At 38.0% G+C, this 909,650-nt stretch overlaps 31 protein-coding genes, 1 long non-coding RNA gene and 1 pseudogene across 63 annotated transcripts; 14 read left to right on the forward strand and 19 right to left on the reverse strand.

The window, feature by feature from the left end:
* Window positions 1-90: 90 nt before the first annotated feature.
* LOC132118678 (kinesin-like protein KIF1B) lies at window positions 91-36,723 on the reverse strand. The gene is made up of 15 exons (XM_059528641.1): window positions 36,453-36,723; window positions 34,097-34,241; window positions 11,257-11,333; window positions 10,912-11,091; window positions 10,615-10,680; window positions 10,284-10,462; window positions 7,916-8,027; window positions 7,183-7,260; window positions 6,854-6,919; window positions 6,724-6,741; window positions 6,437-6,512; window positions 5,835-5,913; window positions 5,570-5,712; window positions 5,153-5,194; window positions 91-353 (listed from the first exon to the last, which is right to left on the reverse strand). Exons 2-15 carry the CDS (start codon window positions 34,200-34,202, stop codon window positions 91-93), a joined length of 1,485 nt encoding a protein of 494 aa, XP_059384624.1. The 5' UTR covers window positions 34,203-34,241; window positions 36,453-36,723.
* Window positions 36,724-40,424: 3,701 nt separating this feature from the next.
* Window positions 40,425-68,937, reverse strand: LOC132118301 (ubiquitin conjugation factor E4 B-like). Its single transcript, XM_059528052.1, is given in 29 exon segments — window positions 40,425-40,674; window positions 40,805-40,951; window positions 41,215-41,389; window positions 41,474-41,665; window positions 42,210-42,344; window positions 42,589-42,733; window positions 43,000-43,126; window positions 43,209-43,444; window positions 43,540-43,638; window positions 43,737-43,864; window positions 44,758-44,857; window positions 45,749-45,887; window positions 45,983-46,181; window positions 46,337-46,450; window positions 47,879-47,977; window positions 48,086-48,202; window positions 48,286-48,342; window positions 48,547-48,630; window positions 50,029-50,143; window positions 50,664-50,764; window positions 51,434-51,575; window positions 60,338-60,540; window positions 60,542-60,935; window positions 61,649-61,874; window positions 61,956-62,100; window positions 62,398-62,485; window positions 62,858-62,993; window positions 66,348-66,567; window positions 68,615-68,937. Coding segments are annotated over 29 exon segments (4,149 nt in total). The 5' UTR covers window positions 68,639-68,937; the 3' UTR covers window positions 40,425-40,612.
* A 1,098-nt stretch (window positions 68,938-70,035) lies between these two features.
* Window positions 70,036-70,991, reverse strand: LOC132118305 (retinoid-binding protein 7-like). The gene is made up of 4 exons (XM_059528058.1): window positions 70,838-70,991; window positions 70,558-70,736; window positions 70,195-70,296; window positions 70,036-70,102 (listed from the first exon to the last, which is right to left on the reverse strand). The coding sequence occupies exons 1-4, from the start codon at window positions 70,908-70,910 to the stop codon at window positions 70,049-70,051; spliced, it is 408 nt and encodes a 135-aa protein (XP_059384041.1). The 5' UTR covers window positions 70,911-70,991; the 3' UTR covers window positions 70,036-70,048.
* Window positions 70,992-72,663: 1,672 nt separating this feature from the next.
* On the reverse strand, window positions 72,664-75,741 carry nmnat1 (nicotinamide nucleotide adenylyltransferase 1). Its single transcript, XM_059528053.1, has 5 exons — window positions 75,695-75,741; window positions 75,064-75,199; window positions 74,497-74,680; window positions 74,148-74,278; window positions 72,664-73,291 (listed from the first exon to the last, which is right to left on the reverse strand). Exons 2-5 carry the CDS (start codon window positions 75,176-75,178, stop codon window positions 72,897-72,899), a joined length of 825 nt encoding a protein of 274 aa, XP_059384036.1. The 5' UTR covers window positions 75,179-75,199; window positions 75,695-75,741; the 3' UTR covers window positions 72,664-72,896.
* Window positions 75,742-82,766: 7,025 nt separating this feature from the next.
* LOC132118304 (protein LZIC) lies at window positions 82,767-85,916 on the forward strand. 3 transcript variants are annotated; one of them, XM_059528054.1, is made up of 7 exons: window positions 82,767-82,920; window positions 83,304-83,411; window positions 83,493-83,628; window positions 84,228-84,326; window positions 84,412-84,507; window positions 85,127-85,208; window positions 85,299-85,916. In XM_059528054.1, the coding sequence occupies exons 2-7, from the start codon at window positions 83,311-83,313 to the stop codon at window positions 85,355-85,357; spliced, it is 573 nt and encodes a 190-aa protein (XP_059384037.1). In that variant the 5' UTR covers window positions 82,767-82,920; window positions 83,304-83,310; the 3' UTR covers window positions 85,358-85,916. The 3 variants fall into 3 exon arrangements, with proteins under 3 accessions (XP_059384037.1, XP_059384038.1, XP_059384039.1); XM_059528055.1 differs by having other exon boundaries at window positions 82,770-82,926; XM_059528056.1 differs by having other exon boundaries at window positions 82,774-82,983.
* Window positions 85,917-86,570: 654 nt separating this feature from the next.
* Window positions 86,571-89,473, reverse strand: LOC132118309 (uncharacterized). Its single transcript, XR_009425887.1, has 2 exons — window positions 88,562-89,473; window positions 86,571-88,469 (listed from the first exon to the last, which is right to left on the reverse strand). It is a non-coding gene; the product is annotated as an uncharacterized LOC132118309 (long non-coding RNA).
* Window positions 89,474-89,479: 6 nt separating this feature from the next.
* On the reverse strand, window positions 89,480-126,814 carry LOC132118306 (calsyntenin-1). Of its 4 annotated transcripts, XM_059528059.1 has the most exons (19): window positions 126,513-126,813; window positions 110,141-110,263; window positions 103,914-103,943; window positions 102,345-102,540; window positions 100,949-101,157; window positions 100,556-100,705; window positions 99,183-99,368; window positions 98,742-98,990; window positions 97,523-97,644; window positions 96,951-97,113; window positions 96,005-96,055; window positions 94,039-94,196; window positions 93,124-93,272; window positions 92,702-92,934; window positions 92,143-92,313; window positions 91,821-91,966; window positions 90,910-91,045; window positions 90,346-90,530; window positions 89,480-89,808 (listed from the first exon to the last, which is right to left on the reverse strand). In XM_059528059.1, the coding sequence occupies exons 1-19, from the start codon at window positions 126,592-126,594 to the stop codon at window positions 89,620-89,622; spliced, it is 2,928 nt and encodes a 975-aa protein (XP_059384042.1). In that variant the 5' UTR covers window positions 126,595-126,813; the 3' UTR covers window positions 89,480-89,619. The 4 variants fall into 4 exon arrangements, with proteins under 4 accessions (XP_059384042.1, XP_059384044.1, XP_059384043.1 ...); XM_059528061.1 differs by lacking the exon at window positions 96,005-96,055 and having other exon boundaries at window positions 126,513-126,814; XM_059528060.1 differs by lacking the exon at window positions 103,914-103,943 and having other exon boundaries at window positions 126,513-126,812.
* A 16,446-nt stretch (window positions 126,815-143,260) lies between these two features.
* On the reverse strand, window positions 143,261-162,193 carry LOC132118307 (beta-catenin-interacting protein 1). Of its 4 annotated transcripts, none has more exons than XM_059528065.1 (4): window positions 162,029-162,193; window positions 155,477-155,591; window positions 155,028-155,118; window positions 143,261-145,084 (listed from the first exon to the last, which is right to left on the reverse strand). In XM_059528065.1, the coding sequence occupies exons 2-4, from the start codon at window positions 155,570-155,572 to the stop codon at window positions 145,026-145,028; spliced, it is 246 nt and encodes an 81-aa protein (XP_059384048.1). In that variant the 5' UTR covers window positions 155,573-155,591; window positions 162,029-162,193; the 3' UTR covers window positions 143,261-145,025. The 4 variants fall into 4 exon arrangements, with proteins under 4 accessions (XP_059384048.1, XP_059384047.1, XP_059384046.1 ...); XM_059528064.1 differs by having other exon boundaries at window positions 155,477-155,594; window positions 161,922-162,193; XM_059528063.1 differs by having other exon boundaries at window positions 155,477-155,594; window positions 162,029-162,189.
* Window positions 162,194-164,356: 2,163 nt separating this feature from the next.
* On the reverse strand, window positions 164,357-188,428 carry LOC132118310 (phosphatidylinositol 4,5-bisphosphate 3-kinase catalytic subunit delta isoform-like). Of its 2 annotated transcripts, none has more exons than XM_059528067.1 (23): window positions 188,169-188,428; window positions 186,792-186,963; window positions 185,983-186,211; window positions 185,115-185,341; window positions 182,769-182,948; window positions 178,817-178,972; window positions 177,308-177,397; window positions 175,561-175,779; window positions 173,988-174,084; window positions 173,659-173,789; window positions 173,513-173,563; window positions 173,116-173,283; window positions 172,290-172,411; window positions 171,822-171,965; window positions 171,633-171,732; window positions 170,875-171,053; window positions 170,324-170,424; window positions 170,122-170,200; window positions 169,728-169,895; window positions 168,128-168,251; window positions 167,789-167,934; window positions 167,302-167,434; window positions 164,357-166,117 (listed from the first exon to the last, which is right to left on the reverse strand). In XM_059528067.1, the coding sequence occupies exons 2-23, from the start codon at window positions 186,930-186,932 to the stop codon at window positions 165,983-165,985; spliced, it is 3,120 nt and encodes a 1,039-aa protein (XP_059384050.1). In that variant the 5' UTR covers window positions 186,933-186,963; window positions 188,169-188,428; the 3' UTR covers window positions 164,357-165,982. The 2 variants fall into 2 exon arrangements, with proteins under 2 accessions (XP_059384050.1, XP_059384051.1); XM_059528068.1 differs by having other exon boundaries at window positions 186,792-186,966.
* Window positions 188,429-191,925: 3,497 nt separating this feature from the next.
* LOC132117737 (forkhead box protein L2-like) lies at window positions 191,926-193,069 on the reverse strand. The gene has a single exon (XM_059527050.1). It carries the CDS (start codon window positions 192,952-192,954, stop codon window positions 192,172-192,174), a length of 783 nt encoding a protein of 260 aa, XP_059383033.1. The 5' UTR covers window positions 192,955-193,069; the 3' UTR covers window positions 191,926-192,171.
* A 2,294-nt stretch (window positions 193,070-195,363) lies between these two features.
* Window positions 195,364-209,060, reverse strand: LOC132118311 (transmembrane protein 201-like). Of its 2 annotated transcripts, none has more exons than XM_059528069.1 (11): window positions 208,837-209,060; window positions 207,586-207,706; window positions 207,045-207,233; window positions 205,602-205,781; window positions 204,754-205,106; window positions 203,601-203,804; window positions 200,625-200,851; window positions 198,015-198,077; window positions 197,592-197,876; window positions 196,290-196,418; window positions 195,364-196,188 (listed from the first exon to the last, which is right to left on the reverse strand). In XM_059528069.1, exons 1-11 carry the CDS (start codon window positions 208,959-208,961, stop codon window positions 196,091-196,093), a joined length of 1,974 nt encoding a protein of 657 aa, XP_059384052.1. In that variant the 5' UTR covers window positions 208,962-209,060; the 3' UTR covers window positions 195,364-196,090. The 2 variants fall into 2 exon arrangements, with proteins under 2 accessions (XP_059384052.1, XP_059384054.1); XM_059528071.1 differs by having other exon boundaries at window positions 197,592-197,873; window positions 208,837-209,059.
* Window positions 209,061-209,933: 873 nt separating this feature from the next.
* On the reverse strand, window positions 209,934-218,385 carry LOC132118312 (solute carrier family 25 member 33-like). The gene is made up of 7 exons (XM_059528072.1): window positions 218,222-218,385; window positions 215,442-215,615; window positions 213,500-213,577; window positions 212,636-212,736; window positions 212,446-212,512; window positions 211,563-211,843; window positions 209,934-210,774 (listed from the first exon to the last, which is right to left on the reverse strand). The coding sequence occupies exons 1-7, from the start codon at window positions 218,260-218,262 to the stop codon at window positions 210,572-210,574; spliced, it is 945 nt and encodes a 314-aa protein (XP_059384055.1). The 5' UTR covers window positions 218,263-218,385; the 3' UTR covers window positions 209,934-210,571.
* Window positions 218,386-221,475: 3,090 nt separating this feature from the next.
* Window positions 221,476-223,885, forward strand: aurkaip1 (aurora kinase A interacting protein 1). 2 transcript variants are annotated; one of them, XM_059527052.1, is made up of 5 exons: window positions 221,476-221,607; window positions 222,239-222,334; window positions 222,423-222,686; window positions 222,788-222,889; window positions 223,617-223,653. In XM_059527052.1, the coding sequence occupies exons 2-5, from the start codon at window positions 222,283-222,285 to the stop codon at window positions 223,619-223,621; spliced, it is 423 nt and encodes a 140-aa protein (XP_059383035.1). In that variant the 5' UTR covers window positions 221,476-221,607; window positions 222,239-222,282; the 3' UTR covers window positions 223,622-223,653. The 2 variants fall into 2 exon arrangements, with proteins under 2 accessions (XP_059383035.1, XP_059383034.1); XM_059527051.1 differs by having other exon boundaries at window positions 221,488-221,607; window positions 222,423-222,889; window positions 223,617-223,885.
* A 1,140-nt stretch (window positions 223,886-225,025) lies between these two features.
* On the forward strand, window positions 225,026-232,651 carry mxra8b (matrix-remodelling associated 8b). The gene is made up of 10 exons (XM_059528073.1): window positions 225,026-225,165; window positions 226,806-226,832; window positions 226,936-227,238; window positions 227,338-227,439; window positions 228,403-228,894; window positions 230,865-231,023; window positions 231,144-231,174; window positions 231,327-231,397; window positions 231,693-231,770; window positions 231,870-232,651. The coding sequence occupies exons 1-10, from the start codon at window positions 225,147-225,149 to the stop codon at window positions 231,893-231,895; spliced, it is 1,308 nt and encodes a 435-aa protein (XP_059384056.1). The 5' UTR covers window positions 225,026-225,146; the 3' UTR covers window positions 231,896-232,651.
* A 3,575-nt stretch (window positions 232,652-236,226) lies between these two features.
* On the forward strand, window positions 236,227-271,668 carry LOC132118314 (segment polarity protein dishevelled homolog DVL-1-like). 2 transcript variants are annotated; one of them, XM_059528075.1, is made up of 15 exons: window positions 236,227-236,669; window positions 249,146-249,215; window positions 251,147-251,268; window positions 254,676-254,788; window positions 260,524-260,662; window positions 261,255-261,348; window positions 261,429-261,498; window positions 261,683-261,822; window positions 263,355-263,431; window positions 263,526-263,593; window positions 263,721-263,798; window positions 263,890-264,024; window positions 264,165-264,332; window positions 266,185-266,403; window positions 270,923-271,668. In XM_059528075.1, the coding sequence occupies exons 1-15, from the start codon at window positions 236,500-236,502 to the stop codon at window positions 271,456-271,458; spliced, it is 2,199 nt and encodes a 732-aa protein (XP_059384058.1). In that variant the 5' UTR covers window positions 236,227-236,499; the 3' UTR covers window positions 271,459-271,668. The 2 variants fall into 2 exon arrangements, with proteins under 2 accessions (XP_059384058.1, XP_059384057.1); XM_059528074.1 differs by having other exon boundaries at window positions 236,228-236,669; window positions 261,249-261,348.
* A 6,003-nt stretch (window positions 271,669-277,671) lies between these two features.
* LOC132117740 (tumor necrosis factor receptor superfamily member 9-like) lies at window positions 277,672-280,808 on the forward strand (annotated as a pseudogene).
* Window positions 280,809-283,039: 2,231 nt separating this feature from the next.
* On the reverse strand, window positions 283,040-300,815 carry ccdc187 (coiled-coil domain containing 187). 6 transcript variants are annotated; one of them, XM_059528076.1, is made up of 13 exons: window positions 300,550-300,806; window positions 299,526-299,616; window positions 294,410-294,472; window positions 293,304-293,433; window positions 292,971-293,061; window positions 289,103-289,181; window positions 286,592-287,713; window positions 285,795-285,910; window positions 285,087-285,164; window positions 284,904-285,014; window positions 284,418-284,506; window positions 284,256-284,329; window positions 283,040-284,156 (listed from the first exon to the last, which is right to left on the reverse strand). In XM_059528076.1, exons 2-13 carry the CDS (start codon window positions 299,572-299,574, stop codon window positions 283,996-283,998), a joined length of 2,163 nt encoding a protein of 720 aa, XP_059384059.1. In that variant the 5' UTR covers window positions 299,575-299,616; window positions 300,550-300,806; the 3' UTR covers window positions 283,040-283,995. The 6 variants fall into 6 exon arrangements, 5 of the variants coding, with proteins under 5 accessions (XP_059384059.1, XP_059384064.1, XP_059384060.1 ...); XM_059528081.1 differs by lacking the exon at window positions 286,592-287,713 and having other exon boundaries at window positions 300,550-300,797; XM_059528077.1 differs by lacking the exons at window positions 299,526-299,616; window positions 300,550-300,806 and adding an exon at window positions 298,090-298,277.
* An 833-nt stretch (window positions 300,816-301,648) lies between these two features.
* uts2a (urotensin 2, alpha) lies at window positions 301,649-303,561 on the forward strand. The gene is made up of 4 exons (XM_059527053.1): window positions 301,649-302,423; window positions 302,698-302,811; window positions 302,945-302,988; window positions 303,087-303,561. The coding sequence occupies exons 1-4, from the start codon at window positions 302,318-302,320 to the stop codon at window positions 303,198-303,200; spliced, it is 378 nt and encodes a 125-aa protein (XP_059383036.1). The 5' UTR covers window positions 301,649-302,317; the 3' UTR covers window positions 303,201-303,561.
* Window positions 303,562-305,387: 1,826 nt separating this feature from the next.
* Window positions 305,388-686,669, reverse strand: camta1a (calmodulin binding transcription activator 1a). Of its 13 annotated transcripts, none has more exons than XM_059528085.1 (24): window positions 686,387-686,462; window positions 682,626-682,727; window positions 652,417-652,520; window positions 506,573-506,640; window positions 450,149-450,284; window positions 376,324-376,395; window positions 345,581-345,734; window positions 340,757-340,897; window positions 337,316-339,552; window positions 336,752-336,878; window positions 334,735-334,869; window positions 318,836-318,993; window positions 318,237-318,427; window positions 318,052-318,130; window positions 317,602-317,956; window positions 315,837-316,321; window positions 315,195-315,373; window positions 314,062-314,305; window positions 313,526-313,597; window positions 313,323-313,343; window positions 311,989-312,188; window positions 311,696-311,767; window positions 311,429-311,459; window positions 305,388-309,864 (listed from the first exon to the last, which is right to left on the reverse strand). In XM_059528085.1, exons 1-24 carry the CDS (start codon window positions 686,409-686,411, stop codon window positions 309,832-309,834), a joined length of 5,421 nt encoding a protein of 1,806 aa, XP_059384068.1. In that variant the 5' UTR covers window positions 686,412-686,462; the 3' UTR covers window positions 305,388-309,831. The 13 variants fall into 13 exon arrangements, with proteins under 13 accessions (XP_059384068.1, XP_059384065.1, XP_059384076.1 ...); XM_059528082.1 differs by having other exon boundaries at window positions 311,696-311,770; XM_059528093.1 differs by having other exon boundaries at window positions 311,406-311,459; window positions 311,696-311,770.
* A 2,356-nt stretch (window positions 686,670-689,025) lies between these two features.
* LOC132118318 (dnaJ homolog subfamily C member 11-like) lies at window positions 689,026-701,288 on the forward strand. Its single transcript, XM_059528096.1, has 16 exons — window positions 689,026-689,179; window positions 689,992-690,121; window positions 690,878-690,951; window positions 691,084-691,185; window positions 691,265-691,399; window positions 695,647-695,769; window positions 695,866-695,939; window positions 696,011-696,200; window positions 696,305-696,390; window positions 698,527-698,643; window positions 698,730-698,885; window positions 699,050-699,119; window positions 699,342-699,399; window positions 699,499-699,641; window positions 700,691-700,820; window positions 700,997-701,288. Exons 1-16 carry the CDS (start codon window positions 689,108-689,110, stop codon window positions 701,020-701,022), a joined length of 1,686 nt encoding a protein of 561 aa, XP_059384079.1. The 5' UTR covers window positions 689,026-689,107; the 3' UTR covers window positions 701,023-701,288.
* A 1,249-nt stretch (window positions 701,289-702,537) lies between these two features.
* thap3 (THAP domain containing, apoptosis associated protein 3) lies at window positions 702,538-703,933 on the reverse strand. The gene is made up of 4 exons (XM_059527054.1): window positions 703,554-703,933; window positions 703,270-703,465; window positions 703,014-703,187; window positions 702,538-702,916 (listed from the first exon to the last, which is right to left on the reverse strand). Exons 1-4 carry the CDS (start codon window positions 703,625-703,627, stop codon window positions 702,650-702,652), a joined length of 711 nt encoding a protein of 236 aa, XP_059383037.1. The 5' UTR covers window positions 703,628-703,933; the 3' UTR covers window positions 702,538-702,649.
* Window positions 703,934-706,048: 2,115 nt separating this feature from the next.
* LOC132118319 (polycomb group protein ASXL1-like) lies at window positions 706,049-725,544 on the forward strand. 2 transcript variants are annotated; one of them, XM_059528097.1, is made up of 13 exons: window positions 706,049-706,568; window positions 712,280-712,362; window positions 712,540-712,542; window positions 712,660-712,777; window positions 712,917-713,070; window positions 715,042-715,115; window positions 718,540-718,624; window positions 719,234-719,353; window positions 720,088-720,254; window positions 720,341-720,437; window positions 720,561-720,666; window positions 720,766-721,681; window positions 721,813-725,544. In XM_059528097.1, the coding sequence occupies exons 1-13, from the start codon at window positions 706,512-706,514 to the stop codon at window positions 724,834-724,836; spliced, it is 5,004 nt and encodes a 1,667-aa protein (XP_059384080.1). In that variant the 5' UTR covers window positions 706,049-706,511; the 3' UTR covers window positions 724,837-725,544. The 2 variants fall into 2 exon arrangements, with proteins under 2 accessions (XP_059384080.1, XP_059384081.1); XM_059528098.1 differs by lacking the exon at window positions 719,234-719,353 and having other exon boundaries at window positions 706,426-706,568.
* Window positions 725,545-726,779: 1,235 nt separating this feature from the next.
* Window positions 726,780-731,069, reverse strand: LOC132117743 (protein-L-isoaspartate O-methyltransferase domain-containing protein 2-like). Its single transcript, XM_059527056.1, has 6 exons — window positions 730,732-731,069; window positions 728,902-729,215; window positions 728,509-728,611; window positions 728,238-728,409; window positions 728,005-728,128; window positions 726,780-727,409 (listed from the first exon to the last, which is right to left on the reverse strand). The coding sequence occupies exons 2-6, from the start codon at window positions 729,206-729,208 to the stop codon at window positions 726,991-726,993; spliced, it is 1,125 nt and encodes a 374-aa protein (XP_059383039.1). The 5' UTR covers window positions 729,209-729,215; window positions 730,732-731,069; the 3' UTR covers window positions 726,780-726,990.
* Window positions 731,070-731,764: 695 nt separating this feature from the next.
* LOC132118320 (myelin transcription factor 1-like) lies at window positions 731,765-748,434 on the reverse strand. The gene is made up of 23 exons (XM_059528099.1): window positions 748,368-748,434; window positions 741,363-741,454; window positions 740,869-740,923; window positions 740,747-740,777; window positions 740,584-740,646; window positions 740,246-740,481; window positions 739,115-740,080; window positions 738,863-738,997; window positions 737,703-737,793; window positions 737,485-737,604; window positions 737,161-737,375; window positions 736,821-737,029; window positions 736,502-736,726; window positions 736,205-736,359; window positions 735,991-736,053; window positions 735,662-735,730; window positions 735,271-735,333; window positions 735,046-735,129; window positions 734,669-734,890; window positions 734,300-734,391; window positions 734,102-734,205; window positions 733,176-733,319; window positions 731,765-733,068 (listed from the first exon to the last, which is right to left on the reverse strand). The coding sequence occupies exons 1-23, from the start codon at window positions 748,390-748,392 to the stop codon at window positions 732,925-732,927; spliced, it is 3,603 nt and encodes a 1,200-aa protein (XP_059384082.1). The 5' UTR covers window positions 748,393-748,434; the 3' UTR covers window positions 731,765-732,924.
* A 19,268-nt stretch (window positions 748,435-767,702) lies between these two features.
* On the forward strand, window positions 767,703-769,173 carry LOC132117744 (neuropeptides B/W receptor type 2-like). Its single transcript, XM_059527057.1, has 2 exons — window positions 767,703-767,836; window positions 768,132-769,173. Exon 2 carries the CDS (start codon window positions 768,146-768,148, stop codon window positions 769,121-769,123), a length of 978 nt encoding a protein of 325 aa, XP_059383040.1. The 5' UTR covers window positions 767,703-767,836; window positions 768,132-768,145; the 3' UTR covers window positions 769,124-769,173.
* A 5,408-nt stretch (window positions 769,174-774,581) lies between these two features.
* Window positions 774,582-781,404, forward strand: LOC132118679 (nociceptin receptor). The gene is made up of 3 exons (XM_059528642.1): window positions 774,582-774,777; window positions 779,407-779,768; window positions 780,854-781,404. Exons 1-3 carry the CDS (start codon window positions 774,587-774,589, stop codon window positions 781,402-781,404), a joined length of 1,104 nt encoding a protein of 367 aa, XP_059384625.1. The 5' UTR covers window positions 774,582-774,586.
* A 4,181-nt stretch (window positions 781,405-785,585) lies between these two features.
* On the forward strand, window positions 785,586-808,495 carry LOC132118321 (XK-related protein 7-like). The gene is made up of 3 exons (XM_059528100.1): window positions 785,586-786,113; window positions 803,345-803,544; window positions 806,894-808,495. Exons 1-3 carry the CDS (start codon window positions 785,596-785,598, stop codon window positions 807,859-807,861), a joined length of 1,686 nt encoding a protein of 561 aa, XP_059384083.1. The 5' UTR covers window positions 785,586-785,595; the 3' UTR covers window positions 807,862-808,495.
* A 2,581-nt stretch (window positions 808,496-811,076) lies between these two features.
* On the forward strand, window positions 811,077-822,143 carry cables2a (Cdk5 and Abl enzyme substrate 2a). Of its 2 annotated transcripts, none has more exons than XM_059528102.1 (9): window positions 811,077-811,649; window positions 814,482-814,574; window positions 816,876-816,953; window positions 817,926-818,022; window positions 818,188-818,356; window positions 818,796-818,893; window positions 819,251-819,357; window positions 820,968-821,172; window positions 821,327-822,143. In XM_059528102.1, the coding sequence occupies exons 1-9, from the start codon at window positions 811,120-811,122 to the stop codon at window positions 821,465-821,467; spliced, it is 1,518 nt and encodes a 505-aa protein (XP_059384085.1). In that variant the 5' UTR covers window positions 811,077-811,119; the 3' UTR covers window positions 821,468-822,143. The 2 variants fall into 2 exon arrangements, with proteins under 2 accessions (XP_059384085.1, XP_059384084.1); XM_059528101.1 differs by having other exon boundaries at window positions 811,078-811,649; window positions 818,188-818,368.
* A 2,077-nt stretch (window positions 822,144-824,220) lies between these two features.
* Window positions 824,221-829,199, reverse strand: LOC132118336 (proteasomal ubiquitin receptor ADRM1-like). Its single transcript, XM_059528117.1, has 10 exons — window positions 829,048-829,199; window positions 827,978-828,187; window positions 827,762-827,878; window positions 827,531-827,654; window positions 827,241-827,318; window positions 826,321-826,402; window positions 825,994-826,241; window positions 825,762-825,919; window positions 824,747-824,849; window positions 824,221-824,459 (listed from the first exon to the last, which is right to left on the reverse strand). Exons 2-10 carry the CDS (start codon window positions 828,185-828,187, stop codon window positions 824,365-824,367), a joined length of 1,215 nt encoding a protein of 404 aa, XP_059384100.1. The 5' UTR covers window positions 829,048-829,199; the 3' UTR covers window positions 824,221-824,364.
* Window positions 829,200-831,499: 2,300 nt separating this feature from the next.
* osbpl2a (oxysterol binding protein-like 2a) lies at window positions 831,500-843,234 on the reverse strand. The gene is made up of 14 exons (XM_059528116.1): window positions 843,102-843,234; window positions 840,097-840,194; window positions 839,906-840,017; window positions 839,736-839,811; window positions 839,439-839,573; window positions 838,635-838,732; window positions 838,345-838,527; window positions 837,960-838,067; window positions 837,697-837,786; window positions 837,228-837,354; window positions 833,450-833,569; window positions 833,229-833,352; window positions 833,019-833,109; window positions 831,500-832,452 (listed from the first exon to the last, which is right to left on the reverse strand). Exons 2-14 carry the CDS (start codon window positions 840,131-840,133, stop codon window positions 832,350-832,352), a joined length of 1,404 nt encoding a protein of 467 aa, XP_059384099.1. The 5' UTR covers window positions 840,134-840,194; window positions 843,102-843,234; the 3' UTR covers window positions 831,500-832,349.
* Window positions 843,235-844,842: 1,608 nt separating this feature from the next.
* Window positions 844,843-859,392, forward strand: LOC132118324 (protein SOGA1-like). The gene is made up of 11 exons (XM_059528103.1): window positions 844,843-845,810; window positions 846,710-846,934; window positions 848,519-848,674; window positions 851,858-851,923; window positions 852,076-853,221; window positions 853,749-853,835; window positions 854,062-854,223; window positions 854,387-854,638; window positions 856,290-856,333; window positions 856,418-857,789; window positions 858,407-859,392. Exons 1-11 carry the CDS (start codon window positions 845,028-845,030, stop codon window positions 858,551-858,553), a joined length of 4,440 nt encoding a protein of 1,479 aa, XP_059384086.1. The 5' UTR covers window positions 844,843-845,027; the 3' UTR covers window positions 858,554-859,392.
* Window positions 859,393-860,552: 1,160 nt separating this feature from the next.
* Window positions 860,553-870,989, forward strand: selenoi (selenoprotein I). Its single transcript, XM_059528110.1, has 10 exons — window positions 860,553-860,886; window positions 863,337-863,405; window positions 864,077-864,185; window positions 864,923-864,997; window positions 865,525-865,787; window positions 866,301-866,409; window positions 866,537-866,585; window positions 866,724-866,904; window positions 867,066-867,248; window positions 868,981-870,989. Exons 1-10 carry the CDS (start codon window positions 860,704-860,706, stop codon window positions 869,086-869,088), a joined length of 1,329 nt encoding a protein of 442 aa, XP_059384093.1. The 5' UTR covers window positions 860,553-860,703; the 3' UTR covers window positions 869,089-870,989.
* A 4,224-nt stretch (window positions 870,990-875,213) lies between these two features.
* On the reverse strand, window positions 875,214-885,892 carry LOC132118328 (hormonally up-regulated neu tumor-associated kinase homolog A-like). The gene is made up of 10 exons (XM_059528107.1): window positions 885,376-885,892; window positions 883,595-883,887; window positions 881,224-881,279; window positions 880,594-880,732; window positions 880,328-880,455; window positions 879,484-879,619; window positions 879,194-879,371; window positions 878,400-878,483; window positions 878,070-878,292; window positions 875,214-877,349 (listed from the first exon to the last, which is right to left on the reverse strand). The coding sequence occupies exons 1-10, from the start codon at window positions 885,589-885,591 to the stop codon at window positions 876,595-876,597; spliced, it is 2,208 nt and encodes a 735-aa protein (XP_059384090.1). The 5' UTR covers window positions 885,592-885,892; the 3' UTR covers window positions 875,214-876,594.
* Between the last annotated feature and the right edge of the window lie 23,758 nt (window positions 885,893-909,650).

The raw sequence follows: 909,650 nt of genomic DNA on the forward strand, positions 1-909,650 counted from the left end.
AAGCACCTCCATTATCTTATTACACATTGTTAGCTAATTAGTTTCGATTAATTCAAGAGGAAACCTCTGAGACAACCCGGAAATGGTAATTCACTTAAGCCCTTGACACTTCTTTTGTTTGGAAAATGCTTGTCTGTGTACCTTCAGCCTCTCGATGGCCTCTTCTCCGCCCGGCGTGGACATGATGCGCTCCTGGATGCTTGAGACAGACTGGAGCCCTGCCTGGCTGCACAGAGAGCCTGAGGACGGAGAGGCTGTCAGGCAGCCCATAGGTGCTGTGGAGAAATGGCCAGGCCGTTGGTTCTCTGAGGCAAGCAAGTATCTATGCTTACTGTTGTGTATATCTTTCAGGTCTGAGCCACAGAGGAGAGACAGGCGACGCAAAGAGGAAGAAGCGAAAGTGGTGGAGACAGAAATGTGAGAGAGTACGGGAGACAGAAAGAAAGAAAGAAAGAAAGAAAGAAAGAAAGAAAGAAAGAAAGAAAAAGGACAAAGAGGAGGAAAGACCAATGTAAGACACACAGTTCACATTAAAGGATTACAACAAACACGCCAGTCAGAGAGTCAGAGACAGTTTTCACCTCCGGTCCATCTATAGAAAAACCTTTCTATCCCCATTCTTTAAAAAATCCTATTCTGTCATATTTAAAACTAGCTATTAAAGGGTTAGTTCGCCCAATCTGCAAAATTATGCCATTAATAACTCACCCTCATGTTGTTCCAAACCCGTGAGACCTCCGTTTATTTTTGGAACACAGTTTAAGATATTTTAGATTTAGTCCGAGAGCTTTCTGTCCCTCCATTGAAAACATATGTATGGTACACTGTCCATGTCCAGAAAGGTAAGAAAAACATCATCAAAGTAGTCGAAGCATCGAAAATACATTTTGGTCCAAAAATAGCAAAAACTACGACTTTATTCAGCATTTTCTTCTTTTCAGTGTCTGTTGTAAGACAGTTCAAAACAAAGCAGTTTGTCATATCCGGTTCGCGAACGAATCATTCGATGTAACCGGATCTTTTTGAAACAGTTCACCAAATCAAACTGAATCGTTTTAAACGGTTCGCTTCTCCAATACGCATTAATCCGCAAATGACTTAAGCTGTTAACTTTTTTAACGTGGCTGACACTCCCTCTGAGTTAAAACAAACCAATATCCCGGAGTAATTCATTTACTCAAACAGTACACTGACTGAACTGATGTGAAGAGAGAGATGAACACCGAGCCGAGCCAGATAATGACTCGTTCACGAGTCAAGAACCGTTTCTGTCAGACGTGTCCGATTCGAGAACCGAGGAGCTGATGATCATGCACATGTGTGATTCAGCGTGAAGCAAACCGACACACAGAGCGTCTGAAAAGAACTGATTCTTTTGGTGATTGATTCTGAACTGATTCTGTGCTAATGTTATGAGCCCAGGTAAACCGAAGGCTTGCAGTCATAGCCAATGACGCCATTGCGTTGAGCGCAAAAGAACCGGTGAACCATTTTCTTCAACCGGTTTATTGAATCGAACTGTCAAAGAACTACTGGTGATCAGAAAACCGATGCAACCGGTTCTTGACTTTTGAACGAGTCATTATCTGGCTCGGCTCAGTGTTCATCTCTCTCTTCACATCAGTTCAGTCAGTGTACTGTTTGAGTAAATGAATTACTCCGGGATATTGGTTTGTTTTAACTCAGAGGGAGTGTCAGCCACGTTAAAAAAGTTAACAGCTTAAGTCATTTGTGGATTAATGCGTATTGGAGACGCGAACAGTTTAAAACGATTCAGTTCGATTTGGTGAACTGGTCCAAAAAGATCCGGTTACATCAAATGATTCGTTCGCGAACCGGATATGACAAACTGCTTTGTTTTGAACTGTCTTACAACAGACACGGAAGAGAAGACAATGCTGAATAAAGTCGTAGTTTTTGCTATTTTTAGACCAAAATGTTATTTTCGATGCTTCAAAAAATTCTAACTTACCTTCTGATGTCACATGGACTACTTTGATGATGTTTTTCTTACCTTTCTGGACATGGACAGTATACTGTACACACAGCTTCAATGGAGGGACTGAGAGCTCTCGGACTAAATCTAAAATATCTTAAACTGTGTTCTGAAGATAAATGGAGCTCTTACTGGTTTGGAACAACATGAGGGTTATTAATAACATAATTTTCATTTTTGGGTGAAATATCCCTTTAAGACTTGTTTCAGGGAATGTATCTTAAATTTAGCAGCATTTTGTCTTGTTCCTGTGGCAATTCTTTAGTTGTAAACCTCATTAAACATAGCTTAAATGAACAAACGAAAAAAATGAAGAAACAAGACAAATACACTTAAACATTTATCATTCATTGTTGTCTTGTTAAATATATTTTATTTGGAAATGTATCAGATTATGGAAATAAACTTATGTAGTTTCATGTTGATTTTCAGTTCAAGATACATTCTCAGAAAATAAGTCTTAATATATACAATTTTGCTTCTTAGGTCATTTTTTCTTGTTTAAAGAATATTAATTTTTACTACAGCATATAGTATTTTACATTTTTGAAAAATTTTATTATATGTATTTAATATTCTATAAAATAGAGCATTTTAGGGAAATTTGACAAAAGTATATAATATTTTTGAAAACTGTAATTTTTAGAACACAGAATTAAAAATGTTAATATCTGGATTGTAATATTTTATAAAACTTTCCTTCTTAGGTCAATTTAAAAAGAATATTACATTTTAAGAATATAAAATATTAACAATTTTTTTTATAAGTTTTTACTTGAAAATCTTTCACTAACTCTCTTTTTCTATTCTATCTACTGGTTTTCTTTTTATTTATTAAGAAACAAACAAAAAAGAAATCCTCTAACACTAGTGCTCTATTCTTTTTCAATTTTCTAGAGAGTGCTTTTAACACTAGCGCTCTCTATTCATTTTCTTTTGAATTATTATAAAAACATAACAACTTGACCCCATCTACTTTTGTTATTTTTATTTATTACTATTATTATTTATGAAAACTTGTGTTAGACTAAACAGGACTTGTCACAACACTTCTATTACCCTCTTTTTTTGAGTCGCTTTGGATAAGAGTGTCTGCTAAATGGTAAATAGTTTACTTAAAAAAATTACTTAAGAATAGGACTTAAGGTATGCACTTATTTTAAGCATTATGACAATAAATGGCATCAGTTTTTTAACAGCAGCATGCTAAAAAAATTCATAATATTTAAATCAATTATGTAATATTCAGCAACATGTGACCTGCATACAGTGCAGTCTATTATGGTGATTCTGACCCTGGTGAAAACTGACATCACTTCTTAGATGTGAGAGAAGAGATGGGGGTGGAAGGACTGCATAAAGGTCAGAAACCAGGAGAGGGAGGCTTAGGGGGCTGGAAGAGCAGTATGATAACATGCTGCAGATACAAGCTATAAAACCTCTTTTCTATAAAACCTCTTTTCCATGCGGCACATCGCTCTTAAAGTCATGAAAAGCTCTTCAAAACATTTTTTTGGCAGAGCTATGGTGACTAGGAGGGGACTGTGCTAACGAAACCTCTCCAAGGGAGCTTTATTGTGGTTCAGTCAAGCTTTCTGCTGCTTATTCGGATTTTCCCCCACTTCATTTAACTGAAAAAACTCTCCTGAAGCAACTAGGCCAACATGGCGGTGTAACAGCACTGCATTACATTCCTGTTCATGCATTCAGATGATGCGATTGACGCCGCTAGCACACAGACCATGAGAAGCATTTTGGTCAAGCGAAAATGTTCATTTTCTCAGCGCCATATGGTTGTAGCGGTAGAAAGCACAGTGTGCGTTCATCTCTCTGCGCATATCAAGAACTCCCAGACAGATAGAAAACCAAATAGCCACCTGAGCTTTGATTCGGTTCTGCAGCTTTTGAAAATGTACACTGAGCTTGCAGGGAAGGACTTGGACTAAAGCAGCTACGTGTTCTTACACTACCACTGCAACTCCTAATTTGCAATTGTAAGATGATGAAAACATGCACCTGTTCTCTGATAGATCATGGTTTTAACATCGTTAATATCGTGACCTGCAATGAACAGTTAAATGACAGAATAAAACCTCACTATGCAGAAATAAAGAGGAAGTTTACAATAAACGACAATTACAATTAAACAGCAAAATACAAGATTAAAGTAGATTTGATTTGAAAGGGATAGTTCACCTAAAAATGAACATCTTGTTATCATTTATTCACCCATGTCATTCCAAACCATACAACTTTTTGCATTGATGTTGAGCAGAACTTCATACAACAGATTATTTCAACTGTATTTTTTTCTTATTCTATTTGTTTGAAGCATAAAATATAATACATTTAGTTTAAAACAAGTGCAAAACCACATGGAATGAGACAAATTCTATTTAAATTGAACATTCATCATTCATTATTGTTTGCTTTTTTTTTTTTCATTTGAAAATTTGTCCGATTATGGAGATAAAAGGGGTTTGAATGATTTTTAATGTTGATTTTTCATTCAAGACACATTCGCTTAAAATGCATGTTAATATTAAACTATTAAACTACCATCAATTTTTCCTGTTTATGCCTGTGTATATCAATATTATATTAAAAAAAATCTACATTTAAATTCAGCAGAATGTCACAAAACTTTTTTTGAGGAAGCCCAAAATGGATTTTCTTCCTTTAATGGCAAATGATCCATTTGGTTTGTTCATTACACAAAATATAAATGACCTTTCCTTGTTTGGAACTGAAGTTAGAACATTCTTGGGCTTCACAAAAGAATACAATAAAGATTTAATGACAACAAAATGTTCATTTTGGGGTGAACGACCACCCCTTTAAGTGCTTCCAGATGCAGTCTATCTGATCTATCGTGCTGTAGCATGGGGTTGGACTTATTTGGAGAAAAGCCTGCCATTAAAACTGCACCATGCCAGACAGTCAATCAAATTAGGGTAAGAGCAAGCATAAAGCCTTCCAGTGGCAAGCTAACCCATCCAATCCATTGCATATTTATCTGTCGCATGTCTGGGATTCCTTGCAGTCAAACAAAAAAAAAAACTGAGGCATGCAAAGCCAACACATTTGTATTCCAGAAGCAATGAATAAGCTACTGGTAACAAAAGGGAAGAGCAGCCCAGTCAAGCTTATACACACATTTGCTTCCACTTCCAAGGTAATCATCCCCCATTGGCTCGACTGAAGGGAAGCAGGAAGAACAGGAGAAGGTCAGAGTTGAGAGGACTAGTAGAGGAATGACTGACAGAGGCAGTTAGATTTGACTAGACAAAATATAGCAAAGACAAACATGAGACTGGATTTTGCTCATGGATTTTGGAAAACAGTATTGTCATTTCTAACCATCATATCCATAATCTCCATCACATGTTGATGAAATGGTTAAATGAAGATGTAGAAGGAACAAGATGAAGACAATGCAGACTGGGCGAGACTGCAGCGTTAGATCAGAGCTGAAGAATTTGCCACTTATGAGCACAGTAAGTGACCTCCTATTTTGCCTGGCAATTGGGCATGTATAGAAGTAGCCATTGGGGGCGCTGTGCCTCGACTTACTGTCCAGAATGTCCCCAAGGCCCTGGGCACGGAGCAGCTCCTTTAGACGCGTCACCTCGTCCTTCAGCTCCCGCACCAGTCTGTTGTTGGGGTCTTCGTTGATGACAGCGTTGCACTTGATCTGCTTGGCTCTGTCTGCATATCTGTGTATGAGCAAACAATGACAATGATCCAAACAGCCACTGATATCTCAAGAGTCCCCTTATCAAAATCAAGACCATCTAAGAATGGAAGACACACTGTTTAATAGGAAGTAAATTCTCACCGGAGTGTGCTGAGAGTTTCATCATAGTTAATGTCAGCAGGACTCAGGGCGGCCACCATAGCTGTCCTTGAGTTCCCTCCTGGTGAACAAACACAATTACGCAAACAATTAGAAACACCAAGTAATGCCGTTTCTTTCCACTGGAGTACTGATCTAAGACAGGACAATCAGTTTAAAGGATGCACCTTCCACAGACCATTAAAGAAAGCACAAGTGTAATTTTTTTTTTATGGTTAAAATTCATTTGAAATGCTTAACCTCTGCAATATTTTCATTTAATAGCTATTGGTTTGCACTGTATGAGAACATTGTAATTCACTCTTTTAAATATAGATCATATTTAGAGAAACAGTTCACCCAAAAATAAAAATAGGCTTGTGTTTGTCGAGAAGAGAAGAGAAGAGAAGAGAAGAGAAGAGAAGAGAAGAGATAAGAGGGTGAACTACTCCTTTTAGAGTCCTATACATAGGATCATATTACATAGAGAACTGTTGAATTATTTTGAAATACAGTCAGTTCTATTTTTAAATGCTGGTTTTTAATACCCATGCAGCATAGTAGATACAATCATTTATAATCATTATGGATCATCGTGTCCATACCTAAATTCTCTCTTAGGAGCCATGTCAACACTGAGTCTCGGTAAGGAATGAAGTCTGTCTTCTTTTTCTTCTTGCTCTATTTCAAAACAGCCGGTAAAACATGTTGAAATATAGAATGTAAAAATAGCCACTGCGGTAATAATGAAGGGGGTGCAGGAAATGAATTGATGCATGAGACATCAAGACTGGAATAGACACTTTTAAGACAAAAGGTTACGTGGATAAAGGTTGATAGGTTTAGATAAAGACAGTTCAGTGGTTAGTGACCATACACCGGGAAAGATTACCTTGCTGGTACAGTTATCCTGGGAAGGGAAGCGTTGCCAGGAGAGAGACAGACCGCACACAGAATTATAGTACTGAAGACATGCAAGCAAACAGGCAGAGAGAGAGAGACAGGTATAGAACAATACTCACCACCTCAGCTAGCGCTGAAATAACCTTTCCTAGTGTAGTTAAAGATTTATTGATGTTTGCTCCCTCCTAAGAAGCACAAACAGGTGAAAAGTCAGTTTTATGATTACATCGAATTGAATACATTTTAGCTTAAAATCTGTTTGCAATTAAAACACACAAAACCTTTAAAGGAATAAAAATAGCTGTGATGAATATATTTTTGTTTTGAGTGTTTTCTGTTCTGTCATGCACGTTACTTTCCCAGAATATTTGCGGCATGTGGAGGAGAGTCACTTTTACATATGGCAGGTGGTGGTGGAGTTGAGAGAGGCTGTAAAATTAGTCTGTACCTTCAGTCTGGTTCCTTTGGCCCCTGTTGAGTCAGCACGCTCACTTCCTGCCAGATCCACCAGGCTGATTTTGCTGACCTGAAACCAGACAGCAGAGACACATTTAGACTGATCAACACACTAAAATAAGACACAAAAGGAAATCTCTTCGGTATGGCATACTATGTATGTGGGAGTCTTTTGTTTCCCATAAGTCTATTAGCAATAGAATCATATACTCCGTAGGTATTTCTGATATAGTGACTTGTGATATACTGTATCATTCTGATGATTCAATCAAACTGATTCAGAAAGCACTTAATACTTTAACTAAATAATTAAATCATCCAATCATTTTAGGGTACTTGTAAAATCATTGGTGCATGCATGCATAACTAATTTAGCTAAAGGATGCTTGGGTTATCTTTTTATTTTGTCGTGCTTGAGTTTTGGCCAGCGATTCCACTGCCAAACTGGATGAGTAATATTAGAGCAAGGACTGAGGCGAGACCTGTGTAGTGAATCTAATGTAGGAGCTCTGTACAATAGACATTGTGCCTATGGACCACATAGAGTGGTCTTTGTGTCCGCAGGGATTACACAATGAGCCCCACAAACACAGGATGAGTGGGACGGGTCTCTTTCTCTCCGTTTTCCTTTCTACTTGATACAGGATTTGCTGACATTGGGTTGTTGGACGAATCTGAGCTTGGTAAAATGTCGTAATGGCTGTGGACAGTGTAAAATATCCAACCTTCTCTGTGGACAGGTCTGTCTCGCTGTCATACTTCCTCTGGGTGAAAACGATAGTGAAGACTGCATGAGAGCGGCTGCTCGTCTCATTCATGTTGGTGGCGGCAACAGTTCTGCAAATAAAGAGCGCGAAATGAGTGTCATAGGTGTCAGAAACATATCATTATTTGAGTAAAACAAATTATATACAATGCATATTACCGGATATTACATATTCACAATTGAATAGTATTTTCTTACATTTCTTGACCTTATTTTTAATATCTGTGTAAAGCCGAATACTATAAAACTGGGGTTTCTAATGGGGGTCAATGCTGAACTCAAAGTAATTTTGTGAAGAATAAATTAATAAAATAAAGAATAAATAAAAAGATTCATAACAAAAATACAAGAATAAAGAATATTAAAGGAGCATTGCGTAGGTTCTGAAATTTCTAACCGTTACTGACACCAGTGGCCGTTAGAGGAACTGCAGCCAGTCTCATGCTCGTTCTCAGTGCGCACGCTCTTTTTTTTTTTTTTTTTTTTACTTACGAGGAGTGTCCGTGGGTGTCTGAATTGTGCTGGAGGCTGGTCGCTTCTTTCCATCCGCAGAGTCCATTTGAAAACACTATTGCCGCTGCTTACTATAATGGCTGACGTGCCATACGGTTGTAAGCCCAAGTAGAAGAGAACGCGCATGACATCACATTTTGTGAATTTTTGCGCCAATTCGGGCCCAACTCCTCCACACACAATTGAGCCTACAGGCTGATAGAGGCAACCGTGGTGGACAGTCGAGGTGTCATTCTTTTTTTACATCATGGTTGGCTCATACATGTACAAATGAAAACTCTATCTTAAAGATTTTTTTTAAGTAAAAACCTCCACATAGCTCCTTTAAACTAATAGAAAAAAAATGAATTCAAATAACAAATAAAAAATTAATAATGCATTAAACAAAAATGTTTAAAAAGACGACAAATAAATTAAATAAATAATAATAATAATAATAATAATAATAATAATAAATGAAAATACACATTAAACAAAAGTATAATTATAGTTAAAAGCTTGAATTCAGTAAAATCTTCGATTGGCCGTCTCATGTTAAAAGTACAATTAAAATATCAAGAACGATTATTTGAGTAGATTTGCAACATAAGAACCATAGCACAAACATTTATACAAATACATTAATATGGTATTATATGCTACTTTATCCAGCAATAATCTCTTTATTGGCCTGGAAAAGGTTGAAAGGCTGCTTTGGAAGTTCATAGACGGTTCTAGATGCTTATCACCAGAGTGTGAGAGAATAATCCTGGAAAGTGCTAGTAAGTGCAGGAACAAGACATCAACGCAGCTCATGTGCCGGATATGGCACTGGGTGGGATGCTCTCGAGAGAAACAGGCTTTACACGTCACATTCTCCACAAATAAACCCTGGGATTCAGCACGGGAGGATTAGAAGCGTTAAGGTCCTTTCACACTGGACGCGATTTTGACGCGCGAATAATTCGCGCGATGGTTTTATTTTTTGATCAGCTGTTTGTGTAATGAGTGCTTTCACACCGAACGCGAATGTGCTGAGGCGAAAAAACGACTTCTATTTTTTTCGCTTCGATGTCGATTTTTTTTTACTTTTGAGGCGACAAAAAGGCTTCAGCCAATCACATACAAGGAAACAAAGGTCACGTCACAGCAAAAATGACGGATCTTCTGATTACTTGTGTGTGTGTTCTATGGGCTGATGTTTTTAAGAGGACAGCTCACCTTAAGCAGACTGCCAGACGCTGCTCCGGATCAATTGGTTCCCTGAAGTTTGTGGTTTGTCTCGTCAGATGCGGTGCCACTATTTGAAGGAGCTCCTCGAATTGTCCCACAGACATCCGAAAGTAAGTGCGGAACCGGCCATGATAAAGTTTTAGCTCCTGTACAAGATTGGCATACTCCCCTTCAGACTCTCTGTTCTTTAGGGTGCACCCAAAACCTTCTTTTCTGTCTTTTAAAGAAAATGAAAAGCTCGTCTTCACTGGATGATGATGTTGAAGTGTCCATTTTCTCAACTGTCGGCGCGAAAGTTTTGGAATGTTGAAGCTCTCTGAACGTCACAGACATCGCAAATTCGCGTCGCGGCTGATGTGAATGGTTTTGACGCGAACTATTCGCTTTTTCGTTTCGCTTTTCCGTTACGCATCCGGTGTGAAAGGGCCTTTACTCCTTCCCAAAAGTCACATTTACACATGACTATCAGTCAGAGTATCACTGGATGAAACATAACACTTTTCCATTTCTCCCTTGCCAAAAAGAATCTAACCACTACCCTTCAACAGCAGTACCCAAAGTGGAAAAAAACACCTTATAAATACAGTTTTCTTCTCTCTCACCTAGCTTTGTTACCAGCATCCATGAGGTCAGCTATGTCTGTGTAAGAGGTGACAGCCAGTTTTGAGAGGTCTTCAACATACGGCCCAAGTAGAGGATGTTCCCTGACACGCAGGTTCCCTTTATTCTTAGGGTTTAGCAGGTCCCTCACCCGCTCACAGTATATCTCCATATAAGCCACCTACAATGAGCACATAAAAATGAGATCAAACCTGCTCTTGATTATTGAACACCCCCTAGTTAGTAAGCAGTGAGGTAACATAACAGAAACAGCATTTCAACAGATGGAGAGCATGTGAAGTGAGTCACAGTCATGATGTGTTTGTTGCTCACCTCCACCGAGTACGAGATCTCCTCATTGTTATTGTCACTGATTTTCTCAAAGAGTTCTTCACAGAGCTGGGAGCGGGACAAAAAGAGCACATTAAGGAGGAGAGAGAGGGCGATCGATACAGAGCACAAATAACTCTACCCCTGCCAGACGTGCTAGACAGAGCGTTAATGTTTTAATGTCTTCTGGCAATGTCTGCTTTGAGATCAGAAACATCTCAGTCGCTGCTGAGCTCTTAAGCATGTCTTTTACTTTGGATCCATTAAGGTGATACATGTGCTGCGATATTACATCCATACCTGAGGAATAATGCCTTCCTGTCCTTCCTCTTGCTTTCCCATCATGGTGTAGGACTTGCCAGCTCCAGTCTGGCCGTAGGCGAAAATACAGACGTTATAGCCCTCAAAAGCATGCTGCAACATCTCCTTCCCGATGTCATTGTACACAAGGCTTTGTGACGCAAAGCTGGGGTCGTCCGGCTAGCAGAGAAATGAGGAAAAGAGACACAAAACACGTTAATACAGACCTTATTTTAGGGGGTGATTAATTACAGCTGTAAATCTGACCACATGCACATTTTTTGTTCACTGAGCCAGCTCAGCGAAAAAAAAAGTAGAAAGAGAAAAAGAGAAAAAGAGACTTACTGAGGTGTGAGACCAGTACGAGTAGTCGAAGCTGAAGGATTTGGGTGGTTCCTTTGGGTTCTTGGGGTTCAAAATAGCTGCAAAAGACAAGGAAAATCAGTGTGATTTTTTTTTTTCTCACAAAAAACAGCATGTCAGTTTTTGGAAATGATATCCAGAAGGGCTACATACTATTGCACAGCAAGTGCAAGGTGGCAAGATGGCTGATATACTTTTCATTAATTAGACAGTTATGGTGATAGATTTGTAATATATACAAATAATAATATTATATATATTTGTGTGTGTGTGTGTGTGTGTGTGTTTATTTTGATTATAAATAAAACAATTCAACAACAGTTCTGTTTAATGAATGAAAATAATTCAAATCTAATTATTGAAGATAATGAAAAAACTGAATTAAATAAAACAATGTGTACCCAAAATTCAAAGTGAAGAAAAAAGCTTAGTGTAAGCATTCAAATCTGCTATGAAACAAACACACAACAGTTAAACCAATTGTAACAGAGTGCACAATAATAGAGCATTAAGTAGCACTGTGATAGTGTTTTATGCACAGTGAACTGCTCACCTGCACACAATTATTCATGAATCTAAACGGTTACCAAATATCAACATCATACATGATCAAACGACAGAGATTGACTCAGCCCCCAAAAAGCCACAAATCACCACTGTAGCTAAACCAACATTTAAAATGTCCAACATGAATGAAAGTCACATGTGCATAACTGCTCCACAACCACTGTAAAACACTTGTTTGTGGGCTATTTTTGTTTTCAACAATTGAGAGAGTAGACACATTCACCTCAGCAGGGCCTGTGTAAAAAACAAAAAAACAACTGATGACTCAAATGTCTTTGTGTGGGATCAGCGGGTCCACCTGTTACATGTGACTACCCATAATTCATCCCTGTTTCTGTTCACTCAAAGCTTAAATCCGATTGAACCCCGTTTTCACTGACAGATTACACACATGCTGTCCACCCAGCAGGTTACTACATATCCCTGAAGTCTTAATAAACAGGAATCTAAAGGCTTGTCTGGTATTTGGCGTGTCCCAAACATTCAGCCCGACTTTGTCTCAACACCACCACACCATCAGAATGATAAGCCTGGGAGTGAGCGGCCCGAAAGGCTGTGGGGCTGCAGGAATCTACTGTAGGATATTTATAGGTATCAGAAAGCCAGCTGCTGCTGCAGTCCCCTCAACTGACTCAGAGTTGGCCAGCAGGGCCCCCGAGCGTGTTCAGGCCTTGATTCGATCCAGACGAACACATTCCACCGGCAGAGCGCAGGGTGGCGAGGTCAGTTGGCTGGGTGGGCGGAAAAAAAGAGAAAGAGACTGATGAATGGGATATGCACACTGCCGTCTTAGCAACAATCCAAACAACAACAGAACAACCTTTCCTGTTCCCACTGCAACAAAAATGACCCATCAGCCCAGAAATAGAGAAATGTGGTGTTTTTTTCCTCTTTAATGCATGGGTGGATGGATGAAAGAAGGGAAAGAGTTGTGGATTATACATAAAAGTCAACAGTCCAATTAAACACGAGGCAGTCGAGGATGGTTGAGCACCCTGCAATGAGTAAATCCCCCCCGCAGCACCTCTGGGACGTGGGCTAATCTCACAGAATTCATCTATTATTCAGTGGAAATGAGAGGGGAGGGCTGGGTACTCTGCCACTTCTTTCTGAGAGATACAAGTCAAATATGAGACTAGAAAGTATATAAGATATATTCAATATACAGAACTATTTGAAATTATTTTGGTGGTGAGTAACTTAACGTCACAACTTCATGTGTCCAATATCACATCCTGTCAGAGCAGGTAGTACATCTGATGAAGAACTTGCTAAAAGACTTAAAAAAATTAATTAATTAATAAAAAAAAAGTAAGTTCTGTACAGCAGCATGTGTGTTTGTAGTATGAATGCAATTAATTTGCATGGTCATTTGACTTTTGACAACACCACTCATGACTCTTGTGGCCTCATGGGATAGTGTTCCTCAGGTGAACACTATGAATATCATACTTTTGACCTACCATTTGCCTTCTATACTGGATACTGGGGATGAACGATATTTTTGGAATGTTATCGGAATTGGCCGATAAAGGCTTAAAATGTAAACATTACCATTTACTTAAGGGGCACTGTTGGCCTACTTGTAATAAAATGACAAATAAAATACACAAAAAACATTAAGTTTTGTGTTTCTCAATTAATAAAGCATTAATGGTTATCATAAAATCACTATAGCTTCCATGAATAAAAATGACATGACAAACATGACACTTGTAAATTACGTAAATAATTTCAAATATATCCAGATTTATTCAGTAATATGTAATATATTTTTTTCAAATTGATTATGAAAACTGAAATACAGGGACCTTTAAAAGATTTTTTAAAATTTTAACAGCTTTTTTGCTTCAGACCATCTATTAATGTTAATCAACATTAATCATGTTTATTACTTCTTAGTTAATAACTGTTTAATAGTTATTAGTTTTAAATTTTTGCTCAAAACTAACCAAAAATCTTTTTTGCTTTAATAATTTCTGCACAAAAGAGACTGTGTTGTTTCAAAACAAAATAAATATATCGGCATCGGTTAACAGCCAAAATGATTTGAAAAATATCAGGATATCGGCAAATGTATAAAAAAAAAAAAAAAAAAAAAAACCTTTGTAAGTTGGGTAAATTCAGAGTTTAATTCAAGAGTATTTTTTGAAGTCAAGTTCAAAGCTAGCAGTTAACATCAAAGCTAGTATAAGCCATTTCGGAGGGAAAACATAAATTGAGATTTCAATATTATCAATTTCAATTTTGCTCTATGCTATATAATCTAGCTTTACTAGTAAAGGGGTAGGACAAATCTGCAGGACCATCCAAAGACTATCTTTCTCAGAAGGCTGGTTAGTTGTGTGTCTGTTTGGAAAGTTCCCAGGTTGGTGAAAGCAGGTCCTTTCCTCAAGCCCTGCATCCTCACATGGTCAATGTGACAGAGGACAGGCCTGTGTCATTAAGGAGAAAGAGAGGCTAAATAAAGAGCGCTTACACCTCTGACCTAAGGCCAAATGGAAACTGTAGCAGTCATACATTACTGCAGTCATTCTGCCCCTCTTTCCTGGAACAAAATGCACAGAGGAACTATAAATGCCTCTCCCATCATGCACTGTGTTCAAAAGAAATATCAGAACACTAATGAGATGGGAAGATCAACACGGGGGCCGAAAGACAGGTGGACACCCAGCAAGCCTGGCCTTGATCACTCACATAAGCACGTGTGGGTCACTCTCGTCGGTTTTTCTGTATCAGATTTTGCAAAGGATTTTGCATTCAAAGTGCAGTTATGCACCCTTGCATTAAAAGAAAACACAGAGTTCTAATGCTCTTATGTTGCCGTTCTATCAAGGTCTCCTGCATCAGCACTGCTCAAGCAAGCCATAGCAAAAGTTCAATCTGTTACCATGACGACCACCACACTGAACAGTGGGAAACAGAAATAAGAACCATCATCTGCGTTATTCAATTTAATTTTGTACTGTTCACTCAAAGACATGTGTCTTGTTTTCATTTTCAGTCTTGAAATATAAAACCAAATTATAGGACAATAATCAACCCTCTACATTGCGAGTAAATCACTCGCATATGCGACTAAATCTTCCTTCTGGCGACTAAATGATGTCTAATATTAGCCAATGTCTAATAAATTCTCTGATTTTACTCTCCAGTGTGTTAGTTGGAGGCTAAGTACAAGTTTAGCACAGATATATTTTCACTCGCGAGTCGCGAACACTCTCTGACTGAGCGCTTCAGAGTTGGACTCTTCGTCAGGTGATCTGTACTTTTTTTTTTTTTCTTTTTCAGTTCATCTGAATGGATATGCAGCAAAAACACAAAAACGCACATGGTGGTTTTCCAGCTAGGATGCCTGGGTACAGATGCACAAAGACTAATGGCTTCATCACTGTAGGAAACTCAAGCAGGAGGGATTTTAAATGAGTTCGCAGACTGCACAACCTGACCTGCGTGTGCAAAGGAAAAGCTTAAGAGGAAAGAATGAAAAACCCATCTGGCTGCTCAAAGCATATCAATTTTCAGACTGTGATGTTAAACCTGGGCTTATTTCAGATAGTGTGAGATGACCTGAGAATAGCAGGCATGCCTGGCCTAATGTGGTGGAATATGTGTCTCCAGCTTCAGACCCTGTGAAGCTTAGCTCTTTAGACCACAGGCAAATCAGTATTCACCATTAACAGCCTAAAGTGGTTTTAAAAAGCCAGAATTTTAATACGGACAAAAGAAACAGGCATTAAACTGTTATTAAACTGTCTCATATTAGTACCATATGAGAAAAAGCTGTATCGCTGCAGGAAAAGGACATTTTAGCAGCCTGCGGAGAACTTTCAATTCAGCCTTGTTTCAGAAAAGTTTGTTTTACAGTTTGATTAGAAATGGGTTTTTAGAAATTTAGAAAAAAAAAAATTCATCCTGGTTTCGGTTTTCAAAACACAAAACAAAAACAAAAATTTAATAAAAATGTTTAAATAAAAAATATAAAACAAAAAGACAAAATAATAAACCAGAAAAAAAATACAAATATAAAAGTAAAAATAAAACTTAAAAATAAAAATAAAAATAAAACTTAAAAATACAAATAAAACTTAAAAATAAAGTAAAATACATAAAAATACAACTAAAATAATTGTAAAAATTAAGAAAATAAAAATAAAACCACAAAACAATACCATGAAACAAAAGGGAAAAAAACGTCTTCACTTCAGAAACTTCACTTCCCTGCAAATGTGACCTGAAATAGAGCTGACAGATTCTGAACAGATTCTAAATAATATATTTTTCTCATAAGACCCAATTTTTTTTCAATAAATACAAATTACAAATCCAAGACCAACACTGAGATAACAAAACAAATTTCCAACTGCTAAGATTTACATCCAGAATGGCATCTGTGGACACCAATCTGGCCTGCTGTATCCTAAAGAGGAAAGCTTAAAGAGGACAGTGTGTTCCCCCATCTGGAATGATCTTTGAAAAGCACACCCATCTGCCTGTAGAGGCAGTAGAGAGAAAAACACAGGCTCCACATTCCTCTCACAGGTGCTGAAGATCACACGCTACCACAAATCATCCCAAAACTAGCAAATGCTAAGGCTGTACAGCAGACTGAACCACACTGGCTGTGCCCACAAACCCTTGAGTAGTGTGTCACTCTTCTCTTTCGACATTTCAAAGGGGAAGGATACAATAATACATTTACCTACATGCCAACAGTGAAGTGTTCTGAAAGTTTGGAACTCAAATTATGCATTTTCACAATCACTAACAAAGTGATACTCTTGTTATATACCACAATATGTGAATTAGAAAATTTAATCAAGGACTCTCCTTATAGAATTCGAGAACAAAGTGTTAGAATATCAGTGCAATATTACACAAAGTGATGAAAAAAACATGGACACAGAGATGTTGTGGTAAAAAAAAAAACTGTGATTTCCTTATATCACTGCAAGTTCCTCATAAACAGCATTCGATTGTGTGAGAGCACTGTGCAATCTGAAAATGGTTTTGATTTGAACAAGGGCATTTGAGGATACAGACAGAGCCTGTAACGTGCATTAAGCTCATCTTCTCGTTTCTGAGCACTACTGGGCTCAGTACTGCATTTGAGAAGTCTCAGCATGCCGTCCACGCAGTTTTCATGTCGCCTGGTGAAAGAGAATGAAAACAGGAAGGCCGAGAACAATACTGAGCTCAAGCACTGCAGCCAGAGAATACCAGGCTCTCTACAAAACATGAGGTCATCTGTTATGACTGTATAGAGGCCCATGCCATTTTCAGAGACCTACCACAATGAAGGAAACGATGGTTTGAATAGGGGTGGATGGTATGCCTCTATATACACAGTGCTACAAGAAGTATAATTATCACTAGTCTATACTGTTGTAATTTCTACATATAATTATGAAATAAAAAATATATAATAATAATATATTAACTATTTAATTAAAAACAGATTTCCTTTGGTCTCATAATGTTTGTTTATGTTCCATCAACGCAGACATGGAGAAGGTGCTCAGAAGAGGATTGAATGATTATCATCATCCAGCACTGGAGAGTACGAGTACGAGACAGATAAGAAAGGGAGTAGAGCTGAAACAACGAATCGATTTAATCTATTAAAATCGATTATTAAAATAGTTGTCAACTAATTTAGTCATCGATTCGTTGCTAAATAACTTTTATTTGCCGTAAGCGGCTCATTTCGTGCATATTTCAAATCTGCGGTGACCAAAGTGTGGCAGGAATGAGCCACCGGAGGTTTTACTCAGCCAGTACAACAGGAGAAGTAGCGAATAGCCAATAGCTGGCCTTGTTTTATGTCACGTGCTTCCCGAACAGCGTCTCTGCAGCCATAGACATCATATGATGTCTATGTCTGCAGCATTCAGCGTGATGTGGGAGTACTTTACATTGAGCCTTTAAAAAAGAAGAGTAACCTGTAAACTCTGCACTACTGCACTGTTTAAGGGGACACATATCGCGTCTTTTGCGCGCTCAAGTTCGTTATTTCCAACACCGCACCGCATCGAGTTAAAAACATTTAAACTTTTCAGAATGCCGCAACCGCACCGCGGGTCATGTGACAAGAACTAACCAATCAGCTTCATCCTTTCCCATAACGACGTTAAAAGCTCAGTCAAGATGAAAGGAACAGCTGATCATAGTTGTATATGGATTTCCATTTTGAAATAAATTTAGTAGCAGAGCTACTGCAAGCGATTTTTTGAGCTGCAAATCCATTTATCCTTTGCTGAAATTCCCGCGTCTTCAAGGAGAGAGCACGTCATGGTTGCTTAGCAAAGGCAGACGCCTCAGGGGCGCTTCTGCGCGAGCGCTTTGGAAAGAAGGAGAAAGCGGTGCGCCTAGAGTTTTCCACGCGTTTTTAGGCGCGATTTGTGAACGGCCCCTAAGACTTTCATTTGTGCAGATTCTCCAGTACAATGTTTGCAAATGTTTAGTCGTAAAAGCTGATAACATTGCTTTTTAACAGTTAACATTTAAAGCTTTACAAACATGTTCTGTGATCAGTTTGTCGTTTACCAGTTCAAAATTCCGTCGTGCAGCCTAATTATGACTGAATGAGAGAGGTAAATGTAGATATTTGAAATGCACTTTTTTTCTAAGTATTATTCACTGCTCTTTTTCACACAGCAGGTTTTTTGTGTGTGTCCTATTTTTTTTTCTGGACAACCTTCTGATGGATTTTACTTTAAATTGTGAGTTCCATTCAGGTTTCATGCCATTGGCACTTTTTTTGAAGGATTGTTTACAATTTCACAGCAAAAGCTATAAAGCTTTTTCCCAGTAAATAATAAAATACAATGCACTGCAATTTTATTCTGTTTTATCCTTATTAGGGCTGGGATAAACGATTATTTTTTAAACGATTAATCTAGCGATTATTTTTTTTCGATGCATCGATTAATCTAGCGATTAATTTTTCAACCCGATTTGATTTCGATTATCTCGCCATTAATTGACTACTAACAATTTATACATGTTGATTTACATATCTGAATGAAAAAAACATAAATTCCTTAACATTGCAATATGTTTATTGCTCTTGAAATTACAAAATAAAAGACTGACTAAGAATGCATTACTTTGCACTTGTATAGAGACAGCATTCAATAAAACCTTGAAACCTTGAAAACACATAGCTTACTGAAACAAGCTTACTGAACACATAGGGCCTAGCTTACTGGAAAAATAAGTTCTTTCAGATGAAAATAACAACAACTTGATGTCTAGTATTCAATAAAAAAGGTCACCCAAAATACTTGTTTAGAGCAATTGAAAGAATACAGTATGTAAATGTAAACTTGAGGGCTTTAAGCTAATACAGAGAGTGCTTTTACGAAGAAAAAAAAATTAACAGTGGGAGCCAGCAGCCTGTCATGGAGAAAACAAATCTCTGAATGCTCCACGTGAAACTTTGGCGTTCTGCCCTTTTTCTATCGTGTCTAATGATTTTGGTTAATATGCACAAGGAAGGGAGAGAGCAAGAAGCGCTCGTGTAGTTTGAAGACTGTGAGTGCGCGAGCGCGCGTGAAACTTTGGTGTTTCGCCCTTTTTCTATCTTGTTTAATGATTTTTATTAATATGCACAAGGGAGGGAGAGAGCAAGAAGCGCTCGTGTTGTTTGAAGACTGTGAGTGCGCGCGCAGCCGGGGCTCTCTCTCGTACGCGCCCTGTCACTGTCACTCACCGTCAAATAAGGCTTTGACAGCCGCCAAAAAAAAGATCAATGCAGAAAAACCCCTGGATTGGTTATATAACGTTGGACAGAATGTTGATCCGGCCATCGCGTATATTCAGCGCACATAAGGTAAACGTTTTGCAAACGTTTTTTAGAGAAATAAAAACAGGTCGACGAATCGATGCGCATATTTTGCGTCGACGTATTTTTTGCGTCGACGTCATCGATGACCTCGACGCGTTGTCCCAGCCCTAATCCTTATTCTTCGTGAAAATATGTTCTGAAAGATTCCTTAATAAGCTTCGTTCAGGATGTTAAACTACTTTAGGAGCTCTAAGGACTGCCATGGTGAAAACATTATTTGAAATCTCCTTGTGAAATTTGCTAGAGTATGGGTCAGTGTTCTGATTGCAGAAGAGTTGGACAAAGGATTACTAACACAATAAAACAACTCCAGGTATATTTTTGATGAGGATATGACAGTGCAAAATGTTTAAAATCTCTTAAATCTATGCTGAATGATAAAGACCATTTATTAATAATTTACTTGGGGAAAAAATGGAAAAAACTAAAATATAAGTACATAAACCGATTAATCTATTAATCGTAAAAATAATCGACAGATTAATCGATTATCAAAATAATCGTTAGTTGCAGCCCTAAAAGGGAGAAATTACTAGAAAAGTGAAGCTCTGTCCAGCTGCCAACAAGATGTGCAGAGTGCCCTGTCTATTTCTGAAGCAGCAGAAGACAGGTGCTGCCTCACATACTGACAGCTCCTCAACGAAAGGAAGGAATGGGCAGATTTCTGATCTTAGAGCGTCACACTACATTCTGCAAAACAGCATGGGACACGTGCTGTGTACATACAAACACACACTTATAAATGTGGACTATGAACTATTTCTGTGATTTTCAAACTTATTCTGATCCTTGAAACAGAGCCAAGTATTTGTCAGCACTGTACATACAGTGTGACAATAACGTGCTTGCAAGCATACACAAACATACTGTACACAGGAGAAAACAGCATCAGGTTCAGAGCAGCATATTATTAGTCAGTGTGTGAGAGTGTGAGTGAGTGTATGACACCTCTTCAGTTTCACTCAGGCCCGCAGACATGTTCCACTCCTTCTAAATCACCACACACACCAGTGGAAACGGGAAAGTCCAGGAAGCTGAACTAATCTTACAGATCACCAGCTAAACATAGGCCAATGAATAAAGACTGCAGGTATTCTTGAATGGCCCAACAATTGTTAGGCATATATAAAATTATGAAATAATCTAAATACAAAAAAATTAACACGTATAAAAATTTATAAATGTGTTGTTCTCATTACTATTACTAGCATTAATTAAAATTAATTCCTGTCAGTATTACTTAGAGATGATTTATAAAAAAGAGATGCAATAACTAAGCTGTGAGAAGGCATTATTATGAATCGTTTTAACCACTAACATTGTACATAAGGCCCTATGATATTATGGAATTTCAAAACATAAATTCCACTCATAGCACAATAATTTTCAATATTTAGTCCAAGACAGCACAACAAGGGAAGACAGAAAACAATTACTCCGAGCCCACAAAACTTGTGTTTATTAGGCCTTGGATAGGCTCGTTTCTTTGTGTCTCCACCAACACCATAATGACTTGGGCCTAGTATGAACAGAGAGATCATTAAACTCCTCCAACCACAGGCCCAAGACCTACAGAACAATAAAGAGAACATTTAAAGCGCTGTTCACCATCCTGCCCACTATAAACAGCCTCAGAGTTTGGACGACAACACTGTTAGATGCAGTGGTTTTTGGTCTGTGGGATTCAATGGACTGAAATGGGCAACGGGTTTGAGTCAGCATTCTACACAGCATGAGTTACTGCATCCAAAAAACTGTTCTGACAGACGCCTAATCCTAGATGACTAATAACACCAATCTAAATTCGAAGAAACAGAGGAAGTGATTGATTGAACCCATATCTTTGTCTACACGCTCATGCGTTTGTGTATAATAGAGGTTAGCTGAAGGGCATTAGCATGGCATGTGATACCGCAGTTTTCAATGTAGGCCTCCAACTCCAGACTACAGGTACACAGACTCAATGTTTTTCTTCTAAATTCTGCTTTTCATTGCCATGAATAATACAGAAAGAATAAAAGTAGTGGCCATGACTAGCCGTGCCTGGACTACAAAGCTCTATCTGCTCCCACTCTCACATTCAGTTCACGGTTCACTTGGGACAGAAACCAGCACTGGGGGGTAGTGAGAAATAGCTGAGAGAACGGGTAAAGCATAAGTAACAATGAAAACATATTAGACAACTTTGACCCCTTTAAACCCCTAGGACCTAAAATATACTAGAATTACCCCCTGAGATTTTAAGTTAATATAATAAAAATTAACAACACATTTGCATGTTCATGGCGAATGGCAATATGGCATGCAAATGTACAAATAAGCATTTTATAAAGCATTTTTTTACATTTTAAATTTAAATATGAGTTTATCCAATTTGATCTAATTTTATTCAAAAAGTCACATTACACAAGTAAAAAAAAAAAAAAGTATTAGTAAAAAGTAGTCATTTTACATCATAGGTAGATTTATTCTAAGCGTAAGATGATAGAACAGCTTGCCCTTATCATCCACAAGGAGGAGGTGCAAACATGACTCTCAGTCATGTGATGTGGATAGAGAACTGTTTTTGTGTCCTAATTTCTTCCTCTTTGCAGCTGTCTGTGCATCCATATCTTTATAGCAGGAGAAAGTTCCAAGCACAAGGCTCTCTCACGCTCTTCTGCATGTGACTGAAGCTGTTGCCAGTCTCACCGCTGGATCTCTCACCCACCCCCCGGCTCATCTCATCCCTGCTCCACTACACTATAGGTAATTACAGACCAGAATGACATGGAAAACAGCCGACTTCCTGTACAAGCAAATCTCCCCAGTGTTATTAGATTATATCTGGATGACAAGATCACTGCATTTACATAGAAATTCATCTGTGAATTGTGAAATCTTAACAGTTTTTTTATTAACAGTCTCTGCTAAAATACCATTGATGCTAATGCAACCTTCATGGTAAAGACAATCCCAGAATACACAGGGTAGGGAAATTGTTATAAATAAACTTGCCTTCGCTGAAACAACTGATATAAAATAGTTAGGTAATCTAAAAGTGGCATTTTACTCAATATTTGTGTGTGTGTGTGCTGTGTAAGTATTTCAGCAGTAGAAGTAACATGTTAATGTCAAAATCTTTACCTATCTATGACCCTATGATTTCCTCAGACAGAATTGCAGAATCCAGTCATAAAATTTAATTTGCCAATATTTGGAAAAATAAATCAAAAGTAGGTCTGTAATCTTGAATTAAACAATGATATGGACTAGTGTCTGTGAATATTAAACTGCAAATATGAATACTGCATGTTCTGCGTGTCTGTCTGAATGTGTAAATGGGTGGCTCAAACGCGCAGTTTCAGCCTTTGCCACCTCAATATATGATGAACAAAGTCACAGGACCTGCCCTGGGAGTCGCTTCATTGGGCATTTGACCTTTTCTTTTGAGAAAAATATATCAAATACAAACAGAAGCGTAAAATGTCTTTACGGTCACTTGTCAAACTAAAAGTCTTAGTTTAACTTGAAGAAATTGTGACTGAAATATGTTACTTAATGACTGTACTAGTACTAAAAATTATTTTTACAACACATCTTCATAGGCACTAGGTTAGCCAATCATAACAGTGTCCGATTACTGACAAGCCTTAAAGGATGTTTCTGAGAGAGTTTGTGAAAAAATAAAACTGATTTCATAGGGCCCTACAAATCATTTGCAAGTCAATTTACTTTATAAATACAAGAGCTTAGAAGAACCAATAAACCTGTGATGACAGTTATGTGAGTGTTTCAAATGTTATAAATGTGAGGCACTCACATTTCAGACATCCATGCTGCTGTGGTCTTAAAGTGTTTATGAGCCTGTTAGTTTCTACAGCTGGTCAGAAAGTCCCAGCTTATGCAATCACAAACATTTGCTTCTCAAAAAACCTAAAATGTGAAAATGAAAATGTGGTGGAACAAACATTACAAAATCAGATCACAGTACATCAGTAGAAAACTTGAGGGTATATCACAGGACCTACACTCTTCCACATTAATCCTAATTCAAACACCCAGCATATTTTTGACTAGGGATGGGCATTTTGGGAAATTTCTCATTTCGATCATCGATAGGTTTAAAAAACGATTAATCGATAAATGGGGGATGGGGCTTGTGGGGGGGGGCTTGTTTGGGGGGTTATGGCCATAATGTATATAATGAAAAAATCTGAAGATTGTTATGAAAATGAAAAAAAAAAAAAAAAAAAATCTGACATCAAAATCTGTCTATGAAAACATGAACACATGATTAGGACAGGTTAGATTATGATTATGATCAAGCAATGTTATTAATAAAGGAGCAAGAAATATCTGCCTGAGGTGAAGAGTATACCAATAAACGGAAGCTAATTCTATGACACATCCTATGATAAAACAGATAACTGAGATACATATCAGACGTAACATTAGAACTTGTATCAGCACAATAGGATGCTAAGTTATGCGTTAGACAGAGAGAGAGAGAGAGAGACAGCGTGCTGAAAGATGAGCAAGGACAGATTTAACTATAGATTCCTATAAAGTTCTCATTATAAATGTATGGCAGATTTGTGCTATATTTTCATCTACGTTATTAAATGTAATAGTTGTAATTAAGTTTTATTTTTAAGTTAAGTTTTATTTTCCATAAACCACCTGCGCGTTTTCGAAGCCATATATGAATTGAATTATGCCCACAAATATGACAAAAAAGCTCGGCTGCATTATTATAACATCAGTAATAAAATAATTACAATAATAATAGAAAAATAAAACATTTAAGAGCAATATCATTATCGGGCATTGCTTATAGGAGCATGAAACGAATCACTGATATGCAGTGATTTCAGCATAGTTGTTCATGTTAATTAATCAGACGTAGACTAGCTCTTGCAACTTTTATCTGAAAAGAATTAACCGATGCAGATATGAACTTGACCGAAAGTGTAACTCTGATTGCGCTTTACAAACACGAAAGTACAATAAATTCACATTAGTGTCACTATCGTTATTTTTTTTATGTATTCCAATATTTAATTAATATTTTGTATTCAATTTTCACTTTCTGATCAACCAAAATATTATTTAAATATTATTTAACAGCATGGAAATCACTGATTATTGCTAAATAATTGAATAAAATGTAAAATATATTTAAGATAAAAACTGTGACAAACAAATAATTTTGATTTTCGTCATCTCTACGAATATGTTTAATGTAATTAGGCTACAAATATATCCAATGCATTTTTATTTTATAAAGACCATTTCATTATTTGTCTGTGATTTAAAAATTAACACACAAAGATACTTTTTCTTTTTTTGCTACTTTATTCAACTGAATTGTTTTTTAACAAAACATTGTCTTCCAGTATAACTTTAGCAGCATATTTTGATCCAGCGGTGAAACTTAGTTTTTAAAAGATAAAGAAAAAAAGTTCACCAAAGTTTAACAAAACAACTATTATAAGGTATAAAACAGAGACCAAATAGCCTAGATATTTTAACTATGCCTAAAACTCAAAACTAAAATAATAATATTATTAAAAAAAAATGGATATTATATTTACCACGACCAGTGAAACATTCAAATGTCTATTCAAAAAGATAAGTCGGTCTACGTGCTCAGATGAGAGCCGAGTGCGCAGCCTGTTCACATTTAGTGGAATAAATTCACTCCGCTGGAACAGATGTTGCAGGAACAGCCAGGTACCACTGGACAAGTATGCTTAGCTTTGTAAACTGATTCACATTTACCTTCCACCACAGTTAAGGAAAACTTTAAACCTTCTCTGTCCCTGAAACTAATGGGCAGCAATTCTTTCACCACCATTTCAGCGAATAGCTTTGTCGTCTTCTCGGTTCTGCCTGCGTTGCATTTAGGTCTTACGGCAAGTGATTCAATGTTCTTCTATGTTGCCGCACTGTTATCGCCAGATATTTTATGTACAAATTTTAGATGATAGCACATTGTATTTGTTGTAGATTTGTGTGACAGCTTGGCGCTGCACAGCTTACCCTGAACTGTATTTTCATCATTCTTCTCAAAGGGAAGCCAGCCATCACTACGTGACTTTGAGGCCATGATTATCGGTCTTCTTACGTCTTTTGAGTCATCAAGTGGGAAGCTAACCAATCAGAGCTGCTGCCATAACCAATAAAAAAAATTTAAATAAAAAAGTTCGATCATCGTTTATGTGATCGATCATCGTTGTCGCGGTCGAGTACTTGAGTACTCGATCACTGTTGCACATCCCTATTTTTGACCCCATGAATACAAAGATTACTTCAACAATAATCATTGTATACATGAGGTCAAAAATGGGGACAAAGGAAAAGCCATAAATGTATTTAGAAGTATTGTGACTTTCCTGAAAAAAAATATTTCATTCTCTAAAATATACTTTGTGTGCTACATTTGGGATTACTTCATCATTAGCTTAGCTACATGCTAACATTAGAAGCAACTTAGCTTTAGCTGTCTTGTCTTTCAAATCAAAAACATTTGTTCTCAGTTTTTTTTTTTTTTTTTTTATTCTCAGGTGTTCACTATTAATTCTTCATATACAGACAGCTGCCCTGATAAGAAGCAGACAGCAAGAAACCTCACTATGTCTTGAGATACAGCCAGTATTTAAGAGTTACAGATGGTGAATGATAAAGAAGACAAATGTAATAAGACATCAGTCAGCTACTTGACGGCTGGTAAAAGACTGCGGTGTACCAGTGATGGTTTGCAACAGCTGTTCTACATCTAACCTTTTCTCCGTTGCAAGCATCAGTGTGAGGTACCAAAAACAGAAGCTAAATGGGAAACAGCTGACAAGAAGGGCAGAAATGAGACCATACAAAAAGAGCAGAACTGTCAAGTAAAAAGATAAGAAAACCTGAAGCCACATTCCTGGATGAAACCACTTAATCATTACAAAAAAAACAATCATGACATAATAGATTACCATAAATAAAACATTTTAAATATTAATATGTTTACAACAATACTCCAGCCAATGTATATAATTAGACAGAACTATAGAGACCAAATAATAATATCTATTATTATTATTATTATTATAATTATAATTAGTACTAGTAGTAGTAGTAGTAGTTTGTTGTTTTTTTATTGTAAAAGTACATTTTCATTTTTTACTTTTAATGGAAAAATAATTGTACATTATTCCAATATAAAAATAGAAAGCTAAATGCTATGCATTCACAATATATGTTGAAGCCTTTTTATACATTCACGTGGCTATGATGCTTTGCACGTTTTTCACATTTCCACCACACAGATACACCAGACTGGAAATATAAAAGGATTATATGAAATCATGACTATTAGAAGGGTTGAGGGGGCAATTATGTAATAATGGCGACAGGCCTACCTTACATAGTTACACATTCATTAGCAGCACTATACTGTACTTGGATTATATAACTCCATAAGTAGATCCACACATAAATCAAGGTCTCTAGAACTATAGACATGCAAACTTTAAAAAGAGCAGCTAGAAATGTGCTATAAGCAAAAAGCTACATGCAAAGACACAAAAAAGAATGGCAGAAGAAATCAGAAATGTCTGGAAAGCCGATCAATGAATATTTTATGACAATATCTTAAAATAAAATGAAAGTAGATCTCGAATAGAAAATTTCATTAGAATCACTCCGTTTCTTTATCTACCAAATTTAGTGGCAGGTGTAGTTGCAAGCTGCATGGTGCATGGAGAAGTGACATTTTGAGTTGACACCCCATGCACCTGCAAGGGTCACTGGGATTAACGGAGCAGTGAGGTGACCTAAGGCACACTCACAGGATTACATCTGTAATCAGGTCAATCGTTTCTGTCTGCACTTAAAGCCCAATGGCAAGATGACCTTCCCAGAGTTAGAAGAACCACAGCAATCTATGAATTCCTCTCACTCTTCTCTCTCTCTCTCTCTCAATCGATCAAAGCTCTTCTGTCTCTCAATTTCAGAGTGCAAAGCTTTTACAGACAACTCTTCCCCTCCCATGTCTGCACTGACGGTCCCAAAGGGTCTGTTGTCAGGATGACTCCATCTACATGCACAGCAGAGCTGAAATGGTCTAAAATAATAGGCCAGAGTAGCATTAGCTACCATTTCTTTATACTAACAGCAATTCCATATGTAGTTTAAAGCTGTTGTGAAGGTCTTCTATTTGGTTGTTAGACCACTGTGGTTTCTAATTGGTCAAATGATCCCATCCTGCAGCCTCTATGATATTCTAGTGTCTAGTTTTAGCTTGGGCCCCATTTCACTGTTGGCCTGTCTGATTTATTTGCTCGTTTTATCATCAGCCGGGGAAATCCCAAGCTTTAAAAAGCATCAGCACACCTCTCTTCAACAAGATGGTTGAGCTGCTCTGTCATATGGTTTGAGATGTTAAGAGTGGGTTGTATGAACAAAATCGTACGTATTTTTATAATACTTTTATAATCACAGTAACAGTATCATAATAGTAAATTTTGGTACCAATTCAACCCAAAAATTATTTATATTGAATGATTCTGAGTCTACTCTAAGAGAGATTCTTTTAACTCAAAACAGTAAAACAATTACATATTTTTTACATTAAAAAAACATAATAATTTAGAGGTAAAAGTCTATTTTCTGTCTTGTTTTTAACCCCGCTCATTGGAATGATCTGTTTGAATAGGCGTGGCGGACTGTAGACTCGGACGTAAACGCCCACTGCTATGATTAGCTAATAGTTGAGTATGTTTGACAGCCTATGTCCTTCATAAACGGACGCTGCAGTGATTTAGGGCAAAAAAACGCATAATCATTTGTCTTATTTGGATATTCAGAGGCTCCGTAGTGTACATGATTACATCATCACATTTTGACAAAACTGACTCGTCAGAACAAACCAATGCATTTTGTTCCTCTGAGCGAAACAGGAACGATTGTTGATGCTTTGTCCCATCACCGTGCCCAGATTAGTTCAAACGGTCCAATATTCAAGCAATAAACATAGGTTATGACCTTTTGAACCACCAATTAGGATTTTCATAGGAAATTTGAACAAATGCAAAGTGAAAGTAAAGTCTGTGGTGCATGCATGCATGAACAAAATAACACATTTGCATGAGAGAACTCTCTGAAAAACTAAACCAAAAATCAATCATTTATATTATGTTTATTGTGTAAATAAGATAAAGTAAGATAATTTGCACTATTTTTTTTGTTGCACTTTTTCTGTATTTTTGTTGCAGAAGACAATTTGTGCAATCGTTTTCACTAAATAGCTACATGGTTTTTGTTTGTTGTTGAAACTCAGATTGAAAATATATTTCTCTGAAAAAAAAAAGTCACTTTTTTATTGTTTTGTTATTTTATAACACTGATTGCTTTTTCTTTATTCCCTAGATGTTTTTGGACACATCTATATTATTAGCAAACTAAATAGACCTGTTTTTCACTGAAAAGCGCTTATAACAATATTGTAATAAATGGCTATAACTTGCTTAGGTAATGTTGTATATAGACAAAACTTTATTTTGAAGTGTAAAACACCTAGATAAAACTTTCTAAAGAAAAAAAATCCCAATGTCAGGAGTTTCTGTTTGAGTACACACTAAGAAACACCTAAATGATAGTTTTCACACTCATAGGAACATCCACATGGGAGACAAAACGAAGCTCTGCTCCACTGACCGCCAGTTATTTTTACGCAGTTTGCATTAAAAAGTAATGAAATTCACTATACACCTTATTATGTATATTTTGTACAGGCAACCATATGAACCCAGAATATAAACACAATGTGCAAAGTTTCACGTTAAATGTTTTCCCATAGAAAACCATTATAAGGAAAACACTGAACCATTAAGCAGATTGCGTTTATATTCCGGCCTCATCTGCTTGCAAATGTAAACTATGCATCATTAATATAGTGATTACTGAATTTGATCTTTTATTATTACTGTTTTAAATATATTAAGGCACTTTAAGTGCCTTTAAAATGTTTGTCGCACTGTTTAATGATTGAAATATTGCTGCGGGTGCTTAATATGGACTGCAAATGGCCAAAACTTGTATTTTGTTCACATAGCTTTGTTTTATTCTTTTGAGAGGTGATCTAAATATTTGCAGCTGTGAAACAGATGGAAAATTGATAGTTTTGTGCTGCAGAGTCTTTTGAGCCGGTCACTTGACTGAAAGCTATCAATTGTTGCTTGAGTTTTTCTTAAAATTCTGGAAATTCATTAATTCTTAGAGAAACCAAAAAGGAGTTAAAATTTCTTTTGCAATAATTAAAGGCATCCTCCATATAAAAATGAAAATCCTGCCATCATTTACTCAGCCTCATATTGTTCCACACCGGTAAGAATTTCATCTGTGGAACAGGAAAGAAAATATTTTCAAGAACGGTGGGAACAAAACAACATTAAATGGGTCATATAATACAATTTCAAGTTTTCCTTTCTCTTTGGAGTGTTACAAGCTGTTCGTGCATAGATGCGATCCCTGAAGTTGCAAAGACTAAATTCACAAACCCAAAGAGATATTCTTTATAAAAGTTCCACTCATCCACGCCTTCCTAAAAGCATCTTCAGTAGGAAGAAGAAAAACAAAGAGTTCAGGTGTTCATCTTAAACACTGCAGTCTAAGCAGTTGACATCACCTTGATTACCACGACCCAGAGCAAATGAAACACTTCTGGGACCAAACATTAAGGTCATGTACTTGTCATGAGCATCCCTGACAGCTCAACATTGTAATAAGACAACATCCCCAGCATACCATCTGCAGTAGTGTCCTAATGAAGGTGGTGGGCTGAATGCCAACCTCACACTCCGGTTTCAGTACGCAGTCTGCGCATGTGTGCCAGAGGGCTGTGTGACTGCAGTTTCTGAGCTCTACTTCCTGTGAAACCCCCTGTGTGCTCTGGCTTTCTCTCAGATAACCTTGTATGCCCTACGTTCCCTTTGTTTATCACTGGTTTTAGGCCAGCTATTGATAAATAATGAGTATGTAAATGAAGATGTGTTTGGTATGACAAAAGCATCGCTCTCACAGACTAACCATTCAGGGGGAGATAATACCACTATTAAAAAAATGAATGTGTTAAGGCTCTGGAACTTAGCAGAGTTTTGGTTTTTGACTGCCCCAAAAACCAACTAACACACCACACTATTAAAACTTTCAGCTAAACACGATTTGAAAAGAATGTCCAATGCCTCATCTTTCATAAGATTTTCTAGCTTCAGAATGTTGCAACTGGGTATAAAATATTGATTTTCCAATTAATCAAAATCTTTGTTTGAGCATTTTTTTTAATTCATTCTTCAAAACCAAAATTGATCTTTTACTCTATGTCGGGGTTTACTGTACAGTAGCAAATAAATGAATCATGAACTAGTTTATTTATATGATTAAAAACAAACATATCAGGCAAATAGCGTAGTCTGATTAAAAAATGTAGTGAATAAAAAAAAACTGGTGTAATCTGATTGTTACAAATAGGTGTGTGCTAAACGAAAGACTAAAGAGCTTGAGGAGGATGGTGATCAAAATGAGGAGTTTACTAGAAAACGAAGGAGAATAAAAGACAATATACTATATTACATTAACTTCACAATACAATAAATAACAGCATTGACATAGACATTCACACTAGGTTAAGTTACATTCAGATGCACATTCTCATTCAATCATGGACGAGGGAGAACTGAACAGACCGGGTATTTAAACACACAGAAGGTAATGAGGGAACTGCACAGCTGCAGTTCAACTGTACATTTTATAATGTACACTACTGTTTAAAAGTCTGGAATCAGTAAGATTTATTAAAAGAAATTAATACTTTTATTCGGTAATGAAACGTCAAATTGATCAAATATACAAATGCTCTTCTTTAAAACTTTAGATAATAATAATAATAATGGTTTCTTGAACACCAAATCAGCATATAGAATGATTTCTAAAGGATCATTTGTCACTTTAAAGACTTTAGTAATGATGCTGAAAAACAAAAACAAAAAAAACTAAATTTTCAAATATATTAAATTCAAATTGTAATGATATTTCACAGTATTACTGTTTTTACTAGATATTATCTTACCGATATCGGAATCGGCCGATAATGGCTTAAAATGCAAGTATCGGCATTGGCCCAATTTGAAAAATTATGCAGATATGTTTTGCAACTAAGAGGTCATTCTTGAAATAACTTTCACTGTTTTGGATTGCTGCATTTAATTTGAGAATGCACATGCAAGATGATGCCTTCGGTGTGTGACTGTCAACAGTCACTACTTCCTGCAGTAGCAGCAGTGGCCGGTCTCCCCCGGGTGCTAATGTTAGTCCAGTAAGGCATTCTACTTACATGGGGGTGCTCTTGGCCTACTTTTAACAAAATGAAAGTAAAATAAACATATCACTAAGAAACTTGTGTTTCTAAATAAAGCAGTATCAATGACATAAAATCATGAGTGTGTTTTGATTTAAAGGTCAGAAACTATAGCTTACACGTGAATCCGAAAAAAAAAAAATGACACTTGTGGATTAAATAATTTTATATATGCAGATTTATTTTATTTTTTTAAATGAATTATGAGCTTTTTTTTTAATTAACCTAAATATTTATATATTTATAATTTCTGCAAAAGTGAGAGTTGAGCCCCTTTCACACTGAGATTCCAGATTATGCACGGGTAATGTGTCCCGGCAATTGTTCCAGGATCATTAGATTTTGGTTAATCCACACTGCCAGTGATTTCCCAGAATCTGTGTGTTCACACACATCCCGTAAAGATCCCATAAACACATGTGACATTACAATGTGACGTGTTCTGTTTCACTTAAGCTAACGAATGATCTCAGCTTCTGCGTGGATAATGAAGAGCTAACTGATCTCTGCTTCATTACAGTTTGCAAATATTTTTTCGTTGCAAACGTCGATCTACCTTCAAAACACCTGGTAAAAGAGTCGCACGATAACATGCGTCATCATCACTACGACAAACCCTTTATTACATTGGTTCTGGCTTCTGTTCACGCAGAGCTTGTTCCGGGAATGAACCCGGCAATGTTATTAAGTCTCATACCCAGAATCAATCTTGGGATGTGTTTGCCTTCACACAGAAGGCACTCCAGCAATTTTCCGGGACCAACTTGCAGTTTGAAAGGGGCTTTGGTGTTGTTTCCAAACAGAAGAAAATATATCGGTATTGACATCGGCTATCAGTCAAAATGAGTTGAAAAACATCGGCATATCGGATATCTGCAAAAATTGTGCATCCCTAGTTTTTACTGCATTTTTGACCAAATGCAGCTTTGTTGAGCATAAGATACTCCTTACAAAACATTTTAAAAAATATTTCCAAATCCCAAACGTTTGAACAGCAGAGTATGTTAGAATTATCTCATCAAAATCAGAACAAAAATAAAAGCTTGTGAAATTAATCGAATCAGGAAATGTGCATTGATACCCAGCTCTAATTAAAACCAAAACAGGTTTAAAGTTTAATTAAAATCCAAACATAAGCTCCAACTCTTACATTTAATTAATATACATCTTTCCTTAGATATAAAACCCCTAGACATAAGGTTTATCACTAACAGGCTGTCATTCCAATTTAAAAGGAGACATAGGTCCAGATTCTTTCCCAATGCATCTCAAGAATTAGCACACCACTATTTTTATGCTCAATCGGCTAATGTTACCTTGTTCAGGAAAAGCTCGATGAATCACGATGACTCACTGCTTGCAAATGGACATTAACAACCCATATGCTGTCCAAAATACATCTGATACACTACGCAAAGTTAGGCCTACACTCAGGGAACCTATTTGTTTATTCCTTTATTTCCATCAAATGTGTCAAATGGTATCATCATAATGATATGTAGCCTAAACCTCTTAGGACAGAGTTTCAACTATTTTATTCAAAGGTTTCATGATTTTTTGATGTGTGGTCACATGTTCTTTTTTATTAGGCTGCAATAATGATAACACCTAAAATATGGGCGATAACATCAACTCATTTCCTTTCACTGGCTCTCTCTTACTCTTCCACTAAACTAATGCTGAGCTGAAGAACAAGAGACCTGAGCTGAAGACACACAGTATCTTCTTACTCAGCAACTCATCACACTAAAGTCCCTCAGGTAGAAATTCTCTCTCATGTTTCTAAAAGAAGGGGATTTCACACAGAGAAGCTCTTCTTTCCTTTTAGTTTCAAACAGAATATCAATTCCACTTCTATTCTTCCTTTTGGTCACTCATGGTGCAGATATCCAATAAACTACAACACTATTTCTCTCTGAGCATCTCATTTCCTTAAGCCACCTTGGCTGGAGACAGGTGACCAAATAGGAGAAGCTTGCAAATCAAACAAAGTATAAGAGTCACAGATACAAGTATATACTTACTGGTGGAGTTCCCTTGCATCTGTATTATGCATTTTGATTCTTTGCTGGTCTCTCTTGAGTTGAAGGGCCGCACTCTGACAGCCACTTTCACGGAGGCGCCAGACATGGTTGAAGCTGTTGTGATTCAAACCCACAGAATGTTCTCCTACAAAAAGAAACAGAATGTTTTTCAGTGCCACAGCTATTAGGCTAAAGGTAAAAGAACACATTTGACTGAAGTTATCCAGAAATATCTAATCTGATTCCATTGAGTAAATAAGACCTCCAAAGAGATCTGAATGCACCATAACATCATTTATGCAAAGACGCTAGAAGTTACGTGGTATTTGAGAAAATTTTCTTAAATTACAGCATGCCAAAAATAAACAAAAAAGAAAAGCATGATACAGGGTTCCCACAGCTTTCAACCAATGATATTTAACGACTTTTCAATTTGCTTGCAATTACTGGATATTACATTTGAATCATTATTTTCAATTGTTATAATTGATTAATCTTTTTTTCAATTAATTCATCTTACATTTAGGCCATATACCATCTGCAACAAACTGCATATTTTACTAAGGTTTGGCTTTTTTTTTGTAAATTTCAGGGATGGGGGGGGGGGTTCCCTCCTTGAGTTTGAGCTCTATATATTCACTATATCATACTATATGGGCCATAAAAGCCTGATGGATCAAATATGTTACAGAACAGAAAACACATATGCTATTTATTTATTTTTTGGAACACAGGTAATATTTGGGCAGGTGACTTAACATTTCAAGCGGTTTCAAAAAATATTTTTTTAGCAAAATCATGTACAATATAGAATATTATATGCTTCAAAGGGGCATTTAAAGTGTATAGTATAGCAGTCGTATAACAGAATGTTTAACAAAAGTAAAATATATATTGAGAAAAAAAATAAAGAAAGAAATGTTTTCACAGAACCAGGATATACACTTTCTCTTGTATGCAAAATGTAAGAAAAATTTTAATATCTATCATAAAAATGTCCAGAACTTCTCTGTTATATGTCAACAACCCATTTACGATATCAATTGTCTGGTGGTTATAAGCAATTCCATAAGGTTAATAAATATCCAGCACACAGACACAGATTATCAGGAATATTTGATGGTTCCTTCACGGACTCATAAACATGGCTGCTGTTCGCCTGCAGCAGCAGAGCTGGGCCTATTCACACACTCACTATGTTACACTAGTAAACACACATCTGACTAAATAACACACAACCGTCAGGACATATCAAAGCCCATGCACTGACACATAACGCCTGTCTGTTTCCTTTAAAAATGCATACATCACTTATGGGCGTGACATATGTTATTAAGTATTGGTTTTAGCGACCGGTTGTCGATTACAATGAATCGGACAATGCAGATATTATTTTTGAAGCTCAAATCTCTTGATTGTGACAGAACAATGAACAGTCCGCTATTCAATCACATGACACCTAAAACAAGATGATTTTTCAATCCTTGGCCTTCTAGTCATTCACTGAATTAAAGGCATACGCCCATGAAATTCAATCTGCTTGAGAAAACATAAGTATGTCTACTTCAGGGAGGAGAAAGAACAAACAATTATTCTTCCATCTATTTTCATAGAAGCGAATGATACGAAAACAATAAAACAACATAGCAAAACGTTTACGTTATCTAGATCGTTATCTAGATATTGACAACATATCCGGCGTTGCCATAGCTGAACTTATATCCGCTACAGAGATAGAAAACTAATCAAGACGTTTATTTAATCTAAAAATCACTGATTTAACGGTTATATTGTAATCTTATGATGCCGCCTCCTTTATTGGTCTCGCGAAACGATATCCGATTTGAGAACAAATCGTTCTTTTGAATCGGATCTCTGCAGGGAACCGGTTCTCCAAACGACTCGGTCACGAATACAATAGGTCCGTGCGGTTCTGGAATCAAAATTCACACTCTGACTGGATCAACCGAGAATCGTTTTCGTAATCAGTTATCAGCCGAAAACGATAAGTGAGATGACAGAACGAAAATGTGGAGTAAATGTCTGAGCCGGTACTGTTCAAAAGAACCGATTCGTGGAATTGTACGAACTTCCCATCACTAATTCGGAGGACTTTCTTTGCATAACCCTCCTATGGTTTTGTCATTTTAAACATTTTTTTTTAATTATCAGTAAAAAGATAATAATATTAAGTGTATAACAGCATAATTAAGTATCGCTGAAGCGGTCAGCTGCAAAAACAAGCAAAACATTTCGGTAAACATCCATTCGCATTCCCAAACGCGACTCGGGCGATATATGCCCAAACGCAAATGTACAATTATTACAATCATATTTAAGAAAAGACGGCACTTACAGCTATATATCAACACGTAGACGGCTAAAACAGCATAGAAATCCTGCACGATGCCAATTCTCCAATGACGTCTACAACCAGCAGCAAAAATCAAAAAAGACTGACGGTTAAGTTTTTAATAGTTCCTTTTTTGTTATATACACCCATTATAGCTGCGTTTCATTCCTCAGCGCCGCGCAAGATGCTTGCGTTTCTGATGTTTTTAGTTTAGGCTGATGCTAGTGTCGTTGGATGGTAGTCTCGCAGGTTTAGGTTATGGATGAATGCCTTGATTTACTGAAATGATTACGTCAACTGGCCTGTCAACAACGTGAATGACGGGCCGTCTGGCCAATAAGAATGAAGTATTGTGTGAACGATGAGTCGTGTAACCAATAAGAATGGTCTAAAAACTAACGTGGCCTAGGTAGCTGTGACGCAATACTGCAGGGTCGCTTACAATCCGCTGTGGCGTGGCATCGGACTACAAAAAGGTGAAGGGCGCCGCCTAGCAGAAACATGGATATAACAGGGCTAGCCTATAATTGAAGAATAAAAAATAAAAAACACTTTAGAATTCTAAATTGCTGCCGTATAATTAAATGAGATCGTCACAGTGTTCATTCTAAATAGGATTACACTATTAATGTTCTAAAATAGTCATGATCAGATCTCTCAAAACAATCTCTCAAAGGGCAAATAGAAGCTGCTTCAAAATATGCCACATTTAAAATGCCTTCACGCATTACAGGTGCAGCTCAGTAAATTAGAATGTCGTGGAAAAGTTAATTTCAGTAATTCAACTCAAATTGTGAAACTCGTGTATTAAATAAGTTCAATGCACACAGACTGAAGTAGTTTAAGTTTTTGGTTCTTTTAATTGTGATGATTTTGGCATACATTTAACAAAAACCCACCGATTTACGATCTCAAATTAGAATACTTCATAAGAACAATAAAAAAAAATTGTTGTGAATTGTTGGCCTTCTGGAAATTATGTTCATGATGTACTCAATACTTGGTAGGGGCTCCTTTTACTTTAATTACTGTCTCAATTCGGTGTGGCATGGAGGTGATCAGTTTGTGGCACTGCTGAGATGATATGGAAGCCCAGGTTTCTTTGACAGTGGCCTTCAGCTCATCTGCATTTTTTGGTCCTTTTTCTCTTCTTCCTCTTGACAATAGCCCATGGATTCTCTCTGGGGTTCAGGTCTGGTGAGTTTGCTGGCCAGTCAAGCACACAAACACAATGGTCATTTAACCAACTTTTGGTGCTTTTGGCAGTGTGGGCAGGTGCCAAATCCTGCTGGAAAATGAAATCAGCATCTTCAAAAAGCTGGAAGGAAGCATGAAGTGCTCCAAAATTTCTTGGTAAACGGGTGCAGTGACTTTGGTTTACAAAAAACACAATGGACCAACCCCAGCAGATGACATTGCACCCCAAATCATCACAGACTGTGGAAACTTAACACTGGACTTCAAGCAACTATGAGCTTCGCACCCTTCCTCCGGACTCTGGACCTTGGTTTCCAAATGAAATATAAAACTTGCTCTCATCTGAAAAGAGGACTTTGGACCACTGGGCAGCAGTCCAGTTCTTCTTAGCCCAGGTAAGACGCCTCTGACATTGTCTGTGGTTCAGCAAACTTCTTGACGTGTGTAGTGGCTCTTGAAGCATTGACCCCAGCCTCAGTCCATTCCTTGAAGTTCGCTCAAATTCTTGAATCGATTTTGCTTGACAATCCTCATAAGGCTGTGGTTCTCTAGGTTGGTTGTGCATCTTTTTCCTTCCACTCAACTTTTTTTGTTAACATGCTTGGATACAGCACTCTGTGAACAGCCAGCTTCTTTGGCAATGAATGGCTTACCCTCCAAGTGAAGAGTGTCATTGATGTCTTCTGGACAACTGTCAGATCAGCAGTCTTCCCCATGATTGTGTAGCCTAGTGAACCAAACTGAGAGACCATTTTGAAGGCTAAGGAAACCTTTGCAGGTGTTTTGAGTTGATTAGCTGATTGGCATGTCACCATGTTCTAATTTGCTGAGAGTGAATTGGTGGGTTTTTGTTAAATGCAAGCCAAAATCATCACAATTAAAAGAACCAAAGACTTAAACTACTTCAGTCTGTGTGCACTGAATTGATCTAATACACGAGTTTCACAATTGGTGTTGAATTACTGAAATAAATGAACTTTTCCACAAGATTCTAATTTATTTTATAATGTGGCTAGATTAAATTGTGCTCCGGGGTATTATAGATAACTACTACTTAAAAACAATATTTTTACTTGAAATCAATTTTTAACAAAAATAAATAAACTTTCAGATAGATTTAAGTAACAATAGTTTTTTCAGCATCTCATTTTCATTTAACTGAATTTTTTTAGAAATATAAACATTTTAAAATAAAATTACTAACACACACACACATACATACATACATATATATATATATATATATATATACACACACAAACTAGAATTACACAAAAAACACACTGACATCTATAAAATCATTGAATTATATTTAATAAACTTAAATATTACAATCTCCCTACTAGCCAATGTTTTGCAAAACGTGTATTATGAATTTAACAAAACTAATCAAGGAAGAGTGAAAAGAAGTGCAACAGTTGTGATTGTGTGTGCATTACCATTTATTACAGTTCAAAGAGCTGGGTCCAAAAGAAGTTTGGTAGCAAAGGAAGCAAATTCCTGTACAGAGAAACCCTTTAAGTCACTGGAAAAACTCTTCATTAACGCTTAAGTCCAACAAATGGGGTTAATAGTAATAACAAGAGATGCTAAACCTTTATGACCCAAAAAATGTTGGAGAACAGAACAAAAAACATGATGTACTGGCATTCTTATGACGATCATGCTACAACACAGCTTCACATTCTTTGATTTTGTTCCTGGATTTGAGCTCCGATTCAGATTTTAGTCAAAACGGTGTACATATGAGATTTTTTTATGCAAACCAACAAAATTCTAATACAGAGTCAATCACCATCTAATGCTCCACTGGTATGTTTCCATCAATTTACACCAACATCTATTGAATTTTCTACAAGACAGTCTAGAGCATTTTAATTTGATTATTTAAAATATGTTGTATTCCTCGTATAAAATAAACAGCAGGTTTGTGACTCAACTGTAAACTGCATGTCTACAGCCAATGTTTTGTCATTCTACTGAGTGTAAAAATGGAAATACTGGTGTGACTCAACAACATTCTTCACAAACATGAAATGGATCCCCTTTCCTCAATGTTTTCCCTTACCATCAGAACCATTAAAATGCATTCATGAGGACAACGAAAACAAAACAGGAAACAATTTCTTTATATCAAAATTTGTTAAAGGGATATTTATCTGCTTACCCGCAGGGCATCCAAGATGTACTGTAGGTGACTTTGTTTCTTCAGTAGAACACAAACTGAGATTTTTTACTGAAACCGTTGCAGTCTGTCAGTCTTATAATGGATGTGAAGGGAAATCACTTCTAAAATATACAATAAAACAAACAAAAAAAAAAACACACACAAACAAAACCAAAGTAAACCCTGTTGCTCGTGACAATACATTGATGTGTAAAGACACAAGACGATCGATCTATGCAAGAAACGGAACAGTATTTATATTGTTATTTAACTGTAAAGCGTTTAGACGCCTCACACGCCTGCTTGAGAATGTGCATAGGAGGACGTGTTCAGGAGAGTTCTAACAGTTTGGACATTGCGTGAATCAGAGGGGGAAAAAAATGTGATTCCCTTTCACATCCATTATAAGATTACAGACTTCAATGATTTCGGTTAAAAATCTCAGTTTGCACTGCAGAAACAAAATCACCTACATCTTGGATGCCCTGCGGGTAAGCAGATAAACATCAGATTTTCATTTTTGGGTGGACTATCCCTTTAACTTTTATGGTGTGAGACTGCGTACCCTTTCAGACTGGTATGTTTGCAGACATACAAATGCAAAATCAAAATGTTTCAAAAGTCTAAACTTTATTATGTTTCAATTTTGAATCTTGAGCCTTTCAAGTCAGTGGCTCGATAAAGGTGGGGGGAACCATTTAGGTACGGTCATATTTTTTTCTCTTTCTCTCTCTTCATTTCACTTCCAGCGTGGTGAAAACATTTAAACTGCGGGGCAAGCTTGGCTCACTGAGAACACTCAAACACGGCCACTCTGCTTCTCTCTCATCCAGGCCTGGATGCGCTTCTTCAGCTCTGGGACTGTGGAGAGAGAGACAAGCATGGAGTCAGCATTACACAGTCTAAAAAAAGGGAAGTCATAGAGTGCATTTGCCAGCAGTGCTGAAAGAGGCAGCTCATGCAGTCTTTGTAAAGCTGTGTGTGTGGGTACCTGGTTCCAGCATGCTCTCGGTGAGAGGCTGTCTGTTGAAGGGGTCAGTGGGAGAGTTCAGGAGGTGTCGCAGAATGATGGCTCGGTCCATGATGTTACCAGAGGGAAGTTGCACGGGATCACTCATGAGTGTGTCCATCAGTGGGTCTGTGTAGATGGGGTGTCAATGTTACTTACTCCAATCAACTATTAAAACTATTCAATTTGTAGCAATTTGCTGTAGACCGAAAAATACTTCCTGCAAGGATGCATTGCATCTGATCTAAATACCTTTATAATGCTACAGAAAAATTATATTTCAAATGAAAATGCTATTGAACTTTCTTTTAACCCTATGTTTCCCCAAAAATATTAAGCAGCACAATTGTTTGTCAATGTTGAGCACCAAATAAAAACTTGATGACTCTCACCTTTAAACTCATCTGGGGCATCACTGTAATCCATCTCAGACTGAGAATTGCGGGCTACTATCTCCTCCACCTTCTCCAACAGCAGTTTGAATTTCTCAACAGCAATAGTGGATTTTATGCCCGCTTTTCTCATTTTTGAAATAACCTCCTCAAACAGCTCCCTGCTGTATGATCGCTAAAAGTGAGAGAGAGAGAAAAAAATTGACCCCATGTTTTTCTTGCGAAGCACCAAACAGCATGAACTTGAGCAAATACAGACCTGATCATCTGCGATGGCTTTAGCAAATCGGGCACAGTCCAGCTGCAGATAAATGTCAGTGAGCTGATCCAGGAGCTTCTTTGGCTCAAAACCATATTTTTCTGGGTTTTCCACCTTCAAGTCTCGACATTTAGGCCCACATAGCTGCTGCAGGTTATAATTTAACATGGCAGCCAGACGAGGACCCAGTTCCTGTTCAGTATGACAGAAAATAAATGAGTCATCATAACAAGGAACGTTATCATTTTTGTGCATCTTCAACAACCTACAAATAGACTATTTGCTCTGTTAGTGTCATTAAAAGTGCACTCTCACAAAGCTCAATTTTCCCTGAAGACTAAATACCTGCAGAGAGCAGAGCGTGGGAGATTCATTTACAGGCAAGCAGCAGATTACAATCCTCATGCTTTTTCCCATTAACCAAACCTAAATAACCTTTTTTTGTAGGCACTTCCTTAAAAGTGGATTTCTTTGTTGTCTGTTTAAATGTTCCTTAAGTTATATTTCTACAACTGTCTGTTTGTATAGGTTTATTAAAGGCTTCTATTAATATAACAACCTGTTCATTTGCTCATACGTTACTGTTCAAAAGTCTGGGGTCATTAAAGAGTTAAAACAAAAATTAAGCCTCGTTAAGCTTGAAATACTTTTTTTCAAAAGTATTTTTTAAAACCTAACCGTCCTTAAACTTCTGAACGTCACGATAATGTCAATGTGTTTTTTTTTCTGTACTCACAGGCCTGAGGAAGGGCTTCTGGACCTGTTTGGTGAGGATATGGAACATATCCACTGTCTCTGTTGCTAAAGCCAGATACGATCGTGATACTCTCTCATCCTGAGTCAGCTGGGACTGTCGGCTCTGCTGCTGCTCCTGAGGATCAGAACATTTCACATGAAATTAGATCTGATTGGAACTGGAGAACACAAAAAGTGTTAATGCAAGTAGAAACACTCCAGCACAACCATTCCCTTTAAAAGTCACTCCCCTTCATTTTAGCCTTAATGCTAATGCTTTTTCCCCTTGCACAACAACGCATTATATCCATTACACACAATGCAGTTAAAAGGGTAGGTAAGGGAATTATTGGTAAAGTTGTGATACAGTATGTGCTGACCCTGGGGAGCTGGTCCCACTGCTCTTTATTCTTCATCTCCTCCTGGATCTCATGGATGCGTTTCAGAGACTCCAAACTCTCGTCCAGCAGAAAAGTTGTATCGTTAATTAGCATGTTGATGTAGCGCACAAACTGTTTGCCAGAGCTGCAAAGAGAGAAAAAAAAAGGTATGATTAACTTACACGTATAAAATAAATACATAAACATTTCACTAAACAATAAAAATGTAAAATAAATTAGACAAATTAAATCTTAAAGTTTTATTTTTCATATATATATATATATACACATTTTTGTATTTTTTAAATTGGTGTTCAATAAATATAGTTTTCTCGGTAGCTGATATCATTGAATTTAAACATACACAAATGCCGAATTCAATTTACACAGTATTATCTTTGGTGAACTCACTTGAACTCCTCCAGGAAGGTGCCTTGGTGGTTAATGTTTTGCCAAAGGCTTTTGAATATGGTGCTGATGTGGTAACGGATTGTGAACTTGTCATAGAACTCGCTTGTGGCTCCAGTGTGCTCCACATCTAAGAAAACGCACCCATTTAGTACAAAAAAATCTAAATGCATAGAACAGACTTTGAAAAAATGTTTTAGACCCCCTTTTACCGGTGTAAAACTTCATGAGGGCTGGCACAAGCTGATTGACAGACAGTGGGTGGTTCTCCATCACCTCAAAGAAGCGCTGAGTGCGCGGCTGCACCGCAGGGTTGGTGACGAACAGCACTTCCACCAGCTTGGCAATCAAGTATGGGTTCTTAATGTAATTCTGATTGCAAATGAAGACCACCAGGAAGGTCACAATGTCTTCAGTGCATGGCTCATAAAGAGCCTGTGGAAAGTACCTAAAAAAACATGAGAAAAAGAGTCACATTTCACTAAAACTAAATTTGGATTCTAACACTACAATGCACCTATTTCAGCACTATCATAAACTTACTGCACAATAAAAAGCAAGAACTCGGCCACATCTTCAATGTAAAACTCCGGCAGTGCTGCAAAGCTTTTGGGGATTTCTGGGTTCAGAGGCAGGGTTACGCTGAAAGGTGATAAAAGACAAGAAATCAGAACAGAACAATCTTGACTACTAACCTGACTAAAAGGATGTAAGGTCAGGTGTATCTTAAGTGAACTGACTGTGGGTAGGCAGGCTCCACCATACGCAAGATGAGCTGGATGACCATACTGAAGAACTGCAGACATCTGCGCAGCAGGTTCTCGTCCAGGAGCCCTGCGTCTGCGCAGGCTTTAGAGCGCACCAGTTTCTGTCCACACAGACATTTACTTAATACCCATGTCCTTTACTCTAAAATATATTCTATATTTACACACAAAGTATTCATTCAGGGTCTGTGCATGTTCTATTTAAATATTCAAAGTTTAGCAATGACAGAGGCTGAATTTATTTGATTAAAAAATATAGTAACAAATAGAAATATTATAACAAAACAAATTAAAATATTTCTAATTCAATATATTTTAAAATGTATTTTTTTTCTTGTGATGGCAAATCTGAATTTTTTGAGTGTGACATGAGAAGATAAATCAACAGAAATCATGACAAGAGATTTCTAGGACAAATCATTGTAATATGCTGATTTTGTGCTCAAGAAACATTTATTATTACCATGTTGAAAACAGCTGTGCTGCTTAATATTTTTGTGGAAACCATGATACATCATATCTCAGGATATTTTGCTGAATAGAAAGTTCAAAGGTAAAGCATTTATTTGAAAAAGAGATATTCTTAACTAACATTTTTGTAAGTAAGACAGTAATGTCTTTACCATCACTTTTGATCATTTAAAAATATTGATTTCTTTTAAAAACAAATCTTATGGAGTCCAAGCTTTTGAACAATAGTGTAAGTAAATGCACTGTTCAGTACTTTAAAGCTAATAGAGCCTCTTTTTGCACAGGGCAAAGATCTGACTAATAATCATTACTGGAATCATTGGTTACTTTCATTATCTGTTAAATCAATTAGCTGTTGCTGCCCTAATCTCAACAATAGAAAGTTATTTCTCAAGCATAGTAATAGATAGTTGCTATTTTAAGAAATCAAAGCTGGCACACTTTCCATGTTCTTTTTTTCATAAGCATTTAAAAACTTTTATAAACAAGTATTTTTTTATTAATAAAGGATAACAGCATTCACCTTCAGCTGTGTTTTACATCTCTTCAGCATCTCTCGATGACGACTTGCCAACGGGGAATCCTTCCACTGGTTCTCACTGTTCTTCAGCTCTTCCACAGTTCTGTAACACACACACACACACACACACACACACATTCAGCTTGTGCAAATTACCTCTTCTAACAGCTTACATAAAAAAATAAACATCTCCCAATAGTATAATTGGCCCATCTAAATGTTATACATGCTGCAGACAGCAGGGGTCCCTGTGGTGATCTGTCAGGCATCATGAGGCCAATAAACAATGTGAGCTGCCTTCTATCTGAATGTGTAGGACTTGAATCATTGCCACTGATGTAGCACTAACACATGCACTGATAATTCTGGCATTATGGACTCAGATGACTGCTCTACAGTTCTACAAGAGGCACTGGGACAGGAGAGGATTAGCCTGTCTCATCAATTCAATTCCAAGTTTATTTGTATAGCGCTTTTTACGATACAATTCATTGCAAAGCAACTTTACAGAAAATTAAGTTTCTACAATATTTAGTAGTAGCTTATAAGTGGTGATCAGTTTATGTGCAAATGACAGTAATTTTCAGAAAAAGTTATACAAGACATAGTCAACCAGACGATGAACGCTATTAAAAGCAATTATAATGTGATTGCATAGTAAGTAGCAATATTTGTTAGTTCTGTATGTTGTTTCAGTGTTAGCATCATCTGAGGTCATCATCTGAGACTGGAGATTGTGTAAATTCTCTTTCATCAGAAAGAGAATAAGAGCTTTTTCACAAAGCATGACAAAGAACATCATATCTATGATGGGCTATCTGACATCAGCGATGAGTAATGCAAGATGTTCCACTTTGAGGATCACCTTAACTAGTTAATCTTCATACTTCATTCCCTTTTCATACTAGTGCAGACTTCACAGTAGACCGTTACTCAACATGGTTTTGGTAACAAATTGTTTATTTGTTTTTACGGCTGAATCTGTGCAAAGCACCTGTTCAGATCCCTGATGGCCTTCAGCCTCCTTATGTAGCGCCGACAGCACGGGAGGATGGACAGATGATGTGCGTGTAGCGTTAAGAAGAAGCACTCTGTAGGGAACTTGGGCTCTGAGAACTTGGACGGGTCTTCATCTGAGGAGGAATGGAAGGAACAGTAAATGGCTTGTCTGAAGTCAAACAGAGCGTCTAAAGTGAATTGTTCTTCCCAGAAGAGAGCCCACACTCACGCAGCTCAGAGAGCCAGCTCTTCAGGTCCTCCATCGTGGCATTGAGCCTGGTCTCTTCTGTGCTGATATTCAGCCGACACTTGGGGTGGAAGATGTAGAGAGGATCCACTGTGTCCAGCTTGATCTTCATACTGAGTTGCTGCAGCACCCACAGAAAGTTCATCATGAATCCGTCTGTGGACACCAGCTTATCATCGGTCTAAGAAAAAAGGAGGAGAAAATAATCAAACTGCACTTACAAACTGTATTTTTTAATAATTTGACATTTTTTTTTTTTACATTCACAAAGAAATGGTCAATATTAATACCTCGATAAGATAAAAAAGAATGAAGCACATACTTGAGCAAACATACCTGCATTTGAGCCTTCTTCACATTACGATTCACCAGAGCTGCCATGTAGCTCAGAGCTGCTTCCCTTGTCTCTCCGTTTAACAAGATGTTGTGCAGGATTTTAAACAGATCTCCCTGAAAATCAGCACACACTTGGAATTACAAAATACTTCACCAAATCTAATTTCAGCATTCTATCCATTTATTTTGGATGTTTATTTATGCTGAATGTTTTTATGTCTATTTATTATTATTTGGAGTAATTGGAATAATGACTGGAATAATTTAATGTATCACATTTTTTAGGACTCTGACGGTTTTATGGTTCATCATGTTCAGAACCACTGTATAATGATCCTAACAAACATGCTATATGTAGCATGAGCAGTTTTTGATGTAAATTGGATTGTATAATTTCAAAAGTCTGAAGCCAAAACAGAATGAACATCTCTACACAGGCTGAATGAGAATACAAATTCACTCTCTCGACAGCAGATGGCGCTTATGGAACAGTAGCAATACAGTGTTTCCTCTGGTTACTGCTGTAAATAAAGCAGAGCTGTGCTTTTAAATACTACATTAAAATGCTTTATATGAAGGTAAGAAGAAAAGAAAGTACCATTTAAATTTTCCTGAAGACATTCGGGTCCCCATTGGGGTCACTTAATCCCCCAAATCAGTATTTAGAATTTTTCATCCAATATTTTGAGCATGGTGAAGAGAGTTTGCTCTGCCTGCTCCTGTATTTTCTCCTCTTTGTGTTCATCTTCAGCGTCTCTGTCCTCTGTTAACGTCCCTTTTTACAGATGGTTTATTTGCCAAGTTTAGGAATTGCTTGTGTGTTATTAATAGTTCTAAATATTCTCCACCTATTAATCAGAAGTGTTTGCAGCTAATAGGGATTCCCTCAAAATTCACGACGGGTGTCTATGTTGCTTAGCCACATGTGCGTATGCAGTTTTTTTCAAATTTATACAGTGTAATTAAAACTGGTTTACCGTTTGAACCAGTATATCACTCAGCATTGTAATATTATACTTGGATAAGAATAATATTTATAATCTGATTACCAAGCATAAAGAAATATCCACAAAACTCACACATCTGAATTTTAGCTGAATGAGAGAGTTATGTGAGGGGAAGTTTGCTTGTATATTTATTTTGGACAATAACGCTCAACAATAAATTTGTGTATAAGCATTTTCCACAACACAGTGCATTTCTGAACTCTTTTCCCCACAAAATATGGTATTTAATTTAAAATATTCAAATTTAATTTCAATTATTTTATTATTAATTCTGTGAAAAACTTATGACAACTGGGAAAAGGGAGCTTTTTTCTCTATTAGAGAAGACATTCTTATGTAAAGTTGCAACTTAACAATGAATGCACATTCTTAGTCTTTCCGCAATCACATGAAATTATACTTTTATAATCATTTGAGAGAAACCAAAAACTGAAGCCTCCACTTGCACCCACCCCTGCTCTATAAAAAGAAAATTCCCTCAATATTGAAGCAGCTCATAAAAAATCTATGATTTTTAGGTATGATGGGTGCTCACCCTCGCAGACTCCAGATAATGTTGCAGTGACTGGCTGACCACTCGGGTGTTCTCCATTGTGATGGCAGGGCCTGAGAAGTACTTGTCTCCCACTTTAGCCTACAGAACAGCAAAACGGATGTAAAAATACACCACTTTCCTGTCATCATTCATCAATGCATCAATTTTTGTATTAGTCTTATTTGTTTAAGGAGTAAAATGACTTGCATCATCCTCAGCAAACACTGAAAGACTAAAGAACGCTCCAAGGAAGGAAAGTCTTTGAATTTCTCTTCCTGTCCCCGGACTGAGAGGGTCAGGACACCACAATGGCAGAGAGGTGATCTAAAAATACACGCAGACAGACAATATTAACAGTGGACTGCATAACCTGACTGACTTGAATTCGTAAGCTCCTAAAAACCTACCAAACTGCATACAGGGTGAGTCTTCCCAAACTTGATTTCACAGAGCTCAGCCAAAGCCTGTAAAACAATAAAATCAGTCATTGACAAAACAAAAGCCTACAAAGTCTTTCACTGATTCAGAGGAGCAATCCATGTGAAACATGTCGGGAATACCAGAAATATCTAACGGTGTTCATATATAAATCAATGGAGCTTGTTTGGTACTAACATGCCTTATAATGCAGTCTTATGCTATTTAAGGTAGAATAAACAGTCTCTTACCATCAGAGGGAACTTGAAGTTGTCACTGTCAAAAGAACATTCTTTTACAGCTAAAGCAAGCCCTTGAAGAATGGGAACAAAGATCTGAAAGAAAAACAAAACTGATCAAATAAGGACAAAAGTTCCATACCTTTTCCATGAACTAACTTGACTTTTGCCCTTTTGGAAAGACATTCAAACATCTGACCCGAAGGCAATTTTTAGTTGATGCATTAAAATTTAACAACTTGAAAAAAATAGTTTGAATTTATATTCAAAAGTATTTTATTCCCTGTGATGGCAAAGCTGAACTTTCAGCTATTATTCCAGTCTTCAGTGTCACATGATCCGTCAGGAATTCTTTGGTGCACTGCAGTGTTGTGAACACGGTCACAACAGACACTGAAGAGAAGACAATGCTGAATAAAGTTGTAATTTTTTATTATTTTTGGACCCAAATATATTTCGATGCTTCAATAAATTCTAACTGACTCTCTGATGTCACATGGACTACTCTTATGATGTTTTTCTTACCTTTCTGGACATGGACAGTATACCATACATACAGTTTCAATGGAAGGACAGAAAGCTCTCGGACTAAATCTAAAATATCTTAAACTGTGTTCCGAAGATGAACAAAGGTCTTATGGGTTTGGAACGACATGAGGGTGAGTCAATGACATAATTTTCAGTTTTGAATGAACTAACCCTTTAATATTTCTGTGCAATTTTTGCTTATAAAGTGTGCTTGTGCCAGTTTTCTTTATGAAATGCTGATATTTTTAATGTCTAATGCAATGCAATGTCTAAGGCCCAGTACCAATTGCAACACTTCATGTGCACTTTCGGTCTTGCGGACTTATAATGGCCGCTGCGTGTGTGTGACCGTTAAGTCCACGAGACCGTAGGGTGTTCCATTCATAATTTTAGCGTTCAAAGGGGTGCTCACGAGCGCCCCCGTTTGCAGCCGTTATGTGCCCTCGATACGCACTTCTGCTGAGCCCGCACTTCTACCCGACAGTCAATGTGGCATTACGTCACAAAAGTGAGGACTCTGAGGAAGACCGCAAGGGTTTAGGGTGCCATTTGGGACAGGGCCTAAAGCAGTAGTTCCCAACACTGGTCCTGGAGGCACCCCAACACTATACATTTTGCATGTCTCCTTTCTCTGACACACAAATTTCAAGTCTTGAAGTCTCTACTAATGAACTGATGACCTGAATCCGGTGTGTCGGATTAGGAAAACAGGCAAAAGGTGCAATGTCGGGCTACCTCCAGGACCAGGCTTGGGAACCACTGGTCGAAAGTGTCCAAACTGGAACCAAAAAACCTAATGTATGATAAATAATCCTGAGCCACTCTTACTAAAAACAAACAAACAAACCACTTATAAATATGTTTAATACCACTAGGAGTTTAACATCAATAGTAAAGACCCCTTGAACTTCAAAAGTAATATGACGCAGCATGCAGCCTGTCTCTGTAATCTGCTGCAACTCCCACCTGTTTAAACACCTCCCCCTCCTGGTGAGTCATGCGCACCAACTCCTGGATGAAGCCATATGGAAGATTTCGGCACAGCATGTAGGGAACCAGCAGGGAGGGCTGTAGAGGGGGCCTATTTAAGGGCAAAGAGAAAGAAAGGGGGCAATCTCATTCATAATTGTATTACACTTGTATGCATTCAAACTGACAGACAAAACGTGCATCAAACTAGGTCGGTATTCACACTATGGAGCTTGATTCTTGCTCTCCTTCATCGGAGGCTTCTTTTCACATTGTTTGTCTGCATCGCCAATGCTATATTAGCAGCAGATCATGTTTAATGTTTTGTAGCCAAGCAACGAATGTAGAGGAGAAAGCTTAACACATACAGAATGAAGCTGCTTCCTGAAATCAATTTCTGGATAAACAGGCAGCTATCAAAAATGCTTATACTTTAAGAGACATATTACAGCGTTTCATTTGTACAAACGGTGTAGCACTGCAAAAAATTAAAAAATAAATTTGGTGAGCACTTGAGTTTGGACCGAAACAAACTATTGTTTGTACTATACTATAGGAAAAAAACGTCAAACACTTAAGAGTTCTAATGTGAAAATGCCTTCAAAAAACCTTCAGAATGCATTGTGACTGACCTGGCCTGTGTGAGGGCACCTTGAAGTACTAGAGCAGCATGGGAAATGCACTGGGAACGAATGTTGCTAAGCAGCTGACTGACAGCTGGCTGGCTGCACATCTGAAAAAGAAAAGCATGTAAATAACACTGTGTCTGAACATAGACCAAACTCCCAGAGCTTGAAGCAAAATGGCTGAATAATGAGAAAATATTTATTTTCTATGCAATTATAATTATATTGTTTATATTTTCATATAAAATGCCATAGTAGCACAGACCAGAAACACCACACAATCTGGCTTTACATGCAGCCTTATTAAAATTAATTGCAAAATAAAATAATAAAAAAATAAATAAAAAAAAGTTAGTTAACTTCGTTTTCACTTAAGTAACTTGTTTATTTTGGACAGACAGATAATAGTGTTGAAACTGTGCTAGAAACTGAAACAGGCCTTTCATGAAGCAACATACTCAAGCAAACTCTTCTGGTCGCTTAGTTGATTATAATAAGAGCATCATGTCTACTGTAGACAGGGTGATAAATGAGAACAACATGAAAGACTCATACCAAAGTGGGAATTACCCAAGGCTTGACAAGACATGTCTTTCACTTTCACCTGCTCAACACGTCCACCTCTGTTCTGACCTACTGACAAATGTCTCCTCATGAAAGGCTAAAGTAAGCAATTACTTTCTTGTAATGCTTGTTATACCAGAAAATATAATTATATTGCCTGAGTACAGAATAAATATTGTAGAAATGCATCTACAGTGTTCATCCACAGCTACCTTTGGGGCCTTCCTCTCTTCCATTCCTACACTGTCAAAACGCTCGATGAGGTAGTTGAGCATCTCGGTCTCTTTACAGGACTCAATGGTAAAGCGGTCACTACCTGAGTCACCAGCCATCCCCCCTCCGGATGCGCCCAGGCTAAAGAGAGAAAGAGAGAATTATGAGAGATAAATACTGCCTTCGATAAAACGGTTTTACCTTCTGGGGAAAAACCCAAACTGAGAAAATAATTAAAACCACATAGCTTTAGCCACCAAGGAGATGTCTTTCATAATTAAATGTTTCCCTTTTCTCTAGCCACCAAGCTTTCAAAACAACAATCTTTAGAACTGCTATAACATCAGATATAAATGAAGGTTTATCTCCATTTCATGCAATGGTTAGAACAAGCCAGCCTCACAACGCAAGCTGTGTTTTTGTTGATCAGACACCTTGATAAATCATATCTCGCCCATTTTGAATTACTGTTCAAAGGTTTGAGGTCAGTTTTTAAAAAATGTCTTTTATTCAACAGAGACACATTAAATTGATCAAAAGTCAATGCATCATGGTTTCCAAAAAAAAAAAAAAATTATAATAAAAAATGTATATATATATATATACATGTTTATTACTATTAACTTTTTTTTAACAATTTGTATATACTTTTTAATAAAATATATATAAAATAAAAAAAGAATAAGAAATAAAATACTGCTGCAAAGTTCTCCACTAAATAAAATACTCTCAGTCTCAAACCAATATCATATAATAAAATATAAAGAAAAATATAAATAAATAACTGATTACAGTGCAGCATTACCAATCCCAGTTTGTAGGCCTGCTCATATTTAAAATATATATATATATATATATATATATATATATATATATATATATATATATATATATATATATATATATATATATATATATATATATATATATATATTTATATATATATATATATATATATATATATATATATATATATATATATATATATATATATTTATATATATATATAACTTTTCCAAAGTGTAAAATGCAGCATCAACAGTTTAAGTTTTTAGACCTGCTCAGATTTCGTTATTGCGTAAAGGTCAGTGTGTCACCGGACTTAGAATCAGCTGCAGGGCGGGATTTGCGCTGAACGCGGAGACTTCCGCTACTTAATATGTTCGTTTGGAAACACGAAAATGTACCTATGTTCCGCACACAAAATATTGCATTCGTTCATTCGGTACACACATGCACCGTACCGAAAGCCCTGTACCGAAACGGTCCGGTACGAATAGACGTACCGTTACACCCCTAATATATATATATATTAGTAGTGGGCATAGATTAATTTTTTTAATATAGATTAATCTCACTGTGATCTTGAAATTAATCTAGATTAATCTAGATTAAAATGGCTCATTCGAATTCTGCCGAAGGCATTCAGAATATGTGTGTTACACAAATAAAATTGACAAACAGTAAGTCTTTGAAAAGGGGTTTATCAAGCTAGGTGGTGCATTAGAAAAGGGGCTCATCTCCTGTTTCCAAAATGCATCACAAAGTGCTTGAAAAAGTGGGCCCTGTTTGAAATTGTTTAATTTGTATGTTAGTTTATTTTTATTTATTTGTGCCATTTACACAATGTTTAAGATTTTTTCAAGTTTGTAGGTGTCAAGGTACAGAAACCAAATAATTAAATGTAAAATAGCACTGGATAGTCTTCAATGTAAAAATGAAATATACAATCAAACCTACATTTATTCAGACACCTTCAACATTTCTCACATTGTGTTTTTCACAGTTTTGCTATATACTGTATATCAAAAATTATATCTAGTGTCTGAATAATTTTTGGTTTGACTGTAAAAACTACAAAGTAATTCAGTCAAGAGCAGTGAGTGATTTTCATTTTCTTGGATTAACATTACAGCAGCCAGTAGCTAAATTAGGCGCGGTCACTTTAAGAGACATTGAACCCATCCAATATAATACGCATCCCATTTTTTTCCTCAACTGTTTACTTTCACTTAAGAAATAACTGAAAGTTTTTTTCGAGCATAATTTCCAAGGTGGATATTTTGACATATGTTGTATGTATTTGTTGGTACAAGAGCAAAAATAAGCAAATTCGATGTTCAAGTATTTTGAGACGCCTTTCTCCGCGTGAGCCCTGAACTCCAGAACACCGTGAGTACTGAATTGGTCTCTTTCACATCTTTTTGTTTGTTCAAACTGCGATTTGTATTTGTTCGTTCAGGTGCAGGAGGGACTTCGAGGAGAACTTCGCAGAAGAGAGCTCGGTTCAGTGTCGCTGTCCGTGATACGCTGCTCTCAATATCTCTCGTGAGCACCGAACAGCACGCGAGTAACCGGCTACTCTGTTCAGCTTTTCCGCGTCTTGTTTTTGGATGCTTTAAATGTTTAAATCGACAAGCGGTAAGGCTTAAAAACACGTGAAAAAGATAAGCTTTCGTGACGATGCGCAGCAGTGGCCCGTCAACTGTCCTAAGGATCTTTTTAGGCTGGCCTCAGCCAGTCGCAGTGGCGGACTGGGACAGTAAATCAGGCCGGGAATTTGACTCCACCCCAGGCCACCTCTGTTGCTTGCAGTCACCACCACCCAATTCATGTGTCCACCAGACTGCTAAACTCTTTGGCTCTTTCAGTTGTTTTAATTGGGTTATACTTAAAAAATAAATCAAGAAGTATCAAGGCATTCACTGTCTCTTTCATCTTTCCCTTAATCCCCCTCTCTCTCACTATAGTATAGCCATGTTTAGTTTTGCTTATAGCTTAAACTTTACCTGAAGGTTCCTGCTCTGACTCAAAAGCTGAACTGTCCACCCTCTCTTGTTCAAAGCAGGAGAACTAGTGCTACTGTTGCTTCCTTCGTCACCTTCAAAATAAATAAGCATTGTACACTAGGCTACATAATTGGAAAATCCATTTCTGGTCAATTAATTTTCTTTGGCACTAAAAATATACTGTATCTTCATATGTAAAACAATGTGCTAGTTTGTCATTAGGATGCTCTTTTAAAACATTTCTCTATATATATATATATAATTTGTTTTTTAATAGATTTTTATCTATTCTAAGTCGCTTTAAATGAAAGCGTCCATCTACCAAATGATTATGTAAATATTAGGGTGGAACAGTTCAACTTTTTCACAGTTCGGTTTGTTTCACTGTTTTAGAGTGACAGTTTCGGTATAGTTGTATGTGCTATGTTTATGGAAAAACTATACTTTCAAAAAATATATATATTATCATATTATTAAGAATATTCTATCTACAAGCAACAGCACAAATAAATACAATAGAGTAAAGATACAAATAAAATAAACTGCCTTCCAGGTTTTTTTATTAGGTAGGTCTTGCATTAGTTTTTAGGTACAGAAATTAGAGTAATCAAATGTAAAACAGCATTGCATTTTGGACTATAAATTAAAAATTATTCTTTATTAAAGTAAAAAAGCTTTTTAATCAAGAGCAGTGAGTGATTTCTCGGTTGTTGCTGTTCGATTAATATAAAGACTGTCACTTTAAGAGAATGCACTGATCCAGTGTTTGTATTAGTATTGAACAAGAGTGAATGATTTGTAGAGGTATTTTTCATCGCTGTTGTTGTAATGTCTGGGAATCCAGAATGCCCATGAATCAACAGAAACGTATATTAGCTGAACCCTGTTTGTTTTACGTGTTATTTATAGTAAACCATATTACAGATGCTTTGTCAGATTTAAGTTGAACAGCGGTCCCAGCGCGTGGCGAACCGTGTGTGGTGAACAGAACAGTTTGTTTTTTTCAGTGAACCATAGTAAATATAAATGTAATTCTGACCGACCTGCTCCCTTACTGGCGAACATGGCTGGGATTTTGCAGCAACTTGCTGTGTCTGTGGCCAGGGCTTTTCTCCTTTTTATACGTTCCGTCTCTGCTCCTCCTTTGCGTTTACGCTCCATTTTTTTTGCGCGATTTTCTAAGATAAAGCCTGCCTCTGGATATAGCCAATTGGGCAGTGTTTCGCTGATGTTTGGTCAAGTGATGGTGTCATTTTTACTCCACGATTGCCTGATTTGTACATTCATAAGACTGTCAATTATTTCGCAGTTACATACCAGCCTATTGCACGTCACCCTGATCGACTGCACAGCGGCAGCCGGCAGGCCAGAATGACCGTCAGGCCACCGGGAAATGTCCCGGTGCTCCCGATGGCCAGTCCGCGTCAGTTATATAAAATATCAAGGTGAAAGTCATCATAGCTTGCTGAGTATAGACCCAGCTCCCAACCCAACTTTGAGAATTGATTAACGGCGATATTTTTTTAATCGCACGATAAGAGTACGCAGCATGTTAACGCCGATAACATATATATATATATATTAAGCAGCATAACCATTTTCAAAATTGGTTATGTTTCTTGAGCACCAAATTATCATATTAGAATGATTTTTGAAGGATCATGAGACACTAGAGGGCTGCTGAAAATAAATGCATCACAGGAATAAATTACATTTTACAACATATCAAAATATAAAGCATTTACTTTAAATTAGGGCTGGTAATTTAACGCAAGAAAAATATGAAAAAAATAACGTATAAAAATTATTAACGCATTTGACGCACTTGTCCTGCCCCAGACCTGTGTGGATCATCTGCCATTTCACACAGTCGATTGATGACTAATATGAGGCAGAGCAACAACTTACTAAGTGATGGGGCCAAGAAAATGTCCCTAAAATTCAAGATATGGAGCAAAATTCCCTTGTCTGAAATTTTGTCTCATATTTACATCACATAGTTAAGGAATATCACACGAGTGTGAATGTGATATTCATCTTATACAACAGTTCATTAAGAAGTTAATATTGTGTTATTTTAGAAAATGTTGTTTGGCTCAATTTTGCCAACCAAAATATAAAGACAAATCAGAACTGTTCATCCCCAAGCAACCCACAGCGAAATTTCATTTCTTAATCCATGTTTTGAATGAATTTAGTGAACCATTTGGCACATTGAACCATTGGCCATAGTCGCGTTGGCTTTGAAGTGGTGCTTCACTGACAGATCGATGTATGACATCAAAGTACTGCGGTTCTTTACTTCACTTCTGAATGAATCAGCCATTTGAACGAATCGAATGAATGAATAAATAACTCTATGAATTAATCATTAAGACATTTACCACCACCTACTGGCAGTTTTAGTTTATTATATAGAGTATCATTTCATTAAATAAATAATTTAATATTTTCACAGTAATAACAATAAAATTAAGGAAATAAATTATTAAAGTTATAGTTCACCCAACTAAAAATGACAATTCTGTCATCATTTACTCACATGGTCCAAAAGAGTACATGTAAAAAAAAAAATGATCAAACAAAATATTTCTTGCTGAAACTACTTTTTGTAATCTCTGTTTGACGCTTTGCACAACAATGACTTTAAATTATCTTTTCAGAGTAATTTCTCCAAAATTTGATGTGCGATTATTTCGATTAATTAATCACCACATCATGTAATTAATTCGATTAAATATTTTAATCGCTTACCAGCCCTACTTTAAATAATATCTCACAATATTCAGAGGTGGGTAGTAACGAGTTACATTTACTTCGTTACATTTACTTGAGTAATTTTTTGGGGTAACGAATACTTTTCGGAGTATATTTAAAGATGGGTACTTTATACTCTTACTTGAGTAAATTTTGGGGGGAAAATCTGTACTTTTACTTCGTTACTGTGGGCGACGCTCCTCTCGTTACTTTATCTTAATGCAATAAATGTTATAATGCTTCAGTTTATTCCAAACGCGCCGTCTACTTTTCTCTGGGCAATGAGCGATGCCCATTCGCTAATGATTCATTCTTTTGAGTCAATTCTGTTCAAAGGCTTGATCAAACCAATTGGCAAACGAGTGAATTGGTTCATGAATCAGTTTGAATGAGTCGTTCAGTTCCTTGCCGCACGCGCTGAGCGTCTGAAGTGGTTCACTCTGAGTTGTAACGTTTAAGAACAGAAAGAGCGTTGAAAACGTGGCTGGAACTGCACTGAATTGAAATCTGCAAAGGTTATTATTTGCAAGCGATGAAGATCCTTATTAGATGAACACCGCGTGTGCTGTCTACTGTTTAACAGGTAATAACTTGGGCTACATTCGATTACAGTACACGATACCACTGTGACATTAGTTTGTTGTACGTGTGTGGCTTATAACAGAGGGGAGTCAAGTTGAATGCAGCTTCCAAAAGACAAAAAATAGCCGATTAAGATTTTATTAATTTTAATACAATCACACTGGTGCAAGTACGTTCAGCGAGTCATATTATCAGCTGCTAAATTCAGATCTGTGATTGCTTGCTGGCGCTAGCCAGAGATAGATGCGTTTATACAGCGCTGCGCATTATAACAAATCACACATGATTCTTTTGAGCTTATTAAAGCATTGGCCAATCAGAGGCGTTCAGATGAGTCATCGCTAAAATGCCGGTGCTTCCTTCACTCGCTCACTGACTGAATACCTCTTTCTGGCGAATTCTCTCGCAGAAACAACAAAGTGCAGATGTGTGTACGAATCTTTAATTAAGATATTGATTTCACAGTGTTAACAGTTTCAGTGATTTTAATGGGAGTTTCTGAGAGTGATTGAAATCTAGACTGTCAGTGAAAATTATCTTTAATAATGTAAATGTTATTTGCTCTCTTTCTGAACAATGAAAGATTAGTAGAAATATTTATATCACATTAACTTTCAATGTTAAATTCACATTTAATATAAAGTCAGTCGTATTAAAAATATGTTATGGCATGACACCTATATCTGTTACTTAAGTAAACAGACAGGGTTTTATAATAAATTACATAAATTGGATTAAAGGCTGATGAAATATATACATTTATACACGCACACATACATTACATACATTTTATCTATAAATCTAAATAAAAATAGGCTCAGTATATATGACCCAAAGTAACTAGTAACTAACTACTTGAGTAGATTTTTTATCCAATACTCTTTTACTCTTATTTAAGTAACTATTCAAGACTAGTACTTTTACTTTTACTTGAGTAAATATTTCTAGAAGTACTTTTACTTTTACTTGAGTACAGTTTTTGGGTAATCTACCCACCTCTGACAATATTATAGTTTACTATGGGAGCCCATTTCCGCCACTAAATTCAAAATAAAAAAAAAAAAGGTAATTGCAACTTCTTATCTCACAATTTGAATTTATTTTTTTTTAGCAATTGTGAGTCTACTTGGAAATCTGACTTTATAACTCACAATTCTGTGTTATAAAGTCAGAACTGCTAGATATCAACTACCAATTCTGAAGGAAGTCACAATTGTGAAATATAAATTCAATTCTGAGAAATTTGCTACCTGAGTTTTCTCCGAATTTTGAGACACAATCGTAAGGATGTAATGATTCACTCAAGTCACGATTCGATTCACGATTTTGATTTCATGATTCGATTCATGATGAAATGAGATTTAAGACAAATTATAAATTAAATTTGTCCTTTTATTAATGCTTGGACAAAATGCTGAACGTTTCTTTGTGAAATTTAAATATAATACTATAATAATATACTAATATAGCACTTGCATATAAATGCTAACAGCATATGAGCTGAACACGATGCAGAATCACTCTCTGCCAGTAGGTGGTGATAAAAGCATTTCCTTGGTTCCCACTCTAAACAAAGAAGCGCAGCACTTATGAACTTTAATATGCATAATACAGAGGCAAGATGAAAATAAAAAAAATACTATCTAAACTATCTAAAAGACAGAAAGTTTACCTCAGACATACATTTATATAAATTACTACGCCTAACTGAATCGCGATTTGTTTAGCATCTCAACCGATTTGAATCATCACATATTTAAATCGATTTTCAACCGGCTTGCGGTTAATCCTTACATCCCTACACAACTGTGCGAAAAAAGTCAGAATTGTGAGATAAAAAGCCTGTTGCAATGCCCTTTTCAGTGGCGGAAACAGGCCTCCATAGTTTACTATATTTCGATTGAATAAATGCAGTCTGGGTGAGCATTAAAAACTTTTTAAAACATCTTATCGACCCCCAAAAAATTTAATGGCAGTTAAGATGTACAAAAGTCTCCAACAGGACAAATTTTGCATTTTAACTTTACTATACAAATTTTTATATTATATTATTTTCTCATGATTTTTTTTTTCTAGCTTGAGAAAAAAAAAAGACGATATTTCCAGGTTTTCACATGAATGCATAAATATACAAAATATGATAGGATGACATGCAATTCTTCCTACTACTGTGATTCGAGTGAGTGAAACACAAAACGTCTTGGAATCAGTTTACACCTGTATTCAGCACCGATAATTTGTCATTAGATCCCTTGAGGCGGAAGTTAATACCATGAGTAAATGATGGCCAAACGTATGACTAGAGGACAACAAAAGCAGGCCTCTAATACTTGCATCCCCCTGCAGGTTTTTGGTCATGAGACGGCATGAATTAGTGAACTCTAGGGTGAGACAACACTCCACAGTAGGCTTCTGGCTCTCATTAGTTCTGTTACACAGTCAGCTAGCATTAACCGGTCGCCCAACAATCAGTCCTCCACCAACACTGTTATCCAGCACACACGTCCTGTGTGGGAGTTTAAAGTCTGCTGGCTCACATTTCTGCCGTGAGCTGAATGGGTCTAAAAAAAACTTTGTGCAATGAACAAAATTTGAGCTGACAGCAAAGCTCTGTCCACAGAAAAGCTAAATTTGTCAATCTGATGAGATCACATGATCAAACTCCACTATTTGGTGTCATTCATTGCCCATTGCGGTGCCAACATTGGGCACCGTGGGCTTTTGTTAGTGGCCAGGCAGCACGCTGAAGCATGCAACACACGTTGGCACTGATACCTGGACCCAAACTGAACCCTTGAAAAATCCTCCTCTTCCTCCTCCAGCTCTTCATCACTGCTGTCTTGAGGCAAGTTGGACAGGGCGAAGAAGAGGGAGAAAGGGCTGGTGTGGCCACGGTGTGTGAATGGAAGCAGACAGATAGACTGAATAAAAACACAAAGACTACAAATATACAACTTCACATCTAACAGGGTGTAAAAGGTACCTAGAGGGCATCCGGGCGGCTAGCGCAGTCCTTCTGGCCATAGTACTGGGAGAGCTGGGGAGGATGGGGAAAGACATGGAGGTTTGGGTGCTATGGTGTCTGGGGGAAGGGCTGGAGGGTATAGCTGAAGTTGTAGGGGGCGTAAGCATACCAGATGGAGTAGATCTGGGGCTTGGGCTTATGGGGATGGATGAGCTAAGGGAGTAGGGCCTGTATCTCTGGGAGATGGGCAGAGGGGCGGATGGAGAGGGAGGTGGAAGGCTGGTAGGAGGGCGAGAGACAGGAGGACTTGGGGGAACCGGGAGGGCGGTGGCAGAAGCCAGTGGGACAGATGGAGCACTCATTCTGGCAGAGCTCAGAGCGAGTGGGTTAGGGCTACAACCGTAAAGACTGAAAACAACAAAGACATTGAAGAAAATGAAGGCGGAAACACAGAAGGAGGGGGAAATTTAAAGAAATCAAGAATGTGAAACAAAGGGGTGTAGGTGGATGTGTGCACTGGCTGCCAAAAGTTTAAAATCATGTTTTTTTTTTTTTCTTCGAAAGAAGTCTCTTCTGTTTGCCAAGGCTGCATTTCTTGTTACAAATACAGCAAAAATTGTAATATTACAACAATTTAAAATAACTGTTTTGAATATATTCAGGTATATATTCATGAATATATATCTAGCTCATTTGCATTTAAAGTGATACACTCCAGAACAGTTCTTTTTTAGACACCCCAAAAATGACATTTTCCAGCTGTTATAATAAATGATCTGTTGGGTATTTTGGGCTGAGACTTCACAGACACATTCTGGACACACCCAAGACCAATTTTATATCTTGTAAACAGGTGCATAATAGGTGCACTTTAAAAAGAGTTTTTGCTGAACAATAATAACTGAGACCCAAATCAACATATTATAATAATTTCTGAAGGATCATGTGACGATGAAGAGTGGAGTAACAGCCTCTGAATTCTGTTTCCCATCACTGGAATAAATTACATTTAAAAAAAACATTCAGTTAAAAACATTTAAAGTCTTAATTAGTTTTGGCCACCAATGTAGTTGGATTCATAACTCCCTTTAAAAGGAGAGTTTATCAGCTATCACACTTGCCTGGAAAGAGAGCTGGCACCGAATGAACCAGCGCAGGGCATCATGGGACTGCCGCTCTGGCTGGAGGGTGGAATGAGAGTCAGGTGACGGTCCGGGGATCTGGCAGCTGTAATTGGCTGAGATGTGGCGGTCAAGCTGGCGAATGGGTTACAGTCACGTGATCGGGTGGACATCATTAGAGCCTCCATTAAAATCTGTCCGATCAGGTCTTTGAAGTCAGAGTAAACTAGAAGAAAGCACAATGCAATTCAATTCCAGAGAAATCTGAATTCTCTGTCTTACACCCTCTATTGCTTTCTGTTCATACCATCCCTAGGGTTCTTCTGGAATTCAGCAGCAAGTGAGGGGAGGAAGATGACATCATGGTCCTGCTCCTTCCAAGAGACACGCAAGATCTTACAGATGAGGTGCAAAGCCTGATCTTCAGAGACGGCTGAACTGGATAAGGAATCCTGCAAGTATCAATTCAGCGTGTCACTTATCAATACTTTAGATTGGTGGTTCTCAAACTTTGTGACCCCATTGTCCAACACACTGTTTATTGGATATTGCAAAAATACAGAACATTATCATGCACTTTTAGATTACTTTTGCTATCATCTAAGACTCAAAGTCCATTATCAAAAACCCCAATACCCTGTTAAAAGTATATTTTTTATTTAGACAGAGTATAACAATTTATTATGCCTCTTATCCATTATTGGCCATTAAACTAAAATAATTATCTTTTTGTTAGTGCATCTTGTCACCTTTTCAGCCGGGTTCCTTTTCTCTCTGCGATCACTGTCTTCCACCTCCATATTCTCAATTCCTGAGTCCACATCTACTTGGGACATGCTGAAGACCACAGAGATGAGATCTAGCTCAAGTAGCAGTTCAACTCTTTAATTGTCAAACAATATAACTTTAGCACTGCATATTATAAAGGTACAATAGAACATACGATGACTACGTAGCTTATGATAGAGAAGGTTTACTTAATATATAAATTTCATCTGTATGTATTCATTTTTATATGCACTTTAGAAATTATGTGGCTGGAGTCCAAAAGCATTTGCAATCCAACAGTAGAGATATTCAGATTAAAGAGACTACTTAAAGTGAGATACTATAATTCATCTACAGCACAATCTCAGTTTGAGCTCTTATGTCATGCTCCATCTTTGATTAAGAGTACAGAGAGGACAGAGGTCCACAGCTGTCTCTCACCTCTTCTCGCAGGAGGCTGTGTCAATGTCCATGCTTTGGGAGCGGGACAGGTATTGGGACTGCGTCTCCAGACTGTTAGATGGAGAGCTGGAGAGAGAGCTGACCCCTTCGCTGCTCTGGCTGCGGTAAGCGACCCCTACGGTAATGGAAAGCACAAAAGGAAGCTCTGTGTTTGAGAACGAACCTGCTGATTGTGTCATGGAAAGAATTGGCTAAGCTGTAATCAAGCTCAAGAAAAACTTTCTAAAACGTTCATGGCTGGAATACAAACCACAGTTCAAGAACATTAATTTTGAACAATCGAAACAAGCAATCAATGTGGCTCACTAAATCTCACTAAATCTTCCAAGGTTTGCAAACACTTGTCTCAAAACTGGAAATCTGGACCTCTTTTACCCAGAAAACAAGCAAAGTGTAGAGGGGGGGAAACTAAAACTACATCAGCAATTTTTGAAGCATATTTCATTGCAGAACAGTGAATCAATGTAAATTTTAATTTTTAAATTTAAATTTGTGTCGTTGTTAGGATCATTGTTGTGTTCATTAAGAATTTTAATGATGTATAATCACAATATTTTGGCCTAGTTACGCAGCCCTAAAACAAGCACAGCAAACCTGTATTTTTTTTTTTTCAAATCAAATTTTAAATTGTATAAATACAAAAACAAAACATGCAATTCAATTTTTCCCCAACTTATGCAGCCCTAGTCCACAAACAAAATCCAGTCACTTCCAGTCAACTACAAATCACACTTTAAAGAATTTTATGTCAGGACAAAAGACTTCCTCATTTAGCCTTTGCATCACCTTCGGATTGGTCAAGTGATTTTGCCATGTTGACCAACAGAAAGTTGCTTGTTTTGAAAGTGACTTCGGTGTCAGCTGTGCTTCACACATAGCTACACTATTAACAATGGACCTTTTGCAGATCTTTTCTGGTCTGCAAATATTCTCTAAAATTTTGCTAAATGTGACTACCACTTTAAGGCTTCAATGCAAAAACGTGGTTAAAGAAATATAGAAAGGCACGATTAATCCTCATTTGATAAGCAAATCTATGTTATAAAGATGACCAATTACAATTAAGAATGCAATAACTGCATTAACATCATTATTAATGTTGGTTACATTTATAATGCTAGAAATTCTGTCAATATAAGGCAATGGGAGATTTTCAAAATGGCATTTGACATTTCTTTAGAGATATAATATTTAAACATTACATTACAACATTAAAAATTGGCCAAGACTCAAATAATTAACAAAAAAAGCTATTTGGGATGGATTAATTGCAATCGTTTATTACCTGGGGTTAGAGGTCAACAGCAAACCTAACCTGAATGTTTAAAGGATATTAATTGAGGAGAGAATGCACTGGACCTGGTTTCTGTCTTATGATTGATTACATCTCAATGCTGTACGTTCCAGAGAGAAGCTACAACAAAGAGCAGACTTGTGCTAGAACAGCTTTTTATGTTACTGTGGATTTTATGTGCTCAAAGACCTAAAATAATGCATAGTAGTGGGCACAGGACAACACACACCAGCTCAAAACACTTATTCAATCCCCATTTCAGTTTAGCAAGGCTTCAAGGTAATTAAGCATGCAATCATCAAGACTTAAACTGAAATGCTTTTTAAATGAACAGTAGATCAGTGCCAAACACAAAAAAAAAAAAAAAAAAAAAAAAAACAAGCAAAACTTGTTCTGAATGGGTGATACAAACTAAAATGAATATGAGAGAATAAGAAATAAATTAGCATCATCCAAAATCAACCAATACAGCTTAATTTGGATGTGATGATTTCTGTCTCTCTCTCTATATATCTATATATATATATAATACAGTATGAAATAACAGAAGTTTTACAGCTTGTCTACAAGACAATAAAAGACCAACTGTCCTTAGACTGTAAAAATGAAACTAAAGAGGAATCACATGGCACACTGACATTAAAAATAAAGGGCTACGGCACAGCAAGAAAAAACCCTCAATCTTGCCTGTCTATGTGTCCTTATTTAAACCCTGGCCAAGGCTGTGCAACCCCTATGACAGTGCAATTTCTCCACGGCATGACGCAACAAGCCAAAAATCATTTACCTTGATTAACACTAATCAAAAAAATCTTTAAAACAAGGCCATTGATTCAATCACTACAGTGAAGTACAAACAACTAATGCTATACAGCTTGAGTATTAAAGCTTCATCCACACAAGATTAGAAAAGGGCCACTTAGACCTTCAATATTATATCCAATACTACTCGCATCTGTCAGCTCAAATGCACTGTGTGTCCATAAAATACCCAATATATACAGTTAATAACACGGAATAGAATAAATTGGGACACTGCAGGAGAGCTGCCTGCAACATAGTGGATAACTCTGTATAAAACAGCATTTATTGATCTAGTCAGGTTCAAAATAAAAAAATCATGTTTCATGCCTTTATGAATTCCCCTAAACACAAAGGCTGTATCTGAAAGCAAACAATCTGCTTTGCATTTGTAAAAATAAAAATAAGGGAAATTCCCATGTTCCGAAAGTAAGACTATAACATTTTATTCTCTCAAATAAACGTTATCATTATCAAGTTTAACAAGTTTGGGTTCAATAATAATTATGCTTTTGTGTTATTAATAATGCAATTTTTCATACATTTAAAACAGTAAAATTGTTCCATGTTATTACATTTAAAAATTGCTTTCTATTTTAAAATGTGATTTATTCCTGCAATGGTAAAGTTTTTTTTTTCAGCATCCATTACTCGCATCCAATCCATAATCGCATCCAAAATAAAAGTTTTTGTACATGATGTGTGTGTATATTTTTTATGTATATATAAATACAAACACATACATGTATATATTTAAGAATTTTTTTTATATTTTAAATGTATTTATATATAGTATAAAATATGAGAATGTAAATATATTAATGTGAGTGTGTATATATATAAATAAATAAATAAATAAATAAATAAATAAATAAATAAATAAATAATCATTTAGCAGACGCTTTTATCCAAAGTGACTTACAGTGCATTCAGGCTATCAATTTTTACTCAAAATATATACTTTGTGTGTGTGTGTATTTATATATGCATATTAAATATAAACAATACACATGTATTATGCAAACTAAAACTTTTATTTTGGATGCAAATAATCATTTGACAGCACTACATTACTCCAGTCATTGATTCACATGATCCTTCAGAAATCATTCTAAAATTATGATTTGCTGCTCTGGAAACATTTCTTATTATCGGTGTTAAAAAAAAAAAAAAAAGTGTTGTGCTGCTTAATATTTTTTTGGAAACTGATACATTTATTCCAGAATCCTTTGATGCATATATAGTTCAAAAGAACAGCACTTATTTGAAATTAATATATTCTGCAACATTCTAATCTCCTTTGCTGTCACTTTTAATCAATTCAATGCATCCTCACTGATTGTTTTTGAATGATAAACTCAGCACAGCACTTACCCGAGGCCCCCATAGGAGAGGTGGCAGGGGTGACATTTTGGGCATTTAGGCCCAGAGTGTGAGATGGAGCTGGTGGGACAGGCTGTGTTGAGGCCCCGGAGGGCCCGGGCAAGGGCCCTGGAGGAGTCTCTCTCTGTGGGGATGTCAAAGGGGTGCTGAGGGGGGTGCTGGGCTGTGACGTCTGCCCTCCAGCTAACCGGGCCAGTCGCCTTCTACGGATCTAAACAGGGCAGATTAATTACAATTTAATCTAATTACAAATCAATAATGAGCAATAGTTACAATCTGATGACATTAACTGCTCTTAATTAACAAAAACAAGAGCAGACCTTTAAAAGCAAAGAGGGAATTTCTATGTATCAATTGAGACGTTTTTAAGGCAAACAGTAGAATCTATTTAAAGTCCTAAAGCATCATTATTTTCAGCAGTGACAAATCAGCTCTACACAGCTGAGTGAGTCATTTCACTGAGATGGAGAAAGCCTCAGATTCCACAGCAAATACTGTTAGTGAAATGACAAGGATTTTAATGCATGACTGAATGAATCAAAATTGCCAAAAAAACAAAGGTAAAAACCCAGTTAAAATAATTTTCTCATATTTTACATTATCACAACACCTCTCTCCCCAGTCTGGCATGAATGGCTCGAATAGTTCCTGTATCACATGAATGCCCGCCTTCTGAAATACAAAATGTGCTGTGATTGGTTAGCTGGGCCAGTGTGTGTTGTGATTGGCCTCACTCTGCGTCTGGTCAGGAAACGTCATGTCCCTTACCATAGCCGTCTGCCAGTTTCAATCTAAATATTGCATCAAAATTAAATCAATTTGAGCATGATTTAAAGCCGAATGATTGTAACAACTCTTAAGTTTGTCCGCCTTAAGTAGGGAAGTATTGTGATAAAACACTCGTTGCCTTTTTTTGTGCAGCTCGATCAGGTCTTGTCCCATTCGTCGATCTTTTTGACATCACAAATCCCGGAAAATATGCATTGTAGTTCAAACAAGTCGTTCGCTGTAGTTTTTGAAAAGTGATTCCTGTTCAATAAAATATCTCCTTTTAAAGTGTACTTTGAGATTTGTAATTTTGCAGAAGTTTTTTTCTGCTCCAACAGCAACATTACAGACTACCTAAAGTTGAAAAAGTGAACAAGCATAATAGGACCCTTTTAAAACACAAAATTGCTTTACTTATCTATTCTGTATATATATTTTGATCAATAAATTATCGATTATTAGTTTTGATGAATATAAGACGGCTGATGAAAAACAGTTTGAACCAGCTTAAGATGGTTTGCTGGTCTTAACTGTTCTCCAAGCCTGACCAGCTCAAAAGTGAGACCAGCAAACCTGCATAGACTGGTTTAAGCTGTTTATCAGGTCAGAGCTGGGAAGAGTTTGGTCTTAATTTACAGCAGAACAACTAAACACAAAGCCCTGACTCTAAATACACACCAGTGCCAAATAACAATATCCAAAACCTGAAACCAAGAGCTTTATGGGATAAATTGCACTTGCAATAAATTTTACCGTAAAATACTACGTTTTTTCCAGTTAATCCAAAGATTTTAAGCGTCAACAGCTAACCCCATGATAAATACACTGACCTGACGCCTGACAAAAGCTTGTTGCGCATGATGTCAGTTTCTAAACCTGATGCAATTTGGTCAAATGCATACCCTTGTCAAAGGTAACCTAGATAATTGTATATTTTATCACGACTGTAAGTTAAATTGAGCAAACATCTGGTCCAAAATGATTTTTACTTCTTGACACGACAGTCTTTCAGCCATTTTGGATTCCCAGTGAAGAAAATCTAAACAAAATAAATGTTAACTTGTCCACTGGTTACATGCTCCCCAGCGACTAAAAACGACAAGGATGTTGTTTTAATTGTGGAAATAAAGAATGAGAAAGAAGGAGATGATCGAGGCTTGTGGCAGATGCAGTTTGTCAAACGTATCACTTGCTAACGAGCTGACTGGAAAATAACCTCCATATTTTCATTTAATTCTTCTATATCGGCGCTTAAGTGGCACAAAATGAGATTCTTCACATAGCCTCATATTTCCAAGCGAAATTAATTTAATCTGGATATGCTGAGCTGTTAAATCGCCGGTGTCCTGTTAGCTTATCCCATCATTACTGCGATTGAAAAAGAAGGTGACAATGACAAGCCAATAAGCCTTTAACAAAACACACCAGTCATGCCATAACAGAAGCAGTTTCGACTAGAAATACATTAAACTGTGTGAAAATAGCCTCACCTCTTCAGGACTGAGCTGCTCCATTGCCTTTCTTTTAATTTTCAGCTTAATTATGTTGCTAGCCAGTCAGCTAGCTTCCTTATAAACACCAAAAGTGCATAGTCTGAACCATAAAACAAATATAAACGGGCTTGTGATTGTCTAATTTGAATCTTTATATTAAAACATCAAACGTGCGTGGCTGTTTTTTTCCTATCGGGGAGGGTTATCTTCGCTTTCAGTTAAGAATGAAACAAACACAAAAGTATTATTCGTCAAAACACCGACGCGGCCATTTTGGATCTGGGGTCACGTGACGCGAGATCGACACATTCCAGGCTGCGGCAGTTCTGGAAACTGATTTCACTGCTGAGGCGACCTCAAGAGACTTGTTTTCTCCACAACCAACTCTTATTAGGTTGAATAAAAGCCTACTCATACACCCAAATACAGCCATTATATAGCTTACAAAGGACTAATGATGACAGCAATTCTATTCACGCTTGAATAAATAAATAATAAATAAAATATATTGCATAATTTGGACTCAAAAAGTGATGTAGTAAGCATTATTCGATCCATATCTTTATCTATTTCTTTATCGGCTAATTTTATTTCTTTATAAAGTTGATCATCTTTCTGCTTCATTTGTAATTTAATAATCCCCAGGATAAAGACGCCACAAACCAGTGATTGACAATAAGAAAACAAGTCTTTTGACGGGCTTTTTTTCATATTTTTTACAGACTACTCTTTTTTTCAAAGTATATTAATAATTTATTTTGTAAACTGGCTAAATGACTGTATTTGTTGCTGTTTTTAAAAAAAAGAGATGATGATGATGGTTTGTTTCAAATAAAGTTTCATGTTTCAAAGTTTATTGCACAATAAGGGACATTCAAGTAATTGAACAAGGTGTAGAATTCAAGTAATTGAATGAAGTGAAGTGAAGTGTGCATATTTAGCTATCACATACATAAACAAAAAACTTTAAATCTTAACACGATTATGAAAAATAAACAAAAAATAAAACTAAACCAGTTACAAAATGTTTAAGTATTTAAAAAGAGGCAATAATATTTAAATAATGATTCTGGCTTGCCATTACATATAGCTACATTTCTGTGAATGTGGTTCTTGTATTAGAAACATGATTATGCAATCGTGGCACAACCACTGACAACATTCAATGTTTCCAGTGAGGAAGCTGCTGTTGTCTTGATTTCTGTTTGTTCGCGGTCTTAAGGCGCCCTCTAGTGCCAATATACACCATGCTCCTAGACACTGGCTCAGTCTGCAAGCCTCTCACTGAATGTGATTGATTAGTCAGGCTTGGAAGCAGAAGCTGAAACTCATAGTTCTTCTTCTTTCTTCACATTCCTCTGACTTAGAAGTGTAAGCCAATTTGTTTACATCAATAAACTTTTTTTTCACAGCAAGCGCCACAGCAGGACCTCAAATGACCCGTTTGAAAACTTGCTTGCAGACTTGATCTTCACAGTGCAACTCCTATAAAAGTGTTGAGAGGTATGAGTGTTAGTGTATTACATCGATGTGTATTACAGATATTTTTAGTGTAAGATGCTTAATTCCACATTTACCAAATGGAGTTTGTCGTCCTCTATCCAGTGTGCCCAACCTCTGTTCTTCTTCTCGCCCTTTTGAATGCACACCAGTTTGTTCCCCTCCCATGTCACCAGAGACTAGACAAATAGATTTAAGTTTTTAATTTAAGTGCATTCTCCATATCACCTTTCCAGCAAACATTTGTATTCAAACTGCCTAAAGGGCTATGTCTGACCATCAGTTTTCTACTATGAAATATGTTCTATCGAATGTCATGAAAATAAATTATATATATAAATAATTTAACACTTCATTTTACCATGTTGTTGTTACATGTATTTACTATAGTAATAACAGTAAATTATGTGTTGCAATATAATGATAAAACTCTGTAATACCTTGCAGCGTCTGACATCCAGCCCCTTGGTGAACTCTTCGAACTCCTCATTGACTCTGAAGGAGAAAGTGTAGTTTCTGAAGGTGCTGAGAGTCTTGACGACATATTGATCCCCCACCTGCTCGATCACTTTACGATGTTTTAGCTTCAGGGCAATCTTGCGGGTGTACAGACTGATCCCTGTGACAAGAAAGTTTAGGATCTATTATTGCTGACAACAATAAAATGCAAGAGAATTGTAAGCAATAATTAATTTCACAGGAAGAAGAATGCACTCTTACCTAAAGCAATCATGTATCCCTCAAAGTTGACATTGCTCACCACTTCCCAAGTACCACAGAGGCTTACAGGCATATTGTTAACCGTCTGCAAAATATTCCAGTAGTAAACAATGTTTAAGGTATGACAGACAGAAGGATTCCAGCGCTTATATGTGTTGTTACCTGAGTGGGCGGTGCTTAGTAGTCTACGTATTATAATTTGCACGTCGTCAACTCTTTTAAAGGTCATATCTTATGTAAAGTTAAACGTGTCTGGTAAGTTTTTGTGTGGAAATAATTCGACAAAACACACCCGTAAACACAATAGCACCTGTTCAGATGCTAAGTAAAAAAAAAAAAAAAGCGGTATATTACAAAAGATAAGATATTCACACTCATTTTACTTTCGTTTACTTCGTTTGCATGCCTTCCATTTTTTTGTTCTTCCTTGTAACTTGAATGAAGGTTTCTTGCCAGCAAAAAAAAAAAAAAAGTCCCATGACTGTCAAGGGATCCCGCATACGACATCACCATCATCTTCATCATCATCATCTTCATCATCACATGAGCGCCACAAAGAAAAACAATCACGCACGTGAAATTACTGTGAATTTCTTAACAGATGATAAATATAGAGACCGAAACTTACTATTTTGAGCATGTGAGGATGAATAGGTGTAGCTACAATTGAATTAAGTGGCATTATAGCCTCTGGATAAAATAAATCTGCTTAAAATGTAGGTTATTGTGGATCATCTGTTAAAGCTTAAGACATCATTTGTAAATCGCATGACTGATTAATCAAATCAGATCACAATAAACACAACTACAAGGTGTCAAATGGGTCTTGGAAGTTCATATTACACCTGCTAAGATGGTTTTATTATATGCAAATGCCATCAACCAAAGTGACACAATAAATGCAAAATAAATATTTTAGTCATATTAGTTTAGTGAGTCAGGGAAGCTATGTCCTGTCACTATGTAATGTCCTTTTCATGTTTAGTATTTCTACATTTTACCAGGTCACAAGGACATGCCTGAGGGAGAATAGAGATGACAATGGATATGTTTAAGTGTGAACTTCACAGGAAACAAACTGTTTCACTATATGCAAGGAAGACAGAAAGTTTCTGTTGTTGTAATCATGTTATTCCTGGGAATTCCCACTTTTAGTCTGTGCGTGCTAAAACAAAAGGCCTCTTAACTTAGCACTGATCTTACAGGTCTTCAGATTAAGATCATGTTCTGTAACTATGAAAATGCTCGAAAGAGCTTCAATGTCAAATTGCTGTTCTCCACATGCCAAGATGTCAGCACTAAAACACACAGATAATATATATATATATACATATATGTGTGTGTGTGTGTGTGTTTAAATGTCACTGAGCAAATATCATAGCTTGAATTCTAGAGCAACCTTCACAATGACCCTTAACACTTGTTATATTAGCATTTTTTAAAAAAGATTACAGATACGAATTAGAATAAAATAACTTTACTTTAAGGGACATGTAAGTACTGAGTAATATTAATCAAATACATGTACTTATTATATGTTAAGGGTTAGGATTAGGGTTACTGCATGTAATCATGCATGTAATTAGGCATGATGTATTGTTATTATAATCATAAGGACATGTAACGTGTAACAAGAACACCTTAAAATAAAGTGTTGACAAAAGAGAAAAGGATGATTGTAAACAGATTTTTCAATTATTAGCACCCAAAAATGGAAGAACATTTATTGGAGGCAAACAGTGAGCTTAAAACTCAGAAATAACTGACCAAAATTCCTCTTCTAAAAGTGATTTTCTACATTTGGTAGTAAACTACAATAAACGTAATTATATGAATGCATCAATCTTTATTACAACGGAGTCAAAAAATATTAAAAAAATTTTTTTATCATATATTATTTATCATACTGAATCATTCATCATACAATGCAAAGCAATCACTCAAAACCAAAATTAACTATGAATCAAGTGTCAGTCAAGTTCTGTGGGTGACAGACCAGCCCTCCATCAAGGACCACAAACAGAACAAGAAACCAGCTCAAAAGCAGCAGAACATCAGTCTAGTTGCTGCTGGTGTATCTCTGAAAAGGGGCAAGGATAGCATTAGCATTCTTCTGCTCGCTCTCAACGCTATACAGACTGTGTTCTTGAATGTAGCGCACCACAGGGTCAGGCAGCAGGTAGCGGACACTCTGTCCCCTGCGTAGGGCACGGCGCACATGGGTGGCTGAGATCTCATTGGTCACCCATTCCCGAACCATATGGATGTTCTTACGGTGTTTGTATAGCACATCAGACTGATTGATAAACTTCTCAGGGTCACTGCCACATCTGGTGATGCACGCCACACCGTAGCGACCCACTATCTCCTCAATGTCCTCTGGCTTCCAAAGGTCTTTGACACCAAATGACTCCAGCACATCAGCACCACACAGGAGGTTCAGGTGAGGGCTGTCTAAAATATAGATTAATGACAATGATACACATCATATTAGTGATACTGACTTATTTAATCATGGACCTTTTTATGAAAGTCATGAGTCTTGACTTGAAAAATGTGCTCCTTTTCAAAATCATTTGGGCAATTATATTATAATTATATTTTAGCTTATTTAAAAAAAAATTAATTTATAAGTTGCACTACGTTTAAAAGTTTGGAGTCATTTATTAAAAATAAATAAATAATATTTAATCAGCAAGAATACACTGAATCAAAAGTGACAGGAAAAAATATTTATAATATTACAAAAGATTTTTATTTCAACTGAATTCTATCCTTTTGAACTTTATATTCATCAAATAATCATAAAAAAAATGTTTCCACAAACATTTTACAGCACAACAGTTTTCAACATGGATATTAAGATATATTTCTCGCACATTAAATCATCATATTAGAATGATTTCTGAAGGATCATGTGACCCTGAAACATCAAAGAGATTAATTAATGTTAGGATTTAATCATTGTTAAAATCCCATAGGAAACACAGGTCTGTTCTCATAAAGCATTTCTCCCTTTTCTCTTCATTAGTTGCTTCAATTCTCACTTGTTACACTTATACATTTGCTTCAAAGTGTTCCACTTGCAGAGGAATGCTGTCAGACAGTGCTGAGAGATGCAGATCGTGCTGAACTGTGTAAACACTCATAAATATAACTCACTGTACATTGTTTCTCTGCTGTCCCAAAGGCTCAACAGCCATTAATTGTATTGAATGTTGTGAGGTATTGTGACATTCTAAGTTAAACACCCTTTTAGCCGCCCTGAGCAGTAGGAACAGTTATCCTTTGAAGGATTATTTTATCATACCTTCTTTTGTGTTAATATTAGAAGAGCTCTGACAGATGATTGTATTTTGCTCTAGCTTTCTCCTCTTCCCACACACCACTGTATCCACATCATCACTGTTGTTCTCGCTGGAAATAAGGTCTGCATGGTGCCTAGTAAAGATCAGACAGATCTGATTAAATGTCAATTTGGCATAAAACGTGACATAGTAGCGCATCAAACATGACGTCCAAAGACACAAGATCAGATGTGACGTGGAACTCATGCCAAAAAAAGAAAACACGACAATACTTGCAAAACAAAATGGGTGTGTCAGATTTATCTTTCACTTTCCTCAAAATAGAATCACATGATATTAAGATGTTCCCACCGAACTACTTTGGCTGTCTCCACCCACTCTGGCTGCTGGCTCTCCCAGTCATCCACTGTGATCCAATCAGAGTTCAGCGTGGCTAGTCTAGCCATCTCTAACCGATGACGGACTTCTATCAGACCTTTCTTTTTATAGCTATCTCCGACTGGAGAGATTATGCCTTTCACCACTCTGTATCTTCCTAAATCCACAGAAAAGTTATGTATTTTAAATATGTATTTTAGATACGTGATAACACAATAAGGCATAGTTAACCCCCCAAAAAAACATTTTATCATCATCACTTACTCGTCCTCGTGACATGTTGTTCCAAATGTGTATGAATTTCTTTCTTCTGTTGAACACAAAATAATATATTGCAAAGAATGTTGATAACCATACAGTTGCTGGTAGCCATTAACATCAATAGAATTGTATCCCATACTATGGAGGTCTGTTTTGTTGTTCTTTTGTTTTCAACTGGAGAAAAACTCAAAACAGGTTTGGAACAACTTGTGGGGTGAGTAAATGACGACAACATTTTACCAGCCTATACCTTTAACACATCATTAATTTAAAACCTACCAGTGTCTTCAAGGTGATCCCGAGCCAGCTCGAACATCCGCAGGTGCATGTTTGTGATGGGGTTGAAGGACCCACATGCCAGCAGCACCACTCTGGTTTTCTCTTGTAATGACATTGATCATATACAAAATGCTGTCTGCAGAAAAAAAGATATTTTATATATAAAACACATATACAAATTATTATTAATAATAAAGGTTTGTTTCTGGAGGTATTTTAGTTCTAATTAAATATAAACTTATATATAAATTGAATGGATATCGCAACTAAATCTCGTTTCAAGTCTCGAAAGTGTAGGTATCTTAGTAATATAGCAGCATTACTACTATAGTTCATGAGAAAACCATGTAATAAATAACTACTCTTAAAGATTCAAACGGGTTTAGGGATGATATTATATAAAATAAAACGCCATTTCACAAATATGCGCAATAATATGTAATGAAAGCTGGACTAATGTTAAACGTGTTTACTTCTTACCAATGCAACACACTTGTCTCGTGCTTCCTATTTATCTGACTGCCGTGTGTTTCAGTAAAACTTCACCGACTTTATTAAAACAACGGATGAAGCGAATTATTGCTCTTTAGTAAACAAACAGCAAGACCGACAAAATGTGAAGTTTTGATACCTTGTCGTGATACCAATGCTGTGGAACAAATCCGGAATACGCTTGTGATCAGGGTTCTTCTTCTTCTTCTTCTTCTTACTTTTTTACGGCGGATCGCAGACAGATACGTGCATTACCGCCACCTATCTTGGAAATGGACCATTAACACTTCCTATACTATAACCTCTCACCAACATAACACCCTTTATTTACCCGCACAGAGGCTTCATAGAGTTTCATCCGGCGCTGCGTGTTCAGCTCCTCCGTCCACTCTCAGCCCCCATGACAGAGGAGAAAAAAAAAAAAAAAAAAAAAAAACACACCCTAATTTAAATGCGCTTATTTAACCCAGTATTTCCCAAATATTCTACCATTAGATTTATTATACTCCTATCTGACTTTAATACATTTTGAATTGTAAACTTAACTCCTATATTATTTAATTCCTCCTTCAACTCTTTCCTTTCAACATTATATCTCCTACAGTGAATTACTACATGCTCAACTGTTTCACTAACTTCACATGCCTCACATAAATCTGTTGGACTCTTACCTATTAAATGCAATGTACTATTCAATCTTGTATGCCCCAATCTTAATCTTGTAATCATATTCTCCTCATACCTACGCCTACCTGATACTCTTCCTTTACCCACTATTGGCTCTATTTGATGCATATGTCTACCTTTTATTTCATTATCCCAATATTGCTGCCATATTTTCAGAATATTCTTTTTAATAATTGACTTAATTTCTGACCTACTAAATAAAATCGGTATATCTACTATATCTCTTTCTATTGCCTTTTTTGCTAATGCATCAGCCTCCTCATTACCTCTCAACCCAATATGTGCTGGAACCCACAAAAACTGTACTTCTAAACTAGCTTGTTTGATTGAATATAATTCTTGAATTATCTCTATTACCATATCCTGTCTGGTTTCTGACTTCATCTCCTTCAAACTTATTAGACCTGAACTACAATCTGAACATATTACTGCCTTGGATATTTTAACTTCCCTAATCCACCTTATTGCCATAATTATTGCAAACATCTCTCCAGTATACACCGATAAACAATCTGATATCCTTTTATTCTTATACACTTTAACCTTTGGAATAATGAATGCTGAACCCACATGATCAGTTTTTGGATCCTTTGAAGCATCTGTAAAAATGTGCATATATTCCCCATATCTTGACCCAATATACTCCCTTACATTATATACTTCTATTTCATATGAACCTTCCTTTTGTCTTTTTCCTAATAAACTTAAATCTACTTCTGGTTGGGGCATAACCCATAATGGTACTGGAGATAAAGGAATTATTGGAGCATATCCAACCTCCTCCAATCTCATATCTCGAACTAATTTCCCCACACTCCATCCAAAACTATTACACTCTCTCTTCTCATGTTCCCAACTAGGACTCATTACTTTCCTTGTTGGATGATCTTCTCTCTGTCCTCTCAAATTTGCCCAATAAGATGCCATTAATTGCTGTCTTCTTATCTGCAAAGGCATTTCACCCATCTCCACCTGAAGAGCCGAAACTGGAGAAGTTGGATATGCTCCGCAACAAATTCTTAATGCTTGAGATTGAATTCTTTCTATTTTAACTAAATGAGATTTATTTGCAGAACCATATACAATACAACCATAATCCATTATAGATCTTATCATAGATATATATATAGTTTTTAAAGCCAATCTATCTGCTCCCCATTCCTGACCTGAAATACATCTCATTACATTCACAACTCGCTTACATCTTCCAACCATTTTCTCAATATGCTCTTTCCAAGTTAATCTAGTATCAAACCAAACTCCTAGAAATCTTACTGTACTTACACGCTCTAACTCTTTTTTGTATAATTTTAACTTAACATCCATATTCCTCCTCATTTTAGTAAAAACTATTATTTTTGTCTTTTCCACTGAAAACTTAAAACCATTTTCCCCTGACCACTTTTCTACTCCATTTAGCGCACATTGCATTTTCTTTATGTTATACTCTATATTCTTTCCTCTAAACCAGATAGCCCCATCATCAGCAAACAATGATTTCCCCATACTTCTATCAATCCTTGAAAAAACATCATTTATCATAATAATAAATAAAAGTGGACTTATTACACTGCCCTGAGGTGTACCATTATCAATTATTCCACTTGAAGATATAGCTCCACCCACCTTTACTCTAATACTTCTTCCAATTAAAAACTCTTTAATCCAATTATACATTCTTCCTTTTATACTCATCTTCTGTAACTTTATTAGTAACCCCTCTTTCCACAACATATCATAGGCCTTTTCTATATCAAAGAAAACTGCAATTACACTTTCCTTATTTATAAATGCCTTTCTTATTTCATCTTCTAATAATACTATTGGATCCATAGTCCCTCTACCACACCTAAACCCACTTTGATAAGAAGAAAACCAGTTCATTTTTTCCAAATGATAAGTCAATCTATCTGTTACCATTCTCTCCATTACCTTACATAAATGAGAAGTTAAAGCTATTGGACGATAATTTATAGGATTACTTGGATCTTTCCCAGGCTTTTTAATAGGTATAATTAATGCTTCCTTCCAACTTTGGGGAATTATACCTTCCATCCATACTCTATTATAAAATGTTAAAATCACTTCCAAAGAAATTTCACTAAAATGCTTCATCATACAGTAACTAATTCCATCCCCTCCTGTAGTAGATTGTTTCATTCTTCTTACTGCATTCTTTAATTCACTCATAGAAAATGATACATCTAACAAATTATCTTCAGCCTCCTTTTTCTTCTTTATTTCAGAATATTCCTTCATCACACAGTCTCTCATTTTCTTACTCTGTTCTGTCAAATTCTCTGAGCTATTCACTTTAATAAATGCCTTTAAAAACATTTCCACTTTATCCTCATCCTCCACAGCTATTTCTCCCTCCATACTTAAAACTGGATATCCATTACTCTTTTGAATCCCTTTCATTTTCTTAATCATGCCCCATACCTCCTCCACTGGTGTATTCTTCCCTATTTCATCACAATAAGCCATCCAATACTCTTTCTTAGTTTTCCTTACAATCTTCCTTACCTCAGCTTGTGCTTTTTTATACTCTATTAAATCTTGAAAATTATGTGTTTTCTTAACTATCCTAAATGCTTTTCTTTTCCTTCTTATTGCACTTGCACACTCTTCATTCCACCACGGAACTATCTTATTCTTCCTACCTCCTTTCCCTTTTGGTATATATTTATTTGCTGCTCCTTGAATGGCATTAACAATATCATCACTTATCACTTCTACAGATCTATCTGATTCTATTATAATATTCTTTAATCCCTCTTCACTCAGACTCATGAATTCTTCCCACTTTGCTTTATCAAACCTCCATCTACCAATATTTCCTTGACTCACCTTACCTCCTCTCACATTTACACTAACATATATCATTATTGGATAGTGATCACTTCCAATAGTATCTTGTCGCAATATTTCCCACTCAGCACTCCCTGCAATTGAATCAGACACCATTGTTAGATCTAGTACAGACTCTTTACCTGTAGCCACATCTACTCTAGTACTACCCCCATCATTCAGACATACCAAATTCCTCCGATCTATCACATCTTCCAGCACCACTCCATTACAATCTGTCACTAAACCTCCCCATAACATACTCTGTGCATTAAAATCCCCACACCAAATTACCCTTTCTTCATTAAGACCCTCTATTTGTTCTAACTCACTCAACACTAATTTCTTACAAGGATTATAAAAGTTTATTATTACATACTTTTTTCCATTCACCCATACCTCCACTACAACATATTCTTGTGCTACACCTTTGCCTAATGATCTATATTGCATTCCTTCCTTAATCAGAGTAATACACCCTCCACCATTACCCTCCTCTCGATCTCTCCTCTCACTCACATATCCTTTAATAACAAAATCAAATCTAGGTTTAAGCCATGACTCTTGTATACATATCAGATCCGGTTTAACTTCCATCTCATTAATAACACTTTTAAACTCCAATCCATTAGCCACAAGACTTCTCGCATTCCATTGTAAAATTAAAATCATCCTATCCAAACCATGCTTCCTGACTTGACTGTGTCTCATTAATCAGCCCATCCCTAACCATTACCCATGTTATGTCCTTAACTCCCAAAAATCTCTCTGCTGCCTTGACTATAATTTGAATCTTAGCTGTCTTCTTTTCAGTTTGTGCAGTACAATTAATTACTTCAGCTATGAACAACAAGAAACTAACTTTACTTACAATCATTGTCTCTTCTGTAATCCTATCTTCCACCTCTGATGGTTCCTCACTTCTCCTCTCTTTTTGCACATCCCTCTCTCTTTCCTTCTCTTTATTCCTTGTATCAACCACTTTAACAGCTTCTGCATATGTTATATTTCTCTTAGCTCTCTCATTCTGTACCTCAATTACTCTCTTTCTCACCTCACATCCTCCATACGCAACACTATGATCCCCTCCACAGTTACAGCATTTTGGTCCTGCTCCTTCACATTTGCCATAATCATGCTCCCCCCCACATCTTGCACATCGTTTCTTAGCCTTACACACCATAGCCACATGCCCGTATTTTTGACAATTATAACATCTTAAAGGAGGGGGCACAAAAGGCCTTACTGAGTAACTGATAAATCCAAGCTTGACCTTATCCGGCAAAATTACTCCATCAAACCTAAGCTCCACTGAAAGGCTCTCCACTCTATTCCCCTCTCTGTTCATAAACAATCGCCTAGCACCCACTACTTTCCCTCCGTTGATATTACTTTTAAGTTCTTCCATAGATACTCCTAATGGCACTCCAGATATTACTCCACTTACCCACTGCCTCTGTCCTACAATCTTACTACTCACCACTTCCTGCTTACACATCACTTTAACTTTCAACATTTTCTTTCTTTGCTCTTCACTATTACAAACTATCATCAAATCTCCATTGCTTAACACTTTTGCAATCTTAATTTCTCCTACTACCTTCCTCAACTCTTTCGTTAATGCAATTGGACTTACCTTTTGTATTCCACCACCCTCTTTAAATTTCAATATTACCTTCAACTCATCCAAATTAACATTCCTCACCTCCTGTTCATTTCCACTCTCACCTGAACTACTTACCTCTATCTGATGTTTTTTCTTTCTTTTCTTTGTACCCACATCTTCCCTTAAGTCTATATTCCTCTCTTCTCCTGTCTTTCCTAACTCCATCTGATCATCTTCCACATCCGTATCATCAACACTAACTAGTGTCTCTGGTCCATTACCATTATAATTTTTCTTATATTTTGACATAATCGATTTCGCTGCGTTTGCCGCCATCCATCAAACAAAAATCTCCCCACGCTGTTTCCGGTGTGTCCGATCACCAGGGGATTGCACACTTCCGCTCTCACCCTTGCCAGACAACTGGGGTTCTTCTTCTTCTTCTTCTTGGATTTTATTGGCGGTTGACACAGAACACAATGGTGTATTTCCGCCACCAACTGGTATGGAGTGTGGATCAAGATGACTTTTTTTTTTTTTTTAATTCTCTCCCACAGATTAGATTCCACAAGAAACTGAAGAATAAAATTATAACACTCATTTCTCGAGTTATTTTGCAGAATATACTTTGGTATAAATTGCATTTTTATTTTTTTTAAATTATGAATTAACAACCTTCTTTCATTCTCATATTTCTGACAATGCATTAAAACATGCTCTACTGTTTCCTCTTGCCCACAATAATCACATCTTCCCGTATCATGTTTACCCATTTTATAAAGTGTACTATTTAATCTTGTGTGTCCAAATCTCATCCTTGATATTACAATTTCTTCTCTCCTGTTTTTCCCTGCAATTCTCATCTCTCCCACTTTCCTTTGAATTCTATAGAACCACCGACCTTTTTTCTCCTTGCCCCACTGTTTTTGCCACCTTTCCTTTAGTCTCTTCTTGATAATACTCTTTATTTCATTCTTACTTAAATTAACAATTAAATTAATGTCATTGTTTTTAACTGCTTCTTTTGCTTCTTTATCTGCAATTTCATTTCCTTGGAAACCAACATGTGCAGGCACCCACAAAAATACTACTGTAATCCCCATCATTTGAATTCTGTATATTGTTTGCATTATCTCCATTAAAATATCTGGTCTACTTTCTGAATGACTGTATTGTAAACTAGCCAATGATGAACATGAGTCTGAACATATAACTGATTTCACAGGTCTTATTTCTTCTATCCACTGTATTGCTAATAATAATGCAACCATTTCCCCTGTATAAACAGATAGCTCATCACTGATCCTTTTCCTTATTGATAAATGAAACTCTGGGACAGTAAATGCTACTCCTATCTTGTTGTCTGAACTCTTTGATGCATCTGTGTATATCTGAACATAACTGTAGTACTCATTAATATATGTCTGTACATTATATGAATATACATTCCTCACCCTTGTTTCCTCTGTTCTAACAATGTAAAATCAACTATAGCATCTGGAAGTACCCAAGGTTTTATTACTGGTAATGGAACAGTAGGACTAACATTTAATTGATTAATTTTAAGTTCTGTGGCTTTCTGTATCACAGACCATCCAAAACTTTTAGTTTTCCTCCTCTCTTTCTCCCAACATGGCTTTAACGTGTCTAGTGTAGGATGCTCTTGACTATGGCCTTGTAAATTAACCCAGTAATTCAATGATAGCTGTACCCTTCTCATTTCCAAAGACATTTCCCCCATTTCTTGTGATCAGGGTTGCCAGGTTTTCACAACAAAACCCGCAATATTGCTACTCAAAATTGCTACTTTCGATGGGGTCCCCGGCTAAAAATTGCGTTCCGAGGATAAAAGACACGTTTTTAGGCGGCGCGGTTTCACTTTTAATTTGGCATCTTATGGGACAAATATCACGTTATTGCGGTAGCTTCAACCCGCGGACATAAAAACAACTGGCAACAGTGGGGTTAAAGTAGCCCCATTCCGCGGGAAACCCGCTGACATGGCAACACTGCTTGTGACCCATACAGTCTATAGTGTGATCATGCGCGATTCAGACGTGATCAGAGTGTGTTCATGATAATCAACTCTGCGCGGTTTACGCAGAAAAGCCATTGGATTTCTATTGAAGATAAACAGTGCTAGCAGACCACGCCTTAGCAACTGGATTTAGGAGCTTAAATCTTATTGTAATTTTGCCTTTATTAGTTGGACGTTTTTGGAGGTAAAAGTACGGGTGATAGTTACAACTTGATTCTCGTAAATCCACGTCGTTTAGGACTCTACAGTTCGTACATTTGTATGTTTTTATATATTTTAGAACAAGCTAAGCTAACTGCGCAGTGAGAGAGAATAAAGCAGGGTGACAAAAGAATGTGATTTATTTAATGTATTCATGGATGTGATACCAGGCATGTCATGGTTCACCAATATTAAATACCAGTATTTACCTTGATACAACCAACAATGCATAATAATTCTGATCAGTTCAGTTCAAATACCTGTGTGGATATCAGCTGTGACATTCACATATGTAGTAGGAACAGTAGGAATGTCTTGTTTTGTATGAAAAGATGTGTGATTTATGCCTGTTATTTATTTAAAAAGATAAAGAATGGCTTCTAGAGGGACATCAGAAACAAGCAAACTGAGACAAAACATGGAAGAACAGCTGGACCGGTTAATGCAGCAGCTGCAGGATTTAGAGGAGTGCAGGTAATGGCATCCCACCAGTTCTCTGTAACACATCTCCACATTCAGTTACTTGCACAAATCTGATTATTTTTCCTATTGCAGAGAAGAACTTGAAGAGGAGGAATATGAAGAAACCAAAAAAGAGACACTAGAACAGTTGAGCGAGTTCAATGAGTCATTAAAGAAGTTGATGTCTGGGAATATGACACTAGTTGATGAACTGGGGGGAATGCAGCTGGTAAAAATGTAGATTTTATTGCATTTAAGTTCGTATGTTACCCCGGACCACAAAACCAGTCATAAGAGTCACATTTTTTTTTAATTCAGATTTTTACATTGTCTGAAAGCTGAATAAATAAGATTTGCATTTATTTATATAGATTGTTAGGATAGGACAATATTTGGCTGAGATGCAACTATTTCAAAATATGGAATCTGAGGGTGCAAAAAATTCTAAATATTGAGAAAATCACCTTTAAAGTTGTCCAGATAAAGTTTTTAGCAATGCATGTTACTAATCAAAAATTAAGTTTTTATATATTTACGGTAGGAAATTTACAAAATATCTTCATGGAACATGATCTTTACTTAATATCCTGATGATTTTTGTCATTAAAGAAAAATCAAAAGATTTTGTCCCATACAATGTTGGCTATTGCTACAATTACTTATGACTGGTTTTGTGGTCCAGGGTCACATAAATGTGTGTGTGTCAGAATTTAAAGGTATGTTTGCTTGTTTGTTTGTTTTTTTGTAAAAAGACATCTAGACTTCTGTATGCTGGTATAATTAATTCTGCATGCTGAGAGATCATTTATGACTGCAAATATTTATCAGGCGATCCAAGCTGCCATCAGCCAGGCATTCAAGACGCCAGAAGTCATTCGGCTGTTTGCTAAAAAGCAGCCAGGGCAATTGAGGACAAGACTGGCTGAGGTGACAAGCACATGTTAACATTTTTAAATATGCAAATATATATGCAAAGACTTAAATATGTTCACATGATACTGTATGAATTCAGATGGACCGTGATGTGATGGTTGGAAAGCTCCCTCGTGATGTGTTCACTCAGCAGAAAGTGGAGATCCTCACGGCTCTGAGAAAACTTGGCGAGAAGGTGAGAGGGCTATTACTGACACCAATACTCAGATCTATTTCAAGACTCACATGTTAAACTATTTGTGACCCTGGACCACAAAACCATTCTTAAAGGAAGACAACCCGTTTTTACATATTCCACTATGTTCTTCCCATAAATTAGACAAGTTGATGCGTACCTCTCCCGTCTCAGAACGTGCAAGTCTGGGGTATATTTTTAGCAATAGCCAAAAAAACATAGTATGGGTCAAAATGATAGATTTTTCTTTTATGCCAAAAATCATTAGGATAAATGATAGGTAAAGATCATGTTCCATGATGATATTTTTTAAATTTCATAACTTAAATATAGCAAAAAGTAATTTTTGATTAGTAATATGCAGTGCTAAGAATTTGGACAATTTTAAAGGTGACTTTCTCAGTATTTAGATTTTTTTTGCACCCTCAGATTCCAGATTTTAAAATAGTTGTATAACGGCCAAATATTGTCAGATCCTAACAAACCATACATCAATGGAAAGATTAGTTATTCAGTTTTCAGATGATGTATACATCTCAATTTAAAAAAATTGACACTAAAGACTAGTTTTGTGGTCCAGGGACAGATTTCTGATATCTGTAATTGTTTGAATGTACAGCTGACAACAGAAGATGAAGCGTTTCTTGCTGCAAATGCTAGTGCCACTCTGAGCCACTTTGAGAAGGTGACTGCGAGTCTGGGTAAGATGCAAAGCAGCTAATTATGACTATTGAAGCATATTTTGCTTAATAAATACCGCTTTAATAATCAAATGTATCTGACCTTTTTAGGATCTGAAGATAAGATACTGGCACTGGCCAGTTCTGGAGTTGGGAAGTCCCCGACATAAAGGTTTACTAGGATTGATATTTAATGTGAGTGTGGCCTAAATGCTGTCCGTGCATTTTAAAGTATTTAGTCTTTTTTTGTTTTTAAACAATGGTTGCAATTTGTACATTTAGGAACAGAACTGTCTGATGACATCATGTGCTCACTCAACCTAAAGTATGTGCATTAGGACTCATCAGACAGTTATTTGTATTGTGTACTTCCTATACATTTTATGTTTGATTGTACATTTTGATTTGGGTACAGTGAAAGAAAAGTCTTTACATTTTCAGTGAAACGTCTTAAACATTTATAAAAGCTCATTTTAGAATAGTTAGAACTTATTTTCTGAATACAGAGAGGTAAGATTGTCAAAAAAGTCCTGATTCTTTTTTTTTAACCCTCTGTTTGTAATGTGATTTATTAACCTTATCATCAAGCTGTTGCCAATAAGCCTTTCGTACTAGTATTTGATAGTAAAATAGACTGACTTTTAATTTGGTTTGTCATAACTTTTTTAACCAGTGTGATATTTGTAAATACTTTGTATTTGAATATATTTGGGGATCAATATCTTAAAAGGTGTCAGTGTTTTGTCTTTTCTCGTTTTTTTTTTTGGTGTGCTTTTTTGCAATGCATTTGATTGAAAAAGATAAAAAAAAAAACGGGTTTAATCTCTGCAAATTCTTTTACAGTCTGGATTGGGATCTTTGAAAACTCATATGTTAAGATTTATAAACCTTATAAACAATTCCTAGTTCCACACTATCATTCTAATCATTTTAGAATGGGACGTTTTATAGCTATGAATTAGATATGAATATTTTTCAGTTTTCAAGCACTAGGTGGCACTAAAGTCCTGGCAACATTACTGTGGTCTGTAATTCACCTTCATCAAAGATGAAATACATAAAAGATCAAGAGATGAATTATACATTTTTCAGATGTAGGATTATTTTTTTCTTCAAGCTTTAAAGAAACGAGGATGGTAGACACTTATAAACTGTTACACTACTATTGACTATTTGAATGTATATATATTTTACTTTGTGTGTATGTGCTGTGAATACATGTACATATAATAATGAAAATAATAAAAAAAAATTAAATATACACATTTATATTACAGTAAGTATAATATTCCAACACATTCATTCATAAACAAAATTGTGCTAATGTAAAGGTAAACATAGACATATAATTATCAAGCGAAATAATTGAAAAACCAAGACAAATTTATTCCCATCTCATCCTTTATTTTGTTCATGAGCAAGCATCGACTTCACTATAATTATTCCTCTGAATAACAGAAAAGTGAATGAGCCTGAAGGCAGCATCCAACAGTTCTACAACATCCCCAGTTTTCATTTCTAGAGCAAAAAAATAAAAGTTATTCAAAACGTGAACAATGACCACTGAAGGCTGCAAATCTGAGACCGATAATCTTTTGATTCAGTAGTATCCTATCCCATCTACTCCACTCCAAAACCACAGTACCATGTGCCAGTTACAGGAAATATTTATATCTTGTGTTATACATGCAAAGAAAATGCCCCATTACAAACCCACCATCTGCAGCCGTTCACACTCAGCACAGACTGCTTATTTATTATGGAAAGTTTCTCCGCCAGTGTCTTAAAATCACATTGTTTGAAATACAATTCACATGATGAGAACCTGCAGATGAATATTTGTATCGGGGAAAGGAGGGAAGATACAAACAACTGTGAGATTTTCAGTACAAACATTGATTATACTAAATTTGGTCTCAAGGAATGGTTTACATCGATCAAACGGTTTTTAAAACGATTGCAAGTTGAGAATACACTGTGAGAGACTATTACATCTGTGTGAGTTTCATGCTGCCCTCTCCAGCATTATCAGAAGATACACCTTTCACTGTACACATATTGTTAAACTCATACCCACGTATGCTGCCTATGATAATGTACATCTTTTCGAAGTGGATTTCCTCAAACATGAATTAGTACAATATTCATTGATGATACAGTATGGACCTATTATTTTCTCTAAACATCGACATGAACACAAGACATCTACTGTATGCAGGACAATTAAAACGTCCATTTTTGAAAAAACTAGCTGTTGATCCCTAACAGAAAATGAAATCAAATTAAAATCACTGCCCTATACCTGGTAGAAATCGAACGTGAAATTATTATAAAATGCAAAAACTAAAATGTCATGGATGAGTGTTTGGTTAGTTGTGTTATTAATGCGCTGTGACAGGTAAAAGGCACTCCCAACTCCACCAGCTGAATTCTGGACCTCTTTTTAAAAGTCCTGTCAATTTTGAAGGGGAACCCGATGACCAAAACATGTAACAAAAACTAAAACCTACAAGAAAAATCTCCCGTCGCCCTTACATGGGTCACAAAAATAGACCTTTTCCACAACTTGTACCTTTCCTGGCATTAAAATAATATTCATACCACCAGCTTAAGCCTTAAACTGAGAATATTCACGCATGTACATTTGAAGTACCCTAAAGCTTCACGTCCGTCTTTACTAAACAATCAAACAATGTACAATCTCCAAAATGATTAACATTCTTTTTCAAGCCCGACGGGAACGGAATATTATTTTCCTCAATAGTTAACCGTTTTTTTTTTTTTTGAGGGAGGGTGTATCCCGAAATTTCCAATCGTAGTAAGAAAATGAAACAATGACATGATTCTGAGAGCAACTACGAAGAGAAATGACCTGCAAATCTGTAGTAGATTGATAGCGTCACCAAAAAGGAATAAAAGTTTACCAAATGTAAACAAATATCTTCACACAACTCTACAGTACAGTTCCATGTACAATAAAATCCAACGGCCACACTGCAAAAATATTTTATGCTTTAAAAGTTGAAATTCATTTATTTTAATGCGCTGTGACAGGCAATCAGCCCTTGTAATGCTTTTTAGGGGCCTTGAAATGACAAGAACACAGGTTAACCCCGAAAAAAAAAAAAAAAAAACTTTAAAAATACAAAATTAGGTATATATAAAATAAAAATAACCCAGCCTCCATAATTTTGTTCAGTAAAGTTCATATAACTGACCATCTCAAGCCAGTATTTTAGCAGAAGAGGTCTGTCGAAACCGTACACAACAGACCTTTCGATGCTCACATTGTGGCTAAATCACCAGCGCACCCCTTTTCATGTGGTTTCAGTCGTAAATCTTATTCAGACTGGGTTATGTATGAGAGCGCATACTGTGATTCCAATTGGTCTCTATTTATTACAGAGAATACGAGCACTATCACTTAAGAATGGCTTAAATAACTGCGGTGTGCCTAAACTGTACAACATACAGTACCACGTGAAAGAAAACAACAACTGTATATTCATCACCTGAATGTGATTATTAGTCCCCAAAACGTCACTGAATTAAAAACACCGAAGCCTTGGTTTAGCATTTGTGCCATTGCAAGCCCAGCTAGAATTAGCATATGTAAAGCCAAAGCACTGAACCAACTCTACGAAACAAAAAAGATGCACACCCACCTCCAAGAGAAAAGACAAAATGAACGACACTTTGCCACAGAAACCTCAGCCTCTGTCATGGGTTCCTCTCTGTGAAGCGGACGTTTTTTTAGTACGAGCATGAGATTCACTGAAACATGCTAAGAGCATCTGACATAAATATCCTACAGCAGGTACTGTGTCTTTTTAGACACCGGCAACCGTTGGTTAGGCTTTCACTAACACATTGACTAATTACACGGTTTTGTCTTATTTACAAAATATCAAAAAGCAGTTGTTTTCTTCCATACCCAAGACTGCAAATCTTGCCATGCAATATAAAGTGATCGGAAAGAGTTTTCCTCAAAATTCCTGTAGCAAATCAACCTAAAACGTCATGTGCAGGGAATATACATGAAGCTCAACTTGAAGGGACAACTGCAGGGATGTGTCTGTACAGAGCTGAAAGAAAATGCAAACTTAGGCCAGGATTCCCTCAGATAGGACAGAAAAAGATTCAATAAATTAGGAACTTGTATTGAGATACTGTACTTAACTGAATACCACCACGATAAGTTGTGGAAAGGGAAGCCTCGGCGGGTGGAAATAAATCGGACTGCAACACCTGTCACAACAGACACATGATATTCGCATCTATATTGTACATATGCATTTTTACACATGGCTCCTTGGGTAGTGGGAACATGGGTGTCCCTATTGGCAGAGGGATGTGACGGTGCGTGGGTGGATTTGTCGTTTTGTGAGTGTGTGTGTGTTGGTAAGTAATGTGTACTGTGTGCTCAGGAGGATCAGTAGGTGGAGTCGTCCCACTCCAGCTGCTGCTGTCTGCTCGAACCCTGCTGGTCTTCCTGTTCGCCGCCCTCATCCTCACTGCTGTCTGACTCTGCACTGGTGATGTCGTCTTCCTCCTCTCCGTCCTCGCTCTCTTCCTCTTCCTCGTCTCCTTCCTCTTCACTGCTGTGCTGATCCTCATAAGTCTAAGAGGAAGAGAAAACTGAACATTCTTTATACTGCATATGTCTGTGTATTTATGTGCAATCAAATTCTCATTTAAAAAAAAAACAAACGGGTACCCCCAACTGAACCCCTAATGTAAAGCACTGAAGCACCTTGTGAGATTTTCTGTAAATATTTCAATCATTTAACAATAATTTTAGGTTCACGTTTACTGATGTTGATTAATGTCACGTGATATGTAAGTAAAGAGATAAAATATTTATTATTGTGTAGTAAGTGTTTTATTTTGATTGTTTTTTTTTTATTTTGTTTTTTTTTTAATTTGATTACTTCTTACAGCAAACTAATAATAATGCAATAATGCAAAACAAAAATAGCTGTTTAGTATATCGAAAATCCATATTAGCAGACAAATGAATAGGAGGAAGAGGGATGGTAATAAAGGGGAATTCTTAAAAAGGTACATTGAGTTTTTAATGGGTTTAGACCTCTGCTGCATTAACTATGTATGAGTGCTCTAAGAGCACTGAGAGAACAAGCTCTGTTTTAAGACACACCTCCATTGGGTTGACTGTAATGGTGAGAGCAGAGTCATCCCAGTCCATCTCGTTCTCTTTGCCGTTTTCCTGGTCCCTCATGGTGCGCTGGTGGGCAGCACGGATACGGAAGACGCCCAGGATGATCATAAACACCAGGAAGCTCACACACACAACGATAACGACGGTGGCAGCACTGGGGACAACTGTGAAGAGTCGATGGACACATTAGCATTTGGTATTTAGAGTGAAAAAAAAAACTAAAAGAGGTGTCCCTCACTGACTGTCCAGATGCTGTAGACTGCACGTATATAAATCCCTAAAAGTGCGCCATTAAAAACAGGCTAAGTACACGGCGCTCCATAACTGCCCTACTTTTTAAATTGACTTTAAGCTGCAGAAAAACTCATGGAAAGGAACTGAATTCAGTTTATTCGTTTGATTACAAAGTCTGGATTATCTTTAATGAGAGATTAGTGCAATAATCTAGGAGCGATACTGTGAGAGATGAAGCAGCCAATGAAATGCCATTATCTCCAAGAGAAGCTGAACAGATGGATCAGAGGAGGGGAGGAGAAGAAATACCTGAGGCCTGATGGGTGTTGGCCAGGTTGTGTCCAGACAGGTCCACTGAAGCATGCTGTACTTGATTAATGAACTGAGGCTCGACCATAGCATTGTTTGCATGGTCCATGGGGTTGGCTGTATGGATCACATTGACCTGATAACATAAACAATAAAGACGGTCACGTCTGTGTAATACAATACAATCCCATTTCTCTCTTCATATCCTTTGACTTACTTCGATGTAGACTTGTATATAGCATTTTTATATTAACAGAACCCTTAAACAAATAACAATTGATTTTTATCTAAGTATTTATATTAGTATATACATAATGATAAAATATATATTTTTTTTTTTGCATAAGACCATATATAAGATAAAGGTTGCATTTTTCTTTTTTTTTACCAAAATACAGGAAAAACTGTTTTCCATCTGAACATATTTTAAAATGTTAGTTTTTTTCCTTGTGATGGCTTCAGTGTCACATCATCCTTCAGATCATTCTAATATGCTGATCTGGTGCTTAATAAAACATATCGTTATCAATGTTGAAAAATTCAGGATTCTTTGATGAATAAAAAGTTCAAAAGGACAGCATTTATTTCAAAATAAAACTACTTTTTTAAAAGTATAAATGTCTTTACTGTGACTTTTGAGTTATTCTAATTATTCTAATTCATAATTATTATTACAATTTAATACAGTATTACCAAATAAAACTATTAATGTCTTTAAAAAAAATCTTACTGGAAGTGTGTGTATATATATATATATATATATATATATATATATATATATATATATATATACACCGTGAACTATAGTAAACATTACTTGGTTACCATGGTATTTTAGTGAAATATTTTAGTGAAGTTAATAAATTATTGTTTTCATTGAGGACATTGTGTTGAGTTTTGACATTGTGTACCTCGACCTTGAATTCATTGCTAATGTAGCGGCCATTGAGTTCAGAGCAGACGAGTTTAAACTTCCTGTCAAACAGTGCCTCTGTGTGCCAGTTCCTGTAGCGGATCAGATGCAGGACCTGTTCGTAGTTCGCCATGGTGTTAACCCCTGAGGACAGAGACAAGCTTTAAGTATTTGTCAAAATTACAGCACTGATGCTTTTTTTTATTACTATTTGATCAACTGTTCAGCATATAAACTACCCTTAACAAATCACACAAATATAATCCACCAGATGTGTGCAAATATACAGCAGTAGTTTGTTGATGTAGATGGATGAGTACCTGTGATGACCATGCCCACGTTAGAAGAGCTCATCTCCAGAGCTCTCTGCTGGATCTGGACCAGATCCACGTCCAAACTCTCATGATCTCCATTCAGTTCATCTCCCACCACAGTCACCTCACACGTGTCCAAGTTATGCATGATCTCCTCAGATACCACCGTCTCTTGCACTGCCAAAAAACAAAAAGCATTCGTCAGTAAGTTAGAGCAGAACTTCTCCATTTGATTCAGTTTTATCTTGGAAAGACGTGAATGTTCAGAAACAGTCCACCGTGCAATTTTATGGCAAATATCGATTGCGAGGAGTAAAGTAATCTGTAAAAAACACTTACAATGCACTAAAATTAAAAAAAACTTTAGCTAAGACAAAAACCTTTCAGACTTTCTTTCATCCCAGAATCCATTATACAGACAACATTAATATTTCTACCACTTATTGGAATATAAACATTCCAAATATCGCTCAAAGAAAACGTTAAATCATTTGAATTTTTTCATCTTTCATGATCCATTTCCCCTCTGTCAGCAAAGTTTGTGATTCTCACATTCCCAGCGTACCTGTGGGATCATCCTCGGCTTCGGTCTCAGCCTCCACCTCCACCTCACGGGTGATGGTGCTGACGATGCGCAGCTCAGGGAAGAGCGTAACGCCCTCCGTACTCTCAAATTCAGCTGCTCCACGGGCAAAATGGTCAATTCCACTGAGGCTGATCTTTGGCTCCTCTGGCTGGAGAACCATCACGTAGCCTTCAGAGTCAGGCACGGAGATGCACGTCTCCTCATTGAAGCATCTGAACAATTACAAAAGAGAACTTTTTTTATAAACATTCATCATTATGAGTGGGCTAAAAGTATGTAAAAGTATCATTCGGTTTCATTATTAGCTTTGCCATACACTGAGTTATTCTGGAGCAATAATATTTCAAAGTGGGCGGGGCTAGCTAATGTGAAGCAGCTGTAGTGAAATGATGGAAACTAACTTGACAGTGGTGGAGACACGCAGATGGCGGATTCCTGGGGTGGGGAACTGCCGGGAGTTCAGGTAGGAGATGTGCTGCATCACTTTCTCAAAGCTCTCAATGTCATCTCCCTCCAGACTCAGAGAAGACTGGTTGGGGTTAAACTCCACCTAGAGAGAGACAGAAACATACATCCATTTGGTTAAAACACAAATTAAGATGTTTAATGAAATCCGCTCTATGTATGTGTATCTATCATTGTTCAGATGTTAAATTAATAGTGTTTAGAATATAAAGCGATCACATCTCTTCACAAGACCGCGCAATTCATATCGATTAATTTGACTTTGCCTTTGTGAACTTTTTGGATCTTCTAAATTTTGGTCACTTGGATTTTCAATGGATGGACAACAACCTTGTTTGATTAAAAATACTTTAATTTGTGCTTTAAATAGTAAACAAAGTCTTATGGGTTTAGAATGACACGAGGGTGAGAAAGTCTTCAGAATCTTCATTTCTGGGTGAACTATCCTTCTGACAAAAATTGTAAATATATAAGATAATTTTTGTTTGGGAATTAAAATGAGGCTGAAATAAATCAAATAAAAAAATATTAGATGGAAAAAAATGTGAAAAAAATTCAAGTACTGAAAAAATAAATTAAAGCTGTGATAATAAATAATTAATTAAAATAAATAATAATAATAAAAACTAAAATAACAAAAATACTATATATATATAAATAATAAAAAATATTAATAAACAGTATAATAGTATATAAACAGTACTAAAATAACACTGTAGGACACCCATGACTCATTTCACAAAGCTCGCATATGTTTTGACAGTTATGCAAGGTGATCATCAGTTTTCAAAACTTCACCTACATAGCCCAGAAGAATCCAAGCAGTGTTTTACAACATTCACATCACTCACCTTCACAGCAGAGGCTACCTCCTCTGGAAGCTGCACATCAAGACCTTCCTTGCAGGTGTAGAGGCAGTCGATAACTTTCTTGTTCTCCAGTTTGCCGGAGCGGATCATGAGTCCAGCTAAGTTGCCCCTGAAATACTGAGTCATGCGAGCGCTGCCACCTACACAAACCCAGAGGGGGACAGAACCTGTTAGATACCAAACGTTTGCTCTGCTGTGCTCAAGCATGCACAGTGTGCACAGGCCGTGTGACTGATGCTCATGCATGTTAAGTGTTCAATGTTGGTGCAGGCTGCTGCGTCACACAGGATGATGGATAACCTGATTCAGGCCTGCGGCCTCATGCAGTTTTTGCTAGGAGAAAAAAAAGCAAATAAATGGGAATGAACACAAAGTGGCACATAAAAAATGAGGCAATATGACTGAATAAATCTACACATATTTGCATATTTCTAAATGGTTAATGCTATGTGTTTTTGAACTGTCTTGTTATCAACATTCAAGGAATAGGTGACCCAAAAAGGAAAATCTGGTCATTATTTATGTTGTTCCAAATGCTGTATGCTCTTATTATTTCATAAAACGTACAAATAGAGATTTTTTGAGAACCTTACGCTGCTTGCCTGCTCCTAACAGTTACCGCATCTGTCAAGCTCCAAAAAGACATAAAAACTCACTGAAAAGCATCATAAATGCAGTCTGAAAAATGCTTTACACAACCTTTCAAAAGTTCAGTCAGCAAGATTTATTTATGTTTATGAAAGATTTATCCACATTTATTAGATCAAAAATACTACAAATAATACTAGAATTTAAAATATCCGTCTTTTATTATTTATACATTTGAAAATGTACTTTATCCCTGTTATGGCAAAGCTGAATTTTATTTTATTTTAATTTTTTGATGAACAGAAATTTTGAAAGAAAACCAGTGATGTGGAATATAATTAAATATTTGTATCACTTTCATTTGTCTGAGCTGAATAAACATTTTAAACTGAATATATAAAAAAATCTTACTGGCCCCAATGTGTGGAACAGCAAAGCATATTTATTATTTTTATATAAATAATTTATTATCTAACATATTAATAAAAAAAATCATATTTTAATATTCATATTTTTTTAATATAATTTTAATATTATGATGTAATCTTTCCCTTCAGCAAAGTTCACAATTAGCTCTCAATTCACTTCCAAAATCCTAAATGCTGAAATGACGAGCTTGCTTAGTTACTACCCAACGCAAAAAAAAAAAAAAAAAAGAAAAACCTTGCACAAATTAGTCAGGATGGATTATTTTATCATGTTTGTTTGACAGTTTGACAGAAGTTGCTGTATGGAAAATTTTGAAACAATAATTTTCATTTTTGGGTGAACAGTCCCTGTAAGATGAAAATGAAAGCGTAACACTGTATGTAAAGCAATGTCCTCTATAGTGTGACTGTGTGAAGGACACAGAGATGCTGGAGCGGTCAGAATGACCTCAGCAGTAATGTGACACTGAGTGATGCTGTAAAGGCAGCAAGGTCACAGAGTCAGAAATGAGACACTGTCTGCTGCACTGATACCACTGGCATAAATAATCCTGCAAACCGCAACAAGGAATGCAGCCAAACCCTCTGATTTATCATAAAAACATGCAGATCCCTAAGGTCAGTTGGACTTGTTTTGCTTGTAATATACTGTCTGCTGTGTACTTCTCCAGATCTGGAAGCAAACTGAAATTAGATGGAGCTGGACTGATGAATTAAGAAAACAGAATGAAGAACAAGACAGGCAGGGTTTATGACATGGCATCTCTCGACTCAATTGCATCATGCTACAAATGTTATGCCATTGTAGACAAGCTGTGCATGAATGGTCTTCCTGTAGCTGAATGACATGCTGCAGAAGAACCACATATGTGCAGGGCATTAACAGACGTGCGTTTGGAAATATTAGTGTCATCGGGAAAGACAAGGGCAACCTGTCAAAGACTCTGAGAGAGTCTCAGTATCATTGTCATGTCCTGAGAGGTCTGTGGAGGTAAGACAGAAGAGCAGGGAAAGACCAGGGCTCAGTATAGTCAAGGAAAGAAAGTCACTTGATACATGTTGTCATGCGTTAAAGACACCCAAGAAATACTTCTAATACTAGAGAGCATTTTATACACTTTATAAATATGTAAAACACTATATAAATATTTTGTAATTGATTAAATGCAATTTATTTAAGAAATATTGAATTAAAGCTAACTATTCTTATTATTGGTTTTGTTTAGGAAAGTTTAAAAGTAATGCATTACAATATTGCGCTATTATGTTACTTTTGCATTACTTTTTGTCACCTGAACTGGGTTGGCTTATTAATTTTTAATAAAAAATAAATAATTATATTTTGGGTAACTGAAAAAATGTTTTAAAATGAATGCATTACTTTTCGTTACTTGGAAAAACAAAGTAATCTGATTACTTAACTTGCATTACTTGTATTGTGTTACCCCACTGGTTATAATAATAATAATATATAATAATAATAGAAAAAAACAACAACAGAGTTTTGGTTCTTTGTGCTTTTACCCCCCCCCCACACACACACACACACACAAAAAAAAACAATAATAATAGTATTTATTAAACTTTTGAAAGTACACTTGTATAAATAATGACATGCAATAAAAGCCACAAATCGTTTTTAGATTAAATGAGGTCTTTAAGATTATCTAAGATCATCTGACATGCATCAATAGATTTCATCTTACATCTATGACTGGGGTTATGAAATAGGCATCTCTACAAACTGCAAAGACAAACTACTTACTAATAAAGAGAATGTTTAAATTCCAACTGCAGCTGGTGACAAAAAGGTTTGAAGTCTAAACCTGAGGTTGCATCACTGTGCGTTGAGAATCAATAGATCATTAATGAGAGTACCTTGCCAGCAGGCGCCGATGGTGAGCTGGGTTTCGATCTTGGAGGCATGCAGAGGGTAATCCTCCGTAACCAGGAAGGGCTCGAAGTTGGAACCATCCACAAACAAAGTCACTGCTGGGAACTCAATGTTTAACACGTAGTGATGCCATTCTTTATCACACACCTGGGAGGAGAGATACTAGATCAGGGCCTGTTTAACTACAGACTGCATCAGCTAAAGCATTCAGAAAAACCTAAATGGTCTTTCAGATTTCGAGGACAGTATGTACCTACCTAAATGTACAGTTAGGTTTGTTTAAAGCAAGTCTTTTAAGGTTTTTAATGCTAAGGATCCTCAGTTATGATGATGCTCTAGCAAGGAACCCCCTTCCTAAAATATAACTTTTCAGGCATATATTTTCATGCATTTTTACTGGGTCAGAAAGGTAGAAAGTGTAATATTGGCCATTTGGAGAGAGAATGTTATGGACAGCTTTAAGTATGAGGTGACCTATTCATCACTGGCGAGCTAAACATAACACAAGGGCGTCTTTCAAAACGGAGTGCTTCTGAAGGGGCTCAAGTTGACTCACTTGATCGAGTTTCCAGTGGAATTCAGCTGGTTTGTAGTTCTCAGATTCGGTAGGCTCCTGACGCAGCAGCAGCACAAGACGACAGTTGTGTACATACAGAGAGTAGTGGTGCCTGTTCATCTCTGCAGAAAATACATAGACAGGAATAAAAATTCACACTTGTGTCAATGAGAATTCATGTAAATATGCTTGATTATCACACGACTGATGTATGTTACAATTTTGTGGTGCACTGAACATCATGTCTCAGTATGCATGGATTGCCACAGCCGCACTATCCTAGAAAACAATGAGCAACTTTCCATAAACGGGGGCATAACTGTGACATAATCAGCCTTACATAAGGGCTAGCAGATGAGCTTTTTGTAGCGCAGGGAATTTTGCTTCAATGACCAGAGAGTGAGATCATAGTGTGAGATTCAATTTCACACAACTACCATAAGCAACCCTTTCGTAACCTTCAAAATGTCATGAGACGCCACTCCAGTAAAATTTTTACAGCGCATATATATATATATATATATATATACATACACAAACAATTTTTTATTTTTTTTTCTAATATGTTTTTTTTGTAGTTAATGCATTCAATTCCTTTTAAAGGAAACAAAACAAAACAATTCAGAAATTTGCAATGGAATTTATTTCAGATTATGTGTGTGTGCGTAACACTGGATAAGGGGAATACTGGGGATTTTTATTTGTAAATAATTGGTATATGTTACCGCATATAAACAATATAAACAAAACAAAACAAAACAAAACACAAAACAGATATTACTGACCCCACAATTTTGAACAGTTGTGTATATTTATGTATATACATTTACATAAAACCAACAAAAAGGTGATTACTAAAGTGATTATTTTTATGTAATACTACACAGAAAATGCCTGATAGATATCATGCGATTAAACTTTAACACAACAACAATAATAATAACAGAAACTAAACAATATATAAAATATATTAATAAAAAATATAATAAAAAGCTGCAATAAAACAGTGCAGTCAAGTGCATTACTTATTATCAATTTTACAGTGTCATACTAAATAAATGTGTTAACAGCTTTAATAACACATTAAATTTAGCAGATGAAATAACAAGATGACTTTGACAGCCCTACTGAAGTAAAACGATGAAGAGGATATGCAAACATTGAAGCCATCATCACCCTCTCAGACCTGTCAGTGTGTTTTGTGTGTGAATGTCTTTACCAGTCTTGTCAGAGTTGCAGAGTATGGTCTCCTTCTCCCTGCCTCCAGGTCCGTGTCTCATCCACACCGAGATGGTGAAGGGCTCTTTCAGGGTGGTGCTCACCACACCCTCAGGGACCTTGATGGCCTGGGTGCCGTTGAACTCAAACACCTGGTCGCTGTCGTGCCCGTTGTCAGTGGGCAAGCCGACAGTCCAATTGGCAGAGTTGCTGGGAGCAGGCAACAGCTCCACAGTACCAGCACTGGCACCTGGATGGGCACACAAACAGTTATTCATCACAGTATCCCAAAATATTGGTTGCATTATGGTTCAGCATGTGCCTGTGGGATTCTGCAGGTATTACGATTATATAAATTAGTCTAAAATAGTTTAATGTAATCAGCATTTAATGATCTTGATGTTAAATGTAACTCTATTATAATAAGGAAGTCGGGACTCACCGCACAGCTTGTGCAGGAATTTTTCGGAGTAGGTGTCGCGGTCACAGCCCTTGCCGATGTGATTAGTCTCCAGCATGATGCTGGCCTGAATGGAGGTGATTGGCTCCTCGCAGGTCTCCAGGTGCATGCTGGGGAACAGGGCTAGACTGCCTGTACCAGGCTCATATTCAATCCTTTTATTAAATCCTATTATCAGAGAGAAAATGTGTCATTCAAAAAACAGATTATTCTGTAACAAACTGACATTAGTTAACATGACATAACAATGAAAAATACCTGATATGATTTTTTGTTTTTACATACACTACCATTCAAAAGTTTGGGATGGGTACAATTTTGAAAGATAGCATTATTCTGAAATATTGTTATATAATAACAGCTTTCTATGAAGCCAAAGCTGAATTTGTATTATCTTTAGTCTTCAGTGACACAAGATAACTCAGAAATCATTCTAATTTCATTCAGAAATCATTCTAAGAAGAAAAATAATCATATTTATAAAATGTAAAAATCACTTTCATCTAAATTGCGCTCCTGGTAGTAAATGGAAGCAGTTCCGGAAGGATGACATATGAGGACGGCTTTGCACATGTGCCGCTCAGAAGTGACAAACCACCGGTCACTATGTTTTTAAGCTCAAAGTGAGCGGAGCGGGACATCGTTATCTTGGCAGCGCGTCACCGCAAGTCACTCCCTGTTAATCGAAAATGGGCAAAAAGGCGGGACCTGGTTACTGAAGACCTAGCTCACGTCGGCAGCAGCAATCCACTCAAGTGGCCACGCCCTTAATTCTGCAGAAATTTAAGGTTAATATAATTTAAATGGATGAGTTATGAGAAAAATTCACCCCCTCACAGTTGTCATGAAGGGGAAAATTAGCTATATAGACCAAAATAATTTTTTGTCCCAGGCTATAAACATGTTTTTTTTTTTAAAAAGTTGGGCATTTTAACATTGGGGAATCTATGGGATTGACTCCCTTTTGGAGCCAGCCTCAAGCGGCCAGTTGATTAATTGCAGTTTTAGTCACTTCCTTGTTGGCTTCACGAGAGAGAGCAGGAGGTTGCCGCTTGGCACAACTGTAGGGGCAAACTAGATTAAAGTGATTATTACGTTTTATATATGGATATTCTTCTTACAAAAATAGATCAATTCGCTACAGGAGGCCTTTGTTTACCCCGCCTAATTTTAATTTTTGGGTGAACTTACCCTTTAACTACAATCTTTCGCTATAATGGTGGATTTGTCTTTTAAACTTCTTTGTCCATGTACACAACTTAGCTGAGCTTTCCCGCCTTAAAAACAACAAAATAATACAGCTGTGTTTTTGTCTAAATCTATGAGATACAAAAAAATCCAGAGGTCTTTGATACCTTGCCAGCTTGGTTTGCATGTGGGCTTAATGTTGATTTTTACAAGAACATCCTCAGATGCGCGGTTTTTACCGCAGTCATATGCAGTCACGGTGAGTTTGTACATGCGTTCCTTGCTGTAGTTCAGCTTCTCGGAGTTCTTGATGTTGCCTGTTCATATAGAGAACGAACAAGCAATAACCTCAAGCCAAATTGAATACTTAAATTCAGGCCACAACTCAAGGTGACAGTTTGCTAACGTTACTGTTAGGTATGCTACAGATCCTAAAATGGCAGCTTGTTTCCACAAATCAATTTTTATCGGCACATGAATAACAATGACATAGAAGTCAATATCACTCTAAGGGATATAACTTGGGGTTTTGGCAGGAGATCTGAATTGGCAGCACTTACCATCCTTGTCAATGGTAAAGGGCACATCGGGGGTGACAATCTCATAGCTGCAGATCTGACTGAACTGGAAAGAGCAGTCAGCGTCCACGGCCTCCACCTTCAGGATGCTGTCATACTTTTTGCCCTCTATCACTGTGGCTTTGTAGGACTTCTCTTTGAACACCGGTGAATACTCGTTCATGTCATTCACTTGGATGTGGATGGTAGCCCTGGGTGACATCAAAACGTCATTAATAAACTAGAATTGGACAAGTGGGAATAAGCATGCCAGTGACGCAAGTCTTGTTTGATAACAGATGGATGATTAATTTAGGCATGCTCTGATGAGGCGCAGTCATTCACAGGAGTGAACAGGAGTGTTCTAATATCTCATTATGTGATATCATAAGAATGGGATGTTTCAAATGGGGTCTAGGGTTTCTTAATGCCACAAATTTTATTTAGAAATAAGAGATAAAAAAGCATGTCTTAGATTTGCTAGATCTAAAAAAAAAAAAGAAAAAAAAGACCTTTAATTAATTTTAAATTTAACAACCAGGGTGAAAGTAAGAATAGAAGCAAATCGGTTTACTAAATTATTACATTTTTCTGTGCTGGATTTTATTATCACGTTGTTGTGTAAGGAAAATCTAATGTAAACCTTTATTTACAGCTGACTTGCCCATAGTGTTTTTATTTATGGAAAATCATGAATTATTTTTTAGACTAAAAACTAAATTTGTGTAGAAAAACTTTTCACTCAGAAAAAGAAAGTAATGCCCTGAATTAAATGTGAAATTTTGAAGTAGAAACAATGGAATGGTATTTTCTTGTAAAATATACTTCAATAATGTTTGTTTTATTTGCAATTAAAAAAATGCATACGTACGTTTTTTTGTTTTTTTTATGTTTTTAAGAAATTAATAATTTTATTCCCCAAGGATGCCATGAAGTTTATCAAAAGTGACAATAAAGACATTTATAATGTTGCAAAAGATAAAATAAAGCAGCACTGTTCTCAACATTAAGAATAATAATAAGAAATGCTTCTAAGGCACCAAATCAGTATATTAGAATGATTTCTGAAGGATCATGTGAGACTGAAGACTGGAATAATGGCTGCTGAAAATTCAGTTTTATCTTCATAGGAATAAATTACATTTCATAATATATTCAAATAGAAACAGTTATTTTAAATTATAATAATATTTCTAAAAAATTACAGTATTTTTTATCAAATAAACACAGCCTTATATGTATATAGAACAAGATATGTTTATCCAAAACTCTTTTAAATACATTTTGACACAACCAGGATGCTTACGTGTACAATTCTGGCTCAATTCTAGTGCCACTGCAACTATTCATTCCATTTCTTTTTAATTTATCAATAAAAACTCCCAAACAAGATACGCACTTGTGAGATTTCTTCATGTTGCTGCCATCAGGTCCCTCTCCACAGTCGTAGGCCTGGATGGTGAAGGTGTGTTCCTTTTGCAGCTCACAATCCAGTTTATCCTTGGCCCGGATCACGCCCTCGCCAGTGGATTTATCCAACACCACCGCCTCGAACGGCACATTCTGCCCATGAATCCTGAAGCCGCAGATCTCCCCTGCAAACGGCACACGTGTGTTTAGTCAAGCCCACCCGTGAGCCAAAGCGCCAGCTGCTGTTCATGAGATAAAAGAAACCCACAATGAAATTATAACACATCACACTCAAATAAGAACAGCCAAAGTTGGTTTGGCAGCCAAAGGGATCGAAACACTGAGGGGAGGTGGGAGGTGAAGGTGTCTGTGGAGGAAGCCAGAAGCACTGTGGGATGGGGGTGAGTATTTGGGAGGTGGAAGGGAGGGTTAAAAAGGGGATACCGAGTGTCTGGTCCAAGCCATTTGATCACATTGCATCCATTCATGCAGTAAGAAACCCAGAATGTGGACAGGCATTTCACAGGAATACTTAATATAGAAGGACAGGAAGGAAATGATATGAACCAATGAACAGATATCTGTTGTGTTTAATAGCATAGCATATCTAAAGAAGTACTTAAGGTGTTTTAATGCAGATTTTTGGTTAAAAGGAACACATTTTAACAAGAAAGAAAGGTTCAAATGTTAATCATGGGGCGAATGAAAAGGAGTTATGACAGAGATCTAGCGTCCTTTCAGAAGTTCACAAATCAAAGCAAATATACAAAAAAAAAAAAAACTCATTTGGAGCTTAAAGTTAGATTTAGGCGTGAAGGAAGTCTTCCTGTGCAATGTTGTCTCTCTCAAACCTTTAAAAAAACTGAAAGAATGAACCAAAGTAAAAACTGAGGAGCAGAGGCAGTAAACTGAAAGGCTGGATGAGAGCTGGGGTTAGAAATATCCATTTGCCTGACATCCACATCAACCAGCAGTAGTCATGCCGTGTATTTAACATTAGTGGAGGAGAGGGTGAAGAGGCTCAAACTACAGATCAAACCACACCACAGACCGGACAGCAGAGAGTTTGCATCATTTAACAATCTCAGCAATGGCGTTTTTGAGCAGGAACTGAACTCTGGAGTGTCAGAGTCTCACAGATTTAAGATCTGTCGTGTTCAAAGCGAACCCCTAAAAGAGACTTTACAGGGAGGATGTCTCTGAAATCAAACTTTTTAGGCGTTCAGCTTGACACCCCCCCCCCCCTCAGATAACTAGTGTACGTTCATTATTTCCCTTCATTTCTTCAGTTTTGGAGCTGAAGTACTGTTAGCATCTGCAAACTTCAATGGATGTCTCATGCATAGATATTTCTAGATACTGTTATCCCCGCATCACACTTGTCATCCAGTAGCTAAATTTTAATTTCCAACAAATTCAAAGCAAACCAAAAGGAAGAAGAACTGGGAAGAGATTAAAAAGAGCATGACAGGAGTTTCCGTGTGAAGTGCCGATTTCTTTTGTATTTGCGTTAGTGGTTAATAAAATGGTAAAAAAGGCAGTAGAAAGAGCCCATCACCTTCTTTGGTGAAGGTCACCTCAAAACTCTCTACAAGAAGGGAGAAAAGATGAACCCAGGTCAGTCAGAGAAGGAATGAGATGCAGAGAAACACAGACAAGAAAGAGAAGACAGATGTCACAGAAGCAGCCGAGGACTCAAAATACCTCATTTGACTTTTCACATTGTTCAGATTAGGGTTGGGCGATATATATTCAATAATTATGATCACTTTGGTACAATATAAAATTAAACAACACCGTGAATATATGAATAATTGTAATGCACTTTTAACTTGGCCATTAAAGTTCTTGAAGAGCATGTCACAACCTCTTTATGAGAGCATAGGGACAGTCTGAATAGGGCCTATGACTTAAAAAAAAAAAAAACTAAAAGGCATTAAATATTGGTATTCATTTCCATGAATAGGTTATTACTGTAAGAGCTCCAATTCATCAGTACATTTGTGTCATCACTAAAACACAATTATATTTTTCATATATTAAAATGTTAAAAAGAGATATGTAGGTAAATAATATACTCCTACTTGATTATTTATTTTATTATTATTTCTAACCAAATAAATGAAAATGTTTAATCCAAGAGGTATAAAATACAGAAACAGCAAATTAGATATTTAAAAAATAATTAATTAATAATAATAAAAAATTTAAGAAATTAAATAAATGACAATAAATGTTTATTTATAAAAGATATTTCTGAGCAAATGCATATTTTGTACTATATTGCCCAGCCCTAGTACAGATCGCTTTCATCTTCCTTTACTGCAAGGACAATATCTCACAGACACTTTCAATTGTAGCAATCTGCATCATGCTAATTCTGAGGGTATTCTGGCCCTAATATGACTTTACAGCACAAAACATTATACTTTGATGAGTCCACATTAACAGTCACAGAAACACAAAAAACAGCCTTGAGCACAGGAGGAAATTGCCATAGAGTTCCTGTTAAAGGGGTAGTTCACCCAAATATTAAAATTATGTCATTAATGACTCTCGTGTCTGTGTTCCGAAGATGAACGGAGGTCTTACGGGTTTGGAACGACATGAGGGTGAGTCATTAATGACATAATTTTTATATTTGGGTGAACTAACCCTTTAAGGTTAACAATTAATAAATGGTGCAACCATAGGAAACAATAAGGGTTAAAGCCAAAAATAATTTGATAGTAGTATCAGCACTAAATAAAATTAGCCAACTTATATATATATATATATATATATTGTTTTTTTTTGTTTTTTGTTTTTTTATAAAAGTTTATCATATTTTTTCTGCTTGGCTGTCTGCTAAAGGGTTCTGTTTGACCCTATCTGTGGCTTCGCTGGTGGACCTGTCCACCTCGTTTTTACCCTTACAATTAGAGATGGATTTTCCATTAGGATCTGCTGTTCAGAGCAAGTCATGCGGTGGAAGCTTTGTGCCTCATCAGTGCATTCTTGAGCTTTAATGACTGAACATCCCCACACTTCCCCTAAAACCCAGACTGACGCTTCAGTCTGCATGCCAAGAGCCAACTTATATAGTCCTCCAGTTCCCATCAGGCAAAAACACAATGAATATTGATTCATTCCCTCAGACTGCTATATTGCACAGAGGAATCGATGAAGATAAAAAGACAACAGCTAAAAAGTGAGAGAAAAAAACTAGTGGAGGGACTTTGATTTGATTTGACTTCTGCTTCATTACTGCCTAAGGATTGAAGTTTTAGAGGTCTGAAGTTTAACGTTTAAGGACTTGCTCAGAGGAAATATTGAAATTGACAGCGAGCTGGTACTGAATAGTCCACTGAAAGGAATGTAAGAGCTCTCTATAGAGTACATCATTTCTGCAGTGAAAATCGATGCTTGGAGCTGGTTTAGAAAAGGCCAGCAGAACATCAATCATGATGCTGCATGTCGGCCCCTAATGGGACACTGCATCCTTTGAAGCAACCTGTCATATACACTAAATAAATCTACATGTTCTACTAAAACTCTATAGAGATTTACAACCCGAATTCCGGAAAAGTTGGGACGTTTTTTAAATTTTAATAAAATGAAAACTAAAAGACTTTCAAATCACATGAGCCAATATTTTATTCACAATAGAACATAGATAACATAGCAAATGTTTAAACTGAGAAAGTTTACAATTTTATGCACAAAATGAGCTCATTTCAATTTTGATTTCTGCTACAGGTCTCAAAATAGTTGGGACGGGGCATGTTTACCATGGTGTAGCATCTCCTTTTCTTTTCAAAACAGTTTGAAGACGTCTGGGCATTGAGGCTATGAGTTGCTGGAGTTTTGCTGTTGGAATTTGGTCCCATTCTTGCCTCATATAGATTTCCAGCTGCTGAAGAGTTTGTGGTCGTCTTTGACGTATTTTTCGTTTAATGATGCGCCAAATGTTCTCTATAGGTGAAAGATCTGGACTGCAGGCAGGCCAGGTTAGCACCCGGACTCTTCTACGACGAAGCAATGCTGTTGTTATAGCTGCAGTATGTGGTTTTGCATTGTCCTGCTGAAATAAACAAGGCCTTCCCTGAAATAGACGTTGTTTGGAGGGAAGCATATGTTGCTCTAAAACCTTTATATACCTTTCAGCATTCACAGAGCCTTCCAAAACATGCAAGCTGCCCATACCGTATGCACTTATGCACCCCCATACCATCAGAGATGCTGGCTTTTGAACTGAACGCTGATAACATGCTGGAAGGTCTCCCTCCTCTTTAGCCCGGAGGACACGGCGTCCGTGATTTCCAACAAGAATGTCAAATTTGGACTCGTCTGACCATAAAACACTATTCCACTTTGAAATAGTCCATTTTAAATGAGCCTTGGCCCACAGGACACGACGGCGCTTCTGGACCATGTTCACATATGGCTTCCTTTTTGCATGATAGAGCTTTAGTTGGCATCTGCTGATGGCACGGCGGATTGTGTTTACCGACAGTGGTTTCTGAAAGTATTCCTGGGCCCATTTAGTAATGTCATTGACACAATCATGCCGATGAGTGATGCAGTGTCGTCTGAGAGCCCGAAGACCACGGGCATCCAATAAAGGTCTCCGGCCTTGTCCCTTACGCACAGAGATTTCTCCAGTTTCTCTGAATCTTTTGATGATGTTATGCACTGTAGATGATGAGATTTGCAAAGCCTTTGCAATTTGACATTGAGGAACATTGTTTTTAAAGTTTTCCACAATTTTTTTACGCAGTCTTTCACAGATTGGAGAGCCTCTGCCCATCTTTACTTCTGAGAGACTCTGCTTCTCTAAGACAAAGCTTTTATAGCTAATCATGTTACAGACCTGATATCAATTAACTTAATTAATCACTAGATGTTCTCTCAGCTGAATCTTTTAAAAACTGCTTGCTTTTTTAGCCATTTGTTGCCCCCGTGCCAACTTTTTTGAGACCTGTTGCAGGCATTAAATTTTAAATGAGCTAATTAAGTGGATAAAAGTGTAAAATTTCTCAGTTTAAACATTTGCTACGTTATCTATGTTCTATTGTGAATAAAATATTGGCTCATGTGATTTGAAATTCCTTTAGTTTTCATTTTATTAAAATTTAAAAAACGTCCCAACTTTTCCGGAATTCGGGTTGTACAATGCTTGGAGCAAAAGTCTTTGCTTTGAATTCAATCAGTAACCTAACATTTAATACATTTCACAATATTTTATTGTAGGCCTAACACATTATATTTTACACAAAATGTTTTACACACATATATATATAATAACCATTCAATTAATACAATATAAAGTATATAAATAATACAATTGAATGAATGATAAATTCATTTCAGTACAATGTGATGTATTTTGTGATAAATAAAAAATTTATCTATCTATCTATCTATCTATCTATCTATCTATCTATCTATCTATCTATCTATCTATCTATCTATCTATCTATACATTTAAATAAATACAATATAAAAGCAATATATAAATAAATAGTTAATAATTCAAATAAATTCCTATTCGGTATAACGTTAATATATTTCATTAATTGTCAGAAATGTATTATATTTCATCAATTGTCTAGCATGGTCTGGTTTAAATGAATCTAAATGGCACAGCAGTTCTCTCACTGATCAGAGTAAAGTGAGTTCGTCAGCATGGCACTATGTCCTGAGCGGCCCGGCACTGGCAGAGACGCTAAGAATGCGACAGTCACCCACACAGCCATGTGATATTTCAAAGTGAATTTAAGAAAGCTTGTTAATACAATCAGTGTGCCAAATGTCTGCACTCTCACAAAACAAAGCTTACTTTAATGATTGCTTATGAACTATCAGATGAATTATACATTTATGATGAGATTATCAGTGAAAAATGATCTAAATCCGTTGATATTTATACAAATAACTCAAAGTAAACCACATTAATGCACGTGGACCAATCTTTCTCCCAAATGTTTGCCACTACTTTGATAGCAGTGTCCCATATTCAGGGTGCACCGGGAGAATAACGAGGACTGCTACTAAAACCGTGAGAAAGGAGCGAGTGCACTGACAATGGACCACTGCATAAAGAGATTTGAAACGAGGTCAAAATAAATCTCAAAGTGATTAAAAAATGGCTAGAGCCAATGCTAGGGCTGCACATTCCCTCTCACAGGAAACAAGCCGAGTAAGGAGAAATTTCATTGATCTTGATATCAGAAGAGCTCTAGAAGTCTGGCGACCAGCTGCTTGGCCAACGAGAGAGGCAATTTAAAAAAGTGACGGGTTTATAGACTGCCTATCTTCTACTGTACTGATTAAATATGAGCTTATTAATGCAACATGCTTAAAAATACCTCAGTTGGATCTGCTAACTTATTATCTCCAATATGTGGAGAAAAGATAAGGGAGAAGCACACCACCAACATCCATCATAGCTCGCACCTGGACTTCGTAGGAATCGGTGGAACTCAGTGTTTTACATATTCAGTTTTGCACTACATTTACTGCTAAATGTCTAGGGACGCAAGCAAAAGTAAACTCAAGAAGCATAAAGCAGTAAATGTAGAAACAAACAGCTCCATTAACCTAGAGCATTAGAGACTCCAAGAATATCTACAAACCTAATTACCAACAAGAGCGGACTTCACCAAGTTCAACTGCAGGCTGATGATATCAGGTCTTTTATTCAAAATGTAATTATGGTTTGTTATAGATCTATTTTAAGGTTTAATTTACAAAATGCGAGTAGGAAAGCTTTTTCATAGCATCAATACATTATCAAACTAAAGAACCAAGAGTCCAGGGCAAAAGAAAAACCATTCAAAACAAGTTCACAAAGGACTTTTATTATGACTCCTACCTGACTAAATGAAAACCAACTGATTTTCAAAAAGATAAAGGTGACCTTTAGAAATATTGTGCTGACTTTTCACTGAAAACATGAATAACAGTATTTTATTATAATACGCCCTTCAATTTGACAGCTTTAATAACTGGAAACAAATCAGGTGCATATACTCCAGTCATCAATGCAACAAACTTCTAATGATAAAAATGAAAATTCTGTCAATATTTGTCACCCTCATGTTGTTCCAAACTTGTAAAGCTTCTGATGTGTAAAAGGTGAATTTTTAAAGATTATGATCATATGATCAATGATGTCAAAAATCGACTAATTCCCTGGTATTTTGATTGATTATTATTAGTGATTAGTATCATTGATATACTATTAAAGATTTTGTTAATATTTTAAACAAGACTTTATTTTTATAATTGTTTACATTTTAATTTTAGGAATTATGTTATGCATTTTATAAATGTCTATATTATTCTATATTATTTTTATGAAGCTTCTTATTAGTTTTAGTCATTTTAGTATTTTAACATAAACATTGCACTGCTGAAATGAACATTTTTATTTTGTATTTAATTTCAGTTAATGCTTATTATATATAATGGAAATGTTTTTTGTTACTGTGTTTTGTTATTGAAATTTTCCATAAATAATGATTGAAATTTTTCTGATCATCTCACAAAGCTAATTTGAAAAGTGGAATAAAACACTTAAACAATATTAACTACTTTTATGGTGCTTTCTGTTAATTCCCCATTCACTTTGATTACATAGAAAACCACCCCTAGGTGGTAAGAAATCCCCTTTTTATGGAAGAAATTATGACAGAACTTTCATTTTTAGGCGGATTATCTCTTTATGGTTTGGAAAGCATGAGGAAGCAAAATGGCTGGCAGCCTCATCTGATTCTGAGACCAGAAGATGGAGGATCTTACCTGCATAGCGCAACGGGGCATCTTTATCCAAGGCTATCAGCGGAGGGTCCAGGAGAACTTTGTCATCATTTTCCGTTACGATACCATGATACGTGGTCTCAATCCATGGCTTGTGCTTATTTACTGTTGGGGAAAAAAACAGGAAAAAGTAGTTTATTTTTTTGCTGAATAAAACCAAGCACAGACAACAACAACCAATTATTTGGGTTTTCTGTGAGGATGTGTCAGCACAACTGTACGCCAGCTTAAAGCCAGAGCGCAAGATCACACACTGACTAGTGCGCAGTGGCATTTGCCGCCTCTGTTCGAGCTGAGAGCACGCCGAAGCTCAGCAGCTCATTAGTGTTGACTGAAGGCTTTGAGCTCTGAAAGCGAGAGGACAGATGCACTGTGCTTCAGCTTCAGACTGCAGAAACACTGCAGCAGCAGCAGAGGTTGACGTGAAGGGCAGATTGCTCTCTTCAACGGCTGATCAGTGCCTGTACACAAAATGTGAGTACATCAGCAGTTGCTGAGCGAAAAGCATACTCCTGCAGTGCTGATCTCATTGTGTGCAGACCTGATAGCGCAGGGAAACTAATTGAGCTCAGCAGACTGATGTCGTAAACTGCAGGGTCAATCACGAAGCTGTCAGTCTGACCGAATCAACCTTTCAAAACATAGCTCTTCAGCGAGCACTTATAAAACAGTTATGGAATTGCATACTAATTGAACAATACAGCTTCCAAGTACATAATTTAGTATGAGCTATGATGCAAAATATTGCTTATTTTTCATGTCAGAGACTAGATCTATTTACTGTACGAAAGTATAGAATTTGAGTAAAATACATAAATTAAATGTATTACATAATAAAAATAGTAGTACATAATTCTCATGAAAATCATAATGTATGAATATAGAATAATCTTAATTAAATAAATAATTATTTATATTTTATATTTATATTTTTAAATAGTTTTTTTTAATATTAATACGTCTCTTTGTTTTGTCATATATTGTAATGTCATTTTACTGCATACCTAAAAAAATATATTTGCAAAATAACATACAACATGTCATGAGGGTAAGAAAATGATTTTGAAAATGAATTTTCACTGATATGAACTGATAATATCAACTCAAAAGTAAAGAGATTCACCCAAAAAGATGACAGTTTTGTAATTTTCTATTTCGTAACTACATTTTTAGGTATTCATTAAAATTAAAGACATAAAATATAACAACAAAAAGACAAAAATGTAAAAACATAAATCTATTAAATATAAAGAATATATATTTTTAAATTAAATAATTAAGATTTAATATATATATTTTTTATTATATTTTTATTATGTGATAAATGTATACATTTACTTGTATACACTTATTCTGTACTTTGGTACTGCTAATATTGGTAGCTACTTAATGAAAAATGTGTTTTACATCATTTATAAAGTCACTTTAGATAAAAAAAACACCTGATAAATGAATAAATGTAAATGTCTGTAGTTATATGAAAATATACATTGACTGAAAAATCTCTTATGCCAGCTCATCACTCAAGCCAAACACTAAATCTATGACTCTTGTGCACATAAATTCTTCAACATCCTCTGTGCTAACAGTTCCCATCCCTTATACTGCTCAGAAAATTGCTGTCTGGAAATATCTGCGTGGTGTGCAGCAGAAGGATGATTTATTGGCTTCAGCGTGGTTTCTGTGCACCGGTGTCTTACGACTCGCCCCTCAGGCAGAAGCCTGATCAGTGACACTAATTGAAGGATATAACCTCCACAGCAATAATGCCATAATGCTCACCTCCGTTCATATTACACGCCAGATCCGATTTCACACCTTCTGGAAAAATGTATGCTTGACAGAACTGTCGCTTCATTTTCATGTTTCGTCACGCTGTTAATTTTCAGCTGCAATACATTTGAGATTCAAGAACTGACAATTGTACATGTCTACCAATGCTACAAACACATGATGCATGATTCTAACGCTCTACCCAGTAGAAAACAGAGCTGGGAGGGAGTCTAGGACTTGGTATTGTTGGTGAAATTTTTGATCTGGCTCATAAATCGTCTTAAAGTAGGTTCACGTGACCCTAAGTGTACTGCTGCTGCTGGTGGCTGTATGTGGACAGACTGTCAGACCAGACTACCCTGATCATAATCTGCTTTAAAATCCTAGGTTTATAAAACCTTAAGAGCTGAGGTAAGTCACATGCTTAAAGGGCAAACTGGGACATAATGCTACTAAGAAAGAGAACAAGACTAGAACATAACACATTGTTTTCCTCACACACACACACACACACACACACACATATATAATAAAAAAAAGTTTCATTACCAAGTTAGCCTACTTTACATCAATTTAACTAACTAGATTGAGTGTGGTTTTTGCCTATGCAAAACTTGACACCAAGATGGGACAAAACCTTTTAACCTTTCAAATATTCAAACATTCTTCTCCTAGCAGCATAACTGTTTTCAGCACTGATAATAATAAGAAATGTTTCTTAAGCACCAAATCAGCATATAAAAATCATTTCTGAAGGATCATGTGACACTGACTGGAGTAATGATGCTGAACATTCGGGAATAAACAAATAAATATGTTGCATTTTAAAATATATTACAATGGAAAACAGTTATTTTAATTTGCAATAATATTTCACAATATTACGGTTTTATTGTATTTCTGAACAAATAAATCCTGCTTTGGTAAGCATAAGAGACTTCTTTCAAAAAATGTAAAACATCTCATCAACCTCCATTTGAACAGTAAAGTCATCACCAAAATATTAATTTAATATACCAAAATAAGCATTTTGTATTTACACTCAAAAGCCATAAACAAAAAGAGTAAAAAATATATTTTGGTCATTCTGAAATGCAGAAGCCAAAACCTGTCATCTGCCAACTATAAGCAAACAAAGCACACTCTTAAATGTTTGGAATTTATTATATTTACATTTACATTTATGCGTTTAGCAGACGCTTTTATCCAAAGTGACTTACAGTGCATTCAGGCTATACATTTATTTATTTTAACCAGTATGTGCATTCCTGTATTTGAAAATGCCTTAAGCCTCACTAAGTAATAGAAAGTAAATCAAAGCAGCAACAAGGGATATTTGCATCAGAGTGGTCAAACACTCGAGGTTAATCTGGCTTTACACCGACAAAGAACTGTTTGTCCTCTCAAACCCTTCTGCTGTAGAACAAATATACTGATAACACGGTTATCATCACATATTAACATACAAAGAGATACACAAAAACCTGTTTACAAACAGAAAACAAAGTGTAAATTATAGGGACGACCCATGGACAACCAGACATTTTAATGAACGAGTCTTTTTTCTGAAGTGTTTTGGTACATCTCAATAAGGGTCCTTGAGACCTCTTGGAGTGCGTTCAGCCATGGCATTGATCCCAGCAAGAGAAAACCACTAAACACATCAGCAAAACACCTGCTAAACACTGCTCTCTCTCCCACACACACTCATATAACATATGGCACACACATCACTCCTTCTCTTACTAAAAACACATTTACCAATCAAACGGCAATTATTTTCTTCTTTAAACTTCATTGAAGCCCTTAATGAACCATTAAAAACAGCTTATGTTTGAAAAGCCCACACTGATGTCTGGTGTGCATCATTATAAACTAAACAAGTGGGGTTTCAAAGAGGAAGGGCTGCTTACCAGACTGGCGGAGAATGAATCTGATTACTGAAGGAACTCTGATGTGGGTGATATCATTTCTGAGTGCCCTGCAGCTCTGGCACAAGGTGAGCGTTTTGGACGGCAGGCAGCCAGTTAGCTGTTTTTACATGCATTTTGCCTAGAAGCACTTTAGATCCTTGCACATCAGCAACACAATGCAACTGTTGCGACAAAAGTAACGGCTAGAACTGTTTGATACATGGGCTAATATGATGACAACACACCAAACATACGATTTCATAATGTCAGCAGTCAAATAGGGTAGTGTCGAGAAAATTGGATAAAGGCTACAGGCTGCTTTATGGAAACAATGTTATGTAACTGGTGCATTAGAGCAATAGACACTTGAGCACAGTGTGGAGTAAATATGTACTCCGAGTTCACCGTTCAATCCATTTTCATTCAGAATGGTTCATCAACCACATGCTAAAAGGGTAGTAAAATGTTTATTTGCAGTCTACAGCATTTATCTGAATTTTTTTTTGAAAGCCGAAGCAGACTGGAACAGAAAAGTAAGAATAGAATAGAATAGAATAGAATTATTATATTTTTCAAAGTGATTAAAGTTCATTTTTAATTGTTAAAGTAAATAATAATATAAGTATTTACAAGTAAATGGGGTCGAAAGAATATTATACTCTTAACATGTTTAACATTCATAAATATAATATAAAATAATAGAACAGAATAGAATAGAATAGTTATATTTGTCAGAGTGGTTAAAGTTCATTTTTGGATGTTAACGTTAATATTATTATTGTACATCCTTGCTTATTAATATAATAATAATTATTATTATTATTAAAATAATAATAGTAATAAATGGTGTTGAAAGAACATAAGATTCATACTATTATATTTAACATTAATAATATAATAATATAATTAATAATATAATATAAAAAATAGGGCTGGTAAGCGATTACAATTTTATTACACAATGTGGTGATTCATTAATCGAGAAATTACTCCCAAAAGATAATTTAAAGTCATTGTTGTGTAAAGCATAAAACAGGCATTACAAAAATTAGGTTCAGCAAGAAATATTTTGGAAATACTCTTTTGGACCATGTGAGTAAATGATGACAGAATTGTCATTTTTGGTTGGGTGAACTATAACTTTAATAATTTATTTTCTTAATTTTATTATAATTACTATGAAAATATGAAATTATTTCTTTAAAGAAATGATACTCTATATAATAAACTAAAACTGCCAGTAGGTCGTGGTAAATGTCTTAATGATTAAGTCATCGAGTCATTTATTCATTCATTTGATTTGTTCAAATGGCTGATTCATTCAGAAGTGAAGTAAAGGGTTCTTTATGAATGGTTCATTGAATCATTAGGCTTGTTCGACTTGAAGCGGATCATCACCATCAGACCGATCGGTGTGTGACATCAAAGAACCGCTGATGTCATACACCGATTGGTCTGTGCAGCGCCACTTCAAAGCCAACACGACCATAGCCAATGGTTCAACGTGCCAAATGGTTCACTAAATTCATTCAAAACATGGATTAAGAAATGAAATGCCGCTGTGGGTTGCTCGGGGATGAACAGTTCTGCTTTGTCTTTATCTTCTGGTTGGCAAAATTGAGCAGAACAGACAACATTGTCTAAAATAACACAATATTAACTTCTTAATGAACTGTTGTATAAGATGAATATCACATTACATGTGATATTGCACTTAGCCTACAGCTCGTGTGATATTCCTTAACTATGTGATGTAATATGAGACACAATCTCAAACAGGCGTTTGCCCCATATCTTGAATTTTAGGGACATTTTCTAGGCTCCATCATGCAGTAAGCTGTTGCTCTGCCTCATATTAGTCATCAATCGACTGTGAAATGGCAGATGATCCACATAGGTCTGGGGCGGGGCAGGTGCGTTGTTTTTCTCCATAATTAATTAATCAAATTAACGCATTAAATTACCAGCCCTAATAAAAAAAACATTTGTTTATATTATATATTTATATTAATATAAGTTATTTTTGTCAGTTGAATCAGTTGTTTTAAAATTCCATTGGGTGACATCAGAATTCTAGCACATAAATTACACCCTATACCTTCACCAATCTACAGAACATGATCATTAGAGCAAGAACACCTAGTCTTAACAATTGCAGACAATAATATTTGTATTTGACACGCACAGACTGTTTTCCACCATCCATTTTCCAGATTACAGTCATTTGGACAATATCCGCAAATTAAGCCATTTATCCGTAATCAAATCTTTTGGATGCTAGCAGGCACAAATTAGAGTCTAATGATGCAGCAGAGTGAGGAAACACAGCTGGCCTGGAGCTGCCTCCATCTCAGCAGCACCCAAGATAAGGAGATCTTTGACGAATACTAAAGATCCTCCGACTAACCGGGTCCTGTGTGTGTTTTTTGCATGTATGTCTAAAGAGATTAATAAACCCTGTATGTCACACTAAAGCAGAGGCATCCGGAACAGGCCAGAGGCTTTATATCCAAACACATTCCAAGCTACATATTGGAGTTGGCAACCAGAGAATCGCCTAGTCAGTCTTTTACATGCCTTATCCAGCACAGCCATCCAGTCAGATTGCATCACAGTGACTGGATAGGATGCAGACCATGTGCAGCTATCGCTACATTATCCGATCAATGACAAATATTATTACAGGTGCTTTGGTCAGACAGCATGTGCTAAGAGCAGATGGGGGGTCTGGGTCAGGCACTATTGTGCTATGCCTGACATGCAATCCTGTTAGCCATCATGTAAACCCACTGACACCTAATCCCATAATGAGATGCTCCCGTTTCATTTACTTACAAGGTCACAGACTTGTATGACTTTACAAAGTACTGTGGTGTGTCACATATGCTCGAGCCAAAATGTTACAGTAAGACATCTATAAGAACACACCGCTGACTTACGCACACACACACACAGTAGATCATTGTAATTTAATACTTTTTTGGAAAAAGATTCACATTGTTATTGAGACATATTTCAACGTATTTGAAGATTTTCTGGGGAAAGTCCAGCTGTCATTACATAAATACAATTTAAAATGCATCAAAATAGAAAATAGTTATTTTAAATTGTAATAAAATTATTTAATTACATTTTTTATTTTTACTGTATTTTTGAATAAACAATTGTTGAATGGGAGTGTACAATTAGAAAATACTTATGAAAAATGTAAACAAGTTTAACTTTTTTTATTATTTGATTAAAGCTTAAATCAAATTACATACAACTGGCCAACTAATTAAAACCAATTAATTGCATTTATCAATATTTGTCAAGAAAACTCTGTATGTAACACTTTATTTTAAAGGTTCAGTTCTTGCTATTAAATCATTATAGTGCAAACTGTGCCTCAAACTCCTCATTTGTTGCTTATTAATATTTAGTAGTTTTAGTTGTAATAGGTAGTTGTTAACTTGACTTTTTGAATTTTGACTATGATTATGACTTGTTATACATTAGGTTGGATTAGGGATGTAGAATATGTGCTTTATAAGTACTAACAAACAGCCAATATGTTATTTATTGGCATGCTAATAAGCAACTAGTTAATTGTGAGAATGGGTCCCTTTTCTAAAGTGTTTACCAAAAACTCTTCAAATGTAGATAATTCAAAGACATTATCATGACTGACTGATTGTTCACATCCATATCATTAAACACAAGCCCATCAATCGTCCTTTGCAATGGCTAAAATGTAATACACATATTGTTGCAGATTTGAGAATATGACTTGTTGGGTGGTGGCACTCCAAAGGAAATTCTTCACACACAAATTGCTCTACAGGGCTAACAACAGTCTTCAGTAATGGCCAAACGGAAGCAATTAATTGGCTGTTGGCTCAGTAACCCATAAGACATTGTTTCTATTGCAGTCGAGCATAAAGCAATCAAGCAACATAATTTGTTCAGCCTAATTTTAAACCATTATTTGACACAGGGTGTGTGTGTGTGGGGGGGGGAGCACTGGTTAATGGGCATCTAAAATGGGGGAGCGATATTCTTGGAGATCTGCATTAAACCGTCAGACCTCTGAAACAAAAGCAGAGTTTGAATGTGTGTTTTGATTGATGAGGTGAGGCCAAAGGTTATGGTTTCAGCCAGGCTTGTTCATCCATCTGCTTGAATCCCTCAAGATCTGTAAAGAGAGAACTGTCTGAACGCTGAATGTGGCAACTGGGAAACAAAACCACATTCAAGCCAAAATGAAATCCACACAACACAGTAAGAAATTTCAATTTCCAAATTGTTCCTCAATTCATCTGAAAGATCTTCAACAAGTGCTTCCACCTGAGTCCTTTATACTTGCAAGATGTTTAAATGGTTTAACAAGGGATGGCTATTTCCGGTCAACATGGCCCAGAACCCTTTTCATGACAGTGATCACACCCATAGAGCAATCTACCACAGCCTTTGTCAATTAACACCATAGACGCCTCTGTTCCCACCTCGAGTGTGAGCGAGCTGCGAGTTATCACAGAGCACACAGCTGCTTCACAATTCAAGGTCTATCGGTGGTAATACAAGATAACTACTGATCTACACCTCAGCAGACTTCAAAATAGATTGGCTTTCACACCAGATGGATTTGCAGTTACTTCTGAAAGAGACTTAAAAACAGCTTTCTTTTTGAAGCATCATCTGAAATTTGCTGCCAGGGTTTGACGTCTTTGCCGAGCAGACCCCATTCTCGTGTGAATAATGCAGGACAATGGGCCATCCGAAAGATCTCAATACAATGGCCTGCTTGGATACAAATCACTCAACAGCGTTTTGCAACATGAATACACAAATCATGAAGGCAGAATCCTAAAATTCAAAGCAAGGCTCCAGAGTCCAGACTAAAAATAAAACGAATCCTAAAATGATACATTTAGGACCCAAATTCTTTTTAGCTGAAAAATTTGACAATTTTATTAAATTATAAAATAAATTGCATAAATCAAACTGCATTATACTACTACATTGTATAAATGTTAATATATAATATTTTAAAATATACATTTACCAGATTTTTTTTAAATCTTAAAACAAAATATGAATGCGTTTACAACAAAGGCAAATCACTGACCGAGTAAATCTGATACAAACAATCAAGTGTGAGTCAAGTTCTGTGAATCTTTTTGAATGACTCGTCAACAGAACTGGTTCATACGAACCATTTGTTCTTGAATCAGACATCACAGCTGCACTGTGTTTATCATTGCATGCTAGAAACATCTTTAACAATACAATATCTGATACATTTTCAGACAGGTGCACAAAACTTTCCCTACGGTCACTAATATAGAACAATTTTAAATCATTGTCACATATTTTCACATTTTATCACATTTGTCTAGCACTTTAAACTCATAAGTCATACAATGAAAACGGGTTGAAAAATGCCAATACTTTTTGTTTGCCACTGAATTTCCTCATGACCAAAACACATAATGACCAGATATAACCATTAAGCTCATCTATCTTAATGACTTACCCAACAAATATTCATAAGGATCATCATTGTGATCTTCTGAAGGGAGAATGAAGTGCCTAATTCCCTTTACTACTTGAAAATCATTGGTACCTGCTTGGACTTAAAGGGATAGTTCACCCCAAAATTACAATTCTGTCATTGATTACTCACTGTCATGTCGTTCCAAACCCATATAAATGTAATAATAAATTTCATTATAAATATAATGTATAAATATAGCAATGACAGAACTTTCATTTTTGGGTTAGCTATCCCTGAAACAAATTTCAAGTTGGTGTGAAATTGACAGCCACGCTTAAATGTTTGCACACAAATTATAAAATGGCACCACTACCTGTTAAAACGGGCCTCATCAGGCCGGGAATCGATAGTTCATTGAGGTTTAAGACCCTGTAGAGAAACATAAGGGAAATCTCCAGGCTCTACTGCCCAATAAATCTCTCAGTATGAAGGGTTCATATCCAAACCAAAGCAGGGGGTCAGTGTGTACTCAAGGAAGTATCTGTTTGTCCACCAGAGCAGTCGCAACAGAACAACAAGGCCCAGGCGTTTTCAGTGAAGGTGGGGGCAGGGTGTGTGAATGGTGCTCAATCACAGCTCAGTATGGAGCGCACAAAGCCCCAGTGAGAGGGAAAGTGAGCCATAGCTGCTTGTCATATCCACAGGTAACTCCTACTCTCTAGTTACCTGTTCCCATGGAGCCATGCTGCTGACGTGATGAGGCACAGAATAGCAGAGGGATGCATTTATCATGCTAAACAAAGAGCACAAGCCCTGACAGACACTGAATGGATGGGCTCAACTGACTCTCAGAGCACTCAGCGTGTGGACTGGGTTGACCTGAAATGGAAGCAGGTAATATTGTTATGTATTGGGCTACTGTCCAAATAGGTTTAAACAGGGTCTACATCAAGGTCTCAGTTTTAGGGCACTGAGGAATACTCCTTAAACCTTGAATAGTAACCATATACAGTTGAAGAAGTTATCCGTTGGTTATACTGAGCATCGATAGTAAACTTTTCATCCAGTTACAATGGTTAACTTAACTAGTTGTCAAAGAACTAGTTTATTATTATTATTTATTAATATATAATAATAATATAATACAAAAATATATTAAATACTATATTTGATATTTCATAATCTATCATGTACATACACTAATTTCAATTTAAGATTTATTTATTCAGTCTGTCATTTTTTAATTACATTTTTATTCAGACCACCAAAAGTGGTTTTTTGAATAAACACTGTTCTTATAAACTTTCTATTTATTAAGTAATCCTGAGAAAATGTATCACGTTCTCCACAAATAGAAAGAATGAGTAAAAATGCAGCTTGCGTACAGATGTAAATTGCATTTTAAAATATTAAAACAGCAATAAAGAATACTGCATTTTAATCTAATAAAATTCAGCCTTGGTGAGGATGAGAGACTTGTTTCAAAACTAAAAAAAAAATTTTTTTACCAACCCCAGACCTTTGTATGGTAGTGTAATACTACAATCCAACAAATTATTTTAAAAAATATGATTTTTTTAGCACTTTAAGTTAACATCCCCACAGTCAAGCAGCTACCATACGAGTCAAAGAGACAGACCTAATATTCATTACATAATGAATATTCTTGACATATCACCTATTCTTGACATATCACAGACTCAATTCTGCTCGCAAAGAGGCCAATGAAATTACCTCTTACTGCCCAGCTGCCACGATGACTAAGGGCTGATTGTCTAAGATCATTTTTGCCACACTGCCTGCACTAAAAGTCAAAATTAAAAAAAAACAGATTAACAATGCATCATTATCTGTTATGCTTACAAAGTCCTTGGAATTCAAGATTGCTACATAAGTCAAATAATTCAGTTGCATCTTACAGTGGGCGCATTGTGACGTGCTTATTGCGGCTCTCGCCCAAGAGACCCTTTGTTTCCCAGAGTACAAATTCCATGAACAAACAGCAAAACATATGACACTTTCAGTTCTCAGTCATTAAACAACTGCAATTCACAGGGCAAAGAATATGAAAGAGAAACTAAAATGTCCAAAAAACACCCAAGTTTCCAACAGAAAACAAAAGCATGATAATAAATACATAAATGAATGAGCCAAAGGCTTTCAAAACACTTCAAAGAAATGCAAAAAGCCTAAAAGTAATTAAGTTCTAGCAGCGTGCATCAACAGTGTTGGGGAGTAACTAGTTACATGTAACGGCGTTACGTAATTTAATTACAAAATTATTGTAACTGTAATTAGTTACAGTTACTAAGAAAAAATGAGTAATTAAATTACAGTTACTTATGAATTTTTTTACGATTACAAAGGGGATTACATTTGAATATTTACACACATCCACATTTAACTGATTTCTTTCCCAAATTGCACTGACTATCCTGAGACATACCGCCCTAATAATTTCCGGGATGCGGAAATACAGTCTGGTTCGTAGAATCCAGTCATAAAAACGAAATGCCTAACGCGGACGGAATATGCCACATTTTGGATGACTAAATCAAAAGTAGGTCAGTACACTTGAATCAAAACATGACATGGACTAGTGTCTGTGAATATTAAGCCCCAAAAATGCAATATATGACTTGCACATTCTGCGTGTCTGTGGTAATCCGGCGCGGACTGGACACCGGGAGAACCGGGACAATTCACAGTGGCCTGGCAGCCGATTTTGCCCCACTATTTAATATCATTATTGTATAATTGCCTGCCGAATGTACTAAAGCGATCATTTGCAAATCCGCCATTTGATAATTAAATCTCTAATAAATCATGAATTGTTAGTCATGACTCGCGTGCTCTCCGTGCCTCCGCCAAACGGTTTGGATCAGACTCAGAGTAATCAATGCGAGAAAGAGAGAGAGAGAGAGAGAGAGAGAGATAGAGAGAGAGAGAGAGTGAGAGTGTGTGAGAGAGAGAGAGAGAGAGAGAGAGAGGGATAGAGAGAGAGAGAGAGAGAATAGAGTGGACTGCTGGAGCAGAGAAGCAGAACTCCTGTTCAGGGTTTTAGGTCAGTTTCATCTGTAAAGATGCTTTTTTGTCTTTGTTTTTTTATTTATTTAATCAAGCAGCAGCATGTTGCTCATCAGTCATCACTCAAAATACTATATAAAGGACATAATTATTATCTGTTGTAATGTTACAGTAGTAATTTAGCTGAAAATAAAAATCAGATTTTTTTTTTTTATAGGTTTAGGGGGAGCTACAACAGACAACAACACAACCCTTACGAAAATTAACATTTTAATATTTAACTATAAATCCAGAGAAAATAGTTACTATTGTTTAACTGTGATAACCAAAAATTTAAAATTATTTTACAAATGTATTTATTTAAAAATAAATACAAATCCATTTGCAAAAAAAACAAGGTTATTTTACTTTTATATAGGCTAATAAAAGCAAGGTTAATTTTTGTAAGGGAAAAACATGACTCGTGTACAGTATTAGGATTTTTCTATAAAGATATTGTAGTATTGTAGAGTATTGTATTATAAAGTATAGTTTTGTTCAATCTTGAGTATTAAAGTCATGAGAGAGATGCATAACAGGGCAAAATAAAGAGACTGAAGAGAAAAATGGAAGTGAAGGTGCAGTTCAGGAGAGAACTTTTAATTATTTTGCATGTACCCAAATTAAAGATTTAAACCTTTTTTATGTCAGGTCCATACAAAAAATAGTTTTGTCCATGAATTTGTTTGTATGAGTTTGAATTTTCCAGTCTGAATTTTTTTCCCAGTCCGCCCCTCCTGTAAATTTAATGGCAAAGACATGGTTTCATTTACTACACATAGGCCTACTGAAGCTCGCAGTGTTGTCAACCTCTGCTGCCTCAATATAGGAGTACACGAGCACATAAACATAATTTCTAGAACTGCTCTGTGTCACTTCATGTGCATTTTACTTATTTTGAGAAAACTATCATCATATACAGAGACAACAGTTTCAAAAAAACACCAATGTTTCAGGAGTTTATTACACAGAATACGTCACATGCTTATTAGATAACTGTATTTAAGTTGATGTTTATGCTTTTATTTATTATTCTTTAATTTTCATAAATTTAGAAAAGTAATCAAAAAGTACTCAAAAGTAATTAGTTACATTACTTTAATAAATAATTGAAAAAGTTACACTACTATTACATTTTAAACAGGGTAACTTGTAATCTGTAACCTATTACATTTCCAAAGTAACCTTCCCAACACTGTGCATCAACAACAGTCCCTGTGTGTTCCCTGCTTCACCGTGAGGAACAATGAGTCCAATACCTCCTCCCGAGAGAAAGTCTGCTCAGCTTATTTTATACAACCTCAATACTGCGTTTATTCTCTTCCCACTGTTCCCTGAATTAATGGGCCATCTAAAGTCTACACTGAAGCAGAGAGCTGCTAATAGACGTCTAGCTATCTGCAAAACCAACACATCAAAAGTGATCGAGCTCCTATGGGGAGACTCCTAAAAGAGATTATCCATCAAGCCATCTGTAAATTAAGACATTTTTGCAACAGGATTCACTTTGCTGAAACAGGCAAAACATTTGACCGGGGGCCACTGGAGCTGAACAAGCAGCTGTTTATACAAAATCTCCTTAAATAAATCACTGTTGTAAGCTGCAGGAGAAAGTAAGATTCTCTGGTAACTTTCCAAAGATTTCTTCCTGAATCTTTATTATTACCTCAATTAAATAAAAGAAAACGTGCAGAAGGAGTGCAAGTGTGTTTAAACAAAGCTAGTCAAACTCAAAAGAGATTCTGTCAAATGGTGATGAAGTTATCCAAGGCTAAAAAAACACTAAAAAAGTGAGGCAAGGTAATAATCTGTGGAGGTGTGAATGCATAGACTCTGTAAAAGAGAGAAAATGGAGGACTTTACTCACCTGTGAATTTTAGACAAATCACAAGTGCTACTCTAAATAGTGACACATTTATTGGCTGTCAAGCGATCATAATTTTCCAGTGATCAAAAGCTAGCAAAATTCACAAATCCAAAGAGTACTTTAGTACAGTAATCAAAATCACAAGGTATAAATTGTTATTAGGGACTGTACAAAATGATTTCACTTTTGACTCCAACTTAAAAAAACAAACCAATTTGGAGACATTTTTGGTAAAGCGTAGGTGGCGTGCAACCCAAAGAATGGTTTGCAGGTCTCTTCTGAAAAAGTTATGGATGAATATGCTTTTTTTTTTAAAAGAGAAGAAAATGTCTCAAATTATTTGTTGTTGACTTCAGTACCTCTGTGCCCAATTAAACTCAACTGTATTTTAAAGCAGTCTCTCTAGTCCCTGGTATGGATAATACAAATGCAATATTTGTCCCAATGTCTGGTAAACCACTCTTTGATTGTTGTTTATGAATTTGCATAGTTTTACTAATCAGCTAACATCATGTTAATAACTTTTCCTATTGTTGTGTCTATGAAGGTCATGTTAATACATGCATTCAATGTTTGATTTCAATGACTGTGGTACTTGGGTTGGTTCATTACTTAAATGTAGAATATTTGAAAGCCACAGATGTAAACTATTAAAAAAGGTTACACAAAATGGTCACATGCACACCAAAAGTTAAGTTATAAATTAAGACTCAACCCATGAATTGCACCGAAGATCATAAAACAATTAGTTAATTATTTTATATGTTAATGGCCTCAGGCCATGCATTCCCAGCTGCCTCACATGGCAACAACATAATGACTGACAATTATTAGCACCCTATTAATGAATGAAGATATCCAAGATTTGACTTTATATGGATCAATGACCAACAAGGATGGGATGTTCAAGATAAAAAAAGGAACATTATTTTAAATTATGTTTCAAGCCCTTAGAAATGTAATTACTGTGTTCATGTTTGTTTCATTTTTTTTTCCGATTCCAACAAACAAATTAACCTATTGACTCCAAAAATGTCAACTGGTATAACAATCTAACAATTTTAGCACTCAAACTGTTACCTTAAACACTCAATGTACAAAACAATTGACAATTCTGACTTTGCCTCAAAAAAATAAAACATAAAAATTACTTTTAAATTAGGAAACTGAAAAAAAAGTCATTCTGCGTTGTGTTTTTGTATATAATATATAGGCTATATGATAACTAGACAACAAAAAAGTACACTTCACTTCATTAAATACACTTCATTATTTATCATGTAAATAAATAAACAATGTAAATATTTGTTCAATGGCAAATTCCTTTCATAATCTCCACATATTAAGTTTTAACTTCAGAACAAATTCACACTTGTACCCTTAAGAGTAATAAACAAGGTAACCGTAGGATATTTCTGGAAAGGCAGCGTTTCACAAGCAAATGTTTGCTACATCAAGCCGCGCGCGCGCGTGTGTGTGTGTGTGTGTGTGTGTGTGTGTGTGTGTGTGTGTGACATTGCTGTGATGTCTGCGCGTGCACCTGCAGCGATGTCCTTCGGTCATATTTAGCTGCGTGTGAGACATTTCAAAGATGAATTTCTAAAACCAGACCACACAGCTTTCCCAGAGGATCTGCAATGCGGTCTGCACATCGGTATATATACAAGATAAAACAACTTACAAATCGACAAAAACGCCACAACCTCCCGGAGAGAATAGAGTAGAAATCAAACACACGGGTTTGATTCCCAAGCACTGTAGCGTTACTGTGTTGTACAAATAGCTGTAGGCTAAAGTCTTGGCCACGGGGTGTTGGCACAGAAAACTGTTGTGTTAAAGGATTGACACGAAAAAATAGCTGTCAAGCGAAGCGGAACCGTAAGGGAGACTGGACATTTCACAGCTGACAGGCCACGGCAATTATTTCAGGACATCTTTCAGTATGAGACGGGAAATTAGAGCAGAGATTGATTTTGAATGAGTTTAGATGTACGGCGATAGCGCTGGACGCAACATCCTCACTTTGAGATTGAGTGATTATTTCAATTCATGTCAAGAAACCGTGACCGAGGGAACATTGATATCCTTTAATATATATATATATATATATATATATATATATATATATATATATATATATATATATATATGTATAATATATATATTTTTTAATTATAATAATATCATCTTATGCCAAATAATATACACATTTACATATGAACATTTTCATTGTAAATAACACTAGGTCTTGAATCTTACCTTTGGCTGCCTCCACCGCGCATAATAGTCCTAAGAGCAGACCGACTGCAGAAGCGAAAGGTTTCACCCCGCGGATCCGCATCCCGTCTTCAGTTTAAAAACAGCGAACGAATTAAGAAATGGTATTCTGTCTCCTCTCGCCCGGTAAAATCTGATTTAGCTCGGTGTTGCAGAAATATCCAGAGGATGTATATCTCGGATTAGTGCGGTAGTTTTAAGATGGCTGCCGCCACCGCCGTTCAGCTCTCTTCTCTTTCAATCACCGTTCAGTCTCTCTCTCGCCGCTCCGTAGCTGCATCCAACGGGAGCGGTGACGGGCTGACGTCACGACTGTTATCGTGGGAGCGCGAGCCGCCCGCTTTGCCCTTTGCATAGTCCAGCTCAGAAAGAGACAGAGAGAGGGTGTGGATTGAGAAGATGCGATGTGTAAAACAGTGTGTTCTCCAATCCTTTACTGCTTAATCCACCGTGATTATTATGGTTTACTGTCAACTATCGAGTAAGCTTGTATGAGTGTCAGCTTTACAACCATCTTTAGCCATTTTAATATTAGTCATTTAGCCTACTACAACTAGTGTGAGTCAAGCTACTACCACAAAACATCCCAAAATGAATCAAATCAGTAATACTTGCTCATGTCTGTGGAGTTTTTTTCCTTAAAGATGATTTAGCTTCCTGTTAATTGATGTCATTGATGCATCAGGGTTAACATAAATAGTTGTCAAATGGGACGCTGCACTTCAGATATCATAATCTAGTTTCATTTAGTTTCCATAAACCTGCAGTTAGGACTAGTAAATTCAGTATTACGACCTGGTTTAATGAATAATATGCAAAATTAACACAGAAGTTGAAGCACATGAAGCCTGTAAAATATTACAAATTAAATCTGCAGACAAACATGTTTAGTTAGAAACAATTTGGGAATCAGCATGCTAACACCTGGGGATGTAACAAAAATGACAACGTCTACTCCACCCAAAGTAGTAAAATGATTTATTCACCTGCCATGCTGACTTATGGTGATGTTGTGATAAAAGAAAGCTAAATAATATGATTGTCAGTAGCTATTGTATAACAGGAATGATCCAGCCTGTTTGTTGAATGTGCCATTCAGAAGACATAGAAGAAGCATGATAAAATATAATGTTTAAGGCTGATTTTTAAAGGCTGAATTTCATCCAGTTTGTTGTAATCTTTGCTGCAAGTCATGGCTAAATCTCACATTCATCTGTGGGCCAAGATACAGCATGTTTTTATTTTTTTTATTCAGCTAATTTCTGTATAAAAATTAGCAATGCGTTCAATTTTGTTGCATTTTGAAGATGTTTTCAGCAGTAGCATATGATTAGATGTTTTGAGCTGCTTTTTGATTTATTCTGAAGGACATTTCAAAAAAACATTGAATCTCTGCACACACCGAAAATCATAGGGTGGAAAAGTAAAGGCGGAGGGTGGGGGATGGAGAGGTCGGTTCTGGAGATGCATTTTCTCAAATGAGAGGCGAAAGGTTAGACATCTTTGAGGTAGTTATGACCATTGACATTTCCTTTCAGAATCTGCTGGCTAACTGTGTCAATTACGTCTCTGGACAGCCAATGATTTTAATATTTTATAACTACCAACCTTCTTATTATTATTTTTGTGATATTATGTTAACTGTGGCTGTATAAATAGCAGTGGCCCACCAGTCCCCTATTGATACTTTTTTTATTTATGAGCATTTCAGGATATACCCAGCATCCCCCATTTCACACTGACAGTTGTAACATAAATTATTTCATTTCTAAATTAAACTTGTTCCTCTACATTCTCAAATATGTATGCTTTCCTGCATTCAACACATTCTAAACAGAATCAAGTGTAAGATCATTTCATGTTTATCAATGCAAAACAAGACAGGGAACAAAGGGCACAGGGCTTGACAGCTCATACTTCCTGAAACACATTCTGATGAAGGCGCCGAAATTGATGTCTTTCATTTCTCATCTCTCTCTGCCATTTCATGAGTGAGTCATCACACACGAGAGTACAAGGAATATAAGCACTTCTCAAGCAACATCTCAAGATATCAAAAAACATCAAAGATACCATTGTCTGACTGAAATCGTTCAATTCTCCCTACTTGATTCCGCATCCCTGTCTCAAAGCCAGAGAGAATTTGAGGTTTCTACCTCCTCGTGTTAAGCCTTCCCTTCAGAGGCAATGGGATTTAGGACTTGAGTTTATCACTTCAGAAGAGTGATGATACACCACTGTTCTTCTTTTATACTAAGCTTCAGCCACTATCTTTTTCCCCCTGTTTCCAATAGTAACAGACTGCAGGCAGTCATGGTGATCTGAGCTCTTTTGTGATGGAGGACGTTTGGAAAAAAAAAACATGTGTATTAGATAGAGTACAGGAATGTGCAATTTTATGTTAACACGATAATGGCAAGATGCATTTACTGATTTAAAGTGAGTAGAACATATTGTCTTATTTGACCTATTATCAGTCTTGCTCTGGTGAGAAAAATAAACTGAGCATTGCTATCAGTTGACCTTTTTATAAGAAGGATAACTGACAGCACCATATCCAGCCCTTCAGTATTTTTTCTCAAATACACCAGGTAAAAAAACCCATGAGGACCTGTGGAGAAAACCTGAAGTCTTCTTACTGTACATCTCAAATGTAATGCTACTTGTCATCTCCTTGGTTTGACAATGACAGGATTTCAGTCCTTGTATGTCCAGACAGTTCCTCACTCCCTCAATCTCTTTCAACCACAATTTCTGGCTCCCATGCATGAAAAGCCTGGCGAACGTCCTGCAACACAAACTAACCTCCAAGCCATTTTAGCTACAGTATAAGCCTTTATATCACCACAGTTGCAAGCCTAACTTTGTATGATTCATCACACATTTTTCTACAGATAATGTTTTTGTCTTTACAATCTTTTATTAAATGCGCACTGAAAATACTTTCCTATACAACTGATATCATAAATCTCTCTTATTTTGTACCCCTCCCCTCCAAGCAGCTGACTCTTTCTGACATGTAACAATAAAATCAAGTCCTGTCTCAGTGAATATCCTGTTTCACATATGAATAGTAATTCATGTTGACTTGTGAAATATTAACATAATAATGACTACATGTGGTTTATGTGTAAATTGCTAAAACTCTTTTTTTTTAATTATTATAATATTTCACACTATTACTGTTTACATAAGCAGCCGTTATTATGAAAGTTCATTTGGATTCATTGGAAATAGTTGTTTCCTCTCTTTGGACATAGTAGGGAAACTACTTAGTTTTGTCAGTGCATTCTCATCTTCTGTGCTGTTTCCTAATTCTCCTTTGTGCAGTAATTCTGTTTGGATTATAATAGAGGCCCAATTTTCCTCTCTAACTCTTTGTAAGCCATAGACTTTCTTTGTTTTGGAAATTCAGTGTGAGAATTTGTTTGTTCTTGAATCTGCCCTGATTCTGAATCCACAAAAGAGGAGAAGCATTCAGTTGTGGGTGTCGTTAAAACTAGCTTTGAGACATGAAAACAGATAACAGTACCCCGCAGAAAGTGTACGTAGATAGGCTTTCAGCTCTCTGGCTCTTGTGTGTGATCCTGTGAGAGGCGCGAACAAAAGAGAGGGGAAGAACTGGAGTGAGACATCTCAGATGACACATTAAAAAAGATTGATGCACTGGTTCGGTCATATAATGGGGGCAGACAACTTTTCACACTGCTAAACTCTAACAATAACCTTCTGATTCCATTTTATATTTTAGCTGCAGTGTGACATTTTGTTCTTTTTTTATTCTATAGTTACACTAACAGTATGATTCTTTAATCCAAAGGAAATGTATTATAATTTGTGTTAAGATGTTGGTGCTTAAAATGAGTGTGGATGATCATCCTATTAGCTTTGCCACTAGTTTATTTCATGCATATTGAACAGAGGGTATTCAAAGCATTAATATTATGATTCGTTAATTCCAATCTTCACACCGAATGCAAATTAGCTGGCTGTACTACTGCTCAAGGTCATTTACCTATTAAACCCATGTCTCCTTTACGAAACAGATCATTCGAAAGTGAAACTTCTGTCACAAATAGCAATGTCCTAGAACTTGTCATTGAATTGGTTGAGGTAGTTCATTATACTGGTCTAAATGATTCGTTCACAGTCCGAAATTGAGGTTTATTGGATCAATCCAAAGCTTAGAGTTGATCAAGTTGATCCCTTACTCAATGATTAAAAGAAGTCAGTGACTCAATGATTCGTTTTCATCACACATGCGTCGTGGTACTCTCGTGAAGTGCGTCGAAGACTGACACGGAAGAGAAGAAATTGTTGAATAAAGTTGTTGTTTTTGTTTTCTTTGTGCACAAAAAGTATTCTCGTAGCTTCATAACATTATAGTTGTACAACTGATGTCACATGGACTATTTTAATGATGTCCTTGCTAAACTTCTTGGCCTTGAACAGAATTTAAATTTTTGGGGTGAACTATCACTTTTGAGAGAGAGCATTAACCTTAGGATGTATCTTCTTTTTCAGGAAGCTTCCCTGACATTGAGAAAGGAGACAACAGATATTAAAACTTTATATATATAATTGATTGCTGATTTATACTCTCATGCTCAAATAATAAGCCTGTATAGATATTTTAGATTAGCATTTCAAAGGTTGTGTTGCAGCTGAAGAGATCTTGTACAAAAATGTCACACAGCCGCAAAGTGTGTGAAACAGAGCTGTCAGAAGCCTGTCAATTATTGAGATTTGCTCTTCTGAGGTGTTGCTGCTCTGCTGTGGAGAACATTTTCATCTGTTGCCTGGCAGAGGTGTCCTCAGAGACGAGACTGAGTGCGTCAGAGTCAAACAGAACTGAAGACAGGAGCTGTATTCTTTAAAACCACAAGGTCTTTTTAGGATGAAGCTCAGTGTCTGGTGCTTAAATCTGGAAGGAAAAAAATATCGCTTCCCCTGGAGAAAAGAATAACTGGAATATGACCTACATTAGACCTGCCCTAATATCTTGTAATGTGCTCTGACTTGTTTATTATGTGAAGATCATCTACCACAGACAGTCTCACATAACATGACAACACTCAGTCTATTCAACCAGTATGGTGTGGAGAGCTTCAAATCTCATAGCTCTCTATTAAACATACCCGTATTTTACATTATCATCATAACATTTTGAGTGAAAGGGATAGTTCACTCAAAACATGAAAATTCTGTTATTACTCAGCCTCATGTCGTTTCAAACCTGTAAGACTTTCATTCATCCTCGGAACACAAATTAAGATATTTTTGATGAAATCCAAGAGCTCTCTGACCTGCCACAGACAGCAGGGTACTACCATGATCAAGGCACAGAAACGTAGTAAGGACATCATTAAAATAGTTGATGTGACATCAGTGGTTCAAATGTAGTTTTACGTAGCTACAAGAATACTTTTTGAGTGCAAAGAAAATCAAAATAATGAGTTTATTCAACAATTCATCTCCTCCATGTCACCGTAGTACCATTTTAGAGAGTATATTTAGGTTTTCATATTGAGCACAAAAAGTATTTTTGAAGCTTTGTAAAATGACGGTTTAATCATTGATGTCACATAGATTGTTTTAATGATTACCTTACAACATTTATGTGCTTTACTGTGGTAACATTGCTGTCTATGGGAGGGTCAGAGAGCTCTCAGATTTCATCAAAAATATCTGTGTTCTGAATTCTAATTTTTGGGGGAACTATCCCTAACATGAATTTCTTCACTACATTAAAAAAAAGGAGGCTAGCAGATTTGTTTTGAAATCTGAATGCTCCATGTGGATGTAATTTAGGATTGTGAACTGAGAAACTTTAAAAATACTTAATGATTTCATGATGTTTCATTCCTTTAACGGAGGAAATTTTAGCATGTGCAAACAGAACACAGTACTGAAATACTGCAATTTGGTGTTAAACACAGAATGACCAGCAAAGTTAAGATTCTCGAATGACTCTGAGATTGTGGTCAAATTTTCTTATGCAAAATCTAGGGAATAAGTATCCACACAATCGTGAATCAGTGAAGTACGGTTTTCAAACGAAGGACTCTTTTGATCCAGTTCTTTTTAAGTAATAGAACTAAAAAATTACTGTAAACATTCATGAGGAATTAGAATCTGAACCTGAATATTCAAATTCCTTATAGTTCCCATCTTTAATTAATTAATTTTTTTTGCATACCGTAATTGGGAAGTTGGCTGTATGGGAAGCATTTAATGAGTGCAGTCTGCTTATGAAGAGGACTGACGGTTGAGTTTAACAGACAGTGATCTCTGACCCCCACAAAAGCGATATGTTGACATGCTGTATCATGGCCTTGAAGTAAAAGCCCCTTCACGCCCTTCTGCCTCACAACACAAGAGTGATCAGGGGCATACTCACTCACACACACACACACAAACCCCATCACTCACCTGCAGACAACTGTCCCGAGAGACACTGAGGTTAGGCCCTTAACGGCTTACAGCCCATTACTGCAACTGCAGCTCTGCAAGGGTCACGGCAACTCTGGAATGAAACCTGCACTAACCAGAAACACTCAGAATGGTATCAGAACTACTCAGAACTACACACTTACAGACTTAAACTCTTAAGTGGATTTTTAATGCAACTTTCAAAAAAAATGTAAATGTTGATAATTGAGTTTAAGCAATTGTTGAGTTGAACCAAGGTCCCTAGTAAGCTGAATAAAAACTGTACAAATGATCAGGATTTCCTTTGTTATAAAACGTTATATGAAATATATGAGAAAACCTGCCGTCCAGACACAGGAAGCTGTGGATATACACCTCTGTCATACTCCAGCCATACTTGGGGGTGGATGGATTTGTTACAGTTTCCTGTGGAAGCAATATAGGGCTTCTCCCCTGACGCCGAGGAGATGGTAATATGACTGAAGTAAGATTTATCCAGAGTTTTATCAGTGAAGATGGTCAAGATATAATGAGGTGAGACACTCAGCCTCTAGATATATCAGCTGCAAGTCTAAACACACTCACACTGAAAGGTTTGGCTCCGTTAAAAAGCTCCAGTGATGCAGAAGACTGGTTTCTTCTTCAAAGGCTTTCATGAAGAGTCTGGTGAAAACATGCTGCTTTGAAGAGGACGACTACAATGAATATCACTATAACTTGGGTGGAGAGCTGAAAATAGTGAGTTTGAGAAAGTGAACGCACTGAGGAGACGCAAACCAATGTACAAAAACAATACACAACCGTTCAGAAGTTTGGGGTTGGTAAGATCTTTCAATGTTTTTGAAAGAAGTCTTTTAAGCTCACCAAGACTGCATTTATTTGATCAATCTGTGAAATACTACTACAATTAAATTCTATTAAAATGTGTTTATTTCTGTCACGGTAAAGCTGAATTTTCAGCAGTCAATACTCCAGTCTTTAGTGTCACAATGATTTTAAAAAATGCTGACACATTTTTGTGGATACCATTTTAATGAAAGTTCAAAGGAACAGCATTTATTTGCAACAGACATATTTTGTAACACTATGAATATCTTTAATATCACTTTTGATCAAATTAATGCATCCTTGCTGAATAAAATTTTCTTTATTTTGTATGTACTGTCCTCAAACCTTTGAACTGTAGTGTATGAAATCTCTTCAGTGTCACAATTGCTTCTTCAGTTTTTCAGAAATCCACTGCTATTCAGATTTTTTTTAAAGCAGTAATGAACCTCATTTTGTGTTTTAGAAGAGAACTGTTTCAGCTGTGCCAAGTCTGAAATCTAAAGTCAGACATCAAGAAGTTCTTCCAGTCAAACTCTTCCAGGACCAAAAGATCTGAGCATCACTGAGCAATACATTTTTCCTCTGTAAGAGAATAAGGAAAAAATTCACTATATCTGCAGAGATTACATCAGATTGAATTGTTTGTTTATTTGATTACTAGATTGTTAAATCTTACCTTCTGTCATATAGTATATAGCAATTTACGCTGAATAATGTGGCAGAGCAAATAAGATCATTGCGTTACACGTGTCACAATCCACACATGCCTAATAAACCTCATCTTATCTGAGTCCCCATGCATGCAGCAAGAAACCACACACACACACAAACACACAATGAGCTCCTCATATAGCTCACGTATAGCAGTTCAGCCACTCTGTGTGACCTTTCAATTATTGATCCTCTCCAGCCCCCGTAGCTCTTCTCTCCCACAGCCGCATATTAAATTCCTGGCTCTTGTATACCTGCAGCATCAGCAGAATAAAGGAGGGTGATTCATCTGAGTCTGTCAGCACAGCGTGCTGTGAGAGAATATTTCCCTGAAAAACAGAGAAACATTAAGCTCACACTGAAGAGCAGCAGATATGTGCACATATTTCATAGTCATTCTCTCTTAATCATATCCAGACAGCTCAAACTACTTCCTATGCTACATCAGCTTGCATATTGCAGGTGTTGATTTTTATCAAAACTAACACATTTCATTTTTTTTTTCACATGGAGGCATGAAGATTATGAAGACATTTTATAGTGTCTTCATAATTTTTTTTTTACCACTTTAAAAATGCTTTCTATGAGACAGATTAATTTTTTTTTTATTCTAGTTCCAGACCCAGGCATTACATTTTAAATATATGACATCCATTAGAATATAAATTTCTGCATTTTTAAAAACTATGATAATGTAAGCAGAGTGACATAAACAAATAATGACAGGGTTTATTATCGCTAACTAATAATAAAAGCATTAAAAATATATATTTCTTGAAATTAAATGAACATTAGCAGAAATTTAAGAAATTTCCGAGTATGTAAATATGAGACAAACTTCAAGGTAAATATTACTACTGAGTGAATGACAAAAAAAAAGTGATTTGGTCGAATAATGCAAAAGTCTGAAAATATATTTTTATAATTTGTGTACTATTATAAAACTGCACAAAAGGCTTCTTTATATTATATCATAATCTGTATAAACACTATACATAAAATTACCTAATCTGCAGATTCATACAGCCTTGTAATGTTGACATCACTGAGTTCTGATGTCACTCCCACACCCACAGGAAACTATTAGTGCACTTCCTATTTGGATCTTCCAATAAATAGTCCACTCCATTAAAGAGGTCATCATTTCCAATCCCCTTAGATCCACAGACGGACAGTCCTGTCCAGAATAGCCCAGTCTCGAAAAGTCTCCAGTTGCACTCTTGAACAGAAGTATTTTGGGAATCTGTATCTGTAGGATAAGATAGAGTGAGAGCAGCTGCTGGTTAATTTTAAGTTTAGTGTCTGTGGATCTGGGTACTATGAAAACGATCCACAATCCAGAGGTGGTGCACAGTACTGAAATAGAGTAGAATAGCATAGCATAACATACCAGGTTCAAAATTATCCCAGAGTTATTCACTAGCAGGTGTCAGACTACAGGAAGTGGAAAACAGTTGATTAACTGTGTGAACTATGTGATTACATCTTTTGAAATGTAGATTTCAATTAAAGGGATAGTTCACCCACATATTTTTCTTTCTTTGGAATAACATTTAAAATCTTAATTGTTCACAAATAAATGTGCAAAAAAAAAAAGGTCAATAGTTAACCTTAAAAAATGTTTCTTATAAAAGGATTCTCAATAAACACATGTAAGAATCCTGGATTATAAAATGTATCAATGTTTCCAAAAATATTAAGCATCCTAACTGTTTGCAACACTGATATTAATAAGAAATTGTTTCTTGAGCATCAAATCAGCATATTAAAATGATTTCTGAAGGATCATGTGACATGAAGCCTGGAGTAATGGCTTATTTCAAACAGTGTTTAATAACCTTATACAAAGAACAAGATTTATATAAGGTTTATATCATAATGGAAAAAAAGCCCCATCATCATGAGCATATTTTTGCTTGGCACAACTATAAAAAAAGAAAAATGACATAGCCAGGAAGGACACAAATAACCACCGCTGAGATGCTGTACCTATTTACTTCTAAGCAACAGTGTAGTGCACACTGGGACATATTAAAAACATAATGAACCCTCCAAAACCCGAAGGTAATACAGTAAAAATAAAAATAAATCTGGTTGCTTCACTTCTTCAACACAAACTCTCTGAACTTTGACTCATAAAGCTATAGGCTAAGAAAACACACCACTAATGGTCGGCAGGCAGAGCTGCACTCTTATTTACTCATGAGAGGGCACACGTGGCTGGATCAATTATTTACCCATCTCTTCCAGCTCCTGATTCAAAAGACACGCTACGAGGATTCAAAGAGAATGTGTTCAGCTTAGGCCAAAAACATTTCTGGCACAGGAATGCAACAAGAACGCGATTTGGAGGAAGCTGTCAGATTGAGTTCAGTGCCCGGCAGGAGATCATCAGCCAAGAGTCAAAAGAACAGCAGGTTCCTCAGCGCTGGCTGCCTGTGGAGTGATGGATGCTTTGCCAGGCTATGCTGAGTCTGCTGAGTCACCGCATGCCCATCCTGCCCTCACCAGAACCACCTAATTAACTGTCTCGCACAACAGCATCAGCTGATCTAGGGCCAGGTCTACCTCTTAGACAAATGTGATGTATACCAGATTGAGAACAGAGTTGCTGATTCTAGTTCAGTCGACTGAAATCCATGTCGCAATCAATCTTTGAGATGCGAGCAGACGCGTTCTTGAATTCCAGCGTTTTTATTTGTTAGTCTGTGTACAAATGCGTCAGCGATTTTTAAGATGCTCTGAAAATTAAAAGCATAGTTGAAGGTAGAAATACACATTTTGACAATCCGACAGAATATAGTGTTTGCACTAAATCAGGGGTTCCCAAACTCGGTGTCCTGCAGAGTTTAGATCCAACCCCAATTAGACACACCTGAACCAGCTAATCAAGCTCTTACTTGTCATACTAGAAACCTCCATGAGGTGTGTTGAGGCAGGTTGGAGCTAAACTCTCCAGGACATCGGAGTTTGGGCCCCACTGCACTAAATCAAAAAGAAACTCCAGCACTATCGGCATATTCTGAAATGCTTGCAAAAGAGTTCACTGTCTGTGCCTCAGTGTGATTGGCTGCTGGCAGCAGTGTTTAAAATCTGCCCAATGAAGTACAATGAAAAACAGAAACAATTTTCACTACAGTAAATTTGCTAATTTTTTTATTATAATTAAAATTGCTAGCAAAATTCACAAATAATTACAAAGAAACAGCAATGCTATATGCGTTACTTGCTGTTTGTTTGTAATTATTTGTGAAGTTTTTGTATCTTTAAATATTTGACATTTACATTTAATCTTTTATGACAATTATATAGCACAATTAATTAAAAACTTAGTTGACCAATGAGCTTTCCAGCAAGCCATCAACTTGCTGAAAACAGAAAATCACAAAAGTTATAAAATCATACAAATATCCAATCAGTCATTGGCTTTGAAGAATAAAAAAGTTTTAGTATTTTATAGTATTTTATGCAAATATTATTTTCTTGTAAAATGCACTCCTATATAATCTTTATATGTCTAATAATCTTTCTATAAAAATACATTTATTTGTTTTTATATTTTGAAAATAATACACCGTACTCAATTAAACCTGGTATATTTAATAAAGTGAAAAAGAAGATCGTTTTTAGTACTATTTTATTATTAACCTTTTAAAACTATGTTACTTTTATTTTTGCTTTGTTATTTTATTCATAATTTTTATTTTATTTTTTAGTATGAAACAAATGCTGGACTCTGCTATAAAGCCAAATAGAAGATAGTAATATTACTTTATCATTAACTTAGTTTTAAGGTACTTCACTTTTTTATTTTGATTTACTTTGATTAGATTTAAAAAAAGAAAAGAAATGCTATGTGTACAAATAAAAACATTAAGTGCATATATAAAATAAACCTAATGCAGATACCCTTAAACTGCATTTAATAAAGCCAACAAGAAGATATAAATTATTTTAGCAAAGTAAATATGACTTTCCATCATGGATTCAATTTAATTTTGCTTTTGTATTTACCTCTTGTCTAATATGAATAAACAAACACAAAAAGTGTGTATTATAATAAACATAAATGTAGTATTAGCCTACAATAAATAATGTTCATTTCTGCTAGACTGCCACATAAACTGCCTATTCAACATTTTGTCTTCTTGCAAGGATTAAGATTTTTAAATGCTGATGTGGTTGTCATGTCTGAGCATTAACATCCTTAAAAAAATATATATTTTAGTCATCTTGACAGACACTGATGGCATAACACGATCTTCTTATGTGGCTGAAGCTCCAAATGTTCAAGGCTATATAGAGATTGCCTAGTAACGCACACACTGGATCTTAAAATAGCAGTAAATATGTGTGATCTAACATAAACATATCAGCCCATATTAAGGAGCATATCTCATGCCATCCTGCTCCGTCAACACACAACTGATCGTGCAGAAGTGTGTCTCTGTGGAGTTCCAGAAACAAAAATTCAGGTTAATAAAAGACTCAAACCTTTAGCTGCTGCCTGACCGCTGCATAATTAGAATGCAATGTGCTGTATCTATGGCAATCGCAGAGACAAGCTAAATGAGATGTTACTGGCCCTGACAATATCAACACATTCTTTTCAATTAATGCTCACATAAGCGATAGAACTGATACTGGTGAAAAGCTTTCAAAGGAAGCTTTGTATTATATGGCCAATAACCTCAACTATATATCTCATATCCACAGTTTTTCCTATTTTTCTATGCTTATTTTCCCATACACTTTTCAAACCTCCAGTCAAGGTGGGAGGACATCCTGATTGAAAAAGCAGACAGGAGAAGGCCAGAGGTGGACAGGACCCATTATAAAAAACACCACGGATGTTAGACGCCCTCCTGAATTCTTCACATTAATGCTTGTAATATAGTCTGTATATAAATAGGAATGTGCATCAGCTCATGTGCATCGCTTCTGTGACAATTTCTAAAACGGTCACTGTCAAAAAAATAATTGGAAAGCTGGAAAAGCATGTCTTTACATCATGTGCACATACCTGCTGAATGATGATCAATGAACTACATAATTTAACTAATTACATATAATGAAAGATATATTAACATATAAATTATATTATATAAATGTAAAAAAACACAAAAAAAAACACATAGGCTATTCCTGAAAATCCCCTTAGATTTCATGATATTTTACTATTTCAGGCAGAAAAACATGTTAAAAGGGTAAAATAACAATAAAAATGATATTATAGATACCACCATATTTCCCCAGTTCGTTAAACAAGTTTTCTGAAATTTTAAGCAAATATTATATTGTCAAAGAGGCATTGTCTTATTAAATATGTACTGATTTGCATCAATTTCCAAAACAGAAATCTGAACAACTAAATCCAACATAGTTTTTATGTAAAAGCGGTCAAGTTATAATTTTAATTATTGAAGAAAAGAACTTATGCAACAGATGGTCAGACTAATGTGCTCCTTGTGATCCGGACGACATCTCTGGTTGAGTGAGATGAGACACACACAGGATTAATCAGTATGGCTTGAATTCTGGCTACTCATTTAAACAGAGAGCAGTTTGAGGACTGGAGACTTGGAGTGAAAAAAAAACCCAGTGGCTCTCCACCCACATATGACTCATTAATATCAGCCAAATCCATAATGTATAAGGCTGAATACAATGAAGAGGCGTGAAGGAGGATGGAGTGAAAGAAGCAATGTTTTACTCATCACAGAAAGCTTCAGATGTGATTTACCTTGCAGATTTACAACTGTGAGCATGATATTGCTTGAATATTATTACTGGATATGAGTGGTAACATATGAGCTGAGGTGTGGAGTAGTCTGAGCATGTCAGCGTTTTCAACTCGTTTCAAAGTGTCTTTGAATTGAGTGGTGAAGTTGTTGCCAGAAGGAGATAGTTCTGCTAACATGTTGAATTCTGCTCTGCATGCAAGCTTATTAAAATAAGCTCAAACAGTGGGTAGATATTCACATAACAATATACGATTTTGCAAACGTATATAGGCTACCTTATTTATGACCCTGTGAGACAAAACCAGTCAAATAGAGTATTATTTGTACAGTCAACATTGTATGGGTCAAAATTATCGATTATCATTTTATGCCAATAATAATTAGTAAAGATCACCTTCCATTAAGATATTTTGTAAATTTCCTACTGTAAATATATTAAAACTTAATTTTTGATTAGTAATATGCATTGCAAAGAATTTCATTTAGGTTTTATGTTCCAGATTTTCAAATAGGCCTAGTTGTATCTCAGCCAAATATTGTCCTGTCCTAACCAACCATACATCAATGACTTGTTTTGTTGTCCAGGGTCAGATTTTGCAACGTGCAAGTAAACTTCATTTTTTTTTCTGCTTCATTTAGATGCCAACAAAAAAATAAAAAAAAATAACAAGGAGCACCAAACGGTTTTTGCGCTACAAACCGGTGTGTTTATGATTATGATGATAGATTAAAGTTATATGATAAAATGCAGCATACTGTTGTATACAGGTAAAGTAACTTTAGGCAAACAGAACACCTTTCTTAATAAGGTGGATTTGTTTTCATAATAATGCTTTTCAGAAGATGAATACTTTTTATTTAGGCTCATGCAATTTGGCAGTTTAATTGTAATATAGCACTTACCTGAAAAAACCATGACTGTAGAGTTCTTTCGACAGATTATTTTTTAACTTCGTAACAGTAACTAGTGTAGGAGATTTTTCATTTATTTTACACCATTACTAGCCTACATTAAATCGTTCTCAGTTCTTTGATTTTTAGTAGAGAAGAACCCGACGAGAAAGCTGTCTGACAGGGTTGCCAGGTTTTCACAACAACACCCACCCAATTGCTACTCAAAACCATCCCAAAAAAGCCCAATCACGAGGAGGATCACCGGGAAAAAAAACAAAACAAAATAAAAATCGCATCCCGGTGGGGTTCCCCTAGTAAAATGTGCATTTTAGGGGCTATGTCGCTTTAGGGGCTTAAACCCTTGGACATGGAAACCAACCCGCGGCAACAGCGTCCAATTAGCCAAATTCCGTGGGGAAACCGCGGACTTGGCAGCGAATTGTTCTTTTGAACAGACTCCTTTCAATGTGTCGAGTGAACCGGTTCACGAATCAATTTAGGATATTTGTGAATTCGACTCATCCAATTTATTTGATCATCCATCCAATCGAAGCGAGTCTCAAGTTAACTATTCGCTGAGTTTGGTATTGTCCGACTCTAATAAGCGGTGGTTATTGATATCCAAACACTTTCAAAAATAAATAGCCCAGCTTTGTAACCTAACATTATAAGAATCTAAAATAAACAGTTTTACTGGATAAATATTTCATTAGGATATCTGTACTTTAACTTCATCCAACTCTGCTTATGAGTCTCATTTTGTTTGTTTGACAAAGAGCTGCTCCTTTTAAAGTTTCTTAAGAGGTTCAGAGATGGTTCTAGACTCTATTGTGCTGCTGTAACACATCATGGGCTTCATTTTGCACTCATATCTCCCCAGACAGTATCAGCACAGCTTTTTAAGTCAGCCAAAAGACTGGGCTCCATTCCGAGCCTATAATATGCCTTCAAACCATTAACCAGCTTTCTCTAAACAGACATCATGAATATTCAAGTTATGTTTTAGGGCAAGAGGCTTTATATTGCACAGATCTGAGATGAACATAAGGTTTCAGGAAGTAGGAAAGGGACGGAGGGGTAAAACACTTTGCATTAGTCAGGTGACAGAGCTGTGTCAGTGTCATGCAATGAAAATGGTGATCCAATTGAGGATGATGCATACCCATTTAAATTCCACAGCAGCTGGCGCTTCCCACAGCCAGCCTCACTAAATCACAGGATTTGACCATCTGTGGAAGATGGCGGGAGAGGCACTGAACAGATGTTGGTTATTATAAGGGGAATTCATGTAATCAGAATGGGGAAACAGAACGCAGTCTGCGGTTAGCAGAAGCCTGTATACTGTACCCTCACTTTTTGGCATCAGAACACTATACAGTTCCGTATACTCAAGGACAAAATCACTGCTGGTATTATTGTCAATGATAGTGATTAAGAGAAATTGCAAATGCTATGTTTAACTTTGAAACAAGATTCGCAATCTCTTCCCCCCCCCCCACAAATGATGTTTTTTGAGTTACAAATTCGTTTACCAAAATAAAAATGAATATATACAATGCAACAATGCATTGTTCCTGTAAAATTAAAAAATTTAATTAATGAATATTTAAATATTGCCAATATTGATATGAAAAGGCAAATGGTAAAATGAAATTGAACATATTCAATGATAATTTAATTGAGCATAAACTACTTTTCAGTAACTGCTGGTCCATAAACAGGTTTTGGATGTAACATGGCCCTATAAATAGTAAAAAAAAAAAAAAGGCACATATTTAGTTGTTTGGCTTATTTGCTTGTTTTAAAACCCAAACAGAAAACATTCAATATGACCTATTAAATTGCATTATGATCTGCACGTGTATTGAAGTTTAACTTTTTTTTGCACATCCATAAGCTATTGAGTCTTTCTTCTGTTTTTCTTGTGCTGGTATCTTATCAGAACCTAGAGCAAATTCCAGAGACTCCCATAAAGAGAAGAAAAATATGCCCTTATTATGAGATCTTCCTCCAGCTCAGTTCTTATCTCACAGACAGAAGGTTCAAGAAACACTGCAGTACTTTATCCTTTACGATTTCAAAATAAATGGCAAATGAAATAAATACATTCAATACAACAGGCAGTTTTCAACTCCTTTAATGGTTCAGTTGGTATAGATTTTGGATGCATTTAAGTCAAGGGACGAGGTCAACCATTCAATTGAATTTTTAAACAATAAAAAAAAAAAAAGAAATTCACATTAAATAGTTTAACAGCTCAAGCGAGTATGAATGACATGCAGTTAAGTCAATGAATTAAACAAGAATCCAGAGTGATATTCAATGGATGCAAAGCTCAAAGGCCACAAACCCAACCTGAAATGAGTGCATGTAAGACACGACTGTTTGCTTCTGATGTTAAAAAAACAAAAACAATGCATAGACAAAATAAAGATTTACAGTTAAAAAGAAATCAGATGCTTGTTCTGTCAAAATGCAGCTGTCACATGGATAAGTAATCTTGATGACTGAAAACATTCAATCAAATACGACTTATTGCTGATATTAGCGAGAACTATAAGCATTTTCAAAAGATTTGCATCCACAGATTAAAAAGAGGTGTACACTGATGTTTAATGCAGCAAGGCTCTTGTGACCATTAGAGAGCTACTTGAACATACACCACAGACCACAATGCAGGCATGCATCATTTCAAAACACTAAGATACGATAATTATGTCAAAACATGAATACACATTAAATACTGAACATCAAATAATGTTACCAAAAAGGTCAGAGGCCAAAACACAAAACTGATTTAATTGAATTCCTAATAGAAAAAAGGTTTGGTTTTCATTATGTTGTCGCAGGACGTTTAGTATCCTCTGAATTCACACAAACTTATATTCGACTTCAGTTAGAATAACTAAATACTTGTGTTTCACTAGCACCACTGAATCAGACGGTCAAATATATGCTGAAACATACCCACGCCAGAGTATGGCACGTCCTGTTACAACGCTTAAGGCTAAGGCTTTCCATTTGATGTGTAAATTTGTCATTATTTCGGTTCCTAAAATCATTTGTATTAAAACGTGGTTAAATGTCAGAATTGAAGTTGAAAAGGGGTCTGTGTTTGTCTACATTTAAAGAGACTGAAAAAATAAATAAGGACCTAAGACATTCATTAGATACCTTTAGAAATATTTTACATAAAAACATAGTTGGCACAACTCGATCCCTTTTCTACTTTTTTGTCACGTTCTGTACAAAAAAGACTATGAAATTTCACATTAATCCAAACATTGAAAAAAGAGATCATGAAATGTCAGGTCATTTGTGTACATCGTTCTGTGAGTGTGAGCTTGTGTACGGGCCTCGTCCATTTTGACAATCCTCCACAACAACATTAATGTAATTTTGATGAAACTGCGATGCGAATGACTACTAAACAATCGAAACCCCTGAAAATAATAAAGTAAACAAACAAAAAAATAGTCTACCTGCAGGATCCTGTGGACAATTAAAACAAGAAACTAAATGCACAGAAAAAAAATTGGCTGTAATAACATAACCCATAAGGCGATTTATATTCTTTCGTAGTTTGACCAGACAAATGAAGCTCTTGGTCCATTAAGTCTCTCATGGGAACAAATATAAAACGGCATTTTACGGAAGGGTGATGCAAAAATTAAACTTAAAAACCCTTTCAGACTTGTTTGCTATAAGTCATCAGATCAGTGCGGCCGCAGGGCCCGATAGTGTAACAGTTAGTGTGAGGAAGAAGAGGGGAATGGAGAAGTGGGGCAACTGGCATGCAGCAGAGCCCCGCCCCTCTCTCGTCTCAGGCTCCGCCCTCTCCATCAGTCAGCTGTGTTCAGCTGTAGTGACTCGACATGGCGAGAGGTCACTGTCTCCTGTCCTCGGTCTCTGATCTCGAAAAGGCCATCACCACATCCTCAGCTCCTGGGAAAAGGACAAAAAATTTTTTTTAGATTGGCATCGGATATATTCACAGATTATATGGAATAAATAAATATTGTTTATGATTATTATTTTACACTTTTTTACAATCATATACAGAATTGTACAGATAAATATTTTATCACACATTTCCAAGTAACTATATATAGATATTTTCAGTATGAAATAATGAAAATGATAAATAAATCTGCGAAGACTTATTTCAAGACTGCACAAAAGACTGCATGTAAGAAAATAAACGCAGCCACTCTCCAAGCTATTATCCTTAACGGCTTTATTAGGTCAGGAAAATGTAATCTTCACAACAGACCAAATTACGAGGGCTCGTTCAGTGGCACTGAACATTATTATAATGGCTGAAGAGCAAACAGGCTGTGTGGTGTGTAATTAAACTCAGACAATGCCTTACAAGTGTCTGCCTTTCAGACGCTCCAGATTTTTGTAAAAATTACAGTAACACTGGGGAAAATAAAAACAATCATCTAGGGCTATGTTCTGAATGGAGGCATAATGCATACTGTACAGTATACACGGAATACTTCATTATTATTATTATTTTGTAGTATGCAAAACATGCACACAATATGCAATGGTAAATATTTAGAACAGCACAATGTAGTACATCTAAAATTTCTCCAACTGGTTTCTTTTGTATTTTTTACTCATAGTAAAAATTTCTTAATTACTGAGATTTGGATGAAATAAGGAGAAAAGGAAGTCAAGCGCATAAGTCTAACTGTATGCATGGACAGCTGAAATGCATCAATTCAGATGTATGTAAGAGTATTATGAAAACTGTTGCTCAATGCAGTGGGTCATCTGGGTATTCAAACTATACATCACCAAAGTATCTAAAGTCTGTTGTAAAGATGAGCTTTCTTTAAATATCACTGACTCTGATGACCCCTCAAATCAATATTTCACACATTCATACTCCTGCTGCCCTGATCTCTGACCTGGAGAACTGGATGGATTCATGAGTCCACTCATTAGAGTCAAACAAGACCATATTAATAATGAACACAGAGCGGGTACCTATAGCCCTCAGTTTGTTCACATAAACATCTTAACGTCAGGGTCAAATCAGCTTCTGCTTTTGTAGCATGCGGCATGAGGCACAACTCCTGCAGTAACAAACACAGCTTGGGGTTTTCTGTACCACACTGATAAGAAAAGCATCTAAAAGCCTCTATAAACCAAGTCTACTAGTGTCCATATCTGAAATACAGACTCTGGGAAAACAAACACTGTGAGAGATGTCCTCTAAAGACATGAAAATGTCACCGGTGGATTGTGGGAAGTCTGTGGGCGTTTGTGATTTCAGTCAGGTTCGAGGCAGATTCTAAGCGAGGGAAGGCACTAATCAATTGCAATCCTGAATTAACGATCCTGCCAGGGGAAGGAAAACAAGGTAAACAGGATTTGTAGGTCCAGCTGTCCCAACCTGAACACGGATTAATAACAATACCACAAGTGTGTAAACACACCATAAACAGCAATATCTTGAGCTCTGGCTGGATTATTTTGAAGGTCATAGAGGAATTGCTGCACAGGAAGTGCTGAAGTAGCCGAATAGCTTATAATATGTTTGGCAATCCAGTGTTTTATCTATGGAGCTAATTTTATTCTAAACAGGTCTGAAGTAGGGATGGGTAGCGAAACCCGGTATTAAACTGGCCCCGGGGCTAAATTATGAAAGTTATTTATGTGCGATCATATTAAGACGTTTGTCTGTGAGATCTGCGAGATCTCTCATGCACGCTGCGGAGGCTGTCTGTCAGTCACACACACACACCACAACGAGCGCAGCGCACGCACACAGTACGAAAACTCCTGCTTAATAATAAAGAGTGACGATGGCGAAGAGATTTGCTTAATAATGTTATCGTGCACATTTTATCTTTCAAAACATTTCTAATTTGCAATATTATTAAGACGTTTGTCTGTGAGATCTGCGAGATCTCTCATGCGCGCCGCGGAGACTGTCTGTCAGTAACACACACACGACAAGAACGAGCGCGGCACACACACACGCATAAGTGGGCGTCCACATATCGCGTCTTTTGCGCACTCAAGTTCTTTATTTCAAATGTAGGCGCACGGTATGTGCGCTCATAATGGAAGCGACGCGCTCGTTTTTTTCCAGGCGCGTCCGCACCGCATCGAGTTAAAAACATCTCAACTTTTCAGAATGCCGCAAGCGCACCACAGTTCATGTAGCTTCCTCACCTTTTCTGTAACAACGTTGAAATCTCAGCCAAGATGAAGGAGCGGATCATAGCTGTATGTAGATTTTTAAATTAATTTATTAGCATAGCTACTGCAAGCAATTTTTAGTGCTGCAAATCCATTTATCCATTGCTGAAATTTACGCGTCTTCATGGAGAGAGCAGGTCATGGTTGCTTAGCAATGGCAGAAGCCTCAGGAGCGCAAATGCCCAAAGGATTTGGGGGAAAAAAATAAGAAAGCGGCGCGCCTAGCGTTTTCCATGCGTTTTTATACGCGATATGTGAAAGGCCCCATACAATACGAAAACTCCTGCTTAATACAAAGAGTGACAATGGCGGAGAGAGCAAAACGTTCCAAAGTGTGGTTATACTTCACTAGAGTTGATGCAGACAACGCTGGTTGTCATAAGTGCAACAAAATTTTTGCATGTAAGGGCGGAAACACAAGCAATATGTCGAAGCATCTTTCAAAAGTGCATTATGTGCAGACAGAGAAGTGCAAAGTTTTCGAATGCCTAACACAACACAAAGTAACACAACACAAAGTACCGATAAGAAAACCGTTAAAGTACCGGACCGTTAAGCAGTATCGGTAAGAGTAGTAATACCGTTAAAACCTTAATGATACCCATCCCTAGTCTGAAGGAAAGTAGTGGTTTGACTGTCCTGGTCAAATCTTAATAAGCAGAATGCTGGCATGTTAATTTCCTCTGCCTTTCATGTACCCTACCCATACCACTTCCTCTACATAAAACGACCAGTTTAATTCTCCAGGAGTTTAAGATACTCTGTCTAACCATTAAAATGTAAAAGACATGCACGAAACATCAAAGGTGTCCTTTGTACTTTACTGAAGGCTAGAGTATTTTAATGATGCTCTTTACTTTCCTGCAGAGTTTTGCAATATTAGGATATTATATAACTGAATCATAAAATATAAAATAAAAAAGTACTGAACTGAAAACCACAAACCACTCAAATTTTAAACAAATTCAGTACAGGTCAAGAAGAATCTTTTTATAATATCACCGCCCTTTAATCTACAAGTTTCCACTAACAGGGCCGACAACGGTGTACCACGGTGAAAGATCGAGCAAAGGAAGCTAACTGTTCGGTCTTTGGCTGCATCATTAAACACATTACACTGTTTAGAGTCGCAGTAATATCATCACTCCTGAAAACTCCCCCTCTCCCTCTAACCTCCGTAATTACTACCAACTTGAGGAGCTTTCAGGTACGTAAATAAACAAACAAATAACTAAAAGGCTAATCTTTTTATGGTAATGGCCTCTAACATTGAAAGGAATTGATATTTAATGAACAGTCTTCTTAATGCTTTCACCACCACACACAGAATTTTCCATTATTCGTGAGACAGCGCTTCCCTGCCGAACACAGAATTTTTCAGGTTTCCACGTTTTCACTGTTATACACTAAGTAGAGCAATTACACATCCCCTGAATGAGTGTAGAAAGGGCCGATCAAAAACACAGACCAGGAAGACGCAGAAACCAGCGATCTCATATGTAAGCATATGCATTTGAAAAATAATTTGATCATCAACACTAACCACATTTAAATGAAAACTATCTAATGTTACAGAGGGGAATGTAACGTTGATTGACGTACTGCATGTTAAGATATTCATACAACAAAATATTCTTGGGGCCATGAAATTTTTGTGAAAATCGATGAAATTGCAAAAACACTTGAGGTTGCAAGCTACTTTATTCAAAAATACTGGTGGGGAAAGAGTTAACCATGGAAGATAAGAACAGTGATTTTTCATCTTTCTGGTAAAAAACAAAAAAGTTTTATCATAGAGAGACAGCTTTAGACAAGAGTGTTAGCACCTTACTGAAACACTGAAGGTTCACACCCTGTTCACAAGCTGATTCTACTGAAAATCTGTCTAATTTCAGTCTTTCTGATGCTTTATGTTATAGCAAAATAAAAAGCCCCACAGACTAAAACTTTTATACTTTTTAGGAAATGTCTCTGCATAAGCTGAAATAAAAATAAAAATACACCCAGTTTACATGTTAAAAGTGTAAAAGACAATAAACATGACGCAAACACAAATAAAACCAAACTGTGAGGTTGAAAATGAGACTGCAGCTACTAAACCATCACCAGCATGTCTTTGATCCTGTATCATCTTTTAAGGTTGCATAATGCTTGCGTAACAGCCTGATCATGGTGAGGAGGGGTCAAAGACAAAGACGAGACTTCAGAACCACTGACAGGCTGCTCTCCGAATCCTCACAGTTAAACTGAATGTGTGTTTAAATGGAAGGGAGGATGGAGAGAACGTGGATGAAAATGTTGCTCTCCATCTTCCGGCTGCCGTCTTTCTGGTGCCGTAGACGTCAGAGCCCCCATGAGCCGTCGCCTAGCAACAGCTCAGAATCAGATCTTCATCACATCTATGAACAAACAGCAGCTGTCTGCATCTCCAATACTGCCCTGTTCAACCTCTAACAACAACACTCATCGCAATCCATAATCATATGACAAATCACCTGTGCTCTATGATACTGAAGTGACAGCAGTTTTAATCGTGACGGTGAGATCTCTGATACACTAAATGATTGCATGTACATGCCATTTTATTAGATGATTAAATGCCAAAAGCACAATCAGTAAGTTCTGCATTACTAAAAAAGTTGTACAAAGTAATTAGATAATAACTACATGGTGTAGGTTGCCTCTCCATAAAAAAGGCAGCGGCTATTTGAGCGCAAATAGCAATAGATGCTATTTACACTGCGAAAATAGCAATGGTTTATTTATTAGTTATTACACTAAGTAAAAAAAATTTTTTTTTTACCAATATGTTATTTAAATTAAGTGCAAAAAGCAGATTCTATTTACATTGTTAAAATAGCAGGATTTTCTGCTATATGCTATTTATTGCAAATAACGGCAATTATCTGCACCTCAGTATAGTAGTATATTATAAAACAGTATGCAATAATAACGTATTGAGTGTAAATTATAATTTAAATTCAGATTATTAAATGGATGCCAACTTATTGGGACAATATAAGCCCTCCCCACACCTACCCTAACCCTATTTGATACTTTATTTTCAACTTTTCAATTATTTCCTTTATTTTTATTGAAATTTCTGGTGTGATATGAGATTTGAATATATTCTAAAACTAAACCATACATTTAACTCAATTTTACAAAAAATTATTAAATAAACAAAAATTACTCAGGAAATATTAAACGAAAAGAAAACTGAAAAGACAAAAACACGTAATAAATATTTATAATATATAATTTATTTCTACAGTGGCATAAATCACTGCCATTAAAAAAAAGAGCACCTTTAAATAAATAAATGAAAAGTTCTGTTTAACAGCTGTAGTAAAACAGACCGTTTAACCCAGACGTACGTTTCATATAATAATAGCAATAAAATACTGTAATAATATACCAGACGTGGGACACATTAAAAAGATAATTGCAAGCAGATCACGGCTGAGGAGTTGAGATAGCAGATATGGTATTAGTGGGCCATTTCAGGAAGTGTGGTTTAAACATGGCCAGCAGTGATGGATCATGAACAGTGAGTGTGTGGGATTGACACACAACCACACATACACCGCCACACACAAGACACTTCTACATCTACAAATATGACTCACAATCCCAGATATTTCTTTCATAATCATCTAAATATACGATACAAGTTTAATAACTTCTATTTTAAATATAAATAAAAGATTATATCTAGCATGAGCAAGCATCAGGCCCTCAGTGTACTTTCCCCCTTCAGCATTGAAATTTCTTTAAAGCCGGCTCTGTGGCTCATTAGTTTGCTTATCGGTGGAAGTAGACTTTAGACCATTATTACTGCAATTAGAAATGGGTCACAATCTGCTCCAGCAGAAGAGGATAACGATGAACAGCAGGACGGTGTTTAATAACTTCTGCATTATTATACTGTGCCAGCGGACCACCTAAAAACAAACCGTTCACAGCTGGCAAACAAAACCATTGTAGTCATAATGAACAAAAACTGGACATATTTGAGCTAGGCTTAAAATACCAGAGCCTGAGAGGAAATTCATAATGTAAACGATTACATGGGTTTTTATGCTCTTTAATTTTAACAAGTTAGCAAAAGTAATTCATTCAAGCCAACATGAAGACTGTTTATAGAAGTAAAAAAAATGGCTTCCAGTTATGAGAAATGAGTGTTTTGGGCAAGGAGTCACTGTTTTAGTGATGAAGGGTCTTAAATGTGCTTTCTGTGTCACATCAGTCCACTGATGGAGTGCAGTCTGGGATTATACCGTTTGAGGATTATACTAGCAGACACAAGACCAGACTGTTGACTCGGCCACGTCAGTCTAAAAGATGGATAATGAACAGCCTTGAACTCTTAAAAAAAACACTTACACAACAAAGACAATAAAAGCTTGTAAGGGGGGATGTAAAAGAGCAGCATCCTTTTAAACACGGTCACACCAAATGAGCGAGTGCGATGTTCTCACACCATCCGTCTGCAATTAATAATCCGGTTTGACTGAGGGTCCTCTAATGAGACTTGTTCCTCTCCTTCATTCACACCACCACAAAGCCCTTGTCCACCCTGTTTGCCACCCATTCCATTGCCATGGAAACTGTCTACTGTACTTGCTCTGTTGTTCAGTCCCCAAGGCCTCAACAAAAGGGGCGGCAAGCTCTCTCACAGCCTCATTGTCGGTTTTCAGCCAATGATGATCAGAGTCCAGCCAGAGAACAGCCCGCCATTCACACTCCTTTTGGATCCAAAATTTTTTTATTTTAATGTATACGTATTATGCTATGGTAGATAACCAGTGATTATGATCCTATAATTTTCTGTCAGATGCTTTAAAAAACAATCCACAATGAAGCTGCATTCAAGAATTTTACATGTGACCTAAATTATTTAACCTGAGTACAATATAAAATGTTTAAAAGTACATTGCATTTTACAACATCTTTGCATGTTGAATATATCTAATTTTATTTTTACATCTTAATAAACATATAAATGAAAAAAATAAAATAAATAAATAAATATATATATATCTCACAGTATTTCAAACCAGCATATTACCATTTCAAAATATTTATTATTATGGTTGTTAACTTAGAAGTAAAATGTAAAGATAATTATAATGTAATGCATATAGATGCATACATTTCTGGTGAAAATAATAATAATAAAAATTATTATTATTATTATTAATATTAATGTTATTGGCTTTATATTTGTTATTTATAATCATTTTTTATAAAATTATTTATTTTTTCTCAGAAACATTAACCTAATTACTGTATAAATAAGTCGCCTGATTATTTTATTTTAGCTGCAGTTATTTCTTCAGGCCTGTTAATGAGTTTGCTTGGCTTGGTATGAAGCTTTGAGCTGCCTGAACTCTCAAAGCTCTCTTACACCCACCGTCCTCCCACAAACAACACCATCCAGATTCATCCTCTAAACTTCAAGGCCTTAGATTTGATTAAAATTGCGTTACAAAATTGAGAATGTGTGTCTATGCTAATTAACCAATTAGATGGTGCCGAATGCAAATTTGTTAAATCCATAGACAAGTAAACAGGGAAAGTAGCAGGTTTGGAGCTTCAGAAGGAGTAAACATACCAGATTTGAACACTTATGAAAGAAAAAGTAGTGGTGGTTGCATGTGCAAAACTCACTGTTGCAATGCTTGGATGTTCTGAATAGTCAAAAGATCCCATCGACAACCTTCAGTGTCAGAAATCAATCAAACCTGTCCAGCCTGGGAAAAATACTAAGATCAAAACTGACCACATTCACAACCGATCATTCCTAAACATTTCTTTCTCAAGAAAAATAATAAAATAATAATAAACGGTTAAACACGAGAAATGGTCAGCCTCAATGGTCCTAGTCTATTTTACACACAAACGTCCTCAACACAAACAAGCTCTTGTCATTAGATGGTTCTTGTTAACTGTACAGACAGCAACTGTTTAATTTACCCCAGAAATCTGAGAGGCCTACAGATCATTCATACCTTTAAATATAAAACCATACAGCATGAATCTTTTTTTGCAAGCATTACTGGAAACAGATATAGGCATGTCTGGAGATATACTAGTCACTTGGTGACTCATTTTCCAAGGAGTTGGATGCAAACACAGGCAGCCCTCTGAGACGGTTTGATACGTAAATAATTAATCCAACTGCAGTATAGTCCCCTGAGATGTGCCACTATTTTGCCTGATGTGAGAGAGAAAGCATTAGCATGTGTAGATCTGAAGTGCATTTGCTCCAATATTACATTAGTTCAATCCTCAGATAGCTGTGTCATGATCATAAATTATCCGTTTAATTTGAAGTAAAATAAGCGACTACTACTAAACACATTTCCAACTCACCTCAGCAGACCTCAGCGTTTTTAGCACAAGCTTTATTTAAGGGTTCACACAGATTGTATGCCTGGGAATGAGATGTCAGAGTTTGTACTAATAGAAACAGACTAATCTTGATGATCCTCTTCGAGCATATTCCTGACAGCCCTCCTCGTCTGTGCTTTAAACAAAGGTTATTGTACTTCATCGTGTGTGGTTCATTAAGTGTGTTCTCCCTTTCATCTCACCCTCATTATATTGCAGGAGACCACAAGCGTCTACTGATCCAGAGCTGCTATTTACATTTATTATTCTAGAAGCATAACAACGTCTTAAGAATCAGAATGTTTGGCTCATCGACGATGGAATATTTTCTAACGCTGGAGCAAACAAACACACAGATGTTCACAAAAAAGCTAGAGCTAGAAAAATCCCAGAAGCACAACATATTGACATCTACATCCATCTTTCCTCTGCTACTGCATTATTTATGTAGATCCTTCCAAAACGAGCACAGCACTGGGATCCTTGCCTAACAGCCAGGCTCATATGCATATTTAATGAAAACAAAATGTGTGCTCCATTCTTCTATACACCTAGAGATATTCACAACATTAAGACTTGTTTTTCCCCCGTCGGAAAAAAAGAAATCAAATTTCACAGAGCATGCAATCTCTATGACAGTTAATGCATCTTAATAAGACAGAACATTATAGTTTCATTCTTACTATGGCATATATGAAGCAACTAATAGAAGTTCTTTTCACACTGAACCTATAGATTTAGCTGATCATCTAAGTTAAAAAACTGAGGAAATTATCCTACTATATATAGCATTTCAACTGTCTACCTGAAACATTTATGTTGTGCTAGCGCCCCCTTGTGGAACGAGCTACTGCACATTGTCCAAAAAATGCAAAAATACTATTTTTCCAATACACACACACACACACACAAATATTCTCTCTCTCTCTTTCTCTTCAAATAGAATTTTAAAAAATTATATAAATATTTTATATTGTTTATATACACATCTTAACATAGTTTCAATGTGCTAATATTTTTATAAAAAGTTGATTGCTTTTTTACAAAATCCCTATTTCACCTTTGTTCAAATCCAATTTATGCATGATCTAGAGTCCACTTACTCTATCATGCATGACATTTTAATGACACCATTTCCAAATATAATCTAATCAATCAAGAAAGACAATAATCCTTAGTGTGATAAGAAGTGCAGTACCTACGTAAATAAGAGTGTTGGTGGTAAAGGGTGGAGGTTTGGCCTGCGGTGTTCAGGCTGTAAATGTTGACTTACCCTGGTCAATAGGGTGCTGTGGCAACTGACTCATCTGGCTGTGCACCACGCCTGCATAATTCCGCAGAAACGCTTCCTCGTTTGGTGTCAGCTGTAAGGGTGGGGACAAAAAAAATAACTTTACAGTGTCCAGTTGTCAAATACCAGATCAGTTTCAAAGAACAATAAATCGGTCACCCATTTCAATACAATAACTGGTTTCTAAATTTGAGGGAAAATAAAGAAGTGTGAGCAATGAAAAATGTAACTAAGGTTGTGAAGCTGGGGGAAAATATTATTAACCAATCACATCTAATTTAATCCTGACAGAAAAATTCATGTCCTCCTCGCATTATTTCTCACAAAACAGTCAAAAATGTGTCACATTAGTTATGTTAAAAGTTAAGCTATCTCATGTCGTCTTTAAAGCACATCAGAAGATGTCTTATTCTCACTGGTCTGACACTTACATTTGATCCCATTTTCTTGAGCATGAGCAGCACCCGCACCTTCTGCTGGATGTACATCTCCTCAGGAGACTTGCCAGGGGCGTCCTCTCGGTTCATCCCCCCTGCTCCTGACGCACTGCTGAGCAACCGCACACAGAGCAAGAGAGTAGTCAATTATTCATATCCCAAATCTTATTTTCAGAACTCGTGAGTTGAATACATTCCTGCTTGGGTCTCCTACAAAAAAAATGATGCATGAGGGCCTAAAAATGTGAAACAGACCAACATTTAACTGCAGTTCACATTTCCATTAGATTTATAGAATCTAAACAATATTATAATAAAGAAAAACCCTTGAGAGCTAGCTGTTCGCAATCAGGCAACGTATTGGCTTAGAAGAAAAAAAAATCTAACTCATCGTAACCTTTGCCGAATGCAGAAAGCTTCTAATTAAGCAGCGTGTGAAGTCTGAACACACTTCAGATCATGGAGCAGGTTGACAGCATCATAAATGGCCATCATGCATATTTAATGGAGGATCTAACCATGCTCCCTGATTTCCCTCATCTTCCTCACTTCCTAATGACCTATTTTTAAACTTACACTCAGCGTGAAACATTTTTAAGGACCTTGAGGAGCAAAAAAAGAAGTAATCACAGAAGCCAGTGAATTTGCAAAACGATCTGATGCCTCAAATGTTATTTTCCAGAAATAGAAAACACAAACAGCGACAGACTGCAGTAATACCATCTAATCCATAATCAATGCAATAATGCATCTCAGACCAATGTCAGGTGGAGAAAAAAAAAAGAAAAAGGAATTTGACAAGTACATCAAATACAGTACGAAGGACTGATAATCGAGAAACGAATGGCAACAAGTACAGCCTATTCTGAAGGTTTTGTGAATGTCTCAGAGTGAATCCTTTGCCGACATCCAGCTTTTGATGTCTCTCACCCTCTTATCTGCACAAAGAGCCTCTAATACATGTTGATAGCTTGTTTGATGTGGGGTTAGCCTATAGTTAATTGAAAAGCTGGTTCAACCTTTCATTTCACGATGGATACGTTTGTCTGGCCTTGACTTTAAGAATGACAGTACCTTCCCATGGCATATCCGGCGTGTTGACAGCTTAAATTTCTGAAGGCTACTTAATGTAAGCCGGGAAGGCATTTAAGACAGAAAGCGGTTTAAAAACGGGCAACGCTGGAAAAATAACTAACACAGATTTCCTCTAAAGTCACAGACTCATCAGTCACCAAAGGGCTGTGGCATCAAAAGGGCTTCATATTTAATAAAGCATGCACTTTATTCTGCTGCGTCTCTCTGGCAGCCGTGGGGGGATGAAGAGTGCTCGCAGATGAAAGACACAAGAGGGACCGGAGCGTCAGCTCGGCAGCTCTGTGACACCAGGCACACCTTCAGGGGGGAGACAGCTCGCCCCCCCCTTTCTCGCTTTTGATCATGACTGTCCTTCCTGCTGGAGACGAGACAGGCCAGACAGCAGGCAGAATCACTGCAGCTCATCTCTCCGCAAACACTCCTGAAAGCCAGTGCATAACACACCTAATTCATCCTTCTAAGACAGTGGGTATGAATCTCTGAAAAATGCCCCATAATCTTTCAGGGCTTTAGATGTGTAGCACACCGCAGCTCAGAAGCAGGTGTTCTGTTTGAGCATGTCTGCATATTTCCTAAAATATGTGGATGATAGACTTTAAATTATTAAAATAATTTGTTATTTTCAGTCTATATCGCGGCGCGAGGACTGTAATTGAGAACCACTGGTGTAGAGTAGTGCTTGCTGTTTGCATGTTTATGCAGCGCGATGCAACACAACGTGTAAAAACACAGTTTAAGTCAATATAATCTGTAAATATGTCCCCACTAAATGCAACAAATGCCTGGTTTGTAATGGGTTTTATTGTTTTTGTCTTGTCTCGCTTGTGTTCTGACTGGGACACGCATCACAGTATAGTGAGGGGCGTAACATTTCCAACATTTCAACATTTCCAAGGCATTTGGCCAATCACAAAGCACTGGATAGCTGGCCAATCAGAGCAAACCTCGCTTTTCAGACCGACAAGCTTTGTAAAAAATTATGCATTTAAGAATGGTGGGGCATAAAGGAATATGATATAAAAATATTGTGGAAAATATATATATTTTTTTTTTCCTTAAACCGCATAAACCTTTCATTTAACTTCATTTTTAACTATTCCTGATTTAACGGTGGAAGATGTCAATTCATGTGGCAATGGGCTAAATATAGAGCACCTATCCTCTGGTTCAGTCATGACCCAGCCTGCACTGAGGCTCAAGTTAGTGTTATTTGGTTTCCCAGAGTTTATTTGAAGATTAATACAAATTTGTGTTATAAAAGCAGATAAAGCCTAAGTGTTTTAGTCTTGGTTTGGTCACGGTGACTGGATGTTATTTCAGTGCTGCACGGTCATAACACTGAGCCAAAGCAACGATACTGCAAAAGATCAGTTTATCAGTGACTCCTGCCACTATCCATGTAGGGAAGGTGCAGAAGCTTTGGAAGGAGATCCACAATCCAGATAGCAGTGCTATTTATAGACTCATCAAGTCATTTGAATCCTCACAAACAGCTTGCTGAGAAAGATTCCTCAATTGTTTGAACATGTGACAGAGAACATGCTTAAGAAAGAATTTATCTTAAATTCAAGAAACAACTTTTGCATTAGTTCAGTAAGAAACATCCTGAATATGTGCACTTTGATTCTATTTAGTATGCAGAAAGCAGTATGGCAGACATCCCTGATGCTTGTGTTGGAATGGGAGCAAATCCCTGCAGCCATGTTCCAACATCTAGTGAAAAGCCTCCAGAGAAGAGTGGAAGAAACTCCTTTAGAAATGCACATGGTTTAGAAATTAAGATGTGTTATTTGGGCATTTTTTAAGCCATGTAATTTATGCAAAGCAATCAAAAACTGTCTGTTGACCAGAACTTATTCAGCTCATCAAAAAAGATGCCCTCGAAAGACATATAATTCAACTCGAGACTTGCTTCAATATGAGAATAAACAAGCAACCTACTGTATTTGCAGCCAGAATGTTAACCAATCACCATCTAAAACATAATTGGCACAAATGGTTTTCCATGGTATAACAAATTTCCAAGACACAGTGGATTCTCTTTGGATCATAGGATGTTACACAACCTTTGCCTGTCAGTGGAAACAGATGACGCTGACTTGAAGAATTATTGGATAAGACTAACTACCAAACCCCAAAACTAACTGTACGGCCAGAATAATTCTGTCAGCGACAGCAGAACACCATCACGTCCCCTTCATGAGCAGCTGGACTGAATGAGTAAAAAATTAACTAATACTAAAGGGGATGAGGAGGTTTTTTTCCATTTAACCTGAGGGAATGGTGATTCAGCAGAGGGCGCCAACCCTTGACCAAACTGAAATCCATTTACATGATCAAAAACGAACTGGACCAGTTGACATCCAGTGGGTTATAATCAGATTATAATTACAACCAGAAACCACCTACAATAAACAACAAACTGGGTTGACTGTCCTTACCTTTCTTCCCCTTCTCTCTGCCTCCACATTCCTGTCTACTTTGGACAAAAAAATAAAATAAAATATGGTTTAATTGCGTTGTTTAGCCACTAGAAAGTCCAAGTATGGATATGACTGAATCACCTGCTAGCAGATTGTATGGTAAACTAGCCATAATACAGTGAGGAAACAATAGTTAGTGTATTAGACAACAATAGAGATGAGGCAGCCAGAGCTGGTATGACTGATAACTAGGTCATGACTCGTTAGCAATGCATGAAGCATGATCCAGCAATGCAATCCCTGTACATTCAAAAACAGTTCATATAAAAATAAGTTGATTTTAATTAACCATAAAAACTATTTAAAAAAAAGTCTACTTGGAATGTTATACTTGGAATTTCAGCTTAGTACACATTCAGTTTAAATTAAAGAAATTCATTCACCTTAAGTTTAATTGCAACAAACTTTATGACAGGGTGTAAAGGGGTTCAAATATTAGTGAAAGTTTCCTAAGGCTTATTTTGTTTATGCATCGCCTCTGTATTCAAATCCATCTAGTATAAGCGTTTCACAAGATGGTTGTCATGCACCAGAGCGCTTGTCATGAATCACAATACAAAACCCACTGCAGTGGGAAGCTCCTTTGGGATCACTGCTGCACCGGCTGTCAGAGATATACAGCTATATGAAACTATGACAAGACAATTCTCTCCATAATATGATTTAAGAAAACTAAACAGGCTTAAACACTATATTTCAAGGCAGGAAGTCAGGCCTTTCCTCATAAATTGTGGCTAGTTCACATAACACACCTGCAGCATTTCTGTGAACAGAGAAAAGGGAATTAAACTATATAGGCTACAGAAAAAAGAATATATAGGCCTACACACAAAATTCTATTTCACTTAAATTATTAACAGATTAACAAAATGAACGAAAAAGGTAATGGAAAGGAAAGCTGTTTTCTTTATTTTTACTTTTGAATTGCATCAGCTACTCACACGCACATACAACATATTTTTTTGCTAACTTGACATCGCAGGCTTTTCATTATCAAAATAAAATACACTTAAAGATACATAAGTTACTCTGTTCAATTTAAGTAATACAGTCTGTGCCATTCAGCGTAACCACCGCCTCACTGTGCTGTTATAGCCTGTGTAAAGGTTGATGTTTTATGTCACAAATGCAAGTAAAGAACAAAGCCTATAGTTTACATAAATATTTTAGCACCCAGATACGTCCTGAATATGGAAAAATTTAGATTTGTGCAGAACGAGAGAGGTAGGCTTCAGTTTTGCTTTTAAGTTAATTTATTTTGGCTTTAATTTAGAGGATTTGTTGTGGAGAGAAGAACTAAAATAGCCTAATTTTGTTTGTAATGTTAGTGAATATTTTGCTTTATTTACCGGTTTAAGTCTACATTATTTCTGAATGATAATAATAGAATAATAATATATTAATTATATAATATAATACAATATATGTAAACAAAAACTTTTATTTTGGATGTGATTTATCACAAATTAATAATTTGACAGCACTAACATACATACACATAATATATATGTGCGCATACATATATATATATATACACACACACACACACACACACTTTTTACATTTTGTATAATGTTAAAATGCAAGAAAAAGATTGAGATCACTAATAGTGTGCAATCTAAACTCTTTAAAGTCAAAGGAAGCCGACCACTGAAAATTTAAGCAAGCCAAAGAGGATTTCGCCCATTGCCACAGAAAGAAGCCACATTTGCAGCCAGCCAGTTTGATTCAAGCCTGGATCCCAGCCTTGATCATGTAGGAGCAGGCCTTAAAGGCATAAATCCGGCCTGCGTTGTGTCTGATGGAGAGAAAAAAAGAGGGGCCGGAGGCTGGGCACCCCACAACACCAACAACCAAATGAGATGAAGCTTGGCTTGGCAGGAGGTCTGAGTCCCTGCCTAAGCTTGTAGCTCAAAGGCAGCTGAGGATCTCGGGACGCAGAGGTTGAGTGGTCCATGAGCCGCACCTGCCCCTCTGTCATAAAGGAGGAGAACCGTCTTTCTTGGATTCAAAGAGTCAGAATCCCTCAAGAGAATGTGAAGACTGAAGCAAATACAGTTTGACTTCCAAGTTCACAATTAGCTGGCCCTGCCCTGTCCAGTCAGCTCTCAAACCCAGCGCAGTTCAAGTGCCCACTACAGGCAGACTGCCAGTTTCATAGCCGAATGTAAGCCAGGCAGATGTATTCTGTATTCACAAAGAGTTTAGGGTGTGGAGAGACTAAAAATAGCCTATCATTGCCACTAAGACATGATAATGTGGCACAAGTGACAGAGATTCTTTCTGAACAGAGTCTAGGATTAACAAATAAACCTATAAATGTTAAATTGATCCAACCAAACACAAAAACTCATCATAAAGGTGATGCATTTATGGAATCGGGTGTGAAAGATTGTTTCATTAAAAGCATTAATGCAACCACAATGAGCATTTAAACACATCTGTGCATTCACAGCAGCAGATTCATGTGCTGAAAGAGGGCTAAAAACAATGAAGGTAAACAGTACAACGTGTATAGAACATAAAACGATGTCATTAATATTCCAATTGAGATTAGAATTACATTTTGGCGTACAAAGTATCTGTTTAACACTGAACTAGTAACGTTACAGCAGTCAGTTAGCGGACTGGATTGACTCCAGTCCTCTTCTCTCTTTCTGTGTCGAAACGCGCGCATATATTTCTTATTTATCTTTAAAATGAAGACTGTCCAGTAAAACAAACTGTCTTTTATCTACGACTATAGTGTTTAAAGGAGAAAAGTTTTTGTGCGTAAGATACAGGGTGTTTTAACAGACAAACTGGATAGAGGGTCTGTAACAAAGCCCTGAATGAAGTTCCCACAATTCCCATTCACTCACATTAGCTCGCTAGCAACAGAAAAACAACCAAACCGCTTCGAATCGCGCCTCGTTTCGGGGCGTAATTTTCAGATGCTGCCTCAAACACCTCCGCTTTGACGTCTTACCTCTCCTGGTCCAGGATTCTGTCGTTTTTGTTGTATTTGAGAGCTGTGTTGTGTATGAGGAGGCGTCCTGTTCCGGGGTCACATCCCGACAGTCGGCAGCGCTGGAGTGACTCGAGAGCGTAAACGCGCCGCTGCTGAATCAGTTCCTGCCGGTGCGCCGCGCAATCGTCGCCAGCAGAGGGCGCTGTGACGCTGCCGGACACTGCTCGTTTATTGCGTATATCTTAGTGATCAGTGAGCACGCAAAGTGATGGGTTTGATTGATATATATGTTTATTATATATTTTAGTATATTATAACAAGAGGAATGAAAAGTCATAACATTCTGAAATTAAATGTAAACACTGATCTAATATTTATCTGATATTTCTTTAAAAAAAAAGTTTAATTGTTTATCATTATAGTATATTATGAAATATTTGTAATGTATTATTAGAGGAATGAAAAGTCTACATAACAGTCTAAAAACTACCTAAGCATTAAACTGACAGATTAGAAGGCCTAACAATAAATGTAAAGAAACGTTTTTGGAGCACTGAATACCATCATATACACCACATTGTTTTAATTAGTCACGATATTTTCTGTGGTTCCATTCATAAATAGGCCAATGTAATAGGTCACATACATTTTTTGTTTGTTTGTTTCAGTAGCCTATAGCTACTTTGTCTAAAAAGCACTTTGGTGTACTCTTAAGTGCTTTTGATTACATTCTATTTTGTGACGTAACATTATCAATTATATCTTTTTCTCTCTATAAACACTGTAGCAAAAGAGACATTTAATGGGATTTTACAGTTTCATGATTGACACACAAACATTACACAGCATTACAACAACATTACTCACCTCCTTAATGGCTTATCTATAAAGTACCGCTATTCAATAATTTGTAGTTTGCAGTTGTATAGACAGTGTGATCATGACAGATATTATGAACCCATTGCAAATCCAGAGAGTATAGAAACTGTATTAAAGAGCTTTGTTAAAATATAATAAGCTTTTAAAATAAGCCCGACTTGGATTCCTGTTTCTCGGGATTAAATACTGATTGCCGTATTACAGAAAATCCTTCAACTGAACTAAAATGGAATTCATTGTTCTTACTGTTATCACCAGTTTCTATGCCCTAGTCTCAGAGCATATGTTACTGAGAGTTTCCCAGCAGTCTCACACTGGGAAAGCCTCGTTTATCATTCATTACACAATAAATATTGAAGTCCCATGCAGCTTCCACTTCCCCTTTTATCTCAGTCTTATTTTCACTGTGTATATTTCTCCAACACACACAATAATAACATTCAAATGCTGATCAGACGTATTTAACTTCCTGTCCCACACTAGTCTGAATTCTGGAAATTAAGTAGGGTCAATTTGGGTAAATCATCCACATTGTGAAAGTCACCTTAAAGTAACAGTTCATCCAAAAATGAAAATTTGCTAAAAACGTAGCCAACTTCAAGCCATCCAAGATATGCGTTTGTTTCCTCATCAGAACAGATTTGGAGAAATTTAGCATTACATCACTTGCTCACCAGTCGATCCTCTTGTAGTGAATGGGTGCTGTCAGAATAAAAGTCCTATCAGCTGATAAAAACATCAAAATAATCCACATAACTCCTGTGTTTCAATGAATTTCTTGTGATGTAAACAACAAAAATAAGTTTCAAAAACAAAATAAATCCATTTATAAGGCTTTTTTTGTTAAACCATCTCTTTTGGCTAAAATATGAGTCTGTAATCCATAAGAAAAAGTCCATCGCCTGCTGTTCTCTCACATTAAAATCCCCTAACATATATGTTTTGAACTGTTTTGAACTATTTTCTCTTATAAACGGTGCTTGATCTGTGCACATCTCTCTCTTGATTCAGATGAAACTATTTTTCCAGAGCGCAATATTATAGAGGAAGCATAGTTAAACACTTTGGATTTGTTTCTTACAAACAAACAGCTTTTCGCTTCACAAGATGTTAACTGATTTACTTGAGTAATGTGGATTATTGTGTTTTTTATCAGCTGTTTGGACTCTCATTCTGACGGCACCCATTGACTTCAGAAGATCCATTGGTGAGCAATTGAAATAATGCTATGATGAAATAATGTCTCCAAATCTGTTCAGATGAATACACAAACTACATCTACATTCAAAGATGGCCTGGGGTGAGCTATTCTTTTAAATGTCAAAAAAAAAAAAAGCATCATTTTATTATTTTCCTCCTTCAGATGCCAGCTACATAGACAGCTAAAGGTCTGGCTCCTTTCGTTGCATTTGTGCATCTATCAAAAACACTTATTTAACAAAAACAAATAAATAATCCACAAATCGATTTCATAATCAATAATTTATGGCAAAAATGAGAATGAATAACACACTTCCATAACTCATAACACCTCTGAAAACTTCATAACAAAGCAGTAATGTTTAAAAACCGAAACAATACATTAGTAAACCGAGAAATTCAAGATCCTGGCGTTTCATACTGTGAAATGACTAAAGCTCATAGTACACAGTCAAAAACAAAATGAAGGCTTGGACAAGACCATAGCACGAGAGGTACTCGGTTAGTAGTCATCAATACCTACACCAATGCTAAAATCCATTCATTATGTCAAAGTTATACCTCTGTGCACTAATCTTTCTTACATTATTAAAATTATATGCATTGGGTGTTAGTAGAACTTTCATATATATATATATATATATATATATATATAAAGATGAGATGGTTTTAGCTTTAAATATCTTTTAAAAATTCACATTCTAGGGGACATTTAAAGATTCAAAATAAACAACACTTTGAGAAAAAGCATCTTCATGAATCAGGTAGCAGTGGATTCAGTTGGAGAACACTGTGGTGATACATTCTGGAGTTAATTAAGGTTTACTGGAAGAGAAAACACAAGCTTGACTGACTCTATATTCAAAATAGGCACACGATTAACAGCGCATTGTTCTACGGAGCAATAATATTCCACTTTTGCCCTGATTTATAGTACAGTAGTACTAGGCATACTGTACATCCTTTGCACACATTTCACTGAACATAAAGCAAACTCTTTGGACACGACTTCAAGATGGCTTGTGTCTTATCCCGAAGGCACAGAGAACACCCCACAAATACAAAATATTTAAGGCTCATTTCTACAATTGACATACAAAATGTCTTTTTGTGTACACCACTATTCAAAGGCTTTCATGATGAACAATTTTCCTATTACACAAATCATTCAAATAAAAAAAATACTGTTTTAAGGAATGTAAATGTATGTATGATACACTAAAGAATATGTACAACCAAACACCTTCATGTAAACAGAGGAACAAAAATCTTGAAACAAAAATGTAAACCGTATGAAAACACATTAAGCGCTTTCTTCTCCAGAACAGAAGTCAATTATGCTGTACAGTTAGAAATGATAAATACATTAATCTCACTCACTCTGAGCTTTTCTCTGTGCAGGTATACACAAGTGTGACAGAAACAAACCAGTGATGCTAGTTAAATTAGTGGCACGCCAGCAGTTTGTTAAATTAGTAGCTTCGATTCCCAGTGCATTGTGTTGCAAATACAACATGTATCTGAAATGACTCTCATTTAAAGCAGTATGTTACACTAAGACAAATGTATAGAATTATTTACTATTACGTCACAGATGTAAACATTCGCTGAACAGCTGTTGATATATACTGCCCTGCAAAGGCAAAATGCAATAACTTTTTGGACCGAATTTCTGGATTTCAAACACAAAATCTAGTCGCATTTGACCTATGATATTAGTCCTAACTCCGTTTTAACAAACCGTTTAGTTGCAGCATTTTGCCTTTGCAAGGAAGTATAATGCCATAAATGCTAGTCAGCAGTGCAACATATATTGTGTTCAAAGCTGCATTGGTTTAAATCAAAACTCAGCATCAAGAGGGTTTCAGTGGGTCTCCTGTGATCGAGTGCCATTTATCTGTTATCTTTGGCAAAAGTGTGCATCATCCAGTTCACCTTGGTCTTCCAGCTCTCTCTAAGAGCTTCATTAAATTTTACTTTAAAGTTCTTCAGTGCTTCCTCCTCAGATTTCCCCAGTGCCAAAGAGTCCTGTGAGAAAAAGGACAATCCATCATGATGGAGGTGAAATGTCACCACTGAACATATTCTGTAGTTATGACATTCATTATTCCTCTAACGAATGAGACTCTTCAAGGAATAGTTAACCCAAAAATGAAAATGTGCTTAATTTTCTCACCACCAGGCCACCCAACAAGTAGATGAGTTTGTTTCTACATCATGACGTATTTAGAAAAATTTAGCATTACATCACTTCTTTAATAATGGATAATCTGCAGTGAATGGGTGCCGTCAGAATAAGAGTCCAAACATCTTATAAAAACATCCCAATAATCCACACAGTAGTTTGTGGATCACAGTATTTCACAGTAATTCACACCACTCCTACCCATCAATTAGCATCTTGCAAATCTAAAAACAGCATTTTGTAAGAAACAAAACCATCATTAAGGGGTTTAACAAAACACCTGTCCATGATAACACTTCCTCCAGTGAAAAATCCCATCCACTGTTGTCCTCTCACATCAAAATCCACTAATATATTAGTTTAGGACTGTTTACATGGTACTTGTAAATAGTGTTTGATCCATGCATATTTCTCTCCTGATTCAGAAAAGACAATATTATGGAAAGAGGACGGTTTTAGAGGATTTTAGCCAGGAGTTAAAAACATCTCGATGAATTTGTTTCTTACGAACACACAGCTCATGTTTTTATCAGCTGTCTTTACTCTCATTCTGACGGCACCCATTCACTGAAGAGGAACCATAGGAGAGCAAATGATGCAATGCTAAATTTCTCAAATCTGTTAAGATGAAGAAAATGTTCAGCAAATGTTCATTTTTGGGTGAATCTTCCTTTTAAAGTGACAATTCAACTAAAAAAAAAAAAGTCATCATTTTGTCTCTCTCTTTTTTTGTCCATACTATATTTACTATATCATACAATATAATTTAATACAAGACAAAACTCTTCAAATTACCCTTTCCTGTGTTCCAAAAAAAGAGAAAGTAATAGAGGTTTGACAAAGTGATGACAATCATTGGGTGAACTCTATTTGAAATATTATAAGTAGCGTTTTGTTTTAGCCTTGCTCTAAAAACAAATCTCATGCACAACAGTGTCTTCAGATGTCCTCCATGTGGATTTGATATTTCAAGCTGGTAAGCACTAGAGAAACTGCAAATATCACCCATCTAATGGGCAATTCTTACCTTGAGATACTGGATGTCTTTGGAAGAACTGAGCTCAGGGAGTCCTGCGGCTTTCATCAAGGCAAAAAGATTCACAAAAAGAGTGCCATTCCGGCAAAGGATTTTATAGGCTTGTTCGCAGCACTCACGAAACCTGGCAAAGATAAGAACCCATGAACTCTTTCCTTGTTCAGTTATGCGTTTCACATTTCCTCACAAAACCTTCCTTCCATTTATTAGCAGGTTACATATAAATGTAGTCTGTCAAGGTTATAAGCAGTCAGCAGTTTCCATACATTACAGAGGAACGTAAAAAATGCTTTCTTCTGGAAGCCTTCTTAATACTACTTTTTGTGTGACAGTTTTACACCGCTGTTTAACTTTTGATAAATGCAGCTGATAAAAATGCAAGTATACTATAAAAAATGGTTAACTAAATGACTAAATGAAAGTCAGAACTAGCTAAAATAGCTTTGTGGCATTAAAGTTAAAAAACATATGTACTAACCGCTCAAATTTCTCGCTGTTGTTGGTCCGTCCCTCCTGGATTACATGGACAAAGTCATATGTCAGAATGAAAGGCACACGTTCTCTGTTGATCCCAAATTTGCTCTTAAAGTTCCCCAAAAAGTGCCCGAAGTCTATATGGAATAACTGCAAACAATACAGAGAAAATCTCAAGCATTACTTACTAAATTCAAACCTAAAAAACTATGACAAAATGGCACAAGTATGTGAAATAGGAGTGCAACCCATTCTCATATAGCACTCATATGAATGGCTGGTGCCATCTTGTGATACAATTCATGATTACACAGCACTGCTAGGGCACTGAGTTCACTCTCACCTGACCCGTTTCCCTGATCATTATATTATCACTGTGACGGTCCCCTATTCCCAGAACATATGTGGCTACACAGTAGCCAGCGCAGGAGAGGGTGAATTCCTCAATGGCTTGATCCAGTTTATCCCTGGAAAAATAAAATAAATCATGTTTCAATTCATAACCCATTGCCAACCCTATTTTCCTATTTGCTAACTCATTAACACACACATGTACTGTATGTGTGGATTTAAAGATATAATGTATATTACATGTTAAACATTTTCTGTCTGATCATTTTAAGTCACTCAATAACTCACCCGAGACATTCAGCATTAATATTGCCAGGTGAATGTGTAATGTGTCTGTGTTTTAAGCCTCTTTCCACATTAGCTCAGATAAAGTAAATGCTAAATGAGGGTAAAAACTTTATCGAGTCCAAAAAAAACAAACAAACAAACCTCAATTTAACCTATAAAAAATTTTGACATTTGCAGTGAAATCTTTTCCTGTGTATTATGGGTTGTTTAACGCAATGTGCAAGAAAACAATGCAGTTAATAATGATACAAAAAAAAAAAAAAAATAAAATAAAATTATATATATATATATATATATATATATATATATATATATATATATATATATATATATATATATATATATATATATATATATATATATATATATATATATGCATACTGGCAAGCTGGGCAAAAAGATACATATGCACCTCAGACACAGACACAGTAAACTGCTCAGCAAATAATGCACTTATGCACTTATGTATCCTGTCATTCCTTACAATATAGTATAACATTTACAGTAAGTGGACAACCAGCGAACAGAACTGGATATGTCCACAGGGGGCATATATCTGTTTCCGACAAGCCATCAGCCTTTTCAGTTTATTGCAAACTAGTTTCAAGAGTTCAAGGGGTCATGTATAAACAGGATACTTGAAGAAAATCATGCATGCATCATAGTGAGTAGCTGGTTAGCCACATACGCTTAACCAAAAGTAGTTTTGTTAGTTACCTAAAAAGGTCACACAGAAGTGAAATAAAGATCAGTCATGTCCGCAAGTACACTATGAATAAGTGCTGATGCTGAAGGTTAGTTTGACCCCAAAAAGACCCCAACACTCAGACTTCTCTAAACCAGTGCATTTCTGAAAAGGTCATTTTTTCCCATTCTGACAGGATCGACAACTTGCAAAAGGAAATTGTTACACAATGCAACACGCGTTGTGGTTTCTTCTTAGTGCTCAGTTTGTATACTTAGCTGTTATCACAAAAAACAACATGCACATCAAGCCACTTTGGAAGAAATCACCTGCCAAGAACAAATGAAATGCAAATGCATGTAAATGCAGCATAACGTGGGGTAAATTTACTCCACTGCTGCAACTTCTGCAAACAAAGTGCATTTGATGTTACCCTATAGTTTCATATAAACCAAAAGGTCAAACGAGCCAAAAGAACTTTAACCCTAAGAGTAGAAAACAGCATGCAAAATCATCAAATGATGCCAGATTGGTTGGCTACACTACACTGGCACTACACTAGCGTTCACACCACAAGGGCTGTGCTGCAGTGAAAGTTAATAGAGAGTGTGCTGCTCACCCTGGGTTTTTAGATTTGAGCCAGTTGAGAAGAGCGTCCTTGTTGAAGGCAGCGGTGGCTGCACTGTTGCTGTTGTTTCTCTGGATGTTGGCGATAGTGTCTGAGTTTTTCACCACCTCGATGAGACCCGTTTTGTTCCCGGTTGACAGGCATCCGTAGGGCAGCATTCTGGGACCCAACAAATAAACATTAGCAGTTATTTATTAATGTATTTTTTACAGAATCTCTCTCTGTCTCTAAAATAAAATAAAAAAAATGGATTTATATTTATTCATTTATTTTAAATATAATTTTACATGCACACACACACACACACACACACACAGGTGCTTATTCACTGCACACATTTTCTGCTAATTGATCATCTGGGTGGAACAAAGTTAACTATACAAACCTGAGGTCAAGACCTTCTGTTTTCCACAAAACATCCATTAGCTGAATCATCTGAAGGGTTAGCATATCCTGCCGCAGATCTAATAAAAGATATAATGGGCAAAGTCTTTTTTTCCAGTCACTAATTTATAAAAGTAAAAAATGAGGGGGGATCTTCAATGCAAGCAACAACAAAAAGTGGAAGCACGACTTTGTGTCCATACCATCTCCATTTTTGAAGATAATGCCCACATGATCATATTTGTTCTTATACATCAGCCACAGAGGTTTCATTTTGGAGTCCATGAACTTACACTTGTCTGCACTGAAACAAAAAAGATTAGCATCAAGAAACGACACACGTACACAATCGGTTGCAAAACAAGCTTTGTTTTTGCTTTCTGGTAACTGCTTTTACGTGACTTGTATGCAATGCACCAGATCATTTAGCGGGATTACTAAATTCAAATGATTGCATCATGTCATAGATTCAGTTACAGCTTAAAAACCTAAAACGGCCAATGAAACCTTAAAAAAAAGGCATAATGAGAGGTTATTCAAAAAGTGTTTTGCACAATCATTCCAGTTATCACAAAATCTACATTGCTAAATAACACCATCTGTAGGATGTTAACCAAAGAAATATCATTTGTTAACAAGAGCTGATGCAACAACCTCTAAAATCACTCAAGATATGTTATTTTATATTAAATATGAACTGCATTTAAGAGACTGCATTATAAATCTACTTTATTAACATGCATGTGAATGGTACCATAGTTCACATAGCACGATGCTTGGATTGAGAGGAGAAACGACATCCGAAAGCGCTTCCATGTACGTGTCCTGTTTGATGCACACTTTCATGTCCTCTGTAGTCTGGACCCTGGTAGCCTTCTGACTGCCTGATTTCACAAAGTCATTGAGAGCCTTCATTTTATTCAGAGCCTCATTCTGTAGGAGACAGAGATAACAAGTATATACTGTGTGTAAGTACATTCAAATCCATGTGCACACACATTAAATTTGAAGATAAAACCGAACTGAATTAAAGCAGTATGCTTGGTGTGATAATCAATATTTGAGAAGGCATGTAAAAACAGCAGCAAACTTTGAGCAGCGTAGAGCAGTTCCCTTTCCTTCCAGTGGTCTGGTTATTATTAAAAATTCAAAAGAAGATGAGTTATAAGCACAGTCACTGTTGCTGCAAAGAAAAACGTATTCCAGCACCCTTTGTGCTTACTTGCTATATTTATACACGTACATTTATGTGGCTGAACAAACTGGCGTTTCTTACAAGAAGACACACAACACAATGTGACAATTACCAGAACGAGTAACTGAGAAAACAAGTCAAGTGCTAAATTTGGGCCTTAAGTGTCAAAAAAGGGCCCCGGAAAACAAAATGCAAGAAAAAACAAGTAGTTTTACGTTAGGTTAATAAAGATGCATCACAGTACATATGCATAAAAAAAATAAAAAGGTGCTAGAAAAATGTATTTGCTTTTCACATAAGGAATAAATGCAACAAACCTGCTTCATCAAGCTCTTGATGTGAAAGATGCTCCCACGACAGTACGCCTCCAGAATAAGTCCAAATCTCAAGCTGACTGAGGGCACATGCATTTCTGACCTTTAGAGAAAGCAAAAACAAAGCCTAAATTACATTGAAAGGAATGGGGGTGCATTGCTGTAGAGCACTATAAGAAGATGGCTTTATACCTGAGGTGCCAAAACAAGAAGTGACCTATTTTCTTGTTGGCCAGGGCTCTCTTTAGCAAGAAACAGGTCAAGTCACAATCCAGGTAGGATTCATACTTCAGAACCTGCACCAGTTGCAAGAGATACTGAAAAAGCTCATCATCACTGTTGAGAAAAAAAAAACTGTTAGAGGAGTAATTACATATGAGCAGTTTTTAATAAAGATGAATTTGAATATAAACCCCCTAGTAAATATTCAGAAGGTTTTCTTGACATGCAAATTAAATATTAATTATTGAAATTATTAATAAAATACCTGGAAGCACTTTTTAGAATATCTCTATAAATGTTAATTGTTAAATGTTTTTTTTTCCCCTCTGATTTTGACACATATGCATGACAGTGCCTGTGCAGACATCCCTGCTACTTTTTTATTTTTATTTTTTACTCTCAAGAGCAGGTGTTGATTATAGAGGCAGTGCCACCCACCGCAAGTTGCTGAGGCAGCGGATGGTGAAGGAGCGGACATGAGGGTCAGGGAAACTGTAGTCCAGAAGTTCTAGAGCATGTATAGCAGGCAATTCTGGCCATTTCCGTAACAAACCAACCATCTGAAAAAAGAAAAAAATACACTGAAAGGGAGTGTACAACAGCCTCACAAGCCATAAAGTTTATAAGAAAAGCACTCAGTGGTGGTAAAGATGTGTGAAAGATGTGGTACAATGAGCAAAAACAATCATGAAGAAGGAAACTGAAAAAATGTTATCAGTGTTGTCAGTTATTTCATTCAATTTAGAAGTACTTTTACATTTTTATTAAAAAAAAGGATATATAATCAATTATTTATTTTGTTTTGCTTTTTTGACACTTGCTTGATTCTCCACTTACACATTCAAAAACAAGTCAAATAAATTCATATAAAAATGTAAATGTCAAAAGGAGTACATTAGATATAGGCTACAAGGAATTATTCAATTATTTTAAATGTGCCTTTTAAAAAGTATTTTCCTTGAATAATTAACCCCTTGTGTCATGTTCCGGTCAATTTGAACAAGAAAGGATCTTTATTTGCCCGAAAATGATCACATTGGATATCAGCTTTTGCGTAAATGTTACCAAAATTGCCATTGACAAACACAATTTAATCCAGGATTTGGGGATTATATAGCATAATTACAAGCAATTTTAAAAAGGCTGGTCATTTTTGACACAGGAGTACCAGAGTAGGTACAATTGTTTTTTGGAAAAGCAAAAGGGTTACATTTTTCAATGTCTAAAAATAATCATATCCCGAGGAACTAGTGGTTCAACATACCTGAGCCACGTCTTCGTGTTTGTTCCACTTAGTGATGAGGAGGAGTTTGGGGAGGCTCTCTGGGTATCGCTTCCTCACCTCTACACGTAACTTCCACAGAAGCTCCTTCTCATCCTCAAAGAACTCGGTGTAGTTCTTATTGTCCACAATCTCCCTCAGTTTCAGGTTCTGAAAGAAGACGATCACATTTGTAAGAGATTAAAGTTTAATAAAGTCGTTTAATGCTTTCAGTTCTAGTGATATGAATCAATCACTGGAAAACATTCAATGCTTCAGCAAACCACAACTCTTAACAGTGCTTTAGAAGTACAGGCCCTAATGTAGCAACCATTTCCATTTCATAACTGACATATATGCATGGTTCTGGTCTAACAGACCAATACATTTGATTTCTTACCTCTTCTTTTGTAGCAACAACTTTTTCACCATTCATACCCAGCTCATTTAGCTGAAAACAATAGAAGATAATGACTGAGCATTTCCATAAAACGTACAGACATTACAAGAAGTGTGCAAGCATTAAGGAGAACCACAAAAATTCACCTTTTCAATTGGAGGATAATACAGGGGGTGTGGTCTGATGTTGGGAAACCGAATCAGGAGACCAGCCGTGCTGTCAATGTTTGGATTTTTCTCCACAGTGCCCATAGGATTCAACAAATCCCCTTTATCATCTAAAAATAAAACAACTGAGCTGTTAAAACCTTAACTGAGGTCCCTGATATGAAATAACCAAAAATAACTCAAAATAAGACTTAAGGATACTATAAAATCACTCCTGTGATTTGCAGAATTCCTAAAATAACTCAACCAAAGGTCATGCTAAAAGAAGCAGCTGTAAATAGCACAAGCTACTGTTCATTTTAAAGTACCTGGGACTGATGGCCATGTGGAAAGGGAAAATTCTCCAGTTTTTAGCTGGTCCTTGTAGTCAAATACCATCGTGTTAACCCAGGCCAATGGGCAATCCTGTGGAAGGAGCGATCATTTGGAGGTTTATTAACCATATTGGCATTACACAATAGTCATTTAACGTGGGAGAGGTGATAACTGTCATCTAAACAGCGCTGTACACTAATGCCCCTGTTGTGGGAGGTGACAATTCAACTGACTAACCAAATATTCCAGCCACAACAGCAGTGATTTCCAACATACCCATAAAACAGATACTTCCTGTGTATGATTGAAAATGTAGTCCAGTTGTCAAGTTAAGTGCTTCTATTTGTAGACAGACATTACTGCAATCAATCATATTTTTAGAAGGGCTGTTTGTGAAAATTGTGCTGTTTGTTAAGAGATTCAAAACTAATCAAACAAAAGGTCAAAGTAATGCATTAAAAAATAAATGTTGGTTGCAAATAGCTGCCCATTTTAACAATATTTAACTAAAAATGGTTTAAAATTGAACCCAGTTCAATTCCACATATCAATTTAATGTTGCCTAAATCAACATAGTAACAGTAAATATAAATACATGTTTTTACATTTTAAATACGATTCAGAAGAAATTATTTTAATTTATTTTAATAAATTAAAGGATTATTATAAATAAAAGTTTATAAAATAATGTATAATTCATAATCAATTATAAAACAGTTTACAAAAAATATTTAGATATATTTTAAAATCTTAAAAAGTTATTAACAAAAATTATCAATTTATAATGAATTGAAATTAACATTTAATTTATAATTAATTATACATATTTCAAATACAATTTCATAAAAAACTAAAATTCATTAAGAATAAAGACTACAGAATAATTTACATAATTAAAAATATAATTTTATAGTTGTTTTTCTATTAACCTGCATCAAGAGAATATTTAATCAGAATCTAGAGATAAACAATACATTTAAATTTCACGGCGGTCAAATTTGGGTTTCCAGCAGAACTAGTACAATGAAAGTATAACAGTAGGAGACCCTTTTTTCTCTCTTTATGTCTCACACCCATGTGGACTTCTTCTCTAGTTCGCTGAAAGAGAAGTAACACTGAAAGCAGAAGTGGATGCGTTGGTGTTGCTAACATCAGCCCACCATACACACACACACACTGACACCTGGGAATTTCAACACGGCACCTTCAATTGACACCGCACACTATATGACAGAGACTGGGCCACGAAAAGGCATGCTGGTGAGTTCTGATTTGACAAAGTAGCTGCTCTGTCCTAACATTTAACTTGGGTTACTCGCATTAAGCAGGCAAGGGACCACAACATCCTGTTATGAGGGTTTAAATATTATTGCATCATGCTGATTATACTTTCAATAGTGCGTTTTGTGTTTTTGACTTGGAAACAACATTCACTGTGAATGTGTTCACAGCAGCCATGCATGTCAAACCCTCCAAGTATAGCATCTGTTAGGTGTCTCATCTCTCTTCAGTCAGTGTGTTGGTTGCTAAGTGACTTGTTTGCTGTTGAAATGAACTGAAACATACCGCTCTTTTGTTTTTCTTCTTGGTAGGACGCTTTTTGGTCTTCTCGATGACGCCGTAGAGGGCAAAGCAGAGGCGGCTCATTCGAGGCAGGTCACTCACGCTGATGTCAAACACTAGTTTCTGGTCCCATACGGGTTCAGAGCAAACACCGACCTCATTACTGATCACCACTTTGCACAGGAGCTCACTGCCATGGAAGAGGCCAGCCTGAACCACCAGCTGAGAGAAAGAGAATGATGGCAGAGCTGAAAATTTGTCCCAAAACTGCCTTAAGAAGAAGGAACTTACTTTAATTTTTTTGAAAATAAAAGAATGAATGAATGAATAAATGAATGAAGTGAGTAAAGTATGAGGAAGTAAATGAGTGTCTGGAATAAAAAGCATGTTGAGTAACTTGTTACTAGGGACAGTTGTCACAAGAAATAAATTTTTTTCTCTAGAAGTGGTTTCTTCTGAAAAAAAAAACAATATATATATATATATTCAAAAACTTCTTACATTAACTATATTCTAGAATTTATAATTATAAAAATGTAATGTTTGTGAATTCTATCCTCTGAACTTACTATATACTCATTTTTAATATTCTTAAAATATTAGAGATAGATTTCAAATGAAAGTTTGAACTGTGTGTCCTCAGGACAAGTGCATTTTTCATAAACACACGTTTTAAATGTTTTCATTTCATACAGTTGCTTGAGCAACATTTTATACATCATTTCTTTCATAATTGTTTTACTATTTAAAGGCATTCCCTTTGTTACAACTTTCACGATATAATATGACAAAAAAAATAAACATATTAAAGAACCTGTATATTTTTTTTGTGAACAATAACGGAGACATTTAATAGAAATTAAGTGTGTGAAAAAAGTAAACCAGAACTTAAGCTTTATCCATTTAGCTCAGTCATAACTGGTTTTAAAACTCGCAGTTTCACTTACTAGAGCACAAATAAACGTGTAAAAGCTTCCTTAAAGACTAAAACAGAGAATCTGGCAAAGAACAAGACTGATAAACCCATTAAAACAAATCAGAGCTCTGTGGCAAGAGACAGGCTAAAATTGCAGAACCATCAACATTTAGAATAAAGTGAACAGAATAATACGAACAATGAAATGAAAATGTGTTTAGAGCATTGTTCACATGAATCATGTCAAACTCATGTCAAAATAGCTTTCTAACATTGTGAGTTCCTTTTCGAAAGCCTGAAATTATTTATTTTTTAAAACAACTTGCTGCGAGGAAAAATGACATGAACGTTTTGCATGATAAAATGCTTTGTCATGCAAACATATTTAACACTGTTCACCACTGCAATAATTGTTCCTCAGGCTAAATGAGAAAAAAAAAATCTACGTGTGTTTCTCATGAATTTTTTAAAATAGAAACAACTGTTCAATGACTGTTGACTTCTCCGACAAGCAAAAAAGGAGATGCAAGCAGTGAACATAAGCAACAGTGCTGGCCTTTTCTAAGAATCTAGGCCCAAGAGAGAGCCGTAAAGCCAGATAGACACTCCCCACTTCCTGTTTTGATGTTTCACTTAACCGCTTCTGATGAATTATGGGAAATATGTGGTCAGGGTCACATGACCACAGTGTTCATGATTTCACCCCTCACTACCTGCCACAGTTGAAAGACTAAACAACATGGCACTCACATCCTACTAACAATATAAAAATGCAGATAAACAAACAAACAAACAAACAAACAAAGAAACAAGTAAACAAAAAAAGCAGTTTACCTTCATGCCTTCATCTGCATTCACTCGGCTGCCCTGTAGGAGGTATATATAGAAAGGCTCATGGATAGACCACAGCGAAGATGTGTTTTGCTGTTGAGAAATAAAAAAAAGAAGTCATTTAACATTTGAAACATTTTCTTCATCATATGTTTCTATTTTCATTGCATGCTAACAAACAAATGTGCCAGCATGCTTGACAGTTACAGAGAAACCAAAACCAACCAGCAGAATGAGGAACTAACACGAGTTTGAATCTAATGTTGTCAAGGTATACCAAGCAGTTCGCTTGGTTCAGTAACATCTTTCATCAAATGGTATATCACGTACATCAACCACAGGAGTAATGTAGTTGATTTGAAACAGCTACCGGATTAAAATTGCAGTTAGCTACACTACAAGCAGCTAATCAAATAGATACAACTGATTTTTTACAACATTTTCTCTGCAACAAAAACATTGAGGATCTGAAATAAAAGGGCTGCATTAAATCCGTCCGTTTCAGTGGATCATTTCTTAACCAGTCTATTTAAATAAACTCTCTTATTGAACAAATTCACTACAAAAGAAACATATTTCCCAAAACAACATGGCAAACATTAGCAATGAAGCGTTTTATCACTATATAACTGTTTGTTGGAAAATGTCAAACCAGTCTCACAAAAAATTAAAAAAAGACATTATTTGTACAAAAACTTATGATTTAAGAAAAAATGTACAAGCAAGAAAGCTCACCCCTAAACTTAATTTTTGGTATGGCATAAGTAGATTATACAAAAACTTGTGCTATCAAACGATTAATCGCATCCAAATTAAACTTTTTTGTGTTTAAATATTAAATATACACAGTGCACGCACATATATTATGTATATATAAATACAGATACATACAGTATATATTTCGAAAATATTTACATGTATATATTCATATTCATATAATTTTTTATATATATATAAATATATAAAAATATAAACATAACTTATTTTTCTTAAATATATAAATGCATGTCTATTTATATATATATATATAATAAATATAAACAGTACACACACATTTATTATGTAAACAAAGACTTTTATTTTGGATGTGATTAATCGTTTGAAAGCACTAGATCGTAAAATATTATATCATACAAACTAGCCACCAAAGTTTAAAATAGTTACAAAGTGCCATGACAGTGTGTTCGAAAATGTAGCTTGTCAAATGTAACTACTGACAAGTTAATTAAAACTAGCTTGTAGAGTTGCTATAATTAATTATTTAAATTTTTCACATTCCGGAAGGATATACAACTAGCAAAGGAAGAAACTCTTTATGCTCCATCTCATTCATTCAAAGCACTTTCATGAAGGGGGTCACAGATGATCAGAAAGTCACCATGGGTAAATGATTGCGCATTGCAAATCGAGTTCACAGAGGTTGAAGTCTACAACACAGGCTACAAGAGAAACATGACAAGTAGTTCCCCTGTTAATAACAGATCGTGTTCCGGTGTAAAAGTGTCTTCTCACCCTTTTCAGAGGCAGTGGGGGCGGTTTGGACTGAGCACGAGTCCTGGACACCTGGTTACTGAGGCCACCCTGTTCCTCCTGGTACTTGATGATGACAGAATGATGAACCATGGTCAGGTGTGGGGTAAGGCCTCCATGCAAACATGAAAAAATATACTGCAAGAGAGGGAAAAAAGAAAAAAATGAGCTCATATGTTCGAGATACATTGAGTTATGGTGCTTTTATGGGAGACACAAGTTCATATCTGTCTTTCTTCCCTTTATTCTTGTCATTTCTCTATAGCTGGGCGGTATATCAAGTTTGTATTAGGGTTGGGCGATATCTTAAAATTTGATCTTAAAATTTATTCTGAGGTCACCATAGCCACCAAATCCAGACCGTGTCCGGGTCAGATGGTGGTCCAGCATCTAGAGACCAGGACAACTAGATAAGTCCCAGAGACAGTTCCCCAGTGAAGACCTTGTCTCCTAGACGGCCATCGGGACAAGACCACAGAACCAGATATGTCCTCTGCACAATCTAACTTTGCTGCAGGATGGATCAACCTGCTGGTTCATCTGGTCAAAGGGAGAACTGCCCCCTGACTGAGTTTTTTTTCTCCATTCTATCACTGATAGAGTTTTGGTTCCTTGCCGCTGTCGCCTTTGGCATGCTTAATTGGGAACACTTAATTTCCAGTGATATCGTCATTGCACCGATACTATTTAAAGTGAACTGAGCTGGATGATGACATCACTGAATTCCAATGATGAACTGCCTTTAGCTGAAATTTTTTTTCTTTTTTATTTAGTTTTCATCCATCCATCCATCCATCTTCTTCCGCTTATCCGGGGCCGGGTCGCGGGGGCAGCAGTTTAAGCAGAGAACCCCAGACTTCCCTCTCCCTAGACACTTCCTCCAGCTCTTCTGGGGGGACACCGAGGCGTTCCCAGGCCAGCCGGGAGACATAGTCTCTCCAGCGTGTCCTAGGTCTTCCCCGGGGTCTCCTCCCAGTGGGATGCGCCCGGAACACCTTCCCGGGAAGGCGTCCAGGAGGCACCCGGAACAGATGCCCGAGCCACCTCAGCTGACCCCTCTCGATGTGGAGGAGCAGCGGCTCTACTCTGAGCTCCTCCCGGGTGACTGAGCTTCTCACCCTATCTCTAAGGGATCACCCAGCCACCCTGCGGAGAAAGCTCATTTCGGCCGCCTGTATCCGGGATCTTGTCCTTTCGGTCATGACCCAAAGCTCATGACCATAGGTGAGAGTAGGAACGTAGATTGACCGGTAAATCGAGAGCTTCGCCTTGCGGCTCAGCTCTTTCTTCACGACAGACCGGTACATCGACCGCATTACTGCAGAAGCTGCACCGATCCGTCTGTCAATCTCCCGTTCCATCCTTCCCTCATTTGTAAACAAGACCCCAAGATACTTAAACTCCTCCACTTGAGGAAGGAACTCTCCACCAACCTGAAGTGGGCAAGCCACCCTTTTCCAACTGAGGACCATGGCCTCGGATTTGGAGGTGCTGATTCTCATCCCAGCCGCTTCACACTCGGCTGCAAACCGTCCCAGTGCATGCTGAAGGTCCTGGCTTGATGAGGCCAACACGACAACATCATCCGCAAAGAGCAGAGACGAAATCGTGTTGTCACCAAACCTGACCCCCTCCGGCCCCTGGCTGCGCCTCGAAATTCTGTCCATAAAAATCATGAACAGAACCGGCGACAAAGGGCAGCCCTGCCGGAGTCCAACACGCACCAGGAACAAGTCTGACTTACTGCTGGCAATTCGAACCAAGCTCCTGCTCCGGTCGTACAGGGACCGGATAGCCCTTAGCAAAGGGCCCCGGACCCCATACTCCCGGAGCACCCTCCACAGGCCGCTGCGAGGGACACAGTCGAATGCCTTCTCCAAATCCACAAAGCACATGTGGACTGGTTGGGCAAACTCCCATGAACCCTCCAGCACCCTGTAGAGGGTATAGAGCTGGTCCAGTGTTCCACGGCCTGGACGAATACCACACTGTTCCTCCTGAATCCGATGTTCTACTATCGGCCGGATTCTCCTCTCCAGTACCCTGGCATAGACTTTCCCAGGGAGGCTGAGAAGTGTGATCCCCCTGTAGTTGGAACACACCCTCCGGTCCCCCTTCTTAAAAAGGGGGACCACCACCCCGGTCTGCCATCCCAGAGGCACCGTCCCCGACTGCCACGCGATGCTGCAGAGGCGTGTCAGCCAAGACAGCCCCACAACATCCAGAGACTTGAGGTACTCAGGGCGGATCTCATCCACCCCCGGTGCCTTGCCACCGAGAAGTTTCTTGACTACCTCGGTGACTTCAGCTTGGGTGATGGACGAGTCCACATCTGAGCCCTCAGCCTCTGCTTCCTCAATGGAAGACGTGACAGCGGGATTGAGGAGATCCTCGAAGTATTCCTTCCACCGTCCAACGACATCCCCAGTTGAGGTCAACAGCTCCCCACCTCTACTGTAAACAGCGTTGGTAGGGCACTGCTTCCCTCTCCTGAGGCGCCGGACGGTTTGCCAGAATCTCTTCGAGGCTGACCGATAGTCCTTCTCCATGGCCTCACCGAACTCCTCCCAGGCCCGAGTTTTTGCCTCCACAACCACCCGGGCTGTAGTCCGCTTGGCCTATATTTAGTTTTCTTTTATCCTTTTGCACTGACACACTATTTTCCCATTTGATACTGTAAAGCTGCTTTGACACAATCTGTATTGTTAAAAGTGCTATATAAATAAGGGTGACTTGACTTGACAGTAGTTTGATACGAGTGCATCTGTATAATAGCAGTAAACAGAGTGAGCTGCCGCTGGGAAAGTGCATTATCCAATTTTTTACTAAACATTAGACAAGCTTTATATTAAGGGCTTTTAAAATAACTGTTAAGATATAGTTAACACATATAGTTAAAAAGCGGCTCACCCCATCAGATGCTCTGACAGACTCATGTGCTGCTGACAGATAAGATACTCACGCTGTTTAATGCATTTGAGATTTGCTCTTTTCCTCATAACTTACATTTCACAAGTTTTACAGGTATTCTCTATCTGTGAATGTTAGAAAATATTGCCATTTTGCTGTCAAGAGCCTTTTGCATGCGATTCTCCACTAAACTTCACAGACTTCAGTGAACGAGTGCCACTATGCACCATGCATGTGCACCAAACAGAGGGTGCACATTAGATTAGGAGTGCAATAATTGTGCCATATGTAGAATTTTAAACCTACAAGTGTATTCATGATAGCAGATGGCTGTAATGGGGTAATCAAAAATAAAATGCAATTAATCTGTGCTCTTGCTTATTTACTTTCATTTTTAGTTTAGGTAATTGAACTGATGCCTTAAAAAGTTTTATTTTTGTGATTTTAAATTGTAATGTTACAATGTTAGAATGTAATGTGCATTTAGCCCCTTCTTTGCAGATAATGGATAGCATAGCCAACTTTCACTATAATGGTTTTCATAGCCTTTAATATAAACATTATTTTAATGGACAAAATTGGGTTGGATGTAAAAAAAATAAAAATAAATTGTAATAAATAAATAAATAAAATTAAAAATATATATTTTAATCAAAATAGAAAATGTAGAGAATATAGAGATATATACTATATATCGCATGTCATCCAAAAAATACAGAGATGTGATTTTTTGGCCATATCGCCCAGCCCTACATTTCTCCACCATCCAAAAAAAAGGACAAAAGCCCTAAAAACTCTTAAATAAAAAGTGAATTAGATCAGAGACAGACAGCGAGGGATGGAAATTGTAGCCGATGTACAGATGGTTTTATCAGTTCCTGTTTTCCAAAATGTACACTATGAAGACCGGACCAGATCCAGTACTCCTTGACTAATCATCAGTCTGAAAGTGAGGTGCTTTCATATCAATTTGAAAGAAAATGTAGCTGTGAAGTCGAGATGATATTGTGACTTTCAGACTTACTTTAAACTGGCAGAGTGGATATTCTCCATAAATGAACTCCAATCTCCCATTAACCTGAAGGGTGTAGTCCTCTGGCTTCTCCTGCCTGGCTGCTCGGAACACGGTGGACTTCTTTCTCAAGGCGCTTCGTTTCAGAGCGATCGGCAGGTCATGTGGATCTTGCTGGAGAACGAAGGTCTCCTACAAAGTTAAAATGTGAAACGCATAACCAAGGGGTCCAAAACATTGATATTATTTCATTAGAAAAAGAGTAAAACTCCACAAAATACACTGAAACTATAGAATAAGTCATTACTATAATAGAAAAACAAAATATAGATACATTTAAGGTCAGTAGATTTGTGTTTCAGTAGGGATTAATTAAATTAATATAACATGACAGTAAAGACTTATACATTGTAGATTTCTATTTTGCATAAATGCTTTTACCAAAACATTTATTGAGCAAATAATCACCCCCCAAAAAACACATCAGAGTTACCATACAAATATTAAGCAGCACAACAAAATATGACATAACAAGAAATGTTTCTTGAGCAGCAAATATGCATATTTCTGAAGGGCCATTTGACACTGTGGGCCCTATTTTAAAGATCTAAGCGCATGGTTTTAAAGCGCACAGCGCAGGTGCACTTAGGGTGGGTCCGAATCCACTTTTGCTAGTTTAATCTCTGGAAAACGGTAAGCGTGCCCGGGTGCATGGTCTAAATAGGTTGTCCCTATTCTCCTAATGAGTAATGGGTAATTTTTGGGCGTAACGTACAATAAACCAATCAGAGTCTCATCTCCCATCCCCTTTAAAAGCCAGATGTGCTCGCGCCATGGCAGATTCATTATTTACATGGAGGAATGTAATTTTTAATTTGTAAAAATGTTTCTGTGATGCTGTGTGTCCCTGTGTGTGTAATAAGCAAAGAAAGTATATGCGCATTGTGCACCCGCCTATAGGCGCATATTACTAACGCGCACTTTAAATAACTAAGAAAAAAATATTGCGACAGACTTTAGACCAGGTTTTAGTTATGTGATGCAGTCAAGTCAAGTCACCTTTATTTATATAGCGCTTTAAACAAAATACATTGCGTCAAAGCAACTGAACAACATTCATTAGGAAAACAGTGTGTCAATAATGCAAAATGACACTTCACTGACAAGGCAGTTCATCATTGAATTCAGTGATGTCTATTTTCAGTTCCTCAAAATAGCAACGCACCAACAATGTGCCTGAACACACCTCTATTTCAGACCAGCACGCCCGTGGGCGCAAATCCATTTGATATTTAAACAACGCGGCGCAGGATGGGAAAATGGGAACTGCGTCGGGCTGAAACTAGCAATAACACTTGCGCAGCGCCTTGTGTATGATAAGGCCCTGTATCTGTAATGATGCTGAAAACTCAACTTTGCAAGCACAGGACTAAATTACATATCAGACTATATTCGAATAGAAAACTGTTTTAAGAGACTTCTCTCAAAAATATAAAGAAAAATATTTACCCCAAACATTTGAATGTTACTGCATAATAAAACATATAGAAATTTTGCATCTAAATACATTCAATAACTGAAAATGCAGGACTGCCAAGTTGATTGAGAGTGTGTGGAGACTATGCTTTATGGTATCGGCTGATCATGGTTGCCATGATTATCATTTCCATGGTAACAGCGACTTCTCTGGGGTCTTTGAACAGTTTGTTATGAAAGGGGTCCTTGGTTCAAGAAAGTTTGAGAAAACATGCTCTAGTTATAGTAAAAAAGCTGAAAACTCCCTCATAATCACTGATGCGCATAGGATCAGGGTTCACTCACTATAGTATGATTAATTACTCATAATGTGATTGTTTTTCTCTGCAAATGTGGTGTCGAAACAGTCTGGCTTTTGATCCATGTCATGCATTATAAAAACAAGTGTTGCTGGAGTTTTTTTTTTTTGCACGCTTCAGACTCATTACAAGGTTAAAGATCATAGGTAAATAACATTTGTGTTGAGTGGGTGGGGGATTGACAGGCAACACAGCACATATAAATACTATCAAAGGCTTCACTCTGGAAAACTGGGTCAGTCTGAGAGCCATGTGTGCCTGCAGATGCTGCAGTGACATCATCACCGTGTAAACGTCTCCTGACTGTTACGATTTGTGATATCAAAGGCAGAAAATGTCAGTCTAAAATTAGACTTTTGCATGAGGATTAAATAGTCAATGACTATATAACATGCTGCTCATTTCACATTATCAGCACAAACAGAAAGCAGATACATAGTATTTAACCAAAGAAATGCATTCCCAGAAAGCATAACAGAATGATATATTAACATGAACTCATGTAAAATTTGACTTCACTCACCTCACTGCCCTCAAACTTCACATTGACCAAAATCTTTTTGACGCTGCGTGATTTCCCAGATTGCGCCACTACAGAGCACGGCTCCAAGTCACACGGGAAGTTGAACTCCATCCATGGTTCCCAAGGCAGCATCTGACGCACCTGAGCATGCTCTTCACAAAATGTCCGCATTTTTGTTCGGAATTCGTTCATCTCATGGTTCTTTTGGGAGTCAAATTCATGATGACCTGTGGAGAAGGTTTTTGGTCATTTAGAACTAAGTCAGAACGGTAAAACTGCACTGTCAACATTCATTCCGAAAATACTACCAATAATAAAACTCTCCGAGACACAAAAAATGGAGCTGTTCTAATAATTTCGATATATTAGCAGGGAGGAAGAACAACACTAAAAGCGAGTAATAAAATCTGATGAATCATATAATCATGCGTTTTAAAGACAGCTAAATAAAAAGGCTTAAATTGACTTTTAAAAGAGAGAAGAAAATACCTCCCATATCTTTAGTTGGCCAACATCTAGGCTATTTTGGTGCAAATTCATCTAGATGCGAGTCGAATTATGCAGAAGGCAACATGAACAGATTGCATGACCATCCTCAAAAACCATTAACAAAACTACCCAAGATAATAAAAGACTATCTCAAAAAGGGGAAATGATCAAAACCAAGAGACATTTAGAAACTAGACTTTCCGAATCAGGCCGTCATGTTCATCTTTTTTATGTGTTTAAATAAACAAATTCTTCTTTAGTGCTGAACAGCTGCCAAAACCGTATAATTCTGCTGCAGCGGTGAGAAAGTGCTAAGCTGCTTCCATTGTGAGCCGCCCAAACAGCTCTGAGCTCAGCTGATGACCGGTGTGACACAAACCTTTTCCTATAAGCAGATTGATCTGGGTGGTGATGAGCTTCTCGACTCGGTCACCTTCCCGGGCCACCAGCCTGAGAATTGGCAAGAATGGCTGAACATCACAAAGGCGGCGCTGCTCGTCTTCCAGCTCCTCCCGCTCTGCGGTCATGCTGATGCAGGTGAAGACATAGGCGTCCGGGTCACTCAGGGCACTGAACAGAGGCTCGTTCCTGGCATTCTTCCACACCATCTAACGCACATGCCACAAATTAAGACTTTAATGTGGCCAGTGGATTTGATTGCAGTTGATTCCTATAATTCTATTGCAGAGAATCTAATACCAATATATGCTGTTACCCAGCATATGGTACAGGCAGGTTCCCTGAATAACACAACCAGTAAGACTTCCTTAGTTAACCAGCTTCACTAGAAAAACCATGCATTTAGTGATGGTGAACATCATGCCTATAGTGGTCTACCAGCACAGAAATAGTCTTCTAAGCAGGGAAGTCTTTAATCTGTCCATCATCAGTAGCGTGACAGATGTTTTACTAAGCATATTGATTGTATTATTGTGTGCTAATTCATCCGTTCAGTCAAGTACTTTTTTTTTATTGAGAACCAAGCATTGCATACAAACAAGTGTACATAAAACAAAACACGTCAGCGGTATATAGAAAGTAACAAGCAGGGGGGAAAGGTATAAAAACATCTTAAACAATTGCATTCCTTTCAGTTTCTCATTCCAAACAGTCCATATTATTTTTCAATTACACATGTCTGCAAATTAGCATGTTTGGTGTTTGCATGTGTTCAGAGGGTCTCCTCACCTTCTTGATGGTACTAATGGTGTCACTGGCTGAAACGGGAAATTTGAGGTAGATCCCCGTGGGGAGGAGGAACTCCATGTCGATCTGTTGCCGACCCTCCCTCTCCCACACATCCTGCATGCCGTAGACCCCCGGCGGCATGGTGCAGGAAGCTCATCTACAGCTGACTCCACTGCTGAACATAGATAGATGTTTACAATGGATCAAGTCATACAATACTGAACATGCATGAAGTGCTTACTAGCTGTTACAACCCACTGAACCAATTACAGAGGAAGGGAGTGAGCTCAAGACACTCAATTAATATTCAGCGAGAAGAGAGAGAGTGTGAAACATATGCTGCATAATAAATAATTTTTAAGACACTTTGTAAATGTGCAGCAAATGCTCTTTAAAAATATATCATTTATATTATGATTAATATTACTTTATAATGAATACAGAATACTTGTTTCTATCATCACAACGATATCACAACATATCATAATACTAAACCTCAAGAAGTACAATTAAGAAATATACATAGAAATATACTACATGTTATTTTGCAAATGATTATAGAAAATATTTTAAATGCCATTTTTTAATATAGATTATATTTATTTTTTAATGTGTTAAATATTTAACATTTTGAATGTCCTATGCAGTGTATTCATACTTCATCTCTTCTCACAATGTATATTTTATTTTATAAAATATTTATGTGCAATATAACATTGCACAATGGTTTGTATCAACCCAGTGACCTGCAAAAAAAATGAAAGCTGTGCATACTAGGGTATATAATAAATACAGTCAAAACAAACTAAAATCAATCTCTAGTATAGGCAGACAGGTCATTGAATTGCATGAATTTGTATATATGCACTATACAATACTTTACGTTATCAATTAAAAAATGACAACTAAAAAATCAATTTAAAGCAGATTTCAATTGCAATTGATCATGAACAGAAAGTATTTTGTTCCCGAGATGAGATTTTGCATTATATCGTATTAATCAATATCTTGTATCATATATGCTATGCATGTGTCTGAAGCACACACTGCAGCTCTTGTGATGAATTGTCGGACTGTCTAGGGTTACAAAACCGGCCGGAGGGCCAATATCCGAGAAACGTGGCGCACATAATCTCACATCAACCTGACATTTTCTCAAATGTTATATTATATTTTAAACTATGCGTCTGTCGAAAATATATAGTGTATATAAAGTCGTAGCGATTAAAAATAGCACATTATTTATGATGCATTTTTAAAATGGCAGGTGTCAACATATTTTTGCCTAAGCCACCATGAATAAACATCTGCTCGTTTCATATTCTCGTGATTGGGGAACATGAAACAAAATGTGACAATGTGACAGCGCGAACTTACCTTCAAGACTCGCTGATAGTTCATTTCTCCATCTTCAGAATCATCGATGCTCCTTTACTTTGACACTGAAAATTGATATCTTCCTGGCGCGTGAATTTCGGTCAGCGATCAAGACGCCAGTATTTGAACGGTCTGAAATGACAGCAGAAGTGTTAATAATCCTTTAGTGATTGGAGGTGTTAAAGTGACCGTCTGCACTGCACGTTCAGCACCGCGGTCCTAACTCGTAGGGATCATCGACATAATTGTGTAGTGTCTCTCTCTCTTCCTTTCTCGCGCTCACTTGCTTCCTCCTCCTTTCTCTCTCTCGTTCTTTCCCTTGTTGTCATTCATGCACAATGCTGACAATAAAAATGTGTGTCATGAAATCTTTCATTCAGAGAGAAATTGAATGAATATATTTGGATAAAACGTTGCAGTTTTACGATTTACGACCTTAAATTATTTGGCACCCTTTTATTCATTACATATTTTTTTATGATTTTAACTTTCATACACATGTAATAAAAGTCTGCACTTTTCAGAACGGTTCGAAACAATATTAACGGTCCCTAACTCTTCCTCGGCACATCACCGTCTGGCTTCCTCTGCTTCTGAGGTCTGTTTCCACTCGCGTGACATGCTGCATTCATTTAAAAACAGTCTCTGTGATTACTTAACTCTCCTCATTCATGTTTATGCATTATGATATATAAATTCGCGGTAATAAATAAGATACAATCCACATATGTGGTTTTTTGTTTCATCCCAGTGACTCGAATCTTTTGAATATGTTTTCCAAGAACCTATTTACGCTTGTTACGGTTACGAGTGAGTCACTGAATCATTCACTCAACCGATTCGCCAAAGACTCCAAGTTGGTCACATTTCAATTAATGTGAATAGCGTCGATCATAGTTCTTCAGCCGCTTTCTCTAATTGTTGCGAATGAGACTGACTTAAATTACCAGTTTCATTCAGTCGCTCAAAATATCATCTCATATGTTTCAGGGAAGTCGTGGCCTAATGGTTAGAGAGTCGGACTCCCAATCGAAAGGTTGTGAGTTCGAGTCCCGGGCCGGCAGGAATTGTGGGTGGGGGGAGTGCATGTACAGTTCTCTCTCCAGCTTCAATACCACGACTTAGGTGCCCTTGAGCAAGGCATCGAACCCCCAACTGCTCCCCGGGCGCCGCAGCATAAATGACTGCCCACTGCTCCGGGTGTGTGCTCACAGTGTGTGTGTGTTCACTGCTCTGTGTGTGTGCATATCGGATGGGTTAAATGCAGAGCACAAATTCTGAGTATGGGTCACCATACTTGGCTGAATGTCACTTCACTTTCAATGCCAAGTCTTGTTTAGACCAGGTTTAGACGACTGGTTCACTCTAGGGGGCGTATTCGTTAGTAAGTACAACCAATGAGATGCTCCCTTAAAGCCCTACTCGAATGCTATTGGCTCATGTTATAGTCAGTTTTCGAAGGTGGGCGGTATCATGCTAGAATTATCTTAATGTAAAACTGTAGGAAGGAGTCAATTAAATTATATTTTTAAAAACATGTTCAAAAACGATTAGTTAGTTCACAACGGAACTGTAGCTCGGAGCATATTTGCTACTATTATCCGACACCAGATATCACATTATATCTGTATGCTTAAATACTGTACATAACACGCTGAATAACTGAACTTATTATTTCCTCATTCTTAAATAAAACCGGTCAGACGTGTCTTCCTGTGAGAGAGTAAGGAAGCTCTAATTCTGAATGATGATTATGGGTCCATGGGGAAGTCACTTAAAAGCACCAGTCATTCAGTCAAATAAAGCTGTCTGCTTTCAGCAAGGAGACGTCTAGTAAAAGGCTATTATTTTATTCCTGAGAACAAATTATAAAGCTTTACAATGCACTAATATATAAAAAATACATATCCTGTAAACCAAATAGAGTAAAATCTCTGGCCCATTTGTGAAACCACCATTGAACCCAAGACCTGGAACTGCATGTAATTAGCCACATACTGTTTAATCATCTGCATAGACATTTTAAGGTCTTCTTTTCAGCCATCTGAAAGATTATAGTGGTGCTGTGATGATAACAAGTTTTTAAAATGCATTGCAGCATTGAAAGCTTGCAGCTTGTGAAAACAGGAAGTGTATGTGCAGAACAGAAACTCAAAGTGAAATAAAGCCAAAGACCCCTATGCCCACATCCGCCCACCTTCAGCCCCTGCCCACCAGTCACTGCAGGCCCAAGTGCATGCTGCCAGACAGCCGATCACCGCAGGGAAGTTACTGGAGGTGATGGGGAAAACCAAACACATGCAATGTCATTACAGCCCCTGAAATAATCAAATCAAGCTGTAGAAAGAGGCCTCGGATGCCTTTAAGGGAAATTATGGATGGACATACAGCCCTGCATCTGAGACCATGGTCTAATATTCATATTGCACTTACAATGCATCAAACAATTCTTTAAAATGTAACTGTTAACAGTTTTTCCTCACCATGGCAACAGTTTCATAGCCTTGTGTAGCTTTGGGATTCTTATTACTCTGTCTTTCCTTACAAATGATCTCTTGTTTGTTCATCCAGCAGCTTGTATTTGAGTATGGGCCTGTTCTTATGTCAGGATAAAACTATGATATTATATTTCTATTTTAAAAGGCACTTTAGGTCAGGGAATGACAAGTTTTAGGCTGAAGTGAGTGTTTTGCTCATCACACGTCTAACCTAAATGGAGGTAAGTGGACTAAGATTTTCACAATCACAAGGAATAGACACATCTCATGTCAACTTTTACACTAGCTCATTCCTTTTTCTGTAAACCCAATAAATGGATTCAGAGAAACATGTTAAGAGAAGGTGGCCGCCACATATCAATATATATAAACTTTTTATATAATAAAATATGTTCAGATTAATTATATAAGCAGTGGTCAATCAACATAATCTATTTTATACACAGTCTGAAAAATTAAGTATTAGCTGTTACATATTTTTATAGATAATAGGTCAAAAGGCCACAAGGGGGCGCCATTTAGCTACACAGTGTATTATGGAATTAGAATTACACATAACCATGATCTTGCTCCATATTTTGGAATAATCATTTCATAATTTTAATCACCATTAATCATGAACATTCATTATAATTAAGTATTTTCACGGCACTTAGCATTTACACATACACTGGTAAGATTAGATACTGAAACTGTGATTTCCGTGTCATTGTGTGCGTTTTTCAAAAATAAAACAATTGGTAATCAGCAATACTTTTTACTCTACAAATATATTTAAAAATATATATTTTAAATTTTACTTTAATATTATAATTTTTTCGTTAAGTTTGATAAAATGTAATTAGCCTAGTAATATATAATAAATAGACAAATAAATGAGACTTGTATGAGTCATCAGAAATTTATAAAAGAACATTTTATATGTTCGAACAGGTTATGAACATTTACATATAAAAAAATATTTTCAAACTCCAGAAATGCAGATACTGAACATGTCTATTCAATATACATTTTTTTTAAGAAAATACACCTTTGCATATATAAAGAACTCTTGTAAACAACTTGTTCCATGAGTTTCCACTAAATAAAATATAAACATTTTTAAACGGTATGCAAATCGTACATCAATTTTAAGATCTCAATACATGGTAAAAATAAATATGCTTATGTATCTTGATGCTTTCTAAACATTTGCTGAAATTTATGGAAACTGACAACCTGCCAACAACCAAGTGCGTTTTGAACAGCTCTTCGTTTAACAATGTAACAATATATAATTTGTGAAAATCCACAAAACACAACTGTAAACCCATTAGTTAGGCTATACAGTAAACAAACTAATGCAGCGACTGCAACATTTCGACCTAATCTTAACCAGCCATTCAGCCATTCTGACTTGAAACAGCACGTTTAACATTTCTAAAGATTAACGTAACAAAAACAGCAAATCTAGATCCAAATGAATTTTTTAGCCTACTTATGTTCAGTTTTCACGTGTCTGTCCGTCAGTTAAACGGATGATGCACCTGTTCGGGAAGGCCGTTGTGCGGCGGGTAGCTGCAGGCGGAGATGGAGCTTCCTCCAGGGCTCACCGGCGGAGTCATGCCGCTCAGAGGCACCAGAGCGTTCGGATGCCGGTGGTACGGTCTGTAGGATGGATGAAGGTGATGGTGTTGACCGTGGTAATAATTCACGGGGGAGTTGGCGTAATCGTTTGGAGACAGGGGGCGCGCGTTACCAAGCATGGGCTGCAGGTAGCCGTGCGTCGGAGAGCAGGACTGGTGGCTCCAGGAGCTGGTGCTGACGAACGGGCTTTGCCAGTAAACGGGCTCCTGTTGCAGGCAGTACGAGTCGGTGAAGTTAAATCCAGACGGTAAGGGTGGTGGTCGGAAGGGTCTCTTGACGCGCCTCCTGCGCCTGTAATTACCTTTCTCAAACATATCGCTAAACGCTGGGTCTAGCGTCCAGAAGTTCCCCTTCCTCTCCCCGCCACTCTCCCGGGGAATCTTCAAGAAGCACTCGTTGAGGCTCAGATTGTGCCTGATGCTGTTCTGCCATCCTTTTTTATTCTTCTCGTAGTATGGAAACTTGGATACGATAAAGCTGTAGATGTCATTCAGGGTCAGCTTCTTCTCCTCGCTTTCTCTGATGGCCATTGCAATGAGAGCCACGTACGAATAAGGAGGTTTTTCTGTTGCTGGAGCGGCTCCTCCATCCCCCGCGGTACCCTGGCCGTCCTCTGCGGTATCGCGGGATTGCAGGTTATCAGACCCCGCGCTAGGATCCATGAGACGGGCTTGAGCTGGATGGATGAACGGCGAGATTCTCAGTAGCGAACAGCACAGGTGTAAAGTTAAAAGTGTCCAGGTGTGCTTCGGATTTGTTTTAGTCTCCACCTACCTGCCATGCCTCCTGTCGGTATCCTGAGGTCAAAAGTTCGCGAATTCAACATGAAAGAGGGTCGCAGATGTATTTTGACTGCTTGGTAAATGTTACAGTAAACATCTGTTTGATGTCGCCGGCATTAAAAACACTGCGTTAAGCCAACGTTAATGTTTTATTTTTTATTCTTATTATTTATGTTGTGAACTGATTGTGCAATTGATTTTCAAATATTAGATTAAATATTAAAACTGCAGGCTAAAGTTTGCAATGTCAAAAAGCAAATCATTCTATCCTTTATCGTATTTAAAAGGTCTGTGCGCATATTTTTAATCCGCAGGCCTCAATAATCATGCTATAAATAATATTAGACACATATATAACATTTAACTAACGCATTTGGGGATTTTGTGGACTGCGCTCAAGAACAAAGAGCTTCTGATTTGTAAACTTCATCCTCTGCACAGTCTTTCCCACAACAGCTCCGTCCAATCAAATAAATGAAACATGTCATCAAAGGTGCCGCCTTGTTAAGACCTTATTTGATAAGCCTTTATTCTCAGCATAATATGATATACTGCCTACGTCTATATGCAAAACATATCTTATTTTATAACTTTATATTTGTTGATATGATTTTTTCTTTATTTCTTGAAAAATGGGCTGTAAAAGGAAGACTATTAAACTAATTAAAAAATAGGATTTTTTTTAAAAGTATTTTTTTTTCTTCTGATAGTGATTGGACTGGAATTAATTACCTGAAAATGAAATTATAGCAATATTTAGGCTGAAAATGAAAGTCTTTTGGACTAACGTTGTGTGAATCTGCCTTTAAGATTGACTTGCATAATGATATTACAATGAGCCAGAATTACTCATTAGTTAAGGTTAGTTAAGGCATACATGAAAATGTACTAATAATTAGTAATACATTTATTACAGTATTTATTTTTTTTAATGTCAGTTCATTGTTAGTTCATATTAGATCAGGTCCATTAAATACTATTAACAGATACAACTTTGGTTTAATGAATACATGTATATAATATAAATAAGGTTAATACATGCTTTTCAGTATTTTTTTTATATAATTCTTTATAACTGCATGCATAGTTATTTATTTCTATATATAACTAATAACTAATGTTAACAAATATAACCAGTATTGTAGTGTTACCTATCATTTTAATAACTTCAGTGTGAATAGTTTTGCTTATTGTCACTGAATGAATCTTGAGTTTAGAGACATTGTTTACAATAAACAAATAAAAAAAATTACAAATTGTAAAATAATTATCTAATGAACATGCTCTTTTGCAGGTTAAGTGCAAAAATATATGTCTCAAAAAAATCATTGTATTGTAATATCAAAGTGATTTATGGATTGTGCAGTATAATTGACCACAGGCTGTAATGTCCTTAATCTGAATGTGTCTAACAATAACATGAAACATTCTTACAGAAAGATGCATGTATTAACTTGCCTCTTTTATTTTTATTTTTTGGAATTTCCCACTCAGCCAGTTTCATCTTTATGTGCACCGACAAATATGCTGCTAACTACAGTGCCTTAGATCTTCAGTTACATGAATGCATCAGAAATCCATTTTCAAAACCATTTCCAAAACACATTAATGGGTTCTAATTAAAATTAATTTGCATTCTGTTCTTTGTTTTTTGGAAAAGGGACATTGACCTAATCCTAATCATCTCTCAAATAACCACCCACTCTGAGCTGTATAACATCCTATACTGAGAGAATCCAGATTGTTATCATTCTTTCAGGAGACAGACTGTCTACACCCAGCCAGTGATGGAGAAAGATAAACTCTGGAGAACTTATTTTTTTACTTTCAGTTGCCATTGTATATTTTTCCTTACACTTTTTGAAAATGTAAATGATTGCATAGTTCTCTAACACAATTCAAAAGGGTAACATGCAAAAACAACTGAATGTTTCAAATACATCATGATATGGGAACTACAGCACAAAATTTTACTTATCAAGAAGATCAAGGAAAACCCTTCACAACTACCTGTTCAGTGAGCAACTGACTTTACAAATACATGCTCAGAATTTCTGAAGGTTGAAAGAGAAAGCTTTACATTTACATGTATGCACTTAGTAGACCCTTAAGCGACTTACAAAACAGGAGCATAAAAAATTCATCAAGGAGCCAGCAATATTTGTAATATACAATGCCAGAGATTAGGGAGCAATCTAGAGAAAAATAGAAATTCAGAGAAGATATTTAAATATTATTATTTTTTAACACAAGTGTGGAAAAACTACAGAAGACACCAAAACCAACGTATAACTATTACAATGGAGATTTATTTCAATCTGGTAACTGAAACACCTTTATTTTATGTACAAAATATTAAATTATCCTGTTTTTCCTTGACATTATGAGTTAAATCATAAAACAGAGTCAAAGGCTCAATGGACATAGTAACAGACATTAGCTAAACCAAATCCTCCAGTGTCACATTGACAAAAAGTAGATCAACACACATTGCACTTCATAATATCACATCATTACGATAATGACATGACATGGAATTCTTCTTTTAGGATGTAGGATAAATAGAAACACTTAAAATGTACAGCAATACGGCAAAATAGTCAAATAATTTTTTTATAAAGATGCAACATATGCCTAACTGATATCATTCTGTTAAACTAAACAGCACAAGCATTCAGTCTGAAACACATTCAGTGTTTAAAAACATGGCACATGAATGAACATGCACAAAAACATGTTTTACAAAGCTCACATCATACTTTGCGGCATAATGTAGAATCTCAGCTGTATTTAACAGAGCTCAAGTTAAGAGGATATGGACTTCTCATTTATTTGTTTCTTCTCCATTATTATATCCACAACTGTTAAGCAGCAAGAATAAAGTTGTAGTCGTCACCCAAAGGAAATGCCATCCATGTATTTCCTGTAAAGATCCCAGATTTACTGAGCACTCAGGTGACAAAGACCAGTGGACATCCCAGTTTGACTTTGAACCCCTGAGGTCTTTTCTATTTGCTCATCTCCAATTGTAATAAAGATAGGAACCGATGAAGGTTAAGTTAATGGACAGGCTGGCAAACAGAAGACCAGGCCAAAGCATCAAGCCCAAAAATCCTGTGAACAAGACAAAAACATTCAAACAATAAGTAATTATGCAGAACAAATTAACCCAGTTAGTTTAAACACTGCTACCCTAATGAACTTCCTATTCGCACCTTTCCATCCAGGCTCGCTTTCAGTTCCATTTCCTGTGGTCGTGTCAACATGGCAGTCTGAAGAACTGGAGGAGCTGCCCATTCGCTTCTCCACATGCTCAAACACACTGCCCTCATCTATCAGTGAACCTGAATCTCAAACAAATCATATCTATATCAATCATAAAAAAAGTTCAAGAATACTGAAAACTGAACATATAAATAACATATGTGACCCTGGACCACAAAATCAGTCATAAGTAGCACAATACATTGTATGGGTCAAAATGATACATTTTTATTTTATGCCAAAAATTGTTAGGATATTGAGTGAAGATCATGTTCCTTAAAGATATTTTGTAAATGTCCTACCATAAATATCCCAAAACTTAATTTTTGATTAGTAATATGCATGGCTAAGAACTTCATTTGGGCAAATCTTTAAGTCGTGGCCTAATGGTTAGAGAGTCGGACTCACAATCGAAGGGTTGTGAGTTTGAGTCCTGGGCCGGCAGGAATTGTAGATGGGGGGAGTGCATGTACAGTGCTCTCTCCACCCTCAATACCACGACTTAGGTGCCCTTGAGCAAGGCATCAAACCCCCAACTGCTCCCCGGGCGCCGCAGCATAAATGGCTGCCCATTCCTCCGGGTGTGTGTTCACAGTGTGTGTGTGTGTTCACTGCTCTGTGTGTGTGCACCTCGGATAGGTTAAATGCAGAGCACGAATTCTGAGTATGGGTCACCATACTTGGCTGAATGTCATATCGTCACTTTAAAGGCGATGTTCACCCTCAGATTCCAGATTTTCAAACAGTTGTATCTCAGTCAAATAGTGTCCTATCCTAACAAACCATACATCAATGGAAAGCTTATTTACTCTTATGGCGTATATATATCAATTAAAAAAAATTTACCCTTATGACTGGTTTTGTGGTCCAGGGTCACATTTGCTCATAAAACCAACATACTTGAATGATGTGAGGTTTTTAAAATGTAATTTGTAATTTTTAAAATGTTTTTAAAAAGTTTCTAAACTTCAGTTATTAGTAGAACAATATAATTTTCAAGTAATACTAGCAAATAAATAAAAAGATTGCACCTTAAAAATAGCATTAGTATGTTGTCCTCAGAAAAGCATTTAGACACTTAAGATAAAGGTTAGCTGACAAAAAAAAAATTCTCTTTTCAAAAGCAAAATAAAGCAATAAAAAAATGAGGTAAGATTTTAGGGCCACTCTATACGATTAATCAAGCTCAAATGGTTGACAGAAACTTCATGACATTCATGCAGATAAAAAATACATCCAAAAGTGTCCTATACCATGATTATGTGAATGGAAGTGTGGAGCATCAGGCAAGAATCCGCTGCTGTTCACGTGGCTTTGCTCTGAAAGAAACGGAGGCGGTGGGGCCAAACTTAAAGGCTCCAGAGGAGAGGAAAAGAGCCGCAGTTTTTGCCCACAGATGTTGAGTCTGGCCGGACTGATGAGTGGCCGGCGCTGCCTGGCGGAGCTGGAGGTGGAAGTTACAGATCCTGCCACAGAAGGGGTTGGAGATGGTCCAGGAGAGGAGGGTCGACTTCCAGATTTAAGAGAGTAGTAATCTATTGAAAAATGAAGAAATTAGTTTAACTGTGTTTATCAAATGGCGATGTGACTGATAAGTAGACAATTATCATATACAATTTATCTGGTGTGAGTTCACAAAGATATATACAACAATTCCTTCACTTCTTCAGAGTTACCTGAAGGTGGAGAGTCTTTACACTGTGAAGATGGTCTACTCCCACTGAATAGGAAACCTGAATCTACAAGTAAAAGAAAAAATAAGCACAATACCTTGGAGATCATTTTTGTTTTATTTTATCAAAAAATAATGTCAAAGTGGTAATGTCAAATAACTGCTTTCTATTTTTTAAATGCATTTTATTCCTATGATGCATAGCTGACTTTTTTTTAGTCACATAATCTTTCAAAAAAAAACATTCTAAAATGATTCCGTGCTCATTATCAATATTAAGAACAGTTTTGCTGCTTAATATTTCTGTGGAAACTTTTTTTTTTTCAAGATTCTTTGAAAAACAAAGTTCTTATTACGTTCAGCACTTATTTGAAACAGAAATGTTTTGCAACGATGTAAATATATTTACGGTCACTTCTGATCAATTTAAAGCTTCCTTCCTGAATAAAACCCAATTTCTTAAAATTGTAATTTTCTGGACAGTAGTTCAACTGCAGTTTGTTATTTGAAACATTTCCATGGCTGCTTTCTCAAAAAGCGAAAGATAGCAATCCCACAAAAGACTGATAGAAATTCCTAGCAATTTTCATGATACAACACAAGCATCCAACTGCGAAGTAGAGACATTTAACTCTCATTCTGTCATTCCAGGAATGTCTCCATATGTGGAGCCAACACAGCTGCAGCTGTAGAGGAGCAGCACCATTACTGAGCATTACAGAGCAGATGGGTGAAGGTACATGATGGAGCAGGTACAGACCCTGCTCACACAAAAAAAAAGCCTTTTCAAGACCTCCTGTAGAAGTGTGACGGAGAGATGAGTGATACTGCTTCTGTAAAAACGAGCTGTGAGAGATCTCACTGGACTCTTGAAGATCACCATTACGTATCCATCTCTATATAACGCAATGAGGTGGAAATGACTCAAATGCTGAGATCTCTCAGACAAGTGCGTGTGATTAAATCAAGAGCGTAAAGATCAAGTTCTGGCCCTTTTCATCACCACTGCATCTGATTACAGGAGGTTGACGTTTGCCGTCGCATCTGGATTTGTCTGAAGATCCACACATGAAACGAACCATGATTCTTCTACGGTCTCACAACAGTCATTTAAACACCACTCCCGACATCACCCTGATCCCAGGATTTAAAAGCCTGTGTATTTAAAAGTCCCATTTACTGACAGGTCAAAGTTAAAAGCTATGGCAAACCAAGCTGTTGCCCCACCATTCCTTTTGATATACAGTATCAACAATATGTTGGTAGGTTATGCAGAGTTAAAACTGTGAGTCAATTAGGTAACTTTTTTTTTTTAAATGCATTAACATTAATTAAAACATTATTTGAAAAAGCAAAAGTTCATAGAAAAATTACATTTCTGTTATTTATTTATTTTGCTCCAAAATTCTACACTGATATGTAGGGCATAATCTGTGAACAATGTTTTTCGCACAACTCCACTTTTGGAGTTTGATAGCCTGTGGTCGATATATGTCACTGGACAGAGAAAAATAGTTTGGAAGGATAACAGCATACAGCTTTTGAACAGCATGAGGGTGAGTAAATAATGACACATTCTATTTATAGATTTACCTTTCTTTTAAATTCAAAGATAAACAGAGACGTCAAGGAATAAAATAATGTAAATTAGTCCCTTCCTGTAATTCAAAACTTGTCAGCAGTGGGAAAATCCCTTTAGCATGCAGGTAGCTGGAGATACTGAACAGACTATTTCTCAATCACACTTCGCAGTTTTCTTTGGCAGGTGGCAAAATTCCCCTGCTAGGTGCGGCACCGTCTGGGGTGAAGAGCGAGCTGAGTTCCTTGTACCATGCATTCAGTCAGTCAGTGACCCACATCTTTCCCATCATGCACTTCTGCATCGGTTCCACAAAACAGCACCTGGGGCCTCTCACTATAGCAGCACTTCTCACTTCTTCACAAACAAAGTGAAGGTTTTTCTACATTATATGACTATTACAACTATGCTACAAAAAGCCAAATTTATTGCACAGCCAATTAAGTTTTATTGCAATATTTATTTAATTATAATTATAGTTAATATAGTTTTATTTAAAATATTTTTAATGTTTATATCAGCAAGTTATATGCATGGTTAAAAAAAGTTTATTTGATTAAATATACTGTAAAATTGCAGATTAAAATAAATGTTCTCTATTTTAATACTTCTTAAAATGTAATTATTTCTGTGATGGCAAAGCTGAATTTTCAGTAGCCATTACTCCATTTTTCAGTGTCGACTTTAGAAATACTAATATGCTGATTTGGTGCTCAGTTATTATTGGTGGTAAATTTTTAATAACACTAAAAACTGCCCAATATTTTTGTGGAAACCACAATACAAAGTTGCCCCAAAGTTTTGAATGGTAGTTTACCACGGTTTCCACACAAACGTTAAGTAGAAAAAAATGGTTTTAAATATTTTTTAAGCACCAAATCAGCATATTAGAATGCTTTCTGGAGGAACATGTGGCACTGAAGACTGGAGTAATGATGCTGAGAATTCATACATACATACATACATACATATACACAAACACACACATATACATATTTATTTTTGCAGTGTGCATCTATCTATCTTATGCTTTACCTGCTCGTGCGAGGGAGGGGATAGTTCCCAGAGAGAGGGCCCTGTTGAGTCGCCCAGGCAGTGAGGAGGGTGAGACTTTGCGTGTTCTGTGGATTTGCTGGCGGATGAGCAGCTGTGACAGGTTGGGGGGAGGCGTTGGGATGAAGGTAGAGGATGCAGACACAGGTGCAGACAGCGAGGGACAGTGATTACTGTTGTATGGCCCAGGAGAACTGCCAGACAGATACCTGCAACAGACAGAAGACAATCGGTCCACTGCTGAGTTTCATGGAGCAAATATCTCTTCAGTTACTGCTATGGAGGAAAACTGTAAAACTGCAGACTTCCACAGAATTCAAAAGCCTGATAATGGCTCCTCATTTGAATGTAGTAGATGACAGTGTTGTAAAGATTTAATTTCAGACAATACATATAATTTAAACTATCATATCTGTAAATGTATGAAATTATACATTAGTAATAGCTCAGCTCGATATACACTTGCTCAGTTCAAACATTCAGTCACGCTAATTTCTTGGTTACATTTCTCTAATTTAAAAAAGCACAGCAAGCTTCCATCTCAAACAACCATTAAAAGAAATGGCAAACACGCAATTCGCATTTTAATCAGCGTTTTATTTTGATTTCATAATAGGGTTAAATAATACAAGTATAAAAAGATGCAATACAAACCAAGTTTAATACAGCTCCAACATGCTGCTTTACTCAATCTGATCTTATGTTTCTGGACGGAAACCATTTCACACTATTCAACAATGCAGTTGCTCATTTCACATTATATCTTTGGGGTCATTCCATGTCAAAAGCACTAGAAGCCACTGATCAGGTGTTGATGATATAACAGAAAAAGCACAGCAATGCCACAAACTGATTACTCCAGTTTCTCAAAATCAGACAACTATTTCCAGCCTCTGGGCAAAAAAGTATTAAAAAGCTACAAACTGATTTTTAGATTTGTAATGGTCAGAGGCCACAAAACGTTCAGATGCATTTGAAATTCTAGTTTATTGTTTTATGGAAACTGAATTGCTTATAATTCCTAAACTGGTCCAAATGAAAGTCTTAACTTAGTAAGAAACTGGATTTGACAAGATATAATACCAATATCGAAATTGGCAATATTCCTTAAACCTAATGACTTTCCTTCCAATCAATCTCTGGCATCACCATGAGCCTTCTGATACAACATGCACAGATCTGTGATTTCATGATGACAGTTCCTACCACATTATATCCTCAGTGCTAAATTCAGTGACGTATTCACTCATATGATAACTGGGGATGCAGCATACTTCCGGACAATCTAAATGTATCTGAAAAAATGAAATAGTCAATAAAGGATCAACTATACTCACAGAAATACAATGCTGTTCCAAATAAATGTTATATATCATAAATATATACTTTTTTCAATGCCAAGTCTCAATGCATACTATTATTTGTATTTACCAACCATCAGCCTTTGGCAAAAAAAAAAAATGAGGATACGAAATATGAAATATTCAACGATATTGATGTCTACAGTTAAATACTCAAATAAGTGAAATGTGCCACAAGTCATCATAAAAAAGTTAATGAAACTTTATATTTGGCATGTTTCACCATTTGGTAATACAAAATAATAAATATTAAAGCTTGTTGGAAGTGGACAGGAACCATATGATCTGTATAAGTTAATACACATCTAATGGAAATTAACAGAATTTATTTAAATAACAAAACAGTTGCAGACAGTAAGTGTCTAAGTCACATTAGTACTTTGATCACAGCAAAAAACTAACTTCACAGCATATGCCACATGCATACAGTAACTTGGGAAATACAGTGATGCAAAACCTACAAAACATACAATCTATAGTCGTAGTGTCACAAATTACAATGCTTAGTTTTCCATTCAATCCCTAAAAAGCTTTATTTGTAGAAGTTTTGAAAATGTGTCTCTTTTTGTTAGGCACTTTAAAGATAGCTACGTGTTATAGAGCTTTAGTGTGGTTAGTATGCAAACTAAATGTCACGTAATACAATGTAGTGCATCTGTAACACTTTACAATATAGTAAATATAATGCTAGTAACATAATAAGCATAGGGCTAATTTTCTGTACTGAGGTAACGATGATAAAATCAACCCGGTGGTGGAGACGGACTTGAAATTCAAGTTAAAAATCAAAACAAAGAGACAAATATTTCGAGACTCTCTCAAACCCTGTAGCTTAACCTCAAAAGTGAATGCTGAATACTTGAGCTAATATATAGCACAAGTCTAACATATCTTTATGTTGTTAGCAACTAAACAGTGATAATTTCACTTTTGTTATGAGATTGCAAATATGAGATCGGCGCAGTATTGGCATAATACAGAATTGTTATTAAAGTTTAATATAATGGGAATAGTATTAGGTGGTTTAAGTTGCACATGTTGTGAAAATGTTAAGCTTAAATTCGATGATGGAAAAAAATATCCCCAAATCCCTAAGCACCATTGCAATTTCTTGTTGGACAATGCATTTTCTATTTCAATGCAAAAACAGCATTATACACCATGAGATGCATTAAAAAAAAAAAAAATTCACTCATGAACTAGTCTGTATCTTTACAAGCTACCCCCAAACCTGTGAATTCAACCTGCACCCCAACAAATGTTTTTTTTTTTTGTCAAATTAGGGGCATGGTGCTAATGTCAAGCACTACAAAAAAAAGGCAATAAACAATCTTTTCTTAGTACTTTGAGAAAGCTCTTCCACACAGACTACTTTTTTATATATCAGCATGGTATTTAAAAGGCCTATATAGCAACATCTTGGCCATGGAGGATTATAATGAGAGCATTAGTTAGTTAGTGTAAACTGAATACATTTGGAAGGAAAATGTTCTGACAAAAAAACAAATCTAACCCTTGATTCTACATGTCCCAAAAGTGTCCGCAAATACAGATCTCATAAAATATCTTATCTTAGTGTCACTGCTCAGATTCTGACCTGTGACCTCTGGCTCTTCTCTGACTCGGGGATTTGCTTGTTGCCACAGCAGCAGCGAATCCCACCAGACAACACACAGAAGTGATGCCCAACTTGACCGATTCCAACCAATCAGTGATGTCTGTCTTGAGGTAACACTCGGCCAGGTAAAAACATATCACCAGGAGCCAAAGCACAGCGGCCACAGCATCAATCCTCCTCAACCTTGAAGAGAAGAGAAATATATTTAATTCATAACTAAAATTAATTTACATATGTGTGTAAATTCACTTACACACATATTGAATTGAACTTATTTAGTAATTACACATACATATATACATATACATATACATACATATACATATACATACATATATATATATATATATATATATATACACAGTACAGACCAAAAGTTTGGACACACCTTCTCATTCAAAGAGATTTCTTTATTTTCATGACTATGAAAATTGTAGATTCACACTGAAGGCATCAAGGGCTATTTGACCAAGAAGGAGAGTGATGGGGTGCTGCGCCAGATGACCTGGCTTCCACAGTCACCAGACCTGAACCCAATCGAGATGGTTTAGGGGTGAGCTGGACCGCAGACTGAAGGCAAAAGGGCCAACAAGTGCTAAGCATCTCTCGGGGAACTCCTTCAAGACTGTTGGAAGACCATTTCAGGTGACTACCTCTTGAAGCTCATCAAGAGCATGCCAAGAGTGTGCAAAGCAGTAATCAAAGCAAAAGGTGGCTACTTTGAAGAACCTAGAATATGACATATTTTCAGTTGTTTCACACTTTTTTGTTATGTATATAATTCCATATATAATTCCACATGTTAATTCATAGTTTTGATGCCTTCAGTCATGAAAATAAAGAAAACTCTTTGAATGAGAAGGTGTGTCCAAACTTTTGGTCTGTACTGTATATATATATATATATATATATATATATATATATATATATATATATATATATATATATATATAAATAATATTTGTATGTATAATAATAATATACACATACACACATATTTATTCATAAATTAATCAGAAAATATATTTACCCAAAAATATGTTTACATAATAGGTCAAATAAATGTAAAAATATGTACAATTTGGTAAATAAATTTTTTCATGAAATAAACTTTATCATTTATTTGGTTCACCTGACAGGTCCTGCCATTAAGACACCTGTGATGCAAGTTAGGAGCCCAAAGGAAGCCACGGCCATCTGATGGTCACTTCCACACTGCCAGACGAGTCGAGCGTTCTCCACAGCCTTTTCGGGCAGAAGAGCCACCAGGTCATCCCACATCATGCTGCCCTCCTCAGCCTTGCTTTCACTGTCATTTTGGAGGGGGCGTTTAGGTGGGTTGACTCCTCCGCTTAATGTCTGCGAGATGGAGGAGGCCACGTCTCCAGATCCAGACAAAACCACAGCTACAAGGAAGGTACAGGCGAGGAACGCAAGGACTCTGAGCAAGATCAACCAGGCTGGTGTGGTGAGTGAGTACGTGTTCTGAAGAAAAGGATAGAAAAGGATTTTTTTTAAATGATAAAATAAAGATCACTTGATATGGGAACAGTATTTGATACTTGCATGCCAAGCTTGATTAAAAACTAAACTTGAATCAACAGTAGCTGCACAGTAAAATACTCAGGACACAAAAGAAGCAAGAGAGAACAGGTCTTTCCTTATCTCTGGCAATCAATTCCACACATTTATCTGCGGTTTAAGAAAGCACTAGTAACAGACTAGTCATTAATCACACTTGATACAAGTAACAAACGATACCTAGGTTGTAGTAAAATTGCAGTTTTATCTGGGCAACATATAAATTTAATGCAATTTTTCCATGTCAAGCCCTTGACACTCAAATATCTTAGATTTCTAGAACATACACTTCAGAGTGCTACAAAAGTGGAATCTTCTGCATTTTTCATGTCAAGTCTTATGGCTTGATTTGAAACCATATATATATATATATATATATATATATATAGAGGTCCCCACCTTAATTAAGGCTTTATCAGCATCCCGACTGCGTCTGAGCTGGTGGTTGAAGAGCAGAGCCCGCAGCTGTCGGTTCTGGTGTTTGATGTAGTACTCCACCGCCGTCTGGCACGGCCGGCACAACTTGTAGGTCTGCTCAAGGTGGTGCTTATACACCTCAATCTCTTCATCATAGTTTTCCTGCCATTATGGTGAACACAGTGCATTAACATTGGAAGTGTTGATTATATAATTATTTTTTTCGATCTTTTCCCATTACATGAAAGGCTGCAGTGATGAGCATTGAGTAGACAGAGTCTGTTTATCGCGTGAATGCAGTGATCTCGTCATTATTGCAACACGTTTTCTCTCACAAAATGCTTTCACCAAAACTAACAGCAAACACATGAATACACCACATGAATACAGTAAGAGCTTTGTTGTGCAGCATAACAGCGTCATTCAGTTTAGGCAAGTGTGCAGATATACTCGCGATGTGTGACAGCTCCGAAAAAAATAAAAGGAGCGTTCTTTGATCGCTCTTTGTAGTTAAATCACAATTTAAATAACAGATTTGTTTCATGCTACTAAGAGAAACAACGTGAAGTTGATCGTTTAGTCACTGGCTTGATTCACTGATGCATAAACAGTATTTAACGATTTAGAAAGAAAGTCTGTGTGAACTTCAATTAGCTACACATCAGAAATCACTGATCACAGATCAGACAATAATGAACACTGTTACTCACTGTTTGTGGCGGTGCTGTCGAATACATATCATAAAAGTCTCTTTGTAACGCCTGTGCTGACATTGCAACTGAATTGTATGTAAATATTTGGGCGGGCAAAGCAGAAAAAGGGGAGGTTACATTTCTCCTTATAACGTCACAAGGAGGAGATTCAAGGTCAGCCCGGTTGAGCTTCCATTTTCTCAAAGGCAGAGAAAGATAGCAAAATCTCGATTTACACCGATTAAAATTTCTAGAAACTTGGGGACCATATACAGGCTAGGGGAACTCATATTAATGTTAAAAAACCTCACAAAGTGAAAATTTCATGTCATGGGACCTTTAATATATGACATTTTGCCTAAATTTTTTTATAAAAAGTAGTGCTGTCAAAAGATTAATCGCGATTAATTGCATCCAAAATAGGTTTTTGTTTACATAATATATGTGTGAGTACTGTGTATATTAATTATGTATATATAAATACATATGTAATTTTTATATATGTTAAATATATTTATATATGTAAATATTTTCGAAATATATGCTGCATGTGTGTGTGTGTGTATTTACATAAACATAACAAATATATACAGTACACACACACATATATTATGCGTTTGGATGTGATTAATTGTTTGACAGCACTAATAAAAAGCATAAAAGCAAATCTTATTCAGAACTGAGCTTGGATGCCTTGAAATTAAGAGATGAAATGAGTGAATTATAAACCTACATTATCCCTGGGGATGAACGAGGCCAGCTTTTTAATCTTCAGAGTCTGGTTGTTGTTGCACTTCTTGCACAGAAGCATTTGACAGTTGACCCACTGCAGGGTCTTCGGTGACTCCGGGACACCGGCTGAAATGCCATGGTTAAGATGCTCCATGTATTGAGCAGGAATTGGTTTGTTGTAGTCCCCGTTCTATGAAAACAAGCACAAAACAAAAACTCAATTGCTTGACTGACACTGACTAAATGTACATTTATAACATATCCAAAAGCTGCACCAGCAGCACAGTATTAAAACATTAGAAAATGTGTTGTTCTTAAGAACTTTATATCTTAAAGTAATAATATTTCACAATATAACAGTTTTTACTGTATTTTCTTTGCAAGCATGAGACGTCTTAAAAAAAAACATAAAAAAACATCTTACCTACCACAAACTTTGAAAGGTAGTGTATAAATAAACACATGTAACATGATAGTTTTGTCTTTTCAAACCCTTTACGTTGAGACACAACAAACAAATTTTATAAACATAAAATCAATACCTCCTGAAAGCCATTATACTGTTCACAGTATGGACAATCCCAGCAGTTTCTATTCCCATAGGGGACAACTGTGTCCTGATTGCAGAACCAACAATTCACTTTGACATGAGTTGGTTTTTTCCTGTCGAATAAAAAGGGTTGGATTTAGGAGCACAGCTGCAATTTACCATGCATTAATAACAGAAAACAACTGTAATACCATACTCCTATTAACACTGAGCTGACAGAGCACCACACTGGTTCTCAATTAACAAGTCACAGGCCTGTTCTGCAGACAGACAATAATCCTGCCCTCTAATAACTAGGACAATGTTTTTGGATGTATTCATTTCCATGGAACTTGCAAGATAATCAGTGGAAATTAATGTATAGCTTGAGCACTGACTCTAATGTAAAACTGAGATTTTGTTTTTCCAGGCAGGATGTCTTGGGTCCTGAGACTGATTACCTAACAGTAGCATGAATAGAGTTTCTATTTAGAGGCTATAAAATTTATTATAATAAATAAATAGTTATAAATCTCTTTTTTTAAATAGAGAAGACAGAGGCTTGATTACACTAACAAACTCAGCCTGTGACGTTATAAAAGATGATAACGTCATCCACATTAAGAAAAAAGCTGGCATGTTTAATATTACTTAAAAATGTAAAAGAATTAAAATCCTGGGAATTAATTTATTTTGCTACTCCAAAGCCTACTAAATGGTGTAACTGAATACCTTGTACTAGACTAAATATGACCGATTCATTTAATATTAGAGCACAGCTTTTGTGTAACATCAATAAAAGTATTTGTGAAGTTAAGTCTAGCATTATACGCTTAATTTTGATAGAAATTAGTTGCTCTTTTACCACGGTAATAACAATTACTTGGAGTCATTAACTAAACCACCACTGCTATCAACAAAATAAAATAAATACAAATAAATTAATGAAGACACTGAAGGAATTTGTACATTAATCATTGATTTACAGAAATAACAATAACTGAAGAAAAATACTCATACTAATATAACTGAATTTTGGTTTGTTTTAAATACCACACAGACATGCCTAAGCCATTTTATGAATTCTCTCGCGCTTGTTCAACAGCTCCACGCGTGCACAAGCATTTTTTCATGGCCGAACTGTTGAAAATACTACTGCCAATTCATGTTAATTATATAGAAAACCGTGAAAAAGTGCAGTGTATTTTTTCCCGTAACCCGTTATACAAGGCCCAGCGACATCTTATGGGCAGGGACACAATACCTGGTTGCAATTCTGTAGATCAGCGCCCCTCCTGCAGCGACCGCCGTAGCTCCGACACCTCCAACTACAAATGGCGGGTACTGTAGTAAAATTTGGTTAAACGCCTCCATTGCGAAACGGGACATTGACTGTAGTGTTATTCACAAGGAGCCCCACGCTGGAGTGTGCATGCGGCAACAGAAGCGCGAATCTACAACATGGCCATATCCAGGTCATGAGAGCAATGTCAAGAGCTGTCAAAATAAAAGTTCTACTTCTAAACGGAAAATAATAATAATTTGCTTATTATATACATCAAATAGTAAAATATAAAACATTATTATAATTAAACATTACAATCCATCAATGTTATAACAGATATGAGTTATCTGTTCTTAAATAAAAAATATTTTTGTGCAAATTATTTTTTACATTGAGCCATTAGCTTTATCTGTGTTCTATCTCTGTTTAATCTCAAATCTGCAGATAATTCTTTGCTGTAATTGCTGCTACACGTCTTGCCTTCAATAAATGAAATCTTGCCTTTTCGAGAAAGTGAACTGAAGCAGGTTTATATGGTATACACCTGCCCTCTTGAGGCAACTTATGTAACAGGCATTCGCAAGCTTCACGAAGACATTACAACATACATACATACATACATACATATATATATATATATACACACACACACACAAATAAAATTCTCCCTGAACAGATCTTTCAGTCACCTTAAAATTTTGTGTACAAAATAGTATCAGTAATCACAAGTTGAATCATAATTAACATAAGATAACGCTTAAAAACAAGTATGTTGACATTACTTAATCATTATCTTCAACATAACTGATTCATGCATGCCTCTCACTTTTTACAGAACTGTGGCACAAGAGATAATACATCATCTACTAGAAGGCTCAAAGATCATGTTCTTTGTTCATGTTTTGGAACTTTGACGTAAACAGCTGGGATCCTGGGATTATTGACTCCTACCTTTTTTTTTTTTTTTTTTTCTCAAAGTCTTGCTAACAATCATAAATTCATCCAAACTGACTTCAAAGGGTATATTTATTAATGTGGCTCATTTTATTGGTGCATTTCCAACAACAACAAAAGAATAACTTCCATAGTTTATTTTATTAAACCAACAGCAGCATTTGCATCAAGGCCCTCATTGTCTGTAAAAGATGAACAACTTAACATAGTTAACAGATGTTAGGTTTATAGTAAAGAGGTGAATGGAATTGTCTGGTCAATTTCCAGTGCTACTAGTTGTCATGAAGCAGGAAAATGTTACAAATATTGCAACATGAGCTTATCGGCTCCTAACAAGCTATCCTATGCCCTCATTACAGTATCATTTGCATTTCTTCCAAGAACTTCATAATAAACCCAGATCCACTAATGATTAACTCCAGAAATCTTCCACATACCAGACCATAGGTCCAAGGATTTCAAAAAAAAAAAGCTGCTACTAATAATAAGAATAATTTAGTTAACTTAAAAGCACTATTTGTATATTCAGATGACTTTTTGCTATACACTGATACAGTATACACAAACATCTTGGAGTAGCTATGCAATATGTTCATTTATATAACACAAACAAGCAAAACAGTTCTGATAACATATGCAGTCAACGCAAAATAAAAAAGCTCTTTAAAGTCTGTGGGTAACTCAAATAAACATCCCTGTTCACAATGGATTCTTTTCTGTCCACTGGTCAAAAGTATCTTTGTGCTTGTAGTGTTCAGCTTCATTTGGAGGGTTCACCCAGCAGATGGACAATGAGCTCATAGGTGGACAGCACTATAGCTGTGTTAGGGATCTGTCTGATGAGCTGTGGAATGAGTCCTCTGTAAAAAGCTGCGTATCCCTCTTCCACCGCCACAAGGCGCGCCGTCTGAAAGAAGTACTTGTATTTGCTTCCCTCTTCTCTTAGTCTTGTCCGAATTACCTCTGGAAAACACACAAAGAAAAGTTGGTCTTTAAAAATAAGGAGACGTAGAAGTTTCTGCAGATCCTTTTTCTTAACTAAATAAAATTGTATTTATTAATTTTGTAAATAGAAGCTTTTGTAAATATTTTTTTCCCATCCATTTCGATCAATTTCATGAATCCTTGCTGAATAAATCATGATTTTTTTCAATATTACTGACCCCCAACTTTTGAATGGTAGTGTATAAATATCTACATGTAATTTTTACGTTTTTTTGTTTTGTTTTATGTATTCACTACCCTTCAAATTTTTTAAGTTTTTTTGGAATTAAGTCTCTTACGCTCACCAAAGACTGCATTTATTTGATAAAAATATACACATCACTATTATTATAATAGTGATATATTGCCATTTGAAATAACGGTTTTCTAATGGAATATATTTTAACATTTAATTTATTCCTGTAAATTCCTATAATGACAAAGCTAAATTTGCCATCACTCTAGTCTGGTCAACATGAGATTTCAGAAATCGTGTTATGCTGATTTAGTGTGGAAGAAAGATTTCTTATTATCAGTATTCCTTTGGATGAACAGTTCATCCCATTATGAATAACTGCATGTTGTTGCAATAACTTGCAAAACTTATTTTTTTGGACTATAAAAATATTGTTTTACTGTATTTCTCATGCACTCCAAGTCTTGTCATAAAAGTGCAGGTCTTAGTGCTAAAGAGGAAGCAACCTGTTTATCTTTAGACATACTGGCTGATGCTGGTTTACACTGGCTGACAGGTAATAACAACCTACCATGTGGATAAGCGATGCAGGAGGCGCAACCCTTGGCAAATGCAGCAGCTACCATGAGTCCCAGGAAATCTGAAGCGCCTTTTTCTGTGTCTGTGTCAGGTGTGGTGAATCGACTCTGCGCTAGGTGCTTCTTCAGAGTCTCATAAATAAGGAAGCAGATCATGGTCTCTGAAATGCCAGCGTACGACGCTGTCAGGCCCCGGTAAAAACCTCGCATACCTTCCGTCTTATACACATGCCGCACACATTGTAATGTGTTCATTTTCTTCTCCCCAAGTGCCCTGGAGGACAAAGAGACAGTCGGTCAGGTGATCAGGAAGAAATGGATTACAAAAGGTCAAGAATTTAACACAATTAACTCTGGGGTAACAGTTCTGCTTTCAAAACCTAGTTTAGGCACCGAATAGCGACTAAAATCAAGGTCAAAGACTTCGAAAGGTTCATCTGCAACTTTAATTTGCATTGCACCATGTGGTTTGTGTGTGGAGTGGGAGGGAGAATTAAATGCCAGACTATTTTTAGACTGAACCATCTGACATTCTTCTCTCATCTGACTCTAGCAGTTTACTGTTGGCGCTTTTTATAGCGCAAATATAGAACATGCCTACTAAGCCCCGACGGCTGCGTCAAGGTGGATATTTGCACTGCAGCAGATTGGATCACATGCTAATCATCATGACATCTGCATAACAGAGAGACAGTGCAAATAGTTTGTACACCCCCCATCCAAGAAAACTCATTACCCTAATGGTATCTAGGGATGTGTTACTCTCACACGCAAAAGAGCCACAACTCAAGGGTCTGATACAGATATGGTGTCATGCCCTCATGCAAAATCCCTATTGAGAGTAAAACAGGGTGAAAGTCTACAGCATTAACATACTTCCTCTCAAGCTGCATTCTTGTTTTGACCATCCAGATGGGATTCATCAGGGAGTTTGTGACGAATGCTGTAAGAAAAACAATGTAATTAGTGATTCAAACACCCACTTTCTTTCAAAGCATCAAATAGTTCTGAGAAATGTTATATGCAATGTTGCATAAAAGTTCTTTTAAAAACCTTAAGGCATCACCTGCAAAGCCAGCTGAGGATATGTGCACAATTCCACTGTTTGGCACAAAGATGCCATTGAAAGTCTCTTTCGACTTTGAATAAGCTGCAAAATAGATGGCTCTGAAAAAGAACACAAGGAGAACAGAATTTCAGTGACTTTACTCGGTTGAACTCGACACCCCCTGCTTCCTCTTTCTACGCATGACAGTGCAGTTCATTATAATATGAAAAAGGGCCATTCACACTGAAAGGCTGCCAATGTTTTATCAAGCAAAACAGCATGCAGTGAGAGTTCCTGACAGTGCAGTCCGTTCTCTGTGCTGAATGTCTGGAACAAACTGCACAAAGAGCTGAATAAGCACCCAGATCTAATGCCATGATGACTGTGGGAAACAATGACTGCATTTTCACAGATTAAGTACATCCGAGAGGAGTGAAGAACAAAATTCTGGCTTGCTTAAGTAATTTTAATTTAAATGTAATTTAGCAAGCTAGCTTGAGAAATATATGGCTATTGTTGCTAAGAAGAAAAAAAAACTCAATAAGAAATACATTTACAATACTTTATTGTAAATGTATACAATATTTTTTACTAAGAATTTTGTCACTTTTTTACCTTATCTATCTAAACATCAACTACTTTTCCTAATTCAAACTAAAGTTATAGGGAAAGGTACAGTTATTGTTATGGAGAAATTTAGTATACAATTACATTGCAGTATCTTTATTGTATATTACAGTATTATTATTGTGAATATGGACAAAAAAAAAAACAAACTCCAACTTATTTTTTCCTTAATTCAAAAATATAAGGAAAGGCACTGTTATTGTTAGATTGAAAACAAAAATATTAACAAGTTTTTGAAACCAACTGAACCAGTACCTTGAGGGAGCAACACCAACCAGATTTGGGCCCAATCCTCTGAATAGAGATTTTGGTCCCTCTTTCTCTAGAATCGACCTGATGAGGACAGAGAGATGAGATTTAGACCGATGTAACAATACGGTGTGGCATTTCAGTCAAGACTGCATGAGACCAGTTTAAAATCCACCTACACAGCTTGTTTTGAACACTGCAATTATGCTGCACAACTTTACACATATTACGTGACACCTTTACACATATTCATTTCCTTTACAAGCCACCCATATGAAACAACTCTTCTTTATCAGATAAATACTGTATGTTGACAGATGAATCATGCTTCTCACAAAGTGACTTTCCAGAAGTTCTTTTTGTCATTACGGCTTGATAATACATCACATATCACTTCCATTCAAATATCTACTTCAATACATTTCCCTTAAACTAGAAACTATTAAAAAATGAGTCACAAGGTAAAAGCTTCCTCGTGAAGAATAAAGGCTAAACATGGTGTCCTTTTTTTAAGATAGATATTGACCATTTCAACTAAATTGAAATGTCTCTCTTGAAGTTTCGGAAGTCACGTAGACTCACACTCCCTCAGTGACACCTCATATTTGTGGCTAGTAACCCAAGCACAGCAAGGCGGCATCATGTGACAGTGCCGGTTCCTAAGAGCAATGCCATGCTGGGCCCAATTACCCAAAATAGACATTGACAGGGAACACTTGCAATCCCTTTTGCCTTTACATAAGACAAACCCTGCCCCTTATCATCATCAACTGCAGCAACAGCAGGATAAGAGCTGCTTTAATCTGCTTTCATCCAGAAGATCAAATCCAGTTTCTAAATGCATCCACATAACAGACTTTAGAAGTCAAGCAGTGCCGCCCCACAGAAGCCCGTTTCACACTGCCATTCCGGCAAATACACGGGTAAAGTGTTCCGGCAATTTTTTTGCACTTTCACACTGCCAGTGATTACCCGGGATATGCGCGTGCTTTCACACACAACCCGTTATAATGTTAGGCACGTTATACTTTCACTGAAGCAAGCGAACGATCTCGGCATCAGCGCGGAAAGTGAGGAACTAACTGATCTCTGCTTCATTACAGTTTGCACATATTTTTTTGTCGCGAACGTTGATCTTCCTTCAAAACAGCCGTTAAAAGAGTCGCGCGATAACGTGCGTCATCACGGCATTAGATCTGGCTTTTGTTCACACAGCGCTCGTCCCGGGTTGAACCCGGCAATGTTACTAGAGCCCCTTTCACACTGCACGTCAGACCCGGCATATTGCCGGAACATTGCCGGGTTGTCTTCTGTGTAAAAGCAAACACGTCCCGGGATTGATTCCGAACATTGAACATTTTTAGTAACAAAAGCCAGATCTAATGCTGTGTCGAAGTGATGGCGCACATTATCGCACGACTCTTTTACCGGCTGTTTTGAAGGAAGATCAATGCTCGCGACGAAAAAATATGTGCAAACTGTAATGAAGCAGAGATCAGCTAGTTCCTCACTTTCCGTGCTGACGCCGAGATCATTCACCTGCTTCAGTGAAAGTATAACGTGCCTAACGTTTTCGACTCGTACATTACACGTCACGCCCTGATGTCACGTGTCGTTACGGGATCTTTACAGGTTGTGTGTGAAAGCGCGCACATACCCCGGGTAATCACTGGCAGTATGAAAGTGCAAAATCTAGCGACCTGGAAACAATTGCCGGAACACTTTACCCATGTATTTGCCGGAATGGCAGTGTGAAAGGGGCTTAGGTCCCCAACCCGGGTTCAATGCCAGAATCAATCCCGGGACGTGGTTGCTTTCACACAGAGGGCGACTCGGCAATGTTCCGGTAATATGCCGGGTCCAACGTGCAGTGTGAAAGGGGCTAGAGGTTCCGGATCTACATTCAGGGTGGATGACAGTGTCATATCGTTTGGTTTTACTTGCTTACCGTAACACCTGTAGCAGGCCAGGGGTGACAGGTCCCGGTCTAATGACACCAGCACCGTTGAATGTGCCCAGCTGCACCTGGAAAACAGGTCTGAGGGTGAGGCCAGATGACTGTAGTCTGGTTTTTAACACCTCCAGGGGGCAGGTCATGATGGCACCCACGGTTCCACCACATCTGTGGAGAAAATTACTTTTATTAAGCAACTAAATTAGTCACATGTAACAGAAAAGATTATTTCAAATAAATGCTGTTCTTCTGAACTTTCAATTCATCAAAAAATCATGACAAAAAAAAGAACATTTAAATTGCACAACAGTTTCAACATTGATAAGAATTGTTTCTTGAGCTCCAAATCATTTTTGAAAGATCATGTGACACTGAAGTAATGACTGCTAAAAATTAAACCTTGCCATAAATAATATAAATTCTAACGAATTTTGCAACTTTAAACTTGTGCTGTGTCCAAAAAAGGTTGAGGACCTCTAGATTAGATAAACAGACAGAATTTGATAAAGGTTGCGGTTACATTTGCGGTTTGAGGTCACATTAAAATCCAAACTAAACTTTAGACGCAAATATATGTGCAAGTGTCAGCAACGCTTGAGGACAACCTTCCTGACTGTTTTAAGAGTCAAGAGTATGAGAGTGAGGTCAAGGAAAATAAACTGAACTTCATTAAAATGACACAACGTGACGTATGTGAAATTGATCGGGATTCAAGTTACAAAATAAAAGGATTAAAGTCCTCATTGGCTCTAAATCAAATGTTAAAAGAACATGACCATGTAAACAAATGAAAAATGAAAACAAAGCTAACTAAACAAAAATCCAGTCCAACTTAAGACATTTTTATAACCAAAGTACATAGCAATTAGACGATCACCTGTTATGCATCTTTATTTCTAGTGAGACTTGAGGCAAATAAATTTGGAGATGTTAAATCACAGATCATGTTTCACAGGAGTCAAAACAGGTTGACACAGGTCACAGGACGTGTTAGAGAAGTACAAGACATGTGAAGAACACAGTGCCTCTAACCTCAGGACAGCAAAATAAAAGACAGATTAATCACAAATCTGTCTGAGAGGCACATTCAGTTACGAGGGCAGACGTCCTCAACAAAAGCCTTAAGCCCAACACTGATGCAAGTCTCCTCTTGACTTACTTCGCACAGCTTGCCTTCTCATCCAGCTCACAGAGCACCAAGGGGAATATTTTTTATAATAGACCGTTTTGTAACACAAACAAAGCTTGGGGCATGATTATATAATGGCCATGTTTGAAACCTGAAATTATTCACATAGAACTTCAGTTATATAACTGGAAAATAGCTGCTAACATTCTCCTATGCCTATCCAGCTTTCAGCATATATGAAAACAGTTTTTTCTGACTTCATTTGAGGACATCATTTCTGCCTTCAACAAGTGTATTTTAACCCATTAAAATTGTGTGTGTATATATATATATATATATATAGCTACTGTATTCACAAATTATATCTAATATGAGCACTATACAATACATTTGAATCACATGTTTTTATTATATACTAATATTAAGAACAAAAAAGAATACACTCCAAATGATATAAACTAAAATACTGAAATAAATTAAATAAAAATCAGTCAAATGTTTTGCCAACAGTACAATAACTAAAAGTCTATAATTATTGTGCAATAATTCGACTTTACCAAATTACTTTATAATTTTACAAATTGTATTAAGGGGTCTGTATACATGAAAAAAGGACTAAATTACTTTTTATTTCAACATTATTTCAAACACTTATGAAAACGCATGTGAAATCTTAAGCTAACACGTGCACTTCAATTGTGCTTTTTTAAAAAGTACACGTTCACCTTCATTCATTACTCTTTAGTCTAGCACACATGCTTCTGCATTCTTGACACGAGTATGAAGCTCTCTGTCCTTGAAAGAAGCAAGCACTTTTACAGCTGCATTTTACTAAGAGCAGGTGGCACTGAGCAGCCTGGGAAAAGCTAAGGCATTGAAATGCGCACAAAACACAGGCGCGTTCTCGAGAAAGTATGACATTAGTGAATGCAAATAGACATCAATAATCAATCGCAGTCTTTAATGAGTAGTAGATAAGTACCGATATTAAATACGGGTCGCAAATAATTGCGGAATGACCTTGGATGCATGTAAAGACCATAGACTGTATAAAGACGCTTCTATTTAAATATACAAAGCTCTGCGTAGACGACTATTTAGTCATTTCATAAATCAACATTTTACATGCATATGCATATATTTCAATTTTAGAAGGAGAACATGAAGAGCTCGCGAGAGATGGACCTCGTCTCGTCTCGTCTTTCGTGGCTCATAACATAATTACGTAATGCAACACACTGCTCGGCGTCTTTGACAGGCTAGACCTAAATAAAGTCTTTACTCTCCAGGCAACATTTTACAACAGTTAATAAAAGTATTATCAACTTATCTATATAATAATGTCACCTGAGCACCAAACACGCTCGCGTATTTAAACAATCTAAACCGCTTCGGTCGCGTGACTGGTTGCTGCGCTGGCTAGTTTCATCGCTAACTAAAAACTAAAAATAGCATTTGAACTCATCTTCAAAATATCAAAGAAGATATATTAATAACAGAAAAACAGTCTTAAAATTGATTACTCTTCTGAGATGAGTGTGACATTAAGGCCAATCGCCGCATTGCGTTTAAACTGCTGTCGACATTCCAGTCTGAAGACCGTCATCCTTAGTTTCATACGAATATAAGAGTCATTTTCACTCACCCCCCTGCGAAAAGATGTAACAGCGTGTCTTTCTGCGCCATTTCAAAGAGCCATTGTACCTAAAAAAAACAACAACGTTAGACTTAAAATAAAAACTAAACGTAGTCGCTTGGGCCAGCGGCCTGACGTTGCTCGACAACCGGCTTCTTTCGCTTTAAACCCGGATAAGTACCATGGACACACGTCATAGAGGCAGGCCGGGGGTGTTGTCCATGACGTCACGCCATCAGTTTATGCACAAACAAAACTGTAAAATCAAACGGCTGCAGAATATTAGGTGTGACATTCTGCAATATATAAAAGGTAATAATCAATCATTTTTACTGATTGCATTTATTTAATCTGCATAGCTCCTTAAAGTTCTACAGTTCTTTAATCCAGAAAATACTTAAAAATGCAAATTTAATCAATATTTTCCTATATTTTATAGCCTATTTCCTATTTTTCCTGTATTCATGAACATGAAACTTGGGAAGTCAATTAACCAATTTTTTTATTTTAATTTTTATTAATACCTATTGTGGTTTTTATAAAGCTAGAGGTACATGTAGCTTAAGTATGTTTTACTATTTAATATATGTAACAATTTACAGTGTATAAAAGGTTAAATGCATAAAAAACACTGTCAGTCATTTTTATGTAGTAATTTATTTTTCATTATTTTATGAATTATGAAAATATTCATTTCTGCAGTGCCACGTACTTAATTCTTTAATGTAAATATAATTCATTATTTTGCAAATGCAAAATGTATATTATTTCCTATAGAGCACCCTAATGAATAATTTGCCAAATTAGACAAACTTAAATGGTGGCGACTCCTGCAGAATATCTGTTGTTAATAGTGGAGTGAATATGATACCATTTCCAGACCTCTGGCATGTGAAAAACATAATTGGACAGACAAGCTGCTATGAGCGAAGCAGCCTATGAGAAGAGGGGGTGTGTGAGGGGAGGGAGGTACAAAAATATAACAGCACACCTATTAACTATGTACTGATAAGTAGGCAACATTATTATGCAACTATGCTGCACAACTAGTGACACCTTTACACATATTAATTTCCTTATAAGCCACCCACACACAACCAACTCTTCTTTATCAGATAAATACTGAATGTTGACTAGAATAGGGGCGGCAGTGGCTCAGTGGTTCATGTAGGTTGTCTACAAACCGGGAGGTTGGTGGTTCAATCCCTGGCTCCACCTGACCAAGTGTCGAGGTGTCCTTGAGCAAGACACCTAACCCCACCTGCTCCCGATGAGCTGGATGGCGCCTTGAATGGCAGACACCGCAGTCGGTGTGTGAATGTGTGTGTGAATGGGTGAATGTGAGGCAAATTGTAAAGCGCTTTGGATGGCCATGTGGTCTGTTGAAAGCGCTATATAAATGCAGTCCATTTACTAATGAATCATTCATGCTTCTCACAAAGTGACTTTCCAGAAGTTCTTTTTGTCATTATGGGTTGATAATACATGATATCACTTCCATTCAAACATCTACTTCAACACTTTTCCCTTAAACTAGAAACTATTCAAAAATGAGGTAAATGCTTCCTCATGAAGAATAAAGGCTAAACATTGTGTCCTTTTCCTTTTTCAAAAACATAAGTGGAAAAGCGAGCAAAGCAGCCTATGAGAAGAGGGGTGTGTGAGGGGAGGGAGGTACAAAAATCTAACAGCACACCTATTAACTATGTACTGATAAGAGGGTCATTGAGAGTTGTTGACACTGCACTGTGTTTGCTAATTATGCTGCACCAAAAAAAAAAAAAAGAAAGAAAGAAAAGATTAAGAAACGTAAACACATCATCTTGTTGAAGATATCCATTGGTTAATAATAAACCCCCTACAGAAAAAAACACCTAAAGTTCTCTATTGTTTTTATTTTAAGGCTGCAGTAAATATTTATGGTTGATAGAAATCCTGTAGAACTAGTTATTCCACATATATTTACATTGCCTTGCAGATAGTGAAACTATCACCACAACTTCTACTCTGTTTTTGTTTAACTGTTTTGTTTAAATATTATTATTTTTTTCAGTTCTAATTGTGTTCACAACACATTTAATGTACTAATTTAAAATTCCTAAATATAAGACTTATTAAAAACAATAAGACTCAATTCTAGTTACTTTACAATTTCTGTTCACATGCCTTTTTTTGACTACATGAGTTTTGATGACAGACTTGGCAAGACCCTTGACTTACGTAACATGTCTTGGCAAGTGATATTACTGTCACATATGAATTCTATTTTTGGAAAACCTCAGATGAGAGTGCATGGATCTAATATTAGCTTTATTTATCTGCGTCTCTCTCCAAGGGAATATCAAATCTAAAATGACTGAGATGTCCTGGGGTTTGATTCTGTTCCAAATTCCTGCAGATTTATGGTACTGAGTTCAGATATGTCATGACCTTCGTGGTCAGAGTTTTACGTTTTGGATCCACCAGGTACACAACAGGCAACAGACCACTTTTATTAAGCAGGGGATGTGCAATGGTGCTGCCAGCTAAAGCAAAACAGGATATGAATTTCTTGGTTATAATGACACAAGTGCCAATATTTATTCAAGACACATACATGTAATTAAGTGGAATATTCACTGATATGTTCTTGAATATATTTTAACAAATATTGTATACATCATTTTAAATACATTGAAATATTCTATAAATAAATGTATTTCTATATCTATCTATCTACAGTATCTATCTATCTATCTATCTATCTATCTATCTATCTATCTATCTATCTATCTATCTATCTATCTATCATAATTTCTGTTTTAATCATTTATTTTCTTCTGTAAACTATCTGGTATATTATTATTATTATTTATTTATTTTAATTAACCCTTCTTTTATATTTGTTGTAAATAGTATTTGTCCCTTAAATAAATAAATACATAAATATCAGTAGCACGGTTTTATTTTCTGGGAAATCTGCAACACAGGAGAAACATGATATAGCAAGACGTGAGAAAGACACTCGTTCTCTGTTTTGATAATGTTAGACTTAAAAAAAAACACAAGATTGATTTATAACACATTTCCATTATTCTATTTTTTTACGTTTTTAGAATATCGGGATATTTCATTCGTTTTTATCCACAAAGACAATGATAATTTTCCGTTCATGTTTGACCATATTTTGGTGATATTTACACTTCCCAAAACAACCGGGATGATCCGTTCAGTCTGATCTGACACAGGCAAAAGATTCGTCTCTGACATATTCTACAGAACAACAGCTATTTGTACCAGAACCATAACATATCTGGCTCGGAACCTTTGAAGGTTAAATCCGTTCTAAGGGGAACCTCCACACTCATGCACCGGAAATAGACAGAGTCACATTGAACATTTTTTAAACTGGCAAGGTATGTAATCTGATTGGTATTTTTAAAAAGAGCATAACAGTTGCCTGCTTGTTTACAGATGTAATAATGTCTATATATTTATCACCCAATACTAACGTATATATATATATATATATATATATATATATATATATATATATAGTGATTTTATTAGATGTACCTTGATAACAGTGTTGCTAAGGCTAACGTTATAGCAATTTTCTTATATAAATCTTAAATACATAATATTTTCACGCTTTTTCTAATTTTGACCTTTTCTTTAAACGTATCGTATTTCATCTAAAGCCTGTTGTTTATTTACTGACCATATTTACTTTAACCAAGTCTTTTTGGTTAAAAATACACTAACTTATGAATACTTAAAGGCAAAGTTGTTGGCTGTGATGGAAACCACATCTGAGGGATACTAGAAGTAAAATATATACATTTAAAGGTATTTTATGTGTTTATGCTTAAAAAGATACATCCATTGCTTTGCAAATATTTTGTTTCCAAGGCAGCTTTATCGTGACTTTTATATATTACAAAGAAAATCTGTAAAAATCATCCCCAGGACATAAAATTGCTTGTGGTTAAAGAAACAACCATTTGGAAGCTACACAACTGTATATTTTGTATATTATATTTTCAGTCCATGATGCTCTTGAGGGTGCAACGGCCATAGGACTGTAAAGCATGTTTCTTTCAAGGGTGGTTTCACGGCTGAACCTGCTTTCCAAAGTGTCTGGTAAAGCTTATTACATTTTGCATCAATAACACATTTTATTTTTCTAGATAGTTTTACAATGTCCCATACTTTTTCTTTTGTTTTCCAGGTTCATTGCAGAACCAGAGCCAGGCGTTATGCAGTGTTGTGCAACACTGTCATTCTACTCATTTCAGTGCTCTTAAATATTCAAAGAGATGCTTCACTTCAGCTGCTGACAACAAACTTCCACCCGAACTATGGACACCTCTTGAGCCAGAGTTAGAAGAGGTCCTTGTGCCCCGTAAACTATCAGTTTCCCCCTTGGAAAGCTGGCTTTCACTGCGCTACTCTCTCCCCCCACTGCTGGAGGCTTCACCGCCTCTGGATGAAGGTGAGATTGTGGGTAAATCCACGGTGCTGCCTCCCTTTGCGGTGCCTTTACTCGAGGATGGAGAAAGCTCAACACCACTGAACTGCAAGAATGTGCTGCAGATCCGACGAAGGAAGATGAACAGGCACAAATACAAGAAGCTGCTAAAACGGACCAAGTTCCTGAGGAGGAGGGTGAAAGATGTCAGGAGGAAGAAAAAACAGGTCAGTTATGTTAGTCATCTAGACACCAAGAGTAAATAGTGGGTTTTTTTTGTGTGTGTGTGTGTGTGTTATGTGATTTTAAATATAACTAAGTATATTCAGGCTTTCTGAGGTGTTAAATATGTTGTAAAAAGTCAAAATTTACCTGAATGAGTTTTTTTTTTATGGAAATATATGGAAAAATATGGAAAAATACTTAAATAAAGGTACATTTACTGATATGCTAATTTTAATATAGGAAGGCATGCTTTCTGAGAAATCTGACTAAATTAAGCTATCTTAATTGGGGTATGAAAAGTTGTTTTTGTAATAAATAGAGATTTTCTAAGCCTGCTGGCAAATTTGTTCTTGTTTTAATCATTACCTCACAAGCTCAGTTTCTCAAAAAACATGCTTCTGAAGTAAATGTATATTGATTTAAGATTCTTAAGACATTTGCACTGAAAACAATACAGGAATACTGAGGAAGAACATCACTTTCTTTGCAGTGTGATCAGAAGGTGCCGTAAAAGTGATTTCCTTATTCTAGTGATTCGGTGCAGAGGTATTCAAGTCATAAGCTGTGTGTGTATTTTGTTTTTTAGGTTGCATCAATTAAAAAGAATTGGGAATCTGTTGGAAGTTGTATTTTCAAGCACTGAAGTGTTTTGCGAATACAAGACATTCATATTTAGAGGCCATACTGAAGATTTGTGTTCCATTTCAATTAGTTTTCTTAAATTTACAGGCTAAGTTTGAGAGAGATCTTGCCCGAATCGTAAGGCGAGCTGGACTGAAGAGAGCCCCAGATGGATGGACGGCGCCACAAGTTTATGTCAGAACAAGTCAGAATAAAAGAGATTAATTAACATCTGTGCTATTTAAATATTTGTAGACTTGTGTTTGTTCATAATACCATTCACTCTACTGTTACTGCATCTGGAACAAAACAGTGACCTGAAATCCATATGTACTGTATATGTACTCATTACGGCAATAAAAAGCCCTCATCTCCCACCTCTTAGTTGTGCAATGTTTTAACAACCCATATCACCTACACCTGATATGAATGACACAAACAAAAGCCATCTCCTTTTTTTTTTTTTTTTTGAAACTATATTCTCTAGTCACCACTAGGGTGAAGCAAATCATCTCCATGCCTACTGTAGTGTAGTCTAATAAGTGTATCTTATGAGTCCTGAGACTCACAGGCCTCTTTCCAATGCAATAAATAAAGTGCAAGTATTCCATGTAATTAAGTTTAAGTTTAATATTTGTTGTAGATATATATATATATATATACATACATACATTTTTTGATATGAACGCTATTTTAAACAATTATACACGCAGTATTCTATATGTGTGTGTTTATATATATATATACAGTACAGACCAAAAGTTTGGACACACCTTCTCATTCAAAGAGATTTCTTTATTTTCATGACTATGAAAATTGTAGATTCACACTGAAGGCATCAAGGGCTATTTGACCAAGAAGGAGAGTGATGGGGTGCTGCGCCAGATGACCTGACCTCCACAGTCACCAGACCTGAACCCAATCGAGATGGTTTAGGGGTGAGCTGGACCGCAGACAGAAGGCAAAAGGGCCAACAAGTGCTAAGCATCTCTCGGGGAACTCCTTCAAGACTGTTGGAAGACCATTTCAGGTGACTACCTCTTGAAGCTCATCAAGAGAATGCCAAGAGTGTGCAAAGCAGTAATCAAAGCAAAAGGTGGCTACTTTGAAGAACCTACAATATGACATATTTTCAGTTGTTTCACACTTTTTTTGTTATGTATATAATTCCATATATAATTCCACATGTTAATTTCATAGTTTTGATGCCTTCAGTGTGAATCTACAATTTTCATAGTCATGAAAATAAAGAAAACTCTTTGAATGAGAAGGTGTGTCCAAACTTTTGGTCTGTACTTTATATATATATATATATATATATATATATATATATAAGGCTATATTGTTTAGTTTCTTATTTTGGTCAAATCCCCAAATACGTTTTTATTGTGAGATATGATATTGCGTTGCTGTTGAAACCCGGTTTAAATTCTGAAATATTTGCAGTTAATGTGAGAGAGTTTAGTATTTCATGATGTTAAATATTCTGGAGGAGGAGCATTTTCGTGGTCCAGACAAGCAGACAGCAAAGATTTAGTTTTCTGTCGCTGGTCGACGAAGCTCCTGAGGTGAGGTAACAGTCCTTTGAAAAACATTTTCATCTCGCACCAGAAATAATCTCTTCACCACTTATCGGACATGTTTCTTGCGCCATACAGTAAGTAGCCAAATATATATATATATTTTTACTAATTCCCATACTTATTTAATATTATTTTTTACTGCTTTTACTTTTTTTTTTAACCTACACAACACTGTGTTGGATCCTTCACAGTAAATGTGGAATTGTGCATTAATGTGCATTCAATTTTGTCTTTAGTAAATTTTGTCTTTAGTAGGCTAAGTCTCGTGCTGATGTTCTGCCAAACTCTCCTTCCCTTTGTTTATCAGTTTTCTGTGTCAAAATTTGCTAATTTGCTAATTTGTCTATATATTTGGCAGAACGGTTTAGATTAAACGTTACTCCAGCTGCTTTGTTTTTCTTTCTATTAACCTACAGAACTCCTCCCGCCTCCGTCTCTTTAAATTGTCTAGCTTTGTCTGATTAAAAGAGTGTGTTGTTGTGCTTCACTCAATTATGACTTAACTCTGACTAAAGTCAGTTCTGTTTATTAGTTATGTACGTCAGCGAGTCACCGTCTTCATTCTGCATCATCAGCAGTAGTAAACGATGTGTTTTCCTCCACATGTGCTACTTCTCATGCAGGTTTGTCAGGGAAATATAGCAATGTTTTCTTCATGAATTCTCTTTCATTTCTGTTAAGAGTGTAAAACCTGGTCTGAGAATATAAATCAAATTGAATTACAGATGGGGAAAACCAAAAGTTATTTTTGCTCTCCTTGCATTAAGTTTATTTTTTTATTTTTATTATTATTATTTATATAGCCGTCATTTGTGTGGAAAGACATGTCAATGTTTAATAGTCTTCTTGTTTAAACACTCATGCATGTAAAGACAATTACAGGGTTTGGGGTTTAGAATTTTTTTTCTTTGTGGCCATACTTTGCTTTCCATCTCAGTGTTTAGGCTCTTATAGAGCACTATACCTCCTAAATATAATCTCTTTTTCATTCATATCAAGTTAAGTTTTTACTTTACTTTTAATGGGATTTTTTGCATTTCTTTCTTTGCATTATGTCATTTACCTGTTTTGTAATATATTTCATTGTATTACAGAGGCAGTAATTTTTTGCTTGTCTTGCATTCTGTTTTTATTAATGTATTGGTTAAATGATAATAATTTTGAAATAATTTTATTATTTCATTTTATAGATTTAGTTTAATTTGGCAAGACACGTCAATGTTTAATGCTGATAAAATCTTCTTGTTTAGACAAGAAAAAAAATGAACAAGCAAATCACAAATTCCCCCTTTGCATTCCTCACATTAATACACAGCTGGTGTTAGATGATGGCAGTTGTACTGTGACCTTGACCATTTCTGTTTCGTGACCATAGATAGATTTTTTTCTGATTAGATGAAATTTTCTGTAGTTTTCGTGGTGGTTCTGGAGAGGCCTTCAGAAAGTTAGTATTTCTCTTCTGGATAACAGTTCTGACTGCTGAGAGGGAATGAATGGATCCTCTGTGCTGTTCCTCTTTGTGTTGGCATAGCAGCAAATGCAGAATTTAGTAATAAGTCTTATGCAGTTCTGAATGTTTTAATGTGTCTACATTTACAATATGAACACTGATTGATGCAAACAGTGATTTGGGGGGCAGAGCTTGGCGTTTGAAACATTTACAGGGCAGATGCCAAATTTACATATTCAGATGATGTTCTTGTTCTCATTTCAGTCTGGACTGCCTTGATCTTACCATGTGGTAAGTGAACAACAAAACACTTGTTTGGTCGCAGTTTCCCTATTTTTTTATACTGCATAAACCCAGATTAATATATAACGTAATGTACGTTCATGTATTTTAGCCTGGGCACAAAACAGCATGCCAAGTGTGGTTGTGGAGGCAAGGAACATTACTGTTCCAGCCGGGTCTGATGTTCTACTGCCATGTCATAACCAGCGGATGGTTTGGAGACAGGATCGCCTGCGGGACCGTCAGCGCGTCGTGCATTGGGACCTGATCCGGAACCAACCCGATTACACTGTGGAGCGCATTTTAGATATGTTCTCAGGGGGAAGAGAGCGCTTGTACAACGACTACAACAAGGGCCGAATTACTATTTCAAAAGACGCCTTCAGTGATGGAAATTTCTCACTAGTTATTAATAGTAGGTTCATCCTTTTAGACCATTACACGTCACTCTTTTGATTCTTTTCTTGTGATATTTAATACCTGCCATTCTTCTGTTGCTGTTTTGTTTGCACAGATGTGGACGTGAATGATAAAGGTATCTATACCTGCAACCTACATCACCACTATTGCAAGGTCCACCAGTCCATTCCAATCCAGCTCAACGTCACTAAATCACGTAAGAGAATAAGCTTCACATCTATTGTTTGTTTCTAAACTGAAAAACACAAGAAAGGAAGCCTTTTTCCACCTCAGAATTAAAAATTAGAAAAAAAAGGTGATTGCAACTATTTATTTTGCAACTGTGACTTTATTTTACACATTTGTGAATGTTTATTTCTCACTCATGACAAAATAAGATTTATCAAACAAATCCTAGTGTAAGATTATTATTAGTAATACTATTATTTTTACTAGTTTTAAATCTAGGTATGAACATGTTGTTTTAAAAAGTGTCTTTAAGGTCATACAATATTTACACATGGATATTTATTAAAAGGTGAAGAACCACCATCATGGCTTACTTGCCAAAGTAAAAAGACTGTGAAGCATATTTTATTTGATTGAACTGTTTTTAATGTAAATAGACCATGGTTTTAAATACGGAATAAACAAATTAATAAGTTCTCAGTCATGACTTTATATCTAAAAACTGTGACTTTATACCTTTCACAAAATGACTTTCTATTCCTATCATGACTTTTTATTTTGCAATAGTACTTTTTATCTCACAATATGGCTTTATATGGCACAATTTTGACTTTTTGTCATGCAATTTGTCTTTATATTACTCAAAATGACTTTATCTCACAATTATTAATATTTTATCTTGCAATATGACTTATATTATACTCATATTTGTGTCTTTATATCTAACAGTGTGACTTTTTATCACACAATGTGGCTTTATTTGAGTATAAATTTTTTTAGACTTCTTAATGAGCTTCTGTACTTCCAGGCTTCCATAGTTTTGGGCATGTTTACGTTAAGATAAAGTGTGTCATTTCTGTGTTTATAATTCAACCAAGTTGAGGATAAAAAAAATTATGATCTTCAAATGTATTTTTTTTTTATAATAGGTTTAATTTAAAATTATATCAATGAAACATTATTATTATAAAAAATAATTAAATCTCTGCAGCTCGAAAGGAAAAACGTGTCTGGGATGGTGAAAAATTTGTTTTTGTGGTTCTGGTGGGGAAGAGTGTGGTGCTTCCCTGTGTGAACCGCAGGCAATTATGGACAGAAAGTCAGAGGGACGAGGGCCAGCAGCAGGTGGTCCACTGGGACTGGCAGGCACCTGGGGTCACCCGTGACCGAGCAGACCGCCTCATTGATATGTACGCCTCTGGAGAGAACCGCCTATACGGGCCGCTCTTCCTCCGGAATAAGATGAACATCTCAACCGATTCCTTCTCCATGGGGGATTTCTCCCTGAGTGTCCACAACATTCAGCCCTCTGATAAAGGCCTGTATTCCTGCCACCTTCACCATCACTACTGTGGCCTACATGAAAGACGAATCTTCAGGGTGATCGTCGGCCCTTCTGTCCAGCCTTTGCCTCCAGTGCGGGCCTCTACTGATGCACCAAAAACTCGTTCTTCTTATCCTGTCCCACCTGCTGATGACCCAAGTAAGAGAATACTTTTTAATGTGATTTAGTTCTTTTATTTGTTGCATTTTTTAGCAATAGTGCAGAAGTTGTATGGATTACTTTTATGGTGCTTTTTTTCTTTTTAGTCATTATGACCGGAAGTTGTATGGCAGAATCTGTCTTAATGATTCTCCCAAAAATTCTGCATCTTTTCCTTTTTTGTTGCATGACAGACAAGACTTAAAGAAAGCTCTTAAACATATATTTCTGCTCCTTTGCTCCTCCTTTTACATGTATATTTGGGTTTGTGGGAGGAATGTTGTCTGAGAACTACATTTACTTCCTGACTTTTTTTCTCTGTTTTCTTTTCTGCCCTGTCCTCTCCATTATGCAGTGGGAATTTTACAGTAATCTTTCCATGTCACTCTGTTTTTTTGTTCTGTTTTTTTTTGAGCGGTCTAAAATGCCTAAAAGGTCTTTTGTCCTTGTTGGGATTGACTCACTCCAGTCATTTAGGCTTTGTCATTGCCTTCTTTGTATTACAAAACACTTGTAAAGATGAGTTTGTACGAGTAAATGTTTTCAACAGAAATGCAGGTCATAAAGGAGGTGGGGGAGGTTTTATTGGAAGAGTGCTTCATATTTCCCCTGCTTAGCAATGGCTGAGCTCACTTTATAAACTATAACAGCCCCAGAAAAGGTCACAGCAACGTTTTGCTTTCTTCTGGGCTTTGCAGATTTTACCATCATTGCTCAGACAATATTCCCCATCTTGCATTGGCAATGGGCTGATTTTTGACATGGAAAGCCACATCTGTACAACATCTGGCCCACTGTAACATGAAAGCTCAAAGCGGGTATGGTCTGTGTAAGATTCACATCTTCACATGTCTGTAAACATTTTGCCCCACTCTGCTAGAAGTAGAAAAAGATGTGGTGTCAGTCAGCTATCCTTATAGATTTAGTGCATTGTCTGAATGTGACCTTGTATTTTTAAATGGGAAGAAAACTAAAATATTATAAATATATTTAATTGTAATCATTTTTTTATTTATACATTTTTTAGTTAAAAAAAGTTATATATTTACATAATATTTCTTGAAATTTTTTAAATAATGTTAATTTTTTAAAAATTAAATATTGCTATTTTTTAATGGATATTAAATCATAGATTTTTTAACCTTACTGTAATTTTTTTTAATGCTATCTTGAATGTGAGGTAAATGCATAGTCAACAATTTAACTTGGATGAGTTGAAATCCGTGTTTATCCCAATCCCACTTCTTCCCTCTTTTGTTCTCTCCGGCTGTCCTCTAAACAACTGAACAAAAATGGCATTATAAATAATACACAAAATTTTTATATGTGTTGTGTTCCAAATACAATTTGCGTTGCTAAATACTTCAATATTATACAAATATGAACGCTTACCATGTGCAATTAATTTGATTCTTCATTGCGATGAGACATAATGACTCATGAAGTAATCATAATGTCTGTTAGTTTTAGGAGGAAGAAGTCATTTTTTGTGTTGTTGAGCCAAGAACAAGATTAGACAAACAGAAGCATTCAGTGAGTTTGATTGGTTTATTTGGTCGTATAAGCACTACTGACATATGCGATCCCTGAACATTTAGCAGATTAAATCGAAATTCTCCCTGTTATTGTGTGGCACTAAATAAGTGGAAAATGTCTCCAGACAGACGGACCATGAAGTGGTGGTATTTTTCTCCGCCTGCACTATCGCTTCCCGTTCTTGTGGTTTGTGTTTTTTTTCTCCATTGCTGCGGCATGACATCAGGTCTGGAACTCATTACGCCTGTTTTTTAACCATTCTCGTCTGCCAGGCCTGGATGAAATGGGAAAAACTAACTAGTAATCAGGGCTTTTCAGCTTTCTTTCTTGCCTTTTAGCACAGCATAAAGTAGTTAAATGTTTATATAAAATCAGATATTTAAGATTTCTCATTCATCTGGTCTTCTCGTTTTCTTTTCCTTCTTGATGAGCAGATACAAACATGGTCGAAGCGCCTCATGTCCTCAATGTAATTCTGCCTGAGAATCAAACTCACCTCTTGCACCAAGTGGGCTACATCCTGGCAATCTTCCTGCTGCTTCTGTTAATGCTCATTGGCATCATTGCGACTACGAGGCACTGCAGAAAAAAAAGTAGGATCATGAGGATGACTGGTGAACTGAAACATTTAAACATATAATTAACACCTGTGAGATTATAGGCTTGAATCTTACTGAACCTTCATTTGACATTTCGTATTATATCTGTTTCAGAGCCTGAGTTTGAGGTTCGATGGTCTGAACGGTAAGGATTCAAATGGACTGATAAAGTTCTCCAGTTTTGTAAATTCAGCTTCACAGTATTTGATTCAGTGTTTTTGAGTCAAGTCAAAATCCACAATAATCATTTTACACTCACTAATACATAAAAAGCATAACTTTGGCTTTACTTGGCAGGGGTCGGAGGACATCCATTGAGCTTGATGCCACAGAACTGCAAGCCTACAATCAGGAGGACTTACGACTGGGTTAGTCCAAGCACATTTTCCATGATTTCTCTTAAAGCTGAAGTAGGCCATTTAAAAATCAAGACTTTATGAAAATAACCAGAAAAGACTGGTGATGCTGTAACTAGTGCTCTGGGAAGTCTAAAGAAGTGTGATTTGGTTTGCAAGAATCTTTTTTTTTTTTTTATTATTTCCCTTCAGTATTCACAAGAACAAGACTTTTTTTCAGTGAAATCTGATGAATATTAATAGATGATGATCATGTTTTCATATTTATATCAGCATATATTGAAGAAATCCCTGTATTTTTATTTAGACTACAAGAACAACATAATGAAAGAAAGGGCTGCGGCAAACAACTATACCTCTCCAAAAGTTATTGATCTAAACAGAGGTAATGTGTTCTCAATTAGTGAAGCTCGTTCCGGACAAGCAGAAGCATTGTGATGTATTTACACACTCTTCCTCTTGTCTTCCTCTTTCTCAACCGAAGAAATGGAGAGAATGTCATGGAAGTGATTCATAGTGAGCTGCTGGCTGGTCCAGGGCGTGCTGCATGAGAAGAGATTCAAGGACTTTACATTTACATTGAGAAAAGGAACAGGATTAGTCTTTCTACAGCAGAATTACTGCTTAGATGATCTTATAATACTCAAATTCTGTTGATATTGGTAAGTCAATGTATTTGATATAGTTTTCTTATCGTAATCGCTGTGTACCGTTATGGTAATCTATTGAATTCAAGTTAAACATATGTAAATTGTGGTGTAGAGCAATTTGCTGAATTCAGCATTAGGTACTCTTCTGTTACATTCCTACATTTAAAAAGTCAAATAGCTCAAATTCTGTGTGGTAGAAACCACTGTAAGTGTCTGAATCTGAATGGAAATTTCTTATAAAACTCAGGAAGCAAACAAATAGCTGTGGCTTCTGGTCTAAATCGTAAAAGATGGTACAAAGGTGAACCTCAAAGGCAATTAAATGTGCTGTTTTTGTTATTCTGATGTATGTGTATCTACATGTTACTTCTCGTATGAATTTTGAGCCCTGTTGACCCGGACTTCTTTGGTCCATTGGCTTTTCCCATTTATCTTTTTCCATCATAAGTTTTTCAGCAGTTTCCTTGGTCAGTGATGTTCATTTACATATGTTATGAAGCATTTATGCAGTAGGTTTTATTTGATCTAGAATGTGCTTTTATCTTTAAAATGGCAATAAATGATCATCTTGGTATAGATCACCAATGTACAAATATAATAAAGTTTATTCTGAAATATTTTGTGTAATTAAGATTCATTGTTTTCATATGTTAGACATTGTCTCTATTATCAGCTCTATTATCTACATTCTTTACTTGACAAAGTGCCCAGTAACAAATGTTGAGCCCTACTGTTAGCAGATTCTTAATTGATATCATACGTCCCGCAGGAATTGGGTACTAGCTGTGTCGCTGTGCAATATTTAAAGCAAGCAATGTTTTGTAGAAAAATATTTGGTTATACAATAAGTTATGTAACTTCGGTAACATGTAAAATAAAAATACAAAATTATTAAATAATCTAGAAATCCAGTATTTTATGCCATCGGCTAAAATGTTTGCTGTAACCTGAAACTGTATAGCAATAATTCATTTGACTGCATTAGGAAGTTCATTAAACTCACAAGTTCATCCAACTCAGTTATTTCATTGTAACTTTTGAGCAGGGCATTTCAGGAGACAAATTAATGCTTTCAGTACAAACTAAACAAAGAAAAAGAATGTTCTTTGCAAAAAGTTTAAGTTGAGCCAGTGGAATCCTTCAGAATACTGAACTCCAGTAAGTTTAATACATAATAAAGGAAGTTCACTTTAACTGTCGTGTGCAGTGACACCGAGTGTGAAATGTAGAAAGTGAGCACTGAGTTTGATTGACTCTGATTGGGACATGGAGTTTGTGCGTTACTTTTGGCATAGACATGTATAGAAAGGCTAGATGGCTCAAGGCGGAGTCAGCTGTGTCGTCACTTGGCGGCCATCTTAGGTCAGGAGACTGCGCTGCTGCTCCCTGCTGCTGTGGACGGAAGGTGAGTGACATACGCCAACTAAAATGCTCGTAACTTGCTAAATTCTTGACGGATTTACAAACGGTTTGGTTTATTACAAATCTTATTAACGTGGCTATGATTTGTGCTGATGCCGATGTTTAAATTGTAGCTTCACGTTTTGAGAAACGCTTAACATTGCAGCGTAGCTGTGTGTTTCATGGCTGCCCTCTACTCTAAAGTGATACCACAGTCGACATTTTCAATTATTAACAGGTTTCCTGAGACCAACAACGTTTCTTGACAACCTAATCTTTTGTCTAAATGTCATTTTGTGGATGTGGTTGTATTTATTTGCTGGCTAGCAGTGAAGAGGTCGTAAGTGAGTCACCAAGCAATTGTAAATTGGTGGGAGAGGCAGGGTTAGTCTTTCGTTTCAACATAGCTTTGAGTTACACATGATTTCCAAGTGGTTTGGTTTCTTAAAAACATCTTTACATTTGGATTACTTCGTTGGTTTTTTGTTTACAGAACTTCTGATTACGCTTGTGGAAAATGAGAGGAGGAGAGGGAGGGAGCTGTATTGATTATATTGTATTGATGGAAAGAGTTTTGTGTCCAATTGTGTCTTAATGTTTTTATTTTTTTGTATATTTTGTATATTTTTTTTGTAAGTTTTTTCTAATTGTGTGCCTTTGGACCTAAGTAAAAAAAAACAAAAAACAAAGACCCATTTCTTTTCTCTTTATTTTACAGAATGGCAACTTGAGACAGATTTATATTATACATCAATTTACACATGTATTTAATAATGTAAATATTAGTAATAAACTAAATTGCACTATTTCATGTTTCATGTACCTTATAAATATTGACATCATTACTGTGTGTGTGTATGGGTATACCTAGTACTTTACCTGTCTAGTCTACTTAATATACTATTTTCTTAATAAACTCCGTGGCTATAATTTTTCACAAGTATGCAGTTAAATAGCCGCATCCCTGAAGTTTATGACACACCAAGCCGTTTGAAAATCGGTTGAAAATTGAGCAAAATATAGTTATTTCAGCACTACATGCACAATAGACTTTAATGTTATAACTGGACGAGCGGTCCTGTCCTAAGATGGCCGCCGTGTGACGTCGTCGGGTCCCATTGGCTCTCAGCGCCGGTAAGCTATCTAGCCTTTCTATACATGTCTATGACTTTTGGTAGCTGTACGTGTTTCCTAAAAACTTAAGGAGTACAGGAAATATAGAGAAGAACAGAGCTGCCCCCTGCTGTTAGAACATATACAGTGACATAAATCTATCTATCATCTAAATTTATGAAGTTTATAATAGTTAAACATTTAATATTTTTCATTCATGTTATTGTCCATGTTCTATTCAAATACAGAATTGAAAAACTGATTTGTAGAATTTTGCAATATAACAATACAATTAAATATAAAAGTTAATGTTATTTGTGAAAAAAAAAAGATTGTTTTGGGAATGTTCTAATCTAAGGTACATGGTTGTTGTTAAGATGATGTGATGATGTGTTTCTCACTGAATTGTGAGACAAATCTAATATGTTTGTATATTCATACAATACGTACAATTATATATTCAATATGTTTGTTTATATATGTTCATAAAGGCAAATGGAATGGAAAAATATGTTTAAAAACTGACATTAAAAAGATATTTGAAAACGTCTAACAGTAAAGCGTCTAAAAGTAAACCCCTGAAAGCAATACAAATAATTTAATTTGTAACAATTGCATAGTTCTGTATATTTTCCTATATATCTCTGACATGTTTTATAATAATAATTCATTACATTTATATAGCGCTTTTCTAGGCACTCAAAGCGCTTTACATTGTCAGGGGGTATCTCCTCATCCACCACCAGTGTGCAGCATCCACCTGGATGGTGCAACGGCAGCCATAGTGCGCCAGAACACCCACCACACACCAGCTTACTGGTGGAGAGGAGACAGAGTGATGAAGCCAATCAGTGGATATGGGGATTGTTAGGAGGCCATGATGGTCCGAGGCCAATGGGCAAATTTAGCCAGGATGCCGAGGTCACACCTCTACTCTTTTCGAAAGACATCCTGGAATATTTACTGACCACTGAGAGTCAGGACCTCGGTTTAACGTCTCATCCGAAGGACGGTGCTTGTTGACAGTATAGTGTCCCCATCACTACACTGGGGCGCTAGGACCCACACAGACCACAGGGTGAGCACCCCCTGCTGGCCTTACTAGCACCTCTTCCAGCAGCAACCTAGTTTTCTCAGTAGGTCTCCCATCCAGGTACTGACCAGGCTCAGCCCTGCTTAGCTTCAGTGGGAAACCGGTCTTGGGCTCCAGGGTGATATGGCTGCCGATGTTTGATTATATAATTAATTCTCGTTTGTATAATTTGTTCTGTTCTAAATGAACAAACAAATAAAATTACATTTAGATTTTGATGCCTCTAGTGCAAGACAAATTGTTTTTGTGATATGCAAATCTATAACATCATTGACAGTAGTTCTTCGTTTTGTTAATGTATACAGACAACAATTCCATGTTATGCCTGTTTTTATTTATTTATTTTTATGTGAACTTTTGAAATCTATTGTTTGATACCCCTTAATAAATAAACAGCCTCGAATAAATAAAAAACTTAACTTTTGCAAAGGTTAATCTTTCAAGGACATGAAGTACAGTTTTTAACAGAGTTGGCTTAGCGGAGCCACTGCAGTTCAGTCGCGGTCTGTGTTTACCGCTAGAGGGCAGCCTACCTCTACGAGAAACCTGTAATGATAAAATATCCTGAACTTCAGCTCATAGGGATATGAACCGTCCCTTCCTGTTTTACTGGCGACCAGAGAGAAACATTGACGCGGTGATAGAAACGCGCAAGCTCCGATCATGTCTGGAACCGCGCGCTCCGTCCAATACCAGGATTTTTGTTTGCCTACGTGAAACCGGCAACCAGTATTTTCGCCTTATAGCGCATATATGGCACTTGACGAGTTTTAGTCTACAAATATATTTTTAATCGCGCTGCTGCAACCCTTGCTCCTTCTTCTGTCAATAATTCTCCTACCCATATAAGCCTACTCATGGCGGAGACCAAAATAATATACCATATCGACGAAGAAGAAACCCCTTATTTAGTGAAACTGACGATTTCTCCGGAAAAAGCCACGTTGGCGGATTTTAAACATGTCCTCAACAACCGTCCGGTCCACAGTTATAAATTCTTTTTCAAATCTATGGATCAGGATTTCGGGTAAGTATGGAGAAATATGATTTGCTTATATTATAGTGTGGTTTGGTATTCAATAAACACGATCACACCCGCTATCAACTCAGCATTATGGCAGTCACATGTCTTCTAGACGCTGTCAAACCTGGAAAGCGTTTAGAACGTTTAGTTGTTCGCCACATTGTTGCTGCTGGCACCTGCTTTGAACCCGTTTTCTAAAGTGCGCGTTCTTCCGCGGGTGCGCGTGCTCGACTCAGAACCCTCCACCACTGTGGCAAGCCGCTTTAACATTTATTTTTTCCTTTAAAGTGAAAGACGGAAGTATCAAATTATCCTTATTATCAGTTTAGAGCACATGGATAACCAATAATTCTCAATGATAATCGACTTGCCGACTTTTCACCGTGGAAGGGTCGTGTCGATTGAAACATGGATGAAAAACTCATTTATATTATATATTCTTGGACTTTACAGGAGTTATGTGAATGCAAAAACCTGCTTCTTTTCATTTTTAATGTATTGTTTTCGTTATAATGTACTGATTCAAATTAGTAATAATTATTAGTTATTATTTACCTGACTTGCTGTCTGTAGTCTAAGTGTTTCCCAGGTGCACTTGAAGGCCTTACTACTAAGACTTTACATCGTTACATTTTGTAATTACTAGTAAGTAACTTAGTACTGGCTAGTATCCTTTCCATTTCAAGTTTAATTTTAAACTTTTTGTACATACTGCTACTAATTTTTTTACAAAAAAAAGTGACTAGTAACAATCATACTGAATAAGAAGAAACTCTAAAGTACTGGTGACTAAGGGTGCTTTCACACCTGTAGATCAATTGCTTTGTTCTGTTACCCGTCAGGATGGACCGACAACAGCTTATTGTGGGTTTATTGTTGTTGTTTTTTTATAGCTGTCCTTATATTCATTTGTCGTTTTGAGCAGGAGTCCAGGATTCATCAGGATTTTTTTTTTAAATGCACATACAAGGAAGAACAGCAGTAAGACGGCATAAAATGAAAGAGTGCGCTTTTATTAGCAAAACAACAAAGCTCATGGTTTTCATGGAACTTGCATATTTACTCAATACACATTATAATATAGCCTGGTTCGCTGGTTCGTTAGATTGGATTGCTTTCTCACTACAACTAAACCTCTCCAGAGTTTGTTTTAAATCAAGCCGAGACCACCTCGTTCAGGCGATCTCGGACCGATTGTTTTGGTGCAGATCTGAGCGCGATTGCCATGTTCACATATGCCCAAACTAATCGAGCTAAGGGGGGAAATAAACCAGGTTCCGAAACAATGGGCCAGGTGTGAAAACACCCTAATTGAACTATGTTGAATTACACAAATGAAGTAAGTACTAGTAGTTAGTAAAATCGAGAAAGATACCAGTCACATCATGTCACTAGTGACATCATTTTGATTTCGCAAGCAACATAGGTGTACCAGTTCTAATGCCATGAAGAAAGTTGGCGCAAAGCATTTAAATCATTTGCATTTAAAGAGACAGACATGAATAACAATGTGTTTCTGCTTCCACTCAAAATAGAGATTTTCATAATTGTATAATAAATTATCTGTGGGTTATTTTGAGCTGAAACGTCCCAAACACTTTCTGGGGACACCATAGACTTACTTTACATATTGTAAAAAGGGGCATATGAATGGCATATAAATGTATATAAATGTCTCCTTTAATGAAAAATGTTAAATAGCTTGCCACAGCACCACATATGCACTGCAACAGAGCTAATTTTGTCAACTCCAGTGGCATGCTTCAGTTGTCCACATGGTGCAAATATATCATGGTTGTTTCCTTATACAGTGTCTTGTGTTGTAACTCCATTTGACAGTGACTTGTGCTCTGGTTTCCCTTGATTTGAAACTTTTGAAGTTTAGGCCAGGCCTTCAGAGGCATCGTAATGGGAAATCTGAAAATGACATGACAAAGTCAGCCTGCTCTTTGAAAGTTTCAGCACCTTTCATAACTATAAAACTACAGCACTCTCAATTACGCTAATTAAAATTGTTCAGAATTACTTCCCAGTTAGACTGATGGGTCAGATGTAGTGACCAGTGCTGACCAGAAGAAAACATTAAACGTAATCTTTACATCTCACAGTTCCTAATTTGTTTAGACAGCAAACTCATTAGTATAGCAGATTTTCAGTCATTTTTTATCACTTCAAAATAGGACTGTAGCTATCGAATATTTTAATAATCGAGTATTCTACCAAAAATTCCATCGATTAATCGAGTAATCGGATAAAATGTGTTTTTGCTTAATTAAAGTGCAATATTAATTATGCAAGAGAAAATAAGACTCCTGGGTCTCTTAAAATGAACAACTAAGTTTCCTTTTGTAGAAATTTTTATTTTATTTTTTAAATGCATAGAATGCAATGCATACATCAAAAATAAACATTTAATTATTACCCATTGTTTCTCTGTCTGTACTTGTACTGTGAACAATGACAATAAAGTTGACAGATGAATTAAGTGCATTTAAGTGCCATTCTGGGGTTTTAAATAAAGCATTTTCTGAGATGCACATTAATCATTAAACACATAAAACATTAATTAAATTTATCTTTTAATTATTGAAAATTAAGCAAACGTAACTTTTTGGTAAACAAAGGGTATGTAATATTAAGAAATTATGTGTGATTAAACCTTAAAAAATTTTTTTGTAGTAGGCTGACATTCTGCTGATAGTAATAATAGTAATACATATCTGGCAAATACTTGTTTTTAAACTAAACCGGACTTTTATTTTGACGGGTTGACCAACCTTTACAGTTGTGTGTATGGAGATGTTGTTCATGTGTTCATGTCTTATTTAGTGAGACAGCAGACACTGAAATCACCGGAGCGTCACGCGTGCTTCAGTGTGTGTGATAAAGGAAGACGCGCTTCTGCTCCATTCATTAACAGAGACACGCAGAACATGCAGGATTCATATTTAAATAGACTGTTCCGGGCTTAATATTTACAGATATTAGTCCATATCGTGATTTGATGTAAGCGCAATGACCTATTTTTTATTAATTCATTCAACATTTGGCAAATTCTGTGCCATTCCACGTTAAAATGTAAATTTCGTTTTTATGACTGGATTCCGAGATTCCCTCCGCGTTTTCTGCATTGCGGAAATCATAGGGCCCTAGTTGAGGTATGCCAGCTCTATCTTGCAATGGACACACGCCACAACGTTCTCTTTATGTTTGCCCGCGCCCTCAAATCAAAACACTGCTGACTCCTTGCAGTATGCGATTTCGGACGCAGCGCTTGTGTCTCCTTCCACTTTGTGGGTGACGTAAGCTCGTTGTGTCACATTAAAAAAAAATAATTGCGAAAGAACCTGACGTGAGATTTAAAATAAATTAAAAGAGGCTTCAAGGCAGAGGAATTTGCCTCAATAATTTTTTGTAATCGAGTTACTCGAGGAATCGTTTCAGCCCTACTTCAAAATTATGAGCAATAGACTGAGGTTAGTTGAGGGGAATGTGAACCAGCAAGGACTCCTGTTCAAGACCAAGAAAGATAATAATAGCTATAATGATAACTATATTAGTGTTCCCGCCTTCCACAACTTCACACAGCAACATTGTTGACTGTCAGTGTTTTTATCATTCGTCAAAGAATGTGTTTCCAACAATATTGTTTATCTCTTTTGTAATCTGTCTCTATAATGTGATTTGTGAATGGTAAGTCACAGTGATGGTAAAGTGACAGTGTTCGGCCGTAATATCTTCTGTGTAATGTCATGGATGGATAAATAGATCAATTTGATCTAGGCTTCTCATGTTAACTTCTAAGGAGTCTCTGGATTGTTTATGTTCAGAGATGACTGTCTCATTTAATCTGAAAAAAGACACAGCAGGCAGAGATGTTTAGTGATATGTCTAGGATAGGAATGCTTCTCTGCAGTAGGAAATGTGGTTATTTCTCAACATTTTCATTTGTAGGCCTCTTGAATCCCACAAGGCTATTAAACTGCCATTCATCAGACCCTTTTAAACTCGCATATGCAACACAATACATGTTTGTGTTTTTTTAGCACAATCTTTCAAAAAACTAGCTTTTCCTGTTAACATAGGTTAGTTTACTAACAGCATAGCTTTCCTGTCACACCTAACACTGGGTGCACAGTTGGCCCTGGTGACCGTGAAGTAGATTGCATGAACAAACAAAGCTTGACCTTCAATGCTAGACTGCTATGGTAGGTTCTCCTTGGCTACTTTGTTGTGCTGAGTAGCAACTTGGGCCGAGCCTTATGGGTCTACATATGTTTGAGGTTAGGCTATGCGATTAATTCAGTTTTAGTTTCAATTTTGACTTTAGCTTCCAATGATTATGAAATAATCAATATAACATCAAGATCAAACTATTATTTTTATTTAATTTACAATTATGCTTTCTACCTTCCTTAAAAGCCCAAACTTAAAGCTTTCCCCCCTGATTGTTATCATTTCTCTATTTTTTTTTCATATTGTTTATAATTTTGTTTTTATTTTATTGTGGACTACTTCTCTTCAAAAATGTTTCTTAACTTACATTGATTAGTGTAGTATTTTTCTTCTGTGGTATCGAAATCATATCCAAGAATTGTGAAATTTCATTGGTATGTAAAATTGTGTTGTTATTGTCACAGTGTCTGGGTTGTGTTCCCTGGGTTTCCACTAGGTGTCCTCCTTTCTCACGGTGTCTGTCACCTTATCACTTCCTGTTCCCTTATCTGGTCACCTTCCTCCTGTTGAGTATTGATTGTTCCCCACCTGTCTCCTGTTCCCTCATTATCCTTCTGTGTATTTATACCCAGTCTGTCTGAGTCTGTGTTACGGAGTCCTTGTTTAATGTTTATAGTTATTCATGTCCGTCGCTTCTTGCCTTGCCTTGCCTTACCTTGTCTTCGTGTCTTGTTTATGTTATGTTTGGATATTCTGGTTTTGACCCTGCCTGGACTGTTTACCCCTTTGGATTACCCCTTAAATAAATGACTTACCTGCAATTGGTTCCCTCTCCTGTGTTTCCTGTATCACCGAACGTGTCATTTTTCCGTTCCCCAGCCAAGATGGCGGAGCGGCGAACCAAGTACCTTCGGTTGACCGCCCTCCGCCAAGAGGGCAATGAAGTGGGTGCCCTGGCTCAGGTGTTCTGGTCCCTGGCCGATGGCATGGGCTACAACGATGCGGCCCTCAAGGACTATTTCAATGGCGGGCTGGATGATCCAGTGTCTCAGGAGGAGATGGCGCAGTTAGAGACACTGGAATTCTGGGAATTCGTGCGCTACCTGCAGCATCGGCTTCGGTGGGATGCCCCAGCCACTTCTGTCTCTTCCGGCAGGGTGGTCGTCAGCCCAGCACCACTGCCCAGGAGGGCAACCAGCCAAGCGCCACAACCCAAGATGGCCGCCAGTCCAGCACCACTGCCCAGGATGGCTACCAGCCAAGCGCCCCAACCCAAGATGGCCGCCAGTCCAGCACCACTGCCCAGGATGGCTACCAGCCAAGCGCCACAGCACAAGATGGCCGCTAACCCAGCGCCAATGCCCAAATTGGCCACCGTTCCAGCGCCACAGCCCAAGATGGCCACCAGCCCAGCGCCAATGCCCAAATTGGCCACCGGTTCAGCGCCACAGCCCAAGATGGCCGTCAGCCTAGCGCCACAGCACAAGATGGCCGTCAGTCCAGCGCCACAGCACAAGATGGCCGTCAGTCCAGCGCCACAGCACAAGATGGCCGCTAACACAGCGCCAATGCCCAAATTGGCCACCGGTCCAGCACCACAGTACAAGATGGCCGCCAGCCCAGCGCCAATGCCCAAATTGGCCACCGGTCCAGCGCCACAGTACAAGATGGCCGCCAGCCCAGCGCCAATGCCCAAATTGGCCACCGGTTCAGCACCACAGCCCAAGATGGCCGTCAGCCTAGTGCCACAGCACAAGATGGCCGCTAACCCAGCGCCAATGCCCAAATTGGCTACCGGTCCAGCGCCACAGTACAAGATGGCCGCCAGTCCAGCGCAACAACCCCAGATGGCCGCCAGCCCAGCACCACAGTACAAGATTGCCGCCTGTCCAGAGTCATGGCCCAAGATGGCTGCTTGCCCAGCGCCGCTGCACAGGATGAGAGTCTCAGCTGACCCTCCGGAGTCGAGTGATCTTCAAGGACTGAGTCAAGTCACCGGTGATCTTCATGAACAAGGGCAAGTCACCATTGATCTTCATGAGCAAATACAAGTCACCATTGATCTTCATGAGCAAATACAAGTCACCATTGATCTTCATGAGCAAATACAAGTCACCAATGATCTTCATGAGCAGTGTCAAGCCAGCACCAATCTTCTGGAGTCCAGTAAGGACACCAGGGGATTACCAGAGTTTCGTCGTCCCATTGGTCCAGCCGCACGGAGGTCTGCTCCGCCTTGGGGGGCTCTGATCCTGACCACATGGCTGTGGTGGTCTTCTGTTCCGCCCGGGGGGCCTTCCGCCCTGACCACACGGTTGTGGGGGTCTTCCGCTCCGCCCTGGAGGACTCTGGCTTCGTCCACAAGGACGTGGTGGTCTTCTGCTCTGCCCTGGGGGGCTTCTGTCCTGACCACACGGTTGTGGTGGTCTTCTGCTCCACCCTGGGGGGCTTCCGCCTTGACCACACGGCTATGGTGGTCTTCTGCTCCGCCCTGGGGGGCGCCACATGATGTCCTTCATGGATTTCTGTTTTGTGTTTCTTGGTTTTTGTTATGTTTCTGTCTGTTCCCCTCAGTGAGTCTGGCCCTCCATCCCTCCCCCTGAACCTCCTCCGGTCCTCCTCTCTCCTGGTCTCCCTGTTTTGTGTTTTCAATTCTGGTGCCTGTTCCCCATGTTTTTTGTTTTTTTTTTGTTTCTGGCCCTCCGTCCCTCCCCCTGAGCCTCCACCTGTCCGCCTCCCTCCTGGTCTCTGTTTTGTGTCTGTCGTGGAGCGTCTGGGAGCCGCTCCGTAGAGGTGGGGTACTGTCACAGTGTCTGGGTTGTGTTCCCTGGGTTTCCACTAGGTGTCCTCCTTTCTCACGGTGTCTGTCACCTTTTCACTTCCTGTTCCCTTATTTGGTCACCTTCCTCCTGTTGAGTATTGATTGTTCCCCACCTGTCTCCTGTTCCCTCATTATCCTTCTGTGTATTTATACCCGGTCTGTCTGAGTCTGTGTTACGGAGTCCTTGTTTAATGTTGATAGTTATTCATGTCCGTCGCTTCTTGCCTTGCCTTGCCTTACCTTGTCTTCGTGTCTTGTTTATGTTATGTTTGGATATTCTGGTTTTGACCCTGCCTGGATTGTTTACCCCTTTGGATTTCCCCTTAAATAAATGACTTACCTGCAATTGGTTCCCTCTCCTGTGTTTCCTGTATCACCGAACGTGACAGTTACAGCAATCTTTTGTCCATCAAAATATACTTGCTATATATCACTATTATGAAAATTAAAGAGCACTCATAAGATTTAGGTCTCCTAATCATGTTTTTAAAAAATCATGATTGCGATATTGAGCAAAGTAATCCTGATTGTGATTTTTGCCCTAACCAAGCAGCCCTGCTTTGAGGTTCAGTATGCTGACTACTAAACCATGAGTCCCAACTTGGATCTGGACACATTTCAGAACCATAAATGCATCCCAGGGGGAGTTGATTTATTTTGTCTGCAGCTAAATGTGGCGAACATTATTTTTAGACAGCCTCGCATTGTTCATTCTTCAACCATTCATAAAGCAGGAAGAAATCCAACCAGCACACCTCTTTTGAGATTTCAAATGCACAAAAATGGGGCTCTGTATTGCTGGTTAGTTAACATTTACATTTACAGATCAGCAATAAGATGATCCTATGAACTCTGGGATAGCGTAGAGAAAGACCACTTATTATCACATCATAACTAGCCCTACAGTGTCCAACATAAACATTGCTTATAGCCCTATTACTGCCATAGATCCCTACTGTGTGTGTCCTCCATAACGATCAACAACATTCTGCTGCTTCTGATAATATTTTTCTGATATTATCCACTGCAGTCTGTTAACTGCCTTTGAGGAGAGACAGCAGTGCAGACACCCAAACATCATCTCTCAGAGGGCTGATGCATTCCAGTTACCTCCATTTCACTGCTTCCGCTGCATGTGAATGTTGGAAAACATAATCTTAAATAAATCTGATGTGTTTAACAAGATATCAGTGGAGCGAATGAATGAAGCGTATGAATAATGATCCAGATGGATTTCATTGGCTTTTAAGAAGCCTTTGTTCAGTACATGTTGTGTACAGAGCGCTTGTGTTTTAACTAATGGTTACGCTGTAATGAATTCCTCAGTGTCAGGCCAAGTTGATGTATTTTTTATTAGAGCCCCATTGACTTCACAGAAAGATTTCAGTTGTGTTTAATTTTTAAAGTGCTGCTGTCACGTGTTGTGGTTGGCATTTGACTGGAAGTGATATGGAAGTGCCTCTCTTTTCTTTACAGCTTGTAGGTGAAATAAAAAGCATTTAGTGAAATAATTTCATGATCTCATTTGCTGACTGATTATCAGGCATTAATTGGACTGGATTGGCCCACATTATTTGTTATAGGATCGTGCTGAGCTCTGCTGCAGCTCACATAAGGAAAGGTCTCGCATCACAGGAAATCCCTGAAGTAGATAAATGATATCATGACCATGTGGTTGCTAGTCAGAAAAACCCTATACATTTCAGAAGAAAGGCATGTGCATGGTTATATATTGATTTTCATCTGTTAGAGCTCAGTGTGAATGTCATCACTGGTGCTTGCATCACTATTTACTGTTTCAACTAACCATAATTATTAAACTCAGACTGTTTGGGCTACAAATATCAATTGTACATTAAATTGTGGGGCTTTTTGAGAAGTTTGCTTTTTTTTAGTGCTGTCAAACAATTAATCATTATTAATCACATTCAAAATAAAAGTTATGCTGTTTATATTATGTATATATTTATATATATAAATATATATATATATATATATATATATATATATATATATATATATATATATATATATATATATATATTTTTTTTTTTAATATTTATTTCAGTTTTAGTCCTTGTTCATTAAATGTATTTCAGATAGTTGCCAAGGCAGCATTTGTACTTTTATTTTTGAAGTTAGTTTTTCTTTTAATAATCATATTTTACAGCAACAATTTGGCAACCATCCCTAGCATGCTAGCATCATCCTGGGTAGTTTAGCACAGGCTAGAACTGCTCCAACTGTAAATATAGTTTTGCTTGTATATACACCCAAAAATGTTGTTTTCTTTCATGTTGTTCCAAAAACATTGGACCACATTGACTTTAATTGCAGTATTTTTCTAAATATCTTTTGTGTCACACAGAAGTTGGAATGACAAGTAAATGACGACAAAACTTTAATTGGGTGAACTATCCTTTTAAGAAAGCTTGTTAGCTAGTTTCAAGACATCTTTAAGCTTAAAGCTGATATTATTACCCAGAAGAACAGATTTATAGTCCAGTGTATAACCAAAGGGCGTTACCTCACAGGTTTGGACAAACCACACTTCCTTATGGCCACCCCCACACTTCTAGCTGTATGTTGCTGTATATTGTAAAGATCTCTTGAGAGGACACAAACACTTCCTACTCATGACTAGAGTTACACCCTGGTTTCCTGTGCTGGGCTCAGGGCCCTCGAACAGACTGTGGCAGCTCTCCTTGTTTTGTTACTCTTCCGACAAGCCCGTGTTATCGTCATCCTTCAGTCCCACTCAACTCACCTCCTCGGTCTCACAGCTGTGTGGGTGATGTGACCTGGCAGTTCTGGAGGAGTGGAGAGGAAGACGTTATAATTACGACTTATGGAGTTCTGCCAACACATTTTAGCACTGTACAATATTGATTTTTGTTATGGTCAAAATATGATTAGAGATATTACATAATTTTGTTTTATTTATTCATTTAGCAGATGCGTTAATCCAGTGGGGATTTGGAGGAAATCTGCAACTCAGGCATTTAATCTTAAAGAGACAGCAACACAAGAACTTAACAGGTTTAAAATTGTTAAAAAATTAGTTAATGTATAAAGTAGTTACAAAAAACGGAGAGGATGCTGCTGCAAAGAGCAAGTTTGATGTAGGCAAACCTGGAGGTCTAATTAGCGCTGTGTTCCCTCGGGAACTTCTAATGGGTTTTTAGAGTGGCTGTGTTCGATTTATGATTGAAATAAGATCTGTGGTTACACTACTTAAAGACATTGTTCCTTTAATAATCTATAACATCAGTTGCACACTGTCATACCTTAGATGTGAACTTTGTAACCTTTCCAGGATGTTTCTTCTGACAATTGTTAATGCATTTGTTATTTGAAGAATTTGAGAAATGTTTGAATTCATGTTGATCCGTCACTTTTGATTGTTGGTGCTAAGCTTTGGGATCTTTCTGAAAACTAGGTTGGGAACAGAGGAAATATACAGGTTTATATGCAGCCTGACCAGTGTTGTCCGATTCCCAAACAAATGACTGATAAAAAAAATTGATCATTTTTTATGTGTTATTTTGTGAATCAAACAAAAACAGCACAGTAGTGCAATTCTTAAATAAATGTCTTTTTAAGGACTCTTTTAAGTGAAATCTGAAACATATAGCACAACCGGGATAGTAAGATTCCCAAACAGTTTCTCTCACAAAGCAGTGAATCGAGTAAATACAGAGCATTCAGTATAGCCTGACTCATGAACAAATGAATCTAATGAACCGGTTCTTTTTAGCAAATCAGGCAACATAACCATCGTAATCTGATTCTTTAACAAATTACTCTCATGATCTGGCTCTTTTTTTTGTGAATCATTAACGTACAGTATGGCCAGTGTATATAGATTCCCAAACAAATAACTCTTTTTAATGAATCAATGATAATTATATCAGTCAGATGGGTTGGTGAACACACAGTTTAAGACTCACTATGCAAATATGTTCTATTTAATAATTTTATCAGGTCAGTTATTAGATTGCATTTAGACAGTATTGAAGTTATGTAAAATAAGTTAATATGTAAAAAAAGAAAAGAAAAAAGCCTTTTAAAATATTTTTCTGATTTGTCATACCATCCATCCATCCATCCATCCATCCATCTTCTTCCGCTTATCCGGGGCCGGGTCGCGGGGGCAGCAGTCTAAGCAGAGAACCCCAGACTTCCCTCTCCCTAGACACTTCCTCCAGCTCTTCTGGGGGGACACCGAGGCGTTCCCAGGCCAGCCGGGAGACATAGTCTCTCCAGCGTGTCCTAGGTCTTCCCCGGGGTCTCCTCCCAGTGGGATGCGCCCGGAACACCTTCCCGGGAAGGCGTCCAGGAGGCACCCGGAACAGATGCCCGAGCCACCTCAGCTGACCCCTCTCTATGTGGAGGAGCAGCGGCTCTACTCTGAGCTCCTCCCGGGTGACTGAGCTTCTCACCCTATCTCTAAGGGATCGACCAGCCGCCCTGCGGAGAAAGCTCATTTCGGCCACCTGTATCCGGGATCTTGTCCTTTCGGTCATGACCCAAAGCTCATGACCATAGGTGAGAGTAGGAACGTAGATTGACCGGTAAATCGAGAGCTTCGCCTTGCGGCTCAGCTCTTTCTTCACCACGACAGACCGGTACATCGACCGCATTACTGCAGAAGCTGCACCGATCCGTCTGTCAATCTCCCGTTCCATCCTTCCCTCACTCGTGAACAAGACCCCAAGATACTTAATCTCCTCCACTTGAGGCAGGAACTCTTGTCATACCATCAGTTGAAATCTAAATGATCTGATTTTAATAGTTCAGTTACGGATACATTGTGCATCCCCAGTAATCCTGTTTTGTCAGGCTACAAATGGAGCCTTAAGGGATTTTGTGAGTCTCATGTGGTTTGTATGTGTGTGTATGGACTAGGCCTGTGCACAGTGACAGGAGACCAGCAGGTGTGTGACTGCTGAACCTCGACTGGGAGGGTTAAAGGGTAACTGTGTGGTATTTATGTAGGGAATTTACAGCCTGGGATGGACACTCTGCTAACACACTCACTCTATTAATAACCTCCTGAGACCTGACACCCTTGCTGCATCTTTCACACATATACATGTACCCACACTTGAGTGTATATATGTACAGTCCCTCAATACTCATAAACACTCACACACTTAGAGAAACTTTAGATCTACATTTATATTAAGCCACTGTATCAGTGCAGCAGCAGCAGTTTTAGTAGGTAATCTGGAATGTGCATGGGGTACTAATGAGGCCCGTTGTAAAACAGAGTAGTTTTCAGCAGAGAAGTCGGTCAACAGGGGCATTCAGCATTCTCATCATGAGTAGCCAGCAGTTGAGAGCTAAGTGGAAAATTCCGCTGTTTGAGCGTGACATGCTTTCAGTATAGCTCAGCTTTTGCAAATAGACGGGAAAAATCCCGTGCAATCCTGGGTGCTGCTCTCACAGAGTCCCTAACAGTTTGTGTTCTTTCCCGCAGAGTCGTCAAAGAAGAAATCTCTGATGATAACGCCAAACTGCCCTGCTTCAACGGCAGAGTGGTCTCCTGGGTAAGTGAGATGGATGGTGCCCTCCTCTCTGTATTGGACAGATTGTGACATCATGAAATATCAGACTATCAACCCTGCTGAAAAAAACCCTTCTTAAAACAGCCTAAGCTTATTTGATGGTCTCTCAGGCCAGTCTGTCGGCTAGTTTTAGAGGAACAAGCAGAGAGAATAAATTCCTGAATGAATGATTCTTATGAACTGGTTCTTTTTAGTGAATCAGAGAAATAGAATGGGACCAGTGTAGTCTGATTCCTGAACAAATTAAATTTATGAACCACTTCTTTTTATTAAAACAAACGAATGCAGTGCTATCAGTGTAGTCCGATTACGAACAAGTGACTCTTGTGAACTAGGACTTTTTAGTGAATAAACCAATAAAGCGCAACTAATGTTGTCCGATTATTGAATTAATGTCTTTTATGAACTGGTTTATTTTAGTGAATCAAACTAATTCAGTGCGACCAGTGTAGTCTGATTCTTGAACAAGTGACTCTAATGGACTATTTATTTTAAGCGAATAAACCAATACAGCATGACCAGTGTAGTCCAGTTTCCTGAACATTTGACTCCTTTGAGCTGGTTCTTTTCAGTGAATAAATCAATACAGCGTGACTGACCAGTGTAGTCCGATTCCTCAGTGACTTTTATGAACCAGCTCTTTTTAGTGAATTAAATACATTCAGGCATTTTTTAGTTGGCCAACCAGGTAAATAGATAAATACAGGCTTGGTTAGGCTGGGAGACCATCTCAAACCAGTTTAAACCAGAAAACCAGCATTCTTAATACATACTCCTGGTTTTATTGTAAACAGTTGATGTTGTATATACAAATTATGTTTATATTTATAATCTTTGATTAAAATGTTAGACTTGCTTTGTCTCTGAAACTTTTTGTTTTGTGTGATGACACTGAAGCCTTTTAATTATTTCCCTTTTCAAGATCTAATCACTACTCAATGGATTAAAATCAAGTCCGCTCTGACATTTTTGTTGTTGAATATGTCACGTTACAAAAGTAAATGGGACGGCAGTCTGAATTAAACTCTGTGACCTAATTTGTAGAGTAAACTTCATACAAACACAGGACTGTTTAAATATTTACACATGATAGTGGCAGCAAAAGCAAAGCATAATAATTAATCTGATAACTGCCTAATACACATCTACACTCCTACAAGCAGGTGTTATTCCCATAGTGTTGTGTAGAGTTGATGTGAGGTGCAAAGTACAGATTAGTGGACTCCAGCGAGCCTCCAGCTGCAGAGAGCTGCACAGACATGCTGAGATACATGACATTGAGCTGTGCTGCACTAAAATATGTGCTTCACTGCCTGCTGTCCAAACATGGAGACCTTCAGTATACCATAACAGGATCACTGCTTTATCATAGTGCATTGGATTTCTGCCTTACTTCAAAGTTTTATCATTGGCTTGTGCAGAGAAAATGAACAACAGTGTTTAGAGCTATATCCTCAGGTATCCACATCTACCAGCCATTATTTGGATCATGAAAGCACTTAAGCACATCATAAGGCCCCTTTTTTGTCCCTGATAGAATGAGGTGGAGGAGTCGGACTACTCATAGAAATATTTGCTATTCTATTGCATGAAATTTAACTGGATCAACATGATTTGTGTGTGTGTGATTTGAGCAAAGTATGCATCAATAATGACTCCATTGTGGTCATATTTTATTGCTGATTTGAAATATGCTGAAATAGCGGCTCAGGGCTTTTATAGAGAAGCCTGCCAAGTGAACTGACTTGCTTAAAAGTGTCCATGTTTCACACTCCTGTCTGCTCTAACAAATGCACTCTCTTCTCTTCCATCTGCTGGTCTACTTATTTATGCAGGGCTAGTAGTTAGTCTGGAGTTTCTTCCTGAAGCCTTTGTGGGTAATTGTATGTATGTCTGTGTGTGTTTGGCTGTAGTTGGTGTTAGCTGAAGGCACACACTCGGATGGGGGATCTCAGTGCACAGAGATCCACAAAGAGCTGCCACCACCCTTGGAGCGAACTGGAGGGATCGGAGATTCCAGACCCCCCTCTTTCCAGTGAGTAATGCCATGCAAATAATTTATCTGACATCTATTACTCACTTTTTTAGGCCCGTAGTAAACCAGTGAAGTCAGAGAAGGACACTTATCCAATAATAACTGGATATATGACAAATAAAGATTTAATGTAATGTATGTATAAATTTAAGTCGGTAAATGTAATGTATAAATTTAAGTCGGAGGGTCAAGTTATTCATGTTGTTTTCATGTATTTTGTATAACCATTTGAATATGCATGAGACCCATGTACACATCTTAAAAGTTTTCAAACATACACTGTTGTTCAAAAGCATCCTCAATTTACAGCATTTTTGCACAAGTGCCTAAAACTTTTAACAGTTCTTACAATATGCATATGCATTGGATTGCATATATGCATATGCATTGCTGTTTTGAATAACCAGACAAATACATCTGCAAATGTATGCATGAATTCATGAAAACACACACACACACACACACACACACACACACATACACATTTTTGACAAGCATTAAAAAACCCACTGATTTGATTATGAGTTTTTGAGCACCGTCACAGCAGTAGCAGATGTCTGTTATCCAGCTGGAGGGAAAATATCATTCTTGTCCTTCCGGGAGCTACACGTGTGAATCCCAGTCAAATTCCAGCGCCTGTCTCTTGAGCTGCATTCTAACAGAACACATGTTTGCCTCACAAAGTTCAGTGTGTTTTTTGTTTTGCCAGCATTCATGTGCTTAGGTCTTTAACCAGTCATGTAGCAATGCCTTCATCCACTCATACACAGCTGCCCACATAATAATTCATATTCTTGGGCAAATAGCAGTTATATCTTTCATAACATCAATATTTGTTTTAGCGATAGTCGTGTCGGATTCATGAACGAATCATTCTTGAACCAATTTTTTCGAATGATTTTCTTAAATGGACTGTTTCTTTTGTATCTCTTTGCAAACACACTGATTAAATATTCTCTTTGTTCATACTGAATATGTTGAAGGCTAAATTTAGATCAACCAGCTCAAGGGAAATTTTACAACAGCCTTTCTTTGTGAATCTGTTGCACCGGTTTCACTTTTGTGAAAGTCCTGCGATTTATTTATCTAATGTTTGACTTTCAGACTGTTTTTGTGTGTGTGTGTAACCTTCTCACCTCTCTCCAAAATTCTCACCACTTGTTTTCTTAAGTGTCTAGTGCCATCTAGTGCCAGAACATGTGAAGGTGAACCACAGAACACTTCCTTTCTTGTCTCCAACAGACTACCAGCCAATTTTACTTGAAATTAATATGTATGTTTCTCCCACAAGAAATCTTCCTCATTTCCATTATAAAAGCTTCACTGTAAGCATTAGTAAGTAACCAAATGTTATCCTCCGCCTGCTCTCTTAGTGCTGTGCATTATTTGTTGGTCCTGCTGAATACATTTGGTAGGGTGAGGAGAGTATGTTTTTGGCTGTCCCTTGAGCAGCTAATCCGGATTAGTGGACATTAAAAGCACCCGTCTCTGTTGCCCCGCGGGCTCTGTGGGGTGATACAGCTGCCTCGGTCTCCCCCCAGGACTGAACTGTCCGTCTGCCTGCAGCCCCCTGTAAATGAAATGTGCAATAAATGCATCAGTTGGTATTTAATATCATTGTAAGATAAAAATGTATTTTACAGTGATTTCAGAATTTTGTTCATTATTTCTTTCTTGTTTTTTTTAAATTACACAAGAATTTGTATTTTGCTGTGCTAATTATTCATGATTATATAAAGGCATCATTACACAGCTGAGTTAAGACTGCTCAGTGCCTGCTCAAAATTCAGTGTAAAAACACAAAGCCAGACTAAATAATGCCTTTTCTGTGTTCAGTTTGAATTGCTGTGTAAATTGCAGTGTCTAAGCAGCATTAAAAAGCCTCTGTGCCACCTTTGCCATTAGAAGCTTTTTATTATTTAGCTTTGTTTCTCTCTTCAGTTTGGTCTCACATTTACATTACATTTATTCATTTAGCTGACGTTTTTTTATCCAAAGCGACTTACAATTGCTATATATGTCAGAGGTCGCACGCCTCTGGAGCAACTAGGGTTAAGTGTGTTGCTCAGGGACACATTGGTGTCTCACAGTGGATTTGAACCCGGGTCTCTCACACCAAAGGCATGTGTCTTATCCACTGCACCAACACCACCCCTCTCAACACAGACCTGTGTCACAGTCTTAATCGTTGATTATATGCATGGATACTGGTGTATTAGTTGATGTGCTTTAGGTAAATTATCACCATACTGCTGAAGTAACAGGCATATCCAGCAGAGAGAGACATAAGCACACTGTGTTTCATTTGAGCTACTTGTGCTTGAGGGGTGGGACTTTCCTTTTTGGTATGTGGATGCAAGTTAAGATACAATTTTCTGGCTCGAAATCATTCAAGCATTATCTGTTTGTTTTGTTTAAATGATAATTTCCCCTTAATAGTATCCTAACATTACAAAAGTTTTTCAAGTTTCTTATCCATGAGCCGGTTGAATTGATTATTATTTTGCAGAGCTCAGTGGATATTCACAAGCCTTGTAATGTAACTACATACGTAACTACATTTTTCTGTATATTTGTTCTCTTTGGGCTCATATATATATATATATTATAGAAAACAAATTTGAAATACAGAGAATAATGGGAGCACCTAAACTGAGGATTTGTGAATTAAGATGTGAATACATGTCAGTTGTTATACACTGCTTTCAAATGAAATTCTAATTTAGATGGGTGAATCTATTTCTGTAAATATCCTGGAAATTGAACCAGTGATCCTGGATGCATGTTTTTATGCTAAAATACACACATACTTTCTCAGCCTCAAAGTCATTATGCTATCTGTTTTTATCATTTTTTTTCCAGAGTACTCTTACGAACATAACAACTTTTTTCTCACGTGTTATCATATGTGAGCATCTTTGCATGTGTCACAGAGAGCTGTTCTCACCAACCTCATGTTTCTTTTCTGCCCTGAGCATTCTAAGAACTCTGCTAGAATAACTAGCCTTTGGCATCTTCGTATATACTTATTCAATCCCACACTGCACAACGGCCCCATTTACCCCCAACCTGCTCTTCTGGGGCCCAACCGCAGCCCTGCAGGATTTGAAACTCCTAGCCTGCAGTTAATCTCAGATGCTCCTAAACAATTTTTTATCATACATTCTCAGCTTTGAATAACTAGTGACAGCTGCTGAAAATGCTCGGCTGTAAATCATGTACTCCTACACAATAAAATATCTGTTGGCGATGAAATTGAATGTAGGTAATCATAATTTCCAAAGATTTCCCTGAACAATTTCCCTACTTTGGCGGCCAAGTGTATTATGATTCAGCATAATAGAGATGGTTTTGATACTGTATAATAAAGACTTCTCTCTTTTTGTGTGTGCGTATGTGTGTACTAGTGCCAATGCAGTGAGCATTCGGGATGGATTGGACACAGAGACGGGGACGGAGTCTCTCCAGAGCCAGCGGAGAGAGCGTGAGAGGGAGCGAGCTCACAGGAGGGCACGAGATAGTGAGTGACTTTGAAAAACACTCAGCAAAACAGACCTGTTCTCACACTATACACATCAGATTTCGTGTGAAAGGGATCAGGAAACATATGATACATATGACATTATTTGTAAAGAGAGTTCTTGCCCCAGGTGTCTTCCCCCGGCGTTGAGTGTCTAGCAGGAGAATGAAATATTCCAACCCTAGACACGTGAGACAAAAAAACTGCTTTTTAGTTGGTAAATGTGATGTTTTAGGACTGCTACTGCTAAGGTAACAATTTATAGATGGGCCAATAAAAAACTTTTCACATGATGCTTCAGAAATCATTCAGAATTAATGTTTTGATGGTTTGGTGCTCAAAAACAATATGTCTTATTATCAGTGTTAAAAACAGACATTTTGTGATGTGATTTGTAATGTGATAATGTTTTTTCAGAATTCTTTGAATAAATAGTTCAAAAGAAGAGCATTTATGTGAAATAGAAATCTGGTGCAAAATGATATGGCTTTACTGTCCCTTTCGATCAGTTTTAATAATTATTTGCTGAATAAGATCTTGTTCTTAAAAAATACAAAACCCTTTGAATGGTAGTGTATGACAGTTTTCCCAAAAAGTTAATAAATAATGACATTTTTCTCTAATACTCCTTTAATGTCATCACTTCAACTCTCCAAGCTCTAAAGTTTGCTGCAGTGTGTTGCAGGACGTGGTTGATTACCCCCCCAGCGTGTCCCCATTCTGTGGTTGTTTGCTGGAAGTTTGCTTGTTTTAAACCAGAACATAAAGTTTGTTTTTGTTGGTGTGCATGCTGACTTGAGCTCTGGGTAAAGAGAGGTCACTTGGAAGTATAAAAGCTTCCTTTTGCATGGAAAAGTGTTCTGTCATCTGCAAAGAATGTTCTTGGCTCATTGTTTCTATTGCCTGCAGTGAGGAAAGATTAAAGATGTGTGTGTTGTAAGTAGAATTTAAGGTGATTGAGAAAGTCCCAGATATGTCTAGAAAATCTACATTGCTGAAGCTGATTATCAAAGTTGTATTTCCTCCGTCTCTGTCAGTTTAGGAAAGTACAAGATTGCTTCCTTCTCATACTATCTGATGTATGTATTTGTGGAAGCCCCGCTGTTTCTCCAGTTCTGTCCACTGGAATAATTTTATGCGCTTCCTCTCTATTTCTCCTGCTGTTTGCACCTCATTAGTGCCAGGCGCATTAATTAGTGCAGCTTCATTAGCAGCAACACCGTCAGACACAAAAGACCGATGGAGGTATTTGTGTGTGTGCTCGCTAAAGATACTGATTTATAGATATTGGTTGAACCTCTGTTTCTGACTGTCTGTTAAATACATCAGACCCCATGGAGTGCTTCTGTATTGTCAGTACTTTCAGTTAGTTGCTCCCCAACACTTGATGGTTTAATGGTTCTGATCCACACTGTATTCAGGTTTTTTGAGTCTGTCTCTGAAGGAAAGCATCTATTCATTTAGTGTCTGTATGTCTGGAGCAGTCGTGTAGCTGTGCTGTGTGTCTCTGGAGGTTTTGGATGTAGAGCATGTGAGAAATGTGTCAGGTCAGCTCCCCTTTTCTTCTCCAGAAATAGTCTTGCATAGTAGAGCAGTTAAGCCCAGAAAGTTATCATGATAGAGCATTCAGTCATTGTAAAGACTAACACTTATGTTTTCTGATGATCAATGTTTTAAAATCTATATTAATAACACACAGGCATGTATTTATGTATGAATGTATATATATATATATATATATATATATATATATATATACAGTATATATACAGTCGTGGCCAAAGGTTTCGAGAATTACATAAATATTGGAAATTGGAAAAGTTGCTGCTTAAGTTTTTATAATAGCAATTTGCATATACTCCAGAATGTTATGAAGAGTGATCAGATGAATTGCATAGTCCTTCTTTGCCATGAAAATGAACTTAATCCCAAAAAAACCTTTCCACTGCATTTCATTGCTGTCATTAAAGGACCTGCTGAGATCATTTCAGTAATCGTCTTGTTAACTCAGGTGAGAATGTTGACGAGCACAAGGCTGGAGATCATTATGTCAGGCTGATTGGGTTAGAATGGCAGACTTGACATGTTAAAAGGAGGGTGATGCTTGAAATCATTGTTCTTCCATTGTTAACCATGGTGACCTGCAAAGAAACGCATGCAGCCATCATTGCGTTGCATAAAAATGGCTTCACAGGCAAGGATATTGTGGCTACTAAGATTGCACCTAAATCAACAATTTATAGGATCATCAAGAACTTCAAGGAAAGAGGTTCAATTCTTGTAAAGAAGGCTTCAGGGCGTCCAAGAAAGTCCAGCAAGCGCCAGGATCGTCTCCTAAAGAGGATTCAGCTGCAGGATCGGAGTGCCACAGTGCAGAGCTTGCTCAGGAATGGCAGCAGGCAGGTGTGAGCGCATCTGCACACACAGTGAGGCCAAGACTTCTGGAAGATGGCCTGGTGTCAAGAAGGGCAGCAAAGAAACCACTTCTCTCCAAAAAAAACATCAGGGACAGATTGATCTTCTGCAGAAAGTATAGTAAATGGACTGCTGAGGACTGGGGCAAAGTCATATTCTCTGATGAAGCCCCTTTCCGATTGTTTGGGGCATCTGGAAAAAGGCTTGTCTGGAGAAGAAAAGGTGAGCGCTACCATCAGTCCTGTGTCATGCCAACAGTAAAGCATCCTGACACCATTCATGTGTGGGGTTGCTTCTCATCCAAGGGAGTGGGCTCACTCACTATTCTGCCCAAAAACACAGCCATGAATAAAGAATGGTACCAAAACACCCTCCAACAGCAACTTCTTCCAACAATCCAACAACAGTTTGGTGAAGAACAATGCAACAATGCAATACTTCATAAACCCGATTGAGCACCGTGCCATAAGGCAAAAGTGATAACTAAGTGGCTCGGGGACCAGAATGTTGAAATTTTGGGTCCATGGCCTGGAAACTCCCCAGATCTTAATCCCATTGAGAACTTGTGGTCATTCCTCAAGAGGCGGGTGGACAAACAAAAACCCACTAATTCTGACAAACTCCAAGAAGTGATTATGAAAGAATGGGTTGCTATCAGTCAGGATTTGGCCCAGAAGTTGATTGAGAGCATGCCCAGTCGAATTACATTTAGTTATTTATATATATATATATATATATATATATATATATATAGATATAGATATATATATATATATATATATGTGTGTGTGTGTGTGTGTGTGTGTGTGTAAAATTGTTATTATTGTTTGATATGTACAAATCCACACATTATTTTCTCTGATGATAATAACAGACCTAATTATGTTTCATTATTGATTTGTTTTAAGTATAATTTGTCATAAAGTTTTATTAAGCTCTTAGTTTAAAAAGCAGATCCACCTTTTTCATTACAACAGCAACAAATGTGAAATTCATAAGGCTTTTGCACTCACCTTCTGTCAATCCTTTGGAGTCAGAGGGAGATTTGTCGAGGTTGTCCCAGTGCTGACCTCCGCTGGGTGTGATTCGATGAAAAATGTGTGTTTGCTTATTAAAGACAGGTGTGTGCCCTAGAGGCAGAAGGAGTGAGAGAGGAGATCTCTTTTCTACCCTCAGGCACTTATCTGTTAACCATGCTGAGCCACCGATATTCAGTTTCCATTTTGCTGTTTGGTGTATTTGTAGGTGTTGATTTGTTTTGGGTTTGGCTCATCTGTAGGTTAAGCAGGAATTTATGTGTGGGGTTTTGCTGCCATCATGACTGCACAACAAAATGAAGTTTTTCTTTTTATTCACAGCTTTACTATTAAAGTCATCAGTTATCAGTGGCAGATTGCCCAGGGGCTTATATGCGAGTAGCTTAGACTTCTCCCTCGCTCAGAGCTTGTTCATTGTCTTACACACTCCTGTGCCGTTAAAGTGGAAACTGATGCGGGGCATATTTGATAGACAGTCGAGTTCCCACGTGAAGGAGGTTAGGTTTCATTGAGCCCTTGAAATGTTGCAAGCTAACGAAAGGTGCAGCACTGTAATGAGAACTGTGAAGCAGCGGAGGTAAGACAAATGCATCTCTCTAATAAAAAGAGTATTCTGCGAAGATATTTAAGTTTAAGGTAAATTGCATGATTTTATCTTAAATGTTAGTATTTCTTTTTACTCTTTGTACACCACCCCCAGTAATTAATTTTAACTAGTGTTTAGTGTTTAATGTTGTTAAAATCTCTAAGTTGTATGTTGATAGAAATACAGTTTATACGTAGTTGGAATGAATTACTGCTAAAGTAAAATACATTCAGTGAAGTTATAGAAAAAATTAAAATATTATGAGAATTATATATATATATATATATATATATATATATATATATATATATATATATATATATATATATATATATATATATATATATATAATATTCTCATAATATTTTTTTTTTATAACTTTACTTATTTTTTCTATAACTTTATATATATATATATATATATATATATATATATATATATATATATATATATATATATATTAGTTTTTATATAATATAAGCTTTGCAATAAAGCTTGTATAATAAATATAATATAATGTATATAAGATTATTTCAGCTCATATTCACTTATTATTATTATCATTATTATTATTATTTCTAAATTATATTAAAATGTTATAAATTAAATGGTAATCATAAACTATATATTTATGATATACTAGCCTATATAATGTTACATCTGTTATATATATATATATTTATAAAACATTTATTTAAGATTTATAATAATCCCTTAATCAGTATTCAGTATTATTTCAGCCACTTTTGTGGGTGAATTAACTGGACTAGCAAACATTAGAAATAGTTCAGCAGATATAAAAGGATTTAGGGCTTTTATAAAAAAGCATTTTAGTTTTTTTATAGCCTGTTTCGATTTTAGTATGAATTAATCTGTCATTTACATTAATATTGAACTTCACACTTAATACTGCACTTAATATTGGGCTTCTTCTGTTATTTCTCTTCCCTGACATCTAAAGCATACTGAAGTGAGCCTAAAGGGACTCTGGAGAGGCTATAAATGCATTACCCACTTGTGGACCATCCTTTCTGTAAAAGAGGGCTACTGATAGGCTGCAAGCGTACAGTTCTTCTTGCCACAGGCCTCTGCTTGTACCCCTGATTGTTAAGGTGATACCATTGTCCTGTGAACTCAGATGTGGCAGAGGAATGATAGAGCTTCCTCAGTTTGTGAAGAGTCAAATATGGTTGGCTGAAATAGCTGCGATTGATTTGTACATATGAGTTGCTTTGTGGGAGGTAATGGTCTGAAATGGGCACTCCTGCAGTACTGGAATGTTTCGGTCGCTCTCGGGGTCCACAGCGCTCTTATCGTTTGGTCAGACCATTTCAGCGCATCCAGTGCCACCCAGAGACGCAGCTTCGTCCTTGTGTCTGTATGTATACCCCAGCATGTTTTTGACTGATGTGATGGTTTCTAGAAGAAAATAACTTCATAAACCCTCAGTTCTTCAGCATGAAGCCCATTTGAGTTTTGTGACTGCACACTTTCATCTGTAGATGGTTTGAAACGTTTAATTGGACAAGAGTTCAATTCCTCTTAAACAAAAGACTGTCATTATAAGTTCACTATCAAGAAATGACTCATATTTGTGATTCAGGGCTATTATGCCTTTCTCAGAATTATGTACTGTTTTCTGTCTTCGAAGTGTTGTTTTTCTTCAGCTTCTCGATTTTTGTTTTTTTTTGTCTCAGTCCCTCACGTGAACGGTCTCTCGAAATCAGAGCATGTGAATCGTGACTCAGCTGTTGGCTGTGACAGCACATCATTGATGAGCAGTGAGCTAGAATCCAGCTCTTTTATTGACAGCGAGGAGGATGAGGATGCCAGCAGGTCAGACATTACTCAGTTTTCCTGGAACACTTAAATGTAAAGTTGTTTGGCTTAGAGCGCTGGATTCTTTTTCTTTCAAACAATGACTGTACTTATTTCCCAACTGGAATGACAGCACTTCACTCTAATTTAATTTGTAAGGCTTGCCAAAAAATAGTGAATTAAGTAATATGGATTTCTCTTTTAGTGCATTTTTACTAAAAAGTCATTGTTGCCATTTACTGTAAAACTTGTCAAGATTACCCATAACTCCATACCGAACTCTTTACATGTGTCTGACATTGTCTGATTTCCACAGCCTTAGAATGACATTCTTAGCAATAATCATTCTGTAAATTTTGGTACCTTGTACAACCTTTTTAGATTTTTTTGTGTGTAAATGCTTTAGTAAGAGTCAGAATAAAACAGTTATTGTCAAAATAAATATTAACATTAGTTTTTAATTAAGAACCTAACTTGAAATGACCTCAGAACTGAACTCATATTGGAGATCATGCTTGGCCACTAAAATAGAGCACTTCATAATAACATGCTGCTTCATTAGTGTAGCGCTGATCTCTGCTGTGACCTCTCATTTTTTCTGAAGCCACAGACGTAGCAGTTCAGTCGAGCAGAGCTCTTCTTCACACCTCATGCGTAGACACAAACGCCGCCGACGGAGGCAGAAAGTCACAAAAATGGACAGGGTGAGAATGTGGAGGAAAAGTTCACATCTCTACACAGTTGTGTTCGAGCTGTACTAATCTTTTTTATGTTCTTTTGACAGTCCTCATCCTTCAGTAGTATTACAGACTCCACAATGAGCCTCAACATTATCACCGTCACTCTCAATATGGGTAAGAACTTATTCACTAGATCACCCTGTTCTTTTTCCCATCATCCATCCCTGTGCTTCCTCCCTCTTATTTCTTATCTTTCCACTCCACCTGCTTAATAAACCGAACCTCCTGTATTTCAAGGTCTACTGTGCACAATGTGGTCTAAATATAGATGAACACATCATATCTCTCCTTCTCACAGAGAAGTACAACTTCTTGGGCATCAGTATAGTGGGTCAGAGTAATGACAGAGGAGATGGAGGCATCTATATTGGCTCTATTATGAAAGGTGGAGCGGTGGCAGCTGACGGCAGGATTGAGCCTGGAGACATGCTGTTACAGGTGAAATGATCAGCAGTCTGAAACCACTTAGACACTGGTCTAATGCACTTTTAGAAAGATTAAAAATGATAAAATGTGCTTCCAAATTATTGCCAGTACACAATGTTACTTCAAGGGAAATTCTGTTATGGTTTACTCACCCCTATATCATTCTATTGGGTAAATACCACTTAAATGTTGAAACCAGGAAAATCATCTTGAATATATCCTTGGATTGCGACATTGTCAAATTTAAATGGATAATTTACACTTACCTTGAACAGAACTGAAACTGGCCTGTTATTGTAAGACTCTTCTCTTTTCAGTCTCTAAATGCACTTGTGGAATTGTCAAGGTTTGGGTCACCTCCTTGTGTTGTTGACTTATGCGCTCCATTCCCTTTCCTTCCTGCTAAAGGACTTTTTGGTGTCATTGACCACAAGGGACAAGAGTCTTTTGTCATTTATTTAAGGGGTTTTCCTCACCCTGGTAAACTGATTTAGAAACCATAAGGGTTAGATGACCCAGTGTTATTAGGTGAATTTTGAGAAATGATGTCCAAGTCGTCATAAACCATCACATATGTGAACAAACAGGTAGTTTGGTAGACCACGAAACTGTGGCTTTTTTTAAAGCCATTCTTTTGAAGAATTAATTCACCTCATAGTCATTATTTACTCACCAAACTCATTTGAATTTATTTCTATTGTTATACATAAAAATAGACATCCTGTTAATTATTTTTATGCAATTTTCAGTAAAAGAAGTCCATATTACTTAATTCACTATTTTATGAGTCTTAATAGCTTTATGCGAGGAACAAGTTAACTTACATTTTAGTCTGTTTGTTACGCAAAGCTATCAGATTTAAGAATATCTGTCTGGACTATAGTCCATATAAACATTTGTTCCACTTGTATAATACCTTTATGGAGCATCTAAGTCACACCTAGTTTCCATTCACCTTCTTTTTATTGAAAACAGTGGCCAGGATTCTCTTCATTCAGCTTTTATGTTCCATAGAAGAAAATAACTCATAAGAGTTTTGTAGTAATTTTTGACTATTTTTTTATTTATTTATAATCATTTTATTATTGGTTATTGTATCTATTTAATGTATTATTTTATTCATAATTAAGAATTTTTTTTTTACTATTTAAAGTCAGTAAATAATAATAAAAAAAAAAAAATATATATATTTTTAGGTGTATTGTCCTTCCTCAAATATGAAAATATATATATATCAAAGCCCGGCTCGAGGGGGGTAAAAAAAAAAAAGGGCTGAAATGAAGGGCATCTTATGTCTGTTGTTGAACCACAGGGAGACTTTCAGAGTCGCAGAGACTTTTTTTTCCCCCTCGAACAGCTGGTCGCACCGGTACGACGTCAAAAAAAAATTTGTCGCATCATTGAGAAATTTGGTCGCACTCTAGAGCCCTGACAATAGTTCCATTTAAACACATAGGGACTATTATTGAGAACTTTCAGCAATTTTCAAGTAAAATGTAACGCATCAAATAATTGAATGTTTCATGGAAATATAATTTTCTCAGGTCAATGATGTGAACTTTGAGAACATGAGTAATGATGATGCTGTCAGGATTCTGCGGGAGATTGTCTCCAAACCTGGGTGAGATTGGATGTTACACCTCTATATTGATACATTTTCAGTGAATCTGAATGATCTCTTTAACATGGTTTCTTGTTCCATTTGTCCTCTACAGGCCAATAGGCCTAACCGTGGCAAAATGTTGGGACCCCTCTCCTAGAAGCTACTTCACCATCCCTAGAGGTACCTGCCGCCTGTCATTATTGCAGCTAAATTACAGACATGAAGCCCCATGCTGCATTCATCCACTTCATTTTTTGGATCAGTTTTATTGAATTGTACTTAAATTCTGCAATCCGTCTGTCCTCAGCTGAGCCGGTGAGACCCATTGACCCTGCTGCCTGGATCTCACACACTACTGCACTTTCTGGGCCATACCCCCATTATGGTATGATTAAAGTCACTGTCCTAGAGACCATCTGTTAATAGAATGGCAGATTTATGATGCTCAACACTGTCATTTCTCTCTTATTTCACAGAGTTTGATGACGTCCCCCTTTCAGTGTCAAAGACAGACATGGCAACTTTAGTAAAGGTTATGCAGCTACCAGATTCAGGCCTGGAGATAAGAGACCGAATGTGGTTAAAGATCACTATAGCCAACGCTGTCATCGGTTTGTGCCTTTCTTTGCTGAGGTTTGAATTTGTTGGGTGGGAGGTACTTTCCTTGTGCCTTGTTTATTGCAAGCATCTAGTTTTTGGTATAATCAGTGTAATCAGTGTTATTTTTCTCATTGCTCAATCTCTGTTCCAGGGGCTGATGTTGTCGACTGGTTGTTCTCACGGGTCGAGGGCTTCAAGGACCGGCGGGATGCTAGAAAATATGCCAGCAGTTTGTTGAAACATGGCTACCTGAGACACACAGTCAATAAAATCACCTTCTCAGAGCAGTGCTACTACACCTTTGGAGACCTGTGCCAAAGTACAGTCAACACACACTTGAGTTGATAAAGATCCTCTTATTAACTTTTATATCACCAATATATTACATTTATTAATCAAAAATATAGTAATATTGTGAAATATTCTTAGAATTTAAAATGTAATTTATTCATGTGATGGCAAAGCTGAATTTTCAGCAGCCATTACTCCAGTTTTTAGTGTTGCATGATTCTTTAGAAATCATTCTAATATGATGATTTTGTGCTTAAGAAACATTTCTGATTATTATCAGCATTAAAAACTGTGATTATGTCTTTAATCTCACTTTTGATCTATTTAATGTATCTTTGCTGAATAATTTCTGTCAAAAAGAAAAAAGAAATGACCAACCCCACAAATTTATTAAGAATAGTTTACTTTCAGAATGACAATTCTGTCACCATTTACTCACCCCCAAATTGTTGAGTTTCTTTCTTCTGTTGAACACAAAAGAAGATATTTTGAAAAATGTTGGGATCCAAACAGTTGTTGAGCACCATTGACTTCCAATTTAGGGGAAAAAAATACTATGGAAGTCAATGGTGCTCAACAATTGTTTGGATCCCAACATTTTTCAAAATATCTTCTTTTGTGTTCAACAGAAGAAAGAAACTCATACAGATCTGGAACAAGTTGGGGGTGAGTAAATGGTCACAGAATTTTCATTCTGAAAGTGAACTATTCCTTTGAAGGGGTCATATGGTGCTGCTAAAAAGAACATTATTTTGTGTAATGCAGTTAAGGTAAAAAAAATAAAATAATTTCATATAATGTAGATTATTGTTTCTCCTCTATGCCCGCCTTCTAAAGCGCTTTCGATTTTACAAGGCTCATCGCTCTGAAAAAAGGCAAGTTGTGCTCTGATTGGCCAGCTATCCAGTGCATTGTGATTGGCCGAATTCCTCAAGCCTGTGACAGGAAATGTTACGCCCCTTAACATACTTTAATGCCGTCTCCCAGGCCAGCAGCACCAGACTCATGCTGCTTTCCAGCAGGTTTTGAGCCCGTAAGTCACAACTTCAAACCACGACTCACGACTTCGTAGTGTTCCAGGCCAAGTCACGCTAAACTTCCTGAGAGTAAGGAACTGTAGCTTGATTATTTATTTTATTGCAACGTTATATTGTCCTAAAATCTATTTTTCAACATCTACCACTTGAATAATCACCGCATCCGTAGGCAATATTATCTGTAGGTGCTATGTGACGTCAGAGCTCGGAACTGGGAGTACATCGGTCTAGTACGAGTTCACGGGTGGGAAGCGAGCACCAACCTCCTGCTCTCTCTCGTGAAGCCAAAAAGGAAGTGACTAAACCTGTAATTCATCGACTGGCCGCTTGAGGCTGGCTCCAAAAGGGAGTCAATCCCATAGATTTCCCATGTTAAAATGCCCAACTTTACAGCAGAAAAAAACATGTTTACAGCCTGGTTCAAAAAATTATTTTGGTCTATATAGATATTTTTGCCCTTCATGACAAATGTGAGGGGGTGAATTTTTTTTATAACTCATCCGTTTAAGCCTTATAGTTCTGCATAATTAAGGGTGTGGCCACTTGAGTGACAGGTGGATTGCCGCTGCTGACAATGATGTCACGCTAGGAAGGCGTGGCTTTGCACTTTACAGATCTTCTTTATGCAACAAGAGCTTGTTACACTCCAAAGAGAAAGGAAAAATTGAAATCGCATCATATGACCCCTTTAACAATAGTGTACCTTTAATACATTAATATAAGATCTGGCTTAAAGGTTAAAGTCAAAGATTTGGTTCTTAGAGTCATAAACCGTCATTAATAATACTACAACTACGTGAAATATAGATAATTGTAATGATATTGAAATTCTTCTGTTTGCAGATATGGCTTCTCTCAATCTGAACGAGGGATCTAGTGGTGGGGGCTCTGATCATGATGGTCTCGCTCCTCTTCCTCCGCCAGGAACCAACCCCTGGCCCCTGGGCAGTCAGCCCTACCCTTACCCAGGTTACCCCACTCCTCCACCGGGCTTCCCTCCTGGATACTCAGACCCTTGCCACAGTTTTCACAGTGGCAGTGGAGGCAGCCAACAGAGCGAAGGTGGGTGTTGTTTGTATGTAAGACAATAAATGATGCACTGGTGGATAAAAGGGAAAACCCCTTCCCACATTTTGTTTCCACGCACAATCCCGTGAGCTTCCTGTGAGGCTTTTTCTTTCGGTTTCAGGTGTGCCTACTGATGTTAAGTAACATCATTACACTATTACGTTAGTTACTATTACGTTAGTAACTGCAATGGAATTTACTACAGTAAAATGGAAACCATCAGTGGGTTTGTTGTACATCTGCATGTAGGACGATTAGGTACAATACTACAATATATTCATGCAGACTGAGTTTTGCTTTCAGTACCTGAATGAACACTGCACCCAGACAGAATGACATCATTGACACAAGGCTAGTAAATCATGTGCACATATTTGCATGATTAGACCACTTTACTGTTTGTCTATTCATTCAGAAAGTATTTAAAAATTAAGTTTTAAAAATCAACTATTTTGACATATTAGCAGTTGATACTCATGTTAATCAAATGCATAGTAATTAGTCAGATACAGTTAAACTAGAAGTAAACAAGAGCATGAAAGTGATGAAATCATCATGAAAATGATCTATAATGTGAATGATTATAATTGATGTGTAATTTAATTCAAGGTACTAGACATATTATGAGTTAAAGGACAGACTTCAATATTGAAACCTGACTATATGTAACCAAACAGCATTATACACTGCTCAAAAAATTAAAGGGAACACTTTAGCAACACATCCTAGATCTGAATGAATGAAATAGTCTTATTAAATACTTTGTTCTTTACATAGTTGAATGCGCTGACAACAAAATAACACAAAAATGATCAATGAAAATCAAATTTATTAACCCATGGCGGTCTGGATTTGGAGTCACACTCAAAATGAGGCTCAGTAGTGTGTGTGGTCTCCACGTGCCTGTATGTCCTCCCTACAATGCCTGGGCATGCTCCTGATGAGGTGGCGGATGATCTCCTGAGGGATCTCCTCCCAGACCTGGACTAAAGCATCCACCAACTCCTGGACAGTCTGTGGTGCAACGTGGCGTTGGTGGATGGAGCGAAACATGATGTCCCAGATGTGCTCAATTGGATTCAGGTCTGGGGAACGGGTGGGCCAGTCCATAGCATCAATGCCTTCATCTTGCAGGAACTGCTGACACACTCCAGCCACATGAGGTCTAGCATTAGGAGCAACCCAGGGCCAACCGCACCGGCATATGGTCTCACAAGGGGTCTGAGGATCTCATCTCGGTACCTAATGGCAGTCAGGCTACCTCTAGCGAGCACATGGAGGGCTGTGCGGCCCTCCAAAGAAATGCCACCCCACACCATTACTGACCCACTGCCAAACCATCTGTGAAGAGCACAAGGCACCAGTGGCGAATATGCCAATCTTGGTGTTCTCTGGCAAATGCCAAACGTCATGCCCGGTGTTGGACTGTAAGCACAACCCCCACCTGTGGACGTCGGCCCTAATACCACCCTCATGGAGTCTGTTTCTGACCGTTTGAGCAGACACATGCACATTTGTGGCCAGCTGGAGTTAATTTTGCAGGCCTCTGGCAGTGCTCCTCCTGTTCCTCCTTGCACCAAGGCGGAGGTAGCGGTCCTGCTGCTCTGTTGTTGCCCTCCTGCAGCCTCCTCCACGGCTCCTGATGTACTGGCCTGTCTCCTGGTAGCGCCTCCATGCTCTGGACACTACACCGACAGACACAGCAAACCTTCTTGCCACAGCTCACATTGATGTGCCATCCTGGATGAGCTGTACTACCTGAGCCACTTGTGTGGGTTGTAGACGCCGTCTTATGCTACCACTATAGTGAAAGCACCCCCAGCATTCAAAAGTGACCAAAACTTCAGCCAGAAAGCATAGGAAGAGGAGAGAAGTGGTCTGTGGTCACCACCTGCAGAACCACTGTTTTATTGGGGGTGTTTTGCTAATTGCCCCACCTGTTGTCTATTCCATTTTCACAACAGCATGTGAAATTGATTGTCAATCAGTGTTGCTTCCTATGCGGGCAGTTTGATTTCACAGAAGTGTGATTGACTTGGAGTTACATTGTGTTGTTTAAGTGTTCCCTTTATTTTTTTTTATACTTTTTTTATATATTACAATATGTTTATATATGTGAGAATACATTTTTTATCCTTATCATGGTTTCATTTATTGAGTGTTACAATGATACTTTAAATTAAATTTATTTTTTGACTTTATTTATTGAATAAAAAAAAATTAAATCAGTTTAACAGTAAGATTAAATAAAGATCTCGAATCCCAACTATTTTCTTTACAATCATTCCATTTCCAGAGCATCATCATTGTTGCTGTATTCACATGGATATTCCATATATGTGGTATTTCCAGACTTTCACTTACACTGCTTGTGCCACCCTTTGCATAAATGTGCATGGTGAGTTGGTACAGAGTTGGGATTGTGAATCAGTAATAATGCAAAGGTCATTTATCGTAATTACTTTTGAACACCGATCCAACATACTCAAGTTTGGTCGCTTCTGGGAGCATAACATATGGTGGCATCACAGAAACTGGGGTGCAGCGTTTTTTTTTTTTGAAGAGCTTGTTGTTATATTCGGTGTGGGAGTGTGAGATGGAAGATCTGGTTTGGCAACATGTGGTAATTCTGATATTCCCTCTGTTTTTGCTGGCCGTCTATAGACTGATGGAATTTTCTTCTATTCACGGGGTATCCGGTAAGATCAGCACTCTCATTTAAACGTCCTCCCTCCCCACCTTTTCTCCTTGACATCTTGTTATTCCAGTGGTTTGTCATCATATGGCATATGAATCATTGGGGTTGCCATTGTGACTCCCCAGCTGTGTTGCTTGTTTGTGTTTCTTGTGTGGGAATGTGGAGTTTTACTGTCATAGTGCATGAGAATCTAACTGATTCTCATCCTTTGAAAAGTTGTTATGCAATACACCTACACCTTTTTTGCCAATCCGAATCAACTTGGAAAAGTTAAAGTGAATATTTCCATGATACTGTATGATGTGAGTTGAAGCTAATTCCATTCCCAAGAACTGTATTATCACAAAAATGTAGGACATCCATGCCATTTTGACCTACTCTCAATGCTGACGTTGGTTAAAACGCATAACCACCACAAAATGTTCATATTTGTACCATATTGTTTCTGTTGATGTATTGATGTTAATTACCCTCATGTTATTGCTGGCCTCCACACCGTGTCCTGACCAGGTGCGACATTACAGCCAATCAGAGCACAGGTGAAGAGCGTAAAACTAAACATGGACCTTCCATATGCTTCTCCAGACAGCTTTTTTTTTTACTTTTTGGTTGTTTCTAGTATTACATACTGAATATATGATAATATTTTGGACATTTTTGCATTTTATTTTAATGAGACCGTTTCAGTAGAGAACAAAAACGTTGCTGCACAACATGAGGGATTTGTTAGATCTTTGTCAGCTTCCACAATCATTCTGCCCTTTTATATATTTGATGTTTAATATACATTACTGTTCTAAAGGTATAGTTTGGTTAAGATTTTTCAACATTTTTGAAAAGTCTCTTACGCTCACCGAGGCTGCAATTTTTCGATCAAAAACACTGTAAAAATAGTATGAAATATCACAATTAAAATGAATTGTTTTTTCTTTTTAATATATTTAGAAATTTAATTTATTCCCGTGACGACAAAGTTGAATTTTTTGCTATTAATCCAGTCTTTAGTGTCACATGATCCATCAGAAATCTTTCTAATATGCTGATTTGTTGCTCACGTAACATTTCTTCTAGTGCTGTGAAACGATTTAATGGAATTAATCGTATCCAAAATAAAGGTTTTTGTTTACATATGTGTGTACTGGGTATATTTATTATGTGTATATTAATATATTAATATTAATGTTTAATATATAAATATATATTTTTTTATAAAATATAAACATGCATGCGTGTATCTAAATATACATAATAAATATATCCAGTACACACACATATATTATGTAATCAAACTTTTATTTTAGATGCGATTAATCACGATTAATCGTTTGACAGCACTAATTTCTTCTTCTTATCAAAGGTGAAAACAGTTCTGCTGCCAACCTTGATACATACATTTTTTTTTAAAGTTCATAAAAATAAGATTTATTTAAAACAAAGTAAAAGTCATTCTACTGTCATTTTTGATCACTTTAAAGGTACTCATTTGACCTCAGACCCATAAGCTGGGTTTTGATGGGATTTTGCGTGGGTTGAAGCTGCAGAACTACAAATCAAGCAACTAACCAAATGAAGATGTGCTTGTCACAGCTGTAATTCAAAATGTGGGTAAAATGGAAAGAATGGCTGTCATTGCATTTACATTTACATTTAGTCATTTAGTAGAGGCTTTTAAAAAGTGACTTACAACTGAGGACAATAAAAGCAATCAAAACTAACAAAAGTCTTGGTTATTGCTTAAGTCATTGCTTGTCAAGTCTGGTTTTGTGAGGGAAAATAATTCTACTTTTGTCCAAATACGTTTATCTCTTACCACAGGCAGCAGAAGCAGTGGCTCCAACCCCAGTGCTGGAAAAGGCCGCAGACCCTCCCCTCGAGAGAAGGACCATAAGACACCATGCTGTGGGGGCAGTGAATCAGAAATGGGAGCGTGGGTAGTAAGGAGGGGTGAGAGAGCATCCAGTCAGCTGAGTCAACAAAGCCACAGCCGCTCTGCCAGTCAGGCCCACTCCAGCTACAGCTACACTCACTCTGGGTACAGCCACGGCCAGTGTCACAGCATCTCGCAGCAAAGCCACAACTTCATCTACAGCCATGCTTCTTTCATTCAGCCCAGTCATCTGTCATCCTGTGCCCACAGTGAGAGAAGTCACGGTTCTTCGTACGGCCCGCCGGGTCTGCCCCCTCCGTACTGCCTCGCTCACCTCGCACCCAAAGCGACAGCAAGCAACAGCCCACCTGGGGCTCCCCCCATCCGGGAGCTAGGAAACGTCCCCCCGGAACTCACCGCTAGTCGGCAGTCATTTCAACATGCTATGGGCAATCCTTGTGAATTTTTTGTTGATATTATGTGACAGGAGAGTGCCTTTAACCCTTTCAGAGCACAAGGCCTACTTCCGCAGTTTGCTTCATCAAATTTTGCTACTGATGATCCCTGCACTGAGAATGTACAAACTGACAGCCCCGATTGAAAGAATTTAAAGGGACAGTTCACCCGATAATGGAAGTTCTGTAACTTGCTCATTTATACTGTTTCTTTCTTTTGTGGAACAGAAAATTACTGTTGTAATCTAAAAAACGACTATTAAAAAAAGTCATTGAAATAAACAAATATAAATATTAGATGATTGGCAACTAACAGAAATAGATTTATGTTGAAGTCCTAATATGTTTTTATTTTTTCTTTATTTTTATACATTAAAGCAATTTGCAAACAATGAACTAAACATTTCTTGACAACAGCAGTGGTCCTAAAATGATTTAAACTAAATAAAATATAGAAATGTCGTATAGAAATGTATATAACAAATTATAAATTCACATAAATAACTAAAAATTTCAAATCAAGCTAACTAAAAATAGTAATATAATAATATAATAGCATATAGCATACTTAACTGCCATTTTTTAAACATATTTTAAAATGAATATTCTGACAACTCTTTTCTATATAATGAGAGTGAGTAGGGAGGGAAAAGGGCTTTCAAGCTACAAAATGAGAAAAAACACAAAAAAAGGAGGGAAGGGGAAAAGTAAAGATTATCATCATTAGTTACCAGCTCAGCTTTCTGTGACCAAAGTTTATTCAGAAGACTTGAAATAAAGTCCACTTTTGTTGCATTTTTTGTCATTTTGGAGCATTTCAGGACAGCCCCAGCCCCCTTTTACTTCTATTATTTGGAAAGGAATGAAAAGGATATATATATATTTTTATTAACTTTTTGTGTTCCACAGAAGAGCGAAAGTATTTGGGGAAAAAAAAACGTAAAGAGTGAGCTAACGTTGACAGATTTTTCATTTTTAGGTCAACTCTTTCTTTAATGTCCATTCAATGTTATTTAGATCACGGAAGGACACTTAAAAAAAAGCACAACTGCAGAGTTCATTTAAACTGACACGAAAAATACATTACTGCAGTAGCAGCACAAGATAACACAACTAATAAGCTTTTAACAGGAAAGTCATTGTATCAGACTGTCTGCTTCTTATACTCAGCTGCTCTGCACTTTGTACAACTTACAATTCAGACAACAGGACTCTTTACACAGTCCATACTTTCAAATGTATTCACTCTCTGGATAATTTCTTTCCTTACAAAGTTGCATCTGATTGTATATTCACAAAGTCATAACCCTGTTGACAATCAGACATCATAATAATGACAATTGATGTACTAAACATTGCTGAATGTATTGTCTTGTGAGGCTACAACTCAGAATTCCCTCATTAACTTGATAGCATGTTATCACAAAATAAATGCTCAGATGTTAATTTTAGACTCATGGTTGCCAAATGTCCATCATGAACTCTAAATGAACATGATACATTTTTAACAATAACAAACAGGTGCTTTTCATAGATTCTGTGAACTGACTGTTCAGATGTCACCAGTTGTCTTAGTATTCACCACTGTGTTACAAATGTCACTGTACAGTTAATGCAGTAGAATGGTAGTAGGCCTTGTAAGTTATAACAGATATTAAAGCAGACAGATAGGCTAACCAAAGTCCCTTGACAATAACTGAATCAATCAATTTTTTTGTTCTAAGAAAAGTTGTTTTTGGAGAAAGGTTATGATATTTGTTATGGTCTAAAGCAGTGAGGTGTTGTTTTTGTTTGTAATGTTCCGTTCCATGAACAGGAAAGAGTAAGTGTTTGTCAAGCACTTTTGCAATGTAACTTGAGGGGCCTTTAGAATGAACAGCTGATTGCAGTGAGAGAGGTTTACTTCAGAAAAGAGGAATAATAAATTGTAAATATGATAACATATATATATATATATATATATATATATATATATATATATATATATATATATATATATATATATATATATATATATATATATATATTTAAAAACTGAGAAAATAAAACGTATGTATTAAGAAGTGTCCAGCCATAGTCTTTTTTCAAAGACATAACTCGTTACAAATGTAGCTTATTTACTCTTTGACACCATCAGGTCTCTATTTTCTATTTGGTGGACAACATTGGAGTCTCTGGTAAAAGCTTACGGCAGTCCTGCCTTCTCATTTTTGACATGTATGTGACAAGATTATAAAATTTATAAGACAATCTCTGTGTTGTGTGTGCATCTATTGTGAAACTTGTGAGAAGGTATCATTTTTACATCTCCAAACCATAGTTTCTGATAGGGGTCTTATCTCCAGAGATTTGTTGTAGTGGTAAAGCAACATATTTTCCACACTGAACCATTGATCAGAAAGTTGATCTCAAAACTAAAGTTCAAACCAAAACTTGAAACAGAAATGAAACAAAAATCTGGGAATATTGTAGGTTTTGAACACATTCTTGATGTAATTTATCATAATAGTTTCCAAAACAACTAATATTAATTATAAACAATCTAATATTAATTATAAACATAAACTGTGTAATTAGTGATACGACCATACATTATTATATGTGTCTAAAATATTTTAACTCCCATATTTCTATATAATGAATGACTTATGTGGCAAGTTAATGGGATAATGTACAGCCAGCCATAAGTTATCGTAGAATTAACACACATTGTTGTATAAAAAATTATATATGTTCAATGTATGACTTTAGGTATTTTATACTGCTCAGGTTTTTTTTTTTTATCCACACTTAATAAATTACATTTCTGAGGAACTGTTCTAAATGTGCTGCATGTGTTAAACGTCAGATACACCTCATAAATGATTTATGTCTATTACATCATTATAAAGAGAATAGTTGATGGTAAGCCTGAAACACTTACTGGCATACGTACAAAAGTATTTTCCCTGCTACTTGTAAGACATTTACATAAGTGTGCCCTGCTTTGGCTGTGACACACTACTGCTGCTTCTCAGTATGAGGAAGTGAGCTTAGGCTCCTTGACAAAGTGTTTTTTATTTGACAAGCAACCAAAATGCTTATCATTTAAAGGGAGGGAAAGTGTCAACTGGAAAGAACAGATGTCTAAATGATACTTAGCCTTGGTGTGATACACTGATGTTTATCTTGAAGTCTTCAGCAACGTGTGTGCAATATATGTTGAGTCTGATGCATAGACCATTTTTTCTCTTTTCTGGACACTTCAAATGACGTTTAGACAAAAGGTTCTTGAGTGAGTCGAGCTGCAAATTACGTGTTTGGTGTGGTCTGACGATTACATTTAACCTTCCAATGAAAAGGTTAGCGTGGGTGTGTGTGATGTGGTAAAAATGTAGGTGTATGTGTCAGAAGCTTTCTAGATTTCTTTTTTAGTTAATTAAATGATGAAATAATGTTTTAGAAGAGCACTACTGAATTGAGTCTAATTTTTGTAAATGATGAGACCATGTAGACAAAACTAATGTGGAAAAAACTGTGAGACACTGTCTGGAAGTATTAGCACTTTCATTGGATATGAAAAATAGTGGCTGTTTAAAAGTTGCAACTATGGGCTATGTTTAAAGAGCAAAGCTGTAAAGAATTGTGACATTAGTGCAACTAACAGGCTGATGTGATAGATGGGATAGAGCTGTTTAGCCACATCACAATGGCATTCCTCTCAAGTTAACTGCGACTCTGGCCCAGTACCTAAAACTTATATCTGTGTTATAAGGAACTGTTATTTCATTTATTCAATTATTTTAATTTGTCTGTATGTATGATGAGATCTTTAATGCAGGTCTGGAGGGTATAGTTTCCCTATATATCAAGTTTAAGATATTTCCATGTTTTATTTATAGCATGAAAAAAAAAAAGATTGTTGCTAACAAGTGGCTAAATGGGACTACAGAGGTTGTCAGGGGCATTACACATCATCACACTGAAAAGGAAAACGCCTTTATTTGCTTTAGTCCACTTCCAGAGAACTGGGTATGTAAATAATTTATTACTTCATAAGATATCTGTAATGGATATGGAAGGTGAGTGTGTCTGCTGCATAATGCAATTGATCGAACACAAAATATGATTCGTATTTACAAGATTGTAAAAAGTGTTCAGGTCTTCATAGAACTCGTAATAACAGCTTGTACAGTATCTGACCTAGCTCTGTCCCGTTTAGAGCTGTATTTGTTGTTTTCTGTCTTCTGTTTGTGTTTTTATATACATATAAATGTATATAAAAACAGGGTACAGTGGGTACAGTGCTCTCTCCACCCTCAACACCACGACTTAGGTGCCCTTGAGGGCATCGAACCCCCAACTGCTCCCCGGGCACCGCAGCATAAATAGCTGCAATCTGCTCCGGGTGTGTGTTCACAGTGTGTGTGTGTGTTCACTGCTGTGTGTGTGCACTTCGGATGGGTTAAATGCAGAGCACGAATTCTGAGTATGGGTCACCATACTTGGCTGAATGTCACGTCACTTTCACTGTCACTTTCACTTTCATATATATTAGTGCTGTCAAACGATTAATTGCGATCAATCACATCCAAAAATATATATTTATACACACATATTAAAATATTAACATGTATATATTTATATAATTAATATTAGATAATATAAAATATATTTAATATAGAAATATATATAATATTTTTCTTAAATATATACATGCATTTGTGTGTATTTATATATACATAATAAATATACACTACACACACACGCCTATATTATATAAACAATTTTTTTATTTTGGATGCGATTAATCGTTCGACACCACTAATATATAATAATATATATTATATATAATAAATATAATAAATAATATATGGTTTATTCTGAAGCAATATTCTTATCAGTTTTCTTATCTGTGACATATAATTATAAAAAAAATTATTTTAATTTTTTTTATGCTTAATCCAAGGGCATTTTTTACTTTTATAGAGGGAATTTTCCCACAACCCCTTTAATACTTTTCATTTAAAATTCTTACATTTAATCTATAAATTCAATTATTATGTGATTATTGTTATCTCTACGTTATCAAATTAAATAATTTCGGCTGCTTTCTGTGAGATGCTGTGGTTGCGCCAAAAAAATGTAGTGACCTAATGTTATTGTACTTTGTTATTGTACTGTTTATTGAACTATTAAACATTCGTAAAAATGTGGTGAAAACGTTGTGTGATTTTGCCTTACTAACTGTATTTTGAAACTTTTCATTTAGATTTTTACCTCTGTAGGCTTACTCGCTGATAGTGTTGCCTTAATACAGAGTCCGAGGACAGCTCATGGCAGACGATACGTCAAGTGCTGTCACCTAGAAATGACGTCAATCATGACCGCGAGAACGCAGCATGATACTACAGTTCAGTCTCTGGAGTATGGTTGTAATGTAATGACAATGACTGTTGTTAATGTTTTTGTGTGTTTTTTGTGTATGTTTTGCTGTTAACTTCTACAAGCATTTAATAAATAAATGAAAAATGATACTACAGTTCAGGCTGGATTATTTGTGTAGTGTGGCTTTCATGGCCTTTTGCATTGCTCAAGACTGTATTACAAAAAGTGTTTATACAAATTCATTTATCTGCATCTTATTGTGCATTAAAACGCGTTAATGACCACAGAACACGCATGTTTTGTTTTGTATTATGGGTTTTTTTCTCTTTGTGTTGCATTAAAAAAAACTTAACTGTTTCTTGAAAGTATATGGAATTTAGGTTAATACCATGCCTATTTCATGCTGCATTTCAAAGGCAGGAGTAACCTAATAAGGAAATAATTAAAATATAGCCGTTTGAGGAACTCGAAACTGCAGTTACGCAGAGTCTCTAATGTGGATGACACGGCAGGTGATGTCTATGAGTTCTTCGGATGTGTCATGGTGTGTCATTCGCCAGCTGTTAATCAGCGTCTCATTTAGAACGCTGCACGTCATCGGAGAAGTCTCATTTACGAAAAGTAACGTTAAATTGAAAGGTAAAAAATAAATTATAGTATTGTATACCTCACAGGGAATAACAGTCAATTTGATTATGGTTAGTTTTCTTAAATAAGACATCCTTAATAACGTATGCAGCCTTCAAATGCGACCTCAGGAGGACGCAGCCTCTGAAATGAGACGCATGTCTGCGTCCTTCAAAGGCTGCAACCTCTCTCTCTCTCTCTCTCTCTCTCTCTCTCTCTCTCTCTCTCGCTCTCTCTCTCTCTGTTTTGCTGTGACATTTGACAAACCTTTAAGACGATGAAGTGAAAGTCATACTGACATAAATGAGAGAGCTACCGTGTGTGTGTGTGGGACGACGTGGGAGAAGACCCGCCCGTAAATGTGATCTTTAAATGATGAGCCAGTGGAAATTCTCATTTTAGTGCGCGTTTGCTTCGAGTCAGGACCACTACACAGAAAACAGTAAGAGAATATTATTTACATGCGACTGATTTGTGAATATTAATCATATATACATAATTGTAACTATGCTACATTTCTATGCTACATTTTAAATATTTAATCATTTGGTCATTTTAGAAGTTGCTTGTGACTATTTTACTTCACTGTTCACTGCTGACTGTTGAATGGATTAATGAATGAATTATACTTATTAATAATAATATTTTGATTATCTATTGTTTTAGTGTTTTATACAGTAGAGATAGTTTCAAAGCAGCTTCACATGATTAAACAGGAAAGTAACAATAAAATATGCAAACTCAAATTCTGCTATAAAGCAGCTGTAGCAAGACAATAGTGTCTGCGCAATAGTTGGCTCCAGTCAGTTCAGTGTAAGTTTAGTTCAGTTCAATAACTGTAAATTTCATTCTTTATTAAAGTTCAATCCAGCTCTACTGAAGACAATAGTGTCAGTGTTATTAAACAGTTATATTGTATTATATCACAGTTAATTAATAATTTCTTAACAGTTGTTAAATTGTTTTATTTGTTATGGAGGAAGAAATGTTGGCTGCTTTCAGAGGACTTCCAAGGATTCTGCTAATATTCAGTCTAGTACTGAACTCCACTTTAGGTGCAGACACTGGATGTGAGGACTGGAGGCTTAAAGGAAAGATTGATGTCTGCTGCAATAAATGCAAGCCAGGTACAGAGACATTTACTGGCAGCAATGTACTGCGTTATGCATTCTAATAATATTTTTGCAATACTGATATATTCTTGTGAAAATGTATCTTAATTTTAAGAAGGTGCAATTTAATCCTTTTCCTTTTTAAAAATAATTTATTGGAATTTCGAAGACGCCAAAAAGCGGATTACAGATTATCACTGAAATTACACATTAGTGAAGGAAGTTTCAGATCATTTTGAAAGTGTCACATGAAAAGGATGTGGTTTAGCACGCAAAAGGAAATCCATGAATTCCTCTGTCATTGCGTAAAGATGACTAGATCATCATTAGAGAACCCAATGGGTTGTCCTAGAAATCGAACTATAAATAAGGAGCTCTGTAAAGCTTACTCGAAATTACCATTTTCATACCTTCCAAGACTGGGATTCTCTATAAGCAGTAACCATCCCTATGTTTGTGTCATTCCAGATATCAGACGTTATATTGTATGACATCAGTTAAACATACAGTGAAACTAAAATGTTAATATATTATCAGAATAAAAAAAGGTTGAACTTTATATTTTTCAAAACTTTTTTATTGCTGGATTTTAATGAGATGGGGGAAAAAAAAAACTTCCATAAGACCTTTGGACACCTTTTAGTGATTAGAGTGCTGAAGTCATACGTCTATAAGTGTTGAATGTGTATGAGATTCAATGGCTGTGCTGAAAGCAGCTGCTTGTGATTACAGGGAACCGCCTGGTGGAAAATTGTGGAACAGACCCAGAAAAGCTCTGTACCCCCTGTGAACCTGGAACTTACGTTACCGGTCTTACATTGTTTTGTTTGAGATGTACCCAGTGCATAGGTATGCTCCAGTTTTACATCTTCACTTCCATTTTGGTTAGCAAAAGATAATTAACGGCTATGAGAGAAATTTTTTTATTTATCTGCATCATCATAAGCTTTGAGCTTTATGCCGAGTACATAACATCATACTTAGTAAGCATTAATCTTTCTGTTACATGTTTACAGGAAATCAATTTCCACTTAAACCTTGTACTATCAGCAGCGATACAGTATGTGGATGCAAGGAAGGATATCGGTGTGGAAACGACAAATGTTCCTTCTGTGTTGAGGAATGCAAGGTTGGAGAGGAGCCCACCACAGAACGTAAGACTTGAATTTAACTCCTATTCTTGACCTTCTCAGATTTAGAAGCTCTCAGGCTGTTTAATATCAAATTGCTTGCTGTTATGCTGTATTATTTTTAATTAAATTCTGTAAACTGATGCTTACAGGATCTTGTAGAAAATGTCCAGAGGGAAAATTCAATGATAAAATCCACAGTATGTGCAAAAAATGGAGAGACAGGTAGTGTAAAATTGGCTGTTTAAAATTTTGTATATTTTTTCTCTGAAATGCATTTGCCATAAAAGTCAGTCAAACTTTCTTATTTATTCTCTAGATGTCCTGATGGAGAGACTTTGGTCAAAGGAAATGTTACCAGTGACAGTACATGCACATATTTAGGTAAGAAGGGAATACAGGAGAAAATAACTTGGATGGCAAGCAACATGCCGCATCATCTAATGTTTTTGTGTCTGTTACAGGACCTTTACTTGCTGTGAAAAAAAATAAAAATGGTAAGTGAAAATATCTAATGGAAAAAAACTAAAAACATTACCACCATTGCAGAGCTGTGCTCAAGTTAATTGAACTTATATTTTGATATGAATTTTATCAATATCAAATATCAAATATTAAATATCAAATTCTAACCTCAATGACATTTTTGTTTCCTCTAGAACAGACAAACTGGCTTCCAGTTTTCATTGCTGCAGGGATGGCTGTCCTTTTTATCATAGGATCCGTGGTTGCATATGTAAATGCACAAAACAAAACAGAGAAGAAGCCAAAAACCGATACCCCTGACCAAGGTACCGTTTAAACCTCATTTTGTCTTTCCTATTTCTTAGAATAAAACTACATGTCTTGATATTGTCTGATTTTACATTATTGTCATTCCTTTCTTTTAGACCACTCAGACTTGTCCAGCGTAATGGTTGTTGAGCAGGAAGACTGTAGTTTTCGTCATCCTGAGCAGGAACAGGGTAGCAGCTCAGAGTCCATCAACACGCAAGACTCCGAGTCTAAACTCATAGTGTGAGTTTACTGGACAGTATTTTCTTTTCATCTGACTTTAGCATTGCTACAGGAACAAGAGGACAAAATCTCTGAGCATCTACTAGACTGTGAAATACATACTTGACTGGGTGTTGATAAGCCTTTCCAGTTGGTGTATCAGTGATTCGTTTGAACAAAATGAGTTACATTTGTTCTGAAGAACAAAATTAACTTTCACCTCTGAGTTTTTAACTTCTGAAACCTGGTGCACCTTCATAACACAAAGATGAGAGGTTGGTAATGTAGGTGTGCAGTAGCAGACAGTATTTCAACACTTTTATGAGAGTAGGTGTCATCTACTGGTGCTTGCGTCACATTTTCAGGTCAAAGACCTCTTGAAATACCCTGGTGGGCTTCCCCACTTTTTCTAAAAGAGCAGCATTTTAAAAAATTATCTTTGGATGAGGAACAAAGATAATAACATGAGCACAGTGAGACATGTTCGCTTTAACCATTTTTATTCAATAATAGTTATTTTTTCCAGTTGTTTTTAATACTATGGTTTATGGTCTGGAAATCAGCAGAGTGCAGAGTAGTTTTTAGGTAGTTAAATGTGGTTGACTATGTCACCACCATGGGTGGTGTTAGCGCAGTTGATAAGACACATGCCCTTGGTGTGAGAGACCCGGGTTCAAATCCACTGTGAGGCACCAATGTGTCCCTGAGCAAGACACTTAACCCCTAGTTGCTCCAGAGGCGTGCGACCTCTGACATATATAGCAATTGTAAGTTGCTTTGGATAAAAGCGTCAGATAAATGTAAATGTAGGAAGATAACTGCTGAAACTAAACATGACCTCAGGATTTTTTAGTGCATTTTAAGTTTCTGTACATTAGGAATTAAAAATAGTAAAAGTAATATTGTCAACTCTCACATTTCTAAGCCCATAACAAAATTATGATTTACTGTTCATTCATTCACAATTTTGACAAGTTGACCTTGACAATATGGCGGATGTCTTACATATATAGAGGCCCATAGAAACTGTCACTAATGAGACATCTATGTATATCTATGGTTGCGATAACTCTACAAACCGCATGAGTAATTCATGAGGTGAGCACTAAATCAAGTCTATGATTGGTTGTTGGTCGTTATGTTCTGACGTCGCATCATTTCACAAACAAAGATAACAACTTGGTGTCAAGGTCAGTGTGAAAAGCAGTGTTGCCAAGTCCACAGTTTTCTTGCAAAATTGGGCTAATTGAACTGATGCTGTTGTTTTTTATGCTAGCAGGTTTAAGCAACCCCAAAAGCATGACATTTAGCCCCTAAAATGCGAATTTTACCAGGGGAACCCCATTAAAAACATGTATTTTACCTCACCAGAATGTGATTTTTATGGGGATCCCCCTCGAAACGTGATTGGGCTAGTTTTGGGCAGGTTTTTAGCAATTGGGCAGGTTTCGTTGTGAAAACCTGGCAACCCTGGTGAAAAGCCCAATAAAAGCATTTAGAATGCAAAAACTACATTGTAGCCCTATAGTATACTGTACAGCTTGTTCACCCCAGGGCTCTGAGTATTCATATGTTTGGGAATTTCCTGTAGTTAAATACCATGAGTTCATGGAGTACATCCTTACTTCATTAAACTTTAAAAGGTATTGGGTACAAAATCCTCTGAAATTGCAAGAATATGGAAGATTTCCTTTAAGTTTATTCTCACTGAGAATGGAGGTCAATAAACCAGTTCAAGTGGCAAGCTTCTGACATGGTTTTACATATCTAAACTAAAAGGATTCTTCAGTGGACTGTATATCCTGTATATCCTGCTGACTCAGTGGGAGTTCCCTGATGAACAGAGTTGAAAAATATTTACTGTATCTGTTATGTTATTAATATAGGAATCACGATGAATCATTTTGCATTCCAGTTTCATTTTACTCCCACATACGTGTACCAACGTGCCGAGCTCCGCATCCACAAAAAATGAAACACACTATTTGGCTCCAAGGAGCTTTTTTCTTAGGGCGTTATAAGCAAAACAGTAATGAAACGAGAGTGGAACAACTGGTGGGTGAGCAATGTGATAATGGTGCTAATCTTTAACAATCAAAAAAGGGTCACCCTGTTTGTCACCTTGTGCGTCACCATGGGTTTACTATGTAAAACCTTATACCGGGTAATCCTTTAATAAAACAGCTTTACCTCTTGTATATATTAAAAAAAAAAAAAAAAAACTTTTTTTTTTTTTTTTACACGTTTCATTTTGTAGGAAGAGAAGGTCTCACTGGAAATTTAAGTTTGAGGTGCTTTTTGCAGAGATTTGCATGAATTTGTTGGTAATTAGGGAAGGTCTTAACCTTTACATACAGTTCAAACTAAATTCCACACAATTTCTGCTGTAAATGTAAAATGTGTTTATTGATTTTATGTGTGTTTGTCTTCTTTACAAAGTATTCATTAAACTTTATATAAGCAATGAAGGCCTAATGATTGATGACAACACATTACACATTTACATTGTTGTCATACTATACAATGAAAACATATACAGTATAATGTTAGCATTCAGCATCGGTACATAAATACATGGAAGTTTCATATCCTCCAGCCTTGCAAAACTACTGCATTTATATATATAGACTATGCTGATGTACACTACAAAGAAGGAAGACAGCTCAAGCCAAAATAGTGTAAACCACTAAATATTATTAAAATAATATTAGAAACAGTAAATGTTTGATTTCTGCAATGTGAATGCATGACCAGGTTCTGCAAAAAAGTTCATAACTTCTTACATAAGGCAACCATTAGAAATGAAAAGAACACTTTGGACGAATAAAGATTAGTGTATTTCCTGGAATAGAGGGGAAAAAAAGTACATGCAATTTATAAAGAATTCCTGCTTGAATATCTTAAGAGATCAAAGGTCATGCAGAAAAACTCCAAAGACGTTCACTCAACCATGTGCCAACTTCCTTTATCAAAGCATAGTATCGTTTCAGGTTTTCCCAGAAGTCAAATGTGTAATGCCAAGTACTGCTAGTGGTGGCTTTCCCTCTGTGGTCACATACCAGCCACTAACTAGCTGTTAAACAAAAATGAAAGAAACCAAAAGAGCATGACATGACTTAAACAGATGTTGACTTGTAATAGCAGCATTATCTGGATGGAGTGTCCCTGTTTTGCACGTTTAAGTTGATTTGTTGATTACAAAATTATGCCAAGTCTTGGAGAAAGCAGAAGACTAGAAAAGCCCCAAACTGCAAGCACATGCATGCATTTCTTTAAACCAATTTGGTTATTAATTCAATATTGTGGTTGATTTCACACTTTTGTATGTCCAGCATCACTGCTGTTTGCAGTTCTCTTTCTGTTTTGTATTTTCCTTTTTCTCCTTGGGCTTTACTCGTCCCAGTTTGTCACTCTGTCGTTTCGTCGGGGGCACAAAAGTAGGTTCCTCCAAGGGGCTGTACAAACCTACTTGTGAAGTTTGATTTTGACAGGAATCTATAAGTTAATATTTGTATAATTATTATTCATACCATTCATAAATGTTTTAAAAGTGGTTTGCGTTATGTGAATGAATGAAGGCATCATGACTTCGACCTGATTCAGCTGCATCCTTCCTTTGAAAGGTGGGGTCCAGCTCTTCTGCAATATTCCTGATGGCTTGCGCTTGCCTGTGTGGTGACAAAAATTGAAGTTAAAGAATATTTTCTGAAAATTAAGCATAGTTTTCATAGTTCATATGAGAAAATTGTGATTTACATAGTCATGGAAATGTGACTAGGGTGCTGATTGTCTGGGGTGAAGTCATCAACTGGGGATTGAAGACCTTTGGAATCCAGTCTCTGCCTCTGTATAACAAACAGCAAAGTTCATAATTGAATTTCTTTGTACTACTAAAAAAAGGCAACTAAAGGTCAGTTCACTCTGGTCCAACAAACACAAACAGGGTTTTAGAATTTGTAAGAAAAAAAAAAAAAATCGGTGTTTGCTTGACTCAGTGTGAATCATTCTTAAATTTCCAAAGAACACATGTGGCAATACTGATGAATCATATGATCAAAAGTAAGGATTAACCAGGTCATCAGTACTAATATCTTAAGGAATGTGCCCAAGGCATGCAAGGACAGGATAATTCTGCAGAGCTGTCATTTGATATATTTAGATAGTTGGAATTTTTGGTTAGTTAGTAACAAGTACATGGTTGCGCAATAACAAAATATAGTTCCAGTCTAAAAATATGGCTACCTGTCTGTCACATGCTGTTCTATCATTCTCTCCATATTCTTGAACAGGTTCCAGCTCATGAGACATCCGTTTAGCCTTTATCTCCTGTTTCTGCATGAAACGTGCAATTTCCTGCCACAAATTTGACAATTTATACACCCATTTATACATTGGAAAAGTAGCTCTCATTCGAACTCTGCTTACCTCATCTTGTGCAACCTGTGCTGCTCTGAAGTCTCCAATAGGACAGTCCCTTCTAAGAGGAGAGGAACCTTGTGGAGTCTGAGAGAAGAGAACACACTTCCTGTTACTGATGGCAATATTAAAAAATCTTCGTGGAAGAGCACTAATAGGGCTGGCCGGTATGATGGTATATACCAGGGGTAGGCAAGTTCGGTCCTAGAGAGCCGCAGTCCTGCAGAGTTTTGCTCCAAGAACTCACCTGCCTATAAACTTCGTAATGTCGAAGACATTGATGAGCTTGTTCAGGTGTGTTTGATTATGGTTGAAGCTGAACTCTGCAGGACTGCGGCTCTCTAGGACCGAACTTGCCTACCCCAGGTATATACCAAGGGTGTTCAGTCCTGCTCCTGGAGGGCCACCTTCCAGCAGAGTTTATCACTAGCCCTAATTAAACACACCTGAAAACCTACAGACATGCCTGTTAGAGCTAAACTTGGCAGGAAAGTTGCCCTCTAGCAGCAGGATAGCATAGTATATAATATACCAGTGATATTCAATCGCGTTCCTGGAGGCCCTCAAAACCAAACATTTTGAATGTCTCCTTCAACGTCTGACACTCCAATTTCTAAAACATCTAATGATTTGATGACCTGAATCAAGTGTTTTTGATTAAGGAGTGAGTGTCATATACCAAAAACTGTGGTAGATATATTTGGTCTTGTAGTTCACCTCTTCGGCCAATCTCTCCTCCTCTTCCTGAAGCCTGCGGGCAAGCTCCTCATCCAGCAGCACTTGCTCCAAATTTCCCAAGTCAAGTGCATCCCTTCCATTCCTAAGAGCAGGTCCTGTCGGGTAATACAGGCAAAATCACAACCAGATAATGTGGAGAGGAGACAGGGTTTTCAGGCCACCATCACCTTCAGCCAGCTGAGCCACAATCAGAGGTGTCCAATCCTGCTCCTTGAGGGCAACTGTCCCGCAGAGTTTAGCTCCAACACACTTACCTGGAAGGTTCTAATAATCCCGAAGACCTTAATAAGATGGTTAAGGGGTGTAATTAGGGCTGGAGCTTTTTTCTCCTGGATTGTTAGCCCTTCAGGACCAGAATTGGACACTTCTAGCTGAGGCCGTTGAATGTGGATTTCTATTTGATTGAACGCATTGGGAATTTTACTGGGTAGATTATAGCCCTGAAAACACACCTAAAGGATACACAAAGTAATAGCCAAATCAAAAAGTAATTACAAGGCCAAGTCAAGAAGAACCAAGAATATTTAACTGCTCTAAGAGAAAGAGAAGCAGATTAGATTGAGTTTTTTGAGAAACAAGGATGAGATCTAGTCTGACTGGAGAAGAGATCAAGCTTATGTAAAAGCAGATGACACCAAAATAATGGTCTCAACTCCCAAGATGTACACCGGAAGCACACAGGAATGGACAGGAGTTCTTGATCACTGATTGGGGATGATTGGAAAGCAATGATCAGATGTAGGGACAGCCTCAGTCACACTGCAGAGAGGGGTTACCTGCTCCAGAAGATTGCCCACTGCAAGACTGGAGTCTTTGTATCCGTCTTTCCTCCCTCCTGCGCTCCCTCTCCAACTCTTCTTCTGTGCTCAATCTCTCTTCCTCGAAGGTCTGACAGCGCTCACTTTGACTTCGCCTCACTCTATGCTCTCCATGCTTGTGCTCAAGGTCTGGGCTCCTTTCATCCTCTGTTAATGATCGAGGTCTCTGCCGTGCATTACTGCCTCTCGCCATCTCCCAACTTCTCGTATCTCTCACACGGTCCTCCACTTCCAATTGTGACACTCTCGGCAGCAGTGAGGGGGCATTATTGGAGGCTCTTGATCTAGCCAAGTTAGAATCATCTATGCCGCATGTTCTGCTTCCTTCACGAACAGATGTCCGCCTGACATTACCATGATAACTACGTCGCATTGAAATGTTCCGTCGAAAGCCCTGAGCTTGAGTGTGTAGACCTTGAGTTTCTCTGAGGTGTGTGAGATCATCTCTTGGCATACTTTTTAAACACTGAACTCTTTCCCTAGCATCCCTGTGACCATTTTCATAGGTCCTACAACCGTTGGCAAGATAACTGTTAGAGCGCTTCCGTTCATCCGGGAAATGAACATGTCTTTCCCTAAAACTCTCTCTATGGCCACAACCGTCTCCCTGCAACATTCTGTTACGATCCTCCCTCATGCTGCTGTGTCGACTCAGCCCTGTTCCCGAGACCTGCTGCTTCTGTCGCAATATTTTCTCAAGTTTATAGACCGGTTCAAAGAGATCATCATCAGAGCTGTTGCTAAGGTAGCCTTGCTCACTCATATCGGTCTTTATGAGCTTAATGACATCACCCCATCCACCTGACAGGTGTGAAGATCTGTTACTGCTGCTTTGGCTGGTCATGCTTTTATCGTCCTGCTCTAAATGAGCTTCGCAAGGTCTGCCGATCAGCCTCCTCTGCCCTACAGGGGGCTTGCTGTCCTGTCCTATGACTGTGTGCCTACTGTACTCAATCAGGTCCTCCTCAGAGTCTGAGTAGGTGGGCGAGGAAGAGTGCTGCCATCTTCTGGTTGGAGACCGGTTGTGTGGTACATGAACAGGCCGGGGTAAGTATGGACGAGCAGGAATACTTGTGGACTCTTTAGTAAAGCCAACCATGCAAACATAAAGCAGGGGATTTGAGAAATGGTTAGCGATCAAGTGTAGCAGAGTAAAAAAGTTAACATATGATGCTCTTTTTAAAAGCAAAAATAACAAAAATAAAATAAAACATGCATTACATGAGAAAAAAAACATGGAGTTTCAAATTAATTCAGGGTAATTTAGGACTGGTTAGTAGTGGCATCATTTATTCACTCATGTCATTCCAAATGAATTTTCACCTTTACGTGAACTATACTTTGAGCTTGTTTTGCAAAACAAAGAGGTGGTAATGCATCAATTTTGCAGGCATGTATGAAGACGATGTACTTAAAGCAAAACATTTTCTTTTGACATTTTCTTTTTATGCCATTAAAGGATTTCAAGTTTAAATGTCAGACACAAAAGATGTGGTGAAACCACAGAACATTTCAAACAGGAAACAAACTGGACTTTAGGATCTTATCCCAGATGATGTCATGTCCTGTTGGGATTACAAAGCTGGCTATCATACGTGTCATACGTATGATGGATGCATTAACAGTACACTGCATGTTAAAACAAAGAATGTGTGTATTATTTCAGTAGATTTAATATTCCAAGTTTGCTTAAAGATGATGGAGTATTCAGTGTAAGAAATAGTCATCTGTGGTGTCACGTTATTTTTTACAGAAAATCAGATGCTTATACAGGAAACCATTTGACTAGACAGAAAACACATGTGACAAGACATTGAGACATACATTCTTACTATGAACATGTTTACTACTCATTTCTCCGAGAAAGCTACTAAGTAAACAAGGGAGACAAACAGAAATACTGTTATACAGCAAAATAACTGCTTTAATCATGTGTAAGTCGGGTTTCTCACATTGTGCCCTCAGAATATGAATGGCACCCATATTAACAGTATACAGCATTTATAATGTATGTGAAAATGTCGCTGATTCCCAGAAGTTCTACTGAAAGTATTATAGCAGTTAAGCACATTTTCGCTGGGCCTCACGTAGCAAACTAAATGAAACTGCACTATAAACCTATTTATCAACATGATCTTTCACAAATCAAACTCAAAATCGGACTCAGTTCAGATGATTTAAACAGTTTATAGCTATACTATGGGTTTTGGGTTCAGTGTCAATGTAAATGTGGCCCCCCTGACTTGATTTCACACTTCTAATAATCTATAAAAAACATGGCCATTATGAAAGAAAATATAAAATGCAGTAATCTAGAAATTTTACTTTATTTTCTATACAGAAGTGTCGCTTTATCATGCAACTGTCAGTGTGAATACAACGTGAGCCTGCTGTCACAAAAAAACGGTCTTCCTAATAACTGTTATACCACTTCATAAAAACTGTTCAATAATGTCATGAGTATTTTACCTCTACCATCTTTATGTTGGTAACTGCTCCTGTGTCTCAAATAAAGGTCTTCCTCTTCCTGTATCCTTTTTGCTATTTCCTAAAAAAACAACAACAAAAATAGACTTTACAGATCACAATGGTCATTTTGGGGAAGTGAGGATTTGTGTTTTTTAATTTTTTTTTTACAAATTTTAAAGGAATATAAAAAAGTATATAAAATATAGCTGTGAATTGTATTTGAAAGAAAAAAAAACTACTATAAGCATTTCAGAAAGAAATAGATTGCCAGTTATTCTGTTATGACACACCGAGGTGAAACCCTCATACCTAAGCGTGGGCTTTGTGACTAGAAATATATCTGCTCATACACTCCACCACAGACGCTAGTGATAGTCGGCATACGTCAACAGAGGGGAATTTCCACGCTGACGTATCAAAGGCCTTCAGACCTGCCTGCTCTTACTGCAAAAAGCCCACCATGTCGAATCTTCAAACAGCTATGTGCTAGGTTTGCAACTAAACTGGCAAACAGGGGACACAATTTATCACACAGCTGACCACAATGACTCACAAGTTTCCTCAGACAAAGTATGGTTGAAACATATCTTAACTGAATCAACTACAGTACGATTACCACAGTGACCATTTCTTTTCTTTTAATTACATGCCTACCAACCTTTTGTGCCATGTAAGTAAAGATGAAATGTATGCATATTCCATTAAGTTAAAAAATGATTTCTGTGAAAGCATTACTTGAACCCCTACAATTTTATATATGCTTGTAAGTCACTAGTGTCTCGCTTGGTTACTCTTTGAAAGATTTCTTATTTTATATTTCTACCTTCTTTTAACGGTGTTATTAAATACTGTCCTTTAAAGTCTTGACAAGCAGCCATAAATGTGACAACACAGTCTGTATATGAGAGAATTTACAGCACTGTGCCAGAAGATGGCAGAGTTCTGTCTCTATGACAAAAGTTATTTCCAACAATCATAAAACTTTGACTTCTACTAAAATCTAAAATTTTAATGTGGTTTACCTACTTCAACATGAAGGACTTAAAGAGCTGGGCTAAATATTTATAAAAAGGTTTTTGAAATGGGAGTTAGCGTTAGAGTCCGTTAATGGGTCACAAGGGGGTGCTAAGGTTCCTGTGTAAAATTTGAAAGAAAATAAAAAAATATATTTGAACACTATCCTTTTGAATTGGTGTTCATTATTTAACTTAAATATGTTTCTCCAATGTTCTAATAGTAGAAATAAAACTAACACTAAAGCAAGACATGATGTTGACTTTGCTGTTAACTACAAAAACAAAAAAAAAAACATACTGTATAAAATTAATAAGTGTTTTGGCTTTAGCCAATGACAAAAAGCTAGTTTTTTTAAATTTGGAAAATTTTGAATGATACCATGCCTAATATTTTCCACACTCAGCATAAAAGGATCTGCATACATAAAAGAAAAAAAAAAAGTCTCTGCATTAAGTAAGAGGGTCCCTCATCTCATGTCATGTTTACCTCCTCAGCAGTGTCTCTCTATGTCTCTTGCCATATGGTCCTAATTAACCTGTTATGTTGACCTTTCTTACTTCACAGCACCAACAGAATTAAATCCATCATCCTGCGCCATTTATCATCCTGCTCAAGGGGTCTGATTCTGAGATTATCTGGCACCTGGACTCACCCCTCCAGATGAGGTTTGTTTGTGTACACAACTATTAGAACGACTGGGTGAGAATGATGTTCAGCATTACTCTTCCCTGCTCCTGTAGGAGCTCGATAGGACAGCAGGCTTCAGAGCCATGTGTGGAGATGATATTTAGATGCGACCTGCTGCTTTAATTAACACTGGGCTGCAGGGTGTAAATATGTATAATTAATGCAGCGGAATGACATTTTACACAATATGCAAGGCCCGTCAGTGCAAAATATGCCATACAGGTTTGAAAACATAGCAGTAAATATGAATAAGCAAACTGATATTTTAGAATGTCCATTTTAAAGCTTAATTTAATAAAATTTTGATTGAATGTTTTGTTAATTTGATTTTTAATTCAATTCAACATTTCAAAATTGCAATGAGCACTTTTGGTGCTTTCCGATTACATCTTTAAAATAAAATAAATATACTTGAGAAGCAGAACTGTAATGATTTGTTTTCAGAGAATATCTGGAATGCTTTAAAAACAAACTTTTTATTCTAGTTTATTCTAAAACAAAAAAACTGATACAAAAAAATCAAGTGAGGTAATAAAAACGTAATTCAAGATATATTCTATAAAAATAATGATTTGTCTTGCAAAACAAGACAAAAATGTTTGTCATGTCAAGTCATGATTCTTTCATGAGTCAGAAATACCTGCAGAAACAGAGATCATGTTCACTATACAACTCTGAATCATAAAATGTCCCAAATGTCAAAATTCAGAATTAGTAAAATACTGTAATTTAAAAAATGCCTCACAGGGATGTTGACTCAGAACCTACATTTCTGAGATCACCTGCATGATAATAGGTGGTCAGGATCTAATAACTTGATATGCCAATGTTCTCTGACTCAGTTTTTCTACTTGCTGAGCCAACAATTTCCAGCTTTGCCACCTGAATCACCCTCAAAACTCTCCCAAAAACACTTAGGCATGATTTCCACAATAAGCCCCACAGGCAGTCTTGTCTTCAAACAATTCTGAACAAAAGACTCCTTAATTAAGGTTCGCTGCAATGTCATCAAAGTGAAAAATAAAAGTTAATTATTTTTCTTGGCAGACTCAGAAACCTTGTTGCTACCTGTTTAAAATTTCTCAGAGACTGTCCTGGAGCATTAAAATAATAACTCAACAAATGCAATCAGGAGGTCTTACATGCAGAAATGTTTATCTCTTGCTTTTGCTAAAATATTATTTAATATAAAAATGCGTTAATTGAACTAAAAAGTGTAAATCATTTTATCAGGACAACTACTATTCTAGGCAAATGAATTGTCTGGTTAAAGAAGCAACCACTCTCAGGAGCAAGACACTACAGGAATTGTTCAAACAGAAAAATAAAATTTTGTAATTATTTGCCGACTCTCATGTCGTTCCAAACCTGTATGAGCTTCTTTCTTTTGTTGAACAAAAAAAGAAAATATTTGTAATAATTTTAAAGAACCGAACAGATGTTGGTTCCGATTGACTTCCATAGTAGGGAAAGAAAAACTATGGAAGTCAATGGGGACCAACAACTGTTTGATTACAACTATTCTTCAAAATATCTTCATGTTCAACATTAGAAAGAAACTCATACAGGTTTTTAATGACATGAGGGTCAGTAAATGATGACAAAATTCAAATTTTTGGGTGAACTTTCCCTTTAAGATTTCCCTAACAATGCTACTTGGACTGAACTTTTATGGATTATCACTTGCAGCTTTTAAACCACTATGCCACACCACCTCTAACACAAATAACTGCTATAACATTTATGCGACCCCCAATACAAAGCCCTCACTAAAGAATAGCTGCAGATCCATAGAGATTTCCTTTTATTTTTGGAGGAGAACATTTCCACACTCAGCTTTTCTGCTTGTAAATCACTGAACTCGAAGACTAGAAGTGCGCCTGAGGAGGTTATTTAAGGTCAGCTGGAGTTAAATGCATCTGAAGTTGATTAATGCACAGTATGAGCGTGATTTTTGCTTTATAGTAGCTTGATGCTCATTCTACCGTGTGGTCTTTGCCAGCACTTACACTCCACAGGAGACTAGCTGAATACATCATCTCACTGGTGTCCCACAGTGACTCATTAATTATTGATCCATTTGATCCCTCAGACAAAGTGCTCCAGAGGTGTAAATGAAAAACAGAACAGGTGACGTTTACTGAGCCTGGAGTGTGTTACACACCTCGTCCTCCAGCTCCCTCCTCCGAGCTTCATCCGAACGCCGCTGGATCTCCTCCTGAATCATGCGTGCATATTCTGAGTCTCGCTCCTCCCTTCACAGAAAAAAACACTTTTGATATAATGAAAACAACTAAAAAACACATCCGTTTCCTTTAGTGTAAGGAGGAAATCCTGAGACTGTTGCACTATTGGACAATAGTGGACTATGGACATGTTATCAGCTGAACTGAACTACTGAACTGCTGATAAACAGTGTACAACCATGAACAGACAATGTCATACCTGATAGCGGTGTGACTAGTCTTTGACTGTGTGTGTGTGTGTGTGATCTTACAGCTGGCGAGTGGCCTGGTGCTGCAGCATCTGAACCCTCTGCTCCTCTTCATCCTGGAGTCTCTTGGCTACTCTGATGTCTCTTTGAACCAGGTGACTCCTCTGCACATTTGAGTTGTAGTACTGCTCAACTGTTGAAGAAAGCATGCAAGGTTACAGAAGAGCACATGGAAGACACACTACGGTTTAAAATTTATTTAAAAAAAAAGAAATTAATGTCTATTCAGCAAGGATGCATTAAATTGATCAAAAGTGACAATAAAGATATTGATAATGATATAAAAAAATTCAATTTGAATTTGACATAACAGGTCCAAAAAAATATTAAGCTGAGCAATTGTTTCCTAAATTAATATAGTAATAGTTTTTCTTGAGCAGCAAATAAGCATATTACAAATAATTTCTGAAGGATAATGTGATACTGAAGCATGGGGTAATGGCTGCTGAAAATTCAGCTTTGGTATCACAGGAATAAATTACATTTTGAATAAATTGTATTTATTTATTTTACAATATTACAGTTATTATTGTTATTGCTGCATTTTTATTTGCATAAACATAGGAGTAAATCTTACTGACACTAAAATCATGAACTGTAGTTTATATCAGAATATTTAAACCTTGAAAATGATTTCTAAACATACAATGTATTTGTTTCAGTAAATAATGTAATTAGACCTCCTGTAGCCTTACTGTGAAAAGGAAGTGCACATTTGCACAGAGAGATGGTCCGATTTTACATGTAAATCAACCTAATTTGTTTTGTTTTCATATGCCATTTAGGGGTAAAAAGGCAGAAATGAAAAACATTAACTTAAATATAGACACAGCGATCTCTGTGGATGGCTGTTCAGAAAACAGACTAAAACTAAACTCAACTCTACCTTATTTGACCAAGCAGGACATGTGAGTTAACCAGGCAGACTGACTCACATGAGAGCTCTTGTTACCTTCTGTACTGAAACACCCTTGTATTTCTAGGTGTGTGAACACCACTTTAGAAGTTTACAAAGGACGGGTGTAAATGTCAAGGCTGAGAAAACAGATTTTAAGCTTGCATTAAAATGCTTTAGGTGTGGCAGATGAAATTAGAGTAATGGGACTTACTTTCCTGTTCCTGCAGGTTATGAGCTAGAGCTCCATCCTCCAGTACAGCAAAACACTGGCACACTGCAGAGGAAAAACAGCACTCAATACAACTGCAAAACATTTAACAGCTGCTGAGCTTTTATCAGTGGTCTACGATCATTTCAGATTATAAAAGTATAGTATCTATAGTAGTTTAACCATAAATTACTATTACTATTATAATACTGGCAGACATTTGAACTGTGTTCAGAGACATGCCGCGTTTGTCATGTCTTTAGAAACCACTTCAGGTAATTTTAGAAAAGCTCATTTAAAAATATAAACACATATTATCCCTTTAAAAAAAAAAATTCTTAAATTCTTTATATACTAACTTTAAAAATGAGACACTCAAATTTCATAAAGCCATAATAACAGTCTACATGACAATAACTGACCCAGGAAAGTTAAAAACAAAACACACTTGTGGTTTTGGTCCCGTAAGTGTCACATTTCATTTTAAACCCTATTTTAATATAATTAAAATCCTGAAAGGCTCTCGCTGCTTTAAGGAAAATCTTAAAAGAAATCTGTATCATGCTATTGAAAATAATTTGTCTCTCAATTTGTAAAAGCAAACTAAATTAAAGTTATGTCTATGGGGGAGGCATTTCAGAGGATTTAAAGCAGAAATACGAAGATTGCATTTTTTTTCTGTACTAAAGTGTTACTTAGCAATCAGACTAAAATTGTCTAAATTGTTCTTTTAATGAAAGGATTATTATTACGCATTATTTTCTGTGATAATCAGCAGCATTTTGATGCCATTGATAGAACTAAACTTTATTTAACCCAGAACATTCCTTTAACAAGAAGCAAAAACACAGTGTATCAGGTCAGTGAACTCTGAATTTAACAAATGGGCATGTGAACCGAAAAGTACAGTTCTTGAGAGTCTTTTAAGCTGAGATACAGCCACATAAAATACAGATGTGTAACAAAGTTACTGCTTATATGAGAGCGGCGCGCAGATCTTTTGGAGGACTAAAGCATCCCAGAAAAAAGTTAAACAAACACCTTTAAATAAACACTACTCAAATGGACAGTATACAGTAAACCTAAAAAAGCTCAGTATAGTGTTCCGTACACTGCAGAATCCCTCAAAGAGTTAAAGTAAAGAACTTTGGTGCTACATGTTGTGGTGAATGTTGAGTAGTGTTGATTGAAGCAGTGTTACTGGTGTTACCAAACAAACATATACAGCTCTCACAAACACGCTCATGGCAACAAAACTTCAACGATCCCGTGGTGCCGCCCCTCAGGATATCCACAAAGTGTACACCAAATTCAAATTTAGCAAAAAGCAACCTCAAATTCAGCGATTTCCAGGGTGGCTGAGTCGCAGAGGGTTTCTGAAAGGAATACGGCCTGTAATTGACACAACAGCTGGCGTCTGAGGCTTCAGCGCTGGTGCTGGACCTGCGGTCGGGACAGAGAACATTACAGACCCTGAGAGCCGTAACAGTTAGCGTTTTACTAAATCAAGAGCCACCCCATCAGAAACTGTTGGATTCACACTCAAAAAGACGGAAACTTGAAAAACAAATGACCTCTAGCTACATCTGCTTTACTTCAGGATGGCCTGAGCAATTATGTTGAATTAGAGTAGAATGACCATAATATCCTAATGCAGACTTCAGCACAACCTCTGACCTGAGCAGCTGGTGGGAATCTATGTATAGCTGTGAGGCCCAGCCACCCTGTCTGGTGGGGTGAAACTACCGACCCCTTAAAAATGCCAGCAGAGAGAAATAATCCTTCTATGGGGTATCCCAGGTTTAAATGCAACCGTTTCAGTTTCTGAAAAGACAAATGCATTTTCTGCTTGAGCCCACCTACTGCATATTGCGATAACCCACATCAGATTACACAAGCACCTCCCAACAATGCCCTCACGCATCCACAGCCACCCAGAGCGCACACACATACGCCTGCACACAGGAGGAATGGTTTCCAGATGTGTCAGCACCAGGAAAAAGACACAAGCTGAGTAGAAGGATAGTGTGATTGGTGGCGTTTACCTTGGAAAGGCATACAGATAAGGGCAAAAAAATAATGGTCAGTGTCTTTGTCCTCTTTTGAGACATCCAGCGGCTCTGTAGACTCAGTAGCTGGTTTGTTTTGTCCAGCAGCCAACATACTCTCTGCCTGGGGACAGGCCATGACAAGAACGCTAACATCAACAGAAATACACTATAGAAGTATTTGTGGACCCTATACAGTCTATTCCTCGCCAATATCTAAAAATATGCCAGAAAAAGCATTTTGATGCTGTATTACAAATGACATGCAAACCTATTCATCAAATGTCAGGATAACTAGATTTAAAGGTTTAGACTACTGTTCAAAAGTTTGGGGCCAGGAAGATTTTTTATTTAATTAAAAAAAAAGAAATTAATACTTTTATTCAGCAAGGATGCATTAAATTTATTAAAAGTGACAGTAAAGACATTTATAATGTTACAAAAGATTTCTATTTCAAATAATTGCCGTTTCTTTCTATACATCAAATAATTCTGTAATCAATTTATCAGAGTTTCCACAAAAAATATTAGGCAGCATGACCTTTTTAGTTGATAATAATAAGAACATAGAGAAGATTTTTTCAGCACTAAATCAGCATTAAAAGGATTTCTTAAGGATCACGTGACTGAAAACTGAGCTTTGCTATCACAGAAGTAAATTACTTTGTAAAGATATGATAAAAATAGAAAATATACACAATATTACTGTCTTAATGCATTTTGTCCAAACAAATGCAACCTTGGCGTGCTGTTTAATCCTTTAAAAACCTTAAACAATCTTACAGTGCTGTAGTAGAGTACATGACAATAAGGTAACACTTTAGGGATCAATTCTCACTATTTACTAGTTGCTTATTAGAATGCATATTAATGCACATTAGTTATTTATTAGTACTTATAAAAGCACATATTAATGCCTTATTCTCCATGACCATATTCTAGATCCCTTAATCCACACCATACCAAAACTTAACAGCTACCTTAACTAATAAGCAGCAAATTAGTTTATTTGAGCAAAAGTCATAGTTAATAGTTAGTTTATAGTGAGAATTGGTCCCCAAACTAAAGTGACCGACAATTATTCTCAAACTTAAGATTCAGTTTCAATCGATTTCTTTTGTATCTAGGTGTTTATATGCAATATAAAGCTAAAATATAAGATTCACAACTGGGCTAGCAGTTGGATCATACAATTATCTGTTTAATTATCATTTAATCAGAGCTACTGTTCTCAGGAAGCATAACACAGCAAAAGACATGTGAAGCCATATGCTAGCATGCAAGCCAAGCACATACGCCAACAGCCAACTATTAAAAACATCTGGTCTGATTCTTTTAGTCAAAACAATCCTAATAACACAAGAACAACAGAATGAACTACTGACAGTTGAATTTAGTATGTTGATAAGGTTTGGCCAGGAAAACACATTAGTCTTCTTTCCAAACACTGATCTGTCCTTCAACCTACACCTAAACTGATAAGATTCCTGACAGCAGTGTCCACCCCCATAACAGTTCAGTTAAGTCAGTGCTGGGATTTCTGCTCATCTTCATCTACAGACGAGGAACTCCAGAACCCCTAAAAGCAGGAGGCTCATGTCTCTAAATCTGCAGTCAACAAAAAACAACACTCACAGATTCACGCGCTGAAAGAATCGTCCATTTTATCCAGTCAATGAGGGAGAAGCTGTACATCTGTGTAACTTTAAAATTCACTTTCGACGGTCTAAACACCTGTAAATATCATACACTGCTCTCATTGTAGGAGGAGGGATTTGAGCCTGGAGAGCCGGTTCTAGAGGCGATGTGGTTTAGTGGCCCTGATCTCAGCATTCAGGTGTCTGATTGGGGCGTTGAATGCATTGGCAGACAAGAGGGTGTGGACAAAGTTGTCAAACTAGTTTTGTAGAAGCCAAGCCAAAAAGACATGCTCATATTACAAAAACAGGCAAAACATATGTTTGAAAGCATATATGCATACTTTAAACACATGAAAAGCCCATTTAAAAAATAAGACAGAGCAGTCACAGCATGCAAAACAGACGAAGACACTGAGATGAAACAAAACAAACAAGTGGTTGACAAACTACTGAGCTGAGATAGGAAGTCTGAAATGGATCTGCCAATCTCACCAAGGCTTCATGTATGTACTTGATAAAAAAAAAAAAAAAACGTCAAATCACGATATTGCTCAATTAAATGTGCCCTTGCTGATGAAGAACTTCTTTCAGAAAGAAAATAATAATCTTACTGACCCCAAATACTTATAGGCCTAAATATCTATCTGGGCAGAGGTTTCATGACATAAATATGAAAAAGGGTCAGTGAAGGCACGGAGTAAAGGATGCAAAGGGGTTAAAGTTCAGAGAGGAAAGAGGCTGCTTTTTCTCAAGGGAACTGGGATATAGAGACAGCATTCCCAAGACTACAGCAAAAGAACTACCAGAGAAAAAAAACATCCACGGGAACTGATAACACAAGAGTGAAGACAAAGGGAGCTCACTAAGATATATTTATTACACAATGCTTTGGGGAACTAGTATTGAAAACAAATTGAGGAAATGAAAACAGTGTTGCTCTCAGGCCAAGTTTAAAGGATAAAAAAACAATGGCAAAAACATGGCATAGTAATGCATAGACATTGGTTAATTGGGTGATCTAATGGAGTCTTTGTTCTATAGCCGGTGCTTGTTTAAGCGTAAAAATACAAAGGAAAACAATGAAAGCATTATGTACAGAAAGAGAATGGAAGGGAAAGCATCATTAAGATTTCCCCTTTCAAAAGAAACATGAGAGACAATACTGGAGCAAACTGAGCCATGTAGTAAGGCTCTTTCACCAATGGAAAAAAAAGACAGCTCTTTTGCTTCAGACATATACAGCAGACGTCTGGAATGTTAATCAGATCTCAGACTTATGAGTAAAAGCTTGCAGCACATGAGACATCAGAATGGGAATCAACAATCAGTCCCATAGTGATGTGACAAATTCTGGAATCTTATGCATCATACAGAATAACAGCACAAATCACCCAAAATGAAATGGTCTGAAATGTGTCATGCAGGTCTTACCCTCCTGGACTCTGGGCAGGTTGGACTGATCCACCTCCAGCTCTGCCATGACTTCTGGTACTGCTCAACAACTCATGCCATTCAGCAACACCTACTCATGAGAGAGAGACTCTGGTTAGTGCTAGACCGACTGGGCCAAAGTGACTTATTTGGTCACGGTGAGTGTCCCAACAGATACACAGTTCACCACCGTCTCATTAAATATATATTACTTATGAGACCATAATGCACAAATCTTTTGACAAACCACTGCTAGAATACTTGGATGTTACAACACATTATATATATATATATATATATATATATATATATATGTGTGTGTGTGTGTGTGTGTATCTATCTATCTACATATTTACTTAAAACACAAATAAAAAAAATAAAGAATAGATTATCTTCTTAAGAATTTATCTGTAAAATAAAAAAAGATATAACAGGAATAAGGAGTTGTTGTATAAGACGTGTAAAAAAGAAATATCCAAAAACAAAACGTCAAAAAGAAATAATCAATAAAGTAAAACAAAGTCAAATTAAATAAGTCATTCTTTTAAACCATTTGCAAAATAAAATAAAACAATACAAATACAAAATAAAATCAAAATAAAGAAATTTCTTTAAGAAGTAATCTTTTAATAACGCAAACAGCCATAATAAATAAATATTTTAAACATTAAATTCATTACTGGTTTAAAAGTAATTTTAATTTAGACGTAAATTGCAAAAATATCGACTCAACCAAGCATAAATTGTGTTTTACCATAATACACTTTGTCAGAAAGCATAAACAAACACAGTGTGAAGACAAAATATATGACAAAGCAGCTAATGCAAAAGATCCCCTAAACAAAACAAAACAAAATGAAACTAAACCAACCAAAAGACAAACAAACCAACTAAAGTTAAATGAATGGGCACAGTGCAGTAACTGGATCTTCACATTCCTCACGATTTTCACCGCAATGAATCATCACAAAAACATCAAACACTGAAAACATGACTGGCTACAGACACCAAACACAGTCCTTACCTGCTCCACGCTTCTCTTCTCTAGAAATGCTCTTTTCTGCCTTCAACTACTTGTTGCGTACTAGGGTTACTCAAAAAACTCTCACTTCTCATAAGCTCATACTTGGATCTGGCGGTGTCTGAAACTAGCCTGAACTATAATTACCCAGTTTCAAAGTTTCCGACTACACAGACTGTTTTTGACAACGAGACAATGGCATGAAGCTTCCACAGGGATGGGAAGCCAGCGCGGACAAACTTCACGCTCCCTCCCTTGACCAGCGCGCTCATTACATCACACTGTTGCGTCCAATCACATCAAACATTAACACAAATATCACATTAACACAGGGGGGGGGACTTTGATGCACTGATTCGCTCTTTAAATATATACCTAGATCTAAAGTATTTTATTCAGTGTAATTATTGAAATGTACATTAAATTAACAAAACATAATTAAAAATAATAGCAAATTATTATTTTAATTATTTGTAAGTTTAATTAGGCTAAATGAATAGTGGATAATAAATGCATAGTATTTTACTCTGTTACAAAGTGTTCCCATAGACAGTAAAAGAAGGAGTGTTCCTCAGAGGTGTGGGATGATATTCTGCCCTCTACTGGTGACTGAGTCTTAAAATCCATGCATTCTGAAGGAAACTTTTCTCTTCGTTATGACACACCTGCTGTTTAGCACACGTAAACATGATATCGTGTTCTGTCTGTTGTATTACTGTAATGTGTATACAGTGAAACATAAACTAAATATTGAAAGATAATCTTTCTTGTTTATCTTGTCCTAGGAGACAAGGTTGGCCGTTTCCTTACATCTTTTTCGAAGGAGAATAAGTAGGCTATTAAATAATACTTAAAATACATATTTAAGAAAAGTAGTAAGAATCTGTCATTGCTACTTGTTAAACTTTAGTAACTAAGGTCTACTGATCAACTACAAATCTGAATGGGGGTTATGACCTGATATTGCAAATTGTAGCAAACATTTCTGTATTGCATTATTTTTTAATGTACATTGAACATTTGATTTTAATGTGCATTTGAGTGTTGTGATTTTGTGATCTTACATAGCCTATTTAATTAACAGATGTAGCCAGACTGAGAGTGACGTACATCCTTCATTTCTCAGGTCTGCTGTCTCTGATTAAACTCCAAGCTTTGTAAATGTCAAATGTGCATCACTAATACATCTTTGTCAGCGGGTGATAAACAAATGTCATGCTCTCCTCAGCAGACGGGTAATCTGGACTTTATACCCCTGAGCTTCATTTTTATTACCTTCATTGACATATATGTTGTTGGAATCAGTGTGGCTGCCTGAATTCCCAATAAAATATTTTTACCTGCATCAGTTAAACAGCCTTTCCTATGAATTTAAAGAGATATATTTTCATGTTCAACATAAAAGGACTAGACTCATGGGCTAAATAAATCACCTGATATATTCATAAAATAATCTCTTTATGTGTTCTGCTGTCTAAAGAGCTGATAGATGAACATTTGCACACCTGTGTCCCCAGTTGTCAAATCCAGTAAAACAGGTCAATGAGATTCAAAGGTGATAAAGCCACTGTGGACCTGCTACAACACCCATCCTGATTTATTCATGGATATTAACTCAGGATCCACATTTTAAAATAGAACTCTCAATAAAAACACTGCATTGATTATGATTCACTCAGCTTTGGTAGAGTGGTGTATATAAGAAAAGAAAGCTTCCATCCACCTCATTCACCAAAGCCTGACCTGATAGGACCTTCAGCCTGCTGCAGAGATGAACTGTAACCTGCTCCTGTCCTGCTCTGTCCTCCTGCTCTCCTGCAGTCATCTCTTAGCACATCCTGTTTCTGACACTGCTGACATGACTTACAGCGGCCCTGGTGAGTGCATTCAGACATAATGTTTCAGATGTTATTATTTATTGTAATATATATTATAATATAAATTGCTTATATATTGGAGTATTTTTTCCAAGGAGACATTCTGAGAACAGTCTCTATCTCTCTCTTTCTTTTCCACTGACAACTGGCTTAAATTAGTAGCCTACACAGGGTGCAAAAATGCTAAATTAATTTTGTAATACTGGTGCCAGATAGCAATGCATGCAAATCTGCCATAGCCGATGAAATAAGGACTGTCTGATTGCTGCTTTAGATTCAGTGGAAGAGGCTGGAGGCGTCAGACCAGATGATTTCTCTGTCTCTGATCTCAATGATCTCCTGCAGAGGGCGGCAGTCCTAGAATATTCCCCGCTGCTCAGCCGAGAGAGTGAGACTCATTTATCTTACACAGACATTTAATCTCAAAAGATACAAGTGCACCATCTTTCAGTGTTACTGAAAGTACTTCTGCAGACGAAAATAAATCACTCTTTTGTATGCTCGTACTGTTTCTTTCACAGATATCAAAGTGCCTGGGCAGATTCCTAAAGAGGCTCTTAGAGAGGTAAATGAAATAATCTCTAAGCATGTAAATAATGCTGTGTTCATGTGTCTACATTTTCATGCAAATATGTGAGCAACAGCCTCTCTTTCTCTTTAAAGTTACTGTTAGAAAAACCGTATCGCCTCATTCCTCCCAGCGGCCTGTGGGGCGGCAGGAGACAGTTCAGGAAGAGAAGCGGCGGTGCAGATTGCTTCTGGAAATACTGTGTTTGAGGCATTCGTGACATACTGAACTGAGTCACAGGGCTTTTATAGCTATTCCTAACAGTATGGACTCTCTCTTTCACACACACCCACACAAAAATATACATAATACAAAAGCAAAAATATACAGGACACAGTTATAAAACTTTTGTGCAAAACAGTTGCTTCACAGAGAGACTGATGTAAACCACTAACCTAAAGTATCTGGGATTTTTTTTCAACATATCTTCAGCTTTTATGTGTCTGTAAATTTTGAATAACATATAATTCTGGAATATTTGAAAAAATTCTTTATAGAAGAGACCACAATAGCTGTACTGTATAAGACATATAACTGTAAACTATAAATAAATGCAAAAATAAAATAATAAAATAAAAAAAATGCCTCCATTGTTTGTCAATAATGTTGTAACCCCCCCACCCCCCGCCTGCCTCTTTGTAAAATGAAATACAGAATTTGTATTTGTATATTTTATAACTCCTTTTATTTCATGTTTTACAATGAGTTCTTCACAGAGAGAGCATGCAGATTGATTGGTTCAAGCTATTTTGAGACTGATGAATCAAACAGTGGCTATTCTTCAACCTCGGAGGCTGGACATCCACTTAGCTGGAGATGACAAACGGTATCTAGATGCATCTACGGACTTACTGAACACACACAAAAAGAAAAATACAGGCCAAAGTCACGCTATGATACGTGTTCAACACCACTTGCCACCTTTACTCTATTTCTATAAAATATAAAGAATATATATTAAATAATAAACACTTTTTTGGTCATATGGCACCAAGTCTTCTATGGTTCCATTAATAACCTTTAACATCCACAGAACTTTCCATTGCATAAAATGTTCTTTATAGTGGAAAAGGTTCCTGGGAAAATTTAAATATTCACTACAGTAAGAAAAAAAAAAAAAAAAAAAAAGCTGATCTCTTAAAAAACTTCGGGGAGTCCAAAATGTTTTTTTTATTTTTTATTTTTTTTATGGCCATTAAAAATCATGCTGTTGCTGTTTTACAAGAACAGCAGTTCAGTGGTTGTTTGATTACCTGCTGTGGACTCTTGAGGGCAAGGCTCTGTGTATTATTACTCCTAAACGTGGCAGGTCTCTCTTCTCCAGATCCTCAGTATTAGGCCACAGAACCTCAGGAGAGTCCATCAGATCTGTGTCCTGTCCCTTCTGCTCAGTTACTGGAGTCATCGCTCTCAGGAGCTCTATCATCTAACAGCACACACACACACACACACACACACACACACACACACACACACACACACACACACACACACACACACACACAGTAGTTAAGAGTAGTTCAATATTCCATAAACAAAAACAGCTGAATGAACCATTTCTAATTTTTATGACTACATTAAAGTGTCTTCACCTCTCTGACAGTGTGAGCAGCAGTGTGTACAGGCTGACTGTCGCCCCACGACACACACAGCAGCAACAGACAGACAGACATGCCAAACATCCCCTTCATTATATCTGTAAAGCAGAACACAGTCATAATGATGCACTTATAATTTAGGTCTCAAAAAACGTCATTGTTTCATAAATAAATACATAATACATGATAAAAGAAAATAACCAACAAATTAGCTTTTAGGCATTAAACATATATATATACACACAAGTTGAAAGAAAAATCATTTTCAGTTGTTCATATAATGATCTGTTTTTTAGACATGCACTATATGTACATGTACAACTGAATTTTTTTTCTACAAAACATATGACATAATGATTAGCACAAAGAAGCAAATCAGAACTGAAATACAGTGAATGATACATAGCCTCACTGTTGAAAAAATAACGAACACTTTGTTCCTTACCTGAACAGCCTCCAGCAATTCCCAGGTGGTCGTTGTTGTACAGAACACAGCGCTACACTGAGGTTAAAGTCTTGTCTTCACAGTTTATATCCTTAGAGGAGTATGACCAATAACCACGTGTTTAGAGTCTAGAGGGCAGTTACCTGGCCCATAAACCCTGCCAGTAACTGACCCCATAACTGTACCCTAATAATAAAGCAAAAAATGCCTCTTCAGCACAAGCACAAGCACAAATGCACACACAGCAGTCTTTTCCTGTTATCATAAGCTATTATTCCCATAATTCTCACAGTTTAAAACATTTTCTTTTAGTTTAGTTTTAAAAATACACTAAAATAACTTGAAAAAGAGACTTATCTTAAGTTTTCCCCTTTTATTATTTTACAGCAGAGAGAATATAAAGCATTCAGAAAACATCTTTCATATTTTAAGGGCAATTCAAAACATTTTGCATGGCTTCAGCAGCTGAATTCTCTTTTTTAACATATCCATCGATTCAGTGACTCTTTAACATGCACAATTACAAAAATAAATTGCTCAAACCAGGGGGAAGGAAGAAAAACAAAGACATTTAAGAAAAGGGAAACAAAAAACAAACAAAACAAAAAACAGGGGTCATCAGGAAAGGAGAGGGCTACATAATTGGGAAAGACACAGAGAAAGACAGCTAGAGAGGAGAGGAAAAATAGATCTAACACTAGTTTAACATGCAAAGTGTAGAGAGCCCCAAGTGTAGCTTGTAATAAAGGCAGGGCCACTATTTTCTGGGTTTGAAAGGGATGAAAACGTGCAGCTCCATGAAGGGTGTCATATAAGCACTGTCCTTAAACTACTGCATTCTAATCTCACAATACTGCCATTTGCATAAGAGTAAGTCAGCTACGTGTGTCCAACATATCGCTCTCCCCATTAGGTCTACAGGTCTCCACTTCAGAAATTGCTTATTGCTCTGTGTCCATGAGTGGTGGGATGTTTCCTAGGGCCCTGTCCTCCCTTTTCTAAAGAATGGATGCGCAGGCAAGGCAGTCTCTGTTCGAAGCCATTGATGCGACAAACAAAACTAATGAGGTATCTTCTGAGGGCTGAGCTGTGATACCGTTAAAGCTGAAGCAGAATTGTCAAAATGAACCCGTATGCGACCAGATGAGGTTATTGTCTGGCGTTTATAATCTACAGCTATTCTTTTAAATGTTTTGAAATGTCTGTCTATGACTAGAATAAAGTGATGATGATGATGATGATGATGAATCGATCTGAGCAGCACTTTTTCATTATTGTGATACAGTATATCCACGGCAGTGTGTTTATACAGTGACTACAGGATCCGGTGAAGCTGCACTAAACCGAAACATCCATGCGTATTTACACAAGCATCAGACGCATTTGGATTCATAGATCTGCACCATTGCAACGGGCTTAATCACTCTTATCAACACCAGGCAGTTGTTTGAGAGTTTGTCAAACCAGTCTTTAGGGACCCTAGGCGACGCTAACTCAGCTCACATAGTTGATTAAAAAAAGGTGAACAGCATGACATGTTCAGAATCACAGTAATTTGATCAGGACAGTCTGGCTCGTTTCCCAATAAGCAGCAACTAATTCTCAAGTGACCTGCTCTATCTCCTCCTTTTCTCCAGTTTGGCACCTGAGTTAAGATACAAAAGTGAACCCCGTCAGATTTACACCCGAGGTTTCAACTGCACTAGTGCCTTGGACACTTTAACGCTGATATGGACACAGTTCTGTGGCGCGTGTTTTCGTATGAGGTACACGTTTTTTTTTTTTTTACCTGTTTTTGTGGTGTAGTAGTTGAAAACAATTGGAATGTAAATGGAAAGTGGAGTGAAACTGAATTCGAAAACGAAACAGGAAGCCAAATTCTATAAAAAAAAGATTCATGCTGCCCCTGTAAATATGAGTAGTACTGACAAATTGCCAGATGTTTTGACTCTTTGTATTGTAAAGTTACGTTTCGAAGCCCTCTGTCTGTTTCAAGTTCTGCAACCCATAACACCAGCTGCTTTACTGAACAGTATTTCTTCGACAAGTCTACCTGACTACCAAATCTACAAAAATAAGCATGCTTTGGGTGCTCTTTCAGCCACCCAGTTATCTATGTTACCCATGCAAGCATAATAAGACTCGAGTTGCCACCGCAGTGCATCAGCTGACAACCTATACTGCTACCGGAATGATGAATGCAAGGCAAGAACCAGCCGGACAGAATCTGCAGTCCTCGCCGGTTCATCTGGCAGTTCCAATAGAGGACGTGAGTTATGACAAAGCCATAAATTCCTGGTGCGCTAAAATGAGATACACGGAGAAAGCACGGACAAAGAAACAAGTTACATAACGGTAAATAAAAACGGACAGACTATAATTCACTTCTCGCTAATGCCAGTCCATCGCAAACCTCACATGCAGACTGACACGGCTCGCTGGATTTAGAATACGATCAGGCACTTCCAACATAAGCACTCTGAAGAAAACATTTACATTTCATTCTGACGCAAATAGTAAATATGACAAAAAGCAATTTAACATGAGGGGAAACTGAAATCTACACATTTTTTCAGTGCATTAGAACTCATTCTCAAGAGCGCTTTCACATACTTTCTCCTATTCAAAAGCCACAGCGACACCTGCTGTTAAAAGTAACGTCACTGCAACACCGGTGAAACGGATTGGGATCTTTGGAGGTCTATCTGGCCCTTGTCGCCAACGTTTTAGCACCAAAAGAATCCCGTTTAAATGCATAACAGGGAACCCAGTCTTTCAATCAGTGTAGCAGTGTGGATCTGTCATTATTTCAGGCAGCTTCTTTACTGTCAACTCACAGGTTTTTTTGCACATCTTGTTGAATTAGACTGTCAGAATGTTACACTTAAAGCTGCATAACGCCGCTGTAAGCTCCACTACCTGCATAACAGAAAAACATACTTTACATCATTTCATTGACATAATAAGTATTCAGACTTATGAAACACAAAACAAACAAATATACAGTACAAAGACACCAAATGAGATATGTGATCCACTTAAAGATCCTTCCTGAATACACCATCATCCTTGACCGACTGTGTTGCTGCTAATGCAAGTGAATCTGATCATGTTTTACCAGGTGATTATCTGTTCAGCAATGATTAACTTCCTTTAAGCAGTAGCATTCACATTACTTGGCACCATTGGCAAAAAGATTCTTGGTAGCCCAGAAAAAACAAACAAACAGATGTAAACATAACCTAATGATCATTTTGCCTTTTCTCCTACCTCTTAAATACAGTATTTTTCATAATTGCAGGAAAGTCATGCTTTAGCAAAATGCTCTTCTCAAGAACATTCAAAGTAAAATAAAATACTCTTATAGTGAAATAATTTTAGAGAGCATAGCCACTAATGCTTTTGAACTCTTTTTTTGTATCTTTGTTCATTTTTGTCATGCACATACAATAGCTTGACTTTATCCCAGGTATTTACACTATGTACAAACGATACAACCATACTTCTTAGGCATTCAAACAAAACTATACAAATATTCAGATTTTGATGCTAATTTCTTTTGATCCCTTTCAATGAGTAAAATAATATATTTCTAAAATACAATCCCGCTTAGATAAATGTTTTACTTTGCGTACCGGCAACCCTCTTTATGTACAGGAACCGCTCAATTGTCAAAAATATGGATTTGTCTAACCCCAGGTGTGGAGACTCTTTAAAGTATGTCTAAGATATCAAGGCAATGCATGTAATTTTCCTTTAAAGAGCTTAGAAAACCTCTGAAGTTGATTTTTTTAACTGACAAAGTGACCGTTTAACATTGGATTAACAAAAGAAAACTTTACAAACTTGCCAATAGTAATTGATGGGCATAGGCGACGACATTTGGTGTCTCCAGTACATTCATGGAGTTAAAAACAAACCAATGAAAAGACTGTGGCCTAGTTTCAAGCATGCATAAGACAAGCTCTGTCCGGAGCGATCCACTGCACTGTGATGCCTCACTAACTATGAACTGGCAGAAAATCATCAATTTGAAAACAGTTGTTGGTTGAAATTGTATGTATACCTGTGTTTTTCACACATCTTATTAGCAGATACACATTAGCATTTGATACGTCACCCAAGCCTGCTCGTTTCCCTCTTACATTCATTAGCTACCCAGTCCTCTTGTAGCTAGGAAAGACTGGTGAGCATAAGGGACAGACTGGAAGAAGTTTCTGATGAATTTGTCTGGTTGTGGAGTAAAGCATATACAAAAACTAATTCATGAATTATTCATCATTTTCGGTAACAATTTTACCCACTAAACACTTCTTTTGAAAACTATGAAATACAATCGGAACAGGTCCGGCCATGTTTCTGTGTCGACTCCATATTAAGTCAACATCATTTATCTTCTCTTTACAAGCCACTGAAGAGCAGGACTTCCGTCTATCCTTTTTTTATTCTTTTTCAAACAAAACATCTAAATGCTCATCCAAAATGACTAATCAATCCATTAAAAAGTGCAAAAAATGCCATGAAGCAAATGTTCCTCCTCAAACGACATCCTTAGAGTTTTTGATCCACAGCAGTTGGTTCTTTCCTTCATAAAAGAAACATAGAAGGAATAAAGAGATATGAAAAAACGCAGTTGTTTAGTAGCCGAAGTATCAGTCATACAGTAGTAGTAAGAGTTGCAGTGTTCTTGCTATTTTTTTTTTTCCTCTTGTAAAACATCTCTGGTTGAAACAGAAAAACTGAAAGGAAGAGTCTGGAGAATAATGTCACATTGTGAGGGGGCTCTTCTGGACGCTCTCATGTTCCCTGGCCTTTCTCAATTCTCTCACTCTGAAAAACAACAGGCAGATATATAAGGAACACAGGTTGAATATCTCACATCTCAAGTCATTTTAGCATTTATTTCAGAAGGCAGAGAAGGTCAGATCAAGTCCTGGTTAAAAGGGTAGTTTCTTTCTTGTGTCGAACACAAAAGCAGATTTTCAGCAGAATGTCCAAGCCGCTCATTTCCACACAATGAACCTGAATGGCTGTCCCTGTCATACATTGTATAGAAATAACATAACCTTGACATTCTTCTAAACATCTCTTTTATGTTCCAAAGAATAAAAAAAAAGTAATGGAACAACTTTTCAAAGTATCATTTCTGGGCAAATTATCCCTTTTTAACAGAAAAGAACAATGGTGTGCTTTAAGAAAACCCTTTAAAATCTTTAAATATCCAGCGCAGTGTAAAATGTATTCATTGATTGTTATGAGATTGCGTGGTTCATGTGGAACACCAGTTAAAAGCTACATTTGTTTAATATTCGAATATATTTTAAAATGTTATTTGTTCCTGTGACCAAATCTGAATTTTCAGCAGCCATTACTCCAGTCTTCAGTGTCACATGATCTTTGAGTAATCATTCTAATATACTAATTTAGTGCTCAAGATACATTTCTTCTTGAAAACAGTTGTGCTGCTTAAAATATTTGTCGAAACTGGTAGCATATATAATTGAATATAATAATTTTTAGAGAACTAAAGAACTGAACTGAAGTTCTTCACTGATGTTTGCCCCATTTTCTTCATTGCCTCACCCTGTAAGTTTCTGCACTAAGTAGATATATAGGACAAAAAGCTTAAAATAGTCTGCATTTCATTTAATACAAAATCAGTTTAAACTTTCTCATCTCGTCACAAGAAACTAAAGATATAGGCTGATTTTTCTGTTAATGTCCTTTTGAAACATGATGCTAAAACATCTGATGAAATACAGCTGACATTTGCACAGGGTAATGCAACCAACTTAGCTTTTATACTATGTTTTTTTTGTATACAGATATATCTACAACCAAACAGATAAAAAGGATAGACAGTCAGTTCCCACTGCAGCATGTGCAAGAAAACTGGCTTTAGCTGAACTAGTCAGAACCAAACACATAAGCCAGAGAGGCATCAAGTTTTCTCTGGGTCACATATTTCCCAGCATGCCTCATAGTCAAAGAGCAAGACTCATTATCATTTATTCATGCAACATCGCTTAGACCAAACAACCTTCTGTTCTTCCGTCTATTTTATCTTTTCCTCTTTACACATACAGTAAATAAAGGAAATGTAAATAATCAAGACAGGAGACAAAGGTGCTTGTTTAATGTAGTGTCTCAGTGGTTAGTGTATAGATCGACACAACCGATATCCTGAGGCCGAACATTTGCTGAGGCCCTTGATCTCAGTCATCTGTGCATCCAGTTGGTAGCTGTCATGCAAGCAGGCATCAAGCAGTGGTGATAAGAGAGGGCAAGAAGGAGCAAGAGGGGATGAGAAGGGGGTCTTTGTGTGCGTGTGACGAGCCAGAGGGGGAGAGATGGAAAAAAGGGAGACATACTGAATCGCTGAGGCTGCACTCACCCGCTTGAATAGTCTATGGTCCATCAAGGGGCTTTGCATTAACAGCAAAACAACACCAGACAGCTATTAGCACACAGCAGATATCATGATGGAGAAGGAGGGCGAGGAAAAAGAGCCAAGGGAAGGGAGGAGAACCTTTCTCTAAACCACTCACGATTAATGAATCAATATGGGAAAGTGTCACATTTGTATTTGTATCAGCAGTGTTTCAGGTAGAGGATGAATAGAATGGCCAGTAGTGGGAGCGATGTGGCGGTGGGAGAATACCTGTGGCGGCAGCGGCGGAGGAACCTCATGATCTTGCGGGCGGCCTGATCCTGTCTCTTAGTGAGAAGACTGCTTCTGAAACAGAAACATCGCTCTTAAACATTTAATTTTGCACATTACATCTAGTATATGAATAAAATATCTCACAGGGCAAAACTCAGAGCAGTATGCCACTTGGAACAGATTCATAAGAGCTATTGGCTGAGCACAGAAGATCAAACGGCAATTGGAATCAGATTTGGACTGAATTTACGAGGCAGTGATTTATCACAGGGCAGACTAGTGAGTGCTACCTGCGTTTGTGCTGGACCAGTGCTCTGGTGGCCGCTCTGCGGTGAGGCCTCAGCCGGCCGAACTCTCTGTAGCTGCGGTAGCACTGCTGGATCAGCACGGCCGCCCGCCGGCTCTGCTGGAACTTCTTTTGCTCATGGTAGCTGCGGAACTTACTCTGGATAAGGATGGCGGCCTGCGTCATCTTCTTATAAAGTGCATACTGATACATAAACACATTAATGAAGACATTAATGACAAAAATGTAATTGCTCCCTATTCAACTCACATGGGCCACATACACACTACACACTTTAGAGAGTGAAAACCACATTTAAACAACAGGAGGGTAAGTAAATGAATTTAATTTTTTGGGTGTATTATCAATTTAAGTATACATCAGTAAATTCTCACACGTTTATGAGTTACTCTCAGAACTGCAATGATTGACAGAGTGAAAATCATAGCAAAGTTGTTGCTATAAAGGTGTTTGAAGTTCTAAATAAGTAACATTTAAAGACATTACATCTATCAATATTGCCGTGATCACTTACTATAAGTGTCTTGAGGCAGAGTTGCTTATAATAGGCAGTAGCAGATTGCAATTTTTAAATCTTGTTTCTAGAATACAGTTTTGTATTTTAGCTTATGTAACTGAGGCACACTGCTTGTTTTTGGGCTTCTTTTACTTCTTCTTCAACACTTAATTACTGATTATCTAGAAGAGGGGTTTGCAAACCTTTTAAAGCCAACAACCACTCAAAGATATTTTGCCCTCAGGGAACATTTCCTAAAATATAAAAGCAACTATATATTTTTATTCATAAAGAGCTGTTTATACTGTGTGAGACAAAAAGCTTTATACAGGCAACATTTTTCCAAAATTAAATTATTGACTTCTGCATTGTTACTCTATTGAAGCCAATGCAAATTACTTAAATATGATCTAGAAAATATTGACTTTGTATTAAGTTCAACCCATTATTATGTAATATTAGATGCAAAAACCTGAAAAGAAACAATTAAATTGTATTTTTACAATGAATATTGTTCTAGAGAATTTAAAGTTTTCTATTGTACAGTTAACTGTGACAGCTCTGAAATGCATTTTGTAGATTTTCTGTGGAGCCTCTAAAACACTTTTGCAGCCATCTGCAGGTCTCCAGAAACAATCCCCGTGACCTAGCGAGATCGGTCTCTTTAGTCAGTATATGGAGCGTCCTTTGCAACTACTTCCGTCAAAATATGCGAATGAAACAATGTGTACATGGTCATTGCTATTAAATCAGTTTTACTATTCATGCAGACAAAACAAAATCTGCTTTAAAAAATGCATGAACAATAAAAAAAAAATTACCTTCAAGGCTATCCATGTTAGCTTGCAAAAAAAAAAAAAAGATTTGTCAGGAATGGGAAACCGTGTGACCTTACACTTAGAGCTCTTCAAAGCTTTTAAACAATTCCCACAACAGCAGGCCCTATAATTGACTCAAGTGCATTTGCTGGAGCTTGACGTATTAACCAGACACCCAGCAAAGGTTGGAAAAGTTAAAGGATTACCTGCTTGTACTTCCTGTAACAGCGCTGAATGACAGCAGTGGCTACTTCCTGTTGCTCGCGCAGTGGGCGTCCCTGCAAAGAGAGAGGGAAATGGGTGGGTCTGAGGAGTGGACAACAGTTGGGAGATGCCCACTAGGCTCTTCACTTACAGGACAATGAAAGTGATAGAGAAAAGATGACCTTCTCACTTAACCGCAGCTGGTGCTGAGAGAGCAGACGCCTCTGAGCACAAGCCGTCAGTCTGGCCAGCTGGTGAGTCTTTGTGGAAACTCATTACAGGCAGCCACAGGAGGCAACAAACGCTCTTTATAATAAGCCAGGCCATGCGCTTGTTAAGCCACCTTACCCATGCTGAAGCTGTGGGGACTGACTACTCTGTGTCTGTTTGTCTACGAACTCATAATGAAGGACAATGCAGGAAGGAGACAAAGGGTGTCCTGTGTTTGTTCCTACCAATACCTGCGCACAGACGTTTACATCCTGTCTCTATTCACACATCAACACAAGCGCGTGGCACCCGAGCCTCTGGCCTGTACCTTGTACTTGCGGAAAGCGGTCTGCACCAGCCGTGCGGCTTCGTAGAGCTCCCTCTGCTCTGGGTCGGACAGCGTGAGCTGGGCTAGCTCTCTCTCCACTTTGCTGTTGGAGGCTCTGAGAAACTCACTCCATTCGGATGGAGCAGGCAAGGTTGGCTTCTCAAACTGACCCTCACGCATGGGCGAGTTACCTGGGCTCAGGCTAGGGTTGGAGGGAGGGGTCAGGGGTTCACTGTATATGGGACTGCTCAAAGAAACAAAACACACACACACACACATACATACATGGAGTTAACAGGCTCCAGGCATACATTTAGTTTTTCTTTAAGCACATCCTAACCAGGGTGGGAAATTAAAAGCGCAGCAGGTTGACTTTACTTTGACATTTGGGTAATTACAAATATTTTCGGCTGCTGTTCAAAAATTATTTTGACGATGAATTCAGTATATAAAAACACCTGAATGTTCGTATAAATTTACTATTATAGTTTAGAAAAAAAAAGTCATATGTTGTTTAAATGTTTTAGGCCTGGTAGGCTTTTTTACGTTTTTTAAAGAAGTATCTTATGCTTACCAGGGCAGAAAGAATTCATTTGATAAAAAAATAAAGAATAAATAAATAAATAAATTAATTAATTAAAACCAATTTGAACTTTTTTTTTTCTATTTTACTGTATTTTCAAATGTAATTCCTGAATTTTCAGCAGTCATGACTACAGTCTTAAGTATCACGTGGGATTCAAAAATACCTAAAAGATATTAATATGCTGATTTGGAGTTCATTAAACAGTTCTTAAAATTATAAATGCAGAAAACATATTAGCATTAACTGCACTGCTTAATATTTTTGTGAAAATCGTGATTCGTTTTTAGTGCTCTTTGATGAAGAGAGTTGAAAAAGATTTAAAAGATTATAATATTTGTATGTATTTATTATTGAAGATTATTTTGTTCTGTTCATTAATTTTTTAAAAGTTCTTTTTTTCTTTTTAGATTTTTCAAAAAGAGTTAGAACCACATCTACATTGTTCACTTTTTGGTTAATGCTTAATATTAATGCCTCATGTATTTGTTCACAAAAATATTCAAAAAACTTTAAATTTTTTTTTTTTTAAGTTATGACATCCACTAACCTCAAGTGGATGATGCTGGGCAAGTGTTCCACGTCTCCCAGGTAACTGGCTAACCAGCTCATGGTGTTGGTGAGCCCACTGTTGTCCAGAGGAACTGACTCCAAGGTTGGAAAATGTTCCTGCTTGATACGCTCCGGAGTGGCCTCAATGATGTGCTCTGCCAGGCTCATCATATTCGCCTGCGAGGTGCACAAACACATGCATTCAGTGTTAAACAAGCACAAGTGACAAAATGCACACATACACATGCTAACCCGACAGATCAATCAAGTGCTGGGGTGTTTACTTTTGGAGGAACACACTGCTACAGCCCCTCGATCCCCATTGATTGACAGAGATGAATGAGGCTGAACTAACTCCTGGCGATGGGAGCAAATCAATGACAAAAGTGTATTATGTGGTGACGAAAGTCTGGACAGAGAGTCGGGCCGCAACCGCCGCTCTCTAACAGTGATTTCACATCTCAGCAGGACGGATGGTGCTCTGTATCTCCCTTGGCCTCTCTATGCTTGTAACTGTGTTTGTTTGCAGAGTCTTTTACAACAGACAAATGAATCAGTACAGGTGTAAATGAGGCTGGCTGACTGCGAGCGAATGCCAGTTAGGGCACCGTGTGAGTTTGTTTATGTGCACTTCTCTTACCTGCAGGTCTTCCATGTGTGAGAGGCAGTCCTGATTCTCTAGATCCTCCTTGTAAGAAAGTATCTCAGTGTCTACCATCTCTCTCTCCACCATTCCCAGCATGCTGAGGGATCTGCCACGCTGTCGCAACCGGCTGGCCAACTTCTCCTTCCCTACTCCACTGATGCCTCCCTTCCTGAGCACTTCTCTAGGGCCCCATTTATGCCCTCCGCGGTAAGAGGCCATCTTGGCTTGCGGAATTCCCACTGTCCCCAAACCCTCCTCTGAGACGCTCTTATCCGGGCTGGATGGGGTGGAAGGAAGGGTCTTAGGGCTGGTTGACAGTTTATGTGTCTGCTGCTCCATGTTCAAGGGAACCGACATGGGCTTATCCAGCTGTGCTTGCACGAGCTCGGGGTTGGGCTTGTGTTTTTTGGCGAGGGGGAGGTCCTGCTGGCACTCGTTGCTGTAATAGCTGGAGGGCTCTGATCTCGGTCTTCTCAAATCTAGGCGCAAATGAGAAAGAGAGAGTGAGTTGCACTCAGAGCAGAGGATGGATATGATATGATATTTCCATTACATTTGCTCTGTCTCTTAGGTGCTATTAGTGTTAATCTAAAAGAATAAGACTGTTGGAATTAGATTGTGCAGCAAGTACTGCTCATTGAAGCAAATATAATAAGGTATCACATTAAGCAAGCAAATCTGCTTTAATCTTTTTAGTAAAGCAATAGTAGTTCATCTGTTTTCTAAATAGCGTAGCTTTTCCGGTAATGAGCAACAAGCAGCAGCTTTTCAACATTCAGCCTAAGTGAGCTCTCCTAAAATGCCCCCCATCTGTCTCATATGTAGTACTGGAAAGTCTGATTCGTTGTAGCAAATTAGTTCTTTCAGATGATGTGTAAATGAACTAGTTCGAAAAAATATGTACAAACATACCAGAAGTTTCTCATTTTTTAATACATAGCAAAGTATTAGTTAAATGCTGTTTTTCACTAATGTTTTGTTTCTGATAGATGACTTTTATTGTTGAATTTAGAGTAAATGTATCTGTTAACGTTTAATGTTGTCAAGATTCATTCATTCTCAGTAAAGACATTTATAATGTCACAGAAGACTTCAAATAAATATTAAAAATGTGCATCATGTTTTCTAAAGAGATATTAAGCAGCAAAAGTTGTTTGCAAAAATCACAATATGAAATGTTTCTTGAGTTCCAAATCAGCATATTAGAATGATTTCTCACAGTTATTTTAAATTGTAATAATATTTCACAATATTGATGTTTTCCTTTACTTTACTTTCTCTTTACTTTAAAATAAACAATAAAAAATCTCACTGACACCAAACTTTTGAATGGTAGCATATATATTATACATATAGGATGTATATGTGTATGTACAGTATGTGTAGTAGTATATATAAGACAATGCCCCCTTAAAGTGATGGTTTACCTAAAACTGATAATACTATCATCATTTACTCAATCTCAAGTTGTTCCATACTTGTATGAGTTGACGGTAGCCATTGATTTCCATAATACTTTTTTTTCTATACTATTGATGTCAATGGCTAAAGTCAAACATTTGGTTACCAACATTCTGTAAAATTTCTTCTTTTTGTGCTAACAGAAGAACCAAAACTACAGGTTTGGAACAACTTGAGGGTGAGTAAATGATGACAGAATTGTAATTTTTGGATGAACTATCCCTTTAAATAGCTTTCATGTATTTTAGACTTTTTGTTAGCAGCTTGTAGAGTAGCTAACTACTTAAGAGGTTTTCACCAGGGTTCTGGTTGGTGCAAGGGCTTGTAGTAGTGGTGGCTGTACCAGTGTTCTGACCGCTGGGGGCCACCATACTGTCACTGCTCCAGCTGACCATCCAGCTGTTGGAGGTGGGGATGTCGGGGTTGGGAGAGAAAGACATGCTAGAGGTGGGAGGTAAAGAGGATGGGGTCTGCTGCTGTTGCTGTTCCTCCCTCTCGAGCTGCTCCAGACACTCTGCCAGCTTGGTGTGTCCACGGGAGCGGGCGATGGAGAGGGGCAGGCGCCCTAGAGAGTCTGGGATGGCCAGTGCTCTCCGGTCCCATTTGTACAAGGCCACAGCTGCCTCTAGGTGACCCAATGCACAAGCCCACATCTAAAACAAAGAAACAAAGAAAAATTGGTGTGGGAAAAGCAAGAAAGGTACTGTTTATTTGACAAAGTTAAATTAGAATTGATTAAGCAACACACCAGAGGAGTACAAGAGAAGTGATCTACGTTGAGAGGGTCCACCTCAAGTTCCAGATCAATGCTGTCTGCATGCTTTGTGCTGGATAAGACAACAAATACCATTTCTCACAGTTAGCAATCAGCACAAAGTCAGCTTAAACATATTAACACATAGATGTAGACAGATCTAAATGCTCTTAACCTACCGCCATTTGATGAGAGTCTGGATGAGGGTGGCGTAGCCTTGGCCTGCAGCAAGGTGTAGCAAGGTCATGCCCCGGAAGGTCTTGGAGTGAATCAGATGTTTAGATTTTGCCCAGCAGGCTCTGTTCATCATCTTCTCACAAACAACCACGACACGACTCTCAAAAGAGCTTCCTGCTTGTCCCGAGATACACTGCAGAAGAAAATGGAGGGCCCGACATCTTCACAAACTCAATGAACTGTCACAATCCACCGCTTTCTGCAATAATCATTATGGCTCAAATTGAAAGCTATAACTCATGAGTAGAAAAGCTGCAGCAATATACAATTTGTGAACAAACTGTCTCAATGAATTGGTTCAACTGGCTCACAAAAGCAGTGTTAATAAACACCATGTTTTTAAAATAAGTAAACCTTTCATCTAAGTGATGTAACTGAATTTTAGTATTGTTTATTGTAAATGCAATTTACCTTTAGGTTCTTAATGACTATGTTTTTGTATTATTTCTGAAGGATCATGTGACACTAAAGATAGGAGCAAAAACTGTTTTTAAAATGCATTTTTATCTCACACATAACAATTACTGATGTGCTGCTGTACCTGAGACTGGCTATTGGAGCCTCCGTTTCCTCCACCTCCACCTCCCCCTCCAGTCCCTGCTGTTCCTCCGCTGCCCTGCTGCTGCTGACCGGCCATCTCAGCCATCCTGCGCTCCATCTGTTCCAGCCGCTCCAGGATGGACATTCTGAACTGGTTATCTGCAAAGGAACATTATCAAGTTCACAAAACTTGGGTTTCAACTTAAGTTTAAAACTCAAATTAGCTACTAAATGTACAACTAAAAGATGGTTGCTGAAAATTGCACTATATCTCACTGAGGTCTGAAATAAATTCTTCTTTGGTTTAGCTCACATCCCCAAGCAAAATTCTATATTGGATGTTTAATTAAACTCAGTCATTACCCTTATGGTATCCAATCAAGACTCAGAGACTGATGTTATCAATCACCACTTCCGTAATTGCAGTCATTATTATAAATTAATGGAATTAGTAATGAGGCACATCAACACATTCAGCTTTGGAAACAGTGGTGAACATACACATACAATAAACTATTTTGCATTTGCATTTCAGAACTAGATTTTTACATTTTCCACAAGTGCAAAACTCACTACCAAGAGTAGTGAGTGCCCACTGCTATATGGCAAGTGTGCCCATTGCTATATGGTTGCTATGGTGTTCTAAACGGCTGCTAGGTTGCAGGATGAGCTAAATGCTTACAAAGTGACTTTTGTAACCCAAATCCAGACAGAGACAGAAATATCAAGCTGGCTCCCTAACTGGACTTTTGACACTAAACATATAGTAAAGTACTGGGACCAGCACAGGTGAGCTATAGCACCGGTACTCACAACTGTGTGTGCCTCGCATTGATAAGCCTGTTTCTGTGGCAACCTGCTGCTGCACGGTAACCAAGCGACAGGGGCATGCTGGGCTGCGGTTTGCTCTGGTGTCAGTTTATCGATGAATGGAAAAATACATTGAGAGATGGCAAAAGTGCAAGGAGGTAAAAATCAAATCTGAATTGCCTGTGCTCCCTAGAAAAAAGTAGTGTATTTAAAATACATTTATTTTTACTTAGTATAGTTCAAATCGATTAACATATTTATTGACATATCGCTTGAGATACACTCAGATATATCGCTTGTATACACTTGTACTACTTGTGCACAACACACATTTTTTAATATTAAGCCTAAAGTTTGTTTTAAGGCCGGTTCACACCAAGAATGATAACTATAAACATATATACTATATACATATACATGTACATATAACTATATTAGCGTCCACACCAGCGGACAATATAGTCTTTTTATTCGAAGTGCACCTGTGTCTGCCGCTTTAAATTTGCAAGCTTGTTTTGGATTTTTGAATAATATCGTTCTTTAAAGGCATCATATGATGCTGCTAAAAATAACATTATTTGGTGTATTTGGTGTAATGGAATGTGTTTATGTGGATTAAGGTTAAAAAACACATTATTTTTCACATACTGTACATTATTGTTGCTGTTCTATGCCCCATTTTTCCGAAACGTGTCGATTTGTACAAAGCTCATAGTTTTGAAAAATGAGGTGTGCTCTGATTGGCCAACTATCCAGTGCGTTGTTATTGGCCTCAAGCGTGTGAAGGAAATGTTACACACCTTAACATATTGTGATGTCGCGTCCCAGTACGACGAGACAAAAACAATAAAACCCATTAAAACCAGGCATTTGTTGCATCCAGTGGGGACATAAATATGAATTATAATGACTTATAGTGTCTTTTTATGGTGTATCACATCGCATAAACATAAACACAAACACATTTGTCTGCATTTGTAATCAGAGAAACGACAAACAAGCGCTATTCTACACAAATTTGTGTTTGAATCATCAGTGGCAAATTCTTAAAATATGAAAACAAACTTTAATGCACACACAAATATTTGGTTCGAACTGTTCTGGAACAGTGTTGTAAATACAACTTAATCAATGATTTCTAGTTGTGTCCTCTTTCGGAAGGCCAAACAAAGTAGTTTTGCTTTCACAACGAAAAACACAGTGTCTTCCCGACATGATGGTGGCTGCAACAATACTACAGTTTCTCCTTCTTTCTTGGTGTGAACATTTGGGCGGTGTTATGCAAATCTTCCCACACATTGATGTATACATGTGGGGGCGTGTTTAAACGAGGCATTTTAAGAGGGCGTGAACGAGTCTTAACTTTTATAAAGAACATCTCTTGGGTTGGCGTCTTGCCAACTTTAGTGATCTTATCTATGCACGGACAGCTTGTAACACTCCAAAGAGAAAGGAAAACGTGAAATCGCATCATATGTCTCAAATGCAAGATACCCATACGCATCAAATGCAAGATATTTAAAGTGTACCTGAAGCTGACTTGCAATAGTACAATCAAACATACGTCTGTATATCTTTAGCTGGACTTCAAAATTACTTCCACACAATTACAGTGTATTAAGTACAAATTTAGTTGTTCCAATTTAACAGACTTCAGGCCAGATTTACTATCAGCTTGTGCTAGCGCAAACCCTCATGTGGTGTTAAATAAAATTACTGTCAGCTTTTACTAAAGACACGCAGTGGGAAATGAGTGCTAAAAAGGCATGGACAGTTATTTTTGAGACCTTAATGAATATGCATTTGTAGGAGTTTATCTTTCGCTCGTCAATTTACTGGTATTTGCGGCATTATTTAACGGACAAAAAAACACTGCTTAAAGCAGGCGGTAATTTACGCTGCTCTTGGAAGATTGCACTGGTCATTATGGAAATTAGATGTTGTGTCTTTCTTTTTTAATGTGCACCTTGTCAGTAAATCACCCGCTGAATTTTTCCCTCCTATTGGCGCTTTCATGGAATTGTGCTAAATTGCGCTAATTTGCACTGTTTAGTAAATCTGGCCCCAAAAGTACAAATGCAGGGTATTTTTATTAAGTACATAAATATGTAAGTGAAAGTGACATACAGCCAAGTACGGTGACCCATACTCAGATTCGTGCTCTGCATTTAACCCATCCAAAGTGCACACGCACACACACCGTGAACACACACCCGGAGCAGTGGGCAGCCATTTATGCTGCAGTGCCCAGGGAGCAGTTGGGGGTTCGGTGCCGTGCTCAAGGGCACCTCAGTTGTTGTAATGCCAGCCGGAGACTCGAACCCACAACCTTAGGGTTAGGAGTCAAACTCTCTAACAACTAGGCTATGACTTCCCACATATAAAGGTATTTGTAGTTTATTTTTCACTAGGGCTAACGTACTAGTAAGCAACATTTGTGTCTTTTGCACTAAAATATATATATTTGTTTAATCCAGAGGGCTATGAATGTCACAAAGCAGGCAGGTATTGTTAGGTGAAAATGTCAGGAGTGGTGTTCAGAGGTCATGTACATAAACTGACACTGTTTGACAACTCAGTAAGAGTGTGGCTGCCTAAAGGACACCAGTCATTGACAGCAATAGGTCACAGAGTTTTATACTGAACATTAAACTCAAACAACATATGGTCTAGAGTCAACAACCCTGAGTCTGTTCATACCAGTGCTTATGTTTTTAACTAAAACTATTTAAAATGTGTGATTTCTACGGTGTTTCTACGAGGGGTTTAGCATGTTACTAAGTAGTTTCCAGGGGTTATTTCTGAGTTATTATTCAAAGTTTAATACTTGAGGTTAAGGATTTGTTTAAATCTCTTAAACCAGTCTCAAAGCCTTAACAACTACCATAAATAAACCTTGGTGGGTGAGGACTTTTGTTATTATTTTTCATTTAAACGATGACTTATTGAATTAGTGGGCTTCAGTCTGCCAGCACATAGTGTTAAAACTATTCAGCCACCATGCCAGAGAGAGAGAGCCAGAAGGAAAGTAAGCTACCTAGAGACTAAAGATGCCAAGAGAGCGGCTGTGTGGCAGCACCAGTTAGCAGCAGCATTGACATGTCTTTGTTCAGACACAGTGCTGCAGTCTGCTGCAGTGCAGATGATGTCATCTCCACCTGCTGCCACGAGTGTGCTCAGAATGCCACACACGTACACTGCAGAGGGAGAGGGGGTTAAGAGGAGGAGCCACATTGCAGGGGGCGGGGAAAAAGAAGGGACCACCAGTCAGAGCTGAAGCAACACGGTGACACTTGCAACACTTTCCCATTTCTACATAAACTACAAACATGGCAGCCTATTGTATAGAGAGCAGATATTTAATGATGTGAACTGAAACAAAAAATTGCAAGTTTCTCATGTTTCTCAATATTTGTATTTTTTTTAATAAATAATCCATTATAATTTTCTCTTTTCTCTTGCTGATCTATTAACACACACTACTTTCTTTAATAATGTCCATAAAGTGTAAAATAGTTATCCGAAGAATTCAGGCTACATGATAATCATTAAACTGTTATATTGCAGACGATTATGCCTAATCAAGACCACACTTAAAATATGATTAATTCTGGATTCTGACAGATTTACTGAACAGATTTTATTGTTTTATCAAATAATTGGTAAGAAGAGTCTGTTGCTTCCAAAAGCCTATATTTCAAAACATAGTGTTTACTGTGCATTACAACGTGTTTTCTGCTGGGTTCAGCATGGGCCAGTATAATACAGAAACTCTACTTTCAGCATCATGTCTGAGATACTTCTAAGGGTGCTACTCACAGTATGTGTGAAACAGGCCTAAGTCAATGTCACCATGTCTGTCTCTCCAGAGACTGCCTTCTTGTGTGAGCTGGCCTAAACTGCCTCTAACATTGCCTCCAACTCCTGTTTAAGCTTATCAACATCTGCCTCTGCCTCAATGCAACCTTCAACCACAACATTCTCTCGTCCTCTTTTCATCCCTGCTCTTAAAATGACTCATGGGCACTGAGTCACATTCATGGACGTCAGGCATACATTGTGGATGTGAGCTGCGAGATCCTGGGGAGTAATGGCTGAGAAATGGAGAGCGCTGATAGACAGCTCAATGAGACGAGAACTTTATTAAGGGTCTATTCACTATTTATTCCTGTGGGAGACTTAATGAGTCAGGAGCTGAATACTCTGAGTGTGTGTTTATTTTCAGCTCAGGAACTTCTATATCTTTGAGGATTCTGTTTATAGTGTCGCATATACACAAACAAACACCTGGAATTATCACAGAGATATTAATGATCTGTCTTTCAGCAAAATAGGCTAGCGGAGTCTCACTTTGTCTACTTCACTCTTCCATGCATCATATAATGCTGAAAGTGTAGTTATGGGAGCAAACACCTGGACTGCACTCATTTGTTGCACTAAACCCCTGCAATAATGTACTGCATTAACATATAATTTTGTGCAAGAGGATATAAGTTATATGTGGGTGTACCTGTTATCATCTTTCTGTTATACTAATGTTAACAGTGTCCACTTGTATGAGATTAAGCTTGCTTTCATATATACATATATCTTCCAAACTGCATTTGAAAAAATAAATGAATAAATAAATAAATAAATAACACAGTCACAGTAGTACCCATTACTCAATGATAAACATTTCAAATAGTAGTTTGGAACAATCTTGTCACACATGACCAAATTATATGCATGTCCAATTCATCAAGTGGCATCCTGTCAAGTGGCATTGCACTGTGGGATACAGTATTCCAGGCAGTGTGTCCTGTTTTTTACTGTGCATTTTGGCAAATGTATGTAGTTGATAATCTGAGTACTCAATGCTTACAGAAAACTGTATACTGAAGGCTCATAGAGCAGTATGGTAGCATGCTGCTATTCTTAACTATTCATCCATCACAAAATCCCATGCATGGCCATCAGGTGGTGGATAATACCCCAGCTCTCAAGAATGATGGTGTTCTGGAGAACCCCCTTCCTGAGTTAAGCTCCGCTGGTTGACGTAGGCTGGTATTTAGTGAAGGAGAGGGGGAGTGATTCTGGCATAGTCTCCCAGCTGAGCCCACCATCTGCATTCACCCTCACATGACAAGAACAGATGACATGAATGTACAGTAGTATCATACACTTCATGAGGATGAACTATGAACCAGGGTAATTCATCATCTCCAATACTGCTCTGTCACATTACACATTACCAACCCTTAATGCAAGTACTGACAATGTTAAATAGATAGCTAATATAATAACAGTATTCAGAATGAAAGAAAGACTGACTTTTTGATATATTATTAGAAAGACTAAAATACAAAACATCTACTTAAAATTAACAACAGACAAAAGCAACAGGTGATCACAAGTGTGAGGATCACTAATGATTAATTGTATCACTTTAAAAGACATGAAGATTTGTATTCATAAAGCTATACAATATCTTGTTCATTATCGCAGATGATTCGATCTGTGATAATGAACGCGATATTGCTTAATTGTCAGTGAATTAAGCTCCATCTGAAAGCAGATAAAGTAGATATACTACTAATCACGGAACTGACTTTACTTAACAGAAAAAAAAACTGCAAATGGACTGGAATGATTATAGATTTCTTTCTCATACTCAGTACGATAAAACGTATAACAACAAAGAACAAATCTTGCAGCTGCATTTGCAGTGAAAATGTTTAAAAGTCCATTCCTTATTTAACAAATTTCTCATAAGAAGTGTAGATATAGATAATTTCAAATACTGAAACAACTCTACTGTCAAGACTGAGAAGAGTCTACAGTATTTAAAGTTTAAACATATAAGCCTTGGTGGACATTATAGGTCAAAGTGTCAATACTGATTGTGGTAAGTTAAACTGAAATCTCTTCCATCTGCACAGTATGTACTAGATATTTATGCCACAAGGACACATTCATACTTTGCCATGCTGTAGTAAGATGTACGCATTCTAAGCATTTGGAAAGATAATAGGTTTATCTATAATAGCTATCTTAGAGTTGATAAATAGATCCAGTTTAGCTATATCTAAATATACACAGCTAGAAAGATGAGCAGTTTTATATTTCTACCAATGTTTGTTGCTGGAATATTACCTCAGGCAGCAGCACTATTTCCAAAGACTGAGGCCTCTGCAAGTGTCCTGTCTCATAACAGGAATGCTTACACAGATCAAGTTTTTTTCAGTCTAGACTCCAAAAGTGCCATGAGCTAGGACTGACTGTCAGTGCTGCAGAGACCTATGCTATCACTGCATGCACACAAAACAAAACTCCTCTTTTCCCAGGTGTTACAACAAGAAGAGTGTTTAAAACACAGGCTGAGTTCTTCTGCCCTAGTTTTGAGATCTGAACTTTGGCTCCCACTGACCTGCTGTTTACATACATGTTGCTTTGCCATCAAGGATACTACTGATTAAATGGGTTAACATGTGCATGAGCCTTTTGGAAACACTCCAGTCCTGAAGGAAACGGATAAAGGGATGAAGCCTTTCCATGACTGACTCATGACATTATAGGTTTCTGTCTTTATCAGTGAGTAACCAAACAACAAGCATAATATTGCTTTTATTCAACAGTTCATTCAGCAATGTGTTGATAATGAGGAACTTACATTTGAAGGCTGTTACTTTTTCTGTTTTTGTGATGAACATAATATTACTTTTAAACAACAGTTCAATAAGCAAAATGTTGATATTGAGGAACTTAATAGAAAAAAACTAAAACAAAGTAAGAGCCTTCGAATGTAAGTTCCTCAATATTAACACATGATTCACTCATAGACATGTTTCTTCATAGACTCACTCAAAAAGACTACAATCTTCTACACATTATATTGCTTTCTCCAGTGAAAGTCATCTTATCTGAATCAGGAGAGAAATATACATAGATCAAATACTGTTTATATACAGTCCAAAACTGTTTTAAACATGGTTTTTGACGTGAGAGAACAACAAGCAACATACTTTTTTTTTTACTGGAAAAAGCATTATTATGGATTATAGGCTCACATGGAAGCAGTGCTTTAAAGTTAAAACACATTAATGATAGATTTGTGTCTTACAAACACAGACATTAATAGAAGGACTGGAGTTGTGTATATTGCTGGTGGATTATTGTTATGTTTTTATCAGTTGTTCAGACACTCATTCTGAATGCAGAGGCAGAGGATTCATTGATAAGCAAGTGATATGATGCTAAATTGTTCCAAATCTGTTCTGATGAAGAAACAAACTTATCTATATATTGGACAGCCTGAAGGCGAGTACATTTTCAGCAGGGTGAACTAATCTTTATCAAGATAAATTAAATTCTATAAAAGCACTTTTTATCTATATGTATATTTCATGCTAAAAATTATATAATTATAGTTTCTGAATACTTCTAAATCTTGGTTAATGCTAATCTTTACTAATACATTGCTATGATAAAAATATAATGCATTACCTAGAACTGACAATTAACATTAATTTAAGAGTTATACTTGATATGCATGTCTTCCTCTCATGATATCAATATCAACATATAGAACCTTCTTGTAAAGTAATAAAATTTAATTTGACTAATGCATATTATTCTTGTATGCACACGGCACAAAATTCTGTTGCATATACTTTATTCTTCTTTCACCAGCTTCCAAAATTACACCATGGTTTTGAGCAAACTAGAATGCCGTCTCTTTCTGGATGAATGGAGCCCTCCAATTTAATATACATACAAACCAGCAGCAAATCAAATTAAATCTGAAACAGGCATCTACATGAGCTAACTGCTTTACCCATCCTCCAAGACATGCCCTGGTTTTATCTCCTACTTCATGTGGCAATGTGTGACACATTTATTCATGCACTAACAAAATTCTTTATCATGCTTGGCAATAGTTCCAGACTAATACACCATCATACTCAATCTTGTTGTATTGTGAATAATCTTTTATACAAACTTTTATATGTATCAGTCCACAAAAATCTCACTAAAGACTCATTCATACAGTTATTAATGACTTTACTGTTCATGTGAGTCAGCTAGATTTTGCTCAGCTCTCCCTGTCATCATTCAAACAAAGCATACAAAACAACCAAGCAACAATGCTGAGTACAGTGTACAATGTCATATATTTCAGTGATAAAACTAACAGTGGAAATGCTTTCATCAGCAGTTTGATTTGTATCAGCATATCTTCCCTTCCGTCATTTACTCATATAGTATATTTCACTTTAACTGGCTTATCACACTTTAAAAAAAATACAAAAGCCATAACTCAAACTCAAGCCTTAACAAATCTAATTTTCAATCAATTTCAGTGTTCTTCTAACAGTCTACGAGCCGCTGTTCCAATCTCCCTAACTGCTGTCTGATTTAACACTAATTAACGATTGTGCCCTTGAGGCACATTGTGTTAGATAGAAGCCACTACAGCAGAATGTACTTTGCACTGGTCTGGGGTGTTAAAATATGATCTGGATCTTGACCAATCCCTGCTAGAAACTAGCTGAATCAACAGCAGGAGAATGCATCTGCAAGGAATTTTTCATTTGAAAACTTCTTCAAATTAATCTTAAAAGCAACTTAAAAGAAAAAAAAAACTGGGCACACTAAACCAAACATCAAGCAATGTCTATAACTATGAATCAACATGTTTCAGTGCATGACGATATGTGCAGAAACACTGTACAGGAATGACTCCCTTTCCTTAACAAGATGACTGTCATGACCTTAACTTTCTATGAAATAACCTGACCAGTGGTCCTCTGAAGCTCAGGTGTTCTGACATGTCCTGCACTACTCTAAATGAGGTACAAGTCAATAAAAGTTTCCAATAAGACAAACTGAATGAAAACTGAACAACTATTAAATAAAATGCACATATTAGCATTTTTTAAAAAGGATATCAATTGTAAAGAAATGACAGTGTAATAGAAGGAAAGTAAATCCATAAATCAATCAATATTTAGCATTGGCAATGTCCAGCAATAAAAAACAAATTACAGCCCATTTTTTGAGCTCCTGGATGGAACATGGTAGGGAATATTAATTCAGGGGTAATAAAATCTAAAGAGTTCATTAACTCTGTTGCACTATGTTGCCTCAGGATAACAAAGCAATTTTCTACACTGTGCAAGTACTTATGATAAACGGGTGATTGATTTTTCACCAATCAAAAACAAATTCCATTTGTTATTCAGTAAACTTAATTTCCTAAAATTAATTGCTTATATGTGTCCTCCAGAATCAACCCTATATGACCGTATTTTTTTTATTTTTTTTACATTATTAGAGTAACTATAATGTAAAACTAAAATCTCTTATTTTTATTTATTAACAATTAAGTTAAGCTTAGGTAATAAATCTAGAAACCAACTACCAGATTCTGTCATGCAGCACTTAATGTAAAGTATGTTGCACTAATATTTATAATATAATATTTATATATCTTCAGCACTGTTCTTAAAAAATATTAAGGTAAAACTTAGGTTTTTAAATTAACTTCCTTAAGACATCATACACGAAAGTGACCCCCTTTTAATTTTTAAGTTAATTGTATGCAACAAATGCGGAGGAAACTTTAACACTGATTTCATAATGCATACAATATAGGCTTGCGAGAAGTCATCCCTACAGAATTTCCATTCAGCATATCATTATCAACAGGTTGTCGAGGAGGACATTGTTGGAGAACCACGAGTCTAACGATTGCTGAACTCTATTTTCCCGCCACAAACCATAACCATTGCCACTAAACAATTCGTTCGTCTGACTAGGAGTCGTATTTTTGAATGTTTCACGAGCTCACTTGCGCGTGCCTGGTGCGTCGCTGTCCTCGGTTCTGAAAACAAGAGCGTAGATCACAGGACTGCTGTGTGTTACACATATACTCACACACACTCCGGTCACGACTACAGCTAACAGACCAACTAAATGACAAGACTGACGCACAAATGAGCTGTTTTCCTACTTTTTCCGTGTGATGCTTTGCTGCAACGAAGTATCAGACAGGTGGATCTCAGTCATTTCCTGGATAAAATGATCGAAATGAAAAGACGGCCAGCACATTCAGCTTAGAGAACCTTTTTTCAAATGATAAAAGGGAAATATATATATTAAGAATAATAAATAAAAACGCCTCAAAGCCGAAACAATCTGGTGTTCTGTTCAAGTTCTGTTTAGGTGGTCTGGTCCAGCATTTATTCAATACCGCCTCCTACCTCATGTATGTTTGAAGATCAGAGTCTTGTGTCTATTTTGGAAGTTGACATTTAGTTCAGGAAACTACGAAAGGCAGCCCTTCAGTAGAGACTAAATTCAGTCAGAACGGAAAAACTTGAGCCTCAACGGACTTATTTTTTAGAAACACATTATAGCATTTAAAGAAAACGTAGGAAAACGCACAGAACGTAACATTTCTCTATAGCTGAAGTAAAGCACTATGTTCACTTGGTCTTCCACAGATGGAAATGATAAGGGTTTAAAGTGGGCTAAGCACATGTAGTAACTTTAGAGACAAGACTACACACACACAGACACAAGGTTCATTTTAACATGTCCAACCTTCTATTTCACTGTCCATCGAGAGTCGCTATGCAAAGCAAACGGTCCCTTGTCTTTAGGAAATGCAGATGTCATTCATCGGCATCCTGACCACAATGTCCCAAATGGCCGTGTCTGACACACGCAGTTTGCTCCTATATTTACTAAAACTGGGCAAAATAAATATCCTTTATATACTGTGGAAATGTATACTAAAAGGTCTCATCAACAACAGAAGAAAGTGTAGAAGCGACGTGCAGGAGCAGAGAGAAATGTAAAGCCCGCTCACTTACTCTCGTACTCGCCCCCGCCCCTCTTTACTCCAGCACTACGGCCGGTGTTGCCAAGTCCGCTTATGGTAATCCACTTCGGCTTTGTTATTTCATAAAGTATTTGGGGGGTGGGGGCAGGGGGGCTGTTGCGTGTTTTGGGATCCATTAAATACATTTTAATCGTTTTTTTAATTTCATTTAAAGACACAATTTTACAAATAAATCTTGCTAAAACACAACGCCTCTTTATCTCTATGAATTATGAAAAACCATCAGCAGGAACAAAACAAAACGGAACCTCTTTTTTAGTCATAAGCTTATTCGATTAAAATTATAACGAGATTTGGCAACATAAACTACAGCTCCCCCCTGCGTGCGCGTGCGTGAATCTCGGCGCAAGGAGACGCTGCGCACGTGCCGCAGGTAAACAGACGCCCTATTTTTTCCGCGATACATGAAGACAAAACGAAAAAACAAACAAAAACGAATTTTATATATATGTTTATATTATATATATATAAATGTTTATGTTATATATATATATATATATATATATATATATATATATATATATATATATATATAAACAGCACACGCAGAACTCATTAATGGGAAAGAAATAAATACTTACAGTTCCACTTTTTCCTCAATGTTTCAAACCAAATTAGTACATCTCTCCATAAACATTTAACGTTGATTTGCGTTACAGTGGTACAGTACAGTAGTTGTACGCAGCCAGTAAAATAATTTTGGATATATGTTTTTCATATCTATAAATTGCAGGCATTGTGAGAAACCGATGTTAAAATGCTGGTACATCTCGGTAATGTTCAAAGAGCTGCATCGATTAACCACTGAATAACTACTCAGTAATTTGGACGCACACTTAAATCGGTGGACAATATGAACTGACATGAAGCCTGTGGCTTCGTACCTGCAATGCTGCAGAGAGAAGCAAAGCTCCGCCCCCATTCTGCATTATGACAAATCAAGGCAGGCAGCTGTGTGCCATTAGAGCATCAGAGCACACAGCTGAAAAGAAACGATGAATGCAGTGTCAAACAGCAGACGCTGAGGTTTGTCTCGAAATAGTTTTTATTGGACAGTAGTGCTCGATATAGAAACCAGGCTGTGGTTTAATGGCCAGGAGTGAAGAGTCAGTGCAGAGGCAAGCGTATAAAACCCAAAATCCAGTAACTGGATTGAGTATGATTATAGTTATGGCCCTCTTCTGAAAAACAACATCTGCCACATCCCAACTGTACTGCTTATAGCCTGTGCACAATGTATTTTTTATATACTTGTAGGGAAACTCTTAACATGCCAAATAAACAAGATACTTCCTTTGTAAAACTCACTTATTGTTTTTTCTAATTGCATGGTCTTACTGAATGTGCTAAGTCCATTGATATTCTACCCAGCTTCACCTTTTAAGTAAGTGCAAATTCACTTCCGAATATCACACACGCTTTAACCACCCATTATTTCATGAGTCAGAGCAGGAGTCGGGAATAACTTATAAAATGGCCTTGTGATTTCCTTGTATACTTCAACACCCTCATTTCCAGGCAGCCATGTGTTTCATGGCGTGCTTAAAGTCAAACCAACTTATGAATCAACCTAATTCAGTTCAATATCTAATTCAATATCCACTAAACCTACCTTTTGCTACTTAAGTTTATAAAACACTGAGCTAAATGAAAATACATTAAGAAACAATTCTTGAGAACTCATAAATGCTGAATAACCACAACAATGTTGTATACTGTAGACAGTAGTCTAAGTGTTCATACAAACAAATGCAATGTATTTTGAACTACATGTGTAAAATTTACTGTAAAATATATTATCAATAAGCCACAACGTCTTTCTATTATGTTAACTCATCAAAATTACTTATTTCAACTTAACAAATTAGTTGAAATGACTTGTATATCCAATTTGATTAAACGTAAAAATTTAAGGCAGCAACTGAACTTAGACAAGTGTGTTTAGTTCAGTTGCTGCCTTAAAATTTTTGTTATATATATATATATATATATATATATATATATATATATATATATATATATAATGCAAAAGACATTTTATTTATTTGCATGTCTATATATTGCAAAGCAGAAGACGTGTGTGTGTATGTGTGTGTATGTGTGTGTATATATATATATGTATGTGTATATGTGCGTGTGTTTGATACACAGTTTAAGTTTAGATTCACAAGTCCATGGTTGCCGGTGCTGTCTGAGATGTCAATGGACTGGTTTGGTGCTGAATGGAAACGGGGGTTCTAAGAAGGGCATTGGTCCTCTGTTGCTCCCTTTCTCTGCTTTCAGGGCTGTCTGCATTGCAGCTGTCCCTTTCCACAGGCTCCTCCACCATGCCCTACTTTACCCTGTCAATGCACACTGCAGTAACAACACTCACCCCCCACCTCCACAGACAAACAGCACCACACACAGGCACTGGTACTCTCTTTACTCAGACTCATAGGAGAAAGAGCACTTAGCCTGTCCTTATAACATGCGCACACACCTCCCAGATTAAAAACACACAGAAATCAGCCGTTTAGTAGATATGTGCAATGATATACAGTATGTGCATTTTTTGGTGTAAGTGCATGTGTCCCTCTTACTGTAATGTATGATTATTTCTACTGGTTTGGCTTAGGTTTCTGCTCTCCGAACATCAGGCTTGTCAAACACATGCTGTATCTGAACGCTGGCCACCACTCTTCGCTGTCCAACCATTCATCAGGATTGTTTGTCTTGGCTAAATCTCCTATCACCTAATCTGAGCAAGCAGATTAGAGCTTCGGACATCAAATTGGCAGGCATGTCGCTTTGCCCATATGCTCCAATATTTTCATGAGCTCTTTGACGCCACAGCCTCAGTTTGAGGCAGCCTGGGATGCGCTGAAGCATGTGTGTGGGTTTGTTTTTGGTTTGCCAGGCTTTAAAGAGGGCAAATCCCCCACAGCGATGGTATGATTAGATTTAAACCTTTGCATTTAAGTTAACACTAACAGACTGGGACAGCTTAAGGACATTTTGTAAAGTTCACCGATCTGTGCGTAAAGCACGTTGAAACAGTACAGTAGAAGTGTTTAATGGTGGATCTTGGTAACATGTCTTTCTTTTTGTCCCATCTTCTCACAAATAGCTTCCAAATTGGTTAACATGGTAAAACTTTTTATTTGTTGATGAAGGGATGATGAAAATTGCATATTATTATTATTATTATTATTTTGTACTGTCCTAAATAAGATATTTCACATAACATAAGTTTACATACACTCCACAAGACAGAATAATAACCAAATTTATAAAAATGACCCGTTCACCTGGATGATCCATGAGTTATGAGCTGTCTTATTTAAAAAAAAAAAAGTACATAAAATATTATGTAAACTCAAAAGCAGGACTGTGTTTTATTTTACTTAGGTTTTTTTAAATTTATCATTTACATTGGGCTTCAGATTTATGTAAATTAATGATTGTAATAGTCTTAGTTAATAACAGCACTGAGAAGAATAAACACTGAACAATAGTATACTTTTAAATTAAATAAAAGTTCATGATATATTTTTTTACATTTTAAGCAACCTTATTGCAAGGTTAATGTTGATACAATCAAAGAATAAAATTATGCATTTTTGTGCAAAAAACACCCCAAACCACTGTATAAAAACAAAGATACAAAAGTCAAGCCAGATGTGAAGAAGCAATCAGTTTGTGTTATGTCACAAAAAGCTCATCAAAGTAGTCACTGTACTATATCCAGACTGCCCATCCCCTTGACCCCAAAGTATTAACCACTTATATAAATTACTGCCCAATCTCTCCTTGTCCCTCCCATGCCTCAGATTAAAGCACAAATAAATAAATAAAAAAAGGTATCAAAAGCTCCTCCTATTGTTCTTAAAGCCCTTAAACTGATATTCTACCTTATAACAGGGTGGTCTGCACTCCCTTTGCTTGTTGTTGATCTCAAATGCATATTCAGCACTGGTATTGATTGCTCAGATTTATACCAACTCTGCTTTCTTTACTAAACATACCCTCTATCCCCATCTAGAGGTCAACTGTTAAAGCAAACCTTGAACATGGACATTTAAACTGCATTTTACCCTTCCTCAATCCAAATTTGTTATTAAACACTCACTCTATATATCTCTGTCTCTGGCTTCATGACATACTCTTCTTTTTTTCATATCAGATGAAAAATGCAGAAAAAGACAGAAAGGAAGACCTACCATCAAGTGACAGCCAGTCATGCTGTGATGAAGGTAGGGAGGGCAGTGCACGGGCTTTATACTCAAACACAACCGAGTTAGAGATGATATGATTACTGACAGCCACCTGCAGAGTCACCAAGCCTGTGTCATGGGCTGCAGACACACACAAGCCCATAATTAGAGAAGATCAGAGCAAATCACACTGACATCTATGAGAGTTCATGCAGTTCTTCGCCTTATCAGGGGTGACGTCTGAAGGTTTACAGAAAATCATTGCAATCTAGGAAAATATTTACTTTTTAATTTTTATTTGAAGTATTGAACACATTTTTCTTTTTTCTTTACAGTCACATAAAAAATATGTACCTCCTAAAGTATGTGTAAAGTCAATATTAAATGTGTGTTCTAGTTTATCACACCACAGAAAATTTTTATTTGAAAATTGAATAAAATGAATAAAATATGCGAGATTTAGGTCTCTGTAGAGCAAAAGTGGGCGTTTATGACCTTGTGGGTGTTCTCAAACTGCTGGGTGTTTTTAAGTCATGCAATCAAAATGATCCCACTTACCCAACCCCACTCCTAAACCTAACATCACTATGACGTCAGCCAATCAGGTATCATGGTCTAAAAACACCCTGATCTGATAACTCCCATTACTTTCCTGCAGAGACCTATACTTGAAATAAGCTATCAATATCTTGAAAAAATAAGTAGTATTATTCTCTGCTCTCAAATGCTGGGGGTGTGTCCGCTGGCGGCACTGAAACCACGCCCACTCGCGGAAAAGCTGCCATCTCTCAATTGTCTTCCTCTGTAGCTTATTTAAATGAGGAGACAGAGCTGTTTTGTAAATTATTGCAACCAGGTATTATGCATTTACGTGACGAAGGCATAGCTAGCTAGCAACCTCTAGGCTGTAGTAATGAACATCAGCAACTCGCAATTGAGCGGGCAAACCACTACACTGTATTTGTTAGATGTGTTCGACTTGAAACAGGGCTCTGCAGAATGATCATTAGCAGCATTTACATGGACCCTACTAATCCGATTGTAATAGGACTAGAAGCACAATCAGAATAAAAATGTCACATGTAAACAAATCAGTTGGATTAAATTGGTCAGATCCGACTAAAATTTTGATCGATTTGTAAGGGATGGTTTATTACTTTGGTAATCCGAGCGAGAGGACATGTAAACATTTGATCGGATTGAAAACCGAAACATACTGCGCATGCGAGAAAAACAAGGTTTTCTTCCAGGTGATTAAAGTGTCATAAATATGTAGTGTCCTGTCATTATAAAACTCCCCTTTCATTCAGCGTACGTGAAGTGGACCATGACCACGTCCCACCAGTCCTTGATTAAGACTCTCATCAACAGACGACTAGTTTTGGGTGTGGTAAGGGGCACTTTTACACCTTTTTTTTTTTTTTAAGTAATGTTAAGCAGCACAACAGTTCATGTGCTGGTCATCGCCTTATTAGGCACAGAAGTAGATAAATATCACGTGGGCTTTTAAAAAAAGTATGCGACAGCAGCTGGAAACTCTGCATATTCATGCAGTGTGCGCATGTCAAAAGAGTAGATCTGACCAGAAGCTTGTGACATATAAACGCGCATATAAACCCGATCACTTTATTTAGCGTTCATGTAAACACTACGTTCGGATTTTTCAATCAGAATGAATTCATTCCGATGGAAGCAAAAAGTGTCCATGTAAACACACCTAGTGTATGACATGAATACGATTGGGAAGCATGAGGAGTCGTCTGCTGTCTATAGGTCTATACTTTGATGTCAAACACCGAGCGATCTGCGCAGTGCTGCTATAAGTCGAACACACATCTTATAGTGTTAGGGGAGGGGCCATGCTCAGTGACTCATCGTTTCGTCATCGAGTCATGATTTTAGCCCCACTCAGAAAATCCTGAACACGAAAATGGTGAGAACCTGTTTAACTGTTTTACTCCACAATTAAGATTATATTATATTTATTAGTCAGTCACTTCTATATGTATAAATGTGGAATTACCGGGACAGTAGCAACGTAAAACTCCGGGCTGGATGAGGGAGGCAGGGACAGAGATCTGATCAAACAGGCAAGTGTAGATGCTGCTGTCTTCTTGCCATGGCCCTGTGATTAAGACCTTCACACCACCCTGAAATATGGAGGAAAGATTCCCCACATAACATATGCATACTCAAAGAAAATTCCCTCAGCAGGACATCATCATCATGTTTATCACATCATAATCATTAAAACGTTTTGGTATAAATGTAGCATTTGAAAAGAAAATAAAGACATGCTGAAAAGAAAATAAAGACTTCAACATCAATTGCGTTTTAAGTGTGTTTCCAAGGGTATTCTGCCATCTTGTGGTGTAATAATGCAACAGCACTGGAGATGTTTGGAACTTTGGATATCAAACATGGCATACATACAGTAAGATATTATTTTAAATAAGTAAAAATGTATAAATAATAGTATTAAAAATAATTAGTAGTAATAGTAGTAGCCTATTTGAGTATGTGTTTGTAATGGAGGAAAACTTGTACAACATATACAATGTACAGCATTTAATTTAAACAGACATACCTCTGGGTAGGACCACTCTGGAGAGTAGTCAGTGACCATGAAAAGTCGCCCAGTGGCCTGCAACATTCCCAGAGTGCCCTGGGCCACTGCTGCTGACACCACTTCAGCGACATGCATGTAAGCCAGTGAGCCTGTGTCTCCTGACCCTCCGCCAGCACCAGCACCTCCACCTAAAGACTGGGGGCTGCAGCACGACTGGAGACAAAGCTCAGAGGGGCTATATCCTGCCGCTCTGTTGGCTACATCCTCATGATTTTGCTGTTGGTTCCCTCCTGAGGTGGCAGTTCCTTCCGACCCAAGCGGGGCCACCAACTGGTGGGTGTATAATGTCCCTGCAGCCCCTACCGCTGTGGCTCCGCTGTCCACTGAGATGAAATCGTTGATGAGGTCAGAAAACTGGTTTCCAAAAGAGATGTCAAAATGATCCAAGCTGATTTCCATGCCCGTGCCTCCTCCGCCATTGGATCCGGCTCCACTAAGACCGTGGTGAGTGTTGTAGAGCCCCTGAACCAAATTAGCTCCCTGAAGCAATGGCTGTAGTTGCTGTTGTGAACCGCTGTTGGGCCCACTCGTGGTGTTTCCATTCCTCAAAGCCACGGCCTCAGCTCTGGCTCCATTCTCTGAGCTCTGCTGCATGAAGTGATCTGCTCCTCCGCTCTCTCCGCTTCCTCCTCCGCAGGCTTGTAGATGATCCCCAGACTTTAGCAAACCATCTGTCCCATTTTCAGTGGCCCCAGACTGGCCGGCCCCAACATTGTGGTTCTGATCCATGCCGACCACTTCCTCGTGCTCTGGACCAAGGCCTGGGAAACCTCCTTGGTATTGAAGGAGTTGCAGTGAGCCAGTCTGTCCCTGTCCCTCGGTGGGTGAGCCTCCATTGCAGTTGGGTCTGTGTTGGCCCTGGTGGGTGTGATGGTGGTGGAGATGGCCATTACTGCCAGGAGATTCCGTCTTTACAACCTGCAGACCCATGTAGGCCCCGTCAGCGGTGTTATGTTCCAGAAGGTGGCCCTTCTGGCTGGAGCTCTGCCGGCCTTGCTGGTTCTGGGCTGTCTGTGGTGCTTCTTGAAGAAAAAAACTTGGAGATCGGTTTTGCTGAGTTAAGTTGTTCATTGCCTGGCTATAACTAACTGCTGTGGCACCGGCGGAGTAGTCCTGCTTTGCATCAATGGCACTGAAATCCATCTGCTCCAGTGTGGTGCTTGGACTCAGGCCCCCTCCAGAGGGAAGCAGAGAGGCAGCAGGGGTCAAGGTGAGTGAGTTCTGGGAGCTTGAACAGCTTGAAACGCTACAGCTTACAACTGGCCCCACTTGGTAGCTCCCTTCTTCGGCTAGCTGTTGCTCGAAGGAGGTGTCCTCAGTCTTGATGTTCTTCACCAGTGCAGAACTGAATCCGTAGTTCGAATCGGATATAGGTGGTGAGCGTTGCAAACCATTGGTGCTAGCTGTTGAGGAGGATGAGGCACTGGATGTGCCATTCTCCTGCTTTAAACCACTTCCCCCATATGTCTGGCCCTGCTTCGGGTTGTTCAGGAAGCAGTCAGGGTCGAAGTTCATGGTGGCTTCTGGGATTTTGATGCCGCTGGAGTCTAGACTGTTGGAGAGGACAAGCTCCTCAGAGACGCCAGAGGCAGAGAGCATGGACAGCCTGTCTGCTCCTGGACCACCTGTATCTGCACTGCTGCTTCCTGGAAAGGCAAACTTGTGACTGTCAGAGGTGACTCCTAATACCAGATTATGAGAGGTGGCGTCGGGGCCCATAATATGGGTATTGTGGCCTCCAGTGGGGGACATGCTGTAGACGGGATCCCCAGTCACCTCAGACATGAAGACACTCTGGGATAGGCTGCCCATAACAGAGGCAACATGGCCCATGCCTGTGACCGCTGGGCTGTCAGCCATGTCAGGGTCAGAATTCAGCCCGCTGCTGATGGACACAGGGGAATTCTGGGTCGTGTCTGGCACTTCCACCTGATTGGTAGAGGAGACCTCAGTGCTGTTCTGGTGGAGCAGCGCAGGTTTATGGACCTTGCCATTTCGTTTTTCACGTACGCTTCCTCCTCCTGTTCCTCCGCTGTTTTTGCTGCTGTGGCTGTGTTCTGTCTTGCCCTCAGACACATCATTATTCTGGAGCTCAGAGTGGGTGCTGCTGTAACCACCTGAACGAGGGTCCACTTTGGGAGAGATAATGCGGTGTTTGGCGCTGTTACACTTATGATGCACACTGCTCCCAGCGCCTGCAGTAGAAAACAGAAAACAGCTAATAATTTTCCAAACTAAAAATTATTACTAGACTATTTTATTAACAATTAAACAATGTATTATTATCATTATCCATACTATTTTATTAGAATAATGAATATATCTGACCCCTTAATGGCATTATCCCCTTTAAAATGAGCATTATAACAATCATCAGCAGAATCACTAGTGTCATCACCAATATTTATCCTTATCAATATTATTAGTATTGAATACACAAAGCAAATGTGGACATTAACCATTCTATTGCATTCAGAATGATTCATATTTAAATTTTCATATTTCATTCCACACATTTAACATTATTCCATTATTATAAGTATTGTCAATATTTACTTTTTCCTCTTAACTTTCTTGTCCATGACAGTATCTAAATTAACACATTCAGCAATAACCCCCCTTTCCTATTATTTATTCCATTGAAACTATTTTTGAATAATACAAAGCACATGATAATAACTACAATACTGTTTTATATATGACACCACTATAAGAGACTGTTTGCTTTGTACATCAGAAGAAGAGCATTTCAAAGAATGAGCCACATAATGTCTTTGAAATGGAATAAAATGCTTTGATGCTGATGCTTTGAATGAACATTGAGATTAATTTACGTCTTTATAGAGACCATCAATCATCAATATTAATCATTTCACAAGAAGCCAACACATAGCTTTCCCGTTTTTTTAATAAATGGCTGATGTGTCACATTAGTCATTTTACTGCATACTTGGCAATTGAACTTTATATGAACATACAACAAATGGCAATCCATCTACCCCACGATCATTTGTTTTAAACACGCAATTCAATTTGCTTCACAGTAACGACACCCTATAGGAGCAACACCATGGGATTGTAAAGTGCTGTGCTGGATATTTGTGATGAAGTATAACTTGAAATTTAATTTGTTGTATGCTTGAGTAAAAAAGACTGCACTGATGCACAGGAACATTACGCCCCCCAGTGGTGTCATTGCAACAGACAGCTCAATAAATCAGCACATCTGTGAAATGTTCAGCTTGGACGCTACTCTAATTAGGCTTTCAGCCTGCTCTACACTCACCTCATTTTTTACAGTTCTTGCAGACATATTTAAAGCACTACACCCTCCGTTCTACCTGTCTCTTTCTGACGGCCTCTCTCTCCGACACCCCAGCCCTCCTTTCTGTCCCTTACCCAGAGTGCCAGTGCAGAGGCAGTTGTGAGTCCGGGGAGGAGGCTTGGTCTGGTGGCTGTCCAGTATCTGCTGTACCAGCTGCTCCACAGAGAAGCCAGAGCTGCTGTTCCCATTGCTGCAAGTCCACTTGATGCCATGAACTGCCAAGGGAGAGAGGAGACACAGTTGTCAGCCCACCAGCCGAGCCTCCCAGCCCTCCCCCACCCCACCTGAGCACTACATCCCTGACCTTACCTCAGAGCCAGACTCCATATCAAAACCACTTTGTCCAGAAAAAGAGTACAACGAGAAAAAGAGTCATTATTTTTGGTCTACTTTCGTTCTGACCTCGAACATGAACACGGAAAGTTCAAGAACAGATTTGGGCCTGTTAAGACTGAATTTTCAGCTAACGTGGGAGGAAAAACACAGAGCAAAAGTCTTCCTTCTCTCACTTCAGCTGAAGTAAAAGCCCCAGCCCTTTGACAATGGTGCTTTATGCAGTTTGCACCCTCTGTTGCCATCACCGTTTCCAAGCTCAGCCTCTCTCCTCTGAGAAAAAGAACAATAACAACAACTGTACTGTAAAATGGCAAAAGGAAAAAGAAAAGCAACAAAGGAAATGTGCTGATCTCTGGAGAGGAACAGTATTTAGAATATCAAACAGCATCAAGATACCTTAATACGGCTTGTGCATGCTTTGCTACTTCAGTGAGCGTAACAAGCTGAGGTGAGATTGCATGTGAAAGCGAGGGGAAGAAAAGGGAGGCGAAGGGAGAAACAGACACAGAGACAAAAATAGATAAAAGAGACAAAAGCGTTTGGCTTGAACTCGCAAACAGTGCTGCGTCACCAGCCGGAGCAGGCACAACAGTTGTCACATACACAGCAGGTTTCTCTGCTCTGCTGAGCTCTGCCATTCCGTGCTTGGCCAGAGAATCGCAGCGGCGTTCCATAAGCCATTACACCAGCATGACCATGCTCGAACAGACAAATCAATCTCACAGCGTGAGCCTGAACCAGAGTCGCAGCACAAGGCAGGTCATGTAATGAAAGGCCAAGCTGGTTTGGTGGATATGCCGTGACACCGGCGGGAGGCGTTGGCTGCGAGGATCTGAAGAAGAATCTTCTGATTTAGACTTGCAGGAATTCTCCCGCACTTCAGTCCAAAGTGGCCTGACGTTACTAATTCAGTTCTTCAAACTGTCGGCCCTTTGCTCAAACAGCCCATCTGGCAATGTTTCTTGTGTCTGCTCCACCACACACAGACGCAGAGTCTGAGTATCTCCGAATGTTGTTGAGGAATGAAATTCATATTTCCTTAGTGCAGCCGTGCCTAAACTGGGGTGCACACAGAGTGTCCTCTGGGGTACTCAAGAAAATATCTGGGCAGTTGACATTGAATTTCATGTCGATTTTCATCTTAAAGTATTTTTTAAAAATGCAATTGTTAAGGGAAATGGTAATTAATACATATTAAGATAAAATATTAATATGAATGTTAATATAAAAGTCTATCAATTCAAATAATATTATAATGAAATGTACACAAAAACAAAAAATGTAATAAAATATTTGTAACAATAATAAAACTGATTTACCACACCACATGGTCACTTAAAATGAGTAATTAAGATTAGTAAAATATCTGTATAATTGAAAATATAAACGATATTAAAAGAGGGAGACAAATTTAATAGATGGCATATTAAATTACAAAAGAAACTTCTTTTTTACATTTAACTTTTATATTTCTTTAATATTAAATTTATTCTTAATTGTACTTACATTTACAAGGACAATTGTGAATATATTATTCATTTTAGTGCTTTGGAAGACTTTGAAACTACTGGATTAAATGCTGCTGACAAATCAAATCAAACATTCTCTCCGCCAGCCACATCCATTTCCACAAGCTCAAAGCACTTCATAACCACACCCATCAACTTGTATCTTTAATCACAGCCTATCTCCAGGAAACATAAATCACATCAGATATCTCGCACCCTGCTGTGCGTGTGTGTGTATGTTTATAACCACTGTCTGATCATCTGCTCATGCAGCAGTGAGGGGGCTTCAGGCATGGCTGGTCCTCAGTCTCTTAAATTACATCAGCAGAGAGGAATGAATCAGGCTGGTGCGTTCTTCTCTCCAGCTGTAGTGTGACTAAGCAACCATTGCCTTCCATGACCTGCCATTTGACCTCTGCTGCAAACGCCTACTTCAACATGAAACCCCGTTTGCAATCTATTTCACTAGAGTAATATGATGTATTTCTGAGTGATAATAGATATCTTACAACTACCAATCTAGAGCCTTGATCCTATTCAAAAAAATTCATTAGGTTGCGAAAAGTGCTCTCTATATGAAGTTGGTTGAACTAAATAAGAGTTATTGGTGAAAAAAGGAATTATTTAGCTTTAAGTACAATAACGAGATAACCGTCAGAAAAAAATCTGGATTTTATTAGATGTTTCTTATAATGTAATAAGGTAGACTGATGATGAATTAAAATACATCTCAGAAGCTTTGTAAAAACTTCAAAATCACCCTGCATAACAGAGCCTGAAGGCAAAAATAACTAATCTATATTTCACACTACAATGATGCTCATTTTGTGCAAAGCAGGTGATGACGCAACCTCATCACTGATTCATTTCTATGATATCTGATGCGAATGCATTAAAAATGTTTAAAGTGGAGAAAAAGAAACTTCTCTGCAACCTATCAACAGTTACAGAAGTCTTTCTCTAAGGACTGTCAGTCGAGGAATGCACCGCTCCTAAAGCATTCAATCCCAACTGCACACCTCGTCCTGTTAATGAATGCAAGCTGTTTGCGTATGATATGGGTTACTCAAGGGAACACATTGGGTTCGTAGAGCCGATGTATAATACATCCATGAATTATGCATGGCTAATATGGTTTACAATGAATCTCTGACTATCAACAGGCTGCATGTCTGCAGCGCCACCACTAGGTGATACTGTTGCTCTTCAGATGAGCTCAAATAACGGATGGTTGTTTGAAAATTATGAGGGTGAATCTTGTGGCCCTATTAGCCTAGTCTCAGTACACCAGGCCTGACCGGTGGAAGACATCTCACACCTTTGCCATCATCCACACTATTTGCAACATTAATGACTTGTATGCATTACGGCAAATGCTTTTGGGGTAGATCAGGCATGGAGTGTAATGAACACAGTTTACTGCACGTGTCTTAAAGTCAATGTGAAAGGGAGCTCTTAAGTGATTGCCATGAGAGCTCTTAAGGGGATCGTAACACACGGCAGCGATTACAATGTCAGCTGAGCTCGTCTGTATTCCCTCGCCGACATCCTGTGTCTGAAAGTGCTGACACGAGGGATCCGACTTCATATAATCATTACCTTGACAGCCCTGTCCTAGTTCAAATGATCAATGCTAGGCATCACATAAGAGACGTGTCCTCGTAAGACTCTGGGTAAACATGATTATATGCATGCAGTCATCCCCTTTTTTACAACATCCTCATTAGACAGGTTTCCTCTGGTCATTTCTGTGACCTAGACCTGTCGTAGATGAAAACATAAACACAGTGTAAGCATAAAGCACGGGCAAAGCGGTGCTGGACGTGTGAAGGGATTTCTGGCGAGTCAGACACTCTTCCGCCCACTCATTGGCATCAATCAATACATAACTGCTCTCCTCCACTGACTGACTGGAAACCAACTTGCTTTATCATTCTGGACAGTGAGACACAGACAAGAGGCTCCACTGACCCTGGGACACCGGGGCGCCTCAGAGTGGGTGAGGTAATAATCATGTCAAGGCTTCCACATGGAGACTCCTGCTATGAACAAGGGCACAAGTTGCAGCAGGTAACATTGGCCTGGAGTAGGCTGAGCTGGGAGAGACTAACTTGTCTTGAAACACTGCATAACTAAAACAGCACTAGGCTTGCATAAATAATACACAAATTACAAAAGACAGTGTCAAGTATTGTTAGGCTAGTTTACACTGCCCTAACCAGCACCAACAGCTGTTGGGTTTTGTTGGAACAGAATTGCAGTCCTATTGGTGTTTATTGGGGCAGTGTGAACCACAACGGAGAATGATTTCTCACAAAGGCATTTTTTACAGTATCTTTGTTCTGTTTTACAGATTTTTTTTATTTTTGTATTTTTTTTATTAAATTTACCTGAGATGCAATTTTGCTACATCTAACATTATACTGTAAAATGTAATACAATTATTAACATATTAAAAATTTAAAAATTGATTTCAAGATAGGTAATATGGAGATATGAAGTGCATTTTATTTATTTATTTATGTAAGCATAAAACGAATTAATTGTAATTATAATTTTTTCCTATACATTACCTTATATATTTTAATAATTATAATTTTTTTTACATAAATACTTCTATTCACCAAGGATTATTAAATGAATCAGAAATTATAGGAAAGACTTTTACATTTTATAAAAAAATCTATTTCAAATAAATGCTGTTCATTTGATCTTTCTATTCATCAAAGAATCCTGAAAAAAAAATATTTCATGGTTTTCACAAAAAAAGTGTTTTTAAGGAAAACTAATCAAATGAGAAAAGAGTTATTTTAAGTTGTATTACACATTTCACGATATCACTGTGTTTTATAATGAATTTTTGATTAAATAAAAGCAACATCTAAGTAAAAAAAGAAAGAAAATATCAATAAATTAAATTATACTGACCACAAACCTTTGAATGGCAGTTTGGTAATGGTATTTGTTTAGACACTGTCTGCAGTGATCACTTAAAACATGCATAAGAAGAGGCAGGCTATGCATTCAGTTAATGGAATGTGATTGGACACTCACACATGGGTTTCAGCTGGCCAATGAGTTCCTCTTTTGTCCATTTGGCCCATTCTTTCTTGTCTGTATTGATGGAGCACAGGATGGGCCCACATGGTTTCCCACAATCCTCGATAGCTGGCACATTCAGGTAGTGGACCAGGACAATGTCTGGGTTCTGGGGAAAGGACAGGACCAAGAGACAGAATGAGGAAAAGAAAAAAAGAAGACAAGGTGTGGTGAGTAGAAAGATCTGACTGAAGAAGCAGTAGTACCCTGGAAACAGATTGGGCAACAACACATATATACATACAAATAATGAATACAAATTGTGTTAATGCATGTTTATCACTAGTTAGCATATTTGGCAGCTAGCCACTTGACCACATTTATAGAGTGACCGAGATAGAGAATTTAGTGAAATATGTCATTCACTGCCTGTTCTTCTCTATAATTTTAAGAATTATTGCTATAAAACACACAAACGTCTATTATTCAGTATAAAATTGCTTAGAGTCTGCTTTCCACAGGCAGTACTAGCGCAACATTAATTGCACAGGCAAATAGCGCTGAGTCTTGTGAAAAAGGTGTAATCTATAATAAGCCTAATTTACATAGAAAGGAGGCGTGTTTGTGCTGAAAAGAATGACAATGATTTAATTTAAATACACACAGCGGCACCTGGTTAAGCCAAGAGCGGTTAGTGAATAAAACCGGTTGTGCACAAAAGTTGTGCTACTGTTTACTGATGGTACATAGTGATGGTACAAGTTATTCACAGAGAAGATAAAACCAGGGACAAATCATCCCAAACAGGGATCTTCATGTGAACACAGGACTTGTGTGAGGCTTATAAATCACTTAAAAATCATTTTTTTTTGTAACATTACGGTTGTCAACTCAAAGTAAGGGCTTAGTGTATTTATATATATATATATATATATATATATATATATATATATATATATAAACAAATTCTATCAATTTGAAGTCAGCAACTGTTTGCTGGATACATTTTGACAGCTTATGAATAAAAGCGTTGTTTAAAGCATATCTAGCCAGAGTGAATAACATCAATTCTGTTCTGTAATCATAAATAGCGATGATTACAAAGCGTTGTAAACAGTCACAGAACAAGCTGTCCCGTCACCACAGAGATTACACACACACACACACACACACACTCACAAAATCTCACTCGTTCCAGCACACCAACATTTGAATGTCATGTGAAACACAGATACATAACACATACACAAAAACCAAATCCATACACCGAAACACTGAAGAAAACTGTCCCTTTCATTAGCATTTTTATTAGTTTTATGAGTATTACGTGCTGAGTGAATTGGGGGCTGCAGTTCTGCGCTGCCTCCCGGCCTGCAGCATTACTCTTCCACGTACATGCGCAAAATCTATGCGTACTGCATGCTCAATGGGGTAATACACACAAAGAAAGACATTCATACAGCCACTGGCACTTTTACAGAAAGCACCATGCTAACCACACCTGATCATGGCCATGTCCAAAAGCAAATAAATGCTGCCTTGGCAGGCAGTATATACAAAGGTAAGAGAAAACATTTGCAAATCATTCTCTCTTTACCACTTAAATATGTTCACCTGGTGAGAAGATAACATAAACTGATGAAATATACACTCCGCTGCCTACTGTATGATATCTCACAATCTCAAAATTAGATGAAAGTAGTACATTTATTTAAACAATTTTTTTATTATTTATATTTTCAATAATGATTTGTATGTATTATTTATTATTTTTGTAATAATCAATTATATAATTTAGTAATACATGTATTATTAAATAACTTTATTTTAATAAATACATTTATACATTTATAATTTATTTTGATTAACTGACTAACAAATAAGCATCTTAGTCAAATATACACATATAATATAATATAATATAATATAATATAATATAATATAATATAATATAATATAATATAATATAATATAATATAATATAATATAATATAATATAATATAATATAATATAATATAATATAATATAATAATGGCCTCAAAAAAAGATTTTATTTTCATATAAATGTTTTTGATTTTGATTTTGGGGTGAACTGTGACCAAGACATTTTTTGGGAAATTCACCCATATAAGAGAAACCCAAGCTAAACATTTTCAGAGGGATAGATAACCCACAGATGAGCCTAGACATCACAATGCATTGGAAATCTAGTCTAAAACCAGTATCCTTAGAAGGTACTGTACCTTCATACTAAATGCTGTCTGTTTAGCCATTGATGGAAGCCTCTTTAGTTTCAGACAAGGCTTGTGTCATACTAGACATCTCTGAACCCCTCTATTACAGTGCTGCTGACCAGGCAGGTTCAGACTGACATTTCCTCTCTCAAACAGTCTTCTGACTATAACTGAATGGACTGCAAATCACAATTAGAAAGAGCATTGACAATCTCTGCGTGGGACTAACAAGCCTTGAACAGTGACCACAGAGAGAGGGGACAAAATCTGCAGGATGGAAAAGGGCGACAGAACAAATCAAAAGCTAAATTCAGAATGCTGAAAATCAAACAGCCCTGTAATTCACAGCGAGAACTTTTGATTGAACTCTTCAACCAGCACACTTGATATTCAAAGTGAATGTGTCAAGGTGTTTGAACAGCACCTTTGATGGATTAAAAGGAAAAGATTTGATTTAAAATTTAAATCCATAGGAAGTCTGTCTTTCATGAGAGGATTTTAAGAGTAAGTTCTGGTGTACTATTCTCTTTCAAATGGATGGAGGGAGCATGCTGGACTGGTGTTAGGTTGGTGAGGGCGAGCTGAGGACACGCTCCTGCTGTGGCCGTGAGCTTGTAGAAGCACACACCAGCACTACATCTCCATATGGCACAAGCAGCTGTGGTGAGCACCAGGACTTGCCCTCAATACTTAACCAGCAAGAGGGGTAAGTAAAAACCAGACAAACATAAAAACATTCTCAAGCCCTTACGAGTGAAGCTGTCTGGTTGTATATATATATATATATATACAGTACAGACCAAAAGTTTGGAAACATTACTATTTTTTATGTTTTTGAAAGAATTTCTTCTGTTCATCAAGCCTGCATTTATTTGATCAAAAATACAGAAAAAAACAGTAATATTGTGAAATATTACTACAACTTAAAAAAATAGATTTCTATTTGAATATACTTTAAAAAAAATAATTTATTCCTGTGATGCAAATCTGAATTTTCAGCATCATTACTCCAGCCTTCAGTGTCACATGTAACATCCAGTCTATCACATGATCATTTAGAAATCATTCTAATATTCTGATTTATTATGAGTGTTGGAAACAGTTCTGCTGTCTAATATATTTGATGAATAAAAGGTTAAAAAGAACTGCATTTATTCAAAATAAAATAAAATTTGTAATAATATATATTCTAATAATATATTTTCTTTACTATCACTTTTTATCAATTTAACACATCCTTGCTGAATAAAAGTATTGATTTTATAAAAAAAAAGAAGAAAAAAAAATACTGACCCCAAATTACTGACCAGTAGTGTATATTGTTATTACAAAATATTTATATTTTAAAAACATAGCTTTTTTTTTTTTTTTTTTTAACTTTTTATTCATCAAAGTATCCTAAAACGTATCACATGTTCTGAAAAAATATTAAGCAGCAGAACTGTTTCCAACTTTGATAATGAATCATCATATTAGAATGATTTCTAAAGGATCATGTGATAATGATCCTAAAAATTCAGCTTTGCATCACAGAAATAAATGATAATTTAAAGTATAATAAATTTAAAAACAATTATTTTAAATTGTAATAATATATCACAATATTTCATTTTTTTCTGTATTTTCGATCAAATAAATGCAGGCTTGATGAGCAGAAGAAACTTCTTTCAAAAACATTAAAAATAGTAATGTTTCCAAACTTTCCAAACTACAATTTTCATAGTCATGAAAATAAAGAAAACTCTTTGAATGAGAAGGTGTGTCCAAACTTTTGGTCTGTACTGTATATATATATATATATATATATATATATATATATAATATATATAAATATATTCATTTTGCTTAAATAAAAGAAGTTTTTTTTAATTATAATTAGTTTGGTGTTTTATTTTCATGATAATGAAACACATTTATACCTCCATCTCTATACTATATATTTTTATATTGTATATAATATATATAATATTCATAATGTAAATGCATATGCATTTTGTTTAAAGCGCTATATAATGTATACATTCTGTGTAAATAATCTATGAATATATATTATATTTTGTAAAGAGAAATTCTAATATATATTATTATTATAGAAGTAATAATTGTGTGTGTGTGTGTGTGTGTGTGTTTAAATAAAATAGTCACAAATCAAAAATTTTAATGGTCCTAAAATATGGTTGATTTTCTTTTGCAAAAAATAATTTATTTTATTTTTCCAATTGATTTTGGGGTGAATTATGACACTGATATTTCATGAAATTCATATCAGAGTAAAAAAGACATCCAACTCCCATATTCACCCTTTCAAAACAAACAACAACAACAACAAAAAACCCCACATACATACCAACAGAAGCCAATACATCCATGACAATCACGCACACACACACACACACACACACACACACACACACACACACACACACACACACACACACACACACACACACACACACACACACACACACACACACACACACACACACACACACACACACACACACATGCACACACACACACACACACACACGCACATTCCTTTTTTCGGTCCCTCCAACGCCGACACATTCGTCCCTGTTTTACAATGCACGTTTGGCAGACTTACAACCCATCCAAATACAAGTAATCTGTGAAGCTGTGCTTCAGTCGTAAATTCAAGAGTGAGCCAGAAGAGTATGACATCTACGGCTCACTCCTTTCTCGCTCTATCTCTTCAGAGAGCTTTTATGCACCCACACAATCACGCTCGCACCCCCTCAAGACCCCTCGCTCTCTTTCCGATGGCACAACAACACAAAGAAAATGTGGAATGTCTAATAAATCTATCAGGATGCAAACTTAATTTAATTTCCTGCTGGCTGCTCTCTTTTAATAACGTAAATTTTTATCCAACAAACTAAAGACTTTCGGCCTGGATACTATTTGGAGGAGAAAATGGGATCTCATTAAGGTATTGATTAATTGTGCAATGTAATCTTTAGGCCATGTTTGTGGTACACCTCCATGGAGAACCAGGGCTTGCTTCCAGGTTTGTTGATGTGGGAGAAGGGAGTCGAAGCTTGGATAGAGTTGCAGCGTGTGCAGGGCTTGTGGTATTGCGCAAACTGCATTTTTCATTATTAAAGGCATTTATTAGACCTCAGCACCTTTACGCTAGGCTCATCCCCGGAGTGCAGAGGCGTGTGGAACTTGTACATCCGGTTCACAGAACCTGTGTTTATCCCTTGACTTCACTATTTGAGAGCGTTAAATGCTAAACGAAGGAAAAAAAAAACTTCATTAGGAAGTGTTCTGTGCTTGAATTCACAGAAATTGTTTTCTTACTCGTGTCTTTTTCATTGGTAAGCAAGAAAAACAATTAAAGCTTTTTTTTGCTTTAAGCCTGCAGAAAGAAAGCAGATCTCAATTCTGAAGGTATTTCTCTGTGTGTATGTGTGTGTATGCATGTCTGGGGAACACACAGGTACCTGGAAGCACTGAGGTAACCTGGCAACTAGTAGCTGGACGCCCACATGCATGAAGCCAATGTGGTCATGAGTGCTGCCCCTTAGCTGGCCCTGAGTGCTATAAATATCCACTAGTAATAGCTTCAGGGTCATTACTGCTACTCGGGCCTGCCTCCAGCCAGCATCAACTCCAACCTGAAGGGCTGGGAAGAAGGACAGGGTTTCAAATAGGTATCTGCATATTACGGATGATTTATTGCGGCATGGGGGTGGGCCGGCATGTTCTGGCAGATAAGTGCCTGTGCGTATGAGATTGTCTTTGAGTTGGACTTGTTTGAAAGCAGGTCATTTGGGCTTCATATTTAGCTGGCGCTGGTTCAGATCTAGAAACATGAGGACTTTATGTTGCTTGTTTTGAAGCAGGATTGCAGCTTCTGGTCATGTGTATGAGTCACTCCTATTCCCATTAAATATGTTTAAATAAACTGGATAAAATATTACACACACATTTTGTGACATACAGTACATGACATCATCCTGCAGGAAGTGATGCTTTTGGTGTGTAAATAGCAGCACAAAAATGAGCAAGTAATTATACTGTATATATATATTAGTAAAGCACATATTAATACCTTATTCTGCAAAACCATATTTTAGATACCTTAATCTTACCCTGTAACCAAATTTAACTACTACCCTATTAACTATTAATAAGCAGCAAATTAGGAGTTTATTGAGGCAAAAGTCCTAGTTAATAGTAAGTTAATGTTACAGCACTGTAAAATTAGTGTCATGGAACATACTTGTCATGATATTTAGTTATGAGACACTAGAGAAGCAAAGTCCCCATATTTGTCTTATGAGATGCATACCAGTTTAATGCCTGGCATAAAATCTGATTTATCTTCTTAATCTCAATCATTGCTGCCAGGAGTAGCTATTTGAACAACAACAGACAGTGAGAGCGTTTGGAAAATTATGGCACAACGTAACCAGCATGAATGCTAAAAACTTAAAAGCTGAAAGAGAAAGACTTGGCACTGGAACAACAAGAACCTCACTGAGGTTAAATATCTTAATTAAGCTAAAAAGCACACAAGCGAGTCCAAGAGAAGAAAGAACCAGTGCTCATGTAGTTCTGAGAGGAAAAAAACGTCAGCGAGGAGTCCAAAGCCGCAGCACAAAAAGACACGGCCAAGCACTGTGTTTGGTTGACAGGAAACCCCTAGAGGATTGTGGGAAAAAGGCATGGGAGAGACAGATCCTCTGACTCATTTCTTGTGAGCGTGGTGAGGAACATACCCACTGGGTGTACAAGCAGAGCCATTTCACTAACCCATGTTACATAAAACACAGCACTTCTGATATGCCGCAACAAATATTTAACTTTTTGTCTCCATCTGTCTCACTATTTTTAACTTGATAGAAGTGTTGTGCTCTCAGAGTACCGCTGGGCTCAGTTCTGGAGGAATATGATGTACTCCAGACATGATTTAGAGGTCAGAGTCACAGTGGAGTGTCAAGAATGTTCTCTCTCCAAAAAATAAACACCCCAGCAACCTTCAAAAGAGTGGAGCGTCTAACAGGTTGTAGCTAAATTTCACTGGAGTGAAATGGAAAAAGTTGAAAATATAAGGATGTGGGTGAAGTTCAGAATTTCGAGTGTGTGAAAGCAAGAGAGAGTATACAGTATGCTAAAGTGAGTGTGTGATACAATGTGGGCACATATAATGACCAATCCAGATGTCCAAATGTGTTTTAGGTGCTGCTGTAAGTAGAAGAAAGAAAGTCATGCCAATGCTATTTTAGTATATATGTATACTACTATACAATGAAAACATATAGTGTAGAAACAATTTCACTCAGAAATTGTTAGAAAATTTCACAATTACTTATATTAAAAATATGTAATTTTTAATAGAAAGGTAGAAAAAAAACTAGAATAGTATTGTCTTGTGAAACAGATTTAAAAAATCATTCTTGCAGCATTTTTATTCATATTTAGTTCATATTTGCAAAAAAAAAAATTCTGTGTTCATTTTAATAATGTTTAATTTTTTTTTTTTTTTTATTCATTATTGTTTAATAAAAATGAGAAATGTTGACTTAGCAATTAGCTGAAATAAAGTAACTTTAATATAGTGTTTTTTTTAATTCCCTAGTTTGAGGCTAAATTTCTATCACATCAAACAATTTTGCCTTAATAATAAATTAAAGATTAATTAATACTATGTTTATTTCCTAAATCTTAAAATGGTAAAATCCATCAAAATATGAATAATTAGTAAAATATGAGGCGCGTTTGACTTGAAGCAGCGCTGCACAGAATGATCATTGTATGACATAAAAGTACTGCGAAAACGATAAGACAGCACAAAGATCCTGTGCAGCACTGCTTTAGGTCGAACGCGCCTAATAATATAGCAATTCATATCTATTTTGTTTGGTTTTAGTTAACAAAAATAACCAGGAGTGTGAACAAATCATGTCAGTCTGTTCAGTTCAACTAAAATGTCTCTTTAAAGGGATATTTAACCCACAAATGTGTCAGTATTTTCTCACCCTCATGGAATTTTAAACCTGCATGATTTATATGCAGAACAAAATGGGTCGTATAAAAAAGTCAAAACAGTGGACCCCACTGACCTTCAATGTATGAATACATTTTTCAAAATATGTTCTTTTTTGTTCCAGTACCATTTTGGAACAACATAAGGATAAACCGTCCCTTTAAGAGTGCGTGTGCCACACTCATTTGTGAAAAAGAGTGTGTGTGTGTGTGTGTTTATGAGCGAGAGAGGTGATTAAAGCCTTGCCCTGGTGGGTGCCCTGGCTGTGGCATGGTGATGGATGAAGCAGTGTGTCCATCATTAGGCAGTAGGCTGGCCCCTGGCACCCACACCCAGCTTTTAAATGTATCCATACCTTGCTGTCCCCCAGTGCTGCTGTTCATTTCAAGGTCAATTGACTCAGTGCTGCGCCGGGAACAAAACATCCCCCTTTCTTCATAGTTTTATTTCCCATTACTGACTGGTTTGCTTGTGTGTGTGTGTTTGTACATAAGCGCTTGCGTGAGTGGGTGTATATGACACGTCAAAGCCGATGGTGTGCAGCAAATCCCCTACAGCTTGTGTCTAGTACAGAGGAAGACCCTTCTATGAACCCTTTAATGTTTATGAGCCTGTATATGCAGAACACTTTAAAGTGCAAGTTGGAAAAAGTCAGTCACTTTGCACACAGTTATAAAAGCGATGATGTCACTTCCTCCCAGTGCCACCTGTTTGGCCTGGCTTGTTTTTCTTATAGCTGAGCCAGCAACAGGCAGCAACATCAGTCTCACAAATGGGAATTTCCATATACAAGGTTCAAAATGAATGTTTTGCCAACAGCAAGTGGATTAAGAAAGCTTACCAGCCATGAGTATTTCTTTTCTTGCATATTTGCAGAAAACAATCGAGGTCAGTGTGTCTATCGAGGCAGAAGTCTTAATGTGAAATGCTATCTTTAATATCATACTTATATTTTTGTAGCTAAAGGGAAGTAAAATATGGGTGTTTCTTTAACTATATGCATATTTGGCCCAGTGGGCTTTATGTCCATATATATAGTACACTGAGTTCTGTCTTTTTCCCCCAAAAATTAATAAACAAAAATTCCCATTTTGATTGTATTTTCCAAGTTTAAGGTTTAGGAAAAATAAAATGAATAAAGAAAGTGTTTATTATTAGGGGAAAAATAGTTTGATGCAATGAAAGTTATGCCACAGCTAAAGTAATAAAAAACAGGTATTAGTCACTATATTATTATTTTACTAGTAATTTATATTTTTAATGGATGGACCAAGTTTAAAATTTACTGAATGAATGAATACAGTACAATACAATATGTATTATTATCGACAAAGTTGTTGATGAAAAATTGATGAATCTTAGGTTTAAATAATTATATCACTATTTTACTAATAATTCATAATTTTCATAGACTGGCCAAGTTTTAATCAAATTATTAAATAACATATTTTATAAAACATTTGTTATTAATTTGTATTATTTATTTTTTTGTTCTCCTCATCCAAGTTGATTTGGATAAATGCTTTCTGGTAAATGAATAAATAAAAATGTAAAATCTATACATAAAAAGCATTTTAAAAATATAAAAAATGATCTTCATACACAGTAACAAAAATAAAAGAGAAAGTTGAAATCTGTTTTGATAAAAAGCAGTCCCTGGGACATACAAGTGCAGAAATATGTTTAGATGACCTTCTGTTGGTAAGCAGCAACTCAGTCAACAGCAACATCAATACTAAAAATCGTATACTGTGTTATATACACACATTCAAACATTGATTAAATACCAACCCCGGCACCCACCAAATTCTGCCTATGCAGTCTCAGGCTACTGCTGTGAGATGGCTAGCTGATCTAACGCCCACAATGCAAACACACAAACACACACATTCCATGCACAACTCCCCAGAAAGCTGAACGCACCGCAGGAGGTGCATGTAAATCCCAGTCCTATGGGACGCACAGTAAGAAATGGGTGAGGAATGCAGCCTGGCTAATTGACAACTCCTCACTTCATGCTTGAGCACGTTAAACGACCTCAGCCAGTACACATCATCCTCTGCTTCTCAAGGACTGTGATGTGCTGTTCTCTCTCAGTTAGGTCTCAGTTTGGCTCCTCTCGACAGACATGAGAGAGTAAAGCGCGTCGAGTGGTGTTAGAGAATGTAACTTTTGAGGAAGAGGACGGAGCCGGTGCAAAGCGCGGCAGAGCGCTTCTGCAGGAGCCAGAGGCTGAGGCCTGTGATGTTTAATTCAGCAGCCTATAATGACTCAGATGAAGTCAAGAGCCAGCTTTAAATAACTTAGCTTCTAGGGCCAGAACTACTCAGCTCACAAGAGTGTGTCCAATGAACATGCGGTTACATGTTTGCCCAGGTGTCAACGTGTAGTTCTGCAAAAAAAAAAAAAAATTTCCAAAGATATTCTGTATTTTCCTGTCTCTTTGGAGTACATGTTCACTGCAGATCAAATTGGAGTTTGCATGGAGCACAGAGGACAAAATGTAGGTGTTACTGTAAAAGTACAGATTCCACCTTGGCTGCCACTAGAGTTTTAGTTATTCATCTGGCAGCTGCTTTAACACCGGTGGGCTACCTCTCCATTAGCTCTGCCCTGAGCAGACCAGGAGCAAGCCGTCTGGGAGCCATCAGTCTGCTGTGATGGGCTCAGTGGAGCTTGGTGACTATGGTCCTAATGCCCAAAGTCTCTCATAGGAAGTGCATGTGTCAGTGAAGAACACAGCAAAGTCAGCCAGCCCTTGCACTCGCTCTAACCTTGCGGGTTAACCAGCTTATGTTGGGTTTTTAGAAGATGGTGCCCCAAGCAGGCTTCTCATTCAGATTCAGCAATAATCTTTTTGGTGAAGCTGGTTAACCAGCCAGCACAAATCTTGCACTACCATAAATTACAATGAGAAAACCATGTGTCTAGATCAGTATTTCTGTGTTTTTAGTTGAGATTTGAAGGAGGAGATGGTAGAGATACAGATTCTCTGTCACATCTGTTCCTTTAAACCTCAACTAAGAAACATATTTTCTCAGTTGTTTTCAGCTCATCTCTGTAGTCTTTTTTATTTAGTTGGGTATTATTTATCATTTTGTTTGCTTATAGCTTACATATGCATGAATGTTTATAACTGTTGTTAGATCTTCAAAACATTTTGTTTTAGTTCAGTGACCTTGACCTTGGGAGTTTTTATTATTTTAGTTTTATTATTATTTTTTTTGTTTCAGTGAAGTTGAAAATCCTTAAAAAGACTTAAGGAAAACTTCCTAAAATATTAACACTTGTCTTCAGAGAATATATGTACAATTAAGTTATTTTTCCCTCACTTCATTGCCAGACTGTTGTTGTTGTTGCAAAGACCTCACTAAAGGTTGTGCTTTAAAGACAGATTTATACTTAAAGAAACGAAAAGAAAAAAAGAATATTAATTCTAGGTTTATTTACATTACGCACACTATATATATATATATTATATATATATATTATATATATATACACACACTCTGTAGTCAGATTAAGAAATTCATAGTTGTCTAAGCTATTTTTGTTTATGCAGGGAAGTTTTAGCTCTGATTCTAATACTAAATGTGATCTAAGCCAGAGTCTGAACCTTGTATACCAGAATCATAATGTGCACATGATGCTGAGTCCATCAATGATTTATATTTTGGGGAGAAGGCTCTGTATGGCAAACTGTTCCCTGAGTGCTAGGACTCCTGGTTCCTGATTGAATCATGGATAAGCCGATAGGATCAGGGACAGCAGATAAAAGATGATAGCATCTATAGTCTTAAAATGCTGTGGCACTAGCCTCGGTGCAATCTGGAAATGGCCTAGTGGGAGAATTTCTGGACCCAAAGCAGTTAAACAAAACCTTTTCCATGGCAATGATCTATCAAAAACATGAAATCAGAATACAAAATCAGAATGCTGCAATATTAAGTTCAGCTCTGAGAGGTCCAAGAGCACACTGACCACTCCAGCTGGAAAGCCCTAGGGTGCAGGCGCTCAGGAGACACCCCCGGATGCCTACACACATAAACTCTCACCCTCTGGGACACCGAACCAGCCAGTAGTTGCCTAGCGACCGGCAGAATGAGTTAAGCCATTTAAAGAGAGAGGTTTTGGACAGAGGGCAGAGCTGAGGGTCTGATATTGGTATGATGGCAGGTGAAACGAGTGAGGAAAAAGAGAAGAGAGAAAGGAGTAAATTGACAAAAATTGCTAAAACAATGCAAGAAAATACATTTTCTGTAGCACTAAAATGAGAATCCAAAAGAAACGAGATCTAAACAATTAAATTACTCTCTGTGTGTGTGAGTGCCTGAGGAATATTTTGACCACATGTGTATCTTTAGTGATGTCAATAATCTTATAAAATGTATTATTATAATCTTAAGCAGCACAACGGTTTTTAACATTTATAATAATAAGAAATGTTTCTCGAGCACCAAATAAGAATATTAGAATGATTTCTAAAGAATCATGTAACACTGAAGACTGGAGTAATGACTGCTGAAAATTCTGCTTTGCATCACAGGAAAAATACATTTTAAAATATATTCAAATGGAAAATAATTATTTTTAACTGCAATAATTTTTCAAAATATGAGTATTTTTGAAGAATATTTTTTCTTATTTAAAAAATATTACTGATCCCAAACATTCCAATGGTAGTGTACACACTATAGGACATTCATGTTATTTTAAATACATATAATTTAAATTACTTTCTCTACCACTTACACATATTTATTGTCTGCTGATGTAACCAAAGTATGTGTTAGTGGGGAAAAATTATATTAACCAACAATATAATAGTCAAAATTTTCAACATACAGATGAATAAACTCAAGCCCTCTACATTATTCTGTTTCACATTTAACTTTGTCCCATTACTGTATATGCACTGCAAATGCCTTTTCATGTGGCCTTTAAGAAAAAACTCTTGCTCCCTATTGGATGACAAATATGCAGTGAAGGTCAGTCACCATTATGCAGAACATACTCTCCCTAGTGTGCAAGCAACCCGAAATCTCCCACTATCAATGAGAGCCAGCTGCCCTCTGAGATCTCCCCCGGTCCAAACGCAGGGCCGTGACAGAAACCGAGCAGCACGGACCTGCTGCAGCGTAATAGGAAATTAATTGAGATCATCAATATGGTATTAATCATTAAGGCACAGGTGCTGAGATGGCACTTCTGCCTGAGTGAGCCTGTTAGCGATTCACACGTTTGACCTGCTGTTCAGTTAAAGTGTGTGTGAGAGCAAGGGCAAGAGGGAATGATAAAGATAGAGAAGAGTGAGTCTGTCCTGTGCTTATTAAGTCTGTTGACCAACATGCGGGGAAGGTGTCACAGCAAAATGCATCACCGTGAACGTCGATGCCATTCCGGTGAGCAAACATAAAATCCATCGGCTGCGTCCCTCCCTCGGCAAGGTGGGGTGTGGACAAACGTCACTCAACACTAATCAGGCAAACACAGCACAAATTGCAGTAAAATACATTAAGCAGTTAGGCATGGCACATCTCCAAACAGTTGAGGGTGTCTAACTGTGCACACATTCCACTACATAAATTAAACGTGGCACAGCTAGATAGGGCTCACGCTCTGATGATGTACGGCAGCTGGGATCGATGCTGAGACAGGAGCGGCTCACCAAGCGGTAGAGAGGAGACACGTGGTGCGACTGAACGTGGCCCTGCGTGGGGTCCGGCACCGCACTTAAGTACGCCGAATATTAAACAAGCAGCAGGACAGGCAGAGGAGTCTTGACGAGCTCACTCACATGGGTGTAAGGGTTGAGCTTATGAAAAGTTTATGAGTTCTGCTCAAAACAGATTGATTCGGCGTTAAAGCAAATACCAAGCCAGAAAAGCCCTGAAGCTGAGAACAGAGAGTGGGTAAAGACAAAAGCAAAGAGAGGGAGCAAGGAAGAGTCACAGAGAAACACTGAGAAAGAGGACAGTGTGACAGAGGCTTGGTACAAAAAAAAACTGATATATACATACAGTATATTTATTATGGCCAGGTCAAATAAAAAAAAAATGTTCACTTGAAAATGTAAATTCTGTCATTAGTCAATATTAATGGAACTACTGGAATAAAATAAGATAATTTTTTTCTTCTATAGAGTTACATCGTAAAAAGCTCGTGCACTATATTTCCTAAAAAAGTACCATCAACATGATCTATAGATCTTTCCTTTAAGGGCCAGATTTACTAAAAGCTTGCGCCAGCACAAACCCTCTTTTGGCATTATAAAAATTACTGTCAGGTTTTACATAAAGTATTTCTTTATATAAATGTCTGTAAGAATATACAGATTGCATTGCTTGTTCACATTATTCATTTAATAAGCTACTGTAATCTTCCATATAAATTTTTTAGAATGGCTGTACTCTGGCTCAGAGAACATATAATTGAATCAATTAATTGGACCATTAAATAACAATATTTTTTGAACTGGTTCTTTTAAATGAGTTTGTTGATCTGGTTCACAATTTGAACTGAATTATTTGTTTGTGAGTCAGACTGATTTGTTTATGAGTTCAATTAATCGATTTTATTCTGCCAGGTCAACAGTTTATTGGTTGAGAAGATTATCAATGAATAACGACTTAAATTTGTAGCTTTTCCTATTCCTCCCACAATGCTATAATTTTACTTTCTATAATGCCACTTAGAGCATTTTATGGTTATTCTTAAAACATAAATTGCATGGAAAATAGCAGAGTGAGCTTCAGAATATTCATTTTTAGTTTTTCTTTTTTTTTTTGGGGGTGGGGGGGGGGGGGGGTCATATACAGTAGGTTTGAAATGATAAGCATATCACTAAATAATGACAGGTCTATCATGACTTCTCTCTGAAGATTTTAGCATGGTGATGGATGACAATGTTAATGTATTTGGTATTGGCGGAATAGACCTGCTACGCTCCTGCTGAATTGCTGCTGCTGTTGGTTATTGATGGAGTTGTAGATTATTACTGCTGCTGCAAGCAAGTGCAGGAACTTGCTACTGCCAATGCATATGGCTATACGGTACTGTGAGTATTTAAGACATACTGCTGCTGCACAAATACAAAATAATCTGTAGCAGATCTATACTGGTGGAGCTGGGGAAGGTGGAGGGTTTCAGAAAAACTCTGAAAGCACGCTACAGGAACCTCAAGTGAATGCTAGCCAGCCATATAAATGCAAGGCAGTAAGCTCATTGGCTGCATATGCAGCATGAACCAATCAGCTTGTGCCAAGTTGTTTAACTCTCTGAATCAGTTATGTTAAAAGCCCGTCAGCCTACTCGATTAGAGTTTCATGACTGAACAATAAATCATTTTCATTTCTGGGTGAACTATCTCTTTAAACACTATGCCTTATCAGGAAAGAGTCACTTGAATGTGACTCTAGCTGGGAAACTGTGGCTAGTGTGTCAGTAGTCAGCATGAGGGTGTTTAACATGCTTGGCCATATGTTTGACCTCTCTACGATCGGTAGCTTCAGGCCTTGAGGTCTGCATGAGGTCACTGCAGGTGTGAAGCAGATGTGGAGAACAACACTGGTTCAGGTGTCCTAAAAGGCAACAAACACTGGCCTGTCAGTAATCATCAGCCTGCATTCTGTTTGTTGATGGCTTACTGCAGGTACAGTATAAAGAATCCATCTTCAATGCAATAGGTGTCATTTTTCAGTGTTTTAACCCTTTCTCCTCCATCTATACATCATTATACTCATCATATGGATGGGTGCCATTTCAGTCTTATAGCAAAGTGTAGTGTATTTATTTAGAAACATACTAAATAACATACCCCAATAACATACCCCAAGTGAACATGTGCAAAGATATATTAGGATGCAGAGCAGTATTCAAATATCTAGATAAACAGAAACCCAACATTCCTATATTACTCAATGTGAATTTTGATTGTGTTGTTGGATAACAGAGATAAAAAGATTCAATAGATTCTTTCTCAGTCTAATGTTCTCCACATATTGAGGTATTGTGCTCCACATGAGACACAAAGTCCAACTGTGAAATAATAAGGGAAGTGATGTCATCAAACGCTGCTGTCTTCAAAAGACAAGGGTGGCTGGAAAGCAGGACTCTTTGATGTGGCCCCCGGAGGGGTCTCTAGCCAGCCTGCTATAGAGAACAGAGCTGGAGTCTTCAGAGAGATGGGCCCTGGGCTCTGCTGATCCCCATACACTCATCCACACCCATGTGCTCCGTCATCAATAGAGTCTTAATCATACTCAACAATGCCTCACCCACTCCCCTCTTCCTTACCCTCTGCCTCGCCACAGACAGACAGAGCAGTTTAAAAGAGTGTGTGATGTGCATGCTTGCAAGCATTCACACAAAACAAAAAAAATACAGATTTTTACTGTTGCTTGCCAGTGCAAAACCCTCTATCATGAAGCTTAGGTTTTCTACAGTAAGTGGTTATAAGGGCATTTGTAGGGTGCTCTGGTGCTTGGGTATTGCTCAAATTCCAATCAAAGGATGTTTGACTTTTTTTTCTTTCAATCATCACTGGACCCCATTGACATTCAATGTATGGACAAAAATCACAAAAGAATTTCAACAAATATTTTTGCATGTTTCACAGGCGAAAGAAAGTCACTCAGGTTTGAAACAACACGAGTTAATGACTTGTGAACTATCACTTTAAAATGAGATAAAAACAAATAATTAAGCCTCTTAGTGGTCTGTAGTTGCCTTAACAAGCACCACTAATCCTAATGAGAAACAATAAATTAGCTAATAAAGTAACACAGTGGTAAAAGAAACAAAATGAATCAACAACTTCAATTTGACCACAAACATTGCTGTGGATAAACAGGTTCAGCACGACTCTGCTCCTCGCGCCCCTCTCCAATCCGTTTTAATTGGCTGAGTGCTCTTGTTATGAATTGATGAGGAGAGAAAGGACTCGGCAGGGAGCGTTACAGAGGTAGCATTAAAGAGCATTACTTTAACAACACACCTGCCTCCTACCGAGAGAATCAGTTCATACTGAAATAATTAAGGCAGTAGAAAAGGCATCAATCAAGCTACTGAGCATGTGCAGGAAACCACCACAGGAAGAGACCTCCGCTCCATTTGGTATCGTCTGGGGCCTATGGGCTAATTTGTTTACATCCATAATACATTCAAAGGATTTATCTAACTTGCAGATGAGCTTTAATTCACTGGTCCGAGAGCTACTGTGGAGTGCAGGGAGCAGTGGAGGACAGGTGTGAAGTAGGAACAGCTGGCAGGGCAGGCAAAGGAGAAGGGTGGAGACAGGTTTAACCCTTCGTCGCCCTGGCAAGAGCTTTCTAGGTCATCAGCGCTTTGCGCAGGCATATGAGTGTTTTAACAAACACGCATCGCATTTGGTTGGATCAGGCTTGGATGGTGGCCATACATGAGCGCTGTCCACTGAAGTCAAAGGTCAAATGGACAATCCCTGGACAACTTTCAAGGACACTGTCTAAAAGTGACAACTCCATAACAGATTGTCTTGTGTCCAAACACACTCTGATCACATGCCAAATGCCAGAATGACAAAAGGTATGTATGTGTGTGTGTGTGAGGATGGGCTGCTCCCCAAAGAGAAGTGTAAATGGCTGGTAAAAGGTCTTCTCAACACTGCTGCAGGGGCTGTTGAGTCAGTGCGCTCTCTGTAATAATATGGTCAGGAAGTGTTTTCTGTGGACGGCTGCTAGAGACAGCTTAGTGACCTGAAAGCAGATCTCCATGTCTGTTGAAGGAAATCCAATTACATTAGATATGACAGAAGTATGTACTGGTTTCAAATTTAAAAAAGGATGCAAAAACACCATACAAGCAGTCTTGTGTGCTATACAATACAATAGGATTGTGTGCAAAAATTGTGCAAAAGAGAAGCCTGATGTCCGTTTCATGAACTAGTCATTTTTTTGAGTCATAGATCAGTCAATCACAAAAACAGACCTGTAGGATTTGTTGGTGAATTAGACTCTCAAGTTGAACTCACAGACTCAATCTGGCTGTGGTGGTTCCATCAGATGGGAAGATTATCAGCAAATTATAACAATGTTAGTCTGTTCCATACACAAATCAGTTGTAATACTTCAAGAATATCTCACCAGTCACATGGACCACTTTTTGAGACTTTTATGCTGTTTTTGAAACTGAAAATTGTCATAATATGCTGTTCCTAACCTGTATGACATTCTTTCTTCTGCAGAAAAAAAAAAAGAATGTTTTTGTCCATACAATGCAGAAACAACATTGGATGTAAGACATTTTTCAGAACTGTTGTGTTCCTGAAAAGAATGTAAACACAGGTTTAGAAGATGAACAATTGATGACCATACTTTGTTTTTTCAGGAAACCTATCCCTTTACTATATTTGAAATGAAAGAGAAAATAAACGGCTAATGGCTGAGAGAGTGATGGAGTCGAGAGGTTCATGAAAGGATAGAGGGAAGGTAGCTGGTGTGAAGTTTTCATGTGTGTGAGCATGTGTATGAAAAAGGGTCAGAGAGCCAGAGAGAGAGAGTGTTTTGTGGGAAGAGGACAGCAGATCTGAGGATCCTCAGAACTGCAGTGAAGACGAACTCATGCTGAGATTCAGTCCTAGAAATGGAGAGGCTTCGGGCTAAACTTTCACACTGCTGCTAAACCACCAACACATACACAAACTGTGATCTCAATCTGAACCTGCTCTCTTATACCTTTTTGACCGCTTGCAGAACCAAATGCACCCAAACACAGCACATACGCTAAGCATACGTAATGACTGTGTTCTCCCAGATGTCTGTGTCTCCACCCACCTCAGTCTTCTCCATCTGAACGGATGGGGTCAGTGTCGCCCTACGAACACACACGCTCCTGTGTGTGGCTCAGCAAATGCTGAGCCAGTATCTTACATAGATATGGCAAGGGCACTGATGAGAGAGCGCAAGAGGGACAGAGAAAGAGAGAGAGAAAGAGAGACAGAGAGGATAAAGGAGAAAAAAAAATCAATACCATATCTCAACACTAAGCACAAACCAAGCCAAAGCAGCAGGAGTGTGCAGCTTGCTACATAAACTGGACAGCTTCATCAGGCTTCTTCAGCACACCAAACACACAGTATTTCCTTTCATTTCAGGCAGGCTTAGGATAGAGTGTGCATGTGCCTGCTGGGAAAGCGGTGCTGGGTGTTGGTTGGCACGCGGAATGGACGATCTAATGCCGCACCTCCATTTCCCCTGCCCAAGCACTCTTTTTTCTCCCTCTCTCGTACGCGCGCACACACACACACACACACACACAAACACAAACACACATATACTGGTCGAGCCCTCTAAAATCCCCGGTCTAAAAATAGCCTGCAGGGAGGCGTCTGCCTGGCTATTATTATTACGTGCACGTCCCGCCCGCCCCTACCAAGGAAGGGGACCAGACTAATGCTTTTTCTGGTGCAGGCTATTAAAAAACTATTTGTCACCTGCCTAGCTCTGATGTTCGGGCCCCTGGCGCAAGATTACAGGGGCCCCCTGATCAGACTGGCCCAGAGTTGAGATGGACAAATGAGAGGGCTGATAGAAGGATGGGAAAGCAGAGAGCAGGCCTGGGAGGGTTCCTGATTTATACAGACAGGTTAATACCAGAGCAGCCAAGCCTCTGACTGCCACCGCCATCAGGAAGTCATGAAATATTTAAAGCCTGCCGAATTAAAGATGCTCGGCTTCAGGGGCCATGGCAAAAAATAGGAATGTATATGTTTGCAAGCCTCTGACGTTTTTGTAGTTTACTCACATGTACATGTAGGGGCGTAGAAAAGTTTGTAAACCCACATTTTAGGAAATATAACTTTTATAGTCATTATAAGCCACAGGGTAAAACGTTTTTTAAATATTTAATTATTTTGTAAAATATTTTCAAAAGTATGGTTATTACATTTAATCATTCAAATTGTCAATTCGATATAATCGTTCCTCTACAATTTAATCATAATAAAAACAAACAGAAATTATGCTATTTTACTTGTTAAGTTTTCAGTTTGGTATGAATAAATAAAAAGGTAGAAAAAGTTTGCACCATATGAAGAAAAAATTCTGGGTAAACTTTATATAATTATTATTTATGAGTCAAGCTTAAATCTTAAAATGTTACTATTTTCAAATAATATACATGCTTGTTCAATATTTTACATTGATTAATATTTACAAAAAATATTAAATATGATCATTATAAAGTAATTGCTTTTTAAACAAACAATAGTTTAGGTGCTTTGATTTGCTATGTATAAATAAAAAATATTTTCGAAATACTGTAATCATTATATTGCAAAGGTTTGGAATTGCTTGGTATAAAGAGAGAAGTTATTGTTTTGTTTCTTAATATATATATATAAGTCACATAAAACAATGTAAGACCTTTCAGCAAACCCAGCTAGATACTGGGAGAATGTCGCATTGTTAATATTCATGAGTCAAGCTGACTTTTTTTTTGGAAAGTTCCTACAGTATGTCTCTTCATACCTGGGCTCCCGGCTTCATGGTTATTGGAAGCAGTATTCGTTGCGCACACATTTGAGACACGCACACAGAGATACTAAGCCATTGTCGCCTGTGGGATCAATACCCTGACTTCAACAGAAAGTAAAGTGTCGACAGATTCAAAGATGCACAAAAGAATGACGGAAAGATTCTTTTAAAGGCCTGGCTCCCCCACCAGCCGCTCAGAACAGAAACCTGGCACGTGTTTGATTGTTCCATTCATGCTATTGATTTGGCCACAATACAATTAACATTGCAAAGCATCAATGTTTCCCAGAAACCGCATACTGAGAGACAGCAGGTGCTATCTTGACACAATTCTGGATGTTATGGCAGCTGGCGGGACTCATAACCCAAACATTCCCGACTGACTGAGGACATCCTCTTCCTCTTTATCATCATTAACGAGATGAAGACACATAAAAAAGAACTGTTGGAGAATAAGAATAGAAAAAGGATTTTAAAATGATTTTTAGTGGAAAATCAGCTCAGTTCTGCAAAATTAATTTAAATATGGTAATATTTCTTAAACAGCAAGATAAAAACATATTGTAGGACCTGTAAGATATGTAGGACTTTGTGAATGTTGATCGTTCCAAAGCTTGGTTATGGGTCTTGGAAAGCAACACCAAAGGCCCAAAGCCTTCTGTTTTATCATCCTCCATCATTTGTGAGGGTGCAAAGAGCACAGACAGTCCCCCAGGCCTTCTACCGAGCGATGGAGATGGACCAGTGAAAAAGGCCATCAAAGCTCTCTGGGCGTAGGGCTGTGTGCCAGACTCAGGTTCTGAGTACAGTTATGGTGGCAGTAAATAGCCCAGTGGAGGTAGTTTATGTGTCCCCGTGTGGCAAACCCCCCTCCCCATTCCAGCTCTGACACAACCTGCATTGCTAATTTACAAGGCAGCTCGTTAATGGTGTGTGATTTACATTGCTCATTTAAATCTCTGATCTCTGCCTGATGAAATCATTGCCTTTCAGCAGCTATATACACACACGCAGAACCTCAAGCACCACCCAGACAGATTCCTTTCCTCACGCCACCTTCTCAGTGGTAGAGTTTGAGACAAATAAATAAAACCATTATAAATAAAACAAACAAAAAATCATGTTTAGGTCCTAAAATAACCGAATAAACTAAAAAGAAAATATTACATTATCTTTTTTAACCATATTAAAAAAGTAAAATAAAATAATATAAAATATGTAACAGTGGTGCTTATTTAGTGCGGATGGAATTGATGCTTTACATGCTTTACCTTACAAACTGTCTAAAAGTCTAAAAATTAGCTACTGAAAATATACAGTAACCCCCTCCCACAATACTTAAAAATATTTAATAATATCTAATAATATTCTTACAAAAAAAGGACACGCCCTGAGTGCACATGCGCAGTGCACTTTAGAACATGTGCTTAGATCATTAAAATAGGGCCCTAAGTCTAAAAGAACTAGAAAAATATTTTAAAGAAATGTAGATATTTTACAATATTTATTAAAAAAATATATATATTAAAATTAAATAAGAGAAAGGAAGAAATAAAGAATGAAAGAAAGAAATACATTTGGATCTCATCCAAAATCAAACCTACAGATTTCAAATTAGACCTACACATCACCTCAAAGAATGAAATCAGGCCTACACAACATTTTCCAATCAGATTACATTTCCATATCACCTTCCATCAAATTAAAATTAGACCTACACAACACCATCACATTACACAAGCAGACCTACAGAGGATTTCACTAAAATGGGTGTAAATGAGCTGAAATTAGAGGCGTAAATCAGAAGCTATAGAGGCAGAGGTGTGCACATCTCTCCGTTCTTGTGTCCAGAGCTGTTTGTTTATGTAGTCACATCATAAAATCAGACCTTACAAGAACCTTCTGCAGTCAAATAAGGCCAAAACACATCTCCTTATTATCCTTATAGTCACATAACAGAGCAGTCACTGATCTCTCCACTTCTTTCTCCATCAAACAGAGCTGTTCACCCCCCTTAGGGACGGGCCAAATTCCTGAACTGATGAAACAGATCTCCACGATGAAATTGCCAATTACAGAAATTGGATTCAGAGCACTGCTTTGTATGTTGATGAGCCTGGGCTTGTACAATGGGCTCGAGATCGATATGACAGTGAATAGACTGGAATTTGGGGCGGAAAAAGGGGGAAAACATCACCTTCACATCATTCCCTTCCCTTTCTCTCCCTCTCCCCCACTCTTTCCGTCTTCTCTGTCTGGCATTTCTCTCAGTGATGAGGAAATCAGAATGTCAGACTTCACCAGAGCTAATTGGGCCTCTGATGTGTAATCAGTGCTGGACAAATGCGACAGTTCTGGTCATTAGCTACAGCAATGCAAGTTATATGTTGAAACGTTACAGCGCACTCCTGAATAACACCCAGCGAATGGCTGGCTGTGCACACGCTCGTAAAAGCGGCTGTCTGCCAACTGGCCATACTCTGTCCTATTGATCTGCCTTTGCTCACAGCCTGCTGTCATTTGACACTTGCAAGCACACACACACACACACACACACACACACACACACACACACACACACACACACACACACACACACACACACACGACATAGAAATTAGAGGCAGCACGTCAAAAAGGCCCAGAGTCTGGGCCCAATCACACAGGCCTGTCCCTGGCTTTAGAAAACATGAATCTAAAGCAGGGAAGGTCTGAGCTGTGCAAACCCGCCTCTGAGGTTTAGATATATCACAGGGGATCTGATCAGTAGTGGTCAGCTGAGACACATGGTAGGAAAAAAACACATCGCCTGAATTTTTGTGAATGGATTTTGAGGGAAGCATCTCTAATTTTGGTAATACATACAATTTATCACAACATCTGTTTGTTATTATTAATAATGTCTTGAAAAAAAAAGAAACTAAACAAAACAAAACAAAACAAAAAATGTACATTCACTGATTTTGTACTTTTATTTTTTTATGCATGCAGATTAAAATCTTTGGTTGTGGTTGTAAATTCTGCTGATATGTCAAGGTAATGTTGTCTAACTAGTTCACATAGATTTAGTTTAGTTACAAGTACTTATGCACAGATTAAAACTACAAAGAAATCAGTAATGTTCCATATCTGAATTTATAATGGCCACTACAATTTAATTTCTGTGTAACTATTGCTTATATATAGACAGTATAATATAAATATTTTAATGATTTTTTTTTATATTTACGAAAAATACATTGTTCTAGCAAATATGAAAACTTATTTATTTTTAAATGTTATTTTTTCATTTAATGTTTAAAATATAATGAAATCTTAAAGTACAAAATATTATTTTGCAAATAATAAAACTTTTTATGTTAAGTATTTTTCTTCTTTAGGGACAAAAAAAATTTTTGTTTATTGATCATTAATTGAAAGTGTTGTTGGCAAAAATGTTGGCAGGGCAAGTGGTAATCGAAACTTTTGAGCCAGCAGAAAAAAAAAATCTTTGTCCTGATTTAGTGCCATCCTGTTTCAAACAGATTGTCTAAAACTGTCGTTAATACCAGGTGAACTCGGTCAACACAAAAACAAGTTAACCAGCCAACAGAGCGTACCACTCCCAGGCTTTCAAGACAGTGTCCTAATAGAAAAGCAGTGATCACGTTCAGACGCCCGTGTTACCTGCGGCCCATGAAGCACCATTGGTGCCGTGTGATGCGGGCTGCTGAGTCTATAGGTAAGAGTTGGATTAACACAATAAGGCAGTTCAATCTCCCGCTCTAATGTCCCAGACGCACAGAGGGAAACGGCTGGACACACACGGCTGCCAGCGGCCGACGCTCAATAACTGGCTGAATGTCAGTTTGGCTCACCGGCAGAGTCCTGCCCTTTCACAGAGCTCTGAATTATTAAGCAGCCATCTCACATCCTGGCTCTCTCTCTCTTTCTGCTTGGTGTCCACGTGAACAGCTTCTGTATGGGGGAGAGGTAGTAACATGGCGGATCTATCGAGAAGATGAGCGATAATGGAGAAAGTGATATGCAAAAGTCTTAAAGGAAGTTTAGAGAGGGGACGATCAGAGACAGCCCCAGATACACACTGGCCCACAGTAGCAAGACACATAGACAGAGACAGAGAGAAGGAAAAGTTCATTTTCATTCACTTTGCTGCTGGTCAGTGACCCTTAATATGAAGGAAGTCTCTCTCAATGGGAGAGCAACGTCCTGACCTGACTGAAGAGCTGATGGGGTCAGAAGGAGACGAGTGTGTGATGAGTGAAGGAAAGAGAGTGAGAAAAGTTTAAAAGGTGGGTGATGGAGGACTAAATGTTATTTCTGTATATACAGTACACTCTCTCAAAAATCACATATTTACAGTCGTTCTTTATCCTACATATAACTATCCTTAAAGTCTCATTTATGCACCCTTTAACCTTTGGAAAGACTTTGGCTAACATTTGAAACACAAATTAAGTTTTAATCTTCCAAGTTTACAGTATGTGATGTGCCTTACATATGTGGTTTTATATGTTAATAAAAGCCTACATGAAATCTGTTCATCATATTAAGTTATTGTCTCTCTTCACAATATTTCACATGATTGATTGTTTTAGGTCACCTTTTGGATCTTCTAAGTTTTGGTTATCTGGAATTCAAAACACAAATTAAGCTATTTTTAAAGAAACCTAAGTCTTACGGCTTTGGAACAACAAGAGGGTGAATAAATGATAATGCTAAAGCTTACAGAAATATTTGTTTGATCAATATCTGTACTTAAAGGGATAATTCACTCAAAGATTCATATTCTGTAATTTACTCATTTACTCATGTCCTTCCAAACCTGTATACCATTCTTTCTTCAAGAGAACAGAAATTAAAGTTTATTTCTGTTACAAATGTTTTTGACTACACAATGAAAACCAAAGGAGATAAATGTAACATTGGACCCCACTCACTTTCATTGTATGGACCAAAAACACAAATACATTTCTCAAAATATCTTTTGATGTTCCATGGAAGAAAAATACTTTTAGGTTTGGATTAACTTAAGTCAGTAAATGATAACAGTACAGGTACTGTACTTTTGTAACATGCATTTTTTTTGCTGTTTCCTATAAACTAACAACTGCTAGCTCTGTCATATCAGAAGCTGACATAAGAGTCAGTTAACCATAGGTTAAGATTTAATGCCTTTAGCACCCCTTGTGATGACAAAGTAACACTTGCGACTTTTTTTCAGAATGCAACAGCGCATGAAATAGTGCTTGCATTGCAGGAACTGTTTGTAAGAATTTGGGCCTAAACATAACTCTAAAAACAGACTGATTGAGGAATATGTCCTACTACGCTAAATCATTTTAAGCATCATGAATTGAATGTTTAATAGGCTAATTGTGTCAGAAGGGCTACACAATACACGTGCACTGTGTGTAAGATGGGTGTGAGTCAGAGAGTGTATAAGACAGAAGCTGTGGGGCGAGATGGATGGAGATGAGAGTGCGGGCTACTGGGACAGCTGATGCACAATGACGGGAAATTGGACCGCTGCTATGATGAAGAGCAGGTGGAGGCAGGTGTGGGAGAGGGAGATGCTGATGTTTACGGATGAGGGGATCGTTATAGAGGAGGTCCCACGTGCTCTACTCTGATGTGGCCTTATGTAGCACTGACACAGCAGCTCTGCGGTAGCCTGAGAGCTTGTGCCAAAACACAAATAATGGTGAGAAGCTGAGAGAAAACCTGAAAAAAAGAGCAACAGAGAACTCTTAAAGTCTGATCACGGTGAAGATTTATGTCATGAGAAAGTTTCAGAAGTCTTTGCTTTTGTTTTGTCTTTATGTATTGAGTCGTTCAAAATAAACCTGCAGTGTATACAAATAATGACTTATTTGACTTATTTTTTTTGTAATGAACAAACAATTTAAAAAAAAAAGCTATTTTGATATGTTCTGAAGGGCTTAAAGTGAAAATTGTCTGGATGGAGATTGTAGATGAAAATTGTATACATATAAAGTTTTTCATAAGCTTTTGAATAAGCACTAATAAAATAGTAAAACGTATTAAATTATTAAACAATACTTAATCATATCTGCAGAGGGCAGTACGTTTTTAAAAATACTACATTTTCATATTTTTCATATAAATGCACATTTTGCTCTGGTATGATGAAGTAGCTGAAATGGCAAGAAACAACAATAAGACAACGTTTACCCTACCAAGATCAAATAATTCATTGGCAGCTAGCCATATAGGTGGACAAACCACAAAATCACCTACAAACTAATTTCCAGAATAGTTTAACATTTACATTTTATATGTTTCAAGATGTTCACTTTCAGCAGGCTGAAGGGACGTACACAACATTTGTTGTTTTGTATAGGGCTTCTGCAGCATGTATGACCTGAATCAGTGCAGAAATCTGGATGAGTCAAAAGGGCGTGTGAACGAACAGTGTCTGAATATTAATGCACAGTCCTGGACTGAGATCTATGTGTACGTGTGCGTTTTAAAGCAAGACACACTCTTGCCCTTCACACTTTAATGCCACTGTTTGTAAATACTCCTCCATGTGCCATTGTTTGGACAAATTCAAATTAACTTGAAATAAAAGGATATATTCTAACCAAGAAGAAAACACACCCATCAGCTTTTATAAAGCTCAAAACCAGCATCCAAATATTCCTATACTATATAATTCACACATCCAGGGCCAGCGACCAGACATAAAGAGTCAAACTCCTATTCACCCGTTCTCTTACAGTAGCCGCAAGCCACGAGTCCTAAGACTTCTCAATCAATACTCAGCCGCTGATCCATGCGACAGCATAAACTTTCAACTTACCACATCGGCACCTCATAACAGACATTAATCCCACGGCCCTGAAATCAATATGCCATCATTTCTCTTTTGTGTATTCAGCACCCTAAACAATCCGGCAATAACAAACACAAGCAAACACGGGCTGTATTAATGTCCCCATCCTTTAAAACAGTCTAATGAAGCTTCGTCTCATAAATGACTCAGTCTGGGAGTGTAAGCAATGTTAAATATACATTACTCTGGGCCCTGGAAGTGTGCGGTCAGGGGCGCACTGAGCACACATTTAGTGTGGCTACACAAACAACCGCCTATGAATAAATAAATGCAGAGCAGTGCCTGTCCGGACAAAAAGGAAGAGTCTGCCTCACGCCTCGGGCTAATTTACATCAGCCTAGCGGCCACAAACGAATGAAAGGAAGATGACGAGGTGAGGGGGTTCAGCTCATCAGATAGGTCAGAAAATGGAAATTTAATATTGATCTTTAAAGCATGATGCGTGCGTGCCAGGGTCGACATTTAGGTAACAGTGTGATTTTAAAGCACGCCATAAAAGATTTGAAATGAAAGCAAGTCTGTAAAGTGTGCTTCTTGTGGACCACCTGAATAACTGATCACAGTTTAACAAGTTTTCAGCATCACGAACAGCTCCTGAGTCCTGACACACTGGCGCTCTATGCCAAATTTAGTGGGTCTGACAGGCGGTATAAGACGGATCGTGAAGAGAAAAAGATAGCATTCTATATGAGTATGTTTGTTTATTTTAATAAGCATGTATGTGAAGTGGGACAGGGAAATGTATTCTGGAATACATGGCCCAACTCATCTGGATCCTCAACGGAGAAGCCATACCTTGCCATCAATCATGGGGAGAAGGCTCGGGGGGGAAGGAAGAAGACAGAAACAGGAAGAGATATAAACAGAGAGAGAGACATGGGGGTGGAGGCGGTTGCAGGTTTGCTGCCAGTTTCTTGATTAATCTGGACAATATTCTGTCTTATGAGTCATTTCATTCCCTAACATAGCAGAGCTCTCCTCTTGCACAATAAAGAGGTCTCGGCAAAGGCTATTGACCACTTTCTAAAGATCTGCCAGCCTGGAAGACAAATGAAGCGTGGCCTAACATTCAGTCGTATTAATATAATAATGATATCCGGGTCTGTGTCCCCGGCCGCCACACCTCTGCCCCGTAATGTAGGATCAGATGAAGAAGGAGAGCTGAGGAATTACATTCGATTAGCACTAAACAAGAGAATGAGACGTGGAGCGATTAAATCAATCAAGTGCAGGACCGGGACAGTCACAGAGGGAGTGTGTGAGTGTGTGAGAGAGAGATAATATGCCCTTAACACCTCAAATCTCTAAACAGCCATTCCCTCTCCCAGACAGCCTATTCTGCATTAGTGAGAACTTTTCAGAAGGGCCAACGGGGTGCTAAGCATTCTGGGTAAACGGCAATAATACGTCCCCTCAGCAGATCTCTGACGTTATGCAGATCGAGAAGAGCAGAGCGGTGCAATACTACCGAGACATGCCTGGAAGAATGAGGCACTATCTGAGGGAAAAGTGTTTTAGATGGAAGGAGTGCCGAGATTCCTCATAGGCTTCTATTCTCATTACCTCCTCTCCTCCCCTGTCTTATTACTGAGACTTTTCTCAATAAAGAAGATCTGGACTGGATAAAAAGACAGCCACACTTGCAGTCTCTTTGCTTTCTGTACATTTCCATCTTCTTTCGCTCTCTCTCTGTGATCACATTCCCTGAAAATTTAGTTTTGTGTCATCTATTGAGGCTTGACTGTACTTGGATTGGGTTATGTGCATTTTTAGCGGCCATGCATTTGTGAATCTGCACTCTGGGACGAAAGTGTTGCATAGACATAATTCTGACAAAAACAAAAGGTCTGGTCCACATTTGCATCTTAATCTGGTTTAGGTGCCAGAATAGAGGCCCACTCACATGTAAAATGATCAACATGAGTTCTATATTTACACTTATGCTCAAACGTTTGGGGTTGGTAGGATTTTTCAATATTTTTTTAAAATAATTACCTATATGCTCACCAAAGATGTATTTATTGGATCAAATAACAGTAATATTGTGAAACATGTCACAATTTAAAATAAAATTTCTATTTGAATATACATATTTTAAAAGGTAATTTATCCCTGTGATGGCAAAGCTGAATTTTCAGCAGCCATTACTTCAGTATTCAGTGTCAAATGATCCTTCAGAAATATTTTAAACATGCTTATTCGGTGCTCAAGAATTTATTATTAAGAAACTATAAAAAGTCCATCTGAAGCTGAGACTACTGGGACACAGTGAGGGTGCTGCCAAGCCCCGTAGACTGATACCATATGTGTAAGACAAAGTCATGCTGGAACAACCTGCTCTATCCTGGTCACAGAAACTGAGCACCTGAAGCAGCAGTGAAGCAGAACATGAGTCAGCTCAGAGGATACTGAGAAAACACGGGGAGAGTCTGAGAATAATATTTCTGAGAAAATGGAAATGTTGCTTCACAAGCTTTTAATTTCCTCTTTTCAAAGCCTGTAATAAGATTCTGCCGAATCACTAATGTTCTTCCAATTAAGAACATTTTGTACCACAGTAACCCCTAGAAAACAGTGTTTTTAACATTAATGAGTGACTGCTAAGTAAAATTGTTTGAATTTATTGTTTGAAATCTTTAGCTAGTAATTTGACACATATAGTTTCTGCTTGGTTTTTAATTAAAAATGTAATACTAATCCAGATTATTGAATCAAATTGCTTTCTGATCAGTGTGAAATGTTTTTAGTTTGAAAAAAAGTTGTGAAATCATTGCGTTTCATGATTGATGGTTGCTGTCACTTCTGAGTCCATCCCTAGTATATGTCCTAAAAGCATGAATATCTATCTTCTGTGCACTTCTAAAGGCTTCATCTGCATGCTATTCCTCCCTGGACCTCTCCATGAGCTTGGCTGTAGTTTCGAGGTTAGCTTTGATCAGTCGGTGAGCTCAGGCTTCAGCAGGCTGAGGGGTTACATTTAATCTCCCTGCCTGTCTCTATTACAGCTGAATAACACTTGAAGGTGTGCTGCTTAACTCCAAATGAAGAGGGGAAGAATAAAATATATGATGGCTCCAGAAAAACAACAATAGGTAACTTAGTTCCCAATAGGTGTCCAAGTCTCTGGCAGTCTTACCTGTAAAAGCCAGTAGCACCTGCGGTGGAAGGTAGGGATGATGGAGGAGTGGACGTAACAGCCATACAGACACTGGGGAAAGAAGCACACAGAAACACATGGTTAGCAGAGAACACAAATGGCTAAGTTTAAAAAGCAAGTTTATGGAAGGGTGTATGAGGGTCTGTCTCTCTGACAGTGTTAGACGTGAATAGAAAATGTCTTACTACTCTAAATACAACAACAACAATAAAAACCTAGAAAATACCTATCTATATATTTATTATTTATACAAAAGTATCAGAAATGAACAGCAACATTGCTGGCATTAGTGACCCATACAGGTTAAGGAACAACACTCGCCCATGTGGGAGTAGACAGGACACTCAGAGGTCTGCCAGGGCTGGAATGAGGCATGTGATTTTGAGAAGATGTCTGTGATGCTGTCCTATTGCTGGGTGCCGGCTTTCCACCCAAACATATTGTTTGCAAGCACTCAAGCCAAAGAGCTTGGCTCTTTCTGGAATAAATCATATATCAATTTCTATGGTTGCGGCTCCTCTACAGTGCACACAGGGAATATTTATTTACCTGCGGAGAATTGGAAAACAAAGCAGTCTTGGTGCATTCACACACACACACACACACACACACACACACACACACACACACACACACACACACACACACACACACACACACACACACACACACACACACACACACACACACACACACACACACTAACCCTAACCCTCACAGGAAACTTTCTGCATTGACAAGCTAATATGGAATATGATTAGGAATGTGTTCATTGTTGGCTGTGCAAGACTAAACCAAAGTTCAAATCACAAAGATTGCAAATAAAAACTACTGTATAGTTCAATTCATGGTACATGTATTTCTGTAGCACTCTTCACAATACAGTTTTAAAAGAGTTCTACAAAACATCAGTGCCTTGACAGTTTCTAACATGGTATAGATAGGAGGAGGATAAAACCTTGAGAGAAAACAAATAGGCAGGAGAAACTCACTCTCATCTGGTCAGTGAGAGAATCAGAATCAGAAAGAGCTTTATTGTCAAGTATGCTTGTGCATACAAGGAATTTGTTTTAGTGACATAAGCTTCCAGTACACAGAGACAACAACACACAGACAAAAAATAAATAAATAAAAAAAATTAGGCAAATAAATAAGTTTATAAACAATTGTGCTATAAATGATAATGGAATAGGATTGAGTAAGATGCAGGGATGTATTAGGATGGAGGGGTAACAAATAAATATAAGGATATAGCACATTTTTATTGCATAGGTTGGGAACATTTAACTGTTCATGAGGTAGATTGCCTGGGGGAAGAAACTGTCCTTGTGCCTGACTGTTCTGGTATTTGCGGCTCTGAGGCGTCGGCCAGATGACAGTTCTTGAAGGGTGGGCAGGGGAGCACGAATAATCCTTTCAGTAGTCCGAACCGCTGTCTGTAGTATTCTGATGTCTGATTTTGTAGCTGAACCAAACCAGTCAGTTATTGAAGTGCACAGTACAGACTCAATGATGGCAGAGTAGAACTGTTTCAGCAGCTCCTGTGCCAGGTTAAAACTTCCTCAGCTGGCGAAGGAAGTACAACCTTTGTTGGGCCTTTTCTACAATGGAGTCAATGTGATTGTCCCACTTCAGTTCCTGAGAGATGGTGGTTCCCAGGAATCTGAATGACTCCACTGCAGCCACAGTGCTGTTCATGATGGTGAGTGGGGGAAGTGCAGGGGGTTTCCCCTAAAGTCCACGATCATCTAAGATTGTTTCTACAAAACAATTTTTTACATAGTATCACTGCTTTTAAGCATAAAAAACTGTTTGCAACTATACTTAAGATTTTAACATCAATATATTACATGCAATGGGTCCATACTAACCAATAATATCGATGTCTATTACCCGGTGTATACTGTTTCCCTTCAGAAACTCGACCCCGTACTGTAACGTGTGAAATCAGTCCAATAGAGAAGCGAGACATCACGAGCGGGGTGATGTGAGCAACAAGGAAGCATAAAGGCACATCCGGCAAATGCACATTAGCTTATGCTCTTCAACGAGCACGTCTGTGTATGTGTGTCTGTTTATGCAAAAAGCACTCAGTCAGTCAGGAATTACTCTGTATAGAAAGGTTCAAAATGTTGTGTGTTCCTTCCTGCACCATCTCTTTGGTGGGGATACTGTATACACGATTTGTGCATCATCTGTTTGGGAGCGAAGCATGCAAGGGTAACTCTCGAGGGGGCTGCCTATCATGACTGTGAACTTCTGTGCTCCGCTCCAAGTTTGTGATCCTGCTTGGTCCGGCTATGCTCTTGCTGAGGCACAGTGGTGGCTGTTATTGTGGGGATCCCAAGTGAATTTAGTGGAGGGATCAGAGATGGGCTCATCCTTATATCGGTCCTCACCCGCTAGATCCATGGCCCCCTCTCAGGGATCGAAAGCCTGCCCCACAGTTTCTTCCCCCTGGAGAGAGGGCAAGATGCCTCATCTATCTTCCTCCAAGGAGGTTGATGTGATGAGTGTCTACACAGAGGAGACTGCGGACTCACCACCGCAGTCCATCACTCCAGGAGCTTGTGGAGGTTGTGACTCGTGCTGTAGCCAAACTGAACATCGAATTTCCAGCCTAAAAACAGGATGTCATCCCAAGAGCAAGCTGTATGAGTGCTTCCTTTAAGCTACATCACAGCCTTCATGAAGGGGCCTTCCATTTTTCCCTGATCTCCATTCTGAAGTCACGAGATGGTGGGATAAACCATATTCATCCCGACTCTTCAGCCCTAAAGTATCCAATTAATCTGACATTGCAGGGCTGAATGAGAAGGGATATGGGGTGATGCCGGCAGTGGAGCAGACACTTGCAAGCTATCTCTCCCCCATCCTCAGCACCATCTGTGAAGGACCCAAATCTTACTACTAAGCGAGTAAAACTGACATCCAGCCTGGCTGGGAAAGCTTATATGGCAGCAGGTCAGACACACTATTGTTTTGTTGCAGGCTTACCTGGCCGACCTGCTAAAAGACCTGGACTATAGAACTACGACAGGCCACACACCTGTTGCTTCGAGCCACCAAGGAAACGGCCAGAGCCATCAGACGTTCCATGGCAGCACTGACTTCCCTCAGATGCCCCACTATCGCCTTCTGGCCTCTTTGGTGGCGCAGTCTATGCTGCCGTCGAGAGGAATCAGGAGGCAAAAGAGCAAGCTACAGCATTTCCTCCCTTGCCGCCCCCAGGTCTTTGGGGCTGCTAAGTGGGAACAGTCCCAGCTGTCTAGCTCATACCACTAGACCCGCTAGAGTGTCGTGACCTGTACCCCCCGGCAGAAAAATCAGGGGAGTGGGTGGCAGTCTTGGTTGGGGTACTTTAAACATAAAATGGTCCTTAAAACTATTATTATGTCCAGGAGGACCTCGGCCAAGTGGTCCTGACAATTCAACTGATAGGACCCTGAGGGCAGCCCACCCTGGGGAGGAGAGGTACACACCTCAGTATACAGTGCCCGATTCTCCTCAGTGTCCTCAGGGAGCTTCACTGTTACTTCAGAGTTCAGTGGGTTCCCATGAGCAAATTTCCCAGATTTCGACCTAGTTAAGGTACGGCACAGGAAAGCTCGACTCCTCAGATAAGGATGCTAGAGCAGTCCGGTCAATTGTTTCCTGCATGTCAACCACTTAAGGGCACCAAAGTGACTCCTCTAGTGACACCAGAGGCTATTCTCAAGAGACTGGTTCCCTTAGTAGACTTTCTGACAGCGTGAAAGCTTCTGCCAAATGTCTTACAATGGGTCCTACACACTGTAGAAACAGGTGCAGAGTTCAGTTTGTTTCTCTTCCACCTCACTTCAACAGGGTTATTCCTACATTAGTGGGCCCCCGAGCAGACTCCGATATTGGAACAAGAAGTAGGAACTCTCTTTAGGGAGGAGGCCATAGAACTCTCTCCTCTCTAGAGAGTATCAGGGTTTTACAGCCATTACTTCATCATTACGAAGAAGGATGGCGTTTGCGTCAGATCATAGATCACTATCAAACAGATTGTGTCTCAAATTAGGTCAGAGGACTGATTTGTCACAATAGATGTCAAGGATGCATACTTCCATGTATCCATCCTTCTTAAATACAGGAGGTCTCTGAGGTTTCCTTTCGGGGGCGAAGCATACCAATATCTGGGTCTTCCATTCGACCTGTCACTCTCACCCTGCACTTTCACAAATTGTATGAATGCTGCCCTGGCTCTGTTGCGACTCCTGGGCATCCACATACTCAATCGATGATTGGTTGATATTAGCTAAGGCAGGGCAGATGGTGGCTTGGCATCGAGATGTCGTTTTCTCCCATATGAAGGAGCTGGGGTTATGGCTAAACGTCAAGAAAAGTGTGATTTGTCCACTACAGAGAACCACTTATCTGGGCGTGGTGTGGGTTTTTACAGCAATGCAGGCAAAGTTGTCTCCTGCTCATATTGAAGCAATTCTTACAGACATGAGGGGAGTGAGGGAAGGCCAGTCACTCACTGTCAAACAGTTTCAGAGACTGATGGATCTGATGGAAGCTGCGTCAAATGTGACACCTTTTGGCCTGCCGTATATGAGACCCTTGCAGTAGTGGTTCAGAACCAAGGGGTTTTCCCTGAGGGGGAACCCGCTTCGCACGATCAAGGTCATGCGGTGATGCTTATGTGCCTTAGATATGTGGAAGAAACCTTGGCTCCTGTCTCAAGGTCTGTCGCTGGGTGCTCCTCTTCACCATGTAATGCTAATGACAGACGCCTCCTTCACAGGCTGGGGAGTGGTCATGATGTGTCTGTGGGAAGGTCATCATCTCATGTGGCACATCAACTGCTTGGAGATGATGGCTGAGTTTCGAGCTCTAAAACACTTCCTTCCAGACCTAAGGGGACATCATTTGCTTGTCTGGACAGACAACACATCGCGCCCCCTTTACAGACTGGTGCACCAGATCCTCCTTTGAGCTCAGTGAAAGTTCCTCTAATTAAGAGCGTCTACATCCCTGGGCATCTCAATCAGGGAGCAGACATCCAGTTGAGGCAGGGGCTTAAGCCAGTGGAATGGAGTCTCCACCCAGAAGTGGTACACCATTCTTCATCCCTGGCCAGAGTTATGGAAGTTGTGGGTGTGGCAAAGCTCATATCATCCGGTCTCTCAACTGAGATTGTTGAGACCATACTCAAGTCCAGAGCTCCTTCCCTTCGGGGAACTATGGTTACATATGTGACCTTGAGACATTTACAGTGTGCCAATTTTCTATATGCACAGAATCTCCAGATGACCTACAACATTTACCAAATGGAACAGTACACACAGAGCATACTGCACAGAACAGTGTACCCTAAAATACAAAGCTTCCAATTAACCTTCCATGTCTTGTGTGATGATTGATGAATGAACTATAAACCGATTAATATCTGTCACAATTTTTACATATTTTTAGTGACTTGTTTGATTAGATTGCCAAGTTAAGACACATTACCATTCAAAAGTTAGGGGTCAGGAAGATTATGATCAAGGCAACTGTTTTCAACATTTATAAAAATTAGAAATGAGCAACAAATCAGCATATTAGAATGATTTCTGAAGGATCATGTGACACTGAAATCTGGAGTAATTGCTGCTGAAAATTTGTTTTGCAATAGGAATAAATTACATTTTAAAATACATAGTAATATAAAACAGCTATTTTATATTGTACTAATTTTGTATAATATTCCTGTTTTTACTGTATTTTTTAATTAAATAAATAATCATGAGTGACTTCTTTCAAAAACATCTTATCAAACCATATTTTTGAATGGTAGTGTATATAGTGCTTATATTTTTCCCCACAAAAATGGATTTTAAAAATCTATTTAAAATATTACCATTTTTATTTGATGATAACATTATACAAATTGCTGAATTAAACATTCAGTATAGTGAGGTCATGTGACAGCCATGTACTGTAGCAGGTAAAAATACATTTTATACAGTATTAATTTAGCAGTAAAACAGTATTCCATTCAGACTAAGTCTGTCTTTCTCTGTCTTTCTATAACCAGCAGCAGCATAAAACAAACAAGCGTGTGTGTTTTTGTGCTGACAGATTCCCTGGCCGTGTCAATGCACTCAGACACTCATGAGCAAACAAACACTGTAGTCAGCAGAGCATTGAGGTCCAGAGTCTCTTACCGGTTCCATCTTACTCTTGTGCTAATCTGATAGGGGCAGACAGACAGAGGAGATATCTGCAAAGCTTTCTACCAAAGGTGGTTTCTCAGAGTAGGCAAGAGAACCATTTCAAAACATCCATCAATCGCCACTACTTTTCTATGCAGGGCATCTATCCAGCTCTGGATCCAAACATACAAGAACAAATTTCTCCATCTCCATCTGACAGATAACGTCTGTATGTGGATGTCTGCTATATGTACCAGGCAGAGCACTGCGAGCGTCTGTTCCGCAGTATTGACAGGTGCGGTTCCTTACTGTTCATCCCACTGTGCGGACTGGAGAGTGAATAAATTAGCCCCAGGCAGCTTCTGTTTACTCAGTTTAAGAAATACACAAAGTGTTCAGCAGGCATAAACAAGATGCCTGGGCCGTGTCAGACTGTAGCACCTGTCAGAGCTGATACGGAAATCAATGTAAACCGTCCATTGGCTACACACATACTGTCAGAGCTTACACACATACACAACAATATAGCTTTGTTACAAAATTGAGTTGGCTGTCTGTTGCCTACATAGGCAGCTGCTTTCTGACATTGACTGAACCTCAAATCTAAATGATTTGGAGTGATTTAGATCGGCAGCAACTTTTTGTTCCATGCAAAACAGGAAGGCTCAACTCTTGAATTAATTTTGTTGTTAGCATGATGCAAAGCTAATGATTTGATACTAGAAGCAAAAACAAACAAATAAATAACTAAATATTTTTGCAACTATTTTCCAGACACATTATATTTTTTCAATTTTTCTATTATATTTATTTATTAATTTACTCTTCTTCCTACTCAAATTGCTCTCCTCCCACTGTGTGGACTAGAGAGCAAATATATCAGCCCCAGGCAGACTCTATTTATTGGTCTTCTGTCAGTAGGTTTCTGAACAGGCATATTTGTAAATTATTAAATACATTCACACACAAACTAACCAGAAAAAGGTAGGCTGACCATTTCGCATCCTCCCGAAACATTTGATATAATACACACAACAAAGCAAATGAGAAAACCATAAACCTTTAATGGAAACTAGCTTATCAGTAATTCAGGACAAATATCATTCAGCTCTTTGCTGATTCTCTCTCAATGCTGTGTGGCAATGTGACAAACTGACAATGACAGAAGCCATTATTTGCTGTCTGTGGGCTGTGACAAATGACAGCACATCAAATGGCAAGCAATTAAGGCATAATTATATTCCCACAATCATGCAGGACTTCTCTCCATTTCTCAATCTGACTTACTCATCATTTGAAGCAAAAGCAAGACTGCAAATTACAAACTGTTCTCAATGCACATATAAAACAGACCATACATTAGATTTTGTTGTGAAATAGGCCATTTGAGATAAAAAATAGTAAGGTCAGTCAATGTCAATTGGTCTAAAAATTATAAAGATAGTTGCTTAATTAAGTGATCTCTATGTAGTGATATTGCAAAAACAAGGTTTTTTTATTTTTAAAATAAAAATGTTCAACAACCTTCACTGGACCACTTAAGATGAAATGACCACAGTGAAAAATGTGTATAAACATCCTGATCAGAATTCCTATCTTCAAATGTCATGATTACTGATATTAAGCAGAATATATGGTTCTGCTGAAGGACATTTAGTTTATTTGCTACTAAATGCCAGAAAAACTAAAAAAACTTAAAACTTCATTAAAAAAACAGAACCTTCCTAAAATGACTTTGTTTCCAGGCAGACTGCATAAACAGATTGTAACTAGTGATTTCTTATAATACTTGCCATTTTTGTAAGACTAGGGTCTATGTGCCCATGGGGTCAGCAAAGGTCAACAGAGGGAATGAACACTTTGGTCAGATGTTACATGGTCAGACAGTGGAGCTGCGATTAGGACACCCTAATTGTACATGTCGTCATAGCACTTGCGCCATGCCATCAATCAGGGCAGCTGGGCAGGCAATGAATGCAAGGTGTCCAACCTGTCAAAGATGTGAGACTCTCTCATTAGGCCATAATGATGTGTTAAGGCACTCTAAATCAGACCATCTTAAGTATGTTTTAAGCGGTTTTATGATGTGACGGTGTGTGTGGTTGTGATACTGGATGCTCTCAATGAACTTCATCAGGGTAGATGCCGTTTAATGTGATGCGAATGACAATTAGCCTGCAAGGAAAAAACATACAGTCCATTCAATACAGTGCACAGTATTCAAGAGTGCAATCTCAGAAAAGACAATACAGGTGAATAGGGTAAACATTTTAACCAACAGAAATTGCATTAAGACACTTCTTTTGTAGTCTTGTGAAATGTTATGCTTAAATATGAAATTGAGCCACTATTTTTCATATATTTCCAGACGTGAAATGTGATAATTGGATAAAACCAGGTTCAAAACTTATTTTTCATTTTTTTTTAACATTAGAGTTGAAGTTTTCTATATTGTGGATTTCAGAAATCTCTTTATACTGCCTAATACATTAGAAAATACTGGCAACATTTTGTCTGTAGTATCTTGCCTTATTAATCAGACTCATATTCTATACCTCACAGCCTCATTTTCATTTGTGTCAAATTAAATATCATGCCTACCCTGATTGAGGCCCATAAGCCTCTGGGGGAAACCAGACACTGCACAGTGTTTGTCTAGTCTGGTATAGCAGCTATACCGAATCCCATGCTAACCTTGATAGAGTTTTGTCTTACCACTCGCTACACAAGGAATAATTTATCAGACAGTGAACCAGTTGGGAATACTCAATCATACAATTTGAGAGCGCATTGGCGACAACTTGATGAATTACCTCGTAGAGTGATATAGTGAGCCGAGACCTTGTAGATAATCAAGACAAATCTATTACCAATCACTTGAACATGCACATTTGTCATGCCTTACTCTTCTTTCAGCAAATCTGAACAGATATGGATAACTATGTGTTTGTGCATACATGACATGCAAACCCTCACAAGTATGTCCTGTGCCAGCAGATCTACTACAGAGTCACCATTTCATTTAGAAGATCAAGCTTATATATATATATATATATATATATAATATCTTAATATTAATTAACACTATACATTGAGCACAATACATTTTTATGGATCTTTCTGTAAGGCCATGTCCCAAATTGTGCCCTATGGAAATTAAATATAAAGAGTTATACTGTATATAAATTATAAACTCTACCTGTCGTGCCTATAAAACTTTTTTTTTAATCTATACTTTTACACATTTTTTTTGTCAAGCTATCATTCAAATTATGTTTTGACAAATCCTGTATTTATATAAATTATGCTACCTTGCTAAAGGGATGTAAATAAATATAGATTGAGATCTGAGTTTGAATTTTCTGATTGAACTGAATTTAAATGAAATAATTCTAAATTCAGTTCTGAATGATGCACAGTCCTAGTATCATACTAGTACATTAGCAATATCATCTCTAGTAAACAGTATCATCTTATTGAGTTTAGCCAGCTCAGCCGCGGCATCTCAAACTTCAGCTGTGTGAAACAAAAAGAAGCTAAGGAGTCCATGATCATCACCGAACAATATCGCTCACACATAAAAAGAATGCCTTATGGTAATTTGGTTTCTAAAAATACCTTGCACATTGTAAATAAACAAAAACAATTTATACACAGACCCGAAACGGAGAATTAATTACTCGAGCTGGACAAGTAAACAGAGCCATACATCAATATCACAAACAAAACAATAACACAGAGGAAATATTGTACAACTAAGGCTGTCCAATATCATTGCATGCAGTGAGAGAGAGTGAAAGAGAGATAAGGAGGAGGAATAGTGTGCGTACTACCCACACTCATGACAGTACAACAAATGTGCGTGCGTGTGTGCGTGTGCACATCTCTAAGGCAGAAGACACAGTGTCTGTTGATGTTAATGCCAGGCCTCTGGGCTCAGGGCCAAAGGCATTAAGTGGAATCGAATTCCACAAAACTAGCTTTAATCAGCAGGTTTTTAAGGTTAGAATTACCCTCTCTCCTCCAGCCTGCCTGCCAAGGTTAAAGCCCTGCCAGAGCAGGCTGAGGTAATGGGATGGTGGGGTCGCAAAGGCCTCATGCTCCTCTGCTCCTCTACACACTAAAACCCCGGTATACTCTCACATATGACGAGCATATACTGAACAACCCAGTGCTCTAGATTCATCAAGGACAACAGCAACCAACTGAAGTATGTGTATGGTTAGTGGTTAAACGGGTAGTTTAAATAAAAATTCCCAGAATTTCAATTATGTGCTCATTTGCGCACCCTCATGCTTTTCCAAACCTGTTTGAATTTGTATTTTTTTCTGGGGAACATGAAGGAGATATATTGCATATTTACAGTGGGGACTAGTGATGTTCAAAACAACAACAAAAAAACATTATAACGTTATTCAATAAAACCCCTCCCTTTCTCTGTAACTCACAGTTCTGAATCAATTTAATGACAGATTTGACAGGCTTCCCACAAGAACCTATGACATCAAACCTGGAGCGAACAGAAAGAGAGTATGAGATTTAAAATCAGCAGATGATCTATTCCTTTTATACATTCAAATTTTTTAGGTGACTGCAAGTTTAAGCGTTCTAAACCCCAAATCTGATCCATGAACTACCACTGTGTCTACAAGTAAGATACTTTACTCCAGGTTAATCCAAGGCGACTGACTACTTACCTACTTGTGTGCAAGACAGGTAGAGAGAGAGAGTGACTGTTGATTGCTGATCTATTACATCATTAGCAGACAGAAAGCGAAGGTGGTATCCAGAAAAGACGAACATACGCTGTCTTAAAGTGCTTTTACACATCCAAACCCCAATCAGCCCTCAGGCTGAGCAGGCTCAGAGCGTATAGAGCCATCATTACTAAGAGTCTCTCTGTGTCACAATGTAAGGGTACCGTAATAGCCCATTAAGTCCAGCTGTCTGACAAAGTGACTTCAGGCCGGAAGCCTGGCCAGAGTTCTGCGGACAGAATCATGATTCATGAACGACCATGTGCATCAGGCAGTTCTTTCCCTTTGTTCTTCTGCTCTGTGTCTTCCTTTATCAGGGTGAAACAAAAATAAATGGCATATTTCTCTCTGTCAGAGAGGGCTGGTGATGCATGAGCTGCTAACACAAGGAACGCGGGCCTCTGGGACTCCACATAGCTCGGTTATTTGCGTCTATGAAGGATAGTAGATGACTCTCAAACAGTGAGGCCAAATTGAGGAGAGACTCTTACATGCTGGAGTCAAAAGGATAGAAAGTTTAAATGAGAGATTAGCTGCCTGAAGGGAGGGATTGTTGATGTATAATATAACAATTACAGAAACTTTCATGAAAGCTTTGAAGCGAGTTTATCTCTTAAAAATGAAGAGAAAAGGGCTTCGGCATGCCGTTCCTTGTCAAAAATATCACGGGTATTGAGAGATAATTCCCCTTCAACCCACTGAAAAAAAACAAACAAACTTTGAAGTACGGGGGAATTGTCTGTCCTCTTTCTCCATTCACACCCTCACCCTGTCTGAGATCCCATTCTCTCCTCTACCTCCTCCTGATCCCTGCCTGTGGCGGGCCGAACCCTACTGGCGTGCTAAATAATGAATCTATGTCTCCATCAGCCATAGTAGCCCATTATTCATGGAGTTCTGGGTTTCATTGTGGAAGCTAATAAAAAGGCAAAAGGACGGTCAATCTCTCCTGTGGGGGATAAAGGCCAGGGGTTATCTGAAAACAGCTGATGTTTTTCAGCGTGCTGAAGTTTCTGGATCTATCAGAATTCGAGATCTGAGAGCGCAAGTGATTCGTAAACACGACGCAGTAATATTAGACTTCTGAATGTGAATCAGAGGCTGGTTTGCATGAATAGCATTATAAGACGTGTGCCGCTTTGTTTTATTTCCATTTGTGCTAAATATTTATGCACAAAGCTTTGCTCCCTGGGGAAACGGCTCGCATGCTTTTTGAACAGCTTCAAATGCTCACAACAAACGCTGAGCAGACAAACACAATGAGTCGACTGTGTCAAAATATGGAAAGTGGGTTAAACCATTTAACCCATGCTACAAGAAACTTAAAGGAATAATTCACCCGCATCCATATGGCTTTCCTTAATCTTTAGAATAATAGGTAAGCCGGTATGGCTTCTGGGTAGCCTTTTTTTACAGGAACTTGTTGTATACTGTGAAATAAACTGTGAACATTTGAATATGTCTGAATATATATGATTGGTTTCAGTGAAGTTACACAAGGTGGCTTTAAAATTTGAACAAAATACATAGACATATTTTAAGCATATTTTCAAACACAAAAAAGCCACATAAAATAGCTCATTCAAGTTTTTAAATAAAAGAGAACAACGACTTAAGGGTCTGCATACTGTAGGTTTTCATCAGATGAATTTGAGGAAATATTTAGAAAGTTAACATATGGATTCAGAAAATAGAAACCAGGGGAATCTGTGAAAGTCACATGGGTTTATAGCAATCCATATTTTATTCCCACAAAAATGAGAATTCTGTCATCATTTACTTTCTTTCTTTTGAGGAACATCAAAGAAAATATTTTCTGAGATATTTTTAAATCAATGATTACCAAAACTAATTGGTTACCAACACTCTTCAAAATATTTCTTCCGTGTCCCACAGAAAACTCATACAGATTTGAAATGACATGAGGGTGAATACATGATGATAGAATTTTTGGGTGGACAATCCCTTTAGGTTTTGAAAAATGCAAGCCATTACCAGGGCATGTGAAACACACAAATGGAACTTTGGAGTGTGACTGTATCCACCTTTTTCTCCAACACTGAAGTAAGCCTATGGGCAAGACTTCGGTTCATTAGCTGCTATAGGGAAATAACAAGAAGAATAACAACGTGCAGTAAACAGCAAAACTGTTTGCATTATAAACCAGTGTGTTCATAATTAATACATTCTAATAATATGATAAGACTCACCAATTTTCAATATCAAGCAGCAAAAAACAAACTGTTTTGTACAGCTAAAAATAGCTGAATTTGACCAGAAATGAGAGCAGAAGCCAGACTCTTTTATTTACAAATGGCCACACCCATTTTTACGGGAAGAAAAATATGGATAAACCAGGGATAATCTGTAGCTCTGCATAACTGTGTTAGCAGTGATTATCACACTTTTATAGATCTCCCAGCTTGATGTATATGCTCTCTTCATTTCAGCCAGCTCCTGCACGAGCAGACAGCCGCTCACAGAGAGTGTTAATCATAAAGAGTCTCTTCAAAAAAGAGAGAAAAGAGAGAGACAGAGTCAGCGAGACATCAGAGGAGAGCGGAGAGACTACTTGATTACCAGCGAAACAGACAGAAAATCAGACCCTGGGATGAAGGAGGAGAAGAGAACAGGAGGTACAGAGAGAGAGAGAGAGAGAGAGAGAGAGCATGAATGCTAACCAGCACCCAAACAGAGCAGAGGCTTTATCCTTCACAGGCAGAGGAACACCAATCGCAAACGCATTTTCTCAAGCCCAGGCCCTGAGAGAGATAAAAAAAGCAATTTGTATTCTATTCCTCCTCAGCGTTGCTTGCCCTGTTCCTCTGCCTGCATATTTGTAAACACGGCTTCGTCAGAGCAGCTTAATCTTCCTTGCACAAACGCAGGCTGGAGGCGGCGGAGGGCTGATGGGATGGGGAGGTTGGGACAGAGGGGTCAGGCGAGGTCAGTACAGGCCAAACCACATTTCCTGCTCTGGAACTGGAGGTACGCTGCTTTATACACAAGCTAGAGTGGCAAACACTCGTCTAAATTCTTTCTGATATAACATTTGTTATGTTTGTGTTCTAGTTATAGGCAAACAATAAAGAGCATGGGAACATATTTGTTTTGCTTACTTTTGATTATATAAAATGTAAATTATACAAATAAATAAATAAATAAATAAATAAATGTGAATGTAAAATGTTATATTGCCATTACAATAAATCTAACTTTAAATCTAGCATTTATTTTATGGCTATATATCACACTTGATCAGAGCTCCAATGGGCCAGAGAGGAGCTGCTATATTTTGGAGCATGGTGGAAAGTCAGGATCCAGATGGGATGGAACAGTTTGGGACAGCTTGATATTATCGCAGTGTGACAGACAGCATGATCAGTACACCATTAACTAGCAGCACAGATACAGGCCTTACTAACCCGAGCAACATGTCCAAATTTACTCCCAAAACACAAGCCTAATTAACACTGAAGCAGCTCAAGAACAAAACGATGAATGGGCCTGATCTCAATTCAAATAAGAATCTGTGCAATTATTAGAAAATTGTGGTGCACAAGACAGGTCAAGAAAATGTAATAATAATAAACACTCAAATGTTCACTTATTGTAGAACTCCATGGGGGGGGGGGGGTGTTGGTGATGTTAACAATACTAACAGTGGTTAGTATTCTACAGACTGAATTTCATTTTTTATTCAGATAAAAGAAAACCCGAGAAGACTTGAGGAGTTTGTGATCTTTTGTTGAAACACACACACACACACACAGAGGCGGACAGTGGAGCCAAGATACAAGGAGACAGATTCAGTGTTATGAGAAAGAAAGAGGGAGACATAAGAGAGACAAAAACGAAAGGAGCGAGTGTAAGATAGAAGGCAAGGAGAATGAGAAGTGACACTTCATTTCTGAGGCCCATGTCTGACTGACTTATATGAGATGTTTTTTAAGCTGGCTTGGTGGTGCATCTGTTCTGGACCAGAGCCTGTTCTCTCTCTCACAGAGACTGGTGGCTGGAACCTGTGTTTATCTGCCCTGGGCAGCAGCCCCCTCTGTCCTCCTAAATTTACAGCCTGGCTCTCTGTCTCACTTCCTTACACTATCATTGCTACCCTATTCTCATTACAAACTTTCACCTGGCCATAAGCCTGCAACCTTCTCTAATATAAAATAATATAATAATCAAATGGTTACTCATTATTTATAACTGGATAATGTATAACTGTCCATAGCTTTTGTAGGCTGGATGAAACAAAATTCTTTTCAGCTTTTCACTGGTTTCTCAGGGAATTCAGTCAATCAAGAATTTAAACACCCTAAAAGTTTACTGCCGTTTTCCCACTTTTCAACATTTACACTTGCCTTCAGCTATACTGAAAAATATTTGATAGAACATCAATGTATAAACAATAAAAATGAAGCTATCACATCCGTATGTAGCCAGACATATAGACAAAATACTGTATTTGAATATAATAAATGTAAAACATATATTTAAAATAATATATAAAATATACAAAACATAAAATTATATAAATAAAAAGAAGAAATCATAAATAGAAGAAACAATAACTTCAACATCTAGACAGGCCCATGGACAAGAAAATGGATTTGAACATGAATTTTGAAATCTAAATAAATTAATATATAAATAGTAAATGAAAACAACACAAATAGAAGAACCCAGAATATCCAGATTTAGTCAGGTCTATGGACAAGACACTGCATTTTAAACATGAAATTTTAAAAATTTAATACATTTTTTTAAAATAAATAAATATTTTTCTAATCTTAATAGTTGCTTTTAATGGATTTTCAAGGCTTTAAATGAATACCCATTTAACAGAACCTATAATTTGGTGTGCTTTGAGCTTAAACCTCGACTGTGATTATTAAAAAAGAAAATATTCCATCGATCAGCTCAGTGACAACTGAAATTCACAGACATTCAGACATCGATAAAAAATGTAAGAAAGACAGTAGCAAAGTTAGGTACAGAGGTACAGAGAAGAGGTGGAGTGGAGGGAGTGAGTGAGTTATGTGACATTCAGTATCTCTGGAGCTCAATCCCCTCAACAGTTTACTTTCCCCAATTACAGATATGGGCTGCCCCGCTTTATCCTTGCTCATGAGTGATATGACGCCTCCGTCCTTCAGTGCGCTTCCCGCACTCCAGATGATCTAATGTGACAGAGTGCAGGTGTTAGTTATCAGAGCTTTGCTTCATTTGAAAACGGCAGGCTTTATTTGTGTCTGGTAGCACGCTTACTGTCCCGTCTCAAGGTTAGGAATGCTCGCTCAGAGAATGAATGTGGACGCTAATGTCTTTTCCACAAGCGTCATTCCTGTTTCCTCTCTCCTGAAGTGGTTCAAGACTGCTGCTTGATTTATACGCCACACGCACCATTAATCCTGCAACCATGCATGGCTCCACTGAATAATTGATCTCGGTGCTTCTGTAACTAAATCTGTCAAAACAATGACGGTGGCCCCCCCACCAATCGCTGGCCCCCACCAACGGCTTATGGTCTGCTAAAAGTCAAAGCAAAACAAATACTAAAATGCAAGCAAAAACAGTCATACCCAATGAAAAGGAAGGCTGCAACTTGCATTGGAAATTGTGTGTTAATTGAGTGTGTCGGTGACTATTCCTGACCACAAGAGGGAGTTTTACATGGTATGGTCTATTCTGGCAAAATTTATGTGTGAGTATGAAACTCCTGTAAAACAAAAAAATGAAATGACATCAAGGAAATCAGAAAGAAATCCTTCTTCTTAAGCATTTCCCTTTTCAGACAAGTTCTCAATAACTTTAGATGCAAAGATCGCCAGTGGCCCCTGATTGTTGTTTACATTCACTGTGACTTTCAAATTAAATCCTGAAAAATGTATAATAATGGCATAAAGTATCAATAGAAAGATTCAGGATGCTAGTTTTGATATTGCAATACTATTTATGCTTAAAAAAACTTTTAAAGTGACAATAAATTCTTACTATCTGATATGAGAGCAAAATAAACATGACAAATTATTATAGGTATTATTGATATTTTAAATTGAATAGGGAAATTACATATTCAGTTGCTTCTGGCCTGGTTTAGCTGTGATAACAGGGCTTTGCTAAACAACATTCATTGAAGTTTTTAGTTATTTTTTTTAGACTGAATCATTAAATTTATTTATTTCCCACTAAATTATGCAATTATCTGGAATGTTGAATAAAATGTCTGAATTAGTTAAAAGATACCCCTGAAGAAGGTGAAACACAAAACAGTCTCTGTAATGCAATAGTCTCTGTACACAGCACAGATAAGTCAAGCAATGGAAACACCTTTTTTCCAGTCAAAAATAATCACAAAAGATTAAATTGTAAAAAAAAAAATCACATTATTATTATATTGATATCTAAATTCACTTGTAATACATACATTATAATATATATATTTTTTAATTTAAATCTTTTTAAACATAGTAAGTAGTATAGACTTATATTAAACTTATATTTATTGGTTATTAGCTGAAACAGTGGTGAATATTGGCCAGAACAAAAGGTCAAGTTAAAGTATATTGCATCTAAATAAGAGAGAATATACTGTAGCTAGAGATACTGAAACAAAGTTTCTTTGTCAACATGGCTAGCAAAACATTCTCAGTATCCGTCCTCTCTAAGCTGGCCTGATGTTGGCAGTCATAGGCCTCCAGAGGCTGTAAATAATGCCCAATGGGCTGTACGGAGCAATACACACATATCACCAACGGCCATCCGGTGCCAATTTACTGTTTCTGTGTCTAAGTCTCTGCCTGAAAGGCATCTGTATGCGTTGCCATTCCAGCCCATTTACATGCAGTGCCCTCTGAACAGAGATGAGCTTCTGCTTCTCTCTTAGCCTGTCTAGCGGGGCGAATGGGGCGAGATGACCCTGGCAGTGACTGCGTCCACAGAGATGGGGATTTCTGCTAATGACCACAGAGCAGGTCAAGAAATCAGACAGCAACACGACACGACACGAGCTGACGGCGAGAGCTGCATCAAAGAACAGAATGTACCATGCTAATATCTCTGGCATGAAGCGACTCATATTGCCTGATGTATTAATTAAACAACGGTTTCCGACTAATTACCATTTTGCCCCATTTGCAAGAGATCCAGCCAGGGAAGGTGGAGCCACATTAGTGAAGAGCCAATCCAGAAGCCTGGAAGGACTGTAACAGGAAGTGTCCTACGTGGAGCTCAGTTTTATACTAGCAACATGACGCAGCTGATTAATTAACAAGGTCAAGTGGATATTGCTTTGTGGTGTTTTCTAATGAGTCCCCAAACACAGACCGAGAACTAAAAGGAGGAGGAGTGTGAGTATACTGATGGGAGTATGAGTGGAGGGAAGAACGCAAAACAGAGAGAGAGATAGTTTTCCCATCAGTGTAATGTGCTGTTCCATATCAGTCCCAGCGGGATAGAGAGCTCCGCCATCATTAGCGTCCACCCACCACTGAATCTAATTGGCAGTCCTTTTGCTCTTACATACACACATACACAAATACACACTGCCACATGTGTGTGATTAGTAGATAGGCTGTCACGAATGCCAGTGACCCTTCGGTTTCATTCTGCTGTTACAGAGTGACAGTATGATGAGTATAGCTTGAACACCCCGCTTTCCTGCTGAGTCCGTTTGGGGCCGACTGCACCCTCTAGCTCATTACTGTGGTGAGATTGTTAAGATATCTGCCATTACAGTCACAATGACTTCAGGGGCCACTGAGAAACATGTGTGCATGTCCATCTCCGTGTTCATCTCTGAGCACCTCTCCCAGCCCATATGGGAGCCTCTTTACACTTTTATAATGCTATGTAGGAGGCCTGTTTCACAGTGAAGTCTATCCTAGCAAATGCCTGCCTAAAATGCCACTCATGGTGAAATGACCATCTCCTGTACATTACTTCTGCAGCTCCACTCTGTTTGTGCCATTCTGCCCTCTGTAAAGTCTAATTGAAGTGTGAGATTTATGTAGGCAGTTGATAGTCTAGGGGGAGCGCAGTGAGAGCAGACGTAACCAAGACGGCATGTAAATTAAACTCAGTGCAAGCCCAGCAGAATAGCAAATAGGACAAAACAGACAGAGCCAAAACAAAACAAAACAAAACAAAACAAAACAAAACAAAACAAAACAAAACAAAACAAAACAAAACAAAACAGCTTTGATATTTTTGAAACAAGAATTATTATTATTATTTATTAAGAATAATGTAAGCTGAAAAGCTCTGATGCTCTTGGGAGAAAAATCTAAAGAAAAAAAGAAATCACACAAAAGCTTAGCGGACCTGAGCTGAATTATAAAGTCAGTAAATTCTACAAATCCCCTGCGCCTTTTGCTTGTTTGTTTATTAAATATTTGGATACATTTTATTTTGCTTTCAGCTACAAATTAGAATGTATTCAGGGTCAAATATAATGCGCTTTGACAAGAAAATAAAATGGTTCTGGCCGGTGGCTGCAGTTTTGTAAGTAGTTCCAACTTGTACCTCGGTGGAAATTTACCATCATACATTAACCTAAATCTAAAGTACATTTTTCTAGGAATCTATGTGGTGAATATGTGTGAAAAATTCCTCATATTAAACAACCAAAATGAATATATGCTAGGAATAAAATGTTTCTAACAGGTGCAGTTTTGCCAAGAGACTGCGAGTAACACAATTACATGCTATGCTTGTCTACACAATGCCAATTTCATAAGGACAAATATAATGTGATATTAGGCAATATTATTCAAACAAGTGTGCTAATAATTCAGATACTCAAAAAGGCAGGTGATCACAGCCCTGCCCAATTAGCCTTTCGCCGAGCCCCGCCCCCCTTAGTTACTGTTGCTACTTCCGACAAACAAATGGTCAAACATGACCAGCGCGACAGATTGCCATGACGGGAAGAGGTATACCCGTGCGTGTCAGTGACCTTTTTTGGAGTAATACCTCCGTGATATCCTCCAGATCGAGGCAAAAGGGGTTACAGTATGCTGTGGAGGGAAAAAAGCGAAATCTGAGAAACCCCATGACCTGTACCTCAAATGCAACCAGCACAGCCTTGTGTACCAGTCATGCTCTTGCACTGCCGGGAAAGTTCTCTTTCATATGTTATGGTCTATTATTGTCTATTGCGAGTAGCTATTATTATTATTATCTTGGTGAGTAAAGGTTTTAAAAATGATAACTAAATACTAATTGAGTCTTAAATGCATAATGTAGACATATAGGCTAGCCTATATAGGCTAATGTTGGCATTATTCTTTTATTAAATTTCAGCTGCTATGGTGAAGCAAATAAGGCAGAGTCTTTATCTTAATTAATTTCGTTATTGCCAAATACCCATCTTAATTTAGAACTTATCTTAATTAAAATTTTTAAGAAAGACTTGTTTTTATTGGTGCGTTGGCCAATTTATAGGCTAAATGAGTCTATACCTAGGGCTATTTAGAGTTCTGAGATGTTACGATGTCACAGAGGACTTATTTTATTTCTTTGTTCAAACTTCCAAGTGGCCTATTACGTTAGTCATGTATAAATTATGTTAAAACATGTATAAATGACAAAAGGCAAAAGAGCTGTGTGCGTGCGTACATTTGAATAATGTCGGGCTGTAAACGGGTTCGGGCTTTTAAAAAGCTGTCAATCAAAATGTACTTGTCGGGTTCGGGCCGAAATCTGTCGGGCTCGGGTCCTGTCGGGCCTAACTTTTAAGGCCCGATTACAGCTCTATTCTAGTGTCCGATTTACAAATGCCGTGGGCGCACCGCTTCACCATCTTGCTTGGAGTCAAAGTTTGTCGGAACTGCCTCACATAGTAACGGTTGCTATGATGTGTGATTGGACAATGACCGTTTTGGGGGAGGGGCCGGGCCGGCGATTTCGAACAAATTAGTTGAGTGACTGATTCAGTGACTCATTCATAACTTAGTTTCTTCTAAAGACTTTTTTTTTTTAAGGAATCGGCTAACTGAATGATTTAATGACTCACACTCATTTAGTTTCTAAACTAGTCAGTGTGTTGAACGAATGATCCAATAACTCATTTAAAGGCAGTCACTTGTCGCCACCTACTGGCCAAACTATGTAACCTCCAGAAAGAACCTCTTAAAAATCCCCACTGCTGATACACTCTCACAGCCTATAGAACACAAACACAGCATATTCATAGCTGGTAAATCCATTTAAATATTTTACAATATTTAAATTCCACAGATGCTCAGTGTAGAAAACATGAACACTCTGATACTTTTTGACCTTGCGATCACCTGAAGTATGTTTATGTAAACAGATGCATTGCCTACAAAGAACCAGCTAAACCTCAAAACAACAACCTAAGAACGGGGAAGAAGAAACAAGCTCAGATTCTTAAAAATAAGTTAAAGGCAGCTGAGACATTATCGCAAACAGTGAAACAGCCTGAATGTGTTTGTTGGGAAACAAAAGTATGAGCCGCGCAGCTCACCTACCACAGGTGGGCAAGTGGGAATAATAATTACATCAAAAGTGTTCACAAGGACGAAAGCATGAATCAGCCCTGAGACAAACACACACACATATGCAGCAGCTCTCAGCACCTGCAAGTCCTGATCACTCTCCCCATACATAACGACCAGTAAAGCCACTGCTGACTCCTACTGAAACACAGCCAACAGGGAAGAGAGAGCGAGAGGGAGAAGGAGAGGACTCGCATGATAGCACCCACTGAAACTGGCTTCACAAGCCAGCGGCTCCTCATTTAATGTGTGACCCGTCTCATCCCTTCGCCCACGGTGTGTGTGTATGTGTGTGTAAGATACTGGTGTGGGATGCCCTGTGAGCAGAGGGCTCTAGGAAGCAGCCTGCTTGACTGTGACTGAGGGTGTTAATTAAAAGCCATGGTGAAGCCAACCAGAAGAGTAGGGAGAGCGCCACAGTGGGTGAGCATAGACTCCAGGAACAAAAAAAGCCAGAGAAATGAGAAGCACAAAAAGAAATAAAATGAAAAAAAGTAGAGAGAGAAGAAGTGGGTGAATGGATGGGGACAGCATGGGATGAGAGCCGGGGATAATTACTGCTAATAAAAGCTAATGGAATTTATCCCTCTTGTCAGGTGTAAGATGATGTGATTATGGGCGAGCTGGCTGAGGGGAAATTGGGAACTGATCCGTTAATCCCCCATCCTCTTGCACCACAGAGGACTGGAGGACCAAGGGGGCTATTGGAGGAGTGGAAACATAAGAACAAAGGAACAAGAATGAAGCTAATGGAAAATGGCTTGAAAATAAGTGACATCTTGAAAGGTCCTGTGGGGTCAATGAGTGTATGTTCAGCTTATATAGTACTTGAACCTGTATATGGAATTAAGAAATCAGATTACTAAAGCCTTTCACGGTTTAATGTTAAAGCCAGCATCAAAAAGCTGTGTCTCTGTCAGAGGTCATGGGTCTTTCATTTCTAAAAGCAATGGGAAGCAATAAAAAATACAGATTTAGACCATCTGAAAACATCTGAGGAGATAATATTTAATAATATTGCTATTTCATTCTATTTCATTAAATTTTGAGATATACTGCTATTACATTACTGACAAAAATATATTTAATAAATGCACATTTAATATTATTATTATTATATATTATTATAATATTATCATTTTTTTTATATATAAATACATTTATTTATTATCTGGAAGGACAGTGGAGAGATAACAGAAAATTATTTGAAAGTATCTACCTTTTAGTTTTCTTTTAGGTTTTTAAAATACTACTGATATTTTAAAAAATTGCTTTAAAATGACAATATAAAAGCCCATTATTTTGTATAGTTTCAGCTCTACTGGGTGATGGCTATATTATGCATCTTTGAGTCTTTTGAAAATAAAAGAAATATATACTAATATGTTTTACTTTCATTAAATTTGCATTATATGAAAAAAAAAATAATAATAACAAAGTAAGGCAATATTTGAAAGTGTTTAATTAAAAGTAATAAAGTGTGATTTCCACTAACATGCTATTTGTATGAAGATGAGACTATTTTTCTCACTGTTACCATTTGATCTTCTTTTGGACTTTCATCCAGTCTACCATAGCTTTCTGGCCTGCTGACCTTGTTTGAATATCACAGCACAGCAGACGAATTTGTCTGAAAGAGCTGTGTGTGAAAGATTGTGTGTGTGTGTATTGTCACACAGTGGAAGCTGAAAGGACACACTCCACCCTGTGATTCTCACCATTTTACAGTATGTGCATATCAGCTTCTGTGTGTATATGTGTGTGAGTGAGCTACATCTGCAGATGCAGAGATGATCAGTGCTGTAGTTATTGGACTGTAAGGCCTGATCTCAGTCTTCTCTATCTCCAGGCAGCACATGCTCCAGGTCTCGATCAGATCAGGGGGTGCTGGCTGGAGGTGAGCTGAGCAAGGGAATGAGAAATGATGAAACAGGTGTTTGCCTTGCTAGAGAGAAATAGGAGAGTCGAGCAAACGGATGGAGATAAGCCAGTTAATGACAACCTGTATCCTCAAAATCCAACACAACCTGAATCATAAAAAGGAAACAGAGTACCACAGCAGCAATTCCCAATGAAATTCAGATGCATCCAACAGTTGAATGAATAACGATAATCTATTCCCACAAGAAGGCTCTCCACATTCTCTTGGATAACATAAGCCTTCTCATGAGCCAAAAAGGTTCCTTTACTATGTGTTTAGCACATAGAGCCAAACCTCCACCTTTACCGATGCTCAATGAGTTTGTTTAGTGTGTGTAAAGGCTTTTTATGGGTCTGTGTGTGTTAGTATGAGGATGGGTGGGATTTATGATAGTGGAAGTCTATGCCGATGCATCTCTGCAGCAGTAAAGATGCACCTGAGTACAGATGGACCACATAGAGGTACAATATGTTTATTTTCGTATTTGAAAAGAACAATCTACCTGTCAATATCTATTTATATCTGTATATATTCAGCAGGGCTATTATTGTTAACTAAATCTAAAAATTAAATAAATGCAAAACTAAAACCAAACTTACACTAAAACTGGAATAAAATAAAATAAACCCGAAATATGAATATAAAAACACTAATAAAAGGATAAAAAGCACAATAAAAATGACTAAAATTAAACTTAAATGACAATAAAAGCTGAAAATATGATAACAAAAGCAAATCTAAACGCTTAAAAACCACTATAATAGTATATAGATAATAGTAAAATAACAATGTAATTATGAAGTAGTAAATAAAACAAAGATTATAGGAATACGTTTTACAACAAAATACTATTTAGAATTTCTACCTATAAATGTTGTTTAATTAAATGTACTTGTAATCGTTTGTAGTCAAAATAGTTTCTACACCAAAAGTTTTCAGTTTGGTGTATGCGGCTATATATGAAATACTTTTGAATGGTGTTGTATGTGTGGTATTGGTGTTCAGACAGGCAGACGGCAACAAAAAAAAGAATGTGAGAACAAAAACACAGCTTTACATTCCACACACACATATACCCACAAGCTTTTGTGCTTTGCACCTCCTCCACTGTCCAGGTTCTGAGATTTTCAACTCTAAACTTACTGTCGGTTATTTTTAATATCTCAGACTTCATTTCTGAAGCGTTCTTTCACTCTCCAGTGGCAGAGGAGATGGTCCTTGGCTAGCATAAGTTATCCAACACTGTACTGAAGTAGTACGCTGCGTTCTGTACCTCTAGCAATCTTTCTGTACTTACAACCATGCTTATGCTTTGTATCTTATACGCTGCTTCTACTCCATATTGATCTTTCCATCGGCCCATTTAGCCTCACATCCAAAGCAGAACCTTCATAGGAGCTGTTCCCAGGACCTAAAGAGGGCAGGGGGGCGGGGGGCAGGGTGAGAAGAAGTGAAGCGACTCCAATTCAGGTTGGTCTCTGGGGCAGACGGGTGCTATTCTGTACATCGGAGAGCAGCCGAAAGGCTTTATTGAGCTTTAATCAGGTTGGGCGACGCGCAGTGGAGATCAATGCTTCATGCACAAGGTGCATCGACTGGGTCCTGCAGGGCCTGTCGACAGCCTCTCTCCCTCCTAATGTTTCTCTTAATGAGCCAATTAGCTGACAATGATGCGGTCAGCATCTTAAACTGTTGTTTACTGATGATTAATAATTAATTTCTCATGTTAAGGTATGAATGAAATTAAAAGAGCAAGAGGGAGCCATTAGTTCCCTATAGTAGAGGCTTATTAGGAGGAGGCACTTATTTATCTGATGGTGGGAGGAGAGGTAATTGTTCATAGAGTCAGGATATTATAGTTCAGTGACCAACATAGGATTTGCAATTTAAATAGCCAGTAACGGGCAGCTCTTTGTGAAGTGAACACATGCATCATCTCTAATGCCTAGTAAGCTAGTCTGGACCACTGCCGACCATCCATCCATCTATCTATCTAGATAGATAGATAAAGTATGCAAATTCTGTCTAGTCCATGTTCATTCTGTTTGAATAATTTACAGCATGCTGTTTTTTCCGGACATTAATTTTGGATCTGCTGTAGAGAGAAAAACAGATTTCTCTAAAATAAATAGAGAAAGCTGCATCAAACTGATGGGGAGATACAGATTGTTTTATAATTATTAGCAATGGCCAACATGGTCCAAGATTACTTGTATTGACACATTTATGTAGATTTTTTTTTTTTTTTTTTTTTTTTGTGGTGGTGCTTTGAAGCAAACGAATTAAGAGATACAACTTCCCTGAGAGAGTTTTAGCGTGCTGACAGAGTGTTGTGCTTAAAATTGCTGGAACTTTCTCTGAAAAGATGCATCTGTAAATTAATCAATTTTACAACCCTGCTGCTACAGTCATCAAAGCACTGCTTGTGAAAAAACACCATATTTCTACAATAAATTTCTTTCTATTGACTAATATTTTCTATTCTGTAACCCTAAGCATAACCCTCAAAGAAACCTTTTTCCAGTTTCCACATGGAAACCAACGTCTGGTTCTCTCACTGCATATAATTTCAGATGTTACTATCCATCCGGGGAACATTTGGTAGGCAAAAACTGACCCCAAACCCACCCTGTCTGCAAGCAGAATTCCTAAAACCCACAAACTCTCTGAAAAAAAAATCATAATCTCAAACACGAACCTACCTAAGAGCCAAAAATCATCAGCCTTTGCATGTGCGCGCACACACACACACACACACACACACACACACACACACACACACACACACACACACACACACACACACACACACACACACACACACACACACACACACAGTATCCTTCAAATCGCACACAGATTTCAATACCTAAAGCTTACACTTTAAATAGTCCCCATGACAAGCCTGCTGCTTTAAATAAGCACCTCTGCCAGTCTGGAGAAAATGCCTAATCCCACCCAGCAGAACACACACACATGCACACACTTTCACTCTCACACACCAATATCTGGGTAGAAAGAGATTGTGGAAATTTACTGGAGGGGATTCTGGGAGAATTCTAAAGCCTGATGATTTTAGCCACAAGAGAAAAAAACCTGAGAAAAATCTTGGAGATTGTTTGAGATTTCTTTCCTAGTATGAATAAATTTTAGAATGACATGCTCAATAGTGACTGTTTAACTGACTTTGTGATGAATCTTAGCTTCCAACAAAGTTTTGACGGTGTCCTAAAGAAAGGCATTTGATAATGTTGGTAATAGCTTGTCTACGTGATTATTTATTTAGTATTTAACCTTACTATTCAGCATTCATGTCATGATCGTACTAACAAGATTACCTGAAGTTCGCTCAGAAGAATGAGAAACTTATTACATATTTTGCCAAGACACAACTGACTCCAGTCAAAACAACACTGACATTAACGGAAGGACTTGCTTAGGTTTGTGTTGTATCATGTCAATTTTGTGTGCAAATGATGATGCCAGAAAGAAAAGGTAACACTTTCAAGCATGACAAAAAGTCTTAGCTGAGTTGTACAATTTGACAAACAACAAATGTAAATCACATAATAAAAGTAATCATAATATGTATTCCAAAAATAAAATACAATTATTTTATACTGATCAAAAGTGACAATAAAGACTTCTGAAGGATCACACGTCACTGAAATCAGGAATAATTATCTTCACAGGAATAAAATTGATTTCAACATATAACATTTCATATTTAATTTTTTTACAGTATTTTTGATCAACCTCGATGAGCATAAAACACTTTTTCACAAACATTAGTATATACACACTGGTAGTGTATATATATACAAATATGTAAGGAATAATTGACGACGGGCCGTTGAATTATTAGAAAAATGATGCACACCCGAGGTGGTGATGCGGACACGACACAAAGTTGTTTACCAACTCGGGTGCGCATTATTCTTCTAATAATTCAATGGCCCGGAGTCAATTATTCTGCTTATACTACGGTTACCACACCTCAAGACATTAATCCGATGATATATTGAAAGGAATTTGTCCAGTTTTGTACTTAAATCGCTATCGTGAGTAGGATTATTTCTTCCACATCTCATCCAATGCCTCTTTTGCTAGTTCCAAAGCGTCATTTTAAAGCTGATAATTGAGGCTTGAACCGTTGATAGCATTCTAATGCAGTTATTAATTAATTTATTAGAAAGAGAGTGAGAGAGAGAGAGAGTGAGAGAGAGAGAGAGAGAGAGAGAGAGAGAGAGAGAAATGTCATGTGTAGCCTTTAAGTTGCTATACTATATATGCTAACGGATAAAATCGTTAGGGCAGTGCTGACAACACCTATTTGTGCAAACTGCGAGACCGTTATTACTGTTAACTATGCGAAGTGATATGGAACTGTAATGCGGTAAAGAGAGGTGCCTGGAACTACATTTGCCGTGCGTTTCCCAGAAAATAATCTCACACCTCAGAATGTTCGGCAGCCAATCAGATTCAAGGAACCAGTGTGATATGATTTGGGCTTTGTGACATGGTGCATTATCAGAAGATGGGTACACTGTAGTCATGAAAAGATGTACATGGTCAGCAACAATACTCAGGTAGGCTGTGACGTTTAAATGACGCTCAACTGGTACTAAGGGGCCCAAAGTGTGCCAAGGAAATATCCCCCACACCATAACATCACCACCACCAGCCTGAAACGTTGAGACAAGGCAGGATGGATCCATGCTTCCATGTTCTTTACGCCAAATTCTGACCCTACCATCTGAATGTTACAGCAAAAATCAAGACTCATCAGACCAGGCAACATTTTTTCAATCTTCTATTGTCCAATTTTGGTGAGCCTGTGCAAATTGTAGCCACCATTTCCTGTTCTATGCTGACAGGAGCGGCATGTTGTGTGGTCTTATGCTGCTGTAGCCCATCTGCTTCAGGGTTTGAGGTGTTGTGTGTTCAGAGATGGTATTCTGCATACCTTGGTTGTAACGAGTGGTTATTTGAGTTAATGTTGCCTTTCTATCATCTCTAACCAGTCTGCCTATCAGAATCAGAATCAGAATCAGAATGAGCTTTATTGCCAGGTATGTTCACACATACGAGGAATTTGTTTTCGTGACAGAGCTCCGCAGTGCAACATAACAGCGACAGAACAAAAAACACAATAAGGAATAAAAAATACAAAAAAATAAAAATAGGTGGGTAAGGATTGACAATATACAAATTGACAATGTATGGCAGGTATATTAAAATGAGCATTTATGTATGTACATGTATATTATGTGGAAAAATTTTAACTGTACGCTAAGTATGTGTGTTGGATAAATAAGTGTATGTGTATATAAATATAAATACAAGTAGTGTAGTGTGTTCCATTTATGTACATGTATATTATGTGCAAAAGATTTACGTGTACGCTAAGTATGTGTGTTGGATAAAAAGTGTAGTGTATATAAATATAAATAGTGTAGTGTGTCCCACAGTTATTATCAGCTGTTCATAAGATGGATTGCCTGAGGGAAGAAACTGTTCCTGTGTCTGGTCGTTCTGGTGCTCAGTGCTCTGTAGCGTCGACCAGATGGCAACAGTTCAAAGAGGGAGTGTGCTGGATGTGAGGGGTCCAGAGTGATTTTAACAGCCCTTTTGCTCACTCTGGATAAGTACAGTATTCTCCTCTGACCTCAACAATGCATTTTCATCTACACAACTGCCGCTCACTGGATATTTTCTCTTTTTCTGACCATTCTCTGTAAACCATAGAGATGGTTGTGTGTGAAAATCCCAGTAGATCAGCAGTTGAAATTTTCAACCCATCTGGCACCAACAAGCATTCCACATTCAAAGTCACTTAAATCGCCTTTCTTCTCCATTCTGATGCTTGGTCTGAACTTCAGCAAGTCATCTTTACCACATCTAGATGTGCCACTGTTTTTGCACTTTGCACTAGTAATTTGTTGCTTGTCAGATCGAACACTGCACTAGAGATCAAAATTAAAATATGGAAGACTATTTGCACCTGTATGCACACATACAGCACACAGACTTCTTTTAGTTTAGAAGTATGTGCAGACAGACCTGTGTGTGACCAGGGAATTAAAAGTACCACTGCAGACTTCGCATGGTGACAGTTTGACAAGACAATTAGCGAATGATCACTCTTTGTGAATCCAATTCATAAGTGCATTTGTTTCGCTGTGTGGTGATAACACACAGACTCCAGCATTCTTCTCTCTCAAAGTGTGATCCTGGGTTTTTTGGCTACTTCTGACAAGATGAGCTGTTTCCCAAAAGAAAAGAAAATAAAATAAAATAACCTCACTCTGGACTCACATTCTCCTCACAGTCCCTGCCACAGTCCAGTGTCATTGAACGCTGATGTAATGTGGGCTGGCACAGGAGCCATTGGCCTGAAACTCTTCTGACGTCAGTGAGCACTGGCGCCCGCCCTCACCCTAAACTCTCTCTCAACTCCCCAATGAGAACAGCCTGTCCAGAACACACCAAACAGCCAAGATATGGCTCGTCCTCCACCTTCCTCTCTCTGTACCTGCAGCTCTTGTTCTTTTATAGCAAATTGAACCTTTCACTCCGAAAGAAATAATTACTCTCAAGAGAAAAGGGGACTGCCATGGAATGCTGATATGACATGCAATGTCACCTTGCCACTCAAGACTGAAGAAGTGAACACACTGCCGGCACAGAGCCTGGCGAGAAACACTGAGTGAAAGAGAGAGAGAGGGAGAGTATGTATGTTTGTGAGCGTGTGGTGGCAGTAGTACTGATATAGGTGACAGTCAATGCATAAAGGACATAGCAGCATTCCGATGAGAGGGACCGGGGGGTGTCAAGAGACAAGGAAAACAGAACGTGGGTGTGTGAGGGACAGGTCAGACTGTAGAGGTCACCTCCTATCTGCTGGATCTGCTGGAGATGAGGAAGGCGCATCATTACAGGTCTTAGCTTTTAGCACGCCGCCTGGCTGAGGGGTCACGCTCCAGCTCCCAGCCAGTTAAGTGGCGTTTGAGAGAGTGTGCGTCTGTGTGAGTGAGAGAGAGAGAGAAAGGAGGGAAGAGCCCAGGGCCGGAGAACTCACAGTCTGACACCTGAGACTGTGAGCTCAACAAATAACCCCACAGCTCCATAACACACACACACAGAGCCTCCCTCCTAACTCCATCCTAATTCAGCTCACAGCCAAGAGCTCCTGCTGATATTCCATCAGGAACAATGTCTTCATTTCTGATAGAGGTGGAGGAGGTGGGCAGGCCAGAAATCACTGACACACCTGAGCACACATCTACTTACATCTGTTATGAGCATTCTAAGGCATCATGAGTGGAAAACATCCCTGACAACCTTTGTAGTCCCATGTGGTCACTTGTCAGTAACCAACTATTTAAAAAAGCATTTAAAAAAAAAAATCCCAAAAAGTTGTATTTTTAATGTGGTAGAATAAATATATCTTGAGCTTGTTCAGGTATTTAAAAATATAAATAAATAAACCCAAACCAGAACTGCAAAAATGCTAATTCCTGAAGCATTCTATAAAGTGTGTCAAAGCATTAGTATGTTGAAACCATAGACTGTATAAAAACATGGACGTAGTGTCCGTGACATCACCCATAGGTTTCCGAAGAGAGCTTTTGAAACCAAAAGTGGGCAGAGCCAGCCGTCGCCATCTTGGCAGCGCGTCACCGCGCGGTAGTCAAAAATAGGCAAAAAGGCGGGAGCTGGTTGCTGAAGCCATGCCCACCTAGCGCAACGGCGGTGACAGCAGCAGCAATCCAACTGTCACTCTAGTGGCCTTACCCTTAATTATACAGAACTTTAAGGCTTAATATAATTTAAACGGATGAGTTATAAAAAAAATTCACCCCCCTCACAGTTGTCATGAAGGGCAAAATTAGCTATTTAGACCAAACTCATTTTTTGCACCAGGCTGTAAATTTTAACATTTTAACATGGGGAGTCTATGGGATTGACTCCCTTTTGCAGCCAGCCTCAAGCGGCCAGTCGATTAATTGCAGTTTTGGTCACTTCCGTATGGGCTTCACGAGAGAGAGTGGGAGGCTGCCGCTCGGTTGAAACATGTAGTTTTCTTAAAACACTTAACAAAAATACCTGGATAACCTACTACTTTTGATAGAGCTTTTGAAATGTGCACCCACTTTCATTGTCACATGACAATTCCAACAAATATGAAATATAATCATACTTGCATACTTAAAGAACATGTTTAATTTAAGATAGAGAACTTAGTTCCTTATTAAAAATGGAACATATGCTGACATGACATTATTTTGGACACAGCCGTACTCTTACATGTGCTTCACAAGAGGAGTGAAGCATGCAGAGATTATGTCTATAAAGAGCATTCTAAATGAGTCAGTAACAAGATTTATGCTTAAATTAGGATGTTATGTTTATGTAGGCAGTAGACAACAAGGAAGCTCACTAGGTATAGTACAGGGGTTATGAAATGACAAAATTGCTAAACAAATGCAACAGAAATTCTAACAGATGAACAGAATCATGCATGCTACACAAACAAATCTAATGTTGGAACCAGAATGAAAGCTATTTTTAACATTAGCTTGAGTGTTTTCAGAGTAAAGAACAAATATTCATAACTTGTGTCTCACTGTAAGCTTTAAACTTCAGAATAGTGTGCTTACAATAATATTTAGCTTTTATTGTACCAATAACATCTGCTGTGCTTTTTGAGGATAATCAGATAAGACAGGAAGAAGACACACAACATATGAGTGTGAGTGCATCTCTTGTGTTATGGGGATAGTATGGAAAAGATGTTGTTGGCTACTGGCACAAGGCTGGTGAGTGGGCATGGTGTGTATAACTGAGAAAACGAGAGAAACAGAGCAGGTATAGTAGACGTGCTTCATAAAAGCGTGAGTCTATAGTCCCACTGCAAGCTCTTTCCAGCCCGAATTTCCCACCCAGTGACTGATTCCCTGTGGTCAAAACCAAAATATTGTGTTTCCAGATACAAACTATTTATACTGTAAACAAGTCCATGAATCCTTTGTGGCTGAACCAGTAAAAGATCCATGACGCCAACTGAGAGAAAACCACATCTCCCAGGATGCACTGGTGAAAGGCCAGATTACTCTCTCCCTCTAGGCTGAGGCTTCATCTTCCTCCTAGGCTGAGGAACGACACTGCCATCATGCTCTCAATTTTCTACCCTGTGCCTCTGTGTTTTATGGGTCTAATGCAACTACTCCCAACCTGGGCCAATGAGAAGATAACTGACCACACCGTACTCATCCTTCAATTCCTCCACACTCCAATTCTACAACCGGTTAGTATACTGTACTTCACTTTACAGTACAGCATATACGGCATAAAACGATGGTAGCTTTCACATTAAAACCATCTTGTAACATGTAAACAATGCTAACACCTACAGTATACCAGGAATACGTGCCATTGAGAACTGAATTCAGAATGCCTTTTAAATCACAACTCAGTTTATGAATTAGGATACACAATTGTACATTTGAATTTCAAGGAAGAAGAATTAAAATTAATAGAAATTAATTCACTTTATGCCATTCCAATTCAAATTCTAATTCACTGTGGTGCCAGTTTCACCTCATGAATTGCACCATTCAGTTTTTTTTTGCAGAAAACCTGATTTGTATTGAATTGAGCACAGCAGAGCTCCTGAAAAATCCGGGCCTCAGAAGCGTGTGCGGAAACCCTTAATGTATGAAGAGGGCAATTGATGTGGTGCTTACAAATGTTAGCGATGCTGGTGGCATTGATAGAGGTGTGAGGAACACACCACCTGGACTCCAGACAGGAGATAAACAGTGCCATCACTCATCAAGCCGCTAGGCCTTTATTTATTCAGGAGTGTGTCGGAGAAGGGTGGCCCTCTGATCCGTAATTAATTAATTAGTTAATTCATTAAGAGCGCTGTTCATGGCATGCCGGCTTTTTGTGTTCATATGGCTGATGATCAGGTCTTAATAATACCTTGTTTATATCCAGGCATAAATGTCAGAAAAATGTGATGGACGACAAGAGCGTTTTATCCAGGGTGAGAGCGAGATTTATCCTCCAGCTGCAGTCTGGGTAAGAGGCTTTTTGCAAAGAGTGGATCATAAATTACGCTATGTCTGTCTGTGAAGCAGCGAGAGATGGCGGAGAGGAAGAACGAGAGAGACGGTTGGCGTTTAAAGGCACAGTGGATCTTTTGCACAAAGGAACATTTTTCAACTTCCAAAAACCCACAGGCATGTCCTCAAACAAACGCTACCGTGAACACAAGCGATTGTGGCCATACCATCTCACGGAGGAGCGTAAATAATATGCACATACGTACACAACACACAACGTTCCTGTAGGCATTCTATTGTCTTGCAGAATCGCGTGGGCCCGGCCGTAATAAGCAGGAGTCCCAGGGTGCGACGGAAGAGGAGCAGAGCCAGCTATCAGAGGCAGCTTCCAGCAATGCACACTATGTGTTACATTACATCGCAATCCAGCACACGGTGCCCACCGCTTAGCCATACTTTGAAAGATATTGCTTATAAAAGAGATGACTCCTGGCGACGGCTAAGTCCTGTAGTTTTATTACACCTCAGGGCTACAGTGGCCTGTCTTTGGAGAGATAAGGTTGTACCCTTTTCATTTCCTATCCACCGGCCGATATTTTAAGTCGGCTTGTTAAGGGGCATGAGAGGAGAGAGGGGAAAGGCGAGTTTGATGCATGGCTTTACTACAGGAGCCGGGCCCATAACGCTCAAAGGCCGATCATTACTGACCTTAATAGCCCAGTCTACATCTGGGCTTGATTGATCGTGCCTAGCAGGTTGTGAAATGCACCATCTGGAAGGAAGGAAGTAAGGAAGGAAGGTGAGTAGGAACCAGAGAGGTAGGCAGCAAAAGCTGAGCGCTGAGCATTAGCCCAAGCCAACGGGGGGATAGATGGAGAGAGAGGGGGGATTGATGGCTGGAGTGGGATGCTGTGGAAACTTAACTGCGCTAAGAGGCCTTGCTAGTGCCATAAACACCATCACTGACATAAACAACAACACTTAGCTGAGCTATGTGTATACAATATTCATTTCAGGGGCGGCTTGCTAACTCTTGTTTACTCGCCGAGCACTGGTTTATGTGAGCAAAGTGCAGCCAGCTGGGGTTAAGCGCCACTTTCTGCCTCATCTGAGGTGCAAAGTGTGTGTGTGTGTTTACAGGATAAATCACCTCACAGGTGTCTGGACTGAGAGAGAGAGAAAATGGGAAGGCTTTTTTTCGAATCAATGAAGAGGAAATCAAGAGACCGGCTCAGTTAGTGCAAACACTCATTATCATGATTACATGAACTCTGACATCACTTTTATCAAAAGATGTTCTGCTTGATTTAATTAGCGACTGAGCTCAATATATGAAAGGAAAAGGGGAACAGTCTTGATTCCTGAAACAGATTAAATTACACCCGTTTCCATTAAAGTTGGACAATTTAATAATCATGATTATATTATTTACGTTCTTGACAATATGAAGCAAATAAAATGTATGTATACTTATGTGTATATACACATGCTTGCACTACCTTTCAAAAGTTTGGAGTTGGTAGAATTTTTTTTTATTGTTTTTGGATGAATTTTTTTTATACTCACCAAGGCTGCAATTAACTTGTTCAAAATACTGTAATACTGTAAATTATTATTACAATTATTCCTGTAATTGTAAGGCTAAATTGTCAGCATCATTACTCCAGTCTTCAGTGTCACATGACACTTTAGAAATCATTCTAATATGTTGATTTGGTGCACTTATTATCCAACAGCATTTATTTGAAATAAGAATCTTTTGTAACATTCTAAATGTTTTTATTGTCTCTTTTGATCAGTCTATGGTGTCCTTGGTAAATATAAGCATTGATTTAATAAATTATTAATTTAACTTGCTGAATAAAAGTATTAATGATTTCCTGTAGCTCACAGAGTAGAGCATGGCGTTAGAAACACCAAGGTTGTGGTTTCAATTCCCAGGGAAAGCAAGAACTGATAAAATTTTACCTTGAAAGCAATGTAAGTCACTTTGGATAAAAGCATTAGCCAAAATGCATAAAAATGTAATTTCTTTCAATAAAATAAAATTAAATTGTACAGATCCCAAATCTGTGTTAATCAATACATTTGTTCTTTTTGCACACAGAAAAATTATTCAACTTCCTTCTTTCAGCTTATGTGAAAAACACACCTAAATTATTTCAGTGCCACATTTTTATGTACTTCACAATAATGTTTAATCAAAGCATGCTCAGATCATAGCCATTTTTATTGTTGAATAGTAGAAAATAGAAAACTCATGAATCCTGTTATTCTGTATGGTGAGCTCAAAGTAAACACTGATATAAACAACCACAACCTTGCAGTCTCAGAAACCCGGACAGTAACAGCACATCTGGCGTATGTGTGTCTGGGGTGACAGAGAAGCAGGTGGAACGGGAGCATTGTAGCTGACTCAACAGCGTTCTCATTTTATTACCAAATAAGTCATGACAAACCCCCTGCTCTGTACATGGAGGGGAGGGGACAATGTGCACAGTTTCTATAGTGCACAGATTATCTGCTAACGCAATATGACCTTCTCAATGTACAGTAGTGGTCCCCTCTATAGACTTCACGTGGTGAGTCAGACAGTCAACTCTGAAAAGTCAATATTTTACATACAATATCCATTTCTATCAATATGGTAATATAATCATTGTAATTGGTCCGAGAATCCATCTGCAGAGAAATTATTTTCATGTTACATTAAATCAACAGGAACTCTTTATTCTGGATTTTGTATTAGTTCCATTCCAAATTATATTTTCTGTACCCAAAATCAGATGGCTATTGACAGGAGGCTGAAGAGCTTGTGCGATAGGCGGGTGTGAATGGACATGTAGAGAGAGAAAGGCTGATTGATGGCAGGGAGATGTGCGGGATTGTGCAGGACTCTGAGTGAGTGTAATGGAGTTCATTCATGAGTTACGAGTGCACTCCTCACCGTTGTAAAAGAGGGATAAATCTCCTCACAACTGCCAGTGAAAAAGATACAAGCCAGTGCCATGATGGGACACAAAACAGACACTGGAAGACATCACACACACACACACACACACACACAAGCACAAACACAGACATATTATATCAGCAGTTCTCGAATAGTTTTGTCTTAGGACCCAGAAACTGTATTTTTGTTTATTGTTTTTATTATCTAATTGTTTATCTTATAAAAGTGAACATAGGTATGTAAAACCAAACCTGGAAATGTTTTAACAAGCCAGAAAGCTGCATAAACTCAGTGGAACAGATTCAATTGACAAACTGGGTTTGTAAAGGCTGGATTTTGTTGGTTTAAGCTTTTTGTAGCTGCACCAAATAAACTATTTATCCTCTCTCCAAGTGAATCTATATTTAATGTAGTCTGGGTCATTTTTTTTCACACCGTTTTCAAGAATGAAGCCATGTCACACAACCTTTGTGTTTGGGTCTAAATTATTGGCTAGTTTCGACCAGAGTCCTGCTCTCCTCCTTTAGAAAAAACCTATTTGTTTTGCTATCCAAACTATGCACTATTATATGGCTAGTTTCATTTTATTATTCACATTTACCATTGTTTTATCCTCCATGTCCATGAACCTATAAGAACAGACCTGCAACTCAGTTGAGAACCACTGCTCTATATGATGTGCATTAATTTTCTCCTCTCTTTATTGGCTGGGCTATAGAGGAGGCTAATGGGCCTTCAAATAATTACTGAGAGTCTAAGTCTCACACAAAGCAAGGCCAGTCCTCTGCCTCACTGGAGCCCTGATAATGAGAACATAGACCTCTATGATCGTTCACAGTGAGAAGATGACAGCAAAGTTCATCATATCCTCCATTTAATTTACAGTATATACATACAGACACACACACACACACACACACACACACAACATTTAATATACTGTATAATGCACAGTACTTTTAATCATTTTGGATTAAAATTGCAAAATTTTACAAAAAAATATTAAAAAAGTGAAAAATTGGCACTGCTCTCTCTCCCTCTCTCTGTGTGTGTTTTGAGCTTGGCATACTCTTTCTGCAATATAGCATCATCCCATGTATATCGTACGCTATTAATCAGAGTCTATTATGGGTATAAAAGAGTGTACTATAATGGGAAGTCGACTCAGACAGAACTAAGACAACACACACACAAAAAGGGCAATAGTGAATATACCAAGACATAAGGCACAGCTTCTACTGTAATAAATAGCAACATCAGACTCCATATGACACAGAGATGCCATGATATCAGACTCCCTCTATAGATGTCTTGAGCTGAATCAAACTGTCCAGATAATAAAAACTAAACATTATTAATTACCTGATAAAATGTGTACCCTAAATGCAATGTAAGTTGCTTTGAATAAAAAAAAGTGTCTGCCAAATGTATAAACGTAAATGTTAAAATGTACTTTCAACCTAACTTCTGCACAAACATGCACACACAAACATATTTTAATACATCTGGACTTATTGGCTTGTAGAGACAAAAAGAGAGAGAATAAGCAATTTGTTGGGTTTAGGTCATTTTTTGACAGCACTGGTTTGGGTCACAGGGTCACATTTACAGGCAGAGTTCTTGTGTCAACTAGCTTGAACTAACAGGAATAAATCCCACCTTCCCTGTGTGGGAGGAGATCAGCACTAATACACACTCATTATGGTACAGTGCCAGTCAAACTCTGAGAATATCTGGAAGGTCTTAAAATAACTGTTGCTCATCATTTTTCACTGGTGCAAGATTGCGTTACTCTGACAAATCTATTCAGTGTCACAAGAAAGCTAATAACGAAAGTGTGTGTGTGCTTGTCCGTGACAGATGCGAGAGGTGGTGGCACTAAGTGTGTGTGGCAAACGAAGAGAAGAGGAGATGTCAGGAACCAAAGGTGCTACAAAAAGCACAGTGCTGCTGGATTACCCAACATACGTGTCACTTAAAAACTCCCCCATCACTCCCGATTATTAGCTATTCCCACTGTCACCCTGATGCCCTCTAGGAGACCTTGTGTTGGCCTGCGTGGGAGCAGGTAATGGAGGCACTGATGGATATTTCCCCTCAGCCTCTGCGGTGTGACGCCTGCTTGCTTTCCCGCTTGCCCGACCTGCCGCCCGCCCGGCCATGCTCGGCAGAGCTCCGGTGTCAAGGTAACAATGATTCATGGTGTGACCTTACCAGTAATGCCAGCCTTAATCTACGCAAGTGGAATAAATGAAGTGGTTCCGCAGCCGACGTGTCAAAGAGTTTTTATAAAGACAAATCCACAGCTGTGTACATATATTCATAACAGTCAGTGTGACGCAAAAAAGGGTCTCTCTCTCTTTCTCTCTCTCTCACACACAGCCTCTGATGCTCCTAACACCTTCATAGTCACACTTCCACATAAGTTGACTGCAGCAAAATGATACAAAAACTGAGGGAATATTCATTCAGATTTTCTTATCCTACAATTTAGGCCACTTATAAAACTATGCAAACTGATTAATCAACTGATAAATTTGATTAGCACAGATAAATCTGGAAAAGTTGAGCAAGGTCTATCCATGTTGTCATTTTTTAAACCAACTGGACTTGCCAAAATGGCACTCTCACTAATCACAATGTTGCTATATTTACAAATAGGTAAACTGAAAACATCATACATTTTATAGAACTGTATATTGTATACACATATAAATGTACAAATAAGCTGTAACGACAGTGTACTGTATTCACTTTCTCTTTGGTCTAGCTGTTAATTAAAACATATAAATCAGAGATGGCAACTTATTCAAGAAGTGAGTCTAATTACTACACAAGTTGACATATAGCTCATATTTCACTGTTGGAAAAAAAAGTTGTCCTGTGAATTTCCATTCATACAGCACAGATTGATCAAACTCTCTCAAAATTTGACTGCAAGTTCAGCTAAGTTCAGGGCCAAACATTATTTACTTAGATTGTCGTTCCAAACCTGTATGACTTTCTCTCTTCAAAAGAACAATGGGGTCCAATGTTGTTCAGATCCCTTTGACTTTTTAAATATCATATTTTGTGCTTGGATCAACATGGGGGTGAGTAAAATACTTTTTTTTTGTCTTTCTGGAAATAGAGAAACAGAGTATGTGGTGACCACTCTTATTTGTAACATAACTGTGTGTGCATGGAAGTCTATTTGGCAGTCTAAAACAAGACTGACAACCATATTCTGCTACTGTGTGAATGCAGCCTGTGTAGAATGAAATTATTTAAACATTTTAGGTTGAGGCAAAAATATCCAGTCAAAATAAATTGCGGAGTGCCAAACATGTACTTCTTAGAGTACAAAATAAATCCATGTCACCCTATAGCATGCACCGCGCTTTAAACACTGGTCCAGCACATTGCAAGTCAGATCCTCTCCTGTTCTTCTGACAAGACGGAGCTGGATCTATCACTGGGGGGCGGCTGTCATGAGGAGGTGTATTAAATCAAATACAATAAAAACTGACAACCATTCGACAGGCTACAAGTCCTGCACACCGGACCCTCCCCCACCCCCCTCTCCCACAGCCACACTGACATCTGGCTGATTTATGCTCCCGCTAAGGATGATGATGATGACGATAATAATTAATCAAGGGCTCTTCCTGCACCTCAAGGAGCTTTTCGGAGTGACCTGAAAAAAAAAAAATACATGGCCTGCTTTTCCCTCCGTCTCCCTGCCAGTCCTGAGCTGTGGCGAGGAGAAAGCTCCATGCATTATCCTGCCATCATTGAAGCTATTTATATAACCCAGTCTATCACTGACACTTACGATTCTCTGCCTGCTGTACAGCAGGGGCCCCGTGCCAAAGCGCAATTTCCTTAAAGCTGCCCCATATATCGTCGGGCAACAACACAGCCTATGCAATTCGGGAGCAGTCAAAGGACAGCGAAGTGACAACAGCAAACCGACATCATCATTTCTCACGCAGGAAGGGAGGTGAAACTAGAGCAAAAGTGCCGCCCGGTCCAGAGGGAGAAGTCCTCAGAGTGCGTGCCATGTGCGTTTTGCGGGTGTTTTGAAGGCTATAAAAGGGAAAGAGGGAGCAGAGGGGGGTGGAGGAATAGATGCTCTTGGAGTAGAATGATATTTTGAATTCCTGTGTGGCTGCTTCAACTGTAGTCTGGAGCCATGGGGAAGCTTTTTTGTCTCACCTCCTCTTTATTTCCTCTGCTGGACTGAAGCTGGCCGGACGTGCTTAGTTTAAAACTAAGCCTGTCCCTCTGCACTCCAGCGCTGAATTTAAAGGTGCACGCACACACACACACACACACACACACACACACACACACACACAATCACACACACACACACACACACACACACACACACACACACACACACACACACACACACACACACACACACACACACACACACACACACACACACCATTGAAACAGTGGCAGCATACACAGCCGCTGTGACTGATTAAGGAGACACAAATTGAGTACTGTACCATAAAAGACTCCTGAGAGGAAAAAACGGCTGTAATCCATATAGCCGAAAACAGAACTTTACAGCAAAACACATAAAACACAGGGCCTGCTAGGAAAAGTTTATCTTGTTCACAATCACTCGCTCTCTCTGTACAACTCCCACTGTTTCACTCCTTCGTCTTTGATTTTAAAAAGAAACTTTTCCTCTTCTATCCATCCCATCACTTTTAACAAAAAGTATCAACTATTTCTAAGATTCTTCTACGCAGGGTACAAATTTAGTTTTTGCCTAACCGTTCAACGACTTAAAAAAACGTTTTTGCCCATGAAAATATAATTAGCATTTATTTTTGTTTAAAATTTAGATTTTTGTATTTTACAGTAAAACATAAGTAAACCTGTCAGAAAAAATGAGGACATATTATGACTTGCTCTTCTTACATGTCTTATAAAGTTTATGTATCGTTACTTTCATGGCCAATGTGTTTACGGTGTCGACATGCCTACTGTAAATGATAGATTTAGACTTCATCTGTGCCTGACAACATCACAACATGAATTTACTATCACTGTGTCTGGCTGCGAGTCATCATGCTTTATGATCTGCAGCCTATTTATACATCCACACCATCAAATGAAGTAACGGAAATGCCCACGGCAGGATGCATATTCTCAAACTTCCCACCAGTTGGTTGATTTCCCTGGGCATTGGCACGCAGTATGCCATTATGTGCCCACCTACGCTGTCAGGACCCAGTGGTGACACTGAGAATCTGAGAATCTCACCACAGTCTCCTCAATATACACCACCCATGCTGCTTCTCCTACAATGACGAATGAGTTTATTTCTATTTCTACACCAAGATCCGGGAGTGGAAAAGTAAACCTTGTGAAAAGAAAGACAGTCCAACTTAAGCTAGTTTGTTATTGTGTTCTGTTGGCAAGGGCGGAGGGTTAGTTTGTTGCTCACTGTGGCCATTTCATTGCTAGCAGTGAAGCCAAGAGCAATGGAAGAATGCCTGACTGAACTGAGAATGAGTGAGATTTAACAGAGAGATTCAGGCCCTGGAGCCAGGAAGATGGGTGAGCTGGTCAGTTTGCCAGAGGAGTCCTCATCCCCACCCTGGAGCGGTCTATGAAAGGGCCAAGGCAGGAGGCCTACAGGCAATGTCTGCAAATCAGTACTGCCAAGATGCATGAGTGAAAGAGCCTGATCTCCCATTGTTCCAAAAACAAAGAAACACAACAAAAGATTTAACACTCATAACGTGGACAACACAACCAGATTTAGTTGGACCATTGTGGTTGTTTTGCTGTAGTACTAACAACTTACAGAAACACAAGTAATGAATGTCAAGCAGCTTTTGTATCATACACAATATTTTTTTTTTTTTGGTTTGATCAAAAATGATGTGAGTTGGATTAATACAAGGCCAATCTTAGATGTTGGCCAATTTACAGTCATTCATTAATCTAGTACATGAAATACTTGTTTTGTTTTTTTGTTCTGGCACCACTAGATTTAATTAACCTTTTTTTGTCTCATGAGTGTTTTCATGTGATTCTTGCGTTCTTTTGTTGTTGTCAATTGTTTGAGCAGCACTTTTCTCATGACATTTTTTTTTCAGAAAACGTGAGATATCAATAATATTGATCTATATAAAAACCATGTAAACAAGGTGAATAATTTGCACAGAAAAAAAAAACCTTCCATAGATTATTGTTACAATTATATCCGATTTCAAGTCATGAATCATTTTCATTAAGTATATGCATGAATTCAAACCAGAAAAAAATAAGAAAAATCCATGCACACTGTTACCTTCATTTTATGTCCTAGAAGAATTTTTTTCCCCAACCAAATAAACAGTAAACAGTTTTCTTGGTGAGTGAAAAAGGTTGAAAGGTTCAAAATGAGTGTCTGGTAATGATATAGATTCACCAACGAAACCTTTAAAAGATTATCTGCATTACCGCCTACATGACAAAGGCATCAAAGAACAAGACAGCGCTGGGTTGGGGAGAGAGTGGGTCATTTTACTGACATTAAACTTGCAGCTGAAATCATAAAACAGGAAATAATGAATTCAATTAGATTTTTTACTAGGGAAAGTAGGGCTGTGGATGTGCTGAGTGTGCAGAGGAAGAGCATGGCAGTAATGTTGGGTTTAGCTGAGCTACGCTGAGTTAGTGCTGTGCTAAGATTTGTGTGCTGTCTGTCAGCGGGCTAGCCTTTAGGAGCAGTTTAGACCTCTACAGGGCCACCATTAGCAAATGAATGACTCTTAATTGGCCTGCTGAACACTAGGTGCTTGTTGATTTAAAGAGGGCATCGTGCCTCTATCAACGCAGAATATCCGACAAACCGACACACAAACACATACCTTCTCATGCAGGCTGTACTGTCAGTGACGAACAATTTAGGGAACAAATGTGATTTGCACGTAAACTGTGAGACATTAGCACTCTGTGGGAGAGAAGGAAAGGCAAGTGAAGAAAAAAGGGAGATAAAAAAGAGAGAGCACGGCTAGTCATGAGCGAAAGAAACAATCTTTCAAACAGTGTTGACACAGTTAACACTTCCTGGTAATAAGCAGGTGGATTCAGTTCAACCAGCAGCCTCCCTTCCTGTTAGTAAAGTGCAGCCCATCCATTCACAGAATTCAATACGATGAGATAAAAAAGACCATGAAAATAGATGGGCACTCCAAAACAACACAAAACAAAATAAAAATTAAATTAAATTAAATAATTGCAGATTGATTCATGACCAAAAGACTCACCGGTTCTTTTAATGAATCACACAAAAGACTCATTAGTTGTAAGTTTGTTATCAGTTTTCAGAATCAAGTCACTGAATAATTCTCACTAAAAACTTTTCCTAAAAAGCAAGTCTTTACATTCAATCATGACCAAATCAAAATGTAAACATTTATTTATTTAGTTTTAAATAAAGGATATTTTAATTTCACTACAACAAATGTAATACACTATAACATTAAGTTAAGAACTCTTAAAACACGTGAAAAAAACATATTACCAAAATATTATAAAAGAAAATAATAATATATAAAAAAACAGCATTATAGAGACCACTAATACGTCTAATATGAACAAAATTATGAAGTCCATTGGCTGAACAGTTAGTATACGTTGACATCAGTTGTACCACACATGTGAGTTCAAGTCTGGTTCATGTCATTTCCCAATTTCATTTCCCTTTTTATCACTATTACTCTTATGGTAATTTTTCCCCATCAGTGAAATTGTAACTGTCCTGAGATATTACATATCTCTCACCGTTGGCTCTATGTGATTCCATGGAGAGACTGGGCCAGCTATCATTTACAGACAGAAAATCCATATTTTTGTGTTCTGCTGCTATTTAAAGCAGTTTCAGGATTCTCTCAGGAAATGATCTCTTAAATGGGATCCCTGCTTCTGCCTGTTATTACTTACATGAGCTACACATAATTTCTCAAACTGTGTGAAGCAGAGGGCAGAGACATGCATCTGCTGCTGTTGACACTAATCAGGTTGCAAATATGGGAAATAAGATGTTCATATATTTCATTTCTGAGTTATTGCATTTACCAGGGTAATATTCCTGAAACCCTGACTCTCCATGTCTTATTGGATTCATTTCTGTTGGAATCGTCTAATTTTCCCCTTCTACAGTTACTCTTGTGCTTTGTGTATCAGAATAAGTAGGTTTTTGAATGTAAAGGTGTCCTCTTTCATAACTATCTGTCTGTTAAATGAACAGATTGCTCAAAAATTATTATTCTGTAATCATTAACTTGCTGTTTGAATTTAAGTAATGATAATAATTTTAGAAATTGAAATGGATCAAATTATAAATGCATTTCTTGTGTAAAACAGCATATAGTGTGCATACAGTGCACACTGCACAGCATATAGACGGATTCTTTAAACTGATTCAATAGCAGCTAGTGAGTCTTTTAGAATGATTCATTAAAAGAGTCATTTGTTTATGAATCGGACTACACTATTTTCTCTTTATTTTTCATAAGAGTCATTTGTTGGTGATTAAATTACAACTTTTGTGAAATGCTGGGGGCTTGAAATGCACTCGAGTCATATAAAGTACATAGACTACATTTATGTTACTTTCATGACTATTTTGAAACATTTTCAAAGCTAGAAGAAACCCTCAGTCTCATTCACTGTACGTGTAGGCATTTTATTTGTCCTTTTATGTTCAATGAAAAAAGTACGTCATACAGGTTTGGAACGATATGAGGGTGAGTAAACGACAGGATTTTCTTTTTCCTTTTTTTGGCGGAGCTAATCCTGTAGATTCAGGAACACTGTGTTTCAATGATGGTTTGTTTCTTGAGTCACTACCTGGAAGGATGATGACAATAAATCTAGCCAGCACTAAAATAGGAAGGCAGCTGGCCAAACCAAACTGGTATTAACAATTTAATAGAGCAAACCTTGCCAAAAGCCCCGAGAGGTGGGCCCAAAAGTCTACTTTCAGACTTCGGTGCAGGTTGCCAGATCTTTACCTAATCTAGCAGCTGACAAACACTTCCATTCTATCACAACCCATCCCCGGGGCTAAGATTCAGACGTACAAAGCAATACTGCATCTCTTCCCTGTCTTTCCACTGCCATTCATCCCCATTCCACTGCCAATTAAAGGCATGATTAAAACAGACAAAGTGCCTGGCAAATGAACAGAGACGCCTCGGCCACTCTGGCTTGTCAATTATTCCATTGGCACAGTGGGGAACAGTCAAAAACAGAGATGAGAGTGAACATGAACTGAGTAAAAAAAGATCACAGGAAAAAATTCATCATTTACTCACTTTCATGTCATGTAAACCCTTTTTGACTCATTTTCTCCTGTTTTTTCTTAAATGATCATTGTTTTTTTTATCTCTACTATGAAACTATGTAGTTAGTTGTTGATTTAAAATATTTTCTTTTATGTTTCAAAGAAGAAACAAAGTCATACAGTTGTGGAACAACATGAGGCAGAATAAATGATGACAGCAATTTTATTTTGGAATTTTCTGCTCTTTAAGCCAATGAATCATTGTTTCCATCCATCAGTGCATTTATAAAAGCCACACAATAATTGTTGCAATACGAATGCAGCATATAAAATAGACACTGCGAGTGAAAGTCTATAACCAGTGACAGTTTGACTATTAGAGGCCTGGTCCACGGCCACACATTGCATGTCAGTAAGTCACAAAAGGCCTCAAGTGATAGGCTCAACAGAAAAGCCCTCAAGCCCTCATAAACCACCCACAGCGTGCACTGACGGCTAAAATATGATGGGCTCCCGAAGCCCATAAATCTTCTTTTTGAGTCCCAGCCTCTCTAGCATCATTACTGCATCCCACCGGCCCATTTGGGCTCCATTTCACTTAAATGTCAACTTTTCTGCCTTTTTCTGGGTCCTCTCTGTTGCCATTTGTTTTAGCACCAATGGAGGAAAAACAAGAAAATAAGACAGCCGTGAGTGAAGAGGTTATGTGTGTATGTGTGTATAAATGCGTTTTTGACAGCTTCTTGAATAGAGTAGGTGGAAAGGGTTATCATTTAGCAGTAGGGTGAAAAATGAGAAATAAAATTGGTGATGTTGTGCTACTTTGATGTGCTGATGCAGAGCTGCTGTGATTGCGCTAAGAAAAAAAGTCATCTCGCTTGCAGAAACGCACGTAAAAGGACAATTTCACATTCAGGTGCCTGAGGCCTAATTGTTTGATATTTCCTAAATGTTACTGTTATTTATACATCAATCATCATTAAGAAGTTAATGATATTCTTTTAATTTAACTAAACTGAAACGATTTTCTCCGTCGCAGATTAAAGTAGAAATAGAGGCAACTTGATAAGGTGCTCAGTCAATTAAAGGCAGATGGTCCAGGCCTGCTGAAGTGCTGAACCAGAGGCGGATTTAGGTACCAAAGAGTCTTGCTGCTGGGATTCCCTGTGAAATGCTGTGCTGCTCCAAGATAGGCCTCTAATCACTGTGATGAAGCCATACCACAAAGTGTAGGGGTTTGAAATCAGCACTTTTGAGTCCAATCCTATCACAGAGGAGCAGCCTGGACCGCCTCGCAAGCCAATAAAATGTAGCCTCTGCATCTGTTTTATTCATTTGTGCTTTTTCGCTAGCCTTTAAATGCATTTTTATGCTCTTATTCCCCAGCGTATTCACTTTGAGGCATTTTGAGGTGGAGGTAAAGTTAAATGTGATAGGATAGATTGGATGCAAACAGCTCATGGATAAAACAGCAGCTCTGTACAGCTCATAAAGCTCTACGCTGATTGTGGAGAACACAGCTAGAGGACAGGAGGAACAGGCTGAGGTGTTGGAGCTAATGCACCAGCCATCTGGCTTTAGCCAAAACACAGTGCGCTGATCCAAGCTCTCTCCTTCCCGCTTTCATTCTGCTCTCTCTATATTTCTCTCTCTACCCCTCTTGACAGGGCCTTCTGCTTCTGCATATGGGTAGTTTCACCAGTTTACGAGCACACCCAAACAGAAGGACAAAACCCTAAAGTTCTGCCAATACTAAACAAGTAATCATGTGTGGCGGCTGTATGTGATGTACTCTACTATTTTGAGTCATTTGTGTTGATTATAAGCAAAACAATTACAATTTTGATTGCTTTATGTAAGCTTTTTGATTGCTTTATGTTAAACTCAAAATGACATAGCAGGTCACATATGTACTGTACATGCAAAGAAATGCATCAAGTTCTGAAGCTCTGAGAATACCTGCCTCCACTGGTGAACACTTTTTTTATTCTCGAGGTCATGCATGGAAAAGTAAGGCCGGGCTTTATTCCCTGCTCCTTCCATGGTGTTGCTTATTGTGAAGAGCCTACTGTGAATATTTCACAACAGAGGTTCAAAACCTCTTCTTCCAAGAGCAGTAAAATGCTAGCTTTGGTGAAGCACAGTCTGTGTGAAAAGACAGAGGTGAGGTAACTGGACACATGCATTTCCATTCACTTGATTAGTCTGAGCGTCTGCCTGGCTGCCATTCCCGAGGCTTGTTGGAGGGGGACGGGAGAGGAAGTCTGATTTATCAAAGCCCGGGCTGCCACGAAGTGCTGCTTAGCCCTCTGCCACGCAGAACGACATTAGCGTAATGCAGCCCAAATCTCATTCTCCCTTTACATGCTTTATGATCTGCCAGCGCAACACCTCACACGTTATTGAATTAGCTATAGTATGAGAATGCCATTAAACAATGCTTGTATGAGACCCAAACTTCAAGGTAAGACTGGTGAGTCTTACGGAAAACATACCTCAGTGCAGCTACTAACACTTTCATTTCCAAAGAATGGTAGCAGCGTTATCATCCATTGTTATAGACGCACACAGGCTAACATGTTCTACCCAGCTGTATTAGGAAGACAGAACTAGGTACGGTGAGATTCACAATGGAGCCACCAGAGAGGGAGCAACGCTCCTTTGTGTTGGTGAATTCTTGAGCCATGTGGATGAATTTCCTTGCTTCAGCACTTTCTTCACTAAGGACAGCTCCCATGGGCCTGTCAATCATCCCCTGGGCCCCTCCTACCACTTTAACTGACGTTCACCTTCTGTTCACTTCTGGAGTAGTAGGGGGAAAATGGGCCATCGGATGACCTATTTCAACAGGGCCGAGACTCAAGTCTAAAGTCTGAAATACATTTAGGAAAGGGTTAACTGGTATTACAATCTATTTTAGGTATCAAAACGATGCTTTGAGCATACTATATAAACAGATTTTTTTAAGCCAAAAAACATGTAAAATATTCCAAGAATCAGCTAATTCATGAACGGGTCTATGTAGTTGTATGTTTGTTGCATGTTGGCCAAATGGCTTTGAAAAGCACAAAGTTGAACATCTAAAACCTCTCTGAAAAAGTCTCAGAGAGAAGCAGAATGAGAAGGAATTTTAAAAGTACTTCCTCACACTCCCGTGGGGAGACAGTGGTGGGAGTTTCCCACCAAAACCATATTAATAGTCGGCTGAGAGAGTTTTCATAAGCCTCCAAAATTCATCAGGGAATTTTTAAAGGTCTCATAAAAAGGCTGTAATAAATACAGCATCTGAGGTACGGAGCTGTAAAGAGGTGAGGAGGATTCTTTCACCTGAAGCTGGGCTTAAGCAGACAGCTGACTGGACAAGTCTGGCTAATGCGAGACAGTCGAGGAGACGTGGGTGGAAGTGTCTTGTGTCATGAAGTTTTTTCAATATGACTGCCATTAAGACACTGAAAACTGGGAACTTAGGATGGAACAAGTGCAAGTGCTATGAGGGCATTCGAAACCAGTGCTGTGACTGTTAACTAGATTTTCAGTAATTAAAATAAATAACAGATACATAAAACATAAATATTACTATGAAAAACTTAAACTTATTTATTTCAGTTTTTTTTTTGCCAAGGCAAAATTCCTTTTCAAGTAGTAAAATTACTACAACCAGTAAACAAAAAATTAATTTATAATAGAAATGTAATAATAATAATAATAATAATAATAATAATAATAATAATAAAGATAACACACAACACTATTACTAACACTTAAATTAAAATGCAAACTGAAACTATGAACATAACAGTGAATTAAAAATATCAGTATTATAATGCCATACTATAACATATCTGTTAGGTAGTACAATGAAATTTTTTTTAACATACTGTACAAACTAAATAAAAAAAACAACAACAAATACAATCAAAATTTATTTTATGTTAAATATATAAATAAATATTTATAAACATGAAATGCTTAAAAACATAAAAAAAAATAATAAATAAAATAAAATATAGTTTTAATGTGGTATCAAAATTAGTATTGAGAAACATGAAATATTGTTTGACTAATGATTTTTATTTTTTTATTTTTATGACAACCATAGCTGGAAGAGTGCAGGTTCTGCCCATAATATCACTGCAAATTTAATGAACACCTCACCTCCAGTGTTCAACCTGTTCACCCTGCTTTCCTTTGACCTTTCCAAAAAAGTGAGGGGAAGGTTTGTAAGCAGAGTTGCCATCCCAACTGATGAGGTGCTGCCACAGGACCGCTCCAGGCTGGCTGGGTGACTGGAGATATGGTCTCCTCTTTACAGAGCCGTGACACTACAGTCCTGCACAAAGACAGCACTCAAGAGTGTGGCCATGCTACTGGCACATCCAGACAGAGAGAGATGATGGCAGAGATATGTGACTCTACTGCAAACAGTCCAGATAGAAGCTCATTACATGGCAGAGCTCACTATGCAAAAAAGATGATTAAAAGCTAACTGCCATGATTGAACACGACCCTGCTTTCCCTTCTGTTTTAAGTGAGCTAATTTGAGAGGAATCTACGGTAAATCAGAGAAGACAAAAACATCCATTGGAGCCAACAATAATACTGATGCGCATTTACTCTATTAAAGTTGATTAATCGAACGCTACGGCCCTCAGTTAGCACATACCGCAGAGAGAGAAGTATGAGAACAACACAAAAGACTTTAGCCATGGCGAGAAAGACAAAGACAGAGCAAAAGCTGGGATTGTTTCAAGAAAAGGTCAGCCTGATTTTCTCTTCCCAAATATGCTGGCCTTTACAAATTAACTTGGCAAAGGCGATATTTCCACAAAGCCTAGACTATGAATCAAAGCTGCGTCCAAAGTTCAAACACCCAGCCTGCCTCTATCCCTCCCTTTCCCCCCCACTTCACCTCCCGCCGACCGATTGAGTCGCCGTTGTCAGTAATTGTGTAATTAATGCTATGGCAGGCCTAATTTCAGAGTTACTGCTCTCTAATTACATTCAAACGTTCATTAGCCAAGCCGAGAGCGTGATGGTCGCCCGGCAGGTGGGGCTTGCCGGCCGAAGGCCACTTGTTGTTGAAACAAAATTGTTGTGTCGATCTCTTGATTAATGTGCATGAATCTGCTGACAGGACGGTTTACTGTATTCCCCTGATAATTACCCCTCGCTTTTTACAGTAAGATGACTGATCACATTCCAAGTCTGTCGATGTCCTGTCTTTAATTCTCTCTCTCTCTCTCTCTCCATCTCAGACTTGCATGGTGACGGAAGAAAAAATCCTGTCTCTGCTTACTTTTTAAGGTTATCTGCTAAGGACACATATTTTGATTACGCAGACAAGAAAACAGTTGTACTGTTTTACAGCACATACACAAATCATGATATATACGAACCGTCAGACGCCTGAGTTTCACATACTAAAAAAAAAAAAATTATAATAAAAAAATATTTATTTATGTGAATTTAACCATTACAATATTATAATACAACACATGAAAAATATAATTATTTAAAGATTTTATAAAGACTACATTAAACATTATTATTTAATTATTAGTGTTATTAAAAACTAGATTTAAATTAGCATCGGATGACTGCAAAATAAATCTAAACCCTGAAAAAATAAAGGAAAATGAGCATGCATAATTAAATATCCAAAATCAACTAATACCAACAAATTAAAACACCCCAATACTGATATATTGTGCTTACCTGTAATCTGTTGTGAAATGGATTTTCCTGCTGGAAATTAAAAATATACTCATTGTATGAACATACAAATATATACACTATAGTTTAATACCACAGTTCACTATAACTCCCATCTCTATGAGAAACTCTACCAGCTTCCTGTCACCAGTTATAAAATTTCTTTTTATGACAATTTACATTCAATTCCCTTCACAACTCCACTTCTTTTAGAACTTTTAAACTTCCTACATGCCAGGAAAGTCTAGTTGATTCAATACCACATTTGATTCAGCCTGAACCCAATTTGGGAATAGACTTCATCACACTCTGTGGCTTTGGGAGGTCTGTTTGAACTTCAGCACAACAGTGATTTAACTGTTGGGATTCAAAGTTAGATTATGCTGGTCTAATATGAGTCAAGGTGTTTGTTGTGAGTGTATATGTGAAGCAAGGTATGAAAGACATGAAGAGAGCTATACAAGCCATACCTGTGTCCTTTCGCTTTCAATCTCTCCTCCTTCCTTTCTCCCTTATCAGAGTATTTTCTGTGCCCATTTCCACCAGCAGGTGCTGCTGTGAAATAAGCATAGAGCTTCCAGCAGCAGGAAGTAGCCATGTGCTCAGGTTGACATTTTGGCCTGGTCCCTACGGACTACGTGTGAATTTATGTGTGCGAGCGAGAGGAAGCAGAAGTGAGAGAGAAACAGAGAGAGTTCATGAATCTATGTTTGCATGCACATGTTTGTAGGGGTGCTGCTTGACTGCACATTCGGACAAGGTACATTCTGACCTTGTGCAACTGAAGACAAACAGAAGCCCTCGGTTCGATGTCCATCACTTCACGCTGTAATTTCTATGCTATGTGACAGACCACTGAAACAAACAAGCCCTCCACCTGCCACCCAAACAAACACTGTTGTCTTTCAAAGAAACAACAAATAATAAGAAAGAAGCAAATTGCTTGTGCATAAGAAGGCATGTTTTGCATAATCAGTACTACAAAAATGATTAACTGTTCAAGCACTGGTCAGCCAGTATTTTATGTCTTTTTAACGTGTTATGGACTCAGTGTCTTCTAGTGCATTAGAGAAGCATAGATAGTTATCAGTTGTCAGTTCAGAACTATAAAAGGGTCCTGGGTCTTTGGTAATTAAAAATGCTTTAGATGCACGATGTTTAATATTTAAAGACATTGAATATGCTAATCTAATGGATGAGGTGACCTTGAGAAAATGAGGTAGTGTGTGTAGTTGTTGCCTCGATTAAAAACACTACATTGGCTGATCTTCCAGCACTACACAACCACACATACTAAGAAAGACACTGCCTCTGAACATACAGCGTCAAAGCATATAACAAAATCAATGTCATCACAATCATAAATTTACATGAGATGGGCCGTTTCTGCAGGCTGATCAGCAGATCAAACACGTTCACCCTTTTAAAGACATCACCGGATTAGCGCTGGAGCAAATCTCACCATCTAATGCACTATAGGGAAATAATGGATGCAAATGAGTTGCACATGAATGTCACAAGTGATCATTAGGATCGATTTTACATCTCTCTTACAGGTCTCCTTCAAAGCCCTCACACTGAAACACGACTGCCGCCTCCATGGGCTCCTCCTCATCTTTTCATCACATGCAAACATATCCACTTTGTAGCAGTAGATTAAAGGTTATCTGATGTAAATGGAGTGTATTTGCAAAGATCTGGAAGATGGGTAAGGTCACAGCAGTTGTTCTATAGCTCATATTGGTGATTATAGTGGCAGCGAGAGGTGAAAGAATCTGTAAACATCATTTATGGACAGCTGAGAGATAAACTCACCTCCGGCCTACACTAGGGCATCTCTGCAGGTGCCATGAGATCATCAGGGACCATGCTGAGGTTGTGGGGTGACATCCTGAATCGTACACTTGCCCATCAATCATGCCATCACTTGCCCTGCTCAGTCAGAGGCCAAGGCAGTGGAAATCAAATTATTTCTTTTAATTGAAAAAAGCTGAGCCTGTGATTGGGGACTTGGTGTTGCGCTATTGGCAGAGACGCACAGGTGAAGTCAATACTGCTCAATGGGTGTCGATTCATCAGCGGCGCTTAATGTCGTTAGCCCTGAGAGGCCTCTCTCTCCCCCTCCACCACTCACACGCTCCTTCTAGCTATCCATTTTCCTCTCTCATTACCGGCCTCTCATTGGCAACTCTGTCCGACTGACCACAGGGAAGCTTTTGCATAAAACACCATTTCAGTGAAGAGCGAGTTTTAGAGCTTCTTCCTTCACCTTTATGCTGCCTTCAAACCCTCTTGGGAAGTTCGCAAATCTTAAACATGGGGTGATGATAATTATGTGTACAATAATTTCTGATTTCTTTCTCTCATTTTTACTTCCTGACATAGCTTTTTAGCACTAATGCAACAAAATAAAGAGCAAAAGATTTATATTAGGTGTTGTAATTGATGCTGTATTAAAGTATTTTATCATCTTCATGCAATCACGATTTGTTGAAGAGTGACAAAAATGCAGACTCAAAATCTGCTAAATCAATAGTATTTTTTCAGATAACCAATAGTACATAAAATGTTTGCAAACTGAATTGTAAATTACAGTAAATTAATTCTTAATTTTCTATCAAATAACTGGCATATTCTAAACCCAGAAAAAAATGCTGGTTCATCGTATAAAAAAGATAATTACACCATTGAAACTCAATTTACTTCCATATGACAAATATCCAATTAAAAATGCATAAAAGTAGGAGGAATTGACTAGATGGTGAAATATGGGCGTTTCTGTTCATAAAGGAATGAAGCATGATTAAATGCTAAATCAATGGCTAAAATCAATTTGGGTATTGGTTATTGTTATCCAATGACCTGAATGACCTAATGGATGTCAGCGAAAAAGGAAAGTCATTTGATTAGAGAAGAAGCAAAAAACATTATTTGAATAATATGCACTGATGAATCATTCGCAATAAGACCACAAATGTGAGTAAAAAGTAAAAAGTGTCAATTTTGCGTTGATGTTGAAGGCAGTATTTCACTTCAACACTCTTTCATTCCCTCGAGCCTTTACTACAGCTCTCGATGACACGTTGCAAAAACGAAACTCCAGCTGCTGAATATCAGCAGCTCTCGAGTGAAACAGGTGATGAAATCATTTACGGCACTATTATCGGACTAATTACACAGAGAAGAGTGGAGGAGGAGAGGGAGGCATTGGCAGAAGAAAACAGTACTGTTGGGCATCAGTATGTGTATAACAGCGGCAGTGAAGGTTCTGCCATTGGGTATAAAGTGGCACCGTATCTGTCAAACAAGCACTCGGATACGCAGAGGAACTGCACTTGCTGAAGTCACCTCTAAACAATGCAGAAACCTCTCTGCTTTCACTGACTCTCTCTCTAGGGCCGAAGTGTTCGTCTAAGTTTAGTGCTGTGCTGGGCCTGTCTAACTCCCCAGACAATTACTGTGTGTATGTTAGCCCAGGGCAGTCAGAGGAGACACATTAGTGTTGGTCAGTATCCCAGCATACTCAGCTCACCTGGGCAATGCCCCCATGGGCTTGGACTGCTGATAGTCTGCTCTCCTGGGCTGGTGCCAATCAGCAGCACATTCACTCACAAAAGCGCAATCAAAACAGAGAGAAAAAACACACTGGCTTGCGATAGTCTTGGGTGATCTGTGTCTGTAAATCAAACAATATGTTCTTCGGAAGAGTCACTTTCTCAGCTTTGGCCTGCAAAATCCCTAGCCCACATCTATCTATCTATCCATCTATCTGTCTGTCTATCTGCATTACATGTAGACTATAATCTTCAAACTTATCGCTTGTAAAACTAATTTGAACTTTAAAATATACTGTAGGTTTGTCAAGCCAAAAAAGTGCACCTTTCCTTCAACTCTAGTTTAAAAATATCTTCTTTCATAAAGGTAATGCATTTAAGAAACCTCATCACTTCAGATTACTTATCCTAAATGCTGTGAATTCTAACGTAATTGAATGGAAAAACCCTGCTGAATAAAATAAAAACATAGATCTAGATTGAACTGTCAAACTGCACTGAATCTGCAGGCAAAGTACAGACAGAGAAAAATATACTGGAAAGAGAGACTTCAGAGAATTACTTTTGAACCAGGAAATTCACCTTGTTGAACAAATTTGAACAAATACAATTGGTTAGAAGTTTTTCATATAAACTGATAAGATATTCCTTTTTGTAGCACAGCTATCTCTTGCTAGAATCTTCCAGTTCTTTCACTGTCTCTTTAAAGGCTGAATCACATTGCAGCAAAAACTTCATTTCAAATATCCTAAAGTTGGGTGCTGGATTTCAAATACTGGGAAACAAAATTGTCAAGATCACACAGCTCCAACAAACACCAAAAAACCTTAAAAGAAGGTATTGAAATGGAAAAGGCTGTGGACAGAGACTTTACAAGGGGAGTATTTGGACTTAAGAAAATGAAAGAAATGCTAAAGCGTAATATGGAGGTTATAGAGCTCATTTAAAGAGCTAATTATTATGAATTATGCATTTCAATATGGCCATAGTAGGAATCCAGAGTAACAGTGCCTTTAATATGAGTGAGAAGCAATGTCAAGTTGAACAGTTGAATTTCTCGAGACATCCTTGTTTCGTTCCATATTGTTTTGCGACGTAAATCTATTTTGAATGCAAGAATATGTCCTGTGTGAACAGCCTCTTGGTATGTGTGAGAGGAGCAAATCACACAATCCAGTCAGTGTATGTGTGTGTGTTGTATTGTAGAAGGTTCAGTGAGATGATCAGGGTTGAATTATCTCAACCCTGTGGATGTGAAATCTTGGGATTAAGCTCCATTAAACACAGAGAGCCATGGAGCTTTATCTCAGGATTTCACTCTTACAGCCGGCTCAGTCACCATGCACACACACTCACACACACAAAAGAAAATCACCATGACACGTCCTTCACCTTTATCGACCAAATTATCAAAGAAAAAGGAGGAATAATGCTCCTTTCTTCTCTTTTCCCTGTTTCTTTTTCTACTCCTTCACTCCCTCTTGCTGAGAGGAGTCTTTGGAATCATTAAACTCTATAGCACATGTCTTTTTTAAAGGCAGCAGTGTCCAGAGCAGTGCTGTCGTGACTCCTACAGATCACAGTTGCAACGGTCTCTGCGACTCCATTCCCTAGTGGTTATCTCTGTGTTAATGGGAACTGACCAGTGTTGTGTCCCTACTCCCACTTCGGAGACGGCCCATTCTCCCCGATGGCTACGGACCAGTGAGCCCTTCACACCCGCCAGCCTCTGGCTGTGGTACAAGGCTGATGAGGTCACAGAGCAAAGAGAGAAAAGGGGGAAAAACAGCTATAGAGATTTCAGTTCTGTGGAATCCAGCCAAACAAAATTTTACCAAGTACAATCCTAATGCACGATAATTGTACAAAAAAGTGGAGAGATTTTGTGTGCATTCATGGCATAATAAATTGGGCAGATTTTCCCCATTATGTGATTAAAGAGCCCAAAAATACAAAGTCCACTTAAAACGTTAGGGAAAGTTTTGTTTTCTTGCACTATAACAGCTGTATTTTTATTTTACAGTCCACTCTGTGACATTTTAATTTACAATTAAACAGACTGTTTATGCTACTATAGTAAACTATTTGCTTGGCTGATAAAAATTCTGTCTTTTTTTTTTTTTGTAAAGTGTGTTTAACCTCAAGAGGATTTACTGGTAAGCAAGTGATGTAATACAAAATTTCTCAAAATGTGTTCTGATGAGGAAACAAACCCGTCAAAATGATTTTCAGTGGTATAGCAGAGTAACTGGTGCAGTTCATCACATTAACTACAGTCCAGTCAGATTCAAATGATCATGCACTCCCTTTATCTGTTGTTGTTTTGAGAGACACGAGGGTGCACGCTCATTGATTTAGTGAAGTTCAAAAGAGATTTGTTTATGGTAAACACTAACTTTTCACTGCACTGGCTGCTCACTCCAAACACTACGAAAACCAAACACTCTGCTTGTATGATACATTTTTTTTTAGAAATTCTCAATGATATATTTTGGAAAAACAGTCTGCCAACACAAATATTTTTCCAAACTAATCTAGACCTAGAAACTGAAACCTTTGAAAATCATATTGCATACTTTTCCACCACAGTAAAAACCCTGGAGGTACGTATCAAGGTAGAGGTGTCTATAGATAGGACTGTTTTTAAATAGTGTGCTATAGATGAGTCAGCTTATACCTGCTCTGGACTAAAAAGAGAGACCTTTCATCAAACATTTATAGACATATGACATGCACACAGGCAAGGGCAAACCTGCAAGAACTGACACACACAAGCATCTAACATACAAGACACACACACACACACACACACACACACACGCACACACACACACACAGTGTGTGGGCTTGAGTGTGTCCTCGCTCCACTGTGGGCTGTATTGATCTGTGCTGGGCTCTTTATTGAAGTCATGATTCATGCTCTTGCTGTCTCTCCTTCACTCCTCACAGCCACACTTCTCTCTCTCTCTCTCTCTCTCTCCTGACATAACCACCAGGCAGGTCTATTTACTTGCTTTGTAACTTTATCCCTTGACCCCTAATTAAATGACTGGCTGATCGGTGTCTAGAGTTTTTACATGATTAAAAAAAAGAAAATAAGAAATGATTAAGCAGTTCTAGCATAGAAATTACTCAAATAAGTAATTAACTAACAAAATAAAAATAATTATAAGGAAAAACTATTTCAGGTATATCATAAAGTACTCAAATATTCAAAAAAGTTAATCAAGAAAAAAATTATTAAATCTGAAATGTTACCACATTGTTGGAATAGTCTTCATTGCATAATACTACATATAATGCATTAATAAATTTATATTAATATATACATAATATTTTTTAATTAACTGAGGTCCTACCTTTATGTTTTTTAAAGAAATTATTTAATTAAACTATCAGCAACAAAATAAAGAAACAAAGAAAATAAAAAGCAATAAAACAAATAAGAACAATAAGTCAAAGATATAAATAACAGAGTGCTTTCGGGTATCTAACAGCTGTATCATAAAGTACTGTATTCAAACATTCAAAAATGATATGAAATATAAAATAAATCTATTTAATATAATACATTAATACAGATTTTGTTCTGTTGAAGTTATTCTGCTTAATATTATCTGAGAGTATGATTAATATTAACAACATAATATGCATAAGCCTGACATTTGGATGGGCCGTGTTCGTCAAGTATGACTGTTTTTATATATTAAAACATAATCAACTGCCTACATTGCAAGTCTACATTAACACCACCAAGATAGTTGTTTTGGTAATTCTTTATATTGGCCTAAAGGAAATCAGCAGCCATGGTGTCTAAAGCTTATTAAGAATGAAAGAAGACCCACAAGTACTGGTCTCACTCTATAGATAGAGTTTGATTCATATAGTGCTGTGGGACTGATGAATCACAGCCTGTCTGCTATGCAACACGGCGAGACATATACAATACGCACCCACACGCACACTATTGAGAAGAGAAAATCATTTGAAACAATCTCACAACCTGAAACACTTTCAAAAGCCATTTAATATTACAGTGGAGTGTTGATATTGCATTATAGGAAAGTGTTATGCTTTGTGTATTTGATAATGCTTCTGTTGATGATTCTGTGCTCAGCGTCATCGAGAAAAAGCTCTGTATTGCTGACTAATGCCCTTCAGTGCAGTGAGACATATAAAGCCCCCTGAGTGAGCGTTCCATCTCCAACCAGCAGAAATTAATTGACTGAAAAATTTTTGCTGTTTAAGGTTCCAGCAGGTTACATGAGGCAGAGTAGCAATTGTTCACTGTTTGCCTGAGGCTATATTGCGTTTATTCTGTCTCTCTCTCTCTCTGTGCCCGATATGCGTGATATTCCTCCTTGATTCTGTTCTGCTTCTCTCTGCCACCCCTCCTCTCCTGACCACTTTTTAGAGGCATTTCTAATATATCCATCTTTCTCCTACAGGGGATTCCTTAATCCAAAATCCTTGAAGAAAGAGAGTGAATTTGGCATTGGATTTGGTGAGTGACTGTGTGTACGTTCTCTCAAGTAGTGGGGGGATATATACCAAGGGCCCCATGTGAGGCAAACACATTCAGTGCTGTGCGGAAGGGCCCTTAAGTGTTTCAGCTCACTCAGAGTGAGGATCATTCATAGATTGAGAGACCTGTTTTCACACATTCATAGAAAACCTGAATATTCTAAGAAATGCTTGACAGCACTTTGATATGATGCAACGTAATACAACCCCCCCCCCTCTTCTGTATTGGCTAAGCTGTATTGGCTATGATAAAGACAGCATGAAATCTAACTGTTTCCAGGACATTTATTTATTTAGTTTTTTTTTTTATCATATTATTTATTTATTTTTTATATATATAAATGGCCCTGGTCTTATGGTCTTGTCAATGTGTGCCAATTCATCAGAACACATTTTAATGTACTGTAATTCTTTTTTTTATTCTATCTTTAACCATAAATGCAATACCTTTTTTAGACTCTGAAATATATTTTCTACTGATGCAACTAATAACTGGGCAACTGGGTAATATTAACAGATTTATTCAAAAGTTGCAATTTTTCTATTCAATCATATTGTAATGGATGAAATTCTGTACATATTTTTCATTAAATACTGTTCTTGTCTGAAACCATTAGTGATAATGTTTGTATTTTGCATTTTTGCTTTAATGAAAACAAGATCATCTGACCATCTGTACAACGGAGTCACATGATCAGTCTCACAAATTTGATTAGTACAGAATCTTAACCATGTCTCATGTATTTTACATCATAAGGTTTATTTGTTATACATTTTTCAAATTCCTGAAATCTTGTTTATTTCAGCACATTTTCATCTTGGTTTTAGACTTCTGGAGCCCACTGAATTTTTAACTGAAACGGTTAATTGCATTGCGAATGCCGTTTCATGTTGGCTCGATTAAGGATGAATTTCTGTATGAGCTTCAGGCTTTTGACTGTGTCAAAGTCCCTTTCTGTGAAAGAGATGGTGAAAGAAGGCCAAAAACGTCTCTTAAAGGGGTCATACCATTTTTTATTATTTAATTATTTTTCCTTGACATTCACCAAGACATTCCCCACCTCCCCCCTTTTTTCAAAGCTTGGAATTGATTTTCACATCTTCATGACTAACTGTCCACACTGTCAGTTTGCAAATGCAATCAATATCCAGTGGATCTATATTGGTTGCTATAGTAGTCATATAAGTGTCAGTATAATGCCATGAGACTTTCTCAAAGTACAGTAGCTGTCAGTGTGGAAATAGAGGATGGAAACTAGAAATTTTGCCATGGCTCATGTCTATAATGACATCTCGCTGCAGTGCTGAACTCGTGAGGTACTTGAAAGAACAAAAAGCGAGAATCTTTTACGCATTTACATTGTGTCCAAGTCATTCACTCATGCACTTTTCACTACATATACAATGTCACATACAGTACTTCGCTACAGTATATGAGGAGAGAGTAAGAAAAAAATGTCCTCATTCGTTTGTGAAGTATCATCTAAATTTTTCACATAAGGATGTCAAAACGGTTGCAAACTGGAAACTTAAAAGGCACAGATCAGTTGTGACCAAATCATAGTCTTATGAGACACATGAAATAAAGTCCAAAATCTTTCTGGACTTTAAAACATTGATAACACTGCAAAACAAGGTTCAATATTTTAACATTAATTAAAGCACTTATTAATCTTACTTTTAATTTCTACATATACTAATACACATTTAACATTTCAAGTAGTCCAAATTAACAATGAACAGTGGTATATTTATAAAATGAACATTAACCTAGACTAATAAATGCTTTAAAAATATGTTGTTCACTGTTAGCTCATGATACCTAATGCAAATGAATAGACCCATATTGTAAAATGTTACCAACAGCTTAACGGCAATATCAATAGTTCTTATTTATTGTCAAATCTATAAGAGACATTAGCATAGCCTCTAAACCACCAAGAAAAATAATTCAAACAAGTGAATTGATTAATAAAACAAGACCGAAACCACAGTTAAAAAACGGCCAAACAATCTAATTGTGAAAACGAAAGAGTGAGAGAGACAGAGGGAAAGGCAGGACTAAATGGGAAGAGTGCTTAACTGTTTCCCCTGTTGCCCGGAGCAGAAGGCTTTAACCTGTTTTTTCTGTTAAACTCCTCTTAAGGAGTCCTTTCATGTTAAATATCAACTCCCTCCAAATCAGCAGTAAAATAAGCAGCTCTGTGGACGTTATATTGCTCTATATAAACACTGTAGCATTCCCTTTGAACTCCTCTCGCTGCTCATTACGCCGCCTTTGAAGACGGGATGTTGGAACATTGCTACATTTTGATTCTACAGTTATTAAGCATACGCTGCAGCAAATTCCTGCTTGTACACCACGTGTCAATAATGCATGACTTAGCGGTCAGCTTTTTTTAGTCAACACCTTTTGGTGCACACTGCACACAGAGATCTTGAGCAGGTATGGGTAAACCATTGTTTCGGGGAGATTTCTGCTGACTGCGCAGAAAACATGCAATCATAAACACGCAGTAATAACATCACCCAGGGTTAACGTCAAACCCTAATGACGTCACGAAGAGACTCCAGAAACACCTGCCTCCGTTTTCACCAATCCAACCGCAGACACTCACAGAAGTCAGATCGGGGCACTGAAAGACAGTTTAACACTGATCTGAGAGCGAATGAATGAACATAGCCACGAAAAACAGAGGTTGACAGCCGGTTCTATGAACATCCTTCTGAAGAAAAGCCTCCTGGGAACTCCCTCCTTGGATCTGACAGCGCGATACATCTCTCACCTCTTCTCTCGGCACAATTATGCTGCGGCTAACTTTTACATTACACATATCACTCTGAAACTGGAGCATCTGTCGACTACAAAGTGAAGCTAATCCACTCTTTTCTTAGATGAAGAGGTGGAAAGCGAGTCCGTTACAGTGTCCAGGCCCTGATGTAGGTAATTAAAAAGGAATTTCAGATGACCTAAGAGAGAGAAAACATAAATCTTTATGAAAGCACTCGCTAGTCAGTTTAAAGCTGCATGCTTAGTGTCGTCGCTTTGAACTCGCTCGGTTCTGATTTGTGTGCTGAATGCTGAAATTCCACCATCAGCCGAGCTGACAAATGAGCTGTGAGCTGCACGTTCCCAGAGAAGAGACTTGAGCGCTGAACACAGAATCATACATCAAAACAAAGACATCTCTCCTTCATTACGCTCTCTCTACACCGGCGCACAGATTTTAGCGCTGAAGGTGTTATCGCCCATAAAAATAATCAGCGATCTCTGTCTGCTTTTACAGTGGAGTGAAGGCAAGGGATGTAAGGTCACAGCAGAGCTAATAATTAGAGGCAGAACAAGGGACGAGATGTTGATGATGGAGAGCGATGTGTTCCTCAGTCTGTAGCCTTGTCTCTGACTTTACCTTGAAGTAATGTCTCTTTCTGTTCCAATGGCTTTGAAAAGCAAACCTTGAATGTCTTTTGTACAGCTCCACTGATCAGGTACATAATAATAGTGAGAAGGCCGGATGGCCACCAAATTGCATTTTTAAAAGCTCATGCAATCAGTGGCATGCATACGACCACTCAATTTTACAAGTCATCTAACTAAAAGCCTTTATGTTCATCATTAAAAATGTATTTATGTTGGTAACACTTTACTTGAAGCTTGTGTAGGTAATGTATTATAAATTATAATGCATTAAGAACAAGATAAAATACATTATAATACTTACCTATTCATAGTTACACTGGAAAGACCCAATGTAATGTGTTATGTTTTAATGCATTACCCTCTTTAAATGTATAACCATGAATATGTAAGCAATACAATGCATCATAGGTGGTTTAAAATTGAAGTGTGTAATTTCATTAGCATCACAAATTAAACTAAAATAATTACTTTTTAGTGCACTATTCACAAGAGTTCACCAAGTGAGAATGGCTTTTAACAGGAAAAAATATATAGGAGGTAGAATTCAAATGTATTCAAATTGCTGGCTTGGCAGCCTTGTTTAAACGTACAACCCGTAATTCCGGAAAAGTTGGGACGTTTTTTTAATTTTAATAAAATGAAAACTAAAGGAATTTCAAATCACATGAGCCAATATTTTATTCACAATAGAACATAGATAACGTAGCAAATGTTTAAACTGAGAAATTTTACACTTTTATCCACTTAATTAGCTCATTTAAAATTTAATGCCTGCTACAGGTCTCAAAAAAGTTGGCACGGGGGCAACAAATGGCTAAAAAAGCAAGCAGTTTTGAAAAGATTCAGCTGGGAGAACATCTAGTGATTAATTAAGTTAATTGATATCAGGTCTGTAACATGATTAGCTATAAAAGCTTTGTCTTAGAGAAGCAGAGTCTCTCAGAAGTAAAGATGGGCAGAGGCTCTCCAATCTGTGAAAGACTGCGTAAAAAAATTGTGGAAAACTTTAAAAACAATGTTCCTCAACGTCAAATTGCAAAGGCTTTGCAAATCTTATCATCTACAGTGCATAACATCATCAAAAGATTCAGAGAAACTGGAGAAATCTCTGTGCGTAAGGGACAAGGCCGGAGACCTTTATTGGATGCCCGTGGTCTTCGGGCTCTCAGACGACACTGCATCACTCATCGGCATGATTGTGTCAATGACATTACTAAATGGGCCCAGGAATACTTTCAGAAACCACTGTCGGTAAACACAATCCGCCATGCCATCAGCAGATGCCAACTAAAGCTCTATCATGCAAAAAGGAAGCCATATGTGAACATGGTCCAGAAGCGCCGTCGTGTCCTGTGGGCCAAGGCTCATTTAAAATGGACTATTTCAAAGTGGAATAGTGTTTTATGGTCAGACGAGTCCAAATTTGACATTCTTGTTGGAAATCACGGACGCCGTGTCCTCCGGGCTAAAGAGGAGGGAGACCTTCCAGCATGTTATCAGCGTTCAGTTCAAAAGCCAGCATCTCTGATGGTATGGGGGTGCATAAGTGCATACGGTATGGGCAGCTTGCATGTTTTGGAAGGCTCTGTGAATGCTGAAAGGTATATAAAGGTTTTAGAGCAACATATGCTTCCCTCCAAACAATGTCTATTTCAGGGAAGGCCTTGTTTATTTCAGCAGGACAATGCAAAACCACATACTGCAGCTATAACAACAGCATTGCTTCGTCGTAGAAGAGTCCGGGTGCTAACCTGGCCTGCCTGCAGTCCAGATCTTTCACCTATAGAGAACATTTGGCGCATCATTAAACGAAAAATATGTCAAAGACGACCACGAACTCTTCAGCAGCTGGAAATCTATATAAGGCAAGAATGGGACCAAATTCCAACAGCAAAACTCCAGCAACTCATAGCCTCAATGCCCAGACGTCTTCAAACTGTTTTGAAAAGAAAAGGAGATGCTACACCATGGTAAACATGCCCCGTCCCAACTATTTTGAGACCTGTAGCAGAAATCAAAATTGAAATGAGCTCATTTTGTGCATAAAATTGTAAACTTTCTCAGTTTAAACATTTGCTATGTTATCTATGTTCTATTGTGAATAAAATATTGGCTCATGTGATTTGAAAGTCTTTTAGTTTTCATTTTATTAAAATTTAAAAAACGTCCCAACTTTTCCGGAATTCGAGTTGTAAAAAATAATACATAAAAAAAAAAAAAAAAAAAAATCCCTTGGCCTACAGATCCTTCAAACTCCATTTGAATTAAATTACTAAAAACTGTAGATAATACATATCATCTTATTCTGTCATTATGTCAAATTTCCCTACACATCTTTATAGTGACGGGCCAAGAATCTCACTGTCATTTTCACAGGGTTGTTTTTATAGCAGCTGATAACTAATTACACCGGGTTCAAAAGACATGATTAGGTGACTTTCTACACTGACTACAACATACACGCAGCCTTTCAATTAGCTATAGAAAGTCCGGCCCTCGCCAGAATTATAAAAACAGATCAAAGGCATAAGATGGATGGAGGGACAAACCACTTTGTGAATTAGTTGTACAGCACTCTCGTGAAATGTGTTATTGGAAGACTAACATTGATCTTCATTCCACAGTCATAGTGGCATAGTGATGCTTCATTCTACGTCAGAAACCATCGAAAATTTTACATTTTGCACTTCCTTTTCTGCTGCCCTTTTTTTTGCACATTCTTCTTATTGACAACATTTGAAGAGACAGCAAGTCATCATGGGAAAACAGTCTTTCTGCACCTTTGGAGCTAAAACTTCAACAAATCTCGAGTTTGGAGCTGCAAAACCATGGCAACGGCACACTCTAGAAACATCATAACCGGATTAATCGTCTGCCTTTCACACACATGATATACAGTGATTGCAGGAGTGAGCAGTCACAGAAAGAAATATAGCAGAAACCTTGAGAACAAACAGAGAGGGAAGGAAGGTTTAGAAAGAGGGCAAGTAAAAGAAGGACACTACATTTTACATTTTAAAAAGTGTCTTACATTCATGCATTTAGCAGACACTTTTATCCAAAGCGACTTACAGTGCATTCAGGCTTTCATACGTTTCATACATTTTTTTTTTACAGTATGACTAAGCAAATCAATTAGCTGTCTATGCATCCCAGACAGCTTAGGAAAAGGTTAGATGTTTTGGAGTACCAGGCAACCTCAAACTCTCCCTTTGTACTTCCATCAGTTTCTATATATCTGCTAATTTCACACAAGAGCTGGAAGCAGCGGTTTGTTAAGAGAGAGTCTGTTATGTCACTTGCTCCTCCTTGTCTGACATCTGGCTTCGCAAGCTGCTGCTATCGGCGACCGCATCTGCACGTGGACACACCCTGCTCGAAACAGCATGTGGCGTATCGCAAAATAATAGCCATTTTCTGAACAATTACAGACGAAACGTCCCCCTGGAGAAAAGAGATGCTGATAATTGGAACCCGAGAGCGGCCTCCGTTAACACAAATAAACACGGCTGCGTATCGCTGATCCTGCAAAGTAGCTGTTGCTTTCAATCTGGACGCAGAGTGGTGATAACTTTGACATACTGCAACCTTCCTTGCTGCTGTCCGCTGCAAAGGTGCCCACTTGATTATGGCATTACAAACGGCAGTTTTGACATTTGTCTTCATTATTATCAATGGAGAGAGGTGATTGAGCTACAGGCATGCTCCATTAGCCTTGCTCATCGCGTACTCGCACGGATGATATCACGCATTATATGGAGTCAACATGAAATAACGTGTTGGGACCGAGGGGGTCTGGATGGGGCTCTCTCGGCTGGTGGAGGTTAAGAGAGCGGGAGCTGCATCTAAATAAGAAAGCTTATTTCAATCTGTATAATTACCACTGGGTAATGAAAATCTCGCCCACCCTGCCACCTTCACTTAAGAGAAATCAATATGTATTTGGGAGTTTATTAGAATGCCGAATCATGAGTTGGGTCTTGGGGAGGGCAATATGTGTTTCAACAGCGCAAGTCGAATTAACAGCTAATCAAGGAGGTGCTTGAGTCCTCTACTCTTAGTGGCACGGATGCTGCTAGGGGCAATTTCACAAGTTTGAAAACACAATTCATTTTTTTTTTTTTTTTTTTTACAAATATTTATGGTATGACCAGGAATTGCTACTGGTAATGATGGGGCATTTACTTGCTAAAACATTCCTAAGCAATGTTAATCTTGTCAAAATTACCGACAGGAATGTTCATTAACATATCCTTTTTTTTCATACACTTTTAGAAATATGGTTTCAAATGGGGGATTTTACAATGATGCCATAGAAGAACCATTTTTGATTCTGCACATAACCTTTCAGTGAACTACTCTTAAAAGAAACATTAAAACATTAAAATAAATTTATGAAGAGCCTTTTAACATTCTAAAGATCCAATTTCAAATATATACAGTGCAAGGTATAAGGGTATACATTTTTCGGTCTGGTTCTCATGAGAGCACCAGTAGATTTGGTTTGGTGTTCACACTGCACATAGTGAGACTCTTTTAATATAACTATAAAAATAAAATAATTAATAATAGTGATAATATGTATAATTGCATTTATTTATTTCATATTTTAATAAAATAAATAAAATTATCAGTGTGATAATACTAGTATATTTTAAAATAAATATTAAATTATTTATTATTCCATAAAGTATTAAATAAAAATACAAATATTTTATAGTACAATTATTTTATAGTACAATTTCTGTATGAATTTTCATTATTTCAAACCTAAAATCAGCAAGCTTTTATTTTGCCAGGTTTCTGAAAAGCAAGTGCATGTGATACCTGTTTTAGCGCTGCAGAGTGAAGTGTGTCAATCTAAAATGTTGATTGTGCATTAACAGCGTTTTTTTTTTTTTGTCATTCATGCGCACATGTGCACCACTTATGTGAACCTCTGACTATAAAGATCCTTTTGTGCAATGGTAAGGCACTTTAATGTCAAGCTTGTAATATGCATAATAATCTTTAAAACTATAACAAAAACTTTGTAAAACACCAAATCAAAGCCTTCAAAAATGTATACTAAACTGTCTGTTTTAGTGCTTTGTCCTGAGAAATTACTTAACTGAACTAAGTAGCACATCCATTCAATTACCCTCAGATACATAAAAATGTGTCTTGAATGTTTAAAACACAAGGGCAGTTACAGAAGATTATTCAAGAGAAAATTCAAGTCCAACACTCTTTGTTCTAAATAAAACGTTTGCGTGGCTAATCAATATAAATCAATAATGCAACTAATCAATGTGCTACTATATAATTAAAATACTCTGCAATAGTAAACTGCTGCTCCTGCCCTAACTTTTCTACCTAGTGGATATATTTTATGTTAATTAACAACTTATTTATTTAGGGCTAAGCTAAAATATGTTTATACTGAGACTGAATTCTTTAACAGATATTGTCTTCCTTTCATCAGGCCCTTAGTGATTAAAGTTAAGTCATATCCAGGATTTTTTAAGGTCAAACAAGGCCATAGAACATTAGAAAATAAACATTTTTGCACTGGAAAGAAACTGAAAGCTTAGTCCATAATTCATGGAGGTCCAGCTTTAAAGCCCTTGATTCTACTTTGTACTTGCCCTTAAGAAAACTTATAGATCCTTCACAGCATCAACGGTTATATAGAATACAAATTATTATTTTTGATTCAGTCATTGCAGTCTCTCAGCCATACAATGCATTTGAAATGGTAACAATAAACAACATGCACAGACAAATCCATATTAAACCCTGCGGCTTGTGACAATACATTGATGTGTAAAGACACAAAACTGAACAGTATTTATATAGTTTTTCTTAACTCTGATTCATGCAATCTTCGAACTGTTAGGACTCACCTGTGAACGTGCCTCACAGCAGCAAGTGCATGAGGCATTCTTCTCCTTCTGCTTTATGATGGATTGTAGACTTACAAGTGCATTACCACCACCTATCTCTCAAATGGACCATTGACACTCTATCTACAATCTCAATTAGGAGTGTCAATGGTCCACTTGAGAGTAATGCACTTATAAGTCTGCCATCCGCCATAATGCAAGAATGCAAAAATTATATAAATACTGTTCAGTTTCTTGCACAGACCAATCGTTTTGTGTCTTTATACATCAATGTATCATCACAATATAGATTCACAAATATAGATTCTGTTACCATTTGCCATGCATTGTACGACTGAGAAACTGCAACGACTGAATCAAAAATCATAATTTGTGTTCTACTGAAGAAATAAAGTCACCTACATCTTGGATGCCCCCGGGGTAAGCAGATGAACATCAAATTTTCATTTTTGGGTGAACTATCCCTTTAATATCATGCAGTGTTTTAAGAAGGTCAACATTGGAAATTTGTAATTTGAGTTTTTCAAATAGTTTATCAAAATTACTATGGTTTACCTTGACAATACTGAATTGCTTAAAAATACTAATAAGCACAGTATAAGGTCCAGAAGAGAAGCACTGGCTGAACAGAGAGAGAAAGAGAAAGAGAGAGCAAATTAAGAATTAGATATAGACACTAGTAAGCATCCTTCCTCAACCACCTCTATGTTAAATGTTAATGTATTTTGTTAATAAAGAATTAGACCAGAGATTGATAGGGTCTCAACTCTGATATCAAAACTTTAAAAAAATATAAGCTTGACAAATGTATAATAAATGACTTTCAATCTAGGATAACCCCTTTACACCCTTACAAGATGTCTGAGGTTTTAACTTAAGCCCAAATGTCAAATCCCAAAAGTAAATAATAAAATAAAATAAAATAAAATCCTAGGGAGTTTTCCTTATCACTGAGGGTTTATAAAACACTATTTTATTTTCCTCTCTATTTATCAATTTTCTTTAAAGCTGCTTTGGAACAATACATTGTAAAAGGCACCACACAAATACAAACTGAACTCTGATGATCCCTCAAGTCAGCCAGAATTTACAGCACAGACAGAAAAAGTTGAGATCAGCTACCTGTGTATGTCACACTTAACTTTTCGACTTTTCAGCACTTTTCCTGCAACATTATTCATCAGATTCACCCCTTGAATTGATGGTGTTAAAAAGCCATGTAATAGAAAGACAAAACAGCTATCCTTGAAAGCGGTTAGGTAGCCAGGAATTATTAGGAATATAGATGAGTCCGCTGAGCACTGGGATCATGGGTGGTTGACTTTCTGATTAGGCCTTTGCAGCTTATGGTCAGAGGAGGAAGACGTCAGCAACAACCAGGAAAGAAACTAGATAGACAGTAATGGACATGCCTTTTTCAGGTGGCCCTGTTGCATTGTGGGAACGAGTAAGAAGGAGAAGGAGGGATGCTCATCTATCTCACCATCTACACTCTTACCTGAAGTGATGGGGAGACGTCAGGAAGCCAGGCTGCTATTTCACGCCCTGTTAAGTACTAATGCTGTAACACACGTCTTGCTCCAATTTAAGGGAACAAGGAGTTTTACTGTGAACTCAAGGTTCATCTGTTCTATAGAAAGAGAGAGAGGGAGAGTGAAGGAGGCTGGGTAGCCACCACAGTTGCCACTTAAAGGAATAGTCAAGTAGCCCAGAGTTTTACCAGCATTTGTTTCAAACACACACAGACAACACAATATGACACCTCTCGTTCACACACCCCTCCTGGAGAAAAAGCCCTCAGTGAAACGGCTCTGAAGGTGAAGGTCACGTCATTTATTTGCGTTTGCAGTAAACAGGTCTGAGGCAGACTGATAGGGCAAGGTTATTATCCTGAAGAGCACAGCTCTGATTGATCGCTCTGCACTCGGTCTGGGGTGCGCTGGGAGGATGTACTGAGTGGCCACTCCCCTATTATACTGCTGCTCATAGCAGGAGGAGAGAAACACAGGACCGTCGGAGTCCACTCACTGCTGGAGCCATCTGATCAGAGGCCTCATTATACTTCACCTATGGAGAGGCGGTCATTTGACTGTAGTCTCTTCACAAACACAGAGGGGGATTTCTTAAAATGACAGTTTACTTAAAAACAGGGCTGTAACTAAAATCATTTTGATAATTAATCTATTGATTATTTCTTCAGTTATTCAAATAAAAATGCCAATTGTTTATATTTTACTGAAAAAAACAAAACAATATTTTACTTGCTACCCATTGTTCTTCAAATAAGGAGCAAATTTAAAATAAATACAGTATCTATTTACATGATTAAATATACAGTAAAAACAGTAATATTGTGAAATACTACAACAATTTAAAATACCACTTTTCTATTTTACGACATTTTAAAATGTAATTTATTTCTGTGATGGCAAAGATGAATTTTCAGCAGCAATCAGAAATAATTCTAATATGCTGATTATTAATATGGAAAACAGTTGTGCTGCTATTCTTTTAAGGATGAATAGAAAATTTAAAAGAGTTATTTTGTTATTTGAAACAATTTTAATCAATTGAATTCTTGCTTATTAAAAAGAATTCATTTCTTTAATAAAAAAAAATAATAATAATTGTACTGGCCCCAAACTTCTGAATGGTAGTCCATGTAGGCTATGTAGTGCATTTTTTTTTTTAATGCAAACATTTAAAAAAAATTACTTTGCTGACATGAAAATATTTTTTTTTTCAATTATTAGAATTATTATTATTACTTATTTTAGCATTAACCCCACCATTTAAATTATGTCATTTGGTCACCCATTTGCCATTTCAAACCATTAGACTTTAATTCTTGTGTGAAACACCAAAGGAAATGTTCCTGTATCCTCTCTTAGAATGTCAAGCTGGTTTTATCCAGTGAAAGCTGCGGTTACATTTTACTGTGAGAAAAAGAACAACTTGGACCTTCTTCTAAACATCTCCTTCTGTCTTATCCCTTTAAGCCTGCAGTGAGCTAGGACGTGTTCTCAGTGTGCACTCTTTTTTTCTCTGTTTGCCAGATATGCAATTTTCTGCTGAGTCCACCTTAGTACCCAAAGCCTTCTTGCCACCCTTCTGAAATTAGCCCACTGTAAGCCACAGCCATTTACACAGGAAAAAACATATGGAGGCATGTTAGAGGATAAGCCTGCCAGATGACAGCAGGCAGTGCTGGCTGAGAGATATAAAAGAAAGAGAGAGGGAGAAAGGAAGAGAGAGATTGGTTTATTTGAGTGTTTCTTCAGCTCACTGAGTGAGTTCAACTCTGAGTTACCTCAGCTCAAACAAGATCTTTTAGGATAATTCAGTATGTGTGTGGGTCAGAGGACACCTCAGAGATGACAGAAGCCTATAAAGATCTTTGAAGCATTTCTCACATATATCTGAACTTTACAAGACCACTGGCTGATGTGTTGAGAAACTTTTATCACTGTAAATGTCCTTTAAGGAACAGTTAACACAAAAATGAAGATTCTGTCATCATTTATTGACTGACATTCATTCTTCTGTTGAACACAAAAAGAGATAATCTGCAAAATCATCCAAGCCACAAAAATCTGCCAGGGGCTGTCAAAAAACGTACTACAAAAGCACACCATAAGTAGTTCAAATTGACTTTGTGTGCTACATTTCAAGTCGTCTTTAGTGATTAAGCTGCTTTCTGTGTGGAATGTACAAAAATTTATGTCATTAGCCAAACTCTCTCAAATAATGGCAAATTTCATTGGTTGTTGCATGTCCTGTAAATGTGTGTGAATATGCAAATATGTGAATAAGCTTCAGGATTATAAATGAATTACTCTAAAATATTGGTGTAAGGATTTACTTTGAATAAATTTTTGCAAATAATTAAGAGGAAAGTAACGCAGTGAATTAAACATTTTGAAGTGGAAAGACTGAAATAGCATTGTCTTTTAAAACACACTTAAATAATTTTTGTTTTATATACAACTTTATAAAAAACATACATTTTGGTCTTTTCCTATAGTCCAAATGATATGAAATACAGAGCACAAGTTATAGACTTTTATGATGAATTTCTACTATTTTTGCAGTTTGAAAATCTGTTTCCAATATTGTATGGAAAACAGAAGCGCAAACATTCTGTTAAGCATCTGGCTTGATGCTAAATCATAATGATTTGAACAGCACGAGTAAAAAGCCATTTTTGGGAACTATACCTTTAAGAGGTAAAGCTAGTGAATTTAATGGATAATCGGCAGAAACTCCAAACTTCCTCTGAAACATCTGCTGTGAGGAAACACACTGCCAAAAATGATAGGCAGAGATTCGGTTGTTAGTTGAGGCCTGTTCACTGTCTAATGAGAGCTCCATGAAGAGAGAGCAAGCAGAGAATAATACACGTCTTGGCAAGTGTATCAAATATTCTGTGTGTGTGTTTTGTCAATTATATGACTGTATAATATGGGTTTGGGCTTGCATCACATGACCTCAGCATGCTCAACTATCCAGAGGACACCATACAAAATGATAGATATTCAGTTCAAACACCTAAAAACAAAAGAGTAAAACTCTGGATCCAGCACCCATACTGTTTGGTGAGCATGTACATGTGTGTATGAGTGGAGATAAATCAAAGCACGCTCTCTCACACACACACACAGCGGGGCCGTGCCAGGGCGGGAAAAAGCAGAAAAGGGCCCTGCAGTCTACCTGTGATGGCAGTGGTTCCCAGCATGGGGGAAGATTAATGCCGGCACTCTGGAGCAGAGCAAACAACCCGAGCTTAATAAGGTACAAACAATTGCTTCCATTTTGTTTGCTATCAAGGGAAAACTAAACTCGGGCTGCTGAGGTGTATTTTTTCATTCTCAAATGTGGACTAGAAAAAGTTGGAGCTAACTTGGGGACTTGCCGAGCTAAATTACGGGCTTCTTTTCTTAAGTGTGCCCATTATTTGCACCCCAACGATCTCAAAGCGGGTTGATGGGTTTGTGTGTGCTACGGTCCAAGGACAAACAGCCTCACCTCCACTCCTTGTACTTTGAGCTTCATGTGATCCTCCCGCGTGGTCTTCCCATCTTTCCTTTTTTTCCAGCAGTAGCCATCCTTTCTGTATTTCACCTTCTTCCTATTGTAGAGGATCATCGACCCATTCTGTGGCCTAGATCCAGAAGTGAGGGAAAAGGAAAGAAAAGGGTTGGATGGAAGAAAGAAAGAAAGAAAGAAAGAAAGAAAGAAAGAAAGAAAGAAAGAAAGAAAGAAAGAAAGAAAGAAAGAAAGAGGATGGGGTGGGGAGGGAGAGGAAGAGAAATTTTAGTGCTGTGGGACTCATTCGGGAGAAGTACAAAGAAGGCTGACTCAAGGCAGAGAAAGAGAGAAGCAGCGATGCACCAGTGTATACCAGTGTCACACACTTGTACCCACACACCTCATACACTTCTATATGGTCGTTTATGGCCTTACAGAATTATAGAAGAAGGCTTGAAGTTGCCATGAAATGGAATTTGAAGCCCATATTACCTCTGTAATGTGACTTCTGCTTCATGAATTTACAAATCCCTTGAAGATGTTTAGCATTTTTTAAACAAGAATCATACAGTGAGCTTTTCAGGATTTACTTAACATGCAACTTCTACACTATCGTTCAAAAGTTTGGGACCACTAATGAATATTATTATTAAAATTTACAAGGGTAAATTTATCAAAATGAAATGTTATATTTAAGATAGTAAACAGTAATTTTAAATTGCAATAATAATTCACAATATTACTTAAAAAAAAAACTGTTCTTTGATTAACTAAATGCAACACTGATGACCAAAAATGACTTCTTACTGACCCCAAACTGTGGTGTAATAATTTAATGACCATTCCTTATAATTTGTTTTGCATTTAAAAAGAATACTACCATTTCTGCAATTGAACTTTTTTAAGATTATTGTATTTCTAAGTAAAAAAGGATATTTATCCCAATTGACTGGCTCATTAAAGGTCCCATGGCATGACAATTCCCCTTTATGAGGTTTTTTAACATTAATATGAGTTCCCTTAGCCTGTTTATGGTCCCCCAGTGGCTAGAAATGTTGATAGGTGTAAACCAAGCCCTGGGTGTCCTGCTCTGCCTTTCAGAAAACGAGAGCTCAGACTGATCTGGAGTCTTCCCCTTATGTTGTCATACGATATGGATTCGACAGCACCACCACAAACAGTGTTCATAACAGTGTTCATCGGGGGAGGTCGTGGCCTAGTGGTTAGAGAGTTTGACTCCTAACCCTAGGGTAGTTGGTTTGAGTCTTGGGCCGGCAATACTATGACTTAGGTGCCCTTGAGCAATCCCCAACTGCAGCCCCGGGCACCGCAGCATAAATTGCTGCCTACTGCTCCGGGTGTATGTTCACGGTTTGTGTGTGTTCACTGCTGTGTGTGTGCACTTTGGATGGGTTAAATGCAGAGCACGAATTCTGAGTATGGGTCACCATACTTGGCTGTATGTCACTTCACTTTTTAATGCCTGATTTCTGATGTGTAGCTAATTATTCAAGTTCACACAGACTTTCTTTCTAAATCATTTAATTCTGTTTATGCATCGGTGACTCAAGCCAGTGACTAAACGATCAACTTCACATTGTTTCTCTTAGTAGCATGAAAAGAACCATTAAAGATATACATACATTAAAGATTTTAGTACTTTCTTAATATATGTTCCTGTTCTTACTATATATATATATATATATATATATATATATATATATATAAACATCTAGCAATGAATCATATGTTGAGACATAATAAAAGTGTATTAAGGAAATGCTGTTACCAGTAGCCAAATAGCTATTTAGCATCTTTTATTCTCCAGTTGTACCGTATGTAGCCTTTCTAAAACGTGTTCAAATAGGGTCAATTTTATATTCAAGTCAACTTTAAATATACTAAAACTCTGCTTTGTTTGTCAAGGAAGAGAGAGAAATCCGTATATTTCATATAGAATTTGCTGATGCAAATGAGCGGTGGAGCACGTCCTGTGGGGAAAACATGTGCGAGAACATCCTCAACTTTCCATTTATAATTCATTCTCACTTTACCATCCCACTGCCCTCTGGTTGATAATGATACCGTGTACGCATCTGAAGAGCTCTCAGCTCGCTTCTCTTTATGACAGTACACATGTTTCTCAACAACTAATAACTGCAGAGCAAGAAGGCATAGCAAGAACACACATTCGCACTCGACCATGTGTTCACACACACACTGTCTAAGAGGGCATGCACGCTCAGTGAAAAGCTACAGGCGCACACATTAAGGTGCATCTATGGCTGGCTGGGTCTCAGGAGGCTGCAGTTTTGTTGTGTGCGAGTTGGGAATGTGGGAGTTCAGGCGCTTCAGCAAAGTCTCAGCCATGAAACCAGCTGCTGTTAGCGTCTGTTAGCCAGCCATCACTTTAGCCCAGCATGGCAGCAAACATATTATAAATCTCACACACACACAACTCATACTCCCCACATACCCAAACAGCCCCGCCTCTCTGGAAACGGCAAGTTATTGTCTGCCTGCATTGTCTTGTTTATTTTATCATTTCTTTTTGGTGCAGATTTATTTATAATACTGCATACATCAGTTTGCAGCTCAGCTCATGGGGCGTCTTGTTTATCTTGCACTTTCTCATCAATCATTTCCGGGGATGATTCTCAGGGGCTGATGGGGCCCCTCTCTCCCCGCACTGTGGCCCCTGACAGCACCTTTTAATTAGAGATGCCAGTCAAAATGTGTCATGCACAATCCTCTCTCGTTCTCCCTCAACCGATTTGTCAAGTGCCATGGGTAGTTGCTATGTCTGTTTGCCCATCTCGCTTTCATTCATGCTTTTTATAAAACCCCAATTTGTCATGTGCTGACCTTAACACTAATTAATTCTGCTTCTAATCCCATCTCCTATCTCTGTCTCTTTGTTTCCCATTCTATCATGTCATCTTCATCCTGATGCTGCTTTCATTCAACTCGCTGAGCTCTTCTGTGTGAATGCCATTCTGAAAGACTTCCTGCTGCACCGTATTCATTCTCTCTCTCTCTTTTGGTTTCTTGGTGAGCCTGGGACCATGTCGGTACTGTTTAAGTCATTAATCTGCTCGTTGTGATGCCTGCTGTGGGATTGAGCATGAGATACAAGGATAGGAAGCGGAATGGAAGACACTGGAGGAAAGAGTTACAATAACCCTAATCATATTTTAACCACATCATTCCAAAAACAAAAACACACATTACCACATAGCACAGTTACATTTTGTCCACTTATTTACAGGAATATTCATTTTATTCCATCTACATTATTTACAAATTGTTCATCTATGTGCACATGGCTGGTTAGCATGGCTCCCAGTTGCCCCTGCTGGTAGATTTTGTAATTACATCATCCTGTTCTAAAAAAAAAAACAAATCTTTTTTAGTGATGGCTGTCTATTCTGACTAAACAGATCATGTGATGTTGCTGTGCTACGAGGACATGAAAATTTATAGTTTGCAGAAACAAGTGATTTTAAGCTGTTGAAATTTAATCAGCAGCAAAAGAGAACTCATTTAGCTATATGTGTGAGTTGTCTGAAAGATTGTTTCTGAGCGCTGACAGAGACGCGTGTGCGCACATGATTTCTGCTGCTTTATAGGCCTTGAATGGTAAATACACACACACACTTGTATGTGTCAAAATACTCATCTTTGCAGGTGTCTAAACACAGTAATTTAAATCTTAAGTGAAAGCAAACAGTTAAAAAAGAAAAAATATCTCTTATAGTGATAGCAGTTGTTAATCAAACAAAAAAAGAGAGAAAATCTATCACTGCTTTTGACTAAATAACTTTTGTAAATTTAATAAGAAGAATACAGGTATTTAATTTATACAGTGAATAATATGTTTAATACATTTGATTACTTTATATAGCATATATATATATATATATATATATATATATATAGAGAGAGAGAGAGAGAGAGAGAGAGAGAGAGAGCACTCCTTATTCACTTGTTTTTGTGTCCTATTGCTTTTAATTAGTTTCTTATTCTTACTTTATCGCTGACTGTGATACTGACACTGGTGAAAAGAAATTGTGACATTTTTATATCATAATTTTCATATATATTGTTCATGTGAAATAAAATTACTCATATCGTGACATAAGATTTTGGTTATATCGCCCATCCCTGGTGATTAGTCACATGGCATTTATTTCAAATGGTGTCGAAGAGATGAATGGGAATGCTAATAGATACTTCATCTTCTGCTATGCAGTATTACACATTAATGTCAGTAAAAACTGATGAACAAATCAGAAAAGGATGTTTAGTGGTAACATGTGGGAAAAACTTCTTTACTGTATAGTAACTAGCCACAGGCCTGTGCATAAAAATGTCTTTAAACACCAAAAACACATTCTGTTCCTATGCCAGTTTACTTATTGTTTGCTGATACCATGGCCAACCTAAATGTACCTACAGAGCGAAACATAAAACAACAAACAAAAACATCTTATAATGGATCCTTGTCTTACACAAGGATGAGTAAAGATTCGTGAGTTGAAAATTCATAGGGTTCAGGGCCATCTCTAGCTTGGAAAAAACTTGTGGAATTGGGGTGAAGCTTATAGGTCAAAGGTCTCTGTACCTTACTTATCAGTGGTAAGCAAAAGTTATCCGATGTTGCTTTAATCCACTCAAAGACCTTCCTAATGCACCACTTTTCAATTTAAGGCAGTTGAAGGAGTGCATGGCCATCTTCTGGAGTGTAAGACAGACTGCTGGTCCAGCCTGTGAGACTTCTGTCTCACTCTCTTTGTACATAAGCCATTCAATTATATTTATCAAAATTATACATAATTATATATATAAGGAAAATGCCAACTACTCTGTTATCAAAAAATAATGACAGGAGGCCATGTGTCTCAGAGGCCTAAACGTGACAGATTAATATGGAAATGCAGAAGGCCTTTATTCAGAACAACTTACTGTGAGTCAGCCTCAACAAGTTACCTTCAATCTGCACATGGGCTCATTCAGAACCTCAAGAGATCCTTAATTTACCAAAGCTGATTTCATCCAGGTATTTAGTTTACAGTGGTCATGTACATTTTGTGTGTGTGTGTGTTGCCGTTTTCTCATTATATTCCAAATGAGTTTGTGAAAATCAAATAAATGCAGGAAAAAGAACAGTGTGAAAACAATTTAACCATAGAGTAAACTCTTTCATTTTGTAAACATAAAATGTAACCTATCCACAGACAGTGCTGCTCAGAAAAAATTCCATTGGCAGTATGTAGGAAGTTTCTTGACTAGACTGTCCAAAAGCCCTAAAATCGGTATATGAACATCACTTAAAAATGTATGTATTTCACTGCAAAAGTCTGTCTAAACTCAGAACAGTGTATCTATTGTTTCTTTTTGTGAAATGTTTGGCTTGAAAAGTGTGCTTGTGCAATATTGGTGTAAAATAAATGCCACTTGGCTTGATATTTTCTTCTATAATGCAATAACATTCATACACTTTTAAGTGTGGCTTAAGTGTCCGAAAACGTTTAGAGATTGCTGTATAGCTCTGAGCGTGATGCTTCCAAAAGCGAAGCATCTGAATTATAATTGCTGTAATTCCTGCTAAAGAAAAGTCATCAAAATGCATTAGAGAGGGTGAAATGTTTGGCTGGGTGATCTAGTGCTACTAAAGCAGCAGACCAGGCAGCTTCTCTAAAGTGCTACAATTCCCTTGGAAAGAAGAGGCTGTTTGATTAATGCAACACTTGTTGTTTTTCTCTGCTCTCAACCTGTGAGTATATGTGTGTGTGAGCGAGAGAGAAAGCGAGTGAGCTTTTGAAGATCAGGGAGGTAAGCAGGCTGAAGCCAAGCTCCACAGGAGGGAGTGGGCATGTGCTGTCATCAATTACCCATCAGGCTTTCAGAAACCACTTCTAACGGCCAGCTACCACCATCTGACATTTCTACAAACATGGAAACCGATACTCACACACAGAGTCATGCATGCAAACACATAATGTGCACCATAAGACCTGATATAAAATAAATAGTAATGCATACCTAGATACTCAAAGGTGCTTACTCACAAAAAAAAACACACACTGAAACCCTGAGAGAAACCAGATGCACACACACACACACACACACACACACACACGCGCGCGCGGCCTGTCAATCTCTACTGAATCAGCATTCAGCATAACATACCCCCAAGTCATAATGACAGCCTCAGGAAGAGTGATGCATCACAACATTCCATGATGCCATGTACTGGTGCTAGAGGTCTGGGACCTGGGTTTAGGTCAGTTTGGCTATATGCAGTATAACTTCAGGTTTGAGATAATTATAATGAAAAAAAAATGCCTTCAATGTAAAGCATGGGCAAATCTATTCAGTTTTTAAATTATGACTTTTCAGGTGGTTTTCTTAAATACATTATTACAGGAGATTTTGAGGGTTGAATCAAAAGTCTAAGCTATTTTAATGATATTTCAAACAAAAACTAGGGGCCCTATCATACACCTGGTGCAATGCGGCGCCATGCACAACGCAGTTGTTTTTTTAGTTTCAGCCCGATGCAGTTATCATCTTCCTATCCTGTTCAGGGGCATTGTTGGAACTTTGCTATTTTGAGGCAACTGAAATAGACTACGCCATTGACCAACTTAAACCTGGACTAAAGTCAATGGCGCAGTCGTTTTTTTGTTATTTAAAGAGTGCGTTACTAATATATGTCTATAGGCTGGTCAACAACGCGTGTATACTCTGCTTATCACACACACAGGGATGCGCAGCAGCACACATACATGGCAAAAATTAAGAAATAAAGGATTTCAATGTAAAATATTTATTATTAATTAATTATTCTGTAGGCTACATACATTTAAAAATGCCTACATATCATAATGGATAGTCACTGAATGTCTCAAGATTAAGGCTACCTATTTGCTAGCGCTTAAGCAGCTCCATTTCGTCTCTGGAGACGTGTTCAGTCTTTAATTCCGCTGTGAATAGCGAATCCGCCATGACGCAAGCGCAACAGGCTCTTAAAGGGAATCGGAAATGAGACAGTTTATTGCACATTATGCCCAAAACACACCTATTACTCATTAAAAGAATGGGGACAACCCTTTTAGACCATGCGTTAAACCGTTTAGACCATTTCCCCATTGTTAAACTAGCAAAATTGGTTTCATGCCCTAAGTGCACCTGCGCTGTTTGCTTTAGACTATGCATTAAGTTTGTTAAAATAGGGACCTAGGGTTTATAATACACTATATATAATATAAAACATACAATCTAAAACAATCTATCTAGTATTTATATATTTTATATATATATATATATATATATATATATATATATATATATATATATATATATATATATATATAAAATACATATAAATATATTTATAAAACATATATATATATATACACACACACACACACACATATAAATAAACATACATATATACATATAAATATATATAAACATAAATAAATAAATATATATATATAAATTTCATAAACAATCTGCACAGTTTCTGTTCTAGTGTTTATATATATTATATATATATATATATATATATATATATATATATATATATATATATATATATATATATATATATATATATATATATAATATATATATATTATATATATATATAAAAACACTAGAGCAGAAACTGTGCAGCTTGTTTATGAAATTTTGCCACATTCACAGCTACATTCCCTCAAAATCATACCAAGAAATGCTGCGAAGGCAATGTTACACAATGAAGGTTAAGTCTGACCTCCCTGTCAGGTGAGTTTAAAAATCCTCCCTTTCTCTCTTTCATATCTGATTTCCTGTAAACCAACGCTTGTCCCTTTCTGCACAAAACAGATGCTCTAGTCATGGTTATCACAATGGGAGAACGCAGAGACAATTCAAAAAGAACATAAATTACAATGATTCACACAATGTCTCGACACTTCTAGACCTAAGGGGTAGGATAAGAGATGGTGGAGGGAGGAGCCTTTGCAGAAGGGACATTTAGTGATGTCATTAAGTGAAGTGACGTGACATTCAGCCAAATATGGTGAACCATACTTGTGCTCTGCATTTAACCCATCCAAAGTGCACACACACAGCAGTGAACACACACCCAGAGCAGTGGGCAGCCATTTATGCTGCGGTGCCCAGGGAGCAGTTAGGGGTTCGGTGCCTTGCTCACCCACAACCCTAGGGTTAGGAGTCAAACTCTCTAACCACTAGGCCACAACTTCCCGATGTGACATCACATTAATGATAAACAATTGAATTCCAAAGTAAAAATCTTATTCACTTTCTCCACAGGGAAAATTATTTTCAACAATAATCTACACATTTCTGAGGTCAGATTTAGAAGTTTGTATAGGGACGATGTCAATCTGATTTTAACTTTCAGGCAATTCATTAATCTGAACTACACTACCTGTAATCCTGTGGTGGGAGCAAAATAGATTCATCAATCAGAAATGTTTTTAAATATTGTTTTATGCATAAAAACAGAGCCAAAATAAAATTTCAACAGCAAATCAGAAAAAAAGAAAGATTTAAAATAAGTAAACAATACTTTATTTATCAAGGATGCATTAAATTGATCAAAAGTGGCATTACAAAAATAATAATAATATTGATAAAAAAACAATGCCACAAAAACATAAAATAGATTCCATTTTAATTTTGATCAAATAAATTCAGCCTTGGTAAGCATATTATCATAAATAATTTTAAATAAGTATTTTTTTACATTTTATTTTTTATCTATATGCTAAAAATCAATGGTTTAAAAATCTGCAAAACAGTATTTAAATCTGTCTTATTCTCAGATTTTTATAATTTTACTTCAAATCATATTTTAATGCTGTCAGTTATTGATTAATTTTTTTAATTAATTTTTTATCTCTAATAAGGAAATGAATGGGAAATATCCATCTAGATCCAAGGCCACTAAAAATGTATCCAGTCACTGTTGCGCTCTATCGGTGATAGGACTACATGGTACGTTCAGCGGTGCACAGTGTTAGCAAGCAGGCCTGCTGGGCTGTTCTCTCTGTTGAGGAATGACACTGCTGTAGCCAGCTTTAATTAAAGCTTTTGAAGAGCAGGCAGGCGTGCATGAATAAATCACAGAATAGGCTGGCATCAAAGTGTTGGTCGATGTGGCTCGGGAAGCTGTGTCTGTGTGGGGTGGGCGCTACATTGGCCTCATTCTTCAAACTTGCCTCTCTCACCCTGTCCAGGACCTCCCACTGGGAACCAAATTCATTTCTCTCAACTGTTTCACAAAATGCTCTCCGAGTCCTCTTGATCTCAGAGGACCAGTGACGTTACACTGGGAAATGCATACAAATATGTATATATGTATATATGTTTATGTGTAGCAGGTTACACATTTGATTTTATCTCAAAATTAATCTAGAAATTTGTGCTTTTCAAGTTAACATTTTTTTTGCTTTGTTTATATTTCAATAACTGCTGATTGGAAAAATTGGTGCTTTTGATAACATAAAAAAAATCCATCCTGCGAAATTTCCATACAAGCCATAAGACGATAAATAGCATAACTTTTGTAACACATAACTTCTTTATAATTAATCACCCTAAATTAATAAATTAAACTGACAGCCCTAAACCTGATTTCTTCTTGTTATACTGTTTTTCTGACCCAAAAATTCACTGTACGTACATTCTTAGTGTTATTTGTTAATTTTAATGAACTGCGACTGCGTTTTTTGGTTTTAGTACTTATAGCTAGTGGGATTTTTTGTAAATGAGATCTATCTACTCCTCTCTTCTGCTCGAAGCATGCTGTTTTCTGTCTGATTTCCTGCAGCCGGTACTTATTATGACATTTGGTGAAGAGGATACTTTGTACTATCAATAAAACATGGGTGTGCGGGAATTGCTTACTGCCTAATTTCGTGTAGCAGCTCGCAAATATCTAAACCCTCCAGAGCTTTTTCTGCGCTCTTGCTAAGAATAGCCTTGCAATTAAATCTAAAACTGCCAAGGCAGTGGAAACCTCACAGAACTGGGATAGACAAGAATTTTACCAACATTTCTGTGGTGCTGATTTGATTATACATAAGACTGCTTAGTAAAGAGCAACATACACATTCACATAGGCTTCTGCTCCATGTTCATTCTCTACTGCTTTACTGGTGGACATGTTATACATTAGCACCAAATGCACAAATACCAAGCTTTCCTACATGAATATTTACAACAGGAAGTAGAGCGGTCTGTGAGTCAATGTGCCAGCTGCCTATCCTTAAATGACATCAGGGACGTACAGATTAAAAAAAAAAAAAAAAAAAAGTTTATGTATATATATATGTATATATACAGGTGCATCTCAATAAATAAGACATGGAAAAGTTCATTTATTTCCGTAATTGAACTCAAATTATGAAACTTGTGTATTAAATAAATTCAATGCACACTGAAATTAGAACAATCTAGAAAAGAATCACAAAATGAAGAAGATAAAAACTATAGGAGATAAAAAACTGGAAAAAAGTAACAATGGAAGAAGATGAATGAAAATAAGTAAAAAAAAAAACAATTAGGAGGGAAGGCAGAGGAAGAATCAGAAGAAGACTAGAACCAAATGTTTGAGGAATATACTGTTCTGTCATGCAAGCACTACAAATATATAAAGTGAAGGTAATCCACTGTTGTATAGAATCAGAATCAGAATGAGCTTTATTGCCAGGTTTGTTTACACATACGAGGAATTTGTTTTTGTGACAGAAGCTTCCACAGTACAACAGAATGACAGTGACAGGACAAAAACACAGATAATAATAGAATAAAAATAGAACAAGTAAGAGATGGATCTTAACAGGAGACATAGAATTGCAGCCATGACTGGAGAAATTTTTCTCAGCATTACTGATGACAGAACAGACAGTTCTTTGGCCTCCAGTTAGAGCAGGTGTCAAACTAGGCTTTATGAATCACCAGGGCATGGCCTTCACTCACCCACCTAGAGCTGTGTCCATTCCACACTGCTGACCAGAGCCATCGATCCCTCACCCTACACATTCAGACAGCCAACTGCTGATGGCCTTATGATTCATCTGTAATGCAATGCTGCATGAAAAGTGCAGTAACGAAAGAAAGAAAGAAAGAAAGAAAGAAAGAAAGAAAGAAAGAAAGAAAGAAAGAAAGAAAGAAAGAAAGAAAGAAAGAAAGAAAGAAAGAAAAAACGCTTGCCAGCTAGGTTCAGATGCATAAAGCTCTAGTGAGTGTAGTGGTCTATAGGAGACTGTAAGATATGGTGCATTTCTGCCAGGGGTCTAAGGTGATCTGGAGAAGCTTCAGATGAGTTGTATCTCTGTCTGGCTCATACAGCAAATCAAAGAGTCTATCTCACCTTTCACCTATCAATCACGCCCTCCTGCACGCCCCACAAGAGATGCACACTTAATTGGAGATCAGGGATCAGTGCTCAGTCAGTGGTGTCTCAGAATTCACATGTGCACAAACAAACAGACACACATACACACTCATGAGAACACAATGGGATTGTTCTATATAAGAACAAAAGCCGTTTTTTCAAGGATGAACTGATATAAATCGCTGTGAGATCTACAGGGAGAGAGAGGGGGAGACATAAACCTAGTGATTTATCAACAAACTACACAGAGCATGCAACAACTGTCATAACTGTAAGAGCATGATATAATAATTATCACAATTATGGATTCTTGATGCCTTCATGACTATTTCTATTTAATTTTCAATGCTTTTTTGGATATTGCATAATGTATATAATGTAACAAACAGCAATGGCGTATTCAACGTCAGTTACACATTCTAATGACCTAAAATAGTTCAAATTCATCTGTGCATTTGCTTTACTATGCAAATATACATTTATGTTTAAGTTGTGGATATAGCTTGCATTATATTAATATTAATCTCAAATAAATACATTTATATTTAATTATTTGTATACACTACATTTGAGACAGGAACAGTCACACCCCTCAGTCACCCCACAGAGTGTTCTCTAACCAAACTCATGTGTGACCTTGGACCACAAAACCAGTCTTAATAAATAAGGTTTCCATTGATGTTTGGTTTATTAGGATCTAGGACAGGGATAGGCAACTCCGGTCCTGGAGGGCCACTATCCTGCAGAGTTTAGCTCCAACCCTAATTAAACACACCTAAACAAGGCAATTAGTGTTTTCGGGATTACTAGATAGATACAGGCAGGTGAGTTTTTATGAGGGCTGAAGCTAAACTCTGCAGGATAGTGGCCCTCCAGGACCGGAGTTGCCTATCCCTGATCTAGGATCTTTATTAGGATATTTGGCCGAGATACAACTATTAGAAAATCTGGAATCTGAGGTTGTAAAAAAAAAATCTAAATACTAAAGAAAATTGCCTTTAAAGTTGTCCAAATGAATTCATATTACTAATCAAAAATTACTTTTTATATATTTACGGTAGGAAATTTACAAAAAATCTTGATGGAACATGATCTGACTATAAGAGAGAACAAAACATAACTCCAGACATTTGACTGAATAAACTTTGCACATATACCTCCTCGCCTCACCCTTTAACTTTCAACGGATGAGTTAAAAGGACTGAGAAGCCCTCAACTTTGAATCTTAGGTCTCCTTGGTGGAGGAGAATCACACAGGCAGTGGGCTCCCTACTGGAGCTGCATGGAGATGCCTCCTCCAGCTTGTTAAAGTGATAGATCACCCAAAAACTAAAATTCTGTTATCATTTACTCAACCTCACAAAAAGTTATAATAATGTACTGATGGCTCTTTTGCATGCAATGATTGCATAATTAAAGGGGTCTGAAGCTTTAAGCTTCAAAAACAACAAAATCTATCATAGGCTTCTGATGGCTTAAAGCATACAAGTTTTATTAATTATGTTATTATTACTACAATTAAAGAAACTAAAAATCACTGTCGCTAAGTGAAATAAAGCTGAAATAAAATAAGAAAAACAAAAGATAGAAAAACTCAAAAATCAGAAATGTTGCTTTGGGAATAAACTGTAATAAAATAGGTTTAAGGTCAATTACTAAAAATACTAAACATAAAAGAAAAATAAAGCTATATAAAATTATTATTATTATTATTATTATTAAAAGCACAAAATTACTAAAACAAACTAAATGTAAAATGAAAAATAAAGCAAATAAAAAATAATAATAAATACTATAATAGTATATAAATAATACAAATATTTCTCCTTTTGTGTTTCAAAAAGAAGAAAAAGTTCTACAGGTTTGGAATGACAATTGGGTGAGTAAATAAAGAATATATTTAATTTTGGGTGAACTATCCCTTTAAATAAAACAACATGTGAGCTGGAAGAGAAAGCCAGTACACGTGAGCGATAAACAAGGATGTGCCCTGCGTCAGAAGCACAAGCTCAGCAGTTGGACGGCCTTATACAGCCTTTGGTCTTGGTATCTTCACCTCTGGCCTGGGAGTGAGAAAGGTTGGCTTCCTCCAGCCTGGGCTGAAGTCTCAGCCCTGAAAACTGAGCAGCTGAATGATGGAAATTGCCTGCTTTTAGATGAAATCACGGGCTGTGGAATTAAACATCCTTCTTTGACATTTAGCCCTGCGCTCCACATGCCATCAAGTGCCTTCGCTGAGGCATTGTGGGAATGCCAATTCTCGCTCCCGCCACGAATTAGTTTAGTGCGAGAGATGTGTGTGCATGTCTGTCAGTAGTGCAATGCACAGTTTAAGGGGGAAACCTGTCACTCACTTGTCTCCGGAGGGAGAACAGACAAGAACGGGAGATTGAGAGAAGGAAAGAGTTGACTAATGAGGCTGAGTAGAGAGCAAAGAGAATGCTGTTCCCATTGTCATGTAGAGGGAAGACAGTGAAAGTGACAAAGGGGGACAGACACTTTAAGACTGTCATTAAACTTTCCCCTGGCTGCATTTTACGACTACCTTTGTGTGTTGGAGGAGAGGGGCATAGTAAAGCAACACTTTTGTCTGGTTGCAATCGATTTATTTTCTTCGTTAAGGCCGTGACATTGCTTGCTTATGATGTCCTCATGCACACTGTGATTATACAACTGTTCCTGGACAGAACTTTGTTATTTTAATTAGGCTTTATTGGTTGCAAGAGCAAGCAAACAGTGTGATCGGGGATGACAGGGATGATCAATGGATATATTTTGGGAAACAATGAGAACCGGTTATGAACCTGAATTGCTGTGAGGGGCGGAACACAGCATTAAAGGGACAGTCAACTAAAAATTTTAATTCTGTTTCTGTTCCTAATGATTTTCATTATATTTTTGACCATGCAATGGAAGTCATTTGGAACAGAACCTGTTTGGTTACTATACAGGTTTGAAATGACATAAGGGTGTGGGAATGATGACATAATTTTATTTTTGGGTGCACTGTCGCTTTAACACTCAGTGTTTATTCACAAAAGGCCCCTGAAACTCCAAGTCTTAATAACGGTGTGTTAGTGTGAGTTTGTTAGTGGTATTGCAAGGAGGTTTCACACTGCTGTGTGTGAAGGTGACCTCCAGGGGGGAAGAGGCCACCTGCTTGCTGGGACGGGGTGACAGCGGCCCACCTGTCCTGACGGTGAGCCACAGAACCCCCATCTGCCCCCCGCAGGACGTCTTCTCCCCCAGGGCTCGCTGACTGCCACTGTCAGCCACTCCAGCAGGCCAGCCGCCTGTCCTCCACCTGACGCCCAGTAGAGCGAGGAGCAGCGGGACTCCTGATGCGCTGGTTGGCGGCAGCCTTGTACCACATTGCATTGAACTCTCTGAGCCTTTAAGTACACAGTAATGATGAGTCACTCATAAGGTAGGAGCTAGGATTTGATGGAGCGGTCTGAGCATACACAACGTGGTAGGAGGTTTGTCTGAGGCCAGCCATCAGATACAGCACTGCAGGTGTCTGGTGTAGCTATTTCTCTACTTTCAATAAAAACGGAGCAAACTTTACTGCAGTCAAACTGGATAGCTATTTTCCCCATTATTTCTTCATCTCATGTCCTTTTGGCTCATGCACACAGAGCACATGTACTGCTGCCATCTTGACCTCTCTGTCTCATTGTGGGTCTCTATGCCTGTTTTGGCTTCTTTGCCTGCAATTTACAGTCTGTCAAGTTTTTTCCTAGTCAGAAACAAGAAACAACACCCCTCCAACATTATAATCCGTTAGTCTATATCTATGAATGCTAATCAGCATTTTTGGCACATAAAGCTGATGAATAATGAAAAAAAAAAAAATGGATTAAATGTTGGCACATTAAACTAGTGAATAATGGATAAAACATGTTAAGCGTTCCTATTGAAAAACCACTGTGGAGAAAAAAAACATAAACCGTATTCATTCAGGTTTTTAGCACAGAATTGTTGAATAGTAAAACGTTGTTATTGAACAAAACAATGAAAACCTGCTCTTCCAGTTTTCAGTTGTTCATGGAATAATGAAAAAAGTTACATGCTTCAATAAATAAAATTAAACTGTCACAAGTCATATTTTTAGCAGTTATGGTAAGGAAAGATGATCTGATATAGTTGTGTTTTTTTGTTTTTGGTAAATGAATGAATGAATACTGTACCATCCATCTCAGCAAAAGAGAGGGAGGGAGGAAGAGACAAGAAAGTTGTAGACAGACGGAGAGAGACTGGAGCAGAAAAGCACTTTGTTACACATATTAGGGAAAATGTTCAATGTTTTTGTCTTAATCTGCTAAATCACTATGTATAAACAAGTCTAACATTTAAATATTTACCTTCACTAATTTATCCCTGGCTCTGCTGCAAGCTGATCCCTATAACATAGTTTTTCGGTAATCAATCAGGCTGAGCTCAGGCTCGACTTCTGCTGTTGGCTGTGGAGGGAATCATTGGCTGTCTGAAGCCCTAGACTACAGGTTCTCAACTGGGGGTCATGACCCTAAAAAGGAGGCATTTAAAATCTAAAATGGTCAATTATTCCAACTCTGTTTATTAATTTAGCATTTTGTTGGACCTACAATAGTCATTTGAACAAGTTTGTATAAAATTTTTACAATTATGTATTTTAAAAAAATAAATAAATACTTTCATACCATAAACAATTTTGTTACTTTGTTGGCTCAAATTTTTTTGTTAAAATTTTGGTCCTAAAAGCAAAAAAAAAAAAAAAAAATCTGAGAAAACCACAGCCTACCATCATCTTTTCTTCCCACTGTTCTGTATGATTGCCTGTTGAATCTGTGTGAACCAGTGTTAGCCTGGCTGGCTCTTTCTAAAAGACATGATGATATCTTTACCCATGCAGCAAAGACGTCACAGGGAGAAGCTGATTAACTGCTCTAGTGCCCAAGAAGCTCAACTTTAGCAAAGCTCTTTCAGGGATCTGAGAAGTGGGAAGTTAACCCCTGAGAGAGTGGTTTCTCTATCTTTGAGAATACAACTAGGCTTCTTCAAGGACCTAAGAATTCACAGCTGATCAAGGATGAATTACATTAAAAACAGATTTCTACATTTTCTGATTTCTGAGAATTTGTGAGCAGGTTTTTTTTTTTTTTTTTTTTTTTTTGTAAAACCACATTGTCCCAATGCAAAGAAGGTTATGGGTGTTTGCCTGGTTATTACTATGCAGTTACTAAAGTTTTCTGAGCAAATATGATATTGACAAAAATCTATGGAATTTTGCTTGTGTTTTCTATGGACTTTGCTGAAAGCCCAAACCTTATGAACAAACAATAGTAGTTGTAATGCTTGCCTTCATCATATGTACAACAGAAATTTCAGTGATTGACTGTAATGATACTGAGCTACTAGGCTTGCTGCCATAGTCAGTGGTGACGGTGATACCTGTGTTAAGCTAGTTACGTCACTTGCCCATTGGGGCACTGACCCACACTGTCGTTTTGATAGTAATATATAGTAATATTATAGTAATAAAAATCATTTAGTTCAGTAAAAGAACAGACACTACAATTAAAAACTGAACGCAGCTGCTCAATGCAGCATGCCGAATGACAGTCAAATCACAGATCAGATTTAATTTATCCAGTGAGGAGAGTGAGTCGAGCTGACTGACAAGAAGAGTAAGGTGAGACAGACACAGATGATTTAGTTTCGAAACTAACAATATTTTGGATTTTGAAAACCCTGTTGACTTTTGCCGTAGTGATTTTGTAGTTTATTAAACATTTGTTTCTTATTTAATTGGTTCCACATTGTTTGCTGATTTTTACTTTATTTAAACTTTGTGTCATTTATTTATTTTATTTGACATCAAGGTGTATGCCGTGCCTCCAAGCTTTCTTATTCGTTTTGCTAATAAACTTTCTACTTTAATTATTTATTTGGTTATATATATCATACATGTTTACTTAAACTATTTCCAGTTTTTTATAACTATTTAAACTTTATGTAAGTTGTTGTTTTTTTTTTTTATATTAGGCATAGCCTGCCCTATAGAATGGTGTACTTTTAGGCGGTTTGTTCATAAAAGTTCTATGTTTTATATATAGGCTAAAGTGAGTTGTATTTTGTTGTTGCATTCAAGCAATTGATGCCGAACTGCTGCTAATTCAAACAAACTAAAAATCAATAATTGCTTTACGCCGAATTGCCGCTATTTGAAAGTGAAAGTTAAATGCGCACGCCGCTTTTACAAGCTATTTAAAAGCGAAGGAAAGTGAGGAAGAGAAGAAATGCCCCCTCCCCCGCTGTGATACCGATATTATTGGTGTTGTCACACGTCAATTAACCGGTGGGAAAATTTCCTCACCGTTACAACCCTATGAGCTACTAGTACTCTTCATAGAAATGCTCATTGCTCTGAGGACTCTACAGGTAGCCCATCTTTGTCAAGAGGAACATAATGAAAGCAAAGTGATAAAGAAAGAAATGGGGACTCAAGTGCAGGGCCTTTGGGATGGAGCTGTCCCCTCAGGACTGCTTGAATGGCAGGCTGCACTCAGTCCTTCCCATGCTGCTCCATTTGTTAGGGTATACTCTGATTTTCCATCTGAGTCCCCATGAGCAGCAGACATCTAAAAGAGCTCGCCCTGTTCGAGTTAGCATAGTGCTTTTGCCACTAATGACCACCCTCGGCCCTCAGACCCTCCACAAAGGCAGGCACAACACCACATCAGCAACTTTCACTCAAAGCCATTTCTCACACGGGGCCAATGAGGGGTCCTCTCCAGTTCTTTGTGGCGGGCTACTGCTGTTATTTTCCTGTCCACTGTGAATTGTTACAGCTTCCTTCCTGTCTGCAATATTAATGACCGATTTGCATGAGTTTAGCCGCTGTACTTATTGTCTACAGTATATTCAACTGTTGTTTTAGTGAGGGATGTATACTGTGACACCACACTCTTAGTTTCCCTGCTCTACAATACTGGAGAGCAACTAACTACAAGTAAAAACACTGCTACCTAATCAACATTTTTTGTAGCATTACCAAATACAGTTTTTAATATATGAACTGAGGGAATGAAACTTGAATGAAACTGATGAAACTTGAAACTAATCTCACCCTGACTTAGATTTACTAATTTGGACATTTAATGTAAATTATTTTTAAATGTTTTTTTTTTTTAAGTCTCTTATGATCCCCAATCCTGCTTTTACAGTATATAATCCAAGATGCAGTAAAAACAGTAATATTGTGAAATATTATTACAATTTAAAATAATCTTTTTACAGCCATCAATTCAGTCTTCAGTGTCACACGACCCTATAGAAATCAAGCGTAAAGTTAGTTCTGGAAGGTCACATCAACTGACTCTCAGCTTAACCACGTCTACCAATAGGAATGCAACACCTATCTCAGCATTCATATATAAGGTCCTTCAGTATTATCAGCAGCTTACACGTTGCTTTGTAACTAAATTACCCTCCTCCATCCCCAGCTCATCCAGTCAGGATTCCGCCTTCTGATTCTATCATTGAAGATAGTGGTCCTGACAGATGCACACACCCACACACACAATTAATACATTTATCACTGAATCATTAAAATTATTATGATTTCCACAAAAATATTAAGCAGCTCAGCTGTTTTAAAGACAATGGTTTTAATAAGAACCATTATTAATAACTGACCATCAATAATAATTCAGCACCAATTGTGAAAATTAGAATGATTTCTAAAGAACCATGTGACACTGAAGACTTATGTAATGGCTACTATTTATAATATAATTAGTACTACTACTAATAATTTTAACAGTAGTTTTATCAAATAAATGCAGACTTGGTATCTTAATTATTCCAAACCTTTATGTTGCTTTTTTTGTAGCCAGCTGATTAGCTTGTGCAGCTGCCTACATGGCTTTTCCTGTATTGTACTGCAAGTAGAGAATTTTGACAGTGGTGAAACAGTATGACTATCCCTTCCATGTCAAAGCCTAAGATTGTTTAATAGGTGCCAGAATGAAAAGAAATTAAAAGGAAACTTATCACATATGGACAAATGGTGAGGTGCAGAGACAAAGTTAGCCATTTAGAGCTATTGGAGCTCCAATGAGGAGTTGAGCAGACCTGATCTCATTACTGTCAGACACACTTTGTCCCTTTAGGGTGCAGGTGACCCCCGTCACCGCACTCACGGTGCGTACGGACTGGGCTAGTCATTCAGTTTTAATCACCAGGATATTCGCTCTCATCCTCTTCTCTCACCCATCAGCCCCTGCCTGGCTTGGCCTCTGCCAAGGTCCAGCTCATTTTATTCTAATTGCCTGCGCCCTCAGCTGAGACTGATTTGCCTCATTGTCCTCATTCTTTCTCCATATTTTTTCCTCCCTCTGTCACTTTCCTACCCTTCCTCCTTCTCTGGTATCTGTCAGTCTCTACCCCTTCACCAGGCATTGTCGTCCCTCTTTATCTTCTCTGGCCTCCCGTCTCTCTCTAGCGATCTCGTCGTTTGCTGTCATTGTGATTGTTCCTGTGTTTCCAATTTTCTCTGCTCTCCCTCCTCTGCTGACCCTTCATTCTGGCGAACAGAACAAATAGCCTCCACGCTGCCTGACCACAAAAGCGCACACAATGATGTGAGAAAGAAAGGCAGTCTGGTTCTATTAGGTAAACCTGACGCGTTAAGCCAGAGGCTTGTTTGAACCGGTCACGTACAGCGACAAAAAGAAGGCTGCACAAAGGCACTAAGAGACTCAGGACGCTGTGGAGGAAAGACTGTCAGGAAAGGTGGGGGCTCACTGATGGCACTAATGTTATCAGCACACACCTGCATCCATCCCAACAATCACTTAAACAGCAGAGCTTAAACTCAGCCATCACACTCTAATGCAGGTTGAGGTTGGCAGATCGAGACCTGTTTAATGTATGATTTCTCTGATGTCTGGCTCTAGCTGTTCCCATAACCACATGCTAAGAAGTTCACCCAAGGGGTCAAGTTTTGGCTGGTTACAATGACCCTGTGTGCCCCTGCTGGTAAATACTTTAACTGCACACTACACATGGGCAAAATGTTGGGGACTCAGGATGGTTGCAACACTTTTTGCTTTAATATATATATATATATATATATATATATATATATATATATATATATATATATATATATATATATATACTTTGATAAAATTTACCCATGTTTACAAATTACAGTTGTTTTGAAATGTACAGCATATCCCTAAATATTTTTAAATAATGAGTACTATTGCAACATACCCCACAACCAGATGGTAACAGTGTGGGTTGTAACAGTATTAAATGAAATTTAAATTTAAGTTTAAATTTTGTGTTAATGTTTTATTCAATAATAAAAATCTATGTGATACTACCCCCTTTAACAACCAACCCCCCTACCTGCCTGCAGTTTTTCAAATACTTCAATTTAAAAAGTAGAAAATAAATAAATTAATAATAATAATAAAATATATTAAAATCACAAGTGAAAGTGAAAGAAAGTGAAGTGACATTCAGCCAAGTATGGTGACCCATACTCAGAATTTGTGCTCTGCATTTAACCCATCCAAAGTGCACACACACAGAGCAGTGAACACACACACACACTGTGAGCACACACCCGGAGCAGTGGGCAGCCATTTATGCTGCGGCGCCCGGGGAGCAGTTGGAGGTTCGATGCCTTGCTCAAGGGCACCTCAGTCGTGGTATTGAAGGTGGAGAGAGAACTGTACATGCACTCCCCCCACCCACCCACAATTCCTGCCGGCCCGGGACTCAAACTCACAACCTTTCGATTGGGAGTCCGACTCTCTAACCATTAGGCCACGACTTTCCCCCTACAACTACAAGAATGAATTGTAACAATTAGTGTGTCCCTTATATAGTTCTCCATTCAAAAGCAGTTCTTTCTAAATGTTTTGCTTGCAAATAATATACTGATAATATTTCATTATAGTATAAAGTAGTTGCAGTTTTAGAAGTGTCCAATTTTGTTTTGATAGACTCTTAAAAGCATGAAATGCACTTGGATTTCCCCCTGTCTTATCAATAGCCTTGTATTATTATTAAATCCATTAGGAAAACTTTTAGTGCTACTGATGAAAGACAACTGCTGTTGATATGGAGAAGTGGTAGATTTGGCCTGTTGAGTATCTGAGTGCTTTCTTCGGTTTGATTAGCACTGATTATAAATGAAATGCTAACTGGAGTGTGATTGAAAGGTCAGCATGGGGCAAAAGACCAAGTTCTCATCATCACCCTTTGTTTGACCATTCCACTTACCAAACAACACTTCAAGAAATGTTAAAATAGTGCTCTGCACTAATTATTTACCACTGACAGAAAATAACTACATATGGTGTGACACTGAATACCTCTCAGTTGAATATTATAACAATATCATCAACCTTCTGTACAAATAACTACCTCTTCTGGTAATCAAGCTTGTGGCATTTACAAGATCTAGATAGTCCACCATGTGAGATCTGGGGTCAAAATTCATCTTTGAAACCTTTCTCATCCTCCTAATCAACAGCGCGATACATTTTCATTACACCTGAGCATAACTCTTCAAATAAAGCACAGAAGCAGAAACTAATTAGTTTTTAATTTATTGACTAATGGCTTTAGTCCTCGTGCAAGTGCTATGTTTAGCTTCGCCTTGGATTCATAACCAAAATAATTCATCATTCCAAGCAGATTAAACTGAAGCATATAGACCATAACCACAGCAATTTATAACATTTTGTATCCGTTGATCCCACCCCCCAAGCAAACTCCCACTTTACAACTGTTCTTCCAGATTCCAGATAGATATCCCCCTTTTATCAAGTAGATGCACTTTCATTTTTGCTGTTTAATCATTAATATTCAAACTAAACACACATGATATAAAATATGCTCACTGCACAATATCATGGCAGCACGTGAAGCTGCTGGACCTCATCAATCAGAGTTCAAGGTTCAAGCCCCTCTGCTCGGTTCGAGACGCATTCCACCGCACTTTCCGTGTAGTATGTGGCAGAATACAGCTCATAGGTCTCTATTTTTTATAGTCTGAGCTGTGCTTTGGTCATGAGGGACACTCAACACTACTCTTCTCTCCCTGAGGGAGTAAACCTTTTTCATCTTTTTCATACATCTCATCATTTTTCAGCCTCTTTGCAGTGGCTTCCAGCACCCAGAAGCCTGCATCTTACCTTCTAGTTTTAAAACAAACGCTGTTGGGAGACATTATGAATCATTTTAATGAATAAAGGTCACCTCTTTTGACCTTGGAATGTCACATATCGTTATCTATAGATGCGTTTTGAGATCTGATGAAGAAGCTAAAACATCTACTATACTGCTCTTGAACTCAAACTTTCTAATGAGTTTGATTTGAGTCCCTCATACAATGGCAAGGCACACAAAAGCATTCTAGGATGGGACAGCATCCCTGCTCAGGAACAGCACAGTCCCAGTGGTGTCCAAGGGAATGTGAGACAGTGATGAATTAAACAAACTCATCTAAGCTCTCCTCTAATGGCAGGACAAAAAAGCCAGGTCGGCTTTATTCTCCCTTACTTTTCTGTTGCTTTTTCCCCTTTTTTTCTTTTCTCTTCTGCCCCATTTCTCTCTTTATGTCTATCTGTTTTTTTTGGTTTTTTTGCTCTCTGTCGTTACTCGCACTCTCTTTCTCTCTCTGTTGGCAGAACTCACAGCCTGATCAATAGACTCCAGCCTGTCTATGCTGAGTAGCTGAGAGAGCCCCTCCCTTGTGACCCAAAATAAGGACATAAGGAATAAAACACACACCCGCTCACTTTCCCTCTCTTCCTTGCTGGTGACTTCGGTCCTTGTATACAAGAGCGGGGGAGATGATGGACCACTGCCAGACACAGAGTATCAATGCTGGAGAAAAGGCCGTACTGTGAGAAGGATGTAACAACATAACAGAACACACTAGTCACATTCAGACCACCACAATGAAATGCCCCCACGCCCGGCTTGTTCTCCTCCTCTCGCTATCCATCTTTCTCTTTTACTTTGACTTTGATGTCATGGAGGTCACTATCGATTTCATCTTTTGGCTCTGAAACAGTAAACAACATAAAACCACAGTTAAACATCCACAACAAGAAGATTCCGAGGCGGGCTTCAGAAACAAACATTTATCGTGAAGAAAGAGATGATCCTCTTTGGTCATTATCAAACCATTTGGTTCAGGCAAATGCCACGCCAGATTTTTAAAGAGTTTATCACTAATACATTTCTGAGGCATTAAAAATCGGACTATTATGAAGGACACAATGAAAGTCAGTGCCTTATCCCTTTCTTCACAGTTTCTTATGTTCTGCGAGTGTGTAGTGAACTGCATCTTTAAAAAATACTGCACTGATAATGGCACCATAAAACAGATCATTTTACAGCTAGGTGATCTCAGTCTTGAATGCACTTGAAAACCATTTTCAAGTGACATAAAGTTTAACATAGCGCTACATCTGCCGAGCCAATGGCTTCCATACTACATGGAGCTGACTATTTAATTATGGAGAGGTAATGAATGGAGATATAGAGCAGGCAGGTTTTGTCTATTCTCTATCACTCCATCATACAAAGAGAGATCTAAATCGTTTGGTATGTAACACATAGAGTTGAAAGCTAAACTTGATTTACAGAATGTGAGATACTTGCTCTGTGATTCTAAGGTATCATAAGTGGTTGCCAGGGTGTTTCTAAGCAATTACTAAGGCATTCAGGCCAAAAGACTTTGTAAATCCTATACAAAGTACACACATTAATGCATGAAGAGGACATACTGTATTCATATTTGCTCTTATTCCTCATATGGCAAATGTTGTGACATTCATTATGTAGTGCCTGAGTGAAGTACTACAGAAAAAAAAAAAAAGTTCTGAAAAACAAAGAAATTGTTTTGCTTTCACTGAGCTCCACTTCACTTAGGTTACTGTTGCAAACTCAGGCAAGTTTCACAGAATGTCGAGCTGGAGAATGAGATTTCTTAGAACAGCGTGATTTTTAGTAAAATGTGCTTATTAAGTGTTAAATGATTGGATTTTATTCTGATGTGAGCTGTGACAGTGCAAAGCATTTTATCTCTTTTTTTTCATGGAAAAAATGGAAATAGGGAAAAATCCTCTCTGGGTACCTTGTGTCACTTTTAAGTCACCTGACAACATTAAAAAACATTAAGCATTAAACATAAATATATATATCTATATCTATATATATATATATATATTTATATATATAAATATAGATATAGATATAGATATATATTAGTGGATGGCAAAAGTCACTAAAGTAGTATTGGTCAGTATTAACTCCTATCTTGGTCTATCCACTTGGCTGAGATTTACCAGAATTGGAAAATTGCCTTAATTAGCCAGCTAATTAGTTTAAGTATTGGGGTAGTTCACACAAAAATGACAATTTTGGCATAATTTACTGATCCTCATGTTGTCCATACTAGTCAATGGCTACCACCAACATTCTTCAAAATATTCATTCTTCAAGGAAACTCATACAGGTTTTGGAACAATGTGAGGGTGTGTAAATGATGACAGAATTAACATTTTTCGGTGAACTATCCCTTTAAGACAGAACCTAGCAAAGGGGCAAATGGATGCAATTTTGGTCTGATTCCTTAGAAAATGAATAGCTTGTGTATCCTAAATAAGCCACATGATCTGATGATGATCATACTGTAGGCCAGCGTTTAATACTTAGGGAAAGCACAACGGAGGCAGATAAAATGTTTGATACTGAAAATCTGTTTCACTGAAGAAAATGTATAGCTGCTGTACTGTTGAATGTGTATGATCCAACTTAAAACTTGGCAAAATAAACACTAGCATCTTCTCTGTTTCCTGAATCAGTTCTCTCATATATTGAAGACTAGTGGGTCATAGTGACAGACCTTGGCCACATTGGGAATTCTCTGCCTAGGAGTTTTATTGCCTTTTTTTATAAAGCAGCCATAAGAAAGAGACTCTCGAGGTTCCCCATGGCTGGTGCAGCCTTGCAAACCAATCATTTCAGTTGCAAACAGAAGTGCTATGCTAATGGAGTCTCATTTAGGGGGTATAGATTACTAATGCTCGTCTCTTCCCAGCCAACTTGATTTCAGAGCAAGACACTTGAAAGCACACAACATAAACTTAATAGATCAATGCGTATAGAGCCCTGCAAATGGAGGGAAAGTCTTTGCTACTTTTAGTCACTAAATTATAATGCAGCTGGGAACATTTTGGTCATCAGACCTTTAGAAAGTGCCAAGTGATATATGAGCAGTCAGGGACTTCTAGAGGGAAGGTATTCAATGCCTCAAAAAAAAGCTGTACTGCCTAAAGCGAACACACACATATACCAAATCCATTTCGTGTCACCATTAACATGGAGGAAGGACATTTTAAGCGTTCTCAAATGCCACGGTGATGAATAAATGTCAGTCCATACTTTGTTATGCTAAATCAATTAGCCACTGGAGGGAAAACGCCAAGCACAGCCCTGCAGTTAACTTCACTTATAGCCAATCTCTGAGCTATCTATCCACTTGGCTGAGATTTACATTTCAAGTCACCCAAATTTCTCCCAGAATTGGAAAATTGCCTTAATTAGCCAGCTAATTAGTTTAAGTATTGGCTTGCTGAGGCCCAAACATTCAATGTCAACACGTCTGTGAAGTCAAGGGAAAGTGCAGAGAAAATACAAACTAACTGTGGTGATTTGGACAGCTTTCAGTAAACAGATCTGCTCTGGCCCTCTGCATGCGCAACTATCCATCTTTCCATCTCTGGCGGAGTCAGGCGTCTTTCCTAACAAGGACCTCCTGTTGTGTCTGGCCCCTGCCTGCTGCTCGGAATGAGTGCAGCATGGCAGCTTTGACACCCTGATAGATAAGAGTTGCAGGAAGCATATGGGCCAAGAAGCTGGTTTTCCTTCGCATACTAAAGTACGGCGTACAGCTGCTTAATGACTCGCATTGATCTGCAGCACGGAAATTATTTCTCCATCCCAGATACGTGATTCACCTGCCTCCACCTTGCATCCTGTTGATGCGCTAGAGATGACGGGAGATGCCCAACCCATGCCCTCCTCCAGCTGTGCTCCAGATGTGTCGAGGAGAGAAGGGAGTCCGGAACCTGGCCCATGCTGAGCGGAGGGGATTCTTGGACAGAGAGGGGGCAGTGTGGTGCAGTGTAAACTTCCAATGAACCTCGGGGACTCAGGCTCCCAGTGGTAAAGAGCTATAGAAAAAATGTTTTATGATTTCAATAAAAAAAAAAAACGGTTTTCAACATTGATAATAGTAAGAACCATTACCAATAAGTACCAATAACAACTGAGCCCCTAAGTAGCTTATTAATATAATTTCACAAGTATGAAGTGTCACTAATTATCATGTGGCACTAGCTCTTTATTAAATATAAGACCCCCGCTTGTGACATGATAGGGACCCATGGCATAATATAATTATATCTTAAAACATAAAATACTACCACCCTTATAACACGATTGCACATGTTAGGAGAGAAGTAATTAAAATTGAACAAGGTCCAAGTTTCCAACTAGAGGGAATACTAATCACCATAAAGGTGACTGCAAATGAAAGACTATTTACAACACAACAACACTAAATAAGAGCTAAAACCTCTATTAATTACATGTCCCCATACATCCTCATGCTTTGCTCAAGCATACATAATTGAATTATTCAAGCGCATGCGTTTATGGGTACCCATAGTGGGATCCATCAATGTTGGGAAGTTTTGTTACTTATTTATTTCAGTAATTTAAAGTGTCATGAGACAAAATAACCTAGCCTGTATGGTGTTCACAGTAGAAAATGTCTTGTAAATCTTTTAAAATCCCGACAATATTTTACAGGCTGTCTAAGACAACTGCACAAAGGCCCTCATGATGGAGCCTCCAGCAGTCCCCTGTCACCTTTCCTCAGCTCTGCTGCGTCCAGTCTGCACGCAATCCTCCTACCACAAGGCCTGGGACACTTATGCATGCATGAATGACTGTGAGAATTCTTTCTCTTTCTCTCCAATTCCTCCCTGAGTAGGTTGTGACCCAGGTTAACAGTCGACATGAAAAAAGGACTCGTAATCTAATTTACATACAAGCCTTTCTCAGAGTATATTTAATCAATTGTTCAATATTTCATCACATATGGATATCCATATACAAAACCATTTAAATCTATATTAAGAATGCCTGCTAAATAATTAATTATTGTAATGCAAGCACAAAGAATTGGTCACTCACAAACAATGCACAATGTCACAAAAAATCTAAATTAGACAGGCAACCAGAAATGGTCTGTGTGTGTGTCTTACAGCTCTGAAGATATCAGAATCAGACCTGTGATTGTATGTCATGATGGCCTTGTGCTGGAGTGGAAAGAAAGTGGATAACATAGACAAATAACACTGGTTCAAGTATACTATACTTTGTAGAATCTAGTCTTCAAATTCCTCCATCCTATATTCTTCTGATACTTCCTGTCTAGTTTCTGCTGCTCTCCCTGTCATTTCTTTTTTGTGGTCTCTCCTCACTTTTTGAGTTTTACTCTGACAGTCATCTTCCCGCTGATGTTTACAAGATTCAACCTCTGAACAGCCGTTGCCTTGCATGCCGTCCATGATTCAATTAGTGCGATTGAATCACAGATCCTTAATTAAGCCTTTTAAAGGAATCATGTGGTGTGCTGGAATCCTGAGGAGGGGCCAGATTAGATAAAAACAGTGAGAACATATGAGGTGGAATTGGTTTAGTGCCATCCAGCCGTGTCCTGTGAGGACTGCCAAAGTAAGACTCAGTGTGGGTCAGGACTCTCAGGAAAAAACAGACCTCACCTCTGTATGGGGCTGCATTTGAGACTAAAAAATGAACTGGTTTGAGATCAGTGTTTGAGCAGAGAACAGCTCAATAGAATAACAAAGAGGTGAGCCAGATCAGAGAGCACCAAACTATCCTAGATTTTTCATCTTGACAGAACAGTTAAAATCAAAGATTTAAGAATAAGGTTCAGGGTGAAAATAAGAGAGAATGAGCTTCAAAACTCAAATCACTGATTTCCTCATTTTAAAGTTTTGAAATAAAAGAGAAATACCTAATTTAAATACAGGTTGGTGCTCCAGCACATATTCAGCACTTGGCTAAACTGGATTGTATGTTGTGAGTGAATAAGAGCAGGTTTTGGTGTTGAAACATTGTGCACAAAGGTTTTGAACAATGATTTCTTGAATTAACTTTACTCCTTAATGTTGTTAATGAAGGGTTTTTAATTTGGTCAATGATAGCGAAGATGAGATGAAAAATATTAATCATAACGATAATTTGATAATGTGATTATCCATCAATAATCCAAAGAAATCTTAATTAATATGAGTTTAAAAGAATTAAAATGTCTAAAACTAATTAGCTGCCATGTAAAACTGACTAACACTATAGAACATAATGAAATAGACTGAATTTGTAACAAATGTAATTTAAATAGTATTTAATAAATTGTTAATAAATTTACTAAAATGCATATATGTACTGCACAAAATAAATACAAAAACTTTCTTTAAACTGCAAGCTTAAATCTAATTGTCCGGCCCTACACAATTTTGAAAATCAAAGTCATGGTTTTCAAGTTCCTGAATACTTCAAAGGAACAAGTAGGTGCCGGATTTCCAGAGAAACCCATTCAGAAGCTGAATCTTTGAAGGATATTCAAAGAGTTGTTTGAGACATTTAGCATCAAGTAAACAAGATTTCCTTGAATATACCTGTATATTTTGCTTTGATTTTAGATGTGCTTGGTTGCTTAGTGGGCAGTTCTTGTTTGGATAAAAATTCATGCATATGGGAAAAAGTTTGCAAGACGACTCATGAGTAACTTATTATAAGAGTCTAAATACAATGAATGCTCAGTAATCAGACTGTACCTGAGAGACAGAGCAAACATCATTTCAACTAATCAGATTTCAAAAGCTCAGGTAAAGATGTCATCGAAATCTATCACAGAGGGACAATGCACCGATATCAAATCAGGTGTATACTTTATTTAATCAGCATTTAGGCATCTTTAGCCCGCGGTAGACACTCAAACTAACACATGCTCATTTTATTCAACTGATCCTTTACTCTAGATGGAAGCATTAGTGTGTCATGCTATTTGCAAATGTTTAAAAGGATTCTGATGTGTCACATTCATACATAATAAATAATAAATACCTTAAACCTGCACCAGGCTCAGCAGTAATCCTGCACTGCTCTGATTGTGGCGTGACATCACATGCTTTTCTTTTGCTTTGACAGAACGAGGCAGGAAAGAGGAAGCACACCAAACCAAATCTGATGCCCCTCTGTGAATTACCATCAGACATTGGAACACTAGGTACAGTCCTCATTTTCTTTCCGTTTTTCATTCTCTTTGTCACCAAGATAATCACAAATAAAGAATAAGAGGGAAAACTTATTCTCTTCTGTGTTTCCGTAAATAACATCAGAGAGCAGATTTCAGGAGCTGGAGGGATGTGGGGAAAGGAACTGATGTTATTGTGTGTGAATCAGGGTAAACAGGAGGTCAGGGAGAGGGGGTCTGATGCGACTAAACCCCTTTGAAAGAGAAAACGATACAGCCTTTACTGCGCACACACACACACAAAGGATCACAAGAATAAAGGCAATATTCTGAAAATAGCTCAGTCTGTGCGCAGATTTCTTGACATAAACACAAAGATCTCTTTATGGGGTTGTACTGATATATGTTATGATATAGGCACATTCAGATGCAGACTGCCCTTTTCATTTGCTCTGTGTAACAAAAGGCTGACGTTAACATTGAGAGACACAATGTTGGACCAGCACCAAATCACTTCCTGTTACCCGAGACAACCTCATAAAAGAGGGTACCAAGCGGACCAGAAATAATTCCTTAAAATTAAATTTGCACTAGTTAATTCAAATGAGCCCTTGCCCATCATCCTCCAAAAACTCACATTGGGAGCCCCTGGCAGACAGACAGGGCCCTCGGCCCTGCCAATTACTAGCCAGTGTGAGAAGAAAAGTCTAGATCATGGGTTCTGATTAAAGGAACAGTTCACCTCAAAATAAATATTATCACTTACCCACTGTCATGTTACTCTAAGATATAAACACTGAAAAGCAAAGGCAAAAAAATACATAAATACTAATAATAAAATACGTTTTTATATGTTTCATTGAGTCTATTTCTACAGATAAATATACTGAACAAAATTATAAATGCAACACTTTTGTTTTTGCCCCCATTTTACATGAGCAGAACTCAAAGATCTAAGACTATTTCTATGTACACAAAAGGCCTATTTCTCTCAAATATTGTTCACAAATCTGTCTAAATCTGTGTTAGTGAGCACTTCTCCTTAGCCAAGATAATCCATCCACCTCACAGGTGTGGAATATATTATATGATTAGATAGCTTGATTATTGCACAGGTGTCCCTTAGGCTAGCCCCAATAAAATGCCACTCTAAAATGTGCAGTTTTACTGTGTTGGGGGTGTCCGTGGGGGTCTGAAAACCAGTCAGCATCTGGTGTGACCACCATTTGTCTCACACAGTGAAAAACATCTCCTTTGCAAAGAGATGATCAGGTTTTTGATTGTGGCCTTTGGAATGTTGGTCCACTCCTCTTCAATGGCTGTGTGAAGATGCTGGATATTGACAGGAACTGGAACACGCTGTCGTATACGCTGATCCAGAGCATCCCAAACATGCTCAGTGAGTGACATTTCTGGTGAGTATGCTGGCCATGCAAGAACTGGGATGCTTCCAGGAATTTTGTACAGATCCCTGCAACATGGGGCCATGCATTATCATGCTGCAACATGAGGTGATGGTCGTGGATGAATGGCACAACAATGGGCCTCAGGATCTCGTCACGTACATCTCTGTGCATTCAAAATGCCATTAATAAAATGCACCTCTGTTTATTGTACATTACATACACCTGCCCATACCATAACCCCACCGCCACCATGGGCCATTCGATCCACAACATTGACATCAGCAAACCGATCACACACACAACGCCCTACACTCTGTCTGCTATCTGCCCTGTACAGTGAAAACCGGGATTCATCCGGGGAAGAGAACACCTCTCCAAGGTTCCAGACGCCATAGAATGTGAGAATTTGCCCACTCAATTTGGTTACGATGATGAACTGCAGTCAGGTCGAGACCCCGATGAGGACGACAAGCATGCAGATGAGCTTCCCTGAGACAGTTCCTGACAGTTTGTGCATAAATTCTGTGGTTATGCAAACGTTGCAGCAGCTGTCCGGGTGGCAGGTCTCAGACGATCTTGGAGGTGAAGATGCTGGATATGGAGGTCCTGGGCTGGTGTGGTTACACATGGTCTGCGGTTGTGAGGTCATCTGGATGTTCTGACAAATTCTATGAAATGCCTTTGGAGACGGCTTATGGTAGAGAAATGAACATTCAATTCACAGGCAACAGCTCTGGTGGACATTCTTGCAGTCAGCATGCCAATTGCATGCTATCTCAAAACTGGCAATATCTGTGGCATTGTGCTGTGTGATAGAACTACACATTTTAGAGTGGCCTTTTATTGTGGCCAGCCTAAGGCACACCTGTGCAATAATCATGCTGTCTAATCAGCATCTTGATATGCCACACCTGTGAAGTGGATGTATTATCTCGGCAAAGGAGAAGTGCTCATTAACACAGATATAGACAGATTTGTGAACAATATTTGAGAGAAATATGCCTTTTGTGTACATAGAATAAGTCTTAGACCTTTGAGATCAGCTCATGAAAAATGGGGGCAAACACAAGTGTTGCGTTTATAAATATAAATTTATAAGTTTATAAATACACCCCCCCCCCCACCACCACCACCACACAAAAAAGGTGAAAACAAGTGTTATGCAGGGAAATATTTTGTGCAGGCAAACACTTTTGGCTTTTCTGTATACTAAACATAAATGCCATTTTGTTTCTCTTGATCTCGAATGGAAAATTTTGAAGAATCAATGCAAACATAGCAGGGTCATTATAGTTAACAAAAATTAATTTTCATTACTTAAAGTTAACATTTATGTAAACTATTTATAATTATATATAAACTATTTATATTATTATATTTGAGCTAATTTCCAAGGCAACTTCTCTCATTTACATTAAGTTTAACTTAAAACTAAAACTCCAATAAGAATGATTAAAAACTATATATATATATATATATATATATATATATATATATATATATATATATATATATATATATATATATATATATAAATGCTAATAAAAATAATAATAAAAAGTTAGTAAAAGTATACTTAAAATTAAAATGTAAATAAAAATATAAAAATTTAAATAAATTTACTATATATATATATATATATATATATATATAAAACTATAATAGTGTCAGAATGATACTAAAGTTAAGTTACTATGACTGCAAGATAGAAGAAAAACAAAACATAGCTCAAGTGCTATATTCCAAGTCCAATTCAAAAGATTTTTTCCATGCAACAACAAACGAACGAACAAATTAATGCATAAATAAATAAATTAATTAATTAAATCTTATTAATTAATTAATTAATTAATTAATTAATTACAGCAGTGCACATTAAATGTGATCACCGCAAATATGCTGTCTGAACTATATGGTCCTTTGTTATGGACATAAATTACGGACTGTTCCTCACAGCAGGAGGATTTAGAGACATTTTAGCAGGGCAATTTTCTAACCATCCAATGTCATTTTAAAAGTTAGCACATTTCAAAAATCACCTAGTCAAACAGGCTTTGCTGAACAGCTCCCTTGCTCCTGCAGCAGTTATTTCATTATTTTCCCTGAGGGGTTGATTACAGAGGGAGGTAATTTATGGGCCACTTCATTGTCAATTCAATGGGCACATCACCTGTAAATAATTGACACTCTTCATGTCCATTCCAACATCATCATATCCAAATCATATTGATGCATCTCTCTCTCCTCAGAGAGGTCAGCAGCAAATCCTGCTCTAAATCTACAGCGCGCACACACACAGACACACAGCTCAATTATGCTCCTGGAAAATTCATTCATATTGTATGTTGAGCCATCCATTCCCAAATAAGAAAAACTACATTTGCATTTCATGAGAGAAACACCAGTGCTTGCAAGGCAGAATAGTATTAAAGTTTAAGATAAGCTCAAGTTTTAGGCTTTGATGCTACGTAAATGAAATGCACACATCTTTTTTTTTTTTTGTCTTAGCACAAGAAACACTTAATGCGACCCCGTCTTTGCAGCATACATGCTTAAACAGCAAAAAAAGGATTAAATCATTAATGCAAATAATGAATAGCATCTTTATAATAAAAAACACATTCAAAAATTTCAGCTGCAATTCAGTATATAAATATTACAATGATTATTATTGCTGTTGGCTTGATTTTGAATGGCAAATATTCTAATAATGTAAGCCAAGTGGAGTATAGAGTTTAATCTTGATAAAAAAAAAATAATAATAAAAAATAAATAAATAAATAAATAAATAAATAAATAGATTAAAAAATAAAATAAATAAATAAAATAAATAAATAAAAAAGTATACAATTGTAAAACTGCCATCCTTACATCTTAGAGCTGCAGCTGGGCTGGCAGAAAACTGAAGAACAGAATTATTAAGGAATATCAATTCACTCCTGCCTTGCAAGCACTGTAATAAGGGATTTAGTGAGTTGTCATTAGATTTAAACAGCTTGATTTAATCGAATAATGTTTTAAGATCACAAGTAAACGTTCACTAAACTAAACATGATCTATTAAATGAAAATGAAAAGAAAGTAGCTCAAAAATAGCTTTCATCAGATGTCCAATAGATAAGATCAACCGAACTGCTAGAATTTTCTATAATTAGTGTAAGGGAGAGAACACACATCTTACACTTTCAGAGGTTTGATCAAATTCTGACCCATTTTAGCGAATTAAATCCACATTCAACACTGAGATCCCATGTCTCAACGCACCCGAATAATTATGTATGAATCAGAGATCCGGTTTGTCTGAATTATCCCAGACCTCCAACAGAAATGGCCTGTATCTGAGGCAGTTCACCAAGTTGCCTCTAAACCTTGAATTGATAGCCATTTTTAACTTCATAAAAAAGTTATGAATATTAATTTTCCAATTTGAAATGGCTCTTACCTCTCCTTTCCCATCTTCCCTTCAAACACACATACTAAAAATGGCTGAATAATTTATCAATTGGCTTCCTACACTTTAGACAATTAATTCAATGATGCAAAATTAATTATGGGTAGTCCCTTTCCAAGCTCATCCTTTCACAGATTGTAATGGAGCATTTGAAGGGAAAAGCTTTATGGCCTGCAGTCAGAACTCAAGGCGGCTGAATACATTAAAGTCCTCAACGTTTCATGTAACAGAATGACAGTAATGTAAAGCAACACTTATATCACAAGAGGTGAGCCTCTATGCCTATGTGTGCGTGTCTGCTAAAGACACACGTGGTGGTGGAAGGAGATAAAGTGAATGAGAAAGAGAGAGGGAGAGCGCACGCAATGGGTAGAACACTGGCCCGGGTGCTGTCGTGCCCTAAATCAATGGCATCCACTCCTGGAGCATGCTGTCCTGCTGCCGGTGACTTGTGACTGGTAGGAGAGCCTTGGCCTGTCATGAGGGTTATATATAAGCTATTGATTCCAGGAGCTCTCCGGCACGTCTGTCCGGCTGTGTCTGTACACACAGCATCGCTCCTCTCTGACTCACTGACTGACAGCACACTGTTCACAGCGTGGCCAGACTGATATGTTCTGGATTTGGATTAATGACCTGTAACAGGGAGCCCAGTGGGTTGCATGTGTGTGTTTGCGCCACACACACAGAAATGCTGACATGCACTAGTGTGGCACATTTTTCACTGGGAATCTAATAAGCACACATACATTTTATAATAAAAAAAAATTACAGAAAGAAAGAATCCATTAATGGCAGGTGTGACAAAAATTCTGCACCCTGCACATACATGTATAAACACGTATGCCAAGGATATGGGGATTGATGCGTAATGATAACATCATTGCTCTGTGTACTGTATATACAGGGTCACACGCATAGGCACGCTGTGTTCTTCCTGTGCCACTCCACCCTGCTGGAGACCTGCAGATGGAACAGGACTGGTGTCTGTGTGTGGAGGGGCAGGTTACTCACAAAGCTCACTGGAACTTACCCAGGTCCTATTTTTCTATCCTTCTCCTTATATAACACCAAGACAACCCCCTCAGTCTGGCTTCCCGTCCATTCTGCTTTCAGATGGAGCAGGACTGATCATTTCCAGCTCCACCGTGCCAGGAGAGAACCTGCTGGGGCCTCTACACCATCCACAAAAACGACACCTTTCATCCAGCATGGTTCCATAAGGGCCCCATAATCTAAAAATAACTATATTGCATATATAGAAATAATTTCAAGGAGTACTCTATGTCCAGTATGAGTTAAGCTCAATCAACAGCATTTATGGTATGATTACCCAAATAATAATATTTTCCAATTGTCCCTTCTTATAAAATAAAATAATAATAAATTAATAATTAAATAAAAAAAACTATAAAGAAAATATTAAATAAGATAGAATTAAAAAAAAAATTATATATATATATATATATATATATATATTATATATATATATATATATATATATATATATATATATATATATATATATATATATATATATATATATATATATATATATATATATATATATATTTCACACTGAAGGCATCAAAACTATGAATTAACACATGTGGAATTATATATGGAATTATATACATAACAAAAAAGTGTGAAACAACTGACTTTTCTTTTGCAAAACAAGTACAGAAAGTGCATTCTGTCAACTTTTTAGAGCATGCAATTCACAATTTAAACTATGCAACTGGGAAAAGTATTTTATTTTATTTTTTTTAGCTAAGAACACAAGTCTGTCAACTGTCTGCGGTTTTAAGAGAAGCTCTGTGAAGCATGAAACTATGTTCCCACTGACACTAAAAACCCTCTTAGATGGGGAGCTACTTGCTGAAGCACATAGCTATTTCTTATATATAAATATATATAATTAAATACCAGAGACTTTTGCACTCTCTCTGTCTATATTATAAAAAATGGTAAATATAACTGTGAAATTCCCTAATAGTAATTCCCAATGGCCATACACTCTGTTTCTCTATTCAAACATCAGTGGTCAAGTTAGTGCATTTATTCAGCAATCACAATCGAAAACAATACAGTCGAGAACGACGCTTTCATTAGATCGTTAAACTCCAGCTTGTTAGTGTTTCAGATCTTTGTCGGAGGAGTAAGCACGTGCCATGGTTGCCAGATTGCTTACAATAAGCAAACACACCAGGCAAAAAAAAATATTCTTGTAACAGCAAAGCTCTGATTCAGGGATTTAAATTCTTGTTATCTGGCAACTGCTCTCAAGAAAACTCTCATAGTGGAGTCGCGTAGAGCAGTAGTTCTTTTGGGAAATTATGCTTTGATTTGAAATATTCTATATTCCCGAAATTTTCAAATTTTACAACGTCGTCAAAATTATTCCGATATTATCGCTAATATTCGATATATCGCCCAGCCCTAAACTGAAATACTTCTTTATTAATAATAATAATAATGCTCAATCTCAGGAGAATACTCTAGAGCATTTAATCTCATTGCTGTAAAGGAGAACCGAGATTATCAAATTTGTGGCACCTTTCACGTGATGATGCCCAGCACAACACACACAACACAACACAACACAAAGAGAGAATGATAAAACAGACGTGGTGGGCAGAGGTAGCTAAGACAGTGGCATGTGAAACCAGGAGGAGCAGAGGATTGAGAGATACAGCATATGAGGATTCTGGAGGAGTATAATCATTTAGCTATGCTATTGTGTATGTGCATGTGCTTCCACCTCTGAAGAACAGTACAGTGGCTGTTTGGAGCTGACAGGCCGCCAGTGTGCTGTGCACCGGTGAAGAAGCACTAATTGAATTAAGTCTTTATTATTACACTGCAGTGGCAGCACTTCTCCCCATTTCGGCCCGCTTGGCTGACACTTTCTCCTTGAACACCTGCTTGACATCAACTTTTCTTTTCAGCTTAATTATTCAACCATCCCCTCATTCAGTGGGCCTCCTCCTGCAGTCTCCCCTTACACTGCCAGCATTAGTGTTTACACTTGGTCACGCTCCTTTAATTGTGCCCGAATTTCTTCAGGTTAACCTTTTTGCTCTCTGCCCATTGGCACATGGACAAATGGCATGCAGAGGCATTTCCTGTGGCTGCTATGTGGGCAACAGTTTGATCTCTCTGCAACAGAGACTATACCGATCTTTACTGAAGCCGACTGGAAAAGCTTGATTCCACTCTGTGATTAGCTCACAAGCAACATTTTAAAGGGAAAGTGTAGCAATAAATAAAAATTCTCTAATTATTTGCACAACCTCATGTTGTTCCAAACCTGTAGGACTTTCTTTCTTCTCCAGAATACAAAACAAGATATTCTGAAAACTATTTTTCTCCATACAATCAAAGTCAGTGGGGTCCAAAAAGAACACTGGACACCACTGCCTTACAATAAATGGACAAAACACACGTGCCACAGAAGAAAAAAAAAGTCATACAGGTTTGGAACGACTTGAGGAATTAAAATTTTTTTGGGGGGTCCTATACCTTTAAGAGATCAAATAAACTGAGCATGAAGCTTGAGATTGCGCCCATGCTCATTTCTGGCCAGGATATGTTTCCATAAACAGGCCCTAAACCATTTAACTGACTCAAGTCTGTCAGTCTCCATCTCAATCCATTCTGACATTCTGCATTTTTTCTGCACTCTCTCTCTCACTCTCCCTTTTTACTCTGTGTGTAATGTCCCCTCCCTTCTTTAAACCACATCCATCATAACTCAGCCCATCTCCATTTGACTCACACGCTTTCTTCTTATCGACATGTTTCCATTTTCCTCTGCTTTATCCCTCCATCATCTTCACTCTCTGTCCCCTTTCCATTTTTCATCCACTCTCTTTCTCCTCCAATTGACTTGTCTGTCTTCCTCTCTGTCCTCGTTCTCTGTACCCTTCTCTCTCGCGCTCTCTATTTTCCCATCTTCCTCCAGGGTGTGAGTGGCTCTTGCCCAGGGGGCCAGTGGGTGGCAAGGTTGCCCTTGGTCAGGCCCCAGGCTTGGCAGCTCTTTTGTGGGGCATTGTGTCCTCTCAGGTCATGTGGATGGATGGGGGGCGTTGACGTCAGTCTGGATAAACTTCAATCACTCTACCTAGGGAAGGTTACAGAGGTTTTGGCTAATAGGCAGAGCAAACATTCAGTATATGTGGCCTTCAGACTCAAAAACCTTCCCGCATTATGGCTTTCATCCTCTGCTGCTCTCTTTAATTTTGGTTCAATGATGAACACAAATGCTTTAGAGATAGCAACAAAAATGGGCACACTCTTACAAATAAAAAAAATCCAACTGACAGAGCACTAATTTAAGTGTTGCTGTGGAGTGCATGTTCATTTACTTGAGTTGTTGCAAATGCAACTTGCTGTTAGTGTGGCTGGGACTGTGTGCCCATTTGTGTTGTCATAGCTTGGGTCCTTATTCTGCGCTGGCGGTGCTTCTGTAGGTTTTAATCAAAGCTGTGTTTTTGGAGTGCTCTGCTGTGAGCTGTGCTGGAGTGGATGCTGGGACAAGGAGCAGGGAGGAGCAGGAAAACAGTAAGAAATAAGAGTGAAATAGAAAAAGAGAGGTGTATTGCATAAAGCCATGAGGATGGCAAACAACAATGTCATTGAAGGTCCTCAGAAAAGAGCCACTTATTGTTTTATAGCTTCAGCGTAGGAAGCTCGAGCAAGCTGTACCCAACTTCTCTCTTGTTTCATCATCCACTACAGAGCCATAAGACATTCAAACACAAGCACAGACTAACCAATATGAGATTAAAGCCCAAGACTAGACTAGCTTCCCCTGAGAAGGTCAGGTAAATTGGTGTTTCACAGACATACTTTGTGATTTTAATCCCATCTGAATCAAATGCAGTCTGAGTTTTTCTTACACAACTCCCAGTAAAATTACAGAGCAAATTACCTGATATTTTTGGCTAACTCAGAAGTCCTCTGAGAAATCTAATCCTTTTTTTTTTTTCCTTCATTGAACACCATTTTGCTAAGTATTTTAGATAAAATGACAGTTGGTGATTCAAGCATTGCTGGCATCCCATCTGAAGTATAAAGAGAATAAAATAATTAGAGAGTCAATCATATATATAACATTTATGAATAAATAAATTTAATAATTAAATAACATTTTAAAATATATAAAAATCACAAATAATTATTTTAAATCGTCATAATTTTCAAAATCATAAACAAATCTCACCAAAACCAAACTTTTGAATGGTAGTGTATATAAAAAATATGCTACATATACAGTATAAGTTTTTATTTTAAGGTTTTATTTTACTGGGTTTCATGATGTACGCACTCTCAGAAAAAAAGGTACAAAAGCGGTCACTGGGGCAGAACCTTTTCAAAAGGTACACTTTTGTACATTTTAGGTACTAATGTGTACCTAATATGGACTCTTCAAGTACAAAGGTGGACCTTTTGAAAAGGAACAGTCCCAGTGACAACTTTTGTACCTTTTTTTCTGACAGTGTGCAACAACAACAACTAAAACACACACTGTAATCTTAATAATAATAACAGATATCCCGATCCTGTTCAGACCAGCATATTAAATCAAAAATGCTCTATTTTAATAATTCAGGTCTTGTTCTGAAAACGAGTCTTGTCCGTTTAGTGCTTAATATGACAGTTGAGGTTACTGGCATCTCTTTAAATTAGCATTAAAAGAATAGTTCATTCAAAATGAAAATTCTGCCAGTATTTAATCACCCTAACGGTCTTCCAGACTCATATAACTTTTTTTTTTTTTGGGACAAAAAAGGAAATGGATAAATTACACCAAACACAAACCCCAGCAGATATTTTAAAGATGTAGAGTAACTCAAAACAAAACCGAGCTGGATATAAAATAATGCCCATGGATATATAGCTTGCTTTCTTCTAAACTCCTCAAACAAAAAAGATCTGATGCCATGAACTCTGCAAATCCAGTGATTAGTTCTTCCTCAAAAGCGTTAACTGTATTCACTGGGTATCTTGTAAACAATATATTTCTAGGAGGACTGGTACCTTTGTCCTATTTTCAGTCAAGGACTAAGGTGTGGGGTGGCAATAATGAGAGAACAGCATTGCTGGATCCCTTCCAGAGACATATGACGTAAACCTGAGGCCAGCCAGCATAATGCATAAAGGATAGGTGCTTCAGCTCACCCTTAAACATGATTGAGACTAGATGAACTAGATCTTGAAAGCAAGTTTGTCTATAAATCATCCAGGACCTCCATCTGACATTAGCTTATGAACAAAGAAGCTTGAAGGGAGCTACCTGACAAACTAGCATCTGTTTACTTAGAACGAACTAAATGATACCTACTGTGAACTTAAATATAGTTCAAAAGAAACAACTCCTTAAGATGTTTGTAGAGACTGTCCACTGACACTCAGAACACAAGAATTAGCATGTTCAGTCTTCTGATGTTCAGTGCTAATAATCGTATTTCTCCAGTCTAGACTAAAGAGTTTCTCATTAAAGGAAGTGTGTATGTGATTTTGTGTGTGTGTGTTTTGAAAAAGCAGTGAATCCCGGATCTTTTTATGCAGTCAGCGCTGCGGGGCTTCAGCCGAGCTCACCTAAATCACAAGGCAGCTCCAGCTTTCATTAACACTTAATGCAGAGCTCTCCTTTTAATAGAAATGGAAAAGGAGGTGGCCGACAGTGTAAATTAAAGTGCGGTGTGCTGGAGTTTTCTGGGCTTTGACAGGTATGGCCTGAATTAGCTGTAGTGTTGTTCAAGTGGCCAGTGTGCAAGCGGTCTTATTGATTTTAACCATTGTTGCACTTCCTGTCTGAAAGGGAATGTTCATTACAGCAACCAAATGCATCAATCACGGCCCTCTGGCCTTGGATTATTTAAAGACACAGCACTGAACCTAAGCAAACCATAATAATCATGAAGAAGTTATTTTATACACTACTGGTTGAACTTTTATCAGCCATAACTCGAGTCTTCAGTTTCACATGATCCTTCAGAAATCATAACATGCTTTTGGTGCTTAAGAAACATTTTCAATTATCAGTGTTGAAAATGGTTGTGCTTCTTCATATCTACATTTATTATTCAGCAACGATGCATTACATTGACCAAAAGTGATAGTACAGACATACAGTACAGACCAAAAGTTTGGACACACCTTCTCATTCAAAGAGTTTTCTTTATTTTCATGACTATGAAATACTATGACTAATACTATGACTATGATTTACACTGAAGGCATCAAAACTATGAATTAACACATGTGGAATTATATATGGAATTATATACCTAACAAAAAAGTGTGAAACAACTGAAAATATGTCATATTCTAGGTTCTTCAAAGTAGCCACCTTTTGCTTTGATTACTGCTTTGCACACTCTTGGCATTCTCTTGATGAGCTTCAAGAGGTAGTCACCTGAAATGGTCTTCCAACAGTCTTGAAGGAGTTCCCCGAGAGATGCTTAGCACTTGTTGGCCCTTTTGCCTTCTGTCTGCGGTCCAGCTCACCCCTAAACCATCTCGACTGGGTTCAGGTCCGGTGACTGTGGAGGCCAGGTCATCTGGCGCAGCACCCCATCACTCTCCTTCTTGGTCAAATAGCCCTTGATGCTTTCAGTGTGACTCTACAATTTTCATAGTCATGAAAATAAAGAAAACTCTTTGAATGAGAAGGTGTGTCCAAACTTTTGGTCTGTACTGTAAATGTTACGAAAGATCTGCATTTCTAGGTTATTTTAAATAAATGTTGTTTATTGAACCTTCTATTCATCAGTGAATAATAATAATAAAAAAGGATCTTGGTTTGCACAAAAATATTGAGCAGCAAAAACTGTTTTCAACATTGATAATAAGAATCAGATGTCATTAGTAATTGAGCACCAAATCACATTATTCAAATCATTTCTGAATGTGACACTGAAGTCTGGAATTAATATATAATACAAATATCATAAAATAAATTACATTTTAAAATATATTTAATTTTTTTTTAATTATTTAAAATTTTAATATCCACAATATTACTCTTTTTAATGTATTTTTAATCATGTACAGCCTTGGTAAGCCTAAGACACTTCTTCAAAAACATATATATTATATTATTATATTATATATATATATATATATATATATATATTATATATATATATATATATATATTCCAAACTTTACACCGGTAGTGTGTATATATAGGTTAATCAAAGTTTATTCCTGTGTTTGTATTGACTTCATCATGCACAAATATTTTCTTTCAGTGCATTTGTTGTGGTTCTCTCTAGTGCCTGATCTCTTGGTAATATGAATAGAATATTCCTTCTGTCTTATCACAAGTTTGGCTCGATCTTTACATGTTTTTTCTGTATGTACTGTATGTGCCTGAGTGTGTGTGCCTGTGTATATGTGTGTGTGTGTGTGTGTTCAGAGCCCCAGGCTATGCCTCCATACATTTATGGCCTACTGCTTAGCTATTACACTCTCCATGGCCCATTGACCTCTGCCTCCCTTGTCTCACAAGCCTGGTCTGCCCAGAGGCTGAGTCAGTTCCTGTAGACTGGTGCCTCTGAGCTGTTGGCTTCCACCGGGAAGGAGGAGGAGCAAATGACATACTGCAAGAAAATCACTTAACCACATACCCCCTCTCATAACCCTTGAACCTTAACCTTCACTCTGCTATGACCACAAGAAAAAAGTGTGGCTTTTAGTCAAAGCACAGCTGTCATTTGCCTCTCTCTTTCTGCCTCCCTTTTAAAAATATCCATGCTAAATGAAAACCACCACATGCTGATAAAAAAAAATATTAATCAAACAATTTCATCCCTCCTTATGTTCACTGTTGAAAATAATGCAATGCTTCTTATAGATATCTATGAACCCTAAACTTGCAAAAGACCACATTAAATAGCTTAACATGCCATTTCTTTCTTGTGTTTATGTCACACCCAGGGGCTGGCTATGCTTTAACTAAGCCACACCCCTTCTCAACTTCCACCTCGAGGAGGTCCCCAAACCCGACCCAATGGCCAAGCAACACGAGAACAAGTAAGTGATAAAACAATCTTTATTTAAATATTTAAAAATAGCTTAGGGAATAGGGAAAGGGCAATTAAAACTAAACTCTGACTCGGCCCTCCAGATGGGCTATGGCCGGGAAGAGGTCAGGGAGCAAGGGGGCCACGGGGATCCGGGGCGTGGGGCTCGGGCCCCGGCCTGAGTCTTAGGTATCCGTAGCGCCCTCCTTCTTCCTCCTCTTCGCTGAATACAGCTCACGGTAAGTACTGGTTCACTCAGTTCGTTCTCGAGGTGCCCACTCTCTTTCTCTTCCTCCACAGGCAACAGCTCTTCGCTGATTCCAGCTCACAGTAAGTACTGATTCACCCAGTTCGTTCCTTGGGTGCTCACGCTCTTTCTCTTTCTCCACAGGCAACGGCTGGGACACACAGGCACAGTTAGTTCAGCTTGGTTTTGCTCTCACCTCTTCGCTGATTACAGCTCACAGTAAGTACTGGTTCACACAGTTCGTTCCTTGGGTGCTCACTCGCTTTCTCTTTCTCCACAGGCAGCGGCTGGGACACACAGGCACAGTTAGTTCAGCTTGGTTTTGCTCTCACCTCTTCGCTGATTACAGCTCACAGTAAGTACTGGTTCACTCAGTTCGTTCTCGAGGTGCCCACTCTCTTTCTCTTTCTCCACAGGCAGCGGCGTAAGTACAGGTTCCCTCAGTCTCTCCTCGTGTTACCCACTCTCTCTCCTTTTCTCTCCACAGGTATCAACTTGGGCACAATAGCACAGTTAGTTTGCTTTGAATAGCTCTCACCTCTGGGCTGGACACAGCGTACTGTAAGTACAGGGTTCGCTCTATTCCTCCTCGTGTTATTCACTCTCTCTCTCCTTTCCTCTCCACAGGTATCAACTTGGGCACAATAGCACAGTTAGTTTGCTTTGAATGGCTCTCACCTCTGGGCTGGACACAGCGTACTGTAAGTACAGGGTTCGCTCTATTCCTCCTCGTGTTATTCACTCTCTCTCCTTTTCTCTCCACAGGTATCAACTTGGGCACAATAGCACAGTTAGTTTGCTTTGAATGGCTCTCACCTCTGGGCTGGACACAGCGTACTGTAAGTACAGGGTTCGCTCTATTCCTCCTCGTGTTATTCCCTCTCTCTCCTTTTCTCTCCACAGATATCAACTTGGGCACAATAGCACCGTTAGTTTGCTTTGAATGGCTCTCACCTCTGGGCTGAACACAGCGCACTGTAAGTACAGGTTTCCTCTGTTTCTCCTTGTGTTACTCACTCTCTTTCCTTTCCTCTCCACAGGTATCAACTTAGACACAAAACACAGTTACTCTGCTTTGGATGGCTTTCACCTCTGGGCTGGACACAGCGTACCGTGCTATCTCCGGAGATCTGAAGCACGCTCACAACATATACTGTACTGAACTAGGCCAGGACCAGCAATCTCCTTGTCCTCCCACGCCGAAGTGCGTGAAGGCGGGGGTTTATCTGACAGGACACACGGCAATACACAGCAGCCCACAGCAATATACAACACCACGTCAAAATTATAGGTTTTCACAGCACGAAGACTCACCCACCACACTCAGTGTACGGAAAGGACACCCGTCTTCCTTCACTTCGCTTGGTTCGGATCTGGCGATGGAATATGCGGCCTAGCTAGTGATGTCGTCGTTGCGACTACTTCAATAAGTATTCCTTCGGCTCTCCCACCACACTATATTAGGGGTAGGGCCACCCTCCTCCTCCTGGAGAGATCTACACAACGCCAGGTCAATATACAGGGCACTTTCGACTGGCTCTTAGTACTCACATCAATGCCACTTCCAATCCCCTTTTTCACGTCGTCTCAGTTCGCCGTATAATCTGTTCACTTCTCAACCTTTAAGGTTCGCGATGTCTTCACAATCATACAATTCCAGCCTGAGGGAGAGAGAGAGTTAGACAGCTACCAGCAGCGTACCAAGACGGGCACAACCCAGTGCTTCACACACACCAAAGAGAGCTTCCTAGACTGTGAAATAACTTGGCCTTAAGTACTGCCTTGTCCAGCGTATCCTCCAATCACCAACCGCTGTCCCTAACTAGGCACAGGTGCATCGAATTCCCTGATTTTCCTTCTTACGGCGCTACCGGAAGTTCCGGTGTTCTGTTTTTCCGGTCCGGGCGGAAACACTTCCGGGCGGAACCAAACTTCCCGAATTTTGGTTCCGCCCCTAAAGATCGTCACCTTGTGACATCCTCCCCCGCCAATCCGTTCTAGTCCCTAGAACGTCCTCGGGCTGTCCACTCCCCATAGCGGGCAGGGGGTCGGCCTCGGTTCTCTCGCTGGGATCGTCTCACTGGTGAATCGGGCTCAGCTTGTTCAGGGGCTGCTTCTGGTTCTCTCGGGGCGATCGGGGGTGGTGCCACCACGGGTCTCCCTGGTACCACAGCCCAACCTTCAATCCAGGGGGCCGCTGGTACAGGTTCCGTGGGGACTTCTTCCACGGCTTCAGGGTAGTTAGGGCATGGGCGAATCATGTTCCGGTGCACCACACGGTCGGGGCCTGACTTCCCTTCTGGCCGGATGGTATAGACCGGCTGCCCCGGCCTCTGCTGCCGGCAGACTACATAAGGGGTGGCCTCCCAACGGTCACTCAGTTTCCCCTTCCCCTGCCGCCGATTATCTCTCACCAACACCCTCTCTCCTGGCAGTAGAGGGGCTTCTCTAGCAGTCCGATCATACAACCGCTTACTTTTCTCTCCTGCCGTCTGTATCCTTTTCGACACCTGCTCGTAGGCGAAATGCAAGCGCTGGTGATGGCGCCCCACCCACTCCGTTACACTTGCTTCCTCTTGGTCGGCTATCACTCCTAGGACCAGGTCAGTAGGCATTCGTATGTGTCTGCCAAACATCAGGTAAGTGGGAGCGTAACCCGTAGTACTATGTATACTGTTGTTATAGGCCTGTAGGAGGTTTGGCAAGGCACTCACCCAATCGTCCTGCCGTTGTTGGTCCAAGGTCCCCAGCAGCCCCAATAGGGTCTGATTGAATCTCTCACAGCCGCCGTTCCCCTGAGGATGATACGAAGTGGTGTGAGTTTTCGTGCAACCGTACAACTGGCATAGTTCTCTAATTACCCTGGACTCAAAGTTGGCTCCTTGATCGGAGTGCAGAAACTCCGGACATCCGAACGTCTGGAAGACGGCCCGCCATAAAACTGTAGCGGTGGTGGTTGCAGTCTGGTCGAGGGTGGGGACAGCCCAAGCGTACTTTGTGAACAAATCCGTTATTACCAAGATGTTCTGGTAGCGATCTCGTGGTCGGCCCAGTGTCAAGAAGTCCATAGCCATGATATGAAGGGGGGCCTTCGCATGGATGGGTACCATTGGCGCTCGGACCTCCCGCCTGGACTTAAACAATATGCATCTCGGGCAAGCTTGAATTAGGGCGTGCACCGATGCCTCTAGCCCGGGCCAAAAGAAGAATCTCCTAAGCAGGGACACGGTCCTCTCCTGTCCCTGATGCCCCAACTGGTTGTGGTACGCCGAAACTAAAGCCGTTACCTCATCTGCGGGTACCACGATCTGGCGTACTTCTTCGCCCAACTTCGGGTCACTGACCCTTCTGCACAAAACGCCATCTCTCAGCTCCAGCCTGTCCCATTGCCCCAGCAGCCTCCTCCCAGTATCCGTCTGGGCTAACCTCTCCGCTGGCGTCAGCCGTCGGCCCTGTTCCAGCCATTCTCTTACCAGCCGCACATCTTGATCCCTGGCCTGTCTCTCCCTCCACCGACGGGGATCCCATCCCCAGTTCTCAGGCACGGCCTCTTGTCTGCTGCCTGGTGCCTCTACTGCTCCTACCATATAGCCCTCCTCCGGGCTGGCCCCTCCGGGGCTTTCCGCTTCGGGCAGCCTTGAGAGGACGTCCGCGTTCATGTGTTCACGCCCTGGTCGGTACTGTAGTTGATAGTCAAAGTTGGCCAGTTGGGCCACCCACCGCTGCTCCACGGCTCCCAGCTTCGCCGTCTGTAAGTGTACTAATGGGTTATTGTCTGTAATGATCGTCACCTTGGCACCCCAGAGGTAGTCTTTAAATTTCTCACTTAGGGCCCACTTCAACGCCAGCAGCTCCAATTTGAAAGAACTATAGTTCGCATCGTTCCTCTCGGCTGGGTGGAGGCTCCGGCTGGCGTACGCGATGACCCTCTCAACTCCGTCCTGCCGTTGAGCCAACACCGCTCCCAGCCCGAGATTGCTGGCATCTGTATACAAAAGGAATGGTTTTGTGAAATCTGCGTATGCCAAGATAGGGGCCTGTAGCAGCTCCTGCTTCAATGTCTGGAACGCCGACTCACAATTTGCATCCCAGTCTACGTTGGGCGACCCCCGGCCCCGGTTACGACCTGTGCCAACCAGCAACTGATTAAGGGGTTTAGCAATTTTTGAAAAGTCCTTTATGAAACGCCTATAGTATCCCACAAATCCTAAAAAGGATCGCACTTGCCTCACTGTCCTCGGGGCCTTCCAGTCCTTCACGGCCGATACCTTTCCAGGATCTACGGACACTCCAGCCGCACTGACCACGTGGCCCAGAAAGTTGACTTCTCTCCGTAGTAAGTGACACTTATTGGGCTGTAGTTTCAATCCGTACTTCTCCATGGCCCGAAAGACTTCCTCGAGGTGCCTCAGGTGTGAATCAAAATCTGGGGAGTAGACAATCACATCATCCAGGTAAACTAATACTGACTCCATTAACTGACCTCCCAAGCACCGCTGCATCAGCCGCTGGAAGGTGGCCGGAGCGTTACAGAGCCCGAAAGGCATCCGGTCCCATTCAAATAGTCCAAACGGGGTTGTAAAGGCAGTCTTCTCCCGGTCTGCTTCGGCCACCTGCACCTGCCAGTAGCCACTGGCCAAATCTAGGGTAGAGTACCATGCCGACTGCGTGAGGCTGGCAAGCGAATCTTCGATCCGTGGCAAAGGGAAAGCGTCTTTCTTAGTCACGAGGTTCAGCTTACGGTAGTCCACGCAGAATCTCCAAGCCCCCGTCTTCTTTTGCACCAGCACTATGGGGGCCGCCCACGGGCTGCTGCTTTCCCTAACAACTCCTTGCTTCAGCATGCCTTGCAGGAGTGTACGTACCTCGGTATACAAAGTGGGCGGAATTGGGCGATACCTCTCCCGGCTGGGCCCTGCATCCCCGGTAGGTATATGATGTTGTACCACCTGGGTGCATCCGTAGTCTTCATCGTGGGTGGCGAACACATGCTGCCATCTCCGAAGGAGGGCCTGTAACTTCTGTGTCTGTGCCTGCTCTAAATCCTCCCCTTGTAACGACTCACCCGCCAGGTGGCTCGGCACACTCCTCTCCATACCACCCCATGGGGTGTCTACTTGTGTCAGGGCCACCTCGATGACAGTGGGGCACACCTGACGAAAACTAATATCCCTCTCTTCCCTTACTTGGTGGGATGTAACCGTTGTCAGACGGGCTAATCGTTGGTGCCGATGTAGTTGCACCGCGTATGGATGTACATTCCGTATCCTCACGGGGACTCTCCCCCGCCGGACCGTCGATAGTCCTCGTGCCACTTCCACTTGTGGACAATCCACATGGGGCTCCACCAGCACCCACTCTTCTGGGCCCGCTCTTCGGGGCGGTACTCGCGCCCACACAACAGCCTCACTTTTTGCGGGGACAGACAAAACAAAACGACACATCACTCTTCCTACCTCTTCCTGTTCCCTGCGGACTTGGCTCATTTGCACCCTTCGACAGTCAGCTACCACACACTCCCACTTGGGCCTCTCTGCAGGTGGTATCTTCGATACGGGCCTAGCCCGAAATAGCTCTTCCCAGCAATCAGCGAGGACATTCATGCCCAACAGGGCTCGATGTGCACCCAGACAATGGTCTTGCACGATAATCACACCTTTCTGGGGGACCATCACTCCGTGAACCTCTAGGTCCGTCAATCGGTAGCCAATATATGGGATGTCGAGGCCGTTTGCGCCCTTCAGAGTAAGCCAGGGGGCCTCCGCCCCTGGTGCCCCTTGTTTCCCAAACACTTCTTCGGATAAACTCTCAGCAAACAACGTCACTTGGGAGCCTGTGTCTACCAGGCATTGAATCTCCTTGCCGCACACTCTCACCTTCGCCACGGGGCTACGCCCAATCATCTGGCTCCTAGAGCCATATCCTCTTCCAGGGTCTTCTCGAGGGGTCCCGGCCACACGACCCACAGTGGCCGGCCGACCTAAAAACCCCCTTCTGACGCCCTGCGGGGCCCACACTGGCGGCTATAGTGACCTGGTTTGCCACAGCGGTTGCAGATGGGTCGCCCTTGCTCGTCCCATTCGAAACGGGGCCGGTTAAAGTGGTTCGGGCGCCTGAACGGCTCTCGGCCTCCCTCTGAGTACACTCGGTCTCGGGGCGCCGGCCGTGGTTCCTCCCGCGCCCGTCCTTGGCGCAATTCTCCTACGAGGGCTTTAGACAGTTCAGACATCTGATCGCGGACATCTTTCAAAAGTTCAGCCTTCAGTGCTTGCTTCCAGTCAGGGCCTCCGGGTTGTGCTGGTGCTACTTCACTGACAACCGCACACACTGGGGAACCACTCACCTCAGTCTCATCACCTTCCAGGGCCAGTGCCTCTTTCTTCAGATCTTCGAACGTAAGACCCGGGTCCCTTCGAAACTGGATACGTAGGCTCTGTCTCACCGGACCCTCCTTCAACCCCAGAAGAAACTGGTCCCGCAATAGAGTCTCTCCATCTCCCAACCCGTGGTCCCGACGGGTCTGTAGTCGGGCGAATTGCTCTCGCAACCTCAGGGCGAAAGCTCTAATCGGTTGGCGGGGGCCCTGCTTACAATTGAAGAACTGGGAGCGAAGGACAGCTACGGGGGTGTGGTCACCATACTGTTCAGTGAGGAACTGGAACACGGTTTGGGCGTTGGCTCTAACGGCTTCGGGGGCGGCATGCACCTCTCGCCGCGCTTCTCCATCCAGGGAGTTTAACACAAATTGAAGCCGCTGGGCTGCACTAAGGCCCTGTAGGTCGGCCAAGTACTCTAGTTGAGCCTTCCATTCAGACAATCGTACCTCGGATTCTGTCCCCCCATATTTTTGAATCCAGGGGCTCCCCATAAAAACGGGCATGGCACGGGGTTGGGCTGAAAGCCCCGCGTTGTCGGTCATTGGACGACCTTGGTTACTCAACTCGAGGTGGAAACCCTGCCGACTACGCCAAATCTGTCACACCCAGGGGCTGGCTATGCTTTAACTAAGCCACACCCCTTCTCAACTTCCACCTCGAGGAGGTCCCCAAACCCGACCCAATGGCCAAGCAACACGAGAACAAGTAAGTGATAAAACAATCTTTATTTAAATATTTAAAAATAGCTTAGGGAATAGGGAAAGGGCAATTAAAACTAAACTCTGACTCGGCCCTCCAGATGGGCTATGGCCGGGAAGAGGTCAGGGAGCAAGGGGGCCACGGGGATCCGGGGCGTGGGGCTCGGGCCCCGGCCTGAGTCTTAGGTATCCGTAGCGCCCTCCTTCTTCCTCCTCTTCGCTGAATACAGCTCACGGTAAGTACTGGTTCACTCAGTTCGTTCTCGAGGTGCCCACTCTCTTTCTCTTCCTCCACAGGCAACAGCTCTTCGCTGATTCCAGCTCACAGTAAGTACTGATTCACCCAGTTCGTTCCTTGGGTGCTCACGCTCTTTCTCTTTCTCCACAGGCAACGGCTGGGACACACAGGCACAGTTAGTTCAGCTTGGTTTTGCTCTCACCTCTTCGCTGATTACAGCTCACAGTAAGTACTGGTTCACACAGTTCGTTCCTTGGGTGCTCACTCGCTTTCTCTTTCTCCACAGGCAGCGGCTGGGACACACAGGCACAGTTAGTTCAGCTTGGTTTTGCTCTCACCTCTTCGCTGATTACAGCTCACAGTAAGTACTGGTTCACTCAGTTCGTTCTCGAGGTGCCCACTCTCTTTCTCTTTCTCCACAGGCAGCGGCGTAAGTACAGGTTCCCTCAGTCTCTCCTCGTGTTACCCACTCTCTCTCCTTTTCTCTCCACAGGTATCAACTTGGGCACAATAGCACAGTTAGTTTGCTTTGAATAGCTCTCACCTCTGGGCTGGACACAGCGTACTGTAAGTACAGGGTTCGCTCTATTCCTCCTCGTGTTATTCACTCTCTCTCTCCTTTCCTCTCCACAGGTATCAACTTGGGCACAATAGCACAGTTAGTTTGCTTTGAATGGCTCTCACCTCTGGGCTGGACACAGCGTACTGTAAGTACAGGGTTCGCTCTATTCCTCCTCGTGTTATTCACTCTCTCTCCTTTTCTCTCCACAGGTATCAACTTGGGCACAATAGCACAGTTAGTTTGCTTTGAATGGCTCTCACCTCTGGGCTGGACACAGCGTACTGTAAGTACAGGGTTCGCTCTATTCCTCCTCGTGTTATTCCCTCTCTCTCCTTTTCTCTCCACAGATATCAACTTGGGCACAATAGCACCGTTAGTTTGCTTTGAATGGCTCTCACCTCTGGGCTGAACACAGCGCACTGTAAGTACAGGTTTCCTCTGTTTCTCCTTGTGTTACTCACTCTCTTTCCTTTCCTCTCCACAGGTATCAACTTAGACACAAAACACAGTTACTCTGCTTTGGATGGCTTTCACCTCTGGGCTGGACACAGCGTACCGTGCTATCTCCGGAGATCTGAAGCACGCTCACAACATATACTGTACTGAACTAGGCCAGGACCAGCAATCTCCTTGTCCTCCCACGCCGAAGTGCGTGAAGGCGGGGGTTTATCTGACAGGACACACGGCAATACACAGCAGCCCACAGCAATATACAACACCACGTCAAAATTATAGGTTTTCACAGCACGAAGACTCACCCACCACACTCAGTGTACGGAAAGGACACCCGTCTTCCTTCACTTCGCTTGGTTCGGATCTGGCGATGGAATATGCGGCCTAGCTAGTGATGTCGTCGTTGCGACTACTTCAATAAGTATTCCTTCGGCTCTCCCACCACACTATATTAGGGGTAGGGCCACCCTCCTCCTCCTGGAGAGATCTACACAACGCCAGGTCAATATACAGGGCACTTTCGACTGGCTCTTAGTACTCACATCAATGCCACTTCCAATCCCCTTTTTCACGTCGTCTCAGTTCGCCGTATAATCTGTTCACTTCTCAACCTTTAAGGTTCGCGATGTCTTCACAATCATACAATTCCAGCCTGAGGGAGAGAGAGAGTTAGACAGCTACCAGCAGCGTACCAAGACGGGCACAACCCAGTGCTTCACACACACCAAAGAGAGCTTCCTAGACTGTGAAATAACTTGGCCTTAAGTACTGCCTTGTCCAGCGTATCCTCCAATCACCAACCGCTGTCCCTAACTAGGCACAGGTGCATCGAATTCCCTGATTTTCCTTCTTACGGCGCTACCGGAAGTTCCGGTGTTCTGTTTTTCCGGTCCGGGCGGAAACACTTCCGGGCGGAACCAAACTTCCCGAATTTTGGTTCCGCCCCTAAAGATCGTCACCTTGTGACATCTACTGAATAGTCTTGGATTGCATGGATAGTTTTCTCAAGGTATTAATGTATAAATGTCTTAATGTGGTTTACTACACTATGTGCTATTGCTGGTAGACTCTATTACCCTGTAGAAAACTAAAATGTAAATTGACATAAGAAAATGTACATTTAAATAAAATGTTAACTAGGGAACTAAACTAACTTACATTAAACTGCAATACATTTTTAATACCACTCCAAAACAAACCAAAAACTAATTTAGCTTTGGGTACTTGGTATATTATCAACTAAAATCACTCTTCATGTTTTAATAGTAGCAGTGTGTGCATTATTTCTGTGAGCCCTGGAGTACTTAAACTAAACTAAATAATAATAATAACAATAATAATAATAATAATAATAATAATAATTTTAATGTGGGCACACTCTTGTGTATCTGGTAAATCTGGTAAAAGTTTTTTTTTTTTTCCTAAAAAGTTCTTTCAAAAGTGCACAAGATCGCTTTAAAGTTGCGAGACAGACTATAAGCCACAAAATCTTATTCTGATTTTATGGAGTCTTTAAAGGACCCCTGTCTGGTCACCATTCTGGAATCAAAAAGCCCTGAGCGTGTGCCATAACTGCCGTTATAACAATCCACTGCATACAGTGTGCACTAGAGCTCCTCCCAATCTCCTTTTAGCCAGTGATAATACACATTACTGAGCGCGGAGCCTGTAATGAGTGAGCGCAGAGAAGTACACTTTATTCATGGGCTCATTTTTTTGTGTTGGAGATAAAAAGCCGACGGGGTGCTCTTCAACTCAACTCTAGCAATTACACAAGGAAATGTCTTATAATTGGCTTTTGCTTTATGTCCAGCCATTATCAATGTCCCTTACAGGCAGAGAGAAAAATTGGGAGGAAGTTGGAGTACTCAAAGTCCATTTACACATGAATTAGGATTGTTAATAGCGATGTGCAAAAAAATCTTTTCAAAATCAAGTAGTCTGTTGTCTGCCTGACTAATTTTTCTTATATGGACCATATATAAATATAGGCTGGATTTGGGGTCATCTGACCTCGATTGTCCCATTCTTATGGGGCGTTTATATAAGATATACTATTGTTTTCTTTTTTTTTTTAAATCTGGGCAGTTTTTAAGTTTACACTCAGTATTAAAAACGTGATCACGACTAACTGCTAAAACAATAATGCAATGATTAAAGACCTTGCAATGGCCATTAGATTGTCGATAACAAAGTAAGTGTCGACAAATTTAAAACTTTGACAGGGATATATCATGCAAACATCCCCGTCACAAATTACCTCACAAACTGACTAGTCAGTTGTGGGATGGAAGACAGAAATTAAGATATATACATAGAGAGAGAAAGAGATGACACTGTGTTTAATATACTATGAACAAGCATGAAAGATGGTGGGATCCCTCGTCAGCTTTGGTTTTGCTCTCTGCCGATGACACCCAGCAATTCCTATGTGCAGACTGTTGGAAAGCATGAGAGTGAGCAGTTTCCAGTGTCTGGCACTGAAGAGAAGGGACTCTGAGCTGTCTAATAGTATAAGATCGTCTCTCTAATTGGGAGAGAAGTGGGACTTCCTTCTGGAAGCAGGCGGGAGATGGAGAAAGCACTGTTCTGTTTCGACAAACTGGATAGAACAGGAGACTGGAGGGCTTAACCTGAGGCTAGGAAAACAGACTAAAGAAACACACAGACTTAAACCCTGTCACGTACACACACTGATACACAGTGTATGTGTGTCCACACTATAAGCTTCTTAAAATATTACACCATAAGAGACCTGACATTGTGCATCGGAGGATAAATTCAATGTAGATATTCCCAAAAATCTCCCCCACCTTCAAGTAACCTTCCTATTCTTATCTCTTTTTAATGATTGGTTGCATCTACTGTCTGTGCGGAGGGAGTTTTACTCTTGGTAATTGAAGACACTCTTACACTCTGTCCTAACCGGATGGGATACAACAAATTTACAGAGTACAGTATTTCTTTCCTGTTTGCACTGAAAGTGAACTAATCCAAAATACACAATCTGTTATATTTAATATGTAACAACTATGTGGAACAGAATTTTCAACCAATGAGATCACTGTGGATGGGGCCACATTCATTCATGTATGTATGTATATATTTATTGAACTGTGCAATTTATTTATTTTTAAATGTTTAACCCTTTTTTTCTACATTTCTAATTAGATTATGTAATTGTAAGAAAAAAAAATATTACTGGAGTTATTTAAAAAACAAAACTAATGAATACTACCATGATGTAAAAATACTACAAATACAGAACTAGACATTTTGTTGTTTTCTTCACATTACAGTAATTTGTTTAATCAAAAATGTATCAATTTATTTCGATTTTATGATCAAACACATCTTAGACATGCTCTTGACAGGTTTGATTATTTATGAAGTAGTCCCCCAAATCCTACTATCCCAGATAGGCTAAACAGTCAGTGTAGCCACAGCGGCAACCACTGTCCCCGTCTAACTCTGAGCCATCTGCATCAGCAGCGTCATTGATGCTGGATAAGTGACACTCCATTACACATCAAATCCACCACTGCTGACCTGGCTTACAGCCAATCCAGTGTATAGTCAGTCTATTTAAAAATACACAAATCCTACTCTTGTGAGGCTCGGGAACATGTAAATTCACCAGTGCTGCTTCAGAACCCAGGGTGAGTTATCAGCCATAAAACAAGATGACAGATTGATTCAAGTGCATGCGCATATAGATAAGGCTTCTCAATTTTGCCTCTTCAACGTCAGTCAACACCTACCATCTACTTCTGAGCAGCTAGACAGCTTTCAACTCACACCTTCATTTATTAGAGGACGTTTAATTTGCTGTTAGATATGAACACATTACCATCGCGCTCACAGAAGAAATGAGAGCAGAGCATTGAGCTAAGAGCTCTGCTAATAGGCTATTTGCAGTTATTAGTCCACATTAATAATCCATTACCTGTCAGGCTAACTCTTAAAAGAAGTAAAACCTTTTGAAACAGCCATCAATGTCCCCCAATATCAAACACCCAAATTTTAAGATAGCGGAGATCCTCGAGTAGGTTGTCGGGGAAACTCCAGCTAATGGCTTCATCTGAACATCACGGTGATAAAACCTGGAATTCTGGGGGGAAAGAGATTTTTTGATGGTCAGCTGACAAGATGGATGTTTTTACCTTGTTTTAGGGGATGTTGTCAACCATTCTTCATGCTTTTCGAATGTTATCAAGTATGCTGCAATTTCCTGTCAAACAGAAGACAGAAAGACAGGTAGGCGTTAAGGTTAGAGAATATCAACAGCCTTTTAACATGTGTGCATTAATAAACTGAAATAAATAAATTGTCAAGTGCACTCAGAATTAAATATACATTAAAATAAGTTTAAAAATGTCTATCTAAGACCATGTTGCATTCTAAACCGACTCGCGGGTTCAGGAACAGCACTGTGGAAATTGAATTCAGAGGATTTTGTGGACATAGTTGCTCATTCATAGTCTGAAGCTCACATTATATTAGATGAAGACGTGAATGAGATGAAAACCTCCTTACAGTGGCTGTTTGATTGCTATAACAAAAGAGAAATCATTTCTTGGGATGCATAACAAGCATGACAGCAGATGATGCGATTTCTTTTACCAATGTTAACCCAGTCATCACTGTCACCCAACAAAAGAGACAAGTGGATGAGTGAAACGTATCCCATCATTCCTTCACAAAGCTAATCATGGGAAATGAAAGCAGACCGGATACTGACAAGGAACCTCATGATTACCTGTGACAGCCAGCCATTCATTTCACACTGAGGGCATTTGTCAAACAAAGACAGCAGGAAATGTGGAGGGACACAAATGATGTTATCAAAAAGGAGTCCAATTGTTACTGATCTTAGCACATTGTTCTGGGTAAATTAAGATGAAATGGAATAAACAGCTTTAAGAAAAGATTTGTAAAGACTTGCCACAACACAGAGTTCAAGAGTGTTTGTGGTTAAAAAAAACCTTACTATTTATGTATTAGTTTCTGAGAGTTTTACATTAATGCTACATGCAGATCCAAAAGATTAATCACAGGTACATACTGTAGCAGCATAAAAGTGATCTACTTTCATTTCATTACTGTTTTAAAATTAATACGGCTTTACTTTGAAATCACTTAAATAGTGGTTCACCAAAAATGGTCAATCAATAAGCTAACATTCTAGAACATTATGTCAAGCAGTCTACACAATGTAAATCCATCAAACTACAATCAATTTCAATATTCTGAGCTTGACAAGATTTTATTTACTAACCTAATTAAACACTGTAAGCCTATCAATAATAGCCCAAGTTCTACTCAATTCCAAAAAACCAATGGTATTCAGTTGCCCTTAGGAGGTGTAGTTTATATTTATAGTCAGTAACTCTGTTTTAATCCTGTCACAGTTGGCAGAAGAGCCATCCTTCGAGGTACCAGGGTGCCAAGACTGGCAGTGCCCACACAGAGAACGCTGGAGCTGGTGATGGCCTGCAGGCGCTGTCTGAGAGATAGCACTCTTCTGATTAACGTTCTACCCTCCTGTCATCAAGGCCAGAGGGAAAGAGACAAGGACGAGAGGAAGATGCTGTGGAATATGACCATGGAGAAGAGGAAGAGAACCTCTCCATAAAAAAAAATAAAAAAAAGCACACACACACTTCCCATACAGATGAGATACTCTATTTTATTTTTCATAAGCTGCAAGCAGGATCTTCACAAATATAAACCAAGTTTTGCAGTAACTACACTTGCACTTAACTTGTTTTGCTAATTAAAAAAGAGAAAACTTGATCTTACTAAATGCTCATTTAAAACAGTTTGACCTTGAGGCTCATTTGAGATTCTTCTTCTTTATCGTTTTCCCATTAAAAGTCAACATGCCTATCTCAGAGCTAGGGGGATGAGCCGAGACGCTTGGTCCAGTAAATAAAAGGCAAACGTCGGCATCCCCCACCCACTCCCCAAACAGATGTCGAGGATTATTCCAACCCCTGATCAGCCATAAAGGTGCAATAACCTTACGGCGAAAAAAAAACCACAAACAAAACCAGAGAAGCCATTAAACAGCTGCGAGAAACAAAGTTTGTGCTATGTTATAATGAGTGGCTAGTTCTCTGTTGAGTTGATTTGGTGCAGATGCCAAGTTGTCAGTTTGTGAGTTGTGAGATGTCAGTTTTCCAATATGTTCAAAAGATTTTATATGTACACATATATGATATTTTGAAAATACTGAAAAACTTAAAGTATTTACTCACCACCATGCCATCCAAGATGTATATTATTTTTCTTCAGCTAAACAAAAATGTAAGTTTTGGAGGAAAAAAATTTAGGAATTTTCTCCATCGAATGCAAGTAAACAAGTCTCAATGTAGACCATTTTTTACAGTCCAAAATCTATATTTAGGCTGCTTCAAAGTAATCCACACAACTCCAGCCAACAAATATGGTTCTTTTCTAGTGAAACAATTAGTCATCTTTAAAAGAAATTAATAAAAAATAAATAATTAAATAAATAAATAAACAAACTATATAATACAAATGTTTGCCTTGGTCCATCTCAGTTTAGTTCACAACCTCTTGCGTGAAATATGCACGTTGCATGTCGAGAGTGACTAACATGACATTGTTTACAAGCAGAACATTTGTCAACTAGAACGATTATAACATTGAATTAAAATTAAATTAGAAAAGTTTCTTTGAGCCATTAAAAATATTTTTTTTTCTGCAGTTCTCTTGTTCACTTGAATTACATGGAGACAAAACCTAGAATGCTCTCCTCCAAAACTATAATGTCTCTTCGACTGAAGAAAGAAAGTCATATACATCTTGGCTGGCCTGGGGGTGAGTAAATAATAAGGAAATTCTCATTTTTGGAAAAACTATTTTGTGTGTTGACATGATATTTATAATATAAAAAAATAATGTATATATTATATAAATATCATGTCACTGCACCACATGAGATTTATAGTTTCAAGAATTTCCTTCTTTTGAGTTTTTTTATTTATTTATAATATAATTAAGATTTTATGATTCATTATAATACCATGTTTCTTAATGTTAAGACATTAAATCATAGAGGTGGCATGGTATTTTTGAAAGAAAAAAAAATCACATTGTTGTTCTACCTACCACATACAGGTTTGATTAAGTTAAAATGTTGCAAATAACCTTTATAAACCAAAAACAGTGTGCCACAAAGCTGCATGTACATGTGCCTGACATCTCTGTACTGCACTCCAGCTACAAAGGAGAAGAGGACCTTGACATTGGAGAGTCTGTAAAACCCATGTATCAGGAACTTACATCAGAAAAGCTGATTACTGAGAACCGTGTCTACCTGCACCTGTTTAAAACGCTCTTAATATGCTAAATGGTGTCACCTCTACAAGGTGAACTAGCACACATTAAACACTGCCACCTTTTTTCCCATGTCCTCTCCTGTTTCTGTCTCCATCTAAGGGCAACGCGTAAATGAGAACCTCTGATAGGCACCTCTCTGATTCAATTTTAAAAACGCTTCCCTGACAGGATACCAGACAACAGCGGCCTCAATTTTCACTCAAACTGTCATCCTCGACAGCAGCTAAAGCAAGAGGGTCTTTTGTGAATATAAGGAAACGTCTGGCAATTTAAAATAAAATATGACACACTTCCTTTGTTTCTGGTGTGGAAAATTGACACAATAACAGCATAATGCAAGCAAACACAATTTCGCCCAATCCTTCCATCCTTTTTAAATCAAGAGGAGACAGAGAAGCAGCTCTGATAAATGCAATTCCCATCCCATTTCTCTTGCGCACAAGACGCTGCTTGTATTGGCAGACATTTGATGAGGCGTTTGTTCCACCGGTAGTATCCGTGTCTCTGGATGACCCTCTGTGTGTGTGTTTATCATCTCTACCTTTTGCTTTTGAGTCTTAGATTGATGTTGGTTAGGAGAGGCATCGAAAGCATCAAAATTCACAGTTTGAAGTGACAGGGCTGATCACCTGAAACAACGACAGATATTCCATTAAAAGCGGAGATCGGCATCTCTCTGGCATTATCCCAGCATCCATCAGACACTTGCCTCTAAACACCATCCATACCGCATCTCCCTGTTCCCATGAGCCATTGAGCAATTGAGACTAAAAAGCTCATAGACAATCTCAGGGGAACGAACTCCTCTGAATACTAATACTCTATAAAATCTAACTGTCTTTGGGACTGTTTAATTTAAAGGTCCCGATGTCTCTTTTGAGTCTGAAACAAAAAAGTGACTTGATCAAATGGATTTATCATTCACAGCGTGACTTTTCATGGGTTGCGCATATGTCAACCTCATTCTTTCAGCCCACACTGTTTTCAACTAGCACTCCCAGACTTCAGTGTACTTCTCTGAAAAGAGTCTTAAACTAAAACACACTTTCAAGCTTTCTGCAGAATTCTACTCTGTTATAAAGGCACAAATAAGTCCTAGATATAGTGGAGTAAGTAAATGGGTTACAGAAGGCCTTTACAGTATAAGATAAATGTTCTTGAGAAACAGATGCGAGCACACAGGATATTTGCTTACTTTATATAGAACTGTATAAAATGATGATGCTTTCATTAGATTGAATAGTGAATAAACTGAATTCATGTACAATGGGGTCCAAACTTCTGAGACTAAATTGAAAATCTGGGATTCAAAATGTCATTTAAATCTGGAAGTAAACAAAGGATGCTGAAAATAAAATAAGATGACTTCATGTTGCACTATCTGGTGGACTTTTTGACACTTTACATGTTACAATTCTCAAACTTTTGTTGGAGTGCTTGGTGTCACACAGTATATGATTCTGACCTTGTTCTCCACTTGAGAGCAGGAAGTCTGTGCAGGAGGAGAAGATGGATACGAGGGATTGGGGGGCAGTATGAGCCTCTCAACCGATTCTATTCCCCATGATACCTTGTTCTCACTGGAAAGTGAGGTCATCTGATATTTCCTGCAGGGCAACCCATGTAACTGACCTGGCCAGGGCATGGTGCAAATGGATTTGAGGGAAACCGGGGGAGAGGATTGAACTACCCAGGCATCCCTTAGGGCGAATTGAAATGCAATTAGACATAGAAGAGAGTGATATGCAGGGAGTGACAGGAGGGAACAGGGAGATGATAGGATAAATGAACGAGTGTAGGAGAGGTGTGAGGGTATAACAGACGAACGAGAGTCAGCGGGGATGAGAAAAGGTCAAGGACTTGAGAAAAAGCTGTGGACCTCTGCATCTCTCACACAGCTCATTAAAAACAAGCACATCATTGTAAGGCGGTTTACACACTCCAGAAGATTGTGCATTAAGTGGATAAAATGGATAGGGTTCATCCTGACCTGTTATCAGACAACTCCTTTTATATCTAATAGCTACAGTTCACACTGCCCCAACCAACTCCCGAAAAAATAAATAAATAAATAAAAAATAGCACTGAAAGTTGTTGAATTTTCTTGGATCAACAAGTTTAGCCAGTTGGTGTTTGTTGAAAATCTCTGCATTCACATCATGTTGAAATTATCATAATAATCAGTTTCTGATTAATAAAAACCACTCACAACTTCAAACTCACACTATAAGAAAAACTCAGTTTATGCATGGAAATGAGTCACTTTATGTATTACATTCTGATGATTATTTTTCTACTCCAAATATTGCTGAGAATTTAAATGTAGGCTAAAAAAACGTACTTAAAATAAAATAAAATTCTGGATGAGATCATTTTATTAAACACGGCAGCTACAGTATAGTACTGCTGTTAAAGCATAACAAGCATAAGCACAAAACAAAATTCATCGTAATTTTACAATTGTACAACCTGTTATTATTGAAAACATTGTATAAAATAAGAAAAATCCAAAATAGGTTTTCACTTGTAAACTACAGATTTTTGAAAAAATAATAAATAAAAAGATATATTATATAAATAATTCACTGTACACTAAAAAGAGTTGCCATCACAACAATTTAACTCTAACAGCCAACTGTACAATTTTTGAAATGTTGTTTTTCGTTTAGATAACCTAAAAAGAATATTCTGTGTGCTTAAATAAAAATGTTTTCAAAATATAAGAAATATAATTTATAAAGATACCTTATAACATTCATTAAACCTACGGATACTTTTAAAAGCAAAAAAACAAAAAAAAAAACAACAACAACTGGAGTAAGTAAGAGTAAGTTTGAAAATATTCAAGAGGAATGTGAGTTCAGCCAGAAAGCCACAGAGGAGGAAAGAGAGAGCAAACAACAAAAGCACTCTGACTCCTGAAAGCTGCACTTGGCATCTGCTGGCATGGTGTGGTGCTGTTCTACGAGTCCCTGAGCAGGGTTAAAAAGCTTTGCTTTCCAGTCAACCACCTATTAATCCCTGCATGCAGCCTCCTTGAACAGCCCAAATGTGCAGCAGGAATGGCACTCACAGCTGACTCGGAGTTATAGCCCCTCTGCGCACGCCCCGCCACGGCCATTCAATACTCATGATGCTCTGTGCTGCGCCCCCTTCCAATGCTTTTGGCCGTCAACATGCCGACTCAACAGAAAGCAATGGGATGTGGCGTACCCTGTAAACAGGTCTGTAGGATGCGCAGAACCCTGTCAGCACGCTCTGAATACATCTGGTCTGTAACTGGGCAGGATGGAATCCATTTACTGCACACTGGCAACCTCTGCTCATTTGAAAGTATCTTCAAGGCCCTTTGCCCTTTCCCATAACATGCTTTTAAAGGGTGTGGGCAGATCATATCTCTTTCCCAGCACTGGTCGGACAGCCAGCCAGTCTTAACCGCCCAACAGCCTACATTATACATACAGTTGGGCCGAGATCAATTCTGAATTGATCCAGAATAGCTTAGATATTTTCCAGCTGGTGGTCAGTGTTTGGCTTGGCATGCTGATTTGCCTGCGGTGCACCTCCCAGGTCCCAGACACTTCGAGGCCTCTCGAAACAAATTATCCCCATCTCACAGCACTGAATCCTCCCCATCAAGGGCTGAGTGAGTGACTGAGCTCCAGTCGTTCTGTCTAGGCCTTCTGTTTCCATAGCTTCTCTGAGTGGAGGAGGAGGATGTATTGTGGGAGGGAAGTGTTCGCACTTAGCGAGATTGTTTGGCTGCTAGTGCCAGGTCCCACTGCACGGATAGAAATGAAACTGCTCTTTGAAGGGATGTCATCATTTTAGAGAAGAAAAAAAGTGGAGATGGTAAGCTTCACCTCCTCTCGTAACAACTCCGCTCTGAGCATGACAGCTCAGCCTTGGCTACGCATCCCAAGGTCTGTGTATTAAAAGTATGTGACGGGACAAGCAATGCTTTCGTCTGCCACAACAATATGTCGTCTTTGAATGGTCTTTCTCAGCAATTATGCAAATATGTGATTGAGATTAATTTGATTACATGCTATGCTCTTTTGCTTCAATGTGTAAATAAATCCACAACTGTCAGAAGTAAATAAAGCAAACTACATGGTTATACATCATTCAGAATAGAAAGGATGATAGAATGATAGAAAAAACATAATATCCAATGACAGAAAGGACAAAGATAGAAACGAAAAAAGACAGAACGGCAGAAAGGACAGACAGAATGATAGAATGATAGACAGACAGAACAATATAATAATAGATAGATAGTAGGATAGATAAAACAACAGATAGAACAAAAGAACGATAGAATGATAGACAGACAGACAGACAGACAGACAGACAGACAGACAGATAGATAGATAGATAGATAGATAGATAGATAGATAGATAGATAGAACAATATAATAATAGATAGAATTATAGTAGGATAGATAAAGCAACAGACAGAACAAAAGAACAATAGATACAGACCTGCCAACCTTGGATTTTTTTTTTGAGTACCATGTGCGGGTGGGGGTGGGTTACACAGTTTACTGTTTTTTATTATTTAGGATTTTTTTTATATTTAGTTTAAAATAAATAAATAATAATAATCCGAGTTCAGTTTAATTATACTCCAGCACACTTCTGTATAGGGCTGGGCGATATAAGCAGAAATTCATATCTTGGTATTTTTTGGCTGATTTGCGGTATACGGTAGCATATATATCTCGGTATTTTATATTTGGATTAAACAAATAAAGTGAATGTAAGCATGTAGGCATATATTATGTGCAAAAAAGTGTTAAAATCACATTACATTGTAACATTGCAACCTAAAAACAAAATTTTTAAAGCAGAAGTTATTACTAAACTAGAAATGAAAATAATAAAAAGCATAAACTAATTGAGAAAAATGGTTATTTTGATTACCCCATTACACTTTACAGTTAGTGCTATCAAACAAGTACACTTACTTGTAGGTTAAAAATGTTGTCACATTTATGTCACATTTATTGTCCAACTACAAATATTTCAGCAAAATTTATATTTTAGTCAGAGTTATTGTGCTCATATTTCATTGCGCTCAGTCTGTTTGGCACACATGCGTGTGGCGGTGCTCATTCTAAATGAAGTATGTGGAGTTTAGCGGATAACTGCAAAGCAAAAGCTTATGCACTTCTGACAGCAAAATGGAAATATTTGCATGGCTTTTTTAACATTTACAGATGGAGAATATACCTGTGAAATGTAAGTCATGCATTAAGGAAAACAGCATATCTCAAACATATTAAACAGCGCGTCTCTCTAAGCCTCAAATGCAGCCTTTCTGTCAGAGCATCTGACGGGTCGAGCGCGAGACACTTTGAACAGAAACTATACTAGGAGAGAAATAAAATGCAGAAATTGTTTAAATGCAAAAAACAAAACAAAAATGCTCTGATTGGTTGACCTCTTCTTCTTTTTCTGTTGCTTGTTTTGAATACTGAACGTGGACAGAGGCGTCACTAGATTTTTGCGTAGTTTAGAGTGGAAAATCGTACCAGCGTACTCTGAGGTCAGAATGCGTAGCCTCTACACAAAAAGCGTACAGGTTGGCAGGTCTGTAGATAAATAGATAGATAGACAGACAGACTACCTGTAGGACATGGAAAAATCTAACTCATGAATTCAAAATGAGCACAACCCTGTATGGAACTATAACTAGAGTTGAATGTTCTGGCATCACACACTTCAGGGTCTGCATGATAAATCCTTCCAATTCAAATTTTATGTGGTCGGAATGAAGGAAGAGGGGAAGTTAAGTATGCCCTCTGCCATTTGCCTTAGGCACCTAAGCTCAGGCGCACATCCTCTGCCTTATCCTGCTTTTTTATGGATGTGGGGGAGGATTGGGCAGTTCTTCAGTTAGGACACAATAGGATACTCTATTCCCTCATGTGGCAATGAAGAGGCTCATTTGTAAATGTCGGCCATTCGCTCCCACTCTCACTAGCTCCATGGGGAGCAGCCAGGTTCACTTCCCAGAGTCCTGCGGCGCTCTCCTTCAATCTGCCCTCTCGTGTCCGTGCTTGGAGTCTTCTTCATCATCTATACAGCAGGACACCTCCCCTCTCCAGATTCCCATAAGCCACCATCCACCCCAGCAAGGGAAGAAGAGTGATGCCTTCATTACCACATGCAGGATGGCCCTTCTGCCATGGCAAAAACAGGGAAGTACTGGGATCTTTCTCTGGACAGCTGTTTTTTTTTTTTAGCTTTTTTCCCAGAATTGTCAATAAAATAAAAATTCTCATCAAATTAATCCAACTACAGGCCAATTAATTAACCAAATGCACTGCATTTAAAAATGATCAATAGAGTATGTATTGAGAAAAAAGCTGATGAATAAATATATGCTGAATAATACACACACACACACACACACACACATATATATATACACAATATATATATATATATATATATATATATATATATATATATATATATATATATATACAGACACACAAATCGATTTTTTTTCTTTCTTTTTATATATTTACTACACAATATCATCCTTATGTTTTGGCACTTATCAAATGATATTTTAGTCCTTCCAGTGTCCTTTTGAGATGTTACAACTAAAACTGCCAATCAAACCTTGAGTGATTTAATAGTGGTGTCAGTGCCGTTCCAAGTGTGAGACAGACTCATTTTGGGGGGGATCATGAGTGGAGTGGGAGTTAGAGTAAGAAGTGAGTCTAATGCAGTGTCACTGAGTCTTATTGACAAGAGTCCCTATGGCGCACCTGAAGTGTGAGAAAATAGGGCGAGAGACACAGACACCACAGAGCCCTGGCAGACCTGATCATTCACACAAATCTCACAAAGCCCTGCTTAAACCACTGACAGACTCAAGACTTGAACTACTGCTTGACTTGACACATAATCATGAGGATTTCTGATGACTTGACCAAGTAAAGGGGTAATTGAGACTTAAATCAGTCGCAAAATAACAAATATTCCAACAACAGCTTTAGTGATTTATCAAAAAGACAGGTAAGCAATTAGCCTAGACCTACACAACCAGCTAAATAATGCTATCTGTCATATTCCAAATATTTAATGCTATTCACTGTGGCGTAGCAAGTTACCTATCTTGGATGGTTCATTATTTTACAAATCTGCAGGTATAGCCTTAAATCGATGGATATTCAGAAATGCATATTTGTATGGTGGTTGGTAATTGCTTGCCTCTAAACCACCGTACTGTCACTCTGTGTTCAGTAAAGAAAGTAAGAACTGTATAATGTAAGGCTGAACATTTTTGGTGTATGGTTACATTTGCAAAATGTGAGGTTGCTTGCTGTGAGCAGACCCCTAACCCTAAGCATTAAACTTACTTTAAATCATGTGACTTACTGAGGAGATGCTGTGCTATTTCTTATGACAAAATGGGCCAAAAATATCATTAGTTTCATTTAAAACAATTGCATGGACTCAAGTCTGGTCTCAGCAACTACTCTCCTCTTCTGGACAAAGGAGCAGGTCTATCAGGCTGTGCCTCTACTTTTGTGCACTTTGCCAGCCTGTTTATTTCAGAGCCCAGAATCAATTAATGCTGGAATTATCCAGTGAATTCCACTATTCAGCACAGCAAATGACTGGGGCACCCTTGCGTGAAACCAATTTCGAACTTTTAATTCGAGCCGTGCCCACAACCACCTACTGGGCTCTGTGCTAAAATGCGCTTCACTTCAACTGTCCTGCAAGCGCCGGTCACCCATGCAGCCCAGCACATGGTTTGTGCACTGCTCCACTCTATAAAGAAACAACACAAGAATAAGAAACAGTGCAGACAGAGGGAAAACTAAAGTTTCTAGTGTTCAAACAAAAATCAATCCATTAGCATTGGGAGAAGAAATGTCTTTCTCAACAGAAAGACATGTCTAAAATGGCACTGACATGAAAAACATGTAATTTCAGCTCAACAAATGTTGTGCTCTACAGAACAGGGAAACAACATGCAGAACTAGACATTTTTAAAATTGACTAGTCGTGGGTTAGCTGTACCTGATTGTATGGAAGTCCTGTATAATTATGTTGGTTTTGAGTTCACCAGGCACACTTTTTAAGGGAACCTTTACATAACAAGCTCTAGTGTTCAAAAATGGTGCAACAGCACAATTAAATGGAACATATCGCAAGATTTTTAAACTTAAGTTGAACTAAAAAGTCTTAACAGTGCAAGTTTTACTTCTCTACGGTTTTGCCAAGCAAAACAGTATGAAACTACTGATAAATTAAACTGAATAGTAAAAATGACTATAATAATAATGTTGCTCATTGTTTTTCTTTAAAAAATGGTAAAGAACAGCCATACACACACAATCACAAAAATACTAGAAAGAAGCCTGCAGGCAGGTAAACTTTCCGTTTAAATTAGCTGATCCACCAAAAGTGAGCTTTAATGGAGCACTGAACTGAGTCCTACTCATCACTCAGAGGGGCTCGTCGTTACTCTCTCTTCCCCTCCATTCTCTCCCAGTGTTGATCCTGCCATTGTACTGCTGGGTTTGATTTCTCTTTGAGAGGGAAGGCTTTAATTGAAGTGTGTTTGTGCTGTGTAGTGCATCGGTCAGGCTGCCTTTGTTTGGCTATCAGAGTGCCAGACAAGCAGCCCACTGCCTCTGCCCTCTGTCGCCGCTTTGTGCTGAGATTACAATAAAGAGACAGTGCGACTGTGAAGGTCAAATAAATCTAAATCTCTCCTTAACGGCATTTACCTTTCAAATAGCATCAAGGCAGGGCGATGGCCTGCCCAGGGCCATTAACGTCACCTCACTACAGTTCAGAAGTGTACTGTTAGATTTTCAAACAGCTTTCATCGAAATGGCAAAAGGTTAATTTGAACGGTTTAAAATGTTATCACAATTCCTAATAGCTAATAGTTCCTGTACTTGTTGATACAAAAAATCAAGACTTTTAGACATTTTTGATGACAGGATAAACTAAACGTACATAATTTAATAGAAAGCTTATCATAGATACAAAAAATACAAAGAAGGTTTGGTACTTTTAAGGGTACAAAAGCTTGTCATTTGGATCAGTGCTCTTAAAAAGCACACCTTGGTTCCTTGTACATTCATTATGAATGCATATCAGTATGTGAAAGATCCATTTTAGCACTTTAAGGTATTAATATGCATTCTTTCAAGTGTATATAATGTATTAAATTGTACCTTTGAGGGTCCAGCCTAAGTGGCTAATGCTATAAACTTTTTGCAAGTCCACAAATTTCTCAAATTGAATTGCCATGTTAAATTCCCTCATATTTCCAGGTTTTCCATTACCATGTGACACACAAACTATCTATTAGTCTCTAAAATCTGTGAATACCAGCATATTAAATCAGTGAAGTGACAGATGGAAAGATAGGATGACGACCTCTTCCTCTGTGAGTTTGCATTCTCTTTTTGAAGTCATCCCCCTTATTTGTTTACTGACCCTCGGCTGCTACGATCTTCATTAGACATGCTGCTATTAATTGTCACCTTCTTCAATTTTCTCCCTAGCGGAGACTTCAATGGGCCTCACCATGGTGAAAAAAGGAGCCATGTTCAGGTGTTAATAAGAAGCCATGTCAGACTCGAACAAAGCCACCTCATGTCACAGCTATCTGCAGGAGCAGAGATGTAAGGTAAAAACCAGATCTCCTTAGGCTGGCGGAAGGGGGACAAAAAAAAAGGAATATCCTTCTAATACATCATCTGATCTCATTTACAGATCATTTACCTGCACTGGGTTTCAGCCATGTATTTCATCATAAACCAAAGGACATGGTGGTGGCTACACCTGCTCGGATCCAGCAATGCGCACAGGCAATGTTGCAAAACCTTATCATATTCCCTTTCTTTCATTTTTCTTTCAGCATTCCTTTTGCCAGGCTAAAAAGGATGACAAATAGTCTAAATAAACCAGATTTTTCATTTCCTGAAAGAAATACCTGTGCATGCAAAGTAGCACAAGAATAGTGTTGAAGTTTTAGCTAAGCTTAGGTTTTAGTCTTTAATAAATGGTTGTAAGATAATATATGCAAGAAAGAAGGAAGGTTTTTAACTAATCTCCATTTAAATTAATGTGAGATTTTCAAACATTAGTCTTAACGTGATAATTCAAGCAGAAATTAAACTTCTGTCATCATTTACTTTCCCGGTTTGTATGACTTTCTTAATTCTGAGTAACACAAAATGAAATATTTTTAAGGACCTTAAGGTTCAAATAACTTTGACTTTGACTTTCATAAGGTCCAAAACACTGAGCAATTTGTCAAAATGTAATCTTTTAGGAGAAATAAATTCATGACTTTTAACTTAATGTTAAAATAATTTTCATTATTGGGTGAACTAACCCTTTTATTTTTAAATAACCCATTAAAATGACACAAACCAAAAATACATAGGACAACCAAGACTGAAACTATCATCACATGAAGGCTGGATTAAGGTCTGTGCTTTAGGCAGTGCAGGTGAAATTCTTAGGGTTAGAGGTTTAGAACAAACCTAACCAAAATGTTTGAGCAGTATCAATACAGGGCTCCTTTGCAAGCACTGTAATAAATAAATCATTGAGTACAAAGATGAATTTAGGAGTGAGCAGCTGCCAAGGCATAATATAATTCATGGCCATGCATCAATGTTACTGGCAACTGCTCCGGCACTATAAGGCAAAACTCACAGTGCCAGGTGCAAGCACATCAATCCCCCTCATCACAGAACAGCACAAAGGAATAAAAGAGAGAGAATTCTCCTTTTATTTACCAGTGATTAAATTAAAAGGGATTTGCTAACTGTTTCAACACATAGAGAAAGAGAGCGACTTCAACTTCTCTCTAATCTTGGGCAACAAACACTAAAGCTCTTATGCCAGGTAATGTTACTGTAATCAAAAACCCTTTCAGTAAACAGGTCATGTTCCTCGATGTAATAAGGTCCTCAACTGGTGGTTCACAGGTCTGTTCTGATAGAATTGCCTTTTGCCCCTAATGTTCTTGACTTTTAATGAAGACCAAATAATTTAAATGTGAGCATACAAACTTTGAAAGACATTTATAAACCAAATCTGCAAGAGCTGACTGAAATGCTTGGAAATGGTTTAAAATAGCTAAAGATGTATTACAATGGTCACTATGGTTACAGACATTACTTACAGACAAGCTGAGATAAGTGGACTGACTTCAGTTACCTGCCCATGGAGACATCATTCAATGCAATTCTGCTTCCTGTTGTAAAGTATGTTAAGGAAATCTTGAGAGTCACACCTGTTACTAAATTAATTTGTCCATACCAAACACTGACTGAACAGTCACAGAAATGTCTACTACAAAATTCATTGTTCAGTTAAGACAAATGGCTAATACATGTGTTAATAATGGTATACAAATACAAAGCTTGTAAACATCCACTGTGAAAATAAAGCTCTCGCTGAATATCTTCCCTCTAAAATATTCTCCTCATGTTAGTCAGATGCTCAACTCTGAAGATCTGATCAAACGCTTAAGGAAATGTTGAGGGGAAAACAATTATATTAAGTTTTATTCTCAAACCGTTTGTGTACATACCAAGTGTATGCATTATCTGAATTCAGACTAAATTGAAGAGGGAGGTGCAAAAAGTGTTAGAGTGGCAGTTTTTTTCTTCTTCATGTTTCTTCCATGTCTGCCTTTTCAGCAAACCCAATATTTTGCTGCTGGCAAACTCACTGAATTACTTATTTAACAGATAGCATTTCTTCTGTTGTCAGCAAAAAAAAAGCAAAAAAGAAGAAGAAGAAAAAGGTTCTTGTCCATATAACAGGGAAAACCAATGCAGTGTGAAATCAGAGGTCATTTGGAGACAAACAGCGTTAACAGGAGTGAGCAGGAGTTAGGACTTGTCCTCCTCTTCTCCCAGCATTAATTAGCGACTAAACACAACACGACATTACAAACATCCACTACGGCATTTCTTTGATTTGGTGGACTTTTTCAGGAGGCAATAAATCACTTTTCTCTCGTTACCAGCAAAGGTTTTGCTGAACTTATTCATAACTGTTTCATAGAGGTTTAAAACATCATTGATCTTAATCGTGGTTTGTGATGTCTTCCTGATCATTGTGTCATATCCCCTCCAAGGCCAGTAATAAATGTAGAACCCCAGGCAGAGCGGTAATCCACGTGTTCTGGCTACGGACATGAGATAAGCCTTCCCCCCATAGGGAGGAAGAAGGAAAGAACAAGAAAGAAAAATGCACGCCTCCACACTCATACTCTTATGTCTGCCTCGGTTTCCTAAAAAGACAGGGGCCCAAATGTGCAGGAGAGATAGCGACATGTCTGAACAGGGGAGGTGGGGGGATAATAAATAAGAAAAACATCTGCATTCGCCTTATCGGGTGGCACTGCTATTTAAATGGCATGCCCATCATTTTCTGCATCACAGTTGTTATTCACGGCTTAGAGCGGTGGAAATTCTTTGAGCCAAGAGGATCACACCTCAGTCGGAAGGACACAGATAAGGACGAGCCTCCGGCACTTAGACACCTCACCACAATGCTGTAACACGGAGTGACATTCTTGTCGGAAGATGGTGGAATGACAAGCAAGACAAATCTTGCCTCGTTTAATATTCCCCTAACTGACATTTTTACATCTCAAGGTTTACTACAGGGTTCGTACAGGTTTTAAAGAGTTCATTTAAGCACATTTCCAGTATTTTCAGTGTGGATTCCCTTCAACAACGATATCTCATTTGCATAATGAGCAGTGCCTTTTATGAATTTTATTTTCCTTCACTATATTTTACTATTCTGCTCTTCCAACCAGCTTTTTATTAAAATGACAACTTGGCCTGACAATGTAGACAAGACATGTGGATACGATTTCTTTGGCCACAAATCTACCTTGTTGTTGTGAGATATACAGACAGGATGCAAAATTAACTTTTTGTCATAATCCCCAAATGGTGAGTAAATTAAGAATAACTGCAATAAAACTCTATTGTGCATTTTTTAAAGAAAAAATATTTTGAGTAACAGTTTAGGTATCCTTGCTAAACTTACTATAGCAAATATGCACTAAAAGGTAAAACTTACATACATACATGGTTGGATCTGAATCACATTCTTACAATTTTATTATGTTTACCATATATTTATTTTGCTTAGTAAAGCACATTTCACTTACATATACTGCATGACAAGTGTTCATTTTGGATCCTGCATGCAGAACTTCAGTGCATGTGACAAGACAAGACAGTTGCGCTCACTATATATACACCAATCATTTTTGGTAAATCATCAAATTCAAGCGTATTTCCATATTTCTTGAAAGTTAAGTTAAAATCAACTATCCAAACTCTGTATGAAGCCTGTATTAATGACATTTTGCACGTTCCTCCCCAGACACAAACCTACATTGAGAGGCATGTTATCTTCAAAAATCATTAAAAAGTTAATAATTACATTAAGCTTTTAAAGTATGTAAATGCCCAGGGTTTCAACAGAGAGGCTGAGCATCAGAAAGAAACCCACTGAGATGCAGGAGACTGCATGAAGCCAGCGCTCAGAACCAGGTGTGTAGCTCCCATCTCAGCCGGGAGCGAGCACTGCAGTCCTGCACCCCCTGCCAGCGAGGAGCCCTGCCATCAAAACCCCCCCAAAGCGCCACACACCCATCCATCGCTCCACTTGTCTAATTAAACATAGTTAACATTCATCCCAAGGTCTTATGCAGATGAGCAGAGAGGGAGATGAGGTGCATGGCGCATTAAGAAAAACAACATGGTGGTGGGTGTTGGGGCAAATTGAGACTCTGCGAGATATCTTCAATTTGACCTCATTCATCAATTAATTAGAGCTATTAGGAGGTGGTGGGCTGGAACAAGAGCAGAAGTCATTGCTGTGTCACTCCTGGAAGCTAGTAAATGGCTTCTGCCACTCCTCCTGTGCCTCTGAGCTGACATATGTCAGTCAGCCTGTCACTTTTAGTGATGTGGACACACGAATAAACAATGCTTTGACGAAGACGCTAGAAGAATCTTCATCTCCACTGGCTATTGTCCTAGAGAAACTCCCCACACCTCTTACAGAAAAAAGTGGCTCTTGAACACATCAGTTGGAGTTTTAGTGTGGGTGTCTCACTATTATACAGCAATGTCCTGGACCACCAAGGTGAAACCTGAATGCTTCAACCAGTGGGACAGAATGACAGATTTGCAGACAGCTCAAGCCTGATTTAACTGCAATAATACCACTCATTCATTCATTTTTACATTTCACACAATTCCCCTATTTGGACCATGCAAGCAAGCCCAAAAATTCTGAACCCAGAAACTAAAAGCTTGTAACAGGTAAAACATACCCAGGTCACTGCATCCCAAAATAATATTAATAATAATAATAATAAAAATATATATATATATTTTCCTGAAAAAAATTAAATACATATATATGTGGCACATTGGTGAGCAGTGCCATGGTTGACTATGGGTGGGGGATGCTGGTGGGATTGTGCCAGGGAGACGATGGGGTTCTGGGTTGCTGAGTTATGGCAACTCATAATGGATTCATATTTTTCGATGCAGGCTCTACAGCCAGCAATGCGGAGCAGCATGGCGCTCCCCGGAATCCTGTTTGTAACTGTCTGCACGACAAGATCCCCAGGGGGCCGGCACTTAAATTCACTCACCTTCACCAGATACCACAGATCTGTTTCCAAACACAGGTAGGTGGAGTATGGCCCAAGCCCCTAATCTCTTGTCTCAAACACCCTCACAAGCACACACACACACACACACACACACACACACACGCATATGGACACATTCGGTCCTCTGTGGGCACTATATGTGATCTACACGTCTAAACACCATCTGCCCAAAGACAAAGCTCACATGGCAGGAACAGCATCTACCTCAAAATGTCCTCATATACCAGAGTATTGTCTTTTTCTGTCTTACTTTCTCACACCTCCTTTCTCTCTAAGTAACTATGTGAATAGATAGTCGCCCAGGTAGCAGTATTTGGGCAGGAATGGGGCCGTAATCCTGGGGTTTTAATGCAGGATTCAGGCAGGGGGCACGTGAAGAGTTGCATCTGTGCCGGAGAGTGACATAAGTGTGTGGAAATGGCCGAGCGAAACTGAGCTCAGTGGCATCGAGGAAAACGATGATGAAGTACGACATTAGCGCAGTGATTAACTCCTCTTCTGCTCTTCCTCCTCTCTGTTCGGTCCCATTTCCTCCAGCATGTCAAGCTGTTTTGATCATTCCATGCGAGATTCCCTCGGCTCGTCGTCCATCTGTGTGAGAGAGAGCTAAACCAGTGTGCGGTCCAATGGAAGTCTCAACAAGATGACTCCTTAGAATCCCCCCATTACAGCATGCAATCCACAAAAAAGGCTGAAATTTTCATGAGACCGAATCCCATATGGTGAGCCTGGCTTACTTATAAAAAACAATGCTGTTTGTGGAATATTTCTACAAAAACGTTGTTACGTAAGGTAAAAAGGTTACGGATCTGACTCATGTCTAGCAGTGGATTTCTCAAACACACAAACACCTCCATGAGTACACAGTCACCTTCAGGCTGCCATATTCTGTAGATAATATTACATTAAAAGGACAGTGGAAAGTCTAAATAAGAATAATCAGGGTGCACTGTAGACTATTTTAATACAAATTTCAATTATTTACATTTATATTTTGTTTCATAAGTTTTATTTATTTTTAAATAAAAAATTCTTATTATTAAAATCATTTAAATGCACACACACACGTGTACATATAGATTATCACAACTTCCATTTCATGTTCACTTGAAAACTCTAAATCTATATTGCCCAGCCCTACCACTGACTGGCATTAATGGCTTTGGGATCAGCAAGGTGCATACTTGTTAATCAGAAGAGCAGGTGGCATGTGACATTTTACGTGGAATTGCTGCCGCAGAGCAACAGTCTGACCGACTCATACAGCGAGCCCTCATGCTGATGCTTGCTGCAACATCACAACTCACAAATCTACTGTAGCTAAAACTCGTAAAAAGAACAAAAGCTGAAAAAGATGAACTTGTGACAGTGTCTCAAAGGCAATGCTATAGAGAGTTCTGGGTTGCAAACATGTCTGGCTCATGTTCAGGACGCATCCTGCGCTGCTGCCCGAAGCCTACAGGGAGGTGAGAGTAGTGTCGAACACATTTCTCAGAGTGTGCCTTCTCACAGGGACCTCTTTGATATGCAGATTCTTGTGCCCCGTGGACGTTTCGTCACCAGCACCCAGCACTGCTCGTTAGCATTCTTCATCATTATGGCTAAAAATGCAAAACAAGAATAAATGGTCTCTTTCATTCGCAAAGACAGATGAAAAATTGAATCATTACTACAATAACTATTGTTTGCCAGGAAAAAGACGAAGGACTGCAGGCTGTTATTACAAGAGAATATGGATGAACGAAAACTCACAGCGAGAAAGAACTGATTTCATCAACAGTAATTCACTCTCTCTGTTCAAATCATCCAAGGATGTTTGCTAACACATATGTGCTGACAGCAAGCGACAGCATTAAGGATGGCAGAAAGCAGAGCATCATGTAAACTTCAAACAGCCGGCGTGACAGCAAGTTGGCCTCGCAATAACAACAACCTTTCCTCAGCCATCATGCTCACCCAAATACACAAGCGTTGGCTCTCATTCCAGTGGCTAATTTCATTAAAATAGTGTCATTCTGCATTTAAATCATTTCACATAAGGACAGCGGTTTGACTTTACTCAACCAACCACAAGGACACAATGAAAAAGTCATGGTGTATATCACCTACCTCTCATCACTCCAGTCTGCAACATAAGGACCCACATTACAAGAGAAGCTCCACTTTCCACAGGCAAATAATGACAACACTTTCTCTTCCTGATCGCATCCCAGTGTCTCTCATTTATTATTTAGTTTTTAATTTGGCAATTTGAGTTTTGCTCTCATTTGAGCCCAAGTAAGCCACCTGCTATATGGCTTTTCATCAATTAAAGTAAATCCAACACAAGTCAACAGACACCCCTGCTGAGATTGACCATTAAACGGGTTATTGATATAACACACGCTCCCTGGTCATTATCCCCCTAATTCATGTGTAATTGTGTATGTCAGAGCTTTGAACTTTTCTTCCCATTTGTGCGAGGAACCAAGGATGTGCGCACACCCATTTTAAACACGTCCAGCATTGTTGCGTCGCTTGCCTCTGATCTCTCTCGCATTATCGATTGTTTTTAAATCTTTGTGGGTGAGATGATTAAAAGTGCCTTTGAGCACATTACAAATGGTCACCGATTCAAGCTTGTGCTTTACAAATTTTCCCTCCCAAAACTATGAAAGACCAGCTGGCCAATCTATCAGAGAAATTCTCTAAGGCCATAATAATATGCAATTGGTGCAAAACTAAAAGAGAAGAGTGCTTTTCAGCGAGGTCTATTGCTCATTGTATCTTGTGTGTCATGCGAGCTGGAGATCAATACTCATCAATAGTCTATTAATAGCCAGTTCGGGTTCAGGCTGCAACACAAACTTCTAGTGAATAGAAGGGAGCTCAATAAAACTTGATATTCTCCTCTGTTAACACAGAATGCCTCTTAATCATCTCCCTTTCCCATTGACTCAGTTCTTTTTTGTAACGGGCCTGCTTAGTGCAATGTGAAGCGATTCTCTGGTGGATAGAGGTGGCAGGATCACTTTTTTGGGTGGAGTTGAAATGAGATGCTGTAATATTTAACTGTGACACTCTTCATCCGGTGGACTGACCTAATGTGGTTGCCCCTAGACGCTCTCCAGGCATCTAACCTTACCATGTACTGATAGCAATGAGAACACATCAGATTCAGTCTGTCTGCATTCCAGCTGAGCAGGGATAACTATCTGATGCCTGTGGGATGGTCTCAAGGCGCCTAACCCGACCAAACACTAATGACGACCCATGAAGGACAAATCCAGTGAGCTGATGGTTATCCGGACTAGAGCAGCCCCATTCCTATCACTTTGCTCTGTGTGAGAGATGGCCATCTGGGACACTTACTTTGAGGCAGAAGGTCATTGTGGAGCCTAACAGACAGGTTATGGTTTCTTGTCTTCTTTCTAAGCCACAGTCTGATTGGAGAATGGGGTTTGGTCACGTGATCGTTCTGCAGGGACCCGCCCGCTCCAATAGCACGGGGCCGTCACATTCGTCTCTGTCAGAATGCGGTGTGCCATCCATTCATCAGCTCTGCCAGCCACTGCCACCCCTCCGCCCTGAGATTGTGCACATCCAGGCCTCACTGCATTCCAGTCATATGCTGGAGCTGCTCACTGCAACACTGATGTTTTTATTTATTAGGACTTTCATTACCCTGGAGGTAAAAATCCATATGCACAACCATCGCTTATATGATAACCCATTTCCCACTCTGAAAGGAAAAAAAATCTGGGGAAAAAAGGCACATGGAATTGCGCTGGCCTATTTTTATTTGTTTATGCAGGGTTAGCTGGGTCTAAATGCCAATTCAGCAGCATTACCCTTTACTGTACCAAAAAATTTGGTCATTACTCATAACCATCACCCAAAGCAGAATTTAAGTATTACACCCAAAAGTGATGATTCCCTTGCGAGAGACCCCTTCTTAAAATATAAAGGACTTTTCGTTTCATTTTGTGAGAAAAGTAATAAAAGTAATTATGTGCAATTATAAGAGATTAAATGCAAAACTGGCTAAATTTAATAACTGGTTTTTATATTGTTACTGCAATTAAGCCACAGGACACTTTTAAAATGATCTGTAAATTACTAACTTTGTATGAAGTAAAACTTTCCTCTACCCATTAGAGTGAGATGTTTTAACTTAAATAATTAAATTCTGATGTATTTGCATAGTGTTTTTCACAATTACATACATACAAATAAATTATCTCAAATTTTCAGTGGACTCCCTACTGCAGAACCCTACTGAAAACCCATGGCCTAAAGCATGGATCCTTTTCAATATTTATGTGAATACTCGAGGGAGAACCTGACTTCCCATGCAGTTTCTCAAATAAATAGATATGCTTATCATTTTAAACAATGACTGTGCCTAATGCCCTTATCTACTGTAGTTGTGACCGGCAGATTCAAAAAGCAATCTGGAGATGTGGTGTGAACCCCTGGTTCAATATTGTCCACACACACAAAAAAAAAAGAAAACTATTATTGATCCCTAGGCTGGTAAATTCAATATGGTCTAAAGAAGTTAAAATTGTGGATCTACAAGCCAAGCAATTCAATAGTGTTCAACTCATGCAGTGGAGAGGATCTGGGCACTGTCTGATTCAATACAACAAACTGAGAAAAGGGGCTAGGAGGGCTGGAGAAACCAACAAATGCAATACTGAGCTGCCTGAGAGGAGATCTAAGAGTCAACAAATTTAATACAACCTCTTTATCCCCCTCATATGTTCTGGCAACTAGATTTAGTGCAAGGAGGTCCCCCAAGTCCCCCGAGGCACCAGAGAGTATTCTAAATAAACCGGAGACTTTATTGCGTGTCTCCCTCAGAAGCTGTGCCAAGTCTTTCTTTAATTATGACAAATCCACGCCATGTGCTTCTCATGTCTGCCAGTAATGGGAAATGCTTAATACACAAAAAGAACAAAACAACACACAAAACTAGATTTTTACATTCTCTGATGAAAATATAACTGGTGCTTGCCCTTGCAAAGCTCACTGTCACGAGGCAAGGGTGGTTTTTAGCATGTTGCACTGGGGTTTCTAGGGTGTTCTGGGAGGTTGCTTGGTAGATGATTAGTTGCTTTGAAGCCCAACATAAAGCCATAAATGATATTTGTAGTCAAAGTCTCACCTTTAATGAAAGTCAGTGCCATTTTTTCATCCATCACACCTCTTCTCAAAATGGCACACATATGAGGGACATAAGGAAACACATCTGTGTGGCTTTAAACTGATTATAACTAGTTAAATGCAAACGCAATGCAGGGACAATCTGCGGGAGTATACAGTAGGTAGAGCGAGCCAGGGCCTCTCATTTCATGAAGATGATTTTCTCTTATCTAGCACGAGACATTTATCACTGTGTCCAAATTACTGCATGAATTAAGAAACGATATCGCAGACTGGTGTTCAGCAGAAACAAGATGAATGTGATATACGCCACTCATGAGGATAGAATTAATTTTAAGGAATGTGAAAGCACAGCATCACCGTCGCCAATAACAAAGTAACTCATTTGAATGTATGCTGCATTCTCTCAGGACATTAGGATGAGAGAGTTCTAGCTAAAACCAAGGAGCCTCAAATGTGCATAATAAACTTTTTTAATTGCTAGCTTTCTTTCTAAATTTGTGGCCAGTGACATTAAAATTACCCATTAAGTACAAACTAGTGAATGCGTTGTTCTGACAGGGCGGGCAGACTGTGCATGAGGGAAATTTTCTAACTAAAAGTTATGCTTTAAACATAAAAAAGATGGCTCAAAATTGATGCCATGGTTGTAATCCTGCACAAAGAGGCAGCTAATAAAAATCAGCTCAAGGCAGATGAAGCACCCGTACTTCAAATGCATTCAAGGCACCCATAAATTAACTCTGCAGAAACGGCTATTTTTGTCACTATTCTTCCTCTTATAACTCCCTGTTTCTGCCTCAGAGTATCACTGCATCTATTTAGGAATGCTGCTAGGAGGCATTGAGTAAAAACAGCTATGTGAACCTATCATAAAAAAAATCTGAAGGTTGTGTATGGTGCACAGGTATGTTGACCTGGGGAAACACATGTATGAGGTTGATGGGTAAATCCTACAGTGAGGAAATAAAGCTTCTTTTTACACAATGACACTTTAATCACATGTGCTGTTTGACTCAGTTTAGTTCAGCTCAATCTATAGTCTTAAGGACAGAAGTTTGTAGAAAACAAATCATTACAAAACCATTCAGGACCTCACTGCTCTAGAAATGCTTAAAAAACACAAAATAATAAAAGCTATGAAAAAACAGATGTTCAGTACATCTTAGAAAAATACAGCATGACAATGCTAAATAAATAAATAAAAGTTACAAAAAAGAATGGAATTGTCTCATTAATATGTATAACTTTTATAATATAAAAGACACAATATAGCCTTTAAGGAAAATCAGTCCACTTCAGAGTCATCTTTGTGCAGCTATATTCTATGTAGGCAATAACATTTCAAATCAGCAATAAATTCTGACAGAAATTATATAACAGAGTTGCTTAGCTCAAATCACGCGCAATCTAGAATAAACATAATCCATCAAAAGGGTGAACGCCTCCTCCTATCTCCTCCTCAAAATGCATCACAAAGATCAAGATTTTAGATCGATGTTATTTTGAATAACACCAATGATTCACCAACATTCCATCTAATTTCATTTCAAAGCAGCAAATCGGAGGAAAGCTGAAGTTTAAATCAATGTTCCCAATGACCCTTACTGTACACCTCTAAGCAAAATTTCAAGCATTCAAATTGCCTTTTGAATTGATTTCATCAGCTCAACAGTAATGAAACTGACAATATAGGCGGAATGAAAAAACCTGTCAATCAAGCCATCTAACCATGAGCATCTCAGTCAGTAATTAAACATCTGATACAGCTCTGATCAATGCTTTCATAAAGTGGCTCCGAAAGACGACGGCAACACCGTCCAACCCTGTATTTAAAAATGACACAGTGTGACACTGCCTCGACCCGTGTTTTGTCAAAGGCAGATCATTTGAGTTCACTATGAGCCTCTTGAACCTCAAAGAACATGTTCATTTCCATGACTTTGATTTCATTATGCATCAAAGATAAGTGTCTCTCTCTCTCTGTCCCAGAACTCTATTTGTCAATGTCACCGAACAAAGGCAAGGGGCAACTTATTCATGCCAAACATGCCTCCAGTCTCAACTTTTGGTTCCCCCTTTGAGCGCTCTTTTTTTAATTAAAAGAGGTCTCCTTTCTTCTCCTTTAGCGGAAGAGTGCTTCTGATACCTCCCCTTCTCGCTCTGTCTCTGAACACAGTGCCAACTCCCGAGAAAAGTCGGGCATGATAACATATCTTTCAATTACAGTTTTAATGTGACTACCATTCTTCTACCATTCAGTGCCATCCCCTCTCAGCAGAGCATACCTGCAAATGGAGGAGTGACACATGGGCCTGCATAGAAACGGCTTCAATTACACCTCACATGCTCTGGTGGCGAGCAGGAACTCTCACTGTGTTATCAGTGAGCTGCTGTAGAGTTGTAAGTATGTGTGTTTTGGTGGGATGGAGTGCACAGTGAGAGGGAAAATACTCCCCCCACAATCCTACCAATGCAAACCTTCTCCACACCCTTCAAAAATAGACAGGAGGGCAGACTGAGGCCTGAGATTAGCAGACGTGTGCTCACAGAAGGCCAGAGAGATACAGTATTGAGAATGAATGGCCATGTCATGTTGTCAATGTTGTAACCTTGGCAACAGAAGGAATACTATTTTTGTCCCCCGCTTGGCCACTAGGGTGGTGGATGTGTGTAGCAAATGTGGCAGGGGCGTCATCAAACATCAAACACAGAGGCCACTACTATCAGTGGTCTAAAATGAAATTATTTGCAAAGTGCCATAGGTAGATAATACTGCATTTTAATAAAAGGGTGTTTGCCAACGATCTGTTTTTGGTTCTACACAAAAAGGTAGAAATAACAAAATGACACCTGTCAAGGATTTTACTATTTCTACCTTTTGTTTTAGAACCAAAAGGATTGTCAAATCTGGCATAGAAATTTTTTTTCTTCTCAAAACTGTCATAAAGACACAAAGTACCAGGGTGAAATACAGGCATCATTACCATATCATCATTACGACTGTCAAGACCACCCCTTCCTACACCAGTTTAAAAGTATGAAACCTTCAAATACTCAATTTCAATAACTGGCTAGATGTGACCCACCCCTAGCCAGAAAAAAAGAAACAAACAAAACAAAAAAACATGATTTTTAAAAGCAAAACAAGCACATCTACTCTAAATCGAAGGAGTTACGAATCCAAAGCGATCAAGTCTCAAGTAGTCAACAAAATATATTACATTCCATCTAAATGGATGGTAGCGAAATGTCTACAGTGACCACCACATTTAAAGAAATGCCTAAATGGAATAAAGTCAAACCTAGTATTTTAAAAACAGCCATCTATCAATAGGTTTAATGGAAAAACAATTCATCCAGCTGAAACAAATAAGTACTTAAGTACTGATGTTTCTGCCTGTCAGAGTTCTCTCTGTGATGAACTAATGTATCATTTATAGCTTAAAGGGCTCTTGTTCAAGGGCAGATTCTCACATTTGATACATTTTTGATCAAAACAACTCTTAATTTGGAGGTTCTATGATTATTTGCTACTGGTGGAAAATCAAAGCACTGTATTAAAATCTAATCTTTGCACACCAACCTGGCGAACACTGATGAACCACGGGCCATTCATCATTGCCATTACTCCACCCCCAACCTTCATCCTTCAGCTGATGCTGGCCAGTTCTCCACCCCGAGCCCCCATCTCCTCTTCTCTCAGACTCTACAGCCATTTATTTCCCTTCCTTCTCTCCATTTCTGTCTTTTTGCTCTCCATCCTCTGTTGGTCTTTCTAATCTTTGTTTCTCTGTCGCCTGTTGCAACCATGTACTTTCTAGTCACAAGGGCCTTCTGTGATCTGAAACACACTTTATACTGACTACTGGCCATAAATAGGAGTGCAAAAAAAAAAAAAAAAAAATCTAAATAGATGCTCAATGCTACAGTGTAGCTTATATCTTAATAATTTGAATATAATTGCAAATAAAGTATAATATATAAAAATTATACTTAAAAATTTTTTTTTTATATATATATATATATATATATATCTCATTACATTATTCATTTAGCTGACGCTTTTATCCAAAGCGACTTACAATTGCTATATATATATATATATATATATATATATATATACTTATATACTTATAACCTATCTTTAACCATGACACAATAAACAATAAAAAAGGAATAATAATTAAAAATAAATAAATAATTTCAAGCTACCAATGAAGAAGTTACAAATCAGAAGAGTTCTAGATAGTAAATTGTTATGCTCCATTAAGGTCGTATTAGGGTTGTAAGGTAACAAGGGCAATGTGATCTATGGCAGATACTGAACGCAGCAAGATTTAAAGGGGATGTTAGCAACATGCGAGGCATGTGCAATAAACCTGGTGCATTTCCCTAATGTTCATGGCAAAAACAATTAAGCCCAGACAATCAGAGCTGTTAACTCTTCTTGCATTCTGTCGTACATATGTGCAAGCACTGCTTCACCAAATGTAAACAAACCTATTTATATTTTAATGAGCCATGAAGCACACATACATAACAGTGAGAAAAGAGAGGGTGGGAGTAAAGTCATCTTGCATGTTATTTTATGAGCCAAGGTCTCTCAGACCTGTAACCATAGCTAGGCAGTGTGTGGCATAATAAAAAGGTCCGTATAGAGGCACAGCACAATCCTATAACTCTATATGAGAGCAGTGACTTTGATGACTTAACTTCTGTGGACTTTGATCATTGCCTCACAATTCAGTTAATAAAAAATGACACCTACCCATCAGATTGGTGAAGTGGCTCTCTCTATTCTTCTGAGATAAATTATAATCGAGTCTCTGAGATGGGTGCACAAAGACAGTCTATCAATACAAGCATCAAAATTACACTTTAACGACAGTAACATAATGCCACGGGATACGTGGAAACTAAAACCTAAAATCAACCATTTAAAAATATTTGTAAAGATTAAGAAATTTATTCTAAATAATAATAAATAAAAAAAATTAAAAACACGAAAAATGAGTAAAATAAGTTTTTCTGTGTGAATTTTAATTAATGTAAGAAATTTACTAATTTGCATATATCAGCCGATAATAATTAAATATCCAATATTAGCTAGAACATTTCAAAGATAACAGATATGATATCAGTATATTGCACATCCCTACTTATTTTGCACAATATTCAATTAAAATTCAACCACATAAGGCATAAAGGCAGAGATCAATCACGGCACATTTTCTTTTTATGAAATATTAATGGGTGGGTTTATCTGAAATCGTAGATAGAACATTATCAGGTTGGCATGCATCAAACTGATCAGTAAACAGACCGTGGACAGTAGAGTTATCAGTAGATGCGGACAAGAGTGAGAAACTGTTAAGGGGGCAAGTGAACAGTGTTACTGGTAATAAACACAACATAACCAAATCAGAAGACTAATCATTAAATCACTACTCTATACACAACACATGGTCATCTAAATGCAAACACATTATCATCATACACACTTCGCATTCCCTGATGCTTTGTTCTTTCAACAAGGGTTCCCTTTTCTATTGTGCTATGATGAAGAGTAAAAATAGCAGCAGTACTTTAGGGCAGTTTGGCTGGCAGTGTTTTTGGGGAAGGCAGCTGAGTGTGGTGGATTAAAGCAGGAGCTTCTTTGATCAGAGTTGTATTTTTTAGAACTAAACCAGCACTCAGATTCAACAAATCCCTGTTGCCTCCCTGCCCAGGGCTCCCAGACAGGAGATGGCACACTTACGGGATTGCATAAGTACAGTTAATGCCTAGACACAAAACATATTCTAGAAGTATTCTGTTGCTTGTAGAAAGTTCTGGTCAAGAACGTCTGAAAAGAACAGTTGCAGCTTATAAAAAAGGCAAAAGTGCAAAAGTGGAGATATGAGCTCGGAATGGAGTTCAGATCTCATCGGACGGATGCAAACATCCTCCCAGCCCCACAGACATGTTGTACTGTGATTGAGAAATGAGAGTTCAGACAAGCCTAGCATTGTCTCCGCCTTAAGAATGGGTGCCGTTGAGGGCAGTGGATCATTGTTCATGAGTCTCTTACAGAGCAGGGCTGAGGGGCCAGGATCGGTTCTACAGACATCAGCAGCACATCTGTGAGCCAATGAAATATTCAACAGAAGGTCTGCTCACCGAAGGAAGGCACAATCCGATTCCTCATAGCTTCTGCAGCCGTTAATCATTTATCAATAAGTATCCTGCCCACCAGGCAGGGGAGTCAGGCTTGTTAAAAACAATCATATGACACAGGGAAAAGGCAATCATGAAAAATATATTTATTCAGGGTGGTGCATCTCCATCCTCCTGCTGAAATACAATTTTTTTCTTCTTTTCTGGGAAAGAACTGTAACTCTATCCGAACACCTTTAGACCCTTAGGGCAGCAGAGGTATCAGACAGAAACAGAAACATGACTAACACCTCTGATACACAGCTCAGCAATACGAACGTTAGCCATAGATCTGCATCCAAACCGGCAGAACAAAAAGGACTGGGATCCAGCGTGATGTACACACTCCAACTACGTCATTTTTCCTAAACCTTCGACCTAAAGTTATAAACACAATTTAGCACAAGAACAAAATTTTAGACGAAAAAAACAAAAGAGGACTGTTTCATCAAGCATACGTTTTCTATCTTTGATGACCTTTACAAAGACTTTCGCATCTGTGTCCCGTGAAGCATAACTTTATAATAAAAACCACTCCTACATTCAAAAGCACACGAGAGGGATGGAGTTCAAAAGATGGGGGAGCACATATTAACCTTGGACATGGTGTTAAATGTCATTATTTTCAGCTGACACTAAAGAAGGACCTGGGAAAAGCTTCTCTCCGGGCGATACTGCATGTAAATCACTCGCTCTGAAGGAAATGACTTCCCGGGGCTGAGCGTTATTAATCTAAATTCTCTGTAAGTCAAATTGTTGCACATAATAAATATGGAGCAGCTTGTGATGCTTATCCGCTGTGACATTCTATTCTTGCTAAACATTTTTTCCTAGTTTGCGCTCCGTTCATGTGTAGATGGAGCTTTTCAAAAAGACAGCTCTGCTGAGCGGTTCATGCCCGCGCCATGTGGTGCAGAGACCGGACACGGCAGGGCGCCTCTGGCCTGGTGAGGTGGAAACAGGGCTGGGAACCAGGGCTTCTGCTCTGCACTCTGAAACTGTAAATATAAAGCCTAGCTGTCCGAATGGCATACTCCAGTGTGTTCATCTCAGAACATCTCTGTCTACCCCCTCCACCATCATCGCACTCCCTTAATGTATTTTTAATGGATGTAAGTAAAACACTTCTCACCCACACAGCATACATGATTGAGTTTGCAGATTTGAGGATAAACCGCATGCTTTGGTGTGTGAATAGAGAGTAAATATATATATATATATATATATATATATATATATATATATATATATATATATATATATTAGGGGTGTAACGGTACGCAAAAATCACGGTTCGGTACGTACCTCGGTTTTAAAGTCACGGTTCGGTTCATTTTCGGTACAGTAAGGGAAAGAAATGCAAACATTAAAATGCAGGTTGTTTATTACTATACACTTTTTTTTAAAATACTTTTTAATAAAATATATATAAAATAAAAAAAGAATAAGAAATAAAATACTGCTGCAAAGTTCTCCACTAAATAAAATACTCTCCGTCTCAAACCAATATCATATAATAAAATATAATGAAAAATATAATAAATAACTATGATTACAGTCAGTGGCGGTTCAACACGGAGGCCTAGGGAGGCCCGTGCCTCTGTAGACATGTCCCTGGCCACCCCTGTGGTCACCCCCGTGCTAAAAAAAAAAAAGTAATATGATTTTACACGCGAGCGCCAAAAGCGGAACTAATGTGACGCAACGTTCTACACGGGTAAATTAGTGCAGCGCACCCAAACACTTAGGAACTTAATCACATTCAGGGATGCAAACATCGTGCTTTTCGGCGCCTCCCGTTTTTTTCACATCAGTTTGGGTGACTTGGGTCTGATTATAATTTCTCAAAGTCATCTGAAGCAATTCCATAGCTTAATGTTATGGACAGAAGACTATTTACATCATTAAATTAAAGTTTACGGAAACCTTGTTTTCCCTCCTCTGCGGCTGTCAATCATTCTCCATTCAGTATTCAAATAGCACGCACCTCGTCCATTTACAGCAGGATGCATGGTAAAACTCTCTCCTTTTTAAACTTTTAAAATCACATTGTGAGCTCAGTTTTGAAGTGTTTCATATTATCATGGTTTTGTGCACTGAAAGATTATTAAAAGCTTATTATATTTTTAGCCTGCACAATACATTTAAAATAAGCATAATTTAATTGTATATTATTTCTGTGTAGTGTAGTGTAAGCATTATAAATATATACACTTCTGAATTCTTGACATTCATATATAAATATAAAATTGTGAAATGTATGATTGCCTGATTGAATTTTATAAGAGTACTAATAGTAATTCGTTTTTATTAACATGTTTAGATTGTGTAAAATTACTGTGTAGATTTTTTCAAGAATTACTTTTTGTATTTATTTGCGTTACATTTAAATAAAATATGTTGCCATTTTTAATGTGCCCCTCTGGTTAAACACTGGCCCCCTCCTTGGCCCCCCTAGTAAAATTTGTCTAGAGCCGCCACTGATTACAGTGCAGCATTACCAATCCCAGCCTGTAGGCCTGCTTCACCAGAATCGTGCCTGACACGGCGCTGGCACGCTGCTGCTGCTGTAGGTGACATAGAGGGAGACCGCCGACAGACCAGGCTCTTGTCTTCATGACAACAATATCTATACTTCATGTTGAGCATAAATATAAAGCCTACTGATAAAGAACACCGTCAACAGTATTGACGGCAAAATAGACTATGCTTGACAGGTGCAATATTTGAAAATCGATAATTACTTTATTTTTTAAATTACATTTATATCTGAATTTATTCAACCTATAGAGTTTCAAACATCAAAGTGTCATGAATTAATATGTGTTTGTGTACAAAATGACACATAAACATATTTTCCAATTCTATTTTGCCTGGAAACGCTTCCAACACGCTTGCCTGTCGCGTGAAAAATAGGCGTCGGTTCTATTTCTAGCATGCACGCGTTTTCCGCGTGCCTCGAGCCGCGCCTGAGATGCGCGTCTCACGCAGGCATTCTGCAAGCTCTAACCTGTTAACATGGGAGCCGAATTAAAAACGGACATGCCACGCAGCTGAGACGCTTGCGCCACGCATCCAGTGTGTCGCCGGCCTTAGAATCAGCTGCAGGGCAAGATTTGCGCTGAACGCGGAGACTTCCGCCACTTAATATGTTCGTTTGGAAACACGAAAATGTACTTATATTCCGCGCACAAAATATTGCATTCCGTCATTCGGTACACACGTGCACCGTACCGAAAGCCCTGTACCGAAACGGTCCGGTACGAATACACGTACCGTTACACCCCTAATATATATATATATATATATATATATATATATATGTCTATCCTTACATATGACAACATGCATTCATGATGCTAGATTTAGTGGACACCTGGGGATACATGCGCGCACCAGTCCATTGTAATCCCAGCAGCTGTGTGGCTTCAAACTGCAGCCAATAGAAAGCAAGCCTTATAAATTCCCAGCCTGATATATTAAAATAAGCAACCTTGATAGAGGGATCATTTGCATTTGTTTTCACACCAAACACTCTGTCATCACCCACTCTGAAGAGTGACTCAAGCTAGCCACATGGTTGGATGAGCACCAGAACAATCACGCTAGGATTTAGTCATTAAAGCACTTATCGTAGCACATTTAAGAAAAGCTGATAATTTGCAATACTGTGTACTGTTACTAATCGATATAGTCCTCCAACAACAAACTCCAGTTACTGTTTCAGCTGTAAAATAGCTGCATGATGCATGGTGAAACCCTTTCAGAAAGTTACATTTTGAAATTCTTCCCCTTTGATATACCACTACTATAGCCAAACACATTCAAATCGATTATTTGGCCCAGGGTGTTGCATCTTTCAAGTTTTTTTTAGTGTTTATAAGATGGTGTCAGGTTCACCTCAAAGATCCCTGCACTGTATTCCATTCTGTCGAACCCAAGGATGCCCAGTAAAAAAACTAAACAAGAAACCTGTCAAACTACACAGAACTTCCTTAAAACCAGTCAACTTGTTGGTCAGGCAATGCAACAATTAGTTCATTTTTTTAAATATCTCAGATGTATGAAATGTATGTTTCATATCCATTATGGGACAGTATTAGAAATGTTATCACAGATATTGGTTGATAAAATATTGAATATTGAATATTTATCTTGAAAGTGACGTGTAGCCAAGTATGGTGACCAATACTCGAAAATTTGTGCTCTGCACACACACAGCAATGAATAGTGGACAAAAAACACAAACACACACACACACACACGCACACAGTAAACAAACACCCGGAGCAGTGGGCAGCCATTTTTACTGCAGCACCTGGGAAGCAGTTGGGGGGCACTGAAGGTGAAAGAGAGCGATGGTCATTTGTGACAAATTTGTTGGCTTACTATATTTACCACAATACCATACTATTATTTTGATGACTATATTCAATAGTAGTATTCAAAATGATTTATTTGAATTGGTTAAAGCCATAAAACTTTTGCAAGAAACTCACATAAGCTGAATATTTCAATATTATAGAATCCCTTTTGCACATCCTTACTAATAGAGTCTTTACCAGGGTTCCTCAAATCTTGCCCTGGAAGGCCAATGCGTTGCAGAGTTTAGCTACAACCCTGATCAAAAAAGCTAAACTCTGCAGGAAAGTGGATCTCGTGGGCCAGATTTGAGGATCCCTGGTCTACACAATGTTGGCGTTGGAGGGGGAGTCTGGTGGCCATGTGGTGGCAAAATAGAGGAGAGGGAGGGGCAGGGGGAGTGGGTGCTGCTGGCAGGCCTTATTATGCAGGTGTAATTGCACACACATAGGGGGAGTGCAACCTCAAGGTCAAAGTAGGGTGGCTCATCAGCTTCAGCTAGTAGCAGTTTAATTAACTCCTCTGAGGCACCCCTCCAAAAAGTTCTCATTTAATATGCAGGAGCATAGACACACATACCTAGGCACCTTTAGGAAAACCACACTTATGAATGTTTACACATACTATATATAATATAAATTAATGCCTTGCATGTTCCTCTGTGAAAAAAAATGGCCACATTATATCCAATCACTGATGTCAGTGCATCTCATTTTGAAACAGGGATTCAGTCCATTTGGAAATATTTTGCTGATACATCACTAATGCACCATTTTGCAATTAATGTTTTAGTCAATAAATAAAATAAAAAGGGTCAATCCGCTTGAGGACTAGAAAGGCATATGGATATTAACTTTGATATAGTTCATTTGCAGAAGGAAACTGAGGAAGCAAATATGGATGTAACAATATTAAAAACCTGCTTGATAAGCTAACAATTGTATATTATTATTATTATTATTATTTTATTATCACAGTATTTTACAATTACATGCCATGGACCCCAAATATGATCATTCTACCGTGAAGGATTTGTGCAAATAAATAAATTTTTTACTTTAAACCGTGACAAAGTATATTATTAATATGCACAAAATATTTTGTTCAATATTGTTACCTTCATTTTTTTCTACTGCAGTTTTTTTTGTCCTGCAATGGTAAATGTTGAAATACATTTTAAATATTCAGTTTAATTTATTTATTCATTAATTACTTTTACACCTTGTAACGGATTAAACCTTCATAATCATCGGGAAGAAGGAGGCGGGAACCGGCGGACAATCAAATGATATTTTAATAACAAAATAAACACAAAACAGCGCGTCAGCCCCTCATGGACGACTGACGCGCACAAATAAAAACCAAACACAACTAAAATCCAGGCCTGGTCCTCTCTCGTCCTTCACTGTCGTCGCTCCTGTTTTATATCCCTCCATCTCCTCCGTGGGACTCGAGACCAGTGGGTCGAGCAGGTGTCGCTCGGCCTCGCTCCTGTTCCCACGTCTCTCAGCCCCGCACCACTCGTCACACACCTTTTCTCTAAACTTTTCCACAAACCCCCAGTACTCACCAGCTTTAAAACCGTTTAAGTTAAAATTAATCTACAAGGTGAAAATGAGAAAAGAACATAAAAAGCCAAAGCACAAAGCACCATAGTTGGAACATCCAAGAAAGTTTGACCTGAAACACAAAGTCAGAGAGTGTGACTATGCAATTGACTGGTTTGGACGATACACACCTTAACTCACAGAAAGGACACTCTCAAAATTTAGAGGACAGCCAAACACAGCAATCCAAACAGACATACACAGTGTGTTATGCCACCTCTAAGGTGCAGAATAAGCAAACAAGCCTTAAGAGTGTGATCTGACAGGGCTCTGCCCAGAAAGTGCCATTAGCAGTTGCTTTATTAGCCTATTATCAAGATGTTGTCCGGGAAAATGTGCTTGTTGGGGTTGTGGAGGACAGATTGGTATCACATTGTTTGCAGATCAATCCAGAACTTTAATTAGCACGGGGTCGAGCTGGGCAGACCCCCAGCGTCAGGTATGACCCATCCAAAAGAAGCTTACAGGTACCTATAGCCCTAATCTCTCCACACATCATGCACAAATTAAAGCAGCAAATGGGAAATTGATTTCTGGGCCCCTGTCTGCTGCAATATCTCCCTTTGTCTTAAGGACATTAGGCGGGTTTGCTCCTTGCCTAAGCTGTTCTTTAAAATGTTCATTATTGATACAGAGAAGTGATTGGCACAAGGCCAAAACAAGCCTTCCACCTCCGGTATCTGCAGTACAGTTTTTCACACCTGACTGCCAGGGGGAGGAGGGAAGGAACCCTGTGTCTCCAGCCAATCACAGATCCTGACAGCCCCACTCCACTAGCAGCTGATAATTGGACTATCTGGTGTTTGCTTCAGAGCTTCTCCACCTATCACTCGCTTTAAGAGGAAGACTGCGACAGCTCTCCAAAAAGTATGAGTGAGTCAGCAAAACCGCCGAGACAGACGTGAAAAGGAGTCCTCCCGCTTCCTCAAGAAATCATATAGAACTAATGGGGTATAATCCATTTCCCTTCCAATATGTCACCTCTTCCAGATCTCTCTTTGGCTGCCACTCTGTTGATGCCTCCACTTATGGAAGCATACTATTTTTCATTTGAATGAAGCTTTCAGGGGGGGAAATTCCCCTCACAAAACATATCTCACAAAGTCAGCAGGTGGGAACGTAAAGTATGCTATGTCATCTGAAGCACGTGTGGATTTCAACCAAATTCAACCCAGGATCACAGGAGTAAGTTGTGATGTCCAAAACTAATGTTTCAAATAGCCAGCCGAGTGTGTCACATGTGCATGAAGAGTGGAAAAATGCAGGGCTTATTTTTTTTTTAAAACAATTATTTATTTATTTTTAAACAATGTAATGCTTATTTATATAGCCTTGAATGAAAATGGAAATTATTGTTTTATATATATATATATATATATATATATATATATATATATATATATATATAAACTACTATTTCTTTAACAAAAAATAAACAATAAAAAAAGGCAAGCAATGCATTATTTATCACATAAAAAAAAGAATTGAAAAATAGTTATTTTTACATTTTGCTTTCAGTTTTTTTCTGAAAACTAAAATTGCTACCTAAGTAACATCAAAATTCAAGTTTAAATTATGAGTAATTTCTGATACTTTACCAAAACATTACATACACTGCAAAAAAATAAAATAAAATAAATAAATAAATAAAACCGCATTGAGGTATGTTTTACAAGAAGATACTATTTTATTTTCTCTACTTTAAAATGTCACATTTAATTATTTTTATGCTGTTTCTTTTGTAATGGTTTGTAAAATGTAGTTAATTTTCAACTTTGGGTAAATTATCCCTTTAACACTTAAATTTAAAACACAAAAATAGATGTCCTGTATCAAAACAGCGAATGTAAGATTTTCAGTAGCAACGAAACACTGGCCTGTAAGGGCAAGCAACTGTTCTGTGAGCTGGCCTGAAACTCTCTTGCACTGTCCCTGGGTCAGTGGTTCATTCTTATTGTTGACCCCTGAAATGAGAAAGATAGTTTGACGGTGACAAAAAAAGCTTAGCTTTAGAGGCTGGTCTGTGGTTTCAAATCCTCTGCCTCTACATATGCGGGTTCAGTTCTACTCTTGGCTGAAAAGGTGACGAGTGAGCCTTTGGGTGGGCAGGCCCAGGCCTGATGGAAAGAGCCCGATAAATCTGCCTGTATGGTGGGGCGCTTTTCTCATTTGTTAAGCAGCCATGTGTGAAAATGTTAATGAAGTCCTCTATAATCTAGAAAATTCTTACTATTAAAATTTTGTTCACGTCCCTGGCTTTCTGCTTACACACTGACTATTGTGTACATCAATCCTTCCACTGTCGGACTAATAATAGATCTAATTGCCTCCGTCAGCCTGGTAGCTCTGCATCTCATTCTCTCACTCTCTCTTTTACACAAACACACATACACAGTAAGTACACACACTGTCTTCCGCCCCCTCTCATTCTCCTTGCATCTTAAAAAATTGTTGAGGCCACAAAGGTACTGGATGGGTAAACTTCTACATTAAAACGTCACCTAACCAGCCCCCATCTACCATGAAATATTAAGTGCGCATATGCCAAAATATTTACCAGGCCAGACCCTTGCACAGCAACCCTTTCCGTTTCATTCATAATAGATGAGCCACAATAAAAAATAAACCTTATCACGTGATGTTTCCAGTGACCCCGAGATTGGCTTTCATTTATCTTGCATATTTACTAACTAGTTCTATATGTGAACACAAAGATGGAAAATCTAAAGCCACTGGTGGAAAGGAAATACTCAAAATTCTCTAAAAACACAGATGTTCGTGTTTCTTAATTTATTCATGCATTTGGATTATGTCTTCTTATATTGTATATCTCAAATTAGCTCAGTTTACAGGCCATAATGCAACATGTCTACAATAGCACAGAGATTAAAATATAACAGTTGTACATTTTACACAACTCTCTTGACTTTTTTGGCTCTCTCTTCTCCCCCAGAATGAGAGGAGCAGGTGGGCCGATCCCAGGGTCCGGAGTCCATCCAATTAAGACACATAGAGAAGAGCACATTCCTCTATGCTAGTGCAGCTTCCGCATGTCAAACCCACACACACAGAGCCACACACCGATACACATTCATTTGGACGGAAACACACAGGCTGCTAGCATAGGCTCCCTTCCCAAATCAAGCTGTTTCCACTTCAGGATACTGCATGGATAACTAGTGACTCTTGTGCACCCAGCTTTCAGTGTTGCTGAGACTTGACTGGCTGCACTGACCACGGTTCACACTGATGCTCAGACAAGCCACCTCAACCTTGATGGAAACAGACAGCTGAAGAAGAGAGAGTGAGTGAATGCCCTCAAAAATAAACTCATCAACAAATTGGCAGCATAAACCAAAAAAGCATTGCATGAGCCAATACAAATGTTTGCCCCAATATCCCCCAACAAGGACCAGCTATGCTAATTTACTTTAACCTTTTTTTTCAGTATCCAAGTCGTTTATACAGCATGTGAAAATTTAACACATTTACATATTTCAGAGAGATAAAGCACTTTGCACAAAAAGAGCTATAAGCAAACAAGATTTAAGCAATAGTCCCAAAGTACTCTGTAAATGATATTTTTCATTTGCTGTGCAGTTGCACTGGGAATAATAATCAAATATAATTCAGGCTTTCCTTAAATGGAATTAAAACTTGTCAGATAAACAACTCAAAACTGAATACTCCTCTCTGAGCAAGATAACATAATATTATTTACAATTCTAAAAATGTCACATAAATAATTTAGATTACAACTGTTTGATGCAAGAAAACTCAACTAACTATATAAAGAGTAATGAAAAGAGAAGTCCATAGTCTGGTACCTTCTCTAGAATGGTCACTGGTGTTACACAATTTCAACAAATTACTATGAATTGACAATATATAATCTCAAAAATACATAAATCTGGACAAAACGTAGGTCAAATATATAGATGTATAATGTACCACCTGTCATTTAAAGATTTACCACAGATCACTTGAATGCCTGCTACACAAATTTCAGGATCTTTAATCTCGTGAATCATTCTCAACTGTGTATTTTTCATTCTCTCTCTCTGGGGAGTGACGTCAGTGTAAAAAGGTTAATTGTCTCTTTTAGTAATAAAGTGTTGGACTGTGGGTCGTGACTGACATAAATGGACAAGGCTTTCTTTCTAGTGAATTTTTCCTTGCTGTGTGATCTGGATCAAGAGTCAATTTCCAACCATTGTGATTTATTAATAATGACATTCAGTGCACTTTATGTGACATTCCTTTTATTAGGGACTGGTGATAATGTGGTCAAGTCTGTGGTGAGGGCTGTCTGCCCATGCCATCTTTTATAGGCAAAAGAGCATAAATTTTAGCCCATCTCTGCCTTAAGTGACAAGAAACGATCTCTGTGATTAAATCTGACAATAGTCTCCAGTGTGTTATTTTACATTACAATTTACATATTTTACTAGGGTCAAGAAGAATTGGATGGTGGCATTGTAATCATGTGCACCACTGAAAACCAGTAAGCCTAAGAAAACCTCCAACTGGGTGAGGGGGGTGGATGTGGAATATGCTCAATGGAAATAATTAATCGAAAATGTTAACAAATATAATAAATAACAAAATAAATACTTTATTTTACCATATTTATTATATATTATAGATAATACTGTATAGTTATTATTTTTTAAGTCAATTAAAAAATCGTTCATGCCTGTGAGTGTGCCACAGGCATTAAAAACAAAAACTGCTGTTATGGCCAGCATAGTAAATGTTTGCCAGCTCTGAAGGTCAAGCATCCTTCCCATCAGCTGTGTGTGCATGAACATTAGAGCAGCTGGGGGTTTAAGTATGGGGGTTGCCGATCATTGACCACCTTACCTCCCTGCCTAATTAACTCTCTCTGCCCGTTTCCATGTCCTATAAGCCCTCACCTATAAATAAGGCCAGACATTTGACATCGGTCTACACCTGTGATGTAGCCCTCATTAGACCCTACTACATCCCTCTGACCAGACTCCATTAAACCCCTCATATAAAGCAAAAGAGACATTTAGGGAACATTTAAAGGGATAGTTCACCAAAAATGATTTTTTTTTTATCATGTCATATGAACAACCTCTATGACACATTTTTGCCCTTTTGGTATCTCCTTTGGTATTCTACATAAAAAATAAAAAATAAAATCACACAGGTCTAAAAAAATATGATGAATGATGATTTTTTTTGGGGTGAACTATCCCTTTAAGGCATTGCTTACCAGTAATTGAATAACTACAGAAAATACTTTCTATCACCTGCCAGGCTATGATAAATTGCAGGGATAATTTTTCAAATATTGTTCTGAAAATAGCATGCAGAAAGAGCTGACGAAATCAGCTAAAAATGTTACATAACTATTTACAAGCAATCACTTCTCAGCATCTTCATCAGAAAACACAACAGTAGCTGTGCTGAGAGCTTCGCCTTGGTCTCTGTGCAGTATGGGTCAGTGTTCTAAACTCTATGGCTGTACATGTACATTACCACCTGGGCCTTGTCAGCCTGCCTCCGCTGTGGCTTTCCTGCAATGACCAAAATGGAAAAAGCTGTTTTACTGCAGGGTTTATTTGTTTGCGTGTTTGTTTTTTCTTTTCTCTTTCATCTTTGTCTTTCAAGGCTAACCTCTTCTCTCCCTCCCAAGAGAGCGAGGGAGCGAGAGGGGGACAGTGAAAGACCCTTTGAAGGAGAGATGAGAATTGAAATGGGCTGCTGCTGAAATGTGAAGGAAAGAAGATGAAGCAAGTCAATCTGCCTGTGAAGACACAGGACAGAAAGGACAAAGAATAGGAGCAAAATGGGAGAGAAAAGGATGAAAGATGGGGAGAGATCGAGAGAGCAAATGTGTGGGAGAGAGAAAGCAGACAGAGATGCACAAATGAAAGAATAAAAACATGCTGAGGATTAGAACATCAACCGGAAACATGGCCATAACAGACTGATAGTTTGGTAGGAGCCAAAGATGAGTAATATCAAGGTGCATGCAAATAAATAAATAAATAAATAAATAACTACAAACAATCATATAAAGGAAATTCCCAATTGTGACTCAAATAAATATTTGTACACTTTAGCCGCATATAAATTTATGAATTTCTTTGCATTAAACAATACAAAAAGAAAATAATAATAGAATATTATGTTATGCGCTTGCTTAGACCTTTGTGATAAACAGTAAAGTGTGTTCAAGCGCTAGAAAAAGACATAAAGAAAATAAATAATCTTTGAGAGAAGAAGTTAATCAGCGGAAGTTAAAAGCAGATCTTAATTGTATTTATTTCTTGTCTCATTAGTGTTTAGCACAGTTGTCATTGCTAGGAAATGCTTGTTTGTTTATTGTGTTAAGACGTGCTGTGTTTGGTCTCGTAGTCTATCGCATACCTTGTTAGTGTCGTTTGCTTGCTTAGACCTTTGTTGTGATAAACAGTAAAGTGTGTTGAAGCGCTGGCAAAAGAAAGTGTAAAGAAATACTCTTTGAGAGAAGCAGTTAATCAGCGGAAGTTAAAAGCAGATCTTAAGTGTATTTATTTCTTGTCTCATTAGTGTTTAGCGCAGTTGTCGTTGCTAGGAAATGCTTGTTTGTTTACTGTGTTAAGACGTGCTGCGTTTGGTCTCTATTGCATACCTTGTTAGTGTCGTGAGCTTGCTTAGACCTTTGTTGTGATAAACAGTAAAGTGTGATCAGTTGAATTCAATTTCCGTCTTGTCTGACGGGTATAAAAAAATGTTAGTATACCATGGCAGCGGTTGCGGCAGCCCTCCTGTTAAGCCCTCGTCGTGTGAAAATCAAAGAGTGTAAAAACCATCGACTCTACCGTGTGACTCCACTGGGCAGGGACAGCAGCAAGGGATATAAGTATTTTTTTGATTTATTTTTCCTACTACTTGTTTCACTTCTGTTTTATTTATTATAACCAATTCTTACTATTCGTTTCCAGATCCCTACTATCACTACAACACACTGTAGGCAGCGCAGTCCTAACAACCTGCACACTTTGCCTATGTCTGCTAGTAAAAAAAAATTCTATTAGTCTCTGGAATTGCCAGTATGCTGTAAACAAAGCCGATTTCATTACTTTGATTCTTAGTGTAGGGACTCCTAAAAAAATACCTTGTATTAAAATGTATTTGATATCATTTTTATTTTTTCTTTATTTTGAAATATGATGCAACATTTATGTTTTGCTTGTATTCAATGAGAAAGTGTGTTCAATACAGGCGTACTATTGCAAGCCAGTGACTGTTGAGCTTGAGGTTGCTTCATAACGTGAGTCACGTAATGAGGAAGGAGAGGTATCGTACATGTTGAGAGAGTGTGCTGCCAGCAAGGTCTGCTGTCCAAATGAAAAAAAAAGTGCGTCATCCTTTTGGAGACTACTATATTCGTTGTAATATAAGGCCCAAAGTGTAGAGTGACGACCCTTGCTTTATTTTCTGTTCTTATTTGAACTGTATCTTTGTTTTGTTGTTTTCGTGATCCTGTGAGTCATCACTTAGTAAGCCGTGTGTGATGATGGCTTAGAGGCAATAGAGACAATTGACTTTATGAACAAAAACTGTGTTAGCTATTAGACATTTGTGGTGGATTTCGGAATTGCGTGTGAAACCGGACAGATCGGGTGTTTCATCGACTGGATTCATCTCATGTTCAAGACTGATCACGAGGGGACGCTGAGTGTTGTGAGGAACCTAATATTGGTTTACTGTCATCGGATGAACGTAAGTGTCTTCGGTTTTCGTGGTGATTACTTTGAATTCATCATCTGATTAAAGTACACCAATGAACTTACTTTTGCCGTAACCTACGCTAATTATTAATTATTAATAAAATTAAAAACATCATTGCACAATTTTCCACACCACAATCCGTTAAGCACATCTTACCAGCAAACATACACTCATTCACATCCTTCTCTTCACTCTCTACTTGTCCACTTGATCCTATTCCATCTCATCTCCTTTAAACCATTTCTCCTGCAGTTGTACCTGCACTCACATCACATCATCGGTTAACCACCAGATCCTCCTTTCAAACCTACTGGCAAAGGGCATCTCAGAAAACACACTCCTGTGGTTTGAGTCCTACCTATCAAATCATTCCTCAGATACTTCTTCAAAGTATTTTGGAGAGGTGAGGTGTCCAAGTCGCAACATCTAACTACTGGGGTGCCTCAGGGCTCAGTTCTTGGACCACTTCTCTTCTCTGTCTACATGGCATCATTAGGTTCTCTCATTCAGAAACATGGCTTTTTATACCACTGCTATGCTGATGACACTCAACTTTACCTCTCATTCCATCCTGATGATCCAACGGTAGCTGCTCACATCTCAGCTTGTCTAACAGACATTTCTTGCTGGATGAAGGGCCATCACCTTCAACTCAACCTTGCCAAGACAGAACTTCTTGTGGTTCCAGCAAACCCATCGTTTCATCACAATTTCACCTAACTCCTTTGAAAAAAGCCAGAAACCTTGGAGTTATGATTGATGATCAGCTGACTTTCTCAGACCACCTTGCTAAAACTGTCCGGTCCTGCAGATTTGCTTTATTCAACATCAAGAAGATCAGGCCTTTTCTTTCGGAACATGCTGCAAAACTCCTTGTTCAAGCTCTTGTTCTGTCCAGGCTGGACTATTGCAATGCTCTCTTGGTGGGTCTTCCAGCCAGTTCTATCAAACCTTTACAATTAATCCAGAACCCGGCAACAAGATAAAATTTTAATGAGCCAAAAATAATGCACGTCACACCTCTGTTTATCAATTTGCACTGACTACCAATAGCTACTCACATAAAGTTCAAGGCATTGATGTTTGCCTACAAAACCACCACTGGCTCATCACCCCTTTACCTAAATTCATTACTTCAGACTTATGTGCCCTCTAGAAGGTATCTCTTCCATTTTTATTTGACCCTCTAACTTTACCACTCACTATTCTAATTCTATTCTTAATATATATATATATATATATATATATATATATATATATATAAAACTAGCTTTCTATTCTTTTTCTATTCTATCAGTTTTCTTTTTATTTATTATATTATTTAAAAGCCCTTGCTATGTGTACTGTGTTAAGCTAACTAAGACTTGTTATAGCACTTGTATATCATTGATCTTTTGTTATTTTGATTGCTTCCATTGTTCTCATTCGTAAGTCACTTTGGATAAAAGTGTCTGCTAAATGACTAAATGTAATGTAAATGTAAAATACACTCAATTTATAATATAATCTTACATTTTGAACAATATATATATATTTTTTTTTTTAAATAATAAAATAATCATTAAATTAAGATAAATTAAATGTATTGTTCTAAATTTAAGATCAAATGTCAAATGTCCAAGAAAAACCAACTTCATACATCCAGTAAAAATCACCTTGGCTAAAAGCAGTGTTGGGAAGGTTACTTTGGAAATGTAATAGGTTACAGATTACAAGTTACCCTGTTTAAAATGTAATAGTAGTGTAACTTTTTCAATTACTTTATTAAAGTAATGTAACTAATTACTTTTGAGTACTTTTTGATTACTTTTCTAAATTTGTGAAATTTAAATAATAATAAATAAAAGCATATACATCAACTTAAATACAGTTATCTAATAAGCATGTGACGTATTCTGTGTAATAAACTCCTGAAACATTGGTGTTTTTTTAAACTGCTGTCTCTTTGTATATGATATGATGATAGTTTTTCTCAAAATAAGTAAAATGCACATTAAGTGACACAAAGCAGTTCTAGAAATTATGTTTATGTGCTCGTGTACTCCTATATTGAGATGGTAGAGGTTGAAAACACTGCGAGCTTCAGTAGGCCTATGTGTAGTAAATGAAACCATGTCTTTGCCATTAATTTACAGGAAGGGCAGACTGGGGAAAAATTCAGACTGGAAAATTCAAACTCATACAAACAAATTCATGGACAAATATATTTTTTTGTATGGACCTGACATAAAAAAGGTTTAAATCTTTAATTTGGGTGGTCTCCTGAACTGCACCTTCACTTCCATTTTTCTCTTCAGTCTCTTTATTTTGCCCTGTTATCCATCTCTCGTGACTTTAATACTCAAGATTGAACAAAACTATACTTTACAATACAATACTCTACAATACTACAATATCTTTATAGAAAAATCCTAATACTGTACACGAGTCATGTTTTCCCTTACAAAAATTAACCTTGCTTTTATTAGCCTATATAAAAGTAAAATAACCTTGTTTTGTTTTTGTTTTTTTGCAAATGGATTTGTATTTATTTTTTAAATAAATACATTTGTAAAATTATTTTACATTTTTGGTTATCACATTTAAACAATACTAACCATTTTCTCTGGATTTATAGTTAAATATTAAAATTAAAATTTAAATCGGATTTTTTTTCAGATAAATTCCTACTGTAACATTACAACAGATAATAATGATGTCCTTTATATAGTATTTTGAGTGATGGCTGGTGAGCAACGTGCTGCTGCTTGATTAAAAAAAAAAAAAAAAAAAGACAAAAAAGCATCTTTACAGATGAAACTGACCTGAAACCCTGAACAGGAGTTCTGCTTCTCTGCTCCAGCAGTCCACTCTATTCTCTCTCTCTCTCTCTCTCTCTCTCTCTCGCATTGATTACTCGGAGTCTGATCCAAACCGTTTGGCGGAGGCGCGGAGAGCGCGCGAGTCATGACTAACACTTGACTTATTAGAGATTTAATTATCAAATGGCGGATTCGCAAATGATCGCTTTAGTACATTCGCAGGCAATTATACAATAATGATATTAAATAGTGGGGTAAAATCGGCTGCCAGGCCACCAGGAATTGTCCCGGTTCTCCCGGTGTCCAGTCCGCGCCTGATCTCCACAGACACGCAGAATGTGCAAGTCATATATTGCATTTTTGGGGCTTAATATTCACAGACACTAGTCGATGTCATGTTTTGATTCAAGTGTACTGACCTACTTTTGATTTAGTCATCCAAAATGTGGCATATTCCGTCTGCGTTAGGCATTTCGTTTTTATGACTGGATTCTACGAACCAGACTGTATTTCCGCATCCCGGAAATTATTAGGGCGGTATATCTCAGAATAGTCAGTGCAATTTGGGAAAGAAATCAGTTAAATCTGTATGTGGATATGTGTAAATATTCAAATGTAATCCCCTTTGTAATCGTTGAAAATTTCATAAGTAACTGTAATTTAATTACTCATTTTTTCGTAGTAACTGTAACTAATTACAGTTACAATAATTTTGTAATTAAATTACGTAACGCCGTTACATGTAACTAGTTACTCCCCAACACTGGCTAAAAGTAATAGAAAAATGGCTCAAAAAAGAGAACTTAGTTCTAGAGTTCTCTAGAGTTTTGTATCTAATACAATGACATGTAGACATCAAGTGCGAAACTCCACAAGTGACCAAATGCTTTTCAGGCCCGCTACAAACATCTGCAAATGGTTTATATACTAATACTGTAGGACCACAGGTAGGCAGTCTTGTGAATGAGCTGACTTAACTGAGTTTTTAGACCAAACCTAAGTGGCTGCATAATCAGTACATGCTGGTACATTGAAACAGTGTGGTGTGACTAATAGAAGCGTAATGAATCAAGAGATCCCATTTAAATGATCCGCATACCAACCTGCAGCAACAATGAGATCCAGGTGAATCACTTTTGACGAGTTGAATGGCTTATTTGATCGCCTTTTGGGGATCTACAAAAGAAATCTTCTTTCCCTCTTGAGCAGATTTGTTATTAAGATATGCGCTATGCCATTAGCCGGGTTTTGTTTTGTATTATTCCATGAAGTGTGTATCCTGTGCACTGCTCACATTGTGAGTGTTTGTAATTAGTATGCCAGGAGAGAAGGAAATGAGAGAGGGACGCACAGTTAGAGACCAGCGTTCAGTGTTTCTTCTGATACAAGAGATAATGGAAATCTCTTGGCCTTCAAGACAGCATTCACATCCTTTAATCACCAGCCCTTGTTCCTTGCATCCTTCTCAAGCCTCTTCTGATGAGTCTTGCATTTATTTGTTTTCTGTTTTTTTTGTGGCTCTAGGGCATGCATGAAGAACAATAATAGAGTACAACTCACGCAAACACACACACATTGTTTTTTTTTCCCCTCTCTCTCTCTGTTGAGAGCTGGACGTCTCTAGTGAGTACTGCATATGGAAAGAGAGCACAGTAAATATTAATCATGCTGTTGACAATGGGGCCATCGTGTGCTAAGATGAGCTGACTAGTAGCAGCGTGGCAGTGCTAAACTCAGCTGGTGCTATTAAATATCTCAAGTTGACATGGCTTTTGAAATACTCAATTCTGATTGGTCCTAATTGATTGCAGTGAAATATTTTATATAATGCCCGCTAAACTATATTTGAACATTATTCTGGGTAACCAGTTTCATACACTGTGCTATTTTCATGTCTCTTTTATCTAGCATGATTTATTTTACATAATAAATCAAATCAAATGACCCATTCAATATTCCATGTACAGAAAATGTATTGACTTGAAAGCAGACATTTAATAAGAGGTGTAATGCTGTAAATATATATTAGTGAGCTGAAAGTATATAATAAAGCTCACATTAAGAACAAATTACAAAATGCATTTCGTGTGACTCACCCCTAACACTGCAACAACTAGGGATGCACCGGTTGACCGACCATAAATCGGAACCGGACGTTTTTTGCTTAAAATACGCAATCACACGTTTTTTCCAGAAGTGCACCCACGTGCACATACTACATTGTAATCATTCGCTATGTCGTTTGTGAGGAAGTATTTTGAAATCTGTGCACAGGACACAGGCATCCGCTTAGCACTAGACGTTCAGAGCTACATGTCTGAGGCACAAATAGCAGGAAGCGATCAGCCGTATGTGTACTGGCGCGCAAACAAGAGCTTTTCCTGCTCACTGAAGCTGCGCGAGCGTACTGTACTTGGCTGCGCCCTGCACAAAAGACAAAAGCTAAATGCTGATGTCTGTACCATCTATGTTTTTATTGAATGTAGGCTACTTACTGTGCAGTTACTGCCGTTAATTTCATATGGTTACGGTTATTGTTTTCAATAGCCAAAAGCCAGTTTGGCCTATTAAATACCAAATAAACATCTTGTTTATGCATACTTTCCTTCTTTCTTGTTTGTTGCTTAAAGATTAAAAAAAAACGGAAATCGGTATCAGAATCAGCCAGTTTACTTGTAAAAAATCAGTATCGGAATCGGCCATGAAAAATCATGATCGTGCATCCCTAGCAACAACATTACAGTAATACTAGTACTGAAGTTGTCTCAGGTTATTTTCACTACAATCGATAACTAAGATGCCAGACAGTACAAGCTGCATTTGCATGAATAGAGAGCGAGTGTGTGGTGTGATACAAGAGACATAAAAGTAGCGCTGGTCTCAGTTACCTAAATGAGTTAACTGATATAAAGCTTTGCCATGGATGACAGCAAACAGCATCTGAATGCTGCAACTTACCAGTGAGAAAAGAGTATTCCAGACAGCCGCATTACAAATTGCAAAAAAAAAAATTACCAGCTAACTGTAAATTATACCTTTTATACAGGCCTCTCAACTGACATGAAACCCAAGATGCAAGCTCCGAATTACCGAAAACATTAGGATTTAAAAAACCAATAACATTTCCTTAAAAACAATATTTAAGTTTCTTAAAAATCAAGTTAAGAAAAGTCTCTGGTTGTGTTTCTGCTAGTGCTGGGTGGTTTGACCAAAAATGTATATACCAGTTTTTTTCAAAATTATGCCGGTTTTCCGGTTTATGATGGGTTTTTTTTTCATGCATAATCAGGTGTACAATGCATTTTCTGCTGATTGATATTCCAAGATGTGCTTGCGGCTAAGGTGCTGGAGCAAAATGGCGCCTTTGGCGACAATTTTAGCCCGACAGTACTTGCATAAAATGAATATTACATATGCATAATCTGCCTGCAGTGCTATGCAGTCCGCAGCATGGACTCATTGTGCTTTCACACAGGACGTGTTTGTAGTCCGCTACTGATCCGCATCGGTTTAGTCCACAAACACAACATTTGTTCATTGTTTTGATTTCATATCATGTAAAAAATTTTTTTTTTTTTTCAGCATCGTAAGTCATCACAGAACAGTAACAATCTTTCATATAGACATTAGTTTAAACTCAATAAATATAAACAACGCACTATTCATGCATTTTACTTCTAGGTTTGTATAATAAGCTGCTCAAGCAAACCATTTAAACACAATAATTAGCCTACTTTTCTTGTTAAAATATTTAAAATTAAAACACCACAGACAGAAACAGTCTTGTGCATTTTGCATTTAAATCTTTATCACAAGCAATCCCACGGGTCTTAATGAACTTTGTTTTTGTGCTTCCATAAAAGTGAACATATATATAAGAGCACCGCTCCTTGACACCTCGTGCAGTATGAATCCGTTAATACGCACAGCAGAAGGACTGTGTGAAACAGGTGTTATAACGTAACACCAGATCACTACTTTGTTTACCCTCACCATGTCTCGCAGTCGCTTCTTAGAATTGCAACATTGTAAAGGGTCCGTCTGAAACAGTGTCGCGCGGCCGCGTCACAGCATAACGTTCGTTCCGAACGCTGAGTAATTAAATACACCGGTGTGGCGGTATATTCAAAATTAACATCGTAACGAAAATATACACCGGTTTTCGGTATGAACCGGTTTACCGCCCAGCACTAGTTTCTGCTGTGTTGTTTTCCTGCTGTAGTGCGGACAGTCAACAAAAGGGCCAGTGATTGTCTTTCCCTGGAGGGGCCCAAGGCCCCTGCTTCCTCACACTCTTTTTGCAGATGATAAAAGGCTATGTTTATGAACCCTCCACCTGGGAATAACACACAGCCTTGCCCCCTCACACCCCTTTTTTTACCTCACAGAGCATGGAAATTTGTTTCATCCATCCATTTCTCAAAAGGACACTTTTATTCTCTCTCTCTCTCTCTCTCTCTCTTTCTTGTCCTTCTTTATTCTGTCAATCTCTGAATCTAGTTTTTCTCTTTGCTGTTCTGCAAATCTTCTCCTTCACCTTTCTGAGCTTTCTGTATGTCCAGAGGCTCCAAACAGGAGCACCGGTTGGCGACTTTGAGGCCTTGCTTCCACTTTAGAAATCCTAATCCACACCTATCCACATCTGCACTTCCAGCACTTTGTCAAGCACTGCTTTGAGAGTAAAACTCCCATTACGTTTAACTTACTCAGCATAGTGTGTGAAAAAATTAAGTAACAAAAGGTGAAGACGCAAAAGATGCAACGGAGAATGAGAAATGAAGGAACGACTGTGTGGAACACAGATAGTGTGCTTAGTGTTCTCAAACCCCCCAAAAACCATTTTCACATTGACAAAAACCTGCATAAATTTTGCCCAGTGGATAAAACGTGAAAGGTATTATTTTTCAAAAAGGGATTGGGCCAATAACTAGAATTACAATTGGCTGTGAATAAGCCACTGATAAAAAGGTTAAATTTACATGTCAAGATAACATGTTTTCCGATGTTCTCACTGTAGAGAGAAGTCTGGAGAGACCAGTTTTGACTATTAGTTTTCAAAGATTGTTTTTTTTTTTAATTATTATCATTGTTATAAAAGTAACCAACAAAGGTTTGAAGATAAAACACTTTCTGTCTTCAGTAAATTGAATTTCCAATTTTTAAAAAACCTTCTATGTGAGAACTATATTGCCAAGACAGTAAACTGCAGCAAAGTAAAATGTAGCTTTGACATTTTTGTAATGTGATAAAACAACAGCACAGCTCAATGACGTTCAACTTCCTGTAGGTTATTTCGTCCTGTCTGGAGACTCAAGGAAAATGTGAGTGTGCACAAATAACTGTAAAATGTAAATTATCACAGTTAAATGCATAAAAACTGTTTAAGCAATATCAACATGGAAGTGGCTTCTCAAAGTTTTTCACTGAAAAATCTGTAGCTACCTATGACTACGTTAACTCACCAAAGCAACAATACAACAACCGAAAAAGCACCACTTTTAAAATTCACTGCCCTGAACAACAAATAACTTAAAGAACATTGTTTGAGTTTGAGTTCAAAACCCGTTGTGTTCCTATCATTATGCATTCTTCATGTACATCACATTGAAAAAGAGCTGACTTGTTTATTTGAACCCCATATTTCAGACGACTCACCAGCTACACTCAAAGTAAAGCCTGTAAAAATGCTTATATAATTTTTTTTTTGGAATTTCTTACAGTGTAGCTGGATTTAAAACTGTCCCGTTTTAAACATCAATACTGGATAAAACACTGTATTCAATAATCTCTGATATCTGTCAATTTCGTCAAATGAAAAAAACATCTTCAGACATGTCAGTAAGATATATGAGAGACAAGCTGAGGTCCTGTGGCTGAAGAATTGGGGTTCAAAGAGAAAGCAAGGACACAAAACAGCAGCACACACAATGCAGTGAGTTTAAGTAAGATGAAATCAATTCAAACAACGTGCTATGCTGGTACCCGGTGAGCCAACAAGCTCTCAGGTTTCAGGATTTAGCTCCGAGAACGTCCCGCCCAGCACTTTGTCATTTTCTCCCACACAAACGTATGCATAGTTCGCAGACAATTTATTCTGAGCCACACTTCTTGTTATCATAAATCTGTATATCCAAACCACAATGCAATCCACATCTGTCTTACTCATTCGTGTGCATTCGCTGACCACTGCCCCATCCAGCTGTAGCAGCCAGAACAGTAGACGTCTCTCACTCATGCATTGTTACAAGAGTCTAAACGCATACAAGGATGGCCAGGTTTGGTTTCTATTGTGTGTTGGCTTGCATGCTTGAATTGCACTGGATCTGCTGATGTGTGTAATGAGGTCGGGTCTTGTGTGCTCCCTCTGAGCTGACATTTACCACCACCAAATTCGGCAAACCACAGAGACATCTGTGAAATAAATGTGCAAAGGTGTGACTGCTCTCTCCACAAGTCCATGGACAGAGCCAAAGGGAAAGAACAACCTGACCCAAACCTGACTGTGTTGATGGAATCATTACTGCAGCACTATTATAGACTTTACAAATCTGTCACATTGAGGGACTTTTGTAAATAAACAGTAATCAACAATAAACAGACTTCTTCAATAAACAGTATTTCACTGTAAACTAATTTTCATAAAAATTAGTGCAGTGGTGTATCTGTAGAACTCTATTAAATCTATACTACTGTTTTGAATGTTTGGGGTCAGAAGATTCTTAATGGAAGAAGTATCTTATGTTCACCAAGTTTAACTAATAGTAAAATTAAAATATACATAAAAAATTTTTGCAACATTATAAATATCATAAATCAAAATTTTGATCAACTATATATCTTACAGTCTTGCTGAATTAAAGAATTCATTTCTTTCACAAAAAAGTCCTGAACTTTCTTCAAAAGCTTCAACCCTCAACAATTATGAGTACTTAATATGTTGAACACTGAAAAAAGATGACAGAAATTTTAGACCAGCTTCTCAATAATAGTAACTCCAAATGAATCACTTTTAGAAGACTGACTGCACTGAACTATTGACATTTGCCTAGTTTTTCAGTTACTCTTCTGTGAGGAATGCGCAGTTAGGAGGGGTTGTTGACACCCGGAAAGACCGGGAATCAATGGCCCAACGAAAAGCTCTCCAGAACAGCCTCTCCAGTATGTGGTAAAACAAAACACTCATGCAGCGAAACAGGCACAGGGTCGGACACCAACAGGGAGAGCAGGGGTCCTGCTGAGGCACCCTTGCTTTAATGCCAGTCAGATCACAGCCTGGCTCCCTGGTCCGTCTCATTACGATAAGCCCCCGGGACCCCTGGCCACACACCACCTCCATAATAACTCAGCCAGTGCTCCCTGCCGCAGGGGCTCCACCATTAACATTCACCACGAACTGAAAAACCACAACAAAATCAACAACAACTGCAGAGGCCTGCTGACAGCTCTCTTACTGACACCTACAAACTTCTCAAGATGCCTCACGCTCTCGCGGCCTCTTGCACCCGCATCAGCTGAAAAAGCCGAGGAGATTATTGACGTTCAGATAAGACCAAAGCGGCTCTACTGGTGGAACATATGCCCCTGAACAGCTGAAGTTAAATCAAGCATTGCCAAATATTTTCTTACCTGTGGAGTAGCAGTGGATGCCAGATTTACAAGGAGCCACAGGTCCAGAGCAGACATGGAACAGAGGAGACAGAAGATTTGAATTCAAAGGTTTGAACAGATTTCCACGCAGTAAAAAAGAAGGATTTTTAAAATAACACTGTAGATAATATCAGTGGCAGGGTTTTCCACTGCCTGTAGTACAGACTCAGGTACAGGTTCTGCCACAATAACTTTCCTCATTAAGGTTTGATTCAATATAAAAAATAAATGTTATATTTATTGAATAACATATGAAAATATATAAAATGAACAACAAAATGTATCATCATTTTATAGAACAACAAAATCACAATATCATAAGTTGTCTCACTTATTTGCTTTCAAATTATGTCAGTAAGGTTAAACCACAGAGCTTTTATTTTGGATTTAAAACTGTGATTTTCCCAGAAAGGTGACACGTTTGCAACCCTGTCTGCTTTGCTTTATCAAGAACAAGATGTAATAAAATGGACCATTGTATATTTAGCTTGTGGCGGGAGGAGCACAAGACAGACACAGTGGGTGTGGCGTCAGGCCTCGGAGAGGCTTTTATTAACAGAAAATCAAATAAAACAGGGGATAAAGGTGGCCAAAGGGGAAGAGTGTCCAAAATAAACAGGGAATCTGGTGTCCTGGTCAAGCTGCGGGGTTCGTGTGGGTCGGGCAGTGTTCATGGAGGAAGGGTCCAGGTAAGGGGCGGAGTCCGGCGGCCGCACGCGCTCCCCTCTTTGGTCCGGGGCGCGAGGGGCGGCAGCTTCCTCTAGCGGGAGCATCACTCTCGTTGGCCGTGGCGTTGGCAGGGGATGGACGGCCCGCCATCCTGGCCTCGACGGCTGTGTTAACGGGTGCGGTTTCCATCCGGATCGCGGGTCCGGCAGCTCACGTCTCTGGTGGCGTGGGAGTCCCTCAACGCACCCTTCCTGGACCCACGAGGACACCAGTGTGCATGCACGGGGAAGAGACCAGTCTCCTGAGGAGAGGCGCGTTGGGTTTTTAAACAGCGGCGGTGATGAGGCTCCATTTCCTTCAGGTGTGCTCCATCACACGCCGCCAGCCCTGACTCGTCCAGCGCCCCTCCTCTCACACACCCACTCCAGTCGGGAGCCTGGTGAAGGGCGGAAATTTAGGACGGGGTGCCGGTGACAATCAGGGAGGAGGCAGCTGACTCGTCACAAGCTGCACTCTCACCTCACACTAATACAGACAACTTCCTTTTTCTTTATAAACAGGATGACATCTGACAAGCATTTTAACCGTCAGAATGCCCACTGAGCCCTGCAATATGACACTATCATATAAGCATGTCACAGCACCCTACGAGGGCATAATGCAGTCCAATATCAATTATGACTAACGAGGGATTTTGTGTGTTTCCTCCCTCGCAGCAACACACCATCACAGCTGAGTTCCCCAGGGAGACAGGAAACGGGGAGGAGGTTCCTGTAAACTGCTCGGTGCACTCCCAGCCTGCCCCTGGCTTACCTGTCACTCAAACCAGACGGAGGCAATTATCATAACCTGCAAGGCAAAAAGCCACCATGGGCTCCCAAACCTTATTTCCATGTGAGGCCTGTTTATGCGTTAAACACGGCATGTTCGCATGTGCGTCATCAGATTATTTGATTTATTCATGAGGCCTTTATAGTTCTTAACATAAGCGACTGGGGATGGTTAGCAACTACTTAGTTTTCATTCACCGGATTCACTGACACTTTTATCACACTTAATGTATTCAGAAAAAAAGCACTTGCTCGCTTATCTTAAGACACATATCAGATGAAGTTTTACTATTGCTTTCAGAATATACACTTCCCATTTCCAACATCAACAATTATCATGAAAGAGATGATATTGTTTGGTTAAAATCATTATGACCTCATTTCATTTCTAGAAAACAGGTTTCTGTTGAACTGAATACTGTACAGCATTATTTAGAGGAATATTCTGGGTTGAGTACAAGTCAAGCTCAGTTGACAGCATTTAGTGTAATGCTGACCGCTATAAAAAAAAATGGACAAGTCCCCTTTTTTCTGGATACAGAGAAACACTTGCATTTGTTTAAACCATAAATGTTAAAATAGTTTTTAGTTTTAAAAATATTGCCAAAAGACACAAACAATTTGTGATTTCAGTGTTAAAAAAGACTATTAACCTTTTCTGTGTAAAGTTGCTGTTTATTTGCCAAGAAATCATATCACCACAAACCCTAAAACGATCGTACAACTAAACAGAACAACTTTATAGCTCAAGCAAAACAAAGTATTAACAGTAGAATTAATGTAAGTGCTTTTCGAAAATTATATGCTTCACATTTCTGTTTTTAAATCCTCCAAAATTGGTCCCATTTACTTCCATTGTAAGTCCTGTCCAAAACAGTCAAATATATTTTTGTAGTAATCAACATTATGCCCCAAGTGCTATTGATTAAGCTTCACTTCTATTAAACCCGGAATATTCTTTTAACACTACATCCAGGCTGCATTTACTCCATTGCCAAGGAAACAGAAATGCTTCACCATCTACATTACAAATACAAGTAATGTGAAAATATGCATGGCAGCCAGTATAGTGTACTACCTTTTGGCTTGTACTGTCTGGCACATGTTTCTTCATTAGGACTTTAGGATCATCAGTGACAACAATTCTTGTTTGATGTGGCCGTGAGTGCATTATTGTTAGCAGAGACATAAAAGAACTTTAAATAAGAAGCCTTACGTTCACCGAGAGAGATTGCTGTGCAACCTTGCACAATAAATCAGACCGCTCTGTCGCCTGGCTCTGACTCAAATGCTCCGCAATCATGGAAATGTAACTTGGAGAATAATTTGAAAAAACTATAAAAAACAATGTTTTATGCAGAGAACTAGACTTCACCAATACATCACCCTGATCAACAGAAGAAAAAAATGTGAATTAGACGTGTGTGATTACAGTTCGGACGGGCCATCATTAACCCCAGCATCACCTCATTAATCTCCATCACATCGCCTTGACTGCCATGTCCGCTCAATCATGAAGGGCCTAGCGCCTTCTGTAAACATCACCATTATACTGCTAGTTGGAGGTTTCGGCTCGCGCAAAGCATTCCAGCCCGCCCCTCGTACACGGCAGCAAGCTGTTTTACAATGAGGCTGGAGACTGCAACATGCTCTAATTGATATGACCTTTAATTGCCTCACTCACTGCAAAAGGAAAAGGGAAAAAAGACATCAAGCCTGTCCGCTGTGGATTGAGGGCAAAAGAGGGAGAGTCTGCACAGGGCCTACACATTCAGGCCCCCTGGACATAATTAAACCTGCATAACAAACACTTGCTCTCTGCCTCAGCCTTCGAAATGGGGCTCTGCTGTACAGAAAACAGCCCGGTTCAGGATCGGCGCTCAGGACACACAAAGCCTGAGTTTGTAAGCACAAGGGAAACCTACAGGAGCCGTTGTAATGAAGACAAAACAGCACACTTAAAGGAACAGAAGGGAAATTGTACATTTTATCCCATGCAGCCAATTTCAATGGTTTTAAGAGGATGATTTTTACCAGTGGACACTGTGGTAGGTCAATAGGGAAAATAACTATTTTTATTCAGCTTTGTATACAGATGATATATTCCTCAGCACACAAAGGCAATTTAATACCAGACACTTGCATTTGCAAACTAGTCCATGTAATAAAGCTAGGGGTGTCAAAGTTAACATTAAGGCACACAATAAATTAAATGTTTAATGCAGCTATTTTTAACCACATTATTACATGTATTCATTTTGACACAAAAAAGCCACAATTAAATATTTTGAATCGAATTAAAATTCATCACAGGGTTCCAATATTTTTTGAACAATTAATTTTCCCTTCATGTTGACTGCTAGATATAGATTTTTGCGTAGATTTTCTTGAGTAGAGCAAAGTGTAACTAGACAAAGTGGAAATATAATTCAGAACAACCTAAACTTGACAAAATCAACTCCGTTAATGGCACAGTAACTTGCCTTCCGATGAAATGTCATTCTTGTCCAAATCATATCATATTGTCATACAGGAAGTCCCTGGCTGTGATGAAGTGAGTCACTCAGCTCATTTGCTGTGGGGACACAGTAGGCTTTCCTGCCTACAGCCTGCCACCAGCAGCACAGATGTCTAGACCGCAAACTCATTTGCTTTCCCGTGGCTTGCCAGGCAGTGATTGTGAAGGCCTGCGCTGAGCTGAAGGGAGTGGATGTGTCCTGATTGAGAGCGTCCTTTATTACAGGGCTCTGACAGGCCTGCTGGATTGGCTCACCGAGCCTTCACCGAGCCTCCACCTGCAGGCCACCGAGGGAAGCATAACTATTTGCAGCCGGTAGCTGTTGTTGCAAACACTTACCCTGAATGTTCGGAGCACTTCTACCGAACTTTTAAGTGATATTTAGTAGAACACCACCCAAAGAGAAGCCTTTAGACCAAGTATTGGGTTTTCCAGCAAAAATTATGAATGGTGGGAGTCTTGCTGGACCAGTACATGAGAAACAACATATGTTATCTTGTCAACAGGGAAAACCACAAAACCAAATGCTCACTGCTCAAAAAAGTCTGTTAAATTGATTAACTCAAAAATCTTGGATGTGACCAATGGTTGACAGATGGTGTTAGTGGGTAGAAAGAGTTTTGTTCTCTTTTAAACAGTGCTCTGATATCTCATCTCCTGGCAGCAGAACACAAATCAAGGTCCCAGAGAAGGTCTTGACCTCTTGGCCACATCAATCCCCAACACCGAAGTGAAAGTCTGCGTGGCTAGTTGAATTAGGGCAGGTATAGACGACCTTTCGTCTACACAGCGGCCCAGTGGCTCTGTCAAATCAACATTTGACACAAGTGCGGATTAAGTGACACCGTTTCTGCCTCCACTTCACCTCTTGCAATGAGAGCCAGGTTCTTTTTCTCGGCTCAGCAGTCAGCACTTTCCTTCCCTCCATCCCACCGTTCCTGATATTGTTCCCAATTGGCGGCATGTTGCACTCGCTTCAGAGAGCCGGTGTAATATTGGTTCCCCTCTTTCTCAGATCCACAAAGGCCTATTATGAAAGGTCAAGCTCTCTCAAACTACAAATTATAGCTGTGGTGCCACAGAGGCACTAATCACATGACTCATCTGTACAGGGGTGGTATTCTTGGTGATGTCCTAAAATGTGTCCTAGTCATCCCTGTCCCACACCATAGAGAAAGCAGGGGCAGAGTGGCTCAATTAAACAGAGGAACAAACAAGTTTTCAAAGCCTTTGCATAATGATGATGCCTGCAGGCCAAATTATTCATCTGAAAGCCATCTTGTGCTCAGGAACTTAAAATAGCTGCCTCTAATTGTAAAACAATTGGCTTAGTTTGCACTGTGCAGCTGTGAGACTGTCATTTAACTGATTACGGCATACGTGCCAACCAATCAGGTGGCACATCATGCTGTCTGCCTGTTAAAGGACTCAGCAGTGAGAATTTTGATAGAGTAAACACAGGAAGGAGTGTAAAGCAGGAGAACGCGCTGAACGCCGGATCGCTCCATCAAACCCAAACTCATTCTTAACGAAGCAAGCAACACTGGCAGAGCTCAGTTAAAGATGGTTGTGAAATGGATCCTAATCCTTATTGTGAAATTAATTTACTGTAATAGCAAATGGGGCCTGGCTTTTCATCCAGTGGACAATTAAATATACAGCAGTGAAAGAGCAAGACAAAGGAGGTACAGAGACTAGTGCTAACGAATGATCCACTGATCAGTGGTCTCAAACTATCTATCTATTTATCCATATCTATATCTGTATGTATCTAATCCAGTCAATTAGCAGATAAATTACAATCAACAGAAAACAGCTTGAACAAATGCTCTAAACCAGTTTTCCCCAACTGTTTTTTTTTGTATCAAGTAGGGGTATCGCGTTATACCAGTATTGACGATAACCTTGTTATTCAAAGTAACAATTAGCAATATCATGTTAAATTAGTGTGTTTCTCTTTTGATAACACCACATGTAAATACTCCAGCACCAGACCTGGTTGAGCTCCCAGGTGGCAGTATTGTGTCTTAAAGCTGACACATGTCACACAAGAAGACACACACACTCCGAGGAGAGCCGTGTACATCAGAGTAAGTTGCCATTCATTTACTAGTCATAGAATGGGAAACATTATATTAACCTGTTAACAGCAGTTTTCTGTGTTCATATATTGAATTCATTTATTAGCTTTATTTCTTTGTTCAAATCTATTAACACTGGATTAAAACTGATCTCGAAAAACTGAGCAACGTCTCGGTTACGTATGGTAACCCTCGTTCCCTGAAGGTGGGAACGGAGACGCCACGTTGGTGACCGACGAATATGGGATATCGCTTCGATAGACCAATCTACTTCGAGTGTAAACTAAACGAGCCAATGCACATTGGCATGCAATTATTGCATCCAGCTGCCGCTGATCACTGAGTGAGTATAAGAAGGCAGCAGGTCAAATGTATTCCAACTTTTCGCTGAGGTGCCGAGCTGGGGACCCGGCAGCTCAGCGGCGGTACCGCAACCATGGCGACGGGATGTGGCGTCTCCGTTCCCTCCTTCAGGGAACGAGGGTTACCATACGTAACCGAGACGTTCCCTTTCAGTCGGTCACTCTCGACGCCACGTCGGTGATCCCTATCAAAGCGCCATGGGTGCTGCCCTTTCCAGTGCCCTGTGTGAGCCGCCTGCGCCCCTATTAGGTGTAGGCCGGGGCTCAGAACAAGTAACTCCACTCACCGTTGTCAAATCACTACCTCACTGGGTGAGATTGGATAACACTGGGAAATGTACCCGGTCCTCTTGGAACCGGGATGCTGCGGAAGCCCCATCCTTCCGGAAGGAGGTCTCGGAGGCAAATACACATATAGCATCCGTTTAGGAGTATACAGAGAAATTTGAGGTGATTAAAAACTCTCTTGGGAAGGCAGAAGTCTGCCGGGGAAACACGAGCTCTAAGGCCATACCGTGGACTATACACATAAGAGTACCGCTTAGGTCTCAATATGGAACCCACCCTTCCATGGTTCTGCCGCGTCCAGCTACTTAGGGTGATGGAGGATCTCAACAGGGTCTACAGTACGGACACTCTGGAGCAGTTTAAGCAAGCTGACACTAACCGGGGCCTCTCAGTGCCACTACCCGTTTGAGGTGAGAACACAGGAGGATACCGGCTATACACGAAGGCTATAGAACCTAGCGAACGTGTTAGGGGTCGCCCAGCCTGCAGCTCTACAAATATCTGTCAGCGAGGCGCCACGAGCCAGCACCCAGGAGGATGCAACACTTAGTTGAGTGAGCTCGCAACCTGAACGGGCAGGGCACATCCTGAGCCTGATAAGCCAGGCTTATGGCATCCAAAATCCAGTGGGCCATCCTCTGCTTAGAGATGGCACTCCCCTTCTGCCGGCCTCCGTAACAGACAAAGAGCTGGTCTGAGGTCCTGTAGCTTTGTGTCCTGTCTATGTAGCACCTTAATGCTTGGACGGGACAAAGCAAAGCCAAGGCTGGGTCTGCATCCTCCAGGCGCAGTGCTTGCAGGTTCACCACTTGGTCTTTGAAGGGTGTACTGGGAACCTTGGGCACGTAGCCAGTCCGGGGCCTCAGGATTACCTGGCCCGAACTCTAGACACGAAGTCAGCCGGCCCGAACTCTAGACACGAATCGTCGACCGAAAATGCATGCAGGTCCCCTACCCTCTTGATGGAGGCCAGTGCAAGCAAGAGCAGAGTTTTCAATGAAAGAAACTTTAGCTCAACTGAATGCAAAGGCTCGAATGGGCCCTGCTGTAGTGATTTAAGCACTAGAGACAGGCCCTAAGAGGGTGTACGGGGGGCCGGGATGGATTTAACCTCCTGGCCCCTCTTAGGAACCTGACGATGAGGTCATGCTTACCCAAAGACTTCCCATTCACGGAGACATGGTACGCAGCAATAGCAGCAACCTGGACTTTGAAGGTGGAGGGAGACAGCCTTCGCTCCAGCCATTGCTGCAGAAAGGACAGCACAACCGCAATCGGGCATCTTCGGGGGTCTTCTCGGCGAGAAGAACACCACTCAATGAACAAGTTCCACTTCAAGGCGTGAGCGTGTCTCGTAGACGGTGCTCTTGCTGAAGTGATGGTGTTCGCTACCTCTTGGGGTAGGTCACCTAGAACCTCCAAATGGTGCCCCATCTCTGAGTCAGTAGATCCTTTGTCAGAGGAATTGGCCAAAGAAAGGGCTGTCGCAAGGAGCACTAGTTTGGGGAACCAGGTCCACGTGGGCCAATACGGCGCTACTAGCAAGACTTGCTCCTCGTCCTCCCAGACTTTGCACAGTGTCTGTGCGAGAAGGCTCACTGGGGGAAACGCATACTTGCGGCGGCCAGCTGTGTGCCATTACGTCCGTGCCGAGAGTTCCCTCGGTCAGGGAGTAGAGCAACTGGCAGTGAGAGGTCTCTGGAGAAGCAAACAGGTCTACCTGAGCAGCTCTGAACTGCCTTCAAATCAGCTGGACCATCATGGGATGGAGTCCCCATTCTCCCGGGAGCATTGCTCGAGACAGCTCTTCGGCTGTATGACTGAGCAGGCCTGGAATGTGAACGGCACGAAATGACCTCAGAACCTTCTGACTCCAAAGGAGGAGGTGGCGGGCGAGTTGCGACATGCGACGAGAGCGCAGACCACCTTGTCGGTTGATGTACGCAACAGTCGCAGTGTTGTCCATTCAGACCAGCACATGCTTGCTTTGTAAGAGACCTTTGAGACAGTTCAAGGCAAGGTGCGCTGCTAACAACTCTAGGCAATTGATGTGCCACTGCAGCTGCGGGCCCGTCCAAACCCCTGAGACTGCATGCCCGTTGTACGTGGCCCCCCAGCCGGTGGTGGAGGCATCCGTGTAAACCACAGCATGCCTGGAGATCTGCTCTAGGGCCACCCCTGCCCAGAGAAATGCAAGATCTGACCACGGAGTGAGGGTTTGGCGACAGGCCGCTGTAACTTGGACCCGGTGAGTGCCGCTCTTCCACGCCCACCTCGGGACCAGAACAAGCCCCAGAACACGGCCGCGGAAACGGGACTCCGCCTCCCTGAAGAAAGCGGAGCCTGGTTCGCAGCTCCGAGATGGTCATATTCCCGCAGTGAGAACATGACTCATCCACGGAAGCCACCTCAGCGTGCTCGACGACCAGACACATGAGGCAGCGATCGTGACCATCACCCGTTGCCAGGTAACGACCGCACCCAGAAACACACGGGTGAAACGGCATCCTTATAAAACTCAATAAACAAAGTAAAAACTAATTTGACTGATATTCCCCCACCTCCACACCCCAAGGTTTATTTACAGTAGATATAACGATATATCAATATTGTGAATTCTTATGGCCACAATAACTGTTATATGAAAAATCTAATATCATGACAGCCCTAGTTTCAAGTACTTCCACAGTCCAATCAGTAGTTGAACACTAACCAAGTTCAAGTATCTTTATATCAGCATAAAGCTGTTTCTTTAATTAATTATTTTCTTTTTTTAAGAATGTCAAAATGTAAATTGTGATTTTTTTTTTACTTTTGTATTTTTGATTCATTCAATTTGTACTTTTTTTTACTTTTTATTTTAATCTTTTCAAATTTGAAATCAAATGTAGGTACCTGACGGACTCTCTCTATATGCACCCCTGGTTAGAAATCACTGCTCTAGACAGCACAGAGAATGCTCATGTCCTTGGGCTCATGCAGCTGCTGTCGCCGTCATCATATCAGTGATTCAGGCTTATTGACACACAAACACACACACACAGACACACATATACATGCGACTGACCCGAGGGCCAAGCCCTTGATTACACCAAGACTGATGGAACATGGTTGAATTCCTAATTCTGCTAATGCCAGACTATTTACCACATGAGTGAGAGCATGCCCAATGGCTGGGATTTTAGCAGTGATTTTGGAGACAGATGGATGGTTCATTCACAGGATCATGTTGCACAGATTTCCAGCACTGTATTTAAAGTAGGGGAGCAAAACTCGCTAAGTCAAGAAGGGGAAACTTCTGTGGCAGTTTATGTGCAGGACATAAGTTCTTGGAGTGGGTCATTGCAGTGTGTCTTTAATTGCTACTTTGAATTGACTTTCAGAAGTTCCAACAAAAAAAAGGCAGGAAAGATGTTCAAAGTCAATTCTGCGCTAACAAAGTCCTAACATACATAACGTGATTTATAGATACTGTTTACAAATTCATACAACTGCAAGAGAATATGATGAATTATGTTATGCAAGGTGGTACCTCTGTAACTCACTGCTGCTTCTTAGAGGACAACTCAAAGAAAAACCAGAACAGATGTAATCTAAATTAGTATTTGAGTTAATTAACCAATATACACATAAGAGTAAGATATGAACCTATAGCTTCTGCTTGGGTTTGTCTTTGACTTGGTTTATCACTGAAAGAGAAAGGAAGACCGAAATGAAGAAAAAATCTAGAAAGTGCTTTCTAATTACAGAGCTGTGTGATAACGCTCCAGTCTCCTTGCACCTAGGTATTGTTTCATTCGATTACCTTCATCAACTTCACTTACATCATTAGTGTATGCAAAAATATGCTCTTGAGGGTGCTGCCATCTGACATGGAACCCAAACATGTCCAACGCTCTCATTTGAAAACAATAGTGGGGTGACCTTTGGCTAGGGGCTATTATTTATGAGCTCTACTAAAGCAGGAAAAACAAAACGCCCCTATAACCATTAACTGATGATAAACATTAGTATGTTGTTCTGTTTAAGCATTAATTGTGAGAGCTGGGCAACCTGATAAATTGAAATTTTCTTGCTCAGCAAAAAGATTTACATGAAAAGTCTGCCTTTGTATCACACGTGTCACATAAGGTGCTAAATTAATTGGCCTTGATTCAATAACAAATTCCAATTAGTTCTGTTTTCAGCGCATAACAATCACATCACCCATTATGAGGGAAATTAAAAGACATGAAGTGTCAGGTCTAATCAGCAAGACGGACTGATAAAGTTTGTAGGCCTTGTGTTTAATTTTATTACATGGCTCTTTTGAATACTTCATTCTGATTGGCCAATTGTAGCACTGACAAAATATGTGTTGTATAATGACTGATAAACAGTAGCCACGTTTTTCTTACATAATGCACTCATTTAAACTCAAATGAATGTTTGATGTCAGTCATTATCGAGAAATAATCTTAAACAAAATGACTGAACATTATCCCTTACTTACAGCATAAAAATCTAATATCACTGGCCCTCATTTAACATCAAAACAGTCCATTTAAGTGAATTACAAGACAAGTTGAAAGTTTATGCGATTTCTATCAACTTCCTCTTATTATAAAACAAAGGGAAGATAAACTTACAGGGTTGATATGGCATTATCAGATTTAGATGTAATGAATTATATTTCCATTGTATTCCTGCAGTTTTAAAAGCTGAAACATGAGTGGGGGCATTACAGGATCCCAGGCAGGCAGGTTGGGCTGTGTGAGGAAAACGGAGAGGGGGAAGAGAAGAGAGTGCTTTGTGTCTGAACACATAGCGGAGGGAAAACCTTCAAGGTCACTGTCAGAAAGACAGGGAGAGATCGAGACTGAGAGGGAGACGGAGAGAAACAGACAGTGTAAAAGAGAGAGAACACAGGGGAGATAAGCAAAGAGGAAGTAATGAGAAAGGGAGAGGCTCAAAAACATTTCAGAGAGAAAGAGACGATCCAGTGATGGAAAGGAAAAAAGGGGGACATTAATAGAAGGAAGTAAAAGTTAAGGGTGAGCTCAAAAGCACAGGACAGAAAAGTGCAGAGATGTCGGAAATGAAAGTGGAGGAAGTAATGGGTGGGTATCAGGGGAGAGAAGGGGGAGAAAGGAGGACTGATGAGATTCTCTCATGCCGGAGGAGTGGGGGAGTTAAGATAACTGAACGCTTTGGAGACGTCTGACTGAAGTGTATAGTGCACATGAGCGTAATGGGAAAAGTACAATAAAAAAGGCTGTCATAAAAACGTCAAGCACTGCATTGTTTTAGAAATTGCCCTGTGTGGACATACATTCAGGCGTGAAGCTACAGCAAACCTATTATCTGCTTTTCTGTCACTGATTTTCCCTTGCAAACGCAGCACCAGATTCAATTTCAACACCAGATATGTCTGCTTTCCAGACCATTGCCGCCCTCACAATCAGTACAGGAGAGACGAGGCGGTCATGTGTGTGCGTGTTTGCATGTGTGCATGGAAGAATTCTGCACTTCTCTTTACGGAAAGGGTATTCTTCTTATTTAACACACTTCAGTCAGCTCAGAAAAACACATAGCAGCAGATTTTCAGTTGATTTCCCTGATGTGAAAGCGCTGTGGCTGTACATGGAATTGGCCTTGTGAAAGGAAGCACACAGTGTCCATTCGACTGTCCAGACAAATAATCTTTGTCACAATACTTTTCAGTGGTTGCAGATGGCCGGATTGGCTGAATGCATCTTGTCAACAAAATTACTGACAAAAACTGTGTTAAACCTTCCTGTTGACAAAAATATGACATGGATAAAAACAATGAGGGCTTATATTAACAATTAACTAAAAATGCTTTGGTGAGAAATTGCTTCAAATAATCCAATTATAGTGAATGTTTGGGATTGACCCATTTGACCTGTGTAAGCTAAAGATGAATACCAGTAAACAAGAGAGCTTTACTAGTCGGTTAATTAACTCACCCAGACACATCTTATACTGTACTGTACATATGAGATTAATCAGATAAATACACAATAATAACGTTAATAAATAACATCTGCACAAAATGGCATGAATGCACAAATTAATTTACATGCTCATCAGGATTCTTTCCAAAACAATGCATTAAAATAATTAACTGAAGCATAAATAATTCACAAAGGCTGTATTACAGATGTGTACTCGTGTAATTATTTTGTAAATGTTCTTGTTTAAATCTCAAATAGAAATTAAAATATGAGATGCTATTTTGGTAAGACTAAAAATGACTAAAGGTAATACATTTGACATGATGATGAAATACCGGCTAGATTTAAAGAATTATTTTATCCAAAAACACATCATAAATCGCATCCAATATACTGCATCATCATGACTGCTGCCAAAGAGCAACTGGTCTTTAAAAATCCATCATGACAGCATAGGGGAGGAGAGTATGAAAAGAAACCTCTCATTACTGACAGCAAAAGATTATGCCAAAACTTTAATGTTCTCATTATCTGTGTGGCTGTACTCTAGCATACTTGTGCTACTAAAAGCAAGGCCATTTTTATCTGCCAAGTCAAGCTCTCCTTGTCAATCTCAGACATCCAATCAATCATTCCCTTAACCAGGCCAGCCACGTGTCTCCTTGGACAAGCTTGAGGCCGAGTCACCTTGTTTAGAAATGCCTCTATGTTGAAGCCTTTGCTTGAAAACTTTAAAAAATCTCCCAGCCGTCGATCACTGTGGTATGGAGTCTAAACAGTGGCCCCAGGTAAACATTCGGCAGATTAAAGATAGAAGCTGCTGGCCTCGGACTTGGATAGTCTTTGTTTACTGGCTCTCGGTGTGCTCAATCAGAGAGGAGCGGAGAAGTGAGGGCTGAAAGTGGAACAAGATCCACCTCTGGATGAGAGTAAGTTGAAGATGCCCTGAAAAGGTAATGAATGAGTATGTTGGCTCAAACCTCAGCACTCCAAACTTTCTCGCCACATTCAGTGGTCTATGCAAGCCAAAAAGATATATATCCCCCATTACAGACACACACAAACCCAGATATAGATTATATGGCTAAAATTACTATCATTTTAGAACTGAAAAATCCTACCATGATTTTTTTTATTTTTTTGCTGTAAGCAAATACTTTTAAATAATGAAACGGTGGTGTAGTATTAAGATTTATTTTTAAATTCAATATTAGAAGGGGTTGGCAGATTTGAAAACAATCCCACACCACTTTTATGTATACATGTACAAATCTATAACTACAATGGTACAGTGACTGCCAAGTTTCTATGAGATTGCTAAGGTGTTCTGAGAGGTGTTCTGATAAGCATGTTGCTAATTGCTTTGCTATGATGATGAGGAAAGTGTCTCTGCCAACTATGTAGAAATAAATGTGAGTGCAACAGCCTTGGAGGAACAGGAGAATTAGGGCTGTCAATTGCAATTAATCACAATATTTTGTAGGGAAAGCATTTACTTCCTATTTAATGGATGAAAACAAAGCAATGTATTAACATTGGATTCAGCAATTTGTCTGGATGACATTAGCTGAATATATGTGCATATAGGTGATATAAAGACACCGGACAGAGACAGATTTCTGTCGCAGTGCCCTTTGCTAGTCTCACATACAGAAAAAAGATTCTCTGTGCGTCCAAATGCAACTGCAATAATTACATATAATGTATTTTTGGAACTGACCTGCAGTTCTCTCACGGAATTCTCAGATTGAATAAATTATATTGTCAAATGAAAAAACGATTAACAGCATTAAACATTTCTTTAGATACATAAGCTTTGGGAAGCAAAGCTTCCTTCATAACCTCTTCAGTTCATCTGCCTTCTTTAAAGCAATAGTTCATGGAAAACTAAATAATTCTTACCCTCATGTACTTAATAGGAATTTGTGATATACACAAACCATCTCTTTCACTATTACCCTATTACCCTTCTGTGGCAGGGGGGGCATGGTTTAGCGAACCCTGCAGCGGGGGAGAGCGTCAGGAGACGCCCTCCTCGAGTCCCCGGGGGTGGGGCGGGAATGGCCAGAATCACTATGGGGCTCCCCGAGTCCCGCCCAGGGGGGCATCGGCCGGGTTGGACCCCGTCCCTGTTTCCCCGCTCTCTCCACACCAACCGCTTAACCCACTCCCTGCCACTGGAGCAGCGGGGAGGCCTGGGCCGGCCTGCTGGCGTTGCGGGGATCCGGACCATTTTGTGGACAGGTGTCCTGTTATGGAGGTGGGGACGATGATCCGGGTCCCGGACGTCCCGCAGGCTGCCCCCGGTAAGGCTGGGTGGTACCAAAAGCCTGTGAGTATCAAGGGGGGTACCTATCAGGCATTGGTGGATTCAGGATGTAACTAAACCTCAATCCATCAAAGTTTGATACAATCCGGGGCATTGGATATGAGCCGCATGGTTAAAGTATGGTGTGTACACGGGGATGTGGTTGAGTATCCTATTTTGCCAGTCGTTATCAAATTTAGGGGACAAAACCATAGTGTTGAGGTGGCAGTTAATCCGCACCTCCGGCATCCGTTAATTTTGGGGATGAATTGGCCAGCGTTTAAAGAATTATTCGGGGCTTTATGCACAGATGCCTCTTGGGGAAAGAATGCACAGGAGGGGGATGCGAGTATGCAGGCGGGAAGGATCTGAACCAGGACAACTGAGTACTGCCTCAGGGGAACAGAGTGAAATCGAGAGAATTATTCTCTCGGAGCGCAATGATTTTCCCCTGGAGCAGTCTCAGGATGAGATGCTGAAACACGCGTTTAAACAGGTCAGGACCATCGACGGTCAGCCTCTCCATCCTGGACAGCTGCTTACCTGTCCATATTTTGCAATAATTAAAAGATAGGTTGTATCAAGTGACCCAAGACTCTCAAACAAAAGAAGACACAACCCAGTTATTAGTTCCTAGGAGCTGCCGGGAAATGCTTTTTCAGGCGGCTCATTCTAATCCAATGGCTGGTCATTTAGGACAAGGAACGACACTAAATCGCCTCATGACCCGTTTTTTTTGGCCGGGCATTCACGAGAATGTGCGCAGGTGGTGCGCGGCTTGTCGTGAATGTCAGTTGGTAAACCCACCGGCCACCCCAAAAGGGCCTTTGCACCCCCTCCCATTAATGCAGGTCCCCTTCGAGAGAATTGGCATGGACCTCATCGGGCCATTAGAGCGATCAGCACAAGGACATAATTTTGCATTAGTCATTGTGGATTATGCAACACGATATCCAGAAGCAGTGCCTCTCCGCAACATTTTCTTTAATCTCCCGAGTGGGGATTCCTAAGGAAATCCTCACTGATCAGGGCATGGCGTTTATGTCCCGGACATTACGTGAACTTTACGAATTATTGGGCATTAAATCGATTCGAACCAGCGTCTTTCACCCACAAACGGACGGGCTGGTCGAACGTTTTAATCGCACGCTTAAGACAATGATTCGTAAATTCGTTCAGGAAGACGCCAAAAATTGGGACAGATGGTTGAACCCCTGTTGTTCGCTGTGCGAGAGGTCCCACAAGCCTCCACAGGGTTTTCCTCCTTCGAGTTGCTCTATGGTCGCCAGCCCAGGGGGGTGCTGGACGCCATAAGAGAGGACGGACCTTCTCAATCTAAAAACGAAATTCAGTTTGTGATGGACCTGAGAACAAAACTCCACACTTTGGGGCGGCTCTCTATGGAGAATTTGTTACAGGCCCAAGTCAAACAGAGCCAGCTGTATAACAGGGGAACCAATTTGCGTAAATTTGCACCGGGAGATAAAGTGCTTGTATTACTCCCAACGTCAAGTTCAAAATTACTTGCAAAGTGGCAAGGACCGTTTGAGGTCACACGGCAAGTTGGAGAGCTCGATTATGAGGTAATATGCTCAGATAGGAGAGGAGCGCGTCAAATTTATCACCGCAATCTCTTAAAAAAATGGAATGAAGGAGAATCAGTGATGCTGGTGACAGTGATTAGTGGAGAGGATGATCTTGGACCAGAAGCGAATATAAAAAAAACAATCTCTCGCTCTGGCCCCAGGGGGAGACCATCTCTCGCCCTCCCAGCTCATTGATTTGACTACATTACAGGCGGAGTTGGCTGACGTGTTATCTCCCCTACCTGGCCGTACAAATCTCATTCAGCACCATATCGAGACAGAGCCGGGCGTGGTGGTTCGCAGCCGGCCATATCGCTTGCCTGAAAACAAGAAAAAAATAGTTCAGGAAGAATTACGTGCGATGCTTGAAATGGGGGTAATAGAAGAATCCAACAGTAACTGGGCGAGCCCAATAGTTTTGGTTCCTAAGACGGATGGCTCAGTGCGGTTCTGTGTGGATTTTCGCAAGGTGAATGCTGTGTCGAAATTCGACGCATATTCAATGCCACGGGTTGACGAATTGCTTGACCGGCTCGGTACGGCTCGTTTTTTTTCGACATTGGACTTAACAAAGGGTTATTGGCAGATGCCCTTGTCTCCATTATCCAGAAAAAAAACGCTTTCACGACGCCGTTTGGATTACACCAATTTGTTACACTCCCGTTCGGGCTGTTTTGCACGCCGGCTACGTTTCAGCGACTGATGGACAGGGTGTTGCGGCCCCATGGTGCATATTCTGCTGCCTATCTAGATGATATCATTATATTTAGTAATGACTGGTAGCGGCATATGCAGCATGTGAGGGCGGTACTCAGGTTGCTGAGAGGGGCTGGGCTCACGGCCAACCCGAAGAAGTGTGCGATTGGGCGCGTGGAGGTAAAGTATCTGGGTTTTCATTTGGGACATGGGCAGGTGCATCCCCAAATTGATAAGGCTGCAGCAGTTGCGACCTGTCCGCGTCCCAAGACCAAAAAGGAGGTGAGACAGTTCTTGGGGCTGGCGGGATATTATAGAAGGTTTGTGCCTAATTATTCGGACCTCAACAGCCCCTTGACTGATCTCACTTAAAAGGAAACACCAGATACGGTTCAGTGGACGGAGCCGTGCCAGCAGGCGTTTACCCAGGTGAAGGCTGCTCTATGTGGCGGGCCGTTGCTTCACTCTCCTGATTTCTCTCTCCCTTTTTTGTTGCAGACGGACGCGTCAGACAGGGGGCTGGGTGCTGTTCTGGCCCAGGAGATAGAGGGGGAGGAATGGCCGGTGCTGTACATTAGTCGCAAGCTCTCTAAGAGAGAGATTAAGTACAGCACCGTGGAGAAGGAGTGTTTGGCCATCAGGAGGGCCGTCCTAACCCTCTGCTATTATCTCCTGGGATGGGAATTCACCCTCTGTTCAGACCATGGCCCCCTGCAGTGGCTCCACCGCATGAAGGATACCAACGCGTGGATCACTCGTTGGTATCTAGCTTTACAGCCTTTAAAGTTCAAGGTGGTCCACAGGCCGGGTGTTCAGATGGCTGTGGCCGATTTCCTGGCAGGGGGGGCGTGGTTTAGCGATATACGCAAATAACGAACACCTGTCTCTTGTTGCAGTAATTGGCGTGGAGAGTATAAAACACCAGGAGAAACAGGAGCGGGGGAGAGAGAGAAGGACTGCTGGCTGCTACACTCCTGGATCATGGAATTTATGTTAATGGTTATTATTTTCCATGCCCTTTGTTTTGTATTATTTTTGTTAAAATAAAAGCAGTCAGTAGTAACAGCCGACCCTGCCGTCTTCCTTCCTACACAACGAACATTGTTACACATTCTTTGTTCTCTTGTTTTTGTTTCTATTAGGAATGAAGTCAGACAGTAATACACAACTGTGATAGTAAAGCTTAACCCAATGAGGTACCGCAGGTGGCATTGCTAAGAGAGTCATTAATGAGCCACTCTCCAGTCTATGAACAGCAGAGTCGCCTCGCCATGGCAACCTTCTGGATCCCAGCCGACTACACATGTCAGACTCTGTGCCACCAACATTCAGCATGTGGCACAAATGACAGTTAATTAAGACAAACAAACATACACATACACACACATACACACTCAAGTGCCCAGAGAAAACACATATTCTATTCGCTGCTGGCTACTTAATGTGACACTTTGTGTGTGTATTATAAGCTTTAAATGGCACTCCACCTCTGACCTGGTGTTTCTTTGCAGATAAAACCGGTGTCAGAGATAGCTGTTGCATTGGTTTCTGTCATCCTCAGGGGTGAAGAGACACAACATCAGCAGTTCGCAGGGGGGTACCAGGTTGTTTGCATAAACAGTGTCTGATTACGCCTTATGATTATGATATTGCAAATAAGGCAAAATTCACTTTGGAAAATAAAAGCATCTAGATGGGGAACTATTACAAAATATGAATGTCTTGCTCATAAACCCCTCTCGGAGATGAAATCACCTATTGAAGCCGGCTGGGAAGACCCTACATAAAACTGAGCAAGCTCACAGTGAGAGGTAAAACATGCAATTTGTGCTGCAACTTTGATGAACCTTGTAAATTTAAAGCTTGGCCAAGTTCAGCAGGACTAGAAAAAATAAAAAGGCAATGAACAGAACAACAACGCACCACATCAATACACTAGTGGTATACCTGGATCACTCCCAAAACCCCAAACCGCAGGGAGACTTTTAAGCCTCCCCCCACCCCCACCCAACCCCCCTTCTCTTTAAACTCCTCTCTTTGATCTTCCTCTCTCTAAAGTAAAGACACTTGCTGGATGCTCCACTGAGAGTTCCAGCATCCGCCCAACCCTTCCCATTCCTCCAACATGAACAAAACTGACACTCCACATCCTTCATACCCAGGCCAAACTTTTCCCCGGGCCTGAGTAACGGCTTTCAAGGCTGCACATTACTCCTGGTGGTGGCGTTTTAGGGTAGCAGGGTTTGGATTGCTTCTGTTGCCAGCACAGGTGCTTTCATGGCCCATTTATTTACAGCCTCTTTTCTGTATTGATCTTCTCTGCTAGATGAACAAACAATCCCTACTTACTTGTGAGTTGCTTGACCCTCAAACAATTAACAGGCCTTGTCCATTAAAAAAAAAAAAAAAAACACAGGGGGCATCAAAGCTTCTCTCATAGTAATTTTCTGTCTATGGAAAGGCTTCCCAAACGTTTTTGTCAGCTGAACCCATTACATGTAAAATGCTTACTTGAAAAAAAACCTGGTATTTTAAAGTTAATATTTCAATTATCTGATTCTCTAATGTCAGTTAACGACACATGACATGCATCTAAAAAGAAAACATTGAATCATTTAATTTTGATGGTCTTTATACTAAAATGATTTATACACATAGGTCTGCATAACTTTTTAAAATATATATTATATATATTGTGATTTAAACTGCAATATGACATTTCATTTAATATCAAATTGTCTCATTTTGTTACTGCTGACACGAAGAACAGGCTCTACTGCTAAAGGACATGTTTTTCTTATAAATAGTGAATACCTAAGAATAGCACTACAAGTTGCAATACAAATATTTACGTCTTAAATTTTTCACTTTCAGAGTGTCACTTAGGTAACACTCAGGATGTCACATTATGCTGCCGGAAGAAACACAGAGCCAAGAATAATCAAAAGAGTCTTTATTCAGCCAACACGGGGGGTAAAGCTAAACAGGAGGAAGACACGTGTACTTGACTGGTAGACCCAACCAAACTGAACTGAAAGGACTAGGGTTATAAAGGCAGAATAATGTGGGAACTGACAGGTGCAGGTAATCGATTAATGGTCAAACTAAACAAGAACATGAAACAGACCAAATAATGAAAAACAGGAACAGACACACATGACAAGAGGTCCAATCCTGACACAGGGTAACACTCATTTTACATAAAGCACACAGAGAAAATGACATGAATATGACAGTGGGCAAATGCATAAAGTACAGCATTATTTTATAAGTTTAAAGTATAAATCTTTTAATTCACAAGGGCCATCTCACAGAGAACACATGATCAATCTGGATAAAAATGCACACTTCACAAGATCTCACAGCTGGATTCGACTAAGTTTGCAAGGTTTGTGATAATACATATTCATTAGACATTCAAAGATTTAAATCATATAAATGCTTATTTGCCAAATGCATTACAGTAAACGAGAAAGTATTATAATGTTTGCCTTTCTATTACTAATATAAAAGTAATCATTATAATACTTTTTTGTATACATTAATTCCTTTTTATAACCATTCTATCCGATTATTTGGCCAAGCAAAGGAACGTATAGGCTGATACCAATATAAAAATAATGGCAAATGTTGGCCGATATATCAGACAAAAGGTAGAACCCGCATATATATCAGAGCAGCTATCCAGCGGTGTACAGAACTCATGGAGCAGGAAGGGCTCGAATCGGACACAGAGGTTGCATTGTTTCTTCTTGATAGGTGAGTAACATTGATTTTGCTTTGTTTCACACAAAATATCCATGTTGGCTTTTGTTTAAAAATGCTTTGTGTGTCATCTTCTCTTGTTTTCACGATCGTCATTGCAATGGCTGTGTACGTATGTGTGGGGCAGAGATTTCAAAATAGGGCAAGGTTCTGTTGGGGTATGGGCATGTTTTGGTGCTTTCAAATATCAGCCTAGTTTATTGCACCTTTAAATTCACAGTGCTTACAGAGATGGAAACTATGAGAAGCATCATCAACTGTGAATTGAGCACTTTGAAAACGTACTCGGTTACTAAACGTAACCTCGGTTCTCTCTAGAAGAGCGAACGAGTACTGCGTCTTAGCTAAGACGCTACGGGAAAAGTCTCTTTTCACGAAATACTGAAGCAAAAAATTATCCTTAATTTTGTATTTTTGTAAAGCGCATTTGCAGCAGTACACAGCCATAGGCGAGACGGCTCGTTCGCTCATTGGCTTGTTCTGCGGCAACTGCACAGCCTATCGAGCGCGGGCTGATGCAACATCAGACCAATAAGGGCGCTTCGCGCCCTTCTTGCCACTTCCCGCCGAAACGGGTGTGGCCCAACCTATAAAAGGAGCTCGAAAAGGCTGACTCACCTGATTTATTTCATCGCTGAAGCGAACCAGAGTGAATCGTACGCACGGCAGAGAACGCAGTACTCGTTCGCTCTTCTAGAGAGAACCGAGGTTACGTTTAGTAACCGAGTACGTTCTCTTACGAGAGCTCTCTCGTACTGCGTCTTAGCTAAGACGCTACGGGAACCCGATGTAAAACGCCGTGCGCGCAGGGATCACACACCGATAAACCTGAAGCAACGCCCAGGATTTACAGTGCACAGTCACCTGAGGGACTCACAGAGAGTCCGGGACAGAAAAAAGGGGGAAAAACCCTCCGTCCCATATCTAGCAGCATCCGTAGATGCGGCAATATGACATCACACAGCCGAGGCAAGGCCTGACCAATGTGGCAATGCGGGTCTTACGCAATACTGCCCATATAACAGTCGGCAGCGCCTAGCGCTCATGAATTCAGAATTCCCCTCAGGGCCCTGATTCTTCTATACCGACAGCAGCCTTGCTTGCAAGGCGGGAACCTCCAGGTTATAGAACCTGATAAATGTAGACGGCGAGGCCCAACCCGCCGCCATACATATATCCTGCAAGGAGATCCCAGTAGACCACGCCCACGACGAGGCGACGCCTCTTGTGGAGTGTGCTCTGACGCCCAACGGGCACTGAAGGCCCCTGGAAGCGTAAGCTAACGCTATGGCGTCAACTATCCATCTGGATAGAGTCTGTCTCGAAACAGCCATTCCTTTGGAACGTCCACCGAACGAGACAAATAGCTGCTCCGTCTGCCGAGAGGCAGCAGAGCGAGACACATAAGCTCTTAAAACCCTGACAGGGCAAAGAAGACTTGAGTCTCCATCCTCCCCTGACACCGGCAGGGCAGACAAGGCAATAACCTGAGCCCGAAACGGTGTGTTGAGGGATTTCGGCACATAACCGTGCCTAGGTTTGAGTATGACCCTTGAGTCATTGGGCCCAAACTCCAAGCACGACTGGCTCACCGAGAGCGCGTGCAAATCACCCACGCGCTTCACAGAAGCGAGAGCCAACAAGAATACTGTCTTGAACGACAGATGCTGAAGGCTAACCGATTGGATAGGCTCAAAAGGGGGACCCTTCAAGGCCTCCAAAACCGCCGCGAGGTCCCACATAGGGACTGACGGATGTCTGGGAGGATTCAGCCTCCTAGCTCCTCTGAGGAACCGGATGACTAAATCGTTCCTTCCTATTGACTGACCGGACGCCGTTTCAGAAAACGCCGCGATGGCCGCCACATAAACTTTGAGCGTGGATGGGGCTCTGCCCTTATCCAACAGCTCCTGTAGGAAGGAGAGGACCTCCGTCACCTCACAACTAAGGGGTGAATAACCTCGAGCTGTGCACCAGCTGGAGAACACCGACCACTTCGAGGCATACAGACGTCGTGTCGACGGAGCTCTAGCCTGAGTGATGGTATTTAGCACTCCCCCTGCGAGATCAGCGGGTAACCGTTGAGTGCCCATACATGGAGGGACCACAACTCCGGTCGAGGGTGCCAAATCGAGCCCCTGGCCTGCGAGAGGAGATCTCTCCTCAACGGTACCGGCCATGGGGCGACATCTGCTAATTGCATCAAATCTGGGAACCATGGATGGTTCTTCCAAAGAGGTGCCACAAGCAGTATTGAACATCTCGTTTCTCTCACCCGTTCTATCACGGGTGACGGGAGGGAACGCATAAAGCGGGCAGCACGGCCATTTCCGTGACAGCGCGCTTTCGTTCTTGGAAAAGAATGTGGGGCAGTGAGCGTTTCCGAGGGACGCAAAGAGGTCCACCTCCGCCATGCCAAATCTCTCCCACAACAGCCGAACTGTTTGCGGGTGTAGAGACCATTCTCCCGTAGGGACATTGCCTCTGGACAGCCTGTCTGGACCCAGATTCTGCAGTCCAGGCACATGCACCGCTCTCAGCGAGCGCACGTTGCGTTGAGCCCAAATCAGGAGGCGTTCCGTCAGCCTGTACAGGTTTCGGGACCCGAGACCGCCCTGGCGATTTATGTAGGACACCACGGACATGTTGTCCGAACGGACTACGACGTGGTGATCCTTGATATGGGGACAAAAGCGCGTCAGCGCATTCTCCACTGCCAGCATTTCCAGGCAGTTGATATGATGGAGCTTTTCCCGTTCTGACCATAGGCCAAAGGACGGTCTGCCTTCGAGCAGCGCTCCCCATCCCGAAGTGGAGGCGTCCGTCGACACCATTTTCACACTCGGGGAAGTCCCCAGGCTTACACCTGATCGGTACCAGCCGTTCGCTGTCCAAGGTGCTAGAGCCGCAACACAGCTCTGATCGACCTTGAAATGCAGCCGGCCAGACGCCCACGCTCTGCGCGGCACCCGAGCCTTCAGCCAGAACTGCAGGGGGCGCATGCGGAGCAGGCCCAGCCGCAGAACCGGAGATGCTGAGGCCATGAAACACAGCATCTTTTGACAGTGTTTGAGCGACACAGTCGCGCCACAGCGGAAAGAACTCGCTGCACGCTGAATGCCCATCGCGCGCTGTGGTGACAGCCGCGCCGTCATGGAACACGAGTTCAGAACTATACCCAGAAACAGGATCGTCTGACTGGGGTTCAGCGAACTCTTCACCCAATTGACACTGAGGCCGAGCTTCTCGAGGTGATCGAGTAAAACGGCTCTGTGGTCCATGAGCTCCGCTCATGATCGGGCCAGAACCAGCCAGTCGTCCAAATAATTCAGCACTCGTGTGCCTCTGAGTCTAAGAGGAGCGAGCGCTGCATCCATGCACCTCGTAAGCGTACGAGGAGCTACGGACAAGCCGAATGGCAGGACTGCAAACTGGTATGCCTGGCCCTCGAAGGCGAATCTCAAATATCGCCTGTGGTTTGACGCTATCTGTATTTGAAAATATGCGTCCTTCAGATCTATTGACATGAACCAGTCCCCTCTGCGAATCTGCGCGAGGAGCTTCCTGGTCGTGAACATTTTGAAACTGTGTTTCATCAATGCCCGTTCAGCTGTCTTAGATCCAGTATGGGCCGGAGACCCCCGTCTCTCTTGGGCACCAGAAAGTATCTGCTGTACAGCCCCCCCTCGCTTTGAGACACAGGCTCTACAGCCCCTTTGCTCAACAGTTTTGATATTTCGGCCCGAAGTATGTGTGCTACTTCTGTTTTGACCGTAGTTTCGACGCGCGCTGAAAAGCACGGTGGGCGTCGAGAAAACTGTAGCGAGTAGCCTCTCTTTATAATGCCTAGCACCCAATCCGAAACCCCTGGAAGCACTGACCATGCATCTGCATGAATGGCTAAGGGCTGGATGCGAAACGCGCTCTGTTGACTGGGCAACGGCGGCGCTCGAGTGTGCTGCGCATCTGAGGCGGGGAGCGCGCTGATCACAGCGGGCAGATCGCTCTTCCTCGACCCCGTTCCGGCGCTTAACCGACTGGAGGGAGGCTGAGCGGGTCCCGTGGGACTCGATATATCTGCGAGTAACCGTGGGCTGCATGTGTGCACTTTTACCACTTTCAACTCGCTGTCTGCCTGTGCAGAATGTACGTGCACGGGTCTCATTTTTACAGAAGCCCCGCGCCGTATGTGACATAGTGTATGTGGGCACTGGGAAGTGGGCACGTTTACTATGCGGCGCGCTCGACCGATCTGTGTCGATCTTATGTGCGCTAGCCCTGTGTGCAGGGCTGTGCTTACATGTGGAGATGGGCACTGGGTAGTGGGCATCGTCACTGCATTTATAGCACCATCGGCCGTGGCCGGACGAGCATGCACGGGTTTAGTTTTTTACAGAAACCACATGACGTGTGTGACATAGTAATTGTGGGCACTGAGGGGTGGGCACGTTTACTATGCAGTGTGCGCGACCGACTTGAGTTGACATTATGGGCGCAGGCCCTGTGTGCAGGGCTATGCTTACATGTGGAGATGGGCACTGAGGAGTGGGCATCGTCACTACATTTATAGCACCATCGGCCGTGGCCAGACGAACGTGCACGGGTTTCGTTTTTACAGAAACCACATGACGCGTGTGACATAGTGATTGTGGGCACTGAGGAGTGGGCACGTCAACTATGTAGTGCGCGTGATCGACTTGAGTCGCTTTTATAGGCGCGAGCCCTGTGTGAAGGGCTGTGCTTATATGCGGAGATGGGCACTGAGCAGTGGGCATCGTCACTACATTTATAGCACCATCGGCCGTGGCCGGGACACCAGAAATTACACCTTTTTCGGGAAATATCTGGGTAGCCGTGATAACGGTTTTCGTGTGCAGGCAAGCGGGCAACCGTACAGGCTTGCGCATTGCAAACAACGCTGAAACAGTCACAATCTCTGGAAACTGAAACAGCGGCGCGCTTCGGTGACAGCTCGGCCGCAGCGGAACTCGTACACCGGCGCTTCGATGAAGCAGCCATCGTGTGTAGTGCCGACGCAGCGTCATGCAGCATGCGTAGATGGCTTTCCCAGGATGGCTTCGGGGCTCCCGGCCTCACCGTAATCCTCTGCCGCGGTCCCCGCGGCGCGGGGCGACGGCCAGTAGAGCGAGAACGGGGGTCTCGAGCTGCGTTGCTGAAGCTGTTGTGATAACGGCTTTTGTGTGCAGGCAAGCGGGCAACTGTGCAGGCTTGCGCATTGCAGAAAACGCTGAGACAGTCACAATTCCTGGAACTGAAACAGCGGCGCGCTTGGGTGAGAGCTCGGCCACAGCGGAACTCGTACACCTGCGCTTCGATGAAGCAGCCATCGTTAGTAGTGCCGACGCAGCGTCACACAGGAGGCTTTAGATGGCAACACCGCTTTTGCCGCCGTCCAGCAGAGGGCGGACAAAGGTGCGTCGCTATCGCCTGTTCCACCGGCGGAAGTGAGTGGTAGTTCCTGTTTTTAGCATCATCAGTGTGGAGAATGCTAGTGAGACAGACGAACGAGTTCGTGCTGAATATGGAGCGTTCCAAGCCTTCGCCACCTCTTCGTGAAGCTCAGGAAGAAATGAGGCGGGCTTTGAGAAGTACGCTCATCCGAAAAGGAAATACCATCCAGCCGGGAACGAGAGGGGGGGGCGCTGGTGCAAACCACTCGCGGCCGAGACACATCGCGGCCAACACGAGCATTCGCCCCGGCTCCTTCTCGATGTCAGCTCGTCTGCTGGGCTTCTGAGCAGAAGGCGCGAGATCCTCGGAGCTCGCCCAGCCATCACTGCCCGAAGCCAGCAGAGAGCGCGTGTCCTCTTCCCCCGACGCGGCCCTGAGATCGACTTCCTCGGACGACGCGCCGGCAAACAGCGGGCGCTGCCCACCGGGAAGCGATGCAGGGGGGGGCCGGTGAAGCAGGGCGAACCGGCGAGCTCGGTTGAGCTGAAGACGGTTCCGGAATCCGCTGGAAGCGATGCTTTTACGGCGCCTCAGCGCAGCGGAGAATGCAGGCTCAGAGAAAAAGGCCAGGCGAGTCCTCAGAGTCACCATGGCAACAGCTCGCAGTGGGGGCATCCGCCGTCAGCGAGCGAGCGCTGCATGATCTTCACCCAGGCAGGAGACACAGATGACGTACCGGTCTCCCTCGCTGAGTGGGGCTCTGACGAGCCGCAGGAAGGCATCTTAAAAAAGACGCGAGCTCTTTTACGAGTGTGTGTCGCAGGGCGAACACACACACACACATAAAGAACAGCTTGTATATAACAGGATTGAAAGGATATAGGCGCCGGATAGCGCAGCAGGAACGGCAATGGAAGGCGGCGATGCCAGCAGCTTCAGAATGGCTCGTCCTGCTGATGTGCTTTCTCAGACGGCGCTTGCTTCCTCCGTGATCCAGCGATGCGTGAGCTTCGCTGAAGAGATGAAAAATCAGGTGAGTCAGCCTTTTCGAGCTCCTTTTATAGGTTGGGCCACACCCGTTTCGGCGGGAAGTGGCAAGAAGGGCGCGAAGCGCCCTTATTGGTCTGATGTTGCATCAGCCTGCGCTCGATAGGCTGTGCAGTTGCCGCAGAACAAGCCAATGAGCGAACGAGCCGTCTCGCCTATGGCTGTGTACTGCTGCAAATGCGCTTTACAAAAATACAAAATTAAGGATAATTTTTTGCTTCAGTATTTCGTGAAAAGAGACTTTTCCCGTAGCGTCTTAGCTAAGACGCAGTACGAGAGAGCTCTCGTAAGAGAACATGGTTTTATGTGTAAACCCACGTAAACAGTGCAAGACTACTGGAATTCAGTCACAGCCTTACTCACGATTTGAGAAGATACATTGCCATTTCAGTTGTTTTTTCTTTCTTTTTTTTATTTATTTATTTTTATTAATTATGCAGCCCCATTTGTTCATCTTAATCTTAGATTTGATTTAATTAATTATTAGCTTTTCATCAACTCACAAACCCCCTGCAGTTCCCTGTCAAACCCCTGTTTGTGAAACCCTGGACAACAGGTAGAACACCTATAGTGCAGAATATACTTTTTAATAACAGTCACAATTGCTGGTGTGCTGGCATTGTAAAACAACTATAAAAATCATTAGGGAAGAAAATCTATTGGATTTCTCTGTAAGCCAAACATGCTGCTAGGAAATACACATACAACCTTGTTTGGCAGGTTCTTCCGACAAAGTGTAAATGCATATACTGAGGAATTATTTCCTGCCATTTCACTAATGAGGTAACAATGATTTGATGATGGCAAGGATATGTTCACATTTGCATTTCATATAAGGTGCTGATGAGAACAGGACTTTTGGGACTTGTGCAGTATACTTTTCCTAATTGTTTTAACAGTTTTTTGAAAAGCAAATGGTACATAAGCCATTCTAATTAGTTTACTTATATTATTAAACACTAGGAAAATCATTAGTTTGAGATTTAAAAGTTCAACATGTAAGAAAATGAGCAGATTAGGGATTGAGAACAGACTTTCATTAATTGTTTAAACAGATGTAGAGTGTTTTACAATTTCAAAAGGTTAAAAAATATCTCTTCTCCCCTGACAGATAAAGCAGACAGTGAGAGAGTTAGGGTAGAGTGAATCTCATCAGCATGTTTTCACAGGGTGACCGCTTCCTTCCCATGAGCTTCGGCTCTTAGCATTAGCACCGTGATGGTCTCTGATGGTGCTGAGTGTCAGTAAGCCTCTCCTTGCTTCTCATCTGGGAAAAAGCTTTATCTTGTCCCACTGTCCACCTTAATGCACACTGAGATGTCTGGAATTCAATTATGGACACCTCTTAACAAGGTCCAAATCTCACCGCCCTTATCGCACAGGGATTGATGGACAGTCTCACACCTTGCCTTAAAAAAGGGAAATAGCCGCAAGATTAAGTTGGCATCTTAGCTACTGTGAGGAGAGAAGGATGTTTGGCTGAATTTCAGACCAGAGCTGAAGTTCTTAGGGGTGAAAATTTATTCATGACTAACCATGCCTATGGGTTAGGACTAAGCTTAGCAAAGAGGTAATGGGGTAGCGATCGAGTAGAGTGGCAGGCATGAATACCTGCTGGTGGGGAAATTTTCTTCCTCTGGCACACAGGAACAAACAGACATATATAACCCTGCATGACAGGTGACCTTTACAGGCTGCGGCCAGGGCTCAGAGTCTGTCAACCTGTCGGAGAGTCATCTGAAAAACTAGCATGAACGTCATGAGCCTGGCTTCCTCCTGCTGACGGCTGCCTCCATTAACGTCCTGGGGCCCGACATGCTCTTTGATTGGCAATTCCCTCATGTGAGCTCTCTGGGATTGACTGTTGTGGCGTGGAGGAAGTAAAAAGGCATGGTGTGTGAAGCTGACCTCATATGACAGACCTCACAGACAGCGGACCACTAACTAACATGCAGGGGGCTAATTGTAAAAGTCAGGAATGTGATCGGGAACGCACAGCTGGTAGTTTTATTGTTTTCAGGGGCATGCAGGGAGCTAAAACTGTGATCTTTTGGGCAATGTGGTGTGAGGGGTCAGGTTTCTGACAAACATGGGGCTAATTACATGCATGTAATTAGCCAGTGTTTATTCCTTCCCTGCATCTGTCAATCAGACGGGCTCTCAAAATTCTGACGGAGATGTCAGCAACAGCGTTGTACCCCAGCGCTATTAACTAAAGTCAATAGAGCAGTGATCTGTGCACAGTATTCGTATCACTTGATAGGTGTGGATGCATGCTCCCCCCACCTGGCCGCCTCCTGCCTGACTTAATTTATCTGAGAGATAAGCAGGTGGATGAGGGGAGGGAGATGGCGTCACTGACAGGACTGGCAGAATGAGTGACACCGCTAATAGCTCCGTCCCATTACCTTACCACAAGCTGCACCTTTATCTCCGCCAAAATGATTGTTTGTTTGCTTGTAGGATGATAATATTTACCAGGTCGTAACATGTCAGACATAACAAATGCATCTGTGCATTTTGAGAGCATTCTCAGTGACGGGTGTCCAATGGGGTGGTTATCTTGAGACCCAACCTGGATGTACACATACAGAGCACACGCTGTTGTGAAAACATCTTTAAAGTCAACATGAAACAGGATTTGCAACCTGTTTGTGTATCGATTAACGTGTATACGCGTTATGAGGCATTTTCTCCTGATAACCCCGGAAAGAACTTAAATTACACTTTCAGTTTTGATCGTACAGATGAGAGAAATACATCAATCGAATCTGTAAAGGGTTTATGTTTTTTGTATACAGATACAATAACAACAAAACATTGTGCATTTATAAAATAAAGATAACAAACCAGGTGTGCTGTCTGCAGCCTTCATCTGCGGTGATCTTCATTTAGACACGCGTCATTAAAATGAACTGTAACTCAGTGAATACTCAAAGAAGAGACATGAGAGATATATCTATAGAAAGCTTGACATGTCTAGGGCTGTCGCGATAACAGAAATATTGTAATACCGCGCTATTGACAAGCAAACCGCAGAGGAAAGATAGCAACCGCAGAAACCGCGGCAACCGCAGTGTTCAGTTTTTTTTTGTTTTTTTTTTAAGAGGCTGTGGCCTTCTTGTTTATCTTAATTTGTCACTGTGCATTCAATGTTAAATAAATGAATGATACAATATGGTTACGACTGTAATTTTCTCGCGAGCCGTTGTAGCTTTATGGTTCTTCGTTTGTTTTGAATAGGCCGGCTGAAACGATGGGAGGCGCTCGATCTCGTCCCAAAACCTAATGTCACGTCGCCAGTTTGGGAACATTTTGGCTTTCAACCCAATGAAAAGGGCGAGCCAGTGAGTATAGATGAGCTGATATGCAAAATTTGCTGCAAAAGGTTTGTGTGACGCAGCAATACATCTAATTTGAGGTCATCGGGACATTCTTAAACACTTAACGTGAAAACCGCTTAACGTGGTTTAATGTACCAATACAGTGATATTAACAGACCAAACTCACTAAACATCATATTAATAAAGTATCTACAAAAAAATCAGATGATCCCTGAATATGAATTCAACGCGTTTAATAACATGTTAAGCCTTTTCCTCTCATAGAAAACCATCATAAGGCTTAACGTGTTATTAAACGACTTGCATTCATAATCAGGGATCATCTGTTTTTTTTTTTTGTTTTTTTTTGTACATCGTATACTTTATTAGTATAATGTTAAGTGAGTTTGGTTTTTAAAAATCACTGTCTTAGTACATTAAGCGTTTTCTTATAACGGTTTTCTATGGGAGGAAAAGACTTAACGTGTTATTAAATGAGTTGCATTCATATTCAGGGCTCATCTGATTTTTTTATAGATAGTATACTTTATTAGTATGATTTTTAGTGAGTTTGGTCTGTTAATATCACTGTCTTAGTACATTAAGCCATGTTAAGCGTTTTTCACAGTAAGCATTTTAGAGTGTCCCCTGTCATCCAGCACAGCTGCCCCCTCAAGCATCAGGTCGCGGAGCAACATCAAAAAGAACAGCTGAGACCGGCCGACAGTTTGTAGTAGCTGAAGCCTTTGCGAAATTTGTAAAATACAGCTGTGAAAGAAACAGCCATACCTGCTGAAGTCACAGACAACCTCCGCGTCAGTGCCCATAACCAAGAGAGCGTGAGCAGATAACGAGCTCATACACGCTATCTGCTTGAGGAGTGCATCGACTCCAACGTGAATCCACTGTCCTGTTGGGCCAGTGGTGATAATCAGTCTAGATTTCCGCTGCTGTCCAAAGTCGCGCGCAAATACGTGTAATACATGTTAGAACTCTTTGATTTTAAAAAAAAATGTATTGGAAAACTCATGTTCTTGTTGCTGTTTGGCATTTAATAATAAACAAAAATGTTTTAAAACGTGTCTCTCCGTCAGTTAAAAAAGCAACAATATATGCTACATAACTCAATGATAGAGCTTTGTATGCAGCAAAATCAGGATAAATTAGGTATGTAAAAAAAAAAACGGCGGGATACAGCATATCGTGCTGTTGAGCCACCCATAATAACCGCAGGGCAAATTTCTTAACCGCGACAGCCCTAGTCATGTCTACTTTTAAACTAAACAAGTGCTACTGAAAACAAATATTCTGTGATAAAGTAATCCATATGAAAACAACGTGAAAACAACGTGATGTCCGTTTTTCACGTCTCCCTTCATTATATCTAATGCGACGATGCCCATGGGCTGAATGTGCTTTTGAGATTCTAATGTTTCACTGAAGCATGCGGCTTCAATACGTCCACACAACAGAAGACAACGCAGCGAGACTGTTTAAGTTTTCTTTAATTTTACTGTTTGCTTTGCAATGAGAGCAATATGACATAATTCACCCCAAAAAGATGTGATGTGGATTACCTCAGGATTTGAGATTTTCACAAAAAAAAGAATGAAGCTCTTTATTCAGCAGAGATCATAAACGTAAGTATCTTTTTATTTATTTATATACTTGTACTAGTTTTCACATAAGGTGTAAAAATGTTACTAGTTAGAATTTTTCCAAACTATAGTTCCTGACTAAATGTATAATCAAGTGAAACATTATGAAGTTTCAATAACAATATACTCTATACCATATAAAAGCTTGATGTAAATAATATAAATGTAAAAAATAAATGTAACAAATGTAACAAACAATGCTGTTCTTTTAATTTATCAAAAAAAAAAAACAGAAATAATATTCGTAGCTCTTTTCAACACTAATAATAATAATAATAATAACAATAAATGTTTTTTTTTTTTTAGAAAATCAGAAAGTTAAAAAGATTTCTGAAGGATTGTGTGACTGGAGTAATTATGCAAAAAATTCAGTTTGAAAGTCTACTTTGATTGTGCCTAATAAACTGTTTAACTGCACTAGCAAGTGAATATTAAATTATGTTGTGGGATAATTAAATATATTCTAAATAAACTAAAAACATTAAATTATATAGATTTATTTTGACCTTAAATTCTTTCTTGTAACTCTTCCCTCTCAGTCACAAACCTGACTGAATGGCTCATTATGCAGCTCATTATGCGGGCCTTTGTCTTCTCAGGTGTAAATCACAATGACATTCATGATAGTTGACGCCTACTCACATATGACTTTTACAAACAAAAAGTGTCTTAGAATATATTGTGAATGTGAATGTGAAAATCATCGTTTACTCACTCACAGAAAAACTATAACAATATATTGTTATAGTTTTCTGTGAGTGAGTAAACAAGATGATTTTCACATCATTTAGAAAGAAAAATTCTAGGCTACAAGCTCCAGTTCTCAAAAGTCACGGGAACCAATGTTCTGTATGTGTTTTATTGCCTTATTCAAGTGATTTAACATTTTTAGTTTTTCCCTAACCATGCATAACATTTTTTTTTTCTCAAAAACACAATCATGTACATTATATACATGCTGCTCACATATTATTATAGCCCAGTTTGTGCTGATTACAGTGAGATTAGACTTGAAAAAAGCACAAATGTCAGGGCATGACAAAACTTCTCCAGGCCCCAAAAATACCCTTAGACCTCAGAGGGTTAAAATAGAAAACAACTGTTCAACTGTAATAATATTTTACAATATTACTCTTTATTGTTTTTAAATGCATGAAAGTGCAAGAAAATTTAAATTATTTCCAAAAGACTTCTACCTGATAAAAAGTAACACTGTCCTGTGCATAAAAAGTAGAATCAAGTAAAACAAATGTTCTTCTTAAATAGAACTAAATGTGAGGAACAGAACAGATTGTCCACTGTTTTCTTTGGTTTCCTTCATGCTGTGGTAAAATGTGCTCTGTGGGTTCAAGGTGCTGAGCTATGTAGACTGAGGGATATATCGCTTTAATTGGGGACTTACTGTTCTTGCAAGACAATCCAGTGCCAGACGTTATCGTCAATGTTTCTGCCACTTTTCTGCTGTGCAATCACAAAAATGATATCAGGGACAGCAGGTGATCCATAAAAGCCATTTTAAATCCTTGTTAATTATTCCTTTAGAAGTCCAATGAATAAAACAGATAAAACCAGGATCAAGATGTATCTATCCACCCAGCCAGAGGGAGGTATCTAAACACTGAAACCTACATCTGTAGTGATCTAAAATGGGAATTGGTTGTTTCAATTGTAGGTGCAGGGTGAAATGTTTGTTTTCATACTTGTAAGTTTTAATCAGCTGGCTGGCATTTTCAATGAACTAATGAGAGATTGGGACATATCAGTAGCAAACAAGTTAAAAAACATCTACGCTCGAGTTTAAGAAATACCATTAGAAATTTACGTCAACTAAGTTGCACCAAGCAATAGTAAAGATTATATAGAAATAATATTTAACAATGACAAGAGTCCCAAAGGTTTCTCACAACAAAATGTAACAAATAGAATAGGGAAATACATCAACCATTAAAACCCAATTAAAATGAAGCATAGAACTTGCTGAAACTTTCAAGGGAGGTTTTTTTTTCAACTGCTGCTCTGTCAATTTACACATTTTCCCTTATTAAGGGTCTTCAGAACTACTCTTTTTCGAAACTGATTAGTCTGTATGTTGTCTAAACGATTAGCTGACAAGTTAGACTTAAGGAAGCTCTAATTAGGCTGATTTCGGTTCATGTCTGAACAGATGTGTTTCTTATAGGGTGTTCACACTAAACATTTTCTTTCATTCAAAAACAGTTAAACAGCAAAAAAATGCTAAGTAATTAATTAAAATCTTTACGAAACAAAGTCTATTAAGGAACGCTATGAAATTTAGATAGCAAAAAAGGTCAAATACTAACTATCCACAATTCAACAATTATAAATAGTGCAAAATGAATGTGCAGCCAAACAACTATGTAACTAATTGATTCAACAAATAAACAGGGCACAAAATAGTACTACTAATAATTTTCTTGACAAAAAACATCTTCCTTCATTAAAATAAGAGAGCTGTTGATTCTAAAGTTAGTGGAGATGGATAAGATGGGAGGGAAACGACTGGCGGACATCCAAACATCATTGTTGGGCTGTGTAACCGACCTTAATTTTTAAAAGCTACGTTAACAAATGAGATGCATTTCCAGTAAAAATAAGACGTTACTGTATTTTGATAAGGAATGATTTCACAGGGGAAAATGTTTGTATACTTAAATTGCAGCAGTGCATAATACATCATATCATAAGAAAAATAAACAATCAATCAAACTCACTCAAAATGCTGACAATTTCTGACACTATTTTCTACGCATCCTGTTTTAATTTACATCACTGTATGTGGGCAGAAACAAAACATACTGAAGTGAAATCACTCACGGTAACGTTCTCTTTTCTTGTGAGGTACTATAGACAAGACGGATTAGATTAGTTACACTGACTCACTGTTATTGCTACTCTTTTGCATAAATTAAACATTTTTCACCTCAATGTCAGTCAGTGTCTATATAGACTGTCAGTCAATTTTACAATTGTGAGTTGTTAGCTGGAGCAATAAAATTTGCCATAAGTGCTATGACTTGGGACGAAGGAGGAAGAGAAAGAGAAGCCGGAGAAAAAGAAAAAGAAAAAGGAGAAGAATTTGGAAGAGGAAGAGGAGAAGAAGGAGAAGGCAAAGGAGGGAAGAGAAAGGAAGAGGAAAAGGTAAGGAAGAAGGAGAAGGGAAGAGTTATCTGGACACAAACTTCCCTGTCCTCTCACTCTCCTTTCAAAGCCTGTCCTCTTGTGCTGAGCTGAGATTAACTTGACTGGTGTGAAAAGGACTCAAAAGGCAGAAGCCACTGCTGCCAGGCCATCGTCAATCTCCTCACTTGACTGCCACTGATGGTGGATGAATAATTAACAGTGTCGAAAGAGTTAAAACAGCACTTACATCACAGGCAATTCCCTCTTATAGCGGCTCTCATTGGGTATTCATGCCAGATCAGCAAAGCACACATGACTGGTGCCTTCCACATTAGTGTATTTCACGAAAAAATGACACAGACTTAAAGAGCAGAGAGCAGGAAGTGCTGACGTGGCAGCACACTTCTTTACTCTGATTCACAGCAGAAGAAAAATGCTTTCAAATAAGACTAAATATAAACGGCTGCATGGGAATCTGTGCTGTGTGTGACTGGATGTCAAAGCCCTGTACCCGAACTGTCTTCTCCACAGTGCTTCATTCCAGTGTGCTCTTTTGACATTTCGCTCTGGGCAATTAAAAAGCAAAAACATTGTAAATATGAATTGAAAATCTGCTGTGCAAGCAGCTTTGCTGTGTCCATATGCATGCATTGTGATTCAAAAGAAAATCACAGCTTGCTCTCGCAAATACGATACAAATTGCTCATCAGACTGCAAAATCAAGTGCCTTAATTTCTAGAAATCAGAAGGAAGAGAAAGTACAACATAAAAAGTGCTGGAGGGTACATACAGAGAAGAGAGAGAAGAGCTGTTCTGTGCCAAAGCAATTTAGTTAGCCAAGGCTGGAAATGTAACATTTTAATCACTGGGAATCTAAGGCATAGATCATAAATACATAATAAACAAAAATTAGCCGAGGCGAGCGATGCACCAAGTGTTTTATCTGCCTCGGCACTGCCACAGAGTCAAGCGTAGCAAGTTAAATTCATCCATATTGATGCAGGGTGGGGAACATTTGTTAACACGTCTCTAGCACCACAAAAACTAAACTGTGATGCGGGGGTGGGGGGGCTACATAAGCTACAAAAGAACACTGCATAAAATGTGATTATAATGAAGGATGGTCTATAAAAAAAGTTTCCAGACTTTTGGATGCTACTGATCCCCCTATATAATGACCCTTTTGTAAGTAAACTTGTAAGTATATATACACAATATGATCAGATTCCGATTCTGGGAGTCATGATCCGATTCCAGAACGATTCTAGATCTACTTTTTTCCCCCTTATTAATTAATTAATTTACTGATTCGAGAATCTTAAAATCCTTAAAAATATACATATGCTTACATAAGTAATTAAGTATTTTTTTAAATAATTACAAATTGAAAAAATAATTAAAACAGTTGTATGTTAAGAATTTTAAACTAATATAACTTCAAAACATAACTAACATTAATTATAATTTATTAATTTATCTGTTTGATCATGTCAAAATCTATCAAAGTTCTGATAATGTATGGAATATAATAATAACAGAATATCCAAATGTTAATAAAACAATAGGCCTATACCTTTAGAATCACTGATGTGTGTCACTTTAATGTTATGGTTCACACAAAAATTTAATTAGTCAGAATTTACCCAGGTTCTTCTAAACCAGCATAAAGTTTTTTTTCTTATGTTGAACAAAAAAGAAGATAATTTGAAGAACGTGTCTCAACTAAACAGCTGATGGTTATAATTGCCATAGTAAGGCAAAAAAAAAAACTGTTTGGTTACCAACATTATTTAAAGCATCTTCTTTTATGTTCAACAGAAGAAATAAATGATTACAGGTTTAGTTTAAAACAACTTGTGGGTGTGTAAAGGATAACAAAAATTTTCATTTTTGGGTGAACTGTCCCTTTAAGTTAGACAGTCGACTGTGAACAACTGAAATGCCTCTTTACAAACTGCGCTTTCATTATTAGTTACTGGACAGATACATTGATAATTCCCATTCAGCCCTATATCTAGAGAGTCTTGTGTTTAGAGGGAAGATGTGAGCTCCTAGATGTTTTATACCGTGCAGGTTTGTTTACCGCATGCTGTCGGTTCTGAAGACTCCATTGCTATGGAAACAAAGACACCAAAATCACACGCAAATGAGCTTCTCTAATAGCCTACTTCTTATTATAAGTATTTCAGTATAATTGCTATTAGTATTATAAACAGTGCAAAAATATGTGATATGTGATATGTGAAATATGTGCTGGCCTTTGTAAATATGGGACAAATCGCATCCCATATTGTTTTGATACGGGACGCATCATTTTAACTAACGGGAAATGAGAGAGGACCACGCCTGGACTTTATTTTGTGTTTTGGTTCTGTTTGTGCGTGACCGTCATCTGAGAGGGGCTGTCGCACTCTTTTGTGTTTATTTTATTATTAAAGTTTTATTTCGATGTTTGCCGGTTCCCATCTCCTTCTTCCCAAATTATGAACTTTGTTACATTTAGTAAACTCAAGGGGAAAAAAAGATTCAGATTATTCAAACAGATTTAATCTAGACAACTAACAAAAGTTTTGTAGATCCATGCAATGAAGAAAGCATTTAGGACTTTAGGACTTTATTTCACAACTGCATGCACAGCCTGCAAATATTTGAATTCATGGCTCCAAACAAGCACTAAAAACTTGCAGATCACAAATACAAAGAATTGCAATTACAATTGTTTGCTTGCACAAGTTACATCAGCAAACAGCAGGAAGCATGGAATGATGAATTACTGTATGGATTCCTCTGTAATAATACTCAGAGACACTGCTGCAGGAAACTGCTACTCCCAAATTATAGTAGCCCCAAATTGCCAAGCGAGCATGGCACCACACACTCCGTGTGCTCCACCTCACCTGCCATGCACCAGTCCGCTTCATTTGAGGGGTGTCACTGTACACCTCACACCTCGCCCCAGTGTTTATGATTGGATTGTCACACGCCATGCTAACGAGCATACAGCTCATGCATGTATACAGCCCCCTGGTATCTTACCACCAACCTGACACTTTTGACAACGGTCCTTCAGAGCAGAGCCAGTAGGAGCTGGTTGCAATGATGGTGGGTATGAGTTTCGTGACAGAAAAGGAAGATAAACAGTGCAGTGGAGGCCGAAGAGAGTATGTACATACTTTTAGTATGAGTCTCTGCAAGGAAAATTAATTAGTGCTGGGCTCCAACCTTGGCATGCATCCCTGATATTTCCTAAAAGGTCTTTGTGTAGCATAATGCAAAATGGGAGCTGGCTGTGCTGAAAACTATTGACATGTGAAGGGTAAACTGAAGGGGAGGGAGGTCCATTGAGACACTTCCTCAAATACGCTTTCAAATATTTTTTAATTGGAATATTACTGCTAAACATAATGTATAACATGTAAAGTGCAATAATTGGCCCTTTGTGTGGTATTGTGGGCAAAGTCAGTTCATCGTCACTGCTGTCTTTCAGAAAGCCTGCAATGACTAACATTCAGCAGTGCTGAGCTAAAATAAATGAGACGTTTCAGGCCTTGCATGAGGGAGACACAGGCAGGCAGTATGGGAGATCTAGCTGATACATCTTTGTGTAAATAATCTCTATAGACCACTGTAATTGAATTTCCCCAACTTTCTTGTTTGCACCCCAACAAAGAATATTAGATAAAACAAAAGAAAGAAAAGCCAATATGGCACAAAAAAGGAAAGCGGTAAATAAATGTATTAGCAAAAGCTTTTACATTCAAATGCCGAAAGAAGCAAACACATTACCCAAAGACAAAGCGTCCATTCCCTGATGTGCCGACTTCACCTAAATGAACAGGCCGTTTCACATCTCCTTTGTTTAATTCTTTAAGCTCTGCTGATGAGTCCATGAGAGCACGCCGCAGCTACTTATCCTGGTGGTGAAACGAGACTTGTGCGACTGAACTGGGGTCAGAGAATTAGTCGCTCCGTGGTGTGAAAACATGTTTTCTAGGGCTGGCATTGCTGCCCTCATTTATGATATGAATTGCTCTGGGATAAAATCAGAATGTACTGTGAAAACATGGATAGTTTAATGTTTCCAGCCGTGGAGCGTAGCACATCTTAACTGCCTGAAAACTTTAACAGTAATGCATATTGTTCTATAAAATACAAATTATTTTAACAGCAACAGCAATAATAATAATACAAAAATAATAATAGCTAAAATTACATTTTCAGTAATCCCAAATCAGTGATCTCATGAAAAATGTGTCCTTTACATCATTAAAGGAAGACAACATGCAGAACATTCTTCCTCTTACCACTTTTTTTGATTATCGCTATTATGTTATCCTGCAAGCTGGGTGTCTTTGAATCCATTTCAGTAGCAGGTCACGCCACAGTCTCCTTCTCACACAGCATCTTTTAGCCAACACTGTATCTCATCATCACTGTTTTCACTGCCTCTGTCACCCAGGCTGTTCTCATTCTCTCTTATCTATTATTCCCTCTGGATACTGATAGCTAGGAATTACTCCCAGGCCTTTTTGAAGAGCACTATCTGCCAATAAACATCTCTAAAATTGACAAAGTTGAGCATGGATGAGCTATACTGCCACAATGGCAACATTGTGCCTTGCAGAATTCAATATCTGACAATATTGCGCTGTTGAAACAGCTTCCTGATTGTAAAATCTAAGACAGACTGATGAAATTAGACAACTAAGGAAGTTGAACATCTAAAAACAGAGCCCTCAGGGCTCACAATAATAAACTCTGATGTTGTTTGATGCTCTGACTGCACAATACGAAAGATCTCAAACACCTGTAAAAGAGGTAAGCCCAAAAACCAGGAATCACATATTGATATATGTATAATAAATTCTGCATGCTCTTTCAGAGGGGGGTGCGTTAAACTGGGTTGCCTTCTTTCTCTGACAGCGACTCAGGACACTGATGATCCTGCCACCGGCTCTATCGCTCATCCTGCCATAATGGTGAAGCAATTACAGATAAGACGACTCTGCACGCCGGCATCTGCTGTGCAAATATCTATATCTAATGCTGGGATGCTTCTGGATCCCCCTATAGAAAGCATCATTCCCTCCCCTTCTACAGTTTTACAGTGCACACAGTGGCGAGTGAGATGCGAGCTGTATATAAAAAGGAGGTGATCGTTCAGTTCAATTTGTTCGCATGCTGGGTAATGTGTGCATTTTGCTGGAGATATTCCAACTTTTATTAGAAATTTCCCGAGGCAAACAGAAAACGAGAGAATGTAAATGAAAAGGCACAGCTTGTTAGAGAGTCAACTGAACTTTCCACATTCAGAGACTCACCTGAAAGTGCCCTTCTTTAACTATTCATTGCAAAGTGCTCATTTTAGTCCAAAAGTGTACAAAGCAACCATTTTCAGCATGCTACAGCTTGTGCTCTACCCAGAAATCTGCTTATCGGATTTTCTGTATTATACTGGTGTGTATATTCCCGTCCTCTTCCCCAAGGTCACGGACACATCACAGTCACTGTACAATGAGCATTTGGAGCAAGTGTACAGCTTGGGAAAAATAACAGGGTTGCCAACAACCAGGTGTTTCTAAGATCCACATGAAACTGCACAAAGTGGACAATAAAACAACAAATTTTCCATCAGGCTACTTGATCCTGTTGTTCACAGAGTAAAAATAGTAAAAGTGCTATTCAGTTACCTGTAATCTAGGGGTTGGGGATGAGGATGAATGTTCGGGACACCCTACTTTTCAGCTGAAGAGTGTAACAAATAAATGAACTTGCCATTTTATTCTTGTTTCTCCCTGGGAGAAGTGGGCCAGCCCCTGGAAAAAGAGCCTGTCCAGTGTAGAAAGGGGCATAAATATGGGAATAAAATGTATTATGCATATTAAACAGGAAGGCATGGCACAGAAAATACAGGGTACATAAAAAAGAGAGGGAAAAAAGTAGAACGTGTGTGGAAAACAAAAGTGAGGGAAAAGGCCATAAAGCTAGGAAAGCCCTGGCTGATGCCAGCCTGCCCCATCTGGGAGATAAAAATGAGTGATTCTGCTCAGCATCTCCATCCAACTGCATCCCTTTAGTGCTCCAAAGCCACGCGAGAGGGAGTTAAAAGAAGAGGAGGAGGGATTTAAAGCAGAAAAAAAGGCAGCTCTCTACCAAGTTCATCTCGGCTGAATTCAGCCGGAAGCTGAAGAGCACATTCGTTCTGTGTCTTTGGTTGTTGCATATAAACATCCTCTCAGTCCCAGAGCTCATGCGTTTTCTAGGGTTCCTTCATTCTGAGTTCAAAGACAGAATAATTACAATGATAAACAAGGTGAGGCTCTACACTGCTCCTGTCTGAAACATACACACCTTACAAGATGTCCTCCATATAGCCATTTTAATCTTCATAATTTGGTTTACACACACAAACTTGGATGCTGAATGCTCTATGGAGATGATTATAATTGTCCATAGCTATATTTCTACCTGAAGCTTGGTTTAAACATTAGGATTTGTGAGGTTAAAGGTGAGAAGTGCTGGGTGATTTATACTCCTGCTCTGAATCAATGGAAAAAGAACCAAAGCTCTACCACTAAATCAGTGTCTCCAATTGTGAACACGATTGCAAGAAACCATTTCATTTTTCAATTAGTTGCATTCGTAATTAGACTTCACAAATTTTAATAGTGAGAAGTGATTAGACATCAGAGGTTGGCAGGTGCTAGCAAGGCAGCTTGTCTCCATTTTGCACAAGCAGAGTTAGGTGTGAAGACAGCCTACACCCCCCACACAGAGCACAGAGGCTCACAGCTCCCTTCAGTACAGTTGTCTGCATGCAACATGAGAGTCCCTCATGAAGAAATGCTACAATGACCTTCTTTAGAGCCATGATGCAGCTATATACTAACATAGTTTAAGTCTACAAGCTGTAACTGAAATTAAACGAACACTCTGCTGAGAGATTATATGTTTTAAAACACAGAAGGAAATGGACTATGTAGGCAGTGTGACAGCTTACTAATTCTACATCCTAAGAAACATAGGAACTTGATTCTAGTAATTGATTTCAACAAGAGTTTAGTGTTAGCATATTGTTCAGATGTCCAGAACAAGAGCTGCATGTTTTCGGAATTGGAGCAATTCTTAAATATACTAGTTACAAATGGTAAAATAGTATGCATATTTTTTTTAATTCACTTTTTCAAATGTATATTGTATTATAGTTTTTTCAGATTGAATGAACAACAGATTGAATGAACAAATTTCACTTAATTCACTGGGTATCTTTTAAAAATTTGGGTAAAAGAAGGTATCTAAGGAGGCAGTTAATTAAGTTACCTTTTGAAACTGCTATTGCATCGTGATCCACCTACAGATGCAGTTCACTAGATTTTGGAAAAGAAGTATGGAGAACTATAAATTAAAAAAAGGGAGAGAGCATGGAAGAGAGCAAAAAAACAGGGGGGTGTCATTTCCAACTGGATCGACAAACAGTTGAAAAGTAACAAAATACCATTTTTCCAAGTGACCTTAAAGGAAACGACAGCCACCCTGTGAGGCTCATCCGAGGCCAAAGGGAAATTGTCCTGTTTTCTAGCTCTCTATCCTACTGCTAGAGAAAATTAGCTTTATCTGTGGGACACTGCAGGCCACATGAATAATGCACCCCTTTCCAACTGTGGCCCCTGTGAAGTCTATCAGGGTGTTTAATGGGAAGCAATCCATTTTTAATTACCACTTTTTGGAATGGAGAGGTTTGAAATGGGAAACACTTAGAAAAGCTTTGGGAAGTTCCACAGATGTAACTTGGCTCGGGGCTGCACACGTACAGTTGACAAGAACATTTCCTGTTCCCCAAGGTGACAAGAAACTTCCAAAGAGATATCAGATAATTACCAATACAGAGAGCATATTAATCTGAAATTAATGCACACCCATTTGATTAACTTAGGAGGGCAATGCAGTACATGGTGAGAGATCAGTATGTTTGAGTTTAATTCCTGTGACATTAATCCCGTGCTCGCAGGGATATCTGTCTGCGTGGAGACAACGTGGAGATGAGAAGATAGAGAGGCTCTTTCTAATGTAAGGAAAAATAAACAACTCTCTCAAGTGGTGCTATACTATCAGTAAGCTACAATAATGATCACCTTTGTTTTCAGCAAGTTATTTGGGCCCAATGCTGAAATTAACAATTAACATCTTGTGTGTGTGTGTGTGTCTCCCATTAAAACAGCAACTTTATGACCTATTACGAAAAAAAAAAACAATCATTAGAACAAAAAATAAAAAAATTATGATAGTGCAATATACAATTTCATGTGACAAAAATAAAATGAAAAATATTACTAAAAAACTATAGTGTAACTGGCAAGATTTTGGCAAAACTCAAATATGGCATATGGTGAATTTCAACCCGTAGGTGTGATAAACATCCTGACAGACCTGCCGGGAAAAGTTGCACCAAGGGCACCTTTATTAGCCTGGATTTATTGGACAAGCTCCTGGTTTCTTCCATCAACTGTATGTCTGGGTGGAGCTGAACATGAACAAGTAACTCTAATTAAAGTTGAGTTAATCATGAATAGCTGGAAAGGGCCACAATCCAGGCATATGTTAAGAATAAATTACTAATTAGGCCTGGCAAGTAACAAAACAAGTCCCAGTCTGCTCGAGAAGTCTCGGCACGTTACTAATATATGAAAGGTATAAACAAACAGCAATCTGGTTGTTTAGCTTCTCCAGCCCACTTACAAGGATCCAATTATGGCAGATCCCTGGAGCCAGCAATACAATCAGCGTTGAGAGTGCAGGCGTTATGATTAACTGTGAAGGCCACATTCACAATAGTTTCTACAGCCAACCAGGCTGCCTTTTAGGGTGAATATGCAATGGTCCAGCTTCAGGAAGGAGAAGCATAAACATGGTGCATTTCATCATTTATCAGTGAGAGAGGTGATTTCTTAATTTTGGGTGGTTCAACATACATATACTCTACTCTTGATTTTTCACTGCATTTTACTTTCTTCAAGAAAAGCAATGTACATACATACAGAGTTTGGCCCCAGAGACGTCCACAGTAAGGCTAAGCATAGCTGCTTAGCTGTGTTTTATCAAAGATTCGTTCTTGGAAACACCATCTTCATTGGCAACGTCTGCACTCAGGGACTGTGATTTAAAATATATTGAGATTCGTTCATATCAGTAAACCGCACCGGCAAAAGCAGTTGAAATGGCCAGTGTTAGAGTTATTCCAAGCTGCCCATATGCTGGTGTCTCCAGTGGGCCCTTTCATGGCGTTTCAGACGGAATGAGAGCAAGCGGTGGAGAGGTTGAGGCCACGATGGATGAAAGGAGCTTCTTTTGCCATTCATCATTCAATGCTGGAGGTCATGTGCAGTTAGTCTGTGGTCTCTTTGGGATCTGTAAAACACTCTCCCTGATGGCTGGCTGTCAAGTGCGCTGAAGCCCGAGGAGGAAAAAAACACATACCATGCGATATGATTCCTTCACAGCCCAGCCAATCAATCCTTTTGCCAAGCTTACACTCCTGTAAGCAGTGGTGAAGGGGAGGTCTCAGAGTCTCAAAGATGTTTCATTATTAAGAAAAAGCGATTCTAATGGAAGGCAGAAATCATCTGAAATATGAAATGTTATCAGTGACGCATCACAGCAAAATCACTGATCGTTGCTTTCATCATGCTTCACACATATTCGTCTAAAAGTCCCAAATTTCAGATGATCAATATCTGTTTCTGTTCATCCAAGAAGCTTGTGACATACTGCCAGAGGCTAAACAACATGATATAGCCTGCTGACAGACTGGAGACCATCTCACACATACACAAACAGTGGTCTTCTCCTTGACCAAGCCTCACAAAAGCCTTGTAGTTTAATTAGACACCCTCATCATCACCAGCCAACCACTCAACTTTCATTGAGAGCCAACATTTCATTTGTCATTCCAATTTGATATCAAGCCATTTCTGAGTAACACAACAATAACAAAACTGTTCATAGGGGGATGGCGTTTGACCAGACAGCCTCTTCCTGACACTCTGCTCCATGATTAATATGCAGGCCAATGGGCGAATTGAAAGGGGTTTTTGTTTGTGGTTTCATTAGTGAGGTGTTGGCCGATTTTCAATCTGTAATCACATCTGCGAGTCTTTCTGACCTTTCTGGATTTTTTGCTCGTTTCGCTATAATCAGATCATGGATTATTCAAGTACTTTGTTATGTGCAGTCTGCTCACTTTGCTCACTGGCATAAAAAAAACCTCCCACTTTTGCATGTCTGAGCTCTCTGTCTGTTTTTTATCAATTTCTTAAATTTTGTACTTTCGATACAGTAATCAGAAAATGTAAACTTTTGGATTAATAATAAAGTCAAAGCCATGTTCTGGTCTGGCATTAAGCACACAGGCTTTTATCTACTTGTGCCTTTTCTACTACTCTTATCAATAAAGGTGTGAGAAAAAAAAGAAAGAAAAAGAAAGAAAGAATGCATAGGGAACATTTGACTCTCAAGTCAGCAAAACAAAATAAAAAAAATGGATGAATACATATCCCCATATTGTCATTTTAAGTGTCAGTTGATGGCCTTTTATTTTTAACCAAAAATGTGTGCGCTGCTTTTCTAATGTATACCAATCATTTCTGAAATTTCTGCTATCCGCTACTGGAAATGAAATTAAAACTCAAAGTTTACACTTTTGGTCCGTGAACTGGATCTCGCTCAGGACACGCGCTGTCTGTGGAAGTTTGGCCAGGACCGCTTCCTGAATAAATCACTGAGGCATTTTTGTCCCAACCATTGCTTATCACAGATATTTCGAGAAAGAATCTAGCATCATTCCCGAAACGTTGCCGCATGTATGTGCCTGAAAAACAAAACTTTAATTCAAATTCTGAATGGATTGCCTTGAAAACAAACGAAGTGGTCCCTTTATTATCACTAAAAGCAACCATCACTCAAGTTCATCACAATCTCCCGAAGTTTCATTTTAATCAAGCTCTCTAAACTACACAATGAATCTCTTTATACTGTGTCTGCATTTAGTTAGTCATGAGATGATTCACAAGTGTGCAAAACTCTTTCAGCACTTTCAGTGGTTAGTGAATTCGGAAAAATATACATTTCTGATTGGCCAATGCGTTGAAGAAATCAACAGATATATCTATGATTCGTTACATTGCTCAATGCCGCAAAAACACATTGGATAGTTTGCCAGATCTTTAATTGCTTGTGCTTTTGTTTTCTGGTACCCCCGTACACCCCGTAAAATCGCCCATGGCCCTATGGGCAGTGTTCCAACATATTACACAGCAACGCTTTGGAAGACCTGCGTTCAACTCTTGGCTCAACGTCCTTTCCTAGTATATCCTCTCATTTATCTTTCTGTCTCTCTTCAGAATTGCCCTGTCAAAATAAAGGGAAAATTTTCAAAAAAATATAATCTTTATATAAATACCTAAATTAACTAATTTAGAAATGTGTAACATTTCTGTCAGTCCAATCCATATGTTTGCTGTAGAAAAATTTAAAAAATGTTTGTAATAGAGTAGAAAGCGGGTGGGATTTACGGAATAGCCTGACGTATACAAAGAGGTTTGCACAGCAGCATGCTAACTAGGTTATTAAGGGATTAATTACAGGGTTAACAGTGGGTGTCAAAGCCCTGTCTGTGTGAAACGCCATGTCTCTCTCTCTCCCTCTCTCACACAGACACATACACTGTGATCTGCTCTCCAGCTGGCCAGCTTCGCGAGCTCAGGAAGGCCGTTCGGTCCAGCAAAGTCAGAAGTGGGGGGATACTCCTTTTGCCAGGGCCCTGAGGCTGAAAGTGATATGTTCGTGTTTGTGGGTTGTTCTTTAACGAAATGCTTAAAATGGGCAAATGAGAGCGGTGCTTATCCAGCAAAATTGCTGCTAGATGGAGCAGAAAGTGCACAAATGTTCTATGACAGTCCCGTAATGAGGTTTCATATTGATCCGACTGCACTGAGCAGAACTGCTGGCTCTTCTCTCTTTTCTATTTTAACCCACGCTGTTCGCTTTAGGGTGCCATTTATTTGGCTAGATTTGCTGGTCCTTGAGGGCCTCATCCACAGACAGGTGGTCCAGCTGAGCATATCACTCCAAAACATCATCAGCCATTCAGAAATGCCATTATTTAGCTGGTGTGACCAAGAGCAAGGAGATGGATGGACTATATTTGGAGAGCAAGAAGAATTCATGTCAAAAATGCATGCTGGGAGATCAGTCTCAGTACACTATGTGTAATGCAAGGGTATATTATGGAAATGTGACTTTCTACAAGACCTCTATAAGCCCAGTCACTAACTGACATTTGGAATGAATTCATAATGCAATAATACCTGACTATTTTGCATAAAATATGCCTGATAGCTACACCAGGTGCCTCTGCTAAAATATATTGCAGGGATCCTAAACCTCAGGCAAAGAAACAAAGATACTTTATTGGATAAACAGTAACTGATGGTTTATCCCAGGCTACATATATAAAACGTATTTTTCTACACACGTTAGTAAATCACAATTTCACATTTTTGCTGAATATTCTACCTGAATAACTACCTCAAAATTAAAGTTACTATAACTGGGAAAATTAAAGTTAACTAAAACCAAATTCAATTTAGTTTTAAATTTAATTTACACATAGCAATACACTTCATGTACCACTAAATTTCACCAACTACATTTACAGGTTACATTTACAGGTCACCAACTACAATTTACTAATTACACATGAAAATACCACCAAATACAATAGTGTTAGACCTTTGTTAATACCAGTTGGTGCAAAGTAATATAACTAAAACGAAAAATAGAACAAGACAACTAAAAAGCAAAACTACTACTAAACAGCAACATGCAGAAGAGACTCTGAGTTAGCAAGTTACTTAGCAACAACAACTAAAGCCAAACTGTGAGCATTTGGCTATTCTTTCTGGTTAGAGAATTGAGGGACAACAATAAATCAATGTAGTGCCACTAGGGAGGTACAACTAACACTGGCAACACTAATTACTTCATTTCATTTTCATCCAGATTAGAGATGCCTGAGCTGTGCACTGCTTATGCAGATAATCCCAGGCTTCTCTAACACACACAAAAAAAACAAATCTAAAAAAATCTTTTATTTTTTTATATATATTTTTTTTACACAAGAGTGTAACATTTACACTAAAATAATAAGCATAATAATAACCAGAAAGTGTCCAATGCTCTGATTAGACCTGGTGGCTGAACTACACACCCTGAGATCTTTAGGATTGGAGTTTGTGTTTTTTTCGCAATGGGACAAGAAGGGCATCCAGGCGTTTCCCTACAAGGTTTAAAAGGTCAAAATGTCTTACCATTTATCATCTCTGCATTATTCAAGTGTGAATGTGGCACTCAAATGTGGCATCAGCAGGCCGAGTGAAGCAGAACAGCGATTCAGACGTCGTCCTTCCAGCTTCCCTCACTGCGATTAAGTGCTCACATATCTGTTCATGCTGAAAGCCAAACATGACCCATAAAGCCCATTTCTACTCAGCAGCGTTCTGCTTTTCACAGTTTGAGATATCCCAAACCATCCATCAATCCATAGGTCAATGTGACAACACTGTGCCATTTAGTAAGCAGCACAGAGTCTAAAAATCTGAAAAGGAGAGTAAGTCATTTCTCGTAAGCTACAGGTGCAACATTACCCCTCCCACAAGCCGAAGTCATATTAAAAGACAGCAATAAAGTAAACAGAAATTTGGTTCAATGGGGCTATCGAGGGAGGTAGTTCATCTAGTTTTTTATTAAATGTGTAGAGACTCATAAATTGCATTACAAGCGTGGAACGACTGGAAACATGCACTCTCAAATACTTCAAGGACTCGTTTGTGCAGCATGGCAGCATTTAATTTGGCATATTAATACCAAAGGATCTGTTGAAAGAAAAAACAGGTTGTTCCAAGATTTACATTGGGGGTTCATGACAGAAATTAAGGTAGAAGGTCAATCAAACAGTATATTAATCACTAAAATGCAGCCTATTGTTTTCCAGTGGGCAAATGTATTTAAATGAAACTTGAAGACAGAAACAGTGACAAAGATGCTTCAATATAAAATGCATGATTCATTTAAAAAGCCATATATATTTGAGCTTATTAAATCAATACTAGACTGGGGATTCAGAGAGTAAAATAATGAAGCATTTAGAAAGTGATGTGTGCTTCACTGGGCCTTACCTGATCTGTGCCACCAGGGGAGCACCAATCTGCGGCATATTAGGAGAGCTGTATTAATCCTAGCCTGTCTCAAAGCTAGCTTCAAATCAGGAGGAGTCCTTTGTGACTCCTCCGTTTCTATTTTCCCTCCTTCGCAATGCATATCCTTTTTAATTTCATCTGAGAGGCGTCTGTGGCTGTCATTGATTTGGTGTGAAACTTCTCTGGCTGCGCTGTGCAGTGCGGCACAGTTCCTCTCCAGGCACTATGAGCGGTTTTAATTAGAGCACTCTGGGTAAGCACCATGGGGCTCTCCACCTTCCTCATAGCAGCCATGGCAACACTCTCTCCTAGCCCAAATGTGCTTTTAATTGAGTGACATCTAATCAGGCCTTGAAATACAACACTGAAGCTAACAAAGCGGACCAGCGAGGGAAAAGGCCCTGCAAGCCAGCCAACACTAGGACTGGCGTTTAGGATGTGAACAGCTGTGTGGTTCAAAGAAGTATGCCTGCTGATGGGCCCAAAAGAACAATATTGCTCAAATGTGATGCTATGAAACTTCAGAGATGAATGTGAAGAGTGCATGCTTTCAAACAAAGAGATTACAGCACCACCTATAAGAAAAAGCTTAATGCACAATTCATGAAAGAAGTATCAATGTAACAGGAATTGGTCTCTTTGTCATATGCAAACACCAATGTTCAAAAAAAAAAAAAACATTAATCGACAGACTGACAGACATTAGGTCTCCTGTTGGCCGTCCATGAAGTACCATGCAGGGAATCATTCGGCTTATCTGGCTCTGAGGCATGACCACAGGGTTACATCTTCCCTCACCCCGAATCTCCTCTTTCTGCGCTTATTTGTATTCCAAGCCTCTGTGGACCATCACATAATCTGTGCTCCCATAACCCATTCCCTTTCTTCATCTTTGCTTTCTTCTACACTTGTGTTGGTCCGGCCCCATCTCTCAAATAAATTCTGGGGATGTTCCCCCTGAGCGTAAAAACAAAGCGGACAACCTTTGTGCACAAGTGTCATCTGCACAGCAGAAATAAATGAGATTTTAAAAGCTGCTCTGCACGCACTAACTTGACACACAGATACAAGGCAGACTGGATCTTATATAGGGCATTATTTTTAATACAGCCTCCAGTTTGGATGCAGTTCATGTCCAATCCGAAGATGGCAGAGAAGGACCTAATTGGTGTCATCTTACAAGAAAATTTGCCTCACATTCTGAGCTTCAGGTTTAATAGTTTAATAGCATAATATCTAATAGCTTTGAGTGATGAACAGACTAAAATAAGTCATTATTCACCATGAACCTTTGCATATTCAAATTTAAATCCACATTATTGGTTAAGAAAAGCACAAAAACAATGAAGTTTGACATCATCGCCATCAAAACACGATGGCACAGTAGCTGCATTTCCACTGTCGGGCCTAAAGCGGGCGTGCTAGTGCGTGCCAGGGCCAGTAGCGTTTCCACTGTCACTTCCAGGGCTTGATCATCCCTTGTTGGGGCTTCCTCGGGTCCAAAGACCTGGGTTTTTTGGCCTGACGAAAACTTGGGCCAAAGTGGGCAAGCTGAGGCTAGAGGAGTGGTGTGGCAAGGGGGGCCGTGGTTTAGCGAACCCTGCAGTGGGGGAGAGCGTCAGGAGACGCGCGGTGAGTGAGTGGGTTAAGCGCAAATAACGAACACCTGTCTCTTGTTAAAAACTCATTTTCAGTCAGCAGCGAGTGTTTGAAATAACTTGATCCGATGTGGATTACAATCAGCATACAAGGCAGAAATATTTCTAAGCGATGCAAAAGCGGTGCACGCTAGACATTAACGTTACCATAGTAAACATGGTAAATATGACCGCTTGAAGAAATCAGACGTCAGCTTCTTATTCTCTATCACAATCGTGCATTTATTTAGTAACTTATATTATCTGTCATAAGTCTCGTCTCGAGAGTAGCCTATGTCATAAAAATATAATAATGTTTTTTGTTCAGGAGCTTTTATAAAAGTAGAGATATTAACATTCATTCTAAATGTGACTTATAGGCTACTGTGGCTACATATGAACAGAAACAGACTCGACTGAATAAGCAGGCTATTTTCATAATGCTTAAGCGTTAAAAATAAATAAATAAAATAGAAAGAAATGTATTTCTGTGTGACTAATTTTGAGTCCTGATGAATTCATTCATTATGCTCAATGTATCACTTATAGTAAAACATTGATGCTTTTGAATTTAAATATTTAACAAAGCATGCAAACAAACAGCTGCTTTTATCATGTTCGTTTTGTGGTCGCGCTAGTTCCAGTGACATATTTCTTAGTTTTCTGATAACTTCTTTTTGTTGGTGAAATGATGAGGTTGTATGACGTTGTACCTAAGAGGTGTGTTTTAGTGGGTGGGTTTTAGTGAAGCGCAGCGGACCAAGCTTCAGGCCTGACTGTGGAAACGCAGCGCTATTCTGGCCTCGTGCTACTGGCCCGAGGCTATTAGCCCCGCCCAACTATTGTGTCTGCATTTTTAGCTAAAAACAGAATATATCTATCACACAAAGCGATCACGTAGCTTCAGAAGAACTGGAATATAGCGTTATATGGATAAGTTTTTAACCTTTTTTGTTTTGTTTTGGTTTTGTTTAGCTCAAAAAGCATCTATCCTCATTCACTTAGACTGAATCACAGAAAAAGCAGCTCAGATATTCCATTAAATGTTTCCTTCAGTTTTTTTTTCCTTGTGTGAAATAAATAAAGCCTTACCGTTTGGAATTATGTGGGTGAGTTAACAACAACAGGATTCAAATCGTAATCTATCTCTTCAATAGTCCGCAGATTTCCAGAGTTTAAATGCTCATCCTACACAGAGTTCTACACAGTCCCTGGCACTGGCAAATGAATTGAATATATATATAATATAATTTGATAATGTCTCCAGCCAAAAACATAACTCTCTAGCTTACTCGTGTAGATTTCTCCCAACAATCAGTACAAAATATGTGAAACAAAATTTCATTTTTGCCTTGATGTCATACCTATTTAAAAAAATGGAAAACAGGCAAATGTAATAAGAAGGTTTTTTAGCACATATTTGGTAAATACATTTAGTAAATGTAGTCTCTTTCACTGACCCGTCTGTAAGATGAACATTTGCAAGTTCATAAGAAGTAAAACTTCATTATATCTATTAAAAGGGTTCTAGTAAACATAAAGATCATGGCACTGCATGTGTGTACATGATATTTTTGAATGCAGTGGAGATGAAAGTCATATTCAAACATTTACATGCATAGCTTTTCCATCTTGATAGGATTATTTCAGGTCTACAGCACACCTTTTAAGCCGATCGACATTTCATTCGGATCAAACTCAATCGGATCGATTAAGGTGTTTATATGAAGGCTTTTCAATCCAAACGAGCCATCAATCAAATTCCAAACAGATTATTTGGGTGCATGTAAACGCAGATTACACGTTAATGCTAACTATGGTACTGCTACCTTTTCGGTGTTCCACCACAAGTTAAAGAATATCTAGAATCAACGGGTGACATCATTGCAATGCTGACATATTATGATGGGAATTGCCTGTCTGCTGAGAGCGACCTCGTGCCCCGTCTCTACACTTCCTCTCCCAGAACATTGGCTGACAAGCAGAGCAGACAGCACTCAGTATTCAGCCAAACAAATGAGGGTCAGAAAGAGAAATCCCATCAACACAGGCCTGTTTCCTTGCACAGCATGTGTATGTGTGTGACAGTTCAGCATGCTGTGAGAGTGAAGCTTCATACAGCAGGGAAGAGAGAAGCACTGATAAAAAAGAGAGAGTATACGCTTGACCCAGGACACACTTCACACGTCGGTTGCGGGAACGGGTGGCAGCCACTACATGCAAGAGGACCCGGCTCATCAAGGCAGGCAGACAGGCAGACAGAGATAGAGGAACACATTCAGGGTCAGCTTGATGGGCACTTGTTAGTGCACCCTGGAGGGCATCTGTCGAAACACTTGGACCACTGACTGCCGTACAGGACAGGGGAGGAGGTGATATTTCTCTCATTTTTGAAAGAGGACAGAAGAGATAAAAACAGGAATAAATAAAGCTTGCATGACAGTGCTTATAGTGTTGCCATGCATGTCCCTGTCTGTTATCTATTACAGTGCGCAGACGAGAGGTGACGTTTTCTTTGCTTAGACAAGCAACACTGAAGCATAGGGTGGCAACCTTCAAACTGGCCTCTCACTCAGGTTGCCAACTTGCCTCATGTCTAAACTGGGACCTCACACACTCTCAGATTGTGTATATGCAATGCAAACATACAATTGAAGCCTCAGGGTTTGTCTGGAGGGAGTTACCATACATCAAAGTTTAATTACAGAATTACTACAAGAGTTGTTGATATGAGCCATGTAACGGTGTAATTACTGGCCACTGATTGTGCTCAAGCAGCTATATATGAATTATCCAGCCTTTCTATTTACGTCAACTTATAGATTTAGGAACTGCATGTTGTGGAAGATTGGAGAGTTAGAGAGAGACACAAGAAACAAACAGGCCAATATGCTGAATTCACACATCTCACAGCAGCACACATTATTCTTCCACCCCCTCTCTCTCTTTCTCTCCCTCACATAAACACACACATATATTGAGAACTCAAAGAAACACACACAGGAAAAACAAAACAGTAGAGAAAGGATATATCATGGATCATTGTAAGGAATGTGTGTACATGAGCATGTGTGTCATCAAACAATATGAATCCAATAAAAAAATGGAAAACATATTTGGCAATTTAGTACCAGAAAAAATAAGGTTTAAATAACATACAGGTACTCAGGTAATGCTGATTGTGCTGATTGTGCATACATTGGAAGTAAATGTGATGGTGCAAAACTAAATCAATGTTATCAATACAATGAAGATCTCTGCACTGGAATCATCAGTTGATGGACGTACCGTTTTTTTAATGTTTTTTTTTACATGCTAATTTTTTTTATTTATTTTTTTTACAGCCAGTAAGCTAACATTGTAAACAAATTAGCCCATTTTATATGGATTCATCTGTAAAAATCTGTAAAATTAAAAATTCCATAATCAAATATTATATACATACAATATACATACAGTACCATTCAAATGTTTTGGGTAAGTTTTTTTTTTTTTTTTTTAAGTGAGTAAGTGTAAGTTTAATTAATAATGTTATTCAGCAAGAATTCATTAATCAAAATGACTTTTACATTGTTACAAAACAAGATCTATTTTAAATAAATACTGCTCTTCTGAACTTTTTATTCATCAAAGAATCATGAAAAAGCTGTATCATAGTTTCCAGAGAAATATTAAGCTGTTCTCAACACTGACAATAATAATATTTTTTTCTTGAGCATCAAATAAGCATATGAGAATGATTTCTGAAGGATCATGTGACACTGATGACTTGACATTAGCTGTGTCATCACAGGAATAAAGTACATTTAAATTTTTGTTTTTATTAAAACAGAAAAAAGTTATGTTAAATTGAATAATATTCCACAATAATACTGTTTTTACTACTTTTTGATCTAATTAATGCAGCCTTCTTTCAAAAACATTCCAAATAAATTTTGCAGACCCCAAACTTTTGAACTGTAGTGTATATCACAATTGATTTTAACAATGAAAATATTGCATCATATAGATATTTTTAAATGATGTGCTTTTTTTGTGTCATTTTCTACAGGTCAATTATTGAACAAGGAGGTAGCCTAAAAAGCATGCTGAAACTGAAAATCTGTGCAGTCAGACACTTCTATGAGGCACCTAATGGACAACAGAGAAGCGACCCACTGAAGAGATTGAAAGTGATACTGTAGAATCACTCTCTCTCTAACACATTTGCCACAGTTTCAATCGTGATCCAATTATGATATCGTGATGCATTGCGATGTTTATCGTTTTGTGAGTTAGTTGGTGATACCCAGAGTAGCCTTGAGCATTCAGCTGATGGAACCGTGTTAAGTGAACATTCTGAGGTGAAGCTATGTTGATTCCAGTGCAGACAGCATCAAGACATTGTGGCGAAACGCATCATTGGTTACTTCCAGTGCATGCACATGTTAAGAAGCATTACATGGGATCTATAAACTGAAAAATGAAAAAAAATGATAAAAGAAACATAAAGGTGCATAAAAATAAAAATGATATGGTTACCAAGAATATGCAGGAGGTCAGGGGTCAAGGTCAACATAAACAGGAAAACCGGAAAACATGGCAGCAGCATAGATGTGTCTGTGGACATAAATATAATAATAAATCAGTGAATGAACCAGAAAATAACTCAGTAAAGCGATTTCACATTACCAGTAATCCAAAGCTCCACTTTTGAAAACTCAAACAACAGTATAAACCACAGGATCAAGAGCACTTCTCTTATCCTTAAAGTGCACTGTGCATCCTGTTTTTATCCTTCAGAATAGTCTTGGAGAAGCTTCGGCAGGAAAACAGACTCCTTGTCATTCTTTTTCATAGTTATCTGTGTTTTTAATAAATGAAGACTCCCAGTAAAGAGAGCAGAATATGTGAGTAAAGTATTCAAAAACTTAAGAGTCATAAATTACACTAGAAGATTAGGTGAATTAAACTGTATTCGAGGGCTGTGCTATAAAATCTTACAAACACACACTTAGTGTTCTGGCACAAATTAACCACTAAGACATCTCAGAGGTGACATTTAATGCCAGCAGTAATTAACAGAACATGCACCCATCACCTATTTCAGAGAATTGCAAACTGATATGAAATGGATGGTACATGTTCCCTACAGAGAGGGCAAACACAAATAAAAGGTATTAAGGATATCTACAGAATAAGGTAGGACACTGCAAGCAGAACACCTTACAACCCATTACAAAACTAGACTTTTACATTTTTGCAGTGTTCAAGTTACACTTGGTCATGCAAAAAGTGTCAAAGATGATGTGAGCGTTTTGTGGATGGTTACTTGATCATTGCTTTGGTTGCTAGGTTTTCTGGCTAGTTCCTACAAGGCTTTGGCAAAAAAAAATGCATCTTCATAATTCTAAAGTCTTTAAATGATATTCAATATATGCTGTACCTTAATATTTAAAAGCTTAAGATTATAGTTTGTGATTGATTTTCAATCAAAGGAAGCATAATTTTAACCTTTCCGTCATTATAGCTAATTATATACTGTTTAATACAACAAGTTATATACAATAAAAATCTAATTAAAATCAAGGCATGTTTCTCCTACTGTTTTAATTTTCATAAATGCAAATAAGATTTATATTTAAGTCTCCTTTTCATTTATATGCACCAGAAACAAAACAGCAATATTCTCCTGCGTGAACTAATAAACTAATATTTTGCTTAATTCGTGAACAATAAATGTTCAGTTATGATGCAAACAATGGTTAATTCAATTATTTTTTTTATTTAAATGGACGGTTTCACAAAATCAACTGAACATAACAATCCTAACACTGTTTATGCTACTGAAGTTTGTATCAGAGACACTATTAAAACATCTCCTTACATTTTCATACCCAAGTAATGAGAAAAGGGGTTTGTTTAACAGACAGGTTTTTTTTAAATATAAAACTGCATTATCTATATGAATAAATTATATGTATATTACAGGGGAAAAAACATGAATATTCAATACATCCTCCAGTTCTAGTTGCTAATAGGTCTGTGCGATATATCGAATATTACAGTAGCAATACTATCTAAATAATTTGATAACAAAGTAAAATTTGAAAATATCGCGAATATCGAGTATTTCAAATTCAAGCATGCTTTCCAAAAAGAATGCGTCAAACGTCCAAAAACGGGAACATGTTACCACGGACTGCTCTACACTCCTCTACTATGCAAGTTCTCATGAGTGCGGTTGCCAGATGTCAAGAGTTCAAATCCCCGAATCAGAGTTTCGCTGTTACATGGATACATTTTCTTCCTGGTGTTTTGCTTATTTTAAGCAATCTGGCAACAAAGCGCAGGCAAACGCTCGCTCCTTATTGCGGATGATCTGAAAAACAAACAAGCTGGAGTTCAGCAATCTAAATGAATGCGTCATTCAGCTGGTCTGTGTTCTGTCATGAGATCTCGACTGTATTATTTGTGACTGTGGTCACTCAAAAAATGCAAAAACCCAATCGCTGTTGTGTGAATAGAGAAACATAGGATATGGCATGTATGTGGAATTACTAATAGGAATTTCATTTTTATAATATTTCTCATTTGTTTTACCAGTTTTCATAACATAGACAGAGAGAGTGTATAAGTCTTAGATATAGAGACAGTATATATACAGAGACAGTAGACAGACTTGTGTTCTTAGCTAAAAACTAAAAAAAAAAAAAGATTTTTATTTATTTACCCCATTTTTTATTATTTAAATGCGAATGCAAACATAGAGAGATATATCGAATATTGTAAAAAAAAAAAAAAAAAAAGGAAAATATCGAGATATCATATTTTTCCATATATATCGCCCAGCCCTAGTTGCTAAGTGGTTTCATACTGGCCCAAATCAAAGTCTCTATGATATTCTGGTCTACAGATATCTCTACTATAAATCACTACTTGTAAATTGTAATGATGAGATGCCTTTGAAAAACCATGTGACTCAAGAAGAAGATAGAGGCATCACCTCTATCAAATTTATATTGATATGAAAAAATCATTTTCCCTCATTGCCATCATCTCACTCTCATTGTTTATTTGTTCTGATCCTCTCCTGATTGAATTATGAAACCCACAAAAATCCAAGCCATGCTAAAGCAAATAATCTATATTTCAGATTAAAACTGAATATTAAAACTAAAACTTGAAACCTCATCTGATGCTAAAGCAGACTTTTATCAGCAAAGCAAATACAGTGAGTATGAGGTGAGCATGAACTTCAGTATCATGATGGTGATGGTGTATAGAAGAAAAGCTAAAAACCATTAAAGCATTTCAGAAGTACTAGTTTGCCTCTGAAATTGTTTTCTCGAGTCCAGAGTACATCTATATATATATATATATATATCTATATATATATATATATATATATATATATATCTATATATATATATATATATATATATATATATATATATATATATATATATATATAAATCTTCTCAATCTGAAGATTCAGCTTTATCCAGCGTGGGTCAACTGAATCACAGACCTTTCTACTCTCTCTCGTCTATCACTGGTTGAAAGAGGTAGAAAAAACTCAGTCTGAAGTCTTTTTTCCTTTACACTGCTTCATTTGGGTCAGGTTCACAGTACTGCTCTGTCATTGCTTCAATGGTCAAAGACTACAGACAGCTGAAATGTGATCCAGCCCAAAGAAACTGGAGCACAGGAGAGGATGTGAGTGTGCAGCAGAGACAAAACAATTCCAGCCCTATTAAACATGAGCTAATCATCAAAGACAAATTACACTTCAGTGGGATATGTAAATTCCAAATGAGATGCAAGTCATCAAAAGATATTCACAATTATATTTGGTAACTTCAAATGGAAGGAATCTACTTTCAAACCTAGTTTCCAGACAATGGCATACAAGCCTCCCTGATTGTATTAATGGGCTTTCTGCCATTCAGCCATGACACGTACCTTCGCCTGCAATCTATTTCTTCTTCGATGGATTATTCTCCCCATCAGATGAAATGCAGTTAGTTTAAAATAGAGAAGCATGCAGACACAATTACCCATTCTATAGGGACACACTAAAGAGCTGATCGATACACATAGTATAGCAGGTTCAATTCCTTTCCTTTGCCCAAAATATTTATTCAGAGGATGTTCCACAGGGATCAAAACTATTAGATTCAAACAAAGTGTGCCCACGAATATTGTCTTTAGAGGGTAGGAGAGAAAGGGAGCAAGAGCATGAAAGAGATGAAGCGACAAAGATAGAGGGAAAAAGAGAGAGAGTTGCAATGGAATGCACATTCCTGCATTCATTCCCAGTCTATCAATAACAGAAGTGACACTATATGCGCTGTAAGGAAAAGGATATTGCACAAAATTGCAAGTGCGGTGATAGGAGGACAAATTAGAGAGAATGAGAGTTTAGTGAAGGTTAGAACTCTAGGGGAAAACAGCAATGTTGGCACAGCACCACGAGAAAAGCGAATGATGGCTCACCTTCGACTTGGAGACACACTCACCCTTACATAATTGTTCTTAAAAGCACCGTTCAGTCTATAATATCAGTCAGACGCCAGTTTTCCACATGATATTTCATCCAGTTGGAGTTATTATATACCATTTGAGGTCAAGCTGATAGATTTAAGATTCCTTAGATGAAAACGTACAACATAAAAGCTATAACAGGCCTCTTCCCCATCCACCACCATCACCACACACAGCCTCAGTCCCCTAAAAACATGATGGGGCTTATCAAGTGAGAACAGCATGCAGATATTGTCAGACCAGCTTTCAAGTAATCCTTATTAAGGGGTTGAGATTTTCACGCCAAAACGGTCCCTCCCCCTCTCCTTCCCACTGGGTCTCGCTAGGGTGCCCATGTGCCTTTGTGGATTCTATCGATCTCTTTGGGCATTACCTGCTTTTAAATCAAAGGCCAAGTGTATCATATTACTACACTGCTTTTAAATCACTCAATCTGGATATTCCTGTGAAGATGACTAGAGGAGCTTCCATCCAGCCATGTTTGGAAAGGTCAGAGAGAGGTATCAAAGGAGTTTGCATTCTGAAGCTCAGCTTTTGACACGCAAAGCAATCTATCAAATAGAGGTATTTGGTACAAGATTTTCATTTTTATATGTCAAAAGAAGGCAGGTGAATTCAATTTCTCATCAACGTGCTCAGTCACTTCTGTGGGTTCTGAAGAAAGCAAATCAATGTCAACCTGAAGGCCGGAGGCTGATTATCACTTATTAAATATGTACAGAAAAAGTTCTTTATGCATAAAATCTATTTGGTGTTGGTGTCCTTGATAATTTAACATTCTTATAATGATAATTTATCATCTTTTGCCTGTACAAGTTCCAGCAAAACCTTGTGTTCTCCTTCTTTAAAATCTGCATCATTTAAAGTTCCACATTCTTTCCATATTCATTGAGTTTTATTGTATATTGTAACAGATTATGAATGCTAAAATATCCCCACTAACACCCAGTATATTTTTGCACTTATTTTGTTTAATTTAATCTTCAATTAAATATGCAAATGTAAAATAAGGAACTATAATAATAAGAACAACAATTTACTGTTATTATTATATTGCTCTCTTTTATGTGTGAAAAAAGAAAGATACAGATCCTAATAATCCTAAATGTTTTACAAGAGAATTTTAATTTTTAATAGATGTTTTCATAGCCCAGTGTAGCCTCATGAACGGAGGGGACCCCAGTAAGGGCCTTGCATAGAGCATAGTTCCTAGCCTATATTGGAGCTGTCACATGTGTGTTTGGAGCTGGGAGGCAGACAGGCAATTTTAGCAATGTAGTGAGAATCAATACCCTATCACAGTCCTCGTGTGGAGTGCACCATCCTTCAGAGGCAGCGTAATTTATATTGTTTTTGCCCTCATGCAAACAGCCTAGAGTGGGAATACAAGCATAGCACAAGAAGATGAGCAATGTCTTCACAGAGGGTCTCATCACAGGACATGGATGAGAGTTAATGTGCAGTGTCTCTTACCAACGCAGGTCTTAAATACCCAGGATACATCACTTTATATGGAGCTAAATGTACCACTCGGCGGGGAATGCTTTGCCAGTTGGTTTCAATGATATCGATGTTGTTCACTAAAATGCCCAGATTTTGCTTCATTGTTTTCTGCCTCTTTCACACAACTGTAATTATGAAAGTTAGTCTCTTGTCAGGGCTTGTCTATCAGCAGACATGGATGCATTTCTATTAAGGGTTTAAAAAATGGACTATTGTTCCATCAAAAAGTTTGTGATGCCTCTATTATGTCTGTTCAAAGGAAGCTTGAATTTCTTTCTGCGATTTGCATATCCATTGTGGGAGAACATCTGAGCAGGAATGAAAATAAATGAGATGCCACAACGATTTAAATTGGCTTTATCTGGACATTAGCAAGGACAAAATTAGAGTGTTCTCTCATGAAAGCCTGCATCCACAGATGTCCAAATCTGACACATACAACACCACATTCAAACTATTGATCATGCATCTTAGAAAAAAAAAAGAAACATGATATTGGACCCAACAAATTAAACTGCCCCCCCCCCCCCCCAAAAAAAATATGCTTGGTCATTTACAGCCGGCTAATGAACCATGTGATCTTGCATTAGCTTATATCAGACTACAATAGCCTCCCTGACACCATCAAGCTAATAATATGGTTGATTCTATCTCATCTACCAGGAACAATATTCAGATATCCAACACAAGAAATCAGGAAGGCCTGAAAGGGAGTAAAAAGTTACCATGGTAGCATGAGAACTAAAATCTCTGCTTGTTGACCCAGACCAGCAGATGTCTCAGAATTAGATAAGGGCAAGAGATGAGGCTGTTACTGACCCAATCCCAGCATTAAGGCTGGGATCATAAATGGAGGCGGTAATGACACAGCTATTCTGCTCACAGATACAGGGTTTTCAAACTTTTTTGCACTCTTTTTTGCAATTTTTGGACAAGGAACTCTTCAGGTGGTCCAAATATTTTAAACACACAATGCCAAGTCAGTGGACTTAATTTAATGCTGGTCTCTCATCCTTTCATCACAGTGCTCTTCAACAAACCAGAGCCTAATCTCCAGGGTGGCCCAGTGGCTGGAGAGAAGTCCATCTGCTTGTTCTAAAGACTTTATCAGATTCTATTTGGACACAAAACAATGCAGTCTAGGCAGTAAATACTATTTGGCTTATAATCTCATCTTTCATTTCAGGAAATTTATACAAATTGTGCAATATAGTGTCTGGTGTTTGTCCCAATACACTCTTTTTCGCTCACTCTTTTCTTATACAGCAATCTACTAAAGTTTACAGTGTAGTGAATAATTGAGTTATTGAAGAAGTCAGCAGTTTTGAACACAGTATATACATGAATGCATAAAACACCTCTCACAACAGCAGCATGATAGACATGAGCACATGCAAAATTTCCCATTTCCCATTCTCTCTTTCCACACTGACAGCTACTCTCAGTTGCTGTGTGAGAAAGTCTCCTGGCATTATGCTGATGCTTACATTATTTCTACAGATACATTGAATATTGACTATATTGTCTGAACAATTGGGTCAGATTTCATCATTTTGTAAAATGACAGCATGGAATAGTCAGTCCTAAAGACTGGATTTAAAAACCAAATCTGATTTGTGTGCAGTATGAAGAAAGCCTATGATATTGTGGTTTCTAGATATAGCTTGAATGATAAAGATTAGTGATGTTTGCCATAGTTTCATGAGATGTCTGCACAGTCATGCATTGTTACTATCTCTTAGGTGAAACACTGATCAAATTACAAGTGCACACTTTAACAATATACACAAAACCAGTCAGGCATTTGTTCAACACTTGAGCTGGAGAGAAAACATGCACATTTACAATCCTTTCACATCCTCCAAACGCACCAATTTGCATCTGTCTTGAAACCACAACCTCAGAGTAAGAAACTGTCAACCTCCCTCTTACCACACTTATGACTTGGAGACCAAAGTCAACTTGAAAGCCTCAAAATAATAATCATTATTCATCATGTCAAGGAAATAAATTCAATCTGTTGACTAATGATTTATAATGGAAGCAAAAGGGAGTAAATAACCAAGAATTTTCTATATCCTACCCTATGTATACCATAAATTAAACACACCTTACCTTACATTTGCCTTTGGGGCAGAGTTAATTGGTAAATCCCGCTCTCACTGAATCATATGTAACATTCAGAGAGAGGTATAAACAGCCAAGGACTAACTCTGATAAAACAGCCCTTCCTCTATTCTCTCCCCTGACAATATGTCTAAAACCTGCATTTAATTCAGCAACTTGCAAGCGCTTGCCTTGTCATGTGTAAAAAGAAAAAAGAAACCGTATCAGTGTACAGATGCCAAAATATAAGATGCTACAAGATGTATAAACACAAACCAATATTTCCTTTGCTGATACAAATATACATTCCACCATCCGGTGCGCTGTCTAATGTCAACAGACAGAACAACCACAAATCACATAGAACAATCAATGACATCTTGGCGATGACTCTGAAACATTCATCTCACAAATACACACACAGAACTAGATAAGGGCCAAACTAAATTGTTTTAAAGGAACAGTTAAACCAAAAATGAAAACAATGCCATTTCAAATCTGTATGACTTTAGTAATTTAGTAGAATGTGAAAGCTAAACTTGCATTAGTTTCCATGTAATGGAAGCACCATAACAGTGATCTATGCATGTGCACAAAAGCTCAGTGTGTGGAACAGATAAAAATTTAAGTCAATATTCACAGAACATTTTTGTGAGTGAGATTTACAAATGTAGTCAAACAGTTTTGTGAACTGATTCAAATGATCATTGAAATAGGATGCAAAATAACTGTTTCTTGTTTAGGAACATTACCATTTCTCTCATGAATAGGTCAAGGAGAATTAGTGTGGAAATCATAACTTTACATTTACATTTTGGCAAGCTATTGTATGACTTGGCACAAAGGCTATATAGACCACTTGTAAGTTGGTTATGCCTTTTTGAAGCTTGAAAGCTTCAATCTACATTCACTGTAATTTGGTTGGGTAAACCTGATTTGTGTGAAGATAATGCGGGTGGGCTGCTCTTATCTATGTGCGTGTAGGTGGATACTTGCATGTGCACAAGAATATGTGAGCAAGTGTTTGTGTGTGTGTTTGTGTACCGTCCAGATGGAGCAGGGCATCGCTGCACAGTATGAGTGCCCATGGTACGAGCTGTCATAGATGGCGTGCACCTGCCCTGCACACATCAACCATTCTGACTTTCTCTCTTTCTGGAGCCCCACTGTGAGCACTTCAGCATTGGAGAACAGCCTCAAAGAGCCAGTTTATCTATCAATGTAAAATTACACACAGCCTTGCATTGAACCCCCAAACACTGCTGGATTCCAAATATAGCCTCAATGGATCACTTTAGTAGAATTAAATATATGCCACTATTAACAAAATTTTAATTTTAGATTTTTTTCTGTACCTTTCAAGCCAAGTAAACTTTTTCAAAGTAAAGAGGTCAAAGTAAGGTAAAACCTACTTTTCAGGTTTCAGTCTGTGATGTTATTTTGAAATTGGGGTTGGCGGTAGGATCAAAACTGCCTACTTGGCAGATGATATTTTATTATGAATTAGTACAATTTAATAATTGGACACTGGTTTTACATCAGTCAAAAACCACCCTATAAAGTGGTTACACCATCGTGTTTTCAATATGTGGAAAAAAGGACACTGAAACGTCTTCATAACCTAGTGAGAAAGTACTTTGGAACTTCCGAATCACCTAAAATGCCCAAACATGCTGTCTAGATAGGTGGTTCAATAGATTTTTAAACACAGCCACAGTGTATCACAGTAGAGGTCTTCACGGGTCCAAACATTTTTGTCTGAACCCGAAAGAGACCCGTAATGTACTACACCGAACTGACCCAGACCGATTATTATTTCAAAAGCTGGACCCAGACCCATGTAGATCCGAGAAATGCCTACCTGGACCTGACCCGGACCCGTCTATTATTTGAAAGATGGACCCGAACGTGCCGGGAAGCAACACACCCAACTGGACCTGATTGTCACATACAGTATTTCACCTTAAATTGCTATTACAAGTCAATAAATCTTGCGAAAAATACAACTTTTTGTCTTACCTAGTTTAAGGAGCCGTAATCTCTCTTCCTCGTACCTGACTACCTGTGATGCATTATAATCCTCCAACAAGAAAGTTATCCATGTTATTCTAAGTCCAAGCTTAATCCACTCATTATTTCAGCTTCAAAAGTCTACTTGATGTCACAGTGACTGATGACAAATACAACTGTGCACATGTACATTCTGACTCGAGTCAGAGAAAATGTAAAGAGCAGTTTGTCCCTCACTGGTTGCCATAGAAACATGACACGCACTTTAGACTGCACATGCGTGCTAGCTGGATCAACCTAATTTGAGCGTCAAAAGGTTAGGGTCAAATATTCATGTGACAGTTCACCTCAGACTTTGTTGCTGATTTGAAATATATTAAATATGAGTGTGTCAAGTCTGCTAGCATTATTACAGTGCATGCACTTGCATTAACGCTTCAAATGCTTCTAACGCTTCTAACGGCAGAGAGAGAGATCGCTTTTTTTTTCTTTTTGGCTCACACTTTTCTTTTCCTAATTTTGTTAAAGTTGCAAGTTACAAAAACCACAAGCAGTGTCTGATCATGGCCAGGTGTTCTCTGAGTCCGATGACTCTGATCGCACGGGTATTACACACAATGTTAAACAGTAATAGATTCGGACCCAACCCGGATATAGACCCGAACCCGTACGGGTCCTGGGTTGGGTCCCAGGTCGAAGGGTCTCGGGTGCACTTTGAAGAGGCCACGATACGATTCGTATCATGATATAGAACTGCACTGAACATCACCTCAGAAGAATTTAGTAAAAAATCTGTTTATTAAACACTGCATACTATAGGGACACTGTTAACTATTGGAATAATAGGCACATGACCTCTGCATTGTGAAGAAATTATGAATAATGTACTGAAAAGTTAAGATTATATTTTGTCTTTAAATCTTGCCTCTGTATAATGCATATTAAAGTTCATAAGTGCAGCGCTGCTTTGTTTACAGTGGAGAACAAGGAAATGCTTTAAGTGCGACCTGCTGGCAGAGAGTGAATCTTATGTTTCGGTTTCATGCAGATATTTTTTATGCATAGTTTCACAAAACTGAAATCAAACCATTCTGTTTTTGCTTCAAATTTCTAAATTATACAGTCTAATTTAGATTAAAAACTGCTCATGTTGCATGTATGCAGCATCTTTTTTTGGATCATGCAGTCAAAATGCAGTGGTTGCCCCTAATTTTAAATGGAAAGAGCACAGACAAAGCTTTAGTTTGTTTATATGAAGAGATGTATTTTTGGGGGTTACTTATTTATTTGATTTGGGGCTTGTTCAAATTTTTCAGTTTAGTTTTGTTATTTACATTTATATTATATTATATTACATGTTTAATTTTTTGACATGTTTTATTGTTTAATCCAAAACTTACAAATGAGGACAATAGAAGCAATCAAAACCAACAAAAGAGCAATAATATGCAAGTGATATATTAGTATATTATATTATATTATTATTATATATATTTATATATATATAAATATATATATATATTTCAATTTCACAAATATATATATATATATATATATATATATATATATATATATATTTCAAATATATAAATATATATATATATTTATATATATATATTTCAATTTCACAAAGAAACGTGCAGCATATGGTCCAAGCAATAATAAAAGCACACACTTAATTTATAAATTGTCTTAAATCCCATTTTGTTAAAAAAAATTGTGAATCAAATCATGAAATCAAAATCGTGAATCGAATTGAATCACAAATTGAGTAAATCGTTATATCCCTACAGTCTTTAAGGGATTAAGTCGGTTTATATCGGGCAACCCAGGTCGTGTTCCTCTGCAGCCAGATGAAACATTGTTGTAGCCTATATATTATGCTCTATTCATTTTTTAGAAACTTTGAACATTTCTATTCCATTTAAAATGGTGTTCTTGTATTCAAATTAAGCACGGTCCACTGCTGCACATGTGCTGTGATATCGATACTGAGACAGCTGTCAAATCTCTGTGACGATACATCATCGTATCGATGTATCGATCATAGAACTAGTAAATACTGGCTTGTTAATCACCACAGTCATATCACCCTGCAGCCCAATACTGGTTGCCCACTGAAGCTAAGCAGGGTTAAGCCTTGTCTGTACCTGGATGGGAAACCTCCTGATGGGAAACTAGTTTGCTGTTGGAAGAGGTGTCAGTGAGGCCAGCAGGGGTGCTGACTCTGTGGTCTGTGTGGTCCTAATGCCCCAGTATGATGATGAGGACATTATACTGTCAAAAAAGATCTTTCAGATGAGACGTTTAACTGAGGTCATTACTCTCTGTGGTAATTAAAAATCCCATGGCACTTCTCGTAAAGAGTAGGGGTGTAACTGTGTCCTGGCCATATCCCCTCCTAATGATCCCCATCCACTTGACTGGTGCTATGACTCTCTCTTCTCTCCACCTGTAGCTGGTGTGTGGTGAGTGCACTTGCGCCACTGTACTGTGACAACCCCCCCCCCCACATTATGGTAAAGTGCTTTGGGTGTACAAAAATACACAAAGCCCTTTATAAATGCATCATTCATTCATTCATTTATTAGTAATCAATGCACAATAGCTCCAAAAGTTTACATGCTTCAACACACTTCATGATTATTTACAATATCTCAAGCACATCAAATGTATTAATTACTCTTCCTCTTCGGAGCATTAATAATGTTACGTATTCATATTCAATTTACATTCAATGTGCATTTACATTCAAGAGTGGAAGATGTGGTCTGAGGTGACCAGGTTTCAACGTAACTTTTCAATTTTGTCACCCCGTCTGAGTACATGGGTTTTGGGTCTATTGCACTTAAATGTTCCATCGCTAAATGCTATCCAGAAGACACTGGAGGAAACCGGCCCATTACTGGTAAAAATGAAGGAAAAATCATTGTGCTATGATTGATGGGCCCATTCCCTCAGAGATAAGCCTCTGCTTCACTCTCAAGAATTGCAACTGACAATTCTTCTCACCACCATATGGGTTATTATACGTAATTCTCTCAAAATTACACTTTTATATTCCAAAATATATAAATAAATAAAGTGGCATCAACAAGCAGAGGACAAGGGCATGTAGTGTCTGGGAGAGGAGAGAGAGACACAAATTTACTTTTAATTCATTGTTTGTTTTTACCTTAATACCAAGCGATGTGACAAGAATAGGAAAAATCAGTGGCTTTAATAAGATGCCTAACTGACCTTGAGAAGTCTGAAGTTCTCTGTTTGTTGAGGTCAGGAGATGAACTGCCATAATAAATCTTCTACTAATTCATCTATAATCTCTTATCCAAACACAAAGACAGACAACTAGAAAATGTAAAAGGGCAATTCTAAACTTCATCTCGAAGAAGGACCTGCTGTATGAAACCACTACATTTTAGTGGAGGGTTGCAGTCAGGCTTGGCATCATTAGAAGAAACTATAGCTTCTTTGTGCAATCACAAAAACAGGAGACTAGCTTTATTTATAGCCTAAAACAACATCTAAAAGACATGAAACATACATGTTGTAGAACCACCATTATGATTTTTTTTATGCGTTATTCACATGCCAGCAAGTGATCAAATTAAGACTAAGCTAAAAACATTGTTAAAGGGATACTGCACCCTAGAATGAAAATTTTGTCAATAATCACCTACCCCCATTTCATTCCAAACCTGTAAAAGCTCCGTTCATCTTCAGAACACAATTTAAGATATTTTTGATGAAAACCTAGAGGCTTGAGAAAGTCCCATAAATGGGAACACTTTTTATAAGCGAAGAAAACAAAAATAACAAATTTATTCAATAATTCCTTTGTCAATGGTCTCCTTTGTGTCACTCCATATCACCGTGCTGCATGTGCTCTTCTGTGTTGTGTCCTCCACGGCACAAGGATGCGCGGTTTTATTTAAATCAAAGCTAAATACACGTAGAAACATGGCTTGGATGACACAGAGGAGACCGTTGACAAAGGAATTATTGAATAAAGTCTTTTTATTTTTCTTTGCTTACAAAATGTGTTCCCTTCACTTCATATAACCCAGATTGCATGTCTGATGGCAGATGGAGTATTATGACAAGGACTTTTTATATCTTTTATGGACCTTGACACTGTTATTTACTTGGTCTATGGGACAGTCTCAAGCCTCCAGGTTTTAATTAAAAATATCTTAAATTGGGTTCAGAAGACAAACAGAGCTCTTACGGGTTTGGAACAACTTAGGGTTGAGTGATTAATAACAGAATTTTAATTTTGGGATGGAGTAACCCTTTAATGTAGGTTCCTATCTCTACTGACCAATGAATTTATAAGATTTTTGCAGTCATTCCTGATTAGTAATTTATAGATATAAATGATTACACTTTAACTGTACAAATGTCTTCAGTAGCCAAAAAAAACCCAAAAAAAAACAGCCTGAGATTTCAATGCAGCACAAGGTCCCTAACCCTAAAGAGATCAATAATTTATAGCCCAGAAATATTTATGTTCACTACAAAAATCCATGAATTGGTAATGATCCATACCTAGAAATCACAATTTTAAAAAAATCCTTGACATTTCCACTTTTTCTATGATCGTGGAAATCCTGTAATACAGAAACTTCAATATAGAAATCAATGTAGTCTTCAAAGTAATATTTGTCAAACTGTCTGTATTTTTACTGAATAAAAGATCTGAGCATATTACATTTTTATTATATAATAAAAATAAAAAGTCAAGAACTTACTTAAAAGAAAAAAAAAAAAAAACCTTAAACTAGCACATCAATATTACTTCAAATTTAAGCCCAGATAAGAACATACAGAGCAGTTTGTCTCTATTTGGTCTCCAGACTGCCAAAGCAGGTTTAATCAAATGTTACTTCAGAGGACCGTCACTGACAGTGAGTGACACATTTATCCCATCTGTTATGCAAGCCAAGCTTCCTGTGCAAAACCCATTTCCACCAAAGAAATAAAAAAAGAAGAATCTTTCTAGGTTTCTAGGTTTTTTTCTCCTCTGTTCAAAGTTCCAGGAAACTAATTTCCTTGACAGACAAGCACTCCATAAAAGATGGAACACTTCCCACACATTAAAAGAATGGAGTTCCAAAACAACAAAGACAGGAGCCGTTTTAAACATCCAATCTCACATTACACTTTGTCACACTGCAAAACACTCTCATCAAAGGCCATTGATTTTCCATTCCAGAGCAAATGATGATTAAGGCAAATCAGGCCTTTGTTTCATAGCTCAGAGTCTTCTTTTCTGAATTTAGTGGCACTCTGGGTATTTCCTACAATAAGGCTGCTGAGAGTATAAAAAGAGGTCTTACAAGAAACATCTGATGCCTCTGTCACTACAGAAAGAGTAGTTTTTCAACAGCTGACACTGATGCTAATACCAAATGTGGTCCATATAATGCAGATATATACACACAAATAATAATAGTTGTAAGAATATATAGTATAGCATATAACTTTATATATCATCTGGGTTGAGCTCTAATGCCTGGGAATCTCAGTATTGGTTTGTTACTGCCAGAAGAGGAACATTTTAAACTACACTTGAATCTTCTGCTGCTCTGTCCTCCAGGCCAGGTGACCTTAAGAGTTAATGCTACAAGACCACAGGACACCAGGTTGCACATACAACATCTTCTACAGACTTCAGTTATTGCAGGTCTCCCCTTTAGTCCACCTTCCTTGGTGGCTAATTACACTTCCTTTAATAAAGCTGCCTACAGACCCTGGATTAGCCTCTGAGTGGCAAACTTTCTCCTTGTCCTTCAAAGGAGCCCGGAAGCAAAGAAGCTCCACATGCTCTGTGGCCCCCATCGTCATGTTAGTTCTCTGAACTATCTACTGAAATCAAGCCGTCAGACTTTGCTGTATAACCAAAATAAATAAATAAATATTTGCTTCACAATTTAAATACGCAAGACCAATTGCTTTGATGAATGGGGGTCACTGTGTTACAGCTGCTTGTACTAATTGCACTGTTTTATGAGTTATTACTCTCTAATTCCTTTTCCAAAGTCACGTTAATGCTGCCCTGAGTATATCTCATATACGGCTGAGTAATGAGAGCACGACTTTCGTGCTCATTGTAATCATTTGTCTGCTGCAATCACTTCCTCCACTGCTTACAACATGGGTATTTTATTCATAGATCTGTCTTTTTTAAGGGGAACAGGGTGATTTATACTTCAGCAAATTACCATTAGATAAACATTGATGTGATTGAACAGATCACTTAGACTATGAACATTCTAGAGATAATAAGAACTGTATCAACATCAGACGATTATTATTAGTTATCAATGAAATCAGCACTAGTCAAATGTCACGATTAGACAATGTGACAACAATAATCCAATCGAATTATTGTGTTTAAACCAACCCCAAAAAGAACCTGTAGACTTATCACACTTTTTTTTTTTTAGAGGAAAATCCAGTTCTGTGGATTGAATAAAGTTCAAGAAGTTCAAAAGATCTGACAGTATTACACTCTCATTGGTAGCTGAAAGCATTTTCATATTAAAAATATTTAATAAAAACACAAGTAGAGTGGAACCTTTTTTGCTGTTAAAATTATCCTTTTTCTGCAGAGTTTTGCTAAATCAGATTAGGGGTGGGCCTGGTTTAAAACCAAATGTTGTAAAGTTTATATGTATTTTTGCATTCCATAAACTTCCATTAACATCAGTTTGAAATAAATCCGGAAAAAAAATTGCTTTTGTGAACTAAAATAAATATCTAATAAATAATACAGTTAAACAAGAAAGTAGCCACAAAATTAATTTGCTCGTTTGTAACAGCGACCGTCACAGCCCTATGCTATTCTAGCCTACAAAAAGAGGAAATGGAGAAGCATAGCTGTGTGGCACAGCAAGGTTCCAGTCAGGACAGAAGCACAGCTTGTTTGGTGTACAAGTTCTCTCAATGGACAGATGGGAGGACAGCAAAGCAGTTTTCTAGTCCATGTCCTAATGGCTCTTTTAAAAATAAAATAAAATAAGCAGCAAATAATATTGTAAACTAATTTCAATCCAGTCTTTGAGAACAAAGTCACATGATCTAAGAATGACCATGAGTGCTGTGAAATATCACCAGCCCAGCTCGTTGTCATTCCTGTTTCGCTCCAAACACACGTCTCAATTCTTCTCTCAGACAGTGATTGTCTTTTCTATTAAGAGACTCCTGTAGATATTTTTTCCTTAATCCTATCAGCTAATGTGAAGCTGCTGATCCATGACTGTCTTGAAGGTTATCTTGTGTGTGATTCACACCTAAGGATATATATTATTTACATGGTAGTCCACCCTGTGAGGGAGGTACACACCAACAGCCAAAATTTCCAGTCTATCGGTGAGCATCCATATCAGATAACATGCCTGACTGGCTCAGGAAGGACATGGAACTGAAATTCGCATCCCCTCCCTATATAACAGATTATCATCCTTAACAGCCGTGAAAGGATATTTGCAGTTTAAATCAGAGGTTTGCTGCCGTAACGCCTGAGGGAGCCGTTTTTCGAGACCGTTGTTCGTCAACAAACAAGCAAATGCATTTGAAAGCTATGTTTCAAGCAACAACATTTGTAACAGGAAACCCTAAGGACATTTTCTCTCTGAAGTGCAGCACTTGTATGTAAGTGGAGAGAAATTTCAAACAATAATGCAGGACTTATTTCCAGACATAATATCCTGTGGTTACCCCCCCCCAAAAAAAATCCCCAAAACCTGAAGAACTTTAACTTGTTGCATTAGCATCTTTTACCTTCCTCTAATTATGGAGACATTAAGCTTATTTGCAGGATTAATAACAAAGTACGCTTCACTGGAGTCAAAGTCCAGGTATTAAAAAGCACTAATATTTATGGAGAGACTCAGAGACCATGCAGCAAATGTGTTGATAAGCACCTCCGACAATAACACCTCACTCCATCCACACAATCAAACATCAGTTCACACATCATTTGTGCCTATGTGTTACACAGACTAATCTACAGGCTTTGCCAGACCCTTTGGCCTTGATGGGAACGTGTGAAAAAAAGCATAGCAATTACGTCGGCTTTTAGCAGCACCGGCCCCATTTAATAGGAGTGTGATGGTGACATTTATAGAGGTATGGAGTTCTGCCTCTTTTGTGGGCTTGTTCTAATCTACACAGTATTGGCAGCTTGGCTCACACATTCAAAAAGTCAGTATGTCAAACAGGCGGCGGGAAAACATAATGCGTTAACAGGTTGTGGAGAAACTAGAACATCGCGTTCTTCATGGCTCACTTCACGTGAAGTCCTGGCACACAGTTACACAGGTCAACAAAATGAAAGCCTTTATAGAATAATTATTCATGACTGTCAATCAAATAACAGTACTGGTCACTCAAATAACAAATTACTGTGTAATGGACAAAAAAAAAAAAGTCTGTCTAAGGTCATTTCCCAATCACGCTACCTTTCTAAACCTATTTTCCTGTCTGCTTTCTTCAGCAAAAAAACCCATTATAAAAAAGGTCTATATAAATAAAAAAATGTCTTTGAAAGAAATCATTTAATATAGAAGTTGCTTCTGTAACTAAATATATAAATAAATAAATCCTTTAATCTTGAGTACTCATGGATCCAGAACCAACCACAAAGTCTATAACAAACTAGTGAGAAGAGACATCAAACAGCTTTAGATTAAAAGTCTTCTAAATGTACTAAATGCGATGGCGGGCAAACAAATCATTAATGAACATAAATAAATGAATTAATAAACACACTAGTCAGATGTTTATATACAAATCTTAACAGCACTTAGGATACATTATGCATCACAATGTTCTTTTGTGCATGCTCATATTTCTGCAGATTTCCAGGTGTTCCTTTGTATTTTGAAGATAGCCGGCTTTGATCAGAATATCAGAACAATTCTGTCTTTCATCTCAGGGAGCAGAGTTTAGTTGAGGAGGAAATTTGGCTCAAGGTTTAGCCCAGACCTTGGCACGTCCTAGCAGTGTATTTCTTATTCAAGCCCACTCAATCCTCTCATGTTGGGTATTTGGTATCTACTACATCAATCTCCTGTTAATTCCCCACTGCATATATCTTGCTTGAAGAAGTATTGGCTGCTACCGTCATGCTCAAGAAGTGATAATGAAAGAGACAAACAGGAATAAGGGACATAACACTCGTAAAGAGCATTTCTGAATTTTAGGCTTACGACTGCTCCCAAGCAAGTGCTGATTTAAAGTAGGTAAGGGAAAACATCAGGGATTTTTTCCTAGGTATGTCAAGCACATCACACCTTCCATAAATGTCTCATGTGAAGGCCACAGGCTCTTGTTTATTATTAAAGTATACATACTCTAACAATAAATCAAGTCTTGTCAAAAATAAAAAAGAGAACAGAATCACTGTGGTATTTTTTACATTCAATTACTCCAATTTAAAAAGAAGAAGGAAGCCTTCAGGTGCTAGTTTTTACTTTAGGAGAGCCAGAACAACAACAACAACAACAACAACAAAAATCCATAGTTTGCTGCAGTAAATGAAAGCAATTTATTTTGCCGACTATGCATGTGCTGATCTCCTGTGTTGATTCAAGAGGTTATAACTCTAGGGCCCATGTCCACAGACAACAGCACAGGAAGAGCAGAATCACAGAGGTAAACACAAAGGCAGCAATGTTTGTTTCCTCTCCAGATGAGATCTACGATTAGAAAGTTTCTGTTCACTATGCTCTAAGAGTTTCTGTTATTCATGCCACATCTGCAACTTCAATCCATCAAAATCAGCCAAAACTCATGGCCGGCTTTGATGATGGGAACTCTGGGAAATCGAGAGGAACAAAGAGAAAGTATAGGCTGAGCTGAAAAACTAAATTATTTAACCTCAGAGACAAACTGATAAATTGCTGCACCGCAGGTCAATATATTACAAGGACCTGTTGACCACACCGTTGGTAGGATTTATAATGTGCTGGACAAGATAAAGGCCATTGATTGCCTCTCACAAGGTCACACACAGGCGGTTTTCATCTCCCAGTGTCTCTATCGGTGACAATTTTCTGGAAATGTTTGAGAGATTTCTGCAATTTGGTTAATCAAATTCACAAACTGCTGGAGCTGCAAACAGAGGGAGGAATATTTCCAGCCACTTGACAGGAAAATAAACTTGCAGCACAAACTGGTTCTGGGGCAGAAAATGGTCTAATTTTACATTATTCATGCGAGTCAGAGAAAAAGTAACAAGCAATCAGTGGGACAAATGAAACACTGACCCTTATGCAAGAGCCACGGATACAGAAAGAATCAAGGATCTACAAATAGTGCAAATTACAGCCTTCTGTGATCTGAGTTGCATGCAGTTTATCAAATATAGCATTCATTACTCTCCATTTAAATCTCTCGTTTTTGGAAAGCTGATCATTACTACAATTTCAGAGAATACAAACTTGAGTAGCGACAGACACACATATCTACATGCACACTAGAGATCAAAGATCTGTCTGCGGATGCTGAAATGATGGGTAAAGGCTAGACGTAGAGTGGGCACAATAGTTCACCCAAAATTGAAAATGTCATCATTGACTTGCACTCAAATCATTCCAAAGCCGTTTTACATGCTTTTAAAATTTGAAAAATGTACTGGCCACTATTTTTCATATTATAGAAAAAGTCTCCTAAAGCCAATTGATTTGTGTAAGACACAGGATAAAACTAAAAGGTAGTTATTGCAGTTAGTTGATGGTAGATTAAATCAAGTTAGATTGAATGAATGAATTAATGAATGAATGATGCATTTATATAGCGCTTTATTGTGTATTGTTGTACACCCAAAGCACTTTACAATCATGTGGGGGGTCTCTCCTCAACCACCACCAGATTGATTGTAGTTAGACTGATTGATTGTAATTAGTTACTCAGTTAGTCAGTCATTTGGGACCTTGACATTGTTCAGAATTTTAACTTCTGTGTTTCAATAAAGAAAGTAACAGGTTTGAAACGACATGAGGGTAAATAAATGATTTAATTTTCATTTTTAGCTTAACTCTTTAAGGTCCTGGAGCACATCTCTTATATTTACATATTTAGCAAACAAACAAGTAACAACAAAGTATGGGTAGCCTATTTAAAAACTGTACATCTATCCCTTACAATCTCACTTTCATCTGTGTTAAATTAAACATGATGTCTATCTTGACTAAGGTTTGTGGTCTTTCATTTCAAACTCAGAATGTGAGTGGACCAAAAAAGAAAAAAAACAGAAAAAAAGTGTGAAAGAATGGATTAATGGTTTATCAACCACATCTAATGAAGATTTGTGTGTGGATGCCAGCATGCTTTAGCTGATTCATCTCTCAAGACAACACCAAAGGAGAGGGAGAGAGATTTACAGCCCTCATCACATTTGTAATTAAAGTTTTTTTTCTATCTGTGGTTAGAAAGCTCTCCAAAGCAGGCAAATTCTGAACTCTAAAAATGAGCATTTTGATATTAAATTGCGCTGTACAAATGAAAATTTGACAAAAGTCCAAACTGAAAGAGTCATTCACTCCAGCATATAACTAAGCTAATATAACAGTGTCACACTTCTGAAGTTGGTTACATAATTAGATTCAGTGATACGGTCAAAGAGGGGGCAAAGTGAGACTCAGCAACATCACACTGTCCATTTCCAATCAGGGCTGTAGTAAAATGATTAATCACATAATGGCTCTACATAGCCATGGGACAATAATAACTTTAATACACACATCTCTGTCGTGAACAACAGTGTGGGCCCTCATAAATTAATGGCCACTAATTATGTTTCTTCACTGATTTGAAACATCTAATTACTGTAAGAGAAGCCGTAAATGAAACAATAGCATTTTAGAGGCTGATAGCAGCACAGAGGAATGCTGGACAGGCTTGATAAGTAAAAATCTATTTACAATAATTAACAATATGCCTCAGTCATTTATTTTAAGAAAAACACTGCAAGCTCATTATGTTAGCTACAAGCTCATGCATACAAAAACACAAAATACTTAATCCCACGGCATAGCATACAACATGTTAATGACAATAAAATGTATGTGTAAAATATGCAAGCAAAGAGAAAAGAGCTGGTTTTTGTGTTACCGTGCTTTTTGAATGTATGCATATCAGTGTGTCTTCAGCACAGTGGTCTTGGAGAGAGAGACACACCGAGTGGACTACTAACTAGCTCCTTTCATTTTTTAAAAATTGCCAAGGCTCTCTGAGAGCTTGCTAATTATGTAAACATGACTTAGAGAAATGTTCAGCAGCAGAGGGAGCAGAGAGCTATCGCAGCCCTGCATTACCTCATCAACAGATATTTCAAAAGAGGAAAGCTCTGTGGAATTTCAATGGAACCTCAAGGTTTCGCTAAAGGACAGGCTGCAAGGAGAAAAACGGGTTAGAAGAGGGCAAGTTTTAATGAACTACCCAAACACACCCTGTCGACACCTCAACCTTTCTGGCTTCGGCGACAGAACATGTGCTTGTGAATCTTGCCAATGATACAGAGTGTCCCTGAGTCCCAGCAATGCCAGATTACCAAACCTATTCCACAGTCCGCTTATTTTCTTAGACAGACAAGAGACTGGACAGAAATGCAATCTTTTGTAGTCTTTCACTCTGAGATACACATCTATCATATGGTCCGAGCTGAAAGTGAAACACAAACAGAAATCCGAGACCTCAAACTCACAGCTAAGCATTTACAAATCAGAGCTATTTCCTGGTTGAGTGGGTCACTTCTGGATTAATTTAAATGTGAAGAAGGTCCTGTGTTCAGTACTGCTACACACAATAACTTATACACGCTGCAACGGTGTACCTCTGGCTACAGGGGTTGTGTGTTCGCATCCAAAATTCAGCTCATTCAAACGGAAGAAGCATTCATAGTCTAATTAGATTTCAGCAAGAAAATCTGTATGTAAGGTGATTAAGAAGCATGGAGGCATGCTTCCCCATCTGAATAATTACTTCATTCATCAAAGCATATTTCAGGTTTTAAAAAAATTGTGAATAAGGTCACGTGCTGGAATAAACCAAAAGAAACACTGGTGATTTTAACTGGTGATTTAATTCCCTTTATCAGTTCTTATGAGAGTAAGTAATGTCTTAGAGGATTAGTTCATCCAAATATGAAAAATGTGTCATTTATCAGTTACTCACCCTCACGTCATTCCAAACTTGAATTTATATGAATATCTTTCTTCTGAGTAACACAATATGAAAAATAAATAATGGACTGGTTGCTCTTTTCCATGTAATTACAATGCATGTTATGGTACTATTGATGTTCTAAATTTCAAGTCTTCTGAAACCATACAGAATATGTGTGTGCGTGTGTGTGTGCTTATACTTCATACAATGGAATGGTCACCAATACTGTTTGGTTAATCACACTGTAAATAAATACAGGTTTAGAACAACATGAAGGTGAGTAAATGATGACAGACCTTTAAGTTCTGGGTGAATTAAATTCTACCTAAATTCTACAAATCTATAAAATAATGACTTGGAATATAATGAACCACTTTTATGATACTTTTACGGTGCTTTTTCGTAATGACAGTTTCATTCCTCTTTAATTATTTTAAAAGAGTGGCCAGAATATTCTTCAATAGCTTACTATTCTGTTATACAGAAGAAACAAACGGAGTTTGTAACAAACCAAAGAGGACTAAACATTTTTAAAAATTACTTTCAATTTTGGGTGAGCAGTACCTTTAAGTGTGCAATGATCCCCTCCTGTGTATGTGAATGTCTGGCACCTTCGATCATCTGCAATCAGACTACAATTAGAGCAGGGACATACTGTAAGAGTAAGTAGCAATCACTATGCTCTTTCATTCCATATCGCAAGAGTAGCAACTGGTGGTATTAACGATTATGTCAGCCTTTTTAGCCTGGCATTTACTGACATATGGATCTATGGTGGACACTGGCCAACATCTAGCAATGTAGGACAAAAACTCAAGTGCGAACTGTGACGAGTGGGGCAGGGCCATGAGCCATGGGAACGGACCGAGGCCGGTGGAGTAAATGATAATGAGTGACAACAGTGCAAGACGAGAGAGGACCAGGCCTGGATTTTATGTTGTTGTTTTTGTTTGTGCATGGCAGTCGTCAGTGAGGGGCTGTTGCACTGTTTTCTGTTTGTTTATTAAAATTGTTTCAATATTCACCGGTTCCCACCTCCTTCTTCCTGTGACTACGAACTTTATTACACCAACCTTCATGAAGGACACCTGTCACAGGACTTCAACACTCTGACCAATGTGGCAGAAGTAACATTTATGAGCATAAAAACGATGAAGAGTGACCTTTAATATTGTGATTTAATGGAATGCTGAAAGTAGTAAAGGTCAGGGAGTGTCATCCATTGCTGTCCTCTGACAGCTCTACAAGTAGCATGAGGTCTAATGATATATGAATCCATAGATCAAAGGCTTCCTTACCCCAATAATCTTAGTACCTTGCTGAAGAGCAGATGAATTTCTGCAATATCTGTAAGTTGTAAAGTGAAGATTCTGAAAGATCTGTTTTGCGAGAGAACATGTGTTAGGATATCCTAAACCTAAAGTGTGAAGAGTGGTAGAGGCATAGCACTCACAGCAGGAGAAATTTCTTTGTTTGGCAATCCACCTATTTTAATACAAAACAGGGATAATGTGATCTGGCAAATATCATGTTACCTTGGCAAAACCCCTGCTGATTTTGATAACAGTAAAATGTTTAACTTAGACTTTAATGACAGTCCAGTTAGCAATAAGTCCAGGGAGTCCTGCTGCGCTGCCAAGACTCAGGTTCTTGGTCGACAAACCCTTTGTAATGCTTCACACTCATGCAATGAATGCTTGCGACCACGGCTTTAGGAGAGGGATTTTGCCAACAGGGCAGAAGTTCATTTGTCAGCGCTTGGTGCCGCTTTGAATTTGTAAAAATTATTACCTGCGATTACACAAAAAGTATAGATAAATGCAAATGCATATAGTACTGTATATCATGGTTCAAAACAAATGAGTGCATAGGAAGAGAGAAAATCAGTATAATGATGGGCTGAAGTGAGTGTGAGCAGAGATAGTGCAGAAAAGGAGTGGAAAAGAAAGAGCGAGAAAGACAAGAAGGCCTGCTGTGTCCAGGGATGTCCGTTAGATGGAGCTGCAGATGGGCATGAATCCAAAGGAAGAGAGTCCCAGCCTGTTGGCTCTTCGTTCTCAAGGACCTTTAAAGATCAAAGCCCAGCACATAACAAGAAAAAGAATAAGAGGAGGGATCCTGTGAAGCAGAAGAGCCCACATGCCCTTCTACTGATTAAACTAGAACTTCCCACCCACTGATCTGAACGAAAAGCATCAGGATGTGGGAGTCTATCGAAGTCTGTGTGAATCACCTCTGCAGTTGGCATCCTCTTTCCCCATACTGATGGAGCACAGTTCCGTCTAATGTGCTTTCTGTGAAACAACTAAATAAAGACAGGCCTATCCCTACTGAGATAGGCGGATGGGGTCATTTCCATTGGAAAAAAAAGAATTTTACTACCTGACACACCGCAGCTGATCAGGATAAAATACAAAATAATGCATGTGACCAAACCTGAGGGACATAAGAACCAGGACACTAAGAAAGCTGAGTTAGCCTTGATACACTGCAGCTCTATGAGGTCAAGAGAAAAAGAAAGAAAAAAACAACAATAATGGTCAATGTCCTTCACAAGATTAATACACACATTTGTATTAATCTTGGAACTTTGAGAAGTAAATAAGCGCAACCAAATTACATCATGCATTAAATTTTAAACAATACGTTATTAGGCCCTCCCAGTGATATTGTATTCATAAATGAAGGGCGGTTTTATGTGTACGCCATCTTCCAGGCAGCTCTTGGCAGTGTTGTATAGTCTTGTCTGTGAGAGGAAACCGCTAGCTTCAATAATTAATCTGTACAAGATCCATCAATCACTGCATCTCTGAGAGTCAGGGAGACAGATACCAATCCTATTTATTTCAAGTGGGGGCGAGCGGCAGGGGTATGGATTACCGGGGTATGCGTGCTAGGCTGGCAGACTCCATGAAATGGAATAATACATCAGGCGTCAGTGTGTGCACCTCAGTTCCCCTGCCATTTGATCCAGAGAGCTGAGAACACAATGGCATTTACTTTCAAACTCTTGTAAATATTAGCTGCACAACAATGCACTGAGACAAGCATGCAAATAAGCTCAATATAACAGTGCTCTTGTTCCTTTTGCTTTCACAAGCCAGGCCTAGCAGTTCAAAACTAAAGCTAGAAATCCATTTCTCCACCCCTGAATAACTTTGCACCTCACTGAACACATGAGGGAGAGGGAAGAAAGATGGAAGATGAGAGGAATGGGAGGGGAGGAAAGGAAAGAAAAGAAAGGAGGAGGTGGGGTGGCATGCAATAAAAAATGAAAGCGCAAGCTGGGTTCAATTTAGAAGTTCCCATAGGAGGTGAAGTGACCTGTATGTGCAACAATAGAGGTCAGGCAATTTTGAGCAGGCACCCCTGTCATCGGAGTGTACTGGAGACCCCTGCCTCAGAGCCAGGAGAAAACTGCAAAATCCTTGTAGCATTCAAGACCCCAGAATGACCCACAGGTAGGTTCTCATTACAGACAAAGGCAGCTTGGCCCAGGCTACACAACTGTCCTCGACTGCATTCCACAGCGATTACACAAACAGAATGATGGCAAACCAAATTTCCAGCCACAATTTCAACTTCACTAATAAATGCAGTTGGATTTTTCTAATTGTAACAACTAACAAGACTCGATACGATAACATGATACACAACAGTTAAAGAAAAATGCGATTTTTTGGTTTTGGTAACTTGATGTAGGGTATATTAACTACGGGGAAAATTCAAGATGTAGAGCTGATGTTCAATACATTGTTAATGATAATGAAAGGAATTGATAATTGTAAAAAAAAAAAGTTATAGATAGACTAACAGTGAACAAAAATAATTCTATAAAAGTTTGATAAGTGGCACATTAATACAGAATTTAAGAAGATACAAATGAGCCCATTATTACTATTATTATTATTTAAGCAGCAAATGTATAAACTTAATTTTACACATCAAAAATAAAAATCTGTTTTTTGCAATCATCTGATTTCAGTAATGAAATCTGTCTTCACACATTACACAAATGACACAACAATTACTATGATTATGTGGGAGAATTTATCAACAGTCACATTCAAGAGGAAAGTGGTTTTCAAAACCATAATGGTCTAAATGAGATACTGGCAGCAATCCTAACATTATAAAATATTCAACAGGAAATAAAGAGGAATAAATGAATGTCTATCCATATCAATAAACAAATAACAGGAAATTGTTTTGGTGTGCAAATGAAAGGCAGCTAGTTATGCAAATGCAGCTCCCCGTAAGAAGGAGGTGGCATTTGAACCTTAATCTCAAATTCAACGTTTGAGGAGACATCAACAGCTCAACCGAAGAAGCCCCTGAGCACAGCATTTCAAATTAAAGTCATGCTTTGGACACCTGTTCGTAAAAATGTTAAAGCATTTCTCTCACCGAAAACAAACAAGCAAACATGACCTTTAATTTCCACTGATTGCCCCAGAGAGGCTAATGAACTTCTCAGTAAACACTTGCAATTCATAGAGGGTAATTTTAATTAGTCACAGTTGAGAGGAACGTCCCATTTACAACATCAAAAGAAGACAAACATTCAATCACAGGTAGAGTGAGGTTCGATTAGGCGAGATGGATCAAATGGTAAAAACTAATATTAAAATAAAAAAGTGCTGATGGCTTCCAAATTCATCAAACTGCGGTAATCAGCCAAACGAGTCGTTAAAAGTTAAATACCTGTCTCTGTGACAAGAACTGCTCAAACATCTTAACTGTTGTAATCCATAAAGAAAGACTTTAATCCAGGGAAATGTTCTAATGAGCTCAGGCTTGTCTGGGTGGGGTATAGGGAGGCCCCTCTGGAATAGAGCCACTGAAAGGAGCAGGCAGAGAGGAAGTGGAGGTTACCAGTCTAAATGACAAGCAGTCTGGGCTCTGAAAGGCACAGACACGCCAATACATCAGCATGCTAGCCATCTAGTGCTGGAACAGATCTCTGCCAAGTTAGATTTTAGTCTGGGATCAGACACTTTGGCATCCATAATAAAAGCAATATGAAGCAGCCTCTACTGACATAAAGAAAATATTTACTTTCTGCAGGAAAAACAAGAAGAACAAGAAAAAAAAATTAGTGATGCAGACACTAATGTGGCAGTCACAATATGACTGCCACATAAAAGACGCAGTACCCATATCAAAACACCCCCCCCCCCCCCCCCGTCCGTAATACTGACAAAATGTGTTGTCTGTGATAGTGCTAAACACAAACAGTACTTGGAGCCCTAAATGGATACAGACTTTGAAATATACTTGAATTATAGACATGCACAATGATTACAAAATTTATCTAAAAAGGTTTTTATTTAAAGACCTTGCATTTTTTTTTAAATGCATTGATACAATGTTTTAAATTGTTCTTTGATGTCCCCAGAATGTGTATGTAAAGATTTATCTCAAAATACTCCACAGATAATTTTTTTTATAGCTTTTATAGTTGAAATTGCCACTTTTGGGTATGAGCCAAAATGTGCTGTATATGTGTATGTCCCTTTTAAATAAAAATGAGCTGATGCTCCAGCCTCCCTTCTCATAAGAGAGCTCTCAAGAGCTCATGCTCGTAGGCATACCACTGGTGTTATGGTTTAACTGGTGGTAAGCGTGTTGCTTCCAAATGCAATTTTTAACTATCATATTCCTATTCACGATAATTCTGGTAGCACGTGAAGGCAGCATTAGTTTAAACAGGCAGAGACAATGGTAACTTTAGCAACATTAGCCAAGAAGCTCTTTTGGAAAACAAAATAAGATGAAAAGAGATGCTTACTTTGTCTGGAAACTGGATGTTTGCGCACAAAGCATTGGAATCGATCCGTCTTTCAGAAGCAATCTTTGCACAACGCCACAGCGCTGAACTAACCCTTGTTTGTGAGGCAGTCCATTGTAAAATAATTAGCACAAAGTACAGGACTTTTCAGTGTTCCCTCCATCCCAGGGGCATGAGACTCTGCATGAGACTTTTCCTAATCTATCTAAACACACAAAAAAAAATCTGGACTTGATTTGGTTGTTCTAAAGGTGTATAAAAAAAATTTTTGTTTGTTTTTGTTTCATTTGTCAAAAAAGAAAGAAATAAGTAAGCCCAGTATAAATCTGAAATGTTTTACATTTTTATAAAGGCCTGGATCTAGAGCACAAATGCAAATTGGAACGAACATTCTATCATGCACATACACGCACACAAACACGTGTGTTTTTTTTTACGTGGGCATTTTTTTTGATTTTGGCAAATAAAATGCACAGAACATAAATGCATAACAATGTGAAGGGGTAGACATAACACACACACACACAAAAAGACAGAGAGAGATTTCTGCAAATGTATGTAACATCATTTACATTTACATAAACAAAAGCAGACAAGTCAAAAGACATCAGACAGCAACAAAAAATTCTAACCTTTGACAAAAATATATATTTATAATATATTTTAAAATGTTTAAATATATATTCACTCTGCTGGATATATGTGGTCATTGCACTTTCTTTATTTAACTGTAATTCCTCAGGTTTTTCCCCTAGCACATGGGCCAATATCTAGAAACCTTTTATATTTAATTCAGATTATCATTTAAGTGATTTTTTCATTAAAAAAAATAAAAATAAAAATAATAATAATACTCATAAGCCATTTTATGGCCTAGTTGAATAATTGTGCAGCTAATAGGTCAAAAACTATCAAATGTCCACAAAAACACAGCATAAATGTATAGTTGAGAAGTAAAAAAAAAAAAAAAAAAAACAGAAATATAGTTTGTCACATAAAAAAATTATGTTTCCTTATGCAATCACTCTGTAAAAGTTTGGGGTCTATCTGACCCCAAAGACCAAAAACGCAAAGTCTAAGTGCTATTTTTAAGGGGTTTTTTTTTCTTCTGCGGTCTGAAATGGAGGAATTTGGGTCAATACTACTAATTAAACAATAGTTTCGCTGAATAAGTTTTTGTGCTGGCACCTTGGCTGGTTTAGGACTTTCATGGATAAATAAAGATGACAATAAAACTGCCCGTAGGTGGCATTATTATTTAGTTCGTGAATTTTCATGATTCGAGAATTTTAACATTTAATTTGCAAGAAACATTTTACATAATACACAACATTATTCATCTAAAGGGGATGGTTAGAGGGGATGGTGGTTTCATGGGGGAAGGCTTTTCGTAATTTTTTCCCACCAGGGGGATGCCATCCCCTGCATCCCCTCTCAATTTGAGCCCTGGCTTTCAGACATAACATGCAAATAATCACTGGTGTTTCAGCCAGAATTTCAATATCGGTGCAAAGCCAAATTAATTATATATCAGCAGACAAGGCAATTTCACTAAAACAAGCTTGTAACAAGTAAGTGAACCACAGCCTAATATTACAAATTACTACTACAAACGAGTAACATAAAGGTTACGCAGAGATTTCTCTTTGTTCATATTCAGCTCTTTTATTATTCGTTCAGTCTTTGCTCAGAAAACAGTCATTATAGTTTCAAAGGAGCACCAGAGTGATGGGGAAATAATTGAAGTCATGACCTGAAACTGTTATTGAATAGATAATAATAGGTAATGCAGATTCCAGAGGAGGGATGGCAAGTGGGGGAGTGGGGGGGGGGGGGGGGGTCAGGAAAGATTCAGATGGGAGGCAGAGATAAAAGGAAGGATGTTCCCTTTAGTGTTGGACCCCAGCAGAGGAGCTAAACTAATCAAAAGTAGGTAATGCAAAGTGTGAGACTGACTTCTTAAAAGCGACATCAGCTATTTTTCTTAAAGAAGAGGAGGAAAAAAACAGGTCAGACAATCACGTAACACAAAGGTAAACACTCAGCTCTACAAAAGCAAGGCAAACCAATTCCCATTCCCATCACAAAGACATGATGATATTCCCTATTCTAAATGAGGAATGCTGAGACTAATATGACTAACAAGCATTTTGTGTGATTTTAACCGCTCTATTGTAATCTTCAGGCCAACTGTGCACCGGGAGGCTCACAATCCATTGTAATCAAAGATATTGTATCAGTATTTAATCTATAAATGGATTTCTTCAACAGGTATATCGACTCTCATGAGGGGTATCATATTGTCTCTGATTTGGTGGGGGAAATGCAGTCATTCCTGGCCCAGTGAGCCAAACCTCTCTTTTTCCAGCCCCTCCACATCCTGCGTAATCAGAATCCTCTCCCTGGACGTTGCCGCCGGACGTGACTGTAACCGGAAGATTCTGTTCTCTCTGCCCACGACACTCCCTGGGATGCTCAAGTGCCATGTGCGTCCACGATGGCACCCCAGCAGGAGCAGAGGCATATTGCACGCGGGCACCATGCCACGGCAGTGCTGGGCAGAAAGGATTAGTCCTGATGACAGGGCATTAAATGTGTAGAAGTCCTTAGAGCGACTGAGCTGATGCGCTCTGATCCCGCAGTTGGGCTTTGGTTCAGAGGCGAGAGAAGGTTCACAGGTCCTAAGTGGCTGCCACTCATTAGAGGCTGAGTGTCACACTAGCTTAGCTCCTCTTTCCTGCCTGTCTCCCTTTCCCGAGAGTCCCTTCCAAAGGCCACACTTTTCCAGTCTTCTGATAGTGCCGCTGACACTTTCCACATGCTAGATGCCCCTTTTTGATGAGAAACTACCTTACAAGTTTGACAGAAGTCATCATTCCTTGCTTAAATCTCTCTGGTTCCCAAGCCAAATAAACATACATGCCATTTCACTAGGGATGTAATATTTAACACAAATATGAGATGCTAAACAAATCACGATACAATTGCAGTTGGAGTTTATATGAAGGAATCTGTGAGGGGAGCTGACTGTCTTTAGAAAAGTTTAGATGTTATTTTTTTCATCTTGCCTCTGAACGATGAATATTAAAGCATTGTTCATAAGCGCAGCTCTGCTTTGTTTACAGTTGTAACACAGGAAGTACTATATCATTGCTGTTCATAAGTGCCACCTGCTGGCAGAGAGTGAATCTGCGTCTCATTCAGCTCATCTGCTGTTTTGGTCAGATAAGTTTTATGTAGTATAGTTTCACAAAACTAAGGTCAGACCATTCTGTTTTTGCTTCAAATTACAAAATTATACAGTCTAATTTAGATTAAAACTGCTCATATTGTATGTATGCAGCATCTTTGTTTGGATCATGATTAAAATGCAGTGGTTGCCTCTAATTTCTAGCACAGGCAAAGCCTTAGTTTGGTTATATGAAGAGATTTTCATTTAGTACATAATTTGTCTTAAATTTTTTATTTTGTAAAAAAGATATTGTGATAAAATGAAATCATGAAATCAAAATTGTGAATCTCACCATGAGAAGGACGACACCAAGCAGGATGGAGCACGTGCTCTTAAATGTAGCTATGGTAAGGGAAATCATTCTGAAAACTAGAGTTTGGAAATCACGGGTTACTATCCTCAATATATGGTGTGCTTCCTTTAAAAAATAAGCCTGAAAGACAAGAAATCAAGTGCCGTAAGGAAGACAAAACCAAATGAAAGAGGTTTCTATAGAATCGTTGGCTCTAAAATCAATGTATACCATTCACATTAAAAATAACACAATATTGCCATTATGTGGACCAATTTATATCAGCTTATGTCAGAAAGGTAAAATGTGACAAGGTACTAACTTTTCACATATCTCTCTGCACAGCATCTCACCTGAATAAACCTGTTCTTTTGATTTCTGTTCATGGAAGGCATTGTCAGATCTCATAGATTCCCTTTCTAATTAGTTTTTGTGTTTGCCTCAAACTCTGTTATCTGTTGTTCCTTTATTGTTAAGCCTATTTTCTTTGTCATAAAGATTGAGGTGCTGTGGTTGCTGCAGTTAAATAAATTGTCAATCCTTTGCCAATATTTTCTTCAAATCTCATTCTGACAGTTTAAAAGCCAAGCTGTGCCTTTGTGCACATCACCTCTTTTAAACCACCGACATTCTTACCTCCTCCTCTTGCAATCTACCTCATTTTGAGCAGATTGCTTTATCTAACTTTCCAGCAAATGCTTGAAATATAATCCAAGTCACATTCTCTGTATAAATGCACACATGGAAAGATGACAGATTTAAATATGGCCCAGAGCACTGAACATCCAGTAAAGAGAAGATGGGCTCCCACACATGACCGCTGCACTCCAGCTCTCCTGATTTGTCTGGACTGTATTAGAAGTTATGCTGTCATCTGACTGCACTTCAACATGGAGAACAGGATGTATCATTAGGGAAACTCAAACAACAGACTTGGTGAGAGAATAGAAAAAACGCAACGTATAACATGATGTGGTGTGACAAATTTAGTTTGATTTGAGGTTGATCCTGTATATTTCCTGCCCATATAAACTCCAAACGAACCCTTATCGTTAAGAAGGCATTTTGACAAAAAAAAAACACTACTAAGTGGGAAGAGCAGCAGGAGGGATATAGTGGAAATACAGGAGGTGTCACTTTCAGTAAGAGTCACACAATCAGCAGCAATGAGACTGCTTAATACCTCTCAGTCTGCCATGAGTGACTTACGCTAGCCTCAGTGTCTGCCTGGCACACATGACACACAAATGCCCTTGCTTTTTGGGGAAGGTTGTCTTCCCTCCTCCAACCAATGGTGCAGGCCATTCTGATGCACACTGATGATGAACATGAAACACTATCACAATGGCCTTTTCTTCAAATATAGCCATTTTTAAATACGATTCTACATTTTAAAAGACGCTTTACACACTTGCTTATTATTATGCATAGATCATACAAGGAGAAGATTTAGATGATCAATTTAAATCAATGTAATTATGGATTTTCATAGACTGAATGTCTGGGACATGGATAAATTATAAAAATATCTACATAAAGATTTAAAAGTAGCAAAAAGTAAAGGCATTTTTTAAAAACTAATAAAAATAGATAAATAAATAAATAAATAAATAAAAAATAATCCACTAGGCCATAAAAGATAAAATAAAAAAGTGCCTGTTGTTGAAGAAATACCATAACATCATTAAAATGATTCACTTTGGTGAAATCTTTGTTACATATAGAAGACTAAGTCAATAAAACGTGGGTAATGTTATTATATAATTTCATTATTGCAGATTTGTATTGAGTTTAGAGTTTGCATTTTCCAAGTGTTTTTATGCAGATTGAAGAATATACTGTAGAATTTAGGTTTGTTGTTTTTTAACTGAATTTACTTTTATTCAGTATGTGTAATGGGATAAAAATAAGACAAAGCACTATATTATGGGACATAATAACATACTAACATACATAACATAACATACTAGGACAAAGATGACATCATTCCACAATAAGTGCTGACATTTTTAAATCAATTCCAAAAAAAACATTAATTAATTTTGACTGCAAGCGCAACATCGCAGGTCAAACGCGTTAAACTATCAGCTTCAATTGGAAAGGCAGCCGCTGATATGAAGCAATATTCTAGTTCACTTATATCATTTCAGACCAGACTACAAATATACAAACACACAGAATGCGTGATGTAAGCTGACAGCCTTTGGATGACAAGTGTACATACATAGTTCAGAAATCAAAATTTTTACTCTAGATATTGCATCATGTTACATGGAAATAAAGCCAAACAATCAAAAATATTCCACAATGCCATATTTGCACTTCAAAGACAAACTATTCAACAAAACGAAACTGAGTCTCTGGTTACCAGAACCGCAGAGGGAAAACATCCAGAGCTAAATCTGACAAGACATAAACATTCAATGGCTTGGTGCTTTCAATGTCTATTTCAGCATTGTCATTCACATCCACACCTCTTTCCCTTCAAAAAAGCCACTTGTCACTCCATAAAGAATACACGGAGGAATAAAGCAGTGTATTCAATTCATAAATATCCCTTTAAGAGGGCCACGTTGGTGATTTGTCACTAGGGACTTTTGGCACAGCTGAAATTGATGTAAAGGTGACATGTGAGTTATGTATGTGGCTATGGCAGGCATTTTGATATCACTGAGGAAGGCAGGCTTACTACACCACCGAAGCACTCCTCATCCCTCTCTTTACCAGCCTGCACACGAGTGTGTCATTAATTTGAGGGGGAGAGTTTTAAAGAAGAAATAAAGAAAACCCCCCAAAAAGCTCGACATGCACACACAAGGTTCCTTTGTCTCCTGCTCTCTGATGATGCCTGTCACTTAATGCGTGAAAGCCATGCGTGCTTTAGTGGGATCAATTGTAATAAAACTGCATCGCCTTCACTGAGCTATGAGTTTATGAATCTCCTTAGAGAAACTCAGTCATTTAAAATCCCTCTAGCTTACGGCAGTGAAACAATGTTTAGTTTCAATCTCCCCGCAGCCTCCACACAGAGGGAGCCACGCCGCACAACAGACTGAACACGAACAACAAATAAAATGTGAAAATCAAGCAAGTCACCGTCTCATTTCCATTAAATGATAAAGTAGCTGCACTGAAAAGAAATGAACTAATTTAAAACGGCTGGCCTATAGGTCAAGGACAGCTGGAGCAAACAGTCTCCGATTTTTCCTCCCAGTCATACAAATAAAAACATTTCACATTTTCATTTTCAATACCGAAATCTAAGAGGCTTGTTATCTTTTCTTATTTGTTTGATGCATTGTGTCTGAAATGCCTTCAGGCTGTGATAAGCGTACTTAAAACACATTTTCATATGTAGATTATTAGGTATATGGCTTTGTAAGATAGCGAGGCTTCTATGCAGTGGCACAGAGGGGTCTGAAATAGCATGTCAGCATCTACTGAAAGTCAATAAACAACTGAGCCAAGCTAAACGACTTGCACTATTGTAATCCAAAATATTTTTGTTTTCTTGAATTGTTAATATAAGATAACACAGTGCTCCGACCCCTGGGAAAAGTTTCAAGGAGTATTGAAAATGTTACAAACGTCACCAATAAGCAGAAATGAAGGAAGACTGAAATGAAGAATGAAAAACAGAGCCTTCATATTCTTGTCTGATTTAGTAATGTAATGACTATGAGCAGGATTCCTATCATTACACAAGAAAAAAAAAATCAAATCCTGTCTATATTTCCAGGGAATTAAAACATCTGTGAATAAAAGTGATGCTGGAACAGATGGCCAAGAATGATATACATTGGAGTTTTAAATTACAAACTGCTATGCAGTTCACCACCAAAAAAGCAACAGAATATGAGCTAAAATATTGAACGCCAGAACATAATTGTTTTACGAGCAGATCATAAACTATTGCAAATTTATATTTGCATAAATGTAAAAATCTTTGTATATACAGAAAGCTTTATGAACCTGCTGTTTCCTAAAACACTCGATCTATGTCCGGTGAGAGAAAATCCTTTGCAAGCACAGCACGGAAAATAGGCAACTTCCTCCTGCCACAAAAATAAGGCAATCACACAGTTGCTGTTAATATCTGAACTGACTACAGAATCCCTTAGAGAGGTTTCTATTAACACGTTGTGTCCGTTTCACTGCTTAAAATAAATGAGGTTTTATCTCTATAAAGTCAGCAGGAGTTAAAAAAGGACAGCAGCAGATGGCGGAGAGAGGTGACCTTACCTCATTGGTGTTCCACCTGTGTCTCTCTTTTGGCAACGTGGAGCATTTTGGTAGACATTCAAGCAGCTTTTTGGGCAGGTATATTTTCAAATGTCCATGTTCATCTGCAAAAAGAAAAAGAAAAAAAAACTTGAAAATCTTGAAGAATAAAGGTAAGAGGCAGTAAAAAATTGTGTCATTAATCAATACCCATGATGGAGAGATGCAATCATGCTAATATACAGGGCTCAGTATATGAATACAATAACCAGTATATATGATTTAATATTAGATCATCTTTTGCAGTTCTTCTACATTCTTCATACACAGCACATAACAAGGATCATTAATTAATGGCCGCCAATTATTCTGACTGCAAAGAGCGACTAATGAGCAACTTGAAGAATGAAGGTAAAAAATGTTAGATGAATGAAAATGAACTAATTGGCCAAGCATGCTATGAAAAAAAGGTCAAAGAAATAGTGACATGATGAGAATCATCAGACTTCAAGTGTTTCTGTAGTGAAAGTCCACTCTCAAGGGCTTAAGGAGAACTCATGCTAAGCTTTATTAAGACTTTAACTACCCAATAAAGTACACAGCCCCCCTGACCGTGACTGCTTGAAAGAACAGTAAAAAGCACAAATGCTGGCTAAAGATAAAAGAAAAAGGGAATACAATTTGTTCAGGGGCAATTAAGGCAGGGCTATATATCAGGTTTTCTTCCATTCTTACCCTGTCTGTCTCTCGTTCCCATTCCTAAGGGCTTGGCAGGCCAGTCAAATCATTGCCATTTAACTTTCATTGTTAAATGAAAGTTCACTTTCACAGCAGAATTTCTAAATTACAATGAAATTGTCTACAACTGTAAATTGAGTTCAATTATAATCACCTTGTTACAACCAGCTGCTGATAATACATTCGTCTGTCACCCACACCCACATGACGTTCACATTCCATTCCACTAAAACCCCTGCAGGAGTATGGATGAATGGATGAATGGATGAAAGACGGAAAAAAAGCTTTGACCTGCCTGAATACAGGAATCTGTAAAAGGCCTTTTTGGGTAAAAGAATTTTACACAATGTGGTGTGTGCATGCACACATATATATATATATAGACCACTACAATGTGGACAGCTGTCTACTGTGAAGCAAAACAAATGTGCATAAGACTAAGATCTATTTTTAATTTTCTCAGATGTCTTGACGTTATGCTAATAAAAAAAAAAACAGGAATATATTCAAAGGGACTCAATTCTATGTTCATGTCTAAGTCATTACTTTATGCCTACATTTGAGCACCAGCACAGTGACGGGATGTCTAATCCATAACAAACACCCTAACAGGGAGTCAAAAATATGACATAATATGCCTGAGTCACTGTCAAAAACACCCCCGCCATTTTCCTAAGGCTGTAATTGTAACAAACAATCATCTATCATATGCGAATGAGATGCTATACCAAATCCAGTAAATGTGGTTATGAGCATGCTTGCAAATCAGTTTGATTTCCTCTAAGCTAATTCGCTTACACGTCACCATGTGTTTTGTCGCCACTCACGTCATTAATGACAAATCAAGACACATATGCTACAGCCAATTACGAATCTCCAGGTCTGACGGTTTGTTTTACACTGTCGGACGATTATGCAAAATTGAAATAACCCTCATATGAGGGCCTCTTTCTCCACATCAGCGAGAAAGATCTTTGCTTCTCTCAAATGACAGTGGCATCAGCTAAACTGGTCCAGCTGTGAATCTTTCATAGCTGTCAGACAATCAACTGATATTGCAGACATCTGTTTATGTCATAAAATAGGATTTTATGATCAGTTTGGACCGAAAAATATGGCCTTAAATGACATTATCATGTTACAGATCTCTAGTTCTCTATTTTTTTTTTTGTCTTCTTGCACCCAAAATAATATTTTCATTCAATGAAAAATGTACAAAAACATCACTTATCATTTTCTACAAAGTCAGAACAGATTTGCTTTACTTTACTTGCTTTACTTGCCATAATCCTCATTATAAAAGTACAGTGGTGTGATGGGAAGAGTTTAAATATGAGCTGAGTGAGGGATAACATACAGTCAGCCGATCATTATCGCAAAGCAAACTCTGACAGGGTGATCAACCCTCTGACACAAAGTAGAGGTCTCTTTATCATCCTGAATGGATAATGACCTACTGACTATTTTCCACTCATTACACAGCTACTAGCCGATTAAATAAATATACAGACATAAAATATTGCTGTGAGAAATTATTTTATTATCTTAGAATTGTAAATTGGTGGCAAATAGTTATTCTAACTTATATATGTAATAGTTATTCTTACTCGTATATGTAATAGTTTACCCATTATTTTATGAAAATCTGATTGCTTAATTTCTATTTGCATATATATTATCATTTCAATAAATATAAGAATTCTCAATAATTTCGTAAAATAGTGTGTTTCAATTTAGAGGGACTGACTTTTAGTTTGTCCTTCCTGTCTAGCTATGCCACCTTTGAAAATGTCTCACAGTGACTGTGCTCAACAAAGTCTTATACTTTATTCAAGAAATGTGATTCTCAAGTGAGCGCTTCTTGTTACCTGAACCCTTTTCAATTTGTCTGAGAACCCCACGAAAGCTCAGGCTTCTGTTTGTGAATATAAAACAAAGACCTGTGTCTCAAGCACAAGCTGACCAGAAATCAAAGATTTACACTTCAAATGGCAAACCCACATGTCCCCAGTGCTTCTTAAAGGCAAAGTCACCCTGCCCGTCCATTCTATTACACCTCTATTTTTAATTTGCTCAGATGTTTGGATGTCTAAAGTTATAAAAGACAATACTGGAGAATATGGACTTAAAGGATGACTGTGAAATCTTTAAAGAGAGAGAGGGGGAAAACAGCTCACTGAGAAGTAATCCCAGCCTGGAGCAAGGTCCTAACAAAGAGTTTACAGCTACCTGATAAGGCCGTGAAACAACAGTGTGACTCTCTGTGCTCTTTCGTTTGGAGCATGGAGATAATTCTGGAGATTGGAGTATGTGCTGAATGTGGCATACACTGATGGGAGAGATTGTACAAGGGTAAATGAGTTTTACAGTAGAGAGCTGAGACTGGTATCTGGAATCATTTGACTCACTCAATTAACATTAGCATAGAGCACCTGCTCACGAATGACGACGAGCCACCTTCCCACACACAGAAAAAAATATTTGCATTGCAACCAGTGTCAAAAGTGAAAGCAAAGGTAAAATCAAAAACATAATGGCCCAGTCATTTTAAAATAAAGCCATAAACATTTAAACTGGAAAATGGGTATTCTGTAAAATACAAATATGTGAATTTAATCATGAAGAACAATTTAAAGAACAAGAAATGTCATTCACTACCCATATTATATATGCAAATTATGAAAATTTTTAAGCCTAACAGAATAAAAATCTTTTTTTTTTTACAAAAGCTGCCACTGGGACAGTTCCCTTTCAAAAGATATATTAGTACTTTAAAAAGGCATATTAGTACCTACAGTGTACACAAATTGTGCCTATTAGTACATTCTAAAGGGTCCCACCCCAATGATAGCTTTTCTACCATTTTGGTAGTGTATGGTGACACTTCATTTTATCCATCAGGAATTGCTTGGGTCATGAAAAGTGGGCATTTCAAAGCAGAATAGAGCTAGACTTGAATGCTTATTACATTTTGATGAAAGATTACGAAGATCAGCGGGTGGTGAAAGGCCTTGGTCATCTCCAGACAACATCAGATAGAGATCAGACAGTGTGGGCGGAGCCCTTTCAAACTGGTCAAGACTCTAATACCTGCCCTTTTGTAATAATTTCAGACTACACACATATTCAGCACATACCCAAGGCCTACCACCCATCAGAGCCAAGAAACACATTCCCTTTGACACGCCTACTGATTACATAATTTACTTCAGAGCAAGGAGGTCTATAAACCCAACATAAAGTTTAGCATTCTCATTCATTTTATTGGTGGTTGCTCAACTGTTCCAGTCCATGTTCCAGAGCCATTATTTCACACTGATATGAGTATCCACATAAGACAGTTAGTTCAGTGAGCTACTATCTGTTTTGAGAATAACAAAATGGAACATTATGATTATAAGTTAGTGTGAGGGGTGATAAATGGTAAAACAGCTCAAATAAGCTGTCCACCATATTCGCTGTGAAGTAAAAGCAGACATTTATCAGTCTAAAATGCTATTAGGGACTTGAAGACAGGTATGAAACTGACTTGTGCTGAATAGAAGCACACATCCAGGAGAGGGGAAAACATTCACCGCTCTGATTAGATGACTGGTTGTTAATTAAAAACCCCTCATACTAATAAAATTCCTTCTAACTCCTCCCAGAGCACAACTTGAAAGACATCTTGAGATGTTTGGGCTTTGGTCCTTTTTCACCAAATAAAATGAAGGGCACTGAAATGAGGGCTCATTGCTCTGCAGTTAAAAGCAGACAGAGAACAGAGCAGAATGCTAATTCACTAAAGTTTGAACGCTGGCTGCTTTAATAAAGAGCAGTCTATCAGTGTCAACACACACCCTTATCTGACATTACTGCGGCTCGGGGACTGGGAATGAGCTCTGGCATCATAAAAAATAAAAAGAAAGTTGTAGAGAGCGCCAGAGAACAAACGACAAAAAAAATTCAGAGTAAAGGGGCTGCAGTGAGCAGAAACACTGGTGAAGCAGAAGTCCGACGAAAGCTTAGCCGTTATGTGTGCATATGTGCATTTAGAAATTAAATTCAAGACAACATAGAGATTATATTATCCATGACTTAATTGATAAGCTGAATCTAGATTGGTGACTGCAGCCAGCTTCACACAATATCATTTTCTGCTTGTATGAACACAGAAAAATGTCTTAATATGTAAAATAAACACACAAAGTGCTTTAATTTGTGGATTAAAAAGTATACTGAACATTAAATTATGGGAGCATTCCAGCAAAATGAAACTAATTCTTTCTTTTTAAATTAAATCCATATTCACATTTATACCACTAAAATGCATATTTAAAACAGCCTGTACTGGAATGATTTTTGTGTAAATAGATACACCAGACAAGCACTTGAACTTGAACTTGAAGACTAAACTCAACTGGATTTTATAAATGGCACCTAAAAGCTGTCAGATATTACTGAATTTAATTATGGTGTTTCCCCAATATCAAGCATACAATTTTGCCATAATAGTTAGCTAACTTTATATGGCTAATATTTATATGTAATATGTACGATTTAGCACAAATCATATGCATTTGTACAAATGAGGTCATACAAATTCATACAAATAACGATTCTTCTTCCTGCTTTGATCCCATGGATGTAAACGGCACATCCTGCTGTGTAACTCCAGCCTCCAATGCCATCTTGTTTCCTTTATTTTCCTGCCTAAACAGCGGTGACAATGTGGACATTAACATAATTCTGTCTCCCTACCCGTGAACAACAATTTAGTTGTCAGATCCTAAAGTGCAAGGCAGGCTGAAACTGTAGACTGTTATATTGGAAGATGTGCTGTGCTGAGCCGAGCTGAGGGGGCAGCCAATTACTACAGCAGCCCTGATCAGGAGAAAGCAACTCTCCAGTCAGGTGCATGAGGGGAAAAAAAGCACAGAATAGATAGAGGACCAAGAGAGTATAATAGATAGCCTATAGTAAGAGCTCCCACAAACAAAGAGAGAGTTAGAGAGAAATGAGGAAGAAGTGGAGGGACAGAAAGGTTTTTCTGCTTCTGCTTGCCACCCACTCAGAAGGGAATTCTCTCATTAGAAGGGCAGGTAGGATGGAAAAAATATCACACCAGCAGATCTTGACACAGCTGTGTCTACAGACACGGCTCGTTTCCAACTCACAACTTTTTACTGTTGGATTATGGGAATTGGGGGGTTTGAAGTGGGATGGGCCCCGGTCCAACACTTACAAACTGCAAACACAGAATTTCCCAAAAGACATGTTGCTGCTTTTTGCTTTTACAAATGCCTGTAATGGGACTTTTTATTATTTCAGAGAGGACAACTACCTTCTCCACAAGTCTGTCCACTTCAAGTTAGCTTCAAAATACTGACACCTTCGGCGCTATGTTACTGAATTTGTCTACTCAAGTGCTCAACTGATAAATCAACTAAATACTTTGGGGGTCCAATTTCATTATAATTTTTGTATGTATCAGATATCAGAAAGTATTTGTGAAGTCTTTAAACTAAAGCCAAGAAAAAAGAAAAAAAAAGTCTCTGAAATAGGTTTGGGTGATATACTGGTAGATACAATAAACTGACAGAAATTTATCAGTTGAGATTTTGGATTTTAATCTCTGACGCAGCTATGCTCAGAAGATTTGATCATTTATCATTTGCATGCATTTTTAAGCCTTGCCAGTTCAAGTGATTTTGAACCATTCAAGTGCAATAAGCTGCTAAAAAGAGCTCAATTCAGGACCCTCTAAGACCCTGTTTCTGTACACGCACACCCAAAATGCATGCAAATGAAGCTGGCAGTCAAAAAAGTACGTATTTAATCATTCTTTAATGTTTAATGAGCTTTAAATGTCAAATACACAAAATGTCTTAAAATGAAAATAATGGAAAGTATTTATGTAAACTAGGAATATCACGAGAACTGATACTACTGTATAAACATTTTAAAATCCTGCCGGTACTTGATTTTCTTCAGTAGCATAAGTACCGATGGTACTGATGTTGCGAAGGTAGTGACTAGCAAGGCTGCAAGTGATGGAGGCAGGCAGAACATACGCTTGGAAGTGTTTCAGTCTGCCCTAGGGTAAAGAAAAAATGTTGCCTACAAGCCCAGAGAAGAACTAAACGTGGAAGATGCCAACAATATATGAATATGATTGTGGAATAGTGTTGTCACGGTACCAAAATTTCAGTATTCGGTACCGATACCAGTGAAAATCCACGGTTCTCGGTACCAATTTCGGTACCAAAGCAAAACACAATATGCTAATAAAAAAAAATAATAATAATAAAATCAATGCCATTCTTTATACTTATTTAAAATTTTGATTAAAGAAAAACAGTAAACAAGTTTAACCCAAATTTTATTTGTCTTTTAATTAATGAAATTTGAACACATTCTATTTTTTGGTAAATAAAGGATTTGCTATTAAAATTAAAACATGGAAGAAATATTGTGTGATTTATTTCTTTAAAAAGTTCGATTAATTTTTTCAACAGTAGTAGCAGTATCACATACATTCTACTAAATAATAGTAATATTTCTAGCACAATGCCTTCTTGTAAAAATGAACTTATTTTGACGGGTTGCCATGAATAAATACCTTTAAACTGACACTGGTTTTACTCAAATGAAACGGTAAAATGCTTGTGAAGTGACTCAGAACAGTTCTGGTGATGTTATGTATTTATGTCCTCATTGAGACGGCAGATGCTGAAATCACTGAAAATGTCACGCGCTTCAGTCTATGCAACCCTCTACGGACACCTCTGCAATTGAATCGCCATTCGCCATTAAATATTTTAGTTTACTCGCCAGACTGATATATAATGACTGATATATAAACTTTAGTAATTAGAAGTAAACTTGATAACCGTGTTTAAATGCATATTAGTCAATTTAACTGAACATTTTAACTGGAATGGTGGTGGTGCTTTTTTTGTCATTCAGTGATTCTGTAAAAAAAAAAAAGGAGGTGAGAAAAACTAACAAGAATACTGATAAGATAATATTGATACCAATTCTAATAAGAAGAACTATAAAAACACACTAAAGATTACTAAGGATTAATTAGCTGCTGGATTCATGAATATTAATCAGGTTTTGTGCATTCGCTCGAACTGATTTGCTGAAATCAAAACGAACGATAATAGGTGAGCGCCAGCCAATGAGATTGCCATTTGCGCATTAACTCCACACACTAACGTTATCGGAAAACCCAGCTATTCTTAAAAGCTGAAGATTTCCATAGATATGCCCCTTTTTTTTTTACAGGAAAATACAACCAAGAGTAGTTTAAATGTAGTGTGTCAATTCTCTCTCTAGGTGTCTGCGTGTGTGTGAGAGAAAGCGACAGCGATCTGTGCGCCTTCACACTAGAGGTACATTAAACACAGGTGCACTGTGCATCCATTGAGATGAACTGAATCACACAGATCGCCTGACTGAGAGTGAAACTTTAAAGTGCTCAGTCAGAGAGTGTTCGGCGAGTGAACATATATCTGAGCTAAACTTATACTTATACTCCAACTCACACAATGGCGAGTACAATCTGAGAATTTATTAGCCATTGGCTAATATTAGAAATCATTTAGTCGCCAAAAGGAAGATTTAGTAGCATATGTGAGTGGTGTACTCGCAATTTAGAGGGTTGCTATGTAGTAAACAAACCCGCACGTCTCTGTGACACGCAGAACATGCAGGATTCAGATTTCAACCAACTTTTGCGGCTTAACATTTAAAAATACTGGTCCATATGGAGATTTGATTTGATTAATTTATGCTAACTTTGACAAATTCTTTCACTGTCCATATTAAAATGTAAGTTTCATTTTCATGACTGGATTTTGAGATTCCGTCCGCTTCTTCTGCTTCGCGGAAATCATAGCTGTATGCGTCAAGAACCGGGTTTGAACGGGACCTCGGTACCACCGGTACTTACAGAAACCTGGTACCGTCACATTTTCATTTTTATAGTACCGACTTGGTACCGAAGTACCGGGTCTTTTGACAACACTATTGTGGAACATTTAAATGAGAGTGCACAGCTCTGAAAGCACGAGCCTGTTCAGTCGTTGTGTATCTGTCAGCGGATTATCCTTATTACCATTATTGACTAATATTACTGGTTTAAATAATTGTTGTTTATGTTAATGGTTTTAAAAAATATTTTCGGCCCTCCAGTATGTCAGTGAATTTAGACTAATGCTTGAATTCAGAGTATAGGTGTGTGAATGTGTATTATAGGCCAAGTGCTACTAATTTTTTAATGTTAATGTTAATGTTAATTTTAAAGTTAATGTTTAAGTATCAATGTTATTTTTCCCATGGTATCAACTTGGTATAGAGTATTATGTACTTTTAGTGGTATCGGTACCGACTAGATTTTTGTTATTGTGATGTCCCTAGTTTAAACACAGTCAGTTATGTCTTAAGTGAACAGTTGAGAGAAAATATACCTGCTGCTGTCTATATCCTTAATGTTAATCAAACAATTAAAGAAAGAACAAATCATTCACTGCTTTTGCCCCTTTTATCAAGGATGTATCAAGAGGTGATTTCTGCTAACTTGAGGCGGCAGGTATCCCAGAATGCTTTCCGCACCAACCAGCGAGCCCTAATGGCGGAGGAGAAAACCTGCATAATTTTCTCATGAAATGTAGTTCTAAGAATATTTCAGGGGAGAATGTAGCTGTTTAAATCTGGTTTATTTATAAAGATAATGCCTATTTGAACTTTGCTTCATCCATTTCGGAGATGTGAGACCCACGCGATCACCAGGCGCTCAGTGCTCATGTATCCGCCAAGAGCAGCCTCACCTCGGCTAGTCCTTCTGACATTTGCCACTGGCTCTGATGTCTCTGCAGTGTTTAAACATGAGGTAAAATTCGTTTTGGATAAATCTAACAGGCTGTCACACTTCACTGAGCACAAAGTTATATTTAATAAATTATTTATTTATTCATCATAATACCACGCTGACTTTGTTGCAATCATTTGGCAAAATTATTTGCTTTTGTCTTTATTTCCTATAGTATAAGTGTATAGGTATATACGTGTCTTATACTTTATACTTATTCTTTTATAATGGCGATATTGTTCATTAAAACTGACATTTAACAAAAAAGGCAGAGTTGTGCTTGTCATATTTCATTTTATTATAGGCTATACAGTGAAGATAATCACAGTATATGTGCACAATAAACCACATATTAATGGTTTATATTTTTAAAATGAAGACTAAATGGGTTGTGTTACATATTTTGAAGAAAACGACAAGGCAGTGGTGTTTGATAACATTTGGTTTTAATGTAATGCATGTAACTTACTCGTTACGTGAACCATATTTTTGTAAGCCTATTAATATTTTAAATGAAACAAAAGAGGCAATGCTGTTTGATATAATATTTTGTTTCACTGTAATGTATTTATGTCCCAGGTTAATATGTTTAAATGAAAACAAAAATAGCCAGTGGTGTTCGATATCATATTTTGTCATACATAAAGTGAAGATAACCGGAGTAGCCAAAGCGAGCTGACTGACGTTATCAAGTACACTGCTGTTCCATTTGCAGAATTACCGGACTTGCATCCTCCAATCCTCGGAAGTTTGCACTCCTGAGTGGAACTTGCGAAATCCAAGCTACCAAGGACGAAAGTCCGAACTTTGCATAATTGGTATCGAGAAACGACCCTAGTTTTGCCCTTTTTATGTCTTTATTAGTTTATAATCCTCACCCGTCTTTCCCTCGCTAGCCACCCTACTTAAGTTTCCCACTCTGTTCTGGTCTTTGTTAGGTATTGCTTGCATTTGGAATATTACCTTCTTCTGCCTGTGGCTTATCATTAAAATAATTTAAGTTTATTGTTGAATTTAAGTTTATTTAAGTTTTGTTGTGAGCTCTCTATGTTCTTCATCAATAAGTAGTGTTACAGTATCTTGGATCAGTTCTTTTTTTTTTTATTATTCTTATTTTATTACGGACTAATTATGCCTAAAAATGCTGCATTCGAGGCAACCCGTAATCCGTGTTTTTCCAACATTCTACCTGTGAAAGTGCACTGGAACGGCAGTCAAACCCGGAACTTCCCACGTGAACTCAAGCTAGATCGATGTACACCCAGTTCTGCGCTTTGACATCACATAGCCCGTGAAACAACAATGGCAGCCCCTATGGATGTGGTGTTTATGGTAAATGGTAAATGGACTGCATTTATATAGCGCTTTCAACAGACCACATGGTTATCCAAAGCGCTTTACAAGTTGCCTCACATTCACCCATTCACACACTCATTCATACACCGACTGCGGTGTCAGCCATTCAAGGTGCCATCCAGCACGTCGGGAGCAGCTGGGGTTAGGTGTCTTGCTCAACACTTGGTCAGGTGGAGCCGGGGATTGAACCACCAACCTTCTGGTTTGTAGACAACCTACATGAACCACTGAGCCACTGCCACCCCATTATGGAAGTAATACACAGTGAGAAATAGACTTTAGGACAATATAACTTTGCAATAAAATTAATAATCTAGCTACCACAACTCCTTGCGCTCAGGCAGTTTGGCGTGACTTGCCTGGAATGCTACAATGTCATGAGTCGTGGTTTGAAGTCGTGACTTAAGGGCTCAAAAACCTGCTGGAACGCAGCAAAAGATTAAGAAATTTTGGTAACACTTTAGAATAAGGTTCCATTAGTTAACGTTAGTTAATGTATTAATTAACATGAACAAACAATGAACAATACATTTATTACTGTTATTATTATTAACTGTATATTATTAATCTTTTTATATTTTATAATGCAGTTATTCATTGTTAGTTCATGCTAATTCACAGTGCATTAACTACTGTAATGTTAACAAGCACAACTTTTGATTTGAATTACGCATTAGTAAATGTTAAAATAACATTAACTAAGATTAATCAACGCTGTAGAAGGATTTTTCTTGCTTAGTTCATGTTAACTAAAGTAGATAACTAACATTAACTAATGGAACCTTATTCTTAAGTGTTACTGATATTTTCTACTTACATTAATTAGGCCAGTGGTTTTTTCTGTTATATCAAAATTGGTATCAAGAACTTTAAATTTTTGATATCCTAACAACTTTATTTAAAAAAAAATAATATATATATATATATATATATATTTATATTATATATATATTATATATATATACACATATACATATGGCTAAAAGTGGAAATAATCTACACAAAAATACAAATAAGGTCCATTTTTGAGACATATTTCTGCATTTCAGTTGGTGTGAAATGTTGAGCCATTGCTGTTATGTCCAATTACTCAAGTATCTGGGTACTTGTTTGTCATATAGAAGTCCAAGTGTGTTGTATAGAAGTGGACATATATTTCTATGGGGAGAAGGTGACTGATCCTGAGATTATCTGAGATGCCACTCCTGAAGGAGATGGTTTAGGAGCTTTAACAATATCAGTCATGCCAGCTTGAGCTAGTCTCACCCTGGAGACAAGAGTGGGTCATGAAACTTGAGAGGTCTGAAAAAAAAAAAATCTAAAATCAATATCATCCACAACGCAAAAGTCTCTGCTCTCTCTCTCTCTCTCTCTCTCTCTCTCTCTCTCTCTCTCTCTCTCTGTGTGTGTGTGTGTACTTCTGCAGTGAGTGACACTTGCTTTTAATTGTTGCTTCCCTCGGCAAGATCCAATGGACAGTTTATTCAACCTTCAATCTAAAAGTTATCATCAGTCATGGTTTAAAATATCAATAGCACATTACATCAATTCAGGCACTTTCAAAGGTGATTACGATTATGTGGTCGCTTTATCAGAGCTTGGGTCTAGTTGTGTCAAAATCCACAAATACATTATTGACATTTGCTTCGATATGCATCCCCCCGTAAACACGCTGTAGGCAATTGGCAGTGTCACCCTGAACGTATTGAAAACATAAGAGACTATAGCATTTCCCCCATAGTCCACCCATAAAATCACTAAACATTGGAACAGATACTATTTGCAAAGCCACTCTCAACTGCTGTATCGATCCATTCAATAGTGATCTAAAAAGGGTCTTGTGACCAGTGAGCAAGAGAATTGACTTGAAATAATAATCAAATTGCTATTATGAGGAAATATTCCACAGCTTTTATATATCAGACATTAAATATACGGCAAAAGCACAACCAATGTGATGTAAAGACTGGGCTTCCCTTTTTTTTTTTTGAATGATCTGGTAAAACCCAATTTTTTTCTCCATCATTGAATTTCTGGCTGCTCTTATTGAAGAGCCGTAGCCATTGGGCTATTTGTTAGAAGTCTGCCGTTGCACAGAACCTTTGATCCTGCTATCACAGCTCAACTGATGAACTCAATTTACACTAAGGCCTGGTGGGGCCACAGACTTCTCAGACAAGCTTGTGCCGTCTAGAGATTGGGCTGTCATCTAAATTTAACTCCCTGAGAAAAAAGTTGATGCTGCTTTCAGAAGAATCAAAATAGCTTCTGTTGTTCAAGAATAGAGACCTCTGTCTAATCTCCATGTGTTCACAAGGCTTTCTTTTGATTCTGTTACAAAAGTAATTCACCAAAAAATGTGAATGCTATCATCATTTATACACCCATGTGTTGTTCCAAACCTGTTTGACTGACTTTCTTCCACACACACACACACACACACAAAAAAAACTACTTCATTTAATTGTGAACAGTGGTTCCGCACTTTGAAAACAGGTTTCCTAAACATTAAATGAAATTCTAAACTCATAAACTGAATAAATTCAAAAACACTGTCTAGCAGAAACCAGTGTAAATACAACAAAATCAAACACATCAAACTAACTCAACCAACTCTTCTGCAGCTGGCAAGAATTAGCACATGTTAGCATGTTAAATAAAAACTTTAATTTGCCTTATTTGACACAGTGTCAGAATAAATCACAGACGCTGCGTCCGAAATCGCATACTGCGTACTGGGTACTACATTTGAATTTGAACGTACCGTTAGAAAAGTACGTTCTATATAGTATGAATGTGGGTAGTATGAATGGAACTCGGACGTACTACATCCGCCATGTTGACATTGTCACGTGACATATGTCGTCACAACAGCGCGTAAATTTAAAGAGCCCAATCTACTGAGCGAACATGATATAAAATCGGTGATGTTTTCCGTTATTCTTACCGCTTTCGTCTGCGTTTTTACGTCATTTGAATTAACAATTCAGATCATGCCTTCGTTGACAGCTTGTAAATCCTTTACTAAATATAAATTTAGCTTTTAATTTTCTACCTCAGAATAACAGCAGCTACATCTGTGAACAGAATGACAGCCTGATTTTATGTAAGGATATAAAGTAATTTATTGTAATAAATAAATACAAATAAAATAACACAAAAGAAACAAAAGGAACATAAATTAATTAATAAACTTGAAAGAATGCTTAGACAAATACACACACACATATATACACATAAATACATTATAGAAATATACACACAAACACACACACACATATATATACACACATCACAATATATACATAAATACATACATAATATATACATTATAGACAATATACACACATATAAATATATATATATATATATATATATATATATATATATATATATATATATATATATATATATAGATATAGATATATCAGCAAAAATGTGTAACCTATTGAAATTTTATTCTAAAAAACAAAAACTACATATTTACAGACTGCGAACAGCATCATACAGGCTGCTGTCACTGGCCTTTGACATCCAAGAGCTGCATAACATAGTGCACAGAATGAGCAGGTCAGTCATGGGGATTTTGAAGAGACTGATTGCCTTCTCCACCACAGATTACCTGGAGGCAGTGGAAGCAGCTTTTCTTCTGGTAGCTGGCACAATAGATGGCTGTCACATACAAATTGAACCTCCAGCAAGTGAAGCCCAATGTTATTTCAACAGGAAGCGGTTTCATTCTGTTCAGTTGCAGGTTGCACCAGGGGAAGTACCTTGATATGTTTGTTGAGTGTCCCGGGTCTGTGTATGATGCCAGGTTGCTGAAGAACAGCCCTATTTACACTGGAGGCCTGTATCCACCTGCAGGAAAACACATCCTGGGAAATGGTGGGTATCCTTGTTTGAGTGCACACATCTGCCTCATCACTCCATACAGAGAGCCTGAACAGAATCCTGCACAGCTTTGATTCAACACCAATGATGCTTGTGCACAGAACATTGTTGAGAGAGCCTTCAGGATGATGAAGACAAGCTGTGCTCCATCTTCTTCTTCTTCAAGGCCCTGGAAGTGAGTCCTGTCTTTGTGCAGATGTTGTTGCATGCTGTGTAGTGCTCCACAACCTCCGTCTTCTGAATGAGGACATTGCGGATCCACAAATTGTAGAGGATCATGACGATGATACACTGGAAACCCAAAACACAGAAGCCAGCACAGGAGAGCATGTGTGGGACAATCTGAGCACAGCTGTGTCACACCAGACGACCGTGTGCAGCTCTTCAAGAGCAGGATTTCCCTGTAGGACAATTGAACAGGTTAAGACTCTGCAAATCACTTCATGTTCAGTGCTATTGTTTAAGCTTCTGTAAGTTATGAAGGTAATTTTAAGACTGTCAAATCGAGATATACATATATTAGTTATTTAAGAATATATATATATATATATATATATATATATATATATATATATACTATAAAATCACATAAATATGTATAAATACACATGTAAATAGTTAAATTTAAACGTGTGTGTATTTATATATACACATAAATATATTACACTCATAACTGGGATTTAATATTACAGTTATTTGAAAATCTAGCAACATATCACATAACATATCATAACAACATATTTACAAGTTTAATTTTACAATTGTATTACTGTATCCCTGGGGTAAATTTTAGATTTACACTGTTTTTCACTCATTTTTGATACCCAAATTTAAAGTCCTCATCTTGTACACATACAGTTACTGAACTGAAGCTGCTGAAGTTTATTTTCCTGACATTATTATAGAAACGTCTTAAGAAATTCCCTTTTGGTGTTGCTTTAAGCTCTATTATACTACTTTATGAAAATGTTAATGTGGTTTTGTCTGAAGCTTTGTGCTCTTATCCATGTAGAAATGAAAAATAAATAAATAAATAGAGAGAATAATTTTAAATGTGACTTGGTGTATGGGTATTTCTCTAAAGTGTGACACCCATTCTCAAGACAACATTCTTCAGATGTTAAGATGTTGCTTGTTTAAAAAACAACTGGAAACTGCTGCAAAATCAGTGTGCACACAACTGCTACAAAAGATATTTGCTATTAAGCACTTTGCAACTGACAAAATAGCAACTGGAAATACCTGGAAATTCATATTATAATAAAAAACAGCATAAATCAGTGATGATCCTAACATAAATACATGTAAAGAGTGTGTGTAGTTAAGATTAAATTTAATTTATATACTTACTGAATTATGCTTTCCAGTGAGTAGGGTTTGATCAGTCTCTGTAACATCAGAACAGGATTTACACATTACTGATGATTTATGATCAAACTGAGGCACCTATTAAGTTAAGTTAAGGTATCCAACAATTTTTATCAACACTAGTAAAATGTAAATTAACTCGTTAAATTTTTTTAACTTTATCTCATTAAATTACTTAACGAGCCGTCTGTAGAAAGCAGCATTAACAAGCTGATCGATAATGATTATTAAACATGTTTTTAAACTCAATTTACAAAATAGTCTCATCAGTTTACAATGTGTAAAACTTTAACAAGTCAGTCGTTTACTTGGATTATGTTAAACAAGTAACGTTACACTTTAACCACAATGAACAGCGTTTATCCATAAGGTACTTACACTTCAAAACAGCGGCGTCACGATTTTCCGTTATTTTCGAATATGAGTATGACGAGTCCTCTCCCGTGGCCTCATGGGATAGAGTAGTGCCCATCCTATGCATACTACGGAATTCGGGCGGAAGTAGTAGGCCATCCGGGTACATTTCGCCTACTGTTTTTCGAATACTAAGAATTCGGACATACTACTGGCTTCGCATACTGTTTTTCGCCTACTATATAGTATGGAAGTATGCGATTTCGGACGCGACCAGAGACAAAAAAATGAAAGAAATTAAAGGAAGAAAAGACTCCATTGATTCTTGCACAGAAAATGATTTTTAGTAGCATAAGGCACACTCCACAACCTTAGCACAGGCTCCACTCTTCACCATAGTGGAACCCCACAAAGCACATCAACAACTCCCAACATAACAAAACATTACAGAGATAAAAACAAGTCTCTCCCTTTTCTCATATTGCTTAAAAACACATAAAAATAGCACTTAATTTCAACAATAATTCTCCCTTTTAAGTTCCTTGCAAAGCATATTGGGAGATGGAAATCCCAAGCCTAGTTTTAGCAAGCTATGCTAAGTAGCTATGTTAATGCTAGGAAAAAAGATTAATCCCAAATCGATTAACTAAAATTCTGTTTTACAAAAGTAACTGGATTGCACACAATTTAGTTTCCAAAAATGTCATAAAAGTTCATTTTTAATGAAGTACACTGAGAAAGCAAATGTTAAAGGATGCTTATGACAAGTGTAAAGGGGCTCAAATGGCATAAGGGTGAGTAGAGTCCTATGAAATCTCTTTAATTTTTACCCAAATTATATTTCAATTTCTCTGTATTCTGCTTCTGGAATCTATTTGGTTTCATTTAATTTTATAATAAAACAAGTGTCTAATTTAACAACATGCCAATGAACAATGTTAGCATTACTATTTAGGGTTGACTGATATATCAGTACCAGTCATATTCTATATTTAACTGTACATGCTAATTAATGCATACCAGGGCTCCAGACTGCGACCAAATGTCATTTTTTTTTCTGCTGCACTGAAAATCCTGCTACTCGTTTGAATTGCGCAGCACGGACCGTTTAACAGCTGGCAAACAAACTTGTATTCACACTAGCAGTGACAGCGCTGCATTTCACCAGGGGCTGGCGTTGAGGTTGCTAGTGGGCATTCTCTCTATTGGTTGCCTTGACAGCAAATCAGGTTTCTTGACATTAAATACAAACATTTTGGAGGCAAAAGACTAAATATAATATAAATATAAATTAAATCCGTAGATACAAATAAAAATGAATACGAAACAGAGCCTTCTCTGGACATGCTCCATCTGTCGCCAATGCCAACTGTCGCACTTGCCAGAAATTGCCAGTTCTCCATTAAAATGAATGGGATTGTGTTGCTTTGTCACTTGTAGTGTGAACAGGGCATTACTCAGGAACCAAAGTTGATTTCGCAACACTATTATAGCACAGTGCTGCCAGATCTAGTGAAAGCCTTTGAACTCGCCGCTTAATGAATATTAAACTTACTCGCTTACTCCTAGATTTACTGAGAAGCATTCAAATTCTGCAAAGAATTCTCTGTTATAAACCAATCAAACAGCGCTGATGTAGAGAACCAGAAGTAGTAACACTTACTGTAACCATGGTGTTATGGCAGAAATAGTCAAATGTTATAATATTATTAATTAATTAATTAATTTCAGTGTTTGTACAGCCTTTTGAGAGAGAAATTCAAGCAATTTTCAATGACTTACAAGCATTTCACACAACTGTTTCCAGCACTTTAAAGCTCCTAAATTATCCTATTTGAATGTTATTTTGAATGGGATGATCAAACTGTGGTGAACCAATGCTTATGTAAAATTAAAAAAATACAACAAATTACCACTATCCAACGAGGATACAAAGGAGAGTGGAGGACGGTTGAATGGACGGTTAAGACAGCTGACTCCACTGTGTGACCGTCTCTCTTACACATGCGCACATGCGCGCACAAACATTATTGAAAATTCAATAGCACATAATTAAACTAATAACAAAACATACTTACAGTAGCTGATTCAAAGGTACCAGACTGTCGTAGCAAAGTCAGAATTACCTCCTCTCCTAGGTTCACAAAACGATCTTCCATAAAATGTGTTGCTGTTCTGTTGTAAGTAATCTTAAAGATTCCTAAATGCACCTACTTTCGGAAGGCCAAATAAAGTGATTTTGCTTTCGCCTAGATACATACAGCTTCTCCCTGATATGGATGCTTCAACACTAACTGCAGTTACTGAAACCACGCCTTCTTTCTTTGCGTGAACATTTGGGCGGCATTACACAAATATTTCCACATAGTGACATAGACATATGGGGGCGTGTTTGAATGAGCTGTTTTAGGGGGGATTGGCTTTGATAAAGAATATATCTTTGGATTTAAGACTTTAGTCTTTGCAACTTTACAGATCTTCAAAAGGAAAAATTGCAACATATGACCCCTTTAAGTAAGGGAAATGAGAATAATTAACTAGACACACCTGGAACAAATGATCATAATTTAACATGAGGGAAAACTGGGTCATGGAACACGTGAGGGGAGAAAAACACAACACAAGACAGGAACAGAGTCTGACATTACTCCCCCCTCCCAGAAGGCACGTCCATGGGGTTGGGCGCTCTGGTGGCCTCTCAGGTCAGGCTTACAGGGACAGTCGGCCTCTAGGGCAGTAGACGTTCCGGGACCCATGGCAGATCAGATAGACTAGGACACCATGGCAGAGCAGGCAGGCTAGGAAGCTATGGTGGAGCAGGCAGACTCAGAAGAAACAGTTCAGGAGGCCATGGTGGAAAAGAGAACTCCTTGGCACTCTGCCCGGCCACCACAGACGGACCCCTAGACTCTGGGACTGGAGCCCTCTCTGGGCTAAACTCGGGGACTGGAATTCTCTTTGGGCTTAACTCGGGGGCTGGTGCCCTCTCTGGGCTAAACTCAGGGATAGGAGCCCTCCATAGGCTAAAATTGGGGACAGGAGCTGACACTGTAACGAGTTCTGGGGCTGGAGCCGACACTGGAGCGAGCTCTGGGGCTGGAGCAGACACTTGGTGCGAGCTCTGGTGCTGGAGCTGACACTGGAGTGGACCTAAAGGCTAGAGTCAACAGCCTTTTCCTCCTCAGATTCCTCATTTGGTTGGGGTAAAAGGTGTGGTCGACGGGCTTGAGAGTGAGACTGAAGCAGCCAGCGGGCTTGACAATGGCACAGCCGACGGAGCTGTCTGCTGAGTGGCTGGTGGGCCTGTCTGAGGAATGGCCCGCAGGCTGGTTCTGGCTCCGGGCCAGATGCTCTCCAGACACTGGAGGATCCCTTCCCTCCAGCTTAGTCCCGTGGTGTCTGGGAGGTCCATGGGACGATGGTAATTGGCCCCATGCCAGAACAGAGAGTTGATAATGGCATCACCTAAAGCCATCGCCGCGGTGAGCCCGCAGTACTCCCGGGCATACTAGACAAAGGGGAGATCCTTACAGGCTAGGGCATTAAAACGGGTGGCAATTTCCTTGCAGCGGGGAGAAACGAATGAGGAAAACAAAAGATTTTTCAAAAGGAAAATAAAAACACAGGGAGAAGGGCTGCCGCTTACCATCTGTAGGTCGGGTCTTCTGTCACAATGTGCCTACTGTGTAGCAACGAGGAGGCGAAGGAGCGCAGAAACACAGGAGATCCAGAAGCATAATACACTTTATTTTCTTCAACACAAGGGAACACACACGTATCACATGGAGATGACATTTAAACCGTTAGTTCACCCAAAAATGAAAATTATGTCATTAATAACTCACCCTCATGTCGTTCCAAACCAGTAAGACCTCCATTTATCTTCGGAACACAGTTTAAGATATTTTATATTTAGTCCGAGAGCTCTCAGTCCCTCCATTGAAACTGTGTGTACGGTATACTGTCCATGTCCAGAAAGGTAAGAAAAACATCATCAAAGTAGTCCATGTGACATCAGAGGGTCAGCTAGAATATTTTGAAGCATCGGAAATACATTTTGGTCTAAAAATAGCAAAACCTACGACTTTATTCAGCATTGTCTTCTCTTCCGTGTCTGTTGTGAGAGAGTTCAAAACAAAGCAGTTTGTACGAATCATTCGATGTAACCGGATCTTTATGAACCAGTTCACCAAATCGAACTGAATCGTTTTAAACGGTTCGCGTATCCAATACGCATTAATCCACAAATGACTTAAGCTGTTAACTTCTTTAATGTGGCTGACACTCCCTCTGAGTTCAAACAAACCAATATCCAGGAGTAATTAATGTACTCAAACAGTACACTGACTGATCTGCTGTGAAGAGAGAACTGAATATGAACACCGAGCCTGTCCATGTCCACTGTCTGGACATGGACAGTATACCTAAGAGCTCTCGGACTACAACCCATATTCCGGAAAAGTTGGGACGTTTTTTAAATTTTAATAAAATGAAAACTAAAGGAATTTCAAGTCACATGAGCCAATATTTTATTCACAACAGAACATAGATAACATAGCAAATGCTTAAACTGAGAAATTGTACACTTATCCACTTAATTAGCTCATTTAAAATGTAATGCCTGCTACAGGTCTCAAAAAAGTTGGCACGGGGGCAACAAATGGCTAAAAAAGCAAGCAGTTTTGAAAAGATTCAGCTGGGAGAACATCTAGTGATTAATTAAGTTAATTGATATCAGGTCTGTAACATGATTAGCTATAAAAGCTTTGTCTTAGAGAAGCAGAGTCTCTCAGAAGTAAAGATGGGCAGAGGCTCTCCAATCTGTGAAAGACTGCGTAAAAAAATTGTGGAAAACTTTAAAAACAATGTTCCTCAACGTCAAATTGCAAAGGCTTTGCAAATCTCATCATCTACAGTGCATAACATCATCAAAAGATTCAGAGAAACTGGAGAAATCTCTGTGCGCAAGGGACAAGGCCGGAGACCTTTATTACGTGGTCTTCGGGCTCTCAGATGACACTGCATCACTCATCGGCATGATTGTGTCAATGACATTACTAAATGGGCCCAGGAATACTTTCAGAAACCACTGTCGGTAAACACAATCCGCCGTGCCATCAGCAGATGCCAACTAAAGCTCTATCATGCAAAAAGGAAGCCATATGTGAACATGGTCCAGAAGCACCGTCGTGTCCTGTGGGCCAAGGCTCATTTAAAATGGACTATTTCAAAGTGGAATAGTGTTTTATGGTCAGACGAGTCCAAATTTGACATTCTTGTTGGAAATCACGGACGCCGTGTCCTCCGGGCTAAAGAGGAGGGAGACCTTCCAGCATGTTATCAGCGTTCAGTTCAAAAGCCAGCATCTCTGATGGTATGGGGGTGCATAAGTGCATACGGTATGGGCAGCTTGCATGTTTTGGAAGGCTCTGTGAATGCTGAAAGGTATATAAAGGTTTTAGAGAAACATATGCTTCCCTCCAAACAACGTCTATTTCAGGGAAGGCCTTGTTTATTTCAGCAGGACAATGCAAAACCACATACTGCAGCTATAACAACAGCATGGCTTCGTCGTAGAAGAGTCCGGGTGCTAACCTGGCCTGCCTGCAGTCCAGATCTTTCACCTATAGAGAACATTTGGCGCATCATTAAACGAAAAATATGTCAAAGACGACCACGAACTCTTCAGCAGCTGGAAATCTATATAAGGCAAGAATGGGACCAAATTCCAACAGCAAAACTCCAGCAACTCATAGCCTCAATGCCCAGACTAGGGCTGTCGCGATAACCGCAAAATTGTAATACTGCGCTATTGACAAGCAAACCGCAGAGGAAAGATAGCAACCGCAGAAACCGCGGCAACCGCAGTGTTCAGGTTTTTTTTTCTTTTGCTGTGGCCTTATTGGTTTTTTTTCAATTTGTCACTGTGCATTCAATGTTAAATAAATTATATTAATGATACAATATGGTCACGACTGTAATTTTCTCGTGAGCCGTTGTAGCTTTATGGTGCTTCGCTAGTTTTGAATAGGCCGGCTGAAACGATGGGAGGCGCTCGATCTCGTCCCAAAACCTAATGTCACGTTGCCAGTTTGGGAACATTTTGGCTTTCAACCCAATGAAAAGGACGAGCCAGCGAATATAGATGAGCCAATATGCAAAATGTGCTGCAAAAAAGGTTCCTGTGACACTGCAATAGGCTACATCTAATTTGAGGTCATCGGGACATTCTAAAACGCTTAACGGGAAAAACGCTTAATGTGGTTTAATGTACCAATACAGTGATATTAACAGACCAAACTCACTAAACATCATATTAATAAAGTATATTATCTACAAAAAATCAGATGATCCCTGAATATGAATTCAACGCGTTTAATAACACGTTAAGCCTTTTCCGCTCATAGAAAACCATCATAAGGCTTAACGTGTTATTAAACGACTTGCATTCATATTCAGGGATCATCTGTTTTTTTGTTTTGTTTTTTGTACATTGTATACTACTTTATTAGTATAATGTTTAGTGAGTTTGGTTTTTAAAAATCACTGTCTTAGTACATTAAGCCACATTAAGCGTTTTCTTATAACGGTTTTCTATGGGAGGAAAAGGCTTAACGTGTTATTAAACGAGTTGCATTCATATTCAGGGCTCATCTGATTTTTTATAGATAGTATACTTTATTAGTATGATTTTTAGTGAGTTTGGTCTGTTAATATCACTGTCTTAGTACATTAAGCCATGTTAAGCATTTTAGAGTGTCCCCTGTCATCCAGCACAGCTGCCCCCTCAAGCATCAGGTCGCGGAGCAACATCAAAAAGAACAGCTGAGACCGGCCGACAGTTAGGAGTAGCTGAAGCCTTTGCGAAATCTGTAAAATACAGCCGTGAAAGTAACAGGCATACCTGCTGAAGTCACGGACAACCTCTGCGTCAGTGCCCATACCCAAGAGAGCGTGAGCAGATAACGAGCTCACACACGCTATCTGCTTGAGGAGTGCATCGACTCCAGCGCGAATCCACTGTCCTGGTGGGCCAGTGGTGACGCGATAATCAGTCTAGATTTCCGCTGCTGTCCAAAGTCGCGCGCACATACATGTAATACATGTTAGAACTTGATTTCTTAAAAAAAAAAAAATTATTGGAAAACGCATGTTCTTGTTGCTGTTTGGCATTTAAAAATAAATAAAAATGTTTTAAAACGTCTCTGTCAGTTAAAAAAAGCAACAATATATGCTACATAACTCAACGATAGAGCTTTGTATGCAGCAAAATCAGGATAAATTAGGTATGTAAAAAAAAAAAAAAAAAAAAAACGGCGGTAATACCGTATATCGCGCTATTGAGCCACCCATAATAACCGCAGGGGAAATTTCTTAACCGCGACAGCCCTAGCCCAGACGTCTTCAAACTGTTTTGAAAAGTAAAGGAGATGCTACACCATGGTAAACATGCCCCGTCCCAACTATTTTGAGACCTGTAGCAGAAATCAAAATTGAAATGAGCTCATTTTGTGCATAAAATTGTAAACTTTCTCAGTTTAAACATTTGCTATGTTATCTATGTTCTATTGTGAATAAAATATTGGCTCATGTGATTTGAAAGTCTTTTAGTTTTCATTTTATTAAAATTTAAAAAACGTCCCAACTTTTCCGGAATTCGGGTTGTAAATCTAAAATATCTTAAACTGTGTTCCGAAGATAAATGGAGGTCTAAATGGTTTGGAACGACATGAGGGTGAGTTACTAATGACATAATTTTCATTTTTGGGTGAACCAACCCTTTAAGACTCGACAGACTGAACCGACTAGAGCTTAAGTACACAGGGAAAAGAGGATAATTAACTAGACACACTTGGAACAAATTATCATAATTTACGATGAGGGAAAACACAACACAAGACAGGAGTCTGACAATCGTCTTATCAGTCATTCATTTATACTTTTTCCTTTAAATTTTGAAATTATAAAATAACAATTATAAAATCACTATTATAGAATATCAAATCAAGAAATCAGATTTTGTTGTTGTTGTTGTTTATGAAGTAAAAAATGTCACAAAGTGCTTTGAAAAACAAACTTTTCTTGAATTTGCAACTAAATCACACATAATCACTGAATTTGTTGGTCAGTTTCATATAAAACTATAGAAGAATAATGGTACATTTAATAAGAGTAAAATATATATATTTTTTACATAAAAGGTGTGCCATTAAATTTTCTGCTTGTGCTCCTAAAAATTTTCAGTCAGGTGCTACAGTGCTCCCAGTAAAAATAGTAAGTATGGAGCCCTGCATACCTAAATATTTATTTTTTTATGGTTTTTTTTATTTGTTTAGACAAAATAGCATCACATTTTAATATTGGTTATTTGTTTTTTATAGACATTTAGAATTTCCCCTGCATACATTTTTTTCATATAATTTAATCACAGTCTTTTGCATTATACACTTTTACTATGCTATACTGTTATACTATAACTATTTATTTATTGGGATTCATTTAATTCAAAACTTTTCTGTGAAATTCTTATTCTACTATTTTTCTGTCTGTGTTTTTCACAGAAATCACAGCCCCCAAGTGTGACAAAATTTTGAAAGACACATGGGTTTTGAGAAAATCACTGTACTTGTGTGTTATTGAACATTCTAAAGCAATGTAACGGCCAATGAGATAGCTCTGATAGCTCTGCTGGGCAACTTATTTAGATGTAGCTTCTGAGACATTATGGATTAAGAATAGACAAGCATACAAGGCTTAAAGTACAAGCGACAGGCATGTGTGCACAAGGCCCACCAGCAAATACGAGACAGCTGTTAGAAAAGCCAAGCAGAATTACCACAGACATACAATGAATTAATATGGATAAAAACAGTTTTACAGACTTCTGATTTCCTCCATTTACACTCCATTTTATGACTGATATTCCACTTACTAACTCTCCAGTGAATAAGTTTATCTAATCTGAGAGACAGATTCACCACGTACAATCATAAACATGTTTGAAATCACCACATCAATAAATCAATGTCTCAAAATAAACCATCAATTTTCTTAAACAGATGTCAAACTAGTAACAAATGGTTACCTGGAACAAGGCCCAATGCTAAATTATCACTTCACTGAGAGTACATTGTAAGAAGCCAGACCTTGCTATTATCTTGAAAAGAAAAAAAAAAGAAGAATGGAATGAGGCATAATAGCAAAAGCCCTCTGAACCAGCATAATGTTGACTAATCATCTACTACTATTCAGTGGCAATCAGTTACACTTAGTGTGATAGTTGTGAGAAGAAGTAAGAAAATGATTCTTGGCACGACTGACTGTGAGTGACTGAACATCTCTTGAGGGATAATAAAGAGAACCACATCATAAACCTTTTAGACCTGGCGTCCATTAATATGAATGTGCATGTGACTCTGCTTTAGATCTTGTCGATGAAAAGTTGTATGTTTAACAGACATTCATATTTTTATTTTAGAAAAATAAAGAACATGGACGATAGACATAATGGCACTTTAGCCAAAGTGCAAAAATAATGGTCCTTTAAAACTTTTTTATATAAACAGGCATCTCAAAACAGTTTGATAGATTTAGGCCATCCTTAAAAATATTCTTGTTTGCCGTAACCCGACCGACCCTGTCAATTTAGGAGCGACTCAAATTTTATTTTTATTTTTTTACTTTTAGTCCGACCGACTTGCCGGTTGTAAATTTGCGTTAAGACCGACCAATTTTTTTTTTACTCTTCAAACAACTAATACAAAAACAATAAAATAATATTAATTATATTTTAGTAAGTATTGTAAATATATAAATTGCCTAGGCCTACATACAAACGAAGTCCACGTTCTTTCTTTAAAAAAAACCCTGTGACGTCATCTATGTTTACACGGATGTCGCCTGTGCGTTTGCTTCTTCTCATACTCTCATTCACTGTCAGAATCAATGGTTCACGCTTGGTATTGATGGCTGCAGCTGCAGTAAACAAAATGTTTGCGGTCACTGTTCAAAGTCATACGGGTTCGGGCACCATAATACATCTAAAAAATTAATTAAAACAGCTCGACACCGCTTTAACTTAACACGAAGTCCTGGAAAAACAGTGCCCAGATCTTTTGCCATCCCTTCTCCCGTCTAAAACCTTGACTGTGTCGACCGTCACTTTATGTTCAAATATCTATTGCACGAATCGATTGGACAAACCAACACAAGTTTCGAAAACGATAATAGGAAATTTTTTTTTTTTTTTGAGCGCGTCACACAGCAACTGCAGCTTCGGACACTCACGCATAACAGCAAATAATACTTCTGCACAATGTTGCTCTTTTTACAACAGAAATGTGAATTCTGCTGGTATTCAGACAGTCTCATGCATACAGATACAGATTCGGGCTAGAATCGCCTATGCAACTTTTTGTTGTTGTTGAAATTTCTAATCGTAAACACAGCCATGTTGAAGCCTGCAGTAAATGTTTTGCATTGTTATGGTGGTCCACTTTGCTTATTGTTTTTCGAGAATGTTGCACTCCTGTTTGTCATTGTGCACGAAACTTCATGCCAATAAATCATCAGAAATATTGGTCTTTACCAATATATTGAACCTTTACATTCATCCTGCCTGTTGTCTGTGGATTTACCTATATTTGGTGTTATTTTCCGTATAAAACGTATTTAGACATGCAAAATCGATTTTTACAATCGATTCAATGAACACTTGTCTCTCAAATCAAACAGGATTTTTTTCACAAAAGTGACAACCCAAGAAAGCAAAGTAAACTGTCTCTCATTTGTAGGTTGCATTGACATCTAGCTGTGGATGCAAGTAAAACAGTATAACAGTACCTCATTTTTTTCTTCTCACCTGAAATTCATGCAATAAACATGTTTTTGACAAAGATTTAAATTTGTTTTGGTCTATATAGCCTGCATCAAAATGAGGTTTGCAATTATACGCCCGAAGTCACGGGTTGAAGACCCAGTCAGTGACGTCACAATATGCTAATTTGTTTAAATCCATACCTACATAACCACCATCACCAAAATTTCCTTTTTTTTTTTTACATTGAAACTTGAAAAAAAAATATATAGACCTATCTACCGACCCTTTTTTTTTTTAATTTACTATTACTACAAACCAAAATATTTTCAAGGATGGCCTTATTGTAATTTAAACTGATTTGTATGTATAAGTCCTATTTCAACTGTAGCTTTACAACTTTGGCCTTTAAATGTTCATTTTTGATTCCATTTTTTTCTGTCCAAAAATGTAAATCTAAAGGAAACAATCCACACTCCTGTACACAGTTTGCAGCATACAATGCTTTGTGGTCTTTTACTGTGTTGTTGTGAACAGACAATTAATCAGTGCCATCTCTTTAAATATATATTACATACTTTGTTTTCCATGCTTTGCTTTTTGATAAATCAATGTTTTATTAATTGCAAAAACCTAGTCTTTGCTGAGCTAAAGGATGATGGTGTCTAAATTAAGGACCACAAACAACATCATATCAGCATCTCTCTTCCACCTGATTATGTTCTTGTTCAACTTTTTGATGTATTAGAAAGCAGTAATATTGTCTGTAAAATGACGGACAACAAAGTGAGCTCATATTAGAAGCATAATGTGTTATAAAGAATACATTAATAATGTGAACCAGATATGTGTGGACAAACAGTCTGCCTTCACTGTCTTTGAATCCTGCTAGTATATGGCCATAAGAAATACTTGAGACACTTTCTATTTTTCAATATTTGCCCTGAATCCTCAGACTAGACAAACTACGCAGCAGTGTTCGGCTGTGTCTGCCCATAGTGCTGTTTGTCAGGCTGGCTATAGCCACTGTGACAAATCACCAGCAGGCAGCCTTGCTAAAACACTGATGTGGTTTAATGGGTGATGTCCGAGACTTGGGTACATCTGATGAGCTCTCAGCAGACATTAGTGACCAGCCATATCCACTAGAGCGACCACAATTCTGGCTGAAGTTTGCCTGTTTTGTATTTCTCTTTCACATAGTAAAAAATAATTTCTAAACAAAATCTAGACTATGCAGCCTTTTTGGTTCAATGCTGCCTAAATTGTTACAAACATTTCATCAAAAAGTTGTCAGCATTCAGATACAGTAGGAGGCTGGCCTAAATCCACAAAGCCCAAAACAGCAACTTAATTCAGCTACCAAAGTGCCTGCAACAAAATGAAGAGAAAAACGAGCCTTCTTATGTATTTTCAACCTCAGCCAAGCTCACCCATCCATGAAAATCCCATCTCAGGGAGAGAGGAGGTGAAGACCTGTGTGCACACTCAAATTCACTCGCACACAGCAGACAGTAAAGGACACGCCGCCAGATCCTCACTAAAGCCCTTTATCCTTATCATAACTACTCCCACAATTACTCACATGAGTGGTTTACCTGTTTCCGCCAAGCCGTGCTGCATTGTTACTGTCCTAGTGATACGAAAACCTCTAGGCACCAAACATTAACTGGGCCGCTACAGACAGGCACACACAGCAGTTACATCATGCTGGAGTATGAGAATGTGAGATGCAATACTTAAAGCGTAGACAGATACACAGGGCGGCATGCTCACATATATACACACACCGTCTGAAATAATATCAACATGACTGCAAACAGCCGCTTCTGCCATTTACTTTACATCTCTGGGCATGTTCATTAAAATCTTTGAGCTTTGAAATGGCAAGGACTCACTCAATGGCATAATGAGCAGACAGCATAACAAGAAGATGAGGCTGATTTAACTCCACTTACAAATTTACACAAAAAATGAACAGGCTTAATCACACAGATCAACTAAGTGTTCAGAGGTGCCAAGAGAGAAGATATACTGCCTATTAAACATGAGAACAGAGCCACCTCTAGGGTAACCAGAGCTCCATATAACACACAAAGCTGTATTAACATGCACATGATCCCACAACAAATGCTTTATGCTTAAAGTCCAACATAAAATATGCATGTTTTATACTCTAAGGGGAAATGTGTCAAGTAGTGTTGACAAATCCTTTCAACAAATAGTAGAGCTCAGTCTTGCTGCACTATTGGATGAATGTTTTTCAAAGTCAACGCTAGCATTTAAAGCACAGGGGCTGCATACACACTGCAGATACATTTGTTGTCAGCTCACCTTTTAGTGCTTAAATCTGTTCTGTACACACAGAGTTCAGTCTTTTATGGGATTGACAACCACATTCTACAACAGAATTAAGTTCCAAAAAAATTAGGTTGTGACAACCGCATTTAAAAAAATCCTATGCAGTGCGTAAAGAATTTAACTAAACAACTAGTTATTAATGACGTATTTTAAAATGTATCACAGTTGTGTCTCTCTTCCGTATGTGCCATATTTAAATGCAACTGTCACTCCTGAAGCTTAACAGTGTGTACATAACCAAGGTGTGCCAGATCTTACCCACCCACTGTCACTTTCAGTTACTAACAACACATCTGATATCGACAGAGTACCCCCTTCAAAGCACTGAATCATCACAGAAAGCCCCAACATGAAGTCCCAAGAGAGGAGAGGACGACAAATGAAATCAAGAGGTAAATAAATGAATCGATGGATGAATAATAGATTAGGCAGCAAGTGGCCCCTTCGAGCAATGCCACGAATGCAATATTAATAAGCAGCTCTTACTGTTCGTCTCTGTGTCATCACTGACACTCTTAGGAGGACCATGGGCCGAATAACACACAGCTGATCTGTACATTCGATCCGGATTACGGATTTTCTTCAGTCCTTCAGGAAGCAAAGAGAGAGTGGAGAAGAAAAAAAAAAGAATTCTGGGAAAAGTACACATTCCCGGATGTACAACTTTGATTTAATTTTTATTTCCCCCATGCACATAGCAGGAACTTTTACCAGGGTCAGCAGTGTGGCATCTGCCGAACCCCAGTCTCCCTCCCATCAGCAAGCCCATGCATCCCAAATGTGTCCATCTCCATGCTGAAGAACACCTCTCCCAAACAATATGCACCATTCGGCCTCCAAGTTCAGTATGCCTATTTGCTTCTCCCCCTTTTTTTTTTATCAAGCGCATTCAGGGGTGCATTTAAAGGAATTACTTTGGCCTAAGGTGCTGCCTTGTGGGGAGAAAATGCTATTTCATTTGCAGGCAGGGGTATGGACGAGGAATGTAAAAGCACCCCTTGTAACTTCAGATCGCATGCACATTTTCATTAACTATAAAAAATGCCATAGTTGGCTCCAGCTGTTAATGGTTAAAAGTGTTACACTGCCAAGAGAGAAAACAATCTATCTAGACCAATGTATATACAGTAGTAACTCCAATGTTAACTGGTTTGTTCAAAATCACCTGACTTGTGCGTGTTTGCCTTGTTTCTTGTATTTTTTTTACTTTCACCTCAGTCTTGCTGATAAATCTGTAGGTGCTGAAATAAACAGTCAAGAAACTGCTTCTAACAGGTAGCAATGAGGGCAGCAATCAAATTCATTGTGGTCCCAGGGCTGTTTGGTGAGGCTCAATTTTAGTAAGCTACACCAATCGATGAACTTGATGTGTGTTTCTGTGTGAGGCAGGTAAGAAAGGATCGAGACAAGTTGAAAGGATCTGTTATGACTCCCCAGGAAGAAGTGGCATCTCCACCTATCTCTGTCATTCACTAATTCATTTAAAAAATTTAAAATCTCAAAGCATATTTTCAAACTAAGGAAAATGACTATGCAGATATCTTTAAAAGTAAATTTTCTACATAATGCCTCGATATGTTACAACTCCCTCTTTGAAGAGCTTGTATCCTTCCTGCTTCTACTAATAGTCAGTTGTTGTGATAAACAGGACCCTAGTCTCTGAATGAACCACCAAATTCAAATAGACGTGTGTAAAAATGGGCACCAACATCAAAAAAAATTAAATAATCTGTTATCATTTACTTATATTTGTGTTTCACAGAAGAAAGAAAGTCAGCTTTGGAACTTAATGAAAGTGAGATTTTATCGTTTTTGGGTTAACTGTGCTTTTAAATGTACAGTTCCTTCGCACATCTCAATCCACAGTCGCTACCTTCCATAGGTACAGTCCCATTTCCTGGCAATCTAAAATATGAGCTAGGTCATATCACGAGACAGAAGAACTCTATGGGGTGTGTGAGACATTAACCATGTTTTCATAGCAGCCTCCAGCTAAGAACAGCCTGTCCTTATGTGCAAAAAACCCTGCCAAATAATAAGGCCCTGGAGAACTGTGCTCTATGCAAACATTTTAAATGCTTCAAGGACAAAAGGTTAAAATACAGGCAACAATCAGTGCTAAAATGAATGGTGTGCACCACGTATAATGGCAAACTATATGCTGAAAGTGAATAGGCCTAGAAATTAAATATAACACACTGCTGGCTATATGGGACTCTGAATTTAGTTGTAGCCATACGGTGCAGAGCACTCTATACTACTGTGGAGGTATGGAACACTAGCTCCTCCCCCATACATTGACCTGACAAGCATGACAAAAATAACCAAGCCTGTTCTGCAATGGGAGACACAAGTCGGGGTTTCTAAAAAGCTCTTGGCTACTGAGATGCATTGGCAGGAAGCAGGCCAGTCTGACACGTTTCAAAGCTTGTTGTGTTTGTTTGCATCTGAAATGCACACACAGACATGCAGAGATAGACAAACACATGCACACATCCACAATCACACACATACACACACAAAGAAAGATCTAGTTTAGGTAGTTAGCCTCAGTGCTGTTTTGAAAACAAACGTAGATTTAAATGTATGGTAATGCTTGTATTCTTAGCTGACACGGTGTTAAAAATATAATAGTGAACATTTAGGAAGCTCAATACCACCCCCTTGTGGATTTCTGTATGTTCGGATCCCTGTGTTTGTCTGGAGTCATGTTTTAATACCAGTTTATATTAGGATAATGTATTCTATCTATAGTTTATCAAAATGCATTATTTACTACACAAGAGTGAGGTTTTATTATCAAACTTATCTTTCACCTTCTACTTGGCTATTCACCATCATAAAAATTGACAATTCATCATCACACCATGATTTATCATCTCGTTTTGCTGTCTTTAAAGGTTCCCTAGAGGCTAGATTGTTGACTATCAAAAACGATTTATAGACTGATTTTTTATTTTTATTTTAGCCAAATATATATATATATATATATATATATATATTTTTTTTTTTTTTTTTTTTTTTTTAAATATGTTATCACGATTTCCCCAAATAAAGTTTATTTTAACTCAATGTCGCCACCTTGTGGTTAATAAAACCATCATTTGCTTTGATCTCACACTGCCGGTGAATTACAAACAAAAAAATCCTCGCAACTAATGACGACTTGCCAAACCCTCGTTGTGTATACGTTTTATATTCAAGGAAATCTGTCATATGAGCTGGTGGCAGCTTGACACAACTGTTCAAAATGTAATTCTGGTCAAAGAGATTCAATAATACTAAAAACAACTACGTCTGACTAATAATTAAAAATCGTATTACAGACAAATTTAGCAGCGAAATACTTTGGAAATGCATTGCGATGCAACTGTATTAGAGTGAAACCAACTCGTAGCCTTATTCATTCAAGAGACAAATCTGAAAAGTATTCGAAACAGTGTTAAAGAGAAATTGTAATGTATAATCTTCAATAACACCTTTTTTTCTTCCTGGTATAAGAATAACATTTCATTTTGCGTTATGGTCGCCACATTATATTTTCGGTTATACAAGAATCTAGTTCCGAGATTTAAACTGCTGCTTATGTATATCTGACGTAAAGGGGGCAAATTGGTATAGAAGAATGTGTCCTTTAATTTCTAAGTGAAATAGCTTTTACCATACATTACAAAACCGCAAAAAAGAAGGTCAGTTGGAGTCTATGGACGCGTGAAAGTGACCGAGAGGTAAAAAACCTACTATTAAACAAGCTTACCAGCAGTATTTTTGTGACTCTTGGCTGTAAGGTAGTTTTAGGTCAAACCGCGGTCTCCAGAACTCTATCCCAGCCAACTCAGAAACAATTTACGCAACCGAGGAAGCTTGGTAAATCGAAAAAAGAAGTTAGAAATCGACAGTCGTTGCGGCTCACAAGTTTTGCTTTGAGTGCGACCGTTAGGTTGAAGGAAACGGAGCGCGAGCCGGATTTTTTAAAATTTCAGAGGCGCTCGCGCTTTTGCTCCGGATTGTTTTTAAATATGTGTGATGCACATTGCTGGCTAGCTACCGATGCTGGCTGGCTAGGGTGATGTGATGTGATGTCTCCGTGCTGGAATAACGAGTGTGTGAGGATAAACACAGAGGCTTTACTATCCCAAAAGCTCCTGGGTTCTCAACTGGCGGCTCTTCCCTGTCTGACTCCAAATTTTTCCCCTCGCACACTCTTGTCGTACAAGTAAAAAATATGACCGATGTTTCTGACTTACCTTCCGGCTTGTTTTCGGCAGCCATTTCCCCTCCGCGCGCCACATCCTCCTCCTCCTCTTCACGAGCGTTGGGTACCACGCGCGTTCACGCCGAGGACAGCAGCACGAGAAGCAGGGACTGGAGAGGCAGAGGCGAGTCCAACCGGAGCGCATTCATTGGCTGTCGAACTATGACTGACCAAGTTGTTCTTAAATGGCTTGCGAGAGCAAAGCAAATATCCTCCCCTTCAAAGTGTCTCAGAAAACCATTGGGTAAAGCGTCATGTGTAGATACACCTTAAGAAGACCCGAACCAATCCAAAGTGAGCGCTCTTTAGATGTTCGCGTGCAAATGAAAAGACGATGCAAATGTTTCAAGGTACCAAATTCAACGCAGAAAACGTATTTTTCTGAGCTTTTGCGCTGCCATTTTATTCGTAAGCAATCCACGTACAAATAACGTCAAATTGATGGCCTTTACCCATTTTATTTTATAGCTCTGCTACCAATGCAGTGTAATAATTTTTAGGCTACTGCTCAGATTGAAAACTTTCGACCACGTTGAGTTGAATTTGCAATTAATAAAATCGAGTTGAAAACTCATAAAATCACGTGAAATGGCAGAAAATCATTGTGACACATTCAATGGATGTTGTATGACAAATATGGAAACATTTTTTTACAAATTGCTGATTGCTATAAAGCCATCTGCGTTAAAGCGCAAACGCTGTCTTTTATGTTGTTAAAGCAATGTATGCCATTCGAGATAGATACATAGCAATTCATAGGTTAACCTTGAAGATGAAGCAACATTTGGGCTGAATGCGCTGAAGTGCTGCGCCATGGTGCTGAACGGACAGCTCCAGGTGGCAGCAGCGGTCTACTGTCACAGTGCGCTTTTACGAAAAATATAGCACCCCAGACCTCCTAAATGTGCTATGGTTCATTGAAAGTATCCGAAAAGTATCATACACTGCTGAGCTTGCGAGAGACAGCCTATTCCAATAGTGTATGCATAATGCTGTGGTCTAGGTTCCATTGAATTGCTTAGAAAACCTCAAAACTGCGTTTAGGAATATTGAAGTCGTATTATAACCGAGCTGATTAATTATTCGTTAGATTAAGCATTCGTTAATTGCACTGAGCATATAGATAATGGCTTAAATGCCTCTCTGCCCGCAGCGAATACCCTACATGCAATGTTATCATTAAAGCGTCATCTTTATTGCTCGCAGTTGCTTGATAACACGAGTGCTTTCCAAATCCTTATCTGTTCATTTTCGAAGAGAAAAATCTTGGGTTGTTGAATAAAACATTCTAAATGACCCGTGGAGAAAACATTCGGGCCAGTCTATCAGAGGAAACATCTGGTAATGGAATAAACAAAACATTGTGACTATAAACAACATATGACTGAATAAATCAAGCTCAATGTATATGTAACAAATTTTTAATTTAGGATTAAAAACGTGTTCAGAAGGCTAATAATAATACATAAAGCTCTTGAAAAATGCTGGTTTACCACAGCTTTTGAGGCACTTCAATTCTCTAAGGAACTGAAAATTATACTACAGCACAATTCCTTATGGAACATCTGCAATCTAATTTTGCCAAGTATCACATAAGGATCACACATGACATCCCACAGTGGTCTTCACAGGCTATCTACTTATTACTTATATACCATTAGTCACAACAACATCTTTTTTTCCATCCATTTAACTTATCACAATCATTTCTACTCGATTGTATGACTTTTCGAAGTTGATTTTATTCGTCTGTATTTAAAATCGAATTTGACTTATTTAATGATTGCACACATACTGATATGACACTGATTTATTATTGGCATTTTTTTTCAAACACTAATGGAACTCTGCTTGGATCTGACGTCAACTACAGCCCATTAACTGAATGTTAATTAAGGCCAAAAGAGGGCGCCGAATGACTTTTTAACTGAATAAATTAAATTAAACTACAATGTTGGATGAATGTCTATAATTAATAAAAAAATAAAATAAAAACATCTGCAAGAAACATCTTTGTAGTCTTCAGTTTGAATGTATTTATTATTTTTAGATTTTCTTTGTGTATACTTTTGAATGACGCTCCTTTTAAAGACTATGTTTTGCGTTTGCTTCACGTAAAATGATTTAAATTAGATTATATGTACAACATCCGACCAGTAGACTAATAAAAACACACTTGGGCATTGATAAATTTGAAACGAAAACGAGGAATTGCTTAATATAGAGGAAAACTTTCTAGTGTACAGTAGGTTACATTAAATTAATAGGCTATATATTACATAGCACATAATGTGGTTATAAAATATATAATGTGGCATATTTTATTGGTACATAGATGAGTATGTGAATTTTCCTAACCGAAAAAAAATTGATTATGAACCATAAAAACTTATATTTATGTCGTCTGGACTACTGAACAAACATTTAGTTTATTGTAAATTGCAAAATGCGAAAATAAGTCTCTGTGAAATTTTTACAACATGTTTGTGTCCCCAAAGTGCTACAACACTTGCGGTCTTCACGCACAGACTTTAACTAAATACAGACAGAACTGCAAGGGTCCGTATACATATCTATTGGGACAGGCCCAAAGAACTCTCCATTTGCTCCCATCCTGAGGGTGGCGCTGAAGCTCTGCATGCGCTCCGATTCTACACACCAAAAACCAGCGTAGTTTGATCTGGCGCTGGCCCGGGGATGAAAGGTGGTAAATATGGCGGCGGCCTTGGAAGAAGATGAAATCGACAATGATGATTATTATTCTCTGTTAAACGTCCGCAGAGAGGTATGACATGTTGTTATTAACAGAGAAGCTTAAGATGAGAAAGCCGGAAGTGAACAGTAAAAGCTGGCGCTTCAGGTATAGCGCTTTTAAACAGGATCCAACAGCATGTCGTTAAGCTGTAGCTCAGTCAGCACACCGTGACCCTTACTTAATCATTGTGTTCAAGCAGGAATTTGACTGCATGGCCATTAATAAATCGGATGCATATAATATATACATGCCTTCTGTTTTCTTTAACCTTAAACGAGAAACACTGAGTGAAAACACTATGTAGGTGATTCATTTTGGCGTTTCTCAACTGTTAAAGTGAAACTGCTTCCAAAGTGTTGACTTCAATCAAAAAAACTATGTAAATAATATTTAACACATCTTTTAAACGACATTGTTTTGTTTTTGCCAGCTGTTAAGATTATTAGAAATAATAATAATTTCTAATATTATTAGAAAGAACAATTTACTCGCCCTCATGTTGCTCAATCTGCATAACTTAATTCTGTGGAGACGTTGTGCAGAATGTTTTGGACAGACAGCCATCTTTTGGCAAACAATGTAATCAAATTGTGACTGACATTTTCATTTTGTATAATTTAGTGGAACAGAACAAAAAGTTAAACATTTATGACACTTTAAAGTTTTCACAGAAGCCTTGAGAGGAATTTATTTAATCTTGGTTACAAATTCGGAACTTGTTTTTAGACATTTCTTGAAGCTTTGGGGCTTGATTTTGCACCTTTTTATGTTATGTCCTCCCAAGAGCAATTTAGAGTTATTTAGGTTTACGATGAATGATTTCTGTTTAACTTTATATACAGGCCACACAGGATGAGCTCAAGGCTTCATATCGCCGTCTTTGCATGCTCTACCACCCAGACAAGCACAGAGATCCAGAGCTTAAAAGTCAGGCAGAGCAGCTTTTTAACTTGGTTCACCAGGCATATGAAGGTATGTTGTTTTTGCACTTTTAAAGCCTTTGACAAAGCAAGCCACTTTTGTTTTATTGTTGTTTTTGATTTTACTGTTAAGGAAGCATTTTGTTTTTAAAGGGATATTCATCATTTACCATATTTTAAGGACTATAAGTTGCACTTGTTTTCATAGTTTGGCTGGTCCTGCGACTAATAGTCAGGTGCGATTTATTTATCAAAATTAATTTGACATGAACCAAGAGAAAAAATTACCGTCTACAGCCGCGAGAGGGCGCTCTATACTACTCCGTGCTCCTGTAGCCTACACTGAAAACATAGAGCGCCCTCTCGCGGCTGTAGACAGTAATGTTTTCTCTTGGTTCTAAATAAATGCAACTTATAGTCCAGTGCGACTTTTTCCTCGTCATGACCTATTTTTGGACTGATGCGACTTATACTTAGGTGCGACTTATAGCCGGAAAATACGGTAATCACTCTCATGTTGTTCCAAACCTGTATGCATTTTATGACACATTATGAAAAATGTTGATAACCAAACCAGTTCCCCTTTGACTTCCATTGTTTTGCAAGTCAATGAAAACTGAAACTGTTTAGTTAACAACATTCTTCAGAATATCTGTGTTCCACAGTCAGGTTTGGAACATCATTAGGTAAATGGTGACAAACTCATTTTTGGGTGAACTATCTCTTTAACAGACCATTTCTCTGTAGTAAAACAAATTTTTAATACCAAGTCATGGATATTTAATTATTGTGATTTGTTCTTTTGCAGTACTAAGTGACCCACAATCTAGAGCAATCTATGACATATATGGGAAGAGAGGGCTGGATGTGGAAGGATGGGAGGTAAGTTAGCTATTCAGAAGACAAAAAATGCTTCAGCATTCATTTCATACTTCAATAACATTTCAAGCAAATCATTTGCCCAGTGGGCATTTGTGTCATCTTTTTTGTGCTCACTACAATAATGATTTCTAGATAGTGGAGAGGAAAAGAACACCAGCAGAGATCCATGAAGAGTATGAGCGACTTCAAAGAGAGAGAGAGGAGAGAAGACTACAGCAAAGGACCAACCCCAAGGTTTGACCTAATGCCCTCAAATCAGCAGCCGCTGTCATCATTAATACAAGTATCGCTGATTGTTCTGTGTCTCACTCAGGGGACAATTAGCGTGGGTATTGATGCAACAGATCTCTTTGATCACTATGAGGAAGATTATGAAGAGATCTCTGGTGGTGGCAGTGGCCTACCGCACATTGAGATAAACAGGATGCACATATCACAGTCGATAGAGGTATAGTCCTTACATCAAGTTTTTTCTGATCTCATAGGTACAGTACTGTTCAGAAGTTTGGGTCAGTAAGGTTTTTGTGTTTCTTTTGAAAAACAAATACTTTTATTCAGAATGGATGCATTGAATTAAAAGCAATACAGATGTGTAATGTTACAAAATATTTCTATTTCAAATAAATGTTGTACTTTTAAGCTCTTCAAAGTAGAGGTCGACCGATATACCGCCCGGCTGATATGTCGGGCGGATATTTGTCATTTTTTTATATATCGGCATTGGCCGATATCCGTGTTTAGTAGCGCCGATTTAAAGTCAGGCACGTCGGCGGGCAGCCCCGTGTTATTGGTGCGGTGGAAAGTGCTGCTGCAGCAGCATGTGAAGCACCCCAAGCCAAAACTTTTGGAAGATTCAACAGCAGTCCTGGGAGATAAAGGTAGTCAGAGAATTTCACTCTGTAAATGGGGTGGAGAAGTTGACAGCTCTAACAAACACTGCAGCGTGACGTTACCAAAGTAAACTGTCTCTGACGTTACTCCGCCCCGCTCACAGACAGCTGTGCTGGAGCTGCCCAGAACGGTGAATCACATTTGTTCGGAAGCATGGTTTGATGTAGACAATAACCAGTTTTCCATCCAACTCATTTGTATTTAGGGATGTCAATATTCGATAATTTCCATGATCGATCGTCATTTAAATTAATGATCAATTAATTACTTTAATGCTGCAAAATGCGTCTGCAGCGGTATTATTATTATGTGCAAAAGCCACTTGGAAAAAAGCTTTCTCATCCGAATTAAAGGGGTTTTAGTCTGACTAAAACGCTAGTAGCAGGACTGTAAAATGAATAGATGTGATTATGATCATTTGATAAAATGAAGAGAGCGCGCCATACGTTGGAGATCATTTTACTTTGTTGACTGTTTCCCGTCAAGGAGACCGCTGAATGCGCCTCTTTAAATGGTCTCGTGGTGCTCGTTGTTGTATTTTAAAACGCATCTGCGATGTTTTCAAATGACTCACTATAGTAGTGGTGCAACGGATCATCATTGATCCGTGATCCGTTCGGATCAATATCTTCGGTTCGGCACACACGTGACCCGCGGATTGATTTATGAAAAAAAAAAGTTGCGCATGTTTAGTCCACACTCAGTGGTAATGGCGAGCGGAGGAACGGAGGAGCTTGAACGGCCGGTTCATTTTGGATTCCCTGTCAGATATAATGATGAGGAAAGAGGTTAGAGTAAAAATATTGTGCCAGATCTTTATGAACAGGAGAAGAAAACAGTTGTGGATGAACTATCCCGAGCATCCTCTGTTGCGCTCACGACAGAAGGGTGGACGTCCAGGGGGACGGAGAGCTCTGTGATGATAACTGCTCACTTCATCTCAGCACACTGGAAGATGAGAAGTCGGGCTATTATGTTAAAAAGAAGATATTATGTGCACTTTAAGTTGATTTCATATATTTTAATTTAATAATTTAATGTTAATAAAAAAAGACAAGACATGTTTATGTGTTAGGTTATTGCTCACGTCTCGTTCTGCACATATCCAAATGTTTCCATATTCGCAATGTATCTGAATGTTAAAATATAATAATTTTTATTTATTTAATGTACACTAGACGGAAAGATCATCCTCTTTACATGAGCAAAAACCTTGGCATAACAGCAGAGTGGACCGGTATACTACGGTCTATTTAAACTGACCAGTGTAACCTTTTAAATGTTTGGTTGACTATACTTTATTTTAATAATGAACAGACTGCGATGTAAGTTTGAAATTAGAATGCACTTTAGATGTTCTGTGTCATTTATACCAAACACAAATGTTGCTGGTTGCTAGTGTGTTTGCAGCACTACTGTTATTTATTTTTTATATATTTATTTTTTTTATATTTTTTCAGATTTTTATTTTTAAAATTGTATTTATTTAAATGTATATTTAAGTTTACATTTATGTTCCAACAAACTTGAAAAAATTCTACTTGATAAATTCTCAAACTTTTATGCAAATATATATAAATATATATTACCTGTTTTATATATTTAATACTTGGTCAGTTTATTGATTTTGTTTGGTTAACTTTGGATACATTTTTTATTTTAATACCATGCAGTGCACAAAATTAATATTCGAGAGATGGTTCAAGTCAGTGCTCAATAAATGATAAGTTTAGAAATGTTGTGCATCCACTTATTATTAGTGTGACATTTTTGCATGCAAATGAAGGGGAAAACTTCAAGATATCGGCCCTAAAAATCGGCAGCACATATCGGCCATCGGCTGACCCTGACCTCTAAACATCGGCATCGGCTATAGAAAAACCCATATCGGTCTATCTCTACTTCAAAGAATACTTGAAAAAATGAATCATGTTTCCACAAAACTATTAAGCAGTACAGCTGTTTTCAAGAACTGTAGATTAATGTAGTATCAATGTTTTAGCAATAAATCTAATAATCATATTCTAATGATTTCTGAAGGATTCTGTGACACTGGAGTGATGTCTGCTGAAAATTCAGATTATCACAGAAATAAATTATATTTATAAAATCTAATAAGGTTTCACAGTATTACTGGTTTCACTGTATTTTGTTTAAATGAATTCAGCCTTGGTGAGCATGAGAGACCTCTTACATTCTCTTACATACTCTGGTCAGTTATGAAGTTATGATAGGGCACAATGCAAGTGTATACATATAAATATGCTTTCTGTGTATGGTTAAATGACATGATGCTTATTTTTGGTCCTGTTGTATTTATTTATGTATTTAAAACATGAAACCTAAATTGAAAAAATACTTGTGATTTAAACTCGGGCTCGACATTAACCCTTGTCCGGGACAAGTGGATTGTGTGAAGGGGAAAGTGATGAAGAATTTTACTTGCCTGACCGGACAATAACCTGATCAAAATTTTAATAACAAACAATAACTAGGGCAGCACTAAAATATGGCAAGAATGATTCAGATTTTATTACTTTCAGTGTAAACGGTCGCGTCAGTTGAAGCTCGTGCAGTCTGTCAAACTCACTGAGAAATCAACGCTATAAGAACAGCACACACAAAGAAACAAACATACTGCAGTAGAAAAAATATAAATATTCTATATAATATATGCAACATCACACGACCAGGAGTCATGTTTTCCCGACTTTCAGCTCGATTCCCAATGTGATATTAATTTTATTTTATTTAACTTTAGTTAAATAAACAAGTAATATTAACTGACTTACATTTTAGACACATTATGGATCGTTTTTGCTTCATTTCGCTAACAAAAATGGTTCTAAGCAAAGCCACAGCAGAACAGTCGCGTATCTCCGAGCAACACACAACAGTCTTTCGTTACTAAATGATTCAGTGAGCCATTTATAAAAACGGTTAACTGCTTCATTTATTAAATGAATCAGACGTTTGAACGAATCGGTTGAATCAATGATTCATTCATTAAGACAGTAACTTGCCACCACCTACTGGTGATCTAATTTAATTTTTAAAAGTATAATTTTTCCAACATTTCATATTTGTGTTTCAAAAAAGTACCGTATTTTCCGGACTATAAGTCGGACTATAAGTTTTTTCATAGTTTGGCTGGTCCTGCGACTTATAGTCCAGTGCGACTTATATATGTTTTTTTTTTTCTCATCATGACGTATTTTTGGACTGATGCGACTTATTCTCAGGTGCGACTTATAGTCCGAAAAATACGGTAAAACATTAATCTAATAACATTATTTATGCATTTGGACAGATGGAGTTTGTTGATACTGATATCATTTGAATAGTAACAACCATAAAGTGTCTTATTATTCTAACTTAATGTATTGATTACATGTAAGAATTCAACGTAAATGGAGACATTTACATTTAATCAGTTTAGGAAAATGTTTTCCTTTATAAAGTTAAAAATTGTAACAGCAATCAATTTAAGGCAAATATAAAAAAATATGCTGATTAAAGTTATACCTATATATATATATATATATATATATATATATATATATATATATATATATATATATATATATATATATATATACATACATAAAATATTCGAACAAGTAACTTTTTTACTCCGAAAAGTAAATGGTTGAAGCTCATGTCAAAGCTTAATGTTGAGCCCTGAAACTAGATATTTCCTTTCTTTTAAAAGATTTTCATTTATTGTGGAAGAACATTTATGTCATTGGCCCTGATCTTAATACACTTGTGAGGCTTATATACTGTTCATCTCTGCTCTCATAGGCCCCTTTGACAACCTCAGACACAGCCATTCTTTCCGGCTCTCTCTCCACACACAATGGAAATGGGGGAGGAAACATAAACTTGGCCTTGCGGCGAGTCACCTCAGCTAAGGGCTGGGGAGAAGTAAGTGCTTTCCGTTAATGCTTTACATAATAATGGACTAGATTATCATTTTTGCTGAGCTTCCAATCAAACATGATTCATGCATGTTTAATACAGGTTGAGTTTGGGGCAGGAGACACACATGGACCTCTCTTTGGGTTAAAAATTTTCCGTAACTTAACTTCACGCTGGTGAGTACAGCACATCTGTTTTTAAGAAGATTGAGCAGATTGTATATTGAAGATCTATTTGTATTTTTTAGCTTCACAACAGCTCATTGTGGCATGCAGTTTTCATCCCGTGGCATACGGCCGGGGCTCACTACTATGCTTGCACGCCACCTGGACAAAAACACTATGGGTTATTTACAGTGGCGCTGGGGAACTCAGTCTTCCATGAACAGCAGCATCGTCAGGGACACCAAAAGCAGCCATTTCACCTTTGCTGTGCAGGTCATTTGCTTGTTATGCACAGCATCACCTGATCTTTATTCCAATCTTTATTCCAATGTTTTTTTTCCTCAACCACTGTTCATGATCTTTTATTATTGCCATAGTTGGGAATTCCACACACATTTATCATGATGAGCTACCAGTACAAATTCCAGGATGATGACCAGACCAAGATCAAGGGCTCTGTCAAGTATGTATCTGTGGATTCTGTCTTTGTCTTTTTCTGCTTTGCATATAGATGGCTTGTAGTTGTATTTTTAAATAGCTACGTTTGCACTTTTAACAAAAAAAAAGATGGTTAGTTAAAACAGGTTGTTCAAAAAAAAAAAGTTACTGGTAGAACTTATCAGCCAATATTAGCTTTGAGTATTATTATGCAAATTTTTTGTTGATAGTTGTTTTTGTTTTTTTATATTGTTTCATTACTTTTGCTGTGTTTAAAGAGTTCTACCTAATCAAATTCTTTATGATTGTTATACTTTATCATTGTGCTTTAAATTGTTTTGCTTATCAAGCACCCTATTTGACACATATTTTATCTTGACTATTTGCATGTGTAAACAATAAAAAGAAGGTTTGTATCAAGTTTGGATTAAATCAGATGTGCCCGGTGTGACCTTTAAATGCTTGTATATTGAAAACCATATACAGTTGCATCTCAAAAAATTAGAATATCATGGAAAAGGTCTTTTATTTTATTTTTTTAATTAAAAAGTGCAAACTTTTTTTATATTGTAGATTCATTACACATAGACTGAAATATTTCAAGAGGTTTTTTTTTTGTTTTAATTCTGATGGTTACGACTTGCAGCTTAGGAAAATTAAAAGTTCGGTATCTCAAAAAATGTTAATATTCTATTTTGAGCTTGAATAGTTTGAGTAATTTTGAGTATAAATAAAGGGTACCTCTTGGGCTAGTTTAGAACATGCCACCACAATTCTGGGAACGACTACTGACTTGACAGTTGTCCAGAAGATGATCATCAACACCCTCCACAAGGAGGGTAAGCCACAGAAGGTCATTGCTGAAAGGGCTGGCTGTTCAGAGTGCTGTATCAAAATATATTCATAGAAAGTTGACTAGAAGAAAATAGTGTGGTAGGAAAAGGTGCACAAGCAACAGGGATGACCACAGCCTTGGGAAGATTGTCAGGAAAAGCCGATTCAAGAACTTGGGAGAGATTCACAAGGAGTGGACTGAAGCTGAAGTCAGCGCATCAAGAGTCACCTCGCTCAGAAAAAGAGCTACAAAGCTACTTCTGAAACAGAAACAACGTCAACTGGGCTAAGGAGAAAAAGTACTGGACTGTTGCTCAGTGGTCCACAGTCCTCTTTTCAGATGAAAGTAAATTTAGCATTTCATTAGTAAATCAAGGTCTGGAGTCTGGAGGAAGACTGGAGAGGCACAGAATCCAAAGTCCAGTGTGAAGTTTCTGAAGTCAGTGATGATTTGGGGTGCCGTGACGTCTGCTAGTGTTGGTCCATTGTGTTTTATCAAGTCCAAAGTCAATGCAGCCATCTACCAGGAGATTTTAGAGCACTTTATGCTTCCATCTGCTGACAAGCTTTATGGAGATGCTGATTTCCTTTTCCAGCAGGACTTTAGCACCTGCCCACAGTGACACAACCACTTCCAAGTGGTTTGATGACCATGATGTGCTTGATTTGCCAGCCAACTCACCTGACCTGAACCTCACAGAGAATCTATGGGGTATTGTGAAGAGGAAGATAAGTAACATCTGACAAACAATACAGAGGAGCTGAAGGCCGCTATCAAAGCAACCTGGGCTTCAATAACGCCTCAATAACGTCACAGGCTGATCGCCTCCATGCCACGCTACACTGAAGCACTAATTCGTGCAAAAGGAGCCCCAACCAAGTTTGCTTTTTTTTAATTCAGGTACAAAAAATAAAGAACTTTTCCATGTAATTGTAATTTTTTTTCAGATGCACCAGTATCAGTTGAAATTCACTTTTGCTCACATCAGTACTGCCTATTTTGATCAACTGCAATCTTTGGTTTGAGCTGTTTTGTAATTGAATTAGGTTAGCCCATTTTCTGTTTGCTTATTTCACATTTGATAATAAAATACTATACAGCAAACACTCTGCAGTATTGCTGTGGACTCCCTAGCTGGTCTATTGAATGTAAAGAAACCGGAAATCAGTGTATTTGTCCTTGCAGTATAAATGCAGCATCTGTCTGATACGCTAAATTCTGTATTCATGTGACCAGCAGTTTATTTGTGGCTGATCACTACAACTGTCTTAATAATTCTCATTTTCTGTTTCTAGCCTGTAAAAAATAACAGCACTTGTGTTGCAGGTCAGGGTTTTTCGGTACAGTGGTTGAATATGGTGCTGAAACTAAGATCAGTCGACACAGTGTCCTGGGCGCTACTGTCAGTGTCGGAGTACCTCAAGGCGTCTCTCTCAAGATCAAGTAAAATGCTTTTGATCATTTTGAAGCTATATTCCAATAGCAGTTTTTCAGTAGCTCTGAAATCATGATATTTTTGTCTATCCCAGGTTGAACCGAGCGAGCCAGACGTACTTGTTCCCCATCCACTTAACAGACCAGCTTCTACCCAGCGCCGTTTTTTATGCCACTGTCGGACCCCTTGTGTTCTACTTGGCCATCCAGCGGCTAGTTATCAGACCTTACCTTCATGCACAGCAGGAACAGTAAGCCTTTTTAGCTGATTATATGTGCAGAATCACACTAACATGTTTCATTTTGTTGTCTTTTACTGGCCAGTTGACTTTTCAGTACTCTTCTCCAACCTTTTTCCCCTTTAAGTCTGGAAAGTAATTGTAAATTAAAAGTGAACCTTTGGTCTTTTGTTTAGGGAGCTTGAGAAGCAGCGGGAGAGTTCGGCATCAGACATTGCCAAAAAGAAGCAAGAGGCAGAAGCAGCTGTGAGTTCATAATGTCTAAATACACTGCAAATAATTTATAATGCATGACCGTTTAAAGTGGTCATAACTTTCACAGAAGGCTCTTTGTGTTTGGAGAAACAATGAGTTAGCATCAGGCTATCGTTCCTGTCTGCACATCAGTCGCTGTGTCAGGGTGATAAATGTGTGCCTTCACTATGTGCATATACAAGCAGTCTTATTTGAAATCACTCTTTTCCCAAGGTTCTGCTGATGCAAGAGTCTGTGCGTAGAATTATCGAAGCAGAGGAGTCCAAAATGGGTATGACCTTATAACACCCGATAGCATTGGACGTGATCAAACTTTGATTTGAACTTTCTGCCAAGTGAGGATTGGTGACTTAAACTCCTTGTGTACCAGGTCTGATCATCCTCAATGCCTGGTATGGCAAGTTTGTGACAGACAACAGCCGGAAACATGAAAGGGCAAGGGTCATTGATGTGACGGTGCCTCTACAGTGCTTGGTGAAGGACTCCAAGCTCGTTCTCACAGAAGCCTCTAAGGTAAAGCACAGTTATGCTTGCTTTGTAATAGGTTTTGGTCCAGAAGACAAATAAGCGATAAAAAGTAGAAAGGTGAAGTGACGTGTGGTCAAGTATAGTGTCCCATACTCGGAATTTGTGCTCTGCATTTAACCCATTCAAGTACACACACAATGTAAACATACCCGGAGAAGTGGGCAGCCCGGGGAGTAGTAGGCGGTTCGGTGCCTTGCTCAAGGTTCTGACCTCAGTTGTGGTATTGAGGGTGGAAGAGAGATATTCGCTCCTCCCACCTACAATCCCTGCCGGAACCAAGACTCAAACCCACAACCTTCGGGTTACAAGTCCGACTATCCATTAGGCCACGACTGCCCTGGATGAGAGAGAGAGTGTTATTGGAATAGCAATGAATTCTCAGAACAGAAGGTTTTATCTAGTTTTCTGAAATGTTTTGTTTGTGCTTTCTAAAGCTTGATCTTGCTTCTGAAATATTAAATGTATTTTTGCATCCCTGTACTGAAAGAAAAAGGGAAAAGAAACTGAAAGCGAGTGAAAAATTTAAACAGTTATAAATAAAGACACACAAGAGTTCAAAGGTTTCAGGTCAGTGTGATTTTTATAACTATCAGTATATACTTTCAGCAAAGATGCTTTCAATTCGTTAAAAATGACAGTAAGGACGGTTATGTCACAAAAACTAGTTTCATATAATGAAATATAATTCCATTTCTGTTCATCAAAGTGGTATCAGCTTCCACAAATATATTAACCTGAACAACTGTTTTTAGCATTATAGACTTAATAAGAATTGTTTTGAATGGTAGTGTAAGTTTCCTAGAAGTTTTCTTAATATTCCAATAAATGCTAAAAAAAATGTAGTTATGTAGTTTTAAAAAGTAGCTTAATGTTTTTTGTTTTTTTTAAAGCCTCAGATGTCCTAATGTTGCATGAAATGATTAACAAATAAAAAGATACAATAAACCGAGCCTTTGGAAAACAGAACTGATTCACCCCTAATGTTAAATGCTATAATGGGTATTAAGAGATTTTTTTTGCATGCATGTCCTCAGGCTGGGTTACCGGGCTTCTACGACCCCTGTGTAGGTGAGGAGAAGAGTCTCAAGGTGCTGTATCAGTTCAGAGGTGTGATGCACCAAGTTCTGTGTGGTGACACAGAAGCACTCAGGATACCAAAACAATGTGAGTACGCAAACCAGACAAAACAATCAGCAGTTGTTTTAGAGCATTAATTTTTATTCGTAATATCTTCACTTTGATGACAAATGCTTAAGTGTGTTTACTAGCAGTAAAGATGAATGCTATTCCCAATTGTAATTTAAAATCTTATATTCTTTTGTCTTTCCTCTCCTTTGTAGCCCACAGGATTGATAATGACAGTTAGGAACCTGTATCTCTGGAGTTGAAAGGGACAGTTTGGACTGGTGTAGACTGAGACACAGATGTTCTGGAGTACTGCCCTGGAAACACTCTGTGCCCTTAAAAGTCTTCATATACATATTTATCCTTTATTTTGTTGCTGTTTTAAATATTACTCTACATGATCTGTTAGAACATTTAATTGGAGCATTTAATTCACTGGATTCCCATAAATAAATATGTCCTTTGCCAGAAAAAAAGCTTAAACTATAGATATATATTTGTGTTGGTAGGCCTTAAAACCATTTTTAAACAAAGGCCCCCCTCCTCAGATATGGAGCCACAACGGTGCATGTAATCAGCACTCAGCAGAGAGAGCTATTTTACCCTCATTACATCACACAGAAACATTGCTGCTTGATCCGACTCACTGAATCCCACGGGAGCTGGTGTACCCTAGCTGTCAGCCTTCTTTCTATATCTGACTTTTTGTACCACCAGCTTCCAAATAAATGATCTTGCAATTGTTTAGGAGGCAAATCATGTTCTTAGTGAAAACCTGGCTGCTGAATCATTTGCATTATTTTTCTATTTCATCCCTTCCCTCGAGTCTAATATTTGGAGGCCCACCTCTCGTACTTCACGTCTGCCAGCAGTGTCATAGGAATTGAAGGGGCCAATGCAAACAATATGCCGGTATTGTGAACTGTGTACTAAATTTCATGTAGGGCTAGTCTCCCACCTTGTGTCCAAAGACTTGAATAGCAGTCGATGAAGGGATATTAGTGGAACGTCCTCTCTATTTTAGACTCAATCTCCCTTAATCCCTGCATTTTAGTGCCATAAGTCATACAGGGAAGATTTAAACCCCCATTACAGTCTTTGGGTTATTAACAATTTGTTGCCTTTTTGGTATTTGGGATCTTTATGCAAGAAAACTAATTTGTCTTGATAAATGACTGATCCTTTATTTGAAAGACTGGCTGTATGGAATGTCTTTTCCTGTTTCCTTTTTGAGTAGTATAATTTATATGAATTGTGTCCATTTTGCACACTTGCCATTTGAATGATGTTAAAAAAGACAATCTATAATTGTTGGCTGAAGTACAAAAGATGTTTGTTATACTTTACCTAATGGCCACTTGCCACTTGCAGCAAGTATAGACTGTCTTTTTTAAAATAAATCTTCAAGGAACAATGGAAATGTATATTGGGTTTGAATGGTGTACATCATTTTTATTTTAAAAAAATAGAGAAAACTTAGATAATCTTAACACTTTACTAGTTCGTTTTCATTTCAACATTCACTAATAGGTTATTAAAATCTGAAGTTTTATCTGTTAATATTTGATGGACCTGAGCTACTAGCAATTAACCTTTATATTTTTATTAACTAATGTTAACAAAGATTAATGAAAGGGACCTTACTGTAAAATGTTACCATTAAATCTATAAATGTTCTCCTAAAAATTATTTCACACAAGTCAAAAGCACAGTCATTTAAGTTTTAATTGGACATATCTCTCCAATTAAAGAAAAAAACTTGTCACTTTTGCTGCTTTTCAAGAAATACATTTGTTGAACACTTTTTCTATGACCAAAAGTTCAGGCTGCTTAAAGTTCAAAGATGTTTGTGCAACCCGAGGTCTTCATTATTGCTTGACTAGGTTTTGAAGCAACGTACCCATTGATAGCTGTGAATATCTTTGGCGACACATATATCTATATCTGAGCTGTCGGCGCAAAGTCAGAAGTTCTCTTTGAGCATCTTGCAGTTTGAGTTTCATTCTTTTTATCAATTTGCATTTGGTCTGCAATTTTTTCTGTAGCCAGCTGTTAGTATCTAAAACATTAAACAAACGGGCTTTAGTCACACATGGGTCCAAAAGAGAATAGGTGTGGTCTGTGGCAGCTAAATCCTGTTTAAAAAAAAAAAAAAAAAAAAAGCATTTAATCCATAACTAGTATTATACATACACAGGAACATAAGAGTAGGCTGTGAGATAAAAGATTCACCTTTGTGGTTTGACAGTAAGCCTCTTCATTGCTGTGAGAGTGTTGAGCATCCTCATACTGCATCTCAGTTTGAGGATCCTCAGTGAAAGGAGGCGTCCTGTCAGGTGCTGTGTCATCCCATTTATCAGCAGCAGATTTTAATGCTCTCTTCAGCCTCTTCCTACAATTATTTTGCTGACGGCACAAAGATGACAACGAGACTAAGATGAAAAACACATTTTGTATTCAAATGTATCTATACTGTGACCTTATTTACCTTTGTATCCTGAGATGGGACTGTGAAAAGAGTTGGTACTGCGTTCCACAATAGATTTTTACGGTTGCCCAAACCACTGAAACAATCAGGAGTGAAATGCAGTGAACAAATAACCATGTGCTTCCTTGGCTGAAAGTCGTCACGCCCAAGGTTCTCTAACCATTGTTTCAGAACCGATGGTTTACTGAAAGGGAACCTGACAAGAAAAAAAGATGAAATGTCTTGCAAAATGTATTTAGGATATGTTTAATCATCTTAAAAGTAAGCTGTCCATCATTGCCTACCTGTGGAACGTGATTTCGGGATTTTTGTTATTGTACCTATTTGTGCAATTATGTGCAGAACAACTTTTCGGCATCCTTGCCCCGAACAAAAATGGCGCTTATGAAAAGCCCCGCAGTGTCTCAAAATTATTAAAACCTATAACATGAACATGTTCTTTGCTGTATTATTTGATATGTTTGTTATATTACAATCAATAAAACTTAGAGTACTCTGAGATAACATTTTCTTTTTCACACACAAAAAAAACAATCCTTAAAACGAACTATATTCAGTTACGTTTTCCGGTGATTCGTCTCCAAGCTTTTCAAAATAAAAGTCCTAAGGTCGTAAATGAAGGTGCAGCTCAGTCAAGTCAAACACTAGGCACTAATAAAAGTAATACATAAAAGAGGGACTTTGTTTGGTAACTCATTTAAGCAAGATTGCTTTCCCCATTTAATACTTTTGATAATATATATATATATTTATGATATGACAACTTATAAATAAAAGAGTGGACTTTGTGAACATTTTACATGACCGCTTAATAGATACACGGTTTTAAAGTCTCACCCAAAAGATGATCTTTGTGAAAACTCCATAAAAGGAAGTATGTAAAACATGTCAATACAACTGCTATTTAATTACAATGCTTATTCAACTATAGTTAAAACTGGTTAATATCAATTTCGTCTACGGAACCATGAAGTATTGTATTTTCATTTGCATGTAAGAATATTGACTTGCAGTGATTTCTTTTGCATTTACATTTAGTCATTCTGCAGATGCTTTTATATCTTTATTTTGCTTAAATAATGCTTAGATATGTGTGCGATTGTTTTGTGTAGTAAAAATCCCCAGAGAAACTTTACAAAGCATAAAAAATTATTCTGTGTACAGTCGTGGCCAAAAGTTTTGAGAATTACATAAATATTGGAAATTGGAAAAGTTGCTGCTTAAGTTTTTATAATAGCAATTTGCATATACTCCAGAATGTTATGAAGAGTGATCAGATGAATTGCATAGTCCTTCTTTGCCATGAAAATTAACTTAATCCCAAAAAAACCTTTCCACTGCATTTCATTGCTGTCATTAAAGGACCTGCTGAGATCATTTCAGTAATCGTCTTGTTAACTCAGGTGAGAATGTTGACAAGCACAAGGCTGGAGATCATTATGTCAGGCTGATTGGGTTAGAATGGCAGACTTGACATGTTAAAAGGAGGGTGATGCTTGAAATCATTGTTCTTCCATTGTTAACCATGGTGACCTGCAAAGAAACGCGTGCAGCCATCATTGCGTTGCATAAAAATGGCTTCACAGGCAAGGATATTGTGGCTACTAAGATTGCACCTAAATCAACAATTTATAGGATCATCAAGAACTTCAAGGAAAGAGGTTCAATTCTTGTAAAGAAGGCTTCAGGGCGTCCAAGAAAGTCCAGCAAGCAGCAGGATCGTCTCCTAAAGAGGATTCAGCTGCGGGATCGGAGTGCCACAGTGCAGAGCTTGCTCAGGAATGGCAGCAGGCAGGTGTGAGCGCATCTGCACGCACAGTGAGGCGAAGACTTTTGGAAGATGGCCTGGTGTCAAGAAGGGCAGCAAAGAAGCCACTTCTCTCCAAAAAAAAACATCAGGGACAGATTGATCTTCTGCAGAAAGTATAGTGAATGGACTGCTGAGGACTGGGGCAAAGTCATATTCTCCGATGAAGCCCCTTTCCAATTGTTTGGGGCATCTGGAAAAAGGCTTGTCCGGAGAAGAAAAGGTGAGCGCTACCATCAGTCCTGTGTCATGCCAACAGTAAACCATCATGACACCATTCATGTGTGGGGTTGCTTCTCATCCAAGGGAGTGGGCTCACTCACAATTCTGCCCAAAAACACAGCCATGAATAAATAATAGAACCAAAACACCCTCCAACAGCAACTTCTTCCAACAATCCAACAACAGTTTGGTGAAGAACAATGCATTTTCCAGCACGATGGAGCACCGTGCCATAAGGCAAAAGTGATAACTAAGTGGCTCGGGGACCAGAATGTTGAAATTTTGGGTCCATGGCCTGGAAACTCCCCAGATCTTAATCCCATTGAGAACTTGTGGTCAATCCTCAAGAGGCAGGTTTAACAAAAACCCACTAATTCTGACAAACTCCAAGAAGTGATTATGAAAGAATGGGTTGCTATCAGTCAAGATTTGGCCCAGAAGTTGATTGAGAGCATGTCTAGTCGAATTGCAGAGGATCTGAAAAAGAAGGACCAACACTGCAAATACTGACTCTTTGCATAAATGTCATAATTGTCGATAAAAGCCTTTGAAACGTATGATGTGCTTGTAATTATATTTCAGTACATCACAGAAAGAACTGAAACAAAGATCTAAAAGCAGTTTAGCAGCAAACTTTTTGAAAACTAATATTTATGTAATTCTCAAAACTTTTGGCCACGACTGTATGTGTCGTGCTCCCTAATAAGAATCACGTTTAATCTCGCCGCACATAATAATGGGCGTGGCCTCATCCCGTCAGATGAGCCGCGGCTGTAGGAGCGACTGAAGAAGAGGGGGATGGGAAGAATTGTTTTTGTGTTGCATTCCTGCAGTGTGTTTGACCTTTGACCTCATTGTTGTGTTCTCATCTTCCATTCCAAACCGAGGATTTCCAGCAGTATGCCAAAGGTTGCTGGGGCTCGCCTATTTTTCGCCCTGTCTCTGTTTACCTCAGTTTAACCCGCGAGACGTAACAAAAAATTACTCTCAGGAACGCCGCTGCTGCAACAACCTTCAGCTTTTTTTGGCAAGCCGTTCTACGGAAACGCGTGCGTGTTTGAATAGAGCGACTACGCAAGTACTTGGGGCGAAAGTGTATCAAAGACCCTTCTGGTGTTGCAGCTAGCCTAGCACGCTAGCGGGCTCGTCGTCTATCACGCACACGTTTCATATCCGCTGCAGAAATCCGCACCCAAGCGACAACGCTGAGGAAATGAAGGACAAACAGAAGAGAAAGAAGGAGCGCACGTGGGCCGAGGCAGCTCGTATGGTAATATATTAATCGTTTTAAGTCAACTGTGGTGGTTTAATCTCTGTGCGTAGGGTTAGGGGTGTTGTACGGGTGCCGCGAACAAAGCTGTGTCGCGCTGGGCTCGAGCTGTTGTCGGGTTGGACACATGCAGGCTCCGCTGTTCCTGTTTGTGTATATGTAGGCAGTATGTGATGTTTCATAATCAGGCTCTTACATTTGTGTTACATTTGCATGTGGCTCGTAATCCACGGTCCTGTACATACCCTGTCAACACAAGCGTCACATTTCTAATGTGTGTGTCCCATTTGAATGAAAGAGCCCTTGCTGGTAGCCTAGCGTATTAGCTGCTCTGCTTGTTTGACCCTTTGTTTGCAGGGCTTCTTTTAGCGAGCGGGGTGAAATGCTAAAAATACCCATTGTGGGATCCTTGTGTGTCATTAGAGACACATTTTTACAAATGTGTGTTTTAAATCCTCATTTGTACTACTTGTTTGTTTTAAGCTGTGACTTCGTTAAAATATACTAACTAGGCCATATTTGTATGTTTCTATCCAACTCGTATGCCATTGATCTTCTTTAGCAGTTTTGGATACTAAATAAATAAAATTACTATTAGGGTCAATAAGCTCTGGATTAAAACATGCATTGTGGCTAACAATATGTTAAGACTAAACCGGTTTTCTATTATGATAGTAGGGTTTCTCCTTTATTCTCCACTTTGGTGGTCCAAGGGTGTGTAAAATTGGTCTGTCATGCATATATTGTTGCATATTAAATGTAATTTCTGATCCTGTGGTTTATATTCTTCGGAAGATGCTTTTCTTAGATGATCTGCATCATCCAAGTTTCTTTGTTGCATTTGGTGTAAATTAAATTTATGCATTTAGCAGACGCTTTTATACAAAGCAACTTACAGTGCATTCAGGCTAACATTTTTTACCTAACATGGGTTCCCCTTGGAATCAAACCCACAACCTTGCGCTGCTAACGCAATGCTCTACCACTAACCACAGGAACATTAAATTAATAATAGATTAACTAATTAATTAATAGATTAAATGGGAAATGTGTCACAGTCAGTGTTGTTTCACACAAAAACTAGCCTCTTCATATGTCTGACCTCTAGACTTTAATCTTAGTGTTATTATAAAAAAGCTTTAGTAGAAACACCTGTATAATGTGAAAATTTACAAAACCTTAGGTTAGATACAGTGTCTCAGACAAAATGAGCCTGTGCAGTTGAATTCATCAACCTGTTTTTGCTTTGTCTATGAAAAATCTTAGGTGGTTACAGTCATTTATGTCTGTCAGGTCTTTGTCTGCTTTTCTAGGTGATCTTGGCAGTTCTTGTTCTTGAATTTGATCCACCCAAACAGCCCAGACTGTCTTTGAATTTAGTCATTTCTGCAGTTTAACTCATGGCTAGTTTGAGATTAAGAAAAGAAAAGGTTGTATGAACTACAGACGGTGCTATCTGGTAAAAGTACATATTGAAACTCAAGGGGTGCTGTTTTGGGTCGGGATCTCATGTGCTAAAGAAACAACAACTTGTATAATTTATTACAATGCTGTGTTATGTATGTCACAGTTTTTAAAAGCTATAATTCTTAAAAAAAAAAAAATGTGATGCCAAGTCTGTAAAGCCACTTCTGATCTCATATGAATGTTTACTTTATGTATTGTCTGTGGTCGAAATCCTAAAAGATTATCAACCCAACTCATACCAGCCAAACAGATTACAGACTGCTCTTTTGCAGGTATCGCACACAGTGATTGAGCTTTGGGAAGCAGGTATGGGCATGTCTTTATACCAGGAATGAAAGTCACCTACTGGCTCCTCTTCTGTAGTAATAGGACAGGCTCTTAGGGAGATGCGGGCAAATGGGAACACTCACAACCAAATAGACTGAATAATTTAAATGTGAAAGCAGAATTTAATTAAAGGATGATCCCCATCACTCCTACAGATAAATGGTTCAAAACTCTTAATTCATTAACAACACAATTTTGTTGGAAAAACAAAAAACCAGGATATCACTCTCAACACTACAAAATAAAAAATCACATGGGGGGCTTGAGGCACCAAACTTCCATCACTACTTTCTGGCAAATCAATTAAAGTACATAGTTAAATGGATCAATATACACAAGCATAATTACCCTTGGCTAGAACTGGAACAAAACCAATGCACAAATATGTCAGGAAATATCTTCCTCTCACAATCAATCAAGAAATCCAAACTCTGCCAACACATTACCATCCATTCAACTCTGACAGCCTGGTGGAAAACGCACCAAATCACAAAATCATCACTAGAATTAAACGGGTTCACCCCACTCTGGCACAACCCAGAATTCATGATACAGAATAAACCTCTTTATTTCCCCACATGGGCACAAAAAGGAATCACACATCTTCACCACTTATTTGAGAACCAACATTTCATGTCATTTAACACACTCACACAGAAATATGGGGTTGGGAGAGAATAATTACTTCAATATCAACAACTTAGACTTCAAATTAAAGATAAAACCACACTTGCCAACAATACATTACAACCTTCCCAGCTTATAGAAGAAATTTGTCCATGACCGATGGACACAAACCTGCAGCTTATACAGTATAAAGTCATTCATAGAACTCACATCACCCAAAGTAAAATGTTCAAAATGGGCCGACACAACACCGATATCTGTTCACAATGCACTTTAGGTAGCACAGACGACTATTTGCACGCCATGTGGCATTGCCAACCAGTTCACTCTTTTTGGATTACAGTCACTGAGACACTGTCCACTATCCTGAGCCACAGAATCCCATCATCACCAACACTTTGTCTCATAGGCGACTTTTTCCGAAATCCATATCCCGCAAAAATACAGGAATCCGTTGCTCATCTCTCTAGCTGTAGCTAAGAAAGTAGTTCTCCAAAACTGGAAATCAAAAAAATCTTGCCACATCAAACACTGGACAAATTTAATCTCAGAATACATTTCAATGGAAAAACACAATGCACACAGAAGGAAGCAATCATCAGCCTTTGAAGACACCTGGTCCCCATTTTTGACATTTCTTAATACATTTCTTAATACCACACAAACATAATTACAAGCCAAATGTAAATATCTACATTATCAGATATATACCTCACTACTTTCGTTATGTAAGTTTATATATTCTTTCTTTTCACTTTTGCTTTTGCCCTTGCAGCTATCACTTCATACATACACATAGGCATACAGTATCCACACCTATGCATAACATGTTTCCATATTTTTTTTCTAACATCCACCAGGGCTTTTTTTTTTTTTGTTGTTACAGTAGATTAATAGAATTAGTTAATGCATTTTCATTGTACTGCTTTATGTTATGCTACAAAATTAAATGAAAAAAAAAAAGGATGATCAGGTATTTTAGATGATTCAGTTGTGTGAATGATTAAGGAGCTTCAAAGAGCAATGCTAAATTATATAATGACTTTGAAACAAAAGCAGAGGTGTGAAATGGCAGCTTTGGGAGTAAGATGCAACCAGATGCTTGGGCTCAAGGCCATTGTATATCAGATCATCTTGGTGATGCACTTGGAAGCAATAGGAAATGTGAAACAGGCCACCTATTTTAGCCTTTCTGGTCCTTCTTGATGGTCACTTGCTTAAGGTAGTTGTAATGATGTACAGCCATTCTTGGTGTGTTTAAAATAAATAAATAAATAAAAGGAACCTATTTTTGTGAGAGAAAAATAGGTTTTCATTAGTCCTGATTCTGGATGTGGGTGAAGCTGCGGTTTGTTTTTTCGTGGTTTTAATATTGAGTCCTCTACAAATGGTTTGGATGTTTGTGGGAACAAGGAAAATGTCACAGACTTAAACGAGGATTAGAGCCTTTTCATCCAGCAGGAGTTTTGTTTGTAAATTTAACCCCTTGCCCAGTCTGTTGGATATTTATTCCTGAAATCCATGACGACGAATTGTTCAATGTAACGTCTTTAAAAAGATGATTTTACACTTGGTTCAGGTGTAATTATTATTATTGGTTACCTACTATTTTTAGTCTTAGTTCTCAGAAGATATTTGCCTACTGCTTAAAGGAATAATTCGCCACAAAAATGTAAATTGTCATTTACTCACCCTTAAGTTGTTCCAAACCTGTATGAATTTCTTCTGCTGAACAGAACTTAAAGATGTATATTTTCCATACTATTGAAGTCAATAGGGATCCACAACTGTTTGGTTACCCGCATTATTCAAAATATCCTCTCTGTTTAACAGAAGAAAGAACCTCATACAGGTTTTGAACAATTTGACGGTGAGGAAATAATGACAGATGTTTTATTTTTGGGTCCCTTTTATCCCTTTAATAAATTGTTTAAAAGTTGAAATGAAATTGAAATTCTATTTTCTAAATGCATGTTGTTGATTTTATTGTGAACCTCTCTCTGTTGACTTTTTCTGTTATTTCATCTGCATACACCTCACTACTTTATTTAACTGCAAGTTTGCATTCAGTTCGACCTGCATCCAATCAAAAAGTCAAGTCCCACCCTATATTTTTTTTTCTATTTGGATAATCTGTTTCACTCAGATGCATGTCCCAAATATAGAAGCAATGAAGATGCTACTTCAGTTTTATCTTGGCTTTAAGAATACCAAACCGCATATATTTAAAAGCAGAAATGTTTGCATTGTTGTCTGTTCTGAATTATGATATAATTATATGATATTATAGTGTCACTTTATTTTTTTATGCCCTGTGATACAATTTAATGGCTGGGGTGAGAGGAATAAAGACCAGCACAATGCACATATCTCCAGAAGCAATGCTCAAATGTGCCGCTCCTTTCAATCACATTTTGTACACTTGAAATTTTGTTATTATAAATAACTGGAAAGTTTGTCTTGTCATTGGCCTAGTAGTTTGGTTAAAGTTCTCACAGCTTGACATTTTTCATGCCTGCTTCCTTGCAGGAAGTGAACCTGGTATTTTATAATTTAGTGCACATTTCTTTTGTAGCTTGTGCTGTTCCATTTCCTATTCCAGTGTCCTTGGTTCTAGACTTAGCTGAGCACAGCGGGAGCAGTGCTTCCCGTTTTAACTACCATACAGGCAGAAGGTTACATGCTCTTGTAGACCAGGACTAGGAGGAAATTATTTGCTCTGTATAAATGAAGAGAGAAATCTATGGTATTATTTTAATCCGTCTCACATTCCACAATTCTTTTTCTATTTATTTTGCTAGTCATACAGGCTAAAAGCCTGTCATATATGCCTGGAACTACTCAGCTGTGTGTGATGGCTGCAGGTCGATGTTATGCTTTGTACATTGTGCAGAACCTGTGTAATATGGACATAACAGAAGAACGCTGAGTGTTTCTGTTAAAACTGACATGGTCTTAAAATAAGTATGAATTGCTGTGGCACTGTAATTGGCAAGCTGAGAGTGTGCTGTGCTTTAACTGTTAAGTGGTTTTCAAAGTAAAACTCTCACACTTTAATTTCTTTTTGTTTCTTCATTCTATTTAAATGTCAAGATATGTTCATATACATGCAACTGTTTTTAAGTCTCTCATGCCATTACAATTGCTTGTTAAACAACTAATAGGTTATGCAACCCACCAACCTATCCCTAACTGTTCCTATACCCAAATATGAATGAATTAAAAGTGAGTTGACTGTATACTAAATTGTATAGTTGTTGATTTTATGTTATTTGTTTGAACTCTTGCAGGTTCTGGAGAACTTTTCTGACGCCCCAATGACACCCAAACAGATTCTGCATGTCATCCAAACAAAGGGGCTCAAAGAAATGAGGTCTAGTATAAACTGTATATAATGTACGGTGTTTCTTTTTGTGATTTACATTTTTTAGGCTTGAAATTTGTTTGTTTATAAGTACATTTTTGCTGCCTCTTGACTGGGTTTGAGTATCTTTTATAAAATTGTTTTGTGTTTCTCTCTTTTTCTCAAACCTTCTTCACCCAAAAATAGAAGGTAAGATGAATTTAATTATCTATTGTTTTTTATTTATTTTTTACCTCTAAAACAGTTTAATCTTTCTTTCTTGAGTAGCACTTACACATTTGTTCCCTACTTTCCATCCTTCCTCAGTGGCACAGCTCCACTAGCCTGCCTGGTCACCATGCTTCACTCTCAGGTCAGAGGAGACAGAGTGAAGAACAGTATTTTCTTCAAGCTTCCTGGAAGGATGAGTTTGTTTACCCTAAAGGTATAGAGTCTATTAGCTTCTAGCTTCCTTTCAGTGCTTTACACATTTCACTCTGGTTTTGCAACTGGATTATGATGCCAAAACCCACAAAGAAAGAGCTACATATCCTGTGTCTGCATGTACCCACTGATGCCTACAGAAAAATGCACTTCAGTGGACAAAGAGCCCGACTGCAAATGAGTCTGGAGATGGGACTGGCACTCCAACAGCATCCACCACATCAACAGTTGAAGGAGCAGAGCAGGAGAGTTGTGACTCCTCAGAGACGGCTGCTGCTAGTGGTGAAAATGATGGTGTGTAGACTATTAATTCTTTAAATTTTTTCCCCAGAATTGATTAATTCAGCCTCTTTTTCCAGTAAGTGGAACAGGCTTATAAATTAAAGAAGCATATAAAAGAACTGAAAAGTAGAGGCCCCATCTTTTCATTTTAAGAAAAGCTTTGATTTCAAATGGTGATGAACATTAAATACCCTGAGCTTAAGAAGCATGTAGTTCCTGTGAGACACTGATTTCTTTTTTTCTTTGGATGTGTGTGTTGCCATGGATACTGCGGCACATGACACATCGAGCAGTGACCTAGATGAGAGTGCTTTAGAACATGTATTTGTGCGTTGCGTCAAGGAGAATATGTGCAAAATTATGCCTGGAAATGACAATGAATTTACACATTTGCTCTGTTTTCTGAATTTGTGTGAAAATCTGATTCATTTTGTTCCTGATAGATGTGGAAGGATGGAATTTCAAAGGCTGTCGTTTCTAGACATAAGCAGTATCTATTCATTTCTTTAAAAAATATTTTCACCATAGCTAAAAATGCAAAAGATTACTAGATGTCATAAGCATTATAAAGAACTTACAAGTATAAAATACTTGCATGTGTTTTCTACCCCTGAATTTGGTGCTGGAACCCAAATTCATTTTCAGTTTTTCCTCTGGTTTAGAAAGTTTATGGAATGGAATATATGCATATTTCCCACCTTTTGCAAAGTATAAATTACATACTACCTACTATTATTAATTCTAAATGGTACGTGGTAGTGCCCGACCGATTTGGTTTTTGGGGGCCGATACCGATATTATGGAATAAAAAAAAAAAGGCCGATATATTGACCGATATTCTTTTGGTTTATTACAGTACAGTACTTTCCCATTCTGCATAATTAAAGGCTCAGCCACTTGAGTGACAGGTGGATTGCCGCTGCTGTCACCGCCATCGATCTAGGTGGACATGGTTTCAGAAACCATCTCCCGCCTTTTTGCCCTTTTTCGATTATCTGGGAATGACGATCTGTGACGCACTGCCACAATATCGGCAAAACGATATATTGGTCGGGGTCTAGTATGTGGGGGGAAAAGTATACAGTGACAAATCTTTTGTATTTTCAGAATCTGATCGGTCAGGAAATAGCTGCTATTCTATCAGGTTCCTGCAGGTTCTTAAAGCGTTTTAACAGTTAAACAGTTTTTGATCAAAAACCATATCTTGAATGGTATAAGTTTTAATTATCTTTTTAAAAAAGTTTTAAATTTGAGGACCGATAGACAGGAATAGCAATACAGCCTAATGTGATGACTAAACTTTAAAAGGCTGTGATTTTAGTAAATAAATATGATCTTTGCATGTTTTACTTGCTCACCGGTTCAAAGCACTTAATAATCAATGAATATCACGTTTATGACAAGTGATTGCTTATCATTAGCAGAAACCAGTAGCTACCAAGAGGCTAGAAAGTGGGCGAACTAATTTACAAGCAATCATCCTTGCAATCTAAAGCAATATGGATTTTTATGGATTTATTTATTTAAATTTATTTTTGCATTTTATTGTGGTGAAGCATATGAGGGCAAATACAATGTAAACGCAACAGGCAGCCAACAGAAGGTTGCCTTTCTCTCTAGTCCCCAATGCAAAACCATCAACCTACAATACCTAACAAAGAAAACATAAATGTTCACCTATGCCCATGTGTTAGTAAATAACAGGTGAGAAATGACAATGAATTACTGCTCCTACACTACTGAATTATGATAGTTGCATATGTATTTACATTGTAATGTGCTGTAGATAGTTGCAAAGGTGTATATTTAATCTCATCTTTTTAATGAGCAGCTGAAATGAGAAACCCTAATATTTTACAAAAATTATAATTTGTCACCATTTTTTTTCACTCTGTGTATCAAATTAACACAAGAAAAGGATTAAAATGTGATTTGCTGCAACAGTATTGTTGATGGATGTTCTGCTTGTTTCCTCTGTTTCAGCTTCTGTGGATGAGACTTCCTCCAGTGCCTCTTGCTCCACAGAACCACAGACAAGACTCAGTCGCTCCTCACAGGTACCAGCAGTGCCTAACTTCACCTTTGCACTAAACCATCACCTTCATAACAAATTTTTACATGCAGGACCCTCCAAGAGTGGATTTTCATTTCACCATCATTCTTATGCACAGCACTCAACTCCTCCTCAGATCACCAGTTATGCCAGAAGGCAGTTGAATGCATGACGTCACTATGTGAAAATGAGTCATTAGTGAAGTGCCGAAAGTTGACTTTATGAGTCAAATCAAGAAAACCCCACAGATAACGCTGACAATATTAGTCATGACTAAGACCTTTTGCTTTTTGCACTGTCATTTTAATTTCAGGTTGGGGATTTCTTGATTTGAATAAATCATCAGATTCCAAACAGATCATTTGCTTGGTTGATCATTTACAGTAAATGCAGTAAAACATTTTGTGATTTTTTTTTTTTTTTTTTTTTTAAGCCCTGAATCCACAAGAAACTCTGGCATCAATCAGAAGATTTTGAAACTTAAAGGGTTAGTTCACCGAAAAATGAAAATTGTCATTAATAACTCACCCTCATGTCGTTCCAAACCCGTAAGACCTCCGTTCATCTTCGGAACACAGTTTAAGATATTTTAGATTTAGTCCGAGAGCTTTCTGTCCCTCCATTGAAAACGTATGTACGGTATACTGTCCATGTCCACAAAGGTAATAAAAACATCTTCAAAGTAGTCCATGTGACATCAGAGGGTCAGTTAGAATTTTTTGAAGCATCGAAAATACATTTTGGTCCAAAAATAACAAAAACTACGACTTTATTCAGCATTGTCGTCTCTTCTGGCTCTGTTGTGAGCGTGTTCACTGCAGTGTATGATATCCGGTTCGCGAACGAATCATTCTCTCTAACTGGATCTTCTTGAACCAGTTCACCAAAACGAACTGAATCGTTTGAAACTGTTCGCGTCTCCAATAAGCATTAATCCACAAATGACTTGGGCTGTTAACTTTTTTTAATGTGGCTGACACTCCCTCTGAGTTAAAACAAACTAATATTCCCAGAGTAATTAATTTACTCAAACACTACACTGACTGAACTGCTGTGAAGAGAGAACTGAAGATGAACGCAGAGCCGAGCCAGATAACGAACGAAAGATTGACTCGTTCTTGAGTCAAGAACCTTTTCTGTCGGATGCGTCCGATTTGAGAACCAAGGAGCTGATGATACTGCGCATGTGTGATTCAGTGTGAAGCAGACTGACGCAGCACATCTGAATCGAACTGATTCTGTGCTAATGTTATGAGCGCGGGTAAACTGAAGGCTTGAATCAAGGGCAGTCATCACCGATGATGTCTAGTGTAGTGTTAATTTCGTCACCTCTTGTGCCAAATGTCCTTGTTAGTTTTAGTCATATTTAGTCATTCACATATCTTTTTTTGTTAGTCAAGTTTTAGTCGACTAAAAGTCTCCATTTAAGTCTAGTTTAGTAAAAAAGTTATTTTTGTTATTTTTTTAAATAACACTATTACTAAGATTATTACTGCTATACAGTTCAGTAAAAAAGTGTTTCACATATCTCAAACATTAGTTAAATGTCATAATTACCTGACAAAATACACTTGTTGAATGATTTTTGTTGAATGCAAATGTTAAACGTGTCTGGTTTTCAATTTCTGATTTAGGAGACACATTCACAAATGATTAACCTGATCACATTTTTTTTACTTTATTGATACTGGTTTTAATCGTAATGCAAAGACTGGTCATCGGGACATAAGCTGTCATGTACAATAAAAGAGCCTGAGCAGGGACAGGAAATATAATTTAACACAAAAAGCCTGCCTAGACGGTGGACTTGCGCTCAGGATTTTATTTATTTTTTCGAGCGCCGTGTGGACGAATTCTTTCTATGCACTCACTATTTTATTTTTTGATAACAGACCGCTGCTAACTATAACACACAAATATCGAGCCTCTTCCTTCGACCTAGCATGTCGTCATCGCTTGTCACCCGTGTTCGCTTTGGGTGTTGTGTGTTCAGCAGTTTCGTGTGTGCAGCCACAGGCTGGCAGCAACAGGAGTATGTGACCTGTAACTTGAGCAACAGCGTGAAACAGCGAACTTGTTCGGAATATTTTAAAGTTGTAACAGCTGATGAAAAAGCAGAGATGATTCTAGACGAAAATGAAGAGAGATTTTATCTTGGTTTTTATTTTATACATAACATTTTCGTCTTGTCTTTTTTTGGCAACAATAATGCATGTTAATGTCTTAGTCAGTGTTTTTGGACAGTGGTGTGCAGTCTTGTCATCGTCTTGTCTTAGTCATGAAAAAAAAAGGTCGTTGATGAACATATTTCGTCTCGTCTGACAAATGAACACTAGTCAAGCTCAAAAGAACCGGTGAACCGTTTTCTTCAACCGGTTTATTTAATCGAACTGTCCAAAATAACTGGTTCGTGGAAAAGAACCGAACTTCCCATCACTACTGGTGATCCCAAAACAGATGCAACCGGTTCTTGACTCAAAAACGAGTCAATCTTTCGTTTGTTATCTGGCTCGGCACAGTGTTCATCTTCAGTTCTCTCTTCATAGCAGTTCAGGGATATTGGTTTGTTTTAACTCAGAGGGAGTGTCAGCCACGTTAAAAAAGTTAACAGCTTAAGTCATTTGTGGATTAATGCTTATTGGAGACGCAAACAGTTTAAATCGATTTTGGTAAACTGGTTAAAGAAGATCCGGTTACATCGAGTGATTCGTTCGCAAACCGGATATCACTAAACTGCAGTGTTTTGAACCTGCTCACAACAGGCACTGAAGAGAAGACAATGCTGAATAAAGTTGTAGTTTTTGCTATTTTTGGACCAAAATGTTTTTGATGCTTCAAAAAATTCTAACTGACCCTCTGATGTCACATGGACTACTTTGATGATGTTTTTATTACCTTTCTGGACATGGACAGTATACCGTACATACGTTTTCAATGGAGGGACAGAAAGCTCTCGGACTAAATCAAAAATATCTTAAACTGTGTTCCGAAGATGAACGGAGGTCTTACAGGTTTGGAACGACATGAGGGTGAGTCATTAATGACATAATTTTTTCATTTTTCGTTTAACTATCCCTTTAAGGCAGCCTTCATGCTTTTCCCCCATTGTTTGCTTAATGTTGTACTTAGACACTTGCACTGCTTGTCAGTCTCGCAATCCCCTGCCAGCCACTCAGCTCCCATAGAGAATGAGCTTAAAACGGTCTCCAGGACACTTACACCTTGCCCTTTCCTTTTATATCCTTCGTACATGCATTAATCTTAATATTTTATTGGTAAAATCATTAACATTCTATAATCTAATCTCAACATTTACCAGGAATATGCATTTGCATTTAAATTCTCCTCCGAGCATGCTGCTATTTTCCATGTCTGTGGAGGACCTGTGTACATGTGCTCATGATTATTTTTCCCCATCTCTTTTACAGTCAGGGAGACAGAGGAAGAAAGCTGTGATGATGCCCCGTGTAGTGCTTACTCCTCTCAAGGTCAACGGTGAACACGTCCCATCAGGTTACTCTTTACTCAAGAAAATAGCTCTTTTTCTTGTTCACTTTTTTTCTCCTTTCTGTTTCCCCCCACTCTTCAGTGGTTTTGTATACCTGCTCCCTCTGACTGTGGATGCTCTTTATCTGAGTGGCCTGTCAGTGTTTGTAATTTTACACACTGACACACTCTAATCATTTATAGTGCAGTCTCCTCAAGGGCGTTTTTCCCTCAGTTCCTTCCTGTTGACAGCAACCTCCTCTATTTCTTGGTTAACTTTGCACTAAAAGCAGCATCTTTTCTAGAAGCCACTGACATGTTTGTAACTTGATCATCAATACCCCTCAGTGTAAAAGCAGTGCCTCTGGTTTGTCCTGTCAGCCCAGCTCTGTTCCCCTTGGATATCTGCTTTGCATTTGCACCTTAGAGATATCCATTCACCCCTCTTCCTCTTTGTTTCTGTGCCTTGGGATATCTGTCCCTTTGACTTTTCGTGTTTCACGCACATGCCAAATCTTTGCCTGTGACTTTGGCCTATTTAGTGCCACTAGCCTTCATGCCTCAGCTGCCCTACCCACACTCACTCATTCTCAGAGAGTCTCACCAGCCTCCATCCTCCCCCACCTTTACCCTCAGGAGCAGCGGGGAGGCGCAGGGAAGGCTCTAGGGGGGGTCCAGGCCCCACTCTCCGTACCCGCTCCGAGCTGGGCTGGAAGCGCACACAGCACTTCAAGAGCATACGTGGTCTTCGTTCAGGTACAGAGGATGAAAACCAAGGACCCCCATGTATTAATTACTACCCCTAAGCCCTTTGCTTACCACTTTCCATAGAAAATCAGTTATTCAATAACCCCTTTCCAGGTATTACACAGAAGGGGTGAATAGCTAACAAGTTTGAGCCAATCTAATGTCAAACTATGTCCCAATTATCATTATTTCTAACCAGAAATGTATGCATTTGGATGGAGTAGGGAAAATAAACAAACAACTATTGCTATGTGTATCTTGTCATGCTGGTGTCTCAAAGTGTGTAAAAATGTGTTTTGACCTCTAACACCTCAAACACCATTTCCAGTGTCAGTGTACTTTGTTTTATTCTGTCAGATCTAGCGAAGACCAGCTTAGTGAGAGACTGTCATGTCTACATGTCTATTTTCATTGAAGATATGTTTTGTAGTGTGCATTATGCTTTGGTTTATTAATTGCAGCACTGGCTAATGTAATGTTGAGTTGATAATGTAAAAGCTGTGTGGATTAATCAATAGCTCAGGTGGAATTAAACTATTATTATTTCTTTATTAGTTCTGCTTTAACACCCTCTGATTATTTAGATTTACTAGCACTTTGAATTCATATTATCATACACTCAACACTTTTGTGAATGTAGACCAGAGTCTGCTCTAAATATATTACATAAATATGTTCCTGCCATGCAAGGTTCCATTAAGCAATGATCTTATGTAAACTCAATGTAATACTGTATTTTGCAGGTCCCATGAAAAGGAATCGAGGAGGAGTGGAGGTGGATTTTGAGACTCCAGGCTCCATTCTAGTCAACACCAACATCCGTGCTCTCATCAACACGCGCACCTTTGCTGCTTTTCCTCCTCCCTCTCAGCAGCAACTACTCCAGCTTTTACCAGAGGTGGACAGACTGGTATGTTTCTTAAAAGGCCTTTTAAATTTCACTAATTAGTTATATTTGTATATAATAGTACTTTTTCTTTTTTTTTTTATGTGTAGGTTGGCCCTGATGGCCTTGCTCGGCTAAGCAGCTCGGCCCTCAATAATGAATTCTTCACTCATGCATCCCAGAGCTGGAAAGAGCGTCTAGCTGAGGGTAAATCTCTTAGTATTGTTCTGTAATATATGTAAAGAAGTGACAGAAACTGACCAAGACAGGTGGCTCTACATAGTTTACTATAATGGTGGATAAACTGGGAATATTTTTACTCTCTTAAAGGTGAGTTCACGCATGAGATGCAGGTTCGCTTCAGGCAAGAGATGGAAAAGGAGAAAAAAGTAGAAGCATGGAAGGAGAAATTCTTTGAGGAGTACCATGGCCAAAGGTTTGATAGCCTTTTTAAAATATTTTTAAAAGGCCAGGCTTAATTCCTAGAATTATGTTGATTTTTAAAATATTTACTTTTTCCCATTTATTTCTTCAGGTCTGGGTTGACCAGAGAAGAGGCATTAAAGCTCACAATGAGTGATGCTGGAGATGTTGCCAGTGCAGTTCTTGACTCTGATTGTGCTACAGTGGCTACACCCAAGAGGCGAAGTGTTGGAAGAAGACGGAGGGAAGGTCGTATCAGACGACGTTCACGGGCTGACCTCAGACGCAGAGCTCGGCGAACACTTTGCAAAACTACAACAGTAGCTGTACCTCCAGCAGAGACAACAGAAAGCACTGCAACTCCAGATGTTGAACCATCAGTTGCATCACCAGTGCCAGAAGCGACAGCAGTTCAGGGAGAGGTGGTCCTTCAAACAGACCTCGGACTGGAAGCTCCAGAAGAAAACCTTTCTGCAGAGGCAGTCCCCTCTCCTGCTCCTGTACCCACACCTCCTCCAGCTTCTACAAGCTCAACCTGCGATGAACCAGAAGCCTCCACACACCTGCTACCTGAAGTACCTGAACCAGCTGTTGCATCCACTTCCTCTCCTTCCTCATCCTCCTCTTCAACCTCATCATCATCATCATCGCCCTCTTCTTCTCCCTCCTCTGCCTCAGAAAGACAGACTTTTGCTGCAAGCTCCGATTCCTCTTCTTCCTCTTCCTCCTCCACGGCTGTTGTTGCCACCGACCCGCTGGATGATGTGGCTTCAGTCATTACCACTGGTACAGCGGGCACTGGCACAAGCAGCCGAGAGAGCAGCCCCGCTGCCAGTCCTGCCACAGCAAGTCCAGCAATTCAGCTCAAGGAACAGAAGAGAAGGCCAGACGAGTCCCAGGCCTTCACCAGCTTTCCCGAGAAAAGGGCGCGGTTGGATGAGCGTCAGTCCTTTCGTAACACAGTTGACTGTGTGCACTCAGAAAAGCCACAGCCTACAACAGAGGAGCCCAAAGTCCCGCCAATCCGGGTATGTTGGACACGTTATTTATTTTATTTTATTTTTTCAGATTAGTCTCTTGTACACTTCGTTGTAGTTAAAAACAGTATTTATGTAAACCACAACTCATATGAATGTTTCTCTTCTGCCCATTCCACTAGATACAGCTCTCCCGGATCAAACCGCCCTGGGTCAAAGGGCCGCCAACGTACCAAATCTGTCCCCGCATCGTCTCCCCCAATGAAGGGTCGCGGCGCTCTGGGACAGGGGCACGCACCCTGGCGGACATCAAGGCCCGTGCACAGCAAGCCCGTGCCCAGCGGGAAGCCGCTGCTGCTGTTGCAGCCTCTGGGGATGGGGGAGGGCCTGGGGGGAGCGGCCCGGGGGGTGGTACTGGGATACCGGATCGCTCCAGCGGGAGACGTTCAAGAGAGCACCCAGGTCCCGTTGAACCTGGAGGAGGAGGAAGACGAGGAGGAAGAGTTGATTTGGAGGAGCAGGAATCGCCTGCGAGCTCTCATTCGTCTGGAGCACAACTACAGCTGTCCAGTGTAGACTCAACAGACAGGCCTCAAACCTCCACCCCACCTACCGAACCATCTCCTTCCTCTGTGTCTTCAAACCCATCTCTACCACCATCAGAGTCTCCAAAAACACTCACGCTATCGCCACCTACAACTGACAGCCCTGCTTCCCAGGATCAGGTGGAAGAGATTTGTGAAGTGGAAGAGGTGACTGCCTGCTCAAGTGATAAAACCTCAGAGCAGACCTTAGACACCCCAGTGCCTACGCCAAGTGAACCAGAGTCTTTTTGCAGTCACCAAGAAGGGAGAGGTGAGGAGGCAGAGTCCAGTGAGAGCAGAACAACTACCCCTGTTTGCATCTCAGCATCTAATGATGCCATTTCTTTAATGCCCACCTCCATACCAGACTCGCTGCCAAGATTTGGTGCCCAAGGTGTGGATGTCATCAGGACCTTGGCAGCTTCTTCTCAATCCTGGGAAGGTGAAAAGAATAGTGGTGATCATCACCCAGGGACAACTGGAGTTATCCAGCATGGCTCAGACTTGAAAATACCCAAAGAGACACTTGTTACAGCCCGAAATGGATGGGTAGAAAGTAGTGAAGAGCATTCCATGAGAGACGAGATGCTACATTTGCATAGGAATGGAGGAAGTGAGGCTGATTGCAAATATAAATCGGCCCCTCTGACTTGTTTACCAAGTAATCCTGGCGAGGAAGACACTGGAGCACACAGTGATTCTACTGAGACAGCATCTGACTTTGAAAATGAAATTCAAGAGGATGAAACACTGGACTGGCATGGAACCCAGATGGATAGTAACGACATGCAAGCTCAGAATACAAAGTCGCAGAATCAACCAGTCATTCAGACCTCAAGTCGACTCACTTCAGTGTTGAATCCTCCTCATCACCAGCAACCAGTCATACAAACCCATATATCTAACCCCAACCATACTCAAACTGTCATTCAGCCTCGCTTCCCTAATGGTGTGCCAAACCAGCCCGTCAATCATCCCCACAAGCAGCATCCAATTCATAGCCATGCTATAAACCATACTCAGGACCAGATTGCCACTGCACCCCCACAAGCCCAAGTGCAAGCTTACCTGACACAGGCAGAGAGGAACCAAAGTAGAAATCTACGACTGAATGATAATGGCAATGGAGTGAAGCTGTTTGTCTCAACAGAGGATGACACCAAACCTCTTGGCAGAGCATCTGGAGAAGATTTTGCTTTAAAGAATTCTGCAGTTCCTCCTGTTGGCAGAAGAGTCCAAGGTTCATCTCGACCAGTTTCCTCTGTAGAGGCCAACAACCCTCTTGTCACCCAACTTCTTCAAGGCAGCCTACCCTTAGAGAAGGTCTTACCCCAGCCTCACTCCATCAGCAAACTGGAAATTAATCGATTTGCCCCTGCCAGTAACTCAACCAGTTGCCAACCTCAGAGAAATCTGGGACTACGTTTTAGAGGCCCATCTGAGTCAGGAGGACCTATAGAAACTGGCGGATCTGACTTCCAGCACAAAGCCCTATCCACCAGAGTGTCTCCTGGACCTGGTCGGAACTTTGGTTCTTCACCACCGGGTTCTACTCCATCTCGAATGGCATGCTTGTTTGAGGAAGCTAGCCGAAGATCCACAAATGTTCAGTTCACTTCTCAACAACCCGGAGGTGCAGTGCCCCCTGGAGCAGTACCTGTAATAACATCCCTCCCTTCAAACTCCTCTGCTAGAATCTCAATGGATGTGAACTCTCATAATGCTCCAGTTTATGAATCAGCTGTCATTAAAGAGCACCCTGGACCTCTTCCTCCAAGGGGTGAAAATCCAGAGAGGCCAGCTGGCTTTCAACAGCATCCTAACGATCTCTCCCAGTCTGTGTGCAGAACCACACCTGATGCTCCCTCACCTCCACATGGCGACTTTTGTCCATCGGAGGTTGTACCTACTGTTAAGATTAACTGGCGCCCTTGCAAACCCCAACCACCTCAGCATCAGATGTATCAGCAACAGCTGTCTCCTGTAGCTACAGTAAAGAATGAAGTCTCATCACGCCCTTCGTGCCAACAAGCTCTGACCAAAAACTCGCCTGTTCCAAACAATGGCAATAGTTCTGTTGTAATAACCAAAAAGGAGCCTCTGGACAATTTTCATGGAGGTGGTGGGGCTATGGAAGGACTGCTTAATATGGAAATGTCTCTTGTTAGAATGGCGAAGAAGGAACAAGTCAAAAATCCATATGCCCGCCAAGCAGACACCTCAGCTTCTCCTGTCTCCTCCTCCCCTTCCTCATTGGCCTCTAGTTTCCCTTACCAGCTATATGGCAAGCTACCAAAACTTCAGCAGAGTGGGGGCAACGGAGGGTCCTCATCCAGCTTCAGTTACACAGCTAATGTGTCCGTGGTGGACGGTAACGGGTTCTCCCGCAGTTTAGCTGATGGCGTACTGCAGCTTAGGCCACGTGTAAGCGTCAGCAACAGTGGAGGCCAGAATGCTACACTTAGCATTCAGGCATTCGCGGACAGTGCTGCAGAAGAAGTAGCTCTCAAGTGTTCCTGCCGACTTAAGGCTATGATCATGTGCCAGGGCTGTGGCGCTTTCTGCCATGACGATTGCATTGGCCCTTCAAAACTGTGTGTGTCATGTCTGGTTGTCAGATAGTTTGTTGCAGCTCCTCCAAACTGAGCCGGTTGGTCAGAGCAAATGATTTGACCACTCCAGACAATTCTAGCCCATTGCCTGTGGTTTGAATACCACTGGAAGTCTTTGACTCTTTTGAGCCAAGAATGAGGCAGGACACTGCATTGGTCAAATGGGATTTTTTTTTTTTTTTTTTTTTTTTTTTTGATGGGCCAGGCAATACAATAGGACTGGAAGATTATACTTGTAAGATAAAAATTCAGTCTGTATTTTTGTTGCATATTTTTTCTATTGCTGTTATGGTGTTTATTATTATTATTAATCTTATTATTATGATTACAATAATAATGATATTGTTGTTATTATTGTTTGTAGTATTACATGAATTTACATGGCACGGTTGATTGTAAATTGTGCCTTTTTTTCCCCCAACAAAACATTTACCTCATCTTCTTGACACCAGTCATCAGTTCAGTGTGAAAATGGTGGCGTTTGCTTTCTTCTCTTGAATTCCTCTCAGTGAAGAGAGCTTTAGGAGAATTTTGTGTGTAATGTCTTGCAAAGATTATTTTTTTAATTATTAAATAAGAAAATACATTTTTGTTATTTTGTAAGTGCTTTCACTTTTCTTTTTGTTTCCATTTTTATTTTCTTATCCAAAGCGAAGTCCAGTCTGTACTTGGCAGTTAAGCACAGTATTCAAATCTAATAAAGCTGAAAGTGAGGATATTTTCTCTCTTTGATTTTTTTTTTTATAAATGAGGGTAATGTGGGCCAAAGTTGTGTTTGGGGAAAAAAGGTATTGTATTACCACAGTGATACATTGGTATCATTGTATTTGTTTCCACAGCATGTGCAAATATTTATTTTAATGTCACCCATTTAGGCACTACTTATTGTCTTCAGCCCTCATAATAATGCATACAGTATGGTCCACACTTTCAGAAATCTAAATTATGCATTTAATCATTTAATCCATCTCACATGTGAGCCCAATATTTATCAGTGTTTATTTAATTTAACATTAAATGGTTGCAGAGACAATGGTCTGAGTTTTTTAAAATACATGATGCTTTGGTTTGTGTTCTCCAAAAACTGTAAATTGATTTACAAGTCAATTTGGACCCTCTAGTCTTAACATTTGGCACCTCATTGTTAATTGTATGCCACATGCACACTTTCATTTGCATAATGAAAATAATATCATTTTACATATGAAGGATTTTTGTCATGATATAGATTATATAAATGTATAATTCAAAACAGTTTTTTTTTTCTCCCCAATTAGTGCATTCTACATCACTGGACAAAGTGCACATCAGAGTATTACCACAATTCAGAGCACCATTTTATAACTTGTTACACAACTATAGACTATACCTTTTATACTTCTATATAGTAAAAAGCAAAGGCCCTAAAACAGGACAAACCCAAGACTATTTCAAATTGGCAAAACACCTCAGATAATCAGTCTTTCATCTTGAAATCCCTGAAATTGTACGACACTGATTATGTTGGACGATCACATTTTTAAACGTGCCATTGTATTTTCACACAATGTAAGTGTAATTCAGCTCACAATTAGACAATTTTTTACAAATCCATAAACCAGAAGAATATTTTGATTTTCACTTTTCTTGGTAAATCTGAGCTGAAACTACATGTTACATAGCTCACAAATCTACGGAGCCCGATTTACTAATTCGTTCCCTCAATGTACTAAAACATGCACACGATTTGCTAATTCGTTCCCTCGATTTGCTAAATCGTGCACACGATTTATTTATTTTTTCTTGCATGTCATGTGCGGGGCTCCGTACAAAACAGGTGAGAATACACTGCATTTATAATTTAGTAACCTGTTGGCTACTAATGTCTGTTTGAAAATGTCACTGCTCAAATAACATGAAACCTAGATTAATAAATCCGTTTTCACTGTTTCTTGATTCCATGATAAATGTTTAGCATTTTAGACCATGAATCCAGATCCAGCATTAAACCAAATAAAACTTTTCTTTATAAATAAAATTGAGTATCTATGCATCCTGACTTGGCTGAACAAAGAGTGGTGAAATTCTTTGAAAAAGGTTATCAGGATAATGCAAAAAGTGAATTCTTGATGTGACCGTGCTAGGTACATTAGAATAGAATAGACTATTCACTGGAAGGAGAAGTCTACTTCTCTCTGTAGTAAAGAAGATACATCTTGAGAGGGTCTGGCAAAGGCAGGCTAAGGATCCTCTCTCTTAAGAGGTTTACTGGAGTCTCTATCACCAAAACACTGCCCTCATTCCTTCTCTCATTCTCTTCTTGTTGTTCACAAACCCTTCTGCAGTCTTCATCTTCATCCTCATTGTCTGTGGAAGACTGATTGTTGTTGTTGTCCATGGGTCCGGGAATCAAGCGACTCATGAACAAATAACTATTGGTCAGAAGAGGGGTTTCACGATGCTCTCGTCTCTGTATAAAGTGATTTCTCCGCTTCAATCCATTTCTCCGTGGTAGCGGCAAGGATCCAGAACTGGATTTCTTTAGAATGTGACGGATGTTAATGCGGGCCAGATCCTGAAGACTCCGCAGCTCGAACATGACAGCTGGACAGCATGAAACATGGGGTGGGGGGGTTGACTGCATGTATGTATATACACCAATCCTATTATCATTATACTCAATATACACGACAGTTCAGAAGTTGGGTTGGTAAGATTAGTTTTTTTTATTCAGTATGTTTTTTAATTATTAATATTATTATTTCTACATTTTTCTTACAAAGGCTGCATTTATTTGATTCAAAATGCTGTAAAAACAGTTATATTATAAAACACTATTACAATTCAAATTAGCTGTTTTCTATTTTTAAATATTTTAAAATGTAATTCATTCCTGTGATGTCAAAGCTGAATTTTCAGCAGCTATGACTCCATTTTTCAGTGATTTGAGTAACGACTCCAGAAGTCATGTTTAAAACAAGTGAAACTATATCATTTTTTTCAGCTTTCTAACATAAAGGATATATATATTTTTTTATATATATATACTTCTGAACTGTAGTATACAGTGCTGTGAAAATGTGCTGTAGAAGTGAAATTGCTTATTTTTAGTAGTTTTCTAATTTAATATACCAAAATAAAGAAAAGGCCACAATAATCTAATATAATAAAATGATTTAAAATACAGCAGGTGACTTACGTAGAGATACTGCTCTCGGTTTGCCATTTTCTCTGTGCTTAGGGAGCACAAGTGGTGCGAAGGACACAGCAATTATCTTTCTCGTCTCCCATGTGTTATATCCTGTCCGAGTAATTTTAGTGAGCTAGAACAAACAACAAATGCATAGACATATATACATTTCACACACAATCTCTCTTGGATTACGTGAAACCAGATATACCGTACAGTTGCTTTGCCTTTCAATTATTCACCTTTTCTTCCAGAGGCAGTACTAAGATGCCCCCAACCTTCAACAGCTTCTTCATGTAGTCTTCATGTTCTTTCTGGACCCCTGCGCCACAGTAAACTCTGTCATACTGCCTGCTTTCCAGGGCAATCTCCAGACAGTTGCCCACCACAAAGGAAGGCTCACAGAACTCAAACCTAGACCAAAAATATTGACAGTTTCAGTCACTTCATTTTGCACACTACACTTTGAACAAGGGAATGAGTTTATATTATAACACCCAAAAGTTATTACACCTGTCGAAACTATCATTTGTCTTGATGAAGAAGTCCAGCTTCTGATAAGCATATTCCATAACATCTTCATGTAATTCCACACCATGATTCACACCAAATGGTCCTGGAAATATGACAGAAAATATCAGTGAGCATATTATGGCATATTTTCTTTAACACAAAAGAAGATATTTTGAAGAATGATGGTGACCAAAAAGCTTCGGTTCTCATTGATTTCCACTGTGTGAAAAAAAAACAATGGAATTCAATGAGAATGTAAACTGTTTAGTTACCTTTCTTTGAAATAACTTTGTGTTCTCCATAAGAAAGAATGTTATACAGGTTTGGAAAGACATAGGGGTAGTAAATGATGGCAGAGCAAAATGAAAGCCTTCATATTCTCTATGAACTCACCCAGTATAAGTCCCACCATGGTGCTGAGGTAGCCTGTGCCACTGCCCAGGTTAAGAAAGGACAAGCCAGGCTGCAGGTCTAGAGCCTCCATCACCTCAGAGTAGATACAGGGCGCAGAGAGGTGGATGTTGCCGTGTCTCCAGGCCAGATCCTTGTAGGCACTGTCACGGAATTCTTCCAGATAGTAGTCAGCACGATCAATGGCCCTGAAGGCATGTTCAACCAGATCTGAGCGAATGTACTGGGCATCCTTCAGGTTGTCAATTAACTCGTCATTGTCCTCCCCAGTGCTGACTGCACCTCCCATTTTAGCTCTTTTTTTTTGAGTGCAAATCAGAAGAGAAGAAAATAAAAGACGTAAGAATGCATGTAAACAAAGGTGAAGAACTTAATGTCGATTCGGGTCTTTAAAAAAGTTGAACTGTTAAACAACCACTTCCATTAGTTTCGTGCTATAACAGTGGATCTGAATTGATTTTGCTTCAGAAAAGTGGCACCCCATCACAGTACCAGGATTGAGTAACTTATAAAACTGAAATGTATTAATAATACCATGAAATTAATAAACCAAATAATATGCTAAATTATTAACTTGACATAGGCTGAATAGGAAAATTTACAAATGAAGTTTCTTGAATTTTGTGGGGTCAGTTATCATTTTTCATTTTCTTAGAAGTCTTTTTTACAATTTAAGATAACTTTTAACATTCGTTATTATCAATGTTGAAAACAACTACTATTTATTTATTTATTTTTATTTATTTTTTTATTTTTTTTATTTTTTTTTGATGAATAGAAATTTCTAAATAATAGCATTTATGTCAAATCGAAATCCTTTTTGAAATGTTTTTTTTTCTGTAACTTACGATCAATTTAATGTATCTTTTCTTAATAAAAGTATTCATTAATTTTTTTTTAAATATACTACCTACTGCCACCAAATGTTTTCTGAAGTTTGGTTAAATTTCTCTTGAATTTTGGTTGTTCCTTGCTCTAGGCAGCCAGTAATTAAACATACAAATCCAGCTAGGGTTGACAAATTTCGTTATGCCTGTTTATTTTGCCATTCTAATAATCATATTAGCTGAATTTTATGTTTTTGTATAAAATGCATATAACGCATTTCTGTCCCAGACAACACTTTAGATTGTGGCCCACTTGTTGAGAACCACTTCTCTAAAAGATTATGGATTGCATGTCTGCTATATCTGGGCATTTAACTACTGTCAAGCAGAATTTGTCCAAATACATTTTGTAATCAATCTGAAAACTCAGTTCACAAGTTCATAAGACTTCTTTTTGAGGAGCATTTTGCTAAATAATTGTTTTAGAATAGTATTTGTTTAAATGACACTGTATTTATTATATTTTTTTCCTATCTAATGCAATGGCATTTGTATGTCTTTAAGTGTCCAAATACTTTTGATGCTACTGCACATGTTTTGGGCCTAACAAAACAGCATTTTTGTCCAGTTAACGGGTGGTGGCGCTGGGCTGGGCTGCTGGAAAGTTAAAGCTTCCCCAGAGACGCTGTGTAGAAACTGGAGATGTGAGGCATACTCCCACCAATCACCGCGCGCTCAAATGCAGCTGCGCCATTCGCTAACAAACGCATATTGTGCAATGTTTTGTTGAACATCCGGGTAGTTACTTAAATAGAGTTAAATATGAAACAAAATACATCAGCCCTTTAATTTTTAATCACCACGACCTGTCGTTCATTCTGCACATTCTACTGGTTAGTCTTAGTGAAAATGCTCTAACAAAGATAATTATATTATCACTCCATAATTATACTAGATAACAGCTAGCACGATATAATGCGCTTACCTGCAAAAAATAAACGCAAACGAAGACGGGAAAAATTGGGATGGAGGTGTTTGGGTAGAAACTCGTCCCGTAAAACACCCCGACGACGACTTCACAGTCTACCGAGCTGAATCGTCTGACACCCTAAAACACCCTTATTAAGGTCCGTTAGCTGTCCATTCGGTTAAATGTCTCCTGTTGTTTCTGTCTCTCGGTTTCTTCCCATAAACGTTCACGGCGAGCAGCGCTGGATGTAAACATTTGCCAGCTGACTCTGTGACGTCACGCACACAAACACAAAATATGGGCCATGGAGCACATGGGTCCTGCACTACATTATTTTTATGACATATTCATAAACACAGTAGTCTCTGGCGTAACTTAGGATAGGGATAAAAACGGAAGCAGTTAACACATTTTTATTGGTGAATAATTCTCAAGGTGGTTATTTCTATTTAATTATTTTGTGAGCACATAGATAAATAGGGCCTAGATCAAACATGTCCGCTAAAGAAAAGATTGTTGACATGTAGCAGGGCATGATGTCACACCATATGGGATAAGTTGTCAAAGAGTTTTCATGTAGACAGTAAAATAAATCTATAACTTTTAAAAGACGTGAAAACTAGCTGGTCTCCTTGACCATTTCAATTCAAATCTGAAGGAAACAATCACTATATGTACACTTTCAAAATGTTGTTTTAAGATTTGTTTTAAACAATATTTTGAGGTTTATTGTCAGTCATTTTATCAGTATTGGTCTTAATATTAATCTTGACAAAATACAAATACATCCCTTATGTTTTTATGACTTTTATCAGCTTAACAGAAATTGTGACTGTATAATTTTGTATCCAGCAGATGTCAGCCAAATATCCTACTGAGAGAGTGTTTGGTTATTATTTTATCTTTGCTCTAATAAATGTTAGAGAATCCAAAATTATTGGGACTGAACAATGTATGTCTCACAAAATATCACTGTTTGATCAAGCTTGTACAGTAAATATGCGGTCATAATAACTCAATAGAAGCCATCAGCATTAAATGCTCTCTGTTGTATGTGATAGAATTCCCATTTATTTTATCAACAACATGGGCAAAGACTATCCATATGCAGCAACCACTAGCACAGAAACATTTACAAAATAAATATGCAACAAGATCTCCATTCAATTTGTTCTTAAATGCTAAATAAATAACAATAAATACATCATATATGTTCAACCCACTTCACTCTGGAGGGTGTCAAAATACTTTTATGGAAAACAGAACTCATTAAATAAAGAAGAATATAAAAAAACAATATAAAAATTGTTAGGTAGAAAATATTTGCACTTAAAAAAGATAAATAAATAGGAAGGTTTATAAAAACAATTTGCTGTCGATATTCTTAAAATATTGCCTCTTTCACAACGCAGAAGGCAGCGTCTCTCCTCTTAATAACTGTTTAAAAGCTGTGTATATTTTGCTTTGTGAAATAAATTAAGTCCATAAATACACACTGATTAATAAATAAATAAAATAACCCTTAACATTAATAAATAATAAATTAAACTTACATTTCAAGGACCCAATTTAAATAGCCATAATAATAATTACAATAATAACATGACGATGGAACTACAAACTATTCATGGAAGTGCAATATCTATGTTCTTAAATACAATAAATATTACTGAATGGAACAGGAGAACATTTACACCAAATATGAGACATCAAAATATCATACAGGGATCAAATATAGCAGTGCTGCATACTAACCATATTTTGTCAAGGGAGGTCATTAATTGTGAATTCACCTTCGGACGTTACACATAAAACACTCTGTTACGCATACACACATAGACTCTCCTCCACAAACACACAACAGTCTCATAATTTATTGTTCACGGCAACCTCCATGCACTGAGGGAAGTTAAAAGGCAGATCAGTGTCGGTGAGAGTTGCTCTAGAAAACAGTAACAAATGGTTTGCTCCAAAAGATACCCCAAAACAAGAACAGCCAACTTGGTTTAAGAGGCAAAGGATCAAAATTGCTAAGCAGCAAAGTTTGGAATTGGAATTTGGTCCTTTTCTCTGACTTTCCACGGGTCTTGTGACGTTCCGCGTTTACAGAGGGCGCCACATACAAAACCTGAATGTCCTTAAACAGTATTTTTATGTTGTTGGTCTGGTTATTTAACCCACAGTGTCTTGCAGCTGCTGCTCCTCTGCTCACACCTCAATGCCTTTGACAGCCTGGTTGATCGACTCGAGTAGAGCTCGGTTCTCTGGGTTCTGATAGCACTCCTTATTTGTGAACATGTGGGTCAGGGTGTCCACGCAGGCGTCAAAATTCTGTTCAGTGATGGGCTCTTGCTGTGGTAAACGACAGATTACAGTTTGTTAAAAGCAAGCTACATAAAAATTTAATGTACAGTGCTTGTTGGGCATAGTCATGAAAGGTAGATAGCAAGCGGACTGACCATCTGTGGCAGACGGATGTTGGCAAGGCTGCGGATAAGAGCCTGGCTCAGGCCTGACAGTTCCATGAACAAAGCCTCATTCTTCTTCTCTATGAGTTTATTCTCTTCCTCCATGCTCTTGAGGTTCTTCTCCATGGATGAGATCTATTGAGGGATAGAATTACATGAATTAACAGCAGTTGTGAGGTCAAGCTATGTATTTTATCTTTTTGATGATAACATACTGTAATTTGTAATATTATATTTAAAGTACTGTAAATAGGGTAATTATCATTATATTTTTTTATGAAAAGAAGTCACAAAAAAATTTTTTTCAATTAAGGGATTTTCATTGATGAACAATGAGAGCCTCAAAAAAGCTTATTACATGCAGTTACCAGTAAAGGGCCTAATGCTATATGCTCAGATCTCATTTCAGCCATATAAAGTGAATCTGTTACATATCTTTCTATATCAACGTTTCTGATACATGAACTATTTAAAAGTTTGGGGTCAGTACGATTTTTCATTTTGAAGGAAATAAATTATTTTATTTGGCAGGGATCCAATTAATTGATCTTTTTTTTTTTTAATGACATTACAAAAAGAAAAAAAAAAATATATATATATATATATATATATATATATATATATATTTCAAATAAATGCTGTTCTTTTGAACTTACTATTCATCAAATAATCCTGAAAAAAATTATCACGGTTTTCACAAAAATATCGTGTAAATTAAATTTTTAAATGTATATTTAAAAAAATATTTTAAATTGAAATAATATTTCATAATGTTACTGTTTTTGTTGTATTCTTGATCAGATACATGCAGCTTTGGTTACTTCTTTCAAAAACATAAAAGAAAACCTTACCAACCACAAACTTTTGAATGGTAGAGTATATATGCATTTATAAATATGCATTTAATAAAAGCAGACCTGTGTATGGAGGTTGGCCATGTCTGCTTCCATCTCAGAGTTTGAGTCATTCAGTTCATTGATCTCTTTGTTCAGCTGTTTTATGTCTTCATCATTGTCAAGAACTGAGGGGAAAGAAAAACAATGCATATGTTAATGAAGAGCACAAAATGAACATAATGGGGATGAAAGACGAGAAGCAAATTATATTTATCTTACCATCACTTGCCCTGAATTTCTTGCTGATGTAATCATCTCCAGGGAACCTGGCCCTCTTCTTGTTAGCTGAAGCTCTAGGGCAACCTGATAGACTGTAGAAACAAATTATGAGTAAGAGATATGAAAAAATATATTGTTTTAGATTTATTGTTTGTATTACACCATCCTTCGGTAACCCTAGAAAGCCAAAAACAGGCATTTCTAATATTTCAAAGCATATTACTACATATTACATTTTAGACAATTAGTTTAATTATATATCTAGCATAGACAGCAGTTTTAATTCACTCACAGCTTGCCATTTATCAGGACTCTTTAATACCAGAATACTAATATTTGTCTGTAAATTTTACTAGGTCCCGTCTATACCTGCGATGAGTGAGAAAGCTGCCATTGGCATGTCCTGATCCATCACATCCTGGCGTAGGGCAGGTTGGGCCCTCAGCCTTGAAGGCCTTCCAGGAGAATGGTGTGCCATTTAACATGCCCTCCTTCTGCCTGCGTGCTGCCAGCGGGCACCCATAGGCACTGCGGTGGGTGGCATATTTCCCACTGATATGCCCCAGACTGTCACAACCTGGCACCGGGCACCTATAGAGACGTAAATGATGAACTGGCAGTCAGGTTTGGCATTCTCTAAAGCTACAGGCTGTGCTCAAAAATTTTCATACAGCAAAAGTTGAGATTGTTTTGTAAAAAAAAAAAAAAAAAAAAATTATAATTATATAAAAAAAAAAAAAACATACTTTAGGAGCTCAGAATCTTCCTTGTCATCCTTAGTCGGTGTGGTTTTGATTCCTCCCTTCTTGGCACGTGGACATCCAGACAGACTGCAATAGAGAAAATGTGAATGTTATTATTTTTTTACATCCGCAATTTAATATTTTTAACTAGTTGCAAAGCTTGACCTGAATCCAAAAGTGCATCTTGAAAGTAGGTACAGTACATGTAATATCTCTTAATTAGCATACCTTCTATGGGAAGCATAGTTTCCAGTGATGTGTCCTGATCCATCACAACCTGGGGTAGGGCATCTGGAGTTCACAAAGAGAAACACAGGTTAGCTTAAACATAGTATTGCTTTAGAATACAATCATACTGGAAATCTAAATAAATATTTGGGCTTCAGCCTAGATGCTTAATTTGTCTCAGCTGGTTTGATGCATCTCTAGGACACAGTCCAAGAAAATCATATTTTTGGCCACTTAAAATATAAAGTGTTCACTGGTTAAAGAGTATAAGAATAGCCAGCAAAAGGGACAGTATACAGTGCTTTGCAGTAACAGCAGTGTTATGTAGAGTCAAGTAGACGCAGTAATCAGTAATGGATTCATTAGAGGAAAAAATAGAGCACAGACATACTTGAGTTCAGTAGTGTGGGCAGCCATGAGGGTCCGAAGACTTTTATCAGCAAGGGGACAACCAGAGAGACTGAAGAACAGTAGAAAAAAACCACCAGGAAGAAAGAATAGAGGGACAAAAGATTTAATTGAAGATGGAAGAGATATATGAGTTGATGAGTAAATGAGTTGCCCAAATGCATAAAAGAGTCATATAGCATATGTCTACGGTTTATTCTATAGAGAACTGAAGCTATTAGGATTCAACAGAGGAAAACAGATAAAGAAAAAAAGAAAACACAAGTAGGGCTTGTGTTCGGAGTTGAAATACTTTGTCACCTTATTGCATACCTGCGGTGTGATGCATAGTTCCCAGTTATATGTCCACTGCCATCACAACCTGGGGTGGGACATCTGGAGGGAGGTAAAGAGAGTATTAAATCCCGGTGGAGTCATTCTGGTAATTTATGAACCCTTGCAAGACATTAAATTTACAGACTTCCTTTATTGGCTTAACAGATGTGTTTTGTGTTTAAAAAAGGCTGTTGTTGCTGCAGACACTTACAGCAAGACCTCTTTCTTGCTGTCCTTGGGCTGGAATTTGACTTTGAAGCTGGAGGTTGTGACCTCACCAGGGTACTTCCTGTCCTCCATGCTCTCCTGAGTGGCATCATCATCGTCTCCATCAGAGGAAGCATATGAGTGTGTGGTGTACTCAACCTGGACACAGCAGACAAACAACAGTCAAACAGGTGCTAAATTATGACAGTTTAATTCATAGAATGAGGGGTTTTATTCATTATCCATGATTTAACCTTGAAGTGAGACTATATAAATATATATCAGATTGATATACATCTACCTCCTCTGGCTCCTCCTCTTTCTGTTGGTTTGACTTGGTGTAGTCCAGAGGCCCCTCCCACTCCTCTTGTTTGTAGGTGTGGCTGGAGTGGGGTGAGGTGACGTCATGGTGTTGAGAAGATGATGACGAGGATGAAGATGGTTCTGGTGACCTGACTCCTTCCCTCTTGGGTTTCTTCATGCTGAGGTCCAGTGTGCCATTCTCATCCACCTCAATGTCCATGTCCTAGATTGTAGAATACATTAATTCGAATCTAGAGTATATATAATGTGGATGTTATGGAACTCAACATTCCAGATACAGACTGAGAGGAACTCACTTTGGTGGCCTGATCTGGCTGTCTGGTGCTGAGGTTTTCAGGCCTCTCCCAGCAGCGGGTGGACAGGTTGAGAATGGCAGTGGCAGCCATGTGTGCGGCTTCGGCATCATGGGTATAATCATACCCACTTGAGGTGGAAGAGGAGCTGCTTTTGGTGTAGCCTCCTGACAGGCTGTGGCTGGGGGACAAGGCTTTGGGGAATGGTTTGGCTGTTCATTATAATAATAATAATAATAATAATAATAATAAAATGTGTTTCAGTATGCTATCAATAATTCATTATCTAGTAATATCTGTTGTATTTGTATTTGTTATTTTAAAGGGTATGGGGGGTACTTACATTTGAAGGCTTTAGGTGAGGTTTCGCTGGTGGGCATCTTGGGTGCAAGCATGGGGTTGCCAAACACCTGTACATCGAAGCTTGCATAGTCGAAAGACACCTTAGAATACTTCTCCAGCTCCTTAGCCAGGTTGGCACGAGGAGTGGCTGGCATGGCATTGGGTCTGTAGGTACCATACTGAGGGATGTCCAGCTGTTTCACAAAACACATCGGCCTGTAGAGGAAAGAGTGTTACAATTTAGTCACAATGTTTCCCTATCAGGCTCTTTTGTCTGTTAAAGATCTAGCTGGGATGTTGAGAAGAGGACCTGAGAGGACCTCACCTGAGAACTCTGTCAGAGTTTGAGCCTCCGCTGGCAGGATCACTGACAGAGGTCTGCGGCTGTGACTGCTTTTCATTGCTTTTCTGTTTCCCTGCAGCAGCAATAGGGCAGCCAGAGAGACTGAAAGTGTACGATGTAAGAGAACACTTGGTTTTAGGGAAACCTGATGTGAACAGAAATTGATGCCTGAAAAGTTTAAAATAGTTATGGAGCAGTACCTGCGATGTGTGTTGCGGTTGCTGTTCACATGTCCCTGTCCAGTGCATCCAGGTGTTGGACACTTAAGTACGTTCTCGTGCATTGCCAAGACTAGTGCCAAAAAAACACATTAGCTTATAGAATATATATTTAATATATATATATTTTAAGAAATTAGCACTTGTATTCAGCAAGGATGCGTTAAAATGACCAAAAGTGATAGTAAAGACATTTATAATATATATTTAAAAATAAATATAAATTGTAATTTAAATAAATTATATTATTCAAAGAATCTTGAAATAAATCATGGTTTACACAAAAATATCAAGTAGCACAAGCTGTCTTGAACATTAAAAAAAAACATGTTTTGAGCACCAGAACAGCAGATTGGCATGATTCTTTGAAGGATCATGTGACACTGAAGACTGCTGAAAATCCAGCTTTGCCAGGATAGGAATAAATTCTATTTAAAAAAATTATATAAAAACATTTATTTTAAATTGTGATTAAATGTGTGTTTTTACTGTATTTTTTTAACAAATAAATGCAGCAAAATACTTTTTTGTTAAGTCGATAAGATACATGCATTAAAAATTTATATAAAAAATATGTACACATTTAATCACATTTTTATAAAAGTTTTTCAAATAAATATATATAAATGTAAATGTGTTTTAAATTTGTATTAATATATATATATATATATATATATATATATATATATATATATATATATATATATATATATATATATATATATGTATGTATATATATATATATATATATATATATATATATATATATATATATTATGTGTGTGTGGGTGTGTGTGTGTGTGTGCTATTGTTTTTGTGACATATCAGGACACAACTCTGTATAATGACATGGGTATGACAAAGATATTACAAGGAGAGGTTGACTTATGAGGACATAACCCATGTCCCCATTTTTCAAAATGCTTATAAATCATACAGAATGAATTTTTTTGAGAAAGTAAAAATGCACTAAGTTTCCTGTGAGGGTTAGGTTTAGGTGTAGGGTTGGTGAAGGGCGATAGAATATACAGTATAAAAACCATTACGCCTATGGGATGTCCCCACTTTTCACAAAAAGTGAAATATATATATATATATATATATATATATATAATCACATATAATAATAATTGTTCTCTTACTCTCTGGAGGGATTCTGTCCTTGTGTGGGCACCCAGAAAGGCTGCGGTGGTGTGGGTATAATCCGGTCACATGACCTGTCCCATCACATCCTGGAGTAGGGCACTTTACTTCCTTCTTCTCTGATCTAGAACCTTCTGTGCCCAAGAGTGAGGAGGCAAAAGAAAATTAAACTCAACACACACTCTACCTGCATGATAATGTTATCTAATTTTAACTGGGGTCATAAGAGGTAGGCAGCAATTTCCTGTCACCTTTGCCATAGTATGCTCTACGAGCTGTGATATCCATGGTCTTACTCATCCTATCCTCTGCGCTGTGGTAGCGCTGCTGCTCAGGAGAGCAGCTCTCTTCAGAACTACGGCCGGTTTGTTTTGCTTTCAGGGCAATGGCCTGTTCCAGAAGTCCCAGGTTCCCGCGTGTCATGTCGTACGTCTCTGAGTCATCTGTGACCTCTGACCTCTGTGACATGCTGTCCAACTCGTCGTCATCCACTTCATCAGCCTCCTCTTCTTCTCCGTCATCTTCCTCTTCTTCCTCTTCCTCTCCCTCTGAATCCAGCTCGATGACTACAGTGGGCAAGTCTTTGTCCGAAGCATCATCTCGTTCTTCTTCATCCTCCTCCTCCTCATCTTGTCCAAGAGGGTGGTTTAGACTGATGTTGCTGTGCACAATCATGTCTAATTCCTGAGGTGAAGCAGTGGGGACAGGGGCAGTTAGGGAGGAAGGCTCAACCTGAGATTGGATCTCCTCATCTTCTTCCTCATCATCATCATCATCATCATCATCTTCACTGTCCTTCTCTGTCTCCCCAGTGTCTTTGGTCTGGATTTTGCCGAAGTCTCCACTGAAGTACTGGTGGTCCGAGTTGTTCTTCTGGCTCAAACATTGTGTCTCGTCTTCCCCCTCTTCCTCTTCTTCCTCCTCCTCATCTTCTTCATCAACTGTTGTCACAGGCTCATCTGTCTCTTTCAGCTGCTGGGTCACTCGCTCTTCCTCTGTAATCTCTTCTGCTTCCTCCTCTACCTCTTCCTCTCGAGCCTGAATTTCTTCAGTGACCTGTAGGCCCTCCTCTGCCTCAGCATCCATGGTGATTTGTTGGATGGACGTAGCCTCGATATTGGCTTCTTCCTTCTCAGTTTCTCTCTCTGGCACTAAACTTGATGTTTTCTTGATGATAGGTGTAATTTTCTTTTCAAAATCCTCTAGTGAAATTTCTTCTAAGGGAATGTCAAAAAAGGGAATGGCAATTTTTTATGTTTCTTGACAAGTTTGGGTGATGTAATAAAGCATAAATACATAAAGACCATAGTATGTTTACTGCATGGTACATAACCTTAAAAACAATAAACTTTTTTTTTTTAGTTAATAGGTTATTAACCCACCTGTCATTGCTTCTGATGTAAGTGTTTTTTCTTTTGTTTCCATCACTTTATCAGTAGTGTCCTCTTCAGATTCCACTCCCTCATCTTTTGTTTCTGTTTCACTGTTTGTGTCACTCTCTGCATTAAACCCATCATCCATGGCCAGCTTTAGAGCATTGGGCTTCTTTTTATGGGCTAGCTGATTCTCCTCTGCCTCCTGGAGTTTTCTTTTCTTAGCTAATGGGCAGCCCAATGCACTGGAACAGATTAAAAGGTTTGACAAAAAACTCAGTTGCTCACATTTTCTTTTTTCTTTTTTTGCATAGACAGCTATAAGAGACTGAATTCCTACTACCTACCTTCTGTGTCGTGCATACTTTCCACTGACATGGCCTAAGCCGTCACATCCTGGTGTAGGGCAGCTGCAAAACAGGGGTTTTGATTAGCTATATACATTAACCTAATAAACTCTGGTCTTTAAAAACATGATGAGTAACACTACAAAAGCATAAAAGCTCTCACCTGTAATCTTGTCCAACAAGCTCAAGAGGAACTGATATAAGGAGCGAGATAAAAGCTCTGTCAGTCATTTAATTAACTGAAATGGACAAAACATATTTTTTGAGTTTTTAAGAGGCTCTCACCTCTGATTCCCTTTGAGCGTGTCCTCGTCCACTTCTCATCTGCGTCCTGGCTCATCTGGAACACAAACATGTGAGTGGTTATGAGATTATAATAACATTTTATTAACCTCTTAAGATATTTACACTATCCATTTACAATATCACTGTTCTCTGGCTCTTATACCTTCAGACTGTGATTTCTGTCTTCAGATCTGAGCAGGTCTGATTTCACAGACACCAGAGTAGCCCCCAATCTTCTTAAATGCTCGTAAAGAGCTCTACCAATAATTTACATCCAGTAAGTTCTTTCAAATGCACATCCAACCCCAATCCTTAGTGGAAGTGAAGTGAAATATAAGAAAGAAATTAGGCCCTCCCAGCCTTATAAAGATTTCAGAGCTTGAGAAAGGGAAATGTACTTTTAGCTTCTTTGGTTTTGTGGTACAGTATAAGACAAGATATAATCAATGAAAATGAAGTTACTCTGACATACACATACACACATAATGTCTCACTTTTCGTCTCCTACTCCTCTTGTTCTCACAGCTGCTGACTCTGTCCCCTCGTGTCCACCTCTGGCTCAGCAGCTGCCCTCTGAACTCATTCTCTGTTGGACAGAAAGGATAAGTCAACAATTTCAGTATGACCTGTCCAAATATTAAAAGGTGCATACTGTATTACACAGAGACATGAGAAAAAAGCATCTGCTTAAGTGACACTAAAGCAGATCCTGACACATACATATATATATATATATATATATATATATATATATATATATATATATATATATATATATTAGTTTGAAATATGCAATATACTGAAAATACCAAGAAAACACAAAAATTATTTGCGAGCAATTGAGACACTAAGATCAGAAAGTAAGCAAATCTATGGCTGTAATGCTGATTCAGACACAACTTTTGTGATGTCATTTTCCACAGGATGACTATAAAAGATGAACACCCATATTCCAGAAGCAAACATTAAAAAGCCCCCAGAGGACCCATGCACTTTGGTCAATGAATGGGCTTTCAGCAGTCCATCATGGTCTGCGTGCCTTCATGGCTCTGGTGTTGATTATTCTTCTTGGGGGACGAGAGATCCGGCTGTGACCCAGCTGTTTTTATCAGGGCGTCATTACATGTGGTCTGATTACTTTTTAGGCAGCACCTGGTGCTCAGTCACATCACACACATGTAACGGGAGGGAATTCCCTTGAGAACTGCAACAATTGTGGCACTTGCCACATATGATGCAATATGCAATGCAAAACTTTCTTAGAGGTCAGTGTTCCGTGTCTGTTCACATGAAAACCAATTAAACTGATTTTATTGCATTTGCTGAAAACTTTCTATAAAAGCAAGATGAATACAAAAGGGAGGAAGGAATTTGAAAATAATGTAACCTATTTTCCAACTCATTAGGAGTCAAGTAATATATTAAATACACATGAATTCTTCAAAATATTCCTTTCAAAGACATTTCTAAAGACAACAGAATTAAAAAGATAAGAACATTTGCATGCTTACATGTTATTTCTAGATGAAAATGGTGAGTGGATGATAGTTTTTTTTTATACCAAGTCACATGACCTAAATAGTTTTCGTCATCCCTTTTAAAGTTTTTCTAAAATAAATAAATAAAATAGTTGCCATTCTCTTAAATTACTGTATCTCCATGCATAAAAAAACATTGTTTGACTCCTATATATTAGCACTGGCGGCGCCAGGGGGGGTCTTGTGGGGTCTCAGGATCCTGCCAAAAAACGCCTTGACCCCCCAATCGACCCCCCATCCTCTTCCTGATTAAAAAATATATATATCCAGGATAAAGCTAAAAAAAATTCTCTTTAAACTACGCAGAACAATAATAAATAATAATTATTTCGACATTTATTCATACACTGAACCGAGAACCGTTTCTGTCAGATGCGTCCGATTTGAGAACCGAGGAGCTGATGATACTGCGCATGTGTGATTCAGCATGAAGCAGACTGACACACAGAGCGTCTGAACCGAACTGATTCTTTTGGTGATTGATTCTGAACTGATTCTGTGCTAATGTTATGAGCGCGGGTAAACCGAAGGCTTGAATGAAGGGCAGTCATCGCAAAATGACATTAAATCGAGCGCAAAAGAACCGGTGAACCGTTATTTTTTTCAACTGGTTTATTTGATCGAACTGTCCGAAAGAACCGGTTCACTTGAGCACCTGTTCCTTTGCCCCTTAAGTGCCCTTTTGTCAAAGCAAAATTTCCTCAAATTTTTTTTGTAATAACATTCCCTTTTGTGAATGCCTGCCCATGCCCAATCATAATATTAGTACAATTTATTAATAATAATTTAGCCATAAATAAAATGACCAACATGATGACCTTTCACCTGACAACGACGACCTCATCCGAGCGGGACGATTCCTCACGCCACACACGCATTTTTTAATTGCTAGAGGATATTTTCAACACCGTGGCAGCTGGTAAGTGGTGTTTCATTCTCAGCGAAGTGATTTTGATGTTTATTTACTTATTATTATTTTACAAGAACCATGTGATGTGAGAACATGCGGGTATGTTGTTTATATTGTTGTGTGTAGCCTGTAGTGTAGAAGTAGGCTAACACTAGCGTGCTGTTTGAGGGAGAAAAGTTTAACAGGCATCGAGGGGTCTGGTCTTTTTTATGTTATTTGACTAAACTTTTATTATATTACAGTACTTTTTAACACGTTGAGTGCCTTAAAATAATTATCACAACACTGTTAAGGCTTATTCAGATTTTCTCATCCTCTGAATCATCATTATAAAATTAAAAACAATTCAGAAATGAATTAAAATATAATTATATTTTAAATGTGACGCAAATATTTTTTTTTTCTACAATAGCAACAGCAAGACCACTTTAGCCTGTAAATTCAATAATATCTCTCTGGAAATAAATGTAAAAATATCAATGTCAATAAAAAATGCATAATATACCTGACATAAAAGTGCAGTGTGAAGGATATGAATAACAAATGTAGCCTGTCATTTGTTTACATTGCAAAGGTGTTAAATTTTAGACAACTACAACAGTAAAAATAATATTAATCACTATATTCCAGTGTATCAGTTTTTTAATGTTTTGTATCAATATTTAAGGTGGACTTATTGATTAGGTGCAAGAGTAGTAGTGATGGTTAAAATAATATATTAATGCTCAAATAGTAAATTGAGCCTTGTTCCTAGATGGAGGAAAGGAAGAAAAAGAGGGAAATGTAGAGGCACAAGTGACAGAAAGAGAGCAAGGAACAGCAAGCCAGGAGACAGAGGCTGGTGAGAAAGAGGAAAATGTAGAGGCCCAGAAAATGTAGAGGTAGTGTTTTCTATAGTTTTTACTATAACCGCTGTTCTTAATTATTCTGTAGAACAGAGAAGAAAAAGCCATCAGGTTGGGACAATTTAAGACATTTCCGTTTCTAATCCCAGAGCTATTATTATTTTAAACTTAAAATTGTCTTCTCTATTGTTTCTTTTTCAAAACTGCATCAAAGCATTTGCTGCTGTATCAATACATAATCATCCATATCGATACGCGAATCAGCAAGGAATGCATCACAATATATTGCTGTATTGATATTTTGAACAGTGCCATTTAAATTCTTGTTCCATGTGCCCCTTTTATACTTTGAGCACCTGCCCCTCCAAAGGTCTCTGTACGGCCCTGTTCAGTGTCAGCCACATTAAAAAAGTTAACAGCTTAAGTCATTTGTGGATTAATACTTATTGGAGACGCGAACCATTTAAAACGATTCAGTTCGATTTGGTGAACTGGTTCAAGAAGATCTGGTTACATCGAATGATTCGTTTGCGAACCGGATATCACAAACTGCTTGGTTTTGAACTCTCTCACAACAGACACGGAAGAGAAGACACTGCTGAATAATTGCTGCTAATTTTTTGATTAAAATGTATTTTCGATGCTTCAACAAATTCTAACTGACCCTCTGATGTCACATGGACTACTTTGATGATGTTTTTCTTACCTTTCTGGACATGGACTGTATACCGTACACACAGTTTCAATGGAGGGACTGAGAGCTCTAGGACTAAATCTAAAATATCTTAAACTGTGTTCCAAAGATGAACGGAGGTCTTACTGGTTTGGAACGACATGAGGGTGAGTTATTAATGACATAATTTAAAATTTTGGGTGAACCAACCCTTTAAAGTTTGAGCATATTGTTTGCAAACTGCAATTGATTAATTAAAAACAAAGAAGTTGATATCCTGTGTTATTTTTGTTGTTTAGTAGCAATAATATGCAGTTAATAGCCGTGTCCACTGTATTTTTTGTTGGTTTTCATGAGACCCCCCATGAAATGACCAGGACCCCCCATTGCCCCCCCAATCAAAATTGCCTGGAGCCGCCACTGTATATTAGACCCATGCATGAAATGACCAGTGAGAGTGCATGTTAGCCACAAATTACTATTACGTTTTAGAATAGATTGATATTAGTATTTCTTTTGTCGCATCAGGCCCTTGACTTCGAAAAAGCACCATGATGCTGCTGCGCATAACCTCTTCTAGCACACCACGCCTTTCAATTACTATCAGCCAAACCCTCCCCCTTTAAAACACTGTCACTTTCATGGAGAATAAACAATATCAAGCAGAATATATTTACAAGACCTGCAACTGTATTTTTAGAGCAATAACGTTAGAGCCCAACCCACAGAGAATCCTAAAACAAGAATAAGCAACGAATAAAGAGCAATTAAAATGTAAAACAGAAAGAAAGGCGATCATCTAATGAATGAATAGTGTATTATGTAGGCCTAGCCTGAAGTAAACAGATGGTTCGTGTAGATAACGCACGCACACAAGACGAAACATATGCTGCTTTTGCTTTGCTTAAGGGTTTCTAATGACTATTTGCCCTCTCCCGTAAAATACATCGTATTTGTACATGTATCATTGACTTAGTGTGAATCGACAAACTTCCAATGAATTTACGTTTGGCTTTAAACTTCCACATTTTCGAATCGTCTATAAATATTGTTTTAAAACAAGATCAACACTAAAAATGCAATATGAGAGGCTGGATATTGTGTTATTGATGCAATAAAGGCCCTTTTAAGTTCTTGGGTTTCTTGAAAATAAAACAGCGATGTAAATGCAAATACAATTATCTTAAAAAAACATTCTTGAATTGTTCTTTTTACACAACGTAATTGTGGCGAATAGTACGCAAGCGAAAATAACACAAAATGTGCAAGAAATGTAAACACGGTGGAATGGCACTTTAAGAGATTACAAGTCCGGCATCCATTTGGCTTCAATAGTAATGTAAACCAAAATCATCAAGCCTTTCCAAACATTGAATTTTTTATCCACATCAGCATCTGAATTAGAAGATTTAAAAAAAATACCACAAGCAATCGACGTTTTTTTTCAAGGAGATGCGAGCGGCCTCTTGCTCTTTGTAGGCTCTGTGTGTTAACTTCAGTGTTGTACACCTCCCCTTCAGAATGAGTCTCGTTCCGCTACCGTTAAAAACCTCTAATAATTCGCCCAGGACCGGTCCAAAACCTCCTCATGTTGTAAGCAAGACGCATATATCCATTAATCGACATGTAATGTGAGCGCAAATGTTGCCAAAATCATTTCTCCACACGCTTTGTCGAACGATTCTGACTTACCTTTCGCTCACAGGCCCATTGTCCACCCCTCCTCTACCCTGCGCCGTGACATCATCATCATCATAGTAAACCATGTACAACACAAGATGGAGAGAGGGCCGCTACAGACCCCCACAAAACCGATATAATATACGCACACAAAAGTTTGACATTTAATTTACAAGCTAAACTAATTTAGTCGGTTATTTTGGAAAATATCTCTACGTTTAGAAGCAGGAGCTTAGCTGATAGATCAGTACCCAGAACAGCGCTGTTTCAGTACCATGGACAAGAGTGCTTTCAGTGCCAGGTGTCTAGTAAGAAAACGCTGTTTTCAATGAGTAAATAGCTGCTTAACCATTAATACAATGACTATTACATTTCCAAAATTAAATTCCACAAAAGAAAGTAGTTTAAACATCAAATACAAGCATTTGTTTTATGTTTAAAAGACTACTGTCCGATTGCCATACACGATAATATTCGGTATTGACAAGAAAGAGAATAATTTCTGTAACTGAAAAAAAAACACAATTCTTTAATATGGATCTATTTTTTTTTTCTTGCGCAATAACACATTAGCGTTCAACATTCTTTTATGTTCTTCTAGAAATCTAACAACGTGACCTGGTTTTGTGGGAAATTATCCAATTAACTTCAACTGTTTTAGTAATCGGTTAAATTACTATGATATCTTCCGAGGTTGCAAGATTGTAAAATGTTGAATAAAAGTGAATGTATGTTTATTTTATGATGTCAAAATTATTTTAATTGTTAAAAAAAATCTACCTGAGTAATGAACATCAAAAAAAAAAGTTAATTTCACTTTTCGAAAATAAACTGTTAAAAAAATAAAACAAAACAAAACATGTGTTAATATTATTACTGAAATAATTTTACAGTGCAGTAAACCTACCAAACGCAGTGCAGTTGCAAAGTTCGATTAATGTTCAAATATCAATCTATAAATAATAATATATTACAATAAGTTATTAAAGGTTACTTGTAGTGGAAAGAGATGTAACTTAAAACGGAAAATGAATTTTCTCTGTAATAAAAGGGGAGTGGAACTCTTTACTAAACTTCAAAAAAGTTTCTTATCATATATGAGGCTTGTAAAAACCTTTGAAAGTTTTGCATATTTAATGACACTGAAGTTCTTCGGTTACCAGCTGGAACTTTTCTAACCCCTGATCCTAAAGATTCGTATACAGATGGATAGCCCAGCAAACAATTAAAGCCACAGTCTGTTCCCACTGGCCAGACACTGTGTATAAATATTACATAGGATGCCAGCTGAGCGAATGTGAAGCACAACACCCGGAATCCCCCACAGCCAGATGGACTGATCCCTCCCGAGCACAAAAGTTTTAATACGCCAGAAGTCCGACGGCCTCTGAGTTTGAAGCACAACTCCCTCTGGGAGACAAAAGTTGCCTTTGTCCAAAAACTGTCTGGACAGGGATTTCGTTTCCCAACTTTTAAAAGATGCAAACAATCAGGGATATGGGTCATAACTATGCCTTCGGCAATAGAATTTGATGTAAAACGAAATCCAAATCGATTCAGTCCACATTTTATATTTATATTTAAAATGAAAGTAAACAAAGAAGGAAACAACAACAACGTTGTCTGTCGGTAGGCTGTAGGTTTATAATCAGTCTAACCAGTCCGTATAATTATATCACTCGTGTTAAATTACAATAATAAACGCATTGTGAATAGCCTAGTTATTGTTAACAAAAAGTTAACCAAACCCAAAACAACCGGTTATCAACAAAACCACGGCGCACCAGACTAAATCTAAGTTTGACGCGAGCAAAAGACTTAAGTAAGATAAAAGTAAGACGTCAGGCACTCACCGAGAAATGTTTTGCACAACTTCATCTTTGCGGTGATTTCTTCGCATTTGACACCGCAAAACTACTCAACTTCATTACAGAGAAAGTTACTTTAAAGAAAAATTGTAGACAGAAGTGGGCGGTCGTATTTACTAGAAGGTTGTTTCCTCCAATCAGCGGCGGCGGGGTAGTTTTTGTTAACCTCGACAAGCCAATGAGGGCGCGCCTCACTGCCTGTGTCCCCCACACAATGACCTCAAAAATGAAAACAAAAGCTTGTCTTGTACGCCTTGAGTTATGTGTCAGGACTCTAAAGTCTCTCTGTAAAACTTCTTACTGAGTGTTTTTTTTTGTCATTACTTAAAAAAAATACATATTTTAAACTCTTTTAAACAAAGTAAGAGAGCACAACCTGAAACTATTGTTCCTTGTTTATAGAAATTTTCTAGAAAGACAAAAGAGACAAAGAGTTATTGAATTTTTTCTCATTGTTTGCCACTACTTTTATGCTGTGTGTCTCAAACTGGTCGGCTATGACATTTATTGTATTTTAGACATGCAAATACAAAGTTTATGTGGATGTTCAAATTAAACATTAATAACATGATCCTAAATTATACAGAAGACAGGACATGTTATATTATATTGTTTCTATTATTTAATATTTCATCCCTGTGATTTCTGTTTGTTTTAACTGATGGTCACCCCAATAATAACAACATCACACACACACACACACACACACACACACACACACACACACACACACACACACACACACACAAACACTTTTTTTTTACTTTCCTTATACTGTAAAAAATATATATTTCAAAATTTTGTTAACATAAATGTTTAGTAAATCTTTTATTTTTTAAAAGAATTTTAGTTTCAATCAATCAATCAATCAATGAAAACTCATGTCCTCAGATCAGGCCTTCTCATTCTTTCCAAAACTCAATCTATGCACTCTGGTGTACCTCTCTTCCCTCTCTTCTCCCCCACTCTTTTCCCTGTCAGGCCAGTGAGAAGGCATATGTGCTGGGTTGCTGCTGGAGCCCACGTAGGCCTCTTTACTTGATCTGAAGTCTCACCCCCCCATGACAGATGGGCCTGCTGATAATGATGCTGAGAACACCCCCCCCCCCCCCCCCCCCAACACCACAACCACCACCACCACCACCACCACCACAACGCCTCCAGTTGCTGTTGCCATGGTGAGTAAGGAGGGGGACCATGGGATGTGTAGAGGGGACCTGGGGTGCTTATTATGGCATTTACACTTAGTGGACACCAGGCTTGTAGAAAGTGTGAAAAGCTTTTAGAGGTTTATTTGAAAGGACTCATATGAACATATGGGTGCCTGGAGTCTGTCAGCAGTGGCTTTTATGTGTTTAATTGCAGACTGTCTCATGTTAGTGAATATTGATGATAGAGGATTTTATGGTGTCTGTTTTGGTTCTATTTCTTTGAGAGAGTGTTGATTAATTATTTACACCCTTGCCTCATACATAATGGTTGATGATGACTGTTTATTATTATATGACATGTTGTAGAGGTTTTAGTAGTCTTCAACTTGAACGAAAACTCAGAGAAACTTCTGTAGTTGTATGTGAAATATGTCTACGGGGAGGGAAGAAATCTAAACCCACTCACTTCTTCTTTATACACATGCACATGGCCTCATTTCAATAACAATGGCTAACCACACTTTAGGGCGGAGCTTAGAGTGTGATTTCCAGGCCACTGAGCCATGCTCCCTAAGCTTTGTGTGTGTGTGTGTGTGTGTGGTGAAGGGCTTTTTGGCACAGCTGTCACCCTGGAGGGTGATATCAGGCAAGCCCAGCTAGTTTTCTTTTTTCAAGAATCTTGTGAGAAAAAAATGGGGGAAGGAAATGAGAAGAGAAACAGCTAAAGTTTAGATGAGATAACAGCAACCAAATTATGACTGAATAATAAATGATATTAGATGCTACACAACATCAATCAACAAACAAATGGCAAATTAAGCATTTTACTGTCTTTATTTTTATGAGTGTATGTTTTGAAAAACTTTTGTAACTTTCCTTGTAGTGTAAATTAAATACCCTATCTGTCTATTTTTATCTATCTATTATTTAAAAAAAATATTTAAAATTCTTTTTTGTTTAGTTTTTAAAGTTTCAAATTAAAACTATATTGTATATTTTATTGTATATTATGTAATGATTTAAATAAAAATATGAACAAAATAACATAAAATAAATAAAACAAAATACGAATAAAACAAATAAGAACCTACACACACACACATAGGCTATATACAGCATAAAGTAATTGTAAAACATGTTTGCATTGCCAGAAAAATGTTAAACCTATACATTACTTGTCCTAACTTGCTAAATGTACGCTTATATTGTAAGTCTGTTTTGTCTGGCTGTGCAATATTGTTATATTGTAAAAAGACAAAAGCCTAGATTGCCTGTGAACTAAAACCTCAAAAGTTCAATAAGAACTTTCAGGTTTTGGGAAGCTTTGCTGAATACTAACACCCCAAAGATAATGACCTGCGTTATGTTTTCAGTTCTTTGCCAACTGATATGCAGCTAATCTCTGGGAAAATCCGCTTAGCAACTGTCCTAAAGTATATTTTCTTGTATTAGTAAGAGAATAAAACAAAAGTAGCTGAAAGAACAGAAGACAATATCTTTTCACACCATCCCTCCTGCTCTCTCTCTTTCATTCTCTCTCACAACTAGGGGAGACAATCTCCCCTCATCCTCAGTCTCTGTTCCACCTGTTCCTATGCCCCACAATTTCCCTCAGTAATTATTCACATTCTGGACACAAAAGTCTAGATTGGTGATCTTGACTCTTACATGATGGATACCTTAATATCTGAATGAGAAGTCTCCTAAAAGTTGCTATATCTAAGTGTTGTCTAAGCCCTAATGTAATTCTGTGTCATCAGGCCCTTAAATGTAATGATATAAGTGGTGCTAATGGTATTTTGAGAGGGTCTGCTCAATTAGTGATCCAATACAAATGGCCCTCACCCTTTCTCACAACAATATCCATGGTAATTAAGATGCCACCTGTGTCCAGTGAACGAAACACGGTAGCCATGGTGCTATAAAGTATGCTTGGAAATTAAGGGCCAGTCAGCAATTCTTGCCTTTTTGCTAGGGCTGCAGCCCTCCCTTCTTTTCAGGCCCAAAGTGGGGCTTACTAGACATCTGTATGCAAATAAACTAAATGGTATAGAAAGTACATACATCAGAAGGGGAGTAGGGGGTGAGACTGCTTTACTCAACACTACAAAGACAAAATTGGTGGATATTGTGAGCATGCACAGCTGACTGGCTGGCTTGGAAATTCCTATTCAAATATCCATACTCAGTCGCCATCTGCAACTTTTCAGATAATAGTGACTCAGAGTAATCACTGGGAAGGCTAATCACAAAAGGTTAAGAGGCAATTAAACATTTACATTTTTCAATCTGGTGTAAAATATAAAGGGTATTCACATGGGTTCTATTATTGCTTTTTCTCCTCTTTTTAGGTTTATTTCTATTATTTCTATTGTATCTTATATTTTTAAAATTATTTTAAATATTATATATATATATATATATATATATATATATATATATATATATATTTTTTTTTTTTTTTTTTTTTTATATATATATATATATATGTGTGTTTATATGTTAGTGTCCATGTATTAAGTTTCCTCCACAAATTCATTTCTATGATGGCATGACAAGACTTTTATTTATTTATTTATTTTACAGAATTTTATCAGAAACACACTTTAATAACAAATGTCCCAAACTAATAACCAGAACTTCTGACATGTCCCATCAACCCTCCGGGGAACTGAATGCTTCCGGGTCACATTACGATTGGACGCAGTAAATCGGAGTCACTTTGGGACAGCCTCACCTCTGCTTGACCTCTGACCCCCTGAGGTTTTTTATACACAGGGGTTGTGACCTTTGTTGATCTCTTTATTTTAGAGAGCAGGTGCTGTAGGAGAGATGACCCTAGAGAATGCCAGGACAGGGTCACTGAGGGTCACTTCTTATTTACTAGCTGTGACATGGCACACGTGCCACTTTCTCAAGAGAACGAGAAATCAAGTCAGCACTGTTGACAATTCTCCTCACGCTCACATTTTTGTGTGCTCTGTAAAGTACTGCACTGTCAGAAAAATCAGGTTGAGCTTGAATAAAGCTCATATTCCTGAGAATATGATTTTCCCTGTGTCTCTGTGTAGGACACACACACAGATCCGCATATTTAAACACCCTGAATTGAAGAAATAAGAGGCCCTGATGGCTGAAATCTGGCTCTGCTCCCTCTGGGCACAGAATGAGAGGTGCAGATTTGCAGAGGAGACCACCTGAGGTAAACTCATTAAGACTCCAATAAAAACCTTCTGTCGGGACGGCAGGACTCCCACAGATACTCCAGTGACAATACCATCAACAACAAGAGCAGAGAAAAGAGAAACCCACAGACAAAAGAGCCCTCTAATTAGCAGAGCACTTCCAAGTGACATATGCTCCTGGAATCGGGAGTGAGGGATGAGGAAAAAGTAGGAAAAGAAGAGAGTGAAGAGGATCTGCCCCAGGCGTGTAGACAGCAGGACCTGTGAATGACTCCTGTGCCATAAAGGCATCACAAAAGGACCTGAAAGCCTATCAACTGTACCACTGAGCTGAGATAAGCAACTCATCGGTCTGTGGTCATCCTTTCTTTTGTCTGCAAAATGGATGCCAGGATGACAGTCATAACGGACTCCATAGGGAACCTCTTGATACGATCCTAGTGGAATCTTTGATGCGTGGATGACATTTCATCACAACACGCATTGACAGAACTGCAGAGCCAAGCAGGATTCACTAATTCACTAACTACACACATACAATGATCAAATAAATATTTTACAATTCATTATAGCCAAGGTAAGACCAAATATAATAAGAGGTTTTTATATTTTGTTAAATACACAAATATGTTACTTTTCACGTGTGTATTTGATTAAAAAAAATATAAGCAAAATAAAATCATGTTACATCTCTGATCTCTCACAGCTTGTAATACAGTTTTTTACAATCACTTTGTTACTATTTTCAGAACCTTGATGTCATTTTTCACAACTCTAGACACAAAACTCACAACCAATGATCAAAATGCACATTTTTCAAAACTCTAACCCTTTTCTCAATTGCTTGGATACAATACACATAAAACTTAGATCATTTGTTCATTCAACAAAAATCACCTGTTCAATATGACACAACTCAACATCAAAGTGCTACTATTTCAAAAGGCAATCCACACATTACATTTCAAATGAGTGTCTGTTCATTTCCTTACAATGATCTAACTATCAATTGATACAACTGCTCAAAATGATAAGTAACTGTAGCATTACTCTTAGTATGGAAACACACAAACAATCTTCCATGTTTACTGTAAATCATGAACGTTTCAAGATAACGAGATTCATTGTCACCAATTAGCGCGGAGCATGCACCAATTAGACTACAATATCCATGGATGTAGCCTAATATTTTATCATAATGCTTCATCAGACACTGTGTCTATGGCCCCAAATACTGTACCACCTTTTCAGACTATTTACAGTATTGACAGTACTTTTGAGACCAGGCCAAATAGTGGAGGCAGAGGCAGAATTCTAACTGACCAACAAGAGCAGGCTGTGGTTGATTTGGTTCGGGCCAGAAATGATATTCGCCTTACAGAAATTTGCCAGCATATCTTGGACAATGAAGACATGTTCAACAATGTGGGATCCATAAGTTTGCCGACTATTGCATGCATACTGAAAAGGCACCAGGTATCTATAAAACAACTATACCGTGTGCCTTTCGAAAGAAATGCAGACAGAGTGAAGCAAATAAGGACTGAGTAAGTTCAGGTAAGTTCAGTTTCAAGATGGCTGTTGTAAAAACATTCCCAAAAATTCTACATTGTACAGTAATCTCTAAATCTCTTTCCAAAATGTACTTTTAGAGGGTGATGGAGCTGGATGCTGATGATGACCATCACAAATTCATATATTTGGATGAGGCAGGTTTTAATCTGGCCAAGACAAGGAGGACAGGTCGGAATTTCATTGGCCAGCAGGAAACCATCCAAGTACCTGGACAACGTGGGGCTAACATTACCATGTGTGCAGCTATATCAGAAGATGGTGTGGTGGGTTTCAATTTCATAGCTAATTATTTTTGCTTTGATTCAAATAAACCTATGTTGTAATTGTACAGTACTGTAGTGTTTTGCATCAATATATTACAAACTTTGTTCAATGATTCCACTGTGTCTGTAGTATTCTCTCTACTACTGCAGTACTTTTACAGAGATGTATTTACTGTACATGTAGTACCATAATGAAACCTGTATCACCTATTTTGTTCTACAATATTTAATGATTGTATGAACAATGACGCCGTGAAACTATCGGTTGCTTGTGTGTGGGTGATCTATAGTTATGTTTCAATGGTATTTCACAGTAAAGTTGTGTTTTGAACCAATGATTGTGCAAGTGCAAGATTTCTTTAAAGATGTGAACGCACAAGGCAGTGTTTTGAACATTAGACAGCCTGTGTTACAAGTGATAACCGTTTTGAGTTTTGTGTCTAGAGTTGTGAAAAATGACATCAAGGTTCTGAAAATAGTAGCAAAGTGATTGTAAAAAACTGTAATCATATCTGACTATACTGTTGCCAAGCAACATGCAAAATACATTGACTGGACTGTATAATGCAAACACCAGAAATTTAGGCTAAATATATATGCATACACACATGCATATATGATGTTTATTTAAACATATGATCTGTGTGTGCAAGCACACACACACACACACACACACACACACACACACACACACATACATGTTTGTTTTTGTGAAAAGTGGGGACATCCCATAGGCGTAATGGTTTTTATACTGTAGAAACTGTATATTCTATCGCCCTTCAACAACCCTACACCTAACCCTAACCCTCACAGGAAACTTTGTGCATTTTTACTTTCTCAAAAAAACTCACATGTAATACCCATGTCATTATACAGAGTTGTGTCCTGATATATGTGTGTGTGTGTGTGTGTGTGTGTGTGTGTGTTGTTTGTGTGTGTGTGTGTGTGTGTGTTGTTTGTGTGTGTGTGTGTGTGTGTGTGTGTGTGTGTTTGTGTTGTTTGTTTGTGTGTGTGTGTGTGTGTGTGTGTGTGTTTGTTGTTTGTGTGTGTGTGTGTGTGTGTGTTGTTTGTTTGTGTGTGTGTGTGTGTGTGTGTGTGTGTCTGTGTGTGTGTGTGTGTGTGTGTGTGTGTGTGTGTGTGTGTGTGTGTGTGTGTGTGTGTGTGTGTGTGTGTGTGTGTGTGTGTGTCGGTGTACCTGATATGTGTGACGTTATGGTGACCAAATGTCCCCACAAGGAAAGTAATGGCTAGTATTAATATCACTGCAAAACTATTATAGGTTTTATCTTAAACAGTTTTAGTTTTTATTAATTTGTACGCAATAAAAAGTTAAACTAAATACAAATGAGAATGTTGCCTTGGGAACTATCCCTGAAATAAAATAAGTTCAACCTTTTTAAAATGTTGTTTTTATTTTAGATTAAGCTCAAGTAGGAAAAGTTTATTTTATTATCTTAGTTGTAGGTTTAGTTTAGTGTAGATTACTGTAATAATCCTGATTATATATATTAATTAAGACACAATTTTTAACAGTCCAAAAATACTGGCTTGAGTTGATCTGAAGACTTTGAACTCACATTTATGTGGAATATGACCTCTTGATATAAGTTTCCTCTTTGACCTAACATTCCTTTAAACCTTATAGACACAGTTTGCAGAGTTCATGTCTATCAGCTCAATAAAAGCTGTGAGCTCTGTCCCTTTCCCACAAGGTTAATGAGTGTTTGGTCCAGCTGAGCAATGCTTCAATGACATCTCTGAATGACATTATCTAGGCTGCAAGTCATTTGGTTCTACTGTACAGTTTGTCCTGTCTAATTTGCATCTTTTTTATAGATTTTTTTTATATTTGTATCTCTTTTTAATGTAAATCTAATTATAACCTAATACATGGCTTATAATAATACAATGTAGAGCATTTCAATCAGTGTATGAACATTTCCATTTATTTTGCTAGAGTTTCAGCTGTTCATTTGAATGATTATGTCAAATGAATAAATTTAGAGACAGAAAGAGGCTCCTTTCACTGTTCCAATTGTGAGCACTTTGTGGTTCTCTACAAAGGGTGTTCAAAAGCTCACTGGAACATTGAGGAAAATTTAGGCAATTATCATTGTTGATGGTGTGTTAATGACAAGAATTGGACTTTAAAGTGTGTCCAAAATAATAATTTCCTTTACTGAAAAGAAAAAATAAATGTTAACTGAAATAAAATTGTATATATATATATATATATATATATATATATATATATATATATATATATATATATATATATATATATATATATATATGTATGTATGTATGTATGTATGTATGTATGTATGTATGTATGTATGTATGTATGTATGTGTGTATGTATTTTCAAAGGCAAGATTTTACATCTTTTCGTTTAAAAATGTACAAAAATAACTTAAACTGAAATAAAAGCTAATAAAAAATAAACTAAAGAGACAAAAATGGAATAGAAATACTACAACTTTAACTAAAAAAGATAAAAATGAAAACTGAAAATCTAAAAATAAAGACTAATTCAAAATTTAAAAAAATATCTATAATAGTAGCTATATTACTTTCTTTATAGATTTAATAATAGACATGTACAGTGGGATATAAAATCTAAATTTGAAGTAAAAAAGAATTGTTTTTAACTGAGTGCTTGCAACCTTAATTTAAACAGTGAAGCTGAACATGGCTCTCTAGCGCCACCTTTTGATAAGCCGAGACTCCGCTTTACTAATATTCTACCCCCTGCTGGAGAAATGAGAACGTCAGTAAAAGTCTGTCAAAGGGCTTGCAAAAAATCAGGTTTCAACCTGAATATGTAAATATGTGCTTGTTTGAATTTCCTTCATGTTTTGACATGCACTTTGGTGAAAGCCAGACTCTTCTATGTACTGACCTGAGCAACTTCAGTTTTGCATGAGCATTTCATCTTTTAAATCCTTTTAATATTGAGAGAGGGAAAACACTCTGTCCTCATTAGATTGAACTCTTCTCTCTCACTCATATTTATTTCCTTTTTCTGTATGAGGCCTTTCATCTTATCCATGGTCTGAAATTCTGCGACAGACTGTGTGTCAGCATTATTTGTCCAATGATTTGTCTAGTGTCATCATTGGTCATTGTTCACATTCTGATTTGAGGTATCTCTGCTTCTTTTGTTCTTTTGTTCTCTGCTTCTATTGCCTCTGCCAGCCTGAAATATACAACAGAATACAAACAAGGTAGAACAATGGTTTTGATCTTTGTGGACAGAACTTTTCTACATTTAGCTGAGAGAAGGCACTAACTGCAATAACATCAAGGATTAGGAAGGATTAAGCATCTCTGTTGGTTCTCAGTCATCAATAAGAATGTTGTGGGCTGAGCTTGTTCCCCAGGCAACAGACTGAATGGCAATATTTTTCTTCATTAGTTTAGAGGCCAAGAAGTTTTCAAGATCACATTCATTATGCAAAGAACATGCTAAACACTGCCTTTCATCTGGGAAAGTTAATGGCTACATTTATGTTCATTTTGTTGTGAATTCCAAAGCAGAGCAGGACCCTGTGACCACAGCCACTCTGAATGTGTTTTCGGAGTCTTCATGCTACAGAGATGATTAACATCTTCATTCCTGCATACAAACATCCTAAACAACTTTAAATCAAACACCGAGAACTTATTGCTATATCGCTCTCAATTGTGTACATTATCCTCCTTCAGAAAATTGTTCATCATTCTCTTTGTGTGAAAGCATTTGCATTCAGTCATATTCATTTGTTACATTGTCATTGTCATGATTGTATCATTTAGGACATTCTAGCTCACTGACAAATCATGTGATACATCTGAAGACGATCTTTACAAAGAAAATACATATGCAATTACATGTTACTTCATAAGAGAATATTTGGCAAAAAGCTCAATTAATCTAATCTCCCTTTATTTTTTTTCTTCACTTTATATTTAATCTATATTTAGATACAGTTAAACTATTGCAATAGAAAATTATTTCACTTGACGACAGGATCTTCCAATGCAGAAGAAAGTACAGAGATGGTGCTGACATAAATAGGAATAACACAGTTGGTATGGAATATAACATTAATATAAGAAAAAAACTGAATTAAATAATGTACTGTATACAGAACAGAAGTATAGGAAAAAATTCTGATGAAGTCATATGAAGTTTTGTCTGAGAGTTTATGCTTTATATATTTTTTAATACTCTTTTTTTTAAGTCATGCAGAGACTGATAATATATTTTTTTATATAATTAAAGCTATAATATCAGCAGTTATGATCTGAGTGTTTTCGAACAATAGTGTCTTTCTTAAATAGTATGAATGCAATCATGGCTATTTATGATTCTGGTACCTATAATCACAAAATGTCAGGTTTATTGTTATAATACATTTTGCACTGCGGGGAGTCCATTAAAGGAAAATAAGCTGTTTGCAAACATTATTAAATGCATAAATCAGCAAGAGCTGTTAATCAGGAGGATTTTATGAATAGGAGGCCTTATGATTTGAGATTGGTTAGCAGTATATTTTGGACCCCTAAACCAAATGCATTTTATATGTCCTAAAAGGCAAGTTCTGGCCCTGTGCACTCTGTAATAACACTCAAAATTTGAAAAATCCTCCATCTTTTACTCCATTATGTCCTAAACTGCAAACTCACAGGCACCCAAGTGTAAAACTAACATGTCCATGAAATAATGCGCGGACACTCTCAATACATCAGTGAACCCTACAGCCTGCTGGAAAACATCTGCACATAATAAATGTGCTAATTGTGGTACCAGTGTTGTTAATCCATGAGGCCTGTTTATAGAGCAAGAGTACAGACTGCCGCTGGTAAAGAAATAAGGAGAAAATAAGAGAGAGAACATTTTAATGCATTCGCTTCCTGCCATTACTGAAAATTGGCTCAGCACAAGTCATTTATACATTGGCAAAGAGGTGCTAACATGCTGTTTTTTATTGGCTGGAAATGATTTCAAAGCCCACGGGGTGGAAAGATAAGTTTACCAAAAAATGAAAATAGAAGAAAAAAGCCTTAAAAAAACTTATTTGATAAATCATTCTTGAAATAAGAGAAGGAATCTCTAATAAAGATTTGCAAAAGCTTGGGCCATCAAGGGCCAGTGAACAGGGCCGAAAAATAAAGCATCAAAAATTAAAAGCTGCTTGAGTCCCAGGGTTCCAGTTATTGAGAGTTATAAAGATATAAAATTATGCCTAAAATGTAGATATTCATTTTTTTTAATGAAAACATACAAAACACAATGTGCACAATGTAGCTAAAAACAATACTCTATTTCAGATCTAAGGATTATAACTTAGTAAATCTTTTATTTATCTATTTATTTTCCCTTTGTCTGCACTTGCTGAATCTAGTAAACGTACATGTATCATCTGAACAGCTTAAGATTTGTATGTTTAATGCCTATTTTCATATTCGTTGCTTTATTATAAGGCCAATAGAGCCTGATAAAACATGTTTTTTGATAAATTAATTGAACATGTTTTAGCTGTGGTTATAAATAAACATATCCCCACTCATAAGGATGGTGTGGGAATTCATTATGAGATGAGACACACTTTGAAGATGTACTTCAACCTGGTGCTCTCAAATTCCAGCATGGAGCATATGGTGGAGTTGTCTGGCCCTGCATCACTCAACCTATATTTCTTTTGTGCTGTGGTCCTCTGTCCTTGAAAGGGACACTGTGTCCTATTTTGCAAGTACATCTGAAAAAATTAGCTTTAAACACTGAAGGTTTTGCCATTTTTTATACACTCTTAAAAATCAAGGTTCCAAAAGGGTATTTTTGCAGTGAAGAACCTTTTTTGGTTCCCAAAATAACCTTTCAGTGAGCAGTTCCTAAAAGAACCATTTTGAAGAACATTTAAAAATCTAAAGGACATTTTTCAGCCATAAAGAACCTTTTCTGCATTTGAAAGTTTCCATGGATGTTCAAGGTTCTTCAAGATGCCAATAAAGAATCTTTATTTTTAGCGTGTAGATGCACAGTCACAGAATAATACATGTGCATAAATTAAATCATTAAAGGCACTTTGGTCATCCTGCTGGCTGGGCCACATGTTTCTCTCAAAGGAGAAGAGAACAGAAAAAAGGAGAAGAGATTTGAAGAAAAGGACATTTTGACATTTTAAGTTTTTACTCTTTATGTTGTATAAATAAAAATATTCTGAATATAAAATGTTTTTAAAGGACATTTTTTAAACCTGTAATTTAGTAATTCTGTATATTTTTTAAATCCTGACTTTAACACAGATCATAAAGTGTAAAAATTGAATGAAAATACCATTTACTCACTCTCTTGCTGTTTTTTCTTCTGCAGGAAGAAGAAAGTTATATAGGTTTGGAATGATAAGAGGGTGAGTAAATTATGACAAAATTGTCTTTTTTTTAGATAAATTATCTTTTTGCATTTAACTTTGTGGGCCTTGACTGAAAACTAGATTTCAGACAGTACAAATAGAAACTGCTGGAATGATGAGATCACAAACAACACTGCAATTCAATAGGAAAAAAGAAGAATTCAAATCAGACACTATATAGAAATGTGCAGGGGGAGTGAAGATGAGTGACGGAATAGTTAACACAGATCAAAGCTCTTCTGACTTATACCAAAGAGAATATTACATCTCTAAAGGGCAGAGTCATTACAAGCATTTCTGTTTACCTGACTGAGTAGAGATGGTGAGAAAAGGTGAGGTGGGGGAAGAGGTGTGATTTGTTCTATTACACAATGTTCCTGGTGCTCCGTTTGTACTTTGTTTTTGATTATTCTGCTTTGATTCATGTTTAAATTGAAATGAATAAAATTAAATCTTTGAGGCAGGACATATTAAATGACAACTGCTGTCAAAATTATACAAATCAAGCAAATTCAATGTTTTGACGTGTCTACTACACAGTCCAAAAAGTACATGTATGTCATAGCCTTTCAGTGCTGTTAGTGCCCTTGATGCCATTTTTAAAATTGTTTTGGTATACAAAATGTAAGTAAAATAGCAGGGTCTGTACCTATTCAACAAAAGGCTGAAGAATTGAACTGGCTAATCAATGCATGTAAGGCAGAGTATGCTTTTAAATGTGATGGATCAGTTTGCACACATGGGATTTTATTTATTGAAACAATATGAAAATGAGCCAAAGGTTCTCAGTTGATTTTGCATTTTGAGTAGTGAACTGGTCTAGACCAGCATTTGTGATATTATTTTGGTATTGCAAACAGGTAATGAGTGTCAGACGATAACAGACACTAACTCTCTTGAATAAGCAAATAATATTTTATTAGTTTTATGCACCTGCTAACACTGCATGACTGTGTAAATAGTGTAAAAAATTTAAGTGTTCAATAAATGTTTTTTATGTCTTGATTACTGTATCAGGATACTTGATTTTGATTATTAGATTCAGAATCTGGAGAAAGAGGTATTTTCCTTAAAAAGTCTGTCAAGATTTTTCAGTGATTTTGTTTTTCCTTAATTGCACATTGAAACAAATTTGTGACACAGTTTATTTGTTTTATTGTAAAATAATGTTCTGTAAAACACAACAACCTACACTTAGGGCCCTATTATACACCCGGTACAATGCGACGCAAGGCACAAATGTGTTTGCTAGTTTCAGTCTGGCGCCATTCGCATTTTCCCGTCCAGCGCCACGTCGTTTAATTAGCAAATGTATTTGCACCCATTTGTGCGCATTGCTGGTGCATTGCTATTTTAAGGAATTGAAAATAGACTGCACCATAGACCAACTCAAACCTGGTCAAAAGTCTGGCGCAATGTTTTTTCTTTGTAAGAGCGTGTTAAAAAAACACCCATTAAATAGCTGTTTCCTTACTTTGAAAAAAGAACTTAATAATGTTCTCGATTACTAAATGAGTATTGCATCTGCCAAGACGTTATGGGAAAAAGTCTTTTTTTTCCTCCTGAACTGAAGTAATTTTTCAATCACAAAGTGAAACTGCATGGCCATTGGTTCCGGCACTTTATAAAAAAAGAGCTGCATGAGCCTATGGCGACAAAGCCCACCAGAATCGAGACACCCTTCGCTGCAGACTGTAGCGCGGTGACGTCACGTACGTAGGTCACGCGTGTACGTCACGTATGTGCTTACCACGCATGCGCTTGTAATTTGCATTGCGTGATGACGTTAGTTGTTTTCGGGTCGTGCGTGCATTAAAACGATACGCATACTTAAAAGAAAACTCTAATAAAATGTTAAAGTATTAAAGAACATTAAGGTGTAAAAAAGACGGGAAAAACAACCATGTTTAACCATGTTTCATCTGAGGTAAAATTATATGGAATTAAATTTTATTCTGTAATATCTGTGTAGTATCTTACAATATATTAACATTCTGTTGCACTTTACTTCACTGTGTATATTGTAATATTACACTTTAATGGCACCTTATATTTCTTATTGAGCTAGTCAAAATTACAACAGATAAAGTACAGTCGTCGGCTCTAATAGTGCAGATGGTAAAACGTGTGTTGTTCACAATATGATGCAATCGATCCGGTCCGAATCTGCCTTTCCCCCCCCCTACCTTTTCAAATTTCAAATCACATCAGAAAAGCATTTATTTTAAATAAAAACGAAGGAAATAATCAAACAGTTTTGAAGGAGGGCTTTATTGTCCTAATATGCTGGCATCCATTTAATAATTTGAATTAAAATTATAATTTACACTCATGATTGCATAGGCCTACTCTTTTATAATGTACTACAATACTGAGGTGCAAATAATTGACACTATTTGCAATAAGTAATATAAATAGCAGAAAATCCTGCTATTTTAACATAGTATAAATAGAATCTATAGCCATTTGCTCTAAGTGTAAATAGCCACTGCCTTTCTTATTTTAATCTTTCTTTTGCTTTGGTTCTTGTTTATCTATTTTTTAACTATAAATTTGGACATTTAGTTGAGATTAGTGGACATAAAGTAGTTTTAAGTTCAGTTGACTAAATACAGTATATTTTCAGTGTCTGCATCCCATTTTATGCAAGGTGCCTCCAAAAAAACCAAACTGATGACAGTGATCTTTTTTTATTTATTTCAAAGAACAAAACAGAAAATATAATTGTATATACAAATATAGATTAAGACTATAGACATGACACAAGAAAAATGGATCAGGACTCTCCTTCTGCGATTCCTCACACACAGGTGGACAGTCTTTAAATATTTCACTGCACCGGAGGCACTGGGTCAGAGAACATGACACCCGGAACTCAGGTTGTATTGTTCAGACAATGCACTCCAGTTCACCACACCTAATTTACATAAAATAACAAACAATACTAAAGCAATATTAAATCATTTTGAAGAAAGGCAGAAGGAAGCCATACAAGGAAAATATTTTAAACGTATTTTTAAATATATTATAGCATGGTGTTAGAAAAAGCTTTTGCTTTGTCTGTAAACTACCTAAGAGATTTAATTTATAACCAGCATTAACATCACCTAAATTAATGAAGTTTGTCAAGTCAAAATTTAGGTTGGCTTGGCTTGAGAAAGCATGGCCTGAAAGTTTGAAGTTTTTTTCAATTTGAAAATGTTACAGTTGAAGGCTATACAGTCTGTCAGAGAATGAAAAACAGATAGTTACAGTACTCTAGCCACATGAAGTGAGTCTCTTCTCTGAATTTCTTCTCACTGACAATGTCCCCAAAAAGTCATATTAAGACATATGAAGGTCAATTTAAGAGGTAACACTTTACAATAAGGTGTCATTGGTAAACACTAGTGAATGTATTAATTAACATGAACTAACAATGTACAATACATTTGTTAAAGTATGTATTAATCTTTGATAATGTAAATGAAAAAGATTACAAATATGATATATTTTTTTGCAATGCATGCAACCATCAACCCTTACGAAAGGAAAATATATTTACCAATATATTTCTTAAAATATATTGTGATATATTGTAATATATTATTTTCCCTTTTTATTTTCTAATATATTATATATTTGAATACATTGAATAATATATTGATGATACATATATCATATAATATATTGCAAAATATACAAATGATTGCCGCTTTCAATATATTGCAATATATTGGAAAAAATAAATATTAAATCCCATATATAAGAATATATGCCTAATATATTACATGATATTTTCCAATATACTGCAATATATTTTTGTTTCATAAGGGAATGGCATTACTAACATTAATAAAGTCTTTCTGCTCTATTTTAAGACATCTTTAATGGTTCATTTTAGGCGAAATAAGACTTTGAAAGACCAGCATTCGAATACTATATCATAAAACATGTCATAAGTGTTTGAAACCGCACACATTTGCAATGACACTCTCTATGATTATGACCAAAGCATTCTTACAATTAAAAGCAATTTAAACGCAAATTTTTAAGAAAACTAAAATAATATCTCATATCCACCATACCTTACGAACATCCGGAAGTGAATGAACCTGGATATGCGCATTAATGACAGTCAGTACGGCGCGTACGGCGCACAATCGTATTTACGGTAAATACATATACGTTACTGCGCATGCGCGGTAAACACACGTACATACGTGACGTCGCCACGCTACAGTCTGCAGCGAGGAGTACTTGCCAGAATCGGCGGGGCATCTGGCTATATAAGCAGTTCGCCACAGGAATCTCAGGTTATTTCGACTGAAGCAATGAGTTGTGTGGCAACATAGCACAGCCAGCAATGCAGTGCTCATTCCTGTATTTTAGGGAACCGAAGTTACATTAATGACCAATACATTCCCTGTTGATAATTCTTCACCCAGGGGTCGAGAGCTGACAGGCGAATTAATGCCAGAGAGCTTGAGCGATATGGTCAAGGGCTCTCTGTCAGATCTGTTTATGTAACACAGCATGTTGTAAAACCTTGTGAATGTGGATGGCGAGGCCCAGCTGGCCACCTCACAAATATCCGCAATGGACACACAGCTGGACCATGCCCAAGACATGGCACACCACTCAAGGTCATAGAGGCGTTTTATAGACGGGGCTCTAGCCTCCGAAATTGTGTTTAAGACTCACTCTGGGAGGCTTGAAGGCTCCCATCGAGCGGCCAGAGGTGTAGGGCCCATAGATCGGGTCAAGGGTGCCATATTGTCCCATTCACTTGAGAGAGGAGATCCTGTCAAAACGGAATGGGCCAAGGGGTTGCTTCCAACAGCTGAGTCAGCTCTGATAGCCACAGCTGGTTCATTCAGAGAGGGGCCACCAGGAGAACCTTGTATTTTTTGTTCCCTGATTCGCCTGATTACCTGTGGGGTCAGGGCAATTGGGGGAAAGGCATAAAGAAGGTGTATTGGGCCAGTCGTGGGCCAAAGCGTCCTTGGTCTTTTTGGGTAATAAATTGGACAGTGAGAGATTTCTTCTGATGTGAAGAGGCCAGATGCCCCGCCCATTCTAGCAGGCTTTGTAGCATAGGCTTGTGCAGCTCCGCTGCCTAGTCATTGGTTTGTTTTTTATACACTGTACGAACCAATGGCCATGCAGTTTCGCTGCGTGAAAGGCTTTTCCCATAGCGTATTAGCAGACGCAGTATGAGAGTAGTATTGACAGGAAACTTAAGGTTTAAAATGGTGATCAATTACCCTTCCCCCATGCACCTCTGAAACTTCTAAGTCAAATCAATCTTCAAGTCTGAGTCATGACAATCTGTTTTCCACACTGGCAACCTTTCCCTGCCCATCGATCATCCCAGAATCCATTTCCTGCTTTTGGCCTTATCATAAAAGTTCAAAGTGCTCACTGTGTTCCGCATCTATTTTACTCATATTTACTCCTACTATTTTACATTATTTTTTATTTATTTTTTTATGTTTTTTACATTTAATGTAGAAACTGAGACTTTCTGAGGCACGTGTTGCTATTACATTACTAATGGCACTTTTCTTTTTTATGTGTTACCTTGATTGATAAGTCGTCATGGCTAAATCAGAACATATATGCATCCACTCGGGGACAACATTATGGCCTCTGATTTACGGTGTGAAAGCTACTTTAAATCACACATCTTAAGTGCTTTTACTAAATTTTATAGAATGAACTTAAAAATGACACTACATTTGTGGTCTACTATACATAAAACATGAGTGATTTCTGAAAGCCCGTATTAGAATACAGGAAGAAGAATAAATAATTTTTCACCAACAAACACTTTACCTTGACAACTGCAAATATATTTTGCAAGAACTGAAATCTGTAGTGATGCTATTGATACCGCCACAGTCAATTTCTCAGTTTTAAATAATATAAAATGAACTCTACATTGACACTTCATGCTTCTTATCTTGCTTTTTCTTATCTTCCTTTTTCTTATCTTGACTGTTGTATTTCTCTAATTTCATTATATATTTAGAAAGCCTAATGCAGAAATTGAGACTGATGCATTATCTCAAAGTAAAAATAGCACTGCAAAACAATTTTACAAATTATGAAAAATGTAATTATGTCCATATACAACATATCAGCAGGTGCCTGCATACATAATATCCTGAAGCTCCAGCAGAGTAACATGCTGTTGTTAGATAACAATAAATTTAAATGAAATCCTGAAGTGTGTAGTCATCTGAAAAAAAGATTGTAAATCACTATGGCAACAACTATGTTAAAAATAGCCTTAAAATAAGGCTTGAACATGCTAACATTTCAGCCGCAGCAGGAAAAAGGCTGCAGTCATCCTGCCTTTACAAGTAGCCTTTTACATCACTATACTTCTCTTAACTTATGCACTCACATATATCAAAATCGCAAATGTGTTTTTTTTTTATTTTTTTTTTTTTTTTTACTTTTGCATGAACAAAATAGATTAAATCCACGTTGACCACTTGTAAGTATTGATTTGTTAATTTTGCCTATATTTGTGTACTATGTTATCTCAATTATATTTCTAGTTTCATTTTTAATATATTTATGTACTTATTTTTAGGTTTTGAGTCTGATTGGTGTTTTATTTTTTGACTATAAGAAGAACAATGTTCTGCTACAATACAGTTATTTATTTTATAACACTAAGTGGATAAATTGTACTTTATGAGACTTACTGTGTTTCATGTTGGACAATACAAGATGAAAATGATATAAGAGACTGGTTCAGGGTCTGTCTTACATCATACGTGTGTGAAATCGTGCGCGTAAAAGCGCTGCGCTCTGCCATTTACCGCAAAGTGTCCACTGAATACCAATAGAGCAGACCAGCAGAAGATCCTGTATGTCTGGATCTGTCAGGTAAGATGACTAATCTCAACGTTTTTACTTGTATCTTACACACTATTACATTTCAAAACTCTTATGTGTTTAAATATTTAACTGCATAACTAATCTTTTTTATTTACTAAAAAGGTAAACAAGAATAAGTGTACGAATATATGCAAAACATATTTTAGTTAAAATGTATTTAGTAAACAATCACTCAAACAATAACAACATTTGACTTTACAGAAAACAATGCAAGAATTGCATGTTTTTCTTCTGTAGTAAACTTTTACTTTCTCTACTTTAAAAATGCTCTGCTTTTTAACAGAATTCAAAGGCACAATGGATAATAAAACAATACAATCTTCTTGCAACGTGACCAATCCGGATTACAAACAAATCAACTGCACGTCTCCAGCGTGGATGCTCTACCCTAACTTCTACATCTGGCTACCGGTTATTTACTCAATCATCTGCGCTGTGGGACTCACGGGCAACACCGCTGTTATTTACGTGATTTGGAAGGCGCCTAAAATGAAAACCGTCACCAATTTATTCATCTTGAATTTGGCCATCGCAGACGACCTTTTCACGTTGGTGTTGCCCATCAACATAGCCGAGCACCTGTTAAACTACTGGCCGTTTGGAGAGATTTTATGCAAAGTGATTCTGTCCATAGACCACTACAACATCTTCTCCAGCATCTTCTTCTTGACTGTGATGAGTGTGGACCGCTATCTGGTCGTGGTGTCCACGTTGCGCTCCAAACGGATGCCCCACCGGACCTACAGGTCAGCCAAAACAGTCAGCCTGAGCGTTTGGGCTCTGGTCATTCTCATCGTGATGCCCTTCACCGTTTTCGCCGGTGTCTATGTGAGTCCCGACGACGCGGAGAGCAGGAAGAGCTGCGTTTTGAGTTTCCCAAGTCCTGAGAGTTTCTGGTTCAAAGCCAGTCGGATCTACACGCTGGTCCTCGGTTTTGTCATTCCAGTTTCAACCATATGCATCCTCTATAGTGCGATGCTGTACAAGCTGAGACGCACGCGTCTCAACTCAAATGGGAAGGCTCTGGACAAAGCCAAGAAACGAGTCACAATGATGGTCTTCGTTGTGCTTGCCGTTTGCTTGTTTTGTTGGACACCCTTCCACCTGAGTACGGTGGTCGCCCTCACCTCAGACTTGCCCACCACTCCTCTGGTTATAGGTATTTCTTATTTCATCACGGGACTGAGTTATGCCAACTCGTGTCTCAATCCGTTCCTTTACGCGTTCTTAGACGACAGTTTCAGAAAGGCATTTAAGAAAATGTTGGAATGCTGAACCGTTTTTGTACCCTAACAAATCAGGCCAATAAGGTTCGAGTTCCCATTCAGCAAAATCAAATCATAAAAGTGTTGTTTTTAACACAAAAGTCCAAACGTACCTTAAAGTCATTTTAAAACAATCAACTTGACTCAAGTAGCTAATTTTCTGCAATATAAAATGTTTTCATCATTGTCTAGTTTCAACATAATTTTCCTGATCAGTGTTTAAATTTGAAGTGGTGCAGAAGAGTAATGAATGTACCACTGTTGGGTGTGACTTTAGTACCACTTTAATTTTAGCACAATTAAACTTTCATTAACACTCATTCATTAAAAATTTTATACGTCTTTGGTAACACTTTATTTTAATTAACCGTGATACACGTTACATGTATTTACTATTATAATAACAATAAATTATGCATAATTACATGCAAGTATAACCCAAACCCTAATCCAAACATAGTTATTACAATTACACATCACTATACTTAAATGTATAATTACACTGTAAGGACACCTTAAAATAAAGTGAAACAAAATCTTGTTTTAAAGTGTAAATAATTATTTATGTATAATACATAAATACGAATGGGTGTATATATATATATATATATATATATATATATATATATATATATATATATATATATATATATATATATATATATGTGTGTGTATATATACATACATTTCTCTCTTATGCTATGTGGTTTGGGTATGCTTTGCATATAAGCTTAAAAGCTTGAAGGTGAAACTCTGTCGCCTCCTGTGGCATAAAATGCTTCTGCTCGTGTTGTGTTCAATGTTGATAATTAATAAATGTGCATGAAGATTGCACTGTTCAGCAGGTTACGTTTATTTTTTTCACTAAGTATAGCCTATGTTTTTCGCGCGACGTTGAAATGAAAATGCTTCATTGCTTAAGGCAAAGTTAATGTAAGAAAAGAATGAGGTATTTATGCACTTTCCCTTAAATTAACAAGCGGACCAGTGACGGAACAGGGGTGCGTTCTCCGATAACGTTGTCTCTTAGCGCGCTACGAATACTCAAAAGGTACACCTTAACTACAGGTATACCTTTGCTACGTGTGTTCTCCGAACTATACCTTAGGATGTAGCTTAAGGTAAACCTTATTAAGTTCGACCTTAGCAGTTGCTGTCCATGGTGGAGGCGCTGAATAGGTTGATATCGACGCCTCGATGATCGATTGTGCGCTCTTTCCTTCACAGCGGTATAGGTAAAGTATTGAGAAAACAATGTTCTTTATAAAGAAGCGTTTTAGAAATAGTACAAACTGCATTTATCGGGGCTTATTGAAATACGTACATGCAGAAATAAATATGAGTATGTGTTTATAATTTAGCAAGTGTACAATCCCAAACCCTCACGGCCATAAGTGTGTTAATGTTCTCCACAACGTATGCTGATTATCCACCAGCCGTATCACATTATTGGCGTAAATCGCTCATTTGTGTAATTGGATGATTTCCTCAATAAAAGCGCAAACATGAGAGACATACCGACATTCACTATGTCGGGGAAAAAAGTCCGCAAAAAGAGATCGCCCAGCCACACTGAGGTCTTACTCAGCCCATATCCATCCCCAACAACCTCCAGAAAACTCCCCACAGCATAAAAACGAAGAGCCGCCAGCAGCTGAATTTCGGGGCTGAGGGGGTAGCTCCGTCGAGTTTGTCTTGACAAATCTGGGCCAACAAGATGCAAGAGCTGCAGAATTTGCTCCCGTGGCAGGCAAATTTTTTTTACAATGGTCTCTTCTGACATGGTAGTCAGTGGACTAAAATGTTCTCTTATAAAGTAGTTGACATACACTAACTGGCTCCGCGGACGCCGCCGTCTCTGATTTAAAACAAGTACTCGCTGTCTCGCTGCCATAGCTATAAAGTTTGTGTAAACTCATCTTTCTTTATATAGACTCCTAAGCCTTTTCTGTCAAATGGTTCGCCAGCTGATGTGCCTTAGGATAGTAATTAAAAAAGCTAACAACCATTAGTGTATGGAAACTTTATTAATGAAAACACTTCCATACACTGGGTGTAGGCTATAACAACTTAAGTATTTTATGTGTATAATTTTAAAGTAAAGTAAAAATGTAATTTTAATTCTAAATCAGATTTTATATTAAAAGTTCATATAAAATTTTCTATGTGTAATTAAACTGCGATGTAAAAAATCTTTTTGCGTAGTGGTGGCCACTAGCGGTATGAACCGTAAGCAGCGATAAGGTATAGCTAAGAGCGCTCCAGACCAACCTTACGAACGCATGACTTACAGAAGGTATACTTAACTAAGAAGGTTTCGGAAACCACGTATTAACGATAAGGTACTTCTTAAGGTACAACTTAAGAACGACGTAGCGTTAAGGTAGTTTCGGAGAACGCACCCCAGATCATTATTAAACGGCTTTCCATAATACCTAACACCACCAGAAGAGGGCAGGATGATATCATGTTGTAATTTACTTTTTTTTTTATTTAATTCTTCATGACGTTATATATATATTATAAAGCTAAAGTATAAAGCTAAAGACCGTTAGCTTCTGTTAAAATGGTCTAGTAGCCATAATATATGTAGCCATGAACATGTTTTGTATGCTGGCATGAAACATGTCACCATTGTTGTGTTTCATACGCCAAATGTTGATGTCTGTGAGTGTATAAATAACCTAAAACATGGTTTAAACAAAATGTTAGCAAAGACAATATTTATACACTGTTAAACATCAGTGTATGAACTACAACAGTATAAAGTTAAAGACTGTTAGCTTCTGTTAAAATGGTATATATATATATATATTCTAGTTATTATAAACATTGCTGATGACAGGATTAACAACTAACTAGCTAGGACCTCATTGATCTCAATCAGTAACTTCAGAGAAGTAGCATGAAAAAAGATTAAAAACTAATTTCATCTTGACCCACTTGTGTGAAATAGCCATTTTTTCTTTGACAGATAGGGTGCCTTAATGGGCATGATATGCTGATTAAGTTTAATCATTACTTCTCATTTGAGTTATTGAGCGTGATACAATTTCCCTCTCTTCTCCTCTTCTTAAATCTATAATGATTGCTACATTCCATGCGGAACTCTTAAGAACATGGTTTTATTGAGCATTCAGGTCACTGGCATTGTGAATTTCATTATCTCAGACTTTCTAAGCATTTCTATTAACCATTACTCCTCATTGAATTGCACTAGAGGGAATTTAATGGTGATGTAATGGTGATTCTTATACACAGGGGTAATTTTGTTTTTGTCTAATCGTATATACAAAATCTCTTTTGAGAGAGAAAGAAATTTATCCAGCATGCTTTTTTCTGTTTAAACATACATGCTTTGAGACACACACACACACACACGCACACACACACACACACATATATATATATATATATATATATATATATATATATATATATATATATATATTTATATATATAAACTGGCTCGGTGAAGGGAGAGCATTTCAAATGAACAATCCACACTGTCCATTTCACATTACTTTTTTTGTATCTTTTGTTTCTCCCCCACCTGTCACCACATTGTCTCTTGCCTGTCACCGCTGTCATCTCTGTTTCCTCTTCAGCTCATTGGCTCATTTTCTCCCTGGCACCGCTCTGAGTTTTCCAACCCGTGCTTTTCAGAGCTGCTGTCTTGTGAGTGCAGGTTGAAAATTGATTGCCTCAAAATTCAGTGAGTGTTCTCCACCGGGATACAAAATATCCCCACATTTATCTCCACCACGAACTGCAATAGTGCTAGCCGTGTGTGCAGCACAACATCACTATAAATTTTCTCCAGCTTCACTTCTCTCTCGCTCTCTCTCTCTCTGTCATACTGCATCACCAACAGCCATGAGTAAAGGCTTTCAATGTAAATAAGATGGCACTGGCAAAGGCATTGTAAATTTCCTCTCAAGGTTAAATGTGAGTATTTTATCTAGCTCTGTGCGTTATGTAGGCTACTGAGCAGCATGTAGGGTAAGGAAAGCATTTCAAAGTGTAAAGCTACCATACCATGCATTGTGATTTCAAAAGCATTATGATTTTCGAATCCTTATTATATTTCTGTGCATTTTAATTATTTATGTAACTAGTCTCATCAGAAGACACATGGCTAGCCTAATGGCCTTTAACTGCATTATGGTCCACATAATTTTCATTAGAATATCTCTGTCTTAGTGCTGCATCCAATCTCTCTATTTCAACAATATTATCCACCTATAGTTTTTGTTCAGAATTCAATGTTCTGAAACAGTCATACGATATATTTCATTTGTGATCTGGAGGGCAGCATGCATGGTAAATATCCACAGCAAAAAAAAAAAAAAGGTTGCAGCTTCAAATCTTGTCTATCCCTTCAGCAGAGAGCAGTTTCCCTCTGTATAAAGCAGTGAACACTGTTTATAAATGTTCCCATAGCCAAGATTATTAGCCTTTAGCTTTCATTGTTATGCAGAAGATATACAGCTCTATATTTCTTCTAGACCAGATGAAATTTGATGGTTTTCCAAGATGGCGGATTACATCAAAGGCATTAAAGACTCTACCTATTCCAGACACTGAAAAGTTAGGTCATCCTTTCATAGCTTCAAGACTCAGTTATAGTAATACACTTTAGGCTGGATGTCTCAGTGTTTCCATAGATAGGCTAAAGCTTATTTAAAAAACTGCAGACATAACTGTCCAATATTGACATTGCTATATTAAATTTAAAATAACTTTCTTATTTGCTCCTGCATCATATTTGAGGAGCAAAAAAACATCTTAAGTCTTTCTAGTGGTAATTTAAATATTTTTTATAAATTGATTTTATTATTGTTATTTTTAATTTCCAAATGTTTACTTTATTCTTTACCATTTTTGAAAAAGAGTGTGAATGTTGTTAAGACAAAAATACATAAATCAAATATTTATGGCATTAAATTAGCTTGTTTTTCACCCAAGGACCAAGATTTCTTTTGTACCTGGCTAGGTTATGTTAATGTTTGTTCCACCGGAGATATTCAACAAGGAATGAAAAGTGTAGCAACCAACCCTGGAGCTAAACTTGTACACACACACACGCGCGCGCGAGCGCGAACCCACACACACGTTTACGCGCACGCGCAAAGTTTGATTACTGTAACGATGTGCGCGAAGTGAATGTCGGACTCCACGGTGAGAAGACTCGTCTCATGAGCATTAAATCTTACGCGTTTTTTCTTGGTTTAAGATGGATCCATCTCTCTTCAGTTTCACCGGAGAGCGTCACATACTTCAAGCTTGATTCGCTCTTTAAGGATGTAAGTACTTCACAATACTCTCTCAGAGAGGATATAAAGATATTAAAGGGTGTAGGCGTCCTTCAAACCCTATTCACTTCTTCTGTTCACGTGCTTGTTGTGAGACATACACAAGTTTTTGTTAATTTCTTATCTTCTCCTCAGCAGTTCTGGTTGCTTTCTCCACGATGGAGTTGCTCGAGTTGTCCGACGTCCAACAGATGTTCAACGATTCGCGTTTTCGGGGGAATTTGAGTGAGCTTGATGATGTAGACGAGCCTCTACCTAAGGGTGCAAAGATCACTGTCGTTGTGGTCTACTTGATAGTGTGCGTGGTGGGGCTCGTAGGGAACTGCCTGGTCATGTATGTAATTATCAGGTGAGAATAAGTGTTCGGGATCATCATAAGTGTGTATTCTAGAGGAAAAGCTCAGTATAGAGATGTATAGAGGAGAACAACCAGTTCAATGCATGTGAGATGTGTATGGTTACAAAGTTAACCCTGTACCGTAACCTGACATATGAAAAATGAAAAATATGTGTCATATATTGATACACATGGCTTCTATGGCCCATATAGCAAAAATAAGGAGCTCACACTCGAGGAGGAGAAAAACACCTACATAGATTACATTTTTATCGCTTGTAATGGAAATCAATCAGATTTTTATATAGCACGCTACCTACTTAAATGCATATAAATGTCAGTTGTTATTTTTATCTTCCAATAACGTCTTAGCAAGATGACATTTTAATGCTTAGTTTATGAACAAAGCTCTGTAGTTTTAATTGTGAGAGGCAAAACGTATAATACAATCTAATACAGTGATTACTGAGCGATGTTCGAAAAGCTTGTTGTATTATTTTTGATACTTACATTTTGACATGATTTTCTAGTGATAATCTAGTAAACCCAAGTTGCTTCAGTCCAGAAGATTCATCTTGATAATGTTTTTAGGTTTACAAAAATCATTCAAGATTTCACAGCCAAAAAAAAAAAAGTGTGTACCGTGAAGCTGGGAATAGACCTTAGAATAAGCCTAGTACTTAGTAAAAAGAATGCACTATCAAACAGAGATCAGAAGGCATATAGAAGATTTATGCACAATAGGTTTTTCAGTAAAGGTGCGATCATGTTCATCATTAGAAATTCAGAGGCCTTAGAAATTCATTTATCAAATATGACAGGCTTTGTATAGGGTTTAAAAAGAGCATCGTTATACAGTATGTTCATCTTGCTTCAACATTGCTTCATCATCATGTTTTTATTAATTGGGGTCGTTATTTGACATGCTTCTTGTGATTTACATTTTCAACAAGAGCAGAACATTTCCCTAATGTTAATGTATAGTTCCAATTTGGTTATTTTCAGGAGAACCAATTCAGTCCTGGCAGTGTTCATTGGTTTTATTGTATGTTGCATATTTCTCAGCTGGTTTTGTTTCTAAACCAAACCAAACAAAACAAAAATTCCCTTAATTCAAACAATGTATAAATATTTTAATTTGTGTCCTGCAACCTGTCCATGCTGACATTTGCCTTATTTAAAATCTAAAATGCAAAACAGTTTAATTGGACACAACAAATGATAGGAGAAGTGCTTTCTCTTAAATAGTTTTCTTTTGATTCCTGTTTCTTTTGATGGTTGAACTATGCATGATCACATGGCTATGTTATCACCAGAACAGCCCTGCAATTCATTTTTGTGTTGTTAACCACCAGTTTTTAACCACCAGCTCTTGACGTGTTTTTGCCCTGTAGATGAAACTGTACATTAACACAGTGAAATATTAGCTTGAAACAACACCATTTTCTCTTTTCTGGCACTAGCTAATCCATCGTAGCACTTGTTCTGCCAGCGCCGTGTCGCAAGTCTGCTTGTTCATTACATTGCTAAATAAACATTTGGTTCTTGTCCAAACCTCCATGTTGTGGAACAGCTGTTGACGGGGGCTGAGACACAGCTTTTCGATCAACACAGCAAGAGTTCATATTAGCAGAATACACAATGAGTTTTATAAACCATGCAAAGTGTCCCTCTGAATTCTTCGCCTGGTTGTTCACTTTAACATGACAAACATGGCCATGTAGTAATTTTATCTCGCCCTCTCATGCTTGTATTTAGTTGAAGGTATAATTATGAAGGAATTCCTTGCTGATATAATGTACAAGGAATTCTGCCTCATAATTAGGATTCAGAAAATAGATTTGCTCTGTCACCTTATGTTTTGTAAGGGAAAACATCCTTAAAGGTAGTTCTACATTGTGGTTTGTGTATAGAAGGAAAGGCAATTTAGTCTTCGCCTTTAGTGTTATAATGTGTGTGTTCATGCATACACTTATATGGTCATTACTCAGACGTTCTGATATATAGTCCTATGGGCCTATTTTAAAACCTGTTGCTAGGCTGGTTACCAAGCACCACCTGCAATTTCTTTTACCTTCGAAGATCCTAGCCTGTCTCTGAGCTTCACTGAATTTGGAATGAAAAGTGTCAGTCTCCCTCTTGAGGATTTTTAACAAGGTTTTCACAATATCACTGGAATTAGTCTTTCTTTTATATCCAGAACGATATATGGCTGCATGGCTGCTTTATAATTCAGATTTAATGAATACGTAGTTCATCCAAAAATTTAAATTTGCTAAAAATGTACTTGCAAATTAAATTTAAGGTGTAAATGAGTTTGTTTCTTCATCAGAACAGATTTGAGGAATCTGTCTCTTGTTGTCCTCTAATATCAAAATTTACCAACATATTTCCTTAGAACTATTCTAGACTGTTTTCGCTTGTAAAAGGTGCTTGATCTGCACATACTTCTCTCCTGATCCAGACAAGATGAATTTTCCCCAGAAAAATAAATAAATAAAGAAGATTAGAGGACTTTTATTTTAGTTAGAAAGCAATGATTTAGTCCATTGGGGGTCCATTGGTAAACAAGTGCTCTAATTTCTCAAAATCTTTCTATCTATATCATGGATGACATATTTTTATGCAAATGGCTTTAACCTTAATCCTAATAACCTGAAGATCCATCCGTAGTTATTGTCATTTGCTTTTTAAATGATGCTCTTGCTTGTCCTTGTCTTTGTCAATAGGTCATGTCAACTAGCAGGGCATTGCAAACAATGGCAAACAATCATTATATGATAATACTGTCATATGTGAAAATATTGTGTGGTTTGCATGCATTCATCTCCTCCAAGGATTACTAAGACTATATAGAAACACACAAAATTTTTTTTTTTTTAAGTTTCCGCCAATATCAGTATTTATTTTATTGATGGTCAATTTTTAATTTTACACAAAATGCAATATTCACAGAGTTATTAAGTCTTGTTTTCTCCTGTTTTTTACAAACCGCGACAAACGCCCGTCTCCCTTTTTGGCAGAATGCGATATATCCTCTCAACCAATCAGTTCATAAAATAAAATCACACTATAAACAAAAGATTCAATATTAAATTAACATAAACCAATTGGCATTTAAATATATATGACTTTGTGTACATAAACAAAGATTACAGCAACAGGAAATACCACCATTGTAGAATAAAATAGCTTTTTGCCTTTAAAACATACACTGCAGTTCAAAAGTCTGGGGCCAGTAAATAAAAAAAAACACACAAAAACACATAATTTAATTCAGTAATAGTTTATTGATGGTCAATTTTTAATTTTACACAAAATGCAATATTCACAGAGTTATTAAGTCTTGTTTTCTCCTGTTTTTTACAAACCGCGACAAACGCCCGTCTCCCTTTTTGGCAGAATGCGATATATCCTCTCAACCAATCACAGCGCAACATTCCATTCACTGTAAACAGTAACAACCAATCACAGCGCACCATTCCATGCACTCTAGACAGTAATGGCTGCGCTTTAATTACAAGGCCTCCTAGTTTTCCTCATCTACTTTGCACATTGTGATCAACATACAAGTGCTGCTCGATGAATAGCATGTGATTCTCATGCGCATCTCATCAGTAAAGCCTGTTCTGTGATTAATAGTACTGGTTCATCTCCATTACATGCTTTCAGATGAAAATTATTCAGATGCATTTAATACACAGAGCCTATATCACTGACAAGCTACCTTGTATCGCATTCATTAGATGAATCGTTATCATTAGATGATACAGCTTTAGTGTTTTTATTAATGCCATTTATGTTTTTGTTAATACAGCACATAGTACTAGTCAACTAAATGAATGTAACATGCCAAAGATGAATGCACTTTTGGAAGTTGATTGTAAGGGAAGTGTCATTTTGGAATTTATGTGTTCTAATGTGAGGTTGTTCATGTTCTTTTTCATGTGGAAATTATATATTTTTGCTGTAATTAATTTATAGTATTAACAATATAATATATAAGATTATGTAAGATTAATATTGACGTTCAGAGGCTGTCATATGTGGATCAACTTGCTATGTTGTATATATTTTCATTAGTTTCAATATGAAAATTAACTTTCATATTGATTCAATTGATTCATTGCATTTTGAGAAAAAAAATCATGGATTTATTGGATTCCTGGAGGAAAAATAATAAACTTTTATAATAAATCTGGATTTGAATTTTTTATGTTATTATAACCTAAAGATGCTATGTGAAAGTTTGAAACAGAAAATAGTGGTTTTCATCTTGCCACATTCTTGGTAAAGAAAACACATTTTTACTCAAATTAATCGAAATGGATTTTTTTGGAACCAAACTCTTATAGTACAAATAGTTGAGCATGACACTAACAATGCCAAGGTCGTGAGAGAAGTAATAATAATAATTATAAAAACAATGTTGGATTTGCTTTGAGACATATAAACACAGTTGGTAATGAGTAATTTAAACTGGATTGTGTATTTTTATTTATTTTTTTGTTAAAAGACTTTATACACGTGTATTATTCAATATTCATTCATATAAATTAATGTACATTAATAACTATATTACATTTAATGAAATAAAATGTGTTATTGAAAGTTATTTGAACAAATTTGTACCTGCTTCAGGTACACAAAGATGAAAACGGCCACCAACATTTACATCTTTAACCTGGCCTTGGCTGATGCGCTAGTGCTGGCGACTCTTCCTTTCCAAGGCACGGATGTCATCCTTGGTTTCTGGCCCTTCGGTCTGGCTCTGTGCAAAGCTGTGATGGCCATTGACTATTACAACATGTTCACAAGTGTTTTCACCCTGACCATAATGAGTGTGGATCGCTACATAGCCGTCTGCCACCCTGTGCGCTCTCTGACAGTTCGCACCCCGCTCCGGGCCAAGCTGACCAACGTGGCTGTGTGGGTGCTGGCGTCAGCCATAGGACTGCCTGTTATGATCATGGGTCAGGTGGAGGTGGAGAAGGATGTTTACGGTAGTCTCTTTTCTCATTATCCTGTGTCAACCTGTCACTTCGAAGCATGTTTGTTCATTATGTCTCGAAAATGTGAATCTGTCTTTGTCATTTTTATATTGTCATGTTGATGTTCCATAGTTTACTTAGGCAGTTGTACCCAAAATGATTATATTTGTGGTTTTACTGTGTATTAAAGGTGCACTAATTGAGTTTTTGTTGCATTGACCAGCCTGCAAGAGGGATACCAAATTTTGGGTTATATTTGTCGGATAATTTTTATATAAAAAAAAGTAAAAAATAAATAAATAAAAAACCTACACCTTTTTGAGGTTTAAGGTAAAGGAGGAAGCTTAATGAAGAAAAATTATAACTGCACAATAAATAATAAATCATGCTTATAAGAGAGTGTGCAGTTAATTTAATATAAGTTCAAGTTAATTTTTCTTCATGATAATTTTTACATAAAATAAAATCACACTATAAACAAAAGATTCAATATTAAATTAACATAAACCAATTGGCATTTAAATATATATGACTTTGTGTACATAAACAAAGATTACAGCAACAGGAAATACCACCATTGTAGAATAAAATAGCTTTTTGCCTTTAAAACATACACTGCAGTTCAAAAGTCTGGGGCCAGTAAATAAAAAAAACACACACAAACACATAATTTAATTCAGTAATAGTTTTATTCAGTAAGGATGGATTCAATTACTAAAGATTACTATTTCAAATAAAACTTTCTGTTGATTCAGAAAAAAATTAATCAGTTTCCAAAAAATATTAAGCAACACAACTAACAGTATATAAAACAACAAGCAGTTTTTACTGTATCTTTGATTAAATAAATGCAGCCTTGGTGAGCATAAGATACCTATTTCAAAAACATTGTATAGACTCCAAACTTTTGAATGGTAGTGTATTTGTAGAACATCCTGTTCAGGAGAACTTTTTAAGAAAAAAATTATTTATTTAAATGATTTGTGCACTCTTCTCTCTTGTGGAAGATTTAGCCTTCTGCTCATGATTCAATGTAAATCATGGCACTACTTTAAATCAGCTTTATCAATTAATTCCCTGACTTTATTTCTGTGCAGGTGCCGAGTGCATACTGAACTTGCCTAAACCAAGAGAACACTGGTGGCCTGTGTTTGTGATTTGTGTGTTCCTCTTCTCTTTCTTGATTCCTGTGGTGATCATAAGTGTCTGCTACGGGTTGATGGTACGACGCCTGCGCAGTGTACGTCTCCTGTCCGGTTCTAGAGAGAAGGACCGGAATCTGAGGAGAATCACCTATATGGTACTGTCTGTGGTCGCTGCTTTTGTGTTGTGCTGGATGCCAGTGCAGGTCTTGGCTTTGATTCAGGCATTGGGGCATGTGGATCTTGGGACCAGCCAGGCCTCGATGGCAGCCATGCATTTCTGCATTGCTTTGGGCTATGCTAACAGTTGCTTAAACCCTGTCCTCTATGCCTTCTTGGATGAAAACTTCAAGCGGTGTTTCCGTGAGTTCTGTATCCCGGCCAACTCCAGCTTGTTCCTAGAAGAGCAGCGCAAGAGGTCACTGAGGCAGGAGAGAGAATGTGCTGAGGAGGAAGAAAAAGAGGTGGTTATTGATGAAGGTGCCATTCAAGTGTGTGCAGAGTAGAGCTTTTCTAAGTGGCCGTATTCTTGGATGGCATGAAACTTAACGAACAATTAAGTAAAGTTATGTAAACATTGCTGCTTTTGTCTGCTTTAAAGTTTTTTTATATTTATCTTTAGCTGACAGATAATTTGTGATGATTCAGAATTAGAAGTATGAATATACAAGACCATTGTTTCACATGGGACAAAAGGGCTTTTTTTCCTTTTAAAATCTAATAGTGTATAGTATACAATCTTCACATTATTTATTGTAGTCCTTATATAATTACATGACTATTAATATTATTATATTTATACATTATATTATTAATAAATTATTCTAATGGGAAGTCGTGGCCTAATGGTTAGAGAGTCGGACTTGCAATTAAAAGGTTGCGAGTTTGAATCTCGGGCCGGCAGGAATTGTGGGTGGGGGGAGTGCATGTACAGTTCTCTCTCCACCTTCAATACCACGACTTAGGTGACCTTGAGCAAGGCATCGAACCCCCAACTGCTCCCCGGGCGCCGCAGCATAAATGGCTGCCCACTGCTCCGGGTGTGTGTTCACAGTGTGTGTGTGTTCACTGCTCTGTGTGTGTGCACTTCGGATGGGTTAAATGCAGAGCATGAATTCTGAGTATGGATCACCATACTTGGCTGAATGTCACGTCACTCACTCACTAAATAATTATATTAATTCACCTGCATTTTTTGTAAAAGTTCTACTTTTGTTATAAAATAAGTATATTGGAATTGCACATGCAAAATATTTCTTAATTTATTTTTAACTGCTGTACAAAAACATTTATGTGTCAAAAGTTTGGGGTCAGTTATATATATATATATATATATATATATATATATATATATATAATGGTTAATCGTGGGTTAATCGCATCCAAAATAAAAGTTTTTGTTTACATAATATATGTACTATATGTACTGCGTATATTTATTATGTTTATATAAATACACACACATGCATTTATATATTTCAGAAAAAAATATATTTTTGTATATTAAATATATTTATTTATTATATAAATTATATGACTATAATTGTATACATTAATATTACACACGTATATGCAATCAAAAAGTTTTATTTTGGATGTGATTAATTGTTTGACAGCACTAATTAAAATAGAAAAGATTTGTTTTAATTTGCAACAGTATTTCACAATATTAGTGGTTTACTGAATTTTGTATAAAAATAAATAAGTTGGGAAGAGGAGGTGATTCAAAGAAACTGTTGAATTTTGGGTTTCGTCAGTTAGGTTTTGTGATGGGATTGAGAGCATGTTTCCTTGATATTGGCCAGTTTACAAAGAACACGCTGGAGTGAAGGATCTCAAAAACATCTGTTTTTGTCTGTGTGGTGTGAAGTTCTTGCCAGATGGTGTTCTAATGCTTGATGTATTCTCCTTATGCCATGCTTCATCTAGTCCCACTTCAGCCTTTAAACTATATGTTACTTAAACTGAAGGGATGCAAATAATATACAAAATGCATAAATTAACTTCTTGTTCTTCTATACATATTGGTTAGGTGGGAAAATACATACACTGAGGTGGAATAATGCATGTTACATTTTAAAATGTATACAGAACAATGTATTGTCTCATTATGTTTGTGCCGTGGGTTTGATTCCCTTGGACTGCATGAATAGATTCAAAATGTGTACTTTGAATGCATCGTGAGTCTGTTTTGGATAAAAGTGTCTGCCAAATGCATAAATGTAAATGTGTAATACATAATGAAGTGGTCTATTTATAAGGCATTAAATATGACTGATTAAAAAATTATTACAATTTTTGTTATAAAAATAATTTGAAATTGTAGCCTACAAATAATTTTTGTCTTTTTTTTTTTCTAATCCTCAATTAACCATTGTTATTGATCATTTTGACTAGCTAGTTGAGGACATTTTTTTTTTGTAAACAAGGCCATTAGAAGTCTCGATTGTTAAGATTTAACAATCAAAATCATGTTATTATACACCCAGACTGTGTTTTCAGTACCTAAACATTGAGCTTTGTTACTGTAATTGTCAGAAGGGTCTTAGATTCTTAAATTATGTTCAGAAACCTTATGTTGTTCATACCAGCATTAAAAAATAATGCCCATCATCGGGAAACTATTGATTTGGGGGGACTTTAAACATTAAAGTCTGTAAATAATTAAAAGCCACCTTTGCTTTCTAAGAGGTTGTTTGTCAAAATATAACATATTCATGAACAATAATAAACCGCATATTTGTAACCATCTGGCCCTTGGTATTTTCTGACAACATAACTACAGTATTTTTTAAATAGTCATAGATATCTACAAATCCACTTTTCAGTGATAATGGTCAGTTTTAGTGTGATGCACCTGTATTTGGCTTAGATATAAATAGTTTATTTTCACTGTTAAAGATTAGGCTACTCATAGTTTACATTTTTAAAAGGTTTTCTGTAATATTTTGATCTTGATCAAAGGCTTTAAATTTTATCTTGATCCATTCATAAGCAACCCGCTTTACAGTGGGATGATTTTGTAAAATCTTTTGATTTGGATGTATAAGTTATGTTTCAACTAGTTTTATATGCCAACGTCTCAACCTTCTCGTAGTATTGGTGGTCAGATAGCTGTCTGGCTAAGGACCAGGGGCGCTGCACAAGATCCCGGGCCCTATGCATAGGCAGCCCCCCCCCCTCCCCTGAAAATATATATTCCAGACTTTTGAAGGGCCTCTCTTCCTTTGGGGCCCTGGTAATCAGACGCCCCTGCTAAGGACACCAGCTGCTAAGGACGCCCCTGCTAAGGACACCAGCGCATCTCATTTTTAAATCCTGGCAGAACCAGTGATTTACTGGTTTGAAGCATTTGTCTCCGTTTGCAGTGAAGTGACCATTACTGTGATTTTAATTTTTTAAGCCTGTCAATCACGTGCCAAACTACTGTCAGAACGCTGCTTCATCTCGTGTACGCATTATTAGCAGTGGGTGGCAGCACTAGCACAGAAACGCTTTTAGAACGGTAACATGTCAATCCGTCATTGAAGCGCTCTGTTTTTAAGGATCTTCTTACGATCTTGTATTGCCTTATTGTACATGTTTTTTTTCACACACACACACACACACACACACACACACACACACACACACAAAATCTGTCACTGAAGCGGTCGGTGGCTGTCTAGGCTCACTCAGAAAAAGTCTTCGACCTCACGAGGTAAGAGAGGGGTGCTGTAAAATGTATTATTTCCTATTACCAGACTTGATTTAGGTGTAGTGAAAAGTTAATATAGATCAGTGGTGTTATTTTCTTTTCTTACTAAAACACAGCATTTGACTAATGTTATAGGGTAAATATCTACAAAGACTTGACATTGCGTTTTTGGCCTTTATTCGCATTCTTATCTACACCACATTGTATGTTAATGTGTACTGACTGTGGTAGAGTTGTTTCAAATGAGTGCATTGACACTTCAAGGGGAGATTAGGATTTCACTTAGCTACTATACCCATGAGGCGCCGCTGTTTACAAGGCAATGAGAAACACCTTTAAACGCTTTAGCTTTTTATCTTATGTACATTTTTTAGCAAAATGCAAAAAAAAAAAACATAATACTATATTATATCCTACACACACACACACACACACACACACACACACACACACACCACACACACACACAATACTATTAATTAACTATTAGATAACTTAAATAACTAACATTAACTGATGTTACTGAGGTGATTTGTTTCAAAAAGAGTAGGAATAAATCATGGTCATATTTTTGTGTCTGTGACATTATTTGGGTCTGAACAGCTTATTATAACTTTTAAATATTTACATAAAATGATCTAGCTTGAGACAATGACGATACAGGCGCTAAATTGAATCTGAATCAGGACTGGAGTGTTACCTTTCCTCTCAGGCCATGAGACTGAATATCGCTATCTATCGCTGTATTATTCAGCTCATTCAATATCACTTTTTATAGGCTTTTGAATAAAAACTACACGGATGCTTGCACGCTCACTGTCGGCGACTGCCGTGATAAATTGCTTTCAGGTGGAAAATGCAGGCGCTAGATGTTCAAGCAGGGATAAGGAAAAGCGTTTTTTGTCCCAGCCCTCTTTTCTCCCTCCCACACAGACAATCGACCCCCTCTCTCCCACCCTCCCGTCTCTCTTTTCCATCTACTCTCTTTTTAACAACAAACATGGCCGCGAAATCAGACGGTACAGCCGTCTCTTTGCAGAATGACATTCCACCGAAGTGCCTCCCTGGGCTGGAGAAGCGCTCTCCCCAGTGGTGTCCCGTCGGGAAGGAGTATTCGCTCCTGGACTGCGGCTGGACCCTCTGCGCCCTCCTGGTCTTTTTCTCGGACGGGGCTTCAGACCTGTGGCTGGCTGCCGACTACTATCTCAGGCGGGACTACTGGTGGTTCGCTCTGACACTCGTTTTTATCATAATTCCGTCCGTGGTGGTGCAGGTGCTCAGCTTCCGATGGTTCGCGTACGATTACTCCGACGCTAACGGGAGCGGCACGGCTGCGGCTGCTATGGTAGCGGCGTCCAATGCGGAGAGCCACTTCAGCACCAAGGACAGCGATCATCGGGGCGATGGCCGCTCCGCCGCGGTCACCGGATCCCGGAGCAACGCTGAGAGCTGCTGCAGAGCCTGCGTGTGGCTCTTCCAAAGCGTCGTGCACGTTCTTCAGCTGGCACAGGTCTGGAGGTATGTGAGCACATACAACTCAGTATAATGAGATACAAATCTATAGTGAATTTCTTTGAGGTGTCACCTCAGTAGTTTATTCATATTGTTCTGTCATCATATGCCTTCCCTTGGCGTGCAACTAATCCACACCCACGTCTATGGGTATTCAGGGCCATATGATTAAACTACTAAAATAGCGAGGTTTATGTTAAGAAAATACTATAGGAACAACTTTTATTGTAGTTAATATTTATGTAATTTGGCACAGATTGATTGTATTTAATAGGCTTTCATATTTGAAAGCACATATTTCAGCAGGCCATATATAGGATGGTAATTTAAGAAACAGTCACTGGAACATACATTCAGTAAGTAGTGGTGTCTATGATGGGAAAATTACAACAGAAATTATGCAAGATATCACAGTACTCAACTTCACCACTGTTAGTTTGCATCGACTGTCCTGCAGTCATAGTGAGGAAACGGGATCCTCCTTGTATTTCCTGTCGTCCCATGCCAGTTCATCATTATCTACAATCCATTTGGTTCTAGGCTCCTCCTCCTCTTCCTCCTCCACCTCTCATGAGCTTCTGGGTCAGTAATCTCCTGGGGAGACTCCTCCACTCATTCACTCATTCAATCTGTCCACCAGAAATCGCCTTATGCACACTCTGAAAATCCCTTTGTCTTTAGAGCAGTGCAAAAGATTTTTGTAATATTACTTACTAATGCCATTGGTTTCATTTCAAACATAGCTGTGATGAATTAGAATTGTGTTCCATTTATTTCTGTCATTTATTTTTCTGTGTCAAGGAATAGTTTACCCATGAATGGAAATATGTGGAAAACTGACACATGTTCATCCAAGATGTAAATCAGTTTGTTTCTTCATTGGAACAGATTTGGAGAAATTTAGCATCACATCACTTGCTCACCAATGGATCCTCTGCAGTGAATGGGTGCAGTCAGAATGAGAGTTCAAACAACTGATAAAATCATTACAGTATTCTACAAATAAACCACATGAGTCCGTCCATAAATTTATGTAATTAATTAAATTAATGAAGTGAAAATCTGCATGTGTGTGTACGAAACAAATCCATCATCAAGAGTTTTTAACTTCAAACCTTTGCTTCCGGTTAAAATATTAGGCATTATATCCATAATATTGCTTTCTCAAGTGAAAAGTTATCTTGTCTGAATCAGAATCTGAATTATAGGGGAAGACGTGGCCTAATGGTTAAAGAGTTTGATTCCTAACCCTGAGGTTGTGGGTTCAAGTCTCGGGCTAGCAATACCACGACTGAGGTGCCTATGAGCAAGGCACCGAACCCCCAACTGCTCCCCAGGCACTGCAGCATAAATGGCTGCCCACTGCTCTGGGTGTGTGTTCACTGCTGTGTGTTTGCGCTTTGGATGAGTTAAATCCAGAGCACGAATTCTGAGTATGGATCACCGTGCTTGGCTGTATGTCACTTCATTACGAAAATAAATATTCAAAGATAAAAAACAAAACAAAATAAAAAAAAACTGTTCTAAGATATGTCAGTGGATTTTAATGTGAGACAACAACAGAAAATAACCTTTTCACTGGAGGAGGTGTTATAGGGATTATAAACTTGCATGATGGTTTATAGTTATAACTAGGGATGTCCCGATCAGGTTTTTTTGTCCTCGAGTCCGAGTCCGAGTCATTTGATTTTGAGTATCTGCCGATACCGAGTCCCGATCCGATACTTCTATAATACATAAAAAAAGAATAAAGAAGAGCGAAAAAACAGATCCAGGATGTTCAATAAATTACATTTTGAAATATATTCAAATATAAAACAGCTATTTTAAATAAGCTAGTAAAAATATTTCAAAATCTTAGTGTTTTGCTGTACTTTGGATCAAATAAATGTAGGCTTGGTGAATAGAAGGGACTTCTTAAAAAAAAAAAAAAAACCTTAACAAGCTTACTGTTCAAAAACTTCTGACTGGTAGTATAGGCAACTTTATTTTTTCTCTAATTTCTAGCTTTTAATTGGCTTAGAAATCTATAAATGCTGGACAATAACAAATAATAATGATTTGTTTATATACTACAAACACTGTTTATCACATAATAATGCAGAATAGTTTCTATACTGTAATAAATACTATGTCAATCAGCACTGCATTGTTCATACTTTATTTATCACCTGCTGGAGATGACTTGAAGAACAATTTATTGTCGTGATCGTATATTAACGTCTTCGTGTTTGCATAAGTTTCTGTTTTCCTGTGCGCACCACAGCATAGCTGGACGCTTTTGTCCACATTAGGAATATCCTGATATCAGCGCGAAAGCGCGCTCCGGCTTCGAGTATGAATGAAACACACATTGCATGAGAGTTTAGCGCTCTGTGATGTTCATCTCGCTGTATCCTGAGTCCGAATGAAATATCAGGTCATGTGCAAACTATCATGTCTCTTTGAGTTTGAATCTATATTTATTCACACCAGCTCTTGAAAACAAAGTGATGTCATGCCGCACGCGTCGCTGTTTCTGTGTGGAGTCAAAAGGGTCTAACTCTGTGCCACCGCATAACAAAAGATGTGTTAAAAATTAATGAGAATATATATATATATATATATATATCCGAGTCCTGATCGGGAGGTAACGTCCGATTCCGATCGAGTCTGAAACCACGCGATCGGGCCGATTTCCGATCACGTGATCGGATCTGGACATCCCTAGTTATAACACATTAATAATGGCAGCTTTTCACTTAACAAGATGTTAATTGTTGGACTGGAGTCATTTACATTTTGGATGGCCTGAGGGTGAGTGATGCATTTTCATTTTTGGGTGAACTACTCCTTTAATGGGGCCTGAGCTGTTTATATGCACCAGATTTTACCTGAAAGTTGACATAAAGTCATAAAGATGGTTATTTTTTTTACAAGATAAGACTCCTTTCTGAACTGAGCCGAAGAAACAGTGAGATTAGATTTTGCTTTCTCACACTCTTTTCGCTCAGTGTGGTTGCCATGAGCAGAATGTGCAAGTGTCTATCAAGTGCTAGGCATCTTGATTGCTGACAGACAGCGCGATGCAACTCACAATGCAATTTCCATAATAATGCTGAGAAAAAAATTTGCAACCCACAATCACAGCCAAAAGTTTAATCCACTCCCATATAAATCAATAGGAACACACCCACACATATTAGAGGCATGTGAAGGGAAAGAGTGCCATGTAATTGTCGTTGTAAACACTGAGGCAGTGATGTGCTTGTCTTTCACTTCCTGCTTTGATCAGCAGTGACAGGTCAAGCTTCTGTGTGACTGGACCCTGCTGCTGGCTGACCTGCAGGGTAACACAGGGTCAGTGATGTTTTCTGCCATTGATATCACAAAGCTGCTGGTTATTTCGATCAATCTTCATTTATGCTGCTGTCACAACACGTGTGCTGTGCTTCTCATGCCATCTGTGTCATCATTCTCTATCTGTTACTCAGCTTTTCATCAGACCTCTGCTCCTGATCTTTTTATTAGAAGATCCCTCCCCTATTTTTCCCTATTATTGGTGGTATGGCTTAAAATCGTTGTCACTCTATTTTTTTGTCTTTAACTGGACCATTATATAGGTTTATTATGCTGTCAGGAGCACACACAGAATATTTAACATTATTAAAACATTACATTTACTAACAGTAATCTTTACAAAAATGTATGCAATTATTATAAGCAATTGAAAAAATATTACATTCCTTGTTAATTTTATTTCATTTGGCATATTTATGGTTTAAATTAAAATATGGCCAACAATGTTGTAATATTCTTCTTCTTATTATTGTTAAGAAGTACATTTTACTGTGCAACAGTAATATATTTCTCATAATTTCTTCAAGTTAGACCAAACTTTTATTGATGGGCTATAATGAAGACCTTTGCATTTCTGTGTGTTTAAATAAATTGTATTAGTAGTAGTGGTATTGTTTTAAGAAGTACATTCTATAGTGCACTAGTAATATATTTTGTTATAATTTTTCAAGGTAAACCAAAAGTTTGGGTTTTTTTGACATGTTGTCATGATGACCTTTGATTTTCTGTGTGTATATGATATGATGATAATTTTTTTCAGTGAAGACGGCAGATTCTTTTCAGAAAGAGAATGAGGATATCTGCTATTCAAAACAAACCAGCCAGCCTGCAAATAAGGCACAATTGGGAAATCGTTTTCTTCTCATTTGAATAAATCAAACCATTATCCCATTTTATTCACAAATTAGCCTTGAGACTTTTAGCCTAAGCCCTTCTGAGCTAAGTTCCCAACTTCCCATAAATATATAATTAACTCAAAATATTTCCAGGGCCACTAACGAAAACATCATTTCACACTGCAGGCCAATGTCTAATGAAATATCCTCTGCTCTCTTTTTTGCTCTTTCTATTAGTATAGCTAAGAATAGCTTTTAGGAAGCACATTTTGCCATTGCCATGTTACCTCTGTTTGACCTGCAATGGATTTCTTTCTGTTCTTCACCTCTCACTAGTAGCCTACTCTCTGACTGAGTCTTTGCTTAAAAGATTCCAAGCAAAGCTTCCCAGGCTCTCTGTCTTTGTTTGATTGGAATTAGCAGTAATACCATTAAAGCTGCCACCACCACTGAGCTTGTCACATCTCTGCATTACAGGGATTATAACTGTAGTGTTTATATGTCCTTTACCTGCAGCAGACAGCCAGAGATTGAGAGAACGCTGAGCTGCTGCAAAGAAGGACAGGTGACGAATGATAGGTGGAGAGTAGATGTGAAAATAAATGCCCATTTTTAAGTTTGAGATGCATGCTTGAGAGAATGATTGAGAGGGAGAATATGGGAAAACAGGGTGGTTTGATATGAAAATTAACCATCATAAACCAATTTCCCCTCATGGCTTTACATCAGACATAAAATAATGATACAACTAACTTATGCCCAATAAAATATTCTCTTTCTTACATTTTTGTTTAACCAAAAACTTCACTGAGCATTTTGAGTGTGCACTATTCAAGAGTCTCCTCTGGGTATTCTGACCTGGTTCACTGCACATGTTCAAAGACAGTTTTTGATTCCATGTTCACTGCAGCATCAGATGAGCAGGATCAATCAGGATCAGTCACCACCCTTGAAGGTGAAAAGACACCTTCACACAGAAAGTCATCACTACATGCACTGCAAAAAGTGTTTGTAGGATGTAAAAAAAAAATGAAGGCAACAGTTTTAATTGGTTTCCATATTCATTTTAATATACATAAAATGTACATTTTTTTAACAATACATCACTGAAAGCAATGATAATCTTGACATAATGGATTTAGCATGTTCATTAAAGTGAATGATTTCTGAATGATTCATAAAACAATAAATAATTTGTTTGTGAACTACACTAGTTTCGCTGTTGGTTTTTGATTCACTAAAAATGATCGGTTCATAAGAGTCATTTGTTTGTTTCAGGTGCGGTGCCCTTTTGAGCATGCCAAAAGTGTGTTTAAATCCATGTTGGTGTATGTTTTTTTTTTTTTTTTTAAAAGATTTATAAATGCAGAAGATTCAGACCTAAAGTGTGAGTGAGCAGGAGTGAAAGCGAAAAAACACCTCATCTATGACAATGAGATAATTTGTAACCACTATGTGATTAATTCTCCCCTCTGGATACCAACGTTAAACTCCACTGAGGGAAAGTGAGGACACATTCTAGATGAGTGATAGGGGATGTCTGTTGCTGCTGGCCAAACAGCTTAATTCCTGTTTGAGACATATTCCTGAGAGATGGTGCACTGGGATTAACTGTGACAAGAAAAGGAACCTAATAAAACTTAAGCTGTGGTTACTGTGTGTATGATAAACAGAGGGAAGCTGTAGGCAGTGTGTGTTTTAGTTTGATTTAGTTTTGTGTTTGTTTGACAGTATGTCTGGTTGAGCACTGATGGGATGTATTAAATACATTTAAAAGACAGAAATCGAAATATGCTTATGTATAAAGTATTTTTTTATGTGCTTGATGCTAATTCAAGAAAAAAAAACATTCCTAAGTTCTGTCAATTGAGCATAAGAGGCAAAATATCAAGCTCTAATTAATTCATCACATTTATTCCTATGTCTCGTACTCAACTTTTTTTTTTTTTTTACTGAAATAGACAATAATCTGGAAATGAAGGAACCCTCATCCATTTGTCAGCACAAGTCTGTCACATGTTGTGCATATTCTAAATATTATGTTTTCAGTGAATGTATTAAATGAAAATATAAAGCAGTATAAAGATAGATACAGATTATTCCATCCTAAATTGATTGTACTGATTCAGGAAAATTGTCTTATGCTTTCTACCTAGCTGGTAGATGGTACTACATTGATTTATTCTCAATATTGTGAAATAGCTTTTTAAATTTTGTTAAAGAACCTATAGAGAGTCAAAGATAGAAAGATTACAACAAAATTCTCTGATCACACTCTTGAGAAGGACAGCAAAGAACAAAGAAATGTACTTTATATGGCTACAGGAAATAGAAGGAACTTCCATTTTCCTAATTCTGTTACATGATGACATGATCCAGTGTCTCATAACCACCTCAGCAGGACTTAACTGTTCAATAAAATAAATGACAGCCTGAGTCCAGCCAACTGGAAATCTGATCTAGAACATTCAACGTTGATTTAAAGTCTTTCTTTCTTTCTTTCTTTCTTTCTTTCTTTCTTTCTTTCTTTCTTTCTTTCTTTCGTTCTGCTGTCATTCTCAAGGGTGTGATCAGTGTTGTAATTTAGCAGGGAGGGGGAATTGTATTTAGCTGACAGGAACCCTGCCAGTTAATAGCTGAGAGCTATTTGGCCTGCCGTGCCATCTGAATAACCAAATGGGTCAATTGGCCGTTCTGAATATTGCTGAATTCTAACAGAGTTTAATGGTAGGTGAACAGCAACATAATCAGTGGGGTGAACCTGTTCTGACCTGTCTTCATAATAAAAAAGTCATTTTCAGAGGAGCCCTGAGTCTTTGCAAAACACAGGCCTGGCAGATGATTGTCTCCAATTGGGTTATATTAAACTAAGTAATGGGCCAAGCTTGTCATTTGCAATGTTTGCCAGTCATCCCCATGGAGACTGATGCATTGCCTGCCAATCGTGGCTGATTGAGAGATGGTTTCTCAGCTGTAGCGCTGCCTATTTGTTCACATTTTACTATTTTCTTGAAGAAGAAAAAAAGAGTTGCATGGTCAAGGTTCAAGGTTTGATTTTGTCTGATATCATCAATGTGCCCAAAGGGCTGAAAGAGAGATTTTCTCTCTCATTGAAAACACACTCTTTATTTAGAGAAAGAAAGACTCTTGTGTCCCTTGTCAAATTTGAGGCACGCTTGCTGACAGCCATTCTCGCAGGCTCTCTATTACTTGATTTTTCTTTCAGAGGCTTTTTTGTTTTGTCTCACACAGCAAGTTGTGAGAAGGATGTGGAGCAATTTTATAGACTTCATCGAGGCAGGATGATTCATTCCGCCAATCTCCTGACATTCGATGAGCACTTCTATTTCTTTCGCTACCCTTGAGATAGACTGAAAAATCATGGCACTTCCTGTCAAAAGAAACAAAGAAAAAAGTCAGTGAAAGTCAGATATTTCAAGGGCCTCACATAAATATTTTTCGAATGCACAGCTGCAGATTTTGCTTCATATCTTCCAAAAGCCATGCACTCTCTACTTTCTTCTGGCAATTAAATCCATCTCACAGGATAAACAGTGCAGTCCTTGGGTCGTAAATCAGGAAATTTGAAATAACGAAAGTAAGAGACAGTGATCCCTCCTGAGAAAACATGCTCTCTGACATCTGTGTAATCTCAAGTGCGACTTTGGTGTTTCTCACAAGACATCTGCAACAGCATGACTGTGGTGCTGAGGGTAGAACATCACATGCTGGAGCACTCGATGGTGCGCTGGCCGTCTGCCCAGACAAGTGTACTGCCTTTTTCAGCTGGTCACAGTGAGATTATAAGCAGACTCTCTGTCTTTTCCAAGCCTTCAGACTGGCATCAAGATTATATGGAATTCCGAGGAATAAGTCTCTTATGCTCACCAAGGCACCATTTATTTGAACAAGAATACGGTAAAAATTGGCAGAGGTGGAAAGAGTACAAAAATATTCTACTCAAGTAAAAGTACCATTACATTTGTTACGTCCATAGGGACATAAGTTATTCTGTCATATGATTTAATTAACAATTGTGTTTACTCTGTGTGTGTGTGGTAGACTGATCTTGTCTCTTTTTACTCCTCCTGCTCTCTCTGCTTGGCAGGCTAATGAGTGTCACCTGATTCCTGTTTTGAGCTCGTTAGCTGGAGTATAAAGGAACCGGCAGAGCTACAGCCCAGAGAGAGAGGCTGAGGTGTTCCATCCTTGCAACTGCCATCTTCCAGTCCCAGCGTTGCAGTTTAAGCTCTGGTTTAAACTCTTGTCTCTGTGTTTGTTGATTGCTTCACCTATAGATTTAACTTGAAGTTATTGAGAACTATCTCCGTGTTTGTTGATTGCTTCACCTATAGTGTTAGCTTGAAGTTATTGAGAACTATCTCCGTGTTTGTTGATTGCTTCACCTATAGTGTTAATGTGAAGTTATTTGGAGTAGCAGAGTGTTTCAGTTTTATTTTATTTCTTTTTGGTAACTGTTTAAGTGGATGTGGAATATCTTTTTTCTTGTAGGGAGGTGGATGTCATTTATTTTAGAAATTACCCTTTTTTCTCCTGTGTTTAAGTTAGAGAGGAAGTCAGGGAAGCATCTCTGTAATTTATTTTTATTTTCTTTTGATAGGTAAGTTACTTCATAAAAACTTAGCCAGAGGAATATTTCTTTTTTTGTTTGTTGTTTTGACCTTTCCCCTCCTGAAGCCTTAAGTATTTTTTTTTTTCATATTCTGTTTAATAAATACCTCTGTTTGTTTGCTCAAACTGGTGTTACTGAGCTTTCTTGTGAATCAGCCATGGGACTTGGAGACGGCAGTTCTCTCAGTCTCTCCCCACCGTTTATTTGTTACACCCCTTTCACCCCTAGATCTTTTTTTTTAAAAAGGGGGCACGTAACAAGTGGGGGCTCGTCCGCCCGTTTTTTTTTTTCTCTCTTTCTATATTCTTACGGCTGCGTTGATTTGGTGAGTACATTGCTCTTTTCTCTCTTAACGTCCAGTTCTCGCTGTCTTTGCTTTAGAGTGGGGGGGGGGGGGGAGGAAGAGAGTCTCTGTGGTGGTGGAAATGGAGTTTGATTTGTTGGCGTTTACTCTGTCTCCCTCCACAGAGGTCTTTCAAAAGTGTAGAAAAAAAGATCTGATTTTGATTGCAGAATTCTTTAATATAGAAATAGTAAAAGAAGAGAAAAAGCAAGTGATTAAGAATTATTTGTTTGAGCAGCTGATAGGCATTGGTATTTTACCAGAAGTTGACGAACAACCTGCGGTTGCAACAAATGCAGTGACTGAAGAGCTTGCTTCTGGTATTGAAAGTGCGAACTTTGATCCGGCCATATCCATTCGTCTAAAGGAATTAGACCTTGAAGTTAAAAAGCAAGAGAATGAGAATTTACGGTTAAAACTCAGAGTGGTAGAGGCAGAAACCGAGAGAGGTTAAACTCCGTACTATAGCACTACGGTCGGCGGAGGTGAGCAGGAAACCTATTCCCGCTCCGCGCTCAAGAACTCCCTCTGTTTCTTCTCCTCCTACAGCCGTATTCTCACACATAAGGGGTGCTCAAGAGTTTGATGTCAGCAAATACATCAAGCTTGTGCCTCCCTTCCGCGAGTCGGAGGTTGATGCCTACTTTGTCGCTTTTGAGCGCGTCGCAGGTAAACTGAAATGGCCGAGTGATATGTGGGCATTATTGTTGCAATGTAGCTTAACGGGTAAAGCTCAAGAGATTTGCGCGTCGTTGCCAATTGAGCAGTCTCTCGATTATGATATCCTTAAAACCGCTGTTCTCAGAGGCTATGAACTAGTTCCTGAAGCGTATCGTCAAAAGTTTCGAGTGCATGCAAAGTCAGAGAGACAGACGCATGTGGAATTTGCGAGAGAGAAAAGAGTAATGTTTGAAAAATGGTGCCTCTCCAGTAAGGCCACTACTTTTGAGCAATTACAAGAATTGATCTTACTGGAGGACTTTAAAACCTGTCTTCCCGAAGGTGTCGTCGTTCATTTGAATGAACAAAAAGTGAATTCGTTGTTGAGTGCTGCTGTGTTGGCAGATGAGTTTGTTTTGACGCACCGCAATGTGTTTCCGTCTGCTCGATCCTCAAACATGCCGTTTGCTAATAAAAACACTATGCGAGATTTTTCACGTGTAGCTCCCTATACGGCAAAAAGTAACGGAAATAGGGACAAGTCCGCCTCTTCAGGTGGAAGAGACAAACGTTCCTGTTTTTATTGCCTTGACGGAGGTCATTTAATTGCTGATTGTCAGGCTTGGAAAAAGAAAAATTCCGAGGCTAAAACCAAAAAGGTGGCGTTAGTGCAAACCATGTCTGTAATTAAGGATGAGTCTATGAAACCTTTTCTTCTTTCTGGCACTATTTCCTTGTCTGATAATGCGCAGCAGTCTGTTGTGATTTTGCGTGACACTGGCTCGGCACAGTCCTTTGTCTTAAAAGATTTACTGCCCTTCTCACAAAGCTCGTACACTGGCACGGATGTGTTAATTCGTGGTATTGAAATGGGGTGTGATAGTGTTCCTCTACATCGAGTACACTTAAAATCTGATCTTGTGACCTGGATTAGTTCATCTCGGGGTGCGGGAGCAGTTGCCATTTGAAGGGGTGGGTCTCCTACTAGGAAATGACCTGGCAGGTGGTCAAGTTTTTCCCAGACCTATAGTAGGGAACGACGGTAAAGCTGATGATACTTCTAGTCTTTCCCAACAGTTTCCGTCTACATTTTCTGTGTGTGCAGTGACCCGAGCACAGTCAAAAAAATTTGAAGACGTTGTAAATCTTACTGACTCATTCTTACAAGTGCCCTTTGAACCTCTCAAATGTGAGTTAATGATAGAACCTAAGTTTGGGGAAGGTGTTGATGTAAATAGCCCACATGAGACTATTGGCGTTGACCGAGCTCAGCTAATTGCTGCACAGAAGGCAGACCCATCTATTACTGCATGTTTTGATGCTGCCCTTGCCTGTAAGAAAGTGCCCGAAGCTAGAATTGCCTACTACTGTGATAACGGGGTGTTAATGAGGAAGTGGAAGCCAGAGGATAGTGATTCTGACTGCCATGAAGTCCACCAAGTCGTCCTCCCTGCTGCTTATCGTCCACAGGTGCTGAAGCTTGCTCACGATAATGTACTTGCAGGGCATTTAGGTGTCAATAAAACCTTTCACCGTGTAACCAAGTACTTCTTTTGGCCAAAGTGCAAGTCCTCAATAGCTGAGTTTTGCAGAACTTGTGAGATATGTCAGAGGACTGGCAAACCAAACCAGAAGGTCCCCGTTGCTCCTCTGCATCCAGTGCCAGTGATGGCTGAACCATTTGAAAGGTTGATCCTAGATTGCGTAGGTCCACTGCCTAAAACCAAAAGTGGTTACCAGTATGTGTTGACCATCATGTGCACCGCAACCAGGTTCCCTGAAGCTGTTCCCTTGCGTACAACTAAATCCCCTGCTGTGATTAAGGCCCTGGTGAAGTTTTGTACTACGTTTGGGTTACCCAAAGAGATCCAAACAGATCAAGGATCAAACTTTACCTCAAAGAAATTCAAGCAAATGTTAGTTGAAATGGGAGTGTCGCACCGCATGTCAACTGCATATCATCCTGAGTCGCAGGGGGCCCTGGAGCGGTATCATCAGACCTTAAAAGCCATGATCCGTGCATACTGTGTTGAAACTGGGAGAGAATGGGATGAGGGGCTTCCTTTTCTTCTGTTTGCCACTCGTGAGTCTGTGCAGGAGTCAACTGGATTTAGTCCTGCAGACCTTGTGTTTGGCCACACAGTTCGCGGCCCGATGAAAATGCTGAGTGAACAGCTGCTTTCTGAGAATCATTCGCCTGTGTCAGTGTCAGAATATGTCAGTTCTTTCAAAGAACGCCTGCATTGTGCCTGGGCCATTGCCAAAAGGCATTTAAGTGATACCCAAGTAAAAATGAAGTCACGCTTCGACAAGAAAAGTGTTACCCGCAAGTTCAATCCTGGTGATCTTGTCCTAGTCCTTTTACCCGTTCCAGATTCTGTGTTTGCGGCAAAGTTTTCAGGCCCATATACTATTGAAAGAAAACTGAGTGACTCTGATTATGTGGTTGCCACCCCAGACCGGAAAAGACGTAAACGTGTCTGTCACATAAATATGTTGAAAAGATATCTGAAACGTAGTGAGGAAAATTGCAAGGCTAATCCAAATGTTACCCCGGTAGCTGCGATCTCAACTGCCAGTTATTGTCTTGCCGAAGATGGCTTGGTAGATAAAGTTCCTGTCAGCTCATGTGGAAAACTTAAAAATTCAGTGATTCTGAAAAACTTGCCTGATACTCTTCCCTATCTTACAGTCTGTCAACGTAAAGAACTGCTGCAGCTGATAGCCAAGTACCCTTCACTGTTTGCTGATGTACCAGGCAGAACTTCAATGCTGACCCATGATATTGATGTGGGTGATTCTTTGCCAGTAAAACAGCATGCCTACAGAGTGAACCCAAAGAAACGTGCAATAATGGAGGAGGTGGAGTACATGATGCGTTATGATATTGCAGTGCCCAGTCAGAGCCCGTGGAGTTCCCCCTGTTTACTGGTGCCAAAGCCAGACTCCTCTTTTCGGTTCTGCACAGACTATCGCAAGGTGAACAAAATCACTAAGGCAGACTCGTTCCCGTTGCCGCGAATGGAGGATTGTGTAGACCGGGTGGGCTCCGCTAACTTTATCAAAATTAGACCTCCTTAAGGGCTACTGGCAAGTTCCCCTAACTCCCCGTGCCTCTGAAATTTCCGCCTTTGTGACACCAGATCATTTCATGCAGTACAACGTTTTAGTGTTTGGGATGCGAAATGCCCCCGCTACATTTCAACGCCTGATGCAGAGGGTCTTGGCCGATGTCACACATTGTGAGGTCTACATCGATGTTGTTGTCTATTCAAGCACATGGGAAGAGCATGTTAAAACACTTGAGAGTGTGTTTGATAAGTTGGCTATGGCGTCACTAACTTTAAATGCTGCCAAATGTGAATTCGGAAAAGCAGCAGTCACTTATCTGGGAAAACAAGTGGGTCAGGGATGTGTGAGACCTGTGGTTGCCAAAGTGGAGGCTATTTTACAGTTCCCTACCCCCAGCAATAAGCGTGAGTTGCGCAGATTTCTCGGAATGGCTGGTTACTATCGAGGGTTTTGCAGAAACTTCTCTGCATTAGTTTCTCCACTCACTGACCTCTTGAGTAATAGCCGAAAGTTCATCTGGGGTTGTGAATGTTCCCTAGCTTTTAATGCAGTGAAAGACCTGTTGTGTAACGCACCTGTGCTTCTAGCCCCCAACTTTGAAAAGTCATTCAAATTGCAAGTGGATGCCAGTGCCACAGGGGCAGGTGCAGTGTTATTACAGGAAGATGAACGTGGTATCGATCATCCGGTGTCCTATTTCTCAAAGAAGTTTGTGTCATATCAGAAGCAATATAGCACCATCGAGAAAGAAGCTCTTGCTCTCTTACTTGTGCTTCAACACTTTGATGTTTACGTAGGAGGTAGTGCAAACCCTCTTCTTGTGTACACCGATCACAACCCCTTAACTTTCCTAGCCCAGATGTCTAACTCGAATCAACGCTTGATGCGATGGGCATTAGTTGGTCAGGAGTATAATCTTGACATTCGTCATATGAAGGGGGCTGAAAATGTAATGGCCGATGCGCTGTCTAGGACCGGTGGTACTGAAATTTTAAGTGTTATACAAGTTTTTTTTTTTTTTTTTTTTCAAGTCAAAGGAGAAAAGAGGAAAAAAAAAAAAAATATTTAGTGGTGGGGGTGTTACGTCCATAGGGACATAAGTTAATCTGTCATCTGATTTAATTAACAATTGTGTGTGTGTGTGTGTGTGTGTGGTAGACTGATCTTGTCTCTTTTTACTCCTCCTGCTCTCTCTGCTTGGCAGGCTAATGAGTGTCACCTGATTCCTGTTTTGAGCTCTTTAGCTGGAGTATAAAGGAACCGGCAGAGCTGCAGCCCAGAGAGAGAGGCTGAGGTGTTCCATCCTTGCAACTGCCATCTTCCAGTCCCAGCGTTGCAGTTTAAGCTCTGGTTTAAACTCTTGTCTCTGTGTTTGTTGATTGCTTCACCTATAGATTTAACTTGAAGTTATTGAGATCTATCTCCGTGTTTGTTGATTGCTTCACCTATAGTGTTAGCTTGAAGTTATTGAGATCTATCTCCGTGTTTGTTGATTGCTTCACCTATAGTGTTAATGTGAAGTTATTTGGAGTAGCAGAGTGTTTCAGTTTTATTTTATTTCTTTTTGGTAACTGTTTAAGTGGATGTGGAATATCTTTTTTCTTGTAGGGAGGTGGATGTCATTTATTTTAGAAATTACCCTTTTTTTCTCCTGTTTTTAAGTTGGAGAGGAAGTTAGGGAAGCATCTCTGTAATTTATTTTTATTTTCTTTTGATAGGTAAGTTACTTCATAAAAACTTAGCCAGAGGAATATTTCTTTTTTTGTTTGTTGTTTTGACCTTTCCCCTCCTGAAGCCTTAAGTATTTTTTTTTTCATATTCTGTTTAATAAATACCTCTGTTTGTTTGCTCAAACTGGTGTTACTGAGCTTTCTTGTGTATCAGCCCTGGGACTTGGAGACGGCAGTTCTCTCAGTCTCTCCCCACCGTTTATTTGTTACACCCCTTTCACCCCTAGATCTTTTTTTAAAAAGGGGCACGTAACACATTAATGAAATTTTACTTAAGTACAAGTAAAAGTACCAGTCTAAAAATCTACTCAAGTAAAAGTAAAAAGTAGCTCATTTAAAATTTACTCAAAGTAAAAATTACTTAGTTACATTTTAACAGTGGGAGGGAGTCAAAATGGGACAGGCCAAGGGTGTCAAACTCAGTTCCTGGAGGGCCACAGTCCTGCACAGTTTAGATATAACCCTAATTAAACACACCTGATCCAGCTAATCTAATCATTTAGGTTTATTTGAAAACTACATGATATGTGTGCTGGAGCAGGGTTAGAACTAAACTCTGCAGGGCTACGGCCCTCCAGGAACTGAGTTTGACACCCCTGGGATAGGTCTATTAATCTCAAACTAGTTGTTTTTAATTAAAGGAATCAGTTATTTATAATAATAAAACATTTGGGCTGTTACCAGGCAAATCATTATCAACAAACTCCTCTTTTAATGCAGAGGAAATGAAGATTCATTGGAAGTGGCATTTAGATGTATTACACTGTTTAGTGCAGGACAAGAATGCATTTAACCTGCAGTTACAAATGCATGAATAATGTTTTGATATACAAGACATAAAATGTTGAATACTCATTTGAAATGATAAGAAATTAATTATTAAAAAAAATCAAAAGATACTTTAAATGTGAAATTAAAATGGCCAGTATGTGTCAGCAAGTCACTGTTAATAAGTGAGTCATTGCGATTGAACCAAATCATTTAAATGGTTGATTCATTCAGGAACGAAACACTGTCACGTTGCTCAGAGACGCAAAACTGTGCTTTGGTGGCTGTGTTTGGAATTATTTTCTGTTGTAGAAATAGAGCTAAAAAAAGGCAATATGGTGTCTAAAACGCAAGTCTCTTAATTAACTTGTTTACTGAACTGTTATATATATGTATGTATATATTCATGATGATTTTTGGAGGAAAAGATGGCATTCTTTGTGTGATTTTGATTTAATATATGAAATTATATAAATATGTGAATTTTCTGCCCCTATATCTTCAATTTTGTGATCATTCTAAATGCATTTTAGGAGACTGAATCACACAGTGAAAGAACGCACTATAAATGTGCGCGCACATAATTAAAACAAAAATAGCACACTCCTCACCACTGTCTTTTTGGCTAATTTGTGCAAAACCTCTTGCTAAAATGTCAAAGCTTCATTTTAACCACCAATGCAACGATGCAATTATTTAGCTTACCTCTACATTCTTGCGAAGGGTTGATGTCTTGTCGAGATTTTATAAGCTGCTAGTTTGGTCTTCCTAGGCAAGTACAGCTTACACTGCATAATAGAGCATACATATGGCCAGGGGTTCACTTCATTTCCTTCGAGTTCAACTTCAGAATGTGACGGGGTTTCGTTTTCAGCGGTGTCTGCACCACTAACGCCTGTTTTGTCCGTCTGCATCTTTCTTGTGATTTAGCGCCAGTTTGCCCTCCTGCCCATTATTTACTGCCGTAGTTTCCAGGGAGCGATTTATTTTTTTTATTTTTATTTTTTTTACTCAGTAATTAATGTGTTTTAAAATGTAGCGAAGTACAATACTTCAAACTAAATATACTTAAGTAAAAGTAAAATTACAGATTAAAAAAATTACTTTAAAAAGTATTAGTACACAAAAAAGCTACTTAATTACAGTAACGCGAGTAAATGTAATTCGTTACTTTCCACCTCTGAAAATTGGAATGTTGGGAAATATTACTACAGTTAAAAATAACTGCTTTTTTTTGTTTCTATATGTTTTAAAATTATTCCTGTGATGCAAAGCTGAATTTTCAGCAGCCCTTACCCAGTCTTCAGTGTCACATGATCCTTCAGGAATCACTTCAAAAGAACAGCTTTTATTTAAAAAAATATAAATCTTTTGTAACATTATAAATGTATTTTGATCAATTTAATATGCCCTTGTATTAATATATTTCTTTCTTTTTCTCTTACGCAGTCTTACAAAAAGCTTGCAGTGCACTGTAATGAAGTGATGGTAGTGTACCATGGTTTACACAAAAATATTAATCAGCAAAACATCAATTTCAAAATGCAATGTTTCTTAAGCACTAAATTAGCATATTAGAATTATTTCTGAAGGATCATGTGACACTGAAGACTGGAGTAATGATGCTGAAAATTCAGCTTTGCCAGCAAAGGAATTGATTACATTTTTAATCATATTCTAATAGTTAACAGTGATTTTTAATTGCGAAAAGATTTTACAATATTACTGTTTTTATTGTATTTTTCATCAAATAAATGCAGCCTTGGCCACTAGTGTAATTAAGCATTTTCTGTTGCAAGTTTTGGTGATGTGTTAAAAAATTACCTGGAGGTCTTATCCTATGCATTTTAACCTAGGTATGTCCATGCCTTATATCTGGGCGTGCAAAGCCGCTGGCGTGGGGACCACGAGCACAAACACTACTACTGGCGTACGATGTTTGAGAACGCTGACATCAGCATGCTGAGGTTGCTTGAGACCTTCCTGAAGAGCGCACCTCAGCTCGTTCTGCAACTCAGCATTATGGTCCAGACCGGCCAGGTCCTCCCTTTGCAGGGTAAGCTGATGACACCTATGATTAAAAACATCTCACCAAGTATGCTAGAAGAAGTTGGGCCTGTGCTATTTGTCTGGATCATATGGATTATATTCATATTTCATCAATAGTTTTGAGACAGACGTGACAGAGATATAATATATAGAAGACAAAAAATATAAATCTACCAGTCACAGTTTGTTTTGTCTTAGAACTATTGAATGTAACATTTTTCTAACATAATTTATTATTTTAATGTTTTGCATTTTTTTGAAAGACCCTTATAATCACCGATCACCAATTTGATAATAAATGTGAATACAGGTAAAACATTAATACTATGAAATTTTATAACAATTTTAAATAACATATATTTTAATGTGTTCAAATTGAATTTATTCCTTTGATGTCAAAGCTGAATTTGCAGTATCATTATTCCAGTCTTAGGTGTCACATGATCCTTCACTAATCATTCTAATATGCTGATTTGCTGCTCAAGAAACATTATTGTCATTGTTGAAAATAATTGTGCTGCTTAATATTTTTGTTGAAACCATGATGCCTTTTTTCAGAATAAAAAGTTTTGCTGTCACTTTTGTAACCTCAGAAAACAACAAATAATAATTTCTTTCTCTGGAAATATTAAACATGTTTCAAAGTTTTGATGCCACTAACTTTGCAGACTTTTATAAATGTAATTTTATAAAATTAGATAGTTCTTCAAAAGTCTTGTTAGCAGCACTTTTTCAAAAATATTGATGAGACAGCCGGTGCCTTTGTACCAGAATTTGCACAATGCCAGCCATAAGATTAGAACTGATGATTTCAACCTATTTTTGAGTGCACTATACATCAGACAGTCAGAAAACGTTCTGTGGGTGGACTGTGGGCGTACTGTCTGAGACTGAGAAACTACTGCATCAGTCATATTGCTATCCATCAGGTCACAGAGTACAGAGTTTGATTCAATGTCTTTCTTGCAGTTGGATTTCTGTATTGCATTTAATTTAAATGTGACACAAAGAGAGTTGTTTTAGAAATTAATTTGGCCATCATTGAGGATCAAAGTGCAATTTCATAGCATCTCATTTTCAATACAAAAGCAAATTAGCTGGTTAATTACTGAGGATGTGATAAGTGTGACTGAATATAAAAGACACGGGTTGCATGCGTACATATTTCAGGTCATTGTGCATGAAAATTTAAGTACTTTCATTAATGATTGAACTATCCAACAGCAGTTAAGATGCTTTTTTCTCATTGTTTCTTGGATGAGTGCACTCTAAATTTGATCATAAAGAAATATATAATTGAATATGAAAATTACAGTGATCAAAGGATAATTTAGAATATTACCAAATTAGATGTTCATGTCAGTGTCTTCATAATTGTGGAATGTTAAAATCATCTTTAATTGTGTAGTTTAATTTCTTCAGTCTATCTTTGGCTCTGTAAGAAGGAAACAGCACATGTGGTAGTAACAAAGCCACCTGACAGGTGCCTTTGATTATAGAGCTGCGAGAAATCACTGTTGCATTAGTTCAGCTCCATGGGAACAATTGTCACCACTGTTAGATGTTCCCTGAGGAATTTAATCCAAATGTCAAACTGCAAACTGTGACTTAACTAAAGGATGTGATTTTTGTTTTAAAAAATTAATTTTATGTGACGTCCTTTTTCCTTTTTATGCCAGTCGGACTAGAGTTTAGAGAGCTGCAGTATTTACTCTCTGGCAGCCCTACTCATATTACATTTATTCAGACTGCTGAAGGCCTCTTTTTCCAGAAAGATAAAAATGAACCTGAGGAGAGCCAAAATGTGATTCCACAACAAAGCATATCCAGTTCTCAGGAGATGAGCAGGGCACAGTCAGCAGTGTGGAGAATTCTGGCATCAGTGCAAGAGTGTTTCCTCTTGGTCTGTCCTGACCTGCACTTTTCCAGTCTGACTGATATTATGGTTAAGGTGCTTTGCTGGGTCTGTCATAATCGCTCATAATCATATTCAGTGCAATGTGAGATGGCTGGAGATCTAGCTAATGATTATGTTTTTGCTGATTAGGAGAGATTTTCCGTTTTGACTGCTCTTGACTAAATGGGTGAGCTGATGAATGGCCAGACAGGAACCTGATTAAATATTCATGAAAGCTTCTCGAGAGCGTACCAGCACTCAAACAGAATTTCATTTTTTTCCTGAGAGGGATGGTGAGGTGTACTGTCATTCTTCATATACTGTACAGACTCATCTGAATGGTTTCACATTGGTATAGGTTTTGATTTGAAATAAACTTGAAGTATTTTTTGCTTAAGTATAAACCTTGCTTATTTTATTGATAAAGTATTCATTTTATCTCTAATGTGTCTTGCAAAATTCCATAAAAGAAATTAAAAAAAGAAAGAAATTCAAAATTTTTGGCATGGTCTAATTGTGGGCCTATAGCTATAAAATGAATCACAATTATTTATTCGTTTTGGCAGCCTATGTTTTAACAGTTGGAAATAAAGCCAAATCTGTTTTTTTTCTTTCTTTTTCTTTTTCTTTTTTTAAACATTATAGCTTTAGCTTACATTATTATGATAATTGGCTAAAGAATAAAAATAAAATAGGTTACACACTATTTCAAGGTATCCTTGTTACAGTGCACTACATTTAAGTACTGTGTTAAATATGAATTAACTGTGTACTTATGGTTAGGGTTAGGATTTGGTTACTTGGACACAATTATGAATAATTAATTGTTATTATAATAGTACGTACATGTAACAAGGACACCTTAAAATAAAGTGTTACCACAAAATATTGTCCACATAATATTTTAATTCAATTTTACTTTAGTACAATAAAAATATTCAAGATTTATTGTAAAATAACAACAACAACAATAATAATATTAGGATTTCAAATACATTATTATTATTGTTATCATATATTATTTTTAATGATTTGTTTTTGTTGGTTTTATTATTAATATTTATTTTGTATTATATTTATTCTATTTTATAGACCATGTAGTGTTAAACGATAGTAACTGAGGCTTACCTCCCCAAATATCTCATTTACATGTAAAATTCATTAATCAAATGGATAGCCATTCAGAATAGTGCCATTATGTTAAAAGTTATCTAATGTTACCATAACATTAAAGATACACTTTAAAATGAACAGAAAGTCAATATAATAAGTCATAATATTTCAGTTAGTTTTGGCTTTAATACAGTGAAAAAATAAAAGCTTTATATATATATATTTACAGTAAAAGTCTAAGAACTTATTTTAATATAATTCATTATTTATAGTTAGCTTCTTAGATGTCCTAACTCAACCTATTTTCTCTCTGTCACTCTTTCTCATTGTGCTTCATTTGATCCAGGTCTGTCTGCGTCCGCCTCTCTAGTGTCTCTGGGCTGGATGATGGCCTCTTATCAGAAGGCATTACGGGACTCTCGTGACGACAAGCTCCCAATGTTGTACAAAGCAGTGGTGGTGAATATGCTGTGGCACCTCTTCACAGTGGGAGCCCGTGCCATGGCCTTCGCCCTCTTCGTTTCCATTTTCCAGCTCTACTTCGGCATTTTCATCGTGGCCCACTGGTGTGCCATGACCTTCTGGATCATCCAAGGTGAGACGGACTTTTGCATGTCCAAGTGGGAGGAGATCCTCTACAACATGATGGTGGGCATTGTGTACATATTCTGCTGGTTCAGCGTCCGTGAGGGCCCCACGCGGTGCCGTCTGCTTCTTTACAGCCTCATAATCCTGGGTGAAAATGTGGCCCTCACTGTCATGTGGTACATATACCGGAGCCAGCGCTCTTCAGACTTTTACGCCGTGGTGGTGGTGTGTGTGGTGGCCTGTAGCTACGCCCTAGGCACATTTTTTATGTTTGTCTACTACTGCCTGTTGCACCCTGACGGTTCTGTGTCTGGGGCCTATATTGGATGTTGCGACGTCCAGGTGGGTGCTGTTTCAGATCAGTGTGTCTCATCACCCACCTCCGCTCCTCCTCCTCTGGATGCGGTGAGCAGCCTGCCACGGACTCTGCAGAGGACTAAAGGAGGAGAGTTAGTACAAGGAGGAGACGTTGGTGAAGTGTTTAAGATGCGGACCCTGAAGGCCTCGCGCAACGCTGTGCCTCGCCTCAACCCAAGGACAGAGGGGCCAGTAATTCGGATCGACCTTCCCAGGAAGCAGTACCCAGCCTGGGACGCCCACTTCATTGATCGCAGGCTAAGAAAGACCATTCTGGTGCTGGAAGCCGCTTCTCCAGTCACACCAAGGATCCAGTACCGCTATCTAGGCACACCGAAGGAAGTGATGGAATATGAGACGACAGTCTGAAACAGTTTTTCGACAGTTTTAGTTCTCCAAATAAAAGATGTGTTAGTGTGCAGAAAAGTCAGTTTGTGTCCAGCTTTATTTGGTGAAAAGGAAAAGCACATTAAGCACCTGTGTCTAGAAAAGAGCCACCCTGTGGTGACCCTAGACATTACTACAGGTTATTGGGTTAGGAGGTTAAGCAGGGGTCTGGCCAAATGAATGAAAGAAAGCAGTGATGCCACGGTAACTCTGTAATGAGCAAAACAACATATCAGTGTGGCACAATAACAGCAATGGTGCTTAAACACATCCTAAACACCATTTCAGACCAACCTAGGTGTTTTTAAATCTCTCGTGGCAGCTGCCGTAAACAACAAATACTGAATCCACTCGGTCGTAATTCTGTGGGTATTGAGGTTGTAGTAGGTCCAAGTAAAATGTGTAAGTTGTCTCATTAAAGGCCTTAAGACTTTCTTACGTTTGGCTATTTAGCATCTGAAAGGTGTATTTCACCCTGTTTAAACATTAGCAAATATATGAAAACAGTTTGTGTGATAGATAATTGAAGGGTTGAGCTTCTATAACATCTAAGCATTTTATTAAGCACAGAATATGTTGCCTTCAAGAACAGGGATCAGACTTTGCAAGGAACACACTTTATATCAAGGTCTCTTTTCAAGACATTTCCGCATAACTTTCAGGTAAAAAATTCCATATCACTGAAAAATGTGGGATTTGTTTTGTTTTTTTATGTTCTCAAAGGACATTTGTGGCATGAAGGAAATAATGGGTCTGATGCTGAAAAATGGCTGAGTGCACCTATAAAAAGAATTGGATGAATGTTAATCACAAGGACAAAGAACCCTGATCAAACTGGTTTATTATATGCCTGTAACGTATGGTTATACCACAATATTTCAAATATGTCTAAGCTATCAAAGATAACAAGTTCACATTTTAAAGTATTTGTGTTACAGCTGAAGGGACATTTAAAAATAATTATTTTTTTAGGATGATTCATGAAAAGTTAACAGCATTATAATTATGCCATTTCATGTAATTGACATAATTTGGTTCAATAATACCCACAAATGTTTGGATAGTGAACATTTTGATGGATATGAACAAAATCGTACAAATTACAAAAAAAAAAAAAAAAAATACAGTATCTTCTGTCTCTTTTTTTTTAAGATTTAAATTAAGGTAATGATTCATTTGGTCACATCATCTAATAGCATCTACCAATTGATGGGAATGTATATGTTCACTGATTAAAACAGCAGCCATCTTGTCTTTCTTTCTTACTTTCTTTCTAAAACAGAGCAGTGACCCTGTTGTGTACAAGTGACTAAGAACATAGTATATTGCATTGATTGGCTACTGGGCTATAGAATAAAGAGAGTGTTTATGGATATCATGTTATTGCTAAATCCATTAACCCATTGTAACAGTATTTCACTTCTTGGCATAACCATGACATATGTCCATTTGTGTTATTTTGTTGGTGCTAGCTGGGACACCTCAGCACAGCCATCCATGTACACTGTACTTCATCAATGTGGATCATACTCTTTCACTTTGGTTAATGCTGGATTTTTACTGTAGACACACTAAAAGATGTTATAAGCCTTATTTCACCTGCAAGACTGTTGCTGTCGACTTTAAAAAGGATGTCGATCTTCAGCCATGTATTTTATTTGGACAATAAAAAAAGCAAAATTGTGTGTTTACTGTACCTGACCAAAGCATCAACTGAAAGAGTGTAGGTATTTTGTTTTGCTTGTTATCTTAGATGAAATGAACACTGTAATATAGTAGCGTTATACTGCAGTGTTTTTTTTTTCTTCATCTGAACGCTCATTCCAAAAAGTTACAGCCACTAAAAGGCCCACCCAATGATTTTTATTTGATGTATACTGCACTCAAGTGGAAACCAGCTGAATAGCAATAGCAACGAGGAAGGTAAAAACGTTCATATTAGATTCATTTAGATTTTAAAGTCTGTTAGAAGACGTTTTAACTACAACTTTACAAATAAAGCATTTTAAAACATTGATGCACACAGAAAGCTCAGATTTCATCAAAAATATTTTAATTTGTGTGATGAAAGAAGGTCTTACAGGTTTGGAACGACACAAGGGTGAGTAATTAATGACAGAATTTAAATTTTTGGCTGAACTAATCCTTTAAATTCAGACGGTATGCATTTGTCTGGAGCTTTTAGCTGTTAAAAAATAAAATAGCCTAAATAAGTCTAGGAAATTTTTTGAGCAGACTGATTAGAGTAAGGTTAATTCCCCACAAACAGTGGACCAGTAGATTCTGAAATATTTGCTTTATTGCAACATAGCAATTATAATAGCCATTTAAAACAGCCATTTATTCCCTCAGCAGAATTAAACAAATACATTTTATGGATTTGGATATTAAACAACATATAGGGTAATTGTTAAAGAAGTAACTCTGAGGACTATTTTTCGATTAAGAATTTCGGATTATGCTCCTGCTGCTAACATTTCATTTGAACAATCAGGAAATTGTTTCCCCCCTCATTTTCTTCTTCCAATTGTATTATCCCACGAGCTGTTGCAGACATCACACTGCATATTTACATAACAGAATGAACCGTATACGTTAACTCTTGTAATGAGCTGCTCTGAAACTTAGAGTTTAGCAAAGGCTTATAGCCAGCACTGAATTTACAGCATAATGTGAAGCTGATATATAAAGAGATTGTAGATTGAAGATTTGTTGCTATTGTACATTTGTTTAGGCAAACATATTCCCCTAAGAAATTAGATAGGATTCACAGTGGGGCGCTTGCTGATAGTTAAGGGTGAAATTAATGCATATTTTTTATTATTATATAAATTAATATTAATATAATTAATTTATAGGAATTCATATTATAATCTTATATTATATAATTATATTTAAAAAAAAAGTAATATACGAGTAAATAAAATAAATACAAATTAAAATAATAATAATATACGAATATGTTAAATTGTTCATTTCAAGTATCATTCTCATTAAAAAATATATAAATTATTAATCAAAGACAGCAACAGATGTCCGTCATATTTCTTACGTCCTCCTGTACATTTGAAGCAAAATTATTGTACAAATTTGTGAACCAAGAACTCTCGTCCAATCCGCTGAGGCAAAGGCTCTTTTATATGCAAGTGTCCGTGATTTGGACCAATAGCGTGCCAAGGGCGTGACCAGTCCCTCCGCCGGTCTAATAGGTCTGTCTGCTTTTAGCTTACTCACAGTAGAATGGCGGCCGCAGCTTGCGGTTCTCGCGGCTGTCCGAAGGCTAATTCAGCCAGACCACACAAAGAACACCTACGAAAAAGCCGGGATTCCCGTCGCAGACAAGCAGCACTATTGTTTCTCACAAATATATCTTTGGACGGAAGACCGGTTCACAACCTCAGCAATGGAATCGCTGGTCCCAGAGAAGCCGAGAGCCGGTGTGTGGATGTCGGCGCGACGGCGGTGACGGGTCTCCCTCCGGCGACAACAAGCAGCTACGGAACATTCACCCAAGTGTCATCCTCCACCATCAGCGGGGGAGCAGCGACCCCTCTTCCGAGCACTAACACTTACCCTGCTCCTCTGAGTGCTCCTCCAGCATTCAATCAAGGGAGCTGCGACGTTTTCACGGAGGATGGACGAACAGATCCCTTGTCAGTCCAGGCACCCCCGCTTTCACCGACCTCTGGACCGGTGAATCCGGTTTTATCATATAGTAAATCACCCGGCCAATTCCCGGGATCTAATCCTGTGCCTGATCCCCGACAAAGGTGAGTTTTGTTTTTGTCATGCAGGTTAGCAAACAGTGAAACGAGTTTTGACATTTATTCATTGGCTGGTATTGTATGCATAAATGACACCATTCATAACAAATATTGAGTTAATGTGTGATGCAACGTTCTTTTGTAAAGGTTATAAACAATTCTAAATATTAGGCTTATGAAAGCTATATGTTTATTCCAAAATCGTATCAAGGTTCTGATTTTGTGGCTAGAACATTCATCTGGCCTGTTGTTACCAGTGTTTACATTCGATTATGACTTTTGAAGCAGTGTTACAAACAGTAGCCTACGTTACAACACGAGAAACAGAACAAAACAAACAGATCTATAAGGGGAATTGCTGACTTCCGCGTTATTGTCTACAACTTTCATTTTCTTTGAAGCGAGGTCTTGTTTTCAAGGCATGAATTTGACATGAAATATTTCTGCGAAATATTTGGCTACTGTTTGTAAATATTTCTGCGAAATATTTGGCTACTGTTTGTAAATATTTCTGCGAAATATTTGGCTACTGTTTGTAAATATTTCTGCGAAATATTTGATAACCTGTTAAGACGAATAGTTCTTGGTGGGAATCTCTGGTTTTGAATCCTTAATAGATGCAGTTCTTGTGTAGTGGTTTAAATGAAACATGTTTGGGAAAAATACAGCCAAAACCATAATGTGTATCTGTAACTATTTTATAAATCAGCTAACTTGCATTGGTTTGCATCTCACGAGACATAAGTAACCCATCTATTATTGGTATATTTTTGACTTAAGGAAAATAATAATTTGCAGTTCATTAAGTGTGTCAAATAATTCAGCAATTTATTTGACTGGCTAACTGTTAGTGTTTTTGAAGTGAAGCAGTCGTTGCTCGGTAGTCTATTTTAGTCGCGCTGCATGTTTTTGATTCACTCACTCATAATACTCATTCGTTTGTGAGTCAGACATTTAATGGATATTTATTTGGACGTAGATATTTACTGTAAGTCGAGTATATTTTTAATTAGCAATCGGATAGGACTCATTTATTCAGAAAGCGGAGTGCTGGGGTCGCGCTGTATGTTTTTTGATTCACTGAAAGAACCTGCTCATAAGAGTCATTCTGTTGGGATTCGGACTACTCAGGCCGCGCCATGTGTTTTGTGATTCGAATTATAAGAGTCATTCATAAATGAATCGGACTCCTATGGACGAAATTAAATGTCTCGGTGATAAAATGTGTTCTACTGTCTGATGGATAAAATTATGAATTAAAAATGAAGAGTGAGTTAAGTGCTTGACAGTTAGCCTATATGCAGTGTAATGAGTGAGCTCTCCCACTATAAAAGTCATTTGTAACTATGAGAACAGAGACAGTGTTTAGGAAAACCCATAGGACAGATGGAAGGTTTGTATATGATGATAGGATATCACTGCTGTCAGAGTAGATAAAAAAGGGGCTGCTGAGTCAGTCTAAAGGCTATCAAGCAATCACAACAAGCATTATCTGCCTGTCTTACTCATGTGAACCGAAGGGTTCCTACACACTTTCCATTTCAAAATTCCATACTTTTCCAGACTCAAATTTCCAGATTTATTTTTGGCCCTTATTTAACATAAATTAGAATTTTTTTTCAGTTTTTTTTCATTGATATTCTTGAAGTGATAGAAACATACAAGTAAATATACAGAGACCTTAATATTAATAAAAAAAAGACTTTTGCATGCACACAAGGAACTTTTTTGTGCCATTGAGAAATGAGAAAATGTGCATGGGAATTGTTTTGCATGCTTACACAGTTTCTAGTTTTATATAACCCATTTCCTTTGTGTATCACTGTCATCTTGCTAAAAATAAAGCAAGAGCATGGATGCATTGCACATGAATTAATAGAGAGCTGCTTGCTCAGAATTTGGCTTTACTTATAGTAGTACCACTAATATCAAGGCCTTATGTCCAGTTTAGCCTCTGCGGTGGTGTAAAAACCATGACACGAAATGGGCTGAATAGCATATTATAGCTGTGTGCATTGTCCTTTTTACCAAGTTCAAGGGTCCATAAAAAACACTGGTTTTATAAAAAAAAGTGTTCAAAATGTGTCTTAGGGCAGTATGTCATATTTCAAGGCCCTATAGGTCTCTTTAATACATATTCTGTGGTGGCCAAAAAACCACACCGCGAAATGGGCTGATGGCACAATATGTGGCTCAGTATGCATTGTGTGCTAAGTGTAATGGTTTCTCTTGCGTAAATAAAAGTATGTCTGTAGATTTTTTTTTCCTTTTTGCAAAGGTCCTTAAGGCTATTTAATATGGTGCTAAGAATATTGTGAGAAGTTGTCCATAATGCAAAATGAAGAAGTGTACCTTGCACCGAGTGCAGCAGTCATGTTTGACAATCACTAAAGAATCACTAAACAGCTGCCGCCACTTGTATAATAACTTTATTTTCATTAAATTTTGTAATTTCTATTATAAAAAAAAAAAAAATAATAAATAAATAGGGGTAAAAGCCTGGAAATGCAAATATTTTTCCAGAGCTGGAAATTACTTAAATCAAATTCCATACTTTTCCAAACCCTGTAGGAACCCTGCGAGCCTCATGATCTCGCTGAAGTACACATGCACATCATTTCCTGTTTGTCTTTTTTGTTGCTTGCCTTTCATCTCTCTCCTGTTCTGTTGCCTTTTTATGTAAGGTCTGCTGATGGACGGATGCTGGACGGGTGACCATAATTTATAGTCAAGACTTACGCTTTTGCTTTTAATCCATCACAGTTTTTCTCTAAGTATATACAAATTGAAGCAAGCCACATGCATTTATCTCTAAATTTTATTTAATTCTTGTTGCAGGACACGTAACCTCTCTGGGTCTCCAGGGCCAAAGGTTTCCAAGAAGGTGCATTTCATCAAGAATATGAGACAGTATGACACTCGAGGGAGCAGGTGAGTTGGCGGGTGTGATGGGAAATATTTTCCCTGTGAGTAGGAGCTTTATTTGTTTTCTTTTTGAATAAATAGTCTGTATATGCAAGTCCAGTTTAGACCAGGGGTCTTCAAGCTTTTTCAAGCTAAGGAGATTTAGAGCACAAATAAAACAGATTGGCTTTTTGAGGCTGACCAATAATAACATGCATATACTGTAGCAACATAGTAATGTAATTACAATTTTACATACTTTATGATTCTTGCATTTCAAAGCCAATTGAACTATTATGTAATCATTAAGTCAAATTAATGCATATTCATTTTTATTAATTTTTTGAAGGGACAAGGAAACCTTTGATTTTTAGTTTCTTTACTTATTCTTTACTTATCCAAGGATGTCTTTCGAAAAGAGTAGAGGTGTGACCTCGGCATCCTGGCTAAATTCGCCCATTGGCCTCCGACCATCATGGCCTCCTAACAATCCCCATATCTGCTGATTGGTTTCATCACTCTGTCTCCTCTCCACCAGTAAGCTGGTATGTGGTGGGCGTTCTGGCGCACTATGGCTGCCGTTGCATCATCCAGGTGGATGCTGCACACTGGTGGTGGATGAGGAGATACCCCCTGTCTATGTAAAGCGCTTTGAGTGCCTAGAAAAGCGCTATATAAATGTAATGAATTATTATTATTATTATTTTATTAATTAAATTATTCATTTAAGTTAACTTGAATGCTATTTTATTTTATTTATTTCAAACAATTGTTCCTCTGTTTAAGGCCCCTGATTTAGGCTGATTTTTTATTAGCACTTTCTATCTCTATTTGTTGAATGCGTTTTTTTTATGCGTTAATTTTTCATTTTCCAAAATAATTTTAAACAATAATTGGTTCTCTGTTGAAGACCGCTAATTTAGGCTGATCCATTATTAGCACTTTCTACCAATTTTAATTTGTTTTTTGTTTGTTTTACATTAACCTAATCTTGTATAATGTATTTATTTTATTTGTAATTTTCAAAAATTGATTTCAAATATAATTGGTCATGTTAGCCCAATCCTTTACTATCACTTTCTTATCAACAACTTCTGTAGAATGGAGGTGTTCAGATAGTCCATACTGGGCTTGTGTCAGATAGGGTGAATATATATAAAAAAAAGATGCTGGTGAAGTGGATGCTGGACTGTTTCCTCAGGCAGTAAAGTTCTATCTTATATAACTGCAGTGTGCTCTTATGCTAAGTGAGACAGACCCTGTGATTCCTTAGCTAACTTAATAACTGGCATAAGAACTCACTGGGATAACTCACTTAGGTTCTTACACAGACGAAATGAGGGATAGATGTGTCTGCCTACATGAGGAACAACTGGGCTGAATTAAATTCATCTGGAATGGATACCTTATATAGCAATGGCATCTTCTGAAAGTAGAACTGCACCTTGGCAAGAACCATTCAAATGTAATGAAACTCAGTTACGTAAGACAAAAGCGTCCAAAAGTGTTTTCCTCCCTGATTCCTTTTCTTTCTCTTTCTAATTAACTTAGCTCTTCTGGTAAAAAGTGCCATAAACCCAATTGGCTCGTTTGACTTTTGAATCCTGCATTTTTTAGTTGTTTTTTTTTTACTTGCTTTATAAAAGATTATGACCTATATACAACCTATGACACCTATATATATATATATATATATATATATATATATATATATATATATATATATATATATATATATATATATATATATAGGTGATTAATTTACACATGTTAAGGAAATAAAGACAAACGCACAGTGCAGGTGTTATTTTCTGATATGATCTTGAATATTATGCTGAACTTAACTCCTTTTTTTTCTTTTTACTCAACGTGCATTACATCATCAACCATGAAATCACACCTTCACTCATATGCATATTCAACTCCAGCCTCATATGGTCCCCTGGACCTCATTGAGCACATCCTGTGTCACAAACTGCAGTCCTGTTAATTGCGATGCTGTTCAGACCCCTGGGAAATGTGACAGGGTTTGCTGTAATTAGATTTGGTCCTGCTGAGTCAATCTGCTGTGACAGAAAGCTACATGCTGCTTTAATATTTGGATTTGTGCTTGAAGAATGGCCTGCCTTTTTTTTTTTTTTTTTTTTGACTAATTTTGTCACCAATGTCATTCCAGGGCTAGAAGATCTCTCATTTGCATTGTGCTGCATGCTGTTGTGACCCATATGCTCTTGTTGTGGTGTAAACATGGCTGGTGTATGTGATGGTTTGATGTTTAGGTGACTGATGTTGTCTGTTCTGTGTGCACTTGCCATCTGTGTCCTGTAGGATTGTGCTGATTTGTGCCAAGAGATCCCTGTGTGCTGCTTTCTCTGTATTGCCCTATGGAGAGAGTTATCACATCAGGTACATAGCCACCACAGTCAGCCAAACAACTCATTACATATCATGCAAACCCATACATGATGGATGGACAAATCAGCTGTTCTTTTATTTCTTTCTTTTTTTAAGGCTGGATGATGAAATATAATGTTCCAACATAAATGATTAATTAGCCTTGATGAGTATAATATACTTTCTTCAACATTAAAATCTTACCGACCCCAAACTTTTAAATGTATAATATTTTATGATCTTCAGTTTACCTCACACTCTTTAATGGTGTCATCTCACATGGGATCAAATTTTTCTTGATCATTTAAAAAGGGATTTATATGGAAGGAAAATATGACGGAATTTGTAGACCTCAAAACATCATCCCCAGTCCAAAAAGGTTTATTCTTTTTTTTTTTTTTTTGCTGCACTTTCTAGTGTGGATTATTTTCTGAATTGAATACATAGGATCAATGTAGCTCGACAGAAAATCATCAGCATGTGTCTTAGAGGAGCAAAGCACTTTCACACATTTAAAAAAAGGGGGGGGGGGCTGTAAAATTGTCATGAAAACATAAACAATAAAAAAATATGATGTGGCTCTGTTAATGTAAGATTTAAATGTACATAAATTACATGCATAATGTGTCATTGAGCTTTGTGTAGGACTCCAATTTTGGTTTTGGCAGTCCAGAGATCACAGTGATTTGTCCACCTGTCAAATATCCAATCATATCTTTTTTTTTCTTTTTTTTTAATATAATTTAGTCAATGTGCTTTATCACTTCTTAAAGATGTGCTGCTGTATCATTTTAAGCTTTAATATAACTGTGTACTGTATTTACAAACGGACCAGATTATAAGCAGTCTACTGAGGCCTGATGCTGCTATATTAACAGTGTCTTTGCACCAAACAAACAGCAATAAGACAGAGGATTCTTTATCTCAATATCTGAATAAAACTTATTAAATTCTGACTGTTAATATTTGATCAACCCCCTGCAGTGACTCTAAACTAGAAGCCCAGAGACAGAGACACTCTTCTGGTGGTGGAGTTGATATGGTCCCTGGCCTGGAGGGAGTGGAGGTGGACTTTGGAAAGGTATTTCTCTAAGAAGATTGAGCAAAGGCATGATTATGTGCCTTAGAAACCTTCTGTTTAAAAGCATTATTGTGCAAGGTGCAATACCGGGTCACTGGGTGTGTGTTTTGCACAATGTATTTGTCTATATTTTCGCTGATAGCATTGAAATGTTTTGTGTTGCAGACAGTATCATATGCCCGTTTTCTGCTTCCAACTAATGCCTTGGTCAGGCAGAAGAGCGTCGGCCCACCTGACATCAGTACAGCTCAGATGCCAATGTCTCGCAACCGTATTAATGGGCAGAAGAACTTCACCCCTTCACGAATCAACAGCACAGTTGGACAGGATACTGGTGTGTTTCATGGTCAGTTACGTACATTATGTACAGTAAAAACAATATTGTGAAATATTACAATATAATTAAATTACAATTAAAAATTTTAAATTGCAATTTATTCCTTTGATGGCAATTACTCCAGTCTTTAGTGTCCCACAACCCTTCGGAAATCATTCTAATACGCTGATTTGCTGTTCAAGAAACTTTTTAATATTATCAGTGTTAAAAACAGTTGTGCTGCTTTAGATTTTTGTGGAAACTTTGCATTTTGTTTCAGAATTCTTTGATGAATGGAAAGTTCAGTAGGACAGCATTTATTTGAAACAGGCATCTTTTGTAACATTATTTCTGAATGACTTAACTGTCACGTTTGATAAATATAATGCATCCTTGCTGAGCATAAGTATTCATTTCTTTAAAAAACAAACATGTTTAATGCTGTAACTCTTGCTAGGTGTGGACGAGCTATCAGACTATGACCCCAACTTACTCAGTGACCCGCAGTGGCCTTGTGGGAAACATAAGCGAGTCTTAATTTTCGCATCTTATGTGGTAAGCTCCTTGATTGAAAAGTTTTAACCAACACCGTTTCAATAATCTCTTTTAGCATGATGCCAATGAAAATGCTTTGCAAGGATATTTTAGTTGCACTACAGCATGATAGTGATTCATAATCCTTGAACCCAGTTTATGAACTATATCAGATCACACCAGCATGTCATATGATAACCCTAAGGGCTCAGTATGGTCTAAGAGCTACAGGCATGAAGTATGCTATCTTATGTATCACAGCTGACTAGGCTTTAGCTGTAAAAGCTAAATACTGGCAGCCACAGTTGTGTTTTAGTAGCCATAAAAACCCATACATTATTTTTACGACAACTATAAGACTGTCCTTGTCCCCTCCAGGCAACGGTTATTGAGTACGTGAAACCATCTGACCTGAAGAAAGACATGAACGAGACATTCAAGGAAAAGTTTCCTCACATAAAGCTGACACTCAGCAAAATCAGAAGGTAAAGTCATTTTTATATAAAATAAAATGGTTAAATACCTCGGTTTTGTTGCTTCTAGTGCTGTCAAATGATTAATCGCATCCAAAATAAGTTTTTGTTTACATAATGTGTGTGTACTGTCTGTGTTATATTTATTATGTGTGTAAATATATGTGACCAAGGAACACAAAACCAGTCATAAAGGTCAACTTTTCGAAATCGAAATGTATACATCATCTGAACATTGAATAAATAAGCTTTCCATTGAGATATTAGTTTGTTAGGATTGGAGAATATTTGGCCGAGATACAACTATTTGAAAATATGGAATCTCGGTGTGCAAAGAAATCTAAATACTGAGAAAGTAAGTCACCTTTAAAATTGTCCAAATGAATTCTTAGCAATGTGTAATACTTATCAAAAATTAAGTTTTGGTATATTTACGGTAGGAAATTTACAAAATATCTTAATAGAACATGATCTTTACTTGATGTACTAATGAGTTTTGGCATAAAAGAAAAATCAATAATTTGACCCATACAATGTATTTTTGGCTATTGCTATAAATATACCTCAGCGACTTAAGACTGGTTTTGTCATGCAGGGTCACATATGTAAATAGACACACATGCATGTATATATTTAAGAAAATGTTGTGTTTATTTATTAAATATATTTATATATAAGTTTATTTTGAATGTGATTAATCTTGATTAATCGTTTGACAGCACTAGTTGCTTTGGACCATGTCTGTAAGTAATTGTATTTATGCATGTTTATTTCTTATATTTCTATGTTTATATTGTTAGATAGTTGCCTTTACCATCATCTTTAAAAACAAATCTTGCAAATCGTAAAATCTATATTTATTCAGTTATTGGCTAGGGCTTGAAAACTATTTGTAACACTCTACAAACTTCAAAATCATCGGAAAGGAGGAGGCGGAAAATGGTAAATAAATGGACTGCATTTATATAGCGCTTTCAACAGACCACATGGCCATCCAAAGCGCTTTACAATTTGCCTCACATTCACCCATTCACACACCGACTGCGGTGTCAGCCATTCAAGGCGCCATCCAGCTCGTCGGGAGCAGCTTCAGGAAACCGCCGGACATTCAAATAAAACTTTAATTACAAAATAAACAAAAGAGCGTAACAGCCCCTCGCGGACAACTGTTACACACAAACAAAAACCAAAAACAAAACAAAGCCCAGGGCCTGGTCCTCTCTCATCCTTCACTGACGTCGCTCCTCTTTTGTATTCTTCCGATCCTCTCCGTGGTGACTCGAGACCGGTGAGTGTCGCAGGTGTTGCTCATTTCCCAATCACTCCACCGGCCTCGCTCCGTTCCCACGGCCCTCTGCCTTGCCCCACTTGTCACACTATTATTGCATTAAACTTATTGCATCAGCCAGAAATTTACTGAATGCATCCCTAGTTTAATCGAAAATATATGAACACAGGAAAGAAATGCTGCCCATGAATCTATTTTTATAGGGTCTTTAGCAAAGCACTATCGCAGTCAAATTTTAGATTTGGTTGAATGAATTAACACAACAAGGGGCATGTTGTAAATTGATCCTAAGTTTGCAAACTTCTTTTTCTCCTCTTTTTAATGTCCACCACAGTTTGAAACGGGAGATGCGCTCAGTGAGCGAGGAGTGTGGCCTACAGCCGGTTACCATAGCTATGGCTTATGTTTACTTTGAAAAGCTGGTTCTGCAAGGGAGGCTGAACAAGCACAACCGAAAGCTGGTGTCTGCAGCTTGTGTTTTATTAGCTGCCAAGATCAGCAGCGACCTCAAGAAACAAGAGGTCAAGCAACTGATTGATGTAAGTGTCTTAATGATTCATTTAATTCAGAGACTTAACCATTAGTTATAGCTATATGCTTCATGTGTTCTTGGTTAATATGATTTATGCACTGATTCTCTCTCTTCCGCCCTACCTATTTCTTCTCTTTTTCGATCTGCCTGACCCTGAACAGAGGTTGGAGGAGCGTTTCCGAATAAATAGCAAGGAGTTGATTTCCCTGGAGTTCACTGTTCTGGTTGCTTTAGAGATGGCTCTCTACCTCCCAGACAGCAAGGTCATGCCTCACTATCGCAGACTGGTGCAGCAGGGCTGAAATGGAGAGGGCCCTTAAAGGGATAGTTCACCAAATATTATTAATACGGTCATCATTGACTCACATTGTTTCAAAACCTGTTTGACTTAATATCTTTTGCTGTATGTTTCACAGAACAAAGTAATTCGTATATTTTTGGAACAACATGAGGGTGAGAAAAGGATAACAGAATTTTCATTTTGAGGGTGAGCTGTGTCTTTAAGAGATGCATGAATACGAGAGAGATGATGCTCATGTCTTATGGCAGTTCTAGAAGGTTATTTGTGTTATTTATTGATTAAATGGATCAGTGGTATTTTCTCTCAGCTATGTCCAGTGGTCTCTGCACTCCATCTTCACTTGTTTACGTCCTTCATAGAACTGATTTTATAAATCAAACACATCTAGGGAGAGGCTTACTTTAAGCTCTGATCATTTTTATCCATTATTTCTTTTTTTTTTCTTTTTTTATATACCACAAATGCTCATTAACCACCATTTATCAAAGCTTTTTCCTTCATGCACCCCTTTATTTATGCAATATTTTTTTTTATGGACCTTAATTTTATTAGAGTTCATAATTTATGAATACTGAATATATTTTTTATGATTCTTTACATACGTGTTTTTTTACCTTTTTTTCCCCCCCTTTTCGATGAGTTTTGGGGTATGTGTGGCATTCCGATGCGTTTCCAGCCAGGCACTCTATGTTAGAGATGACATTTAACGGGCACATTAATTGTGCTTTTATCTCTCTCCTTTTTTTTTTTTTTGTCATTTAACATTTACTAACCAGTCTGTGGTTTAACAGTGATATGATATTCTTTGACACACCGCAATGCATTTTAGGTAACAGTGAATGTAAAAACGTCTTTTGAATATGTGAGTGCCATTTTAAACAGTTAATCAAATGTTCAGAGAAACTGAACCATTTACCACTTGTTTTTTCTTATAGATACAAGTGTTTTTGAATGTCTTGACTTTAGTGTTTTGTAATGGTTTTCTCAGTTCCAATGCACAGCTGTGACAATTACAGTGATGAAATCTTTAAATTTTAGCATCCTACTGTGTCCTGTTTTTTTTATGTGCAACATTGAGCACATTTCAAACGGTACAGTAGGTTGTACAAATAACCACATCTGTATATAAAGCTGTTGTGTATTTGGTCACAGGAGAACGTGGCGTTTCCTCCTTGACTGAGTGAGACTGTTTTGTGTTGTGCAGTGTTGAATATGACCTAACCTTTCTGAAACTTCTTGGTTAGTGTTCATACAATATCGTCTTATCTTTTATTTCCGATATTCTTCTTTGGAAATGTTTATACAGCATAGGAGTGGCCAGTTTACTTTCAGAACCTGGACAGTATCACATCCGGATTACATTTGATTTCTGTAGCCCATATGATTTTTATTTTTTTTTTATTTTTTTGACTAAGAAGCAGAAGCACATAGCCACCATCTAGTGGTGTTTTTTTTTTTTTTTACACAATGGCTCTGTATGGTGCACTTGCTTCCTACCCTCAGGGATTCAGACTGGTCAAAATTTACACTGCTAAGACAAATGATCAACTATGAGAGGGTAATTGAATTGGAGAGAATTGTGGGTAATCATACATAACTATTTCTTCAAAGTGTTAATCTTCACTGAGCATTGAAGAATGAAGTGCCTTTTCTATTACACGTGTCAGTATGGTTCTGCTGCCACATTGTTTTTCACACATCTTGTCTCTCTAATCTTTTTGATACTGAGTAATCACACTCCTTGACCTGTTATGAATGTGACTGTAGATCTGGTTGGAAAACCATGTGAAGTGTTGATTGAAATCTTACTGTATGTGAATACATTGATTCCTGTGATACAAGCTTCGAGGATGTGGAATGGTACAAGCACTGTGAGGGAATCCTGTGACCTTCTGCATGAGAATACGGTGTTTTATGGTGTCTATGAAATTCTTTCAAAAGCTTTATTTTTCAAATTGTCTATTTTAGCAGTATGTCATAGAATAATGTGAGGATAGTTTGCACTGCTTGATTAAACGCCAACGGGGTTAACACTGAACCAAAAACCACTGTATGTAGGTGTTTATTGGGTGGTGTGAGCTAGGCTTTAGTTTGGACTGAACTGGTCAGATGGTCCTATATGCTGTGCTGTGTAGATGCCGTGTCTTTGTGTTTTTTTCTATTTGCATTTATAAGGATGTTTTTAATTGTTTCAGAAGCCTGTGGAGTTTTTTTTTTTTTCAATTTAAACTCATCAAAAACAATTTACCTGTTGATGCAAGTTTCTTTATTTGGAAAAGGGTTTTAATAACAGTATAAGACCACCTGATTAAAATAGAAATGTGAAATATCTATAGTTCAGACATAAAGGTATTCACACCCCAATACCAATAGTAAAGCAAGTAGTAGCTATGTGAGGCTGTTCAAACAGAGAAATGTTGAAAGTACATTCAACTTGGCATTTTCACCTTAATTAACCCTATCTATTCTGCACATTTTTTTAAATGTACATCCCAGTATAGAAAAAAAAGTGTTTAAAGTAATTTTTCACCAAATAATTCTTATTTTTATTCACCCTCATTTCATTCCAAATCCTTGAAAAGCAAGTCCAAGTAACCAAAACGTAAAACATCCAAAAGTGTTTTAAAACAAATCTTTATGAATCAAGTAGTTTAATCCAAGTCTTGAGAAGGTATATGATCACTTTATCTAGATCTTCAATTGAGTAACAGAAAACTCAGGTTTCATTAAAAATATCTACATTTTCAATGACAGAATTTTTATTTTTGTGTGAACTATCCCTTTAAAAGAAAACATTACCTTTAACTTGAAATTTAACTTGACAACATGATGCTCTGGAAGCTCTACAGTGAGGGAAAAAAGTACAACTTTTGAACTTTTATGAATGTAGAAAATTGCCTAATCCAAACTCATGTCCTCCTCATCATCTTTCTTGTCTCCTCCTTCATTCGACTTGCCTTCACCTTCCATGGCCTTGGCAAATGCTTCCACATCTACAAAAAAATTAAGAAAACGGCCATTCCATCATTTTTAGGAATGTTCTTTTCTTTCTTAAAATCTCATGTTTTTTATTACACTATTTATGTAAATCTAGTCAAAAACAATTGTGTGGATACTTTAGAGTGTATCCAGTTTTGCCCTTGTAAGGACATTCTGTATAAACCACAGACTTATCGGAAGGATGTCTGGGAGAGAGGAATGTATATATTTATATATTGTGTGAACAAGTTTAGAAATGGAATGAACCAGATCAGTTTGTGTACATTTGAAATATACTGACCTCCTTTATTGGCCGCCTCTACGGCTTCTGTAGGTAATCCAAACTGATTCATCAAAGGCCCCAACTGCCCTGATGCCAGGGCACTACTGAACATACTCATAGCCTACAAAACCCAGAAAGAGTGCTGATGAATATTAGAAGATATATTGTAAAAAACTACCTGGTCCAAGAGCAGTTATGCTAATAAACTTGTCTTGAAATTAATTTACTAAGTGTACACAATTGGAGATGCACCAATGATGTGACTAAAACTTCAATTCATCAACTGGCCGCTAGAGGCTGGCTCCAAAAGGGAGTCAGTCCCATACACTCCCCATGTTAAAATAGCCATCTTTACAGCAGAAAAAAAACATTTACAGCCTGGTACAAAATGTGGTTTTGGTCTATATAGCTAATTTTGCCCTTCGTGACAACTGTGAGGGGGGTGCATTTTTATTTTATAACTCATCCATTTAAATTATATTAAGACTAAAAGTTTTGCATAATTAGGGCGTGGCCACTTGAGTGACAGGTGGATTGCTGCAGCTGCTGTCAACGCTGTCAAGCTAGGTGGGCTAGGTGTCAGGCTAGCTCCCGCCCTTTTGCCCATTTTAGATTATCCAAAGAGTAACGCACGGTGACGTGCTGCCAAGATTGCGATGGCCCGCTCCACCCACTTTGAGCTTCAAAAACACTTTTCAGGACTCTACGGGTTTTTACAGTCTATGGTTTTGACTCTGTCAGTGTCTATTAAACATATCAGCAGTAAGGACACACTTTACCTGACCAAAAATGATGCTAGAGTAGCATTATGTAAATTGTTTTTAGATTATATATCAAAATGTGATTTGTTGCTGAAGACTTTGGTTTATCACCAAAGAACAACATTAACAATTCAATTACCCATTTAACCAAATTTATTTACCCTTTATTTAACTTTACTTTCATGCTCAGTTTCTGTCTGCATTAAAACTTTGAGTGTTTTGATAAAATAAAAATAACAAATTCTATACATCACTTTATGCATTAGTCAAACCTGCTGAAACTGCGGCGAGGTGAGAGTGTTTTGAAGTTCTTCTGCACTTTGAGGAAGGGATTCTCCAGATGGGAGGTACGGCAGGAGCCTCTGCTGCACTTCTGCATTAGTGAGAATTGGGGCCATGACCTCAGGGGTCAAAACACTTGCAAGGTCCACTGAACAAAGAAAGTTGACATGTCAGCATGTAATCCAAGGTTTACCTTACAGAGAACTATCATCATGATCTCACCTCCTTGACCTGCTGTAGGCACGTTCATTGTAGCTAAGATGCTCTGCAGGTCACTCAGCTGGATGGGCTGAGATGGGCTGGCGGCTCCAGCAGAGAGAGCAGGGCCTGCAGGTGTGCTGGGGGTGGGTGCGGGTGAGGCTGTGACTGCTGCTGATGGAGCTATGGGTGTGCTTGGAACCTGGGAGGAGCTGAGGCGGGTGGGGGCTGAGGTGGATGATGGAGTGGCGGCAGTGGACTGACTACGAGAGCTAAAGATGAAAGTAGAATATTTCAATTACCACTGGATTAAGTACAATCTTCCATATCCCAACGATTACTGGTTGTTACCTGGAAGATGAGCTGCTAGTAGCTGGAACTCCACTTCCTAGCAGACTAGCCAGACCTGGTCCTGTCAGAGCCCCCAGACCCCCTGCAGACCAAACATAAATTCATGATGTTACAAGGACAGGCATCAGCGAAGAGATAACCTTGTAAAAATACGTCTGGGTTCATGTACTTTATATGTGAAACATATGAATTCAAGACGAAATTTGATCATAAGATAATACAAGGGATCAAAGTTTTGCTAGTAAGAATGGCCCTTCTGTTAGCTTCTGTTGCAAAAAAAAAGCATTTTTTTGCATAGTTGACAATCATTCAAAAGTGTCCGTGCATTCTGATGACATAAAAATGTATTATAATTGGAGTCAACAGCGATGGGCTTTGCTCTGACACATGGCATGTGCTTCCTGCTCACATATTGCTTCCTGTTAAGCATCTTTTGTCCTGTGCAATAAAGGCAAAAATGCAAAAAATAAAATAAAATTTCAAAATATTATTAGAAAATATTACGTTATGAAATATTAGCTTACTATACAATATAGTAATTTATTAAGGTATTCATATTTTGAATTAGCTTTTATTTTATTCATTTCAGATTTCATTTTTATTTTTTGTTTAAATTAAAAAAAAAATAATGTTTGTTATATTTTTTGTTTTGATTGTCTGTTTTAAAATTTAATCTTTTATTTATTAACTTTCTTTAATTTTAGTAATACACTTGTTTATTTCAGATTTCTTTTTGGATTTTTGAGCCTTTTTTAAACTTATATCTAATATCTAATATTTCTGATAATATCTAATATTTACATATTTTTATTTCATTTTACTTCAGCTTCATTTCAGTTACCAAACAAAATCTTAATAGGTTTTGTTAATAATAACAATACTGTCACAGAGAGCTAAAATAAAGCAGCATAATTACTCACCTAGTCCAGTTGGTCCTATGAGTTGCATTAGTTGGTTGTGACTCATATTACCAAGAAGACTCTGAAGGCCACCTTCACCTGGAGAATAATGTTTAAGTATCAGTTGCAAGACATCATTTTCAACACAATCATTTTCTTTACAACATTCAAGCTTTCCACTATGATCAATACTAAGAACTCAAAGTGTGTGTGTGCCAAGTGTATTATTACACAAAAAATACACACTTCAGCTTTAAGATGAGTGTTTAGAAAGGTTATCAGTGCATTGGACAAAAATACTTCAGAAATACCCCCAAGAGCAGACAGCTCATGGCTGCTGCCGCCTCCACTCCCCAGAGTGCCAGGTATTGGTGGGTTGTTGAGGTATTCATTCACTTTCCTGCAGTACTCCTCATCTTTATCTGTCTTAGGCTCCTGAAAGGTCAAATAGGGGTGATAGCAGAAGATGCATTTCAGGTAATATTTACAATACATTTTAAATGAGCAGTATTAGATGCCAGAAGGCTCTCAGCCTGGCGTACCTGCAACCAAAAGAAGAGTCTTTTGGAGCCAGCTTTAAACTTAAGCACAAAAACACGACCTGTGGTGCACTGATTGACCCTCTTGAACTCACAGTCATCAGGAAAAATGATCAGATCCTTGTAAAAGAAACAATGAAAAAAATTACTATTTTTAAGATCAACATTATAAAGTAATTTGGAATATTCAAATATTGTTTATATGAGCGTGTAACTAACATCCTCCACATTCCCCGTGGATCTGTCCTTCCAGCAGAAGTGGATGAGCGAATCGTCTGTCTGCTGAATGTACACAAGTCCTTTGCGCTTATCCGGGGTCACGGTGCTGCCCTTCAGGGTCATTTTTCCAGCACGGAACTCTACCAGGTATTTGCTTGATGAGCCCCGGGATCCGGACACCAAGCTAGGGAACAGAGCTCCAGACGACATCTGTAGCAACAAAGACAGCCAATTTATCCCAGGGAGGGAAATTGCAATGTTTGTACAGCTAAATAATGTATATAAGTAGAACAATATATTCAAAATATATTAAATTGCAATACTGTACTTTTCATTATTTGGCTGTTAACAGAAACATAAACAGAACTAGAAACAAACATAATCTATAATACAGTAGTCTCACAATTTCTTGTAAGGGATATTTTCTGGTTTATATATATATATACATATATATATATACATATATATATATATATATTCAGCCACTAACATCCTTCACTTTCCAATTGGGGTATATTTAGGCCTTTATAGTTATAGGTTAACGCTAACTAGATTTTCAAAGTTACAATTATGGTTACGCGTGTAAATAGTAATAAATTACTAATAATAATATATTATGCGATCTTTCAATCTAATAACCATTAAAAAAATGTCATAATAGTAACGGCTGATAGACAAATCCTGACAAATATTGGGGGAATTGATAACAATTAAACATACTAAAAATGCACAAAAGATTAGCATTCTTATCTAGAGCATCACTGTCCGAGATGCATATGTCTGCTGCCTGTTTCAGTGTAGTAAATGTACAGGAAAGTTATAATATACGGACATATAACACATTAGCATTATTGTGAAGTGAGAATAAAATTAGTTAGCTACTAATCTGTGAGCAACATGAGCAACTGATCCGCGGCTAAACCCGAAGCTAACGCTGCGAGTATCGAGGAAACCATTTAAAACAAAAAAGATCCAAGCTTTTAAACACTGGCTTCTAAATTACAAATCTATAAATGCAGTACTGACGAATATGAGTGCTGATTGTGGTATATAACAAACAAACAACTTACAATTTCTCTATCTTTCTAGTCAAATTCTAAGAATTCTTTCACTTTTCCGATGTCGACCAAACATACTAGCAAAAGGGGCGGGGCGTTTGTTCCATTGGTGGAGGCTTCTGCATCCTTTGCTCTGATTGGTCGTTCCACATGTCAATATGCCCACATAAACTATAACGCTGAATCGTGCAATTATGAGTTTGTCAAAGACAGACTGGAGCGATAAGTGTAAGCTTTTAGAGGTGTTAAATTGCATTTTCACCACTGTTAAAACATTTTAGATCGACTCACTTGCTGGGCAAATTCGTTTCTTGCCTGGCTTGTCCTGTCTTGCATGAGCAACTCAATCGTTCAGTTGATATCAGGGATGTTGAGTGGTGAATCATGTTTCTATTAGGTTTCAAGTAAGTCTTGTATTTTCGTTGTAGTTATGACTACTGACGTCGGAAGAAATCCATATCAGCTGTTATGCAATTGTTTGTCACCTTCTGTATTATTATATGCATTTGTATTGTGTTAGTCATCCTGTACATGTAACAGTGTAAATTACTGTCCTTTAAACACCATTTGTCTGAACTGGGAAGAAAATAACCCTGAAAAAGGCTCGTCTCTTGAGCATTAGCAATTCTTAGTCAAATGAATTGTTGAATAATCTAATGAAAGTGTAAAAAAGTGGAAAAAAATAATTATACTCCTAAACCAATACCAGCTTGGTGAATAAAGACAGAAAGAAATAATTTGTTTTACTTTTTTTTTCTGTTATGTGTTTAATGACATTGAGTTTGATGTAGATCAGTTCACATTTTAGGTCAAATTAATGCAAAACAACAGATAATATTTCACAAACATTGTCACCATCATATACCTGAAGCTGAAGCTTCTCACAAATGTTTTGTCAGAAATTTTGAACTGATACTTGTCAATTTGTCTCACATATATTAATAATATTGCTAGTTTACAAATAAGCAGATCAAAAGACAGTTTAAGTGCATTTCATGTGATCTATACAAATGTAGTAAAAAGTCACAGTACATCATGTACAATTATGTAAAGCCATCATAGCACCATAGTGACTTAAATATGGCCTTCTATCTGTGAAATTCACAACAGAAACGATCAATCCCTAGTGTCACGACCATTATCAACAACTTAATAAGAACACCGACAGAATGACTTGAAAAATCTCAGTGTATGTTTACTTTACATAGTTGCATTCACTGTGACCAGGTTTACTTGTATATTAACTTGATGTGATTGCTACAGGAATAGCTGATAAGCATGGCACAAAATCATGAGACAATTGGGGATAAGTTGTTTTTTAATGTCTCATGATTTTAAGGGCTTTAAAAGACTTGACGTTAGAAGCTGGTGGAATAAATACTCATATTTCTTACCACTAGTAAGCATCGATAGTGAGATTAAATAATTTAGGTTTAGACATGCCACAATATAGTGTAGAAAATGAAGGGAAATAAATTGTAGTTTACTCTTTCATTTAAAGTATGCCATGGCCCGAAGCTTGGCATTTGGAATTGTATGCACTACATGGAACATATTAAAGATAAATACTCCTGTGCTGCACAATAGATAATGAGCTCTCATTAAGCGTAGATAAACATTTCTAATAACTATATAACAGTGTTATTAATCACTGCAGTCACATACACCGGTCTCTCCACCTAACCAACTTTAGGCTGTGCAAAACAGCCTATTATAGTGTGAAAAACAATCAGAAAAAGTACTAGCATGCTTGACACCTTTGCGCTAGGTCAACCAAAGTATTTTACATAAACAGTGGAGCTTATTGACACATTAAATTGTACAATTCATACAGACAGATATTCCCATTAATGTTTGCATAGCTTCAGAGATTCGTGAGTGTTAAAATCACAGTATTGTTTAAAGTTTCGAAATAAATTTCACTTTCAAAAATCACTTTCATGATTCACTGAGGTCATTGTCTACGATTTGTTTCTCTGGAAAAAAATGAGTCGTTGCAGAATGAAATTTGCTGTATGGCAAAAAGCATGTGAACAATGAAGCACATTCTGAGAATTTTTGGTACACGTGAATATATATATATATATATATATATATATATATATATATATATATATATATATGTGAATGTGTGTGTGTGTGTGTGTGTGTGTTTGTGTGTGTGTGTGTGTGTGTGTGTATGTGTATGTGTGTATGTGTGTGTGTTTGTGGTCTAAGGTGAAGCACCTTGACATTTGTGAGCCATTAAGTGCTGAAGAAAAAAATAAAATAAAATATTAGCACCCATCTCCACTTCATTCACCAGGATGTACTATATCTCTCAACAATGCAGTCCTGATGAGTTATATGGCTTTAGTTTCTACAAGAGAAAAGTCGCTTTGGCAACCATTAACACACTCAAAACATCAATGCTGGGATGTAATAGGTTTTGTGTTATAAGTTTTTTAACAATAAAAAATACCCCTTTCTTCTTTTTTTTTACCAGTAAACATTTTTCATGAGCAGCTTTCATTTTTGTTGGTCAAACAAAAACAAAACGGATCTAAAATATATCTAAATTGTGTGAGGAATGAGAACATTAGGTTTAGTAAACTCCCCTGTACTATGGAGATGCTGAGAAATGGCCCAAGAGACTAATCAGTGAGCTATAACCATAATTTCTGAGAAAAAAATAAAGAAATAAAAAAGAAAAGTGGGATACGTTTTCATTCCAGGTACTCAAAATCAGGCAGAATCTTTAAATGTGAAGTTCCTGCACATAATGCATACCAAAAACAGAGGTCATATTTTTGAGATAAGGAAAAAGCATATAATAGAGATGATAAAATAGCATTAGTTTGAACAAAAACACAAAATTATGCTCTCCTAATAGGTTCTGAGCAGCCTCACATTTCAAAAATGGACACAAAAAATCTTCACAGATGGCACTGCAGCGATGCCATCACTAACCACTTGTACCCATAAAATAAACACCTGAGTGTAACTAGCAAGACGCATGGAAAGCTAAATTAGCACATACTGTACATAAACTAGCGATTTCTAAACACACTGAGGTTTGCACAGAATGTTTAACTCAAAAACAGTGAATAATTAAGGCATTCCCTACCTTTTAAAATAAATAAATCCATTCACACTGAATTTCCAGATTCTAGTAAAGATAAGAACTCAAGGAGAGGATTTGTTCAAAAACTGTTCATATGAATCTCACATTGCAATGCAAAATATGAAAAGGGCTTAAGGAGAGGAGATGATATGGATTGAGTGATGGAGAGCAAAGGATGAATCTCAAGACTCTTTCAGTCTTCCAAACCAAATCAGTAGATGTCTGGAAGGTGAGGATATCTCCTTTCAAAGTAACCACCCTTGTATATCCAGTCTCCAGCTCCAGTGTACGGATTCTTGTCCTGCTGGAACCATCTGAAAGACGGGAAGCCAAGAAGGTTATAAAAATAAAAAGCCTATTCAAAATCTTCACAGAATATATTTTTTTACTAATATATTAACCTTGCAAGATGGACATACTAAAAGGGTTTTAAATGATGGTATCTGCTTCTGTTTTAGAATGTTAATATTGCAATTTGCAGTCTCAGAACTGGCTGGCATTATTTAAAATGTTTAATGCCTCTGGTTGACCAGATAGTGTTTTAATGCTAGTGCCAGCTTCCTTGGCTATTTTCATAGCAAATAAAGTTGAACTAGTATAATTTAAAATTTAAACACCTACACAAGTTCGCTTTAGATAACACTAAAACTCTATAATAAAATTCAGGGTTGACTTAATTCCCAAAGAGAACTTAAACCAGCACAAATGAACTATGTTTGAAATATTCAGGACTCTGTCTGTCTTCATTTGATTTCACGAGAAGCTTTCATTTTTGTTTGTCAAAACAAAACCGATCTAAAATATGAAAGAGAATATGCAAAATGAGGAACAAAGGCCAGTAAAAAAAGTGAATGGTTGTGCTCTTAATTCAAATACTCGCCTTGTAGACCATTCTTCCTCGTCTTTAGCACGCTCTCTTCTGGCAGCTCTCTGCTTCTCTTCCAATCTCTCCTTCTCTCGACTTGCGGTATCTAGGATTTAAGAATATATTTTTACATTTAGGGGTAAAATAAGTACAGGAACATACAGAAGACAGCTTACTGGACAGATGGTAACAAAATGAGCCAAAATAGATATATGAGAGAGATACCGATATCCCCATTCTCCATAGCTCTGATGTCAGGCCGCAAACGACAGTCTGTCGGTGCAATGACTCCAATCATGCCAGGCTCCAGTTCATTGAGCGTCATGGCAAAGTTGGTAAAATTATACATCTAAACAGAATCCAGTATAAAAAGAACAGTAAAGAGATTAAGGATAACATGCAATCATCCAAGGTAGATGATTGAGTCATTGGGGGCTTGGGATAACCTGTGTCGAGTTTGGCGGTCGAGGGGCTACTCTCCATAGCAGCATACTGCCTGGGATCATAGTGACTGTCTCCTGAACATCTGGCATTTCATCTGCATCATCACCCCCTGTACTCTGCTCCTGATCACAAGCAAACAGCACTTCCATTAATAACCCATAATACCTTACATACATATAAAAACCATTAAATGTTACAGACAAAGCCAGATCAGGAAGCAAATGTACTAGAAAAAACTAATTGAACTACAAACTCTACTTTGATGATAGCTCAGTTACTGTAGCTACTAGCTACACTGATAAAAACCCACTTTTTACCTCTTTTTTTTTTTACTGAAACTGCATGTTAATAGAAAGAAGGGAAACAAAAAATTATTTCCAGCAAACACACTTCAATTACACTATTGTTCAGTTTGGGGACAGTAATTTTTTTTTTTTGTGCAGTAAATTAATCAAAAGTGACAGTACCGACATTTATAATGTCACTGTTCATTTTAACTTTCCATTCATCAAAGAATCCTGAAAACAACATATCATGGTTTCCACAAAAATAACTTTCAAATTCAAAATCATAAAAAAAAAAAAACCTAAAAGTCCCAAAACAATTTAAATAATACTGGTGCATTTTAATAAATTAGAATTTCATGGAAAAGTTCATTTATTTCAGTAATTCAACTCAAATTGTGAAACTTGTGTATTAAATAAATTCAGTGCACACAGACTGAAGTAATTTCAGTCTTTGGTTATTTTAATTGTGATGATTTTGGGTCACATTTAACAAAAACCCACCAATTAGCCTTTCGCCGGCCCCTCCCCCAAAACGGCCATTGTCCAATCACACATCATAGCAACCGTTACTATGTGAGACAGTTCCGACAAACTTTGACTCCAAGCAAGATGGTGAAGCGGTGCGCCCACGGCGTTTGTAAATCGGACACTAGAATAGAGCTGTAATTCTGTTCACAGGACCCGAGCCCGACAGATTTCGGCCCGAGCCAGACAAGTACATTTTGATTGACAGCTTTTTAAAAGCCCGAACCCGTTTACAGCCCGACATTATTCAAATGCACGCATGCACACAGCTCTTTTGCCTTTTGTCAAGAATTAGTCATTTATACATAATTTATACATGACTAACGTAATAGGCCACTTGGAAGTTTGAACAAAGGAAATAAAATAAGTCCTCTGTGACATCGTAACATCTCAGAGCTCTAAATAGCCCTAGGTATAGACTCATTTAGCCTATAAATAGGCCAACGCACCAATAAAAACGAGTCTTTCTTAAAATTTTTAATTAAGATAAATTCTAAATTAAGATGGGTATTTGGCAATAACGAAATTAATTAAGATAAAGACTCTGCCTTTTTTGCTTCGCCATAGCAACTGAAATCTAATAAAAGAATAATGCCAACATTAGCCTATATAGGCTAGCCTATCCTATATGTCTACATTATGCATTTAAGACTCAATTAGTATTTAGTTATCATTTTTAAAACCTTTATTCACCAAGATAATAATAAAAATAGCTACTCGCAATAGACAATAATAGACCATAACATATGAAAGAGAACTTTCCCGGCAGTGCAAGAGCATGACTGGTACACAAGGCTGTGCTGGTTGCATTTGAGGTACAGGTCATGGTGTTTCTCAGATTTCGCATTTTTTCCCTCCACGGCATACTGTAACCCCTTTTGCCTCGATCTGGAGGATATCGCGGAGGTATTACTCCAAAAAAGGTCACTGACACGCACAGGTATACCTCTTCCCGTCATGGCAATCTGTCACGCTGGTCGTGTTTGACCATTTGTTTGTCGGAAGTAGCAACAGTAACTAAGGGGGGCGGGGCTCGGCGAAAGGCTAATTCACTATCGCAACAAATTAGAATATGGTGACTAGCCAATCAGCTAATCAACTCAAAACACCTGCAAGGGTTTCCTGAGCCTTCAAAATGGTCTCTCAGTTTGGTTCACTAGGCTACACAATCATGGTGAAGACTGCTGATCTGACAGTTGTCCAGAAGACAATCATTGACACCCTTCACATGGAGGGTAAGCCACAAACATTCATTGCCAAAGAAGCTGGCTGTTCACAGAGTGCTGTATCCAAGTATGGTAACAGAAAATTGAGTGGAAGGAAAGAGAGTGGAAGAAAAAGATGCACAACCAACCGAGAGAACCGCCGCCTTATGAGGATTGTCAAGCAAAATCGATTCAAGAATTTGAGTGAACTTCACAAGGAATGGACTGAGGCTGGGGTCAAGGCATCAAGAGCCACCACAGACAGACGTGTCAAGGAATTTGCTGAAACACAGACAACGTCAGAGGCGTCTTACCTGGGCTAAGGAGAAGAAGAACCTTACTTTTGCTTCAAAGTCCTCTTTTCAGATGATAGCAAGTTTTGTATTTCATTTGGAAACCAAGGTACTAGAGTATGGAGGAAGAGTGGAGCTCTTAGCCCAAGTTGCTTGAAGTCCAGTGTTAAGTTTCCACAGTCTGTGATGATTTGGGGTGCAATGTCATCTGCTGGTGTTGGTCCATTGTGTTTTTTGAAAACCAAAGTCACTGCACCCGTTTACCAATACATTTTGGATTACTTCATGCTTCCTTATGCTGACCAGCTTTTTGAAGATGCTGATTTCATTTTCCAGCAGGATTTGGCACCTGCCCACACTGCCAAAAGCACCAAAAGTTGGTTAAATGACCATGGTGTTGGTGTGCTTGACTGGCCAGTAAACTCACCAGACCTGAACCCTAGAGAGAATCTATGGGGTATTGGTCAAGAGGAAAATGAGAAACAAGAGACCAAAAAATGCAGATGAGCTGAAGGCCACTGTCAAAGAAACCTGGGCTTCCATCCCTCCTCAGCAGTGCCAGAAAATGATCACCTCCATGCTACGCCGAATTGAGGCAGTAATTCAAGTAAAAGGAGCCCCACCAAATATTGAGTACATGTACAGTAAATGAACATACTTTCCACAAGGCCAACAATTCACTAAAATGTTATTTTTATTGGCCTTATGAAGTATTATAATTTATTCTAATAAAATGTGAGCCAAAATCATCACAAATCAAAAAACCAAAGACTTAAACTACTTCAGTCTGTGTGCACTGAATTTGTTTAATACACAAGTTTCACAATTTGAGTTGAATTACTGAAATAAATGAACTTTTGCACCTGTATATTTTAAAAATATTTCACAAAAAAAAAAAAAAAAAAAACTGAACATGGAGTTCGTTTGCATAGTTACAAAAAAAAGTATAGTGCTCTCTTCTACAACCCTGTTCACACCGCCAGCAACTTTTTCACTGCTTGTCACTTGTGGCTGGCAACTGAGGTCACTACTGGGCATTCCCACTACTGGTTGCCTAGTTACCCCGTAACACATTTCCCTACAGCAGAAGAACCACGTGCTCTCCACTGACTTCACTCCCAATGATTGTCGCTAGCGAAATTCACTGTCTATTCGCATAAAGTTGAAGAATTTTGAACTTTTGTCGCTTGAATCGCATCACTTGATATGCCCACATTCCTTCGCCAATGATCACTGTCGCTCGTGTTGCCAGCTCTCCATTGAAAATGAATGGGATTATGTCCTCTTTTTCACTGTGTGTTGCTAGCGGTGTGAACAGGGCTTAAGAGTTAGCAAACAGTCTCTATTGTGGTAAGTGGTGAAGCCTCTATTTAAGAATGCGTGAGAACACTTTTGGAATTCCATGTGACAACAGAACAGAAAATAGATCACGACTCTGCAGTAAGAGATAAATGACTTAACGCTTTTTACCTGCTTGTGTTTCTTGGAATCTCCTCCACTTTTCTTCTCTGCTTTCTTGTTGGCTTCGTAGACTTTTGGCTCAATGCTATACACGCACTCAGTCCACTTCCCATAGATAACCCGATGTTTCTTTTTACTGAAATAGACCCAGACAAAATGAGTCACAAACACAAGCATCAAATCCAGAAAAAAAGTACATAAAAATGCCAAAGTACATCTGCAATCCAGCTGTAAAATACATTGCTGATGCCTTTAGTGCTTCAGACACAAAGTGGATGTGCAGGGTGAACTCTACAGGCTGGGTGCCAGATATACCCACTGACATTTGATACGAATGACTGCTCACCAGGGTGAACTCTACAGGCTGGGTGCCAGATATACCCACTGACATTTGATACGAATGACTGCTCACCAGGGTGAACTCTACAGGCTGGGTGCCAGATATACCCACTGACATTTGATACGAATGACTGCTCACCCCTTGTCCTGGATATGTCCCTCTACCCTATGCAGCTCTTTGCCAAACATGCCGCATGGCTTAAAATTCAGCACACACTTGTCCCCAGTGCTAAAACAAACAGAGAGACTTCTCAGTCAAAAATAAGGGAATAAGTGAACATTAATTCATCTGTGACATGGAAAGATCACAATGCAGCCTTTACGACAACAATATTTAAATGCTGAAAAAGGTTGAAAATGCAAGCAGAATATTTAGTGTAAGAAAGTAAAAGGATGAAGTACCTGTGGTTGACAATCTCCACTGTCCCATACTGCTCAATCCACAGTTTACCCAGAATAACGTTATGCACACAGCACATAGGGTTTGTCCATGTGTAAGCTTCTCTGTGTCTGAGATAGAGAGAGTTAAAAAATAGCTCAGCCAGAACAAACCCCCAAAAATCTCTTCCATACACATATGAAACATGCTAAATAATAAATTGACATTCCAGCATGTTTCTTATCTAGCAGATGATGCTTTTAAAAGCAAGTTACAGTACACTAAGGGCAGAGAAAGGTAACTGTCTTGCTCAAGGGTCCAATTGTACTTGAGGATCTCAATGACTCTCCAGCTCCAATAAAAAGGTGTTCATATTATACTTCGTGATGTCACATAAATAAAACTCACTTGGAGAGCTCAAGTGTCATAGTGCCTTTAGGCTCTGCCTCCACACTCTTCCCCCAGAATTTCAGTTTAGGGTAGATGGAGCCGTGAAACGAGAAGTCCTGATTGAGGGACTCAGAGTAGAAGGCGCTGATTGGTGGATGGTGGCTCACCTGTTCTGAGATCATGCGGTAACCCTCTTCATCCCTGAGCACAGATATTCAAATTACTGGTGCAGGCTAATTTGGATTTACATATTCAGCTTTGCAGTAGATGATGTATAGTGTTTATGTCCAAATGTTCTTCAGATTTACCTTGTAAGTTCAAAAGTCTCTCCTAATAAAGGGTTAAAAGGTTTCCCAGTTCTGTCCCATTGTGACGCAACAGCAGAAATGGCGAATGTGGCAACAAGCTGACAAACGAGATGCAATTGCGTAAAAAGAATTTGTGGAGTATTCCATGCATGCACACATACTGTATGAGAACAAAATATAAAGGTGGCAAGGTTTCTGCAGGTTTTATGAAGGCACTTTTTCAAGATCTTTTTTAAACCAATAAAGAAAATTTAAGGAATAAATTATAAGAGAACAATATCAATGTTCAATATATATGTTCCAAATATATCAAAATATCTAGAAAGCACACAATGAGAAACACTTTAAAGTTTGAAAATACAACTACCATTAAATATCCGTAACATTTTAATTCATTTTACAAAAAAATAAAAAAATAACTGCTTAACTGGAAAATAACTTTTTAATTGTACCTTCTGATCACACTGGAAAAAAAGCGATGCTCCTTCATAGACAGTGTTTATGTCTTGTTTTCCAGTGCAAAAGTCTAAAGATTGTTAAAACGATGCAATGCAAGATAAGATGGCTTGTTTTCTGAGAACAAAGTTAATGGTTAACAAAAACAAATTTTCATATCCCACTCTTTTTTTAAGCATTAACTTGCTTTATTTTGTTTTCAGAAAACAGAGCATAAATGTAACCAAATTTTTTAGGCATTTGTATTGGAAAACAAGACAAAATACTGAGGAACATCCACATTTTTTGAAGTGTAAGCAACTTTGAGCAATTTTTAAATTAAGGCTTCTCGAGCCTTGATGCACTAACCTGCATACGCTCTATTGAATCAGAAAGTGTACAAGCTTTATGGATGAGGTATGTATGTTCCATGTACTCTGTAATCCTCTGCAAGAAGCTCAGCGGTTCGTTGAAAACAATAGGCATTGTTATCTTGGACAGCTCCTGCAATGATAAAGTATTCCCAGACAGAAATAGCTTGGCATGTGGATGATGACACCACAATCTAGATAAAATGTCTCTCTTTTACAATTTCATATATCATGCTGTGTTTGAATGGAGAACTTCTGACTGAGCTGTTGTTTGGTCAAAGTGGCCTGTGCTCACCATTCCAATGCATTTCTTCAGAAAGCCCCATACACTAAAATCATTTCTGGAGAACATGGGCGCTGGCAGAGTAGTCCTGAACACACAGACACATACATAAATTCATGACACTGTCCAACGGATAAACATCTCCACATTTTGATTCCTGCCACTGAATATTATTTCATTACCGCCTCTCCCATACTCCATTTTCAGATGGCACCTTGCCATTCACCGTCTGCTTGCTCTCATAGATACAGGCATCTTTAAAGCTGACTTCACACGAGTCGTCTGATTCTAAACCTGAGACAGAAGAGAGAGATATAGCTATAGGTGACAGGTGATAAAAATGTGAAGTACCGTACTAAACTTCATCACATACCTGTCTCAGCATCATAAAACTCTTCCTCGCTGTTCATGATGGACAGTTACTGCTGCTGTTGTCAATCAGAAGGCATTGTTTCACAGCTTGAATTTGTTCTGTAGATCAACCCAGAGAACAATATTGTAGGTTTGATAATTAAAAAGACATAAAACTGGACGTCATTAGTCCGACTAATAAAAATGAATCATTAACGTAATGTAGACTACTTCAATGCCGTATACCTGGAACATACTGGACACTAATGCTGGCCTACTCTCTATATCCTTTCCCTTACTGAACACACAGAACAAATCCAATCATTTCACTGCAGTCTTTAAACAGCTGTGCTTGGCAAAACCATCTGATGAGAATGTCCAACCAAGCTAATTCTTTAATGGTCAATGGCAGCTCATAGCAGAGAGAGAGAGAGCGTGTCAGCATCTGATTGTCATTATTGCAACTGACTGTACCGAATCACAATGTTGGCTTAATTAAAGAAAGGATACCATTCAGGAATTATGATGCAAATGTCCTGGTAGCACATATAAGAGGAAAAAAAATAATAAAGAAAATAAAAACTCAAATGAAAGCACATTTCTTAAGAGTTCTTAGAATTTTTATGAACGTGCTTTTTGTATTCAATTTGGCATTATATGGTTTTGAATGCCATTTTCAATAAAAGAACATTCAAATCATTTAATCAAATATATATCTTATACACTTCTCTTCAAAAGTTTGGGGTCGGTAAGCAGTCTCCAATTACTACAAGGCCTATTATCTTAATTTAAAATGACCTTATATATATATATATATATATATATATATACATTTTATTTAATAATATAAAAAAATACTTATTACAAAGGTGTATTCAATGTATGAATTGCATTGTAATATATTCTTGAATAAATTAATACAATGGAAACAAACAAGCATCATGTCTTTGATCCACACACAAACAGAAACCGAAAGGGAGCTGAAAGGAAAAACTCTTGTTCAGACTGTCAATTATACAGGCGTGGATGAACAAAAATGCAAAGCAGTTAAAAAAAATATTGACCATATAACGGAGACGGGCACAAATGCAAAGCAGCTTAAAAAACTATTAGCCATAGGTGGGCACCATGCAAATTATTTGGAACTCAGAAAGGCAAAGCAGCCACTTAACAAGCTGACAGCTATCACATATTCAAACACCCATGTGGTAAACTGCCAAGAGAGGAAGTCTTGGCTGGCTCAGTAGCACGTAGCCCTGGTCGTTTTGCAACCACACAAATCTAAGGAAGCACAACTGAAATGAATGTAGACTAGAGGTGGCTGGGACTGACCACACGCTTTGGGCTGGAACAAAGAAAACCTTGGACTCTTAATGTGAAGGATAGGGTGCAAGGCAGCCAAACTGTATGAATACGAATAAGACAGACCATTTGTAAAAAAAAAAATCATTTTAAAATTTTGGTTTTTGAAAAACAGCTTTTAAGTGTATTATTTATGTTTCTGCTTTGTTATGAAACAAATGTTGGTGAATAATACAATATTTCTATATAATATCATCTAATACCATTTACATAAACACAAACATTGCATAATATACAAAAAAATCACGACACTATATACATTACCAAAACAGACTGTGACAGTATAATTTAATCATATAAGTAAAAAAAAAAACCTTTTTAGATTATTTGGAAATATTTTAAATATTTCCAAATAATCAAGTAAACAATACAACCTATAGTCTTTCAGCTGAAGGGAACGGTTGGATGCACGTCTTTCGGCTGTGATGAGCTGTCATAACAACAATAAACAGAGAAAACTAGTCGTACAACTGACTGGAGAATGACAGTGCTACAGATCAATGGTGACTAAGATAACCACATAAGTGTCTGGTTCTCAGAAAAAGTGGTACAGTTCCTGGTACCTTGTGCCGGAAGAAAATACTGTACCAGACAATAGTTTTGGAATTTAAACTGACCTGGATGCACAAAGTTAGTTTATTAACTAACAGCAGTTAGTTGCCGGTTCACAGTCATAACTGATGAAAAACACTACTTTAAACATATAACTTATTAGTAGCAGCAGTACAATAAAGCAGCTTTGTGAGTTATGGGAGTATAGTTTGAAGTCTCTTAAGCTAATTAAGGCTGCATTTATTAGATCAAAATACAGTCAAAACAGTAATATAAAATTTAAAAATGTATGTACAATCTAAAATAATTGTTTCTCTTTTACTATATTTTAAAATGATATTTATTCCTGTGATGGCAAAATTTTATTTTCAGCAGCCATCACTCCAGTCTTCAGTGTCACATGATCTTTTCTAATATGCTGATATATGCTAAATAATGTTTGTGGAAACACTGATATATTTTTCAGGATATTTGAATGAGCAGAAAGTTGAGAACAGCATTTATTTGGGGAAAAAATGTACATGTATCTACTGTCATCTTTTTTTTATTTAATACATAAGACCCCCCCCCCCTCAAATCTAGTCAAAATGCTTTCCCAGAATTAGTACTACTGTCAACTAACAGATGGATCATAGTAGCATCTTTCATCATAAGCACAGGTGTAATGAGTGTCAGCCAAAACAATCAGCTGATTCAGTACATCATTTAAAAGACAGAATGCACTGCTTAGTACATGATCTCATGCAGCACCATATAAACACAACACACAATCTACATCCACCCATCCTGACTAGGTACACTGCCAAATCATAGCCCGTGCAACGTCTTCGAGTTATGTCCCGTTAGATACACAAACATATCTGATACTATGAATAACCTGCCTCGCTCGGCATCTCCAAACCAGATCTACTGCGGGCGGAAGGCACTGAGTGTTTGGCTTGAGCTGTTTTGACCCGCGTCAGCTGCTAGTAGCGAGCATTGACCAATAATAAACCCGCATATTACTCATCAACCCGTTTGATATCGTCAAAACATTCAAGAAGGCACAAAATAACACGACGTATAACGTCGATCTTGCCTAGAAGGCTGTATACTGTGAGTGTGTCGCGTTACCTTTCAATAATGTATAGCTGGATCGTTCCTTTCTTCGCTGGGACAGAAAACAAGCGACCAGTTTGGGAAGACTGACAGCAGGGCGGATACATTTCGCCAGGACGGGAGAAAAAACTGGATTGGAGGGTTAAGGAAGCAGAACAAACAAAGTTGGGCGGGGCAATGTTTGATTGACAGAAGCAGTAGCCTATTGTGAAAGAAGACCTCATAGCGAACGCACGATATTAACCTTTCGGGTTATATTGAGGTTACATAAAGGGGTCGGTACTAAAAAGGCATGAATGTGGGTTATCTATAATCCTTACAATAAATTTCGCCATAGGCTATGGCAGTGGCGCTCCTTGATTGTTTATGACAATATCAAGACAAAACCTTGATTTTAGGGTGTGATAAAAAAAAATCAGTCAGCTATAGAAAATATTAAATGAATTCACAAATAGACAGATGTTTTACAACATCATTGCATATTTTATGAATTCTTATTTGTGCTGTGAAACAGGACAAGGAGTTTGTGGGGCCTTTAACAAGAGCATGAAAATAAATTATGGTTTCTTGGTTTAAGAGAAAGCATTTTGCTTTCAATTTTAATCACATGGGGTTTTTATGCAGTTCAAGTCATACAATGTGCAGTATCTTAATTAAAATAAGGTTAGAAAATGATAAATAAGGCATTTCATTTAAACATGACTTTACGTAAATGTTTAAAAAGTTTATTTTGTGCAGCAAGAAACTGGAGGAAAACTGTGCAAGATATAAGTGAAAGTGTAAAAACAAGTGAAAAACGTGCCGTTTGGGGAAATAATGAACGAATGTAACAAAAACATAAATAAATATTTTTAATAGGTCCAAAAATACATCAAATTATATAACAAATATAAGTAGCAAATAATAAATAAAATAGTTGGTAAATCTGCGCAATACTATTTTTTAATAAGCAATAATTTATTTAAACATTAAGCAGCAGAGTAAAAAACTTTAGTGTTTAGTTTGAACTTATATTTAAAGCAATCCGGGTTTTGTGAGTCTGCTTCTGGTTTGTGAGGGATACTGAAAAAAAAAACACTATAATGTTTGATATAATTTGTATTCCAGCGGGGAATTCATAATGTAATAAAACAGGTTATAATAAACAGATTATAATACTAAGTAATATAATATTACTTAATATTCTTGTGTCGGAAGGAAGTTGATATGCCCCACGCTTGGCGACAGCCCCCATCGCCTGACTCTACTCCCTGAATGCGTCGAAACTTCACTTTCATTTGAAGCCACTAGATGTCAGCGGAGCAGTGTTAGGAGATTTTCAGCTCCGTGCCACTGAGAAGCGTGAATTTTGATAAACTGTCTTCCTTTTGAAACCGGTGTAAGTTATATATTTAGAAAAGAGGCTTTCCCAAACCATCAATCAAATAACAAATAATCTAATTAGATTATAGATTTTATGAATGAATAACACAGACACTGTTACCGATTTCAGTTATAAGTTTTCCATTAGCCTATAAACCATCATATGCAAAATAGCCGATTACTAAATTAATATTAAATAAATATGCATGGGAGAAAACTAGCATATTTTATGCTAGTAAAAAACTGTTTTGGCACTATAGCTGTTCGTAATAATGCCAGTAAAGCTGAGTTATCTGTGACTCGGAGTGAGAGAAAGAGAGAGAGAGTGTAAGCTCCTGTTTTTGGGGCGGAGATTTCGGAGTTTTTATAGCGCATGGCCACACAGTGAGTATACACATTCACTCAAACACTAGACTAACGGCTTTACCCGGATTTACCTTAACTTTACCTCATCTCACGCAAACTCTTGAGAGGATTCTGCTGGAATCGTTTATAGAATTACTGGCTATTAATCGTCTCTGTTCGTAAAAACAATGCAAGGTAAATGAGAGCAAATTACCATCTTTGAACGCCAACACAATGACAAAGACAAAAGTTGAGGCAAATCCTGAGTCTAATGCACGCTCATCCCATCACGGACGGGACGGGCAGGATAAAGCCTGCGGGGACGCGAGCACGAGCATCCAGCAGCCGTCAAGACAAATCCACAGGCATCATGTGCAACACATGACGTCAAAACAACCCCAAGCGAACGCTTGGTCTAAAATCATCCCAGCAGCCTCACAGAGCAAATCCAACGAGGTTCAGTCTAAGAAACCAAAGCGTGGAGCATCTGTCACGCCAGACATTCACACAGGGAAAAATGAGATGAGACCAGAGTCGATAAAAAAACGCTCCGATAGCAGTAAATCGTGCGGGAGGAGAAAGCTGTCGGATGGCAGCATCACGTCTGATGACCTGAGTAAAGACTCTGGCTGTGCTGCCGGGAAACTGTCTTCCACTGACAGCAGCTCTGAGATCTCAGACGCATCTGAGGACCATAAGCAATCCACTGATGCCCAGTCACAGGATGGTGAAGTTAGATGTACCGACGAAGAGATGATGGACGATTCAGCTGGGCAAATATTATCAGAACACAGAGAAGAAGATGGTCTGATTAATGCCACCCTGTCTCCAGGGTTTGGCTTCGGAGAGGGAAGCATCTCTCCTGGAGACCAGAGGTCCTACGTCTCTCTGGACAGTCGCTTGAACTTGAGCGCGTCTGTGGCATTTTCGGATCTTACTGGAGACTTTGCTGTTGGGGTGCATGAGGATCTGCTGAGAGAGGTTGATGACTTAAGATCAGAAAATGAATATTTAAAGGTGAGATTTGTTGATTAATTTATTCAGTTATTTATTTGTTTGTTTATTAATTGCAAATGGTCTTGCATGGTGTCAATTTTGCTTGGGGGGGTTTAGGTAGGTAAAGTTGGACACATTATTTGCTCTTTACATACAAGACAATCAAGTTAAAGTCATTTATAATTATTTGTGAGCATCTGTTTTAGGTACCTTCACTTTACCCATTTTAGATAAAGGAGAGTACTAAATGCAGCCTGTTTTGATGGATTATGACTATTAAGCATCTAATATCATCAGCCACCATGGCATAAGCCTTGTCATATGATGTGCTGCAATATGCAAATCAAAACAATCTCAGTGTCTACTACATGTATAATACATTTCAGCAGTCACATAAACTAAGCAAAAATAAATTGCACGTGATATGGCTTATACTGTAAGATTTACTCTATTCTTAGAAGATTATACATTCACTAATTGGCTTATGTCATCCCTTATTGTATTGACATGCAATAGAAGGATGGGTTCACAGTGAGAACGAGACAAGCTTTACTGTGATTAAGCACAAGGTGTCTCAGTAGAAATCAAGAAGTCAACAGAAGTGCCACCAATGCATCCAAGAAGGGCAGCGTGTCATTCTTGGCATGCGCCCCTAGTTCTGTGGGTTAATGTGAACAGCATGCTGGCACTCAAGATGTAAGACCAATACTGTCTTGGATAAGTTGGCTGAAGACTGACATTGATAGCGATATAGAAAACACCCTTTGTACACACAAATGAAGTAGAATGCATTCATTTATCTCATGCTTTTCAATCAAAAACGTCCATTTTAAAACAGTTATGGTGCCTGTAAAACTGCCACATATGATTCAGTTCTATGACATTGATGTTTACAGACACCATTTTGACTGCATTTTTAGGATGAAATGGAGGAGCTCCGCTCAGAGATGCTGGAGATGAGAGACATGTACATGGAGGAGGATGTTTACCAGCTGCAGGAACTCCGACAGCAGCTGGAACAGGCCAACAAGGCTTGTCGCATCCTCCAGTACCGACTTAGGAAAGCAGAAAGACGCAGCCTGCGTGTAGCCCAGACGGGACAAGTGGACGGAGAGCTTATCAGGACACTTGAACATGATATTAGGGTGAGGATTTGCTCAGAGTCATAATTTGCTGGTGTTTTCTGTGAGAAAGTTCTCGTATGAGTTAAAATAAAGCAAAAAGAGCAATCACTGACATTCAGGGTCTAATTAAATAGATGTTTCCCTCATGATTTGGGTGCAATTAAGCTACAGTTGTGTGTGTACAGGAAAACCACTGTTAGGGTTTTGGATGCAGTCCATGGCATTTATCGGGACAGGATGTTTATCTAAATTGCTTAACGCTTAGTGCCAATTAAATGCTGAATAGTAAGTCACTAAATGAGTCAAAACTCTGTTTTTATGAATCAGCATGCACTCAGAGGAATTGTGTAATCCTTCCACTGTGGTTTGTGACACAAATCATCATATGATTTTGTTTTACAGTTTGACGTGTAGAGAGTGGTTTTATTTTTGGAAATGTTCCAACTAGTAAAATGAGGAGAAAAACCCTTGGTTTTCTGTTTGGCAGACAATTGATGTAGTTCAGTTTGTGGTGGGCCACTCACAGCCTAAGCATTTTTTAGTTTGAGGTTCCCAGCCAATCAGCGACAGAGCTTTCTGTAGGAACGTTACGAATTAAAAACGAATTTACACAACAAGGCGACCAATATAAAAAGGGCTGTTTTCTTTTGAAATTTGCTTCCAGACTATGCAAAACAAATTCCTCAGGTTTCTTCTGAACCCTTTGTCTGCGCAGAATTAAGAGTGAATGTATTTTAGAGAAACACAATGTTAAGTATACACAAGGTTGAATGAAAGAGTGTGTGCATTTGCATGTGTGCTGTATATGAGTCAAGGACTATAGCCACAGAGTATCCAAGAGGGGAAGTGTCCAAGCACAGCTGCTGGTGTGTGCTGTGGGCATGTCCATGACCAGTCTATTTTAAAGGCATGTGAGCGAAATAGATACCCTCCTTTCACAAACTGGGCCAGTGTATGTCCACCGCTTCTCAGCAGCCTCACTAACAATCTGTCAAGATATTGAGTCTTCAACAACCCCCACGGGAGTGTCCTGCAATCTGATATCTAACAGCATCCTTTTCATAGATCTGCTGTACATTTCCATCAACTTTTTTTCACAGAGAAATACGAGTTTGTGAAGTTGCTCCTGGAACTCAATGCTGAAAATAATCGCCCTGCAATATATAAAAAAAGAAAAGTCATGCGCTGAATGCTGTGGTATAATCACATGCACTCTAACTGTTTTCCCTTGACATTGTTTGCAATTGTTAGCAACCCCTTGAGCATCAAGAGGATGAGTGCTTTGCAAAGGGTAAGGAGGGAGATCATAGGAGAGTCGACCCATATTGAATCACGAACAATTACTTAACCACTTCACTTCCTTACATCCTCAATGTCACAAACCACTGCTGAAACATGGTAACTTAATCATCTTGCAATGTTCCATATAAAGTTTCAGATAATGTATTCTCTATAAATATAGAGCTTCTTGTGACAGTGATCCCCAAGAGAATGAAATGACATTAGATAATTATCATATTAACATCAAAATTTTTGTGGACCATTAGCATGGACACATGGTTTGCGGTGTATTTATTTTACTCTAAATTAATATTGTTTTCCCAGGTGTCAAAAAGCGTGTCCCTTCGTCTACACAGTGAACTTGAGGCAATTCAAAAGAAAAATTCACGGCTGGAATGGGAAAATGAGGAGTTACGTGAACGGCTGCAGGATCTGGAGGTGACAAAGCAGGTTCTTCAGGCTGAGATGGACAAATCACAGGTGGTATGACCACAAAGTCATTCCTGTATTTACATATAAACACTATTGTTCAAAAGTTTAAGTTTTTATGTTTTTTTAATAAATCAAACAAATATACTCACCAAGACTTAATAGTAGAAACAATAATACTGAAATATGATTACAATAAATAAAATAAAAAACTGTTCTATTTTAATACATTTTAAATGTCCCTTTTTCCTGTCATGACAAAGCTGAATTTTCAGCATGTATTGAATTTAGTGTAACATAATACAATTCTTCATGATTCTTTGATGAATAGAAAGTTTAAAAGAACAGCATTTATTTGAACATTATAATTATTATATAATTATTTAATTATATAATAATTATAATGTTCAAATAAATGCTGTTCTTTTAATATATATATATATATATATATACACACACACACATTATAAATGTCTTTACTATCACTTTTTTATTAATTTAATGCATCCTTGCTGGATAAAATATTCATTAAAAAAAAATAATAAAAAACATTGACCCTGAACTTTTGAATGGTGTGAATATATATGAATATATAATGAATATATATACTTTATGCCCTATATCACTTTAAAGCAGCACTTGTTTGTTGCTTAGGCTCCTTAGTTTCTTGATGCCGTTAGGATTACAATCTGACCTTTACCCCAACTGTATGTATTGGGTGTAACCAACAGCTGACTGCTTGGGTAGGGCACAGAATGATCTAAGGGTCTGAATTCAGACTGCAGCTGTCATTCTTCCTTGTAGATGCAGTGAGGGGGAGAAGAAAGAAAAAATGGGGCAACTGAAAGGTTGAAGAGAGTGAGGAAGAAACCACTTAGAAATATACCTAAAAGGGAGATCCTTGTCCAACTCTGGCTGCAAGCCATAATGCTTAAATGAGGTCTTATGACGTTCAATTACCACATACATGCTAAAAATAGTAAAAATAAGGCATGTTTTTTGCTATCACTTTCTCTCAAAAAAATATAGGATGCCACCTTACCAACAAAATGCACCAAACAAGTCAAATTTAATTGGCAATGAAGGCCTGTAGGTCTTTAATAACGGCACACATTCAGTTTAATCCAGGATTCAGTGCTTAGAAGTGGATCCCAGCAGCTCAGCTCAGCTCAGACAGCTGCTGCCCATTCCTGATCCTCACCAGCAGAACAAATCAGCTACAACCAGATTACCAAGGACTCATGTGAGCCTGACACCACCTGAAACATGATCTTCCATGGCTGGACTGGCCAATGGGCATACCGGGCATTTGCCCGGTGGGCCGACGTGCTTTTTGGGCCGATATATCTCATACTTTTTTTTTTTTAAACGGCCCATAAAATTTTTATATCGGCGGCCCATTCGTTTTGTTTTGTTTTGCTTAATTGGCGGCGCTGGGTTTGTGCCGGTGTAATGCATTGGTCAAAGTCAGTGTTAGTTTTTTTTTCTGACAAACCAGCCCATGAAACACGTAGATCAGCGGCCCACTGGCTCTTTTCCTGATTGACACTGGGCTGGCCCAATCACAACTTTAAACGAGTGAGCGAGCGGCAGCAGTGTCAGTGTGTATCTGTAAAAAAGATGGAGAAGAAACGCAAGGAATGTGCAGATAAATAGCGTGAAAAAATAGAACCAGGCCCTTAAAGCAGACACTGTAAACTGTGTCAAAATATATGTTTTCTGACCTTCATCAGCTCCTGTGGCAGATGATGATAGTGAGGACGGAGGATCAGGAGAGAGATGAGAAAGTGTAGAGCCTGCGGTAAGCATAACTACTTTCGAAACACTTAGGCCATGTCATGAGTGTAGATTATTTCCACATCTGCATAGTTGACGATTACCGGAATTCACTAGAAATTTAATAAGAGGCGTTTGTAAACCATGTTTTCCGCCAAAATAAAAGCTTGATGCAGTTTGCGTCAAAATAAAAGATCATGTGCTTATCTCTTTCAAGTATAGAAATTGGTACAACTAATTAAGAAAGTTTCATTTATTTTTTTGTGCCTTTGTTTTACAAAATATGGCTATTACTGTCATTGGATTAATATTATAACTATTATTATGTATAGGTGTAATGTAAATAGACACTGTAACTAAAAGAGGTTTGAATTTTTCTTTGTTTAATTTGCACACTGAATATGGGTTGGAGCTTTTAATTTTGAACTCTCAAAGTGTACCAGATTAATGAATTTAACATTAAAATGCACAAAATTTTCTCATGGTGGGGCATGCCCCCGAACCCCCCTAGAAGGACCGAGGACACACCACCATAGTTTTAACAAAAATCCTGTAAGAAACACTGGTTTTGCTATGCCAGAGCCGCTTATAGCTTGTTTTAGGATTCACCGCTGTGGAGTATAGTTCAACTGTATTAATCAATATAAAATTTTGACTTATTTTATCTGTTAACTCTCACTCGTTCCTATACTCACTCATTACATGGCATTAGTGGTTTTAATGAATAGGAGTTGGTATGCATATAATTAAGGGCGTGCAAAGATGGGTGGTGTTTATGATCATATAGTGGGCCGGTCTGGGCAAAAATGCCTGAGCCAATTTTTTGTCCCAGTCCAGCCCTGTGATCTTCTACACGCAAACACTTTTTACTCATCCATTAGAGTCAAAAATATTTTTGAAGTCTTGATCCACAAGTTAAATTACTAATTTATCACCTCAAAACATCAGTCTATAATATGATGAGTTTTACTCTTTAGCTTGGTGTTGCACTCAACAGCTTGAATTGACTCGATGAGGTTATTTTTAACATTTAAAGAAGATAATTTGAAGTCTACATGCTCCTCCTCTGCTCTTTGTACTTTTAAGGGTTTGAGCCTCCCAGACAAAGCAGCAGACAGATAGACTGACTCTAGCCAGCATTCTTGACATACTTGGAGCAGTATGGATGTTTGGTGTAGTAATCTTGCCATCTCACTACACGAACATGATTGAGTGTGTTTATTAGGTGCCTGCTTTCCTTACAGTCACACATTTCATTGGGTATTGGAATCCAGTGGACAGCGGTATGATGGAAAATAACAACTATGATTAATATAATATACATAAATGTACATCTATGCCCATAGGAGAACATCATCTTATGGGACAAACTGCATCAACCCACCTATAAATAGTAAGCTGTGTTATTTAAGCTGCTGAAATGTCTTCAGACTAATTATGGATATGGTGCTTTCACAGAATTCTCTAAAGAGACGAAGTTTGAGATCAACATCCAGCAAGAGTGAAAAGAAGCTCTCTCCACAGGTGAGTTGGAAGTTACATTAGTCTTAATGATCAATTTGTGAAGGTCAGTGATAGTTTGTTGCAGATCTTGGTAGAGGGCCAACATTAGTCATCAGAGTTCCTCTGATTTTTGATAAATGCCAACTGTTTTAACAAACCTGTCTCTTCTACAGGATGACAGTGCTGATTTGAAATGCCAGCTCCACTTTGCCAAAGAAGAGTCTGCGCTCATGTGCAAGAAACTAACAAAGATGGCCCTGGAGAGTGAGGCGATGCGGGAGGAGCTTGCCAAATACCGTCTGCTTTATGGTGAGGTGGATGAAACCCAGGCTGCAGCAGGCGCCACTAACTCCGCCCACACCCGAGAAGCAGAGGTCAAAGTTCACTTGCGGCTGGTGGAGGAGGAAGCCACGCTTCTGAGCCGTCGAATAGTGGAGCTAGAGGTAGAGAACCGTGGGTTGCGAGCAGAGATGAGTGAACTGCGTGAACGAGGAGGAGGAAGCCTGGAAGAAGAGGAGACGATGAAGGGGGCCAGTAAAGGATTAGCAGTGCCTCTCCAAACTGGGGAACAGGGGGAGAAGCTTAGAGGTGGATGTCTGGATGAGAAAGAGAATGCAGATGCAACAACTACCCACAATAATATGCAGAAGAACCAGATGCATGTAGCGGAGGATCATGTGGAGAAATCTTCTGTTAGCCACATGCACAGAGAAGGGCCGATTGGTGGGGAACAGGAGCTTTCTGCAGAAACTAAAGAGGAAGACGGACAAGCTCAGTGTAAGTCAGACTGCACATTTGGTGTGAAAGATCTAGAGAGTCTTCTTGCCATCCATGACCAGGCTCTGCTTGTCAGATCGACTATCCAGCTCCTAACAACCCCAGCAAAAAATGGCCTCTCACCTACATGTACCCATAAGACTTCTGCTGGTGCTCCCTACTTAGTCAAAACTGCAGTAGATCCTCAGTGCAAAACACATCAGTGGCTTTTGGACCCCATGTTGAGTCCCTTGACCAATGGATTAGAGGTGTTACAAGCCCAACTGCGTGCTCTTGTGGAAAAGTTGGAGGTGCTGTCAAACTCCAATTCAGAGCGCCCTGGGCCTGTTACAGAGAAGAATATGTTGCATTTTGACAAAGATTTAAGTGAAATGAAAGAGGACACAAAGAATCTAGAAAGTCGAGAACTTCCATGTGAAGGAAATGTTCAAAATCAATGTAACCAGGACAGCTTAGTGCTGCTTACTCTGCAGCTCCAATGGTTGGTCCAGCAGTGGAGGCAGGGAGAGCGACCCCCAGCTGATGGAAAGAACCTGTTTGAGGTAAATTGGGCGAAATTTTCTATTGTAGTCAACCATCTTTATCGATGGAGATGGTTGAAATTTTCTTTATAATGATTCTTAATTGCAGTTGAAATAACAATAAATGCTTTCCTGTAGTTCAGACATCAGATCAGGGCTTCTATTGCCAGGGACAGCAAGAACCTATAAATAAATAAATTTAAATGGAATGCAAAATAAAAATGCCTGCCAAAAGCATATATGTATATGTTCTGTAGTTGGGTGTTTTGTCAACTTTGGGTACTTTTTGGGCCCTTTGAATACCTAAAACACACTATTGATGTATTTAATTCACCCACTAACAATTATACAGTATGTATACATGCATTCCCATCAAATCTTTCCCATCTCATCATATATTGTGTTAATAATGTTCTGTTGTGGAAAATACGCGTTTACTATTTAATTTGTTCTAAACTGGCAGTTACATAATATTTTTCACACCATTTGCATAATATGAGCTCATATATATGTATAAACAACCAATTTTATATGTCTTTTCATTTCAGATGTATTATCAGAATGATCATCATCTGCTTATGGACACAGAGTCAAAAGCATGCAAGTATAAACCTCAACAGAAGAGCAACAGTCAGGTACGAAAAAAAGAAAGAGGATTACTGGAGTAAAAATAATAGTGTTTCAACATGCAATACATTCAGCCTGAAAGCACGTCATTCAAAAATGTGCCCTTTTCTTATTATACTATAGCTGAACATATTCAACAATAGCATTGTTCCTTGACCTGTTGCTCATTTCCAGTTAATCTGGTTGTGTTCCTGTTGCCCAGTGTTCATTCACCACTGTATGTTCCTTTCTCAGGTAAGCAGTGCCCTGCTGTCAGACCTCAGAACAGCTCTGTCAGATCTGTTCTCTGAACTTATGGAGCAGCACAGGGCAGCCCAGTTTGTCATCCGGCAGTTTGCTAATGCCAAAGCAGCATGGGCCGTGGAGTGTGCAGAGCTCAAGAGCCTCATAAGCAGGGTGAGAACTAGAAGATCAGTTCAAATTCCCTTTAGAGAGTATCAATGAACCTGTTGTCTGCTTCTCATGTCGTCTCCTCTTCTTTCTTCATTCTTGCGTCTGTAGGGACTTATGAAGGAAATTGAAGCAGAAATGTCATCAAGCTGTTTGTGTTTGTTTATAGCTGGATGGTTCAGCTGGGAAGGCAGGAGTAAAGGGTCCATCAGACCCCAATGTGGCTTTGCAGAAGGACCACATTGAGAAGCTTCAGCACCTGTTAGCAGAGTCCTACACTGCAGTGATGGACCTGACAAGACAGCTGAAGGGCCTTGAAAGCAGCTGGAGCTCTGAGCGGCAAGAACTGCTAGAACACCTGAAGCGTGTGCGTCTAGAGTGTGAAGGGTTGAAGACAGCTAAGCAAAATAGAAAAATTCAGGTCAGAGCAAAAATTTGTGTACTTTGACATGATTTCAACTGTCAAAGGTCAATCATCAAAACAAGTCTTACGGGTCAACTATTATTTAATTGGTAACATTTTATAATAAAGTTCAGTTTGTTATTAGGTAGTAATTTTTATGAACATTAAGTATAATGTTCATTTATAAATAATTTATAAACTAAGTAAATACATTTATTTATTTATAAACAAATTTGTGTTGTTCATAGTTCTAATTAACATATATTAATTTAAATTAAATGTAAAAAATAAAAAATTGTATATGCAGAAATGAACACATTATGTAGAAAATTATTCATGATAACGTATTAACTTGTGTTGAATCAGAGCATAGTGTTATTTTTTAATTCTGTTAATATTTATATTTACATATTTCCACTATTTAGGTCTTTTTTTGGCATTTTTTTGTGTGACCACTCAAAAGTTTGTTATCAGTCATTTTTTTAAAGAAATTTATACTTTTTTCAACATGCATTAAACTGATAAAAAATTACAGAACTATATATATATATATATATATTATTTTTATTTATTATTATTTTTAATCAGCATATCAGAATGATTTTTGAAGGATAATGTGACAGTATGACTGCTTAAAAATCAGCTTTTCTATCACAGGAATAAAATAATTTTTTAAAAGAAATATTCAAATAGAAAGCTTTTTTTTAATGAAAATAATCAAAGGAATTCAGCCTTGGTGAAGACAAGAGACTTCTTTCAAAAACATTCAAATATCTCACAGACTCCACACTTTTGAACAGTAGTTCATGCTCTCTGCTATCTGAAGTCTGAACTATCAGCTATGAGCATGTGTGTGTGAAAAGGCCGCATGGCAACTGAATTTAGGCTAATCCCCTTTTGGGACTGTAGGACAGCAGGCGGAGTGCAGACATCAGCTTCAATCATAACTTCTGACTCTGAAAAGGGCTTATCCAAACCACAGTGACCACAGAGAGACTTATCAAGGCTTAGCTGAAGTTCAAATAAGGAGTTTACTTTCTTTAACAGTAAACGGAGGATAACATTGTTCAGGGTTAAGGGAAAGAGAGAGAAATTCCTCATTTAGAAAATGAGGAAGCATCATACAAAGGAACAAAGGCATAATGGATCTTTAAATTGTCATCCTCTGGGTTTTACAGAAGTTTCATTCTTTCCTTTAAACAGAAAGTCCTGTTTATTATAATAGATGCTAATAATAAAAGTGGAATGCAGACAGTGACAATTTGACTATGTTAAGTAAAGCCTGGATTGGAGTGCAAAGGAATTTTTTTTCCTGATCCAAGGGTTTTCTTGCGGTTTTATTTTTTTTTGTAATCCCTAATTACCTCTCTGACACTTTTTCTAAATAAGACGGTCTTTTTCATTTGATGCAGTTTATCTTAAATCGCTCATCCCTAAGCAAAATGGAAGGATTCCCTGTCTTAAAACGAGTCAGTCTTTTTCTGCTGAAAGGTTAAATTGCAGTGCATTGCATACAATATTTCTCTGTCTCTGTTGTTTTATTTAATTCTTAATGTAATAGGTGTTTTTGAAGTATTTTTATTTAATATATTCTATTTAATATATAATAAATAACACAACTGAACTAATTATGCATGCACAAATAATAATCCTTCTGATGCATTTTCAGTCCCCGAGATACAAGATGTTGACCAAAGATGCAAAAATGGAGAGGTCAGCTTGATTCGTTTGTTTGCACCATAGTTTGAACTCAAATTATCTGAATGAATTCCTTAACAGAGTTTCCTTTTCCAACAGGATGCCTCCCAAAAATAGCATGACAAAACGCAACAAGAACTGGAAGTACCTCAGTCAAGAAGCTGCCGTTCTGGACAGAGAAGACTCCTGCAAGACTTGGGACTCTCCCATCATGCCTCCCAGTTTCCCTGCTCTGAACTTAAACCAGGAGCTGACCCAGAGAAGCCACACTGCTCCAGAGAGAAGCAGCATTCGTATATATTACAGCCCACCGTCAGCAAAAAGGATCCAAATGAGCTCTCTGATAGCAGCAGAGGAGGAAGAGCTTGAGGAGAGCCAGGAACCATATTTCAATGCTGTTTCCTGTGGCCTTGTAAACCAAGACTGGGTCGCTGCATATGAAAACTGGCTGGGTAGCCTGCCGTTTGACTGCCAGAGTTTGATGGAGAGAGACTCGAACGCTGTCATCAGTTCTACATCCTCTTCTGGTCTTCAGATCTCCAGTATGACATCCCCTTCACGCTTGGCTTTCAATAACTTGGGCGTCTCAGCCAACCTGAGTGATGACATGAAAGAAATCACAGCCAGTGTGCTGCAAACCTCCCAATCCAGCCCTCTGGAGAGGAAAAGAGTGAAGGATTTTGGGAGCAGTATGGTGAGTGTTGTGAGCATAGGAACGCAAACTCAATCCCAACCACAGGTGACCACAGTTGGGCTACAAACCGATGGTCCTCGATGTCTTTATGCTGCGAAGCACTGGTCACCCAGAGTGACCTCATTTGTATCTTCAAGAACCCCGCAGACATCAGTGTCACTGGAAAGGGTCCCTGGTCCAGCAGATCGTTTTCAACCACAGACCACCTCGCCAAAAATACAACGCAGACACTCTGCATCCTCTCCCTTTTCTTCTAAGTCTTCCTCTTCCACATCCCCCTCATCCTCTTCCTCTTTCACTACATCCTCTTTGTCCTCCTCCTCATCTCTGAGCGCCTCATCCAGAATGGATTATGGAGCAAAAGAGCGTGGTTTGTGGGCTCTGCCACAACGTGCTCCGACAACTAGCAGGCCGAGTTCAGTATCAGTGCAGGGCAGCGATAAACATGGCAGCCGTAAAAATGTAGGGGTTCACAAATACGGTCTGGTCCATGAGTTTCTGCGCAATGTCTGTGGTCGAGGAGAGAAGACCAACCCGGAATTGGAGAAAGTGCCAGCAGCTCGTAGGGATCACATCGGTCTGGTGGGTTCAAAGAAATCCGAGCATCCACCGTCTCGTATACCAGCGGTGCCACTGGTCAGAAATGACAGCATCACCAAGATTGTGAACCGCAGATTTATGAAACAAAGCCAAAAAGAGGAGACGGTGTGTCAGAGCCAGATCCAAACTCAGCGTCAAATCGACAGGGGTTCAGTCAGAAAGAGCAAGGGCTTGGAGGTTAGTAGCAAAGTTTAACCCATTCAATAACCTGACAAAAAGGAGTGGGAGTTATGAGGGAGTAATGTTTGAGTGAGACTAAAATGGTTGCAAAAATAATAAGTGTGACAGTAATTTGAAATCTAGTCACTCTGGAAACACTCTGTGTGTCCATATGCAATTTTTTTTTCAGAAACAAATGGTTCTTATGAATCAACTTTTTTTAGCGAGTCTTGAGATTGAAGAAATGGCCTAGGACTCACTTGTTAGTGACTGTATGAATCAGACTTGCGCGGAGTTGTTATTGAGTTCACAACTGACTTCCTCAATAAAAGTTATTTCTTGGTATGTTATTTATAGATTTGTGATTCAATCTGTTAACTAACTGGTTATCCATATGACAATGATTTTAAAGATACATATTTAATATTTCAATTAATTTTTTTTTTAACAAGCAGAAATATTATTTTAAAACAATGATATATACAGTAGAACCATACAATCAGAATTGGAACTAATTTTTATTAAATACAACTAGAAAATATATTATTACTATTTTGCAGAGTCTCTGTCTTAATGTCACATGATTTGTTATAATGCTGAGCGTATCTCCTCACTCTTTCCCGTCTCTTTGCCAGGATGGAGCCTGTGACTACAGCTCACGCTCTTTGACATCCTGCTTTGCTCGACCCTCACAAAAAAACATCCGGCACATTCACAGTCAAAACAAGCCCCGCCCACACGAACACCCCCCATCCCGTGGTAAAGGTGATTCTCTTGCTTAATGGGACTGATACCATGACACTTCTGGGATCTACAGGCCTGCATGGACAGATTTCTTCAGAACTGGAATGCCCGTCATTCATACATTTCCACATATTCCCCACACCTTGTGTGTTTGGCTAAATTGATAATTCCTTCAGTTCCATTTTAGCATGTTAAAATCCATTCCACAAACATTAGCTTCCCTCAAAATCAGCGTAAAAAACATGAAAAAGCTTTGCAGATGCCTTCTGGGCTGTCTCCAGGCTAAGTTACTGTTTTAATTTAATAGAGAAACTAAATAGGGCTTGTACAGAATTAACCATGCTGTTATTGTGCTGAAGTTCCTAATTCCAGCAAGATTAAGTTTTTACCTTCTAGATCCTTGATGAACTTTATTTTGTTCATTTTTAAATAGATATAATTATGCAACATATTTATGCATAATAGAACAAACGCGTGTACATTATTGTTTAAATGTTTTTGATGCCTTATGAATGTGACCTGTTTCTCATAGCTGTCTTAATATGACCTGTGCTTTATATCTGCAAACAACATATTTGGGGGCCAAGCACCTTAATCAGAGCTTAGGTTTGTGAATTGTAGCTATTTGAAATGTGACACTTTTTATGGCATGTTAATAAATGCTGATCCATGTCATTGTATTTGAATTTGAAGATATGTCAACTTAATAATGATATTTCAAGTTTTTCTCTTTAACTGCCTATAACCACAAAGAGAAAGAAAAAAAATATAAGGAAAATGTAAGTCATTTAAAATTTGCATTACTTTTAATTCCATGAAACAATGTATAGAGGTATGCAATTAAACAAATACCCTGATTTATCAGAGAAAATTGTCAGTTTGTGTCTGCTTCTATATTTAACCCTTAACAACTTTTTGTGAAGTCTTTATGAAAGCTGCTCATTCAAATTTTCTTGAGACTAAAATGCACACAATCACTCATAAATGTTCTTAAGTGTGTATATCGAAATGTTGTATAAATGCACGATAAATTTATTTAGTTTTAATCGACCGACATGCAGTTATGTCAGAAGTAATCTTTCTACAGAGGCGTTAATTTGTTATAGTTGTTATAGATTCGTGAATTTGTAGCGACCCCTAGTGGGTAGAGAAACGTGTCCATATTTAATTTATACATATTATATTAAGTATAAAACAGATTATTAAATAGCAATTTTATCCATACCTTTAAGGTATCTGCCTATAGGGAAAAATACAATTAACTTACAATGAGAAATACAAAGTGTGACAACTAACTCAATTCCCAGATCACGTAGTGTAAAATATGTGTTTTTTTTTTTTTTTAACACTGTGCATATTTCGTCTACATGGTGTTTGTTAAGGTTTTATGTAGACTAGTCCAAAGGTTTTCAGACTGAGTTCCGAGGATTCCCCGTGGCTGGGTGGACCCTAAAACAGTTTAAAGAAAAACTATATAAAAATGTACGGGTAAAAAAAAAATAAAAAAAAAATATATATATAAACAAAATAATATTTAAAAAAAAAAATATATATATATACATATACATACATACATATACATCATATACACACATATTCCAAAACCTAAAGCTCCTCTGTCAATAAGCTCCTATGTACATTTCTGTACAATATTTAAAGTAGCTGGCAGAGAGATGTTGAAAAATTCAAGTTAGTTAACTGTTAAGCGTTTGTGGTTGTGAATACAGTATTACACAGTACAAAAGAAAATAAATACATCACACATGTGTAGCTGTGTATATGTGCATTTAGAGGCCTATTCTAAAGCCATGATTGGTTGGTGTTAAGTAAAGCCCAATGAGTGTTTGCACAAGTGAGGAGTGAGTGTGAGCAAAGGCACTGATGAATTGATTAATTAGGGTGGCATTTTGATTGGTTGTGTATGAAAATGGAACTCAAGATACTTCCTATTAGTTTTTTGTGTTGCATAGAGAATTGCGTGTTGTGTTTTGCATGTTTTTTTTTTTATGAAATTGATAAATGGTTTTGCAGATTTGGTTTGTGGTTCTGGTTTTGAGTGTCCGGTTTCAGATTTTGTGTGTAGGCAGTCAAAACCTGTAATATTTAGATCGCGGTACCTGTCACGAAGTTTCCGTAGCATCAAAGAAATCGAAACTCGTGTTTCTGGTGTTCCACGTCGGCTTTTATTATGAAAGAACACAGTTCAGGCGTCGTCACGCCACTGCGCCGCCGCCGCTCACGTGCAGCACTGCGGATACTGTACGCCGACACGGTGGTGAATTTCGGTCCGTCTCAGAGCAGTGCTGCGGTCATCATGGCTCTCTACCACTATGTCACCCAAGAGCAACTCTCAGGTTTTGATAAATATAAGGTGAGGCCGTCATATTCGGCAAAATGTTTAACGTTGGACTTTAGGGTGTCGGCTAGCCGTTAATGCTATCATGAAGCATGAGGTCTGTCTGCCGGTGTGTGCCGCTCTCTAGGAAGGACAACGGCGGCTTATTGTCACTTTTAAAGAGGAATACTAAATTTTCCCTTTGAATTTGTTGGATGGAATGATAAACCATTTAGTTATTAGTGTATATATACATCCAACTCAAAGGTTTTAAGGACATATCAGTGTTATTAAGCTGTTAATTCACTGGCGTACCACAATGACTTGAAACCGCCGGTGAACGTAAATCATCAGTTCTAAACATTGTTTTACCACATAAACACACACGGTGTCCAGTAAGGCTGCCGTTGGTCTAACGTTACATGCTTTATGTTGTCGGTTAGTTTGTAAATTGGGTTGAACTGTAAAGGGATGGGCTCCTGGTTCCGCCTCTTAACAAGGATCTTTGGTAAGAACATTATTTGAATGCGAGTCACAAGCTCCCCGTGCTTTCACTGTAATTTTTAGTTGTGTTCATTGAAAATTCAGGTGTTACTGTATTATAGCAGTGTAGAGTCCTCTGATATAATTTACAATAGAAGCACCTGAAAGGATTGAGATGCAAAGCTCTCTCTTCATCCAATTATTAACCCCTTTGCCGTATAACAGATACGTATAAACCGTATCTGTTTTTTTTCATTATTATTATTATTATCACAAAAATATTATGCCACACAACTGTTTTCATGGATGATACTTACAAGAAATGTTTCTTGAGTACCAGATCATCATATTAGAATGATTTCTGAAGGATTTCAGAAGGAGTTATTATTGCTGAAAAATTGGCTTTAAAATCACAGGAATAAATTCCATTAATATATGTAAATACTATATTAAAATGGTACACAGTTATTTTAAGTCAGAATATTATTTTACAATATTACAGTGCCATTATGTGTGTTCAATAGAATGTGCTTATTTAATTCATTAATTGTGCGAATTACTCTCTAAAAATTAATGAAAAATGACCCAAAAGGAATATAAAATCGCTAAATGATTGTGTTTCAAACAACAAATAACAGTATTATTGCTTTTCGGTCATTTTCCATAATTTTCTTTTTTGAAATACATTTTTATAATGCATATTGTTTTTAATTGTCTGATAATTATTAATTTATAATCCATGAAATAAACAAATCTTAAAGTTTAGGCATCTCTGAAGAGGATCTTTTGGTTAAAGGGTGTGGAGCTGAAGGGGTTGAGAGGTTGAATTCCTGGGTGTGACGCAGACTCTTGTGTTTTTCTGACTGCTTATTTGACAGAGCTTGTGAATGAAAGTGTCTGTGACCTTGAGTGTCTTCTGGTGTAAAGTCTTGTTGGTCTGATAAGGTGTATTTATTTCCTGCCAGTGATTTGGGCTGTTAGTTGAACAGGCTGCTGAGTTGGTATGTGCTATTCTTGCTAGGTGTGTTTGCACATACTTATAGGGGTCATTGAACATACATGACTGCCCCCACATGACTACCGCAGTGTGTTTATTTTAGCCCTGTATCTGATCAGGGTTATCATATTTAGTTTTCAGCAATTTTGTGTATATTTAATTAGCGGTTCTGTATACATTATTTTCCTAATAAAATTTCTTTTGTTTTGTTTTTATCATCAAACTGTGTGTTTTTACCTAAGCATATTGGGCTGAATAAACATGTACATTTTAGAAAGCATATTTTTCAGGGGTTCATGGGTTTCGTTTCAGGCCTTCCTAGATCCAGATGTTTTCAAGGCTGCAATAGCCGCCCAATCTCTAAGTGTGAGCTCACACAGTGAACACATACTGGGGAAGTGGTTGAAAAGTGATCTGCCTTCACCACTGAATCATACCACTTACTATCGTGTGCTGCAGTGAAGAGTTTCAGATTTGATAGACATTATTACATTCAGGCCAATTTAAATTGCCTCTAGGTTTGAGCTTAAGAATTTATTGTCCAGTCGTACCTGGTACTTGCGTAGAATCTAATTAGAGATTTATTGATATTATGTTGTTGTCATTTGAATCATCAAAAGGATTGATATGCAAAGCTCTCTCTTCATCCAATTATTAACCCCTTTGATTACATAAAACGTATGTTTTTTTTTTCATGATTATTATAACTTCATCCAGATTTTCACAGAAATATTATGCCACACAACTGTTTTCAATGATGATACTTATAAGAAATGTTTCTTGAGTACCAGATCATCATATTAGAGTGATTTCTGAAGGATCATGTGACACTGAAGACTAGAGTAATTATTGCTGAAAAATTAGACAGTTTGTAGACACAGTGCAATATTAGTTGAGATGGCAGAAACACTCTGTTGTTAACACTTTTTTTGGACATTCACACTTCTGGACCCGAGTGTTAATGTGCTGTCTTACTCTGCATATCCTGTCATCTCTTTTTTTACAGTACAGTGCGGTTGACTCCAACCCCCTCTCTATCTACGTCATGCACCCTTTCTGGAACTCAGTAGTGAAGGTGAGTGTCACGACTGTCGTTTTGAACATTACCCAGAATACACAAGGCCATCCAGTCTCTCATATGAGATAAAATAATAATAATGTATTATTATAGATGAATATTTATGTATTATTTAAATTTACTTTTTAAATAATGCATTTATTTTATTTATCAAAGTGGATGCATTAAAACTCAAAACTGTGAATATGAAACAGCAGTTTTATTAATTGTAATATTTTAAAATTGTATATTGTTAACTATACAGTTTTATCAAATTGTAATATTTCTATTTACAATTTAGTAATTATTTTAACATTTCATATAGCATTTTATTTGTTATTGTAATTGGAATTTTTATTTTATTTTAGTATAGCATTTTAATATTTTTATTTATTCTTATTGCATATTACAATAATATACTATTATTAAATAGTTTTTACTGCATATTATTTTGTGTTATAAAGATGCGTTCATGAAAATGTTATTTGTCTGTCAATCCTTAAACATATTTCGAATCCGTGAATGTATAGAGGTATTTTACATGAAAAGAATAACATTACTTGGTGTTTTGCTTTCATTGAATTGCATGTATGCAACATTAATGAATGTTCCGTCTGGCTCTGATTACCTGCGAGAAACATCTGACCATTTGCAGCTTGCTAATTTCTCTCTTTCTCGCTCCGTCTCAGATCTTGCCCACATGGCTTGCCCCAAACCTCATCACATTTACAGGATTCATGTTCCTGGTACTAACCTTCACCTTGCTGTCCTTTTTCGACTTTGACTTTTATGCCTCAGGTGAGGTCAATAAACTGTGTGTATGATTGTTTTGGTTTTGATGCGCTAGTGAGAAAGTATTGTGGGTAATGCACTCTTTCTCAAAGCTTAGAGACTTTAAAACATTTGTTATGATTACAACAACAACCAATTAATGATTATGTGAAATGATAAGAAAAAGGTTGTGTAAGTACATTCTTTTTATATGACATGGATCAAGGTCTCAATTCCAGCTCATTCTCTCAGTTATCAACTAACCAAGTGTTAATACACATCTACACCTATACAAATAGCAGCTTTCTCACATATACACAGACTGTACATTCAGTGTTGTGGAGTAAATCATTCAAACAAGTTCTGCTTACAAAAAAAAGTGTTAGTCCTAGTAACACATCTGATTCCATTAGGTAGAAATAAAGACAAAACATATTGAAGTCTTAGTGTTTTTCACTGATATGTAGCATTGAAAAGTTAAAATCATTCTTCATAAATGAACAGAAAAATTAGGTATTTTTATGGGTATGTTTTATAGCAATTCAGTAAATGCTGCTGTTAACTATTTTTGGACTTATTTTAAATGACAAATTATTACATTACATAATTAATTGAGCACATTATTTATGCTATGTATGTATCTATGTTTAATTTTTTAATGTAATTTGTTATATATTTTCAAGTTCAATGCTGTTATCTTAATTGAGATTGTACCTACTTGTAAATGGCATTGATTAGTTTGTGGGTGTTGTTTTGTGGCACAGGGAAAGGCCATACACATGTGCCAAGCTGGGTGTGGATAGCTGCTGGTTTGTTCAATTTTCTGGCCTATACCTTAGGTAAGTGTATGTTGTTGTTGTTGTTTTTTTTAGATAGTACTAATGTTAATTGACCAATTTTCTGTCAGCTAGTGGTCTTGATTTTGTGAATCATTTTGCTAAATCAGTTTATTTGTGTGTAAGTCACATTTTGTAAGTAGCATTTCAGTAGTATCGTTTGATTAATATTATCAGCAAAACATATCTTATTTTTAGTCCTACTTGTGTACATTTATAAACCTACTGACATATCCTGTATACTTTATTAATTCACTAGCCATTTAGCCAAGAAGGACATTTGACTGTAATACAGCCACAGAAGACACATTTGCATATAAAAATATGAACACTCAGCAAATTTGCAGAGGCTTGCTTTTTAATACTGTAGATTTTTAAGGGAAGAGCTGTGACCATTATGTCTAGGATCCAGAGAACCTCTGAAACATTATGTGAATGTGGTAGCCAGATTGGAAACATGTTTGTGTGGGAATGTGTGTATGCTTGCATATATGTCTCTGAAATATATCTTGTCTTGTGTGTATATGCAGATGGTGTGGACGGCAAACAGGCTCGGAGAACAAACTCCAGCACTCCGTTGGGTGAGCTGTTTGATCACGGCCTGGACAGCTGGGCATGTGTGTTCTTCGTCGCTACAGTGTACTCTGTGTTCGGACGCGGAGAGTCCGGTGTCAGCGTGGTGACGCTGTATTATCTGTTATGGGTTGTGCTGTTTTCCTTCATACTGTCTCACTGGGAGAAGTACAACACTGGGATTTTGTTCCTGCCCTGGGGTTACGACATTAGTCAAGTGGTAATTTATTACCTAGAGATAAGCACATGAAAAGAAAATGTTTTCATAAACTATTAAAATATAACCATAAACTATATATATTATGCAATATTAATATTATATTAGTAATATGTAATAATATACAAAAGTATACTAATGTATAAATAATTTAGCTTGTAATAAGTTTCCTATATAATATGAATATGTGCGTGTGTGTGTGTGTGTGTGTACTTTTTTTCCCAAAAAACATTTTTTGAAATAGAAACCTTATGTTACATTATAAAAGTTTTACTGTCATTTTATAAGCAATGTAATGAATCCTTGCTGAATAAAATCATACATTTTAAGGAATAAGTAAAAAAGAAATCATACTGACCCCAAACCTTTGAGCAGTGGTGTATTTTAAAATATGGAATAAATAATTCTTGAGGATAGAACATGTCACACACCGCACATGGAAACTTCAGTGATACTTGAATGGAAATAAATTTTACAGTTTATATTAATGTCTTTTTTTTTCCATCTCTATACCAGACTATCTCTGTCGTGTACATAGTAACAGCGGTGGTTGGTGTGGAAACATGGTACAAGCCTGTCATTGGGAATGTTCATTACAGAAATCTCTTCACTGTTCTGATTGTTGGTGAGTGAACTCTACCCTGTCTTTGACAGTTAATACTTCAAATGCTGTGTTTTCATTTGCTTTTAGGCCAAACTTGCAAATTAAAGGATGATCGAATTTCCTCATTCATTTATTTATTTTTAAACAGGTTGTTTATTTGTTGTCACACTACCAATGAGCCTCTACAATGTCTTTAAGTAAGTTTCATTCCAGGCCCCTTGTGCCTTGGACTACATAAAAATGACTCATACTGTGTAGCTTACTGATAAACTATTAAATAATGTATGCTTTGGAAAAGGGATATTTGTTCTCACTCTTTCTCTGTATTATTAAAGGGCGTACCGTAATAACACACTGAAGCACAGCTCGGTGTATGAGGCCTTGTTGCCGTTTTTCTCTCCCGTCCTCCTCTTTGTGCTGTCTACACTGTGGATCAGTCTCTCTCCTACAGACATAATCGAGAAGCAACCCAGAATCTTTTATCTCATGGTGGGAACAGCCTTCTCCAATGTTACTGTGAGTGTAATCAGTCTTCTAGCTCTCTGCTGTAGATAAACAAGTTGTGCAGCCATGACAATGGATGTCTTTCAGTTCCATTTGAAACATCTTGTCAGATGTCTGCTTCTGACATGCGCTCTCTCTCTCTCTCTCTCTCTCTCTCTCTCTCTCTCTCTCAGTGCAAGCTCATTGTATGCCAGATGAGTAATACTCGATGCAAGCCACTGAGTTTATTGTTGTTGCCGATGACAGCTGTGGTGTTGCTAGTGATAACTGGGACTTTGCAGAATGGTGAAATTACTGTCCTTTACATATGGACCGCCATAGTCCTCCTCACTCACATACACTATGGAGTATCAGTTGTAAGTAAAGTCACACAGACTGCTCATTTGTTCATTAGTCATGAAGAATCTTTAAATTTACCATAAGATTGTTATATATTAAACTACTTCTAATAATAATAATAATAAAATTGTGTGTGTGTGTATATATATATATATATATATATATATATATATATATATATATATATATATATAATTGTGTGTGTGTGTGTGTGTGTGTGTGTGTGTGTATATATATATACACACATATATATACATATACACACATATATACATATATATGTATATGTGTATATATATATATATATATATAATGTATGTATATATGTGTATATGTATATGTATAATGTATATGTATATGTATATATATTATGTATATGTATATGTATATATATTATGTATATGTATATGTATATATATTATGTATATGTATATGTATATATATTATGTATATGTATATATATTATGTATATGTATATGTATATATATTATGTATATGTATATATATATAATGTATATGTATATATATATATATAATGTATATGTATATATATATATATATAATGTATATGTATATGTATATATATATAATGTATATGTATATGTATATATATATAATGTATATGTATATATAATGTATATGTATATATATATATATATATAATGTATATGTATATATATATATATATATATATATATAATGTATATGTGTATATATATATATATAATGTATATGTATATGTATATATATATAATGTATATGTATATGTATATATATATAATGTATATGTATATGTATATATATATATAATGTATATGTATATATAATGTATATGTATATATATATATATATATATAATGTATATGTATATATATATATATATATATATATAATGTATATGTGTACATATATATATATATATAAAATGTGTGTGTGTGTGTGTGTGTGTGTGTGTGTGTGTATATATATATATATATATATATATATATATATATATATATATATATATATATATATATATATATATATATATATACATATATAATGTATATGTATATATATATATATATATATATATATATATATACATATATAATGTATATGTGTATATATATATAATGTGTATATATATATAATGTATACATGTGTATATATATACACACACACACACACACACACATTTATACTGTTCCTTTTTGCTCATCAGGGCTGCATTTATTTGATCAGAAATACAGAAATTTGTGAAATATTATTATTGTATAATTGTACTATTTTAATATACTTTAAAATATAATTTATTCCTGTGGAGCAAAGCTGAATGTTCTGCATTTTCAGCCTTGCATGATGCTCCAGAAATCATTCTAATATGCTGATTTATAATCAATGTTTTAAACCGTTGTACTGCTTAATATTATTGAGCCTGTGATGCTTTTTTCAGGATCCTTTGATAAATAAAAAGAACAGTGTTTATTTAAAATAGAAATAAATTTGTTTCCTTTAAACAAAAAAAGGAAAGAAATTAATACTTTTATTCAGCCAGAATGTGTTAAATGGAAAAGTGATAGTAAAGACTTATATTATTAATACTAGAAAATATTTCTATTTTGAATAAATGCTTTTTTTTTTTTACTTCGTTTACTATTCTCATATATAATAAATATTATGTAATTATCTTTTGCAACAATACACAACAATATTTCTCATTATGGTCTTATTTATTTATTTATTTTTTTCTGTCTCCCTGTGCAGGTGAAGCAGCTGAGTGATCATTTCAACATATACGCTTTCTCACTAAAGAAACCCAATTCAGACTGACAAGACGAGGAGAAAATCGGCCTGAAGGCTGCAGAGGTTTAAGCTATCTCCGCATCCTCTTCAGCTAGCCGACTCTCACCAATCACCAAGGAGACACTGCTAACAACAGAAAACCAAATTGACCAAATGCGCCACCTTATTCTGAGGATGCTGCTCAATCAACAAATGAGTGGAGCTGCACCACAGGGTCCACTGATCCCTGAGGCAGAGCTGCACCACAGGGCCCACTGTCCCCAGAGGTGAAGCTGCACCATAGGACATATTGGGCTCGGACACACAATTACACCATGGGACTCAATAGCTCAGAAAAACAGGACCCATTGAGCCCAGGATCTACATTGCCTCGACCTTGTAGCTGTGTATCAGGGCCCATTCTTCCCAGAAAAAGCTGTATCGTGTTGCTCACTCCGAGCCGAGACAATTTGGTTGCTTGGTATCCTTGAAGCTGGGGTTTTTGCTTTTTTCCTAAGGAAATGTGCTTTCCAGCAGAGATACTAGGAGCCTTGAATGGTTAATCTCACTTACACGCTCTCAGATAAGTAACGCGCAAACCACATGATGATGATTACACACATATGATGATGTGATGAATGTCTTAAGCCTATTAGATTTGAAGATTTTATTTAATTATTTAATTTTTATTTAATTTTGGCCTCAACTGCTCAATTTGGGGAGTTTTTTTTTCCAGTAACAGGCATTATTAAATTATGTTTCTATAATGGACAGTATAAGCCAACTGTGAAAACGGTCTAATTTTCAGTTAATGTCAAACTTGTACATATGTATGAGAGAACAAGGATGTTAGATGCTTATTTAAATCTATGGTGCTTTTGTTGATCTCTACAATAATACAAAATTGTAATAATGACATGAGACAAATTTAAACAACCACATATAGCTATCTATAATATCACACAGCTCAAACCACAACCTCATCTGACCGATTGAATTTGTATAACTACTTCAACTGGGATATTTGTTTGTTTTCGTTTCCTTTTATATTGGTGATGGTGTGTCCGCGTGCCGATTTTCATTTTCTTCCGGTTCTCTTTTTGTTTGCTTCACTAGTCGGCTTTTATTGAGTTTATTTGTTCTTGAATGAAGAGTGCACTTCAAACCCTGAACAGGAGAGGGTGCACTTGGAGTGAGCGAGTCAAACCTCGCTCCGTCTATAAACATGATAAAAGCACTAGTCTGTGTGCCACCGACATGTCTGTTAAACCTACAGATTGCAGGTGTCATGGTCTGCATCAAGCTCATTCCAGCATTTAGTCGGTTTTTCTGTTCTGTTCTTTTGTTTCGTTTACGTATCTTTCTGTTTGGTGGACTGAGGGCTTATATAGGTACCGGTAATACGATTTTTTTTAACTTTCACTGGTTGTCTGAAGTGTATTGTGAGTTGAATGTATGTGTAAATATATGGATGAGTGTGTGTGTGTATGTGCATATGTACTGTATGTATATATCTGTGTATGTTTTACACTTATACACTCACTAGAAACCTCATGCCTCCATAATATATCCTGTTTCGCTGAGATGAGACCTGGTCAAATGATGTTTAAACATGTACAGTCTTTTCATGTTGTTATAACATTGTATTGCTGTTCATCTTGCTTTTATTATTTTATCTTCATAATATAACAGGATGCATATTTCTTATCCTCCAAATACCTGTTTCACATTAATTGAGAGATGACATGGCTAAAAAATCTACATACTTTAACTGCTAGTCCCAAGTAACGTCTGTCTTTATTACATCAGTATCTAATTACTGTCCAGCAATATATTATTTGTTAAAGAATGTGTGATGACACTCATTTCTAAGGGCACTCCTGCAAAATATAGAGCAGAAAGCTTTTAGCCAGAAGATGGCGCTTTTCTTTTTATGCAGTAGAACAGAGTTTGATGGTAGTGCCTCTGAGGGTCAAATTCACTAAGCAAATCAGCACGTTTCATTTTTAACTTTTTTTTTGTGCACAGAATATCAGAGGCTGCTGCTGTCAGTGTGGCTGCTTGATGTGTTTTGTTTGTGTCACTATTATCATCATCATTTTTAAAATAAACCACTCTTAAATGTGACCATTTTGTTTGCAGGAGGTTCTCTTATCAATTGCTGTATAACTGCATTTGTGTGATGCTTCGGAGAACAAGCAAATGTAACTTTTTATTTAAATTTTTTCTTTTAAAGTGGGGTGAATCCTCTTAAACCTCTGCATATTGTAAAACAAAATCCATCCATGTTGTAACATTATCTTGTTGTGCTGCCCCATTAAATGTAAGTGTATCCACAGTATCATTTTGTCCTATTGCAGATTTTGAAACCCCGGTCCCAGGACAGACAGGATTTCACTCAGAACTCTTATTGTAAAAGACAATACCATTGCATTGCACATTTTGGAATTTCGTCTTTAGTTAATACACATATATTTTTTATATAAAAAGTTGCATACCATTAGAGGAAATGTGAAGGCGAGTTGTCAGAACTAAGTAGACATTGTGCCCTTTTGCTTCATTCAGGAGTTCCCCAAACATTTTTTGTCAGCCAAACCCCTTGGACTTAAAATATTTATTTGAAGTGAGCGCTCTGTAATTTAACAATCCTGCATTAACTTACGTTTAGTTGTTTAGTCATTAACCAACATAACACATTTAAGCAAATGTTTTATTTTGAACATTATTTACAAAATTATTATTATTTTTACATTGAATTTACATCATTTGAAAAACTTTTTTGTTATATCGCCATGTGAACTGCAGTACGATTAGCTTTCATAGATGGAGTTTAAAGTGGACTCAAACCTTAATTTAGTTAAGTGTCTCAGTCCACATTATTCACACTTGTGTTATTAGGAACCAAACTTAATATTTTAAATATTTCATAATTAGTTTAAATTACAATGTTGTAAATAAAAATACAACTACAGTGTTTTATTTTACACATTCATGTCTTAAATTCTTCCTTCACACCTTCAAACTCTTGAGCTTTTAATGTTTCAAATTCAAACTTTTTATTTCAGCAGAATAGGCTACTGCTGAAATGCTGTAAACATTTATCTAAAAAGTGTTGGAAATTATGTGTATATTGTGCTTCCAAATGCATGTTAAACTCAGCACATGCAGAGATGAAGTTTGCTTTATTTACTGTTAACTCTTTGCTCTGAGAGACACTGAAAACATCATGAGCTGCTGGATTATACAATAGCCTATAACAGCTGTGAATCTGTATATGTGTGCTATGACATTTAAAATGAAAAGGACATGGCTTGTGGCCAAGTATGGTGTCCCATACTTCATTCACTTCCTCCACCAACAATCCCTGCCAGTACTGAGACTTGAACCTACTCTAACCATTAGGCCACGACTGCCCCCCAGCACAAAATTTGGATATATTATGTCTGAGTAGCTCTTTGATGTTCTGTGAAGTAAGTTTCATGATCCTGAGATATTTACATGTATGCAATTAGTAGAAGCTAGATGCATAAATGTAAATTTACGTTTATTTGAATGATTCTGGGATGTTTTTACACCACATGTAAATAATTTGTTAACTTGTGTCTATAATATAAATACATGCACAGATAGATAGATCTACATGTGTTACAGTCAGCATCGATCTTGTACAGGAGTTTGACTTTATTGAGCTGTGACATTCAACGTGTACATGCAGTGTTGTTACATTCGGGATAGTCCTGTTCCTAAACTGACAGTTAATCGGAGATTGCATGAATTAAAGAACGACAGCGTCAGTGTAATGTTCTTGGAGCGCAGTCCGTTTTGTGCGTGGCTGACCCGGTGCCTCGAGCGGGACCGGGAGAGCGCGCTCAATAATGCATACACGTCATTAGAAACCGGAGAAGGCCGGTGTTCTGACAAATAATGCTACCTATCAGATTATGCTACCAACACTGTATTTATCATACTGTAATGGTAGGTTTAGGGTTGGGGTAGGTGTACATGTTAATAAAGCCTCACACCTTATTAATATCATGCATGAAGCAAAATCTGATAGGTAACACTTTTCGCTATCGAATTATGCTACCATTGGTTTTAATGGGAGGTAGCATTTTTCGACAAGGCAGCACAAATCGACAGAACACCGGTGTATGGCCGTTATTTCCTGGGAAACGCGAGTCAGGGCGAGGTGCTGATAGTCCAGCCTCTGACGCACCTCAAGTTACACAGAAATCTTTGAACTTGAAGACGTGTTTCCCGCCTCGTGCGCTAATGCATGTAGTTTTGCTAAGTTTTACGTGGGTTACTGTCACCGTGTGGTGGCACTTCTGCTTCACCCAGAAACCTCGGCACTCATCTTTTATTCAAATCGGGATTAACCGGTTTGAAAGGTACATCAGTGACGATAAACTCCAGGTACGGCTTAAACTCCGCGCGACCCCCTCAGTTCACCAAAGCACCATGTGGGCCTTTGAAAGTCTCGCGCTATTTGATCGCGGAGGTTAATCCTAAATAAGATATATATATATATATATATATATATATATATATATATATATATATATATATATATATATATATATATATATAAAGTATTATAGAAAACGTTAGTCAGTAAACACAAACTATTGGAAAAGTAGCCCAAGTCCAGTCTATAATGTCCGAGTTTGGCTAATGGTTTATGTTTTGTGTTAGGCAAGTTTGGGCTTGTTTAAGGCAACAAGTGACACAAGCCACTGGATAAATTGTTATTAACATTCCTGAAGCTCAAACAGTAGAACATGGCGCTTGCAATGTCAAGGTCATGGTTCAATTCCCAGAAAAAGCACAAAACTACAGTATAACTACTAATAATAATAATGTATACTTTAAATGTTATGCAAGTTGCTTTGGATACATCATATGCCAAATTAATTGACTCCAAATACAACTCTCTCCATGGAATAATAATAAGAGACTATGTTCGGGTCTATGTTCTGTTCCTGGCTGTCTCAAGGGTTTAATACATTGACATGATCTTCCCACGGAACTGAGGTGATGTGCCTCTTCATCACTGGGTTGCTCGGTACAGTATGATACCCCTGTTGCGTCCTTCTAGTTGAGTCACTGAGGTGGTACATATTAGTTCTTCTTCTCTATGGTGTGTTTAATTAAAGCGGAGACAGATGGGATTGTCTTGGATGTAATGGTAGCACCCTGGTAATGTCCAGACATTAGGTCATTGGTCTATCTGAGGTCAGACCACTGCTTGATGTATTGCTGGACATGTTCACACTTGGACATGTAAGATACAGTAAAAATTTAAGTTATTGCTTTATATTGCAAAATATTCAACCAAGTGACATTTATTTAAAAAAAATGTATTTTAATCACTCATAAAAAAGAAAGCTTTCAGGTTCTACATTATAAAAAAACAGACATATTGTTTAAAATAAATAATGAAATAGTTTGAAAGCTGTTTTCAACACTGATAATTAGAAATTAGAACTTTTCCTGAGAACAAAATCAGCATAATGCAATGATTTCTGAAGGATGTGACACTGACGACTGGAGTAATGGCTGCTGAAAATTCACAGGAATAAATCAAGTTTATAAAATAAATAAAAAAATATTAAACTGTAATTTTTAACCTTAATAATAGTTAACAATTATTGATTTTACTGTTTTATTTTAAAAAGACACATTTGTTCGCAGATGCCACTTGGTTGTGTTATGTTGTTACCTAATGCGATAACATTCACACAAACTGTAGAAAAAAAAGATGGATTATATAATCACAGGATACTTAAGTGTCTGACTTGGCACTTTGGGAACTATGTGGTTACAAGTCTGAGTTGAGGTGCAGACATGCCACACTCACTTCGGATCAATCTCTCTCCAGCACACATATCTATAGACGCACACACAAAGGCCAAGCCCCCTCAGCACCATATCGTGTACCAAAACAAAGTGTTCATAATTCATGAGCTCCTCACCAGCTGAAAAGAGGGAAAGATTCCTTTACATGTCCATTATTCAAAACCCTCCTGGCCATTGGGGAGCAGCCACAACACAGTTGCTCATTTAACATACACGTTACAAAACACGCACACCCTTAAATTAGCCTAATTAGATGTCTACAATTAGGCGAACACTCCAGTTTTGTGTATTCTTCCAATTTATTTGTAAGATAAGTAAAAACAAAATGTACCAAAATGACATTTGACACATTCCTGAATAATAGTTTACTAATTTATTGTAATGTAAGCATCAAACAAAAAGCCAATATAATGCTTCAATTATATTAGCCATATTCCTCACAAGCTGACTTATGGATCCTCATCCTTTGGCACTGACTGGCATAGTTGAGTGATGCCATTGAGATGCATTCACTCAGAAAGCGAGAAACATGATAGCAGCTTAAAACTTACAATAGGCATCACACAAATCCCAACCAGACAATTAAGAAACTCAAGAGTAGTCAAATTGTCCTGGGACCAAGGGATTAGGTTAGGGGAAAAAAAGAAGGAGTGCAACAAGGGAGGTAATAGGATCAAGAGATGTTGACTTAAATATGATAACATATTGAATCTCATTCTTATTCCTGAAGCAGATAGCCTTTTGTCAGTAACTGGCATAATGCTGGTTAGCACAAACAAATTAGAGTCAGGCACTTACAGTGGAAGGTAATTTAGGGCAAAACACTGCAGGTGAATGAGGTAAAGTTTTAACTTTTAGAAATTACCAGTTAATTAATTTATAATCACAGTACTCTAAGAAAATTATGAAATGTAATGTTTAAAATATGCAAATTATCCAAATAAATATGTGCAAAATTAAAAAAAAAATTGTCAAACAGAAATCTGAACACTGAATAAAGTCATGTTCGAAATCCTTGTTGCTTTTTGTTGATATATTAAAGTTCAGAATAGAGAGGGATTTGGAGATCTGTATTTTTTTAATCACTACATAAATCACAATATATTGTCAAAAGCCAGAAAAAAATACATTTGAGCATGTTTTTAGGAAAAAAATGTATATAAACCAGGCAGATGATATATGGTCAAACTTATCTGCATAAACCTTCAGAATATAGACAGGAATAAAACTGAAAAGTTGTTGGGTGTACTGAAATTCCTAATTTTTTTTCATAAATGACCTTTAAACATGGCCATGATTAAGTGTCAGCAGCTGATTAGGATATTGTTTTTTTATATATATTGTCTTATTTTTGATTGTATACTGTATAATTTGTATTTTACTTGTCTTTCTACTCTATTGTAGTGATTTGGGTGTGAGAAAAGCACATTCTAACTAAAATTTAAACAAAACATAAAAAAGACATGTATTGTCTTTGAAATCTCAGATGCAAAAATAGTTATTTTTGTACTGTATTTTGAATGCTTTCTTTCCACTAGTCTGACATGTTAGGGATGCTCAACAGCCCAGTGCATAAAAAACTATGGTTTTGCCTGTAGTGTCTTGCCTTAAACAAAGGATGAATCAAAATGATTTGTTAATGTGGTAACCAGCATTATGCCACAAATGCAGTTGACTGAACCTGACTTGTATTGAACCCAGCATATTCTCTTTGGGAAGGCCTCAGATCCTCAAATGTCATCCGAAATCCATTCGAAGTATTTCAGTCTTTTTGTCTGATTTGTTTAGTAAAGGAGATGGAAGCATTGGTAAGTTGAGGTCCGTGACTCTGCGCTGTATAGCTGTTCGCAACTGAACAGAGTTTCTCTTCGCTGTATTACCGGGGATACCGATCCCTCCTCCTCCCGTTCCTGTGTTCCTCTTCTCCTTTGCATGTCTCAGGTTTTTAATGACGAGAGCTTGTTGTCTCTGAGATGGAAACAATAGCGGTTTGGACCCATTTACTATGAAAGGCGAGAAGGCTGTGTCAGGCGCTGTGTGGCGCGTAAGACCAACCCAAGTGACTTTTCTGGGCATGGCTTCCTTCAGTGTTGCAGTGTGACGTAGTCGAGGTAAAGGGGAGGTTTGTGTTGTGCTTTCCATTGCGCATAGTTGGCGAGCATTGAAGGTTTTCTCCTCAATGGCCAGTAAAACATCCTTAAAGTGTTGTCCTGTTCTGGGAGAAGCCCCTTTTTCGGAGTAGAACGTCTGCAACTTTTCTAACTTGTCATCAGGCTGATGTTCATATTCCAGCGCTTGACTCTTGTCAGAGTAAGCCGGTCTCAGATCATGTGGCTTGATTGATGTTTTCATTGTCTGGTAGTCTCCAGAGGTTTCTATAGTTACAGTGGCATCACAAGGGGCGGAGTCACAGAGTTTGGTGCCACTCCCCTCTCTGCAGGAACACTTAGGCGGTGAGACACAAAGCATCTCCTTCTCACCAAAAGTTAAGACTGAAATACACACAGTTACAAATGCTGTCAGCTGAGTATGCATTGTATGTAAACCAAATTTTTAATAAAATATGGGTCCTAAATAGGGTGACCCATTTAGTAATTGTCATGTTACTGGAGAGCAGATGTGATTTTGTGGGACAGTGCGAGATGTGTGTGAGAGAAAAATGTACTACTATAAGACTATGTAAATATTGATGATGATTGGATGATAACATGCTTTAAATCATCATAAATAAGCTTTGTTAATGATGACCAGCTCTGTAACTGGCCCTCAAGTGATTGCCAAGTTCAAGTGATAAGGCACAATGTAATTCACTTCACAGGACCCATTCAAGCTATTGATTCTTATGCTCCGTCCAGTCATCATCAGAGGACCCCCCCCCCCCACCACCACGAATGCATTGGTTGGTTATTTCCCCCACTCTAGCTAGAACAGGAAGACATTTTCTTCTTTCTTTCTTTTAATTCTATAACATACATCAGTAATACCCCATTATTTAATTTTTTATGTTTTGAAAAAAGTTGTCTTAGTGGTGGTGATGTTGAAGTTGTACAATCGTGGTGTTTTGTTTATAGCCTAACTTCAGCTTTTTACTTCTGGCAATTATATTTAGGCTTCAAAATTCAGAAAAAGTTTGTTGATTGATTATCTGGTTGGCCTAAAAACTTACACCATCGTTGCAGCACTCTCTTAGTGATATAAGAAATTAATATTACCCTTAGGAATCAGCCCATCTTGTGTCTCGGCCAGTATGGCAATCTCATTAGCTGTATCCACGGGCAGGGAGGAGGGGGACTCTGCTCTGTCCACTAGACTTGGCTGCTTTAGTCTGATGGTCTCCGCTGTTCTTTTCGTGTCATTCTGGGCGTCTCTGTCCTGTGACTGGCTCCACTGGGTTTTAGTGGCCTGCCTTGAGCTCCTCTCATTGGCTGCGTCACTCTGAGGAGAGCAGTGAAGAAATAGTTTGTTAAGTATTTTGTGTTTACATGATCATTTTAGACACAGAATGGAATTCTTGGATAGAGCCGTATAGCTGGATGCTTCACCTGCTGCTGACTCTTTGCACTTGCGTTGCTTCTCCCTCTTGACAAGCCCTTGTTCAGAAGATTCCATTCACTGTTCTTTTCTCTCTGAAGACAATCACTAACATGTTAGCAGTGATCCAAAACCTAACAATTAGCCAACCTAGAAGGCATCATAGCATGCATTGTGATCAGTTTTTAAATGCTGAGAAACACATGCACAAGGATGCATCAATTTTGAAATACTGATTTTTTTTTCATCTTATGGTTAATTAACTGATAAATTATAGATAAACAGATAAATGGTTTCAAATTCAACATTCAAAATAATATTGTATGTAAAAATAAAATGCTAAAAAATAAAATTAATTATTTTAAATGCTATAAGCTAATTTAGGTATGTAGGTCACATATTGTATGTATGTTGACATTTGATAAAGATTACATTTAACATTATTAGTATTAATTATTAGTATTTTAAAGATTAAACATGATATTAAATTTAATATCCAGTATAGGCTGGTATTGACCTGTGTAAGGAAAAAAACTAAATATAAAATAAAATATTTAAATATAATTATAAAAAAAATATTGACCTATATCCAATGTGATACTGATATACAATACTGTTCAAAAGTTTGTTGTCAGTAAAAGTCACAGAAATAAATTATTTATAATAACAGAAAAACAGTTATTTCAAATAGTTATAACTGTATTACTGTATTTATGATCAAATAAATGCAACCTTGGTGAGCACAAGAGACTTCTTCTGAAAACATTAAAAACATTATGCATAAATCAAGCATGTATCATTTTACCTTCATGGTCCTCACTATTTTCTGATGCCTAGTGAGTTTTTTCAGCAGTAGATGGTAGCAAGCCATAATGGTTGATGGCTTGTTAATGATGACAGTGTGGATGATATCAGACAGACTGTAACCTAGAGATTCAGTCATGTAGTTTAACACAGCTGTATTCAGATCCTCGGGACACAGCCTAAAAAGTAACAAAGAACCCACATACACAGATAACAGGAAATGTGATGGTTTTTGTCTTTTTGTGCATCTCTATGTCTGTTCCTTAGAATTCGATTTCATTTTACAGGTACCTGTTTTTATGAGTGACAGTATGAAGGGGTCTTTTGGCATAACCCTCATTCAACCATTTATCCTCCATTGCTGCTTTTATTGTTGGCCTTTTTGCTGGTTCTGGCTCCAGGAGAGACAAGACAAACTGTACAGCCGCTAGAGAGAAATAAAGAACGAGCACACTGACATCTTGACGCTGCTAAATGAGTCTCAAAACTCTGTTTTAACCTTACACAGAAGATCTCAACACTGATTTGTCAGAGGAGTGAGTGTATGTGTGTGTGCCCGACCCAGACTGAACTTCACAAGGTTTCTCTTACAGAAGGGGAGATCAGATTTAAGAAGCACTTTGCTCCCCTGTTTCAACTTCTCAACCTGGGGGGAGACAGATCAGAGTGCCAGTTTGGCACTGCGCTGGATGTGTGTGTGTGTGTGTGTGTGTGTGTGCACTGAGGTGAGGGTAGTGTTTGTGTCAGCAGACAGTGACGATCACATTTACTCATTCACTTAAGGTGGCATTTATTTAATCTAAAATACAGTAAAAACTATTCATTTATTTAAAATATAAATATAATATATGATATATAACAAAAAAATCTAAAATTATATTATATAGTCTTTACTTTGACTTGGATGTGTGTAAGCACATACCTGTATATATTGCTCACATGAAGAAAACTGCTTAATAAACATATTAAATAATGTTTTCATGAAAATGCAAAAATGTTTATGTGAGGGTTAGGTTTTAGGCCATTATTAAAAAAATAAAATAATAAACTGAATAAACATTATTAGGTCAATAAAAAAATAAATGTCTTTAGAAAGTAAATGGAAAATTCAACTGGAAGTGTGTGTTTCCTTTACCTTTGCTGATGTCTGATGGTATCGCACTGATTTCTCCATTCACCATTTTCAGATGAAGCTGCTTAATATTGAAGGGCTCCACCGTAAATGGCAGAGTGCCAGTCAACATGGCAAACATACTCACACCCCTACACATACACACAGAAACACACACAATCTGCATCAACTGCCAGCATTAAAAATAAACCCATCTTAATAATAATAAAAAAAAGTTAATATATACTACATACATATGGAAGACATCCACATATACTTTGTGTACTCACACAGACCACACATCCACTTTAGGGCCGTATTTCCTGTGGGCCAGCAGTTCAGGAGCCGCGTAAGCAGGACTGCCACACTGAGTGTTCAGCAGCTCCAGAGAGAGAGAATCTGCCTTCAGAGTGTTACTCAGACCAAAGTCTGCACACAAACACACGCATATGTTAGTGTACATGCATACATTATACTGATGCAGAAACTTTAAATAGCAGACTATATGCAGGCTAATTATAAGTAGCTTTTTTCTTGCTTAGACATTTTTTTAACTAAGCTTTAAGAATTATATACAAATCCTACAGATTTCAGAAGCCTACAATGAAATCCGTGAATACAAGGATGAAGGAGACTGAGAACCATGGAACTGACTCTTTCAGTCACATCACAGCGATTATGACCATATAATGAGTTATGATATTCCTCATTTGTAAGTGGCTTTTGATAAAAGCGAAGCGACTTATTGTAAATTAGATGTGCCTCCCTTTGTGCTTACGTTTGTATCCGTAATGGTTGGTCATTCTCAGAGGTCAAAGGTCAAGCTACTGTTGTATTACAGTAGGAATGCTTTGACAAAAACTTTCCTCAGTTTAAAAGATGTACATTAATGGCAAGGGTCAAACGGCAAGAACACTCACCTACTATCTTAATGTTGTTGTGTTCATCCAGCAGGAAGTTCTCAATCTTCAAGTCCCTGGTTAACAAACACAAAGTTCACAAATGAAGAAGGTTAAAAAAAAAACAAAATAAAACAAAACACCACATAGTTGGGTAATTATGATACTAAACCTAGTTATATATTTCTGCATAAAAGTACATTTTATGTTTTCATTTTAATTTTAGTTAAAGTTTTAATAGTTACATTATGTGCTTTTGTCATTTTTTTCTTCTTAATTAGTTTTTTTTTTACATTTAAGTTTTAGGAATTTTAGTACTAGCAACATTTTTCTTTTTCATTTTAGTGTAGATTTTTCATTTTAGTTTAGATCATAAACATCTAATGTTCATATATATATTACATATTTATTTCATTTCATTCTCACCAAAAGCAAATTTTATTAGTTTTAGTTTGAGTTAACAATAACGACACTCCATTGAAGCACAAAATGTTTTTACGACCAACTTTTACTCACTAAACTAGAAAAAAAGAATGCAAAATAGATGCATTTTTTCTAGTGTTCTCATATTTTAGGACCCTATTTTTATACTGTACATATATACAAACAGCAATAAGGGTCAAGCTGAAACGGAACCTCAAATCAACTCACTTCATGACCAGCCAAGAACCCCTAGCAGCACACAAAATGTAATGAAAAATGTGAATTAAGAGGGGATTTGTATTAAAGAACAGAGCCACGAGACTTATTGTTGGTGATATAACAGCTTGGTGGTCCTGGATGTTCAGTCATTCTGCCAAGTTTTACTTTAACACTCTCCCCTCTCTTTTTCTTTTATCTTACTCCCGCCTTCCCCCTTTCTTTCCACTTCATAATAAACACTCACACTCACTTTGACGACCGCACGCTCCTCACATTTAATATGAAATTGTATGAAATGCCTATAAAAATATCATAGCCCTCAAAGTTATTTTCATTTCTCTCCATTTTTACTGACATGGCTGACATCTCAAAGCCCAGTGGACGGCCTAATGTTCCCTAACTCACACACACATACAGACGCTGTCCCAAAAATGTCCAAAGTACAAAGAAAAGTTGAATAACTATTTTAAATCTGCCCGTATTAAAGTTGTCTGACAGACATGACGTGTATTAGAGGAAAACTGGACCGCCGTCCAGCAGTTTGACTGGGTTTTTGGGGTATTATTAATGTGTGTCGTATAGAGAGGTTAGTAGAGACAGACTCAAAGGCATAAAGTGAGTGTTTGTGGAGCCAGTTGATAAAATAGTTTGATTTGGGTTGATTAATGCCATTCGAAGTGGATGAACTTTTGAACTGAAATGGACATGAACCCACAGGTTCCCTACGTTACCATAGGGACTGTATATGTTGACTAACCCCGCGGGTAGTCAAGTGTGTGTATGTGCGTGTAGGCTGATGAACATCTTGGATCCTTGACATACACTATAATAAAGGCCCTTTACTGAGGGGACTGTGTGTGAAACAGACCTCAGCGTTATGAAGCTTCATCCTGGGACTCCATTAGTAAGGAAGTCAGTGAATGATGTGTTAACCATAGTGGCTCTGGCTGATGATGTCATGAGAATCTAATGGCATTCCCACTCTTGCCTCAATTAGGCTTCCCTGCCAGACCAAAGAACTACACACACACACAAACATTAACAAGGGCACACCTTAGACTTCTATTGTTTTTATATGATATAATTTTTTATATTCATACATTAAATCGAACTATCCTAATACAGACTAACTATAACCTAACCCTAAAACACACAAGGTGTTGGTAGATGTATTATATTTATGTAAAAATTGCATTTATATTGCATTTATATTATATCGAGGTATAAATTTATAATATTTTTTGTAATGTGCCCGTTCAAAAATGGTATATAAATTATGTAAAATTATAAGAATAGACACACAAGAATAGAAAATATTTTTGTACATTTTATTCTGAGAATAATAAATAAATTATATAACATTCTAAAATTTTAAACCATTAATATTTTTTCATATTATAAATATTAGATGCTAAAGAGAAATTATTTTATATAAGTAATATTTAATCGTTTTTATTTATTGGATTTTTGTTCCTCAAAATATCCCCGGACTACAGGCAAGTAAATCCACACACATATACTTGCGCTTGATTTCATCCATTGTCACACGCACTTCTCTCCTCTATGACACGCGGCACTTCATCATTTTAAGGCTCTTATAACTAGAATCCGCTATAAAGCTTAGCACCCTCGCAGCGTTTTCCTTTCTTTTTTTCCTAGTGCTACCCCACTATCTCTACATCCCTTACAAACTACATGATCTCAGCACTTCATTTTTGTGGGTCATTGTGCAAGAATTTCCCCTCATTACCTGTGAACTATCCCGTGGTGGTGCAGGTGTTCCACTGCAGACAGTATCTGGCGGGTGTACCTGCGGACCTCTCTCTCCTCCAGCCGTTTGCGTTCACAGATTCGATCCATAAGGTCTCCTCCTCCACATAGCTCCATGGCCATGTAGTAGCAGTTCTCCGTCTCCAACGTCTCCAGCAGCAAGACGATGTTCGGGTGGCGGATCAGCTGGTGAATCCGGGGTTCACGCTTCATGTTTTTTAAAATGTATGAATCCTGACGAGCCTTTTTCTTATCTATCACCTTGATCGCCACCTGTAAGACAGTGAGAGAAACATTATCTTTCATTTTAGTATCAACTTTGTCTTAGGTGTTTCTTTTAAAATGTAAAATTACAGTAAGTTGGAAGAGCCATCAAATTAAATCTGTGAAGTGGATGGCTTTATTTACTCTTTTTAATCAATCTTTATTAACCTCATTGCTGTCTAGAAGATGAAAAAAAAAAATCTAAAAGATCTCACTTGATTTTTATTTTCTATGGGACATTTTTCCTGTGTCTATAGTAAATAGTATTTGGTATACTATATTTCAAAACTTAGTGATTTAGATTAGTTTGTTGTGTTTAATGGCAGAGCTGTAGCACGGAACAAAGCTCAAAGTCCCTCTCTTTAACTCCATGATAATAATTTACATTCTCAAATTCTAGGACTGAGCTGGGGGTGATGTGTGCTTGTGTATCACCACAGCAACCTGCTCAAGAAAACAGAGTGGTCAGGAAGGGCTCAGTGATGTGTATAAGAGCTGGTAACATACACACGCACACAGGCCGTAATTACTGACCCATGAAAGCTAAGGTCACCACAGTGAGAAGAGGAGGACTCCTCTCTCTATCTCACTCTCTTTCTATCTCTGTTTGTCTATCATGATGAACCCAGAGGTATTTTTAATATAAATAATATTTGTAATATAATTATTAGGTTTAATGTTAATAATAATTCTATTGATTTATAAACATTATTTATTAAATCCAAAATCCCCAAACGAGAACTAAGTAAACTCACACACATTCTCAATTTTTAGGCATCTTATAAAAGATCTGTATTGATATTGGCAGTATAATGTATTCAGATAAATAAATACTAATACATTTTTAAATAAATACATAAATAAATATTGTAATTTATATGTAAACACAATATAATCATGCAATTACAGCTACATGATTTATCTATAATACCATGACAAAATTGAACCATGATTTTTCACTCATCTTCCAATAACACTGAAGTAGGCACATGAGAAACATTTTACAGCAAATAACTGTAAAGTACAATTTCTGCAGGCTCTAAACGCAAGATCACTGAAACAATGACAATCATACCATTACAAATCGTTACAAACTATTACAAACAAAGACATCTGTTTGTAACTCGGTTACCAGCGAAGTCTGCAGACAAAATACACACTAGTTAGTACGCTAAAAATCTATCAGATCTATTACGCGATCAAAATAAATACAGAGACACTACTGAGTGACAAAACATCAACAGCCAACGCACAATTCATGATCACTCCTCCTACCCCAAAACATAAAGTGCCTTTTATAATAATATAAGTCTCTAACGGTGTGAGTGTGTTCGTGTGGATGGATTATTACTGCAGTGACGGAGTCGCTATGAAAGCTGAGAGAGCGAGACAGCATGAAAAATGGATGACAGCCCTTCAGCGCACCGATGACTGACACCCTTAGCGTGTGACACTTTGCCTTTGATTGACAGGCGTCTGCATGTAAGAGACTGTTACCTTCTCTCCTGTACTGATGTGCATGCCCAGCATAACCTTGGCGAATGAGCCCTTGTTGATCATTTTGCCCACCAGGTAGCTGCCCACACGCTTAGTGTGAGGAAAGTTTTGGAGCAGGTCACGGGGCACTTTCCCAAAGCAGGGAGTTGCCGCCTGATCCAGCTCCCCTGAATCTGTCATGCTCCCATCCAGAGATGACTTCAATGCAGCCGGCATGATGCCAGTGATGTCCTTCTGCTAACAGATCCACAGGACGATAACGAGGATGGAGAGAGAGAGGGCATGTGTGAGGGAGGCCGGTCTCATTGGTTCTTTATTTGCTGTTGGTGTTTGTCTGTCTTGTCAAGAAGGAGAATATCCAGTCTTCGCTCCTCTCGTGTTTTTCTTTAGTCCAGATGCTGATCCACAATCACATGCTGTGTGTTGGGACCAGGTTTCTGTCTTTTACTTGTCTTTAGCCTCAGATCTACCTCACTTTATCTGTCTTTTCCATCTAGACTGTCTCTTCTGTGTCCAGTGGAAGGTTCTTCTGTCACTCTGGTTAGTTCATGCACCTTTGTCTTTCTGTGTGTGTGTGTGTGTGTGTGTGCTGGTAGATAATTAACTGTATCTGGTCTCAGGTTGATGCTGTGAGTCTAGCGTAGTGAGAGGACACACTACACCGTAATGACCCCCCACCCACACACACAAACACACACACACACACACACACAAACACACACACACACACACACACACACACACACACACACACACACACACACACACACACACACACACACACACACACACACAGAGAAAACGTAAACTGAAAAAAAAAACAGTTCCGAAAAATGATCCTAAAAGTCCTAAAATATACTATAAGCACACAAGCATTGTTTTCCCTGTATTTACTTCTGTACTTCTACTCGTCTTATACTAAAGCCTTAAAATTTGTTGATATAACTTTCTGTATTTAAAGTTTGGGAATATAATATAATATAATATAATATAATATAATATAATATAATATAATATAATATAATATAATATAATATAATATAATATAATATAATATAATATAATTAGTGGAATTAATCACATCCAAAATCGTTTTTGTTTACATAATATATATATGTGTGTGTGTACTGTGTATATTTATTATGTATATATAAATACACACACATATAGTATATATTTTGAAAATATTTACATGCATACATTTATATTAATATAATATATTTTATAAATAAATGTATTTAATTCTTAATGTATTTTTCTTCAATATATACACGTGTGTGCATGTGCGTTTATATATAAATACTAAATATACACAGTAAACACACATATATTATGTAAACAAAATATTTTATTTTGGATGTGATTAATCGTGATTAATCATTTGACAGGTTTAAATATTAAATATAATATAATATATATATTTTTTATATTTTTCATATATTTTCTTCTTTCAAATTAATTATTTTCCTTTGTTTTTATGAGAAACGTAAGATTTCTTATATTACTTACATTACTTATTATATTACTCTTTTTTTCAAAAGCATTTTAATTAGATTTTGTATGTGTTATTTGTATGTTAGTCAATAATATTTTAATTAATAAATAAATATGAAAAAATAAAAAAAAAGATTTAACAAAAATTAAATAAATACACAGAATGACACATGAAGCACATTTTTTAGATACCTGTCAAAAGACTTTTATAGCACAGAAAAAAATTATATATATTCTTTCACACTTTATCAGCCAACATCCTTTTATGTATAATAATTTTCATATATTGTCAGAATAACATTCTTTTTGTCGGAGCTTGTCTCTCAAAGGTCCAGTAATATATTTCTTGGATATCATCAATAAAGACTAATATCCTCTACCACATTAGAAATTAAATCATGAAGGAAATAAACACCCCATTAATCACACAGTCTCATATTGCCCAGTAATAATCCTGGGATATTACAATAACTCAAAAAGCAACATCATCTAATAAACCAGCTTCTAAAACCTCTTGAATGAAGCAGTCAGATTTCATTGGTTAATAATGACATGCTGTAATGAGGGGCTTGTCAAAGCGAACTCAAATCACTTGAGATCCTTTTATTACGATGAGGAAAAAACAGCTATATTGGTATTAATATCATAAATGGCTTTAGAAAGGAAAGTACACATACATCTATGTGATTGGTTTTGGCCTTGGACCAGAGTGTGTTAGTAGGGGTCTGTGTGCTTGAATGAGAGGCTATTGTTGGATAAGTGTGTGGTTGGGGTCAGGTTTCTTTATTTCTTATTCGCTCACTCATTCATCCACCGGAGAGGGAGATGATCTGAGCAGCAAGGGGCTGGAATCTGAGACCACCATACTACACACACACACACTCACACACACATTTACTGTATATATACATTGCAGCAAGTAAAATAAAAAACTCTCATTCATTTCTACTCTAGTATCCACTCTGAGAAAACAAAGAGAGACCCTAAAACTGTGTGTGCATGAGCCTCAAATGTTTAATATCCATGGTTCAGAGCAGGCCATGACAGCAAGAGCCAGAAAGTGCAAACACACAGATGCTCAGAACAGAACGGTTTGCGTTCACCCTCAAAATATGTGTTCCAGCCTTGAGGCTTTGGCAACACATTGCGCGGTCAAATTAATAGTGCTGAAAACCTCTGTCCATTTCCTGCTCTGTAAGAAACCAATCCCCAGCAATCCATTAAAGCATATCTTAACACTAAATAACCTTTAAAAAGCCTGCTGGAGCATCCATGTGCTAACATGCTAATCTTCTCTGAGGAAGAGGATGTCAGCAGAAACATAGCTCTGCAAAATGTGCCATCATTAAAAAACATGAAATAAACAAAGTACAGATAAGCATAGCTGGTGGTTCAGATGAAGCAGATACATGTGCAGTCTGTTCTCTGTTATTAAAAAATGCTAATAAATGGATTAAAAAAAGACTTTTGTGTTCAACAGAAAAATGTGAAAGTTTTGGAACAACATTTATTTAAAAGTAAAAAGTGAAAAAATATATATATATTTACACACACACACACACACACACACACACACACACACACACACACACACACACACATGTATATATATATATATATATATATATATATATATATATATATATATATATATATATATATATATATATATATATATATATATATATATATATATAAAATTAGTGCAATTAATCACATCCAAAGAGATTTTTTTACATAATATATACAGTATGTGTACATAATATACATAACAATTTACATTATATATATACAATTTACAATATATATATATATATATATATATATATAGTATAAAATATTTATTAAACAAACAATAATTTACTGGCAATTAATGATATTTAAGATAATTATCTGTTTATCTGTATCAGCCAGAATATTAATTTGTGCCATATGCCCCAAAACACAGAGGCATTTCTTAAAATATCTCGCAAAGAAAACAAGAAATATATACGGTTTTATACAGAACAATATAAGGAAGATGAATAAACGATTACAGAATTGTAATTTTCGGATGAACAATTGCTTTAAGCTTTCGTAAAGCATACAGCATGTTCTCTCAACAACATGTCAGCCTTGATCAGAATGAACAAGTACTAACAGTTGGGAAGACTGCCCTCTTGTGGCCAAAGAAGCACATTATTATATATTATGAAATATATATAAACGTAAATAATAAATTATATATTAGTCTTTTTTCATATTATGCAAAATGCCTAAAAACTGGGACTAGTCGCACAGGTTTCTCCAGTAAATATAAATAAATTATGTATAATATATATATGTGTGTGTGTGTGTGTGTGTGTGTGTTTCTATGAATCATATAAGATTTGGAATACCATCAGCCAATTAGTTTAATATTTCATTACATACCTGACTCAAACACAAAGTCCTAATCATATAACACCCTGATGAAGGCTCAATTAAAGAACAACACCTTCATTGACTGCCAGCATCACAGCTTGTTTAGAGGCCTAGTGCTGTCAACAGAACACTCCACAAGAAAGACAAGGAAAGCAAATAAAAATGAGGAACAGAGACAGAGATTTGCCTGTCTGTAAGCTTGTAGATGGGATCGACTTTAAACCATAATTGCATTGAAAATGCTTCAACACAGCTAATGAAGACCTGCTGCGCACACACACACACACACACACACACACACACACACACACACACACACACACAAAGCGTAACATGGGGCAGGGTGATGACAGCAGTGAAGTGAAGCAGTCATTTCCTGCACACCATGGCCAGATGTCTCACACACTACGTCCCTCATCTAATCCCGCTCACACACACACTGGTGTGTAATAAGTCAGACATTTCGTTCTCAATACCAATACAAGGGTCACTCAGACACAGCTGCTCTGCAAAACTTCATTACGACGTCCCGCTAAAGGGTGAACCGCACTATTTGTGGACAGAGTTGGATAAAATAACACTGAATGATGTTTTAGAGAGTGTTCTGCGTGTGTGTTTGCATGTGATGCAGCGAGTGGCTTAATTACTGTGTGCTAATGAAAAGCTGTGTGTGAGTTTGTGAGCAACTCAGATGGTGGAACTGCCACACTGCGCTCACAGCTCGTAAATTGCACACCTTCTAAAGGATGTGGGCTGTTGCTTGTGTGTGTGTGTGTGTGTGCAAAAAGCTAAAAGCACAGAATTTAGTGCCCAAATCAACAGAGTGCAAATGCAGTAAAAATCTCCTTAGAGATTAGTTGGTGTATAGTGGATGTTATTTGGAATTGTTAGAGCGAATGATGTGCTAACGTGGATGTGCTGTACCAGATGTGAAAATGTTAAACTTAGATAAATACATCATTAATCATCTAAGAATGCGTGTGGATTTGAAAAATAGAGACTATTCTATTGCATATGGGAAAACTTGCATAAACCCCAGATGTTTGAGAGTCATCCATGTTTTGAGCCATTAGAATATTTCTCTGTAGTTTCCAGAAGAGGGCACTAGAGAGAAACTCATCTTCTATTATTTCCTTAAAAAACTCTGTTTTGGAGAAAATTAGATATAGATATAGATATAGATATAGAACATAGCTTTCTTTTGATTATAAACATGAGAGCACTTTATATATATATATATATATATATATATATATATATATATATATATATATATTTCTGTTTTAATAAATACTGAAACATTTTTATTTTATATTTGATTTAAATTTATTTGTTTCTAGACTGTTATTGCATATGTTTTCATTACTTTTCTGGACGTCACTCGTCCTGACATTAAACTAGGATTAGTATCTCATGGTTTCTAACATCTAAACAGGTCAAAAATGAATCAAACAGCACAAAAGAGTTAATAAAGATCACAAAAAAAAAAACCTACAAACTCTTTGTTAGGATTGGAACTGTATCATAGTCCTGTAACATAAATCATTTGAAACAATTCATTTTGTGGTGACTGTAAACGCTAAAACAAGCCATTGCTTAATTAGCTTTCTTCCATGATTCACACTCTGAACAACACATAAAAATGCAGCTTTTAAGTTTCTCTAGAAAATCATTCTGAAAGAGCAAACTTAGAACAAGACAGGGGGTTTTGTTCTGTGCTCTTCATTAATTGCACACCCAAAAAACAGTGTTTATACCCCTCATGCCTTGTTTCATGGCCATTCTGTCACTGATTAGCAGCAAGCTGTGACAAAAGCATTCTTCATGCAAAAAACCTTCCCAAAAAATGATTTCCATGACAACCATTTCTCCACAAACGTCTCTCACTGTAAATTCACAATTATTTGACTCTCTCTGCCTCATTTTAAATACGCAGATTTTTTTTTTTTTACCACAATACCAGTGATTTCCTGCTCATATGGTCATCCATGCACCCAAAGTCAACAGCAGAGAGACCATACAGCATAATGGATGTGTTTTATGGAAAGGGTGTTATATTAAGTTTAATAGCAGTGTGCGGTGGGCTAATGGCTGCCTTTGGCTTCCCTCCTGAAAATAGAAATGGAGGTTTGGAGGGATTCCTCTGTATGTGCGTCCAAGTGAGAGAGATGTATATGGACAGTTCTAGATATAGAATATGCAAACGGATTGAAAAAGTGTGTGTGACACATGAAAACTGAATGGAATGAATGAAAGGAAAGAGATCATTTCCATCTGAAAACAAGTTCCATTTTTACAATTAAGCTGCTTGGTTTTTAATAAGCATTTATAGGCTAAATAGCCAAATGGGGACATTAAAAAAATAATAATGTGTGTGTGTGTGTGTGTATATATATATATATATATATACACACATATATATATATATATACATATATATCTATATATATATATATATACATACACACACACACACACACACACACACACTGTTATCTGTAAACTGTAAACTTTATATTGCAGAATAAATGTTCACCTCTCTAAATATTTGGCAGTAGTTTAGTAATCCCAGCGTTTATCCATCTTGTAACCTGTGATCTGATGTTTATGCGATGTGGGCTTTGGGGTTTGTATGTGTGAATGGTCGATAATGGCCTATAATATATTGTAGCCCACTCTTAATTTAGAGGCAGTTTTAAAGGCGCATGAAGGCAAAGCAGTAAAATATTCCCCCTGCGCTGTGCTGAGCAACGCCTCTATCAACCTCCATCCCACCCTCCATTTAGAAAGACTTGCTTATTTGAAGAAAAAAATGTAAATGCTCTTCTGAATGATTGACTCTTCTATCTATCTTCTTCGGCCCATTTCTCTGTCTCTTCGCCTAGCTCCCTTTGTTTTCTTTCTTTAACTAACCTGCATCATTTTATCAGAAGTGGCCTGAAATTAAGTGCTAAGTGTTGGGTTTTATTGAAAGGAAACAGACTGGAACAACACGTGTGTTTTCTCAGGCCTGTAAAGACTCCTCTGCTCCTCAGGCCAAATTCTTACAAATGAATTACAACCTGTGTACTGATGAGTCCTCACTACAGACTCATTCCTGCTGAGAGAGAGTACTAGAGCAGGAGAGATGAGAGATGGCTTGAAATGTACTGTTAATGAGCGTGCGTGCATGCACGTGTGGTTGCTGAAATCATTAATGCATGGTGGTGTTAACAAAAATCTGGTCTTAATTTGCTGAGATTTGTGCTGTTTTAATGTACATATTAAATGTGTTGCCAAATTTAACAGCAGTCAAGCGCCCATCTGCTCCACTGAACAAAGGATTTTTGCTAATCTGTCATTAACTGTAAATGAGTGTATGAAATTTTGTAAGAATGTCTTTTGCTGCAGACACAGAAAAGTTTGTATAAAGATGCTTAGATTCCATATGTAAGCATATAAATACATAGAAAAAAATATTATGTTTTTAATTAATAAGAAAGGGATTGATGAGTAATATAACATTAAAATCACGGTTTTGTTCACATTTAAATTTAAAACCTAACAAACTTTTTTTCCCTTTTTTCAGGAATTCTGCTTATGCTGTCTTCTCTTAAAATTGTGCCACTAGGTCTAATATTTTGTAATATAATCCAAATATTTTATGCGTTTACAAATATGTTTTTGAAGCCTCTATATGCAGTATGCATTTAACAATTATGCGTTAGGTAAATCAATGTAAATATTAAATACAACAACTATATAATGATAATAATATTACAACCACATATATTATAACAATATTTGAATTGTAATAAATAATAATATGCATATATTTGTTATTTATTTTTTTAGATAAAACTAAACTTGCTGCAAAATGTTTTGTGTATAATTGTATTTATTTTTTATTTTTTCAAATTGCCCTTAAACATGTGTTTTGTGTGTATATTTAAATGCAGTGCATTTTAAACTCCTCTATTCCCAGTCTTTCTTGTTTTTTCGGCACATGGTTTCAAGATACGGTCGGCCATGCCACATCAAACCTGAACTCAGCAGCTGGCCATGTGGTTAAAGAGCATGTGTGTTGAAGGGTGATGGTTGCCAAGGAACCAGTGTTTAATAAAGTCATCGGGTCTAAGATGGGGAAGAAACCGCAGCTCAACTCGAAGCATGAGAAATCGACGGATGCCACCCCCACATCCACATTCGCTTTTCTCTCACTCTCACTGAACACTGTGCTGCTGCTGTAAACACATCTATAGGAGAAGTACCATGACACTGCACTGCCAACCTCTGCCAAGAATTCAGGATGGGAAATGCTTCATTTAGATAGAACAATTATCAGAGATGTGTTCATTTAGCTCTGCTTTAGAGCTTATGTATGTGTATGAGTGAGTTTTCACTGTCTGATATTTCTGTGTGTTATGTTGTTAATGGCACACCTTGTTTGCCAGGCAGAAACAGCCAATTAAAAGCAACTTGTGTTAAACTGGGTCCATTTTCAGTGGTATGCCTCCAGGACCCACAAAAACAATCTTCAGTGTGTCAGTGTGTGTCTGTGTGGGATGGGGATTTACACCTCACTAATGATGTGTGAGTTTAATACTCTTAGCTGTTTTCAGCTTCACATGCAACAGGTTAACACCTTCAGTGCCATGGCTGGTGAACAGAATGTACACTCTGAATTGTGTTTTTGCACTATAACAAAAGTTATAACAATTATGAGAAGTAAATCTGCAAATTATATTGCTATTCGTTATTATAGATCAGAAAACTAACCCGTCATTTTTATAACTAAAGAATATATTTTAAGATCAACAGCTTATTATGTGATTTATGTGACAAGAGTATTGAGACTGATGCATACATATCTACTAAAAACGTAGTTATCTATATATTTTATTTTATTGGCTAAACGTGTCATCTTCTTTGATATAGTTTGATCTATCCACACTTTTTAGGCCTTTCTTGACATATTTAGAAATGCATTCGAATCATTTCCGTATGTCAGTTTATTCGGAAATCTTGATATGCAAGTTTAACTTTATCCACATAAAAACAGTATATAGTACATAGGGTGATAAATATTAAATAGCATATCATAACTTCTTGAATGCTTGCATGGACGCAAAATGTAAACTATATTAACAGCAACCTCTAATTTACTAAATGTGATTAAGGCATGGCGATACTAAGATATTATAAACATCAACATCATTAATTTCGGTAAAAATGGTTTGTATTGTAAAAAATGATCTGTATTGTAAAAAGCGCTATACAGTACAAATAAACTTGACTATTAAATACGCAACTGAAGGAACTGAAAAAATATAATTACCTGCTGCATAATTATAAAAAAATATATATATATGAAAAATTTTGTAAAGTAGTAAACTGGATAAACAGTTAAATGAAATCTGTTCTATTTTCCGATTCTGTTTAAGAGGAAGGAAGGTAAATTCTGTTATTGGAATCAGGTCACTTATTAAATACAGTGAGGTTAAATGGAGTAAGACTGGATGTGAGGAACATCGTTAGCACATTGGCATGACGGACTCCAGTAATTAGGGGGTGTGGCTTCACATCACCAATCACCCTGCTGTGTTTGGTGCTTCCTGCTGATTTACAATGTGCAGACTAAGATGTGGCTGTTTTAGCAGGTCATAACTCGTTACACACACATACACAGACACATTGGCTAAATCAGTGCCAAGTGCACACACACCAGGCTTACGGATGCCAGACACACACACTCTCGACACTGCCTTCACCTGGCTGTTTTTTTGTTCCGTCTCACACTTTTCCTTCCTTTGCAAATCCCAGAGTGAAAACAGAGGGCAGTATACCAAGTCCTCGGGAATAGCTGGACAGTGACCTGGGCTGCAGGGAGCTGAGGAGAAAAAGGAGAAGAGGGGTATGAGGCTACAGCTTCATGTTGTACTGGTGTTAATGTGTTTCAGTAGCAAACTGAGTTAGGGGCAACTTTTAAAAAAATGAACATGCTTTAAAGATAATTTAACATGGATTCTTAAAAACTATACTAATGCACTCTATATAAGGAATATGTAATTTATATGTGGAGTGTAACATAGTAACAAAAAATTTTTTATTCATTAAAAAAATTTAATTGCATTCTTTTTTTTTATACAATATACAATAAAGCAAAAAAAATAACATACAACTCAAAGTTAAGTTTTTTAAGTTGGTTAAGTTTATATATATATATATATATATATATATATATATATATATATACACACACACATATGTAGACTTTTAGAGTTTTTAGAAAAAAAATCAAACAAAATGCTGTTCTTTTGAATTTGTCTTCATCAAATAACCCAGAACAAAAATTTATCACATTTATCACCTGTTTTTAACATTAATTGATTTAAGATATTAAAATGAAAAAACACTATTTTTAAATGGATTTTTAAATCATAAAAAAGTGTTAATAATATTTCACAGTGTTACATTTTTATTTGAGCATTAGAGAGTTTAAAAATCATTTACAAATCCGACTGGCTCCAAACATATACCAAATGTAATAAATTGTTATAAAACTTCACAATATTACAGTTTGTACTGTATTTATATTAGGCACTTCCTTTTTAAAAACAAAATCCTACTGATGCCAAACTACACACACACACACACACACACCGAAAATTAAATCGTCAAATGGTTACCTCTATACTAGCAAGAAAATAGTGTAACTAATTAAAAAATTATTTAAAAAAAAATAACAGTTCTGTACAAGACATCCAAGAACACATTGAACCATTTTATCAGGGAAACCCCTCTGATGTCAAACAGTCATTCCTTAGTTTAAAGTGCCCATTTCTTCTTTGTAAATTCTTTCTTTCAATTCTATAAGGCTGATTTTAATTTCGAACTTCCTCCTTTGGGAGACACATGATAGGAGGACTGCTCTTGAAGTGTGAGTGTGTGTCTGTGTAAGTTCGCATCTAAATAAACCCCAGGGTGAAGAGTCGACAGCACTGCAGGTGGAAGACTAAGGATCACAGACCACACACACACACACATGTCACAAGGTGACGATCTTTAGGGGCGGAACCAAAATTCGGGAAGTTTGGTTCCGCCCGGAAGTGTTTCCGCCCGGACCGGAAAAACAGAACACCGGAACTTCCGGTAGCGCCGTAAGAAGGAAAATCAGGGAATTCGATGCACCTGTGCCTAGTTAGGGACAGCGGTTGGTGATTGGAGGATACGCTGGACAAGGCAGTACTTAAGGCCAAGTTATTTTACAGTCTGGGAAGCTCTCTTTGGTGTGTGTGAAGCACTGGGTTGTGCCCGTCTTGGTACGCTGCTGGTAGCTGTCTAACTCTCTCTCTCCCTCAGGCTGGAATTGTATGATTGTGAAGACATCGCGAACCTTAAAGGTTGAGAAGTGAACAGATTATACGGCGAACTGAGACGACGTGAAAAAGGGGATTGGAAGTGGCATTGATGTGAGTACTAAGAGCCAGTCGAAAGTGCCCTGTATATTGACCTGGCGTTGTGTAGATCTCTCCAGGAGGAGGAGGGTGGCCCTACCCCTAATATAGTGTGGTGGGAGAGCCGAAGGAATACTTATTGAAGTAGTCGCAACGATGACATCACTAGCTAGGCCGCATATTCCATCGCCAGATCCGAACCAAGCGAAGTGAAGGAAGACGGGTGTCCTTTCCGTACACTGAGTGTGGTGGGTGAGTCTTCGTGCTGTGAAAACCTATAATTTTGACGTGGTGTTGTATATTGCTGTGGGCTGCTGTGTATTGCCGTGTGTCCTGTCAGATAAACCCCCGCCTTCACGCACTTCGGCGTGGGAGGACAAGGAGATTGCTGGTCCTGGCCTAGTTCAGTACAGCATATGTTGTGAGCGTGCTTCAGATCTCCGGAGATAGCACGGTACGCTGTGTCCAGCCCAGAGGTGAAAGCCATCCAAAGCAGAGTAACTGTGTTTTGTGTCTAAGTTGATACCTGTGGAGAGGAAAGGAAAGAGAGTGAGTAACACAAGGAGAAACAGAGGAAACCTGTACTTACAGTGCGCTGTGTTCAGCCCAGAGGTGAGAGCCATTCAAAGCAAACTAACGGTGCTATTGTGCCCAAGTTGATATCTGTGGAGAGAAAAGGAGAGAGAGGGAATAACACGAGGAGGAATAGAGCGAACCCTGTACTTACAGTACGCTGTGTCCAGCCTAGAGGTGAGAGCCATTCAAAGCAAACTAACTGTGCTATTGTGCCCAAGTTGATACCTGTGGAGAGAAAAGGAGAGAGAGTGAATAACACGAGGAGGAATAGAGCGAACCCTGTACTTACAGTACGCTGTGTCCAGCCCAGAGGTGAGAGCCATTCAAAGCAAACTAACTGTGCTATTGTGCCCAAGTTGATACCTGTGGAGAGGAAAGGAGAGAGAGAGTGAATAACACGAGGAGGAATAGAGCGAACCCTGTACTTACAGTACGCTGTGTCCAGCCCAGAGGTGAGAGCCATTCAAAGCAAACTAACTGTGCTATTGTGCCCAAGTTGATACCTGTGGAGAGAAAAGGAGAGAGAGTGGGTAACACGAGGAGAGACTGAGGGAACCTGTACTTACGCCGCTGCCTGTGGAGAAAGAGAAAGCGAGTGAGCACCCAAGGAACGAACTGTGTGAACCAGTACTTACTGTGAGCTGTAATCAGCGAAGAGGTGAGAGCAAAACCAAGCTGAACTAACTGTGCCTGTGTGTCCCAGCCGCTGCCTGTGGAGAAAGAGAAAGCGAGTGAGCACCCAAGGAACGAACTGTGTGAACCAGTACTTACTGTGAGCTGTAATCAGCGAAGAGGTGAGAGCAAAACCAAGCTGAACTAACTGTGCCTGTGTGTCCCAGCCGTTGCCTGTGGAGAAAGAGAAAGAGCGTGAGCACCCAAGGAACGAACTGGGTGAATCAGTACTTACTGTGAGCTGTAATCAGCGAAGAGCTGTTGCCTGTGGAGGAAGAGAAAGAGAGTGGGCACCTCGAGAACGAACTGAGTGAACTAGTACTTACCGTGAGCTGTATTCAGCGAAGAGGAGGAAGAAGGAGGGCGCTACGGATACCTAAGACTCAGGCCGGGGCCCGAGCCCCACGCCCCGGATCCCCGTGGCCCCCTTGCTCCCTGACCTCTTCCCGGCCATAGCCCATCTGGAGGGCCGAGTCAGAGTTTAGTTTTAATTGCCCTTTCCCTATTCCCTAAGCTATTTTTAAATATTTAAATAAAGATTGTTTTATCACTTACTTGTTCTCGTGTTGCTTGGCCATTGGGTCGGGTTTGGGGACCTCCTCGAGGTGGAAGTTGAGAAGGGGTGTGGCTTAGTTAAAGCATAGCCAGCCCCTGGGTGTGACAGATTTGGCGTAGTCGGCAGGGTTTCCACCTCGAGTTGAGTAACCAAGGTCGTCCAATGACCGACAACGCGGGGCTTTCAGCCCAACCCCGTGCCATGCCCGTTTTTATGGGGAGCCCCTGGATTCAAAAATATGGGGGGACAGAATCCGAGGTACGATTGTCTGAATGGAAGGCTCAACTAGAGTACTTGGCCGACCTACAGGGCCTTAGTGCAGCCCAGCGGCTTCAATTTGTGTTAAACTCCCTGGATGGAGAAGCGCGGCGAGAGGTGCATGCCGCCCCCGAAGCCGTTAGAGCCAACGCCCAAACCGTGTTCCAGTTCCTCACTGAACAGTATGGTGACCACACCCCCGTAGCTGTCCTTCGCTCCCAGTTCTTCAATTGTAAGCAGGGCCCCCGCCAACCGATTAGAGCTTTCGCCCTGAGGTTGCGAGAGCAATTCGCCCGACTACAGACCCGTCGGGACCACGGGTTGGGAGATGGAGAGACTCTATTGCGGGACCAGTTTCTTCTGGGGTTGAAGGAGGGTCCGGTGAGACAGAGCCTACGTATCCAGTTTCGAAGGGACCCGGGTCTTACGTTCGAAGATCTGAAGAAAGAGGCACTGGCCCTGGAAGGTGATGAGACTGAGGTGAGTGGTTCCCCAGTGTGTGCGGTTGTCAGTGAAGTAGCACCAGCACAACCCGGAGGCCCTGACTGGAAGCAAGCACTGAAGGCTGAACTTTTGAAAGATGTCCGCGATCAGATGTCTGAACTGTCTAAAGCCCTCGTAGGAGAATTGCGCCAAGGACGGGCGCGGGAGGAACCACGGCCGGCGCCCCGAGACCGAGTGTACTCAGAGGGAGGCCGAGAGCCGTTCAGGCGCCCGAACCGCTTTAACCGGCCCCGTTTCGAATGGGACGAGCAAGGGCGACCCATCTGCAACCGCTGTGGCAAACCAGGTCACTATAGCCGCCAGTGTGGGCCCCGCAGGGCGTCAGAAGGGGGTTTTTAGGTCGGCCGGCCACTGTGGGTCGTGTGGCCGGGACCCCTCGAGAAGACCCTGGAAGAGGATATGGCTCTAGGAGCCAGATGATTGGGCGTAGCCCCGTGGCGAAGGTGAGAGTGTGCGGCAAGGAGATTCAATGCCTGGTAGACACAGGCTCCCAAGTGACGTTGTTTGCTGAGAGTTTATCCGAAGAAGTGTTTGGGAAACAAGGGGCACCAGGGGCGGAGGCCCCCTGGCTTACTCTGAAGGGCGCAAACGGCCTCGACATCCCATATATTGGCTACCGATTGACGGACCTAGAGGTTCACGGAGTGATGGTCCCCCAGAAAGGTGTGATTATCGTGCAAGACCATTGTCTGGGTGCACATCGAGCCCTGTTGGGCATGAATGTCCTCGCTGATTGCTGGGAAGAGCTATTTCGGGCTAGGCCCGTATCGAAGATACCACCTGCAGAGAGGCCCAAGTGGGAGTGTGTGGTAGCTGACTGTCGAAGGGTGCAAATGAGCCAAGTCCGCAGGGAACAGGAAGAGGTAGGAAGAGTGATGTGTCGTTTTGCTTTGTCTGTCCCCGCAAAAAGTGAGGCTGTTGTGTGGGCGCGAGTACCGCCCCGAAGAGCGGGCCCAGAAGAGTGGGTGCTGGTGGAGCCCCATGTGGATTGTCCACAAGTGGAAGTGGCACGAGGACTATCGACGGTCCGGCGGGGGAGAGTCCCCGTGAGGATACGGAATGTACATCCATACGCGGTGCAACTACATCGGCACCAACGATTAGCCCGTCTGACAACGGTTACATCCCACCAAGTAAGGGAAGAGAGGGATATTAGTTTTCGTCAGGTGTGCCCCACTGTCATCGAGGTGGCCCTGACACAAGTAGACACCCCATGGGGTGGTATGGAGAGGAGTGTGCCGAGCCACCTGGCGGGTGAGTCGTTACAAGGGGAGGATTTAGAGCAGGCACAGACACAGAAGTTACAGGCCCTCCTTCGGAGATGGCAGCATGTGTTCGCCACCCACGATGAAGACTACGGATGCACCCAGGTGGTACAACATCATATACCTACCGGGGATGCAGGGCCCAGCCGGGAGAGGTATCGCCCAATTCCGCCCACTTTGTATACCGAGGTACGTACACTCCTGCAAGGCATGCTGAAGCAAGGAGTTGTTAGGGAAAGCAGCAGCCCGTGGGCGGCCCCCATAGTGCTGGTGCAAAAGAAGACGGGGGCTTGGAGATTCTGCGTGGACTACCGTAAGCTGAACCTCGTGACTAAGAAAGACGCTTTCCCTTTGCCACGGATCGAAGATTCGCTTGCCAGCCTCACGCAGTCGGCATGGTACTCTACCCTAGATTTGGCCAGTGGCTACTGGCAGGTGCAGGTGGCCGAAGCAGACCGGGAGAAGACTGCCTTTACAACCCCGTTTGGACTATTTGAATGGGACCGGATGCCTTTCGGGCTCTGTAACGCTCCGGCCACCTTCCAGCGGCTGATGCAGCGGTGCTTGGGAGGTCAGTTAATGGAGTCAGTATTAGTTTACCTGGATGATGTGATTGTCTACTCCCCAGATTTTGATTCACACCTGAGGCACCTCGAGGAAGTCTTTCGGGCCATGGAGAAGTACGGATTGAAACTACAGCCCAATAAGTGTCACTTACTACGGAGAGAAGTTAACTTTCTGGGCCACGTGGTCAGTGCGGCTGGAGTGTCCGTAGATCCTGGAAAGGTATCGGCCGTGAAGGACTGGAAGGCCCCGAGGACAGTGAGGCAAGTGCGATCCTTTTTAGGATTTGTGGGATACTATAGGCGTTTCATAAAGGACTTTTCAAAAATTGCTAAACCCCTTAATCAGTTGCTGGTTGGCACAGGTCGTAACCGGGGCCGGGGGTCGCCCAACGTAGACTGGGATGCAAATTGTGAGTCGGCGTTCCAGACATTGAAGCAGGAGCTGCTACAGGCCCCTATCTTGGCATACGCAGATTTCACAAAACCATTCCTTTTGTATACAGATGCCAGCAATCTCGGGCTGGGAGCGGTGTTGGCTCAACGGCAGGACGGAGTTGAGAGGGTCATCGCGTACGCCAGCCGGAGCCTCCACCCAGCCGAGAGGAACGATGCGAACTATAGTTCTTTCAAATTGGAGCTGCTGGCGTTGAAGTGGGCCCTAAGTGAGAAATTTAAAGACTACCTCTGGGGTGCCAAGGTGACGATCATTACAGACAATAACCCATTAGTACACTTACAGACGGCGAAGCTGGGAGCCGTGGAGCAGCGGTGGGTGGCCCAACTGGCCAACTTTGACTATCAACTACAGTACCGACCAGGGCGTGAACACATGAACGCGGACGTCCTCTCAAGGCTGCCCGAAGCGGAAAGCCCCGGAGGGGCCAGCCCGGAGGAGGGCTATATGGTAGGAGCAGTAGAGGCACCAGGCAGCAGACAAGAGGCCGTGCCTGAGAACTGGGGATGGGATCCCCGTCGGTGGAGGGAGAGACAGGCCAGGGATCAAGATGTGCGGCTGGTAAGAGAATGGCTGGAACAGGGCCGACGGCTGACGCCAGCGGAGAGGTTAGCCCAGACGGATACTGGGAGGAGGCTGCTGGGGCAATGGGACAGGCTGGAGCTGAGAGATGGCGTTTTGTGCAGAAGGGTCAGTGACCCGAAGTTGGGCGAAGAAGTACGCCAGATCGTGGTACCCGCAGATGAGGTAACGGCTTTAGTTTCGGCGTACCACAACCAGTTGGGGCATCAGGGACAGGAGAGGACCGTGTCCCTGCTTAGGAGATTCTTCTTTTGGCCCGGGCTAGAGGCATCGGTGCACGCCCTAATTCAAGCTTGCCCGAGATGCATATTGTTTAAGTCCAGACGGGAGGTCCGAGCGCCAATGGTACCCATCCATGCGAAGGCCCCCCTTCATATCATGGCTATGGACTTCTTGACACTGGGCCGACCACGAGATCGCTACCAGAACATCTTGGTAATAACGGATTTGTTCACAAAGTACGCTTGGGCTATCCCCACCCTCGACCAGACTGCAACCACCACCGCTACAGTTTTATGGCGGGCCGTCTTCCAGACGTTCGGATGCCCGGAGTTTCTGCACTCCGATCAAGGAGCCAACTTTGAGTCCAGGGTAATTAGAGAACTATGCCAGTTGTACGGTTGCACGAAAACTCACACCACTTCGTATCATCCTCAGGGGAACGGCGGCTGTGAGAGATTCAATCAGACCCTATTGGGGCTGCTGGGGACCTTGGACCAACAACGGCAGGACGATTGGGTGAGTGCCTTGCCAAACCTCCTACAGGCCTATAACAACAGTATACATAGTACTACGGGTTACGCTCCCACTTACCTGATGTTTGGCAGACACATACGAATGCCTACTGACCTGGTCCTAGGAGTGATAGCCGACCAAGAGGAAGCAAGTGTAACGGAGTGGGTGGGGCGCCATCACCAGCGCTTGCATTTCGCCTACGAGCAGGTGTCGAAAAGGATACAGACGGCAGGAGAGAAAAGTAAGCGGTTGTATGATCGGACTGCTAGAGAAGCCCCTCTACTGCCAGGAGAGAGGGTGTTGGTGAGAGATAATCGGCGGCAGGGGAAGGGGAAACTGAGTGACCGTTGGGAGGCCACCCCTTATGTAGTCTGCCGGCAGCAGAGGCCGGGGCAGCCGGTCTATACCATCCGGCCAGAAGGGAAGTCAGGCCCCGACCGTGTGGTGCACCGGAACATGATTCGCCCATGCCCTAACTACCCTGAAGCCGTGGAAGAAGTCCCCACGGAACCTGTACCAGCGGCCCCCTGGATTGAAGGTTGGGCTGTGGTACCAGGGAGACCCGTGGTGGCACCACCCCCGATCGCCCCGAGAGAACCAGAAGCAGCCCCTGAACAAGCTGAGCCCGATTCACCAGTGAGACGATCCCAGCGAGAGAACCGAGGCCGACCCCCTGCCCGCTATGGGGAGTGGACAGCCCGAGGACGTTCTAGGGACTAGAACGGATTGGCGGGGGAGGATGTCACAAGGTGACGATCTTTAGGGGCGGAACCAAAATTCGGGAAGTTTGGTTCCGCCCGGAAGTGTTTCCGCCCGGACCGGAAAAACAGAACACCGGAACTTCCGGTAGCGCCGTAAGAAGGAAAATCAGGGAATTCGATGCACCTGTGCCTAGTTAGGGACAGCGGTTGGTGATTGGAGGATACGCTGGACAAGGCAGTACTTAAGGCCAAGTTATTTTACAGTCTGGGAAGCTCTCTTTGGTGTGTGTGAAGCACTGGGTTGTGCCCGTCTTGGTACGCTGCTGGTAGCTGTCTAACTCTCTCTCTCCCTCAGGCTGGAATTGTATGATTGTGAAGACATCGCGAACCTTAAAGGTTGAGAAGTGAACAGATTATACGGCGAACTGAGACGACGTGAAAAAGGGGATTGGAAGTGGCATTGATGTGAGTACTAAGAGCCAGTCGAAAGTGCCCTGTATATTGACCTGGCGTTGTGTAGATCTCTCCAGGAGGAGGAGGGTGGCCCTACCCCTAATATAGTGTGGTGGGAGAGCCGAAGGAATACTTATTGAAGTAGTCGCAACGATGACATCACTAGCTAGGCCGCATATTCCATCGCCAGATCCGAACCAAGCGAAGTGAAGGAAGACGGGTGTCCTTTCCGTACACTGAGTGTGGTGGGTGAGTCTTCGTGCTGTGAAAACCTATAATTTTGACGTGGTGTTGTATATTGCTGTGGGCTGCTGTGTATTGCCGTGTGTCCTGTCAGATAAACCCCCGCCTTCACGCACTTCGGCGTGGGAGGACAAGGAGATTGCTGGTCCTGGCCTAGTTCAGTACAGCATATGTTGTGAGCGTGCTTCAGATCTCCGGAGATAGCACGGTACGCTGTGTCCAGCCCAGAGGTGAAAGCCATCCAAAGCAGAGTAACTGTGTTTTGTGTCTAAGTTGATACCTGTGGAGAGGAAAGGAAAGAGAGTGAGTAACACAAGGAGAAACAGAGGAAACCTGTACTTACAGTGCGCTGTGTTCAGCCCAGAGGTGAGAGCCATTCAAAGCAAACTAACGGTGCTATTGTGCCCAAGTTGATATCTGTGGAGAGAAAAGGAGAGAGAGGGAATAACACGAGGAGGAATAGAGCGAACCCTGTACTTACAGTACGCTGTGTCCAGCCTAGAGGTGAGAGCCATTCAAAGCAAACTAACTGTGCTATTGTGCCCAAGTTGATACCTGTGGAGAGAAAAGGAGAGAGAGTGAATAACACGAGGAGGAATAGAGCGAACCCTGTACTTACAGTACGCTGTGTCCAGCCCAGAGGTGAGAGCCATTCAAAGCAAACTAACTGTGCTATTGTGCCCAAGTTGATACCTGTGGAGAGGAAAGGAGAGAGAGAGTGAATAACACGAGGAGGAATAGAGCGAACCCTGTACTTACAGTACGCTGTGTCCAGCCCAGAGGTGAGAGCCATTCAAAGCAAACTAACTGTGCTATTGTGCCCAAGTTGATACCTGTGGAGAGAAAAGGAGAGAGAGTGGGTAACACGAGGAGAGACTGAGGGAACCTGTACTTACGCCGCTGCCTGTGGAGAAAGAGAAAGCGAGTGAGCACCCAAGGAACGAACTGTGTGAACCAGTACTTACTGTGAGCTGTAATCAGCGAAGAGGTGAGAGCAAAACCAAGCTGAACTAACTGTGCCTGTGTGTCCCAGCCGCTGCCTGTGGAGAAAGAGAAAGCGAGTGAGCACCCAAGGAACGAACTGTGTGAACCAGTACTTACTGTGAGCTGTAATCAGCGAAGAGGTGAGAGCAAAACCAAGCTGAACTAACTGTGCCTGTGTGTCCCAGCCGTTGCCTGTGGAGAAAGAGAAAGAGCGTGAGCACCCAAGGAACGAACTGGGTGAATCAGTACTTACTGTGAGCTGTAATCAGCGAAGAGCTGTTGCCTGTGGAGGAAGAGAAAGAGAGTGGGCACCTCGAGAACGAACTGAGTGAACTAGTACTTACCGTGAGCTGTATTCAGCGAAGAGGAGGAAGAAGGAGGGCGCTACGGATACCTAAGACTCAGGCCGGGGCCCGAGCCCCACGCCCCGGATCCCCGTGGCCCCCTTGCTCCCTGACCTCTTCCCGGCCATAGCCCATCTGGAGGGCCGAGTCAGAGTTTAGTTTTAATTGCCCTTTCCCTATTCCCTAAGCTATTTTTAAATATTTAAATAAAGATTGTTTTATCACTTACTTGTTCTCGTGTTGCTTGGCCATTGGGTCGGGTTTGGGGACCTCCTCGAGGTGGAAGTTGAGAAGGGGTGTGGCTTAGTTAAAGCATAGCCAGCCCCTGGGTGTGACACACACACACACACACACACACAGAAAAACATATGATGATCAGGCATACTTTGTTCGTTCACACAAACGTTCCTTCTTAACAATTTAAGGCCAGTCCATGACCATAAAATGTAAAAGAGACCACTTCTTTTCTAGCTTAGGCACAAGCTTCTATGCACACATGCTACACACACACACAGACACACACACACAGCAAAACAGCCCTGCCTATCACCATCTCTCTGTGAAGTTCAGACCATCATGCTTGAGTGCTCAGAACAAGTTCGGGTCGAGTCGAGGGGGATCAACAGGGCCCAAGGCCCTTGAAATCCCACTGGAGAGCAAATTAAAAACGACTGCTTCAAGAGCTGGTTAAAATTCTTATGTTTTATTACTCCTTTCTCTCACAGAGCTGTTGACAAAAAAAGAGAAGAAATCAGGGAGAAGTGCGATGTCGAAAGCCAGAAGTAATTCCGCATAGACGTTTTATGATGGAAACTTCAGCTAAATGTAATTTCAACGCTCATTCACTCCAGAAAGAAAAATCCCATATTATATTAGAGAAAAAAAGTGTGTGTGTGTGTATGTGTGTGAGAGAGAGAGATGGGGAGCACTGATCAGTCTGTAAAGTATTAGAGCAAATAATATCACAAATACACTTTTCTCTCACCTTTCCTTTAATATATTCATTTTATTTTCACTAAGTGTTCCGCTTTGCCACTCAATAGCATCTTTTCTTTTGGAAGTTGAGCAGTTGAGAGCGGCCAGAGAGTCATCTGCTACATGAACTAAAGAGACCCTGAGTGGAGAAACAGTCGAGGGTGTAAGCGAGTCATAAAGGACAGTCAGGATCAGCTGAACCCTGCTTACTAGAGACCAGAGACAAAGTGTCTGACATGATTTATGACTGCTGGACACCCAGAAGAATCTAACATGATTTTATGGCATTGTTAAAAGCCAGGGCTTTGGATCATTCTGGATCACAACATTTTATTTCATTCTTTTTAAGATTACACAATGATGTTTCGTATGTATTGGAATAATACTAAATATATATTTTTATATAATAATAATAATAATAACAATAATAATAATAATAATAATAATAATAATAATAATATAATTAAGTAATAATTTAATAACAATATAATTAATTACGTATATTTTTAATTAATAATTACTATTAAGAATTATTATAACTAATTATACAATTAAGTGGTATTATTATTAATATTATTATTATATAAAAAGTAAGATTGCGCTGAATTTTTTTTTTGCCCTATTTCAGTATGAAAATAAATAGCTTTAGCATCACATTTTGATTTTCTGAAGCAAAAACAAACTAAATGGTTCACTGAATTAATGCTGATAATACAGTTTCGAATAAGAATTTTTGTATAAAAACAAAAGCATTTTCAATAGTGGTTTTGGAGTTCAGTGTATATTACAATTATTTTAAGAATAAAAAAAATGGAACATGATGTATTTTTGAAAACGGGCTGTTTTGACTGTGTGCTGACATTCCACTTAATGTCTGATGATGGCGCCATGCAGCCAGCATGAGATGATCTGGGAAGGCAGCCATTTTCTGTCTTCAAACATGTCATTAATGTTCTCTCGCTCTTACTCTCTCAGCAAGGTCAGAAGTGACTGCAAGAGTCTTCTTCTTGCTGTCACGAGTTTTCCTTTTGCCCAGTCAGTCCAGACACTAACAAATATCACTACACTATCCACCTAACAGCGATCAGATGTGAAGACAAGGACCAAAAACATGTGCAGGTAAACAACAACAGTTTAACACAGACAGCAAAATGGAGATTATGAGTAACGAACGAATTATCAGCACTTTGGAACGTCTTTGTACAAACCAAACCCAAGCTGTCTGGCAACTTATTTAGATTCATTTATCAAATAAAAGCCACCACACCGCCGTCTCCTCACTTTTTGGTTATCCATACAACATTATCTTTCAATGCAAATTAATTTTGTCCCCACAGGGCCACCATAGACTTCCTGTAGCCGGTTGAGTGTGATATGAATAGAAAGAGAGGACAGAACCGCAGCTTCTCTATCATATTTCAGCACAGATCCTGAGTCCTCACCGCAGGGCCATGTGACAGCGAGGGTTGTCTTGTTTTTACAATGCGGCTTCGCTCTTCCACTGATTTGATTTATTAAATGATCAGGGGAGAATAAAATGATCCCTCTTCCCACTGAGAGTCTGTCCACAGGTTCAGTATGAAATGAATTATGCTCAGACCACAGCAGCACAACAGTGTGATAAAGCACAACTACGAGACAGTTATTATCAGAGAATCCACCACATGAAATAATAAGCTTCAGCATAAAACACAGTGCCTTTCAAGCAAATAAGAATTAGATGTGAGAAACATTAAACACTCGTAAGACTATAATTACTCTGTCTCATTCAGAAACCGTTCAGTCCAACTACTGTGCTTGTGCGAGTCTGAAATCACTGCCAGACAGTGCCAGACGTCTAAATATGGTAGTCTGCGAAATGGCTGGATATTGGCAGCAGAGGCTTAAATCCAAGCAAGGACCAAAACAAAATGTAGATTGACCCTGACACTTCCCATATGGGTCATTTAAACATGACTAAAGTTTTTTTCTTGATTTAAAAATACTTTCTGCTGCCGTGTTTATATATACATTTAAATAAGCATATGTTTAAATGTGTCAGGCTCAGTTATGTTAACACTACTGTATACACTAGTTATATGTACACTACCTTTTGAAAGGTTGGGGTTAGTAAGATTTAAGTTTCTTACACTCACCAAGACAACATAAAATAAAAATAAAAAAAAATACATAGTAATACTGTGAAATATATTTTTTTTATTTTACACCTTTTGTATTTTAATATGTTTAAAATTGTATTTATTTTCTGATATAAAACTTTATTTTTAGTCACATGATCCTTCAGAAATCCTTTTAATATGCTGCTCAAGAAACATTTCTTATTATCAATGCTGAAAACAGTTGTTCTACTTATTTCTATGGAAACCATGATATGGATATAAGGTCCAAAAGAACAGCATTTATCTGAAACAGAAATATTTTGTAACATGATAAATGTCTTTACTGTTACTCTTAATCAACAATGCATCCTTGCTGAACAAAAAAAGAAAATTATATAGATCCACATTGTCACAAAATATTTCATGTTGTTTACATGAGTGTTCCTGTAACGATGTCTAAACTAAATAGTTTATTACTCCAAGTTTGTCTCAGTTTTGACGGATATTTTCCCCTTGTAAGAGATTTTGCTGAGGCGTATATAGATTTGGCAGGAAATGAGAGCTGGAAAAAGCCTGCTTTGTGTTTTTTAACGCTGCAGATTAAATTGGTTTAGACAAGCAGCATGCCAATGGTTCTTAGTATAATGACAGGGATTTTATTTGGTCAAAACTCTGTCATCAATTTGTTGACATAAATATGTATTTAGATGGCCAGGGGTTTTTTTTATTACAAACAGACATTTTGGGGGGTTCAGCACGGCCTGATGATGTTTGATGAAGTCGCAAATGTTGAGTGTGTTCTTCCTACAGTCTGAATTGTAAATGGTGAGCTAAATGGCTGTTTACAGATTGAGTGCAATTACGCTATTATACGCGATAGCCTTGTGATTACATCCAAGAGTGAAATGTGTCAGACAGGCGCAGATGTGCAAATAGTTATTTGGTTGTTTGTCAAAACTTCAAGAGCAACATTTA

This window comes from Carassius carassius, chromosome 37 (assembly GCF_963082965.1).
Source record: "Carassius carassius chromosome 37, fCarCar2.1, whole genome shotgun sequence".
Classification (NCBI taxonomy): Eukaryota; Metazoa; Chordata; class Actinopteri; order Cypriniformes; family Cyprinidae; genus Carassius; species Carassius carassius.

Coding starts and splice junctions, on each gene's coding strand:
- LOC132118678 (XM_059528641.1), bottom strand. CDS start 34,202: ATGTCTGGCGCCTCCGTGAAAGTGGCTGTCAGAGTGCGGCCCTTCAAC. Junction 10,463..10,614: donor AGATCTCGTACTCGGTGGAG/GTGAGCAACAAA, acceptor TGCTCATTGTAG/GTGGCTTATATGGAGATATA. Junction 5,195..5,569: donor CCTTGGGGACATTCTGGACA/GTAAGTCGAGGC, acceptor GCTTCCCTTCAG/TCGAGCCAATGGGGGATGAT.
- LOC132118305 (XM_059528058.1), bottom strand. CDS start 70,910: ATGCCTGTAAGCCTCTGTGGTACTTGGGAAGTGGTGAGCAATGTCAAC. Junction 70,737..70,837: donor GGGATACATGATTGCTTTAG/GTAAGAGTGCAT, acceptor TTCTTGTCACAG/GGATCAGTCTGTACACCCGC. Junction 70,297..70,557: donor TGGATGTCAGACGCTGCAAG/GTATTACAGAGT, acceptor CTATTTGTCTAG/TCTCTGGTGACATGGGAGGG.
- nmnat1 (XM_059528053.1), bottom strand. CDS start 75,178: ATGTCATTACAAGAGAAAACCAGAGTGGTGCTGCTGGCATGTGGGTCC. Junction 74,681..75,063: donor GGATCACCTTGAAGACACTG/GTAGGTTTTAAA, acceptor CTGTGGATTTAG/GAAGATACAGAGTGGTGAAA. Junction 73,292..74,147: donor TAATATTAACACAAAAGAAG/GTATGATAAAAT, acceptor TCTATATTTTAG/ACAGCCCTCACCTGAACCTC.
- LOC132118304 (XM_059528054.1), top strand. CDS start 83,311: ATGGCTTCTAGAGGGACATCAGAAACAAGCAAACTGAGACAAAACATG. Junction 84,508..85,126: donor TGAGAAAACTTGGCGAGAAG/GTGAGAGGGCTA, acceptor TTGAATGTACAG/CTGACAACAGAAGATGAAGC. Junction 85,209..85,298: donor GAAGGTGACTGCGAGTCTGG/GTAAGATGCAAA, acceptor TGACCTTTTTAG/GATCTGAAGATAAGATACTG.
- LOC132118306 (XM_059528059.1), bottom strand. CDS start 126,594: ATGCGGATCCGCGGGGTGAAACCTTTCGCTTCTGCAGTCGGTCTGCTC. Junction 97,114..97,522: donor TCCACTGGAAACTCGATCAA/GTGAGTCAACTT, acceptor CTCTCCTCCCAG/GTGTGTGATAAAGAATGGCA. Junction 90,531..90,909: donor CAACACCCATCAGGCCTCAG/GTATTTCTTCTC, acceptor GACTCTTCACAG/TTGTCCCCAGTGCTGCCACC.
- LOC132118307 (XM_059528065.1), bottom strand. CDS start 155,572: ATGAACCGAGAGGACGCCCCTGGCAAGTCTCCTGAGGAGATGTACATC. Junction 155,119..155,476: donor TCAAGAAAATGGGATCAAAT/GTAAGTGTCAGA, acceptor CCACCCTTACAG/CTGACACCAAACGAGGAAGC. Junction 145,085..155,027: donor ACAGCACCCTATTGACCAGG/GTAAGTCAACAT, acceptor TCCTTTTCCCAG/GAGCTGAGGATGTGGTGATG.
- LOC132118310 (XM_059528067.1), bottom strand. CDS start 186,932: ATGCCGCCGGGGGTCTACGGCATGCAGGATGTGTGGGAGAGGGAGGGT. Junction 174,085..175,560: donor AGAAGAAAAACAAAAGAGCG/GTATGTTTCAGT, acceptor CTCCTTCCACAG/GATTGCCCATTGGCCTGGGT. Junction 171,054..171,632: donor TCAAGAGCTTGATGAAGCAG/GTTTGTTGCATT, acceptor TGTCTCCTACAG/AATGAGGCTCTGAATAAAAT.
- LOC132117737 (XM_059527050.1), bottom strand. CDS start 192,954: ATGGATCCTAGCGCGGGGTCTGATAACCTGCAATCCCGCGATACCGCA.
- LOC132118311 (XM_059528069.1), bottom strand. CDS start 208,961: ATGTCCCGTTTCGCAATGGAGGCGTTTAACCAAATTTTACTACAGTAC. Junction 203,805..204,753: donor TTAATGGCAGGACCTGTCAG/GTGAACCAAATA, acceptor CTTCTCTTCAAG/GTTGAGGAGGATTGATGCTG. Junction 200,852..203,600: donor AGAAGAGCCAGAGGTCACAG/GTCAGAATCTGA, acceptor TGTCTGTTGCAG/GTATCTGTCTGGCAGTTCTC.
- LOC132118312 (XM_059528072.1), bottom strand. CDS start 218,262: ATGGCGCAGAAAGACACGCTGTTACATCTTTTCGCAGGGGG. Junction 211,844..212,445: donor AGAATGCAGCTTGAGAGGAA/GTATGTTAATGC, acceptor TTTGTCCTCCAG/GGCACTTGGGGAGAAGAAAA. Junction 210,775..211,562: donor CTGCATCGCTTATCCACATG/GTAGGTTGTTAT, acceptor TGTGTTTTCCAG/AGGTAATTCGGACAAGACTA.
- aurkaip1 (XM_059527051.1), top strand. CDS start 222,283: ATGTTTCTTTCAAGGGTGGTTTCACGGCTGAACCTGCTTTCCAAAGTG. Junction 222,335..222,422: donor CCTGCTTTCCAAAGTGTCTG/GTAAAGCTTATT, acceptor TTTGTTTTCCAG/GTTCATTGCAGAACCAGAGC. Junction 222,890..223,616: donor TCAGGAGGAAGAAAAAACAG/GTCAGTTATGTT, acceptor TTAAATTTACAG/GCTAAGTTTGAGAGAGATCT.
- mxra8b (XM_059528073.1), top strand. Junction 227,440..228,402: donor GCTCAACGTCACTAAATCAC/GTAAGAGAATAA, acceptor AAATCTCTGCAG/CTCGAAAGGAAAAACGTGTC. Junction 231,175..231,326: donor GAGGTTCGATGGTCTGAACG/GTAAGGATTCAA, acceptor TTTACTTGGCAG/GGGTCGGAGGACATCCATTG.
- LOC132118314 (XM_059528074.1), top strand. CDS start 236,500: ATGGCGGAGACCAAAATAATATACCATATCGACGAAGAAGAAACCCCT. Junction 261,349..261,428: donor AAGTCACAAAAATGGACAGG/GTGAGAATGTGG, acceptor TTCTTTTGACAG/TCCTCATCCTTCAGTAGTAT. Junction 266,404..270,922: donor AGGCAGCCAACAGAGCGAAG/GTGGGTGTTGTT, acceptor CTCTTACCACAG/GCAGCAGAAGCAGTGGCTCC.
- ccdc187 (XM_059528076.1), bottom strand. CDS start 299,574: ATGGCAGAGCTGGAGGTGGATCAGTCCAACCTGCCCAGAGTCCAGGAG. Junction 287,714..289,102: donor CCAACATAAAGATGGTAGAG/GTAAAATACTCA, acceptor GCTTTACTAAAG/AGTCCACAAGTATTCCTGCT. Junction 284,330..284,417: donor AGTCACATTTCCATGACTAT/GTAAATCACAAT, acceptor GTCACCACACAG/GCAAGCGCAAGCCATCAGGA.
- uts2a (XM_059527053.1), top strand. CDS start 302,318: ATGAACTGTAACCTGCTCCTGTCCTGCTCTGTCCTCCTGCTCTCCTGC. Junction 302,424..302,697: donor CATGACTTACAGCGGCCCTG/GTGAGTGCATTC, acceptor TTGCTGCTTTAG/ATTCAGTGGAAGAGGCTGGA. Junction 302,989..303,086: donor CTAAAGAGGCTCTTAGAGAG/GTAAATGAAATA, acceptor TTCTCTTTAAAG/TTACTGTTAGAAAAACCGTA.
- camta1a (XM_059528093.1), bottom strand. CDS start 686,411: ATGGCTGCCGAAAACAAGCCGGAAG. Junction 339,553..340,756: donor CCTCTGCACTGGCACTCTGG/GTAAGGGACAGA, acceptor TTTCTACTGCAG/GCGCTGGGAGCAGTGTGCAT. Junction 311,771..311,988: donor CTGGTCCAGCACAAACGCAG/GTAGCACTCACT, acceptor TTTCTGTTTCAG/AAGCAGTCTTCTCACTAAGA.
- LOC132118318 (XM_059528096.1), top strand. CDS start 689,108: ATGGCGGCGGCCTTGGAAGAAGATGAAATCGACAATGATGATTATTAT. Junction 690,952..691,083: donor TGGATGTGGAAGGATGGGAG/GTAAGTTAGCTA, acceptor AATGATTTCTAG/ATAGTGGAGAGGAAAAGAAC. Junction 696,201..696,304: donor ATTTCACCTTTGCTGTGCAG/GTCATTTGCTTG, acceptor TTATTGCCATAG/TTGGGAATTCCACACACATT.
- thap3 (XM_059527054.1), bottom strand. CDS start 703,627: ATGCCGAAAAGTTGTTCTGCACATAATTGCACAAATAGGTACAATAAC. Junction 703,466..703,553: donor CCCGAAATCACGTTCCACAG/GTAGGCAATGAT, acceptor TTTTCTTGTCAG/GTTCCCTTTCAGTAAACCAT. Junction 703,188..703,269: donor TCCCATCTCAGGATACAAAG/GTAAATAAGGTC, acceptor TTGTGCCGTCAG/CAAAATAATTGTAGGAAGAG.
- LOC132118319 (XM_059528097.1), top strand. CDS start 706,512: ATGAAGGACAAACAGAAGAGAAAGAAGGAGCGCACGTGGGCCGAGGCA. Junction 706,569..712,279: donor GGGCCGAGGCAGCTCGTATG/GTAATATATTAA, acceptor GAACTCTTGCAG/GTTCTGGAGAACTTTTCTGA. Junction 715,116..718,539: donor GACTCAGTCGCTCCTCACAG/GTACCAGCAGTG, acceptor TCTCTTTTACAG/TCAGGGAGACAGAGGAAGAA.
- LOC132117743 (XM_059527056.1), bottom strand. CDS start 729,208: ATGGGAGGTGCAGTCAGCACTGGGGAGGACAATGACGAGTTAATTGAC. Junction 728,612..728,901: donor CATGGTGGGACTTATACTGG/GTGAGTTCATAG, acceptor TCATATTTCCAG/GACCATTTGGTGTGAATCAT. Junction 728,410..728,508: donor ACAAATGATAGTTTCGACAG/GTGTAATAACTT, acceptor TTTTTGGTCTAG/GTTTGAGTTCTGTGAGCCTT.
- LOC132118320 (XM_059528099.1), bottom strand. CDS start 748,392: ATGAAGTTGTGCAAAACATTTCTCG. Junction 737,376..737,484: donor AACTCTGACAGAGTTCTCAG/GTGAGGTCCTCT, acceptor TTTCCTCTACAG/GCCGATGTGTTTTGTGAAAC. Junction 736,727..736,820: donor AGCCAGATCAGGCCACCAAA/GTGAGTTCCTCT, acceptor TCTACAATCTAG/GACATGGACATTGAGGTGGA.
- LOC132117744 (XM_059527057.1), top strand. CDS start 768,146: ATGGATAATAAAACAATACAATCTTCTTGCAACGTGACCAATCCGGAT.
- LOC132118679 (XM_059528642.1), top strand. CDS start 774,587: ATGGAGTTGCTCGAGTTGTCCGACGTCCAACAGATGTTCAACGATTCG. Junction 774,778..779,406: donor GTCATGTATGTAATTATCAG/GTGAGAATAAGT, acceptor TACCTGCTTCAG/GTACACAAAGATGAAAACGG. Junction 779,769..780,853: donor GGTGGAGAAGGATGTTTACG/GTAGTCTCTTTT, acceptor ATTTCTGTGCAG/GTGCCGAGTGCATACTGAAC.
- LOC132118321 (XM_059528100.1), top strand. CDS start 785,596: ATGGCCGCGAAATCAGACGGTACAGCCGTCTCTTTGCAGAATGACATT. Junction 786,114..803,344: donor CAGCTGGCACAGGTCTGGAG/GTATGTGAGCAC, acceptor ATTTTAACCTAG/GTATGTCCATGCCTTATATC. Junction 803,545..806,893: donor CCAGGTCCTCCCTTTGCAGG/GTAAGCTGATGA, acceptor CATTTGATCCAG/GTCTGTCTGCGTCCGCCTCT.
- cables2a (XM_059528101.1), top strand. CDS start 811,120: ATGGCGGCCGCAGCTTGCGGTTCTCGCGGCTGTCCGAAGGCTAATTCA. Junction 816,954..817,925: donor GGAGAGAGTTATCACATCAG/GTACATAGCCAC, acceptor AACCCCCTGCAG/TGACTCTAAACTAGAAGCCC. Junction 818,369..818,795: donor GGATACTGGTGTGTTTCATG/GTCAGTTACGTA, acceptor AACTCTTGCTAG/GTGTGGACGAGCTATCAGAC.
- LOC132118336 (XM_059528117.1), bottom strand. CDS start 828,187: ATGTCGTCTGGAGCTCTGTTCCCTAGCTTGGTGTCCGGATCCCGGGGC. Junction 827,319..827,530: donor TGAGCTGTCTGCTCTTGGGG/GTATTTCTGAAG, acceptor ATTATTCTCCAG/GTGAAGGTGGCCTTCAGAGT. Junction 826,403..827,240: donor CATAGGACCAACTGGACTAG/GTGAGTAATTAT, acceptor TTTGGTCTGCAG/GGGGTCTGGGGGCTCTGACA.
- osbpl2a (XM_059528116.1), bottom strand. CDS start 840,133: ATGAACAGCGAGGAAGAGTTTTATGATGCTGAGACAG. Junction 840,018..840,096: donor GTTTTATGATGCTGAGACAG/GTATGTGATGAA, acceptor CTTCTGTCTCAG/GTTTAGAATCAGACGACTCG. Junction 833,353..833,449: donor GACCGCCAAACTCGACACAG/GTTATCCCAAGC, acceptor GATTCTGTTTAG/ATGTATAATTTTACCAACTT.
- LOC132118324 (XM_059528103.1), top strand. CDS start 845,028: ATGACAAAGACAAAAGTTGAGGCAAATCCTGAGTCTAATGCACGCTCA. Junction 848,675..851,857: donor CTGAGATGGACAAATCACAG/GTGGTATGACCA, acceptor GTGCTTTCACAG/AATTCTCTAAAGAGACGAAG. Junction 853,222..853,748: donor ATGGAAAGAACCTGTTTGAG/GTAAATTGGGCG, acceptor TTTTCATTTCAG/ATGTATTATCAGAATGATCA.
- LOC132118328 (XM_059528107.1), bottom strand. CDS start 885,591: ATGCCGGCTGCATTGAAGTCATCTCTGGATGGGAGCATGACAGATTCA. Junction 881,280..883,594: donor CACCACGGGATAGTTCACAG/GTAATGAGGGGA, acceptor TTTGTTAACCAG/GGACTTGAAGATTGAGAACT. Junction 877,350..878,069: donor AGATGGGCTGATTCCTAAGG/GTAATATTAATT, acceptor TGTGTATTTCAG/TCTTAACTTTTGGTGAGAAG.